General features: G+C 37.7%; 8 protein-coding genes and 2 long non-coding RNA genes across 29 annotated transcripts; 5 read left to right on the top strand and 5 right to left on the bottom strand.

The window, feature by feature from the left end:
- Positions 1 to 2,560: 2,560 nt before the first annotated feature.
- On the bottom strand, positions 2,561 to 21,402 carry LOC120301750 (carboxymethylenebutenolidase homolog). Of its 3 annotated transcripts, none has more exons than XM_039329314.1 (6): positions 21,257 to 21,402; positions 14,847 to 15,070; positions 12,329 to 12,436; positions 8,099 to 8,241; positions 5,577 to 5,668; positions 2,561 to 3,512 (listed from the first exon to the last, which is right to left on the bottom strand). In XM_039329314.1, exons 2-6 carry the CDS (start codon positions 15,059 to 15,061, stop codon positions 3,327 to 3,329), a joined length of 744 nt encoding a protein of 247 aa, XP_039185248.1. In that variant the 5' UTR covers positions 15,062 to 15,070; positions 21,257 to 21,402; the 3' UTR covers positions 2,561 to 3,326. The 3 variants fall into 3 exon arrangements, with proteins under 3 accessions (XP_039185248.1, XP_039185250.1, XP_039185249.1); XM_039329316.1 differs by lacking the exon at positions 21,257 to 21,402 and adding an exon at positions 18,376 to 18,648; XM_039329315.1 differs by lacking the exon at positions 21,257 to 21,402 and adding an exon at positions 16,636 to 18,143.
- A 21,136-nt stretch (positions 21,403 to 42,538) lies between these two features.
- Positions 42,539 to 117,266, top strand: MARCHF6 (membrane associated ring-CH-type finger 6). Of its 2 annotated transcripts, none has more exons than XM_039329231.1 (26): positions 42,539 to 42,690; positions 60,178 to 60,274; positions 64,681 to 64,754; positions 71,521 to 71,664; positions 72,719 to 72,791; positions 77,619 to 77,787; positions 81,113 to 81,305; positions 83,467 to 83,528; positions 84,151 to 84,183; positions 85,218 to 85,269; positions 86,244 to 86,302; positions 87,225 to 87,296; positions 87,633 to 87,701; positions 87,836 to 87,910; positions 88,660 to 88,794; positions 90,820 to 90,939; positions 91,868 to 91,968; positions 94,679 to 94,816; positions 97,480 to 97,681; positions 98,860 to 98,929; positions 100,748 to 100,929; positions 102,248 to 102,382; positions 103,345 to 103,434; positions 111,924 to 112,056; positions 114,622 to 114,757; positions 115,132 to 117,266. In XM_039329231.1, exons 1-26 carry the CDS (start codon positions 42,672 to 42,674, stop codon positions 115,220 to 115,222), a joined length of 2,724 nt encoding a protein of 907 aa, XP_039185165.1. In that variant the 5' UTR covers positions 42,539 to 42,671; the 3' UTR covers positions 115,223 to 117,266. The 2 variants fall into 2 exon arrangements, with proteins under 2 accessions (XP_039185165.1, XP_039185164.1); XM_039329230.1 differs by having other exon boundaries at positions 87,225 to 87,305.
- Positions 117,267 to 118,429: 1,163 nt separating this feature from the next.
- Positions 118,430 to 130,650, top strand: ROPN1L (rhophilin associated tail protein 1 like). Of its 2 annotated transcripts, none has more exons than XM_039329286.1 (6): positions 118,430 to 118,848; positions 122,308 to 122,468; positions 122,958 to 123,081; positions 123,500 to 123,661; positions 126,029 to 126,204; positions 130,474 to 130,650. In XM_039329286.1, the coding sequence occupies exons 2-6, from the start codon at positions 122,338 to 122,340 to the stop codon at positions 130,532 to 130,534; spliced, it is 654 nt and encodes a 217-aa protein (XP_039185220.1). In that variant the 5' UTR covers positions 118,430 to 118,848; positions 122,308 to 122,337; the 3' UTR covers positions 130,535 to 130,650. The 2 variants fall into 2 exon arrangements, with proteins under 2 accessions (XP_039185220.1, XP_039185222.1); XM_039329288.1 differs by lacking the exon at positions 118,430 to 118,848 and adding an exon at positions 118,865 to 119,235.
- Positions 130,651 to 131,675: 1,025 nt separating this feature from the next.
- On the bottom strand, positions 131,676 to 142,851 carry SNRNP48 (small nuclear ribonucleoprotein U11/U12 subunit 48). Of its 2 annotated transcripts, none has more exons than XM_039329284.1 (9): positions 142,556 to 142,851; positions 140,594 to 140,707; positions 138,843 to 138,903; positions 137,998 to 138,063; positions 137,133 to 137,321; positions 136,568 to 136,689; positions 135,626 to 135,747; positions 134,634 to 134,798; positions 131,676 to 131,875 (listed from the first exon to the last, which is right to left on the bottom strand). In XM_039329284.1, exons 1-9 carry the CDS (start codon positions 142,676 to 142,678, stop codon positions 131,842 to 131,844), a joined length of 996 nt encoding a protein of 331 aa, XP_039185218.1. In that variant the 5' UTR covers positions 142,679 to 142,851; the 3' UTR covers positions 131,676 to 131,841. The 2 variants fall into 2 exon arrangements, with proteins under 2 accessions (XP_039185218.1, XP_039185219.1); XM_039329285.1 differs by lacking the exon at positions 131,676 to 131,875 and adding an exon at positions 134,169 to 134,516 and having other exon boundaries at positions 134,605 to 134,798.
- Positions 142,852 to 151,049: 8,198 nt separating this feature from the next.
- ANKRD33B (ankyrin repeat domain 33B) lies at positions 151,050 to 222,806 on the top strand. 2 transcript variants are annotated; one of them, XM_039329290.1, is made up of 5 exons: positions 151,050 to 151,085; positions 152,243 to 154,326; positions 186,363 to 186,492; positions 213,328 to 213,468; positions 218,212 to 222,806. In XM_039329290.1, the coding sequence occupies exons 2-5, from the start codon at positions 153,892 to 153,894 to the stop codon at positions 219,078 to 219,080; spliced, it is 1,575 nt and encodes a 524-aa protein (XP_039185224.1). In that variant the 5' UTR covers positions 151,050 to 151,085; positions 152,243 to 153,891; the 3' UTR covers positions 219,081 to 222,806. The 2 variants fall into 2 exon arrangements, with proteins under 2 accessions (XP_039185224.1, XP_039185223.1); XM_039329289.1 differs by lacking the exon at positions 151,050 to 151,085 and having other exon boundaries at positions 152,119 to 154,326.
- Positions 222,807 to 223,703: 897 nt separating this feature from the next.
- LOC120301721 (serpin B3-like) lies at positions 223,704 to 249,253 on the top strand. Of its 2 annotated transcripts, XM_039329277.1 has the most exons (8): positions 223,704 to 226,007; positions 229,585 to 229,769; positions 233,566 to 233,616; positions 234,086 to 234,229; positions 235,052 to 235,169; positions 236,064 to 236,206; positions 236,432 to 236,587; positions 239,175 to 239,800. In XM_039329277.1, the coding sequence occupies exons 2-8, from the start codon at positions 229,602 to 229,604 to the stop codon at positions 239,571 to 239,573; spliced, it is 1,179 nt and encodes a 392-aa protein (XP_039185211.1). In that variant the 5' UTR covers positions 223,704 to 226,007; positions 229,585 to 229,601; the 3' UTR covers positions 239,574 to 239,800. The 2 variants fall into 2 exon arrangements, with proteins under 2 accessions (XP_039185211.1, XP_039185212.1); XM_039329278.1 differs by lacking the exons at positions 223,704 to 226,007; positions 239,175 to 239,800 and adding an exon at positions 248,816 to 249,253 and having other exon boundaries at positions 227,995 to 229,769.
- On the bottom strand, positions 246,290 to 248,818 carry LOC120301722. Its single transcript, XR_005554989.1, has 2 exons — positions 247,206 to 248,818; positions 246,290 to 246,545 (listed from the first exon to the last, which is right to left on the bottom strand). It is a non-coding gene; the product is annotated as an uncharacterized LOC120301722 (long non-coding RNA).
- Positions 249,254 to 252,526: 3,273 nt separating the features above from the next.
- On the bottom strand, positions 252,527 to 301,931 carry LOC120301760 (death associated protein). The gene is made up of 4 exons (XM_039329343.1): positions 301,735 to 301,931; positions 293,554 to 293,653; positions 256,102 to 256,144; positions 252,527 to 254,135 (listed from the first exon to the last, which is right to left on the bottom strand). Exons 1-4 carry the CDS (start codon positions 301,787 to 301,789, stop codon positions 254,016 to 254,018), a joined length of 318 nt encoding a protein of 105 aa, XP_039185277.1. The 5' UTR covers positions 301,790 to 301,931; the 3' UTR covers positions 252,527 to 254,015.
- Positions 301,932 to 302,042: 111 nt separating this feature from the next.
- LOC120301761 lies at positions 302,043 to 456,543 on the top strand. The gene is made up of 5 exons (XR_005555020.1): positions 302,043 to 302,869; positions 313,804 to 313,916; positions 423,159 to 423,290; positions 424,335 to 424,443; positions 455,067 to 456,543. It is a non-coding gene; the product is annotated as an uncharacterized LOC120301761 (long non-coding RNA).
- CTNND2 (catenin delta 2) lies at positions 363,496 to 888,235 on the bottom strand. 13 transcript variants are annotated; one of them, XM_039329329.1, is made up of 25 exons: positions 886,942 to 888,224; positions 797,393 to 797,526; positions 738,291 to 738,403; positions 667,865 to 667,899; positions 666,739 to 666,855; positions 655,435 to 655,604; positions 636,895 to 637,480; positions 600,539 to 600,733; positions 578,106 to 578,424; positions 554,451 to 554,519; positions 530,745 to 530,877; positions 495,928 to 496,141; positions 486,758 to 486,941; positions 475,389 to 475,506; positions 467,663 to 467,848; positions 445,774 to 445,947; positions 440,720 to 440,870; positions 418,329 to 418,539; positions 417,529 to 417,613; positions 413,230 to 413,355; positions 385,101 to 385,227; positions 379,124 to 379,243; positions 375,785 to 375,916; positions 369,821 to 369,894; positions 363,496 to 368,653 (listed from the first exon to the last, which is right to left on the bottom strand). In XM_039329329.1, exons 1-25 carry the CDS (start codon positions 886,976 to 886,978, stop codon positions 368,393 to 368,395), a joined length of 4,071 nt encoding a protein of 1,356 aa, XP_039185263.1. In that variant the 5' UTR covers positions 886,979 to 888,224; the 3' UTR covers positions 363,496 to 368,392. The 13 variants fall into 13 exon arrangements, 12 of the variants coding, with proteins under 12 accessions (XP_039185263.1, XP_039185264.1, XP_039185265.1 ...); XM_039329330.1 differs by having other exon boundaries at positions 887,066 to 888,223; XM_039329331.1 differs by having other exon boundaries at positions 578,106 to 578,358; positions 886,942 to 888,221.
- Positions 888,236 to 931,957: the final 43,722 nt, after the last annotated feature.

Genomic DNA, 931,957 nt, shown 5'->3' with positions numbered 1-931,957 from the left:
ATATTGAACTAATAATTTATAACTTTAAAGGTTGTTAAGAAGAGACTGGACAAGCCACTTGTCTGAAATGGTAGGGTTCCCTGATTGAGCAGGGAGTTGGACTAGAAGACCTCCAAGGTTCCTTCCAACTCTATTATTCTGTGGTTCAGATAGAACATCCAAGCTGTAAAGGACCTCTATTTTCTTTACATTTCTTTACATTTTAAACCAAAATACATGGCATGCATTCTCTGGAAGGAAAGTATGCTTATTTTAATTATTTCCCCCCAAAAATGCCACTTTGCAAATGCATGGGGATGTCCATACAAGCGGGTAGGTGAGTTTAAAAGACAATGGTTCTGATCACATAATTGAAATTTTATTGCAATGTATGTCCTGTATAAAAAGAGCAGAGCTTTGGTCATATGATCACTTGTGGATACCTGATACACTGGATCCTCAAACCTTATATAGATATAAATAAATATGAATATTGCTTTGGACATTGCAGCTTCAATGTCTGGGCTCAGTTCCATCTGGCAAAGAATATGTGGGCTGTTTTTTTCCATTCTGGCCTGAAGCTCACAATTTGTGCTTTCATAACCTCTGGTAGTTGTCCTTGGTGGCAAAAGATTAACAGGAAGCTGCTTCATTTTGAAAGGATGCATTATTGGTAACAAATCCTTCTTCAAGATACCTCCAAACGAAGAGAAATGGACAGCCATTCCAAAGAAGCCTCATTTGATTCCATCCTAAACAGGGATTTAATCTCAAATCCTACATGTGCTGTTCTGTTTAATTCTTACATGTGTTTGCCTTTTGAAATAATTGCTAGAAGCCAAATTTGAGATGTTCTAATATACAATATCTTTTGAATAAAAGTAGCTTTATAAAAACTGGCTGAATAAAATTAGGGAGATTTACTTGTGTATATTACCGTGGTGGCGAACCTATGGCACGTGTGGGCACGCGCGCTGTCGCCCCAGTCCTAGGCCTTCAGTCCCGTCCATGAGCAACCTGCGTCCATACCTACACAGGATAAGATTGCCACGCCCCCCCCCGCCTCCCCAAGCATTTTTTTACTAACCTGCCTTTCAGTTGCATTCCATTTCTCTGTTCGCCTCTCAGCCTTCGCTGTGTGTTTGTGGGACTATTGGTTAAAAAAAACCTTCTATCAGACTTTTTAACTTCTCGTGAGATCTCAAGAAGTTAGAAAGTCTAATGGAACTTTTTTTTTTTAAACTGATAGTCCACAAACACGTGGCAAAGGCTGAGAAGTGAATGGAGAAATGGAATGCAGCTGAAAGGCAGGTTAGTAAAAAAATGCTTGAGGGAGGCGAGGGCATCTGGACGGGGGCTGGCATGGCAATCTTACTCTGCATGGTGGCGGGAGGGTGGGGAATGTGCCCTTCCCATGCCAAGCCAGCCTCTGCAGCCCCGGGGTGGCCATGCTGGGCAGCAATGGGCAGAGTGTTGAGGTGGGAGCCGGCAGGCCGACCAAAAGAGCAGGTGAAGCACCAGAGGCTCTGGGAGGGAGGACGCTGAAGTGGGCGACCAGGCCATTGGCAAGAGCAACACGTCTGAACGGAAAGCGGCCTCAGAACAAGTGGGGCAGTGAAAGAAGAGAAAGATGATGAAGTTGGAATTGGTTGATTGATATTTTTCCCCCAAAAAAACCTTCATTTCCTTGCACGTGATGGCAGCGGGGGATTGTGAAGGAGAAATGGCACGGGGCTGGAAGTCAGGTAAGGAAAGAAAGGCAATTTCTAGGGGGAGTGAGGATTTCTTTCCTTACCTGCCCCACTTGTTCCAAGGCCGCTTTCCGCTCAGACATTGCTCTTGCCAATGGCCCGACTGCCCACTTCAGTGCCCTCCCTCCCCAAGCTATGGCGCTCCACCTGCTGCTTTGGTGGCTGTGTAGGCAGAGCTGCGAAGTTCTCTTCTCTGTCAAATGCAGCTCTGCCTACAGAGCCATCAAAGCTGTAGCTGAATGGGCCCCACTTCAAAGTCATTGAATTACTTCTCCTCAGGTCACTAAGACTATTCAGCTGGCTCTAGAAAGCATGCCTGATTAAGAGAGATTCTTGGAAATCTTAATATAATTTGCACTGAAATTAGATGGGTGAGGAATATCTTGGAATACAAACTGCCAACCAGGAATATGTGCATTTGCATTTCTGAAGACAAATAGGTGGAAGTAGGCTATTCACACCATGGTTAAGGTTGATTTAATTGCTACTTAGTTTTTTTTTCACACATTACTTGTGAAATGTTTCCTTATAATTTTCATTGAAGCTGCAAACAAGTAGATATTTTTTTTAAGCAAAATAATAAATGAAAGTTAGAACTTGATTAAGTTACATTGATGGGCTGTCAGATCATATCTCATATCTCTGCATACTTTTAATGAACTTCTACAATTTACTGCTGCTTATACCTCCATCAGCCTGGTAATGAAAAAAAATTCTCTCTTTTTTGTAATATGTTTTATTTTTTTTTAAGTTTACAGTTCATAAGTGCTTAATAAGCAATGTGGTGTCTGGGTCTTATCTTAATAACGTAGTAAAAAAAACTCTCAAAGTCAGTGTGAGAAAATAATTTTTACTTGGATAAACAGTATATTATTTAAGCTTTAGGTCAAATTATATCACCAGCTCAAGTGTTCCTAATTTAGTTTTAAAACTCTCAGCTTTCCATTATTTGGAGAGAGCGAAAATTACAAACATCCCTTTGGTGTTTTTTTTAAATAGTGCTTATTTTTTACTTTGCACCTTTTTAAAAAAATTGTCTCCTCCATCTTCAAAAAAGATTGTATTATTTATCGAATCATATTGCCTTGGAATTAAACAAACTTTAATCTGAGATGGACTCCAACTTTGAATGCAATGCTTTATATTGCATCAAGGATAAATAATTATATTTCTGATATCATTGATTAACTACCACAAAGCAGGACTTAGGGAAGAAAGATTATAAGGACAAAGTGTATGTCTTCAAGGAGCACAAGCAAAGACATAGAGAAAATCGAATATTTGCAGCTCAGATATTATAATGGTAATAGAATAAGACCTAAAGCTAAGTGTATAAATGCTGAATACTCAATATTTTTCCACAAAAATAATACAGTATATAACGTAGGAAAGATCTTCAAGTATATATAATTTTTCATAGGAGTAATGGAGTAATATGATAATGAATCTATTAATGGTTATTATTGCCATATCTTTCAAATGCATTTTCCTTTCTTCAGATTCTAATAGGCATCCCTACAATCTTTACAATAACTTTTTTTGAAACAAATAAAGGACATTTTGTTGTGGAAGTTGTGGAATATGGGATATATTGCTTTAATATATAATGTAACTGTTCAACCATTGTATTAAATCCATTCTTGCTTCTTCAGCATACGGCACATCTTTAGGCTTCATGTCTTCAGGCTTACACTGGGCAAAACCATGAACTTGTCCAGGATATACTTTAATTTTATAATTTACTGTACAATATTCTGTAAGTTTTTTCTCCAGCAAAGAGATCTGTAGCAGAAAAAAATATATTACATATTTACAGTAAATGTTAACATTACACTTTTAAAATTATTTGTTCGCATATAACCTGGATTCTTTGACAATTTTGCTTAAAAGTCAAGGCTACCTGAACTGAAGTTAAGCAATAGTACTTTAAACACCATTGATCTTATGACCTCTGACTTTTTTTAATCATATCCAAATAGTGATATGCTTTCTGCACCTGGTGATAATGCATTTAGACAAGATGCCCCAAAAGATCTCTGTCAACTTTGGAATTCTTAAATTTAATTCCTCAAATGAAATTGCCAGCTTGGGACCCTCATGCAATGAAAATATGATGAATAGCAGTGATTGTGCTTTAAAAAGAAACCAGGAAGTGGTTCTCCTTCTTCCAACACTTGGGAAGTATGGGGTACATATGTATCAAGAAGCCAGGCTGAGCTGGAACTGAAAAAGGTAGATAGAATCCTATGGCATTTTGGATCCGCGTATAACAGGAAGATGATGGAACGTCAACACTCTGGACTCAGTCTATATGATAAGTACAGATAGTCCTTGGATTACAGTGGCAGTTGGGACTATAACTGCTAAGCAATGTGGTTATAAAGCACAATCTCACATCAGCAATCCTGGCAGTCCTGCTGAGATTGTTAAGCAAGGACTGTATAGGTTTAAATGAGGACTTCACATAATTGTATTGTGGGAAGAGATGCTGAAACCATGTCCCAGTCAAGTAGGCAGGCAGGCACTACGGAGTATGGGTAGGTGCTGTGGGTGAGTGTGATGAGTACCTGTGGCTGGATGAGTACCACAGACAGGCACTGCAGAGCTTGGGTAGGCAAATAGGTGCTCTGAGCCAGCACTAGTGAGTGTGGGGATCAAGTGGGTCACTACAGAGTGTAGGCAGGCAGGTACTACAGAGTAGCAATAGCACTTAGACTTATTACTGCTCCACAATGCTTTACAGCACTCACTAAGCAGTTTACAAATGTCAGCATGTTACCTCCAACAATCTGAGTCCTCATTTTACCAACCTTGGAAGGATGAAAGGCTGAGTCAACCTTGAGCCGATCAGAATCGAACTCCTGGCTGTGGGCAGAGTCAGCCTGCAATACTGCATTCTAATCACTGTGCTACTATGGCTCCATTCTCCATGTTACTTGGGAACTTTTGGGGAGAAAAACAACAGTTCTTCATTGACTTTGCTTGTAGGAATCCAAGAGGGAAGCTTGCAAATGGTGATCATGTGGCCTCTGGATGCTGCAGTCATGGTAATTGCAAGTTGGTTGCCAATTGCCCAAATTGCATTCATGTGACTGTGGGATGCTGAAATGCCCACAATTTTGAGGACAGTCATTAGTACCCCTTGTTTGGTGCTGCCATAACTTTGAATGGTTGCTGAATGAGTGATCCTAATCAGAGGACTACTAGTAAACTTTATACCACAGAAACATTATAATTTTTTCAATCTGTTTGTTTCGAGCAAGCCAGACTCTGAACAGCAAGCATGGGCAGCCTAAGAATTTTCAATCCTTGGAAAAGGAGCGCATATACAGAATGATATTGTATAATTAATACCTCTGAGCACACAACGAGTAGAATAAATGCTGTGGAGTAATTGCACCTTGTATTGCAGGAGAGGTTTTTAGGAAAATCTCACATTTTAGCTATCTTCTGCTTGTAAGCATGTATTTTGTCACTGACAATCCTGTTCCTATTAAAAAAAACCCTACTCATTATTATCCTTGCTGAAAAGCCTGTGGACAGGAAAATATGAATTTGATTTCAAACGATTCTCCCTCTGTGCAGGAATTCCCTTCTTCCACATAAACACAATGTAGAATGGATGAGCAGTTGTTTTCAGTTGGGACTCCAGTACCACTTTAGTTGCTGCTAGGTAAATGTTCCCACTGGTAATTCTACAGTAAGAGCAGACTCATTTTTCAGAATGATCCTTAAATGAAAATAAGGATCCCCTGCAACGCTTATACCCCATTTCCACTAATTCTCTAAGTGTATTGCAGAGATATCAGTCATAAAGCTATTTAGAATCTGAAAATAATTGTTTACCTGTTCAAGAGAAATGGTGTGATCTTTCTCGCCAAAAATGAAAAAAGTAGGATTCAGTAAATTATATCTAGTTTCAGAATCTCTAATAATTCCTAAAAGAAGAGAAATTACGTTAAAACTACATTTTTTTTTCAAGGCAAACTATATAATTAGAGGACAAATACTCCATTGACCTTAATTGTTATGTTATTTTATGATGATGCAGACATTTTAAAGTATAATTGAAAAATATAATAAATAATGTAAAATGTTATTTGAGACTCAGGTGGTTCTGCAGTGATTTATGTGGGTACAGTTTCAATATGAGCTGCAGAGCCAAGGACATCTTATATATACTTTATTTATTGACTTTGAAAACAACATTTAGTGACAGTCAATTCCTGTAGTTTCTATGATTACAGGTGTGTCCCAATTCCTAGAATGTACTAAATTATATAGATCACCTGCCATAGTCCTATTAAAAAATGTATTATTTTCTCTGCAGTACATCCAAGATACCAGTTCCCTTTCAGGATTGCAAACCTGCACCAGCTTGATATGTACAAAAAAAAAAAATTAAACTTTGGGCCTTCAGAAGATTGTTTCCGCAATTATTTGAGGAACATGACTTTGGGGCATATATTGGGTTTCTAAAGGGCATACACTCTTCACAAATCAAACCATCTATGGAACAGTCTAAAGACTAAAGAAGCAGAGTGTACTATGCAAATATGATGATACTCAGTCTTGTAATTGAATCTACAAAAAATTAATAATTTCAGCCACCATGTTTACTTACCTAGCTATATTTGTCACTTATGATATAATGATGAAATAAACCACTGTTATTAAGCTTTCCTATCTGACTATCTGCTAGTATTTTTATTTGCCAGGGGTGATCGGCAAGAAGCTGTTCATATTTTTGGCATAAATAGATGAAAAATTATTATAATAGCATTACATTGAGGTAAATCGAATAAACTATTTTTGTTACTTGCCATAAGACTGCTTCTGTTATTTCCACTTTTTGAAAAGAAATATCCCCTTCTCTCAGATAAACACACATACAGTAGGATATTCCCTTAGGCATATCTGTGCTTATGCTGGCTTGACACGATGGTAATCTAAATTATATTCCCTAACTATACCAGTCCTTTGCTGCTGTGCCCTCTTGCTTTTATATTTCAGAAAAGCACTTGCTAATGGGTGGGTCTTTCTGAATATCTATATGTGTGTGTGCGTGCGCGCGTGCATGCACATGTGTTGTTGGGTTAAGGGGCTATGCAGGTTTTTGAGAGCTTGGGTTGAAGACTTTCAACTTCAGTACCCTTGAAAAACAGTGAGACAACCCAAGAGAATATCCTACTTACAGTATATATAGCTAGTCCTTGACTTTCAACCATTCATTTAGTGACCATTCAAAGTTACAACAGCACTGAAAAAAGTGATTTTTGTCTGTTTTTCCCAGTTATGAGCGTTACAGCATCCCCATGGTCATGTGATCAAAATTTGGATGCTTGGCAACTGACTCTTATTTATGATGGTTGTAGTGTTCCAGGGTCATGGGATCACCTTTTGTGAACTTCTGACAAGCAAAGTCAGTGGGGAAGTCAGATTCAATTAATAACCGTGTTACTAACTTAACAACTGCAGCGATTCACTTAACAACTGTGGCAAGAAAGATCCTAAAATGGGGCAAAACTCACTTAACAACTATCTTGCTTAGCAACATTTGTGGTCATAGGCTGAGGACTACCTGTATGATTATTGGGGATAAGGAGAAGTAAACATGCATAAGATTATGTTGTATATATTTAATAATAAAACAGGAATATAATTTTTTCATCTTACTGAATTTTCTTAAGTTTTTCTGAGAAAAGTGGAAATGACAGAAGCAATAAAATCTTTCCTTCTTCCCAGGAACAAAAACAGTTTACTCCTTTACAAAAACATACAAGAAAAAGTAGGAAGCACAGAAAATAGTAGAATAGAAAATAGTATTGTTTTTTTAAAAAGCATTTCTGCTGATTTTAAATAAACAATCTTCTATTTGTAAGGCAAGAGTTAGAGCCATTGCGCTATGTCAGAACCCATGTTTTTTTTAAAGGAGCTTTAAAAAACATTAGCAGGCAGCTCCAATGACTCCGCTGAAAGAGCATTCTTTCCTCTGGGAACTGTCCTACAAATTGCAACAGTTACTCAGGAACAAACTGAAGCAGGTTATTTGAAATGGATAAAAGCTTAAAGGTGACATAATATACATATGTGTACTTCAAAAGTGAAATATAGCAGAAAAATGCAACCTGAGGTCTTGGACAGGGATAGGGTGATAACATCCATTTTTGCCTTCCAGAAGAAATTGTGTGCCTGCCTGGTAATGGGGCAGTTAGACAACACAGATATGCCCTTTGTTTGTGTGAGAGAGAAAAACAAAGCATTCAGCTTGTAAAAGATCTTACATAGTACAGTTGATCCTTACAAACAACAATTTAATACTGTTCAAATATTTAGAAATTGAAGAATTAATAAGCATCCTTCGTTACCATAGAGGGAGACTCCAGCCTTCAATTCAGGATTTGTTAGCATCACATGATGTACAGCCATTCCACCCCAGGAAAATCCAACAATACCAATCGTGATTGCATTATACTGCTCTTTTAAATAGTTCAAGACCGTATCAACTGTCCTAAAAAAAAAAAATGAGATGCATAAACAAAAATGGAGTTAACAAACACCACGGTTATCAAAATGTATCTTCCCTACTTATTAAAAACAATTCTTGTAAAACATTATCCACTCAGGTGCTGGTTTCTTACGAGGACAACAATACATTACCAAGTCCTCAGAATGGATTTCCTGAAATTAAATCCCAGTTGTGAACAACCTATTGTTGTATTTGGTACTCATTTACAAATAAATGCACCAAGGACAAATACTTTATCATATTCTAGAAAGCTGAAACCCACATTAATTGAAATTTTATAACCTGCACAACTACAATAGAATGTTGGAGCCTTATTATCCTTCTGCCCTGTTCAATCGCTTCTATAAAAATTCAGTTTTTTTAAACTGTTCTTTTAAATTGTCCTTTACTTCGGAAAGTTTCCAAAATCTTCGTGTTCAGAGAGCCAAACAGCAAGGATAGGTGCCTTGGTACTGGAATATGTCTTAATTCGAGTTGAAGATGGTATATTATGAAATGCCTTGCTCATGCCCCAACCTGCTACTTTTAGCTATCATTAACTGCTCATCTCCACTGAATTCCATTCCATTCTAAAGGAATTTTAAAAAATGCAAAGTATCCAAGAAAGGTGTTTTTCAATAAACACAATTGGCAGCATTCTGGTCCACAGATTTATTTGAAAAGATGTCTGATAAAATCCATTGTTTGATAAGCCAAAGTACTGAACTATTGTTTTACTATTACGGACATATCAAAATGTTAAGAATATGACGTATATTTTTGAACTTCCAATAAAATTTATTTAAAAAAAAAATTAAAAAATGCCGGTACTATTTTAAATCTTTATAAAGATGCCTACTTTTAACTTGCATAGTGAGGTTTTAGGGGATGCTCATTTTGGTGATTCTGTTGCATTAAGTATAAGCATTTTAACAACAGAGAGAGAGATTTAAAATCACTCTAGGTTTAAAAAAAGCCATTAAGTGAATATACTGTATATGCAAACAAGAAAGGAGGAAGAAGGTAAGAAGAGAAATGGGACTACAATATCTGTTTTTTTTTCCTACATTCAAAACAATGCAATACAGGTAGACATCAACTTACAAAGTTTGTGTAGTGGAAAAAGTAAAAAAAGTGCATTGTGACCATTTTTCACACTTATGACTGTTGCAGCCTCCCCATGGTCACGTGATCAAAATTCAGATGCTTGGCAACTGACTCATATTTATGATGGTTGCAGTATCCTGGGGTTATGTGATCACTTTTTGCGACCTTCTGACAAGCAAAGTCAATGGGAAAGCCAGATTCACTTAACAACTGTGTTATTAACACCTGCAGTGATTCACTTAACAACTGTGGCAAGAAAGGTCATAAAATGGAGCAAAGTTCACTTAACAAATGTCTCACTTAGTAACAGAAGGTTTAGGCTCAATTATGGTCATACATCGAGGACTACCTGTATGTGTGGTTATATAATTTAGATGTCATTTGTTTTTACATGAAAACATGGCTTGCATCATCCTTCACCCAATCACGTAGTTAGGTTGTACAGTTCACCAGTAAAAATGGTACAGCGTCACAGAGATATGTAAAGTAAACAGGGGTCCCCAACCTGTGATCCACAGCCCACTACTGGTCTGTGGCCTATTCGCAACCGGGCCGCATAAGTGGTTGTTTGGTGGATGCCTGTGCATGCCCACGCACAGCCCCACTCATGAGAGTCTCAGGCCCTCGGAGCCCAACTCGTGCAGGCCTCACATAAGTGTCATGGGTGCTCTCAACCCCACTCATGTGAGCAACCTACCCTTCCCACAAAACTATTCTCTCTTTCCCACCTCTCCTCCCTCCGGGCCACCAACCCGGAAAGGTTGGAGAACTCTGATCTACAAGTCTAGATGTAACTTGCAGCACAACAGTAACACTAAAAATTTATAGTGTGTGATATATTTTCATTTCCCTTATATATGCAATCTTAGATAGATAATAAAGCACCATTCACACATTAGGTCACAGCAGATGTCAATACTAACCTAACCAATCCTGCTGATGTAGAAAATGCACAGTAGGAAAATATTTTGGAAGCAGATGAACAAGAGATTTGTAGCTGAGTGGCTAAATAAGAAAAGCAATGGGAGAAATATTGAAGAAATGTGTACAGAAATGATAGTTATATCTTCCAAAACTGAAATAAGAACTTTAAATGTTGATGTTGAATAATGATAAAAACGATCTCATAATTGTTGAGAGAACGTTGAATGCTTTAGGCGTGGGTGGCATATCAAAGAGCAGTTGTGTAACTTATTTAAAGTGAAGATTGCATACAAGCAGAAAAGGAAAAAAAGTGTAAAATCTACTGGGGGATTAGTTTATTAAGTGTGCATGGCAGAGCATTTGGCAAATTTCTGACTGAAAGTGCATAAGTGGTGACAAAAGAAGACTCTGAGAAACACTGTATAAAGGAGATGTATTTCTCTTATACATTTCTTATACCAGGAAAGAAATGTAGAGATTTTGTTTCTCGGCAGCCTATTGAGACATGTATAAATATCAACATTTATTATATATTGGTGGTTTAGAGAAAGTATATTATAAAATGAATAGATTGAATAATGGGACATTTCGTGAGGAGAGGGAATTGAAGATTGGTTGTTAAACATGGTAAGAGTGCTATGTGATAGAAGATCATATGTGAGACTAAATAGAATACTTAGTGAACAGATGAATATTGAACATGGAATAAAACAAGGATGTGTATATCCCTTTGCCTGTTTAACCCACTTATGCATGAATGGATGTTTGTTCTGATGTTAGAGGTGTTAGAGATGAATGAATATGAATGAATCTGTGTTGACTGACCTCTCAGAAGAATGGCAAGTTAATGTTAGAAGTATGATGGATCTGAAAATATATTTAAGTCCAAGTTGTTAGTGTTTGACAATGAAAATGGAGTAAATTATCATAAGCTACAAAGAAATGGTGAATCATTAGAGCAAGTAGATGAATTGCTGCTCAGGTACAGTAACCCCAACCATAATAGAATGTTTATTAAGGATGAGAAAATAGAACAAGACATGTTTTTACATGCAGTGCTTGGTTCTATGTGGTACCCATTCTTTTGTGTATTCTCAATATTGCAGAGTGAGATAAAAATCTTCAGTGCAAAGAAGAATAAATCTGTTTAAAGCAGTTGATTGTATTTTAACAACATGAGAGTGAGTCCTTTCTTATATGTAGCATAAGTCATTGTTTCTTTCCTCCTTTTCTATAGCTTAATGGTAATTTTTCTTCCATGTCTCAAATGTTCAAATGTCAGCTTGTAACTGACATTCCTGTCTTGGGAAATTCTGGCTTCCATTGTGTATAATACACTGAAGTAGTTTGGTTAGATAATTAAAATGATCAAAATTACAAAATAGATAAATGAAGAAAGAATGAATCGGCCAAGGTAAAGGAGAAAAGCACAGAAAATCATGGTTGAATGCAATCAATGAGATCCTGAACAAGAAAAATTGAGAAGTTTAAATAACAAAACGTAATGTAGAAACTGGTATACAGATATGGTGGAAGCAAAGATAGTTTGTAAAGATAGAGTGAGGTGTATTGTTAGAGTGAATTGTATTGGTATAAATTAGGTTTATAATTCCTTTTCTCTTCCCTTAATTTATTTCCTTTCTACTACTACTTAATCTTTTTCGGTGCTTCATCTAAGGTGCTCAGCAACTGGTCTGCATTTGAATCAAAAGCATGGAAGGCTGGAAGGGATCTTGGAGGTCTACTAGTCCAACCCCCTGCCCACGGCAAGGTTGTTTAGTCTGAAAAGAAGTTGTATGATGGTATGCAAGTATGTATGCTTTGCTGAATCCAATATAAACAAAAAAAATCCTAAAGATGCAAAAACATTGATCCTTCTTTCACTGTTGTGAAGCTAATGCATATATTTTCTTAAAAGGTATCAAGGCTGCAGTCTTCTCTCCCCCGCTCTTTGCTTGCCCTTCCATTAAGAATATCTTTCTGGCTTTGCTTAATTAACATGCTTTCCTAATCAGACACATATCAGTTGCATTTACTTTTAAATAAATACTAATCTTACTTGTCCACTTTTGTGGGATCTCGATCCTTCAACCAGTCTCCAAAATTCTGCCAATGATCATTAGGTGTCCAAGGTACCTTTCCCAGAAAAAAATCTGGGCAGATGGTTCTGTAGAATATTGCATTGATACGTTATTTGAAGGTTTCTGTGACAGTTGAATTACCAAGCGATCTCTTTATTTTTCCTCTTTATTTTTCTGCAATAGTCTAAGTTATCTAAAATGTTAAGAGTGTTATTCATCTCCAATCCATACAAATATCATTGGATTAAAACAATACGTACAGTATTTACAACAACATAGAAACAACACACATACACACACACACACACACACAAATACAAAACAAGCTAGCTCTTAAGAAAGGAACAAGCATGAAGATTAGATAGGTAGATATTTATAAAATTTGTATACTCCTGACTCTCAGTAACTCTGCAAGTTGTTAAAAATACATAAAAACAAAATATTAAAGCTAACTACTAAAATAAAGTTAAATAATACATTTCTAATGTTTAACCTATCCAGTGATTTTCTTACTTAGAAGGAATTTCCACTAAATGCAATTAATCTAATGCTTCAATCAGCATTTCTTAAACCTTTTTCTCTCAGGACCCTTTCCCACTTTTAAAAATTACAGAGGACCCCCAAAAGAGCTTTTGTTTGCATGGGTTATATTATATTAAAAATTAAAATGGACATATTCGCTGCCATTACCACTTCTCATGATTGTTTGATGGGATTTTAATATTGTATTATTTATAATATTATATTATTTTTCAAGGTAGGCTGGCCAATAATTTTGTTTTTGTGAACCCATAAAAAGGTCTTGGGGGACACTCAGAGTCCTAGGACTACACTTTAAAAAACTCTGGTTTATGTAATCTACTTATGATTGCAGCTTTAGTGGATATGTTAATAATAATACGCATTAAGCCTTCACATTATATTTGGACATAAAAGAGGTCTATTTCCTGGCAAGCGACAGCATCTGTCTGGGAGATTTTATTAAACTTCTTGGTTCCATCTATGCAGGTGCAATATATAGGCATGATTCTGCCAACATTAATTTTATTTTAGTGGGGGAGCTGTAAATATGCGCTAAACATTTCATTGGAAAAGGAAGCTGAATGGTTTTAAAAACAATCATTTGGGATTGTTTTTGGAGCTCTGGTACACAGTTTGGCCTCTAGAGGCTGGGAATGAGAGGATGAGAACAGCCTTGGTTTGGGATCTCAGCTATGAGGAGTCTACGCACATTGATCCAGGATGGCTCCTGGTTTTCAGAGGAGTTCTGGACAATGTCTCAGTGTAAGAGAGTACCGCAATAAGAAAATTGTGTGAATGCCCCAAACAGAGATTAAGAGTTTCCTTTAAGGATTGCTTCATGGCAATAATGCTGGCAATATGTAGCTATTGTTCCACCCTTACTGCATCTGCAAAATACTAAGCTGTGGCCATTTTTATAATATCCCCATCAATTGTAAGGAGAGTCCTAGGGAACACTTACAGGTCTGCTGTGTGGACTGCATGGGCTGTTCTAGACATCTGTTATATAAGTCCTTTGGATTTTCTCAGAGATGGAATCTGGCTGTATTGGTTCTATGGAGTTACCCAAGGAATGATCTGGGGAAGAGGCTGAACCTGTTGACTCTGATGAATTGGGCAGACTCCTTCGAACCATGGGTTTGGCCATTTGTATTTTAGATCCATGTCTCTCCTAATTGATTAAAGTCTTTTAGGATATGAACTGTCATTAGATTCATGCAGAGATGAATACTTATTTGCAACAGGGATAGGTCTGCCTGCCTTGAAAGAACCAGATATCTTCCCCTCCTGAAGAAGCCAGAACTCTAGATGGCATGGTGCCAGACCATCTGCAGAACTGCTTGTTTTCAGTCTTCTCTGTCCATCCACCAGGGCTAACAAGGAAAATATACCCTGGGCCCCTTCTCTTAAACACTATTATCTTGCTGGATCCAGGACTCATGTGGCAGTGTCTGCCTTACAGAACAACTGATAGACTCAACTCTATTTGCCTTTCCTTGTGCAATAAAGAGCTGGCTGTTAAATATGCTCTGCTGGCTGCGGTTGTTTTATTATCAGTTGAAATTGTTATTTATGACGTTGGACATTTGTGATCAGGAATCTTTAAATTTTTAACTTTACATGCCACCCTGAGACACTGCTGTAAGACTGTATAGTTTAAATAAAAGACTACCTGTAGGCTGTGTAACAATTTTTAAAAATAGCTACATTCCTGCAGGGCAGTGTTGATTACATGAGAAGAATACTCATATCTCTATTTGCTATCATGCAATTTCTTCATACTTCTAAATTAGGGCTACTATATCTGGACTGAAAAATATGAATGCCACTAGGCAAAACAAGTGCCTGTGTCTCTTTCCTGCAGTCTAAAGGCTGGTCAGACTGTTGTAGCACAGGTATGGTAGTCCTCACCATTTATCGCTACCCTCACTATACATTATTTACATTCTCGGAATAATAGAAATCCATGCTTACGTGTATCCATTAGAAGCAATTATATCAGCAACATATCTAGTGTCTGGGAATTGCCACCCAAATATGTCATGAACCAAAATCACAGCTTTGTTTGTATCACAGGCAGGTTGACAAACATATGCTTTGATGTTCTGAATTTGCACTTCCTGGCCACGCCCTTTGTAATTCCTTCTTCTTCCGATGTCATATTGGAAAGGCAACTCTCCACTGGTCATTTAAGAAAACTGAGAAACACAATAATTAATCTTAATCCCCACAAAACATAACAACACCAAAGATGGTAACAGAAAGAAAAAATTAAAATGAAACCTCACTGGCAATTATGTGACTTTTCAGATTTTGTCTTTTTAAAGTTGTCAGGAAGAGAACAACTTCTCTTATCAAGAGTAGGAATCAGCTACTCCCAAAGTCAGTGAGAACCCTACAGGATGTTGCATCTGACAATTCTACTTATAAGGAAAAGAGTTGGAATCAGCAAAAAAAAAAAAAAGTTAATTAGAATGTAAATAAAGCAAAAAAGATAATCAGCTGAAAAAAATGAGAACCGGTCCACAGAACTGTTGAGAGTCAGAGATGGCTAAATGAATAACATCAACATTATCCCCTCCTGCAATTAAGAAAAGAAGCCAATGCAACATGAAAGGATAATTTCCTAGTCACAGCCTTGTATCCAACTCTGTTTCCATTCCATTATTAAAGATGGGATTTTTCCACTTACTTATTGCTGGGTAAGGCTTTCATGTTTCATTTCAAGCTTTGCTATTAATTAAAAAATAAGAGCCAGAAAGGCTTTGGATGAAATTTTCCTCTGCATAAAGATTCTGTGCAGAGATCTTTTGTTCTAAATGACACTGAGAATCTTCTTTTCTTGACTGTTCTATCTAGTTGTATTCAGATTATGACTGATTCCTAATAAGAATCAATGGTAAAAATATTTATTTTAAAAAGAATTGATAGTGGCATTGGCTGAATTCATTTTCACAATGTAAAGCATTATAAAAAAAAACAGTTCAACATGTTTTTTAGACATAAATCTATGCCCTGTGTACCAACATAACACAAACCCTCTATTGAACCTCTTAAAACTTCAGAAAAGTTTTTGTTTGTTTCTTTGTCTCCTAAAAGCTTACTTGTATTGTTAATGTTCCATAATGCTGCTCAACAAGACTATTTAAAAGAAGAAGGCTCAAAATAGAAAAAAGGATGTTCAAACTACAAAGTTTGAAAATAAAAATGCTTGGAACGCTAATACATTCTGTGACCAAAACAGATGCTAAGCTATACAGGAAAACTGTTAATTTTGATCCAATAATAAAATCAAATTTTACAAAAAAAAAAAGTGGAAATGGGATGGCTAAGAGCTTTTAAATATATGTTGGTGGTGCTTCAGATTAAGAGGATAAGCAGTTGTAATGATAGTCATAATAATTATCACTGAAAAATCCATTCAGCCTCAAAAAAGTTGCCAAATAATCTTCAAGGCATGTTATAATTAATCTTCAGCATGTCAATAGATCTTCTCTGTTAGCATTTCTGTGTGAATAACCAGAGGGAAGGGTGTATCAAAGCATCATCATTCAGAAAACACTGGAGACTGGAAGAAGAACATGTTCTTCAAATCCAATGCATTATTTGTCCTCTGATGCATAACAGATTATTCAACTGGCTCCAGAAACAGGTCTAATTAAAGAGAGATTATTGAAAGAGATGCACATAATCCACCTAAAATTATATTGCAGAAAAGATAGTGACAAGCCCCGACATTGATGGGGGAGGGAAACAACGATACCGGGGAGGAGGCCAGTGACGACGCCGAATGGCGAGAGGTTCCACGACTTGGCCGCCAAACAGCTGTTCGGTGCGGGAAGGCCCTAGGGAGGAGAACAGTGGCAAAGATGTCCGCCGGGAGGAAGGCAGCGGGGAGACAGGGAGGAGGCCAGTGGAGGCTAGCACCAAGGACGACACCCAGGGAGAAGCCAGGGGCAGTCCTACCTGAACTCCAAAGGCGGAGCTGCTGAACAGCTGAGCAACTGTGTGTCTGACAAGCAGCTGATTGACTCAGGAGTGTCACCTGGCAATGCGAACTGAACAGTCGAACAGAGAAGAGAGCCAGAGGCCTGCGTCTCTGTTCTTAACATTAGCCACTGGATGCTGGCTAGATGGGTGGGGGATAGAGCTAACTTTGTTTGCTGTGATTAAATGCTGGTCAGACTGTTCCAATGTTTGCCAGTCATCTTGCCGTCGAACCAGGGGTTGGTAAGGACACTGACAGATAGTTTGAAAAGAGTACAAACTGCTAACACAAAGATGGAGTGATGCTGAAGACAAATTGCTGGAGGCACAACTTTGATTAATGTTTGTGTAAATATTAACTAATTACACATATTTCTGCAATGAAGCAGAAATGCTTCCCATAGTTTAAACAAATAATTATTTTAAATTAGTAAAAGAAAGGGCAGAACTTGATTAAATAAATTACATAGATGAGCTATGAGATCTTATCCATCCTCTGTTGACTTTAATGTACTTTCATCTCAACTGTATATTCTTTTATTCCTACCTGCCTGATGGTGAGAAATTCTTATTTGTCAAAATTGCTTTCAGAAAATATTTACTCAGCAGGCACACTACTAAAGAAATGGATATCCAAATGTTTGTAATTTAAAAGCATAGCAAATCAAGTTTTAGCTCTTTTATGATACTCTGAGAAAAAGCTATTCAATTAAATAAATCATTTTGTAAAATACCATATTGAAATAAGCTTTGACCTCCATGCCAACTAGCATACTCAGCCATGCAATCCACATCCCCATTAGTGTTATAAGGTTCACTGTCATGGTACGAGATTATGGGGAGGCTGACAAAACAAGGGAAAGGTGACTGGACATAAAGAATCACAAGACCGAATGTGAGTCCCTTGGCAGTTTGTGTCATAAACTTAACCCAGATATCAAGAAACCTGGGAAAAAACATTTCAGTTTATTTGGGGACTCTGTCTTAATGGACTCACTGCAAATGAGAATTGGATGGAAGATTTCTTTTACAATTTCCAAGACTAATGTCAAAATAGGCAAGATAAAAAAAAATCAAGAGCTACACAGGTTTCAGTAAGGTAACAATAGTGCCAGTCTGGGGTAAATACAAAATTTTGGAGTATTCTAGCATATTCAGATCAGCACATCCTGGAGAAGAATGAACTGATTCTGGTGACTGTTGTGTCCTGAGCCTGCAAGAGCTGAAAGCAGGCTCAGAATGTTGCAAATGGTCCTGGGCATTCCAAAAGCTGCCCAGCCTTGTGCGCATGCGCAAGGTGCAAAAATGCTCAATTCCTATTGGTTCACATTGTCTGGGTTTCTGGCCCTATAAAAGGCCTGTGTGCCTTTTACTGCTTGCTTGGTTGTAGGAGAGTGAAATAAAGAGCTTGTTGTTTTCCACCATGTGTCTTCATCAGTTGCCAACGAACCGAAAACACAACAACTGGTGACGAAGATGGGATCCCTGCAAGCAATAAAAAGAATTAAGGACTCACCCAGGAAGTCCTGACGATTGGGAAGATGGCGTCTGCATTCGTGACTCAGCCTGCCAGTACAGCGTCACTGGAGGTGAGCTCGGCAAAAGGACCCTTTCCCAAACAGCAGCTTGCAGAGGAGGCAATTAGTGAAGGTCGTAAAGTTTACAATGTCAAAGATTGGCCACTTGACTGATTTTGATGTCTCCCACCCAGAGAGATGGAATTCCTATGTAGCACGGGTGGAGAACTACTTTAGAGTAAATCAGATAAGAGAAGACGGCCTGAAGACAGCAACTCTTTTGTGTGCCTGTGGACAAGAAGCTTTTGACATCACGGAAAATCTGGTGGCCCCTGCACTTCTGGAGTCAATAACATACGCTGACTTGAAGAAGATGTTGAAGGAACACTTCCAGCCGAAGTTATCAGTCATTGTTTGGAGGCATGCATTCGAGCAGAGAGACCAGAGGCCGGGTGAATCTGCTGCAGACTTTATTGCTGCCTTAAGGCAAGTGGCCAGGCCTTGTGAGTTCAAGGATCTGGAAGAAAGGCTGCACAATCATTTCATTTAAGAAGCAGAGACCTACAACAAAAGTTCTTTGCAAAAGAAGATGTCTCCTTCCAAGACGTGTTACGAGAGGTGGCAGCTGAAGAAGCAGCAAGCGGTGCTGTGAAGGCTTTGTGGCTCACCAGGAACCCTCCAGCCACCACTACCGTCCATCAAGAGAACGCTTGAGAAGAATCAGAAGCGGATCCTGAAGAGGAGGAGGACAGACTTCACCAGCCAGCAGAAAGGAGGCCGAAGGGGTATCCAGACAAGGCCCCAGCAACTCTTCAGTGTTTTAGGTGTGGAGGACATCACAAGCGAGCTGACTGCAGGTTTCGCTCTGCCATTTGCCAGGCATGTGGCAGGCAAGGCCACATTGCTTCCGTCTGTTTGGGTTGCCAGAAGGTCCAACCTCAGGAAGAATTGCTTCAGAAAGGTACCAGAGTCCCCAGCCAAAACAGGGTGAGTTTTTGTGCATCACGCAGGAGTATTCTGAGGACAGGGACACACAAGCCCCTTAAGAAAAAAACTTCGCATTGACGTGAAGTTGCAAGGGGTTCCCTTATTGATGGAGCTGGACACAGGGTCTGCTCTATCAATCATTTCACTGGACACCTTTAAAAGGATTTGCAGCAGTAGTGGCCTTCAAGTAAAACTCAGGCCATCAAATCTAATACTTACTGATTTTCAAAATTCTAAGGTCTGTGTAAAGTAGAAGAGAAAAAATCACTGTTCTTACTCAGTTCCAAACACATTGTTTACAGTCAGCTTAAAGTAGTGCTTTTGGGCTTTGGCTGCTTGTAGCTTAGGCTAGACTCTAAAGTTAAGCTAGCCTTTCTTCTGCTGGTTTCAGGAGGGCTTTTCCCAAACCAATCGGATTGACCACCATCTCTCCACAATCGGTGGGACTTCCTTCCTTCTTTGTTGCCTTTACGGGCAACTTCAGGTCCATTTAGGGTCCCCTGGCAGGCAGAAATTGGCCATAGGGTGCGGAGCCCTGTGATCCCTCAGCTGTTGCACTACTGCACAAAACCGGAAACCCCACCTCCTCCTCTACTCTTATGACTTGTCAACCAGATTGTCTAGTGCTCTTCTGAAAAAGCATTAGATCCATGTTTAACAATAACTGTTAGTGAAAGTGAAGGGCAAGGGCAACCAAAAAGGCATTTCCAAGGGTGAGCAAGCTCCATCTTCACTATAAAGGAATATCAGTGCAACCAGTGATCATGGGATCCAGTTTTCATATTTAGCAGAAGCTAGAAGTAGTCAGAGGACAACTATAAAGAACATGCAGTTGTGATTGGTCCATATGTAGTAACAAAGGTATCACCATGACACCAGGACTGCCAAAGCAGAAATGGAGTAGATAAAATGGTATTGCCATCTCTCCAAGAGTCATGTAACTGTGGTGTGCACAAGTAGTATGGGAAGTGCAGTATCATCCTATTGATTCTACAGGTTTTGACCAATCAAAGCATAGCTGTAGCTCTTAAGAGTCTTTAAAAATAATTATAGTATTGGTATGAGAAATATAGTGACATGACACTCCTTTTTGGCAGAAGCAATAGGAAACCAGTAATCTAACCGATGATGAGATAACAGAAATAGCATTACACAATTGGCAAAAACTTGCTCTTTTTTCTGTTTTAAATCAAACGTCTATGTAACACAGGACTAGAATGTTAGGGGTTTTTTTTGTTTTGCAACACAAATGCTCTTTGAAAAGAGAGCTAAACACACATAAGACCTGGCAAACACAATGTCTGGCACAGTAAAGCATTATGTGAAAATATGTAGGACTGTAGAAGCTGGTATCCGATGTCCTCCACAATTCAAGTAAAATGTGTATGGGAAGCAGTGAATGGAAGGGGAGGCTGTGCACAAAGTAACCTAAAATTGTCTTTAGGACAATCTCCTGAATTCATTAGTTTTCCTAACTGCACTGAAAGACTTCTTGCTAAAGTAATTCACATCACTGTCTATTTTATTCACTAATTCATGGTGGTTTAGTCAATGAATTTATACTCTGCCCTTGGTGACGATCCTTATGCTTCTATTTATGCACCATTTAGCAGTTCTATAATGCTTTATTAAACCACAAGTTCTTTTTAATAGTAATAATAAAAAAATAATAAAAAAAGTTGGAAGGGACCTTGGAGATCATCTATTCTAACCCCCTGCTCAGGCAGGAAACCCTATACCATTTCAGACAAATGGCTGTCCGGTCTCTTCTTAAAAACTTGAATTAACTATGAATTAACATCCGCCACGAGAAAATGTTTTAAAAATGTTCTCCAGTCATTTTTTCTACCCCAAGAAAAGGCGAGCAGATGTTTTTATCCCACCCGTACATACCTGAGTTGGGAAGCTTGTAATGGGAAACCGGACAAACTCCTTTTGAAAGAGCCTAAGTGTTTGTGTCCTCCGTTGAAGGGAAAAACAGCAAATGCAGCTTGCTGTCTGGGTATCTGCTTACCAGCTACAGCACTCTGTTTCAGATGTGCTATGAGATATGTAGTTGTGGGAAGAAGGAGGCTCCTTGAGAATTAAATGTTTGGTTGAACAAAACAGGAAAGAAGCAGAGGCATGATTCATAGAGGCAAGCTTCTCTTGTTCCTCAAGAGTTGCTTTTGATGGGAAGAGATAACTTTGAGAGCAGAAGTTACCAAGAGGAACACTCCAATAACTTTTTTTTCTTCCCTTTTTCTTTTTCAGCATCTTTGTAAACAGAGAAGAGAATCCTGTGATATGATCTGTGTCCATTCTTCTTTGCTGGCCTATAGTAATTGGGCAAAAGCACAGAGTGTGGAATTCTGGATCAATTCAAATCTGAGCTCTGTGGAAGAAACGCATCATCCTTTGCCCTTCAATTTAGTTTACTGAATATTGGACAATGGGAATACTGATAACTTTTGGTGCCACATGTATTGGTTAGGTTCACATAACTAGTCAATATAGTCTGCTTAATTTAGGCTTAGACTGTTGTGCAAACTCCATCATTAGGGTTTATGCCTCACAATGTTTGAGCATGTTGCAAAAAGTGTTTTTCTCCAGGACCACCACAGTTGTGCTCAATAAATCATGATTAAACAAACTGAAATTAACAAGTTGTACAAATATAGTTTAACAAAGACGGCAGTCCTTGGAAGCTCAATATTGCCAATCAGCTTTCAATTTTGTCAGTCTTTCAACTTTAACTGCTTGACACTGGAAGTCAGGACCAGTCTATTTTGCCATAATTCTGGATATCCCCCAAAGAAATGAGAAAGGAAAATTGAGAAAGAAGGTCTACTGTGAAGGATCTGGGTAGGTTGGCATAAAATCAAATCAATGATTGGCTTTTCGTCAACAAAATGGACAATTTAGCAAATCATATTTATATTGTTTCAAGGGAATATTTCAAGATGATGAAGAGATTGGAATTAGAGTTGCTTTTTGTCTTAAACATTATAGTTAACAAATTATTCATGTGATGAGTGTGTGCGTGTGCGTGTGCGTGTGTGTGTGTGTGCACTTTAAATAATCCATTTATATGCCTCATTCCATTTTTATGATGTGGGACATCCTAGTAAGACATCATTCAGTGTGTCCTCCACATTAGCCAGTTTATAAATTAGAAAGAGAACTGTACTAAAGGAATTTGGCAAGAAACTGACCTGTTCTTGCCTCAGCTCTACAAAGAGATGGTTCAAGTTAAATAAGTTATCTTCTATTACTGTAGGTCCAATTACAAGAGTCAAGTGCATAATCAACCACTCTTCTATTGTGTTACAAAACTAAGCAGGTGAATTAATTTATTTTACTAATTTTAGAGTATCTTAGGGCTCCAGAACACATATGCTCTCAGGAGAGCTCTTTATCTCTCCAGCAGATTCTGGGAGTGTAGATTCTTAAACCCTGAGATTATTTGCTGTATGGACCCCACTCTAGGGGTGTGCAGTGGAGTAAGCTCCCTCCTTTGACTGAAATAGGCATAGGCAGATCTCAGATTTGGAAACAAACTCCGAGCTGGCATATGACTCATTAGTGAAGGAAATCCTAGCCTTCCTGGATTGGAGAAATGCCTGTATAACATGTTCTTTCAATTATCATTTCAGGAATGTGTAGGAATGTTTGTCCTTTGTGCTCAAGTGATTCCAGGTGAGAAATGATCACTTTAATTTGTAATTTATTATTTGTGTTTTTATTAACATATGATATAAATGGAAGTTAGTCTAAATATAATTTAGCCAGCACTGACCCATTAAAAAAACCTCTACATTTCCCTCCAAGTGAATTTTAAAATATACTATGCTAGACATTAATACATCATTTTTCTAAGGTACAGACTATACCACAGGTCGGCAACCTGCGGCTCCGGAGCCGCATGCAGCTCTTTGAGCCTTCCCCTGTGGCTCCCAGCCTCCTCTGCCTTTGCAGAGAGAGACAGAGAGAGGCAATTGCGCTTCCCTGCTTCCTTCTCTCTCTCTCTCCCTCTCTCTCTCTCTCTCTCTCTGTGTGTGTGTGTGTAAAAGAGAGTGCACTCACAGTATTCTCCGAGGAGCTGAAAAGCTTACTGGGCGGAGCTCCTCCCTTTGCTGCGTCTCTGCAGGAAGCAGGAAGCAGGAAGGGCAGGAGAGAGCTAGCTAGCCCAGCTAGGCTGACTCAGGAATTCTGAGTTGAAGTCCATGAGTCATAAAAGAGACAAGGTTGCCTACCCCTGAGCTTGTTGGACAACAGCTTGAAGCTTGCCAGGTGAGCAGCAGATAGGAGGGAGGGGAGAGAGAGACAAAGAGAGAGGGAGGGAGGGAGGGAGAGAGAGAGAAAGAGAGGAAAGAGAGAGAGAGAAAGAAAGAGTGGGGGAAGAGGAGTGGCAGACCAAGGGCAGATAAAGAGGGAGGGAGGGAGAGAGAGAGAGAGACAGAGAGAGAGACACTTTTGAGATCTAAAATGAAGATAACACTGCATATATCCTTTTTTTACCTGTGTGTGTATGTGTATGTGTATGTATATTATATATATATATACATATACATATACATATACATATACATATACATATACATATATATGTAGGTCTTTGGTTGTTTGGGTTTTCTCCCGCGTAAAATTGGAAGTGTCTTGGCGACGTTTCGACGAGGTCCCATTCGTCATCTTCAGGCTGGTGTTTTCAGCTTCATGCTTTGAGCAGCAATGTGTGGTCTTAGCTGTTTATTCCTTTTAACTGCCAGTGGGGGTATGAACTGATTGGGTGGGAGCTTGGCTGTGTTCTGATTGGGTGGAGGTGTGTTCTGAATGGTTAGGGGCTTGGCTGTGTTCTGATTGGCTGGGGGAGTGTTCTGTTTGGTTATGCTCAGGTTAGTCTGAGTTGCAGAGGGGTTTAAGATTTTGGGCTGTCTTGCTATTTTTTGGCTTCGCGTTCGTGGTCGTGCCTCCTCTTCATGGAGGGTGTCAGTTTGCTTCATGTATGGATTGGAGGGGTTTAAAGTGGCTAATGATGCAGCTGTGGTCTGGCTTCTGGTTTGTGGTCGTGCCTCGTCATCGGTGTGGCTTTGGGTTTGTTTTTTGCGTGGATGTGTGGTGGTGACCTCCTGTGTGGTTTTTGTGAGTGTGGGTCTGGTATCATTTTTTGTGTTAGGGAGTCGTTTGTCAATAAGGGCGGGTTTCCAAATGGCTGGTAGGCGGGAGGTATCATCTCGCTTGTTCATGCTGTGTGGGCGTTTTTCTATCTCGATGGCTTCTCTGATTATTCTGTTATTAAAATGTTCACTTTTGGCAATGGTTCTGGTATTTTTAAAGTCAATTTCATGTCCTGTGGCTTTAAGGTGTTGGACCAGGGAAGATGTTGGTTCCTCTTTTTTGACTGAGTTCTTATGTTCTTCAATGCGTGCACTTATTCTTCTGTTGGTTTGTCCGATGTATGTGGTGGGACAAGTGGTGCATGGGATTTCGTATACTCCTTGATTTTCTAATTCAATTTTATCTTTGGGGTTTCTAAGGATGGTGGATATTTTTCTGTTTGTGCAGAATGCTGTTTTGATGTTGTGTTTATGGAGGATCTTACTGATTCTGTCTGTGGTGCCTTTTATGTATGGGAGGAGGGCTTTGCCGTTTTCTTGTTCTTTGTCTTGGATTTTAGTGGGGGTTTCTTTTTGGATTAGGTTTGTAATCTTATTTCTATGGAATCCATTGGATGTTAGTACATTGGTGAGAGTGTGTAGTTCGGGTTTTAGGTGTTGTTCGTCAGCTAAGCGTTTTGTTCTGGAGATGAGTGTCGTGGCTACAGAGTTGATCTGTGCTGGGTGGTGGTGTGAGAGAGCGTGCAGATAGCGGTTTGTGTGTGTTTTCTTCTGGTAGATGGTGTGTCCTAGGGAGCCATTGGATTTCTTGTAGACTAAGACATCCAGGAAGGGAAGTTGGTTGTTAGCTTCTGTTTCCATGGTGAACTGTATTTTGGGGTGTAGGCTGTTGAGGTGTGTGAGGAAGTTGTCCAGTTTTTCTTTCCCATGTGGCCAGATTATGAAGGTGTCGTCTACGTATCTGAGCAAGAGAGTTTGGGTTTGTGATCCGATTTTTCTAGAGCTTGGGTTTCAAAGTGTTCCATGTAGAGATTGGCAATGACAGGTGAGAGGGGTGATCCCATGGGTGCTCCTTCTGTTTGTTTGTATTTTTGTCCATTATAGATGAAGTATGTGTTGGATAGGCAGTGGTTGGTCAGATCTAAGATGTGTTTGGGGGGGTTATATTTGTTTTGAATAGCTGTCAAGGCTTCTTTGATAGGCACTTGGGTGAAGAGGGATATGACATCGAAGCTCACTAGTAGGTCGCTGGGCTGTAAGTTTTGTTTCTTTATGATCTCTATAAACTGGAATGAGTTTTTTACGTGTGAGGTGATGGATTCTGCATAGGGCTGTAGTTGTTTGGCGAGAAATTTGGCTAGGTTTTGTAGAGGTGAGCCTATGGAGCTGACTATAGGTCTGAGTGGGGTTCCTTCTTTGTGTATCTTGGGGAGACCATAGAGTTTGGGGCATCTGGATGATTTCTCTCTGGGAATGATTCTTTGCTGGATCTCTTCGCTAATGGGGGAGGCTTTTATTTTGGATCTGGTGGTTTTTTCCAGGTAGGTGGTGGGATCTGTATTTAGGGGTTTGTATGTGAGTCTTGGAGTAGGTTGGTTAATTTGGTTTGGTAGTCAGATGTGTTCATAACCACCGTGGCGTTGCCCTTGTCTGCTGGTAGGATTATTATGCTGGTGTCTTCTTTCAGGTTACGTAGTGCTGTCTGTTCCTCTTTGGGTAAGTTGCTTTTGGGTGGCTTGCTGGTGCAGAGGATGTTGGTGATTTCGAGTCTGATTCTGTTGGTGTCGTCGGGGTTGATTTTGGTCAGGCTGGTTTCAACTCCACATATAATGGTTTCAGTGGGGATGTGTTTGGGAGCGACTGCAAAGTTGAATCCTTTGGAAAGGACATTGGTTTCGGCTTTGGTGAGGATCCTATCTGAGATGTTATGCACTGTTTGTTTCATGTATGGCTGTGAGGGAGGAGGGGTTTGTTTCTGGCGTTCTTGTAGTCTTCGGAGTTTGTTGGTGTGTGTATCTGTCTTGAGGGTGGTCTGTGTTTCGGCTCTCCAGACGGCGAGTTGTTTGGATTTGTCCCAAAGTGCGGGGTGGATCTTGTTGCTGAGTTTTAGGTGGAGTGTGAGGAGATCTTTGTTGCTTCGGTCTAGGAGGAATCTTTTTGTGTGAAGTTCATTTCTGATTAGGGCCAATTCTGTTCTTTTCAGGATCCGTTTGGTGGCTGCAGAGTTGGAGTGGAATTTCAGTTGGAAACATGTGGGGATTAGATTTTGATCTCGGCAGTTGCGTAGGAATGCGAGGTCGCATAAAATGGAAGCTCTTTGGACTTCAAGTTTTTCATAGGTCCTGGTCAGATGGTGGATTTCCTCCCCGTAGAGGTTCGATATTTGTTTTCTGAGGTTTTCGCGGGTATTTGTATGTAGGTCTTTGGTTGTTCGGGTTTTCTCCCGCGTAAAATTGGAAGTGTCTTGGCGACGTTTCGACGAAGTCCCATTCGTCATCTTCAGGCTGGTGTTTTCAGCTTCGTGCTTTGAGCAGCAATGTGTGGTCTTAGCTGTTTATTCCTTTTAACTGCCAGTGGGGGTATGAACTGATTGGGTGGAGCTTGGCTGTGTTCTGATTGGGTGGAGGTGTGTGTGTGTATATATATATATGTAGGTCTTTGGTTGTTCGGGTTTTCTCCCGTGTAAAATTGGAACATAAGAACTCAGTCAAAAAAGAGGAACCAACATCTTCCCTGGTCCAACACCTTAAAGCCACAGGACATGAAATTGATTTTAAAAATACCAGAACCATTGCCAAAAGTGAACATTTTAATAACAGAATAATCAGAGAAGCCATCGAGATAGAAAAACGCCCACACAGCATGAACAAGCGAGATGATACCTCCCGCCTACCAGCCATTTGGAAACCCGCCCTTATTGACAAACGACTCCCTAACACAAAAAATGATACCAGACCCACACTCACAAAAACCACACAGGATGTCACCACCACACATCCACGCAAAAAACAAACCCAAAGCCACACCGATGACGAGGCACGACCACAAACCAGAAGCCAGACCACAGCTGCATCATTAGCCACTTTAAACCCCTCCAATCCATACATGAAGCAAACTGACACCCTCCATGAAGAGGAGGCACGACCACGAACGCGAAGCCAAAAAATAGCAAGACAGCCCAAAATCTTAAACCCCTCTGCAACTCAGACTAACCTGAGCACAACCAAACAGAACACTCCCCCAGCCAATCAGAGCACAGCCAAGCCCCTAACCATTCAGAACACACCTCCACCCAATCAGAACACAGCCAAGCTCCCACCCAATCAGTTCATACCCCCACTGGCAGTTAAAAGGAAGAAACAGCTAAGACCACACATTGCTGCTCAAAGCACGAAGCTGAAAACACCAGCCTGAAGATGACGAATGGGACTTCGTCGAAACGTCGCCAAGACACTTCCAATTTTACGCGGGAGAAAACCCGAACAACCAAAGACCTACATACAAATACCCGCGAAAACCTCATATAAATATATATATATATATATATATATATATATATATACACACACACACACACACACACACACACACACACACACACACAACACACACGCACACCTATAATAAAGGTAAAAAAGGATATATGCAGTGTTATCTTCATTTTAGATATCGAAAGGGTTTTGCGGCTCCCAGTGTTTTGTTTTTGGTGGGAAATGGGTCCAAGTGGCTCTTTAAGTGTTTTGGGTTGCCTACCCCTGGACTATACTATCAATAGACCCTATGTACACTGTGGATGAGTATTAATAAATTTATGAGATCAGACTCTCCGGATTTGTTGCCACCCATTGATAAAAATGATCAAATTTGCATGCATTCATATCTATTTTCCATGTAACCAGTGCTTTTTTTGTCATAGAACGCACCGGAACAGCGTTCCAGCACCTTTTTTTGACGGATTTTTCACGTTTTAAAAGTAACTTTTGAAAATTTGATGTTTGGTCCACATGAACTTGAATAGCCCTGTTGAGCGTAGCAGGTCGGCGGCAAAATCATTAAAACGGTGCATCCGGGCTGCTCGTGTGTCAAGTCTGATGCATGTGTACTTCATCTGTGCTAGTTGTGATGGTATTGCTCGGCTTGTGATTGGTCATGTGGTCTCATGCTGAGTGCTTATTGCGGCCAGCAACCATTACACACAACTGATTAACAAGATGTGAGTTCTGGCACCTTTTTTCTTACAAAAAAAGCACTGCATGTAACAATTATAAAAATCAGCAATTTCTGTTCTGTAAAATTTCATCATAACACATTTATGAAATATTTTTTTCTCTTTTAAGACAGAAATATATGTCTTAAGGTAAATTGAATGAAAGCATAGCAGCCTTGAAGTTGTTTAGCAAGGAGCTTTAGATGATTTATACTAAAGCAATCCAAGTTTTATCCCAGGCTATAAATACAAATTTTCAAAAACTACTTAGAAAGAAAACACTTAATAAAAATTTATGAGTCCACCATCCTGTAACTGACTGTAATTTTTCTGGGCTGATCCTGCTGCTGCCATGGCCCATTAGTCTGATATGTATGGCACTTGATATATCTTTATCAATACAGGGAAGGAAAGCTGCAATAATATTTGAAACTTAGTAAAAAGGCACTAAAAACTCCATTCAGTCTCTAAATTGCTTTCAGTCTCAAACCAAAGCCACCTGATTCAATTTCAGGCCTGGCTCTGTGTCAAAGCACTGAGTACAAAATTCAACTTTCTTGGAATCAAATCAAAGCTTGAAGTTGCTTAGAAAATAATATTCTCTGGCCATGATTGCTTGCTAAAAACTTCCTAAAGGAACAACCTTGCAACTAACGTTTAGCACCTCAGACCTCAACCACCAATTAATTTAGTGGAAGCCAGGCAGTTGGAGGTTGTGAATAATTGCAGGATATTCTAAAGCCTTGTTTGAAGAATGGAAATTCTGGATGGTTGAAAGAGGAAAATTTACCTTCATTTTGGCATGATGATAGTAAACATATAGTGTAGCAAACTGTTGGGTGATTTAAATCCCCAGGACCTTTATATTCATCCCCAAGAATATAACTTAGTTTGAAGAATTTGATCCAAAACAACAAAACAATACAGAAAATGATGTAAAGCAAATGTGTTAAGCAAAAACGTATATGAGGAACTGTATTTTACTGTAATGCTAATCTGACTGAATTTGATGCCTCTATAACTCTAAAAAGTTTGTAAGGTCCCAGGCCCTTACTTAAACTTGAGATATCATATCAATCTAATCAGATAACCCAAGTGGAGACCTCTTGATCAAGCAGCACTTTATTTGATCAAATTAAGCAGCCGGTGGCAAACAATCTGGAATGCTGGCAGAGTTACATCTAGAAGTATCACACCTTAAAAAGTTAGTAGCATTACTTTATAAACTTTGTTAGCTAATGAAAATCGGACAACAGAGCCATTATATCATAAGGAAGACATCAATCATTCCTATACACTCCTTTATTCCCTCCTTCAGTACATCCCATTCATGTACATGATTCTCACACTTGCATGAGATTTCCCTGGTGCAAACGCCGATTAAAAAGATGCAAGAAAGCAACAGTTAGACTGAACAATTTCCATTTTTCCAGAACCTTTCAGTAATACAGTATAGGTATATATGTTGACAGTAATAAGAATCCTATATGCACAAATGGAAGAATGGATGGTAAAGGTGATGAAATTAGTGGAGATGAAAGAATGGATGGTAAAGGTGATGGAATTAGTGGAGATAAAATTGATTGTTTCGAATAACTTCCGGACTTAAGGACTTCCGGTTTTGCATGGTAGCAACCGGTTGCAGGCTTGTAGATTTTCCGCACCCCCCCCCCCACACAGCTAATTTCACCCTGCCAGGGGACCCTAAATGGGTCTAAATCGCCCCAAAGAGGCGACGAAGAAAGAAGGGTGCTCCAGCGATTCTGGAATGGCAGTGGCCATTCCGTTCAACTTGGGGAAAGCCTTCTAACCTGATAGGATAAAGGCTGGCCATATTGCATCGACCAGCCCAAGCTACTAGCAACTGAAGTCCAAAAGCACTAACCAGCCCAACTGTGAACAGCGTGTTTGAAACTGGGTGAGGAATTCGATCTTCTCTTTTCTATTTTACATTTAATTTCCTGGAAAAGATCCCCAAGAAGCAAAATACCTCCGAAAGGGAAGGAGGGGAATTTCCCTCTTATACTAACAGAAACAGCAAATTAATCTTTTTATGGAGGATCAAAATATATGGAAGTGAAATAAATATAAAACCTGAAACTTAAAACTTAAATCTGGATAAATCTAAAATTGTTTGAATGGTTAAGACTCTCATTCTAAAAATAATTGTTCATTTTGGAAATTGAAAAACAAATAGTGCTGACACCTAGTGGCAGATGAAGACTATGACAACTATGACTTTTAATATAAGACTTGGCAAAATCTGGGAAAAGCTAATCTGTGTTTGTGACCTTCAAAGCTTTAACAACAAAAGACAGCTATGATTTTTTAAAAAAGACAATAATCTGGGCTGTAGACAAAGAGAGAATTATACATTTCAACACAAAAAATTTTTTTTGAACTATTTGGATTACAAATATATATATCTAATTGGGACTCTAAAGCTATTTGCAGAGAAAACAAAAGAAGAGAAAAAACTCAAATTCTTGGCTATCATGGATCAGAGACATGTAGAAAGAACATACCAAGAAAACATAAATACTTCACAGGAGGAGATATATAGTATACTGCAACTAATTCAGACAACAAATGACTTTAAACCACAAAGAAATCCCAAACAACTTTGAAAATATAAATCAATCTATTTCCAAGTTAACTCTACAACAACAAAAATCCCAGAAAACAACAACAGAGGAGGAGCAGATAAAACAGATAAATGGATATAGAATTGGGAATAGAGACTTAAAGATGGAACTTAACAAAACAAGGAAACATGATTTTTTTTTCCCTAGTGGAAAAAAATTCACAAGAATTGGAAAAAACAACATATCCCTTAAGACTACAAAATAAATATGAGGACAAGAAAACAGATTGGATAAAATGGACTGTAGAGGTGTCAGGAACATTGGAGAGAAAGGAAATGATAAGAGAAGCGGAGAGAAAGAGAAAGAAAAAGACTTTCAACAAACATGGAAAGGCAGAAGTCCCATACAAAGACACTTCTCCTGATTTACTTTTTATATCTACAGCAACATTTACGAACATACGGAAAAACTTTTTGATTCAGCAAAATACATCGATTAAGAAAGACACTGGGCAAAAGAAAAAGACTAAAGTGGTAACTATAATAATAGTAACAATAATAATAGTAATAATAATAATAATAATGTTGGAAGGGACCTTGGAGGTCATCAAGTCCAGCCCCCTGCTCAGGCAAGAACCCCACACCATTTCAGACAAATGGCTGTCCAGTCTCTTCTTAAAAACTTCCAGTATTGGAGCATTCACCACTTCTGGAGGCAGGTTGTTCTACTGATTAATTGTTCTCACTGTCAGGAAGTTTCTCCTTAGTTCTCGGTTGCTTCTCTCCTTGATCAGTTTCCATCCATTGCTTCTTGTCCTGCCTTCAGGCGCCTTGGAGAATAGCTTGACTCCCTCTTCTTTGTGGCAGCACCTGAGATATTGGAACACTGCTATCATGTCCCAACACATCCTTCTCTTCGTTAAACTAGACATACCCAATTCCAGCAACCATTCCTTATATGTTTTAGCCTCTTACGAGAGAGAAAATACTTAAAAAAGAAATATTTGTTTGAATATGATTAAAGAAATAGAAAAATTTTGGAATATATATGAATTCCCTAAATATACTATAGTATGCTTTTTTCCTTTTTGTTCTCTTTCTTGATATGAGTAATATAAAAAAGTTGAAATGACTTAGATAAAGGAAATGTTTTAGATATTTAAATGTGATTGAATTTAAGAAAATTATAATGGATAAAAATGTTTTGAATAAGAGTTAAAGGACTAGATGACTAGATGTATTAAGTGGAATGTTTAAAGATTAAACATATTTTTAATCCTGGTTAGAAAGAATAAGAAATTTAGGAAATAAATACATATTAGCTTAGTAGGGATATATATTTTAAGTAGTATGTTATTTTTTATGTTTCTTTACTCTTGCTTTTCTTTCTTTTTTTCTGCTGTTTTATCTATTCCTTAAGAAATGTAAAAGTGTGACATGGTTCATATGGAAAAATAGAGTTAAATTCTTAAATGTAATTAAATTTTGAGAAAATCTTAACCAGTAAGAATATCTAGAATTTGGTGGGAGAAACAAATTAAAATAAGGACTATAAGAAGATTTATGATAAGGCAACCAGAATGATTGGATAGAAAAGAAATATTATATTGATGTGATTATTATTTTTAGGAGTATTGGGAAAATATATATTTAATTGTTATCTATCAAAACAATAAGAATTGTATTAACTCAATGTTTGCAGAAGAGGATATTTTGGGAAAAGAGGAAATCAATTAAAACTATTATGTGGATTATGGATTATAGAAATCAATTGTTAGCGATTGTTTTACAAATATAACCCAGACAACACACTGTTCACCAATTATTAAGTGATTTATATTTTAAAAAAATCAATAAAATATATTACAATAAATAAATAACTTCTGGACTTTTTGTTCAATATTGAAAAAATGCAACTCTAATTATTAGAATAAATTAGTTATTATAGATATGGCTTGAAATATTCTGAAATGTAGAGCAGAAGCTTGCAGTTGTAATTCTTTTTGTATTTTATTGCACTGAAAAAAGTTGGAAGTCACTTTTTTTTTACTTTCTTTGCACTCCTCTCTTTCTTTCTCTGAGTTCTCTAACTTCTGTTTCTTTTTGTATTTTTATCTTATAATGAAACTTAATAAAATCCATAAAAAAAGGTTAGATTATATAGGACCTGCTGAAAATGTTTGCTTTAGGAAGTTGAGCTTTTTGTATACAATTTTAAAAAATAGTATCTAGCATGATAATTCATTGATGATTTGGTGTGCTAAATATTTAAGAAACCTAGTCAAAATTTAATTTTAAAATGGATTATTGTTAGTTTCAAACTGAATATCAGAACAATAAATGAATTCACAGATAACTATGGACATAGTTCAGTCAGAATTGGTTCTGAAGACAAATGCAACTGGGAAATACCTAAAAATCCTATCTACCCAGCAAATTGAGACCTTCCCCAGATATGCTATTATGCACACAATCTTAATAATTGATAAAAAATGCAGAAGAGTGGAAAAATATGTATGAAATTGTTAAGCAAAACAATTCAGTTTTATTTTAATAACAAGAGAATTGGGACAAGGTTTTATACTATGAGGTTAATCTGATTTTACCAGTTAATGAGACTTACATGATTTACAAGCCTCAGGTGATAATTTAGTGACTGAAACAATTCATATACAACTTATGAAAACTGTAATGTAGTTAAGTACTAAAAAGGTTCATGGCCTTTTAAATAAAAATTCTGCAAATGCCATTATTGAATGTATGCAATGAATACGTACAAATGTTATAACTTATCGGTAAAGCAATCATTTTTTCATCTCTCTCACTTTTATCTACAGTATATTTCACATACAATAGTCACTAGGTGGTAGTTGTGAGTTCTGCTATAGTACTTACCAGTAACTGCTGGTGAGCAAAGTTTACACTATTCAGAGCAAAGTTTACATTATTAATTATTGACTGTTTACAAGCAGGAGTTGTTTGGCTTAAACAACTTGTTTACACTTTTTAATAGTGTGCTGACTGGAGTATTCTGGGAGTTGAGAAACACTGGCCTACAATTGAAAAATCTTCACGGTCTCTTACATTGTGAACCCCTAATCAGAGATATCAATTTCATTTTTTTCCAGAAAATATTTTATTTTTAAATGTTTCTTTTATTTTTAAATTTTAATTGGAAATTTTGATTACAATAATAAAAGCAAATACAAATTAAACTTAGAAAAAGAGATAGAACAAAGAATAAAAAGTGCAAGGAAAGGGAAAGAGAAAAATGGGGGGGGGGAAGAAACATCTAAAGAAGGGGCTTCCAATCTTCATCACAGCAGTAATGTGAACCCAACCAATACATGTGGCACTGAAAGCTATCAGAGTTCCCATTGCCCAATATTGAGTAGACTAAATTGAGGGGCAAAGGATAGTAGGTCTCTTCAATAGAGCCCATGTTTGAATTGATCCAAACTTCCACACTCTGTGCTTTTGCCCGATTACTATAGGCCAGCAAAGAAGATGAAAAATAAAACCAATTGGAAGAGATCCAGAAAGACAGAGGGATCAGATTATTGTATAACCCATATGTTATACAATGTTAATTTTTTTATTGTATGTTCTATTTTGAATTAATTTATTATTGTTATTGTTGTTAATAATAATATTTAACTAGAATTATAAATAAGTTGGGCAACCTTATTCATTTTATAAGTAAATAAATGCAACAAGAAGGAGGTATAAGAGAGTAAGAAAGGAACTGCACGAGACTTTTTGTCTGGGTTGGAATATTTTGCAGGGAGAGACCTGTTTAATTAAGATTGCAAGCCTCTAGTGCACAGGTATCAAACTTGATCGCGTCATGTGATGTATCGTGACGTATCGCAACGTATCGTGACTTTTTTGCCTTTGCGGAGCTGGAGTGGCCCTGGCCTGTGCATGACGCATCCGGCCTGCAGTTTGACACCCCTGCTCTAATGAGACACTAGCTTCAAAGGCATTTTTGGAAAGAAGATTGTTCTGGAGAATGTGTAAGTATGCAGATGCACGCATGCATAGAGAAAGAGCGCTCACTACAAATCAAAAGCAGAAACCCTAGATCTAGAGGCAAGATATTGATTTTTAATAGGTTTGTTGTCAGTCTCTAGCCTCCTTGCCAGATACTCACAATAGCACAGGCTGCTGGACAGACAGAGAAAACACATGAAATTGACATTCCCTTTGTCATCTAACAGAGAAGCTCCATTCTCCAGACTCTCCCTCTGCTAAAAGAAAAAAAAAAATGGCCCTTTTAAAATCTGGAGCAGAACTCAAACAAAATTCCGAATCCTGACTGGGAAAAGTACCAAATAAATATTCCTCCAACCCTTTGGATAAATTTGCTTCTGATTAAAATTGGTTAAAAGAAAAAAGCAGTGGATCTTTTCCTGAAGCAGTGGAAAAGCAGTTCGAAAAAAGAAAGTGGATCTTTGCTTGAAGAGGATTCTATTTCTGTACAAACAGGTTAATATATTTATAACCATGAAATTTACATTACTACTTTTTTATTCTTGCATGATATTAAATCCTTCTCAAGGGGGTTGCAATGACTCAGCAGTTAAAAATGCTGCACTTGTCAACTGGAAAGTTGGAAGCCCGGGCTCAAGAGCTGAATGATGCGCAATGACATGAGCTCCTGTTACTTGACCCAGCTTCAGTATGCAAATGCAAGTAGATAAATAGATATCACTTTGGTGGGAAGCTGACAGCATTCTGTGAGCCTTGCCGTATAGTCATGCTGGCCACATGACCTTGGAATTGTCTTCAGATAATGCTGGCTCCCTTAGCTAAGAAACAGAGACGAGTACCCCGCCCCGTAGAGTCGGACATGACTGGACAAGGGAAACCTTTATCTTTATCTTTAAATCCTTTCCCTTTCTTACTCACTCATTCACCAAGCTAGAAAAAAAAAAGACTTTTATATCGGGTGCAAGAAAACAGATTTTCCTTAAAATTTCCTTGTGATATAATTGTGATCTGTAATATATTGTAATTTGAAATTTCTCCAGTATTTGTTCTGAAGATCTAGAAGGGATCGTGCTACCTGCATTCTGCTTAGAGCAATGTATTTTTGATGTGGTATATGATTTTCTTGTAGGATGCTGTCCTGTGTTCTGAACAGGTCTATGTTTCAAACTTGAGTGAATGTTGGATTTTCATTATTTAATATTAAAAGAGATATTTTTAAAAAATCATTTCCCCCTTTTTTTAAATTAGAGCTAGATTTTGCTTATGTCTTGTGAGATTGTTCTGTTTCCCAAGAGGACAGTAAAGGCTGAATCCTAGAGCCATTATGCTAATATATGGTGGAGGAGATATGGTTATAATATAAAAGTCTGTTATACATCTTAGTATTATCATAGAAAAGGCCAAAGTGTCCTCATTGTGATAATGCTATCCTACATAGCCAAGATGGCCAGAGAGGCATGATTGGAAGCAATTCATTAGAAAAGCTACTGATGTCATTGTTTATCCAGGTGAGTTCTATGACAGTGCTGGATTTAGTCACAGAGGTTAGCCAGTATGTGCTGGCATCGTCTTCCTCATAGGATGCAAAATTTGCTAAATAAAAACAACAACAGAGAAGGCTAGTAGATTAAAAAATCTAAGCAACAATTGTTATGTTCTTATCTATATTCTCTTCCTGGGATTTATATTTAGATTTGACAATGTTTCAAGTCAGACATTTGCCTTTTCCTTATGTAAAATGCTCAGACCTATATGAACTACCGTATATTCCAGCGTATAGGGCGACCCAGCGTATAAGACCCCCGAGTTCGGTGCCAAGTCGCAAGACGATCAACGTCGAGTCACATGCCTAGAAAGTCGTCTTATATAGCAGAAACTACCGGTATTTACGGCGTATAAGATGATCGACGCCAAGTCGCATGCCTAGAAAGTCGTCTTATACGCCAGAAACTACCTTATTTCTGGCGTATAAGATGACTCGACGTATAAGCCGACCCTTGAGTTCAGTGCCTGTTTCAACACTCTCAAAAGTCGTCTTATATGCCAGAATATACAGTATTTGGTCTGATATATAAATTATTATATGCAATTGTACAGCTTTGTGTAATGTAATTCTCAACTTGTATTAATAGTAATCAAATGTCCATATTGTTACATTTCTTTTGAGGAAAAGGAACATTTTGAAACTCTGAAAAATTGATATAGTCAACTGTTACAATTTTTTTATAAATATTTTATTAATTTTCTAGTTTTACAATCATAAGTACTTAATAAACAAAGTGTTGTCATGGGTCCATTAGTAATTCAGTGGCACATATTAACTTCTTCAATCTAGGCCCAATATTACACCATCCAATGATTCCTCTCTTCTTCCGGTAGTACACATTTTCCCACATTAGGCAAATAAATTCTTATTGTTGTTAACACACATACAATTGAATATCAACATCTTTGTTGCATTTTCCTAATAATAATAATGTTGGTTTAAAATATCTTTTCTAATCAAAATATATCTTAATTGCATTTGCACTTAATATCCATTTGTTAAATTAATATCCTGTTTTTCCCGTTTTTTTTTTAAAAAATTAATTTCCCATCAGTGTTCAAAATATCTATTGCTTATATTTGGGTTATAAGTTATATTTGGGTAACCAAAAGCTTCCCTTATTCAAACCCTCTTAGCATTTTCTTATTTCCCTTCTCATACCAAAATAAAATGTTCTAGTTATAAATCCTATCTTTCTAGTTATAATAATACTTATCTATTCTCAGCCATGTTCAAACATCTGATTAATAGTATAATATCCCATCTAGTGGAGCAAAACCTCTATTTTCTTCAGTCTTACTCTAGCTTTCTTCCTTTGCCAATTAATGTTCCAAGTCAATGCATTTGAATCATCAAGTAATTCTTCCTCTATTTTTGTATATATTGTTTGGAATAAGAAAGACAATTTGATTAAAGTATTTTTGGAAGGACGCTCAGCCCACTGATATTCATTAAACAGCCTCCCTCCTTCTCCAATTTCCCACAATTCTCCTAACAGCTCTATCTTCCATTCAATCCGCTCTTCTTTCTTATCCTCAAGTGTGTTCTGATATCTTGACAGGTAAGATATCTTTTCCATTCCCGATATTATCGCTATGTCTTCTAATTCTTCGATTGTCTGAATCTGTCTGTTAGTTCCTTTCTTTAGGTCCTCCATCTTTGGATTTGCTTCCTCTGATTTTCCTTCTATTTTTTGGGTTGCTAGTTCCTTCTTTGTAGTCATTTTCTGAGTTTGTAGATTTAGATTAAAGAATTGTTCTTTTATCTCCTTTGTGTTATTTTTAGTCTCATCATGAGCTAAGGCAATTGTTTCTTGTATTGATTTTAACATAGAAAGAATTTCTTTCTAAAATTCATCAACATTTTCTTGTTGGTATGTCAAGCTGGGGACTTTGGGGACAGGTGTTAGGGATGGTTTTTTACCATTTGAAGCTAAGTATGGAACATCCATTTTGTTTTTGTATGTAGTCTTTATAGTCCAATCTATTTAGGGATTAAAAAAGTTTCAGTCGATTGTCATTTGAACTCCTAATTATCCAGCCGGCCTATCAGTCCATCCTTAAGTCTCCCCTCAGCAAATATTAGTAAAGTTTGAATTTTTCAAATTTTTCTGTCCATGAAAAACACATCCTTTCTGTCCAGAGAAGAACAATTAAAAATTGTTCATCAATCAAAGTTTTATAGTCCAAAGTATTCCATCATCTCAATCAATAATGCGTGTTTCTTCTATGAATATAAATATTAACTGACTTTTAGGGAAATAGCTCCATAACACAGCTCTAAAAGTCAGTTAATATTTATATTCATAGTCCAGGCAGGCCAGTTTCAAAATAGTTGTCTCTGCCACATAGATAAGCAGCCCAAGAGGTTTTTTTCCCCCTTTTCCCAGCTGCAGTCTTCAAAAGTGAAAGTTTCTGAAAACAACAAGAGTCTTATCTGAGTCTGGGCTTCCAGGCAAGTTTCCTTTAGGCATAATAAATTGTAGTGCTGTAGTTTGCCACTAGATTTCGTTGATGCTGTCTTCCAGCTTTTTACATCCAAACTTATATTACAAGCTTTTTAAATCTTTTTTTTTAAATCTCAAAAGCACTTTTAGTCCCAAATTTCACAGTTATATATGTGTATTGCTTCCAATTTAATCTTGTAATTTTCTCTATTTTTCCCCAAGCAATTAATTTGCCGCTTTTCTTTTCCTGAGGGAATGGGGTGGAAATTCCCTTCCCTCTCTCATCGGGGAGGATTCTTTGCTCTGGGCGTTTGTTTTCCAAGGAAAAAGTCTTAAAGTCATAAAGAGAGGATAGGGTCTCACCCAGTTCCATCCACGTAGCTTGAAAGATGCTGGTTAATGCTTATTTTCTTTGGTTGTCAGCAGCTTCTGACTGGTCATACGAATGTAGCCAGTCTTTCTCCTGCCAGTTTGGAGGGCTTCCTTGGATCAAACGGAAGGGCCACCGCCCTCCTGTGATCAACAAGGGTGCCCTCCTTCTCTGTTGCTTCTTCGGGGCGACTTTCGACCCTTTTTAGGGTCCCCAGCAGGGCGAAATTGAACGCGGAAGACGGAGCCCTGTCTTCCTGTGCCCGTTACGCCCCGATGTCAAATCGCAACTGTTACAATTTTAATTACAGGCTCAGAGTGGTGTTATAATTAATTTTGCTTCAAGACAATGTAGTAATGAAGTCTGAATGCTGAGGAAAAGGAAAATAGAAAAGGATTGTGAGGTGAAAAAAAGATTTAAGCATCTTATTCTACTCTGCTAAAAAGAGCTAAAAGTCAATGCTTTTCTCTCTTTTCCCTCTTTTATCCTACACTTTTTCTCTTCCATTTTTTCTCCCCTACTTTCCCACTATTTTCATTTTTCTTTGTATTTTATATTTTGATAAACTAATAAAAAATCAGAACCAGAAAAAAAGAAAAGATTTGAGGACCATTGATTAAAAAGCAAAAAGGAACAGCTGATTGGCAAGTTTAGATATTTCGATTTTGCCATGTGTAGCTACTACCATCATTACAATATAATAAATATGAAAGGATAGTGAATTCCAGTAGTCTGGCTTTCTGAAACAAGTAGGAAGATGTTTCAGTACATTTAAAGATGTAATTGGTAAATCTGACTTTCCGAAGTTTAATATTTTACAAGGTTGAAATATTTCTACGCTGTATGAAAACACCGTAAGGGTTCTTTATTGGGTCTTTTAAATTTATTTATTTATTTATTGGATTTCTACAAAAATTATTTTGATGAAAGAAAAACAAAGAAATCAATAATGAAATTTTACATCTTCCACTTGTCTGATTCCTTTGTGTGATATTACAGTATGTGTATACCCAGTGTGACATGCTCACTACATTACTGCATATAAATGTCTTCCATCTGCAAATCTGCAAATCATTAAAACCAAATGTATAATGTATGGAAAAATAATAATAGTTCAATAATGTTGTGGACAACAATATTTTGCCTTCCTGATATAAATAGGCACATAAAGGTAAAGGTTTCCCCTGTCCAGTCATGTCTGACTCGGGGGGGGGGGGAGGTTCTCATCTTCATTTCTTAACCAAAGGAGTCAGCATTGTACAAAGACATTTCCATGGTCACGTGGCCAGCATGACTATATGCCAAGGTGCATGGAATGTTGTTACCTTTCCATCAAAGTGCTGTTTATCTGCTTGCATTTGCATGCTTTCAAATGCTACGTGGGCAGGACTCTGGCAAGTAACAGGAGCTCACCCCGTTGCGTAGCATTCGGGTCTCAAACCCAGACTGTCAGCTTTCCAACTGACAAGCTCAATGTCTTTAACTGCTGAGCACATAATCAATAAAAAATAGATTGTAATATACACATATTACTTACATACATACATACATACATACATAGAGGGAATGTGCATGCCATTGGTTGAGCTGACTTTTTTGTGTATCACTATAGTGCTAATGTCACAAAATATGGATTTTGAATTGGAAGAAAAGCTGGAGACATGACAACCTCTCCTCTGAGTATAATAAAATGCTCTAAATATTAAAGGTCCATGAAAATTTTGAATGAGAGTTATTATACAGGACTGCTATATCGGCAATTCCTGTCAAAATAATATTCTATATGTGTGGCTATTCATTTTAAGGAATCCTTTTGACCACAAATATAAATCATTATATATTGGACATACCAAATATACATAAAAGGTAACAGTCACTTTTAGAAAATACAGTGATAACCGACTTGATCATGCATACTGGGAGGAGGGTATCCTTATGCTTTAGAAGAAATGCTTTAATTAGACAAATGAACTTTTATAAAATCCTTGTAAGCGCTTAAATGCCAAGCACTCTTCATGAGACAAGATGGGGAAAAGGGAGTGGGATGGGAAAAAGTGGCTGAGTCACGTCTCTATTTAGAGACATTATTAGAGGGTGTAGTGGAGATCCTCCTGACTTGCAAATTGAGTACATTAGATAGAGAATAGTGTTTTGCCTGGTGCTGTATAGTTTTTAGAATTTGCCATGCTCCTTAATTTATTTCATGCTTTATCTTTTAAAGATTTTTCCAAAAATCTCTCTGAACTGCAAATAGCTCCAAGAGCTACATTAGACAGTATAAATGAAGGGCAGGCTCCATGCTTTGTTTGTCTGCATGTTTACTTATCTGGAAAACAAAGATAAGTCACTATGGAGCATCATGCTAGGAAGGGAAAATCTAGCTGGGTAACAGGTGCCTCCTAACTGTTTAGACCCTCAATGACAGGCAATTTGTCCAAGTTCCCCCCCAACCTCAGCAGCCAATTTATAAGAATCCACTCTTTCTTAAAATTGCAAATATGCACATCCAAAAAACGTGTGAAGCCTCAAAAGTACTGCTAATCTCTAACATTTTCCTAGGAAAGAAAAACGAGCAAATGATAAGTTACACCCCCTTTTATGGAAAATGCAGATCCTGCGTTCCTCCAGTATGATATATAAAACGTGTCAAAAGTCTGTGGATGTGTCGGCGGATGTTGCAGTGTCATGAAAAAGACATTCATCGTAAGGGGTTCATGTACTGCTTTAAATAAACGCTGCCTGTACAGGAAGCGTTAGATGGATCACCGTGTGCTTGTCTTCCTGACAGCGTTGCCGTCGCATAGTCTTAGTAGGCTCCTCACGCTCTGAATTTTCTCTGTGACGTTTCACAGCGAGGCGATGGCAGTTGAGTTAGCGACGGCTCAAAACCTCTAGGGGGAGCCCGCGGCAAGGCCGCAAGGGGCCCAGGCTACCGGAGTCAGCTGGGCCTGCTCCGTACCGCTTCTTTCGGCCTCTTCTCTATCGTGCGCTCTCCGTCTCCAAGCCGTCCCACTTTCGCATCACACCTCACCCGCCTGCGCGACCGGACTGCGTCACCCGGACAAGATGGAGACCGCCGAGGAAGGTAACGTCCTAGAGCCCACTCGCGTTCGCGGGGTTAAGGCGAGGGTGAGGGCCAGAGCGAGGGTGGGAGAGGGGTCCTGCGGAGCCGGAGAAAGGTATTCGTCTTCCGGGACCATATTTGTTCTCTTTACACCCCCCCTCCGTGCCTGGCCGTCCCCCTCTACCACGGCCTATTGAGGCGCCTACAGATGTGAGTTTGCTCTACACTGTGTAATGGATACAAGAGAGTTTGGAGGGTTTGGAGTGTGAAGTTGATCAGCAAACGGGGGGGGGGGGAAGGTTTGTTGTGGTACGGATTCCTAAAGGGACTCCTGGGTCAGAATGGGAAGGAAGTTACCTTGTTTGAAAATATGGCACATCTGGAGGTGCGTTGATCTGTGTCGGCTTATTTAAAGTTGTGGGCTGGATTGGGGAGTTTAGAATTTAATAACATGATGCAGGTGTTTTGGTGTGTTTTGGGGAAGTGTGCCTAAGGGGTTGTTAAACGGAAGTTGGCATTCAGAAATAAAAAGAGATGACTAAGCCAGCTGTACCCATTTTTTTCCACGTGTCCTTTATATAATTATTTGGAAAGATAGACTGCAGTTAGCCAGCTGTACCCATTTTTTTCCACGTGTCCTTTATGTAATTATTTGGAACGATAGTCTGCAGTTAAAAGCAGCTACAGTTGAAAGAGTTTGTAAAGTGGGTTTTCATTATTATTTTCTGCTGAAAGGGGGAAATGTAATGGGGCAGATTACAAAAGAGCATTTGCACATGGTTGTTTTTTTAAAAAGCAACACAAACTCCTTCATGTTTAAAGAATGAGGTATTGTGTGCATATTGGGTCATGAGCTTACATCAGAAATCTTGCATTCGGAAAAATCTTTGAGAAATCATGCAGATACTAAAATATGCAAGAAACAGACTGAAGTGAAGCTGCTTTGGGTTCCATGGCAGAAGAGCAAACAAGGTGCTTATTAATATTAATTTTATAACACAGTGTACAACTTGCTTTACATTGCTTTTAGTCATTCTAAATTAAACTTATTTAGTTTGAATTAGTTGAATTAGTAAATGATGCTGACATTCAAGAACATCTGGAAAATGTTATTGAGGTTGATCGAAGGCATATTAATTTCCCTTTTTTAGCTGAAAAAAGTCCCTACGGTGATTTGCAGAGAGAAACAATGTCCTTGTTCACAGGCCTAAATCTATAAAACAAAAAAAAGTGAAAAAATGTTTTTAATAACATAATTGAGAATGCTTTTGGCCCTGGAGCTGAATTTAAGTCCAGAAGCAGGAATTCTCTGTTTAGTACATAGTCTGTAGCTCCCTCCACTAAATAGGGGCAGTGGCAGCTAGAAGAATCGGGCTGTAAACTGAAGGGTCGATTATTTTATTAGGTCTAAGTTACACTGTTCTTTATTGATTTTCAGAATGAGCTACAAATCCAATATTAGGTACATTATATTTTTATGATTTACAGGTTGAGGGAAAAGATAGATGTTTGAATTCTATAACTATTATAATTTACTTGATTTCATCTTTGGAGATTAGAGATCAGAATTTGAAAGCAAAGTACTACAAGTCCACCTTGAAAAAATGCAGAGGAATAATGGATACAGCTAGTGAGAAGTGTCTTCATTGCCTAGCCATCTTGGTATAGAAAATATATTTTCTTTCGTTTGTTTTGTCTGTTTACTTCTGAAATACATCCAGTTAAAAAAAAACTTAAAATACAACATTTTTATCAAACTGTTACTGTATGACCTGTACCAACATAATTAGAAGAATTATCTGGATATTTTATTTATTTGTTTATTTATTCAATTTATATGCTGCCCATCTTGCTATCAAGCGACGTATTTCGTATGGATGTATTTCAGAAGTAAACAGATAAAACAAACGAAAGAAACAAAAAGAAAAACAAATAGCATAATGTGAGTTATCAGCAGATTTTAAAATAGATTTGGGATATGTACTAGCTAAAGAATTATCCTCTTAAAGATTAAATGATATAGAGCCTGAGACTGAAGCTGTTGTTACAGAACAATTAAACTTGGATTCTAAAGAGTACTTGGGAACCTGCAAAATATTTAAATATTCTGAACTTTCCCAGGTTGAGAAAATTGTTTTTCAGGCTAGGCACAACTTGCTTCCTAATACATGTTTGTAAAACCTCATTAGTTGAACACCTTCCTATAGGGATGCATGGAAATATAAATAGGAATAATATGTGCTACTGAACTGTACATTTTACAGCATTATTTGGAATAGTTTACCCTTGCTGTGTCAACACCCTGGAAGAACAGGCAATTTTTATGATTTTCCTCTCAGATATGAAATTACCACCTACAGTAGTGGCCAAAATTGTGGAAACCTTTTGGGAAAAGTGTACAGTAGAAATGCCACCTTTGGTTAAGTTTCCACCAGTTTTTCTTCTAATTTCTTTATAATTGTAGCATTGTTCACTTAATAATACTATTTTACATCGCTTTCTGGGCAACCAGTCAACTCTTTGCACCATTACTTTAATTTTACTATGTTTTACTCATTAAATGAAAGAAAAAAAGAAACTCACTAAATGAAAGAAAAAAAACCCCAACCAACTTGATAGCGATCACATAACACACTGACAAATGTCCTCCTCTCAGCTTCAATACATGACATCAATAACTGAATCCTACTGTGATCTGATTGGCTCATTGCCAAAACAAGATGACACCTGATTGGCTCTCTAAACGCTCATTGGCTACAATCAGATGAAGGAAAGCTACCTGATATCAACCTAAGCAAGTTGTGCTTCCTTTTTCTGGTTATTTGGCTATAACTTCATAGAATACAGTACAGATAATTGAACAAACTATGTTGCATTACATTCTTGATTAAATTATCTTTCCATTGATATATAATTTTATGGTACTACTCCAAAAAAATGGTGTTATTAGCCCTCAAACCTCAAAAACACACTCTTCCCAAAAGGTTTTCACAATTTTGGCCACTACTGTATATGGTACCTAAATTTTGTGTTGCTGCAATGAAATGAGGCAAAAACTTCTGCAAGTCTGAATGTTTTTTTCTTTTTACTTATCTTTTTACATAATTTGTTGATTCTAGCTTAAAATTAATACAGATATTATCTTGTAATTTTAAAGAGTGTTTGAATGTTTGGACATTAGAGAACATTAAATCATTAGGAAAGAGCATCAGTTATTTTCTCATGTTCCTGGAAACTGCAAGCCACATTCTTTATGTTCAACCATGACTTGATTTGGATCACAATTTATTGCTCCTTAAAAAAATCCTTATTCTATTACTTCTACTACTTAATCTCCAAAATATCCCTATAGATAATATTTACAGTATAAGTGAGTTCTGAAAAAAATACACCTTAGCTTCAAGGTAAGCTCCCAACATTATTTTAAACCAATACACTCAAGTGTAAAAAGCCTTCTAATATTATATTTCTTTTTTTGGCAAGTATTATGAGATAATATTAGAACATCCTTGAAGGTACAAATTTACTAAATTCCCTGCATATTTAAGTACGATGGTCTGCTTTAGACAGTTAATTTATTCAATTTGAAACACAACTATCTACAGTGAGAGAAAAATTATTTGATCCTCTGCTGGTTTTGTACGTTTGCCCACTCACGAAGAAATGATCATGTAATTGTAATGGTAGCTTTATTTTAACAGTGAGAGACAGAATAACAACAACAAAAAAAAAAAAATCCAGAAAAAAAACAATTCAAAAAAGTTATACATTGATTTGCATTGATTTGATTTGAGTGAAATAAGTATTTGATCCGCTATCAATCAGCAAGATTTCTGGCTCCCAGGTGTCTTTTATACAGGTAACAAGCTGAGATTAGTAGCACTCTCTTAAAGGGAGTGCTCCTAATTTCAGCTTGTTACCTGTATAAAAGACTCCTGTCCACAGAAGCAATCAATCAGATTCCAAACTCTCCATCATGGCCAAGACCAAAGAGCTGTCCCAGGATGTCAGGGACAAGATTGTAGACCTACACAACGCTAGAATGGGTTACAAGACTATCTACAAGCAGCTTGGTGAAAAGGTGACAACAGTTGATGCAATTATTCGCAAATGGAAGAAACACAAAATAACTCAATCTCCTTGGCTCTGGGGCTTCATGCAAGATCTCACCTCGTGGAGTTTCAATGATCATGAGAACAGTGAGGAATCAGCCCAGAACTGCACGGGAGGATCTTGTCAATGATCTCAAGGCAACTGGGACCATAGTCACCAAGAAAACAATTGGTAACATACTACGCCGTGAAGGACTGAAATCCTGCAGTACCTGCAAGGTCCCCCTGCTCAAGAAAGAACATGTACAGTACAGGCCCGCCTGAAGTTTGCCAGTGAACATCTAAATGATTCATAGGAGTACTGGGGGAAAGTGTGGTTAGATGAGACCAAAATCGAGCTCTTTGGCATCAACTCAACTCGCTGCGTTTGGAGGAGGAGGAATGCTGCCTATGACCTGAAGAACACCATCCCCACCATCAGACATGGAGATGGAAACAGGCTTTGGGGGTGTTTTTCTGCTAAGGGGACAAGACAACTTCACATCAAAGGGACGATGGATGGGGCTATGTATTATCAAATCTTGGGTGAGAGCCTCCTTCCTTCAGCCAGGGCATTGAAAATAGGTCGTGGATGGATATTCCAGCATGGCAATGACCCAAAACACAAAGCCAAGGCAACAAACGAGTAGCTCAAAAAGAAGCACATTAAGGTTCTGGAGTAGCCTAGCCAGTCTCCAGAACTTAATCCCATAGAAAATCTGTGAAGGGAACTGAAGGTTCGAGCTGCCAAATGTCAGCCTCGAAATCTTAATGACTTGGAGAGGATCTGCAAAGAGGAGTGGGACAAAATCCCTCCTGAGATATGTGCAAATCTGGTGGCCAACTACAAGAAACATCTGACTTCTGTGATTGCCAACAAGGGTTTTGCCACCAAGTACTAAGTCATGTTTACTTATTTCACTCATTAAAATGCAATTCAAATTTATAACTTTTTTGAAATGCATTTTTCTGTTTTTTATTGTTGTTATTCTGTCTCTCACTATTAAAATAAAGTTACCATTACAATTATAGACTGATCATTTCTTTGTCAGTGAGCAAACGTACAAAATCAGCAGGGGATCAAATAATTGTTTCTCTCACTGTACATGTTCTTTTCTCCTGCCACACACTTATTCAACTTTATATAAGAAGTCTTATTTTGGGAAAACTGTATTTAAACCTATCCTACAAAATAGGATCATTAAAACAAAAGTTATTTTATTCTTAATTATTGCTGTCACTTTCAGTGTATTCTTTGGGAACTTGCTCATCCTAGTGCAGTTCTCCAATCTTTTCGGACCAGGGACCAGTTCCGTGGAAAGAGGTTTTTCCACGGACCGGAGGGTGTGTGGTTTTGTGTGTGGCCTGCATCTTGCGGATGGGGCTTTGCTTGTTTGTGCGGCCCAGTTGCTGGCATGCTGTGGCCTAGTACTGGTCCATGGACTGGGGGTTGGGGACCCCTGTCCTAGTGGAAGATTTACTTATATAGGAAGGAAGAAGGGAAAATACACCTGCTTAATTTCTATGCCTTACCAGTTTTTAATATTAAACATGGGATTTTTTATTACCTATCTAGCCTGAAATTTGCAAATCCTAGAAGCAATGCCACTGGATTGTTCCAAAATATGATGTGAGGATATTGCTGTCCAGGGGTATTTACTTTCTTTTACTGCTGTGTTAGGTCATTTAGAACAATGTTTTTCAACCTTTTCACAGATTGTACCACTTTTAGGATATGACAGTATTCAAGTACCCCAGTACTTAGCAAGATGTCAAAAACTTGATGACTTCACTGCTTGTCTCACAGAAGTCTCTTCTTTTGATGTGGAATTCATGGTATTTAGATTATTTACTGGATACAGCTAGTCCTTGAATTATGACCACAATTGAGCCCAACATTTCTGTTGCTAAGTGAAAGATTTGTTAAGTGAGTTTTGCCCCCATTTTATGACATTTCTTGCCACAGTTGTTAAGTGAATCACTGCAGTTGTTTAGTAACATAGTTGTTAAGTCAGTCTGGCCTTCCCTATTGACTTTGCTTGGCAGAAGATTGCAAAAGGTGATCACATGACCCCAGGACACTGCAACTGTCATAAATATGAGTTAGTTTTCAAGTGTCTGACCATGGTGATGTTACAACGGTCATAAGTGTGAAAAATGGTCATAAGTCATTTTTTCAGTGCTCTCATAACTTCAAATGGTCACTAAATGAAATATTGTAAGTCGAGGACTACCTGTACAATTTGAAATACTGTTTTTAACTAAAATTCTAAATGCTTGGAACAAGCATTTGTGATAGGGAACCATTGGTAAGCTCACCTTGTCACCACTTGCCTTTGCATTACAGTAAGCATGATGGGTCCTTTTCTGGATATAATCCTCCCATTAGAAATTAGGTGGGTGCTTAGAAATAGGCTTTTCATTTTTAGCATCTTTCATGATTTGGAGTAGCTACCACATGGCTGTTCATCTAGTTTCCAGTTGATTGGTTATTGCTAATACATTTCTATTTGCTTCATTATTTTATATTTTTTAAAAAAATATTTGAATAATCTTATCTCAGTGATGGCGAACCTTTTAGAGACCAAGTGCCCAAATTGCAACCCAAAACCCACTTAAACATCGTCAGGTGCCGGGTGGGTGTGGCCAATTGGATGAGCGTGGCCCATTGGGTGGGCGTGGCTGTGGTGGTAACAGTAGACTGGGTGGGATTAAAAAATTCAATCAATTCCAACTTTGCGAGATCTTTTTTTTTCCTGCGAGAAGTTGAAATTGATTGACTGATTGAACCTTCTTTTTTTGTTGCACACGGCGGCAGAGGCCTACAGCGAAAAGGTTTTATAAAACCCAGCTAAAGGTCTAGGACTGGGATGACAACACACGTGCCCACAGAAAGGGCTCTATGTGCCACAGGTTTGCCACCACGGATCTATCCTATATTGTTTTGCCATTTTAATGCTTTAATTAGACCAGCTATGCTTAAAAAGTAGGACAAAAATTAAGAGGTAAATGGTATGTTAAATATTTATCTCGTGTTTAACTGTAACTTTAAAAAATTGCAAGCTGTGACATTAAAGACATTCCATCAAAATGATTCAGCCTTATTTACTATGTGTACTTATTTACTATCATTCTGTAAAATGAAATCAATTTTGCTCAGATATAATTGCTGGTTATTTTTAAGAAACATAAACTATAACGCTGCTTAACACAAACCAACAGATAGTTCGGAATCTGCTATCTGAAAATTTTGGTAGCATGATTCTATTTTGAAAGTTAAGAGATGTTTGTCTCTAGTAATAATATTCATTTACAGAATTATACACACATTTTCTAAAATAAAAGTAATGTTTATCTAGCTTGACTATTGGGCAGCCAGATTTTCAATGTTTTCTTTATAAAATGATCTCCTTTCTAATATATTAGGTATATATATTTACTTAATTTTGAGGTCTTTTTTATTCAGTGAGTCTTCTTCCTAAAACTATAGAGAGAGTGATAGCCTAAATAAATTATTTGCATATATAGCAATAACTATTGTTTAAGAAGTCCCCCAACCTACATATAGTGTATATACAGTTCACAAATTCCATAGCCCTTTGCACTATTGAGTTTTGACATCTTGCCATCAGCTCTACTGGAGAGCAAGTTTCAGAAAATTCCCTGTGCAGAAAGGACCTGCCCTTACCAGTCTGGGAATATTGGCTCACTGGGCCCTGTATTACTTTACTGCAGTGGTTCTTAAACTGTGTGCAGTTACCCCAAGTGGGTAATTTGACCACATCTGGGATAATGAAGCAGTTTTAATTGTTGGTTTGTGAGTTGAGGATTCAATTTGGGATTCCTGCTGCCAAGATACATGTGTGAAACAACAATCTGCATTTGTTTTTGTTTTTGTGGGGGTAATGTCATTTGAGATTGGGAAAAGGTGCAATTGGTTAAACAGTTTAACAAGTAGTACTCTATTAAAATTGTATAGAGATATGCATACATAGCTTACCACTTCTGATTTGGCTATTTTGTGTAGAAGATTTTCTGGCAGATAAAGACACTAAAATAACAAAAGCTGTTGCAAAGTTTGCATTTGTAGCCTACAGAACCTATACATTAGTAATGGCAAATTAATTTGTAGTGTTTTTATTGTTGTTGCTATTCTATTATGTAGAGTATTGTATAAAGCACTAAAATGATATATTGGTTTTACCCTATTTAATTATGTAGTTTACAGCAGGGTCATCCAAGTGTTTCTGAGCTGGGAACCAGACTGGCACTTGCCTGGGGTGCTAGACCTATAGTACTAGGCCAAGTCAAATACTTCATTTCATCTAGATACGTATTAATATTAAGGAATGAATATTTCTACTACGCAGTCATCCATGCAGCAAGACGGTGAAAACACGAAATTCTTAACGTTTTATGAAAAGCAGTGGATTCACCCTCCCACCCCAAAATACACAACCCCAACTTACCACTTAGTCCAATTGTATTGTTACCAAGGATCCCAACTTACAACATAGCCAAAGATTTAAAAAGTTGGACATCTCATAGAGGGGAGTGAATATTCTATCAGTTCCCCACTGCCTTGCAGTTGTTAAGTGATCTTGTGGGTTGTTAAGCAGACAATCCCAGGAAAGGAGAGCAGGGTGCCTTGGAGTGGGGAGACCCTGGGAGGAAGTACGGTATGTCTTTGCTCAGGAGCTGAAAATCCTTCCTGCTGATATCCAAGCAGGTTTTTCAGTCCCTGAGTGGGAGATGTTTGGCCTGCACAGGGACTCCCAAGGCTTCCTCCTCTGGAGTCCAGATTCCTGAGGCACCCCATGCTCTTTATTTTATCCTGCTGCCTCTCTCCTCTGGGCCTGTAATTGCTTCATAGTTGAAAATCCTGTTTGGATTTTGGGATGACCCTTTTTCAGCCAGCCAACATCAAGATAAGCAGGAATCAACAACCTTTATGGCAGGCTTTTATGGACATGATCTTTTTGGAGATCTAAACTTTCACTTAATCCTAGCAAGTATTTTACTGTTAGTATGGCTGTTATTTTGCTGAAAGTGGCAGGAAACTTCTTATTTATTTTTTGAACCTTAAAATTCTGTATTAACGTCAAATAGTCCTCTAATTGTAATCTTTACTTCCTTTTAGCTCCTTTTAGTATCCCCCAGAATACAAAACACAAGCTATTTTTCAATGGGAAGGATTCGTTCAATTTATTTCAAAATCCCATTTCAAGTCCATCTAGAGTCTAGACCAGGGGTCCCCAACCCCCGGTCCGTGGACCAGTACCGGGCCGCGGCATGCCAGCAACTGGTCCGCACAAACAAGTGAAGCCCCTTTGCAGGATGCAGGCAGCACACAAAACCACGCACTCTCCAGTCAGTGGAAAAACCTTTCTCTATGGAACCGGTCCCGGGTGCCCAAAAGGTTGGGGACCTCTGGTCTAGATCAATGCTTCCCAAACCTTTTCCTTCATTACCCAAAACTGCTTCTCATAAAGGCCTTTTTACCCAGTGTAGATGAAACACTGTAAATCAATTTAAATGTCCCAGTTGTGATTGCGTAATGGGTTTTGTTACCCATTACCCAGTGTTACCTACTTTTACACAATTTTGGATACGTTATCCGGGTTTGGGAAGCATTGAGCTAGGTCGTTAGTCCATTTATAACTTTCCAAAAAACAAAACTTTAATCCTGTTTGCCATTTAGTCCCAGAAATTGCTAAATCCTTAAAGTCACACTTAACATTTCTTTCATTACTGATTGAAGGAAACTCACCCAGTGAATGCCATCAAACATGTCATTTCAAAGTTTTTTTTACTACTACTATTACTTGAAATGCAGTAAAAATAAGTAATTTCAAAAGTGATTAAGAAATGAGGCTTAGCCAAGCTTTGTGTCATGTTAGGCTACAGTCAAATTGTAAGCATAGATGGAATCTCTCGACTCCCACCTGCTTCACTCACCAAGTGACCACAAAATAATAATAACAACAACAACAACAACATATTATTATTATAATATAATATATTATATATAATAATATATTATTAATTATATAATAATATTATTATATAATATTAATATTATCCACTGGATAGTGGATGTGGCAGTGCCTGGAGACAGCAGAATAGACGAGAAAGAACTGGAGAAGATAACAAAATACAAAGACCTACAAATAGAAATAGAAAGACTGTGGCAAAAGCAAGCAAGGGTAGTACAATAGTCATAGGCTCCTTGGGTGCAATCCCAAAACAACTGGAGCACCACTTGAACACCATTGGCATTGACAAATTCGCTATTAGTCAATTGCAAAAGGCGGCCTTTCTAGGAACTGCTTCCATCCTGCGATGATACCTGTAATACCATCAAACATCCACATCTGCCTATCCCAGGTCCTGGGTAAGGACTCGATAGGTAGACAAAATGCCAAATCCAGTCTGAACATCTGGCTGACTGTGCGATGATCCATCATCATCATCATAATAATAATAATAATAATAATAATAATAATAATAATAATAAAGTTGGAAGGGACCTTGGAGGTCATCTGAGTCCAACCCCCTGCTCAGGCAGGAACCCTACACCATTTCAGACAAATGGCTGTCCAGTCTCTTCTTAAAAACTTCCAGTGTTGGAGCATTCACCGCTTCTGGAGGCAGGTTGTTCCACTGATTAATTGTTCTAACTGTCAGGAAGTTTCTCCTTAGTTCTAGGTTGCTTCTCTCCTTGATTAGTTTCCATCCATTGCTTCTTGTCCTGCCTTCAGGCGCCTTGGAAAATAGCTTGACTCCCTCTTCTTTGTGGCAGCCCATGAGATATTGGAACACTGCTATCATGTCCCCCCTCATCCTTCTCTTCATTAAACTAGACATACCCAATTCCAGCAACCTTCCTTATATGTTTTAGCCTCCAGTCCCCTAATCATCTTTGTTGCTCTTCTCTGTACTCTTTCTAGAGTCTCAACATCTTTTTTTACATCGTGGTGACCAAAACTGGATGCAGTATTCCAAGTGTGGCCTTACTAAGGCATTGTAAAGTGGTATTAATACTTCACTTGATCTTGATTCTATCCCTCTGTTAATGCAGCCCAGCACTGTGTTGGCTTTTTTGGCAGCTGCAGCACACTGCTGGCTCATATTTAAGTAGTTGTCCACTAGGACTCCGAGATCCCTCTCACAGTTACTACTATTGAGCAAGGTACCCCCTATACTATACCTATACATTTGGTTTTTCTTGTCTAAATGTAGAATCTTACTTTTTTCACTACACACTTCCCTCCATGTAGATCAGTGGTTCTCAACCTTTCTAATGCCGCGACCCCATAATAGAGTTCCCCATGTTGTGGTGACCCCCAACCACTTATACATCACTGGGTGCCAGGGGCGTGGACAAAGAAAAGGGGGAAAAAATGGCAGACAGCCTTGTTTGGGGTCCCGACCCACAGGTTGAGAACCACTGATGTAGATGCAGATCCATTGAGGACCACATGCTGAGTACGGCCGGTCAGCCAGCTACGAATCCATCTGATGGTGATGCTGTCTAACCCATATTTTTCTATCTTATTGAGTAGTAGGTTGTGATCTACTTTATCAAATGCCTTACTGAAGTCCAAGTAAATTATATCCACAGCATTCCTCTGATCCACTAATTTTGTCACTTGGTCAAAGAATGCAATAAGGTTTGTCTGGCATGATCTGTTTTTGACAAACCCATGTTGGCTTTTAGTAATGACTTTGTTTGCCTCTAGGTGTTCGCTGATTTGTTGTTTGATTATCTTTTCCAGAATCTTCCCAGGTATTGAGGTCAGGCTGATAGGTCTGTAATTTCCTGGATCCATGGGAACTACATCAGCTCTTTTCCAGTTCTCAGTGCTCCAGGATCTTTCAAAAATATAGTTCAATGGTTCTGAGATCACATCTGCCAGTTCCTTGAGAACCTTGGGGTATAATCCATCTGGTCCTGGCGATTTGAACTCATCTAGGCTGGACAGGTGCTCACTTACCGTTTTCTTAACTTGTGTTTTTATACTGTTTTTTATGGCACTATTTTTGATAGGTTGGTCTGTTTTTTCCCTTTGTGTAAAGGCAGATGCAAAAAATGAGTTAAATAGTTCTGCTTTCTCCCTACTGCTAGTCACCTTCTTACCACTTTCACCCACTAATGGGCCAATCGTTTCCTTCACTTTTTTCTTGTTTTTTACATGTTGAAAGAAGCTTTTTTTGTTATTTTTGACTTTGGTGGCAAGCCTTAGTTCATTTTGAACTTGGCTTTCCTCACTTCATCTTTGCAGGCTCGGGCTATTTGTTGATATTCTGATTTAGTTACGTGCCCCTCTTTCCACTTTCTATACTTGACCTTTTTATCTTTCAATTTGTCAGAGAGTTCTTTATGCAGCTATGCTGGTTTCTTTTGAGTGCTGTTATTTTTCCTCTTTGTTGGTATTGAGCTAGACTGGGCTTCTATTATCTTGCTTTTCAAAATTTCCCAAGCTTCTTGCGTTGTTTCCCCCTGGAGGATTCTCATCCATGGAATCCTTCCCAAACCCTCTCTAAGTTTATTGAAATTAGCTCTCTTGAAGTCCAAGACTATGGACTTTGTTCTATTGCTTGTGCTTCCATAATGTTGAATTCCAATATTGCATGATCACCACCTCCCAAGGTTCCTGTGGCTTCAACACTTTCTATCATTTCATCTCTGTTAGTGAGAATTAGATCCAAAATGGCTAATCCTCTAGTTCCCTTGTCTACTTTTTGGGAGACAAAGTTGTCTGCTAGGTTTGTCAGGAATCTGTTTGATCTTCCACTTGGTGCAGAGTTTGTCTCCCAGTTGATGTTCAGGGTTATTAAAGTCCCCCATTACTATGGTGATGTGCTTCCTATAAACCTTAGCTAGCTGACTAGCAAAAAGTTCATCTATTTCCTCTGTTTGGTTGGGTGGCCTATAGTATACACCTATGGCAATGTCCCTTTTATATTGACCCAAATGGATTCAAGACAGTTTTTATCATTGTTGTGCTCTATTTCTGTGGAGATGTAGTTATTTCTTACATAGAGAGCAACTCCACCTCCTCTTTTATTTGATCTGTTTCTTTTAAATAATTTAAATCCCTCTAGCTGTGTGTTCCATTTGTGGGTTTCATCCCACCATGTTTCCGTAATGGCAACAATATGATATCTGCTCTCATTGACCTGAATTTCTAGTTCACCCTGTTTGCTGTTCATACTCTGTGCATTGGTGTATAGACATTTGAGTCCTTTATGACCGACCCTGTGTTTACTTTCTACATAACCTGTGTGGTGCCTGAGTTCCCCTATTGTCTTACCACCTATTTGGTTAGTGCACTTTGTGTGGCACTTGTTATTAAAAGCTTGATTTTGCTTGACAGCAAGGTTGGTATTTTTGTCCACACACATATCTATGTTACATGCACTGATAGCCCTATTGTTTTTAGATTGCCGGGGACAGGGATGCTCTGTATCGATTAACTCACTGTCCCCTGTTTAATTTAAATATTCCTCCAGAAAATCTGTGAATTTATAGCCGAGTAATTCAGTCCCTTTCTTTGATGGATGCAAACCATCTCTTTTGTACATTTTTTCATGGGACCAACTACTGACATCATGACTAATATATCCACAGCCTTCCCCTTTACACCACTCCTTTAGCCACATATTGAATTGTGCTATACGCTGGCCTTTTCCATTTTGCTCTTTCTACACTAGTAAAACCTCTGAGAAAGTTAGCCTACAGCCTATTTTGCTAAGTTCCTGTCCCAAGCTCTGGAAATCATTCTGCACAGAGAGTACATCTTTTTGGGACAGATTGTTAGTGCCAAGATGTACAGTAGCCTCCACATCACAGTCCTTGCTGGTATTCTTAATTATTTTAGAAATATGCTTCTTGTCCCTACTGGCAGTAGCACCTGGGAGACATCTGACCTCTTTTGAAACCTCTGTGTCCTTTCCTAAATTTACATGCCTTATAATTGAATCACCAACCAGGCTTCTCTTTTTGGATGCCTTTCTGTTCTTGCATGACTGGTGTGTAATACCTGATTCACACTTCTCCTTGTCGGAAACAAGTTCTTCATCTCGGTCCATGATCCCCTGCTTATTTGAGTTATCATCACAAATATCTTTACCTGTCTCCTTAATTTCCCTATTAAGGTCAGCAAGGGCGTTGTATCTGTTGTGCAGGGACACAGCGAAAGCTTTGTGTTTATGGTTCACAACTCTCACCCTGCCAGATCCCACGGTTGTCCACACTGCCCTTCTCCTGCAGGATCTTTGTGGTAGAGGAGGCTGATAGTGCGGAGGCTCAGTAGAGTAGAAGGGCTGAACTGGACACCTAATTTCTGCCTGAAGAGCACAGATTATAGACCCTAGATAGATAATCTGTCCTTGTAGACTAGTGATTTGTTTACAGATAGGACAGTTTCCAAGTTTGAATCTTGATTCTTGTACTAAAAAGGGGCAGTTGTCTGAAGTATACATGTGGGACAACCCTCTCTTTCTCCTTGCTTTGGAGAAATTTTGCCAGCTGGGATCTTCTCTGGCCACTGACCTTCACCCTAATGCCATCTTTCTTCCTTCAGGGTTGTCTAGCTTACCATCTCCTCATCAGAAATCTTGGGAATATTTAAATTATGCACTTTTTTCTTTTTATAGTGTTTTTCCTTTCAATTTTTCAGTTAGTGGGATAGGTAGGTAAATAATTTTCAGAGGTTTGCTAAAGTCATATTTCTATAGCCACAATTGTAAACATATTTCGGTCTTCCTTGTCATGGAATTAGATTTTTCTTTAATCTTATGATAGAAATAATGCTTTTATATCTCCAGATTTTTTATTTATTTATTTATTTATTTGCAAAGTACAATGAGAAATTTTGACATCTTGTTGGTTGGGGAATTCACATACATTATAACAGACATGTCAAACACAAGGCTTGGGGGCCCGGGGGCTGGATGCGGCCCGCGAAGTGGTTTCATGTGGCCCGTGAAGCCATCCTGGAAACAGTGAGGGAACGGCCCCTGCTGCCTTGGCCCTGGCCCAGGCCGGCTGGGAGCCAATGTACAATTTTGTGACGGCCATCTATGTTGAAACGCATTCAGTCTTAGCTCCACCAGGTTGTCTGGAAACAGCGAGGAACCAGCCCCTGCCGCGTCGACCCTGCCCCCTTGGTGCATGCGGGGGAGGTGTCACCCTTTTTGAGGAATGAAGAAATGGACCATGCTTTGGCGCTTACCCTGGTCCCACCCCCTTCTGCCAGAGACCCTCAGATCTGTCCCACTCCTGCCCAGGCCCCCATAGCCACCCTTGACGCGAACGATGTAGAGCTGGCCATGCCCACCCAGTAGGCCAAACCCACTCCATGCTCACCCAGTAGGCCACACCCACCCTGGCCGCACCCACCCGGCCCCCGAGGGTAACTGCAATGCTGAGGTGGCCCTCAATGAAATTGAGTTTGACACCCCTGCATTATAATAATGAATTGCTGGGTGAGAAAACAGTACTGTCAGCATATTATAACAGGGTTATAATTTGTAATCACATTTTCTTTTTAGATGAAAGCATCTATATATATTTTTAAACTGACTACTTGTTTTATAAGTATCTTTCTTGATGGTAAAGAGATTTGTTTTTAAATAATTAGACTTTTATGCAGAAGTTTGAATTTCTTAATAATTGCCATTTTGGTGGTATTGGTATCATTTGCTGTATCTGAAAACTTGATAGGACACTTTGACAAATATCAGAATACCGTGTAAAACAGACAACAATTTTATTCTAGCAGCAGATTTATATAATCCATTGCAGAAATAAAACTAGTTCAAATTGACCTGTAATTTTCAGTTCAATTTAAGATATTCCTGTGCTTAGTATTTTAATTATAAACTTTTAATTATAAACTAATTAAAGTTTTAAATCTACTGGGTATCATTTAAAACTATTTCTAAAACAAAATTGCAATCTACTTGTAATTGATAAGTAGTTAAGTCCAAAACAGAGCTCTTCTATAAAAATGAAGCTGGACATTAACATTGGTAAATAACAATAGCAACAACATTATGATTTAAATCTGCCTTTCTGTTCAGAAGTGTTTATAGTAGCAGTTAAATTAAAATCTGTGAGACATTTAAAATAATCATGATATATAAAACATTTTAGAATGTTTTAGGAAGCTGTGTTATGATTAAAGCATCTCATTAAATTGCAAGTTTTTCATCTTTTTATGAATAAAGGAAAAAAATAGCTTGACCTTGATTTTATTTGCAGATAGATCATGTATTGTCTTTTATCATGAAACTTAAGGCTGAGTAAATGGATTTCTGGACGTTAGACTTCTTCATTAAACCTCTAAGAACCACTGTTTTCTCATCTACAGGATTACCTTCTCAACTATACTCTTTAAATAAAACCTTTCATCAGTTTTGGGGATTTTAAAATAAAAATAATTTCAAGGATTAATGGTTTATTTTGTTGGACATATCTCAACCTCTTCTGATATCCTTTACAGTGTTATTAATCTTGCTTGAGATCCTTAATTGATTGTTTAGCAAACTATTACAAACTTGAATCTTTAAAAAAATGTTTGAAGGGTTTAGGGCAGGCATGTCAAACTCACGATGTCACGTGACATCGTGCGACATATCGGAGCTTTTTCGCCATTGCTGGCAATGGGGTGGGCGTGGCTCCGGTATGAAACCGGCTCGTGGGCCGGCAATTTGACACCCCTGGTTTAGGGGCTTTTTTAATATAAGCTTTTAAAACACTAGGCTTTGGTGATTTGTGATGAAGTTAAAGATGGACTGTTCCAGTTTAGTCAGAAATTATTTATTTTGATTGATTCAAGATTACGATGGTCACAAAATGTCTGCCCTAAATGTTGGATTGATCAGCTTTATGGCTAATCACATTGTTCCACGATGTTCCATATAATCACGATTCACGATGTTTTTTGCCGGTTTCTGGCAAAACCACTCCCCATTCAAATGAATGTTTTTGTTTAATGACGGTATTTGGTTAATGGTCAGTGTTTGCTTAATGACCATCATAAAAAAGGCTTGAAAATTCTTTCTGATCATAGGGATGCCTCAACTTAACAACTGTAATAACTGGACTGGATTTCTGGTCCCAATTACAGTTGTAAGAAGAGGACTACCTATAATACTAGTTCTTAAAATGCCAAGTTGATACATAATTATCTTTATGTCTGTTTCAATATACTGTTTCTTTTTCATTTAATATCTTGTAAATTCTTATGCAATTTTTATTTTCTGTAATTTCTTAATGTATTCTGTATCACTCTCTCTTTACTTCATGTTGTTTCTTTTTTCCTTTTCTCTATTTTTGCTTTTAAATATCTTAAAAATTAAAACGATCTTTACTTTATTCTGTATAAACTCTCTTTGTTGTCAACAGACATATGTAGAGTATGTCGGTCTGAAGGAACTCCTGAAAAGCCTCTTTATCATCCATGTGTATGTACTGGCAGTATTAAATTCATTCATCAAGAATGGTAAGTTTGTTTTTCCTTTGAAATAATATCTGTATATGGCATTCTACAATTTGTGCACAGAAATAATACAATAAGTTATCTTCAAAATGATCCTTCTATACTAGATATTAGTATTGAGTGAATTAAGTAAATAGCACTAATTCTAACCTGGCTTGTCTTGACCTTCTACAAAGATTTGCTTTCTTAATATCTCTACTAATAATTTGTAAATCCTCCAAAGACAGCTGTATAAACTCTGATAATGATCATGCACTTTATCCACGAACCCTCAACGTTGCCAAGAACAATAGTTTTTCTAAACTGTCATCATTGAAATATGTGAATTTCTTCTTGCTGATATTTTTTCTTAAGGAGGCTATTAGTCTCAATTTTGTCTAGGTCTCATTGATTGCCGTTTCTTGCAGTTGATAGTACTCCGTTATGGCAGCCATCTCTGATCCATAATTTGAAAGGGTCTTTCTCTTACTCTCTTTGAAAATCCAGATTTCATAGCAATACATTCCCACTCGAAAGATCACTGCTTCCACTATTTTGCTCTATTGACAGATCTTGTCTAAGTTTGTCATTGCCTTCCACCCTAGGATTAATCTTCTCTTTACTTCTCCAGCCTACTGTCCATCTTTATCTATTCTTGAACCCAAGAAAACAAATTATGTACCATCTTCACTTCTTCGCCTTCAACTGTAAGTTCACTAAGCATGTTGGTTGACACCTTTGTCTTCTTAATATTTAACATTAACCCAGATTTTCATTTTCCATTTTTAATTTTATATTAAGCTTTCCTAAATCATCTTTACTTTCAGCTAATAAAATGGTGTCATCTCTTAACAGTTTGTTTGCTGTATAAGTTAAACAGATAAGGGGGCAATATATCGCCTGTCTCTAGCTACTTTTCATTTTCTGAACTACTGTCATTTCAAATTCAGTTCTTACAGTATTTTCTTCCTTATTGTAATGATTCTTCAGATGTTCTATTACCCTAAATATATTCCACATTCTGGCATGAGCTACATATACAAGGCTTTTCTTGTAATCTGTTGCTGTATTCATTATTATATTACCTGTTTGATCTCATATTTAATCTCATAGCTCTCTGCCTTTTTAGAACTTGCCATGTTTCTGTAGAGATATGCATGATTTTATTTAGAATTTTTGCATCTAAATCTTGATTGTGCAAGAAATTAGCCCATTGATTCAGTATTTACATTCTCTTGCATTTGCCTTTTCACCATAGCTGAAAGTTGTAATCTTGATTTAATGGAGCCCCACTTAGTAGACCTTGATGCTGTGGATCAAGTTTCATCTGGATATCACACTAAAATAACAGGTTCATGTATATAAAATAGTCTGGATGAAGCAGTCTAATTTACATTAATTTTACTGTAATGTTATGATATATACATTATCCATATAAGTGTTGTAAAATTTAGGCAATACCATTTCTGTCATTTGCTTAACAACATCATTAGACAACAGTGACATAATTTCATACGTAATGGAAATTTGGGAGTAATAGACATCCCCAAAATGTCAGTTAAATGAAGTTTAATTGTGCATTCTTTTCCAATCTCAAGACCACACACTTGCTTGCTTTCATAGAATCTTTAGCATTTTATCTATCCATGCTTGCTTTCATAGAATCTTTAGCATTTTATCTATCTGTACAGTTTCAGAAGGGTGTTATATTTACACCTGTTTTTTTCTTTAGCAGCTAGTCGATAATGCCTCAGTTTCTTCTAGAATTGCTTATTTAATATCTTCTCTCCCTGAAAGTGCTTTCATCATTCTTCAATATGATTTGTAAAGTTTTTACAGTTTAGTCTGTCCAATTTCCTTTACCTCCATTGCCTCTATGTACTCTGTTCCAATAATTATTTTTGATTATTCTTATTTTGACTACAGGTTTCCCTATGATTTCCCTTTTTTCTTGTCATTTTCCTCTATTTGTTGATGTTTTAGATTGAAATAGCTTTCCTTCGACCTTCTTGGTTGATGTTGAAAATCTACATTCAATGCATCCTTTCTGCTATCCAAGTTCTTTATCTCCATCTTTGCTTAACATGATAGCTTACATTGGAACTCACTTGGATCTTTTCCCTGTCATAAGTTTTTCATAATTTATGTTTTTTCCACTAGTCCTCAGGTTCTCTTTTACATAGTTAAGTATACAAAATCTGTTCTTAATCTGATTTATATTTTTACTATATATTCTTCAGATCAAATCTTGCTGGTTCACTTTAATTTTCTAAGTCAAACCTATATGACTAGCCCCACAATTTATATTATTTTTTATAATCTGCCTCTGGAAGCGGGATGTAATTCTCCATCTTCTGTTTCTTTATTAGGTAGTTTATTTGATTCTAGTATTATTTCTTTAGGAAAGTTGTAGAGTCGGAGTAGATACTAATATTAAGTAATATTTTTTCCACAAAATTCTTTCTTTTCCATTATTGAATCTACCTAATCAAAAACTTCCAATAATTCTTTGTTGTTGTTAGTTATGAAGTCGTGTCCGACCCATCGCGACCCCATGGACAACGTTCCTCCAGGTCTTCCTGTCCTCTACCATCTTCTGGAGTCCATTTAAGCTCATACCTATTGCTTCAATGACTCCATCCAGCCACCTCATTCTCTGTCGTCTCCTTCTTCTCTTGCCCTCAATCTTTCCCAGCATTAGGCTCTTCTCCAGTGAGTCCTTCCTTTTCATTAGGTGGCCAAAGTATTTGAGTTTCAACTTCAGGATCTGGCCTTCTAAAGAGCAGTCAGGGTTGATCTCTAGGACTGACCGAAATAATTAATCATACATCCTTTTGGTGATGTGTTTAGCACCTCTTTCAGCATGCCATAGAATTCTTCACTGTCTTTCACTCTTGCACCTATACTGTAGTATGCTACATTGTATAAGTGACATATACTTGTTAAACATTTATGTTCACTGGATATCCTCCAATTTTGCTAGAAATAATCCTGGCAGTGGGTTATAAAATTAATTTAGCAATGTCCTTTATGAATATGTAAGTTCATTCCTTTGTATGGGTTCATGTTTTGAATACTTTCCAAGTTGATTTTCATTCTTTCAGATGAATTGACTAATCTCTTACTGCAAAGTCTTCCTTCATTTCAACTGTGGATTACCCTTAGCTAAAAAGCTCTTTTTGATGTTCCCAGCAGAGTTAACTTTCTCAGGAGTTTTTGTTCCTATTATTTCAAAGTTGGGGTTCACTAAAGCTTCCTCCTAGAAACTAAAGAAGCTAAAGAAAAATGTATTATTGAAAAGCTAAATATTTTTTTTCACGTGTGAAAATGCTTAATTATGAAAATATATTCTGGATATGAGATCAGAATTCAGACTGCTTATACAATTTAAATCCTGTTACTGAAATTATGCAAGAATTCTGTAAATGTCCTTTGGAGTATATATTAATAATTAATGGACATTTTACATTTTGTAATAAAAATTTTCATTATGTGCATCTTTTTACATTCTCTTTTCTCGTTTTGTTACATTTGCCATGAGTTATCTTGGCCAGACTCAAATTGTATGCTTGCTGATTTCTCTGGTGTAGCATTAGCTATAGAAGTAGTTTTTAGTGGGATGTAAAAGCAGTAGCTTGTTACTACAGAGGAATTCATTTTTCAAAAGAAAAATAATCATAACGCTATTCATTTTGATCCTCTATTTTGCTTGTATATTCGTTTAAATATGTTTATTTCATGCCCTAATTTGTTTATTAATTTAACTTTGCTTAAAAGTTTTTAAGCCCAAAAATTCTAGTTTGCCTAAATGGTCTTTCGCAAACTATAGATGAGTAGCAATGTTCTTTTAGGGAGAGTAGTGACTTTCTCCTTGCGTCCCTGCCATAAACACCATTGTTGTTTCAATTCATGAACACTGAAATTTGCCAAGGCAAAAAAGACCCTTGGATATTAGTTTGGAGTTCTTTGAGATCTCCTGGAGTATTACACACCTTGTTCTTGGGATACTTGTGGTTAGTTGTTGCATTGTATCATATGATTAGTTCATATTTATTCAGAAATATTGAAAATTCAAATAGGTTCACAAGCCCATTTTTAAATTCAAACTGGTTCACAAACTTTTTTTTTAAGCAGCACAGTATCTCAACCAAAATGTCTCAAACATTTATATTTTAAAAAATATTTAATATTTTGATTTAATCAGCACTGCCCAATGATTTGCTTATGCAGTTCAAGCATTCTCATTATTAACAGAAGTATTTGAAAAAAATCGGTACTTACAATTAAATTATAAAAATATAAATTGAATTATTAAAATTTACATTTTATTAAAATTTTCCTTTTTTAAAATTCTTAGATACTTTCTGAACTTTTGAACATTGATTTTTCTAACACTGTAAATCCATTATTACCATATATTTTAATTGCAGCTTAGTCCAATGGCTCAAACACAGCAGAAAAGAATACTGTGAATTATGTAAACACAGATTTGCTTTCACACCAAGTAAGTATTTGACATGAATATGTACTATGTGTACATAAAATATTTATTTTGATGTTTATGTTTCTTGTCAGGGATTATTTAATCAGATTGGAAAATTCAAATAATTGCTTCCAAGAAATGAAATTACACAAGTGTTATAATTGGCTTCATTTCAACCAAGTCAGTGCAGTCCCTTGGAATAAATGGTGTTATAGTGGTATCTTGATACTTATCATTAATTGATTCTGGGAGACTCAATGAGTATCAAAAACGATGAGTACTAAATTTTTCCTAGAAGGAATAATATAGTGAGTCACAAGGCAGCTGACACTGACAAGTTCTAACTTGTGCATTGAGTACAAAACAAATGATGAGTACTGGGACAAAATTTTCACATCAAAATGTGTTGAGTACTAAATTAGATGAGTTTCAAAGCAGTAGGTAACACTGTACTGCCTTGGCTTAGCTAAGGGAGATAGCGCATACATGCCAAATAATTATCTTTTCAAGCAATCTTTCTACTAACAAATCTAGTTTTCTAATATGTACTATGTGATCTGTCACAAAGATAAAATTTGCTGAACACTATGGTACTTACATAAAGAAGTCATACTGGCTTTAACCAATTTATAGATTAGAGTAATAATTCGGCCATTAGACATGGTGAAATAAATTAGGTTGTAATTCACTTGCAAACTTCTTGTTCATTATGATGGGAAATCTTCAAGAAATACTACGATATTTCCCCAGGGGAAAAATGCTGCAAGGGAAAGAAAGTAAAAGCAATAGGAAGGGCAAGAAGAAAACAGAAGTTCCTTTTTCTTTATTTCATTCATACTTTGGTAAACTGAATGTGAAGTCACAATATATTTGATTCAAGAACATTTGAACAGACCAGATCCAAAGTAATCAGGATTTCTTTAGTCAATTCATGGTATATTTGCTTCTAGTTTTATCAGTCTTCAGATGATATTCTAAGCATCTAAGCAGTTGTAAAAGAATAATTTGTTTGTGGAAATGTTTCTTCTTTTTATATGTACTTTGTATTTATGTTTATGCTTATTTCTTCTAAGTTTCTATATGTCTTTCTATAGGTTTCTATATATATTGCTTTCTTTAGTGGTATATATGTGTTGTCTATTTCATGGGCTTTTTGTGAAAATATGTCTCTAGGTTTTGAGGGAATTTTATGGTGTGTATGTGTTTTCTATAAAGATCTGAGAGGCTGTTTATGTGGTTTTTTAAAGATAGAGATAGATTTTTTTATGTAGATTTTATGTTTAGCATTTATGTAGTTTTCAGAGAATTACTACAGGTAGTCCTCAACGTACGACCACAATTGAGTCCAACATTTCTCTTGTTAAATGAGACATTTGTTAAGTTAGTTTTGCCCCATTTTATGACCTTTCTTCCACTGTTATTAAATGAATCACGGCAGTTGATAAACTAGTAAGTGAATCTGGCTTCCCTATTGACTTTGTTTCTCAGAAGGTTGCAAAAGTTGATCTCAGGACCTTGGGACACAGCAACAGTCATAAATATGAACCAGTTGGCAAGCACCTGAATTTTGATCACATGATCATGGGGTTGTTGCAAAGGTCGTAACCACTGAAAACGGTCATAAATCACATTTTTCTCTGCTGTTGTAAATTTGAACAGTGACTAAGTGAACTGTTGTAACCTGTACTGTTATGTGCCTCTGTGGAAGATGGTCCAAAACTTAAGACAATCTCAAATTAAAGTTTAGACTAATCTTTAGACCAGCAGTTCTCAACCTATGGGTCACGACCCCATTTGGGGTCGATTGACCATTTCACGGGAGTCGTCAAGCAAGGCTGTCCGCCATTTTTTTCCCCTTTTCCGGCGGGTGCCTTACCTCCCTTGGGCTGGGCCAGCTGGTGGCCCAGCCGGTGGTTGGCCTGCTCCGTCTCTGCCGTTTGCCAGCTACACCTCGGCCGACGCAGGGAGCGGCACCACGCATGCACGGCGCTCCTGGGCAGGGAAAGTCCTCGACTTATGACTGGTTGGGTAGTCCTCGACTTACAGCCGGTTTAGTCCTCGGCTTACGACTGGTTTAGTCCTCGACTTACGACCGGTTGGGGGTCGTGGCATTAAAAAGGTTAAGAACCACTGCTTTAGACTAATCACCAAGGCCATTTGCCTTTTTACTGCAGGGTTTATTTCAATGATTTGGATTTTTCTTTTAACCATTCTTTTGTGTTCTTAGCAGTGAATCCTAGATAGTTGTGTAGAAAAATAATCTACCAGGTAAATATGATAATTACTCTTGGGAAATGGTTATTCTATTTTGCTCTATTGTGGCAACTATATGTTTTGGTGTGGTTTGATGCTACATTTAGGTGCTTAAAAAAGTCACAGTTAAACAAAACAAATAATATCTGGTTTAGGCCATAGGCTTTTCTTTCTTGTTTCTTGAGCATGACTGGCTCAAAGTCACCCAGCTGTTTTTTTATGGCTAAGATGAGACTCCAGTCTCCAGGTTTCTAGTCTGATGCATTAACCACTAGACCAAATACCCAGATTTATTAGTTTTGTAGTAGAGAAGTAATTTTGGCTTCTTTGTGAAGCTACTAAAAACCAGAATTCTACAAAAATAGGCATTTGAAACTAGTGCATTTTTGAAAATGAAATATTTAACTTTGGTATTAATATAACACAAGTTATTGCTTCTTTTGAAAGAATAGATACTCTTTTAACAGTCATGTAGAGTGCATGATAGCTCAGTGGTTAAAGATGCTGAGTGGGATTGAGACCTAAGCATTGCACAACAAGGTGAACTCACATTACTTGCCCAACTCCTGCCAACATAGTAATCTGAAAGCATGCAAATGGAAGTAGGTAATAGATACCACTTCAGTGGGAAGGTGACAGCATATGATCACCAAAAGATCTTTGGACAATGCTGGCTTCCTCAGCTAAGAAACAGAGATGAGCATCACCCCCTAGAGTTGGACACAAATGAACAGGAGAAATCTATACCTTTAACAGTCATATAGATTGACAAGCAATGAAAGGAAGCACAGGTCAAGATAACAAAAGAATAAAAGAATTGGAAATGTTTATCAACCCTAAATACAAATTGCACTTTCTATAACATCTTGCTATATCCTGTTGTCTGTGACATTTCCCTCTTGGCAGTGGGCAGGTTTGCTGCAGTATGAGAAAACTGAAGAGATCTACTGGATCAGAATACTTGTATTATGATAGTATGGGCAAAGAACTTTGGATAGTCTATAGATTTGGAAGACTGGCAAAAACTTTGGGATAAAAATATTAAGCTTACAAAAGCGGTAGCATATAAAGAAAACTTATATAAGATGTTCTATAGATGGCATATGATACCAGTTCGCTTAGTGAAAATGTTTAAAAAAGTTTCGGATATTTGCTGGAAATGTAATCAACAGCCAGGCACTTATTATCATGCTTGGTGGACATGCCCTATCGCTAAGAAATATTGGTTAAGATTCATAGATGGTTGGAAAAGATGATGAAACTACAAACAGAATTTAAACCAGAATTGTTTTTGTTAGGAATATTAAGACCTAACTATGGCAAAGAGAATGACTACTTGATATTGCATGTTTTAACTGCTGCAAGGATAGTATTTGCCCAATTTTGGAAAAATGAGAATCTATCATCTGACCAGATTATTATTACCAAAATTTTAGAGTGTGCAGAAATGGATAGACTAACATTAGAAATGAAAGAAAAATATGATTCAATTTATTTTAGAACTTGGGAAAAATTTTATCAATGGTTAGAGACACGTTAGAACTTGAAGGATTTAATATTTTAGAATAGATGACTGATTTTTAATCGAGTTCTAACTAACATTTTGATGATACGATTACTTTTCCTGATTTACTGATTTTCATTTGTTACTTTTGATTGTTAGGATTTTTTTTTTAGATTTTATTAGTAGTATTTACTTAATAGATCAACATATTTGTTTACTAATTGTTTTTAATATGTTACAGTTTAAGCTTTGTTAAAAATGGTTGAATATGATATTTACTCATTATTATGAACCGGACAGTTGCTTGTTTGTTGAAATATGTGATTGTACCTATCCTTATTTTACCCTAATTCCTTATTTCCTTCCCCTCCCCCTTTCCTTTTACCCCTCCCTTTACCATATCTGTATTTTTGCTATTTTTCCTCATCTATATAAGTTTAATAAAATTTTGTTTAAAAAAAAAAGAATACTTGTGGTATTCATGCAGATCTTGTTTTCTCTCTCAGTTTAAATGTTTAATGGCTGATTTATTATTCCAACCTGTAAATTGGTTAAAACTTACAAGACTGACTTCTTTGGTCAGAAACCCATCCCCCCCCCCTATTTTCAGTCAGTGGAAGGACCATATTCTGTGATGACATGTATGTTTAGTGCTGCAGGTCCATATTTATTCCTACATCTCTGTATAGGGCTATGAAAGATTTCTGTTTGAAACTTTGGCGGACTGTTATCGCTCATTATTAACAATGCTGATTTCTGTGTATTATCAAAGTATAGGCAGTCCTCGACTTAACAACAGTTCATTTAGTGAACATTTAAGTTGCAACAGCACTGAAAAAAGTGATTTACGATGATTTTTCACACTTAACGACCAGTGATTTTTTTTGTTAAAAAAAAAAAGGTGCCGGAACTCACACACATCATACAGCCCACCTTGCCTACCCTACAAGGTTCCATCCAAAAAAGGTGCAGGAACTCCGTTCTGAGTGTTCTATGAGAAAAAAAGCCCTGCTTACGACCATTGCAGCATCCCCATGGTTGCACAATCAAAATTCAAATGCTTGGTAACTGATGGCAGCAATGTCCAAGGGTTGGGTGATCACCTTTGGCAGCCTTCTGACAAGCAAAGTCAGTGGGGAATTCAGATTCCCTACACAACCGTGTTACTAACTTAACAACTGCAGTGATTCGCTTAACAACTGTGACAAGCAAGGTTTTGACAAATGTCTCATTTAGCAACAGAAATTTTGGACTCAATTGTGGTCTTAGTCAAGGACTATAGCTGATTAACTTTGCTTATATTACCCCATAACTGGATGACCTGTACTGAGGGAGCAAGTCTCCCAGAATCGACTATATAAATATTTTTGGATTCTAAATGCTGATACAGACAGAAATGAACTGTTTATAAAATACAATGCAATAATTATCAGAGTATTACCACTTTGGAATAAATATAGGAAAAGAATCAGTCCAGACATATTTCTTCCTTCATTATGAATATTTATTTTCATGAAGAGGAAAGCATAAAGAGGTTCACTCAATAGAAGGACCCTGGCAGCCTCTAGATCTCTGGGATCAGTTTATTGGTGCTGAATTTACAACAAGTACAACCCAGAATTTCTGAGTAGAAGCAATCCACCAGCCTCTGCTTTCAGAGTAGCTGGATTAATCATAGAGCAGTGCTTCTTAAACTGCTTGACCACTATTTTTTAAACTAAAAACCACTATTATACAGAATGCAAGAGTTGCCTATTAATAAGATGAAAATAAAATGTTTTGAGACTTCCTCCTTGCAGTGGTCAAAATCATCTGACCTGTATTCAGTATCTTCAAATAAACACTCCAATTTTAAAAAAAATTACCTACAAAGGAACTTAATGAATTTTGAAAACTTATGACACAAAATTCAGAGCGTTTGCTGGGCCTCAAATGACATTAAAATATGACTCAAATTGAACTAAGTAAAAATTAAAATAGGTGAAGAAATGATATGTAACAAAGGAATTTCAGTTGAAAAAAACATTAAATTCATACTGGATATTGTGCTTGGGGAAAACTAGTGTAGGTTGTTTTATCATTGGTATATTATTCCATTATTGTTAAAATAGTTCATTCTCTGCATATTGTTGGAAGTGTAATGAGCAGGTGGGATCATTTCCATATTTTGTCGCAATGTTGTAAACAATTTGGAAAATACTTTATAATAGAATGTTATAAAACATTTTTCAATTTTAAAAGCTGAATTTCTCTTCCAACTTAATATTTAATATTAGTGAACTACATGTCTGCAAAAATATACTGGCTTTGTACATGGGAAGTATTCTGTGGTTCCTACTGGATATTCTGTGGTTCCTATTGGAAAATACGCAGTTTCTTCTGTTGAAGAATGGATAATTAACCTCCAGTAGTGCTGTTCCATGTCCAAAATAACATTTTATTTCAAAAGTAAACCTGACACAGAATTTAAATTATGTTGAAAACTGATTTTGGACTATAGATCTGTATATACATAGTTACATCCAAAATGTGGGTTTCTCTTAACATAAATTCTTTGTTTGAATAGAAACTACTGTTAATCTTACATGTTTTAAACTGTGCTAACTGCTGCTTTGGATATTCATGTATTACTTGGCTTTTAACAATGATTTATAATATTTAAAATGATGCAGTACATTTTCTTTTTAAAAATTAATGAAATATTGGAAATGTTAATCTAGTGCTGATAAATTCCATTTAGCCAGTTGATGCTTTAATTTTCTTTCTTTCTTTTTGTTCCCCTCCCCTCTTTCTCCATTTCCTTGTGTGCAATTTTTCCTCTTTTCCTATATAAAAATATAGTAATAAAAATACTTAACTCTGTAATTCCCTTAATGGTCCAACTTAGTACAAAGAACTTTCTGATGTGATTTTCTCTCCGTTAATTTTAGCCATTCTTTATTTTGTCATGTACATTATTAAGAGCCGTTCTATTATGTGTTGGTTCTATTAAAACCATATATGTTACATGGTTTCCTCCTTTTTTTAAAGTTTATTCTCCAGATATGCCTTCTCGGCTGCCAATCCAAGACATATTTGCAGGGTTGGTTACAAGTATTGGCACAGCAATACGATACTGGTTTCACTATACTCTTGTGGCCTTTGCATGGTTAGGAGTTGTACCTCTTACAGCATGTAAGTATGTAATACAATAAACAAACATAGGCAGTACAAGGCAGTAGGAAAAACATATTTTCAATTGGCTCTTGGGAAGTGAATTCATCAGCAGAATCAGACCATACATTGTAGAAAAGGCAATTGCTAGGGTTGCATGCATAAATCTTCAAAGATTAATTTATGCACCCTTAAGCGTTACTAGTGCTTGCCCAAAGAACAGGGCCATGCTTAAATGTGTTAAGTTGCCTTCTAAAGCATTCCAGAATATTAAGTTTACTCTGGGTTTTTTTTTTTTTTTTTTTTTGTAGCCATGCTACCAGAAATAATGATAGTGAAGACTATTTTTTATTTTAGGTTTTTTATCCTGTCTTAATTTTTAAAACTAACTCAAGGTGGTGGTTATACTTAATATTGCTTCCTCCTCCTATTTTCCCCACAACAGCCGGGTAAGATGAGAATGTCTACCTCAAAGTGACTCAGCCGGCTTTCATGCCTAAGGCACAATTAGAACTCAGAGTTTTTGGTTTCTAACCTGGTGTCTTAACCACTGGACCAAATTGAGAAAACAGCACATTGTGATGGGCTGTTGTTCCATTCCAACCACTATTTTCGTTTTTATTTTGATTTATCTATCTTTATATAGAGCAGCTTGATCTCCTGTAAACTAGTTATATACATGTTTAATTTTCGTATACTGTGTATAGTCCCAGAAACTTCAGGGGCAATTTTCTGTTGTTCATTGAACAATAATAAATAAACCTAAAGGGATTAAGTGACTAGGTGGATAGTCTGACATGATTCATATTTCCTTAAGTATCTTAAGTGTTCAATTCTGGAACATGGCATAAATACAACTCAATCCAAATTTAAAGGGTGAAGATTACTGTGTGGGAAAGCATATGTCTTGCTCTTTTTAGCTTGAATTGATTCATTTCCTCAGATATGCTGTGAGATTTGCCATTGTTAGTATTGGTTAAGATAACCCTGAAGAGGCTGCCAAATATACTCTCATCAGTTATATTTTGATAACATTCACTAATCAGGAATCTTACTTACTTTCTCTGCTCTTTAGGCCGTATCTACAAGTGCTTGTTTACTGGCTCTGTGAGCTCACTATTGACGCTGCCATTAGATATGTTATCAACGTAAGTATTAACAAAAAAGTGTGTTGTTTTTTTCTCATCTCTGCTTCTAAATTGCAGGCCACTCTTCTCTTTTATGGACTGTTACCTCATTTGTATATGCAAGTATCCCCCTTGTGTAATTCAGTATAAAATTGTTACTACACATTCATTAAATGTAACTTACACTATGAAATTTCACTAGTTTTTTATTATGGGTAGAAAAGTATATGAACATAATATTCCTTTGGTTTGAGAAAAGCATATTGGGCTTCTTTGCCTGCAAATGTAGCAGAATCCTTCAGTTCTCTCATTATATAGTCCCCCCCAACATAAAACCTAGTTAATTAATGCTGAATATCAGTCTAATTTTAATCACACTTTAAAATATTTTTACTATAAGCCACATTAATAAGTTTGGCAGAATATCAGACCATTATTTTAAATTATAAATAAGAGTCAGACTTTAAACATTAAACTGAATGTTAAAAATCACTTTAGTTTAATCTAAAAATGTTTTTAAAAGGAAATATTATTTAATAGTGCTAGAGTCCAATAATATGGGGAAAGTACCTGCAATGATTTGTGGTCTTAATACCTACTGGGAAGTATAAATATGAATTATATTACTTTAATATTAATATTATAGTATTTTATAATTTTATATTCTACTGTTGTAAGTTGTTCAGAGTAGCCCCACAGTAAGATGGGCGGCAAATAAGTTTAATAATGAATAAATAGGTAAAGGTATTTGTGAAGATAACTCAAATAAGCAGGGGATTGTGGTCGGAGATGAAGAACTAGATTTCGACAGGGAGAAGTGTGAATCAGGTATTGCACATCAGTCATGCAAGAATAGAAAGGCACCCAAAAAGAGAAGCTACCTTCTGGTAGGTGATTCAATTATAAGGGATGTAAATTTAGGAAAGGACACAGAGGCTTCGAAAGAGGTCAGGTGTCTTCCAGGTGCTACTGCCAGTAGGGACAAGAAGCGTATTTCTAAAATAATCAAGAATGGCAGCAAGGACTGTGATGTGGAGGCTATTGTACATCTTGGCACTAATGATCTGTCCCAAAAAGATGTACTCTCTGTGCAGAACGATTTCCAGAGCTTGGGGAAGGAACTTAGCAGAATAGGCTGTAGGCTTACTTTCTCAGAGGTTTTACCAGTGTATAAGGAGCAAAATGGAAAAGGCCAGCGCATAGCACAATTCAATATGTGGCTAAAGGAGTGGTGTAAAGGGGAAGGCTTTGGATATATTAGTCACGATGTCAGTAGCTGGTCCAATCAAAAGATGTACAAAAGAGATGGTTTGCATCCATCAAAAAAAGGGACTGAGTTACTCGGCTATAAATTCACAGATTTTCTGGAGGGAAATTTAAACTAAACAGTGGGGACAGGGAGTTAATTTATACGGAACAACCCTGTCCCTGGCAATTGAAAAATTATAGGGCTATTAGTGCATGTAGCATAGATGTGTGTGGACAAGAATACCAACCTTGCTATCAAGCAAAATGAAGCCTCTAATAGCGAGTGCCACATAAAGTGCACTAACCAAATAGGTGGTAAGACAATAGGGGAACTCAGGCACCACACAGGTTATGTAGAAAGGAAACACAGGGCCACTCACAAAGGACTCAAATGTTTATACACCAATGCACAGAGTATGAACAGCAAACAGGGTGAACTAGAAATTCAGGTTAATGAGGGCAGATACGATATTGTTGCCATTACGGAAACATGGTGGGATGAAACCCACACATGGAACACACAGCTAGAGGGATTTAAATTATTTAAAAGAAACAGACCAAATAAAAGAGGAGGTGGAGTTGCTCTCTATATAAGAAATAACTACATCTCCACAGAAATAGAGCACAACAATGATAAAAACTGTCTTGAATGCATTTGGGTCAATATAAAAGGGGGGGGAAATGACATTGCCATAGGTGTATACTACAGACCACCCAACCAAACAGAGGAAATAGATGAACTTTTTGCTAGTCAGCTAACTAAGGTATGTAGGAAGCACATCACAATAGTAATGGGGGACTTTAACTACCCTGACATCAACTGGGAGACAAACTCCGCACCAAGTGGAAGATCAAACAGGTTCCTGGCAAACCTAGCAGACAACTTTGTCTCCCAAAAAGTAGAGAAGGGAACTAGGGGATTAGCCATTTTGGATCTAATTCTCACTAACAGAGATGAAATGATAGAAGGTGTTGAAGCCATAGGAACCCTGGGAGGAAGTGATCATGCAATATTAGAATTCAACATTATAGAAGCACAAGCAATAGAACACAGTCAAACTAGAGTCTTGGACTTCAAGAGAGCTAATTTCAATAAACTTAGAGAGGGCTTGGGAAGGATTCCATGGATGAGAATCCTCAAGGGGAAAACAACTCAAGAAGCTTGGGAAATTTTGAAAAATGAGATAATAAAAGCACAGTCTAGCACAATACCAACAAAGAGGAAAAACAACAGCTCTCAAAAGAAACCAACATGGCTGCATAAAGAGCTCTCTGACAAATTGAAAGATAAAAAGGACAAGTATAGAAAGTGGAAAGAGGGGAACATAACTAAGTCAGAATATCAGCAAGTAGCCCCCGAGCCTGCAAAGATGAAGTGAGGAAAGCCAAGGCTCAAAATGAACTAAGGCTTGCCACCAAAGTCAAAATAACAAAAAAAGCTTCTTTCAACATGTAAAAAACAAGAAAAAAGTGAAGGAAATGATTGGCCCATTAGTGGGTGGAAGTGGCAAGAAGGTGACAAGCAACAGGGAGAAAGCAGAACTATTTAACTCATTTTTTGCATTGTCTTTACACAAAGGGAAAAAACAGACCAACCTATCAAAAATAGTGCCATAAAAAACAAAATAGAAACACAAGTTAAGATAGGCAAGAAAATAGTAAGTGAGCACCTTGTCCAGCCTAGATGAGTTCAAATTGCCAGGACCAGATGGATTACACCCCAGAGTTCTCAAGGAACTGGCAGATGTGATATCGGAGCCACTGAACTATATTTTTCAAAGATCCTGGAACACAGGGGAACTACCAGAGGACTGGAAAAGAGCTGATGTAGTTCCCATCCTCAAAAAAGGAAAAAAAATGGATCCAGGAAATTACAGACCTATCAGCCTGACCTCAATACCTGGGAAGATCCTGGAAAAGATAATCAAACAACGAATCAACGAACACCTAGAGGCAAACAAAGTCATTACTAAAAGCCAACATGGGTTTGTCAAAAATAGATCATGCCAGACAAATCTTATTGCATTCTTTGACCAAGTGACAAAATTAGTGGATCAGAGGAATGCTGTGGACATAATTTACTTGGACTTCAGTAAGGCATTTGATAAAGTAGATCACAACCTACTACTTGATAAGATAGAAAAATGTGGGGTAGACAGAATCACCACCAGATGGATCCGTAGCTGGCTGACCGGCCATACTCAGCGAGTGGTCCTCAATGGAACTGCATCTATATGGAGGGAAGTGTGTAGTGGGGTGCCCCAGGGCTCTGTTCTGGGCCCAGTACTCTTCAACATCTTCATCAACGATTTGGATGAAGGGATAGATGGGGAACTCATCAAATTTGCAGACGACACCAAGCTGGCAGGAATAGCCAACACTCCAGAAGACAGGCTTAAGATACAGAAGGATCTGGACAGACTTGAACACTGGGCACTAACTAACAAAATGAAATTCAATGGTGAAAAAAGCAAGGTTCTACATTTAGGCAAGAAAAACCAAATGCACAAGTACAGCATAGGTGGCACCATGCTCAATAGTAGTAACTGTGAGAGGGACCTCGGAGTCCTAGTAGACAATCACCTAAATATGAACCAGCAGTGTGCTGCAGCTGCCAAAAAGGCCAACACAGTGCTAGGCTGCATTAACAGAGGGATAGAATCAAGATCACGTGAAGTATTAATACCACTCTTCAATGCCTTGGTAAGGCCACACTTGGAATACTGCATCCAGTTTTGGTCACCACGATGTAAAAAAGATGTTGAGACTCTAGAAAGAGTACAGAGAAGAGCAACAAAGATGATTAGGGGACTGGAGGCTAAAACATATAAGGAACGGTTGCTAGAATTGGGTATGTCTAGTTTAACAAAGAGAAGGACAAGGGGGGACATGATAGTAGTATTCCAATATCTCAGGGGCTGCCATAAAGAAGAGGGAATTAAGCTATTTTCCAAAGCACCTGAAGGCAGGACAAGAAGCAACTGGTGGAAACTAATCAAGGAGAGAAGCAACCTAGAACTAAGGAGAAACTTCCTGACAGTGAGAACAATTAATCAGTGGAACAGCCTGCCTCCAGAAGCAGTAAATGCTCCAACACTGGAAGTTTTTAAGAAGAGACTGGACAGCCATTTGTCCGAAATGGTGTAGGGTTTCCTGCCTGAGCATAGGGTTGGACTAGATGACCTCCAAGGTCCCTTCCAACTTTACTACTATTACTATATCTGTTAACTCTGAGATCAGTATTCTTCCAGGCAGGATATAGTTACACTTCTGCTATTCCAAATACATTTTAATTATTTTAGAAAATTAATGGCTGAGCAGTTTTTATTTTAATTGGTATGATATAACCATAATTACTATGATTATTAATATAAAATATAATGAGATTCTGGAGGGAAATTTGCTAATAATGACTTTTATACAATGGCAGACCAATTTGTAAGGAAAAGGATAGAATAGGTTGAAGGTGAAATAGTTACAAGCTACCGAAGTATGTTTTTTTGCCATATGTGTGGCTGATAGTAGAAGCAATCAACAGCAGTGATTTCCGCTAATGGTTATGTCAACTATTGTATAATGTATTGGATATCTCTTCAACAGGGAGAATTTATTGGCAGACTGTTTGCAAGGTTGTTTTGTTGTGACATGCACACTCTGTGCGTTTATCAGCCTTGTATGGTTACGTGAACAAATTGTCCATGGAGGTGCACCACAGTGGCTAGAACAGAATCAGCAGCAAGCGATTAATGGTGTTGGGCAACAGAATGAGGTAATATGCAGTAACTTTCAGATTGATTTTTTTTCTGATACATATAAGCCTTTTCTCTCTCTCTCTTTCCTATCTTTAAACTCCTGAAAGTGTTTGTAAAGCATGTTGAATCCATTCATATAATCTGTTGTCTAAAGCATTTTTTTCCCCTGGGACAAGCTTTATGACTTGAGTTTAATCCAAAGAGTGCTATGTTTATAATGACATTGAACACTGATGCTTTATTCCTTATGCTTATCAAATGTCACAGAATGGCTATGTTTAACCATACTACTAAATCATGGTTTAGCATTATAAGAATGAGCTTCAGTAAGCACCTTTATGAACTACCTACTTCCGTTGTTGGGAAAACATCAAATGGCAAACTGGAGCAAGCTTGTAGTTAGGTGGTATACTATCCATAGCTTTCACACGATTTATAGAGTACATTATAATATCAAGTGTTGAGATTTCCAGTTCATGTCTGAAGTGATCAACCACTTTTCTTCAGCTAACAATACTTCTTCAGTCTTATTAGAAGATTGAAATTACTTGTCATGATCCAGGCACTGAATTAAATCTTCATAGCCCTTTTTGATTTTGGTATAACAGATGAAAAGATGGTGTCATCAACACTGTAATGAAATCTTGGTCCAGTCTGATGATGACTCTTCTTACTGACTTCATATGGTTTTTGAATGGTATTTAATGTAGTCTGGACGTACCATCTGGGCCATTCTACCAGCAGTTAAAACACCCATGGTGAACAGATTGAGAGTTAAATAATCAGTCATAAAGTTTCAAGCATCTTGTCCACATCTTTAATCTACAACTCCTGATCCCTCAAAATTGAATGTCCCACTTGAATTGGTTTGAAATTTGGTATATAAATTGTTTCATTCATGAAACTATCATAGCAGGCTCATGCATTTTCTGAATGGTGTTATCAGTCATACAAAATAGTTTTACTGTATGGCTATTTGAAGATACAACAAAGGAAACAAAAATATTATCCTTTATTGGGAAGCAAAATATGCTGCTGTACTCATATATAATCAGGTGCTCTCATACACATTCATTTTTCTTAATGGTGGCTTCTCAACTATATATTTTCCAGCCATTGTTCAGCATGTATTACCACCTGCTGTTTTGCTGCATATTACAATGCCTTAGGGTCTCTATTACATTAAAAAAGACACTTGGAAGAAAATGTGTCAATGGCTTGTGTTGTTACTTTGGCAGCATGACTAAGGCCTCAACAGGATCACCTATGATAGTTACGGAAACTCTCCAGTCCATCTCAAAAATTCATTGGTTTCCATAAATCTTTCCATAAATAATGGGTAACTATTTTAAGTGGTCCCTTACCTTTGCAGGAGGAGAACAGTTACTGTAAATTTCTCCCCTGGCAGAGAATTTATAAAATCCATCATTATCGTGGCACTTTCCCTTTCCTATTCCTCCAAATTCTGTTGATACTAAATACAGTACCAGGATGGGAAGAACTAGGTAAGGTTATTCCTTTTCAGTTCCCCAAATTAGATTTCTGTAAACCCAGGTTGCCAGAGTTGATGGGCGGACTGAAAAACAGATCCTGCAATTATCTTCTTCTCAAATGACCCATTCTCCCTTGAAAGCCATACCTCTTTTGGCCTACCATTTCTTCTGCAGAACCTTTCTTACTTCTCTGCTCTACTAAGACATTTGATGTTGCCCAAGAATAATGCTGTGCCTGCTAAAGGGAGTCCTCCACTTCTGAACCTGGAAATATGTTTATATATCATTGCAGTCATAGGCAACTTTTGACCCGCATAAGGGTCTACCGGCGGAGGGAAGCTATCTGATGAAGAGACAAGTCTCTTGGTATGGCTAGAGGCGCCGCGATCCGGAACCGGAAGTCTCATTCTCTATTCTTATTTAGAGAACAATATACATGTCTGTTCCATTAGCAGAACAGTTCTCAGCTCTCACATAAGGACTTTAAGAGGAGTTTCACCTTAATATACCAAATAGAAAACCAGCCAAATCATAGATTATGAAGTTGGTTTGTTTCAGTTATCATAGATTACAGAGGGCTTGTTTCAGTTATCAGATTACAACCCTTAACAACTTGCAATAATATGGACTTCAACTCCCAGAATTCCTTATGCAGCCTGACCATTGTTGAAAATTATATAAATTGAAGTTGCTTATCTGGAAGTTGCCAAGACTGGTTTTCCATCTATAAAATATTGTGCATATGAAATTAAGACTTCCCTCCCAATGTATTTTAATGTCATATAACGATGTGAAATCTAGGAAGAGGCTTTCAATCTTATAAACCTTTTAAGATTTCAAACAATTGGATTGGTGATATATGAAAATACATCTACTATATAATCCAGAATTTCTACATTTGAGGCTTGGTTAACTCAGCCTTTATCAGATTATGGTTATTTCCTCCTTCAGGTCTCAGTTTAGCATATTGTTTTCTAAGGAAACCATCTACTTAAAAGTTGTCAGGAACCTTTTGATATACTGTATATTCATATAAATTCTTACTCATGTTGTAGAAGGGAGTTTTGGAGTTACATCATCTTTCTAATACAATTAGTGGGCTATAGCATTCTCTTTCCTGCAGCTTATAGTCAGCTGATTGGTAGGTTGCATAGAACATGACACCAATGTATGTAAAATAAAGAAAGCAGGGACATCTGAGTCACATACAATCTAGGTCTTGGAACTACTTTTCATGCTATAGATCAAACTGCTGGCCCACGGGCCGAATGCATCACAAAGAAGCTGCACCTACCCCAGCTCCGGCAAGGGGAAGAAAGTCACAATACATTGTGACACGTCATGTGACGTGGCGAGTTTGATATCCCTGCTATAGATGGAGCTTTAGAATAGTTCTTTGCTGAAGTGTTAAGAATCTCCCTATAGCAACATTTGTTTTTCACCTTAATGTTTTCTCGCAAGTACAGGATTTCCTTTTTTTTTTTTTTTCAGATCTACTAAGTGTTGATCCATTGGTTGCAGCAGGAATTAACTGATTGGTTTGTTGCCTGAGCCTGACATTTTGGGCTGACAGAGAGTGACTAGTTCAAAGTCACCCAGCTGGTTTTTAAACTTAAGGCAGGACTAGAATTCATGGTCTTCTGGTTTCTAGCCTGGTGCCTTAACCACTAGACCAAATCAGCTCCCAGTTGGATCTGAAGTATTAAGAATCTTTCTATAGCAGCAAGACCTTGTTAAAAAGAAGTTTGCTTCTACATTTCCTCTTCAAAATATTTGAACAATTTTCATAGACAAAGTACAGCACAACATCTTATTCCAACTGAATTTTTGTTGATTTTTCTGCATTTAGGCTCAGGGTGTAGGAAATGCTGGTGCTGAAAATGCTGTACTTGATCAGCCTGTGGACCAGCCTGCTGAGAATGTAGTCGTAGGTGAAAATCCAGAAATTCTAGAAGAACAGCCAGATGAAGAAGAAGAAGACAATGAAGATGAAGAAGATGTTGTAGTTGAAGATGCAGCAGATGCAAACAATGGAGGGCAAGGTATACTGATTGCTTTTTGACAACTATATATTTTGGCCCATTTATTTCAAAGGTTACTTTCTAGGGCAGTGGTTCTCAATCTGTGGGTCGGGACCCCATTTGGGGTCGAACGACCATTTCACGGGGGTCGCCAAACAACGCAGTCTGCCATTTTTCCCCCCTTTTCCTTAGCTGTGCTACTCCCTTTTATTCTATTGGCTTTTGAAAGCCAATAGAATTAGACTCTCTTGAATAGATTCTAATTCTATTGGCTTTCAAAAGCCAATAGGAATTGTCCAGGCTGTCTCTGCCCTGCTAAGCCCGACAAAAGTCCCATTCTGCAAACGGTGCTGCACCAGTTGAGTAGTCCTCGACTTACAACCGGTTGAGTAGTCCTTGACTTACGACCGGTTGGGGGTCGCAGCATTAAAAAGGTTGAGAACCACTGTTCTAGGGGAAAAAAATTCTAAGATTACTAAACTATGTTTTTTCTTCAGATCATATAATATTAGTAAGCACAATTATACTTAAAAAATTGTATCATTTTGTGCAATTTTGCGCAGTGTATTACAGTAACAGTACAGCAAGTACAATGAAGTTTCAGACTTCTCTGATAATTGAATAAATATAATAATTATTCTATTGTATTCTGGTAAACAGACCATATCTGCCTAAACATTGAAAACATCACCTTTATAGTTACCAAAATATTTATACGTCTTGTTATAACAGAACTATCTAATTGTACAGTTTGCTAACCTACATTTATTTTTTATTTTTTTTGCCAATGTCGGAACTGACAGTTTACAGTTGAATTTATATAGGGACAGGGCCCTAATCACACACTATCTGCATGCAGGCATGGACCAGGCAGATTATATCTGGACATAATAGCCAGATAATCTGGAGTCAAATTATATAAGACTGGCTACATCAAAAATGGCATTTTTAAATTGGACTTGGAAGCTGTTGATAACCAATGCAGCAATTGAAGAATTGGTATAACATTTATAGAGCACCTGTCACCTACCGGTAGTAGTAGCTTTTCAGTCTTATGTTCCAACTGTAGCTTGTGAATTTATATTCCTTTATAGACCATAATGCAGTAATTTGTACAAGTGATGATGATATGAATCACTATAGACTGAGCATCCTGGTCAAAGTTTCCAATCAGAGTTTCTATCTCATTTAGTGGAAGTGCGGATCATTTTCTTTATTGGTAAAGCAACTCTGTCCAGAACTAATACTGGAATATTCACAGATCAGGATGTTTCTCAATAAACAATAACTTTGTCTTTCTGAGGTTAAATCTTAAGTTCGTTTCTATCCATGTGGACCCTCACATCTTCCAGACACCGAATTCTGCCCCAGGCAGGGATGGACTCCCTCTGCTCAATTGCTCCCCATCTATAAGCACTGAGTGGAACCATCAGCACACTGACCTCATGGTGATACTGAAGGATGTGAAGTAGTCTAATAGAAACAAGAGGGGGAAGCTCCCATCCCCTAGGCCCCACTGTCAGTCACAAGAGTACTGCTTCTGCTCTGTATTTGGACTTGAATCCAGTCTGAAAAGTCTCCAGATAATCCATGTCATCAATAATTCTCTGCAGCTGAAACAGTACATTTTCAACAGCTTTCTCCCCAAGGGATAGTTGGAAATAGGATGATAATTCTTCGATAGGACTGGAAAGAGGGATCCCTTCTTCAAGAGAGACTGTTCTTCCAAGGCAGGTGGCACATCAACAAAGGAGAATATTTGTAGCTCAATGTTGAAATGAGGGTCCTTGCTCCTCTCTGAGCTTGGTGGTTTTCTTGCAGATGTTTCATTAATCCAAACTGGGTATGGGTAACATCATTAGTGCTAGTGGCATATCCTCTGTCCAAGAAGAGAAAGTCCAGTTTGTTGGATCTAGTCATTCACATACCCTTTTTCTGCCTAGATGAGCTAGAAGTAAGGATCCAGAGCCCATATACAGCAGCAGTGTTTATAGAACAGACAATCCTTTCTAATTCCTTTGTTTCCAGGAGCTCAAACATGTCCTGGATAACATCCCAATAGGTTACTCAACCATCACACTAGAACTGTCCAAGCCTGGAGCAAATAAAAATAGTGTTCTCCTTGAAGAACATAGCATATATATCAAATTTTTTCCTTTAACAATATTTTGATACTCTGTAGATGACATGAATTGGAATGCGCTGGAATGGGATCGAGCAGCAGAAGAACTTACATGGGAGAGAGTGAGTATGGCCTATATGTTTGGAAATAGTTTTTTCCTTGTAGTATATTACAGTTGATACAAAATAACCTTTAATAGAAATAAACAGTAATTTTGGGAAGAGAGAGAATATTGTTGCTAAGAAAGGCATATTTAAAAGAGAAAATATACTTTGTAAAAATTCCTGAAACAATTTAGAGTGTGAAAATTGCAAAATATAACTTTATAAAGTATCCTTTTTCCTTTTGCTATTTCTCTAATTCTAGTTCCTTTTTGAAGCTGCTTTTCCAGTTGAATATGGCAATAAAAGATACGCATTTCTATGATACTTTGTAAAAATATTATTCATCAAAATAAACTTCTATTATGGTCAGAGACCAGCATATATTGGTTGCTCATATTGTACTGATTCACTGTGTTTGATCCACTAGCATAATATGTGAACTCAGACGTTTTGATTTATAAACCATAATTAATGCTTGGGTACAGTGTATCAACCCACCTGGTGTGTCACTTTTAACCCACTTTAACTTTTGCACCTTTCCAACAAGTTGAGAACAGGTTGGGAAATAGCAGTTCTTTAAAACTTAGCAGCCTCTTGAATGCTATGTTAGTTAATGTTCAAAATTATCTCTTGTTTATAGATGCTTGGACTTGATGGATCCCTAGTTTTTTTGGTAGGTGAATTGTAATGGTTATTGTTATTATTGAATCCAAATATGTTAAATCTTTGAATACAGTGTCAGCTAAATATACCACCTACTTTTTAGAAATGCAAAGTTTTTTTTTTTTAAAAAAAGTTTAATAGTTTGTGTGACATATTTACTGCATGGGTAATGTGTTGATTAGCCAGCATATATAATACCTACTACTTCATGAACAGCACTGGTTTCTAGTGTGTTTCTGGGTGCACTTCACCTTTAAAGCCCTTCATGGCTTGGGACCAAGTTACCTGAGGAGCCATCTTCTCCCAGTTGTTTCTACCTGTCCATTCTGGTCCAGCAGGATGGGCATACTCTGGGTCGTGTCAGCCAAGGAATGTTGGCTGGTGAGGACCAGGAGGTATGTCTTTTTTTGCCTATTGCCTACTCTCTGGAACAGTTGTTTCTCAACTTTGACAATTTTAAGGCATGTGGACTTCAACTCCCAGAATTCCACAGCCAGCAATGCTGGCTGTGGAATTCTGGGAGTTGAAGTCCACATGCCTTAAAATTGTCAAGGTTGAGAAACACTGGTCTGGAACATTCTCCCTCCAGTGATTAAGAGGTCCCTGTCTCTGTCGGCCTTTCGGAAGGCCTTGAAGACCTCCTTATATGCCCAGGCTTGTGTGAAAGGGTCCATTTCCTAGCTATGCTAACATATATGGATTATAATAATTCTCAATTGTTATATGTATTTACTTTTTCTTTTGGTATGGTGATTGCAATTGTTTTAATTAATTTTATGATTGTTTGCCACTCAAGAGTCAATTTGTATGGCTGCCCACCCAATTTGTATGGGCAGCCATACAAATTGAACAAATAAATACAGTACATTACACCTTTCTCTTGATGACGTGAATGTGCATCTTTCTCTTGATAATGTGAATATTGCAGAAAATCCTACATTGCATTGTACAAAAATTAGAAAAAGAATTAGTGGCAGAATGATAAGAACACAATGTAAAATAATATTGCTTATCAGTTTTTTTCATTTCCCCCCACTTCTTCAGGAACATGTGTTTTGGGTGGTATCATTAAACACACTTTTCATACTTGTCTTTGGTAAGTTACTGCATTTTCAGTTGTTTCAGAATAATTTTTCATATGGTACAAATTATGATAGAGCTGCATGAATTTTAACTACTAATTATGTGAAAGAAATAGTTTTTCATGTTCCTTAAAGGAGATTGGCTCCATAATGGCCCTGCATGCAATTTAGTGACTGCATAATTATAATTTTACATATGGCCTCAAATGTTTTTTTTTTTACCCAGGAGTGTGCTCATACCATTACTCGTTGCACCTAATTTTCATTCTAATACATTATAATCCATGCAAACTGAAATTGCAGAAAAATAGTTTTGCTGTGAAAACTAATAATTTTGAAGCTACTTTTTACAAAATCTATAAAATCCAGACAGCATTAATCAAACTTTACTTTATTGAATAATTGTATTTTCACCCAAATATAATTGGTCCTCACAGAGACTTGGGCTCATGGCTTTTGTTGTCTAGAAGGGGCTGATAGCTTTCATTTCTGCTTTTAATTCATCAAGTTTCTGAATGAAGAACTGTGGTTACCGTACTTTTCGGCGTATAAGACGACTTTTGAGAGCATTGAAATCGGCGCCGAACTCGGGGGTTGTCTTATACGCTGGAAATAATGGTAGTTTCTGGCGTATAAGATGACTTTCTAGGCATGAGACTCGGCGTCGAAGTCGGGGGTCGTCTTATACGCCGGGTCGCCCTATACGCCGGAATATATGGTCAACTGAATTCTGAAATTGACTTGTTTTAAACCAATTACAGCTAATCATGACCAGAATTGTTCAATCCAATAACAAAACAAGACATATGCTGAAAAGGTTTTTGAGCTTTTCATTTGCACTAAATTGTTATTTGGCATAACTTGGGCCATGCATATATAGCAAATTTTATAAACCCAGTTATTTGCATCCATTTATTATCAAATGGTAAGTTTTAAGATGTATATTCATCAGAAAGAGCCATCTATCACCAATTTCTTTCTCTCCTAGCATTTTGCCCCTATCACATCGGCCACTTCTCTATAGTTGGACTTGGCTTTGAAGAATATGTAAGTGTTTCTGTTAATCCCACAGAAATTTTACTTGTGAACTGAATTGTCCTGGTTTCTGATCTTTCCTGTTGAGTAAAGGAAGGATGATTTTTATCTGGTGTGTTGGATTTTTATAAAAAAAAAACCAAGCACAACCTCCACCAAGAACATAGGGAAGGAATGTAGTTGTGATTTCTTTAGTTTTCCTTTCTGCAAAAACTGTAATATAGGTGAGAGAGCATTCAGTTTTTCTCATAATAGATATTTTTCAGACAGCATTTTCTGTTCTCCCCATTCAGCAGAATCACACAAGATAAGAAAGCAATAATTTCTTTTTGAAAAGCATATAATTCTCTTCAACTCACAGTACCTGCACATGCCAGGAAATTTGGGAAAGGGAATGTTAAGTGGTAGCCACAAACTACGGTATGGCCAATGGAAGGACATTTCTACCTGATCAGCATCTCTTTCACTGAGCTAGTTTGGGGGGTAGTATGAGCATAATTATTGGTGGGGAACCAAGTGAATATTGATTGGGATTTTCTATCCAGTTTACCCTCTGCCGTAGGTGTTCAGTGAATGATTTGGAGGCACTCACTCTCTTTCAGCCCAACCCACCTGACAAGTTTGTTGTGGGGTGGAAAATAGGAAGGGAGCACTATGTCTGCCTACTTGAGTTTCTCTACAAAAAGAGCAGGATATATAACTGTTTATAACTGTTTGATTAATCTATCATAGTTAAGCAGTTATGTAATGTTCAGTCAGTTAAAATAATAATAATAAATATCAGCATCATTAGTGTTAAAATCTACTTAGGAATGAAATGCACATGTAACAGAAAATCTTATGGTTGATTTATATTGTACCACAAAATGTTTTATAGACTTCTTACAAAAGTGGTCTATTTGATGTATACATGCTGTGTGTTTTTGGTTTTTAGGTTCAAGCTTCTCACTTTGAAGGCCTAATTACAACCATCGTTGGCTATGTGCTGCTGGCAGTCTCATTAATTGTCAGTCATGTATCCTTTTAAATATTTGCATAAATTTTAACATTTGAATATTGGTTGATCTCTCTTCTGTATTCTAAGACTTAGCAGATTTTGCTTTATCTCTTTTGAGGTAAATCTTGAGGTAGAAAAGATCAATTAATTGTATTCCATTCTTAGATTATTAACATCAGGCTCCCTCTGTAGTAGAGTGTTTGAAGCACAGAGGATTGCATACTCTATTTATGTGGGGCTTAGAATGTCCTGTTGACTGAAATGATTTCCTGTGAATTAACACCTTGAACCATAAAGTAATATTACACTATGAAATATATCTATTTCTTTGACCATATTATATAGGGTGTAGCAGCGCTTGTAAAATTTCAGAGATCACGTCGCTTGCTTGGTGTGTGCTACATCGTTGTCAAGGTAAGACAGTTTTAAAAATCAGATATTTACTAAAAGTGAATCTGTAGGCAGAAAGTTATAAAAACCAATACAAATTAAGTCAGTATTCAGTACTTGTGAATATACAAACAACTGTCTGACTTTTTATTTTGCAGGTGTCCTTATTAGTGGTGGTAGAAATAGGTGTTTTTCCTCTTATCTGTGGCTGGTGGCTGGACATTTGTTCGCTGGTAAGATAGTATTTTGGGGAAAACCATTGCTGTACTTTGTTTTGCAGTGACAATTTTGCCTGAGAGAAGCTATATAGGTAGTCCTCGACTTAACAACAGTTCATTTAGTGATTATTCAAAGTTACAACAGCACTGAAAAAAATTACTCATGACTATTTTGCACTTACAACCGTTGCAACATCCCCATAGTGTCATGTGATCAAAATTCAGATGCTTGGCAACTGGTTCATATTTATGATGGTTGCAGTGTCCCAAGGTCATGTTATCATCTTTTGTGACCTTCTGATAAGCAACGTCAATGAGGAAGCCAGTATCACTTAACAATCTTGTTACTAACTTAACAACTGCAATGATTCACTTAACAACTGTGGGGAAAAAAGCCGTAAAATGGGGCAAAACTCACTTAACAAATGTCTCACTTAACAATATAAATTTTGGGCTCAGTTGTCATAAGTTGAGGACTGCCTGTATTTGTAAATTGGAATTTAATTTTTAGATTTTGTTTAGCGTTAGATATTGAAGATTGTTTATTACTATAGTTATATTAAAAACCATTTATTTTTCACATACAATGAAGTGTTGAAATTCTATGAAAAATAATTGATAGGCCATCCAGTATCATAATGGAGATTCTATAGGTGTTTTCTTACTATGAGAACATGTAAAAGGTTTGTGTTTTTTGTCATTTAAAGCTCTGCGTCACTCCTAGATTGAAAGGCAGAAAAATATCATTGATATCTTTTACATAGGAAATGTTTGATGCTACTTTGAAGGATAGAGAATTGAGCTTTCAGTCTGCTCCTGGCACTACAATGTTCCTACACTGGCTAGTTGGAATGGTTTATGTCTTCTATTTTGCATCCTTCATCCTCCTCCTGAGAGAGGTAAGTATTGAAAATATATTGAAAACCTAGGTGTTAAATGGAAACAGTTTTCCACATTGCAAAAATTTATTGGATGTTCAAATTAATCAGTGGAACAACCTGCCTCCAGAAGTTGTGAATGCTAAGGAGAGACTGGATAGCCATTTGTCTGAAATAGCACACGGCAGGGGTGTCAAACTGCCGGCCTGCGGGCCGGATGCATTATGGCAAAACTGCACCCACCCCATTGCCGGTAATGGGAAAAAAGTTGTGATATGTCACAAGATGTCACAGGATGTTGCGAGTTTGACACCCCTGGTATAGGGTTTCCTGCCTGAGCAAGAGGTTGGACTAGATGACCTCCAAGGTCCCTTCCAAATTATTATTATTATTATTATTATTATTATTATTATTATTATTATTATTATCTAATTCAAAAATTGAAAAAATTATAGAGGACAACTGTATTATTATTATTAAATTCAAAAATTGAAAAAAATTATAGAGGACAACTGTATTATTTCAGCAAAAACAATCTGAGTAACAGAATTGTTATGACAGAATATATTGGAATCCGGAATAATCAGGCTAAATACTAAGCAGATTTAATTATGTATACCATTAGTATCACGTTCAATTGAACATTTTTCTAAGCTAGCTTATGTAAGATGAATAAAGCAAGAAAATCCTAGCCTGAAATTTTACATTTTGAAAAGAAAGGGCATAGTAGAAAAGGGGAAGAGAATGGGGGAAAAAAACAAGCTCAAAGATAAATTTTTAAATTGCCAGATGGAATAGAAGCGGTTTATAGAGCTCTAAACTAAGTAGGATTATTGGTTCAGTAGAGCTAGCAGATTCTGTATATGACTGGATTTGTATTTATTTAAATTTCAATTCTATATTTCTTTAAATAGGTAAGTCATGAGCCTTTATACAAAACTTCAGAGCGAGATGCACTAATAGTATTATTTCATATGCACATATATTTTCATGGGCTACATTAGGCATTTAAAAAATCATAACTCAGTATAAAATACCAATAACACCTGCATGTATAAAATTTTACAAATGTCTTTTAATTCAGGCACTATCCTAATTTAAACTGGAATTAGGTATTACAGCTGAAAAGAATGGATTTTTCCAACATCATATTACCCTAAAAAAAGAATAATTTTAAGATCCCTTTTAAATATCAGAAGATCAAACTCTGAATGTTGGTCAAGTTTGGGAGATAGTCAAGTTAATCGTAATTGAGTTAATACATTATATTAAGTGAGGAAATTCCCTTCATAATCAACCACCCATACTTTTAAAGCTGCCACGGGAAAAAAAACCCACATGTTGAAAAATCTAGATGATACGAGAGAAAAAGTACCACTTTGTTATCAGTGGTTCTTTCTCCACCCAATTAAATATAAATGACAGTGAAGCAAATAACCAGGTAGATATTTAGGCACACTCTAGAAAACTTTATGGAAATGCAAGAGTTTCATTGTGAAGAAGTCCAACCTTTAGCATTCCTGGGAAGGTTATTGGTTGGTCCAAGATCAAGTCCAGGATACATGGGCTACATGAGTACACAGAATCTAGGTTGGATAGATTGTTCTCACTGAAGAGCTGCCAGCTAGTGGTTATCTTCTATGGGGCTCTTGCCTTGATATGAAGAAATACGCCAAGTAACTCTGTTCAGCTTTCTGAAGTTTGTGACTCATTCCGAGACTAGGTCTGCTCAGGATTGGGATATACAACATCTGACACAACTGCTCCAGATGTTTCCTAGTGGAGTTAGCCTCGGCTGTTTGAATGCTTCCCAACTACTGAAGATGACATTCAACCAGCAGGCTTTTCACATCAGAATCATCTGACACCCTTTCCTAAAACATTATATCTTTGCTTAGCAGCAAAACTGGCTCACTTGTTTTCAACAGATTGAGGGGGTTGGTATAAATTATACTGAAAATTAATATGGAACATTACAGGTTTTTAAAATATTAAATTATTAGAAAAATAATTTCAAAGCATTGAAGTATTAATTTTCCTTTTCAGGTACTGAGACCTGGTGTCCTCTGGTTTCTGAGGAATTTAAATGATCCAGACTTTAATCCAGTTCAAGAAATGATTCACTTACCTATTTATAGACATCTCAGGAGGTTTATTTTGTCAGTGGTAAAGTTACATTTCTAGTTTCTTTGTAGTGTTATTATTCTTATTGCAACAGATAATTGTTCATTCAGATTCTTTTTATAATTAAATGTTTCCCCCTACACTCAAGATGTCAACTAACAAACTATAATTACTCTCAGGTTTTAATAGACATTTATGATACCTTAACTTTTGTCATATTGAATCTGTAGGAAATTTAAACCATAAATAATGGTTTATAAATATGTGTTTATTACCATCTTTTTGTAATATTCTAAGGAAAAGTGTTTTAAATCACCAGCAGTCTGGTTCATTTTTGTGTCTTACGTAAATAAAAGCTGTCATAGATAATTTCAGTTTTTTCTATATAATCCACCTCTGTAGGTTATTTAACAATGTATACACTACATTGTCTTCTTATTTTTTTTTTTATGAGTAATCTCACATTAAGAGTACCTTTTTTAATTAAGGGAACCTGAGAATGTGCTGTCAAGGTCAAAATAGTTGTAGTTGAACTTTCTTACTAGTTCATAAGTGTGGCTATGTGTGAGCAAACTTCTTATAAATAATCAAATTAATAGCAGGATTTTGATAATACTTGAAATTCTTAGAGAGAACTCACTATGCATTGGCATTTTTTTCTCTCTTAATTGGTTTGTCTCCATTGCAAAAAATTGTTTGCAAAGGATAGTATGGCTAATTCTTGTTTATCTAAAAAGAATAAATTACAATTTAACATTGGATTTTGATTCTGTCAAAATCTATCAACCATTTTTTTAATTTTGAAGTTAGGGCAAACTATGGCAGTAAAAGAATGGAAGCTAAGAAAGGGGAAAGAAGTTTGCTGTCTTCAAAAATGTAATATGAATTAAGCTCATTTTGAATTTGCTTTAAATTGAAGTTAAATATGGAAAAGTTACTTCAGAATTTATTTTTATTTTTGTTGTTTCAGATTGTCTTTGGCTCAATTGTTTTGCTCATGCTTTGGCTTCCTATACGAATTATTAAATATCTGCTGCCTCACTTTCTACCATATAATGTAATGCTCTACAGGTAAGATAAATTACTTCATTTCATAGCTGGTAGCTCTGTGTGTGTTTATTTGAGTGAACTGCTGGTTATATAATTGTGAATTGATAACAGTACTGATTAATATTTACCTCGTTTGAATGGATGTTAAAACATGGATTTAATAATATGTGAATGGATCTCAGAGTCATATGTTTCCCCTTTCATCATCTTTCCCACAACAAAATTTAGTTGTAGGAAACTCTTCAAATCATGTTTTCTGTTCTTGACTTTCAGAATAGAATAGAATAAGAATAAGAATTCTTTATTGGCCAAGAATTTGTTTCTGGTGCATAAACTCTCAGTGTACATACAGGAAATAGTGATAATCATGATCATATACAACATGAAAATACATTAATCATAAATCGTGAAATACAACCATCATAAATCATAAGATGCAACACTTAGTGATAGACATAGAGTAATAGCTAAGCAAACAACAAAAATCGTACTAGGGTACAAAAAAACCAATATAAATTGTAAGATATGAGCAGCAAAGTTATAGTCATAAGAAGATATGGATAGGTAATAGGAAAGATGAGTATCATATTAATGCAGTTTACTAAGTATTTTGACAGTGTTGTAGGAATTAGTTGTTAACCAAAGTGACAGCATGGGGGGGAAAACTGTCCTTATGTCTAGTTGTTCTGGTATGCAATGCCCTATAGCAGTGTTTCTCAACCTTGACAATTTTAAGGCATGTGGACTTCAACTCACAGAATTCCACAGCCAGTGGAATTCTGGGAGTTGAAGTCCACATGCCTTAAAATTGTCAAGGTTGAGAAACACTGCCCTATAGGGTCGTCTTGAGGGAAGAAGTTGAAACAGTTTATGTCCGGGTTGTGAGGGGTCTGTAGATATTTTCATAGCTCTCTTTATTGCTTGTGCAGTATACAGGTCCTCAGTGGAAGGCAGGCTGGTAGCAATTGTTTTTTCTGCAGTTCTAACTATTCATTGAAGTCTGTGTCTGTCTTGTTTGGTTGCAGTTCTAAACCAGACAGTTGTAGAGGTGCAAATGACAGACTCAATAATTCCTTTGTAGAACTGTATCAGAAGCTCCTTGGGCAGTCTGAGTTTTCTGAGTTGGCATAGGAAGAACATTTTTTGTTATGCTTTTTTGATTACATTTTTGATATTAGGTGTCCATTTTAAATCTTGAGATATTATAGAACCTAGAAACTTGAAGGTCTCTACTGTTGATACTGTGTTGTCTAGTATTGTAAGAGGTTGTAGAATAGTATGGTTTCTCCTAAAGTCTACAGTCATTTCTACAGTTTTGAGTGTGTTCAATTCAAGATTGTTCTGGTCACACCAAAGGCTAGTTGTTCAACCTCCCATCTGTATGCCGATTCGTTGTTGTCTCGAATGAGGCCAATCACTGTTGTATCATCTGCAAACTTAAGTACTTTAACAAAGGGATCTTTTGAGATGCAGTCATTGATATATAGAGAGAAGAGAAGTGCAGAGAGCACACAGCTCTGGGGGGGGGGGGAGCTGTGCTAATTGTACAGGTATCTGATGTGATTTTGCTAGTTTCACTTGCTGCTTCCTGTCGGTTAGAAAGCTTATGATCCATTTACAGGTGTAGTCAGGCACGGCTAGCTGATTTAGTTTAGTGAGAAGAATATGTGGAATGATGGTATTGAATGCTGAATTGAAATATACAAAAAGGACCTTTGCATAGGTCTTTGGAGATTCAAGATGTTGTAGAATGTAGTGCAATGCCATATTAACAGCATCATTTGCTGATCTATTTGCCCAGTAGGCAAATTGCAAGGGGTGTAACAATGGATTGTGATGTTTTTCAGATGGGCTAGCCCTAACCTTTCAAAGTTTTTCATAACTACGGATGTCAGATCAACCGGTCTATAGTCATTCAATTCTTTGATGGAGGGTTTCTTTGGCACTGGGATGATAGTAGAGCATTTGAAGCAAGAATGAACACAGCACATCTCTAGTGATTTATTAAAGATTCGGGTGAAGATGGGGACCAATTGATCAGCACAAGCTTTCACGCAAGAAGGAATTATCTTGTCTGGGCCTGGTACTTTTCTAGGCTAACGCATATATATACGTATACATATATATATTTGTTTTCTGAGGTTTTCGCGGGTATTTGTATGTAGATCTTTGGTTGTTTGGGTTTTCTCCTGCGGGAGAAAACCCGAACAACCAAAGACATACATATACATATACACATATACACATATACACATATACACATATACATATACATATACATATACATATACATATACATATACATATATATATATATATATATATATATATATATATATATATATATATAAAACTTAAATGTGGTTAATTGAAACCAAAATAAAAACAAGAAAATCCAAGTTTTCCACTGAACAATACCTTTATATTTGAACCAAACAGTTATTTATGAAAGATAATTTTTTTCTTCCTTTTTCATATACGGTATATGAGCAGACTTGTATCATTTGAAGGATATTTTTAGACTTTATGATCTGTATCCTAATTTGGATCATGCTAGTCATGCGGGAGACATGCAACACTTAATTTAATTTTGCCTCAGAAGGAATGCCCACAATTAACAATGTTTAAAAAAAAAATGCAACCAATGATATAATTGCATCAATACAATTAGACTTGCATCAGTAAGACAGTGAGTTTGTTTAAAATATGTCAGCTTCTTTTATTCCCACAGTGATGCTCCTGTAAGTGAACTTTCCTTAGAATTACTTTTGCTTCAAGTGGTTCTACCAGCTTTGCTTGAACAAGGGCACACAAGGCAGTGGCTGAAGGGGCTTGTACGAGGATGGACTGTTACTGCTGGTTTCTTATTGTAAGTATGAAGAGTTCAGTCCATTCAAATGATTGAGTTAAACTTTCTGTGACTTAAATAATTGAAGCTGTTTGTCTACTTTACAGTCCAACTCAAAAAAATATACATATTAGGGCTTAGCATTTGTTGAAAATGAAGCAGTATAAATTGCTATGCAGCATTTTTATTGTATTTATTTTAAGCTTATGCAAGAGAGAAATTGTTTTATTCCTTTAAAATATACATTCTGTATCTGGGTGGGGATGTATGAAGCTATTTGAATATTATCTATTTGAATATATTTTAATTGCTTCCTACATAACCTGTTTTCCCAATTTTTGATATTTTTGAGGCTTTCTTCCCATTTTCTTTCTTATGTGATATGTTATACAGGTTGTCCTCAACTTACGACTACAATTGAGCCCCAGATTTATCTTGCTAAGTGAGAAATTTGTTAAGTGAGTTTTGCCCATTTTACAACTTTTCTCACCACATTTGTTAAGTGAATCACTGAAGTTCTTAAATTAGTAATACGGTTGTTAAATGAATCTGACTTCCCCTTTGACTCTGTTTGTTAGAAGGTCGCAAAAGGGGATCACATGACCCCAGGACATCGCAACTGCCATAAATGTGAGTCGGTTATCAAGCATCCAAATATAAATCATATGACCATGGGGATGCTGCAACGGTTATAAGTGTGAAAAATGGTCTTAAGTCACTTTTTTCAGTGACGCTGTAACTTTGAACGGTCACTAAATGAACTGTTGTAAGTCAAGGATTACCTGTACTTTGAGGTAGCTTGGGGGGAGGGGAGTAGTACAGGTAGTCAACTTACCACTATTCATTTATTCATTGTTCAGAGTTACAGCAACCTTAAAAAAAATGACTCATGACCTCTTGTTGCACTGCCCCCATGGTCATGTGATTGCCATTTGTAATCTTTTTTATCAGTTTCTGACCCAAAAAAATGAAAAAAGGTCCATTGGGGAAGCTGGATTTGCTTAATGACCCTGTGATTTGCTTAATAACTGGTGATTTGCTTCACCACCACAGTAAAAATTGTTGTAAAATTTAGGAGCACAATGACTTACAACAAACACTCCCATCCTAATTATGGTCATAGGTCCAGGACCACCTGTATTTTGACCCTTTCAGCTAGTCTAAAACTTTGAGGATAAATACAGGTAGTTCTTGACTTATAACCATAACGGAGCTTGCCCCTTATGGTCACAGGTTTTGACAGTCTTTAAGCAAGGTACCCATGTGATTGGCTTGCTTAACAACCCCCATCCCTGCTTTTCCTGTTGCAGTCATTGTGCAAATGGGGTAGGTTGAATGGAGAGGCCCTAGGAGGCCTAGCACTACAGTACCTCTCCAGCTCACACGTGGCCTGGCCCAGCCCTCCCCAACTCTGAGGCATCCTGTGCTCTGCTTTTTCCTCTCACTGGATTCCCCACAGGCCTTGGGCCTACTTCCCACTCTGCTGGGTCCCACCACCTGGTCCTCCCCACCCTCTCAATCATGTACCATCATCTTTGCAGTAGATCTTTGGGAAGCAGCTGTGTAACCTTTCTACATAGGGGAGACCACATGATATCATCCCGGAAGTGGGTGTAATTTCAGAGTGGCCACAATGTGGCTGTTCCCAAAATGGCACCTGCTTCCAGGATTACACCACATGGCTTCCACTGTGTAGGAAGGATGAACAATGAACCAGCTGCTTTTTGAAGATCTATTTAGCAGCAAAAATTTTGCACTCATTTGTGGTTATGTCGAGGACTACCTGTAATGTTTGTGTATTGGACTTCAGGTTGGACCAGTAAAGGTTAAGCAACTTTCATTTACTTTCACTTAATGAAAGCAATATTTTGTTTAATTTAAATGGAATATAACTGTGCATATATTGCTCAATTGTTGTAGAAAATTCCCTGAATGGTAATGGCAATAGTCAGGTATTATCCTATGTGGTGCTGCAGTTGCAGACTTAGGCATCTTTTGTTATTTTGACCTTAAGGAATAAATATGAAGTTGCAGCAATCTCATATATTTATCTCTTTGATAATGTTTTTGCTTAGTGTAGTGGTTAAGACAGGGGGGTCAAACTTGCAATGTCATTGCCGACAATGGGGTGGGCGCAGTTTTAACGTGACGCATCCGGCCTCTTGGCTGGCAGTTTGACACCCCTGGGTTAAAGCATCAAGGTAGAAACTGGGAGATCATAAGTTCTAGTCCTGCCTTAGGCACAAAGTCAAGTGGGTGACTTTGGGCCAGTCCCCCTTTCTCAGCCCTAGAAGGCAAGCAGTGGAAAATCACTTCTAAAATCTTGACAAGAAAACTGCAAGGCTTTTCCACACAATTGCCAGGAGTAAAAAACTGACCTGAAGGCACAGAATAAAGGGGAAGGGACTGTTTTCCTGAAACTACATATGATTAGTTTTTTTGTTGTTGTTGTTATAGTTTGTTTTACAGTGCTTCTTTTAAACATTCCACTTAATTAAGATGACAGCTTTAGTGTCCAGAATCACTTATTTGAGATGGGTGGCTATAGAAATTGAATAAATAAATGAATATAATCATGTCTGAATCTGCCATGAAAATAGATTATTCATATTTTGTTGCTTATTGTCATTTTTATTCTTTTCATGTTAATATATTCAATTAAATACTATTAAATCTTGTATTAGGGATCTTCATTCTTACTTACTGGGAGACCAGGAAGAGAATGAAAACAATGCAAACCAGCCGCCTAATAACCAACCAGCTCGCAATAATAATGCCATTCCAGTTGTAGGAGAAGGTCTGCATGCAGCCCACCAAGCCATATTACAACAAGGAGGACCTGTTGGTTTTCAGCCTTATCACCGGCCTTTAAAATTTCCACTCAGGGTAAGCTGTTTTAATATCTAGAATAACTAATTAGTGTCTACTTTATTCTGTGTTTCTCCTATCTGCAGAAATTAATTCTTAGGGTTGTAGTTTTAAGAGGGTATAATATCATCTGTCTCTTTAGCTTATACTCACTTTGAATCTCATTGTGTTAGGATTGATACAATATTCATACTTGGCTGGCCCTTTTTTTTGTGGAATATAATGAAACAATTATAAAGGGAATATTTCTGTGTTAAAGGTGCAGTGGCTTAGCGATTAAGACGCTGGGCTTGTCAGATGGAAGGTGGACAGCCCAGGTTTGAGACCTGAGCGCCTGTTATTTGCCCCAATTCCTGCCCAGCTAGCAGTTCGAAAGCATACAAATGCGAGTAGATAAATAGAGACCACTTTGGTAGGAAGGAACAGCATTCTGTGCACCTCGATATGTATAGTCATGCTGGCCCCATGACCATGGAAGTGTTTTGGGACAACGCTAGCTCCCTTGGCTAAGAAACGGAGATGAGCACCTTCCCCTAGAGTCTAACACTACCAGATAGGGGAAGCTTTTACCTTTAGCATTTTACCAGGATTGTAAGGACTTGGGCTGGAAAAATCTAGACAACTTCTTAACAAAATCATAGGCTGAGACAGCATTTAACTAGTTCACGTTGGTTTCTCACACAGAAGCAAGCATACAGCATCTTTTAAAGTCCCTTAATCCTCTAGCCATGTGTGAATCAGTATGCGTATATATTTCAGAGAAGGATTGAAATTTGTCATCCTTTTTATATGAAAAGCTACTTTGATTCTTGGAATGCTAGGAGATTATAGTCTGTAGGAACAGAGTGCTCAAATTGCACTAACAAAGATTAAAAGAAATTTTAAAAATTATGTCATATTCAGCTGTTCAGACACGGAAGCTAGAATCATACAACAGACTAAGCATTGTTTGCTTTGTTATGGCTTATGGAACAAACTCTAATGGTCTGATTCATAAAATCAAACATAATTTTGATTTATAAAATAAGGTATCCTATCCAGCAATTCAGATTTATTTGAGAGTACATCATGCTAATAGAGCTTATTTGTTAATATAGAACCATGAGATTTGTGAGGTTACTATAAATCTTTCTTTAATCTCATTTTTCATATATATAGATACCTGTATTAAATTAATTACTTTTTCTATATTTCAGATATTTTTGCTGATCATTTTTATGTGTATAACACTCCTGATTGCAAGTCTTATCTGCCTTACATTACCAGGTATGCATTTCATAATAACAAGGTATTCATTTTGGTCACTTAATTTTTCATTAATTTTGCATGTTATGCTGTGTAGTTTCTATAACAATGAGGCCTCTTCTTAAAATGCTTCCTTTTGACCTCTCAGAGATGCACAGCTATAGACAGATCTCTAACCTCCAATGGTTGGGAAGAGTGGTGGCTTCTTAATTGAATCAGTCCTGTAGGAAGCAGATTCCATGATCCATTCATATTTGTTTCATTGAAGACTACAGCACTAATTCTATCTTGGTCAATTTGATAGATTATCTCTGTTTAGAGATGTAATTCTATTAGTTTGATTTATTAGCAGTTCTAAGTACGGTTAACCATGGTATACTTCTGGAACCCTTGAGAAATTTGGAAATAGGAGACATGACTTTGTGATAATTCCATTCCTATTTCAGAGCCAGACTTAAGATAATATTGCTCAGAGGCAATTTTTATGTCAAAAGGGAGCTGTTAAATCATGTTTCAGGATTCCATTCATTCTCAATCTTTTGCACTGTCTATATGAAGGTATTGGGAGATCAAGAAATTTGCAGCTGAATGTTTTCAATATGTGGACTGATACTCATATCTATTTTTTGTGACACTGTCAGAAAATGGTATTTGCAATCAGTAACAAGATAAGAAAGAATGTTGAAATGGAATCCAGACAAGATGTAGGTGCTTATTGTGAATGGCCATAATTCCAGAGACATAGTCCATTTGCCTTTTTGAATCAGATTATCTGCTCCCATGAGAAGCAAATACACTGAGAATTTGAAATACATACTTACCTCGATTGAGGCAATGGCTACAAAAGCTTTTTATCAGTTTCAGGTGATTTACCAACTACAGCTGTGAGAATTAATTTGATCTAGTAGTAAAGGCACCAGACTTATAAGCAAGAGACCATGAGTTCTACTTTAGCTATGAGAGTTGGGAGATCTTGAACCACTCACTCTCTGTCAATCCAGTCCACCTCACAGGGCTGTTGTGGGGATGTTTGCTGCCTTGAGTTATTTGTAAAAATAATTAAAAGGATAGCAACAAATAAATTTAGTAGTTAGGGTGCTAGAACAGAAACTGAATTCTAGTCTTTCTTTAGGCCAGCCCAAGTTGTATTAGATAATGCCCCTTTATGAATCTCAGCATGTATTGGTTCAGCCACAGTTGCTTGTTTGGTGGCAGGTTGAAATCAAGTTATTCTGTGTTGCTGCTCCAAGTCTTGGGATTGCTGCCTAACATTTTTATTGGCTTCTAAAAAGGCCTTCAAAAGATATTTTTTTTATTCAGACTTTTTAACTGTTCATTTTAACTGTTAGTGTTAATTACTCCTTTTACTTTAAATGTTTGGACTTTAAATTTGTTTTTATTGCAAACCGCCAAGAGCGTTGTAAATCAGTAATATACAAAATTGTATAAGTAATCAATCTGGTACTCAGATTCCTAGAAAAATGCTGGATGTGCTTTTGACTTCAGAGGAAACTAACTGTAGAACAAAGAGTGGCAAGTGTTTTTGCAAGCATCCATTTTTTTTGTGCGTAATGCAACTATGCAATGTACTTGCAATACATACTGTTTGGATCAATAAAAAGTAATTTTACAATAACTTTCTAGGACCTTCCTTTATTAAACAATGGACCTCCAGCTATTGAAATTGTCTTCAATTTAATAAAATGTTTGCAGCAGACAACTTACTGGACTAGTCCACTACATTTATGGAATGAGTTTTAAGTGTTTGGATCCATATTATTTTATGACCATAAGATAACACAGACTCACTAGCAATAATTAATAATTTTTTGCTTTCAGTGTTTGCTGGCCGCTGGCTGATGTCTTTTTGGACAGGAACTGCTAAAATCCATGAACTATATACCGCTGCTTGTGGACTGTATGTTTGCTGGCTAACAATTAGGGCTGTGACGGTGCTTGTTGCTTGGATGCCACAAGGTCGTCAAGTGATTTTTCAGAAGGTAAAAGAATGGTCCCTCATGGTAAGTTGTTAGAACGTTCTTTTTTTTAAAGAAAAAGAATTCAGCAGATGCAGTGAGACCATGTCTCCTGGATCATGCTATAATTATAACAAATGTTTCTTGGAAACAGGAAAGCCGCATAAGAAAACTAATATTAATAATTTGAAAAACCACACAGTCTGAATGCAAGTATTCACAATATTGGAATTTTAAGAGTATAATTTTGGAGGTTCTTATAAACTTCTCAGTCACAAAATCAGTGCCGATATGGATAAAGCATAAATAAACGGTTAATACCTCTGGTCACCAATCTGCCACAACTGCCATAGATATTCTCCATTATTTTAGTTTATAAATGTTACCAGTCAGGTAGAATTCCAGTTGAGCATCAGAAAAAAACTGTTCTCAGTGTTTATTTTCTTATTTATTTTATACATATATAATTAACAAGACAATCTTTAATCTTAAAGAAAAAAATATTAAAAATACAAGAAAAGAAATTAGAAAATAATTTTATATATTACTTTTAAAAATGCCTGTGGGGCATTTGTGCATGCTTTGGATTGGAACATATTATTTCCCATTTAATCTTGGGATTAAAATATAGGTAATCCTTGCTTAACAACCACAACTGGAACTCGGGTCACTGAGTGACTGGTAGGCTGGTAGAGAAAAGAGTGCCGTAAAGCACTCTTTCCAAGGCTGTCATAACTTTGAATGATCATTAAGCAACTGGTCATTAAGCAAGGATTATTGTAATCTTTTTTAAAAATTCTAAAAACATTGGATGGAACAGACAACAACAGACACAAAAGAGATACTGTTTGACCCTTTGGCATCTCACTGGATCTGTATTTTTTTCAATTCTATCTAATTATCCAGGCAAAAAAAGGGCAGAGCAGCAAGTAAGATCAAGCTTGCCTCAGAACTCTTACTCTCTGAATCATGATACAAAAGAATAGAGTTTTTTTGCTGAATTTCTGAGTGAAAGTCAACAGAAATTACTCAACAATTTTGGATTACTGTTAGTGTCATAAGTCTCCAGTAGCCTTAACACAGAGGGAAAAAAGAGAATTTAAAAAAATCATCAACAGAAAATTGTGCCCTCTTTGATGACATGATGCCATTGCTTTGACCCCAGCTGACATGCTAATTTTATCATACATCTGATCTAAGTAAAGAATTTGTCTCTTATAATTCTGATTTTATGCATCTGCACAAGTTTATATATGTTTGAGTTCCTCTTGATTTTAATGTTATTTATGTACACACTTGTCTATTTAAAAACAGCACATCATGTTATTCTCAATAAATAAAATTATTTTTTCTTGTTCTTTAGATAATGAAGACATTAATAGTTGCTGCATTGCTGGCTGGTGTAGTCCCACTCTTGCTTGGACTTTTGTTTGAGCTAGTCATTGTTGCTCCCCTAAGAGTTCCCTTGGATCAGACTCCACTATTCTACCCATGGCAGGTCAGTTCTTGCAGCTTCTAAAGTTTCTAGTCTTTAATTGAAGGGAGACACATAGAGAGCCTACCTTGTGAAAACATTAATTTTTACAAAATTAAAATATGATCTAAAAATAAAAACCAGCAAGGAAAGCTAATATCAGTTAAAATGTTGACTTTTAAAAGCAGCAGAACATATAATGCAATTAAGGTTCTAAAAAAAATCTGCTTAAAGAAATAGACTGTGTTATCAAAAATTCTTGCAAAGCTGTTTCACATGTAGATGCCAAAACTCAGAAGACCTCATTCTTTATCCACTTTAATTTATGTGACGGCTAACCCTGAAAGAAAGTTTCAAAGTGCCAAACAACTTGTTTCAGATAATGCTCTTCTTGAGATCCTAAATTTAGGCTTAAATCAGTGAATCTTTGAAAACATACAGAAATAATAATATTGAAAATGAACTTAGAAAAATGCTTTCAATTCTTTCATAAAATAGTTTAGCTGTTTTTCACCGTACATTTCTGTACATGCCTGCTTACATATTTGTGTTCAGTTCATCCTACCTGTGGAATCCTTAGTGCTCTCGGAGCTTGGTGTTTGCTTGCAGACATTTCATTAACAGACATTTCATTATCTTCAGTGTTAGAATGGATTAGGATTTTTCTCTATTTATATACAGAAGCCTCCTATGTAATCACTTTTAGATATTGTACAGAAATCTATTATAAATTATTATTATGATCAATAATTTCATTAATTAGGACAACTTTAATATAGATGGTAGGAAGGTAGAAAAATCAACTTTCATCAAAAGTTGAACAATCATTTTTATGGGGATTTCTGAATTTACATTCTTATGCTAATGTAGATACAAGATAAATATATTTCACACAAGGTTTGTTTCCTAATTTAACTAAGTCTTAATTAGACTGAGAGAATGCTCTATATTGAAATAATAACTAATAATTGCTTTTGTTTAAATAGGACTGGGCCCTTGGTGTTCTGCATGCTAAAATAATTGCTGCCATAACTTTAATGGGGCCACAGTGGTGGCTGAAAACAGTCATTGAACAGGTTAGAAATATTTACCATGTTTGCTTTAGTGACCAGTATATTGATGGAATATATCAATGTATAATTAATGGCATTTCTTTTTAGTTGGAATTGCTTTCCTCAGAAAACTGGGCAAGGGGAGGGGCAATCCTTTTCTCTTGTACATCCTTATATTCTGCTCCAGAGCCAATTTGGAAGATCATGTAGTATCCTGAAAAAAAAGGAAAGGAGAAAATACAGGTAGTCCTCAACTTACAACAATTCATTTAGTGATCATTCGAAGATACAATGACACTTGAAAAATACATGCAGTATTCCCATGGTCACATGATCAAAATTAAGACGCTTGGCAACTAACTCATATTTATGACAGTTGCAATATCTCAGGGTTACGTGATCACCTTTGGTAACTTTTGACAAGTAAAGTCAATGAGGAAGCCAAATTCACTTAACAAGCGTGTTACTAACTTAACAACTGCAGTGATTCACTTAATAATTATGGCAAGAAGGGTCATAAAATGGGACAAAACTCAACAAATGTCTCTCTTAGCAACAGAAATTTTGGGCTCAATTGTGGTTGTAAGTGAAGAACTACCTGTACAGTTCTGCAGATGAAAATCACTCATGTGGCCTATTGTGACAAAGACAACAAATTTTTTCTGTTTATAATTTTTTATTTTCACATAATATAAAATACAAAAACACAAAAGCAAATAATAGGGAACAAAGGGAAGGGGGAAAAGAGAACTGTGGAAAAGGGGGGGGAAGGGGAAAAAAGCCGTTGACCTCTGACTCCCTCTGTTGCAGTATAATAGAGCATTCACATTGAACTTCACCTTTTTACATTTCTATAGTAGTATGAACTAGCCATTTCTATATCAACAAATCAATCTAATCAGTAAAACCCAAAATCAAAGTATCTTTTTTTCCCACCTCAAGCACAAAGTCCAGAAGCGGCTTCCATGTAGAAACAAAAGTACTTATTTCTTTTATCAAAATAGTCAATTTAGCCATCTCTGCTAATTCCATTAACTTTTGTAGCCATTCGCCCATGGTGGGAATCGAAACATCCTTCCATTTTTGTGCTTAGAGTAGTTTTCTGCCGTCAACATATATAAAATCAGAGTTCCAAATTTTTTCCCCAAGTTTTTTTCTCGTAGACCCAGAAAAAAAGCTTCTGTTAATCTTTATATTCATTTTAAGAATGTTCTGCATTAAAATATGAATCCTGCTCCAATATTTCTTTGCTTTATCACATGTCCACTATAAATGATGAAAAGTCCCCTCTTTACATTTACGTTTCCAACATTCATTTGAGATATCTTTATACATTCTAGATAACTTATCTGTTGTTAAATACCAGCGATACATCATCTTATAAAAGTTTTCTTTTAAGTTATAGTTTAGTGTGAATTTTAAGCCTTTCGTCCACATGTTCTCCCATTGTTCAAATATCACATTATATACCCAAAGTTCCTTGCCCACTGAATCATACAGTGTTTTACATGTTCACTTTCCAAATTCAATTTCAATAACATTTTGTAAACCTTAGCAATAATATTGTCATCACTACCACATAATAAAATTTCCAATTCATTTTTAACAAAGTCAAACCCATGACTCTTTTTATCTAGTTTAAATCTTTCTTTCATTTATAAGTATGTAAACCAATGGTAGACATGATCTTCTAATGCTAACTTTTCTTTAGACGTGAGGGTAGGGTCACCAGAATTAAAAGATATTATTTTACCATACATCCACCAGTCCAGCTTCACCACCATTTCTTTTCTAAAAAATGCTTCTTGGGGGAATACTAAAAGAGGCAACTTCGTAAGATAACTTGTTTTTTTTTTTTTGTTTTGCTTTTTTTAAAATTGAAAAGTTTTATACAGTATACAATATCCCAAAACCCACCCCCCTAACCCTTCCCCCACTTCCCAGAGCTGAGTACAGGATTACAAATTAATAATCAAATTCTAATTAACATTACCCAACTATATAAATAACTAAATTCATAAAATACTTTAACTCCCATTTAAGATAAATATAAGCAAATTAAAACAAAAAGAATAATATAAACAAGTCAATATTAATTAAACTATAGTAATACCAAATCTAAAATGAGTTATTATACTATCAATACTAATCTAAAATTTACTCATAAGGTAGATGAAACTTTTTAATCCCATATTTATTCTGAATATAATCTATCCATCTTCTCCAAACCGAAATATATCTTTCTTGTGTATGATCCTTCAAATAGGCAGAAATTTTTGCCATTTCTGCTAAATTTGACATCTTAAACGTCCATTCTTCTATAGTAGGCAAGGACTCTTTCTTCCAATATTGCCCTACCAATAACCTTGCTGCTCTTATTAAGTTCAACATCAAATTAGTTTCTTTAACATCAAAATCTACAATAATACCCAACAAAAATAATTGAGGGGTAAACTTTATCTTTCTTTTAAAAATCTTTTGAATGTTCCACGAAATTTTAATCCAAAAAGCTTTTATATTTCTACAAGTCCACCAAATATGAAAATAGGTTGCATCCAAGCTACCACATCTCCAACATTTGGGCTGTAAATTAGAATACATACAAAACAGCTTTCTGGGATCCAAATGCCACCTGTAAAACATTTTATAAAAATTTTCTCTTAAATTTTGAGCCTGTGAAATTTTATATTTCTAACCCAAATTATCTCCCATGTATCCAACGGGATCGGTTCCTGAATATTTTGAGCCCACTTTACCATACAATCTTTAATTAGATCCATTTCAGAATCCAATTCTATTAAAATATTATAAATTCTCTTTATATGGGCCCAATTTTGATCTTTAATCTGTTTTACCAAATTCTCATCCCCTAAAGTAATTCCAACCTTTTGATCTAAACTCCACCTAACCACTAATTGATTATACTGAAATCAAGACTGTATAATATTTTCTTGCTTTAGCTCAACTAAAGATTTTAATTGCCAATCACTCCCTACCAATCAAAGTAATTCCTTATAAGAGATCCTATCCAAATTCACACCCCTAGATACCCCTTCTATCGCGTGTCCAGGAATCCCCCAAATTGGTATTTTATAATTTAACCTATAATAGTACTTCTTCCAGACACGCAATAAGGCACTTCTTAAGATATGGGATTTGAAAGCCTGATCTACTTTTTTATTATAAATCAAATATGCGTGCCATCCATATAATAAGTCCCATCCCTCAAGAGATAGTATATTTTTATTTGTTAAGTTAATCCAGTCACTAATCACTGTTAGGGCTGCCGCATCATAATATAATTTCAAGTTAGGCGCCTTAAGCCCTCCTCTTACCCAAGCATCTTGTAAAATCTTAAACTTTACTCTTGGTTTTTTCCCTGCCCAGATAAATTTATTGATACCCTTCTGCCATTCATCCAAATTAGTATCTTTTTTCAAAATGGGTATCATTTGAAACAGGAAAAGAAACTTTGGTAGAACATTCATTTTAACAGCTGAAATTCTCCCCAATAAAGATAATTGTAACTTTTTCCAATCATTTAAATCCTTTTGCACTTTTACCCATAGTATCTCATAATTATTTTTATACAATTTTCCATTAGAAGCTGTAATATATACACCCAAATATTTAATCTTTTTCACTATTTCAAAACCTGTAAATTTAGCTAAAATTTCCTTTTCCTTCATAGTCATATTTGTAGGTAATATTTTAGTCTTATTATTATTTACCTTAAAACCAGAAACTTTCCCATACTGGGTTATAATTTCCACCAATTGCATAACCGATTGAATCGGTTGAGATAATGTCACAACCAAATCATCAGCAAAAGCTCTCAACCTATAATCATTCTTATTTATTTTTATTCCCTTTATTGTAGTTGATTCGCAGATTTTAATTAATAAAATCTCCATTGTTAAAACAAATAACAATGGCGATAATGGACATCCCTGTCTTGTACCCTTTTCAATTTTAAATGCCTCTGTTAATCCCCCATTAATTATAATTTGTGCCAATTGTTGTTGATATATAGCCTTAAGGGCATATAAGAATTTATCCCCAAAGTTCATTTTCTCTACAACTCTCAATAAGAATTGCCAATCTAACTGATCAAAGGCTTTCTCAGCATCCAAAAATATCAAAGCCGCAGGAATTTGATTATTCTTATCCAAGTATTCAGTTAAGTTAATAATTTGTCTTACATTATATTTCATATATCTTCCAGTTATAAATCCAGATTGATCACTATGAATCAATTGCTTCATAACATGCATTAACCTATTTGCCAATATTTTCGAAAAGATCTTATAATCTGTATTCAAAAGAGATATAGGTCTATAATTCTTATCTTCTTTTTGAATTAACGATATAAAAGCCCTTCTCCAAGATGGAGGTACCTTTGCTCCCAACAAAATACTATTAAAAAGTTCCTTTAATGGCTCTACCATTTCTTCAAATAATATTTTATAATAAATTGCTGTTAATCCATCTGTACCTGGTGCCTTACCCATCTTTAACTGTTTAATTGCTAAAATAATTTCCTCAGAAGTAATTAAACAATTCATCTCATTTCGTTGTTCATTTGAAAGTCTAGGAAAATGTGCTGCCTGTAAATACTTATCTATATCTAAAGCTTGTATGTTTTCACTACCATATAACTTTGTATAAAAGTCTAAAAAACTCTTTTTAATCAATTTTTGTTGATATACCTCTTTACCTTTATAATCTATTTTCTGTATGATCCTTGCCTTCTGTTTCTTCCGTAATTGATAAGCCAACCACCTGCCGGGCTTGTTTGCATTGCAAAACATATTATGTTTCATATAACGCAAGTTAATTGCAATCTGATCAGCCATTAACATATTAAATTGCGTCTTAAGCATGTTTATAGAAGCCTTTAACCTATTATCCAATGGATTCGAAATAAAAGCCTTCTCTTTCAATTTAATCTCATCTTCTAACTCTTTACGTTTTTGCATCTGTTTACGTCTATGCGCATTATTCATATGAATCAGAACCCCTCTTATAAAAGCTTTGCTAGTGTCCCAGACCATTGCCATCGAAGTACCTTTATGCATATTCAAAACAAAAAATTCCTTCAGATATTCTCTACATTTCTGCAAAAGCCCCTCATATCTAAATAAATTTTTGTTCAATCTCCAAGATCTTCTATTCCCGTCTTCAGCAAATAACTCCAACCATACAGGACTATGATCCGACAATGTTCTAGGAAAGATCTTGACATTCTTAACCCTAGAAAAAAGATCAGTAGTAATTAAAAAAAATCAATTCTAGAGAACGATTGATGCCTGTCCGAAAAAAAGTAAAATCTCTATCCTCTGTGTTCCGTTCTCGCCAAATGTCTCTAAGTTCCAAGTCATCTTTCAAATCAAAAAAGGCTTTAGGTAATTTAGCATGGTTGGAAGTTTTAAAAAATCCCTTCTTGTCCTTCCTTGAGTCTAAGACATCATTCCAATCACCCATCAAGATAATAGATTTATAATCCAATTGAGTTAATTTCTGATGTAAGACCTTATAGAACTGTCTTTGTTGTTGATTGGGAGCATATGGTCCAACAATAAGGAATTTCTTGCCTTGTAATACTAAATCAATGATAACATATCTTCCTTGTATATCAGAATCAATTAATTTAGCTGGTAAATCTCTTCTTACGTAAATAACTATTCCCCCTTTTTTTCCCAGGGCAGAAGCTATAAAAATTGATCCCATCCAGGAATTTATCAAATACTTTTGATCCTTCGAAGCAATATGAGTCTCCTGCAAACAAACAATGTCATTCTTATGTTGTTTCAAATAATAAAATACTTTTTTTCTTTTCTGTGGTGAATTCAAGCTATTAACATTCCATGTCAGAAACTTTGCCATCCTTAATGGCTTGAAACCTCTGGAACACAACTTGAAGATCAGCTGTTGATGATCTCTTCGGTCTTGTCCCTCCCACGGGCTCTGTAATCAATCCTTGGGCTGATAATCCAGCATCAGCCTCTGCTTCTGTTCCTTTTCTTTATGTCTATGCACAACGCGAGTCATCCTTTGTTCCTTTGGATCATCTTGTACCTCCAAAGATTGTTCCATAGATTCAGCCTGTAAATCTCCCGCACCTTCAACCAACTGTTCTTCTGGCCTCTCTTCTGTTCTCTTAGCTCATGGAGATGGTGGCGAGCCTGCTTTCAAAACAGAGGTATAAAAATCTTTTGCTTTTAAAATCATATTGAGTCCATATCGTGTCCCTGCATAGTTCACCACTATTCCAACAGATATCTCCCATCTAAACTGAACTTGTCGGCGTTTAAGCTCCTCAGACAAAAAAGCAAAATCCTTTCTTTTTCTAAGAATTTTTGGAGGTATTTCCTTTAAGATTATAACATTTTGGGCGGCAATTTGAAATCTTTGCTTATAAAAAGCCTGAATAATTTCATTACGAAGTGATCTTCTGGAAAAGTAAATAACCACATCTCTAGGTAGATTTCTCTGTCTTGCTATCCATGAATTAATCCTAAATATTTTTTTCCATCTCTCTAAATATTTCCTCCGGTTCACATCCCAAGGTAGGAGCTGTGTTTCTAGCCACCTCTTCTCTCAAGTTCTCTTGCAGATTTTCCTTCAATCCTCTTATTCGCAAAGCAAATTCCATATCTCTATATTGTGATATAGTAACTTCATCCTGTGTTATATCAATCTTATTTTCAATTTTACCAACTCTACTTTCTAATCTTACAGTATTTTCCACAACTTCATCCACTCTGTCATCCAGACGTTCAATGTGAGCAGCTAGCCCTTGAAATGCAAACACTATATCTTCCCTCATCTCTCTATTTTTATTCTCAAGGAGCTCTGCCATCACTGCTCTCTCTGTACTCATTTTAGTGTCTAAAAGATCAGCCACTTCATCTTTAATTTCTTGCGCTGTTCTTTTCAAAGCTTCTTGTAAATCTTTAAGTGAAAATGCCGGTGGTGGAGGAGAGGGTGGGGGTGACTTAGGTTTAGTCTGCAACACAGTCTGTGTTACTGGAGAAGAGATTGAGCCTTTAGGACAGCAGGGATTCCAAAACGCTTTGAAGCCATTTTCTTTCAATTTGCAACCAGCTCTTATAAAATCAATAATACAAAAGAAAGAGAAAAGAGAAAGCGAATCCCAAAAGACAAAAAGGAGAAAAAGTGGGAAAAAAAGAAAAGTTCTTGCCGTTTAAATAAGTAATCAAAATCTGTTACAGTATCTAAACTTTGTTGCCAAATATAAGTCTTTCTTCAGACAAAGAAGTAACATTCCAATGCCATTTTATCCTCTTCTTCTTTCTCAAGAAATTGAAATGTGGAGAAGATTCTTTTGCTGAGTTAAAGTCCCAAACAATCACAATTCTAATCTCTCCTGGTCAGCTCCGTCTGCTTTTAATTTACTCACAAGTCTCTTTAAGATGCAGATGTGGAAGCGGCGTCTAGCTTTGTTCCTGAAGCTCAGAACAAAGGCATCCTGGAATGCAGAGAAAAACCTCAGGCTCTGAGGGAACTCTCTCCCTCCGACCCCCAAATAATTTAAGGGGGGTCCAGGGGAGCTCAACCTCTATCCGTAAGATAACTTGTTTTATATCTGTTCCAAACTCTTAATATGGCACGTCTCAAAGACAACAATATTGAGAAAATACTCTGCTTTATTAGAATATTCATGTTTATAAGACAATTAAAATGGTCCATTTTGAATAGAGCATTAGTATATCAGTAGCTAAATTAACTTTGATTATATGGCCTGGATACAGATTTCCCATTCTCTAAACAGAAAAGACTTTTTTTCTATTCATGGAGAGCATTGGGATCTAGCAGAGGTTTCCCATTCAGTAAAGCGGGTCTGAAGAACCCTAACCTTAACAATTACTCCTTCCATCTGGATCAATTTTCAAATAGCTCTAATCTCCCAGTTGTGTATGTGCTTTAATGAGAAAGAATAATATACTTTAGTATTCTATTTGTAAATCAACTAAATGGTAATCATTCATTTTCTTAACTTAGTTCATGATTACTATAGTCTTGTTTAGGTGTCTTTCAGTCAGTAAAATATTGCTCTCATTCTGGGAAGCTTATCACAGTCAGTCATTATTTCTCAGCCCATTTGATCCATAGGAGCCCTAGTAAGAAAAAATAAGTATAATTTGTTACCCCCTCAAACCATTTGGTGGCTGTAGAGCATCCCCAGATCATGCCACTTACGTTCACTGGCAAACTAGGTAATTTTAGGTGCTATAAAGATAAAACTAAATCCATTTTGCATCCTTGAATTTCCTGCCACCAATTTGTTTAGTCCCACCTACCTTGAGTTGCCCTGGTGTATCAAACATATTCGCTAAGCCTTGTGGAGGCCAAAATCAATAGAACTAAAAATCCACCTCTCATCTCTGTGTTTACATTGACAGTCTCTTCCAATTATGAATATAAGCTTTGCACTAAATATAATCTTCCTGGACAGTCATTATTCATATATCTTTAATCTTGTATTTCAGGTTTATGCAAATGGAATTCGAAATATTGACTTACACTTTATAATACAAAAACTTGCAGCACCTGTTATTTCAGTTTTACTGCTTTCTCTCTGTGTACCTTACATTGTAGCTTCTGGTATTACACCTTTGTTAGGTAAGTGCAATGGCAATGTAGATTTCATATTCGGACCATACATTCAGTTAAGATTTACAGTGGAATTATATGGTCATCATTATATTATTAAAATATCAAATCTTTATTTGCTGCAGTTTAAATGAATATGTCAAGTATATCTATATCTTTCTAACACATTCATCAATAGTTTCAATATATTTATTGTATTTTATGTTTAACTTAAAAACTCAGTAATATATTTAAGAAATTAAGAAATGGTATATCTTGGAGAGGCATCAGGTGAGCCTTAGATGATATTTAAAATTCCAGTTTTTATCCTCAAAGAACATGTCTAAAGATAAGTCTTGAAACCTAATCCAAATACAGTGAAGGAAAAAATTATTTGATCTCCTGCTGATTTGTACGTTTGCCCACTGACAAAGAAATGATCCTATAATTTTAATGGTAGGTTTATTTTAACAGTGAGAGACAGAATAGCAACAAAAAAATCCAGAAAAACGCATTTCAAAAAAGTTATAAATTGATTTACATTTTAATGAGTGAAGTAAGTATTTGATCCCCTATCAATCAGTAAGATTTCTAGCTCCCAGGTGTCTTTTATACAGGTAACAAACTGAAATTAGGAGCACTCTCTTAAGGGGAGTGCTCCTAATCTAGGCTTGTTACCTGTATAAAAGACACCTATCTACAGAAGTAATCAATCAGATTCCAAACTCTCCACCATGGCCAAGACCAAATAGCTGTCCAAAGATGTCAGGGACAAGATTGTAGACTTACACAAGGCTGGAATGGGCTACAACACTATCGCCAAGCTGCTTGGTAAGAAGGTAACAACAGTTGGTGCGACTATTCGCAAATGGAAGAAACACAAAATAACTGTCAATCTCCTTCGGTCTGGGGCTCCATGCAAGATCTCATCTCGTGGAGTTTCAATGATCATGAGGATGGTGAGGAATCAGCCCATAACTACACGGGAGGATCTTGTCAATGATTTCAAGGCAGCTGGGACCATAGTCACCCCCAAAAAATTGATAACACACTATGCTATGAAGGACTGAAATCCTGCAGTACCCGCAAAGTCCCCCTGCTCAAGAAAGCACATGTACAGGCCCGTCTGAAGTTTGCCAATGAACATCTGAATGATTCAGAGGAGAATTGGATGAAAGTATTGTGGTCAGATGAGACCGAAATCAAGCCCTTTGGCATTAACTCAACTCACCGTGTTGGGAGGAGGAGGAATGCTGCCTATGACCCCAAGAACACCATCCCCACTGTCAAACATGGAGGTGGAAACATTATGCTTTGGGGGTATTTTTCTGCTAAGGGGACAGGACAACTTCACAGCATCAAAAGGACAATGGATTGGACCGTGTACTGTCAAATCTTGGGTGAGAACCTCCTTCCCTCAGTCAGGACATTGAAAATGGGTCATGGATGGGTATTTCAGCATGGCAATGATCCAAAACACACAGCCAAGGCAACAAACAAGTAGCTCAAAAAGAAGCACATTAAGGTCCTAGAATGGCCTAGCCAGTCTCCAGACCTTAATCCCATAGAAAATCTGTGGAGGGATCTGAAGATTCGAGCTGCCAAATGTCAGCCTCGAAACCTTAATGGCTTGGAGAAGATCTGCAAAGAGAAGTGGGATAAAATCCCTCCTGAGATGTGTACAAACCTGGTGGCCAACTACAAGAAACGTCTGACCTCTGTGATTGTGTGAGAGTTCATGGGACACAGAAAATTACTTTATACTCCTGTCATGTTTGGCAGGTGTTCTCGAATCAGGAGCACATTTGGGACGAATGAATATGAAATTCAATATAAAATAGCGTTCAAATATGCCATAGTTTTATTAGTTCTAATTTCTATGAATTTGGCCAGCAGATGACCAAGAAGCTGCTGAATTTCCTTTGGGAAGTTGAAGAGTGGAAGCATAGCTGGCATCAGTGGACAGTACAGTCTGCTTCACTTGTTCATTACTATCAGTCTAGAATGTAGCTGATATACCAGTGTGGAAAGCAGATTGACCTTTGGATCCTATAAATGAGCCCCCTTAAAATTTTTGTTAGGCATATATGCCAGTTTCAGTTTCTGATAATCTTACGATACGGTCTGGTTGTTCTGAAGTATCAGAATCAGCATATTAAATAAAAACTTATAAAGAAGGCAAATGGTATTGTTTGCCTTTTTGGATCTCAGCAGGCAACTGGGATCTTACACAAAGCTCCTGGTCTTATCATTAAGAATCCATAGAAAGGGAGAAATAGTAGAGTATCAATTTTGAGTGAATAGAAAAAAGACTAGTTGTTGGGCACTTGGGTTTTTCAATTAATCACAATTTCTTATTTTTGAGAATGCTATTATGTCACAGGTATTTAACTGTGATACAGATGGCATTAATAAAAATAAACATACAACCTTTATTTTAAAATACATTAGTTGAAATTTAATATTTTTATAATTGTTTATATTTATAGTTTATTATAAATGAAAAGGTAACTTAACATTAAAATTTCACAATGGTAATAGAAAAGTTTAGAATTCCAATTTTTAGTTTCATTGTTTTTCTATTACTATTTGCAGGTGTCACTCCTGAGATGCAAAATTTAGTACAACGACGGATTTATCCTTTTCTACTCATGGTAGTAGTTTTGATGGGCATCTTATCCTTTCAGGTCCGTCAATTCAAGCGCCTTTATGAGCATATTAAAAATGATAAGTAAGTATCCTAGTCAAGATTTATTAATGCCAGAATATAGTGACAATCTCCTAAATGTTTAAGAAACTGGAATACTTGGGAGCTATGGACCGAATTTTTGACAGTCGTTGTATCACTCACAGTATCAGCTCTTCCAGAAGCACCTGAAATTTTGGAATGATAGAATTCATGTTTATTGTGGTTTGACTAGATTAGGGTAGTAATGCTGCCTTCCTGTATCCCTTGAAAGCAGTGGAAGTTCCTTTTTTAAAGAAAACTTCAGTGAACTTGTATCTTTTGTGAAGAAATGCTCCTTCAGTTAGTATTTCATTTTGGAACCAAATTTGAAATGAAGACTATTTTTTTTTTAACAGAAACCCTCTTTTAAATCCTAGATATCTTGTTGGGCAACGACTTGTGAATTATGAACGAAAAACTGGGAAACCAGGGACATCACCATCACCTCCTCAGTCTTCACAAGAATAGAAATGGTCACATGGAATTACTTGATCTACCCTTGCCTTTGTGTTCTTTGTCATAGACTGGTCATTATTATTGGGATTTCCAAACTATTTTCTCAGCTGGGTTTTTATATTTTAATTTTGGTTTCTTTTCTCATGGCATTCAGATAGCAGTTAAGGTTATGTACTATCTGCAATTTCTGAACTTACCAGTACTGAGATCTGTAAATGTGTAAATAGCAATATCCCAATACCCTACAACCTTGGATTAAAATGAATGTTCATTGTACATCTTTAAAGAATATTAATTTATTAAATCTAGTTGTCACTTTATTTTGGATTGCTGTTCTGTTGACGTACGTGCCACAAAACAACATTGCTATAGGCAAGATATATATTTCAAAAAAATCAATTCCATTTTTATAGCAATGGCTAGCTTAACAAGGATATGAAAATGAAATAACCATTACAGTCAGCAGTAAAATGGCTGTGATAAGAAAACATGAATTCCATTTGATTTTTAAAAAATATTTCTGTATAACATCAAAGCTGTTGTACATTTTTTATTGCCTGATTTTTTTTCATGTGATTTTATTTGTAATACTGTACAGTAGAATGGATCAGGACAAATTTTCTCCTTCAGACAATTTTAATCGTTTGATTGTGAGGCATTAATTTTTTGGAACTGGAAGATAGAATTTTAATGAAATTTTACGCACTTAAAATTCAATAGAAGAAAGTGGCAGACATATCTAAATTGGTTAATTGAGAGGTTTGTATAAGAATTTATTTCCATTGTGTAAGCCAATATTTCCTTTGTTATGAGTTGAAATGTGCAAAGATTTATTTACATTGGAGTATAGGAGAAATCTGACTTATTTACCAAATACAGAAAAAGTAAATGATAAAAAAATGCAACAACTTTTTCTGAATTGTTAGAACTTTATTACAACCAAAATTACAACGTATACCATAGAGCTCATACTCTCTTATATTAAAAATGAGCATCTGTAATTTGAGAAATGGTCAGCATTTTGCATGGCAATTAATTCTGAAGGATTTATGAATTTGTGTATGTGGGAAGGAATCTAAATACTATAGTATTAACAGCTAGAACAAGAAACTGAAACATTAAAGAATCAGTTGATTTTTACAATAATTGCACCAAACCTATCCTCCAAGTTATTTTTATGTACAATCCTTTTTTGCAGGTAATAATAATATATTTTAATGTCGTTACTTCTGAAACACAAGATGAAATATGAAATGTTTCAATTTCTTTATGTGTTTGAAAATGCAATTTCCTATTCAAAAATGGCGAGAAGTTTTTTTTAGATTTATTGTATTCAGAAAATGCTATGCAGCTGTGTTACCACTCAGGACTGCATCCTGAATATATTGTAGTTAAATTATGTGATCAAATAGCTTGCTGTCTTCAGCATGTTTTTGTACTGGAAGAAAAGAGTTATTTGGGTTCTATGATTTTAGGATGGGGATGAAGATTTGGAGTCTAGATTTCCAATAATTTATACTCATGCACAATGCTAAAATACAGTAGAAATGAGGTTGTGCTCTTTCTCCACTACTGACATTTTGAGCATTATCTCAATTTTGGCATTTTGAGTAATACAAGGATTAATGCCTTTTTATTTTGATGCTGTTAGATTTTTTTGACATTGCTCTCATTAAAAAGCGTAATAATGAGAAGGTAGCCAAAATCCCCCACTTGCTTTTAACTGTCTATACTTTAGACAGATCTTACCTATGAGTTTTTGTATCTATTTCTTTTGGAAATGCAAATATTAAAATTTCAGTATTTTGTGCAAGAGCATAGTTTGCCCACAATTACAGCATTTTCTAGTGATAAACTTTCAGTTGCACAAAATTAGTTCTTGACATCTTTATTTTTTAAAAAAGAAAAAGCAATCGAAACAGTCTTTCCACTAGGTTATTGCCAGCAATGCTGTGCTTCTTCCTGTAGCATTTTGCAGAAATGCGGTAACTTGTAATTTGTGTTTTTATTCCAAACAACCTGGTGGTCAATGATTATTAAAATTTGTTAAGAAAAAGTATTGGTCTTGTTTTCTGTTTGCTGCTATTTTAACAGTAATTATAAATATGGTTTCCCTTAGAACAACATTTCTTTTATACCTGATCATCTTCAAGTGTATTTGATAACTTAAAATGATGTACAAGAATGTTTAATGTCAAAGTTTGCCCAAAAGATTAATTGTATACTGTATTCTGTTTCAATAACACAGGGAGGCATTTTGTTCCTTCATTTCATTATTTTTTATTTTTTTGTCTATATACTTTTGTGCCTTCTTTTAGGCCCCAAGATCCAGAAAATTGCTTTTACATACGAATTCTACCACAGTGCCAAATACTGGATTCTGCCTGCTGTGATTAAATTACAAAATATGTTTAAATCTGCCAATACACATTACTAGAAAGTCTGTATCTGACCAAAGTTGCTAGAAATTAGCAAATGTGCTTAACACTTTGTTTCATTTGTAATCAGTTTAATTTCTTAAAATATGTATTGTTCTAGTAGAATGTTAAGTTTCTGTAGCTACATATACACATAACTATTTGGCCCGCAGTTTGACAAATGTGACACAGCTTCCTTGCAGGTCTAGAAGTGGGTGTTTTAATACAGGCATGTCTCCCTTTCAGGCAGGCTTTACCGTTTAAGAGGACATATATAAAGGTGCAACTTTCTCCTCATGGAGGGTTTTTTTTTTCATTGAAGGGAAAAAAAATCTCGTGTACAATTTACTTTTATGAGCATTTCAGAGAATTAAACTAAGTGGCGTGCTTCCTAAATTCCAGTGGAATAATCTTTTTCGAATTGTGTTGCATTGTGGTCCTTTGTTTAACCAAAGAGAAAATCCAACATCTGGTATCCATAGTTGGTGTACAATCTTTGGGTCTTTGGCATAAATAATTTAAGCTTTTTAAAGTAATACTTAAATGTGCTATCGCTTCTTTTGCAAATTTTACCGTTTATATTCCTTGACTTCTATTTACACTCTCCTTTTTTAAAATTAAAGATTAAGGAGCATTTAAAAGTGCGGTTTAAAAGTTTATCCCAGAGCAAATCTTTACCAACTCTCAAATGATGAGAAGTTTCGAAGGGGGCGCTGTGCAACATTAACGGCGCCTGCTCGAGGGCGCGACGTGTTCAGGGTACGCCTGCGTCATCAAAGATCGCGCGGCCTCTCGTTACTGAGAGGGGTGTAAAAGTACGCGGGCGCAGGAAACTAAAGAGTATTTAACAGCTGGTGCAAATTCCTGTGAGGGAGGCGGGAAAAGAGAATTTACCATAGAGTTTCGACGGAATAGGAGGACACTTAAAAGATCAACCGCGGCTCTCAGTTGTCATTCTCGATTCTTTCCGTCGTTGCTATGAAACAGGCGCATGCTGCCTTGGAAACTTAACTGGCGCTCAGATCTTTCGAGAGCGAGGCTGCCGAGAAACGAAACCTTGGCGTGGCGGCGCCTCAACCAGCTGTCCTTTCCGTAGCTTCTTGCTGCTGAATAGCAACTTGCCGTTAGAACAGAAGAGCCGCTTGAGCCAGAGGAAGGGGGACGAGGTTCCCGTTCCAAGCGCGGGGAAGGGTATTAGTGGGGGCTGCTCTTTTGTTTGCGGTACGGTACATTTATGCTCCCCTTTCTACAGAGAGCTTATTTGAACAAAAACCCTAAGAGATAGGTTGCAACTAGACAGAGAAGTTGAATACGTATGGATAACTGACCAAAGAAAAGTTACTCCTGCCTGAGAGCGTTTTTAAACTCTAGACTCCCTCAGTCCAGTCCAGCCGGAATATTTACTGCTAGTTCCATCACGCCATCAGCTGAAAACGGGTTACAATATATAACACACTTTTTATGGATATTGTATGGATTACAAGGCGGACTGTAAAATAATGTATTTAAAAGGACCTGAGCAGTAATGCAGTCAAGGCCAGGCCTGCCTTAAATCTTATTCACCAAACAAATAGAAGGGAGTCTTAAGGCTAGTAGTGTTTTAAATAGGTAAGCAGTACCAAAAAGTAGAAGCCTAGTAGATCTTTATGAATATAATCCAAAAGTATCTGGATGCATCAGTATTTAATAAAACTGAATTGCTTAAGCCAGTGGGATTTACAAATGTCTGCCTGTAAATATAGGCCCTTCACAAGAAGGAACTGTAGATAGGCCTTTTGTGTTTCTGTAATTGGCCCCCAAATCATTTTATCGGGCTACGGTACATCTTTCCTCACATACAATATCCCAGAATGTACATTTTCTATAAACCAGGTTCTATAAATCATTTTTTTCTCTAAACTAGATGTGTTTGATCAATAATTCTCAAAGTGTGGTCGGGGGACCCCTGGGGATCCTTGAAAAATCCATATAAACCCAAGCTGGATCCTCAATCATTTTAAAGAATGTAAAGGGTTCCTGAGACCAAAATGTTTGAGAACCACTATGTTAGACTATCAATCTCATCCCATGCACTTTAGAAAAAGTGTATTTCCTAGGCATATATTGTAAACCAAAGATAATGTGGAAAGCTGCTATGAACACTGATTATAGTTTTAATACTTTGTATATTGAAATACATTCTGCTGAGTGTTATGTTCTGCACTTTTGCATTAAACTAACAGCAGTATATAACACATTGTAGACTGGTAGATACTTGGATTGTATATTAGAAGAGAAAAATCAGTAAAAGAGATTTGTAGGTTAGGGTTGAAATGAGGGGTCCTTTGGTGCTCTCTGAGCTTCATTGTTTTCTTGCAGACATTTCATTACCCAAACTAGATAATATCAGTGCTAGTGCAAGAAACATCTGCAAGAAAACAGCGAAGGTCAGAGAGTACCAAGGACCCCTCAAACAAGAAAAATGTAAATTTCTGACTCTGGATATTATTCCTAGAAAATTGTATTGTTAAGAACAATATATTTCTTGCTAAATGTCCTGAGAATCATTTGATTAACACACAGAACCTAAATCTATGTTCTTTCTAAAATAAGGATTCTGATTTCATGAGATATGGATCTAAAACCTGATTTATCAGTCATAATTACAATCATCATTCCAAGGTTTTACTTATTTTTAGGGTACGTTTTATAGTGGTCCGAAAAAACAAATGGGAGTTTGACTCATATGGACCAGAGATAAACATACAGATTTTTTTTAGTACTATACACAATACTGTAACTGCTGGTTGCTTCAGAAAAGATATCACAAAAATGACAAGAGAAAAAGACAGTGTAGCTTAGCTAGTGCAGATATCTACTGATGTGTGGCAATGCATCTGACTAATGAAATATCTCAGATTGATGAATCCCCATATGGAAATCTGGATTATGTTGCATTTAGGCTTGGCTAATCACCAGAGGATTTTAAGATTTAAGCAACTGAGAAGTGAGAGCTTATAGCCCTTAGCAGGAATAAGTTGTTATTAATGAAGTGAGGTGTACAAAACCTTATGCCTTTTAATATAATTTGTTACTCTGGACAAGTGCTATCAGAATCCTGATTTTTAACAAGAAGAGAGTAATCAATGCTAGGTATGGGAGGATAGACTAAAGAAACTAGAACACATGCAAAATAATTTGTGGCAGAGCAACAAGTATACGTGAGAGTCCACTCTCAAATTATGAAGTAATATTCTAATTGACTAAAATATCACCAATTTATAGAGGATTGTACTTATTTTTTGCTTCCCGTCCCATAATTTGAAAGTTGGAAAGGCAGCTCTGGAAAATGACTAAAAGAGTGAGCGAACAATACCTTGATGCAAGCAAATGTCTTTCATAATTTGGATGTAGCCTAATATAGTTAATTTTGTACTAGAAAACGAATTGGCAGTTTTTGCTATGATTACTTGTTGGCTGCCAAATCTAGTATCAGAAGAACAAAAAGACAAATAAATTTTTTGAATTAGTTTGTATGCATATAACATATTTCAGTTATAAATATGTGCCACCTATGCTTGTATGTTTTCAAAGTAAGCTGTTATAATATGAAAAAAATTCCAGCTTGCTAATGCATAACAAAAGGTGGCGTATTCAGTAAATTTTATTAGCTTTATAAGCTTATTGGGGCACCTTGGGAAAAATCATTTCTTAGTCTACCCTAAGTTACAAGATGTTACTAAATTCCTGTGAAGATAAAATAGGATAGTGTCATGTCTCTGTTGGAGCCTGAATCTGCGGAGGAAAATGAGCTGGAATGGGACCCTATGGAGATTGAGGGAGAGGTGTCTGTGGTTTCAGACAAATGTGGGGAAGAGTAGGCAGAGGCAGGCCAGGGCCCTTCAGGATTGGGACAGGATGAACAGGAGAGACCGAGTTCAGGCGGTGAGCAAGGGCCACCCCTTCCTGATCCTAGAGCATGGAGAGTGGAGAGAAGGAGGTAACAATGCAGGCAGGCTCAACTACTCGGGAGGAGAGCATCCCACCCCTCTCCACAAGGCACATCTGGAGACTAAGATTTAAGGAGATGCTGTGGGGAGAGGCATTTGTCGGGAACAAATGCTGATTCCTTGGAGTTTTGTGTGTGTTGTTGCTGATCTCTTGTTCTGTGACTTCTGCTTGGAAACCCGGAAACTCTGACCATTGGACTGGCTGACAACGGTGCTTGGATGTTCAAAGATTTCAGACTGTATTTTGGCTTCCCTTTTGAAACTGCTCAGGCAAGCGTGTATTCACACAGACTCGTTAGGTTTATGATTTATGTATCATTCCTTGTTATCTCCGTGGCCTTGAGTAAATTCCTCTCCTAATCAAAGTGTATGTGAAACTACTTGCAGCCAAAGGCGGCTGAAGATGTGTGTGTCTTCCTTTGTTTGGAGGCTTGTCAGAAACGTGGGAGCATTTGGGGAAAATTTGGAGCAATTAAAGGGTGGTTTGAATTGCCAGCTGACTGCATTGCCTCTGTGCTGTGCCCTGGGTCATCACAGATAGTCTTATATGTACTCCCTTGAACTCCTTAAGAGAAAAGTGAGGTGTATGTGATAAAGAATGGATATTAACACATATTATGCCTTTATACATCTCAAGAGTTTATTTTAGAAAACATTAATTAATGAATACTATTCTTTTTAATTTTCATAGGATTATTTTAGTTTGAGACCTTGAATAACCATGCCTGTTCCAGATGTTATGTTCTGTGCACAACAGATTCATGTTCCACCTGAACTGCCAGATATTATGAAACAATTTACCAAAGCAGCTATTAGGACCCAGCCACGTGATGTTCTCCAGTGGTCTTATGGGTAAGAAGAAAACCAAAGTTAGGTATCTTAATTAAGAAACTTCACACAAATATTTAGAAGTATATCTGTACTCAGAGTAATTATTTCGGCGTTCACATATCACCACAGACATCTGATATCATTAGTCTGTTCACAGATAGTCATTTAGGTGCCCACCTAGTCTCCTGTGCCACCTGCCTTTTAAAATATGTTTAGATCTTCAAAATTATTTTTAAGGAGTCTGATATACTAAGGGTTCAAAAATGTCTTTAAGCCCAGAGAGGCCACATAGGTATTCTAGAAATAGTGTTAGCTGCATCATTTTAATTTATTTGGAAATAATATCTATTTAAACAGAAAGCTATTTGGGAGAGCAAGAGTTGATCAATACACTTTTCCCACTTATGGTTTGAGTGTAAGCTGTGGTATCGATTTTGAAAACTGTATACACTAGCATCATTTGTTTTTGACTTGAACTGCCTTTTGATATTTGGTATGGCACTATTATAGGTACTTCTATGCTTTGTCAAGAGGAGAGCCTCTTCCTGTGAAAGAACGTGTTGAAATGCCAGTTGCCACACAAAAAAATGATACTGGTTTGACCCCTGGCCTCCTTAAAGTTTTGCATAGACAGGTAAAATAATTTTTGAAAAGCTGAATTCTACAATAATGCTATAGATTTTTAAATGATCTGAACTACCTAAAATGACTTTTTTATTTAAATTAGCTGTTCTTTATTCCTGCAGAAGCACTTTCAAATTATAGACATATAGCATTCCACATTGAGCAAGTAAAATAGATATAAAATAGGTCACAGAAATATCGCATGTTCAAAAGTATGTAAAATAAATAGGTTTAAAACTAAATAACATTCACCCAATATCAGGTCACTCAGTCTATTTGGCAATTTCCATATGGGCCACGGTTGTTCTTGACCAAGTGGCAGACAATCATATCTGCCTGGTAGCGACTAGTTTTTGAACCAACTAACTAACAGTTAATTTCCAATTTTGTTTTCTTATATTTTCTTTATGATGTATATGCTTTTACAGTTGTCTGAAAAGAAGACTGTGGATTTAATAGAGCTCCATAAAAAATGGAAGAATTTGTGCTTACCAATAGAACAACTGCGTAATCTTCTTCGATTAGACAGCTTTGAAGATGGAATAGAATGGATGAAATTTTTTGCCCTTGGCTGTAGTGCTCTTGGTGGAGTACGTAAGATATAAAAACATAAAAGTATTGTTCTACTGAAATGAATAGTAGAGGTGTTTAAAGATAATTTTTTATTTTAAATTTTGGTTAAATGTATAAGGAAGAGAGATAACTGAGATTATTTTTTAAAAAAGCTTGAGATTCAGAAGATATGACACATGATATATATACAATATTAATAGGATCGAATTAGATTTGTTTGCATCATTTAAAACAAAATCATAAGTGCATTATGGACACAAATGCATGCAAATATACACACACGTATATAGATAAGATTTTTAAAAAGTTTTAAATTTATTTAACCCTTTGTTTTGATAAATCTACTTTTTAAAAATTGGAAAATGCACTCATAGATTCAGAATTATTTCATCATTTAAATTTTCATTCCAGAGTGTCAGTTACATTTAATGACTATTCTTTTTTTGTCACATTTATATTGTTTATCAAAATATAAAATACAAAGGGAAATAAAAAATAATAGAAAACGGGAGGGGGGAGAGAAGAAGGAAAGAAAAGAAAATATGGGCTAGAGAGGGGAAAAAGAAAGAAAAAGGCGTTCCAACTCTCTTTAGCACAGTAGAAGATAATAACATTACAACCTCAACTTTTTATTTTTATTTTTACAAAATAGTATATACTAGCCATTTCTATAGCAACAAACAACAAACAAATCAGCAAAAACAAAATCAAAGTTTCATTTTTTTTTTCCATTGCAAGCACTAAATCTGGAAGCATATACTATTCCCCACAGCAAGGAAAGCAGAGATGGTTAAACTGATTCCTTTATCCAAAGAAGAGAATATATTTAATTTTGTTTCTATTTGGAAATTGCATTTAACAATTGTTTAAAGTTATGATGGACCTACCTTAAGGCTACTTACAACCCAGGCTCAAAGTTACCACAGAAGCCCCTCCCAGGTCACAAGACTGAACTTTGGGAGCTCAGCAGCACAGCTTCATTTACACTCTTTGCAGCATCCTGCAGTCATCTCCTAGTTGGTGAAAACCTCCAGGATGGGAACTGCCATGTGAGTCCACGCAGTGAAAATGCATCACTGCAAGAGTTCCTGGGACCTTTTCAGGAGGCCTTAGTGTATCCCGTTCTTTTAAAAAATCATCTTTAGACCTTATCTGCCTGGACAACTTCCATCCAGACTGCCACCGTCACTTTTTAGAGAAGGTGATGGAAAAGATATTGTTTTCATCTTTAAAGCCCTTGATGGCATGGGTCCAGGTTATTTTATATAGTTTATTTATTAGATTGTGCCACCCACCCTGTCTAGTGGTGACTCTGGATGATTTACAAACATTAAAGCTGGTAAAACCATTAAAATTTTGTCCATCAGGTGTTGAACAAATTCTTCTGTGCTGCTCCAAAGGAGGGACCAGGTGATCCTAAACAGGGCCACTGAGCAACACTCTGCAGATTCAATAACTGTTTTACTCTGTTATTTATGGTATTGTAAGCAGGCCGGAATCACTTAATAGTGAGATAGGTGGCAGAAAAATTTAATAAATAAAATAAAAATAAATGAATAATATAGTGTTGAAACTGAATAATTCCTGTTCACTAGCATTTGACAGTATTTTCTATTAAATATGATTTCCATTTTGACTGAAAATGAGGTATTTAAAATGTTTTGTGTGATCTGTTTGCCATACCAATGATACAGTTATAGGCACTTTATAGCCATTAAAACACAAAGCCATAGAACATATATTGGCAACAAATGGATAAAATTAATAAATGCACCCAGCAATACAATATAATAAAATATAATAGCCACCCCAAGATCAAAATCCAAGTCTGATGGGAGAGAATCATTCAAAATTCCCTCCTAAGTGTCAGGATATTTTCTGTTGGTGAATTATGGAAAACTAACATCATGCAGAAGTAAGGAAAAATATGTAAATCCCCTATGGAGTGTTATATGTGCCATTTCCTGCTATAACCATGATGAGAAATTGCCAATACTTCTGGTTTCCTCACTAGACATATGTACAATCATCATGCATTAAAACCTCTGGATGATCTGCATATTTTTCACTAAGAACTGCATAATGTTTGAAGTAATATTTCTGGGTATTTTATATAGTCTTTCCCAATTCATTTTATTTTATTTTATCAATGCATCTGGGATGAAATAAATGCAGGTTTCATTTCACACATATTTATAAGGAACTGTGCTACCTTTTCGCATTTACTGCCCTGGTGGTGTTTTACTTTTGTTGTATGTTTCTGTGGAAAGGGAGGCTATATATCTATTTAAATAAATGTACCGTATTAGAATAACTAAAAGTGAATCTCAGCACCTGCTTTATATAATATATACTTGTTTGCTTGTTGTTTTGGCTTTTCTTAGACCCTGCTCAGTTCAATGAAGCATGCATGTGAAATTCTGACGAATGATCCAGAGGGTGGACCAGCCCGTATTCCATATGACACTTTTACATTTCTCTATTCTTATTTGGCTAGCTTAGATGATGAAATAACAGAGGAAGTATCCGAGTCTTTTCTCAAGTCTCTTAAAGAACAAGTGTAAGTATTAATGGGTGTATGAAACTTGTGCCCACCAGCAAATTGAACAGCAGCTTTTTACCTCATCTTGCCTTGCTCCAAATGCCCAGAACCTTTTGATCATGAGAAAAGATCTCAAAGTCTATATAATTTTGGCAGAGTGCTCCACTAACCCTCCTTTCCTACATCTCTACAATTCTCTGAAGCAGTTTTGAGAAGGGTACTAAAGGAAATTCCAGTACAGTGCAGTGTTTCCTGCTCTGTAAGCTATATGCAATGTTTAAATATAATTTTCACTTTCCCTTTACAGCACGAATTAGGATCCATCTATAATATTATTATCTTTAACCAGGATTTACAAACCAATTTCATACTATAATTTTTAAACTTTGTGTTTATATACAGATGTAAAACTTCCATGGTTGAAGCTGAAAAAATAAAACTAGGGAGAATAATGTGACAATCAATAGAAGAGAATTATTAGCTTGATGTAGGTCAGGCCTGCCCAATTTGTTGAGAGGAAAATGCGACATTGATAAATGAAAAATCCTCATGAGCCACAAAGAAATGCTTGGAGTGCCAGTCAGCTGTTCTGTGGCTACTAAAACTGGAGCCGTGGAAACTGGCAACAAAGCTTGGATGTTCTGAGAAGCATCTTTTTGAGATGGTGGCAGAGGCTGTAAATTTACTTTGTTGGAAAACCTTGGCAGGCTGCATGTTGCGCTAGCCCAGGGGTAGGCAACCCAAAACACTCAAAGAGCCACTTGGACTCGTTTCCCATAGGAAAAAAAACACTGGGAGCCGCAAAACCCTTTTGATATCTAAAATGAAGATAACACTGCATATATCCTTTTTTACCTTTAATATATGTGTGTGTGTGTGTGTGTGTGTGTGTGTATGTGTTTATGTGTGTGTATATAAAATAAAAGTAAAAAAGGATATATGCAGTGTTGTCTTCATTTTAGATGTCAAAAGGGTCTCTCTCTTTCCCTTTCTCTTTCCTCTATCTCTTTCCCTCTTTCCTCTTTTTTTCTTTCCTCTTTTTCTTTTTCCTCCCCCTCTTTCCTCTCTTTTTCCCTTTCCTCTTTCCCTCTTTCTTTTTTCTCTTTTCCCCTTTCTCTTTCCTCTTTCTCTCTCTCCCTCTTTCCCCTTTTCCTTTTTCTCTTTCCTCTTTCTCCCTCTTTCCTTCTTTCCTCTCCCCCTTTCTCTCTTTCCTCTTTCACTCTTTCTCTCTCCCTCTTTCCTCTTTCCCCCTTCTCTTTCCTCTCCCTTTCTCTTTTTCTCTTTCCTCTCCCCCTCTCTTTCTCTTTCCCTTTCTTTCTCTTTCCTCTCTTTCCTCTTTCTCTCTTTCCTGTCTCTCTCTTTCCTCTTTCTCTCTCTCTTTCTCTTTCCTTTCTCAATTTCCTTTCTTTTCTCTTTCCTCTTTCTCTCTTTCCTCTAACTTTCTCTTTCTCCCTCTCCTCTCTCTTTCTCTGTCTTTCTCTCTTTCCTCTCTTTCTCTTTCCTCTTTCTCGGGCGGGGAGGGGGAGCAGGACGAGAGGCAGCAGTTCCGGTGGCAGCAGCGGCCACTGCTGCATCGTTGGGGTTCCTGGCCGCCGCCCCTGCTGCGTCCTCAGCTGAACGGGTGGGGATGGGGAGCAGGACGAGAGGCAGCGCCTCTGGCAGCCACACGGCAGCATCGTCAGGGTTCCTCGCTGCCGCCCCCGGCCCAGCCACTGCCCCCGCTGCAGCCGAACGGGCCAGGAGGGGGAGCAGGATGGGAGGCGGTGGCATGGCAGCATCATTGGGGTTCCTTGCCGCCACCCCTGGCCCGGCCGCTGCCCCACCGCGTCCTCAGCCAAACGGGCGGGGAGGGGGAACAGGACGGGAGGCAGCGGCTCCGGGGGCAGTGGCATGGCAGCATTGTCGGGGTTCCCCACCACCGCGCTCGGCCCCCACTCCCGCCACGTCCTCAGCCGAACGGGTGGGGAGGGGGAGGACGGGAGGCAGCGGCTCCGGTGGTGGTGGAATGGCAGCATTGTCGGGGTTCCCGGCCTCCGCGCCTGGCCCCCACTCCTGCCACGTCCTCAGCCAAACGGGTGAGGAGGGGGAGGACGGGAGGTAGTGACTCCATTGGCGGAGGCAGCACAGCAGCATCATTGGGGTTCCCTGCCGCCACACCCAGCCCCCGCCATGTCTTCGGCTGAACGGGTGGGGAGGGGGAGCAGGACAGGAGGCAGGGGCTCCGGCAGCAGAAGCATGGCAGCATCGTCGGGGTTCCCCGCCGGCCCGACCGTTGCCCCGCCAGGACTCTGCACTGCCCGGCCTCGCCCTCTGCCCATTGATGGAGCCGCGCTGGAGGCAGCGCCTGCCCGAGCCACCTGGGGGGGCAGAAGGAGAGGAGGAGGGCGAGGAAGCAGCTGCCCCAGCCGGGACTCCGCACTGCCCGGCCTTGTCCTCCGTCCATCAATGGAGCCACAGTGGGGGCTGGTGCCGCACGGCCCGCCAGCCCAGCTGCTCCCCCCCAGGTACCCCTCTTGCTCCGGCACTCGCCCTAGTCACCCAGGGTGGCACCAGGAGGAAGGAGAGGAGGGCGAGGAAACCGCCGCCGCCCCAGCCAGGACTCCGCGCTGCCCGGCCTCGGCCTCTGCCCATCCAATGGAGCCATGGTGGTGGCTGGTGCTGCGCAGCCCCTGCCAGCCCCTATGCCAGCCCGGCTGCTCCCCCCCCCAGGCATCCTTGCCCCGGCACCTGCCCAAACCGCCTTGGGGGCAGGAGGAAGAAGAGGAGGGCAAGGAAGCTGCTACCAGCGCTGGGCCTCAGGAGGCGGCTCTCCTTTCCTACCTTTGCTGCATCTCCTTCCTTCCCGGCAGCCTGGACTCCAGTGCGCCTTCCCGGCCAGTGGGTCCAATGGTCGGGCTGGCTGGGGATGGCAGGGGCTGGTCTCCCTTGCGGGAGGGCTGGCTCACTCAGTGGAGCCTCCAGCGAGCTGCTCCCAGCAGGGGATCCCGGGGCTTCCCTGGGCAGTTTCACGGCCACAAGGCCCTGGCTGCGCTTCTCCCAGGGGGTGGGGCACCCGGGTGCAGGGTCAATCAGGAGCCCTGCCAGAGGTAAGTCCACCTGAGAGAGAGAGAGAAGGGAAGTGAAGTGAAAGTGCCTCTCTGTATCTCTCCCTGCAAATGGTGGAGGAGACTCCAGAGCCGCAGGTGATGGCTCAAAGAGCCACATGCGGCTCCGGAGCCGCGGGTTGCCGACCCGTGTGATAGCCTGTTCAAAGTCTTTAACTAACAATCAATTTTTATTATGGTCACAGACCAGCATTGCAAATTAAATCATTAAAAATAATAAACAAAAATTAAAAAACAAAATAACATCACAATTGGTAATGGATTATCAGTGGGCAGTTAGTCTGCCTAATTATGCATACAGTATAACAAAATGTGGCCACGTTCAGAGAAACTACTTCATACTGATGTAATAATCTTTAGTACAAAAGTAAATTGTTTTATAAGTTCTAATTCTTATATAATATTTATTCCAATGTATTGATTAGAGCAGGGGTGTCAAACTCAATTTCACTGAGGGCCGCATCAGCATTGCGGTTGCCCTGGGGGGATGGTGGGTGCAGCCTACTGGGTGGGCATGGATAGAGGGGGTGTGGCCTACTGGGTGGGCGTGGCCAGTTCTACATCATTCGTGTCAAGGGTGCCTATGGGGGCCTGGGCAGCAGTGGGACAGATCTGAGGGTCTCTGGCAGAAGGGGGTGGGACCAGGGCAAGTGCCAAGGCATGGTCCACTGGTGCAAGTGCCAAGATGGCCACCACAAAATTGTACATTGGCTCCTAGCTGGCCAGGGCCAAGGCAGCGGGGGCCGTTCCCTCACTGTTTCCAGGATGGCTTTGCGGGCCACATGAAACTACTTCATGGGCCGCATCCGGCCCCCAGGCCTTGTGTTTGACATGTCTGTATTAGAGGAAGGGCTGGCAAAACTGCTTTGCATGTACATTAGTAAATGCTGGATGTTGTCAACAGTTTACCTTTATTTAAATACAGATAGGAGCTTATTACTAGTTCCTCTTTGGTCTTTGTTTTCCTGCCTCATTTGGGCACCTAGATGTTATAGAATGGAAATCAAGTTAAGCTACATATTGGAGGTCTTATCTTGTATGATAGAAAAGGGTTTTTTTAGCAAAAGAAATGTAGAATTATTCCTTCATATATAAATTGCATGCCTGTGGGGTGAGATGGATTTGATGCATAATATTGGTTCCTTCAATAATACTAATGAAAAATAATTATTTTCTCATTTAGGGCACGTAAGGATTATATGGTTGGCACTGCAGATTTTTCCACTGTAAAATTGATGTCTTAGAACAGGAATATAGCAAAACGTCATTTCAAATATGTAATAAAATTAGAGTTTTCATTAATGTAATCACTAACGTGCTTTTCAGTTTGTGAACTACCAATAAAATGTGTACCACCTGATTGCCTGAACTCAGATCATGGTTTTATGAATACTGACTGTTGCTTCAACAAGCAGTATTTAGAGTAGAAAATCTAATTGAGTTGAGACTTCTGTTTCCAGTGTTTGCGTCAACCTGGCTATGCCATCCATTCAGTAAGAGAGAACACTGTATAAATGACGTAGTATTAAGTGTGCAATTCTCCCAGGGCTCCTTCCAGACTTTGATTTTAATAAGTATCTTCTAGATTTCTCCTTCTGTGCTTGAGATCCTTATAATTTCTGGGCAACAATCATATAAATGCAAAATGATGGTCTACAGCTGCCCATTATTTTTATTTCCTAATGTCTGGATATACATATGGTGTCAATTCACTGTCTGCAAGTAACAGTGAACATCATATGTTTATTGGCACTGTCAGAATAATTCAGTTTATTAAGACTTGAAACAAAAACAAAAAGGAAATTTGCCTTATTATTTCATGATCATTTCAATAGTAACTAATTCTTGAAACACTGCATTCTGGGCATATTTTGTCTGATTCTTCAAACAGGGGTGAGTCCAATCAGAGTAACGAGGATAATCAAGTAACTGAATAAGAAAAGCTAACATGGTGCAATGATGAAATTGTGCTAAGATTGTGCTATGGAAACTGCATGGGTAATTCTGATCTCTGTCAGTACAGCCTATCTCGCAGGATAAATAGAGCCAGTTCGGTCCAGTGGTGGGAGGTTATGAGTTCAAATACCATCAAAGTCACTAAAGCCAGCTGGGTAACTTCAGTCCAACGCATCTCACGGGTGTAGTGATAAAAATAGGAGGAAGATGAGGATGTCTTGAATATGTTTGCCAACTTGATATTTATAATAAAAATTATTTTTACTATAATAAATTTTTATTTTTACAATAAAACATATTGTAAAAATAAAAGCAGAATATTTTCAATGAACGTTACTAAAATGAATGTTTCTTAAGAATAACTTAATATTGGAATCAACAACAATTGATTTAAAGGGTAGTAACTGTCTATATGAATAATTAAACATATTTTTATTTATTAAATTTTTATTTCCATCTAGAGTTTGAGTGTGAGAGATTTCAAATAATGTTTATTACAGTTGCTAACATCTTAGCTGTCAGTGAGATATATTAGTGGAATTAAACAGATACAAGTTGGTTTGGCTCCACATCTCTTATAATGGAAATGCAAGTATTATTTCCTTCTTTTATGATGTTTTCCTTCATCTCTGAAATAAAATGAAAGCCAGTATTATATTAGAGCTTATCCCTCTATTATTATTTTTTAAATCATATTTTCATGAAACGGGGGTTTATCCTTATAATGCTCATGCATACTGAAATGAAATTGAAATACATACTACTGCATTTGCTCATATTTATCATTTGATATCTTTTTCATCAGCTACTTGGAATGTAGAATCTGAGGGAATATTGTAACTATTTCCTCCTTAATCTTAAATTTACCTGGACTACACAAAATGAATCAATTTTAGAGAGAGATCACAGAAATGTGAACTATAAAAGCTAGTTAATTTACAGTATTTCTTCCCTCTCCTGTTTTCAGTGTCTCCCTTCTCCTGAGACTGTTCTTTGCTCCAATGGAGAGAAATATGTTATTTTTCACCAATATGCAAAAAAGGAGATAGACAAAAAACCTCTATCCTTTCTCTTGCAATCAAAACACACATGATGAATATGTTCTTACAGTTACTTAAACATAGGTTACTAAACGAACTGTCCAGATTTAAAATATGTTAACCCATAAAGCGTAGTCCTCACTTAACAACCACAATTGGGAACAAAGTCTTGGTTATTGAGTGAAATGGTTGTTAAACAAAACAGCCCACGTGACTGCTTCACTCTGACCATGATCCAGCAATCTTCACTGGTCATTAAATGATCTCATGGGTTATTAAGTGAACAGAGACACTATGCCTGTGGAGGGATTTAGGGCTTTGTCCATGCTTGAATTTCAGCTGTCAAGGTACAAGTAGGCATGGAGTTGAACATCCTTTTCTTTCCACCTTTGCAGAGCTCTTTGCAGGGGCGATAAAGAGGGATTGTGATTGAATCCATGCATGATTGAATTTTGGTTGCTGAAATCCAAGCAAGCACAAAACGGCAGGGACCTCTTTCATCCATCCCCCAAAGATGACGGAATCCTCTTCTCTTGGTAAGCTTCAGCAGCTCACAAACATCTCTGCCAGCTTCCCCATTGATTTTCTGGGGAGGCCAGCAGGAAATATTGCAAGTGGCAATCACATAATCATGGGGCATTTAATAGTCATAAGTGTAAACACATTGCCAAGCACCCAGATCATGGTTATGTAACTGCTGGTGTGGGCGACATTTTGCAATAGTGGGTACAATCTTTTAAAAGCTGTAAAGCACCTTTTCCAAAGCCTTCATAATTTTAAACTATTAATCAAGGACTGAGGTAAGCAACAATTAAGGGAGATGACATTTTGGTTTAGTTTGATCGTGTGAACACAACCTATATAATACTGCTGCTATAAGAGCAAATGACGATTATTTTAAATATGATAATGTGTAATATCTTACTCTGTGCACTATGTATATTAATCAACATTAAGAAAGCTACTTGATTCAATTATCAGAAACTTATCCCCAAAGTATCACAGTATCAGAACATAGCCAATCTTCATATTCATAGAACTGTTGCATATATATTGCACACTTCATTATTTTTTAAAATAGTAATGTATCTAAGTAGATTAAATTACCCAGGCCACAGAACAGGTTTGAGCAGACTAGTTAAAGAACTCATTTTTAAAAACTTCCTGCCATTTAAGACTTAACCCTACCCTGAATAAAACAAGTTCCTATTAAAAGCTGCATTTATTCAGCTTGGTTTTATGGGAAAAAACAGTTATTTTACTTATAAATCCTGAAGGAAATACTTCTATAAAATCACAGTTACTTTTGAGTAATATTTTCATCTTTCTGTCAAAACAGAACGCAATGCTAAGTCTTCAGTTTGACTTACTCCACTTCACAATCCATGTATTCCCAACAGCCGTTTTTTAAATAAAAAATTCACTGCCTATATCAGTGGTGGCGAACCTATGGCACAGGTGCCAGAGGCAGCACTCAGAGCCCTCTCTGTGGGCATGCGCGCCGTTGCCCCAGTCCTTCAGCTGGGTTTTATAAAATCTTTTCGCTTTAGGCCTCCGCCACCGTGTGCAAAAAAAAAAAAGTTCAATCAGTCAATTTCAACTTCTCACGGGAAAAAAAAAGATCTTGCAAAGTTGGAATTGATTGAACTTTTTAGTCCCACCCAGTCTGCCGTTACCACTGCAGCCACGCCCACCCAATGGGCCACACCCACCCGGCACTCGACGATGCATAAGTGGGTTTTGGATTGCAGTTTGGGCACTCAGTCTCTAAAAGGTTTGCCATCACTGGCCTATGTTATATGCCAATTGAAGTAAGAAGACAGGAATAAATTCATGTAATAGTCAACTTAGGAAACCAATGTCCAGTTTTGAATTTTTTTTATTTTTACTTATTTTATGTCAGGATTTTTTAAGTACTTTCTTTGAAATATGAGAAATTATGATATATAGAACTCCATATTGTTATTTCTTTTAGATTATGCTGGTTATTATGAAATCAACTTTTGTTTTAAAAAAAGTATATGGTTGAGTGTATTGATTCTGGTATCATTACTAATTTGATACAGCTTTTGATTTAATATCTTGGGCAAGTATAGGAAGACTTAAAGCCAATAGCTGAATGAAAATTACTGTGAAATTTTCTTCTACAAATTAACGCTGAATAAGTTTTAAGCATGTTCTACAATCCCAGCCTGTGATGTATCATTACTCTAGTTCAGGGGTAGGCAACCTTGGCTCTTTTATGACTCGTGGAATTCTGGAAGTTGGTCCACGAGTCATAAAAGAGCCAAGGTTGCCTACCCCTGCTCTAGTTCAACAAAAGTCAGAAACTAAAGACACTACTTACCTATCTCTTTTCCTTCTGGAATCTCTCTCTCTTTCTCTTTCTCGACTTCTTTTCCGTCGGCCTGGACTTCTGCTGGAATTCCTCCTATGTCGAGAATAATCAATATCTTTTGAACTTCCACAAGACTGTGTTGAATCGGCTGATGCAGATCTTCGTTCTTCTTTACTAAAGAAAATACAGTAATTATGTCATAGCAGTGGTCTTGGTCATTAATGTTGGGAGTGGGAATGAATGTTTATTTTTCTCAGTGAAGAATGCCATTGATGTCAAAACAATTAGTTGCACTGAGCTTTAAAACATAACCCAGCTGAAATTATTGCATCACCATTGTTGTCAGATCTCAGCTGCACCACAGTTAAGGGGAAATAGAGGGAAATGTCCACTACCGTGCTCCATAGTTTCATTTGAATGTTGTATTTCCATTTAAAGATGCCAGTGCTTAAGAAGGTAGATAGTGCACTAAGTTGTGTTTCTAATAAAATTTGAGTTATGAACAATCTTTCTGTAAAATACTGCAAGAAGGAAGCCATTATTTTTAATGTGATATTTGACCCTGTTTTTTGAATGCCATTGTGCTTTGCAAAGACAACCTGCTTCTGCCACTTGCCATGACACAATATTTAAACAAAGCTCTGCTTCTCATAAATGCATTCTTTGATTATTGTCGTTTGATTATTTCACAACTATCAAACGACAATTTATCTGTTGTCAATAACTGGCCAACAATCCAATTCTAAGCAATGAAGTCAGAAAGAATAGATGTTCTAAAACTTTTACAAAATATAAAATCAATAACATCACTAAAGGAGATAGGCACTGGAAAGACAAAGTAAACTACACTGGATACTGGATATAGCATGATACCATGATATGCAGTCCTAATCTGCAAGTCATTAATTACAGTTTCATTTGAATTAACAGAGGAACAAAAAGTACAATTTCTTAAATTACTGCCAATTTAGAAAACAGCAAAGATTTGGCAATGACAATACCTTCCTGAAGACTTTGCTGAAAAAGAGGATTTTTCATCTTCATGAACCTCAGTATTTCTGTTCTCTTCCTGCCAATGAGTGGTAAGTTCTTCCATGTGTACACCAATCACATCTCTGATTACCTGAGTAAAATCAGAAACACTGAAATTAGACAAAACACTAAGGTATGCCAGAACATACTGGATAAGATAACCTTTATTGTCATTTTTTTATTGTGGGCACAACGGCACACATCAATAATAATACTCAGATGGAAAACCTCCTTATGCATAAGTCCCTATGGTCTATGAGGAGTTTGCTTACATTCATTCCTTCAACCCATTTCTTTCTCCCTCTCCCTCTTTTTGGTTACCAATGTTTTCCAATTGTTATAAGATTATGTAAAGTAATTGGCCCAATATAAAACATAAAGGGAAAAAAGCATATGGCAAGGTAATGTAGCTTGTTAATATTGTTAATGCATTAGAATCATCTTAAGCAATTAAAATACATAAATTGAAATGAAAGATTTCAATATTTAGAGCGAATAAAGAGCTAAATATTAAAACTAGCTTATAAAACAAATGTTTGAAAGAAGGTCACTAGGCCTGTACTACATTTATCCACCCAAATATTTTTCCTATTTTTTGCCATATGCTAGCTATAGTTAACCATCCCAATGGACTGGCAATAGTACAAATATGAACTACAGTAAACCTGAATCTTACAATAACTGACACCAAGTATTCAAGGGTTATAAACTTTTTACGTTCAGGCAAATTCATCCTATTGCAATATATTAATACAATGACAGAATGTACACACCGATAGCCTCAATTCAACAATATTTTTGGAAAATCAGTGAATTTAAATATTCCTGCCTATTTAAAGTATTTTATACATAGATGCTTTTAAATTGGAAGAAAATATTTCGAGATAAAATGACTCCCAAATCATATAAACCTCTGTGTAAGATTTCTTTGTTATGTGAACATTCTTAGCTCTGTACGATTGCCGCCGCCTTTTATAATCCCGCATCTCTGCAAGAATTTCAAGGTGAGATTTTGGACCTTTCTGGCCATCATCTAAAAAAAGGGTAAAAAGTACGCTGTGTTATAAACAATAATTCCAGTGGATTATTTAGTAATAGAAGTAAAAAAGAGGACCACATATGATAAATAATTTCAGCAAATGTCTGTAATCTAGACCACTTTTACTAGGTGTTTTTTAAGATAACAAGTGAAGCAAATTAATGTCACTAATGTGACAGCAATCTGGAGTAAAGGGGTTAATCATCTGCTGCTGCTGACAGGCAATAGCTCCTGGGTGCAGTTCGGGACAATCTGTGTCCCATTAATTTTAATTCAAGTTCATTAATCTAGGAATGCCAGTGTTGTAAGAAAATGGGGGAGGGGGTTAATATTAGCAGCCCACTTAAACAGAAAAAAGGACCCCTCAGCAAGGGACATTTTACATGTTTTGTAATTTTTAGATATACAAAGCATAGCTGTAAAATTTTCTTCCAGACCTTGGTTGACTTTTGCTGCCAAATCTACAAACAAATCACTGTCATTTTCTGTCAGTTGAGATCTTGACCTCTGGTTCTTTGTCTCTACAAGGACATAATCGTAAATTGCAAGGCGGTCAGCTTGGGTCAGATCACAGATGTAACGCTTGTGGTTTTGTGGAACTTCCACAGGCTGAGATGAGTAAGTTCCTAAAATGTGAGAACAGGTTGATTCTATCAATCAAAACCAACACAAATAGCAATGTTCTGAAGTTTTATGTGGCAATTGGCCTGATACAGACTGATGGCAATTTGTGGAGTTTCCACTGAAGCTACTAACTACATTTGATCTATTACTACTGTAATTAGAGTCAAAAAGGCTATTTACTCAGGACAAACTGGCAGTTGGCTAAGAAAGGAGTTTTAATCTGGGGGATGGGGTGAAGACTGTACATTCAAAGCGTACATTCAAAGTGACAAAGTTATTCTATTCTATTATTCTATTTTAAACATAGTTTTCTTGTCCTATTGTATATATAAAACTGGTCTTCTCACTGTTTTTATACTACATCTACTTGTCTCAGCAGGGCTAACAATATATTTAAAATCATAGTCCCCACTTTGCATTTGCCAATGAGAATGACTCCTCTGTTAGGAATTAGGCTGCATGTAGGCAAAACAGAGTGACTGAGCCTCATAAAAACAAATGTTTTAGTAAGTTCCCAGAGAAGAAAAAAGGAGATATGCAATAAGAGGAATTGTTTATATCAGATCATTTATTCAGCATATGCAGCAAGGCAAGTAAATAAAAATCAAATTTGTGTACATAATCTCAGTCAGTACCACAGTTTCTGTATCAAGTGGATGTTTGTGGGCTTTCACTTACCTGGGCAATAATTTCCACTCTCTTTGGCCGTGGCTTTTTTAATAATGTCAAATTGCAAATCTTTGTCTGCAGCAAAATAAAAGAGAACATAGGAATGTTAAGAATGCTTTTGTAATCATTAAATGTAGTGCCTGAAAAATAGAGGCTACAGTTGTACGGTACTGAGCAATGTTAACAATATACCCAGACATTTGTAATACTGGAAATCATGTGTTTCTTTTCCTCCAGTCATTTCTAATATTCCAGACTCTTTGAATCTTATAAAATCAAGAGAAACAAAATTAACAGATTTTGAAAACACAAGTCTTGAGGTAGACAAACTAACATGGTTCATATATCATGTTAAGTCACAGTGTTTTTATCTATTTATCTATCTATTGGGGTGTTGGTTTTCACTTATTATGAGGCAGCTAACTGTAACTTATTTAACTATCATTGTTAAGCATTATAAAAAATAAACAATTGTCTCTTTTACAATACAACTAGCTCCTCTGTAGATGGTGATTCCAAGCCTTGAAAATAAAAGCATTTAAAAATGTAATTTGACATGACCACACCTGAGTTTAGGACTTTTTTGTGGCAATAGTTAAGTGAATCACCACATTTATTAAACAAATGCTGCAAATTCATTGCCTGCAATGGGTGATTATTATTTTTTTGCTAGAAATTGGAAATAAGCAATAATTTACAGCAAAACAAAAATGCAAACCATGGTCACATGCCTGTGGAATGCTGCACACAGCTATAAATACAGGCCATCCAAAACCACCACCTGTAGATACCTCTTAAACATATATCCATACTGATACTTTAGTATTTACATTCATTATAACATTCATACTCACCCATTTTAACTTTAGGAATTTTGCCTTTTTCATAGAAAAAAGTAGAATCATACATTTCAGCCTAGGAGACAAAATATATGTCAAATAATACTAGCAATTGGAAAAGTAATTGAGCAGCCACCTCTGAAATTAATAGAAAATTCAAAGAGATAAAAATAGCAGATAAACAAGCCCCCTTTATTAGACTTCCCTGATAAAATATTCAATTTCCTAATTCAGTCTCATAAATCATCTTGCAGATCTTTAAAATTGACACCTGAGCTCCAAAACTGTAGTAGAGCCATGTGCAGTTCACATTCCCCTTATAATTTTTCACTGTATTGGTGCACAGTACAACTCTCCAGATCCAGGCAACCCTAAAACCACCATCTTATTTGGAGTTGAGTTCAAACTTGTTCTTCCCAATCCAGACCCCACAGCTTCCAAGGCTGACCAGAGGTGGAAATATACAGCTGAATGTTGTTATCATATTAATGATACCTCATATTGTACCAACACATGAACTCCACCCAGTGGCTTCATGCAGATGTTAAACATTAGTGGGGAGACAGTTGTGGCACCCCACACAAGAGGGGCTATGGGGCAGACCTCTATCTCCTACTGTAATCAATTCTGAAAGAAGAGAACCACCACAACACCATGCCCCCAATGTCTAACTCGCAGAGCCAGAAGAGTATCATATTTGATGGTATTAAAAACCACTGAGAAATGAAACAGAGCTAGGACAATCGCACTACCACTATTCTGTTCCATCTAGAGATTATCCACAAGTGCAACCAATGCCATTTCAGTCCACATACCCAACCCTGAAATCTATTGGAATTCCACTTCATTCAGATCCCTCTGAAGGGGCAAGGTAACCACCTTCTCAATCATCCTCCCTAAAATGAGAAGATTGGAAACAAGAAAAAAGGTGTCCAAAACAGATCTATGGATGGCTTTGCAAGGTGATCATTGCCTCTTTAAGCAATGTTGAACTTTAATTTTATATGCCAACATGTATGGCCTTTATGGAACCAAGAAATTCTTACCAGTAAAGATTGTGTTAGAAACTCCTTTTACTGATCTTTATTTAACAAACAACAGGTGATATCAGATCCATGGGCGCTAAGATAGTATAATGGTTTCCGCAGAAATCATGGTGTTTCCCCCTGATCTAAGATTGCAATAACCTTATCAACAGAACTGTGGAAAGTATTTAAAGTAAAACTTTATCTTTAAAAAAGTAACCGAAAACACTTGCTGAAACTAGCAGATGTGCTCGAATGAGTAAAAGAACTGTGAAGAGTAAATCAAAGGGAACAACAAAACAAACACTGCCTATAATCCAGTCATGTGTCTGGATGTAAAAATGAGTCACAATATACCAAATTAGAACCTGGTTCATGGAAGCAAGTTTCTGGGACTACTGAAAGTCTTTTCTAAAACTTATCATTAGCAGCTATCAAACTTTCTCCCCCATCAGCTGGGCATTAGAAGAAAGTGAACAGGGTGGGGTGGGAAGTCTCAATGAGCTGTGGGATAGAATAGCCTTCAAATTGCTTATCCATAACTTTCATTTTAGTTATCTGTGTTAATTTGCTAATGGAGATCTAACAGATATTTTGCATAATAAATTTAGAGAAAATAAATAGTCTTGTGTCCATCTAGATGGGTGTCCGCCACCCTTGTTTTCAAAAGAGAAAATGTTTTCTTTCCATCCGCAAAAAATGAATAACTTTTTTAAAAGGGAAAAAACAGCAAAGCATTACCTCTTCCTCTTTAGAATATTCAAGTTTCCTCAATCTACAGGATATCATATGTTTCTCCAAAGAAGATTTAGGCATTTGATGATTAGCATCATAGGGACAGGTCACTTTCTCACTCTACAGAAAAAGAAAATAGGTTGTAGCATGAAGCACAGTGACAAGTCTTTAGTAGACGCGTTTGACAAAACACGATTTTCTATTTTTCATTTCCCCATACCTCATTTGATTAAGTTATTAAGAATCCAGAGAAAGAAATATTTTGGGGAATATTAAAAAGGCAGAATATATTTCCCCAAAGGAATAATGGAGATCTTAAAAAAGGTAGAAACCAATCCCCTCCCCCTAGTCTCTCTGCCCCAAACAGAAACCAGGTCTGCAGAAATGCAGATGTGATAATCTTGTCAGAAAGACTGGAGTCAGAAAGCTGGGATTAGAAAGGAAGATTCATAGAATCAACAATCCTTCACATCAAAAAAATTCAACAGTCATCAGCCATAACCCCAGGGAAGCAGGATATGACCTCTGGGACATAATAGGATTAACCCATCACCATCAGAATACCAGAAAAGCACACTCAGACTCAGGTCAAAGTTCATGCCACAGGAACAACTCCAAATAAAAGCCCAAGAGCGTAAAAATACCATTCCCTACTACATGTGGTCAGTTTTTCTCAGAGCTATTTTTCTGTCTGGCTCTCCTCTGCAATAAACTGCAACCTTTCTAAAGCAGTCTCCATTGTGTTTATTCCCAGCTTGGACTGGACCCTGATGAAGATTTTTCCTTCAACAGTGCTGAACTAAAACTATGAGACTGCAAGCTCTAGTTCTCCTTTAAGGATGAAAGCTTTGAGCCAATCATTCTCTTGGTCCAACTTGCTCTATAAGGCTGCTGTTGTGGGACAAACAGGAGTTAAGAATATTATTAGACACGAAGACTGTTAAGTGACTTTGGGCCAGTCACTCTCAGCACTAAGAAGACAATGGCAAGCCATTTCCAAAATCTTGCCAAGATATCTGCAGGAACTAGTCTAGGCATTTCCAAGGAGTCAACAACAATTTGCAGGCACAATCTCTATACCCTAAAAATAAATATTAAAGCTAGCAGAAAAATTGTCTTCCAGAAAACAAAGAAAGCAAGTTCCAGCTCTGCTAACTAAATGACGTGTTCAAGAGCATCTCCTTATTCTCAGCCTCTTTTCCTCTCACTCCGCCTTCACCCGAAATGTTTTAAAAAATTATTCAGGAAGAGATTAAACTTTCTTGAAGTACAGCAGGGCAGAGAATAGATAACAAACACTAACAGATAAAGATTCCTCTAAGATGAGCTGAACTCCTGATGAAAACTGAGGTAGTTTTCTTGGCAGCAATACATAAGTGGTTTGCCAGTGCTTAATTCCAGGAATGTTTGCCCTCCATGTTTACTTTATATATATGCCCTTATGATTCCTGGTGTTGTCCCATCTAAGTAGTCCTACCCACGCCCTATCCTTAGTTTTCAGATCATCCTCCACTTCTGGTTACGTGCTGCCCTCTGTTGTTTGTTGTGTGTGGGGGGGTTGCCATTACCTCCTTTCTAGGGCTGAGAGTGTGACTGTCCCAAGATCACCCAGCTGGCTTTGTGCCAAAAGCAGGACTAGAACTCCTGGTTTCTAGCCTTGTGTCTTAACCACTACGCCAAACTGCCTCTCTTGTGTATAGTAACTTTAATTATTGCAAAATCACACGAGTGGGCCCAATGTAGTAGAACTGCCTTATCTGAGCTGTAAAAATCCGGCTGATGGCAACCGAAGGATGCAGTAAATCCTAACCGTCTCATGGTAAACCAAAGTTTTTTTCAGAAAGAGTTTGTTGCACGCAAGTGAATAAAAGCTCTTGCTGAATGTCCATTCTTCCTCGTCCCTGAGCAGAGGGTTAAGCCAGTTCCCCTCTGGGACCCTGACCAACCGTCGTTCGAAGGGAACCTTACCGGGGTCCCAAACCACAGGGAAAACGAAAGAAGACTCTTCTCCACCGGGCTGTCTGTCTCGGCAGCCATTTTGGAATAGGGCACTCTCGCTTCAATTTCGCCCGAATTCAGAGGTGACACCATCTTCACTTCTGGCGAGGTAACGTCCTACTTTGAACCTTGATTCGCTGGATAAAGAGAATCATTCTTAACGAAGTTGTCTAGGAGACCATCGACCGTTGATTTTAAAAAAGGCACTTTTAAACGGATGGCAGTTTCAACAACTAATAAATCTCGATCAAAGCTTCCGCGGTGGAATCTCGCGATATTTCCTAGCTACGCCCGATCGCGAGAGAAGCGGAAGGTCGCCCTCTTAAGAACGCCCTCTGTTGGAGGACTAAATTAGTGCAAGTGAGACAAGCAATTGGTCATTGGCAAGAAGTATTTCTTCATTTCTTTTATTTTTGAGATCTAAACAGGTTTAATTCCACTAGTTACGTAATAATAAGGTTAACGCTTGGTTTCTGTTTTCGTGTGATATGTTTCTTTAACTGTTGAGAAACATGCTCAAAAAAACCTATAATTTTTCTCTAGACTTTTGAGAATGAATGCAACCATTTTTACTTAACCAATGTCCATTCTTAATATACTTTTGCATTTTTTCCCTTATTGGACTATAAATGAAAGCCAATTAATAGTCAGAGACTGTATTTTCAAAAAGATGATTAATGCATGTTGTATTGCTTCTCTTTAAATTGTATTTCTCTGCAACATTTATACAAGCCTTTTAACACATCCTGTTAAAAATGCAATTTAGTCGCAAATTATATTCACTGATTTCTAGAGCATAGTCCTGGGATGTGTCTCTGTGTGTGTGTGTGCAAGGAGAGAGAGACTCAAAAATAGTTGCACAGCACATACTGCCATGACAAACAGAAAATATGAATTACTACATTATCATACCAGTGTATAATCTAATATTAAGAGAGCTAGCATTTAAAGCACCAGGTTAGAAACCAAGAAATATCTATAGTCACGGTGCCAACCTATCTGGAGTGCAGCAGATGGAGAATTATATTATTTTGATTATAGCATTTTTGACATGGGCAATATACTTGTGCCCAATCATCATATTCTCAGTGCACTTGGTAATTAGAGATGAGGAAATTGCACTTCTGCACAAAAAGAACAATATGAAGAAGAGTAATACAAAAAGGTCTTTAGGAAGTAATGGAAGCTCATTCCCATTGTGAGCTGTGAATAACTAATACAATGTGAATATTAATATGGGTTATTAATATTCTCTTAATGAAATCAATGGGAACTAAGCATGAACCATATATCAGGCACAAAATGAATTTGAAAAGAAAACAAGCCAAAAAAGTACAAATGAATGGAATATATGACATCTTCTGCTGAAATACCTTCTAATTATCTACAATATTTATTTATGTATTTTAAATGTTAAACGATAGTCTCTTGGAGGATGGAAGTTAAAGTTCAGCTGAATGAGTCAGGAAAGAATCCCATGGCAGACCTTATTAGTGTAGAGATGAGCTTTTTATTATCTTTAAATGTAAGTATTAATTTATCATGTGATTTGTATTACCTAACAGCACTTCTTTGCATGCACCATTCTTTGGCTCCCTCAAAGAGTGTTATTATTAGTTTGGTATTTAATTTTAGCTCTCTTTTAGTCCCTTATTTTCATTGAGAATTTAATTGTCACAATTATTAAATCAGGACCATATTCTGTAGCAGCATAATGCTACATCTTATTTTTAGAGCACAAAGACTTTCAAAAATAGATAACCAACTTATATGCTAGATTCATTCTTTAAATCAAGGAGTGTCTTTCTTTTCAATTACACAGGATTATCTTTTTTGCTGTACCCCAAACTCCATTAAGCCAAAGAACTTCATAAGATTAAAAAATTCCGCATTTTAGAAATATAATTCAACATCACATTGAGATCCATAAATATTTCGTCCTAAAATTGTTAACTTACATATTAATCAAATTATATAAGTTAAAACATTTTTTCAACTTTGGCAATTTTAAGATGTGCAGACTTTAATTCCCAGAATTCCACACATCATAAAGTAGCTAAGATTGAAAAAATAAAAGCACCTTTATATTGCCAATGTCTAAAATCTGATTTTCACTCATTTTGTTCATCTATTTTAATACACTCTTTGAGGGATATAATTGACCCAAAAGAATATTTCATTTTTAAATCGTAAGTATATTTTATTTATTTATTTATTTTATTTATTTATTTATGAGACTTATATACCGCTTTAAGTGCAAGCACTCTCTAAGCGGTGTACACCAGTAAGCAATGTATGTATATATTTACATTGCCCCCAACAATCTGGGTCCTCAGTTTACCTACCTCGGAAGGATGGAAGGCTGAGTCAACCTTGAGCCGGTGAGATTTGAACCGCTGACCTGTTGAACACAGTCAGCTAAAGTGGCCTGCAGTACTACACTCTAACTGCTGCGCCACCTTCATTTTAATAAATGAATCAACTGATTTTCCAAAAATGAATATTTTGTTTTTTCCTTTCACAGATCAAATATATAAATAAAATTAACTTTCACTTAACATTTTATAAAACTGAATTGCTGATTTTCATTGAAGTTCAGCATCTCTTAGAAAAGCTAAAATTGTAGGTCCTTGGAAGCTGCCATGTTTCCACATCATATAGTTTAATTATTACTTGTTTCAATTGTGGTAAATTGTTAAGTAGATACTGAAGTTAAGTCAAACTATAAAGAGAGTATTGATAATCCTCATTTAGTAACCATTTGCAATTATGACAGTGATGAAAAAGTAACTTTGTCACCAATTTTCATTTACAACTAATCAATTTTTGGTCACTACTTTTCATAATATTGTTCAGCTCAAAAGGGAACTACATAACGGATAGGTATTTGCTTGTCCATTTTATTCTGGTTTCAGAAGCCATGATAATAAATGTTTAACAACCGGCTCCATTTCTACCATATGTCACAAGCTGCACAGTAGGCATCATGACTCAGCTCTGCTCTCAAGCAGCTTGTGAAATTCCTGAAAAAAATAACAATTCACTTTCATGAGCCAGCTCCAGCATGCCACTGCTTCAGATCTACTCCTGGGTATTTCATCTCAGCAATAATTCCAGTCCTAATACTATTATTCTTATCTCAGGGATGATCATCCCAAATCCTTTGTATTATTGGTCTCAACAACATCATTTCAGTCCATAATGAGATCATTTTACTCCTGAACTATTTATTGAAGTGTAACTCTAGCATCTTGGTCTAAAGTTTGTCTTTCATATGCTTTATGTAGAATTGTCTTTAAAAAGCAAAGTTTGGCATTTCCAAATGAAATCTTTAAGCCTCTTCAGAATCATCTCTGAATCTATATTAGTTTTTACAGCATCGGTTGAGCCAATTTTTAGCTAGCTTGGTTAAGGCTCATTTGACACTGTAGTAAAACAGGGGTTGGGGGGGGTGTTAGTTGAAATGATAATGCTCTGCAGAGCTTCTGAGTTTTTTTGACTTGGGAAATCTTTCCTCAGTGCAGTTCTCTCTGAACTGTTCTATAAAGGCTTAGCTGGCATAGCATTATTCTGTCCTGTCAACGAAAGTGAAAATAATCATGACTGGCTTCCAGCTCATTTGAAGGATGAGGCTGTGTAAATTCCCCTCAGTTGGCACAAAATGCTGCAATGTAGGGTGGCTGCCTTTTCTGAGAAGGTTTCTTCAATATTGTACACGCTACAATACATTGATTTCTATTTTATTTCTACAAACAATGCAAAGTTTCAAATGCTAAGTAGATTTAGACCGACATTTATAGCAGTCTACCTTAATCCTCCGCAATTGTACTATCTAGTTAGATCCTTGACCAGAAGGTTGCTTTGTTTTTAATTTCCAGTGGAATTGTAATTTATTTCCAAATCCAATGTAATTAATTTCAATTGGTGAATATATAGATAGGTCTTACTGCTGAATACTGTATCCCATCTATAAATGTTTAAGTGGGGGTAATTAATATGTAATTAATTTCTGCTTTTCTTTAATTGTTTTACACTAGCCACTGAAAAATATATTAAAGATTCCCTGCTACTTCAGAATAATATTTATGCTTTTGTAATTTCCCAAATGGGGATGTAGCAGATGTAGGCAAAGCAATTGATGATGAACAGAAATAGCCACATCTGGAAATGTTGCCCCCACACCTGTCAAGGGATTTGTTTTCTTAAAGCAAAGCAGCAATCTGCATTGGAATTTCTCCTAGTAGCAATCCAAATGCAGATAAGTTCCAGATATTTAATAGATTGAAATAAAGAGGCTATAGAGAACCCTGCAATTTGACCCACTTTAAGAAGTTCTCAAGATCTTCATTTTATAGAAGAGAACCAACAGTGATGACTTGAATCTTAAGAAAAATACTAGTAATTATGTCATTATTGTTTCCTCCAAACCTTTTGAAGATTGGAGCTGCTTGAACCAATAAAATTTGTTTGATTTTCCTCCAAATAAAGATCGCCATGCTATTGTTTCCAGGGATGACAAATGCTGGCCCGTGGGCTGGACGCGTCATCTGGAAGCCGCACCCACCCCATTGCCGGCAATGGCAAAACCATCCCAATACGTTGCGCTATGTCATGTGATGTTGCGAGTTTGACATGTCTGGTTTAGACATAATAAATTCTTCCTAATGCCAGTGATTCTGAGAGATCAGATCTTTCTCCTTACTTCTTTATTGGTCATGAAAGGGTAAAGTTGAGAAAAATAAAATAATTTATATAATGCAGCCTTCTAAGGCAAGCTTTATTTCAACAAACTCTGAAACACAGGAAATCTGACTGGCAAAGCAATACACGCACCACTCTCAGGAGACCATAAGATTGTTATTTAATTAGTCTCAGAAGAGGAACAGTTCCCAAGAAATGAAATGAGAAAAGTAAATCTTGACCCGAGTTTGATGTCATAACAAAATGTTTTACTTTTACAGACAGAAATAAGAGAAACTGACATTTCTAGTACAGTCAAAATAAATTACAAATTGAATATCAGCTCTCCTGGATTCCAAAGTGAAGCCCTCTACTGTTCCTTAGATTTGCTCCGGCATGACGCATCCAGCCCGTGGGCCAGCAGTTTGACACCCCTGATTTAGAATGATTTCTGCCGCCCAGCCCTCCTCAGAGGCCTGTTATACTGAGAAGCAAATACAGCTTGTAGTCAGCTGGGTGTTCATAAAATAAACATATTCTGCTGTAATTATTTTAATTAATGTTAGAAGTTGCCTTATTGCTGAGACTTTTTGAGGTATCAGATATCCTTGAAAATCTACAGTAGTGTTGGAAGTTAAATGTGGTCCATATCTTATTCCAAGCCAGGAGAGAAATGCAGGGAGAAATAAGTTTGAGGCAGTTACAGTTGGAAAGGAAGTTTCTGTTTATTGGCCCAGTAACAACAGTGACAATAGCATGCATTCCTGGGGGCAGTTGGCAAATGGGGGTTATGAGTTAGTGAGTTTGTATATGTTTCTGCTACTGGTGTGTTGGTATTTGTATGAGAAAGTGTTGCTTCTATGTTCTTTAGACTGGATATAGTATTTTAATTGTTGTTGCGAGATTTTCTATTGTGGCATGTGGGGCCATGACTGGCCTTAAAGGCAAAGGGCAAATGTAAATCTTTTTTGTTTTCCTGACTTAATCTCGTTTGCATAGTCAGTTTTATACGGGCTAAAGTATTATATCTCTATTGTTAGCAGAAAATGTTGCATGAATCTTAGATACGAGTAAGAGTAGTAAATTGAGTCTATTCTTTCCTTATCTTACTAGAAAAAGAAATACTGTTGTTTAATATAATTGTTGTTTAATATAATTTTTATTAAAAGAACAATTTACACAAGATTAAAAAAACCTACAGAAACATAAAAGGAAAAGAAAAATACTCCCCTCCAGGTTATGTTTTTAATTTCCCAGAATGCCCAAATGTACTATTTATGTGGAGCATTGTGGGAAAGTAAAATGGCAGTTTCTGGCTATCTGGTTCTATTCTTGCTTGTCATCACGCTCAGAGAGGAGTCCCTGCACCTTCTGATGGAAGAGAGGATCCATCGAGGAGCCTTTTGCCAGGAAGGCTTGTCTCACTTTATCAAACTTGCTGCTGGTCCTGCAAAGCGCTCTGTCTCCTTGTAGCAACAAGATGTTGAAGATATAGAAGCTTCCTTTCTATGGCAGTCTGCCTGGCTTATACGGTGTCCTTGCCTGTCTTGCATACCTTAAGATTTAAGCTAAGACTTAAACACTCAGCAATGACTTTTTCTTTTTTTCCCCATCTCGGTTTTAACAGTGTGATACCTAGAAATCCCCTCAAAACTCTATCTATTCACTACAGGCCTGCTGTCCAATTATTTCCACCTCATTAAAAAATTCACATTTACATTTGATTTTTTTTACTTGATTTACTTAATAGACTGATATGAGTCTATTAAGAATCTAACATAGAAGACAATTCTGCTCCTTGTTGGACAAGAGCTTGCCATTAATTCTCTTCTCTTCTTCAGTTACAGCTCCAATATGTCCTGTGATATACAAATTCTCAAGAACAGATGTCAGCAAAAATACAAGGTTGAAACAAAGGAGGCAGAAAAATTATTTTACTCATTAATTTAGCATCATTAAAAGACTCTGTATACCTAAAGTCTTACTTTGAACCTAATGGGAATTACTTGAGTAAATAAATTAAGAATTGCACAGTGAAAGTGATCTATTACTTGAATATTTTTATTATATATTTTATACAAGGGAATCTGATTTTTGAGAGCCATTTTAATGTAGTGGTTAAGGCATTGGCTAAAACCTGGAGACTGTGAGTTCTAATACCCTTTAGACACAAAATCAGGTAACTTCTGCTAGTCACTCTCTCTCTGGGCCCTAAGAAGGAAGCAATGGCAAACCACTTCTGAAAAATCTTCCAAAGAAAACTGCAGGGATTTGTCCAGGTAGCTGTGAGAACTGGACACAATTGAACAGAAGGAAAAAAAATAGTGAATAAATGTAATGGCAGACTTTAAAAAAGACACATTTTACTTTAAAATCTTAAAAAGTTCATTAGAATGTATGGGCCCTTTTTGATTAGGAAAACACATACGGTAAATAACTAGAAAAGGTAAACATGGAATTGTCATGTTGATAGAAATAATTCTGTCAGTTAAAGATCTTTTGGGTTTCAAGTGAAAATAAAAGTGGACTACAAATCTAACAGCATAGTTGTAATTTTTAAATAATATATAGTAACCAAAACATGCTTCCTGAATAGCCTGTAGATATAATTAAAAAAAAAATAATGAAGGAAGGAACGGTTTCACAGACCCGTTTGCGTATTATCAGATTTAGCTAGAACGAACTGCTTTGGATTTAGCAGAATTATTTGAACAGTTATTTGTTTGCTAACAGATCTTCAGAAAATTTATATCATTAACATCAAGATTTACGGTATTGAAATATATATTTTCCATCAAATAGATTTTGAAAGATATTATTAAATAAGACATTTAATTATAGAAATCTCATTTAATATAGTAGGTGTAGGTGTTCGTTTAATTGTTAAATATATATCTCCCTTAAAGGAATTTATAGAATTACATGGAACGAACAACTCTCCATTCAGTTGGTGGGCATGGTTTGATTTACTTAAAGAAAAAATAGGAACAAGAAATTATCAAAACTCTTTAACTAGATAGTACTTTTCTTGTGTGTGCCTTCGAGTCACTTATGACTCCTGGTAACAGGTCCAGGCAAACCTTCTGTTTTTATGGATCATAAAATAATATTTTGGGAAATGTGATCATCCACTTCAACACCCACCCACCCACACACCCCACCTATATTTTTAACTTTGTCAGCATCTGAATCCATGTTGCTTGGCAAGATGATTATTATATCTGCATTTATCTAGACTTTCTCATAGTCTTCATATTTAAAGGCTTTTTAATTAAAATCAGTACCAAAATATTAAATCCAAAATTAAGTATTGTTTTATGAACCCTTTACCAATTTTTAGAACAAATTTACTGGTCCAGCGTAGCAAATGTGTATTTAGAGTCAGTAAATGCATTTAAGGCTTAGGTCACAATTATCAATTTTCTGAATGTTAACATTTACATGGCTATCTGTATTTACACATATACAGTACATTTCAGTGAACTCTCTGTTTGGCCACTGATCCTATTTATTAATTTATTTTTCAGATCAATTTACCTCCTCGGGCATTTTATACAATCCAATTACAGAGCAAAAACAACAATGCTGCAAATATTAATTGATGCAATTTATGTAAAAGCATTATTGCACTGATGGTTCCATTCAGAATTAATCTTCCAAAGCCTCCCTAGAAAAGCCAGGTTTTTCACAAGCTTCTGGAAATCCACCAGAATAGGAGTTACCTTCCTATCATATGGCAGACTGTTTTGAAGTTGGAGAGTCTCTACAAAGAACACCCACCATTCAGACCTTAAGATTCTCAAGAAACAGCTAACTGTTGGTAAGCAGGGACTCAAAATAGTGAGCAGGGTTTGGCTGGCTAGCAGGCAGGGAACATGGGAGGCAGTCATTGAGTTGTCAAGAGGGCCTGGCCAGCTGAACCAACAGTGATAAACAGGAAGAGACAGAAGGCTCAGGAGCAAGTAGGCCCAGTCTGCTAAATCTGAGAAGGCTGTTATTGACCCCTTAGTAGACCGCAGTTTGGCAATTGTTGGCTAGACATATTGAATTTTAACCCAAATACTGATTTTTCCCCACATTTCCTTTAAAATCAGTTATGATTATATTCCATCAAATATTTTCAAGGGGATACTTATTAAATACCAATAATTGCCTGATCCAAGTTCAGCAGCTTCTTGAATAATAGTCATTAATATACAATATGCTTTGTACATTAGTGAGAATTGCTTTCTGTCATTTCTGAGGAGCAGTAGAGAAAATAAGCATCTATGCCAGTTTGCAGGAAAAACCTACATACTGGATTATTGACAGACACTGTACTAAAGATAGATCATTCAAATGCAGCATGACTAGAACAGATTACTGGAACCTAAAACTATAATCCTATTAAATAGTTGTGCTTGAACAGCTATCTTGCAACAAAGCCATTTGTTCCCCTTAAGTTTTTAATCACACGGTTGTCTTTCTGAAAAGTTGCATACACTTCTAGCTTCTTTATTGTTTTAGTTTTAAAAAATGCTACAAGGCACATGAATTCTATTCCAACTTCTTTATCAGGCTTAATAAAGAATTAACCTTTCCATAATTAAAGCCATGCTTTAAAGGCCTTTGTTACTTCAGATGTGAATACAGTACATGTCACTTTCTGGGCAGAGTGATTGCTATTAGCAGGTGGATTTTCCATTCCTTAGCTTCTTAGCCACCTATTTTAAACATTCAAGTTGTATCCATAAATGTGAGGGCATTCGTATTTTGTCCCAGTTTAGTCATTTTCTCTGCAAGCTCCACGGGATCCTTTCAAAATTATTTTAAATAACGCTTTTAAACCTATTTTAAAACTTTCGCTGCTTGCTTTTATCACACTTGGTGTCCTGAGTGTGAGGCATTTCTAAGAACGGATGTAGAAGCCTGGGAATTAAAGGTGTTCAGAAATGTTATGGCTGACCTCTCGGTTACATTTTTTTTTTTAAATCTCAGGCGTACAGTCTCCGTACTAACCTGGATTATAGTTGCAAAAATGTGCCTGATGTCAACATGCTAAACTCGAGTTTTCACCTTCTGCTGATCCGATTAGGAGTCATGATTGCAGGATTTTTCTCAATGTGTCAGTGGCTCTGCCCTCTTCTGCACTCTTTACTTGTGCAATATGCCTAATGTAACGTTATGCAATAGGATGATCGGTAGCTGTATTGGCAATCGCTGCTTCTTTTTCACTCCCTTTATCGACCTTGAATGGCTAAAGGGGGTTGCAAAACAATGCAGGATTGTTTGAAGTGGCGGTATGGAAAAACTGTTCTCAGCTTCTGCGATCCCTTCAATAAAACTAATCCAAGTAACTTTCTTTGAGGATTGCTTCGGTAATATTTTATTCCCAGTGCCGCAAGCCAGTGTTGTAGAAGAAACTCGAACCATTTGCAATTTCTTTCCTGCGGGAAAAACACTTCTGCCTGCGAAGTGTTTTTTTTTTTTTTTTTTAAAAGTCGAGAGTGCCGAGACTTTATACACAAGACATGGCAGCCCTGGAATTCGGAGTTTGAAAGTGTATTATTGTTATTTTATTATAGATAGCATCTGTCCAGTTTCTGCCAATTCTCCACCCCAAGCTAATAAGGATGGGAACGAGCAAGTAAGCAAGCAAATAACTGTTGCCGCTGCTTGCCAGCAAATCACTTGCTTGGGTGTTTTTTTTTTTTTTTTTAATCTCTTCTCAGAAAACCTACTCTGGAGCTTCCCGTTGGAAAAACTCTTGGCAGGCATCTCGTGACATCTTACTAACGTTGCCGAAAGCGTTAGCAGATCGGAAGCAAATGCAGCAAGCGTAATGTTTGAACGCTATCCGGTGACTCGGACAAGAAGCGACTTCTCTCAAATTCTGGAAAGTCTTAGAATTAGACTGAGTCTTACGCACCTTGCGGCCAGTTCCAATAAATGTGAGAAGAAATTTCCATTCCCGCTTTTTACTTTTACAGAAGTTTAACTGCGGGGTCAGGGAAGGACTTGCATTTAAAAGGACTTTTGCGTGGTGAAGACACTTCCGCGATTTACTGGGGGAGGACAGGTAGATTCGATCAGAATTTCCAGCCATCAAGATTCAAGTTAAATATACGGGGAAAAGTTTTCGGAAAATCATTGCGGCAGGACCGGGTTCTTTTCTTTTTCGTTCCTATCGTAAGATGATTGTGCTGGGATGATACATGTGGTGGATTCTTTTCTCCCTTGAGCTGGGTTTTCTATTCCGTGTGTAAAGGAAAGGGTCCTGTATACGGAAGGACCTACTTTTTTCCTAAGTCCAATTATTTACTGTACTGTGAATTTAACATTAATCTGCCTCTCCTCACTCCGCCTTCTTTACGCACTACTTTATAGGAGTCCCCCCCCCCCTAAGCGTGACTTTGCTGTAAATGGTCAGAGTTATTCAGCTAAGGTGCGAGGATGACTGTATGTTGCCACCCAACCCTCATTCTTTCCTCCTGGACATTCCCGCTGGATCTCTACGTTTATCCATAGAGATTTATGCAACTGGGCGGGAGGCGCGGGATTACCCGGGCGCCCTTTGACTTCGGGAGACAATCGCTATAAGGAGGCGAGAACTCGGGACCTCGCGCATCCCTTGGCGGGAAGCGACGATGGTTCTTCTCTCCAGGAGTAGGAAAGAGGGCCGAGAAAGCCGGACCCCCACCGCAGAGAAGCAGTTGCAAGGAGGGCCAGGAGCCGCGAAGGCGGAAGGGGGAGTGAGTCCAGGTGGTAGCGGCGGCTCTAGGATTGACCCAATCATCCCCGCAGAACGAGCGCGCGGAGAGGGCCAAGGCGAAGAGGAGGAGGAGGAGGAGGACGAGGAGTATGAAGACTTCTCGGATCTCCCGGACACGCGAAGCATCACTTCAGACGACTCTTTCTACCCGCCCCAAGAGACCGACGAGGACGAATCGGAACTTTCAGACAGCGAGCAGCAGCTCAGTCTCTTCCGCGCCTGCTGTACCAACAATGCCGCTGTCGTGCGGGCGCTCATCCGGCAGGGGCCCCAGGAGGAGGATGTGAGGGAGACGGACCGCAACAAGCGGGTGAGGGCGCAACCGGGCCTGGGCGAGGGAGGAAGAGATGAAAATGGGTGCGATGCTCAGGAGAGCAGTTTGACTCCCATCCATTGACCCCCTTATTGCCCTATAATCTTACTGTAATGTTCATTCCTTATAAGCCTCGAGAGTGTGTGAGTCTGTAAATTGGAGTCATCTGAGAAGAATTAGTGATTATTTTCTTCCATCCTCCTCTCCATTCCTTTTCTTTCCTCCCCCCCCCTTTTTTTTTCTCCCAGGGCAAGTGATCCTAATACTGTGGCTACTATTAAAAACCATTACGCACTAGCAACTTTTTCCCCTAGAAATCCTTAATTCACTGATCCCTTACTGTAGTATATAAGTAACCCTCGACTTACAACAGTTAATTTAGTGACCATTCAAAGTTACAACCGCACTGAAAAAAATGACTTATGACCAGTTTTTAACACTTAATGACTGTTGCAGCATCCCTATGGGCACATGATAAAAATTCAGACACTTGGCAATTGGTTCATATTTATGACCTTTGCAATGACCAGGGTCATGTAGTCACCTTTTGCAATCTTCTGACAAGCAAAGTCAATGGGGAAGCCAGATTCATTTAACAACCATTATTAACAACTTGATTCACTTAGCAACTGGCAAGAAAGGTCATAAAATGGGGCAAAACTCACTTAACAACTAAGTTAGGAATGGAAATTTTGTGCTCAGTTGTGATCTTAAGTCAAGCACTACCTGTACAGCCCCCAAACTGCGTTTTCTGGCCACTTTTTTTTTTTTATTGAAAGTTTTATAAATTTTACAAAAAGACAAAAACAATACAAAACGAAAACAACATATACAAAAAAAAAAAAAACCTAAACATTACATATAAAAAAACCCCCCATCCCCCACCCCTCACCATAAACCCTCCCTTCCCCCCCCCCTGAGCTTCCCAGAGCAGAATATAGGCTTAATTGAAAATTAACAAATAAAAAATTAAGTTAAAAAATTTATATAATATCTATAAGTAACATTAATATATATATATAAGTATATATATCTCTCTATATATAAAGATAAAAATTATGAAAAAGCTATATAATATTTTTTTGTACCCAATCTAAATTGTATAAATTTTATCCATTTATCCCAAACGACAAGAAACTTCTCTTGCGTTTGTTGCTTTAGGAAAGCCGAAATCTTTGCCATTTCCGCCAAATAAGCTACTTTAAGAAACCATTCCTGCAATGTAGGCAAAGACTCCTTCTTCCAGTATTGTCCAACTAACAGCCTCGCGGCTGTAATCAAATTTAACATCAATACAACCTCCTTTGTATCACAATCTGTAACTATACCCAACAAGAATAATTGCGGAGTAAATTTTACCCTCCTTTTAAAAATTCTCTGGATATTCCACCATATCTTAATCCAAAATGCTTTTATCTCTCTACATGACCACCAAATATGATAATAAGAAGCATCCATATAGCCACATCTCCAACATTTGGGTTGTATGTCAGGGTACATAAGAGACATTTTTTGTGGATCAAGGTGCCATCTATAAAACATTTTATAAAAATTCTCCCTTAAGTTCTGTGCTTGTGTAAATTTGACATTTCTCACCCAGATGGTTTCCCAGATATCCAATGAGACTGGGACACCAAAATTCTGCGCCCATCTAATCATACAGTCTTTAATTAATTCCGATTCTGAATCCATTTCAACTAATACCCCATAGATTCTCTTAATATGGGTTTGTCTTTGATCCTTAACTTGCTTAATAAGATTTTCATCTTCTCTAAGAAAACCCAATTTACAATCCACCTTCCATTTATCTACTAGTTGCCTATATTGGAACCAAGAATAAATAATATTTTCTTGCGCTAAGTCTTCCCGTAGTCTTAACTGCCAGTTTTGCCCATCCCATCTAAGTAGCTGACTATAAGACACCATATCCATTCTTACACCTCTTTTTATTCCTTCTATCGCATGCCAAGGTATAGCCCATAATGGAACTTTAAAATCACTTTTATAATATTTTCACCAAGTCCTAAGTAAAGAGATTCTTAAAATATGAGATTTAAAAGCCCAATCCATTTTTTATTAAATATTAAATAGGCATGCCACCCAAAAAGTAAATCCCATCCCTCTAAATGAAGTATCTCCGGATTTGTCAAATTTACCCAATCACTAATTAGTGTTAAAACCACCGCATCCTCAAATGCCTCTTTCAGGTAGTACAAGAATTGAAATGGATGAAATTGCAACCAACGTCCCATTCAACCCCCCCCTTTCCTGAATTGCATGCAGATAACTGCCTCTTCATATTTACAGATGAATATAGTATAATATGTAGAATTGCAAGTGAATTCATTCAGTTGATGAGAAATAGATAAGAGTAATTCTGACTTGTGAAAAGAGAGAACAGATGAAAAGAAGGTAGTCCATCCTAAAGGAAGAAGGTCAAATTCTCCATTAAGTAAGGCAACACAAAAAATTAAAAGTAACTGTATTTGAACATTATAGTCTAGTGCCTGTCAGTCAGAAGTAGCACAAGTTGATTGTTAGTGTTCTCCATATTTCAACTTAGACAAAACAAACACTGATTTTGTCCAGTTTTCTATTTTTTGTGAGGGACTTTAGATTTGGAACCCTACCATTAAACTCTTCTATAGAAGAACTGGCATTTCATCTGCCCTCCAGTTCAGATTTCTCTTTGTTTCCCTGTTTACACTCCATTTTTCTTCTATGTCTTAGGGTTCTCTGTCTTTTCTGTATCTTCCCAATCTTTAGCTCCGTTCCATGTGGCTCTCCTTCTGATCTGATTGGTTGCACTTTTTTTTGCCTGTTTGCTGGAACGAAAACCATTCAGCTGCCCAAGCAAGTGAATTCTATCACATCACATCAACTAAGTTAATTTAAGAGGCTTTATTATAAGGGCAATACAATATAAATACGCAGGAAGCCACACATAGTGATTTTTACTCTCATATATTCTGCTCATGCTGGTAAATTACCAGTTATCATCCAATGATGCTGAAACAGCTTCTGCTATGACAGTAATATATAGAGATGTTTTCCAATGTGTACATTCGCATTACAGAAGCCATCAATAAAATTGGTTCCTTTACAGGCCTTTTTTGCTAACTCTTCTTAGATTTTGAACAAATACTGCCTTCTCAGGTTGTATTGTGGGAATCAGTGCTTTAAATATATGAGAAGGCATCTTGTTCATTTTGAGGTATGCTTTTAAATGGAAACATGCTGAGCTTTATATTGGCTTCTTTTTTCTTGCATTTTGAAACCATGTCCTTTTTTCCTTACAGTGAATCCTTTGTAGCTTCTAATATATAAATACGTTTTTAATGCTAATGTTAACATCCTTGCAATTTGGCAATGCTGTCTCCATTATGTGAAACATAGCAATCTGGCAGGACTAAGATATGATACAGAGGCTATTTCCCACATTTATTAAATGTTCGAAGTTACAGCGGATACCAAAAGCAAGTTATGCCAGTCCCAAAATTACAGCTTCTGCAGTGCCCTCCTATAATCATTCGCCCTTATGGCTGACCACAATTATACTGCAGCACCCCCTACCTCTGTTTGCCCCAGGTTCCTGTAACCATTTCCTTCCCACATTGCTCCCTGATGGCCTCAGGCCTGATTCCCGCTCCACTAGGCCTCCCACAGTCCTCCTCACTTACCCCATTAAGGCAGCAAAATAGAACAGTTTATCTCACAGCAGCCATTTTGCCATTGCCCACATTTGAGTAGGGGCAAAATGGCAGCTGCTTCTGAGTTGCTACTGTGCAATCCTGGGACAAGCTGTTCCATTATGTTTAATAAGTGGAGAAATGCTGATGCAAATTAAATTCCAAGTAGCAATCACTGCTTCTAGGATACATTGGAAATAAATTTTTTATCATACTAGGATCAATATTTCCATTCCATTTGAAAATATACAACTCTGTAATGACTTTAGTAACCCAAAAAATTAAAAACAAATTGGGCTATAAGTAAATAAATGAGATGCTTCATGCATGTGTCTGGGATCGTATATCAAATTGTTAAGTCTGGGCTCATATATTTGTTAAGTCATTTGTCTTGAGATTTTATTGTTTTTAAACTGGATTTTAGACTTCCTGACTGATTGGTAATGGAGAGGAGAAAATGTATAAAGAAATATAGAAAACAAGCTATTATATTCCACTTTTTCCAGCAACGATTCAGTCACAAAGTAGGCCACTATAATAGTTACCGTATTATTGCTATTTTTCATATTGTTAAAATTCTTTTAATACAACCATAAATATAAAGGAAGTTGTATAGCAAACGGTTGGTGGGCGGGTGAGTGGATGGATGGATGGCTAGAGATACATAATTCCAGTCATTGTTTATATGTTTCTCTTATATAACTATGATTATAACTATGTATATAAATGTTTACTCCATTCTATATATAGTACAGCCTCCCATCTTGTAAATGTGCCTATAACGCATTGCTATCAAACTAGGTCACTGTACTCTGGATCAACATTGCTTATTCAGGTAGCCAACAAAGAAATATATTTCATTTCCTCATAATAAAATTAACCTCCACAAATAATTGTTTTTCTGTAACCAAACATCAAGCCATGCTAGATCAGTGGTTTTCAATCTTTTTAATGCCGCGACCCCCAACCGGTCATAAGTCGGGGACTACTCAACCGGTCGTAAGTCGAGGACTATTCAACTGGTGCAGCACCGTTTGCAGAATGGGACTTTTGGCGGGCTCAGCAGGGCAGAGACAGCCTGGACAATTCCTTTTGGCTTTTGAAAGCCAATATAATTAGACTCTATTCAAGAGAGTCTATTCTATTGGCTTTCAAAAGCCAATAGAATAAAAGGGAGTAGCACAGCTAAGGAAAAGGGGGAAAAATGGTGGACTGCGTTGTTTGGTGACCCCCGTGAAATGGTCGTTTGACCCGAAATGGGGTCCCGACCCACAGGTTGAGAACCACTGCTCTAGATCTTGAGCCCTATAGAGATATCAGAGAGGATTGCATTCTGACCTTTTAATTTCTTTCTAAACGATCATCTACAATTCTTTGATTTGTGAATTGCATTTTATTAAGATGTCTTTTGTAAGAATTTGTTATCTCTTGCCTGTGATACAGCGCTATTGCTTAGTTTAATTTGAACTACATACTTTAGGAATTATGATACATAAATTTACAAAAAAGAAAAGAAAGAAAGAAACCATAAAGAAATAGCTTCTGATTTTCCTTTACCACAGTCACTAGTATAATTTTAAATTAACCTTTTACTCTCCAAAAAACTTTCAATTTTTTTCAATCATCTATTTTTCTAATCATCAAATCCATGGTATATCATAATTGTATTTTTTGCTATTTCATGCAAAATGTCCAAAGGTGGTTTCCAATCATTAAAATTGGTTTCTTTTCTCTAATAAGAGCTGTCAATTTAGCCATAGCACCTGAGAACTACAGTTGATAAGTCTTTGCTCTCTTCTATCTTTATGTAATCTTTCAGATTATTAAGACTCCCTCAAAACTTGTTAACTGTTTACAAGTGCAAATACATTTATGGTGTTTGTTTGCTTTAATATGTTAATGTCTGATTTTGTAACAGGCTGATTTAACAACATTTCAATCAATGAATAATTTCATCTGTCAGGAATCATGTTCTTTTATGTTGCAGTTATAAAAAGGATGCTGAGAAAATTTTGATTATCTGTTTATTAAGAATCTTTCCCAGAGGACCTGCTAAAACTGGTATCTTTCTGGTTAACAGTTAATCTCTTTAATTTCCTGTATCATTCAGACAAATTATTCTCTTCCCTCCTTAAGCAACTCCCTTTTCATTATTCTGCATTTTATTTGTGTTCTTCTGTATTAGCTTCTCGTATTAGTTTTTTACAGACCTGGCTGTACATTGCACATTTGTACAATGTTAATTCTATATGTATTTCCTACAAAATATACCTTGCTGTATTTGATGCATAGGTATCTATAGGAAGACTTGTGTAAATGATGAATATGTAAGCTACATGTGACTTACATTTTTACATCAGGATGTAAGTATAAAAAGGGGTTGCATTGTGACTTCATGAAGCATATTACATTTTTTTTGCATCATTGCAGTTTATTTTGGATATCTTGGTTAATTTTCACCAGAGTAATTGCATACTGAATCATGGCAATTAATATTAATTCCCCTGTTAGTGGTAGAACAATGTGAGGTGATCCTGGAGAGTGATCCTGGCAAAAATGCAAATGTGACCCTTCATCCCCCCCCCCCCAAATGTACCTGAGTACATACACACAGAGAAACACACATGCATATTGTGGAAGTATGTGTATAGAGGCACTTTTGCCATTCTCCCACCAAAGTATTTAGTGCCAAATAATATTTTTAAATGCTAAGATTAACCTAGTAAGGAATAAACCATTTCAACTCTTTGCAGTGCATATTGACTTAATAATATTTGGAATAGATCATTTCCAATCAGCATAACTATCTAAAATCACAATAAATCTAGATTGTCTGAAGTCAGTATTTAAATATTTTAAAGCTGTTTGTATTTAGTTCAAAGGAAACTTAGTGCTAGAATACAGGTGCAATCCTTGTATATAGTTTTCATAAACACTTGTCTTTGATTGCAGCATTTTACTATAGTTATATCAGTGGGAATAGAGTCTTATAAGAGCTGATCAGTATAATGTTCTGTTTTCTTTTTTCTTAATGTAGAAAGTTTCTTAAAGAAAAAAAGTGTGGTAAAACTGCTTCTCATCATGAAATACATTTTCATTTTCTCATTAATAACCCAAGGCTAAATGTAATCCTGTGAAGAATACACTAGAGAGGGAAACACAGTGAAATCTCAGAGGTACAGATTGTTTTGCACTTTAGTAAACAAGCAAGAAATATAATTATAACCTGACATTTTTACCAGTGGTGGAAAACTCAGACTTTGAATCAAAATGCTGACAAAATAGAGTAAGATATTAAAATGGAATTAAAGTTATAAATTGGCTGTGTTGTACACAGTCCTGAGCAATTTCTATTTACAGATATCTCTTCCCTTTTGAAGAGTTAAATATTTTGTGTGTCTCAGCCACTGAATATCAGAAGCCCTAATAACACTATGGCATTCTGAAAGAACAAATAACACCAAAGTTTTCTTATTTATTTGATAAACCAAGCCATTTAATATACGTAATTTTGGTGTATATAAGAAGCATTAAATTCAATAGTGATGGCATTACTTTTAGCAATCAAAACCTTATAATTGGTGATAGTCTCTTGTACAGCAATTTTGGCCCATTCCTCTAAGGAGTTCAAGGCAGTATACATATTACTTTATCTCCTACTTTAATGATCTGTAAAATAATTTAGACTGACGAGATAGTGATTGAATCAGAACAACCCAGGTTTGAATAACCAAGTGTGTACTTGAACTAGAATCTCTCAATTTAGGGCATTGTTCTACAACATTGTTTGATGATAGCTGGCAAAGATTTGTGTTTACAGATTAAGCTGGCAAGATGACAATTGTATACTGTAGATTTTTTTTCATTGAATTCCCTGTGATGTTTTTATTTAGAACCACCAAAAAAGAACCAATACTATTATACATTAAGCACATCAACAAGCTTCTGTGATGTCTTTCTCTTTTGCTTCTTGGTATCGTGAACTATGTAATAACATCTCAGATACTTCATAGACCATCTCTTTTTCATCTTAAGAAGGGATTTTAGGAATTTTATTTTTCAGAATTCATGGCCCAGTTCTGCTATTATAGTGCTTCTGTTTTTACTTTGTTTTTTAAATGCATAGATATGGATTTCTTGATATAGAAGGTATTGATCTTCCAAAGCATAAAGAATCTTATTGTTAAATATGAAATTTATTCATATTTAAAAGTCTGCATCTGCACAACTGTAAGCAAATAGTTAATTATACTAATTATTAAAGACATCTGGAAAAGTTGAGCATTGCAATGTTTACTTTGTTTGTTGTCATGGAGAAGAACTCATGAAAAGTTCCGAGAAATTCAGATAAATACCAATTTTCTATATATATATGACTTATTTCAGTAAAATCACACATTTTGTATAGGACAGCCAATAAGTATTCATAAATATTATATCTCCCGATGCAAATACTTTTAAAGATCAATATCCAACTGAAATCAGAACTTTTTTTTTGTTAGGAAAAACTATGGAAGATTGTTCTTATACATGATAACTGCAACACGATTATTATATGCACAAAGATGGAAAGATTCTAAAGTACTTAACAGTGAAGGAATGCTTGGTAAAGATAACAGAATTTTCATAGATTGCAAAATAAACTTGCTTGAATAAAGAAAAAAACTATATTTGTTGTGTCTGGATTTTATGGACTTTATAATTACTATAAAGAAGATTGGAAGCCATATTATATCTCGTTTTTCTTTTTCTTATTTATGAACATTATATCTCCTGGATAATTATAACCAATAATTAGTACTCTGGGATGACTGAGAAGCAGAAAGTTGTTGAACTTAAGAGAGTTGATTTTGATGTCTCTGTAAAAAGGGAAGAGGAATATGCAGCCCAGATGGTAATAGAACAGTGAATTAAGATAATTCCTGCCATTTCCTTTTTCTTCACAATGTAATTGTGTAAATTTATGGAATCTAACTGAATATAAACTCTAAATAAATTATATAAATCTCTGGTTCCAAGGAAAGTAATATGGAAGATTAAAAAAAAAAGTTGCAGAAGGACTTATTTGGGGAACGATAGAGTTGGCAGCAAACAAACAGTAGCACTCTATCTGGAGTTGCTAAAGAGTGAAGAAGAAGAGGGATGTGAGGTCAAATGTCTTACGTTTAGCTGTGTATTAGATCATAGTATGAAGTGACACCAAGTGATGCTGTGGTTTGGGATATAAGGTTTCCAAATTCAAAATTGGAATAGGCCAGAGAGTCTCAGAGGCTTTCCTCCTGAGTAGATCAGTTTTTTTCAAGGAGCACTCTGACTTAATAAGAACCAAGGACTTATGTTCTTAAGAACTTTGCAGGACTTCTGGTGGATTTGCGTTGGGGGATGGTGGCTACTTTTTAGCCGTCCTCCTGGGTAAGTGTAATGAACCGCTATGAACAGCATACATCAGCTGTTCAGCGGTTCAAAATCCCCCTCCCGGGCAAAGGGGGGGCAGAGGGTTGTCTGAATAGTGGTAGAGCCTCTTATGTACCCCCAATTTTCTTTTTTTGGGGGTGACAGAGTGCTCCCACGGAGTTCAGACTGTCTCCGCTTCCCAGCTGCTTTTGTCCTTGGGACAAAACAAGCCTTCGCAACCACCTCCGCGTTTAAAGTGATCTAGTGAGTTTTTTTAAGAAGCGGACAGAGTTGTTTAGAGGATTTATTTTTCGCTTTCCTTGACTTTATATGTATTTTAAATTCAAAGGTTTATTCTTCTGTTTATAGTCTCTCTTTTTATTTTTTGCTTTTTGCTGAAAGGGAAAGTAAAATGGCGATCGGCAGATTTTTTAGCGGTTTTTTTTCGGGAAGCTAGAATGGCGAGCGGCTTTTTTACCTTCTCTTTTTTTTTCTTTTTAAGGACTGGATGGATTTTAGAAGTATTATTAATTTTTGTTGTTTAACTTTCTAAACATTATTGTTCTGGTTTGATTTTTTGTTTTGTTTTCTGTATTTTTAAAAGGCAGGCATTTTGGTCTTTTCTTCCCCCCCCTTTTTTTTTCACTTTAACGATTGGAGTGTATATTTTAATTTCTTTTATTGATTTATTTTTCGCCTTCTTTGATTATATATCTATTTTAAATCCAAAGGTTTATTGTTCTGTTTATAGTCTTTTTTTTACTTCTTGCTTTTTTGTTGAAAGAGAAAGTAAATGGCGATCGGGAGACCTTCTAGCGTCTTTTTTTCGGGAAGCTAGAGTGGCGATCGGCTTTTTCTACTTTCTCCCCCTTTTTTTTTCCTTTTTAATGAATTGGATGGATTTTAGAAGTATTATTATTGTTTTGGTTTGATTTGTTGCTTTGTCTCTTGTATTTTTAAAGGGCAGGCATTCTGGTTTTTTCTCTCCCCCCCCTTTTTTTTCATTTTAATGATTGGAGTGTATATTTTAATTTCTTTTATTTTTTCTCTTCTTTTCTAACTCCCTCTTTTTTATTTTTTTATTTTTCTTATTATTTTAAAGATTTTCCTTTGAGGGAGTTATGATTTTCTTTTGAAGGAATTTTTGTAATTTTTAAGAAGGAGCAAAGTTTTTTTTTTTTTTTTTTTTTTTAAGATGGCTCCAAAGCGTCCAGGGAATTTCACAGTTCCTAAATCTTCTGTGGCCCAGCCAACAACTGTGAAGGATATGCAAGAAATGATGGGAAATTTTACAATTCAAATTAGGGCAGAAATGAAAAAGATTTTAGAAGAAAATAATAAGATTTTGAGGCAAGACATAGTCTTGGCTTTAAAAGGAGTTGCTTCTGTTCTTGAAAAGTTGAATTCCCATGTGGAAGAAGTAGCTGAAAAAGTGGAATTAATGGAGGGAAAAATTGAAAGTATGGAAAAAGAAATGGAAAATGAGATTCTTATGCTTCAATATGGTCAAATGGAATATGCCTTAAGAATTAGAGGCTTGGGAGAGTCCTTGCAAGGAGATCTGAAAGAGATGGTTGCAAAGGACTTTGCTGTAATTTTGAATAAAGAAAAAGAAGGAATACTTAGTGAAATTGAAAAACTATTTAGAGTCAACTCTGCGGTGGCAGTACAAAAGAATTTGCCAAGAGATGTGGTAATTTACTTTGGGAAGAAATCTTTACGCAATGAAATTATACAAGCTTTTTATAAGAAGAGATTTCAAATTGCTTCACAAGATGTTATAATTTTAAAGGAGATCCCATCTAAAATTTTAAGAAGAAGAAAGGAGTTTGCCTTTTTAGCAAATGAACTTAAAATGAGACGAATTTCGTTTAGATGGGATGTTCCGATTGGAATGGTGGTGAATTACTGGGGATATGTTACAGACTTAATACTGTTTCTCAAGCAAAAGATTTTTATACTTCAGTATTGGGGGCATGCTCATCTCCATCTATTAAGTTCAAGACTTTGGAAGAAATGGATGTAGAATTACAGTTTGAAGATTCTAAAATTGGGGAACCCCTGTTTAAGAGGTCTCAACATGTTCAGATTGAGGAGCAGGAGACAACTTGTGTAGCACAAAACTGTAAAGAAAAGCAGCAACAGAAGAAGAGTAATGAAATTTCACACCTAGTGGTTGCTGAATCTGTGGGAGAAGCAAGACCTATAAATCCTTTGGAGCAACCTTCAAGGATGGAAGGGTCATCTGAGATGAAAAATGGGAAATTTCAGCTTGAGGGGCTTCAACAAGTTGAGAGGAAGGGGCAGAGGAAAATCTGTGCAACATATAATTGTAAAGAAAAAGACCAACAGAATAAGGAGCTTAAGGAATCCCCACATGTACTGGCTTTTGAGTCGTTGGGAGACTCAGGAAATTTGGAGCAGCTTTTGAGGGCAGATCCTAAAGCATTTGTTTTAAGTTTCATAACGAAAATGGATAATCGAGGCTGACAATAATAATATCAGTATGATAATGAATGGAGAATGAAAATGGACAATTGAGATTGATAAGGACTGGGTTTTTTGTGGTTGTAACTTGTTATTGATGAAGACTTAAATATCTATTGTGTTTATTGTGGATGGAATTTGTTATAGTGTTTTTTGTGGGTGGAATTTGTTATAAACTGTCTAATGTGGATGGAATCTGATAAGATTTAAATGAGTATAAAGGTGTTTTTTTTTTTAAGTTTTAAGTAATGTATAAATTTGTGTTTTGGGGGAGCTTATGAAAATGATAATAATATTTATGATATTAGAAGGATTGGAGTATATTATAATGTGTTTAGTGTTTGGGTGGGGATTCTAATGTTTAAAGTTTTAAGTAATGTTTAGATTTGTGTTTTTGATTGACTATAATTTGATTGTTCTAATGTCTTAAGTTTTAAGTATTGTTTAAATTTGTGTTTCGGAGGGACTATAACTTGTTTAACTAAATGTATTTAGATTTGCTTATGATTTATGCTAGACTTTATATTGTAGTTATAGATGTTTAAAGAAAGTAGTGCTTAAAATTGTGTCTTGGAAGAAACTTATGTAGAATGATGGATAATATTATAAGTAAGATTAGAAGATTTTTAGAGTATATTATAATGTGTTTAATGATTATTATTTTCTAGAAATAATTTATTTAATTTAAGGTACTTAGATTTGTTTAGGATTTATAGGTGTCTTACGTTTTATATGTGTTTTAAGTTCTTTTTCTTTTTTTTCTTTTGAAACATTTTGGATAAGCCTGTAATCAACTCTGGGAGGTTCAGGGGAGGGTTAGGGAGGTTTGGGGAGTTGGGGGAGGGTATGGGTGGGCGGGGGGTTTTGGGGAGGGGATTTATTTTGTAAAATGTTAAAAATTTTCAATAAAAAAAAAAAGAACTTTGCAGGACATTATGCTCCTATTGGTTGGTAATCTGTTCTGGTTTCTGTGTCGAGGTAAATTCTCACTGTTGAATTTCTGATATTTTGATACCTTCCACACGGGAGTGCTTTAGGAGGCCAATTTTAGTGTTCTTGTAGTTCTGTTATGTTTTTTTAATTTATTTAAAAGTTTTATAAATTTATTACAATATAACCCTACCCCTACCCCTTCCCCCTCCCCCACTTCCCAGAGCTGATTACAGGATAAAAAATAAAATAAACAAACATAATCTAACTAACATAAACCAACTATACTATCAAACAAAACCATAACACACTTTAACTCCTTCTTCAAACAAATATTAACAAATTAAATCAAAGATAATAAGATAATTAAAACTATTAATAATTATCTAAAAACTACTCAAAAGCAAGATAATACTTTTCAATCTCATATTTCTTCTGAACATAATCCATCTTCTCCAAACCATAATATATTTCTCTTGCGAGTGATCCTTCAAATAGGCGGAGATTTTCGCCATTTCTGCTAAATTAGAAACTTTAAGTATCCATTCTTCCAAAGTAGGCAATAAATCTTTCTTCCAATATTGCCCCACCAATAGTCTTGCAGCTGTTATAAGGTTCAACATCAAATTAATTTCTTTAACATCAAAATCTACAGTAATACCCAACAAAAATAATTGCGGAGTAAACTTTATCTTTCTCTTAAAAATCTTTTCCGTTCACGCCAAATGTCTCTAAGTTCCAAATCATCCTTCAAATAAAAAAAGGCTTTAGGTAGTTTTGAATGATTAGGAGATTTAGAAGAACCCTTCTTATCTTTAATTGAGTCCAAAACACCATTCCAATCTCCCATCATAATTACTGATTTATAATCCCATTGAATTATTTTCTGATGTATCATCTTGTAAAAGTATTTTTGTTGCTGATTAGGAGCATATAATCCAATGACAAGACATCTCTTGCCATTTAATAATAAATCAATAATAACATATCTTCCTTGTGGATAAAAATCAATTAACTTTGGTAATAAGTCTTTCCTCACATAAATAACTACTACTGCTTTTTTCTGCGGAGCAGAGGCTGTAAAATGTACTCCCAGCCGGGAGTTAATCAAACATTTTTCATCCTTTAAAGCAATATGAGTCTCTTGCAAACATACAACATCATTCTTACGTTGTTTCAAATAGTAAAAATCTTTCTTTTCTGTGGTGAATTCAATCCATTAACATTCCATGTCAGGAACTTTGCCATGTCTCATGGCTTGAAGTCTTTGGAACACTGCATCTAAATCTGCAGTTGATGACCTCTTCGGTCTTGTTCCTCCCACTGGCTCCGAGATAATCACCTGTGTTGTAACTCCAGCATCTAACTTTTGTTGTTGTTTTTCTCTACGTTTATGGGCTGCACGAGTGATTCTCTGTTCCTTTGGATCTTCTCTTATCTCCAAACATTGTTGCATTGATTCAACCAACAACTCTTCTCCTGTTGGTGACATTGCTCTTGCAGCCAACTGTCCTTCATTTCTTCTAGATCGTGGAGATGGTGGTGCGCCTGCTTTCAGAACAGAAACATAAAAATCTCTTGCTTTCAAAATTGTATTTAATCTATAACGTGTTCCAGCATAGTTCACCACTATACCAACAAGTACATCCCATCTAAATTGAATCTGACGCTTCTTAAGCTCCTCAGCCAAAAAGGCAAAATCTTTTCTTCTCAAAATTTTTGAGGGTATTTCCTTTAAAATTATAACATCTTGAGCTGCAATTTGAAATCTTTGTTTGTAAAAAGCCTGTATAATTTCATTACGAAGTGATCTTCTAGAAAAGTAAATATCTCTTAGTAAATTTCTCTGCTTCGCAATCCATGAATTAACTCTAAAAAAAATTTTCAATATCTCTCAGCATTTCTTCAATTCCACAACCCAAAATGGCTGCTTAATTCTGCTGCAATCTCTTCTTTCAAGTCTTCTTTCACATTCTCCTTCAACCCTCTTATTCTCAAAGTAAACTCCATATCTCTATATTGTGACATTATAATTTCATTCTGTACTACATTCACATTATTTTCAATTCTTTCAACTCTTCCTTCCAATCCTTCAACATTTCCAGCTACGTCATCCACCCTATCATCCAGCCTTTCTACATGGGCCGCAAGCCCCTGAAGAGCCAACAAAATATCTTCCCTTATCTGATGATTTTTCTGCTCCAAAAGCTCTTCTGTCTCAAACCTAATCTTTTGTATAGCTTTCTCCAAAGAATCCTGAGCAACATTCTGTATATCTTTAAGTGAGAATGCTGGAGGTGGGGAGGGTGGTGGAGACTTTGGCTTAGTTTGCTGTGTAGTCTGTGTTACTGGAGAAGAAATTGAAACTTTAGGCAGAGAAGAAATTCCAGGGCATTTTGAAGCCATTTTAAAAAAGAAAGAGATGAAAAGGAAAAAAAAACATTTCTTACAATAAAATAAAATAAAGGGGAGTAAAAAAACCATTCCACCCCAAAAAAAGAAAAAAGAAGAAACTCTTTAAATAAACAAAGTCTATTAAATTGTTGAAACTTTATTGCCCAATAAAAGTGAAAGTCCTCAAACAAAGAAACAAAAATCCTCCGCCATTTTTCCTTTCACTCCAGTCTTAAAAGTAATAGCTGGAGAAAACAATGTTTCTTCATGAGTTAAAATTAAAATTCAACACAGTTCTTTTCTTCCTGAACAGCTCCGTCTGCTTTAAAATCTACTTACAGCTCTTCTTATGTAGCAGATGTGGAAGCAGCGTCTGGCTTCGTTCTCCTTCGGAGAACAAAGGCGTCTTGGGATGCGGAGCTGATCCAGACTCCGAAGGAGCTCTCAGCCTTTGTCTCCCAGAAAGTAATCTCTGGGAGACAAGGGGAGCTCAACTTCTATCCAGAAAGAAGCTCACTTTCCTCCCTTTGCCCGGGAAGAAAGTTCTGAGCCACAAAACAGCTGATCGTCGCTGTTTGCCGGCTCTCACACGATTCCGAGACGGGTGGCTAGGAAAAAAGCCGCCATCGGTGCGGCAAATGCCACTGGAAGTCCTAGTTCTGTTATGTTTGACTGGATCTTAAGAATGTTAACCGATGTAATATTAATTTGGGTTCTGCCCTGAAAAAAATGCAGCAATAACTGTATTGTAGTAGTTCTTTGGAACTGCAAAAGCTAGAATTCCTGCCTTGTTCTGCCACTCAGCTCTTGCAATTTCCCACTTCTTTCTTGTAGTCAAATGTGGTAATTTGCCAACATCTTTCCCATTCTTCCTTGTTACTATGAAGAACAATTTGCAATTCCCCCAAATAGTATTTTATCTACCATCCCATTAATTAACCAGAGGTAGCATTGACTAACTTAGTGGAAGGATGCAGTTCAGCAGTAAGGATACTCACATAGCAGCACGTGTTTTGAGCAGTAAGATCTGTGACTGTGTAGAAGTGCCCTTTGTTTCATCTTTGGAGGGCAACACAATCGTTGAAGGGCTGTAAAAAGCACAACGAAGAAGGGGAAATGAAGCTAATAAGTATTTGTTGTTGGGGAAGATGACAGCAGAGGCCGTAGAGTGAAGAATACAAGGTAGTTCTCAACTTACAAATGTTTTGGGACTTCCTTTAATTTTTTTTATCTAGGAAATACTTTTTATAAGCTCTCTGGCTTTTTACTGAAGATAAAATGTAGATTTTGGAGAATGGCAATTCAGAAATCATAACTGGCTGCCTATGCATATTGACACATGATCATAGGCAGTGTTTCTTCGTGTGCATGATTATTGGTGCTTGTATGTACATCAGGGTTGCCTCTATATTAGTATCAGATCTTGTGAACCGCTCAGAGTCTTGTACTGGCCTATATATTTTTCAGATACTCTTTTCAGATGTGGTCTGTGGTCTTTTATATCATTTGCAACTGGATGTTTTATGTGTGCATAAAATTAGAAAGGAATTTCTACATCCCTTCTGTTTGTTTTTTGAAGTAGTGATTTATAGTATTTATCTCTTGTCAGATGGGGCTCTTTTCTGTGAACAGGAGGGGAGAAGATTGCTTTTTCTAACCAAAGACTTTTCTAGCCAAAGACTTCAGTGCAAAAGGGTGCCATCAAATTTACTTATTTATTCTTCTCAGTGCTTTTTATCTTAAAAAAAAAAAGGTGCCGGAACTCACACATGTCATACAACCCGCCTTGCCTACCCTACAAGGTTCCATCCAAAAGTGCCAGAACTCCGTTCTGGGCGTTCTATGAGAAAAACAGCCCTGATTCTTCTTATTTCCCAATAAGGCTGAGAGAGCCCTGTTCAGAGCAAAGTTTCCTAAACGATTTGCCATCACACCTCCCTTTAGTGCTGGATGTCTTTTGCTCCTCCTAGAAGCCTGTGGCAAGAGAAAGAAGTCGTTCAAACTTCAAGCTAGCGACTGAATACCTATTCGCACTTTTTTCCTTTTTTTGAGTACTTGTCTGCCAAACCACCCCATCTGTAAAAGAAAAAGTCTTCCACCCAAGCATAACTTTTAAGGATTTTAAGGACCTTTGAGCAGAAGAGAGGGAGAGAGAAATAGAGAGAGGGAGAGAAAGAGAAATAGAAAGAAGGAGAGAGAGAAAGAGAGTGACAGGGAGAGAGAGAAGGAGAAAGAGGGAGAAAAGGAGAGAGAAAGAAAGGGAGACAGAGGGAGAGAAAAAGAGGGAGAGAGAGAAAGAAAGGGAGACAGGGAGAGAAAGGGAGAGAGAGGGAGAGAGAGAAAGGAAGAGAGGGAGGGAGAGAAATAGAGGGGGGAGAGAGGGAGAGAGAAAAGGAGAAAGGGAGAGAAAGAAAGGAAGAGGGAGGGAGAGGGAGAGAAAGAAAGAGAGGAAGAGAGAAAGAAAGGGAGAGAGAGAAATAGGTGGAGAGGGAGAGAGAGAAAGAGGGAGACAGAGAGGGAGAGAGAAAGAATGAGGGAGAAAGAGATTAAATTAGTAACATGGTTGTTAAGTGAATCTGGTTTCCCCCATTAACGTTGCTTGTAAGAAGGTTGCAAAAGGGGATCATGTGACCCTGGAACAATGTGACGATAAATATAAATCAGTTGCCAAGCATCGAAATGTAAATCACATGACCCTGTGGATGCTGCAATGGTCATAAGTGTGAAAAATGGTCATAAGTCACTTTTTCAGTGCCGTTGTAACTTTGAACAGTCACTAAGCTTGGTTCTCCACCAGGCTCTCTGCCAGAGCCTCCTCCCCTCCCTGAGCAATGGTGCGGAGCTGCTTGTGCGTCCTTGGCAGCGCCTCCCCCCTTCAGTCTCCTTCCTTCTCCATCTCCTTCCTTTCCCCTTCAATCTTCCTTCCTTCCTTCCATCTCTATCCCTTCCCCTTCAATCTCTTTCTTTCCTTCCTTCCTTCCTTCCTTCCATCTCCATCTCCTTTAATCTCTCCTTCCTTCCTTCTTTCTTTCCTTCCCCCTTCAATCTCCTTCCTTTCCCCTTCAATCTTCCTTCCTTCCATCTCCATCCCTTCCCCTTCAATCTCTCCTTCCTTCCTTCCTTCCTTCCTTCCTTCCTTCCTTCCTTCCTTCCTTCCCCCTTCAATCTCCTCCATCTCCTTCCTTTCCCCTTCAATTTTCCTTCCTTCCTTCCATCTCCATCTCCATCCCTTCCCCTTCAATCTCTCTCCTTCCTTCAATCTCTCTCCTTCCTTCCTTCCTTCCTTCCTTCCTTCCTTCCTTCCTTCCTTCCTTCCTTCCTTCCTTCCTTCCTTCCTTCCTCCCTCCTTCAATCTCCTTTCTTTCCCCTTCAATCTTCCTTCCTTCCATCTCCATCCCTCCCCCTTCAGTCTCTCTCTTCTTCCTTCTTTCCTTCCCCCTTCAATCTCCTTCCTTCTCCATCTCCTTCCTTTCCCTTTCAATCTTCCTTCTTTCCTCCCCCTTCCCTCCCTCCCAACATTTTTGAGCAAGGAAGAATAAGCTTCTCCATCGAGCATTGCTATATTGTTTTTGTGATTAATCACTATGCTTTAATTATGTTCAATTCGTAACAATGAAAATACACCCTGCATATCAGATATTTACATTACGATTCATAACAGTAGCAAAATTACAGTTATGAAATAGCAACAAAAATAATTTTATGGTTGGGGGTCACCACAAAATGAGGAACTATATTAAGGGGTCGCGGCATTAGAAAGGTTGAGAACCACTGATTTAGACCAATGTACAGTTGACAGCTTCCAATCTCATTCGGAATTTATTTTCACAACCTAAATTCATGGACCCTTTTTCTACTCCCTGATTTAACTATATTGGCACCTCTAAGCAACAATTCTCCACTGAACATACAATTTTGCTCAGGCCTTTGTTGCTTAGCAGTCCTTCGCCTTAGCCTTCTGCCACTCTGCATCTAGTGGTTGCTCACTAGGACCTGACCATCGCCACTAAAGTGAGACACATGAGATCTCGTCACCACACGGGCCACAAGTCTGTGCATTACGGACACATTAACTTTACCTCTTCCCCTGGTGACGAGTGCCTTGATGCGCCCAGCATGAGTCCTGCTTGGCCAGTGGGGTGGACCACGCTGATCCACGTGCAGTCAGTCCCATCACGGTGGGTAACTGACGTCTCTTGCAGAGCAAGATCTTTCCAGTGCCACATCAGGAACCCTTCTCGATTAACCATGGAGACAACACTGAGCCACAGGCTTCTGCTGCCATCAAGCAACCCAGTCACAAATCTCCTGGTCAAGAAACCACAGCTAAGGGACTTCCTGTGGATCAAGCAGCTACGATGGCTGCTTTTCACAAAGCAGCTTGTTCCTGGGTTGTGTAAAAGCCGCAGGACTTTTACAATCAGCTGTCCTGCGGCTTGAATCTCCTCCCTGGGAGAAAGGGAAGAGTAGAGCTGCTCAGGTAGAGGTAAGAGCTCCCCTGGATCCCTATAATTTCAGGGATTGGAGGGTAGAGCTCCCTCGGAGCCTGAGCCATCTCTGCATTCCAGGACGTCTTTGTCCCGAAGCTTTGGGATGAAGCAAGGCGCCGCTCCCACATCTGCTTTTTTTGGAGGCTTGTGAGTATTCAAATGCAGACGGAGCAGACCAGGAGAAACTGCATTTAAGATTGATTGTGACTTTAACTCCAGCAAGTATCTTCTCCTCTTTTTATTGTTTACTTTCCCTTTTGAAGAAAGGGAAAGTGAAAGGCAAAATGGCGACCGTCTTTCTTGTTTGGTTTAGCAACAAAGTTAAAAGTTGGATATAGATCAATGTTTTAAATATAGAGACAAGAACTTGGTTTCTTTTTTCTCTTTTTTTTCTTTCTTTTTTTCTTTTCTTTTTTTTGCTACTATTTAGAGAACTGTGATTTTATAGGCAAGAATTTTGCTCCTTTTTATTTAAGAGAATGGCTTCAAAACCTTTGCTCCCTGCTCCTAAAGCTTCCATCTCCTCTCCAATGTCTCAGCCTGTTTCTCAGAAACCAAAATCACCCCCACCGTCCCCTCCTCCTGCAATTTCTCTTAAAGACTTACAAGAAGCTTTAAAAAAGAATGCTTTGGATATTAAAGAGGAAGTAAAAGATCTTATAATTGCAGAGAGGGCTATTATAGAAGAACTATTGGAGAAAAAAAACAAGCAAGTCAGGGAGGACATCCTATTTGCATTTCAAGGTCTTGCTCTGCATATTGAAAGAATTGACGATAAAATGGAGGAGATTACTGAAAATGCAACAAGACTGGAATCTAGAATGGAAGAGGTGGAGAATAAGATAGAAATTACACAGGATGAACAAATTATTCCACAATACAGAGAGATGGAGTTTGCATTGCATATCAGAGGATTGAGAGAAAACTTTCAGGAGGACTTAAAGATGCTTATTGTGAAAGATACTGCTGTTAATCTTGGATGGAGACCTGAAATAATTGGGAATGAGATAGAAAATTTTTTTAGAGTCAACTCACGGGTTGCTAGACAGAGAAACCTACCAAGAGATGTGGTTATTTATTTTTCTAGAAGATTTATTCGTAATGAAATTATACAGGCTTTGCAGATCAAGATGTGATAATTTTAAAAGAAATACCTCCCAAAATTCTAAGAGGCAGAAAAGACTTTACTTTTCTGTCTGATGAGTTAAAACATCGTCAAATTCAGTTCAGATGGGAGATTCCAAGAGGAATAGTATTGAATTATGATGGGACACGTCATAGATTAACTACAGTCTCAAAGGCAAGAGATTTTTATCATCTATTTTAAAGGCAAGATCGTCTTCACCCTCACAAACAAGGATAATTGAAGAGCCTGTTATGGCAGGAGCCTCTTCAATGATGGTCATGGAACAAGCTGTACAGAATCTTGAGATAAAAGATCAAAGGATGACACGAGCTGCCCACAAACGTAAAGAAAAAGAGCAGCAGCAGAAGAGTGGTGATAAGGTAGAAGGAATGGTTACTACAGAGCCTGTGGGAGGGGCAAGACCTAAAAGATCGTCGACAGTTGATCTACAGGCCATGCTCCAGAGGCTCCAGGCCGGTGGAGATGGCCAAGTTCTTGACCTGGAATGTTAATGGCTTAAATTCACCACAGAAATGGAGAAAGATTTTTCATTATTTGAAACAACATAATAATGATTTGATATGCTTGCAAGAGACTCATATAACTTCAAAGGATTCAATTTTTTTTGATAAATCTCGCCTGGGATTACATTTTATGGCTCCAGCTCCAGGGAAAAAAGGGGGTGTTGTAATTTATGTGAAGAAAATCTTTTCACCTAAACTAATTGAGGCTGATTCTGAAGGAAGATATGTCTTTGTGGAATTACCAATACAAGGCAAGAAAGTTCTTATTGTTGGATTATATGCTCCTAATCAGCAACAGAAGCAATTTTATAAGTTTTTGCATGGGAAGATATCTCAGTTGGATTACAAATCTGTAATTTTGATGGGTGATTGGAATGGAGTTTTAGACTCAACTATAGATAAAAAGAGTTCTTCTAAAACCTTTACTCAAACTAAATTACCCAAAACTTTCTTTGATTTGAAAGAAGAATTGGAGCTTATTGACATTTGACGAGAAAGGAACATAAGTGATAGAGACTTCACTTTTTATTCGGATAGACATCAGTCATTTTCAAGGATTGACTTCTTTTTGATTACTAGTGATTTTCTTTCTAGGGTGAGGAAGGTAAAAATCTTTCCCAGGACTCTATCAGACCATAGTCCGGTGTGGATGGAGCTATACTTGGAAGATGGGAATAGAAGACCCTGGAGACTGAATGAAAATTTGTTTACTCGGGAAGAGTTTGTACAAAAATGTAAAGAGCATTTAAAGGAGTTTTTTGCTTTAAACATGAACAAGGGTACATCGATGCCCATGGTTTGGGACGCCAGTAAGGCGTATATGAGGGGAATCTTGATTCATTTAAATAAAGTTTCTAGGGATAAAAGGTTACAAAGATGTAGAGAAATAGAAGAAGAGATTAAATTAAAAGAAGAAGCGCTTATTCTTAATCCAACTGATAATAATTTAAAGGTTTCAATAAAGATGCTTAGGGAACAATTTAATATGTTGATGGCAGATCAGGTGGCTACCAATCTGTCTTATAATACTTTTTGTAATGCGAATAAGCCTGGGAGGTGGTTGGCTTATCAGTTACGAAAGAAACAGAAAGCTAGGATTATAGAGAAAGTAAAATATAAAGGTACTGAGGTTTTTCAGCAAAATTTGATTAAAAAGAGTTTTTTAGATTTTTATACAAAATTATATTCAAGTGACAATATAAAGGGATTGGATATAGATAAATATTTACAATCAGCACATTTTCCTAAACTTTCTGAGGAACAACAAAATGGGATGAATTGTTTAATTACTGTGGAGGAAATTGGTTTAGTTATTAAGCAGTTAAAGGTGGGAAAGTCTCCAGGAACAGATGGATTGACATCAAGGTACTATAAGATTTTATCTGAAGAAATGATGGAGCCATTAAAGGAGCTCTTTAATAGTATTTTGTTGGGAGCACAAGTTCCTCCTTCTTGGAAAAGAGCTTTTATATCACTGATTCCGAAGGAGGATCAAGATCTCACAGAGCCCAAGAATTATAGGCCAATATCATTGTTAAGTGTTGATTATAAGATTTTCACTAAAATTTTGGCAAATAGATTAATGCAGGTTATGAAGGACTTGATTCATAGTGATCAATCAGGATTTATAACAGGGCGATATATGAAATATAATGTAAGACAAATCATAAACTTAATTGAGTATTTGGATAAGAATAATCAGATTCCTGTGGCTTTTATATTTTTGGATGCTGAAAAAGCCTTTGATCAACTAGATTGCCAATTTTTATTTTCATTGGTAGAGAAAATGAATTTTGGGAATAAGTTTCTATATGCACTTAAAGCTATATATCAGCAACAATCTGCTCAAATTGTTGTAAATGGGGGATTGACTGAGACTTTCAATATTGAAAAAGGGACAAGACAAGGATGCCCATTATCTCCATTGTTATTTGTTTTAACGTTGGAAATTTTGTTGATCCAGATTCGAGAATCAACGGTAGTCAAGGGTATAAAGATAAGAATGAGTATAAACTGCGGGCTTTTGCGGATGATTTGGTTTTAATTTTGGAACAACCGAATCAAACGATTGATTGCTTATTAGAACTTATAACACAGTATGGGAATGTTTCTGGTTTTAAAGTTAAACAATTATAAGACTAAGATAAGAATATGTCAGTTAAGGATAGGGAAAGTTTGGTTAAAACTACAGGTTTTCAGATGGTAAAAAAGGTTAAATACTTGGGAGTATATTTAACTGCTTCAAATGGAAAATTGTATAAGAACAATTATGAACCATTATGGGGAAAAGTACAAAAGGATTTAAAGGATTGGAAAAAATTGCAATTGTCATTGTTGGGGAGAATTTCAGCTGTAAAAATGAATGTTCTACCAAAGTTTCTTTTCTTGTTTCAGATGATACCTATTTTAAAAAAAGAGGTAAACTTGGAGGAATGGCAGAAGGGTATTAACAATTTTATTTGGGCTGGGAAAAAAACAAGGGTTAAGTTTAAGATTTTGCAAGATGCCCGAGAAAGAGGAGGACTTAAGGCACCTAATTTGAAATTATACTATGATGCAGCTGCCTTAACTTGGATAAGTGATTGGCTTAATTTAACAAATAAGGATATTCTTTTTCTGGAAGGTTGGGATTTAATGTACGGTTGGCATGCATACTTAATTTTTAATAAGAAAGTCGACCGGATTTTTAAATCACATATTCTGAGGAATGCCTTACTTCGTGTTTGGAAAAAGTATTATTATAGGTTAAATTATAAAATACCTATCTGGGGGATTCCCAGACATGCAATTGAGGGAATCTCTAAAGGGATGAACTTTGATAGAATTCGTATAAAGAATTATTAATTTGGTCAAGTTTGGATTGGCATTTAAAATCGCTAGATGTATTAAGGCAAGAAAATATTCTACAGTCATGGTTTCAATATTTACAAATAGTGGACAGGTGGACTGTAGATAAGAAAGAGGGAATAACATTAGAAGATAAACAATTGGTTATTCAGATTAAAAATCAGAGCCAGGCTCATATAAAAAGAATTTATAATGCTTTATTAGAGTTAGACTCGGAAACAGAATTGGTCAAAGACTGTATGATTAAATGGGCTCAGAATATACAGGAACCGATTTCTTTGGATTTATGGGAGACAATTTGGATTAGAAATGTTAAATTTACACAAGCTCAAAATTTGAGGGAAAATTTTTATAAAATGTTTTATAGATGGCACCTAAATCCTAAAAAATTATCTTGTATGTATTCTAATATACAGCCCAAATGTTGGAGATGTGGCAATAAAGATGCGACATATTTTCACATTTGGTGGAATTGCAAAAAGGTAAAGGCTTTTTGGATTATGATTTGGTGGAACATTCAAAAGATTTTTAGAAGGAAGATAAAGTTTACTCCTCAATTATTTTTATTGGGTATTTTTGTGGATCTAAATGACAAAGAAACTACTTTAATGTTGAATTTATTAACCACGGCAAGGTTACTAGTAGGTTCATATTGGAAGAAAGACTCCTTGCCTACCTTAGAAGAATGGATATTTAAAGTTTCTAGTTTTGCAGAAATGGCAAAAATTTCTGCTTATTTGAAGGATCATACACAAGAAAGATATATTATTGTATGGAGAAGATGGATAGAGTGGGTGGGTAAGGATCATATAGATATGGTAGTTTATAAGAAAGGTGCGGCCTGGGCATTTCCCCTATGCTGCGTTCATGTGTTTGAGAGGGATGAGAGGAGAAGAAGGTGTAGGGAGGAAGTAGGACGGTAAGAGGAGAGGGGGAGGGGAAGAGAGTAGGAGGGGAGGGGAGAAAGAGGAGGGAAGTAGGGAAGGTTTTAGAGAGGGTGGACGCGGCCTGGGGGGAATGGGCAGGCGGTACCAATGGTTATGAATTTATTTTATTCCAAAATTGTATTTTGTATGATGCACAAATGGAAAAAAAAATAAAAAATTTAAGAAACCACAGCTAAGGTAAAGGCCAAAGCTAAGTCTAAATCTAAGAGCTCAAGCAAGTCAGCTGACAGGCAGGCCGATCGCTCTCACCGGGCCCTGGAGAAGCAATTCTCCCGGGCTCAACAATTGTCAGCTGGGGAAAGGCGCAAATCACCACTTCCCCCGCTTACAGCTCCCGGAGTGGACTCGCAACCACTTACTTCAACATGGGCATGGTCCCCAGAGCAAGAGCTTCAGCAGGTCTCAGTACAGACCTTTGGTTAGGGAGGCCCACCCCTCTTTGGGGAGAAACTCGAGCCAGCGGGCCCCTCCACGGAACCTACAGTGACCTTTGCCGTGACTGCAGCAGGGCTTCGTTCTTCACAGGATCCCTCCTTTGCTGATCAGCTGCAGGCCATGATATCGCAGGCAGTCCTTCAAACGATGGCCTCATCAGGTCATCAACAACCTTCATCCAAGCCAAGATCTTCATCAGTGCCAACCGTCTCAACACGAGACAGTTGCTTGACCACCCTAGTGCTATCTTGTCCCCCCATTCACCAGGATCCGACTCTTCCAACTCTTCTGATTATGACTGCACTTCAGACCAGTGGTCAGATTATGAGGAGCCTCCACAAGATTCTCATCCCATGGCAGAGCTCTTTAACGCTTCGCTTTTTCCATCTTTACTTCGCAGGGCATGTGCAGCGGGTAAGATCACTTCTGACCCTATTCCCACCCCAGAAACTTCCTCTACCCAGGACATGGATCCGCTATTCTCAGAACTGGTAATTCGGTGTCAGCAAATCCCCTGTCCCCCTTTAGTCCTTAAAAATGTTCAGGAATAATGGGAATCCCCGGCCACACAACCTTCCCAGGGTGGAGCTGAGCACAAGCTAGTAGATATGGCCCCAAATTTAACCAATCTATTGGAGGTACCTAAAGTGGATGAATCCCTAGCCCCACTATTCTCAGCTGCCAGGCTACCAGCAGATGTTTCTGATGCCCTTAAGGCGGAGGATACGAAATCCGAGCTAGCATTTCGCAAAGCTCACCAAGCATCTGCGTGGGCAGCAAAGGCGGCAACCTCCACTTCCTTTTTCACCAGAATTTCCGTCATTTGGCTTAGACAGTTTTAGGAGAGGATCCCCCTAGAGGAGGTTAGAGTCCACCAGGACCTGACCAAACTATAGCAACCTCTGAGTACATGGCGGACGTGTCCTTATACGCTGCCAGGCACTCAGCCCGAGCAATGGCTTCCAGCGTCGTCGCACAGAGGCTGCTTTGGCTTAAGAACTGGAGGGCTGAGAGTAAACACAAACGGCATGTGGCCATGGCTCCATTTAAGGGCGGCCGGCTATTTGGGGAGGCATTAACACCCTAGCTGGTGGAGAACAAACAGAAACAGAAGGTTATCTCTCATTTGGCTAAGAGAGCAAACAGGCGGTTTGTTCCCTCTGGCCGCTATCAGTCCTTTCGGACTGGTGCAACAGCAGAGGCTGTACAAACATATCATCCCTTTACTCCCAAGGCTGACCATCCATTTGACAGGACGAATTATAGGGACCAGCCCTGACACCAGACCCAGAACAAGTCTTCCTTTCAAGGCAGAGCGGGTTGTCCCTTCTGTCGCTCCAAGTGACTTAGGGGGGACCCCTCCCATTGGCAGCAGACTTGCCCTTTTCATCCGCCAATGGGAAAACACAACCACAGACTCCTGGATACTACAGACCATAAGGGAGGGCCTGTCCCTGGAGTTCATAACCAGACCCAGAGATCATTTCATCTCTTGTCCAATCTTGAGAAACCCAGTAAAAAGGGGTTTCATAACAGATGCCATTCGACATTTATTAAGCATCAGGGCCATAGAGGAGGTCCAAGCGGACCAGGTAGGAAAGGGATATTACTCCATCCTGTTTGTAGTCCCAAAATCCTCAGGGGGATGGAGGGCAATCCTTGACCTCAAGGACCTGAACTACCAACTCCAGTATCGGAAGTTCAGGATGCTGACGCTCCATTCCATCTTGGGCAGCGTCAGGCGGGGAGATTTCATGACCTCAATTGATCTCACAGAGGCATATTTACATATCCCCATCCTCCCGGATCATCGCCAATTTCTGCGGTTCTGTCATCTCAACCGCCACTTCCAATACAGGGCCCTACCATTTGGTCTCTCCTCTGCCCCTAGGGTCTTCACCAAGATCCTGGGGGTTCTGGCAGCACACTTAAGATTGGCCCCGGTACGTGTCCAGTGTTACCTGGACGACATCCTGATCCAATCAATCTCCATCCTGACCGCCCAGTTGGATCTGACCCTTATGATCAGAACTTTTCAGGACCATGGGTTCTTGATAAATTTTCAGAAAAGCCAGACGGTCCCTTCAACCTGCCTCTTACACCTGGGCGCGGTAATAGACACAGACTCTTGTCACGTGTTCTTGTTAGAAGACCATCAAAACAGCATCCGAGACCTGGTCCGCAGGGAGCAGGTAGTGACACTAGCTCTGCTTTCCCAGCTACTGGGGAAATTAATATCTTTCATAATGATAGTGCCTTGGGCCAGATTACATGCCTGGACCCTCCAATGGTTCCTGCTCCCATTCCAGAGACTGCACACCAGTTCTTCCAACCAACTGGTAAGGGTTCCCCGTCAGGTCCTTCGCTCCCTTGACTGGTGGACATCCTCAGCCATGCGCGAGGGGACTCTCTTCAGTGAGCCTCACCGAATTCTTCTGATCACGGATGCAAGTCTCTTTGGCTGGGGTGCGCACCTCCAATCTCAGATGGCTCAGGGTCAATGGTTGCGGTTGGACCTGAAGCACAACATCAATTGGTTGGAGCTCAGGGCGATCCATCTGGCTCTCCAACACATCTGCATCAAGATTGGGGGGCAACACATGCTGGTCCTCATGGACAATATAGCTGCAAAGGCTCACGTGAACCGGCACGGGGGCACTCGTTCCAGATCCCTCATGACGGAGGCTTGGGCGTTGGGCTCCTGGGCAGAAACCAACCTGCTTTCCATCAGGGCTGAGCACATTTCGGGAGAGGCGAACCGGCAGGCGGACTTCCTCAGCAGGTCAATAGTGGACCATTCGGAATGGCGGTTACACCCGGATCTCTTCATGGAGATCACAGACAGGTTTGGCCATCCGATTGTAGACCTGTTTGCCTCGCTGGAAAATGCCCTACTTCCCAGATTCTTTTCACGCTTCCCCTCTCAGGGGGCAGAGGGGACGGACACTCTATGCAGTCCATGGTCACAGGGACTATTGTATGCCTTTCCGCCTCTCCCTCTGCTTCCAACAGTTGTCAGGAAGATCCTAGAGGAACAGGCAGAGCTAATATTCATTGCACCTCACTGGCCGAGACGACCATGGTTCACAGACCTAGTGAGCCTTTCCACAACTTCTCCGTGGCGGATTCCTGACAGTCGCATACATTTAACGCAGGGGGCTCTACAACATCCAGACCCCCAATGGCTCCAGTTGGCCACCTGGCACTTGAACGCTGCACCTTGACTCAGGAGTCATACTCGTCAGCACTGATTGATATGGTTCAGGCTGCCAGGAGACCAGCGACTAACTGCATTTATGATCACACTTGGCGGAATTTCTGTCACTCGTGCGATAAGAACCACTTGAGTCTCTCCAAAGTGAGCATCCCAAAGGTCTTAGACTACTTTTGGAGGGCATCAATAAGGGGTTTTCACCCAACACCATTTGAAGGCAAGTAGCAGCTCTTTCCACGGTGCTCTCCTGGGACAGATCAGAATTCTTATCTCAGCACCTCATGGTGTGCTCCTTTCTCAAAGGAGTCACGAAAAGCAGGCCACCAGTGGTCCACAGGTCTCCTGGGAGCTACCCCGGGTTCTGCAGGCCCTAACTACCTCACCCTTTGAACCCATTAGAACCTGTTCTTTGTGATCCTTGTCACTCAAGGTCGCTTTCCTATTTGCCATTACCTCTGCCAGACACATCTCGTAGCTGGCCGCTTTGTCTATCAGGAAAGATCTGTGCACATTTCACGAGGATAGGATGGTTCTCAGGTTAGATCTTTCCTTTCTCCCTAAGATAAACACAGTGTTTCATAGGGCACAGAAGATTATTCTCCCAAACTTTTGCCCCCGTTCGCCACATGACCTGGAACGGCAATGGCACACATTGGACGTACTCAGGGCCTTGCGCTGTTACATCAAGCGCACGGCAGCCTTTCGTAAATCAGAAGCCCTGTTTGTCTCATTTCAACCTTCTTCCATGGGGCAGAAGGTATCCGCCTCTACCATAGGCAGGTGGATCAGGGCGTGCATAGCAGGGGCGTATGTGTCACTTTCCCTGCCAGTTCCAAGTCATGTGACGGCACATTCCACTCACAGTGCTGCCACATCTGTGGCGTGGGCAACACAAGCATCTATAGAGGATATTTGTAGGCCGGCGACATGGCTTTGTCTTTGTCTTCCCCTTTTATTAGGCATTACCGACTGGACAAATTTGCATCTGCTGAGGCTTCCTTTGGTCGGCAAATACCGCAGCAGGTAGTGCCAGGACCAGGGACACAGGTCCCAACTGACTCCCTCCCATAGGGACAGTGGGGGCTTTGGTAAGTCCCATTGGTGGATTCTTCATCCATCATGCTGGAGAAGGAGCGTTGGCTTACCTGAACGCCTCTTCTCAGCATGATGATGAATAATCCACGCCCACCCCTCTAGAGGTCAGTTAGGCCACGTGTCAGGGGGTTGCTTCTTTTTACTTCTCTTGGGAGTCATCACCTCGGACTATCATCAGTGGCTCTGCTGTTGTTGAAATAGGATGGGCATGACAACTTTGACAACTTAGTCTGATTGGGCAGGAGGACTGAAATAACCCATTGGTGGATTCTTCATCATCATGCTGAGAAGAGGCGTTCAGGTAAGCCAACGCTCCTTCTGCTCACCAAATGGTTCACAATTCTCATTAATTCTCGAGTCCTTAAATGGCTCAACTTCTTTTTCTATACTTATCTAATTCCCATCCATCCATTCATCCTCCATCTATCCATCCATCAATCAATGTCACCTAAAGAGTATTTTCCTTCTCATCATATTCAAGAAGCTGTGTAGTTTTCTAAAAAAAACCAAAACACTTTTTGTTTCTGGTTCTTCCATCACCATTCACTGGAGTATAATACTCAATTGTCCCCAAGCAATGGATTCCTACTCTCATAAATACAGTACTGTACCTACAGGAGTTTAGTTGACACCAGTGTATACTTTTTGGCACACATTACATGTATTCATCAACTCCGTTCTCATTCACATCTTCATTTGCTTCTACTACATACTTCATCTTTCTTTTATTTTCACCGAGACTCCTTCCCTCCCTTTCTTCCTCTCCCCCTTGGAATTTAAACATTGTACTTGGACTGCTTGTTGGAGTTTAAAAATTAGGGCTGGATACTGTTAATGTCTCCCCCTTGCTACCCAGACTAAAGGCTAAAGCCTAGTTTACAAACAGTTATAACCATAATTGGATTTCCTGATTTATAACTTTCCTGATTTATTTTCTGTTGAAACTATTTAGGTTGTGAAAGTTGGTGGATGAGTATGTCCATGAAACAAACAAGATGGCTACAATGTTGATTCTAGTAAAGTCAGTACCATTGTATATTGGATATCCTTCAAAATAAATAATATTTATTGTAGGCAAAAAAGAGGTTTCTCATCAACTAAAGATCAGGTTAGGGACTGTACACATAACTTCAAAGCCTACATTGGGTCATAAAGTTGTAATAGTTCAGTTATTATGGCTCTGTTTGGTAAAACAAAACGAGCAAACAGGTCAATAATAGGTTGTCAGCCTACAGTCCATCGACTGCCTGTGGCCTCAGCCGCAAAGGGCATGAGAACTCTTTGAAAGTTTTGCCCATTTTTTCTGTCAGCCAGTTTGTTTCCCAGGATATTTATAGCATCCAGTTGGCTGCAGGTACTAGATCAGAGATCTCCAACTTTTTGGGCTCCAGAGACCGGTTCCATGGAGAAAAGTTTTTCCATGGACCAGAGAGTGCGTGGTTTTGTGTGCTGCTTGCATCCCATGGATGGGGCTTTGCTTGTTTGTGCGGATTGGTTGCTGGCATGCAAAAATACATAGTATTTTTAAAGTATTCCTATAAAAATACAATAGAAATAAGTTAATATCTGCAATACCTCAACAAAACTGCAAATATTTAAAAACATAAATGGTTTTTGGAAGAAACAGAAAAAAACCTCCGCTTTTTAAAAGACTGGAATAAAATAAATTACAGAAAATAATGATTGTTTTTGTTAATATGAAGACATTGATAGAAAAAAATTACCTCTTTGTAAATTTATTTTATATGATAACCCATAGACCAAGCTCAACATTTGGAATTATATTTGCTATTTTTAGTTTAAAATAATTTTATGGGGCATAAAAACAATATTTTGCTATATGACTATATGTTTATTATTTTTTTAAAGAAAAATGTAGTTTAAGGCTGTAACTATTACTTTAAAGACACTTTACATCATTGATTGGAGAGAAAGTAAGTACCAGTATACCAGTTCATTTCCACCTCCATTTCATAAGTAGAAAAATAAATTGGGGGTTGACTTTGAAGAAGCCAGCTTTCACCTGTTTCCTTTTTGTTGCGTTTGAAGTTTCTCATTTTTGTTGCATGCCTGATTTTTATAAGTTTTCAATTTATATGGTTTCCCCCTACAAATTGCTATGTAAAAAACAGTTTTTAAAGCAATATTTATTTAGACAAGCATCTACCAACATTTACCAATCGTCATTCTGGTATTTCTGATACCAACTATCTTTGTTTTATGCTCTGTTTCTGGTATATTATTTTACTTTAATGAATTATTTCTATTTGCTGGTTTATTATTGTTAACTTCCATGAAGTAGAAAAGCAGACTTGAAATAAAATATTTTCCGAAGAAAAGTAATTTATAATATTAAAATTCTTCAAAGAACTTAAAATAATTAGTATTTGAACTGATGTAAATTCAAAGGAACTGTGCTTACTACACCTTAACCTCCATCTTTTTTATTATTTATTTATAGACTGGCCTTATTGTTGCCTGTTACCAAGGATACGTGGATATTGTAATAGCCTTAGCACAGTGTCCTCATATTGATGTAAACTGGCAGGACAACGAAGGGAATACAGCTCTAATTACAGCTGCTCAGGCAGGTAAGGATATTTGCTACTCATTTAATTTTTATGTTCAGTAGTGCACCTTTATAATTATGGTCCTTGTGATGACCAATGAATATCGGGATTTGTATTCCTTGCAGACAGCTGGTCATTTGCATTCTTTTAGAGCAGGGATGTCCAACTGGAGCCCACGGGCTGGATGCGTCACCTGCAGGCCATGCCCACCCCGGCTCCACAAAGGCAAAAAATGTGATACATCACATGACACAATCGATTTTGATACCTGTGATTTAGAGAAAAGGTCCCCAATCTATGGTCCATGCACACGCTTACCCCACTTATGCCAGTGCTAATCGAGCTGCAAGCCATGCATTGGCGCTAGTAGCCCCATTTGCAGAGCACACATGCTCACAGCCCCAGTAGTATGCATGCGTACGCAGCCAAATTTGCATGTGTGTGCATGCACGCATAAAGGTACCTGCCCCTCCCTTTCTCACTGGGCCGCCAATCCAGAAAGAGTGGAGACTCCTGCTTTAGAGATGCCACCTGGAGGTTTATCTGTGTCGTCAGGGTCACTTGAGTAGTGCAAATTTCCACATCCATTTGCAACACACTTATGAAAAATGGTCATAAGTCACTTTTTCAGTGCCGTTGTAACTTTGAACAGTCACTAAGCTTGGCTCTTCACCAGGCTCTCTGCCAGAGCCTCCTCCCCTCATTGGGCAATGGTGCGGAGCTGCTTGTGCGTCCTTGGCAGTGCCTCCCCCCTTCAGTCTCCTTCCTTCTCCATCTCCTTCCTTTCCCCTTCAATCTTCCTTCCTTCCATCTCCATCTCCATCCCTTCCCCTTCAATCTCTCTCCTTCCTTCCTCCCTCCCTTCCTTCCTTCCTTCCTTCCTTCCTTCTTTCCCCCTTCAATCTCCCTCCTTCTCCATCTCCTTCCTTTCCCCTTCAATCTTCCTTCCTTCTTTTCATCTCCATCCCTTCCCCTTCAATCTCTCTCCTTCCTTCCTTCCTTCCTTCCTTCCTTCCTTCCTTCCTTCCTTCCTTCCTTCCTTCCCCCTTCAATCTCCTTCCTTCTCCAATCTCCATCCCTTCCCCTTCAATCTCTCTCCATCCTTCCTTCCTTCCTTCCCTCCTTCTATCTTCCTTCCTTCCTTCCATCTCCTTCCTTTCCTTCCTTCCTTCCTTCCCCCTTCAATCTTCCTTCTCTTCCTTTCTTTCCCCTTCATCTCCATCTCAATCTCCATCCCTTCTTCAATCTCTCTCCATCCTTCCTTCCTTCCTTTCCTTCCTTCCCTTCAATCTCCTTCCTTCTCCATCTCCTTCCTTTCCCCTTCTTTCCTTCCCCCTTCAATCTCCTTCCTTCCTTCCTTCCCCTTCCCTCCCTCCCAATATTTTTGAGCAAGGAATAATAAGCTTCTCCATCAAGCATTGCGATATTGTTTTTGTGATTAATCACTATGCTATATTTTTGTGATTAATCAAGCATTGCTATATTGTTTTTGTGATTAATCACTATGCTTTAATTATGTTCAATTCGTAACAATGAAAATACACCCTGCATATCAGATATTTACATTACGATTCATAACAGTAGCAAAATTACAGTTATGAAATAGCAACAAAAATAATTTTATGGTTGAGGGTCACCACAACATGAGGAACTATATTAAAGGGTCGCGGCATTAGAAAGATTGAGAACCACTGTTCTAGTCATTCCCACCATAAATTTCAGATAACTCAAGTTAGGGAAGGCACACGTTTTAAACATACCATGTGGTTGCATAGAGAGAGAAAAAGAATCACTATCTTATTTTCCCTTTTAAGTACCTTTATTTTGCCAAATTGGTTTCCCTAGCAAAGCCCTAAGCAAAGCTCATTCTCACAAATTTGTCTTGCTTACTTTTTTCTTTTTCTTGCCATCCAGGAGAGGCACTTAGCCTCTCGTCTCATACCTCGAGCACATCTTCAATAAGTGTCCTAATTCCAATCCTCGAACTGCAGCTACCCATGTTCCCCTTCCAATGTGGGGTCCAAATTGGCTCAGTCGGGTTTTTTCTCCTTATAGCAGCACTTCCCAGCCGCTCTTAGCGCCAACAGACCTGCCGCCCCGCCTCAATTTTTGGGCACTAAAAAATTGCCCAGGAAGGACTCCGTTCCCTACATGGAGTAAGTGGCCCTTCCAGTTTAGGGACCCCCATGGCTTTAGAGACCTGAAAAATACATTGTCTGAGGAGGACCTGCCACACAGGTACCCAGCCTCCATTTACACAGTGCCTATCAGTTTTCAGACTTAGAAGAAGTCTGTGAGGACCTGTGCTTTGTGCACTTGAGTACAGACCCCTCATATAGGTGGGCTTTCCTTACAGGGCCTTACCAGCTAGTTGCCCAAATCTAATTCTCTCATTCAATCATACCATTCCATTTTCACACAGCCTCTCCCTTTTCCTTAACAAAAGGTCCTACATCTGACCAAACCCCCATGCTTTCCAGGTTCTGTCAATTAAACAGATCCTTTCTGTTGCTAGGAAAGACCAGAAGGAGCAAAATCCAACTGTGATTGGGAAAAAAGGTTCTTCTCACTCACACACACAGACATACACACATTTCCTTTGTTCCCCTGGCTTTAAACTTAAAATTTAGAGGTACTCAACCTTCACCTTCTTTCCAAACCAGCCCTTAAGCTCAAACTCTCAAAATTCCCTTTACTACCCTGGCTCCACATAGGAAAGGCCTGGGAAACCCATCTACAGATACAAGAGGGTCTGCTGCCGGCAAGATGGGGCTTACCAGTCTCAGTCCATTGGAGAGGTTAGCTTGGAGTCCCATCTCTGGGGTGCCAAATTGTCAGAAGTAAAGTCTTCATCCTGGTTCATCCAAGCCGGGAATAAATAAGCACATGGCGACTGCTTTAGGAAGATGGTTACAGTTTATTGAAGAAGCAGAAAGATGGTTCTTCAGGAAAGAGCAGAGGAGAGAAGAGCTGAGCACATGGGCAGTAGGTTTTTATACCCTATCTAGCCTTTTGTTTGGAAGTTTCCTGTTCCTGTGGCATGAACTTTGAGGCTATTTCCTGTGTCATGTATTCTGACCTGAGCCTAGGTGTGTCTCTCTGGTATACTTGATGGTAATGGGTTAGTCCTATTATGTCCCAAAAGTCATATCCTCCTTCCCTGGGGCTGGGCTAATGACTCCTAGAGTTTGGGTGGGGTATGCAGATTTTAAGTCTCTTTGTCTTCTTGAGTTCCTTGTCTCCAGCCTTCCTGATGGTTTTACATCTGCATTTGTATAGGGCTGCCTCCTGCTTGGGGACAGAGAGATTTGAGGGCAGGTTTCTGCTTTTCAAAAAATGCTTTTAAAAATCTTTTTGGAGAAAAATATATTTTCCTGCCCTTTTAATATTTTCTTCTCTGGGGCTAACTTCCCTCAATTCCCCCCTTTGTGCTTTAAGTGTGTGAATGTATGACACACTTATTGGCACAAGATTAAAATTGATTTGGTCAGGGGGACTTGGTAAACAAACTTTAAACTATTAAACAACAACAGAAAAAAAAAATAAGACACTAATGGAGGCAGAAGAAAAAGATCCCTTCAGTGGCTCCTAAAAGGGGAACTTGCAACCCATAAAGTTCTAAAAGTGAAGGCAAAAATTGTTAGGTGTAAATTTATAGTGTCCAATATTCTGTACCAATCATTTTTAAATGTTGGATGTCACTTTTAGCTTCCAGTCAGGTATGCACATTCCTTTGAAAATTCTTCACAGCCATCGTTTGCCTTAGTACATAACCACTGGCTGCCCATTTTCAAGGGTTGTGTCCTGCCTTAGTTTAGTTCAGTGCATCCAGGTTAGTAATGTCCAATTAAGTTTAGCCAGTATGCCAGGCTATTAAATTTTTCTTAAATTGCACATAGTGAGCTCTAGGAATCCCAATCTGAGCCCAACAGTGCAAGACATTCAGGGCTGAGGTTTGGGGATCTGTTTCCTGTTGCTTCCTTAGTCAGGGCATAAGAATTGCAAATCACCTGGGGGGCTGTTTCCTTCCCCCTTGGAATTTGCTGGCATTTTTTCCTACAAAACCTTGGTGCAATAGAGCAAAAATCAGCCTGGGAAACTTTACTAAAGGTAGGCGGAGGGAATAGACTCTGAATGGTGTGACTGGTGTTTGTGTGCATGTATATGCAGCTACTTTACAAAACAGGTAATACAAACATTCTGGATAAATTATTCCTCCCACCAGACAGCAGTCCAAGGTGTTCAGTACTTGCTGTGCCAACTATTCCCAAATGCCATCTCTCCATTAATACATTCAACTGGCTTGTTTCAATACAAATGTGGCAAGAAAGAAAAGTTTTACAATGACTTTCCACCCTCCCTCCATAGTCTATTTTTTTCTTCCTGAGGCTTCACATGGTACCAGTGGCTCCTGGGCTCCTTCCTTCTGCAGCTCTCAAAGGCATCTGGGGGAATGGTAGGACTTGGGAAGATGTTCCACTCAGATTGCATGGTGGCTTTTTAGTGGATGGCTTGATTCAAAACCTAATTCCATGGCTCAAATGGATGGAGGCAGCATCTGGACCTGTGTGTTCTGCTTCCAAAGGTTTGGGGGAGGATTGTCATCTATGGAAGGCTGAAAGATACAACAACAAGGTCTCCCCTCCTTTCTGGGTGGACTCTCCCAGGAGAGGCAGACAAAAGGTATGGAGAACAAAGGGAAAGAAAAGAATTGGAAGGAGGGTAGCTTTCAGGCAGTTTGAAAAGGCATCAATATCGCAGTGGTCAAAGAAACAGGCAGACAAATGAGGACATCCCAGATGATAAAACAAAGGCTGTATTCTGGTAAGAGAACATATCTGTAATGTTTCACTTTTGAACTTGAACATTTGCAGCTGGGCAGCTTGAGAATGCTGAAAGCTCCAAATAATTTTAAAAGCCTAATATTTTAAGGTATGCAATTTTCCAGAGGCAGGAGAACATTTACTCTAAAATAGACTACATAGTTTTAGAGATTGAGAAATGCTTATATGTTTCACGAAAGCTTCATAGTAGTTTCACCAATAAGTGATAGGATAAGAAAAGTTACTTAAGAAAATTATTTCCCCACACAAGCAGACTTGATCTTCAAAAGGCTCTTGTAGATAGACACACATTTTTCAGGAAAAGAATGGCTAGATAAAACACATTTAGAACACAAACTCATTTACAACACATTGCAGAATGATTTTCCAGAGCTTGGGGCAGGACCCAACTGGCAGGACACCCCCCCCCTCACTCCAAAGATAAAATATCTTGGCAAATACAAGAAGGACCCAATACAAACTAGTCTGACTCACAGACACTTAACACACACTTGCTAACAGCAATTAGGATTGACAGGATTAGAATAGAAACACCAAAAGGTACACAACAATAAAATAATTTAACACTGGATTCCCCCTGGAACAAAAATTAACACCTTTTGGACAGAATTGAGAAGGAAATTAACCCAACAACAGACACTGACCAAAAAATCATAAATGACAAATTTAAACTCACCAATCAGAAATGACAATTTTGGAAACCATGAAAGGCATGTTTGAGGACCATTCTGTCTAGCTAGCCGGGGATTCATGCTGAATGGTCATAATGTCTGTAGTTGGTCCAATGAAACAATGTACAAAAGAAACTTTCTTTGCATCCATCAAAGAAAGGAACTGAGTTACTTGGCAATAAACTCACAGATTTTCTGGAGGAATATTTAAACAAGGGACAGTGAGTTAATTGATACAGAACATCCCTGTCCCCAGCAATCAAAAATTACAGGGTTAGCAGTGCAAGTAACATAGATGTGTGTGGACAAGAATATCAACCTTGTTATGAAGCAAAATCAAGCTTTTAATAGCGAGTGTCACATAAAGTGCACTAACACATAGGTGTCAGTCATAAAGAATGAGGGCAAATATGATATAGTTGTCATTATAGAAACATGGTGGGATAAAACCCACAAATAGAACACTCAGCTAGAGGGATTTCAATTATTTAAAAGAAACAGACCAAATAAAAGAGGAGAAGTTGCTCTCTCTATAAGAAATAACTACATATCTACAGAAATAGGACACAACAATGATGGAAACTGTCTTGAATGCATTTGGGTCAATATGAAAGGGCAAATAGATGAACTTTCTGCTAGTCAGCTAACTAAGGTGCATAGGAAGCACATGACAATAGAAAATCAAACTAGAGTCTTGGACTTTAAGAGAGCTAATTTCAATAAACTTGAGAGGGCTTGGGAGGGATTCCATGGATGAGAATCTTCAAGGGGAGACAACTCAAGAAGCTTGGGAATCTTTTTTTTAAAAAAAACATAACCCAGTCTAGCACAATACCAACAAAGAAGAAAAATAATAGCTCTCAAGAGAAACCAGCATGGCTGCATAAAGAACTCTCTGGTCAATTGAAAGATAAGAGGGACAAGTATAAAAAGTGGAAAGAGGGGCACGTAACTAAAGCAGAATATTAGCAAATAGTCTGAGCCTGCAAAGATGAGGTGAGGAAAGCTAAGGCTCAAAATGAACTAAGGCTTGTGACCAAAGTCAAAAAGAATAAAAAAAACCCAGTCCAACTTATCAAAAACAGTACCATAAAAATAGATTAGAAACACAAGTTAAGTTAGGCAAGAAAAATGGTAAGTGAGCACCTATCCTAGAAGAGCCTAGAAGAGTTCAAATCACCAGGACCAGATGGATTACACGGCAAGGTTCTCAAGAAACTGACAGATGTGATCTCAGAACCACTGAACTATATTTTTCAAAGATCCAGGAGCACTGGGAAACTACATGAGGACTGGAATAGAGCTGATGTATTTCCCCTCTTCAAAAAAATAAAAAAGAATAGATCCAGAAAACTACTGACCCATCATCCTGACCTCAATACCTGGGAGGATTCTGCAAAAGATAATCAAACGAGTCAGCGAACACCTAGAGGCAAACAAAGTCATTACTAAAAGCCAACATGGGTTTGTTAAAAACAGATCATGCTAGACAAATCTTACTGCATTCTTTCACCTAGTTACAAAATTAGTGGACTAGAGGAATGCTGTGAATATAATTTTCTTGGACTTCAGTAAGGCATTTGATAAAGTTCGTATAGGGGGTTGGACTAGATGACCTCCAAGGTCCCTTCCAACTTTATTATATATTATTAAATGCAAGAGTGAAACCTTCTAGCAGATAAACTTAAAACATTCCCTCCTGCTAACTTTGGGCTGTTCTTAAGAGTACACAGAGAGAAAAAGGAAAACAAACAAACAAACAAACACATTTTTCTTCACCTGTTTGTTGGCCAAACAAACAGAGTGAGGCATTTCCTTTTTTGTGGCTTATTTTAAGGAAACTTTATAGCAGAATTTAAAATTCTTTTCTCTTTGGATTTGAAACAGTTAGCAGTCACATTTACCTCACAGACAAAGACTTTGACAAATATATACACAAAGACAAGGAAAACAGAAAAGGAAACAGAAGTCTTAGTTTTACACATTCTAGTGATTCCCACCATAAATTTCTGATAACTCAAGTTAGGGAAGGCACACATTTTAAACATACCACGTGGTTGCATAGAGAGAGAAAGAGAATCACTATCTTATTTTCCCTTCCTTTTTAGTACCTTTATTTTGCCAAATTGGTTTCCCTAGCAAAGCCTTAAGCAAAGCTCATTCTCACAAATTTGTCTTGCTCGCTTTTTTCTTTTTCTTACCATCCAGGACAGACACTCAGCCTCTTGTCCCACACCTCGAGCACATCTCCAATAAGTGTCCTAATTCCAACCCTCGAACTGCAGCTACCCATGTTCCCCTTTCGATGTGGGGTCCAAATTGGCTCAGTCGGTCTTTTTTTTCTCCTTAGCAGCACTTCCCAGCCGCTCTTAGCGACAACAGACCTGCCGCCTCGCTTCAATTTTTGGGCACTAAAAAATTGCCCAGGAAGGACTCCAGTCCCTACACGGAGTAAGTGGCCCTTCCAGTTTAGGGACCCCCGTGGCTTTGCAGACCTCAAAAATACATTGTCTGAGGAGAATCTGCCACACAGGTACACGGCCTTCATTTACACACCACCTATCAGTTTTCAGACTTAGAAGAATTCTGTGAGGACCTGTGCTTTGTGCATTTGAGTACGGGCCCCTCATATAGGTGGGCTTTGCTTACAGGGCCTTACCAGCTAGTTGCCCAAATCCAATTCTCTCATTCACTCATTGCATTCCATTTTCCCACAGCCTCTCCCTTTTCCTTAACAAAAGGTCCTACTGTCAAGCCCTCCCGGGCTCGACATATGAAAAGGGGAGACCAGCACAGAACTGCAGATTATCGATTTGAAAATGCAAGCCGAACATCCTCCGATGGGCATTTCGCTGTTTAACAGAATCCTGGATAACTCAGCGGAGCTGAGACGCCATGCCTGTGTCGAAGAAATAACACGCATGCACAGAAGAATGGTAGACCGCCGATCAGGTGTTTGGTGGCTAACCGAATCCCAACTGACGGAATGAAGACGTGAATTCCAGAGTGTGCATGGTACCTTTAAGAGTATAGAGGGAATGAAATGTTAATTGTAATGGAATGCTGATTGGACGATGACAGGACAAAACGCGGAAGGGTGGATGGGTGGAGAATATTTCACTGGGTGCGGTTGTGATTAAGTAATGGGTGGTGTTAATTTGGAAATGGATTTAAATAACGCTGGGAGGCGGTAGCTCCCAGCGCAAACTTTGTTCTGGCAAAGAGCCTTGTTCCCACAGGTCTTTGTTTTTGTTCCTCTTGATCCTGATTAAACCGTTGTTACCAGATATGAAGTGTCATCGTGTTCTCCGTACATCGTGGTTCCGGTAAGGATTGTAGCACACTCTGACCAAATCCCCATGCTTTCCAGGTTCTGCCAATTAAACAGATCCTTTCTGCAGCTAGGAAAGACCAGAAGGAGTAAAATCCAACTGTGATTGGGAAAAAAGGGAAAAAGTTCCCCTGGACTTTAAACTTAAAATTTAGAGGTACTCAACCTTCATCTTCTTTCCAAAGCAGCCCTTGAGCTCAAACTCTCAAAAGTCCCTTTACTACCCTGGCTCCACATGGAAAGGCCTGGGAAACCCATCTACAGACACAAGGGGGTCTGCTGCCGGCAAGATGGGGCTTACCAGTCTCAGTCCATTGGAGAGGTTAGCTTGGAGTCCCATCTCTGGGGTGCCAAATTGTCAGAAGTAAAGTCTTCATCCTAGTTCATCCAGGCCAGGAATAAATAAGCAACATGGCGACAGCTTTGGGAAGATGGTTACAGTTTATTTAAGAAGCAGAAAGATGGTTCTTCAGGAAAGAGCAGAGGAGAGAAGGGCTGAGCATATGGGCAGTACTTTTGTTTGGAAGTTTCCTGTTCCTGTGGCATGAATTTTGAGGCCATTTCCTGTGTCACGTATTCTGACCTGAGCCTAGATGTGCCTCTCTAGTATACTTGATGGTAATGGTTTAGTCTTATTATGTCCCAAAAGTCATATCCTGCTTCCCTGGGGCTGGGCTAATGACTCCTAGAGTTTGGGTGGGGTATGCAGATTTTAAGTCTCTTTGTCTTCTTGAGTTTCCTGTCTCCAGGCTGATGATTTTACATCTGCATTTGTATAGGGCTGGCTCCTGCTTGGGGACAGAAAAATTTGAGGGCAGGTTTCTGCTTTTCAAATAATGCTTTTAAAAATCCTTTTGGAGAAAAATATATTTGCCTGCCCTTTTAATATTTCCTTCTCTGGGGCTAACTTCCCTCATTACCAAGCAGTAGACTGTGGTCTACTTTGTCGAATGCCTTACTGAAATCTAAGTATACTATGTCTACAGCATTTTGCTGGTCTATTAATTCGGTCACTTTATGAAAGAATGAAATAAGATTAGTTTGGCATGATCTGTTCAGGAATTGCTCCTGAATCTCTGTAGAGCATTGAAATTAGAGGAAAAGTATATTTGTTCTTGGTACCAAAGAATCTGAAGGAATGTGATTCCTACTCTTCCAGCTAAGAGGTTTAGGCTTTCATAAATTGCAGCTAACTCACAAAAACTCACAAAAGCTGGTTTAAAGGTTTGTTTCCTGTGGCAGTAAGGGTGAGGGCTACACATTTTAGCCCTACTTTCGTGCCTTGATGTAACTGGTTGGTAGTTACTGTGGCTGCCTATCTTTCAAGAGGAAGATTTTATTAGGCATCCTCCCTTTTAACATTATGTGTGATAGATGGGGATCTCCAGTCTGTGAGCCATATGGTAAGTAAGGTGTTGGGGGGTGGGGGAACTGTAAATAATGAAATACGTTCTGTCGCCATTGCCTCCTGATTCTGAAGCATTGAGATAGGTGACTTGGGAAATCAGTATCTCCTTTCCTTTGATTTAGGTCAAATTTACAAGATATAAACACAATTACATTTATTTTTAAAAGGAAAAGAAAAAAAGATAAGCATTGCTTTTTAATTTTATATAGTGCATGCACAACTGTCAGTAGAGGAGTAAGGAAAAATAAAATTCTACAAATCATAGCATTTCAAGAGAATTTCCAAAGGGAAAAATATGCAAAAAATGTTGAGACTCAGAATAGATTGTAAATTGGTGTTAGTCTGTCACCTAAACCAAATAATCCCTGAATTTAATTAAAAATATCAGTGATCATAAAGATTAAATAGGTACAGCCATCCCAAAGTAAAAGGAATCAAACACAGTGTTTCTATCACTAAGTAACGTCACCTACTCTTCAAAGATAAATGGATCACTGCAGCACAAGATTCCCATTTGCTTCCCTTGGATTTTTCAGATTTTTATTTGTTAAATTTATTGGTTTGTTAAATTTATTTGTCACCGATCTTGCCGTGAGGTTACTCTAAGTGGCATTTTAATAAATTTCATCTAATTAGAGACTCATGAGCAGAGTTCCTTTCCTAGTCCTTGCCTATTTCTTTTCTCTTGGATTTTTAAAAGACAAACCTTTTCTAATAAAGATGGGAAGGATTTGGAGAGATCATTTTTGCTACATGTTCAGGTAATCATCTTTCCTGAGGAGGATCCTGTTTGAGACAAAAACGGTGGTTATTGGAAAGAACATAATCAGTATGATATGCAGCATTGTAAAGCTGGATTGGCTTTGCAATATGTTCTTTTTGTATATTCTTATTATCTATTGCCAACCTTATGTTATCTGACCTCTGCTGTTTCTGAAATCTGTTTGATTGGCATTTTTTCCACTCTATATTTTTTAAATATGTAATCAAAACTTTGTTGGGATGAGCAATTAGTTTACTAATTCTGTAATTTGAACATTCTCTTACATTTCCCTTCCTCAATAAAAGTATGCAGACTGAGACTTCCGGTCTTGAGCAGCAGCGCAACAACAAGGGATTTTGGGTCTCTGTGCCCTCTGGCTGAATTTCTTCCTGTTAGGGGACCCTAAAAGGGCCAGAAGCCGCCCCAAAGAGGCAGGAAAGAAGGAAGGAAGTCCCGCGGACCATGAAGAGACGGCAGTCGACCCGATTGGTCTAGGAGAAGCCTTCCAGAAACCAACAGGAGGAAGGCTAGCCTAACTTTTCAGAGTCTAGCCCAAACTACAAGCAACCAAAGTCAAAAAGCAGTATTTTAAGCTGATTGTAAACAGCACGTTTGAATCTGGGTAAGATCATCAATTTTCTCTATCCTACTTATTAACTTTCCTGGAAAAAAAATTCCCAAGAAGCAAAAACCTCCGAACGTGAAGGAGGGGAATTTTTGCCCCACCCTTTTACTAACGGAAGTGGTGAATTAAACTTTTTATGGAGGACCAAAACATATAGAAATGAAATGAAATGAATATAAAACCTAAATTTGAATAAGTTTAGAATTGTTGAATGGTTAAGATTCTCATTTTAAAGACAATTTTCTATTTTGATAATTTTAAAAATAAACTAGTGCTGACATCTAGTGGTGGATAAAGACTATGCTTGAAGACTATGGTTTTTATACAGGACTTGGCAAAATCTGGAAAAATCTAATCTGTGCTTGAGACGGTCAAAGCTATAACAATAGAGAACAGGTGTGAGAAAAAAAGAAAACAATTTGGGTTGCAGACAAAGAGAGGATTATAAACTTCAGGAAACCTTTTTGAACCTTTTTGGATTATAAATATCTACTAAACTGTGACTCTAAAGCTATTTGTTGAGAAAAGAAAACCTCGATTCTTGACCACTATGGAAAATCAGACTTCAAACCACAAAGAAATCCAAAATAACTTTGAAAACATAAACCAATTCATCTCCAATTTAACTTTACAACAAAAAAAATCTCAGGAAACAACAATAGAGAAGGAGCAGATAAAACAGATAACTGAACACAAATTCAAGGATAGAGACTCAAAGATGGAACTTAACACAACAAAGAAGTATGATTTAACCAAGTGGGAAAAAATTTCCAAGAAATATTGTTTTTGGAAAAGGCAACTTATACTTTAAGACTACAAGACAAATTTGAAGATAAAAAAAAAAGACTGGTCAAAATGGATTGCAGAGACGTTAGGAACACCACTAGAATTGGAGAGACAAAAAATGATAAGAGATACAGAGAGAAAAAGAAAGAAAAAGATTTTCAACAAAGATGAAAGAGCAAATGCCTCTTACAAATATATTGTACTTGACTTATTTTTTATATCTACAGTGACACCTACAAGAATATGGAAAGACTCTTTGATTCAGCAGAATATATTGATTAAAGATACTGGGCAAAAGAAGAAGGCCAAAGTGAAAATTAAGAAAATAGATGGTGGGGCTTATCAGAGAGAATATTTAAAAAAGAAAGACCTGTTTGAATATGGTTAAAGTAATAGAAAGATTTTGGATATGCATTTTACTCCTCCCTCTTAGTCCCTCAAATAACATAGTACTCTCTCTTTCTTCTCTTTTCTTATCTTATTTCTTGATATGTTTAATATAAAAGAGTTAGAATGATTTATATATTAGGACATACTTTAGATATTTAAATGTGATTGATTTTAAGAAAATTACAATGGATTGAAAAAAAAAAGTTTTGAATAAGAGTTAAAAGACCAGATGACTAGATTTATTAAATGGAATATTTAAAGATTAAATATATTCTTAATTATGGTAAAATAGAATGGAAATTTTTTGGAAATAAATATATATTAGCTTAGGGGAAATATAAACTTTCAGTAGTATGCTATCTTTTTATCCCTCTTTACTCTTGTTCTTTTTTTTTCTTCTTTTAGTCTTATTTATTCCTTAACTAAGGTAAAAGTTATGGGATGGTTTACATGAGAAAAAATGGAATCAAATATTTAAATGTAGTTAACTTTGAGAAAATCTTAACCAGTAAGAAGGGTTTTAAACACTGTGGGAAAAACAAATGTAAACAAGAACTGTAAACGGAATGTATGATGAGGCAACCAGAATGACTGGATAGAAAAGAAATACTATATTGATATGATTATTATTTGTGGAAATAATAATAATAATAATAATAATAATAATAATAATAATAATAATAATAATAATAATAATAATAATAATGTTGGAAGGGACCTTGGAGGTCATCTAGTCCAACCCCTGCTCAGGCAGGAAACCCTATACCATTTCGGACAAATGGCTGTCCAGTTTCTTCTTAAAAACTTCCAGTGTTGGAGCATTCACCGCTTCTGGAGGCAGGTTGTTCCACTGGTTAATTGTTAACTGTCAGGAATTCTCATTAGTTCTAGGTTGCTTCTCTCTTTGGTTAGTTTCCACCCATTGCTTCTTGTCCTGCCTTCAGGCGCTTTGGAAAATAGCTTGTTTCCCTCTTCTTTGTGGCAGCCCTTGAGATATTGGAACACTGCTATCATGTCCCCCCTTGTCCTTCTCTTCGTTAAACTAGACATACCCAATTCTAGCAACCGTTCCTTATATGTTTTAGCCTCCAGTCCCCTAATCATCTTTGTTGCTCTTCTTTGTATTCTTTCTAGAGTCTCAACATCTTTTTTACATTGTGGTGACCAAAACTGGATGCAGTATTCCAAGTATAAAAATTTTATACTCAATTGTTATCTATCAAAACAATAACACTTAAGGTTGGTAAAAGAGAATATTATGGGAAGAAGTGAAAATCAAGTAAAGCTATTATGTGCATTATAGATTATAGAAACCAATTGTTAGCAAATGTTTTTTAAATGTAAACGTAGACAACACACTGTTTACCAAATATTAAGGTGACCATGTTAAAAAAATAATAAAATATATTATTTAAAAAGTATGCAGACTGATAGGCTACACCATTTTGCCCCATATTTGTTGCCATGTTAACATCTCATCTTGCTCTTTTGAATTCTTTAATTGATATTTTAAGTGCATCTGGTTCTTTCATATTTGACAGTCTATCCCCTTGTACTACATTTATAGTATGTAGTAGTCAGTTTCTTATCTTTTTCCTCAGAGCTTTCCATGCTTTTATTATTCTACTAGTAAAACAGTTTATAATCTTTCCCACAGTCTATACTTGGAATTATTCTAATTGACTAGACCAGTGATGGCGAACCTTTTAGAGACCAAGTGCCCAAAAACCGCCACACCCCTGCTCAGCCGCCTGCTTCCCCCACCCTGCCCACCTGCAGGGCCACCTGCTGCCTTCACGGCCTGGAGCAGCAGATCGCCCAGGATGCCCTGCAGTGCCATGGCGGTCATATCTTCCACCCGCACCATCAACTGCACACGATGGGGCGCAAGGGTGGAGTCTTGTTCCTGCTGCCCGGCTGCCATGTCCTTGCTGCACTGCTCCACATAGGCCGCACCCGGGGATGACTCTCCTCTGGGGGGGGCTACTGGTGAGGAGGGGGCCACAGGGGGAGGCAGGGCTGGGGTGACAGCACGCGTGGCCACAGAGAGGACTCCGAGTGCCACCTCTGGCATGCGTGCCATAGGTTTGCCATCCCTGGACTAGACTGTTCTTCAAATTCTAGTTCTAGTTGACTAGACTGTTCTTCAATTTTTTTTATTATCTAGCTCATTTGATTCAGATGATGTCCATCCAGTGATGTACATATGTAGAATCTTAATTTATGTTGCTTGAAGCAAACATTGGCAATAAACAATTTTATTTGAAAACTTTATTAACCTGTATTAGCATTATTATGTTTATCCAAGAAAAATCTTCCTTAAATTTTAGGTTCCTTCATTTCTCCAGCATTCTCATTCCAATCACCCATTAATAGTAGTATGGTATGTCCTTTCTTATGTTGAATCTGATATTTCTTGTGTTGTATATACCAGTAGATTCCTCAATATCTCTATAATAATGTATTTTATTTAACATATTTTACATTCTATGGACATAGGTTCTAAATATTTTATCTAATCTTGTTTGAGTACAGTAGGTCCTGATCAGATCTGATTTCCATCAGTAGATAACTCTTTAAATAGACTACCAGGGAAGAAAATAAACTTCTTCTGGGAAAGAAATAACAATCGTGGCGGAATAAAGAGGTGGAGAATAGACCATCCCTTTGTATTTCCCTCCAGAAAAGGAGACTACTTGAGATTGCCCACAAGTGCTCCAGACAGCTGCTCCTCATGAACAGCAAGATAGCAGTCGCTGGTGGGTTTAGTGTTCTGGGAGATGACCGAGTAGCCATCTTGCTCAAATCACAGTTGATGTCCTTAAAAGGACACCAGGTTCTCATACTTCCTTTTCTAATCCCCTTCAAAAAATGCTTAGTAACTGCTTTTCAGCTATTAGGAACCTTGCATTACAAGTCTGAAAACACCACATGTGTTTTCTTCAATCCAAAATGTCAGTCTGGGGAATTGGGAGAAAAGGCAGCTGGACGAACAAGTGCTTGCAATGGTGAGCTGGGTCAGCTTTCTGTGGCACAATTCTGGGGCGACATGCTACCCCACAGGTCAGAGAACAGGGTTCCCAAAGGGTAGAGATGGTGGGAAAAATAGACAGATGGGGAGAGTTAAAGCATCCCTGCAGTTCATAAGTGCAAGCAGACTGCCAAGAGCCTGAATTTTGATCACATGACTGTGAAGACAATGGCTGTAACTTCAGCACAGGTTGTAAGTCCATTTTTTCAACACCGTCATAATTTCAGGTCACTGAACAAATGGTCATACGGCAAGGACAACCTGTATTTAAACTTATTTCACTAAGGATTGAAGGAAACTCAGCCAGTACTTTCAGATTTGTTCCTAATAGATAAAAAACAGTTAAGTAATTTCTGAAAGTGATTAGAAAAGTTCATTTGGTAACTCTTAATGGATTTTTGCTGCTCGGGACTGACATAACAAGGTTTTATGGATTTGTTTATAGATTAAAAAATGGGATATGGAAAAAGAACATTTGTCATATTTTAAGAAAAGAAAAGATGATAATTTACTAAAATTGTTTATATGTTATAGAGAAGTGTTATGTCATTTCTTTATTGCTTTCTTTTTTTACTTTATTCTTTTTTTCTTCTATTTTTATTTTCTTTTTCCTTTTTGCACTTTTCCTTTTATTATTTTTTGTACTATATTTTATCACTGTAATTGTAATTTTTTATTAACATTCCTATTAAAAATGGATAACTCCTAAATAACCATGCCAGATCCTTCTGTTTCTCATAGAGCTGAATGCATCTCTGCCTATTTTTCTTTTGACACTTTTTCTTCAGATGTGAAGGTTCTTGAGACTGGTGGAGGTGTCTGCTCAATCAAGGGGAGAAAGAGGGAGGTCTGCCAACAAAGGGTCTGCTTCATAGAGTGCCTTATCTTGGTCTTTGTTTGAAGAGGGCTTTTGAGACCAGCAGGGCAGGGCAAAAGTGAGAACAAAAATGGTCAAAGCAAAATAAAATGTGTCAAATAGAATATTTTAGAAATAAGTTGATTTTGGTGATTTAGAATGTTCTATTTTAACTCAGGGGTTTTACATGATATACTCTCTGATTTTGATTTTCTGGATTATCTTTGCTAAACTGTCTTTGTTATTTAAATATGTGGAATGGCAATGAAAAAGTTTGCTCCTTACAATTTTCTGAGTTTGAATGTGCTGTAATGTTTTATTATGTATATGGTCTGTACATATTTGTGAACGAAAAGGAATGGATATTGCTGAACATTTTAGAAAACCTACTAAACAAAAAATTTCTGTTGTTGATCATATCGCTAATAATGCTACAGACATTTCCCATCCTGTTAGTAAAAAGAAGAAACCTACAAAAAATTAAAAAGGGAAAAAGTAACTAAGACATATAAATAATAATAATGATAATAAAAATAATAAAGTTGGAAGGGGCCTTGGAGGTCATCTAGTCCAACCTCATGCTCAGGCAGGAAACCCTATACCATTTCAGACAAATAGCTGTCCAGTCTCTTCTTAAAAACTTCCAGTGTTGGAGCATTCACAGCTTCTGGAGGCAGGTTGTTCCACTGATTAATTGTTCTAACTCAGGAAATATCTCCTTAGTTCTAGGTTGCTTCTCTCTTTGGTTAATTTCCATCCGTTACTTCTTGTCTTGTCTTCAGGTGCTTTGGAGAATAGCTTGATTCCCTCTTCTTTGTGGTAACTCCTGAGATATTGGAACACTGCTATTATGTCACCCCTCATCCTTCTCTTCATTAAACAAGACATACCGAATTCCAGCAACTGTTCCTTATATGTTTTAGCCTCTAGTCCCCTAATCATAATTGTTGCTCTTCTCTGTACTCTTTCCAGAATCTCAACATCTTTTTTACATCATGGTGACCAAAACTGGATGCAGTATTCCAAGTGTGGCCTTACCAAGGCATTGTAAAGTCGTAATAACACTTCACGTGATCTTGATTCTATCCCTCTGTTAATGCAGCCCAGCACTGTGCTGGCTTTTTTGGCTGATGCAGCACACTGCTGGCTCATATTTAAGTGATTGTCCACTAGGACTCTGAGATCCCTCTCACAGTTTACTATAATAGAGCAAGGTACCCCCTATACTAGGGGTAGGCAACCTTGGCTCTTTTATGACTCATGGACTTCAATTCCCAGAATTCCACAAGTCATAAAAGAGCCAAGGTTGCCAACCCCAACCTATACCGTGCCTGTGCATTTGGTTTTTCTTGCCTAAATGTAGAACCTTACTTTTGTCACGATTGAATTTCATTTTGTTACATAGTGCCCAATGTTCAAGTCTGTCAAGATCCTCCTGTATCTTAAGCCTACCTTCTGGAGTGTTGGCTATTCCTGCCAGCTTGGTGTCATCTGCAAATTTGATGAGTTCCCCATCTATTCCCTGATCCAAATCATTGATGAAGATGTTGAAGAGCATTGGTCCCAGAACAGAGTCCTGGGGCACCCCACTACACACTTCCCTCCATGTAGATGCAGTTCCATTAAGGACCACACGCTGAGTACAGCCGGTTAGCCAGCTACAAATTCATCTGGTGGTGATGCTGTCTAACCCACATTTTTCTATCTTATCAAGTAGTAGGTTGTGGTCTACTTTATCAAATGCCTTACTGAAGTCCAAGTAAATTATATCCACAGCATTCCTCTGGTCCACTAATTTTGTCACTTGGTCAAGAATGCAATAAGATTTGTCTGGCATGATCTGTTTTTGACAAACCCATGTTGGCTTTTGGTAATGACTTTTTTTTTTCCTCTAGGTGTTCGCTAATTTGTTGCTTGATTATCTTTTCCAGACTCTTCTTAGGTATTGAGGTCAGGCTGATAGGTCTGTAGTTTCCTGGATCCATTTTTCCCCCTTTTTTGAAGATGGGAACTACATCAGCTCTTTTCCAGTCCTCTGGTAGTTCCCCAGTGCTCCAGGATCTTTGAAATCATTAAAATGATTTTTTTGATATTCATTCTGTGATTGACAGTTTCTGATTTTAAAGATTTGAATAGATAATGTAGTTGAGTTACCTATTTAAACTTTCTTAATACCATTGATTGACATGCACTGTAGATTGCAAAGTAAAATGAGACTAACTGGATTGCAAAATAAAATAAAGGAAATATTTTTTAAACCTCACAGTAATTAAGCTACTTTTGTCTGTAACAGCATGATCAACCTGGCAAATGGCAAGTTAGAAAAACATGTTTTGATTGAGGAATAATGGCACTAAAGGTTTATGTTGTTCTGTCAGATTGGAGACAAGGACTTGATGGTTTAATTCAGGAGTGTCAAACTCAGTTTCACTGAGGGCCGCATCAGCATTGTGGTTGCCCTGGGGGGGCTGGGTGGGTGTGGCAGAGTGGGTTCAACCTACTGGGTGGGTGTGGATGAAGTGGGTGTGGTCTACTGGGTGGGCGTGGCCAGTTCTACATCATTCACTCAAGGGTGCCTATGGGGGCCTGGGCAGGAGTGGGACAGATCTGAGGGTCTCTGGCAGAAGGGGGTGGGACTGGGGCAAGTGCCAAGGCATGGTCCACCGGGGCAAGTGCCAAAATGGCCACCACAAAACATTTTGCTTACAAAATTTGGCAAAAATTATTGTGTTTCTGTTAAAATATATACTATCTAATTGCTCTGTTGTCTGTTCTGCAACTGCGTACTCCATTTTCTTATGCACTTTACCCAAAAAGACTTTCCAGATTAATGTGGAAAATAACCTAGGTTTTTGGGACTGTTGAATCAGTTACTTCCTGCTATCTGAGCAAATGTGATCCATACATGTTAAACTGTAATTACTAGGTAATGGATATTAATGTAAAACAGCTTAGTATATAAGCATTCCTATTCCTAATAAACATCTGGAGATACTTCCAAGAATATAGAAAGTATATCTACAGAGGAATTCTTGATGGTTGCCACAGAAATGATTGCTGACCATGGATAAGATTGCCTGAAGTACCTTTAGTTAACATTTAGTCTGAAGATGTTAATCTTTTTATAAGTTAGTTCTTGTTTGTTTACTATTGTGTTCCAGAAGGCTTATTATTAGATAATGTAAGGAAGTTCATGGGATAGAGGGTTGGCTTACCTGAACGCTTTTTCTCAGCATGATGAAGAAGAATCCACCAATGGGTTATTTCAGTTCTCCTGCCCAATCAGACCAAGTTGTCACACCTCTTCATTATCTGGGGACCTCCCAGTTTTCATCGACGGGCGAAGCCATTGACAACAGTATGACGTGATGACTCTCAAGCAGGTAGTAACGATAACTAGCAGAACGACCATCTCACCCGGACCTGACTGACTTCTACTAAGGGAGGGCATGGATTCTTCTTCATCATGCTGAGAAAAGGCGTTCAGGTAAGCCAATGCTCCTTCTCCAACATGATGACAGAAGAATCCACCAATGGGACGTACCAAAGCTTCTTGAGTCCCTAAGGGTGGGAGTCAGTAGGGGCCGGGCCCCCAGATGGTGTGACTACTTGTTGTAGGATACGTCTACCAAAGGCGGCCTCAGCCAAAGCAAACTTGTCTAAATGGTAATGTCTAATGAATAGAGATGGTGACGACCATGTCGCCGCCCTGCATATATCCTCAATGGATGCCTGTGTTGCCCACACCGCAGTTGTAGCAGCACTGCAGGTAGAGTGAGCCGTCACATGAGGAGGAACTGGTAAGGCCAGAGAGACATAAGCGCTTGAAATACAGGCCCTTATCCACCTCCCTATGGTGGAAGCCGAAACCTTTTGCCCCATAGACGAAGGCTGAAAGGACACAAATAGGGTTTCCGACTTACGGAAGGGCTTAGTGCGCTTGATATAACATCGCAAGGCCCTCCTTACATCCAAAGTGTGCCAGCGTCGTTCTAATTCATGTGACGGGTGAGGGCAAAAATTTGGGAGGATAACTTCCTGTGCCCTATGGAAAACCGTGTTAACCTTTGGAATAAATGAAGGGTCAAGCCTGAGAACTACCCTATCCTTGTGGAACGTGCACAGGTCTTTTCTAACCGACAAGGCCGCTAACTCGGAAATGCGCCTGGCCGAGGTAATGGCAATGAGAAAGGAGACCTTGAATGACAAATGTCGTAATGAGCATGTTTTGAGTGGTTCAAAAGGAGATGTTAGAGCTTGAAGCACTCAGGGTAGGTCCCAGGAGGGATACCTGTGAATTACAGGCAGTCTGGTATTTGAGACCCCTTTAAGAAAAGCCCGAATGGCTGGATGTCTTGATAAGGAGCCCGAGGAGTCCCATGACAAAATTGAGGACAGGGCTGCTAACTGCGCAAAGTGTTGAGTGCCAACCCCTTGTTGACCCCCTCCATTAAATATTCCAGAACCCTGGGAATCGTCACCTGTGATAGACTTACGTGTTTCTTGTCATACCATTGACAGAAATGCTTCCACGTATGGTCATAAAGCTGGTTCGTTGCCGGTCTCCTGGCCGCCTGTATCATAGCAATCACCTCCGCTGAGTAAGATTCCCTGGTTAGGGTGTGGCGTTCAAATGCCAGGTGGTCAGTTGAAGCCATTGGGGATCTGGATGTTGTAGATCTCCCTGTATCAGCCTTATTTGGCTGTCAGGAATCCTCCATGGAGTTGAAAATGAAAGACTCACCAGATCCGCGAACCATGGTCTCCTGGGCCAGTAAGGGGCAATGAAGATCACCTCCGCTTGTTCCTCCAGGAGCTTCCTGATTGCTGCTGGAAGTAGAGGCAATGGGGGGAAGGCATACAATAGGCCTTGTGGCCACCTGTTGCGAAGCGCGTCCGTTCCCTCTGCTCCCTGAGAAGAGAACCGGGAAAGGAATCTGGGAAGCTGAGCGTTCTCTGGACTGCCGAATTTGGTTGATATCTCTCTGAAGATATCTGGATGAAGCATCCACTCCAAATGATCTATTGTCGACCTGCTGAGGAAATCTGCCTGTCGATTTGCCTCCCCCAAAATGTGTTCGGCTCTGATGGAGAGCAGGTGTTTCTCTGCTCAGGTGCCCAATGCTCGGGCTTCTGTCATGAGGGATTTCGACTGTGTGCCCCCCTGCTGATTCACGTGGGCCTTTGCAGCCACGTTGTCTGTTCGAATCAGTATATGCTGGCCCCTGACTTCTATGTGGAATTTTTGAAGAGCTAGATAAATTGCTCTGAGCTTCAACCAATTTATGTTGTGTTTGAGATCTGCTTGCAACCACCGACCCTGAGCTATCTGGGATTGGAGGTGAGCCCCCCAGCCAAAGAGACTGGCATCCGTGGTCACCTGAAGTCGGCTGGGTTCTTTGAACAGGGTCCCTTTGCTGACGGCCGATGAAGTCCACCAGCCAAGGGAAAACCGTACTTGATGGGGAACCTGAACCCGTCTGTTGGACATACTGGTATGCTGTCTTTGGTATGGGAGAAGAAACCACTGAAGCTCCTGGATATGTAGCCGAGCCCACGGCACGATTGCTATACAGGAGATCTGTTTTCCCAGGAGCTGAGAAAGCGTGGCTAATGCCACGGTTCTGTCCCTGCGTACCTTGTGAGCCAAGTCCCTGATGCTCCTGCATCTCTCCTCTGACAGGTACACATGACACGGTTCCGTGTCTATTACTGCTCCCAGGTGAAGCAGACGGGTAGATGGATTCATCTGGCTCTTTTTGAAGTTGATCAGGAAGCCGTGGACCTGAAGAGTCCATATAGTGAGGGTCAAGTCCGAATGGGCGGCTGAGACTGATGGGGACTGGATCAGGATATCGTCCAGGTAGCACTGGACCCTGACTGGGACCAGCCGCAAGTGAGCCGCCAACACTGCCAGGATTTTGGTAAAGACCCTGGGGGCTGAAGAGAGGCCGAAAGGAAGGGCTCTGTACTGAAAATGGCAGTTGAGATAGCAGAATATTAAGTACCTGCGATGAGCTGGGAGAATAGAGATGTGGAGGTATGCCTCCTTCAGATCTATGGATGTTAATAAATCTCCCCGCCTGATACTGGTTAGGATGGAGTGCAGTGTTTGCATTTTGAACCGTTTGTAATGAAGGTGAAGATTCAATCCCTTGAGATCGAGGATTGCCCTCCATCCCCCCGAAGACTTTGGGACTACAAATAGGATTGAGTAATATCCCTGCCCCGCCTGGCTTGGGGGAACCTCCTCTATCGCCTTGATGGCTAGTAGATGCTGTATAGCGTCCTCCATGAGTTCCCTCTTTACTGGGTTTCTCATGGCTGGGCAAGACACAAAGTGATTGAATGGAATGGATTTGAACTCCAGGGACAGGCCTTCCCTTATGGTACGCAACACCCAGGAGTCTGTGGTGGTGTTTTCCCATTGGCGAGTAAAGTGAGTGAGCTTGCCACCAATGGGGGGATCTCCCTCCGAGTCATTTGCCTTGGTGGAAGGACCGACCACCTCGGCCACGAAAGGAATGTTTGGGTTGTGGCTGGTACCTGGACCTGTCTCTATAACCTGTCCTGTCCAGTGAGCGCTCCTGTTTGGTTGTGCCGACTCTGTTGCTGTCCCTGCCCGAAAGGACTGCCGGTGACTGTAAGGGGTGAATCGTCTTGTAGACCTCTTTGCCACGTGGGAGATCACCTTTTGCTTCTGTTTATTTTCAATTAAGTACGGCGTTAGTGCATCCCCAAATAATTTGAAAGGGGTTGTGGCCGCGCGCCACTTAAGCTTACTTTAGGCTCTCCAATTTTTTAGCCACAGGAGTCTCCTAGCCACCACGTTGGAAGCCATAGCCCAGGCTGAATGTTTGGCTGAATACAGAGAGGCATCGGCCATGTATTCGGATGTGGCAAGTATTTTTGTTAGGGCCTGATGCATTCTAGTTTCCTCAAGCGAGATTCTATCCTGCAGCTGACGCAGCCAGATGATAGAGATTCTTGCAAAGAAGGAAGTGGCCGTTGCTGCCTTCACAGCCCAGGCAGATGCCAAGTGCGCTTTGCGTAAGGCCATTTCAGATTTTTTATCCTCTGCCTTAAGGGCGTCCGATACATCAGCTGGAAGGCTGGCAGTGGAGAATAGCGGTGCCAGCGATTCATCCACTTTTGGGACCTCTAGTAGGTCTCCGAATGCCTTAGGCATGTCTATCATTTTGCGCTCAGACGCGCTCTGTGACGGCTGGGCTGCTGGTGATTCCCACTGATCCTGAACATTTTGGAAGAACAACTGTGGACAAGGGATATGGAGGCGCGTGTCTACAGGCACAGCAAACAAAGGATTGGTTTCCTGATCGGAGGAAGGCTGAGGGGTTGGTACCGACTGAGGGGAAAACTTACTTGCCTCGCACGCTCTGCATAACAAAGCCGGAAATAGTGAAGCATTAAAAAGCTCCGACATGGGTTGGGATTCGTAAGATGGTTCCTCGCAATCCGACCAACCGTCCTTGCCTCCCCCGTAATCTGAAACATCTGGTTCCGAATCAGGGGATTGGGAGGGAGAGACCATACCTGATTGATCCAGTGGAGGCCTCGCGGCAGTTGTTGGTGCCGAAGAAGAGGATGGTCCTGGAAAGGAGGGGGCTTGTTGATGACTCGCTGATGCCATGGCTTGGTACACTGCCTGTGATATCCACATTTGGAGCTGGTCGGAGACGGACTACTCTAGCGGAAGCCTTAACCCCGCAGCAGGTGGTGTGCTGGCAGCAGTGGGTGCTGCAGACGAACCTGGCAAGGCAAAGTTCTCCCCAAACACGGGTGGGCCTACCTGACCAAGGGTCTGAGTTGGGACCTGTTGATACCCCGTCTCCGGCGACCATACTCTGGATATGGATGGTTGAGGCTCTCCCCTGTCCAGTGGTGCAGAGGTCGGCAATGTGAGACCTCCTTCAGCAGACAAGCGTTGGGCCCGGGAGAATTACTTCTCCAGGGCTCTGTGGGTGCGTTCAGCCAGTTTGTCGCTCGCCGTGCCAGCTTTCCTACCATGCTCAGATTTGGATCTCGCCTTACCTGAAGGAGGCTCGGGTGCCGGCTCAGTTGAGGCGGGGATGGTGTCCATGTCCAAGGAACGTGGCTCAGAAAGGTCTGCCATTTCCATCGAAATCAACCCAAAGTTGCCTTTGGCCTGATTCGTTCTGCAAGGGACGTCAGAGGCCCCCGCAGGGGACTGACCTATGTGGATTGGGTGGAGAAGAATCACACGTGTCCCACAGTAGTGGCGATGGTCAGGATGCTGGAACAGCCACCAGATGCAGAAGGGGCAGACAGGCAATATGGCGACCAGGCTGAAGAACCAGAGCTGCTGTTGGTACCACACTCTTGCTCACTGGTGTCTGGATCAGGTGATGGCTGAAACTAAGACTCAGATGAAGGAGTCAGCAATTTTGTTAATCAATCTAGTTTAATACAATTAACATTTGTAGTTCACCCGCACGTTATTACATTCAATTTAGATTTTTAGATTAATTTTATTTTTTTTATTTTTTTAAATTCAAAATGGCGACTGCCAGAGGGATTGAGCCTCCAAATGGCGGGTTCTATGAACGTTTCCCTGGAGGGAATAACAGGAGGGAGGGGGGTAAAGAAGGGGATGTGAGGGATAGAATTAATGCTGCAGTACAAGGGACCAGTGACTGCCACAAATGAGGCTAATTGGAATCTGCTATTTGGCCCAGTGCGCGAAGCAGGGGGATTGCGCCTAACAGCTGTTAGGCGCAAAAGGCTTTACCGCTGCCCCACGAGGCTCCTAATGCTTCCACAGTGGCTTTAAGTGATTGTAAGGCCACCGTTGGGCTTTCCCTTGTCGCAGCAATAATAAGGTGTTTAGAAATGAGATTAGGCCTTTTGAAATTCAAATGGCGGCCTCTAAGAGTCCCTAGCCGAGCCCGGCCAGGGAGAAGCCACGAGGCTGCGAAAATGAAAGCAGTAAGGAAAGGTACCGCGCACATGAAACATCTTTCAACAACCCCTTTGAAATGCGTACAGGTTAAACCTCCCCCCCCCACTGTTTAGGGCGAGGTTTGTTTGCTGATTCAGCAGGATACTGAATCTGGGGAAGTGAAAAACCCACCCCCCCTTTCCTTGGAAAGTTTTAACCTAACCCTGAGGAGGGGAATGCAGCAAATCATTACAGAGGGGAAACAAAACTCTCACTAAGCTGCTAAACTCTTTTAAAGAATCCACCAATGAGTAAATTTTCTATCGGACCTGCTCCAACGTAGAGAGAGTCAAGAAATCACGTCTGTATGGGTGGGGGAAGACCAAGAAGAAAATTGGGAGATCCCCAGATAATGAGGAGGCGTGACAACTTGACAACTTGGTCTGATTGGGCAGGAGGACTGAAATAACCCATTGGTGGATTCTTCTGTCATCATGCTGGAGAAACAAGCTTTTTCTTGCAGTCATCTGTAAGTCCCTCAAAGCCTTGCCGAATGATTGGGCATATCTGCTAAGCCAGCAGTCCCTAATCTTTTTGGCATAAGGGACCAGTTTAATGCAAGACAATTTTTCCATGGACTTGGGGAGGGGGGATGTTTTCGGATTTGCTCACATGGTCGCCACCCACTTCCAGCTGTTCAGCCCAGTTCCTAACAAGCCACAGACTAGTACCAATCCATGGCCTGAGGATTGGGGACATCTGTGCTAAGCAGTCTGGCAGGGAATTGCTGGGTAAGAGTCTTATGCTTTTCCTTAAGCTTCATTTACCTGAGAATCAAACATAAATTTAGGGAAATTTACTGTCCTTGAACTGCCTTTGTGTTCCCTTCAGTATTGTTCAAGGGCTAATAGCTCTGGAAGAAAAATTACTCTGAAGGAGAAAAAAATGTACAGTAGATTCAGATAAAGGAAACAAGTGGGGTGAATTCATTCTGTGAATATCTTACTTAGTGTCTGTGCCATAGCACTTTGTTTTAGTTGGTATTTGAATATATAAGACGTATGTGTTTGTGTGTGTGTGTGTGTGTGTGTGTGTGTGAGAGAGAGAGAGGGGGGGGGAATGGAAAATTTCCTTTGTGCATTAGCATGTCATTTTAAAACCCTATAAAAATTAATCAGATAATATTTGTATTGATTTTAAATATTCTTTATAATTTTTGTTCTTTTGGTAGGACATATTAACATTACACAATATTTACTCAACTATTATTCCGGTCTTGATATTGAGAAAAGGAATGCATTTGGATTTACTGCACTTATGAAATCTGCCATTCAAGGACGAAGTGAATGCGCCAGAGCCTTAATATTAGCAGGTATACCAAATTCTTTCTTTATTGTTTTCTTATCCACTGAATTGTTGAATATTCACACTGAAAAACTCCAGATACTGGCATTTACTTCCAGAGTAGGTTTGGTTAGCTATTATTAAATGATATACAGTAAATGTAGGATTTGGTTCCATAATCATATTCATTGAAACCAATCAGCATCATCAACTCTTTATTCGGTCATAGAACAGCATGTAGAATGCAGTACTTGCAGTTACTTAAATTGAAACAATAGAATTTAAGTTAATCATGAAATTTCCCAATGATTTCAGTGGTTATACTATTAAATCAATCCATTTTTCATCTTGCTGTTTTCTACCACTATATTTCTTTGAATAAATCTCAATCAGAAGGCTAAATTATATAATATATTTTCTGCATATCATAAATTGTAAAAATAATAAAATAAGCATTTAAGAGTTTTCTGCAAATTCTATATGAAATTTTGCAGTGAGTAGCTTCTAAGCGCTATGTGCTTAGAGCTCAAAGCATTGTTATAGACCCCACACACCCACTTTATGTTCTGTTTCTGTTGCTCCCCTCTGGGAGGAGGTTTCAAAGTATTTATAGCAGGACTACCTGATTCTGTAATAGCTAGTTTCTCTATGCCATCTGTCCGGTAAACTTGCAAGATTTGTTTTTCTCGCCATACACATGTATATAAAATCCGAACTAGACTGTGTTGTTTCTCTTTGTCATATAATATATGTGGGTATATGCATAATTTTGTATTTGTTTATTTTTGTCATATTTATGTAGTGTATATTGGAGGCAGTGATCCTATGAGAGCTATATGCAACAAAATTTCATTTTAATGTATGCTGATTAGTGTACATTCAAAGTGACAATAAAGTTGTTATTCTACTCTATTCTGTGAAAAAATCCCTATGCCAAATTTGGAGAGAGTTTTGGGCAAAATAAAAGCATATATTTCTAACTAAGAATAGCTTGAAAACTACTGCAATAATTTCTGTTAAAAATGGCATATTTAATCTTGTCAACAAGAAAATGGAAGCTATTAAAGCAGAGATGTTTAGCACACAGATAGAAGTAGGAAATGGAAGCTGTTAAAGCAGAGATGTTTAGTAAACATAGAAGTAGGATTGAACTTTATCTTCTAGTCATCTTGTCTTAGCATCAGAAACACAAATTTCTCTGACCGTCTTTTCTGCAATTACTCTGTTCTCTACTACATGGCTTTTTAATAGTATTTAGTATTATTAATTACTTTTTAGGTTTTCTTCCTTTTCTTTTCTTTTGCTTTTTATGTACATGGAACATCACTCTGGTTTTTCTGCCATTCACTCAATTGTTCAGTTCATAGACACCGAGAGGCAGTTGCCTGCATATAACTCTATGCCTTTGGTCATCTGTTCTATCATACAAACTGCCCTCTTTCCCACCATTAATATACCCCAGTTATAGGTAATCCTCCACTTGCAACCATTCATTTAACAATAGTTGAAAGTTATGACAGCGACCTACAACCTGTCCTCAAAGTTTTAACCCTTGTAGTGACTTGATTGCAATTCAGGTGCTTTGCAACCAGCTGGCATCTTGTATTCATGTGATCATGATTTGTGATCTTCCTAACCAGTTTACAGTAAGCAAAATCAGTTGGAGATACTGGATTCATTGCACGATTCATTTAATGACCACATTATTCACTTAACAAGCATGGTGATTTCTTAACACAATCACGGTAAAAATGGTCATAAAATCCAATTAACATGATGACTCGCTTAACAACTACATTGCTTAGTGACTGAATTTCCGGTCCAAATTGTGGTTTTAAGTCAAACACTACCTACCATTTTAAGGTTCACAAAGCAATGCTGAAAAAAACTGTATAGGAAGGTAATGATCTATCTCAGTCTTCTGTGGATAAAGGAGGGGGCAGGAATGCCAACTTGTTTCGCACTTTCTAAAATGTTTTATGCAATTGCAGAATCCAGTATAATGATTAGACATTCCACTTACAGGTAAACACCCTGCTCCTCTTATAGAACTTGAAGCAGTTCAGTAGGAAATCAACCTCGTTGACTTTTTAAAAAAAAGAAATACAAAATAAACAAAAATTAGAAAATCTTTTCATCATATTTGAATGTGCCACAATATTTGATATTATATTTTTAAATAGTTATTTGATGACATTCACAAAGGCAAGAAACAGTGATGGGAAAGTCATTGCATAAGCCAGTTGCTTCTCTGCTTTGGTGTAGCTTTAGATGTATCTTTTACTTGTTCTTATTATAGTCTGAGACAGTCTTAAATGAATCTCTTAACCATTCATGAGATTAACCTAAATCCATGGACTTACCATCTGTTATAGAAAACATCCCTTCTGTTTGTTCTTTGGTTATCTCTCTGGTTTTATTAGTGAATTTTGGTGGTTGTTGGGTTTGTTTTCTTTCCTACTATATTGTGCTTTGAATGAAGAAAGATCACAATTTCTTTTTTTTTTCTTTTTAATGAGATTCATTGTAGCTTTAACATTTTCATTCTCTTGATCATTCTCTATTTTAGTCTCTTAATGACAATGCAGAGTTTATATTGGAGGAAAGTGTGTCCAACCAGTGCTCCCAGTTGGTATTCATTTAAATACTATGCTGTTTTTTAAATGCTGTCCCTTCACTGCAAAATGTGTTTCCTCCTGACAGTTTTTTACCAAAACAATTATAGTACTTTACAATGAATTCAAAAATAGTGTGATACACTGTAAATAAATTGTCAGTTACATGGCAACAATTTTAACAAGTAAAATATTTGGTGAGAGATTTTGAAAACATTAAAATAAATCACTGAAGAAAACTCAATTTGTATTGTCAGCAACTGAAATATCTGCTTAGGTTAGAAGTTGTTATTTTAAATAAGCCCCTAGTATCTTCTAATAAAGAGAAGAAATTGTTTGGTACCTTGAATATAATCATGTTAGCAATGAGTTCATGAAGACCAGGGGTGAAAAAATCAAAAAGAATCTATCTATGTATAGATAGTCCTCAGTTAATGATTTCACGTTTAACAACCATCCAAACTTAGAATGCTGCTGAAAAAGTCATTTTTCAATCAGTTTTCATACTTATGATGGTCATAGCATCCCAAGATCATGTGATCATGATCGGGCAATTCATGACTGATGTGCATTTATGACAGCTGCAGTATCCCATGGTCATGTGATTACCATTTGTGATCTTCATAGCATTGCTTGATCAACAAGCAAAGTCAATAGAGAAGCCAGCAGTAATTTGCAAGTTGTGATCATGTAATAATAACCACATGAGTGTTTCACTTGATGACTGAGTCGCTTAGTGACAGAATTGCCTGTCTTAGTTTGCAGTCATTAATTGACAGCTACCTATACTAGATTTCAGAAGAGCAGATTCTGATTAACTCAATGAGAAAGTAGATAGAATCCAATTGCTTAAAATTGTGAAGGAGAAAAGTATCCAGGGAGGATGAAAAGTCCTATGAGAAGTGATACCTGGAGTCTAGACTGCAAACTATTCCTTCAGAAAAGAAAAATGGGAGACATCTTAGGACATGAGCATGGTGTCATGCAGTGCCATAAAAAATGCTATAGAGAAAAAAGATATGTAAAGCAGAGGTCCCCAAACGCCCAGGCCCCAGCCCACTTGGAACTGGGGCATGCAAATATGCGCAGTTTCACTTGTGCAAGCGTTAGCTACACGTGCAGATCCATTTGTGCAAGGGGCAGGCACACACACTCACATGTGCACCTGCTGCTCACACGCATGCCTGCCACTTACACAGAACCATCCTTTCTCTTCCCTCCCCCCCCATCAGTCCGCCAAGCTGAAAAGGTTGGGGACCACTGAGGTAAAGTGAATGGAAGGAGAGGTACCTTGAAACATTTCTACTGACATATGCAAGTTCCAGATCCATTTATAGAAAAAAACATGTGTGGTTGGGTCCAACCACCAACTGTCCGATACTGTCTAACCTGTACAGTATTCTGTGTGTGCAAATATTTTGCCTATTTTTAGAGTTCTGTTGCAATCGGGAATCAACATTCTGAAAAACACATTTCCTTTCATGCTTGGAATACTCAAAACATTTTGCACATCTCTATTTTTTATATTGGAGTAACAAGAGAATGGTAAGGCAGTAAATCTATTTTTTTCTCTCAACCTTATATTGAGAGAGAATTTTTTTTACATTCACTGAGAGGACTGGAACAAGCTGGTGAAAAAAATGAGCAACGACTGCAGGAACTGGTAGTGGAAAGCATGAATCCCTTTTCAGGTCAGCCTGGAATTAACTATTGATTAGGAGATGTTGTTTTCTTGATAGATTTAAATTTTTTTAATGCACAGAATTTCTATTTCTGTATTAGAGCAGGTATGGACTTGTATGTTTTTGTGTGTAAGAGAATGGTTGGTATATGCAGATGAGGTAATCAGTCAATGTAATTTGAATTCCTTATTTAAGGAAATTAATTTTAATCAGTGATTGTTTCATTCTACTTTGATTATGCTGATTCTTGGAGGACTACAGTATTAATGCAATGTTATGCAGAACATTAGGTACAATTGTACTTCAAACCTCTGAACAATTTAGCATAGCTCAAAACCTTACTACCAGACTGTCAACAATGATAGCTAAGAATAGCAATCAAGAACTACAACTTTTACAACTTCTCAGTTCAAAATACATACAGCATGACCTTAATTTCTTTCTCTCTCCCCCCCCCCGCTCATTTCTTTAAAGGAGCAAATATTAATGCAACAGATCCAGGTCGTGGATTCACACCTCTAGAATGGGCATGTTTCACAGGAAGAATAGAATCTGCATATCTAATACAGAGACTTATGGATAAGCCATGCGCTGAGCAATTTTGTGATCAATATTTGCTTGAATGGCCAAAGTTGAAGGAACTTCTTGCCAAGGCTACAGATTCAAAAACTTGCTTGCAGAAGATCTCAGCAACTTTGAGATCCATGGTCGATTTCAGAACTGTCCATGGTCCTGAAGAAGATGGGGTCCTGGATCACATGGTTAGAACAACAACAAGTTTAAGAAGCTCCTTTGTTGCCATAGCTTGTAGGACTGTGTGCCCTGAAAGTCCTCCTGCTGTAGGAAAACGTAGGCCAGCTGTGCAAGAAATTCTTAGGAAACAAAGAGCTAAAGAACTTCAAATTTTAGAGAACAGGGAACATTTTAACAGCTATAGGAAGCTATTTCAGAATTCCAGAATTACGCTACTGTCCAAAAAGAAGGAAAGGAGAGCCAGCCTGCAGCATTTTAACGTGCCCCAGGTCAAGGTTGTGGTTCCAAGGAAAGCCAGTCTCTTACCACTGCACTTGTTAAGAAGAAGCAGCGTTCGACCTGGGCTTGTCATCCCCAGAGTCCGTATAAGTAAGGCACCTCGGCCTACATTCCAGCCAGAGAAAGCGCGACGGAAAAGTAATGCCAGTGATGGGACCTACTTGGAGATTCCCAAATGGAGATATAAGGAGCTGAAGGAACAAAGGAAGAAGGCTGAAGAAGAAAAGAAAAGAGCCGAAGCTTTACAGAAAACCACATCACCATCTCTGCAGAGAAAAAGAAGCCACATTGCTGTTGGTATCGATAAATAGGTTGACGTGGTATATTATATAAATTTAAGAAAAGGAAGATCAAACTGGAGATCACATTTGTTTTAAGAGACTTAAGAAATGCAAGGCATCTGTATGAACAATGTTAATATATGGGAAAGATTATTCTTCTACAATTTTAACAATCACCCTCCCCAAAGTAAAAGGTAATAGGATTAAACTCGAAATAGAGGGGCCATGTCCTCAAATTTACAGTTTACAGCAGCTCTGCAGTAGCATGTCCAGTCTTCTCCCTGGGGTGCAGGAGCGAATCCTCATCCTGCCCCAGCCCACGAGTGAAGAAGCAGTCTTAAGTTGTCACAAAGTGTATTCATACAAAAGTAGTTTTCCCCTTTAAGCCAATACTATCTTCCCTTTGTTTCAAGGTATATAAAACCTGTGCTACTTTCTTATTTTGAGAAGTGAAGTCAAATAACCTGTTGTGGGGGTGATCAGGGGCCCTTTTTCAGAGCATTAAGAATTATGAGCAGGGCCTCTCTCCTCTAGTCACTTGCTAGCCTCTGATGCAGCAAATGCTCTCTGAGGATTTGCACTTCCTATCAGCAGTCCTGTTTAGAATTCTTTTCATATTCCTGTTTTTGGAAAACAACTTCTTTCCAAGCTTCCAACAAGGTAGAGAGAGAATAGATCTCTACTGTTTTATCTGGGGGAAGTAAGGGGCTTTGCACAATGTCATATTATTGTATTCTGACGTAGCATTAAAGAGAATCTGATTTTTTTAGAAGTAGGAGCTCTGCAGAGTTCCTCCCCCCCCCCCATGGATATCATATTGTCACTCCCTCCCCACTTTCATACCACAAATAAGAAAAGTGGTTGCCCAGCAGCTACTCATTTCCCGTTCTCTTCCACACAACCTGGATGGTTGTACATTCATGGTAAGGTTTATCTACTTCCTTCCTCTCGGGCTATTTCTGTCCTGGTTTCTTTCCTTATTTCAGTTTTACCTTTGAACATGGCCAAATGGGAAGTGAGAGAAAGGGCAAACGTATCAGTCTAGACCTCAAGCAGAATCGTTCGAACAGATCCACCCTGTTCATGCTGCTGTGCTCTAATGGAAATAATCCTGCATGATTAGTATAGTACTAAAGGGGGAGCAAAGCCAGAAGAGGAAAACCAAAAATCTTGCCCATAATGAATGGTGCAGTTTCAGATCAGAACAAGACTATTTGGTAGCAGTGGGAGATGCAATAGAAAGATTGGCAATACAACCAGCATGTTTTATACCTAGAAGGATAGTTAATTCAGTATTAGGGGAAGGCCCAAAGAGTTTAAGAAATATCCCTGATAAATAACCACAAAGCAATAATTAAGAAAAAGAGTAGGCTTTTTCAAGGGAGTATCTAGAGAATTAGAAAAGAAGGAATAGATGACATAAATTTCTTATTCAGGATATGTGAGCGATTTAAATATGCTTTAAGGTTTTTTTTTCTCCTACATACAGAGCTTCAGCTTATTGCTTACCTATAGAAAATATGCCAGCCCGAAACATTTTTAAAGTAAATAAAATCTCAGGGGAATCTTTTTTTAAAAAAGTTAATATAAATTCAGCTTATTTTACAGTAACCTGTTCCATTTCTACAAAACCCTCCCCAATTACTTTTCATTATGATGTTCAATTTAAAATTTGATCAACTTCTATTATAAACTGAGTCCCAAAATAATTGTGACAATTGCATTTATTACTAAAGAGATGGAATAAAATGTATATTTTTCAGACTTTTTTTAACATGTATTTTTAACACATAACCACCTGTTCTGGTTACATTGCTAAGCATTTAAAATCTCCGATTATTCTTCAAATTGACTGTGGTGACTTCACGTGCATACGCTTATGGCTTTTCTGGCCGATAGGAGTGGATTGATCTTGCCTGCAGGATTTTACTTTCTAAGGATTTCTTGGTAGTTTCCATCATAGTATTAACCAGGCCTGCTTAGCCTTTTTAAATCGCACAGCCCGGTGCTGAAACTATTACAGTAATTGCACTGCACTTACATTTCCTAGGGTGTTACTCCTCAAAAGTAAAGAATTAGCTTTAAGAACTAGAATGATAAATACCTCATTCCTCAAACTGCACAAGCTGTACCAATCCTTTTTCCCAGTTAAAAAATTCACTTTTCAGGTAACTACCCCTTAGGGTTAACAACAAAAAATTAAGGGTAATATCTCTCAGAAGGGAGTTTTCCTTGTGCATTGAACTGAAAATACTTCACATTGCAATCCAATTCGTCCTAGCTCAGAAATAAAATCCACTGGGTTCAGAGGGGATTATTTCTGACAGGATTACAGCTATAGTTAATACGTGGTTGTCCCATGTATGCAAGGCTATCACAAAGTGCCTGCTTGCACTCCTTTGTCAATTCTGTGCCAACTGAAACTACGACTCATAAAGCAAGCAAGCAACATATATTAATTTTTTAATGGCATGCTATAATATAAGGAGATGGATAAAATTTTGAAATGGGGATTATTTTGTAATTGGTAGATGAAATTTTAGATGCCGGTAGCAAAATGGTTCTCAGATGAGAAAGTGTATTTTCTTCAGAGCCAATATAACATACTTCCGTATAACACCACAAAGTCATCTTCCTCCAAATTAATCTACTCCAATAAGCAGGTACATGAATTTTGAATTTATTTTATAAAAGACAAATGTGCTTAAAATGTACCATTATATTGACTCAGGGATGAAGTTCAGTAGTAATATTCAAGGATATAACCCATTTATGTCAGCATATTATATATTGATAATAAATTATGCTTTCATTATGCAGTATCTTAGTTCTTGACTTTTGTTTGGGACTGTTGTGTTAATTTGTCCTGATCTCTCAATTTCAATTTAGCCCTAATCTCGGTTCTAATTTCCACATCAAAGGCACTTGTTGCATTTAGTGGAGCTGCTAAAGGTAAGAGAGAACAGTCAAAACTTGGAACACATGGAAGGAACTCATATCAGCTGTTTGGGACTCCCATTGAAGAATGTGGATTTGTTTGTATTTCTGATTAGGCAGTAAATGGCATGCTGGGTCTTCTGGTATAAAGCATTAGCACCTGTTTGGCTGATGATAGATATTTCTCTATTTCTGAATTATTCTACCAATCTGAATTTCATTTTCTTACTAACTAAGACATATAGGATGTTCCAATTCTATTCATCCCTGAGCAGCTTACCCTCTATACCCAATAACAAGATTAAAACAAAAACAAAATAAGGCAAGGACATAATCTCTGACAGCATCAAAGCACAGAACATTAATCACAGTCCTTCTCATGGCAGAGAGATCAGAGACAAATCACTCCTCCTACTATAGCTAGAGACCTTAATAGCTTTCTAAAAAACCTTGCAGAATTGGGATCAAGCTAATCTCAAGAGGAGAACCTTTCCAGAAAAGAGGGATATTAAAAGAGAAAACCAGTCACCGTGGTCCTGGCTATGACAATTTTTTTAAAAATTTGGTTGCATATTTTATTCAGATGTTTCTAAAATGCAAGTTGATCAGAATTATAGTTACACATTTTTATTATTTAACAATTGTAATGACATCATCTTTTCTGATACAATCATCTTTATTGATCAGGATTTATAGCAGTATTCTACATCTATTACTAATATGGGTAGTTCTTGACTTACGACCACAACTGAGTCCAAAATTTCTGATGTTAAGCAAGACAGTTGTTAAGTGAATTCTGCCCCATTTTACAACCTTGCCCCAGTTGTTAAGTGAATCACTGCAGTTAATAACATGGCTGTTAAGTGAATCTGGCTTCCCCATTGATTTTGTGTCAACGCTGCTAACATCGTACGTTTTTGCATTGACAACAGATGGAAATGTAGCCATCTTTTACCTTTTGCTTTTAGAGTTAGATGATGCTGGGAGGGGAGATGTGAACGAGAGTTTGGCTAGACATAACAACACCAAACCTAGCGTGAGAAACAGGGTTATTGTAACCAAAGCTGATAAGGAATTGGCGGGCTGGAGAACTGGAGAGGAAGCCTGCTCTTCAAGCTAATTGGGAAATGTGATTTATGATATTAATTGGAGGAGGGAATTGTGTTTTGATATTATGAGCTCAGGGGAGGGGAATTCAGCTTTTGGCTTCGATTATGCAGTGCCGATGTTATGCTACTCAAATAAAAGATTCTTTAAGGTGAACAATGCCTCAAAGTTCTTTTGAAGAGTTTCATCTGTCGGAACCATGACACTTTGCTTGTCAGAATGTCACAAAAGGTGATCACATGATCCCAGGACACTGCAGCCGTCAGTTGCCAAATGTCTGAATTTTGATCACATGAACACAGGGGATGCTGCAGTGGTTGTGTGAAAAATGGTCATGTCACTTTTTTCACACAACCATTGCGACATCCCTATGCTTGTGTGATTTTTTCAGTGCCATTGTGACTTTGAATATTCACTAAATGAACTGCTGTAATTTGAGGACCACCTGTACAGCATGTATCTGTAAGCAAACAACCAAATTTTGTTTTATTGGGCCAAGTTCATTGCACATAGAAATCTGACATTTCCACTCATTAAACTAAATGGGTATGCCAGTGGTAAATGACCCAAAAGATTATTAAAATGCCTTCTTATAATTTATAATTGAGGTTTTTTTTTTCCAACTACAAAGGTAAACCTTGCAGAGTAGGCAAGGCGGGTTGTATGACGTGTGAGTTCCGGCACCTTTTTTTTTTTTTTTTTTTTACAAAACAAGCATTGCTCCACAGCAATTCTAAGCAGGCAAAGCAACCTATTAAATATTATTTGGAAGTTTAGGCAATTTTCACGCCCTTAAACAAAAGATGATTTCTATAGTTTGATGCTGTATAATGTTTGAATGTATGCAAATTGCTGCTGTGCATATTTTTTATATATGCAATATTTGAAAAAATCTGTCACAATGGGTATATAGCTGTCTGATTCTATCTAGTCAATATCGGGGCAGGAAACAAAGACTAGGAATCATTGTCTGGGTGCCAGAAAGTTCCTGTCTGAATACAGACAGGCAATTTCTGTCCTTGGATCTTCAAAGCCAGCCTACTGACAATTTAAAAACAGAATTATTCAGAACCTTCAAATAAAGAAATATAAAGATATACATTTACAAAAAAAAAGATTTTAAAACGAACACCACTTTTTTTATTTTTAATAGGAAAAGTACAAATTCAGTTTCTTGTAATGCAAAAATCAATTTAAAAAACCCCAAGCCCATAAACTCGTCCAGTAAATGTTTTAGGATTCTAGTGGGGAAAAAAATAGAAACAAAAAATAATAGTGAGTTAAAACACTAATGAACATACTAGACCCTTGCCAGGGGACTTTAGTTAGTAGGGGTTGTAGACAAATGTCGATGAAGGAGATGTTTGCAATCTCAATACAATTGTTAAGGGATATCAGTTTATATTTCCTATTTTTTCTGTTGATATTTTTTGCTTCTGACACTCAGGACACTTTTGCCTACGTGTTTCCAGACTGTCTTAGTAGGGATATTTTCCTATTAGACAACTCATCTCCATGCATTATTAAGAAAATTTAAATTATGAAACAGGAACAGAATGTACCTCCTGTTTCAATGACTATAATAATAAGAGTCCATGTGCTTGTTAAAAAGGAGGAACATTAGTCACTGATTCTTGCTAAGGTGTACAGTAAGAAATATTTGAATATATTAAGGTCCTTTTGTACTGAGTGACAAGCGAAAGTACAAACAGAATTATTGACACATAAACCATTTGTTTCTTTTCCCACCCTTAGGTTTGGCTCTTGTATTTGAAATTTTGATAGACTTACTTTGCTAAATCTGTAAAGCAAATATAAGCAAATAAATTATTATATATTCTTTCTGGTTATGTTCCCGTGCTTGGAGCACTGAATGTGTTAAGGGCCCCAATTTCTGGCTATATTGCTAACTCGCCAAATATTTGCTCTTGTTTATGTTGAATTTGGAAGCTTTTCATATTTTTACTGTTTTACCATTTTTGTTGTTTTAATATATATTTTTTAATTTTTAATCGGAATGTATTTTCTGAACTGTAAGCCACCCAGAATCACTGACTGAGATAAGAGGTCATAAGAACTGAACAAACAAACGAACAAACAAACAGAATCACTGACTGAGATAAGGGGTCATAACAAACAAACAAACAAGATGGTTGCAGTCTCAGGAAATCCTGGCACTATACCCAAGCATTTTCAATTTTTTAAAAAAGGACCTGCTTTTGATGTTCTACTTTTGGTGCTTTCTACTGAATATGTACTAAACTTCATAATACCAGATTAAATATGCAGTGCATGTAGGAATCTATAATATTTAGTTTATATAATTACAAACTTCCAGGTTGCCCAGCATGCTGTTTCATAATGCAATTTAGTCAAATTGTTGCAGATTCAAAATGCAAATGTAATGTATTTTCTGAACTGTAAGCCACCCAGAATCACTGACTGAGATAAGAGGTCACAAGAACTGAACAAACAAACGAAGAAACAAAGAAGATAGTTGCAGTCTCAGGAGATCCTGGCACTATTCCCAAGCATTTTCAATTAAAAAAAAAAAGGACCTGCTTTTGATGTTCCGCTTTTGGTGCCATCTACTGAATATGTACTAAACTTCATAATACCAGATTAAATATGCAGTGCATGTAGGAATCTATAATATTTAGTTTATATAATTACAAATTTCCAGCTTGCCCAGCATGCTGTTTCATAATGCAATTTAGTCAAACTGTTGTGGATTCAAAATGCAAATGTTGCGTAAACAGACATGGGTCTTGAAGTGGTTCATTATAAATATCTGCACTTCCTCAGTTGAAGGCATCTCATTCACTGGCAGCCTCAGATTACGGTACCACCTCTGAAGTCAAGGAAGCATTGGGCTACCTTTGCTTTGGCATCAAGACTGAATACAGTAAAGAGGTAAGATGAGATCTTTGCTGGAATATCAAAGTATCCTTTTCCTGACTCATGAAGTAGTGCTTTTTCTCCTCTTTTCCTTTATGGTCAACAAGCCATTGTGTGCTAGAATAACAGTAATGGAGAGAGGTTGTGTGTAGTTTCATTGGTGGGCAGGTAATAACTGAGGATATTTTAAGTCACTCATGGAGAAATGTTAGGTGCTGTTAGCCATCCAGGGCTGCTATGATGAGACGGGCAGACATATCTATCAAATAAATAAACACATAAACAAGTCTTAAAATGTGAGGCGAAAGTCTTTCTGAATACCAGTATTTAATAAGAAGAGGCTTCTTGGATTAAAAAATGTTTACCGGGAAAATCATCTTATATATTAATATAACTGCTGGCCAGGATTTATGTAGAATTTTATTTCCTCCAGATGTTACATGTATTCACAATAGTGATATTTTAAAAGCTTTTGTAGCATCCAATGATATAGGTGCATGTTTGACCTTCTCTAAGCTTATTTAAAACCATCAGTTGTACTATGGGCCAAATGTTATCTAATCCATGTTAGTTTTTAGAGGCATTAAAGATTTAAGATACTAGACTAAGTATGGGAAACCTGAGTTTTTGTTCCTAATCAAGCATGAAGCCATTTAGGTAACTTTGGGCCAGATACCTCTCTCAATCCAAGGAAGAAGATACTGGCAAGTCGTCTCTAAAAATGTTACAAAGAAAACAGTATAGATCTGTCCATTTAATCACCAAAAAGGTCAGGGTTGACTCCTCACTCTGATATTGCTCTGGTCCTGCCCATTTCCTGGTGTCTGTGGAGATCTGCACAGGGAAATTGGAATCAAAAGGCATATGCAATCAAAACACTATCCTTCACCTGGACGTGTGAATACATGTACCATGCACCTGGTTCAAAACCTCAGGTGAAAGAAGAATATAATTCTTAAAATGAATTCACGGTTTTGGCATGCTGGAAAAAAGGAGAGTTAAAGTCAGACTCCATTGTTAATCAGATAAGAATCAAGTTAGCCCAGGGGTAGGCAACCTTGGCTCTTTTATGACTCGTGGACTTCAATTCCCAGAATTCCTGAGCCAGTTGAAGTCCACGAGTCATAAAAGAGCCAAGGTTGCCTACCCCTGAGTTAGCCAAAGAGTAAAGAAGATCAAGCCAAGAAAATTTCCTCCACAAGAAATCTGTTCAAGAAGAATCAGAATAATTTCTGGCCATTGTGAACAAGATATAGCCTCAATTGTCAAGTGGATTGAGTTGTGTTCTACTGCAATAGCAGTTCATCATGTTAGACCTTCAAAATAAGGAACATAAAAGCTATAAACAATTGGATGCCTTAGTCACTGAACTGCATCTTATTGTATAAGCTGCATTTGACCGACTGAAAGAAACCCAGGAAGCCATACTGTGGTTTGTGTGAACCCAAATCCAATTGTATAACTTTCATCTAAAGAAGCCACAACATGATATGTCGGGTTCTTTAATCGATCATCCTGCTTCCTAAGACACGTGTCCAGGACACTTATTTAACTTTCCTACCTATCTGTGCCTTCTGATTAGACTTCACGAAGACAGCTTTTCTTTCTATTTCAGCTTTGCTACTCCACTGGATATTAATCCTGAATCTTGTCTAAGGAAAATCCTAATTAGCATCATTCCCACAGTACAGTAGTCCCCATGCAAATAGGGCTAGGGTTGCAGATGTAAAGTAATAATAATTAACCCCCCCCCAAAAAAAAGAGAAATAAGGAAATAATAAGGGAGTGCTGAATAAATGTAAGATGAAATAACAATATTGAATGCACAATAAAATAAGGTATACTTTATTTGCCAGAATATATATATATATATATATATATATATATATATATATATATATATATATATATATATATATATATATATCTCCCTCTCTCTCTCTCACTCACTCACTCATATAGCCCTCAAAGCCTGTTTTGTGTTTAAATGTTATTGCTTTATCTTTCTGATATATCAAATTTCTCCCCATACCTGGCATTGCCATTCTCATCCTCAATAAATGGAAACTGGAGCCACTTTTGCTGGTTATAAGTTGTGCTTGCCCAAATATGTGGTTTTGTTTGTTTTGCAAACATCCTTAACAGATGTTTTCCCCACGAGAGGTGACAGGTTTTGCCTTCCTATATCAGATCACATTAATTGCATGCTTTCCAAAGTAGAAACACGATAGGAATAGGAGCAACCTTTTAAAATCAGACTTAATCAAATATGGCTTCATATTAAACTGCACTGCCATACTTCATCTACCATTTTTGCCAAAATAGTTTAGCTTGATCATATAAAAAAAAAATGTGTGGCCCCCAGTTTTGGGTTCCTGGAAATTAATGAAGACAATGGGGTGGCTGCAAGGTTGCTAGAGACAGTGGCCTTATTTACATACTGGTGTGGCTTTCTAATAAATGGAGAGTGAACCATATTTTTAAACTTTAAACCCTGGTCTTTCTTTTTGTAATGGTTTGTGGGAATGATGTTAGGAGACAGGAGGAATTGCTGCAGCTGAGACGAAGATGTGATGAACAAATTTTGAGTCTGAATAGGGAGGGATGGCAAAGGTATCCCAGAAGAGACCGACCCTAGTTTTCAGGAGAGTGGAAGTGAGGGACTGGATAGGTATTTTCAGGCTTGCAAGATTCTGTTAATGAACTCTTACAGTAAAGATACAGGTAATAGTCCTGGATCCAGCTTCTTGTCTGGACTTCCTCATAAGCCTGACAGAAGTATGGTGGCTCGTGGTTAGGACACTGGTTGGAAATCAGCAAGCCCACATTTGAGACACGAGTACTGCTCCATGATGGGGTGAGCTCCAGTCATTGACAACCTAGCAATTCAAAAGTGAATAATTACAAGTAGATAGATAGGCACGCTTTGGTGGGCATATTAATGGGGGCATGAAAGGAGCTCCCAATGGGGTGTCCACTGGGCAACGGTGATGTCACCGGCTAATTGTTTCAACTCAGAAACACTTCAGTGCCTCCGACACAATTGCATAGATGCATAAGGTCAACATACCTCCCCCATCCCTCACTTTTGTTCTCCAGTAATCTGCATCCATAAGCAGCTTGAAAGCAGCTGATTCAGTTTTCAGCTCACCCAGTTCATTGCTGAATGAATGAAGACATGGTTTAGCATCAATTTTAATTTATGGGAACATGGGAAGCAAAGCTGTAGTTTTGATAAGATTTTTTTTTAAATAAACAAGACTTCAAGCTAATCATGACTTTTGCTAGCTCAAACTTAATAACAAATTATGATTCCTTAAAAAGTGTTTTGAATGCTTAGGAATTCTAATTTCCAAATATAATAGAAGATACTTAAGCTTCAGATATATTCATTTGGCCCATATTCACATTAGTGTGAATGTAGACAAAGAAAAAGGAAGTGCTAAGTAATAAAAATGTACGATGAGTATAGTTTGTTCATGCAGCAATTATAGATTAGCTGGTATTTTTCATTTTCCATTACTCCCTCTTGTACAAAGGGAAAAAATGAATATCAATACAAACTAATGATCTCATTTCTTTATAATTCTAGGTACTATTAGCTCCACCATGACATCCTTTGTTGAGTGTAGTTACAGATTTGCTGTAGACCTTTTGCAAAAGCAAATGGAGGAGAACTCTGAGAGAAATATCATTTCATGCCCATTGGGTTTGGAGCTGGGACTGGCCACAGTCCTCCTTGGTTGCAAAGGAACCACTGCTGATCAAATAAGACAGGTAGGTGTCCTCAAGTACTTGTGTTCCTTAAAAATAGTTATTTTAAGTCTTATTAAATTATTAATTAGAGGTCACACATATAATCCCATCTATGTTATTGCTAGAAAATGTTTCTTCTTGGTATCTTGTCACATGAATATCTGCATGGAATCATGGGAAAATATCTATTAGCAGCCTTTCTTCCCAACTGGACTTTCCAAAATTCCTTGGAAAGGAATCCTTATAGCTCTTCAGCGAGGAAATGATATAACAAATGTAAAGAAAACTATGCACTTTTGCAATAACCATGCCACCGTGCACAAAGAAAATGTTTACTTATATACCTCCTTACTTAATGTTCATTCTTACTGATAGCCAATTCCAACAAAACTCCTGGTGGGTTAGAATATTTATACCAAAGCCAGTAAAATTAATACATAACTAACACACACAGAGATACACATAGACAAATCTCCCAAAATTCCTGGCATCCAGTAATGGCAATGGCCTATCAATTTAATGCCCCATAGAAGACTCCTGTCTTTTCTATCTTCCTGGGTTTTAGAGCTTTATATGAGTGGCTGTTTTTGTGTAAAGCAGGGAGAGGATGAGTGGCTAAAATGTTTCTGCCCTCCAGCTCAGCAACAATGACACAGAGCAATGGTTTTTCCAATACCTTTTTGGAAAATTATCATAACCCTAACAAGTAGACAATGTGATGCAAGACGATCAGAATCCAGAAGAATCAGTCATGTGCAAATATGGCTCTATATTTGTGCCTTGATATGCTCAACCTCAATTAAGCAATTGGGACAGTAAGATGTTTTGAAATATTCCAAGATAAAGAAGATTCTCTTAGAGAGAGAACTTGACTTACATTTCTTTTTATAGTTTGCACAACAAAGACATTTCAAAGTAAAAGTTGATTGGATTAAGAAAAATCATCTCTCCAGTTACGTCATGAAAAATTAGATATTCAATAATATGTGACCACAAGAATGGAAAAGAGTGTTGTATTCTGAGTAAAAGTAAAAGAAAGATTTGCAAGGGAAAAACATCAGGCTAGATATTAGTGAGATACATTGACATGACTTTCCCAGGGCTGGACTCAAATACTTGTATCAAACACTTTGACCAGTCCTAGTTTTTAAAAGAAAGGCTTTTTACATTCTTGAAGGTTAAGGCTTATGGCAAATTACCAGCAATACATTTAAAAGAAGGCAAATTAAAATACAGTACAAGAAAACCCATGTTAGCTAACCGATGTAATAATATTACGGTACTTACAAAACCCCTATTTCAAGTATTAGAAAGTCCATATTGCGTGGCCCTCAGCAGCAAACTGAAAATCAGACTTCAGCATGTCATGAGCTCTCTAAATTTGCCTGCTGCCCTCAGTAACAACTGAAGCAGTATTGAGCATTAAGTCAGATGAACTTATTTCTCTAGGATCCTGAGAGGGCAACACCTTGTCTCTTGCTTCTAGCAGAAAATAATTCTTGGATACTACTACTTTCATGTCAGAAGCACAAGGTGCTTAGGATTAGCCAACATCATCATTGGTCAGAGGACGCCTGAGTGAGTTCCTTTCATGTTCCCAGTATTTTCCCACCAAAGTGGTGCCTATTTATCTACTTGCATTTGCATGCTTTCAAACTGCGAGGTGAGCAGGAGCTGGGACAAATTAATGGGAGCTCATTTCATCATTCTCAGGTTTAGAACTGCCAAGTTGTCAACCTCTCAATGGTCTTCTGACTCAGCATCCTAACCACATGAGCCATCACAGCCCCTATTGGATGGCGTATGATTAACCATGAACAATGACAAACAAGTTTTCGTGGTTAAGAGCTTGCCCACATTTCTTGTTTTTATGCCAGGTGCTGAAAGATACATTTGCCATTTCGAGACAACACTTAAGAGTCCAAATGGCCTGGTCATGTCTCCGTGTAATTTAACAGGACACAAATATTTTTCAAGAACTTTCTGCAGAAGCACTATTCATTAGAGGATATTAAGACTAGCAGGAAAATAAGGAATTTCCAAAATGGACATATCTCCACTACTCTTAGTTTTGCTCATCATATTGCAATAATAATACTAAAAATACAAACCCCATTACGTTTTAAATAACTTTTAAAAACTCATTAATTTTTCTATTTCTGGCACCTGTAAAGCCACAGGCAGCGGTCCCGATCAAGAAAGCTTGATTGTGACAGGTTACTTAATCAGGTGAATCGCGAGGGGAAAAAAGAGTTAGGTTACACAATCTTGATAGCTTTGTGGGCATGGCAGAGATGGTGCTACCTGTTTATAGCTATGAAAGGAATGTCCCATCTCTTCATGTTCTGCAATATTTTGGAAACATCCATCCTCTCCTCCAAGCTCTGAGAATTCCATTGTATCACCCATTATCGTTGGCCAGGTTGTTGGGGTGGGGGGGTGGGGTAAAATTTGTAGTCCAAAACATCTGAAAAAGATGAGCTTGAAAAAAGCGGGTCAATCTAATTTAACCCCAAATGTCTTAACAGCTGCACTTCCTTTCCCTTTTCTCTTCATCAGTGAACATTTGGGAGAATTTGCATGTTTGTTCTAAGAAGTCCCTGTTACACGCGTCCTCCCAGATTTGGCTTATGATCACTCACTCCCCCACTCACAGCATGTGTGCACACACAGAGATACTCTCATTCACACCTACCCATGTCCTAGGCTGGCAGACACTAACCAGAGGGATGGAAGCCACTAAGTCTGGATTCAAAGATGACTCCCAGAGTGGGTAGGCTTTGGGATCTCTTTTATCCCCCAAAGTCCTTGTTTTGTTGGTTTACAAGTCTGGTAGCAGTTCATAGGATTTGGGGTGGGGTTTCCCACATGCTCAGGTCCAACTTCTTCTTTTTTTTAATCAACAAAACAAAACATAACACACATACACACACAGTATACCCCCCCCCTTTTTAACAGCTATTACGTAACGGTAATTTATTATTTACATTTCCCCCCTTATTCTTCTTTAGAATATTTGTCCTTATTGCCTCGTTGTTTCTTATTTACATTTTTCTTCCTTCCTATTCTACTTCTTACTAAGAATAATTCATATTATTATTATTATACATTATTATACACATATTTTCACTTTTGACCTTTCCATATTTATTCTCCTCTATTATTTCTAGTCTCCAGCCAGTCATACCACTTGTTCCATGTGTCTTCCTTTTCTTTTATCTCTTTTGTTAATTTGTCCATCTCAGCACAGTCCAGGATTTTTCTTATCACTTCTTCTTCTGATGGTATATTCTCATTTTTCCAGCACTGTGCATATGCTATTCTTGCCACCGTTATTACCGGTATATGTAAAATTAAGTACCATATTTCTTTAATACTGTATATTTTCTGTTTAAAATACCCAACAAAAAGATCTCTGGTTTCCAGTCTACGGGTTGATCTATTATTTCTTCGATCCATTTTCTTATTGTAGTCCAGTATTTTTTCGTAACTGGGCATGTCCACCATAAATGATAATATGCTCCATGTACTTTTTTACATTTCCAGCATGTTGGCGAATTGTTCTGGAACATCTTGGCAAACTTTGCTGGTAGAAGATGCCATCTGTAAAACATCCAACTTCTTTTGTCTGGTTCAGGTGACATTTTTTCCTTTGTTTACTTAACAACTTTGTTCCATCTTAACTACTTTTCCTAAGAGAGCTTTTCTTGGCCACCCTGTTTCCAGGCTTGCTTCATCTTTAGGTACGGCAGCTTCAGCCTGATCTTATACCCAACAAAGACAAATTGGGACACAACTGATATATTTTGTTTTGCAGGTTCTTCACGTTTCGCATTGGACAGGACCTGAGACCTCTACAGATATCCCTGTAAGAGAATTATCAGTTGAATTTCATTTTACCACTAACTCTATTAAATGAACTATTTTGTATAAAGCATTCTAAGCACTTGAAAAATAGAAAATAATTTCTTACTTAGCAAAGAAATATTAAATATTGGCAATCAGAATTGTATATCCTAACCCAAATCTGTTATGATGTTTAAGTGATTGTGCCCAACATGTATTGTCCACAAGGTAATGGATAAGAATAATTATTCATTTCCTAGACTAGCATTTTAAAGGAGAATATCTCAAGGATCGGGACAATGACCCCTAAGAGGACTTCTGCTATAAAAATAAAACATCTATTCATCTCCTGAAATCATTTAGCTGAGAATTGTCATATATGTGTTGTTATGACTTGTTCTGTTATGAGTTATGGTAAATGTAAATATTTTGGAGTATGTTGGCAAATATATTTATATGATTATAAATATGCTATCCTTTGCTGCTTGAAGCTTTTGGGGAGTCGCTGTGATAAACCTGGAGGAATTCATAAGCAGTTCCAGCAACTCCTGTCAACCATTCATCACCTTTCCAAAAGCTATGAGCTGAACATAGTCAACCGGCTATATGGATCAAACATTTGTGATTTCAAGGAGGTAGGAAAGAACACTTTTTCTCTCTTCCCCTCTCCGTCCAATATTGATGGATGAGGACCCAGATTGTTGGGGCAATGTAAATATATATATATATATATACATTGCTTACTGGTGTACACCGCTTAGAGAGTGCTTGCACTTAAAGCGGTATATAAGTCTCATAAATAAATAAATAAATAAATAAATAAATAAATAAATGTTCATAATAGTCAGCAGCTCAAAGCAGCCACATATCTTTCTGACTATGTATTTCAGTCAGTAAAATTAATTAGAACTGACTTAAAAGAAAAACAGGAGCAATAGCTCTAGGCAAAAGTTTGGGTTACATATTAGATTTAATGCATGTGAAAATGTTCCTTCACCTCGGGCCAATAACATGCATCACTCCATTATTAGAAGTAATGTCAAAATCTAGGTCCATGTTCTTTTTCCATCAGTTTTCATTTCTGCATAACAGCAAACAAAATGTTAAAAACAGTTAAATAGCAGATGATAAAGTGAGGTAACACTTTGACAAATGAGGTTTTCTTTGAGCTGAACTCAAGTTCTGGTGATTTCGTAGCTACGTCTACCCAATTTTTTAGGTAATGATACCATACAAACACTAGACATTTCATTCCTCTAGGATAGTGTTTCCCAACCTTGGCAATTTTCAGATGTGTGGACTTTAACTTCCAGAATTCCCCAGCTCTAGGATTATTTTCAACTTTGCAGTTGAAAGCCACAGAAAGCGAATAACCAGTGTCAACTAGATTTATTGATTAAGGGCATGTCATAATAGGTGAATGAACATATTGATATGTCTTCTTTCATTTGGTGCAGGACTACATAGGTTGCCTTAAAGAGATATACAATTCGGGATTGGAAAGCGCTGACTTTATGAATGCAACTGAGAAAGTTAGAGAGAAAATTAATTCCTGGGTTGAAAGCCGAACCAATGGTAAGATATTATAGGTTTCTTTCATTTCATTTGCCATTGATCAGTTAGGAAGTCTCGTTGGGTTTCCCCGTCTGAATACCAAGAAGCAGAATGTTTAGTCATTACGAACTAATGGGGGAGGAGGACAGACAACGGACTTTCTGCTGCTAGAAGAATCAGTCGTGTGCAGTGAATTTTTATGGACTGATGTACCATGGAGTGAGATGAAGAGAATGGCCTTCTGATCATGAGGCCAGTTCCTGTCTACTTTAACCTGACACTTTAATCTTGGCAAACCTTGGGGCCAAAAAGGTCATTCATGAATTTTAAATAATATAGATGTATATACAAAAGGTTTTGTAGAGCGGGGAAGGGTCAATGAATATGCCCCGCTAAGGTGCTTAAGAAGAGAAAATTAACCTATGGTCTGGGGTAGGTCCTGAAGGCAACGCCAGTCTGCCATATAACAGAGGTTCAGAGGTTCAGGCCTTCCAGTCCTATGAGCTTTTGAGACCCTCATCCATGGCTTTAGCAAAAGGATTTGCAAGTTGGGGCCAACCTTTCCTTGGACACAGGGAATCCACAAAACTGCTCCATTTTGTCTGAGTTTTTAAACACTCTCTGGTGTGATGTGCCTCTCTGGTGTTATTCTTGCTTTAAGACATTGTTGTTCTGTTTTTTACTGTATACTTCCCAGAGTCACCTGTGTGAGATGGGTGGCTACATAAATGTGATGAATGAATGAAATGTGTTCATTTTAAACTTACATTTTCACTCTTTCATTTATCTTGGATTTTGATGTTTTATGTAGTTTTTTTCTATTCTCCGACTTGAAAATTGTGTTGTAGAAAGAAGTGGTTGGTTGACAGTATTGCACCATTTGCAGATATTTTCATTCAATTTCTTTCCCGAAAGGTGCAATCAAGAATTTCTATCCCGCTAACTCCATTGACCCATCATCTCTCCTGGTATTAGTAAATGCTGTCAATTTCAAAGGAATGTGGAGGACACAGTTTAATCCAAAGGATACACACAGAGCAGTCTTTTGGACTGGCAAGGTAGAGTATATGAAAATCCAGGGAAGCCACAATTCTGTCAAAAAATTAAAAGTAACAACCTTGTTGACTGCAGTGGGAACATGAAATCTATATATTATCCTGAATTAACAGATTGTGAGGTGAAAAATTGGTATTATAATTGGCCTACTATACTCTACGTTTCATCTTGAAATTCCTGATATTGCTTTTTTTTTTTACTTTTAAGCACTGCTTTCCTTTTTATAGGGTCGGAGCATTTATGTGGAAATGATGACTCGAGAGGGCAATTTTAACATAGCTAATATAACGAATCCATCAGCGAAAGTGCTGAAGCTTCCTTGTGAAAATGAAGAGCTAAGTTTGTTCCTTATTCTGCCAGGACCTAAGGAAAATATAGATGAGGTAATTTGAATTTTGAACTCTTCGCAGTGAAATTGATATGTATACAGGTAGTTCTCGACTTATGACTAATCAGTTAGCAGCCATTCAAAGTTACAATGACTCTCCCTAGAGCTATTTATGACCAGAATCTAAGTTCTGATGGCCAGATTGCCCCCCCCACCTCCCAGTCTTCCACATTACATAACTGAATTTTAGATGCTTGGCAACCAGCTCTCATTATGCTGGAAACCAATGTTTACTCCCAATTTGCAGCAAAAAAAAATGCCCATAGCAGACAATGATTTTCCTAACAACTGTTGCATTGACTTAACAACCATTGCATTCATTTAACTGTCACAAAAAAGGTTGCAAAATTGGGCATGGTGACTTACTTAATGACGAGCACGTCTTACAACCCTAACCTGGACTCAATTGTGATCATAATTCAAGGGCTATCTGTATTTTAATATATTATGCTTGGTAAAAGATCTGAACACACATCCCTGAACTTACATCTACAACTTTTTAAAAATCATAGAATTACAGGAAATGGTGTTTCTATTCCTAAACAATTCTCAGATCTCAGCTTGTATATGTTTTTTCTCATATTGTTGATCAGCATAATAACTAACTGTAGTATTCTAAATGTGTCAATATACTGAACATATTCCCTAGTTTGTGGGCAACAATAGACTAGCTTGCAATGGTAGTCTAGAGATCAATGTTCCTAGCTAGCCTAGAGTAGCAGGAATTATTTGGTGCAAAATTATTTTTGGTTCTTCTAGTGCCACACTAGCTAAAATTTGCTAATACTACCTTGAGGACCTCCCATTATCAATATGGCTAGCTAGCTAATAGATAGATAATAGATAGATAGATAGATAGATAGATAGATAGATAGATAGATAGATAGATAGATAGATAGAGCCACTATCCAGAATATAGCCTATTATCCAGCATCAGCAAAAATACTTTTTCAGACAATCACTCCTTAAAGCCACTGATTGGAAGGTTTCCCAGATTCCTGTCTTCTCTCATCATAATTGGGAAGGCAGGTGTCAATTGTTCTCTTGCAGTGGGTGACTCTCTGCAGCCACTTGGCCCATGTGACTTGGCACATATATCTCCTTACATTGAATCCCCACATGGAGGTATTGGACATCTTTGCACAAATCTATTCCATGTGTGTGTGTGTGGGGGGGGTGTCCTTGGTGCTCCCTGAACTTGGTTATTTTCTTGCAGATCTTTCATTGCCCAAACGTCATCAGTGCTAGTACCAGGACTGATGATGTTACCTAGTTTGGATAATGAAACTTCTGCAAGAAAACAACTAAGCTTAGAGAGCACCAAGGACCCCTCATTCAACCCTGAGCTACAAATATTCTCCTTTACCTATCTCCTGTGTCCAACAGTCTTCCCCAAGACTACTGGATTGTGTCTAGTCCCACGTTCAGTGATGTACTGAGAACACTACTTTATGTCTAAGAGATGTTCCTATCTCTTCTACATCGACCAGTATATCAAATACATGTCCATGTTGTTTGGCAAGCTTATGCAAAGCTTGGAAAAGGGACGGAGCAAACTGTTGTGTATGCTTTTGTACAACATTGTTCTTTCTCTAGTAGTGTCTCTCTGTGTGTATGTGTGTGTACTATTGAGATTCAGTTTTTATTAGTGTGGTGCTCTTACTCCAACTGCCACCCATTCTTAAGCCATTCCAGTAACAATGGCCACCATTGTTACTGGAATGATACCTGCTAGTACTAGGAGGTTCTTGAGTCTATTCTGAACTTTTGCCTGGTATTTGGCACAAGCTGCATTTTGATGGCTGAACCTGCCCCTTCTACCCTTAATGCCTGCATATTCAATTAATATGATTTAGGAAAGACATTGCTCTGTTGGGTGACATGAATGGATGAGGGGAAAAAAAAAACCTAGATGGAAAAAAACCCCTTGTATGTTATGTCCAGCATTTTTATTTCACTATTCCTGTATGAATAAAAAGCAGCATGCATGCAGTAATTTTCTCTCTCCACCAGCATTCTCACAACCTCTATTAGGTAGAACGGATTAAGAGAAAGAGTCAATCAGTGAAATCTTTTGAATTTTGGCAATGCTAGTTTTTTTTTGCCTTTTATCTCTATAGAGATTACAGACTTTAATCTGAGGTTGGTGGGATTCCAGACTTTAATCTGAGGTTGGTGGGAACTGGGAATTGGTTGGAACCCCAGCCATCACTTCTCTTGAAATTCTGCCTTTTGTTTTAAAAGGGCTTGTTTTTTTGTCCCTTCAGCAAGGAGTCTGGATTATTTGCCTTTGTTTACGTGTCAGAGAAACCTCTGTTACAGGGAATGTATAAACTGTGACTTCCTGGCAGCCTATAAGAGTGTGAATATCCAAGTAAGCAGACATATTCACAACTCTGGAGCAAGACACCTTCTTCCTAGATGCACTGTTGAAAAAAAGTAGCATTTCAGCAGATAAATGTATTAGGTAACTTCGAAACAATAATGTGATTATTGTGCAGATGTTTGGCATTTTGGAAAACTGTCTTGTTCTTTTTTTCACCGATTTTTTTTTCACTCTTAGTTTCTATTTTACTTGGCAGATTACAAAGAAGCTCACTTATAAAACACTTCAAGAATGGACTTCTTCAGAAAATATGAGAGAGATAAGAATTAAACTTTGCTTGCCAAAGTTCAGTGTGGAAGATACATATTCAATGAAACCAATCTTGATGGGAATGGGAGTGAATGACATGTTTATGCCAGGCAAAGCCAATTTATCTTTCATATCTCGGAAGCCTAACTTGTTTGTGTCTGATTTTAAGTTTAAAGGTTGCATTAAAATCAGTGAAGATGGTGTACATGCAGCTGCTGCCTCTCGTGCAGAGATAGTTCGTGGGAGTAATGCTGAGGTTAACTTTAATAATCCTTTCATTGGCATTCTGAGACATAACTCCACTGGCATCATCCTTTTAATCATCAGGATTTGTGTGCCAGAGTGAGCAGGTGCTGCCATAATAACAAATATCTTTCCAGGTGTGGTGAGCAGTGGAGCTTTCTCTGTTCTGAATTCTATTTCATCTTAGATAGTATCTTGTCTAAACTTACAAGTGATCAAAATCAATTTCATATTTGCCTACCTGGGTAAAAGCTTTTACTTTGTGAGTTTCTCTGCAATTCCTCTCCAATGCAAAAGTGATGTATCCATAATAAACTTTCTTATGCTGTGTATTAAACTCCTTTTTATCAGGGTCCAGTCCAAGCCGGGAATAAACAACATGGCAAATGCTTTAGAAAGGAGAGCCAGACAGAAAGATGGCTCTGGAAGAAAAGAGTGAGCACATGTAGAAGGGAGTGAGTTTTATATCCTCTTGGGCTTTTGTTTGGAGTTGTTTCCTGTTCCTGTTTGAGGCTTTACATTTCCTGTGTCATGTACTTTGACCTGAGTGTGCCCCTTTGGTATCTGTGGGTTAATCCTATTGTCCTAGAGTTTGGGTGAGGTATATAGATTTTAGGTGTCTTTGTCTCCCTAAGCTTCCAGCTGAAGGGCTCCAACCTTCCTGAATGGATTATTATATCTGCATTTCTATAGAGCTGGTTTCTGCTTGGGGGAGGGAGACTTGGAGCTATTAAGAAAAACTGGGCATGCTTTTCTGCCTCTTTAAGATCCTTTGAGAAAATATATTCTGCCCTTTTAATATTTCCTTCTTTGGGGGGAGGGGTGATTTCCCACACACAGAACCAATAAAGTGCCATGTCCATCCTACCCTCGGGAAAACTATTAGTTTTCAAGGACTTTTGGAAATATCAGGGTAGTAATCATATATTGTAGATCAGGGCTTTTCAACCTGTGGTACGCATACCACCTGTGGTACATTGCCACGTGGCAGGTGGTAAGCAGCCCAGCCCAGCCAGGGTAACGGGGGAGGAAATGAGCCAAAGTGGTGCACCACAGGACTTGCCTTGAGAGAGTTCTTCGGAGCTGCAGAGCTGCTGGGGTGAGGCAAAGGCCCTAGGATCAGCACTTCTGGCACACCCAGAAGAGAAAGGAGGAGGGGGGTGGAGACAGGAAGGGATATAAAAGGAGGCAGTTTGGGCGGGAGAGGGGAGAAAAAAGAAGAAGCAGCCTTGGGAGAAGGAGGAGGAAGAATCAGCTGGAGCTGCACCGAAGGTAAAAGGAAGAGGAGGGGCAAGAGAGGAGAGGACAAAAAACAGGCCCGGTATGCACATGGATGGAGCGACAAACAGGTGCTGGGGAAGGATCATGGCATGAGTGTCCTTCCCTCCTCCCTCCCTCTCATTGTCCCTTCCTTCCCTCCCTCTTTGTTCCTTCCTTCACTCCCACCCGCCGTGCCCAGGAAGGAACAAGGGGAGGGGGACAGGCAGCCAGTACGGCTGGTGGCTTTGCTGCTAGTGGCCATGGCTTGAAAGGCCACTGTAAATTGCTGGACAAGACCCGCACAGTGTTAAGAGCAGAGTGGCGGGAAGATATTTGTAAAGAGGGAGGGAGAAAAACAGGCATCCCCTGAAGACCAGCAAATGGCCCCTGCCTTCACACACCTGTGGACTCCGGGGGAGGGATGTCCTTATATTCATGGGGGATTGGAATGCTTAAGTAGGAAGCCAAAAGATAACTGGAATAACAGGCAAGTTTGGCCTTGGAGTATAAAATGAAGCAAGGCACAGGATGATAGAATTTTGTCAAGAAAATACATAGCAAACACTCTTTTCCAACAACCCAAGAGACAGCTCTAGACATGGACATGACCAGACGGTCAACACATAAATCAGATTGACTATGTGCTCTGCAGCCAAAGATGGAGAAGCTCTATACAGTCAGTAAAAACAAGACCAGGAGCTGACTGTGGCTCAGATCATGAGCTTCTCGTTGCAAAATTTAGACTTAAATTGAAGAGAGAAAAACACTAGGCCACTCGGGTATGAACTAAATCATATCCCTGATGTATATACAGTAGAGGTGACAAATAGATTTAAAGAATTAGATCTGATGACAGAGTGCCTGAAGAACTATGGACGGAGGTTCGCAACATTGTACAAGAGGTGGCAACTAAAACCATCCCAAAGAAAAAGAAATGCAAGAAAGCAAAATGCCTGTCTGAGGAAGCTTTGCAAATAGCTGAGGAAAGAAGGGAAGCGAAAGGCAAGGGAGAAAGATACACCCAATTGAATGCAGAATTCCAGAGAATAGCTAGAAGAGATAAGAATGCCTTCTTAAACGAACAGTGCAAAGAAATAGAAGAAAATAATAGAATAGGGAGGACCAGAGATCTCTTCAAGAAGATTGGAGTTAAGAAGGGAACATTTCATACAAAGATGGGCATGACATAGGACCAAAATGGCAGGGACCTAACAGAGGCAGAAGAGATTAAGAAGAGGTGGCAAAACTACACAGAAGAATGATACAAGAATGAGCTTAACGTCCCAGATAACCACGATGGAGTGGTCATTGACTTACAGCCAGACATCCTAGAATGTGAAGTGAAATGGGGCCTTAGGAAATCTGAGCAACAACAAAACTAGTGGAGGTGACAGTATTCCAACTGAACTATTCAAAATCTTAAAAGACGATGCAGTAAAAGTGCTACACTCAATTTGCCAGCAAATTTGGAAAACTCAACAGTGGCCACAGGATTGGAAAAGGTCAATTTGCATTCCAATTCCAAAGAAAGGCAATGCATTCATTTCATATGCTAGTAAAGTTATGCTTAAAATCCTACAAGCTAGACTCCAGCAGTATGTAGATCAGCGGTTCTCAACGTTTGTGTGATGGCGACCCCCGTCACACAAACGTTATGCGCATGCGCGGCGGCGCGCATGGGGGCGGGCCCCCGCGCACGCCGCGCATGCGCGGCGGCGCCCCCGTGCGCGGTGCGCATGGGGCGGGGTCCCCTGCGCGCGGCGCACATGGGGGCGGGGTCCCCTGCGCGCGGCGCGCATGCGCGGCGCCACCCCCACGCGCCACACGCATGCGCGGCGCCACCCCCGGAGGCGCGGCACCGCCCCCGGAGGCGCGCCGCCGCCCCTACGCGCGGCGCGCATGCACGGCAGCGCCCCCCGGAGGCGCACCGCCACCCCCACGCGCAGTGCGCGTGCGCGACACCGCCCCCCCCGGAGGCACGGCGCCCCCCCGGAAGAGACAAAATGGCGGATCGCCGCGTTTGGCGACCCCGCAAAAGAGGTCGATCGACCCCAAATGGGGTCGCGACCCATAGGTTGAGAACCGCTGATGTAGATGGAGAACTACCAGAAGTACAGGCAGGATTTTGAAGAGGCAGAGGAACTAGAGCTCAAATTGCTAACATATGCCGGATCATGGAGAAAGCTAGGGAATTCCAGAAAAACATCTACTTCTGCTTCATTGACTATGCAAAAGCCTTTGATTGTGTGGATCACAACAAATTGTGGCAAATTCTTAAAAAGACGGGAGTACCAGACCATTTTATTTGTCTCTTGAGAAACCTATATGCGGGTCAAGAAGCAACAGTGATAACTGGACACAGAACGAATGATTGGTTCAAAATTGGGCAAGGAGTCCAGCAAGGCTGTATACTGTCACCCTGCCTGTTTAACTTATATGCAGAACACATCATGAGAAAGACAAGGCTAGATTAATCAAAAGTTGGAATTAAGATTGTCAGGAGAAATATCAACAACCTAAGATATGCAGATGATACCACTCTAATGTCAGAAAGTAAAGAGGAACTAAAGAGCCTCTTGATGCAGGTGTAGAAGGAGAGTGCAAAAATTGGTTTGAAACTCAACATTAAGAAAACCAAGATTATGGTTTTCTTCATCATTTGTTGGTGTTAATTCTATAAGGTGCTGTAGGGATTCATAGAACTGGTCAATTTCATCCTCTTCAGCACCAGTGGTTGGGGCATAGACTTGGACTACTGTTGTATTGAATGGTTTGCCTTGGATTCAAACTGAGATCATTCTGTCATTTTGGGGATTGTATCCCAGTATTGCTTTTCCTAATCTTTTATTGACTATGAAGGCTACTCCATTTCTTCTGAGGGATTCTTGCCCGCAAAAGTATACCTGATGGTCATCTGAGTTAAATTCACCCATTCCTGTCCATTTTAGTTTGCTGATTCTTAAGATGTCGATGTTCAGTCTTGTCATCTCTTATTTGACCATGTCTAGCTTGCCTTGATTCATGGATCTTACATTCCAGGTTCCTATGGAGAAAATATCTTTACAGCATCGGACTTTCCTTTCACCACCAGATGCATCCACAGCTGAGCATCCTTTTGGCTTTGGCCCAGTCGCTTCACTCTTTCTGGCGCTACTAGTACTAGCCCTCTGCTCTTCCCCAGTAGCATATTGGATACCTTCCAACCTGAGGGGCTCATCTTCCAGCGTCATATCTTTTTGCCTTTTGGTACTGTCCATGGGGTTTTCATGGCAAAGATACTGGAGTGGGTTGCCATTTCCTTCTCCAGTGGATCATATTTGTCAGAACTCTCTGCTATGACCTGTCCGTCTTGGGTGGCCCTGTATGGCATAGCTCATAGCTACATTGAGTTACGCAAGCCCCTTCACCACGACAAGGCACTAATCCATGAAGGAGTCTAATATAATAATCAAAGTAATTAGTAATCTATGATAGTGGATGTGCCCCCAGCTTTCTCTAAATATTCAATCGAATGATTTATCAGATTAAAGACCTAGCAGACAATGGGCCTCCTGATTAAAACAGAAAAAAATATTTGTACTATTATGGATGCTTAAGGAAAACTATATAATGACTGTGATATAATAAGTAAGGATTTATTTTTTATACTTTATAAAATTGAGTAAAAATGAGAAACAAACTCATTATTTTTAAAATGCAGTAACTTTTCTGAGTGTTAGGTGGTCTGAATAGATAAATATGCTAACAATTTTGATGTTGATTTCAAAATTATTTTGATATGTTTAAATGTTGATAGAGAGCTGCTGAGAGTTTGAAATGAGATGAGTGGGTATATAAATGTTTTAAATAAATTAATAAGTCACACATGCCTAAGCTATTTATCAGTGGCATCTCTATCTCGTCAGGGGCATAATAGATAATTATTAAACGTATGTAAACACGAAATGCTACTGGTCATAGTGACTATACTGTTCAGTAGTATAACACATATAAAAATTATTTGCTCTATTGTTGAAGACGCTTTTTGAAATAAACTTTTCATCTTCCTCCAATGAGGCTTCAATTACCAATTTTGAAGGCTGATGAAGATTCTCTGATTGTACAACTTGCCTAACCTTCTGTTTAAATATTGAGAATCTGCCAGAATGTTGAGCATGTAGATTACAAATAGTATTATTTTTGTTAATGTGCAATTTGGCATTATAAAAGGGTGACAAGCCTTGGATAATACTATATTGCGAACTTATATATTAGCTACACAATCAGTAAAACTGGAATCAGGACTATTAGTATCACTAGATGTAGAAAAGCACTTTAAAATGATTTTTTAAACTCAAAATACAAGGTTTAGAAAAAAGGCAGTTTTTATAAAGCAGTGGTTCTCAACCTTTTTATACGGCGACCCCGGTCATTAGCAGGCTGCGCACATGCACAGTGCTACCCCCTGCCCGGCGCGCATGTGCGGCGCCACCCATGCGCTGCCCATGCGCGACACGCATGTGTGGTGCTGCCCCTGCACGGTGCGCATGCACGGCGGTGCCTCATGCGCCACCCCTGCGCGGCGCGCATGCGTGGCGGCGCCTCATGCGCCGGCTGACGAAAAATGGCGGATCACGTTGTTTGGCGACCCCCGTGAAATGGTCGTTCGACCCCAAATGGGGTCGCGACCCACAGGTTGAGAACCGCTGTTATAAAGGTTCACAAATTAAGATAAAATTCCTTGTGTGTCCAATCACACTTGGTCAATAAAAAATTCTATTCTATTCTATTCTATTCTTCTATTCTATTCTATTCTTAAAATTAACTAGAACAAGATATATTAAAGAAACCAGGAGACTGTGAGTTCTAGTCATGCTTTAGGCATGAAAGCTGGCTAACTTTGAGCCAGTCACTCTGAGCCCAATTCACAGGATTGTTGTTGTGGGGAAATAGGAGGAGGAAGGAATATTAGATATGTTTGTTGAGTAATTTATATAAAAAAAATAAAGGCGGGATAGAAAATAAAAATTAAAATGCTAAAGAAAGTCTAAAACTAATCAAAGCTACATTACCTAATTGCACCTACACAAACATATATATAATACTAACATATGCCGGTAGGATATTGAATGCTAAACAGGTTACACAAGTTAACTATAACTGGAGGAAAATATAATATAAATGTAATTGATTGCATGGTCGTGATGATCACCTTGATTTCTCTTTACTAATTTTGCAATTGCTGCCAAATAGCATATAAAGCAAATACTAATAGAAAGGCAAGGGTGTAAAACTAAATTACTAATTAGTTTTACTAACTAAAATACTAATTTCCAAAAGTATTGGATGTCTGGACATTCTCAACAAATGTGCCAGAAAATTCTACTATTTTCACATCTCCTCTAATAATCCTCAAATATAGATTTTGACATTTTTATTGAAAATTTGATTTTTCCAGAAATGCATCTTAAAAGGTTTCTGCCTTGATAGAGTATTTCTATTTTATATAATATTTTCCCAAGCTCTTATTCCCATACATGGTTTAAACTCCAGATTTGCATTCCAGAAATCTTTAGATACTATTCATATTAATATTTATTTTGAGAAGCATAGACAGTTTGCATGTGGTATCTTATGTAATCCTAAATTGTTAATGAGAATGAATGAGTGAAAATTATCCTTTTAAATCTGTACAGATTTTTCTCTTTCCAACTGTAAAGGAGCTTGGATATGGCTCTGAAGAACGAATTCAACAGCTGCTAGCTAAAAACCAGTGTAGTCCTGAAGAGAGGAGAATGAGAAAAAGCTCAAGATTGCTCCATCTTGACTTGATTTGCTATAAAAGAAGGAAGAAGGAAACAGTCAGGCTTTCAAGATTCTGTTATTATGCCCTGTATCAATAAAATAGAGTTATAGTAGTGTCACAGCCAGATCACCCTCACATTCTTCCAGTAGTGTGTGTGGATTCTGCTTCCTGACTTCACATATCTCAAAGGGCCGACACCACCTCTTAATTCACTGAGAAAGACTGGTGTCCTCTTAGGGAAGGACATGATGCTAATTTTGGGCACCATTTTCATCTCATTTGAATAAAACACTTCAAAAAAGGATTTTATATGTTCTCCTCCTAGCAGTTTAATATCATTTTTTCATTAAACAGGATTACACTCAGAAAATAATTATGTAAATGTGATTATTGTATCCATTTTTAAATAGGACTTTCAACATAATAAAGCAATATGTTTTAATTGAAAGGCTATGAAATGTAGTGTTATATTAAACTGCTCTTTTGACATTTCCTTGCTAAATACACATTTTATAAATTACAATTTCCTTTGTCAAGAAAACTGACAGTCTAAAAGCTATGTAGTAATTTAGGAAATTGAATCCTTTATTTTCTCCAATACAGTGGTACCTTGGTACTCATCATTAATTTGTTCTGGGAGGCGCAACGAGTACTAAAAATGATAAGTACCCAATAAAGCATGTGACTTACCATGTGACCTTTTGTTTAGGCTGGGAAGGACTTCCTGTTTGTCCCTTTTCTTATGTCAGCAACCTTTTCAGCATGGCCAACTTCCTCTCTGTCCTCTGTGGCAGTTCCTATTCTTATCGCAGCATGTTGAGTATCAAAGGATGAGTACCAGGATGACATTTTTGCATCAAAATGCATTGAGTACCAAATTTGATGAGTTTTGAAGCAGTGGAATACTAAAGTACCACTATATATGTTGGTTCAATAAGTGCCAGGATTTTAGTTGTCTATTTTTTTGTGAATTAGCAATTAGACCTTTTATATAATACTATAGACCAGTATTTCTCTTCAGTTCTGGACCTAAAGAAGCTTCTTGGATGAGAAGCAAAATATTTTCAAAGGAAAAAACCCCAAGAAAGTCTAGTTGCCTTTGGGAAAAAGCAAAGTTCTGTCAATGCAACTTTACAGTAAAGTAGAATCACTCATTTGATTGTGATTCCTATCTGGTTTATTAAATTTATATGTTGCCTATTTCCCCGATAAGGGAGTTTAGTTTACTCCACAAGGCCACTACCAGGATTGCCAAATCTCATCAAGTATATTGCCCATAAGCTGCACCAGATTGTGTGGAATTTTCTTGGGCTAGAAGCCTACATCAAGATCAGCCCCTATGTCACCTATTGCTACACAACTACCTAAAGAGACTGTTATTTTTTTTTACTGAGTATGAAAGGATGGTCCTTCCAATGGGGGGGGGGTGTCCTTCAGACAGTCACTCTTGCCCTACTCACCTTGCAGCTTGATTACTGCAATATACTTTACATGGGACTGCCCTTAAAAGAGCATCCAGAAGCTTCAACTGGTCCAGAATATGAGGAGTAATGGATATGCTTTGATATGCCCAGGTAATACTTCTGCTTCATGAACTTCACTGGTTATGGTTTGCTTCTGGACATGATTCAAGGAGTGCCCTCAATCACCTTGGGCTGAGTCTGTTTCTCCTAGCATTTGCTTGACTGATTTGATCTGCAGGGTTGGCACCATCCAATTTAAACAATGTCATCAATCAGGATTGAAAAAGCATACTTCTCTGTTAACAGTACCTGCCCTCTGGAATAAGATATTGATAAACCCCACTTTGCTATTCTTCAGAGCTCTGAATACTTGGCTCTTCACACAAACATTTGTTGAGGAAATGAGACACTTTGCTTCAATCCATTTGCCATCTATTATTTCTAATTATTTTATTGTAATTTCCTTTTAATTTTGTGAGCCACCAAGAATCAGAACCAGGCTGTCAGAGTTAGAATGTGACTGTTAGAGCAGCAGGTGACTGCATATGAGATGAAACAGTAATCAACTATGTATTTCCTTGAATCTTGAGTCCTATTTCTGGCATGGATTTCTCCTTAGCTTGTCCAGGCATGTCAACTTTACCCTAGAATAGTGTGATTGGCACATCAGTATATTTGGGAAGCCATGCTACAGAACATTACATTCATAATTATTTGAATCAGAGAGGAGCCAGAAGATGGACTTAACTCATATTTGGATTGACTTAGTAACACTTGCCATCTGGTATGTTTCCTGTCTCCACCAATAAACATTCTAACCAAGTGAATGTTTTCCAGGTAGATTGAAAAATGCAGTAAGCCTTCAAAGTACTCTGAAAATTCCATGTCAACAGGACCCAAAAAGATGCATAGCATGAAGTAGACACTGTTGCAAAGCAAGTCAAAAATGGTTCTGTCTAGACTACTTTGGATTGGTAAGTTGACCTGTGCCTATCGAAGTGTTTTCAGAATATATGTAAAATATCATATTGGTTTGCTGAGTTACTTGTGATCTTGGCCCGATGCTTCAGTGGTACAATTAAGAAACTGAAATACTTTATTTATTCCTTGTTTGTTAACTATATTCCTCTGTTGGGCTGTAAATGCTGGCATTTACAAAATTAGTGGATCAGAGGAATGCTGTGGATATAATTTACTTGGACTTCAGTAAGGCATTTGATAAAGTAGATCACAACCTACTACTCGATAAGATAGAAAAAAGTGGGTTAGACAGCATCACCACCAGATGGATTCGTATCTGGCTGACTGGCCGTACTCAGTGTGTGGTCCTCAATAGAACTGCATCTACATGGAGGGAAGTGTGTAGTGGGGTGCCCAAGGGCTCTGTTCTAGGCCCAGTGCTCTTCAACATCTTCATCAACGATTTGGATGAGGGGATAGATGGGGAACTCATCAAATCTGCAGATGACACCAAGCTGGCAGGAATAGCCAACACTCCAGAAGACAGGCTTAAGATACAGGAGGATCTGGACAGACTTGAACACTGGGTTCTATCTAACAAAATGAAATTCAATGGTGAAAAAAGTAAGGTTCTACATTTAGGCAAGAAAAAACAAATGTACAGGTATAGCATAGGGGGTACCTTGCTCAATAGTAGCAACTGTGAGAGGGATCTTGGAGTCCTAGTGGACAATCACTTAAATATGAGCCAGCAGTGTGCTGCAGCTGCCAAAAAAGCAAACTCAGTGCTGGGCTGCATTAACAGGGATAGAATCAAGATCACGTGAAGTATTAATATCACTTTACAATGCCTTGGTAAGGCCACACTTGGAATACTGCATCCAGTTTTGGTCACCACGATGTAAAAAAGATGCTGAGACTCTAGAAAGAGTACAGAGAACAAAAAAGATTAGGGGACAGGAGGCTAAAACATATGAGGAACGGTTGCTGGAACTAGGTATGTCTAGTTTAACGAAGAGAAGGACAAGGGAGGACACGATAGCAGTGTTCCAATATCTCAGGGGCTGCCACAAAGAAGAGGGAGTCAGGCTATTCTCCAAAGCGCCTGAGGGCAGGACAAGAAGCAACGGATGGAAACTAATTAAGGAGAGAAGCAACCCAGAACTAAGGAGAAACTTCCTGACAGTTAGAACAATTAACCAATGGAACAACCTGCCTGCAGAAGTGGTGAATGCTCCAACACTGGAAGTTTTTAAGAAGAGACTGGACAGCCATCTGTTTGAAATGGTGTAGGGTTTTCTGCCTGCCTGAGCAGGGTGTTGGACTCGATGACCTCCAAGGTCCCTTCCAACTTTATTATTAGTATTAGTATTATTATAAAGCCCAATACAATATTTCTAATGGAATTTTTAGTTTTTTTTTAAATTGGATACTGTGGCATTAACACTCCTATGCAATGAAACAGAAGCAGATGCTCCTTTTTTTTCAGTCAACACACTAGCAACTATTGCAGTGATTGTCACAACTTTCCCAACGTTGAAGAAAGATATCACCCTGCTTGGGATAGAATGCTCAAACCAAGAGAACTAACTCACTGAAGAGTGTGCTAAGAGTAGATTTTTCTATCTGCTAAATCCGTTACCTCAAAGTAAGTACAGAATTATCTGTCCTATAAGAGTTGTCTGGGAATTTTGTTTAATTGCCCAACCTGAAATTGGTTGGCTAATTTTTTTAAAGATTGGTTCACTGGCAGCAATCAAAATGGACAGCCACTCCATTAGGAAGCTATTTTTGTATTACAGGTAGTAACAGATTAAAGGGTTTTAAGTGTTGGTTACTATAAAGGTTACATGTATTTTAATTCTAATTGTTGCTACCTTATCTATTTATATCAACTTACACTGGAGTTTTTTTTTTTTCTTTTTCTTTTACAGGATATTGAAAATCTCAATTCCTTGCAGCGGGGACAAATGTCTAATAGAATATTCATCTAACTTTCATTTTTTTTAATTTTTAAAGCAAAGTCCAAACATTACTAAACAATTTATAATTTTAATGCAGTAATTGTATTATCGTGTTTTAAACCCCCAAAGCATTCAATGTTCTCTCAAGAGAAGACTATTTATTCTTAACATAATATGGTTATGTCAATGATTACATTGCACAGAAGGTTCTAATAGTCAACTGAATAAATTAGGCTTTTCTTGACAGCAATTCAATTGTAGTCTAGTTAGTTTAATGCAATCTTACATCCACTTATATAGAGGAAGACATTTAAGTAAATAGGACTGTTTCCAAGGAGAAGTGTAAAGAATTGCACTGCCAGGTTTTTATAAATCCATACGACTTTGTTAACTTTCATTAGAATTTTGGGAAGTAGGGTGTAATTAAACACTTCTGCAATCTTTAATTCACATGGAATTTACTAGCCATATAGCAGTGATGGCGAACATTTAGAGACTGAGTGCCCAAACTGCAACCCAAAACCCACTTATGCAGTGTCAAGTGCCGGGTGGGTGTGGCCCATTGGCTGGGTATGGCCCATTGGGTGGGTGTGGCTGCGGTGGTAACGGCAGACTGGGTGGGACTAAAAAGTTCAATCAATCAGTTCCAACTTTGCAAGATCTTTTTTTTCCCCGCGAGAAGTTGAAATTGACTGATTGAATCTTTTTTTTTTTTTTTTTTGCACATGGCGGAGGCCAAAAGTGAAAAGGTTTTATAAAACCCAGCTGAAGGCCTAGGACTATGGCACGCGTGCCCACAGATAGGGCTCTGAGTGCCACCTCTGGCACCCGTACTATAGGTTCGCCACCACTGCCATATAGAATGGCCTGCAGGCAAGCAGTTAAACCAGATTTATAAAAATCTCTATAAAGAGCTATGCTACATGGTTGATAAATACATTTGGCTAGGTGGAGTTTATAGTCTCTTTGATTGCAGGCACACACAGTTGTGCATTTCTTGTACATCTATCACAATGTTTAACAATAGGGCTATGTTTTGGAGGACTGATACAAAAAAGTCCCTCACGAACTGAGATTCTGCCCCTGGGGACAAGAGGTTACTGAAACTATAGCTCATGTCCAGACCTACTGTACCCTCTACAAGGATTTGCCTTATAACTCCTTATCTGGTAAAATATCCAGGAAATGCTGCTCTTTCTTATCTGCAGTTCTTGTTATCAGAGCAATATGATTCAGTCTCTTTGAATATAGCTACATTTGGTTATATTATAAAATTAGGCAGACTTTGATTACCCATTAAATCCACTAAATATTTTATCTTGTTTTATTTTTATTTTATTTTTTAATATATTTTTGTTTGCAATTCTGTCAGTAACTATAATAAAAATAGTCATTCATGTGTGAAAGAGGGATTTATCTGGGATCCTTATCTGGTTAATGGCAAAGTGAGAAGCATCTGAGGTGGAGAAACCAAGTAGTATATATGATGCCTTGAAAAAATAAACTATTATTTTTAAAGTTTCTATGTGTAGTGTCTTACCTACTACTACTGATGTGGAAGAAAATCAAGATGATCCTGTGTGATTTTCTATGTGGTTCAAAATAACTTAATTACAGATTCTTATTTACCAACATTTTCAGAAACATTTATTATGAAAAATTCCTTCTTCTTACCATTTTCTCATGTAGTCCTTAAAGGTAAATGGTTTTCCTAAGCCCAAGAGGAGTAAAAACACTTACAACAATGATACATTAACAGGTAACTTTTCTGAAAATAATTAAAATGGTTTGTTTGAAAATTGAAATGGCTTGTAGTATACTTTAAACAATTAAAATTAAAGTGCCTATTAAAAAGCAAGGGAAATTTGATGATATAGAACTGAATGATTTTAAAATTATACAGCTGCAATATAGTTGTGTATGCATGACCAGCTTTCACTAAGTAGCTTACATTGTTTACTTCTTTCTCCAATTCAGCAAAGATATTCTCCACGTATAGCTACTGCAAGTTTCCATTCATATGTGTGTCTTACTCTGTTCACCTAGTTCCCACTGAACGTAACAGAGACATCTGACAAACAGACACAGATTTTTCAATAGCAATCTGTTATCTGAGATTGCTTATCACATGAGAATTGGCCTTGGTTCTGTTTGCTATGAAAAATAAAAAAGTACACTGCTTGCTCATGAACATACATTACTTCAGCTTTCACCAGATTCACCTAGCACAAAACGTTAGTTGTCAGTGTATATCAAACTTGCAATAATTAAATATGATCCATAGCATTTTAGGTTATATGTTTCAAACCTGAATATTCATTCATAGTTCATTGAAGAAATACTTGCGCATACAGATTCCCAGGAAAAAAACATTTCAGCCAACTTTCCATGTACCGTAATCTAGTTTTTATTTGTACGAAAGACTGCATATCTGATTCCTGCATATGTAAAAAACGTTTTGAAAAGATGAAAAATTGCCAAAACTTCAGGAATTATTTAAAAATTAAGCCACAAGCAGATCTATACAATCTTTTACTTCTATTGATCAGGAAAGAAATGCAGAGAACCAGGCTATAATCAGAATGTTTGGCTGTGTTGCTAGAGCCACAAGATCATTCTCCTAGAAGGCCACATATTGCAAGAGAAATTTCATCATTTCAGACTATCCATTAAAAAAAAAAAAGCAGCTGGTTCTTCCCGCAACACATTTAAGAACAGAACAAGAACAATCCAAATGAAATCTGAGTCATACATACTTTTTAAAAAAATCCATTAGAAAAGAGCAAGAAAAAGTTATAAGCCATTATGACTTTCTTAACATGTTCCTGGAATGCCAATATCCAAGAATAGAAAAAGCTTAAAATAATTATTCCAAGAAATTACTAACCTAAACTATCTGCAGTATGTTGCATTGCTATGAACATAACATTTTTCACTGGCTTTTCAGCTGGGACAAATGAAGTGATTTCCCCCTTTCTACTCTCCCCTCCCCGTCATTAAACCATAGGAATTAAGGCAAAAGCAGGAGATATCCATTTTTTAAAAAGATCTGGTAGTAGGAATCGCTTAATTTTTCCATTTGCAAAACACCATGGCTAATCTGGACAGGCAATTCATTTACGGGGCTGGTGGATGTATTGGTTGACATGTTGTAGGGGAGGATGTTTTTCCACAGAGGGATGTGGTTTCTGATGGGCTACTTGTGCTGCAGCTGGAGGGAAGTCTTTATCACCCTGATTAAAGAACAAACACATCAGCATTAAAAACAACATACAGACACATCAACAATTAGTCTCTCTCCCTGTTTAAAGATAGGAAAGTATTGCTGAAATGACCTTTAGATTACTGATTTCAGGTTGGTGAAAATTAGTTTTCTGTCAGAAGTTCAGACTCTTGGAATCTGGAGTTAAGAACTTTTGAATCTGCACATATAGCTTCAAACAGGCTACACCATCCTTCACATCTTGTTGCAGATTTTTAGAAGGCCACAGTGGCACCCTTCTACATTAAACATAAAAAGTATTTGGGCAGCAGAATACTTGTTAATGATTGAATTTGGGAACGGGAAATGAACATTTATATTTGAGGTCACTTACATTTCTGTTAACTACTGAAAGCACTTCAATAAAAATTTCTCTCACACATCCACTCACTGCTGTTCAGAGCACTGTCGAGCTTAGAATAAGCTTACCTTTACAAGTTTCCCTCAACAGTAATGAGGTCAAGAAACTTAAGATGTGGTGCTGATGAAGGCTATATCATTTCACTCACTGGTAGTGAATCTGAGCATAATTCTTCTAGTTTCTAGGCAGTCTCACAATTCCTGGGGAGGAGGGGGAATCTGCCAAGTTTGACTTTTCTAATTATGGAAGCAGCGTTTATCAATCCTTCTAAGCAGCTCTTAATACTTTTGTCAGTTTTAGTCAGCTTTGCAAACCCTATAAAAGTTTGATTTTTCTTGCTCACTAAGTAGCACGTATCAAATTCTTGTCCCACATTATCTCCCAAGCACTTATGCTTCAAAAAACTAGTATATATCAGCATGCGTCCATCAGAAATCCATAAGGTGTGTTTATTTGTGAATAGATTTTTGGACTGGCTCAATTTCAGCCTCCATAAATACTATAGTATTGTAGTGGGAACTGTTTAGAATAGGAATTATACCTGTATGAATCAGTTAAGTACTGCAAATTCTAAATTCATTAAAGTCTATAATGTTCAGCAAAGTTTTTTCAGCTATTGGGCACTGAACTTCCAGTGTGCTGGGCTTTTGAAACACAAATAGAAATTGAAGTGTGCTTAATATTTGCATCTGAAACTGAAGTTTACTTTTAAAGAAATGAAATTATGGCTCTTATAGCGGTTACGCATCTGACTGCATATGAAGTAAATATATTGAAGTAAATGAAGCGTAACTTAAAAAGCTAATATATGATTTTGTAGCCATGCCTGGGTATATTGTAAGCAAGAAAAATCTTTCTTTCAGAATTTTTATTTGCTGAGTAGTTATGTGAATAAGTTATATTTGTACAATCTAATGCAATTTGTCTTCTCTTGGTATGGTTCAGATGTTTGGGGTGTTTTTCACAAGCCTAAACATTTTCAGTCAACATCTTTATGCTGTAAGGATGTAATAGATTTAGGGGCCCAGAAAATGCTACAAGACTGTTTGCGCTTGTTTTTGAAAGAGAGGTTCTCCTATTATTCACTTTGTTATATTTTCAGTGCCTGGGAAAGAACTCCCTCTTTTCCAAAATATACCTCTAGGCATTCTTTCTATTAGTTTCACAACCCAGGGTAGAAATTTTCCAGCCCTCCAGGATATCAAGCTAAGTTTTGAAGAACATAAACTATTTTCCTTCGTATTCCAATATACATATTTTTACTTTTCATTTTCTACATTTAACTGTAAAGCTGACAGGGGAGATAGAAATTGTAAAAAAAAAAAAACCTGAGTTACAGTTTACCTGATAGTATTTTTAAATATGTAACTCATGAGGGTAATTCACATCCTATTAAAAAACTCACAAAACTATTTTTCTTTTTCAAGATAATGGGAATTACACAACTGAATTATGTAATCTGGTATAGCAAAACTATTTCCTTGGTAAGGAAAATCACTGACGAAAAATGTAGCAGATGTTTGCAATTCATATTTTCATACTGAAAAATTGAAAATTATTGAAAAATAGGACTTACCCTTGCAATTACACCAGAAATAAACACCGTTGGTTTGGGTGGACTGGAAAATAAAATGGGAATATTTAGTAACATACTCAAATTGATTTGATAGAAGTCATAAAGCAAAATTAAGACATTTGAAAGGTATAATCAAACTTTTAAAACAGCCTTCTTAGAATTTGCTCAAAACTGCCATAATATGCAACCTACTTAACCTTATTCACACTTCCATTAATTAGTGCATGAGATATGAACTGGTTTATTCTAAGCAGTGGTGGGATTCAAATATGTGAACAACCAGTTCTGTGTGGATGCCGCTTCCGGAAGTCCATTCTGGGCCTGGGCAACAAAAAATTAGCTACCGATTCTGCTGAACTGGCTGAATCCCACCACTGTTTCTAAGGTATTTTTGATTTTAAAAAATTAATGAAAGAATAAAAGTGGAAGTATCATTGCAAACCACAGAAGTTTTCTTGTTTAAAATAGAAGCTATTAGAGTTTATCACTATACAAATATGAATAAAAACATCTGTGGAAATTAAAATGTTGAAGAGCATAACTGTTATAACAGTAACAGTTGTAGCTGGCAGTTACAGCAGCAATCCATTTATTTTGTTATTCTTCTACTTCTTCTGTTTTTTGTTTTACAAGAACTGCAAGATTTAGTAACTGGAGTCAAATTTAAAAAATATAAATCCCTAATACTAAGAATGAGCTAAGTTTATATTTGTCACATATCCATGCACTGTTTTTCTCAGAAGTTCAACACTATGTTTTTATTGTTGCTGTTTCTAAAGAAATGGAAATGATCATTTTCTGCTCCCAAACCCACTATTACATATATTACTGAAGGATATGTCTATCCACAGCTATTAAGATGGTTTAATCAAGTTTCTTGCATAAAGTGTGGGTTGGAACATTACTTACAGTACGGCCTTTTACTACTTGCTTCTAAGTTAACTGAAATAAATATGTAAGCTAGTTCCAGTCACTAATACAAGAGCAGTACAAACTCAGTGTCAAACAGAAAATTCACACTATCAGTGAGAAGGATTAACAGGCAATTGAAGTAGCTGAGAGGAACTTTTTTCTCTCCTTCCACTCCTTCTACAATATTCATCCCTCTTTTTCTCCTTTTTCTTCACTCTACCCCTCCTTCTTTTTAAGTTGTCCAGCGGGCTTCACTCCAGTAATATAAAAAACAATCTTCATGGCAGGTTTGCTAGCTAATATTGGTAGCTTCAGACATTTCTGGAAAATCAAAGGGAAATGTAGCAATGCATCTCCTGTTTCCCACCTTGTGTTAATCACTAGAATAATCAAAGAACAGAAAAAAGTAGCATAATTAACAAGATAATGTGTTTAATTTGTGTTTAGGCATGTGATTCTCTAACTCCCCCCCCATTCCATTTTTCCACTGCACAAATACATGAGGTCCTTAAAACCACCTGTTAGAAAGGACACCTGGGAACTATGTATGAGCTGCTCTGACCTCTTCACCAGGCTATAATATAAGGCCTAGGCAGTTATGGGCTTGCAATTGTAGCATATGACTGAGCGCATGTAAGTGTCTTCAATAAACTGGCCCTCACAGATGTTGACAATAACTTCTATGGTCCTTGGCAGGTATAGCCAACACTTTATTAATTGGAATGTATGCCAGGTATCAATTTGTACAATTAAAGAGTACCAGACAGGAAACACTCTGACATTTTGCCCTCAGCTAAGACAGGTTTGGAAATTGATACTTGCCTGGTTACATATGACCTGGAAAAGGCAAATACGCAACTCTATCCAGGCAACCAGGCTATGTACTAATATCAAAAGAGTAAGCAACAACAATTAGATTAGTACTTGGACAGGAGACTACTTGTAAATATCAGACTGTAAATTAATCTGGGGACGACAACAAAAACATATGGGAAGATGATAATACTGCTTCTAATAAAACATGTCCATGAAATTTGATTCATGGGTATCTCTTTTTTTTTTAGCTCTTTTTAAAGTTCATTGAGCCCATCAGTCTGCTACAGAGAACACTTAGGGTATTGGAGTAGGAAAATGGTTTCCAATTCAGACTCAGATATAAACTCCACTGGGCAAAGCCCGGACTCCTTCACAGGCCATTATGAGATTGAAAATAGCAGTGGGATGAAGAGACCCATTATAGCCCATTAAGAGTTTTTGTTTTTTTTAAAGAAAGCTGGAATATAAACATTTTTTTAAAAAAAAGAGTTTTGGGACAGCAGGTAAATCAAAGATCATGCCAACAAGTTGCAAGCCTTGAAGAAATTCAAATGATCTCTGATCAACTGAGAGGAAAAACATACTTTCAAAAGACACCTCATTCTTCCCAACTGCCAAAGCTTCTCTGGAGCTCTGACTGCTTGTCCCTAAATAATTATGATGACTAAAGTTCCCCGAGATACATTAGTAGAAATGGCAGCAAACTGAAAGCTTATTAAAAGCAGACTTAGTATTTATGCCAGACTGCTCCAATCCAATGCTAATCACAGAGTCTGCATTCTGTTTTTCTACTTCCTTTTTTAAGAGGGGCTCCAAAATCCTATATCCACATCTATCACAAATAACAGCTAAAAATAAAAAGGATAGAGAAAACCTGGCAGTGATCTTCTCTCTCACTTGTCCAATACTAAGGGACATAATTAGAAGGAGGAGGAAATAAAGTTTTGGTTTTAAATGCTTTTCCACTCTGCTTTTGCTGCATCCAAAGTGTAACTTACACTCCCAGTATTTTGTAAGTTATAATGGCTGCTTTGACATATGTTGGCTTGAAGAAGTAAGATACTTTTGTTGTCAAGGCTTTAGAAAATAAAACATGTTCTTTTAGAACAGTGGTTCTCAACCTGTGGGTCGGGACCCCATTTGGGGTCGAACGACCATTTCACGCGGGTCGCCAAACAAGGCTGTCCACCATTTTTCCCCCTATTCTTTGGCCACGCCCATGGCACCCGGTGATGTAAGTGGTTGGGGGTCACCACAACATGGGGAACTGTATTATGGGGTCGCGGCATTAGAAAGGTTGAGAACCATTGTTTTAGAAACATCATATGGAATTGTTAACAGGTGCAATTTTTAAAACATTAATAATCTGTTACATTTCAGAGAGAGTATTTTTATCTAAGATAAGCAAAGAGATTTATTTCTAGCAATTAACATATGGAGGAGAAAATAGCACTTGTTTTATACTGTTTTTTTCAATTACTAACTCCGATGTCACACAAAGAATAAAGAATCTGCTGAATACTGATCGCTTTGAGGGTTTCAATTATTTTTAATCCCATATAACTGAATTCTAATATATTATAACACAAGGGATTAAACATGCCATTTCCTGATGCTACAAATAAATCTTCGAAAAAACTGATTAGTTGAGAAATCCATTTAAACTAAAGAAGAGATCTGACAGTCTTGGTCTCTATGCAGTCACTCTTAATTATTGTTAGATCACATCTATAATATTTAATATAGCCCTTTAGTGTTTTTAAAGTACTTTGCGTGTATTTGGGTGGTAAGCCTCATAAAAACCAAAGCTCTGGGACAAAGATCTGCCTTACCAGCTTTAGTGCGATTTTCAGTCATAGATAGGGCTGCATGTGCTGGCCTGCTTCTAATCTTTGTACCATGTGTGTCTTGACAAACAACTGGGCTCATTGATACAACACTCTCTATTACCACTTAGCTTCACTGTGCTCAGTGAATCCCTAAAGAAGGCCTGGGTTTCTATATCTGTAGCAACACTTTGCAGTGTTGTTGCTGCAAGGTTAATACTGACATAACTACTATTGAACCTAGGACATGACTACTACTGTTGCTTGGTCACAGGAAAGCCTCTTTCTGATCTTGGATATTCTGAAGATATAATAATAGTAACTGAAATGCAGCCACCTGAGAATGCTTGTTGCGCTTACCCTCTAGTAAAAATGTGGGTGATGGGTAAGGACAAGCCACAATCCCCATCTTATATATGTGCAGAAATGATTTTGTAAAGTAATCAACACTGGTATCTTCTGCTACATAAACACAAAAGAATTGCAAATTAATATTTTAAAAATACATAATCTTGTCTTGATGCAGCTATGAAGAATCTCAATAGGGTGTTCTCAACAGGGTAATTCTACTTACTTTTCCTCTTTAAATTTTGATATTTCATATGGGAAGTACAATTTTTCTACCAGGCAGCTGTCCTAAAATTACAACAGCTTGGTTTTTCTGACTATTATTTAATTATTGTTTGCTTCTCACAATGCTCTGATTTTGTTAGCAGACTGACACAATGTCAGAGATTTTATTAATGCGCAATATTGTTTTTCTAACAGCTTAAGCTAAGCTGCACATTTACAAAGCTTTCCACAGGATGGCACTGATGAACCGCCAAGATTTTGAAACAGAATAAAAGCAAGCAGTTTATTTTTCCTGAATAAAGTTGCACAGTTGCAAATAATGTGTCCCCAAACCTTCTGAAGAATTAATGTATACTTATAGATACACCCCTGCGGCCCTTTAAAAAAAAGACCATGCCTATTCTTTTTTGCACCATTCTAAAGTAAAAAACAAAAAGCAGATAGAGAAAATGCTAGCATACAAGAGAAAGAAAGATTTAACACATTGGTTTAAGGGACTTGAGCATGCACTCATGTACACTGAATTATAATTCTCATCACCTCAGAGAGCAAATCGTCCAAAGATCCAGGTTTAATAGCAATGAAATTTTCCCTTGTTCCCTGTTGCAAGCAATCCAACAGTTTGATGGCAGGTTTCACATAGCTATAACATACTAAACATTCCCCAATCATCATTCTTTTATTCAGCTCAGTGGAGGATATGATAAATGCTGCACTATTTGCAATCCCCACTGGGCCTATTTCTCTTTATTTGCATGTAATGTTGGAAACTTGCAGCATCTTTGAATAATGTCTGTGTTTTCAAGTAAAGTTTCATTTTGAGGGGAGAGGACTCCATTTGTCATCCCTGGATAATCAATCTTCTCAGTAGGGTATATAATTAAGATCCGTAGTATGTTAGCCTGTATTTAGGAAGATGTTCTAGCGCTAGTAAATAATCTTATTAAATCAATGAGCAAAATCTACTAAATTCAGTTTTGCTTATTTATAGTTTTCCAAATCTTAAGTGCATGTAGTTTCATCCATGTTTCTCCTAATATATACTTTTAAGCAATTGTTTCTAATACAGCATGGACTTTATACATGTATACGTCCTGTACACATGCTTTTTGATTTCTATATTTTAAACTGCATCACAACATTTGGAAAAGTATAAATGTTGGCTTGCATGTATTTGTTCTATAGATTTTAAAAGTACTAATAAATAATGGATGACTTAGATTTCTTTTTAATCCATATATTTCATTTTTAAAACAGAAGGTTATCAAAGTGTCTTTTTATAAAAGAAATCTCCATTACAATATAAAATCCCCTTCATCTCTAGGAAATGAAAAATCTCAATCAAATTCCAGTTTGCATAATAAAATGTTTTATTATGCAAAACTCAACATCAAATGTATTAAATTTGATTCAGTGTTGACTATAAGTTTCAAGAATCAATGTCTTGCTATAGATTATTCTAAAATAAAAGGCTTTATATAGTTTTGCCCTATATTTCCTTAAGAAATCTAAAATGCAAGATTGCATCAATTTAAGTTTTCAACAAGAAAGGGTGAAAAACATCCTTTGTATTGAAAACCTTGATGCATTCTTTTTAGCTCTGTCAATATGTTCAAACAATATGGTCAAGCCAATGCTTCACTGCTACTTGGAAAACATTTGATTATTTACAATATTCCTTTACTATAATAATAAGGAATTTATTTCATTCAATTTAATCACTCCTGACAAATTCAAATAGCTTTGTATAACTCCCTTTTTAGGCGACTGGATGAAGCTGAGAGTTTATTGGCTGGATGCCCACACAGAGTTCATAGCAGGTATTTTTTTTCTTAGCGCTCTAGGAAAGAAACATCTGCCACTACCTACGATTGAACTCTCAATCTTCCAAGTGGAAGGTGTGTCTTCACCACTAGGCTATCATACCACTCTCTAATAGCTTTTGTAATTAATCCTGTTAAAAAGTATTGTGCTTCATATTCAGCCTGCAGTGTTATTCTTGTGACAGTTGACTATGTAGGCTACTCATTATTTACTGATATAATGATGCAAGCATGTACAGCGATACATACAAGAATCATCCCTGAGAAATCAAGATTTAGTTTTGTGAGTTACATGATACTAGGTTTAGGTATTTTTAGACACAAAGGTGACTAGCAAGTACACTTTGGTCTTTAAAAAATGTGGGAATGTCTTTAGACAAAGGACCTCTCTGTGAGATTTAAAAATGGAAGAAGCGTGAGTTCAAGAATAACAGAATATTTCCATTTGTGTAAAGTATTCTGCATTCAAAGGGCAAGACTACTGCATTCTACTGCAGCAACAAAGTTGACCTATTTTCACATACATCTGATAACTGAAGATTGGTTTGGCTTGTTTCAAGCTTTTAGTGATATATACGCTATATAAATGTCATACAAATAACACACAAGCCTCCAAGAAGGTTTTCTTAGATTTCAATTTAAAGTCACTATATTAAAACTATCCTAAAGATAGTGCTGAAAGAATTCATAGGAGTGAGAAATAAGATGGCAATTCTATGTCTTAGCTTTAAATTATATTAGTTATCAGACTGCTGGCACAGTGCCACTAGTTTTTAAAGGTAACGATTCATTTCAGCTCTACTTGAATTTACAATATAAGGCACCTGTAAGGCATTAGCAGGAGCCATACATTATCTCACATTTGCAAACATCTTGAGTTTTTTTATCATAGCCACAGTATTTATCATGATAATAATTCCATTTATAAAATGTTATGCTTAGATTCCTCCCCCCCCCCTCTCTGCTGTACTTATTGCAGTATGACATAAACCATTGTTTTACTGCTGGGTAGTCCTCCTATCTCCATCACCCAAGATTATTTATTTATTTATTTATTTATTTATTTAAACAAATAATATTTGTTTTCTCTTTGTTTTCTCACTAAAAGAGAGAGAGAAGAGAAAATACAAGAGACTCACGTGTTCCAGGATTGAGAAGTTATGCAACAAAAGAAGGGCAATATAATTCTTAGAATCTGGCAACCATCTAATCATCTCATAGGCCATAAGAATTTTCAGATTAGATGTTCAAATAAACAGTTTTGTGACAATGGTTTGCTGAACCCAAATATAAATATGCTGAGTGCATCTTCCAGATGAAAGATTTGAAATCTGTGAATCAGATGAAAGGCCTCCTAATACTTATAGTAGAAGCAGACCATTTCCAAGAATTCTTGTTATTTGCCAGTGGCAAGGGTTTCATTTGGACTCATTATATATTCCTTGATGTGGGAATAGTTTCACAATTAAATACAAAATCCACAGTGGCTCTCTCAATCAGACCATGTTCTAAATTCAAACTTGCAGGACCAATAGACTTAATTGGATTTGTGATCCAATATTACATTTCCACTCAAAATATTTAATATGTCATTTAGTGTGGAAAAAGTCATTCTTTCAAATCTGGCTTTTGAAGTATTTACATTTTTTTTACCTAATCAGAACAGCATGTTAATCCTACGGGATTATTAGAATCTTCCCCAAACTAGAAACTTCCAGTGGTTTTGGACTTTACCTCATGTAATTCCCCCAACCAATCAATCTACTGTATTTTGTAGGGATTTAACCAGCATCATGGAATGAATAAAATCAGTAGTATAACTTAAGATACATACACACACAATTTTATGTCCTGTCTTTTCCTTTGAGATTTCAAAGCAGTGTTCACTGTAGTCCTCTATGTTTTGTCTCAAGAATAATCATCTTCTGAATGGATGGAATGAGAGAATGATTGGTTCAAAGTCATGCAGTATGATACACTGGCATCACTCCAACCACAATAACATAACCTGTGTACTACTTTGGCTCTTTATTTTCATATAATAAATATGCCTATATTTACCTTATTACTCATTTTACCTCTAATACGCATTTGTACAAACTACCCAGCATACATTGCGTAAAATGCAACTCTACCAGAAGGAAACAAATTGTTGCACCTTTTTAAATGTTCTTACTATACAAAGACATAGCCTCATTTAAGTTGCTTGCTCAGATAATTGTAAATGCTAGAAAGAGATGACTTGTTCTCAACCATAATAATTGACTTTCTATGACACTTGTTTTAGCTAGTAAAAATAGCAGTTCATTGAAATGCTCCCTTAATATGCCAACATCTTACTGAATCACTCTCAAAAGTATCAAGGAAATAGATTACTTATAAACTTTTTAAACCCTCATAAACATTAATGATATATATAGCTACTGTTTGTGCATCTTAAGATTTGTTCAGTCATTTACAGTGTACACACTCACATGCCTGTGGAGTTGAAAAGGAAGCTACACATTTCCACATAACTAATGCTTAATCCCCAATCCTACCACCATCACTGTGTTATTAAGTTAGTACATCAAAAAGTAGGAAAGGAAGGAATCTTTGCCTACTTTACAAGAGTGGTTTTATAAAGTTTCTTACTTGGCGGAAATGGCAAAGATTTCGGCTTTCTTAAAGGAGCAATCTCAAGAGAAATTTTTTACTGTATGGGAAAAATGGATAAGTTTTATACAATATAATTTGGATATGGAAAAATATCATTTAGCTTTTTCATAACTTGTATAGATTGTTCTTTTCTTTCTTTTTCCGTCTTTTGTTTTCTTTCTTCTTTTTTTTCCTTTTATTTCTTTTATTCTTTTTTTTCCCTTTTCTTTTTTTTTTGCTCTCTCTTTCCTCTCTCTCTTTTTCTTTTTTAAGTATTTTTTTAATGTTTATGTTACATATATCTTATTATTAACTATGTTATAAGTTGTAAAAATTTGTTAAGGTATTTTAAAATTTTAAATAAGCCTATATTCAGTTCTGGGAAGTCCGGGGAGGGGGGAGGGAGGGGTGGGTTTGGGAGGGATTGGGTGAGGGTTGATTTGTTTTTGGTTGTTTATTTGTAAAACTTTTAAAAAATTTTCAATAAAAAAAAAAGTAGGAAAGGATACACACTGCAGAATTTTTGCACATGAAGTATTCCTTTCCCTTGTATACATGAAGATATACTAAAGCAGTAGACCCTCATCCCTTACATCCATGGTGGCAAACCTATGGCACATGTGCCACAGGTGGCACGCACAGCCCTCTCTGTGGCTACACGCACCGTCGCCCCAGTCCTAGGCTTTCAGCTGGGTTTTATAAAACCTTTTCACTTTAGGTCTCTGTCGCTGTGTGCAAAAAAAAAAAAAGGTTCAATCAATCAATTTCAACTTCTCTCGGGGAAAAAAAAATCTCGCAAAGTTGGGATTGATTGAACTTTTTAATTTCTATCCAGTCTGCCATTACCACTGCAGCCACGCCCATCCAATGGGCCACACCCATCAATGGGCCATGCCCACCCGGCATCTGACGATACATAAGTGGGTTTTGGGTTGCAGTTTGGGCACTCGGTCTCTAAAAGGTTCGCCATCACTGCCTTACATCCTTTTTTTTTTAATATAATACAAGTTTTATTTATGTTTCTGTTTTTAAACCAAGAGCTTGAAAAACAACGTGACAGGGTAATCAATTATACAAAAGCAAAACCATACATATATAATTCGAATTAAATCATTAAAAGCTCCCTCTCTGTTCCCTCAAATAATATAATATATTCAGATTCATATATTTTTCAATAAAGTTCAATAAATCAAAACAAACATTAGTAACATTTCATTTATATAAACAAAATCCTGTATTAAGCTTTACTGTTTACAACTGTCATATTCCAATTGGCTTAAATAACCATATTATTAACATTTCAGGTGTCTTTCCTTTCCCTTAACATGATCAGTAACTCATTTATTAATATGATTTCTTCTTTTATCAAAAATCCCTCTTATTCTCTTTCCCCTACCTAAAAAACAAAGACATTGCTCCAAAAAATACATTTCAAGTCTATTTTACATCTATAATCTATTAATCAATCAAAATCTATATAATACTCTTTTAACTCATTCAATAACATTTAAACCTAATCCAGTAATTATTATATCCATCATGCACATATTACTACAAAAAACAAATATCTTTTTACTAACTTCACAATTAATTAGACTTTATTCAATCAGGATCTCTGGTATCTTATTTACCAATCTTAAACTTTAAGTCAATCCGTGTCTAAAAAGCCTTAAATCCATTATATACCATTTTAGATCACACACTTAAATCTTATTCTGGCTTTCTTTTTGTGCCAGGCCGTTTTCCATAACAAAGACTCTATATCAACAAATAAATCTCTTTTTATTCCTTGTGGTAACATTTGAGTCAGGGGAGAGCGTCCCCTCCTCTGTTTTAAAGACCTGAGTCCTTTATAAGTAATCCTTTGTTGTTTTAAAGATTCAAGCCTCGACATTTGATTCTGCTGAATAGGGCACTCGATCATAACCAATTTTGTAGTTAATAGTTGATTATCAAGATTGTCGTAGTTCCTATTCAATTGTAATTGCAAGTCCATTTCTGTTAGATTTGAAGTTATAGATGGTTTAATTACAGTCATTTTTGATCGTCAAAGATCTCAATAGGTTGTATATAAGATGAAATAGAATCTTCTTTACTGATGATTAATTCCTCTTCTATTGTTTTTTGGTCTGTAACATATTCAGATAGAATCTGAAGGTCAGTTTGTAAGTTCAAAATAGAGTTTCTGTTTTTTATTTCTATAGTACTCTCTCTTATTTGGCAACATATTTGATCAGTAGCTTCATAGATTTTTTCCAGTATGAGTTTACAATTGAAATGTAAATAATATTTCTCCATTTTAATAGTAACTAGGACCAGGCCTATTATCTTTTGGTGGAGGCTGTAGTGAAAAACATTTAACCAATGTCCACCCCCACAAATTAACAACTGTTAAGTTTCTTTGTCTTTTCCTTTATGATGATCTGAAGGTCAAGGCCAATCTCATCATCAGACAGAAAACAAAGACAACTGCAATTTTAAATTTCTCCACAAGGTGTCCTCAGTAGACTTATAAAAAACTCTTCCCAGACACCAAAGATGACGTTGTCAGAATCAGAAAAAGAAAAAAACAGCAAAAAATGATATTTTTCAAATATATGCTGAATCCAGTAGTAAAGTTCAATAATAGGAATTTTTTCCAGACCCCAAAGTAGATAAAAGTCAAAAACAGTTAATTAAAGTCAGTTTTCATTCCATCTTATAGCTATTCTTCCCATACTCAGAAACACTGCTCTCTTAAAACAGGGAAATAGTTCCAAGAAATGCTTTTTACAGGAGACCAAAAAGTAAAAAAAAAAAAAGGACTAAGAGAGGAAAGGAAAAATCTCACCCGAATCAACCACGGTGGTTCTTTGCGCTTAGATGTTCTTCTGACTTCTGGTTACAGAGGCAAGGTGATCGGCCATGTTACTGGCCGATCTTTCCTCCGTCGGCCCTAGGTAGCAATCTCAGACCACGGAAGGAGTTGCTGTCCTTCCACGGTCGACGAGGACCTCCTCAACGGTAGCTGCCCCTCTAGGGCGGCTTTTCTACTTGATTGAGGGTCTGCTGGCAGAGAGAAATCAGCCGGTGAAGAGAGTAATCTCTTCACATGGCTGCAAGCGCCGCGATCCGGAACCGGAAGTCACTGCCTTACATCCTTAATAGCAGTATCTTCAGGAATATTTCTCAACTGAATATTGTTTTATCCAGACCTTCCACCCTTTAATTAAACGTGAAAAAAATGCTTCCTATTTATGAGCTTGTGCTGTTTTTATTGTTTCTCCCCCCCCTTAAAAATAGTCTCTCCATCATCCCAAAACATATACAGACTCATACATACACACTGTATTTGCATATTAGGCCCTCTGGATAGACATAGCACCTTGGTTTAACATCTAAGAGGATCAAGTGGAAGCTCATCAACTTGGAAGGAGCTATTCTCAGCCACAACTATGGTAACTTCTACAGAGAAATATTGACAGAAATCAGCAGCATCTCTTTTTAATATTTTGTGACTACTCAATTATGTCACATTTGCCTGCTAATTTAATACTTTAAAAGATTAAGTTTGTTACTTTTCTCATATGGTACAACACTCTTATTAGCACAAAGATTCTACAAATGATGTCAAGTGTGGGAAAGCTGTTTCTTTTGCTATCCTTGAATTCCTGTCTGAGCACCATTTAAATAAATTTGAAGTGGGAAACATAGAAAGTACAGTATAAGCCATTATTAAGGTTTTTTTTAAAAATAAAAATTAACTCTTTCCCAAAACAGGCCCTGTTCCCTAGATCTTTGCCTTCTCTCATTTATGACACAATCTTGCATCATTATAGCCAATTCCAAAGAATTATGCTGCTCCAGGACATCAAAAGGTTGTCTATGATTAAGTCATTTCAATGCATAATATTTATTCTATCTAGTTATTGCTATATGCTCTCAGAATTGAATTTGAGCTAGAGTATTTTCTTGAAAAATGGAGAGAAAGCTATCATAGCTATTGTAATAAAAGGATGGTACAAAGCATTTAAGGGCATCAAATATTGGTTAAGCTAGCTTCAATACAAAAAATGCTTTGAAGCTCACAAGTAAGTGGAAGCAATCCAGCTCTTTGTTTTAGACATTTCTAAATAATAAAATATATAGAAGTAAACTATTTTTTTCAGGCTGGTCTTTGTGTCACACTGATGAAATGGAGCGTTGGCTTACCTGAACGCCTTTTCTCAGCATGATGATGAAGAATCCACCAATGGGTTATTTCAGTCCTCCTGCCCAATCAGACCAAGTTGTCAAATTGTCACGCCTCCTCATTATCTGGGACCTCCCAGTTTCATCAACGGCGTAGTCAATGACAACAGTTCGACGTGATGACTCTCAAGCAGGTATTAAAAGAAACTAACTTAACAAGTATCCTACCCGGACCCGACTGACATCTAATAGGGGAGGGCGTGGATTCTTCATCATCATGCTGAGAAAAGGCGTTCAGGTAAGCCAATGCTCCTTCTCCAGCATGATGACTGAAGAATCCACCAATGGGACATACCAAAGCCTCCAGAGTCCCTATGGGTGGGAGTCGGTTGGGGTCGGACCCCTAGATGGTGTGACTACTTGTTGTAAAATATGCCCACCAAAAGCGGCCTCAGCCGACGCAAATTTGTCCAAACGATAATGCTTAATGAATGGCGAGGGCGATGACCAATCACCGCCCTGCAAAAGTCTTCGATGGACGCCTGGGTTGCCCACGCCACAGTTGTGGCGGCACTGCGGGTGGAGTGAGCCGTCACATGAGGAGGAACTGGTAAGGCAAGAGAAACGTAAGCGTTTGAGATACAAGCCCTGATCCACCTACCTATAGTGGAAACTAATATCTTTCAACCTATTGAAGAAGGCTGAAATGATACAAACAGGGCTTCCGACTTACGGAAGGGCGCAGTACGCTTGATATAACAACGTAAGGCTCTCCTTACATCCAGAGTGTGCCAACGCCGTTCCAATTCCTGTGACGGGTGAGGACAGAAATTTGGAAGGATGACCTCCTGTGCTCTATGGAAAACTGTATTAACCTTTGGGATGAATGAAGGGTCTAGCCTGAGAACCACCCTGTCCTCATGAAACATGCACAGGTCCTTCCTAACCGACAAGGCAGCCAATTCCGAAATGCGCCTAGCCGAGGTCATAGCAATCAGGAAGGAGTCCTTGAGCGACAAATGTCACAAGGAACACGTTTTGAGTGGTTCAAAGGGAGTTGAGGTTAGTGCCTGAAGGACTCGAGGTAATTCTCAAGAGGGATACCTATGAACCACAGGCGGTCTACTATTCGTGACTCCCCTAAGGAATGCCCGAATGAAGGGATGCCTTGATAAGGACCCTGAGGAATCCCATGAGTACCGAGAAAAGTGCGGCTAACTGCGTATAGTGTTGGGTGACAGCCCTTTGTTGACGCTCTCCATTAGGTATTCCAGCACCCTGGGAATAGATACCTGTGACAGACTTACGTGATTCTTGTTGCATCAGCGACAGAAATTCATCCATGTATGGTCATAAATACGGTTCGTTGCCGGTCTCCTGGCTGCCTGAATCATATCAATCCCTTCTGCCAAATAAGATTCCCTAGTCAGGGTACAGCATTCAAGTGCCAGGCGGTCAACTGAAGCCATTGGGGTCTGGATGTTGGAGATCCCCCTGCGTCAGCTGTATTCGGCTGTCGGGAATCCTCCATGGGGCTGAGGATGAAAGATTCACCAGGTCTGCGAACCATGGTCTCTTGGGCCAGTAAGGAGCGATGAAGACTACTTCCGCCTGCTCCTTCAGGATCTTCCTGATTGCTGCTGGAAGCAGAGGCAATGGGGGAAAGGCATACAACAGACCTTGTGGCCACCAGCTGCACAGCGCATCTGTCCCCTCTGCTCCCCGGGAGGGGAACTGAGAAAAGAATCTGGGCAGCTGAGTGTTCCCCGAGGAGGCAAACAGGTCCACGATCCGACGACCAAATCTGTCCGATATCTCCCTGAAGATATCTGGATGTAACATCCACTCTGAATGATCCACTATCGACCTGGTGAGGAAGTCTGCCTGTCGATTTGCCTCTCCCGAGATATGCTCGGCCCTGATGGAGAGCAGGTATTTCTCTGCCCAGGAACTCAACGCTCGAGTGTCTGTCATGAGGGATTTGGACTGGGTGCCCCCTTGCCAATTCACATGAGCCTTTGTGGCCACGTTGTCTGTGCAGACCAGTACATGCTGACCTCTGACTACAGTGTGGAATTTTTGGAGAGCTAGATGTATTGCCCTGAGCTCTAACCAGTTTATACTGTGTTTGAGGTCTGTTTGTGACCACTGACCCTGAGCTATCTGGGATTGGAGATGTGCCCCCCAACCAAAGAGACTTGTGCCCGTGCTCACCTGAACTCAACTGGGCTCCTTGAACAGGGTCCCCCTGTGAATAGCCGATGAAGTCCACCAGCCGAGTGATTGACGTACCTGATGAGGAACCCGGACCAACCGGTTGGATGTACTGGTATCTGTCTCTGGTACGGAAGCAGGAACCACTGCAGGTCCCGGGCATGTAGCCAGGCCCACGGCACTATTGCTATGCATGATATTAGCTTGCCCAGGAGTTGAGAGAGCGTGGCCAATGACACAGCCCTGTCTCTGCTCATCCTGCATGCCAGGTCTCTGATGCTCCTGCGCCTCTCCTCTGACAAGTACACGTGCACAAGTCCATGTCTATCACCGCTCCCAGATGAAGCAGGCTGGTAGAGGGAGTCATCTGGCTCTTTTTGAAATTTATCAGGAAGCCGTGGTTCTGTAGGGTCCTTATGGTGAGGGCCAAATCTGACTGGGCAGCTGAAACTGACAGGGACTGGATCAGGATGTCGTCCAGATAACACTGGACCCGTACGGGAACCAGCCTTAAATGAGCTGCCAGTACTGCCAGGATTTTGGTAATTACCCTGGGAGCTGAGGAGAGGCTGAATGGTAGAGCCCTGTATTGAAAGTGGTGGTTGAGGTAACAGAAACGAGGTACCTGCGATGTTCCGGGAGGATGGGGATGTGTAGGTATGCCTCCTTTAGATCTATCAAGGTCACTAGATCTCTCCACCTATACTGGTTAGTATGGAATGCAACGTCTGGATTTTGAGCCTCCGGTATTGAAGGTGAAGGTTCAGTCCCTTGAGATCGAGGATTGCCCTCCATCCCCCAGAAGCTTTTGGGACTACAAATAGGATGGAGTAATACCCCAGCCCCGCCTGGTTTAGGGGAACCTCCTCTATTGACTTGATGGTGAGAAGGTGTTGGATGGCGTCTTCCATGAGTCCTCTTTTTACGGGCTTTCTCATGGCTGGGCAAGACACGAAGTGATTTAATGGCATGGATTTGAACTCCAGGGACAGGCCTTTTCTGATAGTGTGCAGAACCCAGGAGTCTGTGGTCGTGTTTTCCCATTGGCGTATGAAGAGAGTAAGTCTGCCACCAATGGGAGGGGTTCTCTTCATTGGCGTATGAAGAGAGTAAGTCTGCCACCAATACAGGTTCATTTTCCGCGACAGAAGGGGTGACCCCCTCTGCCACGAAAGGTATGTTTGGTTGTGGCTGGTACCTGTTTCTATCCCTATAACCTGCCCTGTCAAAGAGTGCTCAGGCTTAGGAGCTGGTGGCCGGTACGGTTGCGCAGGCTCTGTTGCGGCCCCAGTCCGAAAGGACTGTTGGCGATTGTAAGGGAGGAACCGTCTGGTAGTTCTCCTTGCTTACATGAGAAATGACTTTTTGTTGTCAATGAGATATGGCGTTAGGGCCTCCCCAAATAATCTACCACCTGTGAAGGGGGCTGTGGCCGCGCGCCACTTATGTTTGCTTTCAGCTCTCCAGTTTTTTAGCCACAGAAGCCTCCTAGCGACTATGCTGGAAGCCATTGCTCGGGCTGAATGTTTGGCCGAATACAGGGAGACATCCACCATATGTTCAGATGTGGCTAATAATTTGGTCAAATCCTGATGGATCCTGGTTTCTTCCAGCGGAATTCTGTCCTGTAACTGACGAAGCCAGGTAATAAAGATCCTTGCAAAGAAGGAAGTAGCTGTTGCTGCCTTAGCTGCCCATGCAGATGCCAAATGCGCCTTGCACAAGGCCATTTCGGATTTTTTAACTTCTGCCTTAAGAGCGTCTGATACATCTGCTGGGAGACTGGCAGTTGAAAACTGAGGGGCCAGAGATTCATCCATCTTTGGAACCTCTAATAGGTCTGCTAAAGTCTTTGTCATGTCTACTATTTTGCACTCAGTCGCACCTTGAGTTGGCTGAGCAGCAGGTGACTCCCACTGTCCCTGAATATTTTTGAGGAATAACGGGGGACAGGGAATTTGGAGGTGTTTGTCTACTGGCTCAGCAAACAGAGGATTAGTTTCCTGATCAGAGGAAGGTTGAGGGGTTGGGACTGGGTGGGAGGAAAGCTTACTCGCTTCACAGGCTCTATGCAGCAAGGCAGGAAAAAGACTGAGATTCATAAGTGGGTTCCTCACAATCCGACCAACCGTCCTTACCTCCCTCATAATCTGAAACATTAGAGTCAGAATCAGGAGATTGGGATGGGGAAACCATACCTGACCGATCCAGCGAAGGACATGTAGCAGTTGTTGGTGCAGAAGGCGGCCCTGGAATGGGAGGCGCCTGCTGGTGACCCACTGACACCATGGCTTGGGACACAGCCTGCGATATCCACACTTGAAGCTGGTCGGAGAGAGACTGCTCTAGTGGAGGCCTTAACCCCGCAACAGGTGGTGCGATAGCAGCGGTGGGTGCTGCCGATGGGCAGGGCAAATTAAGGTCCTCCCCAAACAGAGGTGGTCCTACCTGACCAAAGGTCTGAGCCGGGACCTGCTGATGCGCATTCTTAGGTGACCAAGCTCTCAATGTGGACGGTTGAGGTGCTCCCATGTCAGGTGGTGTGGAGGTTAACAGTGCAGGACCTCTTTCAGAAGACAAGCGTTGGGCCCGGGAGAATTGCTTCTCCAGGGCTCTGTGTGTACGTTCGGCCTGCCTGTCACTTGTCATGCCCATCCTCCTGCCGTGCTTAGATTTGGCTTTTGCCTTACCTGAAGGTGCCTCGGGTGCCAGCTCAGCTTGGGCGGGGGTGCTTCCGTGTCCAAAGGATGTGGCTCAGTGGTTTCTGCCATTTCCATCAAGATGCAACCCAAAGGTGACTTTGGGACTGATTCGGTCTGCAAGGGACGTCAGAGACCCCCGTGAAGGGGGACTGACTTCATGTGGATTGGCGTGAGCCGGCCCACTGGCTAACCTGAACTCATGCTGGCGCAGAAGTGCTCGTCGCCCAGCAATGGACCTGATATTGAATTGCTGGCGAAATCACATGTGTCCCAACAATAGTGGTGATGGTCAGGAATGTGAAGCAACCACTAGATGCAGAGGGGCAGATAGGCAATGTGGCGAGCAGGCCTGAAGGACCGAGGCTGCTGCTGAATCCACACTCGTTGTAATAACCGATGTCTTCAATAGGAAGATAAAATCTGAAACACTAAGGCTCAAGATAAATTTAACACAATGATGGGAAGGCACATGAAAGTTCTATGAACTATATAGAGCCAATATATGACTGTAGCATTTTTTTTCTTTTTAATAATCACACAAAATGGCGTCCTAGTCTGGTGTGAAATGGCGTTTCCCTGTGAAAATGTTTTCCCAAATGGCAGACGCCCTGAGCTCTGAGAAAGGAAGAGTGGAGGGGAGGGGGGGAGAGGAGGGTGAAGATCCTCTTAATGCAGTCCAAGTGTAGCCAAAGAGAAAGAAAGTTAATTCGAGGCTTTTCAACGATGCAGGAATTGGAGTTGCAAATTGCGCCCAACAGCTGTTGGGCATGAAAGATCTCACCCCTGCAGAGCGAGGCTTTCTCCTCTCCAGAGGCAGCCGAAGGGCAAGCAAAACGATAGGCAAAATTTCCCTCCCCCGTCGCTCGCTCCAAGCAATTACTCGGAAGAATTTGCCCAAAAGGAAACTTCGTCAAAAAAACAAACTCCGTGTATTCAAAATGGCGGCAGCTATAAAGATCTCTGACCAAGCCCGGTCAAGAAGAAGCCACGAGGCTTCAAAATGGCGGCCACCAGCAGAAACGCACGCGCTTGCTAGGGAGGAGAATAAACGAACCCCTTCTGACTGCCACGAAGGGAAACTCCCCCCAATTTACTGGGTAAAAGGAAAAAACTTTTTTGGGAATAGCTCAGCAAACTGCTGAACTCAGGGAAGGGAAAAAACCACCCCTTTCCAGTCCTGGAGAGGAGTCCTACCCTAGCCCTGAAGAGACAGGGAAATAGAATAGAATCAGATCTCCCAGAAGGGCAAGTGGACCTATTGGCTATTTTAGTTCAGTATTTTTATAATTATAATACACATTATCCAATAATCTTTGTTACTTTCAGAAAGAAATTAAAAATTATCAAATAAAATCATATTGACCTTTTCAGGATTTCAAAAGATAAAATTCAGTTTCTTGATTGAAAAAGGGTTTAGTCTAATTAAAAAGAACCAAAATTATCAAACAAGAGATTTGTGCTGATTACTAATTCTACGTTTTTAGTAGTATGTAATGGTATCTCACTTAAAAACTTGTATAGCAAATCTGGAAAACATGAAGCAAAGCATTTCTAATATGCTGTATCAATTTTTTTCATTTCATCTCAGAGTTAATGTAAATCATATTTAATTACTCAAGCAAGGCATGCGTATGCTTAAAGAATGACACACTAAACTGCGTCTACCTGAAATTCCAGAGTATATTCTACTTATCCCACATGAACTTTCTACCCCAGACATGTCAAACACAAGGCCCGGGAGCCGGATGCAGCCCGCAAAGTAGTTTCATGTGGCCCGTGAAGCCATCCTGCAAACAGTGAGAGAACGGCCCCCGCTGCCTTGGTCCTGGCCCAGGCTGGCCGGGAGCCAAAGTACAATTTTGTGGTGGCCATCTATGCTGAAACGCATTCAGTCTTAGCTCCGCAAGACTGTCTGGAAACAGCGAGGAACCAGCCCCTGCTACGTTGGCCCCACCCCCTGGGTGCATGCTGGCGAGGTGTCACCCTTTGTGAGGAATGAAGCACCATGCCTTGGAGCTTGCCCTGGTCCCGTCCCCTTCTGCCAGAGACCCTCAGATCTGTCCCACTCCTGCCCAGGCCCCCACAGGCACCCTTGACGCGAACGATGTAGAGCTGGCCACGCCCACCCAGTAGGCAACACCCACTCCATCCATGCCCACCCAGTAGGCCACACCCACCAGGCCCCCCAAGGGCAACCACAATGCTGATGAGGCCCTCAATGAAATTGAGTTTGACACCTCTGTTTTACTCAAACATTTTATATTGGGAGGAAAGATGGAAAATGAGGATTGATCCTCCTTTTTGAAACCTGAGGCAAGCTCAGGTACTACATTAATTATAAACTAATCCTGGAAAGTGGAATGCATATAAATGTGGCCATAATGTGAAACTAACAATATAATATGGGCATAATACAAGTTGTGACATTAAGAATAATTATCTAGATATAATTTCGGAGAAATATTTTCTGTGATATGAACATGCTGCTGAAGCAAAGGAAACTTTTACTAATTTTAAAATGAATCCTACTGAAAGCCTCTTCGCACTTCTTTAATTTAGGAAAACATCAACAATAGGGCCATCAGGCAGAATGTCTGCTTCTTTGACCCAAGTTCCTTTTCTGGAAATAAATAAATATATATTTAGATATTTAGAATGCTGTGGGGTCCTTGGTGCTCTCTCAGCTTGGTTGTTTTCTTGCAGACAGTTCGTTACCAAATTAGATAACATCATCCATCCTTGTAAGAAGTGGGGTTTGCTCTCATTTTATTGCCGTCACTGTTGGTGGGACAACTGAAGAGTTTAATCTATTTAATTAGATGTACATTCAGTTGCCCAGCATGTTGCTTAGGGGTATTTGTAAACACGAAGAACTTAGTTTTAGAATAATTGCTCTCCAATGCTTCATCTTTATAGTACATATTCAGCTAAAGTTCACAAAGCTCATTTTAAAACAATGAAATAATAATAATAATAATAATAATAATAATAATAATAATAATAATAATAAAGTTGAAAGGGACCTTGGAGGTCATCTAGTCCAATCCCCTGCTCAGGCAGGAAACTCTATACCATTTCAGACAAATGACTGTTCAGTCTCTTCTTTAAAACTTCCACTGTTGGAGCATTCACCACTTCTGGAGGCAGGTTGTTCCACTGGTTAATTGTTCTGTCAGGAAGTTTCTCCTTAGTTCTAGGTTGCTTCTCTCCTTGATTAGTTTCCATCCGTTGCTTCTTGTCTTGATTTCAGGTTCTTTGGAGAATAGCTTGACTCCCTCTTCTTTGTAGCAGCCCCTGAGATATTGGAATACTGCTATCATGTCCCCCCTTGTCCTTCTCTTCATTAAACTGGTTTGGTTTATAAGATAGCATCATCCACACACAAAGTATCACTATGTATTTATTAGCTAATTTTGTATGCAACACTGTTTAACTTAATCAGTACACAATATATAAATTAAATAACAAAGAATGCAGTCTGCCTAATTCTTCTTCTGTCTAATTTCTCTGGTGTTGGTAAAGGTCTAGACCAGGGGTAGGCAATCTTGGCTCTTTTATGACTCGTGGACTTCAATTCCCAGAATTCCTGAGCCAGGAATCCTCACTGTAGCTGTAGAACCCCTTTTCATAACACAGCAGGCTGGATTTTGCCCCCCCCCCAAAGTTGCACTGCACAGCTCCTGAATTTGATCCAGTACAATGGAAATTGACTCCAAAGGGGCAATGTAACAGGAACTCTTCATAGCTCACACATATGATACCATTAATCTTAGAAGACTGAAGCAGAAAGTTTATGATATGACTGAAGATTTTAAACTTATAAATATCATCAGGAATCTGCTTCAGAACCATGTTTTTTGTGGAGTTCCAGGGAAGACGAAGTAGATGGAAGAACCAAAGGAATGGCTTACCACAAGGTTGTGTATTGACCCCAACTCTTTTTAACATTTACACTACTGATCAGCTGCTCCCTGGAGGTACTATATGTATGCTGATGATCGAGCAGTGGTGGTACAGGGAAAAACATTTGAGGAAGTTGAACAACATTTAACTAAAGCCCTGGCAGAGCTGGATCAATGCTATCATGATAAAGGGAGTTGTCTTACCTGAACGCCTTTTTTCAGCATGATGATGTAGCATCCACTGGTGGGTAATTTCAGCCTTCCTGCTCAGATGAGACTAAGACAGAACTTCAGCCATGCCTCCTTTGGGCGGTGCCTTTCCCAGTTTTGATGAGGCGAAGCATCCCTGATGAAGTCTGATGCAATGGCTCCTCCTAAAATTACCCCTGCCTAGACTGTCTGTTAAGGGTGGGTGTGGATGCTACATCATCATGCTGAGGAAAGGCGTTCAGATAAGACAACGCCCTTTCTCCAGCATGATGAATATAGCATCCACCGGTGGGACATAACAAAGCCACCCATGTCCCTACGGGGAGGGAAAGTCTAGGCATGTGTCCCTTATGAGGAAACTATCTGCTGCAAAACCTGTCTCCCAAACGAGGGATCCACCGCAGCAAACTTATCAAGTTTATAATGCTTTATAAATGAAAAGGGAGATGACCAGGTAGCAGCCCTACAGATCTCAACAGAAACCTGGGTAGACCAGGCCACTGATATGGCCATGCTGTGTGTGGAATGAGCGGTGATGTTCGTAGCCACCGGAAGAGACTGGGATTTATAGGCATAAGCGATGCAAGCCCTGATCCATCTACCAATGGTTGATGATGACACCTTCCTACCCATGGAAGAGGGCTGGAAAGACACAAACAGGGCCTCCGACTTGCGAAAGGCGGTGGTCCATTTGACATAATGATGCAGAGCCCTGCGCACATCTAATTTATGCCACAGCCTCTCCAGACGATGTGACGGGTTGGGACAAAAGTCTGGAAGAATCAAATCTTGAGATCTATGGAACCAGGTATTGACTTTCGGAATGAAAGAAGGGTCCAATCTAAGGACCACTCTGTCATCCAAAAACATACACAGGTCACTTCTGACCAAGAGCGCGGCCAATTCCGAAATAGGTCTTGCCGACGTGATAGCTACCAGAAAGGCAACCTTCAGAGAAAGGAAATAAAGTGAGCAAGACCTGATGGGTTTGAACGGTGACTCCATGAGAGCCTGCAACACTCTTGGTAAGTCCCATGATGGATAGCGATGTACTGCAGGGGGCTTAGCATTGATTGCCCCCTTTAGAAAGGTGGCAACTGCCGGGTGTTGTGATAATGGGACTAGATTGTCATACATGAGGACTGTTGATAATGCCGCAACCTGTCTGCAAATGGTACTATATGAGAGATCTTTATTTAAACCCTCCAAAAGGTTGTTTAATATGTCAGGAATGGTGACCGCCAACGGTCTAAGATTTTATGTAGTACACCACATGCAGAAATTCTTCCACGTGGCATCGTAGATCCTATTGGTCGAGGGCCGCCCTGAGGCTTGGATTATAGAAATCACCCCAGATGAATAGGACTGTCTGGTTAAACTCTCCCGCTCAAGTGCCAAGCGGCTAGTTGAAGCCACTGGGGGTCTGGGTAAAGAAGTCTCCCCTGACTGAGGAATATGCGGCCCGGTGGAATCTTCCACGGTAGGGAGAGTGACAAATCCACGAGGTCGGCAAACCACGGTCACCTTGGCCAGTGTGGGACAATTAAGATAACCTCCTCCTGTTCTTGAAGAAGCTTGCGGATGGTCGCTGAGATCAGGGGAAGAGGAGGAGACGCATAAAGAGTCCCCTGGGCCACCTGATGCAGAGGGCATCCGTCCCCTCCGCCCCAGGTGACGGGAACCTCATGAAGTACCTGGGCAGTTGGGAGTTTGCCGGTGAGGCAAACAGGTCCACTTGAGGTTGTCCGAATCTGGCCAAGATTTCCCTGAACAGGGTCGGGTCCAGACGCCACTCTATGGATTGCCCTGAGTTCTAGCCAATTGATATTGTGTGATAAGTCCGACTGGGACCATTGTCCCTGTGCCATATGATTCTGTAGGTGGGTGCCCCAGCCGAACAGACTGGCGTCCGTAGTCAAGGTTAGCCTGGGAGCTCCTTGAAGAGGGACCCCTTGTCTATTGCTGACGACGTCCACCACATAAGGAATAACAGTGTGTGGTGCGGAACTCTCACCTTCCTTGAGGAAGCGCTCACCTTCCGTCTCTGGAATGGAAGGAGGAACCACTGGAGAGTTCTGGAATGTAGTCTGGCCCATGGGACAATTCCCAGACAGGAGACCATCTTTCCCAACAGCTGAGACAGCTGGACCAGAGGAACTACCTTCTCCCTCTGGATTCTGTGGACAAGTGTCCTGATATTGTCCTTGCGCTCCTGTGAGAGGTAAACTGTACAAAGATTTGAGTCTATTAATGCTCCTACGTGGAGGATTTGATTGGAGGGAGTTGTGTGACTCTTCTTGAAATTCACGGAGAATCCGTGCTTCTGAAGAGTATTGATTGTGCGTTGTAGGTCCGATTAGGCGGAACGGAAAGAGCTGGATTGGATAATTATATCGTCCAGATAACATTGTACACGCACCAGCCTCATTCTGAGGTGGGCCGCTAAAACTGCCAATATTTTTGTGAATACCCGAGGATCCGAGGAGAGGCTGAAGGGTAGGGCCCTGTACTGATAATGCCGGTGCGTGTAACAGAACCGGAGGAATCTGCAGTGTCGTGTGAGGATGGGAATGTGGAGGTACGCCTCTTTTAGATCTATGGAGGAGAGGAAATCCCCTTTTCTGATGCTGGCCAGAATGGATTTGAGGGACTGCATTTTGAACCTCCTGTAGGTTAGGAAGTAATTCAGTCCCTTTAAATCCAGTATGGCCCTCCATCCTCACGAGGCCTTGGGAACCACGAACAGAATGGAATAGAACACTGTTCCTTTCTGTCCCAAAGGCACTGGTTCTATTGCCTGTATTTCTAACAAATGGGATATGGCCGTGGATACCAACTCGGCCTTGCTTGTGTTTCTCGATGTGGGACACTGTATGAAACGATCTGGAGGAATGGATAGAAATTCTAGGGCGAGACCGTACTTTATGGTCTCCCTTACCCAAGAGTCGCTGGTGGTGACCTCCCAAATGTCGCTGAACAGTGCTAAGCGACCGCCTATAGGAGGGTCTGCCTTGGCATCACTTGGATTTCCTGTAAGGTCGACTCCCGGCCCCTCTGAAGGGATGTTTGGACTGGAATTGGCCCTTGGTTCCAGGATTCTGGCGGTCCTGCTGTCAATCCTGTCTTGGGGAAAAGGATCGAGAACCTCTGGGCCATTCCCAGGACTGCCCGGCCCAAAAGGGCTGCCTCCACTCCCAGGAACCTCCGGCCCAAAAGGCCTGCTTGCGGAATTCCTGTTGTGGCCTTCTATCCGACCTCTTAGAGAGGTGCGCAAGAACCTTGCGCTTATCTTTCCCCTCTATAAGGTACGGTTCTAGAATAGAGCCGAACAAGTGTGTGCCACTGTACTTGTCTGTGGATAGGCACCACTTGGATTTTAAGTCAGCCGTCCATTGTTTTAACCACAGTAGCCTTCGGGATGAAACAGTGGCTGCAATGGACCTGGTGGAGTACCTGGTAGAATGGAGAGATGCATCTGCCATATATTCTGACGCAGCAACTAATTTTCCCAACATCTGGTGTGCACGCACATGGTCGGGAGAAATCAAGGCCTGCAACTCGCGGAGCCACGTTATGGATGTTCTTGCGAAGAAGGACGAAGACGTTGCCGCTCTGATCGCCCATGCCGAGGCCTGGTGAGCTCTGCGGAGAGAAAACTCAAACCTCTTGTCCTCCACCTTTAGGGCTTTCGCCATATCACCCGGGATTGTGGATGTGGAGAACAATGAAGTGAGAGGAGTATCCACAGTAGGCACCTCTAGAAGGGAAGCAAATGAAGATGACACATTATATAGTTTCTTTTCCGTACTATTGGGAGAAGGCAGAGAGGCCAATGAGGACCACTGTTTCACCACCGTGGTGCGGAATACGCTTGGGCAAGGGATTTGTTTCTCCTCTATTACTTTCTCTGCAAACAAAGGATTAGATTCTTATGCCGTGGAAGTAGATGGTTTAGGTTCCTGTTCAGTAGCCAATTTGGCCGTAGTACAGGCCTTCATAAGTAATGACCTTAACAGGGAAGGATCAAAGAGACCCGAAGTCGGGCTTGGATCTGATATCACTTCCTCATCCTCTGACATAGGTATGTCAGCCACCTCCAGGTCCACAGACTCCTTGCCTAACTGAGAGGAAGTCTCAGAGTTACCAGAACCAATTAACTGGTCACGTCCTGTTTGAGATAAAGGTATTGACAGAGGTGGTGGTATCTGAAGAAGCCCTTGACCCATAGAAGAGGCCACGAATTGGCCAAAGGCATGGTGCATGAATGCCTGGAATTGCTCTGACCATAAGCCATATTGATCTGCAGGCCGAACTCCAGCTGCAGTGGGAATGTATGTAACCTCAGGAGCTTGCTGCGTGATGGAAAAAGAAGGAGGAGGAGGAGGAGGAAGAGGAGGAGGACCAACCTGTTCAGTTTCCCCCTGAGGACACCATGCCCTAGGGGCATCATGAGAAGGCGCGAATTGCGGCTTGAATGGTGATTGTTCCAGTGAAGCGGGGGGAACCACTTCAGTCTCACTGGGCATGAGCTGTTGCACTCTGGCAAACTCTCTCTCCAGCGCCTGATGTCTCCTCGAGGCCTCTCACTCAGCTGCTTTGGAGGGCTCCTTGGTGGAAATATGCTTTGTCTTTGCCTTTTTCTCCCCCCCCCCGCTTCCAAATCAGAAGATCTGCGCTTTTTTTATGCGGGGGGAACATCAGAGCTTTGCGATGTCTGAGGAGTTGCACTGTCTGCCATTGCACACTGGATATTCCGGATAAGAGATGTCCAGGAATGGGGGAAATAACACGCAGATCTGGTTATCAGAGAGGGAAACTAACTACGCCCTGATGAACCACGACAGCCAGACAGTTCACTAGAAATGGCTGTCTAGGCCCTGCAGGCACAGTGCCGCGAGCTAACAGTAACAGGTGGATTCTAAATTAATTCCCCTTCAAGGGTATACAGAAACAATAGGATTATGATGTATGGATGTGAACATGAAATGCAAGATGGCGGTTACACCCTCATTTACTGTTATCTTCCTGAATAGGAGAGAAAACGTGCCAAGGAGTGCTGAAGAATCCCCCGTAAAAGCCTGTCTCAGCAGGCCAAATAGCCAGATTAGGCCCAGTAAAGTTAGAATGACCCACGAGGAGTTTCAAAATGGCGACCACGCCTACTTTGTAAAAACAAAATGGCGGCTGAGAGCCTCTTCGATTCTCAATATGGCGACACCTCAGGGAGAGCACCCCCAATCTACTTAGTCCCTCTGGACTGAAAGGTATATGAGAGAACCGGTTCACAAATCAAATTCTCCCCTTCTCTAATGAATGCCAGATAACTTGTGTTTCAGGTGCGCAGCCTCCGCTGCGATCTGGCTCGTTCGTGCTGGCAAATGCCTCGTGGCCACGAGGTTTGAAAAACGAGGCCCTCCGGTTGAATTCCGCTCCCAGTAATCACTGGCAACAAGAGCCTCCGTTTCAGCGCTGAACAGCTGATAGGAGGCTAAAAACCTTTTGGCGATCCAGCACAGTAGAAAAGCGGCCCACAATGGGCCTGCAACCCCCTTAGGGACCCAAAAGGCATCTAAGCTGCCCTTGGCTCCCTTAAATAAATTAAGTTTAGCTCTGACAATTTTCCTTAAGGACAAAAACCTAACAAATCATACCAAAATTACTACTAATAAACAAAAATAACTAATTTAGCTAGTCTAACTGAGGAGCCAAGCAAAATTGCGTTCTACTGAGCTGAGACTAAGACAAAACTGGGAAAGGCACCACCCAAAGGAGGCGTGGCTGAAGTTCTGTCTTAGTCTCATCTGAGCAGGAAGGCTGAAATTACCCACCGGTGGATGCTACATTCATCATGCTGGAGAACCAGTTAAGACCAAGTCCAACAAAACTCAGGTATGTGCCTTCCATCTTTGCAATAAGCAGGCTGCTAGGGAGCTGCATATTATATGGAAAGGGATGCTATGAGAGCATTGCCACAGCCCTAAATATTTAGAGGTCACTCTAGAGAGGGCCCTAACATATAAGCAGCTCTGTACCAACACTAAATTGAAGGTCAGTTTGCAAAATAACATCCTCAGCAAATTAATGAGCTCTACCTGGGGTGCCAAATCAAGGGTCCTTTAAGACAACAGCTCTTTGCTATTCAGCAGGCAAATATGCCTGCCCATTCTGGCATAAACCAGCATATGCAGGGAAAGTAGATGTTTCTCTGAATGAAGCTAGCAGAATTATTACTGGATGCTTAAATCTACCCCTCTAGCTAAGATGTACCAACTAGCCGGTATTGCCCCGCCTGCTGTTTCCCAAGAAGCTGCAGCATACAGAGACCCAAATCATCAATATCTAGACCCTCTCTACGGCCTATAACTAGCTCGGTAGAGACTAAAATCCAGGAAAAGCTTCCTTAGGTTGACCAAAGACTTTGGAAAATTTTAAAGCAGAGTTGATCTATACTATAGCAAGCGACAAAGCACCAACACTGTATAGAACCAATGGAGGAGCTGGCAGCTGGGTTTGATGAAAGCTGGAAAGCCTGGAAATCATTGCATCAACTGCATATAGCTACAACAAGATCCAGAGACATTCTGAACAAATGGGGCTATCAGGTTGCTTCTGCTCTTTGCGATTGTGGTTATATATGTATACCTGTCCTTTGTGCCCTGATTGGTGAACATTTGAGGACTTCATGGCAGCGTGACAGAACACAATTAATGTTGCTAGTTTCTGGGCAAGATCTGTTTAATTTATACATATTTTAATCCTGTATTTTATATTTTAAATTTTATGCCATATAATATGCCTTATTTTAATTGTGATGCTTCTGACGCAAATAAGCATTAACTTCTGTTGATGTTTTAATTATTTGCAGTACATATGTTTTGTGGTCAGTTGTAAGCTGCCATGAGTTGTTGGCAGATTTGATAGTACAAAAACAGAACATAATTAAGTGATTTATTTTGGATTTGATGTGAGTACATAATCTCTTGTTAGTTGCTCTCCAAACTACCCTGCGGGCAGATTTTCAATCATTCCCAAACAAGCTGTTTTCCACTAGTGCTACCCAGGGCAGGGCCAATAAGCATATTTGGTAAAAAGCTATCTAATGGCTTATTGTGCTGTTTGTATATATTACTATTGCAAAGAATTCTCAAAAACAATTGAATGTTGAAATTTTGGAAAAGATAGCATTTCAGGCATGCAGAAGCACCGAAAGCAGTATTCTTGCATTTGCAAAAATATTTTTGAAATACTGGACATTTTGTAAAAGATAACAGGGTTATTAAAATGTTTAGATAAAAATGACTGCTTAATGCATCAACTATTGTGTTGAATCAGAAGTTTCTAGAAGAGAATAAAAAAAAAAACCTGGATTTTCCTGTAGAAAGACTGTTTTCAACAGATAATTTGGAAGAAAGTGATACAATTCATTTATCTTCTTGTAGCCCCTGTGTGCTGCAAAATCTTTGAACTGGTGAACATATTGGCACCTCAAAATCTCTATTTGGGCAAATGGGAGGACCTACGATTGCCTACTTGTGCTTCATACAAAGACTCCCTGCAAGAAAACTGAAAAACAATACTCTCTGGTGAGTTTTAAAACCCTGCAGCTGATAGAAAGTCAGCTTTTCCCAAGCCACAATTCAGGGTCTTCAAATGGACACTGTGTTCACCCACTTCCCATTTTAATCACTTCAGGAAATTGCTTGTTAACTTTTCTTTGGCTATTAAGAAACTTCAACATGACAAGTTTCATCACAGTGAATTATTTTTACTTCAATCCTCAGAAGTAAGTTTCAGTACTTTAAAAATATTTTTTATTCTGAAATAAAACACCAAAAGGGTGATTAGAACATTGATATTAGAAATGAACTAAGGGGCCAGATGGATTGAAAACAACACTTTGAAATTAATTACAATAATCCTTCCAGTGGATTGTTTAAAATCCTATTAAAATATATGAAAATCTTGAATGTAAGAAATGTTCTGCTAGGAAAATTATGCAGATTACAGAAAACCATAATAGGAGATTTTGAAAGCTGGACACTAGAGGCCACCACAAAGAATTTAAGATTATAATTAAAAGAGAACAGACCCACTAATATAGAATGGATAGAAGTATTTTAACTTTTGAAAAATTGAAGGGTATTTGAAAAAAAAAAAAAACATTTCTATTAAGACTGACTGTTATAAAAATTGATTTAAAAGAGAAGGTAGTAAAGAAACAACTAAGAATCTGGTCATTTTGGATTTGGATTTAAAAATAAAAAGTTACAAGAATGATATGAAAAAATATGTTACACTGGATTTACAAATGAAATTGACTAATATATTAATAATTAAAAGGGGCACACAAATAATAAATCAGAAGAATGACTTGGACAACTTTTGAGAGCAGGCAACAGGATTTCATTTTTAATAAGTGCCAGTGGTGCCCACAGTAAAAAAAAATGACAAGGTTATCTATCTATCTATCTATCTATCTATCTATCTATCTATCTATCTATCTATCTATCTATCTATCTATCTATCTATCTACCTACCTACCTACCTACCTACCTACCTACCTACCTCTTACAAAAGTGATGTGTTACATTTATAATGGAATTCCTGAGAAAAGTCAAAGAGAAAATATAAAGAAATCAGCTTTTGAGACACTATATAAAGGGAGAAAATATCAAGATTTTTAACAGCCAAAAGAAGGAATATGAAGTTTGCTTTTTTGATCAAGGTAAAAATATATGGGTTTTTTCCTATTAGCTCTTAATAATTTTTTGTTGACCAAGACTGAATGAAAAGGCTTTAAATATTTGTTTATAATAAGAGGGGAAAAGAGGTTTTTTTGTACTATTTCTTAGAGAAACACTACTAAAAATACTACATTTTTTTTAATTAGAGAGAATGGTAAGCTATAGCATTAAAAATAAAGAATTACTAGACTGGTTTATTTGAGGTTAAAATATGAATGTTAAATTTGTGGAAGGAGACAAAAAGGAAATGGTGAGAAATCAATTTGTGGGACATTATTTGAAGGAATTCAAGATTACGATTCTTAACATGTTTTTGATAGCTCTTAATGGAATTTTCTTAACTAGGTTTGAATGATGACATTTTAAAGATTTCTTTAAAATAGATATGGGAAGACTTAGATAAGAAATAAGATATGAGAAGAGATTATACACACACACAAATGTGTGTGTATTCATATATAATATAATTAATATATAATATTAAGAGATCACCCATCTGCCTCATAGAATGAATTTGGGTGGTATACATAAAGGCTATATATGTTATAATAAGACAATTAAAATAATAAAATAAAAATTCTGAATTAAAAAAGATGGGAAGTGGCTATGATAAATTATTGTGTTAAAAGGAAAAGAAGAGTCTGAAAATGATTTAAGGTTAAAATATTTATGTTATTTGTGGTCCCTCCTAATGGACTTTTGCTGATTAGGACAATGTCAAGACTTTAAAATTTGTTTATAGGTAAGAATAAGAGATATGGAAAGGAGATCTTTTGTCAAAATGTTAGAGAAGATGATAAATTACTGAAATTGTCTCTACTTGTCTTGAAGGGTAAAGTCATGTCTTTATACAGTGTGTGTGTGTGTAAAATTTCCAATTTCTTTCACAGTTTTCTTTTTAATCTTTTATATTTTTCTTAAGTATATATTAGTTTTACCTCTTTATGTTTTAAAACTTTAAAATTTATTATTAAAAATTATTAAAAAAAATAAGTAATACAAAAAGCCTGGGATTGTCTACTTCAGAGTCTTGGGATCAAACAATGGACTGTCTTGTTTTCAGTTAAAATAAGCAGAAAGGATGCATAGCATTATGGTGAAACAACAACAGAATTTTATTTCCTGTAGCTGCTTGAGATATTGCAATTATTTTTGATACTAACACCAATATAATCTACTTACCTTTTTCTGAATCTTTACAAAAGCATTAGACAAAATAATTACAGTACAATAACCATTTAATTCTGTTGTTCACAATATCTGCTTTTATACCGGTAGTCCTCAATTTACAATCGATCACTTAGTAACTGATCATTTAGTTTCAAGTTATGATGGACTTCTTTTGGGAAAAAAATTAAATAATTTCAATGAAATGGACAGAGCATGCATGTTGTAACAGAATAATAGATCAAGAATAAACGGCAATGTAATTTTGAAATTACTTTGAAGGGATTTAGCTGTGAAAAGCACTGAGATAGAGAAAGATATGGACATATAAATTGAATTGAGATTGGCAGAAAACATACAATAACTATAGAAATCTAATCCATTCTCTTTTTAAATCTCTAGCTCCCTGTGGTGTACAGCCTTCAAGGTCTCCTAATTATAAAATCCCCAAAACAGACACCATTTTCTTTTGAGTAAATTACTTCTAATTAAATCAGTTATAATCCCAAATCAAACTGGACCCTTAATCCATTGTTAAATTTCTGAAATCCATATTCTAAGCATCTTTTTGCTATACAGCTAGTTCTCGATTTACGGCCAAAATTGTGACAAGAATTTCCATTGCTAAGCAAGGCAGTTGTTAAGTGAGTTGTGACCAATTTTATGAACTTTTTGCCCTGGTAGTTAAGCGAATCACTGCATTCATTAAACAACTCTGGTTTCTTCCATTGACTTTTCTTGTTGGAAATCAAATGGTAATCATATGACCCCGGGACACTGAAACCAAGCACCTGATTTTTGATAATGTGTCCGTGGGAAACTTCAATGGTCAAAGCTGCAAGGACTCGTTGTAAGACACTTTCTTCAGTGCTGTTGTAACTCTGCACAGTCGCTAATCGAATGGTTGAAAGTTGGACTATTTTATAATCCAAAAACTCATATATTTGAAAAGTTTTTTAAAAATCACATTCTCATCACCTTCCTCTAAGAGGGAAGGGACTCACCCGATGAAAACAAGAAAACCTTGCTGATATGAAAGGTCATAATCTCTATAATAATTAAAAAATTGTTATGGGAGTGTTTGGTGGAATCCTGACTCCCAGCCACTCAATTTATAAGCGACCTGAGAATAACGGGGAACTCACAGGGAAAAGCTATCTGAAATCATGTGGATAATTGCTCAACAATCCCTCTTTCCTCGGAAGAGATTTGGTCTGGAATAGGCACGATTTCCTCATAAATGTGATCCTGCACACTGGCAGGCTGTCAGCATGATATGGCATTCACTGGAAGTGTTGAAACAGTCTCTTTACAGAGAGCTCTTGGGCAAAGTGGGACTTTTCTTCTCACAAAACAAAAACACCCATTACCCATTGGGCAGAACTGGGCTTTTTGGTGCATTGTGCTCTAGAGGTTTTTACAAGGAAGTGTTTTGGTGCACCACACTCCAGGAATGTTTTGCAAAGGGGCATTTATTATGCTGTTGCACTGGGGCTGCTTTGGGCTTTTTTTTTTTTTTTTTGCAGCTAAAGTCCAGCCCAGTAGCCAGGCTAGGTATTCCTTGTCAGCAGGAGAAGAAAGAAGATGCTGAAGGTCAACTTGGGGCAGTAGAAAGCAAGGGTGATAAAAGTCTCAGAGTGCAGAGTGGTGAGGATAACTACAGGCTGGGATTGGCCTGGGGTGGCTATAGCTTCCTAGGGCCATGGTAAGTAGTCCCAGGACTGCATGATCCTAGGGTTGCTTGCTGCCCCTCAAGGCAGGGTGCAGAAAGGTCAAAGGGCAGAAATGGGGAGAAATAGGTGGGTAAAGGGGAGTTGGAGGAAGTCCCTTACCTTACTGAGGTTTGAGCTTGGAGGGGCTAAGTCCAAATGACTTGGACTGGGGGAAGTACTTGTTTAAAACTTGCAATTCTCAATGACATCAACTGAGACTGCCAGGCTTGCAGTTGCTAAGCAATGTGGTCAAGTGGCATCTCACTTTATAATTGCATCACTTAGCAACATAAATGTTGGATCCAGTTGTGGTCATAAGCCAAGACTACCTGTACTGTTAAATGTAAGTGTTCTGCAAAGTCTAAGATGTGCTGATTCGTAACTGGAATCTGAATATAAAGCAGCTGTTTAACTTATGTATAGCATACCAAGAATGAATGGTGCTCTTTATGTATAACATTTGACTTATCAAAGGAGGCATCACATGCATTGCCATCTGTTTTTCTCACTGTGAAGTTCAGACAGAAAGATGCCACAAGACATAAACCATATGTTAGAGCTGATAAACTTTCAGAATGTTTATATGCAATCTGTAAGTTTAGAGTAACATGCCCCTTTAGATGAGGGTATTACAATGTGCTGTGTTAGGAGCTACCTTTAGATAACCTCCTCTAAAACTCTGTGTCCACTTGCTTGCAAGATCACATGACGTTGTAAGGGCTGTACTATTTTTTAATTTTGTTTGTAGGCACAATTCAAAACCCCAGGTTAGATCCAATACAAAAGAATAATCTCACTGACTGTCAGATAGGTGACCATTAGGGAGAATCCACAGTAGGTGTTTCTTCCAAAGCGATCAAAGAGTCCTGTTTCCTTTAAGCCAGGGGTGTCAAACTGCCAGACCACGGACCACACACGTCAAAAGAAAACCGCGCCCACTCCAGTGCCGGCAATGAGGAAAAAACTCTGATATGTCGCATGACGTTGCGAGTTTGACATGTCTGCTCTAAGCTAGGAGCTGAGGGAATGGTAATCACTAGTGGAACATTGCTGACATCTACCTTTTTACTGTATTTAATAAAACCACTGCTATAATACCAGGCTCAACCTCATATCCATGAAAATATGATTAAGCACAATGTTCATAATCCATAGCACAAATGCCACTAAAATAAATGGAATCTGTGCACATGATCTCTTGGGCTGTCGTATAGCTCTGATTCATTTCAATAGCACTTTCAGAGAATTGCCCCATAATTATTAGAACTAATCATGAAAAATGAGTGTAAAACAAGTCAGAAAAAAATTTAAATATATTTTGGGCTTTATAAATTCAGTTGTGGCTACTCTGAATAGAATGGAAAATAGTCCAATTTCAGATTTTCACTATAAAATTGCCAGATCTCCTGAACTTAATGCTAACATGGGGAAAATGTTATTTGCAACCATTTCCCTCTCTGGTTTTAGCAAAAGTTCTGAGAGAGAAATCAACTTTTGAGGGAAGGCAAGCAGGCAGGCAAACCAGATTGTGTCATCATTTCATATATAGGTAACATCAAATTTTTCATTACTCTATGTCCAAACTGACATGGTTTCTAAGAGTGTTATCAATTGCAAAAACTATCACTCAAACAGACATGGAGGGGGGAGAGACAGGAAAATAATGGGAGTTGCAGCTCCTGTGGTCCTAAGTATGGGCAGGCTACCAAGCAACCACATTTTGGTCATGTGACACGGGGCATTTGTAGCAGCTGTAACTTCAGGCATAGATAAATCCATTTTTTCAGCTCTGCTATAATTTCAAACAGTTGCAAAACAGTCGAGGAACATCTGTAGGCATTTTTTTTTTTACTGTTTATGAGTTTCCTCACAATACTTGAACTGACCATTGTCAGAGATAGAGCACGGGATCAAAATGATGTTTGGCTTAATCTAGCACAACAGTTTTAACTTTCTCAGAATTACAAAGGAAAATATATACTTCATATTTTCAGTACACAATTAAATGAGCATTTTTGATATTGATTTTTTCCTCCTGTAATCTACTAGTAAATGTTAACTGATAAACCTGAGCCTATTTGTCAATATGACTAAATGCAAGAAATATGAAAGTTGCATAAAAGACATGACTAGCAGCAGAAACTGGAATTGTATATAGTAAGGAGAAACAGCCTTAAGCCAGTATCAGAGTACTTTATAACAGCATCTGGTTGGTCACTGCAGGTAACCCAGCGGATTACGGTCTTTGACTTTCCTCAGAAAAGACTTAAGAACAGAAGAAAATAATCACACTAAATTATTTTTGGTATATTAAATGACTAAGACTTCAAGAAAAGTAATACAGCTGCAATATAATATAAAACCTGCAAGTTACAGCTTGGCTGGCCTGTATCTAATCCAATGTTTATCAGCCATGCTCATGTTGAACTTTGCAGAATGTTAGAAATCTCATTGGAGAAATGCAATTGGTTTAACTTTGCCTTACCCAAGAAGGTGTCAAGAAAAGTATGCTGCTTTGCCAGGTTTTTGACAAGGATAATTTAACCACTATCAGGAAAAGAATAACTTACTATAAAAGCTTCTGCCTCCTTAATGAACTGCCATTTTCCTCCTAAAAGATTTTCTCCTTTTTTTTTTGTATCAGCTTCTAGGTTGCCCCATTCATAGTTTTATTCTATAAAACCTTTAGCAACTAAACATTTACTGACAGAATGAAGGCATGTTGGAAGTCATATTTTCCATTTGTACATATTTTTCCTACTTCATTACAGTGGGCATTTGATTAATATGGCTGCAGGACAGTGAAATGTAAGAAAACAAATGAATCTAGTCAAATTTCCTATTAAACAACTTGCAGTGGAGTTCTTTAGGCAAATATTCATATTCAATCTCTTAGACAAAATAATTAGAAGATAATACACTATTCCAGATCTCATTTCTTCACTTGATATGTATTTTTTGATAAAGCAAGTTTGGGGAAATCTATGGTTTTCCAAAAGTTGAAGAAGTACAACCCAGCATCTTTCACTCTTAGCCATCCTGGATGCGGTTGTTGAGGAGTAGATTCATAACTTCTAGAAAGCTGCAAGTTCTCCAGCCATACTTTATAACCTAATTTGTAAAGCCTTTCACTATCTCTGTGCTTTACCAAATTAAGTGCATTGAGTACAGTGACTATTTACATTGCTTCAAGTTTTTTCTGTATCTCCTGATGCTTTACCTCTATTCATGCTTTTTTCTTCTTCTAATGATGGATACAATGTCTCCCATTAGTAAATCTTTCAGAGGGTTGTACTCAACTCAAATTTGGGGAGCTATCTGATTTGATTGCAGCTATGCAAGGGAAAGATTTTGATCATGCTTTCACTGCCCACATCGTAATTCTTCCATAATCTCAGTTTACTGTGGACAGGTACCGTATTTTCCAGCGTATAAGACGACTTTCTAAACATGCAAATCGTCTCCGAAGTTGGGGGTCGTTTTACACGCCAAGTCTTCTTATACGCCGGAAAATACGGTAAATTATGAGGCAAAATACTTTAAATAGCAATAGCACTTAGACTTATATACCACTTCAAAGTGCTTTACAGCCCTCTCTAAGCAGTTTATAGAGTCAGCATATTGCCCCCAACAATCTGGGTCCTCATTTTATTGATCTTGGAAGGATGGAAGGCTTGAGCCAGTGGGGATCGAATTCTTGGCAGGGAACTGAATTAGCCTGCAATATTGCATTCTAACCATTGTGCCACATTAAAGAAATAGAGAAACTCACTGATACTGCCATGGCAACATTTTTAGATATTTTATGTCTTTTATCCCAGACTATGCCCAATTAACTATCCTTACTTCCAGTTCAGCACATTTTACTAACAACTATGTTTGTTTTAATACAATCACAGAAAAGTCTTGGACTAAAAGAAAGAAAATGTATTTTTTTAAAAAAAGTATAATAATTCATATTCTCTATAATTCTCTGGTTTCACATGAAAGTTGAAACAGGATAATGCAGATTATAATTCATGTGTCTTATTTATAATACTTCACCTGGTGCCACTTTCCCATTCCGTATCCTCTTTATCTTTGTCTTCTTTGGTATCTGGAGCATGTGGATGCTTTTGCACAATTCTCATTCCACCAGCTTTGACTACAAGAAAAATAACTTGAGGTAAAGAATCTACCAGATAAGCTAAGTAAAGATCTAATGAACATATTAAGGTTAACAGTTTTATAAATTAGAATTATTACATCATTTGATAACTGAATCCAAGAAGACATGCAGAAAACAACCATTAGTGTTGTGATAAAATTCATTCAGCACTTATTGGTTCAACGTTTACTGTATGCCAACATCTTTACAAATTTTTAACAGAGATCTTTGTGGAAGGCCTTTAATTCAATTATAGCATCCCAATTAAAATGATAGCTAGAGATAGGATCAACAAAAGAATCCTGTCTGAGAACTTTCATAACCATTGCATTATTTATTTAATAAAAATATTATATACGTTGAGATATGAATTTATATTCCCATTTAGACTTCTGATCCATTTATACCATAAAGAAATGCATTTATGTTTTAAATTTCACATTATCTGGGGTATGGGAAAGTTACTACTGTGGATGATTACTTGAAAGTGAATTTATGTATATATTTCATTGGGTTCAAATGCATCTGGTATGGCAATGACAAAAATGTTTATTGTTGCAGAACTATGTAAAAATGATACAACAAATTATGTTAAATTATTTTCATAATATTTTCTTAGGGGAACATATGTTAGAAATCTTCTACCCAAGGAATTGTGGCTGATGGGATCTTTGGAAAGGAAACAAAATAAACCATAAATCAATAAAAGCATCACTTTATAGGTACTTTTCACTTTAAAAATTACATTACAATAGCAGAGGAATTTAGTGTACCTCTTTCAGGATGTACCTACTTAACTTCACATCATGCAGAGGCTAAATATCATGCCTTCTGCACAAAAGATTTCTTTGCACCACTACAGTATTATTTCACTATATTTCTTCTTGGTTCCAAACCCTGAATTTATAGCCTTTCAGCTATTTTCAACCTCACTCCTACTGAGTCAAATTGCTAAACTGAGTTTAACAAATAAGTGTCCTGGCAAGCCACTAGGGAAAATAAGATTCTTAAAGCTATTTACAAAGAAATGCTTTCTCCTGAAACAAGTTGTGATACTTTAAAATCTATGCTGGAACTCTCCCCACCCACCCCCCAAAGCATCAATTGTATTTTGCTGGCTGTGACATTGCCTGGATTTAAGATGAAAAGCATGTAACATTTTAATTCCAGAAATTAACTCTTCGTGAATGACCAGAATAGTTTGAAATGGAAATTGACATTGGCTATATCTACACATCCTGAAATAAAATTGCACAATATATTTTTTTTGTCAGAAGGCATTGGAAATATACCTCATATACCAATTCCTGAATTCAGCAATAAAGCCTTTCTAATTCTGAATAGCAATGCTATTTCTGAAAAAAAGTTTAAGAATTATCTTACACAATCACTATCTTTTGAGAAACTCCTGGCCAGAAAGATAGAAAGATTATTTTGCTCATAAATTCAGAAAAATGCACATCCTGCCTCAGTATGTATAACAAGACTGAGAACTGTAGAGAGTTAAAAAGCAGGGGAAAATGTTGACAGATCATTCAACTTTCAATTGTCCATTTATTAAACGGTAATAATAATGAAACATTCTCCATTTCTGTGTGTAAAAATGCACAAAAGCTGTAAAGCTGCAAATTGAAGCATTCAGTTAAGCTTCTAGTAAAGGATTTATGCCAGAAGGAGTAATATACTTTTGCAAACCGCTTGTTTGTACTTAAGATCTTGCATGTGTAGCAGGGCTGGCTGAAAGGCTTTGCGGGAGCCTGGCTTGATAGGGGGAAATGGAAAGCTCAGACAGCTGCAGCCAGTTTTGGGCACGGCGGGCGTGGATCGGGCAGAAGGAAAGAAAAGAGGAAGGAGAAAGGGGGGTAGGGTGGTTGTTGTCAGGGAGAGACCAGGTGAAGCCGAAGAGGAGTTTGGGGTTTTAGGTGATTCCTTTCCTCTGAAGGAGAGGGAACGAGAGAGTGAGAAAGTAGAGTTTTACTGCTTTCTTTCACAGGAGGATATCCTGAACGAAGGGAAGAGTGAGAATAAGAGGGAAACCTTGCTGGGGTTTTAAATCCAGGTTTTAACTAGAAAAGAAATGGGGGGGAGATTTGGCAGAGACAGACCTGGGACTACGAGTGCTGACAGAAGAGAAAGGGAGGCTGGTTGTTGCTGCTTCAGAGACCAGCGGCTATCCGAATTTTGATCATCACCTGTGCAAGCTGTAGGCACTGTGGGGAGCTGCCCCCACGGGGCAAGCTGATGCTGCGGAGCGCTGACTATCCTCGCTCATGCTTCCATTGCTGCCTGGAGCCGGAGGGCCTCCTCTCCCAGCGGCCATGTGAACTTTGATCATTATCATCTGTGCAAGCTGCAGACATTGTGGGGAGCTGCCCTCACAGAGTGAGCTGTTGCTACAGAGTGCTGACTATCTTTGTGCTTTCTATTGCTGCCTGGAGCCGGAGGGCCTCCTCCCCCGTTTTTCTCAAGCGGCTACCACAAGCTATTGACTATCATTACGATTGCCGGGGGTTGATGAACGTTGTCACATACTGACTGCCGTGGCTGGGGGTTGGTTGTCTCTGTTCCTGTAAACCCATTTGACAAGAGCCCACCACTTCCGCTAAAAAGGACATTCTATCAATGCCCTGAAAGCACGGCTAAGCGTAAATAGAAAGGAAGGGGGAAGGCTAGGAGAGTCTGGGCTTAGGCGGCCCCTGAGGGGGTTACGCTACACATGGGGACTTGTCCAGGATAGCCTGCCTGCCCCCCCCCCCACTTTAGCAAGGGAGGGTTGGTCTCACATAGAGACATAAGACAGGGGAACAAAATGGACTCTAATGTGGTTATTAGGTGGTGCAAAGAGCAGAATAGTGAAGTAAGGACGAATGTAGTAATCAATGTTCCTGGTGATGTTTGGTCAAAAGAGCAAATTTTACAGATATTGAAGGTCCTTGTCCCGGATCAGAGGGTGTATGTGATAGATACGAGGGTGGATCGGGATTCCCCCCATTTTTATGTACTGCTGGAATGGAAGAAGAGTATTCCAGAGTGCTTTCAGGTTGAAAATCTGCAAATGACAGAAGATATTAGAGTAGGGGTGACTTTCCCGACTGTATGGGGTACACCCTCGACCAAACCATTTGACCAGAAGAGAAATGTGGTTCCTTACCTGCAGGGACAACAGAAGTACGGTTCACACAGGCTGGGGAAGTTTGACTTCCCTCCAAAACCTGACAGGGGGCTATTGCATAGGGGCTGGATATAGGAAATTATGTACTTTCTCGGGGATGCAACCAGTGCCAGAAGGGGAAGAGGAGTATGAAGCCTGGATGGAGCAGGCAATACAAGCTGTTGAGGAACAGGATAAACTGGACACCCAAAAAAGGCAATGAGTTAGAGAAAGTTTAAAGGACCCAGCTAAAGAAGCCATTAGAAGTCTAACATTGAGTCGGGGACACTTTACTGTGCGTGACTATCTCTCTTTACTGCATGATGAATTTGGATTTGCTGAGATGGTCTCTAGTTTATTGTTTCGGTTGAAACATATGTATCAGAAGAGGGGTAAGAAGCTGTCTGAATATATAAGGTGCCTGAATAGATTATTATATCAGGTTGTGGAAAGGGGGGATTAGACCCAACTGAGGTGGAACAAGCCAGGGTAGAGCAACTCTCCTGGGGTGCTTTAGCTTTGGACCCTGTTTGGAATCAAATAAAGGTCGAAGCTAGAGGAGTGTTTGGGGGTATCACGAGCTTATAAGGAGAGTTTGGGCGACCGAGGTAGTAGAGGAGGCTAAGGAGGTGATGGCTGAGTTGCCGGCAGGACAACACTTAGGCCCAGGAGTGGAAAAGGTTAGGGAGGATGACGATCAGTTAACAACGATGCAAGCTCAGATACTGGACTTAACTAAAATAATGGCTTCCTGGACAGTAATGGGTGGCCCGCCCCCGAACAGAGGTCGGGTTTGGCAGACTGATGGGGGGATGGATCCGTCCGCTCTAGCTAATAATTCAATGAGACCAGTGGTTTGTTACAATTGTGGAGGTGTGGGGCATTATAGGCGTTCATGTATGAAACCGTACAGAAGATCAGGGAATCCAATTCAGTCGGGAAACTGTCAAGGGCCCCAGTGAGGGAGCTAGCTGGGTGCCCGGTGATATCTGTCAGCCCCAACAAGAGAGGATTCCCTTGGAAACCCTCACTGAAGATGGGAGTGATGGGAGTACCTCCTTTAGCGAGAAATCTCTGTCCCTTTGAGCAACAAGGCTCCAGAGACAGCCTTTGTCGTTAAACCAGACACTGGGTTTCCCACTATTGGGGCTCCCCAGTATTTGGTGGGCCCTTCTCCAATGGTGTCAGTGCAAGTGGAAGGTATTTACACTAAGGCCCTTTTGGATTTGGGTGCGCAAGTTACATTACTATATAGGGATTTTTATGATAGATATCTGATGTATATGCCTATACAGGAATTGGGTGACCTGAAGATCTGTGGTATCAGGACTGAAAAATTCCCATATAATAGATATTTACCCATATAGTTGACGTTTGGGCCTTCTATTGCTGGGTATACAGAGACTTTTGATACTCTGGCTGTTTTGTGCACCCGCCCTTCAGGAGTTAGTCAGGGTTCGTTGATTGTGGGGATGAACACAAGCTTGGTTAGGCGTTTGCTCACCCCAGTTGTCCCCTTTGGACATGACCCAATCACAAGGGATGTTCACCCTGCGCTACAGACAGTATGCCGGCATCTGGCGTGGGAGCATCAAGCCCCTGCAGAGAGCATGGGGCAATTATGGAAGTTGGACAGAGAGAAGAGGATAATACAACCAGGGGAAATGGTGTGTTTGAGGGCTTCCGTTAGATTAGATTGGGAACAGCCTGGCCCGTATCTTATTCTTGAACCCGGCCCCAAGGGGCAGAGTAGAACTAATTCCAAAGGTAGTCTCCACGTGGGTTTTATGGCAGGCAAAAGGGTGGATCTTGGTTGGGGTCCAGAATATCACAAGCCTCCCTGTACAGCTGAGGGATCGAATGTTGTTGGGGCAAGTGAGCCCAGCTACCCCAATTGGGTCTCTGGATGATAGGGGATAGACTGAGGGGGAGTTTTCGATGGATCAGTTCTATCCCAAGAATACACAGCTTTCTCCTGAGTGGTGAGAGATCAGCTTTGGAAGTGGAAATATCTATTTTCGAGAGATGAGGGCTGTGCTAGGAGTGCCCAGCATGTAATCCGACTGAAGGAGGATAAGCCCTTCAGGAGAGATCTCAGTGGATTCCTTAAGCGATCTGGATGATGTTAGAGAGCATCTAGCCGAGCTGAAAAAGACTGGGGTCATTAGGAAATCCCGAAGTCCTTATGCTTCCCCTGTAGTGGTGGTCTGGAAGAAGAACGGGTCTCTGAGAATGGGTATAGACTATCACAGTCTTAACTGGAGGACTATCTCCGATCAGTATACAACTCCTTGTATAGAGGATGCTCTGCAGTGTTTGTTAGGGGCAAAGTGGTTTAATGTACTGGATTTAAGGAGTGGCTACTATCAGATCCCCATGCACCCAGAGGATAGGGAGAAAACTGCTTTCATCTGCCCAGTGGGATTTTAAGAGTTTAATCGAATGCCTCAAGGACTGTCAGGGGCTCCGGCGACTTTTCAAAGGCTCATGAAAAGGACAGTGGGGGACATGAACCTGATAGGGGTGTTGGTCTACTTAGATGATATTATTGTCTTTGGCGAGACCCTTGAACAGCGTGAGGAGCGTTTAGAGAAGGTATTGACAAGGCTCCATGAGGAAGGGCTGAAATTGTCACTGGAGAAATGCCAATTCTACCAACCATCTGTCACTTATTTAGATCATGTTTTCTTGGCCAAGGGGGTGGCAACAGACCGCGCCAAGCTTGAGGTAGTTGTTTCTTGGCCCAGGCCCCAGAATGTAGCAGAATTGTGATCATTTTGGGGATTTTATTCATATTATCGGAGGTTTGTGGAAGGATTTGCAAAGATAGCTCGTCTGCTCAATGAGTTGTTAAAGAATGAAGAAGTAGAGGGTGGGTTGTTTGAATCCGGTCCATCAAACTAAGGGACCCAGGAAATCTCGGGAGTCTATTCAGGCAGGATGGACTGAACGGAATGAGCAAGCTTTTGACCAATGGAAGTGGAGACTTATGAACACCCCAGTCCTTGCTTATGCAGATCCTAATCAACCGTATGAGTTACATGTGGACACTAGTCGGGATGGCCTTGGGGGGGGGATGCTATATCAGGAACATGATCAACAGCTGAAGCCCATAGCATACATCAGCAGCGGCTTAACTCCAGCGGAAAAGAATTATCCCACTCATAAGTTGGAATTTTTGGCACTCAAGGTGGTGGTTGTAGATAAGTGCCAGGGGGTTGATGAACATTGTATACACTGACTGCCATGGCTAGAGGTTGGTCTCTGTTCCTGTAAACCTCTTTGATGACAAGAGCTTGCCACCTCTTCACTCCCACTAAAAAGGACATTCTATCAATGCCCCGAGAGTGCGGCTAAGCATAACTAGAAAGAAAGGGGGGAGGGCTAGGAGAGTCTGGGCTTAGGCAGCCCCTGAGGGGTTATGCTACACATGTAACAGAGCTAAGATTCCATCTGAATTCATTATTGAGTGGATTAATGTGATTTGGATTTGAATTGTCTAACAGAATCAATTAAGAGATTCAATCTGACGCATGTGTGTCTACATGCTGAAAAGTCCATCAGATCTTCAAACTGACAGAAACACCTGATATTATTCCAAAATTCAATTTGAAGACGTGATCCAAACTAATTATCTTGTAATTGAACTTATGAAGTAAAACATTACACTGCTTTATGGTTTCTCAAACCCAAGAAGCATCAACTCTTCTTAAACCTATTGCAAATGACCTAAACCTATTGCACAGACTTTTTCTGGAAAGGCAGCCATTTGTAAAGTTTTCTTTCCTCTCTCAAACTGGAGGGGTTTCTAATTATTCATTTTCAGCAAAGTTGGGCCCACTTATACTCTCCACATGTTGATAAATGACAGGTTTCAGCACCCTCATCTGTGATTTGATTCTCATCTTTTTGTTCTGATTTTATTTCATTATTGACATTAGAACTATCTTTAAAAAGGACTAACAAGGAATAATCACTTCATTGCATTTGATATATTGTTTTTAAAATGATTTTTCTCCCTGAAGTGTTATTTTAAAAATGATTGTTTGCATTTTTGTTCTTTTGTTTCTGGGTGTTTGGAGTAAGCAATTACCTCTTCACACAATTCCAATTATTATGCATGCTACCTTAAATCAAAGCGACAAATTTGCAAGAAAAAAACAGGAAGACTATCCCAGCATACACTCATTTACACACACACACACACACACACACACACATAATCAGCATTCATTTCAAGAATTCTCAATTATGTGGCTGCGTTATCATAATTTCTGCACGAGGAAACAGTTCTCTGTATAAGAGGAAATAAGAGGGTTGATCTATTGGCCTTCCATAAGGAGCCCGAATTCAGGATCTGTCTCGTGGCTCCGACAGACACGGTCTGCCTCGATTCGCAACACGTGCCATATGTTAACACGTCAACCTGAAGGGGGATGGGCAGCCCGGTTCTTGGGAGACTTGCAACACATTCCCCCCCCCCTCCGGGCTTCCAATATTTCGAACGAAGGCGGCTGGCAGTTAGCAGCGAACGTTTAAAAACTGAGCCGTTAATACTTTTCTGCAGCAGGTCGAGTGAATCCCCTCTTTAGGAATAAGCGCTGATATAGGATCGCGCAGCCCTGTTTACTCAAAACTAAGCTACCTTCCCGTTCAAAGAACAAGATTAAACTCCCAAACAAAACGCCGCCTTCCTCTTGAAACAACTAACGCGGGAAGGGGTCGTATCCAGACTGTAAAAAGCTCCCAAGACCCAAGCTCAGTTTGAAAGCGTCCGCAAAGGCAAGGAGGTGGGCTATCTTCCTCGTATCAGCTTCCCTTCTTCCCCAGCGCGCCCTCCCGCCATAAACTTCCCTCAGGAGACAGCACAAGCAGAAGTGGCGGAAGGAGAGCGGAGTGAAAGGACAGCGGGGAGTAGCAGCTATACCGGCGGGAGGATGTCCAGCGCGGGTTTCTGCTTTGACTTTGGGCGGCGAAGACATTGTTTGCTCTGGAGCCGCCTCCGTCGTCGCCGCCGCCGCCAACAGGGCAATCGCGAGTCCAGTACGGAAGACAGACAGGTTTGCTGACTTCAAGGCAAGACACTCCTCCTCCGTGTAGCTTCACTTGTCAACGTGGCTACTCCCCGTCGCTGCGCTGCGCATGGCTCTGTCGTCAGAGCTTGGGGTAAAGCAAGAGGAGGTGGAGGAACTTTACTCCTTCCTCTTCCTGCGCTTCTCGCAGCCAATGTGTGAGGTTGCCAGTGGAGTTTCCTTTAAAAACAAAAACAAAAAACATCGCGTTCAAATAAACCCAGATTCTACACAAAATCCCAGATCACAAAAAGCACAATGTCAGTTTTAAGCTAAATTATTTTTACCTAGTGTCAGAGTTGCCCAGTGGACTTCCTAGGAAGATTTCGCTCTCAAATAAACATTCTTCACAAAACACACAGATTACAAAAAAAAAAAAAAAGTTTTTAAGCTAAATCATTTTACCCATGGAATGCATATATTTTAGTATGGTGTATCAAAAACTTTAGATTTCATTGGGTTTTAAAGTTAGAAACCAGACAGGAACTCCAAAAACCCAATTCTGTTTTTTTTAAAAAAAAAAACCCAGCACCGGCAACTGCAAATATATAGGAGGCTTGGGAGATTGAGGGTCTTTTACTAAACTGGCTGAATTGTGAAAGAAAGAGTACGTAAAAAATGGGAGTGGAGAATCTCGGGCAATTAAAATAATCAACAGCTGTTCGTAGTAGGCGCTTATACGGTATGTAAGAGCCTCCCAGTTCGACGAAAGAGTATCTCATGCTGAGAAGAGAGAAAGCTGCTGAGTTTATATCCTAGTATTTTAATACCCCTTCCTTGAAGTGTTTTCCGGAATAGAAAGGTGGACTGAACAGGCTATTTCTTTAAGGGAGCTTTTCTTTGTATTTAATGCAATTCCATCTCTAAAAGGAAAAATAACTTTCCAGCGTAAGTTGTTCACCGGCTTCATGGAAAGCACCTTCAGTTCTGAAGAGCCTTGTGACGTTTAAATTGTGTGAAGAGTTCCTGCACCTTGCTTTGAAAGTACAGGTAATCCTCAATTTACAAGAGTTCATTTAGTGACTGTTCAAAGTTATAGTGGCACTGAAAAAGTGACCTATGACCGTTTTTTACACTTGGCAACTGGTTGATATTTATGATAATTACCGTGTCCTGGGGTCATCTGATCAGTTTTTGTCACCAGACAAACCATAGGAAAGCCAGATTCACTTAACCATGTTGCTAACTGGCAAGATAGGTCATTAAATGGGGCAAAACTCAGTTTAAAATGTCTCACTTAGCAACATAAATTTTGGGCTCAATTGTCATATGTTGACTATCTATATTTACCATTTTGATAATAAAACCAGTTTGTAGTTGGTTTTGCTTTGGTAGGGCTTATGAACCACAATGAATTCCTCTCAATATCCCTAGCAAATGTTAACACAACCAGCATGGTGCTAGAAACATTTATCTTTGCTAGCCAGACCCTGAATGGTGCAGATACCTGGAAGGCAGTAGCTGGGATTTTTCAAACTTGCACAACAAATAAAACCTAGAATTCATAAAAGACACTATGCCTATCTATCAGAAATGTAGGAAACTGTTTAGTAATAGCATCCATCTCCGCTGGTCAGCTGCTTTCTTTCTCTAATATTCTTTCTATTGGCATAAAGAGGATATCTAGGAAAAACAAACTGGATCTGTTTAATTGTTATCCCTTTTAATGCCTGCATTTATAATATCTGCTTTGCTAAATTTTTATTTGAAAAATGGGATTTATTGAAGAAAAATAATTTAAAATTTTTAGAAAACATACATAAGGACAAGAAGCTTCTTTCTAGTCTCATATACTAGTAAACTAAAAGATTGGTTTTTTATTAAGTTATTTAAAAAACTGAAGCAACCACAAAAAGAAAATTCAGAAACACTTTAAAATTTGTAAGTATAACTATATACATCTTTAAGAGAAGGTACTGGCCAAGAAAAGATGAATTGTTTTGTTTACCCAGTATTTTTAACAGTGATAGATGCAAGAATACTTAGTGGTACTTGTTGTATCCTGAGCCTGCAAAGGCAGGCTCGGGACGTTGCAACAGTCCCGGGCAGTTGCAAGCTGCCTGGGACCAGACTGGCTGGCGCCGGCACTCGCGCGCATGCGTGAAGTGCGAAGCGCGCCAAATGTTGTCGTTTGGCCCGGGGATTGCCTTTAAGGAAGCAAAGAGGCTTGTGTGCCTTGGCGTTGTAACGGGGCTACTGAACAACAATAAAGAGGCTCCTGAAACTACCAAAGGCTTCGTGACGTTATTGCCATTCGCTGAGGACTCAACACTGGCGACGAGGGTGGGATGCCTTACAATTTACTCCAACAATTGTAAGCTTACCCTGGAGTCCTGAAGCAGCAGGAAACGGCGTTAAACTCAACAACTGCCTGCCAATACAGCAAGCGTTGGAGGTAAGCTGGCTGATAGACCCTTCCTGTACTACTGGAAAATGGCAAAGATAGGAAGACTTTCCGAGTTCGATGTTACGCATCCGGAAAGATGGGAGTCTTATGTGGCCAGAGTAGAGAATTGTCTCAAGGTAAATCAAGTGAGAGAAGATGGCTTAAAGGCCGCCACCCTGCTGTGTGTTTGTGGTCAAGATGCATTTGAGATCGCTGAAAATCTAGCAGCACTTGCACCTCTAGAATCAGTTACCTACACAGATTTAAAAAAATTGCTAAAGGAACATTTCCAGCCCAAGTTGTCTGTCATTGCTTGGCGCCATACTTTTGAACAGAGGGATCAACGGGCTGGTGAATCAACTAAAGAGTACATTGCTGCATTGAGAAGAGCAGCTAAGCCTTGTGAGTTTAAAGACTTAGAAGAAAGGCTGAGAGACAGATTTGTATGTGGACTGAGACACAGAGACTTGCAACAGAGACTTTTTGCCAAAGAAGACTTATCATTCCAAGATGCCTTGAGAGAGGTTACTGCAGAAGAGGCAGCAAGTGAGGCAATCAAGAATATGAGGCCTATCAGAAGTACTCCAGAAGCTGTGTCCGTGCACCAGGAGGGAGTCCGAGGGAGCTCGGAAGAGGATCCTGATGAAGAAGTAGAGTGTCTCTACCCAACAAAAGAAGGAAAGCAGGAGGAAGGCAAAGAAAAGTCTTCAGCTGTCCCCAAGTGCTTCGGGTGTGGAGGTCGCCACAAGAGGACCGACTGCAGGTTTCGCTCTGCTATCTGTAGAGCATGTGGAAAACAAGGCCACATTGCAGCTGTGTGTCTGGGCCGTCAGAAGGTACAACCCCGAGAAGAATTGCGCCTGAAAGGTACCAGGGTCCCCAGCCAAAACAGGGTGGGGTTCTGTGCTTCACGAAGAAGCATTTATAGGACAGGCACACACAAGCCTATCAAGAAGAAACTGTCATTTAAGGTGAAGTTGCAAGGAGTTCCATTGGTCATGGAACTAGACACTGGGTCTGCACTTTCAATCATTTCCATACACACATTCAGAAAGATTTGTTCTGGTAGTGGATTTCAGGCCAAGCTTAGGCCTTCTGATATAGTGTTAACAGACTTTCAAAACTCCAGAGTGTGTGTTAAGGGGGAGGCCACCCTTAACGTACAGTATAAGGATTTTGAAGGTCCATTAGATGTATTGATAGTGGGGGGTGAGCGTACGAATCTCATAGGACTCAATTGGTTTGAGGCCTTGGGAATACATGTTACAGGGCTCAATAGCTTGCAAACAGTAGATCTACAGGAAATCTGCAAAGAATTTGCAGATGTTTTCAGCCCACAGCTGGGCACATACAAAGGGCCCCCTGTGTCCTTAAAACTAGACCCCACTGTCACTCCTATCAGAGTAAAAGCAAGAAGGGTTCCTTTTGCTTTAAAAGGGAAAATTGATGCTGAATTGGACAAATTGATTCAGCAAGGAGTCTTAGAACCTGTTGATTCCAGTCCTTGGGAGACCCCCCATAGTCACGCCTCTTAAGGCTAATGGGGACATTCGCATCTGTGCAGATTACAAATGCACTCTAAATAAGGCATTGCAATAACATGCCTATCCTGTACCTGTAGTCAGTCATATTCTGGACTCCCTCAAGGGGGGGGCGTGTTTTTGCAAAGCTTGACCTAGCTCAGGCTTATCAACAGTTGCCTGTTGATGAAGCTGCTGCTGTGGCACAAACCATTGTAACCCACAGGGGGGCATTCAAAGTAAAAAGGCTACAGTTTGGAGTAAATGTGGCTCCTGGAATTTTCCAAAGCATAATGGAAAATACACTGAGGGGTATACCAGGGGTTTGCCCCTATTTTGATGATGTCTTAATTGCTGGAGATTCCACTCAAAATTTAGCTGAGAGATTGAGGGCTGTTCTGCTGCGGTTCCGGAAAATGGGCCTCAAACTCAAGAAGGACAAATGTAAAATTGGGGTGCCTTCTACAGATTTTCTGGGATTCAAAATTGATGCCAATGGAATTCATCCTGCTGAGTCCAAATTAAAGGCTATCATGCATGCTCCTAGGCCTAAGTCCAAGGCCAAACTACAAGCTTTTCTGGGCCTTTTGAATTTCTATAATTCATTCATTCCTAACAAGGCTAATGTAGCTGAACCACTTCATAGGCTTCTGGACAAACAGGCAGTCTGGCAGTGATCACAAACACATGAAGCAAGCTTCAATGAGGTTAAGGCCTTACTCACATCTAACAATGTGCTTGCACATTTTAATGAAACTCTTCCTGTGTGCATCGCTTGTGATGCTTCTCCTTATGGGGTGGGAGCAGTACTCAGCCACCTTAGGCCGGATGGAACTCAGGTTCCTGTTGCATATTACTCCAGAACCTGCTGAGCAAAACTACGCCCAGATAGACAGGGAGGCTTTAGCTCAGTGGTTCTCAACCTTTCTAATGCCGCGACCCCATAATACAGTTCCCCATGTTGTGGTGACCCCCAACCACTTATACATCACCGGGTACCAGGGGCGTGGCCAAAGAAAAGGGGGAAAAATGGCGGACAGCCTTGTTTGGCGACCCCCATGAAATGGTCGTTCGACCCCAAATGGGGTCCCGACCCACAGGTTGAGAACCACTGCTTTAGCTGTTGTTGCTTGAATTAAAAAATTCCATGATTTTTTGTATGGCAGACATTTCACAGTCTTTACTGACCATAAGCCTTTGTTGGGGCTGTTTACCACAAACAAACAAACTCCCCATATCATCTCCCCCAGAATGCTGCGATGGTCAATCTTTCTGTCAGCCTATGATTTTTCTCTAATTCACAAACCTGGGAAAGAAATGGGCCATGCTGATGGCCTCAAGAGATTACCCCTGCAAGTAGTAGAGGCTGATCCTGCCCCTGCCATCAACATCCTTTCAATTCAGGCATTGCCTGAATCACCGTTAAATGCCAGGGATGTGGCTGCTGAATCTGCCACAGATCTCACACTCTCCCGTGTCTTATCTTGGGTTTTGTCTGGATGGCCAGAGAGTTGTCCTGGCACTGAGTTTCAGAGTTTCTGGCTTAAGAGGAACGAGTTATCCACTTTCCAGGGTTGTCTGCTGTGAGGCAGCAGAGTTGTCATTCCTACCTCAATGAGGTCTAGGGTCTTAGGTTCCCTTCACGAGAGTCATCCTGGCATTGTACGCATGAAGGCGCTTGCGCATAGCCGTTTGTGGTGGCCTGGGTTAGACAAGGAAATTGAAGCTAAGGTGCACGCATGCCACCTTTGTCAACGCTCACGCCCAGAAATGCCCCAGGCTCCTGTGCATAGATGGGAGGAAACACAGTCTCCATGGTCTAGGGTGCACATCGATTATGCTGGGCCCTTTCAGGGTCAATTCTTCTTGGTCCTGGTTGATCGCCATTCAAAATGGCTTGAGGTTGTACCTGTCTCTTCCACCACCACTGCAAAGACTATTCAAGTACTGAGAGGGATTTTTGCTGCACATGGGCTTCCGGGTGTTTTGGTGTCTGACAATGGCCCTCAATTCACTTCTTCCGAATTCCAAGCTTTCTTACAGGCCAACATGATTCGTCATGCCACCTCTGCACCCTTCCACCCTTCCACTAACGGTATGGCTGAATGGATGGTCCGCATCACCAAGGATGCTTTAAAGAGACTGACATATGGGGACTGGCATCACAGGTTGGCAGACTTTCTACTTGCTTACCGCACCACACCTTCAACTTCTACTGGGAAAAGTCCGGCTGAACTTCGCTGGGGGCGCAAACTGACTACTAAGCTTGACCGGTTGCATCTGGACAGACTGCCTTCTAAGTTTACACAACCCAGGGCACCAAGGCAATTGCTAGTGGGTGCCCCAGTATGGACCCGTAATTACGGGCCAGGTCACTTGTGGGTCCCTGCTATAGTATGCAAGGTTACAGGTCCCTTGTCTTACGAGGTTTCCCTGGATGACGGTCGTATCCTGCAACGGCATATCGATCAGCTGCGTACGAGAATGGACTCACCTCCAGAGACTTCTGGGTCTTTTCCGGGGGGGAGGGGGACCTCTATGGGCAAAGGGAAGGGTGTGGGCAGCAGTCAGACACCAACAGAGAGGCCAACGATGGCCTATTTCAAGATTCCGCGAGTGCTCTGAACAGGAATTCGTGGGAACCAGCTAGAACACAGGCACCAGTGCCTACTCCAGCCAGGGAGTCACCCCAGGGGCATAATCATTACACACCAGCACCATTCAGCACTCCGGTCAGGGAGAATAACCGGGAGCATCCTAATAACTCACACATTGCAAGAGAGCTGGCACACACTCCGTCTAGTTGGCCCAACACTGCCACTGTTCCCAGGAAGGGGCATTCACATAGGGAGGTGGTCAGAGGGCCGAATCCCAATTCTGACACCTCCGGCATAACAGAGGGGGCAACTGAGTTTTGGGACAGTACTGAGATCCCAGACAGCCCTGCTATGGAACTGGGGAGTGGAGGAAGGCAGCCTCATGATAGGTCTAGGGTAGACCTGGGAGGTTCTACAGAGTTGCCCAACAGTAGCAGCCTTCTAGAAGGGCCAGAGTGCCTGCAGCTAGGCAGGTCAACCAGGTTATGGAGAGAACAAAGTCCTGGCCTGATGAGCCCGGTGGGCAAGCAAGCAGGCCAGGCAACGGGGCACGGTCCATGGGGACCACCAGGGTCAAAGAAAGGGGGCGAACACATAGCACCCCCTGGACAAGATGTGCTTGGAGGTTCTCAGGGAATTCGGAGATCACATTGAGCTAAAAGATCTCCTAAATATCTTGAAGATTTTGTAACTCTGCTGGCAAAGCAGAAACAGTAAGAGGGTATTCCTGTGAAAGGTTGGAAATAAGAAACACTGGAAAATGAAGCCCAAAAGTACAGTTTGGTATGAAGGAGCTAGTGGGCTCCCACGCTCGTGTTGAGGTCGCGTGTAACTATTCATGTAGTTGTAGTTTTAGCCGGAGGGGAAGGGGTGTTGTGTCCTGAGCTTGCAAAGGCAGGCTCGGGACGTTGCAACAGTCCCGGGCAGTTGCAAGCTGCCCGGGACCAGACTGGCTGGCGCCGGCACTCGCACACATGCGTGAAGTGCGAAGCGCGCCAAATGTTGCCGTTTGGCCCGGTGATTGCCTTTAAGAGAAGCAGAGAGGCTTGTGTGCCTCGGCGTTGTAACGGGGCTACTGAACAACAATAAAGAGGCTCCTGAAACTACCAAAGGCTTCGTGACGTTATTGCCATTCGCTGAGGACTCAACAGTACTAGTCTAGTTGTTCCTGTTCTCACTACTGGTAGGTACAACCTATATAATAGATAAGAACAAAGGTACTGTCCCTCATCACTTCAGAAGATCTTGATAAATACTTTGGTATCTTTAAAAACACACATTAAAAGTCTGCTTAAGAGTAAGTACTTTTAACAAGAACATTAATATCAGTTTTGCTAGCCACCCAGTTTTTGGTTAAGATGGACTGGCATGTAAATTCTTTAAAATAAAAAATGAAATAAAAGATTGGTTTTGGGGGGAACTATTTGCTGGTTTTTGCTTGTTTGTAGTCTGTAAATAATTACTGTAGAAGGCAGTGTAATTGGTAACTCTTTGTTTAACCTACTATTGCATCTTAAACTGCTAATGTGATAGGAGCTACAACACTGTACTGGGCAAAAAAAAAAAAAAATGAAGCCAAGATGTCACAGTAACCTGAACTTGTGCAACACTTTTACACTGAAATCGTCCTCTTTACATTTCTAAATCAGATATGATATGCCATGATGCTATACAATTCTGTGACAAAGTATACCACCCTTTGGGATTTTCTGAATTTCTATATGCAGTATGAATTGTGCTTTATATCAAAGTATTCTGAAGAGAATAATAGGCCGTTTATCAATCAGCTGATACATGAGTGGGTAATGCAACAACATAAGGATTGCAGACATGTTAGCAAGTTTAGAAAAGGATATGTAAAGCTATCAAGCATGGATTTCCAAACTTTTGGCTTGCCTAGGCCTCACTGAAGAGGAATTGTCTTGGGCTGCATATACAATATATAATATATATATATTGTATATATATATATATATATATATATATATATATATATATATATATATACACACACACAAATACAATATATATATATATATATATATATTTCTAAAATTTGGATTGCTAGCAAAGAATTAAGGGAGAACTGGAATAGCTATTTCGAACTCTTTAGCTCTTTTCAACCAGACATACCCTTCTGAGATTCGAACCTGGGCTGTCTGCATGTTAGGCAGATGTATTAACCTCTAGGCCACAGGATCTGTCTAGATAACTCCTCCCCTTTTTCTTCCCTCCCTAACACAGCTGGAAAAAGTGAGACAGATCCTGTGGCCTAGAGGTTAATACATCTGCCTAACATGCAGACAGCCCAGGTTCGAATCTCAGAAGGGTATGTCTGGTTGAAAAGAGCTAAAGAGTTCGAAATAGCTATTCCAGTTCTCCCTTAATTCTTTGCTAGCAATCCAAATTTTAGAAATGTATATGATGTCACAGTTGTGACTGCTGCCTGTGGATGGCTCTAGTTTGAGCCGATACAAGGCAAAAGATTTCTCTCTCCCATATTTGGGCAACAGGGTGTAACATACAGCATTATATATATATATGTAGGTCTTTGGTTGTTCGGGTTTTCTCCCGCGTAAAATTGGAAGTATCTTGGCGACGTTTCGACGAAGTCCCATTCGTCATCTTCAGGCTGGTGTTTTCAGCTTCGTGCTTCGAGCAGCAATGTGTGGTCTTAGCTGTTTCTTCCTCAGAAAACACACACACACACACATATATATATATATATATATATTCACCATCATTATTGAATATATATATATATATATATATATATATATATATATATATTCAATAATGATGGTGAAAATGCGACTCCCGGGCATAATTATAAATGGAATGAATAAAGCGCGTTCACCAGGAGAGTTTAAAGTTAAAATACTTTAATTAAAGTATTTTACTATATTAAAAGGTTGCCAAGCTTTCGTTGGGAAAACTCCCCAACATCTTCAGGGCTGAGAGACCGTTTCTAACAAGGTGATTCAAACGGGTTCCATAGACGTCTGCACGTGGTTCCTAGACTGTGCTAGCATTCCCTGCTGAACAGCTGATAGTGGGAGGGGGATTTTACTCTGATTCCCCCTCCCACCTATCAGCTGTTCAGCAGGGAATGCTAGCACAGTCTAAGGTAAAAAAGGGGAGAACTAAGGAAGAACACGGTAACCAGGAGGGACGCGCCCCGATGACTATGCACACACCCCCAGGATTGAGCACTCGGAGTAAGACACGTGCGAGACAGCTGGGCATGACAACGAACAAGAGACGACCCCTCCACCATGCGGAATACCCCCCCACGCTATACCAGACTCGTAACAATTTACGGGATTACCAGGATGATAAACATATTAAAACCGAAAGCATTGAGACCGGAAATATAGGGGACTCTAAAAGTAGCAACCGGACAGAACGGGGCGGAGAAAGGAACTTGGAACGTCCACCACCACCCAAGCCTGAGGGGAGATCGGAACATGAAAGCAACCGAAATAACTGGAATTGCCATTCAGCTAATCTGAGGTTGGGAGAACTGGAGACGGACGAGGATAAAAATACAACTAAGAAGAGAAAAAAAGCGCAGGCCAACTACACACGGCTGAACCAATCAGGCCCCATAACAAGATCAAGGAGCCGAGTGCAAACCTCGGCACGCCTATAAAAAGACCTTCTCATTCTCTGGCACGCCAGCCCTGAAGATGCCGGCAGGTGACGGCGAAAGCTTGGCGCTTTTTAAAACTTTTATAGTTTTAACCCATTAAAAACTTCTTTAGTTTTTATTACCCTAGTGTTCATTTTTATATTTTATATATATGTATGTATATATATATATATATAAAAATAACCAACCTTTTAAAAATATTTTTATTATGATCTGGTGGGGGCACGTTAATAGCTGTCCAGGGCTGCATGCAGCCTGTGGCACGTGGGTTGGACATGCCTGTTGTAAACGTTTTAAAATGGCCAAGTCAAAATCTAGACCCAAATGCCACCAAAATATTGTGACAGGACCTGAAATAATCAGTTCATGCTTGAAAATTCTTGAGTGAAAGCAATTTGCCACAAAGAAATAAGCTGAAATTCCTATATAGTGATATAAAAATCTGATAATAAACTACAGAAGCATTTAATGATAGTTACTGCAGCTAATGATGATGCTATATTATTGACTATAAGGGAGTAATTTTTCATATTTGTGTGTTGCATTTTTTACAAAATGAAACTAGCACCTAATTTGGGTCTTAACTGTTTATTCCATGTCTCACAGATAAGATTTAGTAGCAAAGTTAATCAGAAATCCAGAAAAATCTTAAAGAGATTAATCTTTTTGGACAGATACTATGCTGCTATACAATAAAGTATAGAAATTACCTTCCAAGATCTTAGTTTGCAGAATGCAAGAATAGATGAAAGGAGAAAGCATCATCAGATGAAAGAGGATAGAGTTGATTTGTGATCCCACCTGGTTAATGATTATGGAAGTGGATTTTTTTTGTTTCTCCAGTGTGCTAGTAATTCTATATCTGGTCTTCTATTTTTATTATATTTTTAATTCTGTATACTGCCTTGAATCTTTTTGATTTAGCACCCTTAATAAAAATGATTTTTAGAGGATTTGAAAATATTTAAACATACAAGCAATGAAATAGTTCTTAACAAATATTCTGTTAAAATCTCAAAGATCTTCAAATGTGCTTAAAAACAGGCAAAAAGCATTTCTAAAATAGAGATTTGAGGTTAAGAAGCCCTAAATATCTTGAAGGCAGCATAGTGTCATGGCTGGGTGGGATTAAGTTCATGTACACATTCAACAATGAAAGATTCTGACACTTTGGAACAATCAGTCTAACCTTTTTCACAGATCAAAGGAGGGTTATGCCAACTTGAGTTTCTGGAAGACATGTGGTCTACAAATTATCAAATACATTTTCTTTGTAAGATTTATAAAGGCAATAAACCTGAATGATATATAGTATACTGGCTGAGGAATTCTGTGAGTTGAAGTCCACAAGTCATAAAAGGGCCAAGTTTGAAGACCCCTGATATATAGTTTAAACAGTAAAAGTTATTTTGTACAGTGGAATAAGAATGGCTAAGCGGGTACAACATTTTGAGTCTGAAATAGATTGTTTTGATCATTCTCAATGTTTCAGGTTTGAAACAACTGTTTTGAGTTTGAAATAGGGACAACTATTTAGACATGGGGCATTTTTGAAATGCTTGGGAATAACCATTTTGAAATTTAAAATTGGTTTTGCATTGGAAACATTTTAAACTCTTATATTTAACTTAGCTTACAGGTGAAGGCTTAGTAGTGAATTGTATTTTCTTTTGTTAGAGGAGTTTTCAGAGAGTTACTGCTATTTGGTGGTACCCTGTTGTAGCATAGTTACACAATATTATCCCAAATCTATTTTTGCCTTTATGCAGGGCCTAGGAGAACTTGATAAGGCAGTGAATTCACCTTGGTAATATCAGATGCTGGATGATCTTTTATCTCTTCCACATGACTACAAGTATTCCCTCAGTTTTATGAAAGTACGGTAAGATATCCCTGTCATCTTTGGCTACTCATTTTTCTAAATAAAATCAAAGTTGAAAATTTTCTGAAGCATGGCCAAAGTTAACTGATGTTCTAAGCACACACAACAATGGTGTCCCTTGACCCTTCTGTTGCTTAACTGACAAGACCTTAAGACTCAACGTTTTAAACTTTAGTCCAGTGTTTCTCAACCTTGACAATTTTAAGGCATGTGGACTTCAACTCCCAGAATTCCACAGCCAGCATTGCTGGCTGTGGAATTCTGGGAGTTGAAGTCCACATGCCTTAAAATTGTCAAGGTTGAGAAACACTGCTTTAGTCACTCACCATGCCAAGAAAATTTTTCAAATAATGCAGATTAAATTTGAATGTAGCATATAAAGGCAAGTACAAAAAGGTTGACTAAAGTAAAGTGTGGCAATGAAAAAATTAAGATCATGATGAATAGGGAGGAAATCTTTGGTCCCCCTCCATTCCCTTTGATGCTATAAACAGGTGGTTATTTCACTTAATGGTGAATTTTTACCTACCTGATGGCATGGTAGGTAAAAGCTGCATATTTATTTTCTCTTTCTGTGTGTTTGATGGAATTAGTTTGGGAAAGGCTGATTTTGATCTTCTAAGTGCTTGAAAGGGAACAGTCAGATCCAAAACATGATACTCTGTAATACTGAGACATAATGAACAAATGCATTAATCTTTATTACAGTCAAAGGGCAGAGATAAAAGGTATAACTGAAAACATTTAATAAAAGTAAAATAATGTAGGCAATTGTAATAGTTGAAATAAAAATATGTTACAACTGTTGGAGACCGTTCACTGATGCCTAATTTTCATGGCTGCTATACAGAATTTTGCTATGATCTGAGTTATAAATGGTTTAGAGTCTGAGAAAAGGATGAACACATATGTACTGTCAGATGACAATATCATCTTTTTATCAGTTCCTGGGAACTGATAAAAAAAAGGAAAGATATAAAAGCATCAAGAATATACTCAGTCTTGTTATCTGAAGGGATTATAGTCTTGAAAACTGGTGAAAATGGAAACTGCAGTTACTGAAGCATTAATCCTATAGGAAAAATGGGGTTAAAATTGTTGCAGATCCTTTTCAGTATATCCATTATTCTAAACCTATTATGTTTCCAATAATAAAGAACATTCAGTACAACATTTTACAGTATTTTGTTTTAAATAATAACTTTAATGGGCAATAAGACAATAACTTTTGTTGAAAGAATAAAAAACACCCCCCTTTTTGCCACAATCGGCTGAGTGATAGAGATAGCAAAGGCAGCTTGATATCTCCAACATCAGCTCTTCCTCCTCTGTGCTGGCCATCCCTCAGCTTGTTGAAGATTGTGCTGCTTTCAATGGGTTTAAAGAATTGCACTAGCATTGGCTGTGTAATTTCCATCATAATTCTTTTGAAAGCTCTGTGTTTTGACAAAAAGTACCCTCAGATTGGCTTTTAAACTTGAGGCTGTGTTTCACTAACGGATCCAATATCTGAACTTCTTTGGAAAGTTTATTAAGCAATGTAATCCACTTCTCAAGTTCTGCTATGTCAGGGGTGTCAAACTCAATTTCATTGAGGGCCGCATCAGCATTGCGGTTGCCCGGGGGGGGGCGGGTGTGTGTGGCCAGGATGGGTACAGTCTACTGGGTGGGCATGGATGGAGTGGGTGTGGCCTACTGGGTGGACATGACCAGTTCTACATCGTTCGCATCAAGGGTGCCTGTGGGGGCCTTGGCAGAAGTGGGACAGATCTGAGGTCTCTGACAAAAGGGGGTAGGACCGGGGCAAGTGCCAAGGCATGGTCCATTCTTCATTCCTCACAAAGGGTGACACCTCCACAGCATGCATCTAGGGGGTGGGGCTGACGTGGCAGGGGCTGGTTCCTCGCTGTTTCTAGACGGCTTGTGGAACTAAGACAATGCATTTCAGCATAGATGGCCACCACAAAATTGTACATTGGCTCCCGGCAGCGGGGGCCGTTCCCTCACTGTTTCCAGGATGGCTTCATGGGCCACATGAAACCACTTCGCGGGCTGCATCCGGCCCCCGGGCCTTGTGTTTGACATATCTGTGCTATGTTGAGTAAGACGATTTTAGGAGCAGCATTGTTGTCAGGATCATCTTTGTCACTGTCTTCTTGGCCATCCTTAGCTATAGCATTCTAATCCTCATTGCTAAACTCAGTGTGTCTTCTGTTAAAATCTTAACCTCCTCCTCCTGCATTTCACCAAAGCTGTTATTACCAATCCTTCACACCAAACTTATAATAGCTTATACATTTTCTAAAAAGTGTTCTTTAACACAGTGGATTGTTCTTCAGTCCATTGTGGAGTCAGGATTTGCATTTACATGTTAGCACACATTGCGATATAGCTCCTGGGTTTAATGGGTTTTGAAAGTGTTTACAATTTTCTGATGAAGTCTTGGAGGACAGAAGTGGTGTTTGGTGGCACTAAAAGGACTTTGACATTTGGGTGAGCATTTTCAAGCTCTACAAAAATATGTTGTTTAATAGCAGTAGTATCTTGAATGCAAAGGTCTTTTTTTCTGAGGTACTGTTCTAGTACAGGATTGAATAGTTGTTGAGTTAGCACCCAAAAATGTCAGAAGTCATCCAGGCTTTGATGTTCCATTTCCAAATGACTGGCATGTGGTTCAGATTTTTTTCCCCTAAGGGTGCTTGATTTATGGGTCTTGTATCCATGTGAACTTTATATTTATTTTATCAAAATAAAAAAACTGTCCACTTTAATCTTCTTGAGCTTGTCCCACAGAATACTCCTAGCTTAGAATCAAAAGCAGATTTGAAATCCAGAAACATTGCATATAAAGATATTTTAAAATTGTGCACTTGTTTATGAATACAAATTTTAGAACAATACTAAAATATAGTCTATAGTTGACCAGCCTTCTCTGAGTCTTGTTCATTCATTCCTTATCATTCCTTCCAATTTATTCATGTCTGAAGTTGGTTGTTTAGATGCTTTGCATATAATTAAGGACAATTAAATAAAAATATCAACAAGGGGACCAGCAATCACTTTGGGTAAAAAGAAGTTGTTTCTCAGGGTCTTCTCAGCCTTAAGTGACATTATTAATTAGGGTGACCAGGAATCGGCTGTCCAAAGTGTTGATATCAAATCATTATCAATATGTAAAGCCCTATAAAGTGCTTCCCAGAAATGAATGAAGATATTTAGCAGACTTCTCTATTGTCTGCTGAGCCTCTGGTGGTGAGTTACTAAAAGAGGGAGATGTGCTTTTATCTAATATAAGAAGTTGGTTCCATGAATCTTTTATAGCTTTCTGTTTCTTTTCAGAGTTAATTTATACTGTAATTTAAGGCTAGACAAAGTTTGTCAATGGGTCTTAGAGGAGATAATATTTACAGATTAAGCAATTCTAAAATTCTCTTTAAGCTGATTAACAACCTTGATCAAACTATTGTTTATTTTTGTTATTTGGGTAAAGAGAAAAGTTCTTCTCTGTTGTAAAAATTGACTTAAATTTGCTATGTTGTACAATTCTAATTGACATTCCTGGGAGTGGGTTGCAATTAAACCTAAGCAATTTTCCAAAGCCTTGTGAGATTTTAGCCATTGAAAGCGTTCCTTTCATACCACATAGGTTGTATAGTAGTGTTAATACCTCCAATTCTTGGGTGTACTTTAACATAATAAAATATAGCACAGAAAGAAAATGTCAAAACTCAAAAATCAGTAAATAGTTGACTTCTATTACATCAGCCAGATAAAGCCCATCCTCTTCTAAACCAAATACAGTATAGATGAGATGAAAGCCCAAATGCTAATACTGGTGGTATATAAAGCTCTTCAGATTATCTACCAGGTAGTTTCTGTTGCATTTCCATTCAAGTATTTGACAGATGATTTAAAATTTATGCTACCTTTGTTTCATGTTTTATCTAACAGTGGTCCAGGACTTTGCTCCTTTCATTTTTGTCTCAAAGAACATGAACTGGGCTAGTTGGCTATAAATTATGCCTTGTGGAGGCTCTGAGTTCTCTCTGATATGAAGTTGTAATATCAACTCACTTCTCTTCATATAGAAAACATGATGGATGATAGATGGCAAGATTGCAGATACTTAATAGACAGGTTATTTTCCTTCTGAGCAGAGAACAGAAAATGTATTTTCAGGCAAACTTTAAGTACAGATAATGTTTTAATTATAATTACTCATAAGGAATAAAGAATCCAATGCCTTAGCCTGATAGCCATTTTTCTTGGAAAGTACATGCATGCCCAAGAACTGAACAATTAATGCTAATGAACAGATGGTTCATCATAGCTAGGCACCTAGTAGATAGTGTGTTATTTTTCCAAATTAATGCTTTCAGGATTCTTTCCCCATAGAATTGAAATCCTCTGTGATTTCATGTAGACTGGAAAGAAAACAAATTAAAATCAATGTTGCATTTTCTAAGGAAAATAGAGTTAACTATTGCTTGAAAAAGTTACTTTAGTAAAACCATATATAATCATGTAAAACAACATGAGAACTTTATAATATTTATGCAATGCATATTATGTGACTTAAAGGCAGACAGAATGTTTGAATTATACCTCGAAGATTTAACAAAATACATTTTCAGCAGTTTATGGAATATGATTCAGTAAAATAAAATAAAGCAACATATTGTTAAAAATGGTACAGAGATGTCTAAAGTGAAATTCTTGATAAAAGCTGAATATTTTCATTCACCAAAGAACTGTCTGAAGCTGTCATATTGGTCTGGAATCATAATAGATGATGTGATAGAAAAGATTTGACTATGTGTAGAATAAAAATATTTCCCCGTATAGTAGAAGTATAGTAGAAGTATAGGAAGAGAAATACTGGAGAATAGTGGTTAGTTTTGTAAATAAAAGATTGCAGATCTTTTGATATGTTTATTTAACTATATTACTTTGTTCAAGTATAAGGCAATATTGTTTTCATACAGGTAGTCCTTGATTTACCACCATTTGTTTAACGATGGTTCCAAGTTATGACAGCGTTGGAAAAAGTGACTTACAAACTGTACTTGCACTTACAACCGTCCTTCATGTAGTCATGTAATTGCAATGCAGGCACTTGGCAACCGGCTCATATTAATGAATGGTTGCAATGTCTTGTGGTCACATGATAGCAACAGCACCTAGACTTACATATTTGTTCTGTCCCAGCCTATAGCCGTCCTTGTTAAATGCACAAGGACAAAATCCCTTTTGAGACATAGGCTGGAGACTCAGAAGAAAACAAAACCTGTTTTAATATTGGTAACAAACCTGCCAAATGGTCCAAAAACAAAAGCAACAAAACACAATCCAAATGGAGGAAATTGTCCACACGAAACACAATGCAAAATAAGGAATTAGTCATCGGCAATACCAACAGAACGTGATCCCATGAAGTACTTTGCAATAGTTGCCTTCAGCAACTGCCCACACCTTCCCTTTTTATTAAGCAGTCCCAAGGCGTGGCTACTCAATGCCTTCTCCTCCTCCCTTGGAGTTGACTCCCTCTGAACTGCTCTAGTTAACTGCCTTCATTTTACCAGCATCTCTAGAGCATCTCTAATGACCTCCAGCTGTGAGTCCTCAGAGTCTGAATCATTTTCCCCACACAGCTGTGTCTCATCCTGACCACGATTGGAGGGGCCAGCTCTTCATCAGACTGTGAGTCTTGTAACTCATCAGAACCTCCCTCCGACTCTGATGGCTCTCCAAACCCCTCTTCCTCCTCCTCCTCTGATTCCCTGAACTCAGTTGCTGGGTCCACTAGCTGGCACGGACTCACAACACTATTGCCCAATAGTGCTTTACAGCACTCTCTGAGTGGTTTATAATGTCAGCATATTGCCCCCAACAATCTGGGTCATGATTTGTGATCTTTATTGTCAATTTCCAGCAAAAAAAACCCCAAACCACCAGCTGAGAACTGGATTTACTTAATGATCGTGTAATTCACTTAATAACTGCCATAAAAATTGTAAAATTGGGTTTTACTAGACTTACAACCACAATGATTTATGGCAGATATTCTGGTCATAAGTCTATCTGTAATTACCTCCCAAAGAAATAGAAGGGATCAGGGTATTCATTTTATAAATTAATAAATTGGAATATTTTTAACATGGGATGAAAACAATAATATATCATGTTTATAAAATATATAGTCTGCAAATAAATTTAAAAATGGTAATCGGGTATTTTGAAAGTAGCAATTGTACGTAATGAAAATACTTCTGCTAGTTTTTTAAACTGAGAATACAGATAGGAACCTGGGAGGTATTTGTGCAGGCAAGCTAACCATAGAGTAACATTTTCCATACATTTTGTTTCTGCATCTATTTACCTGTCCTGCCTTATACAATAAGGTGATCAGCATCTGGTTTGCATTAGTGTGGTCTGTATTACTACTCTAAGAAATTTTTGTAAGCAATTTTTTAAGGAAAAAAAATCAGCATTTGCAATTTTTCCTGACAATTTAGTTTTGTTTTCAGCTGCACTTGCTGAAGACTTTTAAAATGCAATATCCTCACTAAATGCTATTTTTAAGTACATAACTTTTCCAAAGTCATAGTTCTTTGATTTACATCCTTTATAGATAGCTATTTCTTTTATGTGAATTTTGGTTGAAGCATGACAAACACTAAGTGGATCTTATGTATCTGTTTTCTTTGTTGATAAGGAATTTGTGTGACTCTCAAGGCATTTCACTCCAATCAAATTCCATGGATTTTCTTTCATCCCTAGATAAGGATGCTCAACCATTCAGTAACTGATTTCTTGTAGAACATAATAGAATTTGTTTGTGTTTAATTTAGCATGTGTGAACCTAGTCATTATGATTTACTAATAAACTAAACCACTTTGTTCTATTAAAAGCACAATTACAAAACTACATGCATAGGGTGCACAGGTACAGTCTTTGAGGCTTCATCATTACTATAATATGTTTTAGGGCATTAGACTTTAACAATACAAATTTTTACTAGCTATGGGAGATCAGGGTTGAGCCAAATGAGAGTGGGTCCCTTAGTATTGTTTCTAGCCATTGAGCTAATCACAATTCATGGTAGCAGCTTGTATTTGCTTTTTAATGCATTCCTAGCTGCTGTAGATCCTGGAGGAAAAGGGCCCCTTCTGAATATAATCCACATCTTGTCAAATCAATTATCCCTTCTATATCTGATTTTCCTCCAATGGAGCTCATAGGATTTCTCTAGCAGGTTAACTGGTGTTTCTTATACTCATTGGCATATCCTATACCAAGAAATGAAATATTTTGACAGGACTGAGCTGGGCCAAGAGTCTCAAATGGGATAATGTATGCTAACTGACTGAAAAGACCTATAAAATAACAGCCTTTGTTGTTTTGTTGCTATTTTTTTTTCAAGAAAGCTGCCAAACGCAGCTTGTTGCAGGGTACTTACCCTTCTCTAAGAATTATTTTTCTCCCTTGGGCCAGTTGAGTTTAACACTAAATATGTTTTAGCACTGATGCAGTGGGATCTGCCTAGATGTGGCCTATTTCCCAATACTCAAAATGTTTACATGGCACTAAAAACAGTGGCAGCCACAAAATGCAATCTGGTGTGTAAATTCTGAAGTGAGAGATCAAAAGAATTAAAGGGATGTGAGAAAAGCTTTCTGCAATCTGGTTATACCTATTATCTGTACCATTTTGTTGTTGTTGAGGTGCTATATTTGAATAAGTAGGGTAGATGCTATATTTATAGGTGCTATATTTGAATAAGTAGGGTAGGACATCTTTATCATTGAAGTTTGCAGATCTGTTGCTTGATTATGATATTGTGATATTGATATCAGGCTGATTAGTCTGCAGTGTCTTTGACTACAGACCAATCAGCCTGATATCAATATCAATCTGCAAACATCTCGAAACAAGCAATGCTATTGCAGGTAGTCCTCAATTTATAACAATTCGTTTACTGAGTGTTCCCAGGGTCATGTGATTCCCTTTTGCGACCTTTTGACTAGCAAACTCAATGGAAAAGCCAGATTCATTTAACAACCCTGTTAATAATTTAACAGCCTTAGTGTTCAAAATCCTTGCAATGTGAGAAATTTTGGTTAGAGATGTTGCTAGTAAATGCCAACTCATGACTGTAAGATACACATTAGGGACCAAACAATGACCTTGGAAAGAATCTTCTCTGTTGTTAAGGGCTCCAAATAAATTTCTCAATCTCTTTTCCAGTTTAGCATTACTGTCATCAGGAGTCAAAATTGTTTATAACTTGTAATGCCCAATGCTAGACAGAGATAAATCAGCTAGATGGATTTGTTTATTTATTTCTGGTGCTTTTGTGCTGCTTTAATCATCCAAGGTCAAAAATGTTTCACAGCAAAGATGATGCATTGTAAATATAAACAGATAGTAATTAACAAATACAATGCTTCTGATAATGATGTTTTAAAACACAGTCATCATATGCTAGATCCAATAATTACAGAATGGCCAGTGTTAATCCAAGTGCCCTAAATTACTCATCCAACACACATGATCTAGGTTTTTACAGCGTTTCTAAATATCAAAGGCATGCCTCTTATTTCTGATAAAGATATTTCATAGGATAAGAGGTCCTGCAGAAAATGTGTGCCTCTGAGACTTTTCTTTTGTTAAACTGTACTTTCTGCAAACATGCCTTGGATAGGCAGATTCTATATGGACTAAGCAGACTCCAAGATATTTAGGCCCCAAAACATTTGGAACTATAAAGGAACAACCACCCCTTAAATTGGGGCCCCAAGTAAGCGGACAATCCAGTGTAGCCCCCACAGTAATTATTACATGGGAATATCATGTCCCAATTAGCCTTCAAGTCAAAGCATTATGCACTCACTGCAGATGCTAAATAGTCTTCAAGTGCATATTATAGAACAGTGGTTCTCAACCTTTTTAATGCCATGACCCCCAACCGGTTGTAAGTCGAGGACTACTCAACTGGTCGTAAGTCGAGGACTACTCAACTGGTGCAGCACTGTTTGCAGAATGGGACTTTTGGCGGGCTCAGCAGGGCAGAGACAGCCTGGACAATTCGTATTGGCTTTTGAAAGCCAATAGAATTAGACTCTATTCAAGAGAGTCTATTCTATTGGCTTTCAAAAGCCAATAGAATAAAAGGGAGTAGCACAGCTAAGGAAAAGGGGGAAAAAATGGCGGACTGCGTTGTTTGGCGACCCCCGCGAAATGGTCGTTCGACCCCAAATGGGGTCCCGACCCACAGGTTGAGAACCACTGTTATAGAAGCTGATGTGAGGCAAGGAGGGCATGAATCAGTATTGGCAGGGTTTCCTCTTCAGGAACAGCTGCAGATGTTGAAGCTGGACAAGGATGCTCAAATTCACAATCCTGGATTTGGGGGGAACGATACCCCAGTGAGAGCTAAAGGTAATATTGTTCCCAAAATGGTTAGTATTTGAATCAACAGGCACACCATCCTGCTTGAGTAGAGTCTCAGCTTGTTTCTCCCCATTCAGTCCTTCACAACCTCCAGGCATCACATCAAGACTTCCACTGAATATAATTTGCATATTCATTATATTACAAATGAATCTTCCTGCCCAGGTTGCTTGTAAACACGATTTGCCTGCAGATAATCTCTTGACATTCATTTTCTCCCTATCCCATATAATTGGGAATCTTAGATGCCTTGATTTAATGAATAAATGGGCATGCCACAAAGAAAAGTACCAGTTTCTAGCATCAACAATTTCACTTTACTAGAGAAAAAACAATAGTAAGTTAGGGGAAACGACTAGTCAAGGGGCAGGAAGAAAGTTTCCTTTTAGTAAATGGATGTTTTGTGAATGACTGTGCCTACTATCAAAGCCACTCTCTGAGACTACCAGGATCATGCTGCAACAATGCCAAATATACATACTAACTTAGTAAATCATTTCCAGTAATTTTGGGGGCTTTGAGAAATGATTGGAAATAGGAGATGCCACCTTAGTTTGGAAGCACTTCTTAGGCATCTTTCTTTTTTGGAAACAACTAAATGTCCAACTTACTATAGAAGAAGAGACACCTTGTTTCCAAAGCCAATTATGACTGATGACAGCCATTTTCTCCCTCAAACCCGTAACCTAGAGGATCTAGGATAAATAGAATGACGCAGGCCTTGAGAATGTCTGAATGAAATGGAGAGATTCTAGAACATGTTCTGAAAGGAGGCTATGTGATCATGGAATTTTTCTGGAAAGGATAGATGCCTCCTCACATAGATGTAGCAAGTAATAGGATTGCTATAGCCAAGAACTGTCAGCATGATTGCTGAAAATAAGTGGCCCACTGCTTGCCAAGGCAAATAGCAACATCTGTTGTGTGGACATTGGTTAAGGCTCCCTCCATGCCAACACCACCAAAGGCTATTATTGTATGCTTGTTCTGAGTATACTGCCCACTGTGATCTTTCTAATGCCTTCTTGTAAGCCAACATTTTCAGTTTAGCTTTTTTGCATAGAATGCGCTTTTCTCAACAAGAAGGTAATCCCTACTTAGTACTTCCAGGGAGTCCTTACCATATACCAGCTCATGGTTGTGCAAAGTAACCAATGATGCAATATTAAGCCGTTCATGCCATTGACTGCACTTTACTGAGAGTGGGGAAAAAAGCTAGAGGACAATATTGTAACAGTTACGTGCTGGGAGGCTTGCTAAGGGAAATCATCTAATTAACCCTGATAGAAATGTAGCTTCTCAGGCAGGAAGAGAAAAGCAGGTGCAGACAGAACAATTTGCACTAAACAAAATTCCATCTGCTTTCAGAGAGAAACATTTACTAGTAGCAGGCTTAAAAGTCAATTAGATCAATCATTTGTTATGCTAATCAGCACTGATAAAGCGTTGCAAAACTGGCTACAAGAGTCAGCATAATTTTAGGCCGGGTGGATTTAAATATTGAGATGTAATTATTACAAAGGTTGATGTTAATTATGAAAATTTAATTATGTAATTATATCATGCATATGTACCAGTTAGAAAATTATTGTGGAATTCTCTGAAATTCTGAGAAAAGGGATATAAGCAATGATGTATACTGTATAAATATGTAATTATAGGCATACGTGGTACATACTAAATACCCAGAAAATCTGGGGGAGAAGGCAAGTGTTTTGAAGATTAAAGATTAGTTAATCTTTTTTAAAAAAAAAAATTTTAAAAATGGAAAGATGCATTTGCTGACTTATTAGTAATTCACTTCCAAGACTAGAATTCTAAGCTGTGTTTCATATAATTGATGCATCATAAAAATGACATGTGTTCACTATACTGTATATGTACTACAGTTGTATTATTTTAATGAGTTGAAACAAAGTATCCCAAAGAATTTTACATTGGCACATATTACTACAATTAGGTAACCTTGACATTTTCTGATTTGGGCTACATTGTCAAAATTCTCCTTTAAAGGACAAAATATTTTTATTGTTCTTGTTTGCTTAACTTCCTTAAGCAAAAGGTAAATAAACACATTAAAGATTCCTTTTAAATTTTTATTAACTTTTATTAACTTTGACAATTAAAACTGCTTGTCTCACAGCTCTGCCTCTGAGAACTTTAAGCCCTAGGAACTGCATGAGACTTTATAAATTTTGCCCATTAATCTAATTTTTTTACAAATATATGCAGCAATGCAGAAAATTATTTTAGGAGTTCATTATAAACCATAATAAAACATTATATACTTTCACCAAAAATCATACATATCAAGGATTTAAAAAAGATATTCAGAAGCTTTGGGTTCATCTAATAATGCTGAATTTTGCTGCTTAAGAAAGCATGAAGAGTTATTTAATTTTTGGATCAATATGCCAAGGCTTGTAAAATAAACATGTAGATACTTAAAATAGTACAATATGAAGCCTTCCCTTTTTAAAAAATTATTTTACACAATGATTTAATGCAGAGGTCTCCAACCTTTTGGGCACCAGGGACCAGTTCTGTGGAGAGAGGTTTTTCCGTGGACTGGAGGGGGTGTGGTTTTGTGTGCTGCCTGCATGCCACGGATGGGGCTTTGCTTGTTTGTGCAGACTGATTGCTAGCATGCTGCGGCCCAGTACTGGTGCATGGACCGGGGGTTGAGGACCCCTGTTCTAGCCTATCATAAAGCACTATATGCTTTATTTTGCAGGATCCATTTCAATAGAGCAATGCACCTGATCATTTTTTATTAGATCCTTGTCCTTCATGGCTAATACAAGGTAACAAAAGGAAATTGGTTGTGTCCTAGAGTTGAGTGCTATCTTTCTCTAAAGAGATGACTTCCTGCTGCTTTGAAAAAAGCAATTATAATGCTGCCGCTATAGTAAATGCATTTGTACTTATCCTTTTTCTGGGTACAATTGAACAAGTAGTGAGCATCCATATGATTCTGAGTGCTCTAGATCAGGCCTGGATTGTATCTCACAACTTTTCTCATTGAACTTTCTACATTATACTTCAAGATAAAGATTTACACTTTAATTTTACATAACATCTGAAAGGGTTTTAGAGCTGCATAGGCTAATTCTAGGCAAAATGATTAAAAGTACTGTGGTAGAGGAAGTAGGGCAGACTGCAAAACCAATTGGCACTGGGGAGAAAACAACTTTTCTACCTTCATTGGTTAAAGCTACAATCAAGGACCCACTGGAAAGAAATATATGCCAGTTCTTGAAGTGATGTAGAGCAGGGGTCCCCAACCCCCAGTCCATGGACCAGTACCATGCCGCGGCATGCCAGCAACCAGTCCGCACAAACAAGCAAAGGCCCATCTGTGGGATGCAGGCAGCACACAAAACCACACTCCCTCAGGTCCTTGGAAAAACCTCTTTCCATGGAACCGGTCCCTGGTGCCCAAAAGGTTGAGGACCTCTGATGTAGAGGATTTCTTTCCTAGTGAGAAAGTGAAAGGGAAACAGAAGTGATCTCTGCTGAGTTTGTGCTAGCAGTCTTGTAGACGACTTACAAGATGCAGCAAACATTCTTCAAGCTGGGTAGAAGGGTGCCTCTGTTACTTTGAAAAAAAAAGTTTGTGGTTCTGCATAGGAAGCCATTCAGGTGACATTTCACTTATCTTTTACAATTACTGTCCCCATGATTTCTATAACTGGACTATAATAGTGTATTTCATTTATTCTCTGATATGTACTGGGAATCTCCATCTGAACAATTTCCTAAATATGAGTTTCAAACAAAAACAAAATACGAACCCCTACTAAGAACTTGAGTTGAGTATTTTCAAAAACATCTAGCTAACAACTACTATTAAAAATAAGGCTTCATTGCTAAGGATACGAGTCTAGCTTCCTCGCTTGCATTTTCCCTTCCATGTACAGTCAGGTCCAGAAATATTGGGACATCAACACAATTCGAACATCTTTGGCTCTATACACCACCACAATGGAGTTGGAATGAAACAAACACAATGTGCTTTAACTGCAGACTGTCAGCTTTAATTTGAGGGTATGTACATCCAACTCAGGTGAACGGGATAGGACTTAGAGCAGTTTGCATATGTGCCTCCCACTTGTTAAGGGACCAACTCTATTGTGGTGGTGTATAGAGCCAAAGATGTTCGAATTGTGTGGATGTCCCAATATTTCTGGACCTGACTGTATGGAAAAGGGGATCCAACCATGTAGGAGAAATTCAGGATCAGACTCTCCTTCCTCTTTTCCTTGCCTACTGTTAAATTGGTCTGTGGGAAGTAGTTGAATTCATCACAGTACTGCAAACTACTAAATTTGTGTTGCAAATGAAGTATTTATTTAAAATATAAAGTATTTCAGGTAAAAAAGAAAGATGTTTAGGGAGAACTGTTTGCATAATGCAGGCTACCCCATTTCCTAAAAATGTGTTGGTAAACATCCCCATTACAATTGGAAACCTGTTCCACCATCTAGTGGATAGTTCTCATTTCCCCTGGCATCTGTGGTCAAGGCTTCCTTGCAAAGCAAGCCATTTCTGCAGTTTGAAAAGTTTCTATCATAATTTATGATTATGTGTGAGTGTTGATTGCTAGTGGAAGAGAAATGGCGAGCAGCCAGCAATCCCATGGGATTTGGATAAGCTATTCCACCCTGATTTAGCTATTAGAAGTCAAGGTAAATTCTGTAAGAGCACAGAAACTTTGCAAGTAAATTCCCAATAGATGATTACAATTCTATAATATATGATTAGTTTAATCTAGTGAACAGCCAGGATCTTTTTGACAACATGCCCAAGAGCCTACTATGCATAGGAAGAAATCCAGGAAAAATGTAAACAGATGAACTCTTTCATCTTCATTTTCTTTTGTTGCTAGATGACAATGTCTGGGGCAATTTTTTTTAGTTCAGAATTGGCAGCATCAACTTTGCAAATCCTTGGCCTGCCCATTAATTAGTCCAGAATGACATCTACACCCATGTAATCAAAGCATTCCTTTTTATGGGCTTGTAAAACATGCCCCTATTGATGGCATCCTTTTGACATTTTTTGATCCACCCATCCTGCTATTGAAATTCTTATTTTGTGCTTTTAGTTGAATTTAAAATATGGCATGGCCTAATTTTTTCACTGCCATGACAAGTGGGACAGTGCTATTACAGTTATGCCTGACAATTGCAACAATCCAGAGCAATTAAATGTAAGTATCTCCTAGGATCCCACTCAGGAATGGAATGGAATCGAATCTCCCCTTGCCTATAAACCCATATAGTATACAGCCCAGTATGCAGCCCATATAGCCTCCAGGCACTGGGATAAGATGGCTTATCCCAATGCCTGGAGGCTATATGGACCTGGATGGGGAACAACAGGTTTCAGCTGAATCCTGGCAAGACTGAATGGAAGCTATGGACTCCTAAGCCACCTCAGACCCATTCCCAGGAAAAGCAGATTAAACTCCCCCCAAAATCTGGGCAACTCCACTGCCAGTCTGGAAATCTTGTCAAGGAGCTCAGAAAGGGAAGTTGCTATGAATTGGGGAGGTTGGTATAATAGCAACAATTCCAACTGATCCATAGAGCCCAACTTAAGAAATAGGTCTCACAACCAGGGATCTGTGGAGCGGGGGCCCTGAAAGCTTTAAGAGATTCCCTTATAAGAATTTTCATATCTCCACCTTTGTCCTGGAGTTTTAATTGATGCCACACTTGAAACCCAGCTGGGCAGATTTCAGAAAAGGCAACCCCTCCTTCAGAACCCAGGCAGGTGTCGATGATACATGCCAGATCACAGATAAGGGGAGCCTTATTACTGGCTGACCTGGCATTTAGTAGCAGCAACTGGAAGCTGTAGTCACTGAAAGTCCATTGACAAGGCACGAGGACTGAGGTCAAGAAACTAGAACATGGAATTGTTACAAGACAACAGTTTCATGGTCCATGAGAGCACTGTACTCCTTGTCTCCTGCCATATTTCTCCATGCCTATCACCACTGAAATGCATGCAGTATGCAGCCCAGTTGGGAATGTTACTTCTGACAACACACAAACACGAATACAGATCTAAACAATGCCAGATTAAAGCCTTTTTATTTCAATATTAACTGCATCCCCACTCCAATTCATCTCCCATCTTCATGACTTCCATCTTCCTAAATTAACTTCCAATTTCAGATGTTGCTCTGGCTATACTGAGCCTACTCCAATTTGCAATATACAATTAAAACTAATGGTTAGATTGCTGGCAGTCTTGGTGCTTTTGCTTATTTGCATGTAAGGATTTTGTGTTTCTTTATTGGAGGCGAAACATTTCTCAAGTGGTGAAATATAACATAACAAACTTGGCAACAGTGTTAAGCCTTCTGAATGAAACAAAGTGGAAAGTAAAATGACCATCTTTTTATTTAAGACCTGAAACAGCCAGATTTTACTACCCCCGTGGAAACAGAGAGGTACCATATCCAGTTGGGAGTTAGGTATATGCCAAGCATACAGCCATTACCAAAATAGCTGTTTTTCATCCTCTCAAAATGATGAAGCTTACAATGTTGTGAGTTAGCACAATGTCATAGCTTCTTGAAGGTCTCAGCCCAGTTCTTGTGGGGGCAGGTAGGGTTTGTTTTGCAGAACTTTCAATAATAATAGTAATTATAATTATATTGTTAGTTAAAAAAAATCTAATTGTGGTGATTTCGTGGCAGGGTGAAAGAAATGAATGAGCAGAAAACAGCATGCAGAAAAACTAGAGCCTGTTTGTTTAAAAAAGAACAGAACAGATGTTCAGAATCACAAGTATCTCCTTTTCTGAATTGTATGTGAAAAACCCTGTTGTGTAGAAGCTGGCATCATACAACACAGAAGAACTTAGTATTCTTTTCATTTATGCCTCCGGTGGCTTGCGCAAGTGAGTCATCTCCAATTACACTGCACCACAACTTTGAGCTTTCAAGTGACTGGAGGCCAAAGGCCTGAGGTATTGTTCCTCATTTCATCAAACTTTCATGGGTGCATCATAACAGACTTGTTGTTCAGAAAAGCAAGTTTTGTATCAAATGCAAATGCCACCAAGCTAGCCTCTGTGCCTTTTCTTTCATCCCCTGTGTTCAAAATTCAAAGCAAAATCATACAAAATTGAGGTTTTGAATACTTCTAAGAGGCTCGGCCAATATTTGTTTGCTACCTTGTCTCAAAGTATAATCAATGTCCTTTTTTAATTCAGTTCCATAGAACCTGTTTTTTTTTAAATAAACAATGAATTAATACAATAAAACATGAAAATACACACAAAACTGAAATGGACAATTTGAAACAATGGCAAGAATTCAACCATTTATAGAACAAATCTGACCTGCCAAATATGATAGTAGTTCTGTTTCTTTATTGAGTGTTTTTCTCTTGTCCTCCTCCTCCATCACCTTCTTGTCTACAATAACTTATAGAGAATTTCCCATTCAAGTAATACAATAAGTTACATTTATTTATTTGTATACTGCCTATAATAATAATAATAATAAAAGTTGGAAGGGACTTTGGTGGTCATCTAGTCCAACCCCCTGCTCAGGCAGGAAACCTTATACCATTTCAGACAAATGGCTGTCCAGTCTCTTCTTAAAAACTTCCAGTGTTGGAGCATTCACCACCTCTGGAGACAGGTTGTTCCACTGGTTAATTGTTCTAACTGTCAGGAAGTTTCTCCTTAGTTCTGGGTTGCTTCTCTCCTTGATTAGTTTCCATCCGTTGCTTCTTGTCCTGCCTTCAGGCGCCTTGGAAAATAGCTTGACTCCCTCTTCTTTGTGGCAGCCCCTGAGATATTGGAACACTGCTATCATGTCCCCCCTCATCCTTCTCTTCATTAAACTTGTTGTTGTTAATTGCGAAGTCGTGTCCGACCCATCGCGACCCCATGGACAACGTTCCTCCAGGTCTTCCTGTCCTCTACCATCTTCTGGAGTCCATTTAAGTTCACACCTACTGCTTCAGTGACTCCATCCAGCCATCTCATTCTCTGTCGTCCCCTTCTTCTATTGCCCTCAATCTTTCCCAGCATTAGGCCCTTCTCCAGTGAGTCCTTCCTTCTCATTAGGTGGCCAAAGTATTTGAGTTTCAACTTCAGGATCTGGCCTTCTAAAGAGCAGTCGGGGTTGATCTCTTCTAGGACTGACCGGTTTGAACGCCTTGCAGTCCAAGGGACTCGCAGGAGTCTTCTCCAGCACCATAGTTCAAAGGCCTCAATTCTTTGGCGCTCAGCCTTTCTTATGGTCCAACTTTCACAGCCATACATTGCAACTGGGAAAACCATGGCCTGGACTATACGCACTTTTGTTGGCAGGGTGATGTCTCTGCTTTTTAGTATGCTGTCTAGATTTGCCATAGCTTTCCTCCCCAGGAGCAAGCGTCTTTTAATTTCTTGGCTGCAGTCCCCATCTGAGGTGATCTTGGAGCCCAGAAAAATAAAATCTGTCACTACCTCCATTTCTTCCCCATCTATTTGCCAGGAATTGAGAGGGCCGGATGCCATGATTTTGGTTTTCTTAATGTTGAGTTTCAAGCCAACTTTTGCACTCTCCTTCTTCACCCGCATCAAGAGGCTCTTTAGTTCCTCTTCACTTTCTGCCATTAGAGTGGTATCATCTGCATATCTTAGGTTGTTGATATTTCTCCCGGCAATCTTAATTCCAACTTTTGATTCATCTAGCCCTGCCTTTCTCATGATGTGCTCTGCATATAAGTTAAATAGGCAGGGCGACAGTATACAGCCTTGCCGGACTCCTTTTCCAATTTTGAACCAATCAGTGGTTCCGTGTCCAGTTCTCACTGTTGCTTCTTGACCCGCATATAGGTTTCTCAAGAGACAAATGAGATGGTCTGGTACTCCCATCTCTTTAAGAACTTGCCACAATTTGTTGTGATCCACACAATCAAAGGCTTTTGCATAGTCAATGAAGCAGAAGTAGATGTTTTTCTGGAACTCCCTAGCTTTCTCCATGATCCAGCGTATGTTGGCAATTTGATCTCTAGTTCCTCTGCCTCTTCGAAATCCTGCCTGTACTTCTGGTAGTTCTCGATCCACATACTGCTGGAGTCTAGCTTGTAGGATTTTAAGCATAACTTTACTAGCATGTGAAATGAGTGCAATGGTGCGATAGTTTGAACATTCTTTGGCATTGCCTTTCTTTGGAATTGGAATGTAAACTGACCTTTTCCAATCCTGTGGCCACTGTTGAGTTTTCCAAATTTGCTGGCAAATTGAGTGTAGCACTTTTACTGCATCGTCTTTTAAGATTTTGAATAGCTCAGCTGGAATACTGTCACCTCCACTAGCTTTGTTGTTGCTCAGATTTTCTAAGGCCCATTTCACTTCACATTCTAGGATGTCTGGTTCGAGGTCAGTGACCATCTCATTGTGGTTATCTGGGATGTTAAGCTCATTCTTGTATAGTTCTTCTGTGTAGTTTTGCCATCTCTTCTTAATCTCTTCTGCCTCTGTTAGGTCTCTGCCATTTTGGTCCTTTATCATGCCCATCTTTGCATGAAACGTTCCCTTCATATCTCCAATTTTCTTGAAGAGATCTCTGGTCCTCCCTATTCTGTTGTTTTCTTCTATTTCTTTGCACTGTTCATTTAAGAAGGCATTCTTATCTCTTCTAGCTACTCTCTGGAATTCTGCATTCAATTGGGTGTATCTTTCTCTTTCTCCTTTGCCTTTCGCTTCCCTTCTTTCCTCAGCTATTTGCAAAGCTTCCTCAGACAGCCATTTTGCTTTCTTGCATTTCTTTTTCTTTGGGATGGTTTTAGTTGCTACCTCTTGTACAATGTTGCGAACTTCCATCCATAGTTCTTCAGGCACTCTGTCTATCAGATCTAATTCCTTAAATCTATTTGTCACCTCTACTGTATATTCATCAGGAATATGATTTAGTTCATACCTGAGTGGCCTAGTGCTTTTCCCTACTTTTTTCAATTTAAGCCTAAATTTTGCAATGAGAAGCTCATGATCTGAGCCACAGTCAGCTCCTGGTCTTGTTTTTACTGACTGTATAGAGCTTCTCCATCTTTGGCTGCAGAGCACATAGTCAATCTGATTTCTATGTTGACCGTCTGGTGATGTCCATGTGTAGAGCCGTCTCTTGGGTTGTTGGAAAAGAGTGTTTGTTATGACCATCGTATTCTCTTGACAAAATTCTATTAGCCTGTGCCCTGCTTCATTTTGTACTCCAAGGCCAAACTTGCCTGTTATTCCGGTTATCTTTTGGCTTCCTACCTTAGCATTCCAATCCCCCATGATGATAAGGACATCATTTTTGGGTGTTAATTCTATAAGGTGCTGTAGGGCTTCATAGAACCGGTCAATTTCATCCTCTTCAGCACCAGTGGTTGGGGCATAGATTTGGACTATTGTGATATTGAATGGTTTGCCTTGGATTCGAATTGAGATCATTCTGTCATTTTGGGGATTGTATCCCAGTATTGCTTTTCCTATTCTTTTATTGACTATGAAGGCTACTCCATTTCTTCTGAGGGATTCTTGCCCACAGTAGTATACCTGATGGTCATCTGAGTTAAATTCACCCATTCCTGTCCATTTTAGTTCGCTGATTCCTAAGATGTCGATGTTCAGTCTTGTCATCTCTTTTTTGACTACGTCTAGCTTGCCTTGATTCATGGATCTTACATTCCAGGTTCCTATGGAGAAAAAATCTTTACAGCATCGGACTTTCCTTTCACCACCAGATATATCCACAGCTGAGCGTCCTTTCGGCTTTGGCCCAGTCGCTTCATTCTTTCTGGCGCTACTAGTACTAGCCCTCTGCTCTTCCCCAGTAGCATATTGGACACCTTCCGACCTGAGGGGCTCATCTTCCAGCGTCATATCTTTTTGCCTTTTAGTACTGTCCATGGGGTTTTCATGGCAAAGATACTGGAGTGGTTTGCCATTTCCTTCTCCAGTGGATCACATTTGTCAGAACTCTCTGCTATAACCTGTCCATCTTGGGTGGCCCTGCACGGCATAGCTTATAGCTTCATTGAGTTACGCAAGCCCCTTCGCCACGACAAGGCAGTAATCCATAAAGGGGTTCATTAAACTAGACATACCCAATTCCAGCAGCCGTTCCTTATGTGCTTTGGCCTCCAGTCCCCTAATCATCTTTGTTGCTCTTCTCTGTACTCTTTCTAGAGTCTCAACATCTTTTTTACATCGTGGTGACCAAAACTGGATGCAGTATTCCAAGTGTGGCCTTACCAAGGCATTGTAAAGTGGTATTAATACTTCACATGATCTTGATTCTATCCCTCTGTTAATGCAGCCAAGCACTGTGTTGGCCTTTTTGGCAGCTGCAGCACACTGCTGGCTCATATTTAAGTGAATGTTCACTAGGACTCCAAGGTCCCTCTCACAGTTACTATTATTGAGGAAGGTACCCCCTATACTATACCTGTACATTTGGTTTTTCTTGCCTAAATGTAGAACCTTACTTTTTTCACCATTGAATTTCATTTTGTTAGATAGCGCCCAGTGTTCAAGTCTGTACAGATCCTCCTGTATCCTAAGCTTGTCTTCTGGAATGTTGGCTATTCCTGCCAGCTTGGTGTTATCTGCAAATTTGATGATTTCCCCATCTATCCCCTCGTCCAAATCATTGATGAAGATGTTGAAGAGCACTGGGCCCAGAACAGAGCCCTGGGGCACCCCACTACACACTTCCCTCCATGTAGATGCGGTTCCATTGAGGACCACACGCTGAGTACGACCGATCAGCCAACGACGAATCCATCTGGTGGTGATGCTGTCTAACCCACATTTTTCTATCTTATCAAGTAGTAGGTTGTAGTCTACTTTATCAAATGCCTTACTGAAGTCCAAGTAAATTATATCCACAGCGTTCCTCTGGTCCACTAATTTTGTCACTTGGTTAAAGAATGCAATAAGATTTGTCTGGCATGATCTGTTTTTGACAAACCCATGTTGGCTTTTAGTAATGACTTTGTTTGCCTCTACGTGTTCGCTGATTCGTTGTTTGATTATCTTTTCCAGAATCTTCCCAGGTATTGAGGTCAGGCTGATAGGTCTGTAATTTCCTGGATCCATTTTTTTTCCTTTTTTGAAGATGGGAACTACATCAGCTTTTTTCCAGTCCTCCGGTAGTTCCCCAGTGCTCCAGGATCTTTGAAAAATATAGTTCAATGGTTCTGAGATCACATTTGCCAGTTCCTTGAGGACCTTGGGGTGTAATCAGTCTGTTCCTGGTGATTTGAACTCATCTAGGCTGGACAGGTGCTCACTTACTGTTTTCTTACCTATCTTAACTTGCGTTTCTATTCTGTTTTTTATGGCACTATTTTTGGTTGGTTGGTCTGTTTTTCCCCTTTGTGTAAAGACAGATGCAAAAAACGAGTTAAATAGTTCTGCTTTCTCCTTGTTGCTTGTCACCTTCTTGCCACTTTCCCCCATTAATCGACCAATCATTTCCTTCACTTTTTTCTTGTTTTTTACATGTTGAAAGAAGCTTTTTTTTTGTTATTTTTGACTTTGGTTGCAAGCCTTTTGAGCCTTAGCTTTCCTCACTTCATATTTGCAGGCTCGGGCTATTTATTGATATTCTGACTTAGTTATGTTCCCCTCTTTCTACTTTCTATTTGTCCTTTTTATCTTTCAATTTATCAGGAAGTTCTTTATGCAGCCATGCTGGTTTCTTTTGAGAGCTGTTATTTTTCCTCTTTGTTGGTATTGTGCTGGACTGGGCTTTTATTATCTCACTTTTCAAAATTTCCCAAGCTTCATGAGTTGTTTTCCCCTTGAGGATTCTCATCCTTGGAATCCTTCCCAAGCCCTCTCTAAGTTTATTGCAATTAGCTCTCTTAAAGTCCAAGACTCTAGTTTGACTGTGTTCTATTGCTTGTGCTTCCATAATGTTGAATTCTAATATTGCATGATCACTTCCTCCCAAGATTCCTGTGGCTTCAACACCTTCTATCATTTCATCTCTGTTAGTGAGAATTAGATCCAAAATGATTAATCCCCTAGTTCCCTTCTCTACTTTTGGGGAGACAAAATAGTCTGCTAGGTTTGCAAGGAATCTGTTTGATCTTCCACTTGGTGCAGAGTTTGTTTCCCAGTTGATGTCAGGGTAGTTAAAGTCCCCCATTACTATTGTGATGTGTTTCCTGCATACCTATCTCTGAATAATTCTGGCAGCTCACAAGTAAATCATTTTAAAAATGCAATAGGAAACAAAAATAAAGAATAATGGATAGCAAAGATGACCGAGACTGGATCAAAACAAAAAAAAGACACAGACCCACACAATCCAAGAGGGTTTCATTCACCCTGTTTAAAGGCCTAAAAGAAGAGTCAAGTCTTAATAACTCTTCTAAAGAGCAGAGTGTGTGTGGGGGGGTCATCTGGATCTCAGGGGGAATTTCATTCCCAAAAGGGAGGCACTGGCATAAAAAAGGCATCTTTCTAGAGCAGTGATGGCGAACCTTTTAGAGACTGAGTGCCCAAACTGCAACCCAAAACCCAGTTATGCATCATCGAGTGCCGGGTAGGTGTGGCCCATTGGCTGGGTGTGGCCCATTGGCTGGGCGTGGCTGCCATAGTAACGGCAGACTGGGTGGGACTAAAAAGTTCAATCAATCAATTCCAATTTTGCAAATCTTTTTTTTTCTGTGAGAAGTTGAAATTGACTGATTGAATCTTTTTTTTTTGTACACGGCGGCAGAGGCCTAAAGCAAAAAAGTTTTATAAAATCCAGCTGAAAGCCTAGGACTGGGGCGATGGCACGAGTGCCCACAGAGAGGGCTCTGAGTGCCGCCTCTGGCACCCGTGCCATAGGTTCGCCACCACTGTTCTACAGCCTTGATAGTTTCCATTGTTTAGTTAAAGGAACCTGAGCTGCCACCCCTGTAAGATCAAATCAGTCAGAAAGAAACCATTAGAAACAGGCGGTCCCTCAAGTGTGCCATGTGGGGTTATAGGTAACAACCAGCACCTTGAATCACACCTGAAAGCAAATGAGCAACCCATGGAGCTCACAAAGCCAAGGTATTATATGGACATATTGAGATACCAAGTGAGAGAGGTTCCCTGAGAATGGGCTCCAGCCCAATCTGGTGACTGCTCAGATTGGATCCTGCATACTGTGGTATGCTCATCTCTGGCTGTGCCACTGCATTCTAGAACAGTTGAAGCTTCTAAGTATAACCTCTTGTACATTGTGTTGCAGGAGTTAAGCTATGAGGTTATCAGGTGTAAGTGACTGTCTGAAGGTCCTCCCAGTGAAGGAAAGAGTGTGCATCTATGAGTTCAGGAAAACCTCCAGATTGCATGCCACTCTTTTTAATAATATAATTTTATTAAACTTATTAGAGTATAAAATATAAATGAAAATCAAAATAGTGAGAAAAGGGGAAAGAGGAAAAGGGGAAAAAGAGAAGTATAGGGTGAAGGAAAAAAAGAATAAATACATTAACTTCTGACTTTTTGCAGCACAGTAGAATGAAAATAATGTTACATCCTCAATTTTTTACTTTGCATACTCAGTATATTCTAGTCATTTCTATAACAACAACTTGTCTAATCAATAAATTTGAAAGTCAAAGTTTCATTTTTTTTTCTATCCCAAGCACAAAATCCAGAAGCAGTTTCCAGATAGAAACAGTTACATGTACTCTTCTCTTTGATTAAAGCAGTTAATTTGGCCATCTGTACTAGTTCCATTAGCAGATTGCATATTATTTTTGAATGGGGAAGTGCCACTCCATCCAAAGTCAAGAGATGGAATATCCTCAAATCTAAATGGCTCAAACATTCACACTCATTTCATGAACTGGAGGACAGAACTTTGACAGCCTCACTTGTCTGGCCCACAGCTGAATTCATTTAGCCTTGATCATAGCAATCCAGGTACACTATTTTATGAAAGTTTGAATTATGGGAGCGAGAAGAGAGCTTCATCAACACATAACTCTTATTAATTTCAGACCCATAAGGGTCATTGTAAACTACTAAAACAGTTGCTAATAGCCACCAGGAGGGGCTGTGGTAGCTCATGTGGTTAGGATGCTGAGTGAGAAAACCATGGAGAGGTTGATAGGTGAGCTGTTTGAAACCCCTGAGCACAAGCTGTATGACAGAATGAGCTCCCATCAATTTGTTCCAGTTCCTGCTAATCTAGCAGTTTGAAAGTATGCAAATGAAAGTAGATAAATAAGTTTCACTTTGGTGGGAAGGTAACAGGGACATGAAAGGAGCCCTCTTGGGCATCCCCTAGGCAATGGTGATGTCATCAGCTAATCCTTTCAACTTGGAAGTGCCTTCAGGAAAGATAATTCACATTTCTGGGCTTGAACACATGCTTTCAGTAGATAATTTAGTAACACTGAAAAGCACTGCTAATACCATGTTACATTTGCAAATATGTTTTTGCAGGTAGTGTACTCTGAAACAAGACAAAGGGTAAAATTGAGACAAATTGACATATCTATAGATCCTTGAGCTTCAAAGCTTCAATTATCATCATCATCATCATCACCATCATCAAGTTGGAAGGAACCTTGGAGGTTTTCTAGTCTAACCCCCTGCTCAGGCAGGAAACCCTATACCATTTCAGACAAATGGCTGTCCAGTCTTTTCTTAAAAACTTCCAGTGTTGAAGCATTCACGACTTCTGGAAGCAGGTTGTTCCACTGATTAATTGTTCTGTCAGGAAATTTCTCCTTAGTTCTAGGTTGCTTCTCTCTTTGATTAGTTTCCATCTGTTGCTTCTTGTCCATCTGTTGCTTTGGAGAATAGCTTGACTCCCTCTTCTTTGTGACAACCCTGAGATATTTGAACACTGCTATCATGGCACCCCTAGTCCTTCTAGAGAGGCGTTAGCAATTTCACCTGCTCTGTACGCTTTCACCCACAATTTTTTGCAGGCCCAGAATCAGAATTGTGGAACTGTGGCACTATTATTTCTTTCAAATTGTACTTCAAGTACTTTCCTTTGTGTTTTGTAAATTTTGGGGTGGGCTAGTTTCCCACTAGCAGAAACTCTCATGTCATTCCATCTCCTGGCTCTTGGCTCAAGGTAGCATCTTTCCCTCTGTCTAAAGGATCAACCAGCTTAATGTCTTTTTGGGTATGATGTCATAAAATACAGTGAAAAGATAATGCCTGAATAGATTAGCATAGCTCACCACATCAGTTTAGCCCCATTAGGCACCTGTGCTGGACTCTGCACAGATTCAGTACACCCATGATAATGTGGTTGAACATGGAAGTACTCTGCAGCAAATGAGAGATGGCAATGACTTTCATATTCAGAATGTTTGGTGCAAAGGAGTTCGCTCTTCCAGTCTTATCCATATTCTGGTATCATTTCCTATTCGCATTGAGCAAATAAATGGCTGGACAGTGTTGGACTATGTTACCAAAAGATCTATTAGTTTTGTAAAAATAAGTGGTATTGCTCAGTGAAGGAGCTGTATGGCCTCATCTGTACAGGTGGTACAATTTCTGACATGCTGGCTAAATATGGAGCCATTGTGCAGGGAATTCTGGGAGTTGAAGTTCACACATCTTAAAGTTACTAAGGCTGAGAAAAACTGATTTAGACTCTATCAAAGACTGGCAAAGTGACATAATGTTTGGCTCTGCCTGATAGTTCTTATTTCAACTCCTTCTGTCTAGAATCTCAGCAAAAGCATGATAAATTGTAGAGCTGGAGGCAATAGTAATAAAGAACATAATACAAAAGGGAATAAAACCAAAGGGTTTCAATAGTTATATGATTTGCAGAATAACTTTGGCAATAATATTAAGACAATAAAAAAAGAATTTGTCTTTGAAATGTGCATGATAGATGCTTGCATTTTTATTTAGTCTCCAAATGAGTTTTATAAGCATTTCCAATTAAAAGTTTCATCTATTCTGTCCTATTGATTCTCTAAGCTAGAATATGTTTTTTTATTTTTGATTAACATTCTAGGTGAATTAAGCTACTGTAAATTATGATTTATGACTAAGCATAGTGATTATTCAAAAACCATGGTTCGAAGCATTGCAGAGCAGAAAAATTCTCTTACATGTGTTCCCTACCACTTCTCATTTATTTTGATGAAATGAGAATTTGCATTCAGAATTTCTTTTAAAAAAATAATTTTGCTTGATTGAGCAATAGATTTTTACTTTTGGAGTGCTATGTTCTTGCAGTTACTCAGTTATTAGGTGTCTAAGGCAAATGAGCCAATTATGGCTTTGAAAATGATAAGTGGGCGGAAGCTCCACCCACCCCATTGCCAGCAATGGCAAAACTCTCCTGATACGTTGCGTGATATCACATGACGTCGCGACTTTGACATGTCTGATCTATTGGGTTATTGTGGTTTTTGGTTGATTCAGCATGGCTACAATATTCATATTGTGGCTAGTTAATGACTGATGTGGTTTGCATTGTTACAGAGCTTTGGACTGCCTGTATATGTTATTATTTTTGTAGGTTTACTAGAAGTAGTTCTAAAAGTACTGGTAAAGGAAGCATAGTTAAAGTATTAGGCTAGAAACAAAATTCTAGATCCACCTTACATATAAAGTCAGTTGGGGACTTTGGGCTACTTATTCTCTTTCAGCCCTAGGAAGGAGGCAATGGCAAACCACTTCCAAAATCTTGCCAAGAAAACTGCAGGGAATTATCCAGGTAGTTATTAGGAGTCAAGACTGATATGAAGGTAGCAGGAAAGCAGCAAAGTCTGCAGTATTCCTGCCTCTCTAGCATCTTTTATTTGATCAGGAAAAAAAAGAACACAGTATTGAAGATGAAGTGTGATCATTAAAAAAAACCTTCTCAAACCTTATCCAATCTGAGGGTGGGTAGGTACAGTAGGAATACAGAAAGACAAACAGAGGAAGTATAACACCAAACTAGTTAGTAAAGAGAAAGAGAAATAGAGCACAGCTCTATTAGTAGAGAGTAAAGAGAAATAGAGCACAGCTGGATGGCTAATTTTATTGGGAAGATAAATGTGTTTAATATGCCACACATGATACTATGAATAGAAAGATTTGAAGAATTATATTTGGGGGGTAAAGGCAAATAGGTTTATTCTGAAAAAAGGTACCTATTTCACTAACTGTTATGATAGGCAAAGCATACAGTTTATTAAGACATTTAGCTACTTACAAAGATACAATTCAGCTTTACAGAACTGGGAAACATAATGCACGGATATTTGCCATCAAAACCATTATTAATTACATAGTATTTCAGGTTTTGTAAGCGCAAGCAAAAAGGAAGAGTGCCCGATGCAGCATACTGTATGTAACTTAACTTAAAAAGGTATTAAAAGACTAGCTATTTTATGGAAGTCTGAAAGAAGTACAGGTAATTCTTGACCTATGACCATAATGGACCCTGTCTGTTATCATTACAAGTAGTGACAGCTGTTAAGAGAGATGATCTCACAACCCCTACCCCTTGCTTTCCCTGATGCAGTCAAATAAATGCTGGTTGTTAAGCAGAGCAGGGGTGCCTCAAGTGTGGGGATCCCTGAGATGCCTAGCCTAGGCCCAGGCTTACCTGTCCCAGGCCTCCTCAGGCCTCCTCTACCTCCTGAGGTGCTCCATTCTCCATTTCCCATCTCTTGGAGTCCTCACAGCCCTTGGGCTTGCTTCCCCAAATGGGTCCCCATAGGCATTTCCTCCTCACCAGTTTCCCACAGGACAGGATTTGAGCCTCCCCCCCCCCGTTGCCCATAACCATTGTGCATCTATCTTTTGAAGATCTCCAGAGTTCCTGAGCTTTCCTTAGCACTGCTCAGGCTACATTAGAGAAGCAGAATGGAGTGGTTCATCTCTGTAGTGCATAGCAGCCTCCTGGAAGTGGCCACCATTTCAGCACAACTACAGAGAATTGTGAGTGTGCTGAAAATGGCAGCCACGTAGGCCAGGGACTAATGGTCTTCTGTCCCTCCCCAACATGAGGTCTGGAGATCTTCAAAAGCTAAATGTGCAATGGGCGATGTGGGAGGTAGGGAGCACACCCAAGCCCTGTAGAGACCTGGTGAAGTGGGATGGGGGTGGAGAGAGTTGGTGGACACTGCACTGGCTATAACTTAAAAGAGGCTTGTAGGTAGCTTTTGAAAGTGGGTCTGTCATAACTTTGATGGCTACTAAGTGACCAGTCATTACGTGAGGACTACCTGTATTAAAAAGGAATCTCATTAAAGGCAAATTTAACTTTTAAGACAACATTTGAAGTTGCTTCCTCCATGGAAACAGTTGTTAAAGATACTCTAAACTGCAGCCAGGAGTTAAAGCAAATGAGAATAAGCTTGCAATAGTATTCAGAGAGTACCAGGTTAAAATAAATTACACTGTTGTGACCAAGATTCACACACTCCATCTGAATGTAGTTTAAAGATGAATGTAATAAAAGGAGACATAAAAGGGGACATACTTTGAAATTAGCCAGATCAATTTTTATTAATATCAAATATATTAACATATATTTAACAAATATATCTGATTCAGATATTTAGCATACAACAGATATTTACTTACTACAGTCAATGACTGATGGGTCTATAATTAGTGTCCCTTTTTGTATATTCAGATTATTATGACCAGTCCCCATGCTTTAGTGCAATTTATCATGCTGTGGATGCAGAATTTGATAAAGAATATAAAACAGGGATACTACTTTGGAAATCCATTATAATCCATATTTCCCAATGAAGTTCATTTGACCTGCCTCACCAGATGGTATTGGTGTTCGTTCATGATATTCACACAAAGCTACAGGGGGAAAAAAAAAAGCACAAAAAGGGAAGTCCTAAGTGTGGGCTGGAGAATTATACATTTCAACCAGTACAATATTAGCAATTGTCAGAGGCTAATGTCAACCTTTAATCCACAAAAAGGGGGTTCTGATTACAGAGCCTATATGAAAGCAGCATTGGGAATAGTTCCTTGGAGGGCACAGATATAAAATAGAACTTGAAAGTTCATACAATCAGGGCTTTTTTTCTCATAGAACGCCCAGAAACGAGTTCCGGCTCCTTTTTTGGATGGAACCTTGTAGGGTAGGCAAGGCGGGTTGTATGATGTGTATGAGTTCTGGCACCTTTTTTTTTTTTTTTTTTACAAAAAAACCCCACTGCATACAATGATGCAAATGTTTTCCTTTATAAAGTATATAATATAAACATCTCCATCGAGATGGGGATTTTTTTGTGTTTTTTTGTGTGGAAATTCTTCTCGTCACAGTTCATGAAGCGTAACAAGAACTTTATCCCTGTCCAAATCACAGAAGACAAAGTTAACCCTCCAGAAACAGTGTCATTCAGCTACAGTATTTCACTTTCAGATCTGCTTTTTCATTTCCTTTTTAGAGAAGAAAATACTGTAAGCTAAGCAATTGTTCTTTTCTGGAGCTGAATTTGATTAAATCAATGGTGGTTAAATATCTGCTCATTCAGTTTTCTGTAGTTTGAATACATTTAAATATTATACACATCTCAGATAGCTTCACAGATGCCCAGTCATCCAAAATAGGCTGTGCATCCAATAGAATTTAATTGCAGGAAAATAAGTTTTGAATGCCCTCAGGGATGATAATGCCCATCCCACTGAATAAAGCAAGATACTACTTTGGAACACCATGGGTTTATTATAGTGTGGAAGTTTTACTAAGTTTACTAAGTTTCCATATCCAAGATCTCCTTAAGATGGAAAGGTCCCCATGCTGCAAGTGACCTCATTTATTTATTTCCTTACTTCCTTTATCTCTGGAGCTCCACAAATACAAATGTGTTCATTATCAGCGACTTGGTACAACCTTCCACATTCAAACCTTGTGTCCAGCTGCTTGAATCTTGCACACGTACTGTAAATACTGCCCTAAATTGTTTAAGTATTTTTGTGTTTAGATATTTAGCAATTTGAAAAGTACATTTATAAAGGCTTATCCAGTTCAGCGTGCCAACCTTATTAAGATGCTATATCTTTCTGTGTTTCTATATCCAAGATTCTTTGTGCCATAATCTTTTTAGCTTGCTCACCAATTGTATAAGAGATCGGGAGTCCATAGCTTCTAATAGAATTTCTAGGTTGTACAATCCAAGAGGTCTTTAACTGAGATTTTGTTTGTTCTAACAGACACAATTTTGGGAGTCTGTCAGTTTCCATAGCATTAATTTTGGACCAATAATTACATGTCTTGATTTTAGATAAAGAACAAATTGTATAAATTCTCAATTCAGTTCTAACTGCAGCAGCTGACATCCTTTTATCCACACCCAAGATACTTTTCAAGTGCCTTGATTTTATTTGTTCTAGTATTGATTTTTATTTAAAGCCCCAAACTTCAGTTCTGTATAAGAGCATGGGGTGATATTGACCATATATACTATAATAATTGAGGCTAAGAAACTTGGATAACTATGGATTAAATGAGTAGATTCACTTGTGCCCTTTCTCTAAGTGAGATCCTTTGATGATGAAGGAGTCAAGATCCAGTCTTAGATAGATAGAGACAGATGCCATTCTTCTACTTGCTCTGCATGGCGGTTAAAATATTCACAATTAAATTAAAAATGAAATTTATGCAACCTATCCAGCCCTCTTAAATCAGGAGGGATTGAAAAATAAAGTAATATACTTTGTAAGTATAAAGTAAAATAAAACAAAGATAGTAAAATAAAGTGAAAATAAAAAAACTAGGAGCACTTGGGAACCACATGTATATCTGACAGTTCACTCCGTTCCTGCTTTTAGTTCTTTCTATTAGAACTCTGTAAACAGCCCAGAAGTAATTGAATCTATGAGTGTTTTGCAGTCATCTGATTCAATTTGCTGCTTTGAAATAGGCTCCTGCTTAGATTTGCAAATTTGCTTTGATGGTGTGATTTGATTGAAGTTTTGTCGAATTGAAGCACCCCTTTGAAACTTTGCAGAGTCCTACCCTCTGATCCCCCCAGCCTAAATTTTGGGGAAATTGCAAAAATTACAGAGACATGCTCAAAAACCAGGCTATAACTGCAAGTATTATTAGATAGGAACTGTCCTTAGCTTGATCTCTTTGTACTTTCTTGATTGTCCATCTTGTCTGGTTCAGCAGGGACACTGCCAGGCTCATCAAGAAAATAATTTCGATCAATTCTCCATGCAGAGGTGAAAGCAGTAGGAAGACAAGGATCAAAGAGCACTTTACTGCTTTGCAAATTAGTTGCCTTCAGGTCCTGCTTCCTGCTCAGTATTCAGTAGGTAATTCTTCTGGGATGCAGAGGTGCATCATACTTCTGCTGGTATTAGTTACATATACTGTCTAGCTAGGATTAAAAATGCTCCTATTTCTTCTCTTTCAAAACGATATGCAAATGGATATAGAGCATTTGAAATTATTTTGGTTTTCCCTTGTAATTCTGTGGATATGATTAGTCACCGAATACATCAGTGGCTATTGTGTGCTATTAAGTCAGTCAAAATGTTGCAAAAAGTATTTAAATGACATAAGAACATAAAATGACATAAAAATGGCATAAAACCATAAACAGTCCAGCGGTCTATCTCACAATAACAAACAACTGCACAAGTAAGCTCATTGGACCTTCAGAAGCAGCTACATTACCATCAATGCTATTTGTCCCCATGAGTGTTGTTTCATAACACCCGTAACAAGTGTAATGAATTGGTCCAACCCTTTTTTTTGAAGCCAGCCAAACTAATAACCAGAATCACTTTCTGTGGTACCAAATTCCAAATTTGAATTGGATGCTGTACAGAAAAGTATTTCTTTTTATTTGGCATGATTCTTCCAGGATTTAATTTCATTGGGCGATCTGTGGTTCTAATATTTTGGAAAGGGAAAATAACTTCTCCTTGTCCACTTCATCCACATCGTGCATAATTTGTACACCTCAATTATATCTCTTCCCATTTATCTTCTTTCTAGACTGAAACTCTCTACATTTTGCAATCTTTCCTCATAGGGAAGCTGTTCCAGCCTCTTAGCTGCCTGAACCTTCTCCAGTTTCACTATATCCTTTTTTGAGATGTGACAACCAGAACTATACGCAATACTCCATATTTTATTTATTTGATTTCTATAGTCACCCATATCAACAAGTGACTCTGGGTGACATCACTAGATGTGATCACACTATTGATTTAAATGAGGGCATTATATAGAGATATTGTCATTTCTATTTTCCGTACTAATTCTTACATATTATCCCTAACATGTCAGGGTTTGTTTTTTTTTAACATCTCCACTGCACTGTTTATACCATTACTTTCATCAGTCACTGCTGATTCTGATCACATTGCTTATTTATATGTAAGTAACGAAGAAGAGGTTACAATGTTTTCAAAGACTTCTTTTTTCTTTGCTCTTTTTGATTGTCAAAATACTGCCATCCTTGAGATGATTCTGCTCTATGGAGAAAAGCAGTATACTAGTGAAATTCTGTGAATGGATGCCACAATTTAACAACCCCATTTTTCTACCACCACCCCCCATCAGTTAGATGTATTGAGTAACTGCAAAACACTGAAAGTGATTTTTGTAACAAACCCATAATTTACACATGAAAATTGGTTGTAATTGTAGGTATTTTAATGTTAAACATTCTCTGGGACATTATAACATTTTTATTCAGGAAAAAGTTGAACTTTACGTAGATGACACATGAAGATCAGTGAAAACAAAAGATACTTCTTTCAGGTGCAGAAGCAAGAGGGGATTTTCAGAGGACAATGTTTGCTGAGGAAGACAGAGAAAATGGTGTTGCATGAATGTCACTTACTCATCTGCAGTGATGCTACATCAGAAATGCATACACTTGTGCTGAACAGCAAAGTGCATAAAATTGGTGAGAATTGCCAGAAAAATCTACTAAGTTTATGGTGTCTTTCTAACTTCAGCTTGGAAGCAAACCATCCTTGCTGGTATTTTCCTTCTTCGCTTACAACTCAAACCTACAGCTAATCCTGCCCTTAATGTAGTCTTCAACCCTCTTCTCTCTTGATGTTTTGATAACAATTCCTACAGCCCTTTGCTATTGTTTGTGTTTGCTAAAGATGATGAGCTTTGAAGTGCAAACACCTGCAGGAACTTAACATTGTCAGCCCCTTCACGATCTCATCCTTAGAGCTCCCATACCTGGGCTCAGATGACTATTTTTGTTCAGTTGTGCTTGATTCTCGGAGATTGCTTGGACAAGTCCCTGCAGTTTTCTTGGAAAGGATTTGCCTTTGCCTTTGTGTCCTTCCTGGGGCTGAGAGTATGTGACTGACTCAAAGTCATTTATCTGGCTTTATGCCCAAGGTGGAACTAGAACTCAGTCTCCTGGTTTCTAGCCTAATGCTGTAACTACTACACCAAACTGGTCAGTAGATGGCAGCAAACACAAAAATGATTTTCTATATATTTTTGCTGCCATCTAATAGTTGCAAAGCTTTAGTGTTCGTAGCCAGATGTGGTAATTGTACTCAGACCTTTTACTCTGCTCTAGAAAAAAGAACAGTTCATGTTCATTTCACCAGTCCCAAATGTATATTAGGAAGAATCATCCTTGCAGTATAAAAGATTGCTTAACAAGTAACTACTCACAGCACATTTTGAAGATTTACTGAGAAATATAAAAGAAGAGGCAAAAGTAACCAGGAAGGTATGAAATGAACTTAGAAAGCCAATGGAATTTAAGCAGGCATATTACCTGTTTGGACAGTATCTCGGGCTTTGATAAAATTCCAAAGTGAAATCATCTTTAGTTGTTCACAGATGTTTCCAGAAGAAAAAAATAATTTGGAATTTTCTATGCATAAAAAATAAATTCTGGCTTGTTGGCAGAGGTCAATTTGTTTTTTTGAATATATATATATATATATATTATAATATATATATATATATATATATATATATATATATATATATATATATTTGAATATATCTAATTAACCTTTCCTTCTTCTAAATTACTTTGGGATATATTATAAAACTGGATCAAGCAGACTGTGGAGAAGTGGTCCTTCAAGTTTCTTTTTTCTGGCTCTGAAAGCCCTTTCTGATGAACATTGCTGAAAACTGATGGCAGAATTTGCTGCCATTTTGTCTTGAGAAACAGATGAAAAAAATTAGGTCTAGGATGATAAAAAATAAAAACCCCAAATTCGCTGAAAAACAAACTTCAGTTAGATGTATGACAAAGCTTCAAGTTAATTACAGTCCTTAAGCTTTCATAAATTGTTATTTCGGAAAACTGACTTTTGACTAGCTTTGATATTGACAAGTGAAGAAGTTTAACATCAGCATTTGCTCTAAAACATAAGGTATAAGCTATCTTTTGATATTATTTCTGACTCAGGAGAACATAGTTCAGAATACAGTAAATATTCAGTAAGCCTGGACATATCATCAAATACCCATGACTGTAAGCAGTAACAATTTTCTTCCCCCTCTCAATCAACTTAAATTGTACAATGCATTTTGCTGTCTTTCTGGATTCTGCTGGAGGGCTGTCACTTTCCCCAAGCAGTGAGGAGTGTCACATTTCAAACATTGGAGAGCCATCCACAGGTATCTGAAGACTTGCCTGTCACTCTCTTCCAGTGATGAAATACTGCATCAGCTTTCTTGGGCTACTAGCCAGCAATCAGCCAGCGGCAAAACAATAGCATAAACAACATATCTTTCAAACTAAGCATTTAAATTAATGCCAGGCTGCTTGCAGACAACTTCTGTCCTGTTGCTCAATGTTTGAATAGCAAAATAATGGGACTAATAGTGAGGGATGCCTTGGCTATTTATTTACAGTACTTGAAGCACACTCTTCCATTTTGAGAGGATAGTTTGAGTGTAATTCTTTTTTAAATACAAAGATTTTTGACAGATCATTTGTTTCATTTCAATGTATCTCTTTGAGATTATTAATAATGTACAGCCAGCAAGGTGCTTACTCTGATGATCTTGCAAATCTATAAAATTTAAAGAGCACAATAATGAACTTCAATATAATATTTTATGGGAGAATCACAAGTTGATGTTCATAAAATTAGACTGAACATGCTATCAGCAAATACGTTTAGGGAGGGTGCTCAAGCAATCTCATTTTCAAGGTGAAAGTAATGGAATCTGATGTGAAATAAAGTCTCCTTCGAGTCAGATTCTGGTGATTTCATCAAGTAGCTTTCTTGAAGACTGGGGAAGTAGTCTCCTGAGGTGTTTTTTGATTTCTCAGGCTAGCTACCATACATCCCTGGGATTAATTTTTTCCTCAATCATTTTGCCTTTTTTTGATGATTTTGCAGACAAATGTGTATTAAATATTCACATAGTCTCTGCAAACTATGGCCCTCATTCTTATTTGTAGAAAAGTCTTTCATCATTTTAGCCATTGTCTATCCACTGCAGAACGAAGGCCTCTTTTGCATGTTTCCAACCAATACAGTCCTGAGTTTTCTTTTGCCAATTGGGCCTGAAATACTTGCTGATGTCATTGATCCATTTTGTTTTAGGTCTCTTTCGTAGATGCTTTTTATTTAACCAGATTTCCTTCATGGATACTGGCTATCAGTTTTGTTAGGGCTGGAAGCTGACTTTATTTCATTCCAGGGATAATCACAGAAGATATGAAAATGCCAGTGCAAGCGTCTCTCTCTCTCTCTCTCTCTCTCTCTCTCTCTCTCTCTCTCTCTCTCTCTCTCTCTCTCTCTGTGTGTGTGTGTGTGTGTGTGTACAATACACAGGTCAAAGTGCATAGAGCTAGTTATGAAAAATGCTTCATGGACATAAAGTTATTCTAGTGCTCTCCACATGTGTTGAGACTAGCATTCCTGAACTTCTGATTCAATATAACAAGTAGTGATTGAGAATCCTGGAAATTCAGTTTTACTATATCAGGAGCTGCTACATTTCAAGTCAAGACTTTGCCTAAGAATTGTGTTGGCAAAAAGTAATCACCTATGATGTGTCACTCTAATAAGAGTTTGTCATACAGTTTGTACCAATGTAATGACTTGCCCCAGCTGGGTCCCTCAGGAAAGCAAAACTCTTGACTCCATTGAGTTGAATCAAAAGAACTTTTGCTGAGAGAAAGTGGTTGCAGAAAAGTCAGGCAGAATCTGAAGGTCCTGCGCAAATGGTGGTGGACCTGGCAACCTCAGGAATACTGTTGCTACTTTAAACTCAAGGATGGTATAAAAATAACAATCTAATTTCTTTCCATTAAATCTCTTGACAACTTGAATAAAATTGTTGATTTACAGGAAATTTACTGGATCAATTTCTACTGAATAATTCTTTATCAGATCAAAACCTTTCCCCTTTCAGGTAGGATTGACATTTGAGAATCAAGTACTAATGCCCTAATAATAGAAGAATATAAAGGGAAAATGATCAGATTCTAAAATATGACTGTTGAAATCTTAAAAGGAAAAGCTAAATAACAATAGATAACAGAAGCATATTAAAATAATCATAACTAGATTATCGAAATAAAGTCCATTTTTCCTAATATGGATTCCTCAGTTTAAAGATTTTCTCAAATTTTTGGTGAAAATTGATTGCAGCAGAAATATATTTTCATTGTCTATACAATACATAGGGGTTGTCACAGCAGAGAATTACTTGGTTGGCCTGGACCTTCAGGAACTCCTAGAAAATTAATAAGTTTTCATGACCCATCTTTCAGTTAAAGTTAAGGTGGCTTTTAAGAAACCTCTGGCTGTAAAAACAAAGGACATTGTTTCCTTCCAATTGGATTTTATGAGTATTGTCAATCCTGTCACAATTTATGGCTTTTTCAATGCTCACATAAAGCAGGACTTAAAATGTGAAGTGTTTTATAAAGCAAGGGTAGGCAACCTTGGCTTTTTTTTAATTGAAAAGTTTTATACAAATTTTTAATACAATACAATATCCCCCCTACCTCCCCCCCACCCTAACCCTCCCCCCCTTACTTCCCAGAGCTGATTACAGGGTTAAAAAATAAACAAACAAATTCTAACTAAGCTTACCCAACTATACAAATAATAAAATCCCTAAAATACTTTAACTCAAATACAAACAAACAAAAAAATTCCAAGCAAAAGCATAATTAACAATATAAATAATTCCCATTTTAAACTTTAAGTTATTCAAAAACTAAATAATACTTTTTAATCCCATATTTATTCTGTACAAAATTTATCCATCTTCTCCACACCGAGATGTATCTTTCTTGTGAATGATCCTTCAAATAAGCAGAAATTTTAGCCATTTCTGCTAAGTTAGAAACTTTAAGCAACCATTCTTCTATAGTAGGCAAAGAATCTTTCTTCCAATACTGTCCAACCAATAACCTCGCCGCCGTAATAAGATTCAACATTAAAATAGTTTCTTTAATATCACAATCTACAATAATACCTAACAAGAATAATCGTGGTGAAAACTTTATCTTTCTATTAAAAATCTTCTGAATGTTCCACCAAATCTTAATCCAAAAGGCTTTTATGTTTTTACACGTCCACCAAATATGGTAATAAGCTGCATCCAAGCATCCACATCTCCAACACTTAGGCTGTAAATTAGGATACATGCGAGACAATTTCTGTGGATCCAAATGTCACCTATAAAACATTTTATAAAAATTTTCTCGAAGATTTTGAGCCTGAGTAAACTTTACATTCCCAACCCAAATTGCCTCCCATGTATCTAGTAAAATCGGCTCTTGAAAATTTTGAGCCCATTTTATCATACAGTCTTTAACTAATTCCGTCTCTGAGTCTAATTCCACTAAAACATTATAAACTCTCTTTATATGAGCTCGATTCTGATCTCTAATTTGTTTTATCAAATTCTGATCTTCCAAAGTAAAACCAACCTTTTGATCTAAACTCCATCTGTCTAACAATTGCCTATACTGAAACCAAGAGTAAACAATATTTTCTTGTCTCAATTCATCTAGCGATTTTAATTGGCAACCTTGGCTTTTTTATGACCATGGACTTCAACTCCATGCTGGCTCAGGAATTCTGGGAATTGAAGTCCACGAGTCATAAAAGAGCCAAGGTTGCCTACCCCTGGCCTAAAGGATACTTATAAGATAAAATAAATATATGAATGGAGGCAAAAGTGGAAACAAGAATATGTATTAAACCTGCATGAATCATTCAAAGGGAAATACACCAAAACAACTGAAACTGCTCCAAGCAAAGCAATACTATCCTCCTGAAAGTGTGATGATGTGGTCAGGGCATGCCAAGAAGACACTTCCGTTGGTTGGACCTCTTCAGATTTCTTTGTGAAGTACTGCAGAATAGTGTTGATGGAAATACTGTTGGTCTCAGGGTAATGGAAGAAATAGCATTGTACCCTCATGATAATTTTATTATGCAGGCGTGGTGAAATGTATCACTTTGTGAAATGAGTTTGAGAAAAGCTACAGCTATTGCTGTAAAATGCTACCAGCTATTATTGTTGATGGCAGTTACTACGGTAGGATCAGCTGCAGCGAGCTTGTCAGATTTCTGCTCTCTAAACACTGTGCCTTGGATGACTAGTATCCAGTGATATGACATGCAGAAATAGGAGGGTGATTTGGGGCAATTTTCTTTTTACTATTTTAATCTAAAGACATTCTAATCCTTAGAAGCGGTGCAGATTTTCCTAAGACTATTTTGGTCTAGATTGGTAAATGTTGGTAAATACTAACACTTCAATACTGATCATCACTTTTTGGTAAGAAGCATGAAGATATTTTCCAGAGTGACCTGACTCTCTTTCTCCATAAGATATGGCCTTCATCATCCTTTTTAACTTTTTGAGGTACAGCATTAGAGAGAAACAACTACCTCTTAGTTGTCCTTGAGTCTACCCTCTCCCAAGCATGACTTGATGGCTGAATGAATGACAGCAGAGAGGTCTTAGTATATATCACAAGTTGTAAGCTAGAATAGGAAGGTGTTCTGGCCTGTTCAGAGACATTGCTCAGACCACTGAACTCTTTCATCATGTGTTGGATGGGCTGGTCCCTGGGGAGAAAGCAGCCTCATGTCAGGGACAGCAAGATAACAGAGATACTTAAGGTTTCTTGCCCTGTGCATATGTTTTATAATGTCTGAACAGGTTTTATGATTTCAGGTTTGTGTTTCCTGTGTTACGTGAGATAGTCATATGCCAATAATGCAGCTTTGCTAAGGCATATAAAGCCAGTGAGATACAAATTAGGAAAAAAAAAATCACTGGATTTACCAGTGCGGGATGTAATTGTGTTACTGAACTTTTAAGTAGAGAAAATTGAGATTAAGTTTCCTGTAGCAAACTGAATGTCATGAATTACCTTGGCACAAACAATTTCAAGATCCTGCAGAAGAAGATCTTTAATTGGAACTTACAATTGAAAAAAAAAAATGGTTGACCTATTAGAAAGACCTATTAAAATTGATTGGCAGATACTTCAGAATGGGGAAAGTTTTTGGGAAATGCATATTGGCTCTACTTAAAATCCTGAAACTATGATCTCTGTTATGCAAATGATCTGTTACAGTAGATATAGAAAGTCTACTCACCCTTGTGAAAATGCCAACTTTTTGGGATGTAAAAAAATCAGATCAAGAGAAACCATTTCAGAATTCTTTCCACTTGTAATATAACATATTGTATAAGATGTACAATTCAATATGAAAAACTGAAAATTTTGAAGGGGGAAAATAACAATAAAAACGTACAATATTGTGGTTGCATAAAGATGCACACCCTCAGACTAACAGTTAACACCAGTTTTTTTCTTATTTCTTTATCAATTTTTGGAGGGGCATCCAGTTCTTAATAATGTCACTGTTGTGCCATATTTTCTCCCTTGATGACTGTCTTCATTTTGTTCCATGGTATAGCCAATGCCCTGAAAATTGTTCTGTACCCGTCTCCTGACTGATACCTTCCAACAATGAGGTCTCTTTGATGCTTTGTAAGCTCTTTGCAGATCATGGCTTTGCTGTAAGAGGCAACTGAGTGTCAGAAAAATCCTATTAGAATAGCTGAATTTTATATGGGTTGATCAGAGTCATTTTAATTGATGGCAAATGTGTACAATTATTTACCAGCAGTTTGAATGTTTGGTTAATTTTATACAAAACCACGTCCCCACTTAGAAGATGGTGTGCACACTTACGCAACCACATTATTGTACATTTTTAACTGTTACTTCCCCCCCAAAAAAGATTACAGTTTACTTTTCAAGTGAATTTTACAGCTTATATGTTATATTAAAGGTGTAGAGAATTCTAACGTTATTTATCTTGGTCTGATTTTTTACACCTGACAACCTGGCATTTTAACAGGGGTGTATACAGTTTTTATATCAACTGCATATACAAAGTTCGGGGATGTATGGATGGTCCTTGAAAAACAAATGGTCATGAATGGAAAAGGGGCATTTTAAGACTCTTCAGCTGAGAGCTTAGCATCTTTGTTTGTTTTCCAAGGCCAGGTGAAATGACCTCATGGAAGAAAATGGTAGTCAGTTGGCACAAGGCAGGGCAGGACACGGTGGCTGAGCTGAAGGCAGGGCCGAGGCTTCCCAGGCATTTGGGGCTTTGTTGTGGTGGTGGTGGAATGGATGCTTTGTACCTTTGGGAGTCTCTGGGGCATTTGGAGCTTCCTTTTGGAACTTCCCTTGGGGCAGTTACTTTGTGCCCTGCTGTGAAGTCTTCCTGGATGTTCGGCCGGAGGACAGGTGGCTGATTTATGTCCCACTTCATGCTTCCCAGGCATTTTGTGCTTCCTGATTGGAATGCCTTTTCACTGCACTGCTGGGCCAGACTGAGGCAGGTCCAGCTTCTTTCCCTGGCTTCCCAGCACTCGCACAATGCTGCAACACTCCCATAACTTGAACATGGCTGCACTGGGCCTCCTAGGGACTCCCTCACCCCTTAAGCCACCTAGTGTTCAGTTTAATGACCTACACATTTGTTTAACAGCTACATCAGAGAGATCAGAGGTAGAAGTCGTTAAGCGAGCCATTTTGCTTAACAACAGTTGCAACATGTGATTTCAAAGACTCCGTTACAGTGGTATCTCGGGTGCTACCTGTATATGTACATTTTCAGTCTTTCCACTTACAAAATATAAAGTTACTTTTATTGGCCATCTTGTGAAGATAAAGATGTCCATACAGTTTTCTTGGTAAGAACATGGAAGTATTGTAATATAAAACCAGTTATCAGTGATCTGCACATTTGCTTCTTGCTTCTCCATATGTAAAATGTAGCAGATTGCTTGCATTCCCAAGATAGTCTCTTTTTGGACTATAAAGACAGAACAACTATTTTCTTTCCCTCTTCAACAGATTTTATTTTATAAAAGAAAAAGAGGTGTAATTACTAAAGGAAAAATCATGGGTTAAACGAGGACTTGTCTAAAATTTGACTGAGGGTCAGGACAATTACAGAGTAAAATCCTTATGTGTAAGCAATCCAAATTTAAAGAGAAGAAATTACTCTTCTATAACATCAAGAAGACTGAGTGGGAGGATTTCCCTACCCAAGGACCAAAAAAGGCTCTTTCAGTAGCTATGATGGCTTCTTTGGATAGTTTATATTTTCTCAAGATATGAAGGTGGAGAGGAAATATATTTTGATAATAGGTTGTTTGGTAATTGTCAGAAGAATATAAGAAGGATTTCTCCTCATGCTAATTCCCACTTAAACAAAATGTAACCCATAATTGTTTTATTTATTCCTCTCCCTTCTTCCCATCACCCTCAACTTTCTTTTATGCCTTTGAATGAAACACCCTTTTACTGCAAGTCATGACTTTTTGCAGCACAGAAAAGCTTCCTTTTAATATGCAGATTGAGAAGCAGAGTTGGATCTTTCTTGCTTAGCATGTCCTTATAAATCAAAGGCATTCATAAAAAATTCAAGACCACAGCTTTATTTTCAAATAAAATTGTTAAAACTCTGGCTACTCTGAGAGATAGCAGGGAGCATTGTTTCTCTTTATTTCCATATCATCTAGAAAACTTTGCCAAAGCTAATTCTGTAATATGAATGCTGCAGCAGTTTGCAGAATCTTTTATGACATTGTAGTAATTTCCTCCAAACCTACAAAAAAGCAATTGATGGAACAAGAGAACCCTTGTATCATTGACTAGCCAACATTATCTTGCATTCTTAATGTACACTATAGGAAAAGCTATTCATAGCTGTTCATTTGACAGAAAGTTTGAATCAACTGCAGCTGTTTGAGCAATTACCCTGGGCTTGCTATAGTAATTTGCTGTTAGTATGAATCAAATACTCCCAGGGAGACAGGAGAAAAAAAGGTTGATTTGGAAAGAGTGGAGTCCTGTTATTTTCTAGGTTGCAGAGTTAACATTAATGATTATATGACTCAGAATATGCTGTTCAGCAATGTATAATATTGTCTTTAGCCCAAGTTACAATTTCTACAGCATTTCTCAAATTTAAAATATCTGAGCTGGAGAAACATTTTTAATCTTTTGTATCTAAAAATTGCCCTTTTCTCACCCATGGCACTTTTTCCTTTTCCTTTTGTTTTCAATATGATTGAAAATACATTATCCTTAATGAGGTTATAACTATAGTATCAGCTAAGGTACACAAAATATTTGGGACCAAAAAGGAAGACAGAACTTACCTTTGGCTTCTACAGTAAGGCAAATATAGGAGTGGTGAATTACTGTCGATTATGCTGATGTTAAGGAACTTAGATGCAGACTCTGCAAAAGCTTTGGGGAACAACATTATCATCACACAAATGCAAGAGGTCTGTAATTAGATCTGGAAAATAATCAAGCTCTTTGTGGATTTTTAGAGAACTCAGAGGTTTCTATAACTTGGTGATTAAGTAAAATAGGTGTGAATAGGAGCAGGCTACTTCACATTTATGCATACAAACAGTTTGGGTGGACTTAGTTCTATGATTCATGTTTTTTTACAAGCTCTTTCTCAGACAATGATGAGGGGTCTTTTGTTTTTGTGAAAGATACAGAAAGCGGTAAAGTGCTATGGAGAATTCACGATATCCAGTAGCTCCCTCACTGTGTCATCATGCACAGAGAATAATTTATGTCATCTATACCAAGGATATATACATAGCAAGGGTATAATGATCACAACAAATGCACCTTGCATCATTTTAGCATACAACAAGATAATCTATGCTTCATTGGGTAATTGTTTCAGAATTTGGTCTAGTCATTAAGACACCAGGCTAGAAAGCAGGAGACTGTGAGTTCTAGCCATGACCTTAGCAATGAAAGCTAGCTGGGTGACCTTGAGCTAGTCTCTCTCTCTCTTTCAGCTCCATTCATCTCACAGAATTGTTGTAGGGAGAATAGAATAGAAAATAGAATAGAATAGAACAGAATAGAACAAAACCGTGGAGATCTTCTAGTCCAGCCCCCCTGCTTGAGCAGGAGAACCTAGACCAGTGGTTCTCAACCTTTTTAATGCCGCGACCCCCAACCAGTCATAAGTCGAGGACTACTCAACCGGTTGTAAGTCGAGGACTACTCAACTGGTGCAGCACCGTTTGCAGAATGGGACTTTTGGCGGGCTCAGCAGGGCAGAGACAGCCTGGACAATTCCTATTGGCTTTCGAAAGCCAATAGAATAAAAGGGAGTAGCATAGCTAAGGAAAAGGGGGAAAAAAATGGCGGATTGCATTGTTTGGCGACCCCCGTGAAATGGTTGTTCGACCCCAAATGGGGCCCCGACCCACAGGTTGAGAACCACTGACCTAGACCATTTCAGACAACTGACTGTCTAGTCTCTTCTTAAAAATCTCCAGTGATAATGGAGCACCCACGATTTCTGAAGGCAAGCTGTTCCACTGGTTAATTGTCCTCACTGTTAGGAAGTTTCTCCTTAATTCCAAGTTGCTACTCTCTTTGGTCAGTTTCCAATCATTGTTTCTTGTCTTAGGAGAAGGAAGGTTATGTTTGACATGTTTGCCACCTTGAATTATTTGTAAAAATAATAAAGCCGAGATAAAAATAAAATAAAAAATAATAAAATATTTTGTTTCCTAAGCAGAGAAACAGAACAACCAAGGTGGGGAAAAAAGCAGTGGGAGCAGGAGCTACTTTCAACTTTCTGCCAGCTTTCTCAATGAGTTTCCTTGTGGGAATCTGACAGGGAGCATCAGAAATCTCTTTTCCTTCCTTCCCTTCCCTTCCTAGCAGTTGGGTAAGTGTCTGTTGCCAGGTGGGGGAGAGAAAAAGAGATTACAAGGCTAGCTGGTAAACTGCCACAGAATGTTGAAAGTAAAGAACTCATGACCACAGCAGCCACCAATAGCACTGAAGCAGCCACAATCTCCCCAAATTTAAATCCCGCAGAAGTCATGGGTCCTGGATTTTGAACATAATCTATTAGTCCATTTGAAGTAACTTGGTTCAAAAATTGTCCTATGATGCACTATTTTGCCCAGTTAAAGGTTATGACAAAGAGAATTTTAGTAGTATTATAAATAACAGTGGCTGTGCAAAAGCATTTTCATTCCCATTAAGACTTATTAGTTCTATGGTCTTTCCATGTTTTTTTTCCAGACTGAAAAGTAGCCTAGAACATGTTTTTTAGCAGCATCACAGAAATAGTATCTATACCCAAATTATAACCGAGATTGGTAAATTCTGCTCAGAGGTTTCTAAAGCAGTGGTTCTCAATCTTTTTAATGCCGCGACCCCCATCCGGTCGTAAGTCGAGGACTACTCAGCCGGTCGTAAGTCGAGGACTACTCAACTGGTGCAGCACCGTTTGCAGAATGGGACTTTTGGCGGGCTCAGCAGGGCAGAGACAGCCTGGACAATTCCTATTGGCTTTTGAAAGCCAATAGAATTAGACTCTATTCAAGAGAGTCTATTCTATTGGCTTTCAAAAGCCAATAGAATAAAAGGGAGTAGCACAGCTAAGGAAAAGGGGAAAAAATGGCGGACTGCATTGTTTGGCGACCCCCACGAAATGGTCGTTCGACCCCAAATGGGGTCCCGACCCACAGTTGAGAACCACTGTTCTAAAGGATTTGAGTGAAAAAAAGATATTTGTGTCGCAATTAGAAACAATGTTTTTTTGCACTCTACAAAGTTAAAATGTTTATTATTATTGATCATCGCACAGTCAGCCAGATGTTCAGACTGGATTTGGCATTTTGTCTATCTACTGAGTACTTACCCAGGACCTGGGGTAGGTAGATGTGGATGTTTGATGGTATTACAGATATTGTCGCAGGATGGAAGCAGTTCCTAGTAAGGCCACCTTTTGCAATTGACTAATAGTTATTATTATTATGGATCATCGCACAGTCAGCCAGATGTTCAGACTGGATTTGGCATTTTGTCTACCTATCGAGTCCTTACCCAGGACCTGGGATAGGCAGATGTGGATGTTTGATGGTATTACAGATATCGTAGCAGGATGGAAGCAGTTCCTAGTAAGGCCGTCTTATTATTATTATTATTATTATTATTATTATTATTATTATTATTGACATTACATTACAATCCCTGATAAGTTTCAGTTCCCATTAAAATAGTAAGATATTCTAAATTACCAGAATTTGCAGTCCTTAAAACCTTTGCTAAGTATAATGCTCTTAATCTAAGAATTTAGGTAGTTTAGAAGGGCAAATCTTTTGGGTGGCATGGGAGGGAAGGACTTTCCAGATGAAAATATGTGTTTATCCCTCTTTTAGGACTAATGTTACTGGTATTTGCTACAATTGGTGTTGATACTCCATTTCTTATACACAGAGATGCCATTCCATTTCTTATACACGCATTTACACTGAAAACATAAAAATATTGTTTTGTACAGCTTTGTGACTGCCAGTATTTTCTTGGTACCTATTAATATAGTATCTATCATTTGATAGTTACTGTGACATAAAATTCTTGTTTCAGCCAATTTTTGAAGTATGGGAAGGTAACAAGAGTTGTAACAAAACTTACATGTTAAAACCCATAATGTGTCCTCATTGTAGCAAAACTTATTTTCCAATGGTGGTACTTTGAGAGAGATAAAAGGGAAAGAAACTGGACCTGCTGGCGCTCATCCCTGGCTGCCACAATATTCCGTCACACATACACAATGTACCTTTTCATCCAAAATATTGTGAAAAAAATAGCATCTTCTAAAGCCTTAGTCCCTTTATTATTTTTTTTCTGACAGTTGGACCTTACCCATTGTGCTTGTTTTTCTAGTTCAACTTTTCAGACGGACTCACTCTGGTTCTCCACAAGACTTTTGCTCACCATTGCCTTTAGGCAAATTATGTCTGCTGATGAATAACCTGTTGTAGGACCACCTACTGGCAATTCAGGCTAGATCTGAATAATGGTGGGATTTATACTGGGTGAAGTGAAAGGTCCAGTCAGGTGTGCATTTAATACCTTCTGCAAAGTTTTGCAAGGTCCAGCTCATTACCTTAGATAGATTGAAAGCAGTAGGTCTTGATCAATATCAGCCTTCGACAGATTTACCTCCAAGAACATACAAGTCTTTGTGAGGAAGAAGCTGCAGACTTTTCTATGTGATATGAGTAAAAAAAAAAAAATCCCTCAAACTCTGTCTTCAGATAAAATTTAATGAATAAACTAAGAAAGAGTGAGTTGTCCTGAGAGGCAAAAAGCTGGTTACTATTTAAAAAAAAGAAAAAAAAGAAAGCTATTTCTCTAAGGTAGCTACTTGGGATATGCATGACATAAGATAAAAGAGAAACTTTATATTACTCATAAATATTCAGGTTTTTGTCACATTCTTTTAACGATGGAAGCAAGAGAGGAATTCATGCTTGATTACTAAGTGAAGCCTTTGGATAAAGGATCAAATGTAAGAGTTTTTGTGTGCTTTTAATTGAGCTACCTTTAGTTTACAAGACTGGACTGAAGAGATGAGGCAGAATAATAATGTTTTGCTGTGCTTTTAGAGCAGGGGTGTCAAACTCAATTTCATTGAGGGCCACATCAGCATTGTGGTTGCCCTTGGGGGGCTGGGTGGGTGCAGCCTACTGGATAGGCATGGATGGAGTGGGTGTGGCTTACTGGGTGGGCATGGCCAGCTCTACATCGTTCGTGTCAAGGGTGCCTGTGGGGGCCTGGGCAGGAGTGGGACAGATCTGAGAGTCTCTGGCAGAAGGGGGTGGGACCAGGCAAGTGCCAAGGCATGGTCCACTGGAGGAGCCTCACTGTTCTTCTCAGGCCATGCGTGGGGGGGGGCTGGATGGTGGTGCGTGCTGCCCGGAGCCCTGGGCAGCAAAGGAAATGCCTAGCATGGCCCTTGAGCACCCGCGGCACCAAGCCCAGCCCCACTTCCCCAAGGGGGTGCCCAGCTGTGGTTATTTCAAGGCTGCTGCTGCTGTGCTTGCTCTCCTTAGCCAGGTTGCTCATGATGGGTACAAGGGCAAAGTCAGAGGGAGGCCCAGTCCCTCTCCATGGGAGTAGACCCAGATTTGTATTCAAAGCTTCCTTAGCAATAGGATGGGAGATTCCCAGGATAGGCCAGGAGGAGGAGGCAAAGGGATGGTGAAAGGGCAGCAGAGCAGGACTAAGGCAGGAGTTTCCTCAGACCCTCCCTCTCCTTCTTTCATTCTTTCCTTCCAAGTACAGAGTGGTGGGAAACTATTTGAGATGAGGGAGGGAGAAAAACAGGCAAGAAACACAGCTGGGGAGGTGTCACCCTTTGTGAGGAATGAAGAAATGCACCATCACCTGGAAGTAGCCAGCTTCACCTACTTCACATATCTGCTTGGTGGGCTCTGGGAGAGGGGATGCCATGAGCAACGTGAGAGTCAACATTACCTGTGCAATGCCGCCCAGCCCCCAGCCTGCTCTGTCTCGGCAGGCAGCGGGGCGCTCTCCTCACAGTGCCGGGAGGTTGAACCGGGCAATGCGAAGCTCGTCAGCTTCGCACCTTGCTGCCTGCTGAAACTGGGCAGACTGGGGGCTAGGCAGCATTGCACTGCTCATCAGATTCGTGCCACCCAGCTCAGCTCTTGGCGCTGTGAGGAGAGCGCCCTGCTGACTGTTGAAACTGGGCAGGCTGGGAGCTGGGTGGCCTTGCGCTTCTTTTTGGATTCATGCCACCCAGCTCAGCCTCTTGGTGCTGTGAGAGCGCCCTGCTGCCTGCTGAAACCCCTCCCCCAGAGCCCATCAAGCTGGATAGGTGAAGTAGGCGAGGGCCATTTGCTGGCCACTTCCAGGCAATGGTGCATTTCTTCATTCCTCACAAAGGGTGACACCTCCCCAGCATGGACCCAGGGGCGGGGCCAACATAGCAGGGGCTGGTTTCTCACTGTTTCCAGATGGTCTTATGGAGCTAAGACAATGCATTTCAGCATAGACAGCCACCACAAAATTGTACATTGGCTCCCGGCCGGCCAGGGCCAAGGCAGAGGGAGCTGTTCCCTCACTGTTTCCAGGATGGCTTTGCGGGCCACATAAAACCACTTAGTGGGCCGCATCCAGCTCCCGGGCCTTGTGTTTGACATGTCTGTTTTAGAGAGAAGCTTTGTTATGTGCTTTGAACTAAATCAAACTACCAAAATACTGAATATTATTGAAGGGAGAATCTAATATACTTAATCCCACATTTTCAGAATCTGTAGAACATAAACTCTTTTGTTCAACTGGGCCATAAATTGTGTTTTGAGCAATCACCATGCTTTCTTCCATGGAGAATAAACCCCATACAAATCACTCTTTCCATAGCTTATTGTGGGTGGTCTTAGGCAGAAGTTGCAAGTCAATTGGCACATCAGCCATCCCTAGCCTAGGCTGCCCATTAGGATAGAATTGTTTGGATGGAAGACTACTAACCTTTTAGATATCAAAGGTATTGAACATAGGTCAAGTCTTTTGTTCATCCTAGGTCACTGTTGCATATCTATGCCCTTGATTTTATCTTTTTTACATCCTGCACTAGGGAGCCCTAGTTGGGCAGTGGTTAGAATGCCTGGAGTTTGAACCTGACAGGGCCAAAAGTTGACTCAGCCTTCCATCCTTCCAAGGTTGATAAAATGAGGAGCCAGATTGTTTGGGGCAATATGCCAACATTATAAATTGCCCAGAGGATGTTGTAAAGCACTATGGGGCGATATATAAGTCTAAGTGCTATTGCTATGAAGAATTGTTCTCCACAGTATGTCAGGATTTATTGATAGAAAATCTCAGTACATGCTAGAAACACGTACATTGAAACAGTGTTTTCTGTTGATTCTTATTGTATTATTTTAATCCTTTTGCTATTTTCCCTGGCAACATTTATTTAACTTTTGGGAATTTGTACATCACCAAAACATAGTTTCAATGTTAATATGGTTTAAGTAATATTTTATTCTTGAAATGTCCACTTTTTAAACTTAATATTGCTTCTGATAGTGCAGTTTTGATAGTATTATAATAGTGAAGCCATTTCTTTTTGATCATAAATAGCATCTTAGTAAAACAATGAATTTTTATATTGAGATCTACACAAGTGATCAAGAATCTAATATGGTTTGCTTTAAAAACCAAACATTTTTACAGTACAGCAAATACATTTTATACATTTTTAAATCCCTCTTTTTTAGGAGCTACTACTTGACTGAAGAAAATGAAGCTATTTGGTAACATTTCTTCCTTTTGAAAAAGAGCACAAAGCAAAACCTAAATTGGCTACACGATGGGTAGGTAGGAGGGAAGGACTGGCTTTGCCCACGTAGAACATGGTTTTGGCAATTCATTGGAATCCTAAAATTCCATGCTGAAAGTCCTTCTGTACATATATTTGCTACTGCAGGACAAAAATAAGTAGGAGTGGGTAATCAAATGCAATAAAGCTTTAAAAACGTTTAGACAGAAAAATCAGAAAATACAAATCTATCTTAAATGCTATCTGGTTCAAGTGCCAGTCTGATTTATGCCTTTTGCAAAACTTACCTTTTTTAAACATTTACAATTTTCTCTTGAGTAATCCCAATTTATACACATATTGGAAATTAGGATTTGCCCATAACAATAAGCTAAGCTAGGATTCTTTTTGCTTATTTTTAAATTATTTGAACATCTGAACTCAACCCAAGCAGCAACCCATGGCTTATATGGCAACTAAGCGCAATGTGAAACACCATGGTTCATTTTAATCAAGGCTTGTTGATTACCGATTCTGAGCCCAGAATCCCGGCTTATTCGTACATTGCTGCTTCTACTTTATCTGTCCAATGAACAAAAGGGCAAGGCAAGAACACCTATCTGACTCCTAAAACCCTTTCGAATGAATATCCATAAATGCTCACACATACACACAGACAAAATCACACCACAAAAATCCTCCAAACATACACTCTACACCAAAATACCTCACAAAAGTGAAACAAACTGATAAAAATGCACAAGACTTCTAAACTATTAAAGAATCTCTCACACATAAAACCCAACAAAAATAACCCATACACAGGAAATCCCCCCCACAACCTCACACAAACACATCGTGAGCCCTGCAGCATCAAAAAAAAAAAAAAAAAAATAGATCAACAAACCATGCTTAAAAGACCTGCTGGTTTAGTGTTATTCATGAGTTTAGCCATTAATTTTTGTTAACAATTTGTTTAATGATCTCCTGTATATGGTTTGTCGTACACCTCTTTCAGACTTTTTTCCCAGTCTGCACTTGAGGCTAGCTCACTTTGTATTCAGATCTTAATTTTTTTTGTTTTTTCACTATGCCTGATGATGATTCCTATCTTTGAATCTCTGGCCCTACACCAAGCCTTTGGTTATAGGGAAAAGCCTTATCAAGCCTTCTTCAATTATTATATCCTTTCAAATAAAGACAAAATGTAATGGAGTAGTTGAATTATAGGATTAAGACTGGAAAGATTGAGCTTGGATCTGCTTCTAACATCCATTCTTAATGATGGAAACTCACTGGTATGACCTATGACCAATCATTTTCTCTCTTATCCCAATCTACCTCACACACCTGTTGTTATAGCAATAAGATTGGAGAAGACAGAGAAATACATTAAAAAAATACTACCTTCTCAACTGTTCACAGATTTTACTGCAAAGGTTTTTGAGCATCAATGATTGGACAAAACCCTGGGATACTGCAAGTGGTTTCTACAATGACCTGCACTTGTTCATGAGAGGTAGTGGACGGACTATTTTGGTCTAGCTCTCACCCTTTGCAAATTGAGAGCACAGTCTTGGTTATTCATCCCTCTCTCTAACCCAAACCATTATTCAGGAAAACATTTCATACTTCAAACTGTTTGTGGGACAGTATTCTCACTGGAGGAAAAAAAAACACCAGTCAAGTTTCCAAAATCATTCCTGTCACATTGGTGACTTTTGGTTATACAGTATATTAGTAATGGGACAGACACAATAGATTGGAAAAGGATCAGTGGTCAACGGTTCAACTAACACAATTGCTTGTGCAACATTTGTGATAATTTCTGAAGTTCTCCTGGGAGACTTCAGGGTGAGAAGTCGTCTAGCAGAAATGGAGGGTGCTATGGAATTAGGGAACTCACATCACTTGCTGTGAGTGTAATATTTGCTGCCCAGTTCTTGCAAGATTTTAAGCAGGCAACAAATAGAGCATCTGGGCTCCAACCACCCCTTTATTTAAAACAAATATCTGCATGACTATTACATAAAATACTACCAAATGTAGGAATGTACCATATGCTAAGATTCAAATTTTAATTCAGTAATTTGTTATTTTCTTAAAGACTACTAAATCCTGTTTATGATACAAGACATGTCTTTGTTTCTGTTGTATCTGCTCTGAGTTGACAACTCAGAAATATTTAGTCACTTAAAGGTAAAAGATTACCAAAGCTGACAATCTTTTTAAACCTATGACCATAGATTTAAAAATGCCTTTGTTTCTTAAAATAAAATTTAGCCTGAAGCCTAGATAAATGGCATTCTCAAAAGAGTTCCTTTCTGTAGTGCTATCACTTGACCATCAATTACCAGATATTAAAATAATTCAGATTAATTTTGCAGCATGTGTTAACTGAATTCTATTTTAACTTCACAATAGTTGGGTAGCTGAACATCTGATTCTCCTACTGTTTTCCGGTCTGTCTCAAATGATTTGGCTAATCAGAGATTATCGTTATTTTTCATATGCAATGCTGCACCTAAATTATTGCTTGTGTCAGATGTTGAAGTACTTGGCTGTAGACTTCACACATGAGAGTGATGTGTTGCACCCCCACAGGGTGAAAGAGAATGACTACAATACCCTCTGAAGTGCTACGAAGGATTGCTTATACTTACCAATGTTTTTCACATATAGACCAGGTTTCTTCCCATCTGTTAAGTTTGCTTAGATATGTGTTTAAAATTAAGGAATATTTGGTGTTTTCTATATTATTTGGGGATGGGTGGATTAGGATACAAATTGGAACCCATCACCATGTTCTAATGTCTCTAGGAAATTTGTTTACTCTTCTTCTGGACTGATTTGCTTTGGTGCCAGTTGAGCATCTCAATGTTCCAGATCTTATTTTTCACTTAGGGGGCTGCTGTAATAATGAAAGTTACATAGCCTCTTCTGTCTTCGCACTATACTTTGCTTTCCTTGCTAGAAGTGTCAGCAAAGCATAGATCTCTTCCCTATCAGATTGGGGAAGCAACCCTACTAGTGCAAAACAGCCTCTCCCATGCAACATTTTGGCTTGACATATTAGAAACGTCTACAATACTGCCTTCCTTTCAAAGCAGGAACACAACAAAAACAATACCCAAATGTATTGCTACACAAGCCTATACACCTGTCTCTTTTTGTGTATGAGCGTGCAAAACATATTTCATCTGAAGGCCACCAGATTCTTATACACAAAACATAATTCTATTATGTCTGGCAACACCGTGATGGAACACAATTTTATGCTGCACAAACATACACACAAAATAGTATGCACATGTTTTGAGGACAGACACACACATACGTACATACATGAGCAAGAATGTATATTTTGATTAAGGATCTTGGGAAATAGACATTCTTAGCAAATATGGATGACAGATCAATTGTAATTTATTTTCTTTTAACACTGTATCATCATAAAGAAAACTGGTATAAATGAAAAAAAATCTATTTCAAATATCTACATCTAAAATTTTAGGCAGTGAAAAAGCACTTTGTTGACAAGGAGTGTGGAATGGTGAATGTTAATTGTCAGAAACTGCTGAATGCCTTTTTTTTTTTAGTTGCCACAAACAAATTCACATATCAGAACGAACAATACTGCTAAATATCAGTTTTTGTTTTTTCCTGTTAAAACATACTGGGGAAAAGAAAAAAGGAAAAGGAAAAGAAAAAAAGAAAAAAACCCCCTCCCCTACCCCTGGAAATTCATACATATCTCAAAGTTGTGTAATTGAAGCAATATTTAGAACCACAGATGAAGAAACACCGTGGCATTGATGTAATATACACAATGCACTTTGCTCTCTCTCTCTGGTTTTTAAATCTGTAATGTACATCAAATACTTTACAACAATGCATTAACAAAAGGCAAGAAACATCTTGCTGTACAGAGAAAATCCCAAATGCAACTTGAAGCCTAAATTCACAATGGATGAAGAGAGGAAACAAAGGGTGAGAAGCTGTCCCCCATAAGGTTTGTAAACTGTTCGTTTTCTTGTGCTTAACTCTGGACTCACTTCGTTATAACTTCCCTAACTTCCTTCAGCCACATTCAGTGTACAGAACTATTTGTTTTAAACTCTACATTAAAAGGTCAACTGCAAAGCTGCCCTCCCCCCCAGTATATTTCTATATCTATATTTAAGAGATAGGATTCTATAGATACAGAAATAGATACACATCCCACTCTTTCTAATAACACTCCCGCGCTTAGTTTCCCATTCTTTTAGCCATCTAAAGATACCTTAATTGTTCCAGATTGAGTATTAGGGCCTTCCTACGGAACAGGCTTTAACAAACTAAATTTGCAGGAAAAGAATGTCTTGTGATATGCATGCACATGCACAGTTCCTGGACCTCTTCTTTTTTTCTTGCCCAAAACTCAAACCCAGGAATCTGGAGAGGCTGGATAGTGGCTTGTTTCATAATTGAGTTCACTATAGGGCCGAGCAGCAGAGTAGAAATCAACGTAGTTGCCAGTGGACTTGAGCCCCAGGTGCATATTGTACTCGCTGGCAGGTGGGCGATGATGCACTTGATCTTCAAAGAAGGACTCATCATAGTTTCTTGATGAATTTTGAAATGGCTGATATGGTTCGTATTCCTTTCTTGTGGGCTCCTGTGGGACTGGCTGTGTTGAAACCTGTCAACAGAATAAGAAACCTTGGCTTGTTAGGGAAGACTATAATGATAGGAAACAAACTGCCATGTCACTTAGAGGGCAGAGTGAGGTTCCACTTCAGTGCGACTTATTAGACAGACAATGTGAATGTCATCAACATTTCAGCTGCTATAGAAAACATCTTAGTCTTCCTGGATGAATGTCACTATTCTGCTTGATCTTTCTGCAAAGATTGCTTTACATTTGCATTTGCAATCACTTTTAACAGAGGTTTTCCTCAAAAAAGGAGTAAAATAAACTCCACATTAAACTTTTACAAATAACATGCTGTGTGGGTGAAGGATCTCAGATTGCAGAATGTGAAAAATATTAAGAATGCTTGTCCATTTTTTTTCTAATTAAAATTTTACTATGCAATCACAAGGAATTTGAAATATAAGAAAGTGGAAACTGAGGTTTTTCTAACATTAAAAAAATACCCTGGCTGCATTCTTGCAGTAATGGTTTCAGGCCAGAAAGCTACTTATAGAGACATTTAGTCCACAATCACATGGAACAGTCCTTCCAAAGGTCATATTGTGGGCAAAGTAACACTACCATCTTTTAAGTAAGTGGCATAGTGGTTAAAGGCTCTTGAGCTAGAAACCAGGAGACCGTGAGTTCTAGCCCTGTCCTAGTCATGAGGCCATCTGGATGTCTTTTCTCTTAGCCCTAGAAAATAGGCAGTAGCAAACCACTTCTGAAAATGCTGCCAAGAAAACTGCAGGGACATGTCTTATCAGCTACGTAGAATCAAGACTGATTTAGGTACACACAAAAGTTGGAGATGAAATACATAATCCACTATGTGTCTTCATTTACATAATGATAGCCATTTTTTAAATTGTGAAGGAATTTAGATCCTCATTGAAAGCTAGTAATCTGAGTTTTTAAACTACCACAAAACAATCTGTCACTGAAAGCTCTTTTCACAAATATATAATTACTGTTTGCCATTTTCATGAGAATTATTATATAAGTTGCATTTCCATAATTTACTGATAAACATAGCATTTACCAGGACAGACTGGGAAAAGTTCATATCTGGGAAACATTGAATAGTTTTTCAGCTATGATTCTTTAAAATTACTGCAGCAATATTAATCATTTTTTTTAGTTCAAAAGGGAATAAATTGATTTACCACTTACTTGGTTGTGTTTGATGTCTTCAGCAGGTGCACCGTAAGAATTTCTATACAAAGTAGAGAGTCCAGAATTCTGACCTAGAAGTGTGAGAAATAGGGATTATATTACTAGGCAAAATGGTAATTATGTGTGTGAACTAATAGTGGTGGTAGAGTAAATTCAGTAAGCCTTTATTAGCAATGATTTACTGATCCCCACATGAATCATCTATTAGAAAGAACATGTGACCGATATGTTTGTACTTCATCCCTTTTATATATTAGGAAGCTAGAAATCTTTATGCTGTACCAAAGCCAGCCAGATACTTACTACATATAGATTTCTGGAAAACATTTTAACAGTGAGAAGTACCTGTGAAATCAATCTCATATCAATGACAATTGACTCTGTCTGTCTAGGATGTATTAGCAGAACAGAGATTAAGGGATGACAGCACACTGGAAAAAGAGCAGTTGTGTGTAGGAATGTTTTGCTAAAACATTCTGTGCTTTACAGAGCCATAAATAAATATATGAATGTTCAGTTTAAAGCTGTATCAAGAAGATTGCGCTGTCACAAGAAATTACTTTTTCAAAACCTAATGCAGCATATAAACTCCTGGTTCAAGAGAGATTTGATTCCTGAACTTTTCTGGGAAAATGTGTTTTGTTTATTTAAGGTATTATATACTCCGATGCTCAGCCCAAAAAAATCTGACTTTCCTTGCTGTCATATTTGTTGGGGAAAAACCAGAGAAAGGGTAGACATACAATGATAGATATACACAATATATCTGATAGTACTTTTAAATGATTTGTGCCAGTTGTTATAGATATAAATAGAACATTACATAATTATGCTGAGTGTATATATTTTACATATATAGTAATCTTGTGGTCTTAGAATGTCTGGCTACCTATTACTTTTAAAAGCTAGTTATTCTAGCGGATGGTGTCAGGGAAGCAATTTTCTCAGTATTCAAACAATGGTTACTAGTACGAAAACTGAATGACTTCCTTTCCTATCTAAATGAGGAGAGAATAATCTCCAGTTTCCTGTGAGGTACTCTATTTTATAACTTGTATGGGTTGTTTCTGAAGCCTACAAGCCAAATATAGCACTCTATTTAGTAAGTGTGCGTTCAGTTAGGATTAAGAGTCTAATGTGTGGGCTGCTAGCAGCCAAGTGTATTCCTTTACGTTCCCCCAGATATTGTCCACCAGCAACAAATGTCGATCAAGGTACAAACCGTGAGCATATATGTGTGTTACAGAAATACATTTATGTGTAACAAGTCATGAGACACTATGTATATGACAAAGTGTTTACTCACTTTGACTTTATACCTGGAAATCATCTAAGAAGATGTGATGAGATTTGTAAATGCATGTTAGGCAAATATTAAAATTCAATAGTAAATAACTAATTAAAATATTTATCAGTCATCATTTTAAAACTGATACAAAATTAAATTAAAAACTACCAGCTTCTTGGGGGGGGAAAACAATCAGTCCTCCACGAATGAATGTACCTTTAGCTAATAACTTCAAAATTAGCTCTGCTTTTCTGATGCTAAGATTCTAAAGCTATCATATTAAACAGACAACAGCAGCTCCGGAACAAGCATCCTTAATATCTTTCATTAAGTATCAAGAACCTGAACCCCAACATATAGTAGGTGTATCTGGAATTATGCACACATACTGGTTTTATGTTCTTTCCAGCATGTAAAGAGGAGTTTAGGAACCCTGAGTAGTAGTTGGTTTCAAAATGCTCTTGAAAATGCAAGTGTTACCAGTAAACTAATCATAATTATTTAAAAGATGTCTTGACACATCTCTTGTGTTCTTTTGTTGGGAAGGTCTTATAAAGAATTACATGAGGTTGTATCAAAACAAGACTGAAGAGGCCTAGTGCTTTGAAGAGATTGTGCAACTCACCACATCACTAACTAATCACATCAGATATTTTTACAATGGGACTGCAATTTCAGGTTCAAGAGACTTAACTCAGAGAACTGCAATCACCAGACTTGACAATAATGGATTCAGTCTCTGGCAGCTCATGCTACAGCTCTACAATTTCCCTCCCTTTTCTCACGAGAGCTGCTTCAAATGTAAGAGTGGCTCTATATTCCTAACAGTCTCCTGTACCATGTACACTGAAGCTGTGATCAAGACTTAAAAAAATATGACTGCAAATTATCTGTCAGAGTTTAAAAAGAAAGGCTCACAATGCTGAGATTTCATATCATGCTTTATTGAACTGTTTAAAGTTTGGTTGATTCTGGTTTTCTTTCATGTTAGTCGAAGGCTCTTTCTCAAGATGGTAATTCATTTCATACATAAGCAAACAGAATAATTGTTAGTTTATTTAGTCTTCATCTACTCTTCAGATTTGATGTGGTAATCATCTGCCACAAGCTCTGCTCTGGTAGCCTGTAAAAGCAAATAAGATTTGTAATCTCTGTTCATAACCAGACAACACAAGCTATTATAGTTAACATTTGTTTTGGCTTGAATGTCTAGTCTCATAATCTGGCAGAACAAAAATGAGACTCCTACCTTTGACTGTGCATCAGTATTTTAGCCAAATAAAATGCAAGACAGGGAGCAAGGAGAAAGAAAGAAACATCACAAGACCTGGAGTAACAAAATCTTGCCAAAAGTCACTAGTTAAAAAGTGAGAAAAGAAAATGATAGACTAGCTACCTTTGCATGGAACAGGTTAATAAATATGCTCCCACTGTAGCACTACATCAGTCTGGCCTTTTACACTGCTCAATTAGATTCCAACAAGCAAGACTCTACTTATAGCTTTGTAAGGAGCAGTCAGTCATATACTTATACACACAACCCAGGCATGCACTGCGGGATAGTGAGTGATAAGATGGTATAAAAGCAGCAGATCCCACTATAAATTTGCTTCAACAAGGCCTTAACTCTACACCCATAACATCAGAAATATGAAGAGTCAGCACAACAAATGTGTGGTATTACTTTACACTAGGGAAGAAGCTAAAATGGGCTCTTAAACAGTCAAATCCAATTCTAAACAGTACCTTATCTGTTGTTGTTTTGTTGTTCCTCGAAGTTCTTCTACCTCTTGATGAATCAATTATCTACTGAAAGATTCATGGGCTTCAGATGATCAGAACTATTGTTCTCGAAGGGTTCATTTCATCTTTTGGCTTCATTAGATGACATTTGGGGTATAGTATAGCACATGGTGTCATGGTATGATGTAATGGAATTGCTGTTTACCAAGAAGCTTAGAATGATGAGACTGGTTTCCTATTATCAAACAAAATTACTGAAAGGAACAGCTGTCAAGCATCATAATCTAGAGCAGTAAACTCACTACAGTTAACACTCAATAACCTAATGTTTTTAAATAGTTTTCCTCCAGCTTGTCTTTTTACTCCCTCGAAATACATATTTAGGTAAGGATATTTCAATTGCTCCAAGAATTTGATGGGATTCTGTGAGGAAAATAAGGACCCCCCCAAAAAATTTTTTTATTCAAAGATAACCAAGGGTATATACAAGATTTTTTAAAAGATATAGTAGAAAAGGCAAGGCTTGTCAGCTTACCTTGGAGCCTCTCTCTTCCTAGAACAGGCATGTCAAACTCGCGACGTCACGGAGCTTTTTCGCCATTGCTGGCATTGGGATGGGTGTGGCTCCGGTATGATGAAACCGGCCTGTGGGCTGGCAGTTTGACACCCCTGTCCTAGAAGGATGTTTGTGCTCATTATGGCTTTGCCTCTGATTAATTAATTTTTTAATTAACAGATTTTTCATGCTGGTAGAATTTGAAAATCTCTTGTTTATATGATACCATCTACAGGTGTTCTTATTATTAGGAAACTTCCTATTATTCCTATTCTAATAACTTTAAAACACTGAGAGATTATTAGCTTCAGGTTAAAGTTAGTTCTGTGCTACACCTGTCTATGGCTTGTCAATAAAATTGATAAATGTTACCCTTTTCTCTAAGCAAATTGTTTTGGTCTCCTTAAAATATTCCCTGTAGAGACAGATGAATAGAAAACTAAACTCCCTTTGCTCTGGTGACCATACTCTCATATTCATCCCAGAAAGCCATTGATAAAACTTTATTCTGCTGAAAAAAGAGGTTAATAGAGGATGTGTAATAAAGATAAAATTGTCCATATAGTGAGGAAGAAGTAATAAGGTGGTGCAGAACTTCACAACTGACAGGATATCATTTAGCTCAGGGGTCCCCAAGTCCATGGACTGACACCAGTCCGTGGCTCACCAGGAACCAGGCCGCACAAGCGAGCAAAACCCCATTCACGCACACACAGGATCCAGGCAGAGGACGAAACCATGCCTTCCTGGTCTGCAGAAAAACCATCCTTCACAGAATTGGTCCCTGGCACTGAAAAGATTGGGAGCCACTGATTTAGCTGACTACCCATGACTAAAAAAATATCCTTAAAATCAATAACATTAGTTGCTAAAATAGCAATTTCTTATTAGCATAATAACCAGACAAATCTAAAACATTCAGGCTGATAAATGGCGGAATTTTGAAGAAATGAATGGACATAGACCAATGCAGATTCCCTTTTTTTTCCCTTAAGATCCTTTGAAGCATTAAAGAAAAGGGTTCTCTTCCCACCAGGGCAACGATGAGCTTTTTCTCTGTCTCATGATAACATAAGGAGAAAAGATGATGTCCGTATGCAAAGTGCAACTGTTTGCCCAATAGAGGCCATTGCATTTATACATATGCGGTATTAGAGTTCTTCCAGATGATGTCACAGATATAACACCTGGAAAGGCAAAGAAGCTCATACTGTATAATGAATTTAAACAAATGAGTGAGGTTATAATCACCAATAAAAGGTATGGCATTAAATCATCCATTCCCAGCTTGATATGTTCTACGTATAATGCTCTCAGATCCCCAAATGTCTGACTCCCATCAACCGCAGCCAAAGACAGTGGATTATGGAATTTATAGACTGAAATATCTGGATAGTATTAGTATGCTTACATGCAGCTGAAATGAAATCTACTCTGAGCTACTTTTTGAAACAAAATATTTCTAAATAAATGCTGATTTTTCATGTCAACTTGCCAAATGTATTAGACCGTTTATCTGTGGTTGGGTGGCATTCAGTATGCTCTTCTGCCATGCAATGTTTAGGACTTTTATTTTGAAATGAAAGAAATACCTCATAGAACTCTTTTATGTCCCTTTTCAGAAAACAGCATAAACTTTGCATTTTTAAACAGCAATAAACACAACGATAAAATTAAGCCAAAAAACTTTGTCGGAAAAAGCTATTTAGCATGTGTTAAAGAGAAAAAATTATATTCCCTAAAGATAATGCAGAACTGTAAAAAAAAAACCCCTTAGTTTGTCACAAGCAGTGATTTACTCCACATGGGATGAATGACAGTATTATAATCTTTGCCAAAACACAACAATAGCTAGAGATGATTGTGTGTACTCTCCAATATTATTATTAAGCCACAATAAGTAGTTCATACATAACATCCTTCAGTTTAAAGTAGTGTTTTACATCTTTCAATTTAAAGCATGCTAGCAGAAAAATTCTGGGAGCTGAAGCTCACATATCTTAAAATTACTAAGGTTGAGAAATACTGCTTTAAAGGAAGGAGGAGGAGAAAGAGGAACCTCTTTTTCTTTTATAGGGGAAATACTATTGGGATGCCAGATTCCTATAATAAACATTATGGTGCAGAGAGTAAAGGCTTGGAGTTTTGAAACAAAAGTTTAAATTTGACATTCAATAGATGTACAAATTGAATTCAGTCACATTATTGCCTCCAAATGATTAGCAATATTTGAGTGGAAGACTTTAATGTAGTTTACAGAGTGTAAAGCTTAAAACATGCTTACTAAGTATATCTGGATTATCAACAGAGTCAATTCTGGCCCAGAAGGTTTCCTTCCACAATGTTTACATATCACATACAATTTCTAGCTCACCTGTCATGGTGTCTTTTCTAGAAGTATGCTCCCCTTTATTCCCATGGTAAGTAGCATTTGTTCCGGTTGACTCATAATCTGTTTTTCTTTCTTTTAAACTGATCATTTCCCGAGGGGAGGCTGGGGCACTTGCTACAAACAAAAACAAATGCAGATTTTAGAACTCTGATGGAATGGGTTATGCAGTAAAGTATATGAACACATGTTCTAAGCAATGCAGTTAGCTTGAAAAGAATGAATCTCTTTTGAGATTTAGTTTCATTTGAAAATCTGTGGTAGCTGGACATATATAAAACTCTTAAACGGAAATAATCTTGATCATATACCTTAGAAATTAAATTTAACATATTGTCTTCTCATCAGCTATTCAAAATCTTTGTCTTATAGAAGAGGAAAGGTAAAGCCACTGAGATAAACCATGACAGCTGCTGAACCCCATTGATACAGATCAGATCAATAAATGGCATCACACAAAAAAGGGATACAATAATAATGATGATGTCACTACAGGCCAAATATGGTACTCCTGAACCTTTCTAGAATTATTCAAAGGCACCCTTGTCCATGAATTCTTTAGAATTTGTCATAATGGGAGAATGTGCACATAGCCTTTTCATAATTCCCACAATACTGTCAAACTATCTAGCAAGGTTGTATTACTATTATTCTTCTCATCTTTCCTATTACCTATCTCCTTATCTCCTTATGACTTTAACTTTGTTGCTTGTATCTTACGATTTATAGTTTTATTTAGTAACCAAGTATGATTTATGTTGATTGCTTATTAGTATCCTATATCACTAAGTGTTGTATCTTATGATTTATGATGAATGTATTTTTACAATGACTACGATCATGATTTATCACTTATTGCTTGTATGTACACTGATAACTTATGCATGGGAGACAAATTCCTTGTGTGTCCAATCACACTTGGCCAATAAAGAATTCTATTACGATTTACCACTTGGTGGCCCAGAATCACGCTGGTATTCTATTTATGTTAGTTTAGTTTAGACCCAGATCTAAAATAGCACATTATGAAATTTAATATACCCAGTACTTATTTGATACTTTCAAATACTTTCAATGTTGCTTTTTGTTAAGATACAGAGCGGCAAGGGTAAGTTTTGGCTCAAAGCAAGAGATAAATGGAACATCATTTGATTATTGATTAAAGACAGTATTCTGCTCCATTTTTACCAATTATTAAAGGCTTCTCTAGTTTCCTTTCTTTTAGGCAAAAAAAGGAGTTTTGGAAATTTAAACTTTCTGCTGTGATTTCCTGATTCTTTTCTTCCTTTATGTAGCCCAATATCTCTTTTTTAAAAAAAAAAATAAGCAGTGTGGTTTCAGGCTGCTCCTTCAGGACCAAATAGCCTGATCTAGTCATACACGATTGATCCCTAAATTTAGCCACCAGCTAGCAAATATGATATACATGCCTTTTCATGCTATGGGATCATCAAATCAGGAGGTGTTGTGGAATGTGTGGACAATACACTTTGAGATATATTCTTTCAAGAGGCATGTTCGTAATCTTCCAGATTTGTATTTCAGATAGCAGTATAGCAGTATACCTTATACATAAACTCCACAAATAAATGCTTTTCTTTCAAGTGAAACTATTATCAATGTTGCTATTAATCAAACATAGTAATCAATTTCTCTAGGCCCAGATAAAATTGTCATCCAGTTTGCCACCCTTGTCTCTTTATGTTGCAAATTAGCTAGATTTGTAATGTTTGGTGAAGTTTTTTGATCTGTCTTTTCCAAAAGGGGAAATCTGTTAGCTATCTCAAGGACTTTGATTCCAGCAAGAGCCTCTTCCAATTCAAAATAAATGCATACGCCTTCTTTGCTTGTTCACAGACCATGAAGATGAAATCAGTTTCTTAAGAGAAAGCACACAGGGGTCTGATGTATGTTTTCTCCTTACCTGAGATTTGAAAATCTTATTTGCTTATTCTGTTAGGGCTTAAAAAAACTAGCTACATTTTCTTCTTTCAGCCTTCTCTGCTCTTTCCCAGCAAAAATTAGCAGATCTTGCAATTAGTTTTATAGGTTTCTGAGTAGGGTTCCCAATTTTTTTTCTGATGAAGAATCTTTGGCTGCTTGAAATTACTCAAGAATCAAACAAAAATGTCAATAGCTATGCTTCGACAAAGGATTTTTTGCAGCCACGCATCCTTGGGATCTTCATATTGACCAGCTCTTTTGAATGAACAGTGTAGAGAACTTGAATGTTAATGTTTTATATGCTTTTTGCCATCTCACTGTTCTTTTATAAAGTTGAATTTGATTTTCTTCAATTCCATTTTGCATGAAATTTTGTATTTTGTCCCCTGTCCCATTTGCTATATATTCAATCTTCCTGGGGCCATACATTATCAGTTTGCTCCCAGTTATTATAAAATATATTAATAAATTGTGCCACAACCCAGTGAAAATGCTTAGTAATGACAGTTTATCTAAAGGCTTTAAGAAACATTAAGGAAAAACTCTGTGTGGCGAAATCCATTACACAATCTGAAATCTCTTCATAACTTGGGAGAGAACATTTTCAAAATAAAAATGAACACACCAATATGCAATCTTACATGAATTAGGCAGTGACAATTATCCGTTAGAATAGATAATATCTCCAGAATGTATTCAAACCAAAAGGAAGGGGAGAAAACAGAAGAATAAATAACCAAAATTTACATACTTTATTTATTTATGAGACTTATATACCGCTTTAAGTGCAAGCACTCTCTAAGCGGTGTACACCAGTAAGCAATGTATATATATATTTACATTGCCCCCAACAATCTGGGTCCTCATTTTACCTACCCCGGAAGGATGGAAGGCTGAGTCAACCTTGAGCCGGTGAGATTTGAATCGCTGACCTGCTGAACACAGTCAGCTAAAGTGGCCTGCAGTACTGCGCTCTAACTGCTGCGCACCTCAGCATAATAAATTCTATTATTTTCCACCAATATGTCACTCATGTTAAAATTGAGTAAGAATGCAGTTTCCCATGTAAGTAACCCCAATAGTACATAGCAGAACCCTGCTGCAATGAGAGGTTGGCCTCCATGGGTGGTTGTTACTAATATAAAATACTGTAGAGGAAAAAAAACCACAGCTCTGTAACTCTGTGCCCATAAGCCCATATAGCCTCCTTGATACAAAGATTCAAGGGTCATCCAAGCAAGAAATGGGAACCTGAATCCCAAGCGAAGAAAATGCTTCCACTTTCCATTTCTACAGCTTGAGAACAAAAATGCTCAGCTCCAGATGACAGAAATCAGAAAGTACAGATAAAAGCTGCTGAATAACTCAGATGGTATCTACCTGAATTGCTTGGTTGAATGTAAAGTACTGCTTCAGGCCCTGTTGGTCTACTGGCCTTCTGTAAGGTCTTAGGTTTTCCTCTAGGGCCAGACAATGTGTCAGATTGCTGGATAAGTCCATCTAGAAATGAAATGATTTGAATGGGAATATGTTGTTTTTAATCTCAGTTATTTTGTACTGAGTATCTTGTGTTCTGTTGCTGTTCTGAATTTAACAGCCATGTAAAATATCCACATAAAATAATACGGTAGTGTGAGGCAAGTAACACTTAGAAACACTAAAACCAAGTTGGTTTTACTGCTGCACAGTCCAGAGGCGTGACTTTCATATGACCACTAATCCCCCTCAGATCTGCCTAAAAGTAGTGCTTCTGGCCCCTTTGTGAACTCCCATAATCCAGGGAACAAGAATAATAATAAGGGGGAAGAAGCCATTGATCCTGGATTTGTATTCTGCCCCATACAATTCCATGCATATAGTATGGGACCAACTAAAAAATGAGCAAGAGTAGAGGAAAAAGATGTCTAATTTTGGACTGTTAGTAACAAAATCTATCTATCCAATCAAGCAGCCAAAAAAAACCCCGCATACAAGCAACAATGGCAAATACTTTATTGACCAGCATTTGGGAAAAAGTGGAACCCCAAAAATATGAGACATATTTTGTCAGCAGGGTCCTAGATACAGAGCTGGACAGCAAACATAGGATCTGGTGCATTTGCTGCATAACTGCCAGTCAATAGTATGTGGTTTGTCATGCAGGTTCTCAATTCTATGCATCCTTCTGGGCACAATAGCTGTTTGTAAGAAAATCTTTCTCCTCTCCTGTTTTTAACAGGCTGTGAGATAGTTCTTGTGTCTGGAGGACAGACTGTAGGAAATAATTGGAAATGGATAAGAATGATCCTCAGGCAGTGAGTGGAAGACATCTTTTTAAAAATCTGAATACATAGATATTTGTTGGCAGGAGAAGAGTGAATGATGCCATCTGATTCTTTGTCAGTGCTCGTACCTCAGCCTCCAACCCCGAAAGGGGAAAGAGACTTTGGTGTCTGTGAATATAGCCATGTTTAATGCCAAGGCAGCTATCTTTTTGGGGCCAAAGGAATGCATATGGCATTTTTGGGAAGCCCAATGGGTGCAGTGAGTGGGGCAATGATGCAAAGTGGTTGAAGCTAAATTATTTTTCTTGTTTGAATGAAGAGGTCTGTGCAATACCACTAATTTTCTGCAATAGTAGTAAAAGAAGAATCTGGGACCTCAAAAAAAGAAAAAGTTCATGTGGGTGCTGTAATGGTTTGTTCCGTTGTATACATGTATTGCTCTCTCAGGCAGAATTGTGCATGAGTGAAATGGATGTCAACAGCTGCAGTTTCATCAGAGCAGGGATAAGTGCTTTCTCTCTGAGTGCAAAAACATTTCCTTTTGTCATTACAGTGTAGGCAAGTCACCTTACTTACAAAGTCAATGAACACTTTGCTGTGATTGTTCTTTTTGCTTGCTTACCTGTGTGACTTGTACCCCACTTCTTGGAATGCAATTCGATGCTGGATATTTACATTCAGAATCCTTAGTACTCTCTTTGTGATTACTAAGCATAGAGGTTAGCAGCATATTCAAGTTTCTGATTTAGATAGTGTTTTTCCCACTAGTAAAGTTTCTTCTTGTGAAATTTAAGCATGCAATATAATAATATTAAACAAGAAATTAAAAAAAAGATGAGGAAGAGAATGTTTAATAAAGGTAACTTGGGTCTACTATTTAAATATTTAATATGGCTAAGCACAATACATTATACAGCAGATTAATTAAAATAAACATTTGTTCTCTGTGAGATACTGGTAATGAAATGAAAATGCAATGTAATTTTCCTGGACAAGCACTGCTATGTTTTCTCTCTTGCTAAATTCCTTTACACTGTTTCTGTGTAGTTAATGTGTATTTGTCAATGAAAGACTGGGACTATTCATGAATCTAAAATGCACTTGAGCATACCTAGTAACAGCATCCAAAGTTATATATGATACAAAATACCAATCATACTACACCACTCATTTCTGTTAGCTTGGAAGTTCAGCTAAATACGTATTGATTCAGTTCATAGTCAACATACAAAAACAGGAAGCTACATTTTCCAATTTGTCTGAGTTAACTTATTTTATTATCGTTTGCCGCCTAGAATAACTTGTTAAGAAGGGTGGCCATACAAATTGAGTTAATAAACAAATAAATTGCTTATTTAAAGGCAAAAGGACTTTGAGCAAAAAATATAGGAAACTTAATTTCTGTTGACTTATAATGCAAACTACAACTGAAAGAAGCTGTACAAGATTGGAAAAGGTGGAGTTAGTTGACTCTACCTGAATTAATCATAATTGTATTGATAGCATCATTATCAATGTAATGCAAACTAATAGGCTAAATTTATAGAAGTATCTGCTATAATGTATAAAGGTAAAGGTTTTTTCTGTCCAGCCGTATCCACCTCTAGGGAGTGGTGCTTATCTTTGTTTTTTTTTAGCTGAGGGAACCAGCATTGTCCAGAGACATTTCCATGGTCATGTAGCCAGCATGACTATATACCGAGGTGCACAGAACATTGTTACCTTTCCACTGAAGTGGTACCTATTTATCTATTTGCATTTGCATGCTTTAGAACTGCTAGGTTGACAGAACTGGGACAACTAAAGGAGCTCACTCCATCACGTGGTGCTTGGTTCTTGAACACAGGCTGTCAGCTTTCTAGTTTGCAACATCAACATCTTTAACCAATAAGCTATCACGTCCCCCTGCTATAATTGTAGTTAAGTAATGAATACAATAACATTAAGGTGAATTTCATCTAAAGAGGATTATAGAATGAAATAGCATGAACCTGGCCTTCCAAGAATAGGTCCTATGGATATTCTTGTACAAAACCCCATAGGATCATAAAATGTAATGGCTGGAAGGAACTTTGGAAATTATCTGAATGTTGTATCCTAAGAAAGTAAAAGTAAAAACAAATGATTGCTTTCCTTATGTGTGTCTTTTTTGCAAAGGTAATAACATTCCAAAATGAGTGCTTATTGACTGTACATCTCGGAAGAGTTCTAGGAATAAATAATTTAATATATTATTTTACTGATGTATTTTCATATATAAATATATGACCATTTGATCTTCTTTTTTATTTCAACTAAGAAATGACAACAGCATCCTAAGGAAATGAGCTCTAGTTGGTTTTATGAATGCTATCTTTCCTTTCTAAGCAGATCTACAGAAAAAAATATAGCTGATCTCTCCACTCTTCTGACTATGCTCTCCACTCTTCTGACTATGCAATTATATTGATACCTTTCTTTACTTCAACTGAAAATTTACCTCAAATAAATATTAGTAACACTTATGGAGGAAACATTGTTTTGGATCTTTGGAATCATTTCACACTTCTGCAGTGGGTATGTTTAAGTCTGTCTCCCTACAAAATAATCCAGGATATCAAGATATCCAAACCAGCCTACCCATTAGCTCCAGCAACTATGAACAATAATCAGGAACAACTATTACATGTACATATATTGAAATATAGTAATTATAATGTTTATAATGCATATGTTAATATAAATTATTTCACATATCTTCCTTTAGCAGGTCCATAATTATCAATAATTTACAAATAACCAATCAACGATATGGCTAAGTATAGATTTGAACCTAGATTACTAAAATAGTAATAAGTGCAATAATGTCTCAATTTGACAAAAACCACACAATATCAGAAATGGGAACGTCTTCTTTTCTGTTTTTTAATTTTTTTTATTTTATTCAAAAGTTAAAATACAAACTCACCAAAAAGCAAAGAGAGAATAAAACCAAACAAAAAAGAAAGAAAAAAACATTAATTTACAGAAAGCCTTTTTCACTAGAGTCATTGTTCCTGATCTGCCCTTGACTGATTCTTAGTAATAAAACTTGTTCTTAAGATTATTATTGGAGTTTTTCTATATAATTGCATCCCCCAAAGTTATAAATCTCTGTTGTAGATACCTTCACAGCACTTTTATTTTAAAAATTCCATGAGTTTTTTTAACCATCCCAGTTCCATTCTGTCATCTCTGGATTTCTTGGATTCATAGCCCTTTCCACCTTATCCACCAAATCTGTATGTCTATGAAGGTTCTCAGTCATCCAGGTCATGGCTGCCCAAAGGTGCTTTTTCAGGAGGCAACTGTATTTTCTTGTTTTTCTTGGAAGATGTTTTGCTTTTCATCCAAGAAGCTTCTTCAGCTCTAGCTGGATAGTGGGCAATGGAAGGATTTATATTCCTTGCAGACAGCTGGGAATTTGCATACTTTTAGATAGTTATTGAGGCCATTTGGAGTTTGCTTGTGTCCTCAGAGTCATCTGAGTAGTGCAAATGTGTGTGGAACCTTCTTGGCTGCAGGATGTTTTCTGTCCTGTGTCCCTTCACTGTTGAAGACAGGCTCAGGCTGTTGTGGACGAGTCTGTGTGGTTTCATCTCAAACTGAAGCACAAATGATTCTTGTAGTCTGCAATGTTTTCTGGAAATCCATTCATACTCCCACACCATTTGAAAGATGTTCATCCCAAAGTGCAAAACTAAATGTCTACGGAGATTCTCAGTCATCCAGGTCATGGTTGTCCCAAAGGTACTTTTTCATGGAGGCTACTGGACTTTCTTGTTTTTCTTTGAAGATGTTTCGCTTTTCATCCAAGAAGCTTTTTCAGCTCTGATTGGATGGTGGGGAATGGAAGGATTTTGAGGGAGTTTACTTGCCTCCTGAAAAAGCACCTTTGGGACACCAAATCTGTAATTTTCCAACAAAGTTTCTTCTCCAACTCTGTCGCAACAGATCAAGTTACAATCCATCCGATTGCAAATCTAATTCTGTTGTTGCCTCTATCTGAGCAGCCTTTTTAGGATGATTTACAATTGTTGTTGCTTCATTGAACTTATTATTTAAATTTTCAAAAAGAGCTTGTAAGGTAAGAAGCATTCTTCTTTCAAAAGCTTCCCAGAAAGCTTTTGTTGTTTTCATTTTTAGTGTAATGCAAAAACATAGACAATTCCTCTCAAGGGCAATCTGTTCCACAGTCAGCTAACTGCAGGAGGAATTGAGATAATTTTCCCAAGCATAGACAATAAATAGAAGAGATTAAATGAAAAGTTCCTATCTTTTTAAGAAACAAAAAAAGATCAGAGAAATTTTCAGAAATAAAATACAGTAAAAGGGCACAGTTTGTATAAAAAATGGTAAAACAAATTCCTTACTGTAAGAATCCAATGTAAATCAGTTTTCACTATGTAAGAAAAAATCTTTGCGCCATTGACAAAAGTTGAAAGTGTTTCATTATTCCAGGAAAAAAAAGCAGTAGTAAAGAATCAAAACTTCAGCTTTATAATCCAGCAAAGGGTAAAAATAGTTCAGCATTCAATCAGATGTTTAACATTTAAAATATAAAGCAAAAATGAAAGAAAGCAAATTAAAAAAAATAATGTTAAAATGAAGGCATAATTAAATATCCGAACAGCTGATAGCAAAGGATGGAGACCTGACTCTCCAACTGTTCTTACTGTGAACTGCAATCATCAAGATTCCTCTTCGCTGGTAAGTGAGCAGTCACCCAAGAGTCATCCGTGGTCATTCCTAGTTGCTCCTGTTCAATCTAGGGAGCATTTTGCCACCAAAGAGCCAGCTTTGGTGGTGAAATCAGCTGTTAGTCAGCAGGGAAAAAAAACCTCCCATCTGCTCAGAGCACCATTTTCAAAGGATTTCCCTTTTCTGCTTTATCCAGAATGTTTCGTGATGGCATCAAACATCCGTAAGACAGCAAATAGATAAACAATGAAAGTACCAAAGTACCTTTTCTATGCTTCATTACAGCTAATAATTCCCTTGCTAAAATTTCAGTTCTTGATCTGACTTTGATCAATTGTTTCCCTAATTATTCAATTATATATATCTGGTCTTACCTGAACGATTGTTGGGAGACATGCGCACTGGAGAGATGGAAGGTGTGCGTGAGGAAGAATATGGTCTTTGCCTATCCCTCTCTATCGTTGATGATGAAGCTACAAAATGATACTGTGACCATCCATCCTGCATGGGAACAGAATACAATAATAAAAAGGCTGAACAGAATATAAGTATGAAAGAAGATACAAGTATGAAATATTTATTTATTTAACCATCTAACTTAGGGGCTAGTCTTTTTCTTTATTAACAGGCAGGTCTTCCACATTATCTGTTTCTATATATTTTTTATACTTTAAAAAACCTTTTCTCAAAATATTTCTTTTGAAATATGCATTCAATGTAGATTGACTGGCTTTCCCTTCATCAATATGTAGACCCATGTGTAATGTAAATGTATGAGGACAGTCATATTCTTACATTAAAAATCTTGGATGAACATTATATATTATATATATATTATATATTTATAGGTGAATGCCCAATATGTTCATCTGGATCCAAGACTATGTCACCTTAATCTTCAGTAAATGATTTATTCATTAGAATAACTTCCTAAATTTTTAGCTGCTACAATCTAAGTTTTAAATCTTCAGATAGCTGAAAATTAGATAAAATATAAGAAAAAAAAACTGATTACTAAACCACAGTAAAAATAACCAGTAAAGGCTAGTGATAAAATCAACTGCTGAAATCAACCACATTCCTGCTTGGTAAACATGTTTTAGGAAAGTATATGAGATCTGGGACAAACTTGCTACATATTATTTATATTACATCTATATTATTTCCAGGTGCTAATGCTTATTTAAATATTAATCAATGTTACAGAATAGTCAGTCTTTAGAACAAAAAGATTAATTTTTGAACACCCCCATTGTTTTTATATATTGATATTGAAAGGAAAAGATTTTATATGGCTTTTCAAATTTAGGAGTGGTCAATCTGAGACCATGAAAGGATAACCATTTATTTTTAAAAAATAAGAAAGAGAAAACTAGGAGTCCAGTTTTAAAAATATTACAGAAGTATTTCAATACACAAATAGAGAAGAAATGCTTTAGTGAATTACATGAGTTCAATCACCCAACTCTTTTACTTAGATTTAGTTAGCTCACATTCTAAAGCTTTCTAAAAAGGGTGATAGATGTTTGAACACAGACTTATAAATGGCCTTAACTGACCACAGGAACACAAAATAAGTCACCTATTTTGATAGTTCAATCAAATATCTGGGTAATCCATGGGTCTAAGGTTTTTTTAAAAGCTGCTATATTTCCCCAAGATTGGGACACCAACATTTGACAGCAGATTTTGTGGTGTACAGCAGTGTGATTTCCTGTTAATTTTGGGGGTGAAATAAAAACCAAATGGTGCAGAAAATCTTCAATAAATCTCCATTTAAACCATATTTAACCATATGTTATATCTTAACACATTTATTTTAAAATCAAATCTCATTCTGAAGGTGGCATACTTTATATTAATAGTAAATGCATGCAGTAACTCTGTCATTTCCAAAAACAACAGAACAAACAAAAGGAAGACAATACTGATTCCACTCTATTAGTAACATGACCATTTAAGTACTCTGTGGCCCTTCAATTTTTTTTAAGATTAAAAAAAACCCCACTGGTTGCTAAAAGATTGCCCACCACTACTATAATTGAGGTTCTTTTGGCTAATATACTTGCTCACAGGGACAATGCAGCAGATTTGTTATATTAAAAAAAGGTTGTTTAACAAAAAACGGAAATGAAATACAAGTCTTTTCTGTAGTAGTGTTCATACTTGGCACGACCTTCCCTGGAAAGTACAATTAGCACCCTTTCTCCTTGTATTTTGCAAAGTAATACAAAACTACTGTTCCAATGTGCATTTGACCTAATTTTATAATGGATATGCACAGGCATTGTATTTTTAATAATTGGATTATTTTCTAACTTATTTCTACTCTGTTATTCATTGCCCAATCTTGACTAGGTGTTCTATACATATTGTAAAAAAAATGCATACGCATCAAACTGTTTCCATGGTGAAAAACTGTTTTTAGCACAAGAAAATGTGTACATTTTTAAATCATACATTGTATACTATCAATGAAATTAAGTGATGAAGTAGTACAACTACTCATTGTCCTCGAGTTAATGGATTGCGAAGTAAAAGCTTAAATAGCAGCTGCAATTTTAATCTATAAAGCCATTATCTTTGAAGTCAATTTAAATCAATACCTTTTTCTTTCCTATAAATCTAGGCTTGCCCAAAGGGCTCTTAAAATAATTCCTTGAAATCAACCTAATACCTGCCCCCTTAGAAAAGCCAAAGTGTGTGCCATTGGAAAGGGACAAGACCATCTCTTCTACCAAATTTGAGCGGAGTAGGCTGGTTTGAGAGGGTACGTGATAAGACAGCAGACCATACTTCCAGCTTTGCTGTTGCTCTGCATTCACCAACTCCCTTAAAACAGTCCTGGTTTGGGAAATTGTGAGAATTCCCAAGGGGTTAATGATCCATGCTTTTCTCCAGAGTCAAGCAATTTTTCAATAGTTGGGAGAGTACTAAGCATGCTGAGATGAAGGTATGGCATAGTGGCAGGTATGCTCTTTCCTTTGTTTGTTTGTTTGTTTTTTTACCTAACTTGACATTCTGGCCACTGATCCCAAGTCTTATAAAGTCTTATAAATTGGCAGCCTATAAATTTTATAAATAAATAAATAATAAAATCAAGCAAGCAAGATATTGATGCTTATTTACAGATATTCAAGTTTAGAAAGTGACGTGAATAACAAAAATAAGCATTGGCAGTGTTTATATTCACAAATGATCAAGATTATTGACTTATCCTGATCTATTATGAATGAGCAGTATGCTGGTGTTTGTTATTCTCCTGTGCTTTTCTTTATGAGAATAGGATTTGTTTCGAAATCATACTTTGCAATCAATCTTTGCAAGCAATTCTGCTTATTATAATTTGTAAATCTTCACGGTTTTGGGTCCAGGCATTCCTACTAAAGCAAGCAAGAGACACAGGCAATTTCAATTCAATTGTGAGCAAAATTGGTATTGCCTGAGAGTTTCAGACAAAGAGATGGATTTTAACCTCTTGAGAGTTTATGTTCAATAATTTTGTTAATCTTTAAACTTCTATAGAAACTTTGGTTTGACTTTGTTGACAATAACTTCTTGAAGTTTCAAATCCCTAAAAATACACAATGATTTCTATTACAACCGATAGAACATTTCAAAATGCTTTATTTCTGTTCTCTAACTGCTGCCATTTGGTGAATGACAGCATTTTAGTGTAAAAACTCCATACTATCATGTAGCAGTTTCTATTAAGTAATCCTAAATTACTTAATAGAAATTTCCTGGGAAAAGTGAATGTGAATTGGAACTAAAGCAAGCAATGAAGCTATTGCTTTAAGTTGGCAAATAGTGCACTTATTTATTTAGCCTGAGAGTATTGAAAGTTTTAATACGAAAAGATGCTAAGAGATTAGAAGAGAGCTCTGATACTTCTCAGAAAAGACCTTTGGCTTCAAAGATATGATAGCAACATGTTGTTTCTGCATGATGCCTACTGTTTCACCACAAAACTCAACAATCAAATTCTGTTGGGTATGTATGGATTTTCAATCTGGGCTAGATAATACAGTACCACAGTCAACATGAGCTACTGTAGTTTTTAAGATTATAGGAACATAATATAGGAAGTTGAATTTATGTTTTGCTTTGACATCCCCTCATTCATTTTTCTGCTGATTGCCTTATTAAATTAAGGTTTAAATGTAATTTGATTTTGCGCTTCCACCGTCATGTTGCTCACGAAGCAAAATGATAGCAAGGAACATAAAAATGTTGTTTTGTTTTCTTTTGGCAGGGGCAATTTTCTCTTTAGTTTAATAATGTATGAAAATGCAACTTAAATGAAATAATGTCTTTTTTAGATTAAAACAAATGTTGATGCCAATATATATTGTACATTTCAAATTACAAATTTAATTTGGGGGGGGGGGGAACTATGTCTCCAACATCTTTTTTTAATGCAGTTACTGCAAATATAACATTAGCCTTCCTTTACTCCAAGTCCATTTCTATTTTATAGGTAAGTATTTAGTAATAAATTCATTAGATATACTTCAATGATTATTGTTAAAGATTTAAACCAATTTTTAGAAGTCAAATGTGAATATTATCAAGTGAATGCAAAAATAAATAGTAGGTGATATGCTGGTTGCCTTTATGTTTTAGATTTAGTGCTTCTAATGGAATTTAATCAAATCAATCTAGATATTATAAAGGTATAGTAGATTTGGGACTCCTGAAGTGAGTATGTAATCACTCCAAAAGCAAAATGTTATGTATTTCTGAATCCATTTGTATCCATCCTACTTAATCCTAATTCAATTTAATAACTTAAGCAAAATTAAGCAAAAAAATATGACATATTTGGAATAAATTCTTGTTATGGGAACGTGTTAAGTTAATAATTTTATATATATATAAATGAAAATTTTAATTAGATCATCATCATCAATCAATCCATGGCAAAGAAATGGAGAATGTATATTAATAATTTCTTAATTATTATTTCTTAATATTCCATTAACTTTCTATAATTCTTTAAACTAGACAATAATAACTAGATTTTAATATAACTGCAAAGTCTAAGAAAGTTTCTAGGAAAGAAGTTTTAGAATGATTCTAGGACACCCTTAAATAATAAGCCTGTTCAAGATTTTCCCCCCGTTTTTTAAAATAGATAAATCCACTTGTATAGAGAATTTGAAGGAGAGTACTTACTAATTTGATCCTTTTCTTTAGGATTGGATCTACTGAATGGTATCTCAGAAACACTGCAGAAGTATTACTTATTAATACTGAAGTTACAGTGATAATTATTAATGTTAACTAAGACTGAATTTACCACAAAGGATCCATTGAAAGACAATAGTCAAATACCTTATTTCAAGATGTTTTAAATGAGACAGATATTGAAGAAAGAAATAATTCTTCAAAAAAGGTCAAATTAAGAGATGGGTGCACAAGAATAACAGAGCTGTTACTCTTTAGGTGCACAATATAATAATAATATATTACCCTGGTTATCAGACACCAAATTAATTGATAAAAGAAAAAGTAGATGAAACTAAACATGGTGGATTTTTAACTCAGCATTTAAGCTATTTTAATCAATCATAAATAAAAAGCAAATACTAAGGAATATTTCCAATGCAGCAGGTGAAAAAATGCTAACTGACCTAGAAAGTTACTATGTAGTGCACTTATGTAAGTAAAGTTAGAGAAGGGAACTGATACAGGATGGGGTTCCTTTTTTATTGCCAGAAAAATGCTTTCCCCACCCTCCTCCCCAGTTCATAGAAAAGCAATTGTGACCTCAGAAAGAATAATTGAAGTGCACTACAGAGAACTACTCTTTCTTCAAGCAGAAAGAGAAGAATGAACCAGAGATGGAAAATGTTTTTAAAAGTATGAAGTGTTGGAATACAGCATAGAGGCCCTCCACTAGGAATATGTTTTCTCAACACTAATGAAATTTAACAGAAATGAGTGCTTCATCAAATTCAAAGATTGACAAGCTAGAGTGAAGATGATTACAGTACTTTTTATGGAGGAAATAAGGACCAGACTGTTAAAATAAGTAAGTTAAACTTTTAGAGCTTATAAAACTATTTTCTCATGTTCGTTTTTCTTACAAATGCCCTGCCAAGGAAACTGCCAAAACAAGCAATCTCTCCTTACTTTTTTGACTTGTAGAAAATGAAGTGTTCATCATGCAATTTGGGTTCATATTTCCCAAGTAGTTGAATAATACCTATCTCAGATTCCTAAGACTGCTGTATATAAGGTGTGATCACTATTCAGCTATGACAGAACAAGCTCTTACGGGTTTTAGAAAAGAACTTTTGCTAGCTCAATTTGGAGGGTTCTGCATGGGAAATATATGCAATCTACGACAATCCCTTCCCTTCAGAACCTCTCAGTATTGAACCAGGCTCTCTCCCCTAATCTATGCTTTCATTTATCATATATAGCATTATGACCTCCTTATTATGGTTGGAAAGTTCATTTATTCAGCCCAATTTCACAATTTGTACTTTTCCTTCCTCCATCTGAAAACTGCCACCATTACAGAATGCTAATTAAAGTTACATTTTCTTTCTTTTAAAAAAAAACTTTTAAAGTTTATATACCATTTCAATAAAAAAATGACTAATGCCTTTCATTTTACGTGAAATGGGTAAGAACGAAACTTACCCTATAGGCAGCTACTTGTTTTTGCAATTTAAGTTTGTATGTGTACGTAAATGCATGTGTGTATGTATATATGCATGTCTGTGATGTATCACTAATATAACAAAATATAAGTGATGTATTGTTTGTACCAAAAGCAAAATGTATGATAGAGAACCCTGGCACCAAAATGAAGATTAAAATACACTGTCAAAACTATTTTTTGATAAAGTGTTATCATCAAAATTTGTAATTTGGTTCTTTCATTCACTGGATCTGTGCATTTCCAACTCATATCTGAATGCCAAAATCCCATTAGTCAAACAGTTTGTCAAAAAATTACTGGACCATTTTCTTCCATTGTATTCCTGAAATTATTATAAAGTCCCCTATTTAACATTTCTAAGAATATTTATTCTTTCAATGTACTGTACAGTTGAAAGTATTTTCTTCTTTTTCATACTATCTTTAAAAGCTGCTGCAGTTATGAACAAAAAGAAAGAGAAGACACATTTTTTTCTATGAATCTTATCTCTAATTTTAGTTTTAAAGGTGGTAAATTTAGAACCAATTCAAATAATTTTAAGGTTCATGTATAGATTATTGCTTTATCTTGCTAAGGCTTACAATTCAGTTTCATGTGTTGTTTGGCAAAAGAACAGAAGGAACAACTCAGTTTATATTCATTTCAATGAATTTTAAGAAGCACACAAGTATTCTAGCAACTATCTAAGAAAATGCTATGTACTGGATGAAACGGGGAGTTAAATATGCAATTATGGATTATGTGAGATGATTATTGGCTGATAGGAGAGATGGATTCTTTGGAATTGCAATGATCTAAACAGACATGTCAAACTCGTGACGTCACGTGACGTCGCAGGACGTATCAGAACTTTTCCCCCATTGCCGGCAATGGGGTGGGCACGGTTTTCTCGTGACATGTCTGGCCCGTGGGCTGGCAGTTTGATACCCCTATCTAGAGTCTCCAGTGCACCAAACAGAAGGATAAATTTTCTCCTGCTGACAAACAGCTGATTTTGCTGCCAAAGGTGCCTCTCTTTGGCAGCACACTCCCCAGATTTGAATGGGAGCAACTAGAAATGACCCAAGATGATCCCTGGATGACTGTATAGTTGCATAGGAAGACAATTGCAATTCTTGGTAAGAGTGATCAGAGTTGGTTCTTCATCTTTTCCTGTCAGTGGTTTTTTCTAGGAGTGTCTTGGTTTTAAACATGATGTTTTGCTTTTGACCTACATCTAAGCATCTGGTTGAATGCAGATTTATTTTATATCCCCTTGCTGGACTGTGAATTTTTACCTTTTTTATTGGTTTGCTTTGGAAACTCTTTTGTTTTTGCCACTTGGAAGCGAATAGCGTGAAGACTTTCTCCTTGGTAGTGAAAGTGATCTGATTTGATTTACAACTATGCTGTACTATTGTACAAATGATTTTATAGTTTACTAGTTTTTAAAAAAACTTTGCTGCTTCATTTTACTTTGTATATATTTTTGGTTTCTTTTCCTTTGCTCTCTAAAGGAATGGGAAATTTCTCTTTTGTTTCTATTGATTCTCTATCATGGGAAATATTATCTTAATTTCTCCTGCAGACATCTTGTTATGAAGCACTTTTTTTTGTCTTTGAGAGGAATTGCCCTCATTTTGTTGTGAAAGTTGGGCTAAAATTTGGATTATATTAAAAATGGAAACAACAATAAAAGCAGCTCAAATTAATCTTAAAGCCTTCTTGGAACCCTTTCGGAAAAAATGCTTTTCAACTTACAATTTAGATAAAATGTCTGATGATTTAATAACAGTTATAAATTAAACCTAAGGATGATACTCAGATACAGTTAACGGCAGCTAAAACAGAATGACAATTAAATGGATTGGAAGTCAATTTGTTGCTGACAAAATTGAAGGAGAAGAAGAACTGAATATCCTTAAGAAAACTGATGGAGATTGTGGAATAGACTTATTGTATTCAATCAGAAGACAACTGTTAAGAGAATTGTGGTTCAACTGGCACAAAAAAATTCTGAACAACAAGCGTTGCAGAGATATTTGCAACAGAGAACTATGATTTTGGGGAATGAGATACAACTGTTGGGAAAGAGCCCAACTGAAGTAAAGATAAGGATAGAGAAAGCTCGAACAGCATTCTTCAAAATGTAAAACGTCTTCTGCAGTCATGACATAAGCCTAAGATTGAAAATCAGGCTTGTCAGATGTTATATTTTTTTCTATCCTGCTCTGTGGAGTAGAGAGTTGGTCTCTGACAGAAGGCCACCTGAAGAGACTTGAAGCATTTGAAATGTGAATTTACAGGTGGCTGTTACATATAAGCTGGGTTGACAAGATCAGAAATGAGGCGGTGGTAAGCCGCCTGGGAAAGCCAAGGGAAATCATCAAAACAATTAAAAAACGAAAGTTAGAATATTTTGGACATGTGATGTGACACCCAGAAAAATATGGCATACTCCATTTAATCCTCCAGGGAAAGATTGAAGGCAAACAAGGTCCAGGCAGAAGAAGAACATCATGGCTTCAAAACTAAGGGACTGGTCTGAACAAAACTCAGCAGCACTTTTTCATGCGGCTGTTGATAACAGGATTGCCAACATGATCGCCAACGTCCGATAATGGATATGGCACAAGAAGAAGAAGATGCTTAACAGACAGAGATAATGATTGCAGTGGTTTATGGTAGATTAGAAGCCGTGGTGGACTTTCTGTGTGAGAAATACAATAATAGATTGTTAACAGAGGGATCTGAAGTTTAGTTTTGTTGTTGGCTTTACCTGTTAACTGATATTTTTTAAGTAAATAAATGGTAGGTCAAATTAGTTGGGCAAAGAGAGCTGTAGAAGTTTATAAAGTTTTGCAAGGGGGGGGAAATGATTATTGTTGAAATATATTTATCAGTATTCAACTAGGAACAATGTATATGTATGTTTTTGATCTTATTTAGTTTTTGCTTTGTTATTTTCTTTTTTTCTCTTTAAGTTTGTATTTTAACTTTGGAAATAAAATTTAAAAAATATTTTAAAAAAGAAATAATTGCAATGATCTAATACAACAGAAATGGAATAAAAAGATTTCCCTATGATTTAAGTTCATATACAGTGGGGCAAAAAAGTATTTAGTCAGCCATCAATTGTGCAAGTTTTCCCACTTAAAAAGATGAGAGAGGCCTGTAATTGTCATCATAGGTAGACCTCAACTATGAGAGACAAAATGACAAAACAAATACATTGTTTGATTTGGAAGTAATTTATTTGCAAATTATGGTGGAAAATAAGTATGTGGTCACCTACAAACAAGCAAGATTTCTGGCTCTCAGAGACCTGTAACTTCTTCTTTAAGAGGCTCCTCTGTCCTCCACTCGTTACCTGTATTAATGGCACCTGTTTGAATTTGTTATCAGTATAAAAGACAGCTGTCCACAATCTCAAACAGTCACACTCCAAACTCCACTATGGTGAAGACCAAAGAGCTATCGAAGGACACCAGAAACAAAATTGAAGACCTGCACCAGGCTGGGAAGACTGAATCTGCAGCAGGCAAGCAGCTTGGTGTGAAGAAATCAACTGTGGGAGCAATAATTAGAAAATGGAAGACATACAAGACCACTGATAATCTTCCTCGATCTGGGGCTCCACACAAGATCTCACCCCGTGGGGTCAACATGATCACAAGAACGGTGAGCAAAAATCCCAGAACCACACGAGGGGACCTAGTGAATGACCTGCAGAGAGCTGGGACCAAAGTAACAAAGGCAACCATCAGTACCACACTACGCTGCCAGGGACTCAGATCCTGCAGTGCCAGACGTGTCCCCTGCTTAAGCCACTACATGTCCGGGCCCATCTGAAGTTTGCTAAAGAGCATTTGGATGATCCAGAAGAGGATTGGGAGAATGTCATATGGTCAGATGAAACCAGAATAGAACTGTTTGGTAGAAACACAAGTCGTCATGTTTGGAGGAGAGAGAATGCTGAGTTGCATCCAAAGAACACCATACCTACTGTGAAGCATGGGGGTGGCAACATCATGCTTTGGGGCTGTTTCTTTGCAAAGAGACCAGGACGACTGATCCATGTACAGGAAAGAATGAATGGGGCATTCATGTATTGTGAGATTTTGAGTGCAAACCTCTTTCCATCAGCAAGGGCATTGAAGATGAAACGTGGCTGTGTCTTTCAGCATGACAATGATCCCAAACACATCGCCCGGGCAATGAAGAAGTGGCTTCGTAAGAAGCATTTCAAGGTCCTGGAGTGGCCTAGCCAGTCTCCAGATCTCAACCCCATTGAAAGTCCGTGTTGCCCAGCGCCAGCCCCAAAACATCACTGCTCTAGAGGAGATCTGCATGGAGGAATGGGCCAACATACCAGCAACAGTGTGTGCCAACCTTGTGAAGACTTACAGAAAACGTTTGACCTTTGTCATTGCCAACAAAGGATATATAACAAAGTATTGAGATGAACTTTTGATATTGACCACATACTTATTTTCCACCATAATTTGCAAATAAATTCTTTCCAAATCAGGCAATGTAATTGTCTGGATTTGTTTTCTCATTTTGTCTCTCATAGTTGAGGTTTACCTATGATGACAATTACAGGCCTCTCTCATCTTTTTAGTGGGAAAACTTGCACAATTGGTGGCTGACTAAATACTTTTTTGCCCCACTGTATTTCCTTTAGGAAAAAGGGATGTAAGATTTTTGTGGTTCTGGACATATTTATTTATTTATTTCTAAAATTTATATGCCGCCCAATCCCAAGGGACTCAGGGCGGCGTACAAAATTAAAACAATAATATGACAATAAAACAATAAAATAAATACATTCATACAGCGTGTCCGATCATATCCCGCCCCCCCTGGGGACATCAGCCCCAGGCCTGCCGGAACAGGAGAGTTTTAATGGCTTTTTTAAAGGTTGGCAGGGTGGGAGTAGTTCGAACCTCGGGGGAAGTTGATTCCACCAGGTCGGAGCCACCACAGAAAAGGCCCTTCCCCGAGGGCCCGCCGGCCGACATTGTCTGGCCGACGGGACCTGAAGGAGGCCCAATCTGTGGGATCTCACCGGTCTCTGGGAACTGTGCGGCAGTATGCAGTCCTGTAAGTAACCTGGCCCTATGCCATGAAGGGCTTTAAAGGTGATAACCAACACCTTGAATTGCGTCCGGAGACCCATAGGAAGCCAGTGCAGCTCGCGGAGGATAGGTGACATGTGGGCGTACCTTGGCGCGCCCACAATTGCTCTCGCGGCTGCATTCTGAACCAACTGCAGCCTCCGAACGCTCTTCAAGGGTAGCCCCATGTAGATTGTGTTACAGTAATCCAGTCTTGAGGTGACAAGGGCAAGAGTGACTGTGAGTAAAGCCTCCCGGTCCAAATAAGGGCGCAACTGGTGCACCAGGCGAACCTGGGCAAAGGTCCCCCTGGCCACAGCCGATAGATGTTGTTCTAAATTTAGCTGTGAGTCCAGGAGGACACCCAAGTTGCGTGCCTGCACTGAGGGAGGTAAATTTACGCCCCCCCAGGACTAATGATGGACCATCCAGTTGACCTTTGGGAGGCAAGACCCAGAGCCACTCGGTCTTGTCAGGGTTGAGTCTAAGCCTGTTCATCCAGACCCTCACATCTTCCAGGCACCGGCACATCACGTCGACTGCTTCACTGAAAGGACACGGGGTGGAGATATACAATTGGGTATCATCCGCGTACTGATGATACCTCACCCCATGTCGCTGAATGATCTCACCCAGCGGTTTCATGTAGATGTTAAAAAGGAGGGGGGACAGGACCGAGCCCTGAGGCACCCCATGATCGAGGCACCTAGGGGTCGATCTCTGTCCGCCCGTCAACACGACTGTGACCTGTCAGAGAGGTAGGAGGAGAACCACCGCAACATGGTGCCACCCACCCCAACCTCTCCGAGACAGCGCAGAAGGATACCATGGTTGATGGTATCAAAAGCTGCTGAGAGGTCAGGAAGCACCAAGATAGAGGAATGACCCCTATCCCAGGCTCGCCAGAGGTCATCGGTCAGTGCGACCAAAGCAGTCTCAGTGCTGTAGCCGGGCCTGAAACCAGATTGAAAAGGGTCCAGATAATTAGTTTCATCCAAGGATCGCAAGAGTTGGGACGCCACCACCTTTTCTACAACCTTCCCCACAAAGGGGATGTTGGAGACAGGACGAAAGTTCTTCAAAACAGCTGGGTCCAGAGAAGGCTTCTTGAGGAGGGGCCTCACCACCACTTCCTTTAAAGGTTGCGGGAAAGACCCCTCCATCAAGGAGGCATTGATTATCGCCTGGAGCCAGCCTCGTGTTACCTCCCTACTGCAGAAACCAGCCAGGAGGGGCACGGGTCCAATAAACAGGTGGCGGCATTCATTGCCCTCACGGCCTTGTCCACTTCATCAGGGCTCACAGGCTCAAACTCACTCCAGATAACATGACTAAGACCACCCCCCGGCAACTCGGCTGGCACTGCCCAGTCGGAGTCCAGGTCTCTCTGAATCTGAGCGATTTTGTCCAAAAGAAACTGAACAAACTCCTCAGCTCTCCCCTGCAAGGGTTCCTCCGCCTCCTCCACTTTAAGAAGGGAGCGGGTCACCCTAAACAGGGCGGCCAGGCGAGATTCTGCGGACGCAATAAGTGCGGAAAAGTGAACACGCTTTGCCGCCCTTATCACCACTAAATAAGTCCTAAGATAGGCTCTTAATAGTGATCGGTCAGATTCAGAGTTACTGGCCCTCCAACGTCGCTCTAGACGTCTCTTGTGGCGCTTCATCTCCTGGAGCTCCTCAGTAAACCAAGGCGCCCTCCGGGGACCACCACCACAGAGAGGTCACAAAGGCGCAATTCGATCCAGGGCCCCGGACGCCGCCTCAATCCAGGCCGCAACCAGGGCCCCGGACGAGTTGTGGACAAGGGAGTCAGGTATTTCCCCAAGCTCCTCCTGGAACCAATCTGGGTCCATTAGGCGCCTGGGGCGGAACCACCTAGTCGGCTCCCTCTCCCTGCGATGGGGGAGTGATTTTCTGAAGTCCAGCCTCAATAGGAAATGATCTGTCCATGACAAGGGAGAGATCTCTATTCCCCTTAATTCCAGATCATGTCTCCATTGCCCCAAGAGAAACACAAGGTCGAGTGTGTGACCACCCCTATGAGTCAGATCCTGGATTACCTGGGTCAGGTCCATGGTTGCCATGGAAGCCATGAACTCTTGCGCTGCCTCTGAGCGATCGCCGAGTGATGGCAGGTTAAAGTCCCCCAGTACCATAAGTCTGGGGAACTCCACCGCCAACCCGGCTACTGACTCCAGCAGCACAGGCAGGGCTGTTGCAACGCAGCTGAGAGGTAGGTACGTCAGCAGCAAGCCCAACTGAACCCGTGAACCCAACTTCAATAGGAGGGACTCACACCCAACAACGTCCGGGGCAGGAATCCCACAAGGACTCAAGGACCTCTGAGCGATGACTGCCACTCCCCCACCCCTGCCCTGATGTCGAGGCTGATGAAGCACCACAAACCCGTCCGGGCACATCTGTTTGAAGCAAGAGAATAAATCTGTGGAGCTGCTTCTTTTTGCAAATAGTTTGACACCTGCAATAGGAAAAAGAATATACACAACAGAGGATTAACCTTTAATTATCATCTGTTTATCAGAGTACTGGAATCTGTTAGTGATCCATGGGAGATAGGTAGTATTCTAGTAATATTTTAGTATTTACTGTTTATGTTATATCACTAGTGATGAGCTTCCATAATGTAATTAAGTGGACTTTTTAAAATTATAATTCATTTTCTGGGTAACATTTATCTACAGAACTTTCAAAAGGAATTGCTTTGTCTATCTATAATTAATTATTGATTTTCCTATTGTGAATGCAAGGATGACAAGACTTAATCTAATCAATAACATAGTGATGTATACAAAAAGACTAGTATGTCAGATAAAACCCAAAGGATAGAACCTCAGACATACAAGAATCATAATTTATACTGTTATGTTATACAGGGAGCCAGACAACAAGATCTATAAAAGCACAGCTAACACTTCTTGCAGTCATTTTTCAAAATTGTTTATATCATGCAGGGTGTTTGCAAAATTATCTATACCTCAATGGCATTCTGCAACCTGTCTAAGTCTCTTTGGAAAATGGTCTAAAGTGTAGATACTGTATTTCCCTGAAAATAAGACTCGGTCTTATATTTTTTTTTTTGCCTCCAAAAGAGGCACCAGGTCTTATTTTCAGACAATGTCTAACTTACCTTAGGACCACCACAGCCAGGCCTCCCATGCCCTGACACCTGTCGCACCGCTGCCTGAGTTCTTCTGCAGCTGCATGCCACGTGGCACATTGTGCCGCTGTCGCCATTTGCAGCAGGATATGCCTGGCTTGTTGCGCTGATCGCACCGCTGCCACTGCTCGATTTTTACGTGTGTGCCTCACCCCAAAACTAGGGGTTATTTTTTTGGGGGGTAGGGTTTATATTAAACACAGGTGTAAAAATCAAGCTAGGGCTTATTTTCAGGACAGATCTTATTTTCGGGGAAACGCGGTATGTAATAGTTGGAAGATCACAACTGAAATTGTGAAATTAACTGAATCCAAAAGATATTGCTAATGTCTTTGTCTTCAGCAAATCAGAAATCTAACTATAGACCTTAGAGTAAATACAATAATTATTCCCAAATAATAACAAAATTAAGTTAGTGGGATGTATTATCGATAAAAAAGCCAATACTGCTACTGAACCATTTTCATTTCCAAACCAGGCACTTTCTTTTCTACCTTTTCCTCAGAAAGAATAAAACTCTTTAACAAAAAAGATGAATTGAAACAACGAATAACTGAGCATCTAGAACTGAACAAGGTTGCCTGCATTAAAGCCTGTGACAAAAAGAACAAAGAAACAAAATTTAAAAAGGGGCATGAATCATCTTTGCTAAAGGGCTGCAATAAGCTGGTAAGCCAAGAATAAAATGATATCTTTTGGAGAATTTAAAAGAACACTTTCCTTAAGTGAGATATAGCTTTTTAAAAAGTACCTGTTATTGATTTAGAAGAAAGATCACTTTTAAAATTAACTTGGTACAGAGTGCAGAGATTAAATTAACTAAAACTTGCACACAGAAATAGGTTCCCCCAAATGAATATATCTGCATTCATGTAAAAATGAGATAATTCTCCATCCCACAATATTATGAGCAAGAAACCTAGTAAAACATTATTCCATCTGCTGATTTTTGAACACTGAATATGAGAGCTGAAATTATTAGTTTCATGGACTCACTCATAAGATTATAGAAGAATTTATGTTTTCTAGCTGCATGCATTGGTTATTTTAATTTCCCTTAAGAGTCTGATTTTATTTTAGCACAAGAAGGAGGAATATAGTCCAAAGAAGTTGGAAATGGTTTCATAGCAGTAGTATAGTTTCATCACACCATGTAAAATGTGACTGAAATAACAATACAATATAGCCTCCCCTATTTTTTTAACAGATATAAAATTATATAAACAGATATATTTGCATCTCTATAACTGTCTGGTTTGGCACAGCAACCAAACAAGACAGACACAGACTTCAGTGGATAGTTAGGACTGCAGAAAAAACAATTGCAACCAGCCTGCCTTGTGCATTGTATACTGCACAAGCTAGAAAGAGAGCTGTGAAAATATGTACACATCCTGGACATCAACTGTTTCAACTTCTTCCCTCAAGATGATGCAGTAATGCATTGCACACCAAAACAACTAGATTCAAGGATAGTTTTTTTCCCTCCATACAATCACTCTGCTAAACAAGTAATTCTCACACACTGTCTTATGCCCTGGGATGTCAAGCCACCTAGAAGGATTGTATTACTACTATTCTTCTCATTTTTCCTATTACTATTTCCTTAGTTTCTTATGACTATTACTTTGTTGTTTGTATCTTATGACTTATGTGGATTGCTTTTATGTAGTATCCTATGACCATCACTGAGTGCTATATCTTATGATTTATGATGATTGTATTTTATGATTATGATCATGATTTATCACTTCTTGCTTGTACACTGAGAGCTTATGCACCAGAGACAAATTCCTTGTGTGTCCAATCACACTTGGCCAATAAAAAATTAATTCTATCTATCTATCTATCTATCTATCTATCTATCTATCTATCTATCTATCTATCTATCTATCTATCTATCTATCTCCATCCACCCATCCATATACATATAGTGTTAGGGCTGGAATATCTGTCATATGTCTACTTTTAACACATACCATAAGTACATAGGTAAGTTTGTCGATGATAAAAAGATGGACAGAATCCAGGCTGCAAAATAAGCAGGCTTTTTTTTTTTTTACTTTCTCATAGATATAAGCATTGTGGATGAAATTGTGCTTCGAGTCATACACGTTAATACTAGCAAGTTACAAAAGATGTAATAACGCTGCGGCTAGAAAAGTTTTTTTTTGTGTGTGATTTTTGTACTGTACCAGAGGTAGCATAGGAGTTAACAGGAAGAAATTATAATTGGTAAAATTTGCTTTCTTCGGTGGAGAGGATCCACTGGATTCTAGTTCCTCTAGTCCAGGGGTCTATCTTAACTCAGGAATTCTGGGAGTTGAAGTCCACAAGTCATAAAAGATCCATGTCCTCCACTCCTGCAGTAGTCAATGGAAGGACACTACCATGTGTGAAAGGCTCATTCTGGTATAAGCCATAGAAATTTTAACTGATAAATATTATACCTTTTTGAAAGCTTCATTCATCTACTTTTGAATACAACAGAAAGTAACTGCAGCCTTGACCTACATAAGCCCTTTAGACATCTCATCTCAATTCTCTTGCCTAAAGCAAGTTTGAGATTTCATTGAATAACTAACTTCAAAAGGAAGGTTGTCAGTCAATTATTCAGAGTGATGTACCATAAAGAGCATTTCTATCTGTTTTAGAGAAAGATCAAAAGAACACATCCTACTGTCTGCAGTGATACAATCTTTTAATAACCAAAGCTACAAAGCATCCTAAAATTTGTTGCAATTCTAAATCTACATTTTAGCAGTCAAGTAAATTTCCTTGGCTTTATGGAATGCACCACATTCAGCAGCTTTGGCATAAGCAACTGAGAGCACATTCAACATTTTAGCAGATGCCAATTCTTCCTTCTACCTAAATTTTTAAACAGTAATCTTTTAATATACAGTACAATTGTCTTAAAAGTATATATGAGAACGTTAATATTCCATATGTTTGACTAAAAGAATAAAAACACAACATTTTTGGCTTGTGCTTTTTTTCATGAAATACCCTTTAATTAGTCATCCTCCACTGCCTTCATAATAAGCCTGATTATAAGACATATGCAAGCCACATTCCCTGTAGACTATGATCCCACAATGCTTATATAATTTGGGTATCCATGTTATCATATTCTATGGCAAATAAAATAACAGAAAATTACATCAAGGGGAAACCAACAATGACAATCTGAATTGCTTTATGCCATGATGCTGTGTTCAAAAAAGGATGATATGCTATCTTATTCTTTTGCAATCCCAAATAATGAGAATCGACAAAAATATTAGATAGGAAAACGTAAGAATTGCTTATTCTATATTGCAACATTCAATTATGAAGTTTGAGGAGATTATCTGTTTAAACCAACCTAGTTAAATTCAAATGCAGGGGTCTTAAGTTGATATAGTCTCAGTGCAATTTGAGGCAAAGACATGAGTGAGTGCATTCTTTCTCTCCCTCCCCCATTTTTTTATGATCCTCTAATCTCTTAATTTTGGATAGAGTCGGGGTGACTGAATCAAGCTGAGCATTTACTGGCCAGATGCCCTTCCTGATGCCTATGTGGAACTCACAGAAGACATTTTCTCTTTGCGCCCTGAGAGAGAAACATCTGCTGCTCCTTAGGATTGAACTCTCAATTTTCCAAACGAGAGGCGAGGATCTTCATTTCTAGGCCCTGTGCCACCTGCTCTCTCTCTCCCCCACCACCCAACCCTCGCACACAATTCTTATTTTATATGCTGTTAGAATATTTTAAGGATTAGCAAAAAAAAAATAATGCCTATCTGATGTACATTCACATTGTCAATATTTCTACAGTTGCTTATACTTGCAATTTTGAACATATCCGCTTTAATCAATTATCTCTATTTCTTTATAAGTAATTTTGACTTTTTAAATAGCTCCTTTAATAGTGTTTCAACATACATTTAATAACTGCAAAAGCTGTCTGATTTTAATAAAATTTGAACAAAATCCCTATTATTTAATAACCAAAACCTAATCTGCCATATATTAAATGATGAACATTTTATTTGTTGTACTTTGCCATGCAAATATATTGAAGAACATGGAAAAAATGTTGTGAATGTGTTTCCTCAAAAGAACAATACTTTAAGGCATAAAGCCAAGGATATATATATGGGATGGGGAGATTTTTTGGTGGTAGATAAAACGTTACAAGATTTTGGCAATATACAGCAGGACATTTTTGTATCATGCTATATTTTAGTAATAGATGGCTGGTGCTACCAGTTTTGACATCACAAATCATTTGTCTGGAGACATGGGAATGCTGGTTCCAAGCTTCATCTCCACAACCAGATAAGAAGAAAAAAATCTCAAGTAAACTCCTAATCCAGTGCTCTTTTACTAAAAAAATCTGTGCACTGTCTTCAATCAAATATATCATCATGAATTAAAATAATAAAGTCTATCAACACACATTATTAACAAAATCACATAAAACACTCAATATCGAACATCCATTACAAAGAGAAAAGTACATTTTTCACTTGGTTCTTTTTCTCAAAAATCCAAATTATTTTTCAAGGTTGTTAGTAGGGCAATGTTGGAAGAAGGAATCTTTGCCTACTTTGCAAGAGTGGTTTCTCAAAGTTTCTTATTTGGCGGAAATGGCAAAGATTTCGGCTTTCTTGAAGGATCAATCACAAGAGAAGTATGTTGCGGTATGGAAAAAATGGATAGATTTTATACAACATAAGTTGGATATAAAAAAATATTTAGTTTTTTAACAATTTATATTTAAAATGGAATTTTTTTTCTTCTTTTTTCTTTGTTCTTCTTTTTTCCTTTCCTTTTCTTTTTTTTCTTTCTTTATTCTTTTCCTTTTTAAACATTTTTTGTATTCATGTTTTTTTATATATATATTATTGTTAATTATTCTATAATTTTTCTAATTAATGTATTTAGATTTTTAACTAATGTTAGATTCATTTATGGTTTATATCTTTTTTTTAAGACTTTTTGGTGAAATTTTAATTAAGCCTATATTCAGCTCTGGGAAGGTCGGGGGAGGGAATGGGAGGGTTGGGGGGAAGATTGTTTTGTTTTTGTAAAATTTTAAAAATTTAATAAAAATTATCTTTGAAAAAAAAAATCCAAATTATTTTCTTTAATAAGATATTTAGCTAGATGCCTGAGATGCATTTGATTCCTGGGGCTGCACATATGCCATTCTGACTTGATTCTAGCAATCTGTTGCAAATGAACAAATTAGATATAGTTCCCACCCTTTCCGAATGCCAAGGAGGCAAATCTCAAAATAAGGGAGTTACTAGTTGGAATTTTGCTGCTGTGCAATACAACTGCAAAATAGACCAAACAAAATATTAAAGCTCAGATGATTTTTTTATGCTTCATTTTATGTGAAGCGTTCTTCCTGTGTCATTTCCCCCTCTTTTTGGGCTACTATTATGACCTTCTAGCCAGAGGTGTCGAAGTCCATGGAATCTTCCTCTCCTACCTGAGAGGATCTGTCCAAATAGCCCGAGCTGGGAAACAGGGCGGGCCCTATCTGAAGCAGAGATGCCAAAGGAGGCAGAGGCATCTGGGAAGGCGATTGACCCATGGAGGAGGTCATGTACTGCGCAAAGGCTTGAGCTATAATGGCCTGAAGTTGGTCCGGCCACACACCCTGTTGCTCTGTCGGGCGAATGCCAGCCGCAGTAGGCGTATAAGTGGCTTCCGGGCCTTGTTGAGATGTGTGGGAGGGGAAAATTCCCTGAGTGCTTGTAAGAGAGGGGAGAGGGAGACCGACCTGTCCAGTTTCCCCCTGAGGAGACCATGCCCTAGGGGAAGTGCTCAACGGCGTGTATTGAGGCTCAAATGGGGAGCGGTCCAGTGGAACGGGGGAAACCATTTCTGCTCCACTGGAGGTGAGCCTCTGAGTCTGGAGAACTCCTTCTCCAGCACCTGATGTCTCCTCAAGGCCTCTCTCTCAGCAGCTTTAGAGGGCTTCTTGGTGATGAGTGGAGAATCCATTGGTGGGTAATCTCAGCCTTCCTGCTCAATTGAGACTAAGTCAGAAAATTGCCACTCCTCCCGCTGGGCTGGACTGTACCCAGTTTTCAACTTAGTCTTTGCTCAGCAGGACACATTAATTTAGGCTCCTCTGACTTAGATCCAAGCTAAAAACTTGTGGAATTCCACTCATCATTTCTTTCCTTTTTTTTTGAATTGGCTTTTCAAATTCTAAAGAATTCAATTTGTTTACCTCTCAATTGGCTTATCCAAATTCACTTCAATGCTTGGGGGGCCATTTTCATTTTCGGCTCCATCGAGCCTCCCGAACGTCAGCTGAGAGCTGTTCGCATTTTTCAGCTCCTCCGAGCCTCCCGAACGGTCAGCTGTGACCCGTTTGCCTTTTCAGCTTCATCAGGCCTTCCGACCGACTGAGAGAACTCTCACGGAGGTACGGGGTGTTCGCCTCAGCTGGGCGACCCCCTGCTGTGAGCTTGAGGGCTGGATAGCCTCGCCGGATTTTTTCGTTGTCGCAAGGCTTCCTTTCATTTCTTGAAGCCTCAGATCATTGAGGAAGCTGTGCAGCTCAAAAAAACTAGCAGCCCATCATTCTCCGTGCCGAGGGAGAGAGACAAACGGTCAGCAAGATTCCCCAAGGGGGTTTTATTGCTGCGTATTTTTCCTCAGGGCTGTGGTGATCATTAATTTTGGCGCGGCCGTCATTTTGGGATCCGTGACAGCCCTTCAGTCCCTGGTTGCCTCCGGGGGGTCCTTCTATAAAGGGCCAGACTCTTGTCCATCCTGACATAACAAAGGACTGGGAAACGTTCCAACACCTGTCATCATTTCCTCGTGAGGTGGACTTGGCAGTTTATTCGGGTTGCCCAAGAAGTGACAACCTGTGGCACGGCCACCATTTTGAGCAAGGCTCCTCGGCCCTATTATAATTACTGCCTTCTACCTTAATATATCAGCAAGCTTCTATGATACATCCCTGAGTATCAGTGGCCATTCATCAGTGACACCAACATCAGTCCATCACCTCACAGGGAGAATTTTATTAGTTAGCACCTGTCCCTCTTAGATGCGGCACTGTGCCAGCAGGGCCTAGCAGATAGTTTTAGGCAACTATCTGGCTGTCAGCCATTGCTGTTGTTCAGAGCCCGGGGTTTCTCTCTCTGACAACCAGATCTGCGATCCACCCCTCCCCAGATATCTCCTGCCCGGAATATCTTGGTGGCAATGGCTGACAGTGCAACTCCTCAGCCATCACAGGGCTCTTCTGCTTCCCCCGCAAAGAAAAAGCACAGATCCTCCAAACTGGAAGTAGTGGGAAGGCTAAAAGCTAAGGCAAAGGTCTTGTCCACCAAGAAGTCCTCCAAAGCTACTGAGAGAGAGGCCTCGAGGAGACATCAGGTGCTGGAGAAGGAGTTCTCCAGAGCTCAGAGGCTCACCTCCAGTGGAGCAGAAGTGGTTTCCCCTGTTCCACTGGACTGCTCCCCATTTGAGCCTCAATACACTCTGTTGAGCACTGGCCCTAGGGCACGGTCTCCTCAGGGGGAAACTGGACAGATCGGTCTCCCTCTCCCCTCTCTTACAAGCATTCGGGGAATTTTCCCCTCCCACACATCTCAACAAGGCCCGGAAGCCACTTATACGCCTACTGCGGCTGACATTCGCCCGACAGAGCAACAGGGGGTGTGGCCGGACCAACTTCAGGCCATTATAGCTCAGGCCTTTACGCAGTACATGATCTCCTCCATGGGTCAATCGCCTTCCCAGATGCCTCTGCCTCCTTTGGCATCTCTGCTTCAGATAGGGCCCGCCCTGTTTCCCAGCTCGGGCTATTTGGACAGATCCTCTCAGGTAGGAGAGGAAGATTCCGTGGACTTCGACACCTCTGGCTTGCCCATGTCAGAGGATGAAGAAGTAGCTCCGGACCCATACCCAGTTTCTGGCCTCTTCGATCCTTCTCTATTCAGGTCGCTGCTCCTGAAGGCGTACACTTCGGTCAACATCGCTCCTGAACAGGAGCCTAAGTCAGTTGCCACCACCACCCAGGACTCGTACCCTCTGTTCTCAGAGCCGGTGGTCGAAGAGAGGCAGATTCCCTGCTCGCCTTTCTTCTGCAACACGGTGGAAAAACAATGGTCCTCCCTTGGCACTCTTCTCAGTCCCAGCGGGACAGAGAAAAAACTGTTTAACGTCTCTTCCTCCTTCTCTTCCCTCCTGGAAGTGCCACTTGTGGACACACCTCTAACCTCTTTATTTTCTTCCTCCACGATACCAGGGGACATGGCCAAGGTCTTGAAGGCAGAGGAAAAGAGATTTGAATTTTCCCTCTGCAGGGCTCATCAAGCCTTGGCATGGTCAGTCAGAGCGGCGACATCGTATCTTTCTTTGCCAGGTCGTCCATCATCTGGCTCCATGAGCTCCAGGCGCTGATTCCCCCTGACCAGGTGCGGGTGCATCAGACATTGGGCAAATTGGTCGCTGCATCTGAGTATGTAGCGGACGCCTCACTCCACTCTGCCAGGAGCAGATCCATAGCTGCCACTGTCTCGACCTGCAGGCTCCTCTGGCTAAAAAAGTGGCGGGTCGACCTGAAGTCTAAGTGGCGCCTAGCAACTGCCCCTTATAGTGGTACCCACCTTTTCGGCCCTGTTCTCGAGCCATATCTGATCGAGGGAAAGGACAAGCGTAAGGTGCTTGCACACCCCTCTAAGAGGGTGGGCAGAAGACGCCAACAAGACTTCCGGAGGCAGCCCTTTCGTGCCGGGCCCACCTGGGATTGGAGACAGCCCTTTCGGGCTGGACCATCCTGCGATTGGTCCCATAACTCTCGATCCTTTCCCCCAGGCAGGATCGCCAGCAGGACCACCAAAACCCCAGAGCCAGGGCTCAATACCAGTCCAAACAGCCCTTTCAGGGCTCTGGAGGCTGGCCATATAGACGAAACAAATGACTCCAGGGAGACCTCTCCCATAGGTGGGCAGCTATCCCTATTCATCGACACTTGGGAGGCCACCACCACAGACTCCTGGGTGATAGGTGTCTATCTATCCTCCAGGACACTTCCTAGCTTGCCCCACCATGAGGAATGTCATCAAGACAAGGCTCATGTCCATGGCCATCTCCCATCTACTGGAGATAGAGGCCATAGAGCCAGTGCCAGTGGGACAGAAAGGGCAGGGATTTTACTCCATTCTGTTCGTCGTACCAAAGGCCTCATGGGGCTGGAGAGCAATATTGGACTTGAAAGGACTAAATTATTACTTGGACTACAAACGGTTCAAGATGCAAACTCTCAAGTCTATCCTGGCCAGCATCAGGAGGGGGGATTTCCTGTCCTCCATAGACCTGACGGAAGCTTACCTACACGTTCCTATCCTTCCCGAGCAACGCAAATTCCTCCGGTTTTGTAACGCGCACCGGAATTTTCAGTACAAAGTGCTCCCGTTTGGCCTTTCCTCGGCCCCATGGGAGTTCACGAAGATCTTAGCGGTATTAGCCGCCCACCTGAGAATGATCCCAGTGCACATTCAATGCGCTCTATCTGGACGATATCCTTATTCAATGCGCTCTATCTGGACGATATCCTTATCCAGTCCCGCTCCTTCTGTTCAGCCCAGTCGGACTGGAACTCACCATCAGGACTCTTCAAGTTCATGGATTCTCTGTGAACTTCCAAAAGAACCATACAGTCCCTGCAAATCACCTCCTCCACCTGGGGGCAGTCATAGACTCGAACCTTTGCAAAGTCTTCCTTTTCCAGGAACGCCAGGACAGCATCCGGACCCCCATACACCAGATTCGAAGAGAGAGGGTAGTTCCTCTAGTCCAGCTGTCACAGTTGCTGGGGAAGATAGTCTCCCGTATGGGGATCGTTCCATGGGCCAAGTTGCATTCCAGAGAGCTTCAGTGGTTCCCTCTTCCATTTCAGAAGCTGAATATGAGCTCTTCCAACAGGAGAGTAAGGGTCCCACGCCAGACACTCTCGTCCCTCCTGTGGTGGACTTCCCCAGCAATGGTCAACGGATCCCTCTTCAAGGAGTGTGCTAGTCTCACCTTGACCACAGACGTCAGCTTATTTGGCTGGGGGGCTCACCTCCAGTCACAATTGGCCCAGGGTCGATGGTACTGTTCAGACTTGAGCCACAGTATAAACTGGCTAGAACTCGGGGCCATTCATCTGGCCCTACGCCACTTCTCCACCATGGTAACAGGACAACATATTCTAGTATTAACAGACAACGTGGTGGCAAAGGCACACGTAAACAGACAGGGAGGGACCCGATCCAAGTCTCTTATGTTCGAAGCTCACAGTTTGAATTCTTGGGCAGAGGCAAATCTCGGCTCACTCAAGGCAGAGCATATATCGGGGGAGGCGAACCAACAAGCAGATTCCCCGAGCAGGCCTTCGCTGGATCACTCAGAGTGGTGTCTAGACCCAGCTCTGTTCAGGAGATCTCGGACAGATTTGGTCAGCCCCAGTTGGACCTGTTTGCCTCCCCGATCAACTCTCAACTGCCCAGATACTACACCAGGTTCCCATCCCCAGGGGCAGAGGGAACGGACGCTCTTTGCAGCGAGTGGCCCAGGGAGTTGCTGTACGCATTCCCTCCCCTCCCACTGATTCCAGCAACCATCCGCAAGATGCTTCAGGAGCAGGCAGAGATCATCTTGGTTTTTCCACACTGGCCGAGATGCCCATGGTTTGCTGACCTCGTGGAGCTTTCCATCTCACCGCCATGGAGGATTCCTCCAGAACGCATCTCCCTCAGCCAAGGGGCCCTTCAACACCTGGATCCCCAGTGGCTCCAGTTGGCTGCTTGGCATTTGAGCAGAGAAATTTAGCCAGACAATCCTATTCATCAAGGGTGATCTCTATAGTCCAAGCTTCCAGGCGCCCCTCGACTAATAGGAACTATGATGCGACATGGAGAAACTTTTGCCTGTGGTGCACTAAGCACCAACTCCAGCCTCTTTCTGTCACCATTCCAAATATTCCAGACTATTTGCTGGAGGATATGGATAGAGGGTTAAACCTAGCACTATCCGCAGGCAGGTAGCAGCCTTATCCACGGTACTTACTTGTGACAATCTGGCTCCTTTAGCCCAGCACCCAATGGTAAGCGCCTTTCTCAAGGGGGCGACTAATGCCAGACCACTGGCGGTTCGTCGCTACCCCTCTTGGGACCTCTCATGAGTTCTACAAGCTCTAATTTCAATGCCATTTGAACCCATCAGGTCTTGTTCCTTAAGACTCCTTTCACTGAAAGTGGCATTCCTGATTGCAGTTACATCAGCCAGATGTATTTCGGAGCTGGCTGCCCTTTCGGTTAGGAGTGATCTGTACACCTTCCATGAGGACAGGGTGGTCCTTCGTTTAGATCCATCTTTCATTCCGAAGGTCAACACCTGGTTTCATAGGACCCAAGAGGTGGTACTTCCCAATTTTTGCCCCAATCCATCCCATAGACTGGAAAGACAGTGGCATAAACTGGACGTATGCAGGGCCCTGCATTGTTATGTAAAACGAACCTCTGCCTTCTGCAAGTCAGAGGCCCTGTTCGTGTCTTTCCAGCCCTCTTCCATGGGTCAGAAGGTCTCTTCTTCGACCACTGGGAGGTGGATTAGGGTGTGCATTGCCCGTGCTTATCTGTCTCAATTCCTACTGGTTCCTGGACACATCACTGCCCACTCCACTCGCAGTGTGGCTACAACAGCAGCCTGATCTACCCAAGCGTCCATTGAAGAAATCTGCAAGGCGGCAACTTGGTCCTCACCTTCCTCCTTCATCAGGCATTATAAGTTGGACAAGTTTGCCTCCTCGGATGCTGCGTTTGGCCGGAGGGTGTTGCAGCAAATGACTTCATTTAGTGGGACACAAGCCCAGACTAGTTCCCCTCCCATAGGGACATGAGCAGCTTTGGTATGTCCCACCAGTGGATTCTCCACTCATCATGCTGGAGAAGGGGCATTGTCTTACCTGAACGCCTTTTCTCAGCATGATGATGGAGAATCCACACCCACCCTTTAAGGGCAGTCTGGTCCTGTGTCAGGGATAGGAGGAGCCAATGCATTGGACTTCGTCATTTTTGCTTTGCCTTGGTCGAAAACTGGGTACAGTCCAGCCCAGCGGGAGGTGTGGCAATTTTCTGACTTAGTCTCAACTGAGCAGGAAGGCTGAGATTACCCACCAGTGGATTCTCCATCAACATGCTGAGAAAAGGTGTTCAGGTAAGACAATACCCCTTCTCTTCCTCCTCCATCTGCAATTAATCCTACATTAGGGTATTTCTTTTTTAACCTCCAAGGGATAGGAATTTAATATTTATATCTTACTGTACATCTATGAAACTGCACAGAAATAACATTTTGCTGCTGCTAGAAAAAGAAGCAGCTGACATCTGTTTAAAGAAGGCTCCTAAATAGTTTAAAAATGCTGGCAAGCAACTGCCAAGAAGAGGTTTAGTACCAAATTGTTTATTAAAGGCCCAAGAGATCAAAGACAACCCATTTGAGATTACCTGTGAGTAGGTAGCAGGTTACATAGCTTTCACAAACCTGGAGTGGGTCTACTAGTAACTGTACCATGCAAGTTGTAAACTAGTATGTTTGATCAAATCAGTCAGTCAGTCAGTCAGTCAGTCAGTCAGTCAGTCAGTCTGTCTATCATCTGTCTGCCTGTCATCTGATTTCTGTGGGCAGTGTGACATCTAGAAGGATATTTATTAAAGATGCCAGCAAACATTAAACATGTACATAGAGGAAACTTTTGGGGATGGTTGAATTAAATATAGTAGTAAATAAAATTAATATTTCTGTAGTGCATTTCAAGCAATTTAAAATGCCATGTTTATATTATTTTCATAATACAATTCTGTGCAAAAAATATCAGAATAGCATATAGCCAGGAAGTGAAAAAGAAACCAACATAACATTCAAACCAGGATGCTAAGTGGTACAATGCAACAGCAATATTTCTTAGCAGGATTATAATTCTGTTTTACTTTTCATATGACCCTGAATGCTTCAAAAGAGAAAAGTCAAATAAATTTTGTATCCATACCATTTATCAAATAAAAATAAAGAATATTGCTGTTTTGATTTTTCCCTGCTAAAAACACTCTAGTTTTGAGCAAATGTCTGATTGAGAAATATATCAGTTCTATCATATAATGGAGAAGGATTACATAGAAAAAAGGGACTGACCAAACTAAGCATACTACTCTTTTGCATTGTTTTATGTTAGCTTCACTTCCACAGTGAAATAATTCATTGCTCATACAAATGATGTGAAGATTTCATTGATGCTGCAAGTTAAAATGCATTCTACACATTACTTTCTGTAACTATTTTGATTTATATCAATGTTTAAGTTTTAGTGCTGTTGCAGTGCTAATCTAGCAATGCATTCAGTTCCATTTATTGTTTAAATGTGCCAATATTTAATGTGACACATTTAAGTAAGGCATGTTGGTGGTATATAAATTTTAGAATAAATAAGAATTAAAGAAAAAAAATCACAAATCAAGACTCATCAGCTGACAGCCAGAATACCTGGGTCTGGGAATAGATTCTGGTTTCTTGGTTCTGGGAGAGGGAATGCTGAGCGTGCCATGACTCAGAATGATGGGTAGGTGAAAATCCTCTGTCCTCAGCCACTCTGAAGTCTGGGGCCACCCGCTGCCATAAATCAATCAATCAATCAGTCAATCAATCATTTATTCCAGTGAGATTTCTTTTTTTCAAACAGAAATATGGGAACTAGGCTACATTTTTGTACAACTGTAACCATTTAAATTATAATCAGAAATAGATTACATTGATAATAGCTGATTCAGACTGATTCTAAAGCAGAGAAAACGCAGTGCAAACTGTGCTCAACAAAGACTATATCAAAGCTAAACAAAACCCTTAAAATTAATAATAGCACATTATTCTCTTTATACGAGTGGATGGTGATGATTCAGTTGCTGTCCTTATGCTACAGAATTATATTCGGCTCTTTTTCCCCCCCTCCATGCATTTCTTCAGTAAGCATGATTCTTGCACTAGGCAATTGCTTTTTTTTTTCAGGACAAACAGATGAAATAATGGTGGCTGTGAATGAATGTTCGGAGTCAATGATGGACTAAATCAGGGAAGGTAACTTTGGGGAGAACTTGTGGTCTTCAGATTTTGGCAGCAAATTACATTACTCTGACAAGGAAAGTATCTGATGATAATAATTTTTAAAATTTATATGCTGCCAATTCCCTGTGACTCTGGGTGGTTGATAATTGGTGATAGGAACCTTGTCTTTACATGAATCATGTTTAGGGTGACACAAAGCAAATTATTAATTTTGATCCGTGCTCTCTCCAGTTGCCAGGGTACTGTCTATCACCCCACTTATTTCTTTTTCCTGAGCAGATGGGCTAAGTACCAGACATACCGTGAAGAAGTGACCTAACAATATTTTCAATTTATGAGGTCTATGTAGAGCCCAACGGTTCTCTAAATTATGTCAGAGGATGACACTCCGCTTTACATTACAAATACTCTTCATTTAATAGAATTTAATAAAAGGATCTAAAACTGATGAGGTACCCATAGTTGCTTACCCTGTCACAGATGGTGAGCAAGCTTATGGTCAGTCCAAATGCAAGGAAGGTGACATTGTTGAGTGATCAGACTGAACTTAATATTTATGTCTACACTAAATTGGACAGGGTTCCATTTGTTCTAAAGCAGGGGTGTCAAACTCGCAATGTCACATGACGTCGCAATGTATCGTGACCTTTTTTCCATTGCCGGCAATGGGATGGGCATGTTTTCGCCATGACGCATCTGGCCCGTGGGCCCAGCAGTTTGACACCCCTGTTCTAAAGGATCACTTTTCACAGTCTGAAGTTGCTTCTACACCTGTCTCTTCATCTTGGTCCCAAGAAGGTATCCCAGCTAGTGTTTCTAGAGAATGCAGACTTAGTCCTTGTTATATAAGGCTTTGATAACATACAGGTCGGCTCATTGTACATAATTCAAAACAAGACCACACTTTTTAAGGGGGAGGAACATTTTATGCCTGTTGAAATATGTATAATGAAAAGAAGGGAATGGGGAAGGAAAGAAAATGAAAGGACAATGGTGACCAGAAGTAGCAGTCAGGGTAACTGCAGATCCATGAGCACCATTAAAATAATATGAATGTTCCTGCAAAATATTCTTTAGGATTGTATTCAACTATATCAAATGTGAAGTGAATGTTAAAATGAGAAAAGTTCAATCCAAATGCTTTAAACCCTTTTTACTATTAAAATATTGCTAACTTAGTCAAAGATGACAATAAGTAATGACATGTCAGTCATGAATAAATGATATCCAGTCAACCCTACAATTGAAATTATTTCCACAGAAGCTGAGGAACCAGTCTGCCTCGACCAACTTAGTATTTGTCTTCTTTACAACTGAACATGCCAGTCACAACTTTTGCACATTTTCCTTCTTCAGTCTCATTTAGAGGAATATCATTTGAGTACAGTTACTTTTTTATTTACCGAACTTTAAGGATCAAGAGACAAAAGGAGCAAATAATGAAAACAAATCTCACTCAGTTGTTTGCTCACATATTTGATGCAGTGTGTATGCATGTGAGAGGGACGTTTTGAGAAGCCAATTCAAGACATAAAAACATAAAAATCCCTTTATTTAAATTTATATAGCAAGTCAACAACAATATTCCCCAGTATTCTGCTTTAAACAGCAGCCAATCAGATGACCATGAGTGGTGCATAACCAGGCCATGATGGTGACAGCCTTCTGCATTTTGACTCTCAGCATTTATAATCAGAACTGTGCTACTCCTAAACTTGAAACTTCTGTGTAGCTATCAAAGCTATCAATCAAGTTAAAATCTTTTGGTAGCCATCCACTTCTGCAGTATTGGATTCAAAACATTATGTATTGCTACAATTTTACATTTTGCCTAAACATATTTGCTCATTTTTGTTTTCTATTTTTGCTATATAAAGAACCAATCAGTTTATTCATTTCTTTACCGTACTATTGACAATCTATAATTCTTCATCAAAAAGACAAACTTTTGTGCTTCAAACCTTTGGGTGCCTTTCTTTTTGTACACTATTAATTAATCTTTTTTTAAAAAAGGAAGGGCCAGTATTTTACAGGGTGTATCAAAGTATCGATTTGTATAGCAGATGTATAATGTTATGATATACTGTATGCTATCTTAAAATCTAAAAACAGCTAATGTTGATTTTTCCTTTAGAGTATAAAGATGTCTTTCTATTGTCAGCAAAGGGGCATTACTTGATCCAACCCAGTGAGTTATGTCCTCTAAGATTTTACACTGAGGTATTACAGCTAACTGATAGCTTATGAATGAACATATGAGGTTAGAATTTTGCACTTATTTTCACTTAATCTCAACTGCCATTTTCTGCTCAAATAATTTACAGCTTCTTTTTGTACATAAAACTTCTTTGGCTGATCTATATGCTTTAAAAGGGAAATTGAATCTTCATTTGCTATTTCTCCCTCCACTCTCCAATGTAGTTCTCCCATCTATAATAATATTTAGGGTCTTATTTAGGATTTTATTGTTCAACATTTTCTTGTGAAATCATCTACCAATATAGTTGAAATGAAGCAAGCTTATTCTTCAGTGCTGATGTGTATATGAGACAAATGCAGCACTGATTAATTAAATCCAAATTAATTAATATAAATCTTTTTGTTTTTAGGAAATCCCCAGTTTGTGCCTTTGAAACAGTGTATATTTGCAGACTAATCTCATATTCAGGTTATAATTGAACACTTAAAATATCATAATGGAATACAAGAATGAAATCATTGCTGCTTTCAAGCCCAGGATCAATCTTTCAGTAAAGATTTTCTTTTTATCTATTGGCAACAACATTACACAAATGCTATTAAAGAAGAAAAATGATTTTGAGTGTTATCATACAATACTGTAGAATTTTTTTTATCTGGCAAACTTGTCTCACACACATTGGAGACTCTAGAATAACTTACATTAATTAAAAACAATCAAAAATAACTTATTCCTCTTTTAGCTAGCCTGAAGCTCTAAAAAACAATCTATTAGCAAAAAACATTGGAGATGGTTCTTCATTGCTTCTTTACAGCTCCCCATAGTAAAATGGATGGGAGGGGAAAAAAACCTACCAATGGTTCAGATTTTTAAAATAGAGCCCCAACTTAGAACAAACAACAGAGAGTAGGTCCTAAAATTGTTGTGGGTCATTCATTTTCCATGAAGTACTAAACAAGGATGACTTTGGTTTATTGCTATCCACATAAGCTATAGTTTAGAAGTTACATTTAAAAAGCATAGATCCCAATTAGAATGCCATTTAGGATATGTTTAAGATCATTTCTGAAAGATCCTTAGTAGCACCCACATCTCTGGCCAGTTTGTGGGTTATACCAACTGTGTGACTTTTTGTAAGATGTTCTTTTGCACTACTATGCACAGTGAAAATTCATTGTTCTTTTTTTCTTTTTTTGAAAAGACAATGATCATAATCATACCATATATTTAAACTTAACTTGCCTTTTTTATAATTTGTCTTTGAATTTCTTAAGGACAGGGCTTCAAGTTTTTTTAAAAAAATTCTATGTTTTAATCAAACTATCACATCTGCCTATAAAATATGACCGGGTGCCCATGCTCTATCCCACATATGTCAGACTGAAATTAGGGAGACAGACTGGAAGAGTCAGTAACATTTTCAGGGCATTTTAAATGTTAGATTCATTACTAATTTTCATTCTAAAGTTCCTATTCCAAAAAATGGTAGCTTACTAATAGGTAACATGACAAAATAATCTTACCTTTTTGTATAGACTTCTCAGATCTCTGTATTGCCACATGCTATTTAAGACCTGAGATGCTGCCTTCACTACTTTTGGTGAGTGCCTATTAGGGAATTAAAAAGTTGACACATATGAGGAACTGAAAAGCACTCATTGGTTCAATCAATAATGTATGACAGTGTTTCTTCAATTCCCAGAAGTCCCCAGCCAATTGCAGCAGCATGGCTGTCTGGGGATTTCTGGGAATTGAAGTCCATACATCTTAAAGTTGCTGAAGTTAAGAAACACTGTTATATGCTTTGGAAAAAAAGATCAAAACTTCTTTTTGAAAATCATATTTATTAAAGATTAAGAGAGAAAGAATGAACCCATTATCCCTAACCCTAATCATAATATGGTTGGTTTTTCAATTGGTGTGATATTTGAACCTGAGAAATACTATACTGTCATTTTATGAATATTCATTTGTTTTGACTGTCCCTCATACTTATGTCAGAATTCAACGTCTTAATACATTCTTGATTACTGCTGGTTTGCATGTATGATCTGCCCCAAATTTGTACTTCCATTATCTGTAAAGTTTTCTAATACGCAATAAACAATAAGACTCCAGGAAATCATTAGTATAGACCAGGGGTAGTCAACCTTGGCTCTTTTATGACTCGTGGACTTCAACTCCCAGAATTCCTGAGCTAGCCATGCTGGCTCAGGAATTCTGGGAGTTGAAGTCCACGAGTCATAAAAGAGCCAAGGTTGACTATCCCTGGTGTAGACTATAAATTACAGCTAACAAGCAGATGATGATTGGCAAAACGTACTTGTCTCCTTTACTTTTGGAAATGCCAACAAGTTTCTCAATTCCTCCTGCATCCCGTAAGGCCTTGGCATTTTCCATATTTTTTGTGATGACTTCATGCAAGGTGCAGCAAATGGCAGTTACGGTATCATCAGACATGGTCTTGCTTGCTGAATTGTTACTGTTGTTGCCTCCTGGAAGCCGGTGAACCAGGTCCCGCATGGCATACTTGCCTTTTGGAAAGGGGGGAAAAAAATGATGGAAGCAGTCATATATTATAAGTCAAAAACCAAACAACAGAAGCACAAGAAAGAAATCACATGATGTCTGGGTGTTTTATTTTGCAGCTTAGCATGTGGTTGTTTGTTTATTTAGTAAACTCTTCCATATAATTAGTAGCATAATAAGTAATGGAGAATTATTATATTTCAACTTTTGCTCACTAACTCTACATGTCATTTTTTCACTGGGAATATTATATAACCCTGATATACAACAGGGAAGAGAACCATACATATTGAAAATAATGCTATTTGAACACTTTAGTGTCTGAGTTATGCAGCAAAATAATATTGCTTAAAAAGCAACTAAATTGTTGCTTCTGGCTGGTATTAAAATGCGGATAGGTGATCCAGAAAGAATTAATCAAACTAGGAGGCCAGGGATTTCAGGCAATTTCCATGCTGTCTCTTATAGTATGTATCATTACCAATTCTGCTTTAAAAGTTTTCCTGCTTATCTTAAATGAATTTTGATTTACGGAGGGTGTGTGCTTGCAGACAGGAATAACTGAAAAACACTTTCCTCTTTTAATTAAGAAAGTTGAGCTAACAATCCCATATACCAATTGAGGTATCCTGCAAGGGAGATTTACTTATCTGATTGCTGACTCGTATTATCACAAATGCATTTTCTATTTATTTTATCCTGGAACCAGATTATATGCTTTATTTTATCTTATTGATAAGGTTGCAAGACTAATCAATTAATAAACTATTCTAATTCTAATCACATTCCTCCTTATTCTATTAATTGAATTTTCTATAGGATCAAAGAGCTTTTTATTATTAGAGGAATATCAGTTGAACAGAATTTATAAAAACAAATAGTACAAAGTTTCAGAGAGGTAGCGATGTTGTGTACATCACATATTTATATGTATGACAATCTCCCAATGATCATGTATGGCAAAGCAACTGCAAAACAGCAATAAAAAATAACCTATTTGTCAAAATAGCTGTATTTCCCTACCTCTGTAAATACAGAATCTTTAGTGAAAAACATTTCCACCCCGGTTTTCTATCCCAATGGGCACACAAACCTAACCCTGTAATAAAATTATAATCTGACATGAATGTTACTAAACACAGATGATCTATGGAAACCTAATTAACAATACACTGTTTCACAGATTTGTTGGTGAAATTACTTGTAAATAACACTACACGAGACAATGAATATATGCTGATAGCTATCAAACATCTGCATATATTCTTTGTCTCAAAAGAAATGATTCAGAAATCATTATATTGTGAAGCTTTCTGCTTAGAATTTGGCCGGTTAATCCATATTAACAAATTATAGTTGATTTATTAGTTAGCATTAGCTTCTAAATGTTGGTAGTGATATGCTCTGTCATAACAGTGCAAAAAGTATATAATTTAGCAATCTGTATATAGATATAATAGACATAGATATATGTATAGCCAGTGGTATAAAGTTATTTAATTCAAGATTTAAAAAGTCAAAAGCCAGCAAATATTTAGTGGATAAACTTATGTATGGAAAAGTGCACATACTAATTGATACACATACACATTGCTTCTTACATCTCCACTCCCATCCACGCCCAAATCCCCATAGCTCAAATTACTGTGTTTTTCTTTTTGTTTTGGAAGGTGTGAAAAAAAAAGATAAATCATGAGACCTGTCATCATCTCCTCCCATTAGAGAACGCTATTAGCAACAGTGACCCACAAATTCTGGGCAATTTCACTGAGGAAAACATTCTTTAATAGAGAAGTCTCCTTCCTGGATAACGCAGGTAGACATTTGTGTAAGCTTTACTCAATAAACTTATATAGCCATATCCGGCTGCAAATCTGCTAATATCAAAAAGAAATAAAATGAACTTTTTACTTTTGTCTAACATTATTTTTGATATAGTGGAATTACCGTACCAGTTTTTCAAGAAATCATTATATTTAGAGACAAGTCTTTTCCTGGCATAACTACAGTCATAAATCTTATATTGAACAAACTGGTACTTTGAAAACAGGTTCCTTGTACAAAATAACTGAGTAATTGGCTAGTATTATCCCTATAACTTACTGTACAGATGAACATTTAATTCAGTGGTTCTCAACCTGTGGGTCAGGACTCCATTTGGGGTCGAACGACCATTTCACGGGGGTCACCAAACAACACAGTTTGCCATTTTTCCCCTTTTCCTTAGCTGTGCTACTCCCTTTTATTCTATTGGCTTTTGAAAGCCAATAGAATAGACTCTCTTGAATAGAGTCTAATTCTATTGGCTTTCAAAAGTCAATAGGAATTGTCCAGGCTGTCTCTGCCCTGCTCAGCCCATCAAAAGTCCCATTCTGCAAACGGTGCTGCACCAGTTGAGTAGTCCTCAACTTACGACCGGTTGAGTAGTCCTTGACTTACGACCGGTTGGGGGTCGCGGCATTAAAAAGGTTGAGAACCACTGATTTAATTATCATTAAAATGACTTTTACTTGTCTCTTCAGACCAAAAAGATCCTTTATAGAAATTTTGAAAGGTCAATAAATTTCCTGGAAAGAAGAGGTACGGTAAATGCAGATTTGGTAGCTTTGAGGGTTTTGCAACAACCAAAAGTTGGAGTTGGAGTTGGCTTTTCAATAATGTGTGTGTGTGTGTGTGTGTGTGTGTGTGTGTGTGTGTGGTGTGTGATACACATAAGCACACCCACACCCACATATTTGGGGGAATATATGGTATGTGTGAACTCTACTGTCTTGACTATTGTAGGTTAAGAAGATAAAAAATATTGGAACAATATAATAAGGCAATGGCCACAGAATAGACCTTACATATTTTAAAAGGCAAAGAATCTCTAAGAATTTGGAAATCTCTCTACTTATATCAGCACAGTAATGATACAGTACTGCAGGTAAACTTGCCATTATATTAGTGGCACAATTCTGTCCTGTACACCCTTACTGTATTGTCTTTCAGGCTTATATTACCTTGTGTTCCGTGAATGCTTTCTTATTTTTGATAAGAATAAGATGTGTTTGAAATAGAGCTACCCTTTTACTTTTTAGTAATGAGCAAAAAATCTGAAAATAATTAATTTCATCTGAAATATCAATGTAACTGCCAATTGTTTTAATGTACTATAATTTTCAACTAGTTTCTTTCCCATTCTATTTTGGCTGATAAAGAGTTTAAAAAGGTGGATAGGGTTTTTAAATCTCATATTATAAGTATTTCTTTACTTCGGGTCTGGAGGAAATATCACAGAAGTGATTCTAAAATTTCATTATGGGCTATACCATGGCATGCGATTGAGGGGATAAAGAGAGGAGTTAAGATGGATAGTGTTTCTTATGCACAACTACTTAGATGGGATGGCAAAAATTGGCAGTTAAAATCTTTGGAAGATTTAGCACAAGAAAATATTACATACTCATGGTTTCAGTATAGACAAATAGTGGATAGATGGATGATAGATCGTAATGTGGGTTTGCTTAGAGAAGATGAGAACTTTTTTAAACAAGTAAAAGATCAAAGACGAACTCACATTAAGAGAATTTATGGGGTGTTAGTAGCATTAGATTCAGAAGCAGAATTAGTTAAAGAATGTATAATTAAATGGGCACAAAACTTTGGTGAACCAGTTCTACTAGATACTTGGGAAACTATTTGGGTGAGGAATGTCAAATTTACACAAGCCCAGAATTTAAGGGAGAATTTTTACAAAATGTTTTATAGATGGCACCTTGATCCACAAAAAATGTCTTGTATGTATTCTGATTTACAGCCTAAATGTTGGAGATGTGGATGTTTGGATGCTACTTATTATCATATCTGGTGGTCGTGTAAAAATATAAAAGCTTTTTGGATTAAGATATGGTGGAATATTCAAAGAATTTTTAGAAGGAGGGTAAAATTTACCCCACAATTGTTTTTGTTAGGTATTGTTACTGATTGTGATACTAAAGAGACTACATTGATGTTAAATTTAATCATAGCGGCAAGGTTGTTAGTAGGGCAATGTTGGAAGAAGGAATCTTTTCCTACTTTGCAAGAGTGGTTTTTTAAAGTTTCTTATTTGGCGGAAATGGCAAAGATTTCGGCTTTCTTGAAGGATCAATCGCAAGAGAAGTATTTTGTGGTGTGGAAAAAATGGATTGATTTTATACAATACAAGTTGGATATAAAAATATTATTTAGTTTTTTAATAACTCATATTTAAAATTTAAAATATTTTATAGATTTTATTTATTTATTTATTTTTCTATCTTTTTCTTTTTTCCTATTTTTTTTTTAAGTATTTTTTTGTACTTATGTTTTTTCTATACATATATTATTGCTAAGTATCTTATAATTTGTTTAATTAATGTATTTAGATTTATTCATGTTTTATATTTTTTTTTAAGATTTTTTGAAGAAATTTTAATTAAGCCTATATTCAGCTCTGGGAAGGTCGGGGGAGGGAATGGGAGGGTTGGGGAGGTTTGGGGAAGGGTTGTATTGTTTTGTAAAATTTTAAAAAACTTTCAATAAAAAAAAAGAGTCCACAGAAAACACAAAGCTCAGAAGGGTATTATTATCTCCCCTGACATTTAACTTTTTTTCTTTAAAGATACTGTCTATATTATGGTAACAAATTGAGGCTACGATTAAAGATCACAGCTTCACAATGGCTCTTTGCAGAGATGCATGAAAAGATATCTTGGCCCTCTGTACTCTGGTAGGAAACAGATGGAAAGAAAAGGTAAGAGAAAATGATTATGCTCGGTATCATAATCAGGGATCTTGAGTCAGTAAATACATTGTTGTCACTGAAAGTTGGGTATGAATCAGGACAGAGGATATTCCTGCTTTGCATCTGAAGCAAAATGCAGTAGCACAGTAGAACTGTGTAAGGAGCTCTTAAGCTAAATATGGAAGCCCAATAAGATGCTGAATGACAATTGAATGTTGCTGGGCTATAAAGGAGAGTTCTTCCAACTTCAGACTGCATACGGATGTTTCTGTACAGGAACCTCTTGGCTGTCCATGAGTGCCTGTCAGGTTTAACTCTACAGGTAGGAATGTAAAGGAATTCATAAACTCAAAAGAATTTCAGGAATTCTTTTAATTATTTATTAATTTAATTATTTAATAGCTGTTTAAAAAAGTATCAACTTACTCAACTATTTGCAGAACAAGCCGTACAAATAATGTTCAAAAGAGTGGAGATTCTCAGTCATCCAGGTCATAGTTGCCTCAATGGTGCTTTTTCCAAAGGCAACTGGACTGGGTTTTTTCCTTGAGGAAGAAGAAAACCTTTTGCTTCTCATCCAAGGAGCTTCAGCAGTTATGATAGTGGGAGGGGGGAGGGGGAATGGAAGGATAGGTACTGACAGTTGAGACTCTACTGACAGTTGAGACTCAACTGTTAAGTACCTATCCTTCCATCAAATATTGACAGTTGAGACAGTTGAGAAGTGAAACATTTTGTTCTTCTTCCAAGGAAAAAACATTCCAGTTATCTTTTGAAAAAACACCTTTGAGACAATGTTCAAAAGTGCTTGTATTCTGTTTTTCTTCCTGCCTTTACATCACAGATGTCTGGTATTTTCTTCTGGAAGGATTGGGCTGTCTACATCTGCCTTGTTTTCAAATGGCCACCTTTGCTATCATATTCATTTTCCCTGGCTAGGTGAGAACTGAATCAGTTTGGTGTAGTGATTAAGACATCAGGCTAGAAACTGGGAGACCATCACTATCCCAGTAGAAAAACCAGCTGAGCAATCTTGTCCTTCTGTCATCTTAGGAAAAAGACAATGGTAACCTTTTCTGAAAAACCTTATCAAGAAAACTAGAAGGACTTCTCCAGGTAATCTCCAACAATTGGACATGATTGAATGGAAGGGGGAAAAAAGGTGAGAACTTTCACACTATAGTTGACATTGATCCCTTTTGATTTCCAGCTCCATTTTTTCCCAACTAGTGTTGTGTGGGCTGAATGCTTCTGTGTACATCAAGGCATCCCTCTGTTTTGTACTCTTGACTCTTCAGGTGGACATCATCATGTTTCCATAGGCTAGATGAACAGGACTGTATTCAAGATTTGAGTCACAAGTGTCAGAAGAAGTGGGCCTGATGATACCTTCAAACTGTGGTTAGGATCAAGGTTCAATGGCTCTGTGACTCGCTGATTATTTTTTCTTAGTCCTCTTTAGCCAACATCATAATAGTTCTAATGATGTGGAGAAGATAACCAGTTTCTTAATGAAACCCTGGTTTTATGAATTGTGTATTAAAATAACTAGATTTGATATCATAGCCCTATCTCATGTATTTATTTTTATTCCTTTTGATACATGCTCCAACAGTTGATACTCTAATGTAGAAATATTGGTATTGTTATAGGAAAGATGTAAGCCTCCTACTATTAAGAAATATACCTTTGAAGACATACAATTCCTTACTTGCAGAAAAGGAAGGAATAGAACTCTAATGTATTTTAAATTCACTCTGATCAAAATGGTAACATACAATGGTACCTTGGTACTCAACTGCTTTGAAACTTATCAAATTTGATACTCAATACATTTTGATGTGAAAATTTTGTCTCGGTACTCATCATTTGTTTAGTACTCAACACACAAGCTAGAATCTGCCGGTGTCAGCTGCCTTGTGACTTACTACATTATTCCTTATGGGAAAATTTTATTTGGTACTCATCATTTTTGGTATCATTGTGCCTTCCAGAACCAATTAACAATTAGTACCAAGGTACCACTTTAAAAAAAATCTCTGTCCAGTTGTTTTTTAAGGAAGTAATATCTTTTGGGGAAGAAAAATGTATACACTATAGGTAAAGATATGGTACAGTGATAATTTCTTAATTAGCTTCAATGGAAATTCTATGTGCATAATTAATCTTCTTGATGGAAAGGCAATTGCGCACAGAAATGATGTCACAGTTTTAGTATCCTTTACTGCTTTGCATAGCTTAAAAGTAAGATCATTTAGGGTTTGATTCAGTCCATTATATAAGGCATGCAGGGAAATATCTCCACAGGATTCAATTAAATTGTATTTTCTTTATCTCATTAGTAATCTGAGGGCATCCTGAGGGCTGCTATTATTGCTGCTGTTGTTGTTGTTATTATTATTATTAGCTGCCCATCTTACCACAGGGTAACTCACCATAACTGAGGTTCAGTGGCATATGCAGCTCAAGGGTTTATAAAGATGCTAAAGATGATGGGAGATCTCTGCACATCTCAATAAACATTACTTTCCAAGAAGTTACAGATTACAAATTACAGTTTACAAAGTAAAATTTACCTTTAAATAAAAATTGATAGAAAAATTATTAAAGCAAGATTTTAAGTGGAACAGCAAGGAAATGACAAAGAAAAATTATTCATAATACATACAGTATTTGTTTCCTGATTTCAGGCTGCTTCTGATTCTTGGTACAGCCAATTCGCACAACATGTGCTTAGTTTAAGAAGGTTTTCATCAAAAGCCTTTTGCAAATTTAAGCATACATTAACTTGTGACATGTTGTAATTTATGCATAGTGGATGCATCTTTGAATGACTGTTTGAGCCTGATTCCAGTTCTAGTGTTCACTATTTCTTGAGAGAAGCCTAATGTATGGGTTAGAGATGCTGTAATAACTGGTTATTAGAAAATGGAACACATGAGCAGCAAAGTGTGGGAGAAGCATTGAGATACTCTACAATTCAGAAGAAGGGTAAAAGAAAAAGCCTGTAAGATAAAGGGATCTCCAGAACATTGGTTACAGCATTTCCTTATCCCCAAATTAGTATGCAATAATCCATTCTTGAATAGATAACAAAAATAAATGATTTAAGGATTTGGACTTTTTTTTCGTATATGCAGGACTAAAGAGTCTGAGCTTTTACATTTCTAAAAACAGAAAACTGAGAAGGAAAAGACAGAAAGTTTTAACAGTTAATGGCACACAAAGTTAGAAATACCACCCTCTGCAGCTAATTCCGAGCAAAGAAAAGCAAATCATGCCAGAGTAATTAACGTGAAATTCAGTATCCATTAGGTAAATTGATGCAGTAGTAGGGTTTGTATATGATCACAGTTTAACTATCTCTGCTAACTAAATAATCAATGCTTATGACCTGAGATTAATCCAGATTTTATAATAATACAGACAACAGGAATGCCTAATTATAATATGCAACACCTCCAAACTGAACTGGATTCTAATTCTTAATCTATTTTCCCTTTCCATTTGAGAAGTGAAATTTGTGGTGGTATTCTTTCTTTTTCTAATGATTCCTTCCCCTTGACTTTATAATAGGAGGATAGCTTATCAGACAAATCCATGGGGATGAAAGATGCTTGAACAAGTGAATAAAGAGAATTTAAATATACCTAAGAAAAAGGGCAATGGAGTGTCGGGCAACTTAGGTACCCTTCTGCCCCTGGTAGCAGCCAACCCTGGCCTAGAGCAGTCGCTTATGCACCCACTGACCTGTTTGCAAACTGCCCTGGGTTCACAACTTCCTTCTGGCTTCCTCATTCACTTTTATTTGTTGGAAGCCAGCAAGAAGCTGTGAGGAGGTGCTTGGTCAATGACTTGTGAGTCTCACTTAACAAAAGCAACACGTACTGCTGGGATTGCTGTTGCTAAGTAATGCAGTTATGTAACACAGCATTTTGCAAATTATCTCTTAGCAACAGAAATTCTGGTCTACTGCAACTACCACTATTACTATTGGTAAGCAAGAAATTTATATGGACCACTTATACCCCAACCCACTAGAGAACTAACTTGAGTATTATTCTTTGTGAAGATTCAATTAAATTCTAAACTATCCCTTTTCTGAGTCACATTATCAATTTGTATCAAAACACTGAATCAAATTGTTGTCTTTGAATTGATCTAATGATTCAATACCTCTTACACATATAGATTCTATCCTTGCAAACTAAATCAACTTCCTAATTAGGTAAATGCCACTCAGCTGTCTGAAAACATGAACTGAAATGGATTGAGCAAACTGAGCAATCATTTCAATTTCATTAGAACTGATCCTTACACTCCCAATGAACAACACCCAGCCAACATCATATAAGGATGCGTATGCATTTTAAGAAATAGCTCATAGTGCTTGGAACACTTTTTGAGACCCCTTTCTTTAGGTACAAGTAGCTATACTATACTTATGAGCTAAATGTAGGTATATGTGAGTAAATTGCATTTCAAGAATTTTTATTGTTCCCTTTCAGTGATTTTTGTGTGTGTTGGAAGCTGGATTTATATTCTAATGTGTGTTTTAAATAAGTGTTCTGGCTATGTTGAGACTCTAGAAAGAGTACAGAGAAGAGCAACAAAGATGATTAGGGGACTGGAGGCTAAAATAAGGAACAGTTGCTGGAACTGAGTATATCTAGTTTAATAAAGAGAAGGACGAGGGGGGACATGATAGCAGTGTTCCAATATCTCAGAGGCTGCCACAAAGAAGAGGGAGTCAAGCTATTCTCCAAAGCGCCTGAAGGCAGAACAAGAAGCAACGGATGGAAAGTAATCAAGGAGAGAAGCAACATAGACTAAGGAGAAACTTCCTGACAGTTAGAACAATTAACCAGTAGAACAACCTGCCTCCAGAAGTGGTGAATGCTCCAACACTGGAGGTTTTTAAGAGGAGACTGGACGGCCATTTGTCTGAAATGGTATAGGGTTTCCTGCCTGAGCAGGGGGTTGGACTAGATGACCTCCAAAGTCCCTTCTAAGTTTTATTATTATTATGGATCATCGCACAGTCAGCCAGATGTTCAGACTGGATTTGGCATTTTGTCTACCTATCGAGTCCTTACCCAGGACCTGGGATAGGCAGATGTGGATGCTTGATGGTATTACAGATATCGTCGCAGGATGGAAGCAGTTCCTAGTAAGGCCGCCTTTTGCTATTGACTAATAGCGAATTTGTCAATGCCAATGGTGTTCAAGTGGTGCTCCAGTTGTTTTGGGATTGCACCAAGGAGCCTATTACTATTGGTACTACCCTTGCTTGCTTTTGCCACAGTCTTTCTATTTCTATTTGTAGATCTTTGTATTTTGTTATCTTCTCCAGTTCTTTCTCTTCTATTCTGCTGTCTCCAGGCACTGCCACGTCCACTATCCAGACTTTTTTGTCTTTCTTATCGACAATTGTTAAGTCTGGGGTGTTATGTTGCAGGTGCTTGTCTGTTTGAATTCTGAAGTCCCAGAGCAGTTTAATTTTATCATTTTCTATGACTTTCTCTATTTTATGATCCCACCAGTTTTTGCTTACAGGCAAATGATATTTTTTGCAGATCTTCCAATGCACCATTGTTGGTACTTTGTCATGCCGCTGCTTGTAATCAGTCTGTGCAATCTTCTTGCAACAGCTTACCAGGTGGTCCACTGTTTCTTCAGCTTCTTTGCATAGGCGGCACTTACTGTCTGTTGCTGTCTTCTCAATTTTGACTTTATATGCATTTGTCCTTAAGGCTTGGTCTTGTGCAGCCAGAATTAGTCCCTCGGTCTCTTTCTTCAATTTTCCTGCTCTTAGCCATTGCCAGGTCTTGTTATTATCTGCTTTCCAAGCTATTTTTTTAATGTATTGGCCATGTAGTGCTTTGTCTTCCCATGCCTCTATTCTGTTCTTCATTTGGTCTTTCTTGTAGGCCAGTTTGGTCTCTCCAGTAGTCAGTAAGCCTTCCTGATATACTAATTTCAGTGCATCTTCATCATTGTTCTTCAGATATTCTTCCAAAGCCATTTTTTCTTCTTCAACCATCTGATGTACTTGTAGCATTCCACGCCCACCTATTTGCCTTGGTAGATAAAGTCTGTCAATGTCACTGCATGGATGAAGGGCGTGATTCATTGTCATTATTTTTCTGGTTTTCCTATCCATTGCTTTTAGTTCTGCTTCAGTCCAGTCCACTATTCCAGCTGTGTACCTAATGACTGGAATTGCCCAGGTGTTGATTGCCTTTATGGTATTTCCTCCATTGAGTTTGGACTTTAAGATCTTCTTTACTCTCTTGTTTGATAGCAAGTGTGGCACATTTGTCCAAGCCAAACTCCATTACAATATCTTGGCTATATATGCGGACAGTGTTGAGCAGCGATTCTATTTCAGATGATGTTTTTCCATACAGCTTCAGATCATCCATGTAAAGGAGATGGGATAGTCTGGCAGATGTTTTTGATGTTTGATAGCCATGTCCTGAGTTATTCAGTATTGCTGACAGAGGAAACAGTGCAATAACAATTATTATGGATCATCGCACAGTCAGCCAGATGTTCAGACTGGATTTGGCATTTTGTCTACCTATCGATTATCGATCATCGAACAGTCAGCCAGATGTTCAGACTGGATTTGGCATTTTGTCTACCTATCGAGTCCTTACCCAGGACCTGGGATAGGCAGATGTGGATGTTTGATGGTATTACAGATATCGTCGCAGGATGGAAGCAGTTCGTAATAAGGCCGCCTTTTGCTATTATTATTATTATTATTATTATTATTATTATTATTATTATTATTATTATTATTATACCATGTGTTTACAGTTAAAACAACTTGAGCTCACAGAAAAGGAAGCTACAATATTTTCATTAAAATAAACAATAAGAAATTAATATAGAAAGGATAGCCTATTATCTTTCATGAAGATCAATTAACTTTTTCAAAGTGCGAAGAAGAATAAAAACATTAAGAAAAATTGAGGTGTGGGCTTCCGGTGTGATCAAGCAGCTACGATGGCTGCTTTTCACAAAGCAGCCCGTTCCTGGGTTGTGTAAAAGCCGCGGGACTTTGACAATCAGCTGTCCTGCAGCTTGAATCTTTTCCCTGGGAGAAAGGGAAGAGAAGAGCCGCTCAGGTAGAGGTAAGAGCTCCCCTGGATCCCCATAATTTCAGGGATCGGAGGGTAGAGCTCCCTCGGAGCCTGAGCCAACTCCGCACTCCAGGACGTCTTTGTCCCGAAGTTCTGGGATGAAGCAAGGCGCCGCTCCCACATCTGCTTTTTGGGGAGGCTTGTGAGTATTCAAATGCAGACAGAGCAGACCAGGAGAAAGTGGATTAAGATTGATTGTGACTTTAACTCCTGCAAGCATTTTCTCCCCCCCTTTTTTTCTTTGTTTACTTTCCCTTTTGAAGAAAGGGAAAGTGAAAGGCAAAATGGCGACTGTCTTTCTTGTTTGACTTTGCAACAAAGTTAAAAGTTCATGTTTTAAATATAGAGGCAAGAATTTTGTTCCTCTTTCTCTTTTTATTTTTTATTATTATTTAAAGAACTGTTGCTCCTTTGAACTTAACAGAATGGCTTCAAAACGTTTGGTCTCTGTCCCTAAAGCTTCTATTTCCTCCCCAATGACTCAACCTGTTTCTCAGTCTAAACCAAAATCACCCCCACCCTCTCCTCCTCCTGCAATCTCTCTCAAAGACTTACAAGAGGCTTTAAAAATGACTGCTTTGGATATTAAAGAGGAGGTAAAAGATCTTATAATTGCAGAGAGGGCTATTACAGAAGAATTATTGGAGAAAAAGAACAAGCAGGTCAGAGAAGACATATTATTTGCGTTTTCTGGTCTTGCCCTGCATATTGAAAGGATTGACGATAAGATGGAAGAGATTACTGAAAATGCAGCAAAACTGGAATTTAGAATGGAGGAAGTGGAGAATAAGATAGAAGTTACACAGGATGAACAAACTATTTCACAATATAGAGAAATGGAGTTCGCATTGCATATCCGAGGATTGAAAGAAAATTCCCAGGAAGATTTGAAGATGCTTATTGTTAGAGATATCGCTTTTAATCTTGGATGGATACCAGAAGAAGTTGGGAATGAGATAGAAAAAATCTTCAGAGTCAACTCACGGGTTGCCAGACAGAGAAATTTATCAAGAGATGTGGTTATTTACTTTTCCAGAAGATCTACTCGTAATGAAATTATACAGGTTTTTTATAAAAAGAGGTTTCAAATTGCAGCTCAAGATGTGATAATTTTAAAAGAAATACCTCCAAAAATTTTAAGAGGTAGAAAAGATTTTACTTTTCTGTCTGATGAGTTAAAACGTTGTCAAATCCAGTTCAGATGGGAGATTCCAAGAGGAATCGTAATGAATTATGATGGAATACGTTACAGATTAACTACAGTTTTAAAGGCAAGAAATTTCTATCACTCTATTCTAAAGGCAAGACCGTCTTCACCTCCACAAACAAGGATAATTGAAGAGCCCGTTATGGCAGGAGCTTCCTCATTGATGGTCATGGAACAAGCGGTGTTGCCTGTACAGAATCTTGAGATAAAAGATCAAAGGATGACACGAGCTGCCCATAAACGCAAAGAAAAAGAGCAGCAGCAGAAGAGTGGCAATAAAGTAGAAGGAATGGTTACTACAGAGCCTGTGGGAGGGGCAAGACCTAAAAGATCTTCGACAGTTGATTTTCAGGCTATGCTTCAAAGGCTTCAGGCGGTGTAGATGGCCAAGTTCCTGACCTGGAATGTTAATGGCTTAAATTCACCTCAGAAACAGAGAAAGGTCTTCTATTATTTGAAACAACATAATAATGACTTGATATGTTTGCAAGAGACTCATTTAACTTCAAAGGACTCAAAATATTTGACAAATTCTCGTTTGGGATCACATTTTATAGCTCCAGCTCCAGGGAAAAAAGGGGGTGTTGTAATTTATGTGAAGAAAAAAATTATCGGCTAAATTAATTGAGGTTGATCTTGAAGGAAGATATGTCTTTATGGAACTACTGTTACAAGGCAAGAAAGTTCTTATTGTTGGATTATATGCCCCTAATCAACAACAGAAGCAATTCTATAAGCTTTTGCATAGGAAGATATCCCAGTTGGATTATAAATCTCTAATTTTGATGGGTGACTGGAATGGAGTTTTGGATATAACTATAGATAAAAAGAGCTCTTCAAAAAATTTTACTCAAACTAAATTACCCAAAACTTTTTTTGATTTGAAAGAAGAGTTGGAACTTATTGACATTTGGCGAGAAAGGAACACAAGTGATAGAGATTTTACCGTCTATTCGGATAGACACCAGTCATTTTCAAGGATTGACTTCTTTTTGATTACTAGTGATTTTCTTTCTAGGGTGAGAAAGGTAAAAATCTTTCCCAGGACCCTTTCAGACCATAGTCCTGTGTGGATGGAGCTATACTTGGAAGACGGGAACAGAAGGCCTTGGAGACTGAATGAGAATTTGTTTATCCGGGGGAGAGTTTGTACAAAAATGTAAAGAGTATTTAAAGGAGTTTTTTGCTTTAAATATGAATAAGGGTACATCGATGCCCATGGTCTGGGACGCCAGTAAGGCATATATGAGGGGAATTTTAATTCATTTAAATAAAGTTTCTAGGGATAAAAGGATACAAAGACGTAGAGAAATAGAAGATAAGATTAAAATAAAAGAAGAAGCACTTGCTCTTAATCCAACTGATAATAACTTAAAGGTTTCTATAAAGATTCTTAGGGAACAATTTAACAGGTTAATGGCAGATCAGGTGGCTACCAATTTGCGTTATATGAGACATAATACCTTTTGTAATGTGAATAAGCCTGGGAGGTGGTTAGCTTATCAGTTACGAAAGAAACAGAAAGCTAGGATTATAGAGAAAGTAAAATGTAAAGGTACTGAAGTTTTTCAGCAAAATTTGATTAAAAAGAGTTTTTTAGATTTTTACACAAAACTATACTCAAGTGATAATATAAAGGGAATGGATATAGATAAATATTTACAATCAGTACATTTTCCTAAAGTTTCAGAGGAACAGCAAAATGGGATGAATTGTTTAATTACTGTGGAGGAAATTGGCTTAGCTCTCAAGCAGTTAAAGGTGGGAAAGTCTCCAGGAACAGATGGATTGACATCGACGTATTATAAAAATTTATATGAAGAAATGTTGGAGCCATTAAAGGAGCTTTTTAATAGTATCTTGCTGGGAGCACAAGTTCCTCCTTCTTGGAAAAGAGCGTTTATATCATTGATTCCGAAGGAGGATCAAGATCTTACAGAGCCTAAGAATTATAGGCCGATATCATTATTAAATGTAGATTACAAGATTTTTACAAAAATTTTGGCAAATAGATTAATGCAGGTTATGAAGGATTTGATTCACAGTGATCAATCAGGATTCATAACAGGGCGATACATGAAATATAATGTTAGACAAATTATTAACTTAATTGAGTATTTGGATAAGAACAATCAGATTCCTGTGGCTTTTATATTTTTGGATGCTGAAAAAGCCTTTGATCAATTAGATTGGCAATTCTTATTCTCACTGGTAGAGAAAATGAATTTTGGGGATAATTTTTACATGCACTTAAAGCTATATATCAGCAACAATCTGCTCAAGTTGTTGTTAATGGGGGATTGACTGAGACTTTTAGTATTGAAAAAGGGACAAGACAAGGATGTCCATTATCTCCATTGTTATTTGTTTTGACATTGGAGATTTTGTTGATCCAGATTCGAGAATCAAAGGTAATCAAGGATATAAAGATAAGAAAAAATGAGTATAAATTACGGGCTTTTGCGGATGATTTGGTTTTGATTTTGGAACAACCGATTAGAGCGGTTGATTGTTTATTAGAACCTATAACACAGTATGGAAAAGTTTCTGGTTTTAAAGTCAATAACCATAAGACTAAGATATTATCTAAGAATATGTTAGCCAATGACAAGGAAAGTTTGGTTAAAGCCACAGGTTTTCAGATGGTGAAAAAGGTTAAATATCTGGGAGTATATTTAACTGCCTCAAATGGAAAATTGTATAAAAATAATTATGAATCACTATGGGCAAAAGTGCAAAAGGATTTAAATGACTGGAAAAAACTGCAATTGTCATTGTTGGGGAGAATTTCAGCTGTAAAAATGAATGTTCTACCAAAGTTTCTTTTCTTGTTTCAGATGATACCTATTTTAAAAAAAGATGTAAATTTGGAGGAATGGCAGAAGGGTATCAATAAATTCATTTGGGCTGGGAAAAAACCAAGGGTTAAGTTTAAGATTTTGCAAGATGCCCGAGAAAGAGGAGGACTTAAAGCATCTAACTTGAAATTATACTATGATGCAGCCGCCTTAACTTGGATAAGTGATTGGCTTAATTTAACAAATAAGGATATTCTTGTTCTTGAAGGATGGGATTTAATGTATGGTTGGCATGCATATTTAATTTTTAATAAGAAAGTGGACCGGGCTTTCAAATCACATATTTTGAGGAGTGCCTTACTTCGAGTTTGGAAAAAGTATTATTATAGGTTAAACTATAAAATACCTATCTGGGGGATTCCTAGACGTGCAATTGAGGGGATTTCTAAGGGGATGAATTTTGATAAAATTTTGTATAAAAAATTATTAACTTGGTCAGGTTCAGATTGGCATTTAAAATCTCTAGATGTATTAAGGCAAGAAAATATTCTACAGTCCTGGTTTCAATATTTACAAATAGTGGACAGGTGGACTGTAGATAAAAAAGAAGGAATAACACTAGAAGATGGAAATCTGGTTATTCAGATTAAAGATCAAAGTCAGGCCCATATAAAAAGAATTTACAATGCTTTAATAGAATTAGACTCTGAAACAGAATTGGTTAAAGACTGTATGATTAAATGGGCTCAGAATATTCAGGATCCGATCCCACTGGACTTATGGGAGACAATTTGGATTAGAAATGTTAGATTTACACAAGCTCAAAATTTGAGGGAAAATTTTTATAAAATGTTTTACAGATGGCATTTAGATCCTAAAAAATTATCTTGTATGTATCCAAATTTACAACCCAAATGTTGGAGATGTGGTAATATGGATGCGACATATTTTCATGTTTGGTGGAATTGTAAAAAGGTAAAGGCTTTTTGGATTATGATTTGGTGGAACATTCAAAAGATTTTTAAAAGGAAGATAAAGTTCACCCCTCAATTATTCTTATTGGGTATCTTTGTGGATTTAAATGACAAAGAAACTACTTTAATGTTGAATTTATTAACTGCAGCAAGGTTATTAGTAGGCTCCTATTGGAAGAAGGACTCGTTGCCTACTTTAGAAGAATGGATATTTAAAGTTTCTAACTTTGCAGAAATGGCAAAAATTTCTGTTTATTTGAAGGATCATACACAAGAAAGATATATTATTGTATGGAGAAGATGGATAGATTATATTCAGAAAAAATATGGAACTATAAAGTTTCATTTATTTTATGAGTAAATTTTATAGTAACTGTTGTAGATATTTGTTTATATGACTTAATTTAAGGGGAGTTAAAGGTTAAGTATGATGTTTTTTCTTCTCTTTTTTTCTTTCTTTTTTCTTTCTTTCTTTTTTTATTATTGTTAACTTTCTTAATAATAACCCTGTACTCTGCTCTGGGAAGCGAGGGGGGGAAGGTTGAGGGTGGGTGGGTGGGTGAGTGGGTGGGTGGGTGAATGGGTGGGTAATGATAATATAGTCATGGTAAACGCTTGGGCATTTCCCCTATGCTGCGTTCATGTGTGTGAGAGGGATGAGAGGGGAGGAAGGAGTAGGGAGGATGGTTACAGGAGAAGGGGAGGGGAAGAGAGTAGGAGGGGAGGAGAGAAAGAGGAGGGACATGGGGAAGGATTAGAGAGGGTGGACGCAGCCTGGGGGGAATGGGCAGGCGGTACCAATGGTTAGGAATTTAATTGTATTTTGTATGAATAAATGGAAAATAAAAACTTTTTAATAAAAAAGAAAAAAGAAAAATTGAGGTGTATGAATGGAAGAAAATCTAGCTTTTCAAGTCATACTGAAAGTTATTTGACTAATTTGAGTTTTATGGGAATGGAGATTTTTTTAAATAGAAAGCTGTAGTTTTTATTGTACTTTACATTCCTCCCCCTTTGTACAAATTTATGCCATGAACAAGTGATGTCACATATTTTTCCTTTTTCTAGTACATTATTTTCATTCATGTGCAAAGACAAGAAAAAAAATGCAGTCATACAAATGACATCATCTCCTCTATTGTGAATTCAAATTAAAATAGAAGCTTAAAAAAACAAATTTTACTTCTATGTTCTTTATACAAACTACAGCAACTGTTATATTTATTTTACTTTTGGTCTTCAAGTCACTGTTGACTCCTGATGACTGCCTAGAATAGTCCCTGCAATTGGCGAGGTTTTTCAGAAGTGATTTGCCATTGCTTTCTTCCTAAGACTGATAGAGGCTGACTGAACTAAATCCACTTAGCTGGTTTCATGCATAAGGCAGGATTAGAACTCACAGTCCCCGGTTTCTAGACTGGTGCCATAACTACTATACTGAATTGCCTCTTAATTTACCTTTACACATAATTTGAGATAACCAACATATGCGCTTAACAAAATTCTAAATAAAGCTAGATAGATAAAGTAATAATCAATTAGCTGGGAAATAATATAACTTTGCTTATAATATCAAATATGTTTGAAAGTGTTGGGTTTGCAGATAATGTTTTCACAGGATAATTTACTTGAATATGTCTACTTCTTAATTTCTGAAGTAGGTCTGATGTTGATCTCTACAAATTATAGAGTACAACTAACCAGAGATCAAGGGAAAAATAATATTTGTGAGACCTGCTGGGGGTTAAAAATGCTTGTGATTAGAAAATGGAAACAGGTAACAGAAAATACCCGTTTTTAGTTGAGATTATTGGAATATCACCCTGAAATCTACACTGCCATGTAACTTTTTAGGACAAAACTAGTAAATCAAGTTCCCTATTAATGGTAGAAACCAGCACAACGCACACTTGAGCTAGAATATTTTTTCTTTGTTTTCACATTGCCCAATTAAATTAATGCAGCTAAGAAAACTGAATACACTTTTGGAATCTGGATTTCTGTATATTATGTCCATAAAGTTTCCAACTTAATTTTGGATTGTATCTTTTCTGGAGGGAAACAAGGTAAGTCATTATCTGACATAGATGAAGACTATATTCATCCTAAATGTCTATGGAGATTCTCATTCATCCAGTCATGGTTGTCCCAAAGGTGCTTTTTCAAAAGACAACTGGACTTTGTTTTTCCTTGAAGACATTTTGCTTCTTCAGTTCAGTTCAAGTTCGACCTGAAGATGCTTCTTGGATGAGAAGCGAAACGTCTTCAAGGAAAAACAAAGACAGACCAGTTGCCTTTTGAAAAAGCACCTTTGGGATATATTGATCGTAGTTTAAACTTTAACAGTGAGGCATTACATATTTTATCATTGAGAAAATTCTTTGCACTGAGCCATTTTATGAGAAACTTGACAGAGAATAAATTAACATACTGATTTAGAATGTACCATGGAATATCATATAAATAGTCTTTATTACAATATTAATATTACCATGTATATAACCATATATCATGTAACTTTGTATTAGCATAATGTTCCCTTTTAGTAAAAATATTCCTACCGTCATCAAATTTATGTAGTTTGTATAAAAAAAAATAGTATGAATTGATTATAGAAAAAAAAAGCAGCTCCTGACATAATACAAGCCTTGACTTTCAAGTTATAAACCTTTGATGAAGACTGTCTACTGCTAGGAGTATTTAGAAGACAATTATTTTCTACATATTCCTAAAATAATTTAAGTTGGTTCTGACTAACTCAAATAAGTACAACTTTCTAAAACTGCACTAGATAGCAGATTTACAAATTTTGTAGTCATATTTTTCGTTTAAAAAAGGTAAAGTGTTTCCCAATAATTACAGTGGCTGTAGCATCTGAAGTCAAACACGGAAGGAATGCTTTTGATCCTCTGCACCCTGCCACAGAAACAGCAATCTGGGCCATGATTTCACATTTTTTTTTAAACAAAGCTTCAGTTGCTATGTTGCTTGGTCCAAGCCCCATTTTAACAGGGCCTCCAGATCATATCTCTTAGATTTGGGGGCATAAAGTGGTTTCCAGCTGCATAATTGTGAAGATTTTTTTCCTCCTAAAAATCTGGGAGAAAGCTTAAATCTCTCTGCGTAAGGAGGATGTCTACAATATATGAACACATCAGCTAGAAAATATTAGACTGGAGATGAATTCACAGTGGTTGATCTGCACAGGGCCTTTGCTTGAGGGAGTCTTTATTGTTAAGATACTTGATGTTCCAGAACCCTAATAAAATATGGTTTATAAGTGTATTTCAAAGTTCCCATCTTTAACTTGCAGACAGTGCAAACAGCATCTTAACAATTGCCTAAATAACCTCCTCAGAAATAAAAAGCCTTCTGTGAGCTCCCTTAGTCATTCTTTAATTATTTTCTTTTCTAAAATTGTTGTAAATAGTGACTGAAGATGATAAATCGAAAACTTTGGAACAGGATGATTAGGCAGATGGACATTAATTCAAGATGTGATATAATAGGAATGTTTTTTTAAAGAAGAAGAGTACAGGTAGTCCTCGACTTATGACTGCAATTGAACCCAAAATTTCTGTTGCTAAGCAAGATGGTTGTTAAGTGAATTTTGCCTCATTTTGCGACCTTTCTCACCACAGTTTAGGTCAGCGGTTCTCAACCTATGGGTCGCGACCCCATTTGGGGTCGAACGACCATTTTACGGGGGTCGCCAAACAACACGACCCGCCATTTTTCCCCCTCAGGGGGTGGCGCCGCGCATGGGGGCGGTGCCGCGCATGCCGGCGCATCCGTGTGTCGCCGTATAAAAAGGTTGAGAACCGCTGGTTTAGGTGAATCACTGCATTTGTTAAGTTAGTAACACAGTTGTTAAGTGCATCTGGCTTCCACATTAACTTTGTTATCAACAGGTTGCAAAAAGGTGATAACACAACCCAGGGACACTGCAACTGTTATAAATATGAATCGGTGTCTGAATTTTAATCACATGACCATGGAGATGCTGCAATGATTGTTAAGTGTGAAAAATGGTCATAAATTCACTTTTTTCAGTGCCTTTTTCAGCGGGAGCTGCATTGGATACCAATTTGCTTCCGGATGCAATTCAAGGTGCTGGTTGTCCCCTTTAAAGCCCTTCATGGCGTGGGACCAGGTTATCTCTTGCGGTTTACATCCACCTGACCCACTAGAGGAGGGAGGTAAGGAATATTGTGGGTCCCGTCCCCTAAGGAGATACATCTGGTGGGATCCAGAAGAAGGGCCGTCTCGTGGTGGCTCCCTCCCTTTGGAACATCATCCCTCTGAGAATTAGTCTGATTCCCACAAGTCCTTGAAGATATGGTTCTCTCAGCGGGTCTGGAGAACCCAGAGCGGGATGGAGCCCATTAAATGATTGGTATGAATGTGTGTTTTATTTTTTATTATTTTTATCTCTTTTATATTGTGCTTTTATCTCCTATAAACTGCTTTGAGTCATCAATGAGCAATTAGGTGGCAATATAAATTTAAAAAATTACTATTGATCAGATGTATTTTTACATGAATTGAAAAATGTCTTAGGCAGAAATGTGCACATCAATGGCTTTCTATACAGTAGCTTTAAAAGCAAGTAAGTCAGCCTTGATTCCTGGTGACTGGGTGGACAATCCCTGCAGTTTTCTAGGCAGGATTTTCAGGAATAATATGTCACTTCTTCCTAGGGCTGAGATACTGTCCCAAAGCCACCCAGCTGACACTGTGTCCAGGACAAGACTAGTACTCATGATCTCTCGCCACCATCCTGGATTTGCAATTCTTCTGGATAAAATGAAAAAGTTGGTATTAACCAGAGGAATACAAAATTACAATACACTAGCACACTGAGTTTGCTTCCAGCTGAGCAGAATGACATTCCTTGGACATTCCTATTATCAGAAGAGGGAAAACTCTTCATTATAAGAGGTTGCAAGAATATTCCTGCTGGTGGGATCCTTCCACTTCTATTTAAACTTTTCATGTGTTTGTATCTTTTCTATCCTTTTCAGCTTTCACCTACAGCACTTGAACAAAACTCAAAAACACATGTAGTTTTGCACACAATGAGTAGTGTCAGAAAGGATTCTGCCTCTCCCAAAAGATAAAAACACAACATACATATAGACCTTTTCAAGATTAACCAAGAATAGAGAATCCCATTCTGGAAATATCTTAACACTTTACAGTGCTAAATATGTTTAATTTCTCACCTAACCGTAAGCAGGAATGGCATATTTGTATAACATTGTTGCAAAGTTGGTGTGAAGCCAATAATTATCATGCTAGCACCTACCTATTAGTTCTTTATTTCGGACATCTAAGGCCATATTCCGTAAAGCTGTTGCAACCGCACATACCACCCGATCATTGTCTATTCGAAGAAGTTCTACTAGTATAGGCAGGCCTTTTTCTTTCCGTACTGCAGCACGTATATATACCGACCACTGCAGGAAAAAAAGTATGAATACGACAAAGCAAATAAGTTTTATCGACTGAATAAGGAGGCTATAGCAAAAGTTATTTAGAGATGGAAAATAGTAATAAAAGTCATCATTTTATAGATGCTAATAACTGCCAATCTCATTTTGAATTACTGACAGATACAGTTGTAGGTATCCTCATATTGCAGAAGACTGAGTAGCTTTGTCTGATAGTATAGCTTGGAACTGAACCAGATATGTGTTTAGCCACTTGACTCCACAGGTTTGCATAAGGATATAAGGTGGGAAATATTGTATCGGAAAGTAGGTAATTGCAAAAAGTATGTGTGAACTATGCCATTTTCTCCAGATAACATTGATGTTTGGATGGATCAGAAACAAATATATATATTGCTTTCTTGAACTCCATCTACTCAAAACCTTTCTCAGATACTCCAATCCACTGCTTTATCATGAGCACATTCTGAAAGGCAGTCAGATGATGTTAGGTGAACATTTTAATGTATCTGTGTCTGTACATAAACACCCACAACAAACACACAAACTCTGCAACAATACAGCATACAGTCCAAGCTCCCCAAACTTAGACAGCTAATTCTAATGCTGCTCCTATACGCCTCTTCTTCCGTTTATGCTCATTCTAATGTTCTATATAATAAATCACTTTTGAAAGAGAAGGCTGCTGCACAATTAAGGTGGGATGTAAGACAGGAGCCGAAACTATCTTAGGCATATACAAGTTATTATTTGGATCTAGTCAAAGAGTATCAAATAATAATCCTATTTATAATGTTTGTGAAAACTCCATATAGAAGATCCCATAATTGTCACTATGAATCAAACTATAATCTTACCTATGCTTTCAAGTTATGAACCTTCTCATATTTTATTAATGATGCCAGAATTCTTGGGGTACTGTCAGTAAAGATATGTTTGCAAGCAATTATCCTCTGCTGTCTTTCTGGCAAAAGAATTCAGTATGAGATGCGGCTACTTCATTCTTCTTCCAGAATTGAGAAATAAATTCATTCTTGAATATGTTCACTTTTGTTATTAAGCAACAGTCCTGCAAATATGCTCCATAAGTCAATAAGCCCCAATAAGCCTACTAGATAATTTTTTTAAAAATGACAAAGACAAATAATTTTTTGAGGGATCGCAGTGTATTTTGAAATTGGAATATATGTAATCATACAGTTAGTCCATAAATCAGACTGACATTAGCATTCAAATAATTGCTCAGCATGAAAGGAGAAAAAATTCCTCTGAGAACAGCCCATTCTAATTCAAAGTGAGGTTTTACAGTAAACAAAATTTTCTTTGCCATAGCATTTATTTGCTATGCCAATTAAAGGAGGAAATTTCTGTAATCTACTACTATGGTTTGGCTTCTCATTGTTATTATGAAAAATAACTTCCCTGACTTTATTCTTCCATTAGATTAAACTAAATCAATTTAAGAGGCCAACATAGAAAATAAAAGGTATAAGTTTGGTGCTTTTGTTTAAATAACAGAGTTTCAGATAGAAGTAATTCTGAGTGGAGGAGATCATAAGTCTGCATTGATTGCCACCACCATTCTGGGAAGAAATTTCCCTCCTTCAGCTTTGCCCAGATTTGAGTAGCCTGGATGGTATGTAGACAGGCAAACAAACTTGCAACCAAACAGCCAATGCACATATCCCACCTGTCTGAGCAGACAGGTGGGAGGTCTCATATTAAGAGTAAACCAAGCCTCAAAATAGGGGAGGAAAAAATTTGCCCAGATTAGCCTTCCTCAACTTTATTGTTGCTGGCAAAAATTCTTTGTATTGAGACTGAAGGAAAAAAAAAAGAAATTTGGCATATGTGAAAAAAGCAGATTACCTAGGAGAGGAGCCGAGAGTAAAAAAAAAATCTGGAGGAGAAAAGATTTCTGGATGAAGAGGACAAAATAGGGACTAGAAGTACCCACATGGTTTTGGTGATCTAGTTTCCAGAAAAAGCAGAAAGCTAAGCAACTCTTGTACAAGAGAGAAGTGTTCTAAGAGTGAAGCTAATTTCTGTGACTGGAATTGAGGAAAACCATTGAATCAGGCCAAGAAAATCTTCAGGGAGAGAAAATAAGGCCTGCTTGAACATGGATGAGGCAAGGTATTTAGTAGCTAGAGTACTGAGTGCCCATGGTAAAAGTAGTATTTCTGGGCATTAGGTGAGATAAGCACTGAACTGCAACCCAGAAATTTCTAGGGAATCAACAGCTAAAATGAAAAGCTCCTAAAATTTGGATTGAAAGCTGACATCTAGGGGAATAATTTTCAAATTCCTGACAGGTATTAAGCTTTGGGATTTAGAGTGAGAAATCTGAATTCCATTCTGTATTTTTTATAAATTGGAAACTGAAGAAGCTGCAGACTCTCATACTCATCCAATGTGCATTATTAAATGTTTGCTCATTGATAAGGTTGATCTGGAGGCCCTTTGTATTACCTCCATGGTCACACTTCCCAGGAAGAGGAAAAGGAAAATCAAGAGGCGAGCTGAGAATCTGTTCAATTAGCACCCGTTGTCCTCTGGCATGTTGCATCTGACAACAGGACCTTCTGAGTCAGGTTGGGAATTGGCTGTCCCAAGTATGAAGTGCTCCTTGGAGAGTTGAGAATTACATGAAACATCTTACCTGTGACATTTTACAAACATTACAAGCAGAATAGTAGAGAGCATCTTCTGACTATCTCGATTAATGTTTTCTTGCCTGATTTTTCTTGGGATTTGGAACAACATAACCATTTTCCTGAGAAATGTTGAAAAGAAATTTCCATATGGAAACACTGGTAGAGATCAGGACAAGCTAGGAGAAGCTCAGGGAAAAAATTCCTCTCTGAGGCAGTTAAATATTGTAGGTGAGGACTTGTACTGATTCCTTGCATTAAGCTATTTAGTCTGCTTCATGAATTTTGATACATTGAATGTGTCCACTAATGGTTTCCAGCGATTTTTGAACCAGAGGTTTATTGCCCTTCTGTGACTCTATTCTTATATGTTTTATTCTATCTGAGAACCTCAGATCCAACCCATTTGGTTTATACCCAGTCTCTCCAAGAGCAGTCTAATGCCTTATGCTGCCCAATTGTTACTTCAAGATAAAAGAACATATTTATCTTTAATATTTAACTTAAAATTAATGTTTCAATCATAAAAGCTTTATTTGGATCTCCTCAAAAGATGGCTGCTGTTCTCTGGCCACAGGCCTCATACTACTACAGCCAGGAGCTGAGGTATTATTTTCCTTTTTATAAGTATTATACACACAGGTTGCAGGCAAGTAAGTGCTCAAGCTATGAAAGTTCCATCTCTCACATAATTGGTGTGAAGGAGAAGAAGCCTGGTCCAGGCATTTGCTTATTCCAGCAAAATGGGAAGTGGCACAAGGAAAGTATCCTATCACCATAACCTATCACCATTATATACCAAGAATGACAGGGTGACAAGGGTAGGGGTAGTGACCCCTTTCACTCTTCCAAAGATTGAACTACAACACTTAGCAATCTTAGTCAACACAGCTGACATGAGGGAAACTGGAGGGGGTTTCTTATCCACAACATGGGAGTACCCATGGGGCTGTCTGTACCCTCCAATTAACATATTGTTAGAGTATCTGATCCTCTCAGACCATTTACTTGTGAGGAATTTAACCAGCTTAACTAACTAGAGGATAAGGTATTTTACACAAATATCATATAAGCGTGTAGGGAAATGAACACATGCAATTATCCATTTCCTTCCATCACTGAACCTAAATATTTTCAGATGCACATTCATAAGTGAAACAGCTTGCAATCTTTGCTAATGATGCTGTATATCATAAACTTTTGCTGGCTGTCCCTGGCAAGTATTTAATCTAAAAGAAATGTTCTGGCTAACATGAAGAAAGCTTTATTTGTAATTGGACTGCTGTAAATAAATATTTTCTACATCATAAAAAGGCCCTTTTATTGGCAAGTAGCAGATTAAAATTTCATTGCTTTAGCTAATTATATATAAGTCTATATATAATTAGGCATTTTTCTCCCTTCAGGATACAGTATCCTCCAGGATCACACATTTTAGGCAAATTGACAAGACAGAATGGAAAAGCTTAGGGTAACACTGCTTATTCTATATGAATTTTCTGGGAAAGCAGATTATTTCATTCACTGCTCAGTTGTACCAATTTTGCTTATCAAGCTCCCATTTTAAAGAAAAATTGTTTGGTCAGACATGCTTACCTTGGACATGACAAGCCATGCATCTTATTGATATATAGGCTATTTTTAGCAAGCTGTAGCAGGATAAACCATGTCTTCTATTGCCTGGTCCATATAGATTAGTATATTGAACTAACAGCATAGCATAAATAAAACATGCTGGCATATATATGGAAACACATATATATGAAATCACATCACAGTTCTACTACCTGAGCCCATACATCTTGAAGTGGAACTAATTAAATTTTAAGGAAGGATTTCCTGAAGAATCAATCCTATTTCACATTTAGTCAACAGAGCAACTTAAGGTTGTTTCTCAACCTCAGATAAGGAACCTAACTCAGTTTTCTCATTTTTCCTTGATAATTTCCTAAAGCTGTCAGCAGGGATGTTAATTGGTGCTAAATATAATTGGGTTTCTTCACAATGAAATGGTTTTATTGTGCTCAAGCAAACAAACAGAGTTAAAGGAGGCTTGGCTCCTGTATTTTTTAATATGAATCATTAACAATATAAATAGAATTTAGATCTAATATGCTTGCAGTCTTATGAATAGCAAGAATTCCTTATTGATATTACAGTAGGGAAAGCAATTGTTTCAACTGGTGTTCCAATTAGTTTTTAATTATTCAACTTATGACATCTTTGCTGATTTAAGAGTCTGGCAGATTTCATACCTTCCAGCTACCTGCAGCCAAATTTTGTAGCGCACCAGCTGCACCTTCCAGTGTATCTGGATTTGAGCACTCAGAGAGAAGTGTGAGGTAGGGTTTGACTATGGATGGGTGCCATAGCATCTGGATTCCTTTTGGTGGTTCTGCACAGTCAGGGAGAGGGCCAACTCCATCCCACTGGAAAAAAGAAACAAAGATGAATGTTATCAGGACAGAGCAAAAGAGGAAAGCATTCATGCAAATATAAAGGTGTAACTCTATGCTTACAAATTTAATACATACTCAAAGACATCTAATGGAAAGAAATATTGGTTTTGACCATTAATAACTTTTACCTGTTATTTTATTTATGATGCCTTTAATTTTACGGGCAATGTAATTCAACTGTTTGGAAATTAATCTCTCTCTCTCTCTCTCTCTCTCCCTCTCCCTCTCCCTCTATCTGCTAGTTTTCTATTAGTAGTCCCCCAAACAATGTACAATTATAAAAAAAAAGGACATTATATGTCAATAACGGGGTATGTCCAATGTTTTATTCATATAAGATACCTTCCCTTTTTCCTGAATGAAAGTGAAGGATCTATCCCACTAGTACAATAGGTATTCATATCAAATGCCATGATCCCAAATGCTTAATCTCCACACCAACACCAAGCAATACCTGTTTGATTGGAGCAACATTAAAATAATCAGTCACTCTTGTGAGTTCATTCAAACAATTTCATCAATAGACACAGAATCCAACTCAACTGCATAGCCAACCAGAGACAGTACTGATGCTCAACCAACCCACGCAAACCCCCCTCCCCTCACATCTGGCCCATCCCCCTCCCACCAGCAGTTCACCTCCCAGTGACCCTAACCTGATGTAACCTCCACATCACAAGCCTCTCACTAATGACTCGTACCTGACCCATCACACTTGACACAACCACGCCTGAAGCCCTTATAAACAGAACACTGACACTGACATCCCCTAAGCTCCACTGAAAATGTTACCTAGCCTGTTAAAAAACATTCAGAAACCAACCCACAAGCTCGGAGAACAAACTTTCACCCTCATTCTCCACCCAAGCTACAGATATTCACCACTATTGCAATTCATATCTCTCCCCAAATCTGTTTCAGAGGATTGGCTGATCATTCAGTCACCAGAAAGATACAACTGGATCAACAATAAACGATAAAACATAATAAAACAAATATGGCTCAAATACATATAGTACAAGCAGTAGCAAAAGAATATTAGATAGCAATTAGTAAAATCATTAGCTTAAAACCAACTATTTGTTATTTCATTTACTTATTTGTTTATAAATCTGTATTTCTCACGTGCCTTTGGAGTAAAGTTTTTCCAGAGATGTAAAAAAATAAAATTTAGTTGATCCTCATTATTCAAGTGACTTTTTTAAAAAATGCTCCCAAGTTCAATTTGGCCACTCTGGTGTTTGTTAACTCCTCCTGTGTTCCTATAGATTTTTTTTTTACTATTAAGATCTGCCATGTCTTCTTCTTTTCAATATATTTCTTCTGGGGCTGTCTCTGCTGACAGACTTCAGTTCAGTCAATCTATTGCTTTTCTATTCTTCATTGCAGCTTTGGGAAATTTCCTTTGTAAGTAGGCTGCTCTTGATCACTTCTTCTTTTCTTCCTCATCCCATGATGGCCCAAATGTTCCTCACTGCCTCATATTGTCTTCTCCAGGTTTATTTCTTCCACCAAATTTCAAATTCTTACACCAATACATACATCACTTCAGCACCAATGTTTCCCCTGCTTCTGTTGGTACTTTTATCCCTTAGCTGAATGGCTTAATGGTGATATGCAACAAAAGAACATTTCTTGTTGCTTGAAGAAGGAAGGATGAAGAACAGCAGAAGGATTTGTTCATTCCAGAACCTCAGGGTTAGCTTCCAAAAACAAGAAGGGAAGAAAAAAAAAATGGTTCCTTTGCCATCTTTACTATAAAAAGGAAAGGAAGAGTTCACAATTTTTAATCTTTCTGTGTGTCCTTCCTTCCACACGGATCATGTAGGAAAGTCAACTTCAGTTATAGTATTAAGTATGCATCTCATATGAAAAATCAAGGTGATAAAGAAAAGGAAACAGAAATAATACTCAGACAAGTTTTAAACTGGACAAGTTTTAAACTTATTCCATCATGTGCAAAATACACACCTACCCACACACCACACATACAAATACACACAGTCAAGAGTATATCAAAAGTTTTCAAGCAACAATGGTAATAGAAGAAAATTTAACAACCATCTGGAGGTTGTTAAAGCCAACAAGTACAGAACAAGTATTCAGTTCATCAGATGTATAAAATTTGGATGACAAGTAGTTATTGAAATTGGGCTCCAGACTGCATAGAATAAGCATCTCAATAAAACATTTCTTCCTTCAAAATGTAAGACAGTCATGCATTGAAAGATTGTAATATCTCCCTTCTGGGAGTGTGGAAGGCTGGGTAATGAATTTGGCCAGCAAATAGTCTTACCTGTGCAGCATGCTCAGGAGGCTGAATAAATAATTAACTGGTGCAAGCAGCCTCCCAGGCAAGCCACCACCATTAAAAAGGAAATTCCAATCTTTCTGGAGATCAATATTGAAATACCCAATTTTAGCTTCATTTTTATACTCTTCAGGCAGAGTGAAGCCAAATATTAAGCTGATAAGCCATCATGTGTACTTTCAATCCTGTTCAATGATAATGAAGAACTTTCTTGTAGAATCAGGGAAGCTAAAGATCTGTAATTGAATATCAGTTTTAGCCAGAATATGAGACTAAACGGCTAATGAGGATACCGCAGATCCTTAACACAAAAGGGAGTAAGAAATATCCCAAGAAGAGAAATCATACAAGAGATTTAAGCCCCTGTTGGGAAGTCACAATGCAAGGTCCTTCAGATGTTGTGTTCTACAGCTTTCATCATTAACTATCTTGATTAGGAATTGTAATCCAACATTTGTAGAGCCACACACTCCCCACTATTACATTAAGTTGACTTTGGGAACACTATCACTCAAGCTACTGTAAACAAGGCATGAGGAACATTCTAACCTGTTAAATAATTATAAGATGATCCTGCTAATAAATTTCAGTTTTCAGACTAAACAGAGGGATAATAAGGGAATGAATCTTTTCTAAAATAAATGAAAAAATAAGTAACAGGACAAATGTTAAATATATAATCATATATTTTAATAATTTCTTATGGATTTGTGTTGTATGCTTTGAGGCTAACACTCTGGAATCTAATCAAACTATTCAGGCTGTGCATAATTTTGTCTACGTAATTTCTATCAATGAGTACAAAGAAAAAGTGGAAGACCACAAATGAGATAAATTAGGTACAATTCTTATATGAAAGATAAGAAAACAACCCATTCTAGTATGCAGAAATCATAAATGCTGCTTTCTATGTGTGGGAGATTGACAAATAATGGAAAATCTTTGCAGTATGGAATAATACTGTTGGCCAAGAAATTGCATTACCCTGTGATTTTTACGAACAGAAATTTTAAGTCTTTTCTGTAATCATAGGAGAAAAGGAGATTTCAATGTATTTAATTTAATTTGGACATTGTCCAACTCTATCTGACCCTGGGTAGTTCCCAAGTAATAGCTTAAAAACCAATACAAATTATCTAATAGATGAACTATCTCTTCAATAGACTTGTATACAGAATGTTTTGTAAAATTTGGAAGAAAATTCCCACTCTAAATTAAATTAAAACAATTTAAAATTTCAAATTAAATCAAGTATTGTAATAACTTATCTTCAAATCACCTTAACAACACCTTAGCTGTTGCATAATTTAAGGAGATGTTAATGGCAAGGCTTACCAGGATAGCTAGTCAAAAGTGGTTATCTGTCAAAAGTGACTAGTGAAGCCTAACTGAACTAGTAAAAGCATCATGGAGAAAATATTATTTTGCTTATTCATTTATTTTAAAAGGTTTTGCTAAGGAGATCAATGTTTACTTAAATTTTCTCTGCTTTGGTTTCAATTTAATGTGATGGTAGTTTTTATTTGCTCAGCACAACCCATTTCAGGGAATCTGGCTGTTTTTCAATAGCACAGAACTATACATCCTTCTTAAGCATGAAATATTGTGTCTAATTGATTGCTCACATGGCGAACTTTCAACCCCTCACAGAAAATTGAAGTATAGGGAAAGTTAAGTCAATGATCTGCCAGATACTGCTGAATTACAGTTCTGAGCAAAGAAGCCAGAATGGCTAAAAATAAGAGTGCTGTGAGCTACAAAACCTAGAGAGCAAAATGTTTCCAAAGCCTGCTGCATATTGTTCATAAGGAGAGAGTCTGAAGTCTATGTGGGGCGTTGAAGAAAATATTGGTTTAAAATAACTAATTGAATCTTTGATGAAAGCTTACAAAGTAGAAAAGCATCACCCCCAAAAGATCTTGTTAACACAGTGGTTCTCAACCTGTGGGTCGGGACCCCATTTGGGGTCGAACAACCATTTCACGGGGGTCGCCAAACAACACAGTCCGCCATTTTTTCCCCCTTTTCCTTAGCTGTGCTACTCCCTTTTATTCTATTGGCTTTTGAAAGCGAATAGAATAGACTCTCTTGAATAGAGTCTAGTCCTATTGGCTTTCAAAAGCCAATAGGAATTGTCCAGACTGTCTCTGCCCTGCTAAGCCCGCCAAAAGTCCCATTCTGCAAACGGTGCCGCACCAGTTGAGTAGTCGTCGACTTACGACCAGTTGAGTAGTCCTCGACTTACAATCAGTTGGGGGTCGCGGCATTAAAAAGGTTGAGAACCACTGTGTTAATACATTATTCTTGTGATCATTATAATCTCAAATCTAGCAATAAATTCAACTTTTCACTTTATTACTTCAGACAAACTATAAAAATATAGAATTAATAAAATTGCTAAAATGTTAACACTAAAGCAGCAATTGCACTATGGATTCTACAGGCCATGTAACAATATTTAGAGACATTTAAAAAGATTCATTTTTATCTGACAGTAGATACTGGAGATAGAACCAATTCAGAGTGCTTTGGTAATTTAACTATTAGCCAGAATATAGATTGTAAAGAAATGACTTTATAGAAAATAACATAAGAAAAGATGAACAACACTCTCCACAAATCATCTCACATAGAAAAAGATGATTTCATATGCAATGTTTTTATATGTCTTGCAATACTACCGTTGTAATATATTAAAACATGATAATGTCATTGTTGTCTTGTACTTTACTATTTAAATTTTGACTTAAATTCTAGCTGCAGTAACTAATAAACTATTGCCAAGTGAAATCTTTTTTTTTGCAATTATAGTCTTTAATTCTAGTATTCATGCATTCATTTTTTTTTACCCATTGCAATTAATAATTTTGTAATGCTAATAAAAATCCTTAATAGAATTGTACAGTCCAAGTAAACAGTTGCAAGAAGATTAAATCAATTAAAGGAAAAATACATAAATTAAAATTAATAATTGTAAGTAATAAAAATGGTAAAATTAAGAATCAAAAGCTCTTATTTTTTCCAGTTTTAATAATTTCCTAATTGGGTTACAGTGGCCAGAGTATTCCAAAATGCTGGTGCAATGCTTTGGTTCAGCTTTTGTATAACATAACCATTTCTCTTAGTAACAAAAATATCTGTTAAAATTAAGAAAACCAAACCAGTATGGAAAAAGAATAATTTTAACCAATAATTTAAAAAGTTTACTCATGTTGCAGTTTTTATGTTGATTACACCAATTATTCTATACAAAAACATATCTGGGACAGACTGAAGTATTTGGAATGTGTTCCTCAGAAACTATGATTGCAGAAGCTCAAAAGCTGCATGATTATTATGGAATGTATTTGAGCTCCATAAAGCAGCTGCATGTAAGCTTTGACTATAAATAATGCAAGCACTGCTGGTGCATATAGAGTGTCTCTAAATCAATAAAAGGCTTGTATGGACAGATCTAACTATGAAATACAGAGTCTAAGTGTGCCCTCTGGCTACCAGGGCATGAAAGACTATTCCCAAGTATTTGAACCCTCTGAGTTTAACTTCCAGATATGGGATGCTTCACAAAAAAATGATTATTCAGTTCTTATTATAATTTATTTCTAAATGTTCTGCTTTGTAGAACAACAAACCTCACTTCAAATCCACCAGAGTCCATGACAATATAATCACTTCATTATCGTAAGTGCTGTGATGTATTTACATGCTAGCTGTGGAGGATGATATAGTAACCTTTCCAAAAACAAGACCAGGTTGTTTATATAATAATTAAACAACTATGGTGCCAAAAGAAAAGTCACGATTTTCCTAAGTGTAGTGACTTATACACTATACAGCAGTGAACATTTTGTGTGAGTTCTCTTAAACAAATTGTGTATTTTTTAGAGGAACAGCTTCATTCCTCTTACACCGTAGGTTGGAATAATTCTTGCAAATAAAATATGGCTATTTCTTATTTGAATGTTAAGTCCACATATAATGTGTACTTTTGCTTAAACAACAAATTCTTAGCAATATTTCTAGGACAGTTGTTTCCTGTTTTGGGACTATGCATTATGAGAAGTAGAATTACATCCTATTTTCCTGATGTGTTTAATCTCTAGGCTTGCCTTATTAACATGAGACCAGTAGCCATGATATTTTCCTTCTTGAAGATTCATGTAGAAATCTAGTGTGTCAACATTTCAAAAATTAAAAATATTGTGATGCATTTCTGATCAAATTTTATTTTGGGAATATTTCTGAATAAGAAATAGCTACCATATGCTTAAAAATGTAGTATTTCAGATTAAGAAATCATTTAATATAAGAAAATTGGGGGAAAACCTTCTGCTTATCTTATTTCCTATGCATCAAATATTTGAAATCAGACAATCACCACGTGTAATTCACAAAACAGTAACAACCACAATCCTCCTAAACAATCAGAATAGAAAGTCTATTAAAACTCATATAAAAATAATAAATCTCCTTCTCATCTATGGTAATTTCCCTGTCTTCATGCTCCCCAACAATTGATTCTGGAACACCAGAGTGAAATATTATAATATTTTCAGTGTTTTTGTATTATGAGTATTTAATTTTATACTTTAAGATATTAAGAGCTTTACATTCTAAGAGCTAATAAGAGTCAAGAAGAAGATGACATAACCAAAATTCATTAATATTATGCATACCATGTTTCCCTAAAAGTAAGACCCGGTCTTACTTTCTTTTGGGCTCTAAAATAAGCACTAGGACTTACTTTCGGGTAGGGCTTACTTTTACTGGTACCAACAGGCCGTGAGTGCGTGGGGGAGGGGCAGGGTCTATGCTTGGGGTGGAGACACAATGCAGCGGTGAGAGTGTGGTGGTGAACCAAGTACTGCTGCAGGTGGATGGGGCAGTCGGTCATGGCGGTGTACATGCCCTTCCTGTGCCAGGCCAGCCCCTGCAGCCCCAGGGTAGCCATGCTGGGCAGCGGCAGGAAGGGCACCAAGTTGGAGGTAGCCAGGCCAATACTCCTCCGGCCAAAACAGGGGGCCTGGGATCTGGGGAGGCCACCTTCCTGGCCTGGCCCGTCTGAGAGGTGAGTGGGGAGGTGGCAGCCCAGGACCAATGCGGCAGGTGGAGCGACAGAGGCTCGTGAAGGGAGGGTGCTGAAGCGAGTGGGTGTCCTGCCTTCAGCGTCCATGCCGGCTGCCTCTTCCCCATCAGAGCCAGAATGCTGCCGTGTTTACTGTAAGTGCTGATGTTGGCCTTCCCTCTGGTGGGCCTGGGTAGCTGCAGGTCAGAGATGGGCCCATTTCAGCATCTTGCCACATGCTTTGCAGCTCCATTGCAGTTCACTGCCGCTGCAGAGCTGGAGAGCTTGCCATACCACTGCCAAGATGCCCTTGCTTCCCCCAGGAATTACATGTCTTTGCTTATCTGACTTCCAGCCCTGTCCTGTTTCTCCTTCAAGCTCCTCCACTGCCACGTGCAGGGAAACAAAAGAAGTCAATTTTTGTTGTGAGAAGTTGGAATTGATTGATTGACCTTCCCCCCAAAACTTATTTTGCAGCGGAGGAGCTTGAAGGAGAAACAGGACAGGGCTGGAAGTCAGGTAAACAAAGACATGTAATTCCTGGGGGAAGCAAGGGCAACTTTGATGAAGTTCTAACAACACAATGAAATCACTGACTTAGGGAAAACATCCCAGAAATTATATTCTTGGAGGTATTGAAATTGACCAAAGATTATAAAACTGGTAATAACACAGTACTTTGTTGAAAGTTGGGAAAAAACAATTTTTAAAAACTGTCGCTAAGACCAACTATTTGTTTTTGAATTATACAAAATTCATTATTTTGTACACATGCAGAGATCCGAGCCTATTTGCACATCAATCAATTGATCTATTTATGAAGCAATATTTAACCTGCTTTCTCATTTGAGAACCTCAGTCAGTGAGGGAATGCTAATATTAATAATTTGGATTTTTATCCTCTTTTGCATTATGATTTAATCTACCTATCTACCTTGCACACTCAAGTTTATTTCCTCTTACTACAAAAATGTTGTTACAATTTATGACTCATTACAAGAGATATAACTGAAGGTCACAGTGATTTCTGCAGGGTCATCTAAAATAAAAATATTATTTTGAGTTAGCTTACATGTATAATAAAAATTAAAGATGATAATAAATCTAAAGAAAAATCAGAAGTATCAGAAACACATATGATTATAAAGGCCATTCATATTACAATGATTTTGCACGAACTGTATTATGTCCACTGAATTATTCATTAGATTTTGGAATGTGAATATTACATATATTAAAGTCCATAATGTAAAATTCTGAGAAAAAAATGCTTGCTTCCTTTTTAATTTTTGCGTATATTTTTCAGAGAATATCAGAGTTTCCCATGGGTCCTGCCAAGTTACAAAGGCACTCTAAGTAAACATATAAGTTGTTAGTTGTTAGTTTCATTTATTTCATAAATAAACAAAAATTAAATATGCAGCATGCCAATGTAGGAAAACAATTGCCCTCTTAAATTCAGTACTTCTTTGTGCCACTTTTAAGTATGATAACTGTAGCACTTCCAATAATTGGTAAAGTTCATTTCAGACACTACATGAAAGAATTATGGGCTAGCTTGCCATGGCAAAATGGCTCAACTTTGTCATTTCTGAGCTTTTACTAGCATGAACTCTATTCCATGAACAATATTTTCATTGTGGTTCTCTTCTAACAGGTCTGCCCTTTGATGTGGCCAAAATACTGAATACTTTCTTCTTCATTCTGTTGTAGGCTCCCTTGTGCATTTGGGATTGCTGCAGTGGTGCATGACCCACTTGGGTTTCAGCTCATTATTCAGATGGATAAATGGCCTGGAATTCTGTCTAATAGAAAAAAGAACACCTGCTTTTTTCAGTAAAGGAAAACACCAGGCAGAAAAGAGTGAGCCACAAATGAATGAGCATGGTGCCTATTTAGCAAGACTCTGCCTAGAATAAAGTCTAGTGTTTTGAATCCAGGTTTAAAGTGTAAAGTTTGAATGAGTGATTCAGAAAAGACCATTATTTTGTAGTATCAAGAGAGGCTTTTGAACATGGAAATTCATTTTTATCACATTCTTTTATTAATCAAAGTTTACATGAGCTTGATTGATAATGTAATCATTAATAGTTTATTATTCATTTTGTTCATTATTCATTTCATTTATTCTTTCCTTTTCATTTTAATTTAATAATTTAAATTAATATGTAAGAAACAGAAGCTAATATTTTTAAGATTTATATTGTTTGTTAAATGAAATTACTTGTTCTAATTATCTCTTTAATTGAATTGATTGAATGAGTGAAGTGGTTAAATTTTCACATTGGCACATTCTGTGCTGACATAACCATAAAATGAATAAAACAAGCACTAAATATTGCAGTTATTTTTTCTGGCTTCTTTTAAACATCAGCAGGATACATATAACATTTTGGTCACATTCTGTCTGTAAAGATATGAAAAAAATCTAGAAATCCAAAAGAGGGCAAATTCTTTTTTATAAAAACATATTTCGGGGAGACTCATGGTATCTTAAGACAATTTTATTATTCTAATTTTTTTTTCTTAAAACTGAACTAGTTTGAGATTTGTTTCAAGAGAAAAACCATAGAAAAAGTTTCTTACAGCAAAAACAGTTTGACAGGTCGACCATTATCTAGGGAGACAATGGTCTATCCTTTATTGGATGAATTCAGATAGTGGATACTTTACACCAGCTTTCTGCACTGTACAGGGAATTGAACTTAATGCTGGAACAGCCTCTTTCGTCTCGTATGATTCTACAATGGGGAACTCCCTGAATCTTCTCTGCTTTGCCAACAATAATGTGGAAAAAAATCTAAATCTAAAATACCATTTTATTTTATTTCTCAAATGCAAGAGATTATTAAATAAATCAATCTATGAATAGACTGGAATATTCTGGTACAAAACAAGGGTCTTGTGAACAATAATACTATACTGAGAAAACCTTTCTTAGAATGACTGCAGGCATTCAGTCATAGACACAGAAGTATGAAGTTTATTTTTTGTATCTGTGGTTCTGATTTATAAGATTTAAGACAGTGGGGTTTTTTTGTGAAATGAATGAGAAATATTTTAGATTTTAGATACCTTATTTTTTTTCGATATAAATTTAAAACTGCTCTAGGAATGTTAAACTTTCTGTAATGTTTAAAAATATTCTGAAAATAAATGGGCTCTATTAAAAATAAATTATTGTTTTCAGTTCTGGGATTCTTATGCACAGCTATGGATTATCTGAATATGCATATATCCATGCATAAAGATCAGGTGGGTGGGGGGGGAGCCATCTCCTTTATTAATTATTACTTTGTTAACTTATTACTGTCAATCTTCATCTGTAAGTGCCCCATCAGGTGTAGGTTTAATGTAATTGATTCTAAATGTTTCACCTTCTCAAAATTAGATTATATGATTTATCACCTTTGACAGAGTTTATTAGGAATTTCCTGGTACACTGCTATTTTGACCTGTTAACATAACCCAGCAAAAATGATTGAATGAAGTTCTTTCCAAAGGCAAAACGTCATTCCATAAGCATAAAGAAGTTTTGTGAAGTCACCATTCCTCTCATGCTGCTGAAATATTATATACCAGTGGTGGCGAACCTATGGCACGGGTGCCAGAGGCGGCACTCGGAGCCCTCTCTGTGGGCACACGTGCCATTGCTCCCAGCCTTGCCTCCCCCCACGACCCCCTCTTCTCCAGCAGCCCCCCTGAAGGAGAGTTGCCCCCAATCATGGCCCACATGGAGCAGCGCAGCCAAGGACATGGCAGCCAGGCAGCGTAGCAAGACTCTGCCATTACACCCCATCTTGCAGTTGATGCTGCAGATGTGGGCAGAGGGTGTGGCCGCCATAGCGCTGCTGGGCTGCCTGGGCAATCTGCGGCAGGCCCTGGAGGCGATGAGTGGTCCTATGGGCAGGTGAAGAGGGGGATGGGGGGCGGAGCAGGGACAGGGCAGGGAGGTGGAGTGGGGGTGTTATGTCCCGAGCCTTTGCAAACGGCTCGGGCGTTTGCAGGCAGTCCCGGGCAGGTGCAAAGCTGCCCGGGACCAGACAGGCTGTCGCCAGCGCCGTGCGCATGCGCGGGTGCTGGCGCGGGAAAAGTAACCCATTTACCCGGGAGTTGCCTATATAAGAGGCTGCGAGGCGTTTGGGCGAGGCAGAAGCCATCTTCATGTAAGCTGAACGCTGAATAAATGAAACTGAGAACTCCAGCTGCTTCTCGTGTCTGTTTTCCCGCCACGGACTCAACACTGGCGACGAGGATGGGATGCCTTGCACTACCTGGAAAGGAAGAAGTGTAAGCTTACCCAAGGAGTCCTGAGCGGCGAAAGAGGAACGGCGTCGACTCGGCAGCTGCCCGCCAATCCGGTGCGCATTCGGGGGTAGGCTGGCTGATAGACCCGTCTCCTGAAGATCCGAAGATGGCGAAAATCGGAAGGCTTTCGGAATTCGAAGTCTCACATCCAGAGCGGTGGGAGTCCTACGTATCCAGAATGGAGAACTACTTCAAGGCAAACCAAGTGAGGGAAGATAGCTTGAAGGCGGCCACCCTGCTTTGCGTTTGTGGCCAAGACGCCTTCGAAATCGCAGAAAACCTTGCAGCACCTGTCCCAGTAGAGTCTGTAAGCTACGCAGACCTGAAGAAGCTGCTGAAGGAGCACTTCAACCCCAGGGTGTCCGTTATCTCATGGCGCCACACCTTCGAACAAAGAGATCAACGGTCCGGTGAGTCAGCCAAGGAATACATCGCCGCGTTACGGAAGGCCGCCAAGCCCTGCGAGTTCAAGGACCTCGAGGAACGACTGAGGGACCGATTCGTGTGCGGGTTAAGGCATCGCGAGCTACAACAGAGACTTTTCGCAAAGGAAGAATTATCCTTCCAAGACGCCTTAAGGGAAGTCACCGCAGAAGAAGCAGCAGGCGGCGCCGTCAAAAACATGCGGCCGATCAGAAACAGTGCAGAGGGTGCGTCCGTGCACCAGGAAGACGTCCGACGAAACTCCGAGGAGGATCCGGACGAGGAAGTTGACCGTCTACACCCCGCGAGGGAAGAGAACCAGAAGGGAAGCTCTTCGGCTCCGCTCAAGTGCATCGGCTGTGGAGGTCGCCACAGGAGAACCGACTGCAAGTTCCGCTCCGCTACCTGCCGGGCATGCGGTAAACAAGGGCATATTGCAGCTGTGTGCCTGGGCCGACGAAAGGCACAACCCCAAGAAGAACGCCTGAAGGGTACCAGATTCCCCAGCCAGAATAGGGTAGGTTTTTGCGCTTCGCGAAGAAGCATCTGTAGAACAGGCACACACAAGCCCATGAAGAAAAAGCTGTCACTCAACGTGAAGCTACAAGGGGTTCCATTATCTATGGAACTAGACACAGGGTCTGCCCTGTCCATCATTTCATTGCATACATTTAGGAAGATTTGTTCCAGAAGTGGGTCTAAGGCCAAGTTAAGGCCTTCTGATATTGTATTAACAGATTTTCAGAACTCAAGAGTGTGTGTTAAGGGGGAGGCCACCCTTAACGTGCAATACAAGAGTTTTGAAGGTCCACTAGACTTATTAGTAGTAGGGGGTGAACGAACGAGTCTCATAGGACTCGATTGGTTTGAGGCCCTGGGGATACACGTCACAGGACTCAACAGCTTACAAACACTCGACCTACAGGAAGTCTGCAAAGAATTTGCAGATGTTTTCAGCCCCCAGCTGGGCACATTCAAAGGACCACCTGTGTCCTTAAAGCTAGACCCCACTGTCACTCCCATTAGGATTAAAGCAAGAAGGGTCCCTTTTGCTTTAAAAAGTAAGATTGACACTGAACTAGACAAACTAATCCAACAGGGAATCCTAGAACCTGTTGATTCCAGCCCGTGGGAGACCCCCATTGTCACGCCTCTAAAGGCAAATGGGGACATTCGCATTTGTGCTGATTACAAATGCACACTCAATAAGGCATTGCAGCAACATGCCTATCCTGTTCCTGTGGTCAGTCACATCCTGGCCTCTCTCAAGGGGGGGCGTGTTTTTGCAAAGCTTGACCTAGCTCAAGCATATCAACAGCTGCCTGTTGATGATGATGCTGCCATAGCTCAGACCATTGTGACCCACAGGGGAGCCTTTAAAGTAAAAAGGCTACAGTTTGGAGTGAATGTCGCTCCTGGGATTTTCCAAAGCGTTATGGAAAACACACTACGAGGTATACCAGGGGTCTGCCCCTACTTTGACGATGTCTTGATTGCAGGAGACTCCACACACATTCTAGCTGAAAGGCTTAGGGCTGTCCTGTTAAGATTCAGGAAATCAGGCCTCAAGCTCAGAAAAGACAAATGCCAGATTGGGGTGCCTTCTACTGAATTTCTGGGATTCAAAATTGATGCTGCTGGGATTCATCCTGCTGAATCCAAACTAACTGCTATTTTAGATGCACCCAGGCCAAAGTCTAAGGCCGAACTTCAGGCCTTCCTAGGCCTCCTGAATTTCTACAATTCTTTTCTTCCACATAAAGCTAGTGTAGCTGAGCCTCTTCACAGGCTACTAGACAAACAGCTGTGTGGCTGTGGTCACAAGCACATGAGGCTTGCTTTAAAGAAGTCAAGGCCTTGCTATGATTTTTCATTACTCCACAAGCCTGGGAAAGAAATGGGCCATGCTGATGGCCTCAGTAGATTGCCTCTGCCAGTAGTAGAAGCTGACCCCGCGCCAGCTGTCAACATTCTATCAATCCAAGCCTTGCCCGAGCTCCCTCTTAGTGCCAGGGATGTTACCGCTGAAACAGGTACAGATCACACACTTTCACGTGTCCGTTCCTGGGTTTTGTCCGGTTGGCCTGAGCACTGCCCTAGTCCTGAGTTTCAGAGTTTCTGGTCCAAAAGGAACGAGCTGTCCCTTTCTCAGGGTTGTCTGCTTTGGGGAAACAGAGTTGTCATTCCCACCTCAATGAGGACTAGGGTCTTAGAATCCCTCCACGAGGGTCATCCTGGCATTGTTCGTATGAAGGCTCTTGCACGCAGCCACTTGTGGTGGCCTGCTTTAGATAAAGATATTGAGGCTAAGGTACACGCATGCCACCTGTGCCAACGATCTCGCCCAGAGATGCCCCAAGCTCCTGTGCATAGATGGGAGGAAACACAGTCCCCATGGTCTAGGGTGCACATTGACTACGCTGGGCCCTTTCAGGGCCAGTTCTTCTTGGTCCTTGTTGACAGCCATTCAAAATGGCTTGAGGTTGTGCCTGTCTCATCCACCACCACTGCAAAGACTATTCAGGTACTGAGGGGGATTTTTGCTGCACACGGGCTGCCAGATGTCATTGTGTCCGACAACGGCCCTCAATTCACCTCCTCCGAATTCCAAGCTTTCTTACAGGCAAACCTGATTCGTCATGCCACGTCTGCGCCTTTTCACCCGTCCACCAACGGTATGGCTGAACGCATGGTGCGCATCGCAAAGGACGCCTTGAAGAGACTCACCTACGGGGACTGGCATCACAGGTTGGCTGACTTTCTCCTTTCTTATCGCACCACACCGTCCACTTCTACAGGGAGAAGTCCAGCTGAACTTCGTTGGGGGCGCCAACTTACTACTAGACTTGACCGGTTGCATCCGGACAGACTGCCTTCATCTACCTCACATCCTAGGGCACCTAGACAACTACTTGTGGGTGCCCCGGTTTGGGCTCGCAATTACGGGCCTGGTCATACATGGGTCCCCGCTTCTGTGTCCAGGATCACAGGTCCTCTCTCCTACGAGGTTGCCCTGGACAACGGTCGTGTCCTGCGTCGGCACATCGACCAACTTCGCTCTAGGCGAGACTTTTCTGCTGAGACTCCTGGGTCTTTTCCAGGGGGGGAGGGGGACCCTTTGGAGCAAAGGGAAGGGCAAGAGCTACTGCCCATCTCCACTGAGGGAGCCACAAACGGCTCGTCCCAAGGTTCTGCAATTGCTCCGAAAAGAAAGTCATGGAGCTTACCCACACAACAGGCACTCACGCCTACTCCAGCCAGGGAGTCACCCCGGGGGCATACTCACTTTCCACACACATCACACAGCACTCCAGCAACGGAGGATACCCGGGGGCATCCCAACAAATCATTCCCCGCAAGAGAACTGGCACACAATTCCCAAGGTTGGCCTGACCTTACCCCAAATCCTACAGGGGGTCAAACATACACAGAGTTAGTCGAGGAACCAAGTCCCGACTACAACAACCCTAGCACAAATCAGGGAACACCTGAGTTTTGGGAAAGTACAGAAACCCACACGAGCCCGAACACAGAATGGGGTTCAGGGAATGGACAGCCTCCTGACAGGTCTTGGACTGACCTAGGAGGTTCTACAGAGACGCCCAGCAGCGGCTATCACTTCAAGGGGCTGAGGGTCTACAGCTAGGTAGGTCAACCAGGTCACAAAGTAACAGAAGCCCTGGCCTGACGAGCCCGGTGGGCAAGCAAGCAGGCCAGGCATCGGGGCACAGTCCTTGGAAGACACCAGGACACAATAGAGAGAACAGGCTCACGCCTCCCTCCAGTCAGGGGACTTATGCCAGTAACCCAGAGCTAAGAAGGTCACAGAGAGCAAAGAAATCTCCTAAGTACCTAGAAGATTACATAACATTGCTGGCAAGGCAAAGCCAGTAAACAGTGGGAGCACTGGGGAGCAAAATGTTATATAAAATAAATGTTGTATGTTGGTAGTAGTTTTAGCCCGGGGGAAAGGGGTGTTATGTCCCGAGCCTTTGCAAACGGCTCGGGCGTTTGCAGGCAGTCCCGGGCAGGTGCAAAGCTGCCCGGGACCAGACAGGCTGTCGCCAGCGCCGTGCGCATGCGCGGGTGCTGGCGCGGGAAAAGTAACCCATTTACCCGGGAGTTGCCTATATAAGAGGCTGCGAGGCGTTTGGGCGAGGCTGAAGCCATCTTCATGTAAGCTGAACGCTGAATAAATGAAACTGAGAACTCCAGCTGCTTCTCGTGTCTGTTTTCCCGCCACGGACTCAACAGGGGGCGTGGCCAATTTTTGGGCACTTGGTCTCTAAAAGGTTCGCCATCACTGTTATATATCTAATCTCATACAAAGCAGGCCTAAAATTTATGATCTCCCAGTTTCTAGCCTGGAGTTGTAACCACTACACCAAACTGTCTCCTTAATACATGGCAACTTAGGGTATCAATATATTCCATTTTAAAAAAGATATTTTTAAGTAGGAAGAGCTATTCGTTTTAAGACCAATTTAAAGACCAAGAGCAACAAAGGAACACTTACATTGTCCAGTAAATATCAGGATAGCAGACTATCCCAAGTGGGCACACAGCTTAATCAACCATCCTGCATAGGATTATGTGATATACATTTTTATTCATGTCATAGTAATTTATCTCAAATGTACAGACATGCATACAGGTTAATTTATAAACATTTTATGCAAAATTGCAATTTTCCCCTTCAAATTATTTTTCACCTGTCGGAGAACTGCAGTTCTCTGAAATATCAAAGTGACGCACTAACAGGCCATTAGAGTTACAATATGAAGTGGACTTTGAATACACATAAGAATGGTTCTGTCACATTATCACAGTCTATTTAATCTAGTAATTCAGATGCTAGCAGGAATCGAGATTATGGGAGTCAGAGTCGCAAGTCTCTGCATACTGATTAAATACTGCTTTATGGATTAAAGTCATATATGAAGTTTGGAGTATAAATTGAAAAATATTACCATGGTTAAAATGACTCAGAAAACTAAGTTATATTATTAGAAGTATCAACCATCAATCTAAAAAGTCTTTGAGTTTCTATCACTATTCTAATCTAAAGTCTGAAGCTGGAATAATTTATCTTCATGCTATATAACAGTCCAGTGAACAAAAATGTGAAATTACACGCACAGTTCTCTGCACAACTTATTTTAAGAAAACGATATTAAACCCGTCACTTTGATGGACAAGGAAAGCTAAGGCGAGGTCTTCATTCTATTTTGACGAAGAATAATTGTAGAATGTGGAAAAGTTTTATCTGAATATAATCATCCAACCTTACAAAAATGTTATAATATACAATAAAAGGATCAGAATATTGTGCCTTCAGAGAAACCATCACAGGTTGCAATCTTAAGGTGGTTTACTTAGATTTAAATCAAATGAATTCAAGGGGGCTTAATGAGTAAAATCACATAGCTAGAAAATCAACCTCAGAAGGCAATTTCCAAGTTACATAAAATACTGAAAAGACAAATCACATAATCAAACTGTATCTGGTAGCACCTTCAGCCCTGTCTTATTACAATAAAAGTTTTACTGAGCTAGATAACCTACAACAGAATTTCTACCATCGATGTAGATATCATATTGTAGAGATCAAGCAAAGTACAACCTTTCAAAATATAATCTTTTATGTATAATCAAATTAACATAGCCCAGCTATTGTTAATTTATTCCTGCTTGCTTTCTGTATGTGCTCCCTTGTATTCTAAATTGTGCTGACCAAGGAAAATGTTTCTGTTACTTTAAACTGTGTTGTTCCAAGAGACAGAGAAACTTACAGCAGCACATTTCCACTCCCTTTTCTCCCTTTTCTCTTGGATTGTAAAAGTATATTTTGCCTTTCGCTCTTCTGCTGAGGCTCAGCTCAAAGAAGTAACAAGTTTCTGGGCTAATTGCCAGCTATTGAACTATTGTGTATTCAGGCTTAGAGATGTAAAAATGTAACTGAGCTAGAATAGATAAGGAAATTCAAAGGAACTTTTTAGATGTGCAGGAACTTTGTAATGTGTATTAGTTATAAAAAGCAGAACTTTTCTGATTAGGTTGTTTTCTCAATCTCCTCTATCTCAGAGCAGTACGTGCGTGTGACAAGAGACTGAGACACCCAGCTTATTCCTTTGATCAAAAGAATAAACCTGTGTTCAAATCAGCTGCCTCGTGCCTCATTGGGATTTATTAGGATTCTGAGCTGAAAAACCTTACAATATTATTTAATATAATGTAATGTAATTTCAATTTATAATTTAATATAATTTACAATGGAATATGTATCTTTCACCATTTTTCCTTGCCCTTACTGCATAAGGGCTTTTTCTTTTCATAAGGAAATGTATTATAGATATCATAAATCTACATATAATTTTCCTGCCGATAATATTCTTAAATAAAACTAAATCTAACACCATCTCTTTACAGCAAACTCATTACAGTAAAATTACCTAGATTGTAGCTTTATGTTCCTAAGTTGTTTTAATAAGATACTACAGAAACAAAATCTTTGGATCAGTTGATTATGCAAGTATATTTTCCTATACTTTATGCAACCTCAAATTTTCCTGTGTACCATGTTTCCCCGAAAATAAGACCTGGTCTTTTTTTTTTTGCCTCCAAAAGAGGCACCAGGACTTATTTTCAAGGGGTGTCTTTTCCACTCACCTCACGGCAGCGGCACCGACAGCTCCGCCCAGCCAGCCCACTTCTTCTGCGGCCAAAGGAGCAGCTTCATTCTGCAACTAAGAATGGAGCTCCGGCCTGCATTTTGTGGTCAGAGACCTTTCCAGAAGCCTTTGCAGCCAAGAACTGAGCCACAGATTGAATCCATAGTTCGGTTTTCGGCTGCAGAGGTCTTCTGGAAAGGCTTCTGACTGCAAAATGCAGGCCGGAGCTCCATTCTCAGCTGCAAAATGAAGCTGCTGCTTCAGCTGCAGAAGAAGTGGGCCGGCGATGCAAGTGTCGATCCATGGGAGGCCTGGCTACAATGGTAAGCTCCACCACCCCACCCCTGCCCTAGCTTAATTTTTAGGTGTGAGACTCGCCCCAAAACTAGGGCTTATTTTTGGGGTAGGACTTATATTAGGCCCACCCCCAAAAACAAGCTAGGGCTTATTTTCAGGGTAGGTTTTATTTTTGAGGAAACGTGGTATATTCCAAGATACTCAGGAAAGAAAATATATATACCATTTGTATGACATCAGAAACACATTTTTAGACTTGACAGACAACTAATAATGCAACTTTATTTTATAGTTTGCCAAATTCTTTAGCAAGAAAATTTTCATTTCAGAAATGATAGTCTTGCTTAGGTGGTGGGGTAGGAATAAATATCCCCTACCTCCTCAATTTTTTTTCTCCAGATTTGCTATAAGCGTACTAGAAAACTATTAGTCCCAAACTTGAGCATTAAAAACATTTGATATAAAATGTCAATTCAGAATTTAGGTAATATCCAAATATGATGTAATAATTATTTCTCTAACTTTATATTGATTTAAAAGACTATATACATAATAAATCAAACACATTAGTCCTAAACATTTTTCCAGATGTCTCATGTTATAATATTTCTTTAACAAATGTTAGAAATGGGTCCCAATTTATGGATAGAGTGAAGTTCTTCTTCCTTTCACAACATAATGCTATCAGAATTCTGAACTGAGATGACTGCTTGTAGTGGAATGGTCCAATTGGCAATTAGATCACTTATCTACCCCAATCACTTTCCACAGGATAGGAAATCTCTAAATGCAATAACATTTCATGGTGGTAGAAACAAGTTATGGAGGAAGTCTAAATTTGTAATAATTTGAGCCAAATGTAGAGAGTAATTAATAGTATAGATTTAGAACCTGGTTGGAGCTATCAAGATACTTTATAAATATATTATATCTAATCCCAGAAAATAAACAATAATAAATAATTTAACTGCACATGGATGGAATTAATACGAATTGTCATAACTGAACTTAGATTAAATCAAGGTAAACTGTATGAACAATTAAGACAAAGGTTAATACAAATTATGGGAGCTATTACATATCTTGTTAAGGAAAAAAATCTCAGAAACATACAAGAGAAGAATTTATTTCATTCAAACTATAGTAACTAGCTTATTGGAACAGATTTTAGCCAGAATAAATGTAATCAAATCATAAAGGCATCCAACTTTATTTAGTGATTAAAAGTAGATTGTCTAACAAAGAAAAATTATGTGATGGAATTTTAAAAGTGTCTTTAAAGATAATGAAGAAATGTTCGAAATAATTATACGGATGCTAAATAGCAATATCTAACAAAACAATTCTTCACATTACCATTACATTATTTACTGCATACTAGAGTGCATATAATAATATTGCAGTAAGTGAAGAGTTAATAAGTAAAAAGAAGTAAAAATATTGTCCCCTATTAGGACAATCAATTAAAGTTACATTCTCTAGCTTTCGCTTATTTTAACACTTAACATTTATGCAGAACTAACTTTGTTTTAATATATTTAACAGAAGTTTTGTTTCTCAGTAGAAAGCAAAATTGTTTTCGACTCTGTTATACTGCACTAGGATTAGGATCAGGATACAGGAGGATCTGGACAGACTTGAACACTGGGCGCTATCTAACAAAATGAAATTCAATGGTGAAAAAAAGTAAGGTTCTACATTTAGGCAAGAAAACCCAAATGTACAGGTATAGTATAGGGGGTACCTTGCTCAATAGTAGTAACTGTGAGAGGGACCTCGGAGTCCTAGTGGACAATCACTTAAATATGAGCCAGTAGTGTGCTGCAGCTGCCAAAAAGGCCAACACAATGCTGGCAGCATTAACAGAGGGATAGAATCAAGATCACATGAAGTATTAATACCACTTTACAATGCCTTGGTAAGGCCACACTTGGAATACTGCATTCAGTTTTGGTCACCACGATGTAAAAAAGATGTTGAGACTCTAGAAAGAGTACAGAGAAGAGCAACAAAGAAGATTAGGAGACTGGAGGCTAAAGCATATAAGGAAAGGTTGATGGAATTGGGTATGTCTAGTTTAATGAAGAGAAAGATGAGGGGGGACATGATAGCAGTGTTCCAATATCTCAGGGGCTGCCACAAAGAAGAGGGAGTCAAGCTATTTTCCAAGGCGCCTGAAGGCAGGACAAGAAGCAACGGATGAAAAACTAATCAAGGAGAGAAGCAACCTAGAACTAAGAAGAAACTTCCTGACAGTTAGAACAATTAACCAGTGAAACAACCTGCCTCTAGAAGTGGTGACTGCTCCAACACTGGAAGTTTTTAAGAAGAGACTGGACAGCCATTTGTCTGAAATGATATAGGGTTTCCTGCCTGAGTAGGGGGTTGGACTAGATGACCTCCAAGGTCCCTTCTAACTTTATTATTATTGTTGTTGTTGTTGTTGTTGTTGCTGCTGCTGCTGCTGCTGCTACTACTTCTACTACTACTACTACTATTTGGTTGTAGGAGACAACCTTATTGCTATTACTACTATTATTGTCAGCTATCCAAAATCATTCTGGTCTTGGACCACACAAAATCAAATCAATTAAAGGTAACTGCATGTACCTGATCTTGAGATTTCTTTTTCTTCTTTTTCTTGCCCCAGCATCCAGAACTTTCAGCATCTTTCCCATTGGCATCACCACAAAGTAAACCATCAAGTTCATCAGTCCCCATTTGCTGTCCCTGAGATGTTTCTGCAGCAAGTCTATATGAGAGGTTCCTTAAAATGCACACACAGTTTTCAACGGTCTAAAAGAACAAGAAAAAATAAATTATAATACATTTAGAATGCTCATATTCATCAGAAAAGTTATTAGTTTTCTTTATATCCTTGTGCTGGCTGAAATACCCAATCATGGCACAGGATAGTTTTCCTATCAAAGAAAGAGGACACTTTTATTCCATCAAAGGTTTCTTCTTTCTATGTATGTGCATGCTTTCAAATATGCAGCTTGCTGTATGAAAATTATACTCACTTCAATGAAGAATTTAAATAAAGCAAGTTATATTTCTCTGAGAGAATAAAGTCTTTGTCTAGATGTAACAGGAATGTGAATGTTGAAAGAGAACAAAACCAAAGGTAAAATGTGTTAAATAGGTTTCACATATGGAGTTCAAAAAAAATGGGAAAAAAGGAATACCCCCATGTGTATTGTAACGGATTATCCATCATGAATGCTGATTATTATCCCTCTGGTGAAAATAATAGATCTGTAATTTAAATTGTCTTCAGGATTGATAGAAATATCACACAGGAATCTCAGGGAATCCATGCTGAAATGTAGTAAACTTGATAGCAAATCTAACATCTTAAAAACATTTTACTTTTCATTTAAAACAATTTGTGATTTAACTTAAAATGATTAGGTGTTAGAACAATCTTATGAAGGATTATAGTCATTTACTCCTTTGCTTGCAATTCTACTCCCCTTTGAGTTTTAAGAATTGAAAAAAAAACCACAAATAAACTACAAGTCTTATCTTGCGTAAGATAAAATACCATAGAAGCATTTGATTCTCTCCTTTGCAACTCATTAAAACTGTCTTTAGGAAACCACAGATGATTTCCTGAGGTCTCTATTAGGATTTCCTCAAATAATCCACACCTACACTTAAATTTGGCAGAATTAGCATTTAAGGGTCTGATTCCTACCTCCTATAATCTCCTCATGGTGCTGCTTGCAGGTTTCTATTTTTTAATACTCTTACTATCCTTGAAGTAAGGATCAGCTAATCAGGTAAGAACCTATGACTCCTATATAAGAAATTCTGCAGAAATAATAATAAATCTCACCTCCCTAGTAAGAATAGACAGAAAGTTTAGAGCATAAAGTCTGTGAAGATTCTCAGTTATCCAACTGGACTTATTTTTCTTATTAGTTTGAGATGTTTTGCTGTTCATCCAAGAGCTCCATCAGTTAGAGCAAGTTAGGCAGAAAGTTGTTGGAATGTACCAGTTCCTCTTGTACCAACTTCAGGGGTTTCCTTCCCAAAGTGTGTTTGCAGTATGTCAATGAGGACTGTCACTCAGCCAGGTAAAATTGTCTGAAGATTGAGTTATGGCAACTGGACTTATTTTTCTTCTTAGTTTGAGATGTTTTGCTGTTCATCCAAGAAGCTTCATCAGTCAGTTCATGTTAGTTAGGCAGAAAGTCATTGGAATGTACCAACTTCTCATGCACCAACCTCAGGGTTCCCTTCCCAAGTGCATTGTAGTATGTCAATGAACTTGCGCTTGCACTTGGGGAAGAAACCCCTAAGGTTGGTGTGGGAGGAATTGGTACATTCCAACGGCTCTCTGCCTAACTAACTTGCTTTGATTGGTGAAGCTGTCAAATATTTAAATAAATAGTGATAACATTTTCTCTTTGCCCTAACATTACATCAGACAAAATATTTCAAACTGAAATCAGTCTTCAATCAAATGTCATGGTTCCAACAGACGAAATGAGCATGGCTGCAGCCATTTTCCTTCTCATTCTAGGTTGCCATCAAGACTGAAAAGTTATCCCTACCCAGTCATATCTGCTATATTCACAGTTTTAGTATCTATATATTATTTCTTCTTTTAATTCACACATAACAGCTACATGCCTGCACAGAGTCCATTTGGAATCCTCTTCAAATGATACAATTATTTGATGGGAGAAAGACTGTGCACAAATAGGCACAATTTCCATCAAATCCCTTCAGTTCCTGATATCACAGAGCAGATGTTAAAAAGAATACTGAGGTCACATAGTACCAAGTATGAATAGTAAAGGGGAATTGTGTGATCATCCAAGGAACTTCAGTTAAACAGTTTCTTTGATGTGGTATCTGGAAGAGTGTTTAGTATATAAGTGAACTTAATTAAAAATTGCTCTATCAAATGGGTATCTCCCTCTGAGCAGAGAGCTGGGTATTGGTATTGGAAGCCAACAAGACTCATCAGATGCTCTGTATAATTCTGATAGGGAGGTTCTATGTAGATCCAGAGAGGACACACTTACTTTTTAACCAAGTTTGATAACTATGGTTATTTTCTAAGAAAAAGCTTATAAGACAAACAGATACTGGCTCCTTTGTACAGTAAGTTGAAATGTAGTTAGTAGTGTCAAGTAGAAAGTAAGTATTCGAACTTGAGTGACCTCTTGATTGATGTTAAGAGGTTAGGAAACATGCAATTGTTGCATCACTAGAGGCCCCATCCTTGTTTTGACTCAATTGAAACCAAGTGTTTTAGCAGATTTTAGCTGTTTGTCAAATCATTTTCTGATGTCAAGAAATTGCATAGTTCTGGGAATTGCTATAAATAAGGGAACATCTCAAATGTGTTCAAGAAGGGGTGACAGAAGCCAGGGGCCAATGTTAGGAACTCTGGCTGAAGATGAAGAAACATTTACAGCCTCAAAGTTTGTTGTTGTAAGAACTTGTTTATAAAGTCTGGTTTGCAGATGAGAGGAGCAATTTCGAATTTATTTTGTAAACAACCAGCACTACTTACAACAATCTACTGCATGAATTCCCCTAAGGCACAAGGAGTGGAATTTGCTTCTGCAATTCTAGTTGGTACATACAGAAGAGAGAAACTGAGGTCATTTGGCCATCTATTCAATGATAGTTCCACAACCATTTATGTGTACAATAAAAATAAATAAGTGGAATTATAATTTAGCTCTGCCAATTAAGAATGAAAGTAATGGAAATACTAGTTTTGTTTAGCATTCCTTTGCATTATATACAAATGCTGAGAAGCAGCTACTCGGCACCTGTTGAGCTTTTCAGATGTTGGAAAAAAGCGGAGTTGTTTTGTGTATCTTTGGTGGAGAAGAGTAGCAGACACTAAGATGATTATTGATTGCATGAAATTTTATTTGCCAGGATAATTGATGTGCTTGAAAATTACATTATGTCATATAATCCTCCATCAGTTAGTAATCAGTAAAAAAATCATCTGCCAGGTTATCATGCTTTAGATAGATGCTTCTAATTTTATTAGCTATAAAAAATTAAATCACTAGCTGTGGATCAAAGCTTCTTGAATTACTTTGCCGAATAGAAAAAGACATCAACATACTTTAAAATAGCACTGTCTGGAGTTGTTTTATTAAACAAAATCAATTTCTTTCTGTGGCACTAAGAATGGAAATTTTTAGGAGTTCCTAAATTTCCACAGCCCCTTTATGGATTACTGCCTTGTCGTGGCGAAGGGGCTTGCGTAACTCAATGAAGCTATAAGCTATGCCGTGCAGGGCCACCCAAGACGGACAGGTTATAGCAGAGAGTTCTGACAAAATGTGATCCACTGGAGAAGGAAATGGCAAACCACTCCAGTATCTTTGCCATGAAAACCCCATGGACAGTACTAAAAGGAAAAAAGATATGACGCTGGAAGATGAGCCCCTCAGGTCAGGTGTCCAATATGCTACTGGGGAAGAGCAGAGGGCTAGTACTAGTAGCGCCAGAAAGAATGAAGCGACTGGACCAAAGCCGAAAGGATGCTCAGCTGTGGATATATCTGGTGGTGAAAGGAAAATCCGATGCTGTAAAGATTTTTTCTCCATAGGAACCTGGAATGTAAGATCCATGAATCAAGGCAAGCTAGACGTAGTCAAAAAAGAGATGACAAGACTGAACATCGACATCTTAGGAATCAGCGAACTAAAATGGACAGGAATGGGTGAATTTAACTCAGATGACCATCAGGTATACTACTGTGGGCAAGAATCCCTCAGAAGAAATGGAGTAGCCTTCATAGTCAATAAAAGAATAGGAAAAGCAATACTGGGATACAATCCCCAAAATGACAGAATGATCTCAATTCGAATCCAAGGCAAACCATTCAATATCACAATAGTCCAAATCTATGCCCCAACCACTGGTGCTGAAGAGGATGAAATTGACCGGTTCTATGAAGCCCTACAGCACCTTATAGAATTAACACCAAAAAATGATGTCCTTATCATCATGGGGGATTGGAATGCTAAGGTAGGAAGCCAAAAGATAACCGGAATAACAGGCAAGTTTGGCCTTGGAGTACAAAATGAAGCAGGGCACAGGCTAATAGAATTTTGTCAAGAGAATACGATGGTCATAACAAACACTCTTTTCCAACAACCCAAGAGACGGCTCTACACATGGACATCACCAGACGGTCAACATAGAAATCAGATTGACTATGTGCTCTGCAGCCAAAGATGGAGAAGCTCTATACAGTCAGTAAAAACAAGACCAGGAGCTGACTGTGGCTCAGATCATGAGCTTCTCGTTGCAAAATTTAGGCTTAAATTGAAAAAAGTAGGGAAAAGCACTAGGCCACTCAGGTATGAACTAAATCATATTCCTGATGAATATACAGTAGAGGTGACAAATAGATTTAAGGAATTAGATCTGATAGACAGAGTGCCTGAAGAACTATGGATGGAAGTTCGCAACATTGTACAAGAGGTAGCAACTAAAACCATCCCAAAGAAAAAGAAATGCAAGAAAGCAAAATGGCTGTCTGAGGAAGCTTTGCAAATAGCTGAGGAAAGAAGGGAAGCAAAAGGCAAAGGAGAAAGAGAAAGATACACCCAATTGAATGCAGAATTCCAGAGAATAGCTAGAAGAGATAAGAATGCCTTCTTAAATGAACAGTGCAAAGAAATAGAAGAAAACAACAGAATAGGGAGGACCAGAGATCTCTTCAAGAAAATTGGAGATATGAAGGGAACGTTTCATGCAAAGATGGGCATGATAAAGGACCAAAATGGCAGAGACCTAACAGAGGCAGAAGAGATTAAGAAGAGATGGCAAAACTACACAGAAGAACTATACAAGAATGAGCTTAACATCCCAGATAACCACAATGAGATGGTCACTGACCTCGAACCAGACATCCTAGAATGTGAAGTGAAATGGGCCTTAGAAAATCTGAGCAACAACAAAGCTAGTGGAGGTGACAGTATTCCAGCTGAGCTATTCAAAATCTTAAAAGACGATGCAGTAAAAGTGCTACACTCAATTTGCCAGCAAATTTGGAAAACTCAACAGTGGCCACAGGATTGGAAAAGGTCAGTTTACATTCCAATTCCAAAGAAAGGCAATGCCAAAGAATGTTCAAACTATCGCACCATTGCACTCATTTCACATGCTAGTAAAGTTATGCTTAAAATCCTACAAGCTAGACTCCAGCAGTATGTGGATCGAGAACTACCAGAAGTACAGGCAGGATTTCGAAGAGGCAGAGGAACTAGAGATCAAATTGCCAACATACGCTGGATCATGGAGAAAGCTAGGGAGTTCCAGAAAAACATCTACTTCTGCTTCATTGACTATGCAAAAGCCTTTGATTGTGTGGATCACAACAAATTGTGGCAAGCTCTTAAAGAGATGGGAGTACCAGATCATCTCATTTGTCTCTTGAGAAACCTATATGCGGGTCAAGAAGCAACAGTGAGAACTGGAACACGGAACCACTGATTGGTTCAAAATTGGAAAAGGAGTCCGGCAAGGCTGTATACTGTCGCCCTGCCTATTTAACTTATATGCAGAGCACATCATGAGAAAGGCAGGGCTAGATGAATCAAAAGTTGGAATTAAGATTGCCGGGAGAAATATCAACAACCTAAGATATGCAGATGATACCACTCTAATGGCAGAAAGTGAAGAGGAACTAAAGAGCCTCTTGATGCGGGTGAAGAAGGAGAGTGCAAAAGTTGGCTTGAAACTCAACATTAAGAAAACCAAAATCATGGCATCCGGCCCTCTCAATTCCTGGCAAATAGATGGGGAAGAAATGGAGGTAGTGACAGATTTTATTTTTCTGGGCTCCAAGATCACCTCAGATGGGGACTGCAGCCAAGAAATTAAAAGACGCTTGCTCCTGGGGAGGAAAGCTATGGCAAATCTAGACAGCATTCTAAAAAGCAGAGACATCACCCTGCCAACAAAAGTGCGTATAGTCCAGGCCATGGTTTTCCCAGTTGCAATGTATGGCTGTGAAAGTTGGACCATAAGAAAGGCTGAGCGCAAAAGAATTGAGGCCTTTGAACTATGGTGCTGGAGAAGACTCCTGCGAGTCCCTTGGACTGCAAGGCGTTCAAACCAGTCAGTCCTAGAAGAGATCAACCCCGACTGCTCTTTTGAAGGCCAGATCCTGAAGTTGAAACTCAAGTACTTTGGCCACCTAATGAGAAGGAAGGATTCATTGGAGAAGAGCCTAATGCTGGGAAAGATTGAGGGCAATAGAAGAAGGGGACGACAGAGAATGAGATGGCTGGATGGAGTCACTGAAGCAGTAGGTGTGAATTTAAATGGACTCCAGAAGATGGTAGAGGACAGGAAGACCTGGAGGAACATTGTCCATGGGGTCGCAACGGGTCGGACACGACTTCGCAATTAACAACAACAACAAATTTCCACAGAGGTATAATAGTTGCACCATGAGATGTGCTCTTATTGGAATGCAAAGTGTACATTTATTGCACTTTTTAATCACTTAATAATAATATCTGCAGTAAAGAAAAATGCTTTGCTTTTCAGCTCATTAAATGTAGAGTAAGGATGCTTAACAATGTGTTCTCAAATCTTATCAGAATATACTGTATTTGTAGAGTATTCAAAGAGAGAGTGATGTTTGTTCACTGTGATCTTCTTGATTTGCATTCATACAGTCAATAATGTGCAAACTTGTTCCTGAAGCTCCTTAAGTACGGAAATAAAATCAAGGGCAAAGATTATTGGAATATAGCAAACTAAAGAAAGTCTAAACTGATTAGTCTTGAGAATAGGCTACGCTATGCTTCCACTCATTGCTCAACAAATTATAGGAGAAAGAATTATGATCTGTTTCAATCTATCTTCTAGATGCACTGAATACAACTGCTATAATTTCCACCTACTTATTTATAAAATCAATTTGAGAAAATGGTTTATTTAATTAATTAATATACTGCCAATCTCACTGTTGAAGTGACTCTGACAGATAAATTAATGAATACATATGAAGCAGTACAAGCCTTTATCAAGTATCTCAAAATCTAGCTGTTACAACAACACAGGAAAATCCATTTTGCATGCCTTACAATTCTATATATATATAAAGTATGGAGAAACAAGCCTTGAATAGTTGGGAATTAATTTTTTTGTACAATTTCTGCAATAGTTGGAGCTATGAAGCAAAGAGGGCAGGAGCCAGGATTTGTTTCATTTTGGGAGTTATTATTTGGTTGCTCATGTTTTTCCTGTTTCAAAATGGTGGTAGTAATTGTGAGATTGAAAGTGCAAAAATAAGTAAATAAATCTAGGGTAGAGTAACTGAACAAACCTTGCTATCAATTTCACTGCTTCCTAGAGCAGACTGAATCACATAAAGCAATGCATCAGTAAGTCCATCACATTCTCTCATTCTTCTCCGAGCTTCTTCTCCAGCAGAGCTGACATTCCTGGAAGCAAATAACAATGATGATTCTTTGCTCAATTTTATTTTTATTTTGTATAAATCTATTTTATAGCATAGGTCCCTTTGAAGCAATCTCATTCACCATACAGATAGCTTGAGAGTGTAACTTTCAGACTTCTAGATACTGCAGTCCCAAAACATTTGTAGTCTAATTTCTGAAATAGTTCAACATGATCTTTTTCAAAACTCTTTGAAATTCTAATAGTATTAGAACATTGTGAATCTGAGAAAACTTTAAAATTCACAAAGTAGCTTTAGGGAGGCAAGATGTCATTTCTGATTAAAAATCTTTATAATTCTTACATCTAAACTAATTCTTTTCTATAAAAAATAAAGTAATAAAATACATAAACATTATGGAAGCTACTATATATTTTCGCATTTTACAATAAAACAACTGTACCTTGATAGAAATAATGAGAAAAACATTGAGATAAAAATGGTTTTGCATTAAGAATTTCAAAACCCTTTAATTTGGTGTTATTTTCAGTTACCAAAAATGTATTGTTCTATATCAAAACATTATGAATAAAATTTAATCTGCAAGAAATTTTGGTTTCTTCATGATAGTATTGTCATCCTACAGTTTTCATCCTGATAACCATCTATTTACTATGCCAATTTCGAATCAGGAGCAAATGATTACATTCTATTCTCATTGTTGGAGAGGGTTTGTATGTTATCTATCTGGATGGCAGCATGGAAGATCTGCCACATCTTTCCTTCTTAAGCCATATCAATTGCCATAGAGAAAGTTGTAATGCAGTACTGGATGGTAAATGTAAAAAGGTTCAATTGGTTGAAAGACTTTGTCTCTGTGATTCCAGAGAGGCAGAAACTACAGAATGTGTCCTTCATTGCTCCCTTTATGGAGATATCCAAACCAGATTTATGCTTTCTCTGACTAGTAGATATCCTGATTGCCTAGATTTGGCTTATGCCCAGATGGCAACTTATAAATGAAGTACCCTTCATTATAGTGCATGTGGCTAGGTTTTGTACAATAACACATAACATTGATGGATCAATATCCTGTAATATATTCCTGTAACTGTAATTCATTTAAATTTTAGATATCACTACTTCACTGATATTAATAATTTTATTTTGTTGTAATGTTAGGTATTTAGTGTTTACATTTTAATTTAATATAGATTTATGTATTATAATTTAATATGGATTTTACATATTAGATGCTACTTAGGTTATTTTACAAATGTATTTTAACTGTCTTATTTTTTATTCATTTATTATCTATGCTGGCCTTTGACCATAATAAATTGAATAAAATTGAACTGAAGTGAGATACCTTCCAATATTAATTCCAGTTCATTATTTTAAATAACTTTATAGTCATTTTTTTTTTTGTTAAGGGCATTCTGTGGGACTTTCAATGAACAAGTTACAATTATTTAGAAAGATGGATTTAGCTATCCTAGAAGACTTATTACTGGACATACATTTTAGCTTCACCACTTCAGAATTCAACTGTACTATAGTAACTCAAGAGTTGTTATCTGATCCCACTGAAGTCACAGCAGGCATTAAGATGTCAGTTGGTATAGGGATCCATTTCTATTAATGCTGCAATATCTACACAGAAAATACTATCATATATATTATTTGGACAAATTTACCCATGAAAAGCTTAAAGCCATTTTAAAAATAGCATCCAAACCTGGGTTGTTTGGGTTTCTTGGGTAAATTGGGATTATTGTTATAGATGGCTCTATAATTCTTGGTTTCAAGTTGCCCAATCAACAGTATTGTGCTTTGTCTATCATTATGGGAACCCCTCCATTTTTCAAGACCCCAATCCTTAACAGCTCTTGATCTATGTCACAGTGACCATGTTGAGAACAGGAAATAGGACTGGCTAGTACATTCCCAAACCTACATGCTGTGTCTTCAAATAATATGAACAAATGGTGAAATAGATTCAGTTCTCAAGTATGAGTTTATTTGTAGCTTCCTGAGCAAGGACAAATGAACTTTACTTCCAGAGCAGATTTATTTTTCAGCAGTTCTCAGATGGTCACAAGCAAATAGCCTGATACCAGATCAGTCTACTATCAAAACAAGAAACTGTTGTTTCTTCCCCCTTGAGTCTTACTATATTTTCCAACATAAATTTAATCATATAACCCATATTCTAAGTTCTATTGTTTTATTTTGCAAACAAAAAGAAATAGATTTTCCCCTCATTCATAAGGCCTATTACTAAGTATGGAATCAATTCTCAGTAAGAATTCATCCCTTTAACAAAAATAAAACTACAACAGTATGTGATTGATACACAGTGACATATTTGATTTCATTCAAAATCAAATTCTAGTAATTGAAGTATCATATATGAATATGCTATATATCTGTGATATTATAAAATGGTAAATATTAGTAATTTCCTCCAAGATAATGTCTATCTTATCTTTATGGAGTCAGAAGTCATCAGAAAACTAATTCATTAAAATAGACTGATAAGTCATATTTCCTGGTGTATGCTTCTAAATATATTTCCAACATTCCTTTTTTAAACAAATCTGCTTTCCATTTTTCTATACTGGTTAATGAATAATTCAAATTTTAAAATAATTATGTACATAGTATTGGATAACCCTTTTTTTAAAAGAACATATTAATAATTTAAAGTTTGCATTTCTTAAAAGAGCAGTCTAAAACATTGTTTAATAATATTCTTCACCCATAGTATGAAAAAGTAACCTTTACTTGATTGAGCTCGTGCTTTATGTAAGATGTTTTATCATCCATTATTCTATACGTTTCTTCACTTTAAATTATTTTTAATATAATTAATTCTCTATTTTTAATTGTTACACTTTAAATATTCCAAAAATGAACAGAAATTAAATAGTTCAACACTTATTTTTACAATATGTATTTAAACAAAATCCACAGATTACACCTAACAAAACATTTTAGCAATGATGAAATTATCCATCGTTTGTATGCTTTCTGATTCTATGTTATCTTATTTAAAAAGTTTACTTAAATTTCTTGATAAATTTAATCCTTACTTAATCCGGATTGCCATCTATCATATCATTGCTATTTATTGAATCTTTGGAAGTCTTTAACCAGTTTAGGAATAAATAATATATTAATGTTGCTATTTTAAAAAAAATGTTTACAATGGAAACATATTTCAGTGTTACTTCCATCTTAAAACAGTTTAATGTTTTATATCCACAGGTAATCCCCCAGGTACAAGTGTTTATTTAGAAATCAAAACTGCGACCAAAAAGAGGCCTCTGTAGCCATGTGACTTGATTTCAGTCTCTACTGCAGTGATGGCCATTTTTATCTCTGTGACGTGTCTGGGCCAATCAGAAGGGTTCCCCCCCGGTCACATGGCCAAACAAGAGCCGAGCCGGCATCAATTTTTGCTTTTGCTGCAATCTGCTACTGCCTGGGCTCGAGTGCTACAATTACTTCTGTAAGTATTTTAAAATATTTTTTTGTTACTCTACAGTTTGCAAACACAATAGTTTGCAAAGTGCAGTACTTAAAAAGTACTGTTTGTTTGCAAGCAGTTTGGAAAGTGCTCTGCTTTTTAAGTACTGCACTTTGCCAACTATTGTGTTTGCAAACTATTGAGCTTTTATATTACTGTACTTTGTAGGTTTTAAATTTAATTTGCCTCCAGAAGTTGTGGGTGCCCCATCACTGGAAGCTTTTAAGAAGAGACCGGATAGGCATTTATCAGAAATACTCTCTTTTGAGAGCAGTGGGTTCAACTAGCTGACCTCCAGGTCCCTTCCATCTCTGTTACTATTGCAAGCTGAGAGCTCTGCACATCCCTCCCCCCTCTCCCTTTGGGTGCTTGGCTGGCTCTTAAGTAGTGGTTTTTATTAACGCAATGGTCCCTCCCTCCCTCTGGGCAGCTGAAAATGCTTGAGCTGGCTAGCAGGAGTTTTTTTTTTTTAAATAACTGATGGCTTGTAAGCCCTGCTTGGAGGCAATTTAGTTCCTGAGCCAGCTTACCGGAAACAGCTGATTGGCAGCTGGCGGGAAGTCCTCCCAGTTCAGTTTACATGGTAACTGTCGGAGGAAATAGTAAATCAGATCTTCATTCATTTAATAACCCATTTGATTTAATTAATGAATTTGATTTTAAAAAATTGTAAAATTAAGTCTAATTCATTTGATGAATTTTTTGACTTATGAGCCCAAAGGCCAGGCTCCATTAGGTTCGCACCTCGGGGACTACCTGTATTTTGTGGATTCTTGCAATGACAGTACTGGAATAGATGAGTTAAAAGATACATTTTCTGATATGTATACTGTAGGTAAGACTGCTAATGACTCAACTACTTGATTGCCCTCTTTCAACTAATATTGAATAATATAATGTTTCAAAATGTTAATACCTATGTCTACCATTTGCATGAGGGACAAAATTGCTCAAATGAATAATTTCTCTTCAAAATTGCGGATCAGGACTGAAGTGGGAGCAAAAGAGCAACCAACTCTTGTAGCTATACAGTATACCTGTTCCAAGTCCTGCAAATCCTAAAGTATATAATTAAAAGAATTAAATGTATACTAAAGCAAAATTGTTCAGTTATGGCCCTTAGGCAGATTTCCCACACAGATCATGGAAGTTTTGTAGAAAAGGCTGATGTCATCTTTTCATTGGTAGGAATATTCAGCATGCCATATTTGATTAAGTAAAAGCATGTCATTGAAATTTAAAATTTAAAAAAATATCATTTACATTTTAAGCTCAGGTTTTATAGTAATGGCCTATAATTCTTACAGATATGCCCTATAGACATACTGTCTATAGACTACTGCAAAAGAACCAAAATAATCATCTAAAATGACAACTAACCTAAAAATATCTAGCATGGTATTATTCAGAACATTGTTTATTTCAAAAGAAAAGCAATCATGTAAGATTGTTACAGGACAGAATTTTTACATGGTCTGTATTCATTTTTATGGTCTGCATATAGAGCCCATCCATACCTTTGCTGCAGAAATAAGATACAGTAGTTAAGTCATACCCTCACTTTACTATACTTTTCAATTACCTTAGAATATTACCTCCTTAACTAACAGTGGGGCATTAAAGGATATTATAAAGCATATTATACAAAACAGCATATTATACATAACAGACATTCAAAATATACGTTTTGGCATTCACTATATAGTATGTATGTATGCTGGGTTGCAGGGATTCTTTGAGGTTTTTTTTTTTCATTTGCAGATATTTCATTACATCCCTTGAAAACACTGTTAGTGCTATGAACTTGAAGAACCAAGGTTTACTGATTAATTGTGGATTGGAATATATATAGTGCCTTCCTACTAGCCCTGTATATGGCAAGTGAGCAGGTGTTGTGTAATATGTGATTGTGTGTTGTGTGTTATGTAATATGTAATTGCTATGTAATTATCTGTTTATGCTGATACAATATTGTTTTATCCAGATGTTGGTTACCAGTTATGTGATATGGAGCAGGGGTCTCAGGGGAACCGGGCCACGCAAGTAGCAGGCGAGAGCACCTGTGCAGCTCTACCTGTGGAAGAACCATCCCCTCTCCACTCTCACTGCTGCCACCAGAAAGGTTGGGGACTACTGACATAGAGGGAATGTTGTTGTGATTAGTGTTCTTCTCCTCTTTATTATACAACTATTAACCCAAAGCCAGATAAGCAAAATAAGGCATAATATCTGTATAACAGAAGCCAAGTAACAACATCTTAATGTGCAGAAAATATTAACATCTAATAGCATAGGCCACTTAATCACATACTGGGCAGGCGGTATTCTATAATTTACCAACGGACCTTATTTCTCCATGAACAACCCAAAACTCCAATCCTTAATGACATATATTCTCCATTATAGCAGCACTTATAAATTGCAACAAACTTTATATTTATAGAGAAAAATTCCCTATAGTCTTTTAGAGTGGATGCCTATATTAATATCCAGTTTTGGTCACCACAATGTAAAAAAGATGTTGAGACTCTAGAAAGAATATAGAGAAGAGCAACAAAGATGATTAGGAGATTGGAGGCTAAAACATATAAGGAAAGGCTGCTGGAATTGGGTATGTCTAGTTTAATGAAGAGAAGGATGAGAGGGGACATGATAGCAGTGTTCCAATATCTCAGGGGCTGCCACAAAGAAGAGGGAATCAAGCTATTTTCCAAAGCGCCTGAAGGCAGAACAAGAAGCAACGGGTGGAAACTAATCAAGGAGAGAAGCAACCTAGAACTAAGGAGAAACTTCCTGACAGAACAATTAACCAATGGAACAACCTGCCTCCAGAAGCGGTGAATGCTCCAACACTGGAAGTTTTTAAGAAGAGACTGGACAGCCATTTGTCCAAAATGGTTTAGGGTTTCCTGCCTGACCAGGGGGTTGGACTAGATGATCTCCAAGGTCCCTTCCAACTTTATTAATATTATTAATATATAGTATATATATATTACAGTATACACAGTGGTTGGATTCAGCTGGTTCGCACCACTTTGGCAGAACTGGTAGTTAATTTTTTGTTGCCCAGGCCCAGAATGGACTTCCAGAAGTGGCAGCTAGACAAAGAACCAATTGTTCACATATTTGAATTTCCACCACTGAGTATATACAGTATATATTTAAATCTGGTTCTCCAATCAAGTAATATTCTTTTCAGCCAAGGCTAATCTGTTTTATTTTTACTCCTACTCCTTTTTATATCTAGGCCAGTCTTTTTCCAGCACCAGTGTTCTTTCATCAAAACTTAATGTCAGCTGGATTTCCAGCTTGCAGTTTGCGACTTGCTTGCCCTCGGTTGCTGTAAGAACGGGGGGGGGGGGATTTTGACATTTGGGGTGGGGAAGTGAGCTGGTGTGAAGTGTGCCTGTGAGAAATGGAAGGGAGGATCGCTACCCATCAATGGAGTGGAGTTGTTTAGACTTTACCAAGGCCCGTCCTAGGCCTCCGGAGGAATACACTATCTGTGAAGAGGGTTTTTCATAACATCACATTGGATGTTGATTGGCCTGCCGGGGCTGAACCCTGGGGGAGAGATTTGGGAAGACTTTCAATGTGTAACTTTTGCACAGATTTTACTCAGATCTTGCCTTGCTTTTGCTATCAGTTCATTCTTAGTAAATGTACCTCTTTTCTAAAAAGTTGGGGGTTTTCTTTTTTAGAACTTGAACGGAGGCAGACCATTCAAACATATATTAAGTCCATTCAATCATTACGGTAATTATAACAGTGCTATAGGGTTGAATTGGCTCACACAAACCACTGATATATCTTTTTAAAAAAGGAAGACAAAGATAATAGCACATTTTGCAACAATTACCTTTATTTTATAATTATTCTACAGTTCATATTTCATTATAACTTGATAAATTCTAATTAAATTACTTGTAGATATTAATTAATTAATCTATCTATCATTGAAGCAATTATTTGTATAGACCTGCTACTATTTTAACTAGGAGATGGGAATCATGCTATAATAATAATAATAATAGTAAAGTTGGAAGGGACCTTGGAGGTCATCTAGTTCAACCCCCTGCTCAGCGGGAAACCCTATACCATCTCGGACAAATGGCTGTCCAGTCTCTTCTTAAAAACTTCCAGTGTTGGAGCATTCATCGTTTCTGGAGGCAGGTTGTTCCACTGGTTAATTGTTCTAACTGTCAGGAAGTTTCTCCTTAGTTCTAGGTTGCTTCTCTCCTTGCTTAGTTTCCACCTGTTGCTTCTTGTCCTGCCTTCAGATGCCTTGGAAAATAGCTCGATTCCCTCTTCTTTGTGGCCGCCCCTGAGATGTTGGAACACTGCTATCATGTCCCCCCTCGTCCTTCTCTTCATTAAACTAGACATACCCAATTCCAGCAGCCTTTCCTTATATGCTTTAGCCTCCAGTCCCCTAATCATCCTTGTTGCTCTTCTCTGTACTCTTTCTAGAGTCTCAACATCTTTTTTACATTGCTGTGACCAAAACTGGATGCAGTATTCCAAGTGTGGCCTTACCAAGGCATTGTAAAGTGGTATTAATACTTCACGTGATCTTGATTCCATCCCTCTGTTAATGCAGCCTAGCATTGTGTTGGCCTTTTTGGCAGCTGCCGCACACTGCTGGCTCATATTTAAGTGATTGTCTACTAGGACTCCGAGGTCCCTCTCACAGTTACTACTATTGAGCATGGTGCCACCTATGCTGTACTTGTGCATTTGGTTTTTCTTGCCTAAATGTAGAACCTTGCTTTTTTCACCATTGAATTTCATTTTGTTAGTTAGTGCCCAGTGTTCACGTCTGTCCAGATCCTTCTGTATCTTAAGCCTGTCTTCTGGAGTGTTGGCTATTCCTGCCAGCTTGGTGTCATCTGCAAATTTGATGAGTTCCCCATCTATCCCCTTGTTCAAATCGTTGATGAAGATGTTGAAGAGCACTGGGCCCAGAACAGAGCCCTGGGGCACCCCACTACACACTTCCCTCCATGTAGATGAGGTTCCATTGAGGACCCCACACTGAGTATGGCCGGTCAGCCAGCTATGGATCCATCTGGTGGTGATGCTGTCTACCCCACATTTTTCTATCTTGTCAAGTAGTAGGTTGTGATCTACTTTATCAAATGCTTTAAAATACGATAGCTTTAAAGGAAAAAAAGTTCTCAAATGGGAAAGTAGGTAAAGAGTCTTGAGTTCTGAAAACACACAGGAAAACCTTTAAAATACTGATAAGGGACTTTGAAGAGAATCTGTTTCCTTTTTATTTTTTCCAACCCAATCAGAAGAAAAAATATAAGACGGTTCAAGACTTTGCCTTTCTGTCTGTCACTAGGATAAGTCTCCAAAACCTGAACAGAATGAGACCAAATTTGGTATGGTGGGAAAAAATGAAAAACAGGATTGGGTCTAAAAATGAAGTGGATCCAACTTGGGTCTTCAGAGTTTAATTTTCCCACTGCATCTTTATGAGAAAGGCAGAGTGTCCCCTAATCTAAGTCCACCCCAGTCATCACAGCTTAAGCAGAGCTATTTTTAAGGGGTTGCAAAGCGTTCTAGAAATCTTGCTGAGCATGCTTTCTTCTTTTTGTTTTAGGTATCCTAGAAAGCTTCTGCATCAGGTGCTCCAGTTGTCAGAAACTGCACATCATTATGACCATTTTCTCCAGAAATAGAGCACAACAAAAAAAAAAGTATGCTAATGGAGATTTCAGTGAGTTGCTCAAGCTCAAAGATAAATGGTTCATTATGGATCTCCAAGCTTTTTGAAGATAATTTTAAAGAAGGCACTATATAACTCTCACCTCCCTCACAATTTCACTTCTACAAAGCAAAATAGGAAAGGTTCTAGATGAGTTATCATTGCTACATACATTTGCATTATTTCCAGTAACAATTCCTGAACTGCAGTGTAAACCTTAGGAGCCAAAATCACACAATGAGCATAAATACATATTCAGAGAGTGGAAACATGGTATAATTTAGCAAAAGGTTTGCCTGTCAAAAGCCACTGTTAGTCAAACTAAAGGCAGAGGGATTTGATCAACTATATAGAAGCTCCAACTCAAATCAGTTTAAATTTTATCCCACCAAGTCTTACTGAGCAACTTCTGTGGAATGTCTGTAAGAATATTACAGCTACAGTCTTTTAAAGACAACAGCCTAAAGCCATAATTTAAAGTGCTCCATTAAATGGTTCAGTAGTGTTTTTTCTAGCAAGTTTTTTTTTTTAAAAAATGGCATCCTTGCACATCACAAATTGCTAACCAGTTCTCAACAGGCACTACACAAATGTTTCAGAATTTCAGAAATTGTTTGTCATGCAGAGTAAGAGATTGCTATTCTGTGAACAATAAATAAACAAACCAAATTGTACATTGCTATTCCACGGGCCTTTTGGATTGCACCCTAAATCTTCAAAGCCATATATTTTGTTTTTCACTTTGTTGTATGGCACCCAGGGTCACCTGATTGTAAAATGGGCAGCTGTATAAATGTGACAAATAAATAAATATGTTTAGAAAGTACATGCTTCTAAGGTTATAAAATTTATTACTGTGTTAATATTTTTATAGCAGTAACCCAAAACGTGATCCTACATTCACTGCTTTGCTACAGTCAAATGGTAAAAGACAAATAACAGTATGACTACAGATTTATCTCATCACCTTAGTTTAATATTTCTCCTCTAATCCTTTAACCAAGAAAATATATTGAAATTCTGAATAATAGTATAAACATACATAACATATTACCTTTCAGTGTAAGCAATGTTATGCAGAGTACAGAAAGGAAGGAAAGCATGAGATAGGAAAGGAAAAGGAAAAATAATCTAAACTCAGTTTACAACAACACCAATTACCAGACCTCTTGATACCTCACAGGACTGATACTGTGATGGAGAGAATACGATATAGTGTATGTTCATTTGATCTTTTGTAGGGGATGGTGGGATACAGATAACAAGTAAATATTTTAGAGAGCTATAAGCTATTCTGAAAAAAAAAACTTTGAAGGCCATTTCACTGTTTATGAAACATACAAAGAAATAAATAGTAATTTGACCAACGTGATATAGATAACTCTGCAGTTTAGATCAGTAAGGGCTTCTGAACAATTTGATACTTCATATACCTTTAGGCAGACAGCAAAAAATAAGTATTATGAAATCCCCGATAGCTGATCGGCAGCGTTTTGTATCTTACAAGATATATATGTCCAATGCAGAAGAATATTGATAATACAAGTGGTCCTTGCTTAAGAACACCGATTCAATGACTGTTTGAACTTACAGTGGTACTGAACATCTTGTACTTTTGACTAATTCTTGTACTTACAACAGTGTCCCCCTGGTCATATGATCCAGGCACACCCAGCTTCCTTCTTTGCTCGCTTTCTACAAGCAAAGTCAATGGGGAAGCCAGAAAGAAGTTGCATATGGCAATCAGAAGTACCAGAATTTCCATCACTAAGCAGTGTGGTCATGTGATATTGCACTTTACAATTATGTTGCTTAGCAATGGAAATTCCAGTCCCAATTACCATCAATAATTGACGACTACCTGTTATCTATTAACTGTCACCATCTCTTTAAATAATGGAAGAATGGGAACAATTTGTTATTAAATATCACATTATAAAAACATATTATTGCTATTTCTTATAATGCCTAAAGAATGATTTTAAATTCTATGGCACCAAGAAAGTAGAAGGGAAGAAACTGTCAAGCAGTTTAGCTATCAGAGCTCACCTTAGGCACCCAGTGGCATTGCGCAGCACCTGTGATGAATGAAGTTGAATTTTGTGGTCATCCTGAAGGGGGGAATTTTCCCACCCAGAATGAGGAATGATCACTGCATTGGTCAACACTGCTAGAGCATCCTGGATAATTGGCATTTTCAGTGCATCACAAGAAGACAGATTCCAGAGAACTCCTAAAATGAAGGAAGCAAAGAATTGACATTTCTTCTAAAATCAGAATGAAGTGATACTGCACAAAAACAACACTACCTGAACGTTCATATGTGAGTCTTCAAATGTTCACTGCTTTCTACAGCAACCAGGGCATCACATAAATATATACATATCACAGTCATCATCAAGGTTCAGTTATTTAATTCATTCCATTATTTCATTTAATGTAGTCATATCCTGTATTCCCATCTGATCTCCTAACTATGCTGGACCAGACTGAGACTTCATAGGTCTTGTAGGTCTCCACAAGAATGTTACAACATGTCCTCAAACTTCATTCTGCAATCATTGCTCAATGCAAGTGTCACAACTGTCTTGAGGTGGTATAGCTTTCTGGCTTCCCAATATCAGAGGACTAGTACTATTACAAATCTGACGAAGTATGATGGCCCAGTCTTCTTGAGTTTCTGGATCTTATCTTGTCCATAAGACTACACAAATGTATTTACAACAGTAGACTTAGAATAGTACCACTTGCCTACACTAAGATCAGGTTTGAAAAACCTGTTGAGACTGTATTTGCCATCCGCATTTGTAGCAAAAGTTATGATTTTATTTTAATTTATTTGTTGTAGTCTTTAAGCTCAGTGACTATGTATTCTACACATGAATACATAAAACAATCAGGAAGGAATTTAATGTACATCCTATTTATCCTCTAATTTAAATAAAAAATTTAATTGTTACTGTGGGAAAATATTACAGATTCACTTTTCATTTAAATAAGAATATGCAGTATATTGATTGAGACTATTAGTGTATATAATTCAGCACTGTTGACAGGGACTAAAAATGACCACCCATTGTTTCAGTAGGAGAACTCTCCCAGTGAAATATAAAGATGGCAGAGACTGAATTTGAAACCTTGCCAAATAATTGCTTTTTTGTACCTTGTAACGATACATATAAAATATATTATTTCGAGATCTACAGGGCATCTTCTATATTATGAGTTTCATTTTAACACCATGTATACCAATAGGTAGATTTAGCCAATTCCATATGTTATTCTTGAATGCATCTCAATATTGTTCCTGAACTAGTTAAATGATTTCCATGTCCATAGTAAAAAGCAATTTTTCTACTGTTTTGATTGATTGATTAGATGGGGTAAAAACCTCACCCATCACTTCTATTTTGTTGTGTTAGCTCCAAACAATGGGACTCATGGTAGAGTCTGAGAGAAAATTACCTAATCATGTTGATGTTTATATGTAATATTATATGGATAATTAATATATTAAACATTCATATGAGCCCATTTGCTGGAGATACTGTTGAATACATCCCACAAAGATGAGATGGAACTTATGGTCTTCTGGATCTTGTTGGGGAAAAAAAGGTCCAGCACATTCGGACAGCATAATAGAGAGGAGTTTCCCACCCCATCCACACTTAAAAAAAATATTTTAGTCTGTGTCTAGGCACTTATGTTATGTGAATAACTTATATAAAACGTTACAATACATGTCACAATAAAAAAATTACATATCCATGACTACACACTTCAATAACTGAAGCTAATGTCAAGAATATTTTTACAGAAATTTAGTACATTGATTAAAGATATACACGAGACATGTTCTACCCATTCACAATTTTTCAAGCAAGTCTAAATATATCTTATTCTACATGTCAATATACTTTGCACAAAACTACTTAGCAAAAGAAATTGATGAAAGTATTACATTATCTTTTTTAACTATACAAATTCCTCTGAAAATGTCATACTCTCTATATTTATTTTCTCTTGTGAACATTCTGGCATTCAGAAGTCTCAACTGTATAGTTTCACAAGAGAAGGCATACCTTTTCAAGCGTTTGTAACTAAAATGAGAGGAAAAACCAGTAGGGAAGAACTAACTGCCTGGCTGGCGCTAGGATTTGTCTTCCAGCCAGTCCCTTCTGCCAATTTTTCCACACCTTCTGAACAAATTGCTTGGAAAAAATTGGCCAGGGGATTGGTTCGGTGATGGAACTGAGAGAAGCACTGCAGATCACTGGTTAAGTACAAATAATACTCTCATCAATTTTAATCAGTCAAGAGCCCACAACTCATTTTGCACTGTAATTTACATCACTGCCAGTCTGTATGAGACAGTGAAAGGGAAATATTCTTGAACATATTCACAGATGCCTATTTACTAGCAGGTTGGGAATTAATCGGATTAAGAAGGTAATATTTGCTTGGGAATGGATAGGAAAATAGCCAAGTTGAGGAAGTACTAGTTTCACATTTTTTTCCCCAAGCTGTCTTTTACAGCCAAGAATATTTCACTGAGAAAACACTGAAAAACAATGCTGTGCTTTTCACTGATATGTTTATAGTAAAGAGGCTCCTTCTTCATCTCTCTCTCACACATGCACACATACGTGCATTAATTGCCATGTTCACTCTTTAATTCATCAATAAGTCATCGATAAAGGCATATTGAGAAGCAGAATTCCCCTTTGTTATGTTCCCTAGTGCCTACTTCTCCCTTGCAGCAAAGTGGTGTGACTGAATGTTTTCTACAACATTAACATTCCACATGTATAGAATTGAGAGAGAATGTGAAAGTCTGCTTTGAATGTTAAAGAGAGTGGAGAATTCTCTTGTGTTGTTGCTTTCATTCTCTTCTGTTTGAAATTGTCCAAGACTATTTGCTCATTTGCTACTGCTGAGAGCTAGGTTCTACTTTTACAGGTTGCAAATATTAGAGGACAAGAGACAGAAAGAGAGTGCAAAGATTCAGCTGATTGAAAGCTGCCCCAGCATATTCACGGATTATCTACTAATCTGTACTCTTTTCACTTTCACAGGTGCCAGGATTCTCCTGTCTGAGAACTAAAAGTTATGTAACTTTTCTGCAGAGGCTAAGATGAAGAGTCCAAATCTAGTTCACTCTGTGCTCTGCATAGTTCCTTCCAGACCCCAGGCAAATCCACTCATATTCTTTGCCCTGACACGAGGCTTATCTACATAATAGCCCAAAGTACTGGAAGTGATGCTTCCCCTCTTATCCTGCCTGAAAGGACTGCATGAAGCCAATATATGGTACATTTATTTACACTGAAATGATTTATGCAGTCTGAAATTATTTATGCTCCATGCTGATCATCTTGTGGCTCCAAATGGTCCTTTTTGTGGGACTTTCAGTTGGATTTCTGATCTCTTGGCCCATTGCTCGGCCCACTTGTGACTGCAAGAAGATAGAAACTCCAGTTTCTGCAATCCCATTTTTTCTCTTTTTTAAATAAGATGGTCAACTGTTACAAGCCTTGAAACTAACCAATCAATGGCTTTCTTAAAATAATTGCAAGTATTTAACTCTTGTAATTGGTGTAAATCAGGGAATTCCCTTCCTAAATAGAAAGGGAAGAGGTAGACCCTCGCATTCTGTCTTCATAGTTTATAGTTTCCCCCTCTCCTCCATTATCCATCAGAATTGAACCTCTTTCTTAATCTCCAACACTTCCACCAAAGTTATTCAGTGGTCACATCTCAACCACAGAAATTTTGACAACTACTAGATCAGTGGTGGCGAACCTAGGGCACGGGTGCCAGAGGCGGCACTCAGAGCCCTCTCTATGGGCACGCGCACCATGCCCTGAAGATGGCAACCATCCCTGTTCAACCAGCTGACCGCTAACTTGCCGAGGTCCCACGTGGCCGGATGCATCCCACCATGGCTGGTTTCCCTCCCTCCATCCCATCTTTCCTGGCCTCGCATGCTCTCCTTTTCCCAGGCACGACCCACTGCAGCTCCTCCTCAGCTATCAGCCATCCATCCAGCTCAGAGATGGCTTCTTTGAACTGCTGGCGGCAAGCTGCGGAGCCCCACAGTGTGCCGGTCGAGAGGCCGGCAGGCTGTGGCTGCTGACAGACACCATTGGCCCCCATCCGCTTGCTGGCCTCTGTGTGCAGGGGCCGATGGTGTCAGGCAGCAGCCGCCCCGGCCTTGCCTTGCCATGCGACAATGGTACCCCCGCTCTGCCTCACCTTGCCTCGCCTCACCCTGCAGGACGAGCCTTCTGCCCACCACCCCATCTGCCAGAGACCCCTGGATCTCCCCCAACCCTGCCTGCCTCCCCCAGGCGTCCCTCCCTAAAGCAACATTGAGATGACCATGCCCACCTTGGCCACACCCACCCAGTCTGCCATGACCACAGCCACACCCACCCAGTGGGCCACGCCCACCTGGCACCCAGCGATAAATAAGTGGGTTTTGGGTTGCAGTTTGGGCACTCGGTCTCTAAAAGGTTCGCCACCAATGTACTAGATAATAGCCAAGAGATATAAATGCCATCTAGAGATTGATAGTTTCAATCCATAGTTTCAAGGAATAATTACTTGAATATCAATTGATGGCAGAATGGGAAAGGACAAAACAAAAATAATCTGGCAGCGCATGGAACATTGTGCATGCCAAGTGGGTGGAGCTGCACAAATTTTTTTGGCAAGGCTGGAATTTCCACTGAAGAAACCATCAATCATGGCCCTTAGAATGCTCTGTGTAGTGCAGTACAGCCATTTCTGGGTATCTAAGTGCACACCCTGTGGTGTAGCAAGAATTAGGATGGCATGACTGACTACCAGCTCTGAGAGGGGAGATGGGCCTGACAAAGCAGCTGTGTGGATGCGACTTTTCTCTGAGCTTTTGGATAGGGCAATGGTGGCGAACCTATGGCACGCGTGCCAGAGGCCGCACTCAGAGCCCTCTCTGTGGGCACGCGTGCCATGCCCCAGAGATAGTGAGGGACTGGCCCCCACCACCTTGGCTCCCACCCACCCAGTCTCCCGCCCACCGCAGCCACGCCTACCCGGCACCCAGTGTTAAATAAGTGGGTTTTGGCTTGCAGTTTGGGCACTGGGTCTCTAAAAGGTTCGCCATCACTGGGATAGAGAAATGTAATCTATTCTTCGGCATGAGGAAATAAAGACTTCAAGCAAACAAATGAGCTTGTACTTACATACAATTTCCTAGTTGTACATATGGAGGAAAGTATGAAGTATTGGTTGATTAGTTTAATACTTAATATGTAAGCATTTTAGTATTATATTCATAAAATAGATGTACAATTTCATTAATTAATTTTAAGTACTGTATCTTTAGCATTGTATCATTTGTTTTTATAATGTTTAGTAGTCCGAATCCTTTTATTTACTTTTATTGATCTTTTAGAAAATGTTTATATATTTTATCCGAGCACTGTAACTTCTTACAAAATTTGCATTAAATGCTAATCAATGACTTTAATAAAGATGCTACCGCTAAATACCACTGAGGCACAGAGACAAATACTTTAATTTTAATTATACTAACAATCAATATCTAATATGTTTGGTGCACTATTTTTAATTCTTGGGAAAATGGACAATTAAATTAGATTAGAATTAATTACTAAAACTTATAGTGTAAATATTTTAAAATGTCTCAACCAAAATAATAAATGAAGTTTGGACAGCAGAGTTGGTAATACGGACACATTTCTTTATAATCAGCATAATCGGGAGAAATATTTATTAGCAAACATAATTTTGGTAGTACCATGTATGAGTAATTTCTTTACTAAATTCTCAACCATGTACTGAAACAGATTTAAAGGGAATCCTATACCCAATAGAATTGCAGATGACTAATTAAAATCCTCAATCTTCTTCCCGTATTTTTTCAATAACTGTTTTCTCCAAGCAGAAGAAAAAGATGGCAGAAACTAGCTGGCTGTAGGTTGGTCAAGAAGTTTTAATTCCAAAGCCTCAGGTGTGTATTCAATCAGTTTTAATTATTTTACACTTAATAGTCTTCATGCCCATTTATGTTAACTTGAAGAAAACGTAATGATGACATAATTGCTGAAAAATGCCATTCCACTGCCTCAAGTTCATTTTATGTCAGCTTCCCTATATTTCCTCCAGTCATAAGCTTTCGATCAAAGTGACTTTAAAAGTTCTTCCCTGACTATTACTAAAGTTTTATTAGTGCTATTTATGAAATAATATTTGCATAACGGGGGCATTCCATTAGGAAAATGTACGTGCACAAAATGTTTTAAATTTAGTGTTCCAAATTTGAAAAACTTGAGTCAGAGAGAGTTTCAAATGTGAACCAGGTTCTTCTCCTAGTTATTGTCTATTACCATGATGTCTAGTAGATTGGCCAGTATCTGCCTGTCTGCCTGGATCTGAAAGTCCCACAGGATCTTAGCCCTCTTATTCTCCATGATATTCTGTGGAATTTCCCATCTGGACTTGGGAGCATCTATTCTAGCCCATACACTCTAGATCAGTGGTTCTCAACCTTTTTAATGCTGCGACCCCCAACCGGTTGTAAGTCGAGGACTACTCAACCGGTCGTAAGTCGAGGACTACTCAACTGGGGCAGCACCATTTGCAGAATGGGACTTTTGGCGGGCTCAGCAGGGCAGAGACAGCCTGGACAATTCCTATTGGCTAATTTATTCTAGAGTCTAATTTATTCTATTGGCTTTCAAAAGCCAATAGAATAAAAGCGAGTAGCAAAGCTAAGGAAAAGGGGAAAAAATGGTGGACTGCGTTGTTTGGTGACCCCCGTGAAATGGTCGTTTGACCCCAAATGGGGTCCCGACCCACAGGTTGAGAACCACTGCTCTAGATGCAGATGTTCTGCTACTTGATCATGCTGTTCAGTGTATGCTATTCTTGTCTGGATCTTACATCCTGTCACTATGTGTTGGACTGTTTCTTGGGCCTCTGCACCTCGGGTCCTATATAGTGTGGACGAACCTTTCTTCTATGGACCTGGTGCTTGGTTCTTGTGCTGCTAAGATCAGTGCTTCAGTGCTGCTTTTTAGTCCAGCCCTTTCCTGCCACTAGTAGAAGTTCCCAATGTGGCCACCTCAGCTTTCTGTTAATGGTACATCCCATGTAAGATCTTGTCTTGCCATGGCACTTCTGCTTGATCTTTCTTCCACATCTTCTGCTGTCTCAGGTATCCTCTCCGCAGCTCATCTTTGGGTGACCTCTTACTGATAAACTCCTGGATGCTCTGGGTTTCATTCAGGACAATATATTCACTAAACCTTGCTCCCCTTGTTCCAGTTAATATATCGTTTCTATGTGTTGGACTCAGGGTAGAAACCTCTGTACATATGAGGTGCTTCTGGGTCTTCATATGAGCAGCTTCCATGTCCTCCTTTGGCCAAGTCAATATAAAGCAGGATATATAATGGCTGGCAGAGTACATGTGTTAATGGCATGGATCTTGTTCTTCCCATTGAGCTGGCTCTTTAAGGGCCTGTTTTATACTTTGGTGGTACTTGAAAGTTGCTGTCTTTCTTGCCTCCTCATTGTGATTTCCATGCGACTGTTGGATATCAAGGTACTTGTAAATGATCTGTATGTGGCCCGCTGCTAGTTCCACCTCTTTGGTCTTAACCATTTTCCCTCTCTTGACTACTGTCTGGCTACACTGCTCCAGTCCAAATGACATCACAATGTCTTTGCTGTAGAAGCATATCAGGTGGATCAGTGATTCAATATCTTGTTCACTCTTAGTATAAAATTTGATGTCATTTATGTAGAGGTGGTGGCTGATAGTTCCACTCTTGAAGTGTGTCCATATCCAGTTCCTGTGATTATTTTGCTGGTGGAGTTCATGCCTATGTAGAACAGCAGTGGAGACAGTGCATCACCTTGCTGCATTTGATGGGCACTCATTTGAATTGACTTCCATTATTGCCTTCCATGTTCCCATAAAGTTCCTGAGGGAAGTCCTTAGTCTCCTGTTGATTTTGTACAGCACCAGGCATTCACAGATCCATGTGTGGCATTGAGTCATGTGTTTTCCTGTAGTCAATCCAGGCTGCATTCAGGTTAGTCTCTCTAGACCTATTCTATCCATGACAATCTATCTATCTATCTATCTATCTATCTATCTATCTATCTATCTATCTATCTATCTATCTATCTATCTATCTATCTATCTATCTCGTTGTTCAATCATCTAAAGTTAATGAAAACATGCAGTTTAAAAATAACCAATTGCAAACATTAATAACTGGCATGTTTTCCAGGTTTGTTTGTAGATTGTAAGAACACAATGTGCATAGATAAAAGAAATAAAACCAAATTAAGGGATCTTGTCTAATAGTCATCTGTATCATATACTGCCTGAGTTTCACTAAAAGCAGATACTGCAGCAATTTCAATAAATAGATGGACTATAATTAAGAGGATTAACAGTTTGTGCCTTGTTGTTTCAAGTCCTGTTGTAGACTACTTCAGGGAGACCAAGGACAGGTAGTAGAACCAAGGACTGAAGCAGAAGGTTGAACAAAGCTAACATTTTTTATTTTATTATCTGCCAGTAATTCTGTCACTCAGAGGGATACATGATGCATCACATCATCACCACAACAAGGAGTATCTCATGAATTCTGCCTTTGACAGGTAAGAGTTGAAAGATGAAATGATTAAAATATATGGACAGCCTGCAGTTAGGATAATATATGCAACATATTTTTTTACAAGAGAAGCAGAAGGAGGTCTTAAAAGGGGATGGTCCAATGTCATTAAAATGATGTAGTCAGGATTTACGGAATACCAGAATGCCATTAACAGTATTTTAAAGAATCATCAGCCACATTGTACACTGTAGGAAATTTCATTCTCCTTCCTCCCTTAGTCAAAGAATTGGAAGTACCACCACCAAAGCTTAACCATAGTAGCAATCACAATTGTATACCACCATCCAATGAAAACTGCTTTCTGCACATTACCCAAGCTATGGAATATGGATGTGTATGTCTCTTGCTATATGTGCATATTCTACATGATGACAAAACCAAGTTTTGTTTTAATATTTTCAAATATGCAAGTACAATATTGAAACTGTGTGTTGTTTTCATCAAACCATATATTAAAGTCCCTCAGGTACTGAGTTGCTTCCTATAAAGTAACATGCAATAAAGGAAAGATATTCAAACCTGTGACCAGTTCTCTGATTTCCAAATCTGTAGTCTTTCGGAGTAACCGTACTAGTGCTGGAATACCCCCACAGTTTTTCAAAGCAATTTTGTTGTCATCATTAGCCTTCCCATATACCAAGTTCCTCAGAGCCCCACAGGCACTACGGTGGACTTCTGTCATTCGATGGTCCAATAGATCCACCAGTAATTGTATTCCTCCTTGTCTTCTTATCTGCATCAGCAAAATAAAACCAAAGAAATCAAAACTAATCCTCAGTATGGTTAATGCTCAGTTTTTAGACAGCAGTTAGAAGAGAAAATGCAGCAGCCAGCAAGGAAAGATGCTGGACTGATTTCCTAGAATACCTTTGAAAGCAAAATCTTTTGCAAAAATTCAAGCACTGATCAAAACAGCTGGACAGATTATGAAAAAGTTATTTGGAAAGAAAAGTATCCCTCCCCATGCCATAGATAAAATACTAACAGATTAAGATGTTATTGTCCAGTGTGTGGAGGACTCTGCCAGTTAGAATTTTTATCAAGGACCACTGAATGGCATTCCAGTTTCTAACTGCTTACAGTAATTATATACCAATAAATTAGCTTCTGCAAGGCAATTAATTGCTATGAAAAAGTAAAAAGTCTGTAACATTTTTTTATAAAAAGATGGGTATAGCTCGGACACAACATTAAATTATATTGTATTCTTTGTTTTTGACCTAGCATTTTTGCAAACCTGAATTATTCAACAAAACATTCCTAAAATATTGTGACTTAACATTAATACAAATGCATCCAATATAAACACTGTTTTTTTAAAAAAATGTTTTAGCTATATGCCTATTCAGAATGTGTGGAAATTCCTGGGAGAGCTATACCAGTAAACGAGCATTAGTGAAAACCACAATTAATTGTACTGAAATCCTACATTTACTTATTTGTTTGTTTGTACCCCACCTTTATTATTTTTACAAATATTCAAAGTGGCAAACATACCAACACACCTTCCTCCTCTTCACAGCAACAATCCTGTGAGGTGAATTGGGCTGAGAGAGAATGACTGATCTAAGTCACCCAGCTGGCTTTCATGTCTAAGAAGGGACTAGAATTCACAGACTTCCGCTTTCTAGTCTGATACCGTAACCACTAGATTAAACTGGCTCTCTTGATTTCAATATGCCTGTATTTTCAATATATAGTATACTAAAACAATCGATGATATTAATAATAAATGAGCTATGGGCTGAAAGCTAATTGGAACAACATGAGTTGATCTTGGAAAACATGGAGGGTTGGGACTATCTGTACTTCTGTATTGCAAGATATTCTGTAAAGTAGGATTGGTAATGAAAATACCTGGCTACATAAGGGCAAAATATGCATACTTTGAGGACTTAATTTGGAATTTCTGCAGCAAGCAGGGGACAAGGAGTAATATCGTAGCCACTGTTACCAAATTGTCAGATTTATGTTTCGTCACTATGGTAGCGTGAACAATCAAGAGTTATTTATTTATTTATTTTACAACAGCTTGTTGAAATGAAAGCAAAGCCTATCATTTCCCATTTGTAGAGATTCCTATGCAAATATATCCTTGAGGAAAAGTAAAATAAATAGTATGTAAAAAATCTTATATCCAGATTCATATATAAATATTAAATAACCCATGATCCATTGGGTCATCCTTTCAGAGACATTTCCTTACTTAAATGGATAAACAGAATCAGTATAGGCAAGCAAAAAAGCAGCGGGAGCCAAGACTGACCTCTAACTTCCTGCCAGCTTCTTGTGGGACGCTGGTAGGGAATGTTGGAAATCACCATATGACTGTGGGTGACTCTGACACTGCAGCAACCAAAATGTTGTGAAAATCCTTGGAATTTCAATTAAACAGGAGTGATGGCTCCCAGAATTTGTATGCATTTTTTAAGTTAGCGGAGTTGAAGTATCTTGATTTCAAAATTTTGCACTATGATGGACAAGCCAACTGGGGAGTTTTAGTAGTATAAGTGCTAAATCAACAAATGTCCTAACTAAAAATGAATACTAGGAATCTGTATACTAAACAGTATTAGTATATTTAGTATACTAGTATACTGAATATGCTAAGAAATAGTTATAGAGATCTGAGAGGAAGAGGGAGAGGAAGAGAGAGAGAGGGAGGAAGAGGGCGAGAGAGCGAGAGTCCTAAAGGTAAGAAGGAATTTATGATATTCAGAAAACAAATATCCCACTACTTTTTAAGAATCATTCTTCAATGTACCAGAAACTGATGGTGGAATAATTTTACATTGCCAAGAAGTAAACAAATTACATTCACCTTCTTCTGTCTCCCAACTTCCACCTTTTATTGCTTGTGATAAGTACCAGCCAGGTACTTAACTCATCTTAACTGCCTGAGAATGAATTATAGCCGGGTATGTAAGTGGCTGAGCATGCTACAACCTATTGCTTCCATTAATGTTCAGTTCCTTGCCTTTGAGTGAGCATCAAGGTCACTCATTCCAATTTAAAAAGGGAAATGGATCCTTGTTAATCTTTATATTTAAGAAGGAAAGGGGGGGGGGGTTTGAAAATCTTAATATATATACTGTATATAGCTAAGACAGTCACAGTTGGGCTGCGTACCACTAGATGGCAACAAAGAGACAAAGAAAAAAACTAATTCCACTGCTTAAATTTCCAAAGCAGACCTATGTTAATTGCAATTACTGTATCAACTGAGTTGAATAGGTTTATCATGATTCATCTTTTCATTTGATCATGTGCCATCAAGCTGTTTTCACTCCTAGCAACCACAGAGACAGATTTTCTCCAAAACAATCTATCCCCAATTTGTTCTTTCAGAACTCACAAGGGTGCACTCACTGTAACTGAATGCATCCACTTTCCTGTTTCCTCCCTCCCTCCCTCCCTCTTGCCACCCTGCAATATTATTAGCAAAACTTTTAACAGTGAGGTTGTTCATAGAGAATAACTATGCTTGAAGCCAAGATTCCAATTACACATGACTTATTTACTCCTGTTTTACTTTTTTTCACTGGTGTAAATCCCTAAACTAATCAGAAATGACAAAATGACAGTGCATGTTAAATTACAATCATGTCTCTTCAACTTAATGGGCATTCAACGAGAATTGTATCCAGAGCTTCTTAAGTTTTTTGACCACTCCCTCTTGTCTCAAAGATAATATCTTCCTTAGAGTGAGATACAAAGTGGTTCAGAAAACAGAGCTGAGACTTCTAATCTGTTTAGCATTATATAACATTCAACATTTTACAGTGTTAATTTCCACCAGAATTGTAGGAAAGTGACAGCATTATGCTACATTTCCAAGAAATTGGTAGGGCTGTGCAAAGCCTGCAAACCAGATGTTTTATGGTGCACAGGAGAATGGATGAAGCAGTACAATACATTTCTTTAAAACTTATTTTTCTGTTTGTTATCACTGCAGATTTCATATAGCTAGGCTGAGCACTTTATGAAAGGGAATGGTAATTATTCCCAAATCATTCAGCATTCTGTTTTTTAGTTTACTGGTTTTAAATTACTTTTAACCCAATTAAATGGCCGGTACTTAGAATGATTTAGTAGCTTTTTCTCTTGTTAGATACTTCTTTTTATTTATCTCTCTAATAGGGAAGAGAGCTTGAACAATCTCTGGATGTAAGTCCCAATAAAGCTCTGAAACATTTAGAGATTGATATACTACAGGAGTACAGAGATAACTTGTAAGAAAATATATGAAAGCCATTACAAAAGCATCAGCTCATTCTGGAAAGACAGGAAGGATTGAGAAAGAAAACTCAAGCTTGGTCTGCCTTGTCTATCTTGGGTATAAGAGAAAGGAAAAAATAAATGGTCATACTTTCCAGATTCTGTTATTATAGTGTGTATCTTTCTTACATTAATTTTATTTTCAATCACTTAAACAATCACTTAAATATGAGCCAGCAGTGTGCTGCAGCTGCCAAAAAAGCCAACACAGTGCTAGGCTGCATTAACAGAGGGATAGAATCAAGATCACGTGAAGTATTAATACCACTTTACAATGCCTTGGTAAGGCCACACTTGGAATACTGCATCCAGTTTTGGTCACCACAATGTAAAAAAGATGTTGATACTCTAGAAAGAGTGCAGAGAAGATGATTAGGGGACTGGCGGCTAAAACATATAAAGAATGGTTGCTGGAATTGGGTAGGTCTAGTTTAATGAAGAGAAGGATGAGGGGTGACACGATAGAGTGTTCCAATATCTCAGGGGTTTCCACAAAGAAGAGGGAGTCAAGCTATTCTCCAAAGCACCTGAAGGCATGACAAGAAGCAGTGGATGGAAACTAATCACAGAGAGAAGCAACCTAGAACTAAGGAGAAATTTCCTAACAGTTAGAACAATTAACCAGTGGAACAATCTGCCTCCAAAAGTTGTGAATGTTCCAACACTGGAAGTTTTTAAGAAGAGATTGGACAACCATTTATCTGAAATGGTGTAGGGCTTCCTGCCTGAGCATGGAGTTGGACTAGAAAACCTCCAAGGTCCCTTCCAACTATTATTATTATTACTATTATGGATCATCGCACAGTCAGCCAGATGTTCAGACTGGATTTGGCATTTTGTCTACCTTTCGAGTCCTTACCCAGGACCTGGGATAGGCAGATGTGGATGTTTGATGGTATTACAGATATCGTCGCAGGATGGAAGCAGTTCCTAATGAGGCTGCCATTTGCAATTGACTAATAGCGAATTTGTCAATGCCAATGGTGTTCAAGTGGTGCTCCAGTTGTTTTGGGATTGCGCCCAAGGAGCCTATTACTATTGGTACTACCCTTGCTTGCTTTTGCCACAGTCTTTCTATTTCTATTTGTAGGTCTTTGTATTTTGTTATCTTCTCCAGTTCTTTCTCTTCTATTCTGCTATCTCCAGGCACTGCCACGTCCACTATCCAGACTTTTTTGTCTTTCTTATCGACAATTGTTAAGTCTGGGGTGTTATGTTGCAGGTGCTTGTCTGTTTGAATTCTGAAGTCCCAGAGCAGTTTAATTTTATCATTTTCTATGACTTTCTCTATTTTATGATCCCACCAGTTTTTGCTTACAGGCAAATGATATTTTTTGCAGATCTTCCAATGCACCATTGTTGCTACTTTGTCATGCCACTGCTTGTAATCAGTCTGTGCAATCTTCTTGCAACAGCTTACCAGGTGGTCCACTGTTTCTTCAGCTTCTTTGCATAGGCGGCACTTACTGTCTGTTGCTGTCTTCTCAATTTTGACTTTATATGCATTTGTCCTTAAGGCTTGGTCTTGTGCAGCCAGAATTAGTCCCTCGGTCTCTTTCTTCAATTTTCCTGCTCTTAGCCATTGCCAGGTTTTATTATTATCTGCTTTCCCAGCTATTTTTTTCATGTATTGGCCATGTAGTGCTTTGTCTTCCCATGCCTCTATTCTGTTCTTCATTTGGTCTTTCTTGTAGGCCAGTTTGGTCTCTCCAGTGGTTAGTAAGCCTTCCTCATATACTAATTTCAGTGCATCTTCATCATTGTTCTTCAGATATTCTTCCAAAGCCATTTTTTCTTCTTCAACCATCTGATGTACTTGTAGCATTCCACGCCCACCTATTTGCCTTGGTAGATAAAGTCTATCAATGTCACTGCGTGGATGAAGGGCATGATTCATTGTCATTATTTTTCTGGTCTGCCTATCCATTGCTTTTAGTTCTGCTTGAGTCCAGTCCACTATTCCAGCTGTGTACCTAATGACTGGGACTGCCCAGGTGTTGATTGCCTTTATGGTATTTCCTCCATTGAGTTTAGACTTTAAGATCTTCTTCACTCTCTTGATGTATTCACCTCTAATCTTTTTCTTGATTTCAGTGTGCTTGATATTGTCAGCTTGAAGGATACCCAAGTATTTGTAGTACTCTTCCTCATCCAGACTCTTAATGTTATTTTCGTGGGGCATCTTGATTCCTTCAGTTTTCACTATTTTTCCTTGTTTGATAGTAAGTGTGGCACATTTGTCCAAGCCAAACTCCATTACAATATCTTGGCTATATATACGGACAGTGTTGAGCAGCGATTCTATTTCAGATGATGTTTTTCCAATTATTATTATTATTATCATTATTATTATTATTATTATTATTATTATTATTATTATTATTATTATTATTATTCATCACACAGTCAGCCAGATGTTCAGACTGGATTTGGCATTTTTGTCTACCTATTGAGTCCTTCCCAAGAACTTGGGATAGGCAGATGTGGATGCTTGATGGATTACAGATATCATCGCAGGATGGAAGCAATTCCTAGTAAGGCCGCCTTTTGCAATTGACTAATGGCGAATTTGTCAATGCCAATGGTGTTCAAGTAGTGCTCTAGTTGTTTTGGGATTGCACCCAAGGTGCCTATTATTATTATTGTTATTGTTTTTGTTGTTATTGTTACTGTTATTATTTTACAATATAAACTAGAGAAAAAAGAAAAATAGGAATAGAAAAAATAATATAATAAAGAATAAAAGAAATGAAGTATTTTTCCTCTTCACCACTACAATTTTAGTAACATCATTTTCTCTTAAAATACAACAAATGTTCTCTTCTTGTCATATCCCATCTCTTATCTATAATAAATCCATAAAAATAGTCATTTCAGTCCTGATCTCAGCAAAAGTCCATTAAGTGATAACAACGTACCTATTAACCTTCAATAAGCCAAATTTGTGTTGCTTTTACTAGCAACAGTCTTGATCTTTAGTTCCCTCAAATAATATCTTAGCCATTTTATCTTCATTTTTTCTTTGTCCCTTCTCACAAAATTATTCAAAGCTTTAATAAGCTTCTTTTGTAAATCCAATATAAGAAAATTATCCACATCACTGTCTTAGTTTGTTATTTGTGTAGACTTTTTAATTATTAAGACAACAGTCAGTTTCTTTTGTTAGTCCAATGAAACAACTTTTTCAATGCCATTTTTAAATCCATTTTGAAATCAATGTTAATCATATTAGGTAATTTGTTCCTCTTTGATAGCATCTAAATATAGCCTATCTATAGGAAAGAACTTGGTTTGGAAACTATATATTTGATAGAGAAGGCCGAGAGAAATATGGATTCTACAGATTAGAGTGAACAGAATTGATGAGTAATGAACTGAACTTCTTAAAGAAAGTGGATGGTGATTGGAGAATGAACTTATTATATCTAACTGGAAAACAATTTGGACTAGACTTTTGGGGAAGATAGTTTGACAACAGAAGTTTATGTTTGTGAGGAATAAGAAAATTCTCAACCAATATAAAGAAAAAAATTTCTATTAAGAATCAAATTTGCTCCTGGACTGATCAGAGATAATGACTGTGATGATTTATGGTTGATAAAAAGCCACTGTATACTTTCTACAAGTTAAATAAAATAATAGATCGTTAACAGAGGGCTTTGAAGTTTAACTTTGCTATTGGTTCACCTGTTAACTACTTTGTTTTTATAGTAGATAGATATTGTGAATAGATGTAGCAGTTTATAAATTTTAGGCCTGCTTCACAAGGGGAAGAAACTAATATCGTTGCAATATATTTATCAGTATTCAACTAGTGGAGATAGTATATGTATATGTGTTTCTGTCTTTTGTCCTTTTAATGCACATTTTTTCTTATGTTTTTAAAGTTTTGTCTTATTTTTGTTTTGGTAATGTTTCTTTTTTTCCTTTTTTTTGGAACTTGTATCTCATCTCAACTCTCTGAATAAAAGAAATAAATATTTTAGAAAAGGTGTTTCCAAAAAGCAACCTCAACAGATAGATGGTTCTTTAACATCATTCTCTATTTTATAAGCCAGTGATGGCGAACCGAGTGCCCAAACTGCAATCCAGAACCCACTTATGTATCATTGGGTGCTGGGTAGGTGTGGCCCATTGGGTGGGTGTGGCCCATTAGGTGGGTGTGGCCCATTGAGTGGGCATGGCTGCAGTGGTAACGGCAGACTGGGTGGGACTAAAAAGTTCAATCAATCAATTTCAACTTTGTGAGATCTTTTTCCAGCGAGAAGTTGAAATTGGTTGATTGATTGAACTTTTTTTTTTTTTTTTGCACATGGTGGTGGAGGCCTAAAGTGAAAAGGTTTATAAAACCTAGCTGAAGGTCTAGGACTGGGGCGACAGTGCACGTGCCCACAGAGGGCTCTGTGTGCCCCCCTGTGGCACGCGTGCCATAGGTTCGCCACCACTGTTATAGGCTGTTGAAATCATGCTTGCTATTCAAAATAATTGTGTAAGTATTCACTGATGGGATTCTACAAAAAAGCCACTCATTCCTTGCAAGGGAATGTAGTGTCCATGGGGAGGGGTTTTTTCCAAATTCAAAGGATCTGTAGGACTTTACTTAATTCTTTTACAATTCCACTTATATGAATTAGAAAGCAAAATAATTTGGCATCCTTTCAGTTCTATGCTAATCGGATCTTCAGAAATCTGACAATTAAACCTTTAGAGACTTCCACTGAATCTGGGCACTTTGCCAATAGCAGAACTAAAAACAAAACAAAGCAAAACAAAAACCTATTAAATAGTATGACAACAAACTTTGAGAAGCTAACCTTGAGAAGCACTGCAAAGATTCTTGCTTAGATGTCTTAACCTCTTTTCTTTCTCCCACTCTGATAGAAGAAATTAAAGTCAGGAACTCTTTTCCTCTCCTATCCACAAACTAACAATCAACAAACTAGAAAACAAGGTTTTATATATATATAATTGTGGGTCTATGAACCTTCCTGTCTAATTACAAATAGCCATATAACTTTTTTGTCTGAAGAGTCCAATCCGCTTATTAAAGAGACTGAAAAGTCATCTGATTTACATTGCAACTCCGATGGCAACTTAGCCCTTCCTTCTTGCAACTTATTAAATGCTGATAAAATTACTTCCTAGTTGACATGTACATTCTACTGCTTGCTCTTGTTTCAATTAAAATTTTAGCATATCAACTTCTGGGCAATTGTAAAAAGTTTTTACCTTTTAGTTTACCAGTCCAACTGACTGATATCCCTGTGAGGAATATGGATACACACTTGCAACAGGAACATTCTCATCAGGAGAAGGTCATCCAAAATTGGCTTGGCAATTTAGGAACAGGTCCTTGACCAAGTTCCTGCCTCTCCCCCATACAGATCTGACCTGATAACCAAGATCTAATGCAGTGGTTCTCAACCTTTTTATTGCCGCGACCCCCAACTGGTCGTAAGTCGAGGACTACTCAACCGGTTGTAAGTCAAGGACTACTCAACTGGTGCAGCACCGTTTGCAGAATGGGACTTTTGGCGAGCTCAGCAGGGCAGAGACAGCCTGGACAATTCCTATTGGCTTTTGAAAGCCAATAGAATTAGACTCTATTCAAGAGAGTCTATTCTATTGGCTTTCAACAGCCAATAGAATAAAAGGGAGTAGCACAGCTAAGGAAAAGGGGAAAAAATGGCAGACTGCGTTGTTTGGCGACCCCCGTGAAATGGTCGTTCGACCCCAAATGGGGTCCCGACCCACAGGTTGAGAACCACTGATCTAATGTCACTGAATATTTCTCTTTCTCCTAGGGATGGAAGGATAGGTTCTGACCGGATGATGGAGAGGGGGACCAGATGGTGGAGAGGGGGGAATGGAAGGATTATATTTCTTTGCAGGCATTTGGTTGTTAGCACTCTCCCTGAGAGTTCTTCAGGCCACTTGGGGGTTTATCTTTGCCCTCAGGGGGTCATCTGAATCACAATAAATTGCACTCTAATTCAGGAGACCCTGACTGCAAAGAAATACAATCCATCCATTCCCCCTCCACCCATCCGATCAGAACCTATCCTTTCATCTCACCACCATCCAGTCCCAACTGTCAGTACTATCCTTTCATTCACCCTGCCATCACAACTGATGAAGTTTCTTGGATGAGAAGCGAAACGTTCTTCTTCAAGGAAAAAACAGTCCAGTTACTTTGAGGGGAAAAAAACAATAATTTCTCAGTTAAAAAATTATAAATCACCAGGTAAAGATATGATTTTGCCACAATTACTGAAAATATGTCCTGATTGCTGGGCTTCTGGGCTAGTCTCCATATTTACTGATATTAACAATTCTTTATCACTTCTTAAATAGTAACTTAATCATGTTTTCAAACTATAAGAAAAGCGATAGGTAAAATCCTTCTAACTGCCTTCTAATTATTTATTGGCAGTAATTATTAGTAGGTTCTATACTAGATTTCTCTATCATAAACTTTTAGATTAGATGAATCTAGAGACTACATAGGCCTGTGAAGTGGTAGGATTTAGATCAGTGTTTCTCAACCTTGACAATTTTAAGGCATGTGGACTTCAACTCCCAGAATTCCACAGCCAGTAATGCTGGCTGTGGAATTCTGGGAGTTGAAGTCCACATGCCTTAAAATTGTCAAGGTTGAGAAACACTGATTTAGATCAGGATATTCAATTATGAATCAATGTTCAATCTTAAACTAGTTAGTTAAGGAATATTCCAGCCTTTTATATCGCTATTGATTTAAAAGTAATTGTTAACTCTATTCCTCATGAAAGACTTTGGAAGAAATTTGCCACAACATCCATTTGTTATGCCAAAATACTGTTACGCAAATCAGAGGTAATTGTACTGGGAATCTAACTGCCCCATTTTTATCATAGAACGAATTAAACAGGGTTGTATTCGTGTTCCTTTACTTCTGTATTAATGATATTGTCATGGCTCTTTCTAAGCCAGAGTTTCATCTTCCAACTCTTTCTTGCCCATCAATCACTTTCACTCTTCTGTATGCAGATAATGTGGTCATCCTATCTGTTAACTCAAGTGAATTCTTTCATTTTATATCATTTTATTTTTTCCAAGAATATTTCATTTCTTAATTATGCATTTTGAAAGAATATAAAAGCAGTTAAAATAAGAAAATGAGGTACACGGAAATTTAGGGAGATAAGGAGCAAACGTGAAATACGATTAAATTAATTCATTCTGGCTGCAATGCTATTTAATCTGTGTGACAATGGCATCCCAAGATTCCTCTGTTCTCAGTATATCCATATGCCAAATAAACTTAATACGTCCATCAATGTTTCTTTTGTAGGGGGATGATATAATCCTAATTGTACAATCTCAAATTGGCCTAAGGAGAACCCCAGAAGATGGATGCTTACTATGTGTCAATTCTCCCAGGTAAACCAGATAGGAAACATGACTAGATTGTAAGACTACATTAACAGAATCTTATAAATCTAAAGGTACAAACCTCCCATCACTGCTTTTAATTGCTTGATCCCTTAGGGCAAGTCTTTCTTAAATTTCTTTTTCTGGCCATTAAGCCACAGGGGCTTCTGCCTCTCTTGTTTGATTGTTTCTCAGGCAGCATCACTTCTCTCTCTTTCCCCAAGGTCATTCGCACATTCCATTCCATTATGCCATTAATTCTTTGAAAAACAATAAGGCCAAGATCAAAGTAAATGTACTTGGACAGGGAACTTATACAAGAAGTCAACTCTTTCTCATATCTAGGAGTAGTTTTCATCAACACAGGGTAATAGATAAGCCATCTTAAAAGAAATGTGATAGGGGCCTTAGCCAACTTTACAACACTTCTGTAATTATTTAATTATAACTATCCAGGTCCCCTAGTCCCTATACTAAAGGTCTTTAAGGCTAAAGGAACACCTATAATGACTTATGTGTAGACTATAACTGTCAAGATTACCTGAACAAGCTTGCTTCCCAAGATCCATTCTGGGAATAGCCAAAAGCATTCTAGGCTCTGCAGATGGAGTTAAAACAGGCATTCACTCCATCCATAGCTGTACCATAATTTGAGCTTTCAACTATTGGTGAAAGGTACTTTCAATGGACCATGACAGGTTACTTAACAAATGTCTTGTTGAATAGTCTGACATGTCTCATACTATCTCATGGCTAAATAATCAGTTTACCAAAAGGCCATCTCTCTCCATTAAGAAAATTTGGATTTTCACTTTCGCATTTCATTTCAGTCAGCCACCAAACCAAGGATATGTTCAAACAGAGGATTCTCAAGTTGACATAGAGACACTTGTAACAGCAAAGCCTTAAAATGGCTGCCCAGAAGAAAGAGACCTTTCAATTAGAAAACGAACTATGAACCTGACACTGAACTAAGAAGAACTCTAACCAGAATAAATTTTGAACACCTGGTAAAACATGGGTGATTTCATCAAGTACTTTATCCAAAGAGGATATGTACATGTGGCACACCATTAATACAGGACATCACTCACGTTCTCTTTGATTGTTAATTATATACTTCATCCAGAGCACAACATATAGAGCACAGTATAGTCACTAATTGACAGAATACACCACTGGGACCTCATCAATAATTTATCTTACTTTCTTCAAGGTACAGACACAAGTATAGTTAAGACAGACTGTTTGTAGTTGAAATTATTCAAATGAGAGTTTCCAATCCAGTTCAGACTGAGGTCAGTTGCCAAGGGACGATGCTACTGGCTTATTTTGTTGAATATTTTTATATCCCAATATGCTGTGTTATCTTATTTTACCTGATATGATCATTTGACTAATTCATAAACAATAAACAAATACATTCTAATATATCATTACTTTCTTTAAATCTTTTAAAAAAAAAACTATAGGTAGTGAATAATGCATTTCACCAATACTACAAATAGCACATAATATTAAAATATGGACTTTGAAACCCAATTTTGAATGTGGCAGGATTTTCTATATCAAATTGTAATCCAGAAAATTCAAGTCAATAACTCATGTATTGCCAAACTGTTCATTGCATCACTCATGGCACATGCTATTCATAAATCCAATTGTCAGAAATGTTTGTTGTTTTTCTGACCAAGAGTTTACCAAACTTATTCTACAAGATAAAAATGTTGCCAGGTTCTTAACAATAGCAGTGGCTTGTCAGAATCAACTGGCAACTCTTTTTCACTACTGTTTCAGATTTGACTTTGCTGTACTTTGAAGTATTGCATTTGTGTTTTATTGGTCTGGGACTGTAAATAAAATAAACATTCTTGAATGAGATGGAACTAATATCCAGCACTGAAGCAGAAGTATTAGAGATTAATTCAGTGAAGTATAAAAAATTAATTCACTGGTCTTCTCCATAAAATAAAGCAACTATTAAGACTAACAGCTCGTTAAACACTGCAAACACCAACGGATCACAATGAGAGAACAGCAAGAATGGGGGTGGGTGGGAGTGGAGGGGGAGAATGGTAAAATATATGATTTATCCATAAGATAATTTAATCCTTCTAAAATGTCTTGATTCAGGTGACTAATAGTCACTTGCAAGGATCATTCTGGTTTAAGCATAATAACTGAATTTAATATTTTACATAATTGACCCCTCCTTTTTTGGCAAGGATATGCAGCTGTGTCATGCCGGATACCCAGAGAAACATATTGGGACTGCAACTTCATAGACAGCTCTGAATTGGAACAATTCAGTTGGAACAATTAAATTGGAACAAGGTTGGTTAAACCTGTCTACTTTGCCTTCCATGAAACAAAATTTGTTCTGAAGTACTCCAATCCTCCCCAAGTTAAATATGTACTGGGGTTTAATTTCATCATAGAAAACACCACCTGCATGATTTAATTGGATGAGATTATTACTGAATCAAGTATAGAAAATTGTCAAGACAAAGCATTTGGTCACACAGGTCAATGACATACAGAAGAATACTCTTGGGGAAAGACTGACAAGCTAATTTGATAGCAAGTGTCCTACATTCTTTACCTTAATTCTGTCCCTAATATTTGCAGACTGTATCAGTGGATTGGAAACATGATAAAATTAGGGTATTAAACTTGTAAATTCCTGGTTGAATCTTAGTTTAAGTCATCTGAAATAGGCAAGGCCAAGAATCAGCCATGGAAATGATTCCAGGGATGCTGTTTGGATTGGTAAACTAGAATTAAATAATAGACTCATGAAACCCCCGTCCACATTTCTCTCTACAAAAAAATGGGTCAGTTGGGGTTTCTTTTTCATGCTTTCCACTTTCTCAAGGCTGGGTAACTTTTTTTCCAAAAGTTTCTTCTGAATGGCTTGCTCATTCTTTCACTATTCCCAAGATCAGATCTATATTCCTTGACAGAAAGCCAATCTCTAGAAAGTGATGCAAAGGTTGTGAAAAGTATCTTCATGTTATCCAATCAGAAATAGCAAACATAGGCCGTAACAGTAAAATATAGTTTAGAAAGAGTAAAAACAAAAAGTAGAACATATGCTGAAGCCAACCCCTGAAATGTAAAACTTAGGGGCTTTTGATCATGTTTGGTTGAGATATATCTGTTAGACAAATATTTTAGAAGCTCTGATGAAGAAAAGTATAGGGCCGTGGTGGCGAAACTATGGCATGTGTGCCACAGGTGGCACGCTGAAGCCATTCCTGATGGCATGCAGAGCCATTCCTGCCTCCCTCCTCTTTGCGCATGCACAGCTTTTTTCTATATAAACTAAGGAAGTTTTGGTTTTGGAGCACGTGGCAGAAAGCGAGACAGAGAACAAGTGGCAGAAAGCGAGACAGAGAACAAGCAAAAGCGGTAAGTTTCGTCTCTGGCCTGCCGCTGAGCTTCCTCTGCTTGGCCAACGGACACCCCAGTGGTCCCAGAACACCCTGCCCACATTTCCTGTAATTTCGCAGCTGGCCCAGCGGCTAAAAAACACCCCGCGGCCGGTGGCACTTCTCGTAATTTTGAAGCCGGCCTCCCCTCGTGCAGCCTGCCCTGCACCCTCTCCGCCTGCCACTGATCGCAGTGGACAAGCCGGGGGCCACCGGGGAAGGTCGAGGCCAAAGAGCCTGGCCCAGCGGCTAGAAAACACCCTGCAGCCGCTGGCACTTCCCGTAAATTTGCAGCCAGCTTCCCCTCGTGCAGCCTGCCCTGCGCCCTCTCCGCCTAATACTGGCCCAAATCTTCAGAGATCGCTCTCAAACCATCCTGACCTGCCAGGAACAATACTAGGGGGAGGGAGAGAGTGACCTGACAAGTGGACAAACATGCACACGTGTTCCCGGGCCCACGTACTTTCCGCGGCCAAGTTCTTCCCTTCCTATCCCTACCAAGGCATAACCTGCTCCAGGCACCTGTCGCCCTTAGAGTGCAGGCTTCTCCCCAGCCGACTGGCTCAGCTTCCTCCGGTCCGTCCTTCCTCACCTGTCCCGCGGGTCGACCCAGCTGGTGCGTGAGCTTCCTCCCAGCCTTTGGGCAAAGGCAGCTCCTGCCGGGGCATTTTTCCCGGCAGCAGGCGCAGCAGCGGAGAGACAGGCTGAGGCCAGAGGTGGCGGCGGCCACCCCATGCAAAGGGTTCAGCAACCTCCCGCCCAGCCCAGCAGCTGGCATGGCGGGCTGGGGCGAGAGGTCACGGCGAACAAGGAAACCAGAGCCAGGCAGCCGACCAGGCAGGAGTCTCGCATCCTCAGCCACGCAGGGAGTAAGGAGAAGTGGCGCGTGCGAGGGAAGAAGAGCTTTCTGAATGTTGCAGGCAACACGCGACAGCCCAGGCGAGCCAGGCTGGCTGCCTGCCGTCCATCCGTCCGTCCTCTTCCGATAAGCGAGCCGGTCGCCTCTCCACCGTTTCTCTCTCTCTCTTCAGCAAGAGACCCCCGAAGCCAGAGAAGGGGGCGGAGCTATGTTGCTGTGGAGCCTGGTGCATAGAGAGGTCGAACTCACTTATTTTACCGTGCTTTTGCTTCCAGCGAAGTAGAGCCGTCAGCTTAGCCAAGGCTCCGGTGCCAAGCACTGCCCACCTCCTCCTGGTTGAGGCGGGGAAGGGGAAAGGAGGAGCCGCTGCAGCTTTTGATTGTGGGTTAGGCAGGTTAAGAGAAGCCAACCTGATAGCGGAGAGTGGGTGGACTCCCACGTGCTATTAACTTTGTTAGCAAATGGGAGGGTCAGGGGTTTGATCAAAGTTGCTTCATTTATTTATTCATTTATTGCACAATAAAATTATTTGAAACTAACATTTTGTGCTATTCTAATGCACAACTGCACAAATATGCATGTAATCTCTGAGGAGGTTATCACATCTGGGCTACAAAAATTTGGTTAAAGCATTCGTGTTTGCTGATATTTATTTTCTTTTATAAACTGCTTTGATTCTTCCATTTATTGTTTAAAGTGGTTTAATACTTCCATTTATTTCCTTTTATTCCCTTAAAACTAGTTTGAATCTTCCATTTGTTGCCATTTATTGTCTGAAAACTGATTTAATTGTTTTGTTTATTTCTGATCCACGAAACCTATAACCTCCATGCCATTTTTCACTCTTTTTATTCCTTTCTGCTTTGCTTTTTTTTTTTTATTGAAAATTTTTAAAATTTTACAAAAACAAATCCCCTTCCCATACCCCCCCAACCCTACCTCACCCCCCCCTTCCCAACCTCCCAAACCCTCCCCTGGACTTCCCAGAGCTGAGTACAGGCTTAATTAAAAAAAAAAAAACCTTAAAACACTTTTAAAACCTAAACAAGTTTAAATACAATCATCATTCTATATAAACTCCCTCCAAAAACACAAATTTAAACATTACTTTCTTTGAATATCTATATCTATAGTGTAAAATCTAATTTCTCCCTCTTTCTTTATCCTAAAACAAAAAAATAAACATATAAACCTTTGTTATACCATTAAAACTAAATACTCTTAAAAAACTTAAAGTAAATACATATTTCCTTCAATCTTCATAATCTTCTCTCCTATCCAAAAAGAAAAAACTTAAAAAACTTATAAGTCCTAAACAAATCTAAGCACATTTAATTAAACAAATTATTTTCTCTTAAAAATATTAATAATAATATTTAAAAACTAGAAACACTTTTAAATCCTAAACAAATCTAAATACAATCATCATTCTGTATAAACTCCCTCCAAGAACACAAATTTAAACATTACTTTCTTTCCTAAACAAATCTAAACATTTAATTAAACAAATTATTTTCTCTTAAAAATATTAATATTTAAAAACCAAATTTAAGCATACTTAAAACTTGAACAAGTTGTACTCCCTTCAAAACACGAATTTAAACATTACTTAAAATTTAAAACATTAGAATCCCCTCACTAAAATGAACAAATTATAATCCCTTCAAAACACAAATTTAAACAATATTATCATTAAAGGTTCAAAACTTAAAACAACAAAATTCCCTTATACGCCTATCCATAATAAACACATTAAACATTTCAATCTTCACCAATAACAAATTCCATCCGTAAGAAACTGCATCCTTATCAGTCTCAATTATATTAGTATTATTATTAATTATTCACATTCCAGTTTTTTCCATTCTCCATTCTTCCATTCTTCCATTTCCATTCTCCATTCTTGTATCGAACTCGTAAGAAATGCTGCAAGTTCTGCCTTAGGAGACTGCTCCAAAATTCCTGAATCTCCCATCGACTCCGAAGCCAATACAGGTAAGGGTTCCTTAAATTCCTCCTTGTGTTGATCTTTACAATTGTAAGTTGTACAAGTTATCCTCTGCCTGTTCCTCTCTTGCTGATGCCCCTCAAACTGAGATTTCCCAATTTCCATTTCAGGCAGCAATTCCACCCTTGAAGATTGCTCCAAAGACTTTGCAGGTCTAACATCTCCCAGAGATTCAGAGACCACTGAATATGAAACTTCCTTAACCTTCTTCTGTTGCTGCTTTTCTTTGGAATTGTATGCTACACAAGTTGTCTTCTGCTCCTCAATCTAAACTTGTTGAGACCTAATAGATGGCGATGCACAGGACCGAAGTATAAAAATCTTTTGCTTGAGAAACACTATTAAGTCTATGACATGTCCCCAGGTAGTTCACCACCATTCCAGTCGGAACATCCCATCTGAATAGAATTTTTCTCTTTTTAAGTTCATTTGCTAAAAAAGCAAACTCCTTTCTTCTTCTTAAAATTTTAGATGGGATCTCCTTAAAAATTATAACATCTTGTGAAGCAATTTGAAATCTCTTCTTATAATAGGCTTGCACAATTTCATTGTGTAAAGATCTTTTACCAAAGTAAATTACCACATTTCTTGGCAGATTCTTCTGTGCTGCCACCACAGAGTTAACCCTAAATAATTTTTCAATTTCACTAAGTATTCCCTCTTTTTCTTTATTCAAAATCAATGCAAAGTCCTTTGCAACCATCTCTTTCAGATCTCCTTGCAAAGACTCTCCCAGGCCTCTGATTCTTAAGGCATATTCCATTTGTCCATATTGAAGCATAAGAATCTCATTTTCCATTTCTTTTTCCATACTTTCAATTTTCCCCTCCATTATGTCCACTTTTTCAGCTACCTCTTCCACATGGGAGTTCACCTTTTCAAGAACAGAAGCAACTCCTTCTAAAGCCAAAACAAAATCTTGTCTCAAGATCTTATTATTTTCCTCTAAAATCTTTTTCATTTCTGCCCTAATTTGAATTATAACATCTCCCATCATGTCTTGCAAATCCTTCATAGTTATTAGCTGACCCCCAGAAGAGGGTGAAACTGTTGATTTAGAAGCTGTAGAAATCCCTGGACGCTTTGGAGCCATCTTAAAGAAAAACCTTTAGTCCTTCTTAAAAAATTATAAAAATTCCTTCAAAAATCATAACTCCCTCCAAAGAAGGTCATTATAATAAAAAGAAAAAAGGGAAAAAAAAGGAAGAGAAAAAGAATTAAAAAAAAGCTTTACTCCTTCTTAAAAATTGCAAAAAATTAAACAGAAAAAAGTCCTTCAAAAAAGGGTCATTACAATAAAAAGAAGGGAGTTCAAAGAAAAAAAAAAGGGAGAAGAAAAAAAAATAATTAAATAGAAAAAGTCCGTTCCAAAAAAATACTTAGAGATACCAAAAACAACCATTCCAATCATAAGAAAATAAAAAGGGAAAGGGAAAGGAAAGAAAGAGAAACACCAAAAAGCCTGCCGGTCAGCATTCTAACTTCAGAAAAAAAAACACCGAGAGATTTGCCGATCGCCATTTTACTTTCCCTTTCAACAAAGAAAAAAAAATAAAAAGAGAGAATAAAAATAGAAGCAAGTCTTAAAACTTAAAATCCAAATAAATCAAAGAAAGCAAAAACTAAATCCTCTACTCAGCTCTGTCCGTTTATAAAAAAACTCACCAGTTCTCTTTAAGCACGGAGGTGTTTGCAGCGGCTCGTTTTGTCCCTGAGGACAAAAACAGCTGGGAAGCGGAGACAAGTCTGAACTCCGTGGGAGCACTCCTTTCACCCCCCCCCAAAAAAACTTGGGGGGTGCAAAAGAGGCTCTACCACTATTCAGACACTCTCTACCCCCCCCTTTGCCCGGGAGGGGGATTTTGAACCGCTGAACAGCTGATGTCTGCTGTTCATAGCGGTTCTTACACTTACCCAGGAGAGATGGCTACAAAGTAGCCGCCATCGCGCGCGCAAAATCCACCGGAAGTCTACCGCTTTTTATTCCCTTTCTTTCATATACTTTCTTTCATCTTCACTGAAAGAAAATCCCTCCAGGTCCCCACTATAATCTATAGTTCAAATGATAGCAGCCTGTTCTTATTTATTATTTACTAACTTTCTGTAAATTTTGGTCCCACATTTAAAGGCAGGGTAAACATCCATTAAAATACATGCAGCGGCGGCACAGCATTAATGGTGGCTAGGGTTGTCTTTCTTGCCACGCCCATTTGCTGGCCATGCCCATTTGCTGGCCACGTCCACTTGGTTACACCCACTTGGCCACGCCCCCGGCACCCGGCGATGTATAAGTAGGTTTCAGGTTGCAGTTTGGGCACTCGGTCTCTAAAAGGTTCGCCACCACTGGTATAGGGAATTTGACTGCCACATCTTTTGATACTACTTTTTTGCCTATTTTAAAGTCAAAGTTGTGTCTATTAAAAAAAACAGACTTTTTGCTTAATAATTTAAAGATAAGTATAGTCCAGCCAGAGCTTCAGAAAGATTCAGGTTCCTGGGAAATTTCATAATGGAAAAGGAATTTTTAAAGCATGCTTATTGCTCAATTTAACTAGAGATACACAAAGGGATTTTTGAACAGAAAGTGATAGTTCACATAAAGGACTGCAATCCTGCAGTGTTTACTTTGCCAACACACATTGCTTCAGAAGTATCTCTTCAATAATGAACAATGAGGAAAGTGCAAAGACTCTCAGTTTGAAATATTCACAAATTCTGTACTGTGTTTGTTTCTACAATATTGGTAGATCATAGGCACTACCCTTATTTACAAGGTACCTTGGGAAGAAGCACAGAAAGAAAAGCATTGCTTCCCCATGCAGAACTATATCAAGAGAAAAATATCTTGGAAATTCTTTTTTCCCCATCAAAGCAATATGATGAAATAAAAAAAGGAAGGGTTTATTGAATCGTCTGCTTTTTCCCACTAGCCAGGAAGAAACCAAATCAAATCAGTTGTAACCATTATTGCATGTACTCTCTAGAGCCTTCAACCCAGAATGAAAGCTATCAGAATGAAAGGCATGTCGAAAATACAATGAAACAAAGACAATAATCGCTTAAAAGAGCTATTTAGAGAGGAGAGAGGATGGCTGAATGCTTTAAAGGTAGTCCTCAACTTATGTAATGGAGCCTGAAGTGTCTCAATTAATGACCTCCAATCTGTGCTCTCCCCAATGCAATTTTTAAATGAATGTGCAGGTTGTTAAGTGGAGGATGAGGTTCCTCAAGGGTGCGGGGAGGCTCTTGGATGCCTAGCATAGGCCCAGGCCTGCCTGTCCTGGGCCTCCCTTTACCCCCAAGGCATTTGATACTCTGCTCCCTGTCTCTTGGTATCACCCCTAGGCCTTGGCCTGCTTTCAGGCTGGCTACTCAGCTAGGTAAGTGAGCCTAAAGCTGGTCAGGAGAAATGACCAGCACACTGAGACAATTACAGTCTGTAGCTGGGGCCTACTTCCCATCCGGCTACCCAAGGGGTCCTTCTGCCCCTTGGGATTCTCTTTCCTATGACTGTGGGAAGCTAGAGAATTAGACAAAACTATTGCTTTTTTCTACATTCTCACAGCTTGTTGAATTGGGCCAACTAAGCTATAGCTAGCTGGATAAATTATACCAACAAAGCTAGCTGTTATACGGTATATGAATTCATTTACTACAAATCCAGCTTTACAACTATGTATGACAGATGAACACAATCAGTAGCTGGTTTAATAGCGTTAAAACTATGTCATAATATTTTGTTGAATTCAACATATTAGTTTAACGCGCACAGTGGCTTAATAGGTGTAATAAACCATAACAATTGGATTCATAGATCTTACTATGTCCAAAACAAAACAAACAAACAAAAACATGTAGGGACTTTATGTGTGATTCAGGTCTGTTTTTCGGAGATGAATAATTGGTGGTATATGGGCTACCATGTGGGCCTTGGGCAATTTTATATATTCCATCCAGATTCTCATTATACAGTTGTTTGAATGATTAATTTATGCACTGCCACCATGATTATTACAAGAAAACAAGGTCTGGAGGATGCCAGTATTGGCTGACCTACTCAAGGATATTAACAGCTGAGCACATTTCCCTATTGATTAAAGCTGTGTCATTGTTATTCCATTCTATAAAAACAAAAGTATCAGCTTCCTAAAAATAATTAGCAAGCTATATGTCAAATATCTCTATTTAAAGCTATTGGGTTGAAACGGAAAATATTCTTGCTGAAGAATAGGCGGGTTTCAGAAGGGATCAATCAATTCTTGAGCAATCTTTAGTTCTTCACCATTTAACAAAGAAATACTTTTCCCAAACCAGAGGTTCTCTTTTCTCAGCCTTCACTGATTTTAAATTTGTTTTTGATTTAATTCCAGGGATAGGCTGTGAGGAAAAAAACAAGGGGATCCTTAGAAGATAAAAATATTATTCTATTCCCTCTAAGCCAACATCATTTTGAGAATCAAATTCTCCAGAGGAGCGTGAGACAAGTATATACTGTATTCTAGTCCCTCTTCTATTTAATTTGTATACCAATCCATTTTTGTCCCCATTTATCATCCCCCATGGTATCTGGCTGAGTGGTTTCAGCTCTTCTCTATCACTCAGGAAAAAAAGAAAAGATAACCAAGGTCTTTGGCCTCTTTCTGTCTAGAATAAAAATAAATTATCAGAAAACTAAAGTCCTAGTTTTTTAAAAAAAAAGCTCCATAAAATTTATAATTGGCAAATCAATGGAAATACTGTACAGTAGCTGTGCCCATACAAATAAATACTTTTGCAGTGCCGTTCCAAGTCTCATGGTGCTGGAGAGAACATTTTCATACCTGGCAAATATCACTCAGTATTGCTCCTCAGGTATCTTTAGATTTTTCCACTTGAAAAGAGCCCATTTTATCCCAGCAGTTTGTAAGGTTTTCGTAGCCAAGGTAATCCCCCAGCCATGCTATAATGTCTAATTCTGCAAGCCTTGAAACAATAGACTAGCAGACTGAATTCTGTAATTCCTTAGAATTACTCCTGAAGTTCCAGGATACACAAGGAGCTATGCTTCTTTAGGGATCGATTTTATCTTCTTGGAGGCCACAACCTGGTATCATCTTTATAATCTTTGGTTAATCTTCTTTCCCTGCAGATGTAGTTACCCTGATCCTCAGAGTCTACTTTAAATCAATCTGGTTTAAAACAATACTAGCAAGTTCTCCTAAATTCTTGGTGGATATCTTTTGCTTATTAGGCTCTGATAAGAAGAATTCTTAAACAGAATATGTGACACATTTATTTTCAAATCAGCTGGCACCCAGCCTTATGGCATATGCTTTCTTGTTTCTTAATCGGCACCTGCAAGCCATTTTTAGCCCTTCAAAGTAGTCCAGACAAGTAGCACAACCAGAAGTCTTGTTCTGTTTTTATTGTAACACTAATAGAATCTTGCAAGATTGAAAGTATTTTTCCTCTCCTTTTCCTCTTGACATTTTACTATTTTATTACTTTATCAAAATATCAAAAATGAAAATAAGGGGAAAATAAGGGAGGGCCTTCCATGATCATTCTAGGCTCTTCTAGAGACTCTTTCTGGAAACAAAAGAGCCTTCATTCTAAGCTCTTTCTAGCATTTTTTCTTGCAATTGTTCAGAAGGCTCTTTCTAGCCTTCCAAACACTGAATGTTGCTGAATGAACTGTTCCATTTGTATTTCTTTAAACATAAAAGCAGTTTCATGAACTGTTTTGGGGCAGTATAGATATAATGAAAATATAGATACAATCTAGTATCTTTGAGCAGGGATATTTACAGTATATGTTTATAGCTAACCCTGATATTCTAATACTAATTTTTCATGGCTGCTTTACCCGTCTGACTTACATAATGCTTATCTTCTCTTATGATGTTATACAGTATTTGAAGTGAATGTCACTGCATTATTTCACAACGGCACTTCATTACTTAAACAACTCATTATACTAAATAGTAATTTTCATTCAAAAGGATCTACAGTATGTGGAGTTGATATTACTTCTGTTCTAATGACTTTCTCAAGTTTTAATTTACAAAATGATAACTAATAACCCAGAACAAAAAATAAAATATCCTTTCCCTTTTGAGATATTTAACTTTAGCCTAAATACTACATTGCACATGATGACATTTATTAGTTCCTTAAGTTGAAAAATGTAAAGGTCGCTCGTGAAATGAAGTATGCACTTTATCATCATCATCTAAAGATCCAAATGTCACATAATTGCTGCATGAACTCACAAAGATGGATAAGAAATTATACTTCAGTCTTTTGGAAGCATTGCTAAAAGATACACTTTAAGGTGTTGTGTTTAATGCTGAATTTCACAACTAGACTTTAGATTTATCTTGAGAAAACATTGGCAAAAGATAAAGATGAATGTGCTTCAATATTATAAATATACCTGATAATTTGGGTGAAACTGCATGTATAATGTAAGTTTGAGAAAGCATTGGAAAATGAGGCTTGAGTTTGGACAAATCAGATTTTGATAAGTACTTTATAGTTGTAAATGCTGAATACCAAGAAAGAACAAGAGAATGATGACTTATAGGTTGAAATTATGGATTGAGGGACACTTACTAAGAGCACCATGGATTATAAGAAAAATTAATCACTCCTGAACAACAACAACAAAAAAGCTGACTACTGCCTTGAGGCAATGGAAGAAGAAACTTATGTGTAGGAGGTCAGTGGAGGATGAATTAGCAAAAAGATTATATTTAGCAAGACTGAAGGAAACAGAAAACAATGAGTAAGGTAGATGGATGGAATTAAAGAGATTAACAGAATGCCCCTGGAAATGCTAGAGACTATTACGAGAAAGAAGTCATGTTTGTGCATACAATTACCAGGAATGAAGTCTGCTTTGATTGCACCTAGCAAAATTAAACTTTTCAAACTAAAGTCATAACCTAAAATATTTTTAGAATACTCCCATCACACATATCTTACATCACAGAAATAAACTGACAAAATCTAACTGAATTTAGACCATATGGGATTTGACATTTGACCTGCAAACATCAGCAGAACCAAAAGTTCCAGTGATGTTTAATCAGAAAGTGGAACTAACTTAATATCAAAGAACTGAGGAAGAGATACAGCACAAGGCTTTGATCTCTCTATTCTCGTGTTTCCCCAACTCACTTTTCCAACCCTAAAACTAGTTATTTACAGAATACAAAATTTAATTCAGAATTCAGTATATACCTAATATAAAAACATGCAAATATTAAATTTTTTCTGATTTGAGCACTTTCCCCTTCCCACAAAAAAAAAAACAGTTCTTCAAAATGTCCAACATATGATCAAAAATGGTAAAAAAATAACTATATTGTAACACTGTGACATGTGAAAAACAGCAGGAAAAATGACAATAAATACCCAAATCAAAAATCCGTAAATAAAACTAACCATCTTCTCCTACTCTATTTCTAATCAAGCTGACTGGAACCCTTAAAAGATTTCCTAAATGAAATACTAGCCTATTGGTACTTCTAGGTACAGAATATATTCAGTAACTGAGATATGCATAAATCTCCTCCCTCTGGATTTTAAAAATTTTTTTTGAAACTTATTTATTAATCATTTTTAAAATAAAAAAGAGAAAAGCAAAAGCAGAGAAAAAAGAAAAAATAATATAGAAATATATGTGGACAAATTATCAAGAATGTGCAACTAGTGAAGTAGATCTTTGATTACAAATTAGCCACAGAAAACATTACATTACATTAAATACATTACATTATTTTAGCAATGTAAGTAAGAATTGAAATCTCTGAGCCAAGTGCAAAAATCTCTACTATGTGCTATTTAAAAATACAAAAAAGGAAGAAAAATGAAGGAAAAATCATTATAAATATTAGATTCTAACTTCTTTTTCATACTTGTTAATATAGTGTACAGTATTTATAGACGTTTAAATTGTTGGGGGTATCTCTGATTTCATTTCTACTGTCAGTTCTTTTTCCCTTTAAAAAGCACACTCTAGATCAGGGGTGTCAAACTGCCGGCCCACAGGCCGGTTGCATCATGCGGAGGCTGCACCCACCTCAGCTCCGGCAATGCAAAAAAAGTTGTGATACATCGCAACACGTCATGTGACGCGGCGAGTTTGACACCCATGCTCTAGATATTTATATATGGCTTGCTGTGTCATATATAATTCTCAAGTATACATTGAAACATGCTATATTATCACAGAGGTTAACCCCTTTAGCAAAGTGGGATATAGAATGAAAATTAATAGCTCGCCTGCATATAGTTTGCTTCCCCCTATAATATACCAGACCTCAATCTAAGTATATTTTAAGAATGTCTTTCTCTGATGGTTTTTCCCAGCCATTAATTCCAGTAATATTCTTGGCCATTTAATTGGACAGTTTCATTTTATGGCTCTGCTTTATTAAACTGTTGTAAACCACTTCAGAATCTGTATAAATGAAGCATGGCATAAAATATTTAAGTAAGCAAACACGTAGAATAACAGAATATAAATCCAATTTAAACTGCCTCTGAGAACTGTAGAACATTTTACCATCAATAGTTATGCAGTGAAAATGATGTTAGTGCGAACATCTTGACTGGTTTTTAAAATCTCAACATATGAAATTAAAAATAATATAAAAGGAAAACCACAATAATTCTAACAGAGTAATCATGAATGCTGAAAATGTTTTATAAAGTGTGATTAAGATTGCTAACTTGGCATCTTCCAGATGTGTTACTAAAAAGGATAGCTACAGGGAAGCTGAATGAATTACAGTGAATCAATACAGGGTTGTTGACTGCTTCACTGAAGCGAAACAATGGTACATTCCCTGCTCATCTCATCAAAAGGAATGGTTGGGGTAAAGATGCAATGAGACATTATGCTCTTATAGCTGATTTATTATTTTTTCATTATTGTTCACTATTGTTAAGCATTTTATCCAGTTGACCTCTGATTGTAAATAACAAAATTTCTTGATGTTGGAATGCAATGAGAGAAAACTGCAACTTTATTTCCACGTATGCTCAAGAGGTTTCCTCCTTCTCTTTCAATCCCATGCACTCTCCTACCCGATGCCACTGGAGATATACTCAATAGAGGCAGAGGTGTCTCTTGAATTGTGTGACATCAGCATGCTTAACTGAATTAGGCAAGTTGAGCTGGTTTTTCCATTACAGATAAATTATGATCTAGCGCTAATATAACAAATCCTGAATCTTCTCACTTCAACATTCATCATCATTATCCTCATTAATTACATAACACTATGTATCTACCTGGTGTACAAAAACCAAAAGGGCCTGCAAGTTAAATCTGAAAGAAAAAGCAAAATGCAGGGAATAAATAGGGGAAAGCTAAACTATTAGTACATGTATTAGGTTTGGTTGTTATGTATCATACTGGGCAATATAGTCATGATACAATTAATATATTAAGCATAGTTTTAAATCCCTCAGTACCCAAAAAGGTAAGAGGAAGAGAAGATAGTTCTTTTTTCTAAAAAAAATCAAACTGGGTTTATTGTCTCAATCAGCATTAAAATTGATACAAATTTAACCCTATTCCATCCCAGTCCTCACCCCAATCCCCACTTCCCCAAAGGGAAGAAGGTAAGCAAGAAAGGGGAAGAAGGAAATGAGTAAATCTGTATAAATGCTCATGACTCTATAGTACAGTTGTCAAACTGACAGCCCAAAGGCCGGATGCATCATAGGAAAATCACGCCCACCCCATTGCCAGCAATGGGAAAAAAGTTGCAATACATTGTGACATGTCATATGATGTTGCGAGTTTGACACCCCTGCATTACATCTTGAGTGAGACGGTGTAAAGATGGTTTCAGAAATCAAAACAAAGATATGAAATGCTTGTTAAAAAATAGATTACTTCTTTTTTTAAAAAAATTAGGGGAAAGAACAACATGCTAATTTCAATGGACTTGACTGATGGCAAAGTAATGGAAATTTAGTTATGTCTTTTCAATGAAAAGGTAATAAAAATCTCAGCTGGTATAACAAAGATTATAATTAAAATGATGATTGTGCTATAATTAAAACTATTTAGGACATTTATTCTGGATAAATACATGAAGTAGAGAATGCAAACTTTGCAAATTCAGCAAGTTCTTGTAATGGATTATTGCAGTTTATTTAGATGCATATATAGCATAATTCAATAAAGAACAAAATTAAATAAAAGCTCCTTTATAAATGTATAAAGATAGTTAAGGGGTCAGGAACATAGAAATACAGATCAATACAGATCAAGAGTAGAGGCAATCAACTGAGAAACAAGGCTAACTTTTTAACAGTGATTAAATGTGATGGTACTGTAACTGTGATTTCCCTTCCCCTATCCTTACAAAAATCCAACAACATAAATCCTGGTTTTACTTACAATTTACAGAAGGCTTGAACAGCTAGTTTGTAATTGTCTTAAGCTGATCATCACCCATCTGTGGCTCTCATCTTTTACTAACTGCCTCCAAGTGAGATAAATGGGAGGTTGACAGACCATGCCCTGCTGGTGAAAATTAGCCTGTGGACAAAAATTAGGTTGCCCTGCTATATAGAAATCAGCAGAAAAGAAATGGAAGAAAATATTCCTAGCGACTGTCCTGCATTCATTTTAATTACTTTTGTTATAATAAAATGATGGGCAAAGATGCATGAAGTGAATGAGGGCAATATTCTTACTTACAAAAGTGTTTGTTAAGGATGGAAGGCAGATAGAGAAATAGAATGGATAGTTCACTAGTCACTGCCCCCTTATTTCGCCTCCCTAACCAGTCTGCAGCTACTATGGCTTTCATGGGTGAAATTAATTTCCTAGCATACAGAAAAAGTCACTGATGCCAGAAACCTTTGTGACCTGTTATATCATTGCCACTGATGGCCTGCTGCCATTTTCCATCAGGACAAAATAATGCTGGCATGTGAAACCATGCAATACAATTCTTTTGTGAAGTGATCTCATACAGAAGAGCTAGATTACTTTAAAACTGTGAGAAATTACTTCAGAAGAATGACCTTTGTGTTTAACAAGTCCCTTTTTAAAAAAAGTTTGCAACTAAACCTGTACCCTTTTTCATTGCTCTTCTCCTTGTTTTCTTCCTTAGTAATATAGTGTAAGATCTATCCGTCAATTTTATCTATTTAAAAGACTTCTAAGCTGGAGATTTTCCTATTGTTGTCTATTACCAGTTCACATGGCATCTCATTTCTATCACACCAATTTAGCTGTTTTCAGCCAGCATAAGATGCAACTCGATTGTATTCTCACAACTGTATGACAAAGTCCATCTGAAACACGCTAACATGTACATTTTATAAATGAGGAGGGAATTTTACTTGGCTTTTCTTGTTCAAGATGAACTACATTATTTTGCACTTGAAAAAGTATGCATTTTTTTTCCAGATTTCAGGACCTTTCTTAGAGTATATGGATTTTCAATCATGAGTGAAAGTTTAGTCAAAGGCGGAGCGAAGAATTAAGGCAAGAACTAATGCTAAATTTGATTTGATTTCAATTAGATTAACAAAAAACAATATTATTACTGCTCTTGCATTAAAGTTAACAATTCAGGATAAACATTTGGAGTTAATCGAGAATCCTCACCCCAAACCTAAGCCTCAAGCCTGCCCATTATTTTATGTATAAATAAAAAAGCAACACCACCAGTTAGACCAGTGGTTCTCAACCTTTTTAATGCTGTGACCCCCAACCGGTCATAAGTCGAAGACTACCCAACTGGTCGTAAGTCGAGGACTACCCAACCGGTTGTAAGTCGAGGACTTTCCCTGCCCGGGAGCACCGCGCATGTGTGGTGCTGCCCCCTGCGCCGGCCGAGGCGTAGCTGGCAAGCGGCAGATGGCGCAGGCCGACCACCGGCTGGGCCACCAGCTGGCCCAGCCCAAGGGAGGTAAGGCACCCGCCGGGCCCCACGTGCGCCAGAAACCCTCCCTGCGCCCGCTGGCCTCCCACCTCCCACCCCTGGCCCTCTTTTACTTACATTTTTAGTAATTGCTCAGCAGGGAGGGGTGGAAACTTCCAGACAGCTCGCCTTCACTGCAGACAACTTGTAGCACCGTTTGCAGAATGGGACTTTTGGCGGGCTCAGCAGGGCAGAGACAGCCTGGACAATTCCTATTGGCTTTTGAAAGCCAACAGAATTAGACTCTATTCAAGAGAGACTATTCTATTGGTTTTCAAAAGCCAATAGAATAAAAGGGAGTAGCACAGCTAAGGAAAAGGGAAAAAAATGGCGGGCTGCGTTGTTTGGTGACCCCCATGAAATGGTCGTTTGACCCCAAATGGGGTCCCGATCCACAGGTTGAGAACCACTGAGTTAGACAAAATAGGTCCTGGAGTGGATGTAATTAAGCTAAGAAATGAGTTCAAATGAAATTAAAGCTACAATTACTATCTAAGGATTAACATTTCTCGGACAACCAAAATGTGATTATCATAAGCACATACAGGTAGTCCTTGACTTACAGCCAAATTGAGCCCAGAATTTATGTTGCTAAGTGAGAAATTTGTTAAGTGAATTTTGTTCCATTTTACGATTTTCCTTGCCACATTTGTTAAGCGAATCATTGCCGTTGTTAAATAAGTAACATGGTTGTTAAGTGAATCTGGATTCCCCATTGATTTTGCTTGTCATATGGTCGCAGAAGAAGGTCACAAGACCCTAGGACACTGCAATTGTCATAAATATGAAACAGATGTCAAGCATCTGAATGTAAATCACATGACTATGGGGATGCCGCAACAGTCATAAGTGTGAAAAATGGTCATAAGTCACTTTTTTCAGTACCATTGTAACTTTGAATGGTCACTAAGTGAATTGTTGTAAGTCGAGGACTACCTGTATTGTCCTTCTTTAAAGTAGTGATATGGGAGTTAAAGGGCAGGAATATACACCTCTTCAGGAAATTGAATTCTTTTTTAAAAAATGAGTGAAAAATAAGAAGCACAAGGGCTAGTACGTGTCTTTTAATGCCTTCTTGTCTGGCCACTGTTTTGCAAAGAACTTGTCATTAATTCTTCACGTTTGCAGAATTACCAAATTCAAAGAAAGCATAGGCTTCATTTTAATTACTATTGTCACAAGAACTTATGTGGACCAACAAATCATTAGCTGTTGGGACTTTTGTAAAATCTAATCCCATCTGTTGATGGCATGCTCTGAAATGAATTGCTAAATAATACTAACTAATGCCACTAGCAAACATTTAATAAATGAACTATTCAAAATGTTGCTAAGGTTTTAAGATGAAGTGTAGTGCAATAATGAATGAGATTGGTGAAAATCAGGGCTTGTCTTCAAAACTATCCTTTTAATCTAATATATTTGTTATAATTTGTGTGGTTTAAAAAAAAACAACAACACCCAAAATATAGAATTGCCTTGAATTTTTTGCAGAAGGGTAGGAAGTGAATTTTATGTGATTAGCAACATAAATTGTTATGTTTTATTACATATTAAATGAAAATGATTTATTACTTAATCTAAGAATGGACATATGATTGTACTATACTATATATTTTTTTTCATACTAGCAAAGGTAACCTGGCCTTATAGGCCAGCTGCTGGTTGGCAAGGATGCAAAAAAGATTGTTAGTCTAGAATAGTCTTTGGTCTGATCCCAAACTAAATTTACTTTTTTTTTCCCCCTTGGCTCAGTCGGGGTAATTTCTGACATATTTTGGCCCTGTATTAATTCTGTGCTTAAAAATTATTCAGACAAACAATGCATTCTTAGTTTGGACTTTTGCTATGCCTTTCTACCTTCATTCATTGTGGTTTCAATTCTTAGCTAGAAGCTGAAATATGTAATCCAGTTCAGAAAGAAAATATTTTTAAAAAAGAGACATGGCAAAGTTGAATAATACCAGAATAATCATCCGGAGCTTTTTAATACAGCCATTCCTAGTCAGAATCATTTAATCCACTTATATAAATTTGGAAAAGAAAAATTTAAATGCCTTCTTAATGAAATCAATAAAAGCAAACTGACAGTGTTTTGTGAATAGGTTAGGCACAGAACAAGTACTGATAGGATGCTGTGAAGGTAGTAAGTGGCGTAAATTGGCCATAAAGTTAGTTTTTCAGCACCGTTGTAACTTTGAACGGTTGCAGAATGAGCAATCAGTAAACAAGGACTACCTGTATCTCTAATTGTGATTCTGAAGCAGGCACTTTCTGCAAATTGTACAAAGGAGCTCAGTAGAGGAAAGAATTTAATGTGAGAAAATACTGTCAAAACAAAAAAGCTATAATCTACAATATAAGTATCACAGTTATACTATCTGAAGTGAGGCTAAATCAGGGTTGCCTCAAACATTTTGTTCCCACAATGAATGACAACCCTTCTTCCTTCTATTTCATATTCAGAAGTGAACTGAACTGGTATTAGAACTTTATTTTAGCACTTGTAATGAAACAGCATATTTTACCATATCTGATTGCAGCAACGTAGATGGCAGGGCAACAAATTTTATTTTTCAAAATCTTGCTGTCATTTGTCATCTTTTAAGGTTTATGCCTGAAGCAGCTGCTGTAGTTAGCTAATGTCAGAGCTAGATCTGAAGTAAAGGATTCCTAAATCAATCTGATCTTCTCTTTTGTTAGAGTGGCTGGTTTAGTTGATCATGAGAAAAATAAGTCTTGACTTCAGCAAAGGTGAGATCCTAGTTGAGAAAATGGTAATATATGAATTGGTCTTTGCTACTATTATATGCATACTACCTAAACAATTGTACCCAACAAGCATATGTTAATGGTTCCACATCCAGATGGTAGGCGTAATTAAATAATGTACCACAATACTCTGTTCTAGCTCCTGTACTATTCAAATAGTTATAAGTGATTTGGATAGGGGGTTACAAAATAAGATTATGAGATTTGTGGATAACAAAAAGATAAACTGTAGCAAACATGTTAGAGGACAATATGAAGGTTCAGAAAGATCTTGGCAAGCTGGAATAATAAACAGAAACAAAAGGAAAGTCCTTCTCCAAACGGGGAAAAAATCAAAGATATGACGGAGGACACCATATACTGGGTAAAAATGTGCATGCAAACTATCAGGATATTTTAATGATTCACGTACTGAACATTAGCCAACACTGTGATCCACTTGAAAAGTAAAAAAAGCAAAAGCAATTCTAAGTTGCATTAACTGAGCTTTGGTTTAAAGATCAAAAGAAGTAATCTTTCCTCTCTATTCTGTACTGGTTAAACCGCACCAGTAATATAGCATCCAGTTCTGGGCACTATGTTTAGGAAGCACACTGGAAAACTGGACTATGTCCAGAGGAGAGCAGCCATCATTATAATAGAAATACAAAGAACATTAGAAATTGTTAGCTATGTTTAGCCTGATAACGGAGGATTGCAGAGAAACATGACAGCTGTCTTAAAGTAGCTTAAGTGCTGTCATGTAGGAGACAGGAAGCATTTCTGTTTAGTGTTGTTCCAGAAGACGAGAGAGGAAACTTTGAGTTTAATTATAAGAAAGCAGTTTGGATATTAGGAAGAATTTCTTACTGATAAGGACTGTTTAACAATATAATAGATTGCTTCAGGAAGAGGTGGATTCCTTTGCTGGAGGTGTATAAACAGAGGCTAGATGGCCATCTGTCAGAGATGTTATAATAATGCCCAGAACTAGATGATCTCTAAGATCCTTTTTATTTTATGATTCCAAATCAAGCACTCCAGGATTGCTTGAGGTCTGAAATGGAAGTATGCCACTTGTATCAAGTTCTCATTTCATAGCTTAAATCTTGTTTGCTCACAATATGGAAAAATAAGTTTTGTGATGCCGAGTTACTGCAACTCTAGCAAGAAGTCAGAAAAAGCACAGTTTCTGACTGAACAGAAGAGCAATCTATAAGACCTAATCAGAAAAGCTAATGTGCAGAAAGGGCTGATCAGCTGTTCAATCATTAAGGCTCCCAAAGGACTTCCTGAAGTTAATGGCAAAAGAACACCATACATAAGCAGCCTAAAAGTGAACAGTTTGTTGTCAATGGGAAGGACCTGCCAGTGTACATTTTAAAGATACTATTCCTACTAGCTTCTTTTCCAAGTCAAGAGATGAATAATCATCTTAATGAAAGATTAACTAGAAACTGATCGTGAAAATGAAAACATATTGGGAAACTATACATATGAGAATAATAATCTTTCTGAAATGCAAAATCTTTTTAAAACAAAATTACAACTACAGGTGTCCTCATTTACTGACCACATATATTCATTTACCAGCTGCAACAGGGATTCACAACTCATCACTAAGCAGCATGGTCATTAAGCACCAAATTACAATGGCAGTTTTGTTAGCTCTGGATACAGTTAAGCAAATTACCACAGGTCGATAATTGCAACGTGACTGTGGCTTGTGATTTCCTGCTGGTTTCCTCATTGACTTTGTTTATCGGAAGCTGCCTGTGAAGTTGCCTATGGAGATCACATGACAGCAGGATACTGTGACTGTCATAAATGTGAGCCACTTGCCAAGTGCCAAATACATAACCATATGAACACAGGAACACTGTGATGGCTGTAACTTTGAAGACCATTTTAAAGTCTTGTTTTTCAGAGCGATTATACCTTTGACTAGTCATTGACAGAATGGTCAATAAACAAGGACTACCTGTACAGTTTTTGGTGAAAATTTTATAAGCACCCCCATTGATATGATTTCTCCCATTTAGCTCCCATTGCCCTATGTGAACTAAATAAATCATCTATTCTTAGAACAGTCCCTTGTAGAAAGAGGTGTAGAGTAATGCTACATGCCCTCACGTATTTCTGAGAAGAAATAATAAAAGTCCTTCATTTGCTTTCAAGACCAACTGAAGACAAAATTGTCTGGATCAGTCAACTGTCATATTCCACAAAAATCAGAGGTACTTGCTTTTTTTTTAAACAAGGATGCTTAAATCAGGCTAATATAAAGTAGTAATACTTCGATTTTATATTGAGAAGCTTTTGAAAATTGATATTTTAGAGAACCAATTATTTCTCTTTAACCTAACTAAACCAGATGAAATTGTATTTCCCCTCTCATCAAGACATAGCTGTAAGGAAAAAAATAAGCAAAAAGTAGTATCAAAATTGATGTACACATTTTTCATAACACAGAGAGCACTGAACGTTGCACATACCTTTACAATAAAAAGGACAATTTGCTTTATTCCCCCAAAACATAATCCATGAAGCTAGCCCTCAAATGTACTTAATACCAGTCTGATAAAGCGACTTCAGAATTGCAACATCGATGCGAACACATGCACAAACACACCCCTCCTATTAGATGGTTTTCTTACCTCAGCTTTTATCTTATTATCTCCAAAGCATAAATGTTGTAAATAAGCAGCAGCATTAGACTGTACAGAGGGGAACTGATGCTGTAACATCTGAATAACTTCCGGTAGTTCCGGATCTCGCCATCCAAACTCTCTGCATACAAAGAAACAAGAAAAGATCCATGGGGTTGAAATGCTGAACGGTTTAATGTATTAACAGGAAATTGTTTGGGGGTGAGGGGGGATATTACCTCTGGAATGTATATGAAAAGGTAATTACTGCCATTACTACCCCTAATTAAAAAAATAATAATTATAGAAAATAGCTTTCATTTGATTAGGTTCTTGGAGTTCTATTATTCTAAAATAATAGAAATAGAATGCACTATAGGAAGCCCTGATAAAGATTAAGAAAATAAAATACACAAAAACCACAGCCAATATGCACAGACATGCCATCTCACTGATGTGGAACAATACCAATCCAAGGATAAGACTGGGGGGGGGGGAAACAGCTTTCTCACAAGAGGAGACATTGGAGGTTAATGCCCTGAATGGTCACTTAGTGCAGTAAGAAAAGGTAGTATAAGATGCAAATACAAGTAGTTTCCTATCTTCTCTTAAAGCAGCCACTATTCCCTCAAATATGCAATCTTTAGCCCATTCTCTTCAACAGACAGGACCAATGCACTACTTTTATGAAGGCAGGAGATTCCTTTCTTTACTTCAGTTTGTTTTATACTACCTCTGCTATTTCCAAATCAAAGCCTTCCCCTAAATAGCTTCTCTTAATGTTCCAGCAAAATTATCAACATGTATATGTGTACATGCATGCAGGTATATATACTTATATGACTATCTGTACACATCTCTCTCTTTCTCTCTCTCTGTGTGTATATGTACACAAATAAAGATATATGTACATATGCGTAGAGTGTATAAATATAACCATGATATTTGCTTTTATAAATTATAAATAATTTCTTTTTTTTTCTGCCTTCAAATCAATCTAGACTTCTGGCAACTGCCACGTATATATGTTTTGTACTAAACAACTCAATACTTCTGAAAAATGAAGAATTTAATTCTCCTTTCTTTTGGCGGGTGCATATTATACTCCTACGAGATAAAATTCATTGCTAGGTTCATGACATTAATTTAACTCTCTTGTATTTATTTCATGCATTTGTATCTCATGCTAAGCTAAAGACTGATCCTTGGTCACTAAACCAGAATATGCACCATTCACAAGCACATAGACCTATGCAATTAGTTTTATGATGTTTATGTTTATTTCCAAGGAATATATTTTACTTTATTATCATTTCATACTATTGTTTATCTAAGGCACTTTAGCTTTGGAACAATTCTTGGAGAGATGAAAAAATAAAGATTTCTTACTGAAAAAGAATGCTTAGGAAGAAACCATTTTTTCTCCCTTCTGTATAACAAAGTAACATGGTACATCTCTGAATATTTCTATTCTCTCATGTTGTCTCTGTGGTTGTTTAAATATTGCATTTGGTCCAGATCATGTGTTTAGGAGAAAGTGAATTTAAAATGGAGCCAATATTCTGAGTCACCTACTCAACTGCCTTTTCTGTAAAGATGCAGTAAGGATTTTTTTTCTGCAATATTTGTAATCATTAAAAAAATGCATATTGTCATTTTATACACAAAAGTAGCAATTGCCCATAGTTCAGTGTTTGTTTAAAACTGTGTCCATCTGGTAAGGTAAGCTGGATGTTGGCACCATCATGAGAGACAGCAATCCAACTATCAGGCTTTGGATAAATGCACATTTTATGATTATTAATGTCCACAGTGCTAATCATTTTATGAACAACCAGCCCATGGCAATCATTCTGTGGAACTGCTACAAGAAGCTAGAAAACTAAATTAAATTGACTCAAAATTAATGTAATCACCCACAAAAATAGTTTTATTATATTTTAAGATTATACTCCAGAATATTTCATCATATACAGAAGCAAGATGTTTGGAACAAATTAATAATTGTTATAGAACACAATATGCACAATTCAATTATCACTGATTATAGATATGTTTAAACCTTTTATCCTGTGACCTAGAATTTAAACTTGTCATAGAGCAGAAATAAAGATACGTTCTTTTATTTTATATTACTCCCTGTTCCACTGATGTTCTCAATTAATAAAAATCAAGATGTCATGTAATCTGTGTCTAATGTAAAGTTAATATTATAACATTACTTTTTAAAAGGCAAAAACAAATCTTTTCCTTCACTAATCTTTTATAGACCAGTTGAGAAACAAAAGAATTCTGACAACAGGAATAGTTTTGCAAAGATTAACTGGTAAATGAATTTTTATATGAATCAAAAAATGCAGGTGATTTTTTCAGAATGAACAGAATACTACTTATTCATTTTGAAAATGCAATTCTTATTCTATTCTATTCTATTCTATTCTATTCTATTCTATTCTATTCTATTCTATTCTATTCCATTCCTACACTACACTACTCTACTCTCAGTGGTACATATTTCTATTTGAAGTAATATATGTTTTTCTATTTATTCTTATTTTAAACAAAAATGTGGAAATCCAGTCAGGATTGGTACTCTCAAATGCAGGGAGAGAAAGGCTAATCTTTGTTATCTTTGTTTCTTCCATGCAAGTCCATAGAGCTTGAGAAACAGAAATGCACATAGAAGACATTGTTCTGTTTATCTATCACTTCTGTACTTTATATTATTTTCTGCACCTTTCATCAGGCTTGGAAAAATGCTGGCATGTGTGAAAATTAACAGACTCAGGAAGTTTTATTACTTTTAACCAGAATCTGAACTATGTACAGCTTAGCATTGTACATGATTTCAGTCGTTGTACGGAGGTATGTATGTATGTATCACTGTTGGACAAATGATTTCTATTGTATTAAATTCTGAAAACAAGGCTTTATTGAATCAGTTCAGTGAAACCTTATTTTTGTATTTTTCTTTGCTTTCCTTAAGTCTCTACAACTGTATCATATTAATAATGAACTCCAGCATGATCTACATTTACAACTGTTTTCACGATAAACCGCAACAATGCACATTTCAAAGTCTTAAAACCAAATGTACATTTATAAAAGATATATTTGACTTTACACAATGTTTTTGGAGTCCCAAGCTTAAAATGAGAATCAATTTTTAAATCCCCCGACTTAAATTCAAACGTTAAAACAGATACTTTTCTAAAAGAGCAATGCTAGACATTGCCAATTTTCCCAATATACTGTTTAGAACACTGACTGTCTGCACATGGAAATAAATGCACAACAAATGGGTATAAACCAGCTATGTAATAGAATATATCTGCTTTGCAAGATTGGCTGATAATAGTGATCAGAGTGTATATTAATTTAAATGAGTACAGTATTAACTGGGATAAATCTGTTACATTCTCAACAGCATCTGTTAAAAGCAAGTAAACACAGCACTTGTATATTATAGGTAACAGTTGTTCTAGTTGTGCAATAATTGGATCTCAAGAGTGGACTAATTCATTTCTACAAAAAAGTGTATTTTAAAAGATAAAATAATCCTAGCACTCTGCAGTGGAGAATAAACTTAACACGCCAAATAATAATGTATTTTCAATCAATAAAGCATTGTAGGTAATGTGGGCATTTAGTCCATATTATTTCAGAAACCTAAAATAGTATAAATTCCTTTTGGCTTCCATGAAAACCAATTACATTTCTTCATTTTGCATACTTGAATATCTATAAACTTCACAGAAATGATTTAGAACTAATAGGAAGCATACATATAATGATCTGAAAATGAATGCATCCTGGTTCTTTCATTCTTCAGTCTCAAGAAAATCATATTCTTGTCCACTTCAATTTGTGTGCCATCAAGACAATAGACCCATGGTGGCGAACCTATGGTATGTGTGCCACAGGTGGCACACAGAGCCCTCTCTGTGGGCATGCATGCCATCGCCCCAGTCCTAGGCCTTCAGCTGGGTTTTATAAAACCTTTTCACTTTAGGCCTCTGCTGCCGTGTGCAAAAAAAAAAAAGGGGGGGGGGTTCAATCAATCAATCAATTTCAACTATTCGCGGAAAAAAAAAGATCTCACAAAGTTGGAATTGATTGATTGAACTTTTTAGTCCCACCTAGTCTGCCATTACCACTGCAGCCATGCCCACCCAATGGGCCACACCCACCCAATGGGCCACACCCACCCGGCACCCGATGATACATAAGTGGGTTTTGGGTTGTAGTTTGGGCACTTGGTCTCTAAAAGGTTCGCCATCACTGCAATAAACACTAGGCAACTGATACTTTGGAGGCAGATCAGAGTGGAGGGACAGCTGGTTAGAGAGATTTTCTCTGTTCAGATTATTAGGAAAAGCTGCTGAAGGGAGGCCAAACTAGGCCCCAATGTTTTATAATGCTATTATATTGGTGTTTTTTTGGACCTGACTCTATTTTTATTTTATTGATATTACATTTATCTGTACTAGCTTGTCAAAGGAGAATAAAAAAATAAATAAAAATTCAACCCATTAGCAAAAGGTTAAAGAAATGTAATATATAGATATAAGATGGGGAATATCTGATTTGGTCATGTCTGACAACTTCAGCACCAAAGTGAATATAAATTAAAAGGTGAAACAGATTTTGAAAAGAAGCTGATCATGTATAATACAGTACTTCTGGATTTTTCATTGCCTAGACTCCACTTTTTCATTACTTAAATTGTACTAATTTGTAATATGTTTATATTCTGCAAACCTTCACAGTTTGTCTCTACATCAAAGTAGCGTTTAAGTATTAGATCTAATTATTGGACTGTATTTTACAAAATCTTAAAAGAAACCTGAATAGGTATCATGAAAGATGAGGATGATCGAGCAACTCGATACTAAATCTTATCATGGCATAAAAGGGGAATTGGACATGTTTAGTGAGGCAGCATTTATTTTAAAAAAATAAAATAAAAGACTCTGGAATATGTGGCAGCAATAATGCTGCATGTCTTTAAAACAATCATCTTTTTTTCAGGCTTCTACAGGAACTCTTTTCTCTCATGGTATGTCAGAGAAAATCCTAATGTTTGCCTTAATGCTGAATCTGAAGAACCCTTCAGTTAATAGTTCTTAACATATTCTGTGAGCCTTTAAAATTTATTTTTGCACCAAGACACAGATTGGGTTACCACATTATGCATCTGATATGAACCAGCTTTTATGATTTGTGCACCATGGTCACATGTGAATCCAAACAACTTGACTATATTCAGCAAACCATGGTTTGGCTATCCCCGTCTTGTGGCTAGCTTGTGTCAGCTTCTCAATGCTATTTTAATTTTAATCTACATAACATGCCTACCAAAAGAAAGTTGATTGATAACTGAATACTAGCAGAGATTGAGAATGTAATTCTAGAGTTACTAAAATGATAATTGTGAAAATTTGCAACTAAATCTTAGCCTAGCAAACATGCCACTTGCCTATTTAGATTTTGGCAGGGTAGTGTAAGGTATTCAAAAGAAAGATTAAACATCAATAAAGTATAAGAGCTTTCTCCCCTCCATCAGCCATTATTTATTGTTTGTTGTGCTATAGAAAATCATTTGTCTTCATTTGCAGATTTACGTCACTTTCTGTTTGGAGAAAAGGTGCTGCAAACAAACATATGTGTGCTGAGTGGAGAATATAGACACTGTTACATATCTCACCATTAACACTGTTTTACCATGAGACTCTGGGCAGTATGACAAATATCCCTTAGTTATAGCAAATTTCCAAGGTTTAGTATATTAATTTCTAGTGTGGGAAGTTAGCCCCCCTCCAGAGAAAGAAATATTCTTGGAAATATTTAAAAGGAGAATATATTTGCCTAAAGATTTTAAAGGCAGAAACCAACCCCCCCCCCCAATCTCTCTGTCCGAAACAAAAACCAAGTCTGCAGAAATGCAGATGTGATAATCTTGTCAGAAAGACTTGAGTCAGGAAACTGGGATTAGGAAGAAAGATCCCTAGAATCAACAATCCCTCACACCAAAAATCTAAGAGTCATCAGCCACAGCTCCAGGGAAGCAGGCTATGACCTTTGGGACATAATAGGATTAATTCACCACCATCAGAATACCAGAAAGGCACGCTCAGACTCAGGTCAAAGTTCATGCCACAGGAACAACTCCAAACAAAAGGCTCCAGAGGGTATAAAAAACCTCTCCCTACATGTGCTCACTCTCTTTTCTTCCAGAGCCATCTTTCTGTCTGGCTCTCCTCTTCAATAAACTGCAACCCTCTTTCTAAAGCAGTTGCCATGTTGTTTATTCCCGGCTTGGACTGAACCATGATGAAGACTTTTCCTTCAACATTAGCCATAATTTGTTATGCAACAGGATACTGTACTAATCAAGCAGTTAAAATATAGAAGCCCAGGCATTTCTAATCATTTCTGTTCGGAAAAACTTTTCCTGCAGAACTGTACAACAAAATTTCAGTAGGAACCATTTAATAAAAATGGCATCAGTCATTTAAAAGAAAAAAGCAAATTTTTGAGGCTGATGTTGTAATTATAGTTTTTCATGCCCTTGGTATTCTTTTTTTCACTATTTTTCATCAATTTGTTTCATTGCTGACTGAGGCAATGAAATCCATTTAATTCAGCATTGTTTCCAATCACGGCCAGCCAGATGTTTTTGAAAGGCCAAAAATGAAAAAAGTTAAGATAGGAACTATTCCATTTTACCCTCCAACATATTATATACAAAGATATATTGACTCTAAACATGAAGTATTTAACAAAGCTGCGATGAGTTATTTCCAGGGAGAGGATACTGTACGTATGAATAGCTAAGACAGCGAATTGGACAATAATAGACTCTTTTGCTTGCTATGGATTCATGAAATATTTATTCTTATTTATTTACAAACAATTTACATCAAGAGATTTCCAAAGTTTGAATAGACAAAGTTAGCTCTTTAACTGTCATAAAGCAAACAACAAATCAAGAAAAGGCAATCAAATCAGATGGAAAGCAATTAGCACAGAGAAAGGAACAGTAGTATATGGATTAATAGTTTAAATTAGCATTTGTTTTCACAGCATTTTTAAAAATCTAATTTCAGATGAAAAGCCTGCAAGGTCTGGGCCTTTTAATCCCCAGTAGAAAATGAAATAGGCTCAACATCTCACAGAATTAGATCAATGTTTGGATACTATAGTTCAGTCTTTTAAATTTTGCTTTATTAGAAGACATCCATGATATAGTTTAAGGCCGCAAAATCTTAATAAAATGTAAGTAATCTTGTTAAGCTACCTTTTTTTTAATGGATGCACTTTGCACCAAATCATGCAGACAGTGGCGGTTATTACCAAACTACAAAGTAGGAATGATATATTACCAATACACAAAGTAAATTTTAATTTCCTCTTAAGTAGATGGCAAATCATACCATAACTCTGAAGTTTTAAAATATAAAACGCTCTTAAAATCATTTTAGTAATTATTACAAGTGCAGCTGTTTAGCAACAAGTATCTATTCTATAAGAGCCAGGTGATACCACCACCACCCCAACAAACAAACAAAAACTTGAACTAAAATGCCCCCTAACTGCCAGGTTTGTGCATGTTTTGAACATGATTCTGCAGAAATGCTTCGGACCTTGGGCAAGCATACCTCTCTGCTTTTAATACAAGGTAGCTATGCTTTTTCAGGCTTCTAGAAGAGCTTTAAAAAGTGTAACTGTTTAGGAACTGATTCATTAAAATCAAGTCAGTTGTAACTTTTTACAAGTTCACATAGAAGCCACAAAAAATGGGCTGTACTAGTGAATACCAGGTTTAAAGCATTACTGAATCATGTTTGAAGGATCTGTGTTCAAGCTATATTGCCACCCTGGTGACCCCCAGATGTGCTATGTTTTACATCCCATTACTTAAGCTGACTGCTAGTGAAAGAAATTGCCATCCAGCATACCTGAACATTAGACTAAAAGAGAAGAAATTTTGCCCTGTCCTTTTTCTATTGAAGCCCCTTTACCTTGTCAACACTGGGAAGGTAATAATTTAGAATGGGGCTCAAAAAACATAACACAGGAAAAAAGAGCCACATATCTTACAATAGCATAATGCACACTTCATCCCTTATCTTTGCAGGATTTCAGCTTTATCCTCACAAAATAGGTTAAGGAGGAGGAAAGACAGGAGGGATGAACATGATTAAACTTTGTAGCACTGGATGTATTTCCCACAGAGGTCATTGTATAACTAGAGACTTTCTAGATCAACAGCCTCATCTCCAACAATACATTGGAGGCTTTTGGTTTTCCTTTAAGGATTTTGTTCTGCTATCCATTTACTACTGCATTATGAAAATTCATTATCCTCCTGTTTTGCTATTAGAAGTCCTATTGAATTAATGTAAGATTCTCTGTTTTCTGTTATGTAAAATAGGCACTAAGAATTGTGGAAAATCTGAGACCCAGATAGATGCGTTGGTCTAAAATAATTCAAAATACGTATATTGTTGCCTTGGTTCTCTGAGATGAACTGCTTCTAACATGCATCTCTCTAGTGAAAAGCAAAAGAAAGACATAAAAAATCCTGAACTTACAATATGCTATTAGAAAATGTTTGCAAGAAATTTAAAGTGCTTAGATAGAATGGCAAAAGTCCCATAAGCACTTGAACTCCTTCAACTGATATAACATGTTTGAAAAATTAGCCCTAATTATCTCATTATATCTTATGGTATGTTGCTCAGAATATTACTACATTAACAATTGAGATAGTTAACCTGCCAATTATTATAAAGTAGTGAGGGAGAAAGGGGCTGTAATAAAGACTGGAGATTAAATTGCTTTACTACTAAATGCAGCCACCAATGACAGAAATCATTACTGCTTGTCAGGACTCTTCAACTGCTTGCTTTCTTTTTGACTATTATACTGCATCTGTATTATACACACAAATACACACACATACACACTGGTTTGAGCTGAATTTAATTAATAGTAACTACATGGCACATTGATACTGCAAGAATTTTGCACTGCTTTCTTCCATTTTTTGTTTTTTAGTTTAGTTTACAATCCTGAGATATCTGGTGGAGTCCCATCTAAGTACTAATCAAGTAACATTTTGCCCCACCTTTTTGAGATCATCTCTCATACTGTATACAAGAGAGACTTTCAAAAAGTCACCCCAAATCAGTTCCAATTCCATTCCAACTTCCTGATTTCAAAGAGGAGACATGTCTGATAGCACACCTTCTACAGAGATTATTCAGAGGTGGAGGAGGAAAAAAGAAAAGATGGATAAATTGGGCTCTCTTTACAGAACTAGCAAGTTTCTTTCTACACAGGAATATGGAAGCAAACACGATTAATTGAAGCACTCAGCATATCAATATTTGAAAATCCTCATTAAACAATTCCTTAAGGAGGGAGGGTTTAAGTCAATCACTAATAAAATAAGACAATGTCATCCCTAATTTAGATCTATGATGTAATCTTCATGTATAAAATGATATGTCTCTTTGCAACCTAGCACTGTAGCGACTATGTTGCTGTTAGAGGGAATAAATCTAGGGGTTGAATGGGACTAGTCCATATTATCACCGAATACAAAATAGAACATGGTAATTCTGATTATGATGACATAGAAAATACTAAAGCATGGAAAAATTTAAAAATCATGACTGTTTAAAAACACTTATTCAAAAATGAACTCAGAGAGCTGAAGTGAACATCTGATTTGTCAGAAACATAGGGTTTGTGTGTTTAATCCTTCCTTTCCTGCTTTGTTACACTCTACTCCAGTGATGGTGAACCTTTTAGAGACTGAGTGCCCAAAAACTGGCCCCACCCCCGCTCCACCCCCTGCCTGCGTTCCCCGTTCCACTCTCCCCCCGCCTGCCTGCAGGGCCACTCACCACCTCCAGGGCCCACCGCAGATCACCCAGCAGCGCCATGGCGGCCACGCCCTCTGCCCGCACCCCGCAGCATCAACTGTGCATGATGGGGCATGAGGGCAGAGTCCTGTCCATGTTGTCTGGCTGCCATGTCCTTGGCTGCACTGCTCGGTGTGGGCCATGCTCCAGGGGGGCTGCTGGTGGAGGGGGTTGTGGGGGGAGGCAATTCTGGGGCAACGGCACATGTGCCCACAGAGAGGGCTCTGAGTGTCGCCTCTGGCGCCCGTGCCATAGGTTCGCCACCTCTGCTCCACTCATTCCAGATGCAGGTGTAATTGTTGTGGGCAATTCAGCTGTCATGTATTTGCTAAGTTGCTCTCCTAATCATTTGTCTTCACAAAGGTATATTAAACTGCTGTGAAATATGGCCCTTCAGTAACTGCTATACTATTTGTGTAAATTTAGTGTAGAATAATGAACATTCTTACTTTCTTATTTACTCCGTTAGAACTTTATGAGAAAAAGTGCAAGAATAAAATATAAAAGACAAATATGTAGTGAATAGCAGCTTGACATTTGGAAGAGCAGTAAAGTTGCACATGATCTTAACATGGAAGACCGTCTGAACATAGATTGGCATTATTGCTCTTCCCTATTGTTTTCATTTAGTTTCCAAGATGTTCATATTCTCTTTAACACTATTGTACTGCTAACTATAGTGGATTCACTGGGAGTAAAATTCTGTGATTCAATCACTAAAATGCTAAAATATAAGTGACAGTAAAGATGTAAACAGAAATGTAATAATCTTTTAACTGTGATTACTTTGTTCTATTCTTCAAGAAGAAATTGCACAGCATAATTTGAAATTAGCTTTAATTCAAACACTTGCCTGTAATAAAATTCTGTGAGAAAATATCTGCTTCATGGGCATATGCTTTGGCCATCTCAGAGGCACTTCTTAACACTCCATAACAGAATCAAAACCTATGACACATCTCTATCGAAAGGTCAAGAATATTTCTTAAAGTAGACATTTTTGAAACATTTTAAACATACGTTAAAAAACTGGAACCATCAATCGATTCATGCCCTTAAAAATATTAAAATGTTATCAACAAATCTCAGTTTGCTATATTTAGGGTATACAGGTAGTCCTTGACTTATGACTTTAATGGACTTCCCCAAAATCAATTTTGCAGTCATTGTTAAGTGAATGTCAAGATTGCTAAGCAAACCAATTGTTTGCTACGGGTAGCTTTTGATGAAAACAGGAAGTAAACATAGGTTTTTTTTTTAGCAAAAATGTATTAAAATGTGGTCACATGACTGTGGAAAATTGCAAATGGCCATAAATAAGGGTGACTAGGGAGAGGGGGATCTCCATTGAAAGTTTGGAACCAGGTCCTAAGTACTCCCGAGAAGATCTATCAAAATTGTTTTGCTAAGCAACCAGTTGTAAATTAAGGACTACCTGTACTGAACTCCCCCAAAATAGAATGTATTCAAAAGGGTAGATATCAGACTTTCCATAGTGAAGGTGTAAAAGATTTGAGGGTTCACAGATCCATATGATATGATCATGTGATCACTGATACCTTTTTGAGATAATATATTAATATACTATATTAATAACATATTAATAAGTATATAGGCAGATTTATGGTAAAATCTTCATTACATTGGTTATATGCAGTCAGTATTTCCTCCATTTTGGATTTTCTAAATTTTTGCATCTTTGCACTGAATATTTTAAAAACCTCATTTAGATTTTACTGACATATAAAGGGAGTTTGAATGAACACAGAATGCTGAAGTTTGTTGCTTGCATATTTCATAAACAAAGTTATCAAACACATGATGTCCATGCAGATAAATCATCATTTCTATAGGTAACAATTTCTTTAGAAAAATAATCTAATACTTGTTTATATATTTTCTCTTCCTGCAGTGGTTCTATTTTCACTCCAGTTTGCTTCACATCTTTTCTCTTCTTCCCTAACCATTCTTCCCAAGACCACATTTGACAGGATCCCCAAAACGGACTATCCCACATCCAGAATTTTACATCACCTTTGGGCTTGTTGAAAATATTGTGTGTGTGTGTGTGTGTGTGTGTATTAATTCCTTCAGCATGTCTGCAAACACTTGTATACTTGTGTGTCTAAACCACACATTCAAAACAAACAGATCTTTCAATAAGCAGATACTCATTAAAAGTCACTTTTTTTACTCATTCTTGGGTCTCTAAAAGGCCCAGTTGTTTTTTCTGTTCTCTGGGTTAATTTGTTCCAACAGTTGCAAATTTTTCTATCAAAATCATGTCTGGCTCATCGAGCATAACATTAGAAAATCACCAAACTATAGATTCCTACTTTCATACATACACCCAGCAATCTGGAAGAAACCATCCTTATTAAGTACAGCTTTACTTCCCTGCATACATTCATTGACTCCATTTCATAAGATTAAAACCAGCTTCATTCAGCATTATTACATCATTCCCTCTCTCTTCACAATTTTCACTAGTTTATTTCATTTATTTTATTTCATATTCATTACAATTTGTCTTCCATTTCAAGTCACACTTCTATATGCTATTGACACCAGTATCACCACCGATACAGCTCTACAACACTCAACATGAGTTCGTCAGTCAAGGCTTTCATATTTTGTCAGTAACATAGAGAATATGGAGACTAGATATCTAACCTTATTTACACCCACACCACTACATGTTTTCCTTTTAACAATGAAGACACTACATATAATCTTTAACTCATTTTGATTTGTTTCCACAACCACCTGCAAGGGCCACTTTTACCTGAAGTGTGCTCACTGTATTCTATGCAAGCTAGGATTTCTCATCTAGAATATTTGATAAACTACAATCTTCTTGCCTGTATCCTATCCACCCAAAGATACATGTGGTGTACTGACAACATGCAAGATGCTTTCCTTTCTTCCCTTCCCTTAAAAAAGCATTAAATTCAAAATTCTGACATGACATGAATGAGGTATGAAGTGCAAAATAAATAAAAGATCAATTATACTCTATCAATATTCGTAACTCCCTTTTTTCCTCAGTAGAAGATAAGAGTGATGTATATGTACTGACAATGCTGTACATTTCATCCTTTTACCTGATAATACCTTTATTTATCTGAAAGTACAAATATGATTGCAAATATGTCCTGTATATAGAACAGATTTAACTCTGTTGTACAAGAAATGTCATAAATGGAAATAAAGTTAAATGGGTTAATTAGTCACTACTGACCATTTTAATTACAAGAGAAAAAAATGGAGACAGATGTCAGAAAAGTGCTCATTATTGGAATCCCAAAAGATATACGTTCAGTTGAGTGAGCAAGCTTTGTGTAACTGATTACATCTCTTTTTACCCTCCCTCAGTAAATAGAAAAACTAATTATCTGCACACGATTAAGTTAATGCACATTTATCTACAACAATTCAATTCTGACTGTGAAATAATCTTTCTAGTCTATAATTACAGTCTAGCTTAATTAGCATAATTTCCACAGCACATCCTTAATAAAAAAAGTAGATATTAGGTCTGATTTTAAGTACCAAGGCTATTTCAGGCAAAAATCATGAAGGGGTGGAGGGGGAGATGAGTCTATTAAGCTTGGCTTGGTCTGTACACATACATCCTGCATTCAAATATGGAAAATAAATATCCTCCGCATACCTGGGATGAAATTCAGAAAGAAAAGATGAAAGAAAGAAAGAAAAAAAGAAAGAAATTTAAAATTTTCTCAATCTCGTCAACACATTTATATTGTATCATCAAGAAGGCTGCCACATTTTTTCTTTTCAACTAAGATTACTTAGGATAGTTTGAAATCCATCCACAATGATTTAAAACAAAAGTTTTCATTTAAAAAAAAGTACATTATTTAGATACACTATGGATAATTCTAGTTTTTTGACATATTAAAGACCAGGAGGAATTTCTGTTGTTCCTATGGCATGACATTCAAAACGAGTTCAGTATTATCTGCTGAAATGTAATTCACATAAGCAATTTTAAATGCGTCACCGGAACATTTTAAGTGAGGCTGATTTGTCTCAAGCTTGAAATTTGGACCCACTTACTGAGAATATATCCTCAGAATTACCAACATCCTCTAACTAATTTCTTTTCAAAATTCTGCAGAGAATGTAAATTGTAAAGGAGATACAAACAGCAGAAAATGATGTGAAGATACACATTAGCATTTATATTTCTCTAACAGATAAAGGATTCAGACCTATTTTCAGAGGATAAACTCTTAGTAATAGATATAATGTACTGGCATGATGAAATTTTAGCATCCCTAGAGTGTGTGTGACCACTCACAACAGATGGCTTCAAAAAGCATGCTGGTTGTCATTCAGAAGTCGCCTCTTTTCATTGTGTGACTGATGAATTACTGGAAGCAAGTCACTATTCTGAATTCCTATTACGTACCCCTACTTGCTCAGAATAATCTGATCCCATTATATACAGTTACACAAAATCTATTACTGATAGTTTATGTCAGCTATACGGCTTTAATTCATTAATTTTACTATCTTGCTTATCGAAATAAATGATCCAATGGAGGCTATTATATTTTAACACATTTATATACCACTTGCTCTCAGCAAAATGGACCTATGATAGTTTATATTGTATAATTATTTCTTGCACCACGTTCTTTATATATTTTTAAATACCTGTGTGTACCAAAGCAAGGTGAAGATAAAAGAGGAAAATAGGAGGAACACTGAAAGTTCTTAACTGAACAACAGAGGCATTCCATTTTCTGGTTAATTTTAAGAGTACCAATAGTATTTGATTTTTCCCTTTCTTTTCCTGTTCTTTCAGGGTTTTAATTACAAAAATCATTTCAACCCTAAAGAATTAATTAGCCTATGTATAACCAGGATCGGGTATAATGGCATTCTTTACTAAATTAATACCTTTTGTCAACATCAGTTATCAGACGAAAACTGTATTAGCAACAATGATACTCCTTTCCTAGAAACTCGAATCCAGGAAAATCTAGCAACTGCTGCAGATCTCAGGGTGAGAGTATAAGTAATTCTAAAATTAGCTGTTCTCAAATCCATTCTAAACTACTACTACTATCAAACAAAAGCAGTTGCTGATAGTTTGTATCAGTGACTGTAGGAAAATAAAAAACTGATGCAATCATGAAACACCTTAGGGTATTTTGTAAAAGTTCCAATTGAAAAATTTAAAATGCAAAAATAATATATGATTCTTCTGACTTATCGCATTCCTCACGTAATCTAAAGCAGCTCCCCCCCAACCTTTTGGGCACCAGGGACCGGTTCCTTGGAGAAAGGTTTTTCTGCAGCCCAGAGGAGGCGTGATTTCACATGCTACCTGCATCCTCTGCATGGGGCTTCACTTGTTTGCACAGCCCGGCTTCTGGCATGCCGTGGATCGGTGCTGATCCACAGAGTGGGGGTTGGGGACCCTTGATCTAAAGGATAAATTTCCTATAAGTATGAAAGTCAACCCTAAATTTAATCAACCCTAAATATACCCAATTTTTAGGTAATATTAAATACATACAACAGAATTTTATTAATGAAAATTAATATTTGCTGGTGTCCAGTTCCAAACCCAATATAAATATTTTCTATTAATTTTTCAGTTCTTCTGGTTAAATGAACTATGCATTTCATATTCAATCTGAAGTTTTTTTTTAAAAAAAACATACTATTGCGTTTTGTTATTTATTTACTATTTGCACTGTTGTCACATTGATTTGTAATCAGTGACAATTAACTAGAAGGATTTACTGGGCTAAACATAAAATATATACAGAGTATATATGTAATGATAATTGACTGCACTATTGATCCATTTCATTCTATTTTTATTAGATTTTTTTTAAAAAAACTTTTAGTTAAGAAAACATAGCATCTCCCACAAAACAGTTCAGATGTAATCTCTGCAGATAATAAAGTACACAATCCTGATTTCGAGTAATGGATTTTAGTACTGAAAGTATGAAAACATTTGTATTTATCACTGATTTAGAACGTAGCTTGACTAACTGTTCATATTTACCATCAGTTTTCTGTAGCTTTTCAGTGCAACAAGCTAAATATCGCGTTTAAATCCAGGTACTGCAGAGATATATGCAGCAATTTAGAGCATAATGCAAATTTTCAAATGGGATAGAATTATACTAGTTTATTTATCAAATATGAATTATAATATTCAAAGGTGGGAAAACTAGTCCAGATTATGGATGCTAAAAATATACCTTTGGAAACAAATGAAGGACCAGTAATTTTTTGTGATAGAGGACAAAACAACCTGCACAATTTAATTTGGATGAGAAATACTGATGAAACAGACAGAAAATATCCAAGAAAAGCATTATCTCACTGGTCAATGAAATGAAAAGAACACTTAAAAATTGTTAATTAACTAGACGGTTAGTTTTGGAGAAAACATCCTATATTTCTTAACCTACCTCTGAACGTGGGATCAGATGGATTTAGAGCCAGGAAGGATAACAAAATGAGGATTATTAATAAAAAGTCATGGTAAATTAGATTCAGACAAGTTGCTAAAGACAGAACCACATAGCTAGTCCAATTATTGGTGGTGGTGCACCTATGTAAATCTATTTCAGAAAATACACGTTAAAGGCTCTTTCTAATTATTTGGGAGAGAACGGATGTTTTGAGAAACATTATATTCTCATCAATATCTCTCAAATATGAAATATGATTTAAATATATATAAAATCAGGAGGGATATAAAAAGGGAATTCTTAGAGAAGCCACCTATTCAAAATAGACACCCTCCTATGTATGGTTTAGATAAATTATCAAGCTTTGACACAAAATTTTGTTAATTATTTGATTGTGTGACTGAAGGATTATGTGAACTAATTTGATGCAAGTGTTGCCTGTTTTAACTTGTAGAAGAATTGTATTAGTAAAAAAGAGAACATGATTCTTTTTGTCTCAGATGTGATTTAAAGTTTAATCATGTCTGATTAAGTATGACACTAATGGCATAGTTAAAACATGCAAATAGATATTTGAACCTAGAACAATATTAACTTAATTGGGCATTTCAACTTTCCAAATAGTTATACTACTCAAAAGCTTAGCTACTTTAACATTTGCTTTTAATGCTACATATTTCTCCTCATGTCATGCGGAATCAGAATTCTAAAGAATTCAATCATTTGGACTGCTTTTATTTTATAATTTTGTTTTTTTAGAAACTTTAACATACTATGGCCAATAATTTTTATTTGGGTTCTCTGCCTTCTGTACTTTTCTTCTCCCTGGAATGTCTAAAAAAAAATCTTTTGCAAGAATGGCATTTCACAGCCTAAATGACAATAATCTACAAACATTATGTTTCTAATGTTTTAAAATGACTGACAATTCTTTTGGCAGATATACAGTATTAAATCTTCATATAAAATAACTAATGATTCATAACTCCATGTAAATATATTTCATTCTGACTGATATATCATGGAAAGAATTGAGGCTGAAGTTCTTTATGCATAAGCAGTTAAATATATCTAAAATATGGAGCAACCATACTCAACTTGGACATCTTCTCAGGCAAAATAGCCATACCTGAGAATTCTAGAGGCCAACATTCACAGATTTTATGTAATTATATGATTTATATCTCAACTTTTCCCAAAAGCTGTTGGTCTCCTAGAGTTTTCTTCACCTTATATCTAAAATATTCCTTGAAGTAAGTTTAGTCGAGACTGAGGGATCAGTCAGCCAGAGGATTTTCATTGCTGGACAGGGCCTTATTCTCTAGCCCTAATCCAACACCTTAAAATACTGTACCACAGATCAGGAAGCTGCAGCTGGACTTTTTGTTTTTCCTTGAAGAAATTTTGCTTCTCATCCAAGAAGCTTCTTCAGTTCTGACTGAATGGTAGAGAATGAAAGGATTTATATTCATTGTAGTCATCTGGTCATTAGTACTCTTTCTGACAGTCGTTGAGAACACTTGGAGGTTTATCTGTATCCCCAGGTTCATCTGAATAGTGCAAATGGGTGTGGAATCTTTTTTGGAACTGGTGAAAGGATTTGTTGTAAACAGAAGATAGTGGTGTTGTATCCCTCCCCCTCTGTTCAGAGAGGGCTGTTCAATTTTAACGTAGATTGCCTCTTTCAAACCAGTGGTCCTCTCTGTCCAGAATGTGGACTTTGCTGTCTTCAAAAGAGCGGCCTTTATCTTTCAAAATCCTTCTATTCCCCCCATTCAGTCAGAACTGAAGAAGCTTCTTGGATGAGAAGTGAAACCTCTTCAAGGAAAAATAAGGAAAGTCCAGTTGCCTCTTGAAAAAGCATCTCTGGGACAACCATGACCTGGATGACTGAGAATCATCACAGACACAGATATGGAAGTATCAAGCGGGAGATGGCTGCTTTGGGATTTCTGTAGCTTTTTAGTAGAGTTCTTACCGGCATGCAATTGAGAGGTTTATCAATATATTTATTAACACATCTCCAACAAATAAAAATAATGTATTTAATGCCCTTATGACTGAAAATTATTTCAATTATATTTTTGTAAGTTATAAAGTTCTGATCTGTATTGTGGGCAAAAAAAGATAAAAATATTCTTAACACGTACTATTGCATCAAGTAACTGATATTTTAAGATGCTCTGAATATTTTCTACTGAAAAAGGGGCTGAATCTTTTAATTTTTCATGCATAGTTTATATAAATCTTTTTAAAAGCAATTAATAGCACTTTTGCATCTGTCTGAAGTGAAAAAGTGATGCTATTTCCTTTTTGGGTCTTCTTATATGAGAATATCAGACACCTTAATACAATTTTTCCTCCTTTAATAACATATAACTAACACTTTCTTTTCTTCATTCAACAATGCTCTTACTGATTGTAACTGAGCCCTAAACATGACATTTTCAATTGATTTTAGAAGACTAGAACAATACTGTTCATTATTTACAACATGCAGTTTATAAAACAAGTCTTTCTCAAATAATATTCACTATAGAAATACTGTTCTAACACAATTCAAAATATGTTTTTCTTTAATAAGATCAAACCACTAGTATACTAAGTGAATTAAACAGATATAAATTGTCCATTGCATGACTCTCCATAGTCCCATAAAGCAATAATGAAGCTGAAGGCAAAAAAAATCTAATTGAATTTACATTCAGCCGATACTTTCTAAGAAAACTAGCAAGCAGAAAATGGTATAAACTAATATTATGTGTTACACAAAATCTGATTAGTAATATTATAGTTAGAAGATTTAATTTATGGAAAACCTATGGAAAAACCAGCGACTTTAGAACTGTGTTTTGGGATTTAAATTTTGTGTCAGAGAATAACACTTTAGAAAATAAAAAGCTGCTTAACATCTGATTAACTTTAAGAGAAATTGCGCAGATAATTTACAAAGAAAGACAAAGAAAAGGGAATTGCCCATTACCTACTTTTTGTACTTTGTACATGTAGATAAATTCACTACTTAAAGCAATGATGCCAACAAATAGATCCTATTTGCCTATCACACACAAGACATAGGGAGCAGAGACCCCCCAATAATTTTGTATAATTTCTAAACTACATATTACAATTGAGCTCCAGATACATTGATTGATGTAGTATCAATGGTCATATCCACTACTTGTTCAGGACCATTGTAACTGCAAACAGTTGCTGAATGAGTTAACCGAGAACTACTTTTATTATATATTCTAATATTAGGTCTTCTAGAAAAGGCCAGCACCTAATTAAAAAAAATATTTTGTACAGAAACAATTGTCCATAAAATACTACCTTCATAAAAAATACTATTTAATGTCATAAGCAGATTATTAAGATGTCTACTTTAAAGCAGAATTAACTTGGCTGCTTTTTGTTGCTGAACTAAGGAAATCCATACAGCAGTCCTAGCTGACTTTGCTGAATTTATATCTGTTTAAAGAAAAGTTCAAAGCTATAACTTGCCTCATATATACCCCCAAATGAGTAATTTTTATGGATATGGTACTAAGAAGCTGAGTTAGTTTTCCTGAAGATTAATTATCTTCTAGATCTAGACTAGGTAGAAACTTGTTGGTAAGATGATTATTCATGTCATCTATTTTATGAATGAAAGGTAGCTATAACAGACAAAGACTAGAAGACCTCCAAGGTCCCTTCCAAACTCTCTCATTCTGTAAAGAATTTTTATATGTTTCTACTGAAGTTACCCAATTTTAAAGATAGTGCAGTCAATACGGGAGTTTTATTATTAAAATAGAAAGTAAACCTGAAATGTCTGTAAAATGTAGAGAACCATATGATGTACAGGAATATAAAAGTGAAGTAGTATCATACAGTTGCAGATAAGTAGCCAACTTCTAACTAATTGAAATGGGCAAGTTGCAGCTAAGATGAGACTACATAGGGTGGTAGAATTAGTGAACAACCATCTCTCTCAGAACAGAATAGGGGAGAATGGGGGTGAATGTTTTGCTTTTCATTTTGAAAATCCCATTGAAACCAGTATGTTTGATTCCATATAGTGACTGCTCTCAGTCTGATTTAGCTTTCTGTTGGCAGTAAAACCATATCTCCATTGGCTAGAATTTGGAAATGCCATGCTTTGCTCCTCCCTTGCCCCACTTCCGACCCCTCTTTGTTCCTACAGGTTTAGATCAGCAGATAGAGCTTTCCAGACAGGAAAGGGGGATTTCAGTCAAGAGAAGTGACTTGCTGTATATCTCATTCTAATCCCTTCTAGCAGTCATAGTTTCAACTACAATTGCAACCTTAATCCTGAAACATTTCAATTATATGACAGACACCCTAGCTTGTTGTTAAAGATCCGTAGTTGTAATGGCATGTGGGAATGTATTACGTGTATTTTATACATATACAAGCTGCTCACATTTGTGGCAATGATCAAAATCATCATTTACTAATCAAAAGTGATTTTGATTAGTAAGAATTAATGTAATGTAGTAAGTATGCTTTTTTTTGTAACTTAAATTAGGTTTGCCAGAACGGAGGTATCAATAATAGTTCACATTATTTTCTGTTCTGCAACATTTTTCTCTTATAAGGAGTTATTTGTTCCAAAGTCACATCCTTCTCTCTCAGTTGCATGTCTTTAATTCTCCAGGTAGGCATATATATGATAAAATGCTTTTCTTGAAAAATTCTCCTATATATGGGACAGAAAATGCAATCTTCTCTTTGACACTGAATTTTCTAAGTAAAAGGTTTGCTAATTAATTTAACTATGAGAAACAACATAAAGTCTTAGTATATCTGAAATTACATGTCACTATCACCAACCCTTAATTAAATAGGAGAGGGGAAAGTGCATGTAATTTTGTCCCCACCAGGAATAGATAATCCGAGCCTCCAGGATTGCATCTGGATCCCAAAATATTTTGACTAGAGGCCTATCAAAATTGTTACTCAACTGGAATTTTTTTAATGTGACAGAAAAAATATTAATGCATTTGCTGCCTTTATTATCTGTCTCTCTGAAGTAGTGTATTTGTTTATTACTGTGACCTGACTAACGAATAATCAGATTTGTGTTTTTAACATGAAAATACAGAACAAGCAAGAATTTCTCAATAACAATTCAGCACATCTTAATATACACTAAATGACAGATTAAAAGTATTGGCCTAACTTAGAAAGGCAAAACACCACAGCTTTCCTTAAAACACACAAAGAACATTGTCTTAACTCAAAAATTAGTGTGAAAAGAAAATATTTTAGTCTCTAAAGGGTATTCAGTATTTTAGCAAAATAGATCCAATTGGCCTTTAGACTTCTGCTTCAAAATTACAGCTAGTCCTCACTTAATCACAGTCTCATACAGTGATCATTTGCAGTTACAGTGATGAAAAATAACTTTGTGACTAATCCTCACATTTATGACCTTTGCAAATCTGTAAATCAAAGGAAAGCTGATCATAAGCATGGTAGCAGTTTCATTAAGTGACTACTTTGTTTAAATGAAGATGTTTGCTCTAATGAAGGTGCTGCAAAGATGTACTCAGTTTGTGGCTTATAAAAATATTTGTAATTATTGTATTTTGTGCCAACTTCCTTGTTCATGTGAACTGAACAGCTTAGACTACTACATTTACATTCAGGTTTGGCACTCATCTTCAGCATCATCACTTTTGGTGAAGTCAGTTATCAGTGTTGCCAACCCAGGGACTGTAAATACAACTTACTGAGTATGTGTTTCTACATAGCATTCTATCTGAATATATCTTAGCTCCTTGATTCTCTTAGCACTTATATAATAAAAAGCAGTGCTACCATTTATAATATTGGACTTTGATTTGGTGGCCACCAAGAATTTGGCAGGTTGGTCTTCAGTCAACTCTTTTACAAAATAGCTATTTTTTTTTCTTTTTGGCTAAAATACATAAATATATTGCTTTCAAAGTCTCTTGGTAGTATAAATTGAATGAAAAATTAATCAAGTTATTAGATCACACTTTTTAAAATGACAGTGACTAAGAGGGAAGATGGCAAGAAGGAAGTTATTTAACCGTTTTCTTGCAATTATTGAAGAAAAACGAGGTGTGTCTATGTCTTGTAAAGTGCTATTTTCCCTGGAAAAAAATGACCATTGACCCTGTTTGCTAAAGTATGCATATCTACGTGATCCCATTTGGACAGAGGTTTTTTATTTTTAGAAAATTATTCAAAACTAATCACCAACTAAGTCTATTTCTGGCTCTAAATATCTAGAATTAGGATTTTTGGGGCATAAAGCTAAGTGATATATGATTGTTATATCCTTTTATGGCACAGCTGTGTTGTAAGGTACTTTACAGAGTAAACTGTGTCTTAAACTCCCAGCAGTCTAACACTTTTACTTTAAAACAATTTCCCTTATTATTTTATGCTGAGATATCTGTTTTAGATAATCCTGGAGATTTCTGGGAATTTCACTAGTAGCATATCTGGATAAAACCAGATTGGAGAAGGTTGTCATAGGTTTCATCTGCTTGAAAGTCTTCCACTGTAGTTGGAATAGATTTAGAAATAATAATAACCAAGCACTGAAATCTAAAAAATACATGCATTAAAGATATGTACATTAACTTTATGTAGCTAGATTTTTTCCCTTCAACTTTACATATCTCTGCTCTTATTCAACTTTATGGTATATACTGAAATTTAAGGTGACAAATGACTTTGATCCCAGGCATACAACAGACACGGCTGATGAAGCATAAACAGAAATATAATAATTAGCAAGCATACGTAATTTTCATTTTTAAAAAATCAGTGCTCCATATAGTGCCATATATGATTTTATACTCACAGTTTTAAGTATCTATGGCAGTATCATTTTAAGGAGGCTGCTCTATGGTTTACAATGTACATCGTAATATAAGTCTTGTTAAAAATGTAGCAGTCCAACACAAAATAAAAAATCTGCTACTATTAAGCAGAAATATGAACCCAGTACTACTTAGGAGAGTAGTTTGCAAAGCATAGGCAAACCTCACTGAGTTGATACAGTAAATTATTCAGAAGCAAATCAGGATTGTGGGGAAAAATAAACAAGAATACAAGAGATTTCTTTAACTAGAAATTTGAAAAGCCTCAACAGCATAATAGGCATTCTACAACTATTTGGAAAATATTAGTGTAGGAATGGGGTATGTGTTAAGAAAATATGATAACATGCACATATCAGCATTGATTCAATGCATTATGGCTGGGATACTATGGAAATCTGCCCATTTAAAATTTGCTAGAAATGAATCAATCATTCAAGTACATACACATTTGAATGCGTATTTGAAATCTTATTGGAGGCAACCTTCATCCAGGAAAAAGTGTTCATGAAAGATCTGGAGAGGAACAGAATTGTGGAAGTTAGCAGAAAAAAGCAAATACACATGTTTCAATCAGTCAATAAGAAAGGTAAGGACATACAATTCAAGAATATGTGTCGCATTAAAATTACATGCAATGAGTTAAGATTATGACTAAACAAACAGTGTTGTTCAGCCTTGTTTGAAACATAATCTGTTGTTGAATAATATTATATAAACTACACTCTTAAAACCACAAATGAGAAAGCAAGGGCTCTAGAAAGTTTTCATTAGCAAGTACACTTTTTCCAAAATAAATATATTGGAATTTGTAGTTTCTTTATTTGAATTATCAGCACAGGTGTATTCATCTAATAATTACTAAAATAATTCATTTTTCCCTCCAAGATGATACGTCATCTTTAGAATACTATGACAATGGAAAAGAAAGCTGGAAAAAACATATTTCACAAACATATTTGCCTCTTTACTCTTATAATAAAGATCAATGAAATACTTGTTTGCAAACTCAGTACTGACCTCACTTTCAGGCACAAATCTGATAGATCTTTGCTTAGATTTACCCAGAATCTAAGCAAAGCTAGACTTGGCTATTTGCTATTGCTGTGACTGCCAGAACCATAGAAATAATAGGGACAATCATTTTGCTAGCTGTTACAGATTTCCTCAATCTGTACCTAAGACTTGTAGAGGACGTCAGGTCTAGTAAAGGCAAAGACTCTGACACAGAGAAAAATCAAACAATATAAAGAAAAAAATTTCTAGGGCAGTGGTTTTCAACCTTTTTAATGCCGCGACCCCCAACTGGTCGTAAGTCAAGGACTACTCAACCGGTCGTAAGTCGAGGACTACTCAACTGGTGCAGCACCATTTGCAGAATGGGACTTTTGGCGGGCTCAGCAGGGCAGAGACAGCCTGGACAATTCCTATTGGCTTTTGAAAGCCAATAGAATTAGACTCTATTCAAGAGAGTCTATTCTATTGGCTTTCAAAAGCCAATAGAATAAAAGGGAGTAGCACAGCTAAGGAAAAGGGGGAAAAAATGGCGTACTGCATTGTTTGGCGACCCCTGTGAAATGGTCGTTTGACCCCAAATGGGGTCTTGACCCACAGGTTGAGAACCACTGTTCTAGGGGAAAGGACAGTAATATAGAATATTGGGGAAAACTCCAAATTATACTACATCAATTTTGTTCAATCTCAGCAACAGTGAGATGTGTGGATTTCAACTCTGGAAGTTGAAGTCTACCTACCTTAAAGTTGCTGAAAAAAAATTGGGCTAGATTATTGAATTTATCTTCTCATTAAAAAAAAGATAATTGCAATGTTTCAAATCCCATATTGATGAGTACTGTAATATGAGTAGCCCTTGACATATGACTGTTTAATTTGATTCAAAGTTATAGTGGCTTCAGAAAAAAATGATTTATAATCTGTCCTTGCAAATGACTGTCATACCACCCCACCAGTCACATGATCACTATTTGGGTACTTATGACCAGTTGCAGCATCCTGCAGTCTCATGATTGTGATTTGTGAGCTTCCCAACTGGTTTCCTGCAAAGCTATCAATTTGGTGAGATGGATTCACTTAAGGATCATGTGATTTGCTTAAGAACTACATGATTCATTTAACAATTGTGGTGATTTGCTTTACAAAAAGCAAAAAAATGATTGCAAAATTGGGTCTGGTCACACGATGATTCAACTTACAAATACACTAACATAACTATGGGAATTCTGGTCTCAATTGTGTTTGTAAGCTGAGGACTACCTGTAGTAGTTCTATACAATAGTCAATCCCACATCTTTGAGGGAATTATGTGGGCCATTAAGGAATCTGTATCTACTATTTCAGTCTCAAAACTGAGAAGAGAGAGACATTTTGGTGGGAATATATTCTCCAACTTTGAGGATAACCATAAGGCTGATCCTCTGGCTAGAAGGTTCTGAATATGATTAACCTGTTTCTGAAGCCCATCGTCTGAGTTTTCTACTTCATCCGCAAATCTAAGAATTTACCATCATGACACAATTAGAATACAAAGACTTTTCTGATGGTAAATGCTTATGGGAAGGGGTATGGAAAAGTTGCAAATGGAGACCTCTGGGGGAAGGGAAATCCATTTTTTATTGTGAAACTTAGCCCAGTATCTTCTTGAGCAGTTGGCTGCTGCAGATAATTTCATATTTTCAACCAGGAAAAAGCAGAAGCTTGTATTAAAATAAAACAGTCAGGTTTTATTTTTTTACAATAGAAACAGAAAATATATATTTGTGGAATATTTTATATTGAATCAATCATTGAAACATGGCGAAAGTAAAGTTTAATATCATTTTTTCTGTATTTTCTTTCAAAAATATTTCTAATATCTGGAGTTTGTTTTAGAAGCAGCTTTGGTGCCTCCTGCAAACTTTTTAACTGCAATCCAGCATCACTAACTGAAATCCAATTCAGTTTAGTGAAGGTTATCTTACATCATGTAGATAACACAATCAATATTATACTGATACTTAATGGACACATATATTTGTTTCAATTAGATAAGATATAAAGTTTATAATATGAATAGTGTCTCTGAACTGAAGTGTGAACCTTCATTTCATGACAAAACCACTATAATAGGAAAGACTTCCATTTTCTCATCTTCCATTTTGAGACAAAACTCCAATCTAGCACCACTTTCTTTAATGTGAGATAACAGCATTTTTTTCCTTTTTTTATGACACTGTGATCCCTTTTTATCAGGGTGGAGTCAGGGTGACTGAAAGGAGCTGAACATTTACTGACAACCAGCTCTTCCTGATGTCTTCCGGAGTTCACAGCAGATATGTTCTCTTTGTGTCCTGATAGAGAAACATTTGTCGCTGCCTAGGATTGAACTCTCAATCTCCTGATTGTGAGGCAAATGTCTTCACTCTAGGCTACCATGCCGCTCTAATGACAGCAATAATGCCTGTATATAAGGAAACTCTTGTAGAGGCTGAGGTCCACCTGCTTTCCTTGGATTCTAGATATTTCTAATAATTAATGATGACTAATCCTAAATTTGATATCTATAAGCTATTGGGACCAGACACCTATAAGCTGTTGGGACCCTTTGTTCTCTGTGTAAAAAAATTGAAAATGCTCAGCTATTCTTGTCATTAAGTAATCAGATTTGATTACAGGTGACCTGAATTTAGCCAATATATACTGTTATCTATAAAAGAGCCCATTAAGAGTTAACTGACAAGGTTTAGGGACCTAGCCTCTCTATTTTAACTGATTCCTACAATTCTCTGATCTTGGATTTGAAATGCAGGCTCAGAAATAACAAATAGAATAGGCTAATTCTTTCTAAGCAGCACATCTACTCAGACAAATTCAAGGGAAACTTAATTTTTCCCAAATGAAAAATACCTCCATATGAAAAGATTGCTTAAGATGTTAATATTCTTTTTTCTGAAAGATCACCTCTCAGATATATTCCCACACATATACAACCCCCAACAAAAAAAAGTACTGAAATAAGAACAGCGTTAATCCAATGCATTAATTTTACATTAAGAACCTTGCCAAACTCTTCAAATTAGTCACTGCAGGTTTTATGTCTTAAGTAAACACATCTCCCTTAACTAACTGATGCTATTTCAGATATTGACATATATCCAATCAACCACACAGCCTGTAGTCCTAGGAAAGAGCTTCTCCCCGGCCTTCCCCATTTTTTGTGTGGCTCCTAGAGACCCTTTAAAGATTACTGCCTAATTGTAAAATTTAATGTGACAGAAAACTGATGAAACATTTAAGGCGTTTAGCTTAATTCAGATGTAATTAAAATGAACATACATTACATTTCATTCTTGTGCTCAACCTACTCACTTTTTTGAGTATGGTTTACAGCACAGCTTTGCAAGTTAAAAAATGTAATCATAGGCCCAAATGGCTGTATCTTTCCATTAAAATTAGTTGATTTCTATTGGAAAGGAACCAAAACATAACTTCATTTTTCTTTAAAAAATGGAACAGTTGCAAATAATAGCTGCAGGCAATTAAGAGGGAACGAGAAGTTTTAGCAAATTAGAAAATAAAATATCTATCACTTAAGATTCAAACATTCTTGAAGGATTGGCAATTAAAATCTTTAGTTGAGTTGAAGCAAGAAAATATTGTACACTCTTGGTTTCAGTATAATCAATTGTTAGTTAGGTGGAGTTTAGATCAAAAGGTCGGTATTACCTTAGAGGACATGAATTTGGTAAAACAGATTAAAGATCAAACTCGAGCCCATATAAAGAGAATTTATAATGTTTTAATAGAGTTGGATTCTGAAATGGAGTTAGTTAAAGATTGTATGGTAAAATGGGCTCAAAATATTCAAGAGCCAATTCTATTGGACACATGGGAGACAATTTGGATTAGAAATGTAAAATTTACTCAAGCTCAAAATTTAAGAGAAAATTTTTATAAAATGTTTTATAGGTGGCATTTGGATCCTCAACAGCTGTCCTGTATGTATCCTAATTTACAGCCCAAATGTTGGAGTTGTGAAAGCTTAGATGCAACTTATTTTCATATTTGGTGGACTTGTAGAAATATAAAAGCTTTTTGGATTAAGATTTGGTGGAACATTCAAAAGATTTTTAAGAGAAAGGTAAAGTTTACGCCACAATTATTTTTGTTAGGTGTTATTGTAGATTTTGATGTTAAAGAAATTAATTTGATGTTGAATCTTATAACAGCTGCAAGATTATTGGTGGGGCAATATTGGAAGAAAGATTCTTTCCCTACTATGGAAGAATGGATACTCAAGGTGTCTAATTTAGCAGAAATGGCAAAAATTTCCGCTTATTTGAAGGACTATTCACAAGAAAGATATGTCTCGGTTTGGAGAAGATGGATAGATTATATTCAGAATAAATATGAGACTAAAAAGTATTATCTAGCTTATGAGTAAATTTTAGATTATTATTAATAGTTTAATATGAGAATTTATATTAGTTTTATGGTTTAATTATATTATTATTTTCGTATTTAATTTGTTAATATTTATTTTGAAAAGGAGTTAAAGTATGTTATGGATTTGATTGTTTGTATAGTTGGGTAATGTTAGTTAGATTATGATTGTTTATTTGTAACCCTGTAATCAGCTCTGGGAAGTGGGGGAGGGGTGGGAGGGATTTGGGGTACATATTGTATAAAATCTTTAAAACTTTTAATAAAAAAAGATTCAAACATTCTTTTATGTAATGCTTATTGTAAGGTTTTTACAAATTTATTGTTGTCAACATTTAGCATTAAGTTATTTGCTTTTTGCTTTTTTTAAGTTATTTTTGAAGTTACTCAGTTATTCAGAGAAGAATTAAATAAAAGGGTTAGTTGCTAACAGGTACATCAATGTTCAAACATTTAAAACTAATACTCAGCAAAAGAAACTATGTCACTTGCCTCATTGGTTATTAGCCAGGCTTTTTGAAAAGCAGAAATAAATATTAGTATTTTTAAAGAAAATAAATTGTAACACAAAACTACTGTCAGCCTCCATCTTTGCTGTCTTGCCAGCTTGCTGCCAACTACCTTGGAAATGGTGGGAGGGGGAGCAATTGGCACTTGGGAGGGAAGCATGCAGGAGGTAAAAGGGCAAAATTTTCAAGAAGTGATGAGATTGCCAGCTTGAAATTTGTTTATCATCCTCAAAGCTTCGGTATGCAGAAGGGAAGCACAATGCACTGGAATCAGAGACTTTCCCAAAACATCTTCTTGGCCGATGACTGAACTCTGGTTGCCTGGCTACAAGGGGGGGGGGTGTGGGCTCTAGGATTTGTTTCAGTTTGGTGCTTCGTTTATTTTTGCTTCAGATCTTGCTTGACTTAGCTTTAATTTCCTAGTAAAAGTACCTTTTCTCTACTTCTGTGGGGTCAAGGGTTTTTCTTTCCTAGGGATTGACCAGAGGCAGCCCTGACAACTACATAGTTATACATGAAATTACTACTGCAGTAATAACACTGTAGTTTCTAAATAGTCAAGCAGAGCCAAATCACAACCCTAATCCATTATGATCAAGAATATATTACTTTCACAAAGAGTAGATGTTAGCAGTTCAATTTTCTCCCTCTGCTACAAAAACACTTTTTTAAAAATATTTTAAAAAAGAGCATTCTGATGTAAGAAAGCATTAGAATGCTTTTTTAAAAATAAAGTACATAAACAGTTTTGCAAGATGAAAGTAAATTTCTTTTTTGTGCTTGCATGTACAATTAAATCTTTCTATTCCAAAATGAAAGATAAAGGCTTGTAATTTCCTTTTTAATAGAGTTTCTGGAGGAAAATATTGCATTATATTTTATTTATCAAGGGAACATTACACTGATATGGTCCTACTAATAAAGCTGTACAGCTGTTACATGGATTTTTTCCCCAGGATTACTAAAGAAAATTTTATTACTATGTCCTAATAAATTACAGGGCTCTCTAATCAACTCTTAATATAAGTGTTATAGGAAACTGATAGCAAACCAGCTGCTAAGTTGAAAAAAGATATAATTGGGATACTATTAAGAATAATGTTAATAGTTGCAAATTCTTGATATGACTGAATGATAGAGATGTGTGGAGTTACCCTTATTGTTATTATCTTAAATGGTTGCTGTTGCCTGGTCAAATTTCAAATGTAAACTGTTGCTTGGAAATTCATGAAAAAGAAGAAAGGAATCTGTTCAAACTCCAAATATAATGTCTGGATTTTATTTACAACTTGGAGCACTGTATTACTCCCCATTACTATTTCACACATATCTCTATTTTCTCAATTGTCAGGCTTTGCATTGCAAACTCCTGGGGGCAGAAAGTTCCTTTTTTGTTTTCAGTATAAAGTAAACTTCATATTATCGATTCTATTTATGGTATTGATGGTACTAGTGCTGATCGCATTGTTCTCAACTTAGGGGTGAGGGGAAAGAAGCTGAATACAAGTACTGTTATACTGGAATGAAATTCAAAAGGCAGCAGGTGTAAATGTAAAGGGAAAAAAACAAATGGAGTCAAAACAACGTATTTTACCTCAAAGGTGCTTTTTCAAAAGGTAACTGGACTGCTTTTTCCTTGAGGAAGAAGAAGAAAATGTTTCATTTCTCATCCAAGAAGCTTCGACGGTTGTGATAGTGGGCGATGGAAGGATAAGTAGTGACAGTTGAGACTGGATTCTATCCCCCCACCTTCCAGTCTCAACTGTCAGTACCTATCCTTCCATCGCCCACCATCACAACTGATGAAGCTTCTTGGATGAGAAATGAAACATTTTCTTCTTGCTCCTCAAGGAAAAGGTAGTCCAATTGCCTTTTGAAAAAGCACATTTGAGACAACTATGACCTGAAATGAGTGAGAATCTCCACAAATGAATGTATTTTACCATAAAAAGTTTAGGAGTAGAGATCAGAATTAAACTGAACAGATTATGTCAGAGCTGGACAATGCATGCATAAACCAAGATGTATACATTAAAGAACCAAGAAAGGTTAAATTCTTTTAGGTAAAAGAAAGCGTATTAGAAGACTGCAGGGAAAAAATGGTCATCTAAGGTAAATAATAAATAAAGTGAGGTAAGGATTTTCATTTGTTTATACTGAAGGCTATTTTTATCAGGAGTTGGATTATCCAATGGGTGAGTTGGGAATCAAAGGTGAATCACTAAATATTTTTTTCCTTCTCTCTTTTATTTCATTCTCTTGGTCCACTTCACAAGGCTCTTAAATAATAGCAGGCCTATGAAAAAAATGTACTGTATGCAAAGAGATTTTTTTTCAAACACTGATTGCTATGAATATGAAGAGAAGCAATTTTCATCATAATGTTCATTATATTTCTCTTTAAATCTTGAGTTTGGAAAGTTGTAGATATGGACAGATGTATACATATTCTCAATACAAGAAAATCCATTCTATGTTTGACATATTTAGCATGAAAAGATATGGATATGGAAGAATACTAGCATGAAGCCATGCATATATGTGATTTTATCAAGTATTTACGTTTTATGGGATGAATATTTACTCAAACCTTCTGCACCAGACCTATAATAACAAACACATTTGTCTATAAGCAGTACTATCTTGCTCAGAAAATTGCATAATACTTTGTATAGCATGAAACCAAAAATAACTTTTAAGAAATCATTTCTCTCTTTAATATTACCTATAATATTTTCAGTTTGCTCAATGCCAAAAAGAGAGCATCCATTAATTTCTATGCCAGTGCTTCTCAATGCTTATAAACTTTAAATCGTATGTACTTCAACTTCCAGAATTCCTCAGCCAGCATGCTGTGGAGATTGGGGGAGAATTCTAGAGTTGAAGTTTACACATCTTAGGGTTGCAAAGGTTGAGAAACACTGTTCTAGCTATCAAAACATTTCAGAAGCATATTTATGCTCTTGTTCTATGACATTCAGAGGGACTAAATGAGTGAACTAAAAGGATATACTCATGCTGTGTGTTTATAGTTTAAATTATTTCTGCTAACAGTTGCAGTAATACATTTGGAAGGACATTTTGTTAAGGTGGCAGGGTTTTATGCTAATCAAAGAAAATATTTCACTTTTGTCATATTTCCAGGGGAGATTAACACAAATAACTTAAAGGACAGCAACACAGGCTTATTTTCTCCTTCCAAGAGAGTATTCATAAAGTAAGTAGATGGCTCACACAGCAAGAGAGTGAGGGGTTCAATGACAAAATCAGCTAAGACTGGTTTTCTAATACTTAAAAGTGGAACATTTGGGAACTGTGGTGGCACAGTGGTTAGAATGCAGTTTTGCAGGCTAATTCTGCCAACTGCCAGGAGTTCGATCCTGGCTAGCTCAAGGTTGACTCAGCCTTTCATCTTAAAAAATGAGGACCCAGATTGTTGGGGACAATATGCTGACTATGTAAACTGCTTGGGAGGGCTGTAAATCACTATGAAGTGGTATATAAGTAAGTGCCATTGCTATTTATGCTAAATCATAACAAACAAATAAATAAGTGAGGAGTCCTTGGTGCTCTCTGAGCTTGATTGTTTTCTTGCAGACGTTTCATTACCCAAACTAGATAACATCAGCACTGATATTGTTACCTAGTTTGGATAATGAAATGTCTGCAAGAAAACAACCAAGCTCAGAGAGCACCAAGGACCCCTCATTTCAACCCTCAGCTACAAATATTCTCCTTTATTGATAAAGCAAAAATCTTAAATTTATCATGAAAAAATATATCTATAATCTTATTTCAGAAATTCTATATCCCCAAATGGAAAAAAAATCTAAAACATTTTTATGCAGCAACTAAAAAATAGTAAATGGAAAGTTCTCAATAAACTAGACCTGAGAAATATTAGTTTCCAAAATAGTAAGGCTTGATATGTTAGTTTTCTATGCCCAGATTTGCTTGCTTCTCATCCAGAACCCCTGTCTTGCATAGAAAAGATGTTTGTTTGCATCGTGCATGTACACACATATACTAAAGCATATTTTCACCCTTTCATATGGGAACACAGACATTCATTTTGATGTACTAAGGTGAATGTAACTCAACAGTCTTGCATGAAAATTTGTTATTTCTGTTGGGGTGGCAATTTTCAAATATGTGTATGAATATGTGAAGCATTGAATGAATAAATTGCTGGTCAGCTACTTTTAGCTAACTAGGTCATAGATTATGAGAAATGCCTTTTTAAGCAAGTCCACATGTCTTACATTAAAAAGATATTTGTCTGCTTATTCTAATAATGTAGGAGAGAGAAAAGGACCACTCATTTGCTTTCTGAGGGATAGAAACTGCATGCTCATTGCATGCATGCATTCTCATTGATGAATTCTGTAAGGCATAGATGGTCGTTAAGTATCCCTCAGCAGCATTGTACCATTGACTACAGAATTGTTCTGAGCCATCTACAAGAACTGCTAAGTGGGAAGTACTGTTCTGCTGAGTGGCCAAATCCAGTCAGTGAGAGTGCAGGGAAGAGACTGAATCTACAGGCATTCTAATATGGGATGTCCCAGGACTTGCTGGTTTCCCGTAATTTGTGTAATATCAGTATGAAGTTACTGGGAGAGATATCATTAATGTATTGATGATATATCTCTGACCCAGACTGAATGAAAAACGTTATTTATGTATTAAGTTTATTTGCCAGGGGGCTATGAGGAGACTCAAAAGCAGATCATGTTACTAGCTGGATGCATTATAAATGAATATTAGGGCATGTCTTTTCACTGCAGTGATCCATAAAAATAGGAACACCTGGAAGTCAATTGTGTGGGAAAAAAATGGGGGAATGAATTTTATTAAAAAAATACTCCCAAAATGTAATTTGCTTCATGAATATTAAAACTTAGATTGTAATATACAAAGTATATAGTGTACCAGGGTAGAATTTGTCTTTAAGAATTGTTCTAAATGCAGTAAAGAATTTAAAGCAATTTGTGAATTAAAATGCCAAAGAGTAACAAATTCTGCTGTTATGTTTCAGGCATTTTATACATATGATTCCTCAGTTGCGGTTTTTGTAAAAAAAATCTAGTTGAGACAACCATCTATTCCCTATCTGCAATCAGTCACACACACAGCTTGGGTTCTTGAAGCTAAAAACTCATTTCCAAAAAGCTTTACAATTTCCTTTTGCTACCTAATAACAACGGCATAACCCTAGCGCCATATAAGAAGTAATTAAGCTCTGACATATATCATATCATATGCATTTTAGATTTTAACACATACATAACAATAAATAACAAATGAGTAAAAATAGATAAAATACTTATAGGAGGTAGTTAAACTTGACATGATGTGTCAAATCTTATGGATAAGAGGTTTATATATACAAAGACATAAGACAAATATAAATCTTTCAGTATGAAAGTAATCCAAATTTATTGTCAGTCTTGCTTCAAACTTAAGCATGGTTTTGAAAATGTTGTAGTAATGAAGATGTCAGTGCATCTACACATAAGGACACCAAGTAAAATCTACCGAATGTAGTTATCAAAAAATATTTTTTGTTTAAAGAAATCTCTCGAGTGGAAAGCAAGTAGACTGATGAAGATGCCGATGTCAAACCCGTGGAAAGAAAATAATTCTGTTTAGATCTGTTTAGATCCAGAGATCTGTAATCAAAACACATCTTCACAGTTATAATAAAAAGTGACAATCAGAAGTACTAGTAACTTACACAAATCTGCTTTTCACAATTCTGCAAATGAATGAAAAACTAGAGCTTTTACCCACAGGAAGCTGCATGAATTTTGAATGATGATGTAAGGTTAAACATATGTATGCTGGAGGAGGCAAATAAAAGTCTCTGTTCACACATAAATCTATAACCACAAGTAGTTCTATGAATGATTTGCACACCTGCTATTCAGGCTCCCTGTGAGCACTGCTAAAAATGAAAAAGAATACAATATTTTCTGCCTGACAAATCTTGTCAAGGGGTTGTCCTACATGGAAAATAAATAACCTGGACTGCATGTAGGCTTCAACCCATATTGATAATAGTTTCATCTGAAAATTGCAAAAGTGAATATTCAAGGCATGATCAGGACCCCTTTTTTTGTAAGGAATCCCAATCCCAAGCTGAGAGGTTTTAATGCTTTAGCTCTGTTCTTATCACTCAGTAAAAGCATATCATCATCTGTAGTTAATTTTGTTTTTTTGTACTTTGGAATTTTACAGACCACTTGTGAGTTTTATTATAAAACCCATTTACATTAAAAAAAATATGGGAAGGTACTGTCACCACAAATATATGGATGTGAATTCATTTAATGAAATTGAATAGGGCTTTGGTAATATTTGTTGGATTTAGGAGAATTTATTCTAAACAAATACTTAATGCAAAATTTCTATAATTTTCAGAATTCAGTACTTTAATCTGAATTTGGTCACCTCTTTATAAGTTACATCAATAAATTTATAAATTCTGTTGCTTAAATACTTGAACTTTTGAAATATTTGCTAAAATGTAAGCATTAAGCTATTTTATTTTTTTTCTTTCAGCTTTCAAACATAACAAGCCATAAACTAATTTTAGCTGACTTTTTAAGGCACTTTCTAGGTTGTCATTGAAAGATAACAACAACAACAAAAAAAACAGACATAGGGAATCTGACTATCCATCTTAATGATGAGAATCCTTGCTTTGCTTTATGAAACCTATAGTACAATATAAGAATCCTATTTTCTAAGCTATTCAATTTTAACTGTTCCATGATATTAATACTAATCAAAGAGAGAAGCAACCTAGAACTAAGGAGAAATTTCCTGACAGAACAATTAATCAGTGGAACAACCTGTCTCCAGAAGTTGTGAATGCTCCAACACTGGAAATTTTTAAGAAGAGATTGGACAACCATTTGTCTGAAATGGTATAGGTTCTTCTGCTTGGGCTGGACTAGAAGACCTCTAAGGTCCTTTCCTATTCTATTCTATTCTGTTCTGTTCTGTTCTGTTCTGTTCTATTTCATATGAAATGTCAAGTTTCAAGGCCTTTCACCATTCATCTTGTAACAAGTCAATTGTTGAATCTTCTTTTCTGGCCACCTTTATATACTATTACATTCTAAATTATAGAGAATCACCTACTTATTTAGCTATATTTTATCAACAATATTAATTCCGTCTTGCCTCCCGCTGTCCCCATCTTCTTCAACTGCTAAGGACTGTCAAAGATTTTATATTTAGCTTCTACTTAAGGAATTACATATCTGAAGTAGGGGAACTAGTGAGAACAATTTTTGAGAGCAACAGGAAAAACATGAATGCACACTAACATTTTGATCTCCGTTTAAAACATGACTGCAGAGGCTTGACTACTAGTGCCACTATAATACTAATGTACTGCTGATTTGGGTTCATGATATGTAATGCTGTGACAATAAATATAAATTCAGTTTACTTTATGCATGCTGTCAGATTGAATTTAACCCATTCTATATGGTACATTAACATACTGTCAGAAAAAAAGTTAATTTGTTTCACTTGGCAACAGTAGAAGAGGAATTTGTAATGGTATATTGTATTTCATTACCCCAACAGCCACCCCTGGTTGAATCTGGGTAGGTGCATCTATTTATGCACACAAAGGGACTTTCTCCTCCCCTGCGGCTAATGACGTTCTAGCCTATCCTACCTACTTTACAACAAAGAGAACAGATTCTTTTCACTTTTATACAAGGCTTTTAAGATGAAATGGAGAGCAATAGGAGGAAATTCCAACTGTGTGAACAGATATCCATTTATAGATCTAACTCCATATTATCATTTTTCTGAATATCCCCTGAATATCAGTTATTTGCAAATTCATGTAAGCAATGAGACACAAGGATGACCTTGAGTTTATTATCTAAAGTTTATCTATCTATCTATCTATCTATCTATCTATCTATCTATCTATCTATCTACCTACCTACCTACCTACCTACCTACCTACCTAAAAAACTCCAAAACACTGTGATGTGGATGAGAATGTACACCCAGAATATGATCTGACAAAATATGGAGACCATATATGCCACAGTCTTGTTACCGTAGATTATGATGAATAAGACTTCTCTGAACAGTAATGTAATACAGCACAAAAACACATTTTACATTAATTTTGGTAGAACAACAAAAAGGCTTTAAAGAATAGCACAAATACATGGATGAGGTACAGAATCTTTAGCACTTGAAAAAGATCCAGCATGCATCAAACTATACTGACAGCAATTTCAGATTCCTAAACTATTCTCAGTAAACCTTCATCTTTGTTAGCAGTACATCTCTGCTACAAATTATAATATATTAAAGTTCTTTCTTTGTGAAACATTTCAGTCTGTTGACAATCAGATCCAGTTAGTGGTAAAATTCTTCCCTATTGTGAATTCCAATGATTCTAGAGACGTGATTGCTTAGTATAGAGCAAGTACAATTGCCAATATTGAACTTCACATAAGTTACATAATATTTATTTTCCCACATGTCAATCAAATTGTGAAGTATTCATAAAGAAATAAATGACACTGATTTCACTAGTAAATACTGTAATTCTAGAAATCTAAAGTGGAGAAGTCTAATCCTGAAATAGAATAAATTTATTTTTTTAATTTTTATACTTTATAAACAGTAGCTAACTGTTACGATTGCAGAGTTGTCATATTTTATAATCAGTAATTTTTGATTCATTCAATCTATTTTGAAGAAATGACTTTTCTAGGTATGTTTTCTCATATTGTGTAATACATGGAACAGATCTCATATACATTTGTTTCTCTTGATTTGAGATTTTATGAGAACTTCTATTGAAATATTTGTGATTCAACATAATCTGAAACTGTTATAGGATGAAATAGAAATCTATAAACTATATTCCCTTTTTCAAAGTGTGAAATTATGCAACCACAGTTACTCATGAAACCACACAATATGCCAGATATATGGTATTAGATAGCATTGATTAAAAGTGAATCTTCCATAAACATGTTTGTTTTTAACACTATTTGTATTAATAATTTAACACTATTTTTTATTTTAAATCTTTGTTCAGAAATAAACAAATACTTAAAATACTTTATTAGATATTTGGGGGAATTGTAACTCATAATATCTTTTGCCAAGTTGACATTAAATCCAAAAATTATATTAGGCAAAAAAATCTAAATGTTTAGATGTAGAAATTTAGAAAATGTGAAATTGTATACAAAGGATTTGATAAACAAAATAAAAACAAAGGGGATTGGAGGCTAAAACATATAAAGAATGGTTGCTGAAATTGGGTATGTCTAGTTTAATGAAAAGGACTAGGGGTGACATAATAGCAGTGTTCCAATATCTCAGGGGTTGCCACAAAGAAGAGGGAGTCAAGCAATGGATAGAAACTAATCAAGGTGAGAATCAACCTAGAACTAAGGAGAAATTTCCTGACAATTAGAACAATTAATCAGTGGAACAACTTTCTTCCAGAAGTTGTGAACACTCCAACACTGGAGGTATTTAAAGAAGAAATTGGACAACCATTTGTCTGAAACGGTATAGGGTTTCCTGCCTGAGCAGGGAGTTGGGACTAGAAGACTTCTCTTGCAACTCTGTTGTTCTGTTCTGTTCTGTTCTGTTCTGTTCTGTACTTATGAGAAAAAAAAAACAATTCTGATTAAAAATGTATTTTTTGTTTCTGCCAGATTTTTTCTTTATCCTCAGCAAAACATCTGTTGTTTTGTAATTATTCCCTTCTCAATAAAACTTTCTTAATTAACAATTAATGAACAGAACATTATTATAATTATTTCCACTACTTTTATAAGCAGCTACTAAAGCAAGCATTTAATGAATTTAGGTTTATAGATGACTTTTGGGGACTTTAAGTTATATCAGGTTCAAAGCTGAGTGTATATATCTATTGACTGATTAGTCCACAAATGTTGAATATAGAACATAAAAAGGTCCTTTGTTGAGTTGCTAGTAGTTTCATTTAAGAATCCCAGGAAAGTAGTTGTAAGGAGGAAGAATTCAAGAAGCCCGATTCTACAAGTCATCTGGACTAAATAATAAATAATCTAATTTATATAAAACGGATTTTTAATCTAGATCTGTCGATCTACAACATAAAACCATTACATGCTAGATTTCTTTAATGCAAAGTTTTAGAATCTATACTGGAATTAATGGTATTTTAAAAGCTGCAATGATGAACTGCAGTGAGAAAAAGCATGGAAATAAGGATGAGATGTATAGTACCTAAGGGGAGAACATTTGAACAACATTTGAGAACACTTAAAAAACAAAGCAAAATTATGTAAGATGCAAATATAATGCATGAATCTTAATAGGACACTTTTGTGCATCTGTCCTTATTTATGTAAGACTTCTCTTTCAACTTTTTAAAATACCGGTAAAAAGACGGAGGACAAATGAAGGGCCCAAGTGGTATAGTTGTTAAAGTGCTGGAATTGGAGCAGGAAGTTTCAGATAATTAGTCCTCTTTTAGGCATGGAAGTTAGCTGGGTAACTGTGGTCCACCACTCCTTCTCAGCAGTAAACAGCAACAAACTCTGCAACAGTCTGGCTGAGAAACAAAATCCTTTGTCGCACAATGCGTAGATAAATTTCAGTTTAAGAACTATGTGAAAAAGAACAAATGGACTCTCCGATTAAGTGAGACAAATATAAAGAAGAAGAAGAAAATAAAGGCTGTTTTTACATTTTATACCTTCTTCTATTTCAGGCTGACTGTTAAGTTCTACCCTTTTTTAATCCTGGTAATATTCAACTATTTGTTAAATTACTTTCAGAAAAGAAGCATAAATAAGGATTAATTGTTTTCAAATAATGGATCTACAAATATAATTATTACACAGATAAAATCGCTGGTGAATTTTTAATTTTTTTATAAAATAAAAATGCAAAAACCAATGAATAATACAGGTAGACCTTGACTTACAACAGTTCATTTAGTGACCGTTCAAAGTTACAAGGGCACTGAAAAAAATGATTTATGACCATTTTTCACACTTACAACCATTGCAGCATGTGATCAAAATTCAGATGCTTGGCAACTGGTTCATACTTAGGACTGTTGCTGTGTCCCAAGGTCATGTGATCACCTTTTGTAACCTTTTCACAAGCAAAGTCAATGGGGAAGCCAGATTCTGTTAACAATCATGGTATTAATTTAACAACTGCAATTATTCATTTAACAGCTGTGGCAAGAAAGGTCATAAAATGGAGCAAAACGCAAATGTCTCACTTAACAACAGAAATTTTGGGCTCAATTGTGGTTGTAAGTTGAGGACTCTCTGTATTCATATGGAAGATCCCCCCCATATTTTGCATATGCTGCCTTGAATGACTATTACTACTTTAACTATCATGGAACAAATAATCAGGAAACGATTCTTGAATCAGCATTTTATTTTCTTGGCATTTTAGCCTGTAAATAACTTTGAATGCAATCCTGAACCAGTGGTTAAAATTATGATAATATAAGAACATCAGACTCATTCATCATACACAACAAACCCACTTTCCCTCCAACTTTTAAAATTAGAGAATTCATTGTTAAGATTTTAATGATTTACTGTCTTTTAGTTTTTTTGCCCAAGATACTCAGTGTGCTTCCCTGGCTGAGGATGGACTAACCAGTCCAGTCCATCATCTTAACTGCTACATCACACTGGCTTTTTTCATTTGACAAGGTGGTTTGGGTGTTTCATGATGATGGCTCATATGTGGCTTCCTTTCAAGTGGGGGGCGAGGGAAGGGGGGAGGGAAAGCACACTGAATATAATCTGAATATAATTCCTGTCTGGACTATATTCAGGGTGCCAAATATATTAAATATATATTAAATATATTAAAAATGAGACCACACAGATTAGATTCACTCAATATATTAAGAAACAATTTATGTAAATGTGATTTTCTGAATATGCCACAATTGTCTGTGTACCTACTACACAGGAAAACAAAAGTTAAATATCAAACTAAACAAAGTAGTCAGTGTATTTAGCACTACAGAACTCCAGAGTCCCTTTTGCCATGAAGATGGAAAGATAATATGAAAATATATAAAAAAAATAAATTGGCTAAAGTAATTACAGCCAAGGACATAATAACAGTATGAGTCCAATACAGTTAAAATTTGTATGCTCTCAACTTTCAGTCTGAAGGTCTTGTTCAAGTCTCAAAGAGTTGTATTGTTTCCCCTTCCAGTTCCTTTCATCATCATAAATTTGTAGTGCTACCTACTCAGTGCTTTTGGTTAGCATAAACAACTTCTTATGCCAGCAGAATATTGCATATTTATAGAGGTGGCATCTTACTACAAATGGTAGGATCATGGCATAATTTTTTAAACAATTAAATTGATGAATATGGATTATATCTGTGGAAACATTGTAAAATTTATATAACAAAGTACATAAGATGTATCTGAAATAAGAAAAATTTGGCATGCAGCTGTTAATTGCAATGTTCTCCCCACTTGTGTTATTTTGCCTCATTCTGTCAGATCTGTTAGTCCTTGAAGAATGTGTTTGTATGTGTTTAGGTATGTGTGTGTATGTGTGTTATCAATATAAATGAATTCACTGAAAGCCACTTTATTAATGATTAAGGGCTGTAATCTACCATACTGTCCCGGTACAGTTTGATATAGAGAATTATTTTTAACTTCCCAGTCTAGGTCTGAGAGTGAATGACTGGCCCAATTCAACCAACTGGAATTCATGCTAGTCTAGAACCTGAATCCTCCCACTCCTATTTCGGCACCTTATTCTTATCCACCACAGTACACGCACGCACATACACATCAATCTATCTGCATGTGTATGGCACAAAGACACAAAGGTGGCACAAGATAACAGAATCTTACAGTGAATTTTGGTTTGGTTTTATGTGAATCTGTACCACTTGAATGCAGACAAAAGAAATGCTTGTAAAGCTGCACAATACTGGAATTTATGCTGTGGTTGATCTTTTATTCTGTGTTGCATGAAAACAAATCCTAACAAATAAGTCAGATTTATTGCAAGAACTCTTCCCGGGGGGGGGGGGGATCAATATTTTAAATCTATACTCTGCCCTCCATATTTTACTCTCATGATATTTTCACAATAAGATTTGTAAGAATTCTAATTAGTACTTTTCATTATCAGTTGATTTTCCTGATGAAAAAATGAATGAATAAACTGCTTGTGAAAAGAGCACAGTGTTCTTCCTAGATAGTGAGGCAAATATGAATGTCAATGGTCCACAAAGAATATGGGATATTAAGCTCTGTTCCCCTTGAAAAGAGAACAAAGCAAGGGATACAAGAAGGCCTATTGATATAGAGTCTTTGAAGACACTAAGCCAGTAACTTTCCTTCTCCGCATGATAGGAAATTAAACTCAGCAGAGGGAATGAAATGGAACTTTCAAAGCAAGAGCCAGAGGAGGAAAGCCTCTGAATATTAACAGGAACATTTCCATTAGTCAGAAACAAGGCCTGTGGTGCATTTCCATAACAACTATATTGTAAAACTCTCTATAGGAAATACCAAAACTGCAGTAAGGTTTCCTCCCATATAATAGTTGAATAAAGCCTAAATATATTTTGCATTTAATTTTTTATTTTAATTTTTCACCATCTAGTATTCCTGTAAAGTGAAGCAATTATAATAAACTGATGTTACGTTGAGGCCCATTGATTATGTTGTATTTTGAAGTATTAAGATAGTACGGCTACTATACCTGCAAAATCACTATGTCTGCAAAAGTTTGAAAAATAATTAGATGAAAGCAAAGAATACAGAAAACTGTAACTCCTTGCTGCCTTCTAATGGTTGTTCTAATATTTGCAGCCCAAATATTGGTAGTCCTTTTATCATATCATCCAAAGACAGGCCATAGCTTAAAGATGGCATCCTGTTTCTGAGCTGCAAAACCCATTAGATATAAGTGACCGGTTATTAACTAGTTGTTTTAAGATAACATTATTAACCACAGATTAGCATGTTGTACAGATCCAGAAAATTGATCAAGGCCAACAGATTGGAATTGCAAAAATCTGGAACATTGCTAGATGGTGTTAAAGAGATACAGAACATGGTTAAGTTTCTCCTGCCATCTAATGATTGTCTTCATTTCTGCAATCCAGGTCTGATAGCTCTAATAGCTAACAATTAGTATTGTTATATAATGTTAACCCTTCAGGAAAATGGGGTGAAAGAGTAACCACAAACTCAAATCACTTCTGCAACTGTTGTTCTTACTTTGTTTTTGACCTTTCAAGGAACTAAGACACAGTGAGGAAATCATCTGCCTTTCCTCATTTGTTTGGTGACTCCAACTATGATCAGACTAGCTTGACAATAGTGTTGTAATTACTACATCAATTATTTCCTGTGCTAACCACATTGGGCTACAAGTGTATGAATGAGCAACATTCAGCAAAGACTGTAATCAATTGGATGCCACTAGATGATTGAAGAAAAAGAGAAAAAGAGGAAGGCCAAAGAAAACCTGGTGCCACACATTTCAGGAAGAGCTGAAAAACATCAGTCTTAAATGGAAGGATGAGGAGATTGTAGCTGCAGACCGAGAACTGTAGAGTACGCTTGTAACCCAATTATTACCTCAGCAAAACTAAATTCTTGGGAAGTGTTCCTCTGACTAGCCAATGCAAAGCTCACTGGGTTACCAAGAAAAACTAGCATCCAAATGATTGATTATGGTTTGCTATGTTGCCTGGAACACATTTAAACCTTTCAATTGTAACTAATGTTAACCTGGCTCGATGACTTATGTGAATATATCTATCTTTCAGATATTTTCTCATTTATGCTCTTTTTTGTGTATGCCCAACAATTGGGATCATCTCTGCAGAATTCCATTGGGCATTGCCATAATCCCCTTCTCAATAAATTGAGTCTTTCAAACACAAACTCTATAAGTTATATTTTTGGTAAATTCCTAATCTTGTCTTTACAGAATATATGTACTGTATGTGTTTATGTGACAGGTTTGTGCAGTGTTTCAATTCTGATCCAGAAAGGCACCTAAACATAGCTCCTTCTTGCACTTTTTAAAGCAACCATGCCTTTTCTTGGGATTAAATGCAATCCTGGGGAAAGAAATAACTATTTTAAAGATTTGCAGACAAGTGCTTCACTTCTGCTCCCATGTGCTCTGAATCATCTTTGTGTAATCGAAATGAAAGTACTGTCCAACTCTAATACATGTTCACAGACACATATTCCAAATCCCTGGGTTTAATTAAGCATTTGAAGCACAATTATAATTTGCGAGAACTAGAAAGTCTAACTTGCACTTTAATAGGAAACTGTCAGGGTAGGGATAGGCACTATAAGTCACTGGTATGGGAAACGAATTCTGTGGTCAATGGTTTCATTAAAAATAATAATAAATGTTGCACAGTGCCGGAAACAGTGCTACATCTTGTCTAAAGTGGAGTTCCTAATTTTTCCACTTTTTCTAACAGAGGTTTCTATGATCTTATCAGAATTCCCACTGCAATGCAGATACAAAGGAGGTTCAGAAATTGTTATTGCAAAACAATTAGTAGAAAACAAAACCTTGGATTTCAAATAGACCCATAAAACATAAATTGGGAAATAACTGGGAAATATGAGAAAGAAAGGCAAGTGGCCAAAAATTGAGCAATTACATAGAGGCAAACTTTTAGACATAGTTAAAGGTTTTGAAACAATAGAAAATACCTATAGCTCAGGTTTTAGATTTTGGCAGTGGTTTGCTCTCCAAGCTTGTTTCAATTTATTTTCTGAATGTTTCATTACCAGACTAGGTAACATCATCAGCAGATTTTCTTGTCCTATTTTCCTTTAGGAAAGAAATCCTGCTGATGATGTTACCTAGTCTGATACTGAAACGTTCAAAAAATAAATTGAAACAACCTTGGAGAGCAAACCATTGCTAAAATAATTAAAGGCTTTCCAGAGCAGAAGAGTTGGATTTTCATTTTTCAGAACTTTTTTAAACACTTACTCTGTAGTTCTCGTTCTGAATGCTGCTTAAGTGGCAGACATTCACAACAGTTTGGGCCAGACACAGAATATTCATCCTGAGATAAAGGTATTTTTTATCACATACTCTGAGAGTCAGTTACTTCCTCCTGCTGGAGAGACCAAGAAACTAAAACAACCCTGGGGTAAAAAGCATGTTCTAAATTCATTTTCCACTGTCTTGGATTAAAACTTGTATCCCCCTTCCTCCCCCCCCCAAAAAAACCCCTAGTTAACTCCAAGTAAGTAAAGCAGAGGGAACTTTGCTTCAGAAACTGCTATAGGTAATGAGTCTAGCCAGGAACTGTGCTGTTATTTCTCAGTATAAGCTAGTGAAGTGTGTCTAATCTCAGTCTGTATTCATACCACAGTCTGAGTAGGAAGACATTATTTAGATTTTTTTTTATCTGAAATCATTTGATTCCCACTTCAATCTTTTTATGACTGGTAGAAACCCAGCATCATCGTACGGTCTTTATTTCCTTTTGATCTTTTCTTCTTTAATTTGTCAGCTGTTGTTTTCCTGTGATCTAACAGCTCTGTAATTCACCTCCTCCAACACTGCACAGTTTGCCTTTTAATATCAAAACCTTTTGATTTTTTTTTTACAATTTACACTTCCCATTTTAATAAAGTTTGACAAAATTTATCTCCTGTGAGATTGGCCTGTCTTTCCAATGCATGAGGAACAGATGAATTCTCTATCCACGTGCTTATACATCACACCAGATAAGGCCCCTGGGAATATAGGTGATAATGGCAGGGAACTATCAAGCCACTACTGCAAAGCAGGAGGCAGTTCAGGTGCGAAAATCCCCAGAATTTTTGGAAGAGGTTCTGTAGCTTTCCATCCTAGTGGCCCATCTATCGGCTACATTTGTGCACATGGATTGCCCTTTGATTCAAATTTGAAATTATAATGCAACAGGGAGCCATCCAGCAAATGAGGCTATGAGGCATTCTGTAATTCTAATAAAGTTTTCACACAGAAACATGCTAAATAGTGGCATGTTAAGCAATGACAACCATATATTTTTCAAAAGAAACATTTAAAATCTAACCACTTTTGTGACACAATGACTTCTAAATTTTATCACATATATGTTTTAGAACAAAAATGTCCTAGCAAAGAGACGATGTACAACTTTCATTAGTTAGACTGAGCAACTTTCAAATACTGTCCCCCTCTAACCACATGTGTAAAAACAAATAAGAGCCCTTTATTATATATGGTTTTTAAATAGTTTAATCGTTCGTTAAAAAAATAAGGTACTTATCTGAGCAAGTATTTCTATATGTTTTATAGATGTTATCTTATTAATATTTACAAAATAATTGACTAAAATATTTTAATTGTTAGGAAAAAGTGAAATAGAAAGCAGTTAAAGAAAATATAACAGAAACAAGGAAAAAAAAACCCGAAGAATTCATTAAGTATGATTTTTAAAAACAGGCAAAAGCCTAACAGGCTTAAAACTCCCAGCCTAACATTGATGTCTGAATACACTTTGCATTTGTGTCTGTCCTATTTAAATGCCATAAAAATCACAGTATTTGGCAACAGAAGTCTTGTAAAAATTAGTTGCATATTTTAATTAAGTTTGTGCATTTTAATAACTCCTGCTTGATTCCATTTTATATTGAAATCAAAATTCATATGAAAATATTCTTGGAAACATTTAATACCAGCTTCCTAGCTTAGGAAATTGAGTGGCATTTTAAAAATACTTTACTAAAAACAATCCTTACTAACAGGAAAGTAATTAAAAACACTAATATATATCAATTACATACAAGACATTTGTAGAGGAAGTTTCATGAAAACAGAACAGAAGGACACTATAATATGCACTTATGTGTGCCGTTTTCTTATTTTTGTTGTTAAAAATGCAAATAGATTAAAAATGCTAATAAAACTCCATTTTTGTAATAGTCTTGCTGGCCAATTGCTTTGGTTTATGAAATAGAACTACATTAAAAATATGGAAATGGGTTATTTGTTTATGCAATAATCTATCACCTTGACACCCATGGTTGGAGTTGTAAATCTCTTTATGAATTAATAATAGAAAAAATAAAAGTTTCACCCACCTGGGATCTTTCTGAATGCTATCAATAGAAGGTGACCTAGCCAAGGTTCCCTCAGGTGGGATGGCTGGTCCAGATTTGCTGTATGGTGATTCAACAGAAGGACAATACTGCAGCTGTCGGTAGGGATCTGCGTAATTGGAGGCAGGGGCGGCAGCATAGCTGGCCCTCTGGAAGGTCGCTGATGCATTCTGTGTGGCGAGTTGACTGCCTGTGCGCTGTAAGGGTACGGAGTCGACACCAGGGGAAGATGGGGCTACGACAGGAAAGTAGGGACAAAGTAAAAAATTGAGGACCTGTTCACAGAAATGGTTAACCAGGTCTAGGCAGAGGAAAAAAAATACACACATATAAACAGGGGTTTGAAAAAAATGAGAAAAAAGAACATTATAATCCCTGGAAACATAATGAGATATAAGTAATTTCTTTATGAAAAAACACTAGTCATCAATAAACATAAAAATGAGAACTAAACCCTCTGATACTGATGTTCCCTTTGTATTCAATTTGGAATTTTCTTAGAAAAAAAACATTAAAGAATGTTGCCTATTAAATGTGGGCCTGCTTTAAAATACTTTAAACAATTAATATCCAATCATCTCCAGTCTGCATATTAATATTACCCAAGAGTAATCGTGACAATGGATATGAATTTCATTTGTAAATTTCAATAAAAAAACCTTTGTACATTCCATAACCATAATTAGAATTAAACCTGCATGTAGAAGAAATGAAGTATGATCCATTTTGGATATTAACAGCATCAATGTAAGTAATTTTAAGTTATTCAAATAGTGCCTGACTTCTAAATAAAGATACTCCGGGTAAACAGTAAGCTATTAGAACAGTATGTTATTAGAAACCAATTCATAGAGCTACTTGATGGGTTTTTCAATGAAAGCCTGGTTCTACTTTGTCATTATAAATTAATCCGAATCAACATGGAACAATTTGCCAATGATGCTGCTACTGATTTTCCTTAAAATCAGAAGCACTTAACCATAAGTATAATTAATCTGTTATAAAATAGTGAACATTGAATGAAATAAGCATTCCAGTTATTAGCTGGTTTATTATGGGATCATTAAATAAGTTTATATTCATTTTTTGCTGTTTTCTTTAGACTTAGTTTTAAAATTAGACAAAAGCAATATTAACCAGGTCACAAACTTGTTCACATTTACCTTGAAATTAATTATGTTGAATGCTACAAATAGTATTTTCAGTTTATATGTGCAGACTTGTGCTAAAATACAATTTTCTCCATTGTCTATATTATTTATTATATATTATCCTCTAGCTTTCTTCTCTTTGAAGACCAATTTACGCCCAATCACAAATAAAATGGAAGGAAAGAGGAAAGAGAATATCATTTCTCTTAGTTCTCAAAAATGTCTGACTAAATTCTGTAGATGTTTTCCAGTTTCCCTCTTCTTACAATGTTATCAATTTCTGATGCAACTAAGAACTTTGATAAAGCATCCAGATCTGGGAATTCAAATTTAGGATAGGTAAAGAAAATAATGAAATAATTTCTATATTCTAATTTAATTATTTAGCAAGTTTCAGCTCCAGCCAAACTTCTATTTTTATCTTTAATTAACATTCATTCCAGGTTATGTATCCAAGGTAACATAAATGGATTTTTTTTCTTATACGATTACAGAGAGAATACTTGTATTACTTGATGATTGTGACATCTGTAAAAATTTAGGAAAAAACTTCCATCACATTAATGACAAATATTTGATCACTAGAAATAAATTAGGACCAATGACAAAAATAATATGCAAAATGACTTTTCTGTCAATGTTCACAGAGTTTGGGAATATAATTAATCACTGTTTAATTGTCATACTAAACTTTTACAACCTGAAAATAAACACTTAGGAGATATTCTAGAAATTGCTTTACCTATCCTTCTTACCACATGAATTACACATTCATTATATAGTTGTAATAGATTGATGTGGGTTTTCACCAAGTGCTGTAATGCTATAATCTAGAATGAGCTTACATTTGGATCTTAATTGTTCCATTATAACTTCCGAAAATTTCATAGATAAATTAGGAAATAAACACTTCCACTGTATGCTTCATTTTAAAAGAAAGACAAATGCAATCTGAGTTAGGACGTCAGCATTTCTTTTTATGTATGTTTGTGTATAGTTTTCATTGATGTATATGATACAGCAAGCTGGACTACAAAATGTAATTGTTAATTATGGCAATGGTAATGATGGTTCAATATTGAAAATTTTTTAGTTAGTAGACATTTAAAAATAATGGGATGATCAAGTTATAGTAGCCCACATGCATGAAAACAGATGTATCAGCCTTAACATATATCAAGATAAAATTTGAGTTATTAGTTGCTTCACAAACATTTTAATAACTTATTTCTCATCTAGACTGGTAGAGTAACAAAGAAATATTACTCATATATAACCTGCAAATATCTATATTCTAATGTTATTCCACATGCATGCTGAAAATCATTAGTTCATAAATTAAAGGTAAACACAGAGAAAAAAAATCTTATGAGTAATAAAAATGTTCTCTGCTCAACATGTAAAAATACTTGAAGTTCAGGAAGAATGAAAAGAGGCAAAATTATGCCTTAAGTAAGACTTAATTAAAATTAAATACTTAAGAGTTTATAGCAGCCTTCCCCTGTGTCAGGGGTAGGCAACCTTGGCTCTTTTATGACTCGTGGACTTCAATTCCCAGAATTCCACAAGTCATAAAAGAGCCAAGGTTGCCTACCTCTGCCCTATGTGATGTAACTGATTCTTTAGAACTGACAGAGAAAGAGTTGCCAGCTACTATTCTAGCACAAATATATTTGTTTAAAATAAAGATCGCCTGTCCTTTTCATTACAGCGTCATTCTATGTATCATAGTGACTAACACTTTTTTAAGAAAAAAAAACCTTATAAAAGATCAGGTAACGTATGTTTTAAAAGTCATATAATTTTAAAAAGAAGAAAAAAATATTCAAGGATTGGTCATTCCAAAAACATACTTAAATACTGGATTCTAAAAAGCAAAAATAAAGCACGGTGATCTAAACTGACTTCACATTATGCACATGAAAGGAAAAGAGGGGGAGAATAAAGAAGAGGGAGGGAGAATCCTTCAAATGAGAATTCCGAATAAGAGAGGCTCCAGGGGTGGCTTCATGATGGAAGAAAGGGAAGGTATAAACGAACAAAACAAAATACAGACATACCACACACTGAGTCTAGAATAGGATTGAAATTACAGCTGTCAGATACACAAAGTGCAATTAAAAAATTAACTTCTTAATGATCAAATACTTTTTTGGCACAGTTTCCTTTGGCGGTTATATTCTTTTGTGGTTATATTCTTTGATTTCATTCACCACTGAGTTCTTCAGAAGTGAAGAATGTATCTAGAAAGTTACACATCATTAATGGAGCATATGTTGCAAAGTGAGCAGGGACAAGAGTATGCTGGTAACTTCAGTACCACTGGAACTATTCTTTATATTTCTATGTAGAGTCAGTATGTATGCTTTTTACCCACACTATACCATCATCATTGTTGTTGTTATGTAAGTCTCCTTTGAATTAAACTCAATTTCAACTTTTTAAAAAGATTTTTATCCCATTTTTTCATATTCTACTTAAAATAGTAAAAATACTACTACTCTTTCCTCCTTCTATTTTCCCCACAGCAAATCTCTGAGGTGAGCTGGGCTGAGAGTGAGTGAATGGCCCAGGACTAGAACTTACATCCTGGTTGTACATAGTATTCTTGGCAATGATGTGGATATAGTTTATTAAAGATTTTTTTCCAGGATATTTTTTTCAACTATCCAATCTGAGTTCCCAGTCTAACCTTAAGTATTTTCTGGTATTCTTGCATCCAAGTCAAAATTATGTCTAAATATACTGTTAGTAATATATTGTTCAATCCTTGTATTTTATATTTTGTGAACTCTTTCAGAGATAACTGCATAGGAAGCAGTAATAAACATGCTAAATGAATAAAATAAATAAACTAGTTAAAAATAAGTACTAGATTTGGGTTCCTATGATCAGACTTAGAGAATGTATTTAAAGTTGTTTCCTAGTCTAATTCTTCTTTGGTTTCTCAGATCCCTTATCCCAGTGATGGCGAACCTTTTAGAGACCGAGTGCCCAAACTGCAACCCAAAATCCACTTATTTATCGCCGAGTGCCAGGTGGGCGTGGCTCACTGCGTGGGCATGGCTGTGGTGGTCATGGCAGATTGAGTGGGTGTGGACAAGGTGGGTGTGATCACCTCGATGTTGTTTGTGGGGAGGGATGCCTGTGGGGGCTGGGTAGGGTTGGGGGAGATCCAGGGGTCTCTGGCAGGTGGGCGGTGGGCAGGAGGCTCGTCTTGCTGGGTGAGGCGAGGCAAGGTGAGGCAGGGCAGGGGTGCCATTGTCACAGGGCAAGGTGAGGCTGGGGACACAGAGGCCAGCGAGCGCATGGGTGTTGGGATGCATCCGGCCATGTGGGACCTCAGTGAATTAGTGGGCGGCTGGTTGAAGAGGGACGGTTGCCATGTTCTGGGCATGGCACGCGTGCCCACAGAGAGTGCTCTGAGTGCCGCCTCTGGCACGCATGCCATAGGTTCGCCACCACTGCCTTATCCTGTCACATATTTAACTTAGATTTACAGTATTTATTTTTTAAAGTTGAGCATTTACAGACAGTATATATTTACCTGAAAATGGATGAATCCCTCTCCCCTCATGTAGAGGTTTTATCTCTGCCACCAAGAACCTCTTCTACCCACCAAGGCTTTCTTGAATATCAGTTTCTACAGTTGGTGGAACACTCCCACTTAGAGATTCTCCATAGTGGACATTCTGCTTCTACATATGGACCACAAGGGGCTGTACACTGACTGAACAGGACTTGAAGTCCTAAGCATATTCACCTGAACGCAATAGTACTCAAGACAGAATATGTCTGCATTTCCTTATATTGAAAGCCCAGCTCAATGAATTCACATTTCTCACATCCAAACTAAATGAAAAACAAAACAAAATGAAGCTAAACAGATGCATTCTCCTCTATAATTAACTATGCATATTTTCCTTAAATAAAAACTACTGACTACAGGACTATAGGCATACCTCATTTTATTGTTCTTTGCTTTATTGTGCTCCACAGATATTACATTTTTTTTACAAAGTGAAGATTTGTGACAACCCTGCGTTGAGTTAGTCTATCAGCACCTGTCAATCACCAGTACACCCTAGCCAACCAAACCTCACCAGCAAGTTTTCCAAGCCACTCCCTCATCTTTCCTTCAAGGATTTCAAATGTCAGACTTGGTTCCAAAGCAGCCAATTTTGTGTTGCCCTTCAGGTCTTGCTGCCTGTCAACTGGATGCAAGAGCCAGAGAATTTCAGGGAAGTGTAGTTGGAAATCATGATTATGTGACCACGGCTAACTGTAGTGACACTGCTGCAGCCACAACTTCATGAATATAACTGGTATGAAGATCCATAAAATTTCAATTACACAAGAATAATGGATCCCAGATTTTGGGATCTGGTATCTAATCTGAGCATTCTAGGGAGAAAGCATATACTACAGTATGTGATCTCTTGGATGAGTTGATATCACTCATTATTTATGGAAAAGGAATTCCAACTAACTTGGATGTGGACAGTTTGTTTATTAAATTTACAAGCTTCCTGGTTTACATTTTAAAAATAAGAACAGCAAAACGAGAGAGCAAAATCACGAAAGTCCAAAAGGAATGAAAAAAGCAGGTCAAAGCAGCTCAGCAACATTTTACTGCAAATTATTGTCTTTGGGAGCAAAACCAAATGTTTAAAGACATCATCAGGGTGGGAGTGACATGTATCTCTGGGGGGGGGGTCTGATTCCAGGCACTGCAAAAGAGGAATCCTTCTCGAACCTGGCATAATTTAATTGATGGAACTTGGAACTTACTCACCGCCTGATCTGATTGCATGGCAGAAACTACTGACACAAGTGGTCCCTTAAGTAATCAAGGCCTATGCCATGAAAGCCTTTATAGATTAGAAACAGCACTGTGAACTGCAACTAGCCAACTAGCAATGACTGTGGCTCACAAAGTAATAGTTATATCACTGCTTGGGCCAGAGTATTCTTGGACTGACTGTGATTTCAGAGTGGTTTTCAAGGGCAGCCCCACATAGAACACATTGCAGTAGTTCAATCGTGAAGTGACTAGCATATGATTGTTGGAAATTTTATTTCCTGTCAACTAATATTTAAAACCTGCAACACCATCAAAAGTTGAAGAAGAAAAACATTTCTTTGTTTTTCCCTTTTTCTAGTGTATTTTTTCCTTTATTTGCACTGAACAAAATATATTACATTATTAAACCTTTATTTTTTTTTACTTTAAATTGGCAATGTATAAGCCGAGGTGGCGCAGCAGTTAGGGTGCAGTACTGCAGGCCACTTTAGCTGACTGTGTTCAGCAGGTCAGCGGTTCAAATCTCACCGGCTCAAGGTTGACTCAGACTTCCATCCTTCCAAGGTAGGTAAAATGAGGACCCAGATTGTTGGGGGCAATGTAAATATATATATATATATATACATTGCTTACTGGTGTACACCGCTTAGAGACTGCTTGCACTTAAAGCGGTATATAAGTCTCATAAATAAATAAATAAATAAGTGTATAACTCCATCCAACAATACTGAAATTACATGATTGTACAAATATTGTTGAACTGTAATCATTATTAATGTATTATTTGACTTTTTTCAAATATAAAAATTATATGTTTTTGCTCTCCAAGAAGAAATCAAGAAACACAACAAAGCAAAAGCTCTGGGAACTGTCTGTTATAATGAAGTGTAAATATTCCAGTTTCTTTAATGAAAATGGTTATTCAGAAACTCAAAAGTATTTCATGCTTTATTTATTTACTGACAATAATATTTATGCTTCATTTGTTTCTTTTAATCACTTATGATATTAAATATATATTACCCTTTGGCTTTAATAAACATGGCTTAGCAGATTTGCAGAGAATGTGTTTGTCATCAAGGATAGGTGATTTTGAATAATAAAGTCATGCACAGCCTTCCAAGATGTTCTCTGGTCAGATTTGGGTGGCATAAATGGAAACTATGGTGTGTTTTTTTTGTTTTTTTGTGGTGAGAAATATATAGAAACATAGTATAAGCCAGAAATATGGAAGATCTATATCTGATAAATCCTTAATTACTTCTGTAGTTTAGTTTTAGATTTGTATATATACAAAAAAGAAATATTCGCATCAATGGTTATTTTTGTGTTTTTATGATGCATCTAGTTTTACTTATATATTTATATCAAAGTGAGCAAAAGCATGCTACACAAGCATATATTCACTTCTGTTAATAAAGATCATTTCCTTGGAGCAGACCATATGCTACCTACTATCTTTTCTGCCAGTATTTGCATATCTTAAATTAATTTATTTCCCCCATCTTCACAAATTCATATACTTGCTTTAGTTTTTCTCCATACATATATAGCATTTAATCGTTCACTCCTTCGTCTTTGTCAATCACAACTACTTTGGTTTTAGATAGATTAGGTTCCAGATCCATGTTCTTGCTTGCATCATATAATTTATCTAACATTTATTGTCATTCTGGTTCTCAGTCCATCATATGGCTTTATCTTCAGACCCCCACCAACATATTTCTAATATCAAAGCATTTTTACATAATTATCCATAAATTCATTAAATAATCAAAGACCCATCACACCACACATATTTATCATACTTTTAAATAGTGAAAAATTACAGCATTCATGTATTCTCTTTCATGCTTTACTTACATCGTACATTTTTATCACATTCAGTAAACAACTTTCAGTTCTGTATTCATGCAAAATATTGCACAATTCAAAACTATTCACTTTAATCATATACTTTAGTTTAATCAACAAATAGAAAATAACTTTCTCACATTCGTATATTTTTCAAAGACCCTCAGAAGCAAAATACTGGTCAGGATACCAGTTTTCATTGCAATGTGCTGCATGAAGCATTCCCTAACAGCAAGAAATCAGCCATTTCAATCCAATTCTATTCAGTATGTCATAAATGGAAATAAAGGTGTTTTACTCTAAGCTCATTTCAGTTATACTAAGCTATGATCGTTAATAGGACTACCATTGCCTTTATCCATTAATTAGGAAGCAGATGTAGTATTTAAGTAGTCCTCAACCTAGAACCATTCATTTAGTGACCATTCAAATTAGAAGAGCACTGAGAAAAGCGGGACTTCCAGTCTTGTGCAGTATCACAGCAGCCAAGGGATTTCGGGGCTTTGTGCCCTTTGGCTGATTTTCTTCCTTTTAGGGGACCCTAAATGGGCCAGAGGTCGCCCTGAAGAGGCGGCAAAGAAGGAAGAAAGTCTCATGGACCACGGAGAGATGGCGGTCGACCCGATTGGGCCAGGAGAAGCCTTCCAGAAACCAACAGGAGAAAGGCTAGCCTAACTTCAGCATCTAGCCCAAGCTACAAGCAACCGAAGTCAAAAAGTACTACTTTAAGCTGATTGTAAACAGCACGTTTGAATCTGGGTAAGAACATCAAATTTCTCTATCCTACTTATTAACTTTCCTGAAGAAAAAAAAAATCCCAAGAAACAAAAAACCTCTGAAAGTGAAGGAGGGGGATCTTGGCCCCATCCTTTTACTAACAGAAGCAGCAAATTAAACCTTTTATGGGGGACCAAAACACATAGAAATGAAATGAATATAAAACCTAAATTTGGATAAGTTTGAAATTGATGAATGGTTAAGATTTTCATTTTAAAGGCAACTGTTTATTTTGAAAATTGAAAAATAAACTGGTGCTGACATCTAGTGGTGGATGAAGACTATGACAGCTACGGCTTTCATATAAGATTTGGCAAAACCTGAAAAAAACTAATCTGTGCTTGTGATCTTCAAAGCTCTAACAACAGAGAACAGCTGTGACAAAAAAAATACAATGGGCTGCAGAGAAAGAGAGAATGATAAACTTCAGAAGAAAAAAAAACCTTTTTGAACTTTCTGGATTACAAATACCTACTTAGCTATGACTCCAAAGCTATTGGCAGAGAAAAGAAAACCTTGATTCTTGGCCATCATGGAAAATCAGAGACTTGCAGAAAGAACTTATCAAGAAAAAATAAATACCTTTCAAGAGGGACTATATGATATGCTGCAACTAATTCAAACAACAATGATTTCAAACCACAAAGAAATCCAAAATAACTTTGAAAATATAAACCAATTCATCTACAATTTAACTTTACAAAAAAAAAAAAAAAATCCCAGAAAACAACAATAGAGAAGGAGCAGATAAAACAGATAACTGAATACAAATTTGAGGATAGAGACTTAAAGATGGAACCTAACAAAACAAAGAAGTATGATTTAACCCAAGTGGAAAAAAATTCACAAGAAATAAAAAGAAAAAAGAAAAGTGACCTTCACACTTATGACTGTTGCAGCAACCTCATGGTCACATGATCAAAATTTGGCTGCTTGAGAATTGGCATATATTTATGATAACTGCACTGTGATCACCATTTGTAATCCTTCCCAGCTGGCTTCAGACAAGCAAAATTAATGGGGAAAGCCAGATTTGCTTAAGAACTGCATGATTCACAACTGCAGTAATTCACTTAACAACTGTGGCAAAAAAGGTCATAAAATGGGTCAGAGCTCTCTTAACAACTGCCTTGCTTAGCAACAGAAATTTTGGGCTCAACTGAGGTCATATGTTGAGGATTATCTGTACTTATACACACTTATCAGTTACAGAGGGTTCGCTTAACAAACATCCTCAATTATGTCAGACTTCTTGCCATAATGACAGTACTTAGACCAGTGGTTCTCAACCTGTGGGTCGGGACCCCATTTGGGATCGAATGACCATTTCACGGGGGTCGCCAAACAATGCAGTCCGCCATTTTTCCCCCCTTTTCCTTAACTGTGCTACTCCCTTTTATTCTATTGGCTTTTGAAAGCCAATATAATAGACTCTCTTGAATAGAATCTAATTCTATTGGCTTTCAAAAGCCAATAGGAATTGTCCAGACTATCTCTGCCCTGCTGAGCCCGCCAAAAGTCCTATTCTGCAAATGGTGCTGCACCAGTTGAGTAATCCTCGACTTACGACCGGTTGAGTAGTCCTTAACTTACGACCGGTTGGGGGTCGCGGCATTAAAAAGGTTGAGAACCACTGACTTAGACAGTGATATCTCCTCCCCATTTTTGTTTTTATATCTGTTGAAGCTATATTAATAGAAATAGAATAATTGTGTTTAAACATTTGAATCCAAAGTGTCCCAAGATGATAGAAGGCTGTACAGCAGATTATTACACCTCAAAATTAATTGTACTGTCACAAACGAAACCAAATAAAATATATAAACAATAATTCCAGCATAATTAGCTTCCATATACTTAAGTATTCACAGAGCAAAACAAGTAAATACATTTTATTTTACTAACTTTTATAAAATTAATTAAAATTTGATCTTCAGAAAACAGATTTAAAATTGAAATTAAGTGTAATTTTTTGGGTTGGGGAAATCTGCTTTAATAGAATATCATTAAATAATTTTTTAATTAAATAATTTGTCCTCTTGCCTAATTAAAATAGTAGAAAATGATTAAAGTATTTGTACAGAATGACATGAACAGGTAACACTCGCTTCTTGAACACTTGCCTGTATTCTGCAGCTCCTGATGTTCATACAGAATGGTGTTTCTCAAAGTTGCCAAAGTTGAGATGTGTGGACTTCAGGAAATTCTAGGGATTGAAATCCACATATCTTAAAGTTGCCAAAAGTTAAGAAACACTGGTCTAGAGCCTGCCTCCTTTCTCCATTGCAAATCTTACCTATTTCTCAGCTGGAGAACTCTTTCTCTGCTGCTAATGCAAGTGGAAACTGGAAAAGACTGGAGAGACAAGTACTACCAAGTTTCAATTATCTTATGTGGCCTTTCAGCTGAGACAGCTAACAGCAGTTCTTTCAAGAATTAACCAATGATATGTGACAAGAGAGCAGTGCCCATTTTGAAGTGGGAGAGCTGTGCTGTTTTACCAACCTAAATGTGAACGTTAATGAGATTGCAAATCCCATTTTACAAGATGGCTTTCCAAGAGTAGCCCCTTGTTGTTTTTTTTTATTTTTATATTTCCTAGATTGCTTAGTTTATAATTCTGATAAGCATCTTCACTGTGGGGCAACTAAATAGCTGCGTTAAGTGTCAGAGCTATGTGCAAAAGAAAAAAGACACTTTCAAGATCTCAATATAAAGAAAAGCAACAGGAGGGCTTCACATTGTAAATTATAAATTAATCCAGTACTGCATTTTGCTTCTGCTGTTTTATTGCAGATGTACTGTAAGCTTTGAAAATGTAGTTTTAAAATCTTCCAATGTTTATGCAACTTGGTAGCAGAGATCTACAGCACCCTATTAGTAAATACATTAGACAACTGGCTGAAAAATGGTATTGCTGAAAGATTTAGAAATAGAAGCATTAAGAATGGTTGACCTGGGTGCCCCCCCCCAAATCACTATATTTTGTTTTGCTGTAGTTTGAGATAGAGATGTGAAGACTAATATGGAAAAAAAAGAAATTATGAAGGAAAAAAGAACTATTCCATAGTTTTTTCTGTTTCAGTTTTCACCAAAAAAAGATGAAATATTTCCTAGTTCTTTATATTAAATAGCAGATAAACCACTAGACATTAAAGAAATTGGTTTAAGTTTAGAGACAATGAAACAAGAAATAAACTAATATGTAAAAGGAAAGAAGATTCTGCATTGTAGCTTGGTCAAGAGACTGAGGATCAGTCTTTAAAAATATCTTTTAGGTTTTATATACTTTTATATACTTTTCCATTTCTCTTTTTATTGTTAAAAAGATGAATTAATGTATAAATAATAATAAACAGTAGGAAGCTTACATTACATATGTAAAACTAATTAACTTCAATGAAGCTGCAAAATCACATGGCAGTAATAACAATAGTGCCTAATTAATGACTACTAGTGATTCTTTTTACATTATATAAAATATGATTATTTTAACTATAGGAGATTAACAGGAAATTACATTAGACTGGAAATCATCAATGTTTTATTTACTTTGATATCAATTACGAAGGAGGGTTGTCACTTGTGGAAAATATCATATAAGCATGACATTTGAAATATATTTAAATCAGATTTTTTTAAAATTCTATTAGTATTCTTTTAGTACTTTCAAGCAAAATAAGAACACATATCTACATCGTGTTCTGTTCCTCCCAGCTCTGCCAAGAGAGTTAAAGTTATTCAAGTTAGCAGGGGAACTGTCTGTCATAGAGCACAGCTGACAATGCTTCAGCAGTTGGTAGGCTCCAACTGGGCAATTTTAAAGAATATATTATTTTTCCAGCTTTTCCTGACTTGCATTAAGACCATGGGCTAGAATATTTTAACTCTTCCTGAACAGGATGCTGGATGTACTGCCAGATGCTAATAATTCAGTTTTTTTTTTTGAAAACCCGTTACTTTGTTTCTGAAAGTGATTCTGGTGGCTTTAGTTATTCTGTTCAAACTGAGCAGAAATCACCCGAGCACAATATAGCACTGATAGATGAGAATCCTTATTGCACAACAGAATGAACTCAAAGAAGCAGCTGACTGCTTTTCTCTACAATGGAAATTCTAGGACTGATTTAAAAAAAAATAAAAAAACCACCACACTTGCAGAAGAGCAAGCTGGCTTTAAGGAAGGCTGATTCACCACTGATCAATGCTTAGTACTCTATCTCACTGAAAAATACTCTCTCCACAACACAAACTTCCTCTGTGCTATTTTCATAGACTTCAAAGCAGCACTGATTTGATATCCTGACTTAAATTTGGGGAAAACTGGAGGCCTCCTCACCTGAGCAAAGTTTATTTCATTTAAAATATCTGCTATAGGAAGGGACCTTACTGAAAGTAAAGTGTAGCCCCTAAAGCTATCTCACCATTGCAACTGAAACCAAGAAAGGTGTCAACCAAGGTTGCATATTGGCCCCTCCCTTATTTAAGTTCTATATCAACTCCATAGAGGGCCGTTTCCACAACAGACTTTTTTTTACTACCAACCACTTGCTGGAAGACATATATTTCTTCTAATCTACACAGATAATGCAGCAAAACTTTCAAAAACGTTGATTGGCCTTAAAAGAGCAGTGAGAGTACTAGCAGAGCACTGCAAGGAAGACCAGCTAGAATTCAATTATCAGAAAATCAAAATCATGGGATTTGTCCCAAAACTCAAGAGTCATTCTTGGTACATAGACGGCAGCCCACAATATTTTTGTTTTAAATAGCTGAAATAGTCTTTCAATTTGTCAGCAGTAGGAAACTCCATGGGGACTATGTCAGCCTTAAATTCCTTAAGACAAGAAGTGATCACTACATAGCCATAATTCTCAAATTATTTAAGGCCAACTCAGTAACACAATGTCTCTATAATCCCCAGCTGGCCCCTTCTCCAGTTTTGCACCATTAGGATTTGTACAATCCAATTTTTAAAGACCAGCCCCTCAAATCCTTAATGTGTCTCTATTGTTGTCACTCTGACTATAAATGGGTTTCATGGAAGTGGAGGCTAGAGTGTGGCTGGCCATACTTAACTTTGCTCAAACTATTTCCCCCTCTCCCGTTCTTGCCCCATTAAGTATGAATGATGATTTTTCAGTCCAGATGGAAATAGGCAATGACAACTAAAATATCCTTAGGCTTCTCTCCAGGATTTCTACTCAGCACGGAGTATGACAGGCCAAAGCAATTATTAAAGTGCACATAACAAATACAGGGAACCAAATGATTTCAAACTTTATTACCAGTGAATCCAACAAGTATTCTGCCTCCTCTATAGAATTCCTAACTAAACTCAAAGTACCACTTAAACCAGGGGTGTCAAACTGCCGGCCCATGGGCTGGACGCATCATGTCGAAGCTGCGCCCACCCCATTGCCGGCAATGGCAAAACAGTCCCGATATGTCGCACAACGTCACGAGTTTAACAATGAAACAATGAAGAGCCTTTACTCTGGCACAATGTCATACTTTCCCCTCAGCTGTCCTTGAAAGCTGATGCAGGAAGATTCCTTATAGACAGACAAGATCCCTATGACTCTGGGCACACAGAAACAAAAAGCTTCTCTAGTGCTTGTGCTACAGACATTTGTATTAGCCTCATGTTGCCATTATGCATAAATATCCTATTGATTTCAGATACCAATCCTGCTACAACTTACATTGTTGCCATCCAATGTTTGTTGCAGCAATGCTCAAAATTCATTGGAAAACCTATCCTATAAACCAGAGGTCACCAATCTTTCTTGGTTGGCAGACCAGAAGGAAAGAGAGGGGGAAGCATTTCATGAGCATGCGTCAGATGAAAATGGGGCGGGGCTAGTGCTTGTGTGATACTTGCTAGCCCTGCCCCATTCTTATGCACAACGCCTTGTTTCTGCACCCCGAGGTGTGGCGTTGGCTCATTTTCGCATAGTGCAACATTGCAGCATGCCAGTTTTGCGCCTCGCAGTGTGGCAGCTTCCCATTTTTGCTCTCCGCGGCACAGAGGCGTCCCATTTTTGCGCCCCAAGATGTGGCATTGGCCTGTTTTTGCACCATGTGGCCACGGTGCTACTGCGTATGTGTGTGTGCGTGTGCACTGGCCAACCTGTCCTGCGGCCCACTACTGGGCCACGGCCCACAGGTTGGGGCCCCTGCTATAAACTAAATCTAATGAGTACCTAGTTTGACATAATAGAGTGGTTTTGTAATATGATATACTTCCACATAACCATTTATGCTCCACATACTCATCCTACCACTACTTTTAGATTCCTTTAGTTGCTCCTACCACTACTTTTAGATTCCTTTAGTTCTTGCTTTTTATATATAAGTTTAGTTTTTTTAGTTCATGTATCTTTTATATTTCCAGATTTATCATAACTATTTTAGATTTAGATTTTTATTATATTCTTGATGTATTTTTTATCTTTTTTAATGACTGCACTGAATTTTCCTTATGCTGATCTATGATCAACAAAAAATTGTATTTTTATTTGATTGCTTTCTTCTCATAAATACTTAAATCTAATACTTTCCCCCCACCTTTCCTGCTGATAACCAGCTTCATGTTTCTTAACCTTGGTATGAAACTACTCAGACAGCTGGATATTGATAGAATTAGCATTCCTGCCTTCAGAAGCTGTTATTTTATTTTTCATGCTATGCACTGCTCATCTTTTACCAAACCTTCCCATAGGTCTGGAAGGATGAAGAATCATTCTTCTCATCTTTCTCCAGGTTGAGAACGACTGGAAGGTGCTCTGCCCCCACTCCAAAGGTTCTATGACAATTCACCATGGCCAACTTGTCATGGCCAACTCGCCATGGCCAACTTGCCCCAGGACAACTCGTTGCTGGACAAAAATTAAATTAATAACAAAGAAATGATGGAATAGAATCATTAAAGAAAAGCTGTAAAAGGAGGGACAGAATGAAATGCGATTGACAAAAATTAAAATATTTTATTTATGTATTTTAAATAAATGCCATGTTCATAAGAGAATGGGTGCCCCTCCCACACAGTTGAGATTAGTGCAGCAGGAATGGGTAATGCTTCCACTCCTCTCCTAGGCATCCACACCAAAGCTTCGTCTTTGGTTGAAACCAGCAACAATTTGGATCTCTCCCTCTCTCATTTACATCATATATATTCCAGTCTGGGGAGAAAAAGGCAGTAAAACTGTTCTGTCCACGTACCTCCATTCTAAATTCTCAAAGCCCTGCACCCCTCAGCCCCCTAAGGCCCTTCCTTTTCTGAGCCAAAATAATTGTCTTTGTTATAGAACTACAGCAGTCGGGCACCAAGAATACTGAAGGCACTTCACCTCAGACTCTTCTTCTACCAAGACAGGAGGAATATGTTATGAATATGGAGAAAATTTGCAATCCAAGAGAAAAAGTGGAAACCAGGCATGAATGAATAAATAAGGCTCTTATTGTGTGTGTGTGTCTGTGTGTCACAACATGTAATGCAGTAGGAATTGAATAAAAATACTAATTGTTAAAAATAGCATCTAACTCTTGAAAGTAGATCAATTATACTATGGAAACTGGACTTTACTCAAATCTGATTAAAATGGATCTTTATTTTTTCCCAGGTTTGTAATTCTCATGGTTAGTAAACTGAATGTAAAAATGTAGTAACATGCATAATATCACTTAAGAAAGAAGAGTGAATAGACTGTGTGGGAGGAATAATCTCCACCCCTCGTTTGGTGACTGTATGATATATGTCTCAATAATATCTGGTTTATCAGATAAGTTTTAAATTTGTTATATCACTTATAAACCTATTATTGTCCAGATTATAAATTTTTGGAACCATTAGAGCAGGCATCTCAGAGAAAAATAATTCTACTTTCAACAGTGATTTTTTAAAAAACTCCTATTATATTAAGAATGAAAACAGAGCACGTACTGTTATTGTTGTTCATTCCTTTAATGATTAGGGAACAACCCCCCTCTGTTACTGTTAAAACCAAAAGTAGTCTCAATCATCTGCAGTAAGTTCGTAGAAAAACACAACAGATATTTAGATTACCTCTTTGAATAATTTTTCAGTTTATAATACACTCAGTATTCAGTTCCCCTTAGCAGCTAGTTCATGGATACTTTTTTTTCTACAAAGGGGAAGTCCCACTCTATCTTCAAAATGTAGCTTATTTATGAAAATACTAGGGGGAATTATCCTGCATGAAGATGTTACAACTTTAATTGCTAGATTTAGAGCTGATGGAAAACAGCTGTCCTGATTGCAAAGTTCAGAACAGACCTGTTGTTATATTCACACATTATAGTTAAGAAATCCTTGCCCTGCCCTTGTGTTGGGGAAAGACAGTTAACCATGACTACTTGTATTGTCTTGTCAAATTCTTGGGTTACAGAGTTGATCCAGTAGCCTTGGAATGCTTAAGTGAGTAGCCTCTCATTTTCAATATCCTCTGACTCTATCCCCTGAGCGCTTCAGTGAGAGATGGGGGATTCAGGAAAAAGGAAGTAAGGATTTATGTCTTCTTTGATGGCTTTTAATGGCCCCTAATAGAACAAAGAAACATAAGGAAACAAATTTTATGCAATTAGTCATAGGCGGTCAAAGCCAACATCCTCAAAGCTATAGGGCAATTAAAACCAGTACTAGGGGGAAATTAGCAGGAAATGTTCAGACTACTGTCATGAAGGATTCTTTATTTCTTTGCAGTGTGCTGACAAAATATGAGTATGGTAGTCCATTTTCAACTAAGACATTTTATTGAAAAGCAAAAGCTTTGTAAGCTGTGGTTAACTTTATCAATAAAAGGCAAAACATTTTCATGATCTGAAGGGAAATGAGATGCATGGAGTGGTTAAACTGATACAGATTTTAAAGCTTATGAAAATTTATGCTTTTTAATAAAATACAATAGTCAAAAGGATACTACCAAACTCCTTCTGAGTTGTCTGCAATAGACTAACACTGCTATCCAAAGTTTTGTATCTACTTCTATTCTGTAATAATAATTTTAAATATGAGGTTCCAATGAGGAACAGATCGCCCCACCTGACCTGGCATTCCAGCCACATCAGACCTAGGAATTATGACTAGCCTCAGAGGGCCCCCTGGTCTGCGGATCCACACAGAGAGGCTGAGCTCCAGGCTCCGCCTTGCATGGAGTCACTGCAACTGCCGCGAAAACAGCAGGTCGAATGGGAGCTGCTCAGGGCTTGGTCCCAGGGCATGCCATCTGTGCTGTCTGACATTCTGTTGGGGGAGAGGGGCAGTTGGCGGCTAAAGGATCATTCCCAGTGGGCAGATACCCAGAAGAGTTGGAATCCTCCAGGACCTGTTCTGTGGGCAGCTCTTGAGAGACCAGGCCAGTTCCCACAAAAGGGGGGGGGCTGGTCTATATGGCTCCACATTGCCACATTAGGGACTTTGTGGTGTGGGATTCCAACCAGACTGAAGGGATGACCCTGGGTGCTTTGGGTGGAGCCCCAGTACTCGATGTAGGTTGGGTACCCGGAAGAAACAAATAATAATTTTAAATATATAGGTATATTATGCATGTTGACGAAGGGTGACATGATAGCAGTGTTCCAATATCTCAGGAGTCACCACAAAGAAGAGGGAGTCAAGCTATTCTCCAAAGTGCCTGAAGGCAGGATAAGAAGCAATGGATGGAAATTAACCAAGGAGAGAAGCAACCTAGAACTAAGGAGAAACTTCCTGACAGTTAGAACAATTAACCAGTGGAACAACTTGCCTCCAGAAGCGATGAATGATCCAACACAGGAAGTTTTTAAGAAGAGACTGGACAGCCATTTGTCGGAAATGGTGTAGGGTTTCCTGCCTGAGCAGGGGGTTGGACCCGATGACCTCCAAGGTCCCTTCCAACTTTATTATTATTATTATTATTATTATTATTGTTGTTGTTGTTGTTGTTGTTGTTGTTGTTGTTGTTATGTAACACTTTAAAACAAGGAAACAATCAAATAACAATAAAGGCATAAAGATAAAGGCCAAAACCTTTCTGGGAACAAAGAAAGAGGTGCTTCAATCATTCTCACCAAATGTTTGGGCAGAGAGCCAGGTCTTTAAGGTCCTTTGAAATACCAGAAGTGTGAGGGCTTAAGGAGAAACCTGATTTCAGAGGGCAGAAGCTGCTACTTTATCTCCCTTTGCTTAGACTCTACAGATTATTGATTGCTGGCTCTGATACACAGATGTCAGCCTAATATAACAAACACTTCTCACAAATCCTTACTTAATTATCTTAATCCTTCTTTTTACTTCAATATGGGGTTCTTACCGTAGCAACATACATGCTAAATTACTTCAGCTTAATAACCTTAAAAGAAGAAAACTGGAGAACAATTGGTGACAAAATCATTACTTGCATTGGTATAACTCTTTCACCTGGGGATTTAGCCATGTGGACAACCCAGGACTTAGGCAGAGAGAGTGTGAGGGTGGAGGTCCCAGCAGTGCAGGTGAGCATCAGTGAGACACTTTCTCCTGCCTGCTACAAATCATCAAAAGACAAATTTACGATATATGTTTTTAATTTATAACTAAAAACCATTGTAAAAGAACTTTTTTGATGTAACACATTTGATATGGAGCTGATGATTTTAGTCTGATAAATTTCACTTTTATGATTAATGGTTCTGTTATCTTCCCTTTCCAAATATAATAACCTTGCATTTAGGAACTGCATAGGATTGGGAAAGCTTAGCAAACTGAGTTTCATCTTCAAATCACCAGTTCTCAAAAAGTGAGAACTCAGAGCACCAAATTAAATTTAGCTCATTCACAATGAATATAACATCATATTAGGTAGCTACTTTAAAAAAGACAGTAAGAATCCCCCAGCTTTATTTTGAAGATCCACATATTTTACAATCAGCAGTTTTGTCTACATTTATTTTTGAATACTTAAAGCAGCAATGAACCAAATTATTACTTATTGAATGCCACATTGGAATATGCTAAGAAAAAGTCAGGAATTTTTAAACGTAATATAAGGGGCAGTTTCAATCATTACTGAAACAGAGATGCAGTTTATTCATCCTATAGAACAGAGAACCCCAATCTTTCCAGCTTGTGGGGGGAGGGGGAAGAGGGGATGGTTCCGTGTGACCTGTCAGCAAGCACACATGCAGCTCCATTTGCGCGAATGACATGCACGTGCGCCTGTTGGTCATGCAACTGGAGTTCATGTGCACATGCTTGCCTGCTGCTCATGCAACTGTGGTTGCGCATGCATGCGCTCACCTGCCATTTTCACAGCAAATAGCTCACAGCCCACCAGTGGGCTGTGGCCCAGAGGTTAGGGAGCCCTACTATAGGATATTTGTTATTCTCTGTAAGCAATGTATGTTCTATTTATCTTGCTACCAGTAATAAATGGATAACAGAAATATAGGAAAGTTTAGCTAATATAGTAGATTTCCTTCCCTTCATTATTATCGCTGTCCACTTAAACTGAAAAGTCAGCTTGGGCAATGCTTAATAGTCTTTTCATATAGTACATCATTGACTATATATTATACAGCAGGGCAAAAATCATCACAGTTTGAAATTATGTATCACGTATATCTTTCTCTGTTATTTGCATCAAATGATTTGCTGAGGCAGAATAAACTTTAATAGAGTGTAAATCATCATATTGGGTCCAAGTAACTTTAATTTTGTTAAAAGATTAAAATCAGCCATTAATCTTTATTTACTGACACAAATCAGACATGTGAACTAAGCCATCAATTTCTCAACAGAAGAATCCATAATATTGAAGTTAAATAGATATTTCTGTTTCAACTGCTTAGTCATCAAAATACAACACTCATAATACATTAATTCTTTATTGTCAGCAATACCAAATTTGTAGCAATTTGAGAGGAATGCTATGAAAAGCCGTAACAGTTATTCTTTTCAAATTATGTTTTTGGAATAATAAAGATTGTATTACATGATACATTTTTGCCTGAAACCAGACATTAAGATATTTCAGGCATAACAAATAAATTGCTCAATAAGTTTATCATCAGTGAAGATAATTGCTGGTTTAAGTATAAAGACAACATTAGCAAGATCAAGTTATTATTCTTTTAATTTCTCCCATAACTATCTTTATGCACATTAGAGAACAAAAGCATAATAAAATCCAAAAGAAAACAGAGAAAAGAACATCCAACATCAACTGTAATATTCTTAGAAAACGTGAGATTTAAAAGCCTTTGCTTTGCGTTAGAAAGATAACTGGAGGCCCTTGTTTTACCTCCGTCCCTCTCCAACTTCATTAACAATGGCTTAAGATTTTGACTTACAAACATGTATATTCAGAAGGAGAGATTTATTTAGATACCTGGCCCCTGGCCATTCCATCTTAAAAGGCCCCTCCACCCATTAGGAATAGTTCTGGTTATGTCCTGGGACCCAATGATATCTCTGACTGAAGAGTGTCTTAATTGTTACATCTGCCTAAACTAGCAAACATTTAGACGTTAAAAAACCCACACTCGTGAATTTCTTACTGCTCAAAACAAGTTTATTGACTTTCCAACCGGATGTTGTAATGTGTTTCATCTCTCCTAGTACAGTGCCTTTTACTTTTGAGATACATGTTTAGGATATTAAGATATAATGTAAGAAGGAGACTTTAATAGTTACTCTAACGTTAGGAATCACGAAAAACAAAAAGGCTATTTCCCTGCATGTTAAAAATATGAATGTCAAATATTGTACAATGGGGTGGTTGGAATATTAATACTCAGTATGATACTAAGGGTACAATTCTGGGGAGATGGTTTAAGTGTTTGTGAAAAAACATGAGACTGAAAATCATGGAAGAACTATAAATTGTACCTAAACTAACAACCTCAAGGAAGAAATTTCTAAGATATCCAAGCCTGCCTAAAATAGGAATGGCATTAATTGCATCCACCTACTGAACTGCCATATGTAGGAAGCATGAAGACCAAGATTAGAAAAATGAAAGCATAGAGATGTGTCTCCAACAGAGAAGACTGTTTGGAATTTAGTAGAATCAAATCAATTTTCTGGTATTACAAATGCTCTCCTTTGAACTCAGAGCAAATTTCATCCTTATAAAGGAAACATAAAATAAAAATGAATAATAGGACAATAACATCTAGCTTTAATCCTTTTTATGTTAACATAAAAACAATTTTGCTTTTGACTGGTGTGAATGTAAGATTCTTTCACATTTTTAGGACCATTACTGATTTAGTTACTGTTTTTACATATAGACTTATAACATTTTATGCCTTTTTTACATATAGTTATTTTACTTGACTAAAGTGAACAGTTCCCAATTAAGAAAGGTATACCAGCATGTTTGATATAAGATCATGCATTTCTACATTACAAATGAACCAATGGTACTGTAAGTTTGACTGTAATACACTGTTACTTTACATGGAGTGACAGAAAAAATAAATAAATGGATGAGCACATGCATATATGTATATATATGAAGTGAGAAAGAAATTTATTGCTCAATGCTCAACGCCTCATTAATTTGCCCATTCTCCAAATTATTAAACAATCCCATTGTAAATGATCTACAGTATTAATGACATGACAAAGTCATGTTCTATGCATCTTCAGCAAATTAACAATCAAGGGAAGAATGCTAGACAGCAAGGTAAAGATAAATAGAGCACTTTGTTGGAATTATTGATGAATTTACAATTTCAAAATTTTCCACATGTGAATTCAGTCACTTTATTTGTAACAGCTAATTATCATTTAAAGCAATGTACCTACCCAGGCAAGAAGCAAGACAACCTGCATTTCCACTTACCTGTGCTAGTGCGATATGTGCCTGTATGTGCTGGTTGAAGAGGGTCTCCCTGACTCTGGCTGAGACTCCTCATAGGGGGCTTCTGATACACTCTGTCCTCATAAATAGGATCTATGTGATGCTCTGGAGATTGTAGTGCCCTTAGTTCTGAGCCCAGGTGGCTGTGCTGACTTGTGTATGAAGCCCGGGATCCAGCTGCAAAATAAAGCAATATCAGAAACTTTATGAGAAATAAATAAATAAATAAAAGCACCTATAAAGAGAGATATTCTTAAAATATTCTTTTTTTAAATTTTATTTTAGACCAACTAAACAGAACAAAACACAACAAAACATTACACACATACACACGTAATATATCCTTTTTTGTTAACAGCAATTTGTAACAGTACTCTTCTATTATTTACATTTCCCCCCTCATTCTTCTTTGAAATATTTGTCCTTATTGCCCCATTGTTTCTTATTTACATTTTCCTTCTTTCATATTCTACTACTTACTAGGAATAATTCATATTATTATTATTATACATTATTATACACATATCGCCTCTACCAACACCTCATTTTAAATTTCCAACATTATTCATTGTAGTAACTCTCGTATTTTTTATAAGACTCGACCTGGATTCTATCTAGGCCTGGTGACCATACAAATATTCTCATAGTCCAAATCCACTAGCTTCTTATATACCTTATTTTTTAAAAAAGATTCACATTAATTATTATTTAGTGCATATACTGTTTTTACTCTAATACTATTTCCAACATTAAAATTCACCCCTTTTCATCCAAGTACCGTAAATGCCGGCGTACAAGGCGACCCGGCGTATAAGACGACCCCCGTCTTTATAGCCGGGCCGCATTCCTAGAATGTCGTCTTATACGCCGGAAACTACCAGTATTTCCGGCGTATAAGACGACTCGGCGTATAAGACGACCCCCGTCTTTGGCGCCGATTTCAGCGCTCACGGAAGTCGCCTTATACGCCGGCATTTACGGTATATTGATTTGATTTTTTCTTTGACATATATAATAATTCCTCCTTTCTTGTTTTATGCTAATGTTGTGTATAATGTTTCTAAATTTTTACTTTCTCTAGTAATTTTCTATAATCCTATTTTATATAAACTTCCTAAAGATCACATCTATATCCAATTTCCTTAAATTGTTAAACATTTAAACTCTTTTTCTTGATATATTTAAACCATTAATGTTTACAGAAAAGAGCTTAATTATGTCTCCCATTTTTAACTTGATCTATTTTTTTGTTTTTATTTTGTTTTATACTTCTTGTCTCTATAAGTCTTCCTTTTTTTTGCTTCTCTTTCTAACCTTTCTCTTTCTTGTAACTTTTGTATTTCTCACTCTCGATCAACTTCCTCTAATAAATCTTCATCATAACTTTTACTCTCCGGCTCTTCCCTACTTTCTTGTTCTTCTCCTTGTGAAAAGTAACTCTCATAAAAGTCTTGTGCTTTCTCAAGTGTATCTATCTTGTATTTTTTTCCTGCCAAGTTAAAAGTATGCCTTCAGGTATTAACCAACGAAACATGACTTTATATTTAATTAATTGGGTCGTTAAAAATTGGTATTCTCGTCTCTGATTTCGTATACTACGTGGTATTTGTTTTAATACAATTATTTCTTTACCCTTATATATTATTGGTTCATCTCTTTTTTTTTACGTATTTCATCCCTTATTGATCTTCTAGTAAACCTTATATGGACCTCTCTCGCCAATCTATGCCTTCGTGCATAATTTGTATATACTCTATATATTTCATCTATGTCTCTTTTTACTTCCAGGTTTTTTTTTTGCCTAAAAACTCCGCCAACATCTCTGCCATCTTTTCTCCCAAATCTTCCTCCTTTTCCTCTACAATATTTTGAAATCTTAGAAAGAACGAAGCTTTGTTCATTTCCAGAAAAGCAATAGATTCAGTCAACTCCCTATTTGCCTGCTCAGATTTCTGTATCATCCCTTCTATTTTACTATCAACAAGCTCCATTTTTGTTTCGACTTTTTGAATTCTTTGTTCATTTTCCATCATTGTTTGTTGTATATTACCTATTTTATCATTCATATTTTTAATTTCATCTCTTTAATTTCATTTCCCAATATCATTCTTAATTTCTTTATGATGTATTTTCATTTCTTCATGATTATTTGCTATTGCCTCTTGGGTCATCATCATTGTTTCTTGAATCGTTTGTAGTGTTATCTGCAAACTCTGTGGGTTCATTGCCAATTCTACTTTTTCTTTTTCTTTCTCCAACATGATTCTTTGGCCTGAAGGAGAGGCCGTTGTAATTGTGGGATTTGTAACTGTTTTTTTGCTAACTTTAGTTGTAGTTACAGTACTTGTCATTTTTATTACTTGAATAATATTTCTCCACTTTTGCATAAAGAATATATATAATACTTCTAACTATAAATCAATATATATGACTATAATATCATGGTATAACATTAACGTTAACTAAAATTACAAGTAAAGTTGTACCTTTCCTTATCCCACTATTTATCTAGTACATTTTATAATATTCTTAACATCTATTATATATATATATATATATTTCTATAACACTATACACGATACATATACTATTCTCTAAGTATTGTCACCACTCTTGATTTCATTCACTATCACTCTTACTTGAATGGTCGCCTGTTTATATTTCTCTGCTATGCTATGATTACTTTTCCACTTCTATTTAGTTCAATTACTCAATTACACTTATTTCTATTTCACTTAAAATATTCTTAATAGTAAAAATTTATATTAAAAACGTTTGGTAAGTAAAGTAAAGAATTCAAGAAACCAAACCAATTAAAACAATAAAATTTGGTACTTTCCATACAAGAAGAAAAAAAATAACACAAAAGGCAGTAATAATTCAGGGTTATTAGCTTATAGTTAAGCAGACCTAAACTTTCAAGGAAACAAAGCAGTTCAAGAGTGGCTACACATTAAGAGTTTTTTTCCTATATTGTACAGCGGCAGCTTCTCTGTTTTTCATCAATTGCACATATGCTTAAGAACTTTTTCTTGAAAAGTTAGTTGGGAGAAAGTTTAGCTTTCAGCAGTGCTTTTTTTTTTTTTTTTTTTTTTTAAAGGTGCCGGAACTCACACACATCATACAACCCGCCTTGCCAACCCGCCTTGCCTACAAGTTTCCATCCCCAAAAGGTGCCGGAACTCCGTTCTTGGTGTTCTATGAGAAAAAAATCCCTGGCTTTCAGCATCATTCATGTGGTGGATTTAACTTTAATCAAGTCTATGGATTTATCTTTCTGTTTTTAAAAAATGATCAAAAACTGGAAGTGCCACTCAATGTAAAGGATACTGGGAACTGATAAAAAAGAATTAATCATGATCAGCAAGGACACAGCCCTTTTCATTCTACCATTTGTTGCATAAATCTGGCTTTTTACATTTAGGCTTATTTTTTCCGTCTCCGAAACAGAATAGCTTTATATCAATAAAACCTTCTAGAAGATGAAGGACCAAACATTCCAATGAATATCAAAATTAATACCTATACCTTAAGTTAAACTCTGAAAGCAAGTTCCCTCCAGAAAGCAAGACATCTCCAGTTCTATTTGCATAAAGAATAAACGAAAAAGAACAAAGGCAATTCTCATTTATTTCTCTTTCATTACATACAGTTTCATTTAATATGGTTCCCCAGCCCTCTGTAGAAGCTTCTCATTTAGCACAGATAGTTGCAGGAGCCGGAACAAAGCAAACATTAGGTTCTCTTTCCTCCAGGGGAAGTGCTTTGTGAATGAAATTCCACTTATAGAAAGTCTGGATCCAAGTCATTAAACAATGATGAAATGGAGCTACTGCAGGGACATGGGGCTAGCAGAACACGTTTAAGAATATCTTCCACAGTAGATAAAGAACAGGGAGAAGAGATTTCTGCTGGGAAATGCTTTGATGTAAATGAAATCAGTGGACTTTAACACAACTAATTATATGATCATCTGTTACCATAATCTAGGAGAAACAATCTTTCGTCCATAAAAGAATCACTTAAGGGCAAGGAATTCCATTCCACTCATGATAAAGGGAAAGGCTGTCCTTCAATTGAAGACTTAAGACTTGTGCAGCAAACAGAACTCTTGGCTATAATCTCTCATCAAGAAAGTTTTCCCAATTTGTTTTAAGTTGCATTTTTGGAGACAGGATCTGTATTCTGTGGTTATAAATAATAAACTTACATGAGAGAGATAAAGAAATACCCTGAGATATAATACAAGGGTAACAGCCCTTCTTGACAGTCTACAGATAAGGATAGGGCAAGCTGCAATTTCTTAAGGGAAAGAAAAATGGTGTTTATGCACTTTTGTTGGCTAACAATACTTAGCTATTAAAAAGGAATTAGTAGTAGTATCTAGATCTTTCAGCAGTATTCAACCCCATTGTCTTCTGCATCACCTGCAGATGTTGGGATTGGGGATATTGTTTTATGGTGGTTCCCTTCTTAGCCTAACAGCCATTTCTTCTTGATGTTGAATTCCTTAGAACTCTAAAATGAACTTCCTCGGGATTCAGTGTTCTCCCTACATTATTTAACATTCAATTGAAAGTACTGGGGAAGATCATTTGCTACTTCAGGGTGAATTTTTATCAATATACCTACAATATTGAGTCATTCATCCCAACCCTGGCATAAACCAGAGATGCCACTGAAGTTCTGAATGAAATGAGTATCTAAAACTTATTGGAATTTGAATGGGGGAAAACAAGCTCAGATTAAATCATACAAAGATTCTCCTGAAAGAGTTAGTTTGTGATTTGTGAATCTTAAACAGCACATGGGAACCAGAGCAGGCTTTGCTCAGCTTGGCTAACATAGTAGCTACAACCGTATCTGGATCAAGATAGTAACTCCTGTCCTGATCATTGCCCAACTAGACTATTACAATTTGTTCTATGTAAATTTGCCTTTGGAGATGACCCATAAACCGCAATTGATACAAAACTCCTGATTGATCAATTGCATCAAGCAAGGAAATGCTTCCAAATTTCAAGAGTTTGGGAAGAGTAGCTGATCTCTTTTTACTGTTGCTCCTTTCTGTTTTCATCCCTTCATCAAACCAACAGGAACTGGTGGTTCATACATGCAAAACAAAAAAGGCAATACAGTCTTCTCTCTTTCTGCCTATACAGCTTTGATACAGCTTTGCATGCTTCCAAAACAGTCCCCAGTAAGCAAATGGAACTTCTGTAAATTTATAAAAAAAGAAAAGAAAAATTAAAGCCGTGTACTTGTCATTATTTTAATGCCCATGATTAGGTACTTATTTAAGTTCAATGTAACTTTGGATCAGGACCCAACAATGTAAACTATGTACCCTGCTGGTGCCATAGATCATGTTATGAGGCTCAGTAATGGATAAGGTTGAAAGCAGTTGCCTGGCAGAAAGGTGCTTCACTAATGTGATTTCAAATTGTATTCTGCAATTTTTATGTACAGTTTTTTAAGAGTAAATTTCATGAAATGTATATTGGACTATGTCAAATGTCATGGACAGTAGTGGATTTATTTTTTCAAGTAGATTAACAGCTTAATAGTGAGGTTCCATAGACTTGTAAGAACCTTTTGTGAAATGAGTGCAGATCCAGAAACGCATCCAACAATTTACTGTGATGAACTTGGGATGGTCAGTGTGTGGACTGACATGGTAAAATTTCATGAAGGAAAAAAAAAATTAAGACTATACATGCAAATGATTATACAGGGTGTATCTTATGTTAGAAAACAATTAAACTATTGAAATTAAAAGGTTAATATTGTTTTCTTCATGCACAAATATACAATTGTTAAATGTTTCATGGTATGCACACAAACATGAACTTATATATATGTAAGCATTTAAAAGATTTCTATCCATGTATGTGAAAGAACAGATATTTTATATAGCTTATAATATCTTATTTATCTTTTCTGATAAAATATATAAAAGTATTTCATTTATTTACTGTCTTTGTAACCTAATTCAATCTGGAAATTTTGGGAACTGTACAATAGAATAAATTCATAAAAACAGCATATAATAATAAAAAATAACCCACCCTAAGATGGAAGTCATTAAGCAACCAACTATGTTAAAAGCCTAGTGAGAAAGAGTTGTTTTGACCACATTACAAAGCACCAAGAATGAAGGGACTGCATGACTCTCCAAGGCAGAGTTCAAAGGTTGGAAATCACAACAGAGAAAACTTGCCAAATAGTCCATTTCCCCTAAGTCTCACATGAAGGAACTTTTAGTGTGTCCTCTCAAAATGTTAAATAACATAGGAAAGAACATCAAATCTTGTGGCATAAGACACTGGAACAGTTATGGCTTCAAGTGCTATGGTTTTTCATAATAAAAGAAAGGAAACTTTAATTTTTCCTCCCCTCAGGTAGAAATAGAATCACTGAAGCATAGTGTCTCTGACTCCTTTTTTAGATGGTTCACCAGGATACCACAACTGATTCCAATGAATTCCACCAAGACATCTACAATGATGAAAAGGATACACTCCCTCTCTCAACTCTGATGAAAGGATTCAGAGCAATCTATGGTATTTTTGATTCATGACTAGGCCTGAATCCTGACAGGAAGGGATCTGGGCCATCCATTTCTACCAGATAAGACATGTCTTCTCTCTAGCCAAGCTAGAGAGAACATAAGAAAATGTGATCAATATGGAATAAGAGAAAAAATGTATTATTTTTTTCACTGTATTGCCACACATTTTAGTCACAGCAAGGCAAACAAAGATTTATGTCTAACAATTACAGTATGTATGTTAGAAAATGAGCTAAAATTATGTTGAAATAATCATATTTTTCCAGTTATAACGGAACCTTGTACTGAATCAGTTATTTTGAGCAAATAAACTTAACAAGGGTCTAAAGCTATGAACTGTAGTTATATTAACAGAGCCATTTCATTTTAAGATGAAGAATTAATCTCTAGTACACATCTATAATTTCTTGATGTCATTATTTAAGTAGATGACAGAATAATGTCTACAATATGTTAACACCCTAGAGTGCTAACATCTGAACACACACAGTACTAAACTCAAGTACACAAAAATGTAGTTATATTGTAAAAATGTTAATGTGACAGATGGCTAACTGAAGCTCTAAAATGCATCAGGCCATATGGTAAAAACTGATACACACCTTGAATATTATCACCTTTAGCCTCAATCCATCCCAAGCTTGTGGTAATAAAATATTAATCATATGTTGTACAATGCCTTGTTAAAAATACTGTATTACTAATGCCAAAAAAGACAACAAAGAAGAACCTGTTCTGTACATATCACAAATGCTTTCCTACTGCTAAATTAAGGATATATATTTTTGATTTTGAAAATGAATTACTGCAGTGAAACGGCTTGCAAATCAACCCCTCCATTGCCATCATAATTTCCCCAAAGTAGTCAAAACTGGCACCTGCTACAGAACAGTTTTGCTCGCTCTCTTTCTAGATGTTCCTCAATATGTACACAGGGCTATAAAAAGATTGAACAGCCCTGCCCTACTTGTCAAGAAATAAAGAGAGCTCCTTCTGTTAAGCTTCCAGCATGCTGAGGCAATACATCTAGGTGAAACTTGCTGACTTCCACAACTGTTATGTTATGTATATGTATATGTTGTGTGTGTGTGTGTGCCCTAATCAGAAATGAACTTCACACAAAAAGATTCCTCCTAGACCGAATTAACAAAGATCTCCTCACACTCCACCTCAAACTCAGCAACAAGATCCACCCCGCACTTTGGGACAAATCCAAACAACTCGCCGTCTGGAGAGCCGAAACACAGACCACCCTCAAGACAGATACACACACCAACAAACTCCGAAGACTACAAGAACGCCAGAAACAAACCCCTCCTCCCTCACAGCCACACATGAAACAAACAGTGCATAACATCTCAGATAGGATCCTCACCAAAGCCGAAACCAATGTCCTTTCCAAAGGATTCAACTTTGCAGTCGCTCCCAAACACATCCCCACTGAAACCATTATATGTGGAGTTGAAACCAGCCTGACCAAAATCAACCCCGATGACGCTAACAAAATCAGACTCAAAATCACCAACATCCTCTGCACCAGCAAGCCACCCAAAAGCAACTTACCCAAAGAGGAACAGACAGCACTACGTAACCTGAAAGAAGACACCAGCATAATAATCCTACCAGCAGACAAGGGCAACGCCACGGTGGTTATGAACACATCTGACTACCAAACCAAATTAACCAACCTACTCCAAGACTCCACATACAAACCCCTAAATACAGATCCCACCACCTACCTGGAAAAAACCACCAGATCCAAAATAAAAGCCTCCCCCATTAGCGAAGAGATCCAGCAAAGAATCATTCCCAGAGAGAAATCATCCAGATGCCCCAAACTCTATGGTCTCCCCAAGATACACAAAGAAGGAACCCCACTCAGACCTATAGTCAGCTCCATAGGCTCACCTCTACAAAACCTAGCCAAATTTCTCGCCAAACAACTACAGCCCTATGCAGAATCCATCACCTCACACGTAAAAAACTCATTCCAGTTTATAGAGATCATAAAGAAACAAAGCTTACAGCCCAGCGACCTACTAGTGAGCTTCGATGTCATATCCCTCTTCACCCAAGTGCCTATCAAAGAAGCCTTGACAGCTATTCAAAACAAATATAACCCCCCCAAACACATCTTAGATCTGACCAACCACTGCCTATCCAACACATACTTCATCTATAATGGACAAAAATACAAACAAACAGAAGGAGCACCCATGGGATCACCCCTCTCACCTGTCATTGCCAACCTCTACATGGAACACTTTGAAACCCAAGCTCTAGAAAAATCGGATCACAAACCCAAACTCTGGCTCAGATACGTAGACGACACCTTCATAATCTGGCCACATGGGAAAGAAAAACTGGACAACTTCCTCACACACCTCAACAGCCTACACCCCAAAATACAGTTCACCATGGAAACAGAAGCTAACAACCAACTTCCCTTCCTGGATGTCTTAGTCTACAAGAAATCCAATGGCTCCCTAGGACACACCATCTACCAGAAGAAAACACACACAAACCGCTATCTGCACGCTCTCTCACACCACCACCCAGCACAGATCAACTCTGTAGCCAAGACACTCATCTCCAGAACAAAACGCTTAGCTGACGAACAACACCTAAAACCCGAACTACACACTCTCACCAATGTACTAACATCCAATGGATTCCATAGAAATAAGATTACAAACCTAATCCAAAAAGAAACCCCCACTAAAATCCAAGACAAAGAACAAGAAAACGGCAAAGCCCTCCTCCCATACATAAAAGGCACCACAGACAGAATCAGTAAGATCCTCCATAAACACAACATCAAAACAGCATTCTGCACAAACAGAAAAATATCCACCATCCTTAGAAACCCCAAAGATAAAATTGAATTAGAAAATCAAGGAGTATACGAAATCCCATGCACCACTTGTCCCACCACATACATCGGACAAACCAACAGAAGAATAAGTGCACGCATTGAAGAACATAAGAACTCAGTCAAAAAAGAGGAACCAACATCTTCCCTGGTCCAACACCTTAAAGCCACAGGACATGAAATTGACTTTAAAAATACCAGAACCATTGCCAAAAGTGAACATTTTAATAACAGAATAATCAGAGAAGCCATCGAGATAGAAAAACGCCCACACAGCATGAACAAGCGAGATGATACCTCCCGCCTACCAGCCATTTGGAAACCTGCCCTTATTGACAAACGACTCCCTAACCCCAAAATCTTAAACCCCTCTGCAACTCAGACTAACCTGAGCACAACCAAACAGAACACTCCCCCAGCCAATCAGAGCACAGCCAAGCCCCTAACCATTCAGAACACACCTCCACCCAATCAGAACACAGCCAAGCTCCCATCCAATCAGTTCATACCCTCACTGGCAGTTAAAAGGAAGAAACAGCTAAAACCACACATTGCTGCTCAAAGCAAGAAGCTAAAAACACCAGCCTGAAGATGACGAATGTGACTTCGTCGAAACGTTGCCAAGACACTTCCAATTTTACGCGGGAGAAAACCCGAACAACCAAAGACCTATATACAAATACCCGCGAAAACCTCAGAAAACAAATATCGAACCTCTACGGGGAGGAAATCCACCATCTGACCAGGACCTATGAAAAACTTGAAGTCCAAAGAGCTTCCATTTTATGTGACCTCGCATTCCTACGTAACTGCCGAGATCAAAATCTAATCCCCACATGTTTCCAACTGAAATTCCACTCCAACTCTGCAGCCACCAACGGATCCTGAAAAAGAACAGAATTGGCCCTAATCAGAAATGAACTTCACACAAAAAGATTCCTCCTAGACCGAATTAACAAAGATCTCCTCACACTCCACCTCAAACTCAGCAACAAGATCCACCCCGCACTTTGGGACAAATCCAAACAACTCGCCGTCTGGAGAGCCGAAACACAGACCACCCTCAAGACAGATACACACACCAACAAACTCCGAAGACTACAAGAACGCCAGAAACAAACCCCTCCTCCCTCACAGCCACACATGAAACAAACAGTGCATAACATCTCAGATAGGATCCTCACCAAAGCCGAAACCAATGTCCTTTCCAAAGGATTCAACTTTGCAGTCGCTCCCAAACACATCCCCACTGAAACCATTATATGTGAAGTTGAAACCAGCCTGACCAAAATCAACCCCGATGACGCTAACAAAATCAGACTCAAAATCACCAACATCCTCTGCACCAGCAAGCCACCCAAAAGCAACTTACCCAAAGAGGAACAGACAGCACTACGTAACCTGAAAGAAGACACCAGCATAATAATCCTACCAGCAGACAAGGGCAACGCCACGGTGGTTATGAACACATCTGACTACCAAACCAAATTAACCAACCTACTCCAAGACTCCACATACAAACCCCTAAATACAGATCCCACCACCTACCTGGAAAAAACCACCAGAACCAAGATAAAAGCCTCCCCCATTAGCGAAGAGATCCAGCAAAGAATCATTCCCAGAGAGAAATCATCCAGATGCCCTAAACTCTATGGTCTCCCCAAGATACACAAAGAAGGAACCCCACTCAGACCTATAGTCAGCTCCATAGGCTCACCTCTACAAAACCTAGCCAAATTTCTCGCCAAACAACTACAGCCCTATGCAGAATCCATCACCTCACACGTAAAAAACTCATTCCAGTTTATAGAGATCATAAAGAAACAAAACTTACAGCCCAGCGACCTACTAGTGAGCTTCGATGTCATATCCCTCTTCACCCAAGTGCCTATCAAAGAAGCCTTGACAGCTATTCAAAACAAATATAACCCCCCCCAAACACATCTTAGATCTGACCAACCACTGCCTATCCAACACATACTTCATCTATAATGGACAAAAATACAAACAAACAGAAGGAGCACCCATGGGATCACCCCTCTCACCTGTCATTGCCAACCTCTACATGGAACACTTTGAAACCCAAGCTCTAGAAAAATCGGATCACAAACCCAAACTCTGGCTCAGATACGTAGACGACACCTTCATAATCTGGCCACATGGGAAAGAAAAACTGGACAACTTCCTCACACACCTCAACAGCCTACACCCCAAAATACAGTTCACCATGGAAACAGAAGCTAACAACCAACTTCCCTTCCTGGATGTCTTAGTCTACAAGAAATCCAATGGCTCCCTAGGACACACCATCTACCAGAAGAAAACACACACAAACCGCTATCTGCACGCTCTCTCACACCACCACCCAGCACAGATCAACTCTGTAGCCAAGACACTCATCTCCAGAACAAAACGCTTAGCTGACGAACAACACCTAAAACCCGAACTACACACTCTCACCAATGTACTAACATCCAATGGATTCCATAGAAATAAGATTACAAACCTAATCCAAAAAGAAACCCCCACTAAAATCCAAGACAAAGAACAAGAAAACGGCAAAGCCCTCCTCCCATACATAAAAGGCACCACAGACAGAATCAGTAAGATCCTCCATAAACACAACATCAAAACAGCATTCTGCACAAACAGAAAAATATCCACCATCCTTAGAAACCCCAAAGATAAAATTGAATTAGAAAATCAAGGAGTATACGAAATCCCATGCACCACTTGTCCCACCACATACATCGGACAAACCAACAGAAGAATAAGTGCACGCATTGAAGAACATAAGAACTCAGTCAAAAAAGAGGAACCAACATCTTCCCTGGTCCAACACCTTAAAGCCACAGGACATGAAATTGACTTTAAAAATACCAGAACCATTGCCAAAAGTGAACATTTTAATAACAGAATAATCAGAGAAGCCATCGAGATAGAAAAACGCCCACACAGCATGAACAAGCGAGATGATACCTCCCGCCTACCAGCCATTTGGAAACCTGCCCTTATTGACAAACGACTCCCTAACCCCAAAATCTTAAACCCCTCTGCAACTCAGACTAACCTGAGCACAACCAAACAGAACACTCCCCCAGCCAATCAGAGCACAGCCAAGCCCCTAACCATTCAGAACACACCTCCACCCAATCAGAACACAGCCAAGCTCCCATCCAATCAGTTCATACCCTCACTGGCAGTTAAAAGGAAGAAACAGCTAAAACCACACATTGCTGCTCAAAGCAAGAAGCTAAAAACACCAGCCTGAAGATGACGAATGTGACTTCGTCGAAACGTTGCCAAGACACTTCCAATTTTACGCGGGAGGAAAAACCCGAACAACCAAAGACCTATATACAAATACCCGCGAAAACCTCAGAAAACAAAATATCGAACCTCTACGGGGAGGAAATCCACCATCTGACCAGGACCTATGAAAAACTTGAAGTCCAAAGAGCTTCCATTTTATGTGACCTCGCATTCCTACGTAACTGCCGAGATCAAAATCTAATCCCCACATGTTTCCAACTGAAATTCCACTCCAACTCTGCAGCCACCAAACGGATCCTGAAAAGAAACAGAATTGGCCCTAATCAGAAATGAACTTCACACAAAAAGATTCCTCCTAGACCGAATTAACAAAGATCTCCTCACACTCCACTCAAACTCAGCAACAAGATCCACCCCGCACTTTGGGACAAATCCAAACAACTCGCCGTCTGGAGAGCCGAAACACAGACCACCCTCAAGACAGATACACACACCAACAAACTCCGAAGACTACAAGAACGCCAGAAACAAAACCCCTCCTCCCTCACAGCCACACATGAAACAAACAGTGCATAACATCTCAGATAGGATCCTCACCAAAGCCGAAAACCAATGTCCTTTCCAAAGGATTCAACTTTGCAGTCGCTCCCAAACACATCCCCACTGAAACCATTATATGTGAAGTTGAAACCAGCCTGACCAAAATCAACCCCGATGACGCTAACAAAATCAGACTCAAAATCACCAACATCCTCTGCACCAGCAAGCCACCCAAAAGCAACTTACCCAAAGAGGAACAGACAGCACTACGTAACCTGAAAGAAGACACCAGCATAATAATCCTACCAGCAGACAAGGGCAACGCACGGTGGTTATGAACACATCTGACTACCAAACCAAATTAACCAACCTACTCCAAGACTCCACATACAAACCCCTAAATACAGATCCCACCACCTACCTGGAAAAAACCACCAGAACCAAGATAAAAGCCTCCCCCATTAGCGAAGAGATCCAGCAAAGAATCATTCCCAGAGAGAAATCATCCAGATGCCCTAAACTCTATGGTCTCCCCAAGATACACAAAGAAGGAACCCCACTCAGACCTATAGTCAGCTCCATAGGCTCACCTCTACAAAACCTAGCCAAATTTCTCGCCAAACAACTACAGCCCTATGCAGAATCCATCACCTCACACGTAAAAAACTCATTCCAGTTTATAGAGATCATAAAGAAACAAAGCTTACAGCCCAGCGACCTACTAGTGAGCTTCGATGTCATATCCCTCTTCACCCAAGTGCCTATCAAAGAAGCCTTGACAGCTATTCAAAACAAATATAACCCCCCCAAACACATCTTAGATCTGACCAACCACTGCCTATCCAACACATACTTCATCTATAACGGACAAAAATACAAACAAACAGAAGGAGCACCCATGGGATCACCCCTCTCACCTGTCATTGCCAACCTCTACATGGAACACTTTGAAACCCAAGCTCTAGAAAAATCGGATCACAAACCCAAACTCTGGCTCAGATACGTAGACGACACCTTCATAATCTGGCCACATGGGAAAGAAAAACTGGACAACTTCCTCACACACCTCAACAGCCTACACCCCAAAATACAGTTCACCATGGAAACAGAAGCTAACAACCAACTTCCCTTCCTGGATGTCTTAGTCTACAAGAAATCCAATGGCTCCCTAGGACACACCATCTACCAGAAGAAAACACACACAAACCGCTATCTGCACGCTCTCTCACACCACCACCCAGCACAGATCAACTCTGTAGCCAAGACACTCATCTCCAGAACAAAACGCTTAGCTGACGAACAACACCTAAAACCCGAACTACACACTCTCACCAATGTACTAACATCCAATGGATTCCATAGAAATAAGATTACAAACCTAATCCAAAAAGAAACCCCCACTAAAATCCAAGACAAAGAACAAGAAAACGGCAAAGCCCTCCTCCCATACATAAAAGGCACCACAGACAGAATCAGTAAGATCCTCCATAAACACAACATCAAAACAGCATTCTGCACAAACAGAAAAATATCCACCATCCTTAGAAACCCCAAAGATAAAATTGAATTAGAAAATCAAGGAGTATACGAAATCCCATGCACCACTTGTCCCACCACATACATCGGACAAACCAACAGAAGAATAAGTGCACGCATTGAAGAACATAAGAACTCAGTCAAAAAAGAGGAACCAACATCTTCCCTGGTCCAACACCTTAAAGCCACAGGACATGAAATTGACTTTAAAAATACCAGAACCATTGCCAAAAGTGAACATTTTAATAACAGAATAATCAGAGAAGCCATCGAGATAGAAAAACGCCCACACAGCATGAACAAGCGAGATGATACCTCCCGCCTACCAGCCATTTGGAAACCTGCCCTTATTGACAAACGACTCCCTAACCCCAAAATCTTAAACCCCTCTGCAACTCAGACTAACCTGAGCACAACCAAACAGAACACTCCCCCAGCCAATCAGAGCACAGCCAAGCCCCTAACCATTCAGAACACACCTCCACCCAATCAGAACACAGCCAAGCTCCCATCCAATCAGTTCATACCCTCACTGGCAGTTAAAAGGAAGAAACAGCTAAAACCACACATTGCTGCTCAAAGCAAGAAGCTAAAAACACCAGCCTGAAGATGACGAATGTGACTTCGTCGAAACGTTGCCAAGACACTTCCAATTTTACGCGGGAGAAAACCCGAACAACCAAAGACCTATATATATATATATATATATATATATATATATATATCTGCCCAGATAATAACATCTCACAATGTTTTCTTTTCAATCAGCATTTTAAAATGTTTTGGGTATCCAGAACATCACACAAAATCTTAGAATGTCATGAAGTTAATGTAACAATTGTCTGAATAGAATAGAATAGAATAGAGCTGGAAGGGACCTTGGAGGTCTTCTAGTCCAGCCCCCTGCTCAAGCAGGTGAACCTATACCATCTCAGACAGGTAAATGTCTAGTCTCTTCTGAAAAATCTCTAGTGATGGAATGCCCACGATTTCTGGGGGTGAGCTGTTCCACTGGTTGATTGTCTTCACTGTCAGGAAGTTTCTCCTTAATTCCAGGTTGCTTCTCTCTTTGATCAGTTTCCAACCATTGTCTGTAATGCTCCTTGCCTCCCCTTCCCCATGAGCATCTTTTATTTAAGCAAAATATAACTAAAAGTTGTATAGGACTGCTAGCTCTTGGTTGCAAAAATATGGATGGCCACCACATTGTATCAAAAAGTTTTCTGTATATCTTTCCTGCCATATAATGGTCATCTGTTGTTTTTGGCCCCATGTTGGCAATACTAACTTTTAATATAGAAATGAGGCTTACAAGCATATTTCTCAAATATGTCATCTTTTGATGAAAAAAAACTGAAGAGCAACCAACGTTGTAGCAAAAAAAAAAAAAAATCCAAGTTGCTATTTTAGATAATGCTCCATTGTCTGATTTGCTTAGATATACAAGGTGGAGCTATTGTATTTCACCTGTCAGTGTAACCCATTTGCTAACATTCTTTGAAATAAGATGCTATTCCCCCCCCCCAACACATACACTTAATTCTGTTAGTTTTAAGGCCTTATAAAGCTTACACATGAAACCTCTTTGATGAACAGGATGGCTACAAATAATCAAACAATTATTCTGGCTTTTTTACCGTTGCATCTCAGTGCCACAGCTGCAGCTATGAAGGGAGGCAGTGATCCCCACCAGGTGGCTATGTAATAATATCATTTTTATTTTGGTTGTCACTCTAAATTATCAACACTCTATGTGGTTACAATTGCTATAGAATTCTTGATTCATTAATTACTTTCACTGTAACCAAAATGAATATGTCAATAGTTAAGAAAACCTTCCCTATTACTGTTACTAATAAGTAACAGTAGGGGTCCTGAAATTTTTCTGGGGTTTGAGGGTGTGCTGGAATTTGGAGTGCTCTGCTGATGTGAGAAACAAACAACAGCTGGCATTTATTCCCTCCAGGAAACACTCTTCTTTTGGGAACTCAAAAGGAGTCCCAATAATTAACAGTGGGAGGAAGGAACTGCTGCTCAATTGTTTAACTTTCTATGCAGTGCTTAGAACAACCAGGTAAACAAGTCATATTGAAAGACATTGGAAACGAGGGGGAAGTGGTTAGCACCTCTGCTAAAGTAACTTCTAACAAGATTTTACAATAGTCCTTAGAGCTGTGTTTTCATAGCAGCAAAATGTGAAGACTTTCACCTATTTATCTGTAGGAAAGATTAAAAACAAGCTTTGACTCCAAGAGATTCAAGAGAAGCTAGATTCCAGCAGTTTAAAAAGAGAGAGGGAAAAAGGTGTTATTGCAGAAATAAACCCCAAACAACACAAATATTATAAATTTCCAAACTGCAAAATGTTTTAAATTTTCAGTGATAATAAATCTTGCTATTTTTTTTCCGAATCTGCTTTTCTCCACAAATGATAGTTCTGTCACCTGATGCTAAAGCAACCAAAAACCCTTTAAAGACTTTTAATGCTTTTAATGCTTTTATGTTTTGCTATGGAACAAATCAAGGAAAACTATCACAAAGCCAACAACACATTTTATGTGTGTTTTTTCTTTTCGGCCACTGCCTTTCTAATTTTGCAATTGTTATCGTTGTATTTGGAAGCATGTTTCTGAAACCTCATTACCAAAATATAAATTAAGGAACAGGTGGTGTGGAATGTGACCAAATTAAAAATATGGTAAGATTCAAAGATACCACTTGAAAATTCACTCTTTTTAAAAAAACAAAAAACAAAAAACAGAGCTATATTTAAGTGATAAAAAGAGTTAGCAATTTTCAGCCAGCAAGCAGATCCATAATTGCTATAAAAACAATAAAGATTAAATAAAAATAAACTCTACGTTACTAAAGAACAATTTAATGTTTTCATCAAGTTTTTGAAATGATTTCTAGAGAAAAAAAATAGGATTTAAAAAGTAACTATATTAGCCAAAGGACACAGACATGAGCCTGTATAGCAGGGGTGTCAAACTGCCAGCCCGCAGGCCAGACGCCTCACCAGGAAACCACGCCCATTCTATTGCTGGCAATGGATAAAAAGCTCTGATACGTCGCGTGACGTCCCATGACATCACAAGTTTGACATGTCTGCTGTATAATATAAATCACCATGTTAGATACTAATTTGAAACTGAATCCAACAGTATGACACCAAGTTTCCAGGCAGCAAGTCAGGTGACAGCAACACATATTGTTGGGGTTAGGCAATATTAACTCAAGCTTTGAGTTCCCAGTATTTCTTTTTCAAAAAACCAGAAAGAAAAGGATGTTCCAGATGTGGGGGGGGGGGAGTGAAAAGCAGAAACAGAAATAAATGTATTTTTGCAATATCTTTTGTATGTTTGCTTTGATTTGGAGCAGTATCAAAACCAAAAGAGTTCCAATATTTCTACAAGCACACACACACGCACCCAAACTTCTTTGGCATTTTAGCAGCCAAAAGAAGCCATCTTCAAATGATCACAAAAGACATTTGTTCTGCAAAGCCGAATCATCTAAAGTCAGTAGTTCTCTTCATAAGTTGTTTATAACTTGTTTCAGTTTTATGAAATTAAAGCAGCTTGCAATTGCTTTAAAAAAATACCGGTGGGTTGCATATTGTACAGATTTGTACTAGACTGACCAGTGATTTTATAAGCAAACCAAACTTAAACATGGCATCATTCGTAAAAGATCAGAATATCTGTAAGGTTGTAAAGATTGTGTTAGGAAACACATACATTTCACATTTTCTCAACATTATATTTTTTTCCCCTCTACAATATGGGTTCCCCACCACCACTTTGTTTCAAGACGCTTGGAAAGGTTATATTTCCAGTAGTGATTCAACTGCATGTACAAATAATTCATCAGTCAATTGGATTTCTCCATAAGTTATTTACATGATAAAAAATGTTTATGATTTGAAACTGGTTATGAGCCAATTATCCTTGTATTTTAAAAAAAACAATTTTATGACTATTAGAATCAGAAAACTCAATCAAGAACTAGTCTTTGCATATTTCTCTCAATATCTACATATTGTTACTTAGAAAATTACACATGAAATGAACCAAATTTAGCTAAAGGATTAATATGAACAAGACGGGATTAAAATAGACGATCTAATCAATTTGTGGCAGTTAATCAGATCTTTCTTCTTCCAAAAGTTATATTTTCTGCCTGTAGCAGCAATTAAATAATATCCAGCTCAAATGAACACAGCATTACTTTATATCCCTAGTTTATAACTCAGAGAATGCTGCATTATACTCTGCAACAATTGTTTCTGGATATATACACAAAAAAGTGTCATAATGTTTTGTTATCACAAGAAAGAACTAAATGCATCTTATTAGTAGACTGAATTAAAATATAAATATTCTCTTGCAGCCATGTTATGAATGGTTTTCTGTAAACAGGTAATACAATGTATGGTCACAACAACTAAGATAGTATAAAAAAGATAATCTGCTACATTTATTTATCTTTTAAATCTTTTAGAATATGAATGAGATTTCCCAGACTGAACCCTGATTGAAAAGGGTTCAGTAATCTGTTTCATCCAGAGCCCTTTGAAACTGACAACTTAGTAGTTCCTGAACAATCTTCCCTAGAAAGGAAAGATTGGAAACTGAGTTAAAAGTTGTCCAAGACTATTGTGTTTATTAATGGTCTCTTGGGAAGGAGGAAAACTACTGCTTCCTTCAAGGCAGGTGGAACTACCCCCTCGCGTAAGGCAGCATTAGTCATTGTTTAGATACAACTGCATGCAAACTTCTGGGAGGCCTTAACCAATCAGAAGAGGCATGGATCTAGAACAACAGGTGGCAGAATATAGAGCAGCAAGGGATCTGCCCACTTCTTCAGAATCAGCCAGTTTAAATGAAGCTAATACAGGTAGTCCTCAACTTACGACCACAATTGAGCCCAACATTTCTGTTGCTAAGTGAAATATTTGTTAAATAAATTTTGCCTCATTTTACGACCTTTCTTGTCACAGTTGTAAAGTGAATCACTGCAGTTGTTAAGTTAGTAACAGGGTTGTTAAGTGAATCTGGCTTCCTCATTGATTTTACTTGTCAGAAGGTTACAAAAGGGGATCACATGACCCTGGGACACTGCAACCATCATAAATATGAGTCAGTTGCCAAGCCTTTGAATTTTGATCAGATAACCATGGGGATGCTTCAATAGTTGTAAGTTGAAAAATGGTCATAAGTCCCTTTTTGTAACTTTGAACAGTCACTAAATGAACTGTTGTAAGTGAAGGATACCTGTCTATTCCTCATTTCACAAGACAGGAGGCCAACTAAGGGCCAGTCCAGTGCCTAGAAAACCTTCACAGTCACCCTACAAGGTTCCACTAGGCCCTTCTTACCTAGAAGGGACTTGGACACCTAAAACAGGGCCAAAGACCAGCTATCCATGAACACACTAAAGCCAATTCTTCACTTATATGAGAAAAAGTTTCCCAATTTGGCAATCTAGTTGTTTTAAAGGCACCTCTTTTGACTCTTCAAATCCCTTAATATCCCACAGCTTAAAAGCAGCCATTTCAGTTGCATATAGTATAAATAAAGTGCTGAAATGAGGCTTGCAACCTACTCTTCCTTATTGTACATACAGGATGAAATCCCATTATCCTAAGAAAAATACATTTAAACATATATGTTAATTCCCTCCAAATATACAGCCTCATTAATATTTATATAAAATTTAACTATTTTTTTCTTTATTTTTTGAATCTGACAATTCTGTTTTTGTCAGTTTCCTCAGATTAAAAGAATATATGACACAGTAGGATGCTGCTTAAATACCAGCATATATTTGGTTGGGCATAAACATTTAGTTATGTTGATGACTGTAGGTATAATACTGCATACACACACAAACACACAGAGATATTTTGTGTTTGAAAAAAAGCACAATCTAAATAAAAAGGTGAAGGACAGTCAGTATTAAATGGTCATTTAGCAATAAATATAATTTACCAAAATGTTATGTAACTTTGATAAAAAATGTCTACTTACCTGCCTATTTATATACTAAGTAATCTAACTAAAAAGAAGTCATTTCATGAGACATAAATAGGAGTACAACAAATTGTATTACTGCAGAGCAAATCAACTATATTCTATATGTTAAGTGGAATGCTTAGTTTTAAAAGGCATAGTAGACATACAGGAAAACTGATGGAATGGAGAAGTAACGGAGGGTGAAGAAAAACCTTTATACAAAAGAGAAACTAGTGGCAGATTCTACACCCTCCCCCCCAAAGCAAAACACATCAATTTCATATAAGCTATTGTGCCATGAAGGATACAGAATTAAATCAGAAAGACATTTAAGGGTAAAATTGGTGTAGTAAGGCCTGATTTTAATTACTTGCACATAAATTGGAAAAAATAATGTTCTAGCCGTAACAAGAGAATCTGATGTGGCACCAGATCCAATTGGGAGGATTGTTAGTAACTGCAAACATGATTGCGCAAGGCATGGTAAAGCTGTAACAGTCCTTTTGAAAATGGAAATACTATGAAAAATACAAAATGCACATCAGTTTAACAAATTACCAAAGATCTACTACTAAATTCTCAGCATTTAAAGAACTCCCAATCTTGTCCCATGACATATTATGAATAAACTCAATCACAGATCTTTTCTGAATAGTTACATTTACTAAAGTTGTATTATCTTTTGTATAGAAAAAAACATTTTTTCTGTACATCATATAATTTGCTCTAATATAACCATTTTAATAAATGTGTACAATTGAAGTGACATATACCAGTGAGATCATATGGATAGAGTGATAATATACCCCCACTTGTATATATAACCCTGTCCCAGAAACGAATTCTGTCATTCTCACATAACTCCATCGTGCTTTGTTTCCAATTCTGTCACAAGTAATAAATATATAAAGTGGTTGTATAAAATGGCAGAAATGTTTGCATTGGACCAAGATAAGGCCTTTGCCTGCAAATTACAAAATAATAATCAGACAGCAGGGACAGCAAGTGTTTTAGTAGGCTGTCAACTAAGTATTCAATAGTACCAAAGCTTTTTGCATGCATATATTAACTTTCAAAAATCGCACGCTACTTTCACAAAACTATAAGCAGAGGGAAAAGTTACTCAATGGTAGTTCAAATGAATTCAGAGCCTCTTCTGCGGTGGCATCCACTCTTTGGAGGTGAGGTTAGCCCTAAGCCTTCTGGCCTTTGGTTATCAATGGTGTTTTAATTAATTCATGTGAAATTCAAAAAGATACAAGACAAGGATGCCTCTTGTCTCCTTTGTTGTTTATTTTGATGTTGGAAGTTTTGAACAGAGATATTAGGCAAGATGAGAAAATAACAAGTATAAGTATCAAGAAAGAAATTTATAAATTGAGGGCATTTGCTGATGATTTGGCTGTATTCCTGCAAGACCCAAAAAATAATATAAGATTATTTGATGAGGAAATGAAATGAGTTTGGGGCTTTAGCAGGTTTTAAAATAAACAAACAGAAAATAACAATGCTGAATATGTCCTCTCAGGACTCTGATATATTGACTAAAAAGTCTTGATTTTAGGGTCGAGAAAAAGGTGAAATATTTGGGGGTTATGTCGATAAACACAGAACTATTTCAAAATAATTATGTGCCTCTCTGGAATGATATTAAAAAGGACTCACTAAGATGGGACAAACTGCACTTATTACTATTGGATAGAATTTCTGTAATTAAGATGAATGTCTTACCAAAGATGATGTTTCTGTTTAAGACATTACCAATACTTGCAATTGATATTTCATTTAAACAATGGCAGAGGGATATTTCCAAGTGTATATGGCAAGGGGAAAAAAACAAGAATTAGATATAAACTATTACAAGATGCTAAGGAAAGAGAGGGTTTGAGTTTACCAGATTTGAAACTGTATTTCAATGCTTGTTGTTTGGTATGGCTAAAAGAGTGGGTGAACCTCCAGAATAAGAGGCTACTTGATTTAGAAGGTCATGGACTAAGGTTTGGATGGCACAGTTATTTATGGTATGACAAAGTTAAAGTAAATGTTGATTTTAACAACCATTTTGTTAGACATGTCATTCTCAGAGTTTAGAATATATAAAACAAGATTTTTCTATGAAGATGCCTTTTTGGGTGTGTCTCCCTCCCCCCAGGAAACCTTTTTCAGAAAAGAAATGGTGGCAAAGCTGGACTGGTGGACTTATGATAAAATAATAACTTTTAATTTTGATGATTCTACCCTCAAATCTAAAGAAGAATTAGAATCAGAAGGACATGTCTGCCATTGACTTATATATTTACAATTGAAAGAAAGATAAATTAAATAAAAAGAGTTATGAATTTAGTTAAAAATGAATTGGAAATCTTATTGTGTGTAATGATGAACATATTATTGCTAAGGTCTATAAAATGTTACTGTAAGTGAATATGAAAAGTGAACACGTAAAGCATTGTATGATTCAGTGGGCAAGGAATTTGGATATAATGTTATGCTTGAATAAGGGGAGAATATATGGATGAAAGGTTTAAAATTTACATTAAACTACAATTTAAAAGAAAATTTCTATAAGATGATGTATCACTAGTATTTAATACCAGACAAGCTATCCAGAATGTATAAAGGTATTTTAAATGAATGTTGGAAATGTAAATGTAAAGAAGGAACCTTTTATAATTTATGGTGGACATGTGTTAAAGCAAAGAAATAATGCGAGTACGATTCATATTCTAATACAGAAAATTCTTAAAGTGAATGTAAAGATAAAACCACAAACTTTTCTTTTGGGTTTAATGGAAAAAGATTTGGAACTTTGATGTTATATGTATTGATGCCAGAAAGACTACTTTATGCCCCAAAATGGAAGGACATTTCAATCCCCACAATGGACAAATGGCTGCAGAAGTTGATGGAATTAGCAGAGATGGCTAAATTGACTGCTTTGATTAAAGAAAAAAATATATAAGTACTTTTGTTTCTACTGGGAAACTGCTTCTGGACTTTGGGCTTGAGGTGGGGAAAAAAATGAAACTTTGATTTTGTGTTTTACTGACTAGAGAGATTTGTTGTTATAGAAATGTCTTGTTGTTGTTAATTGCCAAGTCGTGTCTGACCCATTGCGACCCCATGGACAACGTTCCTCCAGGTCTTCCTGTCCTCTACCATCTTCTGGAGTCCATTTAATTCATGCCTACTTCAGTGACTCCATCAAGCCACCTCATTCTCTGTCATTCCCTTCTTCTGTTGCCCTTAATCTTTCCCAGCATTAGGCCCTTCTCCAGTGAGTCCTTCCTTCTCATTAGGTGACCAAAGTATTTGAGTTTCAACTTCAGGATCTGGCCTTCTAAAGAGCAGTCGGGGTTGATCTCTTCTAGGACTGATCGGTTTAAATGCCTTGTAGTCCAAGGGACTTGCACCATAGAAATGACTAGTTTATACTATTATGTAAAAGTAAAAAGTTGAGGTTTGATATTAATGCCTTATTCTACTATACTAAAGGAAGTTGGAAGTCAATGCCTTTTTTTCTTTTATCCTTTCTTTTCTACACTTTTCTTTTCCCCTTTCTCTCCCTTTATTTTCCTACTATTTGCCTTTGTATTTTTGTATTTTATATTATAAAGTAATAAAAACTGTAAACACAGGAGAAAGCTCTCAAAATGTATTTTTCTTTTCTTGCATGCCTGGGGATCCTCTGATAACAGAGAGCCTGCATGCATGATTATACCGTATGTAAATATCTTCCCTCTCATGGTCTTCTTTTATCCATGCTTATTGTTTGAATGGGCTTGAAAAATGTTTTAGTTCTTGATTTTATTGTACATCACACATGGTCACTGGGTTAGATGGGCAGCCATATAAAATTGACAAATAAAGTAAAGGCAAGAATTCCAGAACTGCTTACCCCCATACTATCCAGCTTTCAGAAAAGTTGTGAGGTAACATAGCACAGATATCTCTATGCAAAAAGACAATACGTTTTTCTTTCACTTTTGCCAAGAACAACATTTACTGAACTTAACAAAACAGATACATTACACAGAATTTATGGTCAAACTTTATTCTGCTTCATATAGAGGGCAGCTTGGTGTTAAAAGTTGCTAAAAGTAGGGAATATGTTCATTTCGGAGTATCATGAAAGAAAGAATATAAACTGCTGTCCTTTTTTGCAGCAAGAGATAGCTACAGGAATAAGATGTATATGCAGGAATAAGATGTGTAATCTCTAGTTATCTTCTGGGCAGATTTAAATGGAGTTGTCAATGGGGGTAAAAGATAGTAATAATTCTATACTCATGTAATGAAATGAAGATTTATCTAGAACCAGCATTGTAATTCAGATAATTTAATATTTTAAGCAGGAAAAATGTCTCTTTATTCATATATGTATTAGTTTGATCCAAAAGTTAACAGTATACATACAAATTAAACTGCAAGTTATCCTTCATGGTTGCTACTCTAATCTGAAGATAACCTTGTATTCTGTTTTTTTTAAAGTCTTATATCATATACTTTTCTCATAAAATGGAGAGAAGCTAGTAATGCAAGGGAATATCAGAGTATTACATCTGAAAATAGCAATATTATTCGGACTTACGTGCTGCCTTATAGCGCCCTACAGCACTCTCTGAGTGGTTTACATTGTAGAAGCATTATTTGCATATTGCTTCCAACAATCTGGGTCCTCATTTTACCTTGGAAGGATGGAAGGCTGAGGCAACCTTGAGCTCCATCAGGATTAAACTCCAGGCCATGGGCAGAGTTTGCCTGCAATACTGCACTTTAGCCATCAGGCTCCTTGCAGAAATGTAATCTTTCATGCAAGAAGATTCCGTCAGTGTTTATGTATGTACTCTGTTAGCACCCAATAAAATAGTTTCAGTCAACGGAGTACCTGAATATTCTACATCAGGGGAAAAATGACAGTGTAGTACAAATAATGTTAGAACAGAGCTGGTATCAGCCTTTCTTGGTGGATCGGAGTCCAACACCAAAGCCATGAATACTAAAACTGTTTTTATTATAGGGTTATAGTTACAGAATCTTGCAATTCTGAATGTGCCTCCCACCCTTCACCTTAATACTATAGAGAACTAGGGATGGTTCTAGTCTGACATGCTTTCTCAAATTGTATTCCTGCTCTTCCCATGGCTGTGGCTCTTCCTCCTCTTCTGTTATTCTCACAGCCCATTACAGCTGGTATAGCAAATATCAGTTGTTTCTAGGTCAGACAGAATCATATAAAAACACTGAACAAGTGCCAGTCCAATCTCAGGCTGATAAAAAGAATGATCAGATTTCCATTGACTTGAAAAAGTAAGAGGAAAAGACTAAGAATTTAAACTCTGGGACAAATACTTATCCATATACTTCTAGGCAGAATATTTATACATACCGTATATTCCGGCGTATAAGACGACTGGGCATATAAGATGACCCCCGACTTTTGAGAAGATTTTCAGGGTTTAGAAAGTCGTCCTATACGCCGGAAAATATGGTACTTAGATTTCGGCAAGACATTTGACAAAATAGACCACAACCTACTCCTTGGTAAGCTAGAAAAAGGTGGAATAGACAACATTACCACTAGATGGATCTGTAGCTGGCTGACAAACTGTACTCAATGAGTGGTCCTCAATGGCACTACATCCACATGGAAAGAAGTAAGCAGTGGGGTAACACAAGGTTCTGTCTTAGGCCCAGTACTCTTCAATATCTTCATCAATAATTTAGATGAGGGAACTGAAGGGGAACTCATCAAATTTACAGATGACACCAAATTGACAGGAGTAGCCAACACCCCAGAAGACAAATTCAGGAACCAAAAAGATCTTGATAAACTTTAACAACGGGCACTATCCAACAAAATGAGTTTCAATGTGGAGAAAAATAAAGTCTTACATTTAGGCAGAAAAAAACAAAGGTACAAGTACAGATTGGGCGAGACCTGGCTTAATAACAATACCTGTGAGAGGGACCTTGGAGTCCTAGTGGATAATCACTTGACTATGAGCCAGCAGTGTGCAGCTGCAACCAAAAAAGCTAATACAATCCTAGGTTGTATAAACAGAGGCACCACTTTATAAAATCCTAGTAAGACCACATCTGGAATATTGCAACCAATTTTGGTCACCATATCACAAAAAAGATGTTGAGAGTTTGGAAAAAAATCAGAGAAGAGCAACTAAAATGATCAAAGGCCTGGAGACTAAAACAGGTGAAGAACAGCTGTGGGACTTAGGTTTGGCTAGTCTAAAGAAAAGAAGAAACAGAGGAGACATGATAGCAGTATTTCAGTATCTGAGGGGCTGCCACAAGGAAGAGAGGGTCAGGTTGTTCACCAGAGCACCAGAGGGAAGGACAAGAAACAACAGTTGGAAACTGATGAAAGATAGAAGCAACCTGGAATTAAGGAGAAACTTCCTGACAGTGAGGACAATCAACCAGTGGAACAGCTTGCCTCCAGAAATCGTGGGCACTCCATCACTGGAGATTTTAAAGAAAAGACTGGACATCCACTTGTCTGAGATGGTGTAAGTTCTCCTAAATGAGCAGGGGCTGGACTAGAAGACCTCCAAGGTTCTGTTCTATCTGTTCTGTTCTGTTCTATTCTATTCTATTCTAGTCTAGTCTATTCTAGTCTCTTGTAGCTCTGCAAGAAGAAAAGTAGACCTCCAAGGTTCTGTTCTATTCTATTCTATTCTATTCTATTCTATTCTATTCTATTCTATTCTATTCTATTCTATTCTATTCTATTCTATTCTATTTGCTTGTAGCTCTGCAAGAAGAAAAGTATACCCAGGCAAGTTTATGCCAGAATATATTAAATGAATCCCACCCCCACCCCCCAGTTTTCCATCCGTGGGAGCACTGTCCTTGGCTTCAAGAAGATATGGATTCTGCCCAGTGAGCTTAAAGGAATAAAGTTCACCTTGGCTCCTGATGTCCCCCTGCTGAAACATTTTACTGCATGTAAGTGTCGTTAAATGTTCCCAATCAATCCCATCCAGCATTCTTTTCAAAGTCAGCTCTCCTCTCAGCGCATTGGAAGCAACATAAATAAGCACTGGCTGGTTCTCGGTCCAAAGTTTCTGCTCAGAGTTTGTAATTCAATACCCCTCTTTCCTATGGTAAACCTGCATTTGCCGTTTCGCCACTTCTTTCTATTCCCCTCCATCCCCCTCACCCCACTCCCTACTCCCCTCCCTCAAGTCAGCATTAAACTTCCGTTCCGTCTATGTGGACTGATGAAATGTAGGAAATCTGTTTCTGGCAGATAAAAAAAAGCTTTCCCAAAGAGAGCACCAAGTATACAGAGATCAGAAGTATGAACAGTGGCAGTAGCGCTGCTACGGTCAGGCTGCTCAGGCAAAGAGAACGGGCAACGAGAGGAGGAAAAGAACTTTGAGGCATTGCGCGGGCAAAGTGAGTGAGCATTTTTTTTTCTTTTGCAGAGCGTACCGGCAGGGAGGCGGGTGCGCTAACTCTCCTCTAATGAAATAGCTACCACGGGTGGGTGAGGAGAAGAAGACTCTGGTGGGCCGCGTGAGACAGAGAGAGAGAGGGAGAGAGAGAGGTGGGGAGAGGGAGAGAAAGGGGGGAGAGGGAGAGAGAGATTAGTGTGCTTGAAATGCAACAAAATATGTGAACCTGCGTGGAAAGAGTACATTACGTCTGTGTAACATCGAGCTGATCTGTTTTTATCCCAAAACGGGGGGAGGGGGAAGAAGCATGCAAGGAAAGAAAGAGACAATTTTACTTCTTTCCATTCCCGTGGAAGTCGAACCTCTCCCCCCCTCCTCCTCTGCTCTCCGTCTCGCGTCCTTCTAGATTTGCCACAGCGTGGTGGAGGTTTTCCGCAAGTATGGTATATTCCGGTGTATAAGACGACTGGGCGTATAAGACGACCCCCGACTTTTGAGAAGATTTTCAGGGTTTAGAAAGTTGTCTTATACGCCGGAAAATACGGTATATAGCTTCATTCTGATCTGCAATAAAGAAACTAATATGCCCTAGATGTGTCTGTGAGGTTCTTACAGAATAAGGAGTTGTCTTGATTATGTACAGCCATTCCTGTGAGAAGCCCAACAGTTACTGTAGATTTGGCTATGTCTTCTCATTATGAAACGGCAGTCTTCACCTAGTAACCAAGCATTAACTATAGCAACTAATCTTATAATCCTGATAATTGTTGAACAAGTTGTCAGTGTCTTGCTCCAGGTAACCAGATAGTCTACAACTGGGCTCTTTCTCCACTGAATATTTGCCTCTTTGCCTGATAGATACTGTAGGATGGAAATTCAAGGAAATTTACTGCCTGCCTCACTCAATGTGAATACACTTTAGCGTCCTTTCCCAGTTTGCAATGTAAAGTAAGATTAGTACACCCCAAACTACCATTTAGAATGATCATTTACTTTACAGAAGACATGTGCAATTGTTCCTTAATATTAGCCATATTTTCAATTAAACTCTTATATGACAGACTATCCAACCAAGTAATCTTTTCTCTGACAAATACGTCTTCAATAATTGAGACAAATTGCTTAACTATTTCTTGAAATCTAAACTGCAACCAAATTTAATGGACTGTTTTGTTACTAGACATGTTTGTGTATAGGGGGAGAGCAATTACATTTCCAAAAGCTCTCCAAGAGAACAAATACACTGTTAAAATAAGTAAGGCACAAGTCATGACATCATCAACATGCATGTGTTAACTTTATGTGTCCCCTCAAAGCAGACTGGTTGTATCTGAAAGCTTTCTAGAAAAGCTCATATACGCTGAGACAAGATCATATTTAGCCAAGTATGATTAATCAATTGGTACAAATCCATTGAAGAAAATTCAGAATATATTTTCCTTTTGACTGATAACAGTCTAATCTTAAATTATACAAAAATGAATCTACCTAAGGTTTAGAGACAAAGGGAAAACCTTGTGAAAATGGGCAATACCACAATTATTACAATTTTACAAAACCAGCTCTTGTACCAGACATGACCAAGGTTTCTTTGAACTTGTGTGGGGATGAAAGAAAACTTCCAAGTCTTACATTGCAAAGAAAGAAGAAAACAAAAACTTTCCTCTGTGTAAACAAAATCTAAATATATCTTAAACAAGAAACACAGACAAGTAATATTACAAAGTATGGGACATTAAATCTAGTTCATCTTTAAAATAAACAACATTCACAAACTTGTGGAAATGAGTCCCAAAATGATAATAGGAAAGACAACAAAGAGCTTATTTACAGGACAGTAAAACTGAGATAATGAATATTTTAAAGCCAAATCACATACCATATTTTATTCAGCTGACAGCAGTTTCAAGCACTAAAAGTATAACCCAGGAATATCAAACAAATATTTTAAAAGCTAGTCCTTGCTCAGATAACATGAAATATTTATTTCAAGAAATATAATGATTACACACATTTCCAGTTTCCTGGTTTCATATTTACAGTTTTGTTTTGCTTTTTTAAACTACATATATATTTCAAAACTATTCTTGATAATTGTTTTAGGTCAGCATCAAACATTACAACCAACACAACAAGAGATGTCGGTGGGGGGGGAGGGGAATGCAAATATTAGTTTGAGATCATGGAAATGCCATCCCCTGCTATAAGCCAATTTTCCATTTTGCTACAAAGAAAGGACTGGAGTTTAATGTTAGCTTGCCAGGTAAAATTGGAAACCAACCAGTAAATATATTATTATAGACAAAATGAAAAACTGATTTATGAAACTAAGATGATCAAAACTCATGTCTGAGGAAAGGGGATAGATCATAGACTTAACATTCATTCCTTATTCAATAAATCATGATTTTCTCTACCAAGATCCATGAATACTATACTTATTTTTATGTATGCAATTATTTAAAGGTTTATATAGCCGTCCATCTTATGTAACATAACCTTAGGCCAATCACAAACAACTATAAATCTATAAAAAAAACAATAAAAACAGGAAAGCCTCCCCAAATTGCCATGCATCTCTACACTTTCATAATAAAACATGATTGGGTTCCAGCCTCACACTATCCTAATGCCTATGGGAAAAGTCGAGTCTTCGTGGCTTGCCTACCACAACTGGGGGGGAGGGTTCCAAAGGCAGAAAGAGCTACCCAAGTCCCTCCAACTGGCAATATTTGAAGGAAGGAACATTAAACGTGCCCCGACACTATCAGTTCTAGCAGAATGGGTAGATACCCTTGGGGAGAGACAGGACCATAGATAATCTCATCATCACAACAAATAAATACAAATAAAATGTTTGCAATTAAATAGCATACTTTTTTTATACTGATGAGGACCTCATCATAAATTTCCAACATGCAGAGAATCCACCATCCAGTGCAAATTTCCAACATCCACAGATTACGTTATTATAGAAATGGCTACTATATATACTACTGTGTAAAAGTAAAATGTTGAGGCTGTAATCTTATTAATTTCTACTATGCTAAAAAGAGTTGGAATGCCTTTCCCATCCCCTTCTACCCCACACTCTCTCTTCTTCTCTTTTTCCTCCCCCTGGTTTCCCATTATTTTTTATTTTCCTTTGTATTTCATATTCTGATAAATGAAATAAAATGTATATACAAATTACAAATGCAAACACAACACTTAAATATGCTCTCTGTGTGACAAAAGGCTAATTCTTTCACATCAGAGTGGCCTAAAGATATATACACACAACAGTATACATTTCTAATCAGGCAGCATTTTCAAAGAGGCCAACCTGTGAAATTATACTCATAGCTATTACTTACACAAGCAGTAAATGGAACTAAATGGAAAGCCAGAAAGATATGATGCTCAGAGTTAAGGGGATTAAACAGTTAGCAGTTACTGAATATTTAAATTGTATCACTGCCTTCAGGGCAGGGAACAGAAGATCTAATTTTTCACATGAAGAACAACATTATTGTACCACTTTTTAAAGAAGAGTGGTGAAAAATCCGGTTCCTGTTTGTAAAAAGGCAAAATAATATTTTTTACAATACTTCTTTTAAATATATCCCCCATCCCACCACTTTAAGTTCTAGTACTGTGATTCTAAGGAGTTTAATTGAAGAGATTTGGCAGGGTTTGTTTACATTTAACAAAGACATCCTTTGATTCAAGAGTTCATTAGTCAGTGGAATTAAAAAAAGTACCAAGAGACAAAAAACAAAAGACTTATTCAGTTTTCTTCTCCTGAGATGTCATAATCTATCATGAACAAGACTTGAATTTCTAGTGTGTATAATAAACCCCAAACCCCCACTTTCGACAACAGAAATCAAACGAATGAGTCTATTTTTTTTATTTTGAAAAAAGTTACCTTTGTGGTTACTATTATTTTGTCTTCCAATTTATACACAATGTTCAAGATTGTTTAGGAAATAAGTAATAAGATAAGTAATAAGAAATAAAATTGTAGCAAACAACATAATGTTTAATGTAATGATACTGTAGGACTACCAGATCTGAGTTGCAAAGAAGCCAAAAGACTAACTGAGGGCAAGAAAAAGATACAGAAATCTTTCTGCACCCATCTGATAGTTTTCTAGATTTTTGCAGTTTGGTTCTGATGGCATGAATGGATTACATCTTTTTTTTTTTTAATAAAGCACCTCAAACACTGAGTAAAGTATTAGGTAATGTTGGAATTGCAGAATAAATTAACTGGATGCGTGACAGTAACTCAGATCGATATTCTAAGTAAATGGTGTCATCAAATGATATTGAATTCAAAATTAAAAAGAGGAACAAGCGCGCTTCACCTTTTCAAAGAGCAATAAAATAGTGAGTTTGTCATTCACTAGTCAAGAAACCTTCAGTTATTCTTAATTGATTTATACCTACAGAACATCTATTGTCACTTTTAGGCTTTTTCACTCAACATGTAATGTGTCAAAATGCCGTAGTTACCAATTTGAAAAGATTCATAATTATACAAAGACTGTGGGTGTTTATTGGCGCCAGTCTGTAGAAGGAGGTCTTCTCAGTGATCTTTCCAACAAACAAGCCAGCCAAGAAACCATTCATGTGAAAAAAAGACGATGAGAAGAAATATAACATATTTCTCAAACATTGTAAAAAGGACTGTTTACTCCTAAAGGTTTGCAAGGTTTTTTTTTAAGCAAACACAAAAAGATATGTGATTTCAGCTAATTTATTCAATGCTTAAAATTTTGTTTTTCATTAGTAACTTCAACAAAGTATGTCCACAAAAACTGGCCCCTTAGATGCAGTCTATGACATTTACTCCCACTAAACAAACTTTCAACCCTCTCCAATAAAAAACAAAATACATTGCAGTGGATAGAAACAACAGAAAAAACGCTATTCAGTTAAACAGCCCACTTAAGCATAAGTGGCACTCAGATCTTCTGATTCCAAGCACACAAACTAACTTTTCAGCAGGGATAAGAGCCAAGTTGTAAATTCTCTTGCTTATCAAACACAAACATGGTTGTTTTAAAAACAAATGATTTGCATTTTCCCCATATGTCTCTGCTGAGTTAGCAGACTCCTCTGTCCCAGAAAAACACAAAACCATAACATTCTTGCTATGCAGGTGATGATGATTCAATTATATAACCATCTACTCTGGAATTAGTTTTTCTTTTCTATAAGATGAGCATCTTTAGGCAATTAATTCATGATCCATGGGCCATTTTTACATTACCCACTTCGTGTATTCATTTAAACTTTGCCCCTTGTTTACTTCTCTAGTACATTTGTACATTTTTTAAATACATCTAACCCATACCTTCTGCTCTCCAGAATGTTCAACGTAGGCCAAATGAATAGTTAAAATGGTCATATTTTTCTAACATGTTTTTTCTAATTTGAAAATATAGAAATGTGGTTGCTACTTTTAATACAGGTTTGCTTACAATCACAACTGAGCCCAAAATTTCTATTGCTAAATGCGATATTTAAGTGAGTTTTGCCTCATTTTATGACCTTTCATGCCACAGTTATTAAGTGAATCACTGCAGTTGTTAAGTTAGCAATATAGCTGTTAAGCAAAGTGAGTGAGGAAGCCCGATTCACTTAAGATGATTGATTGCCTGACCCCAGGACACTATAACTGTCATAAATATTAATCAGTTGCCAGGCATCTCAATTTTGATTACATGACCATGGGGATGCTGCAATGGTCATGAGTGTCAAAAACGGCCCCAAATCCCTTTTTTCAGTACTGTTGTAACTTCAAACGGTCACTAAATGAACTGTTGTAAGTTTAGGACTACCCTGTACTGTCTAGTCTAGATTGCCAATTGCTTTGGTTTCTCTTCAGCCTTGTAGTCCCAGAATGAACTGCATGGACAAGAGAGAGACATACCTAGTCCCCTCCATTGGCCAAAAAAAGGAATACCAGAAGAAGAAGAGATATAGGGAAGAATGGAAGCCAAAGTGTAGACTAGGAACCAAAAAAGGGGGGATGAGCCAAATCCACCATTACAGTTTCAGCTTTTGTTTGTTTAATTACTGCAAAAAGGACCATGAAAATACTTTTTAAGAGCTAATATGGCTAATCTATTATAAATGACCCACTGCTTACTGAAAGATTGCAATCTTACTGCAAATCATCTCAGGTTCAATCAGTCACTGCTATTCAAATAGAAGCTGTCCTTGAAATCTCAGATACTAGAAGACACTTATCAGCCAATGCAGGCCATCTTTTTCCTGCCCCTCAGGGTAGTCTGTTGTGTGAGACTAAAGCAAGCAGGGGCTGGATCCAGAGCCAAAATTAGCTGTAGATGCTCTTTTTCTCCAATACCCCTTTTTTCTCTATGTACTCTCCATTCCACACTGCAGGCTGCAGAAAAGGTCACTACTCTTAACAGAGGCCTGAATCAATTTTCTGTATTTGGCTTTAAGATTAGTTCAAAGGCTGCATGAAAATTAGTTTTGTGGCCTCAGGTTAGCTAACAGTAATTTAGTGAGTGGATCAGTTGCTGGACTTAGCAAACAATACCTTTGTTTGCTAAACAGAGACAAAATGGGTAGTCAACAGTATGATACAAAAGATTAATTACACTATTTTTAGACCTCCAGAAGGTAGTGCCTGCAGGGACTCCAGGTAAGAAACACCAGCAAGGAGGAGTCCTACATCTATAAGCTGTAGTAGAGAACAGAAACTGAACATTGATTCACATTTCTTCCAACTTTCTTCACTTCTCTGGAAAAGGAAAGTGTTAGTACTATTGAAACAACATGCCATTTGCTCAACTTAATATTTGCCATTCTCTGGTCATAACCATGACCACAACTACTCCACAGATCATTCTATATCTTTCATAATCTTATGTATCTTTTATTATGTGGGCCTTTCAAGAACAGGCCACATGATTGGAACCATCAAATGTAAATCATTAGCAATGCAAACAAGTAAATAATTAAAAATGGAACTTCTCAAATCAAGACTGATTTCTAGTGATTGAATACATAGGGTTTTTTTTAAACAGAATTATGGAAGTGTTTGTCAATAATTTCTTCCAGGATTTCCTCACTTCTCAGTCTAGCCTACAGTCCCTTCCTTTGAAGGGTGGGATATTATAAAACTACACTTAGAGAACAAACCTGTTATTTAATTTTGTCTCATTTTTCAATAACAAAGCATAATGCTAAAATAGATAGCTTACTACCCTTTTGCTTTTTTTTTTTTTAGGGGAGATACTTGAGTATCTTCCAGGTATTAGTGAAAACACTTCCCAACTAATTCTTTTAAATGCCACGTTTAGCCACATAAATCAGATGAGAGAACACATGAGCATGACAGCTGGTGTTACAGCAATATCTTTCAAGTGGTTTTTACAACAGCAAAAATTCCCCACTGAAAAGAACACAGTTTAGTTATCTGATTACCAAGAGGATCAATAACTGCTCTTTAATTGCAAGTTTTTTAAAAACAACAACCAGGTGTTTCCTAAGGAATGGGGACCATAGCACCTATCAAACACATTAATATTACTGGAAACAAGAAATCATTCCAAAATTCTGTTTGGTAGCATAACTATGCACCAAAGAACGTAATACCAGCTAAATAAGAAACCATACATTTATTCAAGTAATACAGTGGAGTTCTAATTTAAAAGAAAAACTTCCTTCCATGGGGCTTTTTTTATCTGGCAGGGAGAATATGGTGGAAATGAAAGGAATGTTAAGGGTCAACAGCAAAGGATACAGACTTAAATATACCTCTTGCTTTTATAGTAAGAAATCAGCACTACCTCAGTTCTACTTATAAGGATGGCCAGGAGAATACAATGTTATTCGGCACTTATTTTCTATTGGGATCGTCAGTTATTTGACTAGTTAAAATAGATTAGTTTATAAGTAGGAATCGCTGAAGCCAGGACTTGAGGTAGGAAGGAAAACGTGAGCAACACCATTCCGCCCCTCCCTCCTTTCCGAACAAGAGCCCTCAAAATTACGAATCTATCAGGATTATAGATCTAGTTCAGCGGACCTCGTAGGGCGCGACTTCAACGGCGTCGACAAGAAAAACGAGCGTAACTTTCTCTCACCTGCTAGGCTTCCGGGTCTCTGCAAAGTGGCCGTGGCATATAGTTCCTGGGAGTGTTTGCCGTACTGCTCGGAAGGGTGGACCAACCTCTTGGTGGGCGAGAGAGTCGCGTAGGTGCCGATCGTGGAGCTCAGCTGATGAATGGGAGAGGAGATGTTGGACTGGATGGTGGGAGGGGAAGTGACCCGGATCGGGGAAGGCGAGAGCCCCGCCGAGGAGACGACGATGTTGATGGGCGAGCTGGTGCTGTAGGACTTGGCGAGGCGACTGGGCGACTGCTTGGGAGAGGAAACCCGCTGTGTGGTGCCGTAGCCGCCGCCGCTCTCGGAGGCGGAGCCCGCCCGCTGGAGCTTGGTAGGCGAGCCCACCTGCTGCATGGACAAGGGCGAGCTCACTCTCTGCGCCGGCAGCGTGGAGCTGGAGTAGTAGAGGGCCGGCGAATGGGGCTGCTGTGAGGAGGAGGAGGAGGAGTCTGGCAAGTGGAAAGCGCTGCCATGGCTGGGCGCGAAGGTCTCCCGGGGTAGCGGCTGCGACGGCGGTGGCGGCGGCTCCGAAGTGGCAAGGTGGGCAGTCCGGCCAGTAGTGCCCTGCGAAGGAGGGGGATGGGCGGGGAGAGCGAATAAGTAAACAGGCAGACAAGAGGCGGTCCACGGAGGAGGCAATTGGCCAGCCCACCCCCCCTGCCCCCCCTTCTAGAGATCCGGGAAAGGAATTAGACGCGCCCCACGGCAAATTTTTGAGTCTTTACCGCGGCTGGACCCACCAGCTTTGAAAATAAGCACTTAATACTGCGCAAATGCCCTTGGTGTAGGGTGAGGTGAGGCTCCTTGCTCTCTCCTTAAAGCGGGTCTCGAGCATCTTGCATAAATATTCTGGTTTGATGTTAAATAAAACTCGGTGAAAACCCCATCTTCGTCCTGTTTACCCGAAGGCCGTCGCTTATGGTGACTATGCTTACATCCTTAGCGTCCCTTAGCATCCCGTAATCGAAATAAGGTCGTCTAATGTTTAAAAGGTTCAGCGGTCAAGTTTTTTTCTCTCTAACCCGAAGGACGCTTGGAGAAATGGGCAAGAACACGACTTTCACGGCAAAGTTTATACTGTGAGTAATAATTGTATTTGTGCAAAACACCATAAGTGGCACAAAATGTAGTGTGTGCCTAAAGTAATTTTCTTCCTCAAGGGGGCCTTGAGAATAGTCTACTAGGATAGTCAAAGTATAATAGCCCTCATTGTAAATCTCACTTCTTAGGGTACTTTTTGGAGGGCCTTAGCTGATACACTGGCATTAAAATATTATAAGGAGTTTACTGCAGGTTGTGCAGCATCTGCCCTATATATATTGCCTACAGAAAGAATTACCAGTAATCCTTCAGTTCTGTTGTATGCATATAATGTCACTTTTACAGTTTTTCATGCATGTGTTAAGAAACAGAATGTCTGAAATGATCTAGCCTGGGGTTTGTCACTAACTGCAATAGAAATATTTATTATCCTAATTTACAGGAGTATAATAAACTCAGTTTTGTAAAGCGATAACATAAGGTAGTAAAAGAAATTATTTGTACCCTCAAACAACTGAAGCTTTTTTCTTTGACTTACCAATTAAAAAAGCAAAGCAAATACTGATTTAAATGTCCCTTTTGAAAAAAATCAATAATTATTTCTATAATAGCATTTTCCCCAGTACGTAAGACAAGCAATAGGATGATTGGCACCTTGTTCTACTTTGAATTCTTGGATAGAATTAATTCTAGAGTATTAATCAGTGCATCACTAATTAATCTCAGTGTTTCTTGTGATATACCTAGGCAGAACCTCACCTTGAATACTATTCCCTACATTCTTGTTGGTGAAAACAGTTGCTGAAGTGCAAACCTTTGCATAGCAGAAACAAGATGGAGAATCTGACTTCTTAAGAACTTCTCCCTTAGCCTAGCATTAGAAAAAGCTGGCTAGCTCGCAGGTCAAAACTTATTTTATCTAATTGTTTAAGTGCCATTAGAAAAAAAAAATCACCCAAGATTTTTCCTACTGGTTTTCAATTTGATAAATATGCTTTTTAAATTTCTTTTCGAAATGCGGATTTCTGTCAAATCTTATGGAGTACAGTGACTTTGCACAATTGAGAGGTATATGTGATTATCATCTCTTTCTAGGTATAATGTTTACCCTTTCTCCCCATGCTCCAAATCCCAAAAGGCTATTTCAGATAGAAAATGATGGTAACAAGAGAGAGAAAGATGTTGTAACAGGAAACAACAAAACTTGCTGTGGTGGCACTTTCAAAAACTTACCAGGAGAATTTTTTAAAAAGCTGTTATGGACCCCAGGAATAAGATTTTGTTTTGTTTGTTGTTATTGCTAGTTTTAAATTGCTGTTCACTATCCAGAACTGTATATCAAGTGGACAGCCTTAGAATCAATAGATAGAGAAATCTCTTCTGGGAAGAAAACTGAGGAATTTCAAGTGAGTATCTATTTGTCCATTCTTCATCCATTCATGCACAGATACAAGGAGAAACTGGATGCAGTCATATTAAGAAGCAAAAGAGAGTCAGCTAAATTGTTTTCTTTCTTTTTAAAGGAGGGTGGGGATTGTGAAATGTATCCACAGAAATATTATATACTGCTATATCAGTATATCAGCTTATATCATACAATATATATGGATGACCTTGTTTACAGTAGATAAGGTTAGCAAGGGTTAAAACATTTGTCTTCTACCTGATATTCTCCAATGTGTCGTGAGTTCCATTCTCAGCCAATAGTTATTGGCTGGAGATTTGGGGAATGAAAATCATATAATACAACTGGATGAGACCAGATTTAGAAAATGAGTTAAGTGTAGTAAGATTAGCTCACACTTAAGTTTAGAAAATGGTGTGTTTTAACACTAATTGGAGCAAGCAACGTGTATCATATAAATTACCGTTATCTGGATGGATGGCATTAGTAACAGGATGCTAGACTACAAATATTTTTTTCTGATTCTTGGTAATGTTTTGTCATTTTCATTGCTGTTACCCAAATATATGACTTCAGTTTGATTTCTAAGATTGAGCAGAATCACTGAGATTGCATTCATACATTTTAAAAATAAAAAAAAAAACATCTGTGAAACTTTCAATGTACAAAACCACTCTGAGAAAGCTAAGAATACAAGGCAGCGGGAACTGGTGTGGGCATCCTCTTTGACATTTGCAAGGGACATAATTATTTTTATAAAGTAGTACAGGGGTGTCAAACTCAATTTCATTGAGAGCCACATCAGCATTGCGGTTGTCCTCGGGCCGGGTAGGTATGGCCAGGGTGGGTGTGGCCTACTGGGTGGGCATGGCTGGAATGGGCGTGGCCTACTGGGTGGGCATGGCCAGCTCTACATCGTTCGCATCAAGGGGGCCTGGGCAGGAGTGGGACAGATCTGAGGGTCTCTGGCAGAAGGGGGTGGGACCAGGGCAAGCGCCAAGGCATGGTCTACTGGGCCTCACTGTTCCTCTCAGGCCATGCGAGGGGGGGGGCTGGATGGTGCTGTGGGCTTCTCGGAGCCCTGGATATCAGAGGTCAAATGCCCAGCCTGGCCCTCGAGCACCCGCGGCACCAAGCTCAGCCCCACTTCCCCAAGGGGGCGCACAGCTGAACTTACCTCCTCCTCAAGGCTGCTGCTGCTGTGCTTGCTCTCCTTAGCCAGGGTACTCATGATGGGTATGAGGGCAAAGTCAGAGGGAGGCCCACTCCCTCTCCATGGGAGGAGACCTGGCTTTGTATCGAAAGCTTCCTTAGCAATAGGATGGAGACCCCCAGGATAGGCCAGGAGGAGGGGGCAAGGGGATGGTGAAAGGGCAGCAGGGCAGGACTAAGGCAGGACTTCCCTCAGACCCTCCCTCTCCTTCCTTCCTTCCTTCCTTCCTTCCTTCCTTCCTTCCTTCCTTCCTTCCTTCCTAAGAACAGTGGTGGGAAAATATTTGAGATGAGGAAGGGAGAAAAATAGGCAAGAAACGCAGCTGGGGAGGTGTCACCCTTCGTGAGGAATGAAGAAATGCACCATCTCCTGGAAGTGGCCAGCACATGACCCTTGCCTACTTCACATATCTGGCTTGGTGGGCTTTGGGAAGGGGACGCCATGAGCAATGTGAGAGTCGATGTTACCTGTGCAATGCCATCCAGCCCCCAGCCTGCCTGGTTTCAGCAGGCAGCGGGGTGCTCTCCTCACATGCTGAGAGGCTGAGCCGGGCAGTGTGAAGCTCGCCAGCTTCGCACCTTGCTGCCTGCTAAAATTGGGCAGGCTGGGGGCTGAGCAGCGGCACGCTTTTTTTTTGAATTTGCGCCGCCTGGTTCAGCCTCTCGGCGCTGTGAGGAGAGTGCCCCGCTGCCTGCCGAAATCGGGCAGGCTGGGGGCTGAGCGGCAGCACCCTTTTTGGATTCACGCTGCCTGGCTCAGCCTCTCGGCGCTGTGAGGACAGCACCCCACTGCCTGCTGAAACCCCTCTCCTGGAGCCCATCAAGCCGGATATGTGAAGTAGACGAGGCCATTTGCTGGCTACTTCCAGGCGATGGTGCATTTCTTCATTCCTCACAAAGGGTGACACCTCCCCAACGCACGCCCAGGGGGCAGGGCTGACGTGGCAGGGGCCGGTCCCTTGCTGTTTCCAGATGGCCTTGTGGAGCTAAGACTGAATGTGTTTCAGCATGGATGGCCACCACAAAATTGTACATTGGCTCTCGGGCGGCCTGGGCCGGGGCCAAGGTGGTAGGGGCTGTTCCCTCACTGTTTCCAGGATGGCTTCATGAGCCACATGAAACCACATCGTGGGCCGCATCCGGCCCCCGGGCCTTGTGTTTGACATGTCTGAAGTAGTAGCTGGGTTCAAGTCCAATTCCTAAAAATGTAGAGGGATTTTGTTTTAACTTGAAATAAGTGTTACAGTGAAAACTAAAGTGAATGAAGGAGAATTTTTTTTAAAAAAACCATTGGCTTTGAACACAACCGTCTAGTTCAGGGGTCCCCAACCCCCAGTTCATGGACCGGTACTGGGCCGCGGCATGCCTGCAACCAGTCTGTACAAACAAGCAAAGTCCCATTTGTGGGATGCAGGCAGCACACAAAACCATGCACTTTCCAGTCTGCAGAAAAACCTTTCTGCACAGAACTGATCCCTGGTGCCCAAAAGGTTGGGGACCTCTGATCTAGTTCTTCATCTCTGTGGAATGCATTCTCTTGTATTTTTTGTTTCACACAAATATATCAATATGGGTATGTGTCTGTGCATGCATGTGTGCTTACAGACATCTTTTGTATACAAGAATACTAGGCAACTATCCCTTCCAAACTGAAAAGTAGTTATTTTTTATTTACCAGGACTATAAGAAAGTGGGTGTTGAGATGTAGTTGTGGAAAATTATGAAATCAATTTTGGATCCAATTCAAATAGAAAATTTCAGTTTGAATAAAAACAATATTTTGTGAGACATATCTGCATGAGATTACAGGACTTTAGCAGTTATATATGGAATTTTCCTTAAATCTTGTAAAAGAGAAAAGAAGAAGGAAAATAAAGTTCTCAGCAGTTGTTTCCAGTTATAAATTTCAATTATGTGCCTAAACTCCTTCTGAAACTCTAAAGAATAAAATCTCTTATCTCTCAATGTAGACTGCATTTTAGTTTCTATCAGACATCTTAGGCTGAAGAGATCAACCAGAGCTGTTAATCTTGTAACATTAAAATCCCTTAATAACGGCAACTGGACTGAGAGATAGCTGAGCACTCCATCAAAAAGCACACACTGTTTTTAAAAATAATTTTTCTGCCAACACCCCTTTCTGTTTTCTTCAACATGGAGACATTTCATTTGAAACACTGAAGAATGCCTCCAAATATTGAAAATTGACATGACTTTTCTATCATTGTTTTTCTGTTCAAGATTGAATAGAGAATATGATAAAAGAGAACAGCTACATTCTTGCAAAAATAAGGGGTTTTTTTCAGTGAAAATGAATAAACTCCAAAATATCTTTAATATATCTTTTCATCCCAGATGAATTTTGCTTTATTTTGTTCAAAAAATAACTATTGTAATGGTAAGTTTGCAGTTGCTTTTGGCTTTGTGCAACATGCAAAGCTATTTGTGAATCAGTAAAACCAGATTATGGGTCAGCATATATGATCTCCTGAAAAGATTTCAGCAATCTTAAGGATGTGCATTTGGAAGTAAATTATAAATAAGTTATTATATGTGTTCTTCTTAAATGTTTTTTTTATTAAATGAGCTTGCAAATGTTTCAAAACAGTGGGGTTTTTTTTAAAAAAAAATAGGCATATTTATTTTTATATTAATGTATTTAACAATTAAGATTGTTCTACTATGGATTTAGTGCATCTATTCAGATGTTTCAAATACAGTATGTTGGGCATGTTTTTTTGGTTATTTTATTTTGATATGAATGATAAACCTCCTGAAGTATTCAGTAGAAAGTTTTCAGAGTTTTGCACTGGTTTCCCTCTCTTGGTTCTGTGGAAAGCTGATAGGCTTTTAGTTGCAGTAGTTCTTTACCAGTGGATAACAGCTGAAGTCTAGAAATTAAGGAACTCTACATCTCATGTTTTTTTCCACTGTTTGGAACAATATATTCATAGAAATGTCACAGGCACTGGGGAGATCATAGAACATGCTGAAGTTATTTTTATCTGGCCTTTTCAACTGCTCAGCTGAATATATGGAGGAGTTTGAACTGGTATTTAATGGGGAGTACATGTTGGCCCCATTTTTTCTTTATCCCCGACAACTGAAAGTATGAAGAAGAGCTGTAGTATCTGAGGGGCCTCTTTCTCACTGTGAACCTGCATAATTACTTAGATGAGTAGGAGAGACCCTTTTGAAGTTGCCACTGATACCATAAGTTCAGCCATTTGGAAGATGGAAACAGATCTTCCCCATATGACCCCCCCCCCAGATTATTGATGCTTTCTCCAGGGATGTACTACTCTCCTATTATTTATCTCCTTTGCCAATTTTTAAAAGCTTTAAGCTGATTATAATTGCGAGCATTTGATTTTAATTGTGTTACACTGATTTTATTGTTGAATTTTGTATTTTTAATTTTATGGTTGTAATCTTCTTTGACTGTTTCTATAAAGAAAATGATGGGGTATATATTTTTAAACAGTAATATTTGTATGAATGTATTTTGGGGGTGGAGTGTTTTCCTGAATCAGGCAAATGTTAGGTCAGTTATTCTTCAGACTAAAGAGAACAATTCAATGAAAGTAAAGAGGAAGTGCCAAGCATTCAACCTGTTGTCTGTTTAAAGATGAACTTAGCAAAATACCTGAAGACAACTTTTGTCCTATGATTTCAGAGGGATAGTGACAGGGTTTTAATCCATTCTGTGTGGTTTATAGCAGGTTTTAATTCCACTAAAACAAGTGTAATTATTTACTGGTTTCTTTCCTAAGTCTGTTAGAACCAGTATAAACATCCTGGCAATCCAGAACAGCATGAACTCTCAACAAAATGTATGGAAGAAACAATTTCAAGTGTAATTAAGAAAAAAGGTCAATTTAGCCATCTCAGCAAGTTCCATTATCTTCACCAACCATTCCTCCATGCAGATAGTGCTGAATCTTTCTAGCCTTATGTATACAATAATCTTGCTGCTAAATTGCACAACATTTTTCAACTCTTTGTCCATCAATCCCATCCCCCCAAAAAGACCTTTAGTCTCAGTTGTAATTAATCTTTAAAATCCTCTAATTCTCTTTAATCAAAGAAAAACAATATCTATGTTTACTGTTGATTGGAAACTTATGTACTTTTTGCATAAACAGAAAAAATTGAACGTATGGTCTATAGTTTTTGGTAATTAGATAGACTTATTACAGAAAGAAGAGAGTTACATTATAACAGTAGAGTAAAAGGTAAGCTTATAATTGTACTGCCACTGCTGTAAAAAAGATTGGAAGAATGTGAAATGAGAAGTTCTTTGCAACTTCTTACTTTTCTATTGTTCCTTTACTTTTTTACTTTTTTGTACTTTTAGCTTTCTCATTGATCTCTTTTTCTTATCGTATATTAATTTAGGTTAATTTTTATCTTCTTAAAAACATTTAAAAGAAAGATATTTATTCATGCATTAAATTTTTATGTTCATGCTTCACAAGTAAAATTTTGCCTGCTGTAATAGAAAGTAATCAGAAATCTAAACTGGAGATTCTATTTTATGTAATAAAATTTCCAGGCAATACAATGTGAGCCTCAGAATAGATAACTGGATCAGTTAATCAGCGATAAAATGTGTCTCAATCATTTAATTCTTCAGGAGTAAAATATATGATTTCAGATATCATTCTGAAGATTTACTACTGTTGTTAGTCTTTCTACAGTCAATTACATTATGCCTTGTGAATTAACATGGTGAACAGATAAGCTAACTGTTTAGTTATGTAAGTTGTACATTATCTTTTGTATTTTTTCAAGTCATTTATACAATAAACTGTTTTATGATAAAAAAGAACTACATATAAACATATGGAAATGTTACATTATGTGAGGTGCATTTTAGGTCACAACTAAAATTCCTATGATTGTTATCACAGAGAGAAAAAGAACTCTAAAAACTCTTACAAAAACAGTAGTTCCTTGGGACATAGGACAGACTGGTGATGGAGAAGATATGCTTTGTGCCAGCAGATATTGTAATCACTACTTTTATTTTCAAGGTTGCAAGCAATTTATAGATTGAAGAAACTGGCAGCTAGTATAAAAAACTAAATCCCATTCCTATGATACAGTTCATATGTTGGCTGAGGCTATTGAAAATTAATGTTTCATTCCTCATACGTAAAGAATGGAAATGAAGTAAGAACAGAATCAAGGGCTTTTGTATTTTTTAAGAAAGAGAAATTATTCCCTAAAAGTATATTTTCTGAGAAAGAATGTGAAATGAGATTGAAAGATAAATCACATTAACAATAACTGGTTCAGAAACTATTCTATAATGTGATAATGTCAGCTGCTATGCCCTATATCTGGTTCAATGTTCAGATTGAAATACAAACCATAAACTGAATTTGCAAAATGCAGCTTGCTGTATTCATGACTGCAGCAAGAAACTGGCAAAAAAACTTGCAAATCACAGTCATGTGACTATTGGATGGTGCAACTCGTCGTAAAGGCAAGGTGGCTGCAAAGCACCTGAATTGTGTCATGTAATTCTGGTATAAGTGTGGTGGGCATGATATTTTACACAGCCAGAAGTGCTTTATAGGGCACAAAGTACTCATTCTAGTCCCGTTGTAATTTTGAACAATTATCAAGTGACAAGTTGTAAGTTGAGGGCTATCTGTATTCACTCAATAAATCAGCTGATTTTGTCATAAAACCGTAACACTGCTATTATTTACATTAGTTTAATTCTTATTGTTAGGGAGAAGAGGTATTTGCAGATGAAGAGAACTTGACTGATATTTACAGACATATCTACAAAGCCTATATGTTTAAGGAATGGCAGAGATATAAAAAATAGAGATTTTGAGGTTTACATTAAATAATAAAAAGAAACTTATTCTAATCACGAGTATTTTAAAAAGTGTGGATTATAATAAAGCATCTGGGGGAAAAGTAGACATTTCTGTGTGCTTGCATGCTTATCTATCTATCTATCTATCTATCTATCTATCTATCTATCTATCTATCTATCTATCTATCTAATCATACTGCTACCCATACATAAAGATGTATCCAATGTGAAATATACAATTTGCACAGATTCATTTATTGGTCTGCTGGCAATTATTATTATTTTTATCTTACTTTAATTAAATATGCTTCTGACAAGTTTAGTGTCATCTTAGACTCTTAACCCTATAAGTTTTAGTCAACATTTTAGTCAAACTAAGAATTGATGTGGAAAGTAAGAGAGAAAAACCTTGAAATATAAATTGATGGACTCAGAACTAGTGTTTAACTAACAGAACAGAGTTGGAAGGGACATTGAAAGTCTTCTAGTCCAGCCCCCTGCTCAAGCAGAAGACTCTTATTCTGGATAACTGGCTATCCAATCTCTTTTTAAAAACTTCCAGAGATGGAGCAGGCACAACTTCTGAAGGCAAGCCGTCCACTGATTCATTGATCTGGGATTTCAGAAACAGGATGAATTTGGATCACCCATCAAATTCAAAATCATTGAAACCCTTTCTGGGGTGGGACTCTTGGCCAAAAAGCAGATGAGACTGCCACACATATGGGGAACAAAAGGGATTTTAGGGTAAACATTTGCCTTTGATGTTGGAACTGTGATATGCCTGTCTCTGTGGGGCATATGAGGGTGCACCTCTAGCATCTATTCACAGCTAGATAAAAGGTTATGACATAATACAAAATGTCATGAGACATTAATTGTGATGACTTTGGACTGTACTGAAATGATGATTCCTTGGGTCACAGGTAATCTAGTAGATATTTGAAATTAAGTTTAACAACAGACGAGATCCAGGTCTATCCTTACTTGGTCAGAATGTCTGACCAACTAGGAATAACAACTAGTACATAATCTAATTAGGAAAATAATATGATAAATAAAAATGTGAACATAGCATATGGCTACTATGAAAAAGTTAAATGATATTATTTATTATTTGTTAAATTTGTTTGCCACCTACTGGTATCTTGATATTGCTGTAGGCTACTCTAGATGGCTTGTAATAATAATAAAAAAAAAATGAAAGGAGTGTAAATAGAACAAAAATAAAGTAATAGAATAAAATAAAAAATGACAAAAAGAATACCATGAGAATAATACATCAATATGGTAACCAAAAAGATAAATGGTGGAGAGCAGAAAGCAAGGGGGGAGGTGGAATCTCCATCAATCCAGGAGCCACCTCCAGTGTGGAATTCCCCCATTTCATCCCCAGGCCAACCAGCAGGGCCAGGTCTTCAGGCTCTTGTGGAAGGATGGGAGGATGGGGGCGGATCTTACCTTAGATGGTAAGATGTTCCAAAGGGTGAGAATTGCAGCAGAGAAGACTCTTCTGGATCCTAATAGTTGCAGTTGTTTGACTGTTGGGATCCGAAGGAGGCCTTCTCTGCCAGCACAAATGGACAGGCTTATACTAGCGGAATGAGGTGATTCATCAGGTAGCCTGGATTTATGCCCTAAAGGGCTTTAGAGATCATAACCAACACCTTGAACTGCACTTGGAAGCAGACTACTAGTCAGTGAAGTTGGTGGAGCAGAAGTGTAATATGGGCCATCCTAGGAAATAGGCTTAAGATACAGAAGATTTTGACAGACTTGAACATTGGGCACTATCTAACAAAATGAAATTCAATGATGAAAAAAGTAAGGTTCTACATTTAGGCAAGAAAAATCAAATGCACAGGTATAGCATAGGTAGTACCTTGCTCAATAGTAGCAACTGAGAGAGATCTCGGAGTCCTAGTGGACAATCACTTAAATATGAGCCAGCAGTGTGCTGCAGCTGCCAAAAAAGCCAACACAGTGCTAGACTGCATTAACAGAGGGATAGAGTCAAGATCATGTGAAGTGTTAATACCACTTTATAATGCCTTGGTAAGGCCACACTTGGAATGCTGCATCCAGTTTTGGTCACCATGATGTAAAAAAGATGTTGAGACTCTAGAAAGAGTACAGAGAAGAGTAACAAAGATGATTAGGTAAAACATATAAAGAATGATTGCTGGAATTTTGTATGTCTAATTTAATGAAGAGAAGGACTAGGGGTGACATGATAACAGTGTTCCAATATCTCAGGGGTTACCACAAAGAAGAGGGAGTCAAGCTATTCTCCAAACCACCTGAAGGCAGGACAAGAAGCAATGGATGGAAACTAATCAACCTAGAACTAAGGAGAAATTTCCTGACAGAACAATTAATGAGTGGAACAACCTGTCTCCAGAAGTTGTGAATGCTTCAACACTGGAAGATTTTAAGAAGAGACTAGACAACCATTTGTCTGAAATGGTATAGGGTTTCCTGACTGAGCAGGGGATTGGACCAGAAGACTGCAAAGGTCCCTTCCAACCTTATTATTATTATGGATCATTGCACAGTCAGCCAGATGTTCAGACTGGATTTGGCATTTTGTCTGTCGAGTCCTTACCCCAGACCTGGGATAGGCAGGTGTGGATGTTTGATGGTATTACAGATATCGTCGCAGGATGGAAGCAGTTCCTAGTAAGGCCGCCTTTTGCAATTGACTAATAGCGAATTTGTCAATGCCAATGGTGTTCAAGTGGTGCTCCAGTTGTTTTGGGATTGCACCCAAGGAGCCTATTACTATTGGTACTACCCTTGCTTGCTTTTGCCACAGTCTTTCTATTTCTATTTGTAGGTCTTTGTATTTTGTTATCTTCTCCAGTTCTTTCTCTTCTATTCTGCTGTCTCCAGGCACTGCCACATCCACTATCCAGACTTTTTTGTCTTTCTTATCGACAATTGTTAAGTCTGGGGTGTTATGTTGCAGGTGCTTGTCTGTTTGAATTCTGAAGTCCCAGAGCAGTTTAATTTTATCATTTTCTATGACTTTCTCTATTTTATGATCCCACCAGTTTTTGCTTACAGGCAAATGATATTTTTTGCAGATCTTCCAATGCACCATTGTTGCTACTTTGTCATGCTGCTGCTTGTAGTCAGTCTGTGCAATGTTCTTGCAACAGCTTACCAGGTGGTCCACTGTTTCTTCAGTTTCTTTGCATAGGCAGCACTTACTGTCTGTTTATTATTATTATTATTATTATTATTATTATTATTATTATTATTAGTATTATATAACTAGGAAAGAAACAAATACAAATATTTTATTATTAATTATAATTATTCCTTGGTAATAAATATTTATGGTATGAACCCATTTAGGATAGCGTTTACAACTGTGAATGCTGGTAAATCTCAATTGTAAATGAATCTGAGCACTTTTTACTTATAAAGAAAACTGAAAGCATTTAGTTCAGTGTGAGAAAGCTAAAAGGAGGCATATTATGGATTTATAAAATTAGGTAAGGCATGGAGAATGTGGAGATTCATGTTCTTGGAACATCAACATTCAGTGAAATTTAATGTTGTCAGATTAAGCCAATTCTAGTATCATTAAAATACACCATATGAGCAGAAGAGAATCTCCACTGGGTGGACAGATGCCTAACAGCCCAGACCTCTATCCTGCACATCCAGAGACCCATAGCTTTATCTGATGTCAGAGGCCTGCCATCAGAGGGAGAGAACTGCTCACCTACATTCATACCTTCATGATCTGTTTCTAGGCTTCTTGGAGACATCTGGGATTAAATAGGATGCCAGGTTTCTGCTGTGACTGACTAGGGCTTGATCTTTTGTATGCTCTTACAGCTTTTTAGACACTGATTCATTTTCAGTATTTTCCCAGGACAGTCTCTGTTTTTAAAAATGTTCCATAAGCAGCATAGTACTGATATACAGTAGCCATGCTTAAATTTGTTCGGTTGAAAACCCTCACACAATATATAGTGCTTTGTGCTTTATTTTTGTGTTTTGCTCATGAGCTTAAGCTTTTTATCCTATTTATATCGATGCAGAAAATAAATGCGTGTCGCTTTATCCATTAATTCTGTATATTCCTATTTAGATTAATTATGCATTATATAACCGTTGCCTTTACTTTTAAAATATCTTTTAAAATATCTTCAGCAGAAACAAACTGAAACATATTAAATAAACTTTACAAAAAAGAACTGATTAAAAAAATCACAATGTTGTATGCAAATACTGACAGCATTCCAGATATTTTTTTCTGACAAAGTACATGATAAACTCCTGCCACAATAAATGTGTATATAATTAGGGTTTCAAAAAGTGTTGTTATTTTCAGAATGGTAAAGTTATCATTGTGAAATACTTTTTGAGCCTTTCCTTTTTTGGAGGAGATTTTGTGTTTCTATGATATGTTAGTGTGAACTGTGGGATTTCTTTTAGTGTTAGACAGCAAGGCTCAAGTCTTTAAAAAGCCATACTCAAGGGTAGAAAATTCTCTCTCTCTCCCCCCTCCCTTCCTCCCTCTCTCTGTCTTTCTCTCTCTGTGTACACACATAAAACCATTTGCATGACTGAACTACAGTAACATTTTTTTCTTTGAAATCAGCTCCCTTAAATGGATATGTGAATAGCTGCCAGAAACCCTAACGTTTTTGTCTGGATCCATAAACATGTACATCATTTCTGAAGGATTGTTACTTAAGTAAGTGAAAAAGGTTATGTTAAGAAATCCAGTGAATTAACACTTTTTCACTTCAACATTTTGTTTTCAGCATTCTGATCTAGAAAAAACATAATTGTTTTTAAAAGAAAAGAACACTATACGAATGTGGAGAAAGAGAATAAAGAATCAAAGACCATAGTCAAATGTGACATGGAGATTTGTGCAATCATTTTACTTCTAGGAAAAATCTACTACAATTTATTCTGACTATTATACAGCCTCATCTAACAGATATAATACATTAGTTTCTATGGTTGGGGCAGCAAATAATTATTCAAGCTCAAACTCCACAAAGTACCAAGAAGAGTTATTGGTACTTTGTAGAATTTCTAGAAAAGTCTAGAAATAGTTCACTGTGACAGTAAAAAATACAATTACTTGACTAAGACTTTTCTTCCCTTTCATTGCATACTAAATCAACTAGCTAAGATGGTCAGGTATTTGGTCCTTCCTCACTTCATCCCTTTTGCAAAATGAGAAATATGAAGTGCTTTGAATTCCATCTTGGAGACTGCAGTAAAACTATTAGGAACAATTTTAAAAAATATGACCGAATGTGTGTATTTCCAATGATCACTTTAACTGGAATAATAAAAGCTTTTGCAATATATCAATGTGGTCTGTTATAACTGCAATGCATGTAGGTATATTAATTAAGAGCTTCATCAACTTAACAAAGATACTTATTTACGAAGCATCTCCAAATCTAGAAATACTACAAGTACACAAACCTATCACCAAAATTTATCAACAAAAATAGGATTAGGTGCATTTACTACTGTGTTTCCCCAAAAATAAGACCGGGTCTTATTTTTTTTCCTCCAAAAGAGGCACCAGGTCTTATTTTCAGGGTAGGCCTTACCTCACCTCCGGCACCCACAGCCCCACCCAGCCAGTCCACTTCTCCTGGGGCCGAAATTCTGCAGCTGCATTCGGGCCTGCATTTTGCAGTCAGGCCTTTCCAGAAGGCCTAAGCAGCCAAGTACCGAGCTATGGATTCAATCCATAGCTTAGTGCTCGGCTGCTGAAGTCTGGCAGAACCAAGCTACAGATTGAATCCATAGCTTGGTTCTTGGCTGCACAGGCCTTCCGGAAAGCCCTGTGACTGAGAAATGCAGGCCTGGCTGCAGAAGAGGCCTCAGAAGAAGTGGGCCAGCAAGGAGAGGCCTGGCTGCAAGGTACGTGGGTGCAGGGTGGGTGGGGTAGTTCCACACCCCCACCCCCACCCTAGCTTGATTTTTAGGCATGTGTCTCGCCCCAAAACTAGGGTTTAGTTTTGGGGTAGGCTCATATTGGGCCCACCCCAAAAATCAAGCTGGGGCTTATTTTTGGTGTAGGCTTTACTTTTGGGGAAACACGGTATATCTATGTATTTTAAGAAACACAATTTCCATTTTTATCTTCCAGCAAAAATCATTGTTAAAGTGGCTTACAAAAATATGGTGGTTTATATAAAAACAATATACATTGACAATCAATAACAAAGGTAAAAGATAAAAACAACACTGAATCAGAAGGACAATAAAATTAAAGAACTGCCAGGTAAGATCTGTATTTGAAATTTGAAAATGTCTTCACTTAACTATAGAACACAAATAAATATAATCTGACTTTGGGATCTCCTTTGTACTTTCAGAGAAATCAAATTTTCTTACTTTCAGAGAAATCAAAATTTATTTCCATGAAATAACTATCCTAAACAACAAATGTGTGTTTTGGTGATTCAGACCCTACTGCTTTGTAATTAGGCTCTTGAGCAAGTTATTCCTCTCTTATCATTATCAGTTTGTTTTCTGTGAAGTGTATATGTATATTGTGACTGCCTGTACCATTAAAATACAGCTGTTCTGTGAATTGGCATACTCTTTGTTGCAGTGGTTTTATGATAATGTTCATAGTTGTTTCTCAAAATGCAGAATGTGCCACTACGTCCAGAATATTTAGGAAATGCTTGGGACGTGTTCTACATATTTTTCACGGATCTTTATTTTGCCAAAGTATTCTCAAGCTTTCTATACAATCTTAGAAGGCAACATTGAAAAGAAATCCAAAGGATGCTGATACCATCACGGCTTAATTGTTGCATAATTAAACCATTCCACAATTAAAATATCTGAATATGTAGAGTAATAATTCAGACTTACAATATATTTCTTTAATGATTTAGTGGGAAGCATGATATATGGCGGCAATTATGAATCATATGCAGCACCCAAGAGTTTGCATTCTGAAATTCATGTATTGGCCACATCTGGATGTCAGAAAGATGTAAAGCTCACAGGTAGATGTGCAAACCAATCATAAAAATGAAACAACTTTTATATACAGGTGAAACTCGAAAAATTAGAATATCATGCAAAAGTTCATTTATTTCAGTAATGCAACTTAAAAGGTGAATCTAATATACATATGAGATAGACTCATTACATGCAAAGCAAGATAGTTCAAGCCGTGATGTGTCATAAGTGAGATGATTATGGCTTACAGCTCATGAAAACCCCAAATCCGCAATCTCAGAAAATTAGAATATTGTGAAAAGGTTCAATATTTTAGGCTCAAAGTGTCCCACTCTAATCAGCTAACATCTGCAAAGGGTTCCTGAGCCTTTAAATGGTCTCTCAGTCTGGTTCAGTAGGAATCACAATCATGGGAAAGACTGCTGACCTGACAGTTGTGCAGAAAACCATTACTGACACCCTCCATAAGGAGGGAAAGCCTCAAAAGGTAATTGCAAAAGAAGTTGATGTTCCCAAAGTGCTGTATTAAAGCACATTAATAGAAAATTATGTGGAAGGGAAAAGTGTGGAAGAAAAAGGTGCACAAACAGCAGGAATGACCTGCAGCCTGGAGAGGATTGTCAGGAAAAAGCCATTCAAAAGTGTTGGGGACTTTCACAAGGAGTGGACTGAGGTTGGAGTCAGTGCATCAAGAGCCACCACACACAGACGGATCCTGGACATGGGCTTCAAATGTCGTATTCCTCTTGTCAAGCTGCTCCTGAACAACAATGTCGGAAGCGTCTTACCTGGGCTAAAGAAAAACAGAACTGGTCTGTTGCTCAGTGGTCCAAAGTCCTCTTTTCTGATGAGAGCAACTTTTGCATCTCATTTGGGAACTAAGGACCCAGAGTCTGGAGGAAGAATGGAGAGGCACACACTGCCAAACGCACCAAAACCTGGTTCAATGACCGTGGGATTCCTGTGCTTGATTGGCCAGCAAACTCACCTGACCTGAACCCCATAGAGAATCTATGGGGCATTGCCAAGAGAAAGATGAGAGACATGAGACCGAACAATGCAGAAGAGCTGAAGGCTGCTATTGAAGCATCCTGGTCTTCCATAACACCTCAGCAGTGCCACAGGCTGATAGCTTCCATGCCACGCCGCATTGAGGCAGTAATTGCTGCAAAAGGGGTCCAAACCAAGTACTGAGTACATATGCATGCTTATACTTTTCAGAGGTCCGATATTGTTCTTTGTACAATCCTTGTTTTATTGATTGCATGTAATATTCTAATTTTCCGAGATTGTGGATTTGGGGTTTTCATGAGCTGTAAGCCATAATCATCTCACTTATGACACATCATGGCTTGAACTATCTTGCTTTGCATGTAATGAGTCTATCATATATTAGGTTCACCTTTTAAGTTGCATTACTGAAATAAATGAACTTTTGCACGATATTCTAATTTTTTGAGTTTCACCTGTAGCTCTAATTTTCAGAGTTTTGTATAACTGTATTTAACTCCTCCTCCCCAAGAATTTCAGAGTTATATAAACTTAAAGGAAAATTATACAATCACAAGTTTCTAAACAAATGTTTAATTATTTTAGGATCTCTCTGTGCTACTTCCCTTCCAAGGTTGTGACCAGTAAAAACAACACCAGTCCAATTAAACACACAAATAATATAACAGTATTTATATTGAAAAAACAAAAGCATCAGAGCACCAGCATTCAGCTTTGTCCAGAAGCACAATGAAATAAAGATGTACTTTTGAAAAGCGAGACAGGTGTGAGTTACATTTACTTCTGGAAGGAGAGATTTCCATAAAGTAGGGGCTACTTCAGAGAAAGCCTCCACCTTTTCCACAGCTCTATGCACTTCAGCAAATGCTTTGTTTCTTTGTTTGCTTGATTTTATTAATTATGCTGTGCTAAATTAGAAGCACGTTCTTTAACATGTAAGTGAAGTTTGTGTATGCATGTAAACTATTTACAGTCAAAATAATGTTCAATAATCTTAACATTAATAAATATAAATGAGTATGATTGCTTCTCCAAACATACCTGACCATAATTCTGTAAAGCTCTAGCTTGACTGCTGCGGGCTGGGAGCTGGGATGCTGTTCCTTCTCCGAGGGCCAGGGTCTGGTTGCTGTGGTAGCTTGATGGATATTGGAAAGATCCTTCCGATTTGGAATTAAGCTGAAGTGCACTCTGGGATAGAAGGCTGGGCCCTGTATTGAAAATAATTTCAGATATCAGTAAAAGGAAAAGCAAGTATGTTCACAAAAACAATTGGAATGATCAATTACCTTTTTTCTGATTTCTGTATCACGTAATGTCAGAAATAACGTTATACTACAGCATATTTAATTTAAACATCTTCATTTTATTATTTTCCAGAAGATAATGGAATACTTGGGTGCTTAAATATGTTGCTCTACTAAATCTAATTGGCAAAAATAAACCACCAGTTGGGAAATGAAATAGTTGTAGGGCAGAATCAAATAGGAGAAGAAATATAATAAAAGCAGTCTTGAATTACTCCTTCCACCTCTGTTTCCAAGGAAAGTAAGTTTTGGAAGAAGAAACATTAAATCCTGTTTTTCATTATACTAGAATACCAATTTGATCCCACATAAATACTATTTTTTTTTTTAAAAAAAAGAACATAATTCCAGTCACGTGAATCTAAAATAGTATTTTATTTATTTATCAAATTTATACATGGCCCATCTCACCTAAGTGACTCTGGGTGGTTTATAAATAAGAGCCATACAGCCACATGAAAAGAGACATAATTAAAAGCAAAGTTAAAAAACAGAATTAAAATATTTTAATTAAAATTTAAAAGATAAATTCCAAAGAGGAACCCTCAAGTCACCAACCACCCCATGGTTGCATGGCATTTTTGGGCCCCATGCCAATTGTCTGGTATGTGACCACTGTTTTGAATTGGGCAATAAATGTCCTCGGATGGGCACATGGCCACTTTGCTGGCCATAAACTCCTGAGTTGCTTCCAAGTCTGTCCCAGGGACAGCAAATTGAACTTTCCCAAGAAAACAAGCCTGAGAAATTCTACAGCAGGGGTCTTGAAACTTGGCCCTTTTATGACTTGTGGACTTTAACTCTCAGAATTCCTCAGCCATGCATGCTGGCTGAGGAATTCTGGGAGTTGAAGTCCACAAGTCATAAAAGGGCCAAGTTTCAAGACCCCTGTTCTACAGCCAACCCCAAGATGGCATCCAGTAGTTCAGGCGGGGAGTGATGGTGGTTGCTAAACAGCAGGGAGGATGCTACACTAATGCAATTTATTATTCAATTTACAATTGTATAGAAATATAATTTTAGTTTTGGGCAAAATTTCCATAAAATTTCCTGATTGAACATTTCTGGTAAGAATATAACTTAGATATTGTCAAGATGTGTGGGAATGACTTTTAGTGACATGAGGAAGACCTACAGCATTTTGATAAGAGGCTACTCAGTCTGTAGGCAGAGAAAAAGCTTGCAAAGTGTTTCAGAAGGGACCCTCCCTAGTTTTCCAGAGACTACAAAAAGAGAGGAGGGAAGAACTACTTTTAGCCTTGCATTCTATTTAATGCAACCTTACAATAAAAGACAGTGCTAATATTCCTGGTGGTGTTTTCTGTCTGGATTATCTTGAAGGCTAACAAATATGGAGAGGGAAAATACAGAATTTAAAACTTTAGTATCAAATTCAGCTTTAGTTTGATTTCAGTAAATATCTGAAAAGAAGCTTGCAATTTATTGTTTCGTTTATAGAAATGAGTACATATCAGAAGGGGAAATCTGAGAAAATGCTATGGATAAGTAGAAAAATACACGCAGGTACATGCAAGGGGCCATACTGTCATTTTGCTATTGTAATTAATTAATTAAATTTGCTACAGCAAGTAAAAATACCTAGTAATCTTAGTTTAATCTGATAGAAAGCTATGAGCATTAATAAGCTGTGGATCTTAATAACAGTGGAATGGGAGATCCACCAGGAAATCCTATAGCAGGAAAACTAGATTAGAAAACTAAAACAAATAAAAAACCCCTCAGAAGATACCAATGGTAAATCATCAATATATCATCAATGAAGGTTAACTACACAGACTTGTAATTTTTATAATCATGTTCTACCAGAGACGGTTTTTATTAAATCTGTATCTTAATAAAAACACTATTTGATAAAAACATATTTATGTTATGTAACTCTATATATTTGTGCCGTAATAGCATGCCTTAGGAGCATTTTCTAATGAGAGGATAGATCTCATTTTTTATACTAAAATCAAATTTGATTAACATGTTCTGCCCAATTAATTGGGGGCATCTTTTAGCCAATTTGAATGTTTATGTATTAATCAAACAGCATAATAGGTTAAGAGCAGCGTCAGAATCATGCGACATTGAGGAGGTTCTTTTGGACCTTCTTCCTTCCTTCAATTACATTTATGGCAATTTCATCTTATTTTTAATTAAATGCATGACTTTTGCTTTCATGTGGTTTCAAAGATGAAATCAATGTTAAAACATTGTAGAAATAACCATGTAAGTGTGATAATGATGGGAATTTTTAAGAGAGAGTACTGGATGTAATGACTCCAATAATAACCATTCAAAATATTTTACCAACAGATTTTTTTCAAATTATGCATCGAAAAGTAGCTATAATATCTGCCTGCACAGATTACTATTATGCCCCCAATTGCAACCAAGAGCCATAATCCAGAAGATTATCTTTTTAACAAACATCCATACAACTTGATGCAGAACGATCTCCAAGAATATCTAAAAATGTGTTTGGAGAGTGCTCCTTTGTAAGATAACCTGTTTGGGTTCAAAAATTTGAAAGACAACATCAGTCATTTAAATTGGGCCAGAAATAAACCAGCAGCAACCAGTGTGGTCTAGTGGTTAAAATGTTGGATTATGACTGGGAAAATCAAGGTTCCAGGCCACTTTTAAAGCCACTGGATGAATTTGGTGCCGTTTCTCTCTCCCTCCCTCTCCCTCTCCCCATCCCTCTCTTCCTTTCTCTCCCTTCCTCCCTCTCCTCAATCTACTTCATAGAATTGCTGTTATAAGAATAAAATGAAAATGCCTTGAGTAGTTGGAGGGAAGGTAGGATATACAGTTAGCAAATCAATAAATAATAAATAATAGATATAATGTGTCCGAAACACATTGCAAGGATTCTGTTAGGGATACAAAATAGTACAATATTCTTAGGAAAATATACATTATTTTTCTTTAGGACATCTTAAGAATGTAGAGTATGAGAGTCTCTTCCATATGTTTATCTGAAGCAATCATTTTATCTTCACTATTATCTATTATATAGAAATAAAAATACGATTAGTTACATAAATGCTAAGCAATATTGTTATTATTTTATTAACTTCCTCTTTTTTTATTCTGCTTGAAAAATTTATTACAATTATTGATTACATTTTAAGAATAAGATCATGTTTACTACCCAATAAGGAATGCATAGATTTATGGAATCAAAGCTTGAATATAATTATCCGTTTAGTGCATTTTTCAATTCCAGCACAACTATTTAAAAGTTATACATTGCCAATCAACACAATTTTCTGAACTAATGTAATCAGAAAGCTAATTTAAAAATTAATAGTCAAAAAGCTACCAAAATTTGTACTGTAGCCCCTTTGATTTTGGAATGATTTCAAGTATAGAAATGGTAATGGGTGAAATAGCACATAAAAAACTATAGAATGAGAAACTTTTACATTTTTCACACTCACATACTTCATTCAACTACACACATAGGGCCAGTGGTCCCCTTCATCTTCTATTTTATAATCCCAAAATGTTGATTCTGAACAGCTGGTTCTCATCAATGTTGCCATGTAAAATTGTTACCATTTTAGAAAAAAATGGAGAGGGGTCAGCTGTTCTTGGACAGTTCTTGATTATGGAATTTCATGTCCTGAATCTTGGTGTTTTTATTCATCTTTCATACTTTGATCTTCTTCTGGTCTTTGGCATATCGTTGCTTTAATCCACTATATTATGCTGGTATATTTCCATGCACCTGTGTGTTCAGACGGACTGTATATACATCATATACATCATTAGACTAAGTATTAATCATATAATTCATTAAACTCAGTACCAGTTATGATCACTAGAAAAGGTCATTTGCTGGGCAAGCTTGCCAAGAAATTACATTTTCTTTGGTTTAGATTGCCTTTGATTTTGTACCCTTCCAAAAAGTTGACTGGAAAAATTGGTGCTTTGAAGGGAATGTACAGATTTCAAAGCAATAAATACATATTCTCTTTTCCTTGAACTAAAATTTTTGTCCTTTTTATTTCCTTTCTTTTAAGTTAGCTTTTTTCAGATGGTAATTATAATGTAATGTCAGGTTATTTACAAGATACTATGTAATTACCAGATAAATACAATTAATTCAGTTCCCTAAATTGCACTGTCTCTCATGCAGTAATTACTTTTAGATCTAGTAAGCATAATTACACAACACTCTGCTAATGCTTGTATATATCTGAGTACTCCGTGTTATTTACTTGACTGTTACATGATACTGCTTTATAGTTTCTCTCTTTACATGTTACATATGCTTCTGTTTATAGTTTTTTTTCTATAGATTCTTATAAAGGATAAAAAAATGGCAAAGGGACAGGATGGAACAGGAAAAATAGAAACAGCTGAAATAGACACATAAATAAGCACTATTCATAAATCTATCTTTGAACACTGCTATTTCTGAGAGTATCCTAAAGATTTGGATACACTAAAGTGCTATATAGATGATGACAATAATGATCATTTAATTTCCATGGCTTTCAATTCTCATAGGCCCTGAGCAGCCTATACAACTATTATAAGTTTAAAGCCCAAATAAAACAATACAGCCATTAGTCCCCAATTCCCAATTGTCTCCAAACCCTCTCCTTTAAGAACTATGTTTTTCCTATGTTTCAGACGTTCAGAAGGCGCCATCACCAAGACTTGATAGTGGGCTTGGTGTAAATAATCTGCAGAGGCATCCTTTTCTTGGCAGGCACTCTCCTTATCATATCAGGCAGCCATATTCAATCCTGGATTGGAGATATCCAGGCCATGGAACATACACTTTAAAGATGAAAAACAAAAACTTGAATTGCACCAAAATTAAATAATGGTCAATGCGACTTTTATAGTACTGGTGTAGTATGAATATACTGTAGTATATCCTTATAATTAAACTGGGCTGCCACATGCTGAACCAGACAAGAATATATGGTAAATTTGCACAGCTCTCCAAGAGACTTTGTTATGGACGGTCTTCAAGGGCAATTCCATGTACAGAATGTTAACATAATCCATGTGGAAGATGACCAGAACATAAGTGACTAAGCAAGGTTTACCCACCCCAAAGTAGGTGGAATTGGTGTACAAGATGAATCTGTGTGAAGGTGAATCCCCCCAGTTGCATACCAGCTCTATCCAGGGGAGTGCTATCCTAGCAAGACTCAGAAATGACACTTTACCAGATCTGCAAAAACCAAAAACTCAGAATCACTTCTTATTAGGTTCCTTCCCATCTAACCTTTACAGCCTTCAGACACTAGTCCAATATTGTAATGGCATTACTTGGCTGGTTGGAGCTGAAAATGTGTCACTGGATGACCTCCCTTAATGATGTCAGTTAGACTTTAAAGAGGAAGGGCAATGCTGAAGCACCCCACACTGTAGAGGTCCAGGGGTCAACATTGCTTCCCTCCCCCACTCACTACAACTGGTCACTGAGAAAGGAGGTGAATCACCACAAAACAGTGCTCTCACTCACAAGAATTACTGGGACTGTGGAATCGAAAATTTGCTTCCAAATTCTCTTGGGGAAAATCTCACAGGGAAAATCAGAACATCACTGGAAATTTCAGTCAAAATGATATTTTAATAAATGCTTTTGTATTAATGCAATCAATTAATCAAGCAATAAAATAATTTATTATGTAGCTATTCTAATGTTTCATGTTAAGTATGGTAGTTTTACATGAGCATTTTAATTTTTCTTAAGGCAAAATGGTATATGTAAAGTACAAACATATAGTATCTGGCATATAAATGTTAATATTAAGATAATAGCATTAGCATTGTTGTTTGCATTACAATATAACACTTGTAATATATCAAGTTAAACATATTGCTAAATCTTCTAATTAATTTCTTTTTATCTTTCTATCCAATCAACCTTCAGGGTTCCAGTTTTTTTTGAAATCAGACAGATTATTCTCAGTGGGGTTAAAATATTCCTCACTTGGGTTTCAAGATGCTGTCAAGATCAGCAGAATAAAGTTACCTTGCTAGAATATAAGAAGTAACTGTCACTGATTAACAAACTGCTAGTTTAGGATGCCAGATTTAATCTTATTTTATTTGTTCAACCATCTGATAGGTAGATGTTTTTTTCAAAATGGAGAATTTGATTGAATTGGCTTTTTATGCATCTAATAAAGTAGCTTTAGGTCCTTTGTCATGTACTTTAATTATGTTTTAAGAGGAAGTGACAAGTAGAAGAAACAGGTCTGAAAAATCAAGAACCTAATATTTTCATAAGCAAATGCCTAGTTATGTTGTAGATTCTACAAAAAAGTTGGTATTTTTCATTGGGGAATTGCAGAAAGCAGACTGTTAACAAAGTGAAAATAGCTTAATGATGTTTCATATCGCATAAATGGAGATTCTCATATTATTACACACACCTGGCACATTTGATGTTTATAACTGCAACTGCAGAGAAATGCATATTCCCAGTGTTTATTTTAAAGTTACAGTTTGAAAGAGATGGCCCACAAAAACTGTTTCTTGTATCCTACAATTTAATGGAACAGTTCTCCATATTTACGCAGTTGTTACATAAAGCTGTATTTATCTATAGGTTTTCTCAGTTTCAACAAATTACTTAAGTAAATGCAATCACACAAATACATTATATGTACATACACTCAAATACACACATGACAATGGGCTCTGTTGGATTATATGTTTTAATAGTATGTCCTCTTCTTAACTGAAATTAAGAGACATATTGGTGATGCAATATGGCAGTGATGGCAAACCTTTTAGAGACCGAGTGCCCTAAAGTGGCCCCGCCCCTTCTCCACCCCCTGCCCTGCCCCCATCCCCCACCCCGCTTGCCCTCAGGGCCACTCACAGATCGCCCAGGCAGCCCAGCAGCACTACGGCGGTCATGGCCTCTGCCTGTGCCCTGCAGCATCATCTGTGCACGATGGGGTGTGAGGGCAGAGTCTTGTCTATGCTGCCTGGCTGCCATGTCCTTGGCTGCGCTGCTCCGCGTGGGCCACGCCCAGGGGCGAGTCTCCTCCAAGGGGTCTGCTGGAGAGGGGGTTGCGGGAGGAGGCAAGGCTGGGCAACGGCATGTGTGCCCACAGAGAGGGCTCCGAGTGCCGCCTCTGGCACCCGTGCCATAGGTTCGCCACCACTGCAATATGGTGATGAAATTAGGAGACATATTGCTGATGCAAAGTCATCATAACTAATCGCCATTTATCTAAGCTAGATATAGTCAAATTAGTTATGAAGCTATTCTGAACAACATAAAATAGTTTTGTTTATTTTGTTAGTTGATAAACATGCTTATCCCAAACATGTTTAAACTCAGTCATTGATGACTGACCCACTACCTCCAGTGGAAGTTGATTCCAAGCTTCCACTGAAACAATATTTTGAAACTGTATGTAGCTCTATAGCACCATATTAACTAACATTGCACAGCAAATGCAAATGGAGAAATAGTAAAAGTCCATATCATATGATTGTCACCTCACCAGCTTATACTTCCAATACTTCCATCCTACTAATTTATATAGCCAACCATTAAAATTACTGAAATTTTATTGGATCTTCACTGATCTAAGTGAATATTCAAATATTTTGTTGAATTAGTCTCATTTTAAGATCGTAAGAAACATACTTCATGTTCTTTGAGACCTTCTTCCCATATTCAATCATTTTTAATAAGCAAATCCAGAAATTACCAAGTCACTGTCAAGCTACGAAATTTACTGTTTTTAGAATCGCTGTAGTACTTCTAGCTTGTCTACAGTTACGGGGGGGGGGGCAGGGGAGAGTTTGGGATCCACAGGTGCTCCCTATCAGCATGAGAGCCGAAGCTGCCAAAGAGCCATTTTGGCGAATTGAAGTTTCTTCTCATAACAATTGCTGGAAGATTAATTGAACAATGTGACATGAACTGTCAAAGAGGGGAGAGAAAGTTTTACTCTTTTAATTATCTGCTTCCTGCCATATTCTCAAAGCTAGCTTTCCTTCTATCGTACTGGTTTGCTAATGCCTAATAAAGTTTACATTAGAGATTGCAATGTCTCTGATGTTTTGCTTCATTGGACTTCTCAGATGGAACTTGACAGTCACTTTTTATCCAATTTCAACAAAAAGTCCATAAAGAGTTCCAGTCTTCTTCTTTAAAACAAGTACTTCTTGTTGTATCCCTAGTCATCCCAACAGATAGTAGTTCTAATCACTCTTTCCAATTTGTCCCATTGCAATGGTGTTTTTTTCTGTTTGAGTTTATCAGTCAGTGAGATGTGTTCTTTTCTCTCACACCTGGCCTCTTATCTTCTTCCTGACAAAGTGTACAGTATTTATCCATTTCTGAACCCATATCTTCTTCATCTTATTCTCCCAAAATTATTAAAACCAACAACTCCAGGGAGTTCTTTTTCCATTTCTTGGCTTATTGTTTCTATCTCAGTTTCCAAAATTTCTATTTTTCCCAAAATTTGTTAAACATTTTTCAAAGTTATTTAATTCAAAAGAACTTTAAAATAATCAATTTTCCAAATTTGATTGTTTTACATTTTCATAGTTCAAAATCTTGGTAAGCTTTTTGCTTTCAATTATTTTAAAATCCTTATAGTTGTTTCTTTGCATTTCACTTTAGTCACACCCCAGGCAAAATTTTCTTTGGATTATTGATTGTAATGAAAATGTGTTTTAGAAAACAGAGTTTGGATGAACCTAATGTCCTTTAGCAAGCTCCACTTGAAGCTGTGAACTTGATGATTCTTAAGTCTCCAGATGCTCTTACCTGTGAGTCACTGGCAGGTTTCCTCTGGATCCTGCGGGTTTACTCACAAAGAGCCTATGTTGGTGATCTCTTGGCCTCTCCTTATCCAGAGAAGCTCTAATGAAATAGGGTCACCACTTGGTCAGCAATCTTCACTTCAGCATCATATCTGCTGTTTGGTTACATACAAGTTCACCATTTTTTTCCACCTGGAAATTCAGTGGAGTAGCATTTCAACTGAATAAAGATTCTAACACCTGATAAAAATTCCAGTCATAATTAACGAATTCATATAAGTAAAACATCTATATAATATAACTTAAGAAATTTAGAGGACCACAGTAATACATAAATGAAGCATATTTATTGAAACACAGTCAACAGTATTAAAAAAAGATTCTTCTGGACCACTTGTTTCTTGTTCAGCTACATTTTGAATATTGTCAAATGAAAATTTTGATACCTGTAACAATTCCTAAATTCTCCTTCTCTTGTGAAAAAGAATGCCTTGCTAAATAAATAACCCTTCAGATTGTAAGATGATATTACATGCCTCCTTTGAAATCTTTTATTTTCTATGAAACTAATAAAGCTGGGCTGCTAAAACTTAGAAAGATATGTATAAGCACACATACGCATGTATATATCTAGAGGTCAAAGAAAAAAGAAAAGTCTGAGCATTGTGGTTGATAACTCACTCAGTCTGCGGAAACTTGCTTAGAAAGCATTTATGCTTTACTCTGCTTGCTAGCTCTGTAGAGCTAGCAATGTTGATTACTGTACTGGTTCCCATCATCTCTGCTAATTGGTCAGGCCTGCTAAGCTTTAAATAACTATAGTCCAACATGTAAAACATAAGCAAAACTGAACATAAGTCTATTAAGTCAGGTAGTTAGCAGTAAAGTGCAGCCTCACTTTATTGCATTAGGGAGCGCAGGGAAATGTTACATTGCTGCTTGCTCTCCAACTTTTATTAGGAACTTGTGCATGTATTGGAGAAAGATTAGAGAACAGAGTATATTGTCATATGGTCAGTTTTCTGCTCATATCTGATTCAGAGACCCGGATATTATCTTCAGCAGCAGCATCTTACTTTTATACTTTTAAAGAATACCGATATATTCAAAACAATACACATGTATAAAATTTAAAAAGAGAAGATAGAGTAGAGGAAAGCAAAATCTCAACAAACATCTCTTCTTTTCTGTTTATACTTGGATACCAAGTCTGATTAGTAGCCTCTGTCCTTCTCCTATGTAGCTCCATTTGCAAGCCACACTTAGCATGATTATTTTGACCATAATTTACTCAGTTAATTTTCTGGATTTCATGACACATTGAACAACAGACAAATCACATTGATCCCACTATGATAAAATATGGTTGGCTAATCTTTCTGTAAACTCTGCTAATCAGGCAGCAGGAAAAATAATAGATAATAGTTAAAACAGAAAAATCGGGGGGAAATGGTCTTAACAAAAAAAAAGTTGTATCGGAGTTATATATTTAGGCTCTGTTTTCCAATCAAAAAGAAGTATTAGGAAGGGAAGGAAGGAAGGAAGGAAGGAAGGAAGGAAGGAAGGAAGGAAGGAAGGATAAGGAACATATGTTCAGATTCTCCCTACTGCAGTTGTAAACTCATGGCAATTGCAATGAACTACCAGATATACTATAACTGGTATTAGTGAAGTTCAAAAGCAATAAACAATGGTTATTTATGAATTCTTATTATAAATTAATGCTTTAATAAGGAACCAACTCTTTGATGATCACATATTACCCATGTGGAATAAAATCTTTTGAAAACTTAATTCAATGTTTTGATAGAGTAGAAAAGTTAATCATCTTGATTAGCTAAAGAAGCTTCTTGGGTGAGAGGCGAAATGTCTTCAAAGAAAAACAAGAAAGTTCAGTTCTCTCTTGAAAACGCATCTTTGGACTAATCATCTTGATTTACCAAAATAAATAACTTTTCTAAACCCTTGGTGCCTTTTCTTTTTCTACACATTCCTCTTGTAAACTATCTGTACATAAAAAAATCCCATGCTGCTTTTTGTGTGCTTTATAAAAAAGCTCTAAAACAGAGTGGTGATTATTGTACATATATACATGAGCAATTGCTCAGCGAATACCACTAGCTTTTAAATATTCAAGATTATATAAAAAAGATCTTTAATAGCCCCAAGGCCTTTTATTTTAAAAGCATCATGTTTTTCTGAACAGACTGAACAGTTTTAATTGTGGGTAGGCTACAACAACAGTTCTTGGGAAACTTACTTTCACTAGTTGAATAATCCTGTGGATCAAGTATTCCTGATTCTTGTAGAGATCTAATACAAGAGTCCACAAGTTCAAGACCAGTTGTAAGCTCATCTTCTATATCCTTTTGACCATCTGTAACAAAATGCTATTTTAAATATTTCAAATATCTGGAAAGACATAAAGAAAAATTTGGAAAACTGAAGATAAGAACCTTTAAAAAACCAAATTTATTAAACAATCAGATATCTTCAGTACCATTTCCATAACTGCTTGAACTGCTAATAGTAATTTAAGAATACTAAAGATGGATCATTTCAGTGGACTGGAATTAAAATTTTCTTTTCCTCACTAGGAAACATGTTGATAACTGAGTAATGTCACTGGAGGGCTCAAGAGCACAATTTTCATTCCACTTTCCTTGTATGTTTTAATTAAGTATTTGAATTTGAAAAACATCTGCATTAACCTTATCGGCAAGTTACAGCAAATCTATATTGTTACTATTTTTTTTAAACCAACTGAAACTGCTGCTGTAAATCAACAGTTCACCATCGCATTTCAGTAGTGTGATCTTTGCTACAAAAATGAAGCTAGTTTACAGATTGCCCACTCTAACATATTGATGTTGTGCAATAAATAGATTTTGCTCTTCAATTTATTTCAGTTATAATTGATTTGCATTCTGTTCACATACAGGAATAGGTAAGTTGTTCACTACAAAAACCAGAACCTAGAGGTCATTCTTAACATACAATGGCGCTTAAAAGCTTAGGAACCCTTTTGAATTTTCAGTATGTCTGAATAAATAAGATCTAAAATGTTGTCTATTCTCTATATAAATCCTAAAACTACACAAAGAAAAGTCAATTAAACAAATGAGTTAAATAAACATGTGGGTTTTCTTTATTTAGTTTTAGGGCTTGTATAGATATCAGATCATGTTTTAATTCATATTAATGCATATGTATTAAAAATTCAAAAGGGTTCACCAACATTTAAGCACTACTGAAAATACTTTTTGAACTTTTTCTGTTCAAAGATATTGTATCCCCATGAAAAAACACAATCAGAGAATAAGTAATGGAAAAAGAGCCTCTTAGCAACAAGATTCAGCACAGAAGTCAGAAAAAATAAACTTTACCTTGTGTTTGCCAGTGAAATTGTTCTTCAGCTGAACTGGAAAAAAAAGAGAGAGAAAAAAAGAAACACCATAAAATATACATTAAAACTGACAAAAATCTTGGAGGATTATAAACCACTGAATCTGAAACTTAACTGCTTTATCACAAATCTTTAGTATTGTAATCAACTGATAAACACTATCAAGGTGTCCCAGAAATTACCTAGCAATCTAAATTTGGCAGTAAGTCAGAAAAAAAATAATGTTTGTACAACAGATAATGGTAACAATATTTGGAGCACAAGATGTTATAACTGTGAAATTGTTAAAATACTTGACAAAATTATTTGACTTTGTAACATTTGATTTACCCGAAGTAGTTTGGCTTAGAATCACGTGTAAATTATAGCAGTATTTGGAGTACAGATAGCCCTTGATTTACTACAGTTCGTTTAGTGACCGTTCAAAGTTACAACAGCACTGAAAAAAGTGACTTATGACAGTTTTTCACACTTATGACTGTTGCAGCATCCTTATAGTCATGTGATCAAAATTCAGACCCTTGGCAACTGACTCATATTTATGATGGTTGAAGTGTCCTGGGGTCATGTGTTCATCTTTTTCGACCTTCTGACAAGCCAAGTCAATGGGGAAGTCAGATTCACTTAACAACCATGTTATTAGCTTAATAACTGCAGTGATTCACTTAACAACTGTGGCGGGAAAGGTTATAACATGGGGCAAAACTCTTTTAAAAAATGACTCGCTTCACTACAGAAAACATGGGCTCAATTGTGATTGTAAGTAGAGGACTATCTGTATTCTTAAACTTTGGGTTAAAGTTTGAATTGACACTAAATTGCCAGCATTTATTGAAGTCCTCAGACACTATATAAAATAGTTGATTATAATAGTTGAAATTTATTTCAATGACTACTGTACTCTTTTATTTCTTGACATTGTATATGGGTTTGGATTCTACATCAGTCTTATGTTTCTCTGAGGAAATGGTGGCATCTGATAACTTCTGCTCTATCTGCAGATTATCTTATCATTCTCAAATGTCCTCTATTTTTCAGGAGCAGAAAGACTCTGAGGAGGAAGTGGGGCCTCTCAAATAGTGGTAACAGATCCAAGTTGCAGATCTGGATGAACTCTCGATGGCAACAAACAGATACCTGTTTATTCTCTGTTGCCATCAAATGGTCAGCTATTTTTTTTTTAGTTCAGATTTGTAAAGGAAATTTTGATGTAATAAAGCTCTATTCTCTGAATGTGACATAATGAGGTTCAAAGTCCAGTTATACTCCAAAAGAAAATGTAAAATTATTGCAAGTGACCCTCCAAATACAATCAGGAGAGTGTTGTTTAACCATATAATATTATTATCGTAGGAGTAACACTGCATTGAATAGAGATTTATATGAAATACCTTTAATCCACGTGAGCCTGCCTTTCAATACTTCGTCTACACCCTGGCACTGCCAACAAACTCAGTGACCTCAAAGGATTTGCACTGAAATCATCTGCCAGCCTATTGTTAAATGATTTTTAACTGTAAAAGTGAGAGCTAGCTTGGTATTTTGGTTAAGGCGTCAGGCTAGAAACTGGGAGACAGGAGAGAAAGTGACTGGCCCAAGGTCACCCAGCCAGCTTTGTGCCTAAGATGGGATTAAACTTCCCAGTTTCTAGCCTGATGCCTTAACCATAATACCAAACTGGCTCTCATTATTATATATACATATAATCATAATAATGTATATATTTATTTAAATCCCACAAAATGCAATAATAATATGTAAAGTGAGGCATCATAACATCTCACCTATACTGGGCTCAATAGACATCCTGGCTCCATGCCTGACGGGGGGGGGGGGAAGCACCAGGCCTTCCCAGTCTTCTGGAAATCTAAGAGAGTTGGGGCTTCCCTTATCTCAGGGGTGAAGCTGTTCCATATGGCGAGGGATTATCTCTTTCATCACATAACATTTAACTGCTTTTAAGGTCAGTGCCATAAGAGCTTTATACATAATCTCTTCCTCATAGCACCAAAGATACTGGAAAAGCACTGCGTTTCTACTGAAGAACATTTGATTTGAGCCCGGTGTTTGTTTCCATATGTGTGTAGGTCTGAACAAAACATTTATAACAAATATTATGAATGAATTCTTGAAATATATTTTCATTATTAAAATACAAAAAACAATCTGGTGTGTATAATCTGGCAGTTACATGTACAGACATGCTTGTAAACTACAGCTGGATCTGAAATATTTAATGGTAGTTTCTGTTATACTACTGTAATGATATACTAATACACTTCTTTCACAATATCTGAAATAAAGGATATTCCCTTAAATAGTTAAGTTCTTAAGTTAACCAATCTAGTTTAAATTCATGCATGCATTTCCAAAGCTGCCAGCTCAATGTCTTAACTATACTGGCTGCCCAGCCTCCCCATCTGATGATTGCATGGGCAACAAGGCTGATACGGCCTATGAATTAGAACTCAATAGTCCCATATTCTTAATTAAGCTGTTTTATACGAATGTATAACATTCTAATCAACACCAGTACCTCAGTGGTTGCTACCATGGATCAGTAGTCAAATACAGTAACTACTGAAACAGAGAGCCTGATTAAGAATGGGCCCTGCCCATCTGGGCCAATATGTACACATTCATAAATTGTGAAATTATTAACTGCAGAGACAAACAAAGATTTGTGAGAACTCCTTCATTTGAGCAGGAAGTTGAACCATCACATCTCAACCTCACCTCCACTGCACTTTTATTCTCCTTCTTACATTCTCTCCTGTGATTCCTACTTTAACTGAGCTATTTTTATCAGGACTCTTTCCCGCTAATTAGACCTCATTATTACATGTTCAAAATCTGAATTGGTAAAAAGCAGGCAGTTTGGGAGAAGATTTTCTCTTGGGACTGGAGGGAGAGATCAAGCTAGCTATGTGTACCCATGGGGATCAACAAAATTATTTTGGGAAATATAGGTACTAAATGTTGCATAAAGAGGCAGAGCTTCGGGAAGCAAACTTCCCTATTGCTAAGGTTCTTATGAAGATGTAGTAGAATGTTATGCTGTTTTACCCGTCTGTTCAACTTCTGTTTTTTTTTAAAAGGTTTTCTTTGTTATACTTTTGCTCATATTTAAAAAGAAATGTTAAAAAATAGAGAAAACAATATAGCTTCAATCACCTCTTCTTCCAGAAGCAATTTAAATGTTTATAAAAATTCAGCTTGGAAATACAACTCATTGCTCAGAGGTTTCTATCTAATCAGGAAAACCCAAAGTCAACATTCCATTTTTTTCCCCCCATCTCAAGCACAAAATCCAGAAGTGGTTTCCAAGCAGAAATGAAACTGAATGTGTTCTTTTCTTTGATTAAGGCAGCCAATTTAGTCCTCTCTGCTAGTTGCATCATTTTTTTTCACACAAGTATCCATGGTGCGAATTAAACTATTTTTCCATTCCTGTGCATAAATAATTATTGCTGCTTGTCAACAAATATAACAAATTTCCATTTTTTTCAACTTTGTCCGTTAACTCTGAAAGAAAAGTCTCTGATTTTATTTTTATATTAACTTTAAAAGTCTTATGTATTAAAATATGAGTCATAGCTCAGTATTTTATTTTTTTTTTGCTTTATCTCAGGTCCACCAAAGATGATAAAAAGTTCTTTATTTACATTTACATTTTCAACATACATTTGAAATATCTTTATACATTTTTGACAGTCTATCTGGTGTTAAATATCCATGGTATATCATTTTATAAACATGTTAAGATATAATTTCATGTAAATTTTAAACCTTTGTCTACATATTTTCCCATTGTTCAAGCATTATATTATACCTAAAATTCTTTGCCCATGCAATGCTTCACATATTCTTTCTCCAAATTCGATCTCAATAGTAGTTTATAAATCTTGGCATTTATATGTTGATCATTACTACAGTACAATTTCCAATTCATTTTTTCAAAGTCAAATCAATAACTTTCTTATCTTCTTTAAACCTTTCTTTCAATTGTAAATATGTAAACCACTGACAGATACCTCCTTCTGATTCCAACTCTTCTTTGGATTTGAAGGTAGATTTGACAAGTGCACGTGGTAATTTTTACAGGTGTTCCATTTGGTGACTGTTATTTTTGTTTATAATCATAGTTTGTGTGATCTTCTTGCAGAGCTACTCTAAGTGTATGATCTACTTATAATTATTATGCTTCATTGCACAATCAGCCAGATGTTTAGACTGGATTTATCATTTTTATTCACCTATTGAGTCCTTCCCAAGAACTTGGTATAGGCAGAGGGTGTTGGTTGATGGTGTTAAAGAGATTGTTGCAGGATGTAAGCTGTTCCAAGAAATTTAGCAATTGACTGATAGGGATTTTGTTAATGCTGGTGGTGTTTCAAAGGTGCTGTAGATATTATGGGATTGTATCCAAGGTGCTTATTATTATTGATATTATCTTTACTTAGTTTTTTTTACTATCAAAAGTTTTCTTTTCTCACAGTCATACTATTTTTATTTGCAGGTCTCTGTATTTTGTGATTTTCTCCAGTTCCTTTTCTTCTATTGTGCTGTCTTCAGGTACTTCCATATTCATCCTCTAAAAATTTTATGGCAGGTCTTTGTTTGTTTGAATCCTAAAGTCCCAGAGCACTTTACCCTTTTCATTTTCTATTATTTTGTCTATTTTTGCCCCCCACCATTCTTGCTTGCAGGCAAATGGTGTTTGTTGCAGATATTCCAGTGCACTATTGTTGCTATTTTGTCATGCTGTTGTTTATCGTCAGTCTATGTCAGTGGTTCTCAACCTTTTTATACGGCGCCCCCCGGTCACATGGATGTGGCGCGCATGCGCGGGCGCCGCCCCCCATGCGTGGCGCGCATGCACGGGCGCCGCCCCCTGAGGGGGAACATGGCGGATCGCGTTGTTTGGCGACCCCCGTAAAATGGTCGTTCGACCCCAAATGGGGTCACGACTCATAGGTTGAGAACCACTGGTCTATGTGATCTTCTTGAAGCAGCTAACCAGGTGGTCCTCTGTTTCTTTGAGGAGGCATCATTTGCTATCTGTTACTGTTTTCTTAATTCTGACTTTGAATGTATTTAAGGCTTGGTCTTGTGCAGCCAGAATTAGCCTCTCCATCTCTTTATTCAATTTTTCTGCTCTTAGCCATTGCCAGATTTTGTTATTTAAAAAAGTCCAGTTAATAAGCATGTATGTCTTGTGTGACAGAATGGAGAAGATAAAGAACATCAATCATTCTACTACATGATCTCCTAGACATACAAATTGTACTTGTGGCTGATGACTTGAGTTTCCAAAATAGCTGAGAGAAGAACAAATAAAGGATTTCACAAACATCATCTCTCTCAGGGGGAAACTGAAATAGATTAAGGAACTCACAGAAAGTTAGCAGTACTGGAGTTTGACAGAGCAAGAGAAGAAAAGCAGCTAGCAAGCTAAGATTGAATTAGACAGAATGAGATTGTTGAAGAGAAGCAGATTCCAGGACAATTCAAGATCAATGAGTAGTTAGCTACTCTAGGAGAAGAATGGCAAAGGAGGAAATATATTTTACATTATACAGTTTTCTAGAGATAGAAGATTATCCAAAGACCACAGAAAGATTAAGGCTGTGCCAGCTATAAAAAGATTTTAGGGTAAATTCTTGTCATTTTACCCTTAAGGATTCATGGATTCATAAAACTCCTCACTTGGTAAAATATCCCAAAAATTCTGATGCTTTATGTACAGCTGTTACCATCAGATCAGTATGATGCAGTTTCTTTGAAAGTAACTAAATTTTGCTGTATTATCTATAAAATTAGACAGACTTTGACCATCTATTGATGATCTCACCACTAACCATAATATACTATTATATCTTGTTCTGTTTTAATGTATTAATTTTGTGTGAGCATAATAAAACATTGATTGATTGATAACACTGAAGCTTCCATCATCATCCAATTTGGAGCAGACACAGTTCTGGATATATGAAAGGCAAGTTTTTGATTTAAATCCCTGTTTCTGTAATCTCCTAATGACAGCTCAAGGTTAGAACTTGCCTTGGTCTTTGTTTAGAATTATGCGCACATTCTGGAGAGAAGGATAGTTGGTTGGAAGTTGTTTGTCCATTAATCACTGTACTGCCGTTGTGTCAAGACAGACACTTCACTCACTTTATACTAAGCTGTGTCACAAGTTAAACAAATGATTAGCTGGTTCAATTTAATGTTTAAAATTGCCCATTATCCCACTATTTTTTTCCAGTTCCTTGTTAGGTTGGGCTGTTCACTTCTCTTTTTTGCCTGCTTTGAAGCAAGGCAGACAGATCACTTCATTGTAAAGCTATCCAAGCAAGTGATGGTAATATATCTATAATTAAAAATACATCATTTTGGGAAGAAATTTGATCCTCAGTTTTATCTTAATTGTTTGGATGTTCTAGCCTTATTGTCAAAACTTCCTGCAAAAAATAAGTTCAGATCACCAGTATAATATGTCCCCCTATACAGTGGTTAAAAAAAAGTAGAAAAGGGGGAGAAGATAGAAGAGATAGCAGAAAATCTGGAAGTGGCACTTTTTGACTCCACTTGTATGGACCTTAATCAGGTGTCCCAAGAGAATTCAATTGTTTGTACACCGAAGATTTTTTAAGAGAAAGCACTAAATTGGAATGGAAGTTATGATTTAAATTTGTGTAGTATATCCTGTTGTGACAAACTTGCCATTTTTTTGTATGTGAGATTTGCTGCTTTATGTCTTTCCCCATAATGGAACAAAATAGAGCAGGCTGGATATTTTTGGCAACAACTTTTCAATTCTTCTTAATTGATAGCACTGATCCATATTGTCCAAATTGTAGGTAGCGAATTGTTGCAGTTCTTCGGATTTTCACTGCTGAGTTGTTTTCATTCTTATATTGCTAGTTCAAGGTTTAAACTCATAATCTTTTACATGACAAACAGAAACTCACTAAATTGCAGCTCTTTATCTCAGAAATAATGAAGAGTATTCTGTAAAGAAAAGGCACAAAAATTTAGGAAATGTCTTCTGTAGTGGAGAGGGGAAGAATTGGATCTATTTTGCCAGAATTTGGAGAATGTTGACATCTGACATTTGGTAATAGGTTGATGGAAGTGTCCAGATTAAAATCAAAAAGTTGAATTCATCTATTAAACAGATCTCCCAGTTCATAATGTTGAAATATTATTATTATTATTTCATACAGAAGAAATGTTAAGTGACACTTTAAAAATTCTATCCATGCATCCATCCATCCATCCTTTCTGAAGCATACATAATTTGAATTTAATATTTAGCTGTATATACAACAGTCAAATCTAATATCACGTCCCATCTTTCTTGCTTAATTTATCAGCTGAACTAATTTCAGTGCAAGACAAATATGGACTGTACAAATATTTCTAATCATTACATTTTATGGTAGATAGTAATGCCAGACATAGAATGTCAATGTAGACATATAGACTAAGAGAACAAATCTAGTATTAACAGTAGGCTCTATGAACAAAAACTGAAATTTTATTCTAGAATCATTCACAGAGTTCAATAAATCCATCTCTAATTTATACAGGAAATCAATTTACTAATTCCTAGCATTAGTTATAAATCCATCATTTTCAGGAGTTACACTGTAATATTAAATATATTAAATAAATTATATGGTCAGGGATCAAAAGAGTGTTTATAGCCATGCTCAAAGGATTCCCCATGCACATGTAATTCTTCTCTTTAAGTTATAGACTCCCATATTACATCAAGACACATTTATTATTTCCATTTCAGAAGATTTTTCCCTTGTAGTTCAAGATAGCAATGAAATCAGAAGGCAAAATAAACTCAAGTGCTCCTGATTATATAAAAATTAAATATCTTGTTTTTTGATTATTGTGCAAGATTCATAGCACCCTTCAGTGGTACTGCTTGTGAAAAAAAAGTCAATATCAACTTTGGCACAGAGCCCTCATTATTATGTAGTGCTATTAATTACCAATAAAAAAATCTAAGCTCATTCAGAATTGGCGCATGGGGTTTTTATTCATTATTCCATCTTGGCATGTAAATTTATTATGGCTACTAAGGAAGATTGATAAAGATACCAGCTCAAACTCATGTTTGTAAAACATCAGAATAAAATGCATCTAACAACATTTTTATTTCATAACAAACTACAAAAGCATTAGCTCAATTAGCCACATGCAAGCAATGTTTATTCATGCCAAATACAGTATATGAGATTTTATGGCACAAGAGGAATACTGTTAATGCTATGATAGTGTGTTTTATATTGTATATTGGCTGAAATACAAAAGGTGTTTTAGCATGCCCAGCAGGAAGATGATCCCTTTTTAAACTGCAGTTCTAAGTTTTTAAGCAGTAAGAGGTTTCTGAAATTCAGGCAAGCCAGGATTCTAAACTTTCCTGATGTACAATAAAACTATGCAACAGCCACATATGCAGCAGTATGCATGTTGGGAGCAGCATACCTTAAGCAAGCATGTCATTATCCTAATGCTCAATTGGCAAAGGTACAAGTGGTCTCAACTTACAACCCCAGTTGGGATCAAAATCATTAAGAAAGATGCCCGTGTAACTTATTCACTCAATGACCACAATTCTGATTTGCTTCCTCTCTGCTTAATGGATCTTCTTCCTCTCTAGGAACCTGCTTGATGATTTAACCCTCAGGAAGCCAGTCTGAAGCCAATCTCCTCTAGGAATCTGCACAGGAACTGTGAGAAGGAAAGTATTTGTGCATGGTGTGGGTGTCTGTGTACTGGGTGTGTAAAAGAAAGAGGAGGGGTGAGTTTGAGAGTGAGTGAGAAGAGCAGAAAAAAGTGGGAGAGGAGGAAGGTAGACCAACTGGAGATCAAAGAGACAAAGACAGGAGGAAAAAGAGGAGGGAACATATTTGTTGCTCTTTCTTTCTCTTGATCCCGCCGACTCCGCTATGCCTTTCCTGCCACCCAGGCCAAATGCATACATTTTTCCTGGGGGTAGGAGAAAATGGCATCATGTAGCAGCAGCAGCCAGGCGTTTGGAAAAAGCAATCCCCCAACTGTTTCTTTCCTTGGAGACAAGCCACCCCTTGCAGAATTCACTTTATTTCAGTGAATTCCCATCAGTCCTGGGGTTGAGCATGTTTGGATTTTTACAGGTTCCAGAGCGGAAAGGCAACAGTAATGGAAGAAATGTAGGCTGCCTCAGGTAAGTGGTGGAGGCCTAACAAGGGCTATGCACAAAGTGCCTCTCCGCTATGGTACTGAAAATCCTCCCTGCAGAAATCCAAGTGGAAAGCTTTGATTTTCTGGGGAAGCTGGCAGGGAAGATTACAAGCGGTAATCAAATGATTGAAGGGAACTTGGCAACAAAAAATGTTATAGGTTGCCATATGCCCAGATTGCAATCACATGAGAGTGGAATGGGAGTGTGCAATATTTTATAACCGTCAGAAGTACTTTAAGGCTGTAAAGTATCCATTCTGAGGCTGTCCTAAATCTGATCAGTTATTAAGCAACCAGTTGTAGTCTATTACTATCTGTACTTTTGCAGATTTATCAGGGACAAATTACCTGCAATCTCTTGGGGCTTCCTTTTTAAAAGACATACAATTCTGCTGAAAGAAGTAATTTCTATTTCAGTTTTGATGTTAAAACTGATATCTGAAGAAGTCCTTAATATAAAGCTTGGGTATAATGCTTCAGGGTATAATGCTGGGCTAGAAATTAGGAATCTGTAAAAATATATGGTGCTTTAATTTGTACAAATTAAAGATAGATATAACCAGTGGTGGGACTCAAATATGTGAACAACCAGTTCTCTGTGGACGCCGCTTCCGGAAGTCTGTTCTGGGCCTGGGCAACAAAAAATTAACTACCGGTTCTGCCAAAGTGGTACGAACTGGCTGAATCCCACCACTGGATATAACTCAAATAAATAAAAACCCATTAGCCTTCTTCAGTGATATCATTAAATCCTTGCAGGTGTTATTGGACCAGTATATGTATTACTTCAACATTAAGAACCTGAAAGTTCTGAAGGAAGTAAATAATGACTATGAGATATGGCTATTCTCAGGTTTTAGAGAAATAATTTACTGATAACCATATAAATGGACAGATAATTAAAACACATAGCAATTTGTGCTTATGTGGTTCTACCTAAGCCACTCAGGATTATACCTTTTTTAAAATTCAAAATATGGCCATACATATATTGGAGAGGTCACCCATACTAAACGTTGCACATCACTGCCATCACTAAAAACCTACTTCAATTGTTTACTGTAGTAATAAAATTCAGGATACCATTATTTTGACCTAACAATATTCTTTTCACATATTTTAATAAGCCCTAATAAAATGGATCTGAATCAGCTAATAGCCAAGAGATATAAATAATTATTATAAACAAAGTTTGTTATTAATCAATAAGCCAAATATATATTTAATATCAATTCCTACTCTGAAGCTCATCTTATATAAAAGCAAAATTGCTTCATCTGCTAATTTGTCTATTGGTTTTAAACTGTCAAGTCTCTTTTTGAAAGGAAATAAATCCTCTTATTTTTAAATGACTTTTCACACCATGGTTCTGGCATGGGTTTAACCTGATAATCTTAAATAAAATGCTTCACTAACACATCTGAAACACCAATTAAGCTTCTAAACTTTTTTTCTCCCTTCCATTTTCCTCCCCCTTCTTCCCATCTAACCCAACTGTAGTAATTGATAAATGCAATAGGGTGCTTTGCTATTTTTGTTAACACAAAATAACACTAATCGAGAGACATAACTGACTGAACATATAGTCTATAGCAAGGGTAGGCAACCTTGGCTCTTTTATGACTCGTGGACTTTAACTCACAGAATTCCTGAGCCAGCTGGCTCAGGAATTCTTGGAGTTGAAGTCCACGAGTCATAAAAGAGCCAAGATTGCCTATCCCTGGTCTATAGGATTATAATGTAGATATGATGTGAAGCAAACACTAGATCAGCAATCTGGTACAAAATAGCTTTTATTCCTACTCTGGGCTGCACAAATCCCTTCTATTTACTATATGGCAGCAAATATTGGTGCCCCCCCCTCTCTCTTCCCTCTCTTTCTTTCTCCCTTCCTCCCATTCTGTAGCTGCTACTGCTGACTTGTGGTTATCCTAATTTTTGCCATTCACAACTGGCAGCATGAGACACACTGAAATCAATATAAAGGTAATCAATAATATTAAGCCAGATAACAAAACAGGTTTTGAACAGTGACAATTGTCAAACAAAATTCTTGTCTAACTGATATTAGGATATTAGGTTAGGCTTCCAGAGCAATATAGATGTAATGAGATGTGTGGATGATCTTGGGGAAAGAACGGAAGGTATGCTACTTAGGAAACATTCAGACCAGAGGGGCAGGAACCCCCAGGGGCTTAATAGTCAGAGAAAGAAACTTAGGAAGAACCCAGCCTAATGGATGAAGCAGTTAAAAGTAGCATCAGGAAGTTTGCACCTTCAAATCTGCAAAGTTGATTTTAGCCCTCCCAGGTAAACCAGACAGGAAACTAATGCTACTTTATTGTAAAGCTACATTAACAGAATCTGCCAAATGCTAACTGCTTCATCTGCTAGGGTGAGTCCTTTCTAATTTCTTTCTCTGACCATTATATCACTAGGAAAACTCTTCTCTTGCCTGATTATTTATTAGACAACTTCTCTTCCTCTCATTCCCCAAGGTCATCCTCACATTCCATTACAATAAGTATAGCAAGGTTAATGGACATAATGACAGGATGAAGTAACATGCCTCTGTGTGAAGGGTAATGGAAAGGAAATGGAAAGTGTAAAGCAATCCTATATGTTTATTTCATCTTTTTTATTTGGTCTCCAGGTATTCCTGTATGTTTTTCCTTAAGTAATCTCTACAGCCTTTAACAACAAAGTTTTTTTAACAGTGAAGAGAACAAAACAAATGATGAAAAGAAGAGGAAGAAATGAAGATTGGGAATTAAAAAATAAACTTCAATTTAAAGGTTTCCTGAATTCCAAAAGACAAAATTGTTTATGTTCCCAGGGATAGAGCCTCAATTCTTCATATTTCAAATTATATATATGAATCTGGATTTATAGTACTGCTTTGGGCTTTCTAACCTGTATCTCAAGATCTAATCAACAATCTACTTTTCAGTTCATGCTTCATTCCTATCAGAGTTATGTGAACTGTTTTCTTATTTATAAATCTGGATAGATGGATCCACATTTCTCATAGCAATTACAATCTAATCCTTTTTAAGCTTACAAAATTACAGAATAACAAAGTTGGATGGGATCTTGGAGGTCTTCTAGCCCAACCCCATTTAAGCCAGAGATTCTATATGATTCTAAACAAATGGCTGTCCAATCCCTTCTTAAAAACTTCCAGTGATGGAGCACCCACAACTTCTGGAGGCAAGCCATTCCACTGATTAATTTTTCTCACTGCCAGGAAGTTTCTCCTTAATTCTAGGTTGGATCTCTCCCTAATAAGTTTCCAAACCTTACTTCTTGTCTTGCCCTCAGTTGCTCCTCTTTTTGACAGCCCCTCAAATATTGGAAGACTGCTATCATGTCACTGCTAGTCCTTCTCTTAATTAGATTAGTCATATCAAGTTCCCACAACTTTTTATCATACGTTTTAGCCTCCAATTCTTTGATCTATGCTTTGGATGCATTGCTTAACCACAATTAATAATTGTCAATAAGAAGCTTGAATTATGCATCTGTATTTTTAGACATATAAACATCTAGGAAATTATATGCTGCAGGTACAAATAATTCATAATACACATATATAACAAATGGCTGGTCATTCTTCACTCTGAAAATGTTCTTTTTGAAGATATAAATGATGCATTATTCAGATAGTAACTTTTTGTAAGCTTCTAAGGGAGTTCTGCAGATCTGAAAGTGAATCATTTTTCAGATACATGGAAAATTCAATTTCAATTTTAAAAAAATCCAGTGTGTGCAAAAATGCTGAAAGGAATGATTGCTCTGGAAGTTAGCTCTCCAAACTGATACTGTTCTTGAAATGCCATAACATTTCTGATATACCCAACTGTCCCCAAGAAACATACAATAGGATTTCCTCAGAAACGGGGTGAAAGGGGCGTTGTCTTACCTGAACGCCTTTTCTCAGCAGGATGATGTAGAGTCCAATGGATGGGTTCTATGACAGCCTTCCTGCCTGGCAGACTGGGTAAAAACTTTGGCCACACCCTTCCCTTGGGCGTGACCCCAGTTTTGACTGAGGCGAGATCTGTTTGTTGAATTCAATATAGTAGCTCCTTGTCCAATGCCTGCCTAGACCTAATACCTGGGAGGGCTTGGACTCTACATCATCCTGCTGAGAAAAGGCGTTCAGGTAAGACAACGCCCCTTCTCCAGCAGGATGGCTGTAGAGTCCAATGGATGGGACATACCAAAGCCCTCATGTCCCCCTGGGAGGGAATGTCTAGGCCCCTGGATCCTGAGCAGAGACAACTTGCTGTAGCACTCTTCTACCAAAGGCAGCATCCGCTGCCGCAAAGGAGTCTAAACGGTAATGCTTAACAAACACGGAAGGAGAAGACCAAGTTGTGGCCTTAAAAATCTCTTCCACTGAAGCTTGTGTGGACCAGGCTGCTGATGTGGCCGCGCTGCGCGTTGAATGAGCAGTTACATGTGGTGGAACTGAAATTGCCTGAGAGACGTAGGCTTGGGCTATACAAGCTCTGATCCACCTTCCTATGGTAGAAGAAGATACCTTCTTCCCCATAGTTGATGGTTGGAAGGAAACAAATAGAGCTTCCGTCTTACGGAAAGACGAAGTGCGCTTTACGTAGTAACACAGCGCTCTACGCACGTCCAGTTTGTGCCATCTGTGTTCTAGCCTATGTCTGGGATTCGGACAGAAATCAGGAAGGGTCAGTTCCTGAGATCTGTGGAAGATGCTGTTTACCTTCGGAATGAATGCAGGGTCCGGTCTGAGGACCACCTTGTCCTTGAAGAAGGTACAGAGATCGTTCCTGATTGATAGTGCTGCTAGTTCAGAGATTCTCCTCGCTGAAGTGATAGCCACTAGAAAGGCTACCTTTAATGATAGGTGATGGAGAGAGCATGAGTCGAGAGGCTCAAAGGGTGCAGCTGTCAAGGCTTGAAGAACTTTAGTCAAGTTCCAAGAAGGATATCTGTGTATAACAGGAGGCTTAGTATTGACTGCTCCCTTTAAAAAGGCGCTAATCGCCGGATGTTGCGACAGAGAAGTTGAATTGTCACAGGAAAGGACAGTTGAGAGGGCCGCTACCTGTCTACGAATGGTGTTGACTGAAAGGCCCTTATTAAGACCTTCTAATAGGTAGTCTAAGATATGGGGAATAGTCACCGAAATTGGATCTAGGTGATGTAGAGAGCACCACCTGCAGAACCCCTTCCATGTAGCGTCGTAGATCCTGTTTGTGGAAGGTCGTCTTGATGCTTGAATGATCGATATCACCCCTGAGGAATAGGATTGCATGTCTAAACTCTGCCGCTCAAATGCCAAGCGACTAGTTGTAGCCATTGAGGGTCTGGATGTAGAAGCTTGCCCTGACTGAATCTCACTCGGTCCGGGGGAATCTTCCATGGGGGTGATATTGAGAGGTCCACAAGGTCGGCAAACCACGGACGCCGTGGCCAGTGTGGAGCAATCAAGAGTGCTTCTGCACCTTCCAGGATCAACTTGTGTATGGTTGCCGGAATTAATGGGAGTGGTGGAAAAGCGTACAGGAGTTGCGCTGGCCACCGACACCTGAGAGCGTCCGTTCCCTCCGATCCCGGAGTCGGGAATCTGGAGAAGAACCTGGGTAGTTGCGTGTTCTTTGGAGTGGCAAATAGGTCCAGGTGCGGTCGCCCGAACCTCCGGGAGATCTCCTCGAACAGAGCCGGATCCAGACGCCATTGCGACTGATCCACCTTGGCTCTGCTCAGGGAGTCTGCCTGGAGATTTGCCTCCCCTGAGATGTGTTCCACTCTGATGGAACCCAATTTTGCTTCCGCCCACCGAGCCAGAGCTGATGCCTCCTGCATCAGTTCCATGGATCGTGTTCCTCTCTCCTTGTTGACATGGGCCTTTGCTGCTACGTTGTCGGTTAGAACGAGAATGTGCCTTCCCGTTACTAGGTGGGAGAATTGACGTAGAGCCAGGTGAATGGCCCGAAGTTCCAGCCAATTGATGCTGTGAGTGAGGTCCGACTGATTCCACTGGCCCTGCGCTATCTGGGTTCCCAGATGGGCTCCCCATCCGAATAGGCTCGCATCTGTCGTGAGCGTGACCCGGTTTGGTTCCCTGAATATGCTTCCCTTGAGCATCATGGGCGATATCCACCAATTTAGTGATCTTAGTAATTGATTTGGTACCAAGACCTTCCTGCTGGAGGTACTGAGGTTCCTCCTCTGATAGGGGAGGAGGAACCACTGTAACTCCCTTGAGTGGAGTCTTGCCCATGGGACAATGCCCATGCAAGATATCATTTTCCCCAGGAGCTTCGAGAGCTGAATCAAAGGTACTCTCTTGTCTCTCTGAAGTTGACGAACCAGCTTCAAAATGCTGCTTCGACGCTCCTGGGAAAGGTATACCCTGCACTGGGATGAGTCTATCACCGCTCCCAAATGCTGGAGCTTCCTTGTGGGAGGGAGATGGCTCTTTTCTAGATTGACTGAGAATCCGTGATCCTGTAGAATGCGGATTGTGGTCTGAAGGTCTAATTTTGCTTGCTCGTGTGAGCTGGACTGAATCAAGATGTCGTCCAGATAAAACTGAACACGCACCGGCATCGACCTGAGATGGGCCGCTATTGCTGCTAGGATTTTGGTAAATACCCTTGGGGCTGAGGAGAGTCCGAAGGGTAGGGCCCTGTACTGGTAATGCCGGTGTGCGTAGGTAAATCTGAGGAATTTGCGGTATTTGGGGTGGATGGGAATATGTAGGTACGCCTCCGTGAGATCTAATGAGGATGGATTTTAGGGATTGCATTTTGAACCTCCTGTAGGTTACATAATAATTCAGGCCTTTTAGGTCCAGTATCACTCTCCACCCTCCTGATGTCTTTGGGATCATGAAGAGGATGGAATAGAATCCTCTTCCTTCCTCTTCCTTTGGTACCCTTTCTATTGCCTGAATTGACAAGAGGTGTGCAATGGCCGAGGTTACCAACCTTGCCTTGTGTGTCTTTCTGGAAATGGGACATCTGATGAATCGGTTTGGTGGGGGAGAGGAAAAATCTAATGTTAGGCCATGTCTGATTGTTTCCAATACCCAGGCGTCGGTCGTGGTCTGCTCCCAGACCTCAATGAAATTCCCTAACTGAACTCCTATGGGAGTGTCCTGCATGGCGTCACTTGGAGCGTTTAAAGGGTCGGCCTCCCAATCCTCTAAAGGGGCGCCTGGATTGGAATTGGTCTCTGGCTCCCATGTTTGGGCGATCCTGGGAGCGATCCTGTCTTGAATCGAAGGATCGTGAGCCTCTAGACCAGTCCCAGGATTGCCCTGATCGAAAGGACTGTCTCCAGTCCCAGGAGCTGCCTGGACGGAAACCTTGTCTCCAAAATTCCTGAGCACCTCTCCTGTCTAATTTCTTTGATGGATGGACTAGAATTTTCCTTTTGTCCCTACTCTCACTCACATGTGAATCCAAAATGGATCCAAACAAGAGTGACCCACTGTACTTAGATGTGGATAGACGCCACTTGGCCTTTAGGTCTGTCTTCCAATTTTTAAGCCACAGTAATCTGCGAGAGGCTACTGTGGCCGCAATTGATCTTGCTGCATACTTGGTTGCGTGAAGTGAGGCGTCAGCCATAAATTGTGAGGCAGCCAGTATCTTGGCCAAAGTTTGGTGAGATCTGACCTGGTCTGGAGGTATAGTGGTTTGTAGCTCGCAAAGCCACATGATACAGGCCCTGGCGAAGAATGACGATGATGTTGCCGCCTTGGCCGCCCAAGCTGTGGCCATGTGTGAACGACGGAGGGAGTGTTCAAATTTCTTTTCCTTTGGTTTCAAGGCCTCCGCCATGTCTCCTGGAATCGCAGAAGTAGAGAATAATGAGATCAGGGGACTATCTACTGTGGGGACCTCTAGCATGCCTGAAAAGGAAGGAGACACATTGAATAGCTTCCTTTCCACGCTGTTGGGTGCAGGTGGCGTTGCTAGGGAAACCCACTGCTCCTCTACCGTGGTGCGGAAAACCTCAGGGCAAGGAATGTACTTGTCCTGTGGAACTTTCTTGGCAAAGAGAGGGTTTGCCTCCTTGCTTGTGGAAGGATTTTCCTCCTGAACTGAGGTCAAATTGACCGTAGAGACTGCCTTTATCAAAAGTGATTTAAGAAGAGCTGGATCAAAGAGGCCAGAGCTTGTTGTCTGCTCAGGAGCGGTCCCCTCATCCTCCGAAAGGGGCATGTCCGACATGTCTAGGTCTAGTAATTCTCCCTCTCCTATTTGAGAGGAAGTTTCAGAAATGTTTGTAGCCGGAGCCTTGTTTCGTCCCTTATGGGATGGTTGAAAGGCTACTTGGCCCTTGGAGGCCATAAACTGGGAAAAGGCATCCTGCATGAACGCCTGAAATTGGGCAGACCATATGTCCTCCTGGGCTTTGTCCGTGGACGCAGCCACAATGGGAGTATGTGGTGACGAGGAGTGGGAGGAATCCAACTGTTCGGTTTCCCCCAGAGGAGACCAAGTTCTGAGAACTTCCTGGGGAGTAGGTTCTGTATTAGGGGCCACCAGTGGGGCAGGGGAAACCATGCTTGTCCCATTGGAATTGGTTTTCTGGGCCCTGGCAAACTGTCTTTCTAGAGCCAAATGTCTCCTCAAGGCCTCTCGCTCAGCTGTTTTGGATGGGCCCCTTTGGATAAGGTGCTTTGTTTTAGCCTTCTTCTTCCCCCCCACCTCAGATTCTGAGGATCTGCGTTTTTGTTGTTGTGGGGGGGGCAATTGGGGGCCCTGCATAGCTGAATGCGAGACATTGTCTGCCATTGTGGCCAGGTATCCCGAGTAGGCAATACCTGGGGTGGGGAATAAATTGTATGCAGATCAGTTGCAGGTAGTTGAAGCCTAAACGGCTTATTCTGCACGGAAGAGAGAACAATGGCCGGACAAACAGGTCCCTTGCAATGAAGGATCCTGTGGGGCAGTGACTAAAGACCACTTTGAAGAACAGTGGACCAATTCAAATTTTTTTCCTCCCTTTCCTTCACCAAGGGCAATTGCAATGGCCCGGATTAGAGGGCAAATGGTATGCTGATGTTGTGAGTATGAATTCCCCAATCTGTGGCTGTAAAAACAGTCCACCGGGTGTGCTGAGAAACTCTCTTTCACTCTTTCTACCTCTCCCTCTGTCTCTCTATCCCACACTCCTGTGGAAAAACCTTCAAGTATATGAGCCACCTAAGATGGAGGCTATAAGAAATACACCAAAAATGGAGGCTATAAGAGATATATCCAAAATGGAGTCTGGGTGAAGGCCACGCCTTCCTGTTAACTGCCAAAGAGAACTACGAGTCTCAAAATGGCGGATTTGGCTCCAACGGTCACTCCGTCGGCTGAGGAGGCTTTGGGGGGGGGCAGAAGCTAGGTGCAAGAAACTTTGATGATCCTTCCAAAACGGACCGCGCTTTCCCAGGCAATCTGGCGAGCCGCGGGTTAAAATAAGCACGGCCGTTGAGCACTGGAAGAGTTGCCATTGCTGGCAACCTTCTGAATTTTGGGCGCCGCTGTCCTCACTAGCCCTGGGGCTGTGAGTTTTGCACGCCCCACCTGATCCGGGAGATAAGGGCAGCCGGCGCTCCCTAATATCTCCGCTGCCTCTCGCAGCTTCTCTCGGTGATTTTTTTTTTCCGATACTCTCACCACTTCCTCAAAGCGATGCCTGCAGAAACGGCGATCTGTTGGCTGCTCGGAGCCCCGAGCCAAAGCTGAAAGGAAAAAACGCCTCTCTATGAGTTTTCTAGTTAAATTGAGAATTTGGCAGAGAGAGAAGAGGGCTTTAGACCTAATTGTAAACCTTTGTCAGGAGCTAAATTTCTAGCTGCTAACGGGCTTCGAGACTGAGTCAAAACTGGGGTGACGCCCAAAGGAAGGGTGTGGCCAAAATTTTTACCCAATCTGCCGGGCAGGAAGGCTGTCATAGAACCCATCCATTGGACTCTACAGCCATTCTGCTGGAGAATGTACTATCCCAATTGAAGCACTATAGGTTGCTGATTTCCTTCATGTTCCTCCTCCATAGCTATCAGAGTATTTACTTAGAGCAGAGCAGGTACTATTTTCCTACTAAAAAGCACTAGCTTCCTGCCAGATCTATGTGATCTAGCTTCTGCACCTCAGTAATAGGCTGCCCCAAGATGGAGGATCTGGGATGAAGACCAATAAGAAGTCCTAGAACCAGGACAAGGGAGCTATTTCTTTTCAGACAAAAAAAAAAAAAAAAAACTAAGGCCAGACCATGAACTTGACCAGAGCAAGAGTTTATATTTTTGGAATGCTTCCTTATTTGTCTAGTTTGTATTACTTATGACTGTCTTCCTGAACTCTCATTCAATTATAAAGCTGTCTCGGTGATCCTGCACTGATACATGTAGTCCTCGACCTATGACTGTAATGGAGCCTGTCATTGGTCAGTCCTAAGGGTGACTGACTGTGGGCATGCTGTAGCCATTGTAGCTTTGAAACAGGGTCATATGTAGCTTTTGGGATCTGTTGTAACTTTGAACATTCTTTGACCATTTATATCTTGAGGACTACCTGTAATTCTGTAAAAAGAAATAGCTTGAGAGTTTTTTAAAACTACATCTACTTATCACGTTTTTTACTGATGGCATTGCCACTGCTATTTCTGGGCAGCACTTTTGTTTGCCTTTATCATGTTCAGATAATGATATAGTGTATCATGAATCACTGGATTAAAGAGAGAAAATGCTTTACACAAGATAGTTGTTCCACTTCACCCATCTACTTTGCTGCATACAAAAATCACCATGATATACTCAAAATTGGTAACCTCAGGGGCAAAATACAGATATCTAGCCAGGGTGATGTTAACGTAATTAATTATCAGTTCCCGAAACTCAAAGATGTTTTCAAGGCCATTGCTACTGACTATGATTTATAAAAGGAAGATTGGATTACTGTAGAAATACTCAATACACCAAAAGGGCAATTTAGTCTAATTTGTAAGTGGTACATTCTGAGTACAGGTAGTCCTTGATTCTGTTTTTCTCATTGAACTATTTGTCACTGCAGCAACAACATAGGCTGATATATTGTATTCCAGTGCCCCAATTCCAGCTGTTAAAAACAAGATAAAAATTCCAGCCTTCCACATTAAAAAAAATCAGCAATATATATATTAGAGGTATATAAGTACATGAAATCCTAAGATCACAAAACAGAGAAAAAACAAACATTTTTTCTGGCGACCTATTAAATTATTGCCCCAACAAGTATATATCTTTCTGAATACAGTGTCGAGTGGTTAGCTAGAAACTGGATATCTGACATCCTTGCCCTTTCTAGTTAATTTAATGAGAAATTGTACCAGTAACAGAAATAGCATTCCAGTATAGCTTGTGACTCAAAGCAGTTTATCATAATCAATTATGATTAGGAAAGATTCAGAATTAAATATTTCTCTATATGGAACAGTGCCAATGATTGCCAGAGGTGATGTGATTTCCTACAAATATAAACAATAATCTAGCAGATGCTGACAGTTTCAAAGGAAATGTAAATCAAGTAGGCAATTTTTCCCCCTGTACTTCAGCTGTACCCAGTTGCAAAGGAAAAGGCGAAAATGATTAGTTTCCTGTATTTTCAGGACTATTAAATCGCTAACAAAATTAGTTTCTTGCTGTGACCAAAGGAATAAGTAATTGGCATCTTGGAGCATTAGCTTGGTTCTCAGCTTAATTTTCCTACTAGAACCATTGTCACTTTCAAATATTTTTTTCTTCTCATCTATGCAGCTGTTGGCTTATATTTCAGTTCAAGAAGAGAAGGCAAAGAAAAGTATTCAAAGACCTTTTCTTAATGATAAATAATAACAGAGAAACTAAATCAAATCAATAACAGAGCTCAATAGCTGTTACCTGTTTAGCAGTTACATGTTCCTGTGGCTGTGAGTCGGTGACTGTGCTCATGTAACTTTGTAAGCCATGGTTTATGTAACTATAACTTTTTATTTGTTTACAGTCAATCAATCAATCAGAATTAGAGCTGGAAGAGACCTTGGATGTATTCTAGTCCAAACCTCTGCTGAAGCAGGAGACCTATACCATTTCAGACAAGTTACTGTCCTGTCTCTTCTTTAAAACATCCAGTGATGAAGCACCCACAACTTCTGAAAGCAAGCTGTTCCACTGGTTAATTGTCCTCACTGTTAGGAAGTTTCTCCTTAATTCCAGGTTGCTTCTCTCCTTGATTAGTTTCCACCCATTTCTTCTTGTCCTGCCTCTCAAATACTGGACTACTGCTATCAGCCTCTCAAATACTGGAATACTGATATCATGTCCCCCTTAGTCATTCTTTTCTCTAGACTAGCTAAACCCAAATCCTGCAACCATTCTTCATATGTTTTATAAATGGTATTAATACTTCATGTGATTTTGATTCTATGCCTCTGTTTATACAACCAAGGATTCTATTAGCTTTTTTGGCTGCTGCAAAGTAAGGCCATACCTGGAATATTGCATCCAGTTTTAGTCACCACATAACAAAACAGTCCAAGTTATTTAAAATAATGCATTATAGCATATAAAATATGTGTGTGTGTGTATGTGTGTGTGTGTGTGTGTGTGTATGTGTGTGTGTGTGTGTGTGTATATATATATATATATATATATATACTAAAAATTATGCTAAAAATCTAAGAATGACGATTCCTGGGTACATACATGTTCGATGAATAAAAGGCGATCACCAGGAAGTAAAACAGTGAAGTTTTAATAAATAACCGAGCTTTCGATGGCTACAGACCTGCCATCATCATCAGGGTGTAAAACCAGGGAGTGGGGAAACTTGCTTATGAGCACAGCCGCGCCCGCATTCGGCTCATGGACCTCGTGACAGGTCCCAGCCGGCTGATCCTTACATCACTCATAGTGCTGCATAATGCGCCTTTGCATTTTACACTTGTGTTGCCACCCTCTTCTTTATAGTTCTTAGTTCTTATTTATTAAAACTTCACTGTTTTACTTCCTGGTGATCGCCTTTTATTCATCGAACATACACACACACACACACACACACACACACACACACACACTTTTTTTAGATTGCTAACAAAGAATAGCTATTTTAAGCTTCTTAACTCTCTTCAGCCAAACATACTCTTCTGAGATTTGAACCTGGGCTGTGTGCATGTTAGGCAGCTGTATTAACCTCTAGGCCACAGGCTCCTTCTCACACAGCATGAACAAACAAGATGATACCTCCCGCCTACCAGCCATTTGGAAACCCACCCTTATTGACAAACGAGTCCCTAACACAAAGAATGACACCAGACCCACACTCACAAAAGCCACACAGGATGTCACCACCACACGTCCACGCAAAAAGCAAACCGAAACCCACACCAATGATGAGACATGACCACAAACCAGAAGCCAGACCACAGCTGCATCATTAGCCACTTTAAACCCCTCCAATCCATACATGAAGCAAACTGACACCCACCATGAAGATGAGGCACGAATGCGAACGCGAAGCCAAAGAATAGCAATGCAGCTCACCATCTCACATCCCCATGCAACTCAGACTAACCTGAGCACAACAAAGCCCCCACCCAAAGAGAACACTCCCCCAACCAATCAGAGCACAGCCAACCCCCCCCCATCCAATCAGAGCACAGCCAACCCCCCATCCAATCAGAGCACAGCCAAGCTCCTAATCAATCAGAACACACCTCCATCCAATCAGAACACAGCCAAGCTCTCATCCAATCAGTTCATACCCCCACTGCCCCCACTGGCAGTTAAAAGGAAGAAACAGCTACGATCACACATTGCTCCTAGAAGCACGAAGCCGAAAACACCAGCCTGAGGATGACGAATGAGACTTCGTTGAAACGTCGCCAAGACACTTCCAATTTTACACGGGAGAAAACCCGAATAACCAAAGACCTACATACATACATACATACATATATATAAAAATTTGGATTGCTAACAAAGAATTAAGGGAGAATGGAATAGCTATTTCGAGTTAATTAGCTCTCATCAGCCAAACATACCCCTTCTGAGATTCGAACCTGGGCTGCTTGCACTTTAGGCAGCTGTGTTAACCTCTACGCCACAGGCTCTTTCTCACTTTGTCAGCTGTGTCAGGAAGGGAAGGAAACAGTGCTTTTTCTGTAAAAAAAAAAAAGGTGCCAGAACTCATACATGTCATACAACCCGCCTTGCCTACCCTACAAGGTTCCATCCCAAAAAAAGTGCCGGACCTCCGTTCTGGGCATTCTATGACAAAAAAAGCCCTCTGTGTGTGTGTGTGTGTGTATGCCTCCCCTTTGCTTCATGCACGTGTGTGTGTGTGTGTGTGTGTGTGTGTGTGTGTGTGTATAAAGTTGAAGTTTGATTACGAGAAAAAAATTATAGCCTCCTATTTAAAGAAGCAATTAACAATGAGTTGAATGCACTGAATTGGCTAAATTGTGCAAACAGCCCCTAAATTAGCTGAATTCATCTAAGATTACAAATTACAACAGCAGTATCCACACACAATGCTAAATCACAACAATATTTATTTGGCCTTAGTGTATTGTATGAAGCTAACAAGTATCGTGGGCATTTGTTCAGTTCAAATAAAATTGCAATCAATATCCTTATTGCTGCAAAGAAAACAGCAAGCATATGACCCTAATCCTCAGAAGTGAGACTTAAATGTTTGTTGCTAACCAAGATGGGAAAATATCACAATCATCACTAGTCAACAGGAAAGTTTCTGGAGTTTTACCAATCATTCCTTGTTTGGATGTGCAGCAGAAGCAGCAACACAAACAACAACAACAGCAATAAAAAAATAATGCTGCTGCTGCTGATGCACTGGAAGATCTGTAAGAAATACCATTTGCCTGAAAGCAAGAGCTGTTGGGACCATAAAATAGAAAAATTCATAGAAAATGAAGAAGCTAAAGTTATCTAGCACTTTAGAATTCAGACAGTCACCTATCACATAACAACCTAGATTTAACAACTGTCGATAAGACAAAAAAGTCTGGATAGGAAAATGGCAGTGGCAGTACCTGGAGACAGCAGAAGAGAAGGAACTGGAGAAAATAACAAAATACAAAGACCTGAAAAATAGAAATAGAATGATCGTGGCAAAAGAAAGCAAAGGTAGTACTAAGTCATATGCACCTTGGGTGTAATCCCAAAACAACTGGAGCACCACTTGAACATCATTGGCATTGACAAAAGTTACCACTGGTCAATTGCAAAAGGCAGCTTTTCTTGGAAAAACTTACATCCTACAATATCTGTAACACATCAATCATCCACATTTACCTATCCCAAGTTGTTGGGAAGGAATCAATGGGCAAAAATGCCAAATCCAGTTTGAACATCTGGCTGATTGTGTGATGACAACTAGTGACAGCTTCCTAGTGACAGCTTCCTAGTAGCCACAACAAAAAATAATCTTTGAATGAAGATATCCACATTGTCAAGATATGTTTGGAATATGTTAAATATATCACTATTTTCACAACAAATACTATAAACTATAGCAAATATCTAGCCAAGTCACTGCTAGAACTCTAGATGATCTAGGCCTGAGGGGAAATTCCCCAGTTGGCTTTGTCATTATTTTGCTTACTAGTCTGGCTTATTGTAGGCAAAGTAATTGTTTCTGTCATGTACAATGGCATTTTCAAAAATGATATGAATCTGTAGTTTCTAACTGGAGAATATGTTGTCCCAGCATTATTATTATTTTTTGGAAAAGATTATTTTCTTCTGGAAAAAGAGGTGATGGGCTATTTTCATGTCAAATAAGCCATACTGAAGCTCTTTTTAACTGGCTTTGGTTTCCTGGGTGAGTAGCTTCTGGAAAACTGAAAAAGAATGATTTCCCTAATATATGAAATATTTGTACTGAGGTAATGATGGCCTGACTCATATCAAATCTAAACTTTAAACTACAGCCTGATGTGCATCTCCTAGTTTAAAATAAAATAAATCAGATGGGTTATTTTCAGGATGCATTTGATATGATCCTGTGGGATTTTTTAAAATAACACATTACTTTATGCAAGCATCACATTTCTTGACAGTGAGATTTCTACATGTTTCAAATTTTATTTTAATTATATTTTGCCATAAATCGCCATAAAAACATAGTTTATAACTCACAATAGTTCCATTCTCACAATGCTAAACAAATCACATTATCATTTAATGTAATGACTAGGCAACCCGAAATATAAAAGGGTCACTTTTGAATATACAGTAGATAGTTCTTTTTAACATGTTATTTTCTACCAAGCAAAGGATACAGCAATATGTGTTACTACTGCAGAGATTCTATGATATCTTGCATTATTCATATTATAGTGGTGAATTACTTGATAAACCAGTAACTATTGGTAAGCATAAAATATAAGACTTTTTTCTTTTCCTTCTTAGTTTATATTTTTAGTTTGTACTAATTTTTTACAGTTGTTTTTAAAGATTAAAGATATCAAATAAAATAAACTTGTAGATTTTTCTTTTCAAGCTGTTATTTTCTGTGTCAGTCTCTAACACCAGTAAGAATCATTCATATGTTCAAGAGCACAATTGGGTTAGTACGTGTGACTAACTTTCTTGGTCTATTTACTACATTGTTAATTGGAAAATAAAGATTTGCAAAGTGATTGTTAACAGGACAATCCACTAAAACAAAATAAAAAGAAAGAACCAACACACCACCTTTACAACACTCATTTCACAATTTGTTATTGTATCCTATCTGCAATATTGATCATACATAAAGTCTGTAATTAACATTATTTTTATATCTTGTGATGCATAGCTCCATGTATGAGGCATATTTTGACCCCCTGCCACCCTGCCATCGCAGCTGGCATCACAGCATAAATGGGGGAAAAGGTGGAAGAGGACAAATTGAAGGCACCTTGCGGTCATAAGTGCAGGCAAGCTGCTAAACATTAATCACATGACTCCGGGGGCACTGCAACAGCTGTAACTTTGGACATGGGTTGAAATCTCTTTGTGCAGTGCTATCATAACTTTGAACAGTTGCTGAACGAATGCTTGTAAGTCAAGGACTACTGCTAGCCATGCTCTTATCCTCAGCCAGAATATTTTTTCATTTAAAGTACAGTGGGGAAAATAAAGCTTTGAACATAGGAATTCGAACTGATAGCTCCTATAATTACTTAAGCACTATTTGAATACAAAAGAATAATCTACAATCCTCCATACTAAATGATAGTAAATTATATCATTTTCATACATTTTGCTTCTGCTATAAAGCAATTAAGGCCAGCATTATGGATTTCTACCAGATATTTTCCAGTTTTCTCAGAGGAGCATGCATACAGTGTCTACAAAAATAAATAAATAAAATAAAATAAAATAAAACTTTAAGGACAAAGCTTTTTGTCCTCAAAGTATCCACCAAGAACAGCTACCAATGCTGCCACCCTAGTGAATGAATGCTGATTGCGCAGGCACACAAACAGACCTCATTACAAAATATACATTATTCTTAATTATAAACAGTAACACTTTCAGGGTAAATTTGTCTGCTCTTATTAAAAAAGAAAATTGCAACCAGGTGAAGTTCACTTGATGAGTGCATTTTTTTTATAAACTTTGTCAGCATTCTTATTTTCAAGAAACAAATGACAAACTGAATTTGTCATCATAACAATTTAAATAAGGGAACCAAGAAGTGACATCTCTAACAGGCCAGAATCTAGGTTTTCAAGAAAAATAGCAATAAATTAAATAGCCTTTAATCAGTTTAAAAAATAGCTATCTATAAACTTATGAGGGGGCCATGGTGCTGTCTGAGCATGGTTATTTTCTTGCAGATCTTTCATTATCCAAACCAGGTAACATCATCAGCTACACATATTCTCCTTTATTGGCTGTAAACCTATCTTTTGGTTTTGTTTTTTTTAATTGCCACCTGAACTTTTCATGGTATTTGCACAAATTAACCATCTTTCATGCTTCTCTGCACTGTGTATTAAAAAGTAATGTTATTAATCTTAGTTTCACATTTAAAACTCATTAAATTCCTTTGCCATCCTTTTTAAGATGAATAACATGAGCCCAACATAATAGTTTTACTAATAAAATGTTTCCATTTTAAGAGACAATTTCAAGAATACATTAATTACATTATCTTGCTTCTGGCCCACCTTTCAAAAAGCCTCCTGATAACTATCCTGTGTGTTGCACATTGTGTGGTGCTGGGTGATCCCTTGCTATAATTATCGCTAGCAAATTAGAAGTCTACTTTAAAAAAAATACCAAGTTTTAATGATAATTTAAAATTGTAAAATTACAGATATAACACTTCATTTTGACATTTTACTTTTGTATTAAAAGTACAATATTTCTTTGTTTCAGCAAGACTAGAGTTCTCCTTGTTACAGTATTACGGCTAAACAAACCAATGAAGAAAAAAAAATAGACCTACTGTACACTGGGCTTGCAAGAGCAAAGCTTTAAAGTGCCTAATTTTAACTAAGATATATGCCATGTGTACAATCTTCTTTTGTAAAAATGTTAACCTGAACCTGGTTTCTGGTTATGAGAAAGTCTTGAGAAAAAATATTTCTTAACATTTGCATAATATTATTCAATACAAGGACCTATCTAATTGCAAACGTATAATAAATAGTAGTAATATTGTTCATAAAACTTTGAGTTGTTGCTACAATAATTACAATAAACATATGCAAAGACTTCTCGTTTACAATTTAGCTAATTGTGAAATTTTCTAAGTGTTATATGTAAATATTATTCATACTTCCATATGCCAGATGACTTCAGTTGACTAAAAACATTTGCCAAAATACTTAATACAATAACTTATTTCAAATAATGGTCATTTTCATTCATGTAACACTTTTAAAAGTTCCAAGTGCTTTGTATATATTGTTATCTTCTAATCTTTACAAGAAGCCTCTAAGAATCTCACTGTTATTATTATTGTCTGTACAAAGTAAGATTCAAAATCTCTTAAAGGAGAGCTGTATAAGTTTACCTTATATTCCTGCCTTCAAATACATGGGACTGGGAAGAGGAGTAGAGCTAGGAAATTAAATGGGATGGACAATCTGAATTCCCAGGAATACAAGTCCCCACCAGGGGAGTCAGCTGAGAAGGTAAAGGCAGAGAATAGGACAAGACAGGATGGTAAATATGAATGCACAAATGAATTTGTGGCTGGTACGTTAACCTTTCTGACCATTCCATGAATTTCACCTTAGCTTAATTATTTTCCTATACAAGGTTTAATTCAAATGATATTAAACCTTGGACATCTGAAGACTTTTTATTATTTATTTAAACTAAGAGCATCAACATTAAAACAAACATCACAACAAATATTAAAAATAAATATTTGAGATAGTAAGTTATTTATAGATAGAAATGAACCATGGCACAAAACATTAATGTAGTTTATTTTGACTTATTTACTCTCACCCAGTATGTTCTGAATTCTGTAATTTATCATACATTGTGTATGAATTTACACAATTTCAGCCTGTTCAATAAATCACAATGTGTGAACTCAGCCACTGAATGTACTCAAATATGACAATTATGACATGTTCACAGTAAATATGACAAAAAATCTGAAATGTGTTATTTCATTATAGCATAATTTTTTGTGATAGCATTTTTGTCACATAGGTTATTTTGTAGCATTCTGAATTCACCAGATCGCCATTTACAAAATTCCCAGGAGACTTCCAAAGTCAATGGGGGTAGCTGGATTTACTTAATGACTACTTGAATTGCTTAACAACTTTGATGATTTACTTAACTAATCACTAAGACAAAAAAAAAAAAATCATAGAATTGCGTATGACTCACTTAACACTGCATCCCTTAAGTGCCAGAAGTTCTGGTCTTAATTGTGATCATAAACTGAGGACTATCTATATCCTAATAAAATAATACAGATTAAAGTAGGTACTAGATAAAAAGATCAATTCTCAAAGAAAACATATCCTATAATTATAGCTATTCTTTACATGACATATTATATTCAGACTCCAGTATGGTAATATAAAACAAATATATTTGTATCTTATGTTAGTGGCTTAATACATAGACATTTATATTTAAGTGGCAAGGAAGAAAAAGTTGATGGACTCATTTTTAGACATTTTGAACAAAAGGACCATATTACATCTGGAAATCATTGGTTTGCTACAAAGTCTTATATAATGGAATATTATAACAGATGGAGAAGAAAATCATTGATTTTAATGAAGGCTTATGCATTATACTCAAAAGTAATACCTGAATTCAAAAGGTATACCTCCTCAAGCAGGTAATAAGTTTTCCTGACTATTGTAGTCACTTTACCTTATCTCCTTTTTACAACACAATCCTCTCAGAAGTTCCAAGAGGGTTCCACACCCATCTATACTATTCTGGTGGCCCTGAGGGCACGGATAAACCTCCAAATGGCCTCAACGACTCTCAGAGAGCGTGCTAACAACCAGATGACTGCAAGGAATATAAATCCTTCCATTGTCCACCATTCAGTCAGAAGTGAAGAAGTTTCTTGGATGAGAAGCAAAATGTCTTCAAGGAAAAAAAAAGAAAGAAAGCCCTTTTGAAAAAGCACCTTTGGAACATGACCTACCTAGCTAATGACTGAGAATCTCCAAAGGCATGTACTTGCTCTATTGCATTGGTCTTGGCTTAACCTGGCTGGTTCTTGCTTGGGTGAATTTTATATTGTGCCTCTGGCTGACTTGATTTGTTGTGTTGTAAATGTCTTAATAAAAGCCATGAATTAGGTGAGTACTTAGGAATTTAATTAGGAATTAACCAGAGAACATTTGCTCTATAACCAAGATAGGTTAAATGTAAGGAAACAGAAAAAGCAGATTTAGAACTATCAGTTATTTATAATAATCCACAATTTGAGTGCTAAAGAATTGCATGAGCTAGTCTAAATATCAAGCGGAAGATTGACATGCAGGATAAGGAGCAAGAGCAGTAGAGCTGCAGGTTTCCAGCCAGAGAGTCATCTCCAACAGAGGCTGGAGATTTCTCTTCTGTAACTGGTATGTATGGCTAGTATGACTTGAGTAGAGGTGGCTTGTATGACTTGAATAGAGGTGTCACCATCCTCTCCTCCCATGCAGATGGGTAAAGGCCTAGGCAAGATGTCCAGGCAGAACAGAATCAAATTTCAATGAGGAGATTCACTGACTCTTACACATGTCTGGTTGCCTGCTACCCCTTCAGGTTGCAAGTCCACCAGTTTGCTTCTTTAACCTCTGGCTCAGAGGATTCAGACAAGACTTTTAATACATTATAACTCTGGACTGTTACAGACCTCACTAATCCCTCTGCCCTTCTCCTCTGAACAGATTGCTGATGACTCAAGTTTCAAGCAAGTTTTAAGTCCTCACTGGCTAATTTATTTGTATGGCCACTCATCTTAAATAACTCTTGGTGACTCACAACAGAAAGAAAGCCCAATAACTATGAAAGATAAGCATAAAATGAAAACCCAAACAAAAAGCCTGCCCCCCTTAATCATCCCCTTAAAATACCTGGCAGCAATTATCCACACTACTCTATTTAATCTTATCCCAGTGTCTTGGTAAAAGGTCAGGTCTTGATGGCCTTCCAAAAGTCTGAAAAGATGAAGGCCTGCCAAATCACCAGGGGGAGGGTATTGCATATGGTAGGGGCAGCCCCTGGAAAAGGACACTTCACACTAGGTCCCACTAGGTGGAAGAATTTCAGGGAAGGGACCTGGAATGTGCCTACCCTCTCTGACCTGGTGGACAAGCAGATATTCTTCGGGAGAGGTGTCCTGAAAATAATCAGGTACCATGCCATCTGGGCTTTATTGTTGTGCGAGTTAGACTACTTCTTTAAACACTACATAGAATTACCAACTCAGACAAACAATCAAACAGTAAACAGCCTAAGCAAGGAATCACCAACAACACTCCCACTAATATTGACAGGGCAATGTATATAAACCAAAAGCAAACCCACTCCCTCCTAGCACTGATGATGTTACCTTCTTGGGTAATGAAGCATCAGCAAGAAAACAACCAAGCTCCGAGAGCACTAAGGACCCTATACTCTGTAAACATTGTTGTCTCAAGGCAATTAAAATGTTGCCTGTCCAGAGATTCTAACTACAGAAAGAAAGCTCAATATAGAAATATGATTGAATTATTTCAGTATTCAAAATAAAACATAAATCCAATAAACAAACAAATAAAATAAAATATAAAAGCAAAAATCAGAATATATTGTCACAATGCCCTCATTATATTGGAGATCCAGTCCAATTGGCATTCGCTCTTCAGCAACGCATGACTTACTGATCACAAGGGGGAAGCACAGAGTAAATAGAGATTTAGATGAAAACAATTCTAATTTAGGTAGAAGTTATTCTGCTGCTTTCAAGGGGATATATTTGTGACCATGTTTATGTTTAACATTTGACTTCTAGAATTCAAATACATAATTACAACAGCATATTTTTGTGACATCATTTAAAAAATTATAATATAGTTTAAAATCTCCCTTAATAGTCCTTTTTATTACAACAATAACCCGTCTTAAAGATTTAATAGTCTTTACAATACATTTCTTTGGATTTCTTTGTTTTAGCTGAGTAAACAGAAAACTATTTTACTATTGTACTTGAACATTCTTGTTTTTTTCTACTTTATATCTAATTTCTGGCCATTTGCTGATTTAGCTTCTTAAAGAGTCCCTCACTTATTACATTTTCTACTTTGTTAGCAATCAAGAGTGGCCTTTCTTAAGAAATTTTGCTGCATTATGAAACATTGACTGCCATTTTAACTGGAATTATTGCTTTCCTAGTGTAATTCAGCTTTAGGATTTATTTCCTTAAAAAGACAGTGTCTAGAATTTTTAGAGAAACCACTATACAGCATGATTTATGATAGTGAGCATACTGAGATCTTTCCAGTTTTAAATCCAATAATACTTACTACCACAAGCATCCTACTATTTTAAAATCTAATTATTTTTTTAAAGCAGGAATATATGAAATTAACCTTTGGGGTAGCAGTTTTGATATTAGATAAACCAGTCGATAATCTTCCAATAACCAGTCATTTATGAACTTATGAAATCATCAGAGGTTTTCTAGAAGCTGCTTTTTTTTAATGAAATTCATTTCTTTTGAATGTCTTCTTTCAAAGTGGTATTCCCACCTAGCCCCATAAAAACAGTTTTAAGCAATTTTGTTCCAAAGAACACATTATATATTATGTTTTTATCTTGTACAACATAAAACAATTTCTGTGTTGCTTAAAATACAGCCTCATCCACATCTGTGAATGCAATAAATACATCTTTATTGTATAATATGAATATATAAGCCAGAAAACTCCCATGCAATTATAGATTAGGTGTTAAACAATATACAGATATAAAGCATGCTTCATATTGCAACAGCCTTATTTAAAGTAAGAGGGAGTCAAGCTATTCTCCAAAGCACCTGAAGGCAGGACAAGAAGCAATGGATGGGAACTAATCAAGGAGAGAAGTAACCTAGAACTAAGGAGAAACTTCCTGACAGTTAGAACAATTAATCAGTGGAACAACCTGCCTCCAAAAGCTGTGAATGCTCCAACACTGGAAGTTTTTAAGAAGAGATTGGATAGTCATTTGTCTGAAATGATATAGGGTTTCCTGACTGAGCAGGAGGTTGGACTAGAAGACTGCAAAGGTCCCTTCCAACATTATTATTAATATTGTTGTTGTTAATAATAATAATAATAATCCCCCAGTGAGACACTACCTTGACGTGGTTGTGGGGCTTGTGTACTCTGAGGAAGATGAGAGCTATGCCAGAGGTTCAACCATACTGAACAAGTCTCATCAGAGGAGTCAGACGAAGAGTGTCTCTCCCATAAAAAATATGGTGAGACGTAAATTGCAGAATGCCATACTGGCTCGGACGTCGCCCGGGTTAACAAGGTCCGCGCTAGATATTGGAGTTCCTGGATATCTGGTGAAAAATGGGTTACAGGACTCAGGACTGTTGGCTGAGCAACCAGGGCCAGCAGCTGCAGAACTACTGGAAGAAAAGGTGTTTACCCGTCGCAGATACACAGTGATGGAAAACAAAGAAATAATGATCTGTTACTACAGATCAAGTCCAACAAGAAGAGGATATCTAAAACGAATGCACCAGTTCTGGAAAGAACAATATCCAGAATCAGAAATAACAGAACAGAGACTAGCAGATCAACGCCGATTTATAACACGAAATAAAGTATTCACAGAAACAGAATTGGACGAACTGCAAAGGTTTACCCAGGGCAAAGAAATCAAAGCCTTACCAGAAGTAATTCAGAATGTAGAGGCAAACCAGGGGGAGTTGGCAGTGAAGGAATCTAGCAGAGATATACAACTGTTCTCATTTGGAAAACAGGCACCTCTACCTCAGGAAGAACAAAACCCTCTAACTAAAGAAATAAAAGAATTGAAACAAAGAATAACTGAGCATCTAGAACAGCACAAAAACAACAGAATAAGGCTACCTGCATTGAAGCTTGTTCCAAAGAAACAGCTAGCACAAGCATTAAAAGATGCAAATATTGCAATATCAAGTATAAGCACCAATTCACTGCAAGAAACAAACCAACTAATGTACAGCACAGCTGCAGTTATAACAGAATACCTGGGATGCAAAATCAACAAAGAAGAAAAACAAACAAACAGTGCACCAGAAAAATGGAAGGTTAGACTAGAAAATAAGATCAGCAAGTTAAGATCACATGCAAGCAAGCTAGAACAGATGAAAGAAAAGAAGCTGAAGAACAAGAAGACCAAAGAATACCTAATCAAGAAATACCACTTAGAAACAAGGAAGATCAAGGAAGCACTGGAAATAATAAAGCAACAAATAACAGCTATAGCCAGGAAAATCAGTAGATATGAAGCTCGAATTGCAAACTATAGGCAGAACCTCCAATTTCAATCCAATCAGAAACGTTTCTACCAATCCCTCAATGGAGAAACTGCAAGGAATCAGTCAGTACCTGACAAGGAAGAAACAGTGCAGTTCTGGAAGCAGATATGGGATAACCCAAAGAAATACAACAAGGATGCGGCTTGGTTAAAAGAGGTGGATGCAAATAAAACAGAAGTTGAAATGAAAGAACTAGTAATAACAACAAAAATGGTAGAAAAAAGAGCAAAGAAAATCAAAAATTGGTCAGCACCAGGTGAAGATGAACTGCATGGGTTTTGGTTGAAACATCTAACTGTTATACACCCACTCATTGCCAAGCAGTTCAACAATATACTACAAGGAGGAGAAATTGAAAAGTGGCTAACAACTGGGAAAACCTACCTAATAATGAAAAATCCAGCAAAAGGGGCAACACCAGGCAACTACAGGCCAATTACCTGCTTACCAACAACTTTCAAATTACTAACTGGTGTGGTAGCTGATGCAGTACAACAGCATCTAGTTGAAAACAATCTCTTTCCACCTGAGCAGAAAGGAAACCGCCCCAATAGCAGAGGAACAAAAGATCAACTCCTAATAGACAAAATGATCTTGGAAAACTGCAAGAGAAGGAAGACCAACCTGAATGTGGCATGGATTGACTACAAAAAGGCATTTGACTCTCTGCCACATGATTGGATAATAAAGTGCCTAGAAATAACAGGAGTCAGTAGAAACATCAGAAAATTTGTGCAAAGATCGATGGCACAATGGAAGACACAGTTGCAAATCAATGGTGAGAGGCTGGGAGAGGTTAATATCAAGAGAGGAATATTTCAAGGAGATTCATTATCACCATTACTATTTGTTATTGCACTGTTTCCTCTGTCAACAATACTGAATAACTCAGGACATGGCTATCAAACATCAAAAACATCTGCCAGACTATCCCACCTCCTTTACATGGATGATCTGAAGCTGTATGGAAAAACATCATCTGAAATAGAATCGCTGCTCAACACTGTCCGTATATATAGCCAAGATATTGTAATGGAGTTTGGCTTGGACAAATGTGCCACACTTACTATCAAACAAGGAAAAATAGTGAAAACTGAAGGAATCAAGATGCCCCACGAAAATAACATTAAGAGTCTGGATGAGGAAGAGTACTACAAATACTTGGGTATCCTTCAAGCTGACAACATCAAGCACACTGAAGTCAAGAAAAAGATTAGAGGTGAATACATCAAGAGAGTGAAGAAGATCTTAAAGTCCAAACTCAATGGAGGAAATACCATAAAGGCAATCAACACCTGGGCAATCCCAGTCATTAGGTACACAGCTGGAATAGTGGACTGGACTCAAGCAGAACTAAAAGCAATGGATAGGCAGACCAGAAAAATAATGACAATGAATCATGCCCTTCATCCACGCAGTGACATTGATAGACTTTATCTACCAAGGCAAATAGGTGGGCGTGGAATGCTACAAGTACATCAGATGGTTGAAGAAGAAAAAATGGCTTTGGAAGAATATCTGAAGAACAATGATGAAGATGCACTGAAATTAGTATATCAGGAAGGCTTACTACTACTGGAGAGACCAAACTGGCCTACAAGAAAGACCAAATGAAGAACAGAATAGAGGCATGGGAAGACAAAGCACTACATGGCCAATACATGAAAAAAATAGCTGGGAAAGCAGATAATAATAAAACCTGGCAATGGCTAAGAGCAGGAAAATTGAAGAAAGAGACCGAGGGACTAATTCTGGCTGCACAAGACCAAGCCTTAAGGACAAATGCATACAAAGTCAAAATTGAGAAGACAGCAACAGACAGTAAGTGCCGCCTATGCAAAGAAGCTGAAGAAACAGTGGACCACTTGGTAAGCTGTTGCAAGAAGATTGCACAGACTGATTACAAGCAGCGGCATGACAAAGTAGCAACAATGGTGCATTGGAAGATCTGCAAAAAATATCATTTGCCTGTAAGCAAAAACTGGTGGGATCATAAAATATAATATAATAATACTACTAATAATAATAGTATCTGAATAAAGTCAGAGTTTTTTCCTTCACTCCTTCCTCACTCTTTCTCTCCCTCTTGAAAGATTTGCATTTGGGCTTCAGAATCCCTCCCAAAAGTTACAATAGACTGCCATTTTAACTGGAATTATTGCTTTCCTAGTGTAATTCAGCTTTAGGATTTATTTCCTTAAAAAGACAGTGTCTAGAATTTTTAGAGAAACCACTATATAGCATGATTTATGATAATGGCATAAGAGGAAATTATTAAGTAAGTGAAAAATAACAGCTTTTTGTCTTTCTACTTTTTACTTCTTTGACTTGGCCCTATCTTCTTTCTGACGTCCTACCCCCAACATGGCCTCTAGCACAGTGGTTCTCAACCTGTGGGTCGGGACCCCATTTGGGGTCGAACGACCATTTCACGGGGGTCACCAAACAAGGCTGTTTGCCATTTTTCCTCCTTTTCTTTGGCCATGCCCCTGGCACCCTGTGATGTATAAGTGGTTGGGGGTCACCACAACATGGGGAACTGTATTATGGGGTCGCGGCATTAGAAAGGTTGAGAACCACTGCTCTAGCATAAAAAATGCAGCAGATACTTAGTTTTGTGGTAATGATATACAAGTCAAATTATATTTCATCAATGTAAATAATTTTTGGCATTAATCTAGACAAAAATGCAAAAGAATACTTCATAATAGATTTTCTATTAAAAATGCAGCAAGGAGTATTTGTAGGCTAAGGTGGGGCAAACGGGATTATTTAAGACCCTTTTCTGTTTGCCCAGAGAATGTATTTTTTATATTTAAACTTCACTGTCATTTTCCTCATTTTTGTTGAAAATAATTCCTATTTAGATCAAGGAAAATATCTTTTAGACATTTCTCTTACACCATGCATGTGATATGGACAAAGAGCATAATCTTGTATTGGATACTGTGATACGTTGTGATAACAGATTTAAAATTGTGTAGTGAAAAAAGATGTGAGACTGGGAACAACTTCTAGTTCTTAGGGCTTTCTTTCATTGAGAAGAGATCCTCTGTATTGGAAATTTATAGGTACTATAATTTTTCTTTTTTAACTCAAATATTTGAAATGGTTCGTTATATCATATGACAGTATTCCAAATGCTTGCATTTGAATCTAAATTAAAAATCTTATATATTGTTATATAAAAATATAACAATACTCCTTCCTCCTATTTACTCCACAACCCTGTGAAGGGAGTTGGGTTGAGAGTGACTGGTGTTAAACTCACATTTCCTGACACTTGGGGAAGTTTTTACCTGTGTTTTGCCTAGCCAAAGACACCCAGCCAGTTTTTCATGCCTGAGCTAGGACTAGAACTCACAGACCCCTAGTTTCTAGACCAGGGGTCTCAAACTCGCAATGTCACGTGACGTGTTGTGACACATCATGATTTCTTTTCCTTTGCCGGCAATGGGACGGGCGCGGTTTCAGCATAACGCATCCGGCCTGTGGGCTGGCAGTTTGACACCCCTGTTCTAGACCAATACCTCAATCAATACACCAACTGGCACTTTTTTTGATTTTCTAGTGCCTAATAATGTCTATACTTGTATGTCTCTGCAAAATATTTTGGAATATGTTGCATGCAAGTGGTATTTTAAAAAATTGTCCCCTTTCCGCTAGAACTGAGTTATATATGACAACAAATTTGCGTAACAAATCATCCACTTAATAGAACTGAAGAAACAGAACTGAAGGAGCTTCTTGGATGAGAAGCAAAACATTTTCAAGGAAAAAAAATACAAAAATGTTCAGTTGCCTTTTGAGCAACAGCACCTTTGGGACAACCATGATATGGATGACCGAGACTCTCCATAGACATCCACTTAATATTTCTATAAAAAGAGCTAAAACAATAAAATATCTAAAATACATCTGATGTTCTAATATGTAGGCTTTCAATGTACCATTGAAAGGAGTGATTGGATCCACATTGACTTCAGTGAAAAAAATTATCATTCAATTCATTAAGTTCTTTCTTACATTTCTGATGTTGTAAACCAGTGTGACTGATTCTTAAGAAAGATAATATTTAAATGAGAGAATAGCTATCTGCCTTTTATAGGAGTATTTAGGAAAACATGGCAGGTGCTTAGTTAAAGTTAGACTGAAAACTTGCTCAGCTTTCATGCATAAATCAGTATGCAGACTAGAGCTATCTCTCCACAGGCTTACTGTGATTTATTTGTTTGTTTGTTCAATTTCTATGGCCACCCATTTCAGTCGAGTCTGGTGGCTTACAAATGATGGGTTCCAGGTATTTGTAGTTCTTAGGAGAAAGTACTTTCGGGGCTCCAACTTTGGGCATATCTAATTATTTTCACTGGTTCAACCACACAAAAAATGATTCATACTTTGTATAGTTACATTCTACTAATATGATTTATTAAAGATATCTGAGTCTTACCCCTCAAATATAGATATTTTATCCACCTGATTATAATTTTCACAATTAAAGGATTAATACATTGCTATTGTGCAATGCATATTGCTCATACAGATGCGAAGGCAGAGTAGGAAGAGACAAAGGGAGTACTTATTTCTGAATGTCACTTAAATTTATTGGTAGTGTTTAACCAGCATTGCCACTTTTGCTGGCATGTGTTCACTGAATATGCATTTTAGCTCTGATAGAAACCCAATTGTTATTACCTCCAACCTTATCACATTCCAAAAACACCCACTGAAATATATTGCTTAAGAAATAAATCCCTGAGAAATCACTGTAATTTACTTTCCTGTAATGTATATTAGGTTTCCAATCTGCTCAGTTAATTTAAATAAAGATGAAGCCTTGTAAGAGTAATCTCAAGGTTAGAGAAAAAAAAACAGGCACAGAAACAAGACAAAAGAAGATGGGCCTTCCCCACTGTAGCCCCTTTTTCAGCCAAAGTTAGTTTTGTTTCCATCAAGTGTTTAATGAACTCCTCAAATTTAAGCCACCTCAACTTGTGCCATTGCCACTTTGTGTGTGATATCTCACCTTCTGAATATCTCACCTTTTCATGGATATCCCACCACTGGCATAACTTTATCATGGGTTCTTTTAAGTATACCCAAGTCAGAGGGCTCCAAAATACAAGAGAGCCAACACAACAATACAGGTCCTACACAACAATCACACAAGCATTCACAGGCTAGTACGCACTGTTCACTACTACTCTACTCTTCCCCAATACTACTCCTTGCAAGTCCTACTACTGGAAAAAAAGTAGCTCTTTCCAGCTGCTGTATTACTTTATTTCCACACAGGAAGACACACCTTATTCCCACACACCAACACCAGCACACCCAATTGTCTCTCAGCCCAGCTTTTTTAGCCAATGTTGCTATATCGCTGTGTTGGGGAAAAGGCTTAAAGAGAGAGGACAACAGCAGCCCAGGTATTGGCCATTTTCCATGCAACCTGCCCTCTCACGTCTCTGCTTTGTGGAATATTCTCCCTTTGGAGATTAGGATGGCCCCAGCCCTGTTGGCTTTCCATGGGATTTAAGAACTGGGTAATTGGGCTGGGGACTATGACTATGTTAAGAGCCCCACTTCTTGGCTTTACTGTTAGTTAGTTAATTATCTTGGCTGCTGTATATATTTATCCTTTGGATTTTTAAATTGTTTTTACTGCTTTTAATTGTTTTACAGTTTTAGAATTATACTTGGCTGCAATAATGGCTATTGAAATTAAATAAATGAATGAATAAATAATGTAATGCATCCTTTGAACAAGCAGCAGTTGAACTTTCATTTCTTCAGCAAAAAAAAATCTTGTTTCTTTCCATTTAGAGATGTGAGGCATATCAGCAAAATATATGGCAATATTAGAAGTAAAGCCTCCTTGGTTCTATATTACCAAATCAATAAATACTCTTGGAAAGCCTATAGGTAGAATTTCTCCAGGATGATCTATTCTCAGCCTGGCTTTTCAGAATTCCAATAATGCATCTATTGCTGTTGTAATTGAATCCATTGTTCTTATCCTCTTTCCTTTCACCATTCCCAACATTATAGATTTGATAATAGAGCTGAGTTTTCAGAGTTTGATTGAATGTATTCAGAGTATGATCATTTGAGGTTGGATACTTGTATCTCAAGTTAGAACTCTGAATTGATTGTTCAATAATCCATTTTCAGTATGTAGTATTAATAGTATTCTCAACAATCTTTTTCAACAGCAAGGTTTAAAAACATCAATACTCTTTCTATGCTGGAACTTCAAAGTCCCACTTTTGCTTCCAAAGAGTGTCCCATGGAGAGTTATTGTCTGCATGACTCTGATCTTTACTGGTATAAATACTTCATAATATTTGAACATCCACTCTGAATGTTCACTATATCCATATCCTAAATACTAATCTGCAGCATATTACTACATTGACTGCTTGTTCCTTTACTGATCTTAAAAGGCAGAAGTTATCCATTACTTTAATATCTTCATTATCAATTCTAAGACTGATTAATCTGCTTCTTGACATTAATTTGGTGTTCTTTATATTTAATCTTTTCATTTTTTTCAGATGCCCCTTGATTTTCATTACTAGTTCTTGCAAATTATTTGCATTTTCAACTATCAGAGTAGAGTTATCTAGGTCTACATACAAATATGCTATTTGATTCAGCTGTTCTTTAAATAGCTTGAACTCAGTTATTATGCAGTATATTAAAAAGGTATAAAGACTAGAAAGACTTGATTGCTAATGAATCTGAAACATCTTTTTTTGGCAGCAATACTGAAGTGGTTTGTTATTGCTATCTTCCTAAAGGTGTTTTCAGCAGTCAAGCTGGCAAACCATGGTATTTCCTGGTGGTCTCCCATCCTAGTACTAATCAGGTTCAGCTTAGCATTTTGACAGTAGCCCAAGTCATATGGTTGTTAATGCCTGGTTAGAATGCACTATGAAGAATATTATAATTACAATAGTAACTATATAGTTTTATAAAGTTAAAATATTTATCTGTAAACTTCAAACTATTTAGATTTTACCTTTTATTTATAAGGCAAACAACACTTCTTATGACTTCAGGCTAATTGCTAAAATCACTGTAGAAAAGTTAGAATTAAAAGATATTCTCCATCAAGAAATCAAGGTACAATATATATATTACTATATAGATAGTAATGACAACTTGGTTGCTGCATGGAAAATCAAATAACCACAAGAAGCCCTTCAGTCATTATGCAAAACATCACATGACTATGACTTATTATTTTACTTCCACCTTCTTTATTATCTTTACTTGTCGCAAACCACGTGAAGCACAGAAATGGTGACCATGTAATGCTGCAACAGTCATAAATGTGAGGATTGGTTGCAAAGCTATTTGTTTTATACTCTTGTAACATTGAATGGTCACTAAATGAGGCAGTCAGTAACTGAGGACTACCTGTATAATAAAACAGGAGGTGGTAAATTTCTCTTTTTATAACAAAAAGCTTTTATGCTAAATATTTCAGGCATTCAGATTACTCCTAATGGTTACTATATTTGTATAAACTCAGTAAAGGATAATTCTGGGTAAAATAGGTATTGGGTTAACTATTTCAGAAAGCCAATAAGATTCACAGTATGAAATGAAGAAGTAGAAGGGGAAACATTTGGAGCAATTTGCTTTTGTTTTTAAAAGGCAAAGGAACTGTGGAACAACAGAATCATGCAACATTTGTGACAGAAAATGAACTTTTAATTGGATACTATATCCAACTGTTTACAATGGTTTTATTTAAAATGTATTACGTTTATCTAAAATAAAATTATGAGTTATAAATATAATTGAATATTTTGTTTATTTATATAGGATTATTCTGCTACAATAAAAAAGCTGTATTTAATGTTCTAATGGATATTAACCTCTTTTTAAATTGTAGTCACACCTGTACTTTTTAAATGTAAGTTTTATTGTGCAGTCCAAACTTTGTTGTAGCTTTCATTGATATGTCTATTTGTGTGTAGATAATTGTTTATAAAAAGAAGGTCAGAGAAGGGAACTCTGCTCTGAATGAGGAACAGAGAACAATTTATATCTGGAAGACTAAAGGCTGAATTAATTTGATACATACAATCTGCTCCTAGGATGTGTGTCTTTTTCTGTTGCTAGATCTAAAGAAATGTCATCTTGTGTATTCAGTACAATCCATTGACGGGTTCTTGTAGTGACTACATTGCTACTTACATAGAACACTGCGAATGCTGAAGATACCACTATGAATCTTTTTTAAAGAACAAATTAGTACGGAGATGTTGCATTAAAGAGATTGAAAATGGTGAAACATTATCTCCATTAGTAACGGCAAGAATGTTAAATAGATTATAAACAGAAGTTCTTTTTCTAAAATACAATATGATCTGGAATTATTATCCTGTTGCTGACATAAGATTACCACTGAATTAAAGGCTGAAGCAGTGCTGCCATCTTTTGACTAACCAAAATAGAAGGATTATCTGTCTTCATGTACATACAGATATAGCTCAGCATTTTAGAAAGCATTACTACCAGGGCAGCTCAAGCTGTTGGATGAGAAGCACAGATGTTGCTCATATTCAAATCTCTGCATTCAAAGAAACAACCTCAAAGCAAATTTAATTGGTAGACTCTATGCAAAAGAGTGGATAATGTAGAAACAAAAAGTAATATCTGGACCCAAAATATAGAGACGTATCAATATTATCCAGCTATGCACATAATAACTCATGATATTATGTTCACTATTGACATAAATTCAGAAAAACAGATAAACCAAAGTGCATCCCCATTCCTCCTAATCAATATAGAGTAATTTAATTTAACAAAAAAAAACTATTGTTATCCTGTGGCATATGTATAGAATTAATATTCTTTAAATATACCACAGGTTAACAATACAATTTTCTTCTAATAGCTCTGAAAGTATCTCAATGGCATGAGAATTCCATACTGAAAAAGCAACAGTAAGTTTAATTTAGAAAACTACCAAGATATGTGGGAGCTAAATTTCCCCCCCAGCATTTTCTGCCAACATTTACCTATTATGCTAAATGGGATGGAGAATGGGAAAGAGACGTTTCCCATTTTCTCTCACAGAAACTCTCATACAACTCTCATGGGTAAAGACCCATTAAAAATCTACTGGGAAAGTGATATCATAGATGCAAGAAAGAAAGAAAAAATAGATGAATTCAAAAATAAAACAACAATAACAAAAACTCTATTTCAGTATTGTTTCTGACTGCTATAAAATGAGGGAAGAACATTTGAGTCAAGAAAACAAACTTTCCCAGAGCTTCTTTCTGAAGTAAATGAATCTGATTTTAGATCTAGTAAAGAATCTGATGAAGAAACTATGATATAGGCATGGCATAGTAATAGAAAATAGTAAATAGTAAAAAAGAAAAAGTGATATTACAATCAGAAATGCTCTGCCAACCAGTTACTTGACCTGAGATTGCTTCTTCTTTATATGGGTAAGGGAAACTTTAGCCACAATTGTAGAGTAGCAAAACAAAAAGATAGTTCAAGTGCACTTCCTGTTTCTCTGAATACTATCTAATTTGAAAGATATTTTTCACATTTCCCAGAAGAACAGCTATTGTTGCATCAGAAATGTGTGCATTCTCTCTCTCACACAGATGTGAAAGCTTATTTCAAATGGTGCTGTGATATGGAGGAAAAGCAAGAAGCAATATACAACATCTGAAGCCATAGAAATGATTTAGTAATCCAACTATAATTGTTTTCTTGATTTGTCAGACTTTAATAAATTAGCCACAGTTTGCACAACTTCAGCCAATGTGTCTAATTGGGTAATCACGTGGGAAGTTTTGGTTACAAACAGTTACAATTTCTTTACATATATATATATATCGGGTGTGGAAAACGGATGCACGGAAGCAGCTCGGAAGGAGAGACAAAAGGGGGGGGGAGAATAGTGAGCAGGAAGATCTTAACAGCTGCTCCTTGCAGGATTGGGGAGAGAGAGCTACGGGCAAAACAATGGTGGCTGTAGGGGAAGATGACAGCCCCACAGGGCATTTGAAATGCAGATCGCTCCAAAATGAGAGAGGGAGTGAGAGATAGGGGGCAGAGACAGCTTGACAGCTGTCCCCCAGGTGCTCACACGTGCGCTAGAAAAGTAATGGAGGATCTGGGCATAACCACCGGGTCCACCAACAGGCTGCTGGATGTGAATCAATTTAGCACGTTGCAGATTAATACAACTAATGGGCCGATTAGGCGCTCGAGAAGCCGGGAGCAGAGACAGGTAGCTATATAGGCAAGCTTCCTAATCACCTAGCATTCCAACCCTGATGACGTCGGCAGTCGGGCCGATGAAAGCTTGGTAATTCTTTTACTTACAAACTTGTTTGTATTAAACAGGTTTGTTTTATTTTTATCCTGGTGTTCGTTTTTTCTATATATTTTCTAGATAGATAGATAGATAGATAGATAGATAGATAGATAGATAGATAGATAGATAGATAGATAGACAGACAGACAGACAGACACACCATTGCAGTAGTGACCACTGAGCTAAATTCCCAATTTTTGTTATTTGTGGAGATAACATGAACATATGAATATGTTCTTCTTTAGTAAAGTATGACAGTACAAAAGATGAATAGGAAGCAAGCAGGAAATATGCTATAATTTTGTAAGAAATGATAAGCTTTATAAAGGTATTAATGCACTGATAGGAAAGGAGGCCTGGCTCTATGTCAGAAGCAGGAAATCTTCTTATGTCAAAGAATATTACAACATTTTGTTGTCTCCATCTATCATGATATCTGTGCAGGAGGCTGGCTATCTAGCACACCCTAGTTTTAAAACATTCACTGGAAAATCAATATTCTTAAAACTCACTGTAATTCTATTTGAGATCCATGGATTAATTTTACACTGCCAGAAAAGATTCATTTATTTATTGTAAGCGGTGCTTTAAACAAACTTTGCTGTTTTGGGGATGCAAAACATCAGTCCCAAAATGAAAGAAGAGAAGACATAATACCCGGAGGTAATTGCAGTGGTGAACTATATTATTCTTTTCCTTTTGTTAAATTTAATAATTGAGTGATCAGATACTGAGAAGGTAAACATAAAAAAAGTTCCATGCAGCAATGTGCATATATTTGATGACTCCTTCAATGAGTATGATTTTTTTTTTAAGTTAGAGAATAAAGCTAGACATCATTGCTAGGGACCACATACCCTGTAAAATAGCTTAAAATACTTTACAGAGAATTGCCATTTTCTAGAAGAATTATGCTTGTCATCAACAGGAAAGTATCCGAAAAAAGTACTATGTCACCTTAAAATGTACACATAATTATGATATACTTTATTGTCAAAGGAAACTATTCAGAGTACGAATGTTGTTTCCTGGATGCATATTCTTTTTGTTTCTTTCAGACAAGAAACAAAGTTCCTACAGCTTTCTGTGCCACAGGCTGTTTAACTGTTTACCAACTAAAAGCTTATTGTTCTTATGTGTTTGGAGCTATTTCTTTGCAATATTGCAATCATTCTTCCTTCACCCAATAAGTCTATGCCTGGCAAATAAAATTGCTTGCTATAATTTAAATGCTAAGTTTTCTTGATGCATTCTTAGCACTCGTGCTCAGATGAAAATGATATAGAATTAGATATAGGAATCAAACTTTCATCAGAAATTATATCAATGAATGCTTGGTTTAAAATGACTTAAGCAATTTATTTAAACTCTTTAAGCAATTCTGCACCTTTGAGGATTGCCTTACTGCTTGCATCTGCCCTAAATGCAGCTAGTAATACATACAACATATTCTCATGTTGACAGTTCCTGCAGATGGATGCCTACCGAAGAAGAGAACCTGCCTTATCACAACTTATCCACTATCAAGTGTTTGGACAAGATAAGAACATTTCTGCATTTTTAATAAAAGGATGTGTCCCTTGACTTCTTTTGCAGATATTGCAATGACAAATATAAGTGAATACAACACATTTTTACTTTTTTCAAGTCTGACAGTTTGGAGAAGATAGTTCTAGAGTAAATATCAAATATTTATATTACTTAACTGACATGGGTCACTAATTACAGATTACTGTTTGAACAGTTACATTATTGGTAGGAATATGTTCACACCTTCTGCAGATTCCTGTGCCTTCAGAACCATAGGTTTCACAAGCTTGCAAAACAGTATTTTTCTTAGTGGTAGCTTAACACTCAGTAGAAACATAGATTAATGTTCTCCATGTCATTCTGCCTTCCTTTTACCAATAAAGCTATTTCTAATCCTGCTAGAAAGCTGAAGGGGGGAAAGGGAGTGAAATGTTAAAGAGACTGTTACAGGCTGGTCCAAAATTCTAGACAATAAACACAAGAAAACACCATCTATAAATTGTCTCAGCTTGGATTTGGGATGCTGATACTCTTTTCACTGTTGCTACCTTTACTGAGGTAGTTTATATACTGGCTGGAAATTATGAGACCTGAAATTCAAAACATCAAAATGGCATCAGGTTGGGAAAAGCTTATATTATTTATTTACATGTGGATTCTGAAGCTTTAGAAGTATAGTTGAAAAAACTGTAACATAGGGATTGTAGGTATTAAAAATACTGTAGTTGAGCTAGTGACCTAGTATTTACATGTTATCTGAATGTTTTTCTTTAGAATTGATTTGTCATCCCACATTCTCTAGCATTCACTTCAAGATATTTATTGGTATCTTGTCTTCTAAAATATTATGCTCATATAATAGACAATGACAAGCTTTGCTATAAGGTTTAGGCAAGCAAACAGGCAGAACAAGCAGACCCTGCAGAACAAGAACAGACCCTGCAGTTAAAAGATACAAAAACTAAAAGTGTTTTCCAATATTCTGTGGTTCCCGCCCTCTGGAACATCATGCCCTTTGAGATGAGATCTGACCCCACTCTCTTGGTTTTCTGAATGGACCTGAATACCTGACTCTGCCAACTGGCTTAGGGCCTTTATGGCGTATCCCATTTTGGAGCTAGTTAGTAAACCTCCACTTCCACTCTGTTAATATATTAGTCCTTTTTATCTAGTTGCTAATGTTAACATTTTAACTTTGAATGCTTTATGTTTTTAATGCTTTTGATGTTCTTTGTTTTATATTTTTATTTTATGATATTGTAAGTTACCCAGAGTTGCTTGATAAAGATAAGTGAAATAAAAAAGAAAGAAAGAAAGAAAGCTGTTGTCTTTCAATTTCTAATCTATTTGTATTTAGTACCATGGTTTTAGACCAGTGATGACGAACCTTTTAGAGACTGAGTGCCCAAACTGCAACCCAAAACCCACTTATGCAGCGTCAAGTGCTGGGTGGGTGTGGCCCATTGGCTGGGTATGGCCCATTGGGTGGGCATGGCTGTGGTAGTAACGGCAGACTGGGTGGGATTAAAAAGTTCAATCAATCAATTCCAACTTTGCAAGATCTTTTTTTTCTCCACAAGAAGTTGAAATTGACTGATTGAATCTTTTTTTTTTTTTGCACACGGCGGCGGCCTAAAGTAAAGGTTTTATAAAACCAGCTGAAGGCCTAGGACTGGGGCAACGGCATGCATGCCCACAGAGAGAGCTCTGAGTGCCGCCTCTGGCACCTGTGCCATAGGTTCGCCACCATTGTTTTAGACCATCTACAATATTTTCTGTGTAAAAATTGAATCGTCGATGCCACAAAATGCCCCACTTTGCACTAAAAGAGCTACATGATTAGTTATGGCAGACATTTTCTGTAAGAATGTAATGTTAAAACAATAAAGTTAATAATAGCCTGATATAAATCAAATCATATTTAAGTTCAGTATAAATTATTTTCAGATAATTAGTAATAAATAATAACAGAGGATAAACCAGCTAATAAGTTACCCAGTCTTATCTGAGAGGCATGTTATACGGCCCTATATACTGAGTGCAGCCATAATAGTGAATAATTATGTTTTGACATCAGCACACTAGTCAACTCGCCCCCAGTCACCCCAACAAAAGTGGCCAAAATGATGATATTGTTTAAAACTGGCAAGGCCCCGAATAATGACATGATCTTATCTGAAGTAATTAAATGTAATAGCATTTTGTGGAATTCTTTATTGATTTCCATATTTACATTTATTATCCAGATAAGCAGATTTCCAAGGCTTGGGAGATTGCAGTAATTTTCTCTATTTATAAGAAGGATAATAAGGAAGACTCGGCAAATTATAGACCTATTAAGTGTTGTAAGTAAATTATGCACAAAGCATCTAAACAACAAACTTCAGACAAGGGTGGAACTGGAAGGAATGATAAAGATGAACAAGCAGGGTTCAGAGAAGGCTACTTAAACTAGAGACCATATTTTAGTATTATACCTTATTCACAAATATGCGCACAATTTAAAATCATCTTCATATATGCTGTTTCTAGATTTCAGATGTTTTTGATTCTAGAGTTAGAGATATTCTGTAAAGTAAGCTCAAGAATACTATTATGACAGATGGCTCCTTTATTTGATATAGAAACTATATGTTAAGTCTCTTTAAACCTAATGTGTAATAACAACAATGGATTGATGTATGCAGGAAAATGTGCAATAGGGATGCATTCTAATTCCCTCCCTATTCAATTTATTCTTTAATTCCATAACTGAATCAGTGAACAATTCTATCAGTCATGCCCACAAATTAACAGTCTGCAAAAACTCATTATTATTATACATAGAAGATGGAATCCTTTCTCTTTGTCCCATAAAACTTAAAAAGGCAGTGAATTCTATAGTCAAACATTGAAAGGAAAATAGCATGATGCTAAATTACCAACAAATCTAAGGTTTTGGTCTCCTCCAAAAGAGCCAAAATTCAAAGATGGAACATACAGGGGAACCAAACTGAACAAGTTGATATCTTCAAATACATGGGAGTAGCTTTCCACTCCAAGGGATCATGATTACATCTCCCAGACAGTATTAAGATCTGCAAACGCCATTAAACATCTCTATTCCCCACCCCACTCCAAAGATGGATTAACGTCAACTGCTTTAAAAATATTTCAAGCTAAAACCTTAGCCTAAATATTGTATGGAGCTGGGTGGGGGGCTTTATCCTAGGAATAATGCCCACAGGGTACTCCAAACTAAATTTCTAAGATTTATACTTGCAGCATTGCATTCCCCAGACTAGAAACAGGGAAGCCTAAATTTGAGGTCAGGGCACAAAAGTTGGTGTTAAACTATAAGATGAAGGTACATTCCCCCCCCCTCACGATTACTTCCATTAATCACGACAACCCTTTAGGCTGGGACAATATCATAAAACAAAAACTAGTGGCTTGCGAGTCATCATCAGAATCTCTACAAACCTTGGGCTATGATAATGCCAAGCATATATTGCACTGCTGGAATGGACTGGGGCAGAGCTTCCTGGCACACTGTGGATCTGGGACTTCTTGCTTCCTACCTTGCTTCCTATCCTGCTTGCTTCTGCTTCCTGCATCACTCTAGGCTGGGATTTGGGCTTCCTGGCACACTGCCAAAGCATTCATTTTACCACACTCCTGGGCTATATGGAGATGGCTTTATGCTGCAAAAAAGGAGGAGAAAAGCCAAAACAGCCTTTCCCCTTATTTTGCAGCACAAATCTAACCCCAATCCGACCTAGGAGCTCTTTGCAAAAAAAAAACACCTGAAGGCACTCCTTGTCAGCAGCAGGAGCAACAGAGGGCAGCAAAGGTTACTTGGGAGGGCAAAGCAAGGGCAGTGGGGGCCTCAGAATGGGACTGGGCTGGGGCAAATGGGTTACCTGGTATATGGCAGGCAGTCCCAAAGCGGTGTGGTCCTAGGGCTGCTTGCTGCCCTTAAGGGAGAGATGGGGAGGGGGGAGAAAGGCAAGAGGAGGGAGTTACCTTATTTTACTGAGGGCCAAGGCTGAGAGGGGCCTTGGCTAATAACTAGTAAGATTCATCTAATGAGGACAATGGGGATTGCTCGGATTGCAGTGGCAAAGTAACGCAGTCATGTGATGTCCGGCTTTATGACCACATTGCTTACCAACTGAAGTTCTGGTCCTAATTGCAATCATAAATTGAGGACTACTTGTATAGGGATACATTATGTACGTAATGTACTATGGCTATAGTTTATAGCAGAGGTCCCCAACCTTTTGGGCACCAGGGACCAGTTATGTGGAGAGAGGTTTTTTCACGGACCAGAGGGTGTGTGGTTTTGTGTGCTGCCTGCATCCTGCAGATGGGGCTTTGCTTGTTTCTGTGGCCCTGTTGCTGACATGCCATGGCCCAGTACTGGACCATGGACCAGGGGTTGGGCCCCCCTAGTTTATAGCATTTTGCTTTGCAGAAAACATTGTATTTGAAAGATTGCTCAATCAAAAACGATGGAATGTGTACTATGGTAAATAATCAAGGAGCAAGTATAAGTTACACAGAATTTCTACTAGGCAAGTATAACTCTGGACAATGCTTAACAAAAAGCAGGGAAAAGCAATTACTTTTAATCAATTTATAAAGACATGACAGGTTAAAATGTAATAATAATTGTATAATAATTGCTCAAGCGGATAATGCTGCAAATTTCATTTGCTGCAAAGTAACACAGATAAGTTCACAAATTAAACATTCTGCAGTTCTATAAGTTGAGAATCAAGTTTGAATCAAACAAAATCATACAACATAACAGATTCACATGTCTATCAAGCCAATCCCAGTTAAAAAATATTAAGAATCATAAAGCCAAACCTATAATAATATTACCATCTTTTTTGGACATGGTGAACCATCTTGGAAAAGCAAAAATGAAGTGACTTTTTCTTCTAGGGTAGTGAGACCTCCTAGCATATATGTATAAGCCGTCATTTATTAAATGCTTAGTTTCAGTTCAAAAAGCCTGAACACTCTCATGCAAACACATTTATCCCAAATAGCCTGAAAGTGTGAAAATCTCTAACTAGTAATAATAGCTCTCCTGAAAACTCTCCAATGATTTCAAGTGCCTCTGGCAGTGTTGCAAGGATCTAGGGAACAGGAGAGCAGGTGCTCAAATGGGCTTCAGAGAGTCCCCAAGCAATTTCCAGGACATGGTTGGAGATTCAGAAGAAGACAAAGTCTGCCACTCTAAAAGCTTTCCCACAATGAACAGCTCACAAATAGGACCAACAAGGCCTACTTAACGGACTCCACTGTGACCCAAAGACAAAAAAAGGAGGTAAAATTGATTCTACAACATTGACAATGATGTCTGGCCATATATTTTTCAGGCAGAGAAAAGAGTAAATAAAGAAGATTAAACAAAATAGAATAGATTAAGGCAGCAGCATTCTAACAAGACTGCAAGCTCAGAGAACAAATGTGGTATTAGCATGGCAACTCATAAGTACTGCATAAGCCATGCTTTGCCATAGGCCAGTTGCATGGAGAGCAAGATTTCACATAACCTCCAATTTACATCACTCATGCATGAGAATCATGGGGACCTCAGTGAAGAAATTATATTTTTGATTCAGCAGTTTCTGCAAAGTGATTACAGCCTCAAAATAGAGCAAACACCTAAGCATCCATACATTTAAAAAGAGAAGATAAGACATTTCTGTTCCTAAATAGGCTTCTGAAACATTATACTAACCTCAGTCTTTTTGATCCTAAAATAGTTTGGAACCCTGTCCATTATTTCAGAGAATAAAAATTTCAACAGACATAAAAGAGGGAGTAAAATACACAAATGTTCAGATTTCTCCGGTTTTCATGAAGCTGATAATGTATAAAAGAGGACACATAACAGAATGAGAATCTTGCACAGCTAACCAACCTTATCAAGTCTAGGCTAAACTTGGTTGTTTACTTTAAAAAATCCCAGAAAGAGGATTACTGTCATAACCCTCTTATGTCATAAAGAATAAATCTCTTTGCCCACTTATGTCATAAAGAGTAAAGCTTAGGGCAAAGGAAAATTTACCTTTACATTTTAAAGGTTCAAACATAGTTCTGAAAGTGTCTTGATAACTTCTAAAATATACAGTGAAACTGCAGTATCTTTGTGAAAAATGGGAATCAAAGTGAACGCAACAGGGATTTTAAGCAAAAAAATTGTGCTTCTCTTTTTTACATTAAACAAAGAAAGCTTCGCTGTACGCTCGTAACTAGTGTTCAGTATTGTGTTTAGTCAATCATTGTGTCCAAGCACATGGTCAACAATATAAATTGAATCTGGAGTTCCAATTAATGAAAGTACGGGTATGAATCAAAAGTATAAAAGGAAGAGAGAACTAGCAAGCATTTTTGAAACAACCAAAATGATGTTTTAGCAATGTTTAATAGATACATTATGCTAATTTTAAAATGCAGATGCAGAGAAAGTGTAAAGGTCTTCCTCATGGCCATTTTGAAATTATTCAGAAAAAGAGTTTATAAATAATAAGCCAATAAATAAATAGCAAAAATGACTGTGGACAAAAGCAGTGTTAATTATTTTAAATCATGTTACACTAAGGGTTAATTATGTTGGATAGATATATTTATGGTAAGCCATTCATACACATAGACATATACACACATATACATACAGATTTAACTGAGTTTTCACAAGACCAACTAGCCAAAGTCCTTTATGGTGAAACTTATACATTTCAATCTACCATGTTCTGAAGCAGAATCAGGGCTTTTTTTGTCATAGAATGCACTGGAACAGAGTTCCAGCATTTTTTTTCTACAGATTTTCCAGAGCTGCCTTGAACAAAATCCTAGTCTTTTAGATACATAAAATTGAAGAGTTTTCCCCCCAACCTTGTAGGGTAGGCAAGGCGGGTTGTATGACGTATGCGAATTCCGGCACTTTTTTTTTTTTTTTTTTTACAAAAAAAAAAGCACTGGGCAAAACTATAGAATTTTCAAAATGTCTGGCTAAATCCAACACACATTTGCAAATATTCATTTTTATACACCAGTAAGTTTACACATACTGAAAATATCTAAATATTTCACTTTTGATAATGGAATATCAAAGTGAAGATCGTTAATGGCAATTATTAATATTGTCTGAAACCTATATTTCTGTAATTTAAATTGTAATGACATTTACTCAAGGGGTAAAAACCATTCAGTTTCAATCAGAAATTGTTTATGAAATTATATAATTCATAAATATTTTGTTGATCCTTAAATCCATTTACCAAATTATAAAATCAGTTTATTTTATAAGCAAATTGAGGTCTATTAATAATAATCATCAGTTCTGTAATAACAATATCAGATTGTTAATTTAATAGTAGTTAAATTGCTATACTGAGAATACAATCACTGCAATAAAAAGAGTCTTAAATCAAATTTTTGGCTTGGAAAATTTATTGGCTTTCTTCAAATTACAGTACATATTAATATCCAATATAAATTAACAATATGACATTTACTGTAGGTAGCAGTAGGAAACTACTTTAATATTATTATTTCTTTTTTAGTTTGTATTGTAATTGTAATTCTAAATAAAATTATTACAAACAAAATTAACAGCAGTGATGTAATCTAAGAGCAGGCAATCTGGCATCCAAATATTTTGGACTGCAACCCTCATCAGTTCATTCAGCATGACTGATGGTAAAGTTTGTGGTTGTTACTAGCTACTAACCAGCTACTTAGTTCTGGCTCTTTTAGTATATCATTTAAATAGCATTTAGATTTATCTAAATGCTATCTAAGGGGACTGGAGGCTAAAGCATATAAACAATGGTTACTGGAATTGGGTATGTCTATTTAATGAAGAGAAGGACGAGGGGGACATGGTAGCAGTGTTCCAATATCTCAGGGGCTGCCACAAAGAAGAGGGAATCAAGCTATTTTCCAAAGTGCCTGAAGGCAGGACAAGAAGCAACGGGTGGAAACTAATCAAAGAGAGAAGCAACCTAGAACTAAGGAGAAACTTCCTGACAGTTAGAACAATTAACCAGTGGAACAACCTGCCTCCAGAAACGGTGAATGCTCCAATACTGGAAGTTTTTAAGAAGAGACTGGACAGCCATTTGTCCGAAATGGTATAGAGTTTCCTGCCTGAGCAGGGGATTGGACTAGATGACCTCCAAGGTCCCTTCCAACTTTACTATTATTACTATTATTATTATTATGGATCATTGCACAGTCAGCCAGTTGTTCAGACTGGATTTGGCATTTGTCTACCTATCGAGTCCTTACCCAGGACCTGGGATAGGCAGATGTGGCTATTTCATGGTATTACAGATATCGTCACAGGATGGAAGCAGTTCCTAGTAAGGCCGCCTTTTGCAATTGACTAATAGCGAATTTGTCAATGCCAATGGTGTTCAAGTGGTGCTCCAGTTGTTTTGGGATTGCACCCAAGGAGCCTATGACTATTGGTACTACCCTTGCTTGCTTTTGCCACAGTCTTTCTATTTCTATTTGTAGGTCTTTGTATTTTGTTATCTTCTCCAGTTCTTTCTCTCTATTCTGCTGTCTCCAGGCACTGCCACATCCACTATCCAGACTTTTTTGTCTTTCTTATCGACAATTGTTAAGTCTGGGGTGTTATGTTGCAGGTGCTTGTCTGTTTGAATTCTGAAGTCCCAGAGCAGTTTAATTTTATCATTTTCTATGACTTTCTCTATTTTATGATCCCACCAGTTTTTGCTTACAGGCAAATGATATTTTTTGCAGATCTTCCAATGCACCATTGTTGCTACTTTGTCATGCCGCTGCTTGTAATCAGTCTGTGCAATCTTCTTGCAACAGCTTACCAGGTGGTCCACTGTTTCTTCAGCTTCTTTGCATAGGCGGCACTTACTGTCTGTTGCTGTCTTCTCAATTTTGACTTTATATGCATTTGTCCTTAAGGCTTGGTCTTGTGCAGCCAGAATTAGTCCCTCGGTCTCTTTCTTCAATTTTCCTGCTCTTAGCCATTGCCAGGTCTTGTTATTATCTGCTTTCCCAGCTATTTTTTAATGTATTGGCCATGTAGTGCTTTGTCTTCCCATGCCTCTATTCTGTTCTTCCTTTGGTTATTATTACTATTATTATTATTATTATTTATAACCAATGGCTATAATATTAATACTAAATATTGAAAAGAAAACGGGGAAGATTTTAGCAGAGGTGAGGAAGTGTTATTCACTATTTTTTTGTATCATCCATGTTTAATTATTCTTTAAAAAGTACTAAAAACTAGTCTCTCTGTGTAGGCATATGCACAAAAGTAGACTGGAAAACCCCTCAATATTTTCATTAAAAAGTAAAGCAAGTGTTGGAAACTTATTCCAATACTGGAAACCACCCTATAATTCCTAACTGGCATTGGGGAGGGAGGGAAGGAGGAAGGGAGGGAGGGATGTACTGGACTATATATACACAATTTTGCCATCTCCTCTCAGTCCATCTCCTTTACCATCCATTTTTCCATTGTGTAGTTTTCTATGTTTGTTAACATATGCAGTTATAACATTCGAAATTTTATTTCAAGATCTGTCCACCAAACCTAAGAAGAAAAATTTTGGTTTCATTTTCATTTTTATATCAAGGATCTTCTGAAATTGGAATAAAAATCTTATCCCAATTATTCTTTGCTTTATCAGAAGTCCAGTAGAGATGATGCCTGATGCTTACTAAGAAGTAGATATGATATATATGACTGAAAGATATTGCAGACTAGCTGGGCATTGAAAACCTTATAGTTCAAATGGGAGAATTACATTTACAAACATATGCATGACACAGATGATTCAAGCACTCATCTATTCCTCCTACCCAGTGCAGTTTTTAGTTGGTAGCAAATGTGGGTTTGCTTCTACATAATGTCTGAAGCAATTCGAAAAAAAAATATCTGTTGTGATGAGAGAAGGTATAGCTTAGGAATCACCACCCTAAGTGCTATCACCACTGAGATCACTTTGGCCCTTTACTTTCTCTTCCTCTCTAGTTCCTCCTTCAGGCTCTGGTATTTTTCCAGCTTCTCATACTCCTTCCAGATGTTGCTTTCATTTGGCACTGTTACATCTATCACCACCACTGTCTTCTAGTCCTTGTCTACTCTCACAATGTCTGGTTGATTGGCCAGTACATGTCTGTCCATGAGGATCTGGAAGTCTCATGGGATCTTAGCCCTCCTATTCTCCATGACATTCTGTGGAATCTGCCACCTGGAGTTCGGAAGATGTAGCCTGTACACTGAACAGATGTTCCTGTACAGAATCTACTTGGTTTAGTATATGGTGTTCCTGTCTGCATCTTACATCCTGCCACTATGTGTTGGATTGTCTTCAAGGCTTCTCTGCACAGCTTGCACTCAGACCCTCTTTAGTGTGGTCAGTACTTGCTTATATGGATGTGATGCTTAATCTCTCTCTCTCTCTCTCTCTCTCTCTCTCTCTCTCTCTCTCTCTCTCTCTCTCTCTCCCTCCCTCCCTCTCTCTCTCTCTCTCCCCCCCCCCTCAGCATATACATATAGAGTGGTTGGGTTTCTATCATTTGATGTACTGGACTATAGACACATCCTTATTCTTTGAAAATCTTAGGTAGCTCCAGTAGCCTTTTTGAAAGTTCATATTGAATTAAAATGTTTAATCCTCAAGAGTTAGTCTGAAGGTAGATTGTTATGGGCTTCACTTTTGCAGATTGGAAAAACTGTTAGGAATCAGTTTGAATCTTCAGATTCTGAATTTGCAGAGCATGACTAGACTGAGTTTCAGTCTGCATCCCAGCAATTGGGGGAAGAGAGCACTTCTAAATCACTTCACCCACAGCATGGGCTGGATAAAGATCCAAAGCCAGCTACATACTGCAAATTAAGAAGAGGAAGTCAAGCTGAGAAAGAAGTGTGACTCCCTCAATCAGGACTATACAGAAGAGAGCTTTTCTGACTGACTCTTTGCGATAAACATTGTTATAATTTACAGCCTCACTCTTCCTTTATGCTGTGTTGGATTGTCTTGAACAGCAAATTGACTATTCTCAGATCTTCCTGGATTTAGAATTGTGTTTCTGGACTCTTTTGCAAAAATGAGATACTGTGTCTGTGTCCCATACAGACAGCTTGGAGTTTCCAAAGAGTTTATTACTTTAGTACAGATTTATGACCAGAATGAATACTTTGGATTTATAGCACAAGCTGGCTGTGTCTTATAATTGGCAGCTCAAAGCAAAAGCTGAGAACTAGGAACAAAGTAGTTGCTTGCTTGAGCTACTTGAAGTCCCACATTCTCATTCCATGCAGAAGGAGAAGAAATCATAAAGCAACAACAACAACAAAATCAGTAGTCTAGTGTTTTATAAGCTGGCTGGCCTCATACTGAAGATAAATAGAAGAGTTTTTAAAATTAAAATCGTTATTTTATTCACAACATTTAAATACAAACTCCAAAAATACAAAACATAAAATAAGACATTAAAAAGTGCATAAAAACACATACACATTGATTGTCCCCCCCCAGCTGAATACTGATAAATATATTTCAAGGATAATGGTTTCCCCCCTTGTGAAAGTGGCCCACAAATTATGAATTTCTATAACTCTGTTTATCCAACCAGGTTGACCTGACATCTATCTAGTTTATGAAAAAAATAGTTAACAGGTAAACTCAACAACAAATGTAAACTTCAAAACCTTCTGGTGGCAATCTATTATTGTATTTAACTTATAGAAAGTCCATAACAGCTTCTATCATAAACCACCACAATCATTATATCTGGTTCATCCAGGATCAAATATCACTTATTGATTCTTAATGATAAAACTTTTCCTTACAATTTTAACTCAATCCTCAAGATTGTAAATTTCTGTTGTGAATATTTCTACAGTATTTGTTGTTCAAAGAATCCTCTTCCAAGCTGGGATCCAGCATCTTGTGACAATTGCTTTATAGCTATAGTAATTCCACTCCCCAATCTCTATCAATCTTTTTAAGAAGTCTTATCCATCATTCATTGATTCTGTCATCTCTATGTCTTTAGAATTCTTGCCCCTTTCAGCCTTCTCTAACAAGCCTGCAGTTTTCAAACAAGGGTCCTTCTCCTTCCAATCTGCCAGCAACAATCTGCCAGCAACAAACTCTGATCCATTTGGTTGCAAATCTGCTTTAATTGCTATTGCTTCAATCTGATCTCTATCTTTAGGTTGATTTAAAACTATTGTTATCAAACTTTTTATCTAAATTTTCAATTTAAGCTTGTAGGATGAAATTTTTTTCCCCAAAAAAGGCTGTCCAAAGGGCTTTATCATTAAATTGATGCATTATTTACAGATGTAATATAGTCCAAAACTCTCCTGTAGCTGGGCTTTCATATCCAGACATAAATAGTTCTACTCAAGGACAGGGGAAGAAGATATACTGTAACAAAATAACTGTAGAAAAAATTGAGATATTTTCCACAATGAAAAAGGGGTAGGAAAAAAAATGGAGATCCGCATAAGAAGTTAAAAAGAAATAAGACCAGAGCTTTTAAAAATTAATAGCATACAAAATCTTTATAGTGAAAATCTAATGTAAATGTAAATCAAATCTGATCATTTTTGCTGTCAACTTCCATAGGAGGAAAGAGAAAATAATTTGCAACTCAGAAATAAAGCATAAAAAAATGCAAAGAAATCACATTAAACTCCAGCAAGGACTTAGAATAAATCATCATTCAACCAGTCAGTTAACTGTTGAAGATAAGAATCAAGGTGAAAAAAGAAACTTTAAAAAAGTGCAGTTAAAAACCAACATGCACTTCCAAAGGACAAACAGCTGAAAGGAAAAGATAGAGATTTGATCTTCCAGTTGTTTCTACTGAAAACTGCAACCATCGAGATTCCTTTTCTCAGGTAGGTGCAGGGTCATCCAAAGGTCAGCTTGGGTCACTCCTAGTTGCTTCTGTTCGAATCTGGGGAAGGTGCTGCCAAAGAACCAGTTCTGGTGGCAAAATCAGTTTGTCAGCAGGAGGAAAAAATTGTCCCTGTTCAGCCTGTCATTTTGGAAGAACCCCAAGATAAATAGAGGAAATTGACACGCTGTCAATTTGTTAGTATCAACCCTGCTTTGGTCTACTGAGAAGGAAGTATTAAGCCATTAAGCTAGTATTTTTTTCTATCGGTTGAAGCTCAGGAACGGAAGCAGGAATGAGACATGATTGGAAACTACCTCTAAAAAAACCTCAAAGCAAACAAAAAACTAAAGCACCTTTGCTACATTGAAATGAGCTGGAAATTAAAAAGCAGTTGTCCAATGTCATGGGAAAAGATGGGTTTCAAACTAACACACAATTCTTACACACAAGTGTATTTAATTGATTTAACTTCAACTCAAAGTCTGAATTTCACCCCCGCATTTCTTGGTTCTGCTTCTGATTTCAGAAGAGGGGCTCATGGCATGCCACTCTTAAAGTAGTGCCCCCCCCTGTGTTAATATCAAAATACTTTCTTTAAGAAGCAAGTTTCAAAACACCATCTGTAGTTTTATACATTTTAATAGCTATTAATTGGAACCTCTTTGGTATGTCAAAATAGCATCATTAGAACTGGGCAGGAAAAAAATACTGTAGTAAATAAAATGTTTGATAGTATTTTGCACAATACATTCAAAATGGTTATAAAATATTGTTGTACTAGAGCAACACTTCAATGTTTCTCAACGTTTGGCATCATATCTATTCTTCAGATGCACTAGCCATTAATAACATTATCTCTTGACTCTGCACTGCAACCTTTCCAGCTGCATGATGCAGGTAATTGCTATGCTCTTGTCCATAAACCATTTTCTGTATTAAATCTCTTGTTTCCCAAAGGGCCCAGATTCCTATATAATCATTTTAGGTGAATTGCCACCTCCTCATTATTTGTCACACGATTCATCTTCATCTGCAACGTTATCAACAATGATTGCGTTTATATCTTTTTGCATATCACTGTGTTGCTCCTTAACCTCACTTGGTACAAATACAGCATTAAATGAGCTATGGGCGAATGTGGAATAGGATGATATATCTTTCAACCTTCACTTGAGAGCATACTGTTAGTAACAACCTGCCATCTTTTATCTGAAACCATCAAGTGATAAAATAGGATCAGTACCTGCTAGACAAACCCAACTTTTTTTTAAAAAAAGAATTACTGTATGAACTAAAAACAAGCAACATTTATAACCAGTCAATCTATATACTTCACTACATTAAACAGTATCAACTGTAATGCCACAGCTAAAGTTAAGAAATTAATTTAGAAATTAAGTTAATAAATGGCAGAGACTTTTTTCTTCAAATAAAGAAAATAAAACAAAGGATAAAACAAAGATCACATCAACGCTATTACTAATTAACATGTTAATTGGTCAGAAAGACAGAAGTGAGACCATGTTTTTCATTATAAAAGAAACTATAGAGCAGACATGTCAAACTCGCGATGTCATATGACATTGTGCAACATATCGGGCCAGTTTTGCCATTGCCGGCAATGGGGTGGGTGTGGCTTCCATGTGACGCATCCGGCCTGCAGGCCGGCAGTTTGACACCCCTGCTATAGAGATTGTGTTAAAAATGTTGGGAAAGAAGATTAAAAAGGAGTAAGTTACCATATTAAAAGTGCATGAGACACATGCAAAGCTATTCTAAGCACCCATCCAGTAGATTTTTTAAAATGAACTCATTTTATAAAGTGTGTTAAGTTTTTTTAAAAAGCAGACTGGTGATTTAGTTTAGAGAAGATGAAGGGGGACAGGAGGAACCAATATAGACGTACACAACTTCTAACACTGTTCCAATGCTTCAAATTTATTTTTAAAGCAACATAAATGACTTTCAAGAAAATTTCTAGTCAGTAAATATTTTAGACATATTTGATGCAGTGTGTACATTTTTCTGGAACAGATTGTATTATCTTGATATAAGGAGCCCTGTGTACAGAAGAACTTTCAATGCACGAATAGTGAAATAATCCACAATGACTATATATACAATGTTCCACTGCCATTTACAAGTATTTCATGAGAAAGCAATGGATCAAAAGAGAATTTGAAGTGCCAAGTAGAGGCAGTCCTCTACGTATTGAGCCCCAAAATTTATGTTGCTAAATGAGACATTTGTTAAGTGAATGTTGCCCCATTTTATGACTTTTCTGTCACAGTTGTTAAGTGAATCATCACAGTTGTTAAGTTAGTATCCTGATTGTTAAGTGAATCTGGCTTCCCCATTGACTTTGCTTGTCAAAAGATCATAAAAGTTGATCACATGACTCTGGGACACAGTCATAAATATGAACCAGTTGCCAAGTATGAAAAATGATCATAGGTCACTTTTATCAGTGCCATTGTAACTTTGAATGGTCACTAAACGAACTGTTGTAAATTGAAGACTACCTGTATCTTACTGATGTGATCATACTAAACATCAACAGCAAAATAGCTACCTATCTTTTTATATTAACTAACCAATCTTTTCTGGTGAATATTAAGCAACTCATCTTGCTTAGTAAAGATTTGAAAAAATGAAAGGGAAAAGAGTAAAAATTAAAGAAGATAATTAAAAGAAAACCTAGCAGATTTCTCGCAATATATGTGATAAGGTTACAGAAATATACATTTTAGAATAAGAGCTTTTTGTAATACAGTAAATTATCAATGAAAAATTAATTTTTAATAAGGAGAAAAAGAACAAATAGAAGTAGACCTTGACTTACAACCAGTCACTCAGCAACCAGTTGAAATTACAAGAAAACTCCTGAATGCTATGTACGTTATGATTATCGCAGCATCTATGGAGTCATTTCCGTTAGATGACTGGCAGCAGCAGACCTGGAAGAGGTGAGCTGCATTGGGAAAATACAAAACTGCTATTAATGTGGTGCAACTGTATACTGTTATGTATAGATATTCTATGACTTCTTCCAATATTTCAACAGTTTTCACCAATAGCTTGCAATAATTATTTTTCTGGAGGATTTCATGAATTAATTTGCTCACTTATACTTGTCAAATCCTGTAGCAATTAATTTCCAGGTACTGTTTATTATTTTACTTCCTATTAATCAAGTTGAGCCAAAACCTGATGAATAGTTAAATAGATATGAACGGACCAGATACGATTGTTTTTAGAATGCAGATTATCTATGACTGTATATTTAACTACTTCATCCATAAAAAAGCCAATTTAAAAGGGCTAATTTAATCATTCTAGCAATATTTAGGTGAAATAAATTAAAATATCTAATTTCAATATTACCAGCCTTCCCTAAGATTGTGACGCACTAATCTCTGGATATTAACCAGAGGAAGAAAGCTACTACTGAGGAAGTGATAATTTAAAAGAGTGTTTACATTTACCTCATCTCTGGTATGTAGACAACACCCTTGTCATGATAAAAACGGAACAATTAGAGAAGACAGCCAAGATAATCAACATCTTCGAAGGAATAAAATTCACAAGGAAAGAAGAAAACAATAACACACTATCCCTCCTGGATATCCTCATCAGCAGAGGAAATGGCGGCAGATCATAAACACAAGCCCATTGAAAAACCACCCACAGTAACTAAGTGTTCCATTATCACAGTAACAATCCAATTTTCACAAGAGGAGCTGTGTAAGAACATTTGGATGAATACAAATACATTGCAGTAACCCAGAGCACCAGAAAAATGAAACAGACTGCCTATAATTCTTCCAACAAAATGGATATCCATACAACTTCATCAAAAAGTGTGTCACCACTCAATTCACTATAGCACAACCAACAACATGAGCTATGAAAAGAATAACATCACCATACATCAACAACATCTCAGAAATAATCAACATTCTAGCTAGTTCAACCATAGGTCATCCCCATAGCACACAAACTAACTAAATATTTTAACTAAAACCAAAAGACCCAGTAGCTCCCAGAAGAAAAAAAACAGGAGTCATCTACAACATACAGGGTAATTAAATACAAAGAAGGATACTATATATACTCATTAATAAGCCAAGTGTATTAGATGTCAAAATGCATCTAAAATTGGTTTAGCTATCTGGCTGGGTATATCCACAAATATATTCGGTATAAAAGTATTTTTTTTAAAGTACTCATATATCTCATATATATTTATCCATGCACAGATAAGATGGATAATCTGTGGATAACCCTGAATAAACCAATTGTGAAAATTGAAGCCTACAAATGTTTTGAGGGTCAGCTTATCTGCTGGTGACACATTTTTCACAGTACTTTGGTTAAAAAATTGAGGGTTGCTTATCCACAGATGGTCTTATATGGAAGCATAGATGGTAACATCTTTTATATGTAATACACACAGAGAGGGAAGTATTTCAAGCACATCTCCTTATTCAGCTAAACTTTTAAGATACAATAGCAGAACAGATATTATTATATCATTAAAGTCTTGATAGTTATAATTATTATTGGTTTTACAATGACTTTGTTTACAAAGTCAACAAAATATTGCCAGAAGTTCTGCAGAAAAGAGATTTACGGTAATTTTCACTCCCTTCCTCTATTATTCTAGGTATCCTTTCTAGGGATTTGTGTCTTTAACTTGTGAAATATATGTGTTCACTTCATGACAAAATCATACATTATGATATGACACCCATCATACATCATGTTTAACATACAAGGATAAATTATTGTCAAATAAAATAAAATAATAATGGTGACTTGATAACACAGCAATTCTTTATTTTGTTCACTGAATCACCTTCAGTTCCATTTATTACAAATGAGCTGCATTTTTGGAGAATTGAGAATAGGAATAAAGACCAGGTCTCTTGCTAGTGCTCTGCTTAATTACCCACATGGTCACTTAACAACCACAATTGGGAGAGCTGCAATTGTGGTTGTGAAGCAATGACTGCTTTGCTTAATAAACAAGATTTTGGGCCCAATTGTGGTCATAAAGGGAGGATTACCTATACTGCTCTTTACAATGGTCATTATCCAAATGATTTTTCATAATCTTAAAAGTAAAGTCTTCTTCACCTTCAGTATCATTTTAATTTCCAAGAATTTAAGTAGGATTTTGCACTAGCTTAAAGGCAGTTGCAGACTCTCTGTTTGCCCAATATCAGTAGTATTGCAGGGTACAGCTGATTTTATTTCAGCTAACACAGGATTGTTAAAAAAAACACAGTTGGCTTCTTTCCACATTGGAAGAAATGTTCGCTTTATTTTTTTCTCTTGGTCATTTAAGGGGAATAGTAGCTTGATGATTTTTGGGAAGGAAAACTAAGAGTGAAAGTGTTATCTGCACGCACAGAAACTGTCTCAAAAACACAGGCACAGATCAATTCTTTGTCTTAACATGCCTCTGTTAAACTGGCTGGGAAGAAGGAAAAGTAATTGGCTTAATCTGCTGTCTGAGATAGATGAGCAAATGTCCCCAATTTTTCATTTCATGGCCTTGCAGCCCTCATTGTTTCTCATTCTAATCAATCTAAATAGGGTTGCTATGAGGGTGAAAATTGGGAACTTTCAGTTCCTGAAAAAAGGATAGAACAATATTTATAAAACAAAAGGAAATAATATTTGAAAAAATATAATTTCCTTACATTAGCAGCTGAAAGTAATCCCTCTTACTTTGTTAAATGTACAGTTATAAATGCAAAAGACACCCCCCTTCGTAATTTATGTTTCAGAAATCATAGGGAAAGAATGTCTAAAATTGAAAGAAATGACTTTGATAACTCATAATATAAAATCAAAGTTCAATACAGTGTAATTTTACTTTTCATTTTCCTACCATCTCCTAAACAAACAACTGAAGGAAATTACATAGCAATTCTGTAGCAACTGTACAGCACAGTCCTAAAGATTTTCTAAGGAACAGATCCTCTTTGTGTTAAAAAAACAACAACACTTGGATAAATGCGACTAGAATTTCAAGTCTACATCCATACTTCTATCTGCAAAAAGACTCCCCTTTGGTCTTATCCCTAATCTGTCTCTCACATGTACTTCAAATCATTCTTCACAGTTACTCCTGATCTATTTATATGAAGTATTAATGTTTTGGCAAGCTAAATGTCATCCTGCTATAAAACAAAACCAAATGTTTTGTTTTTTAATTGATCACAATTAACATGTTTTGTGCATTAATATCCAAATTCTTGCTTAGGATTTAAAATGTATTTTAGACAAGTTTCAAGCCATTTGACGTTAAAGTGAGTAAATTCTGATTTTCTGTACTTTCACTTTTGTAACAAAGTAATATACTTCATGATTTCCAAGCCTTCCTCAACTGGAAAATCACTACCAAGTCTCTCTTGAAACCATTCAGTAGAGCTCTTTGTAATTGCTTTATAGCGTCTTTGTTCTGATTCAGAGTCTCCAATACCAAATCCCATGGTAACTGATTTTCTTTATGCGTAGGGTTGTAGCAGCATACAAATGAGTAAGACATGACACTTAGTCCATCTTCTCCCAAGTGCCTGATATAGTCTCACTGTGAATTTCACATGCTACCAAATTCAAGAATGCAAGAACATTAACAGAAACTAAAAAGAAGTGATAAAGAGCTACTCAGCAGTCAAATAAGTCTAGCAGTCAAAGGAGATACTTAACCCAATACTCTTGTGATCCATTCTAAGTCTGCAATAAAACCAAAGAAGTTTGAATCTGCTTGATACTATGTAATTAATCTGAGTCCGAACAGTTAACTGCTGTGAAAGATGCTATAAAATTATTATATGTGATTAAGGATGTATTATTTTACACCAGAATAATATGTGCTGCAGTGGAATATATCAACAAAGTATCCTAAATTCTAAGGGTGGGTTCATCTTCTCTTACTGCTTTCACACTGCAGAAAACGGAAAACACTATTCTTTCTGGTGATAAACAACTTCAAATTCCATTCAATCAAATCATTAAAGGCAATTTTTAAAAATGAATAATATGAAAACTGCAAAATTTAGAGTGGATGTTTCCTGTATTAATTTTGCTTATTATTGCACATTCTTTTGTAGCATTGTACATTTGCATAGTAGCACATAAAAGAAGATAGCATGGAGCTTTTATAGAAGTTTAATGGAAATATATTTATTTTCTTAATTATTTAATATCCATTGTAAAATATAAAGTGGCAGGCATTAAAAGAAAAAAGAACTAGCTCTCTTGTAAATAATTCATTTGAAAATATCAATGAATGTTAGAAGAAATATTCTGTCCAAAGCAAATACCTATCTTGAGAACAGTAATCTTTTAAAAAGACCTATATGCTATGAAATACCTTAGTCACATTTTGCCTTATTGCATGTCTATTAAATAATCACAAATGCATAAAAAGAAATAAATAATCATATAATCAATATCTCAGTGCTATAGTAATAATAATTTTCAGTTCATATAAGACACATTTGTAAGTCTTTCAAAATTCAGATTATAACTTTAAACAATGAGAATTTTCCTCTTTCAAACATACCACATTATTGTTTAGCATGATAGCAATAGTACTTAGACTTATATACCGCTTCACAGTTTTTTACAGCCCTCTCTAAGCAGTTTACAGAGTCAGCATATTGCCCCCAGTAATCTGAGTCCTCATTTTACCGGCCTTGGAAGGATAGAAGGCTGAGTCAACCTTGAGCCAGTTAGGATCGAACTCCTGCTTCTGTGGGCAGAGTTAGCCTGCAATTCTAATCACTATGTCACCACAGCTCTTGATATCTAAAACTAGCAAATACCGAAGCTTTGATGGGGTATGTGGTTTGTAAAATGTGGTTTATTTTGTGAATTTATTCAACAGTGTTTTATTTAATAAAACAAAGATAAACAGCCTATGATTTAACAAAATGGGTGAACACAGCTATTGTCCTGTTAGTCAAAGTTTACTATTTACTAGTCTTTCTATAATCAGTTCTCCTTCCTCCTGCAGCTGTGAGACTGGAAGGTTTTATTTCCTTTCAAGTGAATGTTACATATTTCGGTAGACATGGACGGTCTGGTGGAGATGAATGGGGGGCTGATGGAGGCTTTGGTTGGTTGACACTATGGTAGAGTGCTGCAGTCAGATGTACACTATGGACTGGGGGTTGTGCTATGGAATACGTGATCCCTAGGATCTTGTATTCCATAGCAGATTCCTCAGAAGAAAAAGCAATAGGAGCAACTTACTGGGGTGACTTGCAGCTTTCCCTTCTGACATCACTGTGATGGCATAATCACAAGCCAAGTACCTGAATGCCCAAATCATGATCACAGGGATGCTGCGATGGCAGAACTCTGAGGACCAATTGAAACAGCTACAACTTTGATGACCAATTGTACGTTCATTTTTTCAGCACCACCATAACTCTGAATGAATGGATATAAGCTGGAGAATATTGTAAACTAAGTCAAAGAACCCAGTGTGTCCTATCATTCATCATAGGCTCAATGGAATAATTCAGTTTCCAAAAGTCTCCAGAAGATTAAAACTGCAAGGCTAGTTAGGCTTCTATGGGAGGGCTATACCATAACATAGGCACTGCTACTGAAAACTAGCATTTAGGAACTTTTGCATGTAAGAAAAAAAAGATAACGTTTCAAAACATGGCAAATAAAGAGCTGACAAACATGGGAAATGGTTTGAGACAATCCATTTGGATCCAAAAGTCTACTAGCACAGGCCATCCCAATGTATTCTGTATACATATCATTGAATTAAAACACGACCACACCAGAGAAGGATGGAGAGGGTGTGGGAGGAGGGGACTGAGTATATATTAAACTCAACACAGCAGTACTGTATTATGTTTGAGTCAGACCATATGCATTTTTTAAACATGATCTTTAAAAATCCCATCTTTTGTTTGTTGAACATAAATATAATAGAAAACTGTGAAACCCATGAAATATTGGATTCTGAACTTTACATATGAATTAAATTCTTTAAAATGAAATCTGTTAAGGTGATACTTTGTTCAGGCATATTTTCAAGTGAATATACATCCAGCCTCAGTTAAAATACATATACACCAAGTTACGGATTTGGGATATTGGTTATAATGAAAACTGATCCTTTTTAATTGTTTCAATGAACTCTACGACTACAAACGTCAAGGAGGAATAATCACTATTCTAATTTGGAATGTGTAGCAGGTGGGTTCTATCACAAAAAGATGATACTGGACATGTAAGTATTTTATGTTAAAACCTGCACTGTATTTGAAAGCCCACTAGTAACCCATATAGAGCAAAAATGCTGTTCTTGCAACAGAGGGGTTACTGCATTTTGTATCAACTGCATCCAGTTTTGGTCACCACGATGTAAAAAAGATGTTGAGACTCTAGAAAGAGTACAGAGAAGAGCAACAAAGATGATTAGGGGACTGGAGGCTAAAACATATAAGGAACGGTTGCGAGAATTGGGTATGTCTAGTTTAACGAAGAGAAGGACAAGGGGGGACATGATAGCAGTATTCCAATATCTCAGGGGCTGCCATAAAGAAGAGGGAATTAAGCTATTTTCCAAAGCACCTGAAGGCAGGACAAGAAGCAACGGGTGGAAACTAATCAAGGAGAGAAGCAACCTAGAACTAAGGAGAAACTTCCTGACAGTGAGAACAATTAATCAGTGGAACAGCTTGCCTCCAGAAGCAGTAAATGCTCCAACACTGGAAGTTTTTAAGAAGAGACTGGACAGCCATTTGTCCGAAATGGTGTAGGGTTTCCTGCCCGAGCAGGGGGTTGGACTAGATGACCTCCAAGGTCCCTTCCAACTTTACTATTATTATTATTATTATTATTCCAGATAGTTTTTAAAGACAACCCCAAGGAAAGTGCTTTGTCAAATCTATTTTAGAGATAATGAGGATATGGATATATCTTGAAATAAAATACGCAGATTTGGAAAAATATAAATTTCTCCGTGTATTAACTAAATCAAAAACATTTAATGAATACATGTATTTGATCACTTATTAAAAGCAATGATTTCACTTTATTTTTCAGGTCTTTCAAATTTCTATCAGCTTATTTCAGCAACTAGGAATTTAAACCCCTTTCTAAATTATTTTTACAATTTTTTTTACTAAATTACTTCATGCAATCATTCTATTTTTCTATCTTTGGCTAGAGAAGGGTAGACTCCCATTGGATACTTCTAGGCCAGTGATGGCGAATCTTTTAGACACCCTCAAAACCGGCCCTGTCCTGTCCCACCTCCCCGCTCTGCCCCTGTCCTGCCCACTTCACCCCGCCTGGCCCACCTGCAGGGCCATTCACCGCCTCCACAGCCCGCTGCATATCTCCCAGGCAGCCCAGCAAAGCCATGGTGTGCATGCCCTCTGCCCGCACCCTGCAGCATCAACTGCATGTGATGGGGTGTAAGGGCAGAATCTTTTCCCCCCTGCCCGGCTGCCATGTCCTTGGCTGTGCTGTGCTCCATGTGGGCCAGGGCTCTGAGTGCTGCCTGTGGCACACATGCCATAGATTTGCCACCACTGTTCTAGGATTTACATGCATGTAGTTTTCTTAACATCACTCCAGATGAGATTTGCCATTACCTATTTTGAGATGTATATTGAATGCCAGTGATGGGCATTCTTGATATCTCCCAGGCCCATTTCTGCTTAAATGTTATGGGGTTACCTAAGCTGAACTAAGTGCTTCTAACTATGCATACATTAAAAAAGCAGTCTAAGAAACCAACACAAATTCATTACTTTATGCATATTTCTCTAGCTAAGTTACATCTTTAAAAATCAAATCAAGTAGCAAAATTATAATCACGATGCTCATTTTAAGGTTGACAATTCTATAGCAAAAATACCAGAAAAAAAAACAGAACAATTAAAACTACAGATATTTTAAGGCAAGTATTTATTTGTTTAAAATGATCAAACTGAAAAACGATCAAAAGATTATTATGTTCGTATGGCAGCAAATGACCTGCAGCACTCTGCATTTTCAAATTCTACAGCACTGAATTTATTTCTCACATTGTTTTCTTGCCCATTCTTTTTTTTAAAGGAGCTAAATTTAGCAATTTTATATGTCATGCTATTTCATCACCTCCCCAGTTTTTACAGTGTGTGTTTTTGCTATTAGTTTTTGCTCAAATTCATTATCAGGTAACACATATAATGTAACTTTAAAATAATTTTGCTTTACTGCTTTATTAGACACCTTCTGATATGCAATGCATCACGTGAGGATGGTCAATACAATCTATTATCAATTTCAATTTATTATGCAAAAATAATAAAATCATTCTGATTAAGTACCTAATGCTGTTCATGCTTCCAGTCTCAGATCCAAGTTTACATCTCTCCAGCTGGCTGGCTACAATCTGACGTTCAGCCTCAAGTTCTCTTGTAAGTCTTTCAAACTGTAACTCCTGAAAGATAAAATACAGATGCTTACGATGTATGTTGAAATGTTAGTCAATAGGGATCAACCTTATTAAAAGGCTTTCCCAAGAAATCTATCAACCCCAATTTCTGCCCTTAGGTACATCTTTACTATTGAAATGTGATGTTATGCATACAATTTCTATTATATTCCAAATGGCTATGGTTTTTGTTCAGAAAAGAGCTGGATAAATTTTGATAAAAAAAGAATGATTTGTGTTTCATTACTACTGGAATTACAATACATTTCATTATCCTTTTTTTCATTCCAGTATTGCAAATTTATGTTTGCTGACACAGGTTGGTCAACTACATTTCAGCCTAGCGTGTTTTTACAGATACAGCAGGCCATTAGTTTCTGGTTAATACAAACCCAGAAATTAGTTCAGTATATCATATTTCTAATAAATATATTCTACCATATCACTATGTTCTATAGTTACATACTATAGTTACATACTCTCTTACACATGCATACAAATATCCATATTAACATATTTGACTAAAAAGTGATAAATAATAATACACAAACATACACATACATGCAATATAAGGATGAAAAAATACAGCATTTGTATTTTTATAGCTAGCTATCCAGAACAGTTAATAATTTGTGCTTACAAAAATTAATTCAGAAATATTTAAAATTCTGACCAGTATGTGATTAGATCTCTTAGTATATTCTACAACTGTTGCAGTTGCAGAAACTGAAAATAATATTTTGTTCTGGATGGATGAAAAAATACCCAGAAACTTCCTCTTTGTCATAATTGTTAGAAAGTTTAGCTATTCTTTTTACTTATTCTCTCTTGTTCATCATTAAGAACCTCTTGAAATTTAATTCAGTTCCAGCAAGTCATGCTACATTGACTTTATTTAGAAAATTATTTTGATAATGGAAGTTTTATGCAAATTATATCTTGCTTTTAGCATAACTGAATGTTACAGAGAATTTGTACGAACCAGACAACAGCACAATGAAGAAAATAAATATTACAATAAAGCAATATCAAAATGATGTCAAAAAATAGCCTAGGAGCGTAACTACAATGGAATTTAGTATTTATAAATGTCTTACTATATATTACATTACTTGATAGTGAGATGGGAGGCACATAAACTTAATAAATGAATAAAAAATTAAAGAAACAATATTACAACATACTAAATATTTTAGTAGTGATTACTCATTTTTCAAGTATATTTTGAAAATAAAAGTGCTCAGTTCATTGATGTATACATTGGCTTTTTATTATTTATGTACAAAATCCACACACTTGTTTAGGCAGTAGTTACTTTCATTTCCATTTATGCAATGCTTCAGATTAATTTGGCTGTCATCCAGAATGGAATAATTCCCATACCAAAATTATTGTATAAATTAAATTATCTTTACATTAGAACTATACAAATTTACAATCATTCCAGTATGGATTATAATTACAAAATAACTAAAAATTGAATTATTATCACGGAGTATAAAATACTAAACCACTAAAATCTGAGTGTTTAAATTATAATTAACTAATGTTAATACTATAGCTATGCACAATATGGTATAGCATAAAACAGTGTAGCATGACTGTTAACGTATAAAATGAAATACAATTAAAAAATAAACCAAAAGGTTTAAAACTAGACACATGCCTGAAGAAATGGCCAGGATTTCTTTGATGTCAACTTGCTACCTGTTTACTGGATCTAGACTACTCCTATTTAGTAAAAGCAGCCAGAGAGATGACCCATGGTTGGGTCCGGGCCATTGTGGCAGCCTCTCTGAAGGAGATTGTGCCTCCTGTCTTGAAAAAACAATGTCATCTGTCAGGATCCTGAAAGTGTGCCTTCTCTGTGACAGTGCTTGCCCTCTGGAAGAGATTTGGATACCCCCCTCCATTCTGCTGTTGTTTAGAACAGTGTTTCCCAACCTTTCTGGATCGGTGGACCACTGGAGGTGGTGGTAATGGCGATAGGGGGGGAGAGGGGAAGGTTTTGTGTGCTTGTGCTGCTTTCACAAATGCAGCTTTGTGTCTGTTCACCCACCACTTCCATAGCCCAGTTCTGAATGGGCAGCAGCCTGGCACTGGGCTGTGGACCAGGGGTTGGAGACCCTTGGTTTAGAAGAACCATGAAGATTTGCTCTTTACCCATGCCTTTGAATGAGACCTCTTGCTTTATTCCATCGGATTTGTGGTGCTTGCCATCTTTTAGCTTTATATTTTGTTGATTTTATTATAATTTATTTGACTGTTGTGAGCCACCCATTGTTGTTGAAAGTCTGACAGTATATTTTTTAAATAATTTATTATTATGGTTGGTTCACAAGTCAGCCAGATGTTTAGAGCTTGTGTTTTTATCCATAAGCAGATTTGTTTGATGGTGTTAAAGGTATTATTATTATTATTAATTATTAACTGGTGCTAAACACACAGTATAGTTTTCCTCTGATGTTGCAGCATTTACTATATATCAGTTCCTGGCAAATTTTATACGCTGCAGTCCAAAACATGGCTACCTTATATGTTATGGGATTACAGTTCAAAAGTAATAAGAGAACATAAGATTAAGCTGTGCAACTTGACACCACTGAAAGTAATGCGGAGATAAGAGTGTGCTTTCAAAACCCCTGTAGAATGAGCAATGAACAAGTATGCATTTAGTAGACTGAAAACATCCAGTGTCAAAGTCATAGATATTCCAGCTATGGGATCTTCTATATCAGTTGAAAGGCTCTTCTCTTGCATGTTTTAGGACTTATAGCTTCATAAAATATACTACTTCTGCTCTATGTTTTCGGAATTAAAGCTGCATAAAATATTCTACTGCAAATCTGTGATTATTAGTGAAACAGATTCGAAGTCCTACTTAAATCAATTTGGCAATTCCATATTTGCTATTCGCCTTTAAAAAATAATCTAGTTCTTTTATAGTGGTACTGAGGGTGCTAATTTCACTAACAGTGATTAATTCTCAGAAAGTAGCACAATTGCAAAAAGAAAAAAACAATGCCATAAAGAAGTTGTGCCAGCATCTTTGCCCCAAATAATAAAAAAGCAAGTGGTATATATTTGCCTGTTTTTAGAATAGAATAGAGCTGGAAAGGATCTTGGAGGTCTTCTAGTCCAGCCCCCTGCTCAAGCAGAAGGACCTATACCTATGTCCAGTCTTTTTTAAAATTTCCAGTAATGGAGCGCCGAAGATTTCTGGGGGTAAGCTGTTCCACTGGTTGATTGTCCCTGCTGTCAAGAAGTTTCTCCTTAATTCCAGGTTATCTCTTTGATCAGCTTCCAACCATTGTTTCTCGTCCTTCCCTCTGGTGCTCTGGTGAACAACCTGACCCCCTCTTCTTTGTGGCAGCCCCTCAGATACTGGAATACTGCTATCATGTCTCCCCTATTTCTTCTTTTCTTTAGACTGGCCAAACCCAAGTTCCGCAGCTGCTCTTCGTACATTTTGGTCTCCAGCCCTTTGATCATCTTAGTTGCTCTTCTCTGAATTTTTTCCAGACTCTCAACATCTTTTTTGTGATATGGTAACCAAAATTGGCTGCAGTATTCGAGGTGTAGTCTTACTAAGGCTTTATAAAGTGGTACTAGTACATCGCGTGATCTTGATTCTATGTCTCTGTTCATACAACAATCCCTAAGCCTCTCCTTTTTTAGCTGCAATGGCATTACACAACAATATCACATTTTACACATAACATGAACGTTGCAACTTTTATTCTTTCATTTTTTGAATTTTTATCTTACCTTTATTATTTTTACAAATAACTCAAGATAGTGAACATACATAATGCTCCTTCTTCCTCCTATTTTCCCCAGAAGAACAACTCTGTGAAATGAGAAGGGCTGACAGAAACTGACTGGCTCAAGGTCACCCAGTTGACTTTCATGATTAGGAGAGAACTAGAATTCACTGTCTCCTGGTTTCTAGTCCAGCAGCTTAACCACTACACCAAACTGGCTCTTTTAACTAGAATTATATCATATAACTTTTAATTTAAATTTGTCTCCAAGTAATATAATATGAACATCATTTTTTTCAAGTGAATAGAAAGTCATTTGTAATTAAAAAGCACAACAGTGCAAAACTGGAATTAGGACAATGAAGAAAAGGAAAGATCAGTCATAAAAAAGAGATTAAACACTTTTGCAGTAATTTCACAGTTGCAGAATTCATAATGCTGCTTCGGAATTCAACAAGTTCTTATTGAAAGTGTACCATATTCAGAAAACAGAGCCACAGTATCTTAGCTGCCAAAATCTGTGCAATGTTTAGATGGCAGCATTATGATACAGAAAAAAAATATTGACATCTCTTGGTCATCTGGATTTTTGCAATCAGATAAAGTACAGCTGTTCTATGTTCTAACCTAACATTTCCAAAATTGGCAAATTTAAGATGGAAATTCAATTTCCATCAGTGTTGGCTGAGGAATTCTGGAAGTTGAAGTTCAGATTTGAAAAATATTATTCTAATCTATGACATATTTTTGAACAGCTGGTTCCTTTGTCATTGATAGGTGATCCGAAAATGTAGACACCATCCACCACTTCTGTATATTCACTGTCAACTTTAAGTCTGGCTACTGTGATTATGATAGATCATCTTTATATTAATCTTAGACCCATGTTTGATTGTGCTCTGTAATTTTCATTGTTAGAACTCACCAATTTTTTTTTTCAATTTCCAGTTTTCCGAGTAGTGTCATCAGCATAGCACAGGATGTTGGTGTTCCTCCTGTTTTAAAATCACACTCACTTTCTTCTGATTCAGCTTCCTTCAATGTATATTTATGGAGATTCTCAGTCATCCAGGTAATGGTTGTCCCAAAGGTGCTTTCTTTCAAAAAGCAACTTTCTTCTTTTGGTTGAAGACATTTCGCTTCTCATCCAAGAAGCTTCAGTTCAGTTCTAACTGAATAGTGGAGAATGGAAGGATTTATATTCCTTGCAGTCTTCTAGTCATTAGCACTCTTTCTGAGAGTCGTTGAGGCCATGTGGAGATTTTTCTGTGCCCTCAGGGTCAACTGAACTAATCACCAGTGACCCTGAGGGCATAAAGAAACCTCCATGTGGCCTCAACGAATCCTTCCATTCTCCATCATTCAGTCAGAACTGAAGAAACTTCTTGGACGAGGTGAAATGTCTTCAAGCAAAACAAGAAAATCCACTTGCCTTTTGAAAGCACCTCTGGGTCCCTAAGTGTATGTTGAGGATACAGATTAAATAAATACAGGGAAAGTATACAGCCTCGTTTCACTCCTTTGTCAACTGGAGAACTGTGTTCTGCTTCAGGTCAGTTTGAATACCTGTCCCTTAGAGACCTCTGTCCTGAACACAAGGAAGCTGTACACTTCTTTTACAATATATATATATATATATATATATATATATATATATATATATATATATATATATCTATCTATCTATCTATCTATCTATCTATCTATCTATCTATCTATCTAAAATTTGGATTGCTAGCAAAGAATTAAGGGAGAACTGGAATAGCTATTTCGAACTCTTTAGCTCTTTTCAACCAGACGTACCCTTCTGAGATTCGAACCTGGGCTGTCTGCATGTTAGGCATATATATATATATATATATATATATATATATATAGATATATATATATATATATATATATATTCACTATTCATATATATATATATATATATATATATATATATATATATTCATATTATATATATATATATATATATATATATATATATATATATATATACACACACACATACATACACACAGATTTAAACAACAGCCCTTTTGCAGAAAAATATTTCTTTATTGAATGGAATATAATATGATGAAATTTGATACAAATTGGCAACAGGTTCCTTCAAAAAAGATAGAAGCCTAAGAACATTCATGGCAATTTTTGCAAACTTAAAAAAAAAAAGCTCTTTTCTAAGATTTTTTTTCTTTTGCATTTCATCTGTACAGCCATTCACAGCAGCACTTTTATTTTTTTTTCCCCTTGCTCTATTTTTATCTCTGTGCTGCAGAAAGCAAAGCTATTGGATTGGCTAGAAGGCTGGCTACTGGAGCAGAGAACAAAGCTACTGCCTTACCTCTCCCACTTCACAGTTCATTGCCACTGAAAAAGTATATGAACAATAATTTCCAAGTAGTCAGAAGAGGAGATGTCACAATCCCCCAAAATATTACTTGATTTTCTTTAATAAAATATTGAAATACACACACACCCATTCACACACACACAAAATGCTAACTAAAAAATTATTATATAATCAAAAATGGAAAGATCAGGAAAGTAATATGTAATATATTTCTTTTATATTTTTCTATTTCCTCTTTCCTTGCCTGATTCATTAATTTAACATTTAGATTTCCATATTTGTTCACCTGTATTCAGCTTACCATCTATATTTTATGATCAACTGATAGCACACATTGTACTTACCTAGAGCAGAGGAAGAGAAAGCAAATTTGCTTCGCTAGCTCTTCTGAGAAATTAGATGACCTCCTTTCCCTGAGCTGGTACTTCCATTTTATTTGATAATTATTAAAATTACCATGCCCCATTTCCCTCTTCAATTGTTTGGAGCCATGGTATTAGCTAATGGGCAGCGAAAGTTGTATCTGAGCACAGGTAAGTCAGCCTGACTCATTTTGGCTTGTGAGAAAAGCAATATGCTTTAAACTATTAGCATCTGGTTTGTTCTCATTTGGGAGGAAAATTTCCAGGCAATTTAAGGTTATAATGGCTGTGTTGAAGAGAAATCACATGTGGATAAAAACAAATACAAAATGTCAAGTTCTTTAAAACTGAATTTATTAGTTGACCAATTTGCATTAAATAAAATGAAGGCAACTGTATATAACAAAATTGGTATCAGCAAGAGCAGCTTAAGGTGTGTAGCAGTTTTTCAAAACCAGAAGAAAATTAAAATGCAAAATGAAGTGAGAAAATAATCTTTTTACAGAAAATAGATACTCAACAAGATAAGAAGCTGTTTAGAAATGAAGTGTTTAGAATAAGGGTGAATGAAGAAATCCAGAATAAACAAAATAAACCAGGGCTTTTCAACCTTTTCACCCCTTGTACCACTTTTAGGATATGGCAATATCCAAGTACCACCAGTCGCCTAGCAAGGTGTCAAAAACCTGACCCCCCCAAAAGAGAAAAAGTGATAAGTACAGGTAGTCCTCGACTTACAACAGTTTGATTAATGGCTGTTCGAAGTTACAATGGCACTGAAAAAAGTGCCCCTCAAGCTAGAGCAGAGCAAGACACCTGCCTACCCACCCGGCGGCACTCTTCCTCCTGTCCAAGGTTTTCATTGTTGTGAACATTTCTGTTGAGGATTGGTAGCAGAGGTGGGGTGGGGGGTGTTTGGTTTTTATTCCACCCATCTGCTGGGTGGTTGCAGCAGGTTTTGGTCACTTCACATGACCCTGGGACACTGTGACCATCATAAATATGAATCAGTTGCCAAGCATCTGAATGTAAATCACAAGACCCTGGAGATGAACATTCCAGCTGATTGGTGCTTCTTCTGGCCTCACAGGAAGCGCCAAGATCAGTGCCAAGCTCCAGCTGGAGCCTGGCACTGATCCTGGTACTTCCACTGAGCCCTGACAGCCCCGAAGAAGCGCCGATCAGCTGGAAAGTGGTACTGATCCTGGTCCTTCTGCTGAGTCCTGACAGCCCTGTAGCTCCAGCCATCTCTCGTTCAGGCTTGTGTGGTGCTGCCACAGCTCATTCCCCTCCTCGCTACCACTTTTCTAGGATAGTCGCATACCAACTGCCAGGTGCCAATGTACCACAGGTGGTACCCTTACCACTGGTTGAAAAGCTCTGAAATAAACCTCCAGCCTACTTTTTTGGAAAAAAACAAATAAAAGAGGATCAAAGATTGTGAGAAACAGTTATTAGAATATGTTTAAACAAACCATTGTTCCTATAATCAGGACTGTTATCTAAATTAGGCAACAAATGATTGCACCTCCCTTTCTTCCTCCCCCCCCCCTTTTGTTTGGAATTGCAATACTTTCTTTAAACACACAAACACATCTCTTTAAATAAAGTCAATCTGCTCCTGCTTTCCCAAGCACAGAAGAACAGCCACAATACGTATTCTGTCTTGTCCCATCCATATGTAACTATAAAAGAGTTGAAAGCTCTTTTGAAATCTAATAAAAATACAATTATTCCAAACAGCACAGTGTTCTGGCCTTCTGTTACAAGAGTTCCTGAAATCCATGAAATAGAAATAGCAGATGCTACAGCATTCAAGCTACCAGGAATGGTGTGCAAACTTAGGGCTAGGATCAAGGAAAAAACTCCTAAAGAAAAAGAAAAAAAATGGAACAACCAGAACGCAAATGGAACAACCAGAACTAAAAGGCGAAAAAAAGTCTCCAGTCCATGTTCCCTCTAGTATTAATAAAAAGCTTCCTTTCAGAATGTTCAAGTATTAAAATCCAGTTATATAATGATAACCAGCCTCCATACTTTCCCAGAACTAGTTTATTTTTATGTAGGAGAATTTTAATACTGAATTCCTTTTCCTCATTGAAAAATAAAGTTCTTTCGCCATAGCAGAAACGAACCAAAGCAACTCCATAGCTGTATCAATCCTAGCCTAGTACAACTCTGAAACTCTTCCCCCATCCTTAATTTTCTACTTTTGTTCTAATCAACAAGAAAAAAAGGCAAAATAGTAAAAAAAAAAGTACCATCACCATATTTCTAGGATTTTATAACATTGCTGCAGTTTTGATGGATTTTTTTACTTTAAATATATGATATGTGAATATGTTCACTGACTCTCTGCAGATAACACATTGTCAAATGTGAATAGCCTTATATTTAAAATGCTACAATATTTCTTTAACCCAATCCAATCAAATCCTCAAATCACAAAGTCAAAAGTTGATTTTTCTTCTTGTCTTATAAGAAATCTCACACAATAAAGTCTTGATAAAGGCAAAGGCTGTCCCTTTTCTTTAATTTCAACAATCCTAACAATTGTAAGTTGCTTCTAAATACACAACATGTGATTAGCTTTCTTTAAAGTTACTATAATCCTTTCAGAAGCTGTTTGCTTTTACCTGATTGGAAGTTCCTGCTTTTTGCTACATAGGTTTGAGCTATAAATGTATCAATACATACTTGAAATACAACTACTCATTGACTCATAATTTCTTTTACCTCATCTGACATGTTTTAAAACTGGTAGCTTCTTCACTATTAGCTTTTTTGAGAGATAAAGAAAGAGAAGATAGTGTTGCCAGAAATAAGAGAAAGATACCAAGATGTTTGTTCAATAGAAAGTTGTACAGATTGCAAGATTTTTTTGTCAACTAGAGAAAGAAAATCGATTGAGACTTTTATCTCACAATGGCTTACTCTACCTAACTGGTTGCAGTACATTCAAATAAGTAGCATGGTATCAAACAAGAGAAAGTTTTGAAAGACTTGACTGAATTTGAAAATCTTATTATGAACATTTCTGGACTTAATTTATAATGATTCAAAACCTGAACAGGTCAAAGGTTGTATGATTAAATGGATGTAGAATTGGGAAGAATGCTAAATTTATTAAAATCAGAATTGATATGTTTTATCATAGGTATATTACTCCAGTTTTGATTGCTATGTTCTAAAAAAATGGATGAATCATTTTTTCATATGTGGTTTATATGTAGTTTTATATATAATACCTGCTACAAAAATTATATGACATTTAGTGAAAAAAAATTGATTCCTTCCTTGGAAGAACAACTAACTAATATCTAACCAAATAACTAATGATTAGACAAGGAGACCCAAACTCATTGGTAGCCTCACATTGCAAAGAACAAGAATATACATTCAATTTCAGAGCTACTAAGATTGTTGGCCAAACAGGGACAAAAATAGCCAGGAAAATTATTGAAGCCTGGGAAGCAAGCCTCTTGTCAGTCAACAGGAGTGCTGATTTATAACCAGCTTATCAGGCATTTAGGAGCTGACAACACAGCAGCACAAGGAAACAACAACCAATGACTTAATAACCAGATATCAAAGCCCCAATTAACAATTAAAAGCCACATACAACCAGGCACCATACAAATACCATGTGTAGAACAGCCCAACGAACACATTCTGGAGAGAGAGATGTTCCCTGAGGATGAGTTCCAGCATGAGCCTGAAAACTTGGAAGACTAAACTTCTGGTCCTGGTTACGGACTCAGATATAGGATCCTGCTACATTATCCTGGGACATGTATATTTGCCTTCATTCATGACTAACCAAGTTGTATACTTTAATATCCAGAATAGCCTTGCATCTAAAAATGAAATCTGATATAAAATTTATTTCTAATTCAAAGCCATTACTGGACTATTATAACACAAATTTATACTACATCTCCAATTTTATTTTTTCTGTGTATAGGGTATATATCTCAAGTTCATGGTACTGAGGTTCTTTAGTATTGATTTGGCACCAGGTTAGAAATCAGGATATTGTGAGTTCTCCTCCCACATTAGGCACAAAGTCAGCTGGGGTGACCTTGGACTACTCAGTCTTTCTCTGGGCCCTAGAAAGGAGGCAATGGCAAACCATTTCTGAAAAACCTTGTCAAGAGCACCACAGGGATTTGTCCAGGCAATCTCTGAGAATTGGACAGGAGTGAATGGAAAGAAAAAATAACCAGGTATTATTAGCTTAAAGCTAAATAACTACTTAATTTTTCCTTCAAAAAGTAAGTAATGATATATTGAAAAATTGTAAATTTTATGAAATTTTAAATTCCTTGTATATTTATTTGGGTATTCTACCTTTTTAGTCCTTTTACTTGTCTTTTATTTCATCTTGTTCATATTCTTTACCAAAAAAAAAGAAAGAAAAAAAGAATTTAGCTCAGAAATAACTGGCAGCCATTTAAACTGGTCTGATATTAATATAACATGGTTCTACCACCTGGAAGTATTTTGTATTAATAAAGTATTAATAAATAATTTTGTATTCACCAAAGTTTCTTGACAATCATAAAAGGCAGTCTTATTCAGAATACAGTGCAGAAATCTAAAAAAGTCATTATAGCATGGATTGAACCTAGATTATCTTTATGATATAAAAATGCAGATTTATATTACCTTAAATTAAAACCTTATCTCTGAGGACATGTTATTCTAGTTATACAAATGGGACCAAAAGCATCCCAAGTAATCCTTTGTCTTGTATATATTTGGTAGGCCAGACACATAAATAGGGCTGTATTTTATTGCACAGAATCCATTGTATCATACTCACATTAGTTTAAAAATGTTGCAAGTTCAAAAGAAATATTAAATCATTACAAAAAATAGCTCTGAAAGATTCCAGATGCATCTTAGCTCCTTATTTTTATCTGCTGGTAAGAGGTTAATGCATGGGTGCCTCTATAACTGAGATTAAAAAAATCATTCAACTCCATTTCACATTATGGAGGAGGAAATAAATAATGAGGGAGTTATTAATATGCAGGAAATGAAAGTAATTTAAAATAAAATAAGGTTATCAATGATTAGCTTAATAGAGAACAATGGTAAAGGAGTGGTAGCTACAATATATATTGTTAGCAGCATGATTGTAATTCTTTTAAAGGGTTACTTCAGGTTGCCATTTCAAAATCTTTTCCATTCAATTCTCTGTCAAAGCTGATTCTAATAGAACAAGATTAACAGTATAACTGTTATGTTGTAAATGAAGCAATGTTTGCCTTGCAGCAAACAGTCTTTGAAGTTTTCACTCGATAGATGAAGAACATGAAATTAGTTGATTATGTTGATTAATATAAGTCAAGTATAATTTTAGCAAGGCAAAATTAATCCACAGATCCTAAACCGATTTTAACAAAGCTTGACTAGGAAAATTCATCTAAAATATGAAATGCTTAATAATTCCAATTATATTTTCCACAGATAAAGAGATTTTCCAATTACATTATGATTAATGTTATTTTATTGTATTTTAAGAACAGAAAAATTTAACATGATTTTTTTTTATGTACAATGTTAAAATGCAAATAATACGATTAGCATAAGATTAAACAGCTATCCTGACACCAGAGCAAAACAGAGGAGAAGGAGGAGGAGACACATGTTTATCATTTATTATTTATTACTGGTATTCTTTTTTTTACATTTCATTATTATTGAGGGCCAAATATATTTTGGTTTCTTTAGCCTGCATATGTGTAATTGCAATGTATGAAAAATAATAGTTTCAGGATTATTTCTGAAACTATTTTTTCTCACAAGTAACATTAGTAATATATCAAAAACTACAAACTAATTCAAGAATTCAATTTATTTTCAATACATTTAATTTTGTGAAAAGCACTAGCATAGTTTAATATGTTTTCTTTGCTGTATAATAAAAAAAATTCAGCTATATTATACAGCTTTGTTAACTGTTTTGCACAGAATGGCAGGTAGAAGCACAAAATCTCTCTTTTTCTCTCTAAAATATGTGTCTCAGAGATCTGGTACATTCAACTTGAAAAGAAAGGCAGCAATGAGTATTTTAGGCATATCCTCCTACTAGGATTAGTTCATTTACTGAATTTGCCTGCCAGTCACTCACAGTCTTTCTTGGCTTTTACAATTCACGGCATTCATCCAAAACATTAAAATCATATACTGTGATTTTGAATATTCCTACTGTATTGCATAATGGTTATATTTTCCAAATGCTAACCACTTAAGAAACTATGTTTCGAGTTTTTGATAGCAGAACATGTATATTTTACTTCTACACAACAGCCAACAGAAAAATTAGGAAGACAGTTATTACAAGGAACAAAATTCATATTTCTACAGCACAGGAACAAAGTTATGCCTGCACATATAAATAGAGCAATATGTTAAAAAGGAAAGGCAAAAATATATTTTATGAGCCACAGATTTTATACATGTTGAGTAAAATGTACTTCTTCTAGGATTATTTACTTACTTAGCATGTTTAAAACAAAGACACCAGTAAATAAATGCTACCAGAATAGCAAAAGAATTATGATTTAAGAATTAGTTAAAATGTAACTTTTATATATTTTATATACCGTTTGTAGACCTAACACTAACAATTTTAGAGTATATTAATGAGTAGAGGAAAAAATAACATGCAGCTATTTAGAGATGCTTCAAACTCTAGATAAGTTTACAAAGAACAGCAATGAATTAAGTAATTTTTTCTTGGATATTAAGATCATAATTTTATAATCTGACTGGTTTTAAATAAATTATAGCTGTGTGTATTTCAGAAAAACCAAACTTAAATGAAAAACTTATAAATAAGCTAGTGCCTGTAGCTACAGCATTCTTTACCTTTTTTGCTCATTTTGCAAACTGTTCTTTCTTGATCAATTCCAGAAAATCAAATTAAATTCCCAGCAGTTTATGCAAACAAATACAGCTAACAATGCTGAGGGGTGAACTCTTCCCAAGCTGTACTTCAAGCAGGTTGAGTCATTTCTTTTCTTTTATCACATATAAAAGTAAAAATAAATGTTTTCAAATCATGAACGCCATCAACCATTTTGACTATCCAAATAATACAGGTCAGCAATTCTCCTCCTCTGCTTCTGAGCATGCAAGCATGGGCAGAAAAATATAGGCCAAAAAGAATATAAAATATACTCCACGACAAAGTGGCTGCAGCCTTCAAGAAAATAATAGAATTCACTCAAGCACAAAGGTCTCCATGGCAACAGTGAACAGAGCCCTCCCCATTGTTATTATTTATGCAGCACTTAATCACAGAAAGACCCCTATTAGCTTAAACTGGAAACCTCAATCTCTTTCCCCCTGTAATAAGTTGTTCTAAATTTAGTTAGATCTCCCAAACAGAAAAATCTGTTTGGTTCATGGAGTAATATATATTCCCTTTGCCACTTACAGCTCTGTCTGCCAAATAGAAAAGTACAGTGTGAATCTTACATATAGTTTGTGTTTAATGCTGTTCCTGTTTTAAAATTCAACATGCCTAGTCCACAAAAAGATCTTTTGTTTTAAGTGGTTCACTCAGCAGTATTGTAAACTGGTGTCAACTATATTTAGGGATCATTCTATAGAAAAAAAAAAACAGAAAAAGAGAGAGAGAGAGACTTTGTCATATTTACTGGCACTAACCTACTTTCATCCTAGCTTTTAAGAAAAAAACCATTCATTTTGCATATTTTTATTAATATGATTTTAGGGGCTCACCTTGGACTATCTGAAGATAGTAAGAAATGTGTCCTTGATCTCAATTCCAAATGAAAAGTATCTTAACAATCAAATAATTAATTCAGTGGTTCTTTGCTATAACCTGAAGCATCAGAAATGCCTGTCTGATCTGCATTTTGATTAGTTGATAGAAATGTATGTCAATCTGCATATTGTCAGAAGGCACCAATAACTGGAGAAGCAACTCAGTTGTATAGACTGCTAAATCTTGGTATTTTACTATTGATGAGGGGACACTGCTACTTACTTACTGTTACATCATTCCTTTCACTTGCATCAATGCTGGGAAACTTGCAGTGAGGCAAAAGCTCTCAAACTGTGGGTTATGACCTCTGGATGATCATGAATAAATATGAACAAGATCATAACCTTTTATGGCTTGCCATTCAAAACCAAGTCTCTTTGAGAAGTCAATCCTATTCTTCCAGGAGAAATCAGAAGCCAGGTAGTCCATGCAGTTGGTCCAAATTCTTGTCTTTTTGCTGGCCTGATAGTTGCGGAACTTTCTGCTTTCTGGGTTCAGCACTTGGCAGTTGTGAAGCTGTACTACTCTTGCTCAGAGTGGCTGGCTAACTGATCGCAAGCTGATCAGGAAGTAGGATGAGTAACATAACATCACCATTTTATCTTGGCTTGGAGAGATATTGCACAAAATGGTACTGCAATAGAAGTGTAACATATGCAAAGTGGTCTGTACTGGTCTCAGCAGGATGCTGTAAGATGATGATAACTTTTTCTAAAAGGCACATATGCCAACAAGTTTGCAAAATTGGGAGTGGAAGGGAAGGAAACATGTGTAATATGAAGAAAGGGATAATGGATCCAGAGATAGAAATGTCTGGGAAGTGGTATGCTCTGTAAACAGAGACAGTGGGGTGATATGCAGATTAACCCTGGAAGTTTCTTTCTTTTCCTTCCCTCTTTTGGCAGAGTAGATCCAGAACTGATAATTTGTAAACAGAATGGCTTCTTCTTCAAAAAAAAATCCAATATGACCCATTAAAACAAAGTTGTAACTGCTCACCCTCTTCCCCCCGAGTCATGGGGCTACTGTGAAATTCTTCAGCAATTTTTCTGAAAAAAATTAATGTCTGCCATAGATTGGGGTTACAATAGGTCCTACATTTACTATAACATTTAGTATTATCATTTGCAGGGCCATTTTAAGTAACTGAATATATTAAAGCAAGCTAGCAATGGGATTTGTTTAAAATATAACTACAAAATATAGAAAAGTTCTTCAGCCTGGCAAAAAAGTTTCTTAACTTATTAATGCTACCATGAATATTTAGTCAACATTTGGGTCATGACTCATAACCAAAAAAACAGTTGCCATGATTAATAACACATTATTTTTTAAAAAGTTAAAACAAAAGCATCATGTTGAAAAGTTTCCATAGTAGTAGTAGTTGTAGTTGTTTTCATGGTAGTTGATAGCAATGTGGGAGAGAGATAGTATAGCTGAGCAGAGTCTGATGTAATCCTGATCTACTTTATTTCCTCCTTCTAGAATCCTTACCACATCATAATGGGTAATATATTGAGAAGAGAATACTAAAGATATGCTACTTCTTTAAGAAAAAAAAAGTTGTGGTAAAGTACATGCTTAGGCCTGGGAGGACAAACCTTGAACAGTACTGGAAGAAAGACATAGTACCAACAATATCTGACTGGGAACATAAAATTTGGACAATATCCAGCAATTGTGAAACTAACATTACAGACTGTGTACTTAACAGGAGACTAAGTAAATTTAAGCAAGAATTGCTTCCATATACAGTATATTATGCCACTAGGTAGATACAAGCACTTTTTCTAAAGTCTATGTCACAGGTATTGCAAATAGGTTGGAATATAAAGGGGGAAAGTCATAAATCAAATATCCATATTATTTATATGAATGTCTTTTTTAGTTTGTTTTCTACATTTATAAATAATAATATAATGGATATTTTGGCATTACACTCGAAAGTTTATACTACTTTTTTAATATGACAATAATTCAATGTTTTCTGTTTAGTACCTTTTATTAATGTTTACTGAACATGTATTGTGGAACTTCAGGAATTACCTGCCCATTTGTAGGCAGTATATTCTATTTGAAAACATATTTTTGTTTAAAAATATTTTAAAAAAAGATGTGAACATATCAACATTGACATAGTGGGTATTTATCTGCAGCACATGTTGCTATATTAGTACTTAAGAAGGCAAAAATTAATTATGTACAAATAGTATGACTTGCCACATGTTGTTACAAATATATTTGTAAGGGCCTATATGGGATTTTGTCTGAAGCCTGATAGCAAGAATGAGTGATTGAAGCTCAGATTCCTCCAGGGCATAGAAAATGTGTCTGAAACCCATTTTAATCTCAGCCCTGGCTTCATAAAAGTGGCATTGTTTTGAAAAAGCTGCGCTACACTGTGACAATTTCACAAAAGAAAAAAGTTCATAATTCATTTATGTAAAATGTCAAGGTGAGTAGGGAGTATTCAGATTTATTAATCGGGCCCCTTTTTTTGTCCTTTAAAATTAAACATTTTAAAGTTCTATCATCTGAAAAGAATAGAGAACGTACTCTTTCATATCTCATGTGCTGAAGGAATGCCTCTCACAGGAGTCCAAGGGTCCTTCAGGATACTGTGTGGTTTTTTCCTTATTCAGATTTCAATTTAAAAAATACTGTATTCAAAGAAAAGTTTCACTGAATCCTTTCTTCTATGGTAGGACAAGTCAATGTAACAGCTGTAAAAATGTACTTGAGGTACAACAAATAAAAGTCAGAAAAAGGATATTATAACTTGGGGGAAAAATCTAGATGCAGTTTATTGTCTACCAGCATTTGTAACAGCAACTTACTAAAATTATTTTCTTCCATTGCAGCCATGTGTTAGCCATGTATTTTTCCTTTCTGAACGTCATTTTGCAGGGCCATTTCTCTTTCTTTCTTAGATACCAAGTGCCTCAGCACCACATTATTCAGAAACTTACTACCTATAAGTCTACCTTAGAATATTTAGCAAAGAAGCAGATTCCATTAGATGTATGTATCTCCAACAACTGGGAGAGAAAGGATACCGGTTCAGTGAATTCAGTAAATTCACAGATTGCAAGCAATGTACTTTAAATATGTATTTTCAGTCAGATATGGATGTAATCTAATCCTGATGATGACAGAACTTCCTCAGATCATATTTTCTTTTCCTCTCCTCACTCACCCACCTTAAACAACCCAATTGGCTTATTCCACAATATATAAGGTACCAGTATTCCTGCCCAAACCCAGCTAATGTTTGTTGTACATGAAACATAGATTTATATGCCTATGTATCTATATTTTCAAAGTGAAACTTTCTGTATCAGGAATGGAAAACCTCAACCTCCATAAATGTTGGTACAGCTTCCAACAGACTTAAAGAGTATGATAAGGGGTGTGGAGTTGTACTGTAGCTGAGAAACATCTGGAGGAACTGCTGATCCGTATCAAAGATAGGAACCTTTTTTCACATCAGAAGTTGTATTCAATTTCTGACATGAGTTGGCAGTTCTCAACAATAAAGCAGGGCCAAAATAAATTGTGGGTATGACCAACGTTTTAGATGCCAATAATTAAAGCAATTTCATTGTGAATGTCAACATTATCATCTTATATTTGCATAATTAAATAAAATTATTATAATTATTAATTCCTATAAATAAGAATTACAAGCATGTCATTATCACTTATATTATTTGTAATCACCATACCGCCTTCTGTTGCTTTTTTACTAAATTATTTTAAATGAGGTCTTTGCGTTACCCCTGAAAGGAAAGTGTGGAAATTGAATGTAATGAAATGATTAGATGCAATGATCAATATATTACAGAAAATTGGAGACAACCTGAACATAGATTCCAGGGCCTTTCTGCAACATTCAAAGTTATAGCATATAAACTATAATCTGCCTTCTTTATTTATGTCATGCGCCTTAACAAATGTTTCACGGACAACAGCTGTTAAGTGTACACTAAAATATTTGAAGTAAACAGTTAAAATTGACACAATATTAATGTGAATCATAATACTAATAGAATAGATCCTTTTGACTCAAACAAGCTGACATATTGATTTTCATTATGTCGACACATGAGCTTGAACAATACTGTTTGACCAGTTTACTGTTTCTATCCTCTCTGCTTCTGCTCCAATATTGTTAACAAATATTGTAGCTGTAAATATTAACACTGATATTATTTGTCTTTTAGCACAGCGTATGTTAAAAATTAATCCTGATCATCTTATCAATTGGTCCAAATTCAGTATCTCTGCTTACATCTAATTTTTCCATATCATCATTTTTTCTTAATTTTTAATGTTGGATTTGCCCATAAAGTCAACTTAGCATGGGGAAAAGGATCAAATGTTTCTGTAGACATTACATTTCATACTTTCTAACTGATAATTATATAATTTATCAGTTAAATTATCTCGCCTATATATATATATTCCAAAGTTGCCCAAATTGGAGAATTAACATCAATTGTTGGCTTCCAGTATTTAATAGTTGACAATAGTTAAGTATAATGACATAGCTCCAGATTCTTGGAATTCAAGAACTCCCCAAAACTTTCTAAACAATTTATTTTCTGAAAATATTCTGCATATTTATATTCTGAAAATATAGTATAGTATTCATTTTGAGAGCATTCATCATTTTCCAAAAGGTGAGTTTAATGATTCCCATCTATCCCTATCTGAAGAAACCTCTTTATTAATTTTATTTATATTGCATGTTTCTTAGTGAGTTATATCTTTTGGTATGCACATACCTAAATATTTAATGGATTCAGTACAAATATGAAATTGATATTCCTTAAATGGTTAGGTAACCAAATTTTACCTACTGACATCAATTCCAATTTGGACAAGTTAAAAGAATATCTTGCTTTTATACTAAAGGCATCTATCATTTACATCAACACTGGAATAGTAGTGTAAGGTTTTGAAATAAACAAAATAATACCATCAGCAAATAAAACCAGTTTATGTTTAACTAAATCATGTTCTACTCCATATATCTCCCTATGTTGTCTTAAAGCACAAGCCAAGGGCTCTACACAAATATCAAAAGGCAGTGGTGAAAGTAGACATATTTGTCTGCTTCTTTGTAAATGTTTACTTTAAATGTGAGCAACTCATATAATATCTTGATACATTTTAAGAATTTCAAAGGAAATCCAAATCTATTTAATACTGCCTATATGTTTTGTCAAAAGCTTTGTCAGTATCTAACAATAAGATTACAAATTGGTTTTAATTTTTATTCAAGCCTATTAAATCTATAACTAACTTAAGATTGTCTGCTGCTTGCCTAGTTCTATAAACCCTGCTTGATCGTCTTTAATAATGAATGATAACACTTGCTGTAATCTATTTGCTGGACTGCTGGTAAGATCTTTGTATCAACATTAATCAGTGATACTTGAAAATAAGTAGCAAGTTGGGTTTGATCTTTATCTGCTTTTGGTATAACTGTAATATATGCCTGAAGTGGGAAAAATATGCCTCCTAAAGCAATGCCCCTCCCAATCTTTTGGGTACCAGGGACTGGTTCTGTGGGGAGAGGTTTTTCTGTAGACTGGGGGAGGACGTGGTTTCACACACTGCCTGCATCCTGCACTTGTGCAGACAACCTGCAGTTGTTCAAGCTTCATCCCTCCCCAAGTGAGGCTGATCTTTTTGGGTTATTGAATAAAGCAGTAAGGCTGTGTTTAAACTTTGATGCTAAGTTTTATTTAAATGTACTTCAACTGAATTGATCTATCAAAGCAGAACCACCAAGATTAATGGTGCTGTGATAAATCGACTCAGAGCATCTCTGTTGCCTCTGCAACTGCTCAGTAATCTTCTGTAAATGCAGAGAATATTTACAGAAACCACTTGACTTGGAACTGCTGGATGGGGGGAACTGACTGATTACTTTCAAGGCAGACCATAGTCCCTCTGTGGTTTTGTTTCAACTTCCAAAGTAGATTGTGATGCCTTCAACTATCAAAACAAAGTGCACCTGTTCTTTGCACAGTCATGTTAACTACAACTGGAAAAAAAAAACTAAAACTGTGCATCTGTGCTTGTGTGAATCCAATCACTATTTGTCATATGCTCAGAACGGAATTTAGAGTTAATATAATACTTGTGATTCTCTTAAAAAGATATATTAATGCATCAAGATCAGTGGTGGGATTCAGCTGGTTTGCACCAGTTTGGTAGAATCTCTAGCTAATTTTTTGTTGATTTGGCAAACCCGCTGAAGTGCGTGGACACCACTTCTGGAAGTTTGTTCTGAGCCAGGGAGTTCCAGGCCCAGAACGGACTTTCGGAAGCATTGTCCACACAGAGAACCAGTTGTTCAGGTATTTGAATCCCACCACTGATCAAGATTATTTATAATTATTATAGAACACAAGCTATTTTTTTAGTAAAGTATTGCTTTAGAAAATGAAAGAAAATACAGACTTTCAATTAACAAATATAATGACACCGAATATACCCAGAGTAGGTATATGCATGGCTGTAAAGGATACCAAAAACTATTAACTAGATTGCTCAGTGGAGAATAGGAGATAATTATCCATCTAAGACTGCAATTTAAGTTGTTCTCAAATGCTATTAACTGTTTATTAAAGTAATTTATTTCAAGTTGCATCAAGGCAAAAGCTGGAAACTTTCATACATTTACACCTCTGAGTTAGCAATTTAGAAGTGTTCTCATACATACTCTCTCTCCACAATCTGCCATCCTTGACTATCTCACAGTAATAAAGACTGGTCAAACAATAGTCTACTTCGGGTTATGTATACATGTGCATAGCAAGAAAAATGAATCTCGAAAGTTTACCAGACAGATGGCATAGGGAACAAAGCTATTACAGAATTGGGTAGTCCTGCTAGAAGTACTTTGAAACCTTCTTCCAGAGGGGAGTAACAGAAACAGACCATAAAGTGGATGTGTGGGGTTTCTAACAATGCTTTGAGCTCTAAGCACATAGTGATTATAAGCAGCATCCTGAATACCAGGGAGCGAGCTTCCTATGATCTTCTCGGCTGTCCTTACCATTCTCTGTATGATCTATTTGAGGCACTGCTGCCACCAAACCAGACAGTGATGTTAAAATACTTTCAATCGTGCCTCTGTAAAAAGTGGCCAGGACATGAGGAGAAAGATGTGCTCTCCTCATCTGATGCAGGAAATGCAGACGCTGGTTTGCACGCTTCAGTAGAGATGACATGTGGAGAGACCAATTCAGATTGTTAGTTATCTGCACCCCCAGATACATAATACTGTCGACCACCTCTACAGCTGCATCCTTAATACTGAGTGGAGTATGACTATGCCGGCTCTTTCTGAAATCTATAATGATTTCCTTTGTTTTATCAACATTTAGAACAAAGTTACTTTTACTGCACCAGTCCACCAGAGTCTTCACCTCTTCCCTATAAGCCTCTTCACTGTCATCGCAGATAAGACCCACCACTGCTGTGTCATCTGCGTACTTCACAATATGATTTGTAGCAGATTTCGCACAGCTGTTGTGGGTCATCAAGGTGAATAATAGCGGACTCAGGACACAGCCCTGTGGAGAACCTGTACTCAAGGAGATGGAATTGGAAACTTTCTTTCCAACTTGCACAACCTGGGGCCCATTGATAAGGAAATCAAATATCCAATTACATAAAGGAGTATTAAACCTAATAGGCCCAGTTTATTCAACAGATGCTGAGGGATCAATTCTAGTAATCACAAATATTTCTACCTATCCCAAATTCAGTCTCAAGGTATCAGCTTTACATCTAGTCTACTATTACAATAGTTTAGAACATTATTTGACTCAGACAATTTCATTTATGTACAAGGCAGGAGTAATTTATATGAGTGTAACTGAAACAAGAAGTTTAGGTAAATGTGCAGAATGGTGTGTAGAGATTGGTTTTTTAAATAAACCCTTCTAAGATTAGGGTTTTTTCTATAACTTAATGAAGGTATAGTGTGGAGAATGTCTTCTGGTTCATTTTGGATGTTCTATTTCAAAAGAGAAAGATTTCTTTAATAGCTACATCAATAGTTAGATCAATAATAAAAAAAGGAAAACAAATTGGCTAATTGGATTGAAAAGGCTATGTCAAGTTAAGAGAAACAAGATATGAATATTAAGTACCACTTTACAAGAAAGGGCCCCTTTTCAGATTTAGTTTCTTCATTCATTGTCTAAAAATCCATCATATGAATTGCAGCAAAAGAATTTTGTTCACTGTGGTTAACTGTTCTGAACAAAACCGAAACTATCCATGAAATCAGCAGGATTTCATGGAAGTTTGATCAGAAAAGTAATTGAAAACTACAGCTCACTTGGAGGGGGTGACTAAACCAATTCCTTCAGGCATAAAATTAAAAAAGTTAATTCAAGTTATACCTTTTTGTTATCTGCAAATTAAATTCCAAGATTAAAAATAAGGTGTCCCAAAAATAATTGAGTAAAATGAAATATAATTAACAAATGAGTTAATCTAAGACTGTCAGAGTACAAGGTTTTTAATTTATCTGTGTTCTTCTCAGATGACAGAAAATGATTTTAATTTACATGTATAAGAATGTATTTTGCTATGCACACAGACTAAATTATTCATTTACATGTGATTCATATATATTTTACATTTGTAGACTAAGAGAAACATTCACTGAAATTTATTTTTATACCATTTCAATACGCCACAAATGATTAGAATTACAATTACTGGAAGTCTGAAATGAATGGAATGTATATTTCAAAGCACCTCTAGAAGAAGGCTTCTTAATTTGTTTTACAATTTATTTTCAGTCCAAGAAATGTAACTGCTGCTAGGCAATACAGCTCTTTAATTCTTCCTCCGTTTTTCATTCATTTTGTCCTAATAATCCAATGTGATAGAAATCTACCTTAACATTTCTTTTGTCTCATAATCTACATTATATTAGGCAGTACCAAATCCTCCTTATCCCTTATTGATATATAAACACTTTCAGAAATACTTTTGACTTTTCTCCTCCCTTTTCTGCTCCTAAACCATGGTACTTCGGTTCTCCAATATTCTTGCCCAGTGGGAAGAAGGGATAACACAGAAGGGGAGTTTGCATCATAAAAATGAAATGAAATATATTAATTAGGACAAAAAAGCAAGTTTCTAATTTATTTCTCAAATTAGCATTTTAAAATAGATTTTGATAGCTGAGAATTCTTTCATTTTTATTTTCTTACTATTTGCAAAAAAAATTCATTGAACATACAAAGAGGAATTCATATCAACTGTTACATGAAGCAGTTTTCAATTAATACTTTATAGTTGCATTGCAAGAAAGGCTTGTTATAAATCAAATTGTAGTAAATTGTAAATCAAATAGTAAAATATTCTGAAAGATTAAAGCCTTTAAATGCTATAAAATAGAACATTTTTATTATAAAAATATTTTTTTTAATCCAAAGAACCAAAATTTCCACTAAGATTTTCAAATTTAATATTTTTGTTTATTTGAATAAAAAATTCCAAAATATCTATTTTTCCCTTTTATGCCTTCTTACAACCAGGAATCATTAGGAATTCAAGAACTTTAACATTTGTATATTTTGTAGTTATTATTGTGCTCAAGCAGAATTTGAAAAATATACAAGATTAAATTCAAATGTAAAAAAATACTTTTTTCCCTTGCTGTGTATCCTAAATATTGTGTTATACAAAAGATAGGAAGCATTAATTTGTACATCACTAAAAAAAGAAGCTAAAAACAATGTAGTAGAGCCATGCAAATCTTCAAAGAGATGGGGCATTGTCTTACCTGAACGCCTTTTCTCAGCACGGAGATGGAGAATCCACCAATGGGTTTTCTCTGTCTGCCTGCTCTTGAGACCAAGTTAGCCAAGCTTGACATGCCCCCTATTGCTAGGAGATCCCAGTCTTGATGAGGGCGAAAGCGGCTGATGCTAGGACGAGGTGTTGGCTCTCAAACCCCTAATTCCGGCCTAACTGATCTTGAGGGTGGGTGTGGATTCTCCATCTCCGTGCTGAGAAAAGGCATTCAGGTAAGACAACGCCCCTTCTCCAGCACAGGAGATGGAGAATCCACCAATGGGACATACCAAAGCCTCACTGTCCCAATGGGTGGGAAACAGATGAGGCCGGCTCCACGTCCCCGGAAACCACCTGCTGAAGGACCCTCCTACCAAAGGAGGCATCCATGGAAGCAAAGTGGTCAATCTTATAATGGTGTACAAACGAGGACTGAAGGCTTGTCAATTTAAAGGAAAAAAGAGGGTCCGTTTGAACTTCGTTGCCTTTGACGGCAATCAAAATGGCGGCCACAACTTTCGGGCCATTAAAGGCAGGCTCCGGAGGCCTCAAAAAACAGATTTGTGAGTGGTGGAGAGATCGTAACGGCAGCGCTGAGTGCTGTGTAGAGAAAGGAGGTTCCTTTGAGGGGAATTTCCCCAGGGCCCTGGGGAAAGAGAATGGGGAAGACGCAGCTCCTCCCCCCACCCTTCAAGCCTCAAATCAGCCAATTTGAGGCAGCGGTGATCCCAGCGCTCCTGAGGAACTGTTTGGAAAAAAGAAAAAGGAACAAACAAGGCTGGATCAACTGACCTGCAGGGAAGCTGCTAAAGGTAAGAGGCAAGAAGAATTCACCAATGGATCCCTAACCTGCTAAATATAAATTCTGAAACCTTAGAGCCAAACCTGACACGTCTTCAAGAGCTTGAGACCAAGTCAAGACTGGGATCTCCTAGCATGTCAAGGCACGTGTAAAGGTTGGCTAACTTGGTCTCAAGAGCAGGCAGACAGAGAAAACCCATTGGTGGATTCTCCGTCTCCTGTGCTGGAGAATTATAGGAAGTGCAGTACATGGGCAGAAGTTTCTTCCAGCTACTGGAACTGCCAATCAAGGTTCTGAAATGCTGCAAAGCACTTCGCTGAGGACAGTTTTGCCATTCCCATGGTGTGAAGGGATGGACATATACCGTGCAATGGATTACACTTAAAAGCATTGACAGTTATCACTAAATATTCCTAAGACTTCAGCAGCCAAAGGCCTTAAACAAAGTGCCCCAGACAGAAAGAAACCTGTAAACTTTCATTTTGTCTTCTTGCCATACTCACTTATGAAAAAATAATCATTTGCCCTGTTTCAGTCACTACCTCCTGAATCAGAGGACCAAAGATGCAGCATCCAATGCAAAACAATGAACAGATATGGGATCCCCCATGAATAAACAATGCATACTGGATGGTTAAAGAAAAACAAAACAAAACAAAAAATGGATTGGCAGGGGTTCCAAGATATTTTCAACCAGGGGGCCCTCTGGGATCTATGCACATAGAAAGTCGACACAGGTACAGTCTGATCCAAGACCAGTGTCATTTTCTCATTTCAAGCAACTACTATAACCTCAGCTGAACTATCTGATCTGAGAATAGAATGTGTTATTAACTTGGTGTAGTCCTATTAAACCGAAGTATGAAGCAATAGACAACAGGGATTGTAGGTTTGTTGTTCTATGTTGGTTAATTGTTTTGAAATACTTACAGTTTTACACAAACCACCATAATTTGTTAGATTAAGCAGGACATAAATGTACCTGAATTGGCACTCCAAAGAACCTGTTAAATTATTAGATCAACTGTCAGTTGCTCTGTTTTTGCAATTCACCATTATTCAGATATTACAATTCAGCTGTTTAGTCCTTAAGGCATAAATGCTGTGGGTTGGTAACTTGTAACTCCAAGTATATTATGGGACAAGGCATAAACAGGAAAAGTTTACACATACTATAGCTAAAAATGTTTTGCTGAAAGAAGGATTGGAAGAGGACATACACTATTGGGACCTACGTTATGTTATTTCTGAAATGACAGTTTTGAAAATTTTGTGTGTAACCTATGTACAAGGTTGGAACATGTTTGTTTCATTTATGTTAATTTTGTGAAGACACTACTGTAAAGGCAATGGGGAAAATATTTCATGACCTGGTGATGTTAAACATGATGTGGTAAATAGTATAAAACCCCCCATCTGTGGATGTTGGAGGGTTACACAGTGTTTGAGAGATCTCTCTCAGTGTATTGTTTTCTTCAGAATAATTTCTTTTATATTCTCCATTTTGGTGTGTTCAGTCTGGGCAAAGGGCACACTGGGCAATGGACCCCAGTCTTGAGTTGGGACAACTGATCGAGCAGTTAGCAGTACCTCTTTGAGAAGGGCATTTTGTTGCTAAAACCTTGCAGATCACCTTTTAATCTGCAAACCTGTTTCCATGTGATAGCATTCTGTTATTAAAGATTTCTAGTGCAGTACTGATGATGTTCCATTTTACATCTCATATTTCTATCTAATTTACTTCATATATTTATTTTGCCTCCTGACAAGGGTTTTTTTTTTGTAAAGTGTCAGTAATTTTGTAACATTATTAGAAAGCAAAGAGCATTTCTGTTTAGTGAGTCTGTTAATTAAATTTTAAATGTTGCATCATTTCAGCTCTATTTTTATGGATGTTTTCTTTTTATGCATCAGATCCCAAATAGCCTTTGACCCCACTGTCTGTTCATTATTCTACTTGAGGCTTTGTTTGCTTTTCCTTTCAAGCTGTATAATTTCCTTACAGTTGCATAAAGTTATTTCTTTTGCACTCCTAACTCTTCTATAGTGAGAAATTCAGTCTCTTCTTCACTCCCATGGGTAAATTCAATAATGAGAATATTTACTATTGTGTTTGATATGGCTAACAATATCCTAGTATACTTGGCGAATTCTTTCCCTCCAGTGGAGTGACACAACTGCATCTTCAAATGGAATGGGATTGTTTATGGTGGGAAAAGATGGAGTGAAATTTTAGTTAGAAAAACAGTTTGAATACATTAGAATAAGATTTGCATTCTTCCGCAATACCAAGATAATGCAATTATCATCACAGTATGCAATTCCCATCACAGCAACTTTACAAGGAATGAACTCTTTAAAGAATATTAAGCTTTGGTTTGGTCTTGGTTAAATGAACCTTATTATGTTAATTTGTACTCTATGCTTTATGATATCCTGTTTTCTGCAGATCTAGTCAATCTTGATTTATTAAAAAATCCACATTTTAAAAATCATTGTTTAACTTGATATTTTTTTAAAAAATGCCGTACTGGCTAGTCTGGATACAAAAATCAGATTCTATTTGACTGCATCTCAATTTTCCATGTTCATGTTTCCTTTACTTTAGTTTTAAAACTTTTGTACAGTTACAAACAATACACGTGGAAGTATAATGTCTCCATCCAGAATGTTGCCAGGCTTGCTTCCAATATATATATTTAAAAAGAAAGACTAGTGAAGCAATTCTTTTTTAATTAGATGAAAATCAATTGCTGAATTTCATTTTTCAGTATCTGCTAACTTGCCTATAGGAGCAATTTTACTTTTGGAAGTAACTTTTTAAGTGGAAAAATAAACCAAAAGGGCAAAGAATAAGATTATTCTGAAATAGGAGCCTGCAGTATTTTCTTGATGTCTGTTTGTTTCAAATCTCCCCTTAAAAAAAAAAAAACAGATTGCTTATTTGTGACTGTTACTGGGCATTCCTCTATGCATTAACACACAAGGAGTTCCAAACCATTCTAAAGGTGAGGGGGCTCATGCTTCCTAATGCAAATGCCTACTGTGACACACACAAAATAGTTTGATTTCAATAAAGTGATGAGAGAAAAATTAATAGAGGATCATATTGAAGGCTGCATGAGTGCACAATTAAATATCCAGAGACCAACAGTATATAGATAATCTGTTATTGTATCTGTGCCTCACACATATAGGCATAATTATGTGATCTATAAGACCAAAACAAGCATAGCCACCAATTTGCACCCTGACATATAAGAAAAAATGCTTGATGAAAGAAGGCAGTTGGATAGGACTATATAATAGTTTAGTGTACATTTCACAGGGATACTTATTTGCAAAAACTATAGCTCTAGAATCTATCCTCATGCAGACACTTTTGTCTACAGCAGATGAGACAGCTGATACACCAAGATAACAATGTTCATAGAACCATGTAGGAAGCAGGCTAAAGCTATAGCAAACTTCAGTAAATTTTCCACATTATCTATTGGATTCTGGAACAGGATGTTTGAAGCATAATTTTCCTTCAGATTCTTTTTTAATACAGGTAGTCCTCCAATTATGACCACAATTGAGCACAACATTTCTGCTATTAAGAGAGACATTTATTAAGTGAGTTTTGGCCCATTTTATGACCTTTTTTGCCATGGTTGTTAAGTGAATCACTGCAGTAATTTATCAATTACTAAGCCAGTTGTTAAGTAAATCTGACTTCCCCATTGACTTTGCTTGTTAGAAAGTTGCAAAAAGTGATCACATGACCCTGGGACACTACAATGATCATAAATATGAACCAGTTGCCAAGCATCTGAATTTTGAGCACATGATCTTGAGGATACTGCAAAGGTCATAACTCTGAAAAACAGTCATAAGTCACTTTTTTCAATGCTGCTGTAACTTTGAACAGTTGTAAGTCGAAAACTACCTGTTTATAAGTAAGGATAGTATATTTTTTAAAAGAAGGAAAAAATTCCCTCTGAAGTTATTACAATTGTGCATCTTAGTATTTGTATTTGTTGATGGAAGATCAAACAGGTTCCTGATGAACTTAGCAGACAATTTTATCACCCAAAAGATAGAGAAGGGAACTAGAGGGTCAGCTATATTGGATTTAATTCTTAATAACAGAGATGAAATGATACAGGGTTGAAGTTGTGGGAACTTTGGGGGAAAGTGACCATGTCATATTGAAATTCAACATTCAGTGAATATAAAAACATACCCATGTTAAAATGCCAGGATTTTAAGATGTGAAAAAAATCAGACCAAGATAAATCACTTCAGAATTTTTTTTTTCACATTTCATATAACATAAACTGGGTGTGTAGACTTTATATATCCACTACTGTATCATGCAGGCACAAGAAATAGAACAAAGTCAAACTAGTGTATTAGACTTTAAGAGAGCTGATTTCAATAAAAGTTTGAGTTTGAGAAAGATTCCATGGAAGACAATCTTATGTGAAGTGAAATGAAATGATCTTTTAGAGGTGGCTTTAGCAATAGTTCTGGCCAATATGAGTTCTAAAGGACCGGAGAGAGATGGAAGACTCTTGGGGAAATCAGCTCTCAAACATAGGACTGGCTTTTAAGTTACAGCATGTGCTACAAGTAGTTAATTCTACAAAATATAGGAAGACTTTAAGATGATTTGTCCCACTATTCTTTGGTAAATTGTAATTAAATCTGGAAGCACCAGGATTATGACTGGAATGGTGGAATCTGATCTAAATTGAAGACTGAAATGTAAATGTGAAGTATCCAAGAGCCTTTGTGATATGTAATAATTACATTACCCAAAGATAAATATCTGCAGAAGGTGAAAAAGATGTAGTATCTCCCCCTGCCAGAGCAGTGCACAAAGAAGAAAGTGGAGAAATAGCTTCATACTTCATTGGCTATTTTGGGACTGGAAACTTAATGGGCAGCTAACGGTGACACTTAGAGGTATGAAACAGAAGCAAAAAATGACAATAAAATGCACAGAATCCAAGGAAAATATCGCCAATAGCTCCAGAGAACTGGGGGTAATGGAAATAGGCATAGTGAGGCATATGGAAATGAAGGAGAAGCCTGCGTTGCAGCAACAAAATTATAGTAATTGAAGTTGCAGTCATTACTCTGTGGACAACAAATCTGACTTGAAAATACATTGGGACCAGAATTTTGGTTGTAAGTCATTGCAGTTATAAGTGGAGGCACCACATTACGAGACCCATTTTTTTGGTACTATTTTTGCAATTCTTTTAACATGAATCATGCAGTCATTTGTCCAACATGCAGTTGGATTTACTATGTTAAGTGAATTACGTGGTCATATGTTCAAATCCAGGGCTTTTTTTCTCATAGAACGTCAAGAATGGAGTTCCGGCACCTTTTTGGGATGGAACCTTGTAGGGTAGGCAAGGCGGGTTGTATGACGTGTGTGAGTTCTGGCACTTTTTTTTTTTTTAAGAAAAAAAGCACTATTCAAATCTATTGTCCAGAATAGGTGATTTTTGCCAGAAATCAGCAAAAAACATATCAAACCATGGTCACATGACTGTGAGATGCTGCAACCAATTGTAAATATGAGCTGGCTGCCAAGCACCCAAAATATAGTCACATGATCATGGAGGGGTGCAATGTTTTATGACAGCCAGAAGTCCTTTATGGGTTGTAAATCATCCTTCTTTGAGGACTTTATAGCACCAAACAAGCACTCACTCACTCCACATTTTACATTTTTCCAAAAGAAAAACCAAAGCCATAAGAAGAAAAATCTTAGACCAAGACATCCCATTAAAAAAGGAATACAGTATGTAAAGACAGCAGGAAAAAAAAATCAGAAAGAATCAATCCTGTAACATTCAGCATGTCTCTTTAAAAACAGGCAAAGAATATTCCTTGTGGGCATTAGGAAGTATAGTCCTGCTGAAAAGCTCAGTTTTAGTACATTTAAGAATTATAGTCTGTGCAAGTGAACATCACATTGCTATTTCTATTTCAAATGTGGGTCTAGTTCTAAGAAAAACCACTGAACTGCCAATTTTGGTTTCTTGGCCTTGTGAGTGATAAATTATGCAAAGTGCTATGTTGGATATTACAAATGACCTGAAAATAACCTTTATGCTAGAATGCATCATGCTCTAAAAAAATAAAAAATAAATAAAGATGCTTCCAAGTGAGCTCGATTTGACTGTTGGTAATTTCAATGCACACATCTATGCAATCTTCTTGGGAACAGTGCATGACCTTCTACCAGGATGTTTTAAAGCACATTTTCTATTTTATGGTTCATAAGTCATTATGCAACAAAGCTTAAAAAATTGCTGTTTCACAATCATTTTTATGGAGAGAAATCACTTCTCTGTATTAGAAACTTAATCTTTAAAAGGGATTATTGGAATCATTCTTATTTCCATATTTCACCCTTATAGAACTTTTATGATTTTTCATAATAGCTATTGCATGTAAATATATAACATTCACATGTTTTTCTCTCCAGACTGTTTTATTCTGCAGAAGGAGAAAATTTCTGAATTAAGATAATGTTTAATTATGTGGGGGAAAGAATGTAAAAAACATTTACAGATGAATTATTTGTTCCAGGATCTGGAATTCTTGTCCCATAAAGAGACAAAGTGTATTATGCTTAGACTTTACAAGAGGACCAAAAGTAACCTTTCCACTTCCCACATTTTAATGAAACACAGCAATAAGAAGTTGAACTTTTTAGCAGCTGCATTTTCTTGATGTCTGCCTCTAATTAACTTGAAGTCAAAGGAAGAACAGACTTTATTGTCAGATGAAAAAGACTTTAAACAAAAAAGCCAAGGTTATGGGCTTCTTGCTCAGGATTGCCAGGAAAGGCATTTGGGTTGGCAGTCTTTCTCCACACACTCCATTACTACCAGCCTTCTCTCAGAAAATGATATTTCTTCCATTGTTCCTCTCCCATCAGTATAGCATTGTGGTGCTCTTGAACCAACTTCCTATGTATTGAAAGCACTTGAGAGTTTTATTCTGTGAAGACTAACATGTTCCTGGAGCTATTCCCACCTGTACCTTTTTGGACCTCAGCTGCAACATTTTTGGTAATTTATTCATTAGACTTGTAGTTGTTTAGGTATTTAGCATTTTCCTGAATACACAAACTGTTCTTAATTATTTTTTACAAATATATCTGAATGATTTCTAGCTTATTTATTAGACATTGTTTGTAGTACCTCAAGCAGGATAATCTAGCAGAAGGTTAGAAAAATTAAGGTGGGTATTTATATGTACTGTGATGCTTGATATTTTAATTTGAAACCTTATGAATGGCGGCAGGGCTGAACCATTACTGAAAATGAAGCATCCAGTCACTTTTCCTGAGCATTCCAAAAAGAAAAAAAATGTGAAGGCAAGAATTGCAAATAACTATTGGTAGTTGTAACCACAAAATACACAGAATGTAAATGAAAGTCTGAGAATTGTTCAAAGTTTTAATGGGTTAATTTGAGCAAGCAAAGAATCACCATTACCATACCTTCTTCTAAAAGAGAAGTTGTCTTATGTGACAGCCTTGACCCAGCTATTAGAAGTGCCATCTAACTTTGGCAAGGAAATATGAAGTGCCACCTCAAGGCAAATCACATTGTATCTTCACCTTAATGAAGAACATTGCATTGTCCTTGTTTCACAAAGTACTTCATTGAAGCAAATCCAAACCCCTTTGTTCAGGGCTGAAAGGTATCAGTATAACTGCAAAAAAATAGTTAGCATGATCTGATAAATTTGGAAGGTGTGGCATCATTTTTTAATATCCAGATATCACTGTTTGAATTCCAGGCTGGATCAATATGTTCAGTTGTAAATTTTACTGGAATGTATGTATTTATGAAGGCATTTTACTTCATGTTAAATATAATTTGCTTCATGTCATATATCAAAAATATAACTGACAATCCTTTCTTCCTAACCCAATTGAACTAAAAAGAGCACTAGACCCCCCAAATCCTTGTTAAATGGGGCGTTGTCTTACCTGAACGCCTTTTCTCAGCATGATGATGTAGAATCCACCGGATGGGTAATTTCAGCCTTCCTGCTCAGACGAGACTAGGTCAGAACTTTGGCCATGCCTCCCTCTGGGTGTGTCTTCCCAGTTTTGACAAGGCGAAGCATCCCTGACGAAGTCCAGCGCAATGACTCCAATCATCGTGACACCTGCCTAGACTACCCTAACGAGAGGGTGTGGATTCTACATCATCATGCTGAGAAAAGGCATTCGGGTAAGACAATGCCCCTTCTCCAGCATGATGAGTGTAGAATCCACCGGATGGGACATACCAAAGCCGCTCATGTCCCTATGAGGGGGAAGTCTAGGCTTGTGTCCCTTGAGAAGAAACAACCTGCTGTGGGACTCGCCTACCAAACGCAGCGTCTGCCGCTGCAAACCTATCTATCTTATAATGCCTGACAAATGCTGAAGGGGAGGACCACGACCGAAGCCTGTGTGGACCAAGCAGCAGACACAGTTGCGCTGCGTGTCGAGTGAGCCGTAATGTGTGCAGGAACTGGAAGTGACTGAGAAAGATAGGCCCTAGCAATGCATGCCCTTATCCACCTACGAATGATCAAAGATGAAACCTTTTGACCCATGGCAGAGGGTTGAAAGGACACGAACAAGGCCTCCGACTTGCGAAAGGCCAAGGTTCGCTTGACGTAATGACGCAGAACCCTGCGTACATCCAATTTATGCCACTGTCGTTCTAGACCATGTGAAGGATTCAGACAGAAATTTGGAAGAACTACGTCTTGGGACCTGTGAAACAAGGTATTGACCTTTGGAATGAATGAAAGGTCCAATCTGAGGACCACCCTATCCTCAAAAAAGGTACACAAATCACTCCTAACTGAAAGTGCAGCCAATTCCGAAATCCTTCTAGCCAATGTTATAGCTACCAGAAATGCCACTTTCAAAGACAGAAAATGAAGACAACAAGAGCTGAGAGGTTCAAACGGAGAAGAGGTCAGAGCCTGCAACACCTTAGGGAGGTCCCAAGATGGATAGCGATATACCGCGGGTGGTCTAGCTTTAACTGCCCCTTTTAAGAAAGCACTAACTGCTGGATGTGGCGACAAGGGAACCAAGTTGTCACAGGTAAGAACCGTTGACAGAGCCACAACTTGTCTGCGGATGGTACTAGGTCATAGACCCTTGTTCATACCCTCCAGCAGATAGTCCAAAATATTGGGAATCATAACTGAGAGCGGTCAGAGACTTTATTTAGTGCACCACGTGCAGAAGTTACTCCATGTGGTGTCATAAATCTTATTAGTCGAGGAGCGCCTTGAGGCTTGAATCACCGAGATCACCCCGGATGAATAGATTGCCTAGCTAAACTTTCCTGCTCATGTGCCAGGCGGTCAGCTGGAGTCACTGTGGATCTGGATGTTGAAGATTCCCTTGGCTGAGAACCACTTGGTGCGGGGGAATCCTCCACGGTGGCAAGAGCGATAGATCCACAAGGTCGGCAAACCACGGATGCCTGGCCAATGTGGAGCAATCAAGATTATCTCCGCCCTTTCCTGAATCAGCTTGCGGATGGTTGCCTGTAACAACGGAAGGGGAGGAAAGGTATAAAGCAGGCTTCCCGGCCACTGACACAAGAGGGCGTCCATTCCCTCCGCTCCCCATGTCGGGAACCTGGAGAAGAACCTGGGAAGTTGAGTGTTCGACCGGGAGGCAAAGAGGTCCAGATGTGGACGGCCGAACCTTATGAAGATGTCCCTGAACAGTGCCGGGTCCAGTCACCACTCCGAGTGATCCACTGTGACCCTGCTCAAGGAATCTGCTTGTTGATTCGCCTCCCCCGAAATGTGTTCTGCCCTGATGGACGCCAGGTTGGACTCTGCCCAGAGACCTAGATCCAAAGCCTCCTGCATGAGTGACCAGGACTGAGTGACCAGGACTGCTTGTTGACGTGAGCCTTGGCCGCCACATTGTCCGTCAGAATCAGGACGTGCTGTCTGGTCACTAGGGAGGAAAATTGTTAGAGTGCTAAATGTATGGCCCTGAATTCAAGCCAATTTATATTGTGAGCTAGGTCCGACTGGGACCACATGTGGTCCTGGTCAGACCTAGGCCAGCTGAGTTTGGGCCAGATGAGTTTGAAGATGGGCACCCCAACCAAACAGACTGGCGTCTGTGGTCAAGGTGAGCCTGAGGGGCTCCTTGAAGAGGCTCCCCTTGGTCATTGCAGATGAAGCCCATCATAGAAGGGATAACAAAGTGTGGTGGGGAACCCTGACCCTTCTGTTGGAAGAACTGAGGTTCTATTTTTGAAACGGAAGAAGGAACCATTGAAGGCTTCTTGAGTGAAGCCTGGCCCACGAATGATCCCCATGTAAGAAATCATCTTTCCCAAGAGTTGAGACAGCTGTACCAGGGGCACTGCTTTGTCCCTCCGAACTTGATATACCAGCTTTTGGATGCTGACCTGATGTTCCTGTGAAAGATAGACCTTGCAAAGGTCCGAATCTATGATTGCTCCAAGATGTAGGAGGAGCTTTGTGGGGATTGTGTGGCTCTTCTTGAAGTTCACTGAGAACCCATGAGCCTGAAGTGTATGTATCGTGACTTCCAGGTCTGACTGGGCCGACTGGAAGGAACTGGACTGAACTAGAATGTCATGTAGATAGCATTGCACGCGCACCGGCATCATCCTGAAGTGAGCCGCCAAGACTGCCAAGACCTTTGTGAAAACCCTTGGAGCTGAAGATAGACCAAAGGGAAGGGCTCTGTATTGGTAATGCTGGTGTGAATAACAAAACCGAAGGAATCTGCGGTGTTCTGGAAGTATCGGGATGTGTAAGTACGCCTCTGTTAGGTCTATGGTGGAGAGGAAATCCACTTTCCTGATATTGGCGAGAATGAACTTTACGGTCTGCATCTTGAACTTTCTGTAGGTCAAGAAGTAATTCAGACCCTTTAAGTTCAGTATCGCCCTCCATCCTCCTGAGGCTTTGGGAACCACGAACAGAATGGAATAAAACCCTTTTCCTTGTTGTTCCTCTGGTATTGGTTCTATGGCTTTGATTTCTGTCAGATGGGAGATGGCCGTGGCTACCAATTTTGCTTTGGTTGCATTTCGTGACACCGGACACTGTATGAAGTGGTCTGGGGGAAGAGAGTAGAACTCTAGGGTGAGGCCATACTTGACGGTTTCCCTTACCCAAGAGTCGGTGGTGGTCGCCTCCCAAATGTCACTGAACAGCGCTAGGCGTCCCCCTATGGGAAAATCCTCCTTGGCATCACTTGGACTGCCTATATGGGCGACCGCCCGATCCCCAGAAGGGGCGTTTAGATTGGAATTGGCCCTTGGCTCCCATGCTTTGGTGGTCCTGTGGATGATCCTGCCTGGGGGGAAAGGATCATGAGCCTCTTAACCAATCCCAGGACTTCCCTGCCCGAAAGGGCTGCCTCCATTCCCAGGAAGCACTGGGATGGAAGGCCTGCCTACGGAACTCCTGTTGGGGCCACCTATCAGACCGTTTGGAGGGGTGAGCCAGAATCTTGTGTTTATCCTTGTCCTCAATAATGTGCGGTTCAAGGATTGGCCTGAACAACTTTGTACAGCTATATTTGGACGTGGACAGGCGCCACTTTGACTTCAAATCCGTTCTCCACTGTTTCAGCCAGAGTAGCCTACGAGAGGCAACTGTGGCTGCAATGGATCTGGCAAAGTACCTGGTCGAATGCAGAGATGCGTCTGCCACATACTCTGAAGCGGCCGCTAGCTTCCCTAGTGTCTGATGTGTCCAAACCTGATCCGGTGGAACAATTGTCTGCAGTTCACGAAGCCACATAATCGATACCCTGGCGAAGAAAGACGATGAAGTTGCGGCCTTGATTGCCCATGCCAAAGCCTGGTGTGCTCGGCGAAGAGAGAGTTCAAACTTCTTATCCTCTGCTTTCAGGGCCTCAGCCATATCCCCTGGAATAGCCGATGTGGAAAACGAAGAAGTCAGAGGAGTATCAACTGAAGGTACCTCCAAGAGGGAAGTGAATAACGAAGAAACATTAAATAGTTTCTTCTCTGTACTATTAGGAGATGGCAGAGTGGCCAGGGATGACCACTGTTTCTCCACTGTAGTGCGGAAAACCTGTGGACAAGGAATCTGTTTTTCCTCCACCACCTGTTCTGCGAACAAAGGGTTAGATTCCTGACTGGTGGAGGTAGAAGGTTTCTCCTCCTGTACCAAAGAGAGGTTGACGGTGGTAACGGCCTTTAACAGTAAAGACCTGAAAAGAGAAGGGTTAAATAGCCCCGAAGTTGGCACCTGTTTGGGCCCTGCCTCCTCATCCTCTGACATGGGCATGTCAGCTATCTCCAGGTCAACAGACTCCTCCTCCCCTAGCTGGGAAGAAGTCTCGGAAACACCTGAACCAGGGACTGTGGTACGTCCCGCTTGAGAAGGAGGTTTAGAAGGAGGTGGTGGTGGTTGAAAAGGTCATTGTCCCTTAAAAGACATGAATTGCATAAATGCATTGTACATGAAGGACTGAAACTCAGCTGACCACCCATCCTCTTGTTCCATATAACTAGCACCAGCCTCAGCTGGAATAAACATGGTCTCAGGGCCTTGATGAATAGATGATGATGAGGAGTGAGGGGGACCAACCTGCACAGTTTCCCCCTGAGGAGACCAAGCCCTTGTAACATCCTGAGAAGGTGCAAATGGAGGCTCAGATGTAGGAGTGTCCAATGGAGTGGGGGAAGCCACTTCAGCTTCACTGGACCTGAGCCTTTGGGCTTTGGAGAATTCCCTTTCCAGTGCCAAAGATCTCCTAGAGGCCTCTCGCTCGGCTGACTTTGAGGGCTCTTTGGTAGAAATGTGTTTTGTTTTGGCCTTTTTCTTTCCCCCCACTTCCAAATCAGTAGATCTGCGCTTTGTTTGTGCGGAGGGAATACCAGAGCTCTGTGATACCTGGGGCGAAGAACTGTCTGCCATTGCAGTCTAGATAATCTGGGTAGGAGATATCCAGAAGTGGGGGGAACCCAAACACGCAGATCTAGTTGGCATTGATGGAAAACCGATCCTTGCTCTGCACAAACAACAATGGCAAGGACAGCCAGACAGTTCCCTAGAACCGCCTGTCTAGGCCAGTGACAAATGCCACTCTCTAATTGGAACAGGTGGTTTAAAAGTATTTCCCTTTTGCTCAACTCACACCAGAAATAAATATATGTGGCCAAGCCACCAATGAGTAATCAGAACAATAATACCAAAACAGACCAGAAATCAAACTGTGATTCACCTGAAACAGGCTGATAAACTTCCCCCCGGTTAAAGGCCTGACAACGCAGGCCAATGGTAAATAAAGCAGGCCTCAATGCCTTGAAGAGGAACAGGAGGTCCTCACAAATTGCCTTCCGTGCTTAAGGACACTCTCAAAATGGCAGCCACACCTAGAGACATACTCAAAATGGCGGCCGCTCCCCAATCACACTTCCAAAATGGCACCCGCATCCTGTGCACATGGTCAAAATGGCAGCTGCTCCCATTTAGTGCCTCCAAGGGAAGGCAAAAATGCCAAAGGAGGGAAACAGAAGGGAATCAACCTCCCCCTAGATATCCAACATTAAGCAACAGTCAAGCTAAATAAGCAGTCTCCCCCCATTATGGAAAGGCACTTGCTATTAGTTGTGCAGCCTCTGCTGCGATCTGAGTCCTGCGGCCAATAAGGAGCCTCATTGCGACGAAGCCAGAGACGGAAGCCACCAAACAGCCTGAGTCTCGAAAGACTCCGCTCTCCCAAAAGCCAGCTGGTCGGCTGGTCTGCGCTCCGCTGTTCGCTTGATTGGAGGTGAAAAAAACCTTCACTCGAAGCACAAAACGGCCTGCAGCCTTCTTCACAGGAGCCTGTTAGGCTCGAAGCCAGAAGGTTCTTTCCAAATTTAAATTTAAATCTATGCCAATTTGAATTCCGATTGTAAAAGAAAATAAAAGGAAAATCTAGTCTTTAGATAGCTAAAAAGGATCAAACTCAATCAATTAACTTAGCCTAGTTAAGGAGCTACATTTTCTACACCTTGCTGAGCATGTGACTAAGTCAAAACTGGGAAGACACACCCAGAGGGAGGCGTGGCCAAAGTTCTGACCTAGTCTTGTCTGAGCAGGAAGGCTGAAATTACCCATCCGGTGGATTCTACACTCATCATGCTGGAGAAATTAACTTTTTCTTTTCTTTTTTTTCTTTCTTTTATTGGAACATACTAGCATATAGTTGAGAGTTGGCATATTAATCAAAGCATATCATTTTAAAAGTAAATGTTAAAAATAGGTCTTTTAATGCTGAACTATTTCACCCCAATTAGGAGAACAATTTCCTACTTTATTGAAACACACAATGTTAATTTTTTTCTCACTTTTAACAGAAAAGTGCATGTAAATTTGTATAGGCATATGTGTAGTAATTTGCTACATTTCAGGGAACTATTTTTAAAAATAGTTTTTCACAGCAAGATCCCATGCATGTTTCTTCAGAATTACCACTGAGAAAAGGAGTTCCTGTGAGGAAAACAAACTAATGGTTGTGCTTTTTATTCACTCTGTCGATCACAGGAGTATTACAACCAAAAAGTAGCTGGGTAAGAGATACAGACTGTCAAAAAATTTTCTGGAACAAAAAGAGATCTGGAGATGGCCTGTATATATTGCAAATAACTTTTTTTTGTAAGTAGATAGCAGAAATTGATGATTTTGCAGCCATTTGCAATCATATGGTAATCATGATGTCGATGGTGCTCTAAGCTGTAAATGCAATGCTTTGTAAATACAAGATATGACCAAATCTTTCCATCCATCCATCCACCCATCCATCGGAATTCTAAAATAATATCATTTTTATACAGTATTTTATCATTTACTAGGAATTAATGTTCTCAATTTCAATAGAGTCTGTATTAATGTAAAGACTATCACTAAATGCCAAATTCTTGACAAAGAACTACATATTTTAGTCATAAAAAATAAATTCTATGATCTTGTTTTTATCAATAATTACATAAAATTTTTCAGATGTCCTACAATCAGGGAGCCCTTTTTGTTTTGTTTCATTTGCTGAGGAATTTCTGAATGCCTGCTGAAGTGTGTTCCATTGGGTTGTGCTGTGTGTTCTAGTTAGCTTATAGATCTAATTCATGCAGTTAACATTGAAACCCCTTTTCAGTGTTTTCCATAGCCATATCAGTGAGTGCAACATCTATAGGAATTACATTGAAGTTGAGGAACGGGAAGCACCAAAGAAGCAATAACCAGGCCCAGCAATTATTGTACAAATGGTTACTCCAGAGACATTGACCTTTGGATTCACTAAAGTTAGCAGTATAGTTATCTGAATTGTATATAATGTACATTTTAGATTCATAGTGGAAGCCTAATAATTCAAGTCCTGACCAAGGAACTAAGGATTATTAAGGTAGTGTCTCAGAATATAAACAGTTCCAAGCAAGGTGGTATTTTTTTAAATTGGTAAAATTAAAGTGGAAATTCAATATTTCCAGATATCAAGGAGGTCCTTTAGGTATCGCTTCAAGGACTCCAATTATGATTGGTATAACAACAGAATAGTTTTTTTAATGGTTTCTTGCATAAACACACAGAAGCTTAGACTGGATTTGGCATTATTATCCACATATCAAGTCTTTCCTGTCATCTTTCCTTGATGGTATTAAAAGTATCATCAAAGAATATAAGCTGCTGCAAGCAGGGCTTTTTTTCTCATAGAACGCCCAGTTCTGGCACCTTTTTTGGATGGAACCTTGTAGGGTAGGCAAGGCGGGTTGTATGATGTGTGTTCCGCCCCCCCTTTTTTTTAGAAAAAAAGCACCTGCAAGTAAATCTGCCATTTGTAATTGACATATGGTGATTTTGTCAATGCTGATAGTGTTATTATTTTTATTAATAGTATTATTTATAACCTGAATCAAATGCCATGAATCTATTCTTTATATTTGATCATTTTCAGAAAATCACATAATAGCATGTTATTAATGCATTTAATACCAAGATTGTAGTTTTGATGGAAAGCTAAATATTAATTTAACAGAAAAGTAGTTTTGGTGTTAAATTTTCTATCACAGAGATAGAGTTGAGTGATGGCTTAATTTACTGTTACAGGAGTTTAAAATATGTTTTCTTGTAACTGTAAGTGAAAAAAATAAATTGCATGAGATTGATATTTGAAACAAGTTATGTTTCTGTAATAAAAGAAAACAAAGAAATCACATCATTAAAAATGTAACCCACTAGTTAATTTACTGCAACTAAGCCTATGGACAGAATGAAATGTAGCCTCTTAATGATCTATTATTTTTCTCTATCATGTATGAAAAGACAATGCTAAGCAAAAAATGAACAATTAAGTTATCAGTCTCAAATCTTATATCTATCAAAATGGAAATTAAAATATAGATCTGTAATTCATTTTAATATTGGACTGTATTTGAAAGCAGCAGAGTTGCTTTCTTATAAACTTGGAGAACAACAGCCCTATAGAACTGAAGCATTTGCCATCAATCTTAACACCTACTTCCCTGCTTATCCTACTTGTACAAATGCACAGATTCTAAAATAATGTCTAGCATTATATTAAATGAAACTGTTATTGTCATACAAGGTAGCTGTACAAGATTCCAGAGTAGCTTTGTTAGTCTTCTAAATCAAGGACTGTGTTTCATGGAAAGGTACTAATAACAAATTTATTAGGCTTTAAGGTTTCATATAATTCTATGACTCAGTGATAGATGAAAACACCCTATGGAAGAATTTCTCTAATTTATTTATTACAAATAAGTAACCATCAAAACAACGGAAGTCAAATGTGAAAGGATTTTTCTGAAATTAAAAGTGTTTTTAATAGATTTGGATATAATGAATTGCTTTCTTACAGTTTTGCATGGATTATATGTTCTAATGATAGCAACATCAGCTCAATTTTCTACAGAAAGGGATTATGAACATGTTTGTTTGTTTGTTTATATTTGATTTTTATCCCATCTTTATTGTTTATAAATAACTCAAGGCAATGAACATACCTAGTACTCCTTCCTCCTATTTTCCCTACAGCAACAACCCTGTGGGATGGATTGAGCTGAGAGAGAATGATTGGTCGAGTCACCCACTGCTTTTTTATGCCTAAAATGAGACTAGAACTCGTAATCTCCTGGTTCCATGTCAGCACCTTAATCATTAGACAAAATGGCTTTCTCTCTCTCTCTACACACACACACACACACACATTGTTCTAACTGTCAGGAAGTTTCTCTTTAATTGTAGGAGAGAAGCAACTAAGGAGAAACTTCCTGACAGTTAGAACAATTAACCAGTGGAACAACCTGCCTTCAGAAGTGGTGAATGCTCCAACATTGGAAGTTTTAAAAAAGAGACTGGACAGCCATTTGTTTGAAATGGTGTAGAGTTTCCTGCCTGAGCAGGGGGTTGGACTCAATGACCTCCAAGGTCCCTTCCAATTTTTATTATTATTATTATTATTATTATTATTATTATTATTATTATTATTACCTTCATTTATAATATACAACCAATATATGTGAGCAACAACTGAATAATTATAAGATTTATTTGCAATTGCAAATTTATTTTTTAGGGGAAAATTTCCAAATGTTTTATGAATACATATTGCATCAAATCAGTTTTACCCTATAATAATCTCCATCCTTTTTAAAAAAAAACAACAACCCTTACATTGCAGTATAAAATCAGACATTTTGTACAGATATAACTATTCCAAATTCTTTAATATAATCTTAAAACTAGGGAATATACTGTAATGTCCCTTCTAGATATGTTTCTGATATATTTATCACTGTTTTTGCATTAATTAGTAAACCAAAACAGATTCACTATTGAAAAAAAGGCTCTCATCTCCTTCCCCCCACTATAAGGAAAGCTTATATGTAAAGAAATCAGCCAGAGCTCCTGATTTCATCAATAATGTTTACTAAATCAGAAAGAAATCAAACAGAAATAGTTGCAATGTTTCTTTGATGTATCTGTTGCCAGGAGAAATCAAACAGAAGTACCATGGGACAGCACAGTATTTATTTTTGGGTACTATAGTTAGGTGTATAGTACAATAATATTCTTGTGTATAAATAGAATAACTTACTTTTCTTCTTGTTAAAATAATAAAAAAATAAAACAACACATTGCTGCTAATTAAACTATTATATTTGTCATTGACTATTATATATGAAAACTATCTTGACTTACACAGAGATAATAATAAGTTGAATTTTTATGAGACTTTAAAAATTATTCTGTTTGGTGTCTCAGTCTTTATCTTTGCATATATTTAAAACCTTTGCCTGACTACATACTTCCAATTTGATGGACAAATATATCTGTCAATGCTGCTACCATCAGATGTTCTTGCTTTGACAACAGATGGAAATGCAACCATTTTCTCTATTGCTTTTAGAATTAGTTGATGCTGGGAGGGGGAATAGGGATGAGAGTCCAGCTAGTCAAAACAATAATATCTTAGCCATGGGAACCCAAGGACATTGGGCCCAGAGCTGATAGTATTTTGGCGGGCTGGAGAGCTGGGAAGAAAGCCCACGCTTGAAGCTAATTGGGGAATGTGATTTATGACTGTTTATTGGAGGAGGAAACTGTACTTTGTTACTTTGTATCCAGGGGAGGGAAATTTAGTTTTTGGTTTCAACTATGTAGTGCTAATATGTTGTTTCTTGAATAAAAGATTCTTTAAGGTAAACAATGCCTCAAAGTTCTTTTGAAGAGTTTCATCTGTCAGAACCATGACAATACCAACAAATCAAAGGAACATCCATGAGATCATCACTTTCAGGATTCATAACAGAGAACATAATACAATGCTTAGAATCTATAGCACTCTCACATATACAATTCAAATATGGATCTAGTGCATAGGGTAAATACCTTTGTCATAATAAAAAAGTAGGAACTAGAGAAAACACATCTAACTATCAATGTCTTCAAAGGAATTTACAAAGGAAGAAAAACAACAACACACTATCCTTCCTGGATATCCTTATCAGCAGAAACAATGATGGTAAATTAGAAACACAAGTCTATCATAAACCACTCACATCAACCAAGTGCTTCAGTACCAAAATAACAACTCAACCTCCAAAGAGAAGCTATATAAGGACACTACTTAAATGAGTACAAACACACAACAACTCTGAACATCAGGAAAAGGAAACAAATAATCTATACAACATCTTCCAACAAAATGTATACCCACACAACTTTATCAAAAAGTGCCTGATGACTCAACCCACTACAACACAACCAACACAAGCTATGAAAAGGATAACATAGCCATATATAAAAAAACACCTCAGAAGCCACCAATTACTACAACCATATGAAATCACTATAGCACACAAACCAACTAAAGTTATCCAAAATATCCTAAGTAAATCAAAAAACATAACAACCACCAAAGAAAAAACAGGAGGCATCTATAACATACACTGTAATGACTGCAGCAGCTGCTATGCTCCTTAATTTCACAACATAAGGAAAGACTTAACCATAGCCTCAGTTGCGAAATTGTGAGCATCCTAGACCAAGCCAAGTTTAAAAATGCTAAAGAATTGTTGGAAGCCTGTCATTCAGAGAAATCAGATGTCAACAGGCACCTAAAGATAAACAACACGTATATACCATTCAAAAGAGACAAGCCAAAAAGGAAACAGAAAGACCAAAACACCTCTTTGCCAGCAATCAACACCCAGATAAGCAGATATTAATATCAAGATTAATATTACACAAACAATCAAGAAGTAAACAATAACTTAATCAATACCAACTCAGACAAACTACCTAACAGTAAACAATAGTCTAATCAAGGAACCATTAAGAACACTCTTACCAACACTGACAAGGCAAGACATTAGTATATTAAAAGAGAGCAAACTGCACTCATGATGTTACCTAATTGCATAAAGAACCTTCTGCAAGCAAACAACCAAGCTTAGACAGCATCAAGGACTCTGCAATTCAACCTGAGCTACAAATATTCTCTTCTATTGATATATATTTAAAATTGAGGTAATTACTGCAAATATTCTGAAATACGAGAACTTCACTGATTTTACAGCTTGCAAATGAACTGACTTTTCTGGGCAGATTAACTTTACAGACTATCTTTTCTATATGTTTTCCTCACTGAGCTTCAAAAAACATTAAGTGTCTGACGTTCAAAAGTTGGTAATACATAGAACACTTTATGCAGTTAACTAAAGAAATGTATTGCATTTGTACCAATAGCAGTTGCTACAAATTTGTAATAGTAATTGCTGTAAATCTCTGAGCAATCCATATACACTGCTTTGATGTTATTAGACAGAGATTCCTATAATGATAGCAGAGTGGACACAGAATAATAAATTTACAGACCAAATCACTATCCAAAGTAATTAAATCACAAAAAGTACAAATGGGAAAAAAGTTGGCCTTCAAAATTCTGTTCAGTGCTCACATGGGTAAACATAGAGGAACATAAGATAACTACAATGACATAAGATTTGAAATCCAGTGTAAAATGTCACTTATCAAAAAACACCCTTTTAACTATTAACTTATGAGAATGACTGTAAAATCACAAAAGGTGAGCACTGAAGCCACACAATCTACAACAGATTGTAGCTATGTTTGCCTTCAAAAAGCTTCTGTATCTGATAAAGGCGGTGTTCTCATAGCAGAAGTAAAAAAAAAAAAAAAAAACATCCACAGATACATAGGAGTAAATTCTAATGAGCTCAGTATTTATTTCCAAGTATATCTACAAATTCCTGCATTTCACTGGACAAAATATTAACTGCAGATCTCTTTTGCAAATTACATTTTAGCAATGTGTAGAGCCAATCAGCATTTGAGGCCTTATTTCTAAGTATATAGGAATACATTCATCTACCTGCTTTTCTCAGTTGAATAAGAGCTCATTTTTGTCTTCATAATCATCACAATAAAGTAAACACACCTACAAATGATGGCAACACAAATACTGACCTGAGAAAGAGGAAGTATCATTTACACAGAAAATACTTTTTATCATTTTATTGCTGGAGAGAGGGACTTGACTGTTCATTACACGGGTTTATTTAGAAAACATACATGCAGTACAAATGTTTATGAAAGAGCAAAAGAAGACACCTGCCCCCATTCCAAATATTTCTGCATCTCAGCTCTCATGCATGCTGTTTGTTCTATTATTAATAAAAAACAAAACACATGCTTCTAGTGCTGGAATGAATAAATAATTGAAAACAGACTTTCTTGCATAGATCATAATTTCTCCATCTGCTAAGAATGGCAGAGTGAGACCTATTACCTCTAAGCATGTACTTAATTGCTTAATATTTATACTATTTAAAAAATAAACACTACACACTGGCCTGCTATAAAAGATTATAGATAAAAGGATCATTGTTAATAGCTCAAGAGTTAAGTACGTTATATTGTACAAAAATGTTTTATCTTTTTAACCTAGCAGCTTATTTATTTGTTTACTCGTATATTGCCTTTCTAGTCAATTAACAGTTCCAGGTATAAGAAGAACACAATCCAGAACTCATGTTAATATTGTTATATGCAATTAGTAAGCAACACATAAACATATTTTGCTATATAAGTAGTCCTTGACTTACAACCATTCATTTAGCAACCACCCAAAGTTACAATGGCACTAAAAAAAATTATTTTCAAGCAGTCCTCACATTTATGACTGCTACAGCATCCCCACAGTGATAAAAATTTGGAAGCTTAGCAGCTAGCATATATTTATGATGGTTGCAGTGCCCCTAAGTCATGTGATTACGATTTGCAATCTTCTCAGCCAGCTTCCGATAAGCAAAGTCAATGGGGAAAACCAGATTCACTTAACAACTATAGAAAAAAGGTAGTAAAATCAGGTATGATTACCTTGCTTACCAACAGAAATTCTGGCTGTAAATCAAGCACTACCTGTACTGTCTCTTAATGGTGGTGAATGGGTTCCTGGGAAGGATAAAGTGAAGAGTTGGGAATGTACACCAAAGTATATAATCACAGTTGGGTCACTCAAAGTATGACTGTCATCCCAGCTCCCTTTTTAAGTAAGCAGGAATCATTAATGGGCAGCAGTGATCCAGGAAATTGCTGGAGGTGGATAATTATTTTAGTGACAATGGGAAAGGTATCATTTTATACTGTGTGAAAGAAGGCAACCACAAACCACCCCTGTATTTTACCAAGAAAATTACATACACACACAATATAATCTGATTCATGATATAATGCTGAATGATATCCCTCATGTTAGATGGCTTTCAACTTTCTATTGAAGAAGAACTGAGGAACGTTTGGCACATTAATGGTGTTTATGTGACATGGCTTGATTAAAGCCTTTGGGACATTTAGTTGCTAATGTCACCATGCAGGAAAAAGAAAATCCAAAAGTGCAAAGACAGATGTTCTGTGGGAATATGAAATATAAGTATGCGTATATGAACAATTCAATTGATGAAATTAACAACATTTTTAAATCTTAGTCATCAGCAATCAGGAATCAGGCATTTTGGATCAGAAGATTGTACTGCTTATTACTCAGATCATGAAAAACTAAGATGGAATGGCACGACTATCATAGTTAGAAAAGATAGAAGGAAATATTTGGGTACAGTATAATCAATGATAGAATAGCTAATTAGCTGACTACAAACCTTAGTTAGCTAGTCAGCTAACTAAGGTATGTAGGAAGCACATCACAATAGTAATGTACTTTAACTACCCTGACATCAACTGGGAGACAAACTCTGCACCAAGTAGAAGATCAAACAGATTCCTGACAAACCTAGCAGACAACTTTGTCTCCCAAAAAGTAGGGAAACAAAGGGGATTAGCCATTTTGGACCTAATTCTCACTAACAGAGATGAAATGATAGAAGGTGTTGAAGACATAGGAACCTTGGGAGAAAGTGATCATGCAATATTGGAATTTAACATTATGGAAGCACAAGCTATAGAACACAGTCAAACTAGAGTCTTGGACTTCAAGAGAGCTAATTTCAATAAACTTAGAGAGGGTTTGGGAAGGATTCCATGGATGAGAATCCTCCAGGGAAAACAACTCAAGAGGCTTGGGAAATTTTGAAAAGTGAGATAATAAAGACCCAGTCTAGCACAATACCAACAAAGAGGAAAAATAACAGCTCTCAAAAGAAACAAGCATGGCTGCATAAAGAACTCTCTGATCAATTGAAAGATAAAAAAGACAAGTATAGAAAGTGGAAACAGGGATACATAACTAAGTCAGAATATCAGCAAATAGCCCGAGCCTGCAAAGATGAAGTGAGGAAAGCTAAGGCTCAAAATGAACTAAAGGCTTGCAACCAAAGTCAAAAATAACAAAAAAAGCTTCTTTCAACATGTAAAAAACAAGAAAAAAGTTAAGGAAATGATTGGTTCATTAGTGGGGGAAAGTGGCAAGAAGGTGACAAGCAACAGGAAGAAAGCAGAACTATTTAACTCATTTTTTGCATCTGTCTTTACACAAAGGGAAAAAACAGACCAACCTATCAAAAATAGTGCCATAAAAAACAAAATAGAAATACAAGTTAAGATAGGCAAGAAAATGGTAGGTGAACACCTGTCCAGCCTAGACAATTCAAATCACCAGGACCAGATGGATTACACCCCAAGGTTCTTAAGGAACTGGCAGATGTGATCTCAGAACCACTGAACTATATTTTTCAGAGATCCCGGAGCACCGGGGAACTACCAGAGGACTGGAAAAGAGCTGATGTAGTTCCCATCTTCAAAAAAGGGGAAAAAAAGAAGCCAAGAAATTACAGATCTATCAGCCTGACCTATCAGTCTGACCTCAATACCTGGGAAGATTCTGGAAAAGGTAATCAAATAATGAATCAGCGAACACCTACAGGCAAACAAAGTCATTACTAAAAACCAACACGGGTTTGTCAAAAATAGATCATGCCAGACAAATCTTATTGCATTCTTTGACCAAGTGACAAAATTACTGGACCAGAGGAATGCTGTAGATATAATTTACTTGGACTTCAGTAAGGCATTTGATAAAGTAGATCACAGCATACTACTTGACAAGATAGAAAAATGTGGGGTAGACAGCATCACCACCAGATGAATCCGTAACTGGTTGACTGGCCATACTCAGCGTGTGGTCCTCAATGGAACCTCATCTACATGGAGGGAAGTGTGTAGTGGGATGCCCCAGGGCTCTGTTCTGGCCCAATACTCTTCAACATCTTCATCAACGATCTGGACGAGGGGATAGATGGGGAACTCATCAAATTTGCAGACGACACCCAGCTGGCAGGAATAGCCAACACTCCAGAAGACAGGCTTAGGATACAGGAGGATCTGGACAGACTTGAACACTGGGCGCTATCTAACAAAATGAAATTCAATGGTGAAAAAAGCAAGGTTCTACATTTAGGCAAGAAAACCCAAATGTACAGGTATAGTATAGGGGGTACTTTGCTCAATAGCAGTAACTGTGAGAGGGATCTCGGAGTCCTAGTGGACAATCATTTAAATATGAGCCAGCAGTGTGCTGCAGCTGCCAAAAAAGCCAACACAGTGCTAGGCTGCATTAACAGAGGGATAAAAAAGATCACGTGAAGTATTAATACCACTTTACAATGCCTTGGTAAGGCCACCCTGGGAATACTGCATCCAGTTCTGATCACCACGATGTAAAAAAGATGTTGAGAATCTAGAAAGAGTACAGAGAAGAGCAACAAGGATGATTAGGGGACTGGAGGCTAAAACATATGAGGAATAGTTGCTGGAATTGGGTATGTCTAGTTTAACAAAGAAAAGGACGAGGAGGAACATGATAGCAATGTTCCAATATCTCAGGGCTTGCCACAAAGAAGAGGGAGTCAAGCTATTTTCCAAAGCACCTGAAGGCAGGACAAGAAGCAACGGTGGAAACTAACCAAAGACAGAAGCAGCCTAGAACTAAGGAGAAACTTCCTGACAGTTAAAACAATTAATCAGTGGAACAACCTGCCTCCAGAAGCGGTGAATGCGCCAACATTGGAAGTTTTTAAGAAGAAACCGGACAGCCATTTGTCCGAAATGGTATAGGGTTTCCTGCCTGCAGGGGGTTGGACTAGATGACCTCCAAGGTCCCTTCCAACTTTATTATTATTATTATTATTATTATCATCATCATCATCATCATCAACAACTGGACTTTGCAGATGATACTTTAATATATTGATTAAGCAAATTTATACTCCAACCACTGGTGCAGAAAAAAGCAGGTCAAGTTTATACTCAAATTCAATATGAAATCAACAGAATATGGAAGCAAGATATGCTGCTTGTGATTGGAGACTTGAATATTAAAGCTGGAAATATTAAGGAGAAAAATGTAATTGAACTGTTTGACCTAGGAACAAAAATGAAGGAGAATAATCTCTCAATTATTAGTAATCCAAGGATTTCTTCATAGTCTTTCTTGCAACAATCAAGATGGAATATACAAACATAAAATTCACTATATTATAGATACAATGAGGCGGAAGTCCTTAATTATAGCAGCAAAAATGTGATCAGGGGTAATGGCAGGAAAGACCATCAACTGCTCATATGCAAGTTCCACATTAAGCTAAAGCAGAAAAAAAATCCACTCAGTTTCTCAGATATGATCCTGATCATACCTACCATTTTTAAAGAATAACATTAGGAACCACTCTGAAGCCTATACCTTAATAATAGCAAATCAGAGAAACTGTGGAATGAAATCAAAGAGGTTGTTAAGAATGAATGTGAAAAGAGACTGCCAAAAACCAAGAAAGAGAAAAAAGTAAACCACATATAAGAACAAATGGTAGAAACTGCTAAGAAAAAAAGAGAAGCCAAAGCCAAGAAAAATAAGAAGATGCAACACAATAAAGCAACAGAGAAGTAAGACAATACTATATATCCTCTTTTTGCATAGTCTAAATATTCAATATATATTGAATGTATATTATGGGAAGCTGTATTGGAGGAACATTAGTACAATTTTAAAACTACAAAGAAACATCAATAACCTGCACTATGATTGTAATAATGCTAGTGTCAAAGCTGAAAATGAAAATGATGTGCAAGGTGTAATAATGAAAATCAAGGAATGTAGTGAAAAAAAGTGGGATTAAAATTCAATAGAAGGAAGACTAATCACCATCACAACAGGTACAGCATCTGGGCTTAGAACTGGCAATTAATATAGTGAAATGATTAATAACCTTCTCCTTTTACAATCAACTATTAATAGCAAAGGAACCAGCAATGGACTGGAGAATAGTGCATGATAGACAGCAACGAAGGCGTCAGAAAATATATTTAAATGTTGGGATGCTCCTCTACTGCAAAGATCAAAATCACACAAGCAGTGATTTTCCCAGTGACACACAAGAAAGCAAAAGTCAAATTTTGAAAAAACAGAATAGAAACAGTTTTGATGCTTCTGAAATTTGGTCTTGGAGAAGTCTCTTGAATATGCCATGGATAACCAAGAAAACAAACAGATGAATGATGAATCATAGAATTGTGGATCATAATTCTATGTAGAAAAAAATGCCTATTTTGTTTAGTCATTTTGACTAATTTCTTCAAATTAAGGAAGAATTGCTACAGAAACCATTTCTCATGACTAGATTTCAATGGGAAATCTGCAAAATATTTGGGGAAATGGTTGCATATACATTATTAAAATAAAAAGAAAAAATATATTAAAATTACAAGATGGAAACACTGTGATAACAGACAATGTGAGCATGCAAAAATATTTCGATAGTATCCTAAACTATATAAAGAAGAAAATTTTCCCCATTAATAAATATTTAAAGAAACAAAATCTACTGAAGATTATGGAAAACAGAAACAAATAATGACTGGACCTAGAACGGTAAGGAAAGTTTGTGAAGCTATAATAAAGGTTTTAATATGGAAATCTCCTAGAGCAGATGGTTTACCAATCTCTTATTATGGACAGTTTAAAGATGAATTATTACCTTTGCAAAAAAATGATAAAATCTATTTTGCTGAGTGGAAAGATAACATAGCTGGAAAGATGCTAAGATAGCATTTATACCTTAAAAAATTAAGATTTGACTTCACCCCAAAATGACCAACCAATATTATTACTGATTAATGATTATAGTTTATTTATGATGACTTTAGCTAAAAGGATGGAAATGATCTTACACAAGTCTTTTTTATGAAAATCAATGTGGGTTTTTACCCAAAAGAGTACTGAGAGGTAATATCAGAAATGTATTGCACATTTTGGAAAACAGGTAGTCCTTGACTTACAGTATAACGGTAATGGAGTCCAGAATTTCTGTCATATGTCATAAAGGTCTTAAATTGAGGCATCCACATGAACAATCTGATTTTATAATATGATTTTGTGGCAGTTGTTAAACAAACACTAAGTGACCTATCATAAATTAAGAACTACCTGTATTTAGAACAACATAATGAAAAACAAACTGCGCTGATCTTCCTAGATGATCTTCCTTTGATTATTTGAAGTGGACTTTCTGCTTAACATTTTGGAGAATATGAATTTGGGGGATAATTTTATCAAATGGGTGAAATGATTTATACTTCAGAAAAGGTCTAGATAATTGCATGAACTTGTAAAAAAAGCTTAAAAATGGGGTTCAAACACACACAGTGATATAAAGAATTTTAAGGATTAATATTCAATTGAAATCAGAATGTTTTTGTGAGGACTAATGGATAGACAATTAGAAAAGATTTATGGAAGGTTTTTTTTGTACACGGCAACTAAAGCAAGACTATTATATGCAAAAAAATAATAATGGAAAGACTCTGAAATACATGAAGGAGGATTGCTATTCTTCGTCGCAGCTGGTCAATGTGCCTGCAAAGCACACAACAGTCTTCCAGGACCACTTTGTATGAGAGCGGCCCTGACATATTACCATCCACAGCTACCACCCACAGTGCCCCTTGTCTGTAGTTCCACGCCCACACCGGGTCACCAACTTGCAAGTGCCTTGGAGCCTTTGGCTGCTGTGCTTGTGAAGCAACTCTGTCTGGATGTAAGTGATCCAGTTTGTGATCAAGCGCCACCCCCATCTTAATTCTGCCAGGCTTCTTTCCGTAGAAGTGCAGGGCATTGTGCCAGCCTATGGTGCCAGTTGCCAGTTGCAATCCTCTTCAAGGATTCCTTGGTCGTTCTGACCATGCGCTCTACTTGGCCGTTAGAGGCCATGTGAAAAGGAGCCGAGGTGGCGTGCCATCATATTAGCCTTTAAAAAGGACTGGAATTATGCAGAAGTAAATTGAGCTTCATTGTCTGAGACTATGACATCAGGGAGCCCATGTGTTGCAAAAATGCTGCGCAGAATCTGGATGGTCCTAGAAGTAGTCATAGAGGATACTGGAGCAACCTCTAACACTTGGAGTGACTGTCTACTATGATGAGAAAGAGTTGCCCCTGAAAGGGGCCTGCAAAATCAATATGAATTCTTGACTATGGGGCTTGTGTAGTTTCCCATCTGTGGACCGGGGCATGTGGCATTTCTGGCTTTGACTGCTGGCAAATAATGCACCTGTGGACCTGGGCCTCGATATCTTCATGTGAGTGCCTTCATCCAGACTATTCCCAGGTGTCCCTCATGCAAAGATTCAAGGATTCTAGTCCTCAGTGAGGTCAGGATTACGACCTGACTGCCCCACAAAATGCAATCCTTATGAGCAGATAACTGGTTCTTCCTTCTCCAGCCATCCTGTGAGCACCCAGTTTAACACGTGGCTCAGCATGTTGTCTGAAGCTGTCTCAGCAGCTACATCCCTTGCGCTAAGGGGAGACTCCAGCAAATCCTGGATAGCCAGGATGCGGATAGCTGGAGTAGGGTCTGGCTCTAAGTGCAGTAGGGGTAGCATACTTAGGCCATCTGCATGGCCCATTTCTTTGCCTGGTTTGTGAATCAGACAATATGTATAAGCGGACAGGAATACTAACCACCTCAACATCCTAGGAGAAATAATCCGGGGTGTTTGCTTGTTCATAGTGAACAACCCCAGAAGTGGCTTGTGGTCTGTGAAGACCGTGAAATGGCGGCCATACAAATAGTCATGGAACTTTCTTATACCCGCCACAATGGCCAATGCCTCCCTATCAATCTGTGCATAATTGCCTTCCGCTGAATAGAGGGTTCTAAAATAATAGGCTATGGGAACTTGTGTCATGTCAGCCTGAAGATGGCTTAACACAGCTCCAATCCCTTACGGGGATGCATCACAGTCAATGCTGATTGGCAGCTGCTCATTAAAATGGGTCAACACCGCATTTGATGACAGCAGTGATTTAACTGCTGCAAAACTTTGCTCATGGACACTCATCCACTTCCACTGACCCTTCTTGTCCAAGAGCTGGTGTAACAGCTCTGCCACTGCGGCCTTGTGGGGAAGGAAGGGTGATAAAAATTAAGGAGTCCCCTGAAGTTCTCCTTTTGTCTTGGGACTGGGTACTTGCTGAATTGCTTTAAGCTTGGATTCAGCAGGATGAATGCCTTTGGCATCAATACGAAACCCAAGGAACTCTGTGGAAGTAACCCCAATTTTACATTTTGCCTGCTTTAGCTTCAGCCCCGCTTTGCGGAAACGCTGCAAGACAGCCCTAAGCCTGTCGATTAGGATTTTGACTGATTCTCCAGCTATGAGGACATTGTCAAAATACAAGCACACACCTGGAATATTTTGGAGCGTGCGCTCCATTACGCTGTGAAAAATTCCCGGAGCTACACTAACCCCGAACTGTAACCGCCACATCTTGAAAGCTTCCCTGTGGGTTACTATGGTCTGGGCCTCAGCTGTGGTATCATCCACCGGCAGCTGCTTATAGGCCTGGGCCAAATCTAATTTGGCGAAAATGCGACCTCCCTGTAGAGATGCCAAAATATGGCTGACTACAAGCACCGGGTATGAGTGCTGTTGAAGGGCTTTAATTAGCGTGCATTTATAGTCGGCACAAATGTGGACCTCACCATTGGCCTTAAGTGGCGTAACTATGGGAGTTTCCCATGGACTGCTATCCACTGGCTCTAAAATGCCTTGTAGCAACAGCTTGTCCAACTCTGCATTGATTCTTTGCTTAAGGGTGAAAGGCACCCAACGAGGCTTTATCCTTATTGGTGCTATTGTAGAGTCGAGCCAGAGGGCAATTGGGAGCCCTTTGTATTCCCCCAACTCTGGACTGAAAACATCAGCAAATTCTTTACAAACTGCCAAGAGGCTCGACGTGCAAGCTATTTAACCCAGTCACTTGAATTCCCAATGCATCAAACCAACCAAGCCCGATAAGGCTAGTGCAGTTGCCCTCAATTACTACGACTTCCAGGGGGACCCTCAAAATTCCTGAACTGCACCCTGAGTGCGGCCTCTCTCTTTACTGTTACCCAGGAATTTTGGAAATCAGTTAGAATGAGGCTTGAGCTTAACTCACTTGCTGCTACGACTATAAAGTTGTTGGAGGGTCCTTTGGGAAATTATTGATAAAGCTGACTCCGTGTCCAATTCCATGTCACAAGGAACCCCTTGAAACTTGACTTTGAGATGCAATTTCTCCTTGAGTGGGCGATGGACACCTTCCTAAACACGCTCCTTTGACTAGCGCAAAAACCCACCCTGTTTTGTCCGGGAACCCTGGTACCTTTCCGAGGCAACTCTTCTGATGAGTGTTCTCTCCTGCGACCCCTACAAACAGCAGTGATGTGGCCTTGCTTGCCACACGCCCTGCATGTTGCTGTGCGAAACCAGCATTCCACCCATTTGTGTCAGCCTCCACACCCAACACATCGAGAAAAGGGAACTGTCTTGTCAATTGGTCATTGGGGCCTTCTTTCAGGTGGTTGCTGTAACCGATCGACTTCGTGGTTCGATTCAGAGTCTTCGCCTCTCTCGGCGTCCTCTTGGTGGATGGCCTCCAAGCAAGAAGGGCTCTTGGACAGCCATAGGCCCTTGATGGCTCCGCCAGATGCTTCTTTGGCCGTGATCTCCTGCAATGCATCTTGGAATGAGATAGTCTCTTTTGCGGATATCTTTTGTTGAAACTCCTGACTCCTTAAACCACAAACTAAATCATCCCTCAATCTTTCTTCGAGGTCTTTGAATTCGCAAAGTCGGGCCGCTTGACGAAAGTAGCTGTGAAGTTGGTGGTGGACTTGCTGGGACGCTGGTCTCACTGTTCGAAGGCATGCCACCAGGCAATGACCGATAGCTTGGGCTCAAAGTGTTCTTTGAGCATCTTCTTAAGTTCTGAATATGCGATGGACTCGAGCGGGGCTGGTGCAACCAAGTTCTCGGCAATATCAAAAGTCACCTGATCACACACACACAACAGCATCATGGCCTTCAAACCATTGTCTCGAACTTGGTTAACTCGCAGGTAGTTTTCAACTCTTGCGACGTAGGAGCTCCACCTCTCTGGATGAGCAACATCAAATTTGGAGAGTTTTCCGATCTTAGCTATGGTGAGTTTTTTTGCGGCCTCTCAGTGCCTCGTGCTGCGCAGACTTCCATGGGACTTCCAGGGTGGATTCTTGGAAGCACTCTCCTCCAGCGTTTCCATACTGGTAGGATAGAGTGAGGGGGGGGGGGAAACGCCGTTCCGACCAAGCGTTTGCTAGACCTAACCTCAATAGTGACTTAGCTCTTCGTGGTGAGGCAGCACGATCCCACCTTTGTTGCCAGTGTTAAGTATTTTGTTCGATGCGACATTGAAGAGACAGTAGGTGATACACAACTCTCTTTATTGCAAGTCAAAACCAAAACTAACAAGCACATGCTCCACCTGTCAAGCCCTACAGGGCTTGCCAATCACTGGTGGGGGGAATCCCAAGAACAGCCCACCACCACCATACACAGCTGTGACGCTGTACGGCCCCTCGCTTTGGCCAGCACCGGAGAAAACCAAGCCTCGCCGCCCCGCCAACCAGCTGGTGTCGGAAACCGGCAAGGCATCGCTGAACCCGGCCAGTCAGCACCTGAAAACCCCAAGCCTCGCCGCCTGGCTGACCATCAGACGATGGCGGGGCGTTGTGAAGCCTGGCCAACATGCGGAGGCCAGTGAAAGGCCGAACTGGGCAACAAGGGGGTCCTTCCACTGCCGCAGATGCCCTGAGCAATAGCTGAATGAAGGGGGGGAATGCACCAGCTGGGAAGTGGGACCAGGGGCTGGACAGCACAGAACACTCCGAGGCACAAACGAACTCACTGCTACCAGGGGGAATGCCAGCAATAGACCAGAAGGGCCTGGAAGCGGCGCGTCGGCAGAAAGCTCCGTCTTGAACAAACAGGAAGCAGGGCAGTGGGGTGGGGTTCAGCTGGAGGAGGGGCAGGGCCGGACAAATGGACTTTTGAAGACAGCTGGGCGGATGGTGGTTAGTGGTTGGAGGGTGGGGTTTTGGGCGTGGCACTGTTATATGAAGCACTGGGAGCAAACCACTCCCAGTGCTGACTTTGTTTGTTAGGGATTAAAGACCTGACTTGCATCTTGTACCTGCGTTCCTGCATTTTTTTCATCTGGACGACGATGGACGGCGTGACACCACCCATACTTATACACTCATCCTAAAAGCGGCAGCCAATAGGAGCACAGTATTCTCCCACTTAAATGCATAACAAGTAGTCTGCAGACAGAAAGTCTGGCCTGCTGGCCATGTGGCCAGCTAACCGTTTCTTCACAGTTCTCAGCATGTTAATTCTCAGACTTTACTCAATACATTACAACTTATAAGAAGATTGGAAGTTATTTTTCTATATCTTTGTTTTATTTCTTACTTACTTACAACATTTCTTATCTTCTTTAAATTTGTATTGTTTTAATTCTAAAAATGTTCCTCAGTGAAGATAAATTAAAAAAACATTAACATGTTTGGTTAATTCAACTAATTAAACAAATGATGTTTAATATTAATACATTACAATTCAAAATTAATTAATTATAATATTATAATATCAATATTATAATATAGAATATATAATTAATACATATAATTATGTGTAATATCAAATTTAATCAATTTATTTATACACAGACATGAAATTATATTTAATATGTATTTAAATTCCTTCTGGGCAATGTATGTTTGCTTTTGCTCTTGCCTTGTTTTTGCCATCTTTATCTGGATTGAGACATTAATCACTGAGAAACAGAAACCTGCATTTTTATAAAATGCTATATGTTGAAGAATTTTATTATTGACTAAAAAGCATGTGCATGTATCATCTGTATCTATACAAAATTTTTCTCCATATGGGAACAAGTAAACTTTTTTAATCACTTTAAGTAGAAGACTTTTTTTTCCCCTGCACTCCCAATCCAATATTCGGGCGTAGAAATAAAATATGGAAATATAACAATGCGGGAAGAAAGCAGAAACAGCTGCAGAGCCATTGAGTTTATTTGTAATTGTTCTGGTGCTGTTGAACATTATTTCTACTTTTTCTATTTTTTTTTTTCATTTTTAAGGTTTTTAGTTTGGTTTTACCATTGATATCTAACTTGTCTATTAAAACGCCATGTTCTATTTATGCGAACCATAATATATTCTTTTAATATATTCTAAACATGTCGAAGATAATAGAAAACCAAAATTCAGATACTGTGATTCCAAAGAAAAACAAATTGAATTTTTTTAATTCTCAGAACAGATCTATCAAAAAACAAAAATACTCTCCTATTTGTCACATAGGAGAGATCTGACACATGCATTCCAGTTCTTAATACTGTGAAAGAAAGACAACAGCAGCAATTTTAGTTAGATTAGTAGTAGTTTTAAATTTCTCTGAAAAAATAAAAACAAGTACCTTATCACAAATCAAATATAGCACACTAAGAAAGTTAATACGTTTGCTATATATATTTATACCCTCAAGGATGTTAACAGAGGGAGCTCATGTGCACAACATAAAAGGTACTTGACTCACACTTTAGGATTTGGAATTTGCAATTTCTTGCAGTTGCTTACTTGTTCTTTGACTGATGCCAGAATGGCAGACGTGGTTTCTGTTTCAGATCCATCTCCATTGGATGTATTCAACACGGGGCTAAGGGAACTTGTCTTGTCAGATGACGATGGCTGATCTGGAACAGGCATAGCTCCTACAATAAAGAACAACAGATAATTACATACAGTGTTTTTATCAGGAATTCAAAATATGTTTTTCTTTTCTATGGTGGCTAGAAAATATTTACTAAGAAGTCTCCATTTTCATTTCTGCAATGAAGTATTATGAGGAGACACAATCCGCTACAAATTTCTCCTCAAATGTCTTAAGTATCAATCAGTGGTCTCACCAAATGGGACTTAAAAAAATTAGTTGTGCCCAACTTGTGTATGACCATACACCAGATCAAGATACCTATAATATTTATTTTTTATTTACTTTCAAATGGATTTTGGCCTACCTCCAGAAACTCAGGGCAGTGTACGTGAGAATTGTAGTATTACATCTCTACAGCTTTTTAAATAGCTAGGCTGAGGCAACAACCAAGATATCTTGTAGAATTTCCCACAGACACCTGTTTCATCACAATGAAAATAGAATTCTGGATTCAGCTTAGTTTTTTTTCCTCAACCATCACATTTCTTCTTATGACATCAACTGTGAGACAGCAAGCATGACAAGATCTTCTAGATTTTATTGATTGTAAAGGAGTTGAATTTAAATGCCTTTGATCCAATTATTACCAATTTGTGCCAGTAATAATCATATATTTAAAATCTCTGAATTTACTACATTTAAAAGATGTACCTTTCTGATTAAAATGGTAGATTACCCTGAATAACTAAGGGCTGGTTTTATTAAATGATCTAACAAGCTAATATAAAGTAACATAATCCGTTTATATGCTGAGGGGATTAATTATCCACAACTTCCTTCATCCACAATGTCATATATTATATTTTAACTGCTTGTTAAGAGAAATGGGACCATCTCTGCAGTATTTGAAGACATTTATGTAAAAAAAGTATCTAAAATCACAGAGAATATAATGATTCTGTGCAATTTTCTGTACTTAAATCACTAGGATCTAGAATATTTAAAGTGCAGAGAATCTGTTTTGAGACTTGAACAACACTATTTTATATATTTTTTCAGATGTCAAGGACCATACAAAGCATAATGGTGAGGTGATGACATCACTGGGGACAGCAAGAGAGAAGGAAAAAAGAAAAAGAGAAATCCCTGTTAACATGCTTATTTTTTCTCAAATTTTACAAAATTCAGACCTTCTGTTTTCATGTTATATGCTATGTTGCTTTTGTTATTGTTAATTTTAGGCGAAAAGAAATAATAAAATTTAATATTCATGAAGAACTGTATATTTCTTTGGCAATTTATTTTCTTCAAGTAAAAAATTAAGAGGATATTGTTAGCAGTTAAACAAGCATTTTAAAAAAGAAAGTTTTACAAATCATCCTCAGGTTTCTTAGCTATTGAAATTTGCTAACGAAAATTGCTTTTTATTTTGAATTAAAATAATGATTGTGAAATCAATAGGTATCTAATTTTTACAACGCTTATACAGTATTAAGAACTTTCAAAATAATACACCTTTAATTTAAAGAAAAAAATTATAGATTCACAAATAGTAATAAAATGTATTCAAAAATGTAAACATCCCAAATCAGTACTTAATATATTTCCAATTAAAGCCATCCTGGCTTCCTATTCTGTTTAGGAATGCACCTCGTTATTCTGCCTGCAAACTGAGCTTCTATAATAGAGAGCATCAGATTAACTATTGGAACAGGACAATGTGGAATTGCATTTAAAGTGTTTTCAAATATTAAGTGCCAGAATAATATCCTCTTCTCTTCAGCCACTGATAACAAAAATGCAATTTGATTTTTATTTTTACAGTTGTTTATTTACTCTTATTCTAACAAACATAAGCAACTAAGGAAAATTTCTGATGGAAATAGGGTATCTGTACATTGAATAAGTTAAATAATTGGTCCTATTAGCTTTTAAAACAAACTGGTAAAGTGACATTAGTTTAAAAAAGTTAAAACAAGTAAGTTGCCCCCTTCCCATAATCCACTTTCCTAGAGACATAAATGAATGCACAGCCCAAAAAAATCTAACAAAATAAAATTCAATGGTGAAAAAAGTAAGGTTCTACATTTAGGCAAGAAAAACCAAATTACAGGTATAGTATAGGGGGTATCTTGCTCAATAGTAGTAACTGTGAAAGGGATCTCAGAGTCCTAGTGGACAATCATTTAAATATGAGCCAGCATTGTGCTGCAGCTGCCAAAAAAGCCAACACAGTATTGGGCTGCATTAACAGAGGGATAGAATCAAGATCACGTGAAGTATTAATACCACTTTACAATGCCTTGGTAAGGCCATACTTGGAATACTGTGTCCAGTTCTGGTCACCACGATGTAAAAAAGATGCTGAGACTCTAGAAAGAGTACAGAGAAGAGCAACAAAGATGATTAGGGGACTGGAGGCTAAAATATAAGGAAAGGCTGCTGGAATTGGGTATGTCCAGTTTAATGAAGAGAAGAACGATGGGGAAAATCATAGCAGTGTTCCAATATCTCAGGGGCTTCCACAAAGAAGAGAGAGTCAAGCTATTCTCCAAAGCGCCTGAGAGCAGAACAAGAAGCAATGGATGGAAAGTAATCAAGGAGAGAAGCAACCTAGAACTAAGGAGAAACTTCCTGACAGTTAGAACAATTAACCAATGGAACAACCTGCCTCCAGAAGTGGGGAATGCTCCAACACTGGAAGTTTTTAAGAAGAGACTGGACAGCCATTTGTCCAAAATGGTGTAGGGCAGTGATGGCAAACCTTTTAGAGACCGAGCGCCCAAACTGCAACCCAAAAACCACTTATTTATCACCGGGTGCCAGGTGGGCATGGCCCATTGGATGGGCACAGCTGTGGTCATGGCAGACTGGATGGGTGTGGCCAAGGTGGGTGTGGTAACCTCGATGTTGCTTGTGGGGAGGGATGCCTGTGGGGGTTTCTGGCAGGTGGGCAGTGGCAGGAGGCTCATCCTGAAGGGTGAGGTGAGGCAAGGCAAGGCAGGGCAGGGCGGGGGTGCCATTGTTGCAGGGCAAGGCAAGGCAAGGCAGGGGCCAGGGCGGCTGCTGCCTGACACCATTGGCCCCTGCACACAGAGACCAGCAAGCTCACGGGGGCCGACAGTGTCTGTCAGCAACCACAGCCTGCCTGCCTGTCGACTGGTGCACTCTGGGGCTCCGCAGCCCACCCCCAGCAATTCAGAGAAGCCGCCTCTGAGCTGGATGGCTGGCTGACAGCTGAGGAGGCGATGCAGTGGGTTGTGCCTGGGAAAAAGAGAGCATGTGAGGCCAGGAGGGATGGGATGAGGGGGAGGGAAACCAGCCATGCTGGGATGCATCCGGTTATGTGGGACCTCGGCGAGTTAGCAGGTGGCTGGTTGAAGAGGGACAGTTGCCATCTCCAGGGCATGGTGTGTGTGCCCACAGAGAGGGCTCTGAGTGCTGTCTCTGGCACGCGTGCCATAGGTTCACCACCACTGGTGTAGGGTTTCCTGCCTGAGCAGGGGGTTGGACTCCATGACCTCCAAGGTCCCTTCCAACTTTATTATTATTACTAGGAGATAAGAATAGTACAAGTAATCCTTGAGATATGACAGGTCACTTAATGGTTGTTTGAAATTACAACAGGTCCTCTAAAAGCCATATACGACCCTGTAGCTTCTCAGCAATCATTTGTCTTTATGAATGACCACAGGAACGTTGCAGTGCTCCCCTCCCCACATCTCCCATCCATCCTGCTGTGACAGGACCCCAAAACACTTGGAAAAAGTTCAGCTCTGAAGAAAAAGCAACTATCTGGTCATAAAAGGAATCTCTCTGGCAGCAAAAAAATGGAAACCTTTGGAAAGTGTTTTGCTGCCTGGCTAAGTTCCTCTAGACTGCGTGCCTGTCTGCCATGGTTGTTTGGTGCATATTTGTGCTGTATGCCAACTTTTTCTTTTGGGCTGAATATTTTCTTCATCTCCTCAAGGCAAACAAACTGCAGAAAAATTGTTTCTGCTTGCTTGCTTCCTTTCCTCTGCTGTACTCTTCAGCCTGGAATCACTCATTGAAGTAAATAACTTACAGATTTTACCACCATCCTTCCAGGGATTTCTGGCAGCAGGAGAGGGTTAAGCAAGGAAAAGGTTTTGAGAAGCTGGTCCTGAAGTTGCTACCTTTGGCTTTGCCAAAGGCTAGCAAGAGCCAGGAGAAGTTTGCAGGTTCTTGACAGCCAGCTGATTGGGGCAGAGACCCAACCCACAAGCTCAGCTTCATTGGTCAAGCATGGGAGCTTTTTTGGAAGCCTCTTTGGCCTTGGAATGTGACATTGGGCCTAATCCAGCTGGGCTCTTCTCCCCTGCTGGTCTGTTATTGGCTTTGCAAAGCCCTTTGTTGCTGGTCTGCTTTCTTTATGGACCCAGCTGATGGTGGGCCTTCCATGGCCTCCTCCACCCTTCAGGTATCCCATGCTTGCTTAATGTCCCACATGCTCATTTAACAGTGGCATCAGAAAGAGCAAGGGTGGGATCGTTAAGCAAGGGAGTCTTAATGATTGTCATGACTTCTGACTGTAATGGGCAGACCTCACTATGGTTGTAGGTCAAAGACTGTCTGAATTGAAAGACCAAGTTGGAAAGGTAATACCTAGAGGAAATATTACATCAGTAGCGATTTTCTTCAAAGAACACAGCCTTTGTCTAACTCAAAGGATGTTTGTAGTACAACCCCATTATCTTATCACTGCATTAACAATATAAACAATCACTTATGCTGCTATATAGAATTCTATGTACAGTATATTCTAATTTGCTTATAGAGGGATTTCATTCCCACCTCTTTCAGACTTTTGTTTAGGCCACCTTCTGTATTATAATAAAACGATTTGTCCTTCAGTGAAGTTATGTGAGGTCAAAATACAATGGATAACAATTATTGCAATAAGCATGAGAGGACTTCCGGTGGTTAGCGTCGATGATGGCGGCTACATTGTAGCCGTCCTCCTGGGACAGCGTGAGAACCGCGGAATACAGCAATCACCAGCTGTTCCGCGGCTCGAAATCTCCCTCCCGGGCGAAGGGAGGGGGGAGAGAACCACCCGAATAGAGGTAGAGCATCTCAAACCCCCCAGGGATTTTTTTGGGGGGGGTAGAAAGAGAGCTCCCTCGGAGTTCGGGTTGCCTCCGCCTCCCAGCTGTCTTTGTTTCCTCTGGGAACAAAGTGAAACGCCGCTACCATCTCCGCGTTTAAAGGGATAGGGTGAGTGATTTTTTTTATATAAAGCGGACAGAGCTGGATAAAGGATTTGACTTATTGAGTTTTATTTGCTTTTTAGTTTAGGTTGATCTTTTTCTTTTTGTTTTTTTTGTTTGTGTGGAAAGTGAAAGTAAAATGGCGATTTGAAAGTTTTTTTTCGGGGAAAAAGAAAGTGAGTCAAACGGAATGTTATGGACTATATAGCTTTTTCTTTTTAAACTTTTCCTCTTTTTCTGAAAGTGGTTTTGTGTTTTTGAAATATCTTTTAAACTCTCCTTTGTTTTTTTTTTAAATTCTTTGAGTATTTTTTTTTATAAAGTGGAAATAAGAAAAAATTTTTTTTTTAAAAAAAATGGCTTCAAAAAGGCAAGCAGCTTCTACAGTTCCTAAGGTGGCTTTTTCTCCTGCGATTTTACCGGTACAACAACCTAAAGCTACACCACCATCTTCTCCTCCTCTGCCAGTAATATCTGTACAAGATATGAAAGATATAATGGGAAATGCAGTAACTCAAATCAGAGGGGAAATGAAGGAGCTTCTAGATCAGAATAAAATTGAAATTAGAGGGGAAGTGAAGAATCTGTTGGAGCAGAATAACACTATTTTGAGGCAAGATATAGTTATGGCTCTATCAGGACTTGCTTCTGTGGTTGAGAAGCTTGACTCTAGAGTTGAAGAGGTTGCAGACAAGGTTGACATCTTGGAAGATAGGTTTGAAGGCATGGAAAAAAAGATGGAAATTTCACAGGATGACATTGTTATGTCTCAGTACAGAGAAATGGAATATGCCTTAAGAATTAGGGGCCTGAAAGAAGATATGCAGCAAGATCCGAGAGAGATTGTGGTAAATGACTTTGCTGTTATTTTGAATAGGGAGAAAGAGGAAATACGCAGAGAGGTTGAAAAATTATTTAGAGTTAATTCCTGGATTGCAAAACAGAGAAATTTACCAAGAGATGTAGTGGTTTATTTTGGAAAGAGATCTCTGCGCAATGAAATCATACAAGCCTTTTATAATAAGAGATTCCAGATTGCTGCTCAAGATGTTATCATTTTAAAGGAGATCCCATCTAAAATTCTAAGAAAGAGAAAAGATTTTGCTTTCTTATCTAATGAACTTAAAAAAAGAATGATGCCATTCAGATGGGAGATTCCGATGGGTATTGTTCTGAGCCATGCGGGGACGCGTTATAGACTTAATACAGTCACTAAAGCAAAGGAGTTTTACAGTTCGGTCCTGGGAGCAGGCTCACCATTATCTATGATGCAGAAAGTTTTGGATGGTAAAGAGGTTGAACAGCAGTCTGAAGGACCAGGTGTGATGGAGGCTGGAGAGTTACAGTTGGAGTGGTCCCGACAAGCAGAGATTAAAGAGCAAAGAATGACCCTTGCAGCGCATAGACGCAAGGAAAAGGAACAACAGAGGAAAGAGGCTAAAGAATCTCTTCAAGAAAGTGCTTCGTTGCCGGTGGGAGGAGCAAGACCTAAGAGTTCTGCGGCACATTCTTCAATGGCAGGTCTTCAAGCAGTCTTCTCCAGGCTTTTGGTTAAGGGAGATGGTAAAGCTCCTGATTTGGAATGTTAACAGTCTTAATTCCCCCCAGAAGAGAAAGAAAATCTTTCATTATTTAAAGCAACATAATAATGATATTATTTGTTTGCAGGAAACACATATTATAGCTAAAGATCAAAAATATTTAGTCAATGCTCGTTTGGGATCTCATTTTGTATCTTCTGCTCCTGGGAAAAAAGGGGGCGTAGTCATTTATGTCAAGCAAAACTTATCAGCCTGTTTGGTAGAATCTGATCTTCAAGGGAGATATGTTATGATTGAAGTTGGTTTATATGGTAAGAAAATACTTATAGTGGGATTGTACACACCAAACCAACAACAGGAACAATTTTATAGATTGTTACATCAGAAATTAACTTTGTTGGATTATAGATCTGTGATATTAATGGGTGATTGGAATGGTGTGTTAGATACACAAAGAGACAAAAAAGGATCTTCTACTTCTTTTAAACAGGCTAAATTACCTAAAGCTTTTTTCGATTTGAAAGAGGACTGGGAACTACGAGACTACTGGCGTGAACGTAATCAGGAGGAGAGAGACTTTACTTTCTTTTCAGATAGACATCAATCCTTTTCAAGAATTGACTTTTTTTTTATCACAACTGATTTATATTTTAGGGTAAAGAATGTTAAAATTTTTCCTAGGACATTGACGGATCATAGTCCAGTCTGGATGGAGTTGGTTGATGAAAGAGAGGAGAGGAGATTGTGGAGGATGAATGAAAATTTATTTAGACAAGAAAAGAATGTTCAAAAATTAAAGGAGCACTTAAAGGATTATTTTGTTTTAAACATGTATAAGGGAACTTCAATGTCAATGGTATGGGATGCAGGTAAAGCCTTTATGCGTGGGATTTTGATACAAATGAATAATGCTCATAGACAAAAGCAGATTCAGAAACGTAAGGAATTGGAAGATGAGATTAAATGAAAAGAAAAATTTTTGATTTCAAATCCCACAGATGAAAAGGTTAAAGAATCTATAAAATTGCTTAAAACACAATTTAATATGTTGATGGCTGATCAAATTGCAACTAACTTATTGTATATGAAACAAAATACATTTTGCAATACTAATAAACCAGGGAGATGGTTGGCTTATCAATTAAGAAAGAAACAGAGACAGAGAATTATAGATAAAATAAATTATAATGGTAAATTAGTATATCATAAGGATTTGATTAAGAAATCTTTTTTAGATTATTATCAAAAATTATATAAGAGTACTAAAATACAGGTTTTAGATATAGAAAGTTATTTAAATGAAGCCAACTTCCCTAAATTAACAGAAGATCAGAAACAAGAAATTAATGGTTTAGTTACTAGTGAGGAAATTGAGACAGTGATTAAAGAATTAAAATTAGGTAAAGCACTGGGTACGGATGGTTTGACATCTATTTATTATAAAACTTTGGTACAAGAGATGATCCAACCTTTAAGAGAGCTTTTTAACAATATATTACAGGGTTTAGAGATTCCCCCGTCATGGGGTAGAGCTTTTATATCTTTAATCCCAAAAGAAGATCAAGATCTTACTTTACCAAAGAATTACAGACCTATATCTCTTTTAAATGTAGATTATAAGATTTTTGCAAAAATTTTGGCTAATAGGCTTATGATGGTTTTGCATCAGGTTATACATAAGGATCAAACGGGTTTTATAACTGGAAGGTACATGAAGAATAATGTCAGACAAACTATTAATTTATTAGAATATTTAGACAAAAATAATCAAGTTCCTGCAGGATTGATATTTCTAGATGCTGAAAAAGCTTTTGATCAACTGAATTAGCAATTTATGTTAAGATTAATTGAGAAAATGAATTTTGGAGAAAAAATTTTACAAGCTCTTGGTCTTATTTATCAAAAACAAACGGCACAACTTATTGTCAATGGGGGTTTATCAGAGCTCTTTACAATAGAAAAGGGGACTAGACAGGGATGTCCATTGTCACCACTGCTATTTGTTTTAACTTTGGAAATATTGTTGATTAAAATTCGAGAATCACAGGAAATAAAAGGAATAGAAGTTAATAAAAAAGAATATAAATTAAGAGCTTTTGCAGATGACTTGGTGGTCACCCTGTCCCAACCTACTTATTCTGCAGTAGAGCTATTGCAATTGATATACCAATATGGACGAGTTTCGGGTTTTAAAATTAATAACAATAAGACTAAAATATTACCTAAAAATATGACCACTTTGGATAAGCAGACTTTGGTTAAGTTGACAGATTTTGAGGTTGTTGATAAGGTAAAATATTTGGGGGTTATTTTATCTGTCTCTAATGCAAAATTGTACAAAAATAATTATGAAAGGTTATGGGTCAGGATACAAAGAGATTTCAAAAATTGGGAGAAATTGCAATTATCCCTTTTGGAAGAATTGCGGTGATTAAAATGAATGTTCTGCCAAAGTTTCTTTTTTTGTTTCAAATGATACCTATTTTAAAGAATGAGATTAATTTAACTGAATGGCAGAAAGGTATCAATAAGTTTATTTGGGCGGGGAAAAAACCAAGAGTAAAGCTTAAAATAATACAAGACATTCGTGAGAGAGGTGGACTTAAGGTACCGAATTTGAAATTGTATTATGATGCGGTGGTTTTAACATTAATTAGTGATTGGGTTAATTTAACAAATGTAGAAATACTCCTCTTGGAGGGTTGGGATTTACTTTTTGGATGGCATGCCTATTTAATTTTTAATAAAAAAGTTGATAGGGTTTTTAAATCTCATATTATAAGGATTTCTCTATTTCGGGTTTGGAGGAAATATTACAGAAGTGATTTTAAAATCCCATTATGGGTTGTACCCTGGCATGCGATAGAGGGGATAAGGAGAGGAGTTAAGATGGATGGTGTTTCCTATGCACAATTACTTAGATGGGATGGTAAAAACTGGCAGTTAAAATCTTTGGAAAACCTAGCACAAGAAAATATTATATATTCATGGTTTCAGTATAGACAAATAGTGGATAGATGGAGGTTAGATTGTAATGTGGGTTTACTTAGAGAAGATGAAAATCTTCTTAAACAAGTAAAAGATCAAAGACGAACTCATATTAAGAGAATTTATGGGGTGCTAGTAGAATTGGATTCAGAGGCAGAATTAATTAAAGAATGTATGATCAAATGGGCACAAAATTTTGGTGAACCAGTTCTACTAGATACCTGGGAAATTATTTGGGTGAGGAATGTCAAATTTACACAAGCCCAGAATTTAAGGGAGAATTTTTATAAAATGTTTTACAGATGGCACCTTGATCCACAAAAAATGTCTCGCATGTATCCTGACTTACAGCCTAAATGTTGGAGATGTGGTTGTTTGGATGCTACTTACTATCATATTTGGTGGTTGTGTAAAAATATAAAAGCCTTTTGGATTAAGATATGGTGGAATATTCAAAGAATTTTCAGAAGGAGGGTAAAATTTACCCCACAATTGTTTTTATTAGGTATTGTTACCGATTGTGATATTAAAGAGACTACATTGATTTTAAATTTAATTACAGCCGCAAGGCTGTTAGTAGGGCAATGTTGGAAGAAGGAATCTCTGCCTACCTTGCAAGAGTGGTATTTTAAAGTTTCTTATTTGGCGGAAATGGCAAAGATTTCGGCTTTTTTGAAGGATCAATCGCAGGAGAAGTATTTTGCGGTATGGAAAAAATGGATAGATTTTATACAATATAAGTTGGATGTTAAAAAATATTATTTAGCTTTTCAATAACTTATATTTAAAATTTAAAATATTTTTTAGATTTTATTTCTTTTTTTATTTTTTTATTTTTATTATATTTTCTTTTATCTTTTTCTTTTTTCTTTTTCTTTATTCTTTTTTTTTCAAGTATTATTCTTTTGGTAGTTATGTTTTCTTATACATATATTATTGTTAATTATCTTATAATTTGTTTAATTAATGTATTTAGTATTTAGATTTATTTATGGTTTATATTTTCTTTTAGATTATTTGAAGAAATTTTAATTAAGCCTATGTTCAGCTCTGGGAAGGTCGGGGGAGGGAATGGGAGGGTTGGGGAGGTTTGGGGATGGGTTGTTTTGTTTTTGTAAAATTTTAAAAACTTAATAAATATTTACAATAAATTATTGCAATAAGCACAAAAAGCAGTGCATATGTAAGATGCATCCAGCAACTCTTTTTGTCTTTGCTAATCCCAATATGGCATTTCATTATTGTTCCTATTAATTAGTTTGCTATTATTCTATAAATAACTGTTTCTATTCATGTCAATCTGACATTTTCCATGTATTTTAATAAGATTAATACTTTTGAAAGTGTTGCCTATATTAAAAAAAACCCTACAGTTTTTGTGCAAAATATTAACATTTGATTATGGCATTCTTTTATAGAATTTTATCAGTAAATTTCTGGTTAATACTAATTATGTGTGCCTTTGCATTGCTTATAATTTGAATCTTTCAGCTTTTCAAACTAATTTTCAGATGCTTAATTAAAACAATTTTAAGTTATATTCTCAGGTGATTATATTAATATTTCATGCAAGCAGGAAAGCATCACATGCCAATATGTTATCTGCCTACTTTAGTTTTAAAGCATTTTTATCTTACTTTCTTATCAAAACAGCAGCTTATAAAATAAGAAATAGGACAATTGCCACTCCAAATCCTACAATATAACAGATCCAGTATAAAATGAAAAGAAATTGAGATAAAGAAAAGCAAACTCAGAAACTAGTTCCCTGTGTTTAATCAACAATGTACTTTTGATTTTATCATTATTTAGTGACTAACAGAGATTCAGGTCAGTTATACTTATAATTGATTTATTTTTTAAAAACAAATTTTATTGGTTTTTTAATTTTTACAATGTGGTAATGGGGACATCAATCATCCAAGAGCAAAATCATACATATATAACTCAGGTTAATTCATTAAAAGTTCACTCTCTATTTCCTTCATATAATATTACATATTCAAATTAATACATTTCTAAATAAAGTTCCATCAATCAAATCAGTCACCAATCACATTTCAGTTATAAAGATCCAAATCCTGTTTTTAAGCTTTATTAATTTACAATTACCATATTCCAATTAGCCTTGAATAAACATATTATTAACACTTCAGGTATCCCTCATTTCTCTTTTCCCTAACATAATAATTATATCTAAAATGAATATATTATTCCAACAATAACATTCTTATATTTTCCACATACAATCTATTTCTTAATCTAATAAATCATTTATTGATACCATTTCTTCTCTTATCACAGATCCCTTATTCTCCTTCTGTTACAAAATAATTGTTTTACTTAAAATAAAAGTATCAGTCCAAAAGATGTATTTCTATTTATTAAATATATATCAATCTATATCTATAAAAAGTCTTTTTAATCCATTAGGTAAAGTTTACCCCTCCAAATAATTATCATATCTAAAACAAAATATTATTACAAAAGATATCCTCTTACAGAATTCATGTACTCCATTAGTTATTAAATCAGTCAAGATCTCTAAAGCCTTTTTAACCCATTAAATGAAATTTTAAATCACATTTTTAAATCTAACTCTAGCTTTCTTTCTGTGCCAAACCGGTTTCCATAGTAAAGCTTCTGCATCATCAAACCTCAATATTTGAATAGAGGTATTTCTCGACACTTCAGACTGGTCAAAGTTCTCTTCCCTTTCTGCCAGTGTCATCTGAATAGTGTAACCAGTTTTATTCCATGTTGTAATTATTAATTGATTGTCCACGTTATCACAATTTTCAGTAGCTTGTGTCTAGATGTCAATCTCTGTTATTTTTGACATTTCAGGTATCTCACTTAAAGTTATTCTTTGATCATCAAAATCCTCCATAAATTGTATATGGGGTTGTGTAAAGTTGATTTGGTCAGTAATTTCCACAATTTCTCCCAGTATAAGTTCATAGTTGAGTTGTAGGTATGGATCCTCCATCTCTTTATGTTGTATATGTTGTTGGATAGAGGCCTCTTTGGGGTTACTCTGTTCCTCCTCTATTGTTCCTTGGCCTATAGCTTTGTCCATTAAAATTTGAGAATCAATTTGTGATTCTGAAATATCATCTTTAATTTTTCTCCAAGATTTCATATACTCCCTAGCTTCCAAGATTTTTTCCAGTATAAGTTCATAATCAAGCTGTGGGTAAGATTGCTCCATTTCAGTGGTGAAAAAAATCTTTTAATCTTTTAGTCGAGGCTATATTTAGTAAGTCAACCAATATTCACCTCCAATTTCTAATAAACAAATTCACTACCCAGCTATTTCAAGTCCTTTATCTTTTCCTTTTTATTATCATTTGAAGGTCAAATCCATCTTCAAACAGCAAAGGAAAATGCAGCTGCGATAACAATTCTCACCACAAGATGTCCTCAGTAGACTGTAAATTCTTTTTCCAGGTTAATAAAAGTTTATCTCATTAGAAAACTAGAAAAAGAAAAACACAAATATCTCCAACATAATAAGTCGAATAATAATAATGTTCAATAATAGAAATTTTTTCAGGATCCCTAAGTATCCAAAAAATTAAATAGTCAATAAAAAATTAGCTGTTTTATTTCTTTAATTTCCAGAGCTCTTTTCCCCAAGTACACAAACGCCGCTCTCTTAAAGCAGGGAAGTAATTCAAAAGCTTTTTATAGGAGAGTAGTTAGGGCAAAGAGAGGGAAGGAAAGGTCTCACCCAGATTCTCCATGGTGGTTTTTTATGCTTAGCTATTCTTCTGACTTTCGGCTGGTGCAGCTGGGTGATCGACCATTTTACTGGCCGATCTTTTCTCCGTCAGCCCTAAGGAGCTGGCTCGGACCGCAGGAGCTGTCACCTTTCCACAGTCGACAAGGGCCTCCTCGATGGTGGTTGCCCCTCCAGGGCGACTTTTTGACCCGATTAAGGGTCTACCGGTGGAGGGAAAACAGCCAGCGAAGAGACAAGTCTCTTCACACAACTGTGTATGCCGCGATCCGGAACCGGAAGTCCATTATACTTATAATTTATTAATATTGGAGAATGTAAGATTAGGTTACATAAGAATGTTCCCACACACACACACATTGTAGTAGGGGATTGAAGAAAAGATGGAGAAAATTTCAACTATGATTGTTATTTGGTTGTGAGAGTGCCTCGTGGCACTAACCAATACCAGGTTTTTATTATGATTTGTTCTGTGTGTCTTTGCTTAGACACAGTCAACACTTCTTGCAAGTTATTTTTTCATGTTCAACAGTTCTTGCTTATTTTTTTGGCATGCCAAAAATAATCACTTCCATTAGTTCTAAATACCCTTAATTCCTTACTTCATTCAATAATAAATCTATGTGTGTAGCCCGTGACTTACCAGGCACAATTTACTTATGGACTTACTAACAATTCTTAGGAAGAGCCACATTCTAGCAAGATATGTGCTGATTCATCATATTTTCTTCTACAACAAAAATCCAGCATTTGAATTCTATATTTGAGATCTGCTTACTAATTGCTCCTAAGAAATCATTTTAACCTTCTGATTCTCATGTATGTTTCCAGTTCTGTGCCTATTCATCTCCAAATCCTTCACAATAGACTCTATTGAATAGAGGATATTGAAAAGATACAGAAATCTTGAAAATCTTGGTCTTATTAGATCTCTCAAAGACATTCAGGCTATCGACACTTATATCTTCCTGGGGGCTTCAGTACAATTGTATCTCTAGAATTTATCACTTTTGATCTTACGAAGACTGTTTCCAATATTTATATGTTTTGTATACTCTTATGCTGTTCCATACCCATCTGTTGGCTTTTTGAAGGAATTTCAAATCTTGGTTATTGGTTTTCTAATCATGTAGGAAATGCTTTCAGAGAAAAGATTATTATGCAGAATGAGTAACCAACATTTCACAAAATGTAAAGTAGCTAGTAACTGTGGTTGTGCAACAACAGGTGGAATTAGTGTTTTTGATAGTTAATGTGAAAACTAGTAAGTTCTTACTTTCTCACATTTTTTTGTAAATAAATCTGCATTAATTTGCACTTGAGCCAATCACTCTCTCAAGCCAACTCATCCTATAGGGCTGTTCTGGGGAAAATAGAAGGAGGAAGGTATCAGATATGTACACTGTCTTGAATTATTTAAAAAAAATAATAAAGATGCGATAAAAATAAACAACTTGGTACATGGATTGTCTTGTTGATGGTAATATAACACGAAGTAATATCTACCAACAGCTCAGATTTTGTTTACATATAGGACCAAACACAACTGCCTCTTCTGTTGAGAATTGAAATTTCCCCTTCAAGAATACCAAGGTATTTCTAAAATTCTTTGTTTCAGTGTATACTGTGGCCATTTCAGATGATCAGATCTACTTTTCTTGATCAGCTGCAGACCAAGAAAACCTATACACAAATCTGTATCTGTGTTTTGAAAATCTTACTTGTTGATATAAAGAGATGCAACAGAATCTCTGGACCATACACGAATCTTTGGGCCACAAAGTTTTATCATAGGAGGATGACCATCTGTGGATCATAAATTACTCATCTTGATGTAATATATTAAAGTTTTCAAACTGACATACACTGTAACTACATACAGATACAGAACATGTAGTTTATATAAAGGGTCTCTGAATATATTTGCTGTTCTGTCTTTGTGGCTTCCAATTATTTATCTGTTTTCATTGTCACTATAGTGAGTTATAAAATAGCTTAAGGCCATCTGAAATATTTGGGATCCTTTCAAGTTTGTGAGACATGCTTAATATCAAGTTGTGTGTTTGATAACATTTCTGATGGCTTTGTTGCAAAATTAAATATTTTCTATGTAAAGTTCATTTCTTTTGGTATTTGTTCAAAAATAGAGTTCAAAAACTCATGTACATCAAAGAAAGAGTGTTTGCTGATATTTTTCTGTGTTGAAGGACAAGCAAACTCAACATTATAATCACCTTTTTTTCTATAGAAACCATATCACTCTTTTGTGTTTGCTCATCATTAGAGAGGCAGTATCTGCATAAAAGACAGATAATTCCGTAGACTTTGTCCTGAATCAAAGAAGTCTTTTCAAAGTTCTCTGCAATATTTTCAGCATCCGTATGATTTGCTGTGAACATATCCAAAACTGAGCTTAACTGAACCTTGAGAATCATCAAAGCATTGAGAATAGCTTCCATCCATGCCAAAATTGACATATGGATTCATTGAAAAGTTGAGACTAGCTTTTGTACATCCATGAGTATATATATTAACTATTTTAATTTTAGTACACTCATAAGATTATCCATATATATCCTCTTCCCACAAACCTTAGGAACAGGAGCTCTTAACAGCTCTTACAGTTTATAAAGCTAGCTGTAATTGGTAAAGCACAATTTGTGGGGTTTGAACCATATAAGAACTAAAACTAAATACCGTATATGCCGGCGTATTAGGTGACCCGGCATATAAGACGACCCCCGTCTTTATAGCCGGGCCACATTCCTAGAACGTCGTCTTATATGCCGGAAACTACCAGTATTTCCGGCGTATAAGACGACTCGGCGTATAAGACGACCCCCGTCTTTGGCGCCGATTTCAGCGCTCGCGGAAGTCGTCTTATACGCCGGCATTTACGGTAACATAGCAATATGAACACTGTGAGCCCCAGTATGGACAAATCTGGTTATATACTCAATAAAATCTTTATTATGGTCATAGATGGTCACAGATCAGCACAAGGAGGGTGAGATACAAACAATATTTTTTAAAAAGCTAAACAATATATTTTTTAAATTGCACAAAATTAATAAAAATATAAACACATGTCTAAACAAATCTACAGTATAGGATGGGATAAAACATTAAATAAATAGAGGAAAATATAAAAGTTAATATATGGCTAACTAAATCTATAACATTACAAAATCCATCCCAAAAGGATGTCTGCAACTATCCAACTCCATACTATTCTTCATCTTCTGGTGTCTAGTGCCCATTAATTTTGATATGAGTGTCTCTTCATTCCAACCCTATGACAACTTTGTCACATCTATAGCTTCAAACTTTATCAATAGTAAAATGCTGGTCAAAAAAGATAATTTCTTCTGCCTTTGTAAAAAAACATCAGCAGAAGAAACTTTCAAAAATAAATGAGGAATAACAATGTCTGTCACAGATTATAGCCAGAATTTGTTTTAGGGCAATGATAAATCTTAGATCAGCATCTCCAACCTTTTGGACACCAGGGACCGTTTCCGTGGAGAGAGATTTTTCCGAGGACAGGAGGGGATGTGGTTTTGCATGCTGTCTGCATCCCATGGATGGGGCTTCGCTTGTTTGCGTGGCACAGTTTCTGGCATGCTTGGTGCGAGTCCATAGACTGGGGTTTAGGAACCCTTGTCATGTAATCTTTACAATTACTTCCTGTTGGTAGCATTAGCCCACTAAATGAAGCGAATTTTGAAATTTAAACAGTTAAAAGTACTAGGTGTCAGCACTGTGTAGAAGTGGGATTATGATATAGCTAGAAATATGTCAACTCATGTTAACACACTTTTATTAATCAAATGTGTTCTGTTTTTTTTAAAGTATTCCTTATACATTAATTTTACATTCAGGCAATTCTGAAGAATGTAAAGGTCACATTAAGCTTTTGGGGAAATATAAGGAATATTTAAAAGTGAATCTACATATAGGATGAGCCCACAAAGGACCACCAGAAGAGGACATAGTTCTAGACCAGGATGTTAAATATACTTCAAATGTCTTTGTTTCATTTCTTTCAATGTGAGGTTCAGTTGGTAATAGATACAAGTCTTACCTAGTCCAAATATTGTCCTGTGATTAGAAACAAATTACAAAATGCTCTTCTGATATATACTGCTTCACAAGCACATCACTATATAGTGATTATGTTTTAAATATTAGGTGAGAATTGGATGAAAGACATAATTCCTGATCCCAGTTCCAGATAGGAATGAAAGGGTTAAATAAATTAAGCTGTAAAATATGGAAATTCAAAAGATGGCAGCAAGAGATACAAAAATGTTAACTGGATTTTTGTAGAGTGCCTCTACAGGTTGAGTTACTTTTGGCAAGCCTTTGATTTCTTTGCCCTGGGTAGAACCTGGGATTGAGTTGGGTGGGCCAATCACATTAGGGAAAGTCTATTGCTCAGATATCCTGGACCCATGCCGTGAAGGGCTTTAAAGGTAATAACAGAAACCTGGAATCAGATTAGCAACCAGTGCAGCTCGCGTAATAGTGGTATTACATGTGCCACCCAAAGAGCCTCCAAAACTGTGTGCTGCTACTGTAAGTTCTCGATCAAATGTAGCTTGGATCAAGGGTAGCTCTATATAGAATGCATTGCAATAATCGAAGAGTGAGGTGACCAAGGTGTGAATGACTGAGAACAGGGCCTCATAATCCAGAAAAAGGAGAAGTTAGTGCATCACACAGTTATGTGAAGGATCTCTTAGCCACCACTTCTGACTGCTCTTTGAGGTTTAGATGGTTTAGATGGATCATATTTTATCCAATATAACAATTTCAAAAAAAGTAAAGCAGGAGATTTCTTGTTACATGTATTGATGAAAGATGCAATAGCTGCAGGAATATACTCTAGTACAGGGGTGTCAAACTGCTGGCCCGCAGGCCAGATGCATCACATGGAAGTTGCGCCCACCCCATTGCCGGCAATGGCAAAACCGTCCCGATACATTGTGCGATGTCATGTGATGTCGTGAGTTTGACATGTCTGCTTTAATACAAAAAATACAATCTGAGGTACATGTACCCTTTCCTTGAAACTCCTCACTGCAGCCTTTGAAAACTTTCAGAATTTATCATATTATAACTTTGATAATATAGAGAAAGTACATATGTTACATTACATACATTTCAGCATAAATGCAATTAAAATAAATACTATATAGTTTTTCCTCATGAACCTATCATCTGATTCTCACAGTGCAGTTTCCAATCATCCCAACATGTAACTTAAAGGCTAAGTGTAATACAACATTGTTTTAATGCTGTATGAATGAACTGGATAAAGCACTGGGCTTCTTCTACATACCTAGTTTTGCTAAAGCCTCTCCATGGAGAAGGCAGTATAAAAATATGAGTGTCGTTTTCCCTCAGTTCATCTTTATATTCATCTATAAGGGTTTCCTCAGCTCATTTACAGTATATGGACATCTTTGGCCGAACTCATCCCCCAGCTGTGTTGGAATACAACTTCCAGAATTCTCAATTTTTGAACCTGTTTGTTTGCAATTATGTTAGCGAGCTCTAAGCAAAGAAAAATATTCAGCATTTGGTTGTAATTCATAAGTATTTCAATATTTAAACTTATTATGTGATTTAAATACAAAGTCATGCAACATTCTTCTTTCAAAATAAGTGATTCATGAACACTATAGAAAAAATAGTAAGTTTAGAAATTATGTTACTGAAGAATCTTACAAGGAAAATACTTTGACAAAATAAATAAAGCATCATAAACTTAGAATTCGAATTTCTTTCATTTACATGAGTTCCTGGCATGAACTTAAAACATCTTCACATAACAAGAACATCAGATTTTTATATGCAAGTAAATGGAATTCCCCCAAACATTAGTCACATACAACACCAAACTTTTGATAGAGTAAAACTCTAATTTGAATTTAATAATATTCTTTCTTGCTGGATTATCCTATGCATAGATCCATATTCAGAGGCAGTATACCTTTGCATTCCATTTGCTAGAGAGCAAGGAGGACTGTTGCTTTTGATCTGAGAGTTTCTACTCAGTTATTAAAATTAATAGCAATTTTAAAGACACCTAAAATAATGAATACTAAGCTAATGAATTGCCACAAATTCCATTAATCAGGCGTGATGTATTTGTGGCCCCCAGAGATGGTTGATTCCAATATTGATCAACACTAAAATATTAAAGCAAGTGGTTTTAGGATGAAGTCCAACATTATTTCAAAGATCATAATAAAAGATGTGAGGAAGTGTTTTCTTTTATGTCTAAATTTATTGCCAATGTCATGATACAACTAATGATATGCTAATATAAATGTATTTTAAGCTGAATTTAACTCCTAATGACTTCATGGATAGGTCTTTATAACTTTCTTGGCAAAATACTGAAATGATTTGTCATTTTCTTCTTCTGGATTTTTTTTTTTTCTATTTTCCACTCTAGCCTATATCCTTTGTATTTTGAGATGGTCTCATACAAGCACTAAACTAATCCTATTTTCCTTAGTCTGTTATGGTTTCAGTCAAGGTTAAGTAGCGTTCTTGTATTATACGAAAGGGGAAAATTACTTTTTCTATATTATGCATATTTGAACAAACCTCCATCACAATTCAAATGATACTAAGCTCTTCTGTTGTAACAACAGAAGAAATTCACAGAATTCTACAGAACTTTCATGAGTGCACTTTTTCTGATGCTGTACAAGTATATTGTTTACTTAATAATAAAATACATATATAAGAAAGTAGCCCTTTTTAAAGCAGCAAATAAAATGGTTGATGCAGAGAAATATGATCAGACTTTTTACAAGTGGAAAGTGAACATATTTAATCAATTTTAAACAAATTTAAAAGTGGAAGTTACAGAGTTGTTACTAAAATAAAATAATTTATTTGCAGTGCAAAGGTCATGAATCTAAGGTTCTTCATAGATACTAAATTACACATTTTTGGTATATTGTTCAATGTTACTTTAACATCTCTTTCCATTATATATTATGAAGTCAAAATAGGACAACTTTGGGACAGGCTAAAAATGTTTTTGTTAATGTTCATACCATCATTTTACACTATGTTTATAATATGAATGTTTGTTTGATTTTTATTGTTACTCATCTTGCATTATAAAAGAACTCCCTCCTACTCCTCCAAAACAATTGGTTTGTCAGTTTAATGAAGGAGAACACCATCTGTCCATTTTAGTTATAGGCAGTACATTGTAAGTATGCCTTGTCTATAAGTTCCAGACATTTATAACCCTGGTTGTAAACTTCTGACTCATGGACAATGCATACTTACAATGTACTGCCTATAACTAAAACGGGCAGACAATGTTTCCCTTCCTTGAGCCAACACGCCACTGAAGCTGTCCAATGTTTTCATGAATGTCACAAAGTAGTGTGTACATGTTTATTATAATGGCTGAATGAGAGAGACACTCTTTGACTGGCTTCTCTGATGAGACCTTGTCCAATATACTTGAACCTCTGGCATAACTCCTTCAGATATTCTTCCAATGCCCTTTTTTTCTTCTTCAACTGTCTGGTATACTTGCAACGTTCCATGCTGACCTATTTTCCTTGCTAAGTAAAGTCTGTCAACATCACTGCCTGAATGGGATAATCCCTCCCATAAATAATATGGGGAGATATACAATAATTTATAGAAACCCATACTGAATTGTCATCACACAGGTCAACAATGGTTTGAGTTCCAGGACATCTAGTAATAAATGGATTACAGGATTCAGGAGTATTGGCTCAGCAACCAGGGTCAGCAACTGCAGGATTACTGGAAGAAGTGTTTATCCATCGCAGATAAACAAAGATTGAAGAAAAGAAAAGAAAAGAATGATTTTACTACAAATCAAATCCAAAGAGAGGAGAAGAGAATCAAAAGAATCTGAAAAGAATGCACCAGTTCTGGAAGGAATAATATCCGAAGTCAGAAACAACAGAAGAGAGGCTAGTAGATCAACATTAAATTATACTGTAAAATAAAGTATTCACAGAAGCAGAAGTGGAAGAACCACAAAAGTCTACACATGGCAAAGAAATCAAACACTTGCCCAGAAGTAGGTCAGACTATAGAGGCAAACCAGGGGGAGCAGCAATATGAAAGCCATCTTAGCTATTGAGTTATATTGATTCCCAAACCAGGCACTCTGTTTTCTCCTCAAAAAGAAAAAAGCCCTCTAAGCCAAGATCAGATGCAAACAAGCCTAACAGAATGAAATAATAGAAGCTGAAGAACAAGTCCAAGAGTATCTGATCATGAAATATCACCTAGAAGGAGCGTTGGCTTACCTGAACGCCTCTTCTCAGCATGATGATGGAGAATCCACCAATGGGTTGACTAAGTCAGTCAAAGTTGCCATGCCTGTCCTAGTCTGGGACCACCCAGTCTCGACGAAGGCGAAGCAATTGACAATAGTCAGACGTGTCGACTCCCGAAAAAAGGAAAAAAAAACAACCTCCTGACACAGGACCTAACGGACCTTTAGAAGGGTGGGTGTGGATTCTCCATCATCATGCTGAAAAGAGGCATTCAGGTAAGCCAACGCTCCTTCTCCAGCATGATGGATGGAGAATCAACCAATGGGACATACCAAAGCCACACTGTCCCTATGGGAGGGAATCAGTTGGGGCCTGTGTCCCGGATCCTGGCACTACCTGCTGCAATACCCTCCAACTAAAGGAGACGTCTGTGGAGGCAAACTTGTCTACTCTGTAATGCCGCACAAAGGGGGAAGGCGAAGACCATGTTGCCACCCTACAAATGTCCTCTATAGATGCCTGTGTTGCCCATGCCACAGAGGTGGCAGCACTGAGAGTGGAATGCACCATCACATGACTTGGAACTGACAGGGAGAGGGACAAATATGCCCTTGCTATACAAGCCCTGATCCACCTGCCTATGGTAGAGGTGGATACCTTTTGTCCCATAGAAGAAGGCTGGAAGGAGATAAAAAGGGCTTCTGACCTATGAAAGGCCGCCGTCCACTTGATATAATAGCACAAGGCTCTGCGGACGTCCAGAGTGTGCCATTGCCATTCCAAATCATGTGACAGGTGAGGGCAAAAATCTGGGAGAATGACCTCCTGTGTTCTGTGGAAGACTGTGTTGATTTTGGGGATAAAGGAGGGGTCCAACCTGAGGACCACCCTGTCATCGTGAAACACGCATAAATCCTCTCTAATAGATAGAGCTGCCAGCTCCGAGATGCGTCTAGCAGAGGTAATGGCTACCAAGAAGGCGACCTTGAGCGACAAGGACCACAGACTACAGGTTCTAATGGGTTCGAAGGGTGATTTAGTAAGGGCCTGGAGAACCCACGGTAACTCTCAGGAGGGATATCTATGAACCACGGGCGGTTTGCTGTTAGTGACTCCTTTAAGGAAGGAGCAGACCATGGGGTGCTGAGACAATGACTCTGATTTGTCCCAGGAGAACACTGTGGATAGGGCTGCCACCTATCTGCAAATAGTGTTGGGCGTTAAACCGTGGTTGATGCCTTCTGACAAATAGTCCAAGACTTTAGGAATGGTCACTTCCAAGAGATCCAGGTGAGTCTTGTCACACCAGTGACAGAAATTCCACCAAGTGTGATCATAAATACGATTAGTCACTGGTCTCCTGGAGGCCTGACCAATGTCAATCACACCTGACGAGTATGACTCCCATATCAGGGTTCGGCACTCAAGCGCCAGGCAGCTAATTGGAGCCATTGGGGCTCTGGATGGTGCAGGGCTCCCTGAGTTAGAACTATGTGACTCGCGGGAATCTTCCACAGGGGAGACGTGGAAAGACTCATAAGGCCCACAAACCACGGTCGTCTCGGCCAGTGTGGAGCAATGAATATCACCTCTGCCTGCTCCTTCAGTATCCTTCTGATAACTGCCAGAATCAGAGGGAGAGGAGGAAAGGTGTACAGTAGACCCTATGGCCATGGACTGTACAGGGTGTCGGTTCCCTCTGCTGCTAGAGAAGGAAACCGTGAGAAGAATCTGGGAAGCTGAGTGTTCTCTGGAGAAGCAAAGAGGTCCAGAAGCAGATGGCCAAATCTCTCTGCGATCTCCGTAAAGATATCCGACCACTCTGAATGGTCCACTGTTGACCTGCTGAGGACGTCCACCTGCTGATTCGCCTCTCCCAAAATGTGCTTAGCCCTGATGGAAAGAAGGTTGTCCTCTGCCCAAGAACCCAGCAATCGGGCCTCTGGCATGAGGGACCTGGAACGGGTGCCCCTTTGCCGGTTCATGTGGGCCTTTGCTGCCACATTGTCTGTGAGGACTAGCACATGTTGTCTCACAATCTTGTTGGAGAAGTGGCGGAGAGCCAGATGGATGGCTCTGAGCTCCAACCAATTGATGTTCTGCTTCAGGTCTAACTGGGATCAATGGCCCTGAGCCAACTGAGATTGGAGATTTGCTCCCCAGCCGAACAGACTGGCGTCTGTGGTCAGGATAATTGAAGGGGTTCCTTGAACAGTGGTTATGGCTGGGGAGGTCCACCAAATGAGGGATTGGAGGACCTGAGGTGGAACTCTTACCAATTGGTTGGAGGAGCTGGAGCCCAGTCTCTGAAATGGTAGTAAGAACCACTGAAGAGTTCTGGAGTGTAGTTTGGCCCAGGGCACTATTGCTATGCATGATATTAACTTTCCCAGAAGCTGGGAGAGCAAAGCTAGTGTCACTACACACTCCCTGCGGACCCTGAGGACCAGGTCTTGGATTCTGTCCTGACGGTCCCTTGATAGGAAAACATGACAAGAGTCTGTGTCTATTACCATGCCCAGACGCAGAAGGCAGGTTGAGAGAACCGTCTGACTCTTTTGAAAGTTTACCTGTGGTCCTGAAGGGTCCTGATTGTTAAGGCCAGGTCCGACTGGGTGGTTGGAATAGAGGACGATTGTATAAGTATGTCGTCCAGGTAGCACTGGACGCGAATCGGTACCAACTTCAAGTGAGCCGCGAGGACAGCCAGGATTTTGGTGACCCTGGGGGCCGACGAGAGGCAGAATGGTAGGACCTTGTATTGAAAGTCGCGGTTGTCGTAACAAAACCTCAGAAATTGTCAATCCAGAAGTATGGGGATGTGGAGATACGCCTTTGTAAGGTCGATGAATGTCATGAAGTCCCCTCGCTTGACGCTGCCCAGGATGGAGTAGAGCATCTGCATCTTGAACTTCTGATACTCGAGGTAGGAGTTCAGACCTTTGAGGTCAAGGATCGCCCTCCATCCCCCTGAGGCTTTTGGAACTACGAAGAGGATGGAGTAATATCCCCTTCATGCCTGACCCACTGGTACCTTCTCTATGGCCCTTATGTTTAGTAGGTGCTGAATGGCCTCCATCATGAGGTCCTTCTTTGTTGGGTTCCTTACCCTTGGACAGGAAATAAAGCAATTTATCAGTGGAGTTGCAAACTCCAGGGACAGACCCTCTCTTATGGTGCAGAGCACCCAGGAGTCTGTTATCATGTTTTCCCATTGGTGGATAAAAAGGTGAGTCTTCCACCAATGGGAGAGCCCCCCCAGTCACTTGGAGCGATGAAAGGGACGGCCTTCCCTGCCTTGAAAGGTTGGTTTACCCTGGTTCTGCTGTTGGGGCCTATCCCTATAACTCGCCCTGTCAAACGAACGGTCTTGTTTGGTAACGAAGGGGCGGGATGGTTGGCCCGCATCTGAGATGGGTCCCGTTCGAAATATCACCTAGAACAGGGTTCTTCAAATTTGGCCCTTTTATGCCTTGTGGACTTCAACTCCCAGAATTCCTCAGCCAGCTTGCTGAGGAATTGATAAAGCAGAAAATAACAACTATAGCCAAGAAGATCAGCAAATATGAAGCTTGAATTGTACATTATAGACAGAATCTCTGATTTCAGTCAAATCAGAAATGTTTCTACGTACTCATCCATGTCAGCAGTCAAAATCAAGTTTTAAATTTCTTTTTTCAATGTTCCAGTTCTAAGCTCCTACCAGGTTTTATCTTCATCTACTTTCCCCTTGATCTTTTGCAGAAAATGACTATGTAATGCTTTTCCTTGCCAAGATTCTGTTTGTGCTTTTATTAGACATTATTCCAATATTCATGTTTTGTTTCTTGTACATTGCAAGTTCCAATTTTTAACTTGCATTAAGGTTTATTCTCAGCTAACTTTTACATAATCAGCCAATGCGTGCTTTCCTTCTTCAACAGTTGACGTAAACCTCTGTCTCCATTTCTGCAGGGCTATCACTATTTCTGAGGGGCATGTATAATCTATTAATTTTTATTATAATTGTTATTATATAAAATATTACATTATTATATACACAAAAATAGGAAATCACAGATGCCCATTTTTTAGCTGGTCTTGGCCTTCATAAGCGTTAGGTTCTTCCCAAGAACCTAGGATACTGTAATGTATCACATAGTATAAGACAAACATTTGACTAATTGATGGTAAATAATTTGTGGCTTACATACAAATTTGACTTAAAGACAGACTTAGGGATAGATCGTGTTCTTAACAAAGGGACTGTTTGTACTGCAGAATTTTTTAAAACCCATACTAATGAAACAATATTTGTTAAATGTAATGCATCCTAAGATTTAAAAATACATATTTTAGATTTTTTTAATTCCACATATTAATTTGTTAAAATAGGGCATTCTGACCATTGACCATGGTATTCTGATGTACTGGCTGTGAGGAATAGAATTAGATCAGTGGTTCTCAACCTGTGGGTCGGGACCCCATTTGGGGTCGAACGACCATTTCACGGGGGTTACCAAACAACGCAATCCACCATTTCCCCCCCCCTTTTTTCTTAGCTGTGCTACTCCCTTTTAATCTATTGGCTTTTGAAAGCTAATAGAATAGACTCTCTTGAATAGAGTCTAATTCTATTGGCTTTCAAAAGCCAATAGGAATTGTCCAGGCTGACTCTGCCCTGCTGAGCCCGTCAAAAGTCCCATTCTGCAAACGGTGCTGCACCAGTTGAGTAGTCCTCGACTTACGACCGGTTGAGTAGTCCTCGACTTACGACCGGTTGGGGGTCACGGCATTAAAAAGGTTGAGAACCACTGAATTAGATGATTCTATCTCATGATGATTCTCCTCTTACTTGAGGAGATGTATGAATCAGTAGGCATGTGGGAAGAACAACTGAGCTTTTGACATCTTTGGTCTGGTGTGGCATAGAGTTCAGCTCTCTCCCTCTTGGTTTTTAATATCACCATGAAACCATATCCCAATGGATGAATATGCTCTGGGTGAAGCTCCATTCTTCTTAAAAGAACAGTTCTATAGCTTGGTGGTTCTCTTGGACTCATACCCCAAATTATTCATGCATCACTATGTTATGTCATCAATTGATCAGTGGATAAATTATTTCCCATCAGGCAGCCATTAATTAATGGCTTGGCAGAGAACCATTAATGCAATTTGACTTGGAAGAAAGCAGTGCCTGGGTAATTAGAATGCTGTACTTTCCTATTCAAAAAGGATATGCAGTTTAGCAATAGCAATAGCATTTAGATTTATATATTGCCCCTTAGTGCTTTATAGCATTCTCTGGGCAGTTTATGATGTCAGCATATTGCCCCCAACAATCTGGATCCTCATATTACTGATCTCAAAAAGATGGAAACTGAATCAACCTTGAGTCCCATCAGGACTGAACTCCAGACAGTGGACAGAGTTTGTCTTCAATACTGCATTCCGAAGGAGGGAGGCTGTTTAATGAATATCAATGGGTTCGTTCTTCCAAAAATACTTTAATCAAATGGTCTTTCTTATTCCAAACAATATACACAAAAAAGAGGAAAAATTACTTGATGATTCAAATGCACTGACTTGGAAAGTTAGTTGGCAAAGGAAGAAAGCTAGAATAAGACTGAAGAAAATAGAGATTTTGATCCATTAGATGGGATATTATATTATTAACTAGATGTTTGAATATGGTGGAGAATAGATAATTACTAGAAATAGAAGTACTATTATAACTAGAAAGATAAGATTTGTAATTAGAATATTAGATTTTGGTATGAGAAGGGAAAGGAAAAGGCTAAGAAGTTTGAATAAGAAAAGCTTTGGTTACCCAAATATAACTTACTTTGAAATTATAAACAATAGAGACATTTTGACACTGATGGGAAATTATTTTTTAAAAAAACAGGATACTGATTGAACATATGGATATTAAGTGCAAATGCAATTAAGATATCTTTTGGTTAGTAAAGTTATCTAAAATGACATTATTGATATTATGAGAAAAATGTAACAAAGAAATTGATATTTACCGTATATTCCGGTGTATAAGACGACTGGGCATATAAGACGACCCCCAACTTTTCCAGTTAAAATATAGAGTTTGGGCTATACTCGCTGTATAAGACTACCCCTCTTCCAACGCACACCAAATAAAAATTAAAAAACATTAGATTTGATTTCAATATGGTAATTTTAATTCAAATGCTTATGACATGCGGGTACTTAGCAGGAAAACTGTCACTTATAAACATAAGGCTGTTTGTCATCAAACATGTAAACATAAAACAGTGCAAGTGGATTAAACTTTTCCTAATTCACTCTAAAGCTGAAAGGAAGGATAAGACAATAAACCCATGGGAGCTGCCATGCTGTTTGTTTTCTAAGCTGTCAACCAAACTGGAACTGATGATGATAGGAGGAAGATAACAAACAATAGAGAGAGCAAGTGCCGGGCAAGTCTCTGGCGAGTCAGCAATGCCCATCATAACTGCAAGCTATTTTTACAGGTTTTGCTGGCATGACACTTTCCCTTTAAAAGCCTTTAAAATCATCCTGCTCATCATCTGATATCATAAAAATATCAATGACATCTTGTGATACATTTGTAAGGCAGTCATCGTATGGATCGAATTCCGTATCAGATGGTGTGGTCTCAGCTTCAGCTTCCTCTTCATCTTGCCACAAGTAGTCGTCCTCCATACCATCTAATGAATTTGATATGCCACGCTTCTTGAAAGACTTGATTATTGTTTCTGCATCAATATCATTCCAGGCTTTTATGACAAACTTGCACAAAACATCCAAGGAGCATGCATGTTTCCTCCTTTTGTGAATGACTTTTTGCCGCTAACCATCCATTCATTCCACTGTTCTCGAATGTGATCTTTAAATGGCTTGTTTAGGCACACATCCAATGGCTGTACTAATGATGTCAATCCTGCAGGAATAACTGCTGCATCTGTGTTTAGTCTTGCAAGCCTTTGCTTGGTGCTGGGAGTTAAATGAGCCCTGAACATATCCCACATCAGTAGACTATGTTTTTGAATAAGTCCACCTGGTCGCCTGCTCCATACATTATCAAGCCATAGCTTTACCCCTTCTTCATCCATCCAGCCTTTTTCATTCACATGTACAAAACAACCAACAGGGAACTTGAGTTTCGGCATTGTTTTTCTTTTAAAAATAATCATTGGTCTCAGTTTGGCATCATCAGCTGTGCATGCTAGTACCACTGTAAAACTGGACTTCTCATGTCCTGTTGTTCTAATTAAAATTGTTTTTTCACCTTTTTGATGGACAGTTTTATTTCCAATCATATCAAAATTCATTGGAGTTTCATCCATATTTCCAATACTACTTAATGCATAGCCATGTTTAATGCGCTGTTGTATTACGCATTGATGGAAACTAATTACTTTGCTATCAAGATCTGCAGGTAATTTTTGTGCAATTTTCATCTTTTGCCTCAGTACCATATTATGCCTTTCCAAAAATCTAGTACATCAGGATACAGTGGCCTTAAATCTGTTGCTGTGATCTGGGTTAGATTTGGCCTACTGAAGTGCAAACAAACATTTTTTATTTCGTGTCACTACATAACCGTTTTGGCGATGCTCATTCACCATGTCTGCTACATGTTTTTTGAGTTCTAGCCAATGTGGGGTGCCTCTTCTTAATGCACACTTACCCCTTGGCATACTCTTTAATGCTTTTTCATTTGCTTTCCAGTCCCGAACCATCTTTTCTATTACTCCATATTGTCTTGCAGCAGCGCAGTTATTATGTTCCATGGCAAAGTTTACAACTTTAAGTTTGAAACTGGCTTCATATTTCTTTTTTCTTGCTGGTGGAGCCATGATGGGGTCTTGACTATTGGACATTTGTATACTGTACTGTATGTATTAGTGCTGTACTATATGAACTGGTACAGATACTGGTGCTGTACTGTACCCAGTATACAACAACCAGCCAATCATGGCAAGCGATGTACCTTACTGGTGATTGGCTGGTTGTTGTATATAAAGCCTGCTTGGATTGGGTGGGTCAGCTCTCCCTGCCTGCCCAGCCCTTCCTGTCATCTTATAGGCCAGGGATAGGCAACCTTGGCTCTTTTATGACTCATGGACTTCAACTCCCAGAATTCCTGAGCCAGCTATACTGTAGGCCCTAGGGAAAAAATGGACAAGCTAATTCCATGAGGGAGGGGGGAAAGGGAGCGCAGTTTTCTGAGTTCTCATTGGCCACCTGTAAGCCCAAATGAGTAGCTCAGTGTGTGTGCGTGCACGTGTAGGCATGCGTGTGACTCCCCGGGTCCCTTCCGTTGCCCCCCCCAGTAGCAAGCTTCAGCTTGGAACAAGCGGGCTGCACACAGGGATCTCCTCCTCTCAGTCTTCCACAGCCTCTCCGAGCCAAGCGAACGGAAAGCCTGCCTGTTTGTCAAAGGCTCTGCCTTGTCAATCGCACACACACCTTGATGAAAATTGCCCTGCCTGCAAAAGGACTTCTCAGCAGTTTTTTAAAGCAACACTACCAAGAATGAAATTGGCGACAGCCAGAATGTTTAGGGAAGAAGGAAAGGAAGCAGTTAATAAACTGAGTAAGAAAGGCATTCGCCCTTGGAAAACTTGCATTTCCACAAATGTGATAAGTTGCCCCCTTTTCAGGTAATGGGGGGGAAATAAATGCTTTCCTTTTAATTTCGGCTTTCCTTTTAATTTGTTATTAAAATTCAGTGCACTACAGTACTTATTGACGGGAGCCAGATTGATCAGCCAGGATCTATCATAAATAACACCACAAATGCACCATGCAAGTTTATTTAGGTGGGGGGAAACCGCTGGCATAAGCTCAGTGGAAGTCGATGGGCGAAAGGATCGTGTAGCTGTTTTCTGTCCCCCCTCCATTCCTGCTTCATAAATCCGAGATGAATTTAGCTGACACTCCTCCCCTTCCAGACCCATAGCCTCTTCCTCCTTCTTCCCTACCGTGTGGGGTGCAAAGAAAGAGGGAATGCGTTGTGCTATTGCCACCTGCCTGCTACCACCGCCACCGCCTGCCGCCAGTCGCACACTCAGTATGAGCCGCCTCTGCATCCCCTATGAGCATCTCCTACTGCCCCGCCTCCTTTCAAGCTCCACCTCCCCCAAGCTACTCCCACCGGGGGTGAGAGGTAAATGCCGAAAAGGCCCCGCATGAAGCTGAGAAGTGTCTTGAATGGACGCAGATGCTTAGGTTTGTTTTCATTATATATAAAAAACCACCCTACAACTCTTTTCCCGCCTTCCCCATTACATGGGCCATCCCTTTCTACTTCCTTCGAATGAATTAATCATGGGACGGCCACTACTAATCCGCAGTTCTGGAGGGGTGGGCAAGAAATTGAGATGGCGAAGGAGAGGGAAGAAGAGAGAAGGAGGCGGTATGCAATGTAGCATTATAGAATGGAGAATAACCCTCCAGGAAATCTTACCATCACGACAGCCAGATAATGCCTATCGTACTCCCAATATAGAGGCTGGAAAGAGATATCTTTAGTTGATCAGCTGGTTTTAATAATAATAACCCTAAGACTCTTTTTCAGTGGGGGGGGGGGAGAGAAAACTTGATGAGTAATATTTTTCCGGCGTATAAGACGACTGGGCGTATAAGACGACCCCCGACTTTTGAGAAGATTTTCAGGGTTTAGAAAGTCATTTTATATGCCGGAAAATACAGTAATTGCATATTTATTAATAGCAATAAGAATTGTATTTGGCCAGTGTGGGAAAACAGGTACTATCGGAAGAATAGAGGAAACATTTGATGGTGTAATATTGGATCTAGATTGAAGAAGTTAATATATACCACTGAATTACTAATTAACCAGACGACATGTTTATTAAGTATTTGATTGTAAAACTAGGAAATTAATAAAATATTTATAAAAAAATTTACTGTATTCCATCCACTGCACTAACAGGACTCACCAGGGACCTCACCCATTGAAGTAAAAAGTATTAAGATTGTGCCAAACATCAGTATTCCTGCACATTACTTTCCCAGCATTGGCTCAAAGTTTTTAAATTAATCAAAAGTATTGGAGAAACTAATGCCCTAAAATGTGTGCTGAAAGCTATGTGAATAGGACTGAAGAAACATAATTTCCTTTTCCTGCATATATTCAGAAACTCCATGTTTAATTAGTACCAGCCACAGTGTAACAAATTTGCTTTAGTCTCAACTAAAGAGCATAGTCCAAAAGTATGAGAAAATAGAAAGAACAATATCTTGCTTTGATTTTGATTTTTTAAGAAGAAAATTAGAATTTTAAAATATGTTTTTTGAAGAATTAGTTACTCTGCCATTTCTATGGAGACAGATTACAGTATTCCTAATTAAATATGACTATACAAAATGCAAAATCATCTAAGACAGCGGTTCTCAACCTTTGTGTGATGGCGACCCCGTCACAAGGACGTGCTGCGCATGCGGGGGCGGCACGCATGCGCAGCGCCGCCCATGTGCGGTGCGCATGCGCGGCATCACCCCATGAGCAGCGCGCATGTGCGGCGCTGCCCCCTGAGGGGGAAAAATGGCGGATCACGTTGTTTGGCGACCCCCATAAAATGGTCGTTCGACCCCAAATGGGGTCGCGACCCATAGGTTGAGAACCGCTGATCTAAGAAGATGAACAGATTTAAAACCTGATTATTTCTATCAGCATCATCCCATGACATAAACATTACAGACATTCGTAAAACAATCCATTCATAAGTCTTATTACAGGAAACATTTCAAAAGGACTGTGCAAATTATCTTTGCATGTCTAAGCAGGTCTTTAGAATGTGTGTTTGTATGTAATAGACCGTTAAGCCATGTTTATAACTTTGGAACCAAAGGAATACAAAACAAAAAAACAAACAAATGCAAATTTTATGTAATATTGTACCCTGCAGTTGAAACATTTAAACATGTTAATATTTCTTCTAGGCATGCCTAATCTAGTCCCATAAACACTAATTTTGGAGTTTGATTTTGTTTTACTAATTGTATAACAATTATGCACATAGTAATTGTTCCTAACCTGAGGAAAATCATTTTTGTAACAATTTCCAAATACTTATTTTTTTAATCAGTGTGTTCACAGCAAAGAAAAGAAGATATGCTTCTTTTCCTTCATATCTCTGAGAGATAGGTTAATTTGAGCTAGGTAAAGGTACAGATGTCCCTATGGGTTTTACTGCACTAGTCATAGCTGATTTTAATTTGAGCTACATTAATTAAACTAAAGTCACCTAGTAACAGATGTTGCTAAGTAACTCCCACAAATGTAATTGGGCTGAATCTAAATTTGGTTAAAAGCAAACTTATTTAATTTAATCATGGCATACTTATCCTATTGATTTCAGTTGTTTATTGCAGGTCTGCCTAATCCTGGATCCAATCCAGAAACCAAAAACCAACTTTTACAAAACTGACATTTTTGAACTGCCTCTAAGATTAACAACTGTATCACAGTATGCAAACATGGAAAAGTGATGCCAATTTTTAAAAAGGGAGCTGTGGGATGAAGGCTGAGAAAATTGCAAACTAGTCATTCAACAACTGTTCAGTGGAGAAAACATTATTAAAGAAAAAGTTATCAAGTACACAGAAGGATAAATCTTACTGAAGAATTAACAGATACTTCTGAAAATATAAGTCTGAGATAAAGAAGCACCCTGGCAGAGATGATCCACTAGACACTGTTTACTTGGGCTTATAAAAGATGGGTTTTGACGAAGTGTCTCATCAAAGACTCCTGAGCAAACTTAGCAGTTGCTGCTGCAAGAGGACTGCTGCTGAACATGAATGGAGCTGAGGCCAAGAGATAGCTGCCATTAAATCAAACTTAATGGAGACAGAAGCTATTAGACCAGAGGTAATGAACAGGCAGTTATAGCAGGTGATAAACTGGAATATGGCTAGCAGTAGATATAAAGGATGTTTTCAGACTGAGAAGCAATTTGGGATACTTTGGACAGGACTGATAGCTAGGAAGGTCCTATAATTGGTGTTTGGGGGAGAAAGTGGAGGAAATTGTCCTGCAAAGATGGATACTAACATTTATACTTTTCGGTTTCTTCATAAGCAAAAATTAAGAAAATGATCATGGCACCTAAAATTAATCTGGGGACATTGATACAGAACACTCCTCGTTTGTTGTAAAAATACAAGGAGTATAGGGGCTGTATATACATCCTCGGGGTAGGAATCACATTGTTGAACTGCTACACTGCAGAGGACAACCAAGAAAGCAAGCTGCATGTAGACTTTTTAAATGAGCATTAATACCCAGAATTAGAGATTAGAATAGAGAATCCCAAGAACCTTTTAGTTCTTTGCTGTTAGTAAATTAATTAAGACATTAACTCATTGAAGATTTTGAAACTTTTTTTCCCTGAATGTTGAGATGATGGGCTAAAAGACTGTATACTTGATAAGCCAACTGAAATCTCCTACTTTTTACTATGTTTAGAGAAACTGCTCTTAATTTCAGTGTAGTCGTTATATCCACAAAGTGGAGATCACTATCAAGAAGTCTGCTGTCTTGTCCACATCCCATATATTTCACAGGTCAGAGAGATTCTTAGAGGGCCCCAGATAGATGCTCAGCTGTATAGATTGTGTTTTGGCAAAATGTTGCCTGATGTAACCTAGTACTGGATCTTGTAAGACTTTAAAGATAATAACACACATTTTGATATGGACCCAGAGGTCTTATGGTAGTCAATGTAGTTATTTTAAAATTCTAGACTGACAGTATTGTTCTGCTGCGTATTGTATCAGCTGCAATCCCAACTTCAGGGATTTAATTTAAACATGTTTCTTCCCATACAGATTCTCACAGTCACCTGACACCATATTTTATTTAGTTAGTAAATCTATATGCCACCCATATCACCTAAAGGCAACTCTAGGTGGCTTACAGTCATAAAAACAAACTAAAACCTTAAAACAAAGGTCTCCAACCTTTTTTGGTTGGTGGACCAGAGAGAAAGGGAGGGGGAAGCATTTTACATGTGCGGGCATACACACACACAAACGGGGCTGAAAGCACACATGACACAAATGAGGTGGTGCTAGTGTCTGCATGACACTCACTAGCAGCGCCCGTTTTCACCACATGGCACCCTGCTTTTACCATGTGGTGCTCCGCTTTTGCCACACGGCACCCCATTTGCATAGCAGCAGCAGCACTAGTGTGAGTGGGGGTGAGCGCGTGCACACATATGCATGCACTGGCCAGCCTGTTCTGCAGCCCGCTGGCCATGGCCCAGTAGTGAGCTGTGGCCCACAAGTTGGGGACCCCTGCCTTAAAACATCAAAACAAGAAATATTAACACTAAAACTGGTTTAAAATTAACAACATGAAAAGGAAGAGAACAAGATGCACACAGGGAAGAGGTAGGATCTTATCTTAATCCATTAACCACCTCGGCACTAGCTATACCTTCCAAATACTTTTCAAGGGTAGCCCCATGTACAGCATGTTACAATACTCCAGACATGAGATGACCAGGGCTTGAATGACTAAGTGTAGGGACTCCTAATCAAGGAAAGGACATAACTGGAGCACAACATGTAGCTGCATAAAGGCTCTCCTAGCCACTACTGCTACCTGCTCTTTGAGCAGGAGTTGCGAGACCAGGAGAACCTAATTGCAGCAAATTGGTTGCTACAATTGATAGCAGCAATCAGCTGGTATCTTTAGCAAACTGAAATGACTCAGGAGAGAAGATTCCATAACTACCAAAGGGGGAACTACCGTTAATGGAAGATGAGAAGCTAGAATGCTCATAGCATATCTAGGTGCATGTGTGCCTGCACTGTGTAGGATGGCCAAAAAATTCAATAGAAGTCAGAAAAAGAGAAGGCTAAGAGGAAAAAAGGCTGCTATGAGATCCAAAAAAGCTAATAAAGACAAGCAGCAGGTTTGAAAATATAGAAAAGCCTCATTAGTCCCTAAACACAGTGTTGAAACATACCCATACACTCTCATGCACACTGTTATAGTTTCCTGGTTAGGAATGTCTATTAAATTAGTGTCATTCAAAACCGATTATTCATTTCTATCAAGAATAGAGAAGTATGGTTCTGTTTAAAAATTCAAATTCAAATTTGATCCCCTATTTAACCCTCGCAATCTAACAATGAATTTCATTTCCAGATAGAACATTTTAGATTTCAGGTTTAGGGCAATTCTGGGTATATTCAAGATTATATTGCAAATAGCTTTTCATAGTTGTAGTGAATGAGAAAAAAAATCCATCCCCAAAAAATTCAGGTACAAAGAAGTTATAGAAAAATCTAAATCTGACCTGTCAGTCAAATGCAATCAGTCAGTCCAGGTAGTGGGCAGAGACAATCAAAGCCTAAAAACCATTGTGGTTTCCAATCTAACTGAACTTTAAAAAAATTAAATGGGGCAATTTTATCTTATTTTTAATTTTTTGTCCTTTCTTCTGAGTTGATGATCAGGGGATTAGATAGCAATCTATGGACCAGTAAAAAGTACATGCAGAAAGAAATGTTGTTTTGATTTATTGAACATGATTTGAGGTATGATAACTGCTCTGTCTGTGTGTGCCTGCCAGTCTGTGTTCTGCTCAAAGGTGACTGAATTTAGCATATTCTGAGTATCTTTTTTTCTGTTTCCCTTTCTTCTTTTGTTTCCTGCAACTCCAAATTTTTAAAATCCTGATATACATAATGAAGACATGCATTTTTAATAAATGAGTGATTTTCTCTGGCAAAAAAAAAAATCTGACCTAAGAACAAAGCTCCCATTTGATTAATCTAGTGATAGAGGTCTAAAGGATATATTTTCATATGCCAAGAGCCTTCAACATGCCTAGTGAAGTGTAATTCTTTCTTTGAAAGGCATACCCCATACTGTACTACAAACTATTAAATTTCCTCCCTTTTAAAAACAAATATGCTATTCTTCATGGAAATTATTATTCAAGCAATGGAAATCCAAACCCACTGCTAGCATGCAAATCGGTAATTCAATTTTAAAATTTCAATTTAAGAATAAGCGCTCTTCATGCAACTTAATATTTTGTTGCATGATTTCTCTCTCTCCTCCCCCCACTGCAAACTGTATCCCCAATTTGGTTCAGGGTGTGCTCAAAAGTAATTTTGATGGTCAAGCCAACAGATCAACAATATCAATTGAGGGGAAAAAATTCCAATCAAAATGGATACTATTATGCACTAGAAAGAATCTCATAGGATGTCCGGCTGGAAAAAGGATCTCAGGTTAAAGATTGGTGGGTTGTCTTCAATATTTCAAGTTTCTCTGTCTACAGCAATTCCAGTAGCAATTAGGAATAAAAACATTCAAAAGGAATCAAGAATGATATTTTCAAAGATTGCACAGACTTCCTCAACTGTTCTCATTTGTATTACTGATTCTAGCAAAAGGATATCTGTATATACAATTGTTATGAAAGCCATATAGGTAGTCCTTGACTTATATCCTTTTGTTTAACAATGGTTCAATATTATGACAGCCATTGCACCACATCTTAGTCACGTGAACGTGCCGCCATGAACTCAAAATCCTAAACTTAGTCACTGAGGATTATACAGAAAGAGATAGAAAAGGTGTTAAACCATAGTGTGTAATTAATTATATAGTATAGCACCCAATCTTACATCACTTAATGAGACAAATATTTGGACCCAACATCTCTATCTATCTATCTATCTATCTATCTATCTATCTATCTATCTATCTATCTATCTATTTATCTATCTATCTATCATCTATTTTACTGAAACTTTTAAAAAATAAATCAGAAATGAATAAAAAATAAGAAGAAAAGAGGAAAAAGAAAGAAATCAAGAAAAAGAAAAAAGTGCAACAAAAAAGAAGTTAAAGAAAAAATAGAAAAGAAAAAAAGATAAGTGGCATCTGATATTCTTCACGACAGTTATAAGTACAATTATATTTTAATATCTCTCTCTAAAGTTTCATCATAATATAGTAATTTTCTTTCTATAATCTATTTTATCTAATCATCAAAGCCCTAAATCACTTCTTTTCATTTTACCCACAAAGTCCATAAAACTTTTTCATCACAAATAAATGTAGACAGTGTTACTTAATTTATCCATCTCAGCAAGATCTGTCAATTTCATCAACCATTCCTCTGTGGTGGGTAGTGCTGAATTTTCAATCTCTGTGCGTGTAATAATCTTGCCACAGTAATCATACACTGAAATCATCTTTCTTAACTTTTTTCTAACTGTTTATCCAGTAATCTAAAAGGATAAAATTAAATATTAATCTTTAAAATCCTCTGTATCAAGGTAATCTTGAGGCTGAATGTTTTTGTGTTTCCCTAATTTACACCACTGAGCAGAGAAGCTGGGTGTTTTGTCTCATTTACTGAACAGTAGCAGTCTTATTCCAACTTCCCCTTGTTTGGCCGATTTAATCATATATCTTCTTATTTATTTCTTTACCTCAGGATCACTATGGTTAGTTGCTGCATCAAAAGGTATTATCCATTCCTTGCTTAATGGTGCTCCATGGGTGAATATGCTATATTAATATTAAAACAGAATGTTTTAATGACTTTCTTTGATGTGTTAGCAGAGAATAAAATTCAAACTTGTACATCCCACAAAAGGAAAATTTCACTTCTATTTCACATTTATGGGTAACCAAAACAAGTCCTCTGTGTGGCTGCCTCCATCGTATGTCTGCTCCAAGGCGCATATGGTTTTTTCATCTTGGCATTCAAAATATGGATGACCTTCATTTTTCAGTGGTTATTTGGCACATGGTAGTCATTGTGTGACCTTTTAAATTTATCTTTAAACTTGGTCTTATGTATAGGGATTGATAAAGAAGTGGGATGTTTTTTTAGACTCCTCTGAATGACAGTATAAAAATGTAAATAAATGAAGTTGCATGATTTCTGTTCACTTTTTCAGCCTGAAGATGGAAGTGAAATCATTGGAAGTCTTGTACAAACCATTTTTTGCTTGCAAAAATGCAAGATTAATGGCAGGATTTGGAAAACTAATCAGTACATTTTTATTATATGAAATATTCTCATTTTTTCCTGAAGCTTCCAAAAAGAAAGATTGAAACCTGGATTTAGCACCAAAATGTCAGAAGATCATTTTCAAAAAGATAACTAATCAGAAGTGGTGGGATTCAGCCAGTTTGCACCACTTCGGCAGAACCGGTAGCTAATTTTTTGTTGCCCAAGCTCAGAATGGACTTCCGGAAGTGGCATTCACACAGAGAACCAGTTGTTCACATATTTGAATTCCACCACTGCTCATCAGCCATCTTGTTGTGGCATAACCAGTCCCACATGTTACCTTTACAGCAGAGGTGTCAAACTGCTGGCCATGGGCCAGATGCGTCACCAGGAAACCGTGCCCACCCCATTGCCGGCAATGGAGAAAAAGCTCTGATACGTCGCGCAACGTCCTGTGACATCGCGAGTTTGACATGTCTGCTTTACAAGATAAGGAAAGCTAGAACAGGCCTTTCGTAGCCACAGAGGAGCTCTCTGATCACAAACTGTTAATGGGCAAAGCCTTAACTTAGACATAAAACCCAACAGGGAGTTTTCTTAGATATCATCTCAGGCAGAAGCCCTGAGTGAATGGACATTGTTAATAAGCTCAGACCAGGAGCTCTAAGAGTGAAATGCTGAAATATACTTTGGACAGATCCCCTATTATATATTGTGCAAATGCGTTCAAGATGTTTTTAAACTATCTTTGTATGTAGACTTTTAGGCCATATGGTTCTCCTGCTTTGTGCAGCTTTGACCACTACATATACCTTGACCAATGGATCTCAATGGAAGATGATACAATAAAGGAAATTGAATGGTGTGTTAAATGTGGTTGGCAGGCACTTGGCAAGCTAAACATAACTTTCAAGAACAATCTCCCACTATGACTGAAGAGAAAAGTTTTCGATCAATGTGTGTTACCTACTCTAACATATGCCGGTGAAATGTGGATACTAACCTCACAATTGATACAAAAGTTAAGAGTGGCACAAAGAGCCATGGAAAGACACATGCTCAGCCTTACAAGACAGGATAGAAAGACCTGCACATGGATTAGAGAACAAACAAAAATATACAATATCATCAAGAGAGTAAAAAAATTGAAATGGAAATGGGCTGGTCACATAGCAAGAACTGATGGTAGGTGGACCAAGGCAGTCATAGAATGGCTTGGTAAAAAGCGTCCACGAAAGAGACCTAAAACAAGATGGATTGATGACATCAGCAAGTATTGTGGGCCCAACTGGCAAAAGAAAGCTCAGCATCGTATTGGTTGGAAACATGCAGAAGAGGCCTTCATCCTGCAGTGGATAGAAAATGGTTAAAATGGTGATTGATGATGATGATGATACAGATTTGGCAGAATCTTACAGTAAATTTTCATCAAACACAGATAGACTATGGGTTTATCCATGAAACACAAAACAGAGAAAACAGAAAATATTAATGTCTTTCTCAGTTCTTTCCCCCCACTATGCTCTAAAGTGGGTAAGTGACAATTATTGATGGTAGATTAGATTGGAATTTAAGGCATAACATTGAGAAAGGAGGCATCAAAGCTTGCTAATTGCTATACTGTAACATGCATTATTTTGATGTTTTCCTATCTTGGAATAATGATTCCTATTGATCAGTAAAGGTTTTTCTGATTTCTAATAAACTTTGTCTTATCACTTCTTCTTTAGATGGGTATTAATTATCTCATACACTAAAGTAACTAGGAACAAAAGCTAATCAAATCCCACACAGACTCCATATTGAAGCATATTATGTACCATGTAACTCACTCATGGAATATCCTGATCCTCAGTAATTATTTCAACAGGCGATTGAAAAGATAGGTAACGTTTTATTTGTTTTATTTATCATATTTCTATGGCTACCCATCTCAGTATACAATTAAAAAACTGCAAAACAACTTTTAAAAAAAATAAAAATTGGTGGTGGAGGTAGAAGCTAGTAGAAAAAAAGGTAGTTAGCAATTTTTCTCTCCAGCACTACATTTTTAGTTTTCATTACCATCCCTAACCTCAGTTTAACCTGGATAAAGCAGAAAAACCAACATCAGAAACAACGTATCAATCTAAGCTGAAAGAAGCAATTCCTCTGAAAATAATTATGCTAAGATGAACGAGATTTCAGTGAAGAACTCACTATATATGTTATGCATGAAAACCTAAGTTACCTGCCGGTTCCGGTACGTGGCGACGCCGGTCATGTCTGGGGACTTGTCTCCAATCCAGCCAGGTTTTCTGCATCGGTAGACCCCGCAGGGAGTCGAAAGTCACTCTGGAGGGGTGACCACCGAGAAGGAGGCTTGCTGGTGACTGCGGGAGAGTGGCAGCTTCTCCTACAGCTCCAGCTATTTCCTTAGGGCTGATGGAGCAATGATTGTCCTGCAAGATGGCCGATTATCCTGCTGCACCAGCCGAAGTCACAATTACAGCTAAGTGATATTAGACCCACCGCGAAAGATCCAGGTGAGACCCTCTCTGCCCCTCTCTTTCCCCTACTTGTTTTTTTTTTTGCCTGTACAAACCTGGTTGGAATAAATTCCCTGTCTGGAAAAAGCAGCTTCTGTTTGTGTCGGAAGAAAGGTGTTGAGAACAAATAATTTTCAAAGGCTACACTCTATTTTCAGTTATTTTAGGATTCAGAATTTCGAACTGTATTAGTAGCTAACATTGGAAGATTATTTCTTTCTTTACTCTTTCCTTTAAAAGATAGAAAAAAGGGGAAAAAATGGTGTCTGGAAAAGATTTTTTATTTACTGAGGACATCTAGTGGTGAAAAGTTAATATTGCAATTATTCTTTGGAGAGAAGGACCTGACCTTCAAATTATTCCTGGAAAAGATAAGCTGGTGCAGCTGTGAGAATTGAGGGGGTGGACATTGTTTATTTACAGCCCTCATTAATAGTAATAATAATAATAATAATAATAATAATAATAATAATAATAATAATAATAATAATAATAATAATGAAAGGACTTTCTTTGATCACTTTTAAAATGGAGACATCCTATTCTCACTTAAATTGCAAGCTTATATTGGAAAAGATCTATGAGGTTTCTGAAGAAATATGTGCTATAAGGAAAGGGATTATTACAAAACAAAGAGTCAATTTTACCCCAAATTCCCAAATTGACTTTCACATTACATTCATTCATTCTACAAACCAAAATATACCAGAAGAGGAATTAAGGGAGATTAAAGAGGAATTTGTTACAATGAAAGAGATTATCACAGAACTAAGAACCAGAGATTCTTCTTTAAATCTTAAAAATGACTTTCAGACTACACCTGACTATTCTACAAACCAAAATACACTAAAAGAGGACTTTATTGAGGATACAGAGGAACTTATTTCACCCTATAAGCATCTTATCTATACTTTTGAGGATCAGAAAAAACAAAGATTGATATTTGAACTTTTAAAGCAGCGAGGCTTCAAGAATAAGAGAAATGGAGGTCCAATGCAGAGTTCAGGAAGCTTACTACTGCCTCAAATGGCATCACAAGCAACAAAGAGAGACCTATTGGCTGAAAGGAAAGCGTTGCTGTGGAAACCTGTTTGGCAGAAAAAGAAGCCTAGAATAAGACTGAAAAGAGAAATCTAAAATTATATATATTGGATATAAGGCATTTTAGAACTATGGATTGATTTAAGGATTAAGTTTTTGAGTAGAAATAAAAAAATGGGTGGTTATTAGAATATATATATTAAATAAAGTAAGAATGTATACTTTGGAATAATAGGTTTATTTGTATGAAAATTATTATATAATGGAATGAAGAAAAATAAAGAGATGTTCTAGATCGGGATTGAACTAATAGTTAATTGAATGTGTTAATAAGATGATATGTTTTGTTTTGATAATATGGATATTATTAGGATTGATAATTAATTGGATGAAATTAGAACCTTGTCTAAGGGACTCAAATGATTTAAGGTTGATATTATTTTGTTAGTCTAAAGAAATCGATTGATGGATGGATTAGATAGGTATAGGATAGATCAATATTTTATTTTAACTGGGAGATAGTAGTGGAAGAAGGAATAAATAAGATTTATGATGAAATTAAAGAATTAGGATATATTTGGAAGGAATACCTGAACTGATAATGTGTGTATTTAAAGTTAAATTTGATTATGGTTTTGTAATTGCATAAAGCTCTAAAACAGGTTTAGGATTAATAGAAATCTAAGTTAGAAATAGACCATTTTAAATATATAAGCTATTTGAGGGAAATAGAGGGGGGATATTTGATGTACTGATTGAGCTATTTACATATGTTTTGTTTTTGGATTTTTGATTACCCCAGCACCATGGTGTGTCTCAAGCACTTTGTATTAAGAACTAAAAAACCAATAAAATTTGTTTTTGTTTTTTTTTAAAAAAAAACCTAAGTTACTTGTAGGAAATGCTTTCAAAGCTTATGGTTAATTTTATTTCCTTTTTAATAACAACATCATTTTACATAAAATGTAGGCAAAGGACAGACACTAGTAAGACATGGATATCACGACACCCACTAATGTTATTTTTAGAATCAGGAAGGATTCATATCAGAACTGTTATTTATTGGTCTCAAGGGATTTTACTGAATAAAACCTGACAGTCATTTTGTCAGATCTGGCATCCTGCCATTGGCCATAGGCAACTGCTAATTCTTCAGATAAAGATTAGCAAAAACACATCACACCAAGCTAGATAACAGTGACAAACTGTTAACATGTTAAGCAAAACAGAACAGAGAGGCATATTCTTTTTCATTCCAAGATGAATCATTACTCCTACAGTTGCACATATGAATATACAAAACTTTGTGTATTGTTATATACTTTATCAATGGTTAATTAAATAATTCTCTAATCTTACACATAATTCAATGATCGATCCATATATTATTGACTGACTATGAACTTTAGTAATAGTAGTAAAGTTGGAAGGGACCTTGGAGGTCATCTAGTCCAACCCCCTGCTCAGGCAGGAAACCCTACACCATTTCGAACAAATGGCTGTCCAGTCTCTTCTCAAAAACTTCAAGTGTTGGAGCATTTACTGCTTCTGGAGGCAGGCTGTTCCACTGATTAATTGTTCTCACTGTCAAGAAGTTTCTCCTTAGTTTTAGGTTGCTTCTCTCCTTTATTAGTTTCCACCTGTTGCTTCTTGTCCTACCTTCAGGTACCTTGGAAAATAGCTTAATTCCCTCTTCTTTATGGCAGCCCCTGAGATATTGGAATACTGCTATCATGTCCCCCCTTGTCCTTCTCTTTGTTAAACTAGACATACCCAATTCTAGCAACTGTTCCTTATATGTTTTAGCCTCCAGTCCCCTAATCATCTTTGTTACTCTTCTCTGTACTCTTTCTAGAGTCTCAACATCTTTTTTATATCGTGGTGACCAAACTGGATGCAGTATTCCAAGTGTGGCTTTACCAAGGCATTGAAGAGTGGTATTAATACTTCACGTGATCTTGATTCTATCCCTCTGTTAATGCAGCCTAGCACTGTGCTGGCCTTTTTGGCAGCTGCAGCACACTGCTGGCTCATATTTAGGTGATTGTCTACTAGGACTCCGAGGTCCCTCTCACAGTTACTACTATTGAGCATGGTGCCACCTATGCTGTACTTGTGCATTTGTTTTTCTTGCCTAAATGTAGAACCTTGCTTTTTTCACCATTGAATTTCATTTTATTAGTTAGTGCCCAGTGTTCAAGTCTGTCCAGATCCTTCTGTATGATAAGCCTGTCTTCTGGAGTGTTGGTTATTCCTGCCAGCTTGGTGTTGTCTGCAAATTTGATGAGTTCCCCATCTATCCCTTCATCCAAATCGTTGATGAAGATGTTGAAGAGTACTGGGCCCAGAACAGAGCCCTGGGGCACCCTACTACACACTTCCCTCCATATAGATGCAGTTCCATTGAGGACCACTCGCTGAGTACGGCCGGTCAGCCAGCTACAGATCCATCTGGTGGGGATTCTGTCTATCCCACATTTTTCTATCTTATCAAGTAGTAGGTTGTGATCTACTTTATCAAATGCTCTTACTGAAGTCCAAGTAAATTATGTCCACAGCATTCCTCTGATCCACTAATTTTGTCACTTGGTCAAACCTCTGATTAATCCAACCTCTGATTTGTAGGTTACTATTTCTTATATACACCTTCATGTCTATATTTTTCTCAATTTGGATTTTTTAATGTTTGCTTATGCCGATACCTCTCCATTCCCCCTCACACAGTACAGGTACTTTTTATATAAATATTTTATTAGGTTTTATATAGGTAAGGAAAAGATAGGTCAATAGGGATATGAGGGGAATGGGAATTTGGGGTAGGATAAGGGTAGGTACAATAATGGGGTAACCCCCATAATAATCCCAAGCTTTAACAAACAAGCTACTGTCCGGATCTGAATATTAAATAAACATAATTTGTATAATACTAAACAGTTATAAAGATAAAGTTAACTATAATCATATAACTAAAATTAGATAAGTAAGTAAAATTCCTCTAAATAAATATTCATACTTAATAACATATCAACTAATTCTAGTCATCACCATTAATATTTAAAATCACTAATAATAAAGCTATTATTAATCTAAGAATAACACTTAGGTAAGAGTCTATCATTTATTCTATTCAATTTTAAAATTCAGTTCAATTTTAAATTCTGGTTGTATTCTAACGTATTTCTAACCATCAATAGAATTTTTCCCAAGTATTGAAATAAATCGAATCTTCTTTCTTCTTCATCTCCAAAGTTAATCTATCCATTTCTGCACAGTCCAAAATTTTCGAAATTATAGCCTGGTCAGATGGTAGATTTTCATTTTTTCAAAATTGGGCAAATACTATTCTTGCAGCTGTTAATACATGTAATACATGGTCATTCTCTTTATCATAATTAGATCCTATTTTTCCTAGCAAAATCAATTCCGGTTTAAATTCTATCTGTATTTTCATCATCTTTTCCAGCCATCTATGAATCTTAAGCCAATATTTCTTTGCGTTGGGGCATATCCACCAGGCATGGTAGTAAGTGCCTGTTTTTTGTTTACATTTCCAGCAAGTATTCGATACATTTTAAAAAATTTTCGCTAGTTGAACTGGTGTCATATGCCATCTATAAAACATCTTATATACATTTTCTTTATATGTTACTGCTTTAGTAAGTTTAATATTTTTATCCCAAAGTTTTTGCCAGTCTTCTAAGTCTATAGAATGTCCAAAATTCTTTGCCCATGCTATCATTGTTTCTTTTACTTGTTCTTCTTCCATCTTCCAGCTCAACAAACATTTATAAAGTTTCTTAATCAAGTTCTCATCTGTTTTTAAAAGTATTTTGTCAAATGGAGTCTGCTCTTTTTAAAATCTCGTTGATTTTATATCTTTTTCATATCTTGTTTGGATTTGCAAATAAGACCACCATGTTAAATCAATACCTTGTTGTTGAAGAACTTGCCTGTCTTTAAGTTTTCCATCTTTATCCAAGATATCTTTATAGCTAACAAGTTTGTCAAAGTTAATCAAGTTCGGATAAGCAAATGCTTCCATTGTTGAAAGCCACTCAGGTATTTTCATATACCTTTGACCTGCAAAGCAAGAATGGAGGCTAGAAGAGGTTCTTCAGAATAGCCATTAGAGAAAGAAGATAATAAAGAAATGATATATCCCTTTAAATTTCAGTCAATGTTTGATCAGTTAAGATTTAAATTGTCTCAGTCACTTGAAGCCAAATTTATGATATTTGGGGAAAAAATGGTTGGATAAGATGGATACTTCTGTAAAACAAATGCATGGAGATATAAAACAAATCTCTTGAGAAATAAAATTTCAGTGTCCTCTCAAACCACAAGAAGAATAAATTTGAGAAATAATAAAACAAGTTGGTGACAGAAGTGAAATATTAGAGAGTAAATTAGAAATTAGGGATATAGGATGAGAAAGAGGAATGGATAATGTGGCTCTACTAGAACTTAGAAGGAATTCTGTCTAAAATTGAGACTGGGAATGAAGATATTAGAAGATACCTTGCTCAATAGTAGTAACTGTGATGAATGAAATTCAATGGTGAAAAAAGTAAGGTTCTATATTTAGGCAAGAAAAACCAAATGTACAGGTATAGTATACGGAGTACCTTGCTCAATAGTAGTAACTGTGAGAGGGACCTCGGAGTCCTAGTGGACAAACACTTAAATATGAGCCAGCAGTGTGCTGCAGCTGCCAAAAAGGCCAACACAGTGCTGGGCTGCATTAACAAAGGGATAGAATCAAGATCACGTGAAGTATTAATACCACTTTACAGTGCCTTGGTAAGGCCATACTTGGAATACTGCATTCAGTTTTGGTCACCACGATGTAAAAAAGATGTTGAGACTCTAGAAAGAGTACAGAGAAGAGCAACAAAGATGATTAGGGGACTGGAGGCTAAAGCATATAAGGAAAGGCTGCTGGAATTGGGTATGTCTAGTTTAATGAAGAGAAGGACGAGGGGGACATGATAGCAGTATTCCAATATCTCAGGGGCTGCCACAAAGAAGAGGGAGTCAAGCTATTTTCCAAGGCATCTGAAGGCAGGACAAGAAGCAATGGATGGAAAGTAATCAAGGAGAGAAGCAACCTAGAACTAAGGAGAAACTTCCTGACAGTTAGAACAATTAACCAGTGGAACAACCTGCCTCCAGAAGTGGTGAATGCTCCAACACTGGAAGTTTTTAAGAAGAGACTGGACAGCCATTTGTCTGAAAGGGTTTCCTGCCTGAACAGAGGGTTGGACTAGATGACTTCCAAGGTCCCTTCCAACTTTATTATGATGGATCATCGCACAGTCAGCCAGATGTTCAGACTGGATTTGGCATTTTGTCTACCTATCGAGTCCTTACCTAGGACCTGGGATAGGCAGATGTGGATGTTTGATGGTATTACAGATATCGTCGCAGGATGGAAGCAGTTCCTAATAAGGCCGCCTTTTGCAATTGACTAATAGCGAATTTGTCAATGCCAATGGTGTTCAAGTGGTGCTCCAGTTGTTTTGGGATTGCACCCAAGGAGCCTATGACTATTGGTACTACCCTTGCTTGCTTTTGCCACAGTCTTTCTATTTCTATTTGTAGGTCTTTGTATTTTGTTATCTTCTCCAGTTCTTTCTCTTCTATTCTGCTATCTCCAGGCACTGCCACGTCCACTATCCAGACTTTTTTGTCTTTCTTATCGACAATTGTTAAGTCTGGGGTGTTATGTTGCAGGTGCTTGTCTGTTTGAATTCTGAAGTCCCAGAGCAGTTTAATTTTATCATTTTCTATGACTTTCTCTATTTTATGATCCCACCAGTTTTTGCTTACAGACAAATGATATTTTTTGCAGATCTTCCAATGCACCATTGTTGCTACTTTGTCATGCCGCTGCTTGTAGTCAGTCTGTGCAATCTTCTTGCAACAGCTTACCAGATGGTCCACTGTTTCTTCAGCTTCTTTGCATAGGCGGCACTTACTGTCTGTTGCTGTCTTCTCAATTTTGACTTTATATGCATTTGTCCTTAAGGCTTGGTCTTGTGCAGCCAGAATTAGTCCCTCGGTCTCTTTCTTCAATTTTCCTGCTCTTAGCCATTGCCAGGTCTTGTTATTATCTGCTTTCCCAGCTATTTTTTTAATGTATTGGCCATGTAGTGCTTTGTCTTCCCATGCCTCTATTCTGTTCTTCATTTGGTCTTTCTTGTAGGCCAGTTTGGTCTCTCCAGTAGTCAGTAAGCCTTCCTGATATACTAATTTCAGTGCATCTTCATCATTGTTCTTCAGATATTCTTCCAAAGCCATTTTTTCTTCTTCAACCATCTGATGTACTTGTAGCATTCCACGCCCACCTATTTGCCTTGGTAGATAAAGTCTATCAATGTCACTGCGTGGATGAAGGGTGTGATTCATTGTCATTATTTTTCTGGTCTTCCTATCCATTGCTTTTAGTTCTGCTTGAGTCCAGTCCACTATTCCAGCTGTGTACCTAATGACTGGGATTGCCCAGGTGTTGATTGCCTTTATGGTATTTCCTCCATTGATTTGGGACTTTAAGATCTTCTTCACTCTCTTGATGTATTCACCTCTAATCTTTTTCTTGACTTCAGTGTGCTTGATGTTGTCAGCTTGAAGGATACCCAAATATTTGTAGAAATCTTCCTCATCCAGACTCTTAATGTTATTTTCGTGGGGCATCTTGATTCCTTCAGTTTTCATTACTTTTCCTTGTTTGATAGTAAGTGTGGCACATTTGTCCAAGCCAAACTCCACAACAATATCTTGGCTATATATATGGACAGTGTTGAGCAGCGATTCTATTTCAGACAATGTTTTTCCATACAACTTCAGATCATCCATGTAAAGGAGATGGGATAGTCTGGTAGATGTTTTTGATGTTTGATAGTCATGTCCTGAGTTATTCAGTATTGTTGACAGAGGAAACAGTGCAATAACAAATAGTAATGGTAACAATGAATCTCCTTGAAATATTCCTCTCTTGATATTAACCTCTCCCAGCCTCTCACCATTGATCTGCAACTGTGTCTTCCATTGTGCCATCGATCTTTGCACAAATTTTCTGATGTTTCTACTGACTCCTGTTATTTCTAGGCACTTTATTATCCAATCATGTGGCAGAGAGTCAAATGCCTTTTTGTAGTCAATCCATGCCACATTCAGGTTGGTCTTCCTTTTCTTGCAGTTTTCCAAGATCATTTTGTCTATTAGGAGTTGATCTTTTGTTCCTCTGCTATTGGGGCAGTTTCCTTTTTGCTCAAGTGGAAAGAGATTATTTTCAACTAGATGCTGTTGTACTGCATCAGCTACCACACCAGTTAGTAATTTGAAAGTTGTTGGTAAGCAGGTAATTGGCCTGTAGTTGCCTGGTGTTGCCCCTTTTGCTGGATTTTTCATTATGATGATGATGATGATGATGATGATACAGATACTGATATATTTTTTAGACTGGGAAGTTGCAGATGTGCTTGATAAAGTGTATTGGATACATTCATTTTTGCAAGAATAAGAAATGTTCCAAGGCCGTGCTTTAGTGCATTTTTGTGAGGATAAAAATAAGGGACCACATTTTGCAACATCATTTTAATATGAGATTGAAGATTGATAATTATCTTAAATAATTAAATAATATAAGATTAAGATGTAATTATATTAAAACAAAATTTAATTAGAATTTTATGGAAGAGAAAAGAATATTATTTTTTGACTGAAATACAAATGCAGGTTTCATTGCATTGGGACAAATGGGGCGTTGTCTTACCTGAATGCCTTTTCTCAGCATGATGATGTAGAATCCACCGATGGGTAATCTCAGCCTTCCTGCTCAGATGAGACTAAGTCAGAACTTTAGTCATGCCTTCTTCTGGGTGTGTCTTCCCAGTTATTGATGAGGCGAAGCATCCGTGACGAAGTCTGACACAATGGCTCCAATTATCATGACACCTGCCTAGACTCCCGTAAAGGAGGGTGTGGATTCTACATCGTCATGCTGAGAAAAGGCGTTCAGGTAAGACAACGCCCCTTCTCCAGCATGATGAATGTAGAATCCACAGGTGGGACATACCAAAGCTGCTCATGTCCCTATGGGGAGGGAAAAGTCTAGGCTTGTGTCCCCTGAGAAGAATTACTTGTTGTAGAACCCGCCTACCAAATGAGGCATCTGCCGCTGCAAACCTATCGATCTTGTAACAAATGAGGAAGGGGAGGACCAGGTCGCTGCCCTACAGATCTCCTTGACCAATGCCTGGGTGGACCAGGTTGCTGACGCAGCCGCACTGCGCATCAAGTGAGCAGTGATGTGTGTAGGAACTGGAAGTGACTGAGAGAGTTAGGCTCGAGCAATGCATGCTCTGATCCATCTACCAATGGTCGAAGAGGAGACCTTCTGACTCATGGCAGAGGGCTGAAAAGACACGAACAAGGCCTCCGACCTGCGAAAGGCTGAGGTCCGTTTAACATAATGATGCAGAGCCCTGTGCACATCTAACTTATGCCACTGTCTCTCCAGGCGATGTGACGGATTAGGACAAAAATCTGGAAGAACCAGGTCCTGGGACCTATGAAACCAGGTATTGACCTTTGGAATAAAGGAAGGGTCCAAATGAAGGATCACCCTATCCTCGAAAAAGGTACACAAATCACTCCAAACTGAGAGTGCGGCCAATTCCAAAATCCGCCTAGCCGATGTGATAGCTACTAAGAATGCCACTTTTAAAGAAAGAAAATGAAGTGAACAAGACCTGAGGGGCTCGAACAGTGAGACGTCAGGGCTTGTAACACCCTAGGTAAGTCCCAAGATGGATAACGATGCACCGCAGGTGGTCTAGCGTTAACCTCCCCTTTCAGAAAAGCACTAACTGCCGGGTATTGTGATAAAGGAACCAGGTTGTTACAGGTAAGGACCATTGATAGGGCTGCAACCTGTCTGTGGATGGTGCTAGGTGATAACCCCTTATTCATGCCTTCCAAAAGATATTCCAATATGTTAGGAATGGTGACCAATAACGGCCTGAGATGATGCTTAGTGCACCACATGCAAAAGTTCTTCCAAGTGGCATCATAAATCCTGTTAGTCGAGGGGCACCTTGAGGCTTGGATCATCGAGATCACCCCTGACGAATAGGATTGCCTAGCTAAACTTTCCTGCTCAAGTGCCAGGTGGCCAACTGGAGCCACTGTGGATCTGGATGTTGAAGATTCCCTTGGCTGAGAGCAACTCGGTCCGGGGGAATCCTCCATGGTGGGAGAGCGATAGATCCACAAGGTCAGCAAACCACGGACACCTTGGCCAATGTGGAGCAATTAAGATTATCTCTGCCCTTCCTGAATTAGTTTGCGAATGGTTGCCTGTATCAATGGAAGGGGAGGGAAGGTCTAAAGCAGTCCTCCCGGCCACTTGCACTGGAGAGCGTCTGTTCCCTCCGCCCCCCGCCCCCCCGTGCCATGAACCTGGTGAAGAACCTGGGGAGTTGGGAGTTTATCGGGGAGGCAAAAAGATCCAGCTGTGGATGCCCAAATCTGATCAAGATTTCCCTGAACAGTGCTGGGTCCAGACGCCATTCCAAGTGGTCGACTGTGACCCTGCTCAGGGAATCTGCCTATCGATTTGCCTCCCCCGATATGTGTTCTGCCTTGAGGGAACCCAGATTGGACTCTGCCCACAGACCCAGATCCAAAGCCTCCGCATGAGCGACCATGACCGGGTCCCTCTCTGCTTGTTGACGTGAGCCTTGGCTGCCACATTGTCTGTCAGAATCAGGACGTGTTGTCCAGCCACTAGGGAGGAAAACTGATGGAGTGCCTAGTGTACGGCTCTGAGTTCGAGCCAATTTATGTTGTGAGCTAGATCCAACTGGGACCACTGACCTGTGCCAGATGAGTCTGTAGATGGGTGCCCCAACCGAACAGACTGGGGTCTGTGGTCAAGGTGAGTCTCTTTGAAGATGGTCCCCTTGGTCATTGCGGATGAAGCCCACCATAGAAGAGATGACAGAGTGTGGTGAGGAACCCTCACCCTCCTTGTGGATGAACTGAGGTTCCGTTTCTGGAAGGAGAGGAGAAACCACTGAAGGTTTCTGGAGTGAAGTCTGGCCCATGGAACGACCCCCATGCAAGAAACCATCTTTCCCAGGAGTTGAGACAGCTGGACCAGAAGAACTACCTTCTCTCTCTGAATCTGGTGTACAAGCTTCTGGATGCTGATCCAGCGCTTCTGTGAAAGATAGACCTTGCAAAGATTTGAATCTATTATCGCACCTAGATCAGTGGTTCTCAACCTTTCTAATGCCGCGACCCCATAATACAGTTCCCCATGTTGTGGTGACCCCCAACCATTTATACATCACTGGGTGCCAGGGGCGTGGCCAAAGAAAAGGAGGGGAAAATGGCAGACAGCCTTGTTTGGCGACCCCCGTGAAATGGTTGTTCGACCCCAAATGGGGTCCCGACCCACAGGTTGAGAACCACTGACTTAGATGAAGGAGGCGCTTTGTAGGAATTGTGTGACTCTTCTTGAAATTCACGGAAAACCCGTGATCCTGACGAGTATTGATTGTGATTTCCAGGTTTGACTGAGCTGACCTGAAAGAACTGGATTGGACAAGAATATCTTCCAGATAGCATTGTACGCGCACCGGGATCATCCTGAGGTGGGCTGCCAATATAGCCAAAATTTTTGTGAAGACCCTTGGAGCTGAAGAGAGACCAAAAGGAAGAGCCCTGTATTGGTAATGCCGGTGCGATAACAAAACCGAAGGAATCTGCGGTGTTCCGGAAGGATCGGGATGTGCAAGTATGCTTCTATCAGATCTATGGAGAAGAGGAAATCCCTTTTCCTGATACTGGCCAGAATGGATTTTAGGGTCTGCATCTTGAACCTCCTGTAGGTCAAAAAATAATTCAGGCCCTTTAAGTCCAGTATCGCCCTCAATCCCCCTGAGGTTTTGGGTACCACGAACAGAATGGAGTAAAACCCCTTTCTGTTCCTGGGGTACCGGTTCTATGGCCCTGATTTCTATCAAATGGGAGATGGCCGTGGCTACCAATTCTGCCTTGGTTGTGTTTCTTGATACGGGACACTGTATGAAACGGTCTGGAGGATTTGAGAAGAACTCTAGGGAGAGACCATGTTTTATGGTCTCTCTGACCCAAGAGTCAGTGGTGGTAACCTCCCAAATGTTTCTGAACAGCAACAAGCGACCGCCTATGGGAGAGTTCTCCTTGGCGTCACTTGGTCTGTCTGTAAGGACGGCCCCCAGAGACCCGGAAGGGGCATTTGGACGGATATTGGCCCTTGGCTCCCATGTTCTGGCGGTCCTGTTGATGATCCTGCCTAGGGGGAAAGGATCGCGAGCCTCTGGGCCATTCCCAGGATTGCCCGGGCCAAAAGGGCTGCCTCCACTCCCAGGTACCACTGGGACAGAAAGTCTGTCTGCGAAAATCCTGCTGGGGCAGCCTATCCGACTTTTTGGAGGGGTGTGCCAGAATCTTATATTTGTCTTTGCCCTCAATTATGTGTGGTTCGAGGACCGGACCAAATAAATGCGTACCACTGTACGTGGCAGTCAACAGACACCACTTAGACTTTAAGTCGGTCCACCACTGTTTCAGCCACAGTAGTCTGCGAGAGGCAACTGTGGCTGCAAGAGATCTAGTGTAGTACCTGGCCGAATAAAGCGAAGCGTCTGCCATATATTCTGACGCTGCCACTAACTTCCCCAGTGTCTGATGTATGCGAACCTGGTCAGGAGGGACGAGCGCCACATGATTGATGCCCTTGCGAAAAAGGAGGATGAAGTCGCCGCCTTAATCGCCCATGCCGAGGCCTGGTGAGCTCGGCGAAGGGAGAACTCGAACTTCTTGTCCTCCACTTTCAGAGCCTCAGCCATATCCCCTGGAATTGTGGATGTGGAAAATAAAGAAGTTAGTGGAGTGTCCACAGTAGGCATTTCTAAAAGGGAAGCAAATGAAGAAGAAACATTGAAAAGTTTCTTTTCTGTGCTATTGGGAGAAGGTAAAGTGGCCAGAGAGGACCACTGTTTCTCCACCCTAGTACGAAAGACATTCAGACAAGGAATTTGTTTCTCCTCCACAACCTGTTCTGCAAACAAAGAATTAGACTCCTGGCTAATGGAGGTGGAAGGTTTGTCTTTCTGTGCCGAAGTGAGGTTGGCCGTAGTACAGGCCTTCATAAGTAGAGACCTGAAAAGGGAAGGATCAAAAAGACCAGAAGTTGGCCCTTGTTCAGGTGCTGCCTCCTCATCCTCTGACATGGGCATGTCGGCTATCTCCAGGTCCACTGACCCCTCCTCGCCTAATTGGGAAAAAGCCTCAGAGATACCGGAACTGGGAACTGTAGCACTTCCTGTTTGAGAAGGAGGCATGGATGGAGGCGGTGGCAGTTGCAAGGGTCACTGACTCCTAGAGGATGACATAAATTGCGTAATCTGAGCTTTGGAGAATTCCCTCTCCAGCGCCTGATGTCTCCTCGAGACCTCTCACTCGGCTGCCTTGGAGGGCTCTTTAGTGGATATATGCTTTGTCTTGGCCTTTTTCTTCCCCCCGCTTCCAAATCAACTGACCTGCGCTTTGCTTGTACGGGGGGAATATCAGAGCCTTGTAATGCCTGGGGCAAGGCACTATCTGCCATTGGAGTCTGGATATTCTGGGTAGGAGATATCCAGAAATGGGGGAACCCAAACACGCAGATCTGGTTGTCAGAGAGGGAAAACAACCTGCGCCCTGAACAACAACAATGGCAAACAGTCAGACAGTTCACTAGAACTGCCTGTCTAGGCCTTGTGGCACAGCACCACAAACTAAGTAGAACAGGTGGATTCTAATATAAATTCCCACTCGCTGAATTCACACAAGTAACGAAAGGTATGTAACCTGAGCTTCAATGAGTAGTTAGAACAACAATGCAATTGCAATAAGGCGATCACCCATGTGATTGTCTTGATAACGCACAGAGTTGTCCTGAAATAGCATTAAAATCCTTCCCCTCGGTAAAGGCCTGATACAGCAGGTCAAGGCAACTAATAAAGCAGGTCCAATAGTGCTCTGAGGAACACAAGGTCCCTACAAAATGGCATCCGCACCTGAAGACATGTTCAAAATGGCAGCCACGCCCTAAACACGTGTTCAAAATGGTGGCGGCGCCTGTGCAGTCCCTCCTAAAAATGGCGACCATGCCGAGAACTGGCGAAAAGAAGGCTACAAGGCCCCCTGGAAGGGAAAGGCTTTAAGGGATCTTTATTTCTAGTTAAAGTCCTCTTTCCCCAAATACACTTGCTGTTAAGTCGCGCAGCTTCCGCTGCGATCCAAAATTCGCCTGCTTCCAAGGGAACCTCGTGGCATCGACAACAATTCAAAAGGGAAGCCCTCCGGTCTGCCCAAGCTCCGAGGAACTCCTAGTCGCCGCAAGCCAGCTATTCTGCTGATCTGCGCTCCCACTGATCAGCTGGATCGGAGCTAAAAGTCCCACTTCAGATCGGCCTGTAGTCTGCTCCACAGGAGCCTGTTAGGCTCGTTGAAATAAATAAATAAAAGTAAATAAAATCCAATTAGTGAATTAATCAGATAAATTAACCTAGTCTAACTGAGGAGCCAAGAGAGTTGCATCCTACTGAGCTGAGGCTAAGTCAATAACTGAGGAGACACACCCAGAGCGAGGTGTTGGCTAAAGTTCTGACTTAGTCTCATCTGAGCAGGAAGGCTGAGATTACCCACCGGTGGATTCTACATTCATCATGCTGGAGAATAGAGGGTTTAATTTTTACTTTTTAATAGAAAAGATTCCAATTGAATTATGTTCAAAATGGCAGATAATTTTTTTGGAAAGATTTAAAGGTAATCTGAAAAAGGGTCAAATGAAGATTGTAGAGAAGATTACTCCAAAAACACAACAGATGCAAAAGAATTTTGTAAAAGATGACTCTAAATTAGGTGCTAAAGGTATTGCCTTTTCTAAACTACTCACCCAACTGTGGATTATGAATGTGTAATATGAAATATAAATGGAGCAAATGCTCTTGAAAAAAAAGGAAAAATGTTTATTATTTATAAAAAACTAAAACAAGATATAAGAGACTCATATTACAAAAAAAAAGGATGTAAAATATCTGCCTTGGAAAAAGTTTGGAAGAAAAAATTATTTCAGCAGAATTTAAAACAAAATTAACAGAACTGCTTTATATGTTATTCCCAATTAAAACCAGAACTATGCATTGACTAATGAACATTGTAGATTTGTTGGTCTGGAAGTTGAATTGCATTAAGTTAAAAACATGATTTTGCGATGTTATGTCCCAAATGAAGATAAAGGAATTTTTATAAATCTTTTAGTAGATATATGTGACAGAAACATGGCAATTCTAGAGAAAAACCTATTTTTCAGAAAGGCATAATCATTTTCAAGATTAGATACAATTTGACCTCAAAAGAAACAACAACCCTTGGCTATTAAGCTTTCTAAAGTTGAGATTTTACCAATGACTTTTTCTGACTATTACCTCTTGAGTTTTACTTTTAAAGGAAATATATTTCTTTCAGATGGAGATTAAACAAAATGCTATTACAAAAAGAGTTTATAGTGAATGATTGCAAAAAGAAAATAGAATTTTGCTGGAAATAATTTAAATAAAGGTAATGATTTAAGAATGGTCTGGGTTACAAGCAATATTTTTATTAGAGAATACTTAATGCAATATAATATTAAACTTAAAAAGAAGACTCAAGAAGAATTGTAAGCTAGTTTGGATGAGATAAAAAGAAAAGGAAGCATTAAAGAAAAGCATTTAACATAACAGTACAGAAAAAAACTGAAAGAAGAGAAGATGATTTTGAAACTTCAAGAAGGAAATATTGTATTAATGGATAATATTATTCTACAAATGTTTTTTCATCAGTATTATTCTAAGTTGTACAAAAGACAAGACATTCCCTGGAAAAAAAAAAAAGATGACCACTTAAAAAATGAAGCTTACAGGGAACTAAAGACAGATTATGAATGAGCCTATAACAACAAGGGAAATTTCTGAAGCTATAAAAAAGATTAAACCAGGAAAAGTATCAAGACCAGATGGATTACCAAGTTCTTATTACAAATACTTTGAGGATGAACTTTTACAACTCCTTCAAAATATGTTGAACTAACAGGGAGATAAGATGCCAGAGTCTTGGAAAGAGGCTAATATAATATTAATATGTAAAGAAAGTCAAGATTTCTGCCTCAAAGTAATAATGGTAGGATTATTGCAAATTATATGAATTAATAATATGAATTAGTCCTTGACTTATAAATGTTTGTTCTGTGATTACTCAAAATTACAATGATGCTGAATGGGGTTATAACCCATGCCGCACCCTCAGAGTCACATTATAAAAATTCCCTGCAACTTTTTCTCAGGTCTCACAATGACCTTTAGGTGGTGGCAGTTGGCTGAGACTGCTGAAGGCCCTGGGCCTCCACTTAAGGCTGAGGTTTTGTGCTGTGGCTGAGGTCTTGCCACTGTGCAGATGGCCTAGATGAGGGGAGAAATAAATGGGTGGGAGAAAACTGCAGCATTCCTGCAGTCATAAGGCCAGGCACATGGCCAAGTGCCCCAATTTTTATCATGTGATTGTGGGTTTATTTCAACAGCCATAACTTTGGCCCCAGGTTGAAACTCCCTTTGTTTAGCACCATCATAATTTTGAACACAATGACAAATGTTCGTAAGTCAAGGACTACCTCTATTTACTCATATAGTTTGCAGTTAATACTACTATTATTACTTTGGGGCAGAAATCCATAGCATTGTTTACATGACTTTAGAATGATAAATGCTGATTAAGAACATATATGACCTGCTTAGCTACATCCTTAATATAAGGCATCTATCAAGGCATCAAGAACTGCGGTTTATTTGTGCACACAGAATGACCAAGTGCATTGTCATGAAACACTAGCAGTACAAATTTGTACATGGCTTGCAGCAACAGCTTGCTAAAAAGTATGATCTGTCAACATTTGAATTTTTTTGTTTCTTTGTTGTTTTGACAGGGAGGGACAAGAAACAATGAACACTGAGCGTTACAATTTGGGTCTTTTTATCATTGTTGTTCTTTGTATATGAGGGAAATGTCCAAGCTGTCACAACTTTTTCCTTTTCCATCCATCTCCTTTTTTTAAAAAAAAAAAGTTTCAATGTCGTTTTCTTAAAATCAAGCTATACCTTTATTGCTATATGTCAGGGGTGTCAAACTGCTGGCCCGCAGGCCGGATGCATCAAGTGGAAGCTGCGCCCACCCCATTGCTGACAATGGCAAAACAGTCCCTATACATCGTGCGACACCACTTGACGTTGCGAGTTTGACATGTCTCCTATATGTTATGTTCCTTCATGATACTGAGGATATACAACATAGAATTTAAGCAAATAAAAAGAAAATAATCCTTTTTCTTCAAAATTAAAGCATAACCCATTAATCCAGAGATATCTCTAAATTAAGATCCACTTGTTTTGCTGCCACCATCAAACTCTTTCCCAATCTGATTTTTTTAAAAATTTCCTCCTCTGTATATCAAAGGTAACATGACTGGTGGACTGTGATAAAGATACAGAACAATATAATCACTGTTAAATGTTAAACAAGGAATTGATATGTATTAAACACTTAAAACAAATTTCCATATTATGGCAATTCAGTTAACTAAGTATTTCCTTAGTTTGCATTTCAAGATCACTTCTGGTTACTTATATTTTTGCATATATTTATAGGCTGCCAACCCTTTCCTTCATGGCATTGTGTGTGTGTGTGTGTGTGTGCGCGCGCGCGCGTGTGCGCGTGTGTGTGCGTGCACATATGTATGTGTGTGTGTGTGTGTGTGTACACGTATACAAACATAAACCTATGTCTTTAATGGAGGAGGTTTCTTAGCCTTCTTAGTTTTCCACACCTCCCAAATCCCTCTTCCCTAACTTCTGGAATACAGACCAAGCATTACCATGCTTTGAGTAACAACTGCAATATCCTGTCACCACACTCTTTTCATGCATGCCTTGGGCCTGCTTCCCACCCTGCTGGATTTACCACAGGCCAGATCACTGAAAGTAGCAGCCACTTGCCGCTGTAGGAAGGCGATGTATTACATTGGCTGGGTGTGCCTGTTAGCAACTGCAGAAAAATGAAAAGGTAAGCTCATATGGGAAGAAAGATAGGAAAAGCAGTTGACCTGCCAAGCACCCAAATTTTCACTGAGTGATTGCAGGGGGCACTGCAATGGTCACAATACTGAGTGCAGTTCATAAGTCCATTTTTCAGCACCATCATTTTAAACAGTCACTAAATGAATGGTCATAAGTTGAGGACTACCTGTATTCTAATGCTTTATAAGTACATTAATTGCTTACATATTCTGAAAAGCGCCCTAAAAATAACCACTATGACTTCCATCTTTGGGGATCTGCAGCTATGCAGTGCCTATTTCTGTATCTCACCCAGCTTTCTTCAATGATTACAAAGCTACAGTCATTTAAACCCCTTTTTTTTCTTTCTAGTGACTTTCTTTTGGGGATATAATATTGTAATATTTGCAACATAAAAATCTTCAATGGTAAAAAAAAAAAACCCTGACAGTTTGAGGAGGTTTTGTAAACAGAACAGAGATGTTCATAAAGAATTAGGATATTCTTCCTGAATGTGGTTGCATTTACTGTCAGGCAATAGCAAAAGAGACTGATTTCATTTATGGAAAACTAATCATTAAATGAGTCAACTAAAAAGTCTCATAAAACAACACAGGTACTCAGGGAAAAAGACTGGATAATAAGATACAACATGATGTAAAACTAAGGATTTGTTTTGCAATTCAAGAGTCTCCTCCATGACACTATGAGTGGGGGAATAAACCGTACCTGATTGCTAGAGTCCTCTCTCATTTGAGGTCAGATCTGTAATGGGAATGACCTTGGGGGAAAATGAGGGAAAAGATGCTGCTTAGGAAACAATCAGACAAAAGAGGCAGGAGTCCTCAGTGGTGTAATGGTCAGATAAAGAAATTTAAAAAGAACCTACCCTAACGGATCAAACAATTAAAAGAGATAGCGGGAGCTTTTGTACTTTTAAATTTGAAAGATCCTTTTAATCTATTTGTGTTTCCAGTCTGATTTATCTGGGAGATCTGTCAGTGAGACTAAGCATAATACTCTCCTCTTCCCATTCAGATGCTTTACATAAACAATTACTTTTCTCTCCTTTTTAGTGCAGCTACTGTAACACGATCATCTGGAATTTCTCAGATGACAGCTATTGCAGTTTTAAAGAGAGGAATTGCATTGGAAAAAATGGGCTAGGGCTATCTGCTCTGCCCCTAATGAAAGAAAATTTGTTCCACTTATGTTTTCTCCTTGAAGTCAAGCTTTCCCCACAGCCTTACTATCAACTGAAATTTTTTTTTTATAGTTAGCATTTTTCTAAATGTTCTGACTTCTCTTTGTGTGTACACATACATACATACATACATACATACATACATACATACATACATACACACACACACACACACACACATATATACCAGAAGATATGATAAAAGTACAGTACAACCAGAGCAGTGCTAATAAAATCAGCAAAAAATACATAGAATAATGTATAAATGAGAGATATTAGTAGAAACTAAAAGTATCTTTATAAATGTTAATACAGAACTAGCTCAAACTATAAAATATTATTAAATCTAGCCATAAAACCATAGTGCTTCTTCTAGTTTTAGTAAAATATATTATTTCAATGCAATAATATTTATATAGCATGTTCGAATTCTTAATATTCTATTATATATAGCACTTTAGAAATTTTGTTTTGGATCTTCAAAAGATAATGGGCATTCAGAATTCATCACAAAAGAGTAAAACCCAAAAATATTAAAGAATAGCATGTCAGATGATTTTTTAAAATTGATAAATTTTTATACCTCTGTGTATATGGGTATACATAAAGGATTAAAGTTAACTTAAAATGTAACTGTAATTGAACCGCAATTAAGATCATAATTTGTGACATTCATTAAGCAGTTACCTGACTGTGCCCATTTTATAATTTTTTGCAGTGGTAGTTAAGCGTATACTACAGACATAAAGCAAATACTGTAGTTGTTAAGCAAACCCATTATTTGCTATGGGGTGTTGTTTGCCGAAACTTGAACTAAACCCTGGTTTGCGTCAAAAACATCATAAATTGTGGTCATGTGACTGTGGGACACTGCAAATGACCATAAATGCAGGCCAGTTTCCAAGCATCCAAAATGTAGTCATGTGAGCAAGGAGGGGGGAACCATTGTAACTTCCAATCCTGGTTGTAAATATCTTTTCTGGAGTCTGTAACTTTAGATATAAGTTGAGGACTATTATATTCCCATGTGTTTCATAATTTTTCTTGATAATAAAAGAAAAATTATGAAACTGTCCTGTCGTCAATGGCATAGATAGTGCAATTATAAAAGAAAAATATATTAGAATTTCAATAATCTCTCCCAGATCAACTTCTCTGTATTACAAGAAGTATCAGATAAAACATCTCTTTTCCAAGCTATTTGAGCCCTAAACAACTCTCTCTCTCTCTCTCTCTCTCTCTCTGTGTGTGTGTGTGTGTGCGCGTGTGTGTGCATGCAGACTCTGGAGAACTTTCAGAACTTACAAAGGATATTTCTTGCATTACCACCCTGTGGTTCATGAAAGACCACAATGGATTTAACAGTTATGCACAAATATCACTAGTGTTACACATTTTATAATAGCATGCCACAAAGAATGACTTCATTCATGTTCAAGGAAGAATGCAAAGAAATATAAAATGCTGATGCTGATAAAAATGTCTATATTGCACCATGTCAAAATCAAATGGTTGAAAGCCAAATATAAACCAACAAAAATAGTAGCCACCTCATACAAAGAAATTATTCACTGTCCTCCAATGCCCCATCATTCAGATATTCACTGTTAAATCTGTAGAACTTGTGATCCAATAAATACTATCAGTATCACAACCACAAATAGCTCAGTAAATTATTGGTAGGTGATTCAAAAGCAGCTGAAAAAAGAACAAATTTATCTGTTACTTGATAAGCACAATGTTCTGTGTCTTTTACCAAAACTTTCTCTTTATACAAATAAGTGCATATTATAAACTACCATAAAGTGGAATTATTCGTTCTAAAAACGACACTTACAAAGTCCCCAAATTAATTTCTTGGATTAAAAAATCTGAAATATAGATCATAATCACATACAAAGCTGCCAAAACCTCATATGATTTTGGAATCTTGGACAGAATGGCTATTAATCAAGTGATGATTCCATAGGGCCTGAAAAGCTTGCAATAATATATATAAACATCATAATTTTGAAAAGTATCAATAAAGCTATGTTTTTATCTTTTTTAAAAAAAGAAGCTTTGACTTAGACTGAGTTTGGACTATCATCATTTGTTTTCATGTACTTGAATATTATCTACAATTACCACAAAATGATACATACTCTGAGTAGGATTAACAACAACAACAAAAAATAGGGACACAGATATCACTAAACAGATCAAAGTTGTAAGATTAAATTGTTTTGCCTGCGGCATGCTCCTGTAGGATTTGATTTGTACAGTGGGAATATCACATTTAATCTATTAAGTCTGCAGGCAATCTTCTCAGTGTGTTGCTTCTCCAACAGAGCCAGTTTATACTTATTACAAAGATATGGGAAAACTCATCTTTTTCAACTTTTCATTAACATTCTAAGACAGCAACCCTATATCTGTTTTGTAAATCAGAATTCAATTTTAAAAAATCATGTGGTAATGAAGTGTATTTCTACATTTTTTTAAAAAAAAAAACCCTAATAGTATTTCTAAATATCATGTACAGTTCTTCATTATGAGAGAATAAGGGCAATTCCTTGACATAGTCACAGAATCATTTAACATTTTGCCTGTAATACCAACAATGGAGAATCTTTATGATTTACATTAAGATTTACTGACACAAACACACATTTTATATATATTGAATTCTATTGAAATAGTCAAGGTATAAATAATATAATAAGTAAACATAAAGATAGAAAAACATATTTCATGCCTTTCCCCCCCCTTGTACTCTTTACCATTCCTTTTATATAACATGTTTGTTTGTTCTTCTTCAGTAATTAAATGCAGGCTTCAGATAGCTATCTATATAGCTGAGACAGCACATATTTCCCATTCAGTTGTGTAATGGATTAATATTTGTTGGAACAGTCAAGTGTTTTGCAACTTAACCATTACAACATTTTCCCTAAAATAAATAGAAATCAAATTGTGCAATTTGATACATCCATTAGGTACAGTATAATTTTTTTTTAGATTCTCAAGAAACAGAATATTCAAAATGCTGATCTTATTTCTGGGGGCACATGGTTCCACAGGAGAGAAGCTCTGGCAGAAAATACCTGATTCTGATTCTTCTCCCAGGAAACTTTATTTGGAGGAGGAAGAGGGGACTCTCAGCCTAGTCTCTTGAAAAACCTTCATTGGGGAGATTATATTTGTAGCAAGCAATTTCTACACACCCGTGTACTGAGCTGTGTAGGACTTTATAAATTTCTACTTGCAGGCTGAACTGCACCTGGACACAAACTGACAGTCAACGCAAGTAGTGCGTTTCCATTTGCACATAGGCAGATGCATTCTTTAGTAACTGTTTTCCCGTGGCTTTACAGGGCAGTAGAGCAGGTCCATTTATCAGGCAATGAAAGCATGAGTAATTCTTGCCAAAAAACTACATTCCAGGAACAGCCTTAATTGGAGCATTAGCTGATGCCGATCAAAGGGGTAGAAATGCTCAGCTGGGAATCCTTTTACATATAAACTACCTTTTATCACCCTGTAATCCCTTAATTTGGGGTACAGTTGGGAGGACTGGATGGAGCTGAGGATTTACTGGTAGAATGCCTTTCCTGATACCACATGGAATTCGCAATAGATTTTTTTTTCTTTGCACACCAAGAGAGAAACACCTGCCACTACCTAGGATTGAACTCTCAACCTTCTGAGTGGGAATCAAGTGTCTTCACCACTAGGCCACTAGGCCACATGGCAACCTTTTACTTGTAGGTGGTGCCATACCCCAAACTGTTAAATAATCTCTCTTAGCTGTCTCTTGTAGATATTAAATGAAATACTGTTCATTTTACATGAAATATTTGGGAGGAAAAGCCTTCAGAGATTTGAGCTAAAGTATTATTAGTGTGTAGAGATTCACGGATTTACCTGATTTTACTGATCCCAGGGAGATTGATGGATTTCCAAAGAGTTGTACATATACTTCTAGGGTGATGAAGAAATTAAAAATCCTGATAAGTTGAATACATCATAGATAGGAATGCATGATGAAGTAATTATTATTTACTAGAAGAGAGAAGATGAGCACAACTTTCACACTGTTTTGAAGCAGGTACAAAGTTCTTTTTAAAGAAGAAACAAACAATGAAAGTTGATCTTTCATTCCACACTGATACTCCAACTGATACTGGATTTTTATGTCATCCCCACCATGAAAGACTGATAACTACATAAGAAGGTAAGGAAATGTGGGGTGTCATCAGCATAATAATATCATTAATCTAATACATAAATCAGTGTAGAAGTAGAGAAATAGGCATATATTCAGTATTATAGCAAGTAGACTAGCACCATAGTCAGCAATTCCTTTTGTCATACGCATATGTTAAAGGAAAAGAGTGCAGCGTAAACAACTTTTCCTCTCAGTAGGGAGCAGATAGGTTATCTCTTAAAAAGTTAAACTTTCAGCCAGAAATAAATGCAAGTTTTTAAATTAGTGGGGGGGTTGTTGGGGGGGGGTAATCTCAATTTCATCTGTACTATAGGTAATAACAACCTATAAAAAATAGATTAAAAATTAGTGTTTGTGCATGTACGTCTGAATAAGATCATTCCTATAGAAGATAAATATTGATTTTGCAATTGCATTATTAACTTCCAATCATTTGGAATGGGATCCAAATTATCAGGATGAATACATGTTGTAATAAAATTAATTTGAAAGTAAATTACTACTGATATGACCGATCTAAATATACTGCTCAAAAAAAAAGAGAGAACACATCCTATAGGATTTCTTATAGGATGTGTTCCCTTTATTTTTTTGAGCAGTATATATCAGGCCTAAACCCAAAGAAGACACAGTGAAATTCAGGTGTCCAGATCTTTATTTGTTTTCACCCAATCGAGCGAAACCAGACTAAAGCTATAAACTTCTAACCTAACAGATATACCCAGGGAAATTCTAGGATGTGACTATCCTGAACCTTTTCCTATCTCCTCCATCCAGTTCATGACTGTGCAGTCTCTTGTTTTGGGCCTTTCTCTGTGATGTGATGCCTCATCTCTAGGAAGTTTCAGTACTGTTGCTAAGATTCCTCCCCATCCTTTTCCAGCTGCATATTCCATCACAAAAATAACATGTTAAATATATTCCCCTACATGCTTTCTGCAACAGTGAGAGAAAAGTTTTCCTGTTCTTACAAGAAAAGTGGATTTTGAAACAGCTATAAATTCCCAGTTGTGTGGACCAAATTCTGCTCTGAACTAATTGTACTCCTATGCAAATACATATACCAAACAAACATAAAAGAGTTGGGAAAATAGAAAAGAAAAACAGACTAAATGAACTGCAAAATTGGATTAACATAATTTTAATCACTCTTACTAACTGAAGAATTACTCTATAAATTCTCTGGATTGGAACCTACCATAGCCAAAAATAGTTGAGGCTTTCTGTAAGACTAAAAATAGTAAATGAAATATTTGTAAATGAAAACTAATTGTTTTAGCCATGCAATGAACAGTCCAATAGCACAATATCTCTCATTTCCTCACCATTATTTCTCCATTAGTTTTTCTTTTTTCATTATTTGAGAACTGGGAGGAATATCTATAAACAGGAATGTACTGCATGTGCATGAGAGAAATATGCATGTACACATGGGTACTCCCCCTCCCATGAAATGAATAGAAAGGGAGCAAGACAAGCAAGGATAGAGTCAATAGGATCATGTATTAATGACACAGAAGTATATAAACAAAACAAATACATATACACCTGCCATAGCTTTTGGAGATATGCAAAGTGCACCATTACTCAAAATGCAGAAAAAAGTATGCTAACCAAATAAAAGTCATAAAATAAGGAAGAGAAATATAGATACTATAAATCCAATTTATACAAATATTCTTTGTATCTTTTCACATCGTCACATCAACCCTAACCTCACAAATTATCCTTGTTTCTACATATCCATAGTATTAGTTCATACATCGACTTTTGATCTTTTCATCCTATCAATATACTACATTTTTCTCTGAAGTGGCATGAGCATACAAGTGATGGCTTGCAGGTTATTTTGTAGATTCCTAGACATCCTAGAACAGATGATGGTCATTTTATTTATTTAAAATAAAATAAATAAAATTAAAAATAAAATAAAATAAATTTTTATTTTAAAATAAAATAAGATATTTTGATTCCAAACTTCTATGCATTCTTGAGGTTTTTTAATATTGTGAAAAGAAAGACACCATAAGCAAAGCTGCAGCTCTGCATATGGTAGTAAAATCTGAGTGTTAAATTTTACTGAAAAATCAACCATAACTACCTAATCACCTTCACCTTGCAGTATATTTTTATTTTGACAGGCAGTGATATTATCTATATGTGTTGAAGTCAATTATTTAATGCTTTGTATATATTCTTTAATATTAAATAATATTTAATTTCAAATACATCAAAAATTAAAAATACAGAATAAACAAGGAAAGAAAAAATAAAAAGAATACAAAAATATTAAACCTGTGTGCATGTGTGCACATTTATATCTGTTTATATGTGTGTTTGTATGTGTGTGTGCATGCATGCACTCAAGTGCACGTGTTTATGTGTTTGTAATCTCAGAGAAAAATACAATGAATTGTAAACATATTCAATTTATTTCTCCAGCTGAAAATAATCTGCTTCATCAATATGGATAAAACAGGATACCAGATTTAAATAAAACAATCCTAAAATGAGGGGTTCTTAAGGATTTTGTATGAATGTTTTACCAATTTTATTTCTCACACAGTCAAATACCAATGGTCAAATGAAAGAATTACTTTAGGTTTCCAATTTTTGCAATAATTAATCTATTTTTTTAAATGTATTGCACCAATTTACAAATCTTGGAACATATAGGCAGTCAATCTTCAGTGGTACTGCTATTGATTCAAACTGCTTAAAAACCTTTCAAAATCAGTACTTCAGTAGTGATTGTCAATAGAGAGGTTAAAATGTATCAACTTTATTAAAACCAATCAACAAACTTTAAAATGATTTTAGTTTGGTATGATTTACTGCAATAATGAATATGAATTCATTTTATGGGCAGTTCTTGATGGTTTTCTGAAATAATTTTGAAAGGACTCTTATGCTGATTTATCAAATTGAGATCCCACCTACTTTTTAGGATAAGAAAAATTATTGAATTTGCCTCAATGAAGACAATAGGGAAGCTGAGCTGCACCATAATATAAACAGTAAGTTACCCTCTAAATAAATAAAAGTAATTAAAATAATTGTTTTAAAGTTGCTCAAGTGATTTTTGCTGCATTTCTGATGCATAAAAGATGTGACTTTTTTAAAACATTAACTAAGATGTCAAATTATCAATTCTAATGTTAAACTAAGATTTTTGGCACCCTCTAGAGGTTTATCGTAGCTTTCCTTTGACTACTATGACTATCATTTCAAAGCATGAATTGAAAGAAAAATAGCTTGGCTTATTTGAAGCAGATATAAGCCAAAAGGAGGGGAAAAACTAGTAAATATAATAGTATCAAGCTCATAAGATATGATATATCATTTCATCAGAGAGGAAAAATACAGAGAAAAAATTAGAGTTTTGTTTCTTCTAATCTAAAATAAAATATGTTTCACTTGTCATATCACCAGTTCAGTAGTAAATGGTCACAGACACCAATCTAAAAATGTATCATAAAAAAAAACAGAAAGAAAGGGAAAATCAAAGAAATATTCTGCTACATGAAATAATTCATACCCCGAACATATATAAACTTCTACCATTGCAGCAGACAATTCATATACTAACCTAGAGAACTTTATTGTTACCATCATATCATGAAATCATAGCAAATTCTTCACATTATTATTTAAAAAATAGAAAAATAGAAAGGAAAACCCCAAAGATCAAACTTTTCACAACTAGTTAGTCATAAAATGTATAGTACAAGAATCTACAATATATTCTGCTTCAGAAATGTTTCCTTTTCCATTTATTTGTGTAATAGAACAGGGGGAATTAAACAATAGCGAAAGGAAAAAAGAAACAATACAATTACACACCTAAACTTTATATATAGGAAGACAGAGTTGTTGAAAAATTACTTGAAAATTCATATTTGTAGAATGTGTACTCATATTAAGATTGCGCAAAATCCTACTAATTGCTACTCAAACCATTAATGTTGCTACCTCTCTTTAAAGCTTGGAATGGTTGCTTTGCAACCAGTTCCTGAACTTCTGAACTTATGCATACATGTGCAAAATGTATTTTTCTTCAGTAATGATCCCAATAGAAGTATCTGCATATTCATAAGACTAGGTAAGAATCTTAAAACAGCTGCACTGAACTTGCAACAAATGCATTTACTTCATTGCTCTGAACAACAGGTCTGGAATGTCTTCCCAAATTATTTTTACATATATAATGGATATAATGAGCAAGGTATCATCTAAACCAGACATGTCAAACACAAGGCCCGGGGGCCAGATGCGGCCTGCAAAGTGGTTTCATGTGGCCCGTGAAGCCATCCTGGAAACAGTGAGGGAACGGCCCCCGCTGCCTTGGCCCAGGCCAGCCAGGAGCCAATGTACAATTTTGTGGTGACCATCTATGCTGAAATGCATTCAGTCTTAGCTCCAGAAGGCCATCTAGAAACAGTGAGGAACCAGCCCCTGCCGCATCACCCTAGATGCATGCTGTGGAGGTGTCACCCTTTGTGAGGAATGAAGAAATGGACCATGCCTTAGCACTTGCCCCAGTCCCATCCCTTCTGTGAGAGACCTCAGATCTGTCCCACTCCTGCCCAGGCCCCTACAGGCACCCTTGACGCGAACGATGTAGAGCTGGCCATGTCCACCCAGTAGGCCACACCTACTCCATCCATGCCCACCCAGTAGGCTGCACCCACCCTGGCCACATCCACCCAGCCCCCCGAGGGCAACCGCAATGCTGATGCGACCTTCAATGAAATTGAGTTTGACACCCCTGATCTAAATGATTAAAGTAATACAATTAAAAAGGCAGGTGACTATTGGGTTAAGTCCAGGTCTTGATGTTTTCATGGTTATGTCCATACAGTATTTGAGGGAAGATTGTACAAGAATATAGAAATCCATTGGTAAAATCATAAAACAGATGAATCTTCACCAGTATTTCACAAACCACCAACCTCCGTATTAGTTTTCAATCACCAGAATTTCCAGCTGCCCTACAACATTCAAAAATAATAGTGTATAACAGCAGCAGATCCAGTGGATTAATTATTTATTAAAGTTCTTAGAGAGCTCATAGAAAAGCGATGTAGGGTTCCACAGTCAAAAAATTCTGAATGAGAAAAGAGAAGTTTAAAATGGATGAACTTATAAATAAATAAACACTGGTATGGAAGGCATCATTAACTGCAGCTACACATCCCCTAAATAGCTTGCTACTTCAATTACAATAGTTTGAAGTGAAAGATAGGTGCCATAGAGGAGTTTTAATTACAAAAAGAGATTTTTAACTATTTCTTGTAAAAGAAGAAAAAAATGAGACACAGTGAAGATTAAAAGGTGACAGAGAGAAAAAAAACAATGTTCTCCTTTCACAATAAGAATTTTCCTTGACCTAGAAAAAATATAAAAAGTGTCCTTAGGATGGCAAGAAGATTGCTGAAGAACAACTCATCAGCTTAATGAGAAGTTAAATCCCATTAGGCGGATGAATTACATTCCAAGCGATACCGATATTACTTCAGAACTGGTCTGTAATTTTAAAAATAACTTTAAAATGGGTGAAATATTCAAAACACTGGAAACAGAAACATTTCATTTTTTAAAAAAAGGGAGAAATTTGATCCATTCAAAGTTCTAGAAAAATCATTACAAATAGTTTTGTTCTATTAAATACCAAAATGGCTAGGGCAAACTATTATTTTAGTTATTAAACTAAATAAATATACTGAAACATCATTCTGTCTGTATAGATTCCTACAACAATTGCATATTATGAGATCTGTTGAAGCATTTTTATTTCAAACACTATTGCTACAAATCAACAAAATAAAAAAAGCAATAAAGGTAAAAATAATTGCCCTTGAATGACAGGACAACTAATGAACCTGAAGGCAAAACACATAAGTATAGGAAATAAAGCTATTCCTATTCAAGAGTGCTCAGCTATGGAACAATATACTAAAAGGGAGAAAAGATAAAGCTTGCTTCAGTTTCCTTTAGAATATTCTTTGGAATATTTTTTGTTTTTTAAACATTTACATACTGATTATACAAACATTATTAACAGATGAAAAACAAATAAAAACATATTAAACTTAAGCTGATCAGTTTGGTCAGAAGAAAAAACTACGAACACTTTTCTCAATGTCTTGAAACCTTATATGGACTTTATGCTCAAAGAAGAAAAGATTGATCTGAAAATTTGGGGATTAAAAAGAGATGGAAAGTTTGAGGAAAAGTTTAAAATGATAATTACTTCATAGAAAATAAGGTGGAATCCAGCAAGACTAAGTGGCTTTGGGCTTGGAGGTCTGCCAGTTCTAGGACTATGCCATCTTTGGTACTAGATGGGGTTGCACTGCTCCAGAGAAACCCAGGGTGCAAACATACATGGTTACTGTGTGTTTAGGAGAGCATTTGCATAGCTTCATGTTGTGTTCTAATTGCACTCATTCCTAGATTAGGAGGATCTGCTCATGGTCACTCATACTCTTAGTCATCTCCAGACTAGACTACTGTAATGTCTTCTCTATGAGGCTGTCTTTGAAGAGTATCCAGAAGTTTCAGCTAGTGCAGAATACATTGGTGCAGGCACTTATGTATGCCTTAAAACAGAATGTTATACCTCTGTTCTGCAACTGGCATTAGTTGCCTGTTTACTTCCGTGTCAAAAGTGCTGGTTTTAACCTTTAGAGTTCTTCATGGCATGGGGCCAGGTTATTTGAGAAACCAACTCTCCCCAAATACATCTGCTTCTCCTATTAAATCCAGCAGAGAAAGCATATTGCAGGTGCCATCTACTACAGGCTTACAATTGGCCGTTCCCAGGAAACAGGCTTTCTCTGACATGACTCCTGCCTTATTGAACATTCTCTCTGCCAGATATGACATTAACACTATGATTAATGTTCCAGAGGTTCCTCAAGATCTAGCTATTTTATTCGAGATAGTCCTTGACATACTATCATAATGGAGCCTGCCCATCACAGTTGCATGTTTCAAAGGCCATTAGGTAAATGCTTAAAAACCCTACCTCTGCTCTCCCTGATGCAACCATTAAATGAACATGTGGATTTTTCTTTCTTTTTTATTTGTAGTTTTTTGTTTTGCATAATTTTACTACACTGAGAAATTTGAGAGAGAGAGAGACAGAGAGAGAGAGACAGAGACAGAGAGAAAGAGAAAATTTATTCCAATATAATGCCATCTTAGAAAGGTACTCTGTAACTACAATACAATTTTAAACATGCACAAGAATATCACATTTAAGGCCACAAAGCAAAAACAACAACAACAACCCTCTTTCCCACAGGCTGCCATGGGTGATTATTTTATTTGTCCTGTACCAAATTAGCATAATATTACAATGACACAAATCTTATATCTTAAATATAAACTTAATATTACATCTACAGCTTAGTTAGTATACTGAAACTATAGGTTCTGTTTTATCTGTGTTGCTCTCTTGCTGAGCACATGAGGAAACATTGCCATTATCCATTTCATTACCTTTTCCTCACACTGATTTATGTCTATTCATGATCATCCATGAGTTGTTCTGTCAACAAAACCTGTATTGTGGATATTTGTATATAAAATGAAGAAATATGTTTTAAAAGGAATGTGTTTTTAAAAATGTATAAGATCAATATATGCAATACTAAACACACTACCATTTCCCTCCCTTCTGCCACTAAAATCTAGTGATGTTTATATTTATTATTTCAGTTCTTTTTGAACCAATTTCTCTCTTTTCTTCAAAAGTCAGATTCTAAATGTCTTAGCTTGCTTTGCTGTGTAAAATGAAAAACAGTGATTTCTACCTGAATTTGATTAAACATTAAAGAATTGTAAATTGGAATACAGGTTAGACTTTGACTTTTCAAATTTCCATCATAAGTTGGTATGTCATAAAACTAGTCATCATATGAGTGGATCCAATTTTATTGTAGTCATTAAGCAAATTACTGAATTACATGAATCATGTGGTTGTTGAGCAAATCATGCATTCGTGGTAATCCTCAACTTATGATCCATCCTTTCTTGGATTCCATCATCAAACAAATTCAGCTTCAAGATGATATTATCCTCATATTTTTCCACCTGGGCTTCAATTTGTGGATCAAGCTATTTCATAGTGCTCAGTTCTTTAAATACCAGGAACTTAACAGAGCTCTCTGACTGAGCCAAGAATATACTGTATTATTTTTTATTTATCTGTATTGCTGCTTCCCATTAAGAAATTTCAAAGCAGTTTTATTATCATATTGATAGTCTAAATCATCTCTCAGTGCCAAAGATAAATAAGAAACTACAGTGAATTCCCGAAAGGATCTTAGAAAACAATGTTCATCAGCCTCTGAAGACAGATTTTAAACATTTGATCACCTAATGCAAAAAATTAAGTCCATTGTAATGCATTAATGTTCCTAAACTCTTTTTTAAGCAATCTAAAGAATCTCCTGAAATCCCTAAAAGAGATGATAAATAAATCAAATAGCATGTACATGTATGAAGAACAGTTAGCTGTTTTGAAATTATATGTATGGCTAGGTATAGAGTTTTCCTCTTTTCTTGTAGCAGCGTAGTGAAAAAGCACTTTGCTCAGGAAGCATAAAACACCTGGGAAGCTTCCACAGTGGGGCATGAAGCAGCCACCCCCACAAGGTGTGAACCCCCAATTTTCCTTCAAAGCAGGGCACAAAGTATCTGCTCTGCCAGGAACTCCAAAGGGAAGCTCCAAATGCCCAGGAGATTTCAAGGGTGTAAAGCAGTTACTCCTCTCTTCATGAAACCCAAATGCCTGGGATACTCCAAACCAGTCACCCTAACTGCCCTGCCCTGCCTTCCCAGGTATTTAAGGACGTCATGGGAGAGGGAGATATAGTAGACAGATGGGAAAAGTTGCAACATCCCTGCAGCCGGTTGTAAGAGCCAAGTGCTCAGATTTGATCGCATGACTACTGGGGGGCTACAATAGCCATATCTTTGGGCACAGGTCGCAAGTCTCTTCCTTCAGCACTGTTGTAATTGTGCATGGTCGCTGAACAATTGGTCGTAAGTCGAAGACTACCTGTACCTTCTGTGTTTTTGGGGTAAAAAAGCAACCTGATATGTATCATCAAGTCTTGCTTTAGCTGGGTACTTGATGCAAGATCAGGGCAGACGTTGTTTCAAAAGTGATGTTGCTGAAATATATAGGTATTCAAGTTTACATTTCAACTCCTATCGCCAGAATTTGTATTTATTTATTAAATTCATATATCACCCTTCTCACTGTCATGCAACAATGGGTGGCTTACAACATCATAAAACAACATCATAAAACAATTAGCAAGTTAAAACATTAAACAATTAAAAATTAGCAAAAAAACTAGATAAGAAAAAAATCAATACATAAATGGGGTGGAGGTGGGATCGTCTTCTTAGTCCAGCTACTTTCAGAGTCCGATATGCTCATCGGGATCCCAAGCCAGTAGAGCCAGGTTTCAAAGGCCAAGAGAGTGGGGACAGATTTTGCCTTAAGGGACACAATATTCCAAAGTGGGAGCCATGGCAGAAAAAGCTCTTCTCCAGCATGCCCATCAGTCAGTGATGGGGATGGGCCAATCCTATTGGAGTGAGACAGTTCCTCAGATAGCCTGAACTCATATCATAAAGAGCTTTAAAGGTAATAACCAATACCTTGAAATGGAGCTGGAAGCAAACCAGCAACCAGTGCAGTTCACCTAACAGTGGTGTTACATGGCCCCCCCAGGGGCCCCATGCTGCTGCATTTTCTGCCAGCTGTAATTTCTGAATGCTCTTCAAGTGTAGCTACATGTACGTAAAGGGCATTGCAGTATTTCAAATGTGAGATGATCAGGGCATGAGTACCTGAATGCAGGGCCCAGGAAAAGAGGTAATTGGCCATAACACAAAGTTGTGCAAAGATACCCCTAGCTACGATTGACACGTGCTCTTTGAGGTACTTCCAAGTATTGTGAGAGGACAGTATCATCAGTATGCTGGTAATACCTCATCTATGGTATTGGATGATGTTATCTAGTGGCCTCATGTAGATGTCAATAGATGTCAATACTTTTACAAGTAGATACCTTATTCTGAATTGTTGAGTGGAGGCAATAATTCTGGTGGTGTACTGCTCTTGCCACTACTTGGACTGATGCAGCAAATATCTTCTGCAAAGTCAAAAACTAGCTTAAGTAAGCATACCCATGAAGATTAATGGATCTAATTGGAATCTAGATAGTCCCACAGGATTCAGTTTTCTCTTTTATTTACTATTTATATGAAGACACCAAGAAGTTTCATAAATAGATTAACTGTCAGCAAACTACAAATTATATTCCCCTTTATTTCTCCACCTATATTTTTATGAAGTCAGGAATGGATATCTCAAAAATGTGCTCATGTCTCCAGACTGCAAAGGATGGGCTATAGCCATATACAAAACCGTGTACAAGGAATAGTCCAGAAAATATTCTTAATGATTGCATATGAGGATTAAAAAGTAACCTAAAAAGTACAGTATATCTAAATCCATCATTAAGAGGATGTAATGCCTGGGCCTGGGAGAAGCAAATTATTTACATATCTAATACAAACAGTGTTTAGCTATCACAGAATCTGCATGTTAGGTGAGTTATTATGAACTATAAATAGTGGTTGTTAAAGTAGAAACATGTTTAAAACCATGTATATTTTGTATCACAAACTTATAAATCCTACGCTTATTTTTGGCACTTTGGAATGCATCCATTATACATCAGCCTGGGAATAATCCTCACCACATAATTCGGGCTCCCCTTTGCACTGATAAGAATAAACCTGCTCTCTTCTTATAGGTAATTGTAGTCTTCGAATTTTTTCAAGTCTTTTACCCACTGAGTGCTATGCTGCCTCAAGGGTTTTGTTCTCCTGGAGAGCCGATTTGGTTTACTGGTTAAGGCACCAGGGTTAGAAAGCATGAGATGTACAGTAATTTCTGGTTGCACCTTAGGCACAAAAACCAGCTCAGTGACCTTGGGCCAGTCATTCTCTCTCTCAGCCCAACTCACCTCACAGGGTTGTTGTTGTGGGGAAAATGGGAGAAGGAAGGCATGTTGAATATGTCTTGTTGGTAATAAATAAACCTATTTAACAATGAAAGCCAATTATATTTTATTGTGGTAAGGTCTATTTTGCAGAACAAACTGTCCTGCAAGTTGAGGTTTTCCCTCATTACAATACTTTAACAAAGGATGCTCCAAATGTATCATTTTGTCTAACTATGTTAAATTTTCTTGTGAAGCGGCTTTGTGATTTCTATTTTTATTTTAACTGCCCAAAACTATTAGGGGAATGTGCAACATTATTTTAAATAAATAAAGGGGAAAAAAGTTTTAGAAGTGACTCAAACTGAGTTTCTCTGGAAGTTAAATTAATGTTTAGGAATCAGGAATAACACCAGAGAAAAAAAAACTGCTATGAAAAAAATACAAAGGTTTCTCAAAAGAATAGAATGATATGTTTAGGCAAACTAGAATGGGACAAAATGGATCATGTCAAATTTCACAGATGTTGCCGATGCTGCTTTTGAAATATGATTTTATAAAAAATAAATGTTTGTTGAAATTGCTGCTAGAGCAAAGAATATGGCTACATTTTCAATGGAAGAGTCCCTACGGAATGAACACTATTATAATTACAAAGAAATGTGTTTGGAGTTTTTATGAAAATGAAACAGGTGGTCATAAGAAATTGTACTGGCCTTCATGAATTTAATCAAACTGACTGACAGGGATTGAGGGAAAAGAAGGAAAAATGAATTGAAGCAATTGCTAAGCCAGGCCAAAAAAGCAAAAAGAGTTCACAAACTATTGATTGGACTTACACATAATGGTGGATGAAATAAACCCACAATAATAGTTGATTAAATAAAACTAAAAAACTCAAGTTCTGTGGGTTCTGCAATCCATAAAGGCTAAATTCATAGAAACTAAGACAAAACCCACTTTATGGCTTAGCTTGTGTGGACCAGGCCACTGTGATAGAACAATGAAATAAGTGTGAAGGAATTTAAAAGATAAATAAAACGTTCTTTACAAATCCCCCAGAATTATGAGGAGGTGACAAGGGGGACTAAAATCATAAGGATTACTCTGAAGACATATGCTTCATATAATGTAGTATATTTATCTTCTATTCCAGTACTGTTCTGTGTCATGGAGCTCTTAAAAACCATAGTTGTTTTCATACATTAAGTAAAAGAAACATTTGTTCATATCTATCTCAGTCTTAATTATAAACTGGAATTGGCTAAATCCAGTGACCATTGCTAAATAAAACCCTAATGTGGGCTAGCTTTTAAAAATGAATTAAGACGGGTGTTTGTTAATAGTTATTTATTCCACTTTCATACTAAATCTGCTTTTTTGTATAATTTATTACTGTACATGAATTTTCTAAATAAAAATAGATTATCAGTCAATGAGATAGACTAACACTGAATTCATGACAAAATAGTAATCTGCAACATGTTTATTACTTCATATTAAAATAAAAAGCTGTTCCTCCGGCATACATTCAGAAATATAGGAAGGAATTAACTCAGATTATGAATAGTTCATATTAAGGATAATGTGAAATGGAAAGCTGATTTATGTGAATATTTTCACATGCCCCAAGAAACATTTCAATTGTTTAGTAAGTTTTGTTAGATAGTGGAATTGCAAATGTTTCTAATCTGGAAAACATAAAGTGATGATATAATAAAGTCAATTACCTAGAGGTAACTATGCATAATTTAGCAAGGAAATGGCATTCTTTCTTTCCAATTTACAGAAATCAAATAAAAGAAAATTACATAGGCATCTGGTAGAAATATGATGGTGTCATATGCCTTATGACATCATTGTACAAAAGATTTGAATTGCACAATCTGTGTCATTTATATGCCATTGTGCCAGTTGTGTACATTATCTGATTTGCATCATTTGCACAACATCATAATGTGCATGACATCATTTGTCCCCCTTTCTCTTTCTGTGGAAACTTATTAGGAGAGCCCAGCTGGATCTCCCAAACATTGATCTGGTCAAGTATTCTATATGGCAACAAGGCTAGCCACATGAGTTTAGACATCAGTTCAATCTGATTTCAAAATCAGATTTAGTTGCTATCATGCATTTGACAGCAGCAATTTCCACGGTTACACTACATGTTTTCTATTACCTTTTGTAGGTAGAAGAATATTCTTCTTCAAGTCAGTGAAATCCAGAAAAATGGATTTTGTTAAAAAGGAGAAATAAAAAGAAGACACCTGTGGAAGAAGGACACTAGGAGAGAGGGAGGGAGAGGGGGGATTGATGAGACCTAACCAGATTGTGCTTCTGGCAAATCCAAGATGCCCATATTCAGCCAGTAAGTGATGGTGGAACAAAGCAAGAAGGAAGATCCAGAGACAAGTACCTGCAAAAAGTACTTTGTAAAAAGATAGATGACTGTAAGTACACTTTTAAAATTAGGATAAGTTCAAAGGAAAATGATGTAACACCTACTCAGACTTTTAAATGTATTATTCATACTGAAATCTCTAAATAACTTCTCATTAATACCCCCAACTTTAAAAAACTTATTTAAATATAGCAAAAAATTCTTCAACCAATGTATACTTGATGGAGAAGAGGAATCATTCAAAATGTTATACTATTATTACTTTTGTTGGTCACATAGTTAGCCAGAAGTTTAGACTGGATTTGGCACTTTTACCCGCTTATCAACTCCTTCCCAGGGACCTGGAATGGACAGATGCTGTTTAATCGTATTAAAGGTATCATTGCAAGATGTAAGCTGTTGCAAGTAAAGGGTGACTGAGGGTGATTTTGTCAATGCCAATGGTTTTCGAATGGTACTCAAGACATTTTGGAATTATGCCCAAAGTGCCTATCACTATTTGATACTAGCTTTGCTTTCTTTTGCCACACTCATTCTTCTTATATTTGCAGATCTTTGTATTCTGTGATTTTCTCCAGTTCTTCTATTCTGCTGCCTCCAGGTAGTGCTCTGACCACTATCCAGACTTTTTTGTCTTTTTTTATTAACAATTGTTAAATCTGGGGTGTTACATGGCAGATGCTTATTTGTTTGAAATTTAAAGTCCCAGAGTACTTTAGCTTGTCCCACCAGTTCTTCCTTGCAAGCAAATGGTACTTCTTGCAAATGGTGTATTACTTGCATATGCAAAATCACCCCATTATTGCTACTTTGTCATGCTGTTGTTTGTAATCAGTCTGGGTGATCTTCTTGCAACAATGGACTAGATGAGCCATTGTTTCTTCAGCTTTTTTGAAGAGGTGGCATTTGCTGTCTGTTGCTATCCCAATTTTGGCTTTGTAGGCATTTGTTCTTAAGGCTTTGGTCTTGTGCAGTCAGAATTAGCCCTGTCTCTCTCTTCAACTTTTCTGCTCTTAGAAATCGCCAGGTCTTGATATCTGCTTTGCCTGCTAGGTTTTGTCTGTCTCTCTGTGTGTGCATGTGTACTGGACATGTAATAATTTGCCTTGCTATGTCTCTTTTCTGTTCTTCATTTGATCTTTCTTGTAGGTCAGTTTGGTCTCTTCAATACTCAGTAAGCCTTGATGGTGTACTAGCTTTAGTGTATCTCCTTCACCAATGTTCAGATAATTTTCCAATGCCCTTCTTTCTTCTTAAACTGTCTGGTGTACTTATAATATTCCACACCCACCTATTACTTTACAGCCTTTAAAATGCAACAACTATTGTAATAATCATCCTAATAGTTTTCTGTTGATATATACTTCAAAATAATATATTTATAATTAATTTGTCAGAATACTGTAAAACAACATGTGAAATAATGACAGAAGCATGGTATCTGATTGATTTTTATGTATTAGACCAATTCTATGCCTTTCTCTTGAATATCTCATTTATTGTATTCTATTCATTACTATTATAGTTATCTTTTTTGTCAAAACATGATCAATTTTGTACTATTATTATTATAGAAAGTTCTGAAGCAGGTATGGTTGCCTGCTCATATCTAGATACCAAAAGATGTTTTAATTGATGATACTGCATCCTGCACAGAAATAAAATGTCTGCACTGGGTCACATAGCAATGATGAACATGAGCTGAATATGGAAAAGCAAGGATATCAGCTTGGCAACTAAATGTAAGTTAGTTTGCTCTATTGTGATTCCCTGTAGCTACCTATGTCTATGGAAATTCTCAGTCATCCAGGTCATGATTGTCCCAAAGGTGCCTTTTCAAAAGGCAAGTTGACTTTATTTTTCCTTGAATTCCCAGTCATCTCCCAGCAGGCTTTGTGACCATGAGTTGCCAGTTTCCAGAGGTAGAACCGAGTTTGTCTCTCTGTGTCATTTAGTTGGCAAAGCTAGAGAGGTGGTGAGGCTAGACGGGCCTGGCCTGGAAGTGCCATGGCTGAAGAGTTGCTAGTTGGGATCTGAGGGGAAAAAGAAGTCTGGGGAATAAAGAGGGGATTAGACTGGGAGTTCAAGGAAAAACAAAGCAGCTGCCTTTTGAAAAAGCACCTTTGAGGTAGCTACCCATAGTTGTGAAAATTGGACCTTAAAAAAACAAGACAGGAGGAAAATTGACTTGTTTGAGATGTGTGCTAGAGAAGGCTCCTGCATATTCCTTGGATAGCAAAGGTGACTAACAAGCAAGTACTGGAGCACATAACACCAGACATGTCACTAGAAGACAAAATCAAGAAACTGTGTCTTACTTGTTTTGGCCAAGTCATGTGGAGGAATTCACTGGAGAAAGCAATTATATTTGAAAGAATTAGTGGTAAAAGGAAACCAGGCCATCAAAGAACATGGTGGCTGAACACCATCAAAGTTGATACCAGTCAGAACATAGAAAAACTCAAAGAAATAGTGCAAGATTGGAATGTGTAGAGAGGCCTGGCCCATAGAATTGCCAAGAGTTGGACTTGATTGATTGATTATCATCATCATCATTACTGCAACATCCTCTATAACAGTGGTGGTGAACCTATGGCATATGTGCCAGAGGTGGCACTTGGAGCCCTCTCTGCGGGCACTCGCGCCATTGCTCCAGCCCCACCTCCCCTCGCAACCCCCTCCTCACCAGCAGCCTGTCCAGAAGAAAGGCTCCCCCAGGCATGACCCATGCGGAGCAGCACAGCCAAGCACATGGCAGCTGAGCAGCAGGGGCAAGACTCCACCCCCGTGCCCCATGACGTGCAGATGATGCTGCGGGCAGAGGGCATGGCCGCTATGGTGCTGCAAGGCTGCCTGGGTGATCTGTGGTGAGTGGCCCTGCAGGCAGGTGGAGTGGGGGCAGAGCGGGGGGGGGGCAGAGCGAGGGCGGGCCAGGGGGGCGGGCCAGTTTTTGGGACTCATTCTCTAAAAGTTTTGCTATCACTGCTCTATAACATGTTTGCCAGTGATATTTTGACACTTTTAACACCCTTAGCCAGTACAGTACACTACTATATCTCCTAGCTGGTCAGATGCAGTCAACAGAATGTTGTCTTAAAAGGTAATTTTTAGATAAATTCTTTCCCTACACTCAATTAATATATTGGGCTTTGTTTGACCCTGTAGCATACTTGCCAAAATGTGCCATAGTTAACTATTATTGCCCTAATCATTGGCAGGGAATGTTGCATACAGCATAGATATCTCTTAGGCTGATAATCTACTTCATATTTCATAAAATCTTATCTTACTATAATGGAGGTCACTATTCATGGACCCATCTATTAACAACTATAATGTAGGAAAGACTATGATTTGGACCATAAATGATAAAGAGTGTGAATTATCAAATAAACTAAAAAATCAGATAGAAGAAATCCCGATAAAACAAAATATACTAACATGATAAAAGCACAGATATGGGAGCTATATTTATATATGTCGCAAACTATACTATAGAAAAACTATCCACGTCTTTTTGTCAAGTTGACATTTTTAGCAAGAGTGAGAGTTGCTCTGGGCAGATTAATTAAGCAATGTGTGCAAGTTTCCCCCCCCCCCATAGTTTTAATGGGAGAATTTTTTTAAACACACACACATTACACACATTTTATGTATTCACTGTATTTTTGCAATGTCTGCGATAAAACATTTTGATTTTAAACAGATTTCTCTGATTTGTCCTGTACCATTTCCCAAATGTTATCTTCTATTAACAAGTCAGTGATGGCATAGAAGACTATTATCTGGTTTTGGGGAAAAGCTCAAAAAGGAACAAACGTATTTGTAATCAGAATATCATTTCCGATCAGTAGCCTTTCCCAGACTAACATTCTCCTAATATGTGGGAAGATATTTCCCAGAATTCAAAACTGTTTACAAATTCTAAGAATTATACCATCATATCTAAAGAATACCAGGAAAGACTGTTATTAAATCTTCTAGCTTTTAGATAGAAAATACTCTCTTCTTTATGCTGGTGCATCCATGATATTCTCTGACATTTCTATTGTCTCCCACAACATTTTATAACTTCTACATTCTCCTCAATCATTTTGCAAGATAGTACTTCTAGGAATTTTGTAGTAAATTTTGTTCTTCAATTACTGGAATATTTTGTTTTTCCTAGATTCTGTTTGGCCAACAAAATAAATGTCTCAACTTCTCAGAGGGGAAGTAAAATGGCAGAAAATCACTTTCTTTCCTGCTTGCTTTGCTCTCTTCTTTGAAGCCAAGTCAGTGAATCTTGTACATATTTACTAGACCAGATGACAGACAGCTTCAAGATTAAATAAGAAAGTCTCTTTTAAAGGAAGTAGTACTCAATTAAAAATGGGAAATAAAATATATTATAGACAATATCAAAGTGAAAAGGACAAATTTTTGAAGATTTTTTAAAATTGAATATGACAGTTCTGTATATCTAGTGCTAGATAAGTGGCTAGATAATAGTATTCACACCTTTCAAAAGAAATAAATAAATGTCAATATAACATATATGGACAAAATATTTATATAACTTAGATTAAAAACCAAAGAAATTTAAGAATGCTAAAACATGAGGGAAGAAAAAAGATACATAGATCTAACACATGCCACAAAGCATCATACTCCAGTGCTACATTTACAATAACACTGATTGTGGAACTGTAGTACTGAAAAAATATTACAGACATTCACAAAAATCATACAAAGGGTCTTCTATTCAGATTTTTTTCAATTGTATTTTGAAGAAATTAATATAAAATAATTTAAAGAATTCCATTAGTTGATTGCTTCTCCATATCTGTGTGACTGTCATTATACAAAAGCAGTTTTGTATACAATCACAACAAATTGTGGCAAGTTCTTAAAGAGATGGGAGTACCAGACCATCTTATTTGTCGCTTGAGAAACCTATATGCGGGTCAAGAAGCAACAGTGAGAACTGGACACGGAACCACTGATTGGTTCAAAATTGGAAAAGGAGTCCGGCAAGGCTGTATACTGTCGCCCTGCCTATTTAACTTATATGCAGAGCACATCATGAGAAAGGCAGGGCTAGATGAATCAAAAGCTGGAATTAAGATTGCCGGGAGAAATATCAACAACCTAAGATATGCAGATGATACCACTCTAATGGCAGAAAGTGTAGAGGAACTAAAGAGCCTCTTGATGCGGGTGAAGAAGGAGAGTGCAAAAGTTGGCTTGAAACTCAACATTAAGAAAACCAAAATCATGGCATCCGGCCCTCTCAATTCTGGCAAATAGAGGGGGAAGAAATGGAGGTAGTGACAGATTTTATTTTTCTGGGCTCCAAGATCACCTCAGATGGGGGACTGCAGCCAAGAAATTAAAAGACGCTTGCTCTTGGGGAGGAAAGCTATGGCAAATCTAGACAGCATACTAAAAAGCAGAGACATCACCCTGCCAACAAAAGTGCGTATAGTCCAGGCCATGGTTTTCCCAGTTGCAATGTATGGCTGTGAAAGTTGGACCATAAGAAAGGCTGAGCGCCAAAGAATTGAGGCCTTTGAACTATGGTGATGGAGAAGACTCCTGCGAGTCCCTTGGACTGCAAGGCGTTCAAACCGGTCAGTCCTAGAAGAGATCAACCCCGACTGCTCTTTAGAAGGCCAGACCCTGAAGTTGAAACTCAAATACTTTGGCCACCTAATGAGAAGGAAGGACTCACTGGAGAAGGGCCTAATGCTGGGAAAGATTGAGGGTAATAGAAGAAGGGGACGACAGAGAATGAGATGGCTGGATGGAGTCACTGAAGCAGTAGGTGTGAACTTAAATGGACTCCAGAAGATGGTAGAGGACAGGAAGACCTGGAGGAACGTTGTCCATGGGGTCACGATGGGTCGGACACGACTTCGCAATTAATAACAACATACAACTCCATGAAGCATTTTTATAAAGTTTACATGGTTTACTTCTTCTCTTTTTTGAGGTCAGTGATCTGGGGCTCCAGGGATGTACAATATATATTTTTTATATTCTGTTTTTGCAGCCTACAAATCCTCTCTAACCATAATTGGTAAGAATCAATACCACAATTTCTTATCAGTGTGATCAGAAACACAAAAGTATAACCTAAACTCTTAACAGTCTTACCCCGTCTACAACCAAGCCAAAAGCAAAACTACTACATCTTTTCAAAAACAACATAAGAAAAAAAAGGCAACAACATTTTCCAGGGTGTCCTGTACATGACAATTCCTTCTTTACAACCCCTTCCCCGCTTTCTTCCCCTCTCCATGAACCTGAATCCCCTAAGAAGTATTTAAGTACAATATGTAGACACAAAATGATTTCTCACCTCTGCTCTACTTATTTCATTTGTTTTTTCAGATATGACAATCTATAACACAACACTGCAGTCTTGTATCTTCTTGGTTCAGTATAAATCAAACAATGTTCTCACAAGTTCAGAAATTAAGTTTAAAAAGGAGTTATATGAACAGAATTTCAGCACATCAAAAAGAAAAAAAAATTGACAGGCCAGTCAGGTTATCTCCAAACTAGATGGTCTGGTTTTGTTTTACAACAAACTGGACTGGTTCCAACAACTGCTCCAAATCTGATATGAGAGAATGGTGGATTTTTTTTTCTTATTGAGACATTTTCTTTCTCCTTTCCACAACTGGAAGAAAGCAAAGTATCTTCTTACCTAACCATCATGAGCTTCACATCCTAAAATGAACTAGTAACAATCAGTCAGAATGATTGTAGGATAACTTCAAATTCTTGAAGCTATGAATACTTCTTAGAAATATTTTTTTATTAAAATTAAAATGAAGACTTAGTTCAAATTAGTCTCATGTTGCATACTGAAGCAAGAATTAATAAACCCACTCAAGTTCAGCTTACTGTCCATCACTTAGTTTCATATTACCTATGATTGTCAGTTATGTCTGCACTATGAATTGTGTCATATATTCTCAATTGCCCAACTAGCCCTGTCCTCAACATACATAACCTAATCAGTTCTAATCCATGCAAATGTCCTCACGGGTGGTCCTAGCAGCTGCAATTGCACTAACTGGATCAACAGGTGCCATTTTAGAAATATAGAATCACCACTTGCTTTCTCTCCAAGTGCCTAGGATCCCATGTACTCAGGGTCAGAAAACCACTCCTATGTTACTACCAGTAGTCCTCGGTTTACAACAGTTCATTTAGTGACCATTCAAAGTTATAACAGCACCAAAAAAGTGACTTATGACCACTTTTCATACTCACGACCATTGCAGCATCCTCATGGTCATATGATCAAAATTCAGACCCTTGGCAACTGACTCATGATTTATAATGGTGGCAGTGTCTCGGGGTTATGTGACCTCCTGACAAGCAAAGTCAATGGGGAAGCCAGATTTACTTAACAACTATGTTACTAACTTAAGAACTGCAATGATTCACTTAACAGCTATAGCAAGAAAAGTCATAAAATGGGGCAAAACTCACTTAACAGAACAGAAATTCTGAGCTCAGTTGTGGCTGCAAGTTGAGGACCACCTATTCTCCCTCTCCCGCTGGCTACGGAGGCAGCAGTGGATATGTGTAGACAGCCAGGGAGATGGTCCTGAAGCAAATACTAGGAAACTCTTATGTAAACAAAGAAGACAGAAACATTCCTTGACTTCTGGGATGGAAGAAGAGGTTCTGGATGATTCCTCCATGATTAACCGAGATAGAAGAGGAAGCGGAGGAGATGTGCAATAGGACTTGATTATTACAGCCCACCTCAATTAATTATAGTTCTGGAATACATTTCTTGATCTGGTCTATCCTGAAGGGTTGACAATATGAAAAAGAAAACAGGATGGATGGGAAGAAAAAAGAAACTGGCAGTACCCTAAGTCCCCATTCATAGAAAAATGTATACTCATATTCTGACTGGATTTCTATACTGTCAACTTCCCTTTCAGCTATTTTTCACAAATAACTATGCAAGCAAAACAGGGCAACCGACTGGATTTTGATGTTTTGTGAAAAGCTGACTGGTGGGCTAAGTTTAAACCTATGCAAAAAAGGACCTGATTGGGGCTCAATTTAATATTCTGGGATTGTGTTAAATGGGCCTTCTTCTAACCCGTTTTGGTGCTCACAATATATCCTCACTGACTCAATTAAACAGGGAACAGGCCACTGCATCAATGCAGGAACAGAATATGAATGGCTACTTCCCACCCCATTAAAAACTTTTATATAAATGGCACTGAAGAAATGTTGCTGAAAAGTGCTCTTCCTCCACCTACCTTATTTTTCTGGAATTCATTATAACAATATAGTTGAAGATAATATTTCAATTCTAATAACTTATTTCAAGATTAAAAGGAAGCAAAAGAAGCTTCTGTTACTATATATGTTTTCCATTTCTTTTTAAATCATGAATATTGAATGTTATTGTTATTTAAAATACATATATTAAATAAATATTTGTAAACTTGCTACAAATGAAATACTAAAATAACCATAATAAAACAGACATATTTTATAATATCATGCCATAGGCAAAAACATATTATTAACAGAATCAGATCTATATTAAGATTACATTTTAAACTATTTAACACTAACCTGGTTCATGTTCCTTGATACTGTCAGAGATTTCATTTATACTCAATCATAAACAACTTATTTTTATACCACTGGTATAAATCAGAGTAATTGCTGTGACTCAGAGCAATTTATTCAAATAAAAATTATGCTGCTATTTATAAATAATAGAGTATAAATAATACTCTGCAGCTATATGCAGTCTAAGCCAAACTTATGAATAAAAACAAGCATCCATTCATTTAGGAATATTTGATACATATTTTCAACCCCTTACTGACATAATTTTGTTACTTTTTTTTTTTAAAAAAAGAACCCCAATACAGATACAATAGTAATACTCCCTTAGAATGTAATATTTATAATTTACTATGACAAATGCAACATAATAAATGGTTACAATTTAGTTTATATTTTTAGTGATTAGCTGTACAATACTTTTAAGCAGCATTATATCTAGCAATTGCTTAGCAGTCTACTTTTTTAAAAAAACAACAAAGCTTTTCTTATATAACAGTCTGCAAAAACACTACCTCTGGAAGACATGCTCAAGATGGAATTCATGTTTCTATATTGTAACAGTCACATAGTAATAGAATAGGAAACTGTTTCTCAAATACAACAAACTCAAATTATTGTGTAATTAATCTGGTCCACACAAATGGATATCAAGAATGTGATTATAGTCATTTTCACTGCATATTGTGAAAAGGGTGAATTCAATTAAATGTAGGACGCGGAACTGTTGTCCCAGTTTTCTAAAGAAACACATCTAAAGGCTTCAAAAATTTATTACAAAACAACAAACATTTTTCATGTTTTTGTAGAGAACTGGAGAAATTCAACTGTGCTTCCTATAGCCACCAGGTAATCCAAGCACCAAGGACCAAGAAGAGTGAAAATCATGGTGAAAATTCCAAGCTATTTTCTGAAAAATCTGAAATGTATTCATTCTTAGAAACAGTATCTAAAGTATTTCAGATAGCCAATCAATCACTGTATCCCTATATACAGCCAACAGAAAGTTAGACTGTGGATCTTCATTTAAATTAAAAATATTGCATAGGATGAGGATTTAAGTCTGCTTTTCATGCCAAAATCCTTTATTTCTGATGGACAATAATATATTCTTCTGTATATTGGGAAATTCCATAGAAGTGCTTGTAAAGGCACTTCCTTGCAGTTCATAAAAGTTAATAGCTGACGGTGTAATAACTGGCTTATCAATCTTTTCCCAATTATCTATAGTAAACTACTGCAAAGTTTCCTGGAGGAGTTGGTAAGGTTGGCCATACATTTCTCAGTTAAATAAAATTAGTCTTTACATTTAAAGTGTGCTTCAAAATGTACCCTGCATAAGATGCCCCTTCTCTTCCATGTTGATGTATGCATTTTAATAAATAAATAAATAAATAAATAATTTTTTTTAAAAAAAAATCTCTACATAGTTACTAATATAATCCCTTTGGGAAAGATTTCTCCAACATTTCCAGCAAAAGCTGAATATGTGCATCACCAATTTACTGTCTCGTCTGCTGCACCTCCTCAGTAGCGACTTGACTCACAGTGGAGACTAGGTTAGAAGCAATCGATGCAAGCACATTACACACCAGAAAGGGGGAAAGGAAGGGGGGGGAGGAAATGGATCGAATGAGAGGCGTCTTTTCTTTCAGCCATTAATTATAAATCAGCCAAATATCACGGCAACCCTTTCACAGGCACTGATGCAAAACCAGGACCGCCTCCGTTCCATTTGTGATAAGCACAACGCCCGAAAAGTCGGATACGATTCCTCTGAAATGGCACTGTTTAAATCCCTTCAAATCCAGACGGGCTAGATGGGAGGGTGGTTCCTTTCCCGTTTCCAATGCAGACGAAGCCCCACACATACATGTATGCCTAAGTATTTCTAGTTGGTTCCATGTACATGAAATATTACAAGATGCGAATGCCATGCTTCAACAGCAGTCGGGGACTAAATAAGGTCTACTTCCCACCCGCCTCCGTTGCTCGCCTCTTCGCTTTTCCCCTGGTACGTATTTACGATTTCACAGCTCTAGGGAGAATATTATTGCCAGGTGATAGAAAAGCCGAGTTGCCGCCGATGCCCTACATAAAAGCAGCGAGGGAGGGACAGTATAAAGAAACGGGGTGGGGAGAAAAAATGGGGAAAACAGGCAGTAGAATTAGCCTGCTTTCGTGCGGCTCTTCGACGAAGCTCCGAAATCAAAATATAACGCAACGTATTTATAATCCCAGACAATCGGGGCACTTCATCCAAACCCAACTAGAGGATTTTAAAAAGAAAGGGAGGAGTGGAGGAGAGAAAGCAGAGGGGGGGGGGGGAGAGAAAGACCTCTACAATGCGGGCCCCTCCTCCTCCTGCTGCCAGTGGCAATCCCTCTGCACAAGGAAAAAAAAAAAAAAAGGAGAAAGCCTGGGCACCATCCATGATGCTCCTGCTGCTGGCAATGGCACGACTCACCCAACGCCGTCGCCCTTGCTTGCTGCTTCCCGAGCATATACCAACAACAAAAGGCAAATCCTCAAGGTGGGCTGGAAGGAGGTGGCTGCGCGCCCCCCGGGCTGCTTCAATGCAAGGTCCTGACCTTGCCCAATTGCAGCATCTTGCCGTGCCACCGCTGCTGCCGCCGCCGCCACCGCCGCCGCGTCCTTTTCGCCGCCGCCTCCCTCTTTGACTGCGAAACTCGCGTGCTTCGGCAAACGCTCCGAGCGAGGCAAGCTCTTTCACACGCTGGCGTGCTCCGAGAGGCCGGCGCTTTCTCTAGCCGAGGCTGACGTCTGGCTGAATCGCTCTCCCCACTGCCTTAGTCTCACGGCAGGGTCGGCAGCGGCGCTCTCTAGTGCCACCTCAGCTCGGCAGCCTTGCCCCGCTCGAGATGCTACTGTGACAGCCGGCGCCGCCGCCGCCGCCGCCGCCGCCGCGCTCCCTTCGCTTTCCTCGCCTCTCCTCCCTTCGCCGGCAGGAGCGCGCGCGCCTACTGCTGCTGCTCCCGAGGCCGGCTGGGGCGGGCAGGCGGGAAAGCAAGCAAGGCGGCTGCGCTGTCTTCTTTTTCCCTCAGCGAAGCGCCGCCGCCACCTGCGATGGGCGAGGAGGCGGCGGCGGCGGCGCTGGCGCCAAAAGCGTTCCAATCCGCTCGAGCGCCGAGTAAAAAAAGGGGTGAGAAAGAACGGCACAGCAAGTCCTAAGCTATATAGAATATCCGGCGGGCGCCCTTTTCAGTTGAACCGGAGGTTTCTTCTTCTTCTTTGATTTTCCTAATTCAGTCGAAATTCAGTCGTGGGAGACGTTTCTGAATTCCATCGTAAACAAAAGGAAACCAATGAGCAAATCCCTCTCGTGGCTAGGCATGCAACATCACCCCCATCCTGTAGAAATTCGCCCAAGGCTTCCTAAGCAAGGAAAGTCCAAAACTTGCCATTCCCCAAAAAAGTAGCGTATCCCTCTGGCCGCTAAAGCAAAGGAAGAACGGACGCCAACGAAGTTAACGGTCTTTTCGAAGGTCGGCGGCGCAGGTTCCGGAAGGCGCGCATCCAGCTTGCCTAGGTGCTCAATGGAGAAGCGAGAGCAGCGGCTGTGGATGGTAAAACAAGGCTGGAGCCAATGCCCTTGGGTGTCATTCTTCATCCAGGTCTGTGCATCTTCTGGCATGGAGGCTTTTGGCCAGGGCTTGGCAGGCAGTTCAGGAAGGAAAGGCAAGCGACAACCCTCAGTTGCTCTTTCCACAGCAGCCACTGAGTTAACTGTCTCAAAGAAAGACGTTGATAAATCCAGCACTGTTCCTTTCTAGATCAGCGGTGATGCCTTCCCAGTCTTTTTTTTTTCCCCCCAAAGCCCCATGGTGACACATCTGGTAAAGAGGCTGAAGAAAAATAAAAGTTGTGCAGATTTTAACACATTAGGGCTCTATATACGTTCGGAAGCCACATGCAACATTTGACACCAAATCTCCAGATCAAAACAATTGTGTCATGCTTTAAAAAAAATTGCTCTGCATATATTAATTTCCTGCAGCAAAGCTTTAAGCCAATACTGGGAGCACTTTATGATGCACTAAAGACTTTTTCATGTCTAATCCAATTTTATCTTTTAAAAAACAACAACATGGGACTTAGGTGTACTGTGTGCTATGTAAAATGACTCGGTGTACAGTGACAATGAATATGTTGACTATTCTAATAGTTTATTCAAAAGGTTTCTAAAGTACCAATTGTAGAGGACAATTAAGTATTTTTGAAACATGAGGCAAAATTTTAAATTGTATTTTTGTATTGGGGAGTATAATTTTTATTTTTTTGTAATTGCCAGCAAATGGTAATTTCAAAGAAACTCACTACTGCCACTTTTGCTTGCTGGTCTTTCACAGCTTTTTCCTATTCTATTTTGTATACAAAATATACTCTGTATTTGGTTTCATGGTTGTAACAAGAAAAATTCTTTGTACCTCAATTCAATGTATGTTTTCAGAGTTTAATTGGTAAGAATGAATAGGGCAAAAATAGCCATTGCCTACTTTTCTAGAAATATATATCAATGAGTTGATAGGGGGGATTTAATTTGAGGCTTGAGCTTTATAAAATATATTTAATGTCATGTAGTCCCTTTGACATAACTTCTTATTATCTTACATACCACCTTTTCCTGACTATATAAAAATACAGAAAAAAAGAGATAGAACAGCCCACTGACTTCAATGATATTTTATTTCCAGGCAGGATTAGTAAAGATCGTTTCTTCATAGCCTACAAAAGACTTTCTATTGTCTTAGGTGAAGACCAAGCTGGTGTCCGTCTTTTCATTCTTCATTTTTTATTTTTTAATTATTTATTAAATTTATTGGTTGCCCATCTTACCACAGGGCAACTCTGTGGCAAAGCTGACAGGACAGACAAATGAATACTTCGGCACTGACAACAGTATGGCAGCAAGAACAATAGATCAGCTTCTGTGGGACTAACGCTCCAGTGAAACCCTACTTTTACCACTGTGCTTTGCGACTCAGCAAGTACAATATGTGTGAATGCCTTAATATTAGACTAGTCCTGGCCTAAATAGGAAAATATGAGTATTATTTGTAATCAAATATATGGTTTAAAACTGTATGTCTCTTTACATACTAAGGGGAAACATTGGACATAGAGGTGAAAAGAAGAATTTCCCATCCATCCTCAAGGTGAGTTGGCTTTACACAGTGCTTTTTTTGTAAAAAAAAAAAAAAAAAAGGTGCCGGAACTCACACACATCTCTGGCTCCAGCTCCGGCTCCCCCCTTTACAGAGTGGGGGGGGAGAAGAAACCGCTTTAGGGAGCTTCCGAGGTGCAGATCACGTGAGCAGCATCAGCTGACAGATGCCATTGCTGCGGCTTTTGAGAGGGTGCTTGTTCAGAGCCGGGATGTCTTCTGCCACCTCGTCCTGCTCCGCCTCTGATGACACAGAGGCTCCCTCCGGAGCCAGAGTGACCAAGGTGGCAACGGTGCTGCTGCTTTGGGACCACACGTGGTCCCTCAAAGAGATTTGCTCCAGGAGTCAGTCCTGGTCCCTGGTGGCCAACATGGGGGTGAGGACAGGTGGCGGAGGGAGCCCCATGAATCAAGGCAGAGAAGAGGATCTGCTTTCAGGGCCGTGGAAGTGTTTTCTGGTTGACTTTCCATGCCCCCGATTTCCCCAGGCAGTTTCCTTTCACCGAGCCAGAGCTTTACTCACACTGGCAGCTTAGAAGGAGCTGGTTCTTCCCTTCAAAAAAAGGTGCCAGAACACCGGTCCGGGCATTCTGTGACAAAAAAAAGCACTGATTTTTCATATGTTGACTATGTTGAGATTGTGAAGAGTACTGAAATATCCACAATGAAGGAATGGATTTCCAGAATGAATGGCAGAAATTGCAGAAATGACTGAATTGGTGTGTGTGATTAGGGAGGGAATAACTACTTTTATAAAGATTGGAAACCCTTTATGGACTTTTTGCTGAAAATGAATAAAAATGAATTCATGATTTACAGATTAATGGGGCTTGAATATGGGGAGAAGGGAACCATATTATGTCATTTAGAAGGGAGGAAAGTTTCTTATCACTGCTGTAAAGAAGTTTGAAAGTCGCTTCTTCAAGTATTATTTTTTCTTTTTCTTTTCTTTTTATTGTTTTTAATAGTTTCTTATCTTTCTTTTTTCTATACTTTTTCATGTTTATCTTTTAACTTTGTAAAAAAACTTATTTAATAAAAAAAATTAAAAAGGAGTTTACCATCTAACTTTTAAAAACCTCCAGAAAAGAATCAAAAGACTCCCAAGGCAGTCTGTTATATTTTCTGTGTACTCTTAATCATTTTTCCCGATGTCCAAATGAAACCTACTTTCTTATAATATAAAGTCATTGATTTGTATCCTGTCTTCTGAAACAACACTGAACAATTCTGTACCATCTTCTGCATGACAGTCAGAAGACAGCCATTATATTTTCTTGCAGTCTTCTTTAGCCTAAATATACCCAACATTTCCAAACTTCCCTTGCAAGTTTTTCCTTTGATGGCCCTTATCAGCTTGGTTGCTTTTATGTGTATATATTCAAATTTATAAATTATTTTTCAAAAATGCAGTGCCCACAACCATATTAAGTATTTTAGATATGGTTTTACCCAGTGCTTTTTTTCTAAAAAAAAAAAAAAAAAAGTGCCGGAACTCACACACATCGTACAACCTGCCTTGCCTACTCTACAAGGTTCCATCCAAAAAAGGTGGTGGAACTCTGTTCTGGGCGTTCTATGAGAAAAAAAGCCCTAGTTTTACCAATGCATAATGAAGAAGAATAACGTCTTTTGATTTTGACACTATGCAGCCTAGAGTTACATTTGGTTTTTTTGTGGGTACATCACTCTATTGGCTAATGCTTACTAAGACAAACATAGATCCTTGTCACTCTGTAAAGCTATATTCCTGCATAAATTTGCATAAAAAATCTAATGTATACAAGGTAATTGTGAAAGCCAAACAATACCAAAAGTATGTCCTTCATTGACTATGGAAAAGCCTTAAATTGTATCAATAATGTAAACTGCAGAATGTGCTTAGGAAAATGGAATCCTAGAACATTTCATTGTCCTTATGCAAAACCTATACATAGGTCAGGAAGCCTGTGCAAAACAGGTGGAACAAACTGGCTCCAGAGTGGCAAACAAGTGAAACAGAATGGTATGATTCCCCTTTTCTTTGCCAGCATTCTGTTTGTGTTTTTATTATATTATTTTCAATATTCGTGCTTCATTTCCATACATTCAGTAAGTTCCAATTTTTAATTTAGAAATTGGTTATCTTTTACATAATCAGTAAATGCACGCTTTTCTTCTTCAACAGTTTTTTTGACTTGAAGTAAATCTCTGCCTCCATTTTTGTGGGACTGATATAATCTATCAATATCATGCAAGGATATAATGTATAGTGAATAGCCATTACTGTATTTCTATGGTTAGTTGTACCCAGTGCTTTTTTTGTAAAAAAAAAAAAAAAAAAAAAGTGCCAGAACTCACACACGTCATACAACCCACCTTGCCTACCCTACAAGGTTCCATCCCAAAAAGGTGCCAGAACTCCGTTCTGGGCGTTCTATGAGAAAAAAAGCCCTGGTTGTACCATCAGGTAGATATTGCTATGCATTTTGGATTGTTATTTATCTTTTGAGTTCTTCCCAAATACTTTTCACCTTCATTTTGACCAATTCAAGGTTATATATGCAATGCTTCTATCTTCTATTAATCCCACAACAATAGAGAAGAGGGTTGGACTCAGAGAGAGTGATTGGCCCAAAGTCACCTAGAAGACTTATGCCTAAAGAGGACTAGAATTCACAGTCTTCTTCTCATTTTAAAATTGGCATCTGGTTTCTAGGTTAATGCTGAAATGTCACCGATTTTTAATTTTTTTAAAAATAAATGCAATTGTTATTGCCATTATTATAAAGAAAGATAACATATTATGCTGAATATATTAGAATGAATGATTATTATTTATCTCTGCTTGCTTTAAAATGTTGGCAATGATTCTCCAGTGAGCTGAATTTGCCACTATATATATCACCAGCCTTGTATGTGGTGGTTAATCCTAAATTTAATACAGTTCAAAATTCATTATTTCGATATGCAACAATTGAAATTATTCAATATTATATTAATTAATACACTTCAAGCAACATAAACATTTGGGTTTAAAGTACAAATACTGCAGAAGACATCCACATAGGTCTTTGCTTCCTATGTGAATGTATGTGCAGAGTGGAGAAAAATTGATCACTGATTTGTATATGTTTCTTTAAAAGATTTCATAACAGAACAGAGACCAAGGATAGAGATTGACATAACTAGATATGTTCAGCCTTGAAAGAAAGAACTGAAGACAAATATAATAGTTCTATTCAAATATCTATAGGGTGTTACACAGAGAAAGGCCATATCCTATTCTGTATAATCCAAAAGGGCAGGACACAGAATAATCGACTTAAGTTATAGAAAGTAGGTACTGGATGAATGTTCAGGAAAACTTAACTAAACAGTAAGGGCAGTTTGTCAGTAAAAATAATTCACTGGAGAAGTAGCTCTTGTATATGGAATAGTATGCATTTTGTATACATTGCTTGAGAGCACTATTGAATATTACGTATTGATAGTTGCTTTTCATTGGGAAAAGAATATAAAGGATTAAACATTGGTTCAGGCTTTAGTTAAGATGTACGGGCTAGAAAACCATAGTTACATGATTTATTAATTGATTGCTTGATGTTTTACACTTCTTAACCATCCATCAGAGACGGCTCTGGGTTGTGTGTCCGATTTCATTGTTTAAGCATTTTATGGCATAGCTGAAAGTAGCCAAATAGGGAAGGTATGGTTGTATAATATGTATGGCGCAGCCAAAATTGGCTAAAGAGGGAAAAAAGAATGGGTGAGATGAACCTGATTCATGAAGGAAGGGTCACCAGGATTTATCATGCAGCAGCCAAGGAAAATTCAAACCAATCCCAGGGTGGAAGAGAACTAATCAATCACTAAGATCAACATTCTGAATGATGGATTATATAACTCAGCCATCAGACTATCCGGTAACCTGGGGCTGCTAGAATCCTGAAAATGATAGCATAATTAGTCACCTATAGCATAATTAAAATTCAGGAGGACCATTAGCAATAATGCCATTTTATCACTCTGCTATTTGTTCCTGAAATCTTTCTAGTTGGACTGCCTATTTTGGTCACCCTAGAATTTTGGTAATGATCTTTAAACTCAAAGATATGAGACCAATTTATTTCTCAGGGAACTAACATTTCCCTCCTTGTTCTTTAATTTCCTTTCTATCTGAAATGAAGCACTGAAACATTTTGGAGATCTTTGAGGGTTTTTTTTCCCTGTAAATTAACAAGAAAACTCATTTAAATGCATTGAGGGGAAATGCAACTAAAACAAGCAGCTGAAAATTAGAGAAATGGCAAGTGTTCTTCATGATAAGGTTTTCATTAGCTTAATATTGGTAAACCCAATGAAGTGGAAAAACTAGTCCTGCCTGCATTGTGTTTTATAAATGCTCTTAGATCAAGAGTAAAGATTCTTCACATTGGAGGGAAGACATAACTTTTATGAAACTCAGTGTTTTTATTTTTGTTTCTATAATGCCTCATGTTGGCATGTTCATTCTTGGTTGTATAGTAAAAACTCTCCAGAGAGTAGTTTTACCTGACATACTGCTTATCCCAGAAGATTTGGCTAAAAGCAATAAATATTTCAACCTCACCCGCTTTTGATACAAAACACTTTGAAAGTGTTCGAAAACTTGGAGTATTTCCTCCAACGGATAATGAAATTATGTGGCTGAGATACATGTAGCAAAAATGGAGAGAGATTTGTAATAGACATGTTAATATGAATTGTAACACTGAGCACTGAGTTAGCCTTGACAGTCTAAATCAAGTGTGTCCAACCTGCGATCTGCAGGCTGCATGCAAGCCTGGATAGCTAGTAACGCAGCCCCATAAGATTGTAAACTTATATCATTATTTTGTGATTTATATACATTAATGATATCATATATTTTATATGTGGTCCAACACAATTCTGCACTCAATATGGCCCAGGCCAGTCAAAAGTTTGGACACCCATGGTCTAAATGATCTTCTCCAACTCAGTGATTCTAGGATTTCATGAAGATTTCTCTCTGGAATTATGATGAAGTATTTGGCTCTGAACTGTCATTTTTTTATTACTATCCTCAGGAGTCCCAAAATTGTTTCCCTGATATTAATGAATCCACAGTATAGCTTTAGCAATCTGATACTGATATTCCTAATACAAATTTGGAAGACAGGGGGACATCTAAAAAAAATAATAATAACTGACATTTTTTAATGACTTGATGCTCAACTATTTGTTAGGATAGTTTCCTGTATTATAAGGATAATAATTCTCTTCATTTTGCAGCTATTGTCCCTTAGATGTTTCCCCTGATTAAAGTAAGAAATCATTTTTGAAAGAGATCGTTCACCAGTAGAGCTAATGTGAGAAAATAATCAAATGGTCTTGTTAAAAAGGCAATTACTCATACTTATTAGAATCTGAAGTAGTTCTCATCAGTGCAGTTTATTAATGTGATGGTTCAATGTATATTTTCACATTAAGAGAATAAATAGCTATTTCACTAAAGTGAACATATAAACACTTAGCCTAATGCCAAGTTAAATCTATAGGATAGGTCTGACAATTATTTGTAGTCTCATATATGAAATATTAGCTCTGTCTTGGAAATATTTGAATGAACATCCACTTTGGTTAGAATACAACTCAAAGTGAAATAGTTTATGGGATTAGCAGCATGGAAAAAGCTGTTCTGGTAACATAAGCATATATGTTTGTTTTTTGTCTGTTAAAGTTGTTATAAAAATAGAAAATCCATTAAAACCTCAGTTTTCATATGATCACCTGATGATCTCTTGAAGTTCTGTGGCCACACCTACTTTTCATTTAAGGAATAACAATTTCTTTATTTTGTTTTCTCTTTTTTATAATTTTTTAGACTTCAAGGTAAAAACATACAGAAAATTATAAAAAAATAAGCCTGATTTAAGATACTACCAGGCTCAGGCTGTTCCTTTATCTTAACTTTAAATGAGTTCTTAAAAATAAATAAAACCCAGCCTTTTATTACAAATATATTCAGTAGGTATCCATAGGTAATGACCTATTCCCTTCTACTTAGTGCTTGGTATCCTAAAATAATTGTTTGGCATTTTCTCTTTCATCCTTATCATAGATTTATTTCATCCTTTCCATATATCTACATGATAGGAGGCAGGGATACATAAACACAGCAGCATCTCAGCCTAGGGCCTTAGATGTGTTGGGATTACAATAAAGGCAGCGAATGTGCAAATTAGTTAGGAATTACGGGGTATAGGCTCCAACAAATTTGAGTGAGACTGGTAGTAAGCTCATGTTTTAATAATGGTTCCATCTTGACTTTGATAAAGTACAACAGATTTACATATATAAATAGGTGGTACCATAAATTAACTCACTGAAAGATTAAATGTTTCATTCAACTTCCTTTCATAATCAACATTTCTTTTTTAAAAGGGAAAATCTATATTTCCTCATAATTTATACTGTCTGTTGTATTTGTCTGTATTGTCTTGTTCTCCTGTGCTAGTGTGTGAATTTATCACTGATTGATGGACTCTATAGCTTCTCATCACAGCTAGCATTTTTATGCATATAAGCAATCAGACAATTTCATAGAAAACCACTTTCCTTTTTAGTTAGAACTCTCACTAGGGTCCATGCGCATTATTGTAATTAATCCCAGGGAATTCAGGGGCAATCAGACCTTCAAAGAGAGTGGCTCCTGTCATGCTGCTCTTGCAAAATTGACTCTTACTGTTTATATGATTACATTATAAATGCTAGAGCTCAAGGCGCAGTTCCTTGGTCTGATCTTCAATTATGCCTTGCTCTCTAAGATGCCACTACGGGAATTGTTTACACCAAATATTATTTTTATCCCAACAATGAAAATTAATGACATATGGGACTATTGCATCTTTAGGCAATAATAACAAATGCTATCCTATTCTTAAGTTATTCCTGCTGCTCAGAGAAGATCTCCAGGAATTCTCTTTATAGCAATGGATAATACCATTGCAGTGAATTCATATCTAGTCTACAAGGACAGATTATTTATCTAGGGTCTGTACTCTGTGCTCTTCAGGCAGAAATTAGGTATCCAGTTCAGCCCTTCTACTCTATTGAGCTTCCGCACTATCAGCCCCCTCTACCACAAAGATCCTGCAGGAGAAGGGCAGTGTGGACAACTGTGGGATCTGGCAGGGTGGGAGCTGTGAACCATAAACACAAAGCTTTCGCTGTGTCTCTGCACAACAGATACAATACCCTTGCTGACCTTAATAGGGAAATTAAGGAGACAGGTAAAGGTATTTGTGATGATAACTCAAATAAGCAGGGGATCATGGACTGAGATGAAGAACTTGTTTCCAACAGGGAGAAGTGCGAATCAGGTATTACACACCAGTCATGCAAGAACAGGAAGGCATCCAAAAAGAGAAGCCACCTTCTGGTTGGTGATTCAATTATAAGGGATGTAAATTTAGGAAAGGACACAGAGGTTTCAAAAGAGGTCAGATGTCTCCCAGGTGCTACTGCCAGTAGGGATAAGAAGCGTATTTCTAAAATAATTAAGAATACCAGCAAGGACTGTGATGTGGAGGCTATTGTACATCTTGGCACTAACGATCTGTCCCAAAAAGATGTACTCTCTGTGCAGAACAATTTCCAGAGCTTGGGGCAGGAACTTAACAAAATAGGCTGTAGGCTAACTTTCTCAGAGGTTTTACCAGTGTATAAAGAGCAAAATGGAAATGGTCAGCGTATAGCACAATTCAATATGTGACTAAAGGAGCGGTGTGAAGGTGAAGACTTTGGATATGTTAGTCATGATGTCAGTAGTTGGTCCCATGAAAAAATGTACAAAAGAGATGGTTTGCATCCATCAAAGAAAGGGACTGAATTACTTGGCTATAAATTCACAGATTTTCTGGAGGAATATTTAAACTAAACAGTGGGGACAGAGAGTTAATCGATACAGAGCATCTCTATCCCCGGCAATCTAAAAACAATAGGGCTATCAGTGCATGTAACATAGATATGTGTTTGGACAAAAATACCAACCATGCTGTCAAGCAAAATCAAGCTTTTAATAACAAGTGCCACACAAAGTGCACTAACCAAATAGGTGGTAAGACAATAGGGGAACTCAGGCACCACTCAGGTTATGTAGAAAGTAAACACAGGGTCGGTCATAAAGGACTCAAATGTCTATACACCAATGCACAGAGTATGAACAGCAAACAAGGTGAACTAGAAATTCAGGTCAATGAGGGCAGATATGATATTGTTGCCATTACAGAAACATGGTGGGATGAAACCCACAAATGGAACACACAGCTAGAGAGATTTAAATTATTTAAAAGAAACAGATCAAATAAAAGAGGAGGTGGAGTTGCTCTTTATATAAGAAATAACTACATCTCCACAGAAATAGAGCACAACAATGACGAAAACTGTCTTGAATGCATTTGGGTCAATATAAAAGGGAGAAAAAAGGACATTGCCATAGGTGTATACTATAAGCCACCTAACCAAACAGAGGAAATAGATGAACTTTTTGCTAGTCAGCTAACTTAGGGAAATAGGAAGCACATCACCATAGTAATGGGGGACTTTAATTACCCTGACATCAACTGGGAGACAAAGTCTGCACCAAGTGGAAGATCAAACAGATTCCTGACAAACCTAGTAGACAACTTTGTCTCCCAAAAAGTAGAGAAGGGAACTAGGGGATTAGCCATTTTGGATCTAATTCTCACTAACAGAGATGAAATGATAGAAGGTGTTGAAGCCACAGGAACCTTGGGAGGTAATGATCATGCAATATTGGAATTCAACATTATGGAAGCAAAAGCAATAGAACACAGTCAAACTAGAGTCTTGGACTTCAAGAGAGCTAATTTCAATAAACTTAGAGAGGGCTTGGGAAGGATTCCATGGATGAGAATCCTCCAAGGGAAAACAACTCAAGAAGCTTGGGAAATTTTGAAAAGCAAGATAATAGAAGCCCAGTCTAGCTCAATACCAACAAAAAGGAAAAATAACAGCTCTCAAAAGAAACCAGCATGGCTGCATAAAGAACTCTCTGACAAATTGAAAGATAAAAAGGACAAGTATAGAAAGTGGAAAGAGGGGCACATAACTAAATCAGAATATCAACAAATAGCCCGAGCCTCCAAAGATGAAGTGAGGAAAGGTAAGGCTCAAAATGAACTAAGGCTTGCAACCAAAGTCAAAAATAACAAAAAAAAGCTTCTTTCAACATGTAAAAAACAAGAAAAAAGTGAAGGAAACAATTGGTCCATTAGTGGGTGAAAGTGGTAAGAAGGTGACTAGCAATAGGGAGAAAGCAGAATTATTTAACTCATTTTTTGCATCTGTCTTTACACAAAGGGAAAAAACAGACCAACCTATCAAAAATAGTGCCATAAAAAACAGTATAGAAACACAAGTTAAGATAGGCAAGAAAATGATAAGTGAGCATCTGTCCAGCCTAGACGAGTTCAAATCAGCAGGACCAGATGGATTACACCCCAAGGTTCTCAAGGAACTGGCAGATGTGATCTCAGAACCACTGAACTATATTTTTCAAAGATCTTGGAGCATTGGGGAACTACCAGAGGACTGGAAAAGAGCTGATGTAGTTCCCATCTTCAAAAAAGGAAAAAAAATGGACCCAGGAAATTACAAACCTATCAGCCTGACCTCAATACCTGGGAAGATTCTGGAAAAGATAATCAAACAACGAATCAGCGAACACCTAGAGGCAAACAAAGTCATTACTAAAAGCCAACATGGGTTTGTCAAAAAAGATCATGCCAGACAAATCTTATTGCATTCTTTGACCAAGTGACAAAATTAGTGGATCAGAGGAATGCTGTGGATATAATTTACTTGGACTTCAGTAAGGCATTTGATAAAGTAGATCACAACCTACTACTTGATAAGATAGAAAAATGTGGGTTAGACAGTACTCAGCATGTGGTCCTCAATGGAACTACATCTACTGGAGGGAAGTGTGTGGTGGGGTGCCCCAAGGCACTGTTCTTGGCCCAGTGCTCTTCAACATCTTCATCAATGATTTGGACGAGGGGATAGATGGAGAACTCATCAAATTTGCGGATGACACCAAGCTGGCAGGAATAGCCAACACTCCAGAAGACAGGCTTAAGATATAGAAGGATCTTGACAGACTTGAACACTGGGCGCTATCTAACAAAATGAAATTCAATGGTGAAAAAAGTAAGGTTCTACATTTAGGCAAGAAAAACCAAATGAACAAGTACAGCATAGGTGGCACCATGCTCAATAGTAGTAACTGTGGGATCTCGGAGTCCTAGTAGACAATCACTTAAATATGAGCCAGCAGTGTACTGCAGCTGCCAAAAAAGCCAACATAGTGCTGGGCTGCATTAACAGAAGGATAGAATCAAGATCATGTGAAGTATTAATACCACTTTACAATGCCTTGGTAAGGGCACACTTGGAATACTGCATCCAGTTTTGGTCACCACGATGTAAAAAAGATGTTGAGACTCTAGAAAGAATACAGAGAAGAGCAACAAAGATGATTAGGGGACTGGAGGCTAAAGCATATAAGGAAAGGCTGCTAGAATTGGGTATGTCTAGTTTAATGAAGAGAAGGACGAGTGGGGACATGATTGCAGTATTCCAATATCTCAGGGGCTGCCACAAAGAAGAGGGAGTCAAGCTATTTTCCAAGGCACCTGAAGGCAGGACAAAAAGCAGTGGATGAAAACTAATCAAGGAGAGAAGCAACCTAGAACTAAGGAGAAACTTCCTGACAGTTAGAACAATTAACAGTGGAACAACCTGCCTCCAGAAGCGGTGAATGCTCCAATACTGGAAGTTTTTAAGAAGAGACTGGACAGCCATTTGTGTGAAATGGTATAGGGTTTCCTGCCTGAACAGTGGGTTGGACTAGAAGACTTCCAAGGTCCCTTTCAACATTATTATTATTATTATTATGGATCATCGCACAGTCAGCCAGATGTTCAGACTGGATTTGGCATTTTGTCTACCTATCGAGTCCTTACCCAGGACCTGGGATAGGCAGAAGTGGATGTTTGATGGTATTACAGGTATCGTTGCAGGATGGAAGCAGTTCCTAGCAAGGCCGCCTTTTGCTATTGACTAATAGCGAATTTGTCAATGCCAATGGTGTTCAAATGGTGCTCCAGTTGTTTTGGGATTGCACCCAAGGAGCCTATCACTATTGGTACTACCCTTGCTTGCTTTTGCCACAGTCTTTCTATTTCTATTTGTAGGTCTTTGTATTTTGTTATCTTCTCCAGTTCTTTCTCTTCTATTCTGCTATCTCCAGACACTGCCATGTCCACTATCCAGACTTTTTTGTCTTTCTTATCGACAATTGTTAAGTCTGGGGTGTTATGTTGCAGGTGCTTGTCTGTTTGAATTCTGAAGTCCCAGAGCAGTTTAATTTTATCATTTTCTATGACTTTCTCTATTTTATGATCCCACCAGTTTTTGCTTACAGGCAAATGATATTTTTTGCAGATCTTCCAATGCACCATTGTTGCTACTTTGTCATGCCACTGCTTGTAGTCAGTCTGTGCAATCTTCTTGCAACAGCTTACCAGGTGGTCCACTGTTTCTTCAGCTTCTTTGCATAGGCGGCACTTACTGTCTGTTGCTGTCTTCTCAATTTTGACTTTATATGCATTTGTCCTTAAGGCTTGGTCTTGTGCAGCCAGAATTAGTCCCTCGGTCTCTTTCTTCAATTTTCCTGCTCTTAGCCATTGCCAGGTCTTGTTATGATCTGCTTTCCCAGCTATTTTTTTAATGTATTGGCCATGTAGTGCTTTGTTTTCCCATGCCTCTATTCTGTTCTTCATTTGGTCTTTCTTGTAGGCCAGTTTGGTCTCTCCAGTAGTCAGTAAGCCATCCTGATATACTAATTTCAGTGCATCTTCATCATTGTTCTTCAGATATTCTTCGAAAGCCATTTTTTCTTCTTCAACCATCTGATGTACTTGTAGCATTCCATGCCCACCTATTTGTCTTGGTAGATAAAGTTTGTCAATGTCACTGTGTGAATGAAGGACGTGATTCATTGTCATTATTTTTCTGGTCTTCCTATCCATTGCTTTTAGTTCTGCTTGAGTCCAGTCCACTATTCCAGCTGTGTACCTAATGACTGGGATTGCCCAGGTGTTGATTGCCTTTATGGTATTTCCTCCATTGAGTTTGGACTTTAAGATCTTCTTCACTCTCTTGATGTATTCACCTCTAACCTTTTTCTTGACTTCAGTGTGCTTGATGTTGTCAGCTTGAAGGATACCCAAGTATTTGTAGTAATCTTCCTCATCCAGACTCTTAATGTTATTTTCGTGGGGCATCTTAATTCCTTCAGTTTTCACTATTTTTCCTTGTTTGATAGCAAGTGTGGCACATTTGTTGTTATTGTTGTTGTTGTTGTTGTTATTATTATTATTATTATTAGTATTATTATTATTGATCATCGCACAGTCAGCCAGATGTTCAGACTGGATTTGGCATTTTGTCTACCTATCGAGTCCTTACCCAGGACCTGGGATAGGCAGATGTGGATGTTTGATGGTACTACAGATATCATCGCAGGATGGAAGCAGTTCCTAATAAGGCTACCTTTTGCAATTGACTAATAGCGAATTTGTCAATGCCAATTGTGTTCAAGTGGTGCTCCAGTTGTTTTGGGATTGCACCTAAGGAGCCTATTACTATTGGTACTACCCTTGCTTGCTTTTGCCACAGTCTTTCTATTTCTATTTGTAGGTCTTTGTATTTTGTTATCTTCTCCAGTTCTTTCTCTTCTATTCTGCTATCTCCAGGCACTGCCACGTCCACTATCCAGACTTTTTTGTCTTTCTTATCGACAATTGTTAAGTCTGGGGTGTTATGTTGCAGGTGCTTGTCTGTTTGAATTCTGAAGTCCCAGAGCAGTTTAATTTTATCATTTTCTATGACTTTCTCTATTTTATGATCCCACCAGTTTTTGCTTACAGGCAAATGATATTTTTTGCAGATCTTCCAATGCACCATTGTTGCTACTTTGTCATGCCGCTGCTTGTAATCAGTCTGTGCAATCTTCTTGCAACAGCTTACCAAGTGGTCCACTGTTTCTTCAGCTTCTTTGCATAGGCGGCACTTACTGTCTGTTGCTGTCTTCTCAATTTTGACTTTGTATGCGCTATTATTATTATTATTATTATTATTATTATTATTATTATTATTATTATTATTTTACCATACCATGGGTTGTGTGCTATTCTTATAAAACAAAAGTTCTGTGTCAATGGTCACAGTTATAGAATTAGAACAATGATAAGAGTTCTTAGTTGTAATCCCATGCTTAGTCAGGAGCCAGTGGAGTAAGGGGGTAGGAGAGAATACATGCAAGAATCATATCGATCCACTTAAAATGTAAATGATAGAACTTTACCTCATTCAACAATTACTTTTCCATTGTGATACATTTGGGATTTTGAGGATCACCAACCATGAAGTCCTTTTAGCAACTCTTATCTCTTCACCCAGACTTTTCTGTCTGAGCTAGACTGGAGTGTATGTGTGTTCATTTTAAAGGAGAATATTTGTAGCTCAGGTTTGAAATAAAGGGTCCTTGGTATTCTCTGACCTTGGTTGCTTTCTTGCAGACATTACATTACCCAAACTAGATAACATTATCTCTATGAGTAATGATATTAGCAGTAGCACCGATTATGTTACCTAGTTACCTAGCATCCTGTCATAAGCATCACAGTCTGGTTTGGAAGCATCACTGCTTCAGACAGGAAGGCGGTGCAGAGAGTGGGAGGATGGCCGAAAAGATCATTGGCAGTTCCCTCTCTCCCACCCAGGACATAGCACAGAAGCGTTGCTTGAGCAGGGTCCGCAAGATTATCTGGGACACTGCACATCCTCTTCACGACCTGTTTTCCCTGTTAGCTTCTGGGAGGAGGCTTCGTGGTATCGGAAGCAGAACATCCAGATTCAGCCAGTTTCATTCCATACAGCATTAACCTTGTGAACTCTCAAGCTTCCTCCTTCCGTTATATATTCAAGATGGACAATATTTAATATTTATTTGTTATGTATATGTAGGGGTGTGGGTCTGCACATATGTTGTATATAGTATAAGTGTGTCATGTATGTGTTTCACTTTGAGAGTGGGCAACTAAATTTCATTTTTGATGTGTGCCGTTGTGCCCAAGGTAAAAAAAGGACAATAAAGGTTATCTTATCTTATCTCACCTCACCTCACCTCACCTCACCTCACCTCACCACACCTTACGTTACGTTACGTTACGTTACATTACATTACATTATATTATATTATATTATATTATATTATATTATATTATCTAGTTTGGGTAGTGAAATGTCTGCAAGAAAGCAACCAAGATCAGTGTTTTTTTTAAATACATCTGTAAAAGGTTTAATTGTTAAAATTTATGTGCTCTATTGTACCTGGCAATTGTTTTAGTCTTGTTGTATAACTGATTCAGAAATTTCTTATCTTTGAATATGGTGTAGTTGATTAAACAAAAGATAAAGATGTGCAAGAAAGCATGAATACACATTAAGATGTGCAACAAGAGACTACAGTATATCATTCTGCCTCCATTCCAGAGTTCAAGGACAATACGAATGCTGAAAAGGGAAAAGGTCTGGTTCTCGTCTATATTCTGTTTCACTTCAGCCTTCCATATTTGACTGAGCATTCAGAATTCCTATCTAGTGTTCGTCTCTGTGTCATCCAGAGCACAAATAAAGTATGTGCTTTTGATCTCTTCACAACAGAGTTCAGAAAATGGAAGGGTAACTAATTATCATTAATTACCACAATTCCTCAGCAACTATAATAGTCTACCTTTTGGGCGAGGAACTATAACAGTACATTGTTTCACAAGCAAAAATCAATGATATTTTTTTTTAAGGATAAGAAGAATTTATCTTTTTTAAGGAAATAATTTCCTTCTAGTGAATAATAATATTTCTTCTTTTCTACGAAAAGTAAGTTTTGTTACAATGTAAGTGTTCTTATCATAATTATATTTTATAAAGGATGGTTATTTCAGCATCCTATCAGCATATTATAATAAATTAACAGAGCTCTTCTGTAATACTTGTAGCAATAGAAGATGTTGTATATCTTTATACATGAAACAGGATGATAGAAGCAATCCAACATTAATAATATTTTGACAAGTTCCATCTACTTCATCTTCACACTTGCATCTTTGTGAGATAAAAATTTGTATATAAATCTAAATTTTCTGTTACAGAATATTAACATGTAAATAGCCTCGTCCCACTTTTTTAATGAATAGTAGCTGCCTTGTAGAGGTAAAGAGTGATTGTAATGACTATCTGAAATATGACATTAGAGATTCAGGAAACATCAGACTACAAATTTGGCTGCTACCCTTCTATCTATTTCTTCTGAGTTTTCCATAAACTCAAATCCTGACTGATCTTCAAATTTGAAGATTCCCTAGGCCATCGATTTTCATTTTCCTGTGAGTTACTATAATCCTGCCATTGGGAAACTTAAAAAATATTTTGAGAATTATTAGGATGAACTACAATATCATCACCTCCTCCTCCTCCTCCTCCTCCTCCTCCCCCCCGCTCCTCCTCTGATTAAGCAGGACTTTTAAAAATGAGATATAATACAAAATACAGTATATAAGCTATGCTAAGGCATCACATTAATAGTTATATATTAGTCTTTGCCAAGAAAGATAATCCCTTTGAATGTTTTTGATCTCCTGACAATAACTTGATCAGTACTTGAACTCTTGCAAGCTACTCTGAAATTATTAACATAAAAGGCAGGATATATACAATAAGAAATAACACATGCCTTCAAAGTCCCACCAGAGTTACTATTAAAGTATTTGCTGTTTTATGCATTCATATGATTTGGCACTCATCAAGGAGCATTCACTATACTACAGGACATATTTCTCAATGCCTGAGCTTTAAACAAGAAACTGAAATGCTCCCCATTAAACCAAAATACTTTATGATAAATGTAAATAGCAGGGACTTTTGTGAGCTTGTTCAGGCTGTAGATCTCAATATTCAGGCCAGGATCTCAAAAACACGGCATTCAGAATTAACTTTACTCCCTTCAACATATTATTTGGTATCTACCAGGTTCATCTAACTTTTATTTTTTAGATTATTTTAAATGTAAAACATCAATGGGAAGCTAAACGCTGCATTTTGATATTCTAGAGCAGGTCCACAAACTAGCCAAATTGAGCCCACTACATGTTTTTGTATGGCCCATGAGCAGCAGATCGCCAGGCTAGAGCTCAGCTCAGGTCCCAGAGTGAGGGGTGGGGACAGGGCATTCAGGGAAGGGGCATCCTATCAGCAGCCTTTTAGCTGGTGAGCTGGTGCCATCCAATGGCTATCATGTTCCTTGACCTACAGACCCATGAGCCACAGGAGGGGTGCCCCTTTACAGAAAAGAGTTTGCCAATGAGCCAGAGGAGGGGTGCCCCTTTACAGAAAAGAGTTTGCCAATTCTTGCCCTAGAGAAACTTTTCACAATATGTTGCCCTCAAGAGGAATCTTTTTATTATTTAAGCCACGATAGTCAATTTGTATGTTTTCTGCAAATAAAGGAAGTTGTAGTTTTGTCTTCTTTGGAAGGACACAAAGAGAAGGCTGCCCTGCAGCCTTAATATCACAAATGAGCAAGAAGTCTTTAAAAAATGACTTCGTCAGCTTTCTTTTACTAATATATATGTACAATGCCTCTTATCTGTGTTTCATTCATCTGACCCACCTTCACATGCAGTGAATCTGAACCCATAATACACCAGGCTATTGATCCTGAGAGCATCTGTATGATAGCATTATTTTGGTTTCTATTCTAAGTTAAGTTCCTGCCTAATAGAGAAGGATCAAGTTACCCAATGTTACTGATACATATTGTATGGTCCACCTATTAGCCACTGATGAACTGGATTGTAAGTAATTAGCATGTTTATTGGTCTGGGATAACTTGGGAAAAAGAAAAACTAGATTTTATTTTCAATGATTTTTCCATCCACTGGAAACAAATGCATTGGGTTAGGATTTAAGACAAGCAAGCTTAGAACAGAAAATTTGTATCAGACTCAGATATGCACAGCATGCTGTTCAGCTGTAGCAAACCTTAACAATCATTTTCTTTTCTAAAATAGCATACTCTGATGCCACTTGACACAAGAAACAGAATGGGAACTACCTTATTGATATTTTACTACCAACTTTGATACCCACTTCACAAAATCCAAATATCTGTCTTGAAACCTCAATTTGTGTCAATAGTCCATAATTTCATGACATTCGAAGACATTAGAATGTAGAATATGAGCAGTTTAAAACAGCCTTCTATTTTTGTAGCATTAAGAAATATCCTGTGATTATAAAAATGGGGATACTCAGCTCCAGCATAATCTGGCAATTAATTCTGCGTTGGGCCTTTTGAAAAATTAATCAGCCATTGTGCCAAGAATCTTTCAAAAACATGCCTCATAGTATTATAACTTGTGGGCTGATCTAGCCTTAATAAAGATAGGCAGGTCAATTTATCCTGAAATAGTTTGTTTTCACTCTGCAAGATTCATCTAAAAATGGTCGATTGTCATATGAATTTTATTTTAAGAACTTTTGCCTTGGGAAACAAATGTCTCAGCATTGTGAATGTAATAGTACAAGACAATGATACATTCACACATTAATAACACATTAATAACAGATTTTTTTACTTCCAGGGCAGCATGGCAAACTGAGCACAACTCTACTTTATGCAGAGTTGATGAATGTGGCTGAAATAAGAGTCAATGAAGAGATTGCCCAGATTCTTCCTGTGAAGAGATCACAAAACAGCAATCTCCCAAACGTTTGAGAGGTCTGTGGGACCAAGGGAATGTTCATCTTGCCTAATCCATGCTCAGCAACTTTTAAGAGATACTGCATTTGCCTACTTGCTTATTTACTTTAGGAAGGAGCTTATTACTGATTTCTTTGGAGATAAGAACCTTCTGAAAGACAAGTTGTATTACACCAGGAGATTTTCCTTATATCCTGGAAGAAAGAAGCTCTGAGTAAGTTTAAGAATTAACGTTTTTGGAAAAAAGCGAACGTGGGACTACAAAAATGTTGATTTTGGAAAAGGGCTAGATGGACTTGAAGGAATGTTTCTTGGGGTGTTTAAAAATGTATAAAATAGTATATGAAGTTTCTGAGTTTAATAGTAAGAAATCCTCCTGTGGGAAAGTTTTACTGACTGGAAAAGAAACATATAAAAAGATGGGACTTAAAGGCTGGACACAGGGAACCAGAAAGAATAAAGAATTACTTTGAAAGGAGAACGAATCCATTAGGACAATGGAGCAAAACTTTATTTGACTACAGAAGAAATTAAGTCTGTTTAGGAACAATTTACTCAGAAGTTACTTACAGAGGGTGTAGAAGAACAACACATTTTATTGGCCACCCAGAGACTAAGACTGATATGAATGTGGATTTGGAGTTTTAAAAAATGCTGATTATAAAAATAATATAGAATGATGCTGTGGATTTGAAAATGGATTTTTAAAATGCTGGAGTATAAGAGTGGTATGGAAAATGATGTCAAAATGGATTTATGAATGGAACTAGTTAATGTTTTAATGGTTAGAAGGGACATACAGATAATAAATTAGAAGAGTGACTTGGAAAGCCTTCTTACTTTGCATGTACAAAAGCAAAATGTGGAACCAAGGAAACTCTGAGAAGAGACCTACAGGAACTGCTCAAGTTTTCCCAGGAAGGAGAGAAAAAGAAACTGATAAGAAAGCAACTTGTGAGACACTATTTGATGGCACTAAAAATTAAGCTTTTTAAAAATGAAAAGATTTATAAAGTGAATCTGTTTAATAAATATATTAAAATATTTACTGTAGGGTAAGTGTTATAGGATGTACTTTGAATCAGGATGGTATGATGAGATACTGATCAGGATTCAATGATGTGTTTTTTTTAAATAATTTGACTACTGATAAAGAATGAGATATTAGAAGAAGTGTTTTGTTTTTTCAATTGACGTACTAGAGATGGTATTCAATTAGCCTAATTATTTATATTTGTCTAGATGGAATGGCAGTCATCTTTTATATATGTTCTCTCGCTTTAATGTCTTCTTTTTCTTTTTTCTTCTTTTTCTTGCTTTTTATATTCTCTTAATTTGTATTAGATTTTTACATCTTTGCATTTGTAAATTAGTTTTTTTACTTTGTATTTATAAACTTTAATAAAATTATTTTTAGAAATAAATTAATAACAGCATATAATCTCCATTGAATCTATCCTTTGTAGCTATTTCAACAATGGAATAATAGATGAATTGGGATCCTTGTCTATCAAAGAGTACATTTCTCTAATTCTTCAAAATAAAATACAACTGATTTCATCTTCCAAGTTCCCTGTGAAAATCAATATATTGCGCCATTTGTTCTGACATATCACCTTGCCTTCCATTTATTCTGAACCACAACACCCTAAGGAGATTCAATTACATGATCTTTATATTCCTAGTGCAATGAAAAATTAATTCAGACTGACCCAGGAATGAGAAGTACTGCATGAATAAGAAGAGTACAATAGATTCTAAACAAAGCAGCAAGGTAAAAATAAATGAATTGGGAATAAAAGAAGTATTATTTGGGACTATCCAAAGATAACTCAATTTTATCTAGGATGTAACCAGACAAAAAATAATAATTTGAAAATATGTGAATGCATGTATATGTATGTTTGTAGTATATATGTATATTTTATACACACACACACACACACACACATATACTGCATATACATAAACATGCATCTCTCTCTGTGCGTGGATGCATGTGTATGTAGTAACAATATCACGAGGTCTTAGTTAAGCACAAATAAAATATATCAGATTTACAGCTGCTTTATATTTAGTAAATTGAACTATCTAAATCAGCCTTATTTGATTGATATATTTGATGATCAGTTGATGAAATCCATGATGACCCCCCTCTTTTGGCCTCTGATAATAGAAACAGGCCTTTGGTTAGAGATGCAGCTGTTACATCTACTCCATCGCTCCTTGTGTGTGGGGGAAAGCAAGGGGGAATCATAGGAAGCTCAGTATTCTTTCAACCTGTTCCCTGTTTTTTTTTTTAAGGTAAAGGTAAAACACAACAACATAGGACATATAAGTTATGGCAAAAAGATTTAATTGATAACACTTAAAATGGAGACAGACTAGCAAACCATTGATGATTTGCCATCTGGTGTAACACAAATGGATAAATAAATTCAAAAGAGTAATATCACTCTTGGCTTAGTGGATCATATGGGCCTGCCCATTATTTGCAGTGTTTTTATTTTTAATTGAAAAGGTTTGAGTATTCAGACCTAGGCTATTACTAGTTGCCCAATAGCCCAATATACAGCAAAGAACAATAGAGAGCAAATAAAAGATAAAACAAAAAACAAAATTAATAAAAAATAGTAAAATGTGGTCTAATAAATATCCAACATTGGATATATTTTCCAAATAAGCAGTTTCATAATTAGCCTGAAAAGCCCTTTTTTTAATGGCAGTTAAGAACAAGCATATTTTCCTCATCTAGTCAGGTCAATAAATTAACTAACAAGGGTATTATTAAAGAGAACATCACACTTGGTACTTTGAACAAAGCAATACAATATGAAATTACTCTGTCACACCTTCCAAATAGAAGTGCAAGCAATATTACAGAAAAATATTGTAATACCTCACTTGTAAAACAATAGATAACATTAAATCTAGCCACTCTTCTATGAAGGACTGACAAAATATTAATGAGGTAGCTAGTTAGGATATAGCAGGGGTCTTCAAACTTGGCCCTTTCATGACTTGTGGACACCAACTCCCAGAATTCCTCAGCCAGGCATGCTGGCTGAGGAATTCTGAGAGTTGAAGTCCACAAATCATAAAAGGACCAAGTTTGAAGACCCCTGGGATACAGGTTCTCCTGCAAAGGCCACCAATACACAGAAATGAGATAAGATGCTGCCTTTCTGTAGGTCAGATTCAAGTATGTACTGCTTTATCACTAGTCTCTGTCTCTGTTTCTCTGTCTGTCTCTGTGTCTCTGTGTCTGTCTGTCTGTCTGTCTGTCTCTCTCTCTCTCTCTCTCAAGCAAGGAATGAGCAATTAATTTTACCAAGGGGTCACATGGGAAATATTGTGGAGGGCTAAACCAATAGCTCCCAGCTGTGCTTTGACCAAGGTGGTGGTGGGTGGTTGAGCCCAGGTCCCCTCACATGATGACTGCCACTATTGCCTTCTCAGGAAAGGAGTGAGCGCTGCACAGGTGCAGAAAAGCACTCTCCTCATCCTTCCACCACTGCCAGTCAGCTGAAGGAGTGCAGATTGACTGTGCAGAGCTGGACCTGACTTAGCTTCTTTTCCCATCCCTGCGGTGCACTTATTTACATTGGATTTCTAATTTCCAACTGATCTCAAGTGGGCTGGACAGTTTCAGCCAAAGGATCGTATATGGGCCAGGGGCTGTAAAATGCCCTGGTCTGTTCTAAAGCTCTTAAAGAGACAAAGAGTAGACTAAAGATGTAGTAACATATGATGTATAGAAAGTCTATTCTTTCTCCCAGGAAAAGAGAAAGAGAAAAAAAGGAACTAAGGTATCCAAAGAATCCTTTTAATAAACTATGTAATACTATAATTAATAGATTCTCTTTTGGTATAGAAAATGGTATTTGATATACAAAAGGAGCATGGAGCATAACAAATTTAATTTGAGTTGCTTCTTAAATCTTAAATTAAGCCTGGGCTCAACACCTTTGTGGTATTAGTCAGTTCTCACTAAGTCAGAAACAGTCTAAAACAGGCTTGTCAAACTGCCAGCTCACAAGTCAGATGTGTCACACTGAAACCATGCCCACCCCATTGCTGGCAATGGAGAAAAATCGTGATACGTCACACGACATCACGTGATGTCGCGAGTTTGACATGCCTGGTCTAAAATAACAGGTCTATTAGTAACACAAGGTACAGGTGGGAACTAGCCCTTCCATTCTTCAACTAGAGAATGGTTGTTTCATTCCTACTGCACCATGCTGAAAGGAGAAAAAATATAGGAATTTAAACAAGTCTTTCCATAGGATTAGGGCTTGCTTTTGACATACGTCACTGGAGTTCTTTTGCAATAATTCTTCATTAACTTTTTTTTAAAAAAATAAACTTACCTATGTTCTGAAATGCCTGTTTGTGCCTGCTTCCAGTTTTAGTGTTGTTGAAGGAAGCCTGATAGGCATTCCAATGACTGTTACTCCCATTCTTATGGTAAGAAAAAAAACCCAAGCTTCTAGAACTAAACCATTGTGACTAGCCTTCTTATACCAGTAATGACTAATGATTAGATTGCTTACTCTTTGCTTCAATAGCAGAACCATGTAGCCTAGCATCAAAAAATCAAGTCATGGAATACCCAAGCCAACTGAACAATTCAATCAGTTCTTTAACTGCCAAAGGCTTCTAGGACTATGCTAATATGATCCTTGATTCTAGCTTGACAAATATGCTAGAAGTCTCTAGATATTAGGGCTCAGTATGATCATTGCTGGGAATTATACATTTTTTTGAGATTGGAAGAATTTCCCAGAGATTGTTCCTGAACAAGATTTATAACTGTCTCTTAAAAACAGGAGCTGCAAAATGGGCATCTCCCTCCTGAAATATAGCAGTCTTCTAGACAATTATACTAATTTCCTGACCAGTTTGACAACTGCACTTAATCACAGAAAAACACTCAACCATTACACCTAGCAACTGTGACAAAGTAAACGTTGTGTGAAATCAACTGTGTCTGAGTTTCACCTTACTCAGGATGTGAAATTGCCTGATGTCAATCAACCATTTTAAAGAGAACCTATCTGATGAATTTCAAGATAAGCTAATTTGACAGGACACTCCAGGCACCTTGGAAACTTAATCCAGTGCTGCATGTATAGACAGAAGGCTCAAAGAACAAGTCTGGCATACAGAATATATAGGCCATTGCCTTTTCATAGAAGCTTGAAGTTTTTGTTTCATGTGACCTTCACCCCCACTTCTACTCTGCAATCTGATATCTTTATTCTTGCCCCAGTTCCATCATTAGCTTGATCTTTAAGACTGTAGGCTTGGACATACATTCCTTACATCACTGAACAACTCTACAAATAGAGGTGGCAGTGTTGTGGCTTGGTTAGTTGATTAACAGGAACGCAGAGACTCCAATTCATCTATTTGTGTGGGAGAAATAAATGCAAAAATGTAAACATTAGATTAACTATAAGTAGGGTTTGCATTTGATATGTAGCAGTCATTGGAATACTTTCATAATGGCTTTATTGGTTTTCTTTAACAATACACATGCTTATCAGAGGGTTACAGCTTTGAATGCCTGCTTCTGTCTGCTGCCAATTCAAATGTTGTCAAGAGAAGCCTAACATTAGCTTTAAATAATTTTATTATTGCAGGAACAAAATTATTACCTCTGCAGGTAGCAAATTATACTATAGCATTAGAGGTTTTATAGGGTTGGATATATCTTTTACATATTACTTCAATTCTGCATATTATTGAAAATTGACTTCTAGGTACCTAAAAGTCCTGGACTTGTTCAAATGTAAATATCATTTAACTTTCCAAATGTGGTTATAATTAACATGTTTCTTAGTAAACAAAACACTAACATACTCTAGCCATTTTTTTAAAAAAATCCTTGTTTACTGCTAGAGAATGCAGACTACATTTTACATTAGCTTGAGTCAAAGCTAAAATAATCATCATCGACAATTCAGACATTTATTAAAATTGCCACTCTCCATCATGCTTGCTGATCTCAGGGAACCATCATATTCTCAGTTTATCTTGTTTCCTCAGACTTTCTGGGTGGATAACATGAAATGGAAAATTTTATGACTGGCATTTTGAGTTCTTTGGAAGTAAAGCTGGGTATAAATAGAGTACTTAAAACATGTATATAAACCAAGAGGTTGTTTCAAGAGAATAGTAGTGTTAAGCACTTTAAGCAGGGCTTTTTTTCTCATAGAACGCCCAGAATGGAGTTCTGGCACCTTTTTTTGGATGGAACCTTGTAGGTAGGCAAGGCAGGTTGTATGATGTGTGTGAGTTCCAGTACTCTTTTTTTTTTTTGAAAAAAAAGCACTGATTTTAAGTATTTGTTTGATTCTTACATGAAAACAATGAGACTTAAGAATGTTTAGCTGGCTGGATTGTGCCTTGAAGTTGCATTTACAAGGCTTTTGTTCTGATATTTTTTGAGAAGTGTAGTAATATCTGAATTTCTAAAATAACAAGCAAATAAATCAAAATTTGAAATGAATTAAGATGATTTTGGATTAAACATCTGATTTTGTTTGATTGAAAAATATCTAAAACTTAGGCATGGTAAGCACCTACAAGACCACCAAGAAATTTCATAGTTCTGGGTTTGAATGGGAAATTGGGGAGAAAATAATCCCAAAAGAAGCTAAATAATGTCCGTATTATTGTGTGAAAACTGAAACTGGCAAGGTGAGAACAAACAGGTACACATTAGACCAGATCATTAGATAAACACTGTGTATATTTCAGTATGGAAAAAGAGCAGAGAAAATTCCCTTATCATGAGACAGTGGGAAAGGAAACCTAGGGTCAGAGAGAAGGCTTAAAAAAGTAAAGATGGTAGATGCATCCAAATATTTTTTTTATATCTGTATGTTATATTAATCATTCAATTGTGTTCATCATCTTGATATTCTGAACCTTCCCCAAGACACTCTGTTTGTCTCAGATATGTCTGTCTGTCCACCTGTCCAACCGTCCATCCATCCATCCATCCATCCATCCATCCATCCGTCCCAGGGCTTTTCAACCTTTTCACCAACTGTACCACTTATAGGATATGGCAATATTCGAGTACCAACTAGCAAGGTGTCAAAAACTTGATGACCAAAAAAACAAACAAAAACCCAACTGTTCAAAGTTGCAATTGCACTGAAATGACTTATGACCATTTTTCACACTTATGACTATTACAGCATACCCAGGGTCATGTGATTTATATTTGGATACCTGGCAACTGATTCATATTTATGATGGTCACAGTGTCCCAGGGTCATGTGATCCCTTTTGCAACCTTTTGACAAACAAAGTCAATGGCAGGGGTGCTGGTGGCCAAGTGCTAAGGTGGGACTTCCTTCCCTCCTTCTCTCCTTCCCTGCCTCCTTCTTTTTCATTCTCCATCTCCTTCTGAAGGAAGAATTTGAAACATCCTCCCCATGTTTTCCCTCTTCCATATAGTTATCAAACAAGGAAAAGCCTCCAAAGACAGAAAAGACAAGCCGCTGAGGGAACTAGCTTAAAAAGGTGCATTCCCCTTTAAGAATTAGCTACTGGCTAGAAAGGAAAGTTAAGGAGCTGGCAGCTGGCACTTAAGGAAGAAAAAAAAATGTAGTAAGTACTGGCTGCTGGCTAAGGTAGCCTCCCCAAATGGCTCCATTCATAAGTAAAGGAATGCTACAGGCAAAATCCATTCAGGAGAAAAATACTTCAAAATCCCTTGCAGCAAAACTTACAGCTAACAATAGCAGAGCAATAAAAGCTAACACAAGACATCAGCCAAATAGAAATTGCCAAACACTCCTTAAGAACACAAAGCTCACATTGCACAAATCCAAGTCACTGTGGGAAATCAGCCCCACCAGAGAAGGAAATATTAAAAGGGCAGAAAAATATATTTTCTCAAAGGATCTTAAAGAGGCAGAAAAGCATGCCCAATTTTTCTTAATAGCCCCAAGTCTCCCTCCCCCAAGCAGAAATCAGCTCTGTAGAAATGCAGATGTAAACCATTCAGGAAGGTTGAAGCTAGAAGATTAAGAAGACAAAGACACCTAAAATCTACATGCCCCACCCAAACTCTAAGACAGGAGACAATAGGATTAACCCACAGATGCCAAAGGGGCACACTCAGACTCAGGTCAAAATACATGACACAGGAAATACAAAGCCTCAAACAAGAACAGGAAACAACCTCAAGAGCCCCAGGGGGTATAAAAACCCACTCCCTACATGTGCTCTCTCTCTTTTCATCCAGAGCCATCTTTCTGTCTGGCTCTCCTTTTCAATAAACTGCAACCTTCTTTCTAAAGCAGTTGCCATGTTGTTTATTCCTGGCTTGGACTGAACCATGATGAAGACTTTTCCTTCAACATCACAAAAGCACATAAGAATCCTTCTACTCTCCCAGTTTGTTGTTCAGCTGAAATGGCACTTCGCTTCTGCCATTAAACATCTTCTCTGGAGTAGTTGTAGCAGCAGCCACCAGAGATTTCTTTCATCTGGTCTATTTTTTCTTTTCTCTTAAAGGAATAGCCTCCCGGCTGGAAAGCAAGCCCCGGGCTTTTTCTTCCAACACTCCCTCCCTCCTGTTTCTAGCTCCCTCTTTCTCATTGCCATCTCCTCCCTCCCTCCCTCCCTCCGTGCCTCACCTCCAGCTGATGCTGCCTTTCTTCATTCCTCGTGGAGGGCGACCCCTCCTCCACTGCATTTCTTGCCTGTTTGTCGCTGCCAGCTAGATGGCTGCCACAGAAGTTGTAGATTGGCTCATGGCCAGCCTGCTTCTCTCCTCTCCCCCACCCTCCCCCTTCTTTCCCTTCAGTGCAGCTACAGCTGACTGCTTCCTCCCAAGGCTGCATCTTTTTTTCCCTCTCCTGCCCAAACTGCCTCCTTTTATAGCCTCTCCTGTCTTCGCCCCCCTCCTCCTCCTTTCTCTTCCAGGTGAGCTGGAAGTGCTGATCCTGGGGCCTTTGCCTCTCCCCAGCCACTCTGCAGCTCCAGAGGACTCTCTTAAGGCAAGTCCTGCACTGCGCTGCTTTGGCTTGTTCCCTCCCCTACTACACTTGCCCTGGGCAGGGCAGGGCCACATACCACCTGCCATGTGCTAATGTACCACAGATGGTACGCATACCACCAGTTGAAAAGCCCTGATCCATCCTATTGGAAAAATCATGAATAAGCCACACTGTAGGATCTAATAATTCCCAAATCTAATTACAAAGATATATTTGTACCGGAATCAAATTCAAGTGGATCTTTAGTTTTACTTTTTATTACAGTATCAGCAATGCATTACAACATGACAGATAATACAATAATGATGATTAGTATATAAAAAAATCTGAAAAATAGATATGAATGCATAGAATTTTCCTCCTAAGGGATTTTCTCATTTATTTTACCAGGAAACATAGATAGGGCAGGCTAGAAAGGTCAGTGCCCCCCTAACCATACCCAAGCACGCTGAATTTGTTGGTAATGTCCATTTTCCTCTATGAGTTCATGGTGACCTAACCCTAACCTTACTAACTCTAAGTGGAATTTTTCTCCAATGGGATTTTCCATGTACTTTACCAGGAAACATAGATAGGGCAAGCGAGAAAAGTCAGTGCCCTCCTAACACTACCGAAGCACTCTGAATTTCTTGGTGAGGTTCATTTTTATCTATGAGTTCATGTTGACCTAACCCTAACCCTAAGTGGAATTTTCCTCCTATGGGATTTTCCCATGTATTTTACCAGGAAACATAGATAGGGCAGGCTAGAAAGGTCAGTGCCCTCCTAACCATACCCAAGAAATTAGAATTTGTTGACTATGTCCATTTTTCTATATGAGTTCATGTTGACCTAACCCTAACCCTAAGTGGAATTTTCCTCCTATGGGATTTTCCCATGTATTTTACCAGGAAACATAGATAGGGCAGGCTAGAAAGGTCAGTGCCCTCTCAACCATACCCAAGAAATTAGATTTTGTTGACTATGTCCATTTTTCTATATGAGTTCATGTTGACCAAACCCTAACCCTAAGTGGAATTTTCCTCCAATGGGATTTTCCATGTATTTTACCAGGAAACATAGATAGGGCAGGCTAGAAAGGTCAGTGCCCTCCTAACCATACCCAAGAAATTAAATTTTGTTGACTATGTCCATTTTTCTATATGAGTTCATGTTGACCTAACCCTAACCCTAAGTGGAATTTTCCTCCTATTGGATTTTCCCATGTATATTAACAGGAAACAAAAATAGGGCAAGCTAGAAAGGTCAGTGCCCTCCTATCACTACCCAAGCACTCTGAATTTCTTGGCGATGTCCATTTTTCTCTATGAGTTCATGTTGACCTAACCCTAACCTTAAGTGGAATTTTCCTCCTATGGGATTTTCCCATGTATTTTACCAGGAAACATAGATAGGGCAGGCTAGAAAGGTCAGTGCCCTCCTAACCATACCCAAGAAATTAGAATTTGTTGACTATGTCCATTTTTCTATATGAGTTCATGTTGACCTAACCCTAACCCTAAGTGGAATTTTCCTCCTATGGGATTTTCCCATGTATTTTACCAGGAAACATAGATAGGGCAGGCGAGAAAGGTCAGTGCCCTCTCAACCATACCCAAGAAATTAGAATTTGTTGACTATGTCCATTTTTCTATATGAGTTCATGTTGACCTAACCCTAACCCTAAGTGGAATTTTCCTCCTATGGGATTTTCCCATGTATTTTACCAGGAAACATAGATAGGGCAGGCTAGAAAGGTCAGTGCCCTCTCAACCATACCCAAGAAATTAGATTTTGTTGACTATGTCCATTTTTCCATATGAGTTCATGTTGACCAAATCCTAACCCTAAGTGGAATTTTCCTCCAATGGGATTTTCCATGTATTTTACCAGGAAACATATATAGGGCAGGCTAGAAAGGTCAGTGCCCTCCTAACCATACCCAAGCACGCTGAATTTATTGGTAATGTCCATTTTCCTCTATGAGTTCATGGTGACCTAACCCTAATCTTACTAACCCTAAGTGGAATTTTTCTCCAATGGGATTTTCCATGTATTTTACCAGGAAACATAGATAGGGCCAGCGAGAAAAATCAGTGCCCTCCTAATACTACCGAAGCACCCTGAATTTGTTGGCGAGGTTCATTTTTATCTATGAGTTCATGTTGACCTAACCCTAAGTGGAATTTTCCTCCTATGGGATTTTCCAATGTATTTTACCAGGAAACATAGATAAGGCAGGCTAGAAAGGTCAGTGCCCTCCTAACCATACCTAAGAAATTAGAATTTGTTGACTATGTCCATTTTTCTACATGAGTTCATGTTGACCTAACCCTAACCCTAAGTGGAATTTTCCTCCTATTGGATTTTCTGATGTATATTACGAGGAAACATAGATAGGGCAAGCTAGAAACGTCAGTGCCCTCCTAACACAACCCAAGCATTCTGAATTTGTTGGCGATGTCCATTTTTCTCTATGAGTTCATGTTGACCTAACTCTAATCCTAAGTGGAATTTTCCTCCTATGGGATTTTCCCATGTATTTTACCAGGAAACATAGATAGGGCAGGCTAGAAAGGTCAGTGCCCACCTAACCATACCCAAGCATGCTGAATTTATTGGTAATGTCCATTTTCCTCTATGAGTTCATGGTGACCTAACCCTAACCTTACTAACTCTAAGCGGAATTTTTCTCCAATGGGATTTTCCATGTATTTTACCAGGAAACATAGATAGGGCAAGCGAGAAAAGTCAGTGCCCTCCTAACACTACCGAAGCACTCTGAATTTCTTGGTGAGGTTCATTTTTATCTATGAATTCATGTTGACCTAACCCTAACCCTAAGTGGAATTTTCCTCCTATGGGATTTTCCCATGTATTTTACCAGAAAACATAGATAGGGCAGGCTAGAAAGGTCAGTGCCTTCCTAACCATACCCAAAAAATTAGTATTTGTTGACTACGTCCATTTTTCTATATGAGTTCATGTTGACCTAACCCTAACCCTAAGTGGAATTTTCCTCCTATTGGATTTTCCCATATATATTACCAGGAAACATAGATAGAGCAAGCTAGAAAAGTCAATTCCCTCCTAACACTACCCAAGCACTCTGAATTTGTTGGCGATGTCCATTTTTCTCTATGAGTTCATGTTGACCTAACCCTCACCATAAACCTAAGTGGAATTTTCCTCCTATGGCATATTCCCATGTATTTTAACAGGAAACATAGAGAGGGCAGGCTAGAAAGGTCAGTGCCCTCCTAACCATGCCCGAGCACGCCGAATTTGTTGGCGATGTCCATTTTTCTCTATGAGTTCATGTTGACCTAACGCTAATCCTAAGTAAAATTTTCCTCCTAAGGGATTATCCCATTTATTTTACCAGGACACATAGATAGGTAGATTAGAAAAATCAGTGTCCACCTAACCATAGCCAAGCACTCTGAATTTATTGGATATGTCCATTTTTCTATATGAGTTCATGGTGACCTAACCCTAACCTGACTAACCCTAAGTGGAATTTTCCTCCATTGGGATTTTCCATGTATTTTACCAGGAAACATATATAGGGCAGGCTAGAAAGGTCAGTGCCCACCTAACAATACCCAAGCAAGCTGAATTTGTTGGCGATGTCCATTTTTATCTATGAGTTCATGTTGACCTAACCCTAACCCTAAGTGGAATTTTCCTCCTATGGGATTTTCCCATGTATTTTACCAGGAAACATAGATAGGGCAGGCTAGAAAGGTCAGTGCCCTCCTAACCATACCCAAGAAATTAGAATTTGTTGACTATGTCCATTTTTCTATATGAGTTCATGTTGACCTAACTCTAATCCTAAGTGGAATTTTCCTCCTATGGGATTTTCCCATGTATTTTACCAGGAAACATAGATAGGGCAGGCTAGAAAGGTCAGTGCCCACCTAACCATACCCAAGCATGCTGAATTTATTGGTAATGTCCATTTTCCTCTATGAGTTCATGGTGACCTAACCCTACCCTTACGAACTCTAAGCGGAATTTTTCTCCAATGGGATTTTCCATGTATTTTACCAGGAAACATAGATAGGGCAAGCGAGAAAAGACAGTGCTCTCCTAACACTACCGAAGCACTCTGAATTTGTGGGCAAGGTTCATTTTTATCTATGAGTTCATGTTGACCTAACCCTAAACCTAAGTGGAATTTTCCTCCTATGGGATTTTCCCATGTATATTACCAGGAAACATAGATATGGCAGGCTAGAAAGGTCAGTGCCCTCCTAACCATACCCAAGAAATTAGAATTTGTTGACTATGTCCATTTTTCTATATGAGTTCATGTTGACCTAACCCTAACCCTAAGTGGAATTTTCCTCCTAATGGATTTTCCCATGTATATTAACAGGAAACATAGATAGGGCAAGCTAGAAAAGTCAGTGCCCTCGTATCACTACCCAAGCACTCTGAATTTGTTGGTGATGTCCATTTTTATCTATGAGTTCATGTTGACCTAACCCTAACCTTAAGTGGAATTTTCATCCTATGGGATTTTCCCATGTATTTTTACCAGGAAACATAGATAGGGCAGTCTAGAGAGATCAATGCCCTCCTAACCATACCCAAGCACGCTGAATTTGTTGGTAATGTCCATTTTCCTCTATGAGTTCATGGTGACCTAACCCTAACCTTACTAACTCTAAGCGGAATTTTTCTCCAATGGGATTTTCCATGTATTTTACCAGGAAACATAGATAGGGCAAGCGAGAAAAGTCAGTACCCTCCTAACCATACCCAAGAAATAAGATTTTGTTGACTATGTCCATTTTTCTATATGAGTTCATGTTGACCTAACCCTAACCCTAAGTGGAATTTTCCTCCTATGGCATTTTCCCATGTATTTTACCAGGAAACATAGATAGGGCAGGCAAGAAAGATCAGTGCCCTCCCAACCATACCCAAGAAATTAGATTTTGTTGACTATGTCCATTTTTCTATATGAGTTCACGTTGACCTAACCCTAACCCTAAGTGGAATTTTCCTCCTATTGGATTTTCCCATGTATTTTACCAGGAAACATAGATAGGGCAAGTTAGAAAAGTAAGTGCCCTCCTAACCGTACCCAAGTATTCTGAGTTTGTTGGCGATGTCCATTTTTCTATATGAGTTCATGGTGACCTAACCATAACCCTAAGTTGAATTTTCCTCCTAAGGGATTTTCCCATGTATTTTACCAGGAAAAATACAATAGATAGGGCAGACTACAAAAGTCAGTGCCCTCCTAACCATACCAAAGTACTCTGAATTTCGTGGTGATGTCAATTTTGCTCTATGAGTTCTTTTTGACCTAACCCTAACCCTAAGTGGAATTTTCCTCCTATAGGATTTTCCCATGTATTTTACCAGGAAATATAGATAGGGCAGGCTAGAAAAAAGGAAAATTCCACTTAGGATTAGGTTTAGTTCACCATGAACTCATATACAAAAATGGACATCGGTTAGGAGGGCACACATTTTTCTAACTTGCCCTATATATGTTTTCTGGCAAAATACATGGAAAATCCCATTGGAGAAAAATTCCAGTTAGGGTTAGTATGGTTAGGGTTAGGTCAACATGAACTCATATAGAAGAATGGACATTGCCAATAAATTAAGAGTGCCTGGCTATAGTTAGGAGGGCACTTACTTCTTTACTCTGCCTATCTATGTGTCCTGGTAAAATAAATAAGAAAATCCCTTAGGAGGAAAATTCCACTTAGGGTTAGGGTTACGTCACCATGAACTCATAGAGAAAAATGGACATCGCCATCAATGTCAGAGTGCTTGGGTACTGTTAGGCGGGTACTGACCTTTCTAGCCTGCCCTATCTAGGTTTCCTGGTAAAATACATGGGAACATCCTATAGGAGGAAAATTCTACTTAGGGTTAGGGTTAGGTTACAATGAACTCATAGATAAAAATGGACCTCGCCTACAAATTCAGAATGATTTTGTATAGTTAAAAGGGCACTGACTTTTCTCGTCTACTCTATCTATGTTTCCTGGTAAAATACATGGGAAAATCCCGTAGAAGGAAAATTCTACTTAGGGTTAGGTTTAGGTCACAATGAACTCATAGAGAAAAATGGACATCGCCAACAATCTTGGAATACTTGGCTACGGTTAGGAGAGCACATACTTTTCTAGGTTGCCCTATCTATGTTTCCTGGTAAAATGCAAAGAAAAATCGCATTGGAGGAAAATTCCACTTAGGATTAATTTTAGGTCACAATGAACTCAAAGATAAAAATGGACCTCGCCAACAAATTCAGAGTGATTTTTTATGGTTAGGAGGGAACTGACTTTTCTAGCCTGCCCTTTCTATATTTCCTGGTAAAATACATGGGAAAAACCCATAGGAGGAAAATTCCACTTAGGGTTAGGTCAACATGAACTCACATAGAAAAATGGACATCGCCAACAAATTCAGAGTGATTTTGTATGGCTGTGGAATTCTGGGAGTTGAAGTCCACATGCCTTAAAATTGTCAAGTTTGGGAAACACTGGGTTAGGGTTAGGTCACCATGAACTCATATAGAAAAATGGACATTGTCAACAAATTCTGAGTTCTTGGGTATGGTTAGGAGGGCACTGACCTTTCTAGCCTGCCCTATCTATGTTTCCTGGTAAAATATATGGTAAAATTCCACTTAGGGTTAGGGTTAGGTCAATAGGAACCATAGAGAAAAATGGAGATCGCCAAAAATCTCGGAATACTTGGGTACGGTTAGGAGAGCACTTAGATTTCTAGGTTGCCCTATCTATGTTTCCTGGTAAAATGCAAAGGAAAATCCCATAGGAGGAAAATTCCACTTAGGGTTAGGGTTAGGTCACCATGAACTCATAGATAAAAATGGACATCGCCAACAAATTCAGAGTGATTTTGTATGGTTAAGAGGGCGCTGACGTTTCTCTCCTACTCTATCTATGTTTCCTGGTAAAATGTATGGGAAAATCCCATAGGAGGAAAATTCTACTTGGGTTAGGGTTAGGTCACAATGAACTCAAAGATAAAAATGGGCCTTGCCAACAAATTCAGAGTGATTTTGTATGGTTAGGAGGGCACTGACTTTTCTAGGCTTCCCTTTCTATATTTCCTGGTAAACTACATAGGAAAATCCCATAGGAGGAAAATTCCACTTAGGGTTAGAGTTAGGTCAACATGAACACATAGAGCAAAGTCGATGTCGCCAAGAAATTCAGCGTGCTTGGGTATGGTTAGGAGGGAACTGACTTTTCTAGCCTGCCCTTTCTATATTTCCTTGTAAAATACATGGGAAAAACCCATAGGAGGAAAATTCCACTTACGATTAGGTCACCATGAACTCATATAGAAAAATGGACATCGCCAACAAATTCAGAGTGATTTTGTATGGTTAAGAGGGCGCTGACGTTTCTCTCCTACTCTATCTATGTTTCCTGGTAAAATGTATGGGAAAATCCCATAGGAGGAAAATTCTACTTGGGTTAGGGTTAGGTCACAATGAACTCAAAGATAAAAATGGGCCTTGCCAACAAATTCAGAGTGATTTTGTATGGTTAGGAGGGCACTGACTTTTCTAGGCTTCCCTTTCTATATTTCCTGGTAAACTACATGGGAAAATCCCATAGGAGGAAAATTCCACTTAGGGTTAGAATTAGGTCAACATGAACTCATAGAGCAAAGTGGATGTCGCCAAGAAATTCAAAGTGCTTGGGTATGGTTAGGAGGGCACTGACCTTTCTAGCCTGCGCTATCTATGTTTCCTGGTAAAATACATGGGAAAATCCGATAGGAGGAAAATTCCACTTAGGGTTAGGGTTAGGTCAACATGAACTCATAGAGCAAAATAGACGTGGCCAACAAATTCAGAGTGCTTGGGTTTTGTTAGGCGGGCACTGACCTTTCTAGCCTGGCCTATATATGTTTCCTGGTACAATAGATGGTAAAATGCCATAGGAGGAAAACTCGACTTTGGGTTAGAGTTAGGTCAACATGAACTCAAAGAGCAAAACGGACATGGCCAAAAAATTCAGAGTGCTTCAGTACGGTTAGGAGGGAACTGACTTTTCTAGCTTGCCCTATCTTTGTTTCCTGGTAAAATACATGAAAATCCCATAGGAGTCAAATTCCACTTAGGGTTTGTATGATAGGGTTAGGTCACCATGAGCTCATAGAGGAAAATGGACATTGCCAAGAAATTCAGAGTTCTTGGCTATAGTTAGGAGGGCACTCAGTTTTCTACTCTGCCCTATCTATGTGTCCTGGTAAAATAAATGGGAAATTCCCTTTGGAGGAAAATTCCACTTAGGGTTAGGGTTAAGTCAGCATAAACTCATAGAGCAAAATGGACGTCGCCACAAAATTCAGAGTACTTGGGTATGGTTAGGAGGGACCTGACCTTTCTAGCCTGCCCTATCTACTGGATGTTTCCTGGTAAAATACATGGGAAAATCCCTTAGTAGGAATATTCCACTTAGGGTTAGGGATAGATCAACATAAACTCATATAGAAAAATGTACATCGCCAACAAATTCAGAGTGCTTGGGTATGGGTTGGAGGGCATTGACCTTTTTAGCCTACCCTATCTATATTTCCTGGTAAAATATGTGGGAAAATCCCATAAGAGGAAAATTCCACTTAGGGTTAGGGTTAGGTCAATATGAACTCATAGAGCAAAATGGATGTCGCCAACAAATTCAAAGTGCTTGGGTATGGATAGGCGGGCACTGACTTTTCTAGCTTGCTCTATCTATGTTTCCTGGTAAAATACATGGGAAAATTCCTTAGGAGGAAAATTCCTCTTACGGTTAGGGTTAGGTGAACAGGAACTCATAGAGTAAAGTGGATGTCGCCAAGAAATTCAAAGTGCTTGGGTATTGTTAGGAGGGCATTGACCTTTCTATCCTGCCCTATCTATGTTTCCTGGTAAAATACATGGGAAAATCCCATAGGAGGAAAATTCAACTTAGGGTTAGGGTTAGGTCAACATGAACTCATATAGCAAAATGGACCTCGCAACAAAATTCAGAGTATTTGGGTATGGTTAGGAGGGCACTGACGTTTGTAGTGTGCCCTATTTACTGTATGTTTCCTGGTAAAATACATGGAAAATCCAATTGGAGGAAAATTCCAGTTCGGGTTAGGGTTAGGTTAACATGAATTCATGGAGCAAAATGGACGTCGTCAACAAATTCAGAGTGATTTTGTATGGTTAGGAGGGCACTGACTTTTCTTGCCTGCTCTTTCTATATTTCCTGGCAAAATACATGGGAAAATCTCATAGGAGGAAAATTTCAGTTATGGTTAGGGTTAGGTGAACAGGAACTCATAGAGCAAAGTGGATGTCGCCAAGAAATTCAAAGTGCTTGGGTATGGTTAGGAGGGCACTGACCTTTCTATCCTGCCCTATCTATGTTTCCTGGTAATATACATGGGAAAATCCCTTAAGAGAAAAATTCCTCTTAGGGATAGGGTTAGGTCAACATGAACTCATAGAGCAAAATGGACGTGGCCAACAAATTCAGAATGCTTGGGTATTGTTAGGCGGGCACTGACCTTTCTAGCCTGCCCTATATATGTTTCCTGGTAAAATAGATGGGAAAATCCCATTGGAGGAAAATTCCACTTAGGGTTAGGGTTAGGTCAACATGAACTCATAGAGCAAAATGGACCTCACCACGAAATTCAGAGTACTTGGGTATCATTAGGAGGGCACTGACTTTTGTCGTGTACCCTATCTACTGTATGTTTCCCGGTAAAATACATGGAAAATCCAATTGGAGGAAAATTCCAGTTCGGGTTAGGTTAGGTTAACATGAATTCATGGAGCAAAATGGACGTCATCAACAAATTCAGAGTGCTTGGGGACGGTTAGGAGGGCACTTACTTTTCTAACTTGCCCATCTATGTTTCCTGGTAAAATACATGGAAAATCCTATTGGAGGAAAATTCCACTTACGGTTAGTAAGGTTAGGGTTAGGTCACGATGAACTCATAGAGGAAAATGGACATTGCCAACAAATTCAGAGTGCTTGGCTTTGGTTAGGAGTCCACTGACATTTCTACTCTGCCCTATCTAGGTTTCCTGGTAAAATACATGGGAAAATTCCATAGGAGGAAAATTCCACTTAGGGTTAGGTTTAGGTCAACATGAACTCGTAGAGAAAAATGGACATCGCCAAAAAATTCAACGTGCTTGGGTATTGTTAGGCGGCCACTGACCTTTCTAGCCTGCCCTATATATGTTTCCTGGTACAATAGATGGGAAAATCCCGTAGGAGGAAAATTGCACTTAGGGTTAGGGTTAAGTCACCATGAACTCAGAGAAAAAAATGGACATTGCGAACAAATTCCGAATACTTTACTATGGTTAGGAGGGCACTTACTTTTCTAGGCTGCCCTATCTATGTTTCCCCGGTAAAAGATATGGGAAAATCCCATAGGAATAAAATTGCACTTAGGTTTACGGTTAAATCACCATGAACTCATAGAGCAAAATAGTCATTGCTGAAAAAAAAAAAACAAAACCAAACGGCATTCTTGGGTATAATTAGGAGGGTACTGACTTTTCTTGCCTACTCTATCTGTGTTTCCTGGAAAAATACATGGGAAAATCCCATAGGAGGAATATTCTACTCAGGGTTAGGGTTAGGTCACAATGAACTGATAGATAAAAATGGACATCACCAACAATCTCGGAGTACTTGGGTACGGTTAGGAGAGCACTTAGTTTTTTATGTTGCCCTATCTATGTTTCCTGGTAAAATGGAAAGAAAAATCGCATAGGAGGAAAATTCCACTTAGGGTTAGGGTTAGATCAACATGAACTCAGAGAGAAAAGTGGACATCGCCAACAATTTCAGAGTCCTTGGGTATGGGTTTGAGGGCATTGACTTTTCTAGTCTGCCCTATCTGTATTTTCTGGTAAAATACATGGGAAAATTCTTGAAGAAAAAAATTCCTCTTAGGGATAGGTTTAGGTCAACATGAACTCAGAGAGCAAAATGGACATTGCTAACAAATTTGGAGTGCTTAGGTATGGTTAGGAGGGCACTGAGTTTTCTACTCTGCCTATGTATGTGTCCCGGTAAAATAAATGGGAAAATCCCTTAGGAGGAAAATTCCACTTAGGGTTAGGTTTGGGTCACCATGAACTAATAGAAAAATGGACATCGCCAACAATCTCGGAATACTTGGGTACGGTTAGGAGAGCACTTACTTTTCTAGGTTGCCCTATCTATGTTTCCTGGTAAAATGCAAAGGAAAATCCCATAGGAGGAAAATTCCACTTAGGGTTAGGGTTAGGTCATAATGAACTCATAGATAAAAATGGACCATGCCAACAAATTCAGAGTGATTTTGTATGGTTAGGAGGGCACTGACTTTTCTAGCCTGCCCTTTCTATATTTCCTGGTAAAATACATGGGAAAATCTCTTAGGAGGAAAATTCCACTTAGGGTTAGGTCAACATGAAGTCATATAGAAAAATGGACATCGCCAACAAATTCAGAGTACTTGGGTAAGTTTAAGAGGGCACTGACTTTTATAGTCTGCACTATCTACAGTATGTTTCCTGGTAAAATACATGGAAAAATACCTTAGGAGGAAAATTCCACTTAGGATAGGGTTACGTCACCATGAACTCATTTAGAAAAATGGAGATCGCCAACAAATTCAGAGTGCTTGGGTAAGTTTAAGAGGGCACTGACTTTTATAGTCTGCACTATCTACAGTATGTTTCCTGGTAAAATACATGGAAAAATACCTTAGGAGGAAAATTCCACTTAGGATAGGGTTACGTCACCATGAATTCATTTAGAAAAATGGAGATCGCCAACAAATTCAGAGTGCTTGGGTATGGTTTGGAGGGCATTGACCTTTGTAGCCTACCCTATCTATATTTCCTTGGAAAATATATTGGAAAATCCCATAAGAGGAAAATTCCACTTAGCGTTAGGCTTAGGTCAACATGAACTCACAGAGGAAAATGGACATTGCCAACAAATTCAGAGTGATTGGCTATGGTTAGGAGGTCACTGACTTTTCTACTCTGCCTATCTATGTGTACTGGTAACATAAATGGGAAAATCCCTTAGGAGGAAAATTCCACTTAGGGTTAGGTCAACATGAACTCATAGAGCAAAATGGACGTGGCCAACAAATTTAGTGCTTGGGTACGGTTAGGAGGGCACTTACTTTTCTAGCTTGCCCTATCTATGTTTCCTGGTATAATACATGGAAAATCCCATAGGAGGATAATTCCACTAAGGGTTAGTAAGGTTAGGGTTAGGTCACCATGAACTCAAGGAGGAAAATGGACATTGCCAACAAATTCAGAGTGCTTGGCTATGCTTAGGTGGGCACTGATTTTTCTACTCTGCCTATCTATGTGTCCTGGTAAAATAAATGGGAAAATCCCATAGGAGGAAAATTACACTTAGGGTTAGGTCACCATGAACTCATATGGAAAATGGACATCGTCAACAAATTCTGAGTTCTTGGGTATGCTTAGGGGGGCACTGACCTTTCTAGCCTGCCCTATCTATGTTTCCTGGTAAAATTCATGGGAAATTCCCATAGGAGGAAAATTCCACTTAGGGTTAGGGTTAGGTCACAATGAACTCATAGATCAAAATGGTCATCACGAACAATCTCGGAATACTTGGGTAGGGTTAGGAGAACACATACTTTTCTATGTTGCCCTATCTATGTTTCCTGGTAAAATGCGAAATAAAATCGCATAGGAGGAAAATTCCACTTAGGGTTAGGGTTAGATCAACATGAACTCAGAGAGAAAAGTGGACATCGCCAACAATTTCAGAGTCCTTGGGTATGGGTTTGAGGGCATTGACTTTTCTAGTCTGCCCTATCTGTATTTTCTGGTAAAATACATGGGAAAATTCTTGAAGAAAAAAATTCCTCTTAGGGATAGGTTTAGGTCAACATGAACTCAGAGAGCAAAATGGACATTGCTAACAAATTTGGAGTGCTTAGGTATGGTTAGGAGGGCACTGAGTTTTCTACTCTGCCTATGTATGTGTCCCGGTAAAATAAATGGGAAAATCCCTTAGGAGGAAAATTCCACTTAGGGTTAGGTTTGGGTCACCATGAACTAATAGAAAAATGGACATCGCCAACAATCTCGGAATACTTGGGTACGGTTAGGAGAGCACTTACTTTTCTAGGTTGCCCTATCTATGTTTCCTGGTAAAATGCAAAGGAAAATCCCATAGGAGGAAAATTCCACTTAGGGTTAGGGTTAGGTCATAATGAACTCATAGATAAAAATGGACCATGCCAACAAATTCAGAGTGATTTTGTATGGTTAGGAGGGCACTGACTTTTCTAGCCTGCCCTTTCTATATTTCCTGGTAAAATACATGGGAAAATCTCTTAGGAGGAAAATTCCACTTAGGGTTAGGTCAACATGAAGTCATATAGAAAAATGGACATCGCCAACAAATTCAGAGTACTTGGGTAAGTTTAAGAGGGCACTGACTTTTATAGTCTGCACTATCTACAGTATGTTTCCTGGTAAAATACATGGAAAAATACCTTAGGAGGAAAATTCCACTTAGGATAGGGTTACGTCACCATGAACTCATTTAGAAAAATGGAGATCGCCAACAAATTCAGAGTGCTTGGGTAAGTTTAAGAGGGCACTGACTTTTATAGTCTGCACTATCTACAGTATGTTTCCTGGTAAAATACATGGAAAAATACCTTAGGAGGAAAATTCCACTTAGGATAGGGTTACGTCACCATGAATTCATTTAGAAAAATGGAGATCGCCAACAAATTCAGAGTGCTTGGGTATGGTTTGGAGGGCATTGACCTTTGTAGCCTACCCTATCTATATTTCCTTGGAAAATATATTGGAAAATCCCATAAGAGGAAAATTCCACTTAGCGTTAGGCTTAGGTCAACATGAACTCACAGAGGAAAATGGACATTGCCAACAAATTCAGAGTGATTGGCTATGGTTAGGAGGTCACTGACTTTTCTACTCTGCCTATCTATGTGTACTGGTAACATAAATGGGAAAATCCCTTAGGAGGAAAATTCCACTTAGGGTTAGGTCAACATGAACTCATAGAGCAAAATGGACGTGGCCAACAAATTTAGTGCTTGGGTACGGTTAGGAGGGCACTTACTTTTCTAGCTTGCCCTATCTATGTTTCCTGGTATAATACATGGAAAATCCCATAGGAGGATAATTCCACTAAGGGTTAGTAAGGTTAGGGTTAGGTCACCATGAACTCAAGGAGGAAAATGGACATTGCCAACAAATTCAGAGTGCTTGGCTATGCTTAGGTGGGCACTGATTTTTCTACTCTGCCTATCTATGTGTCCTGGTAAAATAAATGGGAAAATCCCATAGGAGGAAAATTACACTTAGGGTTAGGTCACCATGAACTCATATGGAAAATGGACATCGTCAACAAATTCTGAGTTCTTGGGTATGCTTAGGGGGGCACTGACCTTTCTAGCCTGCCCTATCTATGTTTCCTGGTAAAATTCATGGGAAATTCCCATAGGAGGAAAATTCCACTTAGGGTTAGGGTTAGGTCACAATGAACTCATAGATCAAAATGGTCATCACGAACAATCTCGGAATACTTGGGTAGGGTTAGGAGAACACATACTTTTCTATGTTGCCCTATCTATGTTTCCTGGTAAAATGCGAAATAAAATCGCATAGGAGGAAAATTCCACTTAGGGTTAGGGTTAGATCAACATGAACTCAGAGAGAAAAGTGGACATCGCCAACAATTTCAGAGTCCTTGGGTATGGGTTTGAGGGCATTGACTTTTCTAGTCTGCCCTATCTGTATTTTCTGGTAAAATACATGGGAAAATTCTTGAAGAGAAAAATTCCTCTTAGGGATAGGTTTAGGTCAACATGAACTCATAGAGCAAAATGGACATTGCTAACAAATTTGGAGTGCTTAGGTATGGTTAGGACGGCACTGACTTTTCTACTCTGCCTATCTATGTGTCCTGGTAAAATAAATGGGAAAATCCCTTAGGAGGAAAATTCCACTTAGGGTTAGGTTTGGGTCACCATGAACTAATAGAAAAATGGACATCGCCAACAATCTCGGAATACTTGGGTACGGTTAGGAGAGCACTTACTTTTCTAGGTTGCCCTATCTATGTTTCCTGGTAAAATGCAAAGGAAAATCCCATAGGAGGAAAATTCCACTTAGGGTTAGGGTTAGGTCATAATGAACTCATAGATAAAAATGGACCATGCCAACAAATTCAGAGTGATTTTGTATGGTTAGGAGGGCACTGACTTTTCTAGCCTGCCCTTTCTATATTTCCTGGTAAAATACATGGGAAAATCTCTTAGGAGGAAAATTCCACTTAGGGTTAGGTCAACATGAAGTCATATAGAAAAATGG

This window comes from Crotalus tigris, unplaced genomic scaffold (genome assembly GCF_016545835.1).
Source record: "Crotalus tigris isolate CLP2741 ecotype Arizona unplaced genomic scaffold, ASM1654583v1 scf7180000024391.5723578, whole genome shotgun sequence".
In the NCBI taxonomy this organism is placed as follows: Eukaryota; Metazoa; Chordata; class Lepidosauria; order Squamata; family Viperidae; genus Crotalus; species Crotalus tigris.
The sequence above is the reverse complement of the archived record's forward strand: the minus strand, read 5'-3'. Positions and strand labels throughout refer to the sequence as shown.

Excerpts from the sequence above, each read along its gene's own strand:
- LOC120301750 (XM_039329314.1), bottom strand. The coding sequence starts at position 15,061 with ATGACCAGTGGAGAGTTGCCTTTCCAATATGACATCGGAAGAAGAAGG. Across the intron at positions 12,437-14,846 it reads ATTGCTTCTAATGGATACAC|AACCATCTGCCCAGATTTTT; the intron begins GTAAGCATGGAT and ends AATATTCTACAG. Across the intron at positions 3,513-5,576 it reads ACACCATTTCTCTTGAACAG|ATCTCTTTGCTGGAGAAAAA; the intron begins GTAAACAATTAT and ends TTTCTGCTACAG.
- MARCHF6 (XM_039329230.1), top strand. Across the intron at positions 77,788-81,112 it reads GTGTTGGGCAACAGAATGAG|GCTCAGGGTGTAGGAAATGC; the intron begins GTAATATGCAGT and ends TTCTGCATTTAG. Across the intron at positions 86,303-87,224 it reads GACTTGGCTTTGAAGAATAT|GTTCAAGCTTCTCACTTTGA; the intron begins GTAAGTGTTTCT and ends TTTGGTTTTTAG.
- ROPN1L (XM_039329286.1), top strand. The coding sequence starts at position 122,338 with ATGCCTGTTCCAGATGTTATGTTCTGTGCACAACAGATTCATGTTCCA. Across the intron at positions 123,082-123,499 it reads TTAAAGTTTTGCATAGACAG|TTGTCTGAAAAGAAGACTGT; the intron begins GTAAAATAATTT and ends ATGCTTTTACAG. Across the intron at positions 126,205-130,473 it reads AAGTCTCTTAAAGAACAAGT|GGCACGTAAGGATTATATGG; the intron begins GTAAGTATTAAT and ends TTTCTCATTTAG.
- SNRNP48 (XM_039329284.1), bottom strand. The coding sequence starts at position 142,678 with ATGGTGTCACCTCTGAATTCGGGCGAAATTGAAGCGAGAGTGCCCTAT. Across the intron at positions 140,708-142,555 it reads CCCTGTGGTTTGGGACCCCG|AGTGAGAAAGTGACCTGTCC; the intron begins GTAAGGTTCCCT and ends CTTTTTCTGTAG. Across the intron at positions 134,799-135,625 it reads TCAGCAAAGTCTTCAGGAAG|TAAAGAAGAACGAAGATCTG; the intron begins GTATTGTCATTG and ends TATTTTCTTTAG.
- ANKRD33B (XM_039329290.1), top strand. The coding sequence starts at position 153,892 with ATGGTTCTTCTCTCCAGGAGTAGGAAAGAGGGCCGAGAAAGCCGGACC. Across the intron at positions 186,493-213,327 it reads AATTACAGCTGCTCAGGCAG|GACATATTAACATTACACAA; the intron begins GTAAGGATATTT and ends TTCTTTTGGTAG. Across the intron at positions 213,469-218,211 it reads CAGAGCCTTAATATTAGCAG|GAGCAAATATTAATGCAACA; the intron begins GTATACCAAATT and ends ATTTCTTTAAAG.
- LOC120301721 (XM_039329277.1), top strand. The coding sequence starts at position 229,602 with ATGACATCCTTTGTTGAGTGTAGTTACAGATTTGCTGTAGACCTTTTG. Across the intron at positions 233,617-234,085 it reads AGACCTCTACAGATATCCCT|CTTTTGGGGAGTCGCTGTGA; the intron begins GTAAGAGAATTA and ends TGCTGCTTGAAG. Across the intron at positions 236,207-236,431 it reads CAGTCTTTTGGACTGGCAAG|GGTCGGAGCATTTATGTGGA; the intron begins GTAGAGTATATG and ends TCCTTTTTATAG.
- LOC120301760 (XM_039329343.1), bottom strand. The coding sequence starts at position 301,789 with ATGTCTTCGCCGCCCAAAGTCAAAGCAGAAACCCGCGCTGGACATCCT. Across the intron at positions 256,145-293,553 it reads GAATGGGAAAGTGGCACCAG|TCCACCCAAACCAACGGTGT; the intron begins GTGAAGTATTAT and ends TTTATTTTCCAG. Across the intron at positions 254,136-256,101 it reads TTTCTGGTGTAATTGCAAGG|GGTGATAAAGACTTCCCTCC; the intron begins GTAAGTCCTATT and ends TTCTTTAATCAG.
- CTNND2 (XM_039329329.1), bottom strand. The coding sequence starts at position 886,978 with ATGCTCGGGAAGCAGCAAGCAAGGGCGACGGCGTTGG. Across the intron at positions 655,605-666,738 it reads GGATTATTCAACTAGTGAAA|GGCCCAGCCTTCTATCCCAG; the intron begins GTAAGTTTCCCA and ends TTTTCAATACAG. Across the intron at positions 418,540-440,719 it reads CCGAAATAAAGAACTAATAG|GCAAGTATGCCATGCGGGAC; the intron begins GTAGGTGCTAGC and ends CCTTTCCAAAAG.